General features: G+C 40.9%; 2 protein-coding genes, 4 long non-coding RNA genes, 1 other non-coding gene and 1 pseudogene across 40 annotated transcripts in view; 4 read left to right on the forward strand and 4 right to left on the reverse strand.

Moving 5' to 3' along the window:
- LOC106833608 (arylamine N-acetyltransferase 1) overlaps window positions 1-4,829 on the forward strand; it is a 46,260-nt gene extending 41,431 nt beyond the window's left edge. For both annotated transcript variants that reach the window (XR_011498781.1, XM_014844895.3), the window contains one exon: window positions 2,830-4,829. Coding sequence is in view for 1 of the 2 variants with exons in the window: in XM_014844895.3 (XP_014700381.1) it covers window positions 2,836-3,708 (873 nt within the window). In the remaining variant the exon portion in view is untranslated. The remainder of the gene's footprint in view (window positions 1-2,829) is intronic.
- LOC139042263 (uncharacterized) overlaps window positions 1-45,065 on the reverse strand; it is a 57,425-nt gene extending 12,360 nt beyond the window's left edge. Inside the window, exons 1-6 of the long non-coding RNA XR_011498782.1 lie at window positions 44,648-45,065; window positions 9,241-9,320; window positions 6,589-6,666; window positions 5,253-5,319; window positions 3,460-3,554; window positions 3,223-3,315 (exon numbers count right to left, since the gene is read on the reverse strand). This is a non-coding gene — a long non-coding RNA (uncharacterized lncRNA). The remainder of the gene's footprint in view (window positions 1-3,222; window positions 3,316-3,459; window positions 3,555-5,252; window positions 5,320-6,588; window positions 6,667-9,240; window positions 9,321-44,647) is intronic.
- Window positions 45,066-66,916: 21,851 nt separating this feature from the next.
- LOC123278205 (proton-coupled zinc antiporter SLC30A2-like) lies at window positions 66,917-75,629 on the forward strand (annotated as a pseudogene).
- A 37,018-nt stretch (window positions 75,630-112,647) lies between these two features.
- On the reverse strand, window positions 112,648-127,271 carry LOC139042292 (uncharacterized). Its single transcript, XR_011498848.1, has 3 exons — window positions 116,345-127,271; window positions 113,748-113,889; window positions 112,648-113,312 (listed from the first exon to the last, which is right to left on the reverse strand). It is a non-coding gene; the product is annotated as an uncharacterized lncRNA (long non-coding RNA).
- A 10,841-nt stretch (window positions 127,272-138,112) lies between these two features.
- PSD3 (pleckstrin and Sec7 domain containing 3) lies at window positions 138,113-793,605 on the reverse strand. Of its 32 annotated transcripts, none has more exons than XM_044751008.2 (20): window positions 793,467-793,605; window positions 787,527-787,583; window positions 723,893-723,942; window positions 664,296-665,170; window positions 511,615-511,723; window positions 466,375-467,479; window positions 463,027-463,425; window positions 412,475-412,669; window positions 412,295-412,375; window positions 410,111-410,223; window positions 407,493-407,551; window positions 384,417-384,506; window positions 301,982-302,152; window positions 273,384-273,427; window positions 239,671-239,864; window positions 204,763-204,833; window positions 180,219-180,376; window positions 177,365-177,509; window positions 166,672-166,815; window positions 138,113-146,762 (listed from the first exon to the last, which is right to left on the reverse strand). In XM_044751008.2, the coding sequence occupies exons 4-20, from the start codon at window positions 665,049-665,051 to the stop codon at window positions 146,547-146,549; spliced, it is 4,050 nt and encodes a 1,349-aa protein (XP_044606943.2). In that variant the 5' UTR covers window positions 665,052-665,170; window positions 723,893-723,942; window positions 787,527-787,583; window positions 793,467-793,605; the 3' UTR covers window positions 138,113-146,546. The 32 variants fall into 32 exon arrangements, 30 of the variants coding, with proteins under 30 accessions (XP_044606943.2, XP_070355858.1, XP_070355857.1 ...); XM_070499757.1 differs by lacking the exon at window positions 793,467-793,605 and adding an exon at window positions 790,770-790,787; XM_070499756.1 differs by lacking the exon at window positions 793,467-793,605 and adding an exon at window positions 787,768-787,984.
- On the forward strand, window positions 452,381-463,716 carry LOC123278297 (uncharacterized). Its single transcript, XR_011498770.1, has 3 exons — window positions 452,381-458,637; window positions 458,734-458,906; window positions 462,526-463,716. It is a non-coding gene; the product is annotated as an uncharacterized lncRNA (long non-coding RNA).
- TRNAA-UGC (transfer RNA alanine (anticodon UGC)) lies at window positions 742,424-742,495 on the reverse strand. The gene has a single exon. It is a non-coding gene; the product is annotated as a tRNA-Ala (tRNA).
- A 7,883-nt stretch (window positions 793,606-801,488) lies between the features above and the next one.
- LOC139042259 (uncharacterized) lies at window positions 801,489-842,662 on the forward strand. Of its 2 annotated transcripts, none has more exons than XR_011498771.1 (4): window positions 801,489-801,685; window positions 813,915-813,969; window positions 819,631-819,700; window positions 820,618-822,742. It is a non-coding gene; the product is annotated as an uncharacterized lncRNA (long non-coding RNA). The 2 variants fall into 2 exon arrangements; XR_011498772.1 differs by lacking the exons at window positions 813,915-813,969; window positions 819,631-819,700; window positions 820,618-822,742 and adding exons at window positions 838,092-838,258; window positions 840,188-840,435; window positions 841,126-842,662 and having other exon boundaries at window positions 801,546-801,685.
- The last annotated feature ends 12,823 nt before the right edge of the window (window positions 842,663-855,485 follow it).

The following is an 855,485-nucleotide window of genomic DNA, read 5'->3' on the forward strand; positions in this document are numbered from 1 at the left end:
CTGGTGACACCACACATTAAGAACATTGCCTTATTTTTCTGCCCCAATATCACCAATTATACTTTACACCTAAAGAATGACCAGGTGCTACCATTACATACTGGTCTTTGCTGTGTTTCATAAATCATCTAGTAGTAATGAGGGGCATGGAATGTGGTTCACCCCCTGCTTGCTGATCCCATGGCAACTAATCATCTATCTGGTTTCTTCTGAGACCCCCTCCTCTTGGCTTCCACAATTGCCAGACTTAGACCCCTTCAGTATTTCTCCCATCTCCATCAGGTATAAGATCTACACCCTCCCTATGCAACTCAGATGTTCACTTTGCTTTGCAGTCTTTGACTTCTATTTTATGCTTTTTTGGGATTTTTCATAATTTATGGTCCACCAAACTACCTTTTTGTTTTTAAGGAAGGTCACATTATATGTTTCACTATCTTTTCTATTATTTCTAGAGTTTGGGCCAGGAAAAAGAAATTTCTAAGTTTTCTGAACTAAAACTGAAAATCAGCCTACTTACAATTTTCTTAGAAAGGTATTAAGTGACTTTCTGAGAGTTCTCAGGAGACTCTCTGAGTGCATTCACTCTGTCTCCATTGAATGTTCTCTTACATTTATCATCAAGCTGAAAGGAAAGATTATATCACTGCACGGAGATGCTACAAATCAATACATAAAGCTACTAAAGTTTTCAGTCAGCTATTTTCCTGGCAACTACTTTCACAGGGCTTCTAGCATTTTACCTTGAATCACAACTTTAGTGATACATAATTTCTTATGTTTAGTCACAGAATACTCAAGTACTGTTTGGTTACAACAGGTTGTTTGCATCCAGACCCCTATTAGACACTGACTTTGTTTGAATGGGCCTGCAGTTACTAAATTCTAACTCAACATTATATCTTTAAAAAAAAAAAAAAGAAAGAAAGAAGAGAAAGGAAAAATGAGGAAAGCAAACACTTGAAAGCAAATTATAACATTTAAAAAGAAATATAAAACAATGTCCTAGTAGAAGGACTAATGGTCTAACCAAGAATCAAAGAGCCAGGCTATTAACCTCCTGATTCCTTTTTGATCCACTTTCACCTCACAAATCTTTTCTACATGGGATTTAATAAAACAAGAGTTTTTTGTCTTTTTATCTGGCTTCCTTTACCAGAAGGTCAAGAGATAACTTAAGATTTGATTCAGGTCTTATCTTGTCTTCCCTTCTGCTTTTCATTCCTTAACTTGATAAATTCTTTGTTGACATTAGTTTTCCGCCAACTCTCCCAATAGCTTTGAGAAAAAATCCTGCCAGCTCCTAGTCCTACAGCAGAAAGTGTCTGCTTAGGTTTCAGCAAAATCCCTCAATAGAGTCTCATTGACTGTACTTGGGTCACATGCCACCCGTGAGCAAAGCACTGGTCCTAGACCATATGTGCTTTGAATTGCTCCTACCTGGATCACATGTCAATTCATTCAGCTCAGTATGTCCAGCTCATTCTCCATACAATAGTCAGAAATATCAATTTGATTATGCTATATTTTGCCTAAACTGCATCCTTCCTCTCCTGCCTGTCTGACAATGATTTCTCATCTCATAGTAAAAGCCAAAAGGCCAGCATCGCCTGTAAGCCCTCTGTCACCTCTTTGATCTCATCTCAATCCACACTCCCTCTCACATGCTCCACTCCAGTCACCCTGGTTTCCTTGATGTTCCCTGAACACTGTAGGCAGGTTCCATTTTAAGGCTTTTTTACGTTCTATTCCTTATGCCCAAAGGGTCTCCCCCCCGCCACCCCCACGATGTGGACCTGGCTCATTCTCTCACAGCCTTAAAGTCAAAGTGAGACTCTCTTTGACCACATTACTTAAAATTGAAACTCGCTCTGTGCACATTCCATCTGCTTTTTTTGCTTTAGTTTTCCCAGAGCACTTATCACAATCTAAGAAATTGCATGTTTTATTTATTTATTCAGTTCACTCTGTGTCATCTCAATCCTAGCTAAAATGTAAGATTTCCAAGGGCAAGCAAGCCCTAGATCAATAGTAAATACATAGTAGATTTTCAATAAACTTTAAAAAGAAATTTTTTTTGAGGAAGATTAGCTCTGAGCTAACATTTGTTGTCAATCCTCCTCTTTTTGCTGAGGAAGATTGGCTCTAAGCTAACATCTGTGCCCATTTTCCTCTATTTTATATATGGGATGCCTGCCACAGGCATGGCTTGATAAGCAGTGTGTGGGTCCGCACCTGGGATCCAAACTGGTAAACCCCAGGCCACCGAAGCAGAACATGTGAACTTAACTGCTGTGCCACCAGGCCAGACCCTTCAGTAAACTATTTATTCAATGAATCAATAAATCAATGCATGAATGATTGTAAATTTGAATGCAGAACTTTGGGTAAGATTCAGCTAAAAGGGAAAAGGGGTCAGGTACCATGAATACAACATACTTTATTACATAATTCTCCTGTTTATATTAAGAACTGTTTATAAACCCTATTTTAATTGATACAACTTGAACCTTTTTTATTCATCCCCAAAAATACTACATGTAAGCTGTTTATCATTTTGCTCATCACTTAATCTGGATTTCCAACTTCTCATGCTTAAAACATAGAAGTGATAATGCCTTTCTTACAGGATTACTGAAACTATTAAATGAACTTATGTATGTGAAACAATTAATACAATAAAAGCACTAAACAAAAGACGATTACAGATGTGTATAACTATTGTCTGTATTTACTTATTTAAAATACATTAGTTACAATTTGGCCAATCAAAGAAATTCAAGTACAAAAGTAATACTATTTGTATTTGTTTTGTTTTCCTTGCCTTAGGGCATCATGGACATTGAAGCATATTTTAAAAGAATCGGTTATGAGAACTCTAAGATCAAATTGGATTTGGAAACATTAACTGACATTCTTCAGCACCATATCCGAGCCATTCCCTTTGAGAATCTTAACATCCATTGTGGGGAACCCATGGAATTGGGTTTGGAGGAGGTTTTTAATCAAGTTGTGAGGAGGAACCGGGGTGGATGGTGTCTCCAAGTCAATCATCTTCTGTACTGGGCTCTGACCACAATAGGTTTTGAGACCACCATATTAGGAGGGTATGTCTACAACCCTACAGCCAACAAATACAGCAATCGTATGATTCACCTTCTGCTGAAGGTGACCATTGATGGCAGGAACTACATAGCTGATGCTGGGTTTGGACGCTCTTACCAGATGTGGCAGCCTATGGAGTTAACTTCTGGGCAGGATCAGCCTCAGGTGCCTTGCATCTTTCGCTTGACAGAAGAGAGAGGAATCTGGTACCTGGACCAAATGAGAAGAGAACAGTACATTCCAAACCAAGAATTTCTTAATTCTGATCTCCTGGAAAAGAATAAATACAGAAAAATCTACAACTTTACCCTTGAACCTCGCACAATAGAAGATTTTGAGTCTGTGAATACATACCTTCAGATATCTCCAGCATCTGTGTTCACAAGCAAGTCATTTTGTTCCTTGCAGACCCCAGAAGGGGTTCACTGTTTGGTGGGCTTCACTCTCACCTATAGGAAATTCAATTATAAAGACAACATGGATTTGGTGGAGTTTAAGACACTGAATGAGGAAGAAGTAGAAGAAGAGCTGAAAAATATATTTAATATTTCCTTGGAGAGAAAGCTTATGCCCAAACATGGTGATCAATGTTTTACTATTTAGAGTAAGGCGTAAAAATGTCCTTCATTATTTCCTCATACTGACACTTTTTGTTATTAAAAATTTTAAGCACATACAAAACTACAGAGAATAAAAAAAAAAAACCCTGTGTATTTATCACCCAGTTTACAGTTATCAACTGGTAGCCTAGCTATCATATTTCCTCAGTGCTCCCACATTATATTGAAGAAAATTCTAGACATAAAATCATTTCACCCTTAATAATGTGGGTATACACAATTAGATAACATTTTAAAGAAACAACCTCACTCCTTTTCAAAATTAATGATAGTAAAGATGTTTTAAGGATGGCCTATGGTTGTTTTGGGGGAAAATAGTGATTTGTGCTAGAAGACCTTCCACATTGGTTGAATGTTGAATTCGTAGAAAAGTTAACCATGGTTCAGTAAATAGAATATTGAGGAAGTTGTTTCCATTATTTTCAACTAGCATATATCCAATGTCCAAGTTTTACAAAAATACCACATGTGTAACTTAGAATTTAGCGAAGAAGAATGAGACATGATATTTCTTCCAAATAACCTAATAGTTCTCAAGGCAAAGCTTAAGCCAGTACATAGTAACATGTGATTAAGTCACAAGAGGGTAACACAGCTAATAATTTCCTACATGGTACTTTTTGCAACCACAGTCCTTCATGTACCATTTTATTAAATATGGGAACACTGAAATTTAGAATTTTCAAATTCCAGAATAGTCATTTATCTCTAAAAGTAATAATTACTGTGAATTTTAAAATACTTGTCTGTAAAAACTTGATGTCTAAAAAGTCTGTTAAAACATTGCTGGCTACTACAATGTCAGTCACAAAGTTTTTGTTTGTCAGAGTTAGGATATGATGAGGCTAGGCTATTTTTCTGCGATGGTCTTTCTTGTCTCCCAGTTATGTTCTTTTATTTCCTTCCACATTTTGTCATAATAGAAAGAGTATGAACTTCAAAGTATATAGATCTGAATTTAAATCCCGTGGACACTGGGCAAATTACTTGGTGAATCTATGGCTCCAATTCTTCATATGTAAAATGGGGATGATACTTCTATAATTAAGTGCCAGACCTAGACTAAACTCTCAATAAATATTTGCTATATGGATGAATGAATAATGTCAGTAAATGTTTTTGATACTGAGTCAGCATCTGATAAGAGCTCTCTCATCTTGCTTTATTTCCCTCCCAAAGTGTAGTTTCGTCCATCTTGCTTTATTTCCCCCTGGCTTGAAACCCTGGTCCTGAAACTGCTCAATCTGTCTGCTTCTTCCTTGCTTAAATATTAATAGCACATCTAATGGCCCAAATTTGAGTATGGCTTTGTGCTGAAGAATCAGAATCTTTGTTTATCTATAACTCAGATTTCTGTTTATGAATTCCAGAATCAGGGCTATTATTTAAACTGCAGACTTATTCTTACACTATTTTCTCTCTTTGACTTGTGATTATCATAATAAGGTTAAGAAAAGAGCAGGGACTGGAATGGAGAAATGTTAGTTAAAAGAATAAATTACTTTGGATCATGAGTACTTCACGTACCGATGTAACAGTTGGGAGATACTGCTCAGGGTGGAGATCCTAGGGAGATGTGGATGTGAGACCTGACCTGAGTGAGAAGGAAGGATGAAAGATATATTTCAGTATTTGACAGCTTGCCATCTTCCTTACCTTAAATGATAGGCCTTGTTAAGCTCTGCTGCTACTTGCAGCAATGTCAGGTCACTTCTTTTTTTTTTTTTTAAAGATTTTATTTTTTTCCTTTTTCTCCCCAAAGCCCCCCGGTACATAGTTGTATATTCTTCGTTGTGGGTCCTTCTAGTTGTGGCCTGTGGGATGCTGCCTCAGTGTGGTTTGATGAGCAGTGCCATGTCTGCGCCCAGGATTCCAACTGACGAAACGCTGGGCCGCCTGCAGCGCAGCATACGAACTTAACCACTCGGCCACGGAGCCCGCCCCCAGGTCACTTCTGCTACTCTTGGGCAGGAAGGATTTTCTCACATTCTGACTAAGACTATGCCAATGGAGGAGATGTTGGCAAGAGACACCAATCAGATTAAAAAAATGGCTTAAGTAGAAAGATGCAATTTTGTATAAATGAGCCAAGGAAGTCATATTGTACAATGAGTGTCCTGAAACCCAGTGTAATTGTTTTTCCTTGAATACATCTACCACACAGGAAAAAAGGGCAAAAATATATTGATTGAGACTCAGAGACATAAAATTTAGCTGCCAGATTGAAGAGTTTTTCTTCATTGTGCAGTATTAACTTTTCTCCAATGAAATCTAAATGAGTGGTCTCTATGGATTAGTGATTGTTGATCCAGTTACTACCGCTGCTTGACTAACTGCCCTGAAACTTAGTAGTTTGAAACAACCACTTTATTAAACTCACAGATTCTGTGGGTTTGGAACTAGGAAGGGCACAACTGCTCTCCAATGTCCAGTCTCAGCTGAGAGGCCTCCAGTGGCTGGTGGTTTCTGATGGCTGCATGCTATAATCATCTAAAAGCATCTTCACTGACATGCATGGTGCTGGGTTGGGGCCACAGTGGGAGTGCCTACATGTGGCATCTCTATGTGGTCGGGGCTTCCTCACAGCATGCTGGCCTTAGGGCAGTCATTTCTTACATAGTGACTCAGAATTCTATGTATGAGGGTTCCAGCTTATAATGTGGAAGCTGAGTCACTTTTTTTTAAAATGTATTGTTTTTAGTTGAAGAGAAATTTACGTAACATAAAATTAACTATTTTCAAGTGAACAACCCATTGATATTTAGTACACTCACAATACTGTGCAACCACCACCTCTATCTAATTTCAAAGCATTTCATCATCCCAAAATAAAGCCCCATACCCATTGACCAGTTTGAATTACCTGTCATGACCTAGCATCCAAGTCACATAGCATCCTTTCTGCCACATTCTGTTGGTTATAAGCAAGTCACAAGTCCTCCTGGATTCAAGGGGAGAGAATTGGACTTCACTTCTTGATATGAAAACAGAAAAGCTCTTGATCATCTGGGATGGAAGATATTCTTATGGCCATCTTTGGAAAATAAAATCTGACAAAATCCACCTTCTTGTCATAAAAATTTACATTCCTTATACACGCAAAATACACTCTACTCATTCCGAAAATCCCCCAGATCTCCTCCGTTTATGGCATCAGGCTCAGGCTTGAAGCCCAGGATCGTGTCATCAAGTCTGGGTGCAGATGAGGCTCCTCAGGTGCAGTTTTGTGGGTACGACTCTTTGAGCACTATTCTTCTTGATCTGAACACTTGTGAGCTATTGGGACAAATTACCTTTCCTCCACATACCCAACACATGATAGTGAAACAAGCATAAAGTAACCACTGTGGCACTTCTATTCAAACAGGGGTAAACAAGGAACACACAGCAGTCCCTAGTCCATAACAGTTCTGAATTTCAGCTGGGCGCATGTGACCAGTTCCTTGATTAGAGCTCAGCCCTATTTCATGGGAGTTGTTTCCACAGTTCTTGCCTTTATTCTCTGGTCTCTTGGATTCACCTTATGTCTCTACCATAATTTTCATCCACAGACCCCCCAAGAAACACCAAGAGACCCTAGACTCAAATGCAGTTTGATGACTGTAAGGATGAGTATAAGTATACACAACTAACTATGCATGCATTCATTAATATGGCAATGGTTTTTAGAAAGCAGTGTCCTGAGTTTGGGTACCCTGAAATAGGGCTATCTTCAACTTGTGGCCATAACCATGAGGTCAAGTGAGAAGGAGGAACTGGAATGGAAGAACGCTAGGTAAGAAAATAAGATTACTTGAGGGTGTGGAGGTTAGATGTAGCAATTTAAGACTTAGAGACTTGTGTGCAGGTAGATTATTTGGGAGTTGATACCAGGCAGGAGAGGGGACAGGGAAAGTCAATAAGAGGGTTCATTAAATTTGCTGCTATGGGCAGCAGGGGCTCAATGCCCCTAGGACTTACAAAGGAGCATATATGAATGCCTCCCATATTTTCCACCAAGGCACAAGAGGTAGAAGCGTTTATCCACTGGTTCCCATCTCCCATAGAGTGAGAGTTCCCCCTGAGGTATTACCTCCCCTGCATTTCCAAGCTCTGCATGAGTGAGCTCCTATGGGCATCCATTGGAGAAGCCCAATGGCAGGAAGCAAAATCACCCGGTATACATGTGAGATGAAACACTGTCAGCATTAAGTCATTGGAAGCCCACATTCTGGACGAGTAATTCAGCTAAAGCAGTTGTTGATGTGGGCTTGAGGGATGGGGACAGACTGGGGATGGAATCCAGGGCCCCTCCAAATCACTCTGGGTTGTCAGAGCAGCCAAGCTTGGATTAAGATTCAGGCTTGGGACAAAAGTTTAACCTTTTTTTTGTCTCATGATTTGCAAACACTAGACACAAATGCAAATAAGAGAGAAACAAACACACAAAGAACCTATGGAACAGAAGAAAAGCTTTCATTCTTACAGCAGGAATGTGAACTGCTGAACAGGGACCTTCTATTTTCAGGACTTTAAGAAATAGCAAGTCCATATGCAGTTTTAGTAATCTCTAACAATATCCAGTGGCATTCCCTGTCAATAACCGTTGGTTGTTTTTTTTTTTTTCTGGATGTTTTTAAGAATAACTGTGACAGTCATAGCTCAATCATTAGCATTAAACTTTCATTCTATTAAGCCACTGAGATTTGGGGGTGGTTTGTTATGGCAGTACACTCTAGCCCATCTTGACAAGTACCTCATGGAGCTACATTAAAGGGGTGTGTGAATCCCTGAATGAGTTACTAAATGTGTATTTTTTGTTTTCTTTTTCCTTGACAAATAATCTAGCTCCTTTAGCTTATCTTATTATTTTCCAGGATTTTGGTCATCTTGTATGACAAGTGAGATACCAAATAAAACAGCACCACATATATGGCCAAACTGCATGAAAAGAGAGATTTTGAACAGCTGCTTTAAGCACAAAAAATTGGGGAAGAGCATGAAGTGCCTAAAGATAATTTTTTTTTTTTTACGCAGCAATATGTATGAGGAAGTTTTAAGGTGAGAATTATGTTGCCTGATGAGCAAATGTGGTCTTCAAGGCGGCTTAGTAAATATATGCAGGTCCACATATGACTCAAGAACTGTAGAGATCTGGGAAGACTTTTAGCGCCAAAGGAGTGTCCCTCCTGATGGAGGTTTAAACTAGGTTCACAGTAGACGGGGACTCTGCCGTGTTCACTTACCAAGTAGGCATTGAGTAAATATTTGTTAATAAATGAATGGATAACACCAGCTTCTGTCTAGTACAATGCTTGACAAATACTAGTGCTCAGAACTTGTTTGTTGAATAATGGCATGAGGTACAAACGCATGCCCTGCTGTCAGAAGGGAGCACACACACAGTCATCTTCTGCTGCTGGGGTCAGCTTCTCCCCAGGCCCACATCAAGCAGGCTCCAGAGTTGGCTGTAGTTCTGGTGGTATATGGTGCTTCTGTGCAAGTAGTTAGGCTGCTGTCTCAATCTCCTGCCTACCTTGGCAAGATGGCAAGGTGGTTGCCCGGAAAGGATAGCTGGAATGACCAAAACCCAGAAGCTCCTTGCTTTCTCAGCTCCTGGAAGTAAGAAGCAGAAGATTATTATGTATACCTGGAGCAGATTTTGGTTTTCTGGTTTTGTTTCTTATTTTTTTCTTTCTGCCATGACCAGGAGAGAGAAGCAGCACTGAAAATCAAATAGCTTTCACTGAGCAATTGGGGAAGGCTGCATCTTGGCAGCAGCTTGTCAGCAACATCACTTGGTTGGTGTCAATACTGAAGGAGGTAACAGGAGAGGAAGCTGCTGGCATGGCTACTCTGGTCACTGTTGCCAAAGCCAGGATTGGAGCCTTCCTGGAGGCCTTAGCAGCAAAACCAGTAGAAAGCCCACACAGATACCAGCAGGCAGCCCTGCTAACCTCTGCCACAAGGGAACCAAGAGGTCGGGTCCATGACTGTTGCTCTGTTGTCCTTACATCACCCTCCTTCTCCAACCCAGCAGGTCACCACTAAACTATAAGTTCTTTTAGGAAAAAGAATATCCAGGTGCTCAATAAGTGTAGCCCAGTGAATGAATAGTATTGGCAATTAGACACACAAATAAAACTGTAATTGTGCATTAATTGTTTCTTGTGATTTGGTACATGAGCCAACTCCCAACTTCTTAAATCAGTCATTCTGATTGGAGGCGAATTTCAATTGCTACAAGGAAAGCCTACTATCCAACACTTTTTAAGAGTAAAAGGATATTGTGCAGCCAAGGTGGGTGCCAAAAAACTAACCTTTCGCTTCCCAATGTTGTCATATTTTAATACTCATTTCATTTTCAAGTGAAGTTAACCCTCAGCATTCTCTTTGCAATAGGATTTAAGATATTTAATAAATACCTCCTTATTAGAATTCAATTTATTTTTTTCTCAGCTAGGCAGGATTTTAAAGATGAACAGATGTGGCTGCTTGGCTACTGTTATTTTCTCTCTTACTGACTCTAGTTTGACCTCCGTCAATCTGCCATCATTGGTGTCCTCCACCTGAAAATTCAGCTCCGAGGCAAGGAGGCCATTTATATGCAGGGTATGTCACTAGTGCCTTTCCACAACCAAGAGAAAGCAGAAGCAGATGTCTAAACCCTGGGATGTTGACCTTCTCATAACTGTCACCTACCCACAGAGAAACCATTCACTCTGTCTCCATCAAAAGTCAACATACACATTTAAAATTCAAGTTGTTTGGAACAAAGGACTGATTAAACCAGTTAGAATCCGGATGCAGTAGGAACTTTATCTTTCAATCCTCTTTCTCCTTAACAATGCTTTCCTGTATTTCCGGATACTGGTATTCTGCTTTATCCTTAATCTTTTGTAAAGGTATCTTTGATAGATTTTCAATCAGACAGGTCTCTGAACAGGGTGGTCATCTCATACACCTCTGCTTCACTCATGCCAACCCCTCTTCTCTGCCCTGGGCTAGCATAGCCAGAAAAAGAGTCATCTGAGTTCCTAACAATGGGCTGAATTTAGTTACATACACTATCATTAATTCTCTTACAAACTCTGCAAAATATGTTTCATTATCTCCATTTTATAGAGGAGAGTACTGAGACTTGTAAGACTAAATAACATACCCAAGGTTAAACAGCTACTAAATATTACAGCCAGTTATGTCAGTTAGTGTTATGGATTAAGGTTAGGGTTAGGATAAGGGCCTGCTAGGCTCACCTGCAGCTAGCCTCTCCAGCTGTGCACCTGCATGCTACCAGACTGACTCCCTTCACTGGCCTACACTACCATGCACGTGCCTGTGGGGAGATCCTGCAGCCAAAGGATTTTACGCCAACAACCAGGGCTCCTGCAGCTGCCAGTGTATCCATGGTTTTCCCTGAGCCTTGCTGCTGGCTCTGGCCTCCACCATTATGTGTGTTTCTCTAACCAGCCTTTATCTCTACACAAGCACCTGCAGCTGAGTGTATGCACACAACTGGCTTCAGCTACCACTTTTGCTTGCCCTAGCCCCTACCTGCTTGGCCAGGAGGCACCACTAAGGACTCCAACAGTGCTGGCAGCCACTACAGACTCCCCACAGTGCTCATCAAGGACCATGCAGTCATTGATGCTGTGGGTCCCAGTTTCATTACTAAACACTAATGACTGAATATCCAAAAAGAAAATTCACAATAGCATCAAAAACAATAAAATGCTTAGAAATAAATTTAACCAAGGAAATGAAAGATCTATACACTGAAAACTATAAAACATTGATGAAAGAAATCGAAGAAGACACAAATAAGTGAAAGATAAACCATATTCATGGGTCAGAACAATTAATATTGTTAAAATGTCCATACAACTCAAGACCATTTATAGATTCGACGAAATCGCTATCAAAATTCCAATGACATTTTATATAGAAATAGAGAAAAATCCTAAAATGTGTATGGAACCACAAAATACCCTGAATAGCCACAGTGATTCTGAGAAAAAAGAATAAAGATGAAGACATCACACTTCCTGATTTCAAACTATATTACAAAGCTACAGTAATCAAAACCATGTGGTTCTTGCTTTAAAATAGATACATAGACCAATGGAATAGAATCAAGAGCCTAGAAAGACACCCATATATATAAGGTCAATTAGTATTTGACAAGGGAGGTGAGAATACTTAATAGGAAAACAATAGTCTCCTCTATATATGATGTTGGAAAAAATGAGTATTCACATGCAAAAGAATGAAATTGGACCCCTGTCTTATACCACTGACAAATATTAACTCAAAATAGATTAAGGATTTAAACTCAGGAAACCATAAATCTACTAAATAAAACATAAAGGAACGATTCTTGACATCAGTCTTGGACATGATACCAATAGCAAATGCAACAAAAGCAAAAACCAAGAAGTGGGGCTACATCAAACTAAAAATCTTCTGCACAGTAAAAGAAAGAATCAAAAAATGAAAAGGTAATCTATAGAATGTGAGAAAACATTTGCAAACCATATATCTGATAAGGGGCTAATATCCAAAATATATAAGGAACTTATACAACTCAATAGTTTAATTGTTATTAACTCAATAGTTAATTCAATTAATAAAAGGGCAAAGGACTTGAATAAACACTTCTCCAAATAAATGGCCAACAAGAATATGAAAAGGTGCTCAACATCACTAAACATCGAAGAAATGCAAGTCAAAACCACAATGAGATATCACCTTACACCTGTTAGAATGACTATTTTCAAAAAGACAAGCCATAACAAAAGCTGACGAGGACATAGAGAAAAGAGAACCCTGGTGTACCATTGGTGGGAATGTAAATTGGTGTGGTCACTATGGAAAACAGTATGGAGCTTCCTCAAAAGATTAAGAACAGAATTATTATATGATCCAGGAATCCCACTTCTGGGTATATATCCAAAGGCAATGAAATCACTATCTCAAAGAGATACCCACATGTCCATGTTCATCCTAGCATTTTTCACAATAGCCAAGACATGGAAACAACCTAAGTGTCTATTGGCAGATGACTGGATATACGTACACATATACATATACATACACACAATGGAATATTATTCACCTATAAAAAAGAAGGAATCCTAACTTTTGCAATAAAATGGATGGACCTTGAAAGCATTATGATAAGTGAAATAACTCAGAGAGAGAGGAAAATACTCTATGATCTCATTTATAAAGGAAATCTAAAAGAATCAGCCCAATGGTGCAGAGGTTAAGTTCACATGTTCCGCTTCAGTACCCTGGGGTTCACAGGTTCGGATCCCTGTTGTGGACCTACACATCGCTTGTCAAGCCATGCTGTGGCAGGCGTCCTACATATATAGTAGAGGAGGATGGGAACAGATGTTAGCCCTGGGCCAGTCTTCCTCAGCAAAAAGAGGAGGATTGGCATATGTTAGGTCAGGGATAATCTTCCTCAAAAAAATAAAATAAAATAAAAAAATCAAAGCATCTAACTCAGAAACAAAGTAGAATGGTGGTTGCCAGTGGCTGAGGGTTGGAGGAAATGGAGAGATGTTGGTCAAAGGGTAGAAACTTTTAATTACAAGGTAAATAAGTTCTGAGCATCTTACCACATGGTGATTACAGTTAACCATGCTGTAATGTGTTGTAAGTTTATATGAGAGTAGAGATAATGTTCTTACCATAATAGCACCGTAATAACAGCAACAACAAAATGGTAATTATGTGCAGTAAAGGATGTGTTAACTAACCTTATTGTTGTAAATATTTTGCAACATATATGTGTATCATATCATCACATTGTACACCTTAAACTTACACAATATTATATGTCAATTATATCTCAGCAAAGCTGGAACAAAAGATATAAAATGGTTACTAGACCTCCACCCAGCACATGTGCATTCTAGAAAGGGAAAGAACAAGGTGCAGAAAGAAGCTCTTCCTAGATGAATCAGACTAGAGACTTCCCAGAAACCCCAGCTTTTTATCAGCTGATAGAGAAGAAATGAGGACTTGATATTAGGTGGTAGTAGTGAGGTATAATAAAGGAGAATATGAGAGAGAGATTATGGGAGTAAAGACTCTATCAGATGTGCGAGATAAAGGCAAAGAAATATGCAAGAACTCCGGAGCTTGAAATGTATCACCACCTTGTAATGGGGGTCCCATGAGGTAGGGAAAGTGAGATGGGAATCTGGATTTAAAAATACCTAGCCAAAAAAGGGCCTGCATTTAGTTTTAAGCAAGGAAGCAAAAGGCAGTCGAATAAAAGCAAGGGTAATTTAAACTCAGGATAACTAGCTCCCAAATCATTGAGAAGCCATAGGCATGCTGTCCTAACACACTGTCTCACAGAGAACTTGGGAGTTCAAAAGATAAAATCCACTGAAAAGGAGCCAGCAGAAATGGCTGTCTTTGCAGCATGTGATATTGGACAGTGCTGTTCACACACATTTCAAGCCCTTCTGCTCACTCCTTAATCAAATCCCACCTCACCTGCAAAATTGGAAACACTGACCCTGGAAGAGGCTTGACCTCCCAGTGCAGCCTCCAGCCCCTGCTACTCCTGCCCATGCACTGCTACCAATAGACTGAGGGAGAAACGGGCACAGGCATTTGGTGACTGGTGGATGGAAATTATGTTAGGGGAGGGAACTACAGATAACAGTGGCTTTGAAAGGGACCAGTCATAAAGCAATTGCTTACCTAAATCCAGCCTCTTAATGACAAAATGGATTTGTCTCTGCAGACACCCTACTCTAGGAAAAACTTAACAATGAATTCTCTTGTTGTTTCCCCAGCATACTTTCTACCTTTGTTGTATTTATAGAATCATAGAAAATGTGAGGAGGGAAGGAACTGTAGACATAATTGGGCCCAACTCCCTCATTTTGCAAATTAACACAGTCCTTCATGCCCAGGGATCCTCAAGTCACTTGCAAGCTAGTAATGGGTTGGGGACTTTGTCACTCTTCCTGCTCCTTCCTCCAGTCTATTCCAGAGTCAACAAGGGATGCTGTCTCTAAGCAAGTGGAGTATTAAGTGGACTCTGAGCTGAAATCAACAAGAAAACATTGGAATTGAACCATACTTCAGACCAAATGGACTTAACAGACATGTATAGAGCATTCTATCCAACCACAGCAGAATATACATTCTTCTCAAGATTATTCTCCCAGATAGATCACATGATAGGACACAAAACAAGTCTTAGTAAATTTAAGAAGGCTGAAATCATACCAACTATCTTTTCTGACCACAATGGAATGAAACTAGAAATCAACAAGAGGAAAGCTGAAAAATCAATAAATATGTGGAAAAAACACACTTCTGAGCAAACAATGGGTCAAAGAAGAAATTAAAAGAGACATAAAAAATTATCTCAAAACAAATACAAATGGGAACACAGCATATCAAATCCTATGGGATGCTGTAAAATTGTTCTGAGAGGAAAGTCTAGAGTGATAATGCACATACTAAGAAATTAAAAAGATCTCAGATAACAACCTAACTTTATACCTAAAAGAACTAGAAAAAGAAAAACAAATTAAACCCGAAGTTAGTAGAATGAAAGAAATAATAAAGATCAGAGCAGAAATAAATGAAATCGAGGCCAGATAGGATCAACAAAACTAAGAGCTGGCTTTTCATAAAGATAAATAAAATTGACAAATCTTTAGCTAGACTGAGAAAAATAGAGAGAAGATTCAAGAAAAGAAAATTAGGAATGAAAGAGTAGACACTACAACTGATAATACAGAAATACATTGGCTCATAAGGGACTGCTATGAACAATTATATGCCAACAAATTAAATAACCTAGAAGAAATGGATAGATTCCTAGAAACATACGACCTACCAAGACTGAATCAGAAGAAACAGAAACTCTGAATAGACCAATGGTGAGTAAAGAGATTGAATTAATAATCAAAAACCTCTTAATACAGAAAACCCCAGGACCAGACAACATTACTTGCAAATTCTACCACATATTTAAAGAAGAATTAAAGACAGTCCTTCTAAACCTCTTCCAGATAATTGAAGAGGAGGGCACACTTCCAAACTCATTGTATGAGGCCAGTATTACCCTGATACCAAAGCTGGATAGGGACACTACAAGAAACTAAAACTATTAACCAATATCCTTGATGAATATAGATGCAAAAATTCTCAACAAAATAGTAGCGAACTGAATTCTGGAACACATTAAAAGGATTATACACCATGATTAAGTGGGATTTATCCCTGAGATGCAAAGATGGTTCAACATACACAAATCAATAAATGTAACACATCACAGCAATAGAATGAAAGATAAAAATCACATGACCATCACAATAGATACAGAAAATCACTTGACAAAATATAACATCCTTTCATGATAAAAATCCTCAACAGATTTGAGTATAGAGGGAACATTCCTCAACATAAGAAAGGCCATATATGACAAATCCATAGTTAACATATACTCAACAGTGAAAAATTGAAAGCTTTTCCTCTAAGATGAGGAACAAGACGAGGATGCCCACTCTTATCACTCTTATTCAACATGGTACTGAAAGTCCTAGCTAGAGCACTTAGGCAAGACAAAGAAATAAAAGGTAACAATATAGGAAAGGAAGAAGTAAAATTGTCATTATTGAAGATGATATGATGTTGTACACAGAAAACCCCAAAACTCAACCAAATAACTGTTGGAACAAATCAATGATTTCAGTAAAGTTGCAGGATATAAAGTCAACATACAGAAATCAGTTGCATTTTTATACACTAATAATGAAACAGCTGAAAAGGAAATAACTATCCCATTCATAATAACATCAACAACAATAAAATATCTAGGAATAAATTTAACCAAGAAAGTGAAAGATCTGTACAAAGAAACAAGACTTTGTTAAAAGAAATTTAAAAAAGACACAAACAAATGGAAATAAACTGAGGAATAAAAACCACATGATCATCTCAATAGATGCAGAGAAGGCATTTGACAAGATCCAACAGCCATTTATGATAAAAACTCTGAACAAAATGGGCATAGAAGGAAACTACCTGAACATAATAAAGGCCATATATGACAAACCCATAGCCAACATCATACTCAATGGGCAAAAACTGAACCCCATCCCCCTGAAAACAGGAACAAGATAAGGATGCCCTCTATCACCACTCTTATTTAACATAGTACTGGAGGTCCTGGCCAGAGCAATCAGGCAAGAAAAAGGAATAAAAGGAATCCAAATAGGGAAGGAAGAAGTGAAACTCTCGCTGTTTGTAGACGACATGATCTTATATATAGAAAACCCCAAAGAATCCATTGGAAAACTGTTAGAAGTAATCAACAACTACAGCAAAGTTGCAGGGTATAAAATCAATTTGCATAAATCAGTAGCATTTCTATACTCCAGTAATGAACCAACAGAAAAAGAACTCAAGAATACAATACCATTCACAATCGCAACAAAAAGAATAAAATACCGTGGGGTAAATTTAACTAAGGAAGTGAAGGACTTATATAATGAAAATTACAAGGCCTTTCTGAGAGAATTGGATGACGACATAAGGAGATGGAAAGACATTCCATGTACATGGATTGGAAGAATAAACCTGGTTAAAATGTCTATTCTACCTAAAGCAATCTACAGATTCAACGCCATCCCAATCAGAATCCCAAAGACATTCTTTACAGAAATAGAACAAAGAATCCTAAAGTTCATATGGGGCAAAAAAAGACCCCGAATTGCTAAAGCAATCCTGAGAAAAAAGAACAAAGCTGGAGGCATCACAATCCCTGACTTCAAAACATACTACAAAGCTACAGTAATCAAAACAGCATGGTACTGGTACAAAAACAGGTGCACAGATCAATGGAACAAAATTGAAAGCCCAGAAATAAAACCACACATCTATGGACACCTTATCTTTGACAAAGGAGCTGAGGGCATACAATGGAGAAAAGAAAGTCTTTTCAACAAATGGTGCTGGGAAAACTGGAAAGCCACATGCAAAAGAATGAAAATTGACCATTCTTTTTCACCATTCACCAAAATAAACTCAAAATGGATTAAAGACCTAAAGGGGAGACCTGAAACCATAAGGCTTCTGGAAGAAAACGTAGGCAGTACAATCTTTGACATCAGTATTAAAAGGATCTTTTCGGACACCATGCCTTCTCAGAGAAGGGAAACAATAGAAAGAATAAACAAATGGGACTTCATCAGATTAAAGAGCTTCTTCAAGGCAAATGAAAACAGGATTGAAACAAAAAAACAACCCACTAACTGGGAAAAAATATTTGCAAGTCATATATCTGACAAAGGCTTAATATCCTTAATATATAAAGAACTCTCGCAACTCAATCACAAAACATCAAACAACCCAATCAAAAAACGGGCTGGAGACATGAACAGACATTTCTCCAAAGAAGATATACTGATGGCCAATAGGCACATGAAAAGATGCTCATCATCGCTGATCATCAGGGAAATGCAAATCAAAACTACACTAAGATATCACCTTACACCTGTTAGAATGACAAAAATATCTAAAACTAATAGCAACAAATGTTGGAGAGGTTGTGGAGAAAAAGGAACCCTCATATACTGCTGGTGGGAATGCAAACTGGTGCAGCCACTATGGAAAACAGTATGGAGATTCCTCAAAAAACTAAAAATAGAACTACCATACGATCCAGCCATCCCACTACTGGGTATTTATCCAAATAGCCTGAAGTCAGCAATCCCAAAAGTCCTGTGCACCCCAATGTTTATTGCAGCACTGTTTACAATAGCCAAGATGTGGAAGCAACCTAAGTGCCCATCAACAGACGAATGGATAAAGAAGATGTGGTACATATATACAATGGAATACTACTCAGCTGCAAAACAGAACAAAATCATTCCATTTGCAATAACATGGATGGACCTTGAGAGAATTATGTTAAGTGAAATAAGCCAGCAAGAGAAAGATAATCTGTGTATGACTCCACTCATATGAGGAATTTAAAATTATGGACTAAGAACAGTTTAGTGGATACCAGGGGAAAGGTGGGGTGGGGGGTGGGCACAAAGGGTGAAGTGGTGCACCTACAACATGACTGACAAACATTAATGTACAATTGAAATTTCACAAGATTGTAACCTATCAATAACTCAATAAAAAAAAAGACACAAACAAATGGAAAGACATCCCATGTTCATGGATCAGAAGAATTAATGTTATTAAAATGCTCATACTACCCTAAGCCCTGTGTAGATTCCATCCAATCCCTATTAGAATTACAATAGCATTCTCCACAGAAATAAAACAAATAACCCTAAAATTTGTATGAAATCACAAAAGATTCCAGATAGCCAAAGCGATCCTGAAAAAGAAGGATAAATCCAGGGGCATCACACTTCCTGATTTCAAACAATATTGCAAAGCTATAGTAACAAAAAACAGTATGGTGCTTCCGTAAAAATAGACACATAGACCAACGGAACAGAATAAAGAGCCCAGAATTAAACCCCCACATATACAATTGCCTAATATTTGACAAAAGAGTCAAGAACAAAATGGGGAAAGAATAGTCCCTTCAAAAAAGTGTTTTGGGAAAACTGGATAAACACATGCAGAACAACAAAATTGGACCCCTATCTTACACTACTCACAAAAATTAACTTGAAATGGATCAAAGAATTAAACATAAGACCTGGTTCCCTAAAACTCCTAGAGGAAAACATAGGGAAGAATTTCCTTGACATTTATCTTTACAATGACTTTTTGGTTATGATACCAAAAGCACAAGCAACAAAAGCAAAATTCAACAAATGAGACTATGTCAAGCTTAAAACTTCTGGCATAGCAAAAGAAATGATAAACAAAATGAAAGAGCAACCTACAGAATGGGGGAAAAGTTTTACAAACTATATATCAAATAAGGAGTTAATATCCAAAATATATAAAGAACTCATACAATTCAATAACAAAAAAACAAACACTCCAATTTAAAAATGGGCAGAGCAACTAAATAAACATTTTTCCACAGAAGACGTCCAAATGGCCAACAGGTATGTGAAAAGATGCTCAACATCACTAATAATCAGGGAAATGCAAGTCAAAACCACAACAAGATATTACCTCGTGCCTGTTAGAATGGCTATCATCAAGAACACAAGAGATAACAAGTGTTGGCAAGGACATGGAGAAAAGGGAACACTTGTACACTGTTGGTGGGAATGTAAATTGATTCAGCCAATAGGAAAAACAATATGGAGGTTCCTCAAAAAAATTAAAAATCGACCTACCATACGATCCAGGAATTCCACTTCTGGGTATTTATTCAAAGGAAATGAAGAAAGGGTATGGAAGAGGTATCTGTACTCCCTTGTTCATTGCAGCATTCTTTACAGTAGCCAAGATATGGAAGCAACCTAAGGGCCCATTAATGGATAAATGGATAAAGAAGATGTGATATATATATATATACACACACACAATGGAATATTATTCAGCCAAGAGAAAGAAGGAAGTCCTGCCATTTGCAACAACATGGATGGACCTTGAGGGCATTATGCTAAGTGAGATAAGGCAGACAGAGAAATAACTCTGAATAATAACTCTCAAATGTGGACTCTAAAAATGCCAAACTCATACAAACGAGTATGAGTTTGTAAAAAGAGTAAAATGGTGGTTACTGGGGGATGGTGGTTGTGAGGACAGGAGAGAAGTTTAAGCATACAAACTTGCAACAAGTGGTAAATAAGTCCTAGAGATCTTATGCACAGTCTAGTGAATATAGACAACAATATTGTATCATAATCATCAAACTTGCCAAGACATCAGAACTTAATTATTCTAGCTACTATAGTAAAATATAGTTATGTGAATTGATAGAGGTGCTAATTATCGCTACAATGGCAATCATAGTACAATATATAAACATAATCAAAGTAACGTTATACACTTTAAATTTACTCAACGTTGTATGTCAAAAATATTTCCATTAGAAAATTAAAGTAAGTAAGCAGATAAGTAAATTGACTCTGGGTTTACACATAAACCAATTCTTACCAAAGTGTTGAATGGTTATTTAGTAGGAGGGCCAGGAAGATTTTGATAGGAAAGGAAAGAGTTTGGGCAACCAACTAAGAAATCATGGAGTCAATTGTGTCCTCAACATTTTATTTAAATATTATAATTACCATATCATTAAGTATTATAATTATAATACTGTGAGCAAACACGAAGTGTATCCTGTAAGGGAATGAGTGAGGGAAGTCGTATTGGTATGTGCTTAAAGGGTGTGACCTGAAAGACTTCAGATATGAGATTACCTTAGCTGAGAAGGAAGAGGGAACTTTGAATGACTCACTGGTCAAGTTGATCAATAACTGAGGACTTTGAGCTCTCCCCTATGTCACAGTCTCACTAGATCTGGAGCATGAAGTAGAAGAGCTCGTGATTCTGAGGAAACAATGCCAACAGGGACAATGGATGTCTTTCTCAGTAGTAGCCATGAGGGCAGGTGGCCAATGATCAGAGGACTCTCCCCTATCTTGCACATACACATTGACCCTGTGTGAAACTCTAAAGCTGCAGCACAAAACAGCAGGGAAGCTAAGTGCCAAGAATTGCTGTGCTTGGATTTCCCACTAGCCAGGCTACATGTGAGTGTAAATGAAGAACTTTCCACTTGAAGCATCAATTGCCTAAAAGTTATTAAAACGAATGCTGTGTTTTCTGAGAGCTCGTTCTAACCAGCCAACATTGATAAGCAACTGTGAACTCAAACTAAAGCTGAAGAAGAACTAAGACTTGTGGTCTGTCAGCTACACCAGAGCCTCACTGGACCTGATTAAAGATTCTTTCCTGACCAATGAATAGTGGGACTTGTTTTAACCAACAAGGTAAAAAACTGATGTAACTATTTGGTCCTATCCCAAGGAATATCTATATATCCCATCCAAAGTGTTAATATCTGATTTGTAAGCCACTGCCAAACTCCCCTTCCCAGCCATAAAAACTCCTGACTTCTTTTATGGCTCTGCCAGGGAGCCACTTGGTGAGTTATTCACCCACATGAGTTCCTTTGCCTGGCAAATAAATAAGCTCAATACTTTCCTGCTGTATCAGACTTTGGACTTCAGTTTTCCTTTATAGAAAATAAAGAGATGCTATATTCTTGCACACCGGAGTCTGGGGACTGAAATTCATCTGAGTCATTGCAGAGCCCACCATACCATGAGGTACCCATGGCTACAGTGACCAAACGCCTTCCGAAAACTTGATTGCCAAGATACATGAAGCCTTGGTAGATGAAAGGAATTGCTTGCATTCCTAAAGCAAACTCTTATTTTTTTTTTCACCCTCCCCACCAGCTCCCAGAATGCTGAGATTTCAGTACTGTCTCGGGGCAGCTTTATCCTTTGCTCTGAAAAATCCCCCTACATGGACCTTTTAGTTTTGCAAATGTGAGGTAAAGCTGTCTTCCAGAAAGGAGGTGTTTGTGGAATAGCAGTTCCCTAAGCAGAACAGCTTTGCAATGACAATGTAAAATGGGAGCCCTGCAAAGGAACACTGAGTCTCTCCTGGGGGAGGAGCTGGTGGGTTATTCTCATAGAAAATTTGGATATCAACAGTAGCTTCAGGGCCCCAGTGACCACGCAAGTTCCCAAATTATGGAGACGCCGTGCTCCCTGTTTTCAAGAGCATTTCCCTGACAATCCGGAGTAGTGTCTATTTTAAATGGTAGCTTCCCATTGTATTTTCTAAGTGGTTGTATTAGTTTGCTAGGGAAAAATATCAAAGACTGGGTGGCTTAAACAACAGAAATTTATTTTTTCACAGTTCTGGAGACTAAAAGTCCAAGATCAGGATGTCTGTCAGCAGGTTTTGCTTCTCCGGAGGACATTCTTCTTGGCATGCAGATCTGTGTCTTCACATGGTCTGTGTGTCTGTGTCCTAATCTCATCTTCTTATAAGGACACCAGTCATATTGGATCAGGGAGCACCCATGTGACCTCATTTTACCTTATTTACCCCTTTAAAGGCCCCATTGCCAAATATATATAGTCACATTCTGAGGTGCTTTTGGTCAGGACTTCAACACATGAATTTTGAGGGGACACAATTTAGCCCATAACACTCTGCCCTCTGCTCCCCCCAATCCATGTCCTTCTTGTATGCAAAATATAGTCACCCCATCCCAATAGCCCCCCAAATTTTAACTCATTCTAACATCAATTCTAAATCCAAAGTCTACTCTAAATATCATCTAAGTCATGTATGAGTGAGACTTGAAGTATGATTCATCCTGAGTCAAAATTCCTTTCCAACTGTACTTGTGAAATCACACAAGTTATCTGCTTCCAAAATTCTGTGGTGGGACAGGCATAGGATAGACAATCACATTCCAAAAGGGAGAAATGAGAAAGAAGAAAAGGGTCCCAGACATGTCCAAAACCTAGCAAGGCAAATTTCATTAGATTTTAAGACTGCAGAGTAATCCTTTTTGGCTCCATTCTCTGTCCTTTAGGCCTACTAACAGAATCCCAGGCGTCTGACAGTCCTCTTTCATTTTGTGCCATCTCTGTCCCTTCCAGTCTAAGCAGGCAGCACTTCTGCTGAGAGGTTGATTAGATCTATGAGTCACACTGTAACCTCTTTATGGAGTGATTGTCTAGCCACACCTTTGGTGTTCTCTCCAGAACATACTTTCTTCTTTTTTGCAATATGGATAGGCTGAGAATTTTCCAGATCTTCAAGTTCTGGTTTGTTTTAACTTAACAATTTCTTCTTGAATTTATCTCTCTCCTCTCACATTTTACTATCAGCAATAAGAAGAAAACAGGCCACATCTTCAATATTTTGCTTAGAAATCTTCTCAACCTCATATCCAAATTCATCACTCGTGTTTCCTGCTTTCCATACAACACTATAACACAATTCAGGCAAGTTCTTTGCCACTTTATAACTAGGATTGCCTTCCCCAGTGACTGAGGCCTCACCAGAAGCACTTTTAATGTCCATATTTCTACCAAGAGTCTCTCCAAAGCAATCTAGGCTTTTTCTAACATGCACTTCAAAACTCTTCCAGCCTCTACTCGTTACCCACTTCCAAAGCCAGTTTCACATTTTTTAGGTATTAGAGGTTAGCACTTCAACATATGAATTTGAAGGGAACACAGTTCAGTCCATAAGACCAGTTATTGCTGAATTATAAGAAAATGTTTGAAGTTTTGAGATTTAATTTGGATTTGATTCTTTTATGAAACTCACTTATTATTTCTAAAGACTTTGCAGTAAATTATAGGTGTTCTATGTATGTACTCATACCTACAACATGTAGTAATATTTTTCTTCCTCTATTCAAGTATTAATAATATGTGTTAGGCACCACACACATCTATTAACACATTTAACCCTCAGAAAAACCCTATGAAGATTCCAGGAAGGAATAGGACCTCTCACCTGAGAAAAGTTTTTTTTAACTATGAAGTAAGTACTATTAGTATCTTCACATGTTAGAGGTTAGGAAACTAAGCTATCAAAAAATTAAGTACCTTGCCTGAGGTCTCAGCAACTAAGGTCAGAAGTGGGATTCTAATAGAGTCACTCTGCTGAATACACAATGTGCTCTTTCCTACCTCTTATTTTCATTTCTTTTTTTTTATGTTGGCTCTCATGCAGATTCTTTTACAGTTCAAATGATGAAAATAGTATTGAGTTTGTGAGGAATTATAAGAAGGATGGAAGAGATTTAGGGGATATTTTTCTTTACCACCTGTCAGTTATGAAATTGTAATGCCTTCCACTGCTGGTTCAGGAATCTCATAGAAATATTGCCGGTAAATAATATATGTCAATATTATAAAAATAAGAAGTAATTTCATAAAACATATATTCGTTAATGCAAATAAGCATATATGTTACTGGTATGAAGTATTTAATTTAAACAGAGGGACAGAGGCAGAAAACATTCTAAAGTTGGAGCATAAACTGAGAGCTGAGATAACAGTACAGACCTGTGACAACCCTTCATCATGGTAGGATGTTCAGAAGACAGAGAAAGTCAGTGGAGTCTCCACAGGGCAGATGGAAAGTGTAGGACCCTCCACCCTGAGTGGAGAGACAAATCTGTGATACCAATAGCCCAGGCCTCTAGTTATCGTTACTCCTCAAGACAAATACCTTCTCCCCCAAAAATGTTTAAAAAAGTCATTTCAAGATGGAGCCTCTCCGTGGACAACTTGCTCCTTTGAGCTCCATAGAATTTCCCACTGCTTTCCTCCCACCTGTCAATGGTGAACTCTGCAGGAATGACCCTGCTAAAGTGAAGACAACTGCTCCTGCAAGGTACCAAGAATAGAGCCCCAAACTCTTTATCCTCTTCCTTCTCTCCTCTCCTGGTCAGAATGGTGAAATGAGAAGAACAATGAAGATGCTTACGGTCTACAAGCAAAATGCCATGTGAAGCCGTGATTACAAGGACAGACTCTGGCACCACACTGTCTGAATTCAAATCTTGGTGCTCTACTCCATGTTGTGTGAGCTTGGACAAGTCACTTTTATGCCTCAGTTTTGCCATCTGTAAAATGGGAACGATAATGGTATGTCCATCTCAAAGGGTTTTGTCGCTGTTGTTGTTTGGTGGGGGGGATTGTTGATGTTGTGTTGATGTGTGTTGTAGTAGAGTGGCATTTCCAGCAGTCATCTGTCCTATATCAACTCCATTAGGATACTGACGTGGTTCTCATTTAAACAAGTTCCTCTTTGAGTCTTCTTTAAAAGGTCGCTTGAAGGAGTCCTAGCTCTGTCAATCCACTTGATAATCATTAAATGTTTCTCCATCTACATGGCCCCAAGGATAAGACACTGTCAATAACATCATACTGGATGACATCTATGTTGATTAAGATGCCCTAAAATGTGAATGAACCCAAAATATGGCCACTAAATTACGAAGTTGTAAAATGTCTAGATCCTAATTAATTGTGAACACTAAGTCAAACAAGGTTATATTCCTCAAGGGAATTAGATGAATCTTGGGCAAGTTTATTAGAAAAGGTTCCTGTGCCCCCAGCATGATCTGAAGTGGCCTATAATCTGAAGTGGCCAATATTGCTGGTTTCCAAGGCAGGAAAACCAAGAGGCTTTGTGGAAGCCCTCAGGTCTGGAGAGATCCTGCTGCCTAAATTCTTGTTCACAGAGCAGTGGGGAGAGCCTTACCATGAATTTGTTATTGGGTTTAGGTATATGGTCTCAGTCAGAATCTTAAGAGGTTGTATCTAAAGCCACACTAAAAATGCAACTGACTTAAAAAGGTTGCTCTTCTTTAGGAGGGAAAGAAGAACAAAACTGGCCAACTTCCCTAGGTAAGTTGTAAATCTGGCAAAGCCAGCCTCCTGCAGACATACCCCCTGTATCCTTTCCCGGCTTTATCTTCAGGGGACACGTGTTCTTGAGCAGCCCCAGTGACTCAATCAGGGAGAAAATTTTAATTTGTACTAAGGTTTTAGGAACTTAATGGTGGGCCCAGGAGAATTTGCATACTCTTGGGATAGGGACATGTTTTCCAGAAGATAATAAAATGTTGATGATAGTATTTCCAGCCCTATGCTAGGCCCCAGGGGACCTATTTTGAGTAGGCTATCTTTACCCATCAAATCATACCCCCTTGTGCCTCCTGAATTGGATAAAAAAGTTTTTAAACCAAGGATATCTACCTGTTCAAGAGCTTTTTGTGACATTTATTTGGCTTTCTGTATTTGAAATAACAGAACTCTCCCAAGCTTATTTGCACCTTGAGAAAATATGAATGTCATAGAAGAAATCAGAATCTATATTTTTTTCACGAAAGAGATTTATGTGATAATATAAGTAGAGTTAAGATCAAATTCAGCAAATTAATCCTCTAAGCCCTTTCCTTTTCTAACCTAACCTTGTTTTCTTTCTTACATTTCTCTCCCATCAGAGTCAAGATTCTCAGAATTGCTCCTGAGAGTGTTTCAGGGAAGCCACTCAGTTCCTGCCTCATCTGGCTTGGAGATGAGGTCCCTAAGGAAGTAACTAAGGTCAAATGAGGTTGTAAGGGTAGAACCCTGATCTAATAGAATTTGTGTCCTTGTAAGAACCAAGAGACACCAGAGAGCTCCTTTTCTCTCTGCATGTGCCTGCACCAAGGAAAGGGCATGTGAAGACATGGTGAGAAGAGTGTCGTCTGCAAGCCAGAGCCAGGAAGAGAGCTCTCACCAGAAACCAACCCTGCCAGACAGACCTCAATCTGGAGTTTCCAGCCCCCAAAACTGTGATAAAACAATTTCTGTTCACAATTCTAGTTCCAAGTGTTAACCTACAAAAACGGAAACTAGTTTAAGAGGCAAAGCACTTATTTGGGATCAAAGAATTGTAATTTAGGGAGCACAGATTCAAATATAAACCCAATAGTGCCCCAATTACAGGAGAGGGACTTAGGGGTTTTATGGGGAAAAGGAGGAAGATGAGGTAAGATGGTTTTCAGAAGAGATCATTGGTGCTAACAAGCTAAATTACTCTTTGCTCTCCATGATCGTTTACTGATTCTATCTTCATATAGAATGTCCATAACCATCAGTTTTTGTGATCAAGATGTCTGTTTTCCTGTTAATTCTTCAAAGAATTAGTTGTAAAACAATGGTTGTTTTAGCCCAATGCAAAGGTTTGGCCCAGTTCAAGGTTCAAGACCGCAAAGCAGTTTCTCTGGAAAGGCAGCTCCAATTCCATTTTAAAATGGCTCCACTACATTCAATTTTGATGCAACTAATGTTCTGACACCAATTCTGATGTGTGGGTTTTCTTTCCACACACAGCAATTCTCTGACACCAGCTGGGTGTGCTACAATTCAACTCATTTTTGATGCTGTCTACCTAGAGGTGGAATCAGATTCTATAGGTTAAGCACTCAATCCTACAAGACTGCCCCCCACTTCAGATGCCAATCTCAAATCCAGGTTGTCGCCTGAGCTTCTGACTGACTGACTATCAGTTGGAGACTCCCTCCTTGCGTTCAGTTAATTTGCTAGAGCAGCTCAGAGAACTCAGAGAAACATATTACTTACTAGATTGCCAGTTTATTGTAAAACAATATAACTCAGGAACTGCCAGGTGGAGCTGCATAGGGCAAAATATGGGGAAAGGGCAAGGAGCTTCCATGGCCCTCTCTTAGCATATTACTCTCGCCAAATCTCCACGTGTTCATCAACCTGGAAGCTCTCTGAACCCTGTCTTTTTGAGTTTTTATGGAGGCTTCATTACATAGCCTTGATTGATTAAAATCGTTGGCTATTGGCAATTGATTCAAACCCTAGCCCCTCTCCCCTCCCTGGAGAGGAGTTGAAAGTTCCAGCCCCGTAATTACATGGTTGGCTTCCTGAGCAGTGAGCCCTCACTTTTAGGTATTTTCCAAAAGTCACCTCATTGACATAATGAAAGACGTCTTTACTACAGTCATGGGTCACGTAACAATGTTCTGGTCAACGACAGGATGGCATATACAAAGGTGGTCCCATAAGATTATAATGGAACTGAAAAATTCCTATCACCTAGTGATGTTGTCACTGTCACAGCATCGTAGCACAATGCATTACTCAGGTTGTTTGCGGTGGTGGTCGTGTAAACAAACCGTCAGGTCCCTCAGGAGGTGTTCTAGAAGAGGCGTTGTCATCACAGATCACAGGAGATGGCAGCTCCATGCGTGTTATTGCCTCTGAAGACCTTCCATGGGACAAGATATGGAGGTGGAAGACAGTGATATTGATGATCCTAACTCTGTATAGACTTAGGCTAATGTGTGTGTTTGTGTCTTAATTTTTAACAAAAAGTTTAAAAAATAGAAAAATTTTAATGGAAAAATCTTATAGAATAAGGATATAAAAAAGAAAACTTTTTGTACAACTACACAATATGTTTGTGTTTTAAGCTAAGTGTTATTACAGAAGAGTCAAGAAGTTAAAAAGTTCGAAGTTTATAAAGTGTAAAAGTTACAGTAAGCTAAGGTTAATTTATTATTGAAAGAAAAATATTTTTTTTTAAATTTAGTGTAGCCTAAGTGTACAATGTTTATAAAGTCTCTAGTAGTGAAGAGTGTTGTCCTAGGGCTTCACATTCACTCCCCACTCACTCACTGACTCACCCAGAGCGGCTTCCAGGCCTGCAAGCTCCATTCATGGTGAGTGCCCTATACAAGTGCACCATTTTGTATCTTTTATACCACATTTTTACTGTACCATTTCTATGTTTAAATATACAAATACCATTGTGTTACAATTGCCTACAGTACTCAGTAAAGTAACATGCTGCACAGGTTTGTGGCCTAGGAGCCGTAGAGCCCAGGTGTGTAGTAGGTTACACCATCTAGGCTTGTGTAAGTACACTCTGTGACGTTTGCACAAAGACAAAATTGCCTAACAATGCATTCTCAGAAAGTATTCCCATCGCTAAGTGACACATAACTGTACTCTCATGACAGGAAATTCCAAGGGTTTTGGGAGCTCTGTGCCAGGAATGGGGATGAAAACCAAATATATATTTCTTATTACAAATCACAATATCAGAGCACTGTTTAAGCCAGCCAGCCTGTGGTATTTTGTTATGGCAACCCAAGCAGTACCCAGCAGTAGGTATAATTAGTTCGCCCTTTTTACAGATAGGGAAACTGAGCACAAGCATGGCATAGTTATTAAGCGGCAGGGCAGGGATTTGAAACCCAGGTGGTCCAGTTCCAGTGGCGCAATCCCAAACTCTGCAGTATACCACTATTCACGCTTCAGTGAAAAATGCCACCCAAATAAGCCAGGAAATGCCCACCGGTCCACTCACAGCAAACTAAGGTTATATAACGGGAGCTCATGACATCTACCACACACAAGGCAGCATTGTCTATAAATATGACACAGGGTGCACCAGCTAGCAGTGAGTCACGTCACCGTGGGATGGTTAATGTCCCAAAACAGCACAGCCCTTGACAAGACTTGCAGTGGTTCCCTTGTCATCCACAGCCATCCTGGAAAGTTCTCTTGTCATCCACAGCCATCCTGGTCCTTTCTCCTTTACTTTCTCTGTGAGGTGCCCTTTAAAGCCTCCCTGCGGCACCAATGCCTGTTGTTCAATCTTCCCATCACCGTAGCCAGTCCAGTTCTCTTTGGCCCTTCCTTCGCAAAGAGATGGATGACAGCTCACAGTGGCATTTACCTTTAAGGTTGTGGTCCTCAACACTGGTTGATCTTGTCCCCAGTGGGACATTTGGCAATATCAGGAGACATTTTTGGTTATCACAATTGGTGTGCTACTGGCATTCAGAGGGTAGACGCCAGGGATGCTGCTAAACATCCTGCAAGGCACAGGTCAGACCTCCCACCAAGAATTATTCAGCCCAAAATGTCAATGTGCCAAGGTTGAGAAACTCCGCTAAAAAAGGAGTCAGGTGTTAAGTAAAATGGTAGAATTTCAGGCATCAAATAATGAGGAGGGGATAAGGGGAGAGTCTTTTAAAGTCTTTGTCTTTCTACTTCTCCTCAATGTGGCTTTGCAGAAGACCAGAGCCATGTACCAGGCTCTGTACTTGGCTAAGAGATAAGACAGAAATGCTGTCGTGATACTTGTCTTGATGTTTATTCTCCTAAGCAGAATTTTGGAGAGGACCTACCTAACTTTTTATAGAATCCAAATTCTTGGCATTGGTTTGGTTTTCCTTGTACATGCATAAAGGAAGGATGTTTATGATTTCTAAAAAATCACTGAACCATGTAATTACTACTTTTAATGTCATTGTGTAAAAATATTATCTAACTTTGTATGGTTATTTGGTACAAAGTTAAGTGTGTAGAGTCCTAGTAATTATCCAGGTGTTATTATTATTTTTAAAATCACTGTGGACCAAGGACAATAATCTTGTTCATTTTAATGTCAACAGTGAAACCGGTAGACCGTATGATCTTAATTTTATGCTGTACAGATAAAGCCTACACAAGTACTTCCCCCAGACTACCATTCCTAGAAATAACTCCGTCCCCTATAACAGACCTTGTATTCAACCATCTCACTCTTTCCTAGAACTTAAACAACTGCTTCGAGGCAGATAAGCCTCAACTCTATATCTCAAGCTTCAAACATACCCCTAATTTTTGATACCTCATTTATAACTGTCTCCGAGACATACATATCTGAGTATCTTGCCAAACATCTAAAACTCATTGTCTAAAAGCCAGCTTTTCATCAGCCTGCCCCTCAGGTAACAACTCTTCCTAATTTGACATTTCTTTCCAGTCGCTCATGGTCAGAAATCTTATAGGTGTCTTTAAACACTACCTTTTTCCCCTATTACCTTCTTATCAAATCCATCCCTACAATTCAACCACCTCCATGCTTCCAGCGTTGCCTCCCTCCTTCAGATTCCCACTGCCACTGCCCTAGTTAAGGCCCTGTTTTTAACTCCTTGGGACTGTGGCAGGAGAGTCCTCACTGACCTCTTGCTCCAGTTTCTTCCTGCTGCCAGATGCCTCTTCCCAGATCTGATCATGTCACCCCTGCCCCAAAGCCTTCAGTGATGCCTATTACTAAATGTTTCACCCTGCTTCCTAGGGATGTGTAAAACGAGAGAAGCAAATGTCCTTTGAAAATTAAAAACTGCTATTTAAATGTAATTTATTGACAAAATTGTTTATTTTTGATAACAATCCAGATAACTGTTTGGAGAAGCAGGCCTTGGTGAATCGATTCCTTAAGGGGCTTTGCAAAGCCTGAGGCCACTGTGGAAGCCCTGGGCGCTGGGGATGGAGAACCAGCCTGCAACCATGGGTTAGGAGAAAAAGTTCAGAAAAGGAGTAGGAGGGTGACAAAGGCACAACTGATAATCAAGATGAGGGTGCAGATGGTCACAAATAAAATCTTGGCATTGGGTTCTGGTTTTATTTATTTTGTTTTGTTTTGTTTTGTTTTGAAAACCGTTTTTGTGGAAGAGTTGTGTTGGAAAGCAATTTTGTAGCATGAGTTCCTGTGAGGACAGCATTCACAGGGCCATTCCAGTCCTCAGTTAGCAAGCATAGTTTGGAGAATGCTAAAGTTTAAGGGTTGCTATTCCAGACCAGATTGCCTAAATGGGCTCTTAAACTGGGAATATAGAAATGAAGCAAAAATTTGAGAATAGTAGAATCATATTATTTGTAAATTATGTATAGCTTTACTAGACAATTATAGTTGATATTTCAATCTATTACAGTGAGCATGTATAGTCCTCCCTCAGGAGGAAATTGGAATAATAATGAAATAAACAAGTGTGCTAGTTATTCTCCATTTGCTGACCCCTTCCCATCCAGCTGGAGAGCTGAAAGCATTAAGAAAGAAGAGATGAGATAGCCCAGCAATTAGCCCAGCCAGCCACAAGAAACAGACATCACCGCTAGGACTGAGGGAACCTAAGACCAGGAGCAGAAGCTTGGAGGAAATGTCTCCAGAAAAAGGAGTAAAGTAGACGTAGAAGGAAGAGAGCAAGAAAAACTGTAGTTTCTCCCCATCTCCTGTCTACTAATCTCCTACCAGTATCTCCTACTGGTGAAACTAAGTAGGAAACCACTGGCAAAGAGCCTGAGAACTACATTTCATAAATTCCCACCCCAGATTACCAAAAGAGCATAAAAGGATGGTTGGAGGACTGAAAGAACAGGGGAATACCAAGCACCCTTTGCCAAAGGACCCCAGGAAAGCAGTCACTCCATCTCTGTGGCATCTCCAGTTCCCCATATTGACAGTTTCTTCCTTTCACAGCTACAAGAGAACAACCAAAGAGGGATCTTGGCTCACTTACAGCAAATATCACTCTCCCAGAAGAAATCCTTGTAGCATTAATAATCCTCTAACCTTCTCCTGCCCATCACATTTGGATTATCTATATATGCTATGTGCAATCAAAAATTGTTATAAATGATAGAGGGCATGAGGGCTAGAGGCACTTTTTATAGCATAAAGCAAATATGTATTTTTTTATTTGTTGTGTTCATCAAATATATAAGCATACAAAGGAGAATGTACAAGAATGGGGTGACTAGAGGAACTGGGGAAAGAAAATTCTGACCTTGAGTGCACCCCACCAGACCCATCCTCCTATATTTTTTTGTCTCGGCAAATGGCACCACCATTGAGCAAGTCAGAAACCTGGGAATTATACTTAACTTCACTCTCATGTCTTTTCAGGCATCAAATCTTGGGAATTCTTCTTCTTGAATATTTCTCAAACATTTTTGTTCACCACATCTACTACACATTAGGCCTTCATCCTCTCTTCCTACAAAATTCAACAGTTCTCTCAAGTGGTGCACAAACAGGAACCCATACTCTATTGGGAAAAAAAGATGCATGATGAATTCCTTTAGAGTGGGAACTGCCTTATTCACTTATGTGTACTGAGTTTCCAGGACTGTGCCTGGCATCTAGGTGCTCAGTAAGGATTTTGTGAGTGGAATGGACCCGTCCTTTCCATTGGTGGCAGCTTAGTCTAATTAATTTAGGTTTAATTACTAGAATAACTGTGTTTTGCCAGCAAATGCCCTATATGGTAGTCTTTTGCCAACTCAATATCCATTCTTCCTATCTCCTTCCTAACAGAAATGGACTGTTTTCTTATCCTTCTCACTCCCACTTCCAAAGGGGAGCTTTTGATTCAACTGGTGGAAGTAAGGCAGTTCTGCCAGCCACTGTTATTGGTCTAGGGGTGGGCACCTGCCTGAGATGAACCAGAGTCTCCCTCAGGCTTGGACCACTTCTCTCTTGCTTCTACTGGATGTGAATAAGAGAGCATGTTGATCCACTTACTTCTGGGAGTCATATTATAACCATGAGGATGCCCAGCATTAGGAAAAATCCTCATGCTGTGGACAGAAGATTGGACAGATAGAGCAATCAATGTTTATCTTTGAGCCAGTGACTCCATCAACACTGAACACTTTGCTATGTCTAGCCTTCCTGTTTTGTAAGATAGCAAATTTTTCCATTGAATGAATTGGAGTTTTCTATTACTTATAACCAAGAGAACCCTAAGTGGTTCATTCAAGTGTCACCCTCTAACATTTCCTAAATGTCTATTTACACCTCTAAAGGTCATTTTCACTACTTTTAACCTGAAAGATCCCTGCTGATTAAAAAGTTTTTTATAGTCAGTGTTTGGAATTCCAGACTATACCGTATAGGGGAGGTGAAAGCGAGGCAGGGGAATGAAGGCTTCTGCCAAAAGTGGGGCAGAGAATGGTCAGTAAGTATTTCTCATATGTAAGGAAACAGGAGCTCAAGCAAATATGAATACGCTAGTTAACATGACACATTGTTGGGAAAGTTCCTTGGGTTGTTTTCAATCCATAGTCTTGCCTGTGTCACTAGGAACTGTAACATTTTCACACAGTTGGCCTAAAGGCAGCACAAATCCTGCAGTCCCAGAGCTGTATGAGGGTAATGTGATGATGGGAAGTCAATATTTGTTTTGCTAAATTAGCACCACCTTATGAGATAGGAAGGTAATTTGTCCATAACTAGAATTCTACCATAAAGTTAGGATTTAATCTCTGAGCCATACTGACCTCTGATTATGGGAAAGGATTTTATGGCATGAAACTGGTTAGAACGTTTTGCCTCCTTTTCATCTAATTTCCACATCCCAGTACTATTTCAACCTAGATTTTTTTTTCCCTGCCTATGACATTCTCTTCTTCCAATACAGGAAAATATTTTTATAGATGCCATTCATCCTGAGAGAATGTTTGATCATGTAAGACCTTTCTATTCCTTGTTTTGAATAAAGGCCAGAGAAGGTGACAGGGCTCTCCAGAGATTTTTAATATAGTAATATTTCTTATATGTACTACATCACCTAAATCATTCAGTAACCAAAATTTCATTCCTTAATCCTCCTTGACATTTTCCCTTCAGAAAACAATCATTCTAGAACTAAAAAAGGAAAAGATAAAGGAAAGAAAGAAAAATTACACTAGAAATAAGTCAATATTGTTTTAATTCCAAAATAACGTCAGAAGTTTCTAAGAGCAAGATGAATGGCAGGATAATAGGCTGTGATTCAAATCAAAGACAACGATGTCCCTACTCACAGCGCATCAGTAGGCACCCTTTAAGAATCATTCCAGCTACCCCGACACTCAACAGTTTCCCCAAGTATTTTATATTTTTTGCCCCTGATATTGGTGGGTAGGTTGAAATGACTTATAGACAACTGTTTTCTTAGCTGATTTAACAATTCAGTTTTTGAAACTCAGTTTTTTTTTATCACCATACAGTTTTCACTAGGAACTAATACCTGATCTTGAGGACACTGAGGTCCTGGGAGGCTAAACCGGCTCTAGACTCCCAGTCAAATCCTGGTTTCTTCTCTCCGGGTCTATTCTTGTTCCACTACATCATTTTAGGGTCAGATCATAGACTACTTTGATTTATGTAACAAACAGTTAATCTTCATTTTATGGTTGGGAGTCAGAGGGTAGGAATTTACTTTTTTGAGGGAGGGCACACCATGATTCAAGATATTATGTTAATGTGGTTATATAGCCCATATGCAAGTTGACACCTAGTGAAAACTGTGTGATATTAAAACATAATAGTAGAATATTAGAGCTGGAAGAAACTTTGGGATCAGCTGATTCAATTTCCTTATTCTAACAATGTAGAAATGGAGGCTTATGAGGGGATGTGTCTCCTTCAAGGTCATATGGAAGGTTGCGGACCTCTGGAATTCAGTTCTCTACCCAATCTTGTTCTCTTTCTATCATACCATGCCACCTCTCAGAAGTACGCAGTTACTCGCTAGTGGTATGTCAATATCCCTTTCCTATTTTAAGTACCACCTTCTTCAAGAAGTCTTCTCCGACATCTCCATTTGAAATTAATCTGCCCTCCACTCCACCTGAATGTCCCTAGCAATTCCCCTCATTCATTCCATATTGGACACCAAGTCTTGTTCTAAGTGTTGGGAATAAAATAATGAAAAGATATTTATAGTCCCTACCTCATGGTTATTTAGGCACACAATCTGAGAAGTAACCAATTTAATCACCAGGACCTTCAGTTACCTATAATTGTTGCTCAAATCTGTCCTCTCTTTTCCATACACATAACTTCTGCCTTGGTTCATGTCCATTTTTTTCCACCTAGATTATTTTAACAACCATCCTACCAGTGTCCTTGCCTTTAATTTTGCCTATGTCAGTCTATCCTTCATATCCCTCCAGAGGGATCTTGTTAAAATATTAAAGTGATTCCTCATTTTCTAGGTAGTGGACATCTGTTTGGTTGTCCACTCTTCCTTTTTATACCTTTCATCCACAGGACATGTGGTTCTGGGGCGCTGACTCTAGCCCTAGGATATGCAAGTACCTGATCCACGCCTGGAGAATCAGAGTTCCCCAACCACCTACCGCTGTGATTGCTGACCCATTGGGAAGTAATCATCGTGAGACTTCATTCTTAAATATTTCAGCATGCGTCTCCCAAGAACAAAGACATTCTCCTACTGGCCATATTCAAGAAATTTTACATTAATACAACAATATCATATTCTGTGTTCAATTTTCCCAATAACGTCTATTATCACTGGGTTTTCCATTTATTTCTTTTGTTTATTTTTATTCCAGATCCAATTAGCCATCATATATTATTCTTGGTTGTCAAGTCTTTTTAATCTCTTCAACTCTAGAATAGTAACCCATCTTGTTCTTTTTCTTTGGTCTTTTCATAACACATACTTTTGAGGAATAAAGTCATGTTTTCTTGTAGAATGTCTCACATTCTGGAAGTCTGTTTGCTTTCTCCTGATTAGGTTCACATTAAATGATTTTTGGCAACTACTTTGGTGATGTGTCCTTCTCAATGCCTTATGTTAGCTTGTTTTGTTGCTGATGATGCTGTTTGACTATTTTGTTAAGGTAGTATCCACCAGGTCTCGCCATTATAACGGTTTATTTTCCCTTTGTAATCAACTAATATCTATTGTTTCACACTTTGAAAAATGTGTGAATACCCCATGGCCCATCAATTTTTTACCCAAAGTTGTTAGCATTTGTTGGTGAGGTTGCTGGAGTCACCTATTACATTAGTGGTTGCAAAACGGTAATTTCATAACTTTGTTATTTCTTTTGCATTTATTAACTGGCATTCTTTTGTCAATAAGGGCTTCTCCATACCCTCACTCTGTCCTTTTAGTATCACTATGAGTTCATGGCTTCTTCCTTTATTCAATATGCTAAAATCCATTACCGTCATTATTGTTTGTGAAGCTCAAATTTTCCCAAATTTGTCCAATGGGAGCTCTTTTAAACCGGCACCTCTGTCCTTTTGACATGTCCCCATTAGTTTCTGAGTGCTTCCTTACTTTTCAGCAGAAACAGAAAGGTGTTCTAGGCTCACTTTGTACTTTCTCTGCCGCAGATCTAGTAATGGGCATTCATCCAAGGATCCCCAGTTTTGTTGCTGCTGCTGCTGCTGTTGTTGGTTACTGGGGAATGATATTTAGAAATCAGGATCTGGTCACTAAGTATGTTCATTGCTATTAGGGTATTATTGCTTTTAGATCCTTATAGTGGACAGAGCAGGAAATATTGCATAAGATATTTTATATATATATATATATAATATTAACAATATTATATATTCTGCTTCCAAACATGATGGAATGTATTAGGTGGCACTAGATTTACCATAATACTTTAAACAACTAGAAAACTGGATAAAATATGTAAATATATAAAACCACTATTTTCAGATATTGGACAACAAGCAACACAGGACTATGATCCCTAAGAAAAGATGTCTGTTTGTTTACGAGGCAGTTCCCACAGTTTCTTCAGCCCTCTGCCTGAAGGCACATTGGAGACCACTACATAGTTAAGGGGATCCCAAGCAGAGCATTGTGGTCTTGTCAAACTGAGGAGACACATATCAGAGTTCAGAGAGTCTGAGATAGCTAGTGGTTGCAGGGCAGATTTTCAGAGAAGAAGGAACTATACAGGAAAAGAGCTCCCCAGAGATCTGCACTGGTGTCCTGTCAAGTCTTTGCTGAATACCAAGGTATGCATACACAGGGTGAAACTCCACAAGGCAAAGAACAACTGCACCAGGTTCTTGAGTTGCTGAGCTCCCAGAGTCACACAAGGCTGGAATCATTTGAGTTCCTGCTAGCCATGGTGGAGAGTCCTTACGATCTCTCAGAGCATTCAGTCGAATACCCAGAAGGCCAGCCTTGGAGTGAGGCTGAACCATCACTAGAGTAAAGGCTACTTTAGACATGATCTACCAAAGCATAAAAACAAGCCTCAAAAGGCTCAAATTGGACCTCAAGAAACTTAACTGCCCAGCAGAATAAAGACTAATGCTCTTTAAAGGAAGACAACAGTCAGGTGCTCAACCATGTCAGTTTCACAATGTCAATCAAAAATTACTAGACATGCCAAGAAGCAGGAGAATGACCCCAAAATGATAGAGGTGATGGAACTATCAGACAAGGCTATTAAAATGGCCTGTATAGAGTAGTTAAAGGAAAAGATGAACACAATAAGCAGAGAAACAGAAGATAGAAATGGAACTTCTAGAGATGAAAAATACAATTCCTTCTTGATTTAATTTTATTTTTTGAATAGGTAAAACATTAATGTAATTCAAAAATCAATATTATATAGAAGGATATTTTCTGAGAAATCCATCCTCCTGTGAGTAACCAGTTTTACTAGTTTTTGGATTGTGCTTTTTTATAGTTCTTTTTGCAAACTAAACAAATGTGTTCTTCTTTGTCCTTTTTACTTACATAAAAGCTAGGATAATATAGAAACCACTCTGACCTTGTTTTTTTATCTAACAATATACCATGGCAATTACTCTATATCAGTTTATACAGATCATCTTCATAATCTTTACAGCTTCATATAGTATTTCACTCTGTGGATGTACCATAGTTTATTTAACAGTCTGTATGGATGAGCATTTAAGGTTTTTTCCAATATTTTACTGCATATGTAATGCTGCAATTACTAACCTTGTGCATGTATTTTTCATATTGTTGGAGTTGTATCTTCAAGACAAGTTCATAGCAAATGGGATTGCTGGATCAAAGTGTAAATGCATATATAGTTTGTCAAATATCACCAAATTCCTCTCCATGGGGACGGTACAATTTTGCTCCCAGCAGCACTATGTGAGAGTGTCTGCTTCCCCCACAGCCTTGGCAACAGAGTGTGTGTCAAGCTTTTAAACTCTTGCCAATCTGTACAAATTAAAACTTATGTCTCACTTTAGGTTTAATTTGAACTCAGTTCTTTTCTTAACACCAAGTGCAGAGAAATCTGGAGTCTGATCTGTGAATCCTGGAGACATGTATTGATCTTCCCTGATATACGGTGTCCTGGCTGAAGACTAGCCCTGTCCTAGACAGTGATATTTCACCAGTGCTGTGTGTGTGCTACTCCACAAACGTTTTCAGGCTGTAGTAGTAACCCACAATGAGCACTGAGTGACAACTGTTTTTCAGTTCATGTTCCCTTGCTCAGCCATAGTTCCCCAATGCACAGACACTGTGTTAGAATATGTGGATCCACAGGAGCTTTCAATGTCAGCCATACATATACCGAAACCATTCTTCCTCCAGGAACCCTCAGGCCTTGAGTATATGTCTGGATCACAACCCAGAATCTCCTCCATTTTTTCCTTTGGGGTCTTCAGTGTCCTTCTCTTCCAGCAGCCCTCGATAAGATCACTCCATCCAAGGAGACAGGTTTCATTGACTTCAGATCACTTGGGAGAGATCTGGGTTCTATGCCCCCACTATCTTAGAAGATCCCCAGCCACTAGGTGAATTGTGAATTGTCCACCTGAACTCCCTACAAAGAGATTTTATTTGAAGCAGTATTTCTCAAGAAACAATTATACTACACGCCCATTATATCTTTCTCCCAAGGCCTACTTGCCTGACACTTGCATTTCTAAGGAGGGCCACACAAATTATTCTTCCCAGAACAAAAAACTGTTTAAGCAGACTTTCTCTTCATTCTTAAATCTGAAGCAGTTTGCAGCTTCTCTCCTTTAAAAAAATTAATCTCTGCCTTATCATATCAGTTTTTCCTACCAGATTACCCTGTTGAATATCCCTGGATATTCCCTGTCCCAAGAAAAGACGATTAGAACTCCAAAAACTTCCCAGCATCCTCAGTGCCTGAAACTGGATCTCTCACATGAATGTCCACCAATTAATAAACAAAAAAAAAAAATCCCCAAATTTTTGAAAGCTGGAGCCACTTTCAATACACTCACCATAGTTTCAAGATACTGCCCCAACTACAGGGCCCTGCCCCGTGGCATAGTGTTTAAGTTAAGTACGCTCTGCCTACGCAGCCCAGGTTTGTGAGTTCGGATCCTGGGTGCAGACTTACACCACTCATCAGCCATGCATGGTGGCGACCCATAAATGAAGTGGAGGAAGGCTGGCGCAGAGGTTAGTTCAGGACTAATCTTCCTCAAGCAAAAAACGAGGGAGGTTGGTGACAATTGTAAACACTTTGAAGATAATAGCTATCCCTTTTGCTTCCTCTGTCTAATCTAGGAGTATTAAATAAAAGGCTAAACACACAGAAGGATTTTACAGATTTGTGACTTATCCTACCTGCTGAACTGAAAATTGATTGAGGGCAAGAATTACATCAGCTTCACGTTTGCATTCATGTCTCACTCCACCCCGTCACATTCTCCCTCTCAATTTTCCTCTCCCAGTCTTCTTCCCTTAACCAGCCATAATTCTGAAAAATCATCAGTCCACTCATTGGTTTCGTCCACAAATATTTTGTGCCTATTCTGTGTACCAAAGACACACATGGAAATTTTCTTCCCATAGAGGGAATGAGATGGGAAGGTGGAAGGGAGGGTCAATAACTCACACTCAGGAAAGAAGCCCAGGGGAAAAGGTGAGCAAAGCAACATTCATAACCACAGAGAGAGAATACACAGGAAGAAATCGAGAAGCAGAATTTAACTGGTTAAATGTGAATCTTGAAAAACCACAAAATGGTAATAATAGACATTTAGAGCTAGCTTCATTTTCACAAACTTGTGTCCACTGGTGTTTACCTTTTTGGATAAAGATTAATTCTAGTGCTGTCAGAGCTCATGGGTTTTCTTTCAGTGAACCATGCTCTTTTCCCAATTAAAGAATTCAGACAGAAGGAAATCACAGAAATAAACCAAGGAGAAACTAGGGTATCGTACATAGATCTGTCACTGACTGCGGCTTTGAGCAATATGTTTAAACACCCCTGCCTCAGTTTCCTATCTCTGTAAAAAGAATGGGGGAAGCTGATGCACCTGTCTATAGGAATATGGTAAAAGTAAGATGAGATCATGGATGTGAAAGTGCTTCTGGGTATCAAGTACCTCTCTTTAAGACCCACTACATTGGGCACAGCGGTAAGCACTTTGCAAGGATAAGCTTGTTCGTTCCTCAGAACCATCCTGGCAGGTAGCATGATACCTACTGCACAGGTGAGGAGACTGAAGTTTAGAGAACCTGGAAGCTTAATCTTAAAGATTTCCTGGTGTGATGCTGTGATTAACAATAAGAAATATACATTTGGTGTTCATCCCTGTTTCTGTCACAGAGGTCCACAGAGGAGGGAGAGGAGCTGGAGGTCGAATCAATTGCAAATGGCCAATGATTTAATCAATCATGCCTATGTAATGAAGCCTCCATACAAACCCAAAAGGACGGGGTTCAGAGAGCTTCCAGGTTGGTGAGCCAGAACATTTCCACCTGCCACCGTGCCAGGCTCCAAACTCCACGAGTACAGAACTGCCTTTGGTCAGGACCTTGCCTTATTTATCTGTCCATCTGGCTATTGATTCACATCCTTTAATATCTGTCTTAATAAATCAGCAATCTAACAAGTAAACAGGTTTCCTGAGTTCTGTAAGCTGCTCTAGCAAATTAATTGAACCCAAGCAAGGGGTCATGGGAACCTCTGATTTATAGTCAGTTAGTCAGAACCACGGGTAAAAACCTGGGCTTGTAGTTGGCATCTGAAGAAGAGGGCAGTTTTGTGGGACTGAGCCCTTAACCTGTGGGACCAATGCTATCTCCAGGTAGATCATGTCAGAATTGAGTTGAATTGCAGGACACCCAGCTAGTATCAGAGAATTGTTTGGCAGGAAAAACCACACATACAGACATTGGAATTGGGGGCAGAACTGGAATTGGTGAGCAGAATCCTTACCTGCCGGTAAATTGTAGAGCAAGGATTTGACCTGTCTGCAAATCCCATCATCTACCCACTGTCCATGAGACCCCAGCAAGGTAAAAAGCAAGTGCTTTTGCAAAATCAGTTTTCCCTGACAGAAATGAGCTTATAGATAAGTAATGCATCCTTTTTCTTTAAAGGAAGATGGGGGAGGGGGGGTGTCATAGCTGAACATGTGTGATCTGGATTACACGTGATCTGTAGTTCATCAGAATTCTAGGCAAGGCAGTTGAGGCAGGAAAAAAAAGCCACAGAACTCACAAGTAATTGACAGCCCTCAGCTTTCTCCTTGAGATTTCACAGGCCTCATAAATCTTTACTCAAAATGAATTTCTTCTTGTTTCCCTAGTTTAGCCAATTTTTGATACTGCTCATCCATTTTTCTAACAAACTCAAAGCAATGGAAAAGCAAGTAATTTTCAAATTTTATATTTTCACCTTCATATTCCAAAATTGGGCCTGAATGGAAAAGCATTTTGGTCCAATAGGCATCCCTCCCATGAAGGAGCGGGGTTTGAAACTCCTAATTTTCAAGCACTGGCCTGTTATCATCTGCATCCCAGCTTCAGGTGGAGATGGCACTATTACAATGGAAATCATGCCAGTCCGCATGGTAACTTGTTTTGTGAAATTAAATAGATTTCCAGAAACAATCAAGCATTGGGGATATGTAGTTATTGTTTAAATCTGAGCTAAAAAGACACCCACTTTCAAAAAGGAAAGAACTATGAAAAAAAACTTGTAAGTTAAAAGATGAATATGAATCAGAAGAATGAGATAATCTTACCCTTGAGGGGGAGGAAAGGGCTTTTCCTTTCGGGACTGGAGATGAAACATTTAAAAATAAGAATTCAAAGCTACAATCTTCTTGCAGGGCTTTGTGACTCAGAATTGAATTTATTAGTCTGACAAATTGGTTTTTACAGATGCCTTGATTTGAAAACCAAATACACTGTTTGCCGGATAACCTCACAGAGGCCACACATCTCGCTGAAATGCCAGAGAGCAACTCCCACTGTGTTTGTTGATGCAGGCGCCAGAGGACAGAGGGGCAGCCTCGCTGGTGATGCTGGCCATCACAAAACACGACCCTCATGGGTCAGGGCGGGGTACGACTGTCTCTGCTGCTCTGTGATGAGAACTTCCTTACCTCGTTGGCACCTCCCATTGTTTCCTAACCAAAAGCAAGAATAAAATAGGACATGGCAGCAAGACATGACAGTGACTGTGCATGGAGTGTCAGCCAGGACTTGAAGCCAGAACTCTGTCTGGATATATTGGCCATACAATTCTAGAGCTATGCTTTCTCTTAAGCTTCACTTTCTCATGAGGCAGAAGAGAAAAGTGGATAAGTACTCAGGCTCTGAAAATACATCTGGACTCGAATCCTGTCTACCGCATGCTGCCTGTGTGTCCTCTCTGAGCTTCGGTTTTCCTATCTATGAAATAAGGATAATAATATTACCTCATTGCATCAGTCAGAGGTCCCAGAGGAACAAAAGCAATAGAATGTGTGTGTGTGTGTGTGTGTGTGTGTGTGGAGAAAGAGAGATTTATTATAAGTAATTAGCTCATGTGATTGTGGAGGCTGGCAAATCCAAAATCTGCAGAGTGAGCTGGCAGGCTGGAGACCCAGGAGAGCTGATGTTCCAGGTCAAGTCTGTAGAACTAGGAGGAGCTGATGTGGCAGACGAAGTTCAAAGGCGATCTGTGGGAAAATTCCCTTTTGCTTTGGGGAGGTTGGTCTTTTTTTTCTATTCAGACCTATTCTATGAGGCCCACCCACATTGTGGAGAGCAATCTGCTTCACACGAAGACCCCTGATTTAAATGTTAATCTCATCAAAACACTCTCACAGAAACATCCAGAATAAGGTTTGACCAAATATTCTAGCACCCTATGGACCAGCCAAGTTGACATGTAAAATTAATCATCATGCTCATGTAATCCTCCTAACAGCCCTGTGAAGTGAGTATTATTTGTGAAGCATATCTCCCAGGCTCATACAACAAATAATCACTGTTGTTCCTTCATGTGTCAAATAGTGACAAAGTCAGGAGTCACTGTGGCTCCTTCTGCTCTCAAGAGATTTCCAAATTACCCCCTTCTCCTCAGTTTTCCCCTCCATATCTACTCATCCACTTCTTATTGATAAGGAAGCTAAACATACTCAACTAAGTGAATTGATGGTGCATGCTCCTTTTGCTTTCTGACAGTTCCACCAGTTGTCACTTCTGAGGTGCATGAAATTATAAAAGTGGGCACTATATGCCCTGCCCCAAGGATCCTTCTACTTTAACGATTATATTCTCCCATCCATTCCCTTCTTTTAAAGATCCCTCTCTGTTCCTAGAGTGAGAAGGAGAAGAGAGGCAAGGGCAAGGTGAGGTGGAGAGAATGGAGGAAAGAGGGGAAAGAAGTTGAAAACAAAATAAATATGTAACTAAGATAACCATGTCAATAAAACAGGCAGACAAGACCATCAGTTTTCCCTGGCTTAATCCTAAAACCCATAGACCAGGAGTCCGGGGCCCTGGGTAACAATTGCAGCAATCTGTTTTGAACAGCCAGGCAAATTGACTCACTCGTGGTTGTTGGAAGAACAGATAGTTGGACATTAGAGGAAAAGCTAGCAACAGTTGTTACCCAAGAAAAGTAGGTCCACTTCTTCGTGAGTTGAAGTCAGAACCTTCTCCAGAAGTAGTTGTCACACAAGGTAAAATTTATTTGCAGCAAATAGGAGGCCACATGGAATCATTTCCAAAGTCACAGCTCCCCAAACAAAGGAAGCAAGTGTTTTTTATTCCAGGTGAGGAATGACTATTTAAAAGAGAAGATTTATCATCACATGTAGAGGTGGGTATTAGCTTGAGCAGGCACCATCTGAAAACATGCTCCCACATACATCACAGGTTATGCTAATAAGGCTTAGGCTCCTCCTGGGGCAGAGACTTTAGCGCTCAAATGAGGCAAAGGGTGACTTTGGTCATTTCTGGGCCATCTCCATTGGCACTGCTCTTGCAGTGGGACTCTATCTGGTTCAGGCCTGACAAGGGTGTCTCTCCCTAACATAGCTTTGGAAAACAACATTGAAGAAGTGCTAAGTACTTTTATGACTTCCTTTGAGCTGCTTATGGCATCCACTAGTGACATAATTACATCCTCTGGTCACTGTGGAAACCAGAGCAAACCTCGTCCTTCACACTCACACATTCTCTGCACCTTGGACTCTGCAGCCCTACAAGCTTGCTCCAACCCAGGAAGGGTGGTGTGGCAATTCTTCACAGCCTCAGAAAGGCCTGAGGACTTTGAGGCTGCTCTCCAGGGTTATCAGGGCTGCCATCATGCAATCCTCACATATTCCTTCCCCAGGGTGAGGCCATTTGAGATCAAATTGCCATGTGTGATCACACCTCCATATTCCTTCTCATCTGAGGAAGAATTGCTAGTCTTGGTAAAAGATGTTTGTAATCCAGTTTCAACATATGGCTTTCACTGACTCAATGCTAGAAGAAACCTCAAAGATCTATGAGTCCAACTTCCTGCCTAGTAGAAAACCCCACTAGAAATTCCCAGGCAAATAATCATTTAACACATCTTTCCCATTGCAACCTGGCAAAGCCAAGTAGCTCAGGTCCTCTTAAAGGTAGTGATTCGGTCTGCTCGTCACCTCAAAATGAAAAACTGTAATGAGGGGGTCAAGGGTTTAATCAAAATATTCCCTTTCTATAAATGATGTGATAGTCTTGAAGGACTGTAGATTTCCTATTACTGAAAAGATTAGTGAAAAAAAATTGGAAACTTTAAAATCTTGACTTACTCTGAATTAGGAAAATCTGTTCATTGTTTTAAAAAATTAAATTCTAGATCTATATAGATTTATCTGAATTTTTGAAACAATGAGAATCTATATGCTTCTTTGCACTGGGCTGACTAGGCGTTAAGTAATAAGAGATCTAAAAGTCTGTTTCCTTTCACCTAAACTGGAGTATTTTGACTAAGTCATAACGTATCAGACATAAATAGTTACTAAGCCAGGGTATAGGAGATACAGGGAGGAAGAAGCCACAGGAAATACAGTCCCCCCACATTCTTCACATAGCTGATACCCAACGATTCTCTGACAAGGGCTGTTTGCTAAGAACCTAGAATGATGGGTGGGACACATAATAAAGAAATAAAGCTTATCACACAACAAAATGAAAATAAAGGCTGTCAATGATCAACCTCACCCAAGAGAAAATCTTCAATGTGCTTTGATCTGTGGATTAAAAAATGTAAAAATCTTCTAACAAAGTTACAAATGTTAGTTTTTAATGCTTTTCCCGTGAGATTAGAAACTTCATTGTTCCCAGCATGACTGACATAATTTTCATCACAAAATGCAGGGAGTCTTCCCACAAATGACCAGAGAGCTGTCGCTGAAGATCCTTAGGCAGTAGGAGAGGTTGTGCCTGCCCCAGGAAGCTTAAATACAGGTTTCAATTCAGCTAATATTTTATGAGAAATATTGTTGATTTGTTTTTATCCTGTGTAAAAATCAATTCCACAAACACTGAATGTTTTCAACTACCAACTCTGCCAGAAGGCCAGTTTTAAAGAGAGAAAGAAATGATCAGGAAAAATGCTGCTTTTGGTTTAATTCTGACTGAAGGGAAGGAAGCTTTGGTTTGTTTTGAGAAACTGAAGAGAAAGGGGTCACTTGTTTTTTAATCTCATGTTGAATTAATTGAACTTAGTTCATGACTTATAAACATCTTTGGTCCGTGCAAGGCTTCACACTCGAATATTGTCTTATTCTTTTTTGTTACATGATGTACATCATATAAAAAGTTTTCTAATTCCATTTTGAGTTAGAAAAACTCAGTTCAGTCTTCCTGTGTTTTTCTCCTTTGTTCTCACACTACCACCACACTCAGAACACTTCTGACACCAGATGTGTGGGAGTTTTTTCCCCATTAAGCAATTCTCTCACACTAGCTGGGTATTTTACAATTTAACTAATTTCTGACACTATCTACCTTGAGATAGCATGAGATCCCACTGGTTAAGGGCTCAGTCCCACAAGACCGCCCCCACCCCAATTCAGATGTCAATCATATGTCCAGGTTGTCACCTGTGCTTCTGACTGATCAGCTATAAATCAGAGGTCCCCACAACCCCCTCCTCATGTTTGATTCATTTGCTAGAGCTGCTCACAGAACTCAGGAAAACAGTTTGCATATGTTTACCGCTCATTGTAAAAGAATATGCTAAAGGCTACAGATGAATGGCCGGGACGGAGGAGACACAGAGGGAAAGGTATGCAGGAAGGGTGCAGAGGTTCTGTGCACTCTCTGGGTGCACCACTCTCCCAGCACCTCCCTGTATTCACCAACCCGGAAGCTCTCCAAACCCTGTACTACCGAGATTTTTATGGATGCTTCAAATCACATTGGCATGTTTAATCATTAACGTCATTTTCAGTCCTTTACCCTTCTCAAGAGAATAGAGGGAAGAGCTGAAAACTCTAAGCTTCTATTCATGAGTTGGTCTTTCTGGTGACCAGCCCTCATCCAGAAGCCATACAGAAACCCACCCAGAACCATCGTCATAGAACAAGACACTCTTACCACCCAGGAAATCACAAGGGTTTCAGGAACCCTGTGTCAGGAACCAGGGGCAGATACCATTATATTTAGTTTCTATTATCTTACACATTCCTCTTCCCACCTTTACAGGCCACCACCCTAATGCTTTCAATATGCATCCTTGAATCTGTTGTTATCCTTTTAATATATAGTGTTATGTGTGTGTACATTTAATCCACATAAATTCTATTTTGCTATATAGAGACACTTTGGTTTGTTTTTTGCATTTAGTACTGTGTGTTTAAGATTCATCCATGTTGCTGTGGTGACTCTGGCTTTGTTTGAAGCTTTGTTGCTTCTAACTGTTGCATATTATGTCAGAGTATGCATCTATCACATCATACTTCTTCTTCATCTCCCCTGTCCATCAGTAATGGACAACTAGGTTGCTTGCCTCCAATGCCCATTAAATGTTGCAGTGAGCATCCTCATATATTTCCCTTTACAGCTGACTTTGAAAGTTTCTTTGGAGTATAGATCCATTAGGACTACTTGTGCATAGGGCGTAGACATATTAGACTGGACTAACTTCAGCCAGGTTGTTCTTCAGAAGGCTGCACCAAGCTGCACCCCCACCAGCAGAACAAGGAGCTTCTTGTTTCTTCGTATTTTGACGAATTGACTTTTTTCTCTTTTTTTGCCAATCTAATAGGTGTAAAGTGACGGTTCCTTATTGTTTTATTTTGCATTTCTCTGATTACTAATGGGTTTGAACAACTCCTAATAGAGACGATGATCATTAAGTTTTTTCTTGTAAACTGCCTATTCAGATCTCTTGCCTATTTATCTATTGGATTTTCAATCTTTGATTTATAGGAGTTTCTTTATACTATATTAATTCTTTTCAGTTTTAGGCATAGAGATTATCTTTCCTCAACCTGGTATCTGTATGTTAACTTTGTCTACACATCAATCATTCAATGCAAATTCTTAATTCTGATGTCATAAAATCCTTAAGTTTTTCACATAGCTTGGATTTTGCTTTTTTGGTCTTGTTTTAAAAACTCTTTTTATACCCTTAAACCATAAAACTATTCTCCTACAGTTGTTCCCATTAGCTTTATAATTTTACTTTTACACTTATGTCTTCATCCATCTGGAAATTACCTTTGCATATGGTGTAAGGTAAGGATTCAGTTTTAATTATTTCCATATTACAAGTCTGCCGAATATTACCAGTAATAATTTATTCTTTTCTCAGTGGTTTTTAGCATCTTCTTTCATCATATAACATGTTCCATTTATACACATGTCCTTCTCTGTTCTTTCTAGTTTGCTGCATTGATATTTTTGTTTGTTTCTATGCCAGTATTAGACTTATTTTCATAACTGTAATTTTATAATATGACAATTTATTGTAGGACAAGTCTCCCTCTTTGTTTTTGTTTAAAATTAACTATCCTTCCATATTTAATTTAGAATGAGTTTACAAGTTTCTAACATAAGATTGAGCTGGAGTTTTAACTGTAATTGCATTGAATTTACAGATTTAATTGTGAAGAACTGACAGCTTTACAATGTCAACTCAACTACGAATGTGGTCTCTCCATTCATTCAAATCTTTCATATTAGTTAATAAGGCTTTAAATTCTTTTCCTTACGCATTCTTTGTTAAGAAATAATTTCTGAGCCGGCCCTGATGGCCTAGTGGATAAAGTTCAGTGCACTCTGCTTTGGCGGTCTGGGTTTTGTTCCTAGGCGTGGAATCATACCATTCATCTGTCAGTAGCCATGCTGTGGCGTGCCTCACATAGAAGAACAAGAAGGACCTACAACTAGGAAAGGGGCTTTGAGGAGGAAAAGAAAAGAGAGAGGAAGATTGGCAACAGATGTTAGCTCAGGGAGAATCTTTCCCAGCAGAAAAATGAAAGGTTGTCTACGTAGTTACAGCTTCTGCTACTATTGCGAATGGTATTGTATATTCCATTATAATTGTTACTTGGTTATTGCTGGTGCTGAGAAACACTGTTAATTTTGTAAGTTTATCTTGTGTCAATAAACTTTGAAACCTTTCTTACTTGTCCTAAAAGTTTATCTGCTGATTCAGTTAGTTATTCCATTCAAATGATTATGTCAAGCGCAAATATTGAACACTTAATCTCCTCTCTTACAAACCTTTCAGTCCTTATACCTCTTCTTTATTTTTATTGTTTCACAGCATTGCCTAGGTTTAATTTTGACCAATAAGGTGAAATATGAAGAAAACAATCTGAAGAAAAGTGATGACTTTATCATAAAATTTAAAGAACAAACTTGTATGTACTCTGGATTGTAGCTGTAAGCCAGATATAAGCTAAAACTACCTTTTACTTTGAGACTTACATATAATCAACTCAAGCCTCTCATCTTGTAGAAATTCTCTAAGATTTCAATGAGTTTCCAGGGGATTACATTCTCATGGCTTTCACACACACACAGCTTTGAGTTCCTGCACCCCATGAATTATCTCCCTCACACTTCACCTCCTGCCACTATCTTCTTCTTCTTGGTGTGCAGTAATCGAAGATATTTACATTAGAGTAATACAAATAACTTAAAATGAAATATTAACATTTTTGTACTTATAGGTACTTCAGTATGTTACTGATAAGAATGTAAAATGATACAGTCATTCTGGAAAACAGAATTGGAAAGTTTCTTATAAAACTAAACATGCAACTACTATTAAACCCAGCAACTGGGCTCTTGGCATTTATCCCAGAGAAATGAAACACACAAAAACCTATACAGAAATGTTTATGGCAGCTTTATTCATAATAAGCAAAAACTGGAAATAACCCAGATGTCCTAGACCAAAATACAAAAGTGGGAGAGAGCAGAAAGCTGGGTTGAACGCTGGAGAGAAAGGCAGGTAGTGAATGGTGAAGGGTTGAAGGTTGAATGGTTAAAAAACTGTGATACATTTTTACCATTTACTATTACTCAGGAATACAAAGGAATGAACTATTGATATTTGCAACAGCTTGATCAATCTCCAAGTAATTATGCTGCCTGAAAAAAGCCAACCCTCAACTGTTACATACTGTGATTCCAATTATACCATGTTCTTGAAATGACAAAAGTACAGAAATGGAGGCTAGATTAGTGGTTGTCTGGGACTAGGGATGGGAGTGTGTGGGGTGTGAGGGAGCTGTGGGTGATCATAAAAAGCACCAGGAGGGATCTCGGGGTGATGGAACTATCCTGTATCCTGACCATACTGGTGGACACACAACCTACACATGGGATAAAACTGCACAGAACTAAATACACACAAACACACACATACACACATAAGTGCAGGTAAAACTGTGATATCTGAATAAGATCAGTAGGTTGAGCCAATGTCAACATCCTGGTTGTGATATTGTGCTATAGTTTTGCAAGATATTACCACTGGGGAAACTGAGTAAAGAAAATGCAGCACAGCTCTGTATTGTTTCTTACAACTGCATAGGAATCTTCAATTATCTCAAAATAAAAAGTTTAGTTTAAAAAAAAGAGCACTTAAGCCATCCTGACACCAAAAATTACCCACTTTCTCTATAGACTCAACCCAGCTTTTCCCCTCCACTTTTCTGTTCTCTCTCACTTCCAAATTCTGCTCTATTTTGAAGGTTACTTCCTTGTTACATGCTTTCCAGCCACACAGGTCCGTCAGCTCCTCAAAAAGCCCTTCCCCTCTCAGGGACGGCACATAAACTGCTTCCTTTCCTGGATTACTCCCCTACTCCAGCCCCCAAGCTCCACCAGCTGTGCTTAACTCTTTGTGCATCCTTCTACTCTCAGCTTAAACAGAGCTTCTTTAGGAGCGCCTTCTCTGCTCCCACGGATGTGTTTCCCTGATATGTTCCCTCAACGTGCACTCTCATAGCACGTTTTACTTCACAGCTCTGATCACAATTATATTTAAACACTGAATCATGAAACTAGCTTTTTAATGTCGGACTCCCCCACTAGATTATAAGTTCCATGAGATCAGAGATCATGTCTTTCTTGTTCACCACTGATTCCCAGCACTCAGGGTGTAGTACATACTAAATAAGCATTTGCCGAATGAATGAAACATCACCACTCTCCTTTTCTTTATTGCTGTTCCCTTTCATACTTTCACAGTTCCTTCTCTCTTGAATTCCATTCTCACTCCTGTAAGCATTTTTTTAAAAAAAGGTACGCGTTTGGTGAGGAAGATCGGCCCTGAGCTAACGTCTGTTGCCAATCTTCCTCTTTTTTTTCCTGCCCAAAGCACCAGTGCATAGTTGTATATTCTAGTTGTAAGTCCTTCCAGTTCTTCTATGTGGGATGCAGCCACAGCATGGCTTGATGAGTGGTGTGTAGGTCCACCCTCAGGATGCAAACTGGCAAACTCCCAGCCACCAAAGTGGAGAGCGTGAATTTAACTGCTACACCACCGGGCCAGCCCCACAATCACTACTCTTAATCAAATATTAATCTGATGTTAGGCAATAAAATGCATGTTATTAAGAAGAATATCATATACAGCCACATCAATAAAATAAAATGCATAGTTTAATAAACTGCCAGGCAGCTGGAAATTCCAGTATACCTAATACGTGTTTATTTGAGTCTCTGATTTCAATTCTTTTGAGAATATATGCAAAAGAAAATTGCTGGATCATATGATAATTCTATTTTTAATTGAAGAACCACCAAACCATTTTCACAGCAGTTCCACCATTTTACGTTCCCACCAACAGTGCACAAGCGTTCCAGTTTCTCCACATTCTCACCAACACTTGTTGTTTTCTGGGGCTTTTTGTAGTAGCCATCCTAATGGTGTGGTATCTTAATGGAGATACCTAATGAAGTGGTATCTTATTGTGGTTTTGATTTACATTTCCTTAATGATTAGTAGTGTTGAGCATCTTTTCATGTGCTTATTGGCCTTTTGTAGATCTTTGGGAAAATATTTACATTCTTTGTCCGTTATTGAATTGGGTTGTTTGGCTTTTCACTGTTGAGTTACAAAAATTCTTTATAGATTCTAGATATTAACTCCTTATTAGATATATAGTTTACAAATATTTTTTCCCATTCCATGAGTTGCCTTTACACTCTGTTGATGGGGTACTTTGATGTATAGATGGTTTCAGTTTTGATGTAGTTCCAATTTATCTACTTTTTACTTTTGTTGCCTGTGCTTTTCATGTCATATCCAGTAAACCATTGCCAAATCCAGTTTTATGAAGCTTTTCCTCTATGTTTTTGTCTAGGAGTTCTATAGTTATAGCTCTTGCATTTAGGTCTTTGATTCATTTTGAGTTAATCTTTTGTATGTGATGTAAGGTAAGACTCCAACTTCATTCTTTTGCTTGTAGATATTATAAACTGGTTTTTGTTTGTTTTCTTGCTTGTTTGTTTTGTTTTGCTGCCTGCAGAATATTATGTACCAGGCTTAATGCTTATATAATTATCTCATTTAAAATTCACAATAACCTGCAAGAGAGGCTTTAAAAGATCAAATAAGGAATTAGGTCTCAGAGAGATAGACTTGCACTAGACAGCAACACTGGGATTTGAACCCATGTCAGTTTAACAGCAAAGTTGATCCTATTTCCATGACACTGTGCTGTCTTTCCAAGCCCTTATGGCTGCCATTTAAAGCTCTACCCTATTTAGCAAAAGCCTGCTTCCCAAACCTCACCTTCTATTACTGCTACTTCCTTTCCTGGGTGGTCATTTTTGAAATGCATATTGTTCCCTAAATACATTATGAAAACGTCCACTTTTGAGAATTCTGGAGAATAGTGGCATGACATAAGCAAACAACATTTTTTCATTATTTTTACCCTTCCTATCCTGTTGAACCATATTTAAGAAATGGCTTTTCACGAAGTCTTTCTTGGCTATTCCAGATCACACTGATCTCTTTTGTCTCCAAACTTCTAGAGCACTTAGGATGTATAGTTATATAAACTGAGTTCCAGCAACAGAGACTACTCCCCAATATCCATTCTTTCCTACTTTTGTAGATTTAGAAATTTTACTTGCTAGTCTTCCTTGCAGCTCTATAGAGCTATGTGACTAAATTCCATCCGATAAGACATACAAGAAAATAGAGTATAGGTTCTGTGGTGATGTCCCTTCTTTCATTTCTGCTATTACTAAACTGAGTCTTTGCTCTTTTTTTCCTATTTAGCTTGGGCTAGAGGCTTATAAATTTTTTTATTTCCTTTTAAAGAACCAGCTTTTGGTTTCATTGATTTTATTTATTGATTTCCTATTTTTAATTTCATTGACTTATGCTCTAATTTTACTTATTATTTCTTTTCTTGTACCTTCTTTGGATTTAATTTGCTCTTCTTTTTCTAGTTTCCTAAAGTGGAAGATTAGGTTATTGATTTTAGATATTTCTTATTTTCTAATATATGCCATAATATTCCCTCTAAGCACTGCTTTGGCTGCATCCCATAAATTTTGATGTTATAATTGTATTTTAATTTAGTTCAAAAATTTTTAATTTCTCTTGAGATTTCATCTTTGGCTCATCTGTTATTTAGAAGTTTGTTGTTTAATATCAAGGTGTGTGGGGATTTTTCTAGCTATCTTTCTGTTGTTGATGTCTAGCTTAATTTCACTGAGATCCAGAGCAGACATTGTATGATTTCTATTATTTTAAATTTTTAAAGGCATGTCTTATGGCCCTGAAAGTGATCTATCTTGGTGAAAGGTTCATGTGAGCATGAGAATAATATGTATCCTGTTGTTGTTGGATGAATTAGTCTATAGATGTTCATTATATTCAGGTGATTGATAGTTTTATTGAGTTCAACTATGCCCTTACTGATTTTCTGTCTACTGGATCTGTTCATTTCTGATAGAGGGGTGTTGAAGTTTCCAACTATATAGTGGATTCATCTGTTTCTCCTTGCAGCTCTATCAGTTTTTTGCTTCACATATTTTGATGCTCTGTGGTTAGGTGCATAAGTGCTAAGGATCATTATGTCTTCTTGGAGAATTGATTCCTTTATCACTATGTAATGACACTATCTCTGATACTTTCCTTTCTCTGAAGACTGTTCTGTCTGAAATTAACATAGCTACTCCTGCTTTCTTTTGATTAGTGTTAGCATGGTGTATCTTTCCTCATCCATTTACTTTTAATCTATATATGTCTTTATATTTAAAGTGGATTTCTTGTAGACAACATATACTTGGGCTTGTTTTTTGATCCACTCTGACAATCTGTCTTTTAATTAGCGTATTTAGACCATTGACATTTAAAGTGATTATTGATATAGTTGGATTAATATCTACCATATTTGCTATTGTTTTCTATTTACTGCCCTTGTTCTTTGTTTCTATTTTTGTATTCCACTCTTTGTCTGCCTTTTGTGGTTTTAACTGAGCATTTTATTATTTTGTTTTCTCTCCTTTCTTAGCATATCAGTTTCACTCCTTTTTTAATTTTTTTAATGGCTGCCTTAGAGTTTGCAAAAAAACTTTACAACTAATCCAGGTCCACTTTCAAATAGCATTATGCTGCTTTGTGGGCAGTGCAAGAACCTTATAATAACAAAATAACCCTAATTCCTCTCTGTCAACCCACATATAATTGCTTAATTTTACTTATACATAAATATACACAAGCATGTTTGTGTGTGTGCATATATGCTTGCATACATAGATATGCATACATACCCATATATATAAGCATATCTAATTGAATACATTATTGCTATTTTTATTTTGAACAAACTGTTATCTGTTAGACCAGTTAAGAGTAAAAACTAAAGGTTTTTATTTTACTTTCTCTTATTCTTTCTCTGATACTCTTCTTTTCTTTATGTAGATCTGAGTTTCTGACCTATATCATTTTTTTTCTCACTAAAGAACTTCTTTTAACATTTCTTACAAGGCAAGTCCACTGGCAACCAATTCACTGAATTATTACTTCTCTGAAAAAGTCTTAATTTCTCCTTCACCTTTGAAGGATAACCTCACAGCACACAGAATTCTATGCAGGTGTGTTCTTCTGTCAACAATTTAAATACTTCACTCCACTGATTTTTTGCTTACATGGTTTTTGAGGAGAAGTTAGATATTCATTTTTTTGCTTCTCTATGAGTAAGGTGTTTTTATCCTCTACATTCTTTCAAGATGGTCTACTATTGATTTTCTGCAGTTTGAATATGATATGCCTAAGTTAGTATTTTTGGCATTTATTCGGCTTGTTCTCTGAACTTCCCATATCGGAGGTTTGGTATCTGACATTAATTTGTGTAAATTCTCAGTCATTATTGCTTCAAATATTTCTTTTGTTCTTTTCTCTCTTTCTTCCCCTTTTTGTATTCCCATTACATGTATGTTAAACCTTTTGTAGTTGTCCCACAATTCTTGGATATGCTTTTCTGTTTTTTGGGGGGGGTTCTTCAGTCTTTTTTCTTCTTGTTTTTCAGTTTTGGAAGTTTCTTTTGAGACACCCTCAAGCTCAGAGATTCTTTCCTCAGTCATGTCCAGTCTACCAATGAGCCCATCAAAGGCATTCTTCAGTCTGTTACAGTGATTTCAATCTCTAACATTTCTTTTTTTTTTTTAAAGATTGGCACCTGAGCTAACAACTCTTGCCAATCTTTTTTTTTCTGTTTTTTTCTCACCAAATGCCCCCAGTATGTAGTTGTATATTTTTTTTAGTTGTGGGTCCTTCTAGTTGTGGGATGTTGGACGCCACCTCACCATGGCCTGATGAGTGGTGCCATGCCCGCGCCCAGGATCCGAACCCGCGAAACCCTGAGCCGCCGAAGTGGAGCATGCGAACTTAACCACTTGGCCACTGGGCTGCCCCAATCTCTAACATTTCTATTTGATTCTTTCACAGAATTGCCATCTCTCTGTTTGCATTGCCCATCTGTTCTTGCATGCTGTCTACTTTATCCACTAGAGCACTTAGAATATTAATCATAGTTGTTTTAAATTCCAGATCTGATAATTCCAACATCCCTGCCACATCTGAATATGGCTCTGATGCTTGCTCTGTCTTTTCAAACCATGTTTTTTGCTTTGTATTATGCCTTGTAATTTTTTCTTGATAGCTGGATAGATGGTGTTCCAGGTAAAAGAAACTCCTCTAAACAGGCTTTTGCTGATGTGTGTGTGTTTTGGGGCAGGGGGTGGATTCCACAGTGCTGTAATAAGGTCTCAGTTTTTACTAAGTCTGTGTCTCTGAATGTGAAGTTTACGAGTGCTTCTCAGTTTTTCTTCCTACTTAAATTGGACAGGATGGCTAGAGTGAGTTGGAGTGGCATATTTTCCTTACCCCAGGTCATTTAGATGCTGAAAAAAGCTCAAAAGTTTAGGCTCTGGTAAAATGGTTTCTCCCGAAGGCAGGCCTTGTTAAGAATAACAATATTCTCTGGCATAGTTCAAAATGGTATGAGGGGGTTTTCTTCCAATATTCACTGCGAGAACCTAGTAAAGCTCCTGGTGAAACTCACAAAAGTGTAGGGACCCCGCCCCCACCCCCCCCCGCCCCCCCATGACTGAGTTCCCTTGAAGTTTTTAACTCTCAGGCTTATTCACTGAGCCTCCAGCAATCCAGCAGCTACACTTCAGATTTTCCTGTCCTAGCACTGGTTCCCATGATCATCAATAGGAGAATAAAAAATATTGTGAATAACTCTATGCCCACACATTTGGTAGCCTAGATAAAAATAGACCATTCTTTGAAAGACACAATTTGTCTAAACTCAAAGAAGAAGAAATAGACCATCTGAATAGACCTGTATGTATTAAAGAAATTGGTCAATAACTAACAACCTTCCAAAACAGAAAACACCAAGCCCAGATGGGTTCACTGGCGATTCTCCCAAACATTTAAGGAAGAAGTTATAGCAATTTTCTACAATCTCTTCCAGAAGACAGAATCGGAAAGAATACTTCCTAACTAATTCTATCAATGTATTGTCTTTCAGCTCCAAATCTACCATTCTTTGTCATGCTTTGTGTTACTTGAACTCTGCAAACATTTCTCCTCATCCAGCTGGCACGAGGTTTAGCTTTGTTTGTAGAGGGTGCTGGAGGCACGCAGCAGGAGGAGGGGCTGCCTCCTGTCTTGCTCTTTTGGCACAGCTGCTTGTTTGCAGAAGGCGTAGTGGTGCTCGTCCACCAGCAAGTTTTGCTTTTCAGCTCTAGCCTGTGGTTTCCTGCTCACCAGCCTTGACTTGCCAGCTGTGGAACTGGCTCTAGCCCAGCACAGCCCAGGGAACTTCTCCACCATCTCCTGAATCACAGCCCCTCTCTCCAGTGTCTGAAACTCAGCCTTGAGGAGGGAGATCCCCTTCCAGGTTTGTTCCTTCTTGGGGTACTCTTCCCCAGCCCCAAACCCAGGAGGTAGAAACTTTCATTATTTCCCACCATACAAATGACGAAATTAAGACACAGACAATGAGAAAGAGAAAAGCAGCCCCTGGCAGGCAGGTGCTGGCCTGGCACTCATAGCTAGTGTACTCTCTCCTGTTAAATATAAACAATTTTAGAGGTCACCAACGTCACACAAGGCCACTCCATGACCTAATGGGTCAAGACAAAAACAAGACTCCTCTGTAATCATGTCTAAGCCCAGACAAAGCAAGAGCCTCGTCCAAACCCCTCAATTTGACCAAAGATTCCCCCTTCCCAGCTAATCTGATGTTGGCTACTGCTTTACCAGTTACAGTCGAAGCCCTGCTCTAATCTGCCCAGCCTGCACCATCACAAAATTGTTGCAGATCCTGACAGCATCTAATGCAGAGCAAAACCCCACTTCTGCAAACCCTCTCCCAAATCACTGGACACAAGCCTGAATCCTCTAAGTCTGTTCTAATATTCTCTTACTGAACTGCCCCACACTTCTCCAAAGTGTGCGTGGTCTCCCTTGCCGCAGTGAGTAATAAACCCAATTGCCCAACTACAGATATGTCCCTGAAAGTCTTTGGCTGGAGGACGTGGCCAACAGCTTAAGTGACTTGCCTGAGGTCACATCTGGTAAGTCACAGAGCTGCAGAGGGCAGGTTGTGACCAGGCAGTCTTTAGAGTTCTCTTTTATCTCTTCTTAGCAGTTGATCCCCTTGTTGCAAATTAATAGTTCTTTGGGTTAAATTTCCCTGTTCAAATTACTGATGTGGTTTCTGTCTCCTAACTAGACATTGAGTAATTTTGAAAACATCTTTTATTGAGGTATAAATATGTCTATTACAATGATATCTGTTATAGTGGAAAAATAGAACCAACCTTAACATCAAACAAATTATAGGTCACCCACTTAATAGTATGCAGAATATTTTTCCAAAAAATTATAGAAACATGGAAAAGTAAGGGATAATGTTAAATTTAAAAACAGATTATAAAAATGACTATATTACATGACCTTAGCTGTATTTGCTAGAATATTAGAGCTGTAGGATCTAGGGTGATTTACTTACTTTCTATTTTTTTTAAATTGTTGAATAAGTGCCCATTGCTTTATTTTTACTAACGGAAAAATAAATTTCTTCAAAATGGACAATGTTAACAAAAATTAGCTTATGGTAGGAACTGTATAAATTAGGTTCAAGTTTAGACACAAGTAACAGAAAATTCTAAGTTAGTGGAGGCCTAAACAAGTAGGTGTTTACTTCTCTGTTCCGTTGAAGCGCCAAGGTAATCCTCCAGGACCAGTCAGATTTCCACGGTGTTAGGGATCCATGGTCCTGTCTTGGATTTCTACTGCGTGTGGTCTCCGTTTTCGGAGAAAGGACTGATGTGGCTGCTGGAGTTCCAGACGGTAGGCAGCAAGACAGAGGGGAGGAGGGAGTGCCCTGCTTTGTAAGGACATTTCCCAGAAATTACACACTCCATTTTTTCTCCTTTTTTCCCTTTGGTTTAAGCAACTTTATTGAAAAATAACTTATATACTATAAAATTGACATGTCTCATACATAGAATTAAAAGGATCAGTGGTTGCCAGGGGTTAGGTGGGAGGGAGGAGTGAACAGGTGGAGCACAGAAGATTTTTAGGGCAATGTAACTATTCTGTATGACACTGTAATGTTGAAAATACATCTTTATACATTTGTCAAAATCCATAGAACGTACACCAAGAGTGAACCCTAAGGTGAACTACAGACTTTGGGTGATAATGATGTGTCAGTGTAGACTTATCAACAGTAAAAAATGTACCACTCTCAAGGAGGATGTGGATAATGGGGGAGCCTATGCATGTGTCGGGGTGGGGGTATCTAGAAAATCTCTGTACCTTTTGCTCAATTTTGCTGTGAACTTAAAACTGCTCTAAAAAATAGTCTGTTAGAAAAAAAAAAGCGTAGTGGTAATGGTTGCACAACTCAGTACATTTACTTAATGGTAGAGACTAGAAGCTTTCCTTCTAAGATGAGGAAGAAGCCTGAGTTTCAGACACTGGAGAGAGGGGCTGTGATTCAGGAGATGGTGGAGAAGTTCCCTGGGCTGTGCTGGGCTAGAGCCAGTTCCACAGCTGGCAAGTCAAGGCTGGTGAGCAGGAAACCACAGGCTAGAGCTGAAAAGCAAAACTTGCTGGTGGACGAGCACCACTACGCCTTCTGCAAACAAGCAGCTGTGCCAAAAGAGCAAGACAGGAGGCAGCCCCTCCTCCTGCTGCGTGCCTCCAGCACCCTCTACAAACAAAGCTAAACCTCGTGCCAGCTGGATGAGGAGAAATGTTTGCAGAGTTCAAGTAACACAAAGCATGACAAAGAATGGTAGATTTGGAGCTGAAAGACAACACATTGATGACTGGCACAACCAGCATCCATTCATTCTTCTCCTGACAATTGTACCCCAGTTTTCCACATCTACTTTTTTTTTTATTAGCCTTTTTGTAGATAAATGCTTATATTTCTTTTGGGTAAATACTGAGGAGTTTAGTTTTGTTTTAACTTGTTATAATACTTATTTTAAAATTTTTTTATTTTATTGCAGTAACATTGGATTATAACATTATATAGCTTTCAGATATACATCGCAATATATTTCGAATTCTGTGTAGATTACACCATGTTCACCACCCAAAAGCTAATTATAGTCCATTACCTCACATGTGAGCCTAATCACCCCCATTTTGCCCTCCCTCCTCCCCCATTTCCCTATGGTAACCACCAATACAATCTCTGTTGCTATGTGTTTGTTTGTCATTGTTTTTATCTTCTACTTATGAGTGAGGTCCTATGGTATTTGACTTTCTCCCTCTGACTTATTTCACTCAGCATAATACCCTCAAGGTCCATCCATGTTGTCACAAATGGCTGGATTTCATCATTTCTTATGGCTGAGTAGTATTCCATTGTGTATATATACGACATCTTCTTTATCCATTTGTCCCTTGATGGGGACCTAGGTTGGTTCCAAGTCTTGGCTATTGTGAATAATGGTGCAATGAACAGAGGGGTACATGTATCTTTATGCATTTGTGTTTTCAAGTTCTTTGGATAAATGCCAAGCAGTGGGATAGCTGGATCATATAGTAGATCTATTCTTAATTTTCCAAGGATACTTCATACTGCTTTCCATAGTGGCTGCACCAGTTTGCACTCCCACCAGCAGTGTATGAGGGTTCCCTTCCCTCCACATCCTCTCCAACACTTCTTGTTTCCTGTCTTGTTAATTATAGCCGTTCTGACCAGAGTGAGGTGATATCTCATTGTAGTTTTGATTTGCATTTCCCTGATAGCTAATGATGTTGAGCATCTTTTCATATGCCTGTTGGCCATCCACATATCTTCTTTGGAGAAATCTCTGTTCAGATATTTTCCCCCATTTTTTAAATGGTTTGTTGGTCTTTTTGTTGTTGAGATGTATGAGTTATTTGTATATTTTGGATATTAACCCCTTATCTGATATATGGTTTGCAAATACCTTCTCCCAATTGTTAGGTTGTCTTTTCGTTTTGTTGATGGTTTCCTTTGCTGTGCGAAAGCTTTTTAGTTTGATGTAGTCCCATTTGTTCATTTTTTTCTTTTGTTTCCTTTGCCCGGTCAGACATGGGACTTGAAAATATGCTGCTAGGACCAATGTCAAAGAGCATGCTGCCTATGTTTTCTTGTAGATGTTCCCTGGTTTGAGGTCCTACATTCAAGTCTTTAATCCATTTTGAGTTGATTTTTGTACATGGTGTAAGGGAATGGTCTACTTTCATTTTTTTGCGTGTGGCTGCCCAGTTTTCCCAACACCATTTATTGAAGAGACTCTCCTTTCTCCATCATATGCTCTTGGCTCCCTTGTCGAATATTAGCTGTCCATAAATGTGTGGGTTTATTTCTGGGTTCTCGATTCTGTTCCATTGATCTGTGTGTCTGTTTTTGTGCCAGTACCATGCTGTTTTGGTTACTATGGCTTTGTAATAGATTTTGAAATCGGGGAGTGTGATACCTCCAGCTTTGTTCTTTTTTCTCAGGAATCCTTTGGCTATTTGGGGTCTTTTATTGTTCTATATAAGTTTTAGGATTCTTTGTTCTATTTCTGTGAAAAATGTTGTTGGAACTTTGATCGGGATTGCATTGAATCTATACAATGCTTTATGAAGTATGGACATTTTAACTATGTTAATTCTTCCAATCTAAGAGCTCAGAATATCTTTCCATTTTTTTGTTCTCCTTCGATTTCTTTCAACAATGTTTTATAGTTTTCGGTGTACAGATCTTTCACCTCTTTGCTTAAGTTTATTCCTAGGTATTTTATTCCTTTGTTGCAATTGTAAATGGGATTGTATTCTTAATTTCTCTTTCTGCCACTTCGTTGTTAGTGTATAGAAACGCAAGTGATTTTTGTATGTTGATTTTGTGTCCTGCTACTTGATTGTATTCATTTATTATATGTAAAAGTTTTTTAGTGGATTCTTTAGGGTTTTCTATATATAAAATCATGTCACCTGCAAAGAGTGACAGTTTTGTTTCTTCTTTTCTAATATGGATCCCTTTTATTTCTTTTTCTTGCCTGATTGCTCTGGCTAGGACTTCCAATATCATGTTAAATAGGAGTGGTGACAGTGGGCATCTTTGTCTGGTTCCTGTTCTTAAAGGTATAGCTTTCCATTTTTCTCTGTTGTGACTGATATTGCTATGGGTTTGTCATATATGGCCTTCATTCTGTTGAGGTATTTTCCTCCTATACCCATTTTAATTAGAATTTTTATCATAAATGGATGCTGTATCTTGTCAAATGCTTTCTCTGCATCTATTGATATGATCATGTGATTTTTATTCTTCATTTTGTTAATGTGGTGTATTACATTGATAGATTTGCGGATGTTGAACCATCCCTGCATCCCTGGAATGAAACCCACTTGATCATGATGTTTGATCTTTTTAATGTATTGTTATATTCGATTTGCTAGTATTTTGTTGAGGATTTTTGCATTGATGTTCATCAGTGATATTGGCCTGTAATTTTCTTTTTTTGTGTTGTCCTTGTCTGGTTTTGGTATCAGGATAATGTTGGCTTCATAGAATGAGTTAAGAATCCTGCCTTCTTCTTCAATTTTTTGGAAGAGTTTGAGAAGGATAGATATTAAGTCTTCTTTGAATGTTTGGTAGAATTCACCAGGGATGTCATCTAGTCCTGCACCTTTATTTTTTGGGAGGTTTTTGATTGCTGTTTCGATCTCCTTACTGGTGATTGATCTATTCAAATTCTGTACTTCTTCTTGGTCCAGTTTTGGAAGGATGTATGTTTCTAAGAATTTATCCATTTCTGCTAGATTATCCAATTCGTTGGCATATAGCTTTTCACAGTATTCTCTTATTATCTTTTATATTTCTGAGGTGTCCATTGTAATTTCTCTGCTGTCATTTCTGATTTTATTTATTTGAGCCCTTTCTCTTTTTTTTCTTGGTGAGTCTAGCTAAGGGTTTGTCAATTTTGTTTATCTTTTCAAAGAACCAGCTCTTGGTTTCATTAATATTTTCCTTTTTTTCAGTCTCTATTTGGTTTATTTCTGCTCTGATTTTTATTATTTCCTTCATTCTGCTGATTTTCGGATTTGTTTGTTCTATTTACAGTACCTTTAGATGTGCTGTTAGACTGTTTATTTGAGATTTTTCTTCTTTGTTGAGGTAGACCTGAATTGCTATAAACTTCCCTCTTAGAACTGCTTTTGCTGTATCCCATAGATTTTGGCATGTTGTATTTTCATTTTCACTTGTCTCCAGGAATTTTTTGATTTCTCCTTTGATTTCTTCGTTGACCCAATTGTTGTTCAGTAGCATTTTGTTTAATCTCCACATTTTTGTGGCTTCTCTGGTTTTCTTCCTGTAGTTGATATCTAGTTTCTTACCTTTGTGGTCAGAAAAGATGCATAGTATTGTTTCAATCTTGTTAAATTTATTGAGACTTGTTTTGTGGCCTAATATGTGATCAATCCTGGAGAATGTTGTATGTGCATTTGAAAAAACTGTATATTCTGTTGTTTTTGGATGGAATGTTTCATATATATCCACTAAGTCCATCTGGTCAAATGTGTAATTTAAGGCCAGTGTTTCCTTATTGATCTTCTGTTTGGATGACCTATCCATTGGTGTAAGTGGAGTGTTAAAGTCTGCTACTATTATTGTGTTACAGTCTATTTCTCCTTTTATGTCTGTTAATAATTGCTTTATATCTTTAGGTGCTCCTATATTGGGTGCATAGATATTTACAAGTGTTATATCCTCTTGTTGGATTTTTCCCTTTATCATTATGTAGTGCCCGTCTTTGTCTCTTGTTACAGTTTTTGTTTTAAAATCTATTTTGTCTAATATAAGTATTGTTACCCCCACTTTCTTTTCTTTGCCATTTGCATGGAATATCTTTTTCCATGCTTTCACTTTCAGTTTGTGAGTGTCTTTAGTTCTGAAGTGTGTCTCCTGTATGCAGCGTATACATGGGTCTCCTTTTTTTATTCAATTGGCCACCCTATGCCTTTTGATTGGAGCATTTAGTCCATTGACATTTAAAGTAGCTATTGATAAACATGTATTTATTGCCATTTTGTTATTTTCTGGGTGTTTTAGTAGCTCTTCTTTGCTCCTTTCTTTTTCTCTTGCTCTCTTCCCTTGTGATTTGATGGCTTTCTTCAGTAATATGTTTGATTTCTTTTGTCTTACTTATTTACTGCTTACTATAGGTTTCTGATTTGTGATTACCATGAGGATCCTATATAATATTCTATGTATATAACAGTCTATATAGACTTGATAGACTCTTTAGCTTGACCTCTTTCTAAAAGCTCTACTTTTCCACTCCCTTCCTCCCATATTTTATGTTTTTGAAATCATATAAAATCTCTTGTTTTGTGTGTGTCTATACATTATTCTCTTATCATTGAAATAGGTAATTTTAGTACTTTTGTCTTTTAACCTTCATATTATCTTCACAGGTGTTGATCTGCTACCTTTACTGTATGTTTACCTTTACCAGAGATTTTTATTGCCTGGTTTCTTGTGGGGGAGGGGGTTGATAATTTTTTTATCCCTATTTGTGGTCATTGCTTTCCCACTTAAATAAGTCCCTTCATCATTTCTTGTAGAACTGGTCTCTTCGTGATAAATTCCTTTAATTTTTGCTTGTCTGGGAAGCTCTTTATCTCTCCTTCCATTCTGAATGACAACCTTGATGGATAGAGTATTCTTGGCTGTAGTTTTTTTCCTATTAGCACTTTAAATACGTCATGCCATTCTCTTCTCACCTGTAGGGTTTTGGCTGAGAAGTCTGCTGATAAGCTTATGGGCTTTCCTTTGTATGTCACTTGTTGCCTTTCTCTTGCTGCTTTTAGGATTCTTTATCTTTAGTTTTGGACATTTTAATTACAGTGTGTCTTGATGTGGGCCTCTTCAGGCTTATTTTGTTTGGAGCTCTCTGTGCTTCCTGTACTTGGATGTCTGTTTCCTTCCTTACATTAGGAAAATTTTCATCCATTATTTCTTCAAATAAATTTTCTGCTCCTTTGGCTCTCTCTTCTTCTGGGACACCTATAATACAAATGTTAGTGTGCTTGATATTGTCCCAGAGTTCCTTTAGACTGTTCTCATTCTGTCTGATTCTTTTTCTTTTTTCTGTTCAGCTTGGGTGATTTCCTGTAGTCTTTCATCCAGCATGGTGATCCATTCTTCTGTGTCATCTACTCTGCTATTGAGTCCCTCTAGTGAATTTTTCATTTCCAGTATTGTATTCTTCATCTCTGATTAGTTCTTTTTTATATTTTCCAGTTCTTTGTTGATGAGCTCACTGTGTTCATCCAGTTTTCTCCCAATATCAGTGGGCATCCTTTTGAGATTTTGTTTAAACTCTTTGTCAAGTGGGTTGCTTATTTCTGTTTCATTTAGTTCTTTTTCTATGGTTTTTGTCCTGTTCCCTTGCTTGGAATGTATTCCTTTGTCTCCTCACTATGTGTCTTTCTCTGTGCTTATTTCTATGTATTAGGTGAGTCAGCTATGTCTCCTGATCTTGGAGAAGATGCCTTATGTAAGAGATGACTTTTGAGTCCCAGCAGTGTGCCTCCCTCTCATCACCAGTCCAAATGATCCAGGAATGACCCCCTTGTGGGCTATTTGTGTCCTTCTGCTGTGGCAGGGTTGTTCTTAATGCAGGTACCCAGGGAGTCTAGTCTTTCCTTCCCTGGACAGCTGTTTGTAAATCCAGTTTGGGGAACCTCAAAACCATTGCCTACAAGGTCTAACAGCACACTCTGTTGCAGTTTTCCTGTTAATTGGGTAGCTACCCAGTGTTGCTGGTTGCTAGGCTCTGGCTACAGTTGCTATAGGCCTCAGGCCTACAAGGCTGTTGTCAGTTCTCTTAGGCATGCAGCTGAGTGGGGCTGGCCCTAAGCATGGGAGCACACAATTGTTTCAGGCTTTGGAAGGTGGGGCTGATCCTTTTTATGGCTATTTGTGAAGCACAGGTCTTCTGCCACTGATAAGCCTCACCTCCCACAGGACCACACACACCATCAACACAGTCCTGGTCCATGGACCCATCCCAACCCCCTGAAGCATACCCCAGTTCCTCACTGCAGAGGCCCCCACCTCTCCACCAACACCCCCCCACAGTTCACCTGGTCCTCACACAGGCCTTGCCCCACAGAGACTGACACACTTGCCTGCCTATAGAGGATCAAGGCACCCAGTCAATGCAGGCCGAAAAGTAGCCTGAGGGCTTGCTGTTGGGTAGGGCCTGTCCCTAGGGTGTGCTGCCTGCCCTGACTGAACTGGATTAAATCTGCACTCTAGTGGGTGTGACAGACCCCTGAGCTAACAGGCCAGGGGAAGAACCCCAATGGCATCCACTGGGGTCTGTGTCAGCCCACAAGGACCAGGTCAGAACAATGGCCCCCACCAATGGCTCAGTCTCCAGAAAGGTCCCTCCTCTCACTGAGATGCCCCAAGAGCCCACCAGGTGAGTCTGTTTTCACCAAAGGACTGTCAGCCTTCTCTTTGGTGATTTTAGGTTGCTGAGATGGGACAGTTTGTGCGTGGGCCCTTTAAGACCCAGGTCTTTTTGACTTCCGTCCGATAGCTTTCCTGGGCACATCTCCACTGCAGTTAATAGCAAGTGAAGCCAGACAGTAAGACCCTCGTCTCAGTTGGGTTGAGTCTGAAGGATGCTTTTAGGAGTATTGGCCCCCACTCTTGACCTCACTCCTCCAGGGAGGGCTGTGTACCTTAGGATGGCTCTCTCCTTGCCAGCTGAGAAACTCCACTGCTCCCAAAGGTGGCTATTTTTCTCTCCAGCAGGAAGTTCTGCCTCTTCCACCTTACTCAGGACGGTCCCTTATTGTGGACGTTCTTTTTATCCAGTTTTCAGTTTTCTATTCAGGCTAATTTTTCCAAAAATAGTTGTAACCTGGTTGTTTTCATGGGAGGAGATGAGTTCAGAGTCTGTTTATGCCACCATCTTGACAAGATCTCCACATCTACTTTTTTAGTCCATATACTCCACCCAGAGCATCTCATCTCCCTGAGCACTACTAGCATCTCCACTAGCAATTAATGCAGAGAAGACATGTGACCCAGGCAGAGATGTCTATCTATCTATCTACCTATCTATCTGTCTACCTAGGCTTATAATAAATGCACAAACCGAGAGTCATTTGTTCTTTTTTAGCTGGTTGCACAAGGGAGGATGTGAGTCTTTTGTTGCAAGGGGTAGTACATAGAGCCTTAAAATGAAATCTTTGCAGCAGAAAGCATTACTCAGAGATGCAGAACAATCATGTCCTGATGACCTTGTTCTGCCCTAAAGTCAACCATCTTTGGGCTTTTCAGTTATATGAGCAAACAAGTTTCCACTTTTCTTTTCTTAAACCCAATTGAATTAGGTTATTAAGTTTTCTGCTATGGACAATGAAAATAGTCTTGAATGATACAGTTCCTCAAATTTCACCCATGTTGGGTATTTTTAAAACTCTTAATATATTTGGTCACCATTTTTCCCATCAATGATTGAACATGACCTTTTTAAATAGGTCTTTGTCTACATAGAGTATAGTTACATTGTCATTACTAATTTGACAATACATTAATTCACTCAGAAAATACTTATTGAGTGACTGATATATGCCACATATTTTGCTAGGCACTGAGAATTAATGCATAAACAGGATAGACATATTCCTTATTTTTTTGGAGCTTATGGTCTAATGAGGGTTATGAAGAAGCAAACAGCCAATAACAATACAGGATAAATGTGATATGAAGAAGTTCTAGGTACTTTGTTAGCACAAGGAGAGGCACCTGGCCCAGACTTGGGGGAGAGATTGGAAAAGAAGTTGAAAAGAAACTTCCCAGAAAAGATAATCACTACCCTATGCTGCTTTTCTGATGAGGATGAGAAGTATCTAGCAATTAGTGAGGTGAAGAGAGAAAGAAATAGAAGGAACAACGGCCTGATGAGAAAAGAGATGATGACACAGCCAAAAAGTTGAAGGAAGAGCAACAAGACTGGAGCCAGAGTGTAGAAGGAGGGACAAGAGGGCAGTCAGAGGTGAAACAAATTATATGCAGCCTTGAAAGTAATGCTCAAGAACATGGACTTCATCCTAAGAGGGAGGTGCCATCCAAACAGCTCCCAGGGGGAGTGGGATGATGAGGCTTGTGTTTAAGATCACTCTGACTAGTGTGGAAGGAAAGGAGGATGTCCTGTTAGGAGGCACCTGTGACGATCCAGGTAAGAGATTCTAGTGGCCTGAAGGAGGGCCTACCAGGCCACAAGGATGAGGTAATGTGGCCAGATTTGAGAGATATTTGGGAGGGAAACGTAACAGGATGTGGGGATGGTTTGATGCCTTCCTAAGGGAGAAAGAGAATGAAGAAACGAAGATTAGCTTGGCACCATTCAGCAAGAAGGAATAGAGGAGGATGAACAGGTTAATGACTTCTGTTTGGGGTCTGTTTGATGTTGAGAGTACCTGAAGGAAATTTTACCAAGAGGTGAGTATATGATTCCTGAGGTTGAGAACGTCTTGGCTGGAAATAAAGACAGGAGCCCCAGCAGCAGATGGTAACTTTAGCAATGAAAGAGCAAGAAATCATTTGTGAAATTACTATAGAATAAAAAAAAGAAAAGAAAAGGGACAAAGGCGATAAGAAAAATGTTTAAGGGAGGGTCAGATAAAGAGGAGCTTACAAAGGAGACTGAACAATCAGGGAGAGAGGTGGGAAGACAGGGAGCAGTGAAGGAGGGAAGGAGCGACAGTGTCAAATCCCACTGGAAAACAGCAAATTTGGGGCTAAGAATTGGTAACTAATTCAACAACAAGAGGGTCCTTGGTGACCTCAGCAAGAGCAGTTTCAGCAAAGTAGGGGGAGATTCATATTATGTTAATCTGAGTGAATAAGGGGGAGGACATAGAAATAACAAGTTAAAATTTTTCTGTCAAGAAATTTCCTGTGAAACAAAGGAAGGAATAACTAAAGGCAGACTTGAGTTGGAAGGGGAGTTTTTTTTAAGATAAGTGTCGAACCTCTTTTCAAGTTAACAGGAAGGAGTCAGAAAAAAGAAAAGGTTGGATTTATAAGAGAAAAATGACACAGTCAATTGATAAAATCCTTGAGAAGACAGGGCCAGACAGGATCCAGAGCACAGATGGAAGGACGAGCCCAGAACAGGAGATAGGATGTGTCCTCTGGTATAACAAGAGGAAAAGAGAATGCATGGAAAGGAAATAAATCTGTGGTGTGGGGGACAGGAGGTGGAGGATATCCGATGTCTCCTGTGTTCTGTGGAAGCAGAGGCAAGCCCAGCTGCTGAGAGAGGCAGGAGAGGAGTTGGAAGTGTGTGGAGAAGGTCTGAAAGGGCCCCCATGGAAAGCAAGCAAGAACTGAGCAGAGAAGCACAGAAGTGGCCGCACTGTGTGCCTAACTGAATAGGACCAAGATCATAAAGAGACACAGCCTTAAGTTCTGGGATTCTCTGCAGTGGCCCTCACCTGCCTGTGTGCACACGTAGAGAAAACATACAATGCACAGCTAGGGCCTTCTTTCGATTTCTTGCTCTTTGATCAATGAGATAATTTGTTTTTTTCTAAAAACTCAATCATCCATTTCAGTGAGGTTTTAATACTTCATTAGCATTAACTCTCCACAGTTATTCTTTATGAATCTATAATGCTATCCTTTGCAGAATTTTCATTTCCTTTTTCTAATTTTCCTTGACTAACATTCTTGAAAACTAAGATATCCCACATATTCATTTCCTTTGGTTGTTGCAACAAATTACCACAAATTTGGTAGCTAAAGCAGCACACGTTAATGCTCTGACAGTTATGGAGGTCAGGGGTCCGAAACCAGCTTCACAGGGCCACACTCACTCCAGAGTCACTAGGGAAGAATCTGCTTTCTTGTCTTTTCCAGCTTCTTTGAGCTGCATTCCTTGTGTTCCTTGGCTCATGATCTCTTCAAAGCCGTCTTGCTTGAGTAATCATGTTGCCTTCTTCTGTCTAATCAAATCTCCCTCTGCCTCCCTTTCAGAAGGATGCTCGTGATTGTACTTAGGGCCCCCCAGATATTCCAGTATAATCTCCCCATCTCGAGGTCCTTAACTTGATCACACCTGCAAGGGCTCTTTTACATATAAGATAGCATATTCAGGTTCCAGGGACTCGGAGCCAGATCTCCTGGGAGGCTATTACTCAGCCTGCCGCATCTTGCATTCTGTGTTGGAACTGCCAGTCCTACATGGCACTCAAGGAGGTCTGCAAATGCTACAGGGAAGGAAACAGCTACTGAAGGGAATGAGTGACTCTGTGATCACGTGCGGGTGGCAAGGGCAGTTCAGTCAGACCAGGATACAGACTCAAAGAAGAGAGATGAGTCATAAATCGTGAATCTCATGAGCTCATTGTGAGGTTGCTACACAAGTTATGATGCATCGTTTTGCAGGTGGGAGAGTAAGCTTGAGAGATGGAGAAACTGAGATCCAAAAAGAAAATAGTTACCTACATCCAGTAGAGAAAATGACACCCAACTTTCTATTCTCACATGCCTCTAACACTCACAGTTTATTCGTGCCTTACTTGCCGAGCCTTTGCTCATTGTTATATCTCCAACACGCTTAAGAAAGTCATTAACTTTAACAAAAAAGTTTTTATACTTCTACATTTCATCCCCGTTGCCTCTCCTTCATGAAACTACCAATTTTCTGGGACAAAGAAGGTGCTTGACCAGCATCACCACACAGTGCCTCTAAACCAGCTTCAGTTTCTCTTCCGTGTCACGGTGCCCTTAAAGTTTCCCAGTTCAGTTCTGCATCAGTATTCATCACTGGGCATTATGACAGCACAGTGCAAACCCAAAGCATTACCAAAAAAACCATTCTGGGCCAAGAAGGGCTAGAAATGAAAATTATTTTGATTTAGGAACCCTGATATCATTCTTATAAAAGTATCTGCTTTCTGTTAAATGATTTACACAGCAGAGAGGACTGGAGAATTACCAGAAGTGGTATTTCTTCCTATTGTTCCCATTCTTAGACAGAGGAGATCCCAACATCTTGAGTTGATATCCAAAAATTTTAATGGAATAACAAAGGAACATTCTAATCAAGAAAGTAAATTTCACATCTCAATCAGTAGCTTTCCAAAAATTATCAATGACATATGGTTATGTTTTATATGAACATATACGTATCATTACGTATTTTCAGACAAATGAGAGTCCCAGAAGCCAGGAGACCTCGGGGTTTGAGGCTGGCTCTAGCCTGGCCCCAGCACCATACTTTACCATTTGACAAGCATTTCCCCATCAGGACCTCACGTTCCGCGGTTGTGAAGTGGCAGAGTCGCACGAAATGATTCTTGTGGTTGATCTCTCACAGCTCATGCTTGTAGGGTTTTACCCACAAGTCAAAAGATTAAGGAGAATTCTTCAACAGTCGATAAAATTTTTAGCTGAGATCATCATGGAAAAAGTAGCTCTCACTCAGATACATCCACACAGACGTCTGACTCATACATTTTATTCACGTCAGTCAGTCTGAGCCAAACGGGATTCTGCTATCTCCGCAGCTATGGCCTAAGCACATTCCTCCTTTACAAGCCCTTTGATGTGGAAAGTTTCTAAATCTTTGCTAGGTTTGCTACCCACAGTATTTTTGGGGAGGTCACATCCTTTTGAAAACGCTTAAATGCTTAACACAAGGCCACACACCCATTAAAGTAAAGGCAATGTTCTTTCTATAAAAGGAATTTCATCACCTTAGAGTTTAAGAAGTTATCCTGGGGGCCTGCCTGTGGCGAGAGTGAGCGGTTAAGTTCCCGCACACCGCCTTGGTGGCCCAGGGTTCCGCTGGTTCAGATCTTGGGTGCTGAGGGGGCGTCCCACATGCCACAACCAGAAGGACCCACAACTAAAATGCAGAACAATGCACGGGGCGGGGGCGGGGACGGGGGCGGGAGGGCAGGTTTCAGGGAGAAGAAGGAAAAGTAACAAACAAAAAAACAAAAAAAAACTTATCTTGAAGAAAATGGCAAAAAAGTATACATGATATATTTAGCCTTGAAAAATGTCTTACAGGATTTCACACCAAGGACTATTTAAACATTTAAATTATTATAAGTTTTGTAGTTTTGTCAAGAATGAGGAAAGGGCTAAAATCAGAGGTTGGAAACTACAGGTCAGATCTGCCCCAGATATTTTAGTTTGGCCCACACAGAATCCTAAAAATTCAAAAATTTTATTTAAAAGCATTGAATTGGGGCTACTGTTGAAAAATGGGAAGATCGGGCGCCCTGAGCCGGGTCCTGCAGTCCCCGCACTCTCCGGCGCCTGCCCACAGCATTGCTTTCACTCACATTGCTTCCTGCCCCGTGGGAATCCAGGTTTACTCCCTGTGTCCTGAGGCAATGAATAAGGAATAAAAATAAATGCTCAATCTTTATGAAAGTGATCTGGAGGAGAGAGCACAGGAATTTCTCCTCTTTTATCATTTATGGCTAGCGCTTTTAAGTTGAGAAATGCCAAACTGGCAGGGGCAAACTGCAGGGAGACCTCCCAGGCAGCGTGGGTGGGGAGGGAAACTGCAGAGAAGCCTCCGTGAGGGCACGTGAAACGCTGCGTTTGGGAGAACTGCCTTAACCGGAACCAGTATGAGGCATGAGCGTCTCGGAGCCCCAGCCCCGCCTTAGAATTCAGGAGCGATTCCGCTGCCCACCGCCGCCAACTGGATGGGCCACATTTGCGGTGACACATATGGATGCCAGTTCCTTCTTCTGGGAAATTATGGGGATCTGTGCTATAGGGGCTATAAAATAGATCTGTGAGTGGCTACAATTCCTAAGTAGATGTTAAAATAATTCCGAAAAGATAGACTCTGTCTGAAAATACATGGTTTGAAATGAAACTTGCCCCAAATGCAAATTCTAGAGCAAGGATAAATTGTACGTTTTCTTTATAACTTTGGCACCATTTGGCATAGAAGCTTTAATTTAATTTTGTAAATAGGTAATACATTCACATGATTCAAACACCAAAAAGGATTTTAAAAAATGGATATCTCCCTCCCACTCCTCAACATATGCCGCGTTCTTCCCCACCCCCACCAAACGCACAGTTCTTGGTTTTTTTCGTTTAGAGAACCATTATACATATGGGAGCAGATTGATATATTTTATCTTCTCCCTCCTATTTAAAATAATTAATATCATACCCCACACATCCTCCTGTACCTTGCTTCTTTTCACTCAGCAATATATTCTGGAGATTGTTCCTCATCTGTACATAAAAAGCCTACTTGTTCCTTTTATAGATATGAAAAAGCCATTGTATACATGTGCCATAATCTATTCAGCCAGTCCCCATTGCTGGACATTTGGATTGCTCTGAATATTCTACTACTATACACAATGCTGCAATGAAAAACCATCGACATATGTTATTTTATATATATACTAGTATTAGTGTAGAAGAAGTTTCTAGAATTGGAACTGCTGTGCGACAAGATATACGCATTTGTAACTTTCATAGCCAAAGGGCCCTTCCTAAGGCTGGCACCAATTTACCCTCTCACCACCAATGTTTAAGAATGCCTGTCTCCCCACAGTCTCCCCCACAAATCTATTAACAAATTGGGGGAACTACTATGTCCTAGTGGTCTGTTCGTGCACTAGTCCTCGTGGTTTTAATCACCAGTTTATTATCTGGTGGGGCTAAGCCCCACCTGTTGCTCTTCTTCTTCTTCTTCTTTTTTTTTTTTTTTGAGAAAGACTAGCCCTGAGCTAACTACTGCCAGTCCTCCTCTTTTTGCCGAGGAAGCCTGGCCCTGAGCTAACATCCGTGCCCATCTTCCTCTACTTTATATGTGGGATGCCTACCACAGCATGGCGTGCCAAGCAGTGCCTTGTCCGCATCTGGGATCCGAACCGGCGAACCCTGGGCCGCTGAGAAGCAGAACGTGCGAATTTAACCGCTGTGCCACTGGGCCGGCCCCTGTTGCTCTTCTTTTATAGAACTTTTGGGCAATTCTCATGGTTTTCCTTCTTTCCGTATTAAGTTAGGAATCACCTGGACCAGCTCTTCTGATCTGATGGGCTCCTCACTTTGGCAGGCCATGTTGAAATCCAACTTTGGGCACAGCTCCAGGAGGCGGTGGAGCTCCATCCACTCACCTGTATCTTTGACTTATGTATGTCCTCTCCACTGCTGGTTTATGAGTTTGCTATAAATCGAGTAAAAGCAACCTCATACCCACTTTCAAACCCTGACCCACTTTTGTGGCTCAGCCTAACTTAGAAGGGGAGTGGCGTAGGGGTGGATGTCTAAAGGAAAAATCAGGATGCTGTTATAAAAAGGAGAAAGGGATGCTAAAAGGCAAAACTTACAGGAGCCTGTAAAACCTTCCACAGCCCACAAGACTAGGTTAGGTCCCTGTTATAAGCTCCAATAAAACTTGAATTCTGCACTTGTAATATTTTCGGTGTCTGGCAGTGGGAGCAGCTGGTCTCTGGGACCATGCGATGGGGGAACCATGCTGATCACATTGTAACCATGCTGTGAACATCATAATGGAGTTGACTCTTCACCAGTCTGGCCATGACACAGCCATGGCCATGGGCACAGCCATGACACTAGGCAGCAGCTGGAGAACCCCAGTGACTGACATGTCTTTATCCGTGTGACCGAAGGCTTTCTGCAGAGCTTGAGTGCCCTGGTGGCAGCCTACAATTAATACTTCAAGCCAGAGTGCAAGTATGTAGACCTCATCTTCACCTTTCTCTTCTCCATCCTGGTCACAGGGACAACCTGGACCATCCTAGGAGGTGTGACTCTGGTGCTGATGGAAGGGACCCCCCAAGGGCAAGGGCTTCATGGCTGTGTGGGCTCTACTGCTGCTGCCAGAGGGGTGGAAGCCTTGCACAGGCTGCATATTTGGGTCCTGACCAGCCAGTGCTGTCTGTCCACATCAGAACACAGACACTCAGGCGTGCTGAAGGTGATCAGTGCCCACCTGCACAGGAAGTTCTGCTTCCATACATGACCATGCAGATTGAGGACTACTCTGAGGACATGTAGGACTGTGAGGAGTCCCAAGGCCCCTTGGACTGACTGACTGGCCACGTGCCAAACTAGGGCACAGACAGAACCTGCAGGTTTCAGGGTCGAGTGTCCCCAGGCCCAGCCAGAACTCTGCCTACCCCGCTCTGTTAGGTCCCTCTCCCAACCTTGCTCCATGTTCAGTGTGGGGGAGTCTTGCCCCGTTCAAGGAAGGGGGCTCTTTACTTGTTTTCTCCATCTGACTACAGCCACCCCCAGGATGGGACTCAGCAGGTGTAAAACTAGTGTAACCCTGCTCCTCCAGCTCCTGGGGCGGCTCCTGGTGGGGCTGTGTTGGTGCCTACCACCAGCCTCACCCAAGGCAATGAGGCACAGTGAGCGGTGATAGAGGGGAAGACTGGCTCAGCTTCTCCACTCCAACCTGTCTCATTTCCCATTTTCAGTCTGTCTGGCCTTTGCCTATGAATCTGTAAAGAAGCCCTGGAACAGAGCCCCCTCTCTCTGCCCATATCAATGTGGTTTAAGGAGGCCATGGGGGTTGCGGAGTTGTGAGGACACTGCACTCTCATTCGTGTCTCCCTGAGATGAGCCAAGGGGCACCTGAGGCCCATCTGTGCCTTAGTCACTTCAGCTGTGAGCCAAATGTTTCCTTTTCCTTGAGGGAGGAGTCTTCTGACTAGGTAGGGACCTAGCTGGTTTCCTCCTTCCTTACCCCTCAGCCTGGGAAGCTGTGCCCACACAAAGAAGCCCTTGCCATGGGGGTGGGGGGGGGGTGTGCGGGGCAAAGGGGGGCAGGATGAGGTTTCAGCTTGGGTCCCACCCTAACAACCTCACAGCCCATGAGCCACCTCTCTTGCCTGATAGTGTCCCAGGGATCAGAGACTGAAGTCAGATATGACTGGGCTAGTTCTGTTGCTGGTACGGCCTGACCTGTTCAGAATTTGGGGATGGAGGACAAAACGGGGCTGTGCAACTGGACAGGAGATACTGGCCTCCCGGGGTTTCTGCTGTGTGAAGATTCCAGAATCGGGGTGTCTTGTGTACAGGACGAAGGGAGTACCTGTCCCTGGTCTCACAGAGTAGGCAGCATGCCCAGTCATCCGATAGCCGTGGGTCTGGTGGTCTGCCATCACAAGCAAGTGCCCTTAGGCAAGTCGGCCTCACTGTGTCTCTGGTTCTCATCTCAACAGAAGGAAGGGCATTCCAGATGGAAATAACGTTAAGAGTCCACCAACAACCAGCACACCACCACAGCTGCTTCTCAGGGAGGACACATTGCTCAGCTGGGCAGCAGTGCAGAGAGTGGCTGAGATACTAGGAGAATAAGCTGTAGCCTGACTGGAAAATCTTGAAGGCAATGATCAGATTTTATTTTTGAAGGCAAGGGAAATCCCTCGCCATTATTTGGTGTCTTTTCTCATTATAAAATACATATTTAGTGTTGAAATTAATCACCCATAATCTTATCATCTTGAGAAAACCAGTGTAAATATTTTGATGTTTTTCCTTTTAGTCATATTCCTAAGTAAGTATATGTGTGTATATATTTGTGTGTGTGAGTATGTGTTTATGTGTCTGTGTGTGTTTAGATACAGCTATAAATATCTCTCTAATGTGCCCTCACTGAATACAATTCACCATGCATTTATTAATTATAAAAATAGTGCACATCATTTTGAGAAATGTAGATAATAAAGGGAAAAAGACACATCTATAGTTCCACCACGCAGAGATGACCTCAGCCAGCACTGTAGCACACTTTCTTCAGGCCTTCTATATAACTTTAAATATTTAAAGATTTAGTTCAAAGTATACACACAATTTTATTGGCCTTATAAATCCCTGAGCATGCTCACCCACAGACTTTGATAGGGTAAAGCGCACCTTGCCCTCACACACATACTCAACTGAAGTAATATTTCATGACATCCCATTATAACACAGCAGATCACAAAAGCCTTGCTGCTTGGGCCTTCTTGAGGAGCAGGCCCAGTGCTAAAGGCTGATGCACACGGGTCCCTGGGACGCTTTGACTCGGCTGTGTGTTCACAATACCAGCAGTCAGTACACCAGCTGCCACCTTTCCCCCACTGCTCTGCTTCTTTCCTTTAAGCCTGTCTCTTCTGCTCTTAGCATACATCTCTGCTGGCCTTGCTCTCTCCCTCCCTTTCTTTCACAGGTTAACTAAGAAATAAAAGAAGCAGCCTGAAAAATTTAAAAAGCAGCCTGGAAAAAAGTAATTGATAGATAAACCCATCAATTCAAAATATAGAAGGAAAAGATAAAAATAACTTCAAGAAGAAAAAAATAAAACAAATAAATGCTGGTACTATGATGCAAAGAAAATGTATTCAGGATTTTAAGTAGTTTAGTGCAGTTTGTTTCAGAGAACAGTTCATTGACTAAAACTTATCAATACTACTAATAATAAGTATTTAAATTTTTATATTCAAAGCAATCCTGAGGTTAAAATGTGGGGTCAAAAGAGTCACCAGGTAAAAATGATGAGGATCAAGACAGGGAACTACACCCCCGCAGGGACAGTTACTGTTAGTAAAACCGCCTGTACCAGACGCCACTGAGGATGTGCTGCAACTGGAACCCTCACGCTGCCGGTGGGGATGCGAAATGGCGCAGCGACTTTGGAAAGCCGTTGGGAAGACGTCTGAAATATTAAACATGTGCCTACTATGTGACCTAGTCACACCACTCCTATATATTTATGCAAGAGAAATGAAACGCTATGTCCACACAAAGACTTTTATGTGAATGTTCATAGAAACTTTATTTGTCACAGCCAAAAACCTGAAACAACCCGAATAACCATCAAGAGATGAATAGCTAGACAGACTCTAGCATCTCCATGTGATGGAACATGACTCAAGAATAAAAAGGAGTGAACTATAGTGTACAGGGCAGCAGTACAGATGAATCTCACAGGAACTTTGCTGAATATGAGCCAGACAACCAAAGAGTACATAACATTTGATTCCATTTATATAAAATTCTAGAAAATACAAACAACTAGTGACAGAAAGCAGATTAATAGTTGACTATGGATGAGGGCAGGTGGGGGAACTGGGAGGAACAAGAGGAAGAGATTACAAAGGAGCACAAAAACTTTCGGGGGTGATGAAAATGTTCATTGTCTCGAACGCAGTTTTCACCGGTATACTTTAAATACGCACAGTTTATTTCGTGAAAATTATACTTCAATAAATGTTTTATAAAAAAGGTAAAGCATTTGGGGCAGGCCCAGTGGCACAGAGAAAGAGAAAAAAAAGTGGAACTTGCTCTATCCATTACCAAGGTATTATATAAAGACATAATGATTAAATAGTGTAGTATTATTCCAGTAATAAACAGATGAATGGAACAGAATAGAGAGTTCAGACGCTGACCCATGGATATAAGAATTTACAGATAAGAAAGTTGAAGTTCAAAAGCAGTGGAGGGTTGGACATATTCCTCAATCAACAGAGTTGGAAAGACTTTCTAGACACCAGGAAGTAACAAATTTATCCTTTGTACAAACAATTCAGACAATAAAGTGCAGCTGTATTAAGACATATATAAAAACAAAACTATAAAAAGATGTTTAAAACATATGGGTATACTTATGACCTTTCAGTAGAAAAGAATTTCTCATCGAATTCACAGAAAGCAAGTCATAAACCTAAAGGCTAAATGTATGATGAACGCAGATTGGAAGAAAATATTTGTAGTATATATGACACAGCAAAATGTTTTTTCCCAGAATATGTAGAAAGTTCCTACCAGAAAAAAAAGAAAAGAATCTGTAAAAAGATGGGGAAAAGAGATATAAAGAAAAAAATCACAGAGGAGTAAGTAACTACAGATGGCTATTAATATGTGAAAAGATACCCAATCGCACTAGTAACTGGTGCGATGTAAGTTAAAGCAATTAAGATAGGTATTTTCAACCAGTAGATCATCAGACTGGCAAAATTAGAAATTTGATAACAGCGTTGGCAAGATTCAGTGCTAATGGATGTGTAAACTGGTGCATATGCTTAGAGGTACACATTTTAGTGTATTGGTAGACACTGCTGATTATCCAGAATTCTATTTCTTGATTGATGCTTCTTGCTATCACTCATGTGTTCAAGGATTCAGGGCTAAAAACGTTTATGGCAGCTTGGTTGGGAGTAGCGAAAAATTAGGAACAGTATAAATACTCACCAATAAGGATAAACTATGATCTATCTGTACTGTGCAACAATAGGCAGCATTTTAGAAAAGAGCAGATCTTCATAGACTCACATGGAAACGTGACAAAATGTATTATTGAGTAAGATATAGAATATGATACCCTTTACAGAAAAGAACTAAAGATACTGTATACTTCTATAAGTGCACACACTAAATGCATTTAAATACATAGGAAACAAGTATGGAGGGACCAATGATAAATTTATCGTGATGGTTTTATCTGAGAAAGGAGAGGGGCAAGTAATTGGAGGAGATGGTTAACAGTGAATATAACTTGATCTAAAATGTGTTAATATTATGCAAGAAAAGGGATTACTTCTGAAAGTAAACTTCAATTTTTTACGATCACCCACGATACATGCCAAGAAGGATGTGACTGCCATCATCGCTCTAATTAGCCCCTGTGAGTGTGTGAGGGGCACAAAAGCCCCCACAGAACCTTCCAAGGTCTCCAAGATGTGCAGAAGGAAGGTGCTAAATCTATCTCAAGACACGGCCTCTCAGTAGACACTAATTTGGCATTCGTTATTATCTTTATTAGAGCCTGAGAGCCTCATAAGAGCTCTGCTGGGATGGGGCTGCCTGGGGAGGGGATGGATGTGGAGGAGAGGGGCAGGGCGGCACATGGCATGGTGGTTTCCTATTACTGCATAACAAATTACCACAAACTGAGTGACTTGAAACAGTTATCACCACAATTTCTGTGGGTAGGGAATCTGGCCCTCTTCAAGGCTGTGGTGTCATCTGAAGCTCAGCTAGCGAAGGCTCTGCTTTCCAGCTCTTGTGATTGCTGGCAGAACTCAGGTCATTACAGTTGTAGGACTGAGGGCCTCGTGTTCTTACCGGCTAGTGGCCATTGCAGGCTGACTGCTGGAGGCTGTCCTCGTCTCCTAGAGGTCACCCACAGTTCTTTGTCACTTGAAGGTACCCTAACGTGCTTCCTCAAAGCCAGCAAGAGAGAGAGAGAGAGAGACACCAGCAAGACAGATGCTTTCCTATTATGTAGCATAATTACATAATTCCATATATCCCTTCACTTTTACTATATTCCATTGATCAGAAGCAAGTCTGAAGTCACAGCCACACTCAAGGGGAGGAGACTATGCAGAAGCAGGAGCACTAAGAGGAGGGGATCATTGAGAGCTATTTTTAAAGCAGCCTGCAACACTGGCTTCTCTTTTGTTCTGGTATAAACCTAGGTGTTAGTCTTAACATTCAGAGCCATGCCTTTTAAGAAAACTCCAGGAATGTATGCTATGATAATGTATGACATGATAACAAGTCCCTAGATCTTCTTTCATTGCAAGAAGGGAGAATGGGTATGGCTCATTCAAGATGACTATGTCTAGGAAAGAAAGAGAACATTGAAAAGGAGTCAGTACCTTTGAAAGGAGATTGGGTGAGGTAGGGCAGTGGACACCTGTTGTTTTTGCCTATCCTGCCCATTTCGTCTTCAGTTAACAGCTCTCTGATTTTTCTCTGGAAATCATCCTCTCCTATTCTCAACCCGTGTCATTCAAGTGGGCAAGATTCAACCCACAGTCCAAGGCTGCCCAACTAGAGCTATGGTGATAGGTTTAGTAATGAGCACGCACCCCAACCCAGGAGGATCAGAATCAGGCCTGGAGCTTTTATAGGTATTGCTGAGAAAGAGGCTGTCAGTTCTCTGCGATAGTTGAGCTGGTAGAATAAAAGACTAGACCTGCTGGCAGCCAACCTTCTCACCAGTTGCTATGAGGTGCTAGGAGAGAGCAAAAAAGAGCTGAGTTGGAGAGAGGAAGAGTCCTCATAATATCATTTGAGTACCTGGTTCCACCTGTGTCTAAAGTTAGTGTGCACCTAGCCTCATAAATTCCATAAACCAACAAACTCATTACTACTTTGCTTGAGCTAATTTAATTTGGGTTTCTATCATTTGCACCTGAGAGAGGGAAGAGATGACTTTCTTCAGATAAAATGGCAATTCCAGGGATCAAGGAGTCCTACTGCCAATGCCCACTTCTCACCATTTTTGTTTGCTCATATATTCTGAGCCACCTTTTTGTCTACTTTAGGGTGAGATCTAAGTGGCTGGTTCAGGCCTAGGTGATCTTGTTTCCAAGGGCATATCACTACAGCTATTGGTACCAGGCATTAGCGCTTGTTTAAAACCCAGTCTATAAGTTAAGAGAGATGGGATACAAAGTCAGTGAGGTAGGAGAAAATGCAAAAGCCAGAAGTCAAAGGAAAAAAGTATGTTTAACAGTGTGAAGTACTTCAGACAGAATAAGTAAGAATGGAAACAAATCACTTCATCAACGATGATTGAGATGGTCTTTGGCGACTTTGAGGGGGTATTTTCACTAGAGTGGCAAGGAGAGTTTAGCAAGAATCAAGGAGTCAATGGGTGGTAGTAAGTATATGCTTCTCTTTTGCTTTGGCAAAAAAGGCAACAACAGAGATGGAACAGCAACTCAAAGAGCGGCCTGACGAGGGAGTGTTTTTGCCTGAGAGCGGACAGGAGAGCTGGGTATCAGATGAACAAGGTCCTGCACAAGGTGTGGTCCTGGGGAAGAATAAAGGGCCCTCCTCAGAATGGTGTTCTCACCTCCGGCTGCACAGAATTACCTGGGGAGGCTGTGAAAAACTCCAGTGGCTAAGCCTCATCTCAGCCAACGTCATCCATCTCTGTGGGTGAGATCCAGGCACTGGGAGCTTTCCATGTGCATCCAGGATTAACAAACACTCCCTTAGACAAATGCTTTTGTTCCCTGCGTCAGTAGGAATGGATGAGAGTCTGAGACATTTAGAAACAGGGAGATTTCAAGACAGAGGAAATTGATCTCTTCAATAAAGAAGATAAGGTCATCTGTTAAGAACAAGTGGATAATGACCAGTTTGGAGCCAAAAATAAAGTGCAAAAGGTTTAGAACAGCCATCAAGTTGAAAACAAATGTCCAGCAAACGTCCCCGCAGTGCTCCCGCTCCTATGTGACGAGGTCGCGTGATGAATGGCGCCAATGAAATACAGCTGCTGCTGCTGGAAGACGATCCGATAACTCATCAAGGTCGAAACTTTAAAACTTAAAAGCAAGAAAACTACAATGGTTAAGTCAACTTTGGAAAATAAATCACACGGAGAGTGACATTAGTTGTGAGGATTAAACAGTAGGAACATGTAATTCTGCTCAAGTGGTCATTTAAATATAATACTCTTTTAAGGAGCTCTGTGGATGAAATTACATTCCTGTGTCACATCCTTGTGAGAGGGCTTTAATGATTTCTTTCTCCATTTACAAAAGAACTTGGGGTGGGTGAATGGGTACAGAAAATATCAGTTAATTTGTTCAAGCTCAAAAGAAAGAAAAACATAATTCTCTAAACTCAATTCAAAAATTTTCAGGGCTTAAAAAAAGAAGCAGCACTCGAACATAAAAAGCATTTAATCTAGTAGAGGGTTTAAAATATAACTATAGAACACGATGAAAACCATACGACAGGTACAACTTGCCACGAAACCATAAAAACAAGCATCTCTAAAAACATCACACACCGCCGACCAGTTTATTAGAAAACGCTTCACTGGCACGATGAACTCAGCCAGGCCTTGAAAGGTGGTAAGCGCTCAGGACCAGTTGGTGGTGAGCTGTGGAATGTGAAGACAGGAGGGAGACGGGCGAAGACTACAAAGTGTGTCACTGTGGGGTCAGTTTGAGGAGGACCCAGGCGGCCACATCAAGGACTCTGAGCAACAAGAGTCAGTGAAGACAGATGAACGGTGAAGCCGTGGGACTGGAATCATGCCTCCCAAAGGTTACACTTGCAGGAATGCTAACTGGAACGCTCTTACGACGTTTGGGTGAGAGGTGAAGAAAATGGGTAACGTTTTTCTATCTATATTTCTTTCTTATTTTTTAATTGAAGTATTACAGGTATAAATAAAAGCACACAAATCCTAAGAGTACAACTCTGTGAACACAGCTGTGTACCTACCTCTGAGATTAACAACTAAAATCTTGACAGCATTTCAGAAGTGCCTCCCACCCCTCCCCCAGAACCCTTCCAATCACCACACACTACTCAAAGGTAACCACTACCCTGACTTCAACACTTGTGTTTGAATTTTATATAACTGGAATCATAGTATATCATTTTTATGTCTTTGGCTTCTTTCATCCAATATTGTTAATGCAAAATTTATCAATGATTTTGTGTGTAATTTTAGTTTGTTCATTTTCTTTGCTGTGTAGTATTCCATCATATGAATATAGCACAGCTTAGTTTTCATTCTGTGATGAATATTTAAGATGTTTTCAATCTTTGGCTTTTATGAATAATGCTTTCTGTCCCTGTACACGTCTTTTGGAGTGCAAGGACATGCATTTCTTTGTGTATAACTTGAAGTGAAATTTCTTGTGATAGGGTATTTGTATCTTCACCTTCAGTAAATACTAACATTTTTCAAGAATGGTTGTACCACTCTACACTCCCAGCAGGATGTGAGAGCTCCATTGTTCCATATCCTTCTCAGCACCAGGGAGGGTCAGGTGTCAATCTTTTGCCATACTGGTAAGTCTGTGGTGGTAGTCATTGTGGTTCTAATTTCCACTTCCTTTATCACTAACAAAGCAGAGCAATTTTCACGTACGGTCATGTTTCACTTAAGGACAGGGATACATTCTGAGAAATGTGTTGTTAGACGATTTTGTCATTGTGTGAACATCACAGAATGCACTTACACAAACCTAGATGGCATAGCCTACTACACGCCCAGGCTGTATGGTACTAATCTTATGGGACCACCATCATATATGTGGTCTGTCGTTGACTGAAATGTTATGTAGTGCACACCTGTACTTACTGGCCACTTGGTTACTCTCTTTTGTGAGTGTTCTGTTCCCATCTCTTGCCCATTTTTCCATTAGGCTGTCTCCTACTTATTGATTTGGAGAAAATCTTTATATATTCTGGATATGTGCCCATGGTCAGTTATATGTGCTGCAAAAATCTCCCACTCTGTAGCTCACCTTTTTATTCTTGTCCTGGTGTTTTTTAATGAAAAGAGATTTGTGATTAAATGCTGCCCACTGTATTGATCTTTTCCCTTATGTTAAGCATTCTTTGGATTTTACTCAAGAGATCTTTGCCTTTCCCAAGGTTAAATTAAATTGTTCTGGAAAACTTTGATGCTCTAAAAAATCAAATCATTAATCCTTCTGATTGGTGATTCCTCTGGCAAAGCATCCCAAGCCAGTAGATTTAGCTTTAAGCAAATGCTGAAACTACTGTGCTAGAGCTGGAGTTTAGTGTTTAATGTTTTAAATAGTAATCAAATCTAAGAAAAAAATTCCAGCCGATTTTTGGGGTAAAAAATGTGGGTCAAGAAAGAAATTTTCTTGTATTAAGAAAATAGAGAAGCCAAAACAGAAGCAAACAGGCAAAACCTGAAAGAAGCCCGTAGGAGAGCTCACCTGACAGCAGGACCCACTGAACTTGCGTGTGAACCAAGGAAGAGAAGACCATGAGTTTCTGTATGTGCTTTTCCTCTCTTGAGTTAATTTTGAGCCATTACTTAAGTGGTGCATGTCTCCAGGTATATTTTTCTCTGAAAGGTACAATTTCTTATGCATTGCATATCTGAGGATATCTTTTGATTGCCTTCCCACATCACATGACTTAGTAATAAATTCTTGGATCATTATAGTTTCTGCTCAAACTCTATAAATCAACGTTTTCGGGTGCTAAGTGTTGTAAAGGTGTCTGAAGTTATTCTGATTTTTCTTCATTTATTGGTAAACTATTTTTTTCCTGCCTGGATGTTTACAAGATTTTTTAATTTGACATTATAAGTAAACTCTTTTGCCACATTAACCATACATGGGACATCTTTGTTGATTTTCACCTGGATCGTAGTGAACACTTTTGCTCAAGTTATTTTTTTTCACATCTAGAACTTTTTTTTTCAGCTAAGCCTTAATTATTCCTTCTTTCCAATTAGTTTGGCCTTTTCATCCTGAATACCCAGTTCTCTGGTTGTGCCTCTGTTACTTATTCTCCTTATTTATCATTATTGCTCTCATGATTTTAATTATTCTGTCCTTCTTCTCTGTGTTATGATCTCCAGATATGTCCTTCACCTCGACTCAATTTTCAGTGTCAATTCTATATTCTTCTGTCTCTACTCAGGACTTAAATTCTGCTATTTCTTTTTTATATTTCTTTACAGACTTAAAAAGAACCTTGCCAATCTTATATTTTGTCTCATCCTGCTGGGGTGTTTTTTTCTCATCTCAGCCTGATATCTGCTTCACAGAGGCTGTATATTCTTATATCTTATTAAGGATGCCGAACAGTTTCTGTAAGTTTCTTTTGATTCTTTTAGTCAGTCATTTTAAGAGACATACTCTTTGTCAGAGTTTTCAAGATGATTCTCTTTTTCCCTGTCTTGACTACCTTCCCATAAATTACATGCTGTCTTTTTCCCTTGGGGTTCTCGTCCTTGAAGAAAGAGAGACATTTACTGGGTTTGACACCTGAGAAAATTTATAAAAATTCTAGAGATATAGGCAAGCCATAGACAAACCGAACCTCAAGAAAGTTTCAAGAGTTATAATAAGGTGGAACCAAACTGTCTAATCTCATAAATCTAAAGAATAGTTGATTTCAGAGCAGCAAAGGTTGAAGGGACTAGTGTGTAAAATAATTTAGGTGTTTATATGTAATGAGATTCTCCACCACAGCATAATTATAACTAACTTTTGCATAAGGCATTGCGAAATGTTGACGCAAATAATCCATAACCCTCTATAAATCAAAATTGGGGTGAGTTTATTATGAGCCAGATGTGAGGGTCATATAGCCTGGGAAAGTCCTTCCACAAAGGAACGGAGCATGACAAAGAAGTGGGGTGTACAGAGTGGTTATATACCCTCAAAGAGCATGTCTCGCACATGATTGAAATGTCCCTTTCACAATAGTCACGAGACTGCTCTGTCCGGACAGTGATTGAGGGACACAGCAGGGAGTAAGTCACTGTCTCCCTGACACAGCTGGTAGCAGGTCTGTGGTCTTGAACTGGGTGGTCACAGGTGAGCGGAGCAATTAGTTCCCAGTCTACGGAGCGATGCTTATCCTTAAGGAAATGCTGATGTGGGGGAAGTTGCACCTTTATCTTCAGGGCATTTGTTCTTGTCTTTGGGATACAGCAAATACTTAAAGCAGATATACAATGCATGCCCAATGGCCTCATCAGGCCCTTTTGGGGAAACAAAAGTCAAGCCAAAATAGGTTTACACCAAATGGCTTCTTCATATATGCCAACATAGCCTATTGCTTGCCATTTGTTTATCAAAATGAAAAACATTCTTTATTTTATTTACTTCAATAAGTCTTTGAGGTTGATATTGCATTTGAATTTGATAAATAAGGGAAGAGGCTTGAGGCAATATTCTGATTTGCTGGAGATCACCTCGACAGCAAGTCATGGAGTCGGGATTCAGATGCAGCACTTGGGACCGACTCCCCCCAACCCTCCTCCTTTCTCATCTGATGCAGGTACTGCTTCGTGTACAAGGTTGGCAAATTCTATACCTCTAATAAAAATGGCTTGTTTTTAAAATCACAACTGAGTGGAAAGCCAGGCTGTTCAGGGCATGAGCCCACAGTCTAGGCATCTCCTGGTGGCAGTTACCTGCAGAGTAGGCTCAGAGCCTGTAAAGCAGCTCCCAGCCACCAGCCCTGCAAACCCAAAGAGCACAGACAGAAGCTGCTGTCATGGAAATCAACCGTGTCAATGGCTGACAGTTAAGGAATCATTATTCATCTTGCAGGTTTGGGGTAATCAAACATACTCATCTCCCTCCCCCACAGTCTCCCAAAATATCTGATCAAGAAAAATTGAGATAGCAAAGAAATAGATTTACAATCCTGGAGACTTTGTTTGCCAGAAATGGTGAGCAAGCAGGAAAATGAGGCCGTGCTATTCCCTAACAGCCCTCACAGATTCTTCCAGAATCCTTTCACTTGCTGCCTGTCTCCACCCAGAGCTTTATCTAAACGTTCCTGAACCAGGAGACACACCACACTGTCTGATCTGGCACCGCCCAGCGTGTTTCCTGCTGGGCTTGCTCTCAGCCTGCTTTCCCATCCCCCTAGGCGTGTCCTACCTTTCCGATTTGTGAAAATACAGTGAAAGTGACGTTAGGAAATAATAACCATTTACATTTGTATAATGCTTCAGAGTTTACAGATTGCTTTCACACATATTCTCCAGGGACCTGGGTAAATTCCTTTGGACATTAAAGAAAACTTACTAGCAAATGAAAATGGCATCTTTAGAAAGAATGTCATTATTTGACAGTGGTCAAGTATTTCAAGAAACAAACAAACAAACAAAAGACACTTCTTTAACTCTGACCTTGTTGATCCCAGAGCTGTCTGCTGGCCTTTACCTACCCACCCAGCAGATAGATATATTTTGCTTTTAACACCAAGAAACTGAAAAGAGCTGAGATGATGTTTATTTGAAATTACTCTGCCACAAGCTTAATTTACACCTGAATTTTGGTTTTTGTTTTTTCTTGAGGCTCAGTGCAAATCTGCTCTAATAGGATGCAGTTTAGGCGTGAAGTTATTTATTACATAGAAATATAAATCCAGAAAATATTCAGATTCTCCCTTCCCTCAGATTAAAAAAAAACAGTCCAAAGGATACCAATGTCTAAAGTGATGCTTCCCTTCCCATTGGACAGAAACTTTTTATTTCTGTTCATTTGCAACATCAAAATTATTAGAGGTCAGCTTCAACATACCACAGATACACCAGAATATTTAACACATATCATCACAGTAAAAATTTTAGAGTGATGAAAATTATAAATGTCCCACGCTTATAAGAACACATGTCAAGTTCTATGTTACTGATTATTTTTCGTTAAATTCATAAGCAACTGACTCCCAGTCTCTCCTACCACTGACAGGAACACAGTGAACTATTTGCAGCTTCCGATGTATTCAAGAAGGTAGTATGTGAAAACAGGATCTTTGCTATAGGTGGTAATTTCAACCAATTGAATTTCAAGATATAAATGGTTAGGCTCTGGCAGCAGAGCACGAGTTCCGTTTCCAGGCAACACAGAGGCTGGCCATATTATTTCAGCCACAGTCCCAGCAGTATCGTGTGGAGCACTGGGAGTCTGGCTGAAGTGGATGATCACTCACAAGGGGTGACTATAAAGGGATTTAAGCATAGTCGAGAGATTGGAGTCGCTGATAGCCGGCATCTAAAATTGCTTTCTGTCCTGATTCCAAGGGCAGCAGAGTTTTTGTGCCCCCAGTGCATGCTGGGTGCTGGCTGGCTTCACTAGCCCTGTGCTCTCCCCCGACTCCTCTCAGGAGCCTCCTGGAGTAACGTAGAGGGTACAGGTGCTGAGCTGAACACACCTTAGCACTTTTCCTGGGCTTCTCATTGGGCGGAGGTGAGAATAAAATAGGATTTCTTTTTGCGTTTCTACAGGCATGTCTCATTGGAGTACAGAGATGCTGTGAGATTTTTTTCTCCCCTTGGAAGAGTCTCCTGGAAAAAGGAAATAGTGGATGAGTGACAAGGGAAGAAAGATTAGGGGATTTTGAAATAGAAAAATGAAGAGCTAGGTCTTATATGATGAGAAACCCAGATAAGGGCATGTATCATGGAAATGGAAAAGTCCATGTCTGTGGGATCCTCTGCCAGGCATTGCTGCCATTGAGGTTTAGAGCTATGCCAGAATGGAGCACTCATCATTATCATCTGACGTTAACTCTGACATTCACTGAGCATCTGCTACACGCCAGGGCCCGTGCTAACTCTTCTCATCATGATTTCTGCATTCCTTCCCTGCCCAAGGTCACCCAGGATGTGAGGGATTAGGGATTCAGCACAGATAAGTCTGATCCCAGAGTCAACACCTTATCCACCTGACTCTGCTGGGTGCGCTCGACACTACTGGGAGCCCCCTTCCCTCGGGCCCAGGTTACAAGTGGACACTGCCCTGCAGTTCCTGGATGCCTGCCTCTCTCACGGTGCACATGGCACTTCCTAGAGTGGGGACTGTCCTCTCAGTTCCCTCGGTATCTCTACCTGTTATGGGTTACAGACATAGGTTCTTTACCTGCCACACAAGAGGGGCCAAATAAAACTGGAACGCCAGACTATGGCAAGGAAAGATTTTTTATTTTGGGTGATGTCAGCTAGGAGACGAGAGTGTGCCCTCAAATTCGTGCCATCTCCCTGAAAGATGGGAGGCAAGGGCTGTTAAACGTTGCAAGGAATGCAGCTTCTTGTCGGGAGGTGGGCCTGTGGCCTTGCTGGTTGGCGCTTTCCCACCAGTCTGCACTTGGCCTTGTGTGGCTGCTTGCAGAAAGGAAGATGGTGAGATAAGGGAATCTGCAGGTAGATGTTCTTGGTTGTCTGCCTCTGTGGTGGATGGTGGACTCAGGTGCCAGGAAGCTAAGGAGTAAGCAGGGAAAGGGGATGAGTGCTTTTGGTTTTAACCCCATAAATGCTGTGGTTAATGTAGGGGAACTGATGTCAGGGCTGGTATCATACCAATGTGAAAAGTCCAGGAAGTGTTCAACAAATATGTGAACTGAATTCAGCAGAGAGGCAGAATTAATAAGAATCTGGGGGACTGCCAGAGGCAGACATAGGGATGGAGAGGCAAGTATAGACTTCAGAAGAAGGAAGCAAGTCTGCTGCAAATATGAGCAAGCAAACTTGGTGATTTCAAAACAGGATCTAACAGATTGAATCAGACAAAAAGAAAATCCCTTTTCCAAAAAAGGGACACTAGGGCCCCTCTGAATTCTGCATATCCATTTCTCAGCCACTGTGGAGGGTCACATTTACAGTAGTGTCTGCTCATATACTGTTGGCCTTATTAACAGGAGATTTTAAAATCTATTTGAAATTGATATTGGAAGTGCATAGTTCTTAAAAACAAATTAATAATAAGACTATTTTGACATCAGCCAAGTTACTTGAGATTCTCCAGTATTCTGGTAGGAGAAAGCGCACATGTTGATGGAGCTGAGAGCCACGCTCCTTGACCGCCAGCATCTTTTCTCTGTCTAAATGTGCATCCAGGGCCATGCTGCTCTGCTCTGACAGCATTCCAACAACCCTCTTGAAAATAGTTGGTGTCCTTGAGTGAGTTATTTAATCACTCTAAGCTTTATCATCTACCCTTCACAATTGCAGAAAATAATAGCATCACATCATGGGATTGTCTGAGAGATTCAGTGATGGAATTATTTAGGAGCACTTAGCACAATGCTTTCATGGATGCATTTCAATTAAAACTAATGTTGGAATTTTGTTTTAATATTGTCCTTTGGGCCCTTTCTGTGAAATGGGCCTCGATAAAACTGCTCTATAACAACAGTTTTTGGAATGTAAACAAGAAACTAAAAAATGTTTTAAAGGAGCCAAAAAAGTCTCACCCTATTCATCATTTTACCAACAGCACCATAACAAGACTTCCAGTTTAAAATGGTACCTGGCTGGCATTAAATTCCACTAACATATGTGAGGAAGAGGAAAAAAGAAACATCACAAGACTATAGATTAAGATGATGTATTTCTAGATTCTAGGAAGAAATTCTATGAACTATAAGTCAGCTAGAGATTGTCAAGCTTCCCATAGAGTTTGTATCATAAAATAGAGCCCGAGGGGAGGGCACAGCTGGGAGAGTAGAAAGAAAACCAGGTCAACGGTCCCTCTACTACTTGGGCACTGTTTTTTGAGATGACCACAACACGGATTCCCATTCTGCTCCCACATCTGTCTCTATCTTACAGACAGTGACTCCGAGGGTGGGAAGAGAGAGACTGGATAGCAATATGGATAGCAGTATCCTAGGAAGTTTGGTCCCAAAGAACAAAGCCCTGCAGATGGGCGGAAAGATAGGAAGTGCCTCAGAGCAGGTGCTCGTAGGAAGCTGGTCCTTCAGGTCAGAATATCAGAGGAGAAAGGGGCAAAGATAATTCCTATCTTGGCACAGCAGAGATGTACTGGATGAATGCCACTAGAAAGGGGCAGAAACAAACTTTAAAAGACCACCTATGTAAAACCGTCTTTAAATGCCCATTCAGTTTTATTCAGGAAGGGAAAAATACATCAAAATATTGAAAAACTCCAAAAATATTGCTCTGTTATGAAAGGTGACAAATCTTTTGAAATGGAAGTGTTTGGTTAGCAGGCCATCTCACATAATAGCTTAAGTATTTGATTTACTAAAGACAAAATTCAGAGAATCAAAGGTGTTTAAGGATATAAATGCATAAAGCACAAAATATTATGAATTGCCTTAAAAAAACAGTATGGCAGATGATGACATTTTGTATATTTCTTGAAAATAAAGCTGAAGACAAGCATCAGTCAATGAAATTATGAAGTAAAGTGAAGGAGAAAATCACGCAGTAAATAAGCTGATAGCATGAACTGATAGATAAACATGGAATTGTTTAAATAATTACAAGAAATGTAGTTTCAAAACTGAAAAAGCAATGTCAAAATGATCCTTTGAATGGATAATGTAAATGTACAAAATGTATCATTAATGTCTGGGGCTTTAATGCCAAAGTCAAGGGATTTGTGGCACAGGCCGCTGAGACCTACGTTATAAACAGCTCAGTTAACACAGCTCCACTCTTTGCATTGCTAATTAGAAAAATATATGTTTTAGATGAATTTTTTCAAGTAGGAGTATCCACTAGAAAAATTTTAACCAGGATACATACTTTCCAAATGTTAGGAAAGAGAAAAGCAAAAAGGACATTGGCTATTCAAAGCAGAGATAGAAGGGGAGAAGACGGAGGGAGACAGAGAGGGTGAGCAAATCAGCAAGGAAGCATTAATCAAAGCAAATAGATAAGAAGACAACCTAAGAGCACCCCTAACAGTATCAGACATGAAGGAAATTTCTCTATTCAAAAGACAAAGGCCTCTGATTAGGTGAAAAACAAATTCCAAGAACCACTATCAAACAGACAGATGTAAATGAAAAATAAAATCAAAGGCAAACACAAATTGATGAGACCAGAAAGAAAGTAGGAGCGCGATATAAACTAATGAGTTCATTCGTTCAAAAACGTTCACTGTGGGCCTCCTCTGTGCAGGCCTGCTTGAGGTGCTCGCGACGCAGACAGAAGTCTGGCCCTTGACAACAAGCATGTGACATATTTACAATATAGTTTCAAATAATATAACTTCAAATAGGGTGAAGAAAATAGTATTTGTGGAAATCGGGTTCAAGACAAATATCAAATAGACAAGGTCATTTTTATATTGATTTTTCAAAATATCATAAACAAGGAAGATATAATACTCATGAATATTATGGAATAAATTATATTACATTGAAATACATAAAACAACACCCAGTAGAAGCATATTAGTGGGGGCCGGCCCTGTGTCCGAGTGGTTAAGTTCGTGGGCTCCGCCTCCGCAGCCCAGGGTTTCCATGGTTTGGATCTTGGGAGCAGACATGGCACCTCTCATCAGGCCATGTTGAGGCGACGTCTCACATGCCACAACTAGAAGGATCCACAACTAAAATATAAGCAAAAGAAAAAAAGCAAAAAAAAAAAAAAGAAGATTGGCAACAGTTGTTAGCTCAGGTGCCAATCTTTAAAAAAAAGAGAAGTATATTAGCATTAGGAAATTAACATATCTCTCTCAGTCTCTGATGGAGTAAGTAGGGAAAAAAAAAACCCAAGATGTTGAATAACAATGATAGAACTAATTTAAAAATATAGAGGGGCTGGCCTGGGTGATGCAGTGGTTAAGTTCACACATTCCACTTCAGCAGCCCGGGTTTCACCAGCCCAGATCCGGGGTGCAGACGTACACCCCGCTTGTCAAGCCATGCTGTGGTAGGCGTCCCATATATAAAGTAGGGGAAGATGGGCACAAATGTTAACTCAGGGCCAGTCTTACTCAGCAAAGAGAGGAGGATTGGTGGCAGATGTTAGTGCAGGGCTAATCTTCCTGAAAAAAAATAAAAATAAAAAAATAAGGAAAAATATAGAGAGTCTGGTTCAAGATGCTGATGTCCCGTGGACACATCGAATCTACAGCTACGTATGGAAAAATTTCCACTGGGAAAAAAACCTAACACTAGCAAATTTTGCCACTTCACATTGGACAAACGAGAAAAAAAACACATCAAAGCTGGAGGAAAGGCTGAGACACAATCTCGCCATAAACTCAACCCCCAGCAAAGTAACCCACAATCAAGAGGGAGCTTAAAACCCAGAGCGTCTCCCTGAGGAGTGAAGGTTCCTACCACACGTTGGGCACCCCAACTTTTAAGACTGGCACCAGAGAGACAATCCCCCAAAACATCCAGCTTTGAAGACCAACAGGGTTTGTACCCACGAGAGCCACGGGGCTGTGGCGAACTGAAAAACCGTTCTCAAGGGGCTCAGCACAGAAGTGGCCCTTTGAAAAGTGCCCGGACTTTATGTGAAAGTGACTCATTTGCTATTTTTAAAGCGTTGGGCCGAGGGGCAGGGGCCTGCTGGGATATTCTCCAGGGCGGAGGCTGGTGAGCACCATCGTCCCCCACTCCCTCTGCTGCACTCCAGGGCACCACTGTCTCCTAGGGTGGAGCTGTGACACACATTTGGTGCCCAGTTTTTACACTGGTGACCTGGATTTTGCAGCTGCCACCAGGGGATACCCCTTGATCGCCTGGCTCTGGAGCCCAGGGCGGCTTGTGATCCTGGGTCCCTTGGGACTATAAGAGCTGCAGAGACAGTTCTTGGCAGACCACCACCCCAGGGTGCTGCCAGACAGCCACTGAGACCATCCCAGTTGCTCCAAGGAAGATATCTATTTGCTTCTCCAGGGGCTTGCTTCTGGTTCGGCACACTTATGGGGCCTACAGAGGGGCTCTGGGGAATGGAGGCCAGGGATCCAGTCTTTGCTCTCTCCTTCTGCCTTGTTCTCCCTCTGCCTTCCTGCAGCTCACCAGTGTCTTCCAGGAAGGAGTTTATACCCTTGGCTAGTGCCTTGATCTTTGTGCTGCTGCAAGGGAACACCTTTACAGGATCTGGCTCTGGTGGCCAGCAGGGCTGATGCTCACCGATCCCACAGGACTGCAACCAATGGAGAAAGAGTTCTTAAACGGCTACCACCCCCAGGGCACAGCAAGAGGCAACAGACCCAGGAGCCCACCCTTTCTGTGAAAGAGGCCTGTTAGCTTCTCTTGGCAGCTGTAGCCTGAGGGGCAGGCTTCTAGTCAAACGCCAAAGGCTCACTGTAATCCTTCCCACAGACCTCGGAGGGCAGGTGCTATCTTTGCCCTCTCCCTCTGCCCTGCTCCAGAGTGCCAGTGTCTCAAAGGGGAGCTCTTACACATGAGTGGTGACCCAGTGTTTACCTCTGGTGCCCTGGTTTTTGCAGTAGCCAACCAGGGCACACCCCTTGACTGCTTGGCTCTGATGGCCAGGGGGCCTGCATTCCTGAGTTCCATGAGACTGGAACTGTCTCAGAGAGACAGTTCTTGGCAGGCCACCACCCCAAGGGCACTGCACAGACAGCTTTTCTATGACAGAGGCCGAGGTGCTAGTCCTGGAGCTCTGGCCTTAGGGGGACTTCAGGCTTGGCACACATCTAGAGGCTATGGAGATGCTCTCAGGAAACTCAGGCTGGAGGGACACCATCTTTGTGCACTCCCTCTGCCTCACTACAGCTCAACAGTATCTCCTGGAAAGGAACTTATATACTCATCTGGAGCCCCAATTTTTGCAACTGACAACTAGAGGACATTTGCAGATCACCCAGTTCTGGTGTCAAGAGGGGCTTACGCTTGTGGTTCCAAAGGACTGTATATATTTACTTTCTTTAAAATCTTCTGCCTGAGAGTCTGGCTTCCAATCAGCCTGAATCTAGGTGCTGACTGAGATCCTCCCCTTTGGAATGCTGATGAGTCTTGGCACACCTTCAACTAATTGGAGCTATTAAAAATAAAGTTGGCTGCTTGAACATCATAAAGGTTTGAGAGAGAACCAAGAGGTAGGGCACGGCTGAACAACAAGTTTCATCTCCTACATGAAGCCACTCCTTCAAGACTGGGAGAGGTGGCTGTTTCCTCTAATGCGTAGAAAGCAACATAAAAAGTCAAATAAAGTGAAGAAACAGATGAATATGTTCCAAGCAAAAGAATAAGATAAAACCTCAGGGGGAAAAAACCTTGATGAAGCAGAGATAAGTAATTTATGTGATAAATAGTTCAATGTAATGATCACAAAGATGCTAACTGAGATCAGGAGAACAATGCATGAACAAAATGAGAATTTCAACAAAGAGAGAAAATGTAAGAAAGTACCAAAGAAGTCACAGAGCTAAAGAATACCATAACTGAACTGGAAAATACACTAGAGTGGTTCAACAGCAGGCTAGATGAAGGAGAAGAAAAGATCAGTGAACTCAAGACAGGACAGAGAAACTCACCTAAAAAGAGAAATAAAAAGAAAAAAGAATTTTTTAAAAAGTGAAGATAGCTTAAGGGACTTATGGGAAAACATCAAGCAGACTAACATTCATGTTCTAGGAGTCTCAGAAAGAGAAGAGAGAGAAATGGGCATTAGAAATAATATTTGAAGAAATAATGGCTGAAAAATTCTCTAACCTGGGAAAGAAAACAGACACATACCCAGAGATATGTATTTATGTATGCATGGCCCAGAGAGTACCAAATAAAATGAAGTCAAAGAGACACACACCAAGACACATTATAACTAAAATGTCAAAATTTAAAGACAAGAAGAGAATCTAAAAGCAGAAAGAGAAAAATAACTTGCTATGTAAAGAGAGGCCCATACAATAATTGACAGATTTTTCAGCAGAAACTTTGCAAACTAGAGGGAAGGACATGATGTATTCAAAATGCTGAAAGAAAAAACTGCCAACTAAGAATATTATACCCAGCAAAGCTATCATTCAGGATTGAAGGAGAGATAAAGTGTTTTCCCGACAAGCAAAAGCTAAATGAATTCATCATCACTAAACTGGCCTTACAACGAATGTTAAGGTGACTTCTTTAAGCTGAAAAGCAGGGTGCTATTTAGTAACAAGACAACATATGAAAATATAAATCTCACTGATAAGGGAAACATATAGCACAATAAGATTAACCACTTATAAAGCTATTATGAAGGTTAAAAGACAAAAGTACTAAAAATAACTGTAACTACAATAATTAGTTAAGGAATACACAGGGTAAAAAGATATAAAACTTGACATCAAAAACATAATATATGGGGCCAGTCCAGTGGCACAGTGGTTAAGTTCGTGCTCTCTGCTTCAGTGGCCTGGGGTTCACAGGTTCTGATCCTGGGTGTGGACCTAAATGCTGCTCATCAAGACATACAAAATAGAGGAAGATTGTCATAGATGTTAGCTCAGGGACAATCTTCTTCAAGCAAAAAGAGGAAGATTGGCAATAGATGTTAGCTCAGGGCCAATCTTCCTCACCAAAAAATAAAATAAAATGTGAGGAGGAGAGTAAAAATGTAGAGCTTTAGAATGCATTCAAACTTCAGTTGTTATCAATTTAAAATGGACTATTATAAAAATAAGTTGTTATGTGTAAGCCTCATGGTAACCACAAAGCAAAAATCTATACTAGATAAACAAAAGATAATGATAATCTAAGCCTGCCACTAAAGAAAGTCATCAAACCACAAAGGAAGAGAGCAAGAGAAGAAGAAGAAAGGAACAAAGAGAAACTACAAAACAGCCAGAAAACAATTAATAAAATGGTAATAAGTACATATCTACCAATAATTACTTTAAATGTAAATAAGCTAAATTCTCCAATCAAAAGACATAGAGTGGTTGAATGGATAAAACCAAAAAAAAAAAAAAATAAGACCAATCTATGTGCTGTCTGAAAGAGACTAACTTCAGATTTAAGGACACACACAGACTGAAAGTGAAGGGATGGAGATTTCTCTAAAAACTAAAAATAGAAATATCATATGACCCAGCTATCCCACTACTTGGTATTTATCCAAAGAACCTGAAATCAACAATTGAAAGAGACTTATGCACACCTGTATTTATTGCAGCATTATTCACAATAGCCAACACGTGGAAGCAATCCAAGTGCCCATCAACTGATAAGTGGACAAAGAAGATATGGTATATATATACAATAGAATACTACTCAGCCCCAGAAAAAGACAAAATTGTCCCATTCACAACAACATGGATGGACCTTGAGGGTATGATGTTAATTGAAATAAGCTAGACAGAGAAAGACAAACACCGTATGATTTCACTCGTACGTGGAAGATAAACAAACACCCGGACAAAGAGAACAGTTCAGTAGTTACCTGGGGGAAGGGGGCTGGGGAGTGGGCACAAGGGGTGAAGAGGAGCACTTATGTGGTGATGGACAAATAATAATGTACAAGTGAAATTCCATGATGCTGTAAACTATTATGAATTCAATTTAAACAAACACCTTGAGACAAATGAAAATGGAAGTAAAACAAACCAAACCTTATGGAATTTAGCAAAAGCAGTTCTAAGAGGGAAGTTCATAGCTATAAATGCCTACCTCAAGAAACAAGAAAAATCTCAAATACACAACCTATATTTACACTTCAAGGAACTTCAAAAAGAAGAATAAAGACCAAAGTTAGTAGAAGGAAATAAATAAGAAAGATCAGAGCAGAAATAAATGAAATAGTGACTAAAAAGACAATAGAAAAGATCAATGAAACAAAGAGTTGGTGTCTTGAAAATATAAACAAAATTGACCACATTTAGCTAGACTTAACAAGAAAAAATAGAAAGAATTCAAATAAATAAAATCAGAAATGAAAGAGAAAACATTACCACTGATACCACAGAAATACAAAAGATCATAAGAGACCACCAAGAACAATTATACACCAACAAACTGAACAGCTTAGAAGAAATGGATAAATTCCTAGAAACATACAACCTACCAACACTGAATTATGAAGAAATAGAAAATTTGAACAGACCAATTCCTAGTAAGGAGATTGAATCAGTAATCAAAAAACTCCCAAGAAACAAAAGTTCAGGACCAGACAGCTTCACTGGTGAATTCTACCAAATATTCAAAGAAGAATACCAATTCTTCTCAAACTCTTGCAAAAAATAGAAGAGGAAGGGACACTTCTAAACTCATTTCACAAAGCCAGTATTGCCTTGAACTCTAAAACAGATGAGAACATCACAAGAAAAAAAAATTACAGGCCAATATCCCTGATGAACATAGATCCAAAAGTCCTCAACAAGATATTAGCAAATTAAATTCAACAATACATTACATTTAAAATATTATACACCGCGATCGAGTGGTGCTTATTCTAGGTAGGCAAGGATGGTTCAACATTCACAAATCAATCAACAGAATGCACCATTAACAATACATTAACAAAATGCAGCATAAAAATCATATAATCATCTCAAAAGATGCAGAAAAAGCATTTGACAAAATTCAACATCCATTTATGATAAAAACTCTCATTAATGTGGAATAGGGGGAGCATACCTCAACATAATAAAGGTCATATATGAGAAGCCCACAGCTAACATCATACTCAGCAGTGAAAAGGTGAAAATCTTTCCTCTAAGATCAGGAACAAGACAAGGATGCCCATTCTCACCACTTTTATTTAACATAGTATTGGAAGCCCTAGTCAGAGCAATTAGGCAAGAAAAATATAAAAGTCATCCAAATTGAAAAGGAAAAAGTGAAACTGTCACTATTTGCAGATGAATGATATAATATACAGAAAACCCTAAAGACTCCACCAAGAAAGTGTTAGAACTAATAAATGAATTCAATAAAGCTGTGGGATAGAAAATCAATGTACAGAAATCTGTTGCATTTCTATACACTAATAATGAACTATCAGAAAGATAAATTAAGAATCCTATTTACAATAGCATCAAAAAGAATAAAATGCCCACAAATAAATTTAACCAAGGAGGTGAAAGACCTCTATGCTAAAAACTATAAGACATTGATAAAAGAAATTGAAGACGACACAAAAAAAATGGAATGCTATTCTGTACTCATGAATTGAAAGAATTAATATTATTAAAATGTCCATATTACCTACCCAAAGCAATCAACAAATTGAATGCAATCTCTATCAAAATTCCAATGATATTTTTCACAGAAATAGAACAAACAATTCTAACGTTTGTATGGAACCACAAAAGACCCAGAATAGGCAAACCAATGCTGAGAAAGAAGAACAAAGCTGGAGGCATCACACTCCCTGATTTCAATATATTACAAAGCTATAGTGATCGAAACAGCATGATACTGGCATGAAAACAGACACATAGATCAGAGAGCCCAGAAGCAAACCCACACATACATGGTCAATTAATTTACCACAAAGGAGCCAAGAATACACAATGGGAAAAGGACAGTCTCTTCAATAAATGGTGTTTGGAGAACTAGACAGCCACATGCAAAAGAATGAAATTGGACCACTATCTTACACCACATACAAAATTAACTCAAAAACTTAAGACCCAAAACCATAAAACTCCTAGAAGAAAACATAGATAGTAAGCTCTTTGATATCTGTCTCAGTGATGATTTTTTGCATCTGACACCAAAAGCAAAGGTAACAAAAGCAAAAATAAACAAGTGGGACCACATCAAACTAAAAACCTTCTGTATAGCAAAGGAAATCATCAACAAAATGAAAAGGCAAGAAAATATTTGCAAATTGTATGTCTGATAAGAGGTTAATATCCAAAATATATAAGGAACTCATACAACTCACTAGCAAAAAAAAAACTCAATTAAAAACTGGGCAGAGGATCTGAACAGACATTTTTCCAAAGAAGACACACAGATGGCCAATAGGCACATGAAAAGATGCTCTGCATCATTAGTCATCAGGGAAATGCAAATCAAAACCACAATGAGATATCACCTCATACCTGTTAGAACAGTTATCATCAAAAACACAAGAAATAATTGTTGGTGAGGATGAAGAGAAAAGGGATCCTTCGTACACTGTTGGTGGGAATGTAAATTGGTGCAGCCACCGTGGAGAACAGTATGGAGATTCCTCAAAAAATTAAAAATAGAACTTCCATATGATCTAGCCATTCCACTTCTGGGTATTTACCTAAAGAAAACAAAAACACTAGCTCAAAAAGATATATGCACTCCCATGTTTATTGCAGCATTATTTACAATAGGCAAGATATGGAAACAACCTAAATGTCCACTGACAGATGAATGGATGAAGAAAATGTGAGATATATGGTATATTTTTAAGCCATAAAAAAGAGAGAAATCTTGTCATTTGCAACAACATCATGATGCTTGAGGGCATTATGCTAGGTGAAATATGTCAGACAGAGAAAGACAAATACCATATGATCTTACTTATATGTGAAATCTAAAAAAAAAAAAACTAGGTCATAGATCAGAGAACAGATTGGTTGCCAGAGGCAAGAGATAAGGGCTGGGTCAAATTGCTGAAGGGAATCAAAAGATACAAACTTCTAGTTATAAAATAAATAAGTCCTGAGGATGTAATGCACAGCATGGCAACTACAGTTAATAACACTGTATTGCATATTTGAAAGTTTCTAAGAGAGTAGATCTTAAAAGTTATCATCACAAGAAAAAAAATTTTGTAACTACGTATGGTGGCAGATGTTAACTAGACTTATTGTGGTGATCATTTTACGATATATAAAAATATCAAATCATTATGCTGTATGCTGAAGCGGATATAATGTTTTATGTTAATTTTACCTCAATAAATAAATATATATACATAAGTATATACATATAAACTTGTGCATTATAAACTGAAAATACGTCTTCTTTTTGACTGTCTGGAGCATTAAAATTGTTAATATGTCAGGCAACACAAAGACCCTAAAGTTCAAAAGAACCAAAGTGGCACAGAACACATTCCCACATCATGATGTTATAAAACTCAAAGTTACTAATAAAAACTTAAGTTATAAAACCCCAAACACCTTTAATTTTATATCAGTATTTGACATAAGAGTGGGTTTTTAGGAGAGTAATTCAAAACTGTAATAAGCCATTTAGAAAATGTCAACCAGTATACTGGTGATCAAAACATAAAGGATGTTTTTAAAGTTATACATATGAGACAAATTAATAATAATATTAAAACGAAAATAAATTATCAACTCATACTTTGTTGGTTGGAATGAAAAATAGTTCAGCCACTTTGGAAAACAGCTCGGCAATTTCTTACAAAGTTGAACGTACACTTAGCAAATGACCCAGCAGTCACACTCCAAGTGAAACAAAATCCCTCGGTGGCACAAAAATGTACACATGACTGTTCGTAACAGCTTTCTTCACAATAGCTCAAAACAGAAAACAACCCAAATATCTATCAACTAGTGAATGAATAAACACATCATGGTGCCTTCACGCAGAGGAATCCCCGTCCCCACTGGGAAGGAACGAAGGACTGACGCATGCAGCGATGCGGACGCATCTCAAGGGCCTGGCGCTAAGCGGAGGAAGCTAGACTCGGAGGGCTCAGCACTGGGCTACCCCACTGGTGCGGCTCCCCAGAAAGGCAAAACTGTAGAGACAAAAATCAGACGTGTAATTAATTGCCAGGGGCCAAGGGAATTTGGGGGGTGATGGAAATCTTCTGTCTTGATTGTGGTGGTGGTTACACAACTGGACACATTTTTAAAAATTGCTGGAACATCACACTAAAAAGGGTGAATTTGAATAAGCTAAATTTTTAAAAACTTGAAAAATATATTACCCAAATCAAACTAAAAAGACTGAAAATTAACAAAATAATCAATATGAGGAGAGAGTACTGAAGATACAACAGAACAGTTTCCACTTTCACGTTTCCTGACCCCAAAGCAGTGTTGACAAGACGGACCACCCTTCTCGTGGCTCTCCCACGTTGGCTTCTCTTGGTCTTGGCTCTGTGACAGAGGGTAGAGCCCCGCCCCAGGGGGCGCCCAGCAGGCGGTGTTTGGGAATGGCCTGGGAATTCAGGCTTTCTTAGCTCACACATTTCTCTCCCACTGCATTTTCTACCTTCTTGCCATTGTGCACACAAACTTTAGCTTGGCCTGAGACTGGACTTTCGAGTTCCAGAAGGTACATGATTGACACTACGAAGAAATGGGTAACTGACCTTGTGTAAGAAAATCTTCTCCCTAAAGCCTTCAGCCCAGCTTTGCTTTTTGAGTCTTGCATTGGCTCAATCTACTGACTCTATAAATTACTGTTAAGGCTGACAAATAGAAATGGTAAGTAATAGGATATATTGGAGAATATGAGGAAGCCATTTGGTGTAAACCTAATTCAGCCTGACCTTGTTTTTCCAAAAGGGCCTGACCGTGACCGTTGAGCATGCATTGTATATCTGCTTTAGACATTTCCTATGGCAAGAACAAAGGCCCTTGAGATAAAGGTGCCACTTCCCTCCCCCTCCCAACGCTGGCATTTCCTTAAGGATTAAGTATCTTTCCTTAGGCTAGGAACTGATTGCTGCGCTCACCTGTGACCACCCAGCTGGAGACAATAGACTTGCTTCCTGCTGCGCCCACCAAGATAGCAGACCCACTACCTGCTGTGTCCATCAAGCCCTGTGCCAACAGGGCAATCTTGTGACTATTGTGGGAGGGACATTTCAATCCTATGTGAAATGTCCTGTTTGGGGGTATATAACCACTCTGTACACCTCACTTCTTTGGTGCCCTTTCTTCCTTCGGGAAGAAAGGCCCCGGGCCATGGTCCTCAGATTTTAGCTCAGAATAAACTCTCCCAAATTTTCATTTATAGATTGGTTATGGATTATTTTTGTCGACAAAGCTTACATGTCCTCTCATCCTTTCCTTCAACAAGGGATCTGCGTCCTAAGAGGGAAGAAACCTTAAGCTAAAGGGACAGAAAAGTGGCAACAGATTGCTGCATGTTTCTGAGCAGTGAGAGGGAAGAATTGGGGGTACTGAGAGCCTCCTTAAACCAAGCCATTTGGTAGTGGCAGAGGTGATGTCCACACCACTAAACTGCATGACATTATGGCCACCAACAATCAGACAGGTGCCATCCCTAAGCTGTTACAGCCAGATCAGTACTGGCCTGTGCTGGCTGCCTACACCTCTGGACAGTGGCCTGAGCTGAGGAAGGTCAAGACGGCAAGTGCCGTCTGCTTACATTTACCCCAAACACTCTGCTCTCAGTTACAAATAATCATAATAAACTCTGTCATTATTAGCAGGGGGATGCAAATAATAAAGCATCCCACTGTTAAAATCGCAAGTAAAAGACCAAACTCTAGAAGCTGTCAGGCCCCAGGAATCATAAAAATCAAATTTCATCACAACTTTCTACCCAAAGGCTAAGGTGTTTCAGGAAGAAGCTCAGAGCATCAAGGGCCCCCTAGTGCTATAAGCTGCCATGTTGTTGTTCACCCCTGACTTGTAGGAAAAAGACCACTACGGACAGAGTTCACTAGTTCTAAGAACCGGGGGTGATGAGGAGCAGACCACTTTAAACTCAGAGAGGAGGAGCTGAGAGGTGCCCTTGCCTATGCAATCAAACACCTTCTCTGTCTTTTCCTTTTAGGACTGGCTGACGAGATGTCCATCCCAAGGTGCTGGCCCAGCATCAGGCTTCCAGACTGGCTCTCCAGAAACGCTCTGCATCATGGGAGGGGAGTCAGACGGAGAGGAAGGGTCAGTCTACCCCTATCCCTACTCGCAACCAAGCACATTTTCAGTCCCCATCACACCTCCAAAGGAAGGAAAAGGTAAGCTCAGAACCCGAAAGTCATGATGAATTCCCAGGAGAAGATGAAAGTCTAAGTGAGCAAAGCAGTTTCATTAGCCCTATTTTCTAAATAAGCTCTGATGAAGTTTACTGACATTCTGGGAGTAGCCATCTAAAGTATCTAATTAAAGAGCATGGAAAGAGTAATGATGCTGCTACTGGAGCAGTCTCCTCCAGGACTCAGAGAATAGGGCCCTCGCTGGGGCCCATCCAGGCTCTGGTGAATGGCTTGAGTTATAAGGGCTGATGTCCAAAGGGCAGGACTGCAGTCTGCTCACCAGGCAGGCTGAGCTGGAGACATGGCCTCATGGCTGGAATGTAAACAAGGAAGTCAGTGTGCAGATTGAGTACTGGATACATGAGACTGGAGGAAAGAGGTTTTAGGACCAGCAACATGGTGAGTGTGCTTAAAGACACTGCCGTGCGGGAGCAATTGAAGTGTCAGGTGCTGTGCGGCTTTGATGGGAGGAGGTGTTAACTGGAGCAAGGATGACAAGGAGACCAGGTAGGAAGCTGCTAAAATAGCCCAAGGAGCAAGGCCTCCATTAAGGGGGGCAGTAAGGATAGCAAAGAACAAATTTGAGAGAGATTTAGAAAGTAGAATTGACAGGACTTGGGATGTGGTAGGGAATGAAAGAGAAAGAAAAATATGACATGGCTCAATATTTCTGTCTTAGATGGCATATTACTCAGCAGCAAATAGGAATGAACCACCGGTACCCACAATAACATCGGTAAATCTCCAATGTGTTATGATAAGTGAAAGATGCAGGGTCAAAAGGCTATCCAGTGTACAATTGCATTTATATGACATTCTGGAAAGGCTAAAACTAGTGGGACAGTGGTTTCCAAGAGCCAGGCTTGGGACACAGTGCAACAGAGTAGCTTGGAAAATTCTGCCTTAACTCAAAGGACTGAGATTGGCAGGCATTCCCAGTGGAATGACAAGTACTGGGGTGGGCAGGCAAGCCCCCAGGATGGGGAGTTCCTTCCCTGTGCTTCACGCTGTGCTGCTGATGGAAGGCCAGCTGAGCTGCAGAGAGGAGAGGGGAACGGGCCCCCCACCAAGGGCTGGCTGAGGGCTCTGAGGGAAGAGCAGGGAGGCCCCCAGCCAATCCTAGCTTGGCACCAAGTAGCGGGCAAGTTCCTCAGCCCTGACTGCTGGTTCTGGAAATCTAGCACCATCTGCAAAGGGTTATTGTGAGAATTAAATGAAGTTACAAAGCAGATAGTGGCTGTTGTTTCTTTTCCTCCTTTCCCAGCAATTTTCTCCTGGGGAACCAGTGACATTGGACTGAACTAGCAGATGCTGGTGTGAAGACGTGGTGACAGGACCACTCAGCAATGTGTAAACGTGAGGTGGCAGCAGCTGCTTAATCACACCTGCACGAATTCACAATTGATACACTCCAGTTATTTCTAACTTTAAATTCTGAAATAATTATAGGCTCACAGAAAGTTGCAAAAATAGCACAGAGAGGGTGGTGTATGCCTTTTCCATCCGGCTTCCTCCAGTGGTAACTATACAATAGATCTATGATCCATTGGTAGAATACTGCTCACCAGACTGGAGACCTTATCCAGATTTTACCAGTTTCGTATGCACTCATTTGTGTGTGTGTGTGTGTGTGTGTATGGTTCTACACAATTTTATCACATGTCAAGATGTGTGTAGCCACCACCACAGTCAAGATACAGAACCAGTCCAGCCTGGAAAGGAACTCTCTCCTGATACTCTTATAGTTGCCCCCTGCCACTCAAGCCAGTTAACTTTAGAAATAAGAAATTAATAATACTCTTCAAGATCTGGATCTGGGAAAGTTTTCTCTCCAGGAATCAGTGGTTAGAAAAAAACAGTTAAGGTACAGCGACCTGGCTAGGGCTGTCTGGGAAATTTCCTTCTTACAGCCCCACTTCTGCGCTATCTCCACAGAACGAGGAAAGGCGCAGAGACTCCTCCCTGCTGCCTGCAACCCGCCCCTCTCCCCTCCCTTCGTTACTCAGCAGCAGAGCCCTCAGCCCCACGCTTCGTCCTGGGCCTCACCCTTGAGCTGTGCCAGGCAGTCTGGGCTAAGTGCTGGCAGTGAAGGCAGCACAGATCCCCTGTCTGCTGTCCCCTTGCCTGGGTATTTCAGTAGGAGCTTTAAGCAGAAGCAAGGCCTCAAACAATCAAGAGAAGTTTTAGACAAAGTCTGACAGCAGGACATCAGAGGAGAGGCGTGGGAGGGGGGTGCTTTGAATTACAACCCCAAAGGTCACAGGGTCTTCCTGTCACACCCCAGCTGCACCTGGAATTAGAGGTGTGGCCTTTTTATTATTATGAATTGGCCACTATGCATGTATTGCTCATGTACTATGTGTCGGTAACTTGCTTATATTATTTCTAATCCCTACAAAATCCTGGAAGGCAACTATGGGTGGGTTGTCTCCATTTTACAGAAAACTATAGCTAAGAAAAGCTAAGAATCTTACCTAGGATCACCCAATTAGAGACTAGAAAGAGCGGATTCCACTTGAGTCTGTGGCTGGGGGATGGGACGGAGGCCTCCCCAGCACCCCTGGGCTGTACATCAGGCTTCCAGGGAAGAATCTCTCCTGCTGCCCAGTCACCATCCGCCCCTGGTCCCCTTGCTGTCACAGATGAGGGTGTTAGGTGCCCAGTAGCTGAAGGTTACTGTCTTCTCAACTGAAGAATCAGAGGAACCCAAAAAAATGCGACCCAAATCCTGAAGCCCTTTCCTTTTCAAAATAAAGTTAGGCAAAGTCAGGGCCTAATCCAGGGCCCTCTGAGAAGCCAAGTGCTAATTAGTGGGCCAATGCCCGTAAGGGGATTGCCCTTCCGGGGGAAGGATGGTGAAGAAGGCCCCCACTTACTAGCGGGCCCTTCCATGCCCTGCAATAAACTCACACCACAGAGCCTGGCCCTCAAATTTCCACTGGGATGTCAGACAGGACACTGCCCTGGACACTAAACCCCCTGTGTAGCCTGGATCATAGTCATAAGTCATTAATTCTACCTGAAATTTTTGAAAGGGAGATGGAAATTTGATCAATTAAAACACCAATTTCATATTAAAACATTCACCTCGGGGGCAACGGGTAAAATGCCAGACAGATGCTAAATCACAGTGTTACCTACATCGTGGTCTCACACACACAAGGGGTCTTGGGGACAGAGTTCAGCTCACTCTACCCCAAATTTAGCTCCTGCCTTATTTATATCTAAATGCCTAGGGGAATCTCAGGACTTTCCTGAGACAGACTGAAGCTCATCTTGATTATTCAGCTGGTTGAGATCATTCTGATGACTGGGCTTCTAAGGCAGCTTCCCTGCATATGGGGACGTGTGGACATCTGAAGGCACAGTGGCCCCAATTCTTCACGCTTCCCTGAATCACCCCCTTTGCAATGTGACTCTGCAACTCCTCCCATCAAGGGTAAAGTCTGCATCTCAACTCTTGAATCTGAGCTGGCCCTGTGACTTGTGTCAGTCAATGGAATATGGGGTAACGACAGGTTGCCAGCCAGTTCTGAGCCCAGACCACAAGTGACCTTACAACTTCCACATTTCCTCTTGAACCCCTGCAGTGGCATGTGAACAAGGCCAGGGCAGCCTGCTAGAGAAAAGACCATGTGGAGCAGAGCTGATAGAATCAGCCCAGACATCCGGCCCCCCAGGCAACAGTAGAGGCACGAGCCAGCCCAGCTGAAATCAGCCACGCCCAGCCCAGACAAGCAGCACCCATCCAACCCACAGAATCGAGAGGCGAACAAATGCTTATTGTCATAAGGCATTTGTGTTTGTTGTTGTTTGTAATGCCGCATTGTTGTGGCAATAGACAACTGATACAGGAGAGGACTCTCTTGAATGGGTCACAGAAGAAAGAAGAATGAGTTTTCAGCTAAGACCTAGAATGGCAGGTCACTGACTGGAGTTTAAGTGGCTGTCATGTCAGTCACCACAAGATAGCGTCTCAGTTGTGAACAAGTGGAAACAAGAATGGAGAGGGAGGTCCCTGGAGGGTCCCTGGATGGCTTTTTCCAGGAAGGAAAGAAAGTGTATTCAAGGACTTCCACACTTGTCCTGTGCTGGCCCCTGAGAGTCGGGAAGAAAAGAGCCAGCAGGAGGCTGCTGAGCTGGGAGAAGGTGAATTGTGCGGCCCTTGGGGCTAGTGAACTTTCCACAGGGTAAGGGGATTTCAAGCCTGAAACCGGAAAAGCTTTTTACTCCTTCTGCTTTGAGGTTTCATTCATTCATTTATTCATTCATTCCCAGATATTTGATGAATCTCTACTGTGTCACTGTACTGAACCATTGTATCCTCCACACGGCAGGTAGAGTGACTGGCAAACTTCCTGCCGCTGGAACCTGTAGTCCAGTGAGGGTCACCAGAAGCACACATGCGGACGTGCATCTGAGGGCAGAGGCCTGCTAGTGGTGGGACGAGGTGATGAAGGAAGAGAAAAGGCAGAGCCCTCTGATTCCTTTTTCTTTGAGTCTCACCATCTGAGGACTGTTGTCAAGGTGCCTATTGGACTGAGGAATCAAAATTCCTCATCATAGGGTCACACCAATCATTACGTCCATATGGTATCTTCAAACATTTGTGCAAAAGGCAAAGCATCTGCACACTGAGTCAGAGGGAGGGGCTGCCACGCCCTTCAACTCAGGGCCCCTTGTTCGAGAGGCCAATGTCCAACACCAAAGCTGATGTGTAGATACCAGCTGAGATCATGCCCCTCAAGGCACTCAGAACAAGGAGAACGCAGGAGAATCCGATCAGGAAAGGCTTCCTGTGGAACCGATATTTGAACAAATGTCTGGAGGATGAGTAGCTTGGTGAAGGGAAGGGGTCTCCAGGAGTGACGTTCAGAGGGCACAGAGTAAGACCAGAGGTGGAGGGATTGCTCAGAGAACAGCGGTTCTGAAAGTCTATGAGGAGAACACCATGAGACCCGAGGCAGGACAGGGGGCACAGGGCTCCTGGTCTTCATTCCATGTGCAGCGGGAAGCCATGAAGGAGAATCATCATATAAGATTAAACCATATGAAATTGTTATTTTCATAGGTCAAAAAATGGCCAGGTTTGGCAGCCTCATATGGATCAACCTAATATTTCCAGAGGAGTCTTTGACCTGGCCCTTCCAAGATGACTATTTGGTTTAGATCTTTTAATTCCAAGCTGACTTCCTCATTTCCTCTCACAGTAAACCAAGCTTTGTTGCCAAGAGAGTGAGAGAGAGCGAGCGGTGGCGGCCGAGGCCAGCTGGGCCCAGCGGCCCGCTCTTGGGAGCAGCAGCGTCACGGCTGGACTCCTCACCTTCCTTCTCAGCCTGCAGTGCCCCAAGCAGAGGTGTGGGCTCACCAGGAAGACCGCCACCTCTGACAGCTGCTCCCTGCCCCGGGTGCCGGGGACGTTCTCCCTGCCTGGAGTTGATGAGGACACAGGGAAGGTGGTGGCCTCCTGAGATTCTCAAGAAATGGGTGCAAATAACACAACCCTCTGCCCTCCCAGCCGTGGTGGCCTCTTGTTCTCAGTTTTTAGGTGCCTCTGTGTATGTGAGACTGAAATCGAGGTCAGAACTCAACTGGACATCACTGCACTAGGATTTTTCATTTTTCATTTTGTCAGCACATGCCGAACTGTTAAAGAGCAAGTAACAGGAAGAGCATGTGAATCAAATCCAACCATTTGGGCATAACTAGAAAATATGTGATTCATGTCTGATAAGCAAAGCATCATGTCACAAGCATCCTTTATTGGGAGCCTTTTAGAAACACCAGACATGGCACCTGTCACCCACACGTGTCAGGCTTGAGGGAAGTTCGTGCTCTCAACCCTCCCTGTGTGGGCGAGGCTCCGAGGAGATGAGGGTCTCATCTCAGACAAACGCCTGCATCTCAGAGGACTTGATGCTTTGGTCACATGTTGAGGGAGGCAGTTTTAACCTAACTGGGGGAAGGGGGTTGGTTGTTCTTGGCTCATGCTCTGTGCCCACCTTGAAGAAACGCCCAGCACCAAATCATTTCCCTTCCAAAGGTGTCCAACTCTGCCCCACATTAGTCAAGAAAGCTAAACTAGAGATTTCAAGGGGAAATTAAATGAGGGTTTATACCACATATCATAGAGCAAAACTTCATGCATTTTTTTCTTTCAACATCTCTCTTTATTTCCTGAAGAGCCTTTTTACTAAAACCTACCCCATTTCTTTCTCTCTTCCCTGCCACTGCCAAAGCTTCAAACTTTAGCCAGGCTCCTGAACCTTCTCCGAGGCCTGTCTGTGCACTTCCTTGTAAAATCCAGTGTTGGCAAGAACACGTGAGCCTCAATATCTGATCAGTTTCCTCCTCCTCCTCCTCCTTTCCCCCTTCCCCTTCCCCCACTTCCCCTTCCCCAGCAGGTCAAGTCTGAGTACCTGGACCTGTCTTCAGCAGAGAATCTTGTCGGGTTGGTTTAGCCAGAATCCCCCCTCATCCCTAATGTTTCCTCTTAGTGATTTCCATCCACTGACCCACTCTCTCCTTTGCTATAAATTCCCACTTGTTCATGCTGAATTTGGAGTTAAGCCCAACCTCTCTCCCTGGCTGGAAAGTCCATTGCAGTGTTTCCTACCCCTATTGCAATGGCCCTGAATAAAGTCTGCCTTATTATCTTTAACAAGTGTCGTAGAATATTTTTTCCTTTAATGCCCCATATAGTTTCTCAGATCACCCTTAAATGCAGCTCTTGCTCCAACTGCCATATTGTACTCAGAAAAGCAAAGCCCAGCACTTAGCTCGCTCACTCCCTTTCTCTCTCCTTGGAAGCCGCTTGATAAGAAACAGAGAAAGATGAGAAGGGATGGGGTGGGTTCGGGTGCAGTGAAGGAGGCTTGATTTATCAAGTATTCATTCTACAGAATTGGCCTCTTCATCAATGAGAAAATTAAATTTTTTTCCCCATATTATAGTAATGATATTAGCCCAAAGACAACATAATCAGGGAGTCTGTGAAGAACAAAAATCACAATGTGCAAATAGAACCAAGTACCATTATGTGGGAATTATTCAAGGCTCAGGGTGACTTTGAGAATGGCCTCTTCAATGACAGAGGGAAATGAAGTTCTCAGGAAAGCTTTAGTGTGTCATGGACTAAGATTCTGTGACCATTAAATTTTAATATGTTCAGTGCAAGGAAAATTGACATTGATAAAGAAGAGCAAAAGCCAAAGGACAAACTGAAGAGAAATGAAACTGCTGCCTGGAAAGGGGTGGGGGGAGCGGAGGAGCGATGTCTGAGGCCCCAGCGCCAGGCGCGCTTTCTTGCAAGAAATATGCTCAGGGAGACAGAACCTTCCCAGTCGCCATGGGCTTCACTGGGGTTTATGTCTTTGAAAAATGGCAAAAATTACTGAAGGTAAGGGAAAAATATAGAGGTAAAGAGGTTAGCTTTCAACCCTCCAGGAGCTGAAGCTGTGGGCTGGACTTGTAAATAATCTAGACCTTGCCTTTCCTCCTGGTTCTTCCCACATTTTGGCAAATATTTTGCTCATGAGCACTTTATCCTGATGGCAAAGATCATGCACAAAGCACATCAGGTCAATATTAGCATCTTTGGTTAAGGTTCTAGAGAGCTGGGGAAGAGTGCTTACATTTTCAATAGAGCCATAAATTTTGACAGTTTCGTGAATTGACTCCATCCAGTGTAAACGTGCTGGTCTCCAGAAGCCACAGGACAGTTGAAGATCTGCAAAGTAGCTACTAAGTTCCACTTTAGGGACTTCTAAACATGAACATGGAAGAAGATATCCAGAGAAATGTGAGGCAATCAGAATTGTGCCAAGAGTGAAAGGGAAAATGTAGACAGCATCTAACTACTGTAGAGCCCTCCTTCCCATTGAGGTCCCTGCTCCCTAGTACCCGCAAAGATTTTATTTAAGAAAAACGTCAGCAGTGCACACACGAAAATGATCACACCAAAGGAACAGGTATTAAAATAGTTAAATGTTTTAATTCATATGATTAAGAATACAACTGAAAGAATCAGTAAGAAAGTGTTGAGTCTGTGACCTGTGTAGAGACATGGTTGAGGGAGACACAGCAGCCCTCACAGAGTTTAGAATCTTCTTGTCGGCTGTGGAGAAGACAAACACCCAGGAAACAAGGAGACAGTCTACTCAGGACAGAAGTCCTTTGGGAGCTAATTGTTCCAACCAAATCCTTAAGCGCAGATGTTAGGGAAAAAGAGTGGTCTGTGAGGGCTTCACCAGCAAGAAAGGGCTCTGCTCTCACAGGTACACACAGCTAAAGCAGGCCAAGAAAGGGGGGAGGGCAATTTGAAGGAGAACAAGACAACTGAACAGGACATCAGGTAAGGTTATGACCCCTCTGCTTCTAGATAAGACGTCTTTACCTAGTAAGGGGAAGGCTGGCGCTTTTTCCCAAGGACACACAGAAATTAAACACCCAAATGAGAGTCACTGTCCAGAGCAGTCTTCTTGGAAACCAAGGTAGGTGGTAGGTGAGAAGGGGAAGGTGAAAAAGGAAGACCTTTTTTGGCCCATCCAAGAAAACAGTCTCACACTTCAAGTTTCTCTTGCAAAAAGACAAGACAAAAAGATGGTTATTCAGTGTGTTCATCCATCTTCAAACGAGGAGTACCAACACAGTTTTGAGCACTGGCAGTCCTGTTGGAATAACAACAATTACAGATGGTCCCCAACTTACAACCGTTCCACTTACAATTCTATGACTTTATGATGGTGCGAAAGGGATATGCATTCAGTAGAAACCATACTTCGAATTTTCAATTTTGATCTTTTCCCAGGCTAGCAAGATGTGGGACGATCTTCTCTCATGATGTGGGGCAGCGGCAGTGAGCAGCAGCTCCCGTCAGCCCCACACTCACCAGGGTGAAAAACTGATACACTTGCAACCATTCTGTCCCCCGACAACCATTCTGTTTGTCACTTTCAGTACCGTGTTCAGTCAATATCATGAGACATTCAACACTTCGTTATACAAGAGGCTTTGTGTGAGGTGACTTTGCCCAACTGCAGGCTAATGTAAGTGTTCTGAGCACATTTGAGGTAAGCGAGGCTAGGATTTTAAGGATGGGTTACCTGGACATAATTCCATCGAATGTCAAGGAAGATCTGTACTCCAATGAAGATCTGACTGCCAAGTACTTATGATAATAGCACTTACTTCGTGGGATTATTGAGAGAACTAAATGGAGTCATTTCTCTGGGCTTGGTTTCTTCTCTGCAAAATGAGGAAGAATGTCAGGCAACTTATCTGAGGCCACATAACAGGAAAGTCTTATGGCTCAAACTCGGAAGATAAACTTGTATGTTTCCAGAGAGGTAGCAGATGCTACATTGCCAATTGTTTCCGTTAGGAGTTGGCTCTCTCTTGTCCACACGACTCTCTTGGAGGGTAAGGAGCGGGAGCAGGAGCTGCATATAGCCAGTATCTCTCTGGAATTGCCCCTGGTCTTCCGTAGGCCTGCTCCTCTGTCACAAGGATAGTGGCCCACTGTGAGGGGCTTTAAGGTTCAAGGGCTGTCTGAAGTGTGCTAGTTCTTAGAGTTGGGCTGGGCATAGGTTTTCCCCAACCACAGCCAAACCTGGCTGATCAGCGCCCCCCCCCCCTCCCATGAGACTGTCCCCAACACAACAGAGAGCAGGCAAGCGCCAGGCCTCTGTAACAGACCATCTGGGGTTCCGTGGGACCCTTTGGAACACTGAGGTGTGGACTTACAAAACCCAATCCTCCAAATTCATCAGTCAACAAGGAAATTAAAATTAAAACCACAATGTCATACCACTACACACTCCTCAGAATGGTTGAAATAAAAACGTAGAAAATATCCAATGTTAATGAGATGTGGAGCAAATGAACTCTCACACACTACCTGTGGGAGTGTAAATGTAGCTGGCAGGACCACCCGAGAACACTATCGGCAGTCTCTGCAAAACTTAGCGTGCCCAGCAATTCCACTCCTAGGCATGTACCCAATGGAAACGCATATGGATGCTCACAAAAAGCATGCATGAGAATGCTCATAGCAGCACTTTTCACCATGATCCTAAACCAACAATGCTCATTAATAGAAAAATGAGTAAATTTGTTGTGGTATAGTTACACAAAGGAATATTATAAAGCAAAGACAATGGACCATCTACAACTACACACAACATGGCTGAGTCTCATGAACATAATATTGAGCAAAAGAAGGTAGACATAGAAGAGTACATATCATGTGATTTCCCATTATAAACTTCAAAAACAGACAAAACTAATCTATAGTATTAGAAATCAGGAGAGTGTTTATTTTTGGAGGTGGAGTAATAGAGACTGGGAGGAAATATGAGGGGTTCCTGAGATACCAGTAATATCCTGTCTGTCAATGTGGGTGCTGGCTATACAGCTGGGCTCAGTTCGTAACAATTCATTGACTTGTACATTTATGATGTCTGCACTTTTTGTATGTGGATTACACTTTGAGTGCAAAAACAAGCTTTTGAGGAATAGGTGGTGATGATCCTTATAGTTTGGCAGGAGCACGAGGTGAGGCAGAGGGTAAGAAGGGAGCTGATGAGTCACAGATACAATTAAGGCGTAGGCCCAGCCCTGGGGATGGCTAGTGCACAATCCTACAGAGGGCAGGTTGGGCAAAGTTGAGGTCCTCCCTTACTGCAGAGTGTGGCTTCCTGTGCCAGCTGCTTCGAAAGGGGACAATAGGCATCTGTGTGTGAAGACACATGCTGCCCACCTCATTTCACCCAGTGATGATTTGGCAGTGGTCACCCTTGTCACTGTCATCTGCACTCTTCTCTGTCTTCCACCAACAGAGGAAAGAGGAGATGGGTTTCTCAGGAATTGCATATGAGGGAAAGCAGGAGAATCAGCCTAACGGGCTGACAGATTGCCTGTCTCAGAGCTGCAAGGAAAAGGCTGGCCAAGTAGGTATGGGCCTGGTTCTAGGGGGCCGTAAAGCCAAGCAGAGATCTCCAGATTTAAGTGAGGGGGAAATTGGGTGCTATCCAGAAATCCGATCTGCGCATGTTGAAAGAAGTGGTGGACCCAACAAATCAGATCCTCTCAGCCGAACGGCCTCTCCAAGAATGGCCTGCCTGCTGGCCTGTATTAAAAAGCCACCACACATACATTAGGATTTCTAGGTTTTTAAATAAATTCCAAAATGCCCTAGCTTATGACTTCAAACAATAGTACAAAAATTTCTAAAGTTTATGGAAAAATTCTCCGTGTTTTAAAAATACTATATTATTTGAAGAAAAAATAGAGCTTTTTATAAAGCAAGCTATAAAACAAGCTTTTGAAATAAGCTTTTGGAAGGCTTGGCAGGGTTAGAAAAGGAGGCCAGATTCTCTACAGTCAGGTCAACAGAAATCTATGACAAGGTTTAAAGTCCCAGAGGTGAGCTTTATACATCCATGAAAAGCTTCAGTTGGGCTCAGGAAATTATTTTCATTTCATTTTTATATTTATAAAGTGTATGTTCACATTAAACACAGACACAGACACACACACATCTGCACAGCCAGCACAAGAGCCAAATTGAGAGCAGTCTTTACTGACAATTGTACTTTGATGACAATTCAGATGTGCAAGAGGTCCCAGGGAAGAGATTTAAAGGAGAAGACACTTGGGTTATAGGGAGAAACGGGAAAACAAATTCTTCACGGGCATTTACCTGGACACCAGGGATATCATTCACGCTGGTCTTTGGCTTGGATTCAGATTTGAGGTCTGTCCTCTGCCAGTTTCAGTGGCTTCTTCTTAGTGTCATAAGGCAGCACGGGGGAAGTAAAAGGAGGCTTGGGTTGGGAGTCAGGAAGAATGGGCAGTTCTGGTTTATATTCATTGTCTTGATGTCATTCTTAAAAGCATTCCCTTTCATTTTCAAAAGTGACCTAGCTTATGATGTAAATTATATGATCGGGGACATTGCAAAGACAACCACTCCTCGCTGTGCCAATATCCTTTCCAAAGTGACTCTTCAGCTTCTTCATCCAAAAGTGGAATCCTTTCCCCCTCCTTGAATCTGGACTCCTCTTATGCTTGTGACTTGGCTTTAACCAATAAAACACAGTGGACACGATGCTCCACTTCCAGGCCCAGGCCTCGGCATACCTTGCGTTTCTTCACCGATTCTCTTGGAGCTCTGCCCAGCTGCCAGGAGAACATGCCTTTGCGGCTGGAGGACGAGAGATCAAGTGGAGCAGAAAGAAATCCTACCAACTGAGGACATTACAGACCAGCCAAGCCCCAGATGACCCGATAACGGACTGCAGACAGAGGGATGAGCTCAGCCAACAACAGAAACCCCTAGGTGAGCCTAGCTTAAACTCATGATCTGCAGAATTGTTAGCTAAATGAATGTTCATTGTTTTAAACCACTAAGTTCTGGGTTATTTGTTATGCATCAAAAGCTAAATGATATATACAGTCCCGCTAGTGCTAATCAACACTTTGTCCATAACCATCCCTGTGAGCGTGGATGAGTCCCTTAACTCTGCTGGAGTTAAATGTTTAGTGAAGAGTAAATAAATTTTGTAAACAGGTAACTAACATTGTCTGTATTAGTTTCTTTCTGCTCCTGTAACAAATTACCAAAAATGTAGTGGCTAAAACAACACGAATTTCTTGTCTTACAGTTCTGGAAGCTGGAAGTTCAAATTAGTTTCAATGGGCTAAAGTCAAGGTGTTGGCAGGGCAGGTTCCTTCCAGAGGCTCTTGGGAAGAATCCATCTCCCTGCCTTTCTAGCTTCTGGAGGCCACTTGCATTCCTCAGTTTGTGACTCCTTCCTCAATCACTCCGACCCTCTTGTGTCTGTCGACACATCTCCTACTTCCTCTCTGATCTCCTGCCTCCCCCTTACACAGATCCCTGTGATTATATTGGGCCCCCCCAGATATTCCAGTATAATCTCCCCACCTCCAGATCCTTAACTTAATCACATCTTCAAAGTCCCTTCTGACAAATGAAGTGACATTCAGAGGTTCAGGGGTTAGGACCAGGATACCTTTGGAGGCCGTTGTTCAGCCAACCAGATTGCCCAAGAACTCTATGCACGGTAGGCACTCTCTTAAGTACTGGGGAAATACAGACGCAAAGAACAGTTCTTGCTCTAGAGTCAGGAAGTTGGACTGGAATGATTCCTGAGCAATAATAATTGAGTATTCTTTATTTCTGTGCTGCCACAATTGCTCCTTGCATAGTATATGTCATTGTCTGAAGAGTAATGTAAGAACCAGCATTGTTCAATAAAGGCTCGAGGTCCAAGGGCAACTGTTTCCCAGTGCCCCATCCTACTGAATCATTTAGCCAGAATACATTACATGCTATATAGTTTGTACCTGAGGCAGTGATGCTTTAGCAAAGACAGTTAGAAAAAGAGGTGGAAACTGAACGAGAGGGCGTATGTTAACTGCAATCTTGGAGGAGGGATATTCTAAATATAAGCTGTTCATTCAAGTAACACACTGTAGAGCAATCACTTATTTGTGGTGGAGGGTGCAAGAGAGGGCAGAGGGTAACGATGGGGAGAGAGAGGAAGAGAAGGATGAGGCATCAGGAAAAAGGCGATAAAAAATGCAAAGTGGAAGAAAGGGAAAACAGCTCAGTTTGGAAAAGTGACTTGTATAAAATACCAAATGGCACAAGGACCACATGCAGGCAGCTCAGGCAGAGTGAGAGGTGGAGCCAGCATCCCAGCCCCCTTGCTGGGACCCACAGGCACTTGTATCCGTTACTGCTCCATCTGCATTTATGATTAATTGCTTTTGAAGAAGCATTTATCCTCAGTGGAAAAATATTGGAATATCAAAAAATATATTTCTAGAAATGGTAGAAGTCACTGCTTGTCAAACTCAAGCAGAATTAGGAAGGGAAAATAGGGCTAGCACATGTGCTACGAAAAATGATCTAGAACTAAAACTCAGACTTTACCTCCCTGGAGATTCTTGATGCATGAGGATACTGTGAAAGTAGCCAATGTGGGGAAGACTCAGAACGTGAATCCAAACAACAAAAAAACCCCAACAACAACAAGAAGTAAAATTTGCTGAGCACTTGATATGTGCCATGTACTAGGTTAGGAATTCTGTATGCATTACCTCTTTTGATCCTGAAAATAACACTGAGAGGTAAGCCTGGAAATGCTTATTTTAAGATAAAGGATCTGAGATATAGAGATTTCCTAGTTCTCAAGGGATAATGGCAGCAGTCTAAATTAGAATACATATACACATTCTAGAAAAACCATACAAATTACAAAGGACTTCAAGTAAAACTATCATTAAAAACATGCCTACTCCCACAGCTAACATCATACTCAATGGTGAAAAATAGAAAGTTATCCCCTAAAGAATAGGAACAAGACAAGGATGCCCACTCTTGCAACTCTTATTCAACATAGTATTGGAATTCCTAGCCAGAGCAATTAGGCAAGAAAAATAAATAAAAGGAATCCAAACTGGAAAGGAAGAAGTAAAATTGTCACTATTGGTGGATGACATCATATTATATATGGAAAACCCTAAAGAATCCACTGAAAAACTATTAGAAACAATAAATACAGTCAAGTTGCAGGGTACAAAATCAACATACAAAAATCTGTTGTGTTTCTGCACATTACCCATGAACTAGCAGAAAGAGAAACCAAGAATACAGTCCCATTTACAATCACAACAAAAAGAATAAAATATGTAGGAATAAATTTAACCAAGGAGATGAAAGATCTGTACACTGAAAACTGTAAGACATTGTTGAAAGACATCAAACAAGTCACAAAGAAGTAGAAAGATATTTCATGCTCATGAATTGGAAAAAATTAACACAGTTAAAATGTCCATATTACCTAAAGCAATCTACAGATTCAATGCAATCCCAATCAGAATCCCAATGACATTCTTCACAGAAATAGAACAAAGAATCCTAAAATTTACGTGGAACAACAATAGACCCTGAATAACCAAAGCAATCCTGAGAAAAAAGAACAAAGCTGGAGGTATCACACTCCCTGGTTTCAAAATATACTACAAAGCTATAGTGATCAAAACGGCATGGTACTGGCACAAAAACAGACACAGATCAATGGAACAGAATCAAGAGCCCAGAAATAAACCCACACATTTATAAACAGCTAAGTTTTTGACAAAGTAGCCAAGAACATACAATGGAGAAAGGAAAGTCTTTTCAACAAATGGTATTGAGAAAACTGGACAGCCACATGCAGAAGAATGAAAGTAGACCATTATCTTACACCATACACAAAAATTAACTCAAAATGGATTAAAGACTTGAATGCAAGACCTGAAACCATAACACTCCTAGAAGGAAACATAGATCATACATGCTTTGACATTGATCTTAGTAATATCTTTATGAATATCATGTCTCTGTAGGCAAGGGAAACAATAGAAGAAATAAACAAATGGGATTACATCAAACTAAGAAGCTTCTGCACAGTAAAGGAAACCATCAACAAAACAAAAAGACAGTTTACCAACTGGGAGAAGATATTTGCAAATCGTATATCCGATAAGGGGTTAATATTCAAAATATATAAAGAACTTATGCAACTCAACAACAAAAACCAAATAACCAATCAAAGAATGAGCAGAGGATATGAATAGACATTTTTCCAAAGAAGATATACAGATGGCCAATAGGCACATGAAAAGATGTTCAACATCACTAATAGGGAAACGCAAATCAAACCCACAGTGGATATCACCTCACACCCATCAGAATGGCTATTATCAAAAAGACAAGAAGTAACAAGTGTTGGAGAAGATGTGGAGAAAAGAGAACCCTAATACACTGCTAGTGGGAATGCAAGCTGGTGTAGCCACTATGGAAAATAGTATGGAGATTCTTCAAAAAATCAAAAAAAAAAAACTATCTGATTCAGCTATTCCACTTCTGGGAATTTATCCAAAGAACATGAAAACACTAATTTGAAAAGATATTTACACCCCTATGTTCATCACAGCATTATTCACAATAGCCAAGACTTGGAAATAATCTAAGTACCCATCGATGGATGAATGGATAAAGAACATGTGGTATATATACACAATGAAATACTACTCAGCCATAAAAAAGATTAAATGTTCTCATTTGTGACAATATGAGGGGTCTTTGTGGGTATTATGCTAAGTGAAATAAGTCAGACAGAGAAAGACAAATACAGTGTGATTTCACTCATATGTGGAAGATAAACAAACAAACACATGGATACAGAGAACACATTGGTGGTTACCAGAGTGGAAGGGGCTGAGGGAAGGGCAGAAAGGGTAAAGGAGTGTATGTGTATGGTGACGGATGGAAACTAGACTTTTGGTGGTAAACATGATATAGTCTCTACAAAAGTAGAAATACAATGATGTACATTTGAAATTTACTTAATATTATAGACCAGTGTCGCCTCTATAAAAAAATAAATAGGAAAAAAATGCTTACAGCATATTTTCCTCTACAAGAGAAAAGAGTACTAAAACTTTAATTTGCATGTAAGTCAGAAAAGGAATATCTGAGATAAATAGAGACCATATAGAAGTAGAGAATCAGAGAGAAAATACACACAAAAGAGAAGAGAATAGTATGGGACTGACTAGTTATGGCAGAATACAGATAAAATCACCCCCAAGAGATGAAGTCCTACCCTGATTGAGAAATTCTGAGAGCAGCTCTGAGATCTGGTGGAGCAGAGCACGGGTTAATGGGGACTCAGAAAGAACGGACTTGAAAGTGTTCAGAATGGGAGATGGTGATTTGGGGAAAGCACCACTTCTGGGAGGGGGGAGGAACTTAGAAGCAGAAGGCTTGGCTGTGAAGGGAAAGGAGGAAGCACATGGTAGAAATTAAGGGTCCTATAGAAACAAAAGGAGATCACAAAAGCAGTTAACACCACTTCCTCCAGAAGGCATCGTTTATTAAAGAAATTAAACCTCTCTACTGCAAGAGAAGAAGGCATGCTTGAATTGAGAAACCTAGTAAGCCATGCAAACTCCTTACTCCTGACTTTTTTAAAAAATCATATGTTATTGCTGGTCCAGGAAAAAAAAATGCATTTCAAATAACAGAAAATGGCAGTTCTTACATATACATGTAAGAAGATAACAGAACATGAGAATCTGATCAAAGTTGTCCAGTCCTCTATCCACCTCCCAGAAGAGCAGGGGAAACTCACCTTTCAACCAACATCAAATGTCAAGATATCCTTGAACAAAAATATGAAGATACAAAACCTATCTCAAAATGTTCCAAGAAATTTGGGAATCAATAAAACTTCCAAAAAACAGGAAGAAATAAGAGTTAACCAAACTCAGGGAGGAAATTGAAAATCATCTCAAAAACTAAGATTAACTTACAAGGGGCACAGGGGAGATATTTGACTGAAAATATAATAAGGAGCACTGAGGAGAGGAATAAATATTGCCAAAACAATGAAAAGGAAATTAAGAAGAGGCAAAAGGGATCAGAGAGAAAGTAGGATAGATATAAAAGGTAAGCAAAGAAGATTCAACATACATATAATTGAAGTCCCAGAAAAATGGATAAAAGATGAACAGCACTAATCATTAAAACTATAATCCAAGGAAACTTTCTCGAAATAAAAGAACTAAGTCTACACATTGAAAAGACCTGTAAATATTGAGCCAGAATAGCCAACTATGAGACATATCTCATTAAGACAATACGACTTTTAAAGATAAAGGAAAAATTATTTAGTTCTCAAGGTTAAAGGCCAAGCTGTCTATAAAGAAGAGGACAGCAGCTTGGGTTAGACCTCTTGACAGCAATATACAAGCCAAAACAAAAGTAAAGCAATACCTTTAAAAACTCAAGAAAATGTGAGCCAAGGAATTTTATTTTAAGCCAAATAATCTTTCAAGTATCAAAGGCATTGAGAACATTTTTAAAATGCAAGAATTCTAGAAATACAACATTCAGGAACCCTGCCTCAGAAGTCTATTCGGACATAGCTTCATCCAACAAAGAGATAACTAGGGAAATTTCGGCAAAAAATTTGTTGGTGAGCACTGAATTTATTTCTATATAAAGACTAAGACAAGCATATGGACAAGGGAGGAAGAGAGGAGGAAAAAGATGAAACATATATTCTGACAAAGAAATGACAAAACTAAAAACCTAGGAGGAGGGAGAGAGAGAGAATAGGAAATGTAAAATAGTAATTGTCACACAGGTAATGGAGTAAAAAAATATTACCTAGGTCTGACAAATCAAATAGAATATACTAAAGTAAGCAAAGAGGAGGGAGGAGTTATTTTTATAAAAAACACTAGTAGAATAAAATTTTTAAATACCACAAATATAAAAATAAATATACTTTATCCAGAGAGTGAAAAGATGACCCACAGAATGGGAAAAAAATTTTGCCAAATTATATATCTAATAAGGGGTTAATATCCAGAATATATAAAGAACTCCTACAACTCAACAACAAAAAGCCAAACAACAAAATGGGCAAAGGATATGACTAGACATGCCTCCAAAGAAGATATTCATATGGTCAAAAGCACATGAAAAATGCTCGATGTCATTAGTCATTAGGGAAACGCAAATAAAATCTATAATGAGATGCCACTTCAAACCTAATAGGATGGCTATAATCAAAAACATGGAAAATAACATGAGTTGGCAAGGATATAGAGAAACTGGAACCCTCAGTTTTTGGTGAGGCATTTCAATAGCTGGTGGGAATGTAAAATGGTACAGGGGCTGTGGAAACAGTTTGGTGGTTAAACACTTTGGTTAAACACAGAATTACCATATGACTCAGCAACTCCACTCCTAAGTATATACCCAAAATAATTGAAAACAGAGACTGAAACAGATAATTGTATGCAAATAACCAGCGTTATTCACAATAGCCAAAAAGTGGGAAAAATCCAATTGTACATCAAGAGATGAATGATAAACAAAATATGGTGCATACATACAATGGAATATTATTCAGTCATCAAAAGGAATGGCATTCCCACATGTGCTACAACATGGGTGAACCTCAAAGTCGTTATGCTGAGTGAGATAAGCCAGACACAAAAGGGCATATATTCTATGACTCCATTTATGTGAAGTATTTAGAATAGGCAAAAGCATAGAGACAGAAAGTAGACTAGAGGTTACAGGAGCTGGGGGAGAGGAGGATAAGGAGTCATTGATTAATGGGTGTAGAGTTTTCGTTTAGGATGATGAAAAAGTTTTGGAAATAGTGGTGATGGTCGCACAACACTGTAAACATAATTAATGCCACTGAATTGTACCCTTAAAAGTGATTAAAATGGAGAATTTTATGTTATATGTATTTTACCACACACAAAAAAAGCCATTTAAAATCCATGGAGACAGAACACAGATTGGTCATGGCCAGGGGCTCGGGGGAGAGCAGAATGGGGGGCAACTGCTTCACGGGTCTAGGGTTTCCTTTGAGGGTGATGACACATCTTGGGACCAGGAAGAGGTGGTGCTTGCACAACATTTAAAATGTACTAAATGTCATTCAACTGTTCACTTTGAAAGTGTTCGTTTATGTTATACAAATTTCACCTCAATTTTAAAAAGCAACTAAAAAATAAATGTAAAAAAATTCAAAGAAACAGATCACATAGAAACACAGTAAATACGTAACACTGTACACACAGTAAATATAATCTAAAGTAATATGATAGATTTGAGACCAAAGATAACAGTCACATCAGTTAACGTAAATGGAATTGACTCACCTGTTAAAGAAAAAATTTATCAGTGACTCACAAAGCAAACCCAACTCTATGGTGCACACAAGTGCCACACCTAAAACAAAGTGATTTATTTAGAAAGGTTGAAAATAACGGGTGGGTCACAGGTTGCAGAGGCAAATGCTAACAGTGAGGAATCTGGGCTGTGACTCTGGTGAGCAGTGGAACTCAGGAAGAAATTACTAAACACTTTAAAATGCTAATGTGGGGGACTGGAATCGGCCACCCCAAGATATGTCTCTTTGGCATGAGGATTATTTTGGGCTGGTTACTTTTAAAAACTGCAGACAGGAAAGAAACTCTGAAAAGTAGAATTTACTTACCCTTTGTAAGAGACATTTGCATTTGTAAAGGAAATCTCCATCTGTAAAGCTGTCTCCCTCTCTGTACCAGGAAGAAGCGGGGAAGGACCTTATCTCTAGAAACTCTTAACAATTCGGCAGGCAAGGACTCAAGTCTGCATAATAACCTGACTCTTGTTTACTGTACTTGTCTGGTAATCTCACACAACTGACTCCTCCCACCCCCAACATCCTCCTTTGTCTTTAGCTGAAGATGATATTTAAGGGGGTGGCTTCAGCCATTTTGGCGAGTTGCTCATGTTGCCTGAGCCTCTCCCATGTATACATGTTATAAAGCTTTGTTTAATTTTCTCCTGTTATTCTGTCTCATGTGAATTTAATTCGTTGTCTGGCCAGAAGGATTCAGAGCGGGTAGAGAAAATGTCTTCCTTTTACTCCTCTACACTAACGTTCAACTTCACAATGAAGATTTAATGGTTATCAGTGTTTTCATACCAAAACCATAACGACCACCTTCCCAAAGCAGAACTACACTAATATTGAGGAAAGCACACAAATAATAGATTTAATATGCTACTTACAGTACAAGACAGATTGTGAGTAGAAAAATATCTAAAAATTTAAAGGACCTAAAATAAAACAGGCCACAATCAATAAGGCAGAATGTATGGATAAATACATAACTTTATACCCTCAAATACACAATATACCTTCTTCTCAGGAGCACATGGAACATTCCTGAAAATTGTGCACACTGTGTTACACAGGGAATTCAACAATTCATGAAACAGGAGAAATACAAACAGCATTCTCTGATCAAAATGCAATCATATTAGACATTATTAACACATGTGGGGGACTGGAATCGGGCACCCCAAGATATGTCTCTGGCTTGAAGATTATTTTGGGCTGGTTACTTTTAAAAGCTGCAGACAGGAAAGAAACTCTGAAAAGTAGAATTTACTTACCCTTTGTTAAGATACATTTACATTTGTAAAGGTGTCTCCCTCTCTGTACCAAGAAGAAGGGGGGATGTCCTTATCTCTTGAAACTCTTACCAATGTGGAAGGCGAGGACTCAAGTCTGCATAATAATCTTACTCTTGTTTACTGTACTTTTGTGGTAACCTCCCATAACTGACACCCCACCCCCAACATCCTCCTTTGTCTTTACCTGAGGATGGTATTTAAGGTGAGAGCTTCTGCCATTTTGGCAAGTTGTCCTCATCTCCAGTAGGGGGCAGCCCTGCTTCCACATCTCCCAGTGGATGAGCAAGAGAAAAGAGATGTAAGTGACCATGAGTGAGGCCACTTTGTTACAATGAATAACCCTGTCTTAGTTGAAATCTTTCTAGCATATGACCATTTTAAAAGGCTGCACACTTTCATGATTTTCTGGCCCTGATCCTGTGTACATACCCCTGCTGAGGTATTCTGATAGCTTTGATCTTAACAGTTTTAATGAATTTTCCCAGGGAATGAGAAGGCCTCCAGGAAGAAAGAACACCTGTAGAACATTCATCATCGTCAACAGAAGGAAAGAACAATAAGAGATCCTGGAGTCCATCATGTCCATTTCTAAACCCCCTCTTTACTGCCCATTTTCCCCATATAACTGCCTCAAGATTCTGTAATCCTTGAAGATGGGTTTTTGAGACATTAGTCACCTGTCTTCAGGTCTGCCAGCTAATCTAATCTCATTAAGCTTCCTTTCTTGATCTCTAACTTTTTGGTATTAATTGGCTCAGATTGTGGGGAGCAGAGTGAGCCGATTGCTTGGCATCAGAGATAAAGGGTGACCATTCTGTCATCCACTTTTAACATTTCTGAGGAAGCAGGGTGAGGAATAGAGATCCATATTGCAAAGGCAGAAGTCAAAACAAAAATTCAGAGCAGATTTGTTCATTGGGTTGAACTGCACACTCTTTTTCAGTACATTTCATTAGTTCTTATTTTGATTAGATCCCAATACACTTTATATTATTTTTATTGCAATTTTTCTCTGAGGCTATTTAGCAATACTGTATGTCTTCTTATGTAAGGTTTGAAGTAATGCTTGGCTGTATTGCTTGTTGTTATTTCTGAGCATAGTTCCATGGCAGAATAAACATCTGCTGAATGAACGAATCATTTCTGGGTGATTGGTGTGCCTGAGACTTGATTCAAGGAGGAGTTTTCACTGATGCCATGTGTGTTCTGTGAAGTGTGTGGAAAAGCTCGACTTAAATATGAGTGTAGAGCAGTGCTCTCCAACAGATGATGGAAATGTCTTTCTATAGTGCATAACTAAGAAAGAGCTGACCATGACCATGAACAGATCTGATGCTGTGGATAATGTAAGTTCGTTAATATTACTTGTTATTATTATTACAAGGGCTTGCTAAGGACCAAGTGCTCTGCCAAGTATTTTATACGTATTCTCTCATCTAAGCCTCATAACAACCCTATGAGTGGGGCGTTACTCTTATTATTCACGTCTTTTTTCTTTTTATTAAGATTATGATAGTTTACAACCTTGTGAAACTTCAGTTGTACATTATTGTTAGTCATGTTGTGGGTACACCACTTCCCCCTTTGTGCCCTCCCCCCACCCCCCCTTTTCCCTGGTAACCACCAATCAGTTCTCTTTGTCTATATGTTAACTTCCACCTATGAGTGGAGTCATACAGAGTTCGTCTTTCTCTATCTGACTTATTTCACTCAACATAATACCCTCAAGGTCCATCCATGTTGTTGTGGATGGGATGATTTTATCCTTTTTTTATGGCTGAGTATTATTCCATTGTATATATATAACACATCTTCTTTATCCAATCATCAGTTGCTGGGCACTTAGGTTGCTTCCACGTCTTGGCTATTGTCAATAATGCTGCGATGAACATAGGGGTGCATGGGACTTTGGAATTGCTGATTTCAAGTTCTTTGGATAGATACCCAGTAGTGGGATGGCTGGGTCATAAGGTATTTCTATTTTTAACTTTTTGAGGAATCTCCATACTGTTTTCCATAGTGGCTGCACCAGTTTGCATCCCCACCAACAGTGTATGACGGTTCCTTTTTCTCTACAACCTCTCCAATGTTTGTCACTCTTGGTTTTGGATATTTTTGCCATTCTAACAGGTGTAAGGTGATATCTTAGTGTAGTTTTGATTTGCATTTCCCTGATTAGTGATGATGAGCATCTTCTCATGTGTCTATTGGCCATCTGTATATCTTCTTTGGAGAAATGTCTGTTCATGTCCCCTGCCTATTTTTTGATTGGGTTGATTTTTTGTTGTTGAGCTGTGTGAGTTCTTTATATATTATGGAGATTAACCCTTTGTTGAATAAATAACTTGTAAATATTTTTTCCCAATTAGTGTTTTTTGTTGTTGTTTCAATCCTGTTTTCCCTTGCCTTGAAGAAGCTCTTTAGTCTGATGAAGTCCCATTTGTTTATTCTTTCTATTGTTTCCTTTGTCTGAGGAGTTATGGTGTCCAAAAATGTTCTTTTGAACTGATGTCAAAGAGTGTACTGCCTACGTTTTCTTCTATGGTTTAAGGTCTCACCTTTAGGTGTCTGATCCATTTTGAGTTTATTTTTGTGAATGGTGAAAAAGAATGGCCAAATTTCATTCTTTTACATGTGGCTGTCCAGTGTTCCCAGCACCCTTTGTTGAAAAGACTTTCTTTTCTTCATTGTAGGCCCTTAGCTCCTTTGTCGAAGATTAGCTGTCCATAGATGTGTGGTTTTATTTCTGTGCTTTCAATTCTGTTCCATTGATCTGTGCACCTGTTTTTGTGCCAGTACCATGCTGTTTTGATTACTGTAGCTTTGTAGTATGTTTTGAAGTCAGGGATTGTGATGCCTCCAGCTTTGTTCTTTTTTCTCAGGATTGCTTTAGCAATTCGGGGTCTTTTTTTGCCCCATATGAATTTTAGGATTCTTTGTTCTATTTCTGTAAAGAATGTCTTTGGGATTCTGATTGGGATGGCATTGAATCCGTAGATTCCTTTAGGTAGTATGGACATTTTAACTATGTTTATTCTTCCAACCCATGTTCATGGAATGTCTATCTCTTCGTGTCGTCATCAATTTCTTTCAGGAAAGCCTTGTAGTTTTCGTTGTATAGATCTTTCACTTCCTTGGTTAAATTTATCCGAAGGTATTTTATTCTTTTTGTTGTGATTGTGAATGGAATTGAGTTCTTGAGTTCTTTTTCTGTTAGTTCATTGTTAGCATACAGAAATGCTACTGATTTATGTATGTTGATTTTATACCCTGCAACTTTGCTGTAGCTGTTGATTATTTCTAATAGTTTTCCTATGGATTCTTTGAGGTTTTCTATATATAAGATCATGTCATCTGCAAACAGTGAGAGTTTTACTTCTTCATTGCCTATTTGGATTCCTTTTATTTCTTTTTCCTGCTGAATTGCTCTGGCCAACACCTCCAGTACTATGTTGAATAAGAGTGGTGAAAGTGGGCACCCTTGTCTTGTTCCTGTTCTCAGACGGTTGGCTTTCAGTTTTTGTCTGTTGAGTAAGATGTTGGCTGTGGGTTTGTCATATATGGCCTTTATTATGTTGAGGTACTTTCCTTCTATATCCATTTTATTGAGGGTTTTTATCATAAATGGATGTTGGATCTTGTCGAATGCTTTCTCTGCATCTATTGAGATGATCATGTGGTTTTTGTTTCTCATTTTGTTAATGTAGTGTATCACGTTGATTGACTTGTGGATGTTGAACCATCCCTGTGTCCCTGGTATAAATCCCACTTGATCATGGTGTATAATCTTTTTGATGTACTGCTGTATTCGGTTTGCCAAAATTGTGTTGAGGATTTTTGCATCTATGTTCATCAGTGATATTGGCCTGTAGTTTTCCTTCTTTGTGTTGTCCGTGTCAGGTTTTGGGATCAGAGTGATGTTGGCTGCACAGAATGTGCTAGGGAGTGCTGCATCTTCCTCAATTTTCTGGAACAGTTTGAGAAGGATAGGTATTAAATCTGCTTTGAATGTTTGGTAGAATTCTCCAGAGAAGCCGTCTGGTCCTGGACTTTTATTTTTGGGGAGGTTTTTGATTACTGTTTCAATTTCTTTACTTGTGATCAGTCTATTCAGATTCTCTATTTATTCCTGCTTCAGTTTTGGAAGGTTGTAAGAGTCTAGGAATTTATCCATTTCTTCTAGGTTGTCCACTTTGTTGGCATATAGTTTTTCATAGTATTCTCTTATGATCCTTTGTATTTCTGTGGTATCCATTGTGATTTCTCCTCTCTCATTTCTAATTTTATTTATTTGAGTCTTCCCTCTTTTTTTCTTAGTGAGTCTGGCTAAGGGTTTGTCAATTTTGTTAATTTTTTCAAAGAACCAACCCTTTGTTTCATTGATCCTTTCTACTGTCTTTTTTGTTTCAATATCATTTATTTCTGCTCCAATTTTTATTATTTCCCTCCTTCTATTGACTTTGGGCTTTGTTTGTTCTTCTTTTTCTAATTCTGTTAGGTGTCATTTGAGGTTGCTTATCTGAGATTTTTCTTGTTTTTTTTGAGGTGAGCCTGTATTGCAATGAATTTCCCTCTTAGGACTACTTTTGCTGCATCCCAAGTGAGTTGGTATGGCATGTTTTCATTTTCATTTGTCTCCAGATAATATTTGATTTCTTCTTTAATTTCTTCAATAATCCATTGTTTGTTCCGTAGCATGTTATTGTCTCCACATTTTTGCCCCTTTCCCAGCTTTATTCCTGTAGTTGATTTCTAGTTTCATAGCATTATCATCAGAAAAGATGCTCAATATTATTTCAACCCTCTTGAATTTATTGATGCTTGCTTTGTTTCCCAAGATATGGTCAATCCTTGAGAATGTTCCATGTGCACTTGAGAAGAATGTGTAACCTGCTGTTTTTGGATGGAGTGTTCTATATATATCTATTAAGTCCATCTGGTCTAATTTTTCATTTAATTCTATAATTTCCTTGTTGACTTTCTGTCTGGATGATCTATCCATTGGTGTTAATGGGGTGTTGAGGTCCCCTACTATTATTGTATTGCTGTTGATGTCTCCTTTCAGTTTTGTTAATAGTTGCTTTACAAATTTTGGTGCTCCTGTGTTGGGTGCTTATATATTTATAAGTGTTATGTCATCTTGGTGGAGAGTCCCTTTTATCATAATAAACTGCCCCTCTTTGTCTTTCTTTATGTGTTTTGCTTTGAAGTCTACTTTGTCTGATATAAGTATGGTGACACCTGCTTTCTTACGTTCATTATTAGCTTGGAGTATTGTCTTCCATCCCTTCACTCTGAGTCTGTGTTTGTCTTTGGGGCTGAGGTGTGTTTTCTGGAGGCAGCATATTGTTGGGTCTTGTTGTTTAATCCATCCTGCCACTCTCTGTCTTTTGATTGGAGAGTTCAATCCATTTACATTTAGAGTGACTATTGAAATGTGGGGGCCTACTGCTGCCATTTTATCACTTGTTTTCCAGTTCTTTTGCATTTCCTTTGTTTCTCGTCCCATGATTTTTGGAGTACTAATTCAGGTAGGTAAATTTCTATATTGGCTTTCTTCTTATTCGTAATTTGTGTCTTTATTCTTGTTATTTGTTTAGTGGTTACCAGGTGGTTTGTATAAAACATCTCATAGATGAGATAGTCCATTTTCTGATAGCCTCTTATTTCCTTAAATAAAACGTTCCATCCCTTTTCTCTTCCCCTTCTATGTTGTTATTGTCAGATTTTTTCTTTTCTCTTCCTTCTTGTGTTGTGAGTTTATGGTTAAAATGACAAGATTGTATTTATTCTTGGTGTTTCACTTCCTTTTATCTTTAATGTCATACTTAACTTTTGCTAACCTGTTCTGATGGAGAGCTGCTACTTTCTGTTATTGTCCTTCTACTTATCTCCTTTGCTCTGGGTTTTGTAACCCCTTTCCTTTTTTTGTTTTTTCAGGTCTGAGGGTCTTCCTGAGCATTTCTTGAAGAGGAGGTCTTGTGGCAATGAACTCCCTTATCTTTTGTTTACCTGGGAAAGTTTTTTTTGTTTGTTTGTTTTTGTTCTTTTAAGGATTGGCACCTGGGCTAACAACTGTTGCCAATATTTTCTTTTTTCGTTTCTGCTTTATTTCCCAAACCCTCCCCCACCGCCCCGCTACATAGTTGTATATCTTAGTTGCAGGTTCTTCTACTTGTGGGATGTGGGACGCTGCTTCAACATGGCCTGGCGAGCGGTGCCATGTCCATGCCCAGGATCTGAACCCTGGGCCGCTGCAGCAGAGCGTGCAAACTTAACCACTCAGCCACGGAGCCGGCCCCTACCTGGGAAAGTTTTTATTTCTCCATCATATTTGAAGGATATTTTCGCTGGGTAGAGTATTCTTGGCTGCAAGTTTTTGTCCTGCAGAGTTTTGAATATATCATTCCACTGTCTTCTAGCCTGTAAGGTATCTGCTGAGAAATCTGCTGACAGCCTTATGGGGGTTCCTTTGTAGGTTATTATCTTCTGCCTGGCTGCCCCTAGTATTTTCTCTTTGTCATTGACTTTTGCCAGCTTCACTACTATATGCCTTGGGGTTGGTCTTTTTACACTGATAAAGTTTGGAGATCTATTGACTTCTGTCACATGGAGTTCCATCTCTCTCCCCAGGTTTGGCAAGTTCTCAGCCATTATTTCTTTGAACAGGTTTTCTGCCCCCTTCTCCTTCTCTTCTCCCTCTGGGATACCTATAATCCTTATGTTGCATCTCCTAATTGAGTCAGATAATTCTCAGAGAGTTTCTTCATTTCTTTTAGTCTTAGTTCTCTTTCCTCCTCTGTCTGCAGCATTTCTATATTCCTATCCTCCAAATTGCTAATTCTGTCCTCCATATTATTGACCCTACTGTTCAGAGAGTCCAGATTTTTCTTAATCTCCTCCATTGTGTTCTTCATCTCCAGTATTTCTGATTGGTTCTTCTTTATAGTATCAAGCTCTTTTGTGACATAGCTCCTGAACTCGTTGAGTTGTCTATCAGTATTCTCTTTTAACTCATTGAGTTTTTAAATAATGGATGTTTTAAATTCATTGTCACTTAGGTTATAGATTTCACTGTCTTTGGGATTATTTTCTGGGTACTTGTAATTTTCCTTCTGTTCTGGAGATTTAATATATTTTTTCATACTGCTTTATGGCATGGATTTGTTCCTCCACATAGAGATAGAGTTCAGTTACTGCTTCCACTTGCTTCTACTGGTGGGTGGGGGGAGGAGCAGTTGTTTAATCTGCACCAACCAGGAACCCTGTCAGCTGTTGCTGACCAGACCTGGGCCCCTCCTTGTAGTTACAGTGGTCCTGTGGCATCTCTTGTCAGGTTGGGGACAATCTCAAGGGGGCCTCAGGCTGCTGGTGCCTATTGTTGCACACCACCTAGATGTGCTCCCTCCTTATGGTCTGCTGCGGTGTTATGGGCTTTCCCAGTGGCTGGGAGCAGGATCACCTATATTCACAGCTCTGTCACTGTCAGGGCCTGCAAGATCTCACTTGTCCACTATGGGCCACAGCAGTGCTATGGGTATCTACTGCAGTCTGTGGTTAGCTCACCCAGCTGTGTTACTTCTGCCCCAGGGCCTTCCAGACTTGTGATTGCTGGTTGGGGCCTCTCCACTAACGCTGCACGGAGGCTTTCGCTGTGGCTGCTGTGGGACTGTGGATTTCCCCCCTGGACCACGGAGCAGGCTTGCTGGGACTCCAGCCTGCCGCCGCCCACTCACACGGGCTCACTGGGTGTCCCTTGCCCCCTCTGGGACTCTGCTGGAGTTCGTGAGTCCCAGAGCCTCCCAGCATTCTGAATGCTGGGCGGGGCCTCTCTGCTAACAAGGAGTAGAGGCTTTGCCCGTTTCTGCTTGTGACTGTGGATTTTCCCCCCAGGCTTAGGGGCAATCACGGGGGAGCTTTGGTAGGGCTGTAGTCACCTGTTTCCGTTGCCCCGCCGGTGGGCACACATGCCCACCCTTGGTGCCTGGCGATGCTATGAGTGTGTCCGCTGGAAGAAAGGTGCTTGCAGGTACTAGGCTGTCCGGGGGTCGGGGATCAGAGAGTTTTCACCTGTCTCCACTTCCTGGGGTTGGGGGGGAAGTCTGTCCACCTTCGGGTGTATAGCAGCACAGGTTTCTCAGGCGTCCTGAGATGCTATATGGATATCCTTTGTTGACCGATGAATGTCCAATTAGTTGTAGATTCCAAGGGGGAGAGACAAAGAAGACTACTCACTCCACCATGTTGGTGACATCATCTCTATTTACCTTTTTAAAGTGTGGAAGCAGGAACAGAGAGATGAGGTAATTTATACCAGGAAGTGGCGGAGGGGGCAGTGACAGGCAGCTCCCCTGGACTCCAGAATTCCCGCTCTTAACCACTTGCTCTGTGGGCAGAGGTCAGCACTACAGGCCACGCATGTTTAGCAGGGCCCGCCCAGCCTCCCCCACAACCGCACCGGAAGAGGCCCCCCGCAGGTACAGCGCACAGGCCATCCCGTCCTGGTGCGGGGGCGCAGCGGGAGCCCCCAGGGTCCCAGCGCCTCCGCCGGTTCCATGGGACCTTTAGCGCTTAAACAGCTGCTGGGGGCGCAGTTGCACAGCACAGTACCTCGAGTGCTGGAGCAAGGTAGTATTCTGCCTTTGAGGAGCTAAGCAAAATTCAGATTATGATTTACCTTCCGCTGTAGCTCTGCCCACGGGAGAAAATGTTTGCCACCACACCACCACCATTCCAGACCACATGATGGTTTTTATTCACACATAATGAGTTGGCATTTGGCTTTCCTCTGCCATCCCTACGATTGGTCAGTGAGAGTGCTCTTCCGTGAGTCTGATTAAGCCAAAGATATTGACGAGATCTTTCTGGCCAAGAAACTGTAAATTCAGTGAGGAAATTCTATCCAAAAAGGACCTCTTGGGTAGGGCGACCAGATAAATTACGGGCGGCTCAGTGCATCTGAACTTCAGATAAACAACGAGGACGTTTTATAGCCTAGGCATGTCCCCCACGTCGCGCGGACACTTAGACTCAAGGAGTGTCATTTATCGGCAGTGGACACGTGACTGGGCCTCCTGCATCTTCTAGGCAGTGGAGTCCCGCGAGAGCACCGGGGGGGAGCTCCCTGCACGTGCTCCGGGCCACGGCCACCTCGCAGATCTCAGCGGCGTGGCCGGAACTCCGCGGTGGCTTCGGACGGAGCTGGCGCTCCCGTTGGGGAAGGGCGCCTGAGAGCCGGCGAGGAGCCGGGGCCAGGCGGCGGCTCCCTGGCCGGCGCGTCGCATCTCAGCGCACAGCGGTCACCACCCGGTCGCCCTGCAGCAGCACGGCTAGAGGTGCCGGGGACAAGGGGCGGCCCGGAGCACAGGACCGTCAGGGCGCACGCGCCGCCCCCTGCGCGCAGGAAGGGCCTCTGCAGCCCCCGGCCCCCAGGGCAGCGGTCCTCGCTCCGGCGCAGCGCCACGGGCGGCGGGCACGGGCGCTCCCCACGGCCTCGGAGGATGCGGCCACACCGCAGGACCCTGCGCTCCGGGTCTGGGGGCCTGAGGGTCTGCAGGCCCCAGGCGCCGAGGACAGGCCGCAGCCCCTGCGCTGCCGGGTTCTGAGGAGGGGTTCTCAAGCCTGGCCGCTCCTTCGAGTCACCTGGGGGGGCTTTAAAACCTCCGCTACCTCAGCCCCAACGCAAGCCAGTTCAATCAGAATTCTTGGGTGGGGCCCCGGCATTTGGGTTTTTAAATCCACGTGATTCTCATGTGGCGCTAAAAGGGCTATTTTTCCGCCAGTTCCTCCCGGGCGACACACACGCATTCCTGCTCCCGCCAGTGGTCGCTGCGTCTCCAACGTGAGGCCGACAAGAAAAGCGGGGTTGGAGCTGGGACTTCTGCGGTGCAAGAGGGACGCGCGTCTGCACACGCCCGGATCCGAGGAGACGCGCCTGATGCGCCGGGACAGCGGAGTGCCTGTGGCGGGGTCACGAAAGACGGAACACGAGGGCCCACGCTAAGCAGCGAGCACAGTGCCAGGCGCCTGAGTGCTTGGTGTGTACTTTAAGAATACAGTCTATGTTAGTACAATCCCAATCCGGCGACCCGCCCGAGGCTTCCCTTGTTCCTCAGTATTGCCCCCACACCCCCCGACCCCCCCCCCCCCCCCCCAGCAATGGTGCAGCCCGCGTCTGAACTACTCTATCGGCAGAGGACTAGTGGGCCACGGCCAGCTTTGGGTGGAGGGCTCTCCCGCCTGCTGGGCCGCTGTGTCACTTCTTGTAGGTTCCAATACCCGGCCCTAGTTAAACCCCTAGATGCTACAGCGCAGTTCTCACTTCCGTTCCACGTAAGACTCGCCTACATTTAAAACCAGTCTTCCCTGGTTCTGTCACGGGTTACTCGTCCCCAGTTCATCCATTTCCCGTATTCCTTTCCTTTCCTTGTTCATATATATATATATATATATATATCTTTTTTTTTTTTTTTTTTGCCATCCTGACGGCTGCTTTTGCAAACTCTCTGGCTTGTTTACATCCCAAGTCTCAAGGCAGTTTATCCAGATGCAGCCTCATGAGTGCAGGGCAGTGTCACCACCTCTCTTGTCTTAGAAACAGTTCTTACCTTACATAGAGTGGACCTGAGATGGCACCCGTGCTTTGGTGGCAAAGTCACTGTGCGCTCTCACTGGGCTGGCTGTGGATGACGCCACAGGCTTTCTTCTCTGTGTGCGTGCACAAGGTCCTGCCTTGACCTCGTATAATTCTTTTATTTTTTATAGCTCAAGTGTAAAATTTAAACTCTTACGTCTTAACATTAATTTGCTTCATTTCTCTGCCTGAGATTTTTTTGGAATCCTGATTCTGTCATTTAGTATAATCATTTTCTCCTAGCTTTATGCCACACATTTTTAATAAACTCGCCGTTTGCAGCTTCAGTTATTAATTAAAATGTTGAACAGATGGGGCCAAAAGGTGAGCTTCGCGGCAGGACGCTCTTCCAGGTTGAATGTACGCTGTGATCAGCACGTGCAAGTGGCTGCACGCCCGCCACCTGTGCTAACATCTGAACCATATTTCTCCATTTTGCCCACAGATATTTCTTTAAAGACCCTGTTAAATTCTTTATGGCTCAGATATTCCGTCTACCGCATTTTTTAAATCTACCTACTCTAACAAAATGGGAAATGAACATAGTCTGAAATGGTTTGTTTTGGAAACCCATGCTGGCTTCCAGTAATGCCTGTTTCCCTTATTCTTCTCTCTAAAACTATGCTGAGAATTATTATCAAGCTCAATGGTCTCCAGCATCCAGAACTCACAATCTTCTCTCATATTAGAAAGATATTTGCCTGTCTCCAGTACTTCCTACTGCTTACAATTTTTCGGTAAAATTTGACAGTGATTCAGCAGTCTCATTGGTAAATCTCAGCACTGTGGGATAGATTTAATCTAGAGAGGAGCCATCGCTTAGAGTTGCTAGTTTTTCATTACAATATCTTAATTTGCCCTGGGTTTTAGTTTCCTCTCATGAGTGTTCATCTTTTACAAATGATCTCTCTTGTTCCTTTGGTTCTAATATTGATTGTGCACCAATCAGAGTATGACAATGTACACAAAACTATGTCCGGAGGACGGACAGCTGGGCTACGAGGATTCATTTTTTTTTTAACTGAGATATAATTGATATATAACACTTTTAGTTTCAGGTGTACAATATCATTCACTATTCGTATAAGAGGATTCATGTTTGAGATTCACTTTCAAAATAGGAAATTTGAGTGGAAGCCAAGGGACCTCTCTCCCCTTTCCCCACCCCCAGCCGTTTATTTCTCTGAGCTTTACGCATCAGAATGGTTTTGACCTCTGCCGGGCAACAGTTTCATTTATGTTTAGGAGGACGTAACCAGTGACCTTGCTTCAAAAGCCCAAACCCCCAAACATAAGACATCCTCCTCAGTATTCAGAAGTTAAATGATTAGGGTGGAATTTTATTTTTTAATCTTCCAAGTCAACAGATAGTATTTCAACAGTGAGCTTGGTTATGAGAATACAAGTATATACACCAGGCACCACGAAGCAGTGAGCAGTATTTGTATTTCAGGGCAATAAATGACTCCTGGTCCCCCTGCCTTGATATGTGTTAAATGGGAATGCAAATGGATTCTGGAAATTACTCCAAAACGTGCGTTCTGCCCCTGCTCAGAGCCCCCTGGTGAGGACAGTGGGCCTCTGGTCTCTGCAGGTGAGTCAGAGGTAACAATCTGACCTTCTCACCACCTTAATCAATTACCCAGCCCAATCTCTCACTGTGGGACTTGCGGCTGACCTTTTATGGAAGAGGGGTATGTCGTGTTGCCTTGATTTTTAAAGGTAGTATTCTAGTTGCTTAAATGAACAAACAACGTTCTCCCAAATGATTGAAACTTGTTGGATTTATTTCTTTCTAAAGTTTGTACATTTACGTATATCATACACATATTTTAAATCCTTCACTATTTTGCATGATTTCTATTACATAAAAACCACTTAAATGCAGTAAATTTTGTTGTTGTAAAACAACAAATGATCCCCAACTTATAAAAACACAGGTGCAGTTCCATTCACGAACGTTTGCACAGCAGAGATGTACTACACGGGTCGCGGCTTCTGTGCGCATCAGTGACTCGCTTGTCGACACGGTTTAGGTTTACTTCAGTAACGGTGAGATAGGATGATATTTATATACAACTATGTTAATAAAAAATAAAGCAACTGTAAAATGTAAACTTAATTTTCAAAATCTTCTTTAAACACTTTAACAATATCCACATAAATTACTGTTCCATTCAAAAGATGACCACCATAAATGCCACGACTTTCTAGGAGATGGCATTTCTCAAATCTGGTGGGTGACAATGAGGAACAGGTCTCCAGTACGTGATTCGGTACCACTAGCTTACTCAAGTCTGTCAGTGCTGACAGTGTGGCCACTGGAAAGGACGAGGCCGCTAGTTTGTTGCTAATTGCTTTCACAGTTTGCAGGGACATCTGGCACCAGGACTGCAATGAAACTGAAGGGATTGGTAGAGAAGACTCCGAAGGTAAAGAATGGTCCACACTGGCATTAGTTTGAGCCACGGTAAACAGAACCCAGATAACAGGTTTGAACGTTAACAGCTTGTTTCCTATGAAAGGATACACACCACTGCCTGTGCTATAGTAACCGAGGCTGACATGCCGCCTCTCCACTTGTGTAGATTTCTGTTCCAGAAACGGGCCCCTGAAACTGGAGGTAGCAGAGAGCGCAGGGAGGCCCTGAGGCCTGCGCCCACAGCTCCCATCCAGGCTGAGCAGAACTGCTAGGCGCTAAGTTGAGTGGGCCCTCACCTTCCCACGGAAATGAAATGGCGTGCACTTCCAGAGGTCTGGGCGCTACAGCGAGCACATCCCCATCCCTGTCCCCGGGTGGAGAGCAGCATGCTGGCTTGTTTCTTGCAAAGGCAAAATATATGGTCTAGGTTTCAGTTAGGGAACTTTTTTACCTTTGTCATGTGTCACCTCCAGTGACTCGGTCATTCTCAGCATTGATGTCTCGCCTCTGCAGGGTCAACCCTTAGGATGGCTGGATTCCCAAAGCTGGGGAAGTAGCATGTGAAACCCAGATGTGCTTGCTGCTCAGCAGAAGGCCGAGTGGAGTGGCAGGGGAGGGAGAAGCTCCCCTGTGCAGAGAGGAAACATGCCCCTCTGCGGGCCGGGCACTCAGGGGCGGGGCGAGGAGTCGCCAGCCGGCAGTGCTGCCCTGGGCTCTGTGGCTGGGCTCTCCTGGGAGGACTGAAGACTCACTCACGGGGAAATAGTGCGTCAAACTCAAATTCTCTCATCAACCATCATTTTCAGGAATTGAAGTGAAGGTGCTTATTTGAAGAACACCATTAGTGAGAGCTTAGCTCTCTCCCCTGCAAAGGGAAAGACATTTGAGCTCAGTGCCCTCCCATTTCCAGCCTCACTGTTGTTGCTGATGGGAAGGGCTTAACTGTTGAGCATGCTCCAGTCTGCGCTCTCCACCAGCACGGCTCGAGAGCTCCCCTGGGGAGGGCTTCCGGAGCAAGTGGCAATGCCACCCTGGAAATGGCGCACACCAGCCTTCTGGAACTTCCCCAGGTCACTGTGGGATGCTGGAGAGCTGCTGCTCGTGAATTACCAGAAAGCTGCCAATTGGTGTCCACCAGAAAGGATGTGCTCTGTATGCCCTCACTTATTTGTTAAAAATGCATGCATCTCCAAGTCAGGCACCAGCGCTCAGCCTCCTCCCTGGCCCCGCAACACCCCTCTGAGGCAGGTTCCACCCCCTTTGTTTATCACCTCTGTGCAACACTCTGGCCCTTTGTGTCTTAAGTTTGTGTAACTTCAAACACTATGTGTACAGGTGTGCAAGCGTATGTACACACACGAGAGGCCCCAGATGTGTGAACCTTTCCCTTATGCACCTAAGGGGACAGTAAACTGGTTCCAAATCTCTCAGAAGCAGAGGACTGACCACCTGCATGTCTGCCCCAAATGGAGGCAACTAGCTCACACACTCCCACCCCTGACCTCACTGTGGTCTAATTACTCTTGTTAGAGCTTAAAAAAAGTATTCTAGGGGCCGGCCCTGTGGCCGAGTGGTTAAGTTTTCGTGCTCAGCTTCTGCGGCCCAGGGTTTCACGGGTTCAGATCCTGGGCGCGGACATGGCCCTGCTCATCAGGCCATGCTGAGGCGGCGTCCCACATGCCACAACCAGAAGGACCCACAACTAGAGTATACAACTAACTACTGGGGGGCTTTGGGAAGGAGAAGAAGGAAAAAAAAAAAGATTGGCAACAGATGTTAGCTCAGGTGCCAATCTTTAAACAAACAAAAAAGTATCCTAATGTCATAAACAATCAATGTGCATATGTCCTCTCTACAGAGTGGACATTACTATCCATGCCACATGGTTACCTGGCTTTATAACCTACATGGCTTTATATTAAAGTTCAAACATTTCAAATGATTAAGGCCCAAAATAAAACTTATTTTTGCTACTCCTTTTGTAAATGATTTCTGAATCAAATGGATGTTTTTGCAAATCACTATAATTCTTAGAAGGAAACACATTCTTGCAAAACAAAGACCCTGCTCGTCAGTCACAGAGCCAGTGCACTGCACGTCAAGAACAAGTTAGGAAATATGAGATATTTGGAAAAATACTTTGAGACTCTAGAGCTAATATAAAAACTCGAGTGTAACTACCAACACCCCACTGCAGCCTGGAGCTGTGGACTGGCCTGCTCGCAGTCCAGCTCTCTGAGTCAGACACTGAGAACACGAGGCAGCCTGTTTACACAAACGCACGGCACTCACCCCGTCACTCACACACACACGCAGTGCTGCTTTAAATACACCAAACATGCTGGCCAGCAGAACTTTAATCCCTAGTTATCTATTTACACGCTGTAAGATAAGCAGTAAGCTCAAACTACTAAGGCCAGTGGCTCTTCTTTGGGGAGAGGCAGGAAAAGAGACCTAAATATGAAAATATTAAATAAAGGTTGAACCTGGTCCACAGCCTGTCCTAAGTTCTTTTACTTGTGACACCAGAGGGTAATTTGTGCAACTGCACACCTAGAATGCAGTGCCCCGGTGTGGGAGCCCTGACATACTGTACACTGCAATATTTCTTCCCAGTAAAGAGGGTAAGCATGCGGCGCCCGGAGAGGGGCTTGACTCACTGGAAAGTAGACGCAGGTCCATAAATGAAACGGTGGGTACTGACTTAACTCTTCGGAAAGCTATTTTTCTGGACTAATTACAACAATAAAGAACGTGTGCTTTAAAGCATCACACTTTGTAATAAGCCCCAAATTGTCCATTTGACTTTGAGTGCTCTGAATACTGAAGCTGCTAAGGCTGCACAGGCTGCCTGTTTTTCTTCTTCGTTCTGTGTATCCCAAATTATAATGAGCTACCTTACTATACACAGTACATTGAAATAGTTGCCCAAAGTTAGTGCAGATCATTGTTGCCCTGGTGACTCAAAGCTCAAAGATGGAATTTTCTAGCATAAAATATTATTATTAAAAAAATTTAATGAAAATATCATTTGAATTTAAGTTTAATAAAACAGTACCATTATATATACTCCCAATAACTGCATTATATACTCAATCCTATGAGGTTTTTACTTTTCATATCACACTGGTTATTAGAACAAAAATAAATTTGATATACATATACCATATACTGATAGACAATCTACACATTGATACATATACATACAACTATAAATACCCACAGTACAACATTGGCAGGTGACAGAAGGCATTTTCTTTGATGTCTGACATACTATCTATATGAATATTCTCGAAAGGTCTGCAATACTACCGATACACAGATAAATTACAAAGGATGAGCCAAAGAGACTTAAGGAAACCTACTGTATATACAGATACTTGCAATATTTTCTTGCTGTTGCATTCAAGTCAACAACCGTCATGCAGATTCAAGTATTTCCTGACATTCTCCCTATTGAAGAAATTCTCCCTGCATGCAAAGGGCCAGCTCCTGTCCTCAGCAGAAGGCTGCCCACTCGGTTTCGGATACTGTAGGTACAAAAGGAGAATGCCAATGACTTTGGACTTCAGCCCTCCTTTTCAGAGTGCGAAGTTTGAAAGGAATCTGAGAGAGGCAATGAAAAGCACTGCTCTGTCACCTGTGGGGATTATTTTGTGGTGAACTATGATCTCTGCCGTCCTCTGGACGACTTGATGGTGTAGGATGTGACAAGCCGGAGCTGGGGCAGACGAGTGGCCTGGCCTGGGAGAACAGCCAGCCAGGGAGCTTTGGAGCAAGGTGGGCCCAGAGGCTCATCTGCCCGCACAGCTGACCGACCCTTTTCTGTCAGAATAACAGATGCTCTGCGAGAAAAGCAGATGCTATTCAAACCCACAGCCGCACTGTTAGCCACAGAGCAGGCTCCACTTTTCACAAGTCCTAGCATGCCACTTGGGTTCTTTGTTTAACAGAGCTAATTTTACAGTTGGAAAAAATTCTGTCATTTGAAAAGTGAAGAAGGGACTATTCGGGGCTGAAATTAAGCAAGGTGGCCACCAACCTGCTGAAATTTGACCAGGTCCATAAGAGCTAAACTACAGAGACTGGACCTACAAGGCTAAAATGCTCCCTGTGAATTGAGGTTTAACAAAGCTAACTGATGACTACAAGGAAAAATGCCAAAGGAGCTCAAATCCCAAGGACAACTAACTAAACACAAGAAAGCCTTGATGGTAAGACCACGGAGAAACTTCCTTAAGGTCGGTTTTCTTTCAACTGTCTATGACCGAGGATAAAGGCAGAGGAGAGACACTGCTGGCTCACCGTGACAGCAGGCCCTGCCTTAGCGAAGAACGCTGTCCCGGGCCCTTTGCCTGACAGCGGGGGCAGCGGGCAGGACCAGTGAAACCGTGTAACTGCGCCTAGGCGGCAAAGGGCCTCCCTGCTGGTGGTGACGTAAACCCTTCTCCAGCCTCAGAAGCTCTGCGGTTTGGCCACAGAACCACCCCTAGCCTGGCCCTGGAAAGCCAGCCAGTCCTCCTAGTCTAGAATGAATTCCCTCCTAGCACTCTGACTAGGAAGCAGTGCTTGTCTTCTGAACTGTAACAGTCAGAGGAGCAGGGAGGGCCTAACACAGTTGCTTTCTACCCTCCCTACCTCAGAGCGACAGAAAAGGTTACACACAGCCGGAACACAGCGCCACCACAGCACTCTCCCACGGGCTGGTTTGATTGAGACTAACTAAAATGCACAGAAGTATTGCTTGGTTTAATTAGGCATTACTAAGACTTAGCAAAATGATGTTTTTAAAAAGCACACTTCGAATAATGTGTATGGCCTGGCAATAAAATAAGGACTCTGCATGCTAGGAATTAAGTTTTGACTGCCACCAAGGAATTCCTGACACCTCCTGGAAAAGTCAGCCTGTGAGGTGGGAGAACGAACCCCGAGACACTCACGGATCTGACACGTGGGCCACTTCCATGGTCAGTTTGGCAACAAGACTATTACCAAGGTATTTTGATGACTATCAGATTTTCTATACTAAAAATTAATGTTAAGTGTATAAATGTGTAGAGGAATAATGATTTGTCACATGAGAGAAATCCCAAGGCTCCTGTGCTGAGGTTGGGGTGAGGAGTGGGCGTGGGGAGGGGGCGTCCCTTCGGAAGGAGAGGAGGAGGTGACTCCCCTGTACCGTGAATGGGCAGCAGGCTGTGGAAGGAAACGTCTTCAATTTCTTCTGACCAGATACCATAGGAAAGAAATTACCACAAAAGAAAATGTGGTTGGCTATGGGCAAGATTTTCAGAATCTAGTCACATCAGAGGCATTTCCTCCTATAGGATAAACTCTTGGCCTGCTGAGTACACTGACAACAGACACTAACATTTCAGAGGGCTCAGAGAGTGTTCTCAGCCCATCACCTAAAGATGGACAATATCATGCCAGGGCTATCTGGGATCCTGGCTCTCAAAATAATCTTTGCAGTTGTTTTTAAAGATAAACTATGGAAAGAGAGTATCCACAGCTTCCAAAGTGCCCTCTTACCCACTATCTACGAGCACAGCCAGAGGCTCCTGCGTTAGCATGAGAGAGTCATACAATGGGAACAAGGCTGTCGTGGTGCTGATGCTAGCCGAGTATCTCAGAACCACTCTAAATGTCAGCAACACGTAACAAGTACCATTCCATGTCTATTACACACTGTAAGTAAAATACACAGAGACATTCTATACACAGACACACTCACACTGTGGGCCAACACGTTCAAGCCAGTCAGGGATGGTTATTTTTCTTTAGTTATTGAAGCTCAGAGATGACAGAGTCTAGGTACCTCTCTCCCCTCTGCTTAGGATATATATGTAGGCAGAAAACAAACAGGCTGATTATTCAGATTCTAGGAAGAAAGATGATTCCCTTGTGGAAATCTTGGATTTAGTCAGAAGCTACGAAAATGAATCAGGTACATGGGCCATATTGGCCACTACCCTGTTTGCTTCTGTTTTGAAACATAAATTGAATCTATCCCTTTACCTAACAAGACAGAGAGTCAGAGTGAGTCTTTCAAAGGTGAGGCAAAATACTTATCACAAAGCAAGCAGCTGCCACCTCAGAGAGGCCTTTCTCTTTCCTGGGCACCAGCAAAGATGGGCATTCATACGGGTGAAGGAAGTAAATGTTAATAGATAACCCTCTGCGTCAGAACACCACCCCACTAGACACTACCACGGTTTAACAGTGGGTCTTCTCTAACTCGCTGGAACCATGCTATTCATGCGGAGTCCCTACTTCTTTGGTCAGAGTACCTTTAATTAATAAACTGAGTGGAACAGAGGAAATTTCTATGGGAGGGAAAGAGTATTCAAAGTGATTCCATAGTTCTGAAGTTGTGGGGATTACAGATTTCAGGCTCACAGGTTTCAAAATCAGAAAGTTCTAATTCACCGTGGGCTCAGTTTTCACTCTTGTCTTCCTCCACGAGAGAATGTCCTGTTTATCACCCTGAATTCCAGAGGGACCTCATTCCAACAGGCTCGTGACTGTAAGGTTAACAGAACTATTTCGAGAAGACAGAAAGAAATGATTTAAAATAAAGTGTCTATTTTTAGGAGAAAGTTCAGTAATAGCAAAGTCAAGTGGCTATCAAAGAGGCTGAGATAAGAGTAAATTAAGTAACTTTGCATATGCAACAGCAGATTCCTCAGTTTTCCAACCATAATTCATTCAGACTATTTTTTACTTTCAAGTTGATTTTAAAGAATCAATATTCCGTTGCCGGCAACTGCAGCTACTTTTTCCTTTCTTATTTTGTTTTCTTTAGGAAAAGAACAAAAGGGGGTCCTTTTCCCACATTATTGCATTAGGAAGACCCCAATATTCTTACAGCCAGGAGATAACACCATGCCTATATAACATAGAAAAGAATCTAATTCCTGGATGGCAGGGTGTGACAACAGGAAGGAGTCCGCATCCCTGGTCCAGACCCTGTGGGAGCAAGGGGACAATTTCCTGCAGGCCACACACATGCCCACTGGTGCAGCCCCCACGGTCCTAGACAGAACCACAGGAACGTGCTGTCATCTTCCTGGCAACCTTCAACAGCGAAAAGATTCCACTTCCTCTTCCCTTGCTTGGCTGAAAGGGAGTCGACACTTCTGGCAAGCTAGTGCTTCCTGAGCTCCCTGTCCTGCGACCTTCACACCCCCTCTGCCTGCTTCCAGCAGGGTCCGACCTCAACAGAAGCGCTAAGATGCAGGTAGAGCTGCACCCCCGCGGGCCTCTGGACTCCCAGAACTGTAATTCTCGGCTGAACCTCTGTGAGTGCTCGGTTCCACCTCTGTGACCGGGCAAGATTTCACATATAAAGGTTTCTATTAACTCCGGCTAGAATTCACTAAACTACAAAGTTTGTCCAGTTAAGGGTTTCACAATGGATTAAATTTTTTAACCTTAAAAAAAAGTATAACAGCTGATTTGAGAACACATAAAACAACTGAGTAGAGTGCAAACAAGAGAAAACCAAAGGAGAAGTGAGACGGCTTTCATTCTGAAATCGTGGTCCCTCCCCTCACAGAAAAGGTGCATTAGTTACCAAGTAGCAAAAATCATCAAAGCAAAGAAATCAAGAGCAAGGAGACAATCTGTACAGAAACTAACAAAAATATACAATAGAAAAGGTTACTAATGCACCATTTAGTCACAGACTTTTTTTTTTAAAATATACTCATGGATTTACCAGAAGGATCTTGAAAAACTCTATTCCCCATGACCAGCATCCTGGTCCTAGGCGGATTCTAAGTAACTTTTTGCTTAACGCTTGCTGTTTCAGGTCGGTGATCTTTCCTCTCTGACACGTTCCGCTTGACCTTGGCAGTGACGGGAGAGGAGTCTGGGTTCAGCGACGGGCTGGAATGTGACTTCTTCAGCCCCGCGGCCTCGCCTTCACTGTTCCTCAGGAGCTCCTTGCCTCCCTCTTTCAGAATGCTGACGTACATTTCATAACGGGTTTTCTGGAGGGAAAGGCAGAGAAGAATGGCTGTCAGTACACTGTTCATAAATGCGTATGTGCGACACACTCATGTGTTAACCACCTGGAGAACGGGACTGGCTGCTGACGACTCGACTTCATTCCCCAAAGTGGGCAACAGCTACCGGAGACCGGCTGATGGATCCATTCATTTAGATAAGAAATAAAGGGGCTGGCCTCGTGGCAGAGTGGTGAAGTTTGCGTGCTCCACTTCAGAGGCCCGGGGTTCACTGATTCTGATCCCAGGCGTGGACCCACACACCACTCATCAGGCCACGATGTGGCAGTGTCCCACATACAAAATAGAGGAAGACTGGCACAGGTGTTAGCTCAGTGACAGTCGTCCTCAAGCAAAAAGAGGAAGACTGGTGACAGGTGCTGGCTCAGGGCTAATCTTCCTCACCAAAAGGAAAAAAAAAATTTTAAGAAATAAAGACAGAATTTTTGTTGTCCTTATTTGTTCTGCATTCTGAAGGAATGTCAACTTGGAATTACGGGTTGTTAGATGGAAGACATGCTTCCTGATCCCTCAGGCACAAGAAGGGTGGAAGCTGTGACCTCGGGTTTTTGGCGAGTGGATGGCTCCCGGGGCTCAGTCCTGTGGTCACCTGAGCTTCCTCCAGGACCGTGGCCTCACTTGACCCTCACTGGAACATGGTCACTTACTTTCTTTCCTGCTCCTGTAGCTCTGCAAAGACTCCCCTATGAGTCTATGATGATCCTACTCTCCAGTCCCCTATAAGACCACAATTCTTTCTAGAAGCTGCTCTGGGGTTCTCGCCATTGCTTTTATGCTAGGATTACCAAATTCTAGAGTACTATGGTTTCCTGGAAAACTTGAAATTATTTCCTGATGTTTTTGCATTCTACAAATTTTTTTTCATCAACAGCTATCTGTTGAGTATCTCCTATGTTTAAACAGCTCCTGGATTCTCCTGTCTAACTGAGAAGACACTGCAGAGATTTCTGTCTCTAACTTTACTTGGTGCTGGTTTTTTTTTTAAAGTTTCCAGCTGAGTCACTCTATAGAACTATTATATATATATTGCAGATTACAGAAGAGTCTCAGATTCTTGATTTGATGGATTCAAATCAAAATAAGTCTTTCACCATACAGCTTGAATACATAAAGGATTTACAGAAGGCCTAAAGTGTTTTATTTCTAAATAAAGAAACGTGGCAGTTATAAATCATCCCAATAAAGGTAGGCAAATTCTGTTATGACTGGAAATCTTTTAGGGATTTTTCTAATCAGGTTGAGATTTTGTATATCTCACTTTTAAGTTAGTAATTATGAAGTTCAAGCTACTTGAAGCTACTCTTTCAAGTTGTTTTGTTCAAAAGTGGGAAAAAACTGCCAGTCATGAAGCTTGCTCTGGGCTTGGTTGGTATCTATGTGGGAGTGCTAAGCCTTGGTGGGTGGCGATGATGACATTTATGGAGTGCCACGTGCTAACTTCAGGCCATTAATGTAATCATCATATGGAATTGGTGTCTTATTAACCCTGTCTTACAGTAAAGGAAACACAAGCAGAGGGAAGCCTCAAGTCAGAGTCAGCAACGAAGTGAAGCTGGGATGTGAACTCTGGAAGTCTGACTCGAGGGCCGATGCTCGTAAGTTTTGGGTGAATGGGCAGGAAAAGATACAGGTGAATGCAGTGTTTAGGATGACTACTCTGACAGACACTGTTGGTTTGGCCAATCAAAAGCCACTCTCAAACCCCTCTCCTCCAATGTCCCTCCCACTGCAAAGGTTGATAAAACCCCATACTTCCCCAGCCCCTCCTGCAGCTAAGTGGGGCCATGTGATATTCTGGTCAATAAGATGTACGGAGAAGTGTATTGGGGTGCTTCTGGAAAGGTATTTTGCTCCCTGATTAAACGGACAGGATTTAGAGGAGAAGCCACTGGTGCTAGCCCCTCACTCTTACTCTTTCCTTGACATAGGTGCGTTTCCTAAAGCTGCGCCCTGTGACATGGGGGCAGCAGGTGTGAAGACAAAGGACAACAAGCTAGGCCGGAGGAAAATTGGAAAGACAGAAAGAGCCTGGGTTCTTGATGACTCAGTGAGCTGGATCCAACTCTCAGATTCCCTACTACCTCTGAATACCCTGTTAAGTATGGATGATAAATATCCTTAGGGGTTAAGCCACTTTTTCTCAGGTACTGTTAATTGCAGCTGAAAGCATTACTAATTGATGCACATTCTAAGTCTAATAAAGAGGTAACAAAGTAAAAGAATAAAAGACTAAACTTATCTCAGAAAGCTACATAAGGGTTTAAGAAGGGCATCTGCTAATAAAAAAATATGTCATCAGTATTACACATTAGTCTGTGCATCAGTGAATCAGACGATTGAACTAGACAATATCCAAAGGGCATACTAGTTTGAAAGTTCTAGTCATTCTAGGAATTTATTACTAAATCTGTCTCTAACCTGCCTTGGTGACAAGATTAAAATGGAGGAAAGGATTACTCCCAATATGAACAAGGTTTAGTAAAACGATCTAAAAGCAGTTTAAAAATAGATTCAGACCACCACTGTAAGGCATGCTATTTCACAAAGCTGGGGCATTTATACAGTGAAAGGGGGATGAAGGATAATTTTTTGAGGTGACTTGAAAGGGAACAAAATGAGAGAAGGTGATAAGGCCAGTTTTCTACTAGTCTTCGAAGAAACTGATATTACCAGGAAAATTCATCTGAAAAATACATGAAAGAAAACTATTTCATCCATTCGTTCTATAGCTCCAGCTGCAAAACTGTAGCCTTCAATAAATTACATCAGTGTGTTAATCAACAAACAAAAGGTCAGCACAGAGGAGGAGCAGTACGTTCGTGACTCATCAGAAGAGAAGACAAACAAGGTGAAAGGGACGGGAAGGGAGGAGAGCTCGGCTGTTGGAAGAGAAACGAGGACAAGGAATCCCCAGGGGTTTATGAGCTTCCAAGGGTCCGTGCTCTATTCTGAGCTACAAAGCTTCTCAGGGCAGAGGCTGCGACACCTGGTAACAGAGCTTTGCTTGCTGCCGTTCTCTGAAGCCAAAGCAAATGCCTGTTCACAGTCCTTTAAGAGAACGCACCCCAGATCTGAGAGCTCTTCTGTGGCACTGCTTCCAACCACACCCTCTGGGACAAGAGACTCATCTAAGTATGTGGATCTCATTCCAGAGGCTTCGGGGCCAAGAAAAGATTGCTCCTAGCACAGAACAACAGCTCTGAGCGAAGCCCCGAAGAGCATGGGGATGAACACAGCTGTAAAAGTCCCGGCTTCACGGCTCTCTCCTGGTTTTCTCCTTTTTGGGGGTGGGAAGGTCATACTTCTTCCTACCTAGGCAACCATGTGGAATCTTTGGGGGGTTTTATTTCCCTTCCTCCTTTCAGAGAAGACAGAATTCTTATCATTTTTCTAAGATCAGTTGTGAAATGTAAGTTTTAAGTTAAAGCTGGTAAGGAAAAGCAGAGAAGCAGCAGCAAGTGTTATTTGTAAACCACATTTTAAGTCTATGATGCACCAGCTCAGAGACTGAAAACCTGATGCTCATATTCAAATGGTCAATCTTGGCCAGGGAAGCTGGAGGACAATGTGGCAGACACTGTGTGCGCATCCCCAGCAGCCTCGTTCACACTAATGGAACTGTGATTTTTATTGAGGACGTCAATGTGCCCAGGCCCAGGACAGACATCATGGTTGCAACCAGACATGATAACCCTTACTTGCTTTGCCAGTCAACCTTGCAGCCATGTGGCCTAGATGTGACGAATGACATGTAAGGTGAAGTTGACGAGGGTACTTTTGTGACAGCTTTTGCTATCCTGACAGAAGGTGGGAGACAGAATGTCTGGAGTTCAGGTAGCCATGTTGAGACCATAAAATGATAAGCATGAAAACAAAAAAGCCAATGTGCCAAGAATAGCAAATTGGAAATTTAGAAAGATCATACATCCTTAATGGCAAGACTTAGCAGCCAATAACCATTCGCTTCCAGTTTTCTTAAGTGAGATAAAAAATGTTTACACTGTTTAAACACTTAGTCAAGTTTTCTGTTATCTGCAGCCAAAAGCATTCTTAGCTAATAAAATGGTCAAAACTCAGCTTGGTCTCACTCATAAAAAAATATCCCAATTGAGTTGTACATGCTGTTCCTGTCAATTTTATTTAGGAAAAAATATGCTTGATTAATAGGCACTGGTGTTATATAGCTTTGTTGGGTTTTCTCTGAATATTTGACAAATTATTGACGGACATTATCCACTATAGGCCATTCTGTGGTCACATAATGAATATTAAATCAATGGCTATTTTATTATTTCATTAGTAGTTTTATATCAATTGCTTAACCTCTACGGGCGCTGGAGTCCAGTGCTCTCAGTTCTTCCCTATAAGCCTACAACATGCAAGATGTCTAGGAGAGTGGAGGAGTTAACCAAAAACTGAGAGTTCGATACCAGTTACGGAATGACTGGTATTCTAGTATTTATGGAGCAGGCTTAGAGACACGTCTAAAATCCTGAAGAATGAAATTTGACAATAAAAACTTCAGCCCTTGAGTTTTCTCTTTCTCTAATACCCCACATCCATTTTGTCAGCAAGTCCTGTTCCTGTCTTCAGAACATACTCAGAGTCACACCATTTCTCACCATCTCCACGCCTTCAGGCTGGACCAAGCACCAGCATCGTGCACCTGGATTATTGCAATAGCCGCCTAACTGGTCTCCTGGCTTCCGCCCTTGCCCCTCACGCACACTCTTCCCAAAAGACGTCATCTGTTAAAGGTGAGTCAGAGCCTGTCATCTCTGCTCAAAAAGCTCCAGTGGCTTCTCATTCTTAAAAGTCCTTCCGAACCTCAAATCCTTACAATGGCCTAAAAACCCCTAACCTGTGCCAACCCTCCTCGCCCTTCTCTGGTCTAATCTCTCGGTGCTCTCCTGGTGCTCACTGTCGCCAGCCACTCTGCCTCCTGCTCTCCTTGAATGCAGCAGACGCACTCCTCTCTAGGACCTTTGGTGCTTGCTGTTCACTGCCCAAAAATCACCTCCCCCAGGAATCCACAGGGCTTATTCCCTTCCCTCCTTCACCTCTTTCCCTCTTCACTCACATGTCACCTTTACACTGAGGCCTTCCCCTGGCAATCCAAATCTAAAAAAACACCTACTTTTATTGCTGTTTATGGCTTCATTTTTCTCCTCCGCACTTCTCACCATCAGCCTTCGACTTCATTTACAAAAGAATCCTGCTTATCTTCACCGTGCCAGTACCAGCATGCACTTGCACGAGGGGGCCTTCGTTCTTGTGCACTAATGTATCCCCAGCACGGAGAAGACACAGTACACACTGAGTAAACATCTGATGAATGTATGCATGGAAAGAACGAATATAAGAAAATAAAATTTCTCATATCTAGCAGAAAACATTTTGAACTCCCAATATGACAAATTCTAGAAAAATAAAAATAACATGGATATAGACGTAGAGGTAGATGCCTGATGAGTTCCTCAGCCAGTGCGTCAGGAGACATACTTTGACCTTCAGTGTTCCACCTGTGGGGGACTGGAATTGGCCACCCCAAGAAATGTCTCTTTGGCATGAGGATTATTTGGGGCTGGTTACTTTTAAAAACTGCAGACATGAGAGAAACTCTGAAAAGCAGAATTTAACCCTTTGTAAAGAGAAATTTACATTTGTAAAGGAAATATCCATCTATAAAGGTGTCTCCCTCTCTGTACCAGGAAGAAGGGGGGATGATGTTATCTCTAGAAATTCTTATCAATGCGGAAGGCAAGGACTTAAATCTGCATAATAACCTGACTCTTGTTTACTGTGCTTGTCTGGTAATCTCCTGCAACTGACCCTCCCTGCCCCCAACACCCTCCTTTGTCTTTAGCTGAGGATGGTATTTAAGGGGAGGGCTTCCACCATTTTGATGAGTTACTCAGTTTTTCTGGGTCTCTCCCATGCTATACATGTTATAAAGCTTTGTTTAATTTTCTCTTGTTATTCTGTCTCATGTGAATTTAATTTGTAGCCGGGCCAGCAGAAGGACCTAGAGTGGGTAGAGGAAATGTCTTCCTCCCCTACACACCATTGCCATGTTTCACAAAAACACTAAGGTCTGACACTGTGTGGCAGCACTGAGGCTTGAGCCGCCACTCAGCAAAGACCTGTCCATGTCCTCCCCACACCCACATCCACTTGACTGTGGCTGTCAGGACGCACGGCAAACCCTGCACAGCCCATGGAGGGTCAGGCTGCATGCTTAAGACTGGGGCACTCTCTCCACAGAGAAAGAGAAGTAGTTTATGATGAGGATTTTTAGGCTGCTTAATTTTAAAATGGTTTATGATGAGGATTTTTAGGCTGCTTAATTTTAAAATGGCTTATGATGAGGATTTTTAGGCTGGTTAGTTTTAAAACTACAGATGAGATTCAGGCTCCAAGGAGTGGAATTTGTTTGCCCCTTTGTTGGGAAACATTTACATTTCTAAGGGAAACCTCTATCTGTGAAGATGTCTCCCTCTCTGCCAGGAAGAAGGGGGAATGGTCTTATCTCTAGAAGCTCTTAATGGGGAAGGCAAGAACTTAAGTTGGTTGCTGTCTGGCAATCTCATGTAACTGGTTTAGGGTGGTGGCGTCTAACCTTTCTAACCTGTACTTAATCCGATTTGATTCTTGTCTAAAAGTCATGGGATCACTCAATGACCAGACCCCACCTGCACTGATACCATTTTAACTTTTTTTCATGTTCTTTCCTTTGTCTTGTAAAGAGATGAATCATATACCTATGCCTTAAATTTAGCCCTAACCCTCAACTCGGGGCAGCAGCAGGAGCTCTGACTGCCCGTGGGTACTGTCCCCACGCACCAGCTCTGCCTGCCCATGGGTCCTGTCCCCATGCCAGCGGGGGCAGCAGCAGCAGCTCTGCCTGCCCATGGGCCCTGTCCCCATGCCAGCAGGGGCAGCAGAAGCGGCGGCAGCAGAAGCTCTGACTGCCCATGGGTCCTGTCCCCATGCTATTCCACACTATTCTCTAAATAAAAGAGCACTACTGCCAGATCTTGAGAGTCTAAGAAATCTTTCTTTCGACTCCTCGGCTCACCGACCCCGCATCAGTTTATACCTTACCTTTGTGGTTCGTAAAACAGAGACATATTTTCTGAGCATCTCTTATGTAGTAGTAACTGAATACAAAGTTTTATTAACCAGTTTGACCTTAAAAGATAAAGTGAGAAACTGAACCACTGTATGGAGACTATGGTAGTTCTCTATCTGGATGGTTACCAGATCTCATTCTGTCTTGAAGAACAGCCTTTAAATTTACCCTGCTAACAAAAGCATTCATTAAAAAGATAAGGATTTGTCAATGCTTATTTATATCTGCATTCACTTCATGATCATTCTGATATCTAATTACATGTACTCTATCAGGATCACATTTACCATTGGGTAAATACTTTGATACTAACCTATGATTCTAAGCTCCCTCATCAATATTAACACAGGAAGGAATCTGCTGCTGACATTAAACAAATAAATAATAACAATACTAAAGTTTTATGCTTTTGTCCTGACAATAATGTTCATAACCAGGTGGTAAAAAGGGAAGAAGAAAAAACAAAAAAATTAAATGTTTTAATTAATATAATTTCAAGCCACAAAGTAATCATTATGCAAGAATTAACATAGCTCCAGACAGGACATGTTAAAAATGAGACGGGATGTAGAAAATGAGTCTGTGAGAAACACTGTGGCAGTGAAAAGAAAAGTCTTGGGGTCAGGTGGCCTGGTGTTGACACTGCCACTATCTAATAAGTACGGCATTACTTCATTTTCCTAAATCATTCTTCAGTCTTCATTACACAGCCCGTTGGGGTATGTGTCTTTCATCAAGAAAGGCAAAGAGGGTTTGAGAAGAAGAAGATGTGCCTCAGCGACAATTGGCTGCCTTTGGTCATGACATTAAAGATTTTTTAGTGCTAGCTGATTCAGTCTCAGATCAATTGTAAAAAATTTCAGAGCCGTATGTTCAGCTTCCTTCCTCAGGAGTTCTCCAACAGTGTGAATGTGTTTCTAGCAGTGTAACTGCAGAATCTAATTCCACTCTCAGAAAAACAACTTCAGACGGCATTTTACCAAATCCAAGCCCAGGAGCTACTCTCTGCAGAGAGACATCTCAGCGTCCTTTCCACTGTTCTGCCCGTTCTGCAAGCTCACACTCTTACTCTCCTTCAGGTTTGCTGTTTCCAGGAAGCCTTCTTTGATTACCAAGAGCCAAAGACACTTCAAATGCTTAATGCGTTCTTTTTCTCCTAAAATAAAGTTTTTTCTTCACTCTGTAACTCATTACATTTTTTGGTTATATTAATTTATTAAGTTGGTCTTCAATTACCTATAAAAATACTTCTCAAATATGTGGAAAAAATATCCCTTTTCACTAGCAGCAATGCCTACTGGGAGGAATGGAAAATAGTGTGTTTAAGGCCAAGCAAGTTGCTGCTTAGGTTGAATGTTAATTGCTTGCTAAAAAAAAAATCACAACTGAAGGGGGCAAAATATGTCACCCTAAAATAGGCCCCTTTGGCCTACTGATTATTTTGAATGAAAGTTACTTAAGAAACAGCAGGTGCAAGAAAGACATGTTGACCCTCCTTTGTCCCCCCCAAAGCAGGAAATAAATTTGCATGTGAAGGTGCCCTGCGCAGAGCAGGACAGAAGGCACCCTTACCGCCAGAGACAGGGACTTCAAGGCCAACACGGCTGTGGAAACAAACCTTGTTGCTTCTTCACTAATTTGCTACCCTAAGCCCAAACCCCTTTGTTTTGTCAATTCTTCACAAATTTATTGTTTCTTTGTCTCAGAAGTATGAAAGTTGCTTGCCTTGGTTACTTTGGGGAGTCTCATATTTTCACAGGCTCCTACATACAAAATTAAATTTGTTTTTCTCCTGTTCATGTCTCTTATGTCAATTTAATTATTAGGCCTGCCAAAGAACCTAGAAAGGAGGAAGGGAAATGTTTTCCTCCCCTATACAACTATTGATATTATTTGAAAAGAAGTTTAATCACATCCGTATATAAATATACATGCATCTGATTCAGCAGTTTCTTTTCTCGTGAGCCCTGCATACCATTTTTTATTTCATTCAATAGAAAACTATTTCCTTTTGACCTCTGATACATGAATACAATAGTAACAACCTGAATGAAAATAAGACTGCACTGGCAATTTTAGCTTGGCGCTGCCCTTTGCATTCAGACCTCTCTGCTCCAGCAATCAGATCCTGAATACATTTCCTGCTGACATTCCCCTTCTCATGCAGACAGGGTAAAAAGCCATCTTAAAATGAAATGGGGAGAAAGCTTGACACACACATAGCAAAACGCTTTTTGCTCCTACATCTCTACACTGGAAAACAAAGAAGCAAACCAAAAAATAAAAAACAAGCAAACAAAACAAGCAGCAGCTGTTGAAGTGACTGCTTGTTCAGACCCGGCGTGCCGGCTCCACAGGCTGAGGGAGAGCTGACTTGCAGAGACTGCCTCCTTGACCAGCTGCTTCACCCACCACCACCTGCTAACTTAAGAAAGCAATTACGTTCAAAACAGTGCTTTCTATAAGTTGTTATCTGAATGCTATGCTAGGATTTACATCTTTAAACGCAAATTTTAAAGTGTTTTTTCCTGTGCTACTCCCATATCAGGCTTCAGCATGCAGTGGTAACGCACTGCCTAACTTTGGCAAGTACACCCATTTTCAGTTTGTATAGTTTGTATTTGTGGCTTCGTGGGAAAGCCCGAGGAAGTGTAAATTCCATTCTTTCGTTTCAGTCTACCTTTCTGCTCTACTGTTCCCTAAATGCACTTTGTGACTTAAATTTAAAAAAAACAACTTCAAAATAAAAAGCTTACTTTTATATAATAATATAAGCAGAAGTAAAAAAGCCCTGAGAAAGACAAAAAGGACCTGAGTTTGTAGAGAGCATTTTGCAAGAGTCATCCCTCCATTCTGCTGCTCCATCCTCCCCACCCAGGGGCTCCTGTGGCCTCTGGGCTTCGCCAGGTGGCAACTCAGCCCTACTCCACGGCCCCTAAGGAGATCTGCCTCAGGCCCTGAGAGGAAGGAGAGCGGAATGGCTATCAGTGGAGTCCCCACTCCTGGTCCTGTTACGCCTCTCAGAGCCCACCTGGTGGCCTGGACTGAGCAGGCAGACCCCTGTGGTGCCCTTACCTTCACAGGCAATGTTGCCGTCTCTGGGCTGCTAGGGAGGGGTATTCTCAATTCCTGCTGAGAACTAATTATTATTATTTTTTTTTGCGGAAGATTAGCCCTGAGCTAACTGCTGTCAATCCTCCTCTTTTTGCCGAGGAGGACTGGCCCTGATCTAACATCCATGCCCATCTTCCTCCAATTTATATGTGGGACGCCTACCACAGCATGGCTTGCCAAGCAGTGCCATGTCCGCACCTGGGACCCGAACCGGCGAACCCCGGGCTGCCAAAGCGGAAAGTGCACACTTAACCGCTGAGCCACTGGGCTGGCCCCTGAGAACAATTTTTAAAACACTGCTACCCCTCTCATTCTTCACACGTTGCTTCTCTAGTTCTCAAAATCATTTCTATAAACCCAGCCTGTATTAGTAGCCAAATTTTTGTCTTTTTTTAAAAACTGAGCCCAGAATTTGTTTTTTAAAAGTCCACAAAGTTCACTTAGAGATCAGTACACATTTTGTTTTCTAGGTGGAAAATTTAAGAAGCGAATTGTCCGGCTCCACCTGTCAAGGAGGTGATCCGACAAAGGTTTGTCATGCACAGCCTCTGGCTCTGGGGGCCCTGGTTATGCCTGTTCCCAGGGCCCCATCTGGCTTGGCCTTGGGTGAGGGCTTTGGCAATAGCCAAGTATAAAATTAACTAACGGGGGCTGGCCTATGGCCGAGTGGTTAAGTTCACGCTCTGCTTCGGCGGCCCAGGGTTTCGCCAGTTCAGATCCTGGGTGCAGACATGGCACCACTGGTCAGGCCATGCTGAGGCGGCGTCCCACTTGGCACAACTAGAAGGACCTACAATTAAAATATACAACTATGTACTGGGGGCATTTGGGGAGAAAAAGCAGGAAAAAAAAAAAAAGATTGGCAACAGTTGTTAGCTCAGGTGCCAATCTTTAAAAAAAGAAATTAACTAACAAAGAAAATCCACCCTGATTGGATTAATGGGATTAAAAAGTGCTGTTCAGCAAAATAGAAAAAACATTGTCCTTTGAAACACAGGGACATGAAGTTAAGTTTCTACATACCCAGGATAAGTCATTTGAGCTGGAGAAATACTGCTACCTGGATAAGGGGCTAAATTTAACTCTGTGGGATAAAAGTCTGTCTCTCACTGAAGTTTTCCTTGTGGAACTCACGTCTAAAACAAAATTTTAGTTTGCTATGACAATACTTTTATACAGGTCATGCTCTTAATTCTTCAGTCTATGTTTTGTTTACACTTCTGATTGTATTTGACTTCCCTAAGTCTTACAAGGTATCCCTCAGAAGCACATTCCCAGAATTCTTCACTACAGCTTGTTTGTCACAGACCTATGGCTCCAAAAAGGACAATGCAGTCATCAGGGGACAGGGTCTGTCTTCTGAGGAAATTTTTTTTTTTGTGAGGAAAATTAGCTCTGAGCTAACATCTGCTGCCAATCCTCCTCTTTTTGCTGAGGACGACTGGCCCTGAGCTAACATCCATGCCCATCTTCCTCTACTTAATATGTGGGATGCCTACCACAGCATGGCTTGCCAAGCAGTGCCATGTCCACACCCGTGATCCGAACTGGTGAAGCCCAGGCCGCCAAAGCACAGTGTGTGAACTTAACCGCTGCGCCACTGGGCCAGGGCCCCCCAAGGAAATTTTTAAAGTAGGATTTGAGGAGGCTTCAAGAGACCTTTGCTCTAAACTATTTACCTACGATCTCCCATGACATTTCATCCCCAAGATTTATTAATTGCTTTTGAGCTTAAAGCAGTTTCACACCTTCTGTGTTACCCGGTCAAACGTCTCTTTAAGTGGGAAAAACCATAAGCTACGATCTTTTTGAGCCTGTCTCGGTGAAGCATTTTCCAACTTGTGGAGTCGGAACATTGAGCGACCGGGCTTTAAGTTCCTCTAGGTCTCAGGTTCCACATGGGCAGAATGAAGGCATGGGGCCACTTTCCAGCTATAAATCTTCCAGGATTCTCCAAGCAGGTGAGAGCTCCTTGAAGCAAGATATATGGAAGAAGACACTGTACTGATCTTTGGGAGGAAAACGTGAACTAGCAGGTGGGGAAGAGGGCACTGATCAGAAATGGGAAACGTAGGCAATGATTTACATATTTCCCAATTTTACCAAAGGTCAGGTCTGGTCAGGGAAGAGACCTACTGTGGAAGTACCCTGCACATTCTTTAGTGTGTGTGTGTGTGTGTGTGTGTGTGAGAGAGAGAGTTGCCCCTCAAGCAGGGACACGAGTGGACAAGTTGCTGAGTGCTCCTGCAAGAAGATTATGTCACGAGTGGAACCACTTGCTAGCCTTCCAATGCATGCTGTGCTAGAGTTCTTAGAGCAAACATCTCTTGGTTTGTATGTGATTTTTTTCTCTAATATTTCTCGGAAAAAAATTTTGGAAACATTTAAAATTTGCACTATAAGTCTATTGAGTAATTTTGAACTAGATATACCTAAAGAACCTCAATAGTTTGCTCCCTGCAAAAAGCCTCATCATCTCAGATCAGGTACTTAAACAAGTTTTTAAAACTCTTACATCAAAAGCATGCAGATTCGTCTAGAAAACAGTAGGAAGAAATCTAACGTAGTTAGACAGAGATAAAGTAGTCTGAGTAAAAATAAAACAAAAACCAAAAACACATACTCCTTTCGATGCTTTGATACCAGAGTGAACCCAGGGAAGGATTGGGCACTAGCAGCCAGCAAACCAACAGATGGTGGGGGTGGGTGGGTCACTTAAAGTCCAAGAAACCAGGAAGGAGGTGATTCATATTGTTTGCATGACAGCTTTCCTTGTGAGGGAAACATATTTGGTTTGCTCCTATCTCACAAGTTCCTGACGTGAAAAAGTACATGACAAGGCTGCAGGCGACATCACTCACACAGGGTGGGCCTCCTCTTCATTGTATGCCCACGCAGAAGTAACAATCAGAACATCAAACGTCCAGTACCGCAGAGGCACTGCCAAATCGGGGTGGAGGCCGTCACTCACACAGGGTGGGCTTCCTCTTCTATGCCCACGCAGAAATAACAATCAGAACATCAAACATCCAGTACCGCAGAGGCACTGCCAAATCGGGGTGGAGGCCGTCCGCATACCGCCGTAAAGCCTCACAGGGGCACAACAGCTGGGTGTTAGCTCAGCTCCCACCTCCTAAATCAAGTGTAACACCTGTCCCCAGCCCTGTTATCAGGCCTTCCAAACCTGGCTGACTTTTGAGCAGACAGCATGGTCTGGTCTATACGTGTGCCAGCCAGCGCAGTAGCCACTCGCCCTGCGTAGCTACAGAGCATGTGAAATGTGGCTAGTCTGCACTGACTTAAGCCCTACGTGTAAAATATACACTAAATTGTGAAGACTTAGTAAGAAAAAAGAATGTAAAATACTTCAATATTTTATACTTATTACACATTGAAATGATAACATTTCGGATATACTGCGTTAAATTAAAAAAATCTCATTACAATTAATTCCACCTGTTTCCTTTAATTTTGAAATGCAGCTACTAGAGAATTTAGAATTACAGATGAGGCTTGCAATGCCTCTCTGTCGGGTAGTGATGGTCTAGACGCCTGGCATCCCCCAATCGAAAAATTCTCTGATTTTAACACCCTTAGGGATCTTCATGAGAGTGAGTTAATCTAATATCCTAATTGGTGTTAATACATCTCTCTCTTCAAAAATAGAGAGTTGGAAGGGACCTTATAGGTTAGTTTACCCAATCCCACCTCATTTTTATAGCCAGAAAACTGAGGCCCAGAGAGAACTATGTAACAACACACCAAGGATAAGACTAAAACGGCCTCCTTAACTCTCGGACTAGTCCTCTCCCTAATTTTACTATTTTATCTCTATAAATATTTGCCCTTTTCCTGCAGACAATACCTTAACCCAAAGCAGTGACCCCTATCAGAGCAGATGTTTCAGGCATAAGGAGGGATTTAAAAAAGACAGGGAGTCATTTCAAGTCACCTGACTGGCTGTTTATTCTGCCTTCTCAGGTATGGCCCTAATTCTTTTCAATCATCTATTTAAAAGGTGATTCAAAGGGTCCTGTTACTAAGCTTCTCCTTCCTCCAAAAGCACACATCATCATTTACAGATTAAAATCCAGAGCTTCTTAGCCCTCTTTCATCATGTTACGCAAAATGCAATTCCAAATGGCAATGCAAGAACTGTCTCGATTATTAGCCACATTGAGTGCCCAGACAATTACTGATCCCAGTTCTTTAGTGTTTGACTCATAACACTCAGCACTCACAAAAGAAAATTCTTAAATTTCCCCAAGAATTCTATTAATCTGGAATGTCTTAGCTTTTCAGATCCAGACACATACCTTTGTGATGTTTTCTGTAGAGATCGCCCTGGATTCCAGGCTAGACCCGGTTACTAAGACCAAGACTTGCACTAATCTTCTCTAAGTAAGTTAATGGGACTTCTCCCTTGCTTTCACTAGGGAGGGAAAAGGTGGTAACTGCTATCCTTGTACTTTCATGAGCAAGGCCACTTAAAAATTAATAGTTTATCATCTTGTTTCTGAGGGGGATTTGCCTGTGACAGTTGGCACTGTATTGAGATATGCCCTTACTCTGCTTCTGTGAGAGGAAAAGTGGTCTGTAATGTGAAAATTACTTATCTGATGTTGACAAATAAAAAATGAACAATCTGAGGAAACAGAGCTAAGATCACAACTAGAGAATTTGTTCAAAAAGAAATACATCAAACCACCCATCCACCCACCATGCAACAAACAACCCAACAATAAAATCGATGGTTTGCAACTAGAAATTTATATTATGTGCACTTCTGGATATGAGCAGTTTTGAGTTTCCCTAATGACGCTGAACAGAATGTGCTCTCATTCTCAAATATGTCAATTTCAGAAGAAATCATGCCATTTTATATGCCACCAAAAACTGAAATTCAGAAAAAGATGCACCATGCCTCAAGAATGTCCTAGATTTTCTAGATTTAAAATATTACGTCCCAAGACATTTATATGTTTTGTTATAGTGGACATTTGTTGTTTCTAAAATTGGATTTCCTAGCCATGTGGCTGGTATGAGTCTGTTCTTAAGCCATAAGCATATGCTACTCCATGTTGAAATTAAGGGGCAAAAGGCAGTGGGCTGCATTCTCGCCCCTTAAGCCAAGGGGACTTGATTCTGCATCTGGGTTACCCCATCAGGGAAGGACTTTCTTTTCCTGCTGGATTGGAACTGAAAACACATATACCTGGAAGGATCCACTTTCTAACCATGAAGGGACAGTTGATTCCAAAGCCCAAGTTCAAAGAGCTAACTAACAAACAAAGCAGCTGTGGCTGGCTGCAGCCTCTGCACCAGGGATGGCAAATTCAAATGCCTTCAGGGCCAGGCCAACAACACAAATGAGCAATAGGGAGTGGTGGGGAGGAGACTGCTTGTCTTCCGTAAATGCGTTAAAATTACAATGAAAACAAAGACAGCCTTGAGTTGGCCAAAGAAAACATGTTGACATTAGGTCTGCTGGCCACATAAAATTCATTCACATGTGCTGGCTGCCAGTCTTCTACCAGCACTACAATCAAGCGCGGGAGCCTCTGTTATGCTGACCCTCAGTGACCCCTCTTCAATAAGCCTCTTACAGCCCAGTCATGTTTTTAAAAGGTTTGGGCTGCTACACAGTCTCCTCTTCCCTACTCAGGTCTCAGAATTAATTACTTAAGCCACTGAAAACATCTTAAATGTTACATTAATAACATCCTGGAGCAAACAGTATCTTCAATTTCTAATTGCTGTTGTGTTTAAAGCTGAAGAAACATAAAGCCAAATTTCTGAGGCCAACCACAGTGTTATCAAGGGAATTTCTTTAAAGGGCTGTTTCTTCAAGGGCTCGGAGTTTCCTGGCCCAGCTCAACCCACGGTGCTTTGACTGGCTGGAACTTTTTAAGTTTTTATTTCCAATACAAACATCCATCTGTCCCACATCTTGATAAATTTCCAAAAGCACCGGAAGCATGGAGATGAATCCAAACATTTTAAAGTGAAATGGGAAGTGAATGATGTAGAAATAAGTTAATTTATAAGGAAGTGAGGCTAGTTCCGATACTGATTTTTTGAAACTGGGAAATGATGATGAGCTTCTTAATGTGAACTTGTGATGCCTAACAACCCTTTCAACAGTGAGACCAGATCCCAAGTGAACTTTCTAACAAAGTAACAGCCACAGCATGGGGCCGGAGTCACTCAAACGCAAACAACTCCCCTCCCCGCTAATTAACCATCAACACAGAAGGAGGCACGAATTTGGTCAATCATAGCCCATTCTGTGTGAGGTTTGCTGCTTTAAGCAAAAGTGAATCTTTTTCTAAGAGGCTAATGCTAAGAGAGATGGAAGTCTTGTTGCTCTCTGTAGACTTAAAAAAAAAAACAAACACAAAAAACCCTTTACCTACTTATTTACCAGAATTTCTAATTATTTACTGTCAGTTAGGGTTTGGGAAATTCTAAAGCATAGAAAGAGCTGTGAATTTGGCCCACCATGAAGGACTGTTCGTACTCAAAAAACAACTTGTAACATAAACAACTGAAACGCATAAAGTTAGGAACCATCCCCGGTGCTTATGTTTACAATGGCTTTATGTTCTAATAAAATAAATGCATTTTTCCTTATGAAGATGTGAAAACTGTAAGAATTGCTCTGAAACCCCAGGGAGGCCCTTGCTGCAGGAATAGGTGAGAAAGCTAATTCCTGCTTGTGAGCCTTCCATGGAGACAAGGGGCAGGATTACAGCTCCCCTTCCTGTCGCTGCCCATGTGGGGTTCCCACTGAACTGCAGGCTCTGTGTTCTCCCCTTCCTGTCAGATTTGTTTTCAGGGGAGCTACTAAGCTTTCTCAGAGAACTGCTTCCTCTGATGTTATCTTTTATACACAATAATAACATTTCATCCATTCAACAAATAGGATGTATTGAGCCCTCAGTCCATGTTCTAGAAGCTGAGGACAGAGTGGTGAACAAAATATACAAAATGGTCAATAACTCTCACACCCCTACTCAAGGAATGAAGTGGCCTGCTCAGGGAATGTTGCTTATAAGGCAAAGAAGTTAGTGCTATGCAAAGACTTCCATGGGCACACAAAGGACAGCAAATTCTGGTGGCTCAAACAATAGTGAAGTGGACCCCACAAGATACACTACTTCAATTTTAAGATAGTGAAAAATAATGATTCACCTTAACAAAAGGATTACTTTTACAAAAACCTTTTAGATAAACATCTATAAAATGAGGCACACTTCTACCTTCGTGGCAGACACAGGTTAATGCAACGTGACAGACCAATCCCAGGTGCTTGACATACTAGCAGATGAGTCTGACTTTAATTAGCCAAGGGTCCTGGAATGCAATCTTAGGGCTCCTTGAGGTGACAATTTGATCAAAACAGGACTTATCCCCACCCAGCTTGGTCTAAGTTCACATCAGAAAATGAAAATGCTGGCTCTTGCTGGATTACATTTTCAGAAAAGGGGCACCACAGCAGATTCAAAGCAGGAAGTGCTTCCAGCAGTGGCAACTTCGCCGTGGTCCTGCAGCCACCCCCACTCCTGGGGACAGGCTCTCAGCCTTCAGAGTCAAGGGTGCAAAGCAAGGTGTCCGGTGCTGGAAGCAGGGACTGAGGTGTTGGGAAGTTTAATTAGCACGTGTGAAACTAGAAGGGCCTACAGCTGAAAGCCCTTTGGAAGTGTGAAGAATTATGGTTGCTTTTTGAGAGCTCCCCTTCCCAAGAATGAACAGGCCTGAGGAAAGAGGAGCTGCTTAGATTTTTTTAGAAAACATTTTTTCAAGTCTTTTGATGGTAAGGCTTCCACAGTTTTTGCTAATAAACTTATACCTTTAATAAAAGAAAGATTTCTCTTCATCTGCCCAGAGCAAGGACTTGCTTGACCATGAAGGAAACTAGAACATAGGTTTGCATTGGATCAAATGTCACGTTTTACAGCATAAATTGTCTAAGTCAGGAAGAGACTTCTTTAAGCTTTCATGAAATCCTGTCTAATTCGACAAGCCAGTGCAGAGCACAGATGGGAAGTGAACTTGAGGTCCCTGCACTGCAAGGCCTCACCGTCCTGCGGGGGAGATGTTATGGGATCCACGATGTAGACACAAAGCATAGTGAAGTCACTTCAACATAAAGCCAGCTGTGGCCAGGACCGGAACAGATTAAACCCAACGAGCAGACTTAGAGAAGGCTTTCCAAAGGAGGGATTTGGGATACATCTTGAAAGATGAACAGGACTTTCAGGAATGAAGATGAGGGGAAGAACATTTGGGGCAGGGAAAGCAGATGAACAAAGGCATAGAGGAGTGTTTGGAGAGAGTGGGCAGAAATGTGACTGACACATGGACTGTCATGGAAAAAGAGCCCAGAACCCAAATCCTCTCAGATTAAGGATTGGGACTTTATTCAGAAGGTAAACTGTGTAGGGAGGTGTAGGGGAAAATAGAGGAATGCCATCATCTGGGTTGAGCCTTAGAAAACCGAGTGTTAGGAGTATGGAGGATGAACTGAAGACACAGTTAGAAGGCAACCACCAGGTTCAGGGGAGACATGAGAAACCTGGGACGTGAGCAGAGGAAGTATAAAAGCAATGCCCACGGTGAGGAAGGGCAGCTGCGAGGCCCAGCAGAGGCAGAGCACCAGGATTCGGCTCCTGATTCCACTCTGAGGGACCGCGTGGACCAGGAGGAGGGTGCTGAGATGGTTCTAAGTTTTAAGCCCAGGCAGGGAACAGGATGGTAAAAGAGGAATGAAGGAGGTGATGGTGGGACGTAAAACAGACTAGAGCTTCAATGAAAAAGCTTAGCTAACGATGGATCCAGCACACCCAACAGAAAAAAAAAGTATGTGAAAACTTACAAAATAATTGATTGTTCATTTTGGACTATATATTATCTACTTTAAAAAAAAGACACTTTAAATGTGTTAAAGTGGCAGCTGAAGACGGAGAGTCAGAGGATCCTGTGGAACTCTGACACTGTCTAATTTTGGAGAAAATTTAGCTAAAGGTAACATTTACTATATACACTCCTTTCAGCTTACTTTAAAATATTCTGTCTTTCCAGAGTTTATGGATCCTCCCCATTCTTTTTAATAACCATACTTGCTATAATATATGGATGTACCACAACTTCATCTCCCAGTTTCCTTCTGAAGGGCAGGAAGGGGCAGAGGACAAATGCATTGGTGTTGCCCAACAGCAACAACGAGCAGGAAGAAGCTGACGCTTCATGTCACCCGAGAGCTCACTTCCTCCACTCTACTTTTTTTGACTCAAACTCTGCTGGAAGAGACGCAGAAACATAGAAAGCAGCTGCTCACCCCAGCATGTCCATCTACTGTTGTTTTCCTTCTGGCAGCAGGCACATGCTATTCCAACCAGCCAGGCTAGTTGCTTTGGAGCACATAAACTGACAGTTATCCTTTGATGTTTGTGTGAAGCTTAAATAGAATCATGAACATGAGGGGTCACCATGACCTGGAGCATGCCCAGAGCTCCCGAGCCAGAGCCAATTCCCACAGTGACAGTAACTGTAAAAAATATGCTTCATGGAAAAATCAGAGAATAACCTGGGTCTAGCCATTTACTACATGTAGGTTCAATATACCTCAAACTCCAGATAGTGATCTTTCAGTTTGTATTCGTCGATCTCCTTGGCTTTAACTTTCTTGTCTGGGGGATACGAGCGATGCTCGGCCAGCTCGGTGGTAATCTGCTTCAGCTTGCTTTCATGAGATTTCAGCTGTTCCTCCTGCAGAAAATTATTAAGCCATTTAGCAGTGAGAAAATAAATCAATAAAAAATTGTAGAGTATTTTAAAAAATCCCTGATGATGGGAATGACTTTAATCCATCACGGCAGTCCAGTGTGCCCTGCCGCCACATCTTACCGACTCTCTCAGGCCAGTGTTCACAGGCACCTGTGCAAAACAGCAACCGAGCCCCCTGGCACAAAAGCAGATGCTTTCAGAGCCCCTTATCAGGGATAACTGTCACCAAGTTGAGACCAGGCCTCCTAAGAGATACTCCAACAGGCAAGGCACCAGCCAAACAAACACCTACTCTGAGGGCCACACAGTTTGGCTTCTCCATGTCAAGTCCACTCAGCAATGCTGCTAGTTACCCCCGTCTCTCATAATGAATGAAGCGCCTATCTGCAAATTTTTACTTTTTTGAGACAAGCAGTGCCACCAAGAAATAGTTCTCTGAAAGCTATCAGATGACATTCTAAGAAATGTAGCCACTATGCTTTTTCCCTCCAAAGTAGAGGTTCTGACTTCCTTCGACTATATCGATCCAAAGTAGTTATTCAATTAAAATGTACCTATAGAGTGACTATTGCCTGAACAGCATTATTACAGGCACTGCGCACCAATGCAAGCTGGCCGATCCTATGTCAAAGAATTTCCATTCTAGGGGCACCATTTATATCACCTGAGCAAAAAACTACCTGACCAGAGACACTATCAAACCCTTTGGCAACATTTTAAAAATAAAACAGAGAGACTGGAATTCCCTTGCATTCCTAAACCGTATGACTACTTTGCTTACTATCCCACTTTCACATGTCAATTATCCACATTCTTGTTGAGTGTAAATTCCATGTGTACAATAAGAAATAAATGGATGAAAGCATATGAAGAGGAACTGATTAAACTAGGTGATAAATACATTTTGTATAATACCAACATAATTTCAAAATATAAAAATTTTATCATAGAGTGAGGGGAATAGTGAAAAAGACTGCCAGAAAGTGAATAATTATGGACACTAAGATTATATAACATTACTGTAAATTAAAAAAAAAGATGTTCAGAAATTATGAGTCACATATAATATCCTAGGGATTTGTTGTAATGCACGTCTTAAAAGTCAAACAAGAAAAAAATCTAAGTCTAAAGCCATCAAAATAGAAAAGAACAATGAAAAGTTTTTACAGAGTACGTGAATGGAAAAATAAACAAGAGAGGTGACAGGAACAAGTAGAGTGAAAGAAAGATGACAAGATTCCTTTTTAAATACCAACTAACTAAAACAAACCAAAACACCTAAAGAAGTACCAGAAAAGTATAGGAAAAAAAAAAAGAAACCTATTTTGAGATTTCAGAAGGAGGTGTACATCTCCAAGCTGTCATTTGTAGACTGATGATACTGAAAGGAAATTAAAAACATTTCAGGTAGCTTTTATTTACAACTTCTCATTCATCTTTCTATTTCTTCCTCCAAGGAGACTACAGACTATGTTATGGACTGAAGGTTTGTCCCTCCAAAATGCCTACGTAGAAATCTAGCGTGGCTGTATTTGTAGCTGGGGCTTCTAAGGAAGGACGTGAAGTTAAAGGAGGTCATGAGTGCAGGGCTCTGATCCGACAGGATTAGGGTCCTTAGAAGAAGAGACACCAGAGAGCTCACTCTGCCTGCCTGCAAATGCTGGAGAAAGGCCACGCAAGGACACAGAGAAAAGGGGGCCATCTGCAACCCAAGGAAAGAGCCCTCACCAGACCCCAGTCCTGCTGGCACCTTGATCAGGGACTTCCAGCCTCCAGAACTGTGAGAAAAATTCATGTCATTTAAGCCACCTAGTATGGGGTATTTTGTTATGGCAGCTGGAGCTGAAAAGAATAATATATTAATAGCTTTATCTTTCAAAGTAATTTTCCTTTGTGTATTTACTGCAACATGTAAATTACTTAACAGAATTTTTGACAAAAGATATTTGGTGACTAGACCACTGCAAAAAATAAAAAATGATGTATTTTTTCTCTTTGTTCAATGAAATGTTTCAGATAGACCAAAGAAGCCATATTGAAGGACATATAAAAAACACTCATGTATCTAACACCCAGTTTAAGAAATAAAATATTATAAGACTTCCTGCATTTATCTACTCGTCTTATTCCTTTTCTGTGCAACTCCTATACAAACATACGTATGCATAGAAACAGAGTGCATTCTATAGGGTTTATACATTACAGGCTTCCTTTCCTGACTTGTTTTTTCACTCAGCATGTTTTTAGGATTTATTCAGATATGTGTTCTAGTTCATTCCTATAACCAATGTATGATATTCTATTATGGGACATACTAAAATTTCGTTGAAGAATATTTAAGGTGTTTTCAGATTTCTTTAGGCTACTATAAATGATGCTACAATGAATTCTTATACATGTTGCCTAGTCAATATGAACAACAACTTTCCTATAATATAATCACCAAGAGGTGGAATTTCTGGGTTTTAGAATATGTACATCTGTAAGATGACACTAAACTGTTTTCCAGTGTTTCTATCAGTTTACATTTCCACAGTAGGCCTGAAAGTGCCCACTGGTCTACATCCTTGCCAAAATCTGATGAGATGCTTGCAAATTTTTGCTGATTTCGTGGGTATGAAATGATATGCCATTGTGATTTTAATTTACCTTTTCCAGATTATGAGTGAGGATGAACATTTTGTCATATGTTTACTGGCTCTCCTCTTCTGGGAACTGGCTGTTGAAATACTGGACCCAGATTTGTGAGGGATAGTGATTTATAATGTATTTTAAGAAAACAAAGTCTTTTCTTTTTTGGTTGATAAAATGATTAGGATCCAAAAACTAATGTTTTTTCAAATAAGATTTTAGATAATTTGGTAAAACAATTTATAGAATTCTCTGTAATTTTGGACTTTGGTTCTGTGTAGGTATTCTTTCAGATGTTTGCTTCTTCCAAAAGATTTATATTTAGGCTTCTCAATCTTAAATATTCAAATGTCTCTCTTTTGTTGACTAAAACTCAATCTCTACTTATTTTAATGAGGAATTTACGCCAGAACAACAATATGCAAAGCATGCTGTATTCGTCACTTTCCTACCAATACCAGGGTTTACCAGGGTTTACTCATTGTTATGCTATGGTTTATAAACCTGACTATTTCTGTAGCAGCATAAAGGGTTAGTCATTTAGGTTATATTTTTATGAAGGAACTAGTCAAAGAAATGTTGAAATTCAATATGCAATGCTTTACTCCTACTTTACTGACTTCATGAAGCAAGAATCAAGGAAGTAATGCCCAAATAAAAGCATTTTTAAATCACATTTCTTAAATCTCTCCATTTTGATGAGTGAAATAAAAACACCAGCGGCTCTTCTGGGCACAGACAGGTAAACCATGCGAATTATTCCAATGCTAGAATCCCATGGTAAAGGATTCATCCAGACATTCCTGACAAAAACTACTGGTCAAAGGGAGGGAAAGGCAACAGCCATGGAGACACGCCCACGCTCAGACTCAGGACAACTATCTCTGGGACAGACGCGAGGCAGACAGACACTAGGAACCTGTGGCTTCTCTCCCTTGGCTTTGCTCTCACGATTCATGAGGGCAGCGTACAAAGCTGTTCTTACGAGACAACACTCACAAAAGGGATTTCAGAGAAGGCAGAGAAACATATCCAACAAAGTTTAAAGAAAGGGAACAGAGACAGGAAATGGCATGTACTCACTGAAGCTGTTTTAAGTTAGGAAGTGATAAGAAGCAGCATTATAATGATAGGTGCAAGAAAAACTATTGGGTTACATGTCAACAGACGTACATTGGTAAAACCTTTCATCATACATACAATGAAACGTTATCTAAAAGGCAAGTTTCAGATCATGTCACTTAAGATTTAATCTTTCCCTACTTATATAGTACTTTGACTTTGAGGGAAATTACATATTTGAAAGCTGACCTCAACTTTCAAAGCTCTTTGTAAACTCCGTCTGTCCTAACGTGCCTTCTCCCGGGACCATGGCTCTCAAACACGTGGGTTGTACTCGGGTCCTTTCTCCAGTGTTCCTCCAGATTTTACAATCTCTTCCTTTTCTGCATCATTATAGCACTTAAATGTCTATACCATACGCTTATTACAAAATATACTCTGACTCTTGTGTGAATTTCATCTCCTTTACTGATTATAAGCTCTTTGAAGACAGAGGAAGGTCATTTTTCCCTTCTCTCAAATCCTCTAGTGCCTAGTACAGTACTGGGCAGAGAAGACAGTATGTGGCCCAGTTTTTGGCATACAGATATTACCTCTCTAACATTAACACATACTTTAAAACTCTCATTAGCTGAGAGCCAAGACAGGTGTCTTAGCTATTTTTATAATGCCCACATACCTAATATAGTCTGATGTATAGGTCTTCAGTAAACAGTAGCTGAATAAATGGATTGTTAAAAAAAAAAAAAGGAAGATTCAGACTGTTTCCTTTGTGCTGTTTTAAAGTAGATGGATGATTTAAAAGGTAATGACATTTCTAGGAATCTGCTAGGCAATTTACAAGTCAAATTCCTAAATACTGCAACCTTATCAGACTCAAACTGTATGGAATTTAGAATAAAGAACATCTGCCTTTGACTCAGTTTGCAGGGGGCTACTGCTGAAAGCACCATCTGAAAGATTTTCTTCCATCATTTCATGTTTAAGACAGTTTTAAAGACTTTAAACAGTGTTTAGTGAGCTTCAGCATAATAACTACAACGTGATTTAATTAATTGGTATATTGAGTACTTAATACATGTTAAATACAGGCCTGTAAGAAATGAATATGAAAAGTGTAGGCACCACCCCAGGCCGTGCCAAGGAGTGTGGCCTGCATCTTGTTGGCAAGGGAGCCGGTTAAGGTGAAGTGACATGATACGAATCATACTTTAGCCAGAATTGTGAAGGATAGTTGGAGAGAAGCAAGATTAGGGAAGAGAGATATGGAGTGGTTACACGAATAGTCTGCCAGAGTTTTCCAAAGTGGGGTGTGCATACCCCAGAAAGATGATCTGTTGGGAAGAAGTTTTAAAACCAGCATTGAGATATAATTCACATACCTCACAACTCACCCATTTAAAGTATACAATTCAGTGCTTTTTTAGTATACTCACGAGGTTGTGCAATCATCACCACAATTAAAATTTATGACATGTTCGTTCCCCTAAAAGAGTCGACCCTTTTGGAAGAGAATCACACGCTATGTTTCTTTTGTGACTGCTTCTTTCAGTTTGCAGAATGTCTTCAAGGTTCGTGCACATTGTAGGATGATCAGTACTTCACTCTCTTTATGGCTGAGTAACATTCCACTATATGGATATACAACATTTTACTCACCCATTCATCAGCTGATGACCATCCCATCTTTGGCTATTCTGAACAAAGCTGCTAGGAACATTTGTGTAAACATTTCTGTGTGGGTGTATGTTTTCATTCTCTTGCTGTCTCAGTGGGAGTGGAATTGCTGGGTCATGTGTTAACTCCATGTTTAATCATCTGATGAACCACCAAACTGTTTTCCAAAGTAGCTGCATCATTTTACATTCCCACCAGCAATGTATGAGAGTTCTAACTTCTGCACATCCTCACCAACACATTATTTTCCTTTAAAGAAAATTTTTTTTTACTTTTATAGCCATCCTAATGACTGTAAAGTGGTATTTCGTGGTTTTGATTTGTATTTCCCTAATTACTAATGATGTTCAGCATTTTTCATGTTGTATTAATAGTAGGACATGGAGTATATTTTATTAAAAAAATACACATATTGGAGGATATCTGCTCAAAAATTTAGTATTGATAAGGTGAAAAAAAGTTAGGAGACCAATGATCTAAGTAAAAGATGACAAAAGTCTGAATTAAGGGATGTACTGGGTGGGATATGGAAGATATTTAAGAAGTAGCAGTGGCAGGATCTGTGACTGAAAGTATGAAACTGAGGGGCTGGGAAGGGTGTGGTTCTAGCCCATGAGGGACAACTACAAGAGTGGCTTCCTCTTCTGAAATCCACCTGCTCCTAATGTTTGCCTGTTGCAGGAGGTCATCAAGAGGACCGAGAACTCGACCCAGGCGGTCAGAGGCTCCTCACCTCCTCCTGTCCTTGGAATGGGCATTCTCCTTGCCTTCCCTGTGCTAGAAGCTGTCTTGTGGCCACTCAACAAACCTCATAAGTAAGTTCCCTTGCTGATTAAACCTGCCCCCTACCCATCTGGAGTGGCCTGCCTCTTTCTTCCACCTCTCCTTGCCCTCTGTGGACAGGGGTCAGTTCCCGACTCACCTGGTCCTTAGCACTACTGCCCTGTGGTCAAATCACAGGACAAAATGAAGGCTGTGAAGCAAGCACAGGCCTTTCCTTTGTTTCAGATAGTGCTCATCCCAAGGTCTGGCCCTCAACAGTTAGCATTTAGTGATCATCCATTGAGTCAAACTTTTACAATAGATTGGCTAGAATTCAAAGGAGAAAATGGGACTAGATATCAGGAAATGGTAACTTCATGAGGTACAGGTCTCCAGAGAAGCAGTGAAAGGGGGTAGAGATTACAGTGCAGCGTCTCTAAGTATGATCTGCACTGCCTGCAGACTCCACACCCGGCACGCCTTAAAAATACCCATATTCTGGGGCTCTGGCCCAGACCTGATCAACCTGGGGGGGCTGGGAAATGTGCATTTTACACAAGTCCCAAATAATTCTTGTGTATATTAAAGTCTGAAAACGACTACTTTGATGAGTAGAAAGGGAGATCCCAAATAGATCCTGAAGAGGGTCAGTCATGAAGTCCTAAGTTTGCAGTGCTACACCAGAAGCAGAAGCAAAACTTAAACTTTCAAACCAGTCTTTCCAGCCCCAGCAGAAGAGGACAAATGTGCTCTGGCAACACTGCCTTGAGAAACAACTAGAGAAGGCGGCTCCTCCCACACGGCAGAGTGGCTCAGAAAGAGCCAAGCTGCACTGACAACAATCAGTTTTAATAATGAAGGCTAATATGTTTTGGAGAGAAGACAAGAATAAATTAAAGAAAGGCTTGTGAATGACAGGGTGGTGAACACTTTGTCTTTAAAAGCACCAATCTTTTAATTGAATGTTTAGTTTCTTCCTAACACTGTTTAACTTTTTTCCAGCAGGGCACTCACATTGTTATAGATGTATTTTGAAAATTGCAATTATCCACGTGTTTCTGGCATTTAGGGGAGTCATAGGCAGGTTGTGGGCACATGGAGAAAGGAAAGATGGCTGGGCTAAAGCAGTGGTTCTCAACAGCAGGGGCGGATTCTGACCCCACAGGACACCTGGCGATGTCTGGAGACATCTTTGGTTGTCACGACGTGGGGGATGACATTGGCACCTAGTGGGCAGAGGCTGGGGATATTGCTAAACATCCTACAGTTCCCAGGACAGCCTCCCGCAACAAAGAACCATCCCAGCCAAACTGTCAGTAGAGCTGATGCTGGGAATGCCTGGGCTAAAGGGCGCAGCCGGGTCATCAAGGCCCCAGGACTCCTGGGTGCACCCAGACACAAGTTCCAGGGCCCACTGAAGGTGCACTGTGACGCCAGCAGAAACCTCCCCCAAGAGTCTCATCTGTAGTGGGGACACCCCAACCTCTGCACCAGGCTGTGGGCCAACCAACTCTTCCCTCTCCCATCTAACTGGTTCTTTATCACATGCTTGTTTTTCACATATTTGTTTCTAAACTCAAAGGTGAAACACGTTTTCCACTTTTAGTAAACAAACATGATGACCTAGGTAAAAAAGACAAAGCTAGCGAAAGAAAGAACCTTAAAACATTCTAGAATGATCTCCTCATTTTCCAGATGGAACAGTGAGGCCCACAAAGACTTAGTGATTTATGTGTGGGCGAGGATATCATCTTATTCTTTTACAAAGAAATTAAATTCCCCAAAGGGCTTGGTCATCTTGCCTTATGTAACAAAGGAGGATGTTTCTTTTTGGCTGCTGCTTTCTTATTTAAAATCTTGAATCTATCACTTTGATCAAATTATATATACACTTTTGTACCTCTGTGGATTTATGTTCCAAATGAGGAAAAATATCAAAAAATTATGCATTCTATTTTTAGTTCCACTGTAAAACATTTGTTTAAAATAAGAGATTCTGCCTTGATAAAGGTGCTTGCTTGGTCTCATGGTAAAAATACATAAATAGGTGAACACATTCATTTTCATGAACAAGTGGTTACTAAGGTATAGCTTATACATAAATTGGACAGTAGTACATTTTTCAAAGTAGAAAGTAAACAGAAATGCAGATTCTATAGTGCAGAAAGAACGAGGAGCAACTCTAATGTTTATTAATGTTCCTTGTTAACTTCAACTCACCTTCCCCCTGGATCTTTTATAGGAGTGACTGTGAGAAAGGCCAGTCTATTGAAAAATAACAAATGGAAAATCCTTAGTGAAATGAAGAGAACAAAACCGAACTTTTGAAGCTATTTTTTGCTTCTGGTTCTTCAATCATTTTTTCTTCTCTTATGCAATGTGGTTTACTGCTTATGTTAAGCACCCAAAATTAAAGTGGGAAAATGTATTTGGTTCAAGAATTCATATTTTAGTTGGGTAGATGGAAAAGTCTGCCAACATACTTTCTGGTCATCAATAAGAGGTAAAGCCTTCCTTTTTTCTTAGAATATTTATTATGGTTGAAAATTAAATGCCATTCTGCCTTGTAAAGTGAGCTGGCTTGGTTCTTTTTATTCTTAACAGTTTTTTCAGTCATCTTTACACTACATTAGGAAGAAGGACCTGGCTACCCACTTCTGAAAAAACTGGCCATGAAAACCCTGTGAATAGCAGCAGAGCGTCATCTGATATAGCGCCGGAAGGTGAGAGGATGGCACAAAAAGACCGGGCAGGCCTCCGTTCTGCAGTACACAGGGGCGCTAGGAGTTGGAATCCACTTGATGGCATTAACGATGACATGAACTACATGGTACTAGTAATGCTTGCATGGTGAACATCCAATTCATGTTAATAATAATTATGAACTTACAAAGACAAAATAATCTTTCCTAAAACCACGTCTGCTCTATTCTTACTTGTAGTCTTTTTTTAATCAACTTATGGCAAGACTTGTGCACATTTCCTTCCTCCATGTTCTTCCTTCCGTCCATTCCCTCCTCAAAGAGGACAACCAGGGCTTCTCCCCATCACTCTTGAAATTGCTCCCACCAAGGGACCTACGACCTCCCTGACCCTTCGCAGGAGATATTTTTTGTCCTAATTTCACCTGAGCTTTCTCCCCATTTCTTGGCACCATGTTGTCCCTGTTTTTTTTTTCTAACGAACTTAAAAAAATTGTTTCTCCAGTGTCTGTTTTGGTTTGCTTCTGAGCACTGGGCACTGCAACATTCGCAGGTAGAAAGAGGAAAAGGACCCAGGAAAAGACCTTGGGAAGAAGCGATAAGAGGGAAGCCAGGGCACAATGAGGCCCCACAAGCCTGGTCAGACGCCAGAGTCCCCAGATGCCCAAGCCTGGATAGCAGCCCTTACTCCTCCAGTTCAACGAGCCCCTAGGCCCATCCATTCTACACCCTCAAGATCTCTCTAACACTTCCACTTCTACCCATCTCTTCTACAACTAACTTATTTTTCCTCTGCATCATTGAAAGTGCCCTTAAAATTAGCCTTTCTGCTTCTGGTAGTTTCCTCCTCTAATACTTTCTTCCTATTACAACAAGAATAATTTTGAAAGCACAACTTTGACCAAATGACTTTTCTGCTTAAACTATTATAGTAAGGATACTGGGGAACCAGTGATGCGTCTGAAATCCTGCACATGACAAGAGCTTTCATCACCTGGCCTCTGCTTACCTCCACAAGAGGAACATTTGTGCTCCAGTCACATTTGATAACTTAAGTATGGTTCCTGCATCCCAATGCTTCCTCCTCTGGACATTTCTGGTCGTCTGCTGGAACATCCTCTCTTCTCACATCATACCTAACTGCTGTTCATCTTTTAAGATTCATATTAGATATCACACGGCCTTCTTCACCTCCAAGGCCAGACTACATGCCCCTTCCTCGTACCCCCACAGCACTTTGGACTCATCCTTCCTGTACCTCTAATCAAACTCTGTTGCAATTACTGGCTTGTTTGTATTTCCAATCCAGTCCCAGAGAGGGCTTGGGTTTCATTTACCTTTCTATCTCCAGAGCCTAAAATAGTCTCTGAGGTACGAGAGCAGATAATACATATTAATTAAATAAATGTATCATTGATAATCATGATATCAGATGTGTGGAGAGTCCATATCAAGACCTGGTTGACCAGAGCCAGATGAAACTATTTTTATTATTGCACCAATAAAAAATTCACAGAGACATCAAAGTACCTTCCGAAATCCTTAACTAGTCAATGGCAATAGGGGCAATATGCCCTTTGAGGGCAGGGTCTCATCTCTGCCCCCAAAATATTGAGTAGTATTCAAATACAAATAGTAATAAGATTTTTTTACAAAGTGCTTTTGTTCAAAGTCAAAGCAGTACCAAAACAACTCACCTGAGACAATTTCGTGGTAGTGGCCGGCAGAAGTGGGCGACTGAACTTCTTCTGAGACCCAATGGCTGCTGGAAATGGTGGTGCAGAAAATACAGCTGCAACACAATTAATTTTGTTTATCCACCCTTGCATTTCCTCTGGACTCCTGTGAGAAACAGACATCTTCACGTCAGGTATCTCTGTACCTAAGTGCATCACACCCTGCCCATTTCTCGTTATTGATTTAAAGATTTTACTTTTCCTTTTTCTCCCCAAAGCCCCCCAGTACATAGTTGTATATTTTTAGTTGTGGTTCCCTCTGGTGGTGCTATGTGGGACGCCACCTCAGCATGGCCTGACGAGTGGTGCTATGTCCGCGCCCAGGATCCGAACTGGCAAAATCCTGGGCCGCCGAAGCAGAGCACGGGAACTTAACCACTCGGCCACAGGCCGGCCCCTCATTACTGATTTAAAATGGCATATAATATCATTTATGCTTCTTTGAACAACTAATCCCTGGCAAAACTTCACTGCAGATCAACATTTTCAACAGCAATTACCATGGTAACGAAACACCTTGGAACCTGTGATCACCAGGGCGTAAGGCTGTGATTCTCTCTCAAGGATGCAGAAGGGAAAAAAGCACAATTACTTGACCACCTACTTTCTGTTTGATACTAGGCTATGTCAAAAATTAATTAAAAAATTAACTCATCTCTTTTAATCACATAATTTGATTTTAAAATCCAACTGAGGGGTAAGTGATAGAGGGAATACCGAAGGCAACATTCACTTTGGAAAGCAGTTTTGACAGTTTCTTAAAAAGTTAACTATACATTTATCACACAACCCAGAAATTCGACTCCTGGGTATACTCCAAGAGAAATAAAAACATATAGGCACAAAGATCTGTATGTGAACGTTCATAGCAGCATTATTTATGAGAGTCAAAAAGGGAAACAATCCAAATGTCCAACGACTAGTGAATGAATAAACAAACCGTGGTCTACATCCACACAGTTGAAACCTACTCAGCAATAAAGGACTGGAGTGCTGACACATGCTACAATATGGAAGAACCCCAAAAAATTTATGTTAAGTGAAAAAGCCAAATGCAAAAGACCATGTTGTATGTTTCCATTTATATGAAAAGTCCAGAAAAGGCAATATTAGAGGGACACAAAGGAGACTAGTGGTGTCTGGGGCTGGTGATGAAAATCAGGAGCGACTGCAAAATGGGCAAGTGTTCCAAAATTAGATTGGGGTAATGGTCACACAGTTCTGTAAATTTGCTAGAAATCATTGAATTGTACACTTACAACAGGTGAAATTAAGTGCTATGTAAAGTATACCTCAATAGGATGGTAAAAAATCCATCTGAGAGGATGTGGAAATCATCTGATGTCATCGTCCCACTTTTATATGTCATATATTTGCAAAGCCCAGCACTGACAGCACTTAACAAATACAAAATGACAGCCAATCTAAAATCATTTCCTCTACTGATTACTCAGAGGGAAACCACACTAACCTGAGACCACATTAGCTATCAGCTCCCATTGCCTCCCATACATGTCCCTAACTTGATTTCTCCAGCTCTGTTATTTCAATTTATTGATTTCTACATATATTCTACCTGAAGTAATGAGATCTCCTTAGTTATCACATCTGGTATTTTAGATTAGAAAAAAATAATGTTGGGGAATAGAATAATTTGAAGGAATTTTATGACTAATTGCTGTAATTTGAAGGAATTTTATGACTAATTGCTGTAATTGTACATCTGGCTATGGTTCCATTTGTGGTGTTAAAACTGTCTTATTCCCACACTGAAAGAATCCTGTGTAAATTGGATTTCCTTACAACTTCCTCCTCACCTGAAGTCAGCAATTTTATACCTTTGTAAGTTCAGAATCCACAAATCACCAGAGTGCCTGCTCCTATTCTTATTTCTCTTTTGGATCTTTCGTTGCTTTGGTCAATAAGCACGCAGATACTTGTGTTCACTATCCTGACGCCAAATTTTAGTTCTGGTGACAAATGCAGTCAGCTGGTAGTGCTGTGCTGAGAGCGATTCTGAGGTCAAGCTCAGGTTGTGAAGGGCACGCCACGAATAATTAACACTGTCTGCCATGGACACTGATGCTACCTATGTGTGCTATTAAAATTCCTGTTTTAAAGGCTCAGTTCTGAAAATCCAAAGTTTCTCACTTCACAAATCCACAATTTTCCCTGTGAAATGTTCCACTTCTAATCCAAGGGTGTCGTGGGCTCCTTATTAAACTGGCAATCTAGCCATTTGCTTGCCCACAATATGGTCTTCTCTTCTCCTAGCTTAATCATAGACCATTGGAGCTACAAGGAGAGAGAAGAGGAGAATAAAATGGAAGCCTACACTTACTGAACAGTTTCTACGTGCCAGGCACTGTGTGGGGAACTCTTTATACTTGATCTCCTTTAATTCTCAAAAGAACCCTACAAGATGAACAGTATTACCCACACTACTGACAAGCTGAGGTTCAAAGAGGTCAAATTACATGCCATGGCAAAGAGCTAGGAGATGCTGTCTTGAATCCACGTTGGTTTTACTCGTTGTTTGACAGAACTTACATACTAAACGCTGGTACTTGATTCATGAGGATATTAAGTTCTAGACCAAAAGGCACAGGGCTACTTTGTAGCAAGCAAACAACTTGGACCCAGGGTTTCTATCTCTCATTCTGGTTTTCCTAGGCAGTTGTCTCTCTAAATAACTAGTTAATGCCTTTGACTCTAACTCAAAATATTTCCCCTGCAGATCCTGATTCTATTTCTTGCTATAAAGTGGTGCTATGAAAAGTAAGAAACAAAAACAAATCAGAACAGTGAAACTTACTGGGCTTGAAAGAGCAAGACCCTCCAATCGGCAGTTTTAAGTTTAAGCACGTTTGGTTTCTTCTCGTAGTCCGTGGCCTTGGACGCCAGTGCATGGTGCACACTCACGGCATTCTTCAAGTCCTCTTCAGACAGGGCCTTTTCTGGCTTATATTCATCCTGTCGACACATACGAAGAAAACAAAGATTAGGTTCAGATTTTACTATCTCTTTTCAAAACCTAAAACTACAAGAAAAAATTTTAGAAATTCCATGTAGGTGCACGAAAAAAGTGAAGTGCGTGGTGAGTAAAAACAACTCTTTGCTACTTCATAAATGTCACAAAACACTGTGTTGTTTGAAAAGTATGCTCAAACAGAGAAAATACACATTCACCTAAGGGGTGCTTTTTAAAAAGCTGATATATAATACTGAAGGTCAATAGCTAGGGAAGGTCAAAGACAAAGTTTCTAGCACACATGTTTTATAATGATTTGAAATGAAGCTAGGTCCAATATTCAGGGTGATTTGGCTTCCAGAGTAAATGGACAAATGCAGAAGGCTCCAGATATCTATCAACAGAAATACACTGATGGTGAAGACTGTGCCATTGTGTTCTTTGCTCTAAAGACACTATGTTTTCCTGCTACTTTCTTTTGAGGCTAATATTAAAAGAACACTGAACGGTAAAATAAAATGATTTCTCCAGCTGTTCTCTGAAAGAAAAGAAGAAAAACAGTTTCATAATCAGGAGAAAGCTTAGCTCTATTATCATAAATTTGGAAACTGGGTAAAATTACATAAAAAAGGAAGGTGTCATGTATACATGCAATTTTATCTTTGGGCATGATGTATAGACAACTCACAGAATTTATAAACGTTCTGTTGTATGGCTTCCCTCCAAACATAACTAAAAAAATCCTAACTAGTAGAATGAAAAGAATTTAAAACAAATTCGACTCTCTTATTATATCTAGTAGTTTTCCTGGGTCCATTAGAAGAAAAAGGGCCTCAAAACCAAAGTGAATATACTAGATGCCACAAAGTGTTATAAGTGATATATTCTAGTGCTTAAGGGCCCCTCTTCCCCCTTCCCATATTTTATCAGACATTATGCTAAATAAACCTGCATTTTTTCTGTAAAGAACACACACATACCCGCCTCACCTTCTAACTAGTAGTAAAACCCACAAGGTTTTTTCTATTCTCTTATCACAAAGAAATAAGAGAACGGTTTTACAAATTTACAAAAGAACCCTTACACTCTCCCATACCTCCTCCCCTCAAGTCAAGCGATTCAAATGTACTATTGCCATCAATTCAAACGGAATCAGAAACAAACGTGAGCTGTTGATCCTGAGTGATCACTGTCAGTGCACTGCAGGGACAGCGGAAGGGAAACATAAAACGCACAACAAATACCAACAACAATATAAAAATTACCCAAATTCATAACGTTTTAAACGATGAAATTTCTACTTTACGATTGCAACAAGAAGTCTATTTTATTAAGCCTCGGAGATTAAGAACTGATGTTGACAATAAGTTTTCTAGAGAGGTATGATAAATAAATGAATAAAAAGAAAAAACAAATATAGTGTACATGTATTTGTTCTTCTGTAATTCTCAGTAATGCATAAACCGATAATCTAGTTATGTTTTGGGGTCTTAGCTTTCCTAAATGAGATTTTTCTTGCTGATTTAGCATTCCAAAGATTCACAATCTCCTTCCAGGGGCACCGTTATTAGAGCAAGAGTGTCGACTATAAGCAGCACGACTACAGGATGCTCGTCTGCCCGACGATTACGTTGTCACTGAACCCTGAGTCGCTGGCCACCACTGAGTTCCAGACAGGAATCTGAGGCAGACGAATAATGGGGGGTGGGGATAAATGGCCAAGGCCAAAATCATCTTCAGAGCATTTAGATGCTACGTCTCTTGCCGTAACCACTGAGCTCTGATACACCTGACACTTGAGTTTATGCAGAGATCAGCCTAGAAATCTGGATGAAACATCTTTTATATTCTAGGTCCATGATTTGGGCTTTTATCTTAATTCCTTCTCATCAGTTTCTTTTGGTTAATTTTTCCTGTTGTTTGAATTTAAGACAATTACTCAGTTCTTTCGTTTTTCATATTTCTTTAAGAAAGAATTTAAGGCTCTAATTTTTCCTCTGAACACAGGTTACACATAGTTTGAGAATGAAGAGCAGTTTTTCGTTTTCTCTAGTTTGTAGTTTTAGTTTTTGATCTCCTCTTTGATCTTAGTCATGTCAAAGAATGTGTTTCTCGAATTTAAAGTAGCTGGTTTTAGTTAATTATTATTATGTATTTCTAATTTTATTGGTTTGTGACCAGAGAATGTGGTCTGTAACATCTATTTTATTTATTTTTTATTTTTTGGTGAGGAAGATTGGCCCTGAGCTAACATCTGCTGCAAAACTTTTTAAACAGCTTCACTTCCCTTCCCTGCTTCGCATTAACCCGACACTTTGCTGAAATAGTTTAGCATATTTTGTCCTGCAATCTTATTGAAATTATCTTGTATTACATATTTTATGCTTCAAGAAACCTGTATTTTACATTACACATTTCCCAAGTCACTCTTTATTCTTTTAGATTTTTTTTTAAGATTGGCACCTGAGCCAAAGACTGTTGCCAATCTTTTTTTTTTTTCCTGCTTTTTTCTCCCCAAAGCCCCCCAGCACATAGTTGTATATTTTAGTTGTGGGTCTTCTCAGTTGTGGCATGTGGGATGCCACCTCAGCATGGCCTGACGAGTGGTGCCATGTCTGCGTCCAGGATCGAAACTGGCGAAACCCTGGGCTGCTGAAGCAGAGTGTGCGAACCCAACCACTTGGCCACAGGGCCGGCCCCTCTTTTAGATTTTATTGTGTTCATGTTCTACCTACTTTCTATCGTTTCTCCATCCTGAGGTCTCTTTTCTCATCCTTTTGTTATTTTCTTTGTTCCAAGTATTTTTCTCAGATGGGATACCCTCTAGTCTTTATTTTCACGTATCTTTCATTTTCCTTGATGAGTACAGAACTGGGCACAGAGGTCTTGGCTGCAGAGTCCTTGTCCATCAGTAGTCTGTAGATGCTATCCTACTGTCCTCTAGCTTCCAGTTTCACAAAAGTCCAAAGCCAGTATGATTCTTTTTTCTTTTTCGTACATTTTCTGTTAGGAATCTCACAGGGGTTTCTTTTTATCTTTAGAATTCAGGAATTTTTGTTAGGCTGTGCCTTAATATTCTTACCCATCTAGTCTGGATCTAAAGAAAAGTCGTGCCCCAATTCTCCCTTATATGATCTTTCACTTGGGCTGCTAACTGCAACCCAGGTGTGTGGACACGGGCCACGAGAGATTTATGGTCCACTGACGGCTGCATTCAGTGCCAACCACAGTTCTTCTACGTGTCCATGATAATCTCTCCGTTCCATTCTGCCAAATGGCCACTGTTCTCCTCAACAACCCTAACTCAGCACAACTGTGGTTAAGAGCACAGGCGCCTGGAGTCAGAACCGTCTAAGCTCAGATGACTAGTTCTGACGCGATACTTCATGTTTCCATGACCTCAGTGTAATTAAACTCATCAAGCTTCGTTTTCTTTGATTGAGAAGTAGTGATAGTACCTTCCTCATAGAGCTGTAGGATGAAATTAAATGAGTTACTTTCTTTAAACTCTTAATAATCTTCACAGCATATAGTAAGCGCTCAAACGCTAGCTGGTATAATTTCTTAGTAGCATATAGGTTGACCTTGTATAAGGTCCAACTTGTAAATATCAAACTTGCTGATTACTTGTGTATACCACCTATATTTTGTGACCACTTTTATCTTCATTCCTTTTAAAACAGACATCCTGCTGGAGGCTAATCCTGTGCTCTTAGATTAACCTCCATCAACCTTTTGTAGGATCTTATTTCATTGGTTATTATATTTATTCTACATTTTTAATCATTCTCTAGCTACTGGCATCTTCCCCACAGCCTATAAATATGCTCAAGGTCTCTCTTATCTTTGTAAGATAATAGTCCCTCCTGAATATTGCTTTCTCCTCTAGCTGTCACCTCTCTCTTTTCCTTCATATGTGAGTTAGTAGTCGACATTAACTGCTTTTATATACTAATTTCCAGATCACCCTTTAACCCACTGCAACCTGGAATCATTGAAACTGCCCTGGAAAGGTCAGCAATGACCTCCTAATTATGAAGTTCAATGGATTCTTTTCAGTTCCCATCTTACAGCACCCGAGGAAGTCAACAATATTCTTGAAATCCTTCCTTGGCTTCTTTTACAATACTCCCTTGGTTTCTCCCCTACCTCTCTGACCACTACTTTGCTGTCTCCTCTTTAGCCTGTCCTTCAGACGTTAGCTCTGCTGTTGGCTTTCATCCTTTCTCATTTCATAAGTATCCCTTGGGATGATTATAATTCCTCTTATCAGTTAAACTCCCACCTATATCATGACGTCTAGCCAACTTCTACAGGTGAATAAGAAACACAAGACCAAACGATAGCCATTAACACTAGATGACTTAGACCTTCGTACTTGGCACAGCTATAAATATTCTTGGAGCATGTTCTCTCTGCTGATATTTTCATTTAAAACCAAGCTTAAAGGATGACATTTTTAGGCTGCTCTAAAAGTGCAAAGAATTTTAAAACGCAACATTTATTATAGTCCTAAATAAAAGCTAATAGCAATTGCCAACTTGGGAGAACTTACCCACTGTTTTTGAAGAGGACTCTATTCTAAGGCAGTTTCCTACACTCTCAGATGCACTTCCAATCTACCTTACCCTGGAAGGAAAAGGCTGCACGGGACAGAAATGGAAGGCAAGACCTATTTTAATTAGGAGAAAATCAAAGTCTAGGAATTTTAAGTCTAACAAGCTTCCACTTTTATAGTTGATAGCAGTATCATTTTACCATTTAAAAAAGGGCAAAATACAAAAAAATATGTTTGGCATTCTGATTTCCTACTAGAAAATGAAGCTCTAAGTCCATAAAAAATGAGCAAAGCCCACAGTAGACTGGAAACATTAGGGCTGACAATTGGATAAAAAGAAATAACTTTACTCTGTAGGGTCATTTCTGTAGGACATCTTTATTTTTCACTACTTAAAGTAGAAGATAGTGTTTAAATGATAGAATTGGGAAGGAAGAAATAAGGGATAAATTACTGCAATCAAACCACTTCAAACCTAAGACTCTTTGCTTTGCAAACTAAACGTGAGACAGAGAGCGAGATAAATTCAATCAAGAAATTTTCTATAAGAAAAGAAAATGCTCCATGACTTCTAATTACTATCCATTTTCTCCAACAGATGAAGGGTGAAAATGATGCCTAAAAACATGTTAGTCTCCTCTGTGTTCAGTGCAATCTACATCTTTTCATCCAGTGTGATTCATTGGAGCACTCTACCACCCTAATAGGCACCAACAATGTGATTTCACGATGCTGTTTATTTTAAATTCATTTAAAGCATGACATGAAAAGCTTTCCTTTTTTTCCTAAGAAGACTGTTAATTAAACATCTTGTGAAGTTGAATCATAACACTCTAACACAAAAATCATCTATACAAGTACAAATAATTTGCATCAGTCTGAAAATTTGTCCTCTCAGGTGAACATAAAGTCCGACTTGGAAAGTGACCAAATCTCAACTGAAATTCATCAACATCAATTAAAAACACGCTCAGATTCCAGTTTCTAAACTATTATTTACGTCATGCCTTATTAAATAGGTAAAATTGCTATACCTAATTAAAACAATTTAAGACGAAGTTGAAATGGTCTTGATTTCCACTAAGAGGCTATAGACAGAGAACCGAGAACACATTCTTGCTTGAAGCTATGAGGATATTCATAAAAATGTCAGTAATTAAAGTCAACTGGATCCTAAACTATTAACTCCTGATTTTTAAAAAGGCACTAAAAGCATTTTTCATAATTTGATGACTATCTTTTAAAAAAAATTATATGTATTTCTGGTTAGATATCTTTCTAAAAGTTATTCAGCTCCATTTTTCTTTTACCAGGGAGCCCAGAATGCGCTGTATTTCCACAAATCTGGAAGTGAGGAGTGACAGCAGATTAAATGAAGGCATGCTTTAGCGCCCCCACTTAACTAATCATATATTTGAAAATCACTTATTCACAGAATTTTAAAGCTGAGTAGAGCCTAAAGGATCATTTTATCTCATTTTCTCATGTTAGGTAAGCAATTTTAGAGTCGGAAAAATATGTCCTATATTACCGTACTAAGGAGAGTTAAAAGAGAAAAAGCAAGTTAGTCAAAGCATTCAAAATGTTGCTATTAACTTGTCCAACTAACGTGTTTATAGTGCCTGTCCTCCACACGGTGACAATGTGGAGGCGCCGGCCCGGAGGGGAAGACCTCCTTTGTTAGCACTGAAACACTCTGCATCATAACCCTCCTTAGTCCACAGAAAGAGGGAGCACTTACAGATAGCAGGACTTAAAGGACCTGAAATGCTTTCTCAGTAGGCTCACACTTCAGTGAGGCACAGGACATTTTCTAGGATAAATCTGGTAAGTGAAACAGGAAGTTAGGATCTATTTTTTTAATGATTACACAGCTGAACTGGAAGAGAGTTAGAAAAAGCAGGTGACCAGCAGCAGCCATTCGGAAAAGATGATTGGATTCCTTGACTCAATATCTGAAGAAACTTAAGAATTCTTAAAGTTTTTAAGCAGAAAAAAGAAATCTCAAAACCCTTCCACCCTTCTTCCATATTTCTAACTAATACAATGACCAGAATTTTCATTGGTAGAAGCCTATTTTCTGCTTTTTTCTCAGTTCCAGGACTCACTAACCTCTCGTTAAAGGCTGCACTTGTCACTGTGATCATGTTGACGTGTCTGTCCACCGCCCACCACTCAGTCCAGAGACCTGTGTCACCACGTTAGCGTCTAATTCATATTCCCGCTACAGTTTTCACAGGATTGGTGTGGGGATGACATTTACTGAAAGGAGGGGATGGAGGGAGGGGAGGAGGGAGTGAGACAGAGAGGAAGAGACAAGCAGAGCCTAGGGACCTGAGTAGCACAGAGGGGAAGAGGGTGGAGTTGGGGACCTATCTCACACTTTAGTAGCATGGAAAAAGCCACAGAGCACGGCATCATCTCTTCAGGTGGGGCTAAAAAAATTCATTAGAAACAGACTAGTTTCCATTTGCTAGGCATTTGAATGGGAATTGTGTTTTTAAACAGAAATCTTCAGTGCATGGCCTGTATGTCTCTTTTTTTTTTTTTTTGAGGAAGATTAGCCCTGAGCTAACATCTGCTGCCAATCCTCCCCTTTTTGCTGAGGAAGACTGGCCCTGAGCTAACATCCATGCCCATCTTCCTCTCCTTTATATGTGGGATGCCTGCCACAGCATGGCTTGCCAAGTGGTGCCATGTCCACACCTGGGATCCGAACTGGTGAACCCCGGGCTGCTGAAGCGGAACGTGCACACTTAACCGCTGCACCACAGGGCCGGCCCCCAGCCTGTACGTCTTAAACCCCAGAGACCACTGTGTTTCCAGCTGCAATGTCTTTTTATAAATTTACAGTTTTTAAAAATTACGATCATGTCCTAAATATCCCTTACATAATGGTCACATTTCTCTGCTGGACTGGGTAATTCCTCCAAATTATGACTGAGAAAAACCTGGATACAATCATCTTACCCTAAGGGAACACTAGGCTTCAAAGTTTAGTTAACTTTTTGTTTCGTGCATTTTCCCTTGTTTTAGAGAATGAGGGAGGGTCAGCACACCTTTTCAAAGTGTGAAAGGGCTCAGTGCCAGCACTTTCACAGAAGGAAATACAAATGTCCTGCGCACACAGGAAGCTTTGCGCTATCAGGGACCAGGTCAGGGGTCAGCCGGCTCCTGGCGCCACAGTACTTGGCACAGCGGACCCAGCCTGGCTGCCATCGTCACAGTCTGGGAGCCCTTGAACCTTCAGCGTCTTCCTTCTGCCTCGCCTACGCTCATTCTTGACACCACCTATACTTCAAACACAGCAAAAACAAAACAAAACTCCCTTCCAAATCAGACTTAAAAAAACCTGATAGGCAGTAAGAGAAAATCTCTTCCAAGTAACCCAAGGAATGAAGAGAAGATTTTGCATCAAGGACTGAGTTTTCTAAGGTATCGTGATAGCAACCTAAATTTTTAGATAACAAACTGATTTTTCACCTTCGAAAGACATGGTAAAGACAAATATATTCAGGTTTGAATAGTTGTTTTCTAGACCTTGGAAGAGTCTCAAGAGTCTTGCGTGGAGAATACAATAAGCAGATAACTAACCGCCATGCACTACCCAGCCTACGCCTATTACTCTGAACCATTCCATCAATCACTTGACAATTTATTTTTAAGGTAACATAGATCACTTTTGTCACAACCAGACCTGTAACAAGAATGCCATTATAAAGCTTACAAAAAATACTTTCAAGCAAAGGCAGAGACTAGCAGGGTCACACACAGCCCATGACAGAAACCGACAGAGACCTCTGAAGCTACATGATGGCAAAGGCTGTGTAAGCATTTGGCTAGTAGATGACTCACTCTTGCTTAACAAATGCATATGAAGTTTAATATCCGAATGTCAGCAATGATGGATCATCAGGGCCAATAAGAATTTAATCATTTTATCATCAATTCATAGCAGTTTCAAAATTTAAAAGCATATATAAACTGTTACATTAAAATAATATTAGACTTATCTTCCATGAACACTTTATATTCCAATAACAACAATAAACTATCAATAAGGTATATATTTCTTAGGCATGAGCTGCCTGAACTCAGGGCACTGTAGGTACTAGAACCAAACAAAGATAGGAGGGCATTCTTACTTTGCTGGAAGACAGACAAAACCACTCGACCATAAAAATGCCCTCACGTGCTCTACCTAAGAGAGTCTAGAAACTAGAATCAGTTATTCACCCAGCTTTATTCCATCCACTTTGTTTCTTGCAATGCTCACCTATACACTTTGTTTATATCACGTCACTAGTCATTCATTGCATAAGACTGGTCTTCTTGTCTACACTTAAGCCCAAGCTCTTCTAGGCGGTCGATACCATGTTTGTTTCTCACATAGCTCCCAAAAGACATTTTGTGAATGGTTCTGACATTACTATTGTGATATTCTGTGAAGTTACCTTTTGCTTGAAAGTTAGAGGCAAATGTGACTAAGTAACATCAAGCCAGGGTGCCACAAAGGGAAATGAGGTGGTCATGAGGAAGACTGTGGATGACCTGAAGAAGCAAAGGAGGGCATTGGATAATGTCAGAAACTGTCTAGGGGGAAGTGAGAAAGAAAAGGACTTATTTTATTTTTGAGAGAAATCACTAACAGGAAAGAAAAGAGATTGAGTACAAATGAGATAGACACTGGGGAATCTGTTAATTGCAAAAGTCACAGGAATGGGGATTTCCGAAAAGGGGGAGAGAGGGAAGATCAAAGTGGAAACTACAAGTCAAGCCTCTTGAAAATGGTTGTCTAGACACTGTCTGCCTCCATGTCTCTAACTCTCTTTCCAGTCCGGCTCCCAAGCCCAGCACTCCACCAAAACTGCTTTATCAGTGAATTCCTGTGTTGGAATTCAAGCAGCACCTTCGCATTCCTATCTCACTTCTTACAGCACGGAACACTTCGACCGTCTCTTGCCATGTGCAGCACCTCTCTTTCCCTGTTTTCTTCCTGGCTCTGGTCACACTGTTCAGGCTCCTTTACTGTCTAGTCCTCTCCGGGCACATGTGAAGTGTCTGCGCTCCACTGGTTCTATCCTCCATCTTCTCCTCACTCTACAAACTCTGAGAGACTTCATCTACTCCTGTGGCTGAAATGATCAACTACTTCTGATGACGCTCCAGATCTGTATGTGCAGGCTCCCTCCTCGCCAACAGCTCTGAAATCCACGGTTGTTTGTTGGGCCTATCTGTTTACTATTGCACAGACACCTTGAATTAAACACAGCTAACTGAACTCTCCAGTTAGACTATGCTTCTCCCTTCCCATTACCCCTACTATACTTCAAGCTAATCTGGTCCTCTATGTCTCTGATTGAATCTGCCTCCAATCCATTTTCCATCCTATAGCCAGGCTAATTTTTCTAAAATAAACATGGGATTATCTCACACCCCATTTAAAATCCTTTGATAGTGCCACAATGCTCTCAGATAAAATCTCAACTTCTAAACACGGTTTTCTAGGCTCTTCATAATCTGCTTGGACACCCTTTACACTCCACTGAACCTACAGCTCCTCGAATGTGCTGGGAGCTCTCACATCTAGGCAACCACTCAGGTTTCTCCCTGTCTGAATCTTCTATTTGACTCACTTCTATCTGTCTTTTAAGTATAGGTTTAGGTATTTTCTTCATGAATTCTTCCACAACCTTCTCTTCTCTTCCTGAAGCTCAGTTAATTGTCCTTCCAAATGAGTTTCAATAGCCCACTGCCCTCTTTGTAGCACATATCAAATTGCCCTGAAATGTTTTTTATTTGCTGATCTCTTTAGATGGAGCAGAAGCTCCCGTACGGACTGTATCTTGTTCACGATCATATCTCCAGTGTATAGCATTCTGAAAAACTGGCAGAGTCCTAATCTGATAGATGTGCTCATTATTGATTTGCTTCCTATTGTGGCCCTCTATATCACAATGGTCGTTTGTTAGCCAAAGTTCAGCAGACAATGGATGCTTGGGTCACTTTAAGGTATCAATCTAGGAGTCATGAAATGGTTGGAATGTTGACATTTCCATGATTTTTCATGGTTTCTGGAAATAATAAGGAAGAATATCTGAATATGGGTCTGTGTTAGAAAATCTCAAAAGGTTAGTTACTCTAATTATAGAAGACGATTAGAGATCATCCCATATTCCAGTAAGAGTGGCTGGAGTCAGGGGAGTGCAAAGGGGGAGGGTAACCATTAGTCCTTCTCAGATAAGGAGGTTAAAGGGAAGGGAATATAAGCTATTGCATACTTGCTATGATTTGCCCAAAATTAGTTGAATCCAGTTGAGGAAGTTAAGGAAAACCTCTCCAGAACCGCGTGTGTTTTAAACTTGTAGTAATTAGAAAAGTCACACACAGAGCTTTAGTGCTTATCCAAGAGTAGCCACCAGCGTGGCTACCAGCACCTTCCCAATGCTGCAGAGGTCAACCAACTCTGAGCCTCAGCTGCTTCATTAAGAAATGGGAACAGTGTCCTCCTATGAACTTGTGAAGCTCAAATACAAAAAGTATCCTAAAAACTGTATCATATTAACAAACCAGCCTTGTTTCTGGCTGGATGATAACTGTACTTCAGACTGGGTAAGTCTGCCAACCCAATTCCTACTTCTGTGATGCCTGATGCTCTCATCTGGGAATGGTTATTCTCTTAGGTGTTATACACAAAGCAATGCTGTGTAAGGATATGTGTTTTGTTTTTTAAATACAGGAATACTGCTCTTAAATGTCCCTTCAACAAGGTGAGAGGGCCTCCTATATTGCTTACTTGCTTCGCGTTTTTTGCTATATATATATTTTTTTTCATAGAAGAAAGGACTCAAGTCAGGGCAGTACCTAAATCTCTAGGGTTTGAGATGGGAGGGTGAGTGAGAAGAGGCATGGGTCTGATCTCTGGTAAATTTTTTTAATTTGGATTAAAATTAAAATTAAACAGGTGGAACTGATGTCTGTGGAAGTGAGGAACAAAAGTCCATGTGGTATTTTTAACTAGTGTCTGTGTCAAATTGCTAAGTCCAGAACACGAAGCCTTCTGCCCTGCCTAGTTCTCCATGCACTGTCCTATGAGAGCTTATGGAGGCATCTGACTGTCTCTGATCTGAAGTGGAGAGAAAAGGTAGAAGGAATTACTTATCTTGCAATAAAGCTAGCTGGGAAAGAAGGCCTGCATTTGGATGGCTGAGAAGGCTGACCTAACTCTTAGTCATTTCATTACAGAGACTGCTGTTGTAGGATTGTGAAAAGGTAGAAAAAATGTCTGGCTGAGCCAGTCACTATTCCTTATGAGACTGGCAAGAATCAGGAAAGGATAAAAAGGGAAAAAACATTCATTTCTTATGAGTCTCAGGAAGGGAAACAACATTTATTACTCATCTATTGTAAAACAGTTGCTTTTTCCATATATTTAAAAAATTCTTTACATCAACTATAGAAGTTAAACATCATTTCCTCCCATTTTACAGATGAACAAGTTGAGGCTCAGAGAAGATAGTTAACTGCTCCAAGATAAAAAAATTAGTTAAGTAACAGACTAGAGTTGGACGAGGTATGTCCACTTCCAAAGTCCTACTCTTTTAGTCCTTTACCAAGACATGTATCTTCCCAGGAGGATCTGAGGAAATCAAGCAGAGAGATCTCCGCCTAACCAAGCTCTCACTTTAACATCCAAGGAGCTGCTAAGAAGAAGATACCGTGTGTCTGTTTAGGGGGCATGCCACAGAGAGGGTTATAAACACTCAGGCAGGGTCACAGACTTTAGAGGCATGAGGTACTTACCACCTCTTAGTTTCTTGTCGGAGTCACTGACAACCTTGTGATGAGCCTCTCTGTCTGGCTGGGACAGGAGTAGGGAAGATGGTGGAGTAAGTGGAGACTAAAAGGATTTAGAGTCCTGTCCCAGTATAATTTCAGCTGTTCTTGGTTCTCTTTCTGATGACTGCATTTTCTTGAAAGGGAGGAGTGACTTTTACTATTATTCTTCACTCTTAGTGAGGAAATACTTACTTATTGAATTGTTCTAAATGGGTAAAAATTATTAGGTTATTTCATAGTTGAGAAGTCTTGATGAAAGGCTTAAAAGCAACTGATGAGCAACTGATAATGCAGTAAGACGTTAAACAGATTGATATTCTGATAGGAGAGGGGTTTTGTGCATGTGTGTGGTGAGTATGTGGAAGGTAGGCTTTAAAGAAGTGAGTTACCTGCCATTATGGTCTCTTCGGAAGACATCTTTGATTCATTTAATCAAGGGGGCAGTGACCCTGCTTCCTTCTGTCTCAGGCAATACTATCCCCCTCTTTTAGAAGCCAGGGTATCGGCAGCCATGGTGGGATGGGGAGCAGTGAGAGAGCATCTGCCCACCTGAGGAAAACGGAGGGAACTCAGGGCGGGGAGTCACTGGTAGCCTTTGGACAGAAATCTCTGATGCCAAGAAATTTACAAGGGGTAGAAAGGGGTGAAAAAAAAGAACGGTGGCAGAACTTCAGCGTGCTGGGGAGACCCTTAAGAGCAGGTGTTAGGTCCTATTATCTTTGTGTGCACATATCTGCAGAGCCCCACCGATAGCATGCTAAGTGAGTCACTGCCAAGCCGAATTAAACTAGTCTTGGGCTAGGGGAGAAGTGGGCCTTTTTTCATTATCCTCATCCAAATAGTGAATTGGCTAACAGAGGGAAGAAGCGGAAAGGGTGACCACTTTTTCTCAGCTATACTTGAATCCCAGGAATATTAATGTTGACATTCCAAAAGCACAGAGAGGATAGCAATGCATCACTCCGAGGACCATGTCTTATCCAGCAGTCCTGTCCAGTGGGCTGCCCAGCATGGAGGGCAATGCTGTTTAAAGCCTTTAGTACCTGGGTGTCGGTGGGAGCAGCACACAACTCACACTCAAAGAGTTTTAAATTTCTTCGGGAAAGAAAACTGCTTCTTTTGTAAAGTGCATAGTTTACGACATTGTGACATCATCTCTTTCATTTTCATGATAAACTAGTTATTTGAAACATAATTTTTCATCATGTTTCTACTACTTGCTATCCCCTATCCATGCTATAATCCACATGTAAAAAGCTGTTTTGCCATTCTTGGAACATGCCACATTCTCTCAAATCTGTTATTTTTCACCTCTCTGGCTAAAATGCATTTTATTGCTTTGCCTGCCTAGCAAACTCCTGCTCACCTTCCAGGTATCAGGTCAAGGTGTGTTAATTCCATAGGGAGGCATTCTCTGACCTTTCCAAGCATGATTAGGGAGCTCTATTCAGTAAGACTTTTCCATTCCTCTATTAATATATCCCTCTGTTTGGCATATGTTCAATTTACCTGTTCTCTTGTTTTGTGACTTCTATGTAGGCAGAGATTGTGTCTTAGTCATCTTTTGAAGCCCAGCATTTAGCATAGTACTTGACATGTGATGAGCTCTAAATGGTCACATGACGATGTCAACCCCAAACTATACACACCCCACATCACCTTGCAATCACATAACTTACTTTTTATGTCACATCTGTTATCATGTGTTGGCACAGTAGGACTCCAGTAAGGTTAGGATTAGCCAGCAATGGGGTGTTAGAAGCCCTTTGTAGGACCCATCCTTCACCAGTACTGAGCTTCGGATACACTCTATAACTCAGAGATTATTCAAAGAGGAAGAATCTAATTACCCACTCTTGCTGCATCTCGTGGGCAGCTCAATATCCCAAAGGATGCTGAAGACCTTCTAGAGCAAAGGTCTGTCTGTTCAGCAGCAGATAGCACTGTTGACCTTACACTGCTTGGCATTTTCAGATGTAGAAGCTCATAGGGTCTTCATATTTGTATTGCCTATCTGCCTTTTTTTTAATATTAAAAATCAGGAAAAAATAATTAAAAAATCAGAGTAAATATATCCACATAAGAACGTGGCCTGACAAGATTAAGCCTCCAGTGACTGATGAGCTAGTCTCTAGGATTTGTGTGAAGTTTCTGGGAACAGACATTGGTTGATTAACACGTTGAAGTTTCAAGCATTTGTCACATTTTTTTTTCAGCCCTTCCTTTTTCTTTTAAAAACAATAACAGGAGAGTAGAGACTGGATGCGAAACATGGCTGCCCTTTTCAGGGTTACCCTCACCCTAAGCAGACAGTCTGCAGCAACGCTGCCTTCTCACTGCTTCGATGAAATAGCACTCTGACAGACAAGCCTACAGCTCTATTTTGCACTCTGCTACACAAATGTATCATTTCCTTTGTGTCTGATTTCTCACTTTATAAAAGGAATTTCACCCCACTTTCCCTAAACGCACCATTTGCCATACTCCAGAGGTACCATAAATATGGAGATGGAATCTAATTTTGGAGCTCTAATCTAAACTGATGCTGAAGCTTCAAAGTTTACAGTCATTCCCTTGTCAATATTTAGTCCTTTCTCTTCTATATCTGATTGAGTCAAACTCAATCCAATTCACTTATCTGAGGGAGAAGACAATGAAATAGGAAAAGTTGGTGACTTGCAAACAGTATTTCTCTTTGAGTCACCTCTGTTAAATGCTGAATGTAGAATTATTTTCTCTCTTCCTAGCCTCTCCCTGGGATGGAGTGGGTAGAAATCCTGTGGCTAGGTATTCCATGAAATGGTTTTGCCAAAGATAGTCCTTACAGAGATTTTAGAGAAAATGAAAAAGTAAGCCAAGAGAATATGATTTATGCTGGGGAAACAGGTGTGATATGTAAAATTTAATTTCAAAGGGCTGTTCCCTGCAGAGACAAAGCTAGTTGAAAGGACCAATGTGGGCCCAGAACGTACACACATGACTTATAAATTAGAAGTTGTGCTGACTCCATAGGGAAATAAAGACAATACAAGATATCTGGCCAACTAGGGCCATGGATAATCTCCTAATCTGTTTTTGATATTGTTTTGTCCCTCAAAGTGATGTGTAAATTTTAGAAGGATGCCACAAATCATTTTCATCGTAATCTTTGGGTTTCAGCTAACTTCATACCTCTCTCTGCAAAGATTATTTACCCACAAAGAAAGCTCTGGTCCAAGTTGAAGCATTCCATGCCCTAATATTCCTTACCTAATCTACTCCAAAAGGAAGAAAACAAAAGGGTTTGTGTTAGGTATGGACTTCCCAATCTAGACATCTGAAAAAAAGTCCCAATAAAGAAATAGAAGAAAAGAGAATTATAACATCGTTCTTTACAAAGCTGCTCTGGTAATATGCAAAATGCTGATATAGAATATAATATAGTTCAGCTGAAGTCCTCTTAAATATTGATCTGAGTGGACTCTTAAGGAACAGTGGTTTAAAAAAATTATTATTTCAGTTATATTATCTCGGGCATTGTTAGAACATTTCAAAATGTTTAAAATAAAACAAATATATTTCTCCCCAATAGTTTTATCTCCATTCTAAAGCAGTTTATTATCTCAGTAGTTCAAGTCTGGATGCCATTACACAGGAGTTGCCATCTGATCCAGTACAGTCACCCCTTGGTATCTGCAGGGGATTGGTTCCAGGAACCCCTGCAGATACCAAAATCCATGGATGCTCAAGTTCCTCACATAATTGGCGTAGCAATTGCATATAACTGATGCACATCCTCTCATATACTTTAAATCATCTCTAGATTACTTATACCTAATATAAGATAAGTACTTGCAAATAGTTATTATACTGTATTGTTTAAGAAATAATGACAAGAAAAAAAAGTCTGGACATGGTTAGTACAAATACAACTAGCATAGGCCTTTCAATCCACAGTTGGTTGAATCCATGCGTTTGGAATCCATTAAAGGCCAACTGTATTACAGATGTTATATAAAAGGGAAGGACTCCTTCCCAGAGAAACACAAGTATAGAAAGGCAGCTACAGAAGTGTAAAAAGCATGTAAGGGCATATATTTGCACACTGAAAACAGAAGCTCAAAGTGAATGAGACCTTTTTCTTTAATATCCAAATATTAATAATCAGTGTGGTTAGGAGAGGCTGTGGTGAGACAGATATTGTCATAAACTGCTGTAGGGAATGAAAGTTGGCTTAACTTTTCCAGAAGTAATTTATAAATACATCTCAATTTTAAACAATTCCTACCCTGTTCCTGCGACCCATGATACCACCAAGAATCTATCTCAAAAACTAAACAGACATGTGCACAAATACATATATTTTACAACTGTGAAAAACTGAAAAGAGGGTATGTCTGAAAATGGGAAAAAGATTAAATTATGGTAAATCTATTTAATGGAAAATATTGTAAGCAATTAAAAATGAATGCTTTTTTAAACCCTATTAAGGAAAAAATAAACCCCTATGACTTACCATTACACCTTTACCAGATAGCAGATTGACCAAAAAATATGCTCCTGAAAAATTTCTAATTTAAAAATGTTTATGAGAATAAGTAGAATAAAAAGAAAAAGATACTGAAACTATATCATAGTTCAAGTAGATTTAAAAATCTTTTCCTAGGAGTGATGTCAGCAAGATGGCAGATTAGGAAGTCTCAGCTCTTGTTTACCCATAGAAACACTAATTTAACAATGATTTACAGATCAAAACACCTTTATGAGAATGCCAGAATGCAGTTAAGCAGTTGCAGTACTCCAGGTGAGCAAAAGACCAAGAAAAGCTGCATTGAAACGGGTAAGAAGAGCAATTCCACTTTAACTGTGCCAGTCCCTCCTCGAAATTGCCACAGATCAGCACTGTGAGAGAATGCCCTGGTCCTTAACTTCTCCCTCAGGGGAAAGTGAAGAGTGGAGCATGCCTCCAGTGTTCTGGCTTTTTGGAAGGTTGCCCAAGGAATGGGTTTCTGTCTAACCTCATTCAGAGCTCTGAGAAAATCAGCACAGATTGGATGCCTGGGGGCTGCTGGACCAAAGGAAAGTGGTGAGTGACTTGCTGCAGGCCAGTAAGCTTGGCAAGATTGGCAGAAAGGTATACAACCTAAGGCTTCTCTCTAAGAAGGGAGAAAAAGGAGTGGAGTGTGCATCTGGTGTTCTGGCTCATCCCAGGACTGCCCAAGGGAAATGGTATCTGTCTCCTCTGACTTGGGGCACTGATGGGGAGTTGGCATACCCTGGATGCCTAGTTGCCATGCAGAGCAAGACAGAGCTGGGTGCTTGTTGCTGTAGAGTCAGAGAAACAGCAGTGCCACAAACCCCAGAAAGATCAAGAATTACGAGCTCTCGAAAAAGAAACATGCAAGCCTCCCTGAGAAATTGCATGCACAGGCCCAAAGAAGTTGCATTCCTTAAAAAACGTTGCAGAGGCCCTGAGAATCCCTAGCCAAGAAGATTGGTGACGGTTTTCCCCTGTGTGAAAGCAGTCTGTTAAGTATGTTAAGACTGAGACAGGTGGCTGTACAGATCGTAACATAAAGTTACCAGACAAATGAAGAAACACGTAGATACCGCCCAGTCAAAGGAACAAAACAAATCTCCAGAAACCTACCCTGAAGAACGAGGGGCCTATGAAACATCTGACAAAGAATTCAAATAATTATCATAAAGATGCTCAACGAGCTCAAGAAAATGATGCATGAACAAAATCTGACTATCAACAAAGAGACAGAAAATATAAAAAGGAACTAAACAAAAATTTTGGAGCTAAAGAATACAGTAACTAAACTGAAAAAATTCACTAGAAGGGTTCAATAGCAGACTTGAATTTGCAGAAGAAAGAATCAGCAAACTTGAAGACAGGTAATTTGAAATTATCCAGTCAGAGGAACAAACAAACAAAAAAAGAATGAAAAAGAGTGAAGAAAGCCTAGGGGACTTTTGGGACACCATCAATTGGACCAATATACACATTTCTTAGAGTCTCAAAGGAGAAGAGAAAGAGGCAGAAAGTGTATTAAAAGAAACAATGGCCCAAAACTCCCCAAATCTGGGTGAGGAAATGGATATCCAGATCCAAGGAGTCTTATAGTCTCAAATTAAGATAAACTCAAAGACATCCATACTATAATCAAATTTTCAAAAGTCAAAGATGAAGAGAGAATTTTGAAAGCAGCAAGAGAAGAGTGACTTGTCAGATACAATGGAATCCCTTAAAAGTATCATAGGATTTCACAGCAGAAACCTTGCAGGTCAGGAGAGAGTAAAATGATATACTCAGCATGCTGAAAGAAAAAAAAAAAACCTGCCATTTTTAGTCCTTTAAATGGAGAAGAGATAAAGACTTTCCCAGATAAGTTAAAACTGAGGGAGTTCATCACTGCTGACCTGCCTTACAAGAGATGTAATGAAAACAAAAGAAGAATTTGAAATGAAAAGAAGTGAAATAGCAACGTGAAAGCATATAAACTATAAACCTCACTGGTAAAGGTAAATACATAGACAAATACAGAATGATAAAACACTGTAGTAGGGTGCAAATCACATCTAACCGTAGTACAGAAGTCAAAAGAGAAAAGTGCCAAGAATAACTATAAACAGAAAAATTTGTTAATTGATAGACAATATTAAAAAAAGGTAAATTCTGACATCAGTATCATAAACTCTGTGTGTGGTGGGGAGAAGTAAATGTAATTTTTGTATGTGATTGAAGTTAAAATAGACTTAAAATAGACTGTTAGAACTATATAACATGGTTTATGTAAGCCTCATGGTAACCACAAAGACAACACCTACAGAAGATACACAAGAGAAAGAGAAAGAAAGCAAAATATGCTTCTACACAATATCAACAAAACACAGAGGAAGACAACAGCGGGAAAGAGGATCAAAAAAGCTACAAAAGAGAAAACAATTTACAAAATGCGAACAGTAAGTCCTTCTCTATCAATAATTACTTTAAATGCAAATGCATTAAACTCCCCAATCAAAATACAGAGTGTCTGAATGGATTGAAAAACAATCTGACTATATACTGTCTACAAGAGCTTCACTTTATAGTTCATACATATATGATAAAAGTAAAGGAGTGGAAAAAGATATTCCATGCAAAAAGTAAACAAAAGAGAGCCATGCTTATTACAGACAAAATGGACTTTAAGTCAAAAATTGTAAAAAGAGACAAAGAAGGATATTATATAATGACAAAAGGGTCAATTCACCAGGAAGAGTCACAATTATAAATACATACGCACCCAACATCAGAACCCTTAAATATATGAAGCAAATACAGATAGAACTGAAATTGACAGCAATACAATAATAATAGAGGATTTCAATACCCTACTCTCCATAACGGATAGAACATCCAAACAGAATATCAAAAAATAACAGATGACTTGAAAAACACTGTAAATAAAATGGACCTAACAGACATATAGAGAACACTCCATCCAACTGTAGCAGAATACATCTTCTTCTCAAGTGCACAAAGAACATTCTCCAGGATAAATCACATGTTAGGTTATAAAACAAGTATTAAAAAATTTAAGGTGATTGAAATCACACTAAGTATATTATTTTTCAGCCACAATGGGATGAAACTAGAAATTAATGGCAGTAGGAAAAATGCAAACTTATGAATATGTGGAAATTAAACAACACACTGTCAAATAATCAATGAGTCAAAGAAGAAATCAAAAGAGAAATGAGAAAATATCTTGAGACAAAGGTAAACAAAAACACAACATACCAAAAACTTATGAGCTACAGCAAAAGCAGTACTAGGTGGGAAGTTTATAGAGATAAACACCTATAATAAAAAAAAATCAAATAAATAATCCAACTTTACACCTCAAGGAAATAGAAAAAGAGCAAGCTAAGCCCAAAGTTAGTAGAAGGAAGGAAACATCAAGATCAGAGCAGAAGTAGATGAAATAGAGGTCAGAAAAACAATAGGAAAAAAATAAATGAAACTAAGAATTGGTTTTTTGAAAAGACTGATGAAATTGACAAATCTTTAGCTAGACTACTAAGAGAAAAAATAAATAAAATCAGAAATGAAAGAAGAGACATTATAACTGATGCCACAGAAATTAAAAGGATTATAAGAGACTGTACACCAACAAATTGGACAACCTAGAAAAAATGGATAAATTCCTAAAAAATACAATCTGCCAAGACTGAATCATGAATAAACAGGAAATCAGAACAGACCCATAACTAGTATGGAGATTGAATCAGTAATCAGAAACCTCCAACAAAGAAAATCCAGGACCACATGCTTCACCAGTAAAGTCTACCAAACTTTCAAAGAAGAATTTAATGTCAATTATTCTCAAATCCTTCCAAAAAACTGAAGAGGAGGGAATACTTCTAAACTCGTTTTTTGAGGACAGCATTACCCTGATACCAAAGCCAGAAAAAGACACTGCAAGAAAAGAAAACTATAGGTCTATATCCCTGATGAATATAGAGGCAAAAATCCTTAACAAAACACCAGCAAACCAAATCCCACATCATATTAAATGCAGCACACACCACGACCAAGCTTATCCCTGGGATGAAAGAATGGTTCAACACATGAAAATGAACTAATGTGATAAACCACATTAACAGGACAAATGTCACAAATCACATGATCATCTTAATAGATACAGAAAAAGTATTTAATAAAAATTCAATACCCTTTCATGACAAAAAACATTCAACAAACTAGGAATAAATGGAAATTACCTTACTATAATAAAGGCCATATATGAAAAGTCCACAGCTAACATCATACTCAATGGTGACAAACTGAAGGTTTTTCCTCTAAGGAAAGAAACAAGACAAAGATGCCCACTCTTGCCACTTCTGTTCAACGTAGTACTAAAGTCCTAATCAGAACAATAGGCAAGAAAAAGAAATAAAGGGCATCCAAATTGGAAAGGAAAAAGTAAAATTATCTCTGTTCACAGAGGCCATGACCTTATATACAGAAAACTAAAGATTCTACAAAAGAATCATTAGAACTAAGACACAAATTTAGCAAAGTTGTAGGATACAAAATCAACAGGGAAAAATCAATTGCATTTACATACACTATCAATGAACAATCTGAAAAGGAAATTAAGAAAATTCCAATTACAATAGTATCAAAACAATAAAATACTTAGGAATAAACTTAATGAAGGACACGAAAAATTCATACAAGGAAAAATACAAAACATTGCTGAGAGAAATTAAAGACGACAAATAAATGGAAAGACATCCTACGTTCATGGATTGGAAGAATTAATATTCTTAACATGTCCATAGTACCCAAAGCCATCTACAGAGTCAATGCAAGCCCTATCAAAATCCCAATGGCATTTTTTACAGAAATAGAAAAATTCACCCTAAAATTCATACGAAACTACAAAGGATCCTGAACACCCACAACAACCTTGAGAAAGAAGAACGAATTTAGAGGCTTCACACTTCCTGATTTCAAAACATGTTACAGTAAGCAAAACATTATGGTATTGGCATAAAAACAGACATAGAGACCAATGTAACAGAATAGAAAGCCCAGAAAACATCTCATGCATATATGGTCAACTGATCTTTCACAGGGTGCCAACAGTACACATGGGGAAAAGATAATCTCTTCAATAAATAGTCTAGGAAAGCTGGGTATCTACATGCAAAAAAAGAATGAAATTCTATCCTTACCTTACACCATACACAAAAGTCAACTAAAAATGAATTAAAAGTTTAAATGTAAGACTTGAAACTATAAAACTCATAGAAGATAATATAGCGGAAAAGCATCTTGAGATTGGCAATAATTTCTTGAATATAACACCAAAAGCACAGGCAACAAAAGTAAAGACAGACAAGTGGGACTACATAAAACTAAAATCGTTTACACAGCAAACTGTGTAAAATTGTTTACACTTGATTGCACAGCAAAGCAAACAATCAAGAGAGTGAAAAGGCTATCTATGGAATGGGAGAAAATATCTGAAAACCATATATATGATAAGGGATCCATATCCAAAATAGGCAAGGAATTCCTACAACTAAATAGCAAAACACAACCTGATTAAAACATGGACAAAGGATGTGAATAGACATTTCTTCAAAGACAACACACATATGGCCAACAAGTATATGAAAAGATGCTCAACATCACTAATCGTCAGGAAAACAAACCAAAACCACAATGAGGTTATCATCTCACATCTGTTAGGATGGCCACTATAACAAATTAAGAAAAGAAAAACAAAAATAGGAAATAACAAGTGTTAACGTGCATGTGGAGAATGTGGAGTTGCTGTGCACGGATGGTGGGAACTGAGAATGTTTCAGCCACCGTGGAAAACAATACAGAGGTTCTTCAAATAATTAAAAGCAGATCCAGGAATTCCACTTCTAGAGATCTCTGCACTCCTGTGTTCACTGTAGCATTATTCACAATATCCAAGAAGTGGAAACAACACAAAGTTCATGACAGATGAACAGATAAAGAAAAGGAAGTAAACAATGAACTATTATTCAGCTATAAAAAAGGAAATCTTTTCATATACTACAACATGGATGGACCTTGAGGACATTATGGTAAGTGAAGTCAGCCAGTCACAGAAGGACAAATTCTGCTTGATTCTACTTATATGAGTATTTGAAATAGTCAAACTCACAGAAACAGAAAGTGGCTGCCTGGGGCTGGGAGAGGGGAGTGGGAGAATAACCGCTCACTGGATATTACCTGTCATGCAAGATGGGAAATTTCCAGAGATCTCCTGCACAACACTGCACTTATAATTAACAATACTGTACTAGGCACTTAAAAATGTATTGAGGGTAGATCTCATGTTACATGGTTTTTATCACAAAAACACCCTTTTCCCATCAGTCACCTCTGAGGGCAGTGTTGTTCCTGCCTGGCCTCCAGTCAGCCCTAGCTGCCCCAGCTGCCTTCACAGCGGGAGGCAGAATCCTGCTGGGCCCGGGAAGTGGTGCACCTCATTCCAGTCAACACACAACACTCCCATCTCCACCTCCACAGAGCTAGGGTGGTGAAGCTCCAGGGACTACCCTTCACAGGCCAGAACATGCAAACCTGATCCCAGACAGATTTCCAGATTCTGCGATTGGAAGAAAGGATCCTGACAGGGAATGTTCTTGACAAACCCTTACTCAGGTAATTTGGAATACATTTTCATTGTTAAGCACCGATACTTTAGGACTTGAATGAAAATGTGTTTCTAGGTTTCGGCAGGATCTAAATGAAGACAAATAAATGAAGATATATTGTTAAATAACAATAAATAAATGAAGAAATAAACAATATACAGTATAAATATCCATTGAAGCAAGTGCTGCCATACGTCTGTACCTGCACAGACCATATGAAGTCTAACTTATCAACTTATTCTCAAAATTTTTTTTTTTTAAAGATTGGCACCTCAGCTAACATCTGTTGCCAATCTTTATTTTTTTCTTCTTCTTCTTCTCCTCCTCATCCCCAAAGCCCTTCAGTGCATAGCTGTATACCCTAGTTGTGAGTGCCTCTGGCTGTGCTGTGTGGGGTGCCTCCTCAGCGTGGCCTGATGAGCGGTGCCATGTCCACACCCAGGATCCGAACCGGCGAAACCCTGGCTGCCACAGCGGGGCGCCAGATTTAACCACTCGGCCACGGGGCTGGCCCCTCAAAATTTCTAATTGAACATAATTACAACAAAGCTAATCCATTCCCTCTGATCATACATACATACATATAGATAAAAAACCTTTATATATGTATAAAATACTACGTTACATATAATTTCCAAAATAATTTTTTCACCAAAAACAAAAAAAATCTAAAAAATAATTTAGACATCAACGAAACAGTCTTTTGGGTGTTTGTACAAAGTGAATATTTGTGTACAAAGTGAGCATTTTTGGGGTAAGTTGTCTAATTAACATTTCATTACGTTTGGCGGGCTTCCATTTTTCATTTGCTTTTACCTTTTGCAAGTAAAGGACTGTCCCCTTCAGCACAGCATAAAAGGTTTTCCACCCTCGCCGTCCTCTTGGAGCTAGAAAGGAAAAGAAACGGAAAATTTTACTTGACGGACGTTAGCATTATGGAAAGAGAAGCGGAATGATCAACATGGTGACTGTGTTTCAATGTTTCTGGTTTAGTAGCTAACAAAACCAATGACAATGAGAACTGAAATTCCCTTGAGCCTTTCCGTGTCCAGGCAGAGTATTCCAAAAATGTCTCCAGGTACTGTGGCATTCAATCATCACAACAGCCCTGGCAGGCAGGGACCACGACTCTTGTCCTTTTACAAGACCGAAGCACAGAGAGGCGACCTGCCTGTGGTCGCACACTAGGACGCGGAGAGGCAGGAGCTCATTCCGCAGCTCGGCTCAGCAGCCGGCCCTCTAGCAGAGAGAACCTCAAGACGGGAGAGCTAAAGAGAAAGCATCCTGGAAATACACAGTAATCCAAGAAAACGCTTAAACGGCTGAGTACCAGAGCCTTATGGCTTCATCCACATTTCAAGGAATCGTAAGAAAAAAGTCCCAGAACATAAAAGGACGACTTTTAGCATTTCTCCCATACCCCCACCAACCGGACTATATCTTTAATTATTATCACTCCTATACTCCTATGGCAACCTGTGAATTCTTCGCTGCAGACTTTGCTGCACTGTAATGTAATTTTTGGTCTAAATGTCTCTTTCACTAGACTGAATGACCTGTGAACTTTCATCTTTAGAATCCACAGAACCTGGCACAGTGCAAGGCAGTTAGTCATCCTCATAAAAATTCTCCAAATGACTTCTCTTTTGAAGTCCTTACATTCCTTTTTATATTCTCCTAAAGTATGAAGCAGAATTTCACCTATTGACTTTCACAAATTGTCCTAAAGCAAAAGAATAGATTAGCAAAAGTTTATTATTTATTCTTAATTTAAACAAATTAAAATGTGTAACTAGAAAATATTATTACCTGAATGCCATTTTTCTAAACATGTCTATCCAAATAGGTAGAAGGACTATTTATTCTTATTCCTTTATCAACTATTTGCCTGCCTAGACTGTCCTTAATTTGTACATCTGATTAAATTAGGAAGTGCACTATTCTTAAGATTTAAATCCTTTAAATCTCCTTTGACTGAAGATTCAAGATCCTTAGGCTTGGAAACTGGGTGAATATCCACCTACAGAACACAGGTGCTCCTGCCAACACCATACTGAGATGCCCACCTGGTAAAAAAAGGACTCAAAACATCCGCTCTGCAGGTTTCCAGGGGAAATAAAAAATCTCATCCCATCTGTTTCCACTATGTAAGGTTTAAAAGTGTGTACTCAAAAATACATGATCAAAAAATGTATACCACAGGGGCCGGCCTGGTGGTGTAGCGGTTAAGTTAGTGCACTCCGGTTCGGATCCTGGGCGTGGACCTATGTACTGCTTGTCAAGCCATGCTGTGGCAGGCGTTCCACATATAGAGCAGAGGAAGACAGGCATGGATGTTAGCTCAGGGCCAATTTTCCTCAGCAAAAAGAAGAGAATTGGTGGCAGATGTTAGCTCAGGGCTAACCTTCCTCAAAAAAAAAAGTGTACCATAATCTCCTTTATAAAGAAAAAAAGAAGTGACCACTATAAAGAGAACTATAGATTTTATATAGAGAGATATATGTATATATCTCTATGTATAAAATCTCTGACTATATTCTTCAACAGACGTCAAATTCTGACACGGTAGATGTGAGAACAGCGCACACAGAGGTGACCATGGGCTGCAGGAGCTGGTGCAGAGCAGGACCAGAGGCAGTATGGTGTGGTGGAGGTGCCAGACTGCACAGCAGATCAGCTGGTTTCTAGCCCTTGTCTAAAACCTATCCTCTCACCCACCAACCCCTAACCAGTAACTCCTGACCTGTCCCTCCACCTCTCAGGACTTCAGCTGCTTAATTTTAAAATGTGGATAATTCACATAACTTAAGGCAAAGCACTGGATAATGCTAGAAAAAAACTTAGAGAAAACCTTTTCGTTTCTGTAGGAGGAACGTAGGTCCTGGATTTTAAAGGCTTTCCACAAAGCCGTAAAGCTAGTTTAGCGGCATCTTGAGATTCCTTCAGTTCAAAGATCTACAAATCTATTTCACTACTTTTCGAATAGAAATCTCCTATCTGTGAATTCAGGTGCATGTTCACGAAACTCTTTATCAGCTCTTCATCATTAGCACACTAAGCCTACTAGACACAGATCCCACAGATCTCTCCAGCTGAAAGGTGATCTTACCCCACCTGTGGGGCACCAACCCTGTGCTGTCTTCTCTACTTTTCTACCTGCACAGAAGTGTGAAACTTAACCTTGGTTTTGGTCAATTATAATTTAGTTGTTTAAGACTTAAAAGAAGCAACCAATTCTCCTGACAAGATAACTTAGAAGTGAGTACTCAACCGTATATAACCAGTGTGCTATAAAGCACTACTCTAAATGACTTACATGTATTCACCCGTTTAACTCACACCACAGTGCTGGAAATAAGGCACTTTTCCTACCTCCATTTCACAGACAGGACAGCGTGGCACTCAGGGAAGAGAGGGAGCCCCATGCACACCCGAGGCAGGCTCAGCCACACTGACGGAAGGCCACACACAGTGCTGTTATGGCTTTTGCCGAGTGAAACACATGGGCTAGACACCAATGAATGAGGAGACTGTTCCTCACAATGATGAATGCGGAAAGAGTTAAAACTGATTCCACAGCACTACATTATTATGTATATATGACTGGGGGAAGAGTCGTAACTGTAGTTACACAATGAACATAACTGGAAGAATGAGTACGATTACTGACTGCAGACCCAGTGCATCCTATTGAAAGGCTTTGATTATAAGGGTATTAGGGAGTTAGTAAGTAGATGTATTTTAATAAATATCTGGGGAGATCTCGTCAAGATGGCACTGTGAGCAGATGTTGAACTCGCCTCCTCCCACAAACACAACCAGGTTACAACAATTTTGGGAAGAATCACCCTGGATTGAAAACTGAACTGGATAAAAAGAACCCCCATGACAAGGGACAGTCCTGACGAAGGCAGAAGAGGCAGTAACTCTGGCCGGAGAGGAAAAAAGCCACCTTTGGGAGCAGTGGAGCTTCTCAGCTGACCAGGCAGGAGCCACTCCAAGGTACGAGCCCTCCCTGGAGGAGTGAGGTCCAGAGCAGCGGTAATATTGCTATAACCATCCTTCGGACTCAGCCCAACTGAGATGGGGGTCTTACTGTCTGGCTTTGCTGGCTATTAACTGCAGCAAGGACACCCCCAGAAAAGCTATCAACTGAAAGCCGAAAAGATCCAGGTCTTAAAGGGTCTACACACAAACTCACTCATTGCAGCAACCTAAAATCACCAGAGAGAAGGCTGACTATCCTTTGGTGAAATGAGACTCACCTGGTGGGCTCAGGGGGCATCTTGGTGAGAGGATGGTCCTCTCCGGTGACTGAGACATTGGTGGGGGCCATTGTTCTGAGCTGGTCCAGGCGTGCTGCTATGGATACTGGTGGGGGCCATTGAGGTGCATCCCTTGGGCTGTTAGCCCAGGGGTCTGCCACACCCATTAGAGCACAGATTTAATCCAGTTCAGCCAGGGCAGGCAACCCGCCCTAGGGACTGGCCCCACCTAACAGCAAGCCCTCAGGCTACTTTTCAGCCTGCATTGACTGAGTGCCTTGATCCTCTACAGGCAGGCAAGGGTGTCGCCTCTGTGGGGCAGGGCCTGTGTGAGGACCAGGTGAGCTGTGGGGGGCATTGGGGGAGAGGTGAGGGCCCCTGCAGTGTGGCGTTGGGGTATGCTCCAGGGGGTTGAGAAGTGTGCACGGACCAGGACTGTGTTGACAGTGTATGTGGTCCTGTGGGGGGTGAGGCTAATCAGCGGCAGAAGACTTGTGCTTCACAAATAGCCATAAAAAGGATCAGCCCCACCTTCCAAAGCCTGAAACAACTGAGTGCCCCCATGCCAAGGGCTAGCCCCACTTAGCTGCACTCCTAAGAGAACTGACATCAGCCTTGTTGGCCTCAGGCCTATCACAATTGTAAGCCCCTGAGCCTAGCAACCAGCTACACTGGGTACCAACCCAATTAAGAGGACAATTGCAATAAGAGTGTGCTGATAGACTTTGTAGCCAACAGTGCTGAGGCCCCCCCAAACCGGATTTACAAACAGCTGGCCAGGGAAGGAAAGATCAGACTCCCTGGGTACCTGCAGTGGGAGCAACCCTGCCACAGCAGAAGAACACAAGTAGCCCACAAAGGGGTCACTCCTGGATTGTTTGGACTGGTGATGAGAGGGAAGCACACTGCTGGGCCTCATAAGGCATCTCATACATAAGGCTACCTCTCCAAGATCAGGAGACATAGCTGACTTACTTAGTACAAAGAAAATAGCACAGAGAAAGAGGCATAATGAGGAGGCAAAGGAATACTTTCCAAGCAAGGGAACACTACAAAACCCCAGAAAAAGAACTAAGTGAAACAGAAACTAGCGACTTACTCGACAAAGAATTCAAACAAAATATAATGAGGATGCTCACAGATACGCGGAGAAGAATGGATGAACACAGTGAGCACATCAGCAAATAACTGGAAGATATTAAAAAAAACCAATCAGAAATGAAGAATACAATACTGGAAATGAGAAATTCACTATAGGGACTCAATAGCAGAGTAGAGGAAGCAGAAGAACGGATCAGTGAGCTAGACGAAAGATTAGAGGAAATCACCCAAGCAGAACAGAAAAGAGAAAAAAGAATTAGACAGAATGAGAACAGTGTAAGGGAACTCTGGGACAATATCAAGCATCCTAACATTCGGATTATAGGGGTCCCAGAAGGAGAAGAGAGAGACAAAGGGGCAGAAAATTTATTTGTCAAAATATCAGAGGAAAATTTTCCTGAGGAAGGAAACAGACATCCAAGTTCAGGAAGCACACAGAGCTCCAAACAAGAGAAGCCGAAAGAGGCCCACATCAAGACATATTATAATCAAAGTGTCTATAATTAAAGACAAAGAGAGAATCTTAAAAGCAGCAAGAGAAAGGCCACAGGTGACATATAAAGGGAAGCCCATCAGGCTATCAGCAGACTTCTCAGTCAAGACCCTACAGGTGAGAAGAGAATGGCACGACATATTTAAAGTGCTAAAATGAAAAAACCTACAACCAAGAATACTCTATCCATCAAGGTTGTGATTCAGAATGGAAGGAGAGATAAAGAGCTTCCCAGACAAGCAAAAATTAAATAAGTTTATCACCAAGAAACCACTTCTGCAAGAAATGCTGAAGGGACTTATTTAAGTGGGAAAGCAATGACCACAAATAGAGATTAAAAAAAATTATCCAAAAAACCCAAACAAGAACAACAACCAAAAACAGGCAATAAAATCACTTGTAAGGTAAAAGTATAGTAAAGGCAGCAGATTAACTACCTGTGAAGATAATATGAAGGTTAAAAGAGAAATGTAGTAAAATCAACTATTTCAATGATAAGAGGGTAATGGATAGACACACACTAAACAAAAGACTATATATGATGTGAAAAACATATACTGTGGGAGGAGGAGAGTGAAAAAGTAGAGCTTTTAGAAAGAGGTCAAGCTAAAGAGTCTATCTACTCAATATAGACTGTTATATGCATAGTATATTAAATAGGATCCACATGGTAACCACAAACCAGAAACCTATAACAAGCAGGAAGAAAAGTAAGACAAAAGAAATCAAACATATTACTAAAGATAGCCATCAAACCACAGGGAAGAGAGCAAGAGAAAAAGAAAGGAATGGAGAAGAACTACTAAAACACCCAAAAAAGGGAAAAAGTGACAAAATGGCAATAAATACATATTTATCAATAGCTACTTTAAATGTCAATGCTCCAATCAAATGCCATAGGGTGGCCAACTGGATAAAAAAACAAGATCCATGTATATGCTGCATACAAGAGACACACTTCAGACCTACAGACACTCACAAACTGAAAGTGAAAGCATGGAAAAAGATATTCCATGCAAATGGCAAAGAAAAGAAAGCGGGGGTAGCAATACTTAGACAAAATAGACTTTAAATCAAAAACTGTAATAAGAGACAAAGACGGGCACTACATAATGATAAAGGGAACAATCCAACGAGAAAATATTACGCTTGTAAATATCTATGCACACAACATAGGAGCACCTAAATAAATAAAGCAATTATTAACAGACATAAAAGGAGAAACAGACAGTAACACAATGATAGTAGGGGACTTTAACATTCCACTTACACCAATGGATAGATCATCCAAACAGAAGATCAATAAGAAAACACTCGCCTTAAATTAGGACACATTAGAACAGATGGACTTAGTAGATATACACAGACCATTCCATCCAAAAACCACAGAACACACATTCTTTTCAAATGCCCATGGAACATTCTCCAGGACTGATCACATATTAGGCCACAAAAGAAGTCTCAATAAATTTAGGAAGATCAAAATAATGCCATGCATCTTTTCTGACCACAAAGGTATGAAACTGGAAATCAACTACAGAAAGAAAACCAGAAAAGCCACAAAAATGTGGAGATTGAACTAAATGCTACTGAACAATGATTGGGTCAATGAAAAAATCAAAGAAGAAATCAAAAAATTCCTGGAGACAAATGAAAATGAAAACACAACATGCCAAAATCTGTGGGATACAGCAAAAGCGGTTCTAAGAGGGAAGTTTATAGCAATTCAGGTCTACCTCAACAAAGAAGAAAAATGCCAAACAATCTAAAAGCGCATCTAAGGTACTGGAAAAAGAACAACAAACAGAGCCCAAAAACAGCAGAAGGAAGGAAATAATAAAAATCAGAGCAGAAATAAATGAAATAGAGACTAAAAAAACAATAGAAAAAATTAATGAAACCAAGAGCTGGTTCTTCGAAAAGATAAACAAAATTGACAAACCCTTAGCTAGACTCACCAAGAAGAGAAGAGAGAAGGCTCAAAAGGACAACACAAAAAAAGAAAATTACAGGCCAATATCACTGATGAACATCAATGGAAAATCCTCAACAAAATTCTAGCAAATCGAATACAACAATACATTAAAAAGATCATACATCATGATCAAGTGGGTTTCATTCCATGGATGCAGGGATGGTTCAACATCCGCAAATCTATCAACGTGATATACCACATTAACAAAATGAAGAATAAAAATCACATGATCATCTCAATAGATGCAGATAAAGCATTTGACAAGATACAGCATCCATTTATGATAAAAACTCTAAATAAAATGGGTATAGAAGGAAAATACCTCAACATAATAAAGGCCATATATGACAAACCCACAGCAAATATCATTCTCAATGGAGAAAAACTGAAAGCTATCCCTCTAAGAACAGGAACCAGACAAGGATGCCCACTGTCACCACTCTTATTTAACATAGTATTGGAAGTCCTAGCCAGAGCAATCAGGCAAGAAAAAGAAATAAAAGGGATCCACATTGGAAAAGAAGAAATGAAACTGTCATTCTTTGCAGAAGACATGATTTTATATCTAGAAAACCCTAAAGAGTCCACTAAAAAATTTTAGAAATAATAAAGGAATACAGTCAAGTTGCAGGATACAAAATCAATGTACAAACATTGGTTGTGTTTCTATACACTAACAATGAAGTAGCAGAAAGAGAAATTAAGAATACAATACCATTTACAATTGCAACAAAAAGAATAAAATACCTAGGAATAAACTTAAGCAAAGAGGTGAAAGATCTGTACACCGAAAACTATAAAACATTGTTGAAAGAAATCGAAGACACAAAGAAATGGAAAGATATTCTGTGCTCTTGGATTGGAAGAATTAACATTGTTAAAATGTCCATACTTCCTATAGCAATCTATAGATTCAACACAATCCCTATCAAAGTTCCAACAACACTTTTTACAGAAATAGAACAAAGAACCCTAAAATTTATATGGAACAACAAAAGACCCTGAATGGCCAAAGTATTCCTGAGAAAAAAGAACAAAGCTGGAGGTATCACACTCCCTGATTTCAAATTATACTACAAAGCCATAGTAACCAAAACAGCGTGGTACTGGCACAAAAACAGACACACAGATCAATGGGACTAAATTGAGAGCCCAGAAGTAAACCCACACATTTATGGACAGCTAATATTCGACAAGGGAGCCAAGAGCATATGATGGAGAAAGGAGAGTCTCTTCGATAAAAGGTGTTGGGAAAACTGGACAGCCACATGCAAAAGAATGAAAGTAGACCATGCCCTTACACCATGCACAAAAATCAACTCAAAGTGGATCAAAGACTTGAATGTAAGACCCGAAACCATGAGACTTCTAGAAGAGAACATAGGCAGTACGCTCTATGGCATTGGTCTGAGCAGCATATTTTCAGGTCCCATGTCTGACCGGGCAAGGGAAACAAAAGAAAAAATGAACAAATGGGACTACATCAAACTAAAATGTTTCTGCACAGCAAAGGAAACCATCAACAAAACGAAAAGACAACCTAACAACTGGGAGAAGATATTTGTATATCAGATAAGGAGTTAATATCCAAAATATACAAAGAACTCATACAGCTCAACAACAAAAAGACCAACAATCTAATTAGAAAATGGACAAAAGATCTGAACAGAGATTTCTCCAAAGAAGATATACAGATGGCCAACAGGCATATGAAAACATGCTGAACATCATTAGCTATCAGGGAAATGCAAATCAAAACTACAATGAGGTATCACCTCTCTCTGGTCAGAATGGCTATAATTAACAAGACAGGAAACAACAAATATTGGAGAGGGTGTGGAGAGAAGGGAACCCTTGTTCACTGCCGGTGGCAGTGCAAACTGGTGCAGCCACCATGGAAAGCAGTATGGAGTATCCTCAGAAAATTAAGAATAGATCTACCATATGATCCAGGTATCCCACTGCTGGGTATTTATCCAAAGAACTTGAAAACACAAAGGCATAAAAAGACTTGCACCTCTATGTTCATTGCGGCATTATACACAATAGCCAAGACTTGGAAGCAACCTAGGTGCCCATCAAGGGACGAATGGATAGAGAAGATGTGGTATTTATACACGATGGACTACTACTCAGCCATAAGAAATGACGAAATCCAGCCATTTTTGACAACATGGATGGACCTTGAGGGTATTATGCTGAGTGAAATAAGTCAGAGGGAGAAAGTCAAATACCATATGATCTCACTCATAAGTAGAAGATAAAAACGACAAAAAAAAAAAAAAACACACAGCATTGGAGATTGGACTGGTGGTTACCTTTGGGGAAAGGGGGAGGGCAAAATTAGTGTTCGGGTGGTGAACATGATGTAATGTACACAGAATTCGAAATATGATGTACATCCAAAAAAAATTAAAAAAAAATTGAAAGATAACAAGAAAAAAAATAAATATCTGGGTGTCTGCTGTGAAAAGGTGTTTACTGAACTTAATCATAAGATACCATTTTACACACTAGACAATGCTTTCATCGCCATTTTTAATATGTGTGCACAAAGTTCAAAGATTATCAATCGCTTTCCTTCTTCCTGAAAATACAGGGATCTTGGATTATTTTAATTCTAATCATCTGCCTTCAATCTCATGACAATGGTATCCATTAATGGAGTTTTTTCTAATACTACTGAAATAGACATCATTTTTCTATAAACTGTTACTATCTGTTAGATTTACCCTTGTGTTTACTATTACCTTCATTTGTTACTTCTTTCTGTACTTCAGATTTTTTGGAGGCTATTTTCAACTACTTCTTGAAATCTATACTTAAAGTTTCTTTAGTGAAGGTCTTTTGGTGGTAAATGTTTTTCTATTTTTATTTATAAAAATGTATTTCATTAAAAATTCTAGGCTGACAGTTATGTTTTCTCTTTTTTCCATATTCATATTTTTTTATTGAGTTCATAATAGTTTACATAAATGTGAGATTTCAGTTGTACATTACTTCTTGACTGTCAACACATAAGTGCTCCCCTTCACCCCCTGTGCCCACACCCCTCCTCTCCTCCCCTGGTAACCACTGAACTGTTTTGTCCAAGTGTTTGTTGATATTACACATATGAGTGAAATCATCTGGTGTTTGTCCTTCTCAGTCTGGCTTACTTTGCTTAGCATAATTCCCTCCAGGTCCTTCCATGTTGTTGCAAATGGGATGAATTTGTCTTTTTTTTCTGGCTTAGTAGTATTTCATTGTACATCACATCTTTATCCATTCATCAGTGGATGGGCACTTGGGTTGCTTCCATTTCTTGGCTATTATGAATAGTGCTGTGATGAACACAGGGGTGCACATGTTACTTTGGATTGTTGATTTCAAGTTGTTTAGGTAGATAACCAGTAGCAGGATAACTGGGTCATATGGTAGTTCTATTTTTAGTTTTCTGAGGAATCTCCATAGTGTTTTCCATAGTAGCTGCACCAGTTTGCATTCCCACCAGCAGTGTCTGAGGGTTCCCTTCTCTCCATACCCTCTCCAACAGTTGTTATTTTTAGTCTTAGTGATTATAGCCATTTTAACAGGCCTAAGGTGGTATCTCAGTGTAGTTTTGATTTTCATTTCCCTGATGATTAGTGGTGTTTAACATCTTTTCATGTGTTTATGGGCCATCTTCTTTGGAAAAATGTCTGTTCCTATCCTCTGCCCATTTTTTGATCAGGTTGTTTGTTTTTTCATTGTTCAGTTGTGTGAGTTCCTTATATATTATGGAGATTAACCCCTTGTCAGATATATGATTTGCAAATATTTTCTCTCAATTGGTGGGTTGTCTCTTTGTTTTGATTCTAGTTTCTTTTGCCTTGCAGAAGCTCTTTAGTCTGATGCACTCCCACTTGTTTATTTTTTCTTTTGTCTCCCCTGTCTGAGAAGACATAGTATTCGAAAAGATCCTTTGTAGTTCAATGTCAAAGAGTGTACTACTTATATTATCTTCCAGGAATTTTATGGTTTCAGGACTTATCTTCAAGTCTTTGATCCATTTTGAGTTTATTTTTTGTGTATAGCATGAGATAATGGTCCAATTTCATTCTTTTGCATGTGGCTGTCCAGTTTTCCCAACACCATGTCTTGAAGAGACTCTATTTTCTCCGTTCTGTGTTCTTGGCACCTTTGTTGAAGATTAGCTGTCTGTAGATGTGCTGTGTTATTTCTGGGCTTTCAGTTCTGTTCCATTGATCTGTCTGCCTATTTTTGTACCAGTACCACGCTGTTGTGATCACTATGGCTTTGTAGCACATTTTGAAGTCAGGGATTGTGATACCTCCAGCTGTGTTCTTTTTTCTCAGGATTGCCTTAGCAATTCGGGGTCTTTGGTTGCCCCATATGAATTTTAGGATTCTTTGCTCTATTTCTGTGAAGAATATCATTGGGATTTTGACTGGGATTGCATTGAACCTGTAGATTGCTTCGGGTATTATGGACATTTTAACTATGTTTATTCTTCCAATCCATGTGCATGGAATCTCTTTCCATCTCTTTATGTCATTATCAATTTCTCTAAGTAATGTCTCCTGGTTTTCATTGTATAAGTCCTTCACCTCCTTGATTAAATTTATTCCTAGGTACTTTATTCTTTTAGTTGCAATGGTAAATGGAATTGTATTCTTGATTTCTCTTTTTGTAAGTTCATTATGCAGAAAAGCAACTGATTTTTGTAAGTTGATTTTATACCCTGCAACTTTACTGTAGTTGTTAATAATTTCTATTAGTTTTCCAATGGATTCTTTGGGGTTTTCTATACATAAGATCACGTTGTCTGCAAACAGTGAGAGTTTCACTTCATCACTCCCTACTTGGATTTACTTTATTCCTTTCTCTTGCCTAATTGCTCTGGTGAAAACCTCTAGTACTATGTTGAATAAGAATGGTGAAAGTGGGCATTCTTGTCTTGTTCCTGTTCTCAGAGGGATGGCGCTCAGTTTTTGCCCATTGAATATGATGTTGGCTGTGGGTTTGTCATACATGGCATTTATTGTGTTGAGGTAATTTCCTTCTAGCCCCATTTGTTCAGAGTTTTTATCATAAACGGCTGTTGGATCTTGTCAAATGCTTTCTCTGCATCTATTGAGATGATCATGTGGGTTTCATTCCTCAATTTGTTGATGTGGTGTATCAGGGTGATTGATTTCCTGATGTTGAAACAACCATGTGTCCCTGGAATAAATCCCACTTGATCATGATGTACGATCCTTTTAATGTATTGCTGAATTCGGGTTGTCAAAATTTTGTTGAGGATTTTTGCATCTATGTTCATCAGTGACATTGGCCTGTAGTTTTCCTTTTTTGTGTTGTCCTTGTCAGGGTTGGTATCAGAGGGATGCGGCTTTGTCAATTTTATTTATCTTCTCAAAGAACAAGCTCTTTGTGCATTGATCCTTACTACTGTCTTTTTTGTTTAAATAGCATTTATTTCTGTTCTGATTTTTATTATTTCTCTCCTTCCACTGATTTTGGGCTTTGTTTATTCTTCTTTTCCTAATTCAGTTAGGTGTAATATGATACTGCTTATTTGGGATTTTTCTTGTTAAGCTGTGCCTGTATTGCGATGAATTTCCCTCTTAATGTGGCTTTTGCTGCATCCCATATGAGTTGGTATGGTATGTTATCATTTTAATTTGTCTCCAGATACTTCTTGATTTCTCCTTTAATTTCTTCAATGATCCATTGCTTGTTCAATAGCATGTTGTTTGGTCTCCACATCTTTGTCCTTTTCTCAACTTTTTTCTTGTAATTTTTTTCTAACTTTATGGCATTGTGATCCAAAAAGATGCTTGTTATTATTTCAATTTTCTTAAATTTATTGAGGCTTGCCTTGCTTCCCAACATATGGCCTATCATCAAGAATGTTCCGTGTGCACTTGAGAAGAATGTGTATTCTGCTGTTTTTGGATGGACTGTTCTATATATGTCTTTAAGTCCAATTAGTTTAGCTGTTCATTTAATTCCACTGTTTCCTTGTTGATTTTTCTATCTGGATGATCTATCCGTTGATGTGAGTGGAGTGTTGAGGTCCCTTACTATTACCGTGTTATTTTTTTTTTTTTTAAAGATTTTATTTTTTCCTTTTTCTCCCCAAAGCCCCCCGTACATAGTTGTATATTCTTTGTTGTGGGTCCTTCTAGTTGTGGCATGTGGGACGCTGCCTCAGCGTGGTCTGACGAGCAGTGCCATGTCCGCGCCCAGGACTCGAACCAACGAAACACTGGGCCGCCTGCAGCGGAGCGCACGAACTTAACCACTCGGCCACGGGGCCAGCCCCTACCGTGTTATTTTTAATATCTTCTTTTAGGTTTGTTTATACTTGCTTTACGTACTTTGGTGCTCCTGTGTTGGGTGCAGAGATATTTATAAGTGTTATTTCTTCTTGATGGAGTGTCCCTTTGATCATTATACACTGCCCCTCTTTGTCTCTCTTTACCTGTCTTATCTTGAAGCCTACTTTGATATAAGTATTGTGACATCTGCTTTCTTTTGTTTGCCATTAGCTTGGAGTATGGTCTTCCATCCCTTCACTCTGAGCCTGTGTTTGTCATTGGAGCTGTGATGTGTTTCCTAGAGGCAGCATATTGTTGGGTCTCATTCTTTAATCCATGTTGCTACTGTGTCTTTTTATTGGAGAACTCAATCCATTTACGTTTAGGGTGATTATTGATGTATGAGGGCTTAATGCTATCATCTTATCACTCATTTTCTGGTTTTCCTGCATTTCCTTTGTTTCTCGTCCTGTGTGTTTTGGTCTACCCATTGAATTACGTAGTTTTTTATGATGTGTTTGTTTTCTCCTCATGTATTATGTTTGCCTCTGTTCTGGTTTTTGTTTAATGGTTATCCTGAGGTTTGTATTCAGAATTTTGTGTATAAGATAGTCTATTTTCTGACACCCTCTTATTGCCTTAGTGTAAATCGACTCAGTCTCTTTCCTCCTCCCCTCCTAAGTTGTTTTTCTCACATCTTATTCCACCTTGTGTTGTGAGTTTGTGGGTAAAATGACAGGATTATCTTTGTTTTTGGTGTTTTCCTTCCTTTTAGCTTAATGCTATACTTGAGTATTTGCTATCTTATTCTGATGCTACCTATTTAGCTCCTTACTCTGTTTTGTGACCCCTTTCTCCCTTTTTTTTTTCAAGGTATGAGGGCTTTCTTGAGGATTTCTTGTAGGAGGGGATTTCATGGCTAAGAAGTCCCTTAGCTTTTGTTTGTCTGGGAAAGTTTTTATTTCTCCCTCATATCTGAAGGATATTTTTGCTGGACTGAATATTTTTGGCTGAAAATTTCTGTCTTTTAAAGATCTGAATATGTCATTCCAGTTTCTCCTAGCTTATAAGGTTTCTGCAGAGAAATCCGCTGAAAGCATGATAGGGGTTCCTTTATAGGTTATTTTCTTCTGCCTTGCTGCACTTAGTATTCTTTCTTTGTCATTCATTCTTGCCAGTTTTACTACTATATGCCTTGCAGTAGGTCTTTTTACATTGACAAATCTGGGAGATCTGGAAACTTCTTCCACACAGATTTCCCTCTCTTTCCCTAGGTTTGGGAAGTTCTCTGCTATTATTTCTTTGAACATGTTTTCTGCTCCATTCTCCTTCTCTTCTCCTTCTTGAATATCTATAATTCTTACGTTTCATTTCCTCCTTGAGTCAGATATTTCTTGGAGATTTTCTTCATTTCTTTTTACACTTAGCTCTCTCTCCTCCTCTGTCTGGAGCATTTCAACATGTCTATCTTCGATTATGCTGATACACTCCTCTAAGATATCCACTCGAGCATTCAGGGAATCTGTCTTTTGTTTTACTTCTTCCATTGTGTCTTTCATCTCCAATATTTCTGATTTATTCTTCTTTATAGTTTCAATCTCTTTTGTGAAGTAGCTCCTGAACTCGCTGAATTGTTTCTCTACATTCTTTTTTACCTCATTGAGTTTTTTGATGATAGCTATTTTGAATTCATTGTCATTTAAATTGCATATTTCTGTGTCTTTAGGACTGAATTCTGGGTACCTGCCATTTTCTCTTTGGTCTGGAGGTTTGATATAGTCTTTGATATTGCTAGAGGAGGTGGGTCGGATCTTGTACATCCTGATATTATTTGGCTGCAGCTACTGCCTATCGCCACTTGGTGGGGGTCAAGAGCTGCGTCTTCTGAGCCCTCGGCCTTCAGCTGAGATCCCAGGAAGTAGAGCGGCACAGGGCAGGTGGGGGGAGGGACACTATCTCCTGTGTGCTCCTGGGGCTTTCCCACTTTGCTCTCACTATCTGCTCTCCTGGAGAGTTATCTTGATGAGGTCACCCCCCTCGAAAGCTCTCACCCCAGTAGAGGTCTTCCTTCTAGGCCGCACAGGCCCTCAGCGGTCCTTGATGTTCCTGTGAATGAATGTCCCCTCCCCTGTTCCTTCCCTTGCAGAACCTCCTGTGATTGCAGTCTTTAAGGGAGGGAGCGAAGTTCTCTCTTACCCTGTTTCAGCTCTTCCAAGGGGGACTCCAGCCTCTCCGCCCTTCGTCGTATGGCTGCGTGTCTCTCCAACATTTTTGTGTTGTGTTAAGATGTCCTCTGTTGGAATATGGATGTCCCTTCTCATTGTATTTTGGAGGGGAGAGAGTCCTGGGCAAGTTCACTTTGCCATGATGCTGACATCTCTCCTCCTATATGATTATTAAGAGCGAAAATCCAGGCACTTGACTGATGGGGATCCTTGCATCAGGGTCAGGATCTTGAATAGGATCAACAATTACCTTTTCTCATGAGGATGTTATTTCACTATCTTTTCCCTCCCATGATTGTTGGGATGTCTGTCTTGAGTCTAAATGTTATATCTAAGTTTCTTTAAATTTATCCAGCTTGGTGTTCTTTGGGTTTCCCATGTATCATTTTCAAGACCTTGCAGTCATTATATCTTTGAATATGGTCTCTCCTCCATTGTCTCCACTATTGCAACCTCTGACACTCTGACTTCTCCCCCCACTCCACAGGTGTCTTAACTGCTCTTCACAGCCTCCATTCTGTTGTCCTCCTGTGCTCAAAGCTGTGTAATTTTATCTCCAGTACTCCTTGGGCGCCAGACCCAGAGCTGCCCAGGGGTCACTCCTCTTCCTAGACTTGCATTCATGCTGCATTCCTGGTCTCAGGGGATTTCCCTTTCATTGCTACAGGCTCATCTGTTCAGTTAAAAGGTGTTTAAAAATATTTTATCATTTGTAGATTTTTCATAATGGAAGTTTTGGAATTCATAGGCCATCATATTGCCAAAAACAGACTCCCTTTTTTTTTTCTTTCTTCTTTACGTTTTTTAAAGAATTTGTTCACAAATTTTGTTATTGAGGAAAAATTCATTTGGAGCAGGATGCAGGAGACAAGGGCTGAGGACAGGATGAGAGAAATTAGAACAAGGAACACCCAGTAAGGAGGCTTTTACAATTGTCCACATTGAGGAAAAGGCCAAAATAGGGATAGAAGTGCACAACAAATTAAGATAAGGAATTGGAAGGAAGGGAGAAGGCAGTTAACTGTCACCTACACCAAAGAGCTCTGGGCATCGGGCTAACATTATAAACGTATGCTCTATTTGATGCAAACTTTTCTTTTAGTTAGGTCTCATTGCCTCTATTAAACATTAATGTCTCCATTATTAATTATATTTGCAGTTCTGAGAGGCAGAGTAAGCTCCTGAGGACGCTACCCATCTAAGGATTTCAAAAGTACTGTACAGGGCAATTCAGGTGAGGAAAAGGGGTCCAAGGGTGCATGAAGAAGGGGAAATTGTCCAGGTGACAATCCTGTGCAAAGGTCAGGCCTGCTACTCCACTGAGGCAAACGCAGGGGGCAGGGAGAGATGATGAGATAGGAGGGGAACGTGAGTCAGGTATGTTCTTTAATCTCACTGGACTCCAGGGCCTTCAAAGGTATCCCTGCTCATGGCTACGGATCTCAGAACCGAGGCACGATCCCTGTCTGTGCCCTCTCAGATGCTACCGGCCCAACACTGCTGGGGAATAATAATGCTAACAGCAATCATAATTACAGCAGTAGTTACAGCAGCAGAGAACATTTACTGAGCACCCTTCCAAAACTTGATGTGTATTACCTAAAGCCCACAACTCCACAAGGGAGCCCCTGTCACCATGTCCACTTTACAGCGGTGGGATCTGACGCCCCGCCTAACCAGTAGCACTTGGTTCCACATAGCACTGGCCACTTGTACTCTGGTTTGTATGCAGCGAAAGACCAGTTAAACAGACTCAGGATACAATGTCTTGGTTAACTCTGAGATTTAGGAGTGACGTTCAAATTAGTTAAGAGCTGATTCAGCAGGGACTCTGACCTATGAGGAAAAACACTGCCCAATCAGGAGTGAAGGCACATCCATGGTAAACAGTCTGTACAACTGAATCAGGACACACTCCTTGACTACCAACCCTGGCTGGGAGCCTTATTCCTGCTCACTGTAGCTTAAAATAAGAAACAAAAAAAGTCAATAGGCCTCTGTGATTGTTCCTGTACATTATACACACAAACACACACAATATACATTTCTGCAAAACAGAAATTAGCAGTTGTTCCGAAGAAGGGTGATATTGGAACTACCATTAAATCTCCAATATTACGAATCCGTGGTTATTAATTTTCTCATCTTTATCATATATTGGAAGAATCTTTTTGGAAATATAAAATGTATAATGGGAATGAAAGCACAGGCTGTCACCCTTCTTTCATGAAGGAAAAGGTATGAAATATTCTTGAGCAATAAAATATTCAGTAAGGAGTAATGATGGATATATGCCAGAAAATAAAGTTATTTTTTAATCCACCAAAAGGTATAAGCTTCATGCAAAAGTTTTTATTTGCGTGCTATACTTTCCAACTTTAGTTTCTTCTGAACGTAAGTGAGAATAGATGTATTTAAGATCTGACTGTTGCAATTTTTCTATTTTATTCAATGGGCAGAAAATTTTTTCCAATGTCAAAATTTCATCCTAATTTTGACCACTCCTCCCTCTGGGTTTCCTCATCATCTACTTTTTCCTTTTCTTCAAGTTAATATCAGAAAGATTTAATATGCACAGAAAGACATAGTATGTACATTGCCTATTCTCTCCTTTAATACACTAAGCTTTACTTTCTGTCTGTTGGCTTGAAAAACATTTTCCTATTGCCCCAGTAAAAAGGCAAAAATACTATTTTTCCCCCCAAAGGGTCGAGAAGGTCAATAAGCCATATCTACACTAATGAGAAAAAATTCTTGAGTCACGGCTTGAAAGCTAACAATGCAGGTCCTGTCAGACCAGGAAACAAGGGAAATGTGAGGATGTGATAATTCTATGCAAAATACCTTCCATTTCTTTATGTTAATGGAGAAAGACATAAAATATAATACACTACCAATGACAGCATTCCAAAATAAACCCAACACCTTGCTGTGCTTGGAAGCAAAGATGCGCTCAGCAAAAGCTCTCCTATACGAGTACAACTGGGACAGATCTCTGCTAGATTTGTAAAAGGCAGAAGACATTTTCAAAGTTTCTTTATTTCCCTAGTGACGGTATCTGAAAACTGGGCAAAATTCTGAAAGTCTCTCTCCTACAGGATGAAGAGAGATGCTGCCTTGGTAGTAAGCAAGCTTTTAAGTTCTCATCACCGAGGCAGCTGCAGGTACAACTCAGCCAGAGGTTTGCTTTCTGAGATTGGTTTGTGAAAGATTTAGATACACTCATAGAAGTTAAGGGTAATCCCTGTATATTTATCCCTAACTTACTTTCACAAAATACCCTCAGGCACCACTATAAGAAGTACTATTGAATCTTAATTAATAGAGTAACTCAGACACTTTAGATACTGCTAGAAGCAATGGAACCCAAGCTGTGCACAACAGAAGTCACCTTTGGGAGATGAGTCACACAATATCAGGAAACTGATAGTATTAATTACCCCCAGGTTCATAACAGAGTGGTAGAAATAAAACAGTACTATTACTGTCTTATATTTCCAAATCATTTATCTTCGAAACATTTAAGGCAATTTACACATTTTTGAAAAATCAGTTAGTCTTTATAATCTTTCTCTTTAAGACTGGGAGCTGTTACATGTAGTCAACTTTGTTTTATAAAAGGAAAAACTGGGGCAGACTTAAAGGGACCAGAAGCACAACCTATATCTATTATTTTTCCCAGAAAAATATTTCCTTTTTTAATATTATAAGAATAGGTTTATATTATTGATAGAGAACAGAACATGAAACTAAAGTCCCATGGTGGGCTGATGTTCACTCTGGACACGGGTATAGTCCTTTAAGAAGTCAAGTCTTTTACCCTAAAGCAACCCTTCTGGAATGGTTGAAAAGTATCCTGGACCGCGAGTCAGCAAACTTGGGTTTTAGTCACACCCTGAGATCCACTATTTCTCTGATTTTGGACAAGTCACTTAACATCTCTGGTTATAAATCTATAAAATGAATATGCTCCAATGTACCAAAGTTCCTTTACAATACTGTTTACAACATTTGTTACATAATAGTATTAGGACACAGGCCCTACCCCTAAAGAGTTCACACACAGTGGCAGGCACCTTAAGGATGAACTTACTATGACATGATAAGCTGTACAAACTGAATGGTAGCATGGCAGTAACCTAAGAAAATCCCATTGGGGTTTCAAGTAGGTAAAGAGACAGGGAGGTTGGTAATTCTATAATGAGTAGGATTTAGAAGTCAGAGATGATTTTAAATAAGGATTTAGTTTTCAGCAGGACTTTGGGGAGAAAAAAAGGAGGTTTCTTTTGACCTCCACCTTCTCTGCAGTATATGTGGACTAAGATGCTGAATCAAAATGTGGATCCCAATTATGGAAGTCATTGCTAATTACCACTGTCCTTTATCAAGAGGGCCTATGGACAAAAGTCAACATAGTATTTTTTATAGAGAGCATCTGGTTTGAAATTCCAGTTTCACCTGAGTGACCCTGGGGACGTCATTTAGCTACTCCATGCTTCACTTCCTTCCTCTGTAAAACAGGAATAAAACAGTATCCACTTCAAAAGTTATTCTGAAAATTAGATGAGTTAATATATGTGACTCCTTTAGAAGCGTATTTTTGTTAAGGACACTGTCTGCTAAAAGAAAGTGTATCCAATTTCCATGCTAAAACACATTTACTTTTTAAATTTCATTCATGTATTCAGATTTTTTTCTTTGTTAAAGTCAATATTTTGAGGAAAAAAAAAACCCCTGACATTATTGATGAATTTTTAACAGAAAACGAGTACACCTTTCACCCTTAACTTAATCCAGGGGAAGGTGGAATGTAACATATTTGTTAACATATTTATTGTTTCAATTTTGTCCCAGACCTTGTCTTGGCACTTGAGATATTGAACACGAATGCAAACAATAAAAGTAAATAATGGGAGTAGGGACAAAAACTTTTTACCCAAGTACAGTCTTCCCTCGGTATCTGTGGGGAATTGCTTCCAGGATCCCCTTTAAATCACCTCTAGATTACTTATAATACCTAATGCAATGTAATACTATGCAAATAGTAGTTCTACTGTATTGTTTATGGAACAATGACAAAAAAAAAAGTCTGTGTGTGTTCAGTACAGAGGCAGTCATCGTACTGCTTTTGATGCATGGTTGGTTGAATCTGCAGGTGCAGACTCCCTGAAGACAGAGGACCAACTGTAATAAGCCATAAAATGTGCAAAACGAGGCTGGCCAGTGGTATAGTGATTAAGTTCACATGCTCTGCTTCAGCAGCCCCGAGCTCCCGGGTTCAGATCCTCGATATGGATCTACACACCGCTCATCAAGCCAGACTGTGGTGGCATCCCATATACAAGACAGAGGAAGATTGGTACAGATGTTAGCACAGGGCCAATCTTCCTCACCAAAAAGAAAAACAAAATAAACACCACAATACTTGTTTCCTCAAGGAAGTAGTTACAGCAATAGAAACTTACATACAAAAATTTGTCACTGGATAGTATAGAGTTAAGAATTTGAGCTTTGAAACTAGATAGGCCATTGATTCATTTTAAAAAACACTTTTGAGCACCAGCTGCATACACTACACTCACTCTTGATGGGGAATAAGGAGACGGAGAGGATATACCTGAGGAGGCATCATTCAGCTGAGAGCTGAATTACAAAAGGAAGTCTATAAAATCGTTGGACACAAAGATCACAGCTAAGAGCATTCCAGTGAGGGAACAGGCAATGCAAAAGCCTGCAGGTGAGAACATCGAATGAGGCCAATGCCTGTTCTTAGCAGCGTCTGGCACACAGAAGGGACCTGGTGGTCATTTAGGGACAGAATATCCTCCTCCTCATCGCCATATTGGAATCAGCTTAATGGCCAAGAAAAGATTTATGGAGGAAAATATGTTGGAGCAATAGTGTCATTCTTTGCAGCCAATTTTAAAATAGCATATGATATATAAGCAGAAGCATTTAAAATAAACAAGTATAATATTCCAATTGTGTGGCAAATGTGTGCATGGTAAAATGATCAGGAAGTTATACACCAAAATGTTGATGATAGTTAGACCGGTGATTTTATATATTTTTAATGTGTTTTTTTCCTGTTACTTTTTGTTTATTTTTTTATTTTTGCTGCTGACGCTGGGCAAACATAACTTACATTATCAGGGAAAATCAATATTTTATGTTAAACATTTGTTATTTAAAATATGACCTTAGAGGCATCCCACATACAAAGTAGAGGAAGACTGGCATAGCTGTTAGCTCAGGACTAATCTTCCTCAAGTGAAGAAAAAAAAAAAAAAAGGAGGACTGGCAACAGATGTTAGCTCACAGCAAATCTTCCTCACATACACACAAAATATATATATACATATGAAATACTTAATTCAATGAAATACTTTTAAGTCCTAATGAAATAAAATTATGTCTAAAAATATAGAAAAATGTTTGCAAAATAATGACAAGTGGAAAAAAGTCTAACAAACATTTATCATAGCACGATTACCAATAAAAAGACAATAATGACTGACAGCAATATGGTGGATATTTCCCTCTCTTTTAAAAATTCCCTCAGTGGCGGTTGTGGTACCGTTCTTACCATGAATAAATTGGGGATGGGGGATCACAGGGATTGTTGACAAACCATGTTTCAAGTTGTTTTAGCAGCACAAAGGCTGTTTGTTGCAATACTCTTGGTAATGTACTCCTGGTTGCCCTTTTACAGAAAAGTGGGGAGCACTTCAGAGCACTGGAAGTCTGAATAAATGGAAGAAAGTTTGACCTGAATTGGAAAAGCTAAGAGTTGAACAGATGGTGGCCTCACTTCAGATGCAGTCCACGGCAGTGGGCTGTTTTCTGGTACCTGTGCGTGAGCGGCCTTGCAGTGAGGGTCGGGAAGCGTGGTTTAGAAGAGGGAGCTAGAAGTCTCTCCAGAAGCTCCTAAGTTTGCGGGAAAGCAGTCAGATGCTATCATATTCCCTGGAGAACAGATTCTGTCTGGCTGCTCATTCCTGCCACTGGGAATTATTTTTGTTGACCTGGAATAGTTTTAGAAGCCCCAGGGCATTTTAAAGGTGCCTGTGGGCCCTGGGCTGTTTTACGATGACAACAGCTTCTCTGCTTTCTATCTGTAGATGTGCATGCCTGCAGGATGTCTGACTCTGAGGTTCTTGGTCAGAAGGTTGAAGAAATCTGATTCTGAGGTTGAAGAAATCTGATTTGGCGCTACTTGGTAAGCCTACTTGTTTGATTCAGCAGTGACCTGCACTTCTCAGATGACTGTAACAATTTAACCTTACATTTTATTTTAGCACATTACTCTCTAGAAGTTTTCTAATGAGCTCTATAAATTGCTCAAGAAATCATGGAAAACCATTAATATGCTTGATTTTAGTTCAGTGTTCATACCTTTCACATATAATGAAGCTACTGAACTTCAGTAACATTTTGCCATGTCCAACTTCTTAACATGGTTATTAAAAACAGCAAGTTCTCCAGCATCTTCTTTCTGTTTATAAGAATTATGAACATGGTAACTATAGTTAATAATACTGTATTGCATATTTGAAAGTTGCTAAGAGAGTAGATCTTAAGAGGTCTCAGTATAGGGAAAAAATTAGCAATGATGTATGGTGACTGATGTTAACTAGACCTGTTGTGGTGATCATTTCACAACGTATACAAATATGGAATCGTTCTGCTGTACATGTGAAACTAACATGTCAATTATACCGCAAGTGATTGAGAAAAATTACTTACGAGATGGTGTTTGTTTCCTAGGACTTTGAAGTCCCTTACTACAGATGTTCGTTCTTTAATTAATGCTTGAAAACCCACAGTAATTTGTCAACCTATACTTGTTCCTTATGAGCCTAGGTCTTTACTGATATCTTATTTTCATATCCAACATCATCTTGTTGAAATAGTCTGTATTAAAATTTTATCCTGCCTCTTCTCTTCTCTTTAAGCAACCTGAGCTTTTAATGTGTCTCACCTAAATGACAGAGAAAACACTTTGAAAAAATTCCTCGTAATATTTGCTGAGTCGCATCATCTATGTGCCTATTTAGGACATCTAATTTTTTTCTTTGTTTTCTGGAGTTTTTAATCTGTTCTCTGGACACAGCAACAAACCGAAGTAATTATTGGAAGTTCCATTCCACTATGGGGGAGCTCAATAATAAACATATGATATTTCCGATGATGTAAAGTGATCCAGAGGAAAATAAGGCCCAGGTGAGGAGAGAAGGAAGTGGGCGAGTGTTATGTGGCACAGTGATTAGCAGAGACCCTGGGTGAGGGGATATGTGAGCAGAGACCTCGTTGAAGCAAAGGGGTAAGTCATGGTGTTTGGGGAAGGAACCTTCCAACTGGAGAGAATAGGAGATATTTGTCAAATTCAAAAATAATTATATGATGCTAGTATTTCTGTTTCTCCTGAAAAAATAATTATCTATTATATATATATTATTATATATTCATATATATTCAATAATATATATATTATTATATATTCAGAGTCATTTTTGTCTTTCCTGTTGCCTGCACGCTCTTCCTGTAACCCTTAGCTTAGGATGATATGCTCTTATGTTCTGCCCTCTTTTCCAACCTCAGCACAAGTGAGTTAAATTCTTCCTGTGCTTCCAGTAATGGCTACCAGTGAAACCGTCTCCTAGCTTAGTGGAGAAAGATATGTGTTTATAAGTTAGGTTTGTACATTTTATTTTTTTTGGTGAGGAAGATTGTCCCTGAACTAACATCTATTGCCAATATTCCTCTTTTTGCTTGAGGAAGATTGTCCCTAGCTAATGTCTGTGCCAATCTTCCTCTATTTTGTATGTGGGATGCTGCCACAGCATGGCTTGGTGAATGCGGTGTGTAGGTCCATGCCCAGGATCCAAACCTGTGAACCCTGGTTGCCAAAGTGGAGCGTGCAAACTTAAACACTACACTCCCGGGCCGGCCCCGCAAACATTGTATTTTTAATTTCAAACTTTCATCAGATTACTGAAGAATTTGATATGTTGCATTAAATAATCATAACAGAGACATCAAGATTACTTTCTTCTTTCTCCTAAATGTTAACCGAACAGAAAATGTAAACAGAACAAGTCAGCAGTACAAACAGAATACTTTCTAAATGTCAGATGCAGTGAAAATTGTGCGCTCCTCTTTCAGAAGGAAATATTTCAGAGATTCTGAATGTAGATTTTTTTGGTGCTAAAAGACTGCAGTTTCTATTCCATGGGTCCTTGTCAAAAGCACTGCTTTTGAGGAGAATGGTGGGTGGCCTCTTTTAACCAACTTTACTCCAGTGCAGGAAAGGTGGATTTTAAATTAATGACGTGAGCCATTAACATGGAGCTTAAAAACCTGAAACTTATTCTTTTAGTCTAAATGTAGATGGCATTCCCCAACAAAAACAGATAAAATGCCCCCAAACTAGATTGCCAGATGGCAAACTACTCTGTGAGAACTCAAAGGGCTGCCCGCCCGTGCAGCTCTTTGGCCCGTGTCCACAGCTCACACTACCGCATCAGACAGCCCGGGGAGAACAGCAGCAGAATGGAGAGGAGCAGGAGCCCGGCCTCCTTTAAATTCGTGGGTCTGCTTCACCTTCTCTTAAAGAGTCTTCCTCTAACAGAAGGAGACAACTGTCTTCTGGGGAAAAAAACTATTCCACTTTTATTATCTCTTAATTATAGTGTCGCTGTTCCCAATGTTATACAATAGCAAAGAATTTTGCCTGCATTGCCATTATAAACTCTATTTTCAGTATGTATGACTCAGAATAACATCTACTGTCTCAAATTGGACATGTGAGACTAAATTTTCAAAACTTTCACTGACAAGCAAGTGTGTAAACCCCTCGAAAGTGAGTGAGCCTTCCTAAACTTCTCAAGATCCTACCCGACGCTTCCAATACATATCCAAAGTACCCCAAGTGAGAGGGAAAATATGAACCAAATGTGTTCTCATCCTTAAAAAGCAATTAATATTTCAATATTTCAAATTAGAAACAAACCTCATGTGGGTAAAATCAGGGACGAACTAGACTGGAAATGCAATGTGATTAAAGTATTTCAAAATTATTCAAGTGCTATGTCCACACAGTTAGGCTATTTGATTCACTTCTTCCCAACTCCTCCAATCCCATTTTCCAAAAGAAACTATTTTTTTTAACATTTGAGCTGTCTCTCTGGGTAATTTCCAATATGTCCCTAAACAACGTGCTGTAATAATAGACTGTAAAGTTCTCTATTGATTTTCTGTTGCAAGAGATGAGGACCTAGCAAATCAACCACTCCGTTCCATCGTCCCAGCACATCTGCATGGCTTTTTATTTGCACCTCCACTGGTTACCTTAGAGGTTTTAAAGAGCATGCTAACAACATCATTTTCTTTGTTTTTTTTTTTTTTTTTGAGGAAGACAAGCCCTGAGCTAACATCTGTACCCATCTTCCTCTACTTTATATGTGGGATGCCTGCTACAGCATGGATTGGTAAGCGGTGTGTAGGTCTGTGCCCAGGAGCTCAATCAGTGAACCCTGGGTCACCAAAGTGGAGCGCGCGAACTTAACCGCTATGCCACTGGGCTGGTCCCCAACGACATCATTTTCTGTTTCCTGGGTACAGACGGTCTCTTTTCAACTTCCTCTGTAAGAGCAGCACAATGGCTCGCCCTCTGCTTTTCTTGGGCTCTCCTCTCCACTTTTACTTCCCAACTTCCTTCATTTCTGCTCTGGCAAGGTGGACAATATTTACATTCTATTGTGTAACCATAATTAAATCTTTCACATTTCTAAATGTGAAAAACAACCAAACTTCTATTATTATGGTAAAGTTTTAAAATATTACACTGTAACGAGGATAATTATTAATTTTTGTTTTTCAGGTTTTCTAATCGTTTTCTTGCACAGATTTCAAGAAAAATACCCTCAAATGTTTCTAAATTTGCCATGCAATCAGGTGTTCTATCAAGTTTAAAGAAGTTTATTATGAAGCATTAAGACATCAAAAGGTTATCAAGAGCAATAAAGTAAACATCCATGCACTATCACCTAATCTAAAAACAGTTATCAATATAGTTGAAGTGCTGGGTGCTCCTCACCGACTATATGCTCTCCCCCTGCCAGAGGGACCCACTACTCCATATTTAAGGATTTCTGTATGTGAAGGCGCTCCCACTAAAAAGTGCTGTTTTGCAGTCTTTGGAATGTTATCGTACGTGCACATTCTTCTGCAGGTTGCTTTTCTCATTCAACACTAAGTTTGTGAGAGTCATCCATTTGATATGGGGAACTCTAGTCATTGTTAACACAGTTTTCTACTGTACGAATGCATGAAACCCATCCAATCTCTTGTTAAGAGCCAGCTAGGTTGTTTTATTTTGATCTATTATAATGTTACTGTGAATATTCTCCTGCTTGTAGAACTGCAAGTTTCTGCAAATATGCACCTAGGATTATTTTCAACTTTATTGATTATTGTCAACATCTTCCAAAGTGGTGATACCAATGATACTCACATTGATAGAGTACAAGAGTGCTCACTGTTCTAAATCCTTGCCAATATTTGGTATCATCATTCTTTCAAATTCTGGCTAATGTGACATATGTGAAACGATATCTCACTGTGTGATTAATTTGAATATCCTTGATTATTGGTGAGGCTGAATATCTCATCATGCATTTATTGATCATCTCATTTTCTTTTTCTATGAATAGTCTGCTCAAATTGTTGCCCATTTTTCTATTGGATTGTCTTTTCTAATTAATTTAAGATTTCTTTATATGTATTACGGATATTAATCCTTTATTAGTAATATGCTACAAGTATCCTCTCACAATCTGTGGATTGTCTTTTAACTTTTTAAAAGAGGATTTTAATATAAAGAAGTCTTTACTTTTAATGTCATCATATGTGTATCAATATATTTGTTTAATGTTTTTGTTTTCTAAATCTTAACAAATCCTTCTCTGCCCAAAGGTAATAAAGATTGTTCCACATTTTCTTCTAAAAACTTTAGATTTTTCTCTCTCAAATGTTTACCTTTAATCCACCTGAAACTGATTTTTCTGGTTGGGCTGATATAGGGAACACACACACACACACAAACCCTTAGCACCATTCACTGACGCATTTCTGTTCTCCCTAATTATCTGAATTACTTCCTATGTCATATATCAACTTACCATAAACACCGAATGCTGCTGCTTCTGGGCTCTTTTTCCTATTTACTATCCTACCAATGTTTTGCTATGTGGAATGTCACCAGGGTTCCAACTGCATTTCTATTCAAATTTTAACACTTTATGTGGTACCTTAGCTAAAGGTGTGTATATTTAAAAATCTGTATGGTGGAGTCTAGATTGTAACTGCTCTCTATATGGTACTGTCTGCTCCTTAGAGGAGAGAGGCTATGTTAAATAAGTCTCTGTGCATATATAGAGTCTTAGGTACTTTAGGAGTACTTCACTCATGTAGGAAAAAAGTTCATTACCTGGACCCCAGCCTATGTAGGTGTGATAAAAAACTAGGTAAGCACTTCACTTCTTGCCACGCTGGTACCACTAAAATACAAATACAGCACTATGTATGGTCTTGTCCATCTGTGTGCCCCATCTCTTGCTATATGTCAGTCTAACAGGGGAGGTCACAATCTCAAAAGACCCTGGGAGCGAAAAAGTAGCAATTCTTGTGTGAGGAGGGCTGGTATGACACTGTAGGGAGTTGTGGAAACTATGACCAACCAGAAAATTGCTAACTAAATTTATGCAATTCAGTTTACAAAAACACACTGTGTTGGCTAAGTGAAAGAAATGTTCAGGTCCCACCAACCCTCGTTTGAGAACTCCAGTCATCTAAATACATGCTACATAGCGACAGGCTGTCGTGACCATACAAAAAATGCAGAACTTAAAATGTTTTCTAAGTGTATTTTCTCATGGGCACTGCTTTTAACAATACGCTACAATTAGCTGGCTATAATCAGATTTTAGTCCCACCAGATGTCCTGTTATTCGATATTACAGCTTTTACCAATTTTTTATGATTTTGCTTTTAATCACGGTTTGTCTCCTGGAGGTAGAATTTCTGAGTTGAGCATATCCTTAATAGGCTAAATAAATAAATAAAATGAAGCAAAGAAACTCTCAAAGGCTTTCTAAATGTTTATATGAGCAATTATGGATGCAATCTGACAAACTGAGTCCTTAGAGTTAATTAAAAAAAAGAGATGCCAAATCTTGAGTCAGACAAGTGGTCCCTTAGAGACAAGTTAACCAGGGTTTTAATTTCTACATAGAGCTTTGACCCAAATCTTCACTTATTAAAAAACTTGAGTAATATCTGTCATCAGAGCATCTGGCCATGTTTACATACATGTACAAATGCAATACAGCTCCATCTTTACTGAACATGATGAATCCAAATAAATGTCTACAGACTTCAGATAAATACGTCCAAAAGGTCTCATTACACAGATTTCTCAAAAATTATGTAGAGCTCCTATTCTAGGAAAGCTCTACTGTTGTTTTTTATTTTTAGTAATGTATTGGAAATAAAAAGTGATATATTTCAAAGCACATTAGACACAAGTAATATAAACATATTTCAAATTTGTTTATAGTGCCCACTGCTCAAAAGCGAAAGGCAGATGCATTCAGAAGCAGTTTAGGCATCCTGGGGCATTTCCCAGCAGCAGCAGGGCTAACACCAAGATAAAGCAGTTCAACCAGATACGACTGAAAGTCCAACAAGCAGGGTTTGGGGGAGCATGGAGAAGATCACCTAGGAAGGAAGAAAATCCCTTTCTGGGTCTCTAAATACATAGCTAAAGAGTCTGATTGTACCCAAATGCTTATAATTCTTTATCACTTTCATAGCTCAGTAAATATTAGGTCTTAAGGTCTGAGGCAACTAAGAAAAAAATTTCTTAACAAAAGGGATCGGTAATCAGTTTAGTTCTACTCATGCCCATGAAAGATTAACTGCTACAGAAACTGCCCTGCTATCATAACAACTAGAAAACAGGACAATATATATAAAACAAGAGTTTTCAGACATTATACTAGAGACAGATTTGGGCTGTGACTCTGAAGAGAAAGGAAGAAATGAGTTAAATCCACATTCCTGCTTGGAGGAGGCGTCTAAGACCCAGTCTGAAAGGGGGCACCCAAACAGAGCTTGGTAATCGTGCTGAGTTGAGCAGCTAAGAGGGAGTTTGTGAGGCTGAGGTGGCTCCAATCTGTGGAGCAGAACAGAAGAGGGAAAGCTACACACACACAGCTCTGGAGATCCACGAGGGATCCCCAGGGCTTAGCTACAGCACTGACCTAAGCACACTGAGAGGAGATTACCCACTACACGAGAAGGAGCCACCAATAAGTAGTGGAACGAACCATTTCAGGAGCTCACACAGGGCTGGGAACAGTCTGTGATCTCAACAGACAGAGTAGAAAGACTTGCTAACACTAGGGCTTCGGACAGAGTTCAACGATGAGTGTAACGCTTCAGTAATGGAACTGCATGAGTCCCAGAAAAAGGCTGCTCTGGATCCACCGAGACAAAAGGTAAAGGCAGGCCTCTGAAGGATTCAGCTAATTTACATGTCACTTATCTGCACAAAAGAATAAAAGCCAACATTCTTTAAAGGAATACAACTAAATTCAGCCCTGAATAATGTCACAATATGTGACATTCAAATAAAAATTACTATGAATGCAAAGAAAAAGGAAGGTATGACCTATAACCAGCAGGAAAATTAACCAATGTAACAGTCCCAGAAGTGACAGAGAAAGGGATTCAAAGAGAAGGACTTCAAAACAGTATTGTAAATATGAAAATATGGTCAAAGATATTAGGAAAAATGCAAACTAGAAATGGAAGATACAAAACAATTAACGTTGCAGTTTCAAAGATAAAAAAATACCATATAAGAAATTAAAAATAATGTGGTAAACTTGAAGACAAAGCAATAAAAATTATTAAAGACAAGTACTGAAAGGAGAAAAAAAGAGTTGGAAAAAAATTGAACAGAGCTGCAATGAGCCTTTCGTGTAATATCCAGTGGTATAACATAGGAAACTAAAGTCCCAGAGAGAGGGATAGGGCTATACAAATAATGGCTGAAAAATTTCCAAAATTGGTGAAAAATATAAACCAATGAATCCAAGAACTTCAACAAACACCAGACAAGAAAAACATAAAGAAAACCATAGTAAGGCACCTCATACTAAAACGGCTGAAGATCAAAGATAGAGAAAAATCTTGAAAGCACCCAGAGGGGGAAACCACACCAGGTACAGAGGAGCAAAGAATGACAGCAGACTTTTTGTCTGAAACCATGCAGGGCAGGGAACAATGGAGCAATCTTTTTAAATTACTGAAAGCAAAAGAAAATGCTCAACAAATTGTACACCAGTAAACATGAATGCCTAAAATTAAGGTATAATACAAATTTTTCAAAAATCAATAAAGCATTCTCATTCTCATTTCTTACCAGCAGAAGTTTACTAAAAGACATATTAAAGGAAATTATTTGAGCAGAAAAAACAATGATGCTAAATGGAAACCTGGGACTGTAAACAGAAACCCAGCACACCAGAAATGGTCAACATGAGGGTAAAAGTAAAAACTACATTTCTGTTTAAAGCAAAAAGGATAACAATGTACTATGGGTTTTATAAGATACATAATTAAAATATATGACAATAGCATAAATGCTACGAAAAGAGAAAGGGAAGTAGCCTGTGATAAGGGTCTCAAACTACAGAGGAAGTGACAAGTCAAAGATTATATTGTAAACCCTACAGCAATCACTAAAATTATTAAGCAAAGAGGCATGGCTACTACGCCAATAGTGAAGAAAGACAAAGCCTACTCCCTCGCCCTGGCCACACACATACACAAAATCCCAAACAAGCGAGGAAAGAGAAAAAATAAAGGACGGAATAAGTAAAAAACAAATAGCAGATTTACAGTCAACTATATCAGTAATCAGTATAAATGTAAATGGTCTAAACATTCCAATTAAAAGACAGATTGTCAGTTTAACAAAAAGCAAGACCCACCAATATGGTATATAAAACAATTTTAAAGACAAGATGACAGATTAAAATTAAAAAGCTAGACAAGATTCCTGTCTATCATGGAAAAAGTGAAAAGAAAGCTGGAGTCAAAATATTAATATTAGACAAAGTAGACTTCTAAATAAGGAATGTGACCAGGGTTGAGGAGGGTCATTTCATGACAAAGTGATCATTTTATCAACAGGATATAACATGCACAGTTGGCAGGGATGCAAAATGGTACAGACACTTTGGAAGACAGTTTGGAAGTTTCTCATAAAGTTAAACATACACTTAGTATACGCCTCAGCAATCTCACTCCCTCACTCCTAGGTAACTTCTGAAAAAGAGATGAAAACATATGTGCACACAAAGACTTGTGTGTGAATGTCCAATCAGGCTTATTTATCATTGCCAAAAAATGGAAACAACCCAAATGTCCAGCTGGTGAATGTGTGAACTGTGGGATATCCAAACAATGAAACGAGACAAACTACAAATTCACACAGCACACTGCAACATGGATGAATCTGTAAGGAACACTACCAAGTGAAAGAAGCCAGGCACAAAACAATATCTATGATTCCATCTTTTGAAATTCTAGAAAAGGCAAAAGTATAGCATCGAAGGACAGATAAGGAGTTGCTATGGGCCGGGAGAAAATGGGAAGGAATTAATTGAAAAAAGTACAAAGGAAGTTTTTCGGGTAATGAAAATGCTATATATCTTGATTGTGATGGTGGTTACTCAACTGTATACATTTTTCAAAACTTAAACTACACACTTTAAATTGGTAAATTTTAGTGTATGTAAATTATCCTTAGAAATTATGCCCTTTCCTGTACCAGAAAGATTGAACTATCTGCCCACACTAAAGTGATTTGAAAAATCATGGAAAGTTGGAATGGGAATATCCAGGAAGAGCCTGAGGAATTAAAGAAAGTTGAAACTTCAAGACTCCTCCTAATACTCAAAGGCAGAGGTGAAAAAGCCCCCAGTGATAAAGCACTGCAGGAATGACACCTAGAGACTGGGGCCCAATTAGCCCCATCTTACTCAATCCATCTATTTTTGAGTTCTGAGGCAGGAGCAGAATCAGAAGCAGTGGCAGGTAATAGGCAGAACTTCCTAAGTTGCTAAAAAGACAAAAGCCCATGATACTTAAAACTGCCCTAATCAACCAGAAGTTCTCCAGGGAGTTAACTAAGGGCTTAAAGGAGTTTCACTGGCAGGAAGACCTCCAGCCTGGCACAAGAAGTCTGTGACAGCTCAAATGCTAAGCAACTCCAAGGTTCGGCACCTAGACTAGCACGTATGTAGTAGGCTGCTAAGGAGCAGAGCTTCCGGCAGGGGAATTCTCTCCAATAATCCTGAGGTGGCCCAGGAAAACATGGACAAAGAAAATTTCACCAATAGGCTGAAGCTGGGGACGCTTTGGAATAAGTTAACCAGGTTCCTCAATCAACTGCTAGGGAGGTGGGTCACTGAAAATATGCTCAAGCAGGTTAACTCTGTTGTCCTTGTCCAGAGGATACAGTCACTGACTCTGAATAAGTGACAGCTGTCTTGTTTCCTTTTTCACCTTTTTTTGAATTGGCATTTTAAATTGCAGTTATTCTGGTTTTTGCTCCTAGTACTTTATATGAAGTATGTCACATATTTCTATATTTTTCATTTAGCCCATAGAGCGAAGGTACATCCTACCTCAGGAGAATGGACACCAACGAGCAAATTTTAGCCCTAGAGATGGGAGCCACAGCTAGACAGGGCATGTGGGATAAACATGAGCAGATCTGTGGTTATAAATGGAAAATTGTACTATGCTCAGCAAAAGCATTGTTTGAACTCAATGTATGGAGAAAGGATGTGTGCGTGTGCTGGGAACAGAGACTAGTGTCCATTGCTTTGTCTGCCAAGAAGTCCCTTTCTCTCAGAACTGTATCTTACTCCTTTTTGAGGGAACTTTCCTCTTGCTGCTGCAAACAATCACAGAATTCCATCCCCCAGTCACATGCATCAGAGTCCTGCCCCAGAATATACTAAATTGGAAGTTAGGGAGGAGGGAGAATCCTTTTTGGTGAAAACATTGAACACATGCTCTATAGTGCTGCTAGTAATCACATATGCAGCCATGTAAAAGAGTTCTGTTTCAAAGAATAAAGCTGACATCCAAAATAACAGAGAGAGAAATGGAGAAAGTGTCCTGGTGACAGTCCTGCATCTTCAGGTGTGTCCTTGCCCATTTTTCCTAAGCTAGTTAGACTTACTGTCATTGCAACTGCCAGAATCCTGACAGGGCACTGTCGGAGGAAATGTGGCATCTAGCAGGCTAGTGCATAGGCGCACAGGAAGCATGCAGGAGCTTCTCCTAAAGAAGTGGGAAACGTTAGAAACTTGCTCAGCGTCAGAGGTCAGTGTCAAAGCCACTCTATCACAATGTTTCTCTTGACAGTAACCTAATAGAATATGCTAACACGTTAAGAAAAAGTGCCCAGGCAACAGTGGTGCTATCCATCTCAGCACTGCATGTCTGAGTCTGTAGGTGGGTAGGGACACCCTAGGGATATAGCATACTAATTTTGAGCATATATATCAGCTTATCTTAGCCTGTTCAACTATATCAAATTGCTATTTCACTCTCTGCAAAGAATACTCTAAACATAGAAACATACTTCATTCCTCTCAAACTTCAAACACCATTATGTCAGTAGATAATCACATCTCCTACTTCACAGAGCCGTCAGATGGGACTCCTCCAACTCCCCAATACTAATTATATTACACACGCCTACGCTGCACCTGTCCATCTTCCACAAAGGCCACTCCTTCCACATGTGCTCGGATCGCAATTCTTTCCCTTCCTGCTTTGTCTTTGGGACCTTACACTATTGATTATTCTGTGTGTTATAAATTCAACCTTTCCCTCAACCACCAGAAATGTAAACTTCATGAAGACAGGGACCCTGTCCATCCTTTCACTACTATATTTCTGATGCCTAGCACATAGTAGGTACTCAAAATTATTTGTTGAAGGCAAGAATAAACAGGTGAATAAAAGCTTAGGAATGAATAATTTGAAAGAAGTCTTCCATTTCTGAAGTCCTATAATTCTACTTGGAGAAGACCAGATGCCACAATGGATTTCTGACTTAGGATTAGACTTTATAAAACTTCAATAATACTTCTCTAGATAAAAACATAATTTTTCTTCATTCTTGACCTCACTCCAGATAAATTCACTTTAAATTTTGAGCCTAAAGATGAAATAAATGAAATAGAAAATGACAACAAACAATGCTTACTCTTCTTTCCATCCATATCTGCATGGATTTTCCGAGCCAAGAATCCACTTTTGTACACAGCAGCATTTGGGTCATGAGGAATGTCCAAGAATGGGTTGGTAGTACTCCCAATACGACTGATGGTCTTTGGATGCGTTCCATTAGCCTTCTCATCAGTACCTTCTGATGGAGATTTTTTTTTCTCTTCATCATCTCTAAAGGGAGACAACACAAAGATTCAGCACCTACCACAATTTTCAATGAACGGTTGTTTAGTGAAATAAACTATCGTGTTTTCCAGTGGTCTAGCAGTCTTGATAACAACTACCATGATAACATCAGCAATCATTTACTAAGTGTCTCCTTTGTGCCAGGTATTAAGGATCATGACAATCTTGGAAGACTGATACTAGTATCCTCTATTTCGGATAAGGAAACAGATTCAGAGAGTTTAAATAAATACCCAAGGCCACAGATGTAGCAATTAAAGGAAGAGATAGTGAGGATATGATTGTAAAACTTCTAAAACCTCTGCTCTTTCCACCCACTACAGGGCCTTCAGGTTTGTCTTCTTTCAATCGAGTGGGAGTTCCTTGGCAGAGATCATGATTTTGATTTTTGATTTCTGCACTGTCTAGCATAGCACCAGGCATACAGAATACAAGTAATTACAGAGCAGTATTGGACTATATCTGCCAAATAACTAGGTTAATCTCTAATACCAAAGCCCACGGAAAGCTACTGATGGGTTAGGACAGCAGCACCATGAACAGTGCTTCGGCATCTTCTAACCACTACTTCTCAACTGCCATGAAAGTGTGGGGTACCCTATTAGCCACTGAAAAAAACCCTAGTTGTCCTCTCTTTTCTGAATTCCTGTTCCTTCAAGCAGGGTAAATTTAACTCTGAGATTATAACATACATTAAGTATGAAGGAGGCAGAAAATGGATGGTCACATTCAATTAATAAAGAGGAGAGAAGAGCAGAAGAAAGTTAATAAGCTCTGATATACTGCCAGAAAACACAGAACCATAAAAACAGCATTTGTCTTAGTTCATCTGTCTTAATTTCCTGAATCATCTCTGGTTTCATTGATTATTAAATTTTCATTACTGAACCTTTTAATTAAAACTTCAACCAAAATACCACTACCAAAACATTTAAAATAAACCACAAAATTAACAATCATTGTGTTTATTGGATGATGAGATAAAAATAGCCTTTTTCACCATTGGTATTTGATAAGTAATTGTGAGACATGAAAATAACACCAGATTCTTAAACACCTATATTTTACTTTCAATTTTATTTTCAGAGAATTTTAGATTTGCAAAGATAGTACACAGAGTTCCATATGCCCATCACCCAGTTTCCCCTAATGTTAACACCTTACATAATCATACTAAAAATGTCAAAATTAAAAAATTAACAGTACAACACTATGAGTTAAACTTCAGACTTTATTCAGATTTTACCAGCTTTTCATTAATGTGTTTTCTGTTCCAGGGTCCTACCCATGATCCCACAGTGCACTTAGACGTCACATCTCCTCAGTCTCCTCCAGTCAGTGACAGTTCCTCAGTCTTTCCTTGACCTTCATGACCTTGACACTTTGGAGAGTAGTGGCCAGTTCTTTTGTGAATATCCCCAACTTAGGTTTGTATGATGTTTTCTCACGACTAGATTTAGGTTGTACATTTTCAGGAAGGATGCACAGGTGATGTGCCCTCTCAGTGCATCAGATCAGGGGGTACATGTTTCACTACCGGCCACGTTACCCTTGACCACTTGGTAAAGGTTGGATCTGGCATATTTCTATACTGTAAAGCTACTATTTTTCTTTGTAAATGATTTGGGGGAGATATTTTGTGACTATGAAAATATCCTGTTTCTCCTTAAAATTTTGACCACTAATTTTAGCATTCCTCAGTGGATCCTGCCTATGACAACTATTATTACTGTGGTGATCTAACGTTGATTTTTTATTTCCCTCATCTCTTCTACACTACTAATTGAAATTCTTCTCTAAGTATGGACACATGGATACTTATTTTATTCTTTGGGTTATAATCAAGCACTATTATTACCTAATTTGTTGCCCCAATTTTTCCAGTCTTGGCCATTGGGAGTTCTAACAAGTAGGCTTCTGTATCCTTTCAACATGCCTCACTCTTTTTGTTTTTCAAGTACTTCCTTTCTCAGTTACCACAAGAAGATGCCCCCAAGTTCATCTTGTATTTCCCCTGTCCCAGCCCTGGAAGCAACCACTTCTCCAAGGAGTCAGTTCTTTTCATTAGAGAATGGTATTTGGAAACCGAATCCAGGCGCAAGGTGTGCTCACTGCCTCTAGGTCCTTTCCAAAGACACACCTAGGGAGACATATGTAAGAATGCTAGTCCATGTATATACGCACATCTATATTTATTTGTATATCCATCTATCCATCCCTCTCTCTCCCTTCCTCTGAGCTCATACTGATCTCTCCAACTCAAGCCAGCACAAGGTTCATTCCAGCCCGCCCTCACCCTTTGCTTATTTGTACTTCTTCAACAGTGAGAAACCCAGCTTGCATTATCTAAATTATGTTTATTTGTTCAACCCTAGTAAACATATAAACTAGTTCCAGAATGGCTAGCCCATGCCAAAGTGAGAAACGAATTTATCTCCTAGAGTACAGTGTTTGTGCGCAGTGTCCTGTCTTAGAGCACTCAGTCAAAACGTCAGCTCTTTTCTTCTTCTCCCTCTTCACAGTGGTTGTGCAATTCATTTGGAAAACAAATTAATTTGCTATAGTCTGAATTCTATCTTGCATTCCCCATATCTTGCCTGGTTTTTAAAAAATTTGCATACACAAAATGTACTCCTAATGTACAGTTCTATGAGATTAGATAATGCAGACCATCATGCATCAACCACCGCAATGCCAGACAAAACACTTCTACCACCCCCCAAATTCACTCCTGCTGCCCTCTCTTAGTCAATTCCTCTCCCCCACCAATTCCTGGAAACTACTGATTTGTCTTCCATCCATAGTTTTTTGCCTTTTCCAGAATGGCGTACAAATGGTTTCTGTCACTTGGCAAAATATATTTAAGATTCATCCATATTGTTGTGGAAATCCATAGTTTGTTCCCTCATATTGCTGAGTACTATTTCATTTTATGGATATACCAGTTTCTTTATCCATCCACCTCTCCCCTCCTTCAGAGTTACTGAGGTGTAACTGATTTATTGTAAGATATTTGAGGTGTACACCATGATGATTGGATATACACATATATCTCTAGAGGCCCCTACTCATCCAATTAACACATTCATTATCTCACGTAGACATTATTGTATGTGTGAGAACATTTAAGTTCTACTCTCTTAGCAGATTTCAATTATACAATGCAGTGTTATCAACTGTAGTCACCACGTTATACATTATTTCCTCAGACTTTAATCATCATATAATCGATACTTTGTATTCTTTCTCCGCCCTCCCTCAGCCCTTGACAACTACTTTTCTACTCTATTTCTATGAGTTCAAAAGTTTTTTTAATTCCACATATAAGTGATACCGTGTGGTATTTCTTTCTCTGACTTATTGCACTTAGCATAATGCCCTCCAGGTTCATCCGTGTTGTAGCAAATGACAGGATTTCTTTCTGTTTTACGGGTGCATAATGTTCCACTGTATCTATGTATGTGTGTATTTAACTGTATATATATCACATCTTCTTTATCCACTCATCTGTATAGGGACACTTAGGTTGTTTCCATACCTTGGCTGTTGTAAATAATGCTGCTATGAACATGGGAGTACAGATATCTTTTTGAAATAATGATTTCATTTCCTTTGCTCTATAGTCATGTGTCGCTTAATAATGGGGATATGTTCTGAGAAATGCATCATTAGGTGATATTGCCATTGTGCAAACATCATAGAGTGTACTTACACAAACCTAGATGACATAGCCTACCACACATCTAGGTTATATGGTACTAATTTATAGAACCAATGTCCTATATGTGCAGTCCATCATTTACTGAAACATCACTATGTGCTCGATGACTGCATAACGAGAAGTGGGATTGCTTGATCATCCTGTAGTTCTATTTTTAATTTCTTGAGGAACTTCCATATAGTTTTCCATAGTTGCTGTACCAGTTTACATTTCTAACAGTGCACCATGGTTCCGTTTTCTTCATATCCTTGCCTGCATTTATTATCTCTTGTCTTTTTGATAATAGACATTCCAACAGGTGTGAGGTGATACTGTGATTTTCATTCACGTTTCCCTGATAATTAGTACTGCTGAGCACCTTTGCATGTACCTGTTGGACATCTGTACGTCTCCTTGGAAAAATGTCTATTTAGGTCCTGTGTCTATTATTTAATTGGGGTATTTGATTTTTTTGCTATTGAGTTGTAGGAATTACTCATATATTTTGGATATTAACCCCTTATAAGATATGTGGTTTGCAAATATTTTCTCCCATTCCCTACGTTGCATTTTCATGTTGTTGATGACTTCCTTTACTGTGCAGAGCTTTTTAATTTGATGTGGTCCCACTCATTTATTTTTGCTTTTGTTGCCAAATCCAAAAACTCATTGTCAAGACCAATGCCAAGGAACTTATGCCCTACGTTTTCTTCTAGGAGTTTTATGGTTTCAGGTCTTACACTCAAAGCTATAATCCATTTTGATTTGTTTTTTGATTATGTTGCAAGACAGGGCTCCAGTTTTATTCTTTTGTATGTGGATATCCAGTTTTCCTAACACCATTTATTAAAAGGATATCCTTTCCCTATTGTATATTCTTAGCTGCCTTGTCAAAAATGGGCTATAAATGCCTGGTTTTATTTCTGGGCTCTCTATTCTGTTACATTGATCCATGTATCTGTTTTTATGTCAATACCACACAGTTTTGATTACTATAGCTTTGTAGCATAGTTTGAAATCAAGGGAGCACGATGCCTCGAGCTTTGTTCCTCTTTCTTGAGACTGCTTTGGCTACTTAGGGTCTTCTGTGGTTCTCTACAGATTTTGGGATCGTTTGTTCTATTTCTGTGAAAAATGCCGTGGGAATTTTCACAGGGATTGCACTAAATCTGTAGATCACTTTGGGTAGTATGGACATTTTAACAATATTAATTCTTCCAATCTGTGAACGTAGAATATTTTTGCATTTATTTGTGTCTTATTAAATTTCTTTCATCAATGCCTTATAGTTTTCAGTTTACATACCTTTCATCTCCTTGGTTAAATTTATTCCTAAGTATTTTATTGTTTTTGATGCTATTGCAAACGAGATTGTTTACTCTTTCTGATAGTTCATTGTTGGTATACAGAAATACAGCTGATTTTTTTGTACACTGATTTTGTATTCTAAACTTTACTGAATTCATTTATTCTAATAGTTATTTTTTGGTGGAGTAGAAGGGTTTTCTATATAAAATATCATGTCATCTGCAAATAGAGACAATTTGACTTCTTCCTTTTTGATTTGCATGGCTTTTCTTTTTCTTGCCAAATTGCTCTGGGTAGGACTTCCAATAGTATGTTGAATAAAGTGGTGAGAGTGGGCATCCTTGTCTTGTTCCTGATCTTAGAGGAAATGCTTTTAGCATTTCATGGTTGAGTAGATGTTAGCTGTGGGCTTGTCTTCTACAATCTTTATTATGTTGAGGTACATTCTATCTCTACCCAGTTTCTTGAGAGTTTTTATCATGAAAGGATGTTGAATTTTGTCAAACACATTTTCTGTGTCTATGGAGACAATCACCTATGATTTTTATACCTCATTTTGTTTATGTGGTATATCACATATTTATTGATTTGAAAATGTTGAACCATCCTTGCATCCCTGGAATAAACACTACTTGATGATGGTGTATGAGCCTTTTAATGTACTGTCGAATTCAGTTTGCTAATACTTTGTTGAGGAGTTTTTGCATCTATGTTTCTCAGGAATATTGGTCTGTGAGTTTCTTTTCTTGTAGTGTCCTTGTCTGGATTTGATCTCAGGAAAATATTGGCCTCATAAAATGAGTTTGGGCGTGTTCCCTCCTCATTTTTTGGAATAGTCTGAGAAGGACTGGCATTGATTCTCCTTTGAATGTTTGGTAGAATTCACCAGTGAAGCCATCTGATCATGGTCTTCTACTTGTTGAGAAGTATTTGATTACTGATTCCATCTCCTTACTACTAATTGGTCTGTTTGTTTTTTCTGTTTTTTCATGATTCAGTCTTGGTAGGTTGTACATTTCCAGGAATTTATCCTTTTCTTCTACTTTGTCAAATTTTGGCATAGAGTAAGTCTCTTATGATCCTTTGTATTTCTGTGGTATCAAGTGTAGCATCTCCTGTTTCATTTCTAATTTTATTGAGTCCTCTTTTTTCTTAGTCTAGCTAACAGCTTTGTCTATCTTTTCAAAAATCCAGCTCTTAGTTTCCTTGATCTTTTCTATTGTCTTTTTAGTCTCTATTTCATTTATTTCCACTCTGATCTTTGTTATTTCCTTTCTTCTTGTAACTTTGGGTTTAGTTTGTTCTTTTTTCAGTTCGTTGAGGTGTAAATTAGGTTGGTTGAGCTCTTTTTTTCTTAATGTAGGTGTTTATTGCTATAAAAGTTCCCTCTTAGAACTGCTTTTTTATACATCCCATAAGCACTGGTATGTTGTACTTCCATTTTAATTTGTCTCAAGATTTTTTTTAATTTCTCTTTTGAAAAACATCAGAGTTGCTTCTAGTTTCTATGTTTTATTTTTATAATAAATAACTAAATGTGTTTGTAACCACCATCGTGATAATAATATAAAAGTACAACATTGCAGATCTTTCACAGTTTGGAATCAATCCAGAAAGAAGATTCCGAATCTTCATATACAGATTATTCTACTATCATCATTAAGGTTTAGTACTGTTAAAACATAAATTTGGATTTATTTGAGAAATAAAAAGTAACTCCTGTTAAAAAGAATTGCAAGTTCACAGTCAAATATGGCTTATTGAGGATCACTCCATTCTGTGTTTCCTACCTCATTTTTTTATGCCTGTGCAACTAACTATACAAAGTAAATTGTGATATGAGCAAGCTAAAATCCATTTACTCAACAATAATTGTATCTCCTTCCCAATTTCATCTGTAAAGCGCTTACAAAAATTAGGTACTTATTTTTCTTACCACATCACCCAATATTATTACACTTGATAGTCATAAGAGAGATACATTTTGAAATTGTTATGATTACATTAAATATTTTTTAGGTGAATAAGCCACATTTTTAAAAGAGGGCACCTGAAATACATGGTTACTTCTCAAACAATTTTGGTTGGTTTAAAATAGTAAGTCTAGGAAAAAAATACAGCAAATTTTGTAAATTAATTTTCTTTTTTGATGCAGTGGTATTTTGAGATGATCACAACAGAAGTACTGTTTTCTCATTTTGAAGGAGAAAAACAGGATACAGACTAAATAAGAGTTAACGAACTGTTAACTGCTCAACTTCAAGATTTATGCATACACCTCCCCTCAATCTTTGGGAATTATCAATTTTTGAGTTTTGAGTTGTAAGAAAAACCAGAATGATTATCTTGGGAATCAGGTTAACTGTTTCAGATATTAAGAGTCATAAGAAACTATTACTACAGCCATTGTTTCCAAACTTATTTTTAAGCAGATTAAATCCTTCTTTTGGAGGGACTAAAGTAAACAAAACCTCAGTGCATGAAGTTGATGAAGCGCAGCTTTACAAATGCTAATGCAGTATATTTATTATAAAGCAGATTAATTGGAAAGGTGGATTTTTTTTTTATAAACACACAATTCAGAGATCCTAGACTCTATCACAGTAGCAGTCAGCCTCAACACTGTTTAATTTTTGTCCTTTGGATGGCTACACAGTTTTGTAGAAATTCTGATTCATACAAAAAAATAGCTGCAAATGATAAAAGTTGTTATTCTACATTGCCTAGTTGGCAAATTCAGGGTACGCTTTAACAGAAAAGTGAGATGGCAGTAAAACTTTATTCTAAGATCTATAAAAAAATTAATTTGCTGATGTATAAATGTGTAAAAATTTAGTATATGTAACACATTTTGTACTTTAAATTGAAACAGTTTAAAACATATTTTACAATGAATGTAGAATCAGATTCTTTCAGAATCCTAAAGCACTATGAAGAACACACTGATTCCAGTGAACACAGACACAATGTGAAAAGCACTGCACTATAGAGCTGGCATCAAAGGCATCGCCCACCTTATGCAAGTAATCTATTTCTGAAAATCAGATGTTTGGTTGTAAAATGCAAAATGGGGATCTATTTCCTGGTATTTGAGGGAAAAAATGATACAGTGTATTACATGTCAACCCCATATGATTTCCTAAAAAGCTGCTACAGCACAGTAAAAATGCCTACATATAAACAACAATCACACACATAAGATATAAAATACTTAAAACACTGCTTCCATATTGCCAAATAATTATCCTGGTTTTTAACAAACAAATGTTTTGTAGGCAGTAACAAAACTTCTCTTTGCACAAGCAACATCCTAATCCAACAAATTCTTCACTGACATTGGGCACACTTTTCAAAATCACTACTCATGATTGACATTCTATTGATTGCATTGTAAAGTCATTTGAGACTTTCCCTACACATTGTCCTGTTTAAAATGTTGTACAGATGGTCCCTGACTTACGATGGTCTGACTTAAGATTTTTCAACTTTACAATGGGGTGAAAGTGACACGCATTCAGTAGAAAGTGTACCTTGAATTTTCAATCTTGATCTTTTCCTAGGCTAGCAATATCTGGGACGATCCTCTCTTGTGATGCTGGGCAGTGGCAGTAAGCCACAGCTCCCACTCAGTCTCATGATCACGAGAGTGAACAACCGATACACTTACAACCACTCTGTACCCAGACAACCATGATGTTTTTCCACTTTCAGTACAGTATTCAATAAATTACATGAGATAGTCAACACATTATTATAAAATAGGCTTTGTGTTTGATGATTTTGTCCAACTATAAGCTACTGTAAGTGTTCTGAGCATGATTAGGGTAGTCTAGGCTAAGCTATGATGTTTGATAGGTTAGGTGTATTAAATACATTTCAACTCATGATACTTTCAACTTACTCTGAGTTTATCGAAACATAACTTCATTGTAAATTGAGGAAGCTCTGTATTGAGTTTGGGGCATGCAATTATGATCTTTCTCTGTATAAACATCAGCCAAAAGAAGTTTATAGTTACACCGTCTAACATGGTAGCCACTGGACACATACGGCTATTGAGAACTTGAAATGTGGATAGTCCAAACTGAGATGTGTAATAAGTGAAAAAATGTATACCAGATTTCAAAAGGCTTAGACAAAAAAATTGGAAAATATTTCAATAATTTTTATACTGACTACATACTGAAATAATATTCTAGATATAATGTGTTAAATTAAAAAATACATCATAAAATTAATTTCACCTGTTTCTTTTTATTTTATGACATGGCTACCAAAAATTTTAAATTACATATGTAGCATGCCTTACATTTCTTTTAGATAAGGCTGTTGTTAGAGAGGCTTGTATATTCTAAGACGTTTGAATATTAAAACCAAAACACAGCAATAGGACAATGATAACTGGAGAGATGTCCAGTAGAGGATGGCTCAGTAAAACCATGATGATAAGTAAGGGTTGAAAATACCCCATCCTGCAGAACAAGTATTCTTGATATTGCCAAGGTTAATGAAATGAAATGATCTTGTGAGGTTCTGAGAGTGAAAACTTATCCTGGTCCAAGAGACAGGTTGGTGCCAACTGGCGGTGGTTATCCTTTGGGCTTAAATATACACAGGTCTGTGCTTCTGGGATGGAAGTGATATCAGTAATAATACTGTGAGGACCTTTTCCTGCCTTGGCAGCCACTCTGCCACCCCTGCAGTCTGCCCCCTTCTCTGTTACTCCTGTCCTTCTTCCCACATCTCCCTAGTCCCCAGGAGACCTTGTGTCAGGCTCCATTTGAGACATGGAATTGGAAGAGAATAGGAACCAACCACCTTATACCTGGAGTCATGTTATTCTTGAATGCCTCACTGCAGGGTTTTACTGTTTGGATAGATAACATGAATGCCAGTACCTTCCCATAAGGGAAGTTGTTTCCACCGTATACAGGAGCAGATGTAAGTTAATACAATATACTGATAAAAATAATTCTACAAATAAAATTAACTCATTTCATAGAAAACAGTCTACCTAACTAGGACTTTGCTGTGTACCCTGAACCACTGAGGCATTTTCAGGAGTTTGTTGAAGTAAAATAAAGGAGACACAACAGGGTTCTGTCTTGATTGTGAAAAGAATGATTCACACACGAATATCTCATACATCTAAAAAGACTCCTAGCAGAGTATTTTCTACTAAGATTCCAGACACGTCAACACCTTCAACTGCCTATGAAATTCCCCCAAACACTCCTCACACCAATCTGTTCTCTCAGTAACCACACATACGACTCACTGGGTGCTCCACGCCCACGACTTGATGACGCAGTTCGGTTCGAGAACCACAGAGCTCCGGGGCCAGTGGTGGACAGCCTTTTGCTCCTCTGCTTTTTCTAAAAGGCAACTGTACACTGTGGATTTCCTACTTTCAGCCTTACTCATGACAGTGCTTCTATTTGTAAACAAAAAAATTAGATAAGGAATTATAAAAATCCACTGGAGTCTTATCTTTCACTGGAATTCCACAAAGAATGGAAAACAACTGCTTTCTAAAACTTACAAAAGCTGAATATCATTACATTGACCCAGCCACTGAGCACATTTCAAAATACTCCATTTTGGAAAATCTCATTATAGCAGAGTTCAGGTGTACCAAAGTTGTTAAGCTAGCACCAAACTTGAGAATTAAGTTATCTTGAAGGGCCTTAGTTATGTGGAATTCAAATACTGAAATTAAATATAAAACTGGTGGGCCTTTTTTGGGTAGGGGGTAGAGGGAGGGAGAGTAACAGCTGAAAAGAAAACAAAAACATTTTCAAGAGTAGAACTGGAATATTACTCAACCTGCCTTCAATGCAAAATCGAAGAAGTGATACAGGAATTGGACAACAGAGATAAGTTCAAGTTTGCCTGGCAGAAAAAGTGAAAAGGGCACTTGCAGCATTCACATTTATATGTGTATTTCCTCTTTTTCATTGTAGTATAATACACTTAAAATTTACCATTTTAACCATTTTTAAATGGTACAGTTCTGTGGCATTAAGTACATTTGTATTGTTGTGAAATCAAAACTACCATCCATCTCCAGAATGTTCCATAATCCCAAACTGAGATTCTGTACCCATTGAATAACAACTTCTCAGCCCCTCCTCGTCCACCCACTGGCCACCACATTCCACTTAGTGTCTGTGATCTGACTACTCTAGGAACCTCATGTAAGTGGAGTCACACAGTGTTCATCTTTCTGTGACTGGCTTATTTCACTGAGCATAATGTCCTAAAGGGTCATCCATATGTTGTAGCATGTGCTAGAATTTCCTTCCTTTGTAATGTGAAATAACATTCCATTGTATAAATACACGTCACACTTTGTTTATCCATTCATCCTTTAAGGGACACTTGGGTTGCTTCCACCTTTTGGCTACTGCGAATAATGTCACTATGAACACGAGTGTACAATATCTCTTTGAGTCCTTGCTTTCAATTCTTTTGGGGATATACTAAGAACTCGAAGTGCTAGAACATACAGTATTCTTTTTAAAATTTTTTTTTGAAGAATCACTATATTGCTTTCTATGGTGGCTACACCACTTTACATTCTCACAACAGTGCACAGAGATTTTCTAGTGTTTTGATAGTGGCCATCCTAATGAGTGTCATTGAGGTTTTATGTATCCCTAGTGATTAATATGTTGTGCATCTCTTCATACGCATATGGGCCATTGTACATCTTCTTTGGAAAAATATCTATTCAAGTCCTTTGTCCATTTTTTAATTGAATGGTGTTCTTTTTTTCATTGTTGAAACATAGTTCTTTCTCTACTTTGGAGATTAATCACTTATCAGATATGTGATTTGCAGATATCCTGTCCCATTCCATGGACTGCCTTCTCACTCTGTTGATCATGTCCTTTGATGCACAAAAGTTTTTAATTTTGATGTAATCCAACTATCTAATATTTCTTTTGTCGCCTGCATCTTAGGCGCTATGTCCAAGAAATCATTGCCAAATCCAATGCCATGAAGCTTATCCCCTATATTTCTTGTAAGAATTTTAAAAAAAATTTTGGTTTTTTTTTTGAGGAAGATTAGCCCTGAGCTAACATCCGCCACCAATCCTCTTTTTACTGAGGAAGATTGGCCCTGAGCTAACATCCGTGCCCATCTTCCTCTCCTTTATATGTGGGATGCCTGCCACAGCATGGCTTGATAAGCGGTGCGTAGGTCTGCACCTGGGATCCAAACTGGTAAACCCTGGGCCGCCGAAGTGGAGCACGCAAACTTAACCGCTATGCCACCGGGCTGGCTCCAGAATTTTATATTTAACTCTTACATTTAGGACTTTGATCCATTTTGAGTTAATTTCTGCATATGGTGTAATGTAAGGGCTCAACTTCATTTTTTTGGCATGTGTAAATCCAGTTTCCCTAACGCCATTTGTCAAAGAGATGGTCCTTTCCTCATTGAATGGTCTTGGCATCCTTGTTGAAAATCATTTGACCATATATTCCAGAGTTTATTTCTGGGCTCTCTACTCTATGCCAATGGTCTGTATCTCTGTCTTTATGTTAGTACCACACTGTTTTGATTACCATGGGTTTAGAGTAAATTTTGAAATCATGAAGTGTAAGGCCTCCAAATTTGTTCCTTTTTATCAAGATTATTTCAGCTATTGGAGGTCTTTTGGGATTCCATATGAATTTTAGGATGGGTTTTCTATTTTTGCAAAAGACTATGTCATTAGGATTCTACTAGGAACTACACTGAATCTGGAGATTTCTATGGGCAGAATTGACATCTTAATTTTTAAGTCTTCAAATAGATGAATACAAGATGCTTTTCCATCTATTTGTGCCTTCTTTAATTTCATTCGGCAACATTTTCAGTGCTGAAACATTTTCATTGTATAAGCTGCTGTGGAAAACTGTATTGTAGGTGGTTCCTAAAAACTTAAAAACAGAATTTTGGCTGCGTGTGTGGTGAGCAGCACAGTGTACAAGTCTTTTTCACCTTCTTGGTTAAGATCAATTCTAAGTGTTTCTTCTTTTAGATGATATTGTAAATGGAACTGTCTTCTTAATTTCCTTTTCAGATTGCTCAATGTATAGAAATGCAAGTGATTTTTACGTGTTTATTTTGTATTCTGCAACTTTACTGAATCTGTTTATTAGTTCTAGCAGTTTTTTTGTGTGTGTAATCTTCAGGGATTTCTACATATAAGATTATATCATCTGTGAACAGAGATAATTTTACTCCTTCCTTTCTAATCTGGATGACTTTTACTTCCTTTTCCTGCCTAATTGCTCCATGTCAGCCATAGTTATCGTAACAAAATACAACAATCTGGGCGGCTTAAACAACAATTTTATTTTCTCACAGTGCTGGAGGGTGGAAATCCAAGATCAAGGTGCTGGCAGGGCTGGTTTCCACTGGGGCCGCTCTCCTTGGCTTGCAGGTGGAGGCTTTATCAGGGGCCTCCCACGGCTTTTTCTCTGGGTCTGCCCAACTTTGGAGTCTCTTCCTCTTCTTATAAGTCACCAATCATATTAGATTAGGACCCATCTTTGTGACCTCATTTAACCTTAATTACCTCTTTAAAGGCTCTATTTCCAAATCCAGTCACACTGGGGGATTAGGGTTTTAACATATGAATACAGAGGGAACACAGTCAACCCATAACACTCTTCCTAGGACTTCTAGTATTATCTCGAATAGAAGTGATGAGAGTGGGCATCCTTTTTTGTTCCTGATGTTAGAGGAAAAGTTTTCAGTCTTTCACCATTGAATACGACGTTAGCTGTGAGTTTTTCATATATGGTCATTCTTATGTTAAGGAAGTTTCCTTCTATCCCTGGTTTGTTGAGTGTTTCTATCCTAAAATAGTTTGAATTTTGTCAAATGCTTTTGCTGCATCACTTGAAATGGTATTGTGGTTTGTATCCCTCATTCTGTTAATGTGGTGTATTAAATTTGATTTACTAGTATTTTGTGGAGCATTTTTGCATCAATATTCATAAGGACTATTGGTCTGTAGTTTTCTTATAGTATCTTTGCCTGGCTTTGGTATCAGTCTACTGCTGGCCTCATGGAATGAGCTGCATCAGTGGTCAAGTCCCTTCTTTCATTTCTGATTTTAGTTATTCGGCTCTTTTGTTCCCCTTGGTCAATCTAGCTAAAGGTTTGTCAATTTTGTTGAATTTTTCAAAGAACTCTTGGTTTCATTGATTTTTCTCTATTATTTGCTATTCTCTATTTTACATCTCTACTCTAATGTTTATTATTTCCTTCTTTCTACTAGCTTTGGGTTAGTTTGTTATTCATTTACTAGTGCTTTAAGGTGTAAAGTTAGGTTGTTGAAATCTTTTTTTTTTTTTTTTTGACAAAGATTGGCCCTGAGCTAACATCTGTTGCCAATCTTTCTCTTTTTGCTTGAGGAAGATTGTCACTGAGCTGACACCTGTGCCAATCTTCCTCTATTTTATGTTGGATGCCGCCACAGAGTGGCTTGACGAGCAGTGCTAGGTCTGTGCCCTGGATCTGAACCTGTGAACCTGGCACCACTGAACTTAACCACTACGCCACCAGGCCAGCCCCTCTTCTGTTTTAATCTAAGCATTTATGTTATAAATTTTCCTCTTGTCTTTTGGCCCACTCCAACAGGTTCTGTCTTTTAATCTGTGTAATTCCACCATTGATATTTAAAGTGATTATTGATAGACTACCGTATTTGTTACTGTTTTCTTTTCATTGCCCTTGTTCTTCATTCCTATTTTTGTCTTCCTCTCTTTTTTTTTTTCTGCCTTTCATGGTAATAATTGAGCAGTTTATCTGATTCCATTTTCTTCATTTCTTAGTATGTCAGTTATACTTTTTTTAGTAATTACCCTAGAGTTTGCAATATATATTTACAACTAACCAAAATCTACTTAAAAAGAACACATCACAGGTCGTGAAAGTAATTTATAACAACAAAACCATCCTAGATAGAATTGACATACATCACTGTATTAAGTGTAAATACTATACAGCATAATGGTCTGATTACATATATTGTGAAATGATTATGACAATAAGTTTAGTTAGCATCATTCATCTTGTATAGATACGCTAAAAACAAAAAAAAACGAAAGAACTTTTCCTCATGACGAGAACTCAGAGTATTTACTCTCTTAACATCTTTCATGTGCACCGTGCAGCAGTGTTAACTGTAGTCATTATGCTGCACATTACATCCAAGTACTCATTTGTCTTGTAACTGGAAGTTTGTACCTTTTGGCCACCTGCCTCCAATGCCTCCTCCCCACGCCTCTGGTAACCACAAATCTGATCTCTTTTCCTATGAGATTTCTTTTTTTTTTTTTAAGATTCCACATATCAGTGAGATCATACAGTATTTGTTTTTTGCTGTCTGCTTTATTTCACTTAGCATAATGCCAAGGTCCATCCATGTTGTTAAAAATGGTAGGATTTCCTCATTTTTATGGCTGAATAATATCCCATTGTGTATATATACACCACAATTTTTCATCCATTCATTCACTGAAGGATACTTAGGCTGTTTCCATGTCTTGCCTATAGTTGCTGCTATGAACACAGACGTGCAGATCTTTTCAAGTTAGTGTTTCTTTCAACTTCCTTTGGATATACTCCCAGCAGTGGTATTGCTGAATCATATGGTAGTTCTATTTTCAATTTTTTTGATGATTCTCCATACTGATTTCCATTGTGGCTGTACCAGTTTACAATGCTACCAACAGTGCACAATGATTGCCTTTTCTCCACATCCAACCCAGCATTTTGATAACTGCCATTCTAACAGGTGTCAGGTGATAGCTCATTGTAGTTTTGATTTACATTTTCCTAATGACTAGTGATGCTGAGCATCTTTTTGTGTCCCTGCTGGCCTTTTGCAGATCTTTGGAAAAACTTCTATTCAAGTCTTTTGCTCATTTTTGTATTAGATTATTGGTTTTTTGCTGTTGAGTTGTATGAGTTCTTTATATATTTTGCACATTAACTCTTTATCAGTTATATAGTTTGCAATATTTTTTCCCATTCCATAGGTTATCTTTTCACTTTGTTGATCATTTCTTTTGCTATACAGAAGATTTTTAATTTGATGTAGTTCCATTTGTTTTTGATTTTTCTACCTGTGCTTTAGGTGTCAAGCCACAAAATCATTGCCAAGACCCATGTCAAGGAGCTCTTTTCCTATGTTTTCTTGTAGGAGTTTTATGGTTTCAGGGCTTATGTTCATCTTTAATCCATTTCAACTTAATATTTTTGAGTGGTGTAGGAGAGGGGTCTAGTTTCATTCTTTTACATGTGAATATCCAATTTTTCTGAGCACTATTTATTGAAGAGAATGTCTTTTCTCCATTGAGTATTCTTGGCTCCTTTGTCAAATACTAGTTGACAGTACATGCACGGGTTTATTTCTGGGCTTTCTATTCTATTCCATTGATCTATTTGTCTGTTTTTAGGCCAGTACAGTAGTGTTTTGATTACCATAGCTTTATAGTATAGCTTGAAATCAGGAAGTGTGATGCCTCCTGCTTTGTTCTTCTTTCTGAGGATTCCTTTGGCTATTCAGAGTCTTCTGTGGTTCCACATAGATTTTAGAACTGTTTTTTCTACTTCTGTAAAAAATGTCATTAGAGTCTTCATAGGGATTACATTGAATCTACACATGACTTTTGGTAGTACAGACGTTTTAACAATATTAATTCTTCCAATCCATCAACATTGGATATCTTTCCATTTATTTGTGTCTTCTCGAATTCCTTTCATCAATATCTTGTAGTTTTAAGAGTAGAGATCTTTCACCTCCTTGGTTAAATTCATCCCTAAGTATTTTATTGTTTTTGACGCTATTGTAAATAGGATCGTTTTATTTCTTTTTCAGATAATTTTTTGTTAGTGTATAGAAACGCTACTGATTTTTTACGTTAATTTTGCATCCTGCAACTTTACTAAATTCATTGATTAGATCTAATGGGTTTTTGGTTGAGTCTTTAGAATTTTCTCTCTATAAAATCATATCATCTGCAAATAGACACCATTTTACCTCTTCCTTTCCAATTCTGATACCTTTTCTTTCTTTCTCTTGCCTGACTGCTGTAGCTAGTACGTCCAGTACTATGATGAATAGGAGTGGGGAGAGTGGGAACTCTTGCCTTTTTCCTGATCTCAGAGGAAAAGTTTTCAAACTTACACCGTTTAGTATGATATTAGCTTTGGGCTTATCATATACATCCTTTATTATGTTGATGTAGGTTCCTCCTATACCTAATTTGTCAAGAGCTTTTATCATGAATGGATGCTGAATTGTGCCTAATGCTTTTTATTCCTCTATTGAGATGATCATATGATTTTTTTTCTTTCATTCCCCTAATGTGATGTATCCTATAGATTGATCTGCATATGTTGAACCATCCTTGCACTGCAGGTATAAATCCTACTTGATCATGGTGAATGATCCTTTTCAGGTGATGCTGAATTTGTTTTCTAGTATTTTATTGAGAAATTCTGCATCTATATTCATCAGGGATATTGATTTGTAGTTTTATTTTTTGGTAGTATCCTTTTCTGGCTTTGGTATCAGGGTGAAGCTTGACTTGTGAAATGAATTTGGGAGTTCTCCGTTCTCTTCAATTTTTCAGATGAGTCTGAGAAGCACTGATGTTAATTCTTCTTTAAATGTTTGGTAAACTTCACAAGGGAAGCCATGTGGTCCTGGGATTTTCTTTGTTGGGAAATTTTTGATTAATGATTCAGTCTCCTTACTAGTAACCGGTCTATTCAGACTGAATCTCTTTCTGATTCGGTCTTGATAGTTTGTATGTTTCTAAGAAGTTTTCCATTTATTCTAGGTTGTCCAGTTTGTTGGTGTATAGTTGCTCACAGTAGCTTCTTATGATCATTTATATTTCTGTGGGATCACTTGTAATGTCTAATTTCTCATTAATAATTTTGTTTATTTGGGTCCTCTTTTTCCCTTGGTTAGTCTAGTGAAAGGTTTGTCAATTTTGCTTATCTTTTCAAAGAACCAACTGTTAGTTTGGTTAATCTTTTGTATAGTTTTCTGCTCTCTATTTATTTCTGCTCTAATCTTTACAATTTTCTTCCTTCTGCTAACTTTTGGCTCAGTTTATTCTTTTTCTAGTTCCTTAGTTATAGAGTTAGCTAATTTATTTGGGATTCTTTCTTGTTTCTTTATTGTTATGAATTTCTTTCTTAGAACTGCTTTTGCTGTATCCCATAAGTTTTGGTATGTTGTGTTTCCATTTTTGTCTGTCTCAAGAACTTTTTAATTTCCCCTTTAATTTCTTCTTTGATCCACTGGTTGTTCAAGAGGGTGTTATTTCCATGTATTCATGAATTTTCATTTCTCTCCAGTTTCATACCACTGTGGTCAGAGAAGATACTTGGCATGATTTCAGTCTTCTTGAATTTACTAACACTTGTTTTGTGGCCTAACATATGGTCTAGCTAGAAAATGTTCTGTATGCACTTGAGAAGAATGTGTGTTCTAGTGCTGTCAGGTAAAATGTTGTGTGTATGTTTGTTAGGTCCATTTGGTCTATAGTGTTGTTCAAATCTGCTGTTTCCTTATTGATTCTCTGGATGACCTATCCATTGTTGAGAGTGGGATGTTAAGGTCCCCAACTATTATTGTATTGCTGTTTATTTGGCTTTTAGCTGTCAGTTTTTGCATTACATATTTAGGTGCTCTGACTTTGGGCACATAAATATAATTGTTATATCTTTTTGATGTATTGACTCCTTTATCATTACATAGTGACTTTCTTTGTATCATTTTACCACTTTTAAAGTACCTTTTGTCTGATAAAAGTATAGCTACCGCTGCTTTTTTGGTTATCATTCACTTGAAATATCTTTTCCCATCCCTTCACTCTCAGTCTGTGTCTGTCTTTAAGGCTAAAGTAAGTCTCTTATAGGCAGCATATTGTTGGACCTTGGCTTTTTATACACTCAGCCATTCTATGTCTTTTGATAGGAGAATTTGATTTGTTTACATTTAATTTCTTATAAACAAGGACTGATCATTGCCATTTTGTTAATCGCTTTCTGGTTATTTTACAGATCTGTTGTTCCTTGATTCTTCTCCTGTTGTCCTTTTTTTGTGTTTTGATGTCTTGTGGTGTCAGTATGCTTTGACTTGATCATGTTCTTTTGTGCAACTGCTGTAAGTTTTTCCCTTGCAGTTACCATGATGTTCACGTAAAAGATCTTAAAATTGTAACACCGCATTTTAAACTAATAACAGCTTCACTTCAATAGAATTCTTAAGCTTCATATTTTTTCGTCTCCTCCCCCTCACATTTTAGATTACTGATCTTATAATTTACATATTTTTATACTGTATAAATAATAACTGATTATTTTTACTACATTTGTGTTTTAACTGTTAAACTAGAGTTGTAAGTGAATTACATACCATAATTACCCTATTACAGAATCCAACTTTGACTATGTATTTACCATTACCAGTGAGTTTTACACTGCTGTTCTAGGTTTTTGTGATGTTAATTAGAATCCTTTTATTTCCCTCAAAGAACTCTCTTCAGCATTGCTTGTAAGCCAGGTCTAGTGGAAATGAATTCCCTCAGCTTTTGTTTGTTTGGGAATGTCTTTATTCCTTTTATTTCTGAAGGACAGCTTCAGTGGATATAGTATTCTTGGTTGACAATTTTTTTCTTTCTATTTTGAATATGTCATCTCATTCTCTTCTGACCTGAAATATTTCTGATGAGAAATCTGCCTAGAGTCTTATAGGGGTTGCCTTGTACATAATTTCTCTCATCTCTTGCTGCTTTTAAAGTTCTCTTTTTTTTTTTTTGAGGAAGATTAGACCTGAGCTAACATCTGCTGTCAATCCTTCTCTTTTTGCTGAGGAAGACTGGCCCTGAACCAACATTTGTGCCCATCTTCCTCTACTTTATTTGTGGGATGCCTGCCACAGCATGGCTTGATGAACAATGCTAGGTCCAAACCCGGGATCTGAACTGACGAACCCTGGGCTGCTAAAGTGGAGTGCATGAACCTGACCATTATGCCACCTAGCCAACCCCTCTTTTTCTTTGTCTTTTGGCAAGTTAATTGTAATGTGTCTTGGTGTAGCCCTATTTGAGCTCAACCTAATTGGTGTTCTCTAGCTTTCTTGGATCTGTGGTTTCTCTTCCCAGGTTTGGGAAGTTTTCAGCCATTATTGCTTTAAATATACTTTCTATCCCTTTCTATTTCTGGTCTCCTTCTGAAATTCCTATAATGCATACGTTGTTTCTTTTCATTGTGTCCTGTAAGTCTCATAGGCTGTCTTCACTCTCTTTTATTCTTTTTTGTTTTTGTTCCTCCGACTGGATAATTTCCATTTTCCTATCTTCGAAGTCACTGATTTTCTTCTGCACGGTCAAGTCTGCTTTTGAGGCTCTCTATTGAATTCTTCAGCTCAGTTATTGCATTTTTTCAGCTCTAGGATTTCTGTTTGGTGTTGATGATTTCTATTTCTTTGTTTAACTTCTTGTTTTGTTCATGCACTGTTTTTCTAATTTCATTTAGTTGTCTGTGTATTGTTGTAATTTTCTAAATTTCCCAAAAAGCATTGTTCTGAATTCTTTGTTTGACAATTCAAAGACATCCATCTCTTTAGGATCACTTATTACAGTTTTATTAGTTTCCTTTGGTGGTGTTATATTTACCTGATGTTTTTGCAATCCTTGATTCCCTATGTTGGTATCTGTACATTTGAGTAAATGGTTTCCTTTTCCAGACTTTGCCTGTTTGCTTTGGCAGAGACAGTTCTTCACCAGTCAGCTCAGTTTGGGTTTCTGGGTTGTCTGCTGGTAATGTCCTTAGGCAGGTGGGGTCTGCTATTAGGGTCTACTTTTGGGCAAGGCAACTGTTCAAGCTGTGAGGTCAGGGGTGTGTGTCACTGGCTGAAAACAGCTGGTTAGGGCTGCTAGCTTGGTTCCCTGGCCAGGCAAGGCTGTGGGATGAGCTTCATAGTTGCCTGGATTCTCTGGTCAGGCTTACTAGATAGTTGGTACTGGGTACTATACTTACCAGTAGGTGGGGTATGAATTAGCTTCCCTGCACTGCTAAGACAGCAGGACAAAACCCAGGGCCTGTGTGGCTCACTGGTTGGGGCCCCAAATCAGGCAAGAGTGTGCAGTGAATATCCTGGTCAGGTGAGACCACCAGATTTACTCTGCAGACAGGAAAAGTCATTGCCTTTGCTCTCTGTTCAAGCAGGGCTGTTGTACAGGCTACACAGCTTCCTGTGTGCTCTGGCAAGGTTCTCCAGTTGAGTGGCTAAAGACCGTATTTAGCAATAAGTGGGGCTATGAATTAGTTTCCCTGCCCAGGCACAGCAGGAGAAGCATCTGCAAGGGCACTAATGCTTTTTGTTTGTGGTTTTGACTCAAGCCAACCTGTGCCTCAAGTTCCCTGACTAAACAGGGCCACTGGCTTTGCCCTGGGGGCAATCAGCTCTGCCTGCCCACCTCTGGGCTCAAGAGTTGCTGGCTTACACAGCTTCTGGGTGTTCTCACTAGCCCTTCCCGTCAGATGGGGTTGGAGGATATGATCCACAGCGGGTGGGGCTATGACTCAGCTTTTCTGCCTGGGCGTGGGCAGACCAAAATCTGGGGCTAGCAGAACTCCTCATTTGGGGACCCAAATTAGGCAGACCTGTACTCCACCAAATTCCCTGGTCTGACTGCACCACCAACTTAGTTCTGCAGATGAGCAAAGCTGCTGGTTAAGACTACTACTTGGGTTCTGCAGTTAGGTACTTGGTCTGCCAAGATTCAAGTGTTGGTTACTGAAAGCCCCACTCCACTTCTCAGTCTCAATCAGATCCCCAGAGGTTGAGCCCCGCAGATTCCCTGGTGATCCTCATAGGGAAAACCAGAGTAGGGGCTCCCATAAAGAGACCCACAATGCTGGAGGGGCTGGGTGTCACCCCTGACAATGCTGCTCTGGTTTGTGGAGGGGCAGTGCAGTCAGCTTGTAGCTGTCCCTCTTACCCTTGTAACGCAGTCCATCTTGGTTTCTGTGGTGCAGGGGGCGTGCTTCAGCCTCACTCCCAAGTTTTAGGATTCTTTCAGCAATCTCTTGTCCCTGAAGAGTTGTTAGTCATTGTTCTCATGAGGGGGAGTTTAGTCAGAAATGACCTATGTTGCTATCTTGGTGACATCTCTCCTTTACTTTTCTTTCTTTCTTTTAGATCTTACAGTGAATACTTTATAAAAGTATATAAGGTAGAAAAAAAAATCTCCTCTAAGATTAATCTTCAATTAAATCATCCAATAACCTCTGGTATGTACAGATTTTCAGTCAATATTTATTCAGTATAAATATGTAAAGTCTAAATTTTCAGATTAGACTTATTTTTAGTCATATATGCATAGGAATGAGTATAAAATTTCAAGAAAATTACCTTATATACTTTGTGAAAGGCAATACTTTAATTGTACTAATAAGATTTGGGAGGAAGTTATTTTTTATCAAGTTTACCTTTTACTCATTTATCCTTTCCCCCGGAATGAATTTAGTTTATTTCTTATTTTAAGTTTTGAGATAGCTTAGGTAAGTAGAAAAAGCACTGAACCATTTTGTCAGTTGTGATCCTAAACAAATCACTTTTTTCTAGGACTTCTTTGCTGCTTCTGAAAAGTCATTAAAATGGTTCAAAATCTATGTGTTCAAACTCCTTCCACTCATCACACTTTTGCTTACTTTCAGGAATTGCTCCATAAATTCAAGACATGAATCTAACAGCACGGATTTTTTCTAAGTAATTGTCAAAGCCCCTCTGCTTTCTGTTTGAAGGATAATTTCTCAGGGTATAGAATTTTAGGTTGGTGAGTTTTTTCTCTCAATACTTTAAATATTTGACTACACTCTCTTCTTGCTTGCATGGACTCTGAAAAGTCGAATAGAATTCTCACCTTTGTTCCTTTATAGGAAACGTGTTTTTCACCTCTGGTTTCTTTCAAGATTTTTTCTTCCTCTTTAATTTTCTGCAGGTTGTATATGATATGCCTAGGTTCAGGTTCTTTTTCACACCTGTAGTTTTTACCCTGCTTGGTGTTCTCTGAGTTTCTTGGATCTATAGTTTGGTGCCTGACATGAAGTTGTGGGAAATTCTCAGTCATTGTTGCTTCAAATATTTCCTGTGTTCCTTTCTCTCTTTCTTTTCTTTCTGCTATTCTCATTATGTGTGTGTTATACCTTTTGTAGTTGTCCTACAGTTCTTGGATATTCTCTTTTTTTTCCCTAGTGTTTTTTTTTTTCTCTGCTTTTCCATTTTTGAAGCTTCTCTTGACATATTCTTAAGCTCAGAGATTCTTTTCTCACATTTGTCCAGTATACTAATGAGCCCATCAAAAGCACTCTTCACTTCTGTTACAATGTTTTTGATCTCAAGCATTTCTTTTTGATTTTTTCTTAGAATTTCCACTTGGCTGCTTACAGCATCCATCTGTTCTTGCATGCTGTCTACTGTATTCATTAGAGTTCTCAGCATATTAATCATAGTTGTTTTAAATTCCTCATCAAATAATCCCAAATCCCTGCTATATCTGAGTCTGGTTGTGATGCTTGCTCTGCCTCTCCAAATTATGTTTATTACCTTTCAGTATGCCTTGTAATGTTCTCTTCATAGTCGGAAACAATGTGCTGGGTAAAAGGAACTGCTGTAAATAGGCCTTTAGTAATACAGTGGTAAGGTTGGGGAAAGAAGCATTCTAGAGCTCTATGATTTGGTCTCAGTCTTTAGTGAGTCTGTGCCTCTGAACTGTGAGCTTCACATGAGCTTCTCAGTCCTCCCTACGCCACCCTCTGGCATCAAACAGAGTACTCTCTCTCTTCTGCCTCATCGTGTGGCAGACTCAGTGGGTCAGGCTTGCCTCTCATCTTTTAGTTCTGATTTCTTGGTCCAAATTAAAGTTAGGTAGCTGGGCTCAGCAAGATTGGCAGTCACTCAGGCCCCCACTGGAGTCTCCAATCTAACTTTCCTAGGGCACCTTGCACTTCGGGTTATAGAGCAGACGCTTGAATTCATTTGACTCCATACTCTGTGCACATACTCCTCTAGCCAAAAATGTTAAAGACAGGAATGGGGTATGAATCAGATACCAAACTCCACCCTGAACCTCCAGTCATTATCATGAACATGATCATAACTTAATTTCTTAACACCACAAACATTCTAAAAAGGCAGATGTTATCACCTCAGTGAAAAACTAAGGTTCAGAGAGGTAACCTCACATAGGCAGGACCTATGGTAAGTGGCTAACAGGCCTCCTTGAGGGTCTCTCTGATTCGAAAGATCTGCATCATCCACAGGGAGGCCCATGGAGCACAGTAGACAGCACGAGGCCAAGGCCCTGCTCACCTTCACGATGGAGTCACTGCCAGCTCAGTCATGATTAGAAGGAATCTTTAGTTGCCAGGCAGCATGCTAAGCAGTGGGGATATCAAAAGGATTAAGACTCTTTGAAGGACTCATAGTCCAGAAGTGGAAACACATAGACATAATAAGGGGTAATAAATTTTTTTATAAATATATGCCTCAACAAAGTTATGTACAAAACAGTGTAGGACCAGAGAGGAGGGAAGAATTTATATCAAATATGCTAAATCACAAGCACAAGGAACCTTTACAGAGTGACAGTCATGGGCTGATGGTCTGTGGTGATCATTATACAATTCTGTAAATTTACAAAAACCATGAAATTGGGCACTCAAATGGGTGAATTTTACAGCTGTAAATTATACCTCAAGAAATCTGTTTTTAAAGAATGAACATAGTGGTTGAGTGCCGGAACAGAACACTAAGTTGAATATCATCCAAATATTGCGATCGGGGGACTGCTGGAAAATAAAGTGAAGAATAAACTTATAAAAAACTGTGCTGACTTGTCACAGGGTTTCTATTATATCACATCATATTATGCCACAAGGTGGGGTGAGTTTAAAATGGATCTGTCCTCTTTGCTTAACAAAAATAAAAAAACACGTAATTAAATGTAAACATTCTGACAAAAACAGGAAATACATTTTATTTTCTAAAAATATCTTATTCTGACACAGGCATCTTAACGGTAAAAAAGAGAATAATACACTTTCATTAAAAAGTCAAGCTCTGTCAATAGCTCTTTAACACCAAGAAGAATGCTGCCAGGTGCGAGGAAGATGTAGGCTAGTAACTTGGCTTTCTGAAATAAAGGATCTGACTGTACGTACAATCACCGTGGCATGCTTTCCAAACTAAGAAAACCTTAACTGTAGATAATAAGACAGTTTGAAAACAAAGTTCTTGGAAGTACACTGGGGTCAAACCAGATGTTAGATGTTTCCAAAAGACCTACCAGGGAATTTTTAATGGCAACGAAAAACAACTTCCTTTGGTATTATTAATCTGGCTGGTTAAATTTTTCTCAGCTCTGAAAATGTATGTATAAGTGTGTGTCACAATGTACACATACGAGATGCTCAACGAAATTCAAACTATTGTCTAAAATGTTCAAGGCACTATATTAGTCATTGCATGCATATTATGCTTCACTTAGAAATTATGTTTATTGTATTTTCTTCTTGTGGCATTCTTTAACAAAAATAAAAGCCTTAGCAAATGATACAGATGATATAAACTTCTAAATCAGCAGCATTTTAGGAAAAAAGCACTTTCCTTAAATCCCAGCCTGCATAATTCTTTGCGCCTCAGTGATTCTAAAATTGCTTTGGGACAAGTAGGCTACTAACATTATAATCACATTCCGTCTGCTCACCAACATGTCTGTTCCTCATATAAATTCTAAGTATCCATCTCAATCTCATCACTGACAGAGACACTATTTACACAGAAAGCAGACATTTTTTTTAACTTGTCTTTTTAAAGCTAAGAATTAGATGGCAAATTTTTCTAGTTTCCTATATATCTGAGTTAGCATACTTGAGATGGCTGAGAAAAATAGGTACTCACAGATTAAATGTTAACTGTGAGCCATGATTCAGACACGTAATAAAATCACATTTCACAGAGCTATATTAGAATCTTTTCTAATTTTAAATCCTGAAATCTTTCTTCCTTTAAACACTAAAATCTGGGAGAGTGATCCCATGGTTCAATATCATTTTTAGCTAACAAATTTGTTTGTTTGTTTTCGTTTTTCTGAGGAAGATTCACCCTCAGCTAACATCCCTGCCAATCTTCCTCTATTTTTTAATATGTGGGTCACCAGCACAGCATGGCCGCTAATGGAGTGGTGCAGGTCAGCGCCCGGGAACCAAACCCAGGTCGCTGAGGCAGAGTGCACTGAACTTAACCACTAGGCCAGTGAGGCTGGCCCCACTAATAAATTTTTAAGTGACACCAATTCTTCAGCTCAAAATCTCCTTCAAGTTTTTGATCACTTTGTCATAACTATGGTATTTCTTTGTTTCTTTCCTTTCCTTATCTTATATTCAATGCATTTTCACTGAATTTATAAGTAGACCAATCAAACTAATAGTATCCTTCACACATCCACTGTATAAATACAGACTTACCCTTAGTTAATATTCATTAAGACTGTCTCCTAAATGGGTGAATTTCATCTAATATTAACATTAGAATTATTATTTTACCAAGAGTCCAGCATGATGCAGTACCTCCACGTCAGGAATGGGAGGATAACCTAACAGACAGTACCGATGGCGGGAACGTGAAGTCTTATTCTAGTCTAGCATGTCAAGGAGGCACAACGCTCACCTAGAAAATGTTTAACAGCATGAGCACCCCAGATGGAGAACTGACTTTTATTCCATCTTTATAGTCAAATATCTCACATGAACAGTTTTATTAATTTTCCCATGGTTAGATCTACCAGTAACTCCTAATGTCAACCCTCCTACCTCTTTCCCCCTACATTTGAACTTTTCTTTATATAAAATTTACTACATTCGCTGTAACTACAACCATTGTCCAACTTACTGCAACTTCGCTGTGTCTTAGCTTTCTCACCAGTAATTATTATCAACTACAAGTGGCCATTTGGAAGTTTAAAACAAGAATTACTTTTGGACTTCTTAGATCAAAGTACCACAAAAGTGTTTTATTCCAAAATAACTTAAATGCATGGGAATAAATTACATTCATCAGCTAAAAGTGGCTCATTTAAATCAGTCTAAGTTAAAAAAATCCTGTCTTGAGTGGAAATAAGCTATTCTTTCTTGATGGCCATTTCCTATAGAGCAACAATTGAGACTACGTTTTACGTGATATGTATTATTACCTAAAGCAAAATTAGAATCAACACTGAGTTAAGTAAAACATGAACAAGGATCAAGGAATGAAAGTAAAAAGAGTTCTTGAAGGGTTCTTTTCTTGGAAAAAGACCTTTTTCAGCAATTACACAGCAAAGAGCTTTAGAAGCAGTTGCCCATTTCAGATTCAGACCCTTGGATTGGATAAAGAATTAAAGCACCTCATAAAAGAACAAGTACCAGTTACTCCATTGCCTTTATCTATCATTCTCTCACAGTACACAGACGTAAACACAGGTACCCACTGTCACACTCACAGGCAGTGTCCCACATAATCATGGCGAAGAAGAGGAGGAAATCTTTGGAGAGCTTTCTCTACTTCCTAAAATCAGGCAATAAATGGGCAGCACTGGTTTCCAGAAAAGACCAGCGATAACTAAAGTTTATAACAAAAAAATGATAAAGAAGCCAAACAATGAACTGTTGGTAGTTAAAACCACACTTTTTAAAGCTCAGGGCTTTCATAACACATGATCTGAAGGACAGAAAGTTCCCAAGGTGACACCAGCTCGGCTAATTCCTAATTAGCCAGGACAATTCGATATGTGAGGGCAGACAGAAAACAATTTAATTTAAAGCTAAGACAAGAAAGGTTTTAAACTGCTCTTGCAAAATGAGTTATAGGGTAACATGAAATAGAAAACATTATTCCATGATGCAAGCTTGTAAAAATGCTTACTCAGAGGTACAGAGAACAGTTGTGCATAATGATAAGGACTATGTGCTGCTGCAACCCAGTCACTGAGGGAAGTAAGAGTGTGGGGAGGGACCCAGAAATACATTATTTAAAACTAGTTTTATTGTGTCTTAATTAAACTGAAGCTGGATACATGAATTTTTAGTTTTTTGTAGACCAGGATAAGGGAGAGTTCTTATAATTCCCAAACACTCAGACAATAACAGCAATAAACATGGAAGTCAAAAGGCAGAAAGAGAAGACCATTAATTTTCCTAATGCACTTATTTTAGTTTCCTTTTTCTGTTAATTGTATTCTCTGAAGCTTCTCATGTACCTAAATTTTAAACAATGCTAAACAATTCTAACATAAGTTATAAGCTCCTATATCCACTTGAACTCACCTCACCCCATCCCATCCCGAACAGAGAGAGTAACTACTTCTAATTTTTTTTAATCATTTGTATTAGACCGTAAAATTTCTTAAGGCCAGGGAAAATGTCTTATACACATTTGTTCTCTCCAAACTTCCAGCATTCTGCCCAGTACAAAGTAGTTCAACAAACAGACGCTTTATGAATAACGAACAACTGAGCAAGGGAACTGGGGAAAAAACGGTAATCGTCTTGCATGAGGGAGCTGAGACATTCCACAAGGCTGTTTGGCTAATCGCATTCTGCACTACAATTTTTATGTTTTCATCGTTGTACAATCCACTCCCTCCCATATACTCCCATCTGTGTTCTCATTAGGCACAGAACCTACATCTCTTTTATATTTGTATGTGGGGCACAGTACTGGGCCAGGCGCAGAAGTAGCTGCTTAAAGACTATTTGTGGAATAGATGAATTTTTAAATGCCTGGGGGGAAAAACATTAGTAATTCTAGGAGCATTTAATGAGACTAAACCTTTAATATAAAACACTCTTAATTTTCACTGTGTCAAAGGCTGGCACAGAAACCTTCAGACATGATCCCCGCCTGGCAAAGACTTTCTAAGAGTGTGCGGCTCCAGAGAAGTGAGGCAGCAGGGTGCTGCCACGGGGAGCCAGGACAGGCGTGGAAGCAGACCCTGGCTTTGCCACTACACTCACTGTGTGACTCTGGACCTGGTAAGTAATGCTTCTTGACTGCATTTTCCTCATACGTGAAACGAGAACATTAAACTGGAGTAGTTCTTTTCAAACAGAAATTTCTGAGTGCAGTCATACATCGCTTTACCACGCACGGGAATATGTTCTGAGGAAGGCGTCGTTAGGCGACTTCATTGTTGTGCAAATGTTGCAGAATGTACTTACACCACCCTAGCTGGTATAGCCTACTGGACACTTAGGGGTTGTATGGTACTAATCTTATGGGTCATATATATGTGGTCCGTCGTTGACCGAAATGTTGTTACGCAGCGTGACTGTAAAGACACCTTTAAAAAAAATACGTTAAGTGGAACTCCAAATATATATTTTCAAAAAGATAAAAGTGGGGATGCTTTGGCCAGTTAAAACATTCATAATGCTTGCAGGAGGTAGAACTGGGTCTCTGTCATTTTCCCCCTTTCTCCTTACTCACATCACCTAGGAAGCCCCCAGGCATCTCCCTGGAACCCTAGGGCTCTATGGAACCCAGTCAGAAAACCAATGAACTAAACACCTCCAAGGTCTCTCCAGTTATAACATTCCATGATTTTATAATTCAGTTTTTTCTAAGGTTCTAAAATCAACATCAAGATACCTCCATGCAAGGATACGTTAGCCCATAAATTCTACAGTAGCAGCATCTTTCCTATAACTGTTGTGTAAACTACACAATTGTAAGCTGGTCTTTTAGGAAATGCAGTTCCTTGTATTATACTTTTTAGAGCCTTTTATTTCGACTTCACTACATATAAGCATCATGCTCAGCACTGGAGGATACAAAGGGACAAATCCAGACACACAGCATTCCCTTAGAGAGCTTGCAGTGCAACAGAACACTCCTATAACTACAGTGGGGAGTGAAGCTGATGGTTCATCAGATACAGTAAAATGGATGTTTAAAGGGCTGAGATTACTTCTGGTTGGTAAGATCAGGAAAAGAGCTCACGGAACAGATTATGAGTGGGCTGTAGAGAACGGTAGGCTTTGAACACAAAGGAGTAGAAGGGATGTAGATTCTAGGCAAAGGTCACCTCAGGAGTACCAGCAAAAAGGCAGGAAGCCGCGTGGCAAGTCCAAGGAATCATGCCTAGTAGCAGCTTAGTTGAAAGGTAGGCTGTGTGAAGACAAACTCTGGGGAATAAACAGATTGCTGACAGAATGTGCAGAGCCTAACAGAAGTCTTAGAGCAGAGGAGTGCTTCAGAGAGGTTAAAGTACAGGAAGGAAGCTGGTGACGGAGGCACATATTAGGAGGCCAAAAGTATGCCTGTCCCACTTCAGACCACAGCAGCAAGAGGAAAGGAAGGGGCTGTTTGCAGCCATCTCCGGAGCAGTGAGCGAGGTGGTGTGGGAGGAGTCAAAGATAAGGTAGAGGCCAAAATCTAGGGTAGGTAGGAAAACACTGATGTCATTAACTGAAATGGAGAACATATGAAAAAGTTTAGAGAAGGATGACGAGCGTGAAGTGACAGTGGAGATGTCCTGCAGGAAACTGCAAACGTTGAACTGAAACTTGGGAAAGAGGTCAGAGCTGTGTATATATTTGGGAAGAATTTTTGCAGAGAGGGCAGATGAAGATCTAAAAATGAATGAAATTGCTGAGAAAGAGACTTTAGTGAAAGAAGACAATTCTAAGTGCTGATCTTTGGGAGGTACCAACACTAATGGGTAACAGGAGGAAAATGAGCCAGAGAAAGTGTGATTGGAGAGGTACCAAGAGACCTGGGTGAGCACAGTGTCACACATCATTATATACATGCACATACTTACCAAGGAAAAAGCTTAGTTCTTGATTTGAAGGATCATATAAATGGACATACAGCAGGCTTTTCTAAAGTGTGTTCCAGGGATTAATAGTTTTAGTAGCTATTAAAAGGTACTTTAGGATCAAAACAGGACTCAATGATCAAAAAGGCTGGGGTATTGGCCCTTTATCTCCTATAGAAATTCAAACAGTACATCACATTGACCCATAAATCCTTTTTGTTTTATATCCTCTGGAGAGAGCAGTGTTCTTTCCAGAGGAAGTCAGCTTGAGAAACACTGATAAATTGTGAAATTTGAAAATTTACAGAATATTAAAACTGGACAGTTGTGATTTCATCCAATGCTTTCATTTTATAGGTAAAACAAGTTAATTATATGATAAACTACTGTAGTGCCTTATTTGGTAAGGTGATAAATAAATGTGAATATAAAAGCATATGAACAAGAGAAATAAAAGGAAAAATGACAAGATAGAAATGAGAGCTTTATGAGCTTCAATATGAGTTACCATTTGAGGGATAACTTGCTTTATGCTGAGTGTTTTAGAACATTTCACAGGTGATCCTGAGGGCAATATGAAGCTCAATAATTGGTCATCATACATAAGAGGAAACTGAGGCCTAGAGGTTAACATGGTCAGTGACCCAGTTAGTACATGTCAGAGCAGGAATTCAAACCCAAATCCATCTGCCTCTGAAATCTGAGCACCTCAACACAATGCTCTGTTGACTTGACAAGAGAGCCACGGTAGAATCCAGGTCTTGGGGGAAACTCCCACCCACTCCACCCATGGATAGGGCCCAAGATAAAGTTTTCTTGCACCAAATTGCCACTACACATAAATATAAATAAAACCTACTGTAACAAATTCAACACATTAAAACCACATTTGCAAAACAGATTCTCAGGAGTGTATTTAGTTGCTGTTCAAAATAACTTTATAAAAGAATCTTCAAAACATTCTTTCCCCTAATGTGAATACATGTATAATTGTTTCATTTTTATTAATTTTCTCTAGAGCAGATATTCTCCATAGGTTAGGATATGCCTTTAATATTTCATCATGATTCTAAGTATATCACTTATGAAATTTTTCTAGAAAACTCACTTTCATTCATGAGAGATAAGTCCAAAAATGATCACTTTGGATCTTCAACTATACATTCATATTGATCTTAATGTGTTTTCCTTGAAACGGTAGATTGTCTATAAGTGAGTCTCACGTTGTACATACACACAGACACATAAACCATCACATAACACTTGCAAATATTACAGTCTCAACTTAAACTGTGAATCTCTAATTTAAATCAGTATCATATGTATGGCCTTACAATTAGTGGAAACAATTAAAATGGTATTGATATTTCTTATTCATTCTGGCATAATATGTGTGAGATGCAGTCAGCTGCTAAGCCACTTTTCTCCAATGTGCATAAGAAGGAATAGATCTATCTCCCAAGTTATGATTCTGTAAACCTAAGTTCACTGCTGGCTGCCATGTTGGGTCATATGGCAGAAAAATATTTATGAATGCTTAATATCAGCAAAAATCAAAAATAAATTTCACATGTAGTTCTATTATTTTGACCTAATTTCCTGACAACTTGATTGAATTCTTAGTAAAGATTCTTCCTTAACAAATTAAATTCTTAACTGCTACACTGATTAGTGAACATTTAACGAGTGGTATTGTTGACCTACTTAGAGTTAGGTGTAATTTATCTGTAATAATATCTCTCAAAGTATGTACTTTGAAACACTACATTTTACTGTCAAACAGGCTTAGGAAACACTGCAAATTCTATTCCTCTCTTGGAGATTGACAATATATGTTGGTATTATATAAGCTCGTGGAAGTTTTGCAGTAAAAATTTTTTTAGTTTTATTTAATCCATCATTTCTGAAGCTTATCTATCAATATTCTAGTATAATTAGTGTCGTAGGAAATAGAATTGAAAAGCCTTGATCTATGATGACAGGAAGGAGAGAATTAAAATAAGTGGATGGCATCAAAATCATTTGTATTGGAATTTGGAATGTGAGTTTTCTTTTAGATTCTCTTTTAGAATGCTATTTTTAAATGGATACATTAAAAAGACAGTTAATTGGCTACAGGCTTAGCAACCAGATTAAAAGCAGAATAGCGGGGCCCACCCGGTGGCACAGCGGTAAAGTTCACACGTTCCGCTTCTTGGTGGTCCCACGGTTCTGCGGCTTGCATCCCGGGTGCAGACATGGCACTGCTTGGCAAAAGCCATGCTGTGGTGGGCATCCCACGTATAAAGTAAGGAAGATGGGTATGGATGTTAGCTCAGGGCCAATCTTCCTCAGCAAAAAGAGAAGGACTGGCAGTAGTTAGCTCAGGGCTAATCTTCCTCAAAAAAAAAAAAAAGCAGAATAGGAACATGCTGGGTACCAAGAAAAAGACACAGGATACTCAGGGTTTACTTAGGTTTTATACAAAGTAGGTAAGACATTGGGTAAAATGAGAACTGGCCATGCATATTTAATCCTTTAGGATCAGCTCCAAGGCATAAAGAAAAACAGTAGGAAAAGAGCAAGTAGTTCATTTACCAAAAGGCTGACATCCAGCATACTTACACTGCCCATTCAAGCTTCTCATTCTTGATTGAGTTGTACAGAGCCTGTAAAGGAAGAAAACAAGACGGAATTATTATTCTCATTCTGTTCAACATTTTGAATTCAGCAAATTACCAAAGCCAAAAGGCTTGAGTGATTCAGCAAAGCAAGCTCCAGGCCCCAGGCTTGGTCATCCTGTTGGCTACGCAGAGATGAGGAACACACAGGGGAGGCAAGTGAACAGTGTGTTGTGAAACAGAGATTTTTCACAAAGTAAGAAATGTCTTTTATAATAAGACATACAACACTGTATTACCTTTGACCATAGTAAAATATTAGGATATGATTAAAATTAGACGATTTATTCAAAATACGGTCTTGTAGTTTCACTAGTTTGGATATTGCCGCACTCATATCTTTTCACTAATTTCATTCATCATTTCAACAATAAATACAACTGTTTTCATTATAACTTAATGAGCAAGATACATGGAAGGTGGGCTGAAGCTAGATTATGGAAAACCATCTTAGAACAATTTCGGAGTTTCTATACCAATGACCTAAGCAGCTTTTATCGGTCTAACTTCATACTCCTGCTTCTCAGTTAGTGAGTGCAACACTGGTGTGTGTGAGGTGGTGGAGGGAGACAGAAAGCTTCTTCAGAGCTTTGGTGGCAATAATGACACAGGCAAGTCATCAGAAGACTGCCTCGCTGATCCTCCCAGGTCTGGCATGACACACAAGCTCCGTGTAATCAAGCTGTTCTATGACAACTATCCAAGAAGATGCTACTCCACATCTCTGCTTTCTTAATTTTAAGTAAGATGTTATAAAGAAAACACAAAAGCAACAGTAAATCATATTGAAGAAAAGGATAACTATGCGCATAGTAACATTATGCTGAAGTTGGAACATTTTTCTTCCAAGAAGGACTTGGACTATTAGACTTGGCAAAGATTTCAAATACTTTGAGATGGGAAATAGGAAGATCAGGTGCCATCCAAACCCTCATCTTTCAAATGAGGAAATGGCACGTTCAGAAAGTTCTCCAGGTGGCACGGCAGAGCAGAGGTAGCACTGCCTAGTACTTCTACCTTCTGCAGTCTAGCATCTCGTCCAAGTGTAAGAGACAGTTCGCGTGCGTGCGCGCACAGACTGCGCACCAGTGGTGAATCCCCCTTTCAGCAAAACACTTCCAGATTCAGTACAAATATACTTAGGTTACAGATTTTACACTGTCTAGACTCTATACATGTATCATTAGCCAGCATGCTGACAGACTCTGTGGGAGTTCTTCACCGGGGCTACAACAGTAAATTTAACTATTGGATAATTATGGGAGCTAATAAAAATCAGGACACATTTTATCACTATCAGGACATGGTGAAACACATCCTCAAATACAAAAATGATAGAACATCAAATTAAAATAAGGGGTAATCGAAGCACAAAGACCATGCTATAAATTAAATATTCTTTTCTGAGGAACTCAAATTTACTGGAGAACTACAATAACCTATCATATAGCTAATATCTCACGAGCTGCACTTACAGAAGTGCAGAGAAAGCCAAAGTCTAACCCAAGCCTCAGGAGACTTTTGATGGATTAACGTTTTTTAAACGTATTCTATTACTTGTGTGAGCCATTTTGAACCCACAAGTAACAGTGGGCTGAGAAAATCCAACAGAGAAGAGACAGATCATTGAAGGTTCTTAAATACGATCATACTCAATACAACCCAGAGTAACTTAACGATGTGCGAAAGACAAAAAAAGATCTGTTCTTAAAGGTAGATCATTGAAAACAATATCAAAGCATCTAACAATTTTCTAATACATTAAGTTCTGTTCCAGAACAAATTTTTTGCCCATGAGGACATTTTGCTTAAAGAGATACTGAGTTCCAAATTAGTCAATTCCTGTTACTCAATCAGCTGTATACTGTACAACAAAAATCTATTATAAAGTATCTTGGAATATTCAACAAATTTGCATCTTGTAGGTCAAGTCTTCTCCTTATGTATATAACACAACACAACAAATTTAAAAAGTGGATATTATCCTTATCTTTTTCCATCACAAAATTACAACGGGATTTTCCTGAATCTTTTTAGAGCTTTATGATCTAGTATGTTTTTTAAAAAAGGGAAATTTGCTTTGCAGATGCATCCAATGCTCATACACCCCATCACAGATCTTCTTAGCTTAGCCGAGAACTGAATTCCTTGACTCCTCTTTATCGCTAGCCCAACAGTCATCACTTCCTTTCCTGTGTAGCCTGGACCCCGCACTCTGCGACCTCATCCAGTGGTACTTCTTTGTCCCACTGCCTTTCTGTCGTCCCTGAGCAGAAACACTGTAACTCTTGACCAATCCTACTCTGACCTTTCCAAATTTGTATCCCATATATTAAAGTTTCCATAGTTTCAAATACAAACACAAACTCTAACTACGTTAAGGGTAAGGGGGACCTAATAGTTTATGTAGCCAAATAATAAAATGATATGGATGGAACTGGCCTCAGGGACACAGGAATTTACAACTCTTCCTCCTCTCCTCTCAATTCTTCTCCTCTTTCCACCCAAACATCTCTACTCCTTGTTTCTTTACCACACAGGAAACATGTCCACAACAATCAACACCCATTTACATCTTTGTGTCTCTCAACAAGAGGAAACAAACAGTTCTTTCTCCCAGCTCCAGTTTGAAATGATCCCAGTTGATGTGGTATCCTGCCGATGGACTAATCCACACAGCTAGGAGATAAGGGTCTATGACTGGGCCCATGCCTAAAGTCAAGCAGACTGGGATATCTTTTAAAGAGGAGGTAGGCTGACCTAGTCGCTGGTGTAAACCTCCTGAGCTTCACTGTCTCCCCTACCTGTACCTGACTAATTCAGCCCAACAAAGAAAATCAAACAATAGCACAAATTAATGCTACTGAGCATTCATCGTCTCAAACTTCAGCAGAGCTTTCATTCACGAGCCTCCTTTAACTTTTTGCCATCTTCCCTAAAATGTATCTGCACTGGCATCTATTCTTTCCTCCCTTCTGATGGAAAGGGAAGGGGTGTCCCATCTCTGCAAGGCTAAGCCTCTAGCACTGGTCCTGATACTTCCCTTTCTGAGGTAACATCTCCTCCTTTATGGGTTCCTCTCTATCAGCTTTCAAACACGTGCAAGTCTCTCCCAACACCACCTCACTACTTAGTTACGACCCTCTGCTCCTCCTTCTTTTTCAGCCAAGTTTCTGAGAGGTTTACATGATTCTTATCTCCACTTAGTCTCTTCAACTCAGGCCATCTAGCTTTCATTTCTGTTCCTTCAATAAAACTGATCACAATAAATTTATCAGCTTCATGCTAAATTTAAGGCCACCTTTTAGTGTCCCTGCATCTCCTCACCTTTCAGCAGCACTGAATACTCTCAAATATTTTCTTCCTTGTTTTCTGTGACACAATACATAGTGTCCTGAAGTTTCTACTGTCTACTTGGATAATCCTTATTACTCTTATCTTCCTCCTCTTATCCCTTAAAGGTGAGTGAACCTAAGGGATTATCTTCAGCCCATGTGAACTTCAGATCCATATGTCAGCTGCACTTGGATATTCCCAAAGCATCACAAACAGTGAGGAGGAACCAGGGCATGAAACTCCCAATCTTAGTAACCTGCATTGGTATAAAATATTTAATTCTTTGAGTGCAGAAACACTATACATAAGTCCAAGGATGGGTATAGTTTATGGTAACATAAAACATACTCACCTGAATCCTAGGACTGTCAGAATTTTCTATCAGTTGTTTCTTCCAAAATACTTTTATGTTCCCACCACACAATCAAGAAAGCTCCAGGTTAAAGTTATATTTACAACCACTCTCGTACCTGCCTACTAATGGCACAAGAACAAGTCTCTTAGCAATAATGTTTCCAGGACAAACTGTCAAAACTCTCTAATTTCCATTCAAGAAACAACAGAATGAAATTTCAGAGCTGAAAGAGCCTTAGAGATCATGAAACAAATTCTTCCTTTCATGAAAAAAATGGAGCCTGATGTCAATTAAATTCTCTCACGGTCCTGTATGTAGTTTTCACAAACTCTGTACATTCTTTGCTGTACAACAAACTACATTCTCTCCTCCTAAGACCAAACTTTATGGTATCGTAAGCCTGGCTCAAGTCAAGGCCCGTGTGGTAAGGTAACAAGCCTTATGCCTTTCTCAGAATAGATTCAAACAATGCTGGTCACAGTCGTATTCCATTCTTAAAAGATGAGCTTTAAACAAGAGCCACTGTTGCTATCACACACACTTGAAATACCTTTGTCAGTGAGGATGATGGGTTTGCTGCACTGACTCTATACTCTCAGTCCACTTATGAGCAAAAGTTATTTGGCATATGAACGGCTGAAACTGGAGGTGCAGCCTGTAGTTCAGCAAAATAATTTATCTCTAGCTATGTGAGAAGTTATCTGACCTAGCTCCAAGACAGTGAGGTCTGTGGGTAAACAATGTTATGGCAGGCTGCCATTTCCCTGTGGCCATGGTAGTCGGGGATAAGTGGAGAAAAGTACCCAAACTTAATGGGCCACAGCAGCCCATGTGAATCACATGCACTGAGGTGATAACCGGCTGTGGTATGCTACAATGGACCCCAAAAGATGTCCAGGTCCTAATTCCTGGGACCTGTGGATGTTTCTGTATATTACAGCAAAAAGGTTGCAGACATAATTAAGTTAACGATGTTGAATGGGGAGAGTGTCTGGGCTGGTGGTGCTTATGTAAGAAGGTGGTAGAGGGAGATTTAAGACAGACAGAGGGAGAGACAGCAATGTGAGGATACAAAAATTGCAGTGATACAGATACAAGGCCAAGAACACGGCAAGCACCAGAAGTTGGAGGAGGCAGGGAGAGATGCTCTCCTAGGCCATCCAGAGGGAACACAATCCTGTCGACACACCTTGACTTCCAATTTCTGGCCTCTAAAATTGAGAGAGAATAAATTTGTGTTGTTTTAAGACACTAATTTGTGGTAATCTGTTACAGCAGCCCTAGGAATAAAAAACATCAGAGAATAAATGGAAGACACATATCTCAATCAAGAATGTCAGACCCACAGGTTCGGTTTCAGAAGTATTTCCAGAGTCAGTCCCTAGGTAAAAGGCTTTTACCATAGTGGTCTCAGCTGACGGCATGAGGGTATACACCAGAATCAGCCAAGGACTTTTTAAAAATATTGATTATTGAACCCATGCCAGATAGACTCAGATTCCTTAATGAGGAACCTATACAGTCATGCATCGTTTAACAGGGATACGTTCTGAGAAATGCGCTGTTAAGTGATCTCGTTGTGCGAACGTCAGAGTGTACTTCCACAAACCTAGATGGTGTAGCTCACTACACACCTGGGCTATTCGGTATAGCCTGTTGCTCCCAGGCCACAAATGTACGCAGCATGTTACTGTACTGAATACTGCAGGCAACTGCACCACAATGGTAAGTATTCATGTATTTAAACATAGCTAAACATAGCAAACATATAGTAAAAATGCAGTATAAAAGATAAAAGATGGTGCCTCTGTATAGGGCACTCACCACGAATGGAGATCACGGGACTGGAAGTTGCTCTGGGGAGTCAGTGAGCGGGGAGGGAAGGTGAAGGCCTAGGACGTTACCGTGCGCTGCTGTTGAGTGTGCAACACTGCGCTAAACTTTCAACTTATAAAACTTAGAACTTATAAACTAAACTTATAGAAAGTACTTTTCCTTCTGCAATAATGAATTAACCTTAGCTTACTGTAACATTTTTACTTTCTAAACTTTCTAATTTTTTTAACTTTTTGACTCTTTTGTAATAAGTATTTTGTAATAACACTTAGCTTAAAACGCAAACACATTGTACAGCTGTACAAAAATATTTTCTTTCTTTACATACTTATTCTATAAACTTTTTCCGATTTTTAAAATTTATTTATTTTTTTTACTTTTTAAACATTTTCGTTAAAAACTAAGACAAAAACGCACATCAGCCTAGGCCCACAAAGGATCAGGATCATCAGCATCACTGTCTTCCATCTCCACATCTTGTCCCACTGGAAGGTTTTCAGGGGCAATGACAGCATGGAGCTGTCATCTCCTGTGATAACAATGCCTTCTTCTGGAACACCTCCTGAAGGACCTGCCTGAGGCTCTTCTCGAGGAGGTGTCACTCTTTTCAGAAGTGTGTCCATGGTAGTTTGGTTTGTTCCTTTTTCTCATCATAGATTTGCTTGTAAGGAGATAATGTACCAAGAACATTCATTTCTATTAGTGAAAACCTTTTGGTGTTGGGGTCCATGTTTTCAAATTCTTAAGGAGCTTGTTGAGGTCTGCAAAAGCTTCTGCTAAACCCTTCACTGTGAATCTTCTCGGGGGTTCTTCTTTTTCTTCTCCTGCAGTTTCCTTTCCTCTTGCCTCTTCTTCAGCTCTGCATTCCTGTTCCAGTTCCAGCAACTCTTCATGAGTTGGTCCCTCAGGAAGCACCTCTAGGAGCTCCCCGGTGTCATCCTCACCCACACCCAGGGTAGAGCTGTTTGCCATCTCATCCACGGCCTTGTTGATTTTTGCAACATCCTCATCCTTGGCAAATCCTTTGAAATCACAGATGATCCTCAAGTGTCTTCTTCCAGATGCCATTCGTACACTCCTTGGTGACATCACCCTAAGCACAAGCAAGGTTCTTGATGCAGTCAGAGATGTTGTAATCCTTCCAGAACTACCTCAGTGTCTTCTCAGTGTCTTCCTTAGTTGCAGCAACAGCCTGGGCAAAGGTCCTCTTCAGGTAGTAGGTCTTAAAAGCTGCTATAACTCTGATCCATTGGTTGCATCAAAGCGGTGGTGTTTGAAGGGAGAAACACCACTTTGATATTGGGAAGAAGATCACCAATAAAAGGAGGATGTCTGGGAGCATTATCAACAAAACCCAAAATCTTGACAGGTATGTTCTTCTCCAAACAGTACTTCTCCCCATCTTGCTGGCACAGCAATTTAGGAGGGCATTTTGGTAGAGGAGCTGGGTCATCCATGACTTCTTACTGTTCCTGTAGTACACTGGCAGTGTGTGCTTACTGATGTTCTTCAAGGTCCTGGGGTCTCACTGTCCTAGATGAGATAGGGTTTCAATTTGTAGCCTGCAACATTGTCCCCAAGCAAGACTGTTATCCTGTCCTTGAAAGCCTTGAAACCTGGCACTGACGTGCCCTCCTTATGGATGAAAGTTCTTTCAGGCATCCGTTTCCAGAATAGGAAGGTTTCATCCATATTGAACATTTGCTCTGGCAAGTAATTTTCCTCCACAATCAGCTCATCTAGGGTTTCCAAAAATTCTTCAACTGCCTTCGCATCAGCACTCACAGACTCATCACTCACTTTCACATTATGTAATGAATAACACTTCTTGAATCATTTAAACTACCTAGAGCTGGCAGTAAATTCAACATTGTGGTCGCATCCAACATTTTCCTTCAATATCACAAACTTTTTGCTTTGGCATGACCATCATGGCGCTGAGAGGAATACGCTTTGGTGTCTGGTTGTCAATCCAGGTCATTAGAAGTTTCTTCATGTCTGATATAGGCCCTTCTCAAATTTTTGTTAGTCTTGTTGCCTCAATGAAGCAGATCCTTTAACAGCATCCATCACTTTGTTCTTGTTCTTCAAGATCATAGCTATGGTGGAATGGGACATGCCTGACTGGCAAGCAATAACCATCACTCATTTTCCACCTTCATAGTCTTTAATCAATTTTAACTTTGTTTCCAGGTCAATTACTCAATGTGGTCTCTTACTGGCAACATTAGCAGGGGATTTTGTATCCTTAGGGGCCGTGATGAACAAAACAACAGAAGAGTAAATCAACCACAAGAGAAATGATGCCAGCCAGAGACGTGGTAAACATGAGATAAATGAGGCTGCTGCTGGCCCCTAACACAGCCTACTGTTTTACAGTAAATTTTAGTTTTTTGTAAGTAGAAAGAGTATACCCTAAAATAATGATAAAAAGTATAGTACAGTAAATACATAAACCAGTAACACAGTTGTTTATTATCATTACCAAGTATTACATACTGTACACAATTGTATGTGCTTTACTTTTATACAACTGGCAGTGCAGTAATTTTGTTTACATAGCATCATCACAACACGTGAGTAATGTGTTGTGTATGACATTATAATGGCTATGACGTAACTAGGCAGTAGAAAATTTTCAGCTCCATTATAATCTTATGGGACCGCCATCATATAGGCAGTCCATCATTGACCGAAATGTCATTCATTATACAGTGCATGACTGTACACAAATATTTCCAAATGTTCCACACGTGATTCTGATACAAACCCTTGGTTAAATATCACTGCTTTGCACATTACCAGTCTTTTCTCTACCTGAAATTTCTGCATCTTAACCCAGGAGCTAGACAACAATTAAATATCTCCAGTGAGACTAAACAAGACAGAATGATTCTTCAAATTTGAAGTTCATTTTTAAGAATGAGAAAACAAAGTAAATTGCTTAAATTACAGAGATCAAGGTATGTTGGTCTAAATTTACTTTTAAGTCTTTGTTCCTCACTTTTGATTGCTTCTCATCAAGATATAAAATACAATTTTATTCAAGGCTTAGCACCATCACTGACAGCCCACGCATGGTTCTCTGAGGTTTTCTCCATTACCACGCATTGTGTAACCATGAGTCTCTCTCTCTCTCTTGCCCTGCTCCCTCCGCAAGAAGCACATTTTGCAATTTATGGAATTTGTGTATTTTAGTTCAATCATCTCTAAACTCCAATGATTCTTTTTCTGTGCTCCTTGAATTATGATGAAAAGTATCAAGGATAACATAGCTTCCAACTTCCCTTAGTGAAACTGACAGGGACCACAGTGAAACTTGCACACAGAAAGAATTATGACACCATCAACACCATGGCAATCTTTTTCAAGTACAATGCTGCTTCATGGAGATATTCAGATCAAGCAGACTTTTAAGTACAGAATTAAATATGCACCACTGGAAGTGTTATCAGAGAAAAACCATGTTTGAAAAAGATATCAGTTAAAAATTAATCCTAAAACTAGTTACCAAATGAATTTCAAATTGGTTAGAAAAACTCACAATATCTAAAAGCAATGGTCCTCAACTTTTATTTCCTTTTCTATGCCTTAAAATAATATTGAGAAACTGCATTACCCCCTCATTAAATGAGGCTTCCTTAAGACTAGTAGTTAGAATTGACTACTGTTTGCCCTCCACCCCTGGAGGTTTCTAGGCCTGTGCAATGTACCAACAAGGCTATGGGGGAGAGCTAGGCCTTTTTTTTTAAGTGGCAGAAGGCAACTGTCAAGCAGAGGTGAAAAAGGATAAACACAAGAGTATTCATAGCTAGACCCATTTTAGGGAGAAGTACATACTAAAGAAGAGTCTCTAGAAAACTGATTCTCTCTTACCTGTGTTCCCATGTCTACTGGACAGTTTTTATGTACCCAAGTTTAAAGAGCACTATATTAAAGAACATATATTCACAAGCCACCTCATAGACATTCATCTCTTCAGCTCTCACTCAGGGTGACAGAAGCATCCTTAATATAAAGTAGCTTATTTTGAGTCTTGTTTTTTCCACATTTATAGTCAGATCTATTTTTTGGATCCAGCCACCATGTAAACAAGGTCAAAATTGTTCTGAACAATTAACTTAACCTTGTGTCGTGGTGCATTTACAAACCTTGCCAGCAATGGCAAAAACATCTAACCATTAAGTGTCTGAGTCCACTGAGTAGATATGCCAGTAAATCCATAATAGACACCACGAAATTAATTTAAAAGCCCTTACCTTCTCGAAAGGGAATCTCAAATATAATTAATATGCATAATTCATCATATAACAAACATTTGTGAGTGTATCCTATAGGCTGGAGTGGAATTCTGTCAGGTGCAGAGGACTCTACTCTGCCTTTGGGCCTCTTACATAAGGATCACGAAATGTGCTGCTGACCGCGACTGCACGTCATCTAATGGAGAATTAGTCAGCTAACAGAATCAACTCACTTTTCGCTTCGTACTTACAACGTGCAAGACACTTTCACACACAGCATCTAAGATGTGACATTATATTACAGGTATTTTCTTTAGAGGAAACTTTAACAGAAGAGAGAACAGATCAAATCTCCGGATCTAAGAACTTGAGGGGCGAGGCATCCAACTGTCACTAAGTTGCCCTTTTAAGAAAAATCACCTGGCCTTCATTTCCTAAATATGCAGTATGAGAGGGCTGCATGAGGTTATCTTTTTTTGGCCCCCTTTCAGACCTACATTCTATATTTCTACTTGAAAAGGCCTCAGAAATCACCAGGTCAAACTCTCACACCAGTTCTCTCCTAGCCCCTGCTCCCTTTCCCTGTGGCCCCACTAACTCTGCTGTCACGGTTATTGATTTGTAGCATCACTATCTGCACCCAAAGCCCAGGCAGGACTTATAGATTAATAAATGAACATTTTTAAATTGTGTATGAACAAGAATGAAAAAGGAAGAGACAGAGGGAAGGAGGAGAGAGAAAAAGAGAGAGTGAGTGGATTTTCTAAGTGGGGAAGAGGGGCAAATGGGGCCTGCCTGATCGCCTGTTGTCTAATGTATCTTTGTGAGCCGAAATAGGAATCGCCATTCCTTCATTATTACCAAAGAAGGAAAAATGCAGCCAAAGCTCATACTTAATAGACACACCTCCCAAAACACTTGGTGAGTAGCTCTGGAGGGGCACTAAACCAAACTTGAAAGTGAATAAAAATGTTAACTGCTAATTATCATTCACACTAACACAATACTCCAAACTCTTACTAATGTAAGTATAAATTCATTCGTTCCTTCATTTTGAGGGTAGCCTTGATCAATAAGGTGTCACAAGTATTTATACAGACCACATTCCTCCTACAGTGCCTTTTCTACACCTTACAATTGACTTCCATTTGACTGGCTGCTATGTCTTAGGGAAACTTTCCTAAACATACCAGTACAAATAACATTATTCCAAATGTAAGCAAAACTTTAAATACTAAATAACCACTAAGTTCTGTTTTTAAGTTAAAGTATAAGTGACATATAAGTTTATATTAGTGTCAGGTGTACAACATAATGATTCGATATTTGTACTAAGTTCCTTCTTGAGCAAAAATTTAAGTAGAAAGAATTTTTCACCTTGTTAAAACTGTAAACATATCATAATAAAGTCATATATGAGAAACCCACAGCTAACATCGTACTCAACAGTGGAAAGCTGAAAGCTTTTTCTCTAAGATCAGGAACAAGACAATGGTGCCTACTCTCGCCGCTTTTATTCAACATAGTGTTGGAAGTCCCAGTCAGACGAAAGAGGCAAGAAAAAGAAATAAAAGGCATTCAAATTGAAAAGGAAGAATTAAAACTGTCACTGTTTGCAGATGACATAATATATATAGAGAACTCTAAAGACTCAACCAAAAAACTGTTAGAACTAATAAAAAATTCGGTAAAGTCGCAGATACAAAATCAATATACAAAAATACGTCATGTTTCTATACACTAATAACGAACTATCAAAGAGAAAGTACAAAAACAATCCCATTTACAAATACAGCAAAAAGAATGAAATACCTAGGAATAAGTTTAACCAAGGACGGAAAGTATCTATACACTGAAAACTACAAGATATTGGAAGAAATGGAGGAAGACATAAATAAATGGAAAGATACTCTGTGCTCATTGATTGGAAGAATTAATATCGTTAAAATGTCCATAGTACCCAAAGCCATCTACAGAGTCAATGCAAGCCCTATCAAAATTCCAATAGCATTTTTCACAGAAATAGAAAAAACAATCCTAAAATTTTTAGGGAACCACAAAAGACCCTAAATAGCCAAAGCAATCCTGAGAAAGAAGAACAAAGCTGGAGGTATCATGCTCCCTGATTTCAAACTATATTACAAAGTTATGTAATCAAAACAGTATGGTATTGGTATAAAAACAGACACACAGATTAACGGAACAGAATAGAGAGCCTAGAAATAAAACCACATATATATATGGTCAATTAGTTTATGACAAAGGAGCCAAGCCACAGAATGAGGAAAGGACAGTTTCTTCAATACATGGTGATGGGAAAACTGGACAGCCACATGCAAAAGAATGAAACTGGATCCCTATCTTACACCATATACAAAAATTAACTCAAAGTGATTAAAGATGTAAATATAAGACCTGAAACCTTAAAACTCCTAGGAAAAAAACACAAATGGTAAGCTCCTTGACATTAATCCATTGGTCTTGGTGATAATTTTTCAGATTTGACACCAAAAGCAAAGGCTACAAAACTGAAATAAACAAGTGGGAGTACATCAAACTAAAAATTAAAAAGCCTCTGCACAGCCAAGGAAGCCATCAACAAAATGAAAAGGCAACCTACCAAATGGGAGAAAATAATTGCAATCAGATGTATTTACACATATCTCATAAGGGGTTAATATCCAAAATACATAAAGAACTCATACAACTCAACAGTAGAAAAACAACCAATCCAATTAAAAAATAGGCAGAGAGGGTCTGGCCCCCTGGCCTAGTGTTTAAGTTCAGCCCATGCCACTCTGGCAGCCTGGGTTTGGTTCCCAGAGGCGGATCTCTCCTCAGTGAGATCATGAGATCTCCTCAGTGGCCATGCTGTGGTAGTGGCTCACATGCAAAATGGAGGAAGGCTGGCACAGATAATAGCTCAAGGCGAATCCTCCTCAAGCAAAGAGAGGAAGACGGGCAACAAATGTTAACTCAGGGTGAATCTTCCTCACCAAAAAGAAAAAAGGGCAGAGGATAGACATTTTTCCAAAGAAGACATACAAAACCACCTCACACCTGTTAGAATGGCTATTATCAAAAAGACAAGAGATGATAAATGCCGGCAAAGATGTGGAGAAAAAGGAACCCTTGAGCACTGTTGGTGGGAGTGTAAACTGGTGCAGCAACTATGTAAAACAGTATGAAGGAGCCTCAAAAAATTAAAACTAGAACTACCACATGATCCAGCTATTCCACTTCTGGGTATTCATCTGAATAAAACAAACACACTAGCTCAAAAATATATATGCACCCCCACGTTCACAGCAGAATACAATAGCCAAGACATGGAAATAACTTAAGTGTCCATCAATGGATGAATCGCTAAAGAAAGTGTGGTATAGATATATACAGTGGAATATTAATCAGCCATAAAAAAAGAATGAAATCTTGCCATTTGCGACAACATGGGTGGACCTGGAAGGCATTATGCTAAGTGAAATAAGCCAGAAAGAGAAAGACAAACACCATACAGTCTTATTAATATGTGGAATATAAAACAGAAACAAAAACAAAAAAATCCAGGCTCATAGAGAACAGATTGGAGGTCGCCAGAATGGCAGGGGTGGGAGTGGGAACTGGGTGAAGGAGGTCAAAAGGCATAAACTTTGAGGGGCCAGCCCAGTGGCGTAGTGGGTAAGTTTGTGTGCTCTGTTTCAGCAGCCTGGGGTTCACTGATTCGGATCCTGGGCACGGACCTCCACACTGCTCATCAGGCCATGCCTGTGGTGGCATCCCACGTGGAAGAACTAGAATGACCTACAACTAGGACATACAACTATGTATTGGGGCTTTGGGAAAAAAAAACAACCAAACAAAACCAAACTGAGACTCAAATATCTAGAGAAGCAGACAGGAAACGTAGAAGAGCAGATACAGCCAGCAGAGGCCGGGGAGTCAGGGCAAGCTCCGTCTGGACGGGCAGCTCATACTCCCCCAGAGGCAATGCAGTTCACCATTGCGGGCTCTTATTTTTCAGAAGTAGCTACTACAAAGTATTCAAGGTTCACAAATTTTCAAGTGTGGCAACAAAAACCACTGCAGGCCACACAACACACATCTGTTGTCCAACAGGACACGGGTTTTGAAACTCTGATTAGAAAGAACTATGTGATGAGAAAACTGTAGAGAAGAAACAATGAGAATCATGAAGAGATACAGCAGAAATTCCTGGTTTAAGATCTAGAAATTTATACTTCTGAATATTAAATGTCTGAAAATCTGAATCAAGTTTCACTGAGATTTCTATAACTTTTTCATGATGTTCTAGCCATTCCTCAATATCTGCTATTTCACTGATGATAAGTTAAGCTCTCTCTGAGGCCACACAATGTGAGGCACGGTGCTAAGAGATTTATTTTATTTTCAATGACTCTCATCAGATCTTCACAGCAAGTGTATGAGGGAGGCATTATCATCCCCACTTCAGAAATGATAGAACTAAAGCTTATGAAGTGTAAATAAACTGCCGAAGGGCACAGAGCAGAGCTGGGGGTCTGAAGACAAAGTCTGTGCTTGTAACTGCCCTAATCCATAATACACATGTTTTAAATTAATATAAATAGACCGACAAATTTTGCAACTTTGACAAATGTTCTGCTGTTTAAAAAACTTATATTAGAGTTTATGAAGTTAAAAGCAAACTGTGTTACCCACATTCTTCCATTTCTTAGCCTTTGACTTTGTTATATCATCTCAGGAATTATATAGTTTATTTACAAACAACATCTTCACTGGGGAAGCTATCCATGATCCTAAGTTCGTAACTAAGAAAACTTCTGATCACTGTTACATGAATTGATAGTCAGCAGCTCAAATTCTCCTCTAACACATCACTGAATCTTTAAAGTCTGTCTGCTCCAAGTGCCTACGGAGCATACCTTCTCAATTCATTTTTATTGTATTACTCTACTGGTATAATAGCCATAACGAATAATTTATCATAACCTATGCTGATACGTCAGGGGAAAGTATTATTTATAACTACTAGACAAAGATAAGAATGCATTTTTTCTATAACAGCATAGCATAGTATACTACGAGTCCCTATACAGAATAGTATGTGTTTATAACTAGTAGAAGACTACAATTTGTTTGCAACATGAACAGTACAGTATAACAGTTGTAACACTGGTAACACTATAGTATAAATAAATCTCTTAAAACGATTCACTCATTCATTCATGTAATCCAGTCAACGAGTATGTGCTGAGTCTCTCCTACTGGAAGGTTGTCAGATATTAACATGGGCACTGAAAGTCCAGTGGTGAACAATGCAGACACGGAATTTAGAGTTGGGGGAGTGGAAACAGACAAGAAAGGAATAAGAAAACAAATAGATGAAACATGATTCCGTCATTTCTGGTAGGCTACCAGATAACTATTAAAAGGTAACTCAAAAAAGTAGCTTTAGACAGGATGGTCAAAGGAGTCTCTCTGTAAGGAGATTTACGGGATGAGAGACCAGGAGCAGCCACGCAAGGATGAAGGGAAAGAGCAGCGAGCAGCTCCTGGCATAACAGAGCTCAGCGGGTCTGAGAAACAGAAAGGAGGCCAGTGTGGCCAGAGCACGCTGGGCTGGGGTGTTTTGTGTGATCAAGGCGATAGGGAGACAGGACACACAGGGCTTTCTGACTAGAAAACAAGGGTTTATTCTCTGTGTGTTGGGCAACCACTGGAGTATTCTAAGCAGGAGAGTGACCTGCTCTAATTCACGTTCTTATGGAGAAAGGACTAGAAGAGAGCAGGGAAAGTGGCAGCAAGACTGGTGGTATGTGGGTGACACGTGAAGTGACCAGGACAGGGGCAATGGCAGTGGCAGATTTGGGGTGTGTCAGGCTATGTTCCTAAATTATGAGAGAAGGGTGACCCATTTTCACACACCTCAAAGAAATAAAAAGCTGGGTAAGAGTGTCAACAGTAGCAAAGAGATGTATTGCTATCCATTAGTATTTAAAGTCTTCTATGCTAAAAATGAGGTAGATATGTTAGAATATATTGTTAAAGGAAAAAAGGTAAGGTACAAAATAATGTTTGGTAAGTTTCCACCTTGTGAAAAAAATGTATATACGTGTGTGTATACAGCCATGGGGAGCACAATGACGTTTGGTCAACAACGGACCGCCATAAGATTAGTACCATATAGTCTAAGTGTGTAGTAGGCTAGGTGCTCTACGTTTGTGTAAGTTCACTCTATGATGTTCACACAATGATGAGATCACCTAACGACACATTTCTCAGAACATACCCCTGTTGTTAAGCAATGTGTGACTGTGTACATTTGTGCACATAGAAAGAACATTTCTGAAAGGATACAGGAGAAACCACTGATAGTGTCTGCATGTGGAGGGCAACTGGGGAACAAGTTGAAAAGAGAATTTTCAAAGTATAATCTCTACTATTTGGAGGCTGACCACACCATGCATGCTTACTTCTTCAACGAAAATTCTAGATGATACTAGATTTTAAACTCCTTGCACATGTGATCAAGTCTTCCGCCTCTCTTTAGTACTCACAATGCCTCACTAACTGTCTTGACCACAGCATGTGTTTTTAAAAACACTGTTGAGGAGACAAGGACCTCAGTGATAATGACCCTAATACCACAATTAGGATGGGAAGTAGCAAACGTAGAAAAAGGAACAATGGACTAGAAATCAGTAGACTTGCATCAAACCTGCTTCTTCCATCAGCTGTGCGACTTTAGGCCACTACACTGATCTTTGATTACTTCATCTGTAAAGATAGTATAACGTCACCCACCTCACAAATCATAAAGATGAAATGAAACTACCACTAGGAAAACACTTGTACCCTGTAAAATGACACAGAAATAAAAGGTACTATTGTTATTACATCCAGTCTACCCTTGTCCTCCTTAGACTTCACAGAACACTTGAATTTAAACATCCAGAATCTGCCCATTCCACTCCCCTCAGCCAATCAATACGCCATGCCAGACGTATGCTGGGCGTGGGGAGAATCACTTATTTTGACTCAAATTGGTAGTTAGACATCATGGACAAATTATGCCAACAACTAACTCCTACTGAACAGTGAGTAAGCGCCAGGACCTATTCCTAAGGCTGCATGTGTATGGCATCATTTACTCTTCACCACCACCCGTGGGTATTATCCCCATTTTACAGATGAGGAAATGGGGTGCAGATAGGTTGTTATTAAGTGGCAGATCTCAAAAAGGAATCATAAGCAGTTTGATTCAAAAGCCTTTTGAATTTTTTCCTCGACTTTCTTTTTTCTTAAAAAAATCTTTCACTTTCTGTCTCCACTTTCTGGTACATGAGCTAGCTGGCTCCTGCTATATAATTCTCCCTCCAAAATTTAGAAGGTACACAGTCAAGGTACAAGGTACAAGAGTACACAGTCTCTGACCACTCTCAAGGATCTTAGAATCTGGCACAGAGCTGCAGCCTGGTTGTCTAACACCATTTTACAGCTGGAGCCCTATCTGTTTTTGGAGATGTCAGGCTGGATGTCTGACAAGTGAAAGAACACCCTCCATGTAGTTGACAGTTTTTGAGCGCTATTGCATGCCAGGCTCTACGTTGAGAGCTCATGTGCATTATTTAATTTAACCCTCTATAACCTATGAAGCAAGCATGATTTACTCCACTTCACTAATCTCAAAGCTGGGGATCAGGCAGATTGCTACTTGTTGCAAGTTGTACGTTGCCAAATCAAATGCAGGATGCCCAGTTAAATGTGAACTTCAGATAAACAATGAATAACTTTCTTTAAGCATAAGTATGCCCCCAAATTTTGCATGAGACATATTTATACTAAACATTACTCATTATTTATCTGAAATTCAAATTTAACTGGATGTCCTATATTTTTATTTGCTAAATCTAGCAAACACTATCCTAGAGTGGCAGTTATTAATCAGTGGCAAGGCTGGAACTCAGACACAGAATTATCTGACTCCAGACCCCATGGTTTTATTCATTACTTTACACTCTCTTCTTTGTCGTTCCCCAAATGGACTTACCACGACTATGTCAAAACCCTCCAGGAAGAGGATGTGTATCTCAGGTAGAAGAGGCATTCTCATTGAAGTACAGATGGAAAGACTGCAACATGTCTTCTGACAGGACCTTCATCTTCAAACCACTAGTTTAAAAACTAGTGTCCAAAACACTATGTAGATTTGATTTAATGTCATAATCCTTAGAGCTTGAGAGCTTGGGGAAAGTCGGCATAATTATGGTCTTAGTGAATCACCACCTTCTTCCCTATGACTTAAGGTTAACTTCCAAAGTATTCCTCAGAATATGAAACTATTCTCTGACCAGTGTAAGCACCATGATTTCCAAATTCATTATGTTCATTCATTGTCATCTCCCGATTTTGCTTTTAATTCTTATACTCTAATCTTCTGGCACTGTAATTTATTTATCAAAAACTTGTCTGGATTTGGACAGCTAAGCCATGATTTTGAAAAATATAACAATAACCAATATTTTCAAAGAATATTCTGGATTGTACTTGCCATAATCTGCTGTTATACCCTCTTGTGGGTAAGCCTTACTTGTTGGGAAGTGGCAGGCACAGACCATAATACAAGATGCTTCAAAATTTTAGAACTTAAGGAAAACATAAATTCCAAGTGACCTTGTAAATTACACGCAGTATTTTTTAAATATCTGAGAAAAATGGTCAATTATATTTAATGATTATGAACATGATGATAAAGTTAATGTACACAATTAAAAAACTGATTGCTGGGTAATATGCCGAGATCTCTTTATAAATGGCTTGTAAAAAACGATCCCTGGGGGAGTGTGACATTTAGAGAGAATACCAGGCATGACATTTGTTCTCTGTTATTTCTGTGCATTAGACAAAGCAACAAAGACAAACCGAATGGAAATAGATTTTATCCAAAACAATCAATACAGCCAAGTTAAATATCTAATCCAGTGGCTACCAGGCTTTTGGATTTCACAAACAGGGAAATGTTCACATGAGGTTTTGGGAACCCACATAAAATTGCCAGTTTTTCATTTTGCCAAGTGAGGAAATAAACAAAACACTAGCTACTATCACTATAATTCCATAAAAATAAGTAACAAGGACAATCTCAAAATAAAGGACTGTTTCCTGAGAAAGGACCAGTCTCTCACTAACATTTTCACTATAGACAAAAGCTTTAACAGCAACCAGTAGCAGAATAAGGTCTGGGCTCTTAACTGCTAGAATATAATGCCTTGGAAAAAAGGGCAATTTTCAAAAAGAAGTCTCTGTTATTTGGTATTTACTAAACACACAATTAAGATACATAAACCATTGTAGTCAATGAAAATTATTCCAATCTCATATGTACCTACATATGCTATTTTCCTTGCTTTTATCAAGGCAATACATGTATAGTATTTTAATAATCAAAAATTACTAAAAGGCATATAACGAATATAACAACTTCTTTATTTATCTCTGATTCTTGCTGCCCAGAGGTAACCTCTTTCAACTTCTTTTTGGTTTTTCTATTTTCACTATGAACTGCTGACTTTCAACTGTGGAACTCTGGAAAAAAGAGCGCTTAACTCTCTTATCTCTCAGAAACACACAGACAGACAGACAGACAGACAGACACACACACACACACACACACACACAGCTCGCTCTCGCTCTCTCCCCTCTCCCACCCCCAATCCTTCCAATAAAATTATCTCACAATCACGATTTAGAGGCACGTCAATTTTCCATGCCTACGTTATTATGACCATGTAGCTATAATTCATTCCTGAGCTATGTGTGTACTATGCTACATTTGCTTTTTTGTGAACTTTTAGTTTGCCCTAATCACCAACTCATTTCGTTGTTGTTTACTTCATTTTCTAAGAGCCTATCTCCAGCACATCTCCACACTCTCCAATGGAACTGGGAATCCCTCTCCACATGGTCCAACACTCCACGCATTCTCTCAGTGATGCTCTTGGGGGCATCCTTGAAATCCTCTGTTCTCCCACTCCAATCTAAACTGGCTGGTTTCTGTCTCCCGCGTAGATGCTGTCCTAAGGTTTCCCTTTACCATCATCCTGGGGAATGGCCTCTGCCTCTCTGCTATGAGATTTCCAGTTTACTGAATATCATGCCTTTTCTTCATGTAACTGAGAAAAGGTACATGGGTGAGGAGAGAAGGAAGAGATTGCCTACTGTGAAATGTGTGTACTTTTCACTTAATCCTACTATTTTCAATGTGGGAATCTCACTATTGGTCTCAACGGAGCCTGATTTCCTAAGTCCAAAGTCTCTAGGTTAAACTTCCCCAGAGAGGAGTTACAGAAGAAGGGGAAATAAGGTCACCCGGCCATACAAAGTAGAGGAGGGCATCTAGAGGGTCCCGTTACTAATTTCAGAAGCTTTAAAGGGATCTTCCTGTTGTGGCCCACTGCTTTCAGAGGTTGCCAGTGTCTCCAGATCCCAGGCCTTTCCTGTGTTTTGTGTGGAAAATCAGCCTCTTCTTTCCTTGGCTTCCAGGTCTGCAGGCATTTGGGTTTCAGCTTTCTCTGGGGTGCTAAAATAGTTAACAAGTCTGTACGCTTTTCGTCTTTCAAATTTTGTTGACAACTTGAGAGCATCCTGTCATGTTCTCTGTGTCCTTGAAGATCCGTATCATTTCAGTTCTACTCTCATTTCAGTGGGGTTAATGAAGGCATAGAGATAAAAGCATGTTAATATCTTAAACTTTAAGAGTTATGCTTTGGGGCTGGCCTGATGGCATAGTGGTTAAGTTCATGTGCTCTGCTTCGGCGGCCTGGGGTTTGTGAGTTTGGATCCCAGGCACGGACGTACACACCACTCATCAAGCCATGCTGTGGTGGCATTCCACATACAAAACAGAGGAAGACTGGCACAGATGTTAGCTCTGGGATAATCTCCCTCACCAAAACCAAAACAAAAAATAATACAAAAACAGTCATTCTTTTGCACCATATAAATACCACTTTAATTATGGGCTCAGAAATCATAGCAGGGGGTTGATGAGGCATACAAAAATTCCCTCAAAACACTGCCCAGTTATAATAAAAGTATTCTAGAGAGCCTTTCTATTTTACCTGGTTTTAAAAAAGTGTTCTGAGGAAGAGACCTGTCACAAATCAGCACATCATTGGTACTTCATCAGTCCCCGGAAGTGACAGGAAAGGGCTTCTTCCCTCAAAGCACTTCCCTGCACCTGTGCGCCTACTAGGTACAGCTAGTTAACCAGACCCCAACCCTTCCGGTTTACTTGCTGGGAAGTCTTAACAGAAAACTAATAAAATGCTCAATAGGAGTGCATTCCCTTGTCATGAGCTGCTGGGCTCCAGGGTCTAGAAAAGGTTCTGCTGCCCGCAGGACCTTGTAAACACCTGGGCATGCCCGACTGGAGTTCTCAGTTGTGCAAGTGAAGATGACCCCGCTAAATTGCACCTGGGTGCAGGAAGGAGCTCATCATTTATCTGGGATAGCTATATCATCTTATTTGATTTACTGGAATCAAACAAAAGTTGGCCTGGCAGATTTGAATCTGGTGATAACAAGTACACTGATGTCTCCAGCTGCCTTGGGTATAGTCCCACATTCTAACACTTAACTGCAGGCTACAACCAGCGTCATGTCACAAGATGAGTCAGGCTATGAAGAGGGAACCCCAGCCAGCACTTTCTTGAAAATTCCAACATAAAGTATTCCAAGTTATTTACCTAGAAAACAAATTCCACTGAAATAGGATGATCTATGCACACAAACAGTACACTAAATGTTGTACCACTAGAATGTGGTAGACTAGATTTTTAAAAAGTAATGAAAATTGATCTGCTTGAAGGATAAGATAATGCTCAAAAATCTGAAGTAAAATCAACAATAGAAGAGTAACCCCCATGACAAATTACTGAGGAGGAGACACCTTGCCCAGCTACTCATGGTTTCTGCACCAACATTTACTGTGGATAAGTAACTAAAAAACATTCTTCAAAAATCTCCTATTGGTCGCTAAACTAATGCAATCCCCAAATTATAAACCAGGCAACCAGGCGTGATCTAACAAGAGTCTGCAATAAAGGAAAGGCATCATCCTGGACAATGCAGGGCATCTGGTCGCCATGCATATTCCCGCACAAGAGCGCCTGATGGTTAACTTCAGGTGTTTATGACGCTACTAATCTCCCTGGATCTTCAACAAAGACTATCTTAAAAATATAAGTATTTCTTTCTCCCTTAACTCTCATCTCAACAATATTTCACAGATTTTTTTTTCCCTTCCCTTGATTCTGATAAGGGTATTATACTAGTTTGCCAGGAATGACGGCATGAACCAGCATTTTCTTTACAATGTTTCAATACTGCATGGTAGCTCTGGACATCTGCTCTAGGCCACCATCATGGGAAGAACGTGCTCAGATACAAAGGCATAAGTATAGCTGAGCAGGCACACAGTACAACACTGGGAGTTACTGTAGAGACACTCGAACCAAGCACAACACCACTAGCACTTCAATCAAGTGAAAATGGGTAAATAGTGTTGAAACCTGCTCAACACAAGGTTGACATAAGGGAAGCCAGACTGTAGAAAAGAGACCATGTTGTAACTCTGAATAACCTCTAACTAACTAACGCAGCTGGGTTGGTACCCTCCAGGGCATCCACCTGTTCTGTAGATTTTATGACCCCTGCTAATGCATATACCTCCTAGCTGTGATAAGACAATAACTTCATTCTTTTGAGTTCCTTAGGAATGTGAGGTCCCCTCAACAGAGAGTCTATGCTGATAGCCATCATCAATGAAAACTGAAAGATCTGGTGTGGCCACTCCCAGTCTGTAACACCAGAGGGTCAACATTCCTAAGCCCCTCTCCTATAGCCACTGGCCTATATAACTGCTTCAAGATTCCGTGCCCCCATTAAGATGGCTCTTTTGGACATTAGTTGGCCATCTTCCCTCTTGCTAGCAAGCTGTAATAAAATGCCCTTTCTCTGCCACCATCTTGCCTCTTGACGATTGGCTTTTGTCTCACGGCGAGCAGATCGTGCCCTTTGTGCAGTAACAGTGTGATGGTGAAGACCTGCTTTTAACTACATTCAAGAGTCAACTAGTATCATCTCATCAGCAGTATAGTTTGCTGAACATCCTAAATAATCATTTGTACATTCTAAAAAAAAGGTATCAATTTGTGTGAAAGTACTGGCAGGATCTGAGAAATTCAGAAACAAGCTGGGGTGGAGGGGGCAAGTTAGGGGCTAGAGGAGAACCCAAAAGAACAAACCCAACAACAAAAACCAATATAACCGTGTTACCTTTATAATTTAAAAATAAAGCCGAAGGTAGTGAAAGCTTCTATTTTGGGGCAAGGCTGGCTCAAGTCTGAGAGGGTTAAACAGCTGTTGATAATGATGTAGTTCGCAGAACTACCTTCCAGAAGGGGTCAGATTTCTTCTTATGACCTTCTTTGGGTAAAGATCACATCAAAACACGAAAATGTATTTGACAGAATCACACCTGAGAAAAAAGCATAACTTCTTGGAACACAAGAAGTGACTCCAGTGGGAAGATAGTGGAGTCAATAAAAGAAAAACTGAGTTCTGGAGACAACATTGTTTTCATCTTTGCACTACCAGACTCACTTTGTGAAAGACACCTCCTCCTGAACTCTCCCATGTGCCAGGGTTGCAACTAGTACAGAGAGATGTTCTTGATATTCTGACCCCAATAGTTTAAATCTACTGTCTTTCTGAAAGGATCCAGCTAAAGGATTCATTTATGAGGCTAAAACATGTTCTGCTTCAATTTAAGAATAAAAAAATATAAAAAGACATTTGCAGGAAAATCTTCAAATTATGACTAAGGATTGTTCCCCTATTATATGAAATACTCATTTTTGAATAGGCAGTATAAATCACCCATTGACCAGAATCTCCTTCCCAGGCTCTAGGCTGGGATCGAGAAAAAAAAGGGATCAAGTATAGAACTGCAACAACCTGCAAGCCTCTCATGGAAAACTTCAGGTTGCAAAGGGGCATTGTAATGATTTCTTCAAGGCTCCTTTGTGTCTAGATTTGATTCACAGAGGGAAAAATGATTAACATTTACCTAACAATGCTGAAGAAATAACAAGCAAAGCTCAAGCAGAATGGAGAGAATAGAGTCGATGGTGCCTTTCAACACTAGGGCAACATGTTTAACCAAGCAATGAATTAGGCACGGCCCTTTTTCTTTAACATGTGTATGGTTAACAACTCCTAGCACAGGAAGAGGTTTATTCAAAATACATACAAAACTCACCCTCCCTGAACCTAGCTCAGACTTTGAGTTCCTTTTAACGGAGGAAATAACCTGCATCAACCCCCATAAGAGTTCTAAAATTAACATTGCTCAGAACAAAGACATGACTTTATCAACTCCTGCATTTTATGGATGAGTCTCAGGAAGGAGAAGTGACTTGTCTAGGTGCGTATTGCTAATTAGTGAGTAAAATCTAGGCGAGGTCACCAGAATGCAGCACCCTGGCACAGAGAGCAAATGACCTACATTTTCATTTTTCATCACCCAAAGTACCAGGGTACCCTGAAATTTCACTGTTGGAGAAATTGATTTCTTTGCCACGCTACTAAATAATAACTTTAAACAGTTCATTTGAATCCAAACTATAACCAACCGGAGAATTCTTGGTTTAAACTCTGGCCTCATACTATTCCTCAAAAAATGCCTCAAGGATTCAACTGTTCATGTTATATTCACCCACAACAACAACATAAAGGAAAAAAAAGCAGTGGGTTGAGATTTCCCCACTCTATAATATATAATGCAGTATGGTAAGAGACAGGGAAGGAAAAAAGTGATATTATTGTAGGGAAGCAGAATTTACCACTCCAAAATGTATCTCTTTAACTTGAAGCTTATTTGGGGCTGATTATTTTTAAGAACAAAAGACTCGGGAAGAAACTTTGACCTTCCTGATAACTCCCTAAAGGAATTTAAGACACAAGGCCTGCTCCAGGAAGCAGCTCTCACCACAGATATCTGTGGTATAATATCAACTAGGTGTAGTAGACAGGGAGGAACCGAGCAAGGCCCATTTGATCCAAGTCCTCTCCATGTCCCACTGTCTCTGCAAGGCATGGCAAACTTTTGTCTACCAAACATTTGCTTTTCCACCTCCATGTAAATGGCCTTCCTTCCCTTTAAAGTCCCAAACCACCACCCCAACATCCTCCTTTGTCTTTAGCTAAAGATGCTATTTAAGATGGTGGCTTTGGCCATTTTGGCAAGTTATTCTGTGTTCCTGGGTTTCTCCCATGCACACATGTTATTAAACTTTGTTTGATTTTCTTCTGTTATTCTATCTCATGTCAATTTAATCTTTAGACCAGCCAGCACCTAGAAGGGCAGAGAAAAATTTCTTCCTCCTCTACATTATCAACACAAACTTTTACAGATTTATGTTTTAAACCTATAGTTGACTTACTCAAGTTAAAAACTAAGCAATACCAAAATAATTTATGTTTGAGGTTTAACTAGATCCAAAGGAGAGATGGAAAATGTCTTGCAGAACTGGAACTTAATCAACATCTTCTTACATCACTCATCAAATTCCGGAGTATTTGCCTTTGAAGAAACTGATTCCAAAATGCTAACTCTGTCCAAGGTAGAGCAGAGCCGGCTGGGGTTGACGGCAGGAAGGTCTGCACTGCCCCCTCCCGGCCAGGAGTCTCACTGCAAACTCTTTCAGTATCAGCCCTTTAGCTCATACACAGCTTATATCAACATCAGCCTTAATACATTTTAAGAATGAATGCGTTCACCACAAAATGCATATTCTTCTGAACATACTGACAGTTATGTCCTGCCCATTTTATCTGCTTCAGAATTTGATGTAAACAATGTTATCTAGAAAAGGACAAAGCCACATTCTATCCAGGGGTCTAAAGAAAAGGATTTAAAACACTTTAAAGAAAAAAAAAGCCACACAGAGAATCGAGTTTTAAAGAAAATAACACGTAGACTGTTTCAGTAGTTTAAATAATATTCTCTAGACTATGTCAATGTGAACCAAAAAGATTAGAAAATTCAATTTTCTTAATTTAAAATGATTAGATCAAGGAAAGCTTTTATGATATTTTGCTAAAATCGAAGGCAAAAGTAGCAAATCCTTTCAGAAGTCTTTTAAAACCTGCTTCAAATGAAGAACAAAAATGAACAAACCAGATAAAAAGTGAGGACTACAGATGAATTAATATATAATTAAACCATTATGTATTTAATGGACAACCAAACAGAAGTTAGAAACATGAAAAATGAAAGCTTTCAAGGAATACAAAACATGTTATAACTTTAACTCTCTGACAAGGGGCAACAATTACTACACCTATTCCAGAAAGAGCCAGCATTGCAGAGAGATGAAAATTAAACCCAGAAGCACATCAAAGGTTAACAGTGCTTTATCCTTTCTTCTCATCATTAGATTAGACATCCTGCATTTTGGATGAAGAGTTAGATAATCAAAAAGTGTTATTTACATGATTAGTGGGAAGAAACATTGATTTGATTTTAAGTGCTAAAAAAGTACTACTAGATATAAGCATGGTGAATGAGAATTCTGATTATTAACCCCTGGAATAAAATGTGTACACTGTGGTAGGAATATGTGTTGATATGTATGTATACACGTCTGAATTATAATACAATTCAATTCACTAGATTTAGGGCACAAGCCTACAGCATTATTCAGTTTACCTCATTTAGGGAAAAATGGCTAGTGAAAGATTAAGTTCAATCTGTCTAATTTCCTATTCTAATAATTTTCTATTAGCTACTTCTAGTGTTCAATTTTAAATGACTACACAATCCTATAAAAATATCTCTTGTGAGATACTGGGAACTTGGATACACTCTTGAATACACACTCCAGAACTTAGAGACCACATATGCCTCAAAAAATATAATTAAGAAAAATTGACTACAATCTCCAAAGTACCATGTGATGGCCTACTGATTACAAGAGATCTTTTATATTGTTCACTCCTTGCAATGTTTCAAAAAAATGCTTGGTTTTTTCTCTTGGATAGATGCATATCAAATGAGAGAGCCTGTGCTGTGTACCAGAGAAGATGGTAGAAAGTCTTTCGATTTGGCATCTATGCCAGATTCCAACATTAAAAAAGACAACCACAATTCTGAGTAAATACACTAATATTACAGAGTTTAAATTATTATCAGAATTGGTAGTAGTTGATGGTGACCTGTTCATTTCCTTTATGCCTTTGACTGCATACTGTGGGTATAATCCACATTAAAACAAAATCTGAAGATGTTCCCTAGCACTCTTAATAAAAGCCAATTTTAGATTCATGTTGAGAATCACATACATGCCTACATGCATTTAGTTATTTAACAATATAAGAAGCCATCAAGGTCTATCTTAGCAGGAGACAGTAGTCATCACACACAGGAGGTCTTACAACAGTTTCAGCAGAAACCAGCACATCCCCATGCAGGTCACATTAACAGGGCTGTGAAGACACATGTTTTCCCCTAAAGCCACAGCTTAAAAAAAAAAAAATACTAAGGAGGACAGAGCTACATCTGAAGACATTCTAGTTAGAAAATTTGCTAATGATTGATGGGGTTAAATCCCACTGTGCCATAATCTCAGGGGGTGGATAGGAAGCCAACATGTTTCTTAAAGTCACACTAAGGTATTTTATCCCCATCCCCCCACTCCCACCATATATTTAGGGGAAACTGTTATTACCAAAGTCTTTCAATAACGTAAATGTCATAGAAGCAGACTGGGAGGGTGAAAGCCTAATGTCACTCTCAGCAGGTCTGGCTATATAACCCGTGAGAAGACTGAAATGACAGTGACAGCCACCTCCTGAAGCTTTTTCTACACATTATCAAACCTCTGAATCTCCATGATAATCATCTACATCTCCAGCCCTGGAGTTCTGTGATCCTATGATTCTATTATTCCATTTTTAAACCTGTGGAGTGGGAGTGTTTCTGAGTACCCTGCTCACACAGATGGTGGTGGGAAGCATCTCAAGAATATGTTGCATGTAGTAAATGCCCATTTCACGACGTAATCACTCCCTTCACATGTCATACGAACAGAGACCACATTATCCCACAGACAGTCGCAAAAAGACAAGTGGCTAATGGCAGCACAGCATCGGCACACATATAAGGAACACGAAAGAAGAAATTCTTCCTAATTATATCTACCTGAGCCTAATAACTCTGAATAAGACAAGCATGAAGTATTATAGGACCAGGTCACTACTGCCCGTCAGCTCCACATATTGGGGGGAGAGCAGGGGAGGGAAGGCAAGAGAAATCAACTGAATGGCAAAATCATATACAATGTCTCTGCATTCCTGACGTTCTAAAAATACACTGCACTGACAAATCACTTGTCAAGGCAACCTTTCCGAGACCGAAAACAAGATCAATGTGCCGACCAGCACTTTCCACAATCATCTCATTTTCAGCATTGCTTCACCCTTCTCTTCCACAAACTGGCTCCTCACAAAACTGACCCACGCCACAGCCATCTGAGCATGTGGAGTTCAGGCACCATCCTGACACCTGATTTCACTTGATTATCTTAGAGCCATTTTATACACCTTACTCTCTCCATCTGTCATTGCACATCAGACACTGGCAAACACTGTATCAAATTTTGTTATCCTAACATACAATTGTTAACATAGTTTAACACGGTATCTCTTTACCTTGGTCTCCTTAGCAGAAAATTCTGAGGAGTTGGAAATTTTCATGGACTTTGACCGGTGGGACTGCCGCCGGATAGAATCCTCCCGGGAGTACTTCACAGAACCCGAGGTCCTCACTCGCACCTTGCTGGTACTCTGAACGCTATTCACGCCAATCATTCTGAAGGCTGACTGGGGAAGAGGTTTGGAGAAAGAAAAAGGCACTTTCCAACCGCTGCAAGACTCTAATGCTGGAGGAAGTCTGTGGGTTGTTCCTGAGCAGCTCTGAGCGCCTGATCCGCGTTAGCTTAAGAAACACCAGGCAGCCTCCCCCAGCATCTTCAACTACCCTGTTTGCGGCGAGTCTGATTGTTCCAGGCACGGCTCACGTCACTGGCTGCCAAGAGGAAAAAAATGCAATCCCACCCCTGCTACTCGTCTCTCTTTTACACACACACACACACACACACACACACACACAAACCCCATATTCACACACTGGAACAAATGGCAATTGGCCAGGCAAGCAATTCATTAACATTCCAAATAGCAACACTATTTCTCTTGTGATATTGTGCAGCAAGCTCATTAATGTCAACAACAAAATAGTGATTCCACAAATAAGTCTCAAGTAATCTGTTAGATACCATGTGGGGTGGAAACAGGGATAAATTTCCAAAAGGAAAAAATTTACCAATGGGCATCAAAAGGCTCCGTCAATTACAGGCAAGTAAAAGGATGGAGCCACAAAGGCAGACCATGGTCATTTACTTTCCTCTCCCTCCTGTTCCAGACCTCACATTGTTTAACAGTAACTCAAATTATATTGCTTTCTGAAGAATTAAATGTATCTTACAGCCTTAGACCACTACAGCCAGGTATTTAAAGACGAACTGTGTCAGCTTGTATGAGAAATCCAGAGTAAAGATGTTAAGCTACCTCCCCATCATACTGAAAAGTTAAAAAAAAGATTGGTCCGTTAGCATGTTAATAAATATGACTTAGAGTGAGACCAAAAAAGCCAACTCTGATCACCAAGGAGCAAGCAGCTTTCCCGAGAGCTACAAATGCTCCGTCAGTGCATATGAACCCAGGGAACCTTCTGAGGAAGAGTTACCAACCGGAGATTATTAGATCAGATGATTTTAGTTCCTGACACACGGCGTTAGTTTAGAGTATAATTCTCAGGCTTCATTGCCTCACTTATCTGGCATCCCGGGGGGAGAGAGGGTTCGCCACATAAGTCTCTAGATGAAGGAGGTTTCAGTGTTAATATAAATGACAACACTTAAAAGAAGGCTGTAAAATGCCATTCTGGGAAGAGGGTGCTGCCTCCACCCATCCACTCCTCAAATCCGAATTGTTCTCTGATGACAAGATGACAACCCATGTGCAGAAGGGCCTTGGGGCTTTGTTTCACCTGCACAGCGGGTGCTTCCTCCTGCCCGCCTCTAGACTCCCTCCCTCTGCATCTCCTACCTTTGAAGGGCCTGATGCTTCAATCCTGGTATAAGCAAAACACAGACATTAACTAATCTGGGTACAACTTTGTCTAAAATAATAATAGATAATAGGTTTTGGAAGATCTTGGGGATCTCCTGTCCTTTAAGAACGCATCGAGGGACTGGCCCGGTGGTGCAGCGGTTAAGTGTGTATGTTCCACTTCTCAGCGGCCCGGGGTCCGCCAGTTTGGATCCAGGGTGTGGACATGGCAGCACTTGGCAAAAGCCATGCTGTGGTAGGCGTCCCACATATAAAGTGGAGGAAGATGGGCATGGATGTTAGCTCAGGGCCAGTCTTCCTCAGCAAAAAGAGGAGGATTGGCAGTAGTTAGCTCAGGGCTAATCTTCCCCAAAAGAAAAAAAAAGAAAAAAGAATGCATTGAGTTTACAGTCTTTGACATCATTTTGGCTACTTTGAGGCAAATTTTCCTTTCTTCCCAGGTAATTTGAAGCTATTGAAAAACTGTTTTAAAGTAAATTTTTAAAAAAATTCTACAGTGACTTTATACTTTACAAATCATGTTCCAAAGACATAACAAGTGGTGTACTCTAACATGATTATAAAGGTGATCATTTAGAATATGCATAGCTCTAACTTAAGCACATGATGACTCTATAGACAAATATCCCCACTGAACACAAGCAACCCTGAGGCAGAATCCACGAAGGAGCTAAGAGTAGCACCAAGACAAAACTTCAAGAAGTACTGTGCAGGAGACATGACCCCCTGCCTCAGACTGGTCAAAAATGCAGAGCACTGGTTCAACAGAAACACAGCTTTTGGATATTTGCCAGTCACCGTGATGAGGAGTTAGAATATGTCTCCCGATGAACTTAATTTCCTTTACCCCACCAAAGAGCTTACGTGAAAAGAAGAAAACCATGTGCTAGCACGTACAGAAATGGAATCTGATATACAATTTCGTTTCTGGGAAGTTTAGCAGGAATACACTATCTTTATCCAAATATGTTACCTTTACCCAAAGACTACCCAACTGGCGTTATTATTCCTGTAATGTCATTACTAATTAACAACTTTCATCCGTTTAACACCTCATACTTTACATAAGCAATATGTGTTAAGCTCATTTTTTTTTTTTTGAGGAAGATTAGCCCTGAGCTAACATCTGCTGCCAATCTTCCTCTTTTTGCTGAGGAAGACTGGCCCTGAGCTAACATCCATGCCCATCTTCCTCTACTTTATATGTGGGACACCTGCCGCAGCATGGCTTGCCAAGCGGTGCCATGTCCGCACCTGGGATCTGAACCAGTGAACCCCGGGCCTCCGAAGCGGAACGTGCGCACTTAACTGCTGCATCACCCGGCCAGCCCCTGTTAACCTCATTTTGATTCTCAACCTGACGATGTTGTGAGGTTGGCTGAGGAGATATTACAGTCCCACATTACAGGTGAGAGAAGGGAGTTCAGGAAGCTATGACAGAGCCAGCATTCAAATCCTCACTTTAGGCCATGCCACAAACCACACTGTCTTCCACATACTACGGCTGTTTATACTGTCCTTTCCTTTCTAAACCTAGAATGAACTTTTCACAGTCAGAGAGAGAAAAGGCTTCCTTTGCCCCTCCCTATAGTCTCTGTTCCAATCAAACTTACATCTGGACAGGGAAGGCAAGGAACTTTCTCTGGCCACCCCTCCTAAAAGAGCCCCCACCCAGTCACTCTCTATCATAACTGCTATCTCCTCATCTTCACGGCACTCATTACTCTCTGAAGTCATCCACATCTCAGAGCCTACACCAGCCTCTGGTAGAGAGCAGGAACTCAATGACTATTTGTTGAATAAACAAACTCCTTAAATGTACAGTTAGCTTCCATTCTTTATTACATTTCATGTCATTAACCTTCTTAAGAAAATTCAGTATAATTTTCTGTAATATGAATAGGGTTATTATACAATGAATTTCTTTCTTAATGGTACAAAAGAGCATGGAGTGAAATTAAAATTCCTTCCCACATCAGTTTCCCAGTCTCTCTGCCCAGAAACAAGCACTACTGCCAGTTTCTTAAGCATCCTTCCAGAGATAATCCACCCATGCACGCTGTGTGTGTGTGTGTGTGTGTGTGTGTGTGTGTGTGTGTCCTTTCTCTCCTATGGGCTATAAACGACAGCATGATCTGTATCCTTTCTGTTTCTTGCTTTTTTGCCTTATCATCACGATCATTCTATATCAGCACACATAATGCTACCTCACTCTTGTTAACAGCTGCATAGTATTCTAGTACACAGATGTATCATCTATTATCAGGGTCTTATTATTGGACATTTAGATTACAGTCTTTGCTACCATAAATAAGGATGCAGTGACTATGCCTATAATATATCACATCTTAAATAACATTTAAACAACATTGTTTTCCAATGGTTGTCTGAGCAAGTCTTATTTTCCTCCTCCTATACTTATTTCAAATCACCCATAGTCACGGTGTTAGGTACATATGGGGTTCGCCAATAGACTCCGCACAAACTCATCCCTTCAAAGACGTACTGGACGGTCCTGTCCTGCCCCAACCTGCTCCAAGAGGGCTTGACCACTTTTAGAGGCGTTAGCCAGCCTGTGCAGGGAAACCCAGCTTGCTGCAAAATAAAGACAGGCCTCCTGGAGAGCAGCAGCTGTTTCAAAGGACAAAATAACTTTCCATAAGAGCTTTAGCCAAAAACAAAGGTGACTTCCACATCAAATAGAAATTGTAGGAGAAATTTAATTCTGCAAATGAGATTAACTGGAAGGCTGGGAATCACTGGTTGGCCTTCTGACGCTTCCTCTGACCAAAGACAATTTAGTGCATGCGCCCTAAGAGGCTTCTAAAAAGTGTCCCAGGTAACGGCCAATAGAAAACGCCCCACACCTCTCCACAGGCAGAGTCCAAGACAAACCAATTCAATTTAGTACGTTGTCCACGTGAGCCTACCAGGTGCCAGGTACTGGGGACATATACAACATCTACACAATAGGACCCCTAACTTTAGGCAGCTCACATTCAGTTAGGGGTGGGCAGTAGGAAAAAGAGGAAGTTCTATTGCCATAACTATAATGATGAATGCCTTTGGGATATCAATGAACTGAAGAGCTGCAGACCCTAAATGAGATAGACAGGAGAACATCAATGGTATCTAGACAGATGCTCCCTTCCTTTCTAAGAAAATGTCACAGAATCATTAGCAGAAAAAGCTGAAGACTGAGTTATGAACTCTGGAAAGAAGCCAAAGTGGTAAGAGAATTGTAAATAGCAACTGTCCAGAGGTACAACTGACGTAACCCAAGGAAGGGCTGGGGAGGGGAGAGCCGTAAAGTGGCAAGAGGAAACTGGTTTCAGTTTATTTTCAGGACAGAATGGTGGATGTACCTTCATTTAATGTGAAAGGATCTCGTGGCTCCCTGTAGGTTCTTTAGATCACACCAGCTTGTAGGAAACAGAGTAAAGTGACAGAGTGCTGACCTGGGAGACAGAGGTCAGGGGCTCGCCGTGGCTTTCTGGCCATGATTGTCACATGGCCCAACATTTCCAGAGGCTGGTGCTACTGTCATAAAGGGGTCAATGAATGATTTCTTTTCTAGGCCATTTATTTGGACTTAATCTCACTGGTAGAGCTAGAAGGGACATTAGAAATAATTGCCTTCAATCTCTTCATTTTGTAGATGAAGATTCTTGAGACCCAGAAACACAAAGTGACTTTTCCATGATCTCATAACGAATAAGTGACAGAACTGAGACTTGTGCCCAGGTGTCCTAATTTCCAGTAGAAGTTGTTTTTCTCCTATGCTATTTGCTTCTTGAAAGCTAAACATTCCACAGCCACACATCTTTTCAGACTGCAATAAGGCTTGAAATAATTACCTTGAAATGGAAAATTCAATATGGGGACACTGACTCCAGGAGTGAAATGAAGGCCAGCCACTCATATAATAACTGCAGGAGACTTGAAAAATCAGCTCCACCTATAGCTTAGGAACTAGTCTTGGGATCCAAAAAAATGTGTGACAGCTTCCTGTCCTTTACGTGGCAGGAGTGAGGTATGGCTGTATCCTTCTGTTCTCTGGGTGCTAGTCCTTCCCATATAGCAACATAATCACAGAAGAGTTAATCTTCTAGAGAACAGTATCTACTTTACGATAGTCATTGAGAGTAAATAAAAACAACAAATGATTTTAAATAATGAAAATAGACAAATTAGATAAAAACATACTCCCTGCTTTATTTTTCCTGACTTCTTCCAGGCTTTCCCAGCTGGTATTTTTCTAGTCTGGGGACCCATTTTGACCCCAGCAGGTGGTGGCAGCCTAGGTTCTCCTAGGGCTCTATACCCCAAGACTAGATCTTGATCCTCCTCACGCAGGCTCCTCTGCCTGACATCTGTGTTATGAGTCCAAACTGGAACCCTGTGGCCATGTGTCACCAATCTACCACTTTAAGGGGTTGGACACACCTTATATGCTACTTTCCAAAATAGGATGCAGACAATTTCTCCCAGAATAGACACTGGACTTGCTCCCTGACCCCTTTATGCTTCAATCCTAGCCTAACGGGCAAATTTCAGAGCCTCTTGCTTTTGTCCACTGATGCTTTCTGTAGAGGTCCGACAATGCTTATCTTTATCCATCTCAGCTGGATACAAAGTGAAAAGTTTTGCCTAGCAGTGGGGCTACAAATTTCCTTGGCTCATAAGTCATTACCCAGAATGTAGATTAAGCCCAATTTTAATAAACACTCACTGTCTTCAGTAACTGGCAGTTGGAAGTCAACCTATGAGGACACACCACATCGCTCTAGCAGTCCCCAAGCTCGCCTGTACTATCACATGCTGTAGTTCCATCTGTTCCTCAAACACACAAAGCAACAGGATGGGGAAAAGTCTTTAAATAGAACCTTCTTACATTTAAAATTAAATAACATTCTTGAGGGGAAAAAAAACCACCCTGTAAGCGTGAAATAGATTCAAACTTGAAAAAACATCCTTTTTCCCTCATAAACCAAATCTAGTCAGGTAAGACGTTTAGACAAGGGTCATACATCAGGTTTCCTGTTTAGAAGGACAGGGAAGTACAGAATGAAGACTGCATGCATGTGTTCGTAAGACATAATTCTGTAACTGACACTGTCATATTTAGCTCAAACCTTTTCAAACTATCACATGAAAAAGGAACACAAAATCTTGTCTCAGAGCTACTAGGCCTTCTGGAGGGGTAGAAAAACCTGTCATGTACACCTGAGACACTATAAATTCTTCTTTCTGTGCCGCAAGTAGGTATTCTACTCTATTATTCATTCTACAAAATACAGACAAAATGCAAACACAGAAATGGTATAATTTCTGAGCCCCAAAAGCTGTTCTTCCAGTTAGCAATCAATAATTGTAGAGGGGATGGAGAGTGCCGAGAAAAGTATTCTGAACCAGAAGTGAATCCAGTAAGCCCACACACTTGGTGTCAATTGAACAAGCGTTCCCTAAGGGTCTGATGCATGCCGGGCACCGTGTCCCAGAGGAAACACGTCAGAAGTCACTGCCTGTCGGGAGCTTCACACTCAAAGACAAATTACTCTCTAAGAAACGCCAACCAAAGTCCATGACCTAACCTGCATTTTTCCCCAAAAAAGATGATTTGTACATAGAGATTATTTTTTGCTGCCTCACTTTCATTTATAAGAAAGTCCTCTGAAACCACAAAATTTCATTTTCCATTCCTTTCATCAGTTTGCTTAATAGTTTGGGTCACTTATCAGTTTCTATCAGTCCTTAAAAATTTCAAGTCATATTTAATTTCAACAAAAATGGTTAACACCGGGTGCTACACAAGAGCGCCCGTAAGCTCTGTAGTGCCAAAGACGGAACACCTGTCTCACTCTGTCACCACAGCAATCCCCGACTTGCGGTTAAGCATCAGGAGTAGAATACTAAACAGAACCAGACAGTTCCTGCTCCCACTGAGTTCACACTGAGACAGACAGTAATCAAAGAATCAGTAACTAGTAAATGACTGAATAATCCCACCAGCAAATGTAAAACAATAACTGTGTCCCTGCCATGAGGCGAAGCAGGAGGCACTCTGAGAAGCTCCAACAGCTTCTGACTTGGTCTTAAGCAGTCTAGCAAGGTTTCCCTGAGGAAAGTAGAAGTGATGCTGAGATGCGATCCGAAGGATGAACAGGAGAGAGAGGAAACAGTCTAAGCAATTGCAGCATAACAGTGGTAGCAGTGGTTCCATCAGTCACAGAAAGAGCTGCAAACATTGTTAATTTGGGGACATTTTCTTTTTCCAAACTTATCCTCGGCTTTTATTCTCAAAGTGACAGTAAACCAAACTGTCCATACTACATGGATGCTATTTTAACTTCTCAATCAGCAAGGTCTCCCCAAAATTTCAATCAAAGGAAAGAACAGAGTACAGAGAGTTAGGAACAACTTCAATTCCTGTAATACCAAAGCTGTGCTCTGGGGTTTCCCAAGGTCACCTCCAGGGAATATGGTCTAGGTGGGAGTCTGGACTGGCACCAGCTCACCCTCAAGTAAATTCCTGAAGGGTTTAGAAAAATCTTGGAGCAAATTCAGGAGTCTAGTCCATTCTGAAATAGGTAAAAGCTAGACTATACATATCACAGGGGATCAGACAATCAAGTTCTCAAACTGAGCCAGACTTTCGGAAGTTTGGAGGATACAGGGCTGTTTCAAACACATTTCCTCCAACCTGCTGGTTCTATTACTGCTACCCCCCAAATGAGTCCTTAACAACATCTGTAGGGTTTCCATGGAACCAGACCAGCTGGAAATGTGCAGCCTTCAAAAACACCAACCAACTAAATAAAACCAATAGATTTCTATTTAATACTCTCTGCCTTATCCAAATTTCAATGTGGCCAAGACCATAACCGTGACTTCTACAAGGTTACTAGCACTTAAGGCAGTGGTAAAGAACAATGACTATGAACCAAACAGACCCAGGTTCACATCTTAGCTCTGTCATTGACTGGAAATTTGGGAAAAGTTACTTAAATTCTCTAAGTGTCCATGAAAAACGGGGAAACATGACTCAATGGACACTTGCTGATTTGGGGCTCCTCACCAAGAACAACTTCCCACTTAGGGGAAGCCCTTGCTGTGTGCCAGAGGTAGGGGGACACATAGTCCCTGTCCCTCCAAGCTGGCAACAAAGGCCATGTGACCTAAGCTTGGCCGCTTGATGCTCCAAAAGGAGGGATATAAAGACACAGGGTGAGTGACAGAGCATCCCTGTTACAGCAGAGGTGGAAGCTACAGGTCCTAACCACACCTTTCCCATGGATGCAACTTGGCACTTTCCTCTGCTGGCTGCCTGCTTTGGTTGGAGCCTATGTTCCTACTATGACTCTCAAATAGTCTCTCCTTCCATTTTGTGAACTAACTGACAACCTTCCAATAAATTCCTTTCACCCTTAAGTTACCGAGGTTCAGTTTCCATTTTCTGTATAGCCAAGAATCCTGGCTCTTACAAATAATGTTGTGGCAGACAGTAGAGAGGAAAGACAGAGGAGGAACTTAGAGATGCAAGTGACGTATTTGTGGTAACTGGAGAGTAAAGCTAGATCCTGATGCTCTGGAAGACTTGAGATCTCAAAGTACTCCTGTCCAAGTTTCATGAAGCAAACAATAAAGTAGCTCAAGCCAAACTTTTGTTCCAGTAACAAAGATTAAGACGACCCTGATACCGTTTAAGCCTGAGCCGCCAAATCATAAATAATCAACAAAACATGCTTGTTCCCTGTGCCTTAAACACCTTCCCACCACTCCCACCACACCCCAACCCCCCAGCCACCTCTGCTCATCTGTCCCCACCACTACAATGCTCCCCTAGTCCCTGGAGAAAATATTCCACAGAACCTGAATTAATAAATTAAAACGTGAGGTTACTTTTCTAGATGAAAGCTTCCTTCACTTCTTACTTAGATAAAAATTAAAGTTATTCTGATAAATGAAATGGTTTTCAAGTTAGCAGTGCTCGTTCAAGGGATCCTTAGAGCTGGCCAAGTGTGTGGGAGAAATTTATAGCATCCTCCAATACACACTACTAACTCTTGGATATGAAAAACAATCCAATACGCATTCTTATGTAAGAGGGACCAATAAATGGAAACAGAGAATCTAAGACAGATAACATTAAAAAGGGACCTGAGCCAGGCTGTGCAATTCTCAAATTCTCTGGGGATAAAACTACCCCTAAGAAGAGTAAAGATCTCCAGTAGAAGGAAAGCGCCTCTTTACAAAGAACAGCAATAACAAAGGGGGTGAGAGCTAACATTACAGTGATGTGCAGACCCCAGCTTGGGCTGACGAGCAAGCGGAAGGCTGACAATCTAAATTAAATGTTAATATCGCCAAGAGGAAGCTGCAGACACAACAGCACTGATACCTGACAGCCCCAGAGGAGCCTTGCAGACAGCACAGTGCAAGCGAGAGGGAAGAGAGTCACAGGTAACGGCATCTCTCATGCCTCCTGTCACAATACGTGAGAAACACAGCTGGGTAAGACATCAAACACTTCAGAACAACACTGTGAGACTCCTTCCAGGTACTTCAGAAGACCCCTGAGGGGTGCCATAGAACTATGGACAACCTCCATCTACTCCCTTTTAGGGTGCATTTTTATTATGCTATAACTGATACATACAAAATAATATATGTAATGTTTATGCAAGATATTCAACATAATAATAAAAACATAAACACTTTTCAAACCCCCATTCCCAGTATGTGAATAGAATATGACCATCACCATTAAAACTTCCTGGGGTCCTATCCCACTTCTTCTGCTCTTCCTCTGACTAAGCACTCTGGAAAACAATTTGGCATGACCTCGTAAAGGTGGCTTTGTCTACCTTATGACCTGGGAGTTCTTCTCTCAGAACTATACTCTAGAAAAACTCTTACACATATGCTGTAGGAGACGAGTTGAAAAATGTCACTGTTTGTAACAGGAAAGCACAGGAAACTATTCAAATAATTAAATTACGATAACTTCACACGACACAACAGCATATTTTCCATTGTGAAGCAGGTTTTGTGACAGGAGAGAAAGGGCAAGGAACATCCCTGGGTGGACCCTGTGCTGGGCTGCCCACATTCCCTTTCAGGAAGGAAGGACACATACCGCCTCACCCGTTAGTCCTCCCTGAAAACTGTCCTGAGCTGAAGAAGCTGCCTGGCCCAAGTTCAGAGCCCCTAGGGAGGGATGACCTGCAGCTGATGTTGGGTCAGTGGCTGCCTGGCCCCCTGCCCCCACTGCAAGGCAGCTCTGAAGGACCACCTCTTGGTTTCAGAGCTCCACAAGGCTCCGCTGAGGCCTCAGGTGAGACTGCATCACAGGCCGACTCCTTCTCCTCTCTCCTCCACAGCACCCCCTCAGCCCCAGCCTCCCTGGGGTGATCTGGAGACCACTCCCCAATGAACTCCCTACAAGTTCATCTTTGACTCACAGTGTGCTTCCCAGGGAACTCCATAGATACCAGAAACTTCACTAACATTATTTCATTTGATCCTTATGACAAACCCTACTAGGTAGATACTACTAATCTCATTTTAGACATAGGTTTCAGAGAAGTTAGCTGAATTGCCTAAAGTCATTCAGCTACAATAGGGACTTGAATTCAGTGTTGAAGCTACTAAGATCCTGAAAGCTGTGCTCTTTCTATGACTCTGTGTGGCGTATTTCACTAAGCACTTTGCTTAGCTTGTGTTAGTACACATTCCTAGAAGCAAACAAAACTGCATTTCTTTTAAAATATTCTTTAATTCAGGTACTAATTGTAATTTTCCACCAGAATTATCAAGGTTTTACTATATTACAGTAATATGGTATCACAATCACTCATCAAGTCATGATGAGTTTACTAGTTTGTGAAAATAAGTTTAAATTAAAACTATGTACTTTTTATTGAGCCAGTTCTAAGAAATCTGGCTCCACCACTTTTATTCATTTTGACTAGGATAAGGGAGAGGTATTCAGCCTCAAATCATAACATCATTAGTTCTGAGGAAAAGTTTAGGGCAGATCTGTCCAGTAGAAATACAATGAAAATCACACGCATAACTTAAAATTTTCTAGTAACTTCATTAAAGTGAGTAAAAAGCAAACAGGTGAAATTAACTTTAATAATACATTTTATTTAGCCTGATATATCCAAAACATTATCATTTCAACATGCAACCAATACAAAAAATTAGTGAGCTATTTTACTTTTTTTTTCTGCTTCAACTGGTGTACATTTCATACCCACAGAGCATCTCAGTTTGGACTAGCCATGTATCAGGTGCTCAGTTGCCACATGGGGCCCATGGCCACAGTACTGGAGAGAGCAGGTGAAGGGGGCAGAGCAGAACACAAAGGGCTCATTAGGAGATCTGAGAATTTGCAGTGTTTCTACTATCCGCTCCCTTTCTAGTCAACAATAAATCTACATGACAATTGATAAAGTTCATCATAAAATATTTTCTCTCAAATATGAGGCCTGTCTCCTTGATGATCTATTTAAAAAAGAGCAACTTACAGAACAGTCTAGAGAAATAGTTCTTTCATTTATAGTTATTGAGGTCTGAGGTCCATGATGGACTAAAATATAATTTCTTTGCTAGCAGAAGTAGACTTGGGATCATTTTATCTTCTTAGAGTATTAGTCTTATTATTTTTTTAAATAAAATAATGGGCAGAAGGTCCCAAAGCTCTGCCTCTGATGACCTGAACGACCTTCAGCAAAAGTCTCTCCATTTTTTAGGGGCCCTGCATTCTTCATCTGTGAAGTCTAAGTGGTGGATAAGACAATCTCTATAGTTCCTTCCAGAATCAGCATTTTGTAAACTAAGTGGTAGAGTCTAATGAGCAAACCGTCTTCTGAAAAGTAACCAAAAATTAATCTTATTGTTGTACTGCTTTTTCCTGAGAAAAAGTTGTACATTATTTACCTATTGAGGTAAACTAAATGTTGTCCCCCAAAAATGCCTGCATTGTAATCCCCGGATTAGAAGATTTTTATGTTGCTCTGTGAATATGTTACTTTATACGGGAAAAAGGACTTTGAAGATGTGATTAAGTTACGGGTTCCGAGGTGGGAAGATTATCCTAGGTTATCTCAGTGGGCACAATGGAATCCTAAGGATTTTTATGAGAGAGAAATAGGAGAGTCAGAGGAAATACAACAACAGAAGCAGGGCTTACTACATTTTTGATGTTTGAAGACATTTAGCTTATGGTAATTTGTTACAGCAGCAATAGGAAACTAACACACCTATATATCATACAAGCATCACCCTAGATGTATGTCTCTGCGGCTTCTTTATCAGAAATAGGTGAACTGATTTCTAACGAATCCTTCTATTTCATTAGGATTGATAGGTTTTATTTTGGTTCTTACAGAAGAGAACAACAATAACATCTGAGATAAGTATCAATAAAAAATAGCACTAGTTCTCTCTAGCCAGCCCTGGTGGTCTAACGGTTACGATCTAATATCCTTACTGCCAAGGCCCGGGTCCCTTTCCCGGTCAGGGAACCACACCACCCATCTGTTGGCTGTCACACTGTGGCAGCTGAGTGTTGCTGTGATGCTGAAGTTTTGCCACCAATATTTCAAATACCAGCAGGGTCACCCATGGTGGGCAGGTTTCAGCAGGGCTTCCAGACTAAGACAGACTAGGAAGAAGGACCTGGACATCCACTTCTAACAAGAGTGGCCATGAAAATCCTACAAATAGCAGCAAAGCATTGTCTGATATAGCACTGGAAGGTGAGAGGATGGTGCAAAGACTGGGGCAGTGCTCCATTCTGCTGTACAAAGGGCGCTGGGAGTCAGAATTGACTTGATGGCACTAACAACAAAGCTTTTCCTAGAAAATATGCAGGAATATTGACATTTAAAATTACCATTAAAGAAGATAGCAAGTTTATATTAAAACCAATGTATCTGAGAGCATCTGAAGACCCAAAAAAGAAACCTCCTTCAAACAGGCTCAACAGGAAATGGATGAAAAGATGATCTGGTGTAGCAGAGACATCCCTCGCTGCTTGTCAATCAGAATCCCTCTTCCTCTCCATCGTATGGAGTTGCTGCTGGGAATATTCAGAGGCAGTTTCTCAGCTCTGGTTGCAGCTAGATGTTTGTCAACGGAGTGTGAGTGGAAGGAACACGTGCCACTTCCAGGACAAGCTTTTTAAGAGCCATTGTCCTCTACTCCACGCTCCCTTCCCTTTCACACGCCAGACAGAGAGAAGTTAGGGTGTTCCTGCGGATGATGAAGCCGCAAATGGAAAGAGGCGGCTATGTTTCTGCACAGAAGAAAGCAACCTAGTGACCAGGAATATCTAGAGTGGACAACCGGATAAGCAAGAAACAAACCTCTGCTGTGTCGGAGCCATTACACAATTTGAGATCATTTGCTATACAGCAAGTTAGCTTACCCAGACTGATACATCTCGCCACAGTTAAGAAAGAAGACCCAACGTCTGGCTCTTGAGTTTACTTCCATGGTGACAACAATTCATGGTACGTGGCAAAAACTGTGGCTTCATATTTAGTGAGTTGACTAATCTACTCACTTGGTCAGTTACTCTACATGAAGGAGAGTTTCCTCAGAAAATGTTTGCTGAGGTGTTTATAATTCCTGGTGACGATTTCAGGTAATGTAAGAACTCCTGGGCAATGCATGATGATAAGAGAAAAATAAAAGGAACTCAAATGGTAAAAAAGATAAATTAATCGTAAGAAAATTTTGGATAAGCTTATTGAGATAGAGAATGGGTATGTGTAAGGGGCTGAAAAGCAACATGTGAAGCATTTCAATTACTTCTATTATTTAAAGTTCATTAGTGTTCTTCCAAGTATTACACATTACACAAACTGTAACGAGGCCTTAAAAAACAAAATCAAGCTATGGATTATGCTCTTACTTCTTCCTTTCTTTACTAAGCCTGCCGGCAAATGGTACACTTTTAAAATTTGTTCCTAAGTATAAAATTTTCCCCACAAGCAGTTAATCAGCAAAATTCCTGGAAAATTTTCATGTCAGGCTTCCTCAGTTGCAAGGGCATTTGATGGACTCTTACTTCAGTCAAACCTGTATCATCTTCCTAGGCCGAGAGTTGGAGAAATGGGATCTGAATTTAACACCCATCTTCTGGGGCTCTCATATTATCATTAAACTTAACATATCTTTTAAAAACAAAAACCAGATAATAATACAGCAACTCTCCCTGTTTCCCTTTGAAAACAGATTCCTTAATTTAATCACTCAGATATAATTTAAAAGGTACATGAAGTACGAGAATTTATTAAATAGGCTGTTAGAAGTATGAATTTTTATAGAACCTCATGACTGAGTCATCAAAAGGGTACATATTTACATTAATAATATGAAATGTCCTTTCTTGAGCATGGCAGTTTTCTTTTGGATCGTGTTCTTAAGACATAGAGCACCACTTAAACAGCGTGAGCGCTGCTGAGAGGCCACACCCCACGTCTGTCAGCTTACAGCTTTTGCCACACTTCTAATAACTGGAAAACTATGTTTGAGAAAAATCAGCAATTTGCTGTGGGAGCTAAGACCAAGCAGAAGCACAACATGGTCATTCAGCAGGCCTCCTGCAGGCCTGCAGGATGGAATAAGAGCTTCTAGGCAGCTGTTCAGGGGTCTATAACTTTATCATTATACATAGTTACCTATTTGTAAATTTATGAACTCTGGAGAATAAGGATTTAAGGAAACTTCACTTTATAAAACAAGAACATTTAAAGGCTCATTTCCCCATCAAAAAACAAACAAACAGGACCAGCCCGGTGGCCAAGTGGTTAAGTTCGGCATGCTCTGGGTTTGGTTTCTGGGCACAGACCTATACCACTCATCTATCAGCAGCCATGCAGTGACGGCAGCTCACGCACGAAAGAGAGGAAGACTGGCAACAGATGTTAGCTCAGGGCGAATCTTCCTCAGCAAAAAATACCCCAAAACCAAAAACAGGCCAGATATATAAAACAATGCAGAAAAGACAACTTTTATTCAAGAGGATAACAAGGCCAAAAAGTTACTACAGAATTTTCCCAAGACACCAAAACAAGGGCAGAAATGGGAACAGAAGCCAAGCCTCTAGACCTCTAGACTCCAAGACCAATGGAGTCCCACCCATGGAATACTGCACCCTCCCTTCCTCCTGTCTTCTTTTCATCTTTTCTTTCTTTCCGTCTGCATAGGTCTAAGGAAACAGTAGCACAGAAAGTGTGCTGGACTGAGATTCAAAACACCTGAGTGAAGTTGAAGCAATGCCATTGTCCTGCTACACGGCCTTGGAAGAACGCGTTCACATCTCCAGGCCTCAGTTTACTCATCTGTTCAGAAGGTATGATCTTCAAGGTCCTTACAGAATTAAAGTTCCACAATTTCATAAAATAACATTTTAGCTTAAATACTGTAACTAAGAATATTTTTTGGTCACAGGAAATGATAAGTATTTTGAGTTGGTATGAAAAATTTCAGTGACAAAGCAAGTTCTACTCAGCTTGTAAGGAATTTTAAACTCATATAGTAATCTATTTTAACAAGTCCTTATGTGAAGACTGCACAACTTAAAACCTAGCATATAGTAAGGAATCTTTTATACAGGGCAAAACCCTTATATCGATTATCAACAGAGTATAACTGATCATTTATATTACAGTCCAGTTAAACCAAACGTACGTGTGCTAACGTCATCATATGAGTTAAGTGCTTCACTGTAGAAAGAAACAAAAAAGTGGCTTCCTAACAGTGTACAAAAAATAAATTCCAAGATGTTTAAAAGGATATACACATGGATCTGTCAAGTTGAATTTTCTCCAAATGCACTGAGTTTATTTGGTAATGTTTAATGTTTGTCTTTTAAGTGGATATTTACTTTTAAAATGGAATTATTCACCAACTGCAAGAGATTTACAATAGTATAGCCATCAGCGTTGCCAAGGGTGTAAAAAGCTACTTACAAAATGGAAACTTAGACAATATTTCATCTCAAACTTTTTCAATCTGACAAAAACTAATCACAAAAATGTGTTTGGTGTAAAATATCATGTTCACAGGACCATTTATGGCTCTTGGGACTTTTTGCCTACAAATTATATGAAAATTATGTGAAAGAACTAAAAATAAAAGGAGAAACAAAAGACTCTTTAAGATCCTATTAGTTTTAACATTTTACTTCTCAAGGCAGACTGTTTCCCAGGAATTGTGGGGTTCACTTCAGATAGTGAGTGACACTCCTGCCAGGTATCACACTGATAACCCAACCCTTTGTAGAGGAAGGTTGAAATGAGCCATTTGTAAGCAACAGTTCTTCCTAAATGTTTAAGATCATCTTGTAATAAATGGAACTGTTTGTAACTCTATCTCTCAGATCCACATTCTCTCCAGTAACGACAAAACATGACCTGATTAGTTAAATAAATTATACTGAGGCAATATAGTACAGGGGTAAAGAAAGATGAGGAGGTGGGAATGTGTCATTTACTACTTGGGGAATCTTGGGCTACTTATGCACTACTATATATTTCAGATTTCAATTCTATCAAATAGGAAAACTTTATGTGCATGTATATGTATGTAATCTACTTGTGTGTTGTTCCCAGAGTTACTCTGAGTCCCAGAGTTTCCAGATAGAAATCACTAAAAATATTAGCTTATTTGCTATAATCATCAACAGTGTGGTATTGGCAGAAAAACAGACACAAAGATCAATGGAACAGAATTGAGAGCCCAGAATTAAACCCTTGCATATATGGATAATTAATTTATGACAAAGGAGCCAAGAATATAAAATGGAGAAAGGAAAGTGTCTTCAATATATGGCATTGGGAAAACTGGACAGCCACATGCAAAAGAATGAAACTAGACCACCATCTCACACCATGCACAAAAATCAACTCAAAGTGAATTAAAGACTTGACTGTAAGACCTGAAACCATAAAACTCCTAGAAGAAAACGCAGGCTTACTGACAAGCTCCTTGACATCAGTCTTAGCGGATTTGACTCCAACGGCAAAGGAAACAAAAACAAAAATAAACAAATGGGACTATATCAAACTAAAAAACTTCTGCACAGCAAAGGAAACCATCAACAAAACGAAAAGGCAACCTGCTGAATGGGAGAAGATATTTGCAAATCATATATCTGATAAAGGGGTAATCTCCAAAATATATAAAGAACTCATACAACTCAACAACAAAAAAATGGGCAGAGAATCTGAAAAGACATTTTTCCATAGAAGACATACAGATGACCAAAAGGCACAAGAAAATATGTTCAACATCACTAATAATCAGGGAAACTCAAATCAAAACCACAATGAGATATCACCTCACAACTGTTAGAGTGGCTAGTATCAAAAAGACAAGAAATACAAGTGCTGGAAAAGATGTGGAGAAAAGGGAACCATCATACACCACTAGCGGGAATGTAAACTGGTGCAGCCCCTATGGAGAACAGTACGGAAGTTCCTCAGAAAATTAAGAACAGAACTACCTTACGACCCAGCTATTCCACTTCCAGGAATTTATACAAAGAACATGAAAACACTAATTTGAAAGACATATGCACCCCCCATGTTCACTGCAGCATTATTTACAATAGCCAAGATATGGAAACAACCTAAGTGTCCACTGACATTTGAGATGGATAAAGGAGATGTGGTATATATACACAATAGAATACTACTCAGCCATAAAAAAGATGAAATCTGGACAGACCTTGAAGGTATTATGCTAAGCGACATACGTCAGATGGAAAAAGACAAATACTGTGTGATTTCACTCATATGTGGAAGATAAACAAAAAAACCCCAAACAAAACAAAAACAAATTCATAGATACAGACAAAAGACTGGTGGTTACCAGAGGAGAAGGGGATTGAGGGCTGGCAAAATGGGTAAAAGGGGTCAACTGCACGGTGACAGATGGAAACTAGACTTTTGGTGGTGAGCACGCTGTAGTGTATACAGAGGTTGAATTACGATGTTGTACACCTGAAACTTATGCAATGTTATAAACCAATGTTACCTCAGAAAAAAAATGTTAGCTTATTTGTAAAACATCTATATCTTAAGTGGTACTCTCTACAAAAAGCACTTTATTGTTTAGTGCACTGCCTGCCAGGGCCATTTTCATGTTCTTCTAAAATGTCTTTCTATCTCTTTTCTGATGCTTTCCTGATCGCTGTGTTTTCGTGAGGACAAGAAATCCTAGCAGGAGAAACTCATCCTCTTCGCCAGGGTCAAGAGCTGGATGAAGTGCACTTTAATTCTTTGCTGCTAGGATGCACTAAAAAGAAGGTAACAACACCAGCAGTGCCTGAACTTTCTCACAATTCTCTTGGTGACAGGGGTCTTTTCTCCTTGAGGAATTCACAGTCTAGGAACCACGGCAGAGATTTTCTCCCATGCATTCTGTGGCCGTGAAAGAGAGTGAAGCTCACTGACCAATAAGCAGATGAAACCCGAAGCTGCTCAGAACCCACCAGCTTGGGGAGAGCTTGCCCAGAGCTATGCTGAGTAACTGTCCACTCCAAGGTGCCTAAAGGTGCTTAGTCAGACTTTCAGGAGGTTGAAATCAAAAGTGCTTCCTGTCAATTCTTCATTATCATGAGATTATTTGAACTGAGGGGATCAGGCATTTACTTTTCAAGGAAAAGTTTAAAACAAACTTCAAGAATACAAATAACTAACAATGTGCCATTTTTGTTGGTGTAAATAATCACCCACAGAAAAGAGACCACCACATGGGGGAATTCCCCCGGAAGTGGAATTGTTAAATACATGCAAATGATGTCCACAGAAGACTAGGCGGCAAGAGTACAATGGATGCTATTTCTAAAAGGCCAGTTGCAACTTTAGCAGGATTAGCAACTTTAGTTTTTTTATAAAAAGTAAAATAACATGAGTGTATTTCTAATGAGAATATCTACTAAGCCTGAAAATCAGTAAGCGAATCTTGCATTTGAAGACTACATGAATAGAAATACACGCAGTTGAGTCTCAAAGCAATCATTTTCCGAATTTGGCATAAAGTATATTGACAATAAATTTCACGTTAATCAAAGGTCTTTTAACCCTGAAAATACTGCATCATCACTGGTTCCTAAAATTGTGGCACTGGTTTCAGAAAGCAGCTGATTCATCAAAAAGGAACTTCCTGGAAGATAAGATCTAAAACAAAGATGCCAAAAAGATGAAAAAGCAAAAATCAAAGTAAAGCATAAGGTACCAAAATGTTGCTTCCCAACTGAAAACAGATACATTTGTCTTTTCTTCAAACACTAACTTCACTGCCCCTGAAATAAAGATCATTTGCTTTATTCTGAACATTTTTCTCTCTTAGTAGACTATAAATGGAAAATTCTCCTTTATGAAAGGACCAGTGCTGGGAAGATGAAATTCTGAGAAACAGACACTGAGTGCAAAGGAAAATAAGTGCATCTCAATGCTCGCTGCTCTTTCTGTGAGTTTCCCTCTTGGTCCCGTGCAGTTACAGAGAGACTGTCTACCTAGTCCTATTGCTTCCATTTTCTTTCTTCACTCTACCCCATTCTACCTTTGCAGAACATACTATGCATAATGTCTTTGCCCTGCTTAAGATTTAAAAACTGAAAGTTTAAAAAACAACATACATAAAAGCAAGCTAGAAAAAATATAAGCAGCATATATGACAGACATGGGTAAAAAAGTTCTTAAAATTACAAATTTTAGGGCTCAATTAGAAAAAACATGAAAATTCCATTTTAAAAAACTGGAAAAAAAGAATACACAGGCAATTCAAAAATGAAGAAATACTAATGTTCAACAAACATAATGTTCAAAAATAATATTTTCACCTATCAAACTGGTCCAGAAATAGTACAGAATAGCCTCTCTGGAGGACAATTTTATAAAACAAATAAAAAGAACTAAAAATATGCATTTATATTTGACTCAGTAATTCCTAAGGAAATAATTGAAGAAATGAAAAACTTTTAGTTTAAACAGTTGTTTAAAGTAGCAAAAACTACAAACAATCAAAATGCCTACTAAGAGAGGACTGGTTCAATAACTTATGGTATATATAATGGTGCACAGCGCAAGCGCCAACATTCCACTGAAATACACTGACGTGAAAAATCTTTAAATATATGAATTGGAAAAGAGAGATCACAACCACTTAACCTCGTGTCCATTTATAGCTGTACTGTAAAAGTTCTAAAGACAGTAGCGTAGGCTGTGGTTGGATGACTCTCGTTTGGGGAGGGGGTGAGTTTATTTTGCCTCTGGAAAAAAGTGTGTGTTCACAAAAAGAAACTCGAATGCGGTGGCTGTGTTATTGTCACAAGTGTATTTTATGTGTAGAGAAAGGGATTATTTGTGACCAGAACTATCATAACTTGTATTACTTTTCACAAACACCTACCATACACCCTACTCCCAAGGCTTCCCAAGGAAGCCCTCCCACTCCATTGATGTCGGCCACAGCCACGTAACCTGCTGTGGCCAAGAGAATATGAGCAAATACGATCGATGGCACATTCCAGTGGAACCTTTCTATGCATCGTGAGGTTGGGCTCAGCCTCTCCTGTGCTCCTTCTACCACAAGAATGGGCTTGTTCACAGAGGGACCACTCCTTCAGGATGGATCTCCAAATGAGAAAACACTTGGAGCACAGCAGAGCTCAGCCATAGCCTTCCCACAGTCACCAACATGTAATGGGAGAGGGAAATAAATATCTACTTGATTTAAATCATTAGATTTGGGGGTTGTTTGCTACATAGCAAAGCTATTTAATAAATACACAATGCAACACTATTCTGCAAAATGTCATTATGGGAGAATTTTTTCTGTTGTTTTGCTTATCCGTATTTCCTAATTTTTCTACTGTAACTATGTATTACATAACCACACAGTAGTTTAAAAAAGAAACAAGATAACAAGCTGGAAGGATTCACTTTAACTTGACTGAAAGTATTACAATATCAAAAGGAATACTCATTGTCAGCTATTTGTCAGCCAAGTTAGAAAAGCAAAAGAACCACACACAAGAGCACTGGCAGTGCCCATCTGTGCACAGTCCAGGGGAGAAGCAGCCTTAGCTAATGGGTTTGGTATATTTTTGGCCCAGTTTGCAATCTCCTACAATAGAGATGGATACAGAAGCTGCAGCTAAGGAACTCCAAGGTTAGTGGTCCACCGTGAAACCTGACATTGGAAATGGCTCTATTGAGCTGCCTCAGCTCAACGATACGAACCGTTCAATTCATCTGACTCCCTTTGTCCTGATGCCACACCAGCTAAACAATCCCCTGAGTATTATATGGTTTCTTGGTAGTTTTACCTACTGGGAAAGAAATTCCTGATAAAACGGGCTCAGATAAAATATATTTAAGTTAATAAATTGGCATTTAGATAAGCACTTTTAGGAAAGAAAGCACCCAAAGAATCATTCAAAAGACACCTCAGAGCTCACCTGCCCCCTCTCCAGGAGACCTACTCTTCCTCTCTAACCCACAGCAGTGCCCCTACGTGCCCTGCCCTGCTCTATGCCAGGCGTACGAGACTTTTCCCCTGTAGAGGACTACAAGCTCCTTGAAACCTCCTATATTCCCCTGGTGAGCAGCAGCAGGTGAGTAGCAGATCCTCAAAAAATATTTGTGGAATTGATTCCTGACCACATTAATTTGGCAGTTTCAGGCAGGGAGCTTTAGGGTTTATGGGTAGTAGCCCCACAGCAAACACATTTACTACTGTTGCCAGAGTCCTGAGCACTTTTTCTTTTTCTTTTCTTTTTTTTTTTTCCTCTGAGGAAGATTAGCCCTGAGCTAACTAACATCTGTGCCAATCTTCCTCCACTTTGTTTGTGGGATGCCTCCACAGCATGGCTCTTGAGTAGAGTAGGTCTGCGCCAGGGATCCAAACTCGTGAAGTCAGGCTGCAGAAGCGGAGCACCCAACTCAACCACTACACAATGAGCCAGCCATGAGCAGTTTTTTATAAATTACCTCATAAAAACAAAAAGTACAAGACTATGGGATAAAGACCATCATCACACACATGTTCCAGATGAGACACAAGGCTCAGACGATTAATAACATGCCCAGGGTCAGAGCTGCACAGCTGGGATGCAGAGCCCACAAGGCAGCCTCGTGTGCGCTGCCTCTTGCTAATTTAGTCATTATAATGTGAGGCCCAATGGAAATGTAACGGGAGAGAGAAACTACCATGCTCCAACTCAGAAGAGTACAGTGTGGGACTGGAACTTTTGGGATGGGAAGAGCCCCAGAGAGGCACGCTGAGTAAAAACAGACGCCAGCTGTCCTCCGCAGAGGGCAGGACCTGCGGTTGTGTTAGTGGAGCAGGATGTTAGAGTTCTGGGCAAGAGCTGAATTTCTAAGGACAACAGAGGACACATGGGTCTTTGCCACCGACATTCTCCTTCTCCACTCTTGGCCCAAGCAACAACCAACCTTGCCACCGTCATGACAATCAGGTAAAGCATACTCACTGACAATGCTGGCAAGGGTGCCCAGCCTCCCTCCAGAGGCAGGGAAAGTGGGAGAGAGATGGAAGAATCATGTCGGACTGACAGTTTAACAAGGCCCACTTCCATCCTCAGACTTACTCTTTCTTCCTCTTTTACACATATGACAGTGAGAAAAGACTTAGAAAAATCGCAGTAAAGCTCCTCTCCTCTCCTGGTGAGCCAGGGATGATGATAAGCGATGCTCAGAGCTGCCCCAACAGGCTACGTAAGAGCCTGGGGAAAGGCATTCGGCCAGCTCGCCCGAGGCCTACACTGCGCCTCCTCATGTCCCAGCTGTGCGAAAACAGACACAGCTTCAGAGGCCAGCTCTGGGCCTAGTGTTTTAAAAGTCATAAGTCAGTCTCCCCACAGACCAATTTCTAACGCCCAGTCTTAGCAGCACCTCTGGGGGAGCTGTCACTGATGACCTGCAGGGCACATGATATCTCTCTGTGTGGTTCACGAAGCTTTTGCTCCAATCTTCAGTCAGAAGTAACGTTTACATCAGGATCTAGCACATGTAAGACATACGTATTTATGTGAAGCAGAAGTTTCAGAAAGCAATCCTTCCCTCCCCATGCGTACGACATTCTTTTCTATTCCATTTTAATAAAATAAATGCTAGCCACAAAACACTGAATTAATTTAATGATCCACTAACCTGTAATTTGAAAAGTACTGGTCTAGATTAAGCAATCTAAAAAAACCCTATTTTAGGACATCTATTTTATTAATGTATGCACATAAGTTACATAAGTAACATAATTACATAAGTAGTTTGTAAACTGACAGTAATTTTAATGCAATTTATTTCTAGAGACTAGAAGCCTTTAGACAATTTCATATGCTAAATGTAACAGAATTCTTTTAAAGGAAATCTCTTGAAAGTGTTTCTGGAACCTAAGTATCAGTTCTCTGCCTTGGTCTTACAATCAGTCTATGGCAGCAAGTGAATACAGGGCAGGACAAACACCCCCACTAACAACACTGGTCTTTCCTGAACCCCACTGCAGTGTCCAGTTTCAGTCTCAGTTCTCTAGGCAGCTACCCCAAATGGAGTTGCCATGTAAGTCCATTCAACACGGATTTACTGAGACCCTACCAGGTGCCCAGCACTGCTCTGGGTACAGCGGTAAAAACACAGCCTCCACCCTCACGGAACACAGACTGTCACGAGGGAGGCATGGAAGTCCGGCCGGGGTGCTCACGCGCTCTGAAGAACATACAGCAGGTAACAGAATGGAGTAGGGGGTAAGTGTGGCTGGAGAGGGAGGCACGGCAGGAATACTGGTCAAGGTGCAAGCGGCGGGAACAGAATCCACTCAGCTAAGTTAACATTGTGATTTACCAGATACCAAACAATTTACAGATTGCTGGAAAGGCTGAAGAGAAAGTCCAGGCTGAGAATCCAGGAAATAAGCCGTCCCGGAGAACTGCACTGCTGCAGGATCCACAGCCTGGCCACAATCAGGACGGCGCCACCTCCAGAACCGCCTGGCCTCTAATGTAATCGGCACCCCACATCCTGCCTCTGCATAGGCGGACAAGCTACAGACATTTGCACGTCTGTCACAGAAGCCACAGAAAACTGAAACCCCAGCCAAACAGCAGCATTACCACAGGCAAGACAGCCCTCCTGCTGGCCCACGCTCACCTCATACATGCCACATGGGGAACCTAAACCACACACTGGAACCCAGGCAGCAAGGGAGAAGGGAGATATGGCTTTCACCTCCCCAGGCACTGCAGTGGGACAGACGCCTCTAAGAGAATGTAACATTGGAGCAGGCCTCTGATTAAGGAGGAGGAGCCAACAGAAGGAAGAAGGGTCGAGTGTGGAACAATCAAAGGGCCGAGAGCTGGAACGTGCTTCGCGTATTCACACCGCAGCAAGAAGGCCAGGGTGGCTGAAGCTGCGGCAGTGAGAGAGTCTGGCAAGAGATGAGGTGGAGGTGGGTGGAGGTGGGTGGGGGTGTGAGGGGCCAGATCACAGGAGCCCTGGAGACCTTAGTAAGGAGTATAAATTTATTTTTCTAAGTGTGGAGGGAAGTTATAGGATCAAGAGTTTTAAGCAGAGGAGTAACATGGTCTGATTAACCTTTATAATAGACCATCCTAGTTGTACAAACTATCCTCCATGTCTGAATGAAGTTAATGGCTTAAACACATACACACAGTTTAAAAATGCCTAATTGGATCTTGCATAGAATGAGAATTTCATAAACCAAAGGAAAGGCCTACAAGGTAATGTCTCTCAATGTATACCTCTGTCTGTTACAGAGACAGAGTGTGTATGAACACGGTCCTCTCTGCCTTCCCCAGGACCCGGAGGGCTGGCCCGGCCCCACAGATGTCTCCTGCCACTCCAAAGAGATGCGGCTCATCAAGGAAGTGCCTTTTTCTAAAGAAAATTCACACCTTTGGACCAAGAAAACCTGAGATTCTTCAAATGTGAAAAGATATTGCTGGTCAGAAAAGAAAACGAAAATTTGCCAGCAGCACTGAAATCAGTCTTTTTTAAAGGAGTCCCAGTATCAAGAGAGGTTTTTTGTTTCCTTCTCCAACACACAATTGAAAAACAAAACAATAGGATGAAATCAAAATAAACAAATCACCAAAGTGAATCATGTTTCTCCTTAATTATTTTTTAGATAGTAAACATTTCGCTCTGACATTTCACTTACAACAGACCTACATTTTGTAAGGGGTGGAGCCACTTGGAAGAAAATTATAATTTTAAAATGTCCAGAATAGGAGTGAGGGGAACCTGCAGTAAGCATGCACCCAGTTTAGCATTGTCATGCTTCTGCCAGGAGCACCTCTGACTGGTTTGAACCTATGCATCATAACTGTGATCTCAATGTTCTACCTTAATTTGCTTTTCTTTTTACAATAATGTTTTAAGCTTTTGAGCCTAAACATATTTTGTTCCAATTAAAAAGAAAATGAAGTAGAATTGGCAGAAAGGGAGTTGGTGTTAAATATATTTGATATATTATCTATTATATATACTTGTATATTAGTTATTATATATATTTCTTTACCTTTTCTCCAAAGGAGCCACAATACTGGCTTTGATGAATTCCTGCCATTTTGACCAAGTCAGAAAGATAAAAAAGCATTACTTCCTTTGCTTTCTTTCCATACAGCCTGCCTTGATGATTTTTTTCATTCGTAAATTAAATCTGAACTAATCATCCTCTTTCCATTTCACACAAACCTTCGCCTTCCCCAGCTCCCCTATGAGCACCCCACTAGCTGAGGTGAGACCTGGTAAACAGAGAACACAAAAGATGTTCCATGGGGTTAGACTAAATGTCAAAGACGGCTCAGAAGGGTCCATGGCAGCAGCTTCCAAGAAGGCACCCAGTGAGCCCTGTCTCTGGGACTCTGGCTCTGGGGCGTCCCCTCCCGCCCTTGTGCCCGGTTTTAATATACTTTCTTCAAGGACGGTTGGTAGAAATGGGATTTGTTCCATGGCTCTGACTGCCTCTTGCCTCCTATTGCTCCCATGTACACACACCACCTCCACTTCCCTCCCAAGGTTATAGCAGATGCAGCAGTCTTTTACCCTCACATTCCTTATTTCATTCATTCCTCCATTCATTCATGTTCGTTTCTCTAGAATCACAGAGCAATGTGTCCCTGTAGTCTCATCTTATCCATTCAATGCTCAAATGACCTCCCCTGGCCGCCACAAGGAATTACAGAAGCAGAGCTCTGGCTTTAGCGGACTGTTGTATTTGGTTTTGTTTTGAGAGGAAGCAGAGGCAGGATGACAGAGGAAGATCACTGAGCTTCATGGGCAGACAAAAAGGACTAGAAGGAAATATTCAAAACATTATCACTGGGCTGTAGGAATACTGAACGCACTTGTAATACTTTAAAGACTTTCTATAACAAGTGTTTAATAAATTTTATAATCAGGAAAAATATTTACAGAAAGAAAACATGACTACTGTATGTATTCACATCCGAGCTGTGTTCTCGAGCATGAGCTCTTCCAAGACCAAGAACGTCATACTGTCTCAAGCAAAAGCCCTCAAAGCCCTCAGGGGGTGAAACGTGGTGGTGAGAGGAACGGGAAACACTGGTAGACGAAAGTAGGAAGTCAGGGAGATTTTCTAATTTAGAGAGATGAGTTTGAAAGTAGAGGAGTTTGGTGCAAAAAAACTAAACTAAAATGGGAAAAACAGGTCAAAAAAAAAAAAAAGGAACCAAGTGAGGGGAGCAGAGTTTAGCACAAATGCCTAGACAATATGCAAAAACAGACATCATGGAACTTCAGACTCCAGCTGACTGCCAGAGACATCTGTAAACTGTCAGGCAGCTGATGGAGAGATCTTGTGAGAATAAAGGACTATGGAATTGAGGTGACAACACAGTTATCCTAGATCAAGAGGAGGCTAAAAGGAAAGAATGAAAACAGATTGAAAATTAGGTGGCTGTGACTTCTGACGCTCAAGCAGCCTGCTTCAGGGCACTGCCCTGTTGTGGCTGATAAGCAAGTTTCCAGAAGGCACCTTGGAAGAGGGAGATGAGTGGACGCCATTGAGACTGTCAAAGTAACAAGTTCCACAGGTAGCATATGTAAAGTTCCTCCTCACCAGACTTACTGGGGTATCTGTCAAAAGACAAAGTCCTCATGAAAATTTCAAATATGTGAAATTGAGAGCCTGGCCTGAGGAAGTTACCAAATCCAGGCTTTTGCCTTATTCCATGTTTTAGAGAATTCCAAAGTAGAAGAACTTTCTCAAGCCACATAAGCAACACTGGAGGAAGCAGAAGACATCTTCAAAGGCACCTTCTTTATTAGGTGCTACTAGTCATCTTACTTTAAAACAACATTCAATCTGTATTAAACTAGAACAAAATACATACCACAGAATCTCATTCGAGAAAGACTTTCCTTTTTTTTTTTGAGGAAGATTAGCCCTGAGCTAACATCTGCTGCCAATCTTCCTCTTTTTGCTGAGGAAGACTGGCCCTGAGCTAACATCCATGCCCATCTTCCTCTACTTTATAAGTGGGACACCTACAACAGCATGGCTTGCCAAGCAGTGCCATGTCCGCACCCAGGATCCGAACCAGCGAACCCCGGGTCGCCGAAGTGGAATGTGCAAACTTAACCGCTGTGCCACTGGCCTGGACCCTCAGCAAGACTTTAAAAGTCACTTATCCAAATATTCTTTTAGCTGAACCTCTTGTTCAATACCCCAACTAACTGCCCAGTCTATGCTTGAATACCTTCAGGCCAAGAAAGCCACTATTCACAGAGGTGCACATTTTATCTATGGACACCTCCAACTCTGAGAAAGACTGACTTGCTTGTTCTAGGATATTTTATTTTTATTCTTAAAATTGCCTACATCTACTCTTTTATGGTCAAGTAGTTTCACTTTAACCAAATAGCTTTTTCAGAGTACAGCACACATGTGTATGGCAAAAATGGAACCAGTCATCCTCTTACATTTTATTTTGCCAAGGATTTTTGAGGTAATAGGTAAGAAAGCAGTTTGTACACCATAAACTATATACTAACACATAGGTTTAAAAAACACAAATCATATCTCTTCTGCTCATAGCGATGTAAGTGTTATATTTCTCTTACTGAAACACAGAAAAGATATGTAAGTTCTCTCGTCCTCAGTGCCCCAAAGTGTACAATAGAGATCTATAGGCAATTATGATGATGCCATTCTGATCCACCCCATGAACGACTACTGCCATACCGAAGATGGCAGAACTCACATGTTCAGAGAAAATGTGCAGAGACATTTCCCGCAAGGAGAGGGGCACACCAGAGAACTCCAAAAACTCACAGCTCTGGCTCTGGATACAAAAACTCAACCGTGTTTTGCTGGACCGGGCATTAAAAGCACACAGGCACCTTCCAATTATTCCCACCCACCCGAACCACCAGATCTTTACTGGATTACACACTGCGGCACGATTGCATTTTATGAGCCTCTTAAGACGACCCTTTGAATTGACAACATATTTTAATAAAAGATCTGAAAAAACAGCACAATTTTGTCGAGGACAAGAAAAGTAGGAAACAAAACTTAAACAAACAAAACAAAAAACTGTATCCACATCCTCAAACTACCTGGAGTTATATGTGTTTGCAGCTATATACAATTGTAAAAAGTATCAAGAATTAGAAGTTCTTGATTGGGATAGAAATATAAAATATGAAAACTGACCAAAAAAAGAAATGAAAAGGGAAAGATTCTTAAAGAAGCACATGTTGAATCTGCCAGAAAAATTGAAAGAAAAATCCAGTGTTTAGTACAAAATCCTCCTTCCTGCCTGACCACCCCCACAATGCTCTGCAGATGGTGACAATACCCATACGCAAGGGTGCAGATGCACGCACGCAATGCACTTTAAATAACATGAGTACAACAACCCTAGTCTTCAAGAAAAGAAAAGAAAGGCCAAAGGTCATTTTCAAACACAAATTCATTATTAGTGGTGATGTTTTAAAGGTTTTAATTTTTCCTACTTTGTATCACTCTTCCCCAGAATTTGGAGAGACCAAAATGAGCTCTCATTTAAAAAGAAAGCATGAAGATAGAAATGTGCTTACTGAGGGGTAAGCCTCATCACCTAATGTGAACAAGGAGACTAAAACACGAACATTCTACTGGTTTTCTTGGGGAAAGAAGCCACTGTCTATGTCCCTCTGAGAGCAAAGGCCCTCTCGTCTGAGGCCCCAATGAATCGTGTCATTGCCACCTGACCAGCTGGACACCCCCTCAGAACACTCACTTCTGGCTGGTTTAGGCAATTTCTGATACAGTTTCTTTCAAGTAAGCTTAATCGTTTCCTTTTAAGGATCAATTATTTCTGAATAAAATCTGCCAAAGTTCTAATAGAGACTCCAAAGGCTGGGAGAGGCAAGAGCACCATTTGACATAAGGTTCATTTTGAGATACACCTACAATATATATCGGGATGAATCACCCATGCCCTAGGTAACTAGGACCAAGTACTTGAGCCACTTGAGACCATTTATCCTTTTATGTTTCTCCAAAGTTCTGTAGGATAGCTAGGACCATGGAAACTTCAGAAATTAAAGAGACTGACACTTAGTGAGACGATAACACAAAGGTCTCATTTTGTACATGAGGAAGGTGAACTTGTGTGTGATTTTCCCAAGGCCACGGAGCAGGGCACTAGCATGGCCAGGGTAGGGCCTGGGTCTCTCGACTCCTGCTCTGGGAATTACTCCCCATAAACAGGTGATCACTCTGGAAAATGTGTCCTTTGTTAACCCAGAGCAGAAGGGAGCCATTTAATTACAACAGTAAGTACTTACTAAGTGGTTCCCTAGACAAAGACTAGTACACACTTCTTCACCCAATAAAATCTAGCCCATAGGGGCCAGCCTGGTGGCACAGTGGTTAAGTGCGCATGCTCAGCTTCTTGGAGGCCCGGGGTTTGCAGTTTGGATCCCGGGTGCGGACATGGCACCGCATGGCAAGCCATGCTGTGGTAGGCGTCCCACATATAAAGCAGAGGAAGATGGGCATGGATGTTAGCTCAGGGCCAGTCTTCCTCAGAAAAAAGAGGAGGATTGGCAGATGTTAGCTCAGGGCTAATCTTCCTCGGGAAAAAAAAAATCCAGCCCATAGAGAATTACAGTCAGTATTTATTTAACCTCTTGATGTTCAAAATATGGCTGCAATTAAAAGATAGCTTTCAAAAAACCTACAAGTCAACCAATGTCTGCACACATACTGTTCCCACTGCAGGGACAACCATTTTAAGTAGGTCACAAATAGTAACGCCACGTAATTTAAAGTGTGATGACTAACAACACATTCTAAAACGGAAGCCAATTTATTGTTATAATTTCTAAACTAGTGCAGACATACAGACTGTGATTTCTGAGGCTTTTTTTTAACAGTATAAATAATATTTCAACTCCCCTTTCTCCCAGTTGCAGTATTGAACTTAAATGTCTACTAGATCAGTGGGTGGAAGATCAAAGAACATTTTTAAAATTTTAACTTTACTACCCACAAGGATGTGGGAGTAATATGTCAGTGGGACTAAAATCTATGTGACAGAGTCTTAGAGATTCCCTAATTTGACAAGGAGCAGGTTGTTCTCTCTTTTAAAGAAGCAACATACACCCTTCCCTTGCTTGGTCTACTTTATAGAGCTGACGAATACAATAAAAAAGTTAAACCAGAATCTAAAAATGTGCATGTTCTTCTATGTTCTCTTCCTAGCTCAGTAAGGACGCTAACCAGAGCTGATAATCTGAGACTTCTCTACGTAAATGGCCTTGTAAAAAGTCTCCCTTCAGCTGGGTAACAAGTGATCTACACTAAGAATAAATTTAATCTTTAAGAAACGGACAAATATTAAAACTTTTTCTACATTTCCTTCTCCTTCATTCCCACCCCAAGGGAATACGGCTGTGAGTAAATGTATCTAAACATAATCAATCAGCAGAGACAGGTACCAATCTCATTTCCAAAAGCCTCAGGGCAAGGAGGAGGAAGCAGCAGCAGTTGTGGGTGGGACAAGGACAGCACACTGACCTCCCTGGTCCTGGACACCACTCCAGTGTCCCAACCAGCATCATGTCCTCTCCGTGACCGCCAGACCCGTGCAGTCTGCCTCAGGCCGGCCATCCGCACTGCCACCTAACACTAATACTATGCCTGCTCCCCCCTCCCAATGGTGCTCTTCCTGAACCCCAGAACGCCCTTTCCTCCTCAACACAGGCACCCTTTCCATCTGTCTAAATCCCATCCATCTGTAAGGCCCATTCAAATTTCAGCACCCCACGGTACTAGCTTCCCTGGAGTACCAGATCCCCGCCACGCTCTCATCTACTGAACTCCTACAGCACTATTATGTGAACCCCATAATTCACACCAATTACAAAAGGTCATGTGTCCTTTGCTGGTTGTTGCATTACGTTACCATTTTGTTTCCCCACCCAAAATGGAAGATTAAGGGCATATGCCAGAACTCACACTTTCAAAATGTTGTCCATAGCACTAGCATGCAAGTGCACAAATAAATGCTTGGGGGGAAAGCCAGCTGCACTGAATTAGCATAGCCAAACTCATGCATCTCAGGAGTGACCCACAAATACTTCTTCCTTTGGCCGTGCATGAACTCAGGTACAAGTGAAAGGTATACGGCTATAAATTACACCAATGCTCCAGCTCCTCTGAAAGACTAGATATAACCATCAATATTATTGTTGCTGTTATTCATCTTCAGAGAAAGCTTAGTGCCATAAGTAACACTTGGGCATGAGCTGTCATGCAAAATTTTTTGAAGCCTTTGTGCATATATGGGTAATTTTTCTTTCACTTTTGGATTCCATCATCCACCTTCTCATTTTACAGCAAGTCATTAAAAGGATCCTTCACCAGCTATTTTAATGTAACCTAAGTTAGTTCCACAGGCATTTCTCTAGTGAAGATCTATTAAATGCCCAGTACCAAGCAACATTCTGAAAGAAATACAAGAAGACATATGACAGAGGTCCCTTTCTATTTTGTTAATTCTCAAATGCAAAAAGCACAGAGACATACACCTAAACACACACACACAGTTCTCAGAGAATGTAATAGAAACTTGTTCCCTCTGCATCTCCAGCACCATTTCTCACAGTGCTGCGCATACAGTAAGAGCTCAAAGCATACATCACTCACACTGTGTTCTTCATGAAATAAGAAAATTGCAGGTATAAACAGAGCGAAGCACTGTGGCCCTTTATAAATAAACAATTGTATGAAAGCCAAGTACACAAAAATAAATTAATATATTTTAAGGACATATTTTTTCTTCTGACAATTTCTAAAGAAGAGTTGATTCTCCTACACGCTGTCACTGAAAAACCACTTATTGATTTTAAATCTCCTCTCACGTTCCCTGAAGCAGAAATTAATTTAATTTGAGAGGCAACTTCTGTATCTATACACATCAGGATACCTACGGAAGCCTGCTGTGGCCACAGCAGCGATCTGCTATCATACCTATATTAATAGAAGCAAAGGACTGGAAACCTACATGTATAAGGAAAGTTACACAGAAAATTATTCTTTTGCAAGTTAATGATAACAGATATAAAAAGAATGGCTATACTAAAAAGAAGACAAAAATACAAGCCTTGGGTTTGGGTCACACACAGGCAGGCACAGGTGGAGGCAGCAGGTGGAGTGAGATGGCGTCAGGACCTACTAAAGACGCTTCCCAGCAGAAGGAGGAGAACAAGGCACCAACACGTTGAGTAGTCAAAACAAACAGCAGTGATATTAAGGCTAGAAACCTCTTTATATTCTTTCGGGGAGGGAGGTTGTAGGAGGGTGGAGGGTCTAAAAGTTAACGTGGGCATGAAATGGTTGAGAAAAGTAAATACTGCTTAATAATTTTAGAACAAATGAATGTATGAATAAATAGAGGAAGGAATAAATAAATGCATGAATAAAATGAGTAAGCGGATAAATGACGAGTAGTATGAGCTCCTGGATACAAGGGGAATAAATGGATAAAGAAAATCCTGATCACTAGACAGGAAGCCTGGAAAATGTGGAGTGAGCAAACTTACCAGCTCAGGGGGAAAAAAGAAAACATGTAAAAAGTATAAATGTAGAAAGTGAACTGAATTCTCCCACGTAGGAGATCACTGAGCAAATCCTAATTTCCTAGTTCTTTTCTGCCAAATAACCTTTCATTAAGCTTTCAGTGTCGAAAATGCATTCTATTTACTGGCTCCCAATTATGTTACTTCTTGTGTAACCTGTGTCTAGAAGAAGCCCCCACTGCACCCCAATCTTTTCAGGTCTAACTCAACACAAGCCCCAAGAACTCACTCTTCCTTAGGAAACTAAGAAAACAGCTTTGAGAAGAGAGGCTACAAACAGCTTAGGGAAAGAAACGAAGGGGGAGCTGGAGGTAGGATCAGAGCTAGGAAGAAAGTAATACGACAGATCTTTTGGCTGCGACCTGAAGAAAGATGAAAACCAGGTGTCTCAATCACACTTTGTCCTAAGGGGAAAAATCCTCTATACTTCCTTCGAGGAGGGCAGCTTTTGATTTCTGGGATCACTCGAGGCAACGGGGTTGGCACCCTTTTCTCCTATCCTCCTACTTCATGTCCTATTTTCCCTCCTTTTGGCAATTGAGCATCTAGTGCATATTCATTCAGGATATGTCCCAAAGCAAAAGACAACCAGAGAGAAAGTAGAAGGTCCAGTGAGAGGGCCTTTCTCTCTCTCTCTCTCATTCTATTTCTTTTATGAATTCCTCCAGCATTAACCCTGTAAGATGGGATGGGTCACGTTCTCCTAGGTTATTGATTAAGAACACCGCCACAACTCCTAAGAAAATATAATACTGAGACACATGGCTACTCTCAAAGAAACAAGGGTGGAGAGGGGAAGTAAAACTAGTGGCACCGGTGGCAATGACGCAGAGAGAAAGGAAAAAGGAAGAAATGCCAAGCTGCAGCCAGGCAATGCAATGCAAACCACTGCTTCCCGTCCCGCCCACTTCCACACCCACTGAGTGCTGTTCTTGCGGACAAAAAAAACAGCTTGAGATAGCAACAGAAGAATCAGTGCCAAACCATCCCTCCTTCTAAGCCACGATGTTAACCTTACAGCTCATGGCCATTGTCAAACGACAGAAGACAGACAACAGGAGAAGCTAAGCCTGTGAGTCTCTCCTTACTTGTCCATCACCTCCCTAAACCCCGAAAGGCACTCAATGTGCTAAATCTGCTTCAAAATCACATGAATTGCTGGGCTTTATTTCTCTCAAGCACTTGTTGGAGACCAGCCTAAATTGACATCGATGAGCTAGTGAGATACTGCCAAGTAATAGGCAGAGACATTAAGCTACTGAACTTTAATAAAATGACAGCTTACAATTTAAAGACAAAGAAATGTTGTTTTTCTTCCACATACAGAAAAGGAATATGGCTGGTTAAAAGATCCCTGATTTTCTCTTATCTCTTTATTTTGATATCAATTGCCATATAATTGATTACAGTCATTTCACTATTATATCAAACCCTAGATATAAAAATTTAAATAACTACAGGATTATCTACTACTAGACCCCAACTCCCATCCATCCTATGACTTCAAGTCATACTTGTCACAGATTTCCAAACACTGACCTACAAGTCTTTCCTCTCATCTGGGTGTCCATTAGAATGTAAACTTTATGATGGCAGAGGCCTCATCTGTCTTATGTACCTTTGCGACCCCCAGAGCATGAAAAGAGTGGGACCTTAATAAGCATCAACTGAATAAACCTAAGTCCGATGAAATCTCAGATTCATCTTATACAGAATATCTTAATTTCATCCAAAACTACTGCCCCTATCTTTCTCAGTGTTTCTACTGCTCTTCTGGGCTTTATATTTATAGTCTTAATTTCTCTCTCACCTTCATCTCCCCCATCCAGACAGTATACCATCTAGGAAATTTTCTTTAAAAACTATACAGTCAAATTAAAAAGAAATCCAAACCTCCCTCCCCCCACCTCCCACACGCAGTGTCTCTTCTAGTCATCGTTGCCTCTCTGCTGCTGCCCTGTCCCAAGCTGGGTATCCTGACCCCAATTTTGGCAGTCTTGTCTAAGGTGGCCTTTTTACTTTCAGTTTCTGCATACTAATTACAGACTAAAAGTCTCTTTTGCTCAAAAGCTCCATGTACTTCTCCATTAACTACCTACTTTCCAAAGTAAAACCATGTTCTTAAGGGAACTACTCAGAGACTGATCTTGCAACATGCCCTATCCATCAAGGTGGCCTCCTCATTGCCCCGCCAGCCTGCTAAGCGACTTTCTATACTCATATTTAACCTGTTTTTATCCAGTTAGTCCATCAGAATGTAAATTCCACAAAGGCAGGAATTTTTCACTGTTATATTTTCAGCACCTAGAATAATGGTGAAACATAGGCTGCCAAAAAATATTTGCTGGACGAATGAAGGAATTATTATAAGAAAAAGAGAAACACAAACGAGAGGGAGGAAGGGAAGTAGGAGAAAGTGTGTCAAACACCCCCCACAAAGGAGCTTATCTTTCAGGTCGAGTCCTCATCTTCACTAATCACGTCTATCTTCCCTCGTTTCTCTCTTCACATGATTTAGCACTTAAGTACACATTCCCAGTACTCAAGAGCTCTGTGTTAGGCACTGGGATACACCAATGAATACAACAGACATGGTCTTTGCTTTCTCCAAACTTACAGTCTAGTGTAAACACTGAAGTCAATTAAAGCCAGATGCCACAGATGTACAAAGAAAGGACACAACTTAGACATCAACAATAGGGAAGGCTTCGCAGAGGAAGGGACATCTAAGGGAAGACTTGAAGGATGAGTATGAGTTAGCCAGAGTAAAAGCAGGGAGGAGTGCTTGAAGCAGAGGGAACGGCACGGATGAAGACCTAGAAGCACGAGAGAGGAGAAGAGCGTCGAGAAACTGAAAGAAGTTCAATGGTCTAGAGCTCAGAGCACAAAGAGGGCAGGGAAAGAGCTGAAGCTGTAGGGACCAGAGTTTGAAGAGTCTTCAAATCACCTTCAGTTGCCCCTTTCCTATCCAAAGGAAAAAAAGAAGTATGAGCTATCAAAATGAATATGAAAAGGAAGTGGGGAGAGGCGAAGGAAAGAGAGAGGGCTATGTGCCAGTCCTCCCTCTGTCTAGAGAATAAACTCCTTGTGGTCTTATATTTTCTCTGTATCCCAAAACGTCTGGTCCAAAAATGGAGTGTTCAAAGAGTTGACTGAAAACTTTGATTTTTCCTGCCCATTTCCCACCCAAAGAAAGAGTAAAAATAAAAGGTAATAATTGAAAAAAGAGACTAATAATTTTAAATGCAGGAGATTTTATCAACTATAGGAACCTTAAGTCTTTTTAATTTTTTTTCCCTTTGAGATTCTGAACTTCCTTTGCTAGTCAGCACAGATTTCTGAACTCCCCTCAGAATCCACAATCCTACAAATTCTCATAATTACCAGGCAATTTGTAAAAGCTTAAGCAATGAGCTAAGGAAACAGCAAACATCAGTTTTGATTTTCCTTTTCCTTTTGCTTCAATTAATTGGCTCCTTTAATCCACAGCAGTTCTTAACATTAGTCCATATTCAATACGGAGTTTTATTCAAATGTGGCACCTTGATTGGGACTGTCTCACCCGGAATTACGTCAGGACAGAGGGCTGTGTGTGGGCACCTGCAGCAACCCTGGGGACTTGCTACCACGTTAAAGAAGGGTGCAACAAGATAAAAGGTATAAACAGAATTTAAAGCTCCCCAAACAAACAAGGATGCAATTGGCGAAGTATGGATTAGAACAGCAGGCATTTTAACCAGATAGTACTTAGCAACTGTGTATTAAGAAAAGCTACCCAGCATCTGTCTCGCACATTACCTTTAAAACATTGTTCTTCCTCAAAACAGCCAGCACTTACTCCAGGCCTTGAATAAAATGAGGATGCTATGAAAACTATAAACGCCATTCTGGGAGGGAATCTTTCACATCCCTGTCTCTGACCTACTCCATTGGAGAGGGAAATAAATCCCCCGCTAAACCTTCCTAGTGAGCAAGTTCCTGATACAATTTTTCTCAGTAATGTTGCTGCAATGCAATGTTTCCATCCAGTAAAAACAACTCTCATTATTTATCGCATTCATTTATTTCCTCTTTCACTAAGGTAGCAAAGCCTGAATTCCATGGAGACTACAAAAAAAAAGCATCCTAAAGCTAAAAAAACTTCCCCTTTTCTAAAATAGGGGCATCATCTGGCATACTAGTCCTTGACTTTCAAAAGTAAGAAATACACTAAAGAATTGCTTTTTTCTAATTACAAGTAGTATCCTGGGTTTTTTCCCCAATGTACCAGTTCTTTTGAGATGTTCTTAATCTGAAATGTTACTTTGGAAAAGCTTCAAAAACCTCATTCATTCCACAACCACAGGACAACAAAATTAAGACCTGACAGTTCAGGGATGAAGATAACATGGCATGATCGTCAACCTCACAACAATTCTCATCTGTTAATACATCTCTCTGGCTGATAAGTGGCAAGTATTCTCCAATATAAACACACACACGTCACATTATAATTAAAAACTTATCTAGCTTTGATCTCTGTCATTGTGTGAAGGAATTGCAAAACTCCTTTATATATGCATATTAATAAAAAGGCCATGTTATTTCTGAACTAGCAATTTGATCTGGAGGTCTGGTGGTTAAGATTCGGCACTCTCACCACCACAGCCTGGGTTCATTTCCAGATCAGGGAATCACACAAGCTGTCTGTCCTTTGTCATATGTGGAGGCTGCATGCTGCTGTGATGCCACCGGGATTTCAAATACCAACATGGTCACCCATGGTGGACAGGCTTCAGTGGAGCTTCCAGACTAAGAGACAAGGAAGAAGGACCTGGCCACTCACTTCCAAAAAACTGGCTATGAAAACCCTATGAATAGCAGTGGAGCATCATCTGATATAGCACCAGAAGGTGAGGATGGTACAGAAAGACCAGGCAGGGCTCCCCTCTGCTGCACACTGAGTTGCTAGGAGTCAGAATTGACTCCACAGCACTAACAACAAAATTTGATCTTTAACAAAGCCTGCCTACCCTCAGTAACTTCCAAGGAAAGAGAAGGAAGAGAAGACACACTATATCCAATGTTACATTCGCTGACCTCTCACCCATCCATTCAACAAGAACTTACTGATTGCCTCCTGTATGTCAGATACCATGCACCGCAGCATGTTTAGCAGCATCTTTGGCCTCTATCCATTAAATACAAGTAACACCTATCTGTCCCAAGATGTAACAATCAAAAACGTCTCCAAACATTGCCAAATGTCCAGCGGGAAACACTGCCTTAGAGGTTAAGAGTATGTAGCCACCGTTTTTCAGAAATCTAAAATATAACTGAAAGAAAAGACATGCATAGTTGAAACGTGCTTGAAAAAACTGGAAAAAATATATAAATAGCCTGTAATCGTATTTTAGGGTTGGTGACCAAGTAGAAATTCACATGTACTCAGGTAAGGTTGAAAATAATACTTACTTTTAAATGAAACTAGGGAAAGAGAATTTGCTCCTAAAAACCATTCTTCTCTGTCCTCTCTAGAAAATTCTCTCCTTCCCACCTGCAAAAAGAACCTTCTTCATCATACAGGAAAACACTGATTCTAACTATTGACTACCGAGCTCATGGAATTCCAGTCAAATGAATGACTGGAAGTATGGGAAACAGTAAACAAAACAATAAGATGGGCTTGATACGATTCTCTCTGTCAATTAACAAAGGCAACTTAGATCCTCTAAACTCAGCCTCTCCCATCCATCTGATACTTAAATTTTACTGCCCTGGATCAAACATGATCCCAGTCATTATTTTTAATCAACCGTTCGGGAGAGTTTGGGGAAAGGAATTGCTAGGCAGAAAAACAACAGAAAAAAACTGATAGAGCCTTAATTAAAGTACAAAAAACTGACAACAAAATGAGAAAAATACTACCTTGAGCTTTCAAGGGAAATTGCTCACAGAAGCTGATACAAGGACCTCAGAACAAGCATTCATTCTACTCAGGAAATTAAAAGTTGTACTTTTAAAAATGGTTTCAGATCCTTCCACAAAATTTAAAAGAAGACTAAATAACTACCTTCTAAGTTTTTCAGGGAATACTTACAGTCTGAACAGAAAATATACATTGCAAACTCTCCCTAGATTGTCTGAACTTTCGCTTTATTTTTATCCCAGATCCTTCTGTTTTGTTCTTTGCCCACCAATAAGCTATTCATGGAGTCTGAGAGGTAAGTATGGTCTAATCTGGTAGCAGGAAATGCCCTTTAGAGAAAATAAGTCATTTTTTTTCATTGTTTTTCTTTTAGGGGAGTAATTTTTTGCCTCCCATAAACAACTATAAGAAATGGCGTCACTGAGTGCCCAGAGAAATGACCTCTCAGGGGCATTTCAGGAGACACATCTGCTCCAAGAGAGGACAGATACAGAACTGGTAAGGAATACAATGAGAAACAGCTGCTAAAGAATGTTTAACAAATTTTTACCACAATCGAACACTGACCAGTTAGCAGGTCTCAGGAATATAACATCATAGATGCACGTGAACAAACAGTAACCATACCTGAGAAGAGGAGGAAGCCTTGGAAGATATAAAAGTCCTGTCTCAGTTATCTATTGCTGTGCAACAAGCCACCCCAAAGTCAGTGGCTTACCACATCTACTTTTTATTTGCTCATGATTCTGTGGATGTGCAGTTTGGGGCAGAGCTCAGAGAGGCTGCTCCTCGCTGCCCCACGGTGTTGGCCAGGCTCACCTGGGGCTGGAGACCCAAGGTCCTCACTCCCACGTCTGCGAGCAGTGCTGGCTGCAGCGCAGAACCTCGCTGCTCCCACTATACACACTTCCCTCTCCAGCAGGAGAGCTTGGATTTCCTTCCTTACACAGTGCCTCAGAAACCGCCCCTTCTTAAGGTCTGTAATTGTCACAGAATCACTTCTGCCACATTCGGTCACACTAGGCCAGCCCAGACTTCAAGGGAAGGGGCAAGAGACTCCACTCTCCTGAAGGGTGGAACAGCATGTGCACATAGGGATGGGAAGAATTACAGGTGACCATCTCTGCAGACAATCTACCACAAACCCCATTACTGGAACTCACAACAGCATCAAGGAAATCAAGAGAAAGAAAATGAAAGATGACCAGAATTAAGTGCCTTTTCTAGCCAATACATCCATCTCCTGCCCTTGACTCTTCAGCCAGTTAAGAACAGAAAAGAAAGAACAGGATGGAAGGTACAGCACAGACTACATCTTCATGGAGAGCAGGCTTGATTACAACATCTAACCACGATTCTTTAAAAATACAGAAAGAGGGAACAAAAGAGTAAGGTTATAGAACTACCACACAGTCTCTTAGTACCTTTGGCTAAATGGACATTTTACACAAGATACAAGAATTTGGTACCAGGTAAAGAATGTATAAATTATTAGGGGAAAAATGAAAAGTTATTTTTAAAAGTGAGAAATCCTACTTCATAGGGTTATGCTTTTAAAAGGTCAATGTTTCTAACATACCCTTCTAGAAGAAGTGAACATCAGAATCTCCACAGAGTAGATCCTGAGGCTAGGCAGCTGCCTTTCTCCTGCACCAAAGCGCGACACTGCAGACCACCACCCTCTTGAAACCTCCACTCTTTGTGTATAAGAAACAGCAGCAGGACCCATATACGACCTTTGCCAAAAGGTGGCTGGCAGATGGGTTTACTTAAGTGGAGATGTGATAAGATCATGCTGAGTCCCAAGAAATTAGTCCAGTTGAGCCTAAACAAAAATTTCGTCGGATAAGAAGAGGTTTACCAGTTTCACAGAGTGTGGACAAATGTGTCATGTTACAGCGGCTTCCACTCATTTCCTGGTTTCCACTCATTTCCTGGTTTGTCATCATTCCTCTCCATTCTCCTCAATAAAGACAAAAAAAAGGCAGTCTCTTTCTTCTAGCTAGAGATGTTAATCTTTGAACTAGTTTAATACCTTTCTATCTCAGGGGTATCTACTGTTTAGTAGGAAGGATTTAAAGCCTGCAAATCATTTAGGACCAAAATACGGAAATTCAAGTCCAATTATGGGGGAATGAGAAAAAAAAGGAGGCAGAAAAGGCCTTCAACTCAGACAACACAGGAAGTGAAGGCTGACGACCACAGATGAAAGAAACTGGGAAGTGAGGCTTCTTTTGCTGCCTTTTAAATACAGACCTCTAGCCTACGCCAGCACTTACTTAAATTCTACAGGTATTAAGGTCTGCAACACATAAGGGCTGAGCTAAATCATTTCAGGTACCGTTACTTACGGGCCTGGGTAATTCCTCCGATTGAGGAACACCGACCTCCATGTAAAAGGCAAAAGCAGAAAGCTAATGAAGCTCGGAGGCACAAAACCAGCCTGGAATCCTGGCTGTGATTCTGTCTAACTCCTGGTAAATTAAGTCTTTCAAAGCCCAACTTTCTTCATCTATAAAACATATGGATAAAAATACCTTCAAGCAATCAGTTGTACCATATGGGTTCAATGAAATAAGTAGTTTCTACGCTTGAAAGACAATATCCAAAAATGTAAACTGTGTACGATTGTGATTTATTATTTTTTTTATTGCAGTAACATTAAATAACATTATATAACTTTCAGGTGTACATCACAATATATTTTGAATTCTGGATAGACTACATCATGTTCACCACCAAAGAGTAATTACAAGCCATCACTTCACATGTGTGCCTAATCATCTCTTTTGCCCTCCCCTCCACTTCCTTCCCCTCAGGTAATCACCAATCCAATCTCTGTCTCTATGTGTTTGTTTGTTGTAGTTTTTATCTTCTACTTATGAGTGAGATCATATGGTATTTGACTTTCTCCTTCTGACTTATTTCACTCAGCATAATATCCTCAAGGTCCATCCATGTTGTCACAAATGTCTGGATTTCATCAGTTTTTATGGCTGAGCAGTATTCCATTGTAAGTACCACACCTTCTTTATCCATTCGTCCCTTGACGGGCACCTTGGTTGCTCCCGAGTCTTGCCTATTGTGAATAAGGCTGCAATGAACATAGGGGTACATGTATCTTTATGCATTTGTGTTTTCAATTTCTGTGGATAAATACCCAGCAGTGGGAGAGCTGGATCATATGGTAGATGTATTATTAATTTTCTGAGGATACTCCATACTGTTTTCCATAGTGGCTGCACCAGTTTGCACTCCCACCAGCAGTGTATGAGGGTGCCCTCTTCTCCACATCCTCTCCAACACTTGTTATTTGCTGTCTTGTTAATTATAGCCATTCTGACTGGAGTGAGGTGATACCTCATTGTACTTTTGATTTGAATTTCCCTGAGCTAATGATGCTGAGCACCTTTTCATGTACCAGTTGGGCATCCGTATATCTTCTTAGAGAAATCTCTGTTCAGATCTTTTGCCCATTTTTTAACTGGGTTGTTGGGGTTTTTTGTCGTTGAGACATATGAGATCTTTGTATATTTTGGATATTAACCCCTTATCTGATATATGATTTGCAAATATCTTCTCCCAATTGTTAGGTTGTCTTTTCGTTTTGTTGATGGTTTCCTTTGCTGTGCAGAAGCTTTTGAGGTTGATGTAGTCCCATTTATTCATTTTTTCTTTTGTTTTCCTTGCCTGGTCAGACATGGTACTTGAAAATATGCTGCTAAGACCAATATCAAAGAGCGTAGTGCCTATGTTTTATTCTAGAAATTTCATGGTTTCAGGTCTTACATTGAAATCGTTAATTCATTCTGAGTTGATCTTTGTGCATGGTGTAAGCGAATGGTGTACTTTCCTTCTTTTGCATGTGGCTGTCCAGTTGTCCCAACACCATTTATTGAAGAGACTCTCCTTTCTCCATTGCATGCTCTTGGCTCCCTTGTCGAAAAGTAGCTGTCCATACACGTGAGGTTTTATTTCTGGGCTCTCAATTCTGTTCCAGTGATCTGTGTGTCTGTTTTTGTGTGGTACCATGCTGGTTTGGTTACTATAGCTTTGTAGCATATTTTGAAATCAGAGAGTGTGATACCTCCTGCTTTGTTCTTTTTCCTCAAGCTTCCTCTGGCCATTCAGGGTCTTCTGTTGGTCCATATAAATTTTAGGATTTTTTGTTCTATTTCTGTGAAAAATGTTGTTGGAACTTTGATAGGGATTGTGTTGAATCTATAGATTGCTTTAGGAAGTATGCAAATTTTAACTATGTTTATTCTTCCAACCCAAGGGCACGGACTATCTTTCCATTTCTTTGTGTTTTCTTCAATTTCTTTCAACAATATTTTATAGTTTTTGGTGTACAGATCTTTTCCCTTTTGGGTTAAGTTTATTCCTAGGTATTTCATTCTTTTGTTGCAACTGTAAATGGGATTGTATTCTTGATTTCTCTTTCTGTTACTTCATTGTTAGTGTATAGAAACGTTATTGATTTTTGTATGTTGATTTTGTATCCTGCAACTGGACTGTATTCATTATTATTTCTAAAAGTTTTTTAGTGGAATCTTTAGGGTTTTCTAGGTATAAAATCATGTCATCTGAAAAGAGTGACAGTTTCACTTCTTATTTTCCAATTTGGACACATTTTATTTCTTTTTCTTGCCAGACTGCTCTGGCTAGGACTTCCAATACGATGTTAAATAAGAGAGATGAAAGTGGGCATCCTTGTCTGGTTCCTGTTCTTCGAGGGATAGCTTTCAGTTTTTCTCCATTGAGAATGATATTAGCTGTGGGTTTGTCATATATGGCCCTTATTGTTCAGGTATTTTCCTTCTATACCCACTTTATTTAGAATTTTTATCATAAATGGATGCTGTATCTTGTCAAATGATTTCTCTGCATCTATTGAGATGATCACATGGTTTTTATTCTTCATTTTGTTAATGTGGTGTATCACATTGATAGATTTGCAGATGTTGAACCATCTCTGCATCCACGGAATAAGTCCCATTTGATCTTGATCTATGAACTTTTTAATATATTGTTGTTTTCGATTTGCTAGTATTTTGTTGAGGATTTTTGCATCCATGTTCATCAGTAATATTAGCCTGTAATTTTCTTTTTTTGTGTTGTCCTTGTTTGGTTTTGGTATCGGGATAATGTTGGATTCGTAGAATGAGACAGGAAGTCTCCTCTCCTCTTCAATTTTTTGGAAGAGTTTGAGAAGGACAGGTATTAAGTCTTCTTTAAATCATTCGGACAATTCACCAGGGAAGCCATCTGGTCCTGGACTTTTATTTTTTGGGAGGTTTTGGATTACTGTTTTGATCTCCTTAGTAGTCTATTCAAATTCTCTATTTCTTCTTGACCCAGTTTTGGAAGGTTGCATGATTCTAAGAATTTATCCATTTCTTCTAGATTATCCAATTTGTTAGAGTATAGCTTTTCATGATACTCTCTTATAAATCTTTTGTATTTCTGAGATGTCTGTTGTAATTTCTTCCCTTTCATTTCTGATTTTATTTATTTGAGCCTTTGCTCTTCTTCTCTTGGTGAGTCTAGCTAAATGTTTGCCTTTTTTTTTTTTTTATCTTTTCAAAGAACCATCTCTTGGTTTCATTAATTTCTAGTTTATTTTAGTCTTTATTTCATTTATTTCTGCTCTGATTTTTATTATTTCCTTCCTTCTGCTGCTTTTAGGCTTTGTTTGTTCCTCTTTTTCCAGTTCTTTTAGGTGCACTGTTAGATTGTTTATTTTGGATTTTTCTTCTTTGTTGAGGTAGGCCTGAATTGCTATAAATTTCCCTCTTAGAACTGCTTTCGCTGTATCCCATAGATTTTGCCATGTCTTGTTTTCATTTTCATATGTCTCCAGGTATTTTTTGATTTCTCCTTTGATTTCTTCATTGACTCAATTGTTCAATAACATTTTGTTTAATCTCCACATTTTTGTGGCTTTTCTGATTTTGTTCCTGTAGTTGATTTCTAGTTTCATACCTTTGTGGTCAGAAAAGATGCTTGATATTAGTTTGATCTTCTTAAATTTATTAAGACTTGTTTTGTGGCCTATTATGTTATCAATCATGGAGAATCTTCCGCATGCATTTGAAAAGAACGTGTACTCTGCAGTTTTTGGATGGAATGTTCTGTATGCATCAATTAAGTCCATTTGATCTAATGTGTCACTTAAAGCCAATGCTTCCTTATTGATCTTCTGTTTGGATGATCTATCCATTGGTGTAAGTGGAGTGATAAAGTCTCCTACTATTATTGTGTGACTGTCTATTTCTCTTTTCATGTCTGTTAATAATGGCTTTATATATTTAGGCACTCATATGTTGGATGCATGGATATTTAAAAGTATTATAGCCTCTTCTTGGCTTGTTCCCTTTATCATTATGTAGTGCCCTTCTTTGTCACTTGTCTCAGTTTTTGTTTTAAAGTCTATTTTCTATGATTTAAGTATTGCTACCCCTGCTGCTTTCTTTTCTTTACCACTTGCATGGAGTATCTTTTTCCATCCTTTCACTTTCAGTTTGTGAGTGTCTCTGGGTCTGAAGTGTGTTTCTTGTACACAGCATATATATGGGTCTTGTTTTTTCATCCAATCGGCTACCCTATGTCTTTTGATTGGAGCATTTATTCCATTGACATTTAAAGTAGCTATTGATAAAAATGTATTTATTGCCACTTTCTTACTTTTTCTTTCTTGGTATTTTAGTAGTTCTTCTCTGTACCTTTCTTCTTCTCTTGCTTTCTTTCCTTGTGGTTTGATGGCTTTCTTTAGTAATATGTTTGATTTCTTTCCTCTTACTTGTTTACTTATAGGTTTCTGGTTTGTGATTACCATGAGGTTCCTATATAATATTCTACATTTATAGCAATCTATATTGAGTTGACAGTCTCTTTAGCTTGACCTTTTACTAAAAGCTCTACTTTTTCACTCCCCTCCTGCCACATTTTATGTTTCTGAAATCATATCTAATCTCTCATTTTGTGTGTGTCTATCCATTACCCTCTTATCATTGAAATAGGTAATTTTCATGCTTTTGTCTTTTAACCTACATATTATCTTCGTGGGTGGTTAATCTGCTACCTTTACGGTATTTTTGCCTTTACCAGTGATTTAATTGCCTGTTGGTTTTTTTTTTTTTTTTTTGATAATTTTCTTATCCCAATTTGTGGTCTTCTCTTTCCCACTTATAAATAAGTCCCTTCATCATTTCTTGTAGAACTGGTTTCTTGGTGATAAACTCCTTTAATTTTTGCTTGTCTGGGAGGCTCTTTATCTCTCCTTCTATTTTGAATGATAACCTTGCTGGATATAATATTCTTGGCTATAGGTTTTTTCCTTTCAGCACTTTAAATACATCACGCCAGTCTCTTCTAGGCTGTTGGGTCTTGGCTGAGAAGTCCACCAAGAGCCTTATGGCCTATCTTTTGTATGTCATCTGTTGCCTTTCTCTTGCCGCTTTTAGGATTCTCTCTTTATCTTTAACTTTGGACATTTTAATTATAATGTGTCTCGGTGTCAGCCTGTTGGTGTTCATCTTTTTTGGTGCTCTCTGTGCTTCCTGTACTTGGACACCTCTTTCTTTCCTTAGGTTAGGAAAGTTTTCAGCTATCTTTTCCTCAAATAGATTCTTTGCCCCTTTGTCTCTCTCTTCTCCTTCTGAGACACCTATAATACAAATGTTAGTGTGCTTGATATTGTCCCAGAGTTCCCTTAGACTGTTCTCATTCTAATTCTTTTTTATGTGTTCAGCTTGGGTGATTTCCTCTAGTCTTTCACCCAGCTTGGTGATCCATTCTTCTGTATCATCTACTCTGCTATGAGTCCCTCTAGTGAATTTTTCATTTCCAGTATTGTATTCTTCATTTCTGATTGGTTCTTTTTTATATTTTCCAATTCTTTGTTGACATTCTCACTGTGTTCATCCAGTCTCTCCCAACAGCAGTGAGCATCCTTATGAGGTTTTCTTTGTCAGGCAGATTGCTTATTTCTGTTTCGTTTAGTCCTTTTTCTGGGGTTTTGTCCTGTTCCCTTGCTTGGAATGTATTCCTTTGCCTCTTTATTATGCCTCTTTCTCTGTGCTTATATCTATGTATTACATGAGTCAGCTATGTCTCCTAATCTTAAAGAAGAGGCCTTATGTAAGAGATGCCTTTTGAGGCCCAGCTGTGCTTCCCTCTCGTCACCAGTTTCAAATGATCCAAAAGTGACCCCTGTCTGGGCTACTTGTGTCCTTCTGCTGTTGCAGGGTTGCTCTTACTGCAGGTACCCAGGGAGTCTAGTCTTTCCCTCCTTGGCAAGCTGTTTGTAAACTGGGTTGGGGGACACACAGCGCCATCGGCTACAAGGCCCAATAGCACATTCCTGTTGCAGTTCTCCTGATAATTGGGTAGGTATCCAGTGTAGCTGGTTGCTAGGCTCAGGGACTTACAGTTACTGTACTTCTCAGGCCTGCAAAGCTGTTGTCAGCTCTCTTAGGAGTACAGCTGAGTGGGGCTGGCCCTAGACCAGCGAGCACCCAGTTGTTTCAGGCTTTGGAAGGTGGGGCCAATCTTCTTTGTGGCTGTTTGTGGAGCAAAGGTCTTCTCCCACTGATAAGCCTCAGCCCCACAGGTCCACACAACTGTCAACACAGCCCTGGTCCATGCACACTTCCCAAACCCCTGGAGTGTACGCAGTCACCCCACTGCAGACGCCCCAACCTCTCCACCAACGTCCCCCACAGTTCACCTGTTCCTCACACAGGCCCTGCCCCACAGAGGTGGACACACTTGCCTGCCTATAGAGGATCAAGGCACCCAGTCAATGCAGGCCCACAAGTAGCCTGAGGGCTTGCTTTTGGGTGGGGCTGGTCCTTAGGGTGGGCTGCCTTCCCTGGCTGAACTGGATTAAATATGCACTCTAGTGGCTGTGGCAGACCCTTGGGCTATCAGGCCAGGGAAAGAACTCCAATGACATCTGCCAGTGTCTGTGTCAGGATGCCTGTACTAGGTCACAACAATGGCTGCCACCAATGTCTCAGCCTCTGGAGAGGTCTCATCTTTCACCAAGATGCACCCAGAGCCTACTAGGTGAGTCTCTTTTCACCAAGGGACTGTGCGGCTTTCTTGTTGGAGATTTTAGGTTGTTCTTTGAGATGGGTGAATTTGTGCTCGGGCCCTTTAAGACCCGGGTCTTATCAGCTTTCATCTGATAGCTTTTCTGTGGATATTCTGCACTGCAGTTAATAGCCAGCGAAGCCAGAGAGTAGGACACTTGCCTCAGTTGTGCTGAGTCTGAAGGGTAATGGGCCCCTGCTAAGGACCCCACTTCTCCAAGGAGGACTGTGTACCTTAGGGTGGCTCCTGCCGGCCAGCTGTGAAGGTCCATGGCTCATGAAGGTGGCTTTGTTCCTATCCGGAAGGAATTTCTGCCTCTTCCACCTCATGCAGGACTGTTTCTTGTTGTGGGGGTTCTTTTTACCCAGTCTTCAGTTTTCTCTTCAGGGTAATTTTTCCAAGAATAGTTGTAACCTGGTTGTCTTCGTGGGAGGAGTGGAGTTCAGAGTCTGCCTACGCTGGCATCTTGACAAGATCTCTGATTCTGATTTTTCTGTACAGATTAAGGCTCCCAAATAATTAAGACTCCCAAGTCAAAGTTTACTTTTTTTAATCATGGAAAAGGCACAAAATTTGTAGTCAGAAGATGAAGTTTCTAGGTCAGATTTTGCTACTTACTGGCTGGACAATCTTGGTAAATCTCTTCTCTCCCCAAGTCCTAGGTTCTTCATTTGCTCAGCAAACCTAAATGAGGGCCCACTGGGACACAACAGTGAACAGGGAAATCCAGCCCTGCCCTCATGCAGCCTCCCTGTCATGGGAAGACATCAGAGAAACAAACGCATGGTGCCAGGTGGTGTCACCTGTAAAATGAGGTGACTGGGTTACAGCATCTTCAACACCTCCTGTTGTAAGTCCATGAATGTACGACTATAAATATGAAAGTCACCAAAAAGAAAGGAAGATCACAACTTCTCATTCTGATGTTTTCTAAGGTGTTAAATCCTTCTTTATAAAGCTGAAATCAAAAGCTTCCAAAAGAGCAGCAGCATCATTACTGTTTTGTAGGCTTTCTGTCCTACAAAAGCAGCCATCCTCCTCTGAGACAAAAACTTAAAATTCTGCTGTTAAAGGGAAAATCAGATCTTCACATCAAAGACTATGCTTTTCTTTATAATCCTAAAATCAATAATTTCGAGGGTAATGCTGGCACATACACACAAGCCCACCAAGCCTTAGCACACACACAACTGATGGCTGACATGCTCACAATGCCAGTTCAGAAGAATATGCTGAGCTGGCAAATGGACTGCAAATGAGCACAAAGAGACACAAACAGCCTCTAGGCTAAGGTTTACAGTGAACAGAAACACTGTCTGCAGCCTCTATCCTTTATATTCTGTTATCAGTCATACAAACATATCTGAAGCTAAAGTAATTAGATGGAGAGTAGGTTCTACGAGGTTGATTTTTCTTTGAAATGTTTCTATTCCTGATAGCATGTTTTTACTGGCAACTTCAAGTGTATAAGCCTTACACAGAAAGACTGAGCTTTCAGAATGAACCAGACAAGACTAAAAAATAATATTCATAAAGAGTTAGAATCCACACAACTTTCTTAGGCTGGTGAAACTATGAGAACACAAAGGACTTTTGGATATCAACTACGGTTCTTTAAATGATTTTTCAGTGATAAAGTCAGAAACTTTCTGCTTGAGTTGATTGAAGAAACACACATCTGAATAATAAAATTATGTTTTAGGAAATTTATTTGGCAAATTGAACAAAGACTGTCTAGCAGAATTCATTAAAAATCTACTTTAAAGAATAAATAAAAATAACAATTAGCATATAAATTGTTTTTATGGAAAGCAGCTTCTGAAATACTTGAACTTTCTTAAAACAGATGTAATCATAAAAAATTTGAGGGGTGGGCCCCATGGCTAAGTTCACACCCTCCACTCTGGTGGCCTGGGGTTCCCTGGTTCGGATCCTGGGCGTGGACCTACACATCACTCATCAGGCTGTGCTGAGGCGGCATCCCACATAGAACTAGAATGACTTACAACTAGGATATATAGCTATGTACTGGGGTGTTGGAAAGAAAAGAAAAAAAAAGAGGAAGATTGTCAACAGATGTTAGCTCAGGGCCAATCTTCCTCACACACACACACAAAAATTGAGTGCATCTCCTATAATCTAGTTTACCTATTTGAGTACAAGCATAAACCTTATGCCCTCCATATAACTTCTTTAACCCCCAACTTCCACACTTAGGAACTAAGCGTAATTGACTTCATGAGTCACAAGGCTTGACACTCTAGAGTTCTAGAATTCTATGAAATACATCAAGGTTTAGACCAGATTCTCTCCAGACTTTTAGATGATGGATAAATGAATATAATCTAAAGTCTTTTATTGTACATATGTATGTATTACTGCAAAATAAAAAGATTAGTTTCTTGTGTAAATTTAGGCAATAGTATTTGTCATTTAGAATAAAACAAATGCAAAGCTCTTGGCTTTGTTATTAATTTAGAAATAGGTCTAAGAGGCTGAAGATTCTTTTATTTGAATATGCTATGTTAAATTAATTGGTATAAATACAGTATTATTAATTTATATAGAATCATAAGAACTTGGAGGTGGCAAGGTACTTAGAAATCAATATTCTTTTATTTGTTTTGTTTTTGGGAGGAAGATTGGCCCTGAGCTAACATCTGTTGCCAATCTTCCTCTTTTTGGTTGAGGAGGACTGTCGCTGAACTGACATATGTGCCAATCTTCCTCTATTTTACGTGGGATGCCAACACAGCAAGGCTTGACAGGCAGTGCTAGGTCTGTGCCCCAAATCCAAACCTGCGAACCCTGGGCTGCCAAAGCAGAGCGTGCGAACTTAACCATTATGCCACCAGGCTGGCTCAGAATCAACATTCTTATACTACAGATGAGGAGACCTCTACTGAAAGGCTAAAGGATTACAGGTGCTGCAGTAAGATGACTCACATTACTCACATCCTAGCTCTGCCACTTACTGTGAAATCAGAGGCAATCTACTTACTTGCCCTGTTCCTTGGCTGTTTCTTCTTTTTATCTATAAAATTAGAGATAATAATGGTACCCACCTCATAGGATTTATTGCAAGAATAAAATGTGTTAATATATTTAAACATTAGAACCATGCCTGATACATAATAAGATTTCAAAAATGCTAGGAATTTTATCATCTACTGTATTTATTAGTGGATGTATCTGTAGACCAATGAGTGTCAGTAAATAATTAACTATTTACCAAAACTAGTGTCTTTTATTAACCCCATGCTCAATAAGAATTTGAAAGCAGGAAAATCACCAAACCCCCTAGGCTCCCTCCTCTGATCATCAAGGGATTATGTTCACCTCGAGAGAACATACTTCACGGCAACCCGGATGATCCCCAGAGCAGGACAAGCAGGATGGTGGGATGTGAAAATAAAGTCACACGAACAAGAGATGAAAAAATTGGGAGTATTTTATAACTTTGTTAAATCATAAAAGTAATCTTCAAATATCAGAAAGGTCATCAAATAAAGAAAGAACTAGATTTATTATTTATTTCTCCAAAGGCAAATTTGGCTGCTTATCAGAAAAAAACAAGAACTTAAGATTCCTAATGGTAAGAAGCATTCTTTCAACATGAATGTTAACATAAAAACAAGATGCCACTTTTCAAATACTGAGAGACAAGTATGCTGAGGGAGCAGTTGGACTAGATGACAAAAAATCTCAGCATAGCAGAACATTAGAACTTGAAAGAGACTTACAAGTCATCTGGTCTGCGGGCTCAGTTGTCCATTAGAATCACCTGGGGAGCTTTAAAAAAATACCACCAATCCCATCCCATATCAATTAAAATCAGAGCTTTCTCGGGGTGGAGGCTGGCACTATGTCGTTTATTTGCGTTGCGTTGTCTTTATAATTCTCCCAGCTGGTTCTAACAGATAGCCAGTGCTGAGAAACACTGCATTAGTTCACAGATGAGGACATTAGGGCTCACTGCTAAAATATAATGGAAATTCTAGTCATTTTTTTTCTAAAATTGTGTCTTTTAATATATTTGTAAGACGAAAACTACCTTAAGAATGATTTTATTCCTTTTTAGAAGAACCTTAGGCATCTAGGTATCACAGATTGCTCACGGCAGCTTTTACCTAGTGATTTAATTAACAAACAAGTTCAATGTTCAGTAATCATTTTGGAAGGCACATATGGAAGACTAGGAAAAATCCAAATGGATGAAAATTTAGCAATAATTATCTTTAAGAAATAAAATATTAAGCAATAGAGAAACTCACTTTGATTGAAAATGATGCTCAGTTATAATTAGTAACAAGGAGACATATGATTCCCCCAGCAGAAATAAAGACTTTAGACAATACACAAATCTGTGTGGAAGAAATAAGACTAGGACATATAAGGAAAAAAAATGGGTGTTCCTTTGCCTAATTATTAGTTATAGGCTCGCTGTTGAAATACCAAATGTATTTAAAGAAATAAAGAGCCAGGCAAACCTGGAAAACATCAAATGTAAATACAGTGCATTTGCTTGAACTCTGGTGAACCATAAAATGTCCTAAAACATCTGTGTTTTATTATAGGCTTGGAAATAAAGAAGAGGATTATATACTTTGAAATTTACTTTTTTAACTTCCACGTTTCATGTATCTAATAGTCTATAGATAAGAGGTCCATTTTAAAAATAGTTTATCTTTCACTATTAATGAACATAGTCATAGGACTCTAATTTATCCTATTTTTTAGCAGAAAATATATAAACCATATATTTTTAAAGAATGTAAGAGACTAGATAAAATTAACACTATTAGCTACTTTTAGAACATAAGTTCCTTCCAGAAGAAATTTCAAGATACCACAAATAATGTAACAGAAGTAGGGTAACAGACTGCTTGGTAACTTTCTTCTTCATGAAAAAGCTCAGAGAAACAAAACTGTAAGGTGTTAGGTATCAGCCAAACGTTGACAAGCAGTGGAGGCAGGCCAGCCTGTAGGAGACGTCCTCAGGCACCGCAAAAGCTGCCATCCTTGGAATTTCTCTGGACCCACTCCATATCCATGTAGAATGGCTTTGCTTGTCTTCTGCTCCCAGCTCTGATCTCCCACCAGCCCACCACACTGGACACTGCCACTAGCTCCACCCTGCCAGCTCCCACTGTGTTACCTCAGGCTGCATCACCCCACACTGCCTTTACTAACACCAAATTTTGGCAACCCACTCACTCTCTGCTCAGAATCTGACCTCAGCTCTCCCTTTTCTTCCACTTCACTACTCCTCCTCAATCTGACAGCTTGCAGTGACCTTCTCTTGCTACAAAGACAGAAATGCCTTGGTGTTTCCTGTGTAAAATTCTCAAGTCCAACACATCATACCTTCAGTCCCATTCGTTAGGGCCTCTTTCAGCAATCAAATGATTGCACTATTAAAGCAGGGAAAGTCTAACAATAAAGTCTCAACTCCTCTTTGAAACTAAACTTAATAGTTCCTCAGTTTCCTCATCTAAAAATTCAGGGATATAAGACTAGATAACCTTTTAAGATTACCTCCAACCCTAATAAAATTGCTCTTGTATTCCTAATCTCAGTGAAATGGCACCACAGGCACCTAAATCGCAGGAGTCATGTGGAAATCCTCTCTCACTCATCCCGGATACAAATGAACAAATTATTCCCTCTCTCTCTGCCACTCCGTCTCCTATTCCTCCTGATTTTACTTCAACCTCCTCTGTGAAACCAACCTTAATCCTCCCACACCTTCCAGCTCCTGTGGGGTTCAGCGCTTCTGCTTCAGGACTCTCTCCTGAGTGTGAATTAGCTCGGGTGCCTGCCTAAGGGCAGAGGGCTTCTCCTACCCTCCAGAAAGATGTCCTGGCACACAGTCAACAATGAATGAAGGAATGAATTCGAGAAAGAAAATTTATAAGGATTTTTAGACCCAAATATAAAAAGGGACATAATATTTTCTGTCTGTTTTTTAAAACTTAGAAAAAACTCTGAGCAAGAGGTGGAGGTGGATTAGAACAGGTGGGGTGAGGGGAAGGCTTAGGGGTACTAGTTATGTGCCAGAAGATATGCAAACATTCTGACATATGTAATCTAATTTAATCCTTATTAACAACAGTTGAAAGGAAGTAATGTTACTCCATTCTACAGACGGAGAAAGGAGCCTTAGAAAGCTTCGTTAATTTGCCTGGTATCACAAAGCTAGTCAAGGAGCAGGTCAGAACTTTACCCATGATGCAACTCCCAGAGCCCACGCTCTTTCATTAGATCTTGCTACCCTCATGAACCACCATCACAGCAGTGGCTCTGTGAGCAGTGCCCACTACAGCTAGCTGATTTTATCTGATATTACAATTCTAGAATTTAAGAATTTCCCAAAGTATTTGGGGAAAAGTGGAAAACCCCACAAACACTGCAGCTGTGCTGTTCATGTAACAACTCCACACTTATATGTCGGCTCTAGCTATAGAAACCAGTACCTTTAAAATACAGCATTCTAAAACTCAATCTTGTGCTAAAATTATCTACCAGCATCGGTGGCACAGTGCATTTTGGGATGCCCTCTCTTGTCTACTTCCAGCTCTCTAGAGACTGCAGTATAACAATATGGGCTTCAATGCACTGCATCTAATTTTATCATGAAAGAGAAATGCTCTGCGATCCAGTTACCAGAGATGAAATAGTGACTGTTACAAACAGAAGAAAAAAGCAGGTGGATCCTGAAGGGAAAAGTGGAACTTAAATGAAACCTAAATGATTCTAAAATAGTAGGTCAGCCAGTACTGTATATTTAAACGAAAGTGTTAAGGAAACCAAGATAAAAGGTGTTAAAATATTACCAAGAGTCAAACGAGGAAAATATGCTTTCAACATTTTCCCTTTTCCCTTGGAAAGCTTTGGTGATTCAAATTTGAGGGGCCCATACAGGGAAGAAATAAAAAGGAGTTACAAATGCCAGAGAACAAAAGAGCATTTTACCTTGGACTTGAATTTCTTGCGATGGTCTTCCCATAACCCTGCAACACCCTTATTTTTGACATTTCACCCAGCTCCACCCTGTGGTCCTTTTAGAAGTCCAGTACAGCCCAAAGCCACAAAGACAGACGGGCCTTAAACCTGCTGCACAGACCTGTACACCTAACATCAGAGTGGCCAGGCTTGGAGTCCCAGCATGATAAAGACCTGCACAGCATGATAGGCATTGAAGCATGCACAGAAAAAAAAAACAACCTTATAATCATGGGAAAACTAATATCATATCCAAAATATGAACATAAGCATATTCTTTGAAAACATGTGTTATTTACACATATATTTCCATATATATTCTACCTACGCTGTATACAATATTGATGGCTTCTGTTAAGATATTAGTGAATTCTGGTTCCCACTGTAACTCAGGTGGACCACCACCCCTGGGGATCAGAAAGCAATTGATATCTTTCCCATTTTTAATTATAGGCCTGGAGATTACATCATTTTGGTGCTCTACTCCAGGGTTTAATCATTCTAATGAAAATTACCAGAATTACTTATTTCTAGCTAAACTCTACAATTTAGGCCTCTTGGTTTATTTCCCATGAAGACGAAGAGCTGGGCACACGCATCCTCACAATAACCTTTCACAGCCTAGAATTATAGGCCAGAGCCATTAAGTTCTTCATTTTCCAAGTTAAGAACCATGTCCCAGGGGATTATAGAGATACAGTTTTCATTTCTAAATAATTTCTATTTAATAACTGACAGCAGGATTCTTTTAAAAGCTGCTATGTATACTTCTCCAACTGTATACTTTGTATGGAAAATAAATTTTTAAACGTTTAACTTAGAAACTGGGAGTTCCCCAATTTGCTGCCCTCCCCCAACACCACCATCATTAACACATTAGTATCTAACCTTCAAGATTCACACATATGAATTTTTTTTAACGGAAATGGCACCACTTGATACTTAAATGTTTTGTTGGATGTTTTTTCCATTTATTCTTAGGAAATAATAAAGAGCTAATTTTATCAACATTATGTGCTAAGTATTATCCTGAGTTTTACAGGGATTTTCACATTTAATCTTCATAGCCAGTCCTTAAGTAGATACTATGACTATTCCCAATTTACAGATGAGAAAACCGATGGACAGAGAGAAGAGGAATAATTTGCCCAAGGTCACAGAATCAGTTTTACGTACTGGAGATGGGATGAGAATCCAGACAGCCTGAATGGAAGTAGACACACCCTTAACCCTTTCTCTTCACTATGACATAGGTATCAGTAGACATAACACTATGTGGTTGGTTGGTTGGTTGGTTTTTTTAAGGAGAGATTGGCCCTGAGCTAACAGCTAACATCTGTTGCAATCTTCCTCCTTTTTTTTTTTTCCTCAAAGCCCCAGCACACAATTGTATATCGTAGTTGTAAGTCACTCCAGCTCTTCCATGTGGGATGCCGCCGCAGCATGGCTTGATGAGCCATGCGTAGGTTCCCATGGCCGCTGAAGCGAAGCATGGAAACTTAACCACCTGGCTGTGGGGCCAACCCCCACTATGTGGTTCTTTTTAATAACTATATTAGTTATATGAATATAACATAATCTACCTAACCCATGATTGACGGACATTTGTGTTATTTTCAATTTCTTGCTATTGTTAACCAGGCTGCAAGTAATGTCCTTGTATACACACATTAATACATTTAAGTATCCAGCATCTATTTTTTTTATTTTGAAATAATTTTAGACTTACAAAAAAGTTGTACAAATATTACAGAGAGAACCCTTCACCCAGCCTAATGTTACCATCGTACATAACCATATGATAATTATCAAAACCAGGAAATTAACATTGGTACAGCATTTATTAACTAAACTACAGACCTTATTCAAATTTCACCCATTTTTCCAATACTGTCCTTTCTTCTACTCCAGGACCCTATCCAGGACCCTTCGCTTCATTTAGTAGTTGTGTTTTCTTGGTCTCCTCCAATCTGTGACGTTCTGTGGAAGAGTCCTCAATTAAGTCTGCTCGATGTTTCTCACACTTGCATTGAGGTTGACATTCAGGGAAGGACACCACAGAACTGACGTTGCGTCCTTAGTGCGTTGTACCAGCAGCTTTATGACATCCACACTCTTATCACTGGGGATGTTAACTTTGGTCACTTGGCCTAGGTGGTATATGCTAGGTGTCTACATTGTACAGTTACTATTTTTCCCTTTGTAATTTATACCTTGGGAGGGAACTTTGAGACTATGCAAATATTCTGTTTCTCCTCAAATTTTCACATACTAATTCTGGCCGCACTGATGGGGCTTGTGGGCAACAATTACTGTGGTATTTGCCTAATGGTGATTTTCTATTTCCCTCTTTGCTTTGATATTTATTAATTCAAATTCTTCTAGAAGAAAAAGCTGTCCCTTCACCACCATTTACTCATTTATTCCTTGGCTATTTGTTTTCTTCTGTGGGGCATAATCTAACTCCTATCACTTTCCTGCTCAAACTGTTCCAGCGGTGGCCATTAGGATCTCCTCCAGGTTGGCCAGGCTGTCCTTTTGGCATGCCTCCCTCCCTATCTGAGCACTTCCTTAACTTTCTGGCACCCCAAGATGTTCTAGGCTCCTCTTGTACTTTCCCTGCCCCAGGCCTAGAATCAAACCCTTCTCCAAGGAGCCCTGGTTCCTCTCATTGGTGAATGGTATCTAGAAACCAAGGTGTGGCTGCTGGGTTGGTCACGGCTAGTAGGTGTCATTGCTTCTAGCTGCTCTCAGCAGGCAAAGCTAGGAAATATCTGTATGTATACTAACCCATGCATACACACCCAGCTGCATCTGTATATCTGTCTATACATTAAAAACTATGACTTCTGGGGCTGGCCCAGTGGCATAGAGGTTAAGTTCGTCTGCTCTGCTTTGGCAGCCCAGGCTTTGCAGGTTTGGATCCTGGGCATGGACCTACACCACTCACCAAGCCATGCTGTGGTAGTGACCCACATATTAAGTAGAGGAAGACTGGCACAGATGTTAGCTCAGGGACCATCTTTCTCAAGCAAAAAGAGGAATATTGGAAACAGATGTTAGCTCAGGGCCAATCTTCCTCACCAAAAATAAACAAACAAACAAAACTATAACTTCATGCTGATAACTCCAATTCCAGTCTGCCACCATGTGGTTCATTTTCACTTTCCCCCTTTCCCTCATTTGTCATTTCTTTCTCCCATGGAGAGAAATCCAGCTCATTCTCACCTGCAGTGTATTTGCCTCTTTGTTAGTTACACACAAAGTGACAGTTTCAGAATTGCTAGCTCATAGCATCCTTTACTCATAGGGAATAATGTGAAGTTGAGAAACCTACTGATTTTTTAAGGTTAAAATGGGCTTCTCAAATGCAAATATTGCCAAATAATTCTCTACTTCTTAATAATAATAATGTAAAAATACACCATAAATCGGAGTTTGGCCTTTTTATAAAAGCATACCTGGGTACTTGCAAGAGTACTGACATTACCTACTGGAAGTTAACAGCACGGAAAGGAAGTTAACAGCTGTTAAGTGAAAAGTTAAATGCCAAGTAAGCTTTTAATTATTACAAACAAGGAAAATACAAGTACATAAGAACTTGAAGAAATTACCTGAGAGAGTTTCTAAAGGTTTGGTTTCATGTATTTTTAATTCAATTTTTCATATAGAAAAACGTATGTAACTGATGTGGTGGACAGGCAGAAAAATACATTCTCAAAAGTCAGTATCATTGTGAAAATATGAAGAGAAGAAAATAAGTGAAAGCAACAGCAACCTCTTACAACCATCAGAAAAACATACCTTAGCATATTAAAGTAGGAAGATGAATGGAAAAGATGAAACGAGAAACAGTCCCTGGTATCTCTGGATATGAATGCTTAAAGCTTTAATCAAAGCAGCAGCAGAGCTCACGGCAGGATGGTGACAATAAGAAGGCTGCACCACGGAAAAGAAAGCAGTGCTCTCTTTGCAGGTGTTCAACAGCTACATTAACCACTGGATGAATTTCTTGTATACTATTTACTCAGATGCAGAAAGCAAGTCCAGAAAAAAGCTATTTTTCCTCTCAAAGCTATTAAAACAGTGACACAGAAGAAGAATGAGTCTCCTTTAGTAAGCCTCTAATCATCATGACCAACACTTCAGGTTTGGGTGGAAGGTGGGAAGAGAAGGAAAGAAAACAAATACTGGCAAAGGATGAGAAGAAAGGTCTGGAAAGACTCTGGAATGCTTAACATGCACTAGAAGTTTAAAGAGCAAAATGAGTCACCAAAGGAAAGTGAAATCTGCTGATCCCCATTAAAAGACCCCTTGGCTTCTTGCCACCACACCTTCCCTTTTGAATTCTATTGCTCACCTCCAGCTTTGGCAAAAAATACCAGCTAGCTATGCTAGTCTCATTATTTTAGCCCTTATATACACTTTCTTCAGAAAGCTGAATAAAAGTGACCACCGGCTGTTACATCCTTTGTATTTTTAAAAGGTTGGCAGGAAGTATTCTAAGACTTTTTTTGTATAGATACATGCACACCTTTCAAAATAAAAAGGTACATGCAATCCTTTTCAAAATCTTGTAAATAAATTAGGTAAAAAGGAAGTGGTACAGAGTAATTAATGCTTTCCTTTATGTGGAATTACTACAAAAAAGTCTGTTGATAATGGTGCAGTTTTTAGACAGATGGCCCAGGGCCACGGCCTCACTCTGCAGAAGCTGAGACTGTAGAGTTATCATCCCCCTAACGCAGGGCAGAAGCCCACCAAAAACGGTCAGAGAGGTGATGTGGGGAAATATAAAGGAAGACTGTCATACTTTTACGGAAGGCTACATTCCCTGGTTTTCATCAGATCTGGAGTTTTAAAAAGTTTAGAAATATGGAAATAACTTTTTAGACTTTCATAACTAATTCTACTGGGTTCTAACAGCCAAAGAGAAGGTGATACAAAACTCACACTACAAAATTGCCCCAGTTCTTTTAAAAGTAATATTTCTACACATTAAATGTGTAACTTTTTGATATTCCTCCTATTTTTCTACTCTGATCTAAAAAGTCTGACTTTATGCCACAGTGGCCTGAAAGGCTCAGTGCAAATGGTAACTGGCACACATGGAGGGCACTCCTGGCGAGGCCTGGTCTAAGTGCATCACACACTGCCACCCTTCCTTTCTCCACACTGGCACCTAAACTTACCCCCATTCAGAGTGTTTTCTCCTATTTTGGCTCCACGGCATCCATCACTACTGCCTTTTAAATGATAACTTTAAGGCTACCTCCTCAAAGGAGGTTTTCCCATCTGCTCCCCAGCTGGAAGTCATTTCTCTTTATTCTGAAAGCCTGCAGCCCTTTATATGTGACTGTCTACCACAGGCAGAATTCTAACGATGCTGCCCCAAGATCCTCATCCTCTACCTGTTCAACAGAACATTCACCCAGGTGCTACTGGGAAAGAAGTCTGCAGACAGAAGTAAGGTTACAAATCAGCTGACCTTAACAGAGAAAGATTATTCTAGATTATCCAGATGGGCCCCATGTAATTATATAAGCCTTTAGCAGAACAGTCACTCAGGAGATGCAACAAAAGATGAGGCACAAGTGGGGGTCAAAGAGACAGGAAGAGTGAGAAGGACTTAACCTATCACTGCTGGGTTTGACAAGGGAAGAAGGGGACCAGAAGCCAAGTATGTGAGTGGCCTGTAGAACATAAGAATGACCCCTAGCCAACAGCCAACAAGGAAAGGGGACCTCACTCCTACAACCACATGAAGCTGATTTCTGCCAACAACCTGAAGGAGCTTAGAGTGGATTCCCCCTCAGAGCCTCCAGAAAGAAACACAGCCTACTGACACTTCATCTTGTGAATCCTGGAGCAGAAGAATCCAGGCCGACCCAAACCTCTGACCTGCAAAACGGTGAGGCAATCAGTCTGTCTTGTTTTAAGCTGCTAAGTCTGCGGTAATTTGTTACAACAGGAATAGAAAATCAACATGCTTTCTTTTGTACTTTATTCTGTTTAATAGTTCAAATCTCAGCGGACACCAGAATCACCTGAGGAGCTTTGTAAAACGCATATGGGCCCCATCCCCAGAGATCTGAAAGTGCGGAGGGGTGGAAGGGAGAGCATGGAGAGGCCATCAGTTTTCGTTTATAGCTCTGCCAGTGACATTTTCCCCTAATATTTTTTAATATCAGTATCAGCCCAGAAAGTTCTTGCATGCCCCTTCGCAGGTAATTCCCATCTTCATATCCCCAGAGTTCATATCCTCATTGTTCTGATTTTTTGTCCACCAGAGGTTAGTTGTGCCTATGCTAGAAATTCATATAACAAAACTACACATTGATACATTTGTCTAAAGCCACGTTGGTTCATGATGTGGTCTGTGTTGGTAATCCATTCCTTCTTATTGAGCATCACATCGCATGCATATACCACAGTTTATCCATTCGCCTGTTGATGGACATTTGGGTTGTTTCCAGTTTTGGTCTATTATGAATAAAACTGCTATGAATATTCTTGTGACATATGCTTTCATTTCTCTTGAATTGCTGGATTATAGGGTGAGTGTTTCTTTAGTTCTATAAGAAAGTCCAAGACCTTTCTCTGAAGTGTCTATACCACCTCAACAGTTTCCATCTGAGTGAGAATGTCGGTTGCCTACTTTTTCTCCCTTCACGTAAATGATTTTAATGTATAGCCAGAGTTGAGAACCATTATCCTAGATTAAAAATTCATTCAGGGCAGGAGGCATGTCTTACTCATCGTTGCTTTCCCCAATATATTTAGCACGTCTTTACCAAAGCAGGAATTCACAAATCCTATCAAATTTCATCTTAATCCACCTTCTGACTTTTGCCATACATGGCAAATCTATTAAGTATGCCTTCTATACCTAAACACAATTAGTGTCTAATTCTGAGTAAAGTATTTCATGATCTGTGTAATCATCGGTCCAATATTTGTTTTCCCTATGAAATTCTGAGCTCCATGAGGGCACGGCCTGTTCTGTCTTATTAAGGATTGCATCCCTGAATCCATCACAGAGAGTGGCACACAGCAGGGCCTCAATAAATAAACGATGTGCTTTGTGGAAAGAAAAACCCTTTCTCCAAGTTTTTTGTTTTTTTATTTTAATTAAAACAACAAGGTACAATTCTCCACTCTACGAGAGTCCTTGGTCTATAGCTCTCGACATTTTGGGGCACAAACGTCCTTGTGCAAATCTGATTAAAGCTATGAATCCCTCACGCATTCTAAGAAAGAAGATGGGATCATGTCTACATGCACTCACACTCGCGGCTCTGCCACACAATATCAAGGTGCTCACATGGTGCTCACAAAGCTTAGCCATGATCAGAAATCACTGCGCTGTGTTCTATATAAAACCGCAAGCATTTCTTTCACCAGTATTTGCTGAATATCCGGTTTGTCCTGGAATTACACTAGGTATAAAGGATACTGTGACCAAACAGTCACAGTCTCTACCCTTAAGAAGAGGGGCAGGAAGGAGGCCACACACAAGTGACAAGCAATATCATTTAACCGAAATTCAGATATTCTCAAAATTTTTGCCTAAGTTAACAACATACGACCAACAACCTGAAATGCAAATAACTCTTCAAGGCAATACGTTGGATATACAGATTTACCTTTGATTTATGTTTCTGGAAGTGACAGAAGAGGAAAAGAAGAACAACAACTTATCTATGTTGCATTCTCAAGGAATAATTGCTTCTGGAATTATGACACCTCACGGTAAAACACCTCAGCCCAGGAATAAGCGCTGACATCCCCTGGTGGTCTTCTTCAACTGGCAGAGTGTCAAAATGAACACAGTACTTCATCCATCCAGGAAAGAACGTGAGAGTGTCGGAAATCTCAACAGGCAGTCTGGCCAGATGAGGAGGGAGAGCCACAGCAGCGCGTCTCCACTGACCCTGAGGCACAGTGTCAAGAGGAAGGCTGGCGGACCTACACAGTCCCTGTGAGGTCTGGGAAAACACGTTCCTGGTGTTTCTGAGAAAGCAACATCACAGAACCAAAACTATGCTGCTATCTATGGAAACTCTGAGAGAAGGGTATTGTTAAAAACAACTAGAATAAATAAAAAGCTTTAAAAGAACAACAATAAAAATCCAAAATTGAGAGAGAATGGAGTTCAAGAATGTTTCTGGGTAGAGAAATGAATTATTCTATATTCTTTAAATACCAAAATCTTTATAAAATAGTTTTGTTGGCAATCTTTCCAAATCTATTTCACACTCCCTGTCTCCTTAATCAAACTAAGTAAACATAATGCAACATTTCTGATGACTCATTAAGTACATCCATTATTCTACCATGCCATAATATAGCCATTCCCTGAGAAGCTACTGACTACACAGATTTGTCTGCCCTTTGTCAAAACAACTCCAGCTCTTCCACTTGGAAACCCAGCGTTTTTAAGGCTGCATTTTCTCTTTACCTCATTATCAAATCAATTCTTGCTAATGTCCATATACCAGACTAACAGCACTCCCTCCAAATTCATCCTTCTAATCCATGACTAACTAGGAAAATAATTGTTTTCCCAAAGTAATTTCAACTTAAAAATTTAAACAACAACCTAAATGCTGGTAGCCAGCCTTGGTGGTCTAGTGGTGCTGTCACTGCCACAGCCCAGATTTGTCTCCTGGTCAGGGAACCACACCACCCATCTGTCGGTTGTCATATGGTGGTAGCTACATGTTGCTGTGATGCTGAAAGCTATGCCATTGGGATTTCAAATAGCTGCAGGGTCACCCATGGTGGACACATTTCAGTGGAGCTTCCAAACTAAGACAAACAAGGAAGAAGGACCTGGCCACTCACTTCAATGGCCAAAAACTTGGCCATTAAAACCTTACGAATAACAGCAGAGCATTGTCTGACATAGTGCCGTAAGATGAGAGGATGGTGCGAAAAGACCAGGCAGAGTTCTGCTCTGCTGTGCACGGGGTCGCCAGGAGTTAGAATCGACTGATGGCACTAACAACAAAAATGCCTGTGTTTTATTAAATTTGTTATAGTAAAATCAACTGGATGTGGCTATTACCTTGTCAATGAACATCTGGCTCAGAGATGATCAGTGGCAGTGCCCAGCCCCATCCACAGTTTTTTTTTTAAAGATTGGCACCTGAGCTAACAACTGTTGCCAATTTTCTCTTTTTTTTTATTGCTTTTTCTCCCCAAATCCCCCCAGTACATAGTTGTATATTTTAGTTGTGGGTCCTTCTAGTTGTGGCAGGTGGGATGCCACCTCAACATGGCCTGATGAGCAGTGCCATGTCTGCGCCCAGGATCCGAACTGGCAAAACCTGGGCTGCCGAAGCAGAGCACGCAAACTTAACCACTCGGCCACAGAGCTGGTACCCACCCTGTCCACAGTTTTAAGCGGTTGTTTGTATACTGGTATCTACCTGGGTCTACATGGCTGTTTGCTTAGGATATATCAGGGAAGAAGATTAGGCCAAAAACTTTGAAGTAAAAATTGTGATTATTAAAAACAGGCCATAAATGAGAGTCTGAATAAAATTTGTAAGGTTTATTATACAGACTCTGTAACACCCATTTGTCTGTCTGTTCAGTTATTTTTATTTTAATTTTTTGTGTGTTTTCAACATCTTGAGTCTTTTTCAGACAACTGACCTTTACATAAGTGAAGTATTAAAACAATCACAAAATAAATTGTTTTCCTTTATGGGACTTTTTTTTATGGTACAGCTACAAACGCCTTTAAATTAAAATGCATTTCTCCATATCCTTAATGGATAGGTAAGCACTGTGTTTAGGACGAAATATTTGCTATGACAGTTTATTTGCCATTGGGTTGCAGACCTGTTAGAAGAAGCGCATCCCTCCTGAGAACCACCCCCATCCCCATCTGGTGTGTCACAACCAAAAGAGGATGGCTGACAGTCACCATGCGACCTACTACATCCATATCACTATTACATATTCATGCTCGAGTGACAGAAGCAGCTACCTTGATGCACTATGTTATGATGTTTAAAAAACGCTCCAAACATACAAGCATTCTCACTTGTGTGGACACATCTGAATATAAAATTCAGGAGCACTTCTTCAAGATCAAATTAAAAATAGAATCTGAGAATCATTAATATTCCATTTCAGTACCCTTAACGATTACTACCTCCCTACTCAAACTTTTTTCTTTTCTTTTTTTTGGTTAAAAATCTGTTTGTACTCTTTAAGCAGCATCTGTTCTGTCAAAATGTTCTACCAGACATTTTTTTTAAAAAGCATGAACACGATTTGTGGATCCTCAGCTACTTTAAAGTATTATCCTCATCATCGTCACTGTTTTTCATTCAGGGTCTGAACCTCACTAAAGGTAGCATCATTCTCTCTGTCCATGACTCGCCTGTGACCGGAAGCAACAGCATGCTTCCAGATCTCCATGGGGGAAGCAGGAGCAGAAACGCATCACCAGCCTTTTATCACAACCCAGCTTGATTCATTTCACTTAAAAAAGCAATATTCCATATTTTAAGCCAGAACCTTTAAAGCTTTTCTCTTAAAAAGCTTGCTCTCCTGCTTATAGCAGGATAAGCATCCAAGACCTTTTCCTCCATAGATACTGTTGCTACCAGGTTTCCATGACCTTCTCTTGGAGAGAGCTCACCTACTCTAGGCAACAGTTGATGCTCTTTTTTTAGCTACACTTAAATACCACCCATAAATTCCTATTTTCAACTACATACTCCAAATATAACTCAGATCAAGTATTTTTGAGAATTCACTTCAGGCTTTTCATTTATAAAAAGTTCAGCCTTTTTTCATACTGGGCCTGCTTCTTCCTCTCATACAAATCTTGAGTGATTCTGTGAGAATGCTGCTAAAAAAGGGCAATTTTCTTGGATTTAAATCTGAATTTTCACTATTAAGTACACACTTCTTTATCTAAAGCAATCAATATAATATAAAAATTAACATTTGAGAGATGTGATTTGAGTTTACAAAGAAAAAAATGACATTAAGAACACTCCCAATACTTAGATTGAAAGGATACTTAAAGATCACATATCGAGTTTTTCCAGCTTCTTTGCCACAGAATATTTTGCTCAAAAAACATGAGTATTTGGGCACAACAGAAAACAGAGCAACAAGTTCTGGTTGGGGCAGGGAGTGGTGACAGGCAGGGGCAGGCGCTGATGCTGTGAGCTCCAGGAGCCTGAACGGAAACCCTGAAAATTAGGTACTCAGCCCAAATATCTTATTTTACAAAGAAACTAAGGCACAAAGAGGTGCAGCTATCACCCTGAGCCTCCATTACTAGTCACTAGCATCACTAAGGCAGGCTCGGAGCCCAGTGACTTCCACAACCCAGTCACAAAAGCTAGAGCAGTGTGAGAAGCAAAGCAGCCAATGTCTATGAACACGAGGATGCATTCTAGATGGCACGATGCTGCCCACTGGACACACAGCATCCTATCTCATCTTCAGAATCACTCTTGGTGAGGAAGGTGTCATTATTCATGTTACACAGGAGAAAGCTGAGAAAAGTTAAGCTGCCTGCCCACAGTGAAACACTGGGCTTGCTTTCCAGATCTGACACCGCTCATTCCACATGCCCACAAAGCCTCCATGACATCCTGCCTAACAGCGCCAACAGGAACTCGGAGGAAACCACCAGGCTTTTCTACCAATAATGCTCTTCACACCACACGGCGTAGAACAACGGTGATAGAGGAAGCGACAGAGGGGCAATCTGGAAAAACAATTTAGCAACAGAAACTAATTCAATAGCTGATCTATTTCCCTCAATACTTTCACCACTCATGTCCAAGCCACCATTCCTTCTTGTGTGGACTCCCGTAACCATTTCTTTACTGTCTTTTCTATTTCTACTACTTCCTTCCAAACAATTCTCCACAGCATCCAGGGTAATAATAATAATTTTTTAAAAAATAGATTCATGTGATTTTCAACACTTGAAAATAATTCCCATTGCCTTTTTCTTAATACACCATTGTTTTTAACACTGCTACACAGTTATATCTAACCTGTTGAGCATGATAGTCAATACTTTGAAAGAAAGACCAAGAGTAGTAAAATTTCATTAAGGTAATTTTTAAATGATACCTAAATCTCTGGCTGAATGGAGAAAAACTGCCCCATTTGCCTTTCTTTTTAGTGGACTTTCTCTTTCCACTGAATATTTTGAGATAATTGTAGATTCACATGCAGCTGTAAGAAATAAGAGATTTCTTATACCGTTTGCCCAGTTTCCTCCAATGGTAACACTGGCAAAACTAGAGTATAATATCACAACCAGAATACTGACATTGATAAAACCCAATCTTATTCAGATTTCTGCAGTTCTACTTGTCCTCACTGATAATAATGGCAGCAAAGATGAAAGAGGATAGAGCAGAGCTAGGGGAACTGCTGCTTAAGGGGAGCCTTTTGGTGGAAAGAAGTGCAGGGCCGTTCTCAGCATCAAGTGTCCAGGCTGCTGCCCAATGAGCGGGTCCAGGTAGACGGGAGAGGGGCCTGGGAAGTGGGCTGCACTGGCTCTGCTCTCTCTTTTTCAGAAGAATCCTTACAGCTCGTGCTGTTCACTGTGTAAACAGATCCTTTTCAGAGTTTGAGCTTATAAAAAATTGTTTATCTCTAAATTTTTAATGGCTGATTTTTCATTTTTGCTTATCCTTACATACAACTGTAATTGATTAAAAAGCCTAATGGTTATGAACCAGCATAGTATAATTTTACATTTCCTAATTACGTTTCTTCCTTGTCCAACAAAACACATTAATCTTTATTTAAAACGTGGCGTTCTTTCTTGATCTTTTGAGTCTGTTTAAATGCTACCCTCCTGGCTAATTTCTCCATCATTTTCACAAATTATTTTTCTCTAAATAGACAAAATTAGAAAACTGCATTTAAAACAAAACATATAATGCTTTCAGCCAACTACATGTGTTAAGGAATGGATGCAGTTGTAACCTATATATTTTTAGAGACTTTTCTTTAAAAGAACCTCACCTAAATTCTGTTTCTTGGGAAAGAAAGGGAGAACAAATGCATATGAATAAGAACTTTTATTTAACAATTCACTACATTATTTACCATTTCACTAGCGGAACGAAGCATGTGAATTCCACTAAGCCAGGCAGCTGACTTACATTCTTTCAATTCAACTGCCACTCCCAACCACCCAGCAAGCACACGCGCACACACATACACACTTTACTGCAAACCTGAGAGTGAAAAACTTTTAGTCTTCCCTTAAGAGACTGCAAGCTAATTTCAAAGTTAATAAATTCCCAAGTAAACGAGACAGAAGTCAGCCATTTCTACCACAACTTAAATTTCCTAAGAATATTCTAAAGTCAAACATCTAATCATAAGCAATAGCCTGAAAGGATGGCATGGAATTGACTTGCCCAAGCAAGATTTATTTCCTTTGCTTTGTAATGATTTCCAGTGGCAATGACGTGTAACTGCAATTACTCTTAAAGCTATTTGTGTACTTAAGCAGATTTAGGAGGAGGTATGTTTTAAAACACTCGGCGAATTGTATTCAGTTTTGTTTTTTAGTTATGTTAAGATCATTCTGAAAGACCTGGGTGTTTTGTGGTGTTGTTTCTGTCCTCTCCTTCCTTAAGATGATGTTGTTGGGCCCCAGGGCAAGCTGCTCCAAAACAGCGCACAGTGGCATACTGGTTCTTTTGAATTAAAGTCACTTGAGAAGCAAAAAGGAGCACTGTGACCCTCCTGACCCTGTGCCCCTGAAGCAGGAAACGTCTCCCACCTGAAAGGCGCCCTGCCTTGCACCAGGGACAGAGAGACACTCTCATCACCAGAGCTGGGGGGATCAGGGCAGGAGTAACCTTGTCATATTTTTATTAATTTACTACCCCAAGCCCAAACTCTGCTTAGATTCCTTACTAATCAAGCACCCAAACCTAAGTTTCTTTGTCCTGTCAATTCCTCACAAATTTATTGTTTGTTTGTGTAAAAAGTATAAAAGCTGCCTGCTTTGGTCACTTCTCTCAGCATCATTTTTATGATCTCCCATACATACACATTAAGTTGTTTTTCTCGTGTTACTGTCTAGTGTTAATTTATTATTAGTCCAGCCACAAGAATTCAAGAGGGGTAAGGAGCAAACTTCCCCTTTCACGACAATACAAAAATTCTTAAAGAAGGTATTTTTTAGCTATTTTTTTTTCTAATTCCTCTTTGCACTTATTGAATTCAACTGCTGTTCAAGAAAAAAAATTAAAAACCTAACCATGACTAGGATAAAAATATTAAGGAGAACATTATTTGAGTATCAAGTGATAGGCAGCAAAAAGAAAACTCGGATAGAAAACAATTAGGATTTCATGTTTCATTGTCAAAATATTCAGTCTGATGCCTCCTCAAAATGAAATTATTGTGCAACCAATAACAGACCTTCCACCCTTTATGTTCCTATGCCGCTTTTCACTGGCTCCTTTTCTCTTATTTCATATTGTTTCTTCTCTTGTTTCATACGAATATATTTTGAAATAGCTACTTCCCCTCTAAATATGTAAATAACTGGGGGTCACCACCCATCCCTGTGTCTCTCTGTTATGTGCAGCAGTACCCCCTTATCCACAAGGTATATGTTCCAAGAGTCCCGTGGATGCCTGAAACCACTGATAGTACCAAACTCTATAGATACTATGTACATACATACCTGTGATAAAGTTTAATTTATAAATTAGGCACAGTAAGAGATTAACAACAATAACTAATAACAAAATAGAACAATTATAACAATATACTATAATAAAAGTTCCTGTGGATCTCAGAATCTCAGCATATGACTTAAAGGAAGCACTGAACAGCTTCTCTTCGGCACGGCCAAATTGCCAGCATCATTACTTTTGCACGTTGGGGCCATTATTAAGTAAAATAAGGGTTACTTGTACACAAGCACTGCAATTCTGCGAGAGTCAATCTGCTAAGTGAGACACCTGCTAAGTGACTAATGGGCAGGTAGCATGTACAGCATGGAGACACTGGACAAAGTGATGTTTCACATCCCAGGTGGGATGGAGCAGAACGGCGTGAGATGTCATCATGGCACTCAGAACGGTGTGCAATTTAAAACTTGTGAATTGTTATTTCATTTGATGTTTTCAGACCACAGTTGACAGAGGGTAACTGAAACCAAGGAAAGTGAAACCATGGATAAGGGGGGACAACTGTAAGGAGAAATGAAGATTATCAACCAACAGAGTTAGAAATGGAAAGCAGATTGGACTGAAAATAAAAATGCAGGTTTTGTATTAAAACCAAGAATAGAGGTTTACAGGAAACTTAGAAAAAATAAAACGTAGAGAAACAGAAGGCAAAGGAGTAAGGTGCTACATTTTGAACATGAGATAGAGGAACATTCAAGTGACTTTTTTAATTCTTCTACAAAGAGTTTCAGAAATATGCATATGATGACATGCCAACACTCTCCCTAGTCCCTTGGTATCTGCCCCTGAGGAGACCAAGTGGAAGAGATCCCCAGACTACAATAGTCAAGAGTCTATGGAAACTGCTGAAACAGCAGCAATCCCTGACCTGAGCCTTCCGGTCTAGGACTCTCCACTCGGAGAAAACACAAGAGAGGAGGCAGACATCAAGCAACACTTCTTCCCCAGAGATTTTGAGTCATTTGAAATAATTCACATCTCCATTAATATTCTAGAATTATCTTGACATCTTTAAAGAGGACAAAAACTAATACGCTTCCTCAAAGCTTCTTCAAGATTCCAGTACTAGTTTAAGACCGAATTGTCCTTACCTTGCAGCACTTCCTCTCCACTTATAGCATCAAAGACCCAAACCAAACATAAGATATAAAAATGTGGCAAGAGGAGTAGGCCCAGGAGAAAGGGACAGTTAACAACATAAAAAGCCAAGAGAAATATAGGGTTAACCAAGGTTCACTTTCAGGTGCCTACACAACGCAAGCAATGCAACAGGTTAAGACAGACTTTACAGAACAAATGCTTCTTGTAGAGGCTTTTGATAGCTATTCTTTAGAACCAACAAGTCTTCGGCAAGAAACCAAGCCATAAATGAGGAGGATTCAAAATTTTACCATAAAAGGAGGAAACAGTCAAGGTTAGGGTCACAGATTGTTCCTTTTAAAGAGCAAGAGGATGCCTGTGCTTAGTCTAAAAAGGGCTAGGGAATAGAGGTCTTGGTCTGTTGACAACAGTCCCACTTGGCCCTAGGAGTTGTACAACACCTTAGGTCCAAATACCCGCAGGATGGGATGGAGTCCCTTTCCAGTTCACTTTGAGCCAGATAAAGAACAATATTAAAAATAAAAAGGTCTAATAGCTAACACATATAGCATTTACTACATGCTAGGACTCTAAAAGCTTTATATATTAACTCATTCACCTATTAAAACAACTAGATGAGATGGGTACTAATAAAATCTCCCATCTCACAGATGAGGAAGTTGAGAGACAAAAGTTTAAATGACTTTGCTCACAATCCCTCAGCTAGCAAGAGAGGGGAGCTGGGGTTAGAACCCAGGAAGTACAGTTCCCAAGTCCATAATCAGAATCATCACACTACACTGTCTCTCAGGAAGCTGAGCCTCCAATCCAGAGCCGGCCCACATTTTACATCCTTATCCCTCTCTATTCATGTCCTTATGAGTTTTATTATTTATTAGAGAGTCTTAGGAATGCCTTATTAAATCTATCAGAACCAAAAGCAGACCCTCCCATTTCCCTTTCTTTTCCACCTTGTCTCCAGGGACACTCAAAGGTAAACCACTGCCACGTGTTGGGATGGGAAGGCCTTGTAGAGCAATGGAACATCCCAGATGGTTTGGTATATTTCACTGAATGAATTACTGTCTTGATGTGATGAGGTAATAGGGAGGGGCACTAATGAGAAAGAGAGAACATTAATGTTTATGGGAGGGAGATGAAATGGAATAATTACCTAAATAAAAATCAAAGTAAGTCGAGAAGATCCAAGATGGCACCGTGAGTAGTCCTCTTTGTCTCTCCCCCTTCGAGTCTACAATTATTTGGACACTTATCGCTTGACAAAGGATATCCAGACAGCATCTCAGGACGTCTGAGATACCCACACGACTATACATCGGAAGGCGGACGGACTTTCCTCCGGGAGGATGTGGAAATAGGTGAAAACTCTCCGACCCCGACCGAGCAGCCTAGTACCTGCAAGCGGCTTTCTTCCAACAGACGCCCCCAGAGGATCTACACACATCTAGGGCAGGAGCGAGCACACAACAGAGGAGCGACGGTGGAAACAGGTGACCAAAACCCTACCTAAACCCCCCACAATTACTCCTAAACGCAGAGGGAAACTTTGGAGTTGCACACCTGAGCCCGCGGGGAGAGTCTCTCCCCGCCATTGGCGGGGAGACCCCGCCTGGTGTTCGTGGTGCCCGGAGAGCCCCAGAGAGAGTCGCTGAGGGTACGGAGGTCTCCCAGCTGCCGTTGCCTGCCCCATGGGAGTAGGGATTGCTGGAGATCTCGGAGAGGACTGGGGCTGGGGGAAGTTTCAAAGGCCGGCTCTGCGACCCGGAGGGGAAGCTCTGGAGGTCCGCCCGGGCAGCAGACAAAACTCTCTGTCTGCCATTAGCAGAGGGGCCACACCCAGCATCCACGGCTCAGGGAGAGTCCCGGAGAGAATCCCAGAGGGCGGGGCGACCCCCAGCTGCCGTTGCCCGCCCCGTGGGACTAGGGATTGCCGGAGATCTCGGAGAGGACTGGGGCTGGGGGAAGTTTCAAAGGCCGGCTCTGCGACCTGGAGGGGAAGCTCCGGAGTTCCGCCGGGGCAGCAGACAAAACTCTCTGTCATCCATTAGCAGAGGGGCCACGACCAGCATTCACGGCTCCAGGAGAGTCCCGGAGAGAATCCCAGAGGGCGGAGCGACCCCCAGCTGCCGTTGCCCGCCCCGTGGGACTAGGGATTGCCGGAGATCTCGGAGAGGACTGGGGCTAGGGGAAGTTTCAAAGGCCGGCTCTGCGACCCGGAGGGGAAGCTCCAGAGGTCCACCCGGGCAGCAGACAAAACTCTCTGTCTGCCATTAGCAGAGGGGCCACTCCCAGCATTCACCGCTCCGGGAGAGTCCCGGAGAGAATCCCAGAGGGTGGGGCGACCCCCAGCTGCCGTTGCCCGCCCCGTGGGACTAGGGATAGCCGGAGATCTCAGAGAGGACTGGGGCTGGGGGGAGTTCCAGAGACCCAGCTCCGTAGCCTAGGGGGAAACCCTACAGGCTCACAGCAGCCTTAGGGAAAGCCTCTGCACAGCAACAGTAGAAGGCACCCAGCCGGCAGCCACAAGGCTGGAAGACCCCAGGGCAAAAGCAGCATAGCTAGGTGAACTAACCACAGACTGTAGAAGATGCCAATAGCTCTACTGCGACCCATAGAGGACAAGTGAGATTTTGTGGTTGCCGACAGCAACGGAGCAACAAATATAAGTGATCCCACCCCTGGCCGCTGGAAAAGCCCATAACACCGTTGCAGACCCCAAGGAGGGAGCACATCTAGGTGGGCTGCAACAGTAGGCACCAGCAGCCTGAAGCCCCCCTGTGACGGCCCCCACAGCAGAGGAGGGAATCCAAAGGACCACTGTGGCTACGAGGAGGGGCCCAGGCCCAGTTAGCAACTGTGGACAGGGTTCCTGGTTGGTGCAGTATAAACAGCTGCTCCCCCACCGCAGCAGCTGAAACAAGTGAAAGGAGCAACTAAACTCTATCTCTATGCGGAGGCACAAATCAACAACATCAAGCAATATGAAAAAATACATTAAATCTCCAGAACAGAAAGAAAGCAACAAATACACAGAAAACAACCCCAAAGAAAATGAGATATATAACCTAAATGATGATGACTTCAAAACAGCCATCATTAAAATACTCAATGAGTTAAGAGAGAATTCTGACCGACAACTCAACGAGTTCAGGAGCTATGTCACAAAAGAGTTTGATATGATAAAGAAGAACCAAACAGAAATACTGGAAATGAAGAACACAATAGAGGAGATTAAGAAAAATCTAGATGCTCTGAACAGTAGGGCCGATAATATGGAGGAAAGAATTAGCAATTTGGAAGATGGCAATATAGAATTGCTGCAGGCAGAGGAGGAGAGAGAAGCAAGACTAAAAAGAAATGAAGAAACTCTCTGAGAATTATCAGACACAATTAGGAGATGCAACGTAAGGATTATAGGTATACCAGAGGGAGAAGAGAAGGAGAAAGGGGCAGAAAGCCTATTCAAAGAAATAATGGCTGAGAACTTCCCAAATCTAGTGAGAGAGATGGATCTTCAGGTGACAGAAGCCAATAGATCTCCAAACTTTATCAATGCAAGAAGACCAACTCCACGGCATATAGCAGTGAAGCTAGCAAAAGTCAACGACAAGGAGAAAATACTAAGGACAGCCAGGCAAAAGAAACTAACCTACAAAGGAACCCCCATCAGGCTATCAGCAGATTTCTCAGCAGAAACTTTACAGGCTAGAAGAGAGTGGAATGATATATTCAAAAATCTGAAGGACAAAAATCTACAGCCGAGAATTCTCTACCCAGCGAAAATATCCTTCAAATACGATGGAGAAATAAAAACTTTCCAAGATAAACAAAAATTAAGGGAGTTCATTGCCACAAAACCTCCTCTACAGGAAATCCTCAGTAAAACCCTCATACCTGAAAAATCCAAAAAAGGAAAGGGGCTACAAAACCAAGAGCAGAGGAGATAAGTAGAAGGACAACAACAGAGAGTAGAAGCTCTACATCAGAACAGATTAAACCATGGGACGAGAAACAAAGGAAATTGAAGAAAACCGGAAAACAAGACACAAAATGGTAGTGGTAGGCCCCCACATCTCAATAATCACTCTAAATGTAAATGGATTGAACTCCCCAATCAAAAGACACAGAGTGGCAGGATGGATCAAAGAACAACATCCAACAATATGCTGCCTCCAGGAAACACACCTCAGCCCCAAAGACAAACACAGACTCAGAGTGAAGGGATGGAGAACAATACTCCAAGCTAATAATGAACAAAAGAAGGCAGGTGTCGCTATACTAATATCAGACAAGGTAGATTTCAAAGCAAAACAGATAAAGAAAGATAAAGAGGGACAGTATATAATGATAAAAGGGACTCTCCACCAAGAAGACATAACACTTATAAATATATACGCACCCAACACAGGAGCACCAAAATTTGTAAAGCAACTCTTAATAGAACTAAAAGAAGACATCAACAACAATACAATAATAGTAGGGGACCTCAACACACCATTAACACCAATGGACAGAACATCCAGACAGAAAATCAACAAGGAAATAATAGAATTAAATGAAAAATTAGACCAGATGGACTTAATAGATATAGATAGAACACTTCATCCAAAAACAGCAGGTTACACATTCTTCTCAAGTGCACATGGAACATTCTCAAGGATTGACCATATTTTGGGAACCAAAACAAACATCAATAAATACAAGAGAGTTGAAATAATATCAAGCATCTTTTCTGATCATAATGCTATTAAACTAGAAGTCAACTACAAGAAAAAAGCAGAGAAAGGTGCAAAAATGTGGAGACTAAACAACACGCTTCTCAACAAACAATGGATCATTGAAGAAATTAAAGAAGAAATCAAATTTTATCTGGAGACTAATGAAAATGAGAACACGACATACCAAATCATTTGGGATGCAGCAAAAGCAGTCCTAAGAGGGAAATTCATCGCAATACAGGCTCACCTCACTAAACAAGAAAAAGCTCACATAAGCAACCTCAAACGACACCTAACAGAACTAGAAAAAGAAGAACAAACAGAGCCCAGAGTCAGTAGAAGGAGGGAAATAATAAAAATAAGAGCAGAAATAAACGATATTGAAACAAAAAAGACAACAGAAAGGATCAATGAAACAAAGAGTTGGTTCTTCGAAAGAATTAACAAAATTGACAAACCCCTAGCCAGACTCACCAAGAAAAGAAGAGAGAAATCGCAAATTAATAAAATTAGGAATGACAGAGGAGAAACAGATACCAATGAAATACAAGAGATCATAAGAGAATACTATGAAAAACTATATGCCAACAAATTGAGCAACCTGGAAGAAATGGACAACTTCCTAGACTCCTACAATCTCCCCAAACTGAATCAGGAAGAAATGGAGAATCTGAATAGGCCAATCACAAGTAAGGAAATAGAAACGGTAATCAAAAACCTCCCCAAAAATAAGAGTCCAGGACCAGACGGCTTCTCTGGAGAATTCTACCAAACATTCAAAGAAGACTTAATACCTATTCTCCTCAAACTGTTCCAGAAAATTGAGAAAGATGGAGAACTCCCTAACACATTCTATGAAGCCAACATCACTCTGATCCCCAAACCTGACAAGGACAACAGAAAGAAGGAGAACTACAGGTCGATATCACTGATGAACATAGATGCAAAAATCCTCAACAAAATTTTGGCAAACCGAATACAGCAATACATCAAAAAGATTATACACCATGATCAAGTGGGATTTATACCAGGGACACAGGCATGGTTCAACATCCGCAAGTCAATCAACGTGATACACTACATCAACAAAATGAAAAACAAAAATCACATGATCATCTCAATAGATGCAGAGAAAGCATTCGACAAGATCCAACACCCATTTATGATAAAAACCCTCAGTAAAATGGGTATAGAAGGAAAGTACCTCAACATAATAAAGGCCATATATGATAGACCCACAGCCAACATCATACTCAATGGACAAAAACTGAAAGCCTTCCCTCTGAGGACAGGAACAAGACAAGGGTGCCCACTTTCACCACTCCTATTCAACATAGTACTGGAGGTGCTGGCCAGAGCAATTTGGCAGGAAAAACAAATAAAAGGAATCCAAATAGGTAACGAAGAAGTAAAACTCTCGCTGTTTGCAGACGACATGATCTTATATATAGAAAACCCCAAAGAATCCATAGAAAAACTATTAGAAATAATCAACAACTACAGCAAAGTAGCAGGGTATAAAATTAACGTGCATAAGTCAGTAGCATTTCTATACACTAACAATGAACTAAGAGAAAAAGAACTCAAGAACTCAATCCCATTCACAATCGCAACGAAAAGAATAAAATACCTTGGGATAAACTTAACCAAGGAAGTGAAGGATCTATACAATGAAAACTACAAGACTTTCTTGAAAGAAATTGACGATGACATAAAGAGATGGAAAGACATTCCTTGCACATGGATTGGAAGAATAAACATAGTTAAAATGTCCATACTACCTACAGCAATATACAGATTCAATGCTATCCCAATCAGAATCCCAAGAACATTCTTCACAGAAATTGAACAAACAATCCTAAAATTCATATGGGGCAACAAAAGACCGCGAATTGCTAAAGCAATCCTGAGCAAGAAAAACAAAGCCGGCGGAATCACAATCCCCGATTTCAAAACATACTACAAAGCTACAGTAATCAAAACAGCATGGTACTGGTACAAAAACAGGTCCACAGATCAATGGAACAGAATTGAAAGCCCAGAGATAAAACCACACATCTATGGACAGCTAATCTTCGACAAAGGAGCAGAGGGCCTACAATGGAGAAAAGAAAGTCTCTTCAACAAATGGTGCTGGGAAAACTGGACAGCCACATGCAAAAGATTGAAAATTGACCATTCTTTTTCACCACACACCAAAATAAACTCAAAATGGATCAAAGACCTAAAGATTAGGCCTGAGACAATAAGTCTTTTGGAAGAGAATATAGGCAGTACACTCTTTGACATCAGTTTCAAAAGAATCTTTTCGGACACTATAACTCCTCAGTTGAGGGAAACAATAGAAAGAATAAACAAATGGGACTTCCTCAGACTAAAGAGCTTCTTCAAGGCAAGGGAAAACAGGATTGAAACAAAAAAACAGCTCACTAATTGGGAAAAAATATTTACAAGCCACTTATCTGACAAAGGGTTAATCTCCATAATATACAAAGAACTCACACTGATTAGCAACAAAAAAACAAACAACCTGATCAAAAAATGGGCACAGGACATGAACAGACATTTCTCAAAAGAAGATATGAATATGGCCAATAGACACATGAAAAGATGTTCATCATCGCTAATCATCAGGGAAATGCAAATCAAAACTACACTAAGATATCACCTTACACCCGTTAGATTGGCAAAAACATCCAAAACCAAGAGCGACAAATGTTGGAGAGGTTGTGGAGAAAAAGGAACCCTCATACACTGTTGGTGGCAATGCAAACTGGTACAGCCACTATGGAAAACAGTATGGAGATTTCTCAAAAAGTTAAAAATAGAAATACCCTATGACCCAGCCATCCCATTACTGGGTATCTATCCTAAGAACCTGATATCAGAAATCTCAAGAGTCCATTGCACCCCTATGTTCATCACAGCATTATTTACAATAGCCAAGACGTGGAACCAGCCTACATGCCCAGAAACTGATGATTGGATAAAGAAGATGTGGTATATATACACAATGGAATACTACTCAGCCATAAAAAAAGACAAAATTGGCCCGTTCACAACAACGTGGATGGACCTCGAGGGTATTATGTTAAGCGAAATAAGCCAGTCAGAGAAAGACGAACTCTATATGACTCCACTCATAGGTGGAAGTTAGTATATTGATAAGGAGATCTGATCGGTGGTTACCAGGGAAAAGGGGGGGTGGGGGGAGGGCACAGAGGGGGAAGTGGTGTACCCACAACATGACTAACAAAAATGTACAACTGAAATCTCACAAGGTTGTAATCTATCATAACGTTAATAAAAAAAAAAAAAAGTAAAAAAAAAAAAAGTAAAAAAAAAAAAAAAAAATCTAAGTCTTCTACTGAAATCGTACCTATCCTCCAAAGGCCTACCTCAAAGATCACATCTCCCAGCCAGACTTCAGCTTAAAGAACCTAAATAATATTCTGTTGACGCTTGGCCTTTGGTATCTCACTTATTACAATTTATACCATAGATTTATCTATAACATACTTGAAGCAACTTGTGCGGAAAAAATTATTAGCACAAGGCACTCTATCTGTTTAGGTCATCGGAGTCAAAGGGAAACTGCAGTGGGAGTGGAAGTTGTGAAAAGGGGTCAACGTACCCCCAGCCCTCTAGGGCAGTCTAAGGCAAATTCAAAGCAAGATAATAAATGAAGTCTCTGAATTGAAGGCTTGAAACAAGTTTCTCATTTTTCATACATTTAAGTATGTTAAGGTCTTTTTTTTCCATAACCATTTCTGTTGAGAACAAGCAGAATTCAGTTTATACTTTTATTTTAATATGGAATAACTGTCCATTTTAAGGGAGAAAAAAAACCCCTCCATCTTTCTCAATAGTTTGTGATCTCTGAGGACAGGGGCCCATTTGGTTCCAGCGAGTTCTCCAAGTCCACACACCTGGCGAACATACCGTGGGCCTTCATAAATATTCTCGACTACACAACCACAACCACACTCAACAAGAGACAGAAACCCAAATGCTACTTTTGATTCAAAGAAATCTAAAAGTAATGACTTCTATATGTAACCATAAAAGCCTCGTTTCAATCCAAGTAACTTTAAGCTTCTTATCTCATAAATTAAACTGAATGTTCTACATGCCTGTAATTTTCTAAGTTGGAGAGGGGGTGGAAGAAGAGAGAGAGGAGTTACTCAGAACCTGTAAAATGATACCAAACGTTTTTGGGTTTATCTGTCTGTATGTATGTATCTGTGTGACACGTATATAATCATATTTCCCCCCCCAAATTCAAATGAATATTCCACCCAATAATTAATCTCAGCAGATAATCAAGAGATAGCTATGGAGAGAGAGAGAGAAGAAAGAGGCACAAAAGAAAAATAAAGAAAACACAAGAGAAAGGGGAAGACAGAAATAGACCAGCAGGAAGAAAGGAAGGGAAGGGAATGGGAAAGGAATAGCCACATAAAGAGTGAAATGAAACAAAAACAGTTCGAAGAAAACTTTTTCTTGTTGAAACTTGCAGTAAAATCCAGATTCCTGCCGAAATGGAAAACTCTCATCTTGGGTGAGTGACTGGCTGAGGTTTGTTATGAAAGGAAATCAATATTTTACTTGACAATTTCCACTCTAAATGCCACTGTCATTTTCAGTGCCATTTCGTTGCCATCTTCCCACAGTAAATAAAGAATAGTATAATACATATTATTCCCCCTGAGCTTTGTAAACAAGATCTCAATCGCACAACTCCAATAAATCATCCAGCAAATTCTTGACAGAGTAAATCAAAGAAAACACGTTTACCCGAGGTGAACGGCAGCCACTGGACTGTGCATTAACCAAATTTGGTTTCAGACAGCTCCACCAAACACGCTCTAAATCTACCCAATAATTTGCCCACAGCCATGCTGCCATGAGCCACCACTAAAATCTAAAAACTTCACTATGAAAATGTTTCCCATCAGTTTTCATTTCTGATGCAACCTGGTCAAAGCCTCTTAGACAGACTCCATTATTTTCCATGTTAACACCGCTAGGCTGAAAAAGAGGCTTTCTTTGTCCCGTTAATGTGGGTCTACTGTACAGCTTCAGTGGATATATGGAACATATTTATCATGTCTCAATCCAACACCTCTTATCTCCCATTCCCATGTGGAACTGTAGCTTTAGAAATGGCAACAAATCTACAAAGAAACAACTTGAAAAATACCTTCCTTACAGAGTTACTTTTCTTGCTGCTTTTTTCATATTATAATTGTTTAATAAGCTACAATTAAAGTCAGTAAGACTTAGAATCTCATAATACCATAGTTTTATAAGCTTCTTCCATTTTATATAGTATGTATGTCTTTCCAAATCTGGCAGAACCCTATTCTATATATTTTACATAGTTTAAAAATCACATAAAACATAATAAAGGACTTATCTTTCAACTACATTTTCATATTATACCATGATTCAAATGTGCCACCCTTCTTAGCAAATTCATTCGAAGGAACTGATTCCAAAAGAAATCTACAAGTGTATAAAGTTTTTTAAAAGAAGGCTAGAAGCAAACAGAAATCTGTAAAAGTCACATTCTCGACATACACATCTTATCCTGAACTTCTAAAATATTCACATCTGTTATCAATCACTATTTTATATTTGATGAAATGTGTATCTCCTTTATGCTGCTGCAGAACATTATGAATTCCAAAGTTGATTTTGCTGTCTCCTTGAAATCAATTTGATGATAGGGATAAACATGGTGATTATTACCAATAATGAAGCCAAGTGCTAATAATTCAGGCGTTCTAAAATTGTTATGTTTAATTTAGTCTATTTCCAGAGACAACCTGAGTGGCTCTGTGACTAGGGACTGAACACAGGCAGAAGCACTTCCATTATAGTCTGCAAACTCTTTCTTGTTTCCATAGCGAAAATACCTTCGTGACTTTTCTCAAGTGATAACAGTCTGCTTACAAATAAATCAAAAACCGCCCACTACTTTTATCAACAATTATTCCAAATCTACTTATTATCCCACCATTATTGATTACTATGTGGACTTTTAGGAATTATTAATTGAAGGGTACTTTGCAGTCTGACGCATCAAGGACAAGACCCAAGAGAAACATCATCAATAAAACCAAAAACAAAAGAACGAAATACTTAAGTGATCCTTAGGCTGTCCATTTTGAATTAAAAAGCAAGCAGAAAATATAAACATAAGGATATTTTAAAAGCCAGTATTTCAATGCTTACTTTCAGGAGATCCTTGGAGAAATCACCACCCTCATTTACCCCTTGGAGGTTTGCAATGAACTCCTGGCAGGTCATCTTCTTTCCAATATTCTGGAATATAGGCAAATAATACATCATAATGACATATATGGAATTAAGATTAATTCCTAAAATGTGGTCAAGCAAAGCAAGATTGATTTGGATTTCAGAACATGAATACACACCCCTTCCCAGAACATATATATACACACACACACATACATATAATACAAATTTATATGTACAACAAAAACAGACAGTTTATTATGCTTTTAAAACTGTCATTAAATATAAGTAGCAAAATTACGTCAAACCTTTATTTTAACTTAAGAAAAAATCTGAAAAATCTATACATTTATATAATTAACAGTTTTTAATGAAAAATATAGATTAAAATGACATTTCTGAGCTTAATTCTAACAGCTGTTTATTTGCTTGTTTATTTGTATTTCCTAAATACTGTCCAGAACTATGAAGGATCTGAGAATTTAGCTTACTTTCAAGCTAATAAGACTAGCCTGTCAATCTCATGAATGCTGGCAGAAGTAGTAAGACTCCTGGGGCAGACACACAGGAATTTACCACAACAATAGGGATTAGCCAGAATATCAGCATTTTCTTGCTCCAGTCCCAAGTCTCATTTCTCACAGAGCAACTTGTGTTGGGCCAGCTGACACCTGCACATGCAGTGGATTGTGATACAGGCAAGGAACCCTGAGATGTGGGAACCTGAATCTTCATACTGGGCAGTAAGCATGCTTGCTCCTTTGCTCTAAACCGAGAAGCCAGCTTTTATCTTCCAAAGCTATAAGCAGACCTATCCATTGCTCTGGGGTTACCACACCTTCCAAAAGCTGCTCGCTATAGAAACAATCTTGAAAGATAGACCAGAACAAAGGCAACCAAAGCTTCTGTTCACAAAAGGTGCAGAAAAGCAAGAGACCAGTGGAGAAGTGTGTCCACACACACTGCCAAGCCGACTCAAGGATAATAAGTTTAACTAAAGAAAATCTCATTAATAAACAAAACATAATTAGAAAATCTAAACTCCAAAAAGAGAAAAGATACAAATATGCTGACTGGGAAAACTAATGAAATAACTATGACAGAGAATCACCTCCTATGCCAACACCAATCAACTGGTCAAAGCTGCCAGTTGTGAAGGATTCTGAGGTTCAGTCTGAACACTAGCAGAAATCCATCACAAGCACAGGAAAGGGATAAAGAACACAGACAAGAGGCACAAATATGGGATCTCCGGCAAAATGTGGTCCAGGCGAACCTGAAGTGCACCCACATATTAATATCCCTGTGCACAACACACATACAAGTAAAATGTATGTTCTGCAAGGCTATTTTATTCATAAAAGACTAAGAGTAAGGTAGAACAGTAGTCTTCAAGCTGGGGCAGAATACTACTGGAGGTAAAGACTGTAAAGGGATGCAATGCCATAGAGAGTTTTCAGTGAGCATGCATACAGAAGCTTAACTTTAAAAGTGCAGACCTGCCTGAGAACCTACACACCTATGTGTCTTAAAAGTAACAGCTTCCTACTTCCTCTTTTACGACTGCTCTTCTACTTTACAACATGAAACCCAAGCTACCTAATTAATTATAGTGAAAATGCTAAATATTTTTTGTTAAAAATCTTGCCTCTTCCATCATCAAAGAGGGCATAATCAGACTTTACATGAAAGACTGGATGAATGTTTTAACGAGAACTGGCTTTGCCAATTAACTTACTTGGTAGATAGTTCCCGTAATTTGAATAAATTAAGTCTGCAGTCCTAAGTTGTGATAAAAATTTATTTAAAGCACAGAAAGGAACTTTAATGAAAAATACTGTTTCACAACATTATATTGAAAAAGACATCTCAATTTTCCCAATCTTACCAAGTGTATCAGATCAAACAGTGCGCCTCAAGGTAAAAGCAACAAGCATGATCAATAGTCATTTTGACTGACTTGGCAAGCCCTTTTTAGATGTGTTCTGATGATTTGAGAAAACGAATGAATAATGACTAGGCAGCAAATTCTTTTCCAAGTCAGGCGGATTCCAATTCTCTTCTTTTTAACAAAATTAAAAGAGGACATAATTTAATCCTCAGTTAAAAAACAAAATGTTTTTTAATATAAGATTTGGTGAATTCAAATACTTGTATCATTATCTGTTTTTTAATCCATTTTGTATTGTTAACAAGGACAAAAATTTCTTTTGGAATGACTGATATTTAAAAACTTCAAATCTTATAGTCATAGGAAAATGGAACTTTCAATTTACACAGTTTTGCAAATAAGTATCAACAATAATCAATAAAACATTCCCAAGTATAAAAGCATATTACACGAGGGAAAAAAAACTATGGAAAAGTAGACAAGTTATGAATACTAGGAGAAAAAGAAGTGGAATATAACGAGTTGATTTTTTTATATGATGATGAAGGAGAGCCAACTCACTGTATCTTTTAAAATATCAGCTTTATTGAAATATAAACTTCACCCTTTTGAACAATTTAGTAATTCTTAGTATACTGAAGTTATGCAGCCATCACCACTATCTAAGTTCAGAACATTTTCATCACCCCAAAAAGACACTCTATCCAGCAGCAGTCACTCCCCAAGTCTCTCCCCCCATCCCCACTACCCACTTCCCTGCCACCACTGACCTGCTTTACACTGACATGGATGTGCCCAGAGAGGACATTTCAAATAAATGCAATCATAGAAACCGTGGCCTTTAATGACTGCCTTCTTTCCTTTAGCATAATGCTTTCAAGGTTCATCCCTACTGCAGCATGAATCATTTTATTGTCAAATAACATTCCATTGTATGAATGTACCAAATTCTGTTTATCCATTTAGAAGTTGATGGATATTTGGTCAGTTTCCACATTTTGATTATTGAATAATGTTGCTGTAAGTATTTGAGTGCAAGTTTTTGCGTAGACATACGTTTTCATTCCTCCTATGTACGTAGCTCAATAGTGGGATTGCTAGGTCATAGGGTAACTCTGTGCTTAATCATTTGAGGAACTGCCAGAATGTTTTTCAAACTAGCCACACCAGTTTGCAGTCTCATGACAAGTGTATGAGAGTTTCAATTTCTTTACATCCTCACCCACACTTACCTACCCTTTTCATTTTAGCCATCCTACTGGGTGTGAACTGGTATCTTCTGGTTTTGATTTGCATCTCCCTAAGGACTAATGATGTTCAGCATCTTTTCATGCACTTCTTGGCTATTTGTATATATTCTTTGGGGAAACGCCTATTCAAATCCTTTGCCCTTTTCTTATTGTCTTTTTATTGTTGAGTTGTAAGAGTTCTTCATATATTCTGGATATAAGCTCCTTCTCAGTAGATAATTTGCAAATATTTTCCCTCATTCTGGGGGTTGTCTTTTCACTTTGTTGATGGTGTTCTTTGAAGCACAAAAAGCTTTTAATCTAGATGAAATCCAATTTATCTATTTTTTTTCGTTGGTTACTTGTGATTTTGGTGTCACGTGTAAAACATTACTGTTTAATCCAAGGTCACAAAGATTTACTCCTATGTTTTCTAAGAGTTTTATAGCATTAGCTCTTACATTGAGATATTCGATGCATTGTTGCATTCATTTTTGCACAGGGTAAGAAACACAAATGTAACTTCACTCTTTTGCACGTGGCTATCCAGTTGTCCCAGCACCGTTTGTTGAAAAGGCTATTCTTTCGTCCAGTCTCGGCATCCTCGTCAAAAATCAACCGACCAGAAATGGAAGGTTTACTTCTGAATCTCAATTCTATTGCATGGATCTAGATGTCTGGTTTGATGCCAGTACAATATTCTCTTGATTCCTGTAGCTTTGTAGTAAGTTGTCTTTGTATTTGCATTTTTTATTGTGGTTAAAAAAATGCATAAAAAATTTACCATCTTAACCATTTCTAAGTGTACAGTTCAGTGTTAAGTATAATCACATTGTTGTGAAATTTATGTCCAGAACTTTTTCATCTTGCAAATTGTAAAGTCTATACTCATTAAAAGACAACTTCCCTTTTCCCCTTCCCCCTAACCTCTGGTAACCATCACCACTTTCTGTTCTATGAATTTGACTACTTTAGATATTTCATATAAGTGGAATCACCAATTATTTTCTTGTAATAACTGGCTTATTTCACGTAACAAAATGCCCTCAAAGTTCATCCATGTTCTAGCATCTATCAGAATTTCCTTGTTTCTTAAGACTGAATAAATATGTCATTATATGTCTACACCACATTTTTGTTCATCCATATCTGCTGATGGACATTTTGGTTGTTCCACTTCTTAGCTATTGTGCATAGGACTGTGAACAGAGGTGTGCAATATTTCTTTGAGACTGTGCTTTCAATTCTTTTGGATTGACACAGAAATGGGATAGTTGCATCATGTGGTATTTCTATTTCTAATTTTTTGAGGAACCTCCATATTATTTTCCATAGGGCTGCACTATTATACAATCCCACCAACACTGTACAAGTGTTTCAGTTTTGCCACATACTCACCACACTTGATATTTTCTGGGGTTTTTTTATAGTAGCCATACTAATGAGTTTGAAGTGATATCTCATTGTAGTTAAACTGGCATTTTCTCTGATGATTAGTGAATGTCGAGCATCCTTTCATATGCTTGTTGGTTATTTGTATATACCATCATAAGAGAAATGTCTATTCAAGTCCTTTACCTACTTTTAAATTGGGTTGATTTTTTTTGTTGCAGATTTCCAGGAGTTTGTTACATATTCTGGATACTAACTCTTCATCATATATGATTTGCAAATATTTTCTCCCATTCTATAGGTTTCCATTTCACTGGGTTGACTGTGTCCTTTGATATACAAAAATTTGTAAGTTTGATGTAATCCCATGTCTATTTTTGTTTTTGTTGCCTGTGATTTGAGTGTCATATCCAAGAAATCATTGCCAAGTCCAACGTCATGAAGGTTTCTTCTAGGAGCTTTATAGTTTTAGGTTTCATATTCTGAGTTAATTTTTTACATGGCATAAGGGTCCAACATCATTGTCTCGCTTGTGGATATCATTTATTCCCAACACCGTTTGTTGAAGAGACTGTCATTTCCCAATGAGTGGTCTTGGCTCCCCTACTGAAGATCACTACACCATAGACGCAAGGGTTTATTGTTGGGTGCTGTACTCTACTCCATTGGTCTATTTGCCTGTCTTTATGCCTCTTCTGATTATTGCAGCCTTTGTAATATGTTTTGAAATCAGAAAGTATGAGTCTTCCAATTTTGTTCTTCTTTCCAAAGTTGTTTAGGCTATTTACAGTCCCTTGAGATTCCGTACGAATTTTAGGATGAATTTTTCTATTTCTACAAAAAATGTCATTGGAATTTTGATAAGGATTGTATTTAATCTGTAGATCACTTTGGGTAGTATAGACATCTTAACAATATCATCTTCCAATCTAAGAACATGGTAAGCCTTTCCATTTATTTGTGTCTTCTTTCAGTAATGTTTTGTAGTAAGTTTTGAAATCGAGAAGTGTAAGCCTCCAATTTGTTTCTCCTTCTCTGGTTTGTTTTGGTTGTTCAGGGGTCCTTTGCATTTCCACATGAATTTCAGGATTAGCTTATCAATTTCCGGAAAAAAAAAAAAAAGTCCAAGTGGGATTTTGACAGTGATTGTGTTGAATCTGAAGATCACTTTGGAGAGCGTGCCATTTTAATCTAAGTATTCCAATCCATCACCATGGAATAACTTTCCACTTTCTGGTTTCTTTCAACAATGTTTTATAGTTTTCAATGTCAACGCATTGATCTTATTTTGTTCAGTTTATCCTTAAGTATCTTATTGTTTCTGATGCTATTGTAAACGAAATGAATTTCATTTTCATATTGTTCATTGTCAGTATATAGAAATACAAGTGATCTTTGTACATTCAACTTTTATTTATTTTTTTGCTAAAGACTGCCACCTGAGCTAACATCTTTTGCCAATCTTTTTATTTTTTTTTTTTGCTTTTTTCTCCCCAAATTCCCCCAGTACATAGTTGTATATTTTACTTGTGGGTCCTTCTAGTTGTGGCACGTGGGACGCCGCCTCAACGTGGCCTGATGAGTGGTGCCATGTCTGCACCCAGGATCCGAACCAGCGAAACCCTGGGCCACAGAAGGGGAGCACACAAACTTAACCACTCGGCAACACGGCTGGCCCTTGTATATTCAACTTTTATTCTGCAGCTTTGCTGAACTTTTTTTTTTTATTCTAATAGGGTTTTTATTTTCCTTTCACAGATTTCTCAAGGTTTTCCATAAACAAAATCAGGTCTTCTGCAAACAGAGACAATTTTACTTATTCCTTTATAATCTTGATGCTTTTTATTTCCTTTTCTTATCCAATTACTTTGCCAAAAATCTTCAACAAGTTACATACAAGTGGCAAGAGCAGACATCTTGTCTTGTTCCTGATCTGTGGGATAATTTTCCACCTCTCACCACTAAGTACAATGTTAGCTATGAGTTTTTCGAAGATGTTCTCTTTCAGACTGAGGAAATTGACTTTTATTCCTGGTTTATTACATGTGTTCTTTTTAATCATGAAATGATGTTGGATTTTGGCAAATCCTTTTTCTGTCTTTACTGAGATGATCATGTAGTTTTTCTCTTTTATTCCATTAATAGAGTATATTGGATTGATTTTCATGTGTTGAACCAATCTTGCTCTCCTGGAATAAATCTCAAATGGTCATGATGTATAATCCTTTTTGTATGTTGCTGGGTCAGGTTTTTTTTTTTTTTTTTTTTTAAGGATTTTTGTGTCAATAGTCACAAGAGATATTCTTAAGGGATACTGGTTTTCTTGTGATTGCTGTGTCTGGTCATGGTTTCAGGGTAATACTATTTTCAAAGAATACTTTGGGAAGGGTTCCCTCCTCTTATTTTTTCTCAAGATTTTGTGAAGGATTTATATTAAAATTTTTTTAAATGTCTGGTACAATTCACAAGTGAAGTCATCTGGTCTTGGGTTTTTCTTTGTGGGAAGTTTTTCTTTCTACTGATTCAATTTCCTTACTAGGCTATAGGTCTATTAGGATTTTCTATTTCTTCTCGACTCAGTTGCAGTAGTTTTTACTTTCTAGGAATTTGTCCATTTCACTAGGTGATCTAATTTATTAACATACAACTGTTGATAGTATTCACTTATAATCCTTTCTATATCTGTAAGGTAATAGTAGTGTCCCCTCTTTCATTACTGATTTTAATATTGAGTCTTGTTTTTTCATGGTCAGTGTAGCTAGACACGTGTCAATGTTGTTGATCTTTTCAAAGAATAAACTTCAGGTTTCAATAAAACGCTTCTCTATTGTTTTTCTATCTCTATTTCCTTTATTTCTGCTCTATATTATTTCCTTCCTTCCGCTTCCTTTGGGTGTAGCTTGCTTTATTTTTGTTTCTCATACTGGAAGGTTAGGTTATTGTTTTGAGATTATTCTTTTTTTAATATAGGCATTTATAGCAACAAAATGGCCTCAGCACTGCTTTAGCTGCATCTCATAAGTTTTATGCTGTTTTCATTTTTACGCATCTCAAAGTATTTTTTTAATTTCCCTTGTGAATTTCATCTTTGACCCTAGGTTATTTAGGAATGTGTTGTTCAATTTCCACAAATTTCATTCTGTTAATGATTTCTAATTTTATTCCATTGTACTCAGTGAACATACTTTGTATATTTTCACACCTTTTCAATTTATTGAGACTTGTTTTACGTCCCTTCCTGGAGAATGTTCTATTTGTACTTGCAAAAAATACATATTCTGCTGTTGTTGGATGGACTGTGCTATAGACGTCTGTTAGATCTAGTTGGTTTATAGTGTTCTCCAAGTCTTCTATCTCTTTGTTGATATTCTGTGTAGTCATTCTAAGCATAATTGCAAGTAGGGTATTAAAGTCACAAACTATTATTGTTGAATTGTCTATTTCTCCCTTCAATTCTTTTTTCCCAGATTTACTGAGATATAATTGACATATAACACTGGGTAAGTTTAAGGCGTCCAACATGACGATTTGATATGTGTGTGCATACACAGTGAAATGATTACCACAATGACGTTAGTTAGCATATCCATCACCTCACATAGTTACCTTTTGTGTGTGGGGGGGGGGGGGTAATAAATTTCCTATTTACTATCTTAGCAACTTACAACACAGTCCCTGGCAATCACCAATCTGCTAATTCTATGAGTCGGGTCTTTCCTTTTCTCCCAACTTTATTGAAATACAATTGACATATAACATTGTGTAAGTTTAAGATGTACAACATAATGATTTGATATATGTAGACACTGCAAAATGACTGCCACAATAAGCTTAACACATAAATTACTTTACATATTTACAATTATTTTTGTGGTGAGAACTTTTAAAATCTATTCTCTTCTGACCCATAGTCAGATGCATTATCCATTGCACAACTGGCCCACCACTAAAAATCTATTCTCTTAACAATTTTCAAAAATACAATACAGGGCCCAGCCCTGGGGCTGAGTGGTTAAAATTCAGTGCGCTCCACTTTGGCAGCCTGGGTTCTCAGGTTCAGATCCCAGGCATGGACCCGTTCCACTCACTAGCCATGCTGTGGAAGTGTCCTACATATAAAATAGAGGAAGAATGGCAGAGATGTTAGCTTGGGATTCGTTTTCCTCAAGCAAAAAAGAAAGCAGGAGGATTGACATCAGATGTTAAATCAGGGCAAATCTTCCTCAGTAAAAAAAAAAAAAAATTTACAAAATACAGTATTGTTAATTATTGTCATCATGCTGTACATTACATCCCCAGAACTAATGGATCTTATAACTAAAAGTTTGTACCCTTTGACAACCTTCACCTATTCTCGTCCCACACACTTGACCCTGGCAACCACCAATCTGCTTTCTGTTTCTACAAATTTGGTTTTTTTAGATTCCATTGTAAGTGAGATCATACAATATCTGCCTTTCTCTTTCTGACATTTCACTAGCATAATACCCCCAAGGTTCATCCATATTGTCACAAATGGCAGAATTTTTTCTTTTTTATGGCTGAATAATATTCCATTGTGTGTGTATATGTATGTATTTATGTATGTGTGTAGATATAGATATATATACATATAGATATATCACATTCTCTTTACCCATTCTTCCATCAACAGACACTTAGGTTGCTTCCATGCCTTGGCTGTTGTAAATAATGCTGCAAGGAACAGGAAGGTGCAAGTATCTGTTAGAGATAGTGATTTCCTTTCTTTTGAATGTATATCCAGAAGTAGGATTGCTGGATCATATGGTACTTCTATTTTAATTCTGAGGAACCTCCATACTGTTTTACATAATTCATGTACTAATTTTCCTTCCCACCAACAGTGCACAAAGGTTCCCTTTTCTTCACACCCTTGCCAGCAGTTTTTAATTCTTGTCTTTTTGACAACGGGCATTCTAACAGATGCTATCTCACTGTACTTTTGATTTGCAGTTTCCCGATGACTAGTGATGGTAAGTATCTTTTCATGCACCTGTTGGCCATTTGCATATCTTCCTTGGAAAAATTCCTTTGCCCACTTTTAAATCAGATTATTATTAGTAGTATTGCTGTTGAGTTGTATGAGTTCTTTATATATTTTGTCTATTAATCCCTTATCAGATATACGATTTACAAATGTTTTCTCCCATTCCATAGGTTGCCTTTTCATTTTGTTGATGGCTTCCTTTGCTGTGCAGAAGCTTTTCAGTTTGATGTGGTCCTATTTGTTTATTTTTGCTTTTGTTGCTTTTGCTTTTACTGTCAAATCCTAAAAGATCATCGCCAAGTCTGGTGTTAAGGAGCTTACCTGCTACATATTCTTCTAGGAGTATTATGGTTTCAGATTTCATGTTCATGTCTTTAAACCATTTTGAGTTTATTTTTGTGTATGGTGTAAAAGACAGTGGTCCAGTTTCCTTCTTTTGCATATGGATATCCAGTTTTCCCAACACCATTCATTGAAGAGATTGTCTTTTCCCCATCGAGTATTCTTGGCTGCTCCCATGTCAAATATTAGTTGATAGTATATGTGTGGATTCATTTCTGGGTTCTCAATTCTGTTCCATTGGTCTACATGTCTATTTTTATGCCAGTACCATACTGTTTTGATTACTACAGTTTTGCAGTATAGTTTGAAATCTGGAAGTGTGATGCATCTAGCTTTGTCCTTGCCCCCTAGGGATGAATCCCACTTGATCATGGGGTATGATTCTTTTAATGTGCTGTTGAATTCGGTTTGCTAGTATTTTGTCAAGGATTTTTGCATTTTTATTCAGTGGCCTGTGATTTTCTTTTCTTGTAGTGTCCTCACTTGGCTTTTGTATCAGGGTTATGCTGGCCTCATAAAATGAGTTTGAAAGTATTTCCTCCTCCTCTTGAATTTTTGGAGAAATCTGAGAAGGACTGACAATTTATCATGAAAGGATATTGCATTTTGTCAAATGCTTTTTCTGTATCTCTTGAGATGATTATATGATTTTTATCTTTCATTCTATTAATGTGATGTATCACATTCACTGATTTGTGTATGCTGAAACATCCTTCTTTAAATTGGACAACCTAGAAGAAATGGATAAATCTTTGAATTCACCAGTGAAACCATCTGGTGCTAAGCTGATCTTTGTTGAGAGGTTTATGATACTGATTTAATCTCCTGGTTATTCATCTATCCAGGTTTTCCATTTCTTGGTAGACTGTATGTTTCTAGGAATTTATCCATTTCTTCTAGGTTGTCCAATTTGTTGGTGTATAATTGTTTATAACAGTCTCATAATTCTTTGTATTTCTGTGGTATCTGTTGTAATGTCTCCTCTTTCATTTATAATTTTATTTATTTGAGTACTCTTTTTTCTTGGTTAGTCTAGCTAAAAGTTTGTCAATTTTGTCTATCTCCTCAAAGAATCTACTCTTAGTTTTGTTAATCTTTTCTATTGATTTTCTATTTGTATTTCATTTATTTCTGCTCTTATTTTAGCTCTAATCTTTATTTCCTTCCTTCTGCTAACTTCGGGCTTAGTTTGTTCTTCCTCTTCTAGTTCCTTGAGGTGTAACGTTAGGTTGTTTATTTGAGATCTTTCTTTTTTCTTGACATATGCACTTACAGCTATAGCATCCTCTTAGAACTGCTTTTGCTACATCCCATAAGTTTTGGTATATTCTGTTTCCATTTTTTATTGTCTCAAGGGGTCTTTTTAATGTCCCTTTTGACTTCTTCTTTGATCCATTGGTTGTTCAAAAGTGTGTTCTTTAATTTCCACATATTGGTGAATTTTCCAGCTTTCCTCCTGTTATTGATTTCTAGTTTCATACCTTTGTGGTCAGAAAAGATACTTGATATAATTTTTATTATCTTCAATTTGTTGAGACTTGTTTTGTGGCCTAACATGACCTATCCTAGAAAATGTCCCATGTGTACTTGAAAAGAATGTGTATTCTGCTGTTGTTGGATGGAATACATTCTGTATATGTCTGTAGGGTCCACTTGGTCCCACAGTACCATTCACATCTGTTTCCTTATTAATCTATCCATTGGAGGAAGTTGGGTATTAAACTCCCAAATGTTATTGTATTGCTGCTCATTTCTCCTTTTAGTTGTTAGTACTTGCTTTATATATTTAGGTGCTCCAATATTGGGTGCATAATGTCCCTTCCATTCATCAGTTGTTTATCCATGTATTTAGGGGCTGCATTATTAAGTGCCTATACTGATTAGAATTGTTATATCCTCTTGATGGATTGACCCTTTTATCATCATAAAATATCTTTGTCTGTAGTAATTTTGGTCTTAAAGTATATTTTGTTGATATTAATATAGCCACTCCAGCTCTCTTTCAGTTACTATTTGCACAGTACTTCTTTTTCCATTCTTTTACTTTCAACCTATTTACCTGTGAATCTAAGGTAAGTCTCCTGTAGACAGGACACAGATATTTTTAATCCATTTTTCTAATCTTTTAAGTCCAATGTCAGGATTTCCTCAGAGACAGTTTCTATTGACAGCTATCTTTCACTGTGTATGGGCCATACTTTCCTGTTTCTTTGTAAGTTTCATAATTATTTGTGGAAAAGTTATATGGCAACTCTGTAAATCAGATTGCTCCCCGTCCCCAGCTGTTTGTTGTCACTGTATTGCTTGTTTAGTGGCTTTTCCAACACTAATTCTGTAAAGCCTACATTCTTTGTTGTGTGTGGCCACTGAAGTCTCCGCTCGGCTAGCTTAGTAGTCAGCTTGTTGTTGGACAAAGATTTCCGTAAATGCCTTGACTCAGTAAGTACCCAAGCCTTTGCCATGAGGTTCTATGTGCATGCTGAGGCATATCTTCAATGCTCCAGGAGGCAGTTTACAAGTCTGTCTTAGTCTTCACTTTCTGCTTGAGCAGAATCTCAAGGTCAGACAGAGGTGAGAGCTTAAGGCCTTCTCAGGTTTTCCCCAGGCATGCAGACAAAAATTTCCAAGAATATGTCAAAGCTTACAAAAGCCCTTTTATATGCCTTATTTCTCAGCCTTTCCTCTTAATATTTTTGGTCAGTCTCTTGTTGCCCCAACTGTCACCACCACCTCAAGCAGCAGTAATGCTGAACTATAGCCACATGCTCTGGGGAAAAGACTATTTTCACTGAATGAGCACAGAGTCAAATCAAAGAGAGGCAAGGCCTGTGAGTGAGGATTTTCCAGGGAGTTGCCAGACAATTCCCTGGGAATGGAGCTTTTGGAGGATCTCCAAACTGCCCACTCCAGTGGATGCTAGGCTTCTGTCTGCATAGCTACTGTGACTGTGAGGCTGTCGGTTTTCAAGATCACTGTAGAGATGGGGAAAGGAGGATCGCAACAGGGCAAGTGAAGACACCACACAAAGCTTCTGACTCATGGAAATTCAGCTGGTTGTTTTTTCTTCAATAAACACTCTTTAGGTTGTTGCAAGCCTCTGGTTAATTTCCAGAGTTCTGAAACTGTTGATTTTGGTCTTTTTTTGCCAGTGTTCTTACTGTTTTTTGGAGGAGCAGATTTTCAGAAGTACTTACTGTCATTTGGAAATGCTTCTTCCTCACTATGATCTTTAGATTCTAATGAAAGACTATTTTTTAATATCAATAATGTCCACATGAAAAGCTCTCTTTTTCTAAGTTTTAATTACTTAAACTTACACTAAAAAAATTTAGATTATTACTTTAAACTGGAAGAAAGGATAGTTTTTTCAAAATTCTTTTGAAAGACTCATGAGCAATATATTTAAAGATCACTAGGTCAAAAATGCTACTTTAAGACATGAATTTCTACTGTAAGGCGTAAATAAAACTTTCATCATTTAACTAACAATAATTATGTTTTATAACATTTAAAAACAATAGTAAAGGTCCCAAAGTTATTTTCATTTATAAAATCATACCTTGTTCCAAATTCAGATTTATTTTATTTACTAGCTTATTTGGCCTTGCCTTTTCTATAGTTTCACAGTGACCCTAGCATTGCCTACATTAATATAAAGATACCAATTTGACTCACACAGGCTTTGAAACAGCCATAAGGAAAGTAGCAATTAGAGGGAAAACGGATATGTAAATTCAAACCAACAAAAAACAATTTAAAAATTCTGGGTCCTTCACAGTAAGGAAGCATCAGTGCAATCACCCAATACATTGTACCAAAATTTGTCTGACCAATGCAGGGAAGGAATAAAGATAGCCACGATACATGGCTTTCTATGGGCCAAAGACGCCCAACAGCCTCTTGAATACTTGATTAGTTGAGTTTGTTTATATCTGCCATTTACTGAGCTGCTCTGACTCACTGGTAATTCCTCTAGCTAAGGTTTAGGAGCAAAGCAAAGGGTCAGATCAGTCCATTTTGCACCTTACTGAGATATATATTTAAACATTCCCCAAGTTTTTATACCATTTTATCGGGGAGTAAAAGTAAAATGAAGTAAAGTTTTTATCATCAAGAAACACTCCTTATGATATGTGGATTGTTTTCTCCTTGTTATACCAGATTGTCTCAATTATTCTGAAATACTATTATTCAGACAAACGCTGTCCCCTGAACAAAGCTAGCTCTAAGCATCGACTCTGTATCTCAGGGATTCACAGGCAGCAAAGGGAAACTCACATCGTCATGCTTCTATGCATTTTCTTCTCAAACTGACTGATAACTTTGGAACAATTAGCCCTGTTCTGAAACAAATGCTGGCAGCTGCATGCCAGGGCAGTGCTTTCATAGCACTGTCTCATACTCCGAACTCCTTCCCGTTGAAGGAGCACAGCATGGAGATCTGAACAGGCCTCCTTATGCACTGAGAGGCATGGAAACTGTCCCTTGAAATGAATGCAACATTTCCAACCAAATCAGATGCTCAATGAATATGAATCTCTGGATCATTACCTTAATAATCAAACCTAAAAAGATAACACAAAATAGAAAATCCACAAAAAGTAAGAATTTTATTTGAAATCTCAAAATACCAGACAGGCCGAAATCTTGTGAGCCAAACAGGTACTATCCTTAATGAGAGAAAATATTCATCAAAAAGTCAAAAACCCTAGACTGAGTGTTCACATCTTCAGACAAATTTAAGGCTATTCTCCAAAATGATAATATTGCCATTTTCAAATATATTTTCTTACAATACAAAAGAAAGCTGTTTTCTACATTTTCTTTTAAAGATATATTAAATGCCTTTTAGAGAGCAATTCTTTGATGAACTTATCATTTCTGAAAAACTTAACTCAGGTATGTTTTTAACACATTCCCACCTAGAATGTTAAGTAGAAGGATCATCTTCAACTTCACCCTACTATGTTTGGGGGAGGAAGTAGAAGGTTTCATGGACTAAGGGCAATAGTCTGGAAGAGATAAATTCTGTAAATTTCTGTAAAGAACCAGAAAGGAAATATTTTAGACTTTACAGACCATAAGGTCTTTGTTACAACTATCCAACTTTGTCATTGTTTTTATTTTATTTCTTTGTTTCTCAGGAAGATTAGCCTTGAGCTAACATCTGCCACCAATCCTCCTCTTTTTGCTGAGGAAGACTGGCCCTGAGCTAACATCCATGCCCATCTGCCTCTATTTTATGTGGGACACCTGCCACAGTGGTGCATAGGTCTGCACCCGGGATTCAAACCAGCAAACCCCAAGCCACCAAAGCAGAACGTGCGAACTTAACCGCTGCACCACCGGGCAGCCCCTCAACTTTGTCATTTTAGTATGAAGATGTAAACAAATGGGTGTGGCTGTGTTCCAATAAAACTTTACTTACAAAAACAGGCTGTCAGCTGGATTTTGCCTGTGGATCATACTTTGCCAACTCCAGTATAAAAGAAAACTGGAAAGAGGTAGTAGTGGTATTGAGGATGACATCATGAGTGACCACACAAATAGATTAGGCATCCTCATGTCTAATTAGCAGTAGGCATGAAATTAGCATGCCTAATTTCAGGTTTTCCCTTTGCTAAAGTTATGGCATTTCTTCCCAGCCCAGCAGATAATCAGCTCCCAATTTTACTGGTAACAATGAGAGCAAAGGGGGAAAGTTAAGATGGAGAAAGAGTTTCATTCTTAACAGAGTCATCTAGAAACCATATAAGCTACAGTCCAAAACTCAGCAGAAGTTGACCAAGTCTCTGCTTTGAGTATGACTTCCCTGACAACCTGGGGAATGGAACCTCCCACCAAGCTCTAGCCAAGGCCTAACCTAAACTCAGTCCTAAGAGAAAGCTGCTAACAGGGCCAGCTGTCTCAGTTAAGTATTCACCAAGAAAGCAGACTACAGCATATACTCGGACCTAGAGGTTGAAGAATTAGATAAAATAATCCTAAAATTTTTCATTTTTAACAGTGTAGTCTGGAAGCTTTGTGGAAACGTTTTAGGAGAAGGTAAAAGCTCTCATGATCCATTGGTAAAATCTGGCTTATAAATCTTAGGATATTAAAAACACAGCAGGCATACCCTCCCACATGACAATTCCACCTCCTCTAACATGTTACGATAAATGGTGAAAAAGCATACTACTGATTTGGTAATTACTTCAGTTCTGTAGCTCTGCTAAAAGCTCCTATATTTTGCTTTTGTTTTGCATGCTTCTCTATCAAATAAGTTTAATTGTGTTATGCTGCCCTCAGGTGTCCATTTTTTTATATACATGATCAGTGGGCAAAGCAGGATCCTATCTAAATTTCCAAACCAGGAAGCTATAGCTGTGATATTCAAAGTGTTCTTTCATAAACCCCAATCACAGAACTAATGTAAGTGTTAAAAGTTCAACTTCAGGGATATCTGAAATATTACCGAAATTTTTCCTACCACTTGTGTAATACATTGCTGTTGAAAAAGGAACCAGAAGTGGCATAAAGAAAAAAAAAATACATGACAACTGAAAAGGAATACTGCATGCAACACAGTGATTCTCAAAGTGTGGTTCCCGGATCGTGTTGAAGGTGTCTGTGAAGGCAAATCTATTTTTATAATAAGGCTAAAAACGGTTTTTACTCTCTTTCTCTCACAAGTTACAGTGTGGAGTCTTCTAGAGGCTACATGACTTGTGATATACTGGAACAGACTAAATGCAGAAGCAGAGAATCTAGCTGTCTTCTATTTAACCAAATCTGAAATAGATTTGCAAAAAATTTTAAATACTTTTTTTTACTAATTTTTTGTTTTTCTAAGTACAATTATTGTTCATAAAAAGTATTTTATTCATTTAATGAGTTTACTTAATGCTATTTTAAAATGATTTAATAAATAGGTATTTTTAAATCTTACCCATTTTAGTGTCTAATATGGTAAATATTAATAGGTATAAACAAAAGCTCTTTGGAGTCCTTAAAAACTTTTAAGAGTATACAGGGATCCTGAAACCATAAAGTTTGAGAAGTATTGTAGCAGATTCTCTCACTACTTCATAGAAAGTGTTTCCTCTAAAATTTGAGAAGATAAAGGAAAAGACACTGACCTCATTATCAAATTAAAAAGACCAACTCAACTCGACTTCTCACTTGATTGTCATAGAAGGACAGGCATTAAATTACATAATGGGGTTCGAGGTCGGAGGTTTCAATCACCATCCTCAATTCATCGCTCCCCAAATCATTTGCAGGAAGAAAGAAAGAGCAAAAACTGACTTCATAGAGTTTCACCTGCTTTCCTTTATCATCTTCTACCAATGAGCTTATTCAAATGTGGAAAACTCCTAACGGTAAGAAGGGATGTAGTGACTGAATAATGTCCAAATTAAACAATCTGAGGTCCCTAAATGAGCCCTACTGACTTGGCTGATAAAAGCTATCCGTGTTGTATTTTCTAGGTTTCAACCTATTGTAAAAAAAAACCAGAACTACCTCCCAAAAAAGAAAAGAGTTAAGAAAGGAAGAGGTGGGGATAGGGAGGGAGAAACGTAGGAAAGGAAAAAAAGAAAGGAGGTTTTCATTTTGAGGGGTCATAGAAGCCAAGAAAATCCACCAGTGCATGATTAATTTTGACATGCTTAAATAAGGATTCCTATTAAAATCTAGGTAGTTGCCAATTTGACAGTGAATTATATTCTAAAGGCCATTTTTAAATTGAAAAATTTGAAATCATGACATTTTTCTATAAAAACATTTCCACAGATGATGGTTAGGTTCTCAGGCTATTCCATAAATGCTCACTCGGGTGACAGAAATCCTAACAGTAAAACTAAACTCTATCCCCCACTAGAAACTCTTGGAAACTCTGAATCTAGATCCCTGATTCTGTGAACTTTCAGTGTCACTCACAAGCTCCAGGGACGAGAGCCTGGTGGAAGCCCCTGCAGCTGGGGAGCTCCCAATCAGGGGAAAAGAAGACTGGGCACAAGGAGCTAGAACAGAGGACTCCCGGTGAAGGAGGCAGTGCGGCTTGATGAAATTAAGACCAAGGCTGGAATCTACAGCAGGGTAAAGCGCAGATAGAAAAGAAGAATAAATGCCAGGATGGCTTTCCTAGCAGCGGGCATCAAGGCTGTGGGGCAGCACAGCAGGAAGAGGGATCCACAGAGGAGACAGGAGGAAGGGAGGGCATCGAGGCTGTGGGGCAGCACAGCAGGAAGAGGGATCCACAGAGGAGACAGGAGGGAGGGAGGGCATCGAGGCTGTGGGGCAGCACAGCAGGAAGAGGGATCCACAGAGGAGACAGGAGGGAGGGAGGGCATCGAGGCTGTGGGGCAGCACAGCAGGAAGAGGGATCCACAGAGGAGACAGGAGGAAGGGAGGGCACCGAGGCTGTAGGGCAGCACAGCAGGAAGAGGGATCCACAGAGGAGACAGGAGGAAGGGAGGGCAGCAGGTAAAATGCACTGAAGACAGCTGCTGGTTACTATAATGATAATCACACGTACAGAAACTTCCTGAGGACATTATCTACCAACCTTATGGAGGTTTGTGGTGCTTTTAAGGGAGGAAATATAAAATAGCACCATATGAAAAGTAAAAGCCTAAATTGTTTAATAATAATTCTTATAAAAGTCATTTTCCACTTCTGACAATAAATCAAATATTGTACCACCACCCGCACTCCTAGGACCCTGGAGAGTCAATCTAAGAATTAGAAACCCATCATCAGCAATGCAGCTTACAGAGTGGAAACAATGAACTCTGACCTAGCTCAAACACAGTATCGTTCTAACATTATTTGGTTAAAGAAAAAAAAACAAACAAAAAAAACCCTCTACTTTATTCCTTGACTTCTTTCTTCCCCCTACCAGTATGGGGTACTAGCCTTGGTTTTACCCCTTATCCAAACTATACAACCCAACCCCCCAAAAACAGTAAAGTCTTGCCTCATACGTTAAACTCAGAGCGCTGAGGATGATATTCAGTATGCCCTGAGCATCCCAGAGACAAAGTATCTGCAGGATGCTGGCCGGAGGCAGACAGAACCACCACTCCAGAAGAATCGCACCCCTGCTCCCTTTATAGCCCGTGTGCTGGGTGGGCTGTCTCCCGCCAATACTGTAAAGCAGAGAGACACCTTGAGTAAAATAGCTACTAAAAACCCCAAGCCACAGTGTTAAATGGTAGATTTTATCACAAAATCTTGATTAAGAATAATGTCCCGGCTACTGCCTCCGACCATGGCCTGACCCCCGGCAGCCACTGTCTCATGGATCTCTTTCAACTTGTAGTAGTGAAACTGGCCACCTGACCCTGCATCTATCTATCCCACTCTTCAGTTAACTCAGTTCTGAATCTAAACCTTCCTCCCCGCTCAGGGTCCAGCCCTGGTGAGAAGTCCCTGCCTGCTGCCCTGTCCCTGCCCCCTAGCTTCAACCTCAATGATGATCCTGCCAGGATAACTGAATCTCAACCATGGTCCAAGGACAGAGAGCTAGTCATAGTCAAGAGAGCACACTTGAAGATTAGTCCAGAAATGAACAGGTTTGAATCTATCCTTACATGAAAAGTCCTTTTATTCATATCATTTCCAATAGAATACAAGGCTTAAAAATTTTTTTCAACTCTTTTCTTTGTTGAATAGTTCAAATAATATTCGATACAACTTAGTTCCAATATAGCAAGAGAAAAATAAACTCTAGGCTTTGTTTTAATAGAAATGTGTCTGTATGTGCAAAAGTTTTATTTACATATATAATTTATAGATGAAGAGGCATTTTAAAAATAAAAGAGATTACTTAGCAAATTAGCCATGTGCCAAAATTATAAAATATTTATTTAATCTAAGAGAATAAACCACTTGGAGACAAGTAAAAAAGCAAGTCAATACTATTGCAAAAATAATGGTAAATCATTCATATTTTTAAAAAATAGGTACTGAAGAGAATCACCATTCTTAGCTCCAGTGAAATCATTATAACATCTGAATGAATTTCTCCCAAAAATATTGCATATACTTCAGACTGGCTTTTTCCTAGCCTCCTTAGTGAAGTTTAACTGTAATCCAACACGTCAGTAAAATACCTCCCCAGTGCTTTTCCACCACAGCACTTAGGTTACCTGCTACCATTTCTGCAGTTAACCCTGACTAATGGAGGTTATCCTAGCCAACATTACCAGAGATGAGATTTGACCTCCATGAATACATCTCATTCATTTCTGATCCTCACCCAAATGGCATAGAACTTGGAATGGAGTAGACACACTATAAGTGTTTGCTGAATGACAAATAAATTAGAAAAAGAAAGATAGAAAGGCATTCCAACATGTAACACCATATTAGATTTATTATATTAGTATACATTCTATCATTTTATTAGTAAGAAATTAGCAGGAAGCAAAAAGGCCCATACAACGCATTTTCAATGCATCCTTCCTTAGAGTAAACAAAACTCACCAGAAAGATTCACAAAGAACAGCCAAAAGAAGTTAATCTCCCAAATTATGTTCCCCACCACCACCTCGCCACGAAAGCATGAGGACAAGCTTGTCTCAGCACTCCTTAGAAAGGTCATGCTCTTGTGTTGCTATTATGACAGGATGGTAAGTAAGAAAAGGAAAATGGCTTATTAGTCATTCCCCAAGAGGATGATTCTGGCATAAGAGGTGATGGCCTTACACTATAAGGAGAAGGTGAAAAGGGGCAGACATTAGAAATAATTCACTTTATATTCTGAACAATTCACTTTCATAGGGGCCATGCTAATAAGTCAAACAGACACCGGAACAATAAATCAGGCAATCATGATGCAAGAGAAGCTACATCCAAAATTATGGTTAAAAACTTACCACCTAGAAGGAAAATTTATTTTTAAAATGAATCCAGAGGAGGAAGATAAGAGAAACACATTTTCATGTGGTTAGTTCTTATGACGGCTAGTACATATTCAACAGACCTGTAACAGCATGCATTGTAAATAAGGATAAAAAAATTTAATTTATAAAACCTGAATAACAGACAATCCTGAGTATGTAGCACACATTTTTAAAAACAAAGCTGAAAACTAATAATCACTAAAAACATGATTTTTAAGATGATATAGAGATTTACTTGTATTTATAATTTTCTCCCTCTTATATGTAATTCTGCCACTATAACCAATTGTTAAATATGTATAATTGGCATAAGTCAAGACAATATTAAACTGTTCATTTATATAAACTGTTTCTTATACTCTAGTTGCCAAAAAGAAGTGTGATGCTTCATTTAATCTCCTTTCAATTCCTCAAAAGTGGTCAAGGACAGAGCAAGAACAATCTGAGATCTGTGGTTCTGAACCTGTAGGCTACCGACACTGGGCGTCGACGGCTTGTTTGGACATCAAGCATGCTGAGTTATCTGAATAAATAATAAACCTCACACCTTTATTTACTGCTACATTTCAAATTATTGTGATTAATAACATACGTGTTTATTTGAAAGTATTATTAAAGTAGTTCTCAGCTTTTTAACAAGCCATTCAGTTTTTCATGGAAACAAATTCCCCAAAATCTCGCCACTTCCACAAAAGTTCTATGAGATCCTCAATCTTTAAATAAGAACTGAACTGTTACTGGAGTTTTTTTCATCATTACACATTTTCTCAGTCAATAGATGCTAAACGCACAACTATCTTACGTGGATGGGCCCTCAAAGCATCTGATGTGAAGAAGATTCCTCATGCTGGGTATCACTGGCTTAGATCAGTGTTAGATGTGGACAAGCACAATCAAAATTGTCTCCTTCAGCTCAAATCCAAGTTGAGAAGTTGAGTGGGAGCAAAAGAAGGGGACAAAGTGACAACTGTTATCATAAGATGGGCAGAGAAGAAAGCAGCAGAAACTTGCTTCCCTGGTAACAGGACAACTGAGGTTAGGGCAGTCCATTAATTGGTCAGCCCCATAACAAGCTGGATGAACACTAGATTCTGAAACTCATTTCAAGGCTCACACCATGGGAATCCCAGTACCTTCATTTCCAGAAGCCATATTATGGCCCTATTACCCAAGGATGTCCCCTGAAAATATCTACATGTTTTGTCAAAATAATCTTTGGACACACGTTACATATGTCTACAAGTCACTAAGGTATTCTGAATTCACATCTTTCGAACTGCAAAAGGAACTTCCCAGCTGAGTATTGTGACATTTGTGAAGATGGTGTTAAAACTATAATTCTATCACTACCACCTCTCTTCACTTTTCTGACAGTAGAAGCTTTTTTTCCCTTCAGTCCATCTTAATGGCCCCATACAGCTCCATTTTGCCTTTTTTAAAGAGGAGCACCATAGATTTGAATATGGGGATTTGTGGCCTTTTGGAACAGGAGAACAACTTTATATCTAACTTTCACTTCTTTTAATGTGATTTTTTAAAATGTAAGGTAAATCATATAGCAAATCAAGGGATGATGTAGACTCTTTAATTACAAGAAATCTGATTTTCTCTTCAAAATAAATGGACTGGGTACTATGAAATAATTTTTGTGCTATCATATATATTGCTCTATAAGCAACTAAAACATTCTCCTTTTCTCTAATATGAATAGTTTAAGTAAATGCTAAAATTCCATGAATTTCATGAATTCCATGAAAGATGAAAGCTTATCTAAAATTATAAATTTAAGAACTTCACCCTATATTTTAAATAGAAGATGACAAGGCAATTAGATTATCTTGATATTTCAACTGGGAAAAGACCAAGTGAGCTCCAGAGTGTAGAAAAGGCTGAGTCCGTAACACTCACTACTGTAAGACTGCAAACACAGTTGCTATTTTCAGATCTAACTTCCATCCTCCTTCCATCCTTGTACATCAGCCCTAACAGTGAACCAAAAAACAAACAAAATAAAAAACGAAAAGTAACAGCTCTGTCTCTGCCTCCCAGTGGAGAAAGAAGGTACAGGACACACACATCACAGATAAAACAATTCCAGACATGTAGACAATTACTCACTTAAAATCACTCTCTGTGTTAGCATGTAAAATAAGTTATTGCCTTCTCTAAAGATTTATCTTTACCACCTGCCATGTAGAGAGGGAGAAAAGGAGGCAGAGAATAAATGTGTGTGAGCACCAAAGCAAGATAAGACCAGGATATCCTGGATTTCTGTAAGCTTCACACACCTACACTTACGTGGCCGTGGAGATCTGTGTTGAGGAGCATCATCGCACAGGTGAGGCAATGGACCCCATCTAAGGAGAGAGACAAGGATAAGGAAAGAAAGCATTAATTCACTATTTCCTGTTGGACTCCTTATTATCATTAAAATAGCATACATTAGAAACCGATGAAAACACAACCCTGCAGCAGGGCACAACCAATCATGCTCATTTGGGGAGACAGAAAATAGATAAGAGTAAATTATTATAAGGACCTCAATGTACAGAGTGGAAGTCTACTGGTGATAAAGTAAATTATTCCTAACTCTCTGAGGGACAATTTAATGGTACATATCTTAAGCTTTGAAATAGTGCCCTTTGACACAGCAAATCTATTTCTAGGGCTTCACACTAAAGAAAGAAAGATCTACACAAAATACAAGGATATCCAAAGAAACATTGTTTACAATGGGGAACAAGTAAATCCGACCTTCAGAAACACAATTCTGTCATGTTGAAGTCATTAAAAATGTTGTCCAAGTTTACATGTTGAAATAGATATTTCATAATAAATTACTATATGAAAAAGAGATTATATGCACTATGATTCCATTTAAATATAAATACATCCAAAAGAAAATATAATATTAAAAGAGATTATCATCTCTGGATAGTGAGATTATAATTTTTATTTATATTTTCTCAATTTTCTATAACACAAGATATGGAAATAAAAATAAATTATTTAATACTGTTAATCTTTTTACTTTCCAAGAGGAAAATGAAGTAGAAAAGAAGCAAAAGTTAAAGAAAACCAAGGTTTGTGCCTTCTACTGTTTACTGGGTATTAGTTCTCTGGCTGACAACATCTAGGCAGGAACAGTTATCCTCTTTCCTGGCATCCTTTAAACGCATTCTTTAGGTTGACTGGTCCAGGATACCATGGATCAGACAAAAATAAAATACTGAAATAATCTGTGAAGATTAAAAAATTAAATATTCAGAGGAAAAAAGTTGCCCAAACAAGAAGGATCACCTCATACTTAAATGGAAACACGACTTTCTCTTCTTACTATATAAAGAAAAAGAAAAAGTACTAAGAGTTAAGCTTCTCATTTCCAAACCTCAATTCTCCTCCCTCATTCTCCTCCTGCAATTCTCAATCCAAGTATAGCAGACAACAGCAGTTGCAGATGCAGAAAAATCTTCTTAATCTATGCTACATGTACAGAAAGGCCTGTGCAATGACTGAATTCATGAATCAAAGACAGCTTATTTTTCAAAAGTATGCCTTTGAGTATAGTAGGTGACTTCTATTACTAATGTCTCTAAGTGGATGCTACTAAATGCCTATGTATGTTTATTCCAGTTCCAGTTTATTATCACAAATTCTAAACATATTCAAAACAAACTCCTGAATGCATTTGTAAAATTCAGTAGCCAGCTCTCAAATAACCTTATCAACAGCCAACTGAGTGCACAAATCCATATTCCTTATTTCACACAGGAATGTCAACATCCTCTTAGATTTGAAGAAAATTCTAATAAGAACAACCCTCTTCTATCCCTTTCATTCTCTAGTCAGTGCTGACAGTGGTAAGAGACAGTGAATAAATGGTCTAAATATAGTCAAAGAAGTAATAAAGAAAGACAAGCTCCCATTTTACAGATAGGAATGTGACTTCAATAATCAGATAGTTAATACAGCTACAACCTGCAGGGCAGAGGCAGGCGGAACAATCACTTTAGTCAATATCAAATACACTTATCCCAGTTAATTGGCAATACTGAAGCTAAGAGAGAATTACTATTTCTATTACATTTCATCTCAGTGATTTATTCCAGAATTTGTAAGTTTATGTAAGCTCCTCCAATTGCAAGTGAATGTGCTTGACTTCAAAGCCTGAAAAACTTTGCTATACTGTAGGAATTGAAATGGAGAAAAGATCCCTCTTCACCCGGTACATCAACAATTAAGAAGTCTAAAGTTGCTTTTTAAGAATAGCACAATAAACATAAACTTATAGTTTATTAAAATCATAAACCAAGTCAGCAGTCAGTGTTGTTATTACGAATATCAAACAAAATCACCAGAGATATACCACTAACTCCAGTGAGATTTGTAAATGTTTCCAAAACTCACCACAAAACCAAGCACACACACATTTCATCAAGAAGTTTAGAGATCAGATGTAGAGGAGGAAGAAATAAGAAAACTGACATTTCATTTAGTATAATGTGCTCTGCACGTAAAATCTCAGAGTGACAAAGCGTGAGCAATTTAAAGAAAGCATATTGTCATACTACGGAACTGAAAACTAGAGTAAAGATAACTAAAAGAAGAGTAAAGAATATTATGCAGTTATTAAATATGATGCTTTTAAACAACATCTGACGGCAATGAGAAAATCCTCACAGTGAAAGGGAAACAACTCTAACAATTCTAATCTGATATTAAATGTTGTATAAATAGACTAGAAGGAAGCAAACCAAACTTTTAAGAAGAGTTGTCTCTAGCTAATTTGAGATAGCCAGATGATTTTCATTTTCTTCGGTATAATTTTCCCTATTTTCCACAATGAAATGTAACTTCCATAATGAGGAAAATAACCCTTGTTATAAATAAAAATTGAAGCATTTCCATCAGATTACCTTGTGAAGCAATGGTATCTGGGTTACAATAAAAATATCTATTGGAGAAGTGTATTAAAACTCTCTCTCGTTCTTGAGTTTCTCCCACAAGAGAAAATGCTTTAAAGAAATACCTAAAAAGGAATTAAGGGGAAAAAAGTGAAATTTTAGAAAAAGTCACTGTTTTCCTTATGTTTGATAGTTAAAGTTAATTCATACAAATATAAGAAATTAATTATACAAAATAAGATATTCTACAGTGATTTAAAAAAAATCACTTACTAAAAGACCATTCAGTATAAATTCATGCTGACATTTAAATTCTATAAAATGTCAACATAAAAGATGACATGGCAATACTATGGTGGCCAACACATCAAGAAAAGCTTTGGGGAGGCAAGTAATTTCCCCACATGACTAAGTGTCGAGTAGCCAATTTTAGATCAGTCAGATAAAAACCAAAGAGCACTTAAGACAAAATGCATAACCACATAGGCTGGTTTTTTCCAACTGTTGCCAATCTTCCCCCCTCCCCAGGCTTCTTCTCCCCCAATTCCTCCAATACATAGTTGTATATTTTTAGTTGTGGGTCCTTCTAGTTGTGGCATGTGGGACGCCACCTCAATGTGGCCTGATGAGCAGCGCCATGTCCGAGCCCAGAATCTGAACCAGTGAAACCCTGGGCCGCCAAAGGCGGAGTGCACGAACTTAACCACTCGGCCACGGGGCCAGCCCCTAGACTGGGTTTTAAAACTCTACATGGATAACAATCTTTTCCTCATTTTGTTACATGATTATAATCACCACTGACCCACTGTTAAAATCACAATTATATTGTCTTGTGCACAGTAAATTTCTGTTAATTTTATTTTTCCTATCGTCACATTATTAATTTGTTACACAAGGAGGAAATTAGGAGATAAAACCCTAATTTATTCCTTGAATTAGGAATAAATTAATTTATGTATAAAACTTCTTTGAACAATAGAAAATATGCCCAGAACCACACACCAATCTAAATCAGAGTCACTAAGAGTATTGTCTATTACAGATAAATCCAGATGACCCTCACTTGACAAAGTAGATGCATTTCCCTAAACGTGAGACAGGAAGCAAAAAATCATTTAAAATGTTCTAAGAAATCTTACTATTGAAAAAAACATATAATAAATCTTATTACTATGATGAAAATGTTGCTCTCTGCCTTATTTATAGTTTGTTAATCTATATTTATTGATCAAACTTTAATTTTTCATAACTTTTTTTTATGAACCACATCAAAGAAAGCAAAGCAGAAACACAGATCTTTTCTCCACTCTTACCTGTTTTCATGGAAAACCTATGAGTACCCTTGATTCATGCAAAGAGGCACAGAATAAGTCACTGTTGTGCATTCTAATGCAAATGTCCTCACTTCACCTCCCAGGACTCAGTTTCCTGATTTGTAAAACTAGAGGGTTACACAAGATGATCTCAGAATTCCTCCATGTCTGACACTTTGTAGAGACTATAAGGTTACATGCTCACTGTGTTTCACCCACAGCTGCTCTTAGAGTTTTACAGTCTAATATGGGATGAGAAGTGAGGGTCAGTGTGCTTAAGACACCTTCATTTGAACACATCAACAAAAAGTGCTACTGCCTGAAACAGTTTTACTGTTTACTATCAGATACTTTCTACTGATATTTATATTGATATTCATTTTTAATCCCATTCATGAGTTAATTCCAAAGTATCGTCTTAAAAGGTTATTTGGCTATTGTAAACAAATGCTTAGGAAAAAAAATCTATAATTCTACAGTCTATAGACTCTGCCTTTTTCTTTATTCATCATTCGAAAACTACCTTCCCACAGACTATTTTTTCTCAAGACTTACTTTGCCATCATTCTTTACTGTCATCTACTAGATGCAGTCATGTGTGATTTCATAAAAATGATGTATTTTCTCTTTTTTTTTTTTTTGCTTTTTCTCCCCAAATCCCCCCAGTACGTAGTTGTATATTTCAGTTGTGGGTCCTTTTAGTTGTGGCAATATTTTCTCACTTTTAATTACATTTAACATCTATAGCATAATCTGAGCTAATTCACAAAGTAATTATGGGTTTAAAAAAATAAAATCAGATTTTAGCTCCAGCACATTACTTTCTTTTCTCAGAGTTAATTATTTGGAGGCAAAGAAGAACAGAAGTGATGCTTAATCATACCTGAGAGACTGATCCAGCGTCATTCCTGTAAAATCAAAAAACTTCAGATATTCTTCAGCAACTAGTTTGCTAAATTCATTGCTATAAGAAAACATAATAGACTTGATTATTAAAACTGAAGCTATTAAAACACACATACAAAAGGATACACTCAGACACTGGCCTCAGGACGGAACGTACTTCTTGCCTAGGTGCTTTGCAACATCCGATCTTTTGAATCTGTCTAGTTGATAAAGGCGTTTGGCCAACCTTTTGGCTGCTTCTATGTTGCTGCTGGTACCATTACTGAGACTTTCCGGGGTCTCCTTTTCCAGAATTTCAGTGCTCCCCATTTCAGAATGAGCCTCTAGCAATGTTGTTTTCACCCCAGCGTTGCTGTGAGAATTGATAAAGAAGGAGAAAAAAGAAAAGATTTTTCTTGTGCAGCAAAAAGGGAAATAGCTAATGAAACTATCATGATATTGTAGAGCCAACTAAATGAACACTATTTTAAATGAGATTGTCTTACAGTTATTCATAAAAATATTTTCTGTTACTGTACTTCAACGTACTAAAGAAGTATTGCTTAAATCCTCAATGAGCAGGTCTCAAACCTTTTGGTCTCAGGACCTTTACATTTTGAAAAGCATGAAGGATTCCAAAGACCTCTGTTTATGTGAGTTATATCTATATCTGTCTATCTTATATCTACTATACCTATATGATACTCACCACATTAGTAATTAAAACAGAAAATCTTCAAATATTAACTCATTTAAATATAATAAATCTATTTCACGAATACATTTTTATTAAAAATAACTATAATTTCCAAAACAATAACAAAATTCAGTGAAATAAGCAACAGATTTACTTTTTTTTTTTAAACAAATTTCTTTAATAGTTGGCTTACCAGAAGACAGTTGGATTATCATAGCCACTTCTACATTCAAGCTTTAACAATATACTGTTTTGGTTGCAATACATTGAGAAAATCTAGCCTCATACAGATATTTAGTTAGAAGAATGACGAGTATTTTAATATCCTTTTCAGATAACTGTAGATATTCTTTTTTGATATGACACCCAAATAAGACAAGTGGCAGTTTCTTAAAGGTTAGTTGCAACACAAAATCTAAAATTGTATCAAGGAAATTTTGTGCTTTTACATTAAAATCTATCTTACACTTTGAATGAACTTTTACCCAGGCATGATTCTGCAACATGCATTGGGTCATCTGCAAAATATTTGCTGACACATGTCATTTTATAATATAAAAAAAATCACATTCATTAATGTCACTACCAAAATCTTCAGAAAAGTCTTAGGTACTGAGGAGCTGTCAAACTTTTGGTGGCAGATATGATTTCCAAAATTCCAAGTTTTAATTGAAAGCTCAAATTTTATCATTGGCAACAAACATTGTGAGATGTTTTCCTTAAAATAATAGGCTCACTCTATTAATTTTCGAGAAAATGTTTGCCAATAACCATAGTTAGTCATACTTTGAAGGAAAAAGGGCATTCCAAGAAAAACAAAACTAGTTTATAGCTCACAACTCAAATTACACATGAGTGCTTTTCCTGGCAGCAACCCGCAGGAGCAGGAGTGCTGCATGAACATCTTCCATTCCATCACACGTGAAATTAGAAGACGTGTTCTCAAGAGTGGAAACGTAATTAATCTGTACTGCTTTATCAAGGACAGGTGAAACTGCTTTATTCAGGTGAAATTGGCCTCTGTTTTTATTTTGAGTCCAGGGCAATGAAGAATATATCAATAACTAGAACAGTGTGGTACCACTACCTTGATATGCGCTAAGACCCCCACAATTGCTTTCATACCATCAGTGCAAATATCGACATGGTGAAAAAGGAAAATAATGCTGTACAGTTATTATAAAATAACTTTGACCTCACGACCCTACAGAAAAGGTCCTGGGAAGCCCCAGAGACCACACTGAGAACCTCTGCTCCAGAAAGGGGTCACAAGCTCTAGCCTGTGGCTGGCTGTGGAATGCTACATCATGCATTTATAACACAAAACCAACAAAAACACAGTAATTTCCAAATCTTCATTTTAACTTGGTAACAAAACAAAGCTAGTTCGTGATAAACTACTGTGCTTAAGCAGCCTTCCAACACACCACAGATTCTAATCCAGACATAGTCAGAATTTTTCTGTAATGGATCAGATAGTAAATATTTCAGACTTGCAGGCCACAATAAGATCCTTTCACACAAGATTATTTTTGTTGTTTTGTCACAATCTTTAAAAATGTAAAAGCCATTCCGGGCTAGGCTGAATGGAGTACACAGGCCCTGCTCTATCCCCTAGTTCTTTAACCTGGCCTGAATATGTAAAGTAACTATTTATTGTCTAAATCAGAACACTTTGGAGAGGGAACAGAAACCATAAAATCATTAAACATGTAATTATAACTGTTACAAAGCGTAAAAAGAGCATTACCCAAGAAAAATTAGTTGTAAACTTACATCATGTAATAAATGACAAAAATCACAGTAGCAAAAACAAATATACTTTCAAGAAGAACTGTTCAATCTCTACTTTGTCATTTATTCTACCCAACCTAGAACTTCCTGTTTCCTACTGCTCCTCCAACTCAGTGGCGGCCCGGCAGCGTCACCACCCCGCAAATGTAGCTCAGGCCACGACCTGCTGGCGCCCACGCGGTCCTCAGGGCTGCAGGGTCCCAGGCTTCCCCAGCCACTGTCAGCCTGCAGGGAGTTAACTGTCCCCAGCAACCCCTCTCTAAGCTGATCTTGTCAGCAAGTCCTTCACATGCTGTCCTTGCAAAGGGGAGGGAAAAGAGATAGAGGTGATCACACGCTGTCTTTTAGACTCAACTATGTGAAAATGCTGTTCAATGCACATGTCAGCTCACACATTCAGATGAGACTGTGGAGAAGCTGGAAGCACAAAGTGGATGTTTATCAATCCCATGCTGACTTATTTTACCAAAAAATGACGATGCTTCACTTTTTAAAGTCAAAGTCACAGGCTAAACCATAGTCAATGCCAGGACAACAGACATAAAATGGAACTAACCGCAGCAAATCAGGATGTTTGGCAACCCTCCTTCAACAAACAGCCACCTAAACAATTTCCTAACAGAAATAACCACTAGTTGAAATTAACTGCTTCATATGATGACATCTTCATGCAAATATATTTAAATATTTTTTCATCCTAAATATTCCTTTATAGAATTCACACTACCAGCCAATTTTGTGAAATTTATCCTATCAGAAAACAATATTTAATTATTATGTACAGCAATCTATAATAAGTAACCTCAATAGAAGAAATTTCTTTTAAGGGCAACTCACAGTTACTTTGTATTTTTCCACATAAGTGGTGGAAATGTAAAATACTGACTCCAAGAGCCATTTTAGTTACAATCAAGTATTTTTTATAACTAAAAAAAATCCCTGGAGTTGTGTTCCCACGCATTCTTTTACTCTACATATTAGTTATCATGTAGGAAAAACAAATGTCAAAGAAAGAATTTTCTTCTCAATTCAACTGCTACTTACTGTTCACTTTTCGGGGCAAATTCATGGCATATATTTAATCATTCCTGGTAAATAATGTAATTATATCACATATATAGTATGGCAAAGATTTTGTTCAAATACAAGAGACTTATCCTATTGAACATATATTCTTAAAAATGTAGCAGTCAAAATAATTCCTGTTTATCATGTTTCTCATTTCTCATGTTTGTCTCCTCTTTTTATCTTGCCTAGCCCAGTCTATTTCACCTCATTTTCTTTACATTCACCAGGAGGAGGTAATTTTAAAATCTGTACACATCAGACTTCTCTGGATCTTCTTGAAAAAACCTTCAGTAAAAAAAGAAAGTAAGGACTAAAATGAGGATAAATACCTAGATTCCTAGATGGCTTCATACTGTCTCACTTCTCAATTCATGAGATTACATGAACAAAAACAGAGACTGCTCCTTTTAAGTCAGAAAACCTGGAAACATAATGCCACCACAAACTCACCAGCAACCAGAGAGACAGCAAGAAGAACTCATCACGGAGCCCAGGGTGCGCCTGAGCCGTGCATCCCCTCAGAGCCCCTCCCCAGTGCTCCCTGCCCCACAACTCCAGTGCTGGCTGCTCTACCCGGCCTTCCAAGGACCTGGCTCCCTGTGAGGTCACGTTACTATGACCTCACATTCTCAGCAGTGTTTATTGTTGGGGTTTTTGTAATGTTTTTACAGCCCCAATAAAAACAGGAGCCAGAACACAGGAGCCCCTGTACACCAAGAGCATAAACAACAACGGCAGCCCAGCGTCGTTCACACTTGATAAAGCAAACTGGATGATCCCTCTCAGTGGGGACAACACCCCATTTTGTTTCCTGGAATACACAAGTTATTGTCCATCTATTCTGTTGAGTATTAGATGCTTTCAGTGGTTTGAAGTTTCCCTTCTTTTCTCTAGTTCCCCTTTTATTTCCTTGATCAAGTAACTTTACAATCTCACAAGGTGAACTCCCTACCAGTCACTTAAATAGAAAAGACTTCACAGGAGGTTCTCCCTGTGTTCTGTAAATGCGGTACGTTATCCTCCAAACAAATGTGGTAACGCTCTCATCAAAGAAGGATCAGACCACTGAGTCTCATCACCAGGCCTTTCCGAACCTTTTTATCCTACTAGGATTACCAGATTTTCCAAATAAAAATGGGACACACCCAGCATAATTTGAATTTCTGATAAACAACAAATAGTGTTGAGTATAAGCATGTTCCAAATATTGCACAGGGCATACTTACGCAAAAAAAATTGCTCACTGCTTATCTGAAATTCAAATTTAACTGCACATCCTATATTTTATCTGGTAACCACATCTCCTGAAACGTTTGCTCTGAGCTCTATTTAAAGAATCCCAATTACGGTATTCCCTGTCCATTGGTAGCATGTTGCGCAATCAGCTTCCTTCTGGGTTTGTTTTGACTTGCTTCTGTGATTTAATTTTCATTCCTACTATTTTTCTGTTCTTTTATCAAGACCTTCTCTCAGTTGCCCATGACCTACTGATTTTTCTCTAATGTCCTCTAAATACGAAAAAAAACCCTCTTTCTCTATATTTTCACCCTTCTTTTCCAGCCTGCACACTGCCACCACAGAAGTGATAATACACCTCCTTTACAAAAATCCTACACAAGATAAAGTCCATATTCTGTGTCATGTCATATGAGGCCCTTCACAAGCTGACCCCAACTGCTCGTTTCAATCTGTCATCTACCATTTTCCTCCTGATCCACCTGCAGAGAAACATTACCTGTGCTCACACATCCCTTTCAGTGCTGTTTCCTTTCTCACTCTTATTATCCCCACCCCAATATTCTTGGGTGCCCAAAATTCTGCAAATTCTTACTGACCCTGCAAGAGCCCAGGTGAAATAACAGCTTTTCTAAGAATCATATTCCAATCCCCTGGCTGCATTCTCAGCGCACCTGAGTTATACCTTTATCATAGGTCTGCCTTTTAAAAATCCCATCTCTCTCCCCCACCAGTATCTATACACACCACAGGAGAAGCCTGAAGTTATCAATAGCCATCTGTTAAAAGAATGCAAAAACTGAGCAATCATCTGAGTCCATATCTTGCACTGTCTTCTATGCTATGCTATGAATAATAACATGTGGCAGTCACTTTCTAATTCATTATGACTAATCCTCTAAAGTTCCAAAGAGACTGATATCAGCAGAAGGTACCAGATAGATTGTCTTATTTCATATTTACTTTGAATTTAAATTTTAAAAAATTCTTTAAATTTTTATTTAATCATGGTAATAAAACTAGGATTAAAAAATAAAGTAGGTTAAGGTGTCAAAGGTTTCCTCCTGTATTTATAAAGCATACCTGGGAGTGGAGCACAGAAACAACAAATAGCCGCCTAGTTCAATTTTATACATACACTAGGTAAAGGCAAGTCAGAAGAATCCCAAAGAGTGGGAAGAAATGACTCCAGTTACAAGTGGAATAAAAGAACCAGAGAGAGCAAGATGACCCCGTTGCCCCTCTTCAAGCTGAAGATACAAACACAGAGGCCTGGAACCAATAGACTCAAGAAAGCCAGTACAAATGTAGAGCTTTCGTGGCTGGAATGAAAGTCAGTAGAGAAGAGTTCTGAGTACATCAGAAGCAAGATACACTTAAAACTCTCAAGCATAAATTCCCTCTAAGAAAGGAAAAGGAATCTTGTCGACCATCATTATCTATGGCATTTATGTCTCAGGCATTCCAGATAGTACATAATCTAATCTTGAAGTAAACGTAAATGAGAAATGATTCAGAACAGCTACAGCACCTCCAGTGGTACCACTCACCTAAGGGCATCTAACATTGGAAGGCATCTGCTATGCGCCAGCACTGGGATACGCACTTCCTAGGGACGGTCTCATTTAATCTTCAACAATCTTAGTGAAATAGGTAGTGGTATCCGCATTTTACAGATGGAAACTGAGGCACAGAGCTGGACACAGACAGTGGGACTTCAGCACTCCAGTCCTCTATACTCTCTATTACTATTCATTTTGCTACATTTCTAGTCATTTTCTGGTATATATGTTTTCGCTGATTCAACAAACATTAGCAAATTATTTACCATGTGCCAGGCAAAGTTTTAGGTGCTTGGAACATTCAGTAAACAAAACAAAACAGAAAAAAAAAGAGAGAAAAAGAAAACCCTTCTACCCCAGGGGAGAAATAAACAATAAACATAATAAATGCATAAACTATATAGCATGTTAGAAGATGATAATTGCTATTAAAAAATAGAGCAAAGAAAGAAAGATCAAGAATTCCAGTTTGGGGGCGGGAGTTGATATATTTTATATGAAGTGGCTATAGGAAGCCGGAGCAACTTGAAGGGCAGAGTTGCCAGCAACTAAGGGAGGGAAGACTGAAGTTGGTACAGGTTTTGAGAGAAAGAAGTTCCACTGTAGACATGTCACCTTTGAGGTGTCTATTAGATATTCAAGCAGATACATGGACATGAGGCTATGTGAAGTGCTCAGAAAAGACATGTGCCAGACAGTTAGCCACTCCAGGGAATTCTCAGACTGTTGGCCTCAGGTGGCCCCAGCACTTTCTTTTAAGGTCCAAGACGATTCTGATGTGATGTCAGGATTTTGAGCCACCACTTTAACTCATGGGAAACCACTAGGGGTCTAAAGAAGGGAAAAGGGAATCAAACAGACTTGGAATTTGCTAGGATCACTTTTGCTTGTAGCATGGGAGAAAAACTATAGGGAGACAAAATTGAAGGCAGAGAAACCAGCTAGAGAAACTTATCAAAATAGCCTGGTCAAGAGATAAGAACCTAAATTAAAAAACAGTTCATGTGAATATAAAGGAAAAGCTTGTTCTGAAAGATATTTAGAAAGCAAAGTTAAAAAACAGTTCATGTGAAGATAAAGGAAAAGCTTCTTCTGAAAGATATTTAGAAAGCAAAGTGGGGGCCGGCCCAGTGGCGCAGCGGTTAAGTGTGCACGTTCCGCTTCGGCGGCCCAGGGTTCACCCGTTCAGATCCCGAATGCGGACATGGCACCGCTTGGCAAGCCATGCTGTGGTAGGTGTCCCAGATATAAAGCAGAGGAAGATGGGCATGGATGCTAGCTCTGGGCCAGTCTTCCTCAGCGAAAAGAGGAGGATTGGCAGCAGTTAGCTCAGGGCTAATCTTCCTCAAAAAAGAAAGCAAAGTGAAAGAACATAATGAGTGATTTGGGATGTGTGTGGAGTTGTGCTCACAGAGAGCGCAGGAGGCTACTCTGACTTAGAAGCTGGGCATAATGTGATGCCACCAACCAAGACAATGAATACAAGACAAGAAGAGAAGACATACAACAGAGGGCACGTGTGCATACAGAGAGAAACAGGACATAGGAGGACAAAAGACCATGAGTTTGGTTCAAAGACATGATAAGTATAAGGTGTCCAGAGGACACCGAGGCAGAGCTGTCTGGTTGCTACAGCAACCATCTTCTACCTGTGGAAACAGTATAGGCAGAGTAGTCACCCCTATATTGGTGGATGGGATCACCTGGTGAGAGGCTGTAGCATGCAATATGACGAAGGAACCCTGAAACATGCCAACAAGAAATATGTCTAGGAATGTATTCATCTGAACACGATTCCTTTATAGCAAAAGAATTAGGAGGTCTCCCAATTCTTTATAAATGCAAGTGCTCAGTTTGCCAGTAACAATTATTAATTTAGAAGATGCTAAAAGCAAGTCTCTACCAAAAATCTCGAGCCTTTATAGGATAAGCATAAACAAAACCTAATTATCAAAACTCCTACTAGCTATTTCTCTGTTCAGCAGAGAGGCCAAAATTCAGTCTTTACCCATGAAGAATTTTAACAAGTACCACCTGGAGGTTCTGCCTCCTCAGTATACCTTTTAAACCTCACTCATCTTACTCAGTCTTGCATTCAGTATTCCAGAAGAGGGCACCAACGTGCAAGGCAGTGGCACAGAAACTGACCAAACTCACCAAGTGAATGAAATAGGCTGCATTTGCCTTGGGAGTATTGATTCCCAATAAACAACCGGACTCTTCACCCTTCTTAGACATTCATACTCTTCTGGGGCACGATCCAGATGACGCAGGTTTTCAGTTTTGGGGTTCTTTTTTGTTTTTCTCTATGAGGCAGCAGCTTTTCTGGGCCAGCTCTCGAACAAGGATGTAAAATCCGTATTACTATCAAATCAACTTTAATTCAAGCGCATCATAAAAATTTGAGATTAATCATTTGCAATGCAATCATTACTAGATGTTCAGTTTGCAAACAAGGAGGAAAAAAGATTCAAAAACATTTACACATTCATTATTTGCACAAAAGCTTCTTTGTGCCAACTGGGCTCAGTGAATCCCAATTCCAGTGTACAGGAAAGGAGGAGTGAACCATTTGCAGATGGACTAACTTATTTTCCTGGAATGCTCTTAAAATGTCATTGGATATTCTGATTTTATATCTTTCATGAAAAACAGCTTTTGGCTATGTTTCTTCATTGCCTCGATATGACATTAAAAATCTCTAATGACACCATACCACTCTCCACGCGGGCAAAAGGAAATAAAGCCGGGGGGGCAACTGCATTCCATTTCCTTGTAAATCAATAAGTAGGCAGTCTGAAGTTGACCGTGTCATTTAATAACTGTGGTTAAGATATACTGCACACTCAGCTGGAGACAGGGTGGTCTGAATTTAGACAACACACCCACCACTCTTCACAGAAAAACACCTGCTTATCCAGGCCAAGATATCACATCCCTTCCTGTTTCTCCAAATCCAAATTATCTAATTTAAAAAAAATTTGTTTAGAGGAAAGTACTGACAGTCTCAATAAACAAATCCATCATAAACTCACAAAAACACTCCCTCCTTCAAAGGAAGAGGTAAGAGGTGCTACTTGGCCCCATGACACAGGAAAAAAGTAAGACAGGTAAAAGGGACTATCTAAATGGCCAGAGACCAGAAACTTCCCTCGTGGAAATAAGTAAGGGTGCTCTTACTGCCCAATGCAATACAATTATAAACAAGAAAATTTAACACCCTTAGCAGAATATTTACTATAACATAGAATGAGATCAAGTCTATCCTTCCGAAGAAAATTTATAAAAAGAAATGTCAAATTTTTAAACGTCAAAAATTGCCTGGACTAGCTCCTCTTTCCTTTTCTCTCTGCAATCCCTACCAACTAACTACAAAGAGACAGACAGACGGACAGACAAAAAATAGTCACATACATCCCTATATAATAAGAAAGATAATGACAATGGCTGTTTTTACATGGTGTTTATAACAATATTATTCCTTAGTGATTCCCTCTATAGAAGGCCATTCAATAATACAATCTATCATTTAAGAAAAAGTCAATTCAAAAGTAATAAATCCCAACCAACCATCTAAAAACTCAATATATGCTTTATTATTAGTTAAATCATAATCATCTAAATTTTTTGGGGGTTCTTAAGGTATGTTTTCATATGTGATTATCTGATACTGGAAAGTGATCAGTTTTCTGTCACTATGTTGTCTCATTGAGGAAAGGTTCTGACTAAAACATAATGGTTTTAAAGTGCCATACTCTGCCCCTTCCTACTCCCTGAGGAAAAAAAATGCTATGAAGCACATAACTACTTTCACCTTAAACCATCTTCTAACTATTCGCATTAATGGCGTCCAACACATTTTAAGAATGCAATGAAAAATTTTTATGCAAAAATTTCTCTTCTGTCCACATTTTTGCTGGGTTGAATTAGAATTGGTATATATTCACTGGGCATCAGAGCTGGGCAACGAAAGAAGGTATAAAGAAGGTGGGCAACAGCGGGGGCTCAGGACAGCCAGGGAGGGCATGAATGAACTCTGACCAACATAAAGGGCAAGAGACACTCCACAAAGTAGACAATCCTTACATGGGTAAACCACAATCTTATATTGCACACAGCTTGTTAAATCGCGTCACATCCAGAGCTGGTGCAGCTACACCAGCCCTGTGAGTCCCTGTTTCCTGCCCAGCACACCGCTCAGAGGCGCCTAAAGCTGGTCGGAAGTACCCTCTTCTAGTTTGAAAGCAGTGCCCAGAGTTAGAAGATGCATCTTAATTCAGGGATTCAAGTTGAGCGGGTTTTTTAAATTAATCCCTGCTAAAAGTCTCGACCTAGAACTTATTTCTTTTTAATGTCATTTACTTGAGAATAACCACCATTAGGGATAAATAAGTAAAAATTCGCTTATTAAACATAAGTATTCTATCCCTAAACTAAACATTACAACTGCTCAAAAGTGTACATGGAAATATGAATTTGACTTGATCAAATACCCTCTGGCATGTCGAGGTAATAAATATCATCATCTAGCCAGAGACCATCAGTTCTGCTCTCCTCTGCTCCCTCTTCCTTTTCTCTGCTAGCTCTTCCATCTTCTGAAGAACAAGAGGCTTTAAAAATATTTTGTGTGTTTAGATACTCTCCAACTTTTACCATCTCTGTTAGTGCTTTCTGCTCTATCCTCATATTCCTACAAATAGCTGTTTTCGCCCTCCTGTACCCTGACCTTGGCTGCGCTCAGAACTGCCCGCCTGCCCTACAGGGCCCCTCTGCTGCTGACACATCCACTACCTGACAGTGCAGTGTCACCTTGCAAACACCTTCTGCAGTCTGCACAGCCCATGCAGTTCCTACTACAGCAGCATGTGTATCAGCGTATTCTCTCCATACTGAGTTTCCCCCAACTGCTTCTCATTGCAACTACACTGAAAGCTGCTGTATTTGATATGTGGAGAGTTTCCCAGATTTGCCTAACAAATTTTGTGTGCAATTTTAAAGGGAAAAAATTAGCTCCTTGACGAGAGTACAGGAAGATCAGCAGGAAGAGAATTCTCTAAGGAAATAAAATCCTGTATCTGTCATTTTCTGCTTTCATCTCTTTACAATCAGCTCACCTGGAGACAGATCAAAGGGGCCACCTTCCTCTGGGGCCATGGGAATAACAAGGGACTTTTCCACTCTTTATTGCCTGTGATGAGTTAGTGAGAATATCCACACACATTTTTGTCTTAACATGTTTTATAAACATGTCTAGAATGTTTACTGTGCTCTGTACACTGTTCTAAGCACTTTAACTAACCAAACCCCTTTAACAACTCTACGATAGGTACTATTATCATTCCCATTTTACAAAGGAGGAAGCCGACACATGGCGATGTTAAATAATTTCACATGGTCACACTGCTGGTAAATGGCAAAGCTGGGATTAGAGCCCAGAGCAGGCAGTTTTAGCTGCCGAGTTCAAGCTCTTAACCAATATGCTGTGGCCTTTCTTCTGTGCTATATTACTATAGATTACACTTCAGGCATAACGTTGGTATAGAGAAAAAAAAGTCTACTTTTTAAAGGACATCCATATGACACGATTATGGTTTCATAATTAAATGTATACAACCAAATTTGCATAAATTCTCTCTGCAATTACTTAGTAAAGCACCTACTATGTGCTGGACATACTTATAGATGTAGGGGTGCAGAAAGGACTGTAACAAAGTCCTGCCCTTATGCAGTTTTACCTTCTAATAAGAGGACACAGACAGTAAACCTCCCCCCATGCCCTCCTTTTACCCTTCCACAAATATTTGCTGGATATCTGTTATGAGTCAGACACTGTTCTAGGTAAATATGAAGTGTTCAATAAAGCATCAGACAGACAGAAGTCCTTGCTTTCCATTCTAACATTCGGACAGTGATAGTGGTATGTGCCTCGGAGATAGACAGCCAAGGAAGGGAACGCGGAGGTAAGGCTGCTATTTTATTCATGGCAACAAGAAAGCACCATTTGAGTAGAAAGCTAAAGAAGTGAGGGATAGGGCCTTGCAAGGTATCTTTAGGAAGAGCATTCCAAACAAATGCAATGGCCTGAGCAGGACTGTGTTTGGAGCAGAGAGAGGCCACCGTGGCTGCAGGGGAGGGGACGGATGGGCCTCAAGAGGCCATTCACTTACACTTCCAAAGTAGTCACTCACTCAAAAATCCCCAAATCAATGCCAGTTCTCAAACATCTCTGGTCAGAAAAGGCACAACAATTTAGAAGAGGCTGTTAGCATCTTGTACATCTCAGGCACACTGTCAGTTCCTCCCTACTTCTGTAGAACGTTTGAGGACCCTCAGCGTCAGCTAAAGGCCCAGGCTCCAGTAATCATCTACTCCGTCCCGCAGCACGAAGACCCGCTGCATACGCTCTCCAGTACTTTCCCCACAGGGTTGGTCTGTGACTTTTCTAAGGCTGAATCCAGATCTTCATCATACTTCTATCCCAGTGCCTAGGGCGATGGCTGGCACATACCCGTGTTCAATAAGAGTGTCCTAAGCCAAACCGCAAAAAATTCAAAAAGAAAGTCAAATGACTGTGTGCTCATCTCAACACACCAATCAACTTGACTGGAAGATGCCTGAAAATAATAATCAGGATGCTTCCTCTCATGAACCTGTATAAAAAGCTGAAAGTCTCCACTGTGAGTTTGGGTGGCCTATAGCCATCAAGTTAGAATTATTCCAGTAATTCTAAGTACTTTCCTCATTACGGAATCTAAAAGCTTTGACCAATAGAAAACACTTACCGGTGAGTTCTCTCTAGACTTTTTTCCTAGGTTTAAAAAATTTTTAACATTACCCCCTCTTTATTAACACAATGGGTGAATAGGAAAAAGCAAATATGAAAAAGTGGCCAAAGCTAAGTGGGCAGAATGCAAGGGGGCCTTTCAATTCTTAGTAAACTAAACATAAAAAAGGAAAATCATGATTACTAGATAAAAAGATCATATACAGTAGCCTAAAAAGAAAAGTAGCATTGCCAGTTTCCAAGATCTGTATGTTCCTAGGCAGGATGTTTAAGCTGGTTTCTTCCCATCGTCAGTTATTATTCTGTAAAATAGTTACCAAATTTTAGGGAGCTGTATATCGCCTACCTTGCCCTTTGATTTCATACTATCACACTCCAAAATCAAACTATCCTGCAGTGGGAGGGGGAAGAGCTTTCTGTTGCTTAATGTAAATTACATCAGTTATCTGCTATCTAACTCGTTTTAAAGTATTTTGGTATTTTAACATTAAATCCTGGGATTTTGGAGGTAGTTTAGTAATGTGAGCTGGAACAGATTTAATTACTGGACATGAGACAAGACAATCTGCTCTGCAAATAAGCTGAGAATTAAAGAGACACAGAAGACAACAAATTTAGTGAATGCCCCTCTCTCTCAAAAACAGAGAGAGAGTCTTTAAAATCAGATGAGGAGAAGAGGAGAAGTCACATTTTCTGGCTTTCAAACATGTGACAAGCCCTTTACATATATCATCTCATTTTAAGGAGAAGCAGAACCTCCTCCTAGTGCAGGTTCTTTCAGTGAATTTTAAAAAGGTATCCCTCTGGACAAACGAACTACAGAAAGGCATCTACCTTGGTACTCGTTTTAGATGAAGGAAGCTCTGCCAGGGCTCACAGCTGAGCAAACGGACTTCAGGGCATGTGTCTACTTCTCACATCCAAGACCCCTGAGGCGGTCCAAAGAAATTATGCAGTAATTAGGACAAACACCTACCTTTAGGCCACATGGCCTTAAGAAAGCAAACTGCAGAACTTTCCAGCAGTAATCACCCAACAACTCAGTGTTCACATGACAGACAACAACTGAGGTTGAGAGATAGCACTTGCCCTTCGAATCACGTCTTCTGACTCCAAATCCAACACTTTTTGTCCACTGAACCATTGTCTACAGCAGAAATGACAATGTAAATAACTGGTAACAGTCAGCCTTCCCAAAGGGTAGGCTCAGTCTCAACAAAGCGTGGCAAATATTTTTCAAGCAAATTGAAAATGACAAAAAGTCTGGTCAAGGGAAAGGGTGGTGGGAGACACTTCTGGAGGCCCAGAATATTAGTAAAGGAAAGGATGACATCAGAGGCAGTGTAGATCAGCCTGAAGCCACAAAAGGCATCCTCCAGAACCAGATCACAGCTCTTCCTATAAAGGGAGGTGGACAACAGGAAAAGCTAAGGATGCTACTGAACAGAAACTCAAAGTCCTTTCCCCGTCCCGTTTTTGCCACCGAACATCTCCAGAGAGATGAGGCAAAAGTGGCACTGCTTTTGGCAAAAGTATCTACATACAAGTCCATATTATATTTCATTGATTCTTAAACACATTTTCTTTTTACATTTCATAGTTCCTGAAATTAGGGTGGCTTCTTATATAGCAACCAGTACAGCTGCTGTCTGCCAGGCAGGTGTATGTTATCTGCGTTCAAAGGAAAATATACATTGTTGGTTTAATCTTGACTTAACATTTACAATGTCTTCAAAAAGACTATGCTATGAATTGTTTTTGAAACAAAAGTATTGTGTATGGATAAGGCATTGAAAACAAGCAACTAAAATAATTATTTTTATGTAAATTATTTTTATGTATTATTTTATGTGAAAATCTATAAGTTTAAGAATTATTAAAAATTCTAAGTGTTAAAAGCTTTGTGTCATAGTTAATTGGTGGTATATTACTTGGTAGTTAATGATTTATCTCCTAATCAATAGCATCTTACATTTAAAAAATTCTAGGCCTCTTTGTTTTCACTAGTGTACATTTGCCTTAAATTTCAGTATCATTTAGTTTTTAAATAGAACATTGTATTCTCTTCCTTGATTTACTGATTTATAGGCCATAATAGTAAACTTCTTTACTTTCCATTCACTCTGTTTTGGAGGAGGCAAGTTATTTTGAAGTTCTGGCTTTTACATTTAATTCTAGAATTTTATGGCAAACTCCTCAATCATCACCATTCAAAATGACACAAACATACCCTCTAATCAACGTTTTAAGATACTAAGTGTAGCCAAATGAGAACAATATTTTGAAAGCATTGCTATTACCCTTACTTCACAAAGAACATATTTGACATTAGAATTAAAATTTTGCTTCTCCAATTTAAAAAAAACATAATCGTACCAAGATTCAAAATGCTAAACTTTAAGACTACAAGGATCTATTCCTCATCAGAAAAATACAAAGTAAATGGATTTTATGTGAATCACTTAAGACCAGTATTTACAATCAATGTCTAACAAAATCAGATGAAAACTCAGGTTTTCTCTAACAAAATTGCATATTATTTTTCTCATTGATGAGTTTCTGTGGAAATGAAGACTATTTTCCAGTTAATTCAAACATTGCTACAGATATTAAATATCCATATTGCTTTAATATCAAAATTTTGGACTTTTTCATGCACAGACACACACACACTAATAAAGCTGCAACTCCATACAGTTTATGAACTTCTACACTCATGGCTTTAAATAATTTTTTTTATTTTGAACCATAATCTATTCCATCACTTCAAACTTTATATTTTGAGGAAGGGATAACAGGAAAAAAAAAATTCTCTTAGAGGACAAATACCCTCCATACTGTAAAAAATAGGAAGGGCAAGTAATTTGAGTATTTAACTTCTATATCCCACACTGCAGATTCACAATGCAGGCGAGTACTCTTAGCACTAAAGACTTAGGATATTCAGGAAGAGTTTTACTTTATTTAACCTTGATAAAATCGTTTTGTGGTTTAGTTTTGTGGTGAGTGTACTACTCATTTACTTCCTATCTATTCTACATGGAACACACACATTGTGAAACACGCATTCAAACTTTCACTAAGCTATTAGGTTTACCCAATAAGATGTTCTTGTACCACAGAAACTCTGCCTGAGGAGGGGCTGTGAGAGGTGGCCTGCACCCAGCAGATGGCCCAGGCTGAGTGAGCACTCAACTTCAGAGCAGCAACGCAAACAGAGAGAGAGCTGGTCACACATACGCCTTCCCAGAAAGGAAGTATGCTGCAGAGCCCTAGACAGCATCTGTTGTCTGTCCACCCCAGTTCCTCGAAGGGGATCACTCAGGCATCACTTGAGGGAAGGAGAGGAAACCTGTTTCCCTTCTTCAATACTACAGCGGTCCGCTGGAGCGTTGTCCTAATACTCCTTCGCCCCAGCCCAAGCCAGACAGACACACTTAAGAGCAATACCCTATGCCATGGTGCAAGCACAAAGTGGAAATAGCCTCAAACAACTTTTAAAATGGTGAGAACGAATGACCCAGCTGTGATGCCCCAAGTAAAACTGTCCATCCCTCCACCAGTACCTCCCAGGGACAGTCTCCCTGCTTCCTGACCTAAATACCACAGGTGGTGGTGAGAACTACGCAGCAATCCCAACCACCTGCCACAAGAAGCAGCGATGAATCCCAAAAACAGCCTGCACTTACATTTTGTGACTTTCAGAGAACACTGACATTTCTGATTGAAATTCGCCACAGAAATATAAAATATACTGTCCTCACTAGTATGTTAACTCCATATATATCTTATCTTTCTTCTAAAGTAACAAATACATGTCAGATGACCACGTTCGGATCTCTTTATATTTAGAGAACAAGAATATTTGCTTGTCCACCCTTCTCCCCAGTCCTGGCCCCACTTAACTTATACCCTAGCATACACAGTCACTCAACAAAGAGCAACTAATCCAGTCAATCTGCTCTATGAAGCTTTTATTTAAGCTTTACTCTTTAAATTTATTTCTGAAGCATATGATAAGTCCTATCACTCTAGCTTTATAAAGCAATAAGAAGAGGAGGGAGGGAGGAAGCGAGGACAAAGAAAAGAACAAACTGACTAAGCCGATGGCTAGAAAAACACCCAAGAAGCCAAAAAAACCTACCAGTCTGGGACTTCCACTTGGAGGACACATGCCTTCCTTCTGAGTCTGTAGAAAACAGAATTCACTTCGGCACCATTCTTAAAACTCATCTTTAAATTTCTCCTTCAATTATAGTCAAATCACCTCGACAATATTACTTTCACATTCTGAATTTCTATCCTTGGAACTGGGACTGATAAAACCTAAACAGATTTTAACTCAATCTTGCCAGTCCTACCAAAAGATCTTGACCCCAACTACTTATAAAAAAAAAAAAAAAAAGAAGGAGGTACAAGTCAAGTGGAAATAATAGCAAAAGTGTGAATCCTCCCCTCCCCTTTATCCACCAGGTGTTAAAAGTCCTGTCCTGCTGGAGATCAGGCTGGCTTTTTAGTCCTGCCACAGGATAGCCTAAATTCTGCAATTTACTGCACTGCCACCAGCCCAAGTCACCCAAGAGATGACGTTTCTGCACCTTGTCACAGTGCTATCACATGCTAGTCACTTCACAGCAATGAAAACACTTGAAGAAGTATTTCCCATTGATACCATTTAAAATTTGCCAAAGTTTAGGGAAAGCTCCTTATAAGTGAGGATACCACTACCTGCTCTCCCCTCTTACAGTTACAGATAGTGCTTTAGACTAAACACACATCACACACACAAACACACCACACACACACCCCCACCATGTTCACAAATGTTTCCTAATGCTCTGGGGATGAGGTCTGGAAAACACTATAAACTTAATGGATGAAAAAAACTGAGGTTCACCGAGACTGACTTCCCCAAAGACAGAAAGCTGTTTAGACACAAAAGTGGAAGCGAACTACCTCTGTCTGTCTTCAGTCCTAGAGTACCTTCAACAGCAGACAATCCACTGCACTGAAACAGACCTTCAGTACAACTGAAAGCCCATCCTTAAGGAAAAAAATGATGGGTTTAGGGACTCTGACCTGGACTCGAGTCTCAGCCCCACCTTACATCACCTCTCTCAGCCTCGGTTTCCTCATCTGCAAATAATGAAGATCATAAAACCTGCCTTAAACTGTTACTGCAAAGATCAGATAAAATCAGTCCCTCAAAAATAGTGATTACTATATAAGATTTTTAATGGTTTCTCCTTCCCAGAATTCTTAATTTTGCAAAATATAAATTAAAGAAAAGTTCCTCACCACTCCCCAGAATAAATCCGGGGCCATGCACCAATGCCTAAAGCACACACTTTACCATCCGTGATAAATGCTCCAAAGAAAAGTGCATTGTTTGGGGGCAGCAGTTAACAAAAAAGTAGAACCAATATAACTTTGTTCAAGATCTGACTGGAATATAGACCAAAAAGAGACAAACTAACCCCAAGTCAGAGCAAAAATAACACACAGTGTGATCCAAGACTCACAAGTCCAACATCACCTCTTGAGCCAAGTCTTGGAACAAACAAGCGGCCTAGAGTCACCCTCTTTCCCTATGTCTCAAAAAACAGTATTCCATAAAACCCAAGTGGCTCCAGGCTCTGAAAATTAGAGCTGTACAAAAAAAACAAAAACAAAAACTTTTTAACTTTCCAACATTTCTCAAACTTATTTGACCACAAATTCTTTTGTGCTGCAAACATCTTTCAACATCTAAAGAAACAGAATTTGGAAAACCCTGACTTACTGCAATGCTATCATATACTAGTGCAGTTCCTCAAACTGCCGTTTGCGTTAAAATCACCTGGGGGAAATTAGCAACTTCTCCAGCCCCACCCTAGACTTACAGTTTGAGAACCAATGGGTTAGTTATATGTCCAATAAGCATCCCAGGTTATAATAGATTTAAAACCACTGCACCAGTAGTTTCAGAATCATCTCTTTTATAAAGAACACCAGAAGCTCTCAAACTTAAATGTCTGTAAGAGTCACTTGGAAAACTTGCTAAAAAATGCACATTACTGGGCAGCATCCCTAAAGATTCAGACTCACAGGCTCTGGGATGCAGCCCGGTTTGAGAATCCCGCCTGCAGAAGGTACAACTGAAAGTTCAACTGAAAGTCAGCATCTGCTGGCGATAAGATTGCTCATCCTAACCTTCCATTTTATAAGAGGGTAAGCAACAACTAGAGGTATGAGTGCTGAGGGGAGGGAGTCCCGTTCCCTATGGTAAAAAGCAACTGAAAGGGTTTCAATATTATTTTGAATGAAGATGATTTCAATATTTGCTTTAAGAAATTATGATTCATACTTTGAACATTACTGCTTTAACTCATTGATATTTTTGACAGACTGATTATGACCTGTGAAAGTCTGATCTCTTCCCTGGCCTCCACCTGCAGCTCAATGATGGCTTTAAAACTACTGGAAAAATCAGAATATGCAACAGGATCTGTGTAGTTGATTCACGCCATTTCATCTGGTCAGATCCTCAAGTTCTTCCCTATCACCCACCCGCAACCTTAATGATTAATGTTATGTACCAACTTGAATTAGGATGCTCAGATGTGGCTAAACATTATTTCTAGGTGTGTCAGTGAGGGTATTCTGGAAGAGATTAACATTTGAATTAGTAAACTGAATAAAGCAGACTGCCCTCCTCACTGTGGGTGGGCATCAACAATCCATTGAGGATCTGAATGAACAGAAGGGGGAGGAAGGATGAGTTCGGCCTCTGCCTGACTGTTTGAACTGGGACAGCAATCTTCTGCCCTCATCAGTCCTGTTTCTCAGGCCTTCAGACTCAGAACAGAATCCACACGCTACTAGCTCTGTGGCTCGGAGGTCTTTGAACTACACCACCAGCGTTCCTGGGTCTCCAGCTTGCAGACAGCAGATGTGGAACTTCTGAGCCTTCTTAATCATGTGAGCCAATTCCTTACATAAACTCGTATATACATATATATTACATATAGTATATATAGTATATATATGTGTGTGTGTATATATTATATATATATAATCTATTTGTTCTGTTTCTCTGGAGAACCCTGACTAGTGCAAGCACATTACACTTTACATGAATTGGTGTAACTGTTCTATCAAAATAGAATAATAGCAGCAGCAACCTCCCTTCTAACCTGAGTTTAACTTCCTACAGGACTCACCAAATGCTATGATGTCTTATTGTGATATAAATGAGTTCCTTTCGTACCTTTCTCTTGGGAAAATAAAAATGTTACCATTAAGGAGGGACAGAGTTGTATTACATACACCCAGTTCCAGTAGCACCTACTGTGTTATCACTGAAGTTTGAGAATGCATGTCAGCCTTGGCAAAGGCCCTTTGGAAAATTTTTGAAGGTTTTTGATTTTTAAAAAATCTAATATGGCTTCACACACCCAGGGTCAACTTCCATTTTATACTCACAAGACTGATACGAATATTTCTATAGCCAGAGGCAGTGTGTTTTCCATCCTTCAAATGTACTGTAAGTTCTGAGCCGTCAGTGCTGTGAGCGCAAACCAAAGTGACATGAATAGTATGATGGCTTTCACATCGTTCAGTACAACACTAACATCCTGGTTAAGAGCAGAGGCTTAAGAAGGAGACAGAGATGCCTAACTATCTACAAAGTTCCCTCACTGAAATCAATTACTGAGCATCCAGACTTCACAGTAGGTACAGTATATACAAAGATGAATAAAAAGTGAAACGCAGGATCTCATAGTCTAGGGAGTGCAGACAAACTCTGTACAAATAACTACTAACAAAACAGATATCATGGAGCAATTGGTGCTTCAATTTTAAGAGGCTGCATCCTGCACAACGCAGAACCAAAAGGCGGCACTCGTCCACCGGGTGGATAGTGATGAAAGAAATTCTCACCGAGGGGTAAAACCACGTGACTTGTTCAACGCACTGCAGGAGGCCAGCGTCATCCAGATTACAGGGCGCAGGAGAAGGGGCAGAAGGAGTATGAATACTTAGACAAGGGAGAAAAGACTAAGTGGGTGAGAAAAATGGCCAGATTTGAGAGCTCACTAGGCGGCATTATGGAAGGTGACTGGATTAGATGGATAGGATAAAATCAGTTAGAATTTATAAAGTGCTTAAAACAACACCTGGAAAATAAGTACTATTTGTTTTTAGGAATGAGAGACTGAAGATACGCGGTCCAATCAGTAGACTACTTTGCAGTCCAGATGACAGACAAAAAGGACTCAATACAAGGTAATGAATACAGAGCTGATGAGCAGAATTGTGAGAAAAGTAGTAAAACTGGTAGAATGTTGTGGCCAACAATATATGAGAACGAAGGAAGGGAGGACTCGAGTTAGCCTTCCAGGCTTCCAACTTGGACCACACAAGGGTATTGGGTGAATAACAATTAATTTAGCCAACCTTTAGCCAAGATAAGAATACATCAGACTGCTTAGGAAGGATGTAGATAATGTGTTTGATATTTTATTATCAGAAATAATCTGATGTTTCTCATACTTAAATCACGTGGATCTCACAAACTCCTTGTAAGATGGGTAGCTTATACTTATTTTATGAGAGGTTAATGAGACATTTCTAAGTTGCATAATTTAAAAGTTGCAGGCAGAACGACAAGCCAAGTTCTCTGGCTCCTTGGTTCCATGTTTTCCATCTCAAAAATTTCGCCAAAATACCATCTTCATTCTCTAGTTTTCTAATGTTTCCCTAAACTAATTGGAGAAAGCAGCCAAAATAACCAAAATAATTGACTCCAGTCTTATAGTTGCTAATTTTTCCATTGAAGGTTTTCTGGTATCTACTTAGTAATGAGAAATGCCCAAACACTTATTAATATTAAAGATTCAAGTCTATTTACAAGTTACAGCAACAACCAAGTTCCCACATTCAAGCTTCGATAACAGAAAAGAACTGTCTTATTCATGACAAAAAAAAAAACCAATTCTCTTGACAAAGGCATTTTTCTTTACAACAGAAAGGAAAGGTAGCTAACACTATGGAAAAACTAAAAATGCCCTCAAAAATACAGAAGCAAAACACTTTTAAAGTTATACAGTAACCTGGCAATCTTTAGATAGATTACCCATGGGACTTGACTTTTCTTTCTAATCCAACCTCCATCCTTCCAGAGTTCTACAATTATAGGATGGATGTCACCATCTTTCTCAAAAATATTCCAGCGCCTACAGAACAGCATCCCGTCTCCCTAGTGTGGTTCCCAGCATGGCGTTCTCAGTATTGGCCCGTCAACTCTCTAGCCTCATTTCCTGCTGCACCTGTCCCTGCAGGGCGCACAGCCCCTTGGCTGAAGTTACTGTTCCTTTAGCCTCAAGTGTCCTTCCTCCCTTCTTGCATATGGAAATCTACTCACTCCTCCAGGCTCAATTCAAATGCCTCTGCACAGCCTGCCCAAACCCGCCATGGCTTGACCTTACAATCACACAGCACTTTGGTTATGCCTCTAACAGGGCTTCTTTAATTCCACCTTGAAATAAAAGAATGCATATGAGATGAATTAAAAGATGCTCTTAAGTTTGAAAAAACTTTTATAATTTTGTAAACATAAATTTTTAACAGACTGCCATCTCACAGGACCTGACAGGCAAAAAGCACAACCATTTTTCCCTCAAAAAAGCTTTAGAGACACCAAACCTTAGTAATTTTCTATTGAATGAATGAGCCCTCTGGAGCCCACTGACTCTAGATTCTGCAAGTGCTATTGGTAAAAAGTGTTCAAATTCTATGTGGTCTTCCCAGTTATAAACTACAACAAACCACACCTAAAACAGATCCATTTTGGGTGAATCTAGCCTTCCAGCAAGTTTTATCTACTAAAGCTCCTATGGATCTCTTTTAGCTATTTCCCAAGAGGACAGAGAACAATGCATGTTGCAACTCATTTAAGAGAGTAACAGTAGAAATTATCTTCTGTAATCTATAGCAGAGAAATAGATGTTTAATAAAGATCAAAATACACTTTGGCTATTATAAAACATCAACCAATTTCATTTGTTGGCTTTGAGTCAACTTAAAAAAGAAATCAGTTAACTGAAGACCTTCAGGGTTGCAAAAGGAAATAAAAGAACAACAGCATAGCTCAAACTGTCCCCTGCAGAAGCTACAGTCAACTTTTGGGGGAACTGCTCCCACTGCCTGCAGGCCTGGAGATATGTTTCCTGTTTCAGGGTTCCTTAATCACAGACAAGATTCATTCAAACTGAACCATCTCTGAGGCCAGAGCATGACACCTTACCTGGGGGAAAGCTAATACCATTTTCAAGTATGGAAAATACCTGCAAGAGCCATAGACTGGGGAAGGAGCTAGGCAGAAACCGGTAACCAGCAGAGAGTTCCAGACCGAGTGAGACGTACAACTCAGCGGTTCAAAGTGAGGACTTGCACCTAGGCCTTGGTCACGTTCTGGCTTTGACGTGCGCCGCTGTGTAAAGCTGGGCAGGAGACTTGTCTGCGCCTCAGGTGCCTCATCTGTAAAGCAGGTGAGAGTGTTCCCAGCATCAAGTGCGTACAAGAGGGCAGCTATTATTATTAGTCTGGCCCTGAAGCTGACAGCCACACGACCTCAGGTGAGTCATGAACCTCGCAGCTTCTTCATCTATAAGGTGAAAGGGAGACACGGAACCCTCTGCAGCTCCAGATCTGCTCTCAACTGAAACTCAGTGCCACAGCCCGATCTGCCAACACCAGCAGTCTCAACCTGCTCAGTTTTATTAGTCATACAGTAAACTCACACAAAATCAGCTCCAGTTCTGTGTGTCTGTTTTTAATACTCCAAGTTCAACCCTCAGCTGAATATGACATCAAATGGCAAGTTTCCTCAGGAAGACATAATATGAATAACTGAGATATAGAAAATAATAACCAAAAATGTATTTGGTCTTCCTACTTATATTTAGTTCTGAGTTCACCATTTATAATTTATAATAGAATTAATATGACAATATTAAAACAGAAGTATAAGAAGTTAAAGTTTACTCTAACTTGAGGAACACTGAAACCATATGACAGTTTTTTATTCACTGCTGGAAATATGTTCATAAACTGGTACCATCCAGGCTCACAAAGGCAAACCTTCCTTCCTTTTGCCAATGAAGGAGCAGTAAATACTACTTTGCTGTACACACTCCTGTTTTTTCCTCCTACTGCCTTTTTCACTTTAGCTTTTTAAATATGGTCTTTACTGTAGGTGGAGTCCTCGAACTTTATGATCAGCTTGCCATTTTAGATGTTTTAAAAGCCCAACGGCTACACTTCTGCAACCCCCAAGAGCAAAAAAATTAAAGGGTAGCGCAGAAAGTACAGGGTTATACTTCCTTCATGTCCAAGGGTACACAGAGTTCATCCATGTATAAAACTGTCTTTCAAATCCCTCAAAACTCTTTGCTCAACTCCCTAAGAGAGGCAGTTGAGTTCAGTTCAGTTCAACAAGGTTCAGACCCAGGTGACACTAAACGTTTGAGGCACAGGCACACCTGTCCCTTCCCTCCCCCTTCAATGCCTCCAACCTCCCTCTCGCTACTACTTTTGCTAATCAAGGCAGCTCCCTGCAGCCTCTCACTCAAACTCACTGAGAAACATGCTAATTACCCTCCACTCCCCTCTCATTCATTCACTTAGGAAGCTTTTACTGAGCGACTACTTACGTGTCAGACACAATGGTCATTAAGGCAGATATACTCTCTGCCACTGCAGTGTGAGGTTACAGTTGAATAGCAATAAAAATTTTTTAAAGAGATGATTTTAAAAAACAATTGTAATAATGATATTTTAAAGAAAATACAGGGTACTTTAGGAGTTCATGCTAGGGCACTCAACCTAGTCTAAGGAAGTCAGCCTTCCCAGAGAAAGCGACACTCAAGTTGACCCTGAGGATGAGGATGCTAAGAGCGGGAGGTTGGGGGGCGGTGATAAGAACCGGAAAGCTCAAAGCAAGAGAACAAGACATATTGGTTGAGGTTTACGGGGTGGAGGTAGGAGGTGTGCAGAATACAGAGCAGGCACAAGATGAAGCCAGGGGTAAGCAGAGCTACATGATGAAGGCTTCTGCTGACAGCACTATCAAAACTTTCTGTTCCACTTGTTTAAGGCCTATTTCTCAATTCTTCATAATAGTAGACCAGTATCAATTTTCAGGAAATCAGAAAACTAAATCTGTGACACGCTATATTAGCAAGTATAGTATGTCAATGGCAGGATGACACATGCAGTTTAAGAGGAGACTCGAGGCAATGGTTTGACCACAGAGTGCAAGAAGTGAAATGTCCAAGCTCTAAGACAGGCCAGTGGAGAAAATCTTTTGGGTCGAGACTGGTTTTCCACTAGTTTCATTCACTTATATGCTCCCAAAGCATTCTGACTATCTAATCAGAATAATTATCCCTAACAAAATACAACAATATGAGATACGCCCCACATTCCATTACAATTATTATTATCCTCATTCTAAAAGATCTACCACAATAAAATCAGAAAAAGAAATGAAGCGATAAAGGGAGAAATAAAATAATTACTTGCAGATGTTGTAACTGTTTACAAGAAAAGCCCAAAAGTATCGAGTAAAAAAGTTATTAGAACTAGTAAGGTGGTCAGTTACAAAATAAAAATATAAAAACAATACCTTTAATAAACCACGAAGGACTAGTTAGAAAACACAATTGAACAAAAAATCCTACTCATAATAGAATAAAATCTATAAAGTAGCTAGGAATAAACTTAAGGAAAGTACAGAACTAAAGTAAAAAAAAGCTACAAAATTTTGCTGAGAGAAATAAATTAGCACTCAATAAACACTACGCTCCTGGAATGAAAATGGCAAAGATATTATTTCTCTCTCAAATTCCTCTAAAATTTAACATAATTCATGGGGCACATAAAAAATAAAACCATAAAGAAGTAGAAGAAAATATAGTTGAATGTATAATTTCCTCATAAAGATGGTATTTCTAAACTTACACTAGCAGAAATCATGATTTAATTGACAGATTTAATTATGTGGCAAAAACACCAAGCAAAATTAAAATGACAAATGGAGAGAAAAACACCCATGAGACAAAAGACACCACCAGCCTTCATACGTAAAGAACTTTTGCGTACCCATAAGATGAACATGCCAATCAAAACACGGGCTAAAGACAATGTACTGAACATTCGAGTTGCTGTGCCCTTTCTAGAGAAGCTGCCTCATCCACAGCCCGGACACAACAGGCCCAAAGGGCCTCAACCTCCACCCTGATCCCAGCTGACTAGACCCGGAGCGACCACCTCCTGAAACGGAGCCACTCGACTGCCCACTCCTAGAACTCTGGGGCTTCAATGATAGCTACCTGGACTGAAAGGCCATGTTAAAGTCGGGCTGAACTAAGTGACACGCAAGCCAGAACCAGGTAGAATGAAGAGGGAAGGGAGAGCAGAGAGGCCTTGAGAAAGGGGGGAAAGGGAAATACAGGGTGCAGAGAAAAGCAGGCAGGGGAGATGACGGGGAAGCAGACCCTCCTCTGCCTATCTCGGGAGGTCCAACTGCCCTCTGTGCTGCCTGCGGACAGACACCAGAGTGCCCGTGACGTCCACCCAATGACACCAGAGCATGGACCACAACAGACACAAGCAAGCAATTCACTAAAAAGGATACAAGATCACCATTAAACGTGGAAAAAATGCTCATATACATATGTTATCAAAGAAGTACAAGTCAAGGCACTAGTTTTTGATCGGCAAAGATCAGAAGGCACTGAGATATGCACAGCGAGGTGTGGGAAGGAACACACACCGCAGAGGGTGTAAACTCACTTCAGCAAGTCCCCAAAAATGTGTACATCCTGAGAACCAGCAATTACACTTGAAGCATTTATTTTAAGGAAATAATCATAAATATACAAAAGAAAATTACTTAAAGACATTTACTGTAGTGCTATTTATAATACGAACACAAAAGAAACAAACCCAAGGATTACTTAAATCAGTGTTTCTCAAACGTCACTCATTTACCACCTTCACGATTTCAGCAAATCCCTGCACCACAGGCGCTGATTTACTTACTACGCCTTTAAGTCGCTCATCATTTTTATCTAACCTACTCTTTCAACAAGTTTTTACTGAGTGCCTACTTCATGCCAGGAACTGTTCTCAGTGCTGGAGACTCGGCAATAACCAAAACAGACAAAAATCCCTGCCCTGGTGGAGCTTACATTTTAGTGGGGAGACAGATAATAAGAAAAATATAAAGTATGCTAGTGACATAATTAGGGAAAAGAAAGAAAGCAGGCAAGGGGAATAAGAGGTTTTGTGGGGAAAGGAGTTAGAACTTTAGAGAAGGCAGCCAGGGAGCTCACTAGAAAGGAAGCTTTAGAGCCCCCAAGTGGGGGAGCTGGCCCTGGGACTATCTGGGGAACAGGCAATCCAGGAAGACGGAACAGCAACAGCAAAGGCCCAAGGTAGAAGCAGGCCTGGTGTGTTCAAAGAAGGGCAGAGCAGCCAATGTGGGTGAAGCAGAGTGAGCAGGACAAGGGGGGAGGAGATGAGGGAGCAGGGGACGGGGCGGAGACGGGCAGGTCACGCTGGGACTTGCAGGCGAAGGTTCTGATTTCAAGTAGAGCTATGGCTTCATGACGTGACCAAGAAACATGAAGTACAAAAATTACCTACAGATCGGCACAGTCTTACCACCTGACCAGTGAAAGAACAGGGGTTTCCTGGAAAGGAAATAAGCTGACCCTCCCTTCCTCACCTCTTCTGCTTGCCCAAAGCACTTGTGTGCTTAGTAATGGAAACATTATTATTCAATCATTGTGTCCTGTGCTCTTCCAAAGGAAAAAAAAACCTAAATGGAGTTGGGGAAAATTTAAGTTTGTGCAAACCAAAGCTCAATTTTTAAAAAAATAATCACGTTCAATAAAACAGATGTAAGTCTTCAGTGGCTGACAGCCTACTTCAGTCAATGGCATTTCAAACATGTTTTGTGACCAGGCCCCATTTGTTCCTCAGTAACCTCCTTCAGTGTCTGAATATTCTACAAAGACCCAGAGGAAACGGCTGATCACACAAATGGCAACGGCAGACGACTCACAAGCAAGTGTAAACCAAACAGAAGGGAGAGGCCCTTGAAAAGGAACACAGGCTCAAAACACCACTTCCTGCACTCGGCTCTCTCAAAGACAGCCAGGCTCCTGCTCCTCATTCCAACCAGAAGCAGAACCACAGAGGCGTGCCGGTGTCCGGCCTTGGGAGGGCACCACTGCCTAGTGCTCTGATGGGCTGCTTCACCGGCCTCTGGCATTATTATTCTATCAGGACATAGACGGGAAAGACATCCAAAGTCCAAACACATTTTCTCCACTAACTTTTAGATATAAATCTAACTGTACTTCTAAAGGAAAATATTTTCTTAAGCATGAAAGAGGAAAAAGACCAAAAACAGTAGAGCATAGCTTTCCTTTTAAAAGATCCTTTGTCAAAAGGCAAATTTCCCTGGCTTCTCCAGCAACACTCTCGCAGAATTCTCTCTCCACCAAAGCACTTTGGGTTTACTTTTCCTCATACAACTCTTGGCCTTAAAAGCGGAGCTTCTGCTACAGGAAAGCACAGGGAGCAACGGGCTCTGGCTAGCCACAGAGGAGGCCCACTATGAGGAGAAGCACTTCTGCAAATGTAAGCAGGAACCAGGGATTACTCACCCAGAGAAGAACAAGAGCTGCCTAAGAAGGTTCTGCAGCTCCAACAGTTCTGGGACACACCACTCACCACAGGTGTCACCCGCTCTAAGTCAACTCAACACTGAGCTCCAAGTACCAGCGCAGTTCCCCTGCACGTGTCTCACTCAGCACATGAAGCAGGACGCCAGCTTGGCTGCACTCTCCCATGACACAGTGATGACATGATTAGCTCCACACCGCATCTCCCTGCCTCCCACACAGCCTGTGGCAGTGGACCGACAGATGTGGCAGTCACTTAACAATACTTCATGGTTATTCACCCACATCATTCACAGAGACAGACAATGCAGTGTCATCATTCCATAAAAACTTTTCTCGCTCTCCTCCCACATACTGTTAAACTCCACATCATAATTTACATTATTACATGAAGGAACAAAATACTAGCTCATGCTTAGTAGAAAGTAGTCATCCCAGGAGCCTTCCAGGATCTTACTGCTGATCCCCTTGTCCTCTGGGTCTTGATCAAAACTACGCTGCAGTATTCCAAAGGAATGTGACTGCCAAGTGAATGAGCCAAAACAGCTTAGTGAGAAGTAGCTTCTGCCCGAGAATGTCCCACCACATCATACTAAGAAGCTAAGCCTTATGTCCCCAAGCACTCCTGAGAAATAGGCTGGGGGGAGAGCTGGTGAGGGGGCTAAGTCAAAATGTCTCAAAACATTTGTGACAAACACACTGGCCTCCTGAGATGACCTGGGGGTTGGCATGTATTTTGCTAATGCTAAATGAACTAAATGAACCATAGTCGGTCTGCCCAGGCTGAGGTGAACATTTTAGTGGGATCCAAATGGACTCCACTCAATTACTCTCCACTGCCATTCAAAGCATTCAGACAAAAATGATTCTTAATATGTAGTAAGCACTTTCAATGTTCCAGGCACTGTTCTGAGACTTTTACAGGCATTAGTACGTTTAATCTTCATAACAACCCTATGAAGTAGATATTTTAAGCATGTCCACTTGACAGATGAGGAAACTAAGGCACAAGTGGGCAGTATACAGAGTTAGGATGTGTACCCAGGCAGTCTGACTTCAGATACCACACTGTGAACTACTGCTTATCATACTCCACTGGGAGAGTCGGTGGTGCCAGCGCGATACAGCAAATTCACAAAAAGTGGCCCCAGATGTGGAAGGCACATGGTGAAGACATTCAGGAACAGCAGGATAAATACGGAAGATACGTGAGTTGAATTTTTGTTTCAATTTAATCGTTACCTGTGAGAGTTGGGGCAAATCACTTCCTTGGTCTCAGTATATTCATTCATCTGCACAACTGTGTGTGTGTGTGTGTGTGTGTGTGTGTGTCTACCTCTAAAATTCTACAACAGTCTACTATACATGGTAAGGTTATTAGAATACTATGTGCTATTTAAAAAGTGATAAAACAATAACATAAGTAAGGGATAAAAAGCAAAAGAAGTCTTGTCATTTCTGTGGGGTAAAAATGAAGTTTACAACCGAAATTGCCTGGTAAAGCCCTGGCCACCAGTGACAACTCATGCCTAAGGCAGTTAGGTAGTACCCACACTAACTGAACGGGTTAATAGACTGCCTACTTGTTACAGTTTGCTAATGTGTGTACCTGGTGCACACGTGCTCACAGAGAACATGGGAAAAGAGGGAGAAATACATTATGTATTCTTAGTGAGGACAACTCATTGAAGCAGCCCTTTGGGAGTGCTAGGGATGACCAAGGGAGCTAAGTATCAACTCATTCAAGCTTGTGACAACGCAGCTCCACTTTCAACCATCTGATAAAACATGGAGTTCTTTGTAACACTTTATTTTTTAAAATGTCTGTCCATTTAAACACACACACACAGAGTTTTAAAACCCACTAGCATGGAGGAATCACCCTTACATGCCATTAGGAGAAAGGGCTCCCTGGATCCCACGTGGAAATGGCGAGCCGAAGTGCAGGCCTTGTTAGAACTGGGTAAGAGGAAGGATGCTGGTGAGCGGCTGGGCTTTCCTGGTTTGCACTCAGCCAGCTGGTATCACCAGCTATGCCTGGGTGACTCAACTATGATGAAGACGGCCAACATTCCTTGAGTTCTTCAAGAGAGCCTTGTCTGCTGCTAACAGGAACGAAGCACTCTCAGAAAGTCTCAGAAGGAGCAGGGTAGAAAGTCTTCTACACTGAACCATACCACCTGCAGAGAATCTGACTCAGTAGATGAGGGTAAGAGAATGAATTTAAAAGCATAAACTAACAAAGAGTACCTGGTCCCTTCTTTTGTTTAATTAGAATCTAGTCTATTTGTAAGCAGAATACTCAAGACCAATGGAGGGGTAGGGAAGTCAGAGTTGACAAAGAAAACCTATCTACTAGTTACAGGCCCTTCCTCTGCTCTTTCCAAAGCTTACAATTAGATGGACTTCACCATCCTCCCATTTTAGCCAGTATTCAAATATCTTAGAATCTCATAAAGGAAGAAGAACCTGGAGCCTACTGCTAGACACACAATGAGACTTGAGTCTACTGACTGACGATCACACCAACTACCATTTAGCCAGAGCTCCTTGGGCCAAAACCATGGCTACTGTCTGTAGCATCACTGTGTGAATTCCCATAAACCCAAAGCAGCTCAAGACCACACAGCTCCAAGGTTTATGCCTTTTACTAAGCCCTCCATGATGCAGAGACTGCTCAGAGGGAGTCTATTCAATAGAGGTAGTTTATTTTTGACAAAAAAAATGCTCCCACCAGGGGCTTAAGTGGCAAAACTTTTTTGGTTCTCTTTCACAGCAATCTGGATGTTTCATTTAGTTTTGTGTTAAGATGAGTTGGATCTCGCAAAAATTGTATGGTTTTACTAATATACAGAGTTTGTTAACAGTCAATGAGAGTTCTTCAGCAAAGGTTTTAGACACAAATACGTAATATCAGAGAAAGAGTGCACTGACTAAAGAAAGTCTGGTACAATGTTAAGGTTCAGAAGCCTTCCTCTGAGGTTCCCTTTTACGAGGACATGTGGAACCAGGCATGGATTTTTCTTGAGCAGAGACCCATAAATTTTCCTATTATTATAACTTTTATAATGAGATATTCAGTCCCTTGTTTTGTTCCTACTGTCAATGCACCATCTAGAAGACTGCATCTCTGCTATGATCATTAATAACAAATAAAAATGGGGCTGACTCGTTGGTGTAGGGGCTGAGTTCGGCACACTCTGCTTCGGTGGCCCAGGGCTCCCAGGTTCGGATTCCAGGTGTGCATCTCCGCTGGTCCTCAAGCTCTTCCTCCTCACTGCGGCAGTGACCCACATACAAAATAGAGGCAGCTCAGGGCCAATCTTCCTCACCAAAAATAAATAAGTAAAATAAAATTACCAGAAGGGTCATAGGGATTATTGAAAGTTACCATTCTAGATGAAAACGTTGCAGTATGAGGAATTAGAATCACCATACCTAAAAATCCTAGCAAGACATTATTTAAATTTTTCTTTGTACAATAACGTAGTATAAGAGGCATTAGGAAATTCCTTCTCCCTGGAAAGATACCTGTAGAGAACTCTGTACTTGAGATTTGTAGTTCTTTCTCCTCTTCTAATGCAGTTTTGCAGTCCTCCCTTAGCACCTCTGACCAAAGGGCACCAAAAAAGGTACAAAGTATCAAGGAGAAGCAGAAAAGGAATGACTACCCAATGCTATCCTTGGTTTCTAATCTGAGCTTTAGGCTTAAAGGAAATAATATAAAAGGCATGGTGAAATAGAGGCATATTCAAGAATACCTCTTGAATGGCCTGATAATGACAATGATGACAGTGAAGATGGTGGTGGCAGCTGACATTTCGTGTTCACTGACTAGTTCCAGGCTCTGTGTTAAGCACTTCATAAGCGTTAGCTCAACTGATCCTAGTAAAACCTCTAGGAAGGAGGTATTATTGTGACCATTTTATAAAGGACAGAAAAGAGGGGTTTTTGCCCAAGGTAATGCTGTCAGGAAATGGCCAAGTTGGGCTATGAAGATAAATCTCCTGATAAAAAACCAGGTTCTTAACCCTCCACTCAATTCTACCCATTGTATAGTTAAGAGTTCTGGCCCTTTTTAAAAGGGGTCCAGCAGTTAGCCTGATGGGATTACAAATTTTAACATAATTATGGGACGACTTGCATTAATACACTTTAAACCCTATAAATTATCCATAATTATCTAAGAGCTGTATCCTCCCAGGGGAAAACTATAAGAGTTCTGGTAATTATTCTTAAAATATGAAGACATCACAGGAAGAAAGTAAAGGAAGTTTCCCCCTCTTCAGTCCCATGAGAATTCTAAAAAGGGTGGAATTTTCTACAAGTTGATCTCTACACTATTCTTTTTCATGCATATATAAATAATTTGAGGTAGACACATTTCTACTTTACATCAGAAACTTAAAAATTCTATTAATGTCTCTTAGGGGATCTAACACATTTCCTGTCTTCAATTCAAGGCCTTATGTGTAAACAACTTAAAGTTTACTTTACCCTGGCTAAATATAATAATGATCCTCCTCCTATCCACATATTTATAGCTCTTACTGTGCTGTGCCCTTGAACCCAAACCTCATTGAGCCTGATCACTTCCAGTGAAAAGATACTTTGACACTAGAAAATCAAAATAGCACACACTGGATGTGTTTGCAATTTCAGCCTTAAATAGGATATACTGCTTTCTCATGGAAAAACAAGATTTATTACTAGAAAAGTTAGACGCACAAAAAACAATATCTTATAAGGGAAACTGTTCACTAAGCAGGGTTCCTTTGCAACAGAAGATTTTAATCAGGAGAAAAACAGAGCAAACTCTAGAATAATCTAGTCTGCATAGCATTTACTTTGAGTATAAAGAAAATGATGTCATTAGAGGGTTGGGATCTGAAACAACTGTTCCATACAAAACTGGTTACAATGACCAGTTCATTCCAAATTGGTGGGAAAAGCTTTGCATTCAAACCTAGGAATGTACAGCCATGGATGGCTCAACGCATGTCATAGGAGTTCACAAACTAGCCTAATTTTCTAAAATCTTGTTACTTAAATAGAATAAAGTTTTAACTTGAGGGTAAGTTGTTGTAAAGGGAAAAAAATCATGAGGTAAAAATACAATATTTAGTAAATTAGAATACTGCCTCAAAAGTATATAGTATATTTCACTATCACCATTCTGATTTGAGATTATATTACTGGTAGAAACTTGGCAGATCTACAAGATACTATCCTGAAGAGGGTGGGCAGAGGAGAGGCTGTCACATCAGTGGCATCCTACAATGACACTTTCTACAAAAGTTCCTTCAGAAGGTATATATACTTCAATCTTTAATCAAGTTGGTGTAGATACAGCAGACTGCTTTCTTCAGACAAGTTTTCATAAAACTGAGTGCAACAGAAGATAAATATTACTTCTGCACTAGTCAACCACGGGTGGATTCTGATACTTCACACATACTGGGTGGGACAACTCCACCCCTGGCCCACAGCCTAGCTCCTACAGATGGATTCTCAGCCTTTTGCCAGAGCTGGCCCCATGGTTGTGAGGCCCTGAGACCTCCCAAGAAGACCTGGGTGCCTCAGGAAGAGACACTGCTGACTCAGGAGACAGCCACGCCCCACCCTGAGGCAGCCAAGCGAAGCCAGGCAGGGGACTGAGCAGCAGCAGGCAGCAGTGCTGACGTTTCAAACACTGCACTGGCTGTGGCTCAAATGGAAGTGAGGCACTTTCTCTCTCATGTTGGGATGTTTCTGGCAATAGCCTTTTGGGGCGGGGTATGCCTGTTTTGTTCAACCTAAATTTCCCAGTAAAATATTTTGTTAGTAAAAATGTTTTTCTCCTTTAAAAAAAGAAATTACTTTCAAAGGATTGGGTTATGAAACCTATATTGCTTAGCAACTGAGGAGCCTCAGAATGACCCATAAATTTACCAGGACCCCACAGAGAAGGTGGGGCCTATGGACTAGGCAGTTTACTGTTACATTAAAAGGTGGCAACTGACATTCTTTGGCTGTTTCAGGTGGATACTTTTTGGTTCCTTCATTTTTAAGCTTTACAAAATGCACAGCTATGCAATTTCCATGGTGAATTCAAATTCATAGCCAGGATGCGATACACCAGCTTCCCAAGGTCAAGATGCCAGAAAAATGGAAGGCCAAACCCACCTTTTACCAATTTACTTCTTAGGTTTACTCTTCATTACCTTCTAAACTGCTGGCCACATCCTCACCTCCAATCCTGAAGTAGCACTTACACACCTGGCATTTAAATAGGTATTGATCTACTTGTTACGAGGTTTACCCAAGGTAAATATCTGAGACCCCACTCTTTGGAATTAGCAAGAAGTGTCAAATCTTAATGAAGAGCATCATCCACTTACATTGCATCTGGAAGGGTCTACAGCAGAGAGAACTCCTGTAACACATGGTCATACACTGGGCTCTTCGGCCAATCACACACAAATCTGCATTCCTATTACCAGCCATTGCCTTTGAGGCCAAGGGGTCCTGAAATTCCTCAGGTGAATTATTTCAAGGAGGAGAATTATCTCCCATGGGTCTCTCCAGTTGGCTCCGCTGATGTGTCCCCCAAGTTACTCACCAGACACACAAGTTCCAGCAGCCAGTAACTGTCTCTTGCTATTTAGGCCAGTCCTAAGCCTTCTGATTTGCCAGCTGTAGAGACAGTTTTTAACTGTCTCTTCGTTTATCTTTTAGCAGCAAAATCCTAAGGAAACACAAATGCTTCCCTATCATTCCCTCACCTTGAAATGCAGTCTTGTCCTGGGAAAGCCAGACTAAAATGTCCACACATGACACACGTGTTCCTCTATTCAACAAGCATTAGATAAAGAACTTAAGAAACCAGGGTGGATGAAAGGTACTGAGAACTGAACCACAACAATGCAAACATCTCCCACACAGCCTGGCAAAAGGACCCTCTCCTGCCCTGAAGGGATTACTGCCTCCAGCTAAAAGAATATTCACTCTCCACTTCTCCTGATGGCAGCTCCATTTCAGGTGCCATGGCATCCTTTTTCTCTCTCCCCTCAGGTTCTCACAGCTCCCATAACAAGAGATCTGAGACAAGGAAGCCCTGATCAAAGATGATTAGTTCTGGATGACTACAAAACAGCAATGTCAAGGTCAGTGGATTACGGGCAGGACAACTTGATACTCATTCTTAACATCCTGTCACCCTTAAAAGGTTTTCATTACATTTAGGTCTCAGAAACCAGTAGGTCAATAAGATGATGGATACAGCAAGGTAAAGACAGAAAAAGGAAGACAGTCACCATCTCCACATACAAAAAAGTCTTTTAGTCCAACCCCTTTGTTTTACACACAAGGAATCTGAGGGCACAAGACAGGAAGCGACTCTTCCCAGGTCTCACAGTCAGCAGCAGAGCTGGGCCACTGAGGGTGCTCAGGGCTTCAGTTCCCTGTGCTCGCCTACTGAAAAGCAGAGCCTCAAGACACAAGGGAGTGGCTTACTTGAGAATACTCTGAGCACAGAAACTATATTGCCTCCCCACTTCTGATTATAGGCTGTCGGCATGCCAGGAGCATTCAAGAACAGATGGGACAAATGACTTCACAAAGAGGTGGGATAAGGTCCAGTGACACTAAACACTAGACAGCTACACTGTCCCTGCTTCTCCAAAGCACAGACAGTTCACCCACCTAAACCCGTTAAGAGGAATAAGCCAGTCCTTTCAATAATCCATTAAGAAGAACAAACATTAAATAATCCATACAGCATTTTGTAGTCTACGTAACACTTTCGCATGCTTTATTTTATTTCACTCTCACAATGGTCTTATTTTCCAAGCAAAGAAACTGAGGACCAAAGCAGCCTTGTCCGAACTCACAGCTGGTAAGCGGCAAGGCTGAAGCTGAGACCACATCTTCCATTTCCATTTCCAGTGCACCCTCTTACACTACCTCCACCCAATGTTGTTAATGACAAAAAGCCAAACACAACAGTAGAATAAAGGGCTGACTGAACCATACCCTCAGGGCGGCTGAACAATGCCTAAAATCCTTGCTGGAACCCAGTGCAGGCTCTGCCTCCCCAGAATTTCAGGACTGAGCATTTTCAGAGCAGGTTCAGACCCAGGTGCCTGCTGAGTAAACCCCAATGCCTAACTACCCTGTGTGAACTCTGTCCTGATCACATGAACCACGACAGTGTGCTAGGGCTGGACCTGTCAAGTGCATTCACTCTTGGTGACACATTCAGCTGTGCAGGCAGGTTCCCTTCAAGGGAGCTCCCAAACATTCCAAACACTGCGCTGTGGAGCTGGAGGGAGGGACCGAGCTGCACAGGGAGCTGGCAAATCAGACAGAACTTTCCATACCACATTTGTACTTTTGTACCAGTAAGGCAGTTTAAAATTGGTTCCCAAAGAACTGCACAGACCATGCCTTGCAAGAACACACGAGAAACCATCAGGAGGTTCCTTCTGGGAAGTGGGACCAAAGGACTTCGATTTGAATATTTACCATTGGCACATATTACTTTTGTATTTTTGAAAACTAGTTCAGAATTAAATTTAAAAGCTGTAAGGATTATGGACGGCACTGGAAAGTTATGGAGGGGAAAAGAGAAAGAGCACTAGATGAAGTAAACTAGTAACAAAAAAATTCTTTTAAATCAAACAAAAGCTCTAGAAACATGGATCTAGCCAGGAGTCCTTACAAAGAAAAACAGGGGAAAAGAGACTCACTTACAAATTGTATGAATTTTCCCTTCCCAGTAACAAAAGATAACAAAGCAATTTTTAGAGGAACAAAAAGTTTGTTAGTACTTACTCTGTGCTAGGCATTTTCACATATTTTATCTCATTTAATCTCCTCAATAACCATGGAAAAAAGGTATTATCCACAAATTACAGTCCAGGAAACAGGAGCTAAGCAGCTTCACACAGCTGCACAGCCAGCTATGATATAAAGATAGAAAGGGCCAAGCTAGAAACACAGATGGACCTGTAAGAGCAGCCACTGCTGCACAGCAAAGGGCCATCTGCACCATGGAAAGAACACAGAAAGGCTCCCAGGTTCTGACAATGTTTCAGGTTTATTCCTGCTGGGGGCCGTGTGCCGCCTGTGAGGGACACGTGGGTGCGATGCTGTTCCCCATAGTCAAAGCCGAAGAAAACGACACGTTCTTGACAGCACGTGAGCAGAAAGATGTTCGCATCAAGTGCTGATGAATTTGCACTAATCCACCCATTTTTCCCTCGCTGCCCTCCTTGCCATCAAAAGCTAGATTTGAGAAATGACTGACGAGGGAGGGCGCGGGGCAGAGGGCACTGTGAAGGCGCTACCGGGAACCCTGCCACAAAGAAGGCCTGACAGGATCACAGTGTGAGCATACCCACAACTCCAAATTCATGGCCCCCTTTCTCTGAGGTCTAAGTCCTCTCACAAGCCTACGTAAAGAAGAACAATTCAAACATAAGAGCCAAGGTGTATTAATATTTACTGAGCTTTTACGAATGCAGGAGAAACTGCGCTAAATGCTCTCCACACACGGCACCTCCATTACTACTCACAACCACTGCCCCCTGTGTTAGGTACCACCATCATCCCTACTTCACATATGCAGAAACTGAAGTTCAAGAGGGACTATGCAACTCACTAGCGGTCAAATTGTACAGAGAGGTAACACCCAAGCCCATGGGCCTGTAACTCCTAAGTCCAGGCTCATAACCACTATGCTTCATGCTTCTCACAAAGCGTGTTTCACGCCCTTTTTTCAAGCATTCTCTTTGTCCTTTATTATTAAAGCTATAAATCAAAACATTCAATTAGAAAAGGCAACATTTTTATACTAATGGGCTACATAAGATGAACGACATCATAAAATATTGGAAACATGAACTTAAAATTATGAACTTAAAATCTGTAATCAAAGCAAGAAACACCAACTTGCCCAATACACATCCACAAACACACCTGTTATAATCAGCTGGCTACCCCGGATGTTCAGGCACTGAGTTCTTGCAGGCTCTTGAGTACTCAGGAAACCTTTAACCCCAAGCATCTCAAGAAAGGACGTGGGATCAATGCGCTGGGTTTGTGTGCCTTCTTTACCAGCTCTGCCCTTACTTATGCCCTGCGCTGGTCCGCACCTGCTGAACGGGAAAACAGGACAGGACCTTCCCAGAGACAAACTGAAGCTGAAAATCCCTCGGCTCCAAGAAAAAACCCCCCATGCCTTTTTTCCTTTGATAACTGGCTAGCCTTTGAAGTTTCGAACCTAATGCCAAATTCAAAGACAAATCACGTTTCTATACTAACAGCATAGTCAACTTTCCCTCTAGAGACACAGCAAAACATGAACAGCAGCCTTGTGCAGTTGTCAGCAGGGACCCCACTAAAAGACAAGCTCAAATTCAGGACCTTCTGGTGCCCTGGCAAAGTTTCACAAAAGGAGCTGAAAACACCCGGCAGTCTAGGAGCTACGTCTACGAGCAGCAAGCTCTGTCAAACGATGTCAGAGAGCAGTACAACTCTGCTGAGGGAAAAATCTTATCCTGCCCAACCACTACAGACCCTGCAACAAGTACGTCCTCTTCATTTTTGTCATCCTTATTTAGAAAACAATATATATAAATTACCATTGCCTAAGTTTCTAAGACTTTCTTAAAATGTTTTTCATTTGAAACATAGTTTAAAATCCAAGGAATTTTCTGTAACTACAATTATACATAATCCAGCACTGCCTAGGACCAGACAAAGAAAATAAACTGAATTCCAGTTACCTCCATCAGCAAACAGTCTGCCCATAAGTTTGTCACGAATACAAAGAGCATTCTCCCGCTCCGTCTGTTCAGCAAACATGCATCTTCTGCAAAGACTCTTTTAATGGACTTCTGCTTCTGTTAAGAGTACAAACTGCTACACACAGACTCTGCAGTGACATTCTCCCGGAAGGCCACTATGTCCCTCAGGGGCTGAGGGACAAGAACTTAAAAGAAATCGAAGGAGCACCTCCCCCTCTGCCGCCTCCCCTCTCAACAGGCAGCTTCCCTCCAAGAGATCTGCTTCAAAAGTCCAGATCCAGTGAAGTCACACATGACCTCACAAACCTCCAGCTTAACTCTTTAGAAGCCAGGCGGCAAGCTGACAGCAGGGAGAAAGGACAACTGTCTTACTTTATTTGGAGCGGCTACTGCTTATGGGAGAGAGAGAAGTTCGTCCAACATCACTAAAAAAAGAAAATAATTTCAGCATTGTTTTCCTTTAATAGCACTAAGGTTTTTGAAGTACTATTTTGAAAAATCATCATTTCCTACAGCACACACATTCTGGCCCTAAAGGAATGACTGAAGTAGGCAACAAAATTTATCTAATTCATTTAAATTATATAAAATTCAGCTGCGTTAGATTCACAGACTTATGTGATTTATGTTTTTCTATTTTCATTTCTAGTTTTATTTCTGTTTTTCTGCTATCATTGATGTGAAAATATTCATTTGCCCTGTTGTTCAAACCCTGCTTCAGACAAGCAGAAGTGGACAGGCAACACTCCCAGCTGTGGGACACAGGCAACAATGCACAGACCAGTCCTGAGAAACTGGGAACCACAGGAGCTGGGCGGTCTGAGAGCAAGGACAGCACCAGACCTAACCAATGGATGACAGAGTCCGCAACAGTACCCCCAAAGAAAAAGGAGACTGGCTTACTTCATTGTCTATCCTAGGCTTTTTCTTTAGGCTCCTGCTATTTTTGTTGGGACATGGGAATTAGAAGGACCAGGAGGTAAAATAACTAATAATTACTTTATAAAGAGAAGTAGATAGAATTATATACTTTCAACATGTAATATGCCCTTTCAAGAATGCCTTGGTTCATCCAGAAAATGATTATAACTTACTGTCCAGCAATTTTATTCCTAAATATATATCTAGCATAGAGAAATTCTCCCACATGTGCAAGAGCCACAAATTAGAATGCTCACTGCCATTGTGAACATTACCTCGTATGTTCACATCATATGAGGTAACAAAAATATAAGACAGCCAAAATGTTCATAAATAGGAAAATGGAGAAATAAGTTATACATATATTCATGCAATGAATACTATACAGAAAATAAATTAGGGCTTTGTGAATGAGTAAGAATGAATTTGAAATGAGCAAAAAAAAGCAAGTTACTAAAGGAAACAAGATAGCATTTATATAAAGTTCAAAAACATGTGAAAGAATGCTATCTATTGCTCATGGATGCACACCTGTATAGGAATGAGAAATACCCCCAGGTGATGGTTACCTTTAGGAAGAGAAAGAGAGGAATGGGACCAGGGGGGCATTCACAGGAGGTGGCAATTCATTTTAACGTTTTATTTCTTAAATTGGCTGGTGAGATCATGGGTGTTTATTATTTTCTACACTTTTTGGTATGCCTAAAATGTTTCCGAAGCTGTCAAAAGTCAACTGCGTAATGGCTCCCTCTTTGAGTGTAGCAGCACCTGTGCAGTCTAGAAGATTAACAGAACAGGGGGCCAAGAGCTCTATCATTCCCTCAGCCCCAACGCTCAAGTCCCCAAATCCAAGCCGCTGTCACTAATTCTGCCTCAGTTTGCCCCCATGTGGAAAGTCACCCTGCCCCCCAGTGCCACGACCATTCACATACATCCACCTCATCCTTCAAAGCCCACTGCAAAAAGCACTGCTCCCATGAGCGCCACGACACCCCACTGGCAGTGGCTCCGGCCCGGCACCTCCCTGCGGGGCTCTCCAGGCTCTGTGCTGGAGACACTTGTGAAGCCGTCTTTCCTGCCCTCTCCTTGGGAGACAGCTAGCACCCAGTCTCGAGCAGCTGCTGATTAAGTCCTTCATTCAACGAAAATGCAGTACCCACTGTGTGCTGGACCCTATCACAGAGGCTCTCTGAGACTCCGAACTAAAGACTTGAGAAGGTCGCTGCCTAACAGAAGGGACAGGCCCGTACCTGACAAGGTGTCATCTTATACGATGAATCCTAAAATAGTCGTTAAATGTCAGGTGTGAATAATGAACTTTTCTGCTTGTGTTTCACAATAATAATTATTCAATACCTCTTATTTTCTCTATAATGACTTTATATTACTACTCTTGACTAGAATATGTCACCTTCTTTGTGTTGATGTGGAGCTGCTAGAGTAATTACAAAGACAATAAAACAAACCATCATTAAAACTCCCAGCTTCAAGGAATCTAAGGCTCTTAGAATTATTATTACAGATATGCAGCATCCTACGTCGATTTGACCACAGTTCATTCATACCGAGTGACTCTGAAGAAGTTTTAAAGACAAGAATTCAAGCAGTGTTATTACTGATAATAAGAGGCAACATTTTCTGGGTACTCATCAAATGGCAATAAATTATCATCCCTTTTCCCAGATAAGGAAGTTGAGGTTTAGAGACAGAATTCACCAAAATTTGAACCAAAGCAGACTGACTTAAGAACCCACACTCCTCACTAGGAAACCATACTGTTTCCTAGCAGGAAAATGGACCAACCCCTGTATTTCCGGAGTAGGGATGGGTACCGCCTAGGATCGCTACACCAAAGGTGACACAAGAAATCACATCGAGGTTCACAGCCAGGGCCACTCACTTCTGCAGACCTCTGCTAGGAGACTTCTCTCTGCCACTGGTACAATGACCTCGAACAGGCTTGCTCCCCTAGGAAGAAGGACTGCACTACTCAGCTTTATATTCTGCCTCTGTACAGCTTCCAGTGTTCTCAAACTTTAAAGTGCTTGTGAATCACCTGGGAATTTGTTAAAATACATTTTGGTTGAATAGGTCAGGGGTGAGCTCCAAGATGAGAGGCCGACAACCTAGGCTGACATCAGAGTCACCTGGGAAGCTCTCAAGGCCCTCACTGTCTGGGTGCCACCCTAGACCAACAGAATCCAGGCAGTGAGACTGGGGAGTCCCAATTTTAAAGACCTAAAAATCTAATGTGCAGGCAAGTTAGAGAACCCTGTTCTAGGGCTTTCCTACTTCAGCTTGGTCCATAGATGACTATTCTAGACCAGTACTTCTCAAACTTCAATGCATATTTAAATCACCTGGATACTGTCTTAAAATGTAGATTCTAATTTAGTAGGTCAAGGGCGGGGCCTGAGATTCTGCAATTCTAACAAGCTCCCACATCAACGCTGCTGAGTAGCAAGATGGTGAGCAGCAAGATTAAAAACCTCAATAGTTCTGGGGCTGGCCCCATGGCCGAGTGGTTAAGTTCGCGCGCTCCGCTGCAGGCAGCCCAGTGTTTCGTTGGTTCGAATCCTGGGGGTGGACATGGCACTGCTCATCGAACCACGCTGAGGCAGCGTCCCACATGCCACAACTAGAAGGAGCCACAGCCAAGAATATACAACTACGTACCGGGGGGCTTTGGTGAGAAAAACGAATAAAATAAAAAATCTTAAAAAAAAAAAAAAAACCTTAGTAGCTCAGTGAGTATAATTTAGAAGGCTTCCCTTTCATAATTCTACATTCAGAGACCAGCAGAATACCGGCAGATGGGGTTCAGGTACAAGCATAGGAAACAGCACAGGAGGTGTGTGGATTATGAAATCAAAGCATTTATCTATAAACACTGGCTTAGATGGAGCTTAATATTAATCCTCATAGCATTCGTGAGAAAAATTACATTCCCCTTGCCTTGCGCCATGGCCGCTCAGGTACTAAACATTAAGGCTCTGCTAGAGCCCGAGCCAGTTTTATACAGACTCTATTTCAGTTTAGAGAAAGCTTATGAGATTCAGAGGAGAAAAAGAAAAACAAGAGTAAAGCACTGGAAACATACCCATTTGGGGTTCTGATCAATTAGTACCCCTATGTAAAATACCTTCAAAGAACTATTTATTTGGAGAAGGTCTCCATATTTTCCTTCCCCAAACCACAGATCAATTCTTTCTCATCCAGTGTTGCAAATCTTGTGTTAAGTGACCTCTGCTGAGAGGAAATGTTATTGTTTCCTTTAAAAGTTAAATAATACACCGATATATGAATAAAAAGATTGCTGTATCATCCCAATCAGTTAAAATATTAACCACCAATCCTGTTTTTGTTTAGAGCTATGATCCTTCTTGTAATAACATATACGCCTATGTCTTTTATCATCTGAAACCTTACAATCTGGTCTTTGATAAAAGATATCCACTTAACCAGCACCTTACAGTACTCTTCACAGCACTATCCACCAATCTCCAGGGCATTACTTTGTTTTAAGGTTTAAACTACAGAATTGGAATGTTTCTGAGAATCCGTATTTCAAATCCAGGACCATTTGCTGAAGTCATCACCAGTTAATACAAGAGGCACCCAACAAACAGGGAGAGCTCCAAATCACCAGAGCCAGGGCCAGCCCCTGAGAGGAAGTGGAGGAACACCTGTGGACCAGCGCACTCAGCTTGCACCTAGGCTCCCTGACAAGCAAGCCACTGTCAAGGAAGGGAGGCAAGCACAGAGCGTGCCGGGAAACTCACCTTAGAGGGCACAGTTTCTACAAAGATGGAATTAGAAAGACACACAAGCTGCACCAAGTGCTCTCATGTGCACACGTCTCACCCCGGCCTCAGCCCACTCCTCACCCCTCAAGGCTCACTCTCGCTCACAGCTGCAAGCTTCACTCTAAATGGTGACTCCAGATCTCTCCAGCCGACCTTCACTCCCACTTCCCACAGCATTTCCGCATGAAGGACCCTCACTCTGCTCAAATTTAACCTGCTTAAACTGACCCACTGCTATGCTCCCTGACAAACCTGCTGCTCTCCCCAACTCCTGTTCATTGTTTCTTGATTAGGTAAGTCATCCACGCTTGAAATCTCATAATCATTTTGACTCTGCCTTTGTATCCTACATTCAAACATTCACCAAATCCTTGTATCTTTTTTCTTTACCAGTCTTTTTCTTATCTATCTTCTTATGTTCCCTAGACTATTATTCAGATCACAGCAAAACTCATGATAGGTTTAAAATGAATATCCACAAACTAGCACTTAGCAAATTCTTATAACAAAACTGTAAATCAGGTGGGAAGGTTATTTCCATTTTACCAATAAGGAATCAGGGGTTCCTTAAAGTCAAACAACCTATCCAAGATCAGGGAGCCGATAAAGAGGATGACTTCCCCTTCCATCTTCTGATCCCAGATCCCTGTATTTACGCTACCCTACCACAGCGCACTGTACTTTATGAAAAGAATCGATATCTCGGGAAATCCAGTAATAGGGGTTTCAGATAGCTTAGGGCTGGGAGGATGGTGCTGGCAGTTCAGAGGCTGATCCAGGACTTCAGCAGATGGTGGGGAGGCATGATGACTTTCTTCGGGTTACTATTGTCATCGGTATTATTATGAACTTTCACTTATTTAGCTCTTACTATGTACCAGGCATTGTTAATCCACTTGATTTTCCTTTCTTGGTTTTTTTCACTTGATTAATCTTATTTGCTTCTCCCTCCTTTACCCAAGAGGTATTACACTTGGAAAGTTGCCAAGTTTTCCGTAATTTAGTCAAGATCACACACCTAGTAAGTAACTGCAGCAGGATAGGAACCCAGACAGGACTGGCTCTGAAACCTAGCAGAGCCGTGACCCCTCATCACTGAGCAGGATAGGAACCCAGACAGGACTGGCTCTGAAACCTAGCAGAGCCGTGACCCCTCATCACTGAGCAGGATACGAACCCAGACAGGACTGGCTCTGAAACCTAGCAGAGCCGTGACCCCTCATCACTGAGCAGGATAGGAACCCAGACAGGACTGGCTCTGAAACCTAGCAGAGCCGTGACCCCTCATCACTGAGCAGGCTCTTTTACAGTACAAAGGAAAGGTCACCATTTACCACTGCTTCAGGAAGCCAGAAAGAGAAAAGTGAGAACCTATTTTCTACAGAACAAGTTTTAAAACTTAAAGGAAAAGGACTAACGAGATTTCCAGAGCAACAGCAACTGCGAGGTGGCAGAGCTTTCTGCTGGTGACAGGAAAAGCAGGGGTTCATGATCAAAACCTTTTCCTCTGTCATCAGCTTAACTCTTATCACATTATTTGAATTTATTTTAACATTTTACATGATATTAAAATGCCTGCAGGTTTTAAATTGAGATGTCAAAAAAATTTTTGATATCACATTTCAATAAATTTCTGTAAGTGTTAATCTTGTTTCATGTGACTTCTTCCTAGACAGAAAGACACTAAAGAAAGGGAAAAACTGAAGAAGAAAAAGGATACTTCTAAATGCCAGCATCCATTTGCAAAGGGGGGAACCAGCAGGAAGGCAGAGCACAACAGCAGTCAGGCTCAGGGGCCCCACGGCTGAAGCACCCTCCTCAGGCACAGCAGCTGCACACAGATGCAGTCCACCTCTGCAGCGTACTCCTCCAACCCTGAGCAGTATCATCAGAAAGAAAAACTAGCAAGCTGAGACATAAAATATATCTATTACACTACAAAGGTAATTTTAAAAAGCAGTTTCTATATTTCTGAAAACCGAAATAGAAGCTCCTGCCATGTTACTGTACTTGCTTCACCTCTTTTCCTATCTGTCCAGACCCAAGCTCAACAGAAACGGACAACACTCAGCTCTGCTAATGCCATCACGACAACACTTGTGCCTTACGGTCTCAGGTCGGGACTTACTGAGGGGAGTTGCAGCCATTAGCTGATGGGCCGGCGAGGGAGAAGCACCCAGACACAAAGGAACCCATTGGAACGTGTCTAACTGTAAGTCTCTAATTATCCTTTCTAATTTTGGAGCCATGTGACTGGACTTCACACAGCACCGCTGACCCTGTCAGCCTGAGTGCTATGTAGCTGGACCACAAAGGGTGGGATGCTACTCTTGCTCCTTCATTAAGATATTGTGTTACACTCAGCGTGAGCTATTTCCTGACAGACAGAGCACCCAGCACCTGAGAGAACTTAACTATTCCTGTCCAGATTTATAGCATCTTAAGAGGTTTTTTCACCATACGGAGTGATCTATTTGGTATCACAAAGGTGTATAATCCTTTAAAAGACAAACAGTGAGTACACGTGCTCTTAAAACGTCCTTTCCAACCTGATTCTAGAATATTACAGATTTGAAGTATTTTCTTGTTTAAGTGCAGAGAGTAACAGGGAAGACCAATCTCCCTCTGGCCCTCAAGCACAGCTAAATCTAAGACTGGAGGGTGTTCTGAGAGGGCACCAGGGTTTGCCAAGGTGCTTCGACATCCTCATCACCCTTCCCTGAAGCAGCACACAAAAGAGAACAGCGTCAGCCTGCATTCGAAAGAAATCACTGCCAAAGATTGCCAAAGAAATAACCTTCATGACAAAGTAAAGGCACATATTGAAATAGAAAAGGATTTTAAAAAATACTAGGTAATGCCAAACAAATATATTTTTGTTTTGGAAACCAAAAATCAATGGGCTCTGGAGCCTGACTGCTTGGGCTCAAATCCTAGGTGTGCCACTTACCATCTGTGTGACATTTGCAAGTTACTCAGCTGCTCTGTGCCTCAGTTTCCTTATCTGGAAAATGAGAGCATTAATAGTTCTTTTCTCCTAGCTTATTATGAGAATTAAGCACCATGTGTTTATTAAATAAATAAAACCTATGGGACACATAAGATATAAAATTGTGTTTAGTGACCACCTGAAGTAATCTTACAGTATTTTCTACTGGCTGACAACTAACGTTTCATACATTAAAATCAGTACCTCAACAGGACAGAATTAATTTTCTTGGTTCATGTCCAGGTAGAATCAAAGACACATTATCAGGGAGACAGACTTCCTGGTCTCGCTGTCCCCTTTCCTTTGTGCCCTCCTTAGAGTTCACTTTATCCAGTACAGTCAGACCCCTTAGTCCAGTGCCAAGGAGCCAGGAGAGGCCAGTAAGTAGAGCTGGAGCACTAGGCACATGTGCTTGTTTTGCCACTTTCCTTGGTAAGTATCACAACATTTATTAATACAGCTGGAATTTCTTTTCCTTGAATCCTAACACTCTGGCCCTGAGTGCCTGACTGAGGGAATTCAATCGTGTGCACTGCTATGTCAATGCCTCTGTATCTACCTCCTTACCTCTGCAGAGGATGTTTTAATGCAGAACTTTTCAAACAGTTTCTCATTGATTACTTTAAAAATTTATGGAGACACGTTTATTAACAATCTGGTAAATTTGTTCTCAAGTTGAACACACTCACCACCACCAACAACAACCAGCCTTATAATTATCAACTCAGACTTCTGGCTCTACAGCCATGTAGCATAAGACAAATTAGTTCAAAAGAAAGAAAAAAGATATGAGACATGGCAGCCTAGAATGGTAAATGTACCTGGTCTAGGAGTCAAGCAATTTGAATTCTGGTGTAGGATCTGTCACCAGGTAAATCCACCCCACCAAACTGGGACTCAGATTCTTTACTCTAAAACAAGATTATCTATGGCCCCCTTCAAGCTGGAACATGTCATAATTCTTCAACCTACAGTTCCTCTGATGCTGCACCTTCTCCAAAGCACCAAGAAGGCAGAGGAGGAGAAAAATATGAAAGTTATTCCAGTTTCTTTAAAATTTCCTAGGATCATTGAGCCTGCCCTATTTTTTTTAACCCCGAATAGAGAGATATACCACAAAACAAAACCTTCTCCACCTATAACCACTCATTATCTTATGCCAACTCAAAGAACACAAACGAGGTGGCCCACCACACCGCTCTGCCCAAGTCACTGGCAGTGCTCAGGAAAGCTGGAATGACCGCCGGGCAGGAACCACGTGCAAGTGTGCCAGAGCTGCGTGAGGAGTCCAGATGGCTCATCTCTAAGATGCTTCTCATTTGGTACTAGAATTCGGTCTTAGCACTGGACAAGATCTCATGGTTTAACAATGCAGGTGATGCAACTAAAACTTTATCTTGAGACAGCCTGAAGTATACTACTGTCTAAATCTGAGATGCTAAAATACTATAACTTACCCCAATACTCTATTTTAACTATCTAACTCTGCCCTACTAATGACTGGCTCTCATCCTGGCCCCAGTAATGACTACTTCCTATTTCTAAGTGAGCAAACCATATATTTGATAAACCTTTCACCCAGTTCCTTCCTGCTCTAATTTGCTGATGCTCACCTTTTGTCTTTATTTACTCGCCCTCCCTGTGGCTCCCGGAGCAAAGCCTCCCAGCCCAAAAAGCCTCAGCTCCCCATGCTATTTTGGGTCTGTAATAAAAACAGCTTCTACTCACCCCAGAAAGTTGGCTTGGAATTTCAAGGAAATCATCTGCATACCTGTGCTATATATATGTATACCTGTATGCTATCACAATTTACAGTTATCAGAGATGATAGTGAAACAAAAGGACTAAAGTGGCCCCTCCACTAAGAGATGCCCCCTCTCAGGGATCCTCCCTCGGAGATACCCTCCCTCGCAGGGACATCTTCCCCTTGGAGAAACCCGTTCTCTCAGCAACACCTCCCTCTCAGGGATACGAGAAGTCTAAACGTGGGCTTAGCCAACCAGTTCTGATTCACACATTTACTCAAGCTCCTACTTTGTACAAGGCACCGTGCTAGGTGCTTTAATCAACTCTTTAAATCTCACAGCCACACAGCATACTGAATATCATTAACCCTGTTTTGCAAATAAAGAAAGCAATTTTCAGAGAGACTAAGTGGCTTGACAAGTAATTTAGACCGAGATCTTCTGCTTTTGAGACCTGTGTTCTTTACATTATCTCACTGTGACCTAAGAAGATGACCAACGTCCAAGGCCCATTTCACATGGAAATGGAGAGCTACGAAGTTACAATGTGTCAGTTCTCAATGTGCTCATCCAATGAATTATGAACCTATAAACTGGTTATAAAAAATGCTTAATACAGGACAGACTGCTCATAGAGAGGTTCACTGGGAACTTGTAATATGAATACTGACTTTAAAAAAAAAGCACTGACATTTTTTCATACAGCTTTAAAATAGTTTATACCCATTTAACCTCCCCTCCACCTCCTTCCCCAACACACCCACTGACACACTTTAATTCAGGAAATATATATCAAAACTAAATCATAAAATCGCTAAGGAGTTTAGCATTCTCTGCCCACGGATGGAGATGCTAAAGGACAGGTAAAAGACTGAAGGATGATGAGCAAGAAGAAATGAAATGCTGGATAATCCATAAATAAACAGGGAATTACTAAATGACAGGTATGGCACACATGACCTATATAATCTGTCATTTTATCTCCCAGGTAGACTTAAATCCTAAGGTAGAGTGAGAAGATAAACATTTATAGCTTTGACCAAGGCATCAGCTCTAACAAGCATCCATGTAATCAGATCCTTCTCTCACTATCTCAGGAACAGGAGGACTCCCGGAAGAACAGCACCTCACAGAGCAAAGGACTGGAACAGGCTTGGGAACCATCAGATTCAATACCCTCAATTTACACTTAAGGCATCTCTGGCCTAATGAAACAACATGCTCCGAGTCATCAACAACGTCAGTGCCAGGACGAACGCCAAGATCTCAGTGTTCTGCTCACAGCACCACGCCACTGTCACCAAAGCTGCATCCTCGGAGCTACTCATCGCCCACAAGTACCTGTTCAGGATGCAATCTGCATATGGTAATCCAGGAAATGCTACCAAATAGAACGACTACAGCTTGCCAATCTGGCAAACCACTAAAGTGTACTCTGCCTGCCCCTAAAACCCAAATTACTTTTTACTCATACCATTCATTTATATCCACAGAAACTGGCCAAATGCTTTTCAAATATATTCCACACTAAGATTTTCTAAAAAAGAAAATGCTACAAAAAACCACCAGCATGAAATTAATGAGAATGGGACTAGTACCTTCCCCAGAAAACAATCTCCGGGGGGGTGCCTTTCATGTGGATGGAGTCACTGGCCTCATTCAGCCCATTGGTGAGCCCACTAGAAGAGGCCATCACTATGCCACCATCTGCTGAGACACTCAGAATGTCTTGCTGTCCTCCCACTGACGTCCTCTCCAGGAAGTGACTGCCTTCTTTAATGCGCTGCTGTATCATTGGAGTGAGGGGCATTTCAAAGCTGAAATAGCTATCAGGCTCTGAGTACAATGTCTCCAAGGACTCCGCACTGTAGTATAAAGAAGTGTTGTCCAAAATGGTTTCAAACTGGGAACTGTATACATCAGTGGAGTCTTCTGCACCCCCAGGCCCAAGGGTGTCGTCATCTCCTCCCCTAAAGTGCTCTTCTTGCTCAAGAATCCTGGAAAGGAAATAAGAGCCAAGAATTTCAGTATTAGGTTAATTTTTTCTTTTTATTTTTTCCCCTTCAACCATAGAAAATAAGATAACATTCTGTAGAGCTAACACTTGTATTCACTGGCCTTTGTCTTAATATATTTGGGAATATATGAACATATTCGGGTTGAAAAATCTCTTAGCATACAGTGCTACACTACCCTCTAAATAATGTAATATAGTTTCAAACTAGTTTCCTAGTATGTAAATACGACTGGTCCAATGAATATTTGAATAAAATATTAAATTCTCGGCCAACAACTCCAAGTTATTGACAGCTACAGTCATTCTTCATTTTAACAGAAGCAGATTAATATACTGTGTAAACTTAATGAAGTAAAATCACACTAAATTTTCCTCAGTCTATTAATACTTTCTGATTTAAATAAGACCAGATGCCCTCAAGAGGACAAATACGGTAAATTCAAGGGCTGCCCCCTGCTGACAAGAAGGCAGCACTGCAGAGAGATTTTAGGGCCAAAAAAGCAGCCAATGCATGACCTTAAAAAAGTCAACAGACAAGTTTATTGCCAAGGCTGACCAAAACAGGGAAAACCTAGAAACAACTGACAAGTTAATATACAGGGGTGGGGTATTAATTAGTTAATATGCGGCATGTTCCTCACATATTAAAAATGAACATTAGGTTGGGGCCGGCCTGGTGGCGCAGCGGTTAAGTTCACATGTTTCGCTTCAGCGGCCCGGGGTTCACCGGTTCAGATCCCGGGTGCAGACATGGCACCACTTGGCAAGCCATGCTGTGGCAGACGTCCCACATGTAATGTAGACGAAGATGGGCAAGGATGTTAGCTCAGGGCCAGTCTTCCTCAGCAAAAAGAGGAGGATTGGTGGCAGATGTTAGCTCAGGGGTAATCTTCCTCCAAAAAAAAAAAATGAACATTAGATTAACTAAGTAAAATTTTAAAACTCAGTAACGGCAAGTAGTCAAGAGTTAGAAAAACATGGAGCTGAATTCTGAATATGCCAATTACTAGCTATGTCACTAGGCAACTTAACCTCTCTGAGCATCAGATTCCCATAAACAGGAATAAAACTACCCCATAAATTATCCATATTCCTAGGTATTACCAGGACTTAATATTCAATAATACAGTTTTCTTTGTTGTTTTTAAATTTCTGAAGGTCTACCATATACGAAATACTATTTTGGGTTTATAACTCCTTAATGGCTTCTCACTGCACTTGGAATAAAATGGAAAGTTCTATGATGAAGCTGCTCCCGATCTCTCCACACTCTGCCCACCACTCTCTCCCAGCTCCTTAAGCTCGAGCCGAACTGGAGGAGTTTCAAATCTTTAAACTTACCCTAAGGTCTTTGCTTTGCACAGCTCCAGGAAGCACATGGAGGCAGGCAATCCACAGGAGGCACAGGCCTCCTGTGCGCATTGTTCCCTCTTCTGGAATATTCTTCCTTCCCATTCTCCACCTGGCTAACTCATATTCATTCCTCAAGTCTCCGCCTAATTATCATTTCCACAGAAAGGCCTTCCCCAAGCCATCAAGTGAATTAGCTTCTCTCCTGCATTCAAATTATTTTTTCTAGTATGTCTCTCTTCTTTCCCTTCACAAAACCCAGTACAAGTTGTGATCCTATAATTATTAATGTGTTTAAATGTTCAGTGGTTATCTTCAGCAGTAAAGTGCATGGGGACAGTGACCAGAGGCCATACCTACTCTGAACATTCCTTTATGCCCAGCATCTAGCGGTGTTAAGGACATAACAGACAATCAAAACTCATTTGTGGAAGGAAAGGAGGGAAGGTGGGAGGGAGGAGACGAGGAATAAATTAATAATCTGCACAAAAGCCAAAGTGCTTATTCCAGAGAGAATATAATTACTGAGCCATGTGCCACATATCGACGCTGCTTTTGAGGGAAGTCTGGAGATTTTATGAGTTGGGGGCAGGGAGTGGGAGTGGAGAGGAGGAGTCCTGCCAGCCATCCTAAAGGAGCAGCATGCTCAGCTGATTTGTTAATTAACTGTAGAGGAAAACGCATTTCCTTACACCAAACAAACCAATAAAACCCTTCAGCCTTGACACAGATGTTCTCCCATATAAACTATAACTTGTGGTGTCATGAGGACTGACGGGAGAAAAGACAGTACAAATTCAAAATAATAGTACACCACAAATGATTTTGCCAAAAGCAGCACTATATGGTCAAACTACAAGCAAAGGAAGTGAAAAAGTAAAACACATGTCTTCCATTTATCCAGGCTCTAAGCTGGTACGGATGTCAGAAATGTATGGCAAGACCAAGAAATACCGTATGATGCCAAGTTTACTTATCGGGGCTATAAACAAAACATACACTACATGTGAGAAGGGATTCTCATGTGAATGCCATGGAACGAGTGAATTATAATCTAGTTCTGGCCTCCTGACCTCCTTTCTAAACCTAGAAAGTTGGGTCAGCCCAAACCCAGAACCTCTGTGCTCAAACATGTAGGTAGGAGGGATGTAGGCAGTGGTATTGCACCCAGAAAACAAGCCTAAGACAGAATGTGATGACTACAGGATATGTCAAAGGAGTCCAAACCCCTTCACATTATTAAGGATAACTGTGGGGTGTTTTAGTTACCTCAATATTGGAAAACTTGAAACCTGTCAAATATAACAAAATGTCAGAAATGGATTCACAAAGTTTAGTGTTCACAGGCTCTCCATAACTCTGCTTCCCTGGTCTATGCCTAAAGGACAGCTTCATTACAAGCTCACTTTAGGATCTTAGAAACTTGGAAGGAACCTAGCTTACAGTACCTTCTCTTCCAGTCTATGATAACAAGGATCCAGGATATTGTGAGCTGAGTTCTCACAGCCAAGCACAGGATAAGGGTTTCCTATAATCTGCACCAGGCGTCAAAGACAGCAGCACTACTATGGGAGCTCACCTTTCCTGGTCTCTCTCCAGTTCAGGCTTCTTCTCAAGATGTTCTTTGTTTTCCTTTAGGAAGACTTCATCCTCTCCACTCTCAACAAGAGGGGCAGGGGAAAATGTCCCTGAGCTGGCGCCAGGCCTCTCTGAAGGTGCTCTCCAGGTTCCATCCCAAACATTCTCAGTTAAACCAACTGAATTACATAAACGAGCAGATGAGACGAGATGGTCTGGCACTTTGGAAAACTCTTTGCTTTCAAGAGAGGTGGTCCTTTCCAATGATGTCTCATAATCCACAGGATGCCATGTCTCTCCTTTCTCCCCTCCTGTCCACAATATTTCCACCCCCTGAAATCCCACATGTTTGACCCGGCCTGGGCGTCCCGCAGAGCCGCCTCGATCACAGCCCCCTGGGTGCTCTCGCCCCAGATCAGACCTTCTCTCTCTCAAAACACCAACACTGCCCACAGAGTCGTGGGTTGCTGCTGGGCTCCCCACAGCGGAGACTGGACAAGCTGGCTTCTGCACGTGGAGAGCCCCTCTTCTCCCAGTGGTTATCTGGGGAAGCTCTGCCTGAGTTTCTCCAGTTAACAGTACCGTCAGATCCTTCTGGATGCTCAAACACAAACTGTCCTCAGTCATAACTTCAGCTGAGAAAGGTCTATCTGGTGATTTTTCTTGGCCAGCAGAGAACAGTTTGTTGGCTCTCTGTACTTTCTGACTGTCAGTGTCCACCTCTTTTTCCACCTGCTGAACTGACAAACTAGAAACAGCATCTTTGTCTAGTACCTTTGTAGCCTGTAATGTTCCTAAAGCTATTCTGGCTTCTGTGGCTTTCAGAGCTGAAATCAAAGAGTCAATGGGTTGTAAACTTTGTTCCTTGAGATGACTTTGAGAGGGGGGCTCTCCAACATCTTTTGGTCCTTCCGTAACACTGTCAAGCCCAGAGTGGTGGCCGGCAAGAAGCTGGACCCCCTGCTGCCCTTGTGGGCAACATGGCAGAGACTCTGCATCAAACTTGAGAGAAGCTCTTAGGCTTTCTCCACTTTCCTCCATGGTCCCATATTCTGGAAATTCATTTGTGACATGTGGTGGGAGTAAAGTGCTTCCTCCATGATCACCTATGAATAGAACAGAATGTACACAATGACTTGTTTTGAACAATAGGTTCCAATGTGTATTAATAAATATCCACACATGTTAGGCACTCAATAATCTTTATTTGATTCTTTCACTGTTTGCTTCCCCCCCACCACCACCCTGCCACACATAACCGTGAGTGGTCCCTTCCACTTAGCTTACATGAATGTAATCACAAACATTTTGGCACAGAAGGAGGCAATCTAATGACACACGCCATATTTAACCTGGCTTCTGATAAAGTCCTGTACGTGCAACTCAGTTGCTGCATATGCAAAAAGAGATTAAAATAAGGACACATATCACTTCCCAAATACTACTCACGAAGCAGCAACTAAAATATTTATATTGGGCAGAACAAGAAATAGCCTATGGTTCAGCCAACAATATCTGTGCAGTGCAAACTCTGAGACGGAGCCTCAGAAAAAAGACACAATCTATTTAAAGTCAGTAAATATTTTTTCAGCCAGAAGCCTACCCTTTATAGCTAGATTTCTGTGGGGAAAAAAAATGCTTTCAGGACATCCCTGGAGAATGAGAGTGAAGTCAAAATGGAACAGGAAATTTAACGTGTTGAGAAAAATTTCCAGGATCTCAACTGCAAAAAAATTTAAATGGTATCATATGCAGAATCCCAAAAAATTAAGCACTGAAAACAATAATTAGTATATACTTACTATTTGGGATCAAATTTACAACATTTTCTTATTAAAACGGCAGTGAGAGAAAATAATGAAGACGTTCTGCTGAACAAAAATTTAATTTGGGGGTTTAGGGATAAGAGTTACAGTCATCTCAGCTCCAGCAGCCAATTTCCTTGTGAACTTGGTCTTGGTTACTTTCCATCAGGAAAATCCTACTCTACACCAGAAATGTAGAGTACTCACTTTGACAACTTTATGAAAGAAGACATTTGTTGTTATTGTCATTGTTGTTGCTGTTTTTAAAGCACTGCGAGCTCCAACCTTCCTGTTTAGTGACATATTTGACAAATGTCTGAGTATATACATGGAAACGATATGAAAGACTTGATTCTGCGCATGTAGAAAATAAGGTAACTTGGAAGCATGAGTTAAGCCATAGCATCCCACAGTGTGCAAAATTTGATAAACAGTAATACATCTGAGAGTACATACTGCTTCATATTTCATTTTTAAAATAATTTGAAGTATATTTCTAAAATTAAATTTGAATCAAGTATTGATGGAATTCAAGAAGCACTTCTGTGTGATGGCCTTATTTAAAATACCTTCACGAGACAGAACTAAGAGGATGTGGCTTGCTGAAATCTGAAGAGGAAGCAACTTTTCAAATCCTGGTTTTGAAAAGGAAGACAGTTAAAAACAATAAAGATCCCTCTTCCTAGAATGGCATATTGACATTTTTAATTTTTCAGTAAAGAATGCAATAAAACTTTAAAAATTTTTCCCCTTAAGATTCAGTGGTTTTGTGCAACCATTACCACTATCTAAATTTCCAGAACATTTTCATCACCTCCCTCACAAAAAAAACCCTGTATGCATTAGCTGTCACTGTCCATTACCCTGTCTCCCCAGCCCCTGGTAACTGCCAAGAGACTTTCTGTCATATAAACGGAATCAGACAATACGTGCCATTCTGTGTCTGTCTTTTTTCACTTAGCACAATACTTTCAAGGTTTATCCACATTGCAGCATGTATCAGAATTTCATTCCTTTTTATTGCCAGATAATAAACCATTGTATACATATACTACAGTTTCTTCATCATTCTCCATTCATCAGTTGATGGACATTTGTGTTGTTTCCACTTTTTGGCAATTATAAATAATGAACATTTGTATACAAGTCTTCACGTCTACATTTATTTTCAATTCTCCTGAGTATACACCTATGAGTGGAATTTCTAGGTCATATAGTAATCCTACATTTAATGTTTAGAGAAACTGCCAGTTTTCCAAAGCAACTGCACCATTTTACATTTCTACTAGCAATGTCTAAGAGTTCCATTACTGCCCATCCTTTTTATTATAGCCATCCTGGTGGGTGTGAAATGATATCTCACTGTGGTTTTGATTTGCATTTCCCTAGTGACTAACGATACTGAGCATCTTGTCATGTACTTATTGGCCATTTATATATCTTGTTTAAAGACATATCTATTCAGATCCTTTGCCCATTTTATAATTGGTTTACTTGTCTTTTGTATTATTGAGTTACAAGAGTACATTATATATTCTGGACAGAAGTTCTTTATCAGATATATACTCTGCAAATATTTTCTCCTGTTCTGTGGGTTGTATTTTCCCTTAGTTGATGGTGTCTTTCAAAGCACTAACGTTTTTAATTTTGAGACAATCCACCTTATCGATTTTTTTTCTTTTGGTGCTTGTGCTTTTGGTGTGATATGTAACAAATTATTGTCTAATCCAAGGTCACAAAGATTTATTCCTACATTTTCTTCTAAGAGTTTTACAGTGTTAGCTATTACATTTAGACCTTTGATCGATTTTGAGTTAACCTTTGTATATGGTGTGAAGCAGATATCCAACTTCATTCTTTTGCATGTGCATATCCAGTTGAACCAGCACTATTTCTTGAAAAAACTATTCTTTTCCCCCACTGAACTGTCTTGATACCACTGTAGAAAATCAACTGACCATAAATGTAAAGGCTTATCTCTGGACTTCCAAGTCTATTCCATTGAGCTAGAAGCCTATCTTGTTGCCGGTATAAAACTGTCTAGATTACTGCAGCTTTGCAGAAAGTACCTCAGGAGGTGTGCGTCCTTCTACTCTGTTCTTCCTTCTCCAAGCTGTTTTGGCTGCTCTGGGCCCCTTGCGTTTCCCACGTGAATTTTAGGGTCAGCTTGTCAGACGGCTGAAATTCTGATAGGAACTCGGGTGAACTTGCAGAGTGCCAGCACTGTGACAGTATTACTATTACATCTTTTGATCCATGATCATAGGCTGTGTTTCCATTTATTTAATTTTAATTTCTTTAAACACTTTTATAGTTTTAAATGTACAAGTTTTGCATTATTTTTGTTAAATTTATGCCAAGTATTTTATTCTTTTTTTTTTTTTCTGCTTTATCTCCTCAAACCCCCCTGTACATAGTCGTATATCTTAGTTGCAGGTCCTTCTAGTTGTGGCATTCTTTTTGATACTATTAAAAGTAGAATTGCTTTATAATTTCATTTTCAGATTATTCATTGCTAGCATATAGAAATACAATTGGTTACTGAATATTGAACTTACATCCTGTAACCTTCCAGAACTTCTTAGTTCTAAAGCTTTTTTGTGGATTCTTTAGGATTTCCTATATACAAGATCATGTCATCTGAAAACAGAGATAATTTTACTTTCTTCTTTCCTATCTGGATGCCTTTTATTTTATCTTATTTTTTTGCCTAATTGCCCTGGCTAGAATCCCCAGTACAACGATGAACAGAAATGGTAAGAGCAGACATCCTCGTTTTGTTCCTAATCTTAGGGGAAAGATTTCAGTCTTTCATCGTTAAGTATGATGTTAGCTGTGGCTTTTTCACAAACGCCCTATACCAAAATGAGGAAGATATCTTCTACTTCTAGGTTTGTTGAGTGTTTTTATCATAAAAGGGCATCAAATTTTGTCCAATGCTTTTGCTTTGTGGATTGAGATACTCATGCGGGTTTTATCTTTTATTCTAGTGTGAGAGTACTACGTTAATTGATTTTTATATACTGAACCAGCCTTGCATTCCCAGAATAAATCACATTTGGTCATGGTGTATAATCCTTTTTATATGTTCCCAGATACAGCTTTCTGGTATTTTTGCATCTATATTCATAAGCAATATTGGTCTGTAGTTGTCTTGTATTATCTTTGTCTGGTTTTGGTATTAAGGTAATTAGCTTCACAAAATGAACTGGAAGGTATTCTATATGACATTTGTTTACACTTTTTTTAAAACAGTTTTCATATTTTACACTTTTTTTAGGCTTTTAACAGTTTTCTCTCCCTTAATCATTCAGGGAACTTTAGTTTCTTGGTACTTTGAAGCTATAAATTCATTGTTAATATGCAATGAAAGGAAAAAAAGTGAACAATCCAAAACACTGTTTTTCTTTCTTTAACATACCAAAATAGCTTAAAGTAGTTAGAGAAGTACTTAGTCCACAGTGGGAAATGTTTCCTTTAGATTTTATAATGCTTTTCATTATTTCTCTAAGCTGGAGTAAAAAAACCTCGAGGATCATAGAATATAAAATTTCAAATGTCAAAGGATCTAAGAATTCATTCAGCTGACATAAATAGGTGAGAAAACAGGCTCAAAGGAATGAGGTGTACTTCCCAACATGACACAACAAATAAAATCAGAGCTTGTCTACTCTGCTTCTGCTATGACTTATATCCCTCCCCTCCACCATTTTTATTGATAGTGAGGTACCCTAGTATGTGTCTTCACAGAATTGAAAAATCTCCTGAAATGGTGATCCAATGTCCAACCACATTTTCCCACTTCAACTTTTACACGATATTCTTCCTAAACCAAAAATTTATGTTGCTTTCAGTAGTTCCACATTGCCTACAGAATAGTCTAAAGTCCAAACTCCTTATCCAGAAGTTATTAGGAGCCATAATCCACTCCCTCTCTCACTCAACTCCCTTTTCAAATATGTTATACTACCACTTCTTGAACTGATGGAGGCAGGCAGTGCGCGACGACCTTCAGAAGGTTCCTCCAGCATACACTGGAAACAAAGTTCACCACAAACACTCTCTGAGCTTTATACTCCTTTGCCTTTGCTCAACCTCTTTTCTCCACATGACATACTTTTTCTTCCCATCTCTACATGATTAGGTTATTCTCATCTTTCCAGACCTAGCTCAAATCCCCTCTCCTTAATTAAGCCTTTCCTTAATCACTAGCCCTTGCAAGAAGTCACCTCTCCTCCTTACAAATGTCAAGAGAATTTTAGCTGTATATTACATATAGTACATATATATGAAATAAATGAACATCTTAGCTCATATTTTAAAGCTCAAAAGGCTACAATTTTTAATCTATCATGAAGTGTTTTAACAAAATTGTCCATAGTGACCACTGAAGCCATATGTATACTTAACACCAAAATATACTACAGTGAAATCCATTCAACAAAAGGAAGAAAAGTTAAACTCTATCAATTAGGAGCCCACTTTGTTCCAACAGTTTAAATTGCCATCTATAAAACAACCACTAAAATAAACACTGGCCCACTGGCCCACAGAGAAGTGACCATAAAGCAATGAAAAAAGGGGCCTCGGGGCCAGCTCAGTGGCGTAGTGTTTGTTAAGTTCATGTGCTCCACTTCAGCAGCCCGGGGTTCACGGGTTCAGACCCCAGGTGTGGACGTACTCATCAAACCATGCTGTGGTGACATCCCACATACAAAATAGAGGAAGACTGGCACAGATGTTAGTTCAGGGCCACTCTTCCTCAAGCAAAAAGAGGAAGATTGGCAACAGATGTTAGCCCAGAGCCAATCTTCCCCACCAAAAAAACAAGAAAAAAAAGAAAAGGGGCCTCAAAGCAATTAAATAATTTCTCCACCTCATTTTTAATACTTTTCATTAAAATGAACCTCATAAACTAGACTGCAAAGGCACCAAGTGTGGGCAAATGCTTGTGATGCCTTGATATAACGATCTGGCAACTGAGACAGATGGAAGAGAGAAGGCAATGCACAGCCCTGCATGAGGGGCTCACTGCACAAGTCTAACCATCCTGTTCTAGGGTCATTGTTCTGATAAGTACTATTCTAATAAGTTTTATTTACTTTTAACTAAATAAGAACTGGCATAGACCAAGGGAAATAAATGTTCTATGAGGCTAAATGATTTGACCCAGGTAAATGGAAAGATGTTCAATAAAGTATTTTATGAAAATAAAAGTTAGGACTAGATTCCTGGTCTTCTGTTTCTCAGGAGTAAATTCCAGGGAGAAACTAAGAGGCCTCTGAGTTGCCAGACCTTCACTTCTAATAGCAGTAGTGTTAGCAAACATACTGAAGAATGAAACAATCTTCCTGCTCTACCTTCTGGGTAGACAGAGCCTAGCCACGATGTGTCTCGGGTCACAGCATTCACCCATGGGCTCACTCGGCCCCACATCGAATCTTCCCTCTCAAACAAGGCGCCCCTTTGTTAGACAGCAAAGCAGTGCATTTTTGCTGTTTGCATTTCTTGGCACCACCTGAACTGCCTTTACCAAGAGACAAAACTTCATGAAATATTAATCCTGACTTTTTTTATTTAGAATTTCTCAATTATTACTTCTGTTTAAAAATCAGGACTATTTAGGATAATTTTTTAAAAACACCAAATTCTTTTACATAAGAATTTTTTCCACACCCTTTTAAAACAGGGCCATAGATCCTTTCCATTAAATGCCTATCATTTCCAAAGCTCATTTACTCAATTCAACAAACGTATTAATTACCTGCTATGTGCTGAGCCTAGGGGATTCCAAACTGAATACTGCCAAAGCATGAAAAGTCTGTCCAGCTTATTAGAAAGTCACCCGGCAGCATGGGAAGGCTGTACGGGGAGAAAGCACAAGCATCAACAGACTCAGGAGCGACAGCACGGCTGCAGGCAACAGCGCGGGGGAGACGGTGAGTGCCCACGCTCGGACAAAAGCAGAGCAGTGGGGCAGAGGGGCAGGATGCTGCCTGCCCTGCACAGTCTCCACACGCGCGGGCACCTCGCGCCTCCGTCCCAGCCCTTGCGAATTTCAACACGCCTCGAGAAGCCACTGCTCAGCCCACGCCAGCTGCTGGGCACTCTCACACCCAACTTGTCAAATCTCCTTAGCCTTCTGTCAGTCTACACCTATCACTAATGTAAGAATCCAACCGAAAACTGAAATAGCTATTTCTCCGCCTCCTTACTGAATTAGTCCTGCCCAAATTTGGTCTGTATCTTTGACAAAGGGATTTGCTAAGTATAAAAAAAGAATTTTAGCACTTACCTAAATATAAACCACACACTAGTAGAATCTGCATTAATAAGATCTCATGGCTTTACTGCATTTATTTCTCCCCTTAAAGGAACGAAAAAGTAGTGTAAAGAGTGTAGGAGGGGAGAGGAAAAAAGAGCTTTTCACCCTCATGTGAAATACAGACACTTTGAGAGGTATCTATTTATATTCCCTCGGGAGTCATCTTTCTCTGACAGGAAGCTCATCTGCTGCTTTGGGTATTTGGTCAGATGCTTCACAACTCGTTTCCTGTTGTTCAGTAAAGACGCTTTTCCTGTGATGAAAGAAGCCCGCTGATTTTTTTTTTTTAACATTTTCTTCTCTTGATTTAACACACTGAGAAAGAAATGGGATACTTTTGAATATTAAGATCAATTTCAGGAGTGCTTTGGGTTGTATATTAAATAGCCATCCATTTCTGGAACATAGGGACAGGCTTATAATAAAATGAAATGAAATAAGGAAAAAAAAATTCTTTTAGGGGCTGGCCTGGTGACACAGCGGTTAAGTTCACATGTTCCGCTTTGGCAGCCTGGGGTTCGCCGGTTTGGATCCCGGATGCAGACATGGCACCTCTTGGCACACCAGGCTGTGGTAGGCATCCCACATATAAAGTAAAGGAAGATGGGCATGGATGTTAGCTCAGGGCCAGTCTTCCTCAGCAAAAAAAAGAGGAGGATTGGCAGCAGTTAGCTCAGAGCTAATCTTCCTCAGGAAAAAAAAAATTCTTTTATATCAAACTAAAAAGCTTCTGCACAGCAAAGGAAATCATCAACAAAATTAAAAGGCAACCTACTGAACAGGAGAAAATGCAAAATCATATATCTGCTTTGGGGATAATATCCAAAATATATAAATAACTCATAGAATTCAATAGCAAAAAAACAATCCAATTAAAAAATGGGCAGAAGATCTGAACAGACATTTTTCCAAAGAAGACACACAGATGGCCAACAGGTACATGAAAAGATGCGCAATATCATTCATCATCAGGGAAATGCAAATCAAAACCACAATGAGATATCCCCTCACACCTGTCAGAATTGCCATCTTCAAAAACACAAGAAATAATAAGCGCTGGTGAGGGTATGGAGAAAAGGAAACCCTTCTGGACTGTTGGTGGGAATGTAAATTAGTGCAGCCACTATGGAAAAGAGTATGGAGGTTCCTCAAAAAATTAAAACTAGAATTACCATATGATCCAGCTATTCTACTTCTGGGTATTTATCTGAAGAAAACAAAAACACTAACTGGAAAAGATATCTGCACCTTCGTGTTCATGGCAGCATTACTTACAAAAGGCAAGATATGAAGACAACCTAAGTGTCCTCTGATGGATGAATGGATAAAGAAAATGTGGCATATCTATACAATGGACTATTATTCAGCCATATAAAAGAAGGAAATTTTGCCATTTGCGACAACATGAATGGACTTTGACGGCATCAAGCTAAGTGAAATAAGTCAAACAGAAAAAGACAAATACCATATGATCTCACTTACACGTGGAATCTAAAATAGAAACAAACAAAAAACACCAAGCTCACAGATACAAAGAATAGATGGCTGGTTGCCAGAGGCAGGGGGTAGGGGGTGGGCAAAATGGGTGAAGGGGGTCAAAAGGTACAAACTTCCAGTTATAAAATAAGTCATGAGGATGTAATATACAGTCTGGTGACTGTAGTTAATAATACTGTATTAGATATTTGAAAGTTGCTAATCTTGAAAGTCCTCATCATAAGAAAAAAAATTTTGTAACTATGTATAGTGACAGATGTTAACTAGACTTCTTGAGGTGATCATTTCGCAATATATACAAATATCAAACCATTGTGTTATACACCTGAAACTAATATAATGTTATATGTCAATTATCTGTCAATAAAAAAAACATTTCTTCAAATCATGGGGAACTTAGCCTGCTCCATACAATGGGCTTCAGAAAGACCATGGCCCTTCTAAGAATGATCCTGTTTGAGGACAAGTAAACGAAATAGGTTTTCTTCCACTCTGGCTAGCAAACTCCTTAAAATAAAATAGCTGAAGAAAAGAAAATAATAACAAGAACTATTTGGCAAGTCTACTGCAGACCTGGAAGCTGAAATGTGATGGAAGTAAAAACGTTTATCATGAGGAATTCTGAGCAACAGGATGTACGTTTCCCAAGAGAATATGACTGTCATGTGTAAGCCTAGAGCCTTCAGGAGAACATGATTATGAACACACACAATCTTGAGAGATTGGGCCAGTCATTTTTAGGAAAAGCTTTTTTGTTTGTCTTGTTTAGTTTTTGATGTCACAGAATATAAACTCAAAAAGGCAAGAACAAAAGACACCTAGCATTGGAGATTGGACTGGTGGTTACCATTGGGGAAAGGGGGGGGCAGGGCAATAGGGGTGATTAGGCTCACATGTGAGGGGATGCTCTATAATTAGTGTTCGGGTGGTGAACATGATGTACACAGAATTCGAAATATGACGTACATCTGAAAAAAATAAAAGTTTTTAAAAAAAAAGAAAGAAAAAATAGAAAGTCTCAATTTATCATAACTTTAACCCATAATTCAAAGCCCATTCCATAGACACATGTAAACGTGTAGAATTTTAAAACTAAATTTACATATCTAACTATAAGATACAGACACATATGTTGTAATTTTACATAAACGAGATCATAACACCAAAAAAAAAAGGCAAGAACTTTATCTGCTTTCTTTACCATTATATCCTCAGAGCCTACAACAACAGTACCTAGCAAAATGGATATATTTGTTGAACCAATGAATAATGTCCTAAAACCAAAAGGATATCATTTAATAGAACCTCAAAACAGAAATAAAAAGAAACCTCCCAAAACAAAAGCAAAATACTCCATGTCAGTGCCACCCGAGTTCTGTCCCCTACTCCCAAGGACAGGCTTGAATAGAAGGCTGGAACATGGGGGTCCCTCCTAACTTCAGAGCAAGCTAATTCTTCCAATTGCTCAGCTAACATTTATTGTGCACCAAGTATGCGGTGAGCACTGAAAAACAGAGCAACAAACAAGGCCAGCGTGACTCTTGCCACCAGGGAGCTTGCAATCAGCACGCCATCTGTATACACTTGTCCACAGCAGACGAAGTGTAGGCAGTGTCAAGCGAAGCGGAGATGATCTCGGCAACAGTTCTAGAAACCAACATGATCCTACATGGGCTATTACTATGAAGCATAAATTTCTCGATTATCTTAGTCTCTAAATGCTATGCTATACAATATGGTAGTTGCAGCCACATATGGGGCTATTTAAATTAATTAAATTGAAAATCTAGTACTCAATCTCATATGTAGCTAGTGGCTACCATATTGCACCACACAGATACAGCACATGTTTCCATGATCACAGAAAATTCTATTTGAAAGCACTGCTCTAGAACTTTCCTACTCAAAGCGTGGCCTTGGGGCAGTAGCATAGGCATCACTGAGGAGCTGGTTAAACACGAAGACTCAGGCGCCCTCCTAGACCTTCCGAATCAGAATCCGTATTTCTGAAAAGATCCCCAGGTGATTTGCACACACATTAAAGTATAAGACCTTCCCCAGAGAACTATAACAACATCTAGAAGTTGTTCTGACAACACTTAAATGGCTCCTTTTTATTGTAGAAGATAATCTCAAGAGTTCCCACTTCTTAAAAGAAAGGTCCAGGTGTTAATCACATACGCAACAACTGAAGAACGCACACAGTTCCGTTCCCACCAAAAGAAAGGCTTGCTCCTTCTGGTCAGCTGTACCCTCCAATCACCCAAGAGACTTTTCAAGAGAGGAAGAGTGTCGCCTCTACTGTGATAGGACCTCTTCTTTACCTTACGGCTCACAGCAAACTTCTCTCACAATGGATGGTCAATGACTCTACACTTATGCAAAAAGACCACAAAATCCTAAAATTACTGCAAAGGTAAATGAGCATTAGTAAAAGCCTGTACATTCACATCTGTCCACAGTCCTAAAAAAATTACACTGGGACTTAAAGGAAAAGGGCTGAGGGAAAGGGAAGGTTTTTCAATTTTTAAAAACTGGGTCATTTTCCCAGACTTTTAGTGTTCTTCTCATTGGCTATATTACTTGTAAAATAAAAATGCCTGGGCAAATTCTCTGATGAGGAACTTCTGAGAGTGCACTAAGGGTCCATAATCTATTTTCCATGAGTAAAATTCAACAAACTCTCAATCCTTGACAAGTCACGGCCAACCCAGTATCACACGTCTTCTCTCCTTTCCATGTAGGTTGTTCATAAGCACAATAACATCCACGGGCCTCTGATTCCTAACGAATATCAGTCAGCCAACACCTTCAAACTTAATCAGTTACCATGATGAAAGAACTATGAATTCTTAAGTTATTTTAACACTGGAAAATTTACAGAAACATGTTTACAGACACACTCCCTCTGACTTGTGAACAAGGAATTCAGTCCCATAGACAGAAGTGTGACTTCTTTGTGCCCTTTAGTCTGAAATTTCATAAATCAACAAAAAAAATTGGAAGACAAAAGTCCAATTTACCAAGCAAATGTAAAAAGTAAGCCTTGCAGAGCCAAAAAAATCTCAAATACATTTCACCCATAAGTAGCCATAATCCTTAACTGTGAATAGTAATGATCAGTGTTTTTATGTGTAATAATCAATAAATCCCTCCAGTAACACAGTGATGCATGCATGGTTCAGATTTGCAATGAAATAAAAAAAGTTGTATTAAAAAAAAAGAGAGAATAATCTAATCCATTTTTACTACGTGACAGAAAATATACTTAGTATAATAAAAATAACAGAAAACGAGTTTGAGTAATCACAATTTACTAAATGAGTAATCTAAGTACGTTATATTTTGGTACACCCTCTTCACCTTAACAAGTCACATTTTGGAGAAGGCTACAGTGCGGAGTTGAGGACGCTGGCTATTGTCTGGTCAATAACAATTCTCTAAAAGCACAGATATTTAAGGCATTTATATGCTGTGAAAACCAGGGAAAGGCCTGCCAAACACTGCACAAGCCATCAGCATGTGCACACAAACAGACTGTTCCATTATCTGGACACCCCTTCCCTAAGTGATTAATAGTTACAGCTGTGCTTACTGCGAACTAAATTTCACATGCTAATGATTCTGAACCCAATTTCTCTCATTCAATTCTAATCCCTGGGGAAGTGACACTGGCTTACCATACCAGTCAATTTCAGAGGCAGTTCTGTAAGCTGTGGAGGGACACTGCACACAGAGGTGAAATGAGTGAGGTAAGGACAGCCCACTGATTTTAAACCAAAGTCTCTGCCCGTGCACAGAGCAAGGCTACTCATCATGGAGAAGCAACGCCAAGCTGAAGAGCTGAACTAAAGCAAGCTTTACAATCACTGTTTTTTAAAGCTAGCTTCCTTTTTCCAACAGTAGGTTTCCCTGCTTTTATCCATCATCCACCTCTCATAATTTTTGTTTCTTTTTATATCTATACTTTGTGCTTCTCCTTTCAGCCTTATTTCTTCCAATCAGAGCTGCTCCTCTGATTTCATCAATTCTATCCATTTTCAACTACTTCTTCTTGTTTAGGAACCCACACTTTCAAAAACCCAGGTTTTTTTTAAAATTTTTTTCCAGCTTTATTGAGATATAATTGACATAGAGCATTGCGTAAGTTTAAGGTGTCCAGTGGGTTGATTTGATCCTTACAGACTGCAAAATAATCACCACCATAGCTGTAACAACTCTGTCGTGTCACATAGTTACCATTTCTTTTTTGTGGTGAGAACATTTAAGATCTAGTCTCTTAGCAGCTTCAAAGTATACAACAGAATATTATTAACTATAATTATTATGCTGTACATAGATCCCCAAAACTTATTCGTCTTATAACTGGAAGTTTGCATCTTTTGATCAATAATTCCCCGTTTCCTTCACCCCCTAACCCCTGGTAACCACCATTCTACTCTTTGAAAAACCCAATTTTAAAATTTCTCTGATCTTCATTGACTTTTTGTCATTATTTTAAAAAGCAAAAAAAGTTTAAACTTTTAAATAACTCCCAATCTTGCTCACAGCAGCCTCTCTTCTGCTAAAGTTAACATGGGTATGGTAGTGCTAATATAAATTATTATATAAAATATTTTATGAAACCTTTTAATATTTAAGAAATTGAAACTGATGTTTCAAAATACTTATACAATTCTTTTTCTAAAAAATCATGAATGCCAAGCAGCTGAGTTCCTAGCAGTGATGATCAGCTACAGCCGTGGACTTCTAGAAACTGCCGTGTGTCAGACAGAGGGGAGGTGCAGCAGTAAACACCCTCACTCAGCCTTCCGCCTGCAATAAGCTTCAGCTGATCCATATTTGCATTCAGTTGCTTTTATGCTCAATAGGAGACCCACAGTTTTAAGGATTCAAGCTGCAAACTGACATGAGCAATAATTCCAAGCATATCTGAAAATGCAAATTTTACATAAAGTTTAAAGTCAAGTTCCCTGGTGAGAGAGAAATAAATCTTGAATTATTCTAAAAGTGACACTTTCAATGGACAGGAAAAAGACACCCCTGTGTGTAAACTCAGGAGTTAAACATCTATTATAAACCTGTAATAGAGACTACCTCAGCCACAACTACAGTGTTCACAGGACATTCCTGCTGCTATCCTGTGGCTAACCTTGTTCTCTTCTAGGCTATTCAGCCAGAGCCATACTTCTGGCGTGCACATGGAAAGGAGTCTGAGCTCTTTAAGAGAAACTCCTCCCCTATACCCATACAGCGCCACAATATTATGTCCTTATGAAACTACAGGGGTAGCCCGTTTTCCTCTTTCTTTCTATATAATACCATCACAAACAGGGAGCAGAAATATGCTGACAGAATTCTGTGTTCCCAGGAAAGCTCATTCAACAACAACAAAAAAAAGGGAATAAAATTACAGGTAAGAATAATATTCTGCTTTCTATTTAAAAATAAAAATTCTGGAAAATCCAGTGTCAGATGCTAAAATAAACATTCTAGCTTAAAGCCAGGTGAGGTGCTAGGCAAAAGCATTCTAGGGGCAGGTGGCATCATTCTGATGACTGGGAATTAAAAAGCGGTGGCGTGGACATCCCTGAATAGATGCAGTATGCTCTTCTCTATGGCGAGATTCAGCCAAACCTGGTCTAGCCCCAGGAGTCTCCTACTGGGATGGTCAAAAGACAAGACTAGTAAGCAAAAGCAGTCAATAATACAGACGGATCATTTCACAGCAGCATTTTACAAGAGAGAGATATATAAAAATCTATTTGCCTGCATAGACCTACAAATAGAGGTTACTCACAGAGATTACTGTAGCTCCAGCAGTTACCCATTGATCATAGAAAATGCCCAGTTCATCAGCTTAACGCTTGAGAAAAGTTAGCTAGAAAGAAGCCAGCTAATTCAAAATCTGCTGTTCCAGTCAACTGGAAGTAAATTAGTTTCAAATTTCCTGGCAGCCCCTTTCGCCCTGCACTGCCCACGGTGATGTCAGTGGAAGCACTCTGAGCACCAGGAGCTAGCTGAGAGGAGCTGCCGCCTCAGCCCTGCTCACAAAGGCTGAGCAGCCTGTGCTCGCGCTCGCTCTCCCTGTCTGCCTCTCGCTCTCTGCCTTGGTAGCTTACCGAAACAACCAACGTGGGGCTTTGCTATATTTGTGAAACTACTTCCAGGGAGATAACTGAGATGACGGGCGTTAGCTTTAATGTAACCATGTCCCCGTGCAGCAGCAAGAACCCGGCAGAGGCTCCGAGAGGACCGTACCATCATTGGTGACATCAGAGGTGGGGCTGTCATCTTAGTATTATGCAGCATTTTCTCTGACAAGAGTGACACGTGAAAGGAGATGGACGCGTTCCCTTTAAAAGGATTTAATTCTTGTGTTATTTAAACAGCAAAGGCAAAAGCAAATATAATGTTGAAAAACTGCTGCAGGAGGATATAAATCCCGCTTCCCTAGTCCTCATCTCACTGTTAAATGACACTGCCTCTCAAGTCATTTTACTGATGACCACATTACCATTCCTGTGATTAAATTAATATTTAATGGGTGATCGATATTACTTGGAAAATGTGACATGAAAAGGATGCAAAGACATTAACATCTGGCTTTAAATACGATGGCATAAACTTACATCACTAATACTACCTTGGATGTATGCAATACCTTTCAACACAACCTCAATGAAAATACTAAATGTAAAACTAATAGTTTTGTGGATGAGAAAAGTGACGTGGAAATCACACAAGATGAACAGCGTAATGTAATACTGGTCCTTAGTCTTGGTAATGGAGGTTAATACAAACATTAAAAATAACTCATCTTCTTAACCTTAATATTCCAACCAGTATAGAAAGGAGAGGCCAATATAAAGCAATTGATGGTTATTTTCATTCACTCCTTATACATTTACTGAGTGTCCAATATGTGCTAGAAAATGTGGTGAGTTTAATTTGGAGTTCACTTCTGATAAATAACATAATCAGAATAGAAAGCGTTTCTAAAATCCCTCCTCTGTTCCAGGCCCGGTACCCAGCAGCTTCACTGCACTACCTCAACTCCCTCTGCTAGCGGCCCTGTGGGACAGACACTGTAACTAACCCACTTCACAGGTGAGACCACTGAAGCCCCAGGATTATGAGACTTATCTGAGATCACACAGCTAAAAGTGGCACAGGCAGGATTCAAACACGGGCACCTCGGCTGCCAAGTCCACCCTCTTGACCACTAAGCTACACTGACTCCTGGGAGCTTCCACGTCAAGTAAAAGAATTCTAAAGGAAGAATATGATGGGATTTAGAACCACAGCAAGCCAAAAATAGCCACCTCTCAAGAAGACTGGCCCAAATATAAGAGGATATACGCAGAGAAAGCAGACCAAGCCAATGGAAGTAACACCCAGGAGTAGAAGTTTAGTGCTGACTACTTGACTGACCTTGGGCCAATGGCTTAAAATCCTTCAGCTTATTTCTGAGTTATAGGTTTTTAAATTATAAAGGAATATAAAAATGTGGTTAAAGCACACAATCTAGATTTGTAATCTGGGCTCCATCACTTTCCAATTATGTCACTATAAGCAAGTTATTTAACCTCCGAGGGGCTCAATTTCCTCCTCCAAAAGAATGAGGAAAACAATGGGGTTGTTCTGAGAATTAAATGAACTATGCATAGAAATATATAAAACACTCAGACTATCAGTTAGTATATAATAAAAGCTCCAGGTTAATCATTATTATTGGTACTATAATCATTACTTTTAGTATTATTGTTACTTTTTTAAACTAAAACTGCCAGCTTCCTCCCTTTTCAAAAACCTCTCCAAGAAGAGCTGCTATTTTTCCAGAGTTGGTTGGAAAAGCAGAAAGGACAACCTTTGTTGGCTTCATACGAACATTAACCCATGCAGGAATCACCAACTCCCTATGAGACGTAAGCTGAAGCTGCTGGCACGTCATCCAAGAAAGGCTCCTTACAAGAGGACGAAACGGGGCATGTATCCTTTGCCCTCCCCAACTTCTTCCTCCCTCTGCCTGGAATATGGAAGAAGGCTGCAGCTGAAGCAGCCATCCTTAACTGTGGGCATCCCATTAGCTGGGGAGGCAAAACAGAAAGAGTTCTCACACCCACCACAGACCTCCTACCCCCATCTTCTTTTACCTTGGAGAGAAATAAAACTTTAGTTCAAGTATTTAACTCAAGTCTTCTATTGTATGCAACTCTCCAAGATCCTAATTGATACATAGTTAAAGGCCACAATTTCCCTATAGTTTCAAAGGCTAACCTGAGCGCTGGGCTATTTATCATGACTTTTACATCATCCGCGCCTGCATCCTCTCCAATGCCAACTCAAAGTCAATGGATGACCCCATGGGAAACAAGAAAAAGCAAAATATACTGCTTCCCAGTACTTGGCAGCTATGCTGTCTTATTACAGACAGAACGGTCAGCGGCCGCTGGGGATGAGGGAGCACAGGAGACGCTCCTCCCATCACCTTCTTCCAAGGCTCCGAACCTGCAAGCTTCTAGGATAACGGTACAGAGAAAAAAGCAAAACTCAAATACACAAATGAGGGTGCTTCACAAAGTTACTGCTATTATAAAGGCTAGGTAATGAGGATGGTCCCCTCAACGGCAACTACAAGTGACCATGAGGAAATAAACATGTCTCGATCACACAAACACCTCATTTCTAAACTTCTAGGATTTCACATTAGGCTTTAACTGACACTATCTTTGTCTGACACCCTAAAACTCACCATTTCAAAAAGTAAAGCACAAAAACAAATTTATTGCATATTCTCTAATCTCTCATGGGCACCATCTCTAAAAGACGTATGTACAGAGACAGCACTTGAGTCCATAACTGGGTTATGTGTAAGGATTTCAATCGAAAATGGAACCGGAAAATATGAAATGGAGAATCTCATGCATGTGCCCTCAGAAGATGGGAACCTAACAACCGAGAGGCTGATTTCCCATAAAGGCCTGATTTTCAGAAGACCAAGACCTATCACCTGATCAATGAACACCTGCCGAGAATCTCTCCCCATCCTCAAGCCAATGAACTTACTGCTTGGAGGCCGGCTGTTGCCCCTCTTTACGCTCCTCGTCATAAATACCATCTACCTCAAACCCTCAATGGACTTGCCTGTAGCTTACCACAGCATGCATTCCAAAACTGCAACTCTTCTGCTATTTCCAAATAAACTCAGTTTTTGGTAATTTGGGCTTGCCTCTTTATTTAGGTTGATAACAGTGGCATCCTGAATTCCTCAATTGTTTTGTTTTGGTTGTTTTTGTTTCTGAAATGTAACCTAATACCACTACCATTATCCTTGAAGGATAGATAATATCATAATATTTGGAGGAGAGAACCATTAAAAAATTCACCACCAACAGTGTTTATACCTTTTCTGTAAAATATAATTGCTTTTCTAGAAATATCCCTGACAGACTGAACCAACAAAAAAGCAGCTAGATTTATGAAATGTACTTTTTCATTCAAATTTAAAGGACTATTTTATAAATAAAAGTAAATCCACCAATTGCAACCAATGTTTTTTAATGAACAAAGTATGAAATTTAAACTATAAAACATAGTGAATGTTAACATCAAGTTTATATTGACTATATTTTCATATTTTCTGTATTGATGGTCTGGCACTTGGGGCTTTGAAGAGGCAGCTCCTCCCAGGGTTGGCTGTGACCTGGAAATAGAAAGGACTCCCCTGGGAGCACACTGTTGCTATATAACCAGCCAATCCAGAGTCACACCCCCAACCATCCCCTTCACCCACCTCTCACACTCTAGGACAGTATTTCCCCCACCCTAAATCACCCTAGGGCCTGGTACTGGGCAAGTAGGAACCACCACCAGAGACCAGAACCTGTTCAATTATTCAAACTATCCAGTCCTAAATTTTCTCAGGTACCTACCCTGCCTTACCCAGCCCCTCCCACAAAAACTCCATGGGAGGCCGGGCTAAGCTCTCCCCCGCCCCTCTGCCAACTTCCCTGTGGGACCCTGCAAGTGTGCCGTGTGCCATGCCTCCTTCTTCCTTCATGACAATTATTTCCAAGTCTGTGTGTCTTACCACACCTGACTGAAACAAATCCAGGGTATAAATTTTTTAACAAAGTTTTAAGAGAAATGAATAATTATTCATTAGGAACAAAATTTCAAATCAGTAATGTATTCCTAGACTTTGTTGACACTAGCATGTCCCTTTAGTTTAGAAATTACAAGCTGTAGGTGAAAAATTGTTTGATATAATGTATTATTTCTCAAAAATTTCAAAAAAGTAATATAAACAGGTAAGCAAATTGTTATCCAATTTAGTATGACATTTTAGAATTAAAACTTTTTTACAAATCAATTTTTATCACCATATCATCTGATATTTTATTAATTATTAAATCCAGGTAGAAGACAAGATTCTCAGAAGAACTGGGAACAAAAATTCCTCATTTGAAATAACTTTCTTTCATTGAGCCAATTCCAATAAATAAGAGGCCAGTTTTCCTATCTCAAATTTACTTATTTTTTAAGCCTCCTTCTTAGATCTTAAGAAAATACTCAATGCCAATTTCAGGGTTATAAAAATTTAGATTTTATACATTTGTCTATTATCTCAGTTATATGGTACAACTGAAGTTAATGTAGAGAGATAACCAGAATGTAGGAAGATCTAACATAAAGTAAGTCCAAGTGAGCAGAGAGGAGAGGTGTGCAATCCTGAGACTGGTAATGACGACAGTCATGGCAGGAGCTCCATACTCTGAAACACTGTTTAAAGAAAAACACTCACTCTGAAGCAAAATGTAAGTTATGTTAAAAACAAGACAACAGGCCCAACATGGAGTCACTTATGCTAAGCCCACATCACAAAACAGAGATTTAGCAATTACAGTTTCAGCTCTCACGGAAATGAATCTTAAACCAGTCCCTCAGGAATCACCTGGTCAGCAGAGACCCCTGTCGTCCCCTAATGGAAGTAACTTTGCAAGAACTAACCTGTTTCTTGCCTACTATATACCTTCCTTGTTCTCGCTCCGTCTGCCTATAAAGTCTTTTATCTGGTACAGCTCCTGCGAACTTCTTTCTAGCTGCTAGATCAGATGTTGCCTGATTCAAATTGATTTTGCTCAAATAAACTCTTAAAATGTTTATATGCCTCAGTTTATCTTTTAGCAGTTCTGGTGTCAAAAGAGGGAACTGGAGGAGACCCCCAATGGCCCCAGGAGCAATGAGCAACCAGGAGGGTACCTGCTGAGCCCCTTGAGCTCGCTGCTTTCTCACTGCCTCTAGAGGCCATGGGGAAGGCCCTCTTGAATCCTTTTGTTTTACGAGCTTTCAGACTTTATTTGGGCAGTTCTTTTTCTGGACTGGGTCCAACTTAGAAACTGGACTGGGTCTGGGGTTGAACTGGGTCTGACAAACTGGACTGGTTCCAATATGAGGTCTCAGGTAAACAAAATCTGTTTTAAGGCTGAACAAGCAGGTTAATCTTTCCAAAGATAATCTTGAATTACAGTGGCCACAAGAGGAGAACTTTTAGTCCACTTAAGCTTATCCACTTAGGAAATGTCCGAGAGAAGGGGGTCTCAGCCAGGGACTCACTACAGGGGACAGAAGGAGAATTATTATTCCTGCTCTGCAGTGTCTGCTACCAGATGAGGCCTGCGGGACATCCCACTCGCTCCAGAGACTGCAGACAGGATCCTGGGAAACCTGGCAGAAGATGGCAGAGGGTGAGAATTCTTACCAAAGCCAGCTCTCCCAGATCTCTATCGGTCGTGCCTGGTCGAAGGAAGGGGAGGTTTCAGGTTATCTCTTCCTTTCCAAATTTAGATTGGCAGGAAAAAACACTTCTAAGAATTAGGTGTTTGAGTGGTGACTTGTGAATTAGCTTTCAGGTGCCCATTGATTGTTGATCTTTTCTCTACCAGGGACAGCTAGCACCTTTCATTTGTCCCATCTTGTGTCCTAAGAACTTAGCTGAGCAACCATGAGGTTGTTGGCCCCAACAATACAGCCAGAAATGTGAGTTGTACCCCATTTGTGGCTAGGTATGGCTGGACAGAAATGTGGGTTGTACTCCATTTGCGGCTAGAGTCTATTGCCAGCCCTCAGGGAAACTAAGTCTTTCTTTTGGCCACCTTTGGGAGTGGCTCTGGATCTTAGGAGGATAGATCTTTTGCACCCTCTTTGAGGATGCCTCTTGCAACCAAAGGGTTGTGCAGTATTGCCAGGACTGCTTACTGTTTGTCCCAGCTGAAACGTTTTTTTTTGTTTTTTTTTTTTTTTTGCTGAGGAAGATTTGCCCTGAGCTAACATCTGTGCCAATCTTCTTCCCCTTTATATGTGGGTCACTGCCACAGCATGGCTGACGAGTGGTATACGTCTCCACCCAGGATCTGAACCCGCAAACCTGAGCTGCCAAAGCAGAGCATGCCAAACTTAACCACTACACCACAGGGCCAGCCCCTTTTACTTTTAAGTAACTCCACAGTGAGAAGTTGCCCAAATTGGACGCGCATACTCAGCGACTGATAGGAACTTTTTTTTAGACCTTCTCCTCTAAGCTAAAATAAAATTGTACCCAGAGGGAAAGAAAAACATTCTGAAGCCTTTTGTGGAAGGATTTACTAAAACGTAAGAAAGACACGCAGCTCTAAAGCTAGAACATAAGAATCTTTTGATTTCTTAGTCGAAGATCTTCTCCCTGATATAAAGAAGAAAATTGAGGATAATATAGTTGGCTGGGTGGGTCAGCTTCCGTATCATTCAGGTCACAACCCAATTCTCCGCGAAGTTAAAAAAACTGTACTTGTCTTACAAGTACTTTGTCTTACAAATCTAGTCTTTACAAGAACAGAAATGTAGCTCTAGAAATAATTCAAAGTCTACCTAGCCTCTTTACAAACCCCAAAACCTCCCCTACTCATCTCAAACGGCTTACAGATAGTGTAAAACATCTAGACTTGGGAGACAAGTCCTTCTTGGTGGAAGCTGCATTCTTTCTCCGGGGCTGGTCTTCTCTAGGAACCAAGGGAATTCTTATCAGAAAGGGGGGAAAAGGCTATTTTGAAAACTAGGCCTATGAAAAATCTTAAAAGTCTCTTCTACAAAAATTAGTAAAAAGTGTTAGCAATCTGCCATCTGAGCAAGTAAACCTAACTGATTTCATCTGCCAGAAGCATTTCTGTATCCAACTATTCTTTTATAAACCAGCGAGTTCTGCATTATTGTACCTGTCTCAAAACTAAAAACTTAAAGTGGAAGCTGTAAGATCTCTGTTCGCGTTTGTGTGTGTGTGTTATAAATGTGTGATATTTTTCTACCTCCAGATGGTATTGCCAAAATTAATTTGTAAAGAGCTCTACTTAACTGGCTTAAAGACAAACAAGTATTTACATAAATTAAGGACACTCAGAAATATAGAAACTAACCCAAATGTTTTCCTAGTTCATGCGATGTAGGGTAATCTTTGGTAAATAAAAGCTAGTTTAAGTTTGTTGATTTAATTAAAACAGGATGTCTTTAGAGTTATCAACATTAAATACAGTACTTTTATTCTACCAAAGTTTACTAAAAGTCAAATAAGTTCATGTTGTCTCTGTTACAGAATTTGTCAGCAAGAAAGATCCCCTAAAGATGATGGTTACCTGTTTAATGTCTCGTGAAATTTTCATGACTAATCTAAACATAATTGTTAAGAACAAGTGAATTAAATAGATGTAAGTAAGGTAAAAAAATTCATAAATGAACTTTTCAACAATAAGTACACTTTATGGTATGTCTACTTAAAAACTGTTTTCTAAATCTTTTTGGTAACTTGAAACTTTAGTTATACTGAGGTAAGCTAAATGATAGATATTCACAGAATATCTAGATCTTTCCAAATAAGATAAAATACTGAAACATTAATACTGCCCATAGGTTTATCCATTTCTGGAATGTCTTTTACTATTTGGGTCTATTAGCAAACATGTTTTGTGCCACCTTGGGAAATTGAATATGAGGAAGGATATGCTTCTGGAAATTATGAAATGTACTTATAAATTTGCCAATCCACAGAATGTTAGTATAACACATAGCCTACAATTGCTTACTTCTTATTTTCAGTGGGGTTTAAGGATTCTAAGGGTTAAGAATTCTAATCAACATATATAATTAAAATTATTTAGAAATAATAAGGGTGAAAGGAAACAACTGTGTATGAAAAGTAAGTAGGGAAAGTAGAATGATTGACTGTTCGAGAAAGAGGAAAAAGACACAGAAAACAATCTGAATGGATATAAAAAAGTTGCAGGAGGAGCTGGCCTGGCAGCGTAGTGGTTAAGTTCACGCACTCCACTTCAGCAGCCTGAGGTTCGCCAGTTCGGATCCAAGTGCAGACCTACACACTTGTGAAGCCATGCTGTGGCAGGCGTCCCACATATAAAATAGAGGAAGATGGGCATGGATGTTACCTCAGGGCCAATCTTCCTCAGCAAAAAGATTAGCTCAAGGCTAATCTTCCTCTATATAAATAAATAAATAAGTAAGCTGTAGGAGGTTTGTGGAAAAGGAATCTTGGGAAAAGAATTTTATGTGTGGTCAAACCACCTATGATTAGAATGGATTTATTTAAGTTTTTAAAGAATAGATTTTAACATCAAAAGCCCACCTTGGTGTACATTTTTGGTGCAAAATGTAAATTTGGTTTTCCCTCTGTTAAAACGACAAACTTTACTGAGATTATTCATCTGCTCTTAATTAGAAATTGTAACCAAAGGCTTTTCTTTACCTTTTAAGTAACCTGCCTGAGCAGCAAAGATTTTGTCTCACGAAAACTTACTGTTTCACACTGTCTTTATTAGGTCTTTGATTACTTAAGACAGCTAAGTAATCAGTATTAACAGAGCTAAGTTTGGTTCACATCTATGTAACCTTCCATATTTGCCTTTAACATCTCCTGTTGTCACTTTGGTAATATAGATAATTAAGTATTATTTCATAATGATCTATAATCCTATTTAATCAAATTTCAAACCTTTTGACACTTTCCCAAAATTACTTTTTGACTTCAAACTAACTTTGAGATTTCCCAGAGACCTCTGGAAAATCTCAAAGGAACTGTCTCTCACCTTGTAAAAAAGAGATGTTAAATTAATTAGGTTTATTTAGTATGCTAAACTACATAGGAATTATTGTCAAATAAGTGATGATAAACCTGCTTAGGTTATATGTGTGAATATATGTTGACAATATAAGTATTCCAGAAATTCTTGGAACTTCATAGAAATTTGTCAATACTCTCATCGTCCAATTACCAACCTTAAATTGTTTCATGCCACAGAAATAAACACATTTCCTTATCAAAAGTACTCTCATCAGATCTTTAGCCATGAAAATGTTAAGTCTTTTGTTATTTATATACAGTTATTGTTTTACTCTGATGTTTTTATAAAAGTGAGATTCATGGAAATAACCCTACCATGTACTCTTGACCACTGATACTGCTGCCAAATTACAAGTTGTCAAAACTTTGGTGCATATTTCATGACTGAAGAAGGCTCCACCTGACATCTGGTCCTTGGCAAATGCTGGAGACCCCAAAATCAAACTGACTAGGAAGAAAAGTAGCCAACGCTGAGGTAGACTGCACTGCATTCTCTCAAGACATCAGATAAAAAATGTTTGTTTCCATTCCTTCTTCCCTCTCTGACCATCCTTTTCCTAATTCTTACACCATGAAGGTCTTTATGATTCTTTTGTCCCTTCTGCCTTGCTCTGGCCTCAAAAGATGATGCCATTGTTCATATCTCAGGCCACTGCAAAGGAGGGTAATCCAACCTCCAAATGACTGTTGCATTTGCCACAATGATGATGATTCTGTAGCCCTGCCCATCACAACCTTCTCCCTGACTTCCAATGCTTCAGTTTCTCTGGAACAAACTCAGCCCTCGCTCTACTGTGTCGGGCTACTTAACCCTGGGGGTCCACTTCCCTGCCTCTGGTTAACAACGCCAAACCCAGAGAATCTGGCTCTGATCAAAGAAAGGAACACAAGACAAGGGTAAACAGAATAAAACCACCTTTGCAGTCTACAGACCTTTACCTTTTTACTGGCCTCGATGGCTGTCGCCTTTCCAGTCCCAAGCCATGGACTCAAACAGAAATAACAAGGAGGCATTCAGGATTCAAAATTAGCTACCACCCTGCCTGGGAGTAAGTACAAACGAGGCTATGATCAGCAACCTCTCCTTAACTCTTGAAGACATTGCAGAATCTGCTGCTAAAGCAATAACTGCCCAGTAAAAACCCCTCGACTCTCAGACTGAAGTTGTTTTTGATAATAGGACAGCCCGTGACTATCTTAACAGAGCAACAAGGTGTTTGTGTTGTGGCCAACACCACTTACTGCACTTAGATTGACAATTCTGAGGAAGTTGAGACTCAGCTACATAAGATCGCTGAACAGGCCACTTGGGTTAAGAAAGGGACTCCTTCCACAGGGCCTTTGGCTTACTTGATTTTCAGTGGTTTGGGTCTTGGAGACTATGGCTCCAAAGTATACTCGAGACATTGGGAATTATCCTGCTTATAATAATCACGGTAGTCTCTCTGGCACACTGTGTTCTCTCAAAAGCTTTAAATGCATGTTCGCAGCCACTAACCACCAGGTAAATGATCTCCCTAAGAGTGGAATGTCAGAAAAAGAACAAAGAGAATGACCAACCTAAAGAATGTGAACCTGACATCATGACCTGTGAATACCACAAAGAGATTCAGCTAAAGGATGTTGTGACCTGTGAATATCACACAGACATTCAGCCAAAAAACTGTAAGAACTCCAGAGCAGTAGCTGGGAGTAGGACTAATGCCTTAAATTTCGATCACATATTTTAGTTAAGCTGAGAGTCTGATCGAAAGAGGAAATTATTAAAAACAAGACAACAGGCCCAAAATGGAGTCACTTGTACTAAGCCCACATCACCAAACTGAGACTTAATTACAGTTTTGACTCTCCCAGAAATGAATCTTAAGCCAGTCAATTAAGAATCACTTGTCCAGCACTAGTTAGGTAATCTGCCTGATAGACCTCTGCCATCCCCTAAAGGAAAGGAACTTTGCAATAACCAACTTGCTTTTTTGCCTACTATACACTTCCTTGTTCCTGCTCCATTTGCCTATAAAAGTATTTCATTTTGTACAGCAACACAGTGCTCCTTTCTATCTGGTGGATTGGATACTGCCTGATTCAAATTAATTTTTGCTCAAATAAACTCTCAAAATGTTTAATATGCCTCAGTTTACCTTTCAACACTTATAAGGAATACACATACAAGCCCTCCTAGTAAGCTGACTGGGAAGCACACATTATAAAAAGCTGATATGTTTGAAACTTCATGTTCAGTAAAAATGGGATTAAAAATCACCTGCAAAACTCTACACATGTCCTAGGACTACTTGGCAGATGACCAAAGTCAGCAGACCTAAGAGTATGCAGTGGTGGGTGTGGCCCTCTCTGAGTCTAGAATCACATCTTCTCCATGCCACAAACTGGGTCAGAGGCGGGGATGGGGAGAGGAGGAGCAGGAGGAGGAGAGGGCAGGGAGTCACAACTAGGACTTAGGAGTTCCCAGATGGTTTTCATCTACCAGGCCTTCTCTGTCCCCTTCTCAGTAACTCCTAACTAGCAGTTTCTGCTCCTACCCCAGCCTGTGCTGAGAAGGAAAGCTCCAAAAGAGCAGGAAATAGATCCCACACAGGTCTCTTTGTTAGTTCCTGTTTACCCAGTGCTTACCACATAGTAGATACCCAATTAATTGTTTCATTCAATCCTTAAAACCTTCTAAAGAAGTAAACATCAGGTATACCTAAATAGAAGGCAACCTGAATAACTAACGTTAAATCCATAAATTCCAATGGGACAAAAAGTTGTTGGCCACATTGAATATATACACTTTTAGGATGGAGATTAAACAATCAAATGGCTTCTCATAATTTATTAGGTTAATTTTGTACATACACAAAATCACATATTATATAAAACAAAAAAATACTTGCTTTTATTCTCTTACATTTCAGGGAATTATTTTATTCAAGCTTTCACATGCAATTTGTCATTAGGATCTTTGCTACCACTAGCCTGATTTTAAGTTATATTACATCTTCAGTTCTGTCCTAAGTTGAAATACAGAAATTTTTAAATCTGTGTGATGCTGTAACTGGAAATTCTATCCTAACCTACAGTATCCATTCACTTTAGGTGAACTCCACAATGTAACCACTTACTGGATGACCTTTAGAGGTCATCTCTAGAAAGCTACTTTACAGTGACATCTGGCACTTACAACTCTAAGATCACTTCCCAGGAATAATTATTAAATGTGTGTGAAATCTGTTTTCTCTCTCTTTTTTAAACTTGTTTTAGTCATCTGTATAAGTATCCTGACTCGCATTATCTGTAGTTATTGCAAGCTAATGTGTTTTCTCCAAAATTTGTTATTCAAAATAAAACATCCCTAATACAGAAACAGTAACAACTTGAATATATGGCCACTCCTTCTTTTCTGATAATTTTTTGAGGAAAACATCCTTACCCTAATTTAGGGCTATATCGGATATTAACTCCGTTTTATAGATGAAGAGTATAGAGAGTTTAAGTAACCTGGCCAACACACAGAAGATAAGGAGAGCAAGAAACATCCCTCAGATCAAAGTATTAAAAAAAAAGGAATTTAGTTGGTGGCCCTAATATGAGTATACAGAAGAGCAGAAGGAAACAAACAAACCACTATTTTACACTGGGCCCTACTTCCTTCCTGTCTTTAATTCTAACATAGTTTGGCAATTTAAACATTATTTTCCCTGTTGATTGTTTGTATTAACTTATTTACAATAATACTTATATCATGTTATTTTTATTAATACAAATCATATAAACATCATTTTTACTGAACACACAATATGTCATGTAGTAACAAAATTTAGTTATTGTTGTACAGTCTGGTTTTTCCAATATTATCCTGGATAGATTCTTATATTGACAATTGGCTAATATTATTCAGAATATAATCAAAATATAAGCCTCAATGACCCAAATGAAACCTCCATGAAGTCAGTGATTTGTCTGTGCTGTTCACTGCTGTACCCATGTTGCTGAGATACCCAGGAAGCACAAATGTCAAACTGCAAGGTCAGCTTGAGATGGCTTAAAACTCAGGTTGCATGTAACAGGCAAGGAGGATTTTTATGGTCAGTTGGGAAACTGCCTTCCTCACGTATGGGGCCCCGGGTGGAATGAGAACCCAAGGGTGCCAGTACAGCCCTGGAGCAGAAGGAAAGCAGAGTCTTGGGCTAAATGGGTGACCTGAGGGGCTCCTTATCCATACTCAAAGGTAAAACTTGAATGCAAATTCTATGAGGAACTGCTTCTCCCTCAAAGTAGAATTGCCACTAAGTATCCAAATGGCATTTAAGTGGGCAACTGAAGCTAGCCAGAAGGGCCCTATAACCTGCACTCATCAAGCTGATTTCTGACCAGCCTTCAGTTAAAATTGGGATAATTCTCTATCCTTTACACTCCATTATTTATTTGCTGTTTCTTTTTATTCTCTTTCTTTCTTTCAGTGAAAGATGCTGTTCAAAAACTCTCATCTAGTATGAATTGTGTTAGAGGATCCATAAGGGCATCACGTGCTGGATGCCAGGGAAGCAGGACCGGACAACTGTAGACCCAGCCCCAACAGCAGAGCAGCCTGCAGCCAAGGGATGGCAGGGTAAAGAACTTCTCTCTCCACGTGGCCCCTGTGGCAATCTGCTGTCCTAGCCGTGGTTCTACGTCTTCGGCCATTCCGCTGTTCCTCAGCCTGTGTGCTTCTACTCTTTAAATACAGGAAAACCAACCATCTCAGTTCCCAGCTCACTGCCCTTCTTACTCGGTATTCGCTGCCTTCTAAAATGCAAGAGCTTGGAAGAAATACCTATCACCCAATAGACAAACTGGTATCACGGCAAAAGTATTCTAAATGGTTACTACACATAAAACAGTTCACATAGAAATATCTAGTCAGAACTGGCTGATGTTACCAGCACTGCTGGGAATCAGCCTTTGCTCCATTACTTACCATGTGATTTGGGCAAGTAATTTTGCCTCTCTGAGCCTCAGCCTTCACCTATTACTTTTAAAAATCTCATTAAAAGTCACTTTTTTTCCTAGGTTTTTTAAAATAAAAATTTCTAATTCATTTTGATTCATGAGTCAAACAATGAGTAACTGTAGGCAAACACACTGTTTTAACCTCACAGGGTTGTCGCAAGATTAAAATTAAAAGGGTCACATGAAAAGTAACTGAAAACGACACAAAGGTATTTGAAAGTAAGGCTCCACACCAGTAATTCCCGGCGTCCACACCTGACACCCCCTGAGCTTCAGTCCACCTCCCACTCTTGTTGAGTGCAAGTACTCACCACATGGAAGCCACCATGCGTGAAATGGGAAAGATGTCAATACTGTAGTGAATTCTGCAGAAACTGTGTCAATCCACTGGACCTGAAACTGGGGCAGGGTCTAGAGTTGGATTGGGATCACAGAACGAGGAGAGAGAACAAGGTGACTCTGGAGCAGTTTACAGCCTTTTAATTACAAGAGTGAAGGAAGCCAAACACAAAAGAAATCGTACCAAGTAGAGTCAAGGGTCTCAAGGCTACCTTCCCACCTGTCTTGGCAAAAGGACCCCTCAACTTATGATGATGACGACACATGAGAAACTTACGATAATGACAACACAAGGAGGAAAAAAAATAGAAAGTAAAGCAGAGCTAGAAGCAGCTCAGTATAATGGAGTTAGGCCACACTGCGGGAGGGCTCAGGAGGAGTCCAGAAGGGATGTGCACCTCACGCTAAGAATAGAAGGGAAGAAGCTGAGTTCTACACGGTGGGCTAACTTGAGCCGATATGCTCAAGAGCCCTTTGGATACTCTTCCCTGTGCTTCTCTCACCAACAGTGGTCAAGTCACTGCCAGTGACCAACCATGCATTGCATATCCACATTATTTCACCATGTCAACCCACTGCCTTCACTCTGAAAGGCATTACCAGGAAGAGGGAAACTTGGACTGAGGAGACAGATCCTCTCTTTCCTGGGATCCTGCATGGTGTCTGAGCAACTAAGGGCAGCCTACTTTCTGAACTGTGCCTTCCATCTCTGGAAAGTTGGGTCTGTCCAGAGAAGTGGAGAAAAACCTAAAAGTCAACAATTTCTAAGTATTTGACAGATATCTGATGGTACACTCAACCTGTCAAAACCATAGCGATTACCTCTCCTGAAAAACTAGCTCCTGGGAGAGAACTCCTATATCAGATGGATTATTAACCTCTCCTGTCACTTTAGTGTCATACTTTAGAGACCTCCTATATCCCCATACTTTGGTCTCCAAGACTACTGTTAGTTTCTGAAAGTCATACGCATCTATGCCTTCATTATATTCTTCTCACTATCTCTTCTCTATAGCATCGCTTTACGAATTAATGACTGGTCCCAAAAGCCTGCCAATCTCAATACAGATTCGATCCTCCAGTCCACTCTAAGTAACTTTGCTAGATTAATCTTCCTAAAACACTTTTCTGACAGCATTGTTGTCACCGGTGTCCCCACTATGTGCCTCTGATTCCCCCAAACAAAACAAAACAAATTTTAAATAGATTCCCAATGTAACTAAATTAAAGCTCTAATTAACTCGGGAGTCATTAAACTTTTTCTGTGAAGGACCAGGGAGTAAATATTTTAAGCTTCACAGGCCATAAGGTCTTTACACAAATACACAACTCTGTCATGTAACTAAAAAAGCCACAGACAACAGTAAATTAATCCAATAAAACATTATCTACAAAGACAAGACATGAGTAGGATTTGGCCCAAGGGCCATAGTTTGACAACTGCTGCCTGTCACCCAAGACCCTTAGCAACTGGGCCACTACCTCTCACCTTATTCCCCTATACTATCTTGACCATACTGTGTATTGGGTTTTTCTTTTTAAATATAACAAACACATACCATACAAAACTAAGAATGCTATAAGAAAGGTACTAGTTTTACAAATTAAAAAACTGAGGACAGGGCCGGCCCAGTGGTGCAGTACGTTCTGGTTTGGTGGCCCGGGGTTCGCCAGTTCAGATCCCGGGTGCCGACATGGCACCGCTCCTTAAGCCATGCTGTGGCAGGCATCCCACATATAAAGTAGAGGAAGACGGGTGCAGATGTTAGCTCAGGGCCAGTCTTCCTAAGCAAAAAAGACGAGGATTCATGGCAGGTGTTAGCTCAGGGCTAATCTTCCTCAAAAATAACTAATTAATTAATTTAATTTAATTAAAAAACTGAGGACAGAGTGGTTCTAGCTAGGACTGGAAGCCAGAGAAAGATGCATGCTCTTAACCACACCCAGTGCTACCTCTGCACTGGTCAACTCAGTGTCCCCCTAGGCAACACGATCACCTTTGGACCTTTACTCACACAGTTATCCCCTTCCTTCCAATCATCTTACTCATCTCTCATGCCCCGCTCAAATCCCACTTGTCACTGAAGTCCTGCATGCCTGACACAACTCATAGTGACTGTCCCTCCCTTTTACTCTCAGAACATATACTGCCTCTACTCTTCTTTGGCTCCTTATATACTCATGATTTTATACTGTCTTCCCTTCGTACTTTTTGTCTCATATTTTCTATATCCCAGATAACTACCATAGTGTTGAAAAGTTAAACGGTCTTCATTAATTCTTTACTAGGATGATGATGTTAACTTACAAGGCAAGCCATGGGTACATGTACCTAAAACAATTTTCACCACTCCCCATATTTATAAAGATTATATATAGTAAGTGGTCTTTGCACAGTAAATATATCAATTTTTAAAATGGTAAAAGGGAACTGAAAGTATAAATAGATCCCTTTGGCTTTGCCACTATCAGGCACATCTTGCAAAAACAATTATGCCAATATAGATTCAGAACTGAACTATTTAAAAGAAGTTATTTAATCGTAAACATCTTATTAGCCTAGTTGATTCAGGCTAATAGTTGTTATTTGTGTGAGTATGAAAATATAATCCTTAAACTGAGTTTTCTTTTACTCAGGTCTCAGAGAAGTGGTTCATAACTTTTTTGGCACGTGCACCTCCTTGAGAAAGCTACAGACCCTCTCCCAGTGAAAAAAAAATCCAGACAGATATTTATACAAACTTTGCATAAAATTTCTGGGGGCTCACAGATCCTCTAAAGTTAAGAAATTCTGCCTCCGAGGGTCTCATGTTAGGTACTCACAGCTCTTACTACCTAAGAAATTTTCCTTTTAATTCAAGTCATTTAAAGAAATTTCAATGCACCAAACAGATCTGGCAGTAATTTTTTTTTCATTTTCATAGAACAAACTATTACACCCAAATTAGACAATGTCAAAGATCATGAACAGTGGAAATGGGGAAATTTATAGTTAAGAGCAAATGGATGTGAGGAGAGAGGAGGCATCTTACCAATGCCTTAGAGACTTCAAATTTATCTCACTACTTGCTAGGAAAGCTCAGACAGCCTAGAGACACCTCGATGTGTGTGAGCGGCACAGGCAGTTCTCTGTGGCCAACACACCTTAATGTTCAACCAAGAACATCTGATGCGGCAGCTTCATATCCTAACGCAACTCAAGCTAAGAAAAAGCAGCACGAGCAACTCATTGTAAAACATCTCTAAAACACAGATTCAGAGAGCAAACCAATGAGTTCCTAAAATAAATACCAATGGAGTAGCACACTGCGAATACAGCAGCAGATAAATGATAAAACAATAATATTAATGATGATAGTTGCTTAATTTTAATTTCCTTTCATTTAATCTTTTTTTGTAAGAAAAATTTGTTAAATGTATAGCTAAAGAGGATTTCATTTTTGTCTTTTGCACTCAGCACACAAGAATGAGAGAGCAAGACATAACAAAAATCTAAATTTTAAGATTCAATATAAGTGGTTAAATTCAAGCTATGTGCAGAAGTAACCCACCTTGAGCATAATAGGTAAATTGATGAATGAGGAATTTCAAAAACAAATGCCAATCAAGGTAACCAGGTGTAGTCTCAGTCTCATTTAATGAAAGAAAAACCTGTAAATAAATTAGTGCCTTTCAAATGACTGGTTCAGTAACAGAGCCGACTCTAAGGCAGAGTGGGATCCCCAAAGAAAGGGACAGTCAATCAGATTGAGAGGGATTAAATTAAAGCTTCTCAGGACATACACCTCAAATTGCAACTTCTGAACTGATATTAAAGGCCTTCCATGATCATCCCTTAATTCACTTCTCCACCTGAGTCAATATTTCACTGTCCTCCACAACAGCACTCTCATCTTCTCCTAGAACAGAATATTCTCCCAATTCTTTCTATATATTCTGATACGACCTATCCTTCTAGGCACAGAACAAACGAGCATCCCTCTAAGAAACTTCTGATTCGCGCTTCATACCCTGCCCTGCTCTCTCCTCTGCTGCGCAGAATATGACGACCACACCGCCCTGGTCTCCATGCTGCTCCTGACCTCAGTGGTCGTCTCCTGACAGAGTGGATGCCTGTCTCTAGGCAGGCTCTTTCACATGCAATCAATCATCTGTTCATGAGCTTTATACCAGTTATCTGGCACTTCATTACACATCATCTTCTTTTAATGGCTCCCAATATGAATGCTGTTTTGCTTGTATGTTCATTAGCTTCTTATAAGCTGTGATTAGCAGTAATGAGTACACAGCAAGTACTTAATATATATCTGTAAAAATTAATTAAATGTATTAAACAAAGAAACTTATTGCCTGCCCCCTCTGTTTTAAACTATCTAGATATAAGAACCAAAACTATACAAATGTCAGTTCCCAACAAATTCTGGGGAACCCACCACCAAAAGAAAAAAAGCCTCTAGTCATTTTTCTGTTAAAAAGAAAATTAAAACACGGTCTCAATCTTCTTTTCTTAATTCTCTCTGTTTTAACGAGGACTAACTCAAAGTTCACCATGCCAGCTGTTTCAAGGACAACTAAAGGGGCCATATTTTAGATACTGAACAATCCAGCATGAGAAGGCCAAGCTCCCTGAACCGCTTTTTCCTAGTATAGCTGTGTTTTGCATGGAGTCATCCTACTCATTTGCTAGGGCCTAGGTCCCCCCACTTTTAACCAGTAGAAACATTTTTATGAAATAGGTTGCAAAGTTCCTGATGTCCTGAAATACAAGTTTTCTATACCTTAAGACTTGGCCCTGGCCTTATTAACAACACTGTCTCATCAAGTGAATGAACGCTGACCGGATACTTCCACATGCAACAACACAGGCACAGCAAGGAGAAAAAGTTGTGAGGGAAGCTATGGAGGAAAGGGTGCTTGGTCTTGTGCACTGATATTTTGTATCTTGCCAAGAAATCTCCTCTAATGCTACAATGTTGAAAGCAAATAGAAATTTTAATTTTCAGTTTTAGTTTCAGGGTTTTTATGTATTTTTTACTTCTACATATTCCTGGTATTGCAATTTCCCTCTGATGTAGGGGGTTGGGTTGCTGGAAGTTACCCTGCAAGAAAAAAGGGCAGGCTGGGTGCTCCGCTTATAATGGATAAAGGATTCCGACGTTTGGGCATCCTGAGACACAGAGGACTGCCCCATGGAGAGTCTGCTTTCCTCCTAATGGCCCTGTCATCGGGACCCTAATGTTACCAGGGAAAGGAACATAATCCAGGCCTCAGGCCATTTTTTCTTTCTTTCTCAAAGGAAAAACACAAGGAGCGGTGGTGCTGGAACAGCATCCCTCCAGAAACAATGAGCGAGACAGGACCAAGGAAATCACATAGACCAACAGTTGAAAACGTTTCTGAAGCGGTGAAACTGCGCCTTCAAATGATGTCTGACACAGAAGTCTAATACGTAAAATAGATAAAAGAGGGGGTGCCTTGGTTGATTGGGGGCAGGACACAGATGCATACCACCATCTCCTCATTCCCCAACCCTCAGGGAGATATGAGGACCTTGGTGTGAAGATTTTAAAAAGTGAAGCCAGAAAAGTTGAACAGTTTATCCACTATCATGCTACCAATTAATGACAAAGTCAGAACTACAGCCCACTTTTGTGGAAAGTTGCAGACTGGCAACTGGGGTGTCGTGGCACTCGCTCTGAATCTTTACACGGCTGCAGGACGTAGTGGGAGGACCTAGGCTCTGAAGTCACCCTCGAGCCGGCATGCCAGTCCCATGGCTTTCTCGCTGTGCAGCCTGAGGTTAAATTATTTACACCTCAGAGAGTCTTATCTATGAAATAAGGGGGGGAAAAACTAGTTTCAGAAGAGTCTTCTGAAGTGTAAAGAGTAACTAATGTAAAAATTTCCTAGTATGGTATCTGTTACATAATAAGTGTGTAATAATGTTCATTTCTGCTTACACTACCTGATAAAATAGAAAATAGAATCTTTATCCTTGCTTCCCAAATACCATTTTAATATTTTTACAATTTATATATATACAGTGAGGGTAGCTATAAATGAAGATACACACACATTATGTGTGTGCATGTGTGTGTGTGTGTATATATATATATACACATCACTAGTCAATACTATTACAATTAAGCAGAGAAGTCAGGAGTGAACCAAAAAATGAAGGAAAAATCCTACTCACTCTGTCAGCCTACACCATAATTTAACAGAGCAAAACAAATGAACACCTAAAAACTATCAGTTAAGAAATAGCCAATTTAGGCCCTTTCACATTAGTCTTTCAATTATTACATCTCCAATAATACTGATTTCTTCAGAGTTTATGCAAAATTTATATACAAGAAAAAACCCAACCCTCCAAACTATTTCATATATTATTTTAATTAATCTTATATTCAAGCATTATTATTATCAAGGGCCTACCAAAAGTCCATCTGAGAGTATAGTTGGTTACCATGTCTATCTCAAAACCTTAAGTGTTTTTGCCACGAAAATTCCCAGTCTTTAATTTCATAACATCATAATGAGATTAAGATTCAACAGATTTAAGACATATTTGTACATACTGGAATTTTTATAATCCTCCAATTAAACAGAAAGAACGAAAGCATATTAACTGACCTCCAAAGCAAATCTAAAAGAAATTCTGCTAGCAGGAAAAGCAAACAGCACTGCAGACAATTTGAGAACAGCTATGAACTGTGTTACAGACTCTGCTCACTAGAGGGAAGTGTTGTTTAACTATTAACCGAACTCAATGAACAATCAGAACTCAGGAAAAAATTTTAGACTTTTAAAAGATTTCTTTCCAAGCTCTCAGGAAAGAAAAAACTACACTCATTGAAGGACAACCTAGAAATCTGCCATTACATATCTGTAATTAGGTTAAAATGATATCATAAAGATGGTCCACTTTTCAGAATCATTTTCTGCCCTGTGAACTTATCACACTGCTAGGTGTAGGATTATTGTAAAAGGAACAAAGACCACAGCCAGTCCCGCCGACCCAGGCCACTGCAGTTCTGCCCAGACCCTCGTCCTCACTCGGGACCTGACACTAAAGCTCAAAGAAGCTGGAGACAGCAGCAATCAGGACCCTAACGTGTCATCACATATTTTAAATCTTTTCGTGATGCTTAGGTCACGCTAGTCCTTATATTAAATATCTACCCCAGTATGACCATAAAAACAATCTCATGTAGCAGTAAATCTATCCCGAATTGGAGCTTGAGAGATTTAGTTACCGTCCTGTTATGGTGACAAGAGCCCAGCGTGGGCTGCCAAGGGGTGAGGGCACAGGGTACGCAGACTGCACTGCCAGAGGTCATTTCCAGAGGTGGTACCATCTACCCTGAGGGATTTTAAGTCATGCGATCATTTTTAGGTTTAATCTAAACAACTTTATACACACACACGCATTTGATACAGATATGTAGAGATATCTACACACACACACATTTCTCTATTTTACTGCGTTTACCTACCTCCCAATTGCTAGACCATTCAGTCTTTATCTTACTGCGCTCATCTACGGCATGTCTCTGCAATTACTCCTTCTTATTAAAATGCTCTCCTGTTTCCCAAATATCTTTCTGTTCTGATTTTCCTTCTATCTCTCTGGCTGATCCTGCTGAATTTCGTTTAAACACTACTCTTTCAGCCTGCCCTTTAAATATTTTTCTTCATCAAGGTGCCATCTTCAATCTTCTTTTCATTTTGCACATGCTTGCTGGGCAATCATATCCACTCTCAAAATCTCTTCTTTCTGGCCCAGATCTGTATACCCACCTGCCCATTGGACAGCTCCATCAGAATGTGCCCCAGGCATTTCAAACTCCATATGTCCAACACGTCATTATTCTTCTTCCCACCCCCAAACCCACTCTTCCTTCAAAACTGTACCTTGTTGAAAGGCACCACCATCCTCCCAGCACCCAAAGCAGACACCACCCTCAGCGCCTCCCGTTCCGGTCCTTCCTTCCCATGTCCAACCAGCTGCCAGCAGCAGCACATCTCATTTCTTCTTCCCTACTCCACTGCCTCAGTCACATCCTCGTCCTGAGTCCCCTGCATTCCTGCACCACTCCCTATGGCAGAGTCAAGGGGGGTTAACCCCACTGTCCACTTCTCCTCCTCCCTTAGTAATCGAATTCCCAGTTTTCAGCTGGGCACATGGCCACTCAGAATAAAGACTACATTTTTGGCATTTCCTTCACAGCTGCCCATGGCAATGGCACCACATTACAAGGAGCTGTAACTGACAGTGTTCTGTGGTAAATTACAGACAGCACAGCCCCCTATGCCCTTCTGCTTCTCCCCTTCCTCCTTTCTGCTTTCGAGATGTGGCTAGAGCTCAAGCAACTAAATTAGAAGATGAGAAATGTTCAAAGGATGGCAGACTAAACACCCAAAGGAGTCAGGATCGTCCAACACCGTGCAACCACCATCTGAGCTCTGAATCATCTACCTGGAGTCCTTTCCTGCAAGAGTTCATTTTTGTTTTGTTTAAACCATTGGGGTATGTGCGTGTGGGGGCGGGGGGTACCTTCCTAACGAGATGCACTGCCTCCAATCTCGCCTTCCCAGAACTGCAATCCCATCTCAACAATGCTTCCAGACTGATCTCCTAAATCTCAAATGTGGAAAATCAATCCATTGTTTCAAAAAATCAATAACATGCATACTCTTTAGCATGGCATCTAAGACAGTGGTAATCCGATCCTTGCCTGCCCCCAGCCTTCTGCCTCATTCCTCCCCTTGATACCAGCTGCTCTGAACAAGCCATGGTTTTCAGAGCAACACATCTTTACATATGCTTCTTATACCGTCTGAAACATGTGTCTTCCCAGTACCCATTCCACCCTACCCTCAAAAACTCTGCTCAGATAATCACCTCTTCTTGGAAGCCTTCCCTCAGTCTAACTTAGGTGTACCTCCAGTAGCCTCCCAAATCCCTGTTCTTACTTCTACTATACATAGCAGGTATATTGCATTAGAACATCAGATGACTTGTCTGTTTCCCCAACCAGACTTGGCAGGCAGACTATATACTTTATATCTATATCTCCAGCCTAGCAACTATAGGTATTCATTGTATATTGAAAAAGTAAATACCCTCAGGAGTGCCTCAGTTATCTGGAAGGAAGTTTTTGGCATCTGATACCTGACATAATGAAAACTCAGGCCTCTTGATTTTTTGCCCAGGCCTATTTCCAGTACATCAGCATTTCCCCAACTGTGTTCCAATAACATGTTTAGGGAATGTTAATAATGTTAACATCTGGGTTTCCAGCCACCCCAGCCAACCTTCAGCTCCACTAACCTGCCAAACTCCCTCCACCCTCTACGTCTCCACCCCCCAAACCCTGCTGGGCATCTAGTATCCCTAGAAAGCATTCTACCTCGATGTGGCTCCCACCATTCATCCCTGAGACCCCAGTGCCAGCTCATATCTGGGGAGGACTCCCTACTCTCCCAATTCTTTCAATAACCCTCTAAAATTTGGCTGAAGATTAGCCTTAAACTCACCAGTCTCTACAATCTCCTTTGTTCTCCTCTCTAAAAACAGAGGTTTTGCCTCTCAAAATTTTTAGCACTGTCCCTTTCTTCATGATTTTCAAACAACACCTAGAGTGGATCTACACTTTATCCGAAAATGTGTTCAGCCTCTCAGGACACAATCCCTCAAAGTTTAAATTCATACAAAACAAGCAAGGTGAGCTCTTCTCAGCCTTAGCTTCTCAGTAATGTTCAGGCTACTGTTTCCAACTAGGCAGTGCTCTCGGGCACAGAGTGAACGCAACCCAGCAGGGGCCTCAAAGCGCTACTTTACCTCCAAACTTCTTGAAACCACCTTTCCATGCTCTGGGTCTCTGTCAGACCCACATGCTTATCGCACTGACCTCCTAAGAAGAGGACTGTTCACAGTGCTGTCCAAGGACGACCCGGGTCGAAAGCATTCAGGGGGCTCATTACAGTAGATTTTTGAGTCACACACCAAAAGCAGAATTACTGGGGTGAGGTTCAAGAATCCGAACTGTTTCTTCAGCTTTATTGAGGTATAACTGACAAATAAAATTGTAAGATCTGAGAGTGTACAAGGTGAGGATTGGATATACACATGTACTGTGAAAGAGACAATCTGTAATCTTAACATGCATCCCAAGCATCAAGGTGTTGTGCTACCTCTCTGCTAGCAGGGCTGAGCAGGGCCACCCAAATCCCTGAGCTGCCACCTGCACCTGCAGCAGCTGCCTGCATGCACCCTAGTGTGCAAACCAAGAACGTAAGTTTCTAAGGATGCCCTGAAGTGGGAAAGGTTCATCGAGTCCCCAGAATTTCCTACACAACTATTAAATTAGTATTTCTAGGGGAGGGTCACGATGATCATTTTCAAACTTTCCATAGGTCAATCTGATGTTTACTCTTGGTTACGAACCACTGCTTTAAAATAGCAATTCTCAACTCATGAGAAAAAAACAGCTTTTCATAACAAATATTTTGCAATGCCTCCTTTATTATCCTGAAGTGAAATTCATAAATAATATAGCTTGTCTAAATATAAAATTCGAAACAACCAATATAACTATTCACTAAATGTGGTATGTTCAGTGGTTTACTAAATGTCATACATAGGAGAAACAAAGTTAATTCTCCTTACGCAAATGCTGAGTTAGTCAGACACTTGCTTGTACCCAAACATAGACTCACCCTGAAAGCGAGGCTCGGATTAGACTGCACAGGTGTGTGCACTGAGGACTTAATAGCATGAGCGTTACCTTGTGGAACATGATGTTTTGAAACGATGAACAATTTTCAGTAAATTTCCTAAAAGAAACATAGCAAAATATTCCCCTGATTCACATGGTAGTTCTGGTCCTAGAAAATTCACTTATATTTAAAACCATGCAGAAAACATTTTGCTTATATATCCTAAGTCCACATTGTTAGAAACACTTTTCCCCACGTGAATGTCCAAGAGGACATTCAAAGTCATGCAGCATGGGGACAACTCTCCCTTGTGCACTACTACTCCGGGCACCGCGCAATGCCTCGCTGGCCTGGAATCATTAAAGGCCAGTACCAAACCTTGCCCCCAATCACTGTGACAATCAAAAACATGCCCACAAATCTCCAAAATCATTGCTTTAAAACAATAATTCAACCTCCCCAAGCACCAAGAACAGAGGCACTTGTATCAGGCTGCAATATTATTTTCCCTCACGCTGCCATCTCACATTATAGTCACTCCAGAATCTCAGCCTCAGTCCACCTATATGTTTCCCAAAGCATTTTAATATTTACACAAATACTAGCATAAAACAGAAACTGCTGATGAAATTCCACATGAATGGACAACTGTCACAGATTAGAAACTTTCTTCATAAATTCTTGAAAAACTAATGCATGCTATTTTTTTTTACAATCAAATCATGTTTTCCTATTGACATTATATTTTAATTTCACAGATGACCTCACTTATCTGACTGATCTTCAACTGGCAGTGGTTCCTAAGCACTTCAGCTTTGAATGTCAGTAATATCAAACTACAGTTCAAATGTATTAAAGGATTCCACAACGAATCCTTTTAGTGTTAAAATGGTGTATAAATAGCTCAAGTAAGTACCTTTTTAAATCCAGTAGCTCTTAAGCCTGTATGTGCATTATAATCATCACCTGGGGAGCTGTTTAAAACTCAGAGATGCTTGGGTGCCTTGCCCAGAGATTCTGATGCAGAGGCCTGGAGAAGGTGGGGCCCAAGAACTTCCTTTCTTTTTAAAAGACCTGCAGGTGGCTCTCATGCTGGCAGGGGCAGATCCAGTTTTGTAGCTTCTGAAACTTACACAACTTGGGGAACTCTCATTAAGAGACAGAAGGAAAAATTGCTAGTTCTCTCAAGGCCTTAGAAAAGTCCCATGCATTAGCTTCCTGGTATATCCACCTTTGGATGCTAGTCAGAGTTGCGAAGCAGGACATAACGAGAATCCTTATTGGAAAACATGACCAATAGTGTAAAGCCATATACTAGTATGACTTGAAAGCAGAGACCATATAAGCCTAAATGCCTACAAGCTTCAGGAGGTAACAGAAAGTAACACAGGCAAAGTAGGAGACAACATGGGAGAGCGCTGCCTGGCGAACCAGGAGCACCTGGGCTCTAAAGGCGCCAACTGGTCTTCAGTGACAATGTCCACTCAGGGCTGCAGGCTCAGACTTTTCAACAAAAGCTTGAAATCTGAGTTTTCACATGAAATCTCCCATTTTTTCAAAGTTACTTCAATTTTTTAACAAAACATGGGCTAGACCAAATAAAACGAATGAAAGAGGCCAGTCTGTATCCTTTGCTTTACAACACAGAAGGGGAAAGATACTTCTTAGCTAAACGTAAAAGGAATCTTAAGATCAGCTGATTGATTTAAGGAAAGATGAAAGAAGACGCCGCTAAGAGCATACTTTGTAAAGCTGGTCATACACCCAACAACACAGAATTTTGTTCAGGGGCCCATCTCAAGGACCCAAATTTACGCTAGAACATCCTAACAGCACCCAAACAATTCTATAAGTCAAGAAAAAGCTAGCTCTTTGTTATAAAACACACTGAGAGGAAAATTTTTACAAAGGAATCCTTAATGGTTAATAAGTACATGACCTCAATTATATTTAGTGCCGCAAGTTTCTCCAGATAAAAGCTCTCTATTCTAATTGAGATGCGCTGTTACAAAGTTGATCTGATCCTACTCTCAAAAAAGTCAAATCCTGCTCCTCAGCTTTCCAATAGCTTCTTTAAAAAAAAAAATACAATGAACAGCTGTTGCAAAAAATGGATCTCCTAGGCAAAATTAAAATACTGTACTGAGTAGACAGCAGCAATAAGCTTTTCATCTTGCCCTCCAGATTGATTTTTGCAACACTCCTTAGCTATCACAGTATATGAAACACCAGGCAGTTCTGATAAGGTAGCCAAGCTACCACTATAGAGCTCAGCGTGCAGATATGTGGCCATGGTGGGAAGAAATAGAGGCACTGACTGATCACTGCTGACACCATCACTGACACCAAAGCCTACGGCCAAAGAGAAGTTCACAGTCACTTTCTGGCCCACTCTGCCAAGCCAAAATAGACCACTAAAAATTACTGCCTACCAAGCAGGGTCTGTGGAATAACTAAAATAACAGAGGACATCTGACCAATTTAATAGGAGCCAAGGAATGGTGAGATGGTCTAACACACTCTTGTATATCAGACTGTGAAATCATTATTCTGCTTTCCATAATGGGTGGGAAGGAGGCCAGGAAGCAAAAAGAAAGGAGCAAATTAAATAAAATGTGCCAAAGGTAGAGGATTGACTAAAAGGATTAGGCATAAAATTATAAACTAACATGTATCTGTGGTGGAGACAAGAAAATATCTCAATAGAAGACCCTAGAATTAGTGGATCTGTCATCTGTTCCTTTGTGTGTTTGTGGTTTTCTACACCAACTCACATTTTCCCTCCAGCAATGACTCCCAGCTTTCCCGGGTCCTGAGACCAGACGCAAAGATTAGGAGAGGGGCGTGAGCAGGTTAAGCTGCAGTGCTGCTTTTTTTGCATCTTGCTCTCCAGGAATCGTGTGTATGGAGTGGCACCCACCCAACTCAGTGAGATGCTCTACATTTACCCAACACAGTCTATCCATCAGTAAGAATTATTCAGCTTTTTCCCCACACCATACGCAAAAAATAACACAACATGGATCACAGACCTAAATGTAAGAGTTACAACTATAAAACTTAGAAGAAAATACAGGAGCTGCAGAATAACAGCACTAGAAACAACACCAAGCATTTTTACCACAGCAAATAAGGAACAGAAGGCTTAAAATGTCATTTTGATTTGCCTCAGGTACACAGGGAAAACTACTTAAGACCTGTGAGTAAGGAAGAACCAAACTCACCCAGCAATAAGTCAGAGGACTATGCAGACAGATGATATCATCGCTACATTGCAAAGTAAAAATCGTGTTTTACCAAAGTCAAGAAAAGCTTAATCAGCACAAAATCACAATGTGACATTCAGGTTAAGGCTATGCTAAGAGGGAGTTTTAAACAGCCTTGGGGTGACTACAATCAGTATTCCCCGCCTGAGAAACAGTGGATAGATGATTAGGTGTCCCAAACCTTAAGTCTAGAATAGTTACATATTTATGCTACATGATAAATAGCAAATGGGGACACTGTGATAAAAGCAGAATGATTTTTTAAAATAATTTAGCTGTTTTATACTTGAGTCCCCAACTATTGAAATATCTAGTAAATATTCATTATTAAAGTAAAAGGAATTATTAAATGGCTGCATATGTATTGCATTCTTACTATCCTCATACCATTATGGGATCCACTAATCCCATCTAATATGTAAGTCAAAAATGTGTAGTTATTATTTGACCTTTACAACTGAAAAAACATTAGATTAGATCAGATTCCTGGTCTACTCAAAACAGAGATCAGTGCCAGAGAGTGACAGAGTTGAGGAGTGTCAGGACTGCACTTCTGCATGCAAAGGTCAGGGACATGGTGATGATGATTACAATAAATAATAACAGGAGCAAACACTTTTAGAGCATTTATTACATGCCAAGTGTGGTTCTGAGATCTTTACATATGTCAATTAACTTAATCCTCAAAAGAATTCTAGGTATGTATCCCTCTAACCCCATTTTACAGATGAGAAAATTGAGGCACAAAGAGATGAGAAAATTTACTCGAGGTCACACATCTGATAAGTCACAAGGCCAGAATTCAAGCTCAGGAAGCCTACCTCCAGGGCCTAGGCTCTTCGCCACATGCAACATCCCCTTCCAGTCCAACTCCCAAGACATGGCTGAGTGCTTTTTCTCCATCTGCCTTGCTGCCCTCCTACCTCTGTGAAACCTGTTCATCACTTTAATTATTCATCAAAACTACCTTCCTAAGATGTAGAATTCAGAAATAAAGGATGTGATTCTTCTAGCCTGTTCTAGCTAATTTCAAGCCAGTTCTAGATTGGAAGAATTCTGAGCTTCTGAGATTTGAAATTTCTGTAGCGCTTCCTATCTGTTACCTGAAGGAGAAGAGTAGGGAAACACTTACTAGTATCTGGAGTTTTCTCTTCAGATCTGCCAAATAAAAATTCATATTTGGCCTTGGCAACACTCTGGGAATGTGCTGATGCATTGTTAACCCAAACAAATGTCTCTGCCTGCAAAATTAGAACAAAACAAAGATGTCATTAAAAATACATCATAAAGCAAACCAACCAACGAGAATGGTTAAGCAATTATGACATATCTACTAGATAGAATGCTATATAGCCATGAAAAAGGTAACATGACAACAACCAGAACACAAGATGATCACTGCAAGATTACAACTATATAAAAAAGATAACAATATAAACATCTATAGGGGTATAAGAAAAATATGAAACATTTGGCTTGATTAGGAGGCAGAATTACAGTGGAACTTTCTTTAATTGTTTATGTTACTTTTCTGAAATTAGAAAGCTGTTTATAGATGCATCATTTTCCAAATGTTTATCATTACCGACAGCCCATAGCAGGAACACTTCTGTGTGTGGGTTGTGCTAAAGTATGCCAACAAAAAGTTGTCCTCCCCCAAAAGAGACCACATTTTTATACAATTAGGAACACCATTCAGCCAAACAGGGCATCGAATAGAAGTGTCAGGCATCCCATTTATACTAATTGTCCTAAATCTGAGCATCTGCCCCAGAGTCCTTTAGAATTCCTAAAAGTCCCTTATTTGAGAGAAAAACAAAGGTAATTGTGAGAGTGGTTCACATCATGATTCTGAATTCTATGACCCTCTTCCTGGCTGCTTTAGGCAATTCTCTGGCCTGGGATTAATTAAAAATAAGTAACAAGGTAGAAATTTCAAAACACAAAGAAATCTGACCTAGTCTAATCAGGGAGTCATTCTTCTGCCTCTTCACTGGGAACTCAAATACTAACCAGGATCCAGCTATTACCTACACTGCTTTTCACCCTCTAATTATGAAACATCTTTCCTTGTGTCTGACCAGCAACTAAACATTCACCTTAGGAGAGAGGAGCTTGAAGGGTTTTATCAGCAACCCAGCAACTACTTCAAAGAGGGAAATTTCAGGACTTCTATTATATCCTTTGGAGCAGAAATGATTGACAGCAGTGGAAGACCCCAACTGGGTTATGATTAACTCCATCAGCCCTTTGTAGACAGGTCCAGCGGGCAGGCCTCTTTTTGCTTTCTAACACCAATATCAAAGAGCTAGCTTGTACAATTTTGAGATAGCAATTTCTTAAAATAGCATTACAATCACTTAGTGTTCATAATGTGTAAAATGTATCTTTTTGGAAAAGGTGCACACTCCTCTTGGAGTTATGTGCTTTATAACCACAGGTTGCTAATTATCCCTTTCCCCAGTAGAAAGGACATATTAATTTTTGATGTGTTTAGGGAGCTTCAGGCTGGGAAAAGAGGAACCTGGTGCCCTGATTTAGTGAGAGTGGTTAGGGAAGGCTCTCTGAGGAACTAAGACTTGCAGCGAGGAGAAGGATGAGAGGCTGGGGAAGGACGGAAATTTCCATCCAAGCAGAGGGAGGGTCTTACACAATACCGTGAAAATATGAAAGGAACAGGCTACTCAACAGCTAAGAGAGGGCCAACATGCCACAGGACAGCGAGCAAATGCGCAACTTTAGAGAGTGACCAGGAGAACAGCCCAGCAGGACGTAATGCCGGAGGTAGGGGTCAAAACCACAGGGTGTGTAGGTCAAGAAAAGGTCTGATGGGAAGCCAGTGAAGGATTTTAAATGTACAGCGATTCATTAACATTTTAAAAAGATCACTCATTTACACTTTTAAGTGATCATATGGTTGTTATAGGGAAAACAGACTGGAGTGCATCAAGAGGCAGAGACACCAGATAAGAGTCCAAGTGACAGAGTATGGAAGCTTAGAGAAGGACGATGGCAATGGAAATAGGCAGAAGTAGATGAATTTGAAATATTTTTTATAGGGAAGATCTACATAAATTTTCTGATAAACTGGATCTAAGGAATGAGAGAAAGTGAGAAATCACTAATAATCATAAAGGGTAACATTGGCTAACCACTTACTCCAGGCCAGTCACTGTTCTAAGGCAATACATGGGATACCTCTCTCAATGCTCAGAACAATCTTGTGAGGCGGGCCCTGCTATCATCTTAGTGTCACAGGTCGAGAAAAGGAAGCAACAAGCAGGTGAGTAATTTGTCCAAGGTTATACAGCTAGTAAATTGTGGATCTCAGATTCAAATTCTGAACACAGAACTCACGACCAGAGAATGACTCCCAGGAATTTGGCTTGAGCAACATGCATGTACTGAGATGGGGGAGACTACAGAGGGAACAGTATCAATAGCTTGGATCTGGGCTTCCTGGTGACCTCCAAAGTCTCAGTAAAACAACAGAAAAGAGAATACTGAAGAAGAAACCCATTACGATGGTGCTAGAAAACAAGAAAAGATGCCACCAATGAAGCACCGGTTTTAAGAAATTCCAGGGACCAGCCCCGTGGCCAAGTGGTTAAGTTCGCAAACTCTGCTTCAGCAGCCCAGGGTTTCCCAGTTCCAATTCTGAGCGCGGATTTCGCGCCACTCCTCAATCCGTGCTGAGGCGGCTTCCCACAGAGCTCAACTAGAGGTACCCACAACTAGAATATACAGCTATGTACTGCGGGGCATTGGGGAGAAGGAAAAAAAAGCAGGAAGACTGGCAACAGATGTTAGCTCAGAGCCAATCTTAAAAAACAAAAAGAAAGAAAGAAATTCCAGGAAGATAATTTTCGGGCATAGTCTCAACCTAAAGCCTGAGAACCACTCTCCAAAGAAAGGTTCCTCTTGAGCAAGGGTTCTTAACCTCAGTTCCATGGGAGTCTGTCAATAGAATTCTGGAAGTCTGAAGTTAGATAGGGGAAAAAGTTAGATCTTTATTTTCACAAGCTGAAATTTAGTATTTTTTTCAAATATGAAGGTATGCAACAAACCACAGTATTATCATCAGTAACTGTAACTTTGTCACCAATAGAGATCATAACCATTTTCACATCATATAACAATTACTGCAGATATCATGAAATATCATTTATAGTCATCCCCACTTTCAAATGATAGTAGTTACTAGACCCACCACTAACTCTTCTTATGAGTAAAGAAAAACAATATATTACCACATCACAAATATCTTTAATATTTTGGTAACCAACATAATTGGTTACTTCTGCATCTCCATGTATATTACTATATGCACTTAAAAAGCATGATACTGACAAGACATCCAGAGCTTTACCAGACTTCAAAGGGGCCATGCACAAAAAGAGACCCTGCTCAAGAGCACTGTGCCTCAAACTGCAGCTCATGACCCATTAGTGGCTGTGTAATCAGTTGTGCGTGTCATGACCAGATTATTATACAAGTAAGTTTATACACACACATATATTTAACAAAATAAAACTGAAAATACCAGAGTAGATAACACATAGTAAGATAAACATTGTTTTAGAAAACTTCTAAGTTGTGCATGTGTGTATGTGTGTGTGTGTGTGTACTGGATCACAATGTAAAATGTATTTCTCACCTTGAGTCATGGTCAAAACTTTTGGAAGCACACTGCTCTAGAACAGCTCTCAAACTTTAGCATGAATTAGCATCACCTACAGGGCTCATTAAAACACATACTGGAGGGACCAGCCCCGTGGCCTAGTGGTTAAGTTTGGTGCACTCCACTTTAGCGGTCGGGCTTCAGTTCCCCGGGCACAGACTTAGAGCACTCGCTGGTGGCCATGCTGTGGCAGTGACCCACATACAAAAGACAGGAGGACTGGCACAAATGTTAGCTCAGGGTGCCTCTTCCTCAGCAAAATAAATAAATAAGAAGTACTTTAAACACACACACACACAGACATACACACACACTGAGGATTCACCCAGAGTTTCTGATTCAGTGCATCTGGGATTTTTGGTCTGGGAATTTGCATTTTCTAATAATGTTGCAGATGATGCTGATGCTGCTGGTCCAGGGACCAAATTTTGCACAGCACTGCTCTAGACTAGCGTTTTTCATACTTGACTAGATATATGCATCACCTGGGAATCTTGTTAAAACATAGATTGAGCAGGTCTGGGGTACAGCCTGAGACTCCGCATTCCTAAAAAGCTTCAAGGCGATGCTGATGCTGGTCCATAGAGCACACTTGTGCTAAGGCTTGAAAGTGAAGCAGTGTTCAAAGCACATTCCGAATTTCACAGAAGAGAAACATTTTTTAAAGAGATTCTCTACCCAGACGTAAAAGACTAAAGGGCTCGACCCTAATAAAGTAATCCATACTACGACAATTATGGAGGAACCTAAAACTCAACATTCACCCCCAAATCTAAGCATTAACATTCCCCTGCCTTGCCTGGTGAAATAAAATTCACTCCATTTACATTAACTATTCTTTTTTTTTTTTTTTCCTGCAGAGAAAGATTTCCCCTGAGCCAACATCTATTGCCAATCTTCCTCTCTTTTATACATGGCTCACGGCTACAGCATGGCCGCAGATGAGTGGTGTAGATCCACGCCCAGGAGCTGAACCCAGGCCGCCAAAGGAGAGCGCACTGAACTTAACCACTAGACCACCAGGCCGGCCCCTCATGTTAATTATTCTTAAAGCCACAAGCCCCAATGATATATCCTCTCTCCATGCCAAGGGTTACAAATCTTCACCCATCTCTACGATAATTTTTGCAGGTCTGAAAAACTGTATTTGAAACAATCAACTTGATGGAAGACCCACATAATTCAGCACTACTTTTCCTTCTGTATTACTCACTGAATAAAATATCTTCTTTTGTTTTATCACAGTCACTTTAGAAACAGAAACCTTATTAGGAAGTACAGGATATGAACAGTCGCAAATGGAGTGACTGTCAGATGCTGCAGGCTCACGGCCAGGCTGGGTCTTCCACTCAGCGTCACACCAACGCGGAGGCTTTGGACTTCTGCTTCCCTATTAATAGAGGGTTATTCAAATTTATCTCTAAGGTGCCTCCTAATTCTGAAACACAAAGATTCTTCACACTTCTGAACCACCTTCACAGATATTTCACTAAGGAGGAAAAACATAAATCTTCTCCTTGTGATAAAATTACAATGACTTGATAACCAAAATGTGCCCTCCACTTAAAAATGCAACTCCACCACTAAACGGACAGGACAAATAAAATTCCAACCTCACATTTTATATGGCTTTTCAAATTTACAAAGAACTTTCAGTTATATTATCCAACTCTCAAGATATTACTGATAATAATTACCAATTTTAGACACAAGAGAAATACTACTTATATAAAATAACTCTTTTAACTGTCTAGCTACAAAAAATCAAGAGAAAGCAGAAAGCTGCATGCAAATTTCAGAAGTAAAAGTAATTTTCAGTTGATTTGGGAGGGGAAAGACAGGGCCAGCGGAGGCACAGTGGAGGTAGGGGCTGAGAGCAGAGTTTGAGGAGGGTGACATGCTCCTTCATCTCCTTATCATTTCAATTTCAGTATGATGTTCAGAGGATGAGAGTCCCCTAGTCAGTCAAAGTTCAGTATTATAGAATACTTTAGGCCAGAGAAGATGAAAAGCTAAATTAAAGATTATAAAAATATTTCACAACTCACTCACAACTCACACTTGATTCCAACATTCACACTCCACACTCGATTCTGTTCAACCCCATCTGCTCCCATCACCCAGCAGAAGGCAGGGCCATGGAAAGAGGGCACTGCTCATGCCAACTCAAGGGTCAGCAAGAACAGGAAGCTGAGCACTAACACTGTAAAAGGCAATGGTTAGGTGTTACAAATGCTGCCCCCCAAAAGTCATATGTTGCAATCCTAACCCCCAGTACCTTAGAGGTGACCACATTTTGAGACCGTCTTTAAAGAAGTAATTAAGTTAAAATGAGTCACTAGGGTGGGCCCTAATCCAATATGACCGGTGTCCTTATAAAAAGAGGAGATTAGGACACAGACACACAGGGACAACTGTTATGAAGACAGAGGGAGAAGCAGGCCATCTTCAAGCCAAGGAGGGAGGCTTCAGAAGGAACCAAACATGCTGACACCTTGATCTCAAATGTCTAGCCTCCAGATCTGTGAGAAAGCAATTTTTTCTCACCGTCTGTGGTACTTTCTGATGGCAGCCTAGCCAATTAACACATAAGGAAAAGCCAAAAGAGTTAAGAGCAAAAGGGAAGTTGTTTAGGACAGGTAACTTAAGTCCTGTTGAAAGGGAACACAACCAGTCCAAGTCACACCACAGAATACTCAAAGGCCAAGGAAGGGGAATGGAGGGAGTGAGGAGCTAAAACAAGCAGGACTGGTGAGAAGGAATGGTTATCAAGCAGTTAGATCCCCAGACTCCCACCTACTTCATCGGGCAACTGTCCCTGGTCCACCCAGGCAGAAGAATGGAGCTTCATCCACCAGAGAGATTTCTCAAAGAACATCCCTGGCCCGGGGGACACCAGGCACAACTGATACAAGGATACCACAGTGGAAACGGGACTTGTTTGCAGGATGTTAAGATGCTTAGACTTCTCTCCCACGCAGCCTATGGAATACTGACACCTGAGACCCTGCAGGCAGGAGATCTGAAGAGTTTTCTCTGCAGAAAGCAACCAGCCCAAGAAGAAAGATCTAAATAATTCAGTCAGGGGTGCACTAATAACAGCCTAACCAGATCCTTCTACAGTGAAGCTTAGAACTTCCAATTGACTATTTAACCTCACTATTATATTACATTATATTCCTTAATTCTCATGACTATGACATTTTTTGAAAATTACAGACCAGTTATTTTGTAGAATATTCTTCAACTTGGGTTTGTCTTTACCTTTCCTCATGATTAAATTCAGATTACGCATCTTTGACAAGAATATCACAGAAGTGATGCTGTTCTCCTCTTTGCATCCTATCTAATGGAATATAATTTCAATTTGTCCCACTACTTATCGCATGCATTCACTGTGATCTGCCACCCTTCTCCTCTGTCAACTTAAACTTTTTCTCTTTGTAATCAATTAGTTTGCTGTGGAAAGATACTTAGAAACAAGGTAAATATGCCATTCCTCATGAAACTTTCAACTTGTAAATTAATTTATATTTATCAGTATGGACTGAATTTATGTTTTATCCAGTGAGTTGTAATCCACCACATTCATTATTTATTTCAATACTCAAACTGCCTGGTTTTGGCCAGTGAAAGCTCTAGCTGGCTTCTGTGTCTTTTTGACACGTCCCCGTTATTCTCTGAGCACTTCTTTACTTTCTGGTACAATAGGATGGTCCAGGCTTCTCCCTGGAATCAGTCATTTCTTTAAAAAAAAAAAAACCAAACAAAAACCTGGTCTCTTTTAGTGAAGACTATTATTTACCATTTAGATACGAGAACTGGACATTGGGTAGTTGGGTATGCTCATTGCTACTGGGGTGTACCTGCTTGTAGACCAGCTCAGGAATAGAGATAGGAAATTTTAAACAGACAGGCACAAGCACACCTACACACACACACACACACACACACACTCTGCAGTAGGCTGAATAAGGACCCTTCCCAGGATGTCTACATCCAAGTCCCCGGAATCTGTGAATGTTGCCTTATAATGCCAAAGACTTTGAAAACGTGATTAAATTTCTTAAATTTCTTAATATGAAGAGACTATCCTGGACTACCCAGGTGGGCCAAGATTTGAGACAGAGAAGAAAGTCAGAGGAAAGCAGAGTGAGAGAAAAGATGCTGTGCCATCAGATGGAGGCAGGGGCCACAAGGCAAGAAATGCCATTCTGGAGGCTGCAAATGGCAAGGAAACATCTCCCGAGAGTCTCCAGAGAAAGCACTACTTGCTGGTTTTCGGCCCTAAATCTCATTTCAGACTTCAGGCCTCCAAAACTGTAAGAAAATAAATTTCTGCTGTTTTAAGCCACCAAGTTTGTGGCACTTTGTTATAGCAGCCACAGGAAACTAATACAGACAGAGAAATACATACACAAAAGCTCACACACTTTTGCGATCTACATCTATCTAATAAAAAAACTATGGGTTCCCACTCCCATTTCTTCCGTAAGTATACTTCTGCTGCTTTCAAATGCAAATAAGTTGTTAATGAAATAATCACAAGACTTAACAAGTAATTATTATTCCACTGATACTGTTCCTTGTTATTGCAGTCCATCCAAATATACTTTGCTCTTCCACTATAATGAAGAAATTTGTATTGAAAAGCAAACAAACAAAACCATGCATTGCCACAGTTTACCTGGTAATAAAGAGAGAGATCCAAATCACATCCTGTGCAGCACTTTTCCCTTCAAATGTAATTGACACATGCCTGCACATGAACAAGCAGAAAAGACCGGTGTCTGAGAAGGAGGGGGTGGTCCATGTAATTTACAACTCCTCTGCCCCCAGCCCCCACTCCCTTGACAGGCTAATTGGAATGATATTCCAAAGCTAGGAACAGCGCCAAGTAACACTGGCACAGAGAGCCTCTGGAGAATAAAGAGAGGCCAAAACAGCCAGGAGACAAACGGGATAACAGAAAGGCCATACCGTTGATTTCTGAAGGCTAGAAACGGCATCAAAACCAAAGGGCAAGGCCAGAAATGGACACAGGCTAAGGAGAAGACAGCGGCAAGAAGCAGAACTCAGCCCTCGTCACTCTCCAGCCCTGCTGCCAGCCTGTCTCTAACTGTGTGAGCAGAGCCAAGAGCTGAACCCGTGGCCCTTTCAAAAGCCCCTGATGGTCTAGTGTCATTTTCCCACCAGGTGCTGTCCATTCCCTCGGCCCAGGCCCTGAAAGCACACTTCCCTGGGCAGGGCGGGGGGCTCGGCTGCTCCTCCAGGCACGCGGTAGGGAAGCCAGACCAACGGGTGGCAGAGGACTGTGGAGCAGAGACAGGGGCACCATGCTGCCCTCCACTGACACGCAGGTCAAGTCAGGGGAGGGTAAGGAAGCAAGCCTTTGGCCAACTCAAAGGACTCCTGCCTTGATAATATGCATCTTGGGCCCATTTTAGTTGACTTCTGAGCAACTGGGAAGATTATATCCCCCTTTTAGGAACTGTGCCTGCCCTGGACAAGACTCTGAATTCACACTACATTATGACTTACTACACATGGGGACAGAGGCTTTATTTTTTTGGAGTGTGACGTAGAAAGTTAAGGGCTAGGAAACCAGGATGATAAACGTTCTGTAACAAAGCTTCCCGTAAAATAAAGGTGAGACACAGGGATGAAGTTTTCCTCACAGCTCCTTCACTAAGGCACCAAGTAACTAAAGTGTTGGAAAGCTTCAATGACAGAATCTAAAGAAAATTAGTGACCAAATGTTATTAGTGCACAACATATGTTCTGCCTTTCCCACCACTTCATAACTAGTGATGAGAGATGGTGAGGCCCTGACGGCAGACCTGCAGACCCAGCGATTCTAGTCTCCATGTGGCCTTTCTTGTTTCTCTACGTGCTACCTACCTTTGTCACCTTCCTCAGGGTCTTGTACCTGTGTACTTCCGATAAGGCTTAAAACTCATAAATGAGGCTGACAATATAAAGATCTAGATTTTAAAAAGAAAAACACCCACTTTTCAGTCTTTGAAGAGCTCTCCTTACTTGCTACAGGCTCCAGGTTCTCACTCAGGACGCCAGGGCTTTCCACACGCAGGTACTACGAGGGAAGGCGGGAACACCGCAGAGAACTGGGAAAGCCAGCCCAGCAGAACCAGGGTCCCGCCCAGGAAATCAACCAGACTGTGAATGAATAACATTTACAAATGCCGCCCTGTGCACGCAACAAAAAAGGAGGATGGCTGGGGACTAAAAACAATCAAAACGAGTGTCACGCAAAGCAGACAGAGACCACAGGCTCACAGTAAGTGTTCATAAACATTTTTGCTGAATCCTTATAAACTCAGCAACCTCAAAACAGCCTTGAAGGCTTGGCAGAAATGCCATAAGGTTACATAAGTGAAAACTAAGTATCAGCCTTATTCACCTAAATCTAAGCTTTGCAACATAGGAAAGTGTCGTTAGTTACTCCAAAGTTTCCACTAACTTCTGATAAAAGTTAAATCCATTCTAATTTTTTAAAAAACATGCCATTTGGCACTTTGACAGGAAGGAAAAACAGGTGTTAAATGTGAATCCAAGGTGGGCATCATGAACAGTGTCTTCTCATCTCAGTTTACTACATCTTTACTTCCCTTAACCTGAAAGTCACCTCTGGGCAGAGCTACATATCTTAGTGAAACACGTAATTCTAGGACTGGATCTTACAAATAAGACATGCTAAAGACTGTTCTTGATTAAGGTAAGAAAATCAGCCATAATTTTCTTCTCGTCCAAGGAAATATGTGAGGGATAAAATAAATTAAACCAACACTCTTTTCTACTTACGAAGCATAAACCATTTACTCAACCTGCACGTACAGAGAAAAAATTACCTCTGGGCAAATAATAACATTCTGAAAGTCATAAAATCCAGGCTGTAATTTAAGCTATAACAGTCCCTGGAATATTAGGAATAATGTGGTCTACCTACATTTTACCAGAGCAAAGTATCTCCAAACATGTGCCCCTTATGAAAAAGCCCAATGATCATGAGTTTGGTGTCATAAAGAGACAATCAGAAGAGTTAGGTCAGCCCCCTGGGAAGCATCTGGGTCTGCCTGCAGGACATAAATCCTGACCAGAGGGCACCAAGCATCTCACCCCCAGCTGTTAACAGATGCCCATTATGAAGAAACATGCATGAGCTGAGGGAAAGGGATCTATAAAACACGCATCTGTCAGGTCAAGGGCAAGAAGGACACTAAAGAGAACATAAGTCCTGCAAATAGAAATCTAACAAAATATTCCAAGTCAATTCTCAGACAAATAACACTAGTTAACAATGATCTTGATGAAATTTTTTCATTGAAATTTTAATTTAAAATGATACAGAAAAGTAAAATATATATTATGTGAAATATAAAAATATAACAGGGTAATACCTCTGTCAATTACCAGTAAAGTCATTTCTTCAAAATGTCCTGACAAGGCAGAGGTATTAATTGCCTGATTTTCCACTGATAACTTCCCAGGGTGCCAGCTTCAGGAAAGTCAGATGGGCAGTCAAAAGGTAAAAGACACTACACAAACTGACAAAGTGACCTGGATTCTGATTTCAGAAGATCTCCTTTCTTTAAACAAGCGTTGCCTAGCTGGAATACTAAAAAGCTCCCATTTTCCGTGTTGAGCTTTTACAAAGACACAAACTATTCCTTTGTAAGCCAAAATGAGTAAAGTTCTCAGAAACAAACTGCTTACATAAGCATGTTAAAAGTAATTAATTCTTTCAGGACTTTTAGGTCCCATTTGGTCAATTACCTCTTCAGGGACATCTAGTTGACACTGTGCCCATACCAAGTTCATCAGCCTCACGCACAGATTCAGGTCCAAGAACTGACTTGTTCTCACTCATACTGGAGAAAGATAATGGAGGGGTAGTGGAACATTCTAGAGCAGAATTGCTGCTGGTCCGGGGATGACCTGTGACAGTGTTGTGGGGTGCTTGTGGATAAACTGCAGCTTGTAAACTACTCAGGCCTGCCCAACTAGGTCCTGGAAGTGCAGCTGGAGGACCTGACTTTTCACCTAACTCCTCGAGCTGCTTAAGCTGGTGAATAAATGATTGAGCTTGGTGAATAAATGATTTGCCAAGAGGTGTCTTCACTCTTATAGTTTTAAAGATGTTACACACACCCTATTCCCCATCCACCCAACCACATTCCCTAGTCTCTGAATGCCAGAGCTTCTGAAGGTTAGAGGCTTGTTCGTTCTTTTTTTTTTAATTTTTTTTTTTTCAGGAAGACTGGCCCTGAGCTAATATCCGTGCCCATCTTCCTCTACTTTATATGTGGGACACCTACCACAGCATGGCTTGCCAAGCAGTGCCATGTCCACACCTGGGATCCAAACCAGGGAACCCGGGGCCGCCGAAGCGGAACATGCGAACTTAACCACTGAGCCAACAGGCCGGCCCCAGGCTTGTTCTTTCTATTTTCACATCCATAATTGGAATATAAAAATAATGTGATAAACGATATTTTTTAGGTTGAGTTCAAATAATACTTAATGCTTCACAAAGTATTACTAAGAGTTAATTTTAAGAATGCTTGCTGGGGCTTCCTGGAAACCTAGAAACTGACTTGTTTCTATAGAAAAATAAAAGTTGAGTTCCAAATAATTTAATTATAAATGAACTTTGGGGATTCACTTATAAAAGTTGGAGATTGCCTTTACATGTTATTTAGACAGGTGGTAAAATCTGGTTAACTGAGGTTGGCAGCTCACATCAATTGATGAACAAAGACAGCTGCTGTGAGTCTGATTACAGACCCCCAATTTCGCTTGGGGGAGCTGAAAACAAATCATCTTCCATACAAGAGCAAATTAATGAAAAATATAAGGAAGGGGTGGTATTATAACAATTCTATTATTTGGAACACAATAATCCAGCAAACACATATTCAGAACATAGAAAGTAGATTTTCAGAGTGGCCAAAGTATACATGTTTAAAAGTCCAAGCAATTAAATACACATACTTTATTCAGGAGAGCCCCTCAAGGCTCTTACATATGGACAATTTGGGGAAATTTCATTATTTTCTAACTTTCATAAGACTCTACTGTATTAGGGAGAAGGGCTAACAGCAAGCAGACACTACCAAAAATCAAGAATGACAACCCCAAGTCTGACTGTAAAGAAAAATGATAAAAGACAACATAAAGTTAAGGACAAGCATAGACTGGGAGTAAATATTTGCAACATATATTTAAATATCCAAGATATAACAAATTCCAACAGATCAATAAGCAAAAGACAAACCCAATAGAAAAACAGGCAGAAGACAAAACCAGACAATCTAAGAAATGCAAAAGTAAATGACCAATATATGTTAAATGATGTTCAACCTTGCTAAAAATCAGTGAAATACAAAATAAAAGCTACCAAGTTTTATGCATCATATTGGCAAAAATTAAAATGTATGAACATATTAAAATTTTTTCATTTGGAAGTAACAATAGTCTGACTTCATAGGGTTTTTGCAAGGATAAAGGAAGATAACATGTGAAGCATTTAGAACTCAGCTCGGGACATTAGAAGTGTCCAACAGATGTTAGTTGCTGCTGTTATCATTATAATTACCATTTGTATTTCTACATTATTTGGTTTACATCTCTCTCTTATTCAACTATAAGCCTTTGGAGTAGAGGAGTTAAGGGTGCATTTTTTAATAACAATTTTTATTCAATAATATACTGTTAATATATTTTCATTTCATCAATACATATATACCTTACTTTCTCGACTACATAATACTCTATTGTATGGCTATAACATAATTTATTAGCTTATCAATTTCTTACTATGGTAAATAGTGCTGTAGTGATCAAGTTTCTACGTATTTCTTTTCTGATTATTAGTTTAGGAAAATCTCCTAGAAGTAGAATTTTGGGGTCAAAGGCATAAGACTCTTGATGTATGCTGCTGAGCTGCCCTCCAGAGAGCCTGTCCCAGCAGTGGGCAGGAATTCTGCTTTCAATCATGTCTGAAATTCCATCCAAATCACAGTTCTTAGCATATTCTACATACCTAATAAATCGGATGAATGGAAGGAAAGATAGAAGGAAGCAGAGAGAAAAGGACATTTGTAGGAAAACAATCATTTGAGAAAAGGCAGGCCAATGGGGAAGTGCAGAACATGTTCAGAAAACGACAGCTAGCCCAGTTAAGCTGCTAGTAGGACATAAAGGGAGGCTAGGAAAAGAGAAACAGATCAGTGCTTCTCAAACTGCAGTGGACACACCAAACACTCAGGGATCTTGCTAAAATTCCAGGTCTGACTCAACGGGTCTGGGGTGGGGTCTAAGATCCTGCATGTCTAAGAAGCTCCAGGTGACGCTGAGGCTCTTGGTCCAGGAATACACTTTAAATAGTAAGGAAGCAGATGATTACACTGAAGAAGCAGATTAGCACCAAAGAGTTTCAAACGTCAGGCTAAAGAGTTCGGACTTGGTATTCAATTATTTGGTAGTCAACTTAAGGGAGGGAGGTATATTAGAAGTTTCTGAGCAAACAAGACCTAATCCTAGAGAAAAGTCAGACAGGAGAACTCCTAATGCCACAGCACCAACCAAGTCTTACTTAGACTATGGTTTATGTTGTTTTGTTTGACATTTTAATATTTTCTCAGTTTGGGTTAATATTGTAACAAACGAGGCTACTACTTTGGCAAAGTATCAGTGCTTTACATATATCCCTTTCTAGCCTAAAGATCATTGTTAATAATGGAAGAGATGCTTAACAGATAAAGACAAAAGGATTAAGGGTTTTGCTCTTCTTTAACAACCTACCCACTTCTTCTCTGGCCCATTCACCAGAGGCCATACCCCAAAGCTCCTGGTCACTGCTTTATCACTGTTTCTGGTGACAACTGGGGGTCCAGACAGAGGTGCTGTCTATAAAAATGACACAATGGGGTGGGCCCCATAGCTGAGTGGTTAAGTTCACACACTCCGATTCGGCGGCCCAGGGTTTCGCCAGTTCGAGTCCTGGACGTGGACATGGCACCGCCCATCAAGCCACGCTGAGGCGGCATCCCACATGCCACAACTAGAAGGACCCACAACTAAAAATACACAACTATGTACCGGGGGGCTTTGGGAGAAAAAGGGAAAATAAAATCTTTGAAAAATAATAAAATAAAAACGACAGAATGTTGTGTCCCCCGCCCATGCCTACAACTAACTATAACTATTTCAAATGCAGCAAGAGGTGAGTGCCAACCTTCAGAGCACATATCACTCACCTCACATGCCCAGGCTTCAGAATAAATAATCACTCAGGAAAGAAGGCTGACGGGGGGCTGGCCCCGTGGCCGAGTGGTTAGGTTCGCGCGCTCCACTGCAGGCGGCCCAGTGTTTCATTGGTTCGAATCCTGGGCGGGGACATGGCACTGCTCATCAAACCACGGTGAGGCAGCGTCCCACATGCCACAACTAGAAGGACCCACAATGAAGAATATACAACTATGTACTGGGGGGCTTTGGGGAGAAAAAGGAAAAAAATAAAATCTTAAAAAAAAAAAAAAAGAAGGCTGACAGCACACAACTCGAGAAGTACATCTAACTGAGGGAAACACAGTCAAAGGTAAGAAGAACCTAGACAGAGGCCAAATCTCCAAGAGCTAATTCCACGTCATCCCATCAACCTCCAGCCTCTCCATTCATCATCAGCACCGAAGAGCTGACAGAAGCCAGCATTTGCTGAATTTCTTTCCACTATTCCATTCCAGCCTGGAAGGGGAGGGATGTAAAGAATAGACAGGAGTAACTCTGACAGGCTGAATTCAACACCTGGTCTCACCCCACAGCAACACTTCAGATCACAGCAGCTGCCGAGGCCCTCGCGAGGCTCTCTCAGGAAATTGCTGCTTGCTGAAGCTCATGAGATCACCAAGTTAGTAATGAATGCACTTGCTCATGGGGCGAAGTGTGGGTGCAGCTGGTGTGATCAAGAAAGCGAGGGACCTGTGCTGTGGTCACGTGTCTCAGGCCAGGACACTTCAGACGTCTGCCATGGCACACACAGACACCAGGGGAGTGTGAAGAGATATAAACCATTCGGAAGATAATTTGGCTATTTCTATCAAAACTTGAAATGTACACATACTTTTAGCAATTCTACTAGTAGGAATTTATTCCAAAAAACACCTACATGCCAAAATGATGTTTGTTTGAGCAAAATACAAGAAACAACTTAAAGGTCTATCAACAGGGGTCTAGTTAACTGTTGTGGAACGTGAGGAAATACAACAGGCACACTAACAAGAGAATGAGGAAGACTTTAAGTGCTACACCATCTCCAACTATCTCCAAGACATACTACTGAGTAAAAATTGCAGGGTGGGAAACCATGTGTAGAATACGCAACCATTTATGGAAGGGGGAATGTGTTGTGTGTACACACACGTAATCTCTGGTAACAGGTTGCCAGGGAAACTGGGTTTCTGAGGTTGGAGAAGGACTTTGATTTTATAGCACCTACCCTTTTGTGTTAATTACTTTATTTATTTATTTATTCATCATATACCATGTATTATTATTTCCAATTTGGGAGGGGCTGGGGGTTTTTGGTGGTTTTGTTTGTTTGTTTGAAGGTTTCCCAATGCATGGATTCCTTCTGAGCACTCAAGGAGTTACGGAAAACATTTACGTGTTTTCCTGTGAAGGACAACTGCAGGTCAGTCTCCCAAAACTAAACGCAAAGACTGCAAACAAGAGATTAGCACAATGAATTCAACAATCTAAAAAAACGATAATTCATCATGACCAAGTTGGGTTCATCCCAAGAATGCAAAGCTGTTTTAATTTTAGATATTGATTAATATAATTTACCTTACTGACAAATGACAGGAGAATAACCTATATGATTACATGTAGAAAAATATTTGATAGAATTCAAAATCAGTTTATTATTTTAAAAAGAAGCCTTAAAAAACTAGGTACAGAAAAGAACTTCTGTAATCTGAAAAAGACATTACAATACAACCCAGAGTAAAGGTCATACTTAATGGTAAAATTCTCTTCCTGTAAGTCCTATGAGCAAATAATACAAAGGTGCTTAGTAGCGGCTCTGAACTCCTTTCTGGAAGATAGCCCCTTTAAAATATCCTACATACGATTTCAGGATATTTCAAGAATTCTTACTTCAGAATTTCCAAAGCCAGAAGTTCCATGAATCCCAACTGAAAAATTTTGAAGTAAAGGCTTTAAAAAAAGTGTAAAAATAGGAAGCCATTCTATAGCACTATCAGATTCATAGTACTAAAACAAAACTATACACTTAAAGTGCTCAAAAAACTTAACGGGTCCTCAGCACACAAAATAAAGTCCACACTCTGCAGGCCTGCACAACATGGCTCCAATCTCCTATTCCAACTCTTCTCTCACTTTCCACTACACTAAACAACAGTATTCATCGACTCAGCATTTAACGCCTTAGGACGCCACCAACCTTGCCTTCCACCCTTCTCTCCAAGCTCACATCCAATCAAGAGGGAAATGGGAGTCTTGACATCATCTTTATTACAGATAAAGCTGACTAGAGAAAACAGTTGTAGATCTGTGACAAGAAGCCAGACTTCCCCAGCTAGTCACTGACACAGCTAGACAACCCCAGCTACCCTAGAAGGACCAGGTGTGTTTAGGCAGAAAAAGCCAAGCACAGGTGTTTCTGAACAGAGAGGCCAGGTGGGCACTGAGCTGAGGATCCTCCTTCTTTCTCCCCAGTTCGGTCATTAGAGAAGTCACTCTTCTACCCATGGTGGTCCCTCTGCCTAGAAACACGAGGCCAGGCAAATGTAGGCTGCCGCACTAACATTCAACTCTTTTTTCCAAGGCACAGTCCCACCCCTGACCTGAAAACCATCCCATCCCAGACAACATTTTTCATGTCATCCTTTCTTTGGAAGTCCTAGCACTTAATCCCTGTGCTACTCCTTTGATTCAACACTTACAATAATCTATCTTGTACTGATGAGTGATCTATCAAGAGAAAACAGACAGTAAGTTCCCTGAGCCTGGGACTCTATTTGATTTCTGAGCTCTCGACCCTTCGATGCATGCCCTGAACGAAGATGACACTCAAGTATCCACTGACTTTGAAAAATTATTAATGTCAGAATGGGGAGTGTAGTCTTTGCTGGGTAAGAAGGAATCCTAATTAAGGAGAAACAGGATCAAAAGGTATTTTCTGACGATTAACAGTCAATGGCACGTCTGGTTAGAATATATGATACAAAGAAGCAGCAGGAGACGAGATAAAAGAGAAGCAAGAGAGAAAACTGCAGTTCCTTAGATGTGATTTGGAAAATGGTTCATTGAATGTCAGAGTAATAAATTAAAGCAGAAATCATGAAATAATGGAAGGCTGTCCAAGAAACAACTGAATAAAAACAAATCCTAAACTGCAGTAGGAAATCTTAGAAAATGCATAAATACAGAAAGGGTCGCTGTAGGTCACTAGCCGGTAATAAACTGCTGCTTCTGTGATTATTGCTCACATAACAGCACTGTTATGTCACTTTCATACTCTTTCTAGTCATCACCACTAGATCCCAATTAGATCCCTATTAGAGTTCCATGCCTAACGGAAAAAATAATGAAGATGATTTGAGGAGCTGAAAATGAGACTTCCAGAGGGAGTAAAAAAGCCTGGGGCGAATATAGAAACATCTCAGAGGGGTAATCCGACTCTTGAAGACTGTAAGTTAGAGAACATGGCACTTTTATACATTTTACAACCCCGTTAAAAAGCGGAGAAATTCAGCAACAGAAAAAATTTTAGTTAAATACGAAGGAGAAACTCTCTCTATATAAGCATTGTTAATGAAGCAGTGGTAGAAACAATACTATCTTTTTTAATTAGTCAACTCAGTACTTAGGAGTCCAAGAGTTGTCAACACGACGGGACAGCAATACAGAACACAGAGAAGGGTGTTATAATTTAAGCTAACGAAATAAACACAAAGACAACAAAAAAAGAAGAGCCATAAAAATTAAATATATACAGAAGGTATTTGTAGATAAAACAGTCCTCTAGAGACGTCTTTAAAATTACTGTATTTTATTCGTCCTGAGTCAAACAGCAAGATAAATCAGCTATCTGTCTAACAAACATATTTCGAAGTCCTGGCCGATAGTGTACATCTTCCTCCACTGCCCAGAGCTCACCCCTTCAAGCCCATAACAAACAGACATCATTTGATCTCCTGATGTAAAATCTACTACACTGGCTTTCATTTTTCAATGAAATGAGACTAATATAAAATTTAGTCTCAAAATGAAGATGAGTCAACTACAATTCTTAAAACTTTGTCGTGCCTATCAGGAATTCCCTTAAAAAAATTTCTCCAACACTAAAAAACTTAGAAATCTTTGCTTTACTTTCCAGTTGGGAATATATGACAATATAGACACACAACAAAAGGGATTTTGAGGGGGGGAGGCTGGGAAGGATAATGTCATTTCTGAAAAAAATGGCAAACCATATCACTAATGCATCTCCAGCGAGAGGTATTTTTTTACCGGGTAAAAAGATCATCCTTAGATGGACTTTGAGTTATTCCAGTTTGACTATCAAGCTGATGCTTGAATCCTTCCACAGCATCCTGAAGTTCGAATACTTCCAACTGCTGAAGAACTGCCTAGCCTGGATAGCTCTTGTTGGTCTCAGTTGTTTATTTTTTTAAAAAGTTACGTATGATTACAAACAATAAACCAGGCACTCTGCTAAGAACTTTATATATCCTATCACCTTAATCCTTACCAGCACCTGAGATCTAGGTTCCATTGTCACTCGCACCTTGAAGAAGACACGGAAAGGTTAAAGGTCACATCAGGTAACCAGCAGAGCCGAGACCTGCCAGGACCTTTGGCAGAGTTCTGCTTAGACACCATATATGTTCCCATACATTACAAACCACGAAGAACTTTACCCCCCTTAATTTCTACTTCCAAAATTAAAATTTCCTTCAAAACTTTTCTCACGCACATACCAGGCTCTCCAAGGTTCCTGTGCTCTATGGAATCCCAGTTTCTAAACCTTAGTTGGTTTGTTTTCTTATGTTATACATACCTGACCAGCAACAACTAAAATACAAAGCATCAACAAGACAAATTCAATTCTCCTCTTTCAAAATTACTCAGAAGGGTAAATAGAGACCATCCAAACATTAAAACATTAGAATCAATGATTAGTTCCCTACATTAATCTCGCCTGGGAATTCCTGCTATATAACATACCTGGGAGCAAATAATAAACAGGGCGTAGGGGTAAATGTATGGTCAGTAGCAATGCTTCAGGTATAAATAATTTATTAACAGTACCCCAAGTTTATTGAAACAGCAATATTTTAAGGCTTTGCTTCTAACTAAAGTACAGAGGCCACATTACTGCAACATGAGGCAAATATGTCAGTGGAAAGGGTAGGAGTTATCAAGCTGGCCCCATCAGACGGCTCCATTCGTCCTAAGCATTCCACACTTGTACCATCCGCTTACTACCTCTCTGTGAATGCTGGTAGGTGCTGCAGGTGATTTAGCCCCAGTAGGTAGGCCTTCTTCATGCAGAGGAAAGAAAAGTTACAAAAAACACAGAATTTATGCATTTCAGCACTTCCTACAAAAAAGATAATACCTCATTAAGAAGACAGCACACATATGTATACTTTCTACCTGTATTTGCCTATATTTACAAAATGGCAAAATAGCTCAATTAAAATAAGCTCTAAGAAATATTATTTTATAATTCTAATTAATAATTCTTATACTGCACAAAACTAATGCTTACTCCTTAAAACCTGGTGCACTTACTTTTTTACTTCAAGGATTAGGTTGCCTCAGAACTAATTCAGAGGAAAGACGATTTTCCCCCTCATGAGCACCCAACGACTCTGAACTTCTCTACCGCAAGGTCTCCCTTCATCTCCACAGCTGCTGGAGTGTGCAGTGGCTCTCAACTGGCTGTTTATTCCCAGAGAAGCACAAAAGACTCTTGTGTCTGCAACTATTCTCAACTCACTCAGCGCCAGCGGTCTCCATTTTACATCCAAGTCACTCCTTTTGCATATTTTGAAACTCAAAGAAAACACAGCATTAGAAACAAGTGACACAGATGTCTTCACTGGGCTACATAACAGAACTATTACTATAAATAGCGTTGCTTTGGGGTCAGACTTCTTTACAGTCCTAAATTTTTTTTAATCCTAGCCCTAAAATATTTAAAACAGACCACTAAAAAACAATTTGCATGACCAACTTATTCTTCATTGAAGCTCAGCTCATAAAAAGATTCATTCATGTTAAAAAGCTATTCTTAGATGTGCCTAACTCATTGCTTAGAATCCACAAACAATTAAGCATTATACTTCAGTGGAATTTTAAAAGTTTAAAATTATATTTCTCCCATCTCATTTCCACCTCGCCCAGTCCTGCCATTCTGAATATCAACATTATTTTAAACTTTGCTGTTCTCTATTACAGTAGCTTCATTCATGGGTCATTGAGAAATCATGTCTTTCTGAACACTCTGGCACCAGTTGGGTCTTGGCTACCTAAAGATGGATGAGCACATTCTGCCACAGCCCAAGGGAAGTTTCTACACTGAAATCACGGGAGATCTACCCAGAGAGGAGGCTGTGCGCTCCAGGAACCAGCATCCCTGCTGGGACACTCACAAAAGGACCATAGGCTTCACTGAAGGCTTTGCTTTCTCTCATCCCATCTGCCCCTCCCTGGCAGTGACAGCATGAATCACAAGCCCCAGGGGAGAATGCAGGGCAGGTCACCAGAATGACAATTTAGCACTCAAGAAGGGCACAAGGTTTAAAATACGCTCTAAAAAAACGACAGCCTACAGTTTTCAAGCAGCCAGTCTCCACAAACAGACTTGAAGCTGCAAAATGCAGTAAGAGGCCTACAGCAAAAGTGTCCAATCCAACATGCAGTATTCAAGCTCACAGGATTCCTGAGCAGGACAGCAAATTAAAACACGTGAAGCCAAGAGGCCGGCTCTGCAATTTGACACAGGGATATTATCACACCTACTGAATGGGCCTTCAGCTTCATACAGCACTTTATTTTATTGTTTAAAGCAACATGTCAACAAAAATAAACAGAAGCTTAACAGCAGAGTACAGCCAGGCCTGGGTTAAACTCCTGGTCACATAATCCTTGGTATTTTCCATGCCCATTTATTCCAGGGGGGGTAAGGCACATTGCCAGCATGATCTCATTAATCCTTCCTTACAACACCTGATGACAGGAGTAGGCAGCAAGCATTTTAATCTCCCTTTGCATAATGAAAAAAATAAACGTGATGTATAACTTTCCCCAGGATTACAGCTGGCGCACTCCCACAGTCAGGGAAACAGTTGACTTGACTCTCAGTAAAGGGTGGAATACACTGGGCTGTTTTAAAGGAAATGCTTTTCACTGAGATAAGACATCCGGATTTCTTCATTAGGCAGCTGTGTAGTATACATTTTGCAGATGGATTGCCGTTCCGCTCCTCACAAACTTTTACACTCTATACTAGACTGTCACAGGTTTTAAAAACACATACTTCTCCAGACTTCTTAGCTTCCAGTTATGCCCTACAACTGTGCTTCTCAAACAGGGTATCCTCAGATCCTCAGGGTTACCCAGCAGTGGGCCAAGGTACACAAAGTCTCAGGACCAACGAGTACATTTTCTCAGAGCTCACTTTGAACAGATGGTCATTTAAGACCTAATTTTTACATTAAAATAAATATATTTTTGGAAATGGAATGCAAAATTGGCATAAATCTTTTTAAATGAGTCATAAAAGAAATGATGCCCGGGCAGCATGCTGCCTCAGGAAATGGGCCCAAGCAGGACTAGGGAAGGAATAGAAGGGATGTTACTTGTATTTTGCTATGAAGGGTAGTTCAAGGGAAATATTTGAAAAAAACTGAAAAGCAGAACAAAAAGACTTACAAAAAGTTATTCCAGCCTACTTGCCCGGCCCAAACTATCCCAGGCAGATGGGAACACATATTTCCACAAAGGCTTCACTTGGCCTTCTTTTCACATGGGCTCTAAGACCTATCAGAGTGGAATTCTACTGCAGGTCTCCTATAAAAGTATCTAAAGATGACCAGTGGTAAAAGGCTATATCCACATTAAACCTAGACAACACTGAAAGCTACTTAATTGTCCATTTAGCTATTTTTAGAACACCTAACACAGGTGGTCAAGTCCTTTACCTACGAGCTGGTCCAGAAGGCACCTCAATTCCCCTGACTCTCGGGACAGTGTTTCTCTTTCCTATTTCACCCAAAAAAGTAAAAGAAAAGAAAGGCAAACGACCACGTACGCTGGTAGGAGAGATTCCTTTACACTTACTAAAAACATTCACTAACTGCCAAAATAGTCACATCATCAAGTTAGTAACCAAAGATGAGGGCACATAAAAGTAACATGCAGGTTATTAGGAAAGTCAACTGACCGGGCGAACACAGGCTTCTGCCAAAACTCACTTCGTTCCAAATGCATAGAATTAGGATTAGGTATATTCCCAGAAGCTATGAGGGGAGGTGCTTCAACAGGAGGCTAGCGAAAGATCTAAATGTAAACCACCAAAACTCAACGGGGAAGCCCTGTGAGGAACTAACAGAGCAGCTCTGCCCACGGGAGACACGCACTCCAGCTCCTGAGGACAGCTCCAGACTGACAGAAGAACCAGGGGCAGAAAGCCACATCCATCTTCCCATACATAGTTCCTGAAACTGCCCAAGAAGGAAGACCTTCTTGTTTCTCAATTGTCTGGGGGTCCCAGGCGCCTTGGAGAAGGTGGTGATGAACACACTGTCCCCTTTCCTAATGGGAAACAAATGCGCCTGTGCAAAACTCCGCACACTGCTTCAGGAAGCCACATGTTTCCACCAGTAAGTGAGATTTCTCAACTCAAAAACCTGCTCCCAAGTCCAATTCTGACTAATTAGGATCCTAAGACATTGAGGAAGATTTCACAAGCAGGCCATAAAGTATACTGAACTTTATTTTTAAAAACAGAACTTGTATGTCTAAATGAACTGCCCTCACTCAGAATCACCCTAGGAAACCACACATTATTTCAAGGAACCCTGAGCAAATCATTTAGAATTCCTATTCTGAAACAACCCCAAAATCAGTTTTCACATCATATAAGACGGGAGGTTTCTTTACAGACACACCTCAAGTCTCACTAAAGAAAAACTATTTCCTATTGTTATCACTTGGCTTACAAAGAGCAAGCTTTAAAAGTTGTAGTCTGGAGACCAGCCCTGTGGCCAAGTGGTTAACTCACGCGCTCCAATTCAGCGGCCCGGGTTTCATGGGTTCAGATCCCGGGCACAGACCTAGCTCCACTGATCAAGCCACACTGTGGCAGCATCTCACATAAAATAGAAGAAGATTGGCAACAGTTGTTAGCTCAGGACCAATCTTTCCCACACAAACACACAAAAAGTTGTAGTCTGACTCAAAAATAAGACCCACCCACAAAAGAACAAAGGTCCATCACCACTCAGGATAATTTTTAAAAATATAATGGAGGATATAAATGCAACTCCAAAGGAAAAAGATCCAACAGCATGTTGACCTACTGTAACACCACAGAAATAAGTACACAGCTTCCAAAGTGTCTACTCTGAAAAGGATAACATTCTTTTAAATCTTTAAGTTCCAATATAAAATTTGCTTATTTAATAAACATGTGGGGGAGGGCTAAAGTTCAGCAATGCCTTCCAGAATAGCTTCTTTTACTGGGGTCCATTTTAATAACAGCTTTAAGGTGCTAGGTAAAGTTACATCATAGTCATACATTCTTTTAAAAAAAAATCACTTTCCCACAAATATTCTTCCACAAAATACACCATCTTAATTAAATCCTGAGAACAAAACAGCTAAATTTAGATTTAGAAATCCACAGTACAATGTAAATTTGTGGAACGACAAGAAAACATTACCAATTCCTGGTGGGGCAAGACTCAGTAATGAAATACACAGTAGCCATGTTTTAGGCCTTGTTAAAAATTCTCTTATACCAATGGCTTTTCATGAGTGGCCATTTCTAAAGAGAGATCATACTATACTTATTTGTTCAATGTATGATATTCACAGAAATGGACTAAGAAGAAAAATTCCCCTGAGATTTTTCAGCAATATAGTGTAAGATCACATTAATTAAATGCCCTTGATACTTTGAATTTTCATCTGCAATAAAATTCAATAAGCAAATGGTTATAAGGGATCTCTTATTACTATTAGCCTTGGCTCTCATACTCTATAGACCTGAATCCCTATTAACTTACCTATAATTTAAAGCAAATGGGTCTAAATGAAAGGAAAGCCAAGGATCTTTCATCTGAAAATTCTAGTCACGAGGAGTAAATATTCAGAGGGAAAGCAGGGATTATTATTATGGATCTGCAGACACCAGACACATTGTCTCCATATGAATGGCCCACTGGGGATTTTTTTTTTAACTCCCAAATTACATATAGCTTTAAGAATTTTAAAAGTTTATCCCTGCTAATAAAATATATACACATGTATATACATAATAACTGTAATTATTTCTTAACCATCTAGTTTTTTGAAATGAAAAACAGATGCTAGGTACAAGAAAAAAAACCTCATTTACCCCAATATACCCAATCACTGATAAACCAACTTCACTCATTTTCTTATATTTGCAACTAGAGCCCTTCCATGGAGCTCGGTTGAACCTTCAGTGTTCCTAATTAGATTGTATCCTTTCCACCAGCCAGCAGACATAGCTTTACCTTTTTATAACACTTTCCATGTCCTAAATTCCAACATCCTGGCATGTTCCCTGCTTGACCTCCTTCTCTTAACACTCTCTGCTTTGAAACGGTCAAATAATTAAATCTTTCCTAGAAGAGTACTCTGAAAATAAATGAGTTAAGGGTGAAAAGAAATAACTCCTAACTGCCACATAAGCAGCAATTACACACCCTAGAGAGTGCATTCCTTAACCAGTACATGCCAACCTCACACGTGCTTAGGCATGGTTGATTAAACGCCAGAATTCTACACATCGACTTCACAACAGTCAAACAAGGATGTACCTGTCTAGGTTCCTGGTTAAAAACAAGAAACTGACTCAGGTTAGGTTAGGCAGAAAAAGTATTCATTTATTGGCAGGGTTCAGGTAATTCACTGTCTGCAGGAGGGCTGCAGACTCAGGCAGTTTGCAAAGCACAGCCAAGGTCCCACCTCAGAACAGCCCACCCTGCTGGAGCCGCTGTTCACCACCAAGGGCAGGCACTGTTCATCTGGGCTCTGGACCCCAGACACCGTCAGCAGGACACCGGCCCATCAACTGGCCCGGCTGCCCGCAGTGGTCTTCACAGGCAGGAGCTCCAAACCACTCCCCCAAGAACTCAATGCCAGAGGAGATCACAGACCCAACCCAGCACCCAGGGCAGGCCAGGGAGGGTCTGCCTGCCTCGGGCTTCAGCTCAGAGAGGCCAAGGCTGGCTTCCCATCTGCCTTTGATTCCCACAAAAAAGGAAATACCTGCCACAAAAGGGTCTAGAAGAAATGATTTGTTTTAAATACTATGAAGAGTTCTGATAAAGATTTAATGCTTATCACACTAAACAGAGAAGGTATAAATCTTACTGATTCTAATAATAAGGAATCATAGCCTATTTCCTTAATCTGTTTTCATAGAGAGTGATCAGATTGAAGTTACTCGTTAAAACAAACCAAATGCAGTATCCCCCTGTCAATTAGGCTCCTCCTTTATTTATGCATTTATAGATTCATTTATCTATCTAACTTTGGCTTGTGAAAACCAAATGGATTGATTTTCCCCAATGATACTAAGTAAAATATTGTTGCAATGTTTACAGCAAATAACAGGAGAGAAGAGGGCAATCTGAGAAACTGTCATGTGCAGGAAGAACAGACATTTTCTGCCACTCTAGAGAACACACGTGTGATCAAAGAATGGAAGCTACAGAGTCAGATTTTGGCTCAACATACATAATTCCTCCAAACATCTGAAGGAATCCAACAGAGGAATAAGTTCCATAGCCAAACAGCCAGCTCCCTCCGCTGTGGAAGAACAGGAGCAGACTGCCAGCCACGGCGAGGAACACAGCACAGCAAATTCTGTACGCTGAAACCCCAACCCCAAGGGGATGGTCTTTAGAGGTGGGGCCTTTGGGAGGTGATTAGGTCATGAGGGTGGAGCCCTCATAAATGGGATTAGTGCCCTCATAAAAGAGGCCAGAGAGTTGGGCAGCTCCCTTTCTACCCTGTGAAGCCACAGTAAGAGGACAGCCCTCTGTAAACCAGGAAGAGGGCTCTCAGCAGAACCTGACCATGCCAGCACCCTGACCTTAGACTTCCAACTTCCAGGACAGCGAGAAATAAACGTTCACTGCTTACGCCACCCAGTTTACGGTAATTTGATATAGCAGCCCTGACTAAAACACATGGCATGAAAACTGCTGGCACTGAGCAAGTGGGTGGGCTGGTCAGGGCAGACTTCTAAAGTCCTGTCCAAGTAGGGTTCTAAAAAAATGATTTTTACAGTCTGAAAAAAAGAGCTGAAATGAAAAAGATAAAATTCTAAATTTTGACTAAAATAGTAGACCAAATGTAGGATGGGTTAGACATGAGTCTTGGGGGTTTGTTCAGGTAACTACCTAACACAATCTTAGACAGCATTAGAGAGGTAGTGTCCAGTACCCAGACTGCTCAGACCACCAGGGAGTCCTAGTGCATCCTGGGGTTTCTCATTTTTAAAAAGGACACTGGTTGGGGCTGGCGCGGTGGGGTAACAGTAAGTTCGCACACTCTGCTTCAGTGGCCGAGGGCTCGCCAGTTTGGATCCCGAGTGTGGACCTACACACCACTTATCAAGCCACGCTGTGGTAGGCATCCCACACATAAAGCAGAGGAAGATGGGCACGGATGTTAGCTCAGGACCAATCTTCCTCAAAATTAATTGACTAATTAAAAATAAAAAGGACACTAGCATGCTTGAAAGTATCTAGACAGTGGTGACCAGGATGACAAGGCATCTGAAAACTGGCTTAAGAGGAGAACTTAGAAGACAACAACGATGACATGAAGAAAGAAGAAAGACCTGTAAAGTCTGCTCACGCTGCTGTAACAAGATACCACAGACTGAGTGGCTTAAGAACCACCTCCAGAACATTCTCATGGTTCTGGAGCCCAGAAGTCCAAGACCAAGGCGCCAGCACGGTCGGTTTCTGCTGAAGCCTCTCTTCCCGGCTTGTAGATAGCCGCCTTCTTGCTGTATCCTCTGTGCCCTTGCAGAGAGAGAGAAATCTCTGGTTTCTCTTCCTCTTCTTTTAAGCATACTTGTCTTAGAGGCTTAGGGCCCCTACCCCTATGACTTCATTGAACCTTAATTACCTCCCTAAAGGTTCCACCTCCCAATACAGTCATGTGGGGGTTAGGGCTTCAACATATGAATGGGGGACGTAAGAGTACAGTCATGTGTTCCTTAACAATGGGGTTATATTCTGAGAACTGTGTCATAAGGAGATCACATCGTTGTGGAAACATCATAGAGCATGCTTACACCAACCTAGATGGTGTAGCGTTACTACACACCTAGGCTGTATGGTACTAACCGTACAGGACCAGCATCATGTCTGCAGTCTGTCATTGACCGAAACATCGTTATACAGCACACAACTGTATACGAAAGACTGCAAATAAAAAGGATGTTGACTTATTCTTTACTACTCTGAAGGGAGAATGAGAAAGAGAGTAGTTGGACCAGATGAAGTCTAAGCTTCTCTCAACGCTACTAGCTATTATAACTATTATTATTAAACTACAGGATGTAAGTTACTGTGTGCTTCCTATGGACCAAACTTGGTGCTAAGCACTATCTCACTGAATCTTTATATCCACTTTGAGGCGAATACTACTGTTATAGCTATTTGTTATTGTTCATAAATTAAGGCCCGCTCGCGCCCAGCATCACAGCGTTGGTAAGTGGCAGAGGGAGGACTGGATCCCTCACAAACTCCAAAGTCATCCATTAAGCTTTTAACCATCACTTTGTACAGCCTCCCTAAATTAGGAAGACAGTAAGTATAATACAATTGAGGGAATAACTCCATTTATCAATAGAAAATCACACAGAAGAAAACTAAAACACTAACAACCACATTACCACCATTGTTCCTTTTTCTTCCTACATACAAGTTGTTCCCATACACTGTCACAGTTCACCTTCACTACAAGCCAAGGAGGCAGGTATTATTATGCATATTTTACAGATGAGGAAACAGCTCAGAAAGACTTCCTCAAACTCATACAGTGCCTAAAAACATCTGGGGTCAGAATTCAAACCAAAGTCTGAGCTCTTCCACATGCAAATCTTTTATGTCAACTATAATCCATTCCTGTTAGGATCTCACTTGGCTCAGGCCCTAGGACCTGATGGACTTCAAAATCCTCTGGAGTTGACCAAATTTCACAGGAAGGGCCAAATATAATCCAAATGTTCCTTGAAGGGGAAGAGATCGAAAGACAGCAAGTCCTAGGAAACAAAATCAGGCTTTTCTCTGCCAAGTCCTGTGGCCCATTTGACACATCCTTAGGTGCTGGTCCCCCACCAGCATATACTGCTACATGCTGGTCCCAGGAAACATCCAGAGCAGCAAACAAAAGAAAATCCCACTCACCTAGACCCTACACTCTAGTGGGGGAGACTGAACAAACAAACCAACCCTATAATATGCAACATATCAAGTTCAGAAAAAAAAAGGCACAGAGAGTGCAGGGGCAGAGAAACAGGGGTGGAGGGCACTAAGGGTGCTATTTTGGAACTGGTGGTCAGGGGAGGCTGGAGTCTAACCTGCTGCACAGGAGCAGAGCAGGCCTGCTAGCTATTACATCCAGCAGGTCCTGGAGTCTGGACCACAGTCCAGTACTTCCTTGCTTTTCACTGGAGGAAAGGGTGAACCACAGTGCTACCTGCAAGCAACAGGTCAAAGAGAAAGAAAAATAGCAGGTCTTTTTCCTTGACTGCAAGGAAAGCAGTTACCATGTACTATTGCCATGGTGCTGGGGAACTCAAGAAAGCATTCCACCAGTAGAGCGTGAACAGAAAGGTGCTAGTGAGGAGAGGACCAAGGCGAGCGGTGGTGTTACTCCGAGGAACGCTGAAGCACACCGGGCAGCAGGCAGGAAGGAAAGCTTTCAAAAGTGGCAAGAGCTGGAAGCCTGGGGAAGGGGGAGAGGCCAGAGCTGTCAAGGAAAAGGTCTTTGCCTAATTCCTACCAATTGTCTATATCCCTAATACACCAGGGTTCCTAATGGAATAGTTAGCAGAAAAATAAAAATTAAAAAAAAACACCAAGTTTCTGAAGTACTCTATATCACATTAGGATAAATCTGAATAGACATTTTCTGAAAATTTCATCTTTTTGGTCAAAATGTACCTTAGATTTCAACAGCTAACTCACCACCTAACGTAAACATGTCTTCTTAAACAGGTAAGGCCCAGCAGTGGAAGGCTAGTGGTGGAGTGGAAGAAATGTGCTACAAGGTCAGGCAGAACAGGGTTTACACCCTATTCTGCCATTTACAACTCTGGGACTCTGGAGAAGTAACATGGCCTATCTGAGCCTCTTGTTCTTTATCTGTAAGATTAAAACAGAAAGAATAAACAGAGATCAGGTATAAAGGCTGAATTATAATTATAAGCTAATAAATATTCATTTTCCGGCCTTAAACAGTTCCAACATCTTTAATTCCTGCTTTAATACCATCAGTGATGGTAAGGTGAGGCAGTTCATTCCACTGGCAGATAACTGGAATTATAAAACTGAAAAAGTTGTACATAAAGTCAAAATCTTCCGTAAAGCATAAACAGGCAATTCACACAAAACGAAATACCAACTCCTATTTTTTTTCCAACACCAAGTACCATCATCAGTTATTGGACACAGGCACTCTACCATACACTGCTGGTCAACGCAGACACGATCTTTCCAGAGAGAAATATGACAATAAGAATCAAATTCTTAAAAACGTGTTTTCCCTTCCATCCACCATTTACACTTCTAAGAAACTACCTAGGAAAATATTAACAGGATGTGCTTGACAGCATTGTAATGAAAAACTAGAAGCAAAAGACCCACCATTCAAACAGATTGCAGTATTTCGATATAGTGGAAAATATACAGTCATTAAAAATGCTTAGATTGGAAAAATATTTGCAATGCATATGAAAGTTGAAGGGCTAATTTCCTTATTTGATAGAGATCTCATAAAAATCATTTTTTTAAATGAAAGAACTATCCACGAAACTAGACTCCTATCTTACACCATACATAAAAATCAATTCAAAACGGATTAAAGACTTGAACATAAGATCTGAAACCATGAAACTCCTAGAAGAATACATACGGGGTAAGCTCCTTGACACCAGTCATGACAATGATTTTTTTGGATTTGACACCAAAAGTAAAGACAACAAAAGCAAAAACAAGCAAGTGGGACTAAAACAAACTAAAAGGCTTCTGCACAGGAAAGGAAATCATCAACAAAATGAAAAGGCAACCTATGAATGGGAGAAAATATTTGCAAATCATATATCCGTTAAGGGGTTAATATTCAGAAGATACTAAAAACACTCGTATACCCCAATAGCAGAAAAAAACAAACAATCCAATTTAAAAACGGGCAAAGGAATCAAATAGACATTTTTTGAAAAAGACATACAAGTGGCCAATAGCATAACAGGTACATGAAAAGATGATCAACATCACTAATCATCAGGGAACTGCAAATCAAAACCACAATGACATATTGCTTCACTCCTGTTAGAATGGCCATCATCAAAAGGAGAAGACATAAGTCTTGTCTTGGCAAGGATGTGGAGAAAAGGGAAGCCTTGTGCACTGTAGGTGGGAATGTAATCTGTCACAGCCACTGTGGAAAAGAGTACAGAAGTTCCTGGAAAAATTAAAAGCAGAACTACCATATGATCCAGCAATCCTACCTCTGCGAATATCTCCAAAGGAAATGAAAGTAGGATACGGAAGAGATATCTGCACTCCCATGTTCATTGTGGCATTACTCACAATAGCCAAGATATGGAAACAATCTAAGTGTCCATCAATGGATGAATGGATAAAGGAGATGCGGTATATACACACAACGGAATATTATTCAGCCATGAGAAAGAAGGAAATCCTGCCATTTTCAACAACATGGATGGACTTCGAGGGCATTATGCCCGATGAAATAGGCAAGAAAATGACACACACGGCCTGGTATCACTTATACATGTATTCTAAAGAAATTTTCCTTTATAAAGTCAAACTCATATAAAAAGGAGTGGAAAAGTGGTTGCCAAGGGCTGGGGGATGGAGGAAATAGGGAGAGGTTGGTAAAAGGGTGCAAACTTTCAGCTGTAAGATGAATGAGGTCTGAGAATCTAACGCAAAGCATGGTGGCTAGTTGAAAACACTGTATTGTATGAGTGAAGTTTGCTAAGAGAGTAGAGCGCACATGTTCTCACCAAAAAAATTTAAAAAATAAATATGTGATGTGACAGATGTTAATTAACTGGATGGGGGGATTCCTTCCACACTGTCTATTAAAAAAAAAGAACCAACCAAAAGAAAAATGAGAAAAGGCAGTTTACAGAAAAAAAATACAAATGAACAATAAACATACAGTGTTCGACCCTATTCATTATGAAATTAATACAAATAGATCATTTTTCACATATTACAAATTGTGGCATCTGTGATACTCAGGACAAGCAAGAGTGTTTTGAAGCAGGCACTCTCATGCTCTCTTTGTGGGAGTGTGTACAGACACTACTGTTTACCGGTTTCCAGGCTTCTCCACTGCCAGGTGCTGGAGGATGACAATGCCTGGTCCCTTGAAGTCAGGCATATAGACAGGAGTGGTCAAGACCATGTGCTCCAGAGTCAAAAGGCCAGGTTCTAATCCTAGATTTTACTATTACATGACACAAAGAGAACTGTTTAAGTGATGTCAGCATCATGGAAGAGTGAACTTGCCCAAGACTCTCTCCCCACCAACACAGAACAAAAAGGGGCATTCATACTCCAACAGAGGACATCCTAACACAACACAAAAACGTCAGAGAGACACGCAGCCATATGACAGAGGGCAGAGAGGCTGGAGCCCCCCTCAGAGGTGGAACAGGGTAAGAGAGAAGTTCTCTCTCTCTCCCCTAAAGACTGCGATCTGCAATCGCAGAAGGCTCTGTGATGGAAGGAACACAGGAGGGGACGCTCATTCAAGGGAACATCAAGGACTTCCTAGGACCCTTGCAGGCCTAGAAGGAAGCCCTCTAATGGGGCAAAAGCTTTAGCAGGGGGTGACCTCATCAAGCCAAAACCCCAGAAGACCAGAGAGAGAGAGCAGAGAAAGCCCCGAGAGTATGCAAGAGAAAGCACCCCTCCCACAACCTGCGCCATGTACTCTCCACTGCCTGGGATATTGGCCGCAGGTGGAAGGCTCAAAATACATGGCTTTCGACCTGCATCCAGTGGTGATAGGATGTAACTGCAATGAAATAATATCAGAATGTGTAAGACACGACCCACCTCTTATAGCAATATCAGACACTACATGAAATCTCCAGACCAGAGAGAAAATGACAAGCACCCAGAATTCAGTCCTGAGGACACAGAAATATGTAATCTAAATGACAATGAATTCAAAATAGCTAGCTATCAACAAAAAACTCAACAAGGTAAAAGAGAATGTAGAGAAACAATTCAACAAGTTTAGGAGCTACTTCACAAAAGAGACTGAAACTATAAAGGAGAATCAATCAGAAATATTAGAGATGAAAGACACAATGGAAGAGATAAAACAAAATACAGATACCCTGAACGCTCGAGCAGACATCATAGAGGAGTGTACCAGCATACTCAAAGACAGACATGCTGAAATGCTCCAGACAGAGGAGGAGAGAGAACTAAGACTAAAAAGAAATAAAGAAAGTCTCCAAGAAATATCCGAGACAATGAGGAAATGCAAAATAAGAATTACAGGTATTCGAGAAGGAAAAGAGAAGGAGAATGGAACAGAAAGCATGTTCAGAGAAATAACAGCAGAGAACTTCCCAAACCTAGGGAAAGAGAGGGAAATCTGCGAAGAAGAGGCTTCCAGATCTTCTAGATTTGTCAAGGTAAAAAGACCTACTGCAAGGCATATACTATTAAAATCAGCAAGAAGGAATGACAAAGAAAGAATACTAAGGGCAGCAAGGCAGAAGAAAATAACCTATAAAGGAACCCCTATCAGGCCCTCAGCAGATTTCTCTGCAGAAACCTCACAAGCTAGAAGAGAATGGAATGATACATTCAAATCTTTAAAAGACAAAAATTTTCAGCCAAGAATACTCTATCCAGCAAAAATATTCCTCAGAAATGATGGAGAAATAAAAACTTTCCCAGACAAACAAAAGCTAAGAGACTTCATAGCCACGAGACACCCCACCCCCAGCAAGAAAGCCTCAAGAAGACCCTCATGCCTAAAACAAAAAAAAAGAGGGAGAAAGGGGTCACATAACACAGAGGAAGGAGATAAATAGAATCAGAATAGGATAGCAAATACTTAAGTACAGCATTAGGCTAAAGGGAAGGAAAACACCAAAAACAAAGATAATCTTGTCATTTTAAACCACAAACTCACAACACAAGACGGAATAAGATATGAGAAAAAGAACATAGAAGGGAAGGAGGAAAGGGACTGAATCGGTTTACACTAAGGAACTAAGAGGCCATCAGAAAATGGACTACCTTATACACGAGATTCTGAATATAAACCTCAGGGTAAACACTAAACAAAAAAGCAGAACAGAGATACAAATAATAAATAAGGAGAAAACAAAGAAACACATCATAAAAAACTACATAATTCAATGGGTAGACCAAAACACAGAGGACGAGAAACAAAGGAAATGGAGGAAAACCAGAAAATGAATGATAAAATGGCAGCATTAAGCCCTCACACATCACTAATCATTCTAAATGTAAACTGACTGAATTTTCCAATAAAAAGACAGAGTGGCAGGATGGATTAAAGAACAAAATTCGACAATATGCTGCCTCCACGAAACACATCTCAGCTCCAACGACAAACACAGGCTCAGAGTGAAGGGATGGAAGATGATACTCCAAGCTAATGGCAAACAAAAGAAAGCAGGTGTTGCAATACTTATATTAGACAAAGTAGACTTCAAGATAAGACAGGGAAAGAGAGACAAAGAGGGGCAGTATATAACGATCAAAGGGACACTCCATCAAGAAGAAATAACACTTATAAATATCTATGCACCCAACACAGGGGCACCAAAGTTCATAAAGCAACTATTAACAACCCTAAAAGGAGATATTAATAATAACACAATAACAGCAGGGGACCTCAACACTCCACTCACATCAATGGATAGATCATCCAGAAAGAAAATCAACAAGGAAACAGTGGAGTTAAATGAACAGCTAAACCAGTTGGACTTAACAGACATATATAGAACACTTCACCCAAAAACAGCAGAATACTCATTCTTCTCAAGTGCGCATGGAACATTCTCAAGGATAGACTATATGTTGGGAAAGCCTCAATAAACTTAAGAAAATTGAAATAACAACAAGCATCTTTTTCGATCACAATGCTATAAAGCTACAAATTAATTACAATAAAAAAAGCTGAGAAAGGGAAAAAGATGTGGAAACTAAACAACATGCTATTAAACAAGCAATGGATCACTGAAGAAATTAAAAGAGAAATCAAAAAATATCTGGAGACAAATGAAAATGATAACATACCATACCAACTCATATGGGAGGCAGCAAAAGCCGTATTAAGAGGGAAATTCATCGCAATACAGGCAAACTTTAACAAACAAGAAAAATCCCAAATAAGCAATCTCAAATTACACCTAACTGAATTAGAAATAGAACAACAAACAAAGCCCACAGTCAGCAGAAGGAGAGAAATAATAAAAACCAGAGCAGAAATAAATGCTATTGAAACAAAAAAGGCAGTAGAAAGCATCAATGAAACAAAGATTTGATTCCTTGAGAAGATAAATAAAATTGACAAACCCCTAGCCAGACTTACAAAGAAAAACAGAGAGAAAGCTCAGATAAATAAAATCAGAAATGAAAGAGGAGAAATAACAACAGACTCCACAGAAACACAATGGATTATAAGAGAATACTACGAAAAACTAGATGCCAACAAAATAGATAATGTAGAGGAAATGGGTAAATTCTTAGACTCTTACAACCTCCCAAAGCTGAGTCAAGAAGAAACAATCTAAATAAACCAATCACAAGGAAAGAGATTGAAACAGTAATCAAAAGCATCCCAAAGAATAAAACCCCAAGACCAGAAGGCTTTCCTGGGGAATTTTACCAAACTTTCAGAGAGGATTTAATATCTATCTATCTTTCTCAAGCTATTCCAAAAAATTAGGGAAGATGGTACACTTCCTAACACATTCTATGAGGCCAATATCACTCTGATACCAAAGCCTGACAAGGACAGCATAAAAAAGGAAAACTACACGTCAATATCGCTGATGAACACACATGGAAAAATCCTCAACAAAATTTTGGCAACCCGAATTCAGCAATACATCAAAAGTATCATACAGCATGATCAAGTGGGATTTATACCAGGGACACAGGGATGGTTCAACATCTGCAAGTCAATCAACATGATACACCACATAAGACATTACTGAAAGAAATTGATAATGACATAAAGATATGGAGAGAGATTCCATGCACAAGGATTGGAAGAATAAACATACTTAAAATGTCCATACTACCCAAAGCAATCTACAGATTCAGTGCAATCCCAATCAGAATCCCAATAACATTCTTCACTGAAATAGAACAAAGAATCCTAATGAATTGCTAAGACAATTCTGAGGAAAAAGAACAAAGCTGGAGGTATCACAATCCCTAACTTCAAAATGTACTACAAAGCCAAAGTGATCAAAATGGCATGGTACTGGTAGAAAACCAGGCACATAGATCAATGGAACCAAACTGAAAGCCCAGAAATAAAACTGCACATCTACGGACAGCTAATCTTTGACAAAGGTGCCAAGAACATACAATGGAAAAAAGACAGTCTCTGCAATAAACGGTGTTGGGAAAACTGGACAGACACATGCAAAAGAGCGAAGGCAGACCATTATCTCATGCCATACACAAAAGTAAACTCAAAATGGATCAAAGACTTGAAGATAAGTCCTGAAACCATAAAACTCCTGGAAGATAATATAGGTAGTACACTCTTTGGCATCAAACTAAAAAAGATCTTTTCGAATACCATGTCTTCTCAGACAAGGGAAACAAAAGAAAAAAATAAATAAGTGTGAGTTCATCAGACTAAAGAGTGTCTGCAAGGCAAAAGAAACGAATCAAAACAAACAGACAATCCACCAATTGGGAGAAAATATTTGCAAATCATATATCCAACAAGGGGTTAATCTCTATAACATATAAGGAACTCACACAAATGAACAACAAAAAACAAACAGCCTGATCAAAAAATGGGCAGAGGATATGAACAGACATTTTTCCAAAGAAGATATACAGATGGCCCATAAACACATGAAGAGATGTTCAACATCACTAATCATCAGGGAAATGAAAATCAAAACTACACTAAATACCACCTTACACCTGTTAAAATGGCTATAATCACTAAGACTAAAAATAACAAATGTTGTAGAGGATGTGGAGAAAAGGGAACCCTCATAACCCTCATTGCTGGTGGGAATGCAAACTGGTGCAGCCACTATGGAAAACAGTATGGAGGTTCCTCAAAAAACTAAAAATAGAACTACCATACGACCCAGTTATCCCACTAGTGGGTATCTACCCAAAGAACTTGAAATCAACAATCCAAAGTAGCACATGCACCCCTACGTTCGTTGCAGCACTATTCACAATAGCCAAGACATGGAAACAACCCAAGTGCCCATTGACTGATGACTGGATACAGATGATGTGGTGTATATATATATATATATATATATATATATACAATGGACTACTACTCAGCCAGAAAAAAAGACAAATTCATCCCATTTGCAACAACATGGAAGGACCTGGAGGGAATTACGCTAAGCAAAGTAAGCCAGACTGAGAAAGACAAACACCAGATGATTTCACTCATATGTGTAATATGAACAAACACGTGGACAAAGAAAACAGTTCAGTGGTTACCAGGGAAAGGGGCTGGTGAGTGGGCACAGGGGGTGAAGGGGAGCACTTGTGTGTTGACAGTCAAGAAGTAATGTGCAACTGAAATCTCACATTGATGTAAACTATTATGAACTCAATAAAAAAAATTAATCCAAAAAAAAAGGAAGAGAACTGTTTAACCTTTCTAGGCCTTCGTTTCCTCAACTGTAAACAGGAATATCTACCTCACAGGGATATTCTGAAGATAAAATAAAATTTAGCAGTGTGTGGTACATGGTATTAACAGTAATAGCAATAACTACCTTACAACGGAGCAGGTGCTATTCTATGAACTTTAGATATAATACTTGATTTTATCCCTCAGTAAATATTACTAGTAGTATGAGAAAATTATTGCCGCATTGCTTATAATTGCAAATATCTGGAAACAACAAAATTGTCCATCATAATGAACTAGATAACTAAACCAAGGTCCACGAAGGATGTCTAAGTGGCTCTTACAGAGAATGGAAGAGCTCTGTACATGCTCAGAAAGAAAGATCTCCAAGTTTATTAAGTTTTTTTAAAAGATGTAGAAAAATGTGTATGATCTCTTTTGTATAAACAGAGATGGATGGATGGTGGGTGAATCGATACTAAAATTGACATAAAAGTAGTTTTTGCCTGTCTGTTTGTTTTTAAAGTTCCACAGCGTGGCGCATGGTTAAGAAATGGGCTCTGGGCTCGACTGCCTGGGTCCTAAGCGGGCTCACTTCTTACCAGCTCCACGGCTTTGGGAAGGTACTTAAACACTTAGCCTCAGCAGCCCCATCTGTAAAACAGGATTAATAACAGGGTCTACTTCTTACAGCTTTTGTGAGAATTAGAGGAGCTAAACAGATAAAACAGCCCCCGGCACATAGTAAGTAACCAGTTAATGTTAGTTATTTTACTACTAACCACTTGCATCTATCAACACAGGTGGTGAGATTATGGGCCTTTTTTGCTTTCGTTGTACTTACCTGTATTTTAAAAGATAGAGACAAAGAGATTTGGTTTTTGAAAATACAAAATTATATTTACTGACATAAAAGATGTATAGAATATGTTGAATGAGAAATGTTAGTAAAAAACAGTATATACAGCACAAACTTATTTTCATTAAAATATATTTAGTATTATGCAAATAAATGTCCATAGAAAAGCATTTAGATAGGCACTAAAATGTCACTAGTGGTTTCTAGATTATTTATATTTTCTTCTTTTTGCTTTTCCTATTTTTTGATTTTCTAAAATGAACAAATATTATCTGTGTAATAAGAAAATTTTACCTGTCATAATTTATTTCCAACTCAAGAATCAATCAAGGAAGAGGTTAAGTTGAGAGACTTCCAATGACATAGGCAGAGATGGACTTTAGAGTGAAAACAAGGGATCAGTACATGTTTTTCTGAGAGCCCATAAATTACGCATCACAAGCATACCAAAGAAAACAACTGACAATCAGCAGCTAAGACTGCCACCCTGGACTGGGCCGGGCTCCCACCTAACTTCGGGGAGGTATGCTGGGGTTTAAGAGCCTGAATCTGGCCCCAGGCAAAGGCCACAGGTTTGAGGAAAGTCCAGAGGGCACTGTGGGCCACGTTAAAAAGCGGCACTGCACTCCCACATGCTGGTGTCTCCACACTTGTTCACAGCAGCAAATCCATCAGAGACCCCAAGTGAACTGGGAAAGGATAACTAAAACATTCAAAATACCTTTTGAAAATTAGTTGGCATTACGACTTCTCCTTAAAAAATCAAACCCTAAGTGAGGGTCACAGGATCTTGCTCAGATTTGAAAATAGAAAGGGAAATGTGGTTATACTCTTTTGCTAAGATTTGAAAACTCTGAAAACTGACAAATTATCAGCCACACATTTCAAGTTGCCTCTTCTCTCCTTAACATCTCTACACAACAGGAGCCAGTTAGCTCTAGTGGGGAGAGTGAACTACAGCCAACAAGCCTACAGACACAGTAAGCTCAAGACGGGGTTTACGCTGCAGGTGCAGGCTGCGCCTAGATGTCCACCACTGCCAGCCTCCTCCGCCTCACGTGTGCACCAGACACTGCTTTACTGGGCCACTCCGAGAAGGAGCAGAGCAGGCATACTCTTTCTTTCATCACCCTCTCTGTCTCTGCTTCTCTCAGTCCCAGGATCCCCTCTCCCTGACACTCTCTCTAGAGCTCTCTCAACCTCTCTCCCTTCCTTCTCTCGACCCCTACCCTTCTCATCACTGCAAGAGGCCACAGCCACAGCAGAACTTTCAGAGAGCAGCAAAGCAGTTCAGCCTAAACGAAAGCCAGACAGAGTCCGAATGCCTAGTCCCTTCTGAAGTCAGCTCTATGAGTTCAGTCTAGCCCCGTCACCACTGCAGGCCTTTTTTCTTACCTGGAGGATGAGGGGGTGAGAAGAGATTTCTGAGATCCTTTTCCTGCTTCAAAATTCTGTGATTCCACGACAGCTAAATAAGGTCACTAAATAGGAAAACCACCAGGACAGTGGGGGGAAGCAGCATTTAGTTATCTTTATTTCTCACGCGATGTTTCCAAAATGTGTATTGCAAAGAAGTATATCCAACAGACTCTGGCTTCATGTTTAAATTTTTATACACTCTAATTAAAAACAGAATGTCTTGCTTTTACTTTGGATTCTGTAATTCTTTCCGTTCATAATGAGCAGCTCTTACACGAAATCAACCGAGTTTTATCTGAGCCAGCACATTCTTACTTAAGAATAGAACTTTAGGCACTTTTGGACTAATAGAATCAAGAGTATCTTTCCCTCCAAAAAAAGAAATTGCTGTTTTGGCATGCTCTGCCAAATATTTCTTCCAAGAAAAATATTTTTATTATTTTACTATTAATATTTTATTATAGCTTTTACTTATTTATTTTTTGGTGAGGAAGACTGACTCTGAGCTAACATCTGCTGCCAATCTTCCTCTTTTTGCTGAAGAAGATTAGCGCTGAGCTAACATCGGTGCCCATCTTCCTCTATGTTGTATATGGTATGCCACGACAGCGTGGCTTGATGAGCGGTGTGTGGGTTCGCGCCCAGGATCCAAACCTGCGAACCCCAGGCCACTGAAGCGGAGCGTGCAAACTTAACCGCTATGCCTCTAGACTAGCCCTATTACAGCTTTTATAGGAGTAAAGCATTTATTTTGATATTAATTAAACCATGATTTTCAAAGTACAAAAGAACATTCTTCTACTTGGAAATGTATTTATGGAAACGTAGGTTATTAGGTCCTTTACTGTATAAAGAAGTGGTTTTTGTTTTTTCTCTGATGTGAAAACACACCTCGAAGGCACTGAGAGGTAGAATAGTATCCTGCTGCAGAAGTCAGGTTTAGCCCTGACTGAATTAATTAAACAAGAAATATTTATTATATACTTACCTATGGTTTAGCAGATACCATGGATAAGTCAAAAGCATAACAGACTCCTTGCCTGCAAAGAGTTTATAATCTCACGTGGAAATCAAATGTATACACATGATAAATACTAAGTAAGGTATTTATACATATGTATGCCAAAAATTACCATATGCCAAACACCACCTAAGTCACCAGGGCTGTAAGACTCCACTCTGCCATAAAGGTCTCACAAGCTGGTCGGGAGCCAGTCCTGCCTAAGCAGACACAGCTGACCTGCCGGCTCCCAGGACAACCTCCACTGCACGTACAGTGGAGATCCAGTGCCCTTCCCAAGAAGGCGGTGGCTCCCATGGTACAGGGAGAGGTGGGAGATGGAGATGCTATGTCATAGTCATCTCTGGTCATGTCCTCTTTTGTGGTATTCTCTGTCAAGTAAAAACAGGGCCTTGTTTGGTTGGTTGGTTGGTTTTTATCAGCTTGACAATCTATCTTTTAAATTGGCGCATTTAGTTCATACACATTTAATATCATTACGAACACACTTAGGTTTACATTTACCATCTTATTTTGTGCTATTTGTCCCATCTGTTTTGTTTTAATCTCCTTTCTTGCCTCCTTTTAAATTGATTTATTATTCCATGCCCCTAGAAGTTTAGAAACTGCACACTATTTCTATACTTTTATTATCCTAGAAATTACAATAAAGTATAAACTTAACCAATTCTTTTACTCTTCTGTCTGATCTTAGAACACTTTAACACTATTACCACCCTTTAGCACTCCCATTCCCGCTTCAAAACCCTGAGCTTCAGCCATAACAGACTGACCTGCAGCTCCCTGAACTCCTCTGTGGCCTCTCTTCTCTGGCCTTTGCACATGACCGCCCCCTCTAACTAGAACGTTGCCCCTCTTCTCCTCATACCTACTTCCCAATGTGGCCTGATCCTCTCCCCTCTCAAGCCCTAGATTTTCAGGGAGTCTTTCTGACCCCACAGTAAGCTGCACTCCACTACACCTGTCCTCCCTCCTAGCCACTAAGCTGCGACAGTCAGGGACTGCGGGACGCTCCAACAGACAAGGCCGTCTGGATTAGTGCTGGGACCTCAGCACCACATGACGGGCACTCCGTAAATATTTGCTGAATGAACAGATGACTGAACGAAATAGTTTCAAGACAAACAATCAGGATGAAAGCAAAACAGGCCACAGATCACCCAAAATGAAAAACAAAGTCCATTCATCACAGAAGCAAAGCCCAGCACGGTGACTGAGAGCGCAGGCTCCAGGCCAGACTGGAAACCTTCGATGCTGACTCTACCACTCACACTGGCGCTCAGTTTCCCCAAGACTCTGGGGAGCGAGCGGAACCAAAGGCATCATCTCTAGGTCGTTGTGAGGAGTAGAAGAGCTAACACTTGGAAAGTACTTAGAACACTTTCTGTTAAGATTCTTCCGTACGTACGTTTACAATCGAGGCTGAATGTCTAGTTGTTAAACAACATAATTTAACTAAAACCGTTACTAGATCCTTACTTAAGATCTGGTTATTCACACATTAAAATAATGTATCATAACGCCTTAGATGATTAGGCACAGATTTATAGCCCATGAGGACAACATCACTGTATTTCAACACTGGAAAATAATCAACATGAATCACCAAAAAGTTCAATAGCATTAAGTACATGCGTTAAAAATAAAGAAAGGTAATAATATATTTTTAAAAGAATCTCATCAAAAATGACATAAAGGAACCATTTGAGCATTTGAAGAAACAAGTTTCGGTTTTTTAAAAGAGGTAATAATGTAAGTTTGTAAATTTTGTAGTCTTACTGAATTTTACAATAATTCCTTAATTGTAGCTATAAAAAGTGGCAAGATTTTATCCAAAACTTGCTGCATTATTCAAAAATATTACCCAAATGATGAAATTAATTATTCATTGTTATCTTATAAGATAGACCAAAAATTTTAAGCAGTTGTTTTGGAGTTCTTTTCTCTCTAAATATTAAAGTATTAGAAGGATGTATTTTAGTAGCATGAAAAGGTCTCAGAATCAATTCTAATCTTCTGTTCCTGATTTTGGGTGGCAATTCGCTCTATAACATTTTTTATTTTTTCCTAAGAAGCCAATTAAATATTTCCTAATTAGTTTGATTTTAATGAATAGCTTGTGATTCTGAACTAATAATATTTTATAATCATATTTTATCAAGCTATGTTGTTGATATTCTACCTCACTTTATCACCCAAAGTGCTATTTAAAGACTAAAATTCCAACTGTCTCTCAAATTCCCAAGACCCGAGAGGTGGGGCGGCAGGGCAACAGGTCTTCAAGATGCTCACTTGGTAATGAGGTAATGGAGGCTCACTCAGACTAACTGGGAAAGGTCATACCGGACTGGGGAGTTTTTATTTTAAAAAGGAAATTATTTTGATCCTTTCACATGGCATAATTGAAATTAGGTTAACAATAGAGGTCCTTGGAGGAAGTACATTAATAAAAATTATTGCAACTGGAATTTCAATTATAAAGTTTTCAAAGGTACCTGAAAATAGTTTTATTTTCTCCTTTGGTGTTTAGGTTGTTACTTGTTTTTGCTTTATTTTGGTTTTGTTGAGCACAAATATTGAGCACCTCATGTGAGTAGCACCGTGCTTACATGGATCACCTCCCTCCCTCCTCAGAACAGTCCTACTGTACGTATGCAATGCCGGTACTATGACCCCATTACACATTACAAAATGCACTGAAGGATCGAAGGGTTACAAAGGCCCGTCTAGCTTTTCACTTCACTACACATTTTCATCAAACCCACCAGCTCTTACCCGAGGTAAGGAGAACGATCCAATCAGCACAAAAGACAGCATTCCTTAAAAAGAAGACTAAAACGAGCCAGGATGTCCTGTCTCTGCTGTGGACTAGCTACTGACACTTGGGGAAACCAGATGCTCGTCGGAGCGCACGGAGCGCGCCCACTGCACGGGCGTGGCGCGGGGACGGGGACGTCCGCCCGGCCTGTCGGAGCCCACGCAGCGCACGCACCGCATGGGTGCATCGCGGGGACGGGGACATCCCCCAGTCCGTCGGAGCGCACGGAGCGCGCCCACTGCACGGGCGCGGCGCGGGGACGGGGACGGGAACGTCCCCCGGCCCGTCGGAGCGCACGGAGCGCGCCGACTGCACGGGCGCGGCGCGGGGACGGGGACTCTCGCCTGCCTGTCTCAGAGCTGACGGACGGCAGGCGCAAACACAGCATGTGTAAAAGCACCATCCTAAAAGGTGGCAAAACATTGTCACTTAATATTTTTTATTTTTAAAGTATCTACAGCATTCCTGCTATTATTTATTATGTTTTAGAATCAAATTCTTTGAAGAGCTTTAGCTTAAATTCTAAAACTACAAGGAAATAAACAGGATTAGGTTTCCAGAAATTTGTTTTCTGTTTTTAAAAAATCTGTTGGGCAAAACGAGCTACAATTGCATGAGCTAAACCTGAGCATTCACACAAAATACAAAACAAGGGCAGGCATTTAACTCCCTCATTCTTTCACAAAATAGTGACACTACACCATGTGACAGGCAGTTGGCACAGTAGGAGTAGACAAAACAAAGCTGTTAACTGCTAGATATCTTTGCATCTAATAGTACCTGGCACACAGTAGGCACCAATGAACAGTAGCTAAATAAATGGGTACAGGAAGAAGTTACGTGTGTAAGAAGAAAAGGGCCTGTCACTAGAAAGCTGCTTGTATCCTGACCAAATAAAACATTCCAGTGCTTTGCAGACTTGACTCCAAGTACCCTGTCAAATGCGCTGTGCCAGAACACTGCAGTGAGGGGATGAAAACAGAAGCAGGAGAGCCCTATCCCAGAGCTCCAAAATAAGACAGGCCCACCTCTCCATTATCGGAGAAACATAATTGACACAGATTAAAACCAGCCAAATAATTCTCTAATTTTAAAAATAAGTAAACCCCCAAGTGTAAAACCCGCTTCTCATCAATCAAATAAATCAGGAAAGGCAGCATTTCTAGGCCATTACCCCTGGGTCAACTTGGCACTTAGAATATGGCTTAACTAATTAGTCTAACCAGGGCTTCTGTTCCACATGTCTGCGGCCGCCTAATTACCCAACTCAAAACCATTCACCCAACCCCCAGGCCAAGCCCCTCCACAGCTCTATCTCCTTAAACGATTTTCCACAAAAACATTTAATGATACTACCACATATTAAAAACAAGTATTGATTTGGGAATGTGGAAGACACGCTAAAGTTCTGGGGCACTGTTTCCTTACAAACTTTTAAGGAACAAAACTAAAAGTTCTAATAGTCCTCCTGAAGTATACAAATAAGAGCAGGGAAACTAACTTTGGTTTCTGAAATCCTCTTAGTCATCATAGTAAAAATCTGCCTCAAATAAAGAAATGACAGGTTTTTGCCCCATAAGGTGAGGACTTCTTGGACTGGAGCCCGCCATTTGGCCTGGGGGTTTCAAAACCCAGTGCAAGCCTGGGCCAAGCCAAAAGGACATAGGACTGTCACCGTGTTCCACCCACACAGCAGCCTGCACGGAGAGGGCTCCAGGTAAGGGTAGCTTGGGTTCCGCAGGCATTTTGTTTTTTCAGACTACGTCTTTTCATTCCTCCTGTGTTACAATTTCTCTTGGGAGGAAATAAAAAGCATGCCAGAGACAGCAATGGCCATGAATAAAGCAACCCAAAGCCGTGGCTAAGCCTGAGTAAGCAGCGTTGGTGAGCGCTGAGACTGAGCCACACACTGGCTTACAGCTCAGAAGCACAGCCCGTGAACAGGTCTGGTTTGCCCACCACCTGAAGAACTGTCACTCACCCACACGGCCGATTTCTTCCTGTTTGGGCTCTTTCACAGGCACTTCAGAATGAGCTTTTTGGCAAAGGAGGAAAAAAAAAAGAGACCAGAAGGAAGTGAGAGAATCAAAGCGGCATCAAAGGTACAGAACCCCCCAAAGAAAACAGGGAGAGTCAGTGCTGGTTTATCCTCCACATGGAGAACACCAAGGAAAAGAGAAACACCAACTCTAGGCAGAAAAAATAACTCAGAAGAATGAGAAGACGGTAGGTGAATTAATGAGAATACTAGAGATGAGAAAATGCTACAGCTCTATCATAAATGATCTGGGCAAATTTCTTTAGCTCTGACGTCTGATTACATTTTCTATAAAATATAGCTCATAGTACCTTCTTCCCACATGACTTATATCATTTTAAACAAATTTAAAAACCAACAACAAATATGGAACAAATAGATTTGTTTGTTCCTTTAAGCCTCCCAAGGCCCACCCTGAAAGTGGTGTTTAGGATCAACCACCCACCTGACAGATGTCGAACCATGCCTAGTATGTGCCTCAGCAGTGTGCCAGAATCAACAGCGAAGAAGGAGGAGATGACGTCTAACCCCTGTTCTCAAGGAGCTTACAGACTAGGTAGAAGAAATGAAATAACACAAAACAACATCCAACAAGAGTGCTGAATTTCAATAATGGCAACTCTGTCCGTTGTGTTAAGCCAGCCAGAAATCTCTGTCATTCTTCCTTTCCTTATATCCCATCAATCATCAGGTTCTGTTGCTTTCACAAAACGTGGCTCATTTATCTATCCACTGTCTCTATCGCAACCACCAACATTCCTGTCCAAGAAACCTTCGTCTCTCAACTACGAACACTTCCTAAGTAATCCCGTGCTCCTCCCTGCAGTGAGAGAACAGACTGGAGGGCGATCTTTTTAAAAGGTTAAACCATTCACAGCTCTCAATGACTTCCCATTTCCATAGGCTACAATCCAAGCACCCGATTTTAACTATAAGGTCCTACACAATGTGGCTTCAGCTCACCTTTCCAATCTCTTCCCTCCGCTCCCCGTCTTCCACCCTCAACGCCCCAACCCCTTACTCACTTAGCTAGGCCTCTGGCCTTCTTTCAGTTCTTCATACACTAAGTTCTTGCCTGCCTCTGGCCTTTGTGTTTCTTATTCTTCTCTATGGCATATGCATCCTCTGGCCAGCCCCATTTCATCTGCCACAGACATCTGCTGTTTCTGCCTGCCCAGCACTCTTCCTTCTGATAACAGAACACCTCTTTTCTTCTTTAAATCCTTTCTCCCCCATTCTCACTCCATGTAGTTTGGCTTAAATTAGCAATTCCCTTCCTTCTCACCCAGGGCCATGCATGTGGGCATGTGACTCAGGCCTAGCCAAAGTATTCCATCCCCCTGGTCACAGACACAGACATTGTGTAAATTAATAAATGGAAACTTCATTTAAAATGGAATCAGGAGGCCAGAAGGGAGAGCTCTCATCCCCTAAATTGACAGCAGAGCCTAAGAGGATAAGAAGACGACTTCCTCTTGACTGGCAAGAAGCTCAGCAATGAAAAGCCACTGCACTTCCAACTTCCAGTCTCCTCCAATGGACTCTCTGCTTACAGCAGCACTCTCAACTTCCTCTTCCCCTCCATAAAGAGTTTCTCCTCCCCTTGCTGTGTGGGACTTGCACATGGCTCGCACTTCAAATTGCAATTCTTTGTTCATCCCAAATAGACCCATTTTTGCTGGAGAAATAACTGGCCATGTATTAGTTTAAGGTCAACAACACTTAACTCAAGTCAGGCCTATCAAAGCTAAGGCCAGGATTTTGCTGAAAATATAGGGAAGAGGCATGCTGTGGGGCCAGATGATAGGCAATGGTACATACACCAAACAGAGCTCATACAGTGAGGGGAAAAAAAAAAGGTTTGGCTACAGGGTCTACTCCCCTCTAATGCAGTCCTGAGGGACAACTCTCTCTGATGCATTAGGATCAAGATGAAGAAGAAAAGACACAGGACAAGGAGTCAAGTCTCTAATCCTGGCTCAGCCAATTACTAGTGTGAAAATTAATAAAGGAAATCTCAACTAAAATTGGAGTTGGGAAGGCCTGTAGAAGGAGCTCTCATGCCCTACCACTCATGGTCCATTGCACCAAACAGGAAGATGTTCAATTACAGACCCCTAACAAGAAGACATCAATTACAGATCCCAACAGGAAAAAGCATCAGTTACAGACCCAAATAGGAAGAGACTTAACTTGCACTCCCAAACAGGAAGTGCACCTTCTTTACTGCTCCAGGAGGAAGGAAGACTTCCTTCTTGCCCAGGCCAAGCCCGGTCAATGGAGAAAGCTGCAATGAGGAGCCATCGTCACCTGAACTTTTACTTTCCTCCAATGAAGCTTCATTTTTTCCTTGCTGATGACTTCCTTTCCTTGTCCCGCCCTCCTCACTCTAAAAGCCTTCCATCTTGCTTACTCCTTTGGAGTGTCTCTCTGCCTGCCAGATGAGATGCTGCCCAAATGATGAATCATTTAATAAAGCCAATTAGATCTTCAAATTTACGCAACTGAATTTTGGTTTTGAACACTAGCTATATGATCTTGGGCAAATCAATTAACTGTTGTAGTTCTTGGTTTTCTTATGTGTAAAATGTCAAAGTAGGGCCAGATCTTCCCTAGATCTAGAGCTAAAAGTTTTAAAGGTGTCGACTTAGATAATGGGCGCTACAAAGCCTGCCGTAACCTGCACCTCTTAAAAACTACTAGTTTCTTTCTGTCTGACTCTATACTATGGTAGGTAAGATGTAAATGTAAATGGTGCCAGTTTTCCAGAAAGGAATGTGGATTTGGGGGCCTTAAAAAGTTCACACCTTTGATTCTCAAACTCCTCTTACAGGAAAATATTCTATGTAAATGTCAGAGAGACAGACATGTTTATATAAAAAGTTTTTATATATAAAGTATACATATATACAAATATATATATACACACACATATATATATATAAAGATCATCATAGAGAAAAACTGTTAACATCCTAAGTACCCAACAATAGGGAACTGGTTAAATGAGTTATAGAAGAGCCCTAAGATTAAACAGCAGGTGGCTATTCAAAAAACACATTTGCAAATAGTTTTAATGACATGAGAAAATGTTCATAACATAATATTAAGCAAAGGAAAACAAGTAAGACTGTGTATTCTGTATGAACACCTAAACAAACACACATGCTCAGAATATAGAAGAAACAGAAATGCCTCAGAACAGGTTAACAGTGTTTTATCTCTGAGCAGAGGGATTATAGTTGATTTTCATTTCTTCTTCATATTTTTTCAAATACATATTTATGTATATCCCAATCTTTTTACAATTACCAGGTCTTTTTTCATAATCAAGAAAGAGTGGAAAATTTAAAATGGAATTTTAAAAATTAATTACACAATGAAAAAGAAGGTTGCACATGCCCATTATTTTCACCAGAGACCTGCCATGCATTACCTTTTCTGCCATGCATTAGAATTCCCATGATGATTACATTCACTAAGGGGTCAATGGAAAATAATACTGAAATGTTACATTACACAGTTTTGGTTTTGCCAAAGTACTTTTAAACAAGTGAGGAGAGAGGGAAGCAAAATACTGCCTCCAAAGACAGTTAAAATGTCCACATACTCCTCTAACCCCTTCTATTAACCCAGATGAATTTATCAACTCAGCTAAGTGACACCTACAGCACCAGGAAAATGAGATGCAGAATTGGGCTGGAAGAAGCTGACAGCGATAGCCAAGAAAACTGTAGCACCACAAAGGTTTCACAGAGGGGACTGGCAAGTCAAATCTGCAGCACTTTTAACCAGACACCACCATAAATATCAAACTGAAAGTCAGACTGAATTTCCAGCTGTAAAAATATGCAAACCAAAACATTACAGAGGTGGACTCGTCCACATAATCATAAGGTGGTGTGTTTACTCTCCGGGAGGACAAAGATCCTGGGTAACAGAGTACACACACAGGCACATACACACTCACACCCATACAGCCCTAAAGCCCAGGAAGGCTTCACAGTGAACCAGCTCCCTGGGTGTCCTCTGGCTAGGGGTCAACTGTGACCTACAGGAAGACCTTCTCTGCCAGCTTTAATCGATAGCCAAACCTCCAGAATTTGTCCAAAACTGATAATGCCTGTGGAACATACAGGAGAGTTTTAGAATTTGCCAAGTTGGGACACCACAAAAACAGCTAGTGACATTTAAAAGGATTAATTCATACACATGTAAAACAGTGTTAAGATAGAAGTATTATATTAAGCATTGTTTCAATGTCAGGACTTTTAGACAAAGGCATTTAAGACATTTAGTCTACACTAAAAATAAATTAAGGCTCTGAGTTAGGACGCTAAATCTATCTTTAAAATAAGTTTTACTCATTCTTAAAATTCCCTTGACTGAACTTAAAATTCCCTTGACTAAATTATCATAATAGCTAGGCTTTTATTGAATGTTTACAATGTGCCAGGATTGAGCTGAGCATTTCACAAGCATGGTCTCCTTTTAATCATGTAATCATGAAAAAAGCCCCATGAAACAGGTTTTACCCCATTTTACCAATGAGGAAAGTGAGGCTCAGAAAATTAATAAATTTGCCCAAAATCAGATCACCAGTGAGGGGTGTGATTCAAACCCAGGTCTGTTGGATTCCATCATGAAGTTATATTTTGCAAACCAATGTATGGTAGAATATTTTTAAGGGGTTCATACTTGTTTCATTGTGAATTTATTTGTATAACTAACAAGGATCAAATCTCTAACTACAGTAATTCCAACAGTGCGCCAACTGGCTGAAAGGTGTGTCTCACTAAACCAAGGCTGACCACAGCTGGCTGAAACTCCCAGGAAATCCTTTCAAATTGTTAGTGATACCTGAATAATAATAATTTTTAAAAAGCAGATATCCTCATCCTCGGCTCAAAATTGTTTGATCGTTTCCTATCTCAGAGTAAAAGCCAAAGATCCTACAAGTGTGCTTAGAAAAGTGTTTGCATACAGGAGGCCCACAATAAATATCTGTTGAATGAACAGTAAGTTATCAGAGCCACTGTATCCTTTCTTCCTGCTTTCAAGGGGAAGGTGCTTCTGTCTCCAGAAAGATGAAACACTGTGGCATTACATAATTGAAGAGACAGAAAGCCCATCTGTAGGGAAATCACTGAGCTCCAAGTTCTGATGAAAAAAAGAACTCGTGTGCCCCAATGAGAATAAAATGAACTTATGGTTGCTTCATTCTATTAGCTCTGGAGAAGATTCAAAAGGACCTTTTAAAATGTGCTATACATGATTCAGTTTGTTTCACCTAAACATTAGTAACTGCAATAGAAAAAAGCAGTGGAGCTGCAGTCAGGACCTAAGTACTTATCCAACTGGCCTTTAATTTATTTTCTCTCTCAGTTTCCTCATTTGTAAAATGAGGTTAGACTCCACGATTTCCAAGGTTCTTCTTAGCTCTGAACTTCTGTTATTAAATCACAATCTCAAACTTAATTTACAAAACAACTAAAATAGTAATTATTTACATTACAAAAGGAATCTGATTTTAGACCACAATTTATGACAAAACCACAAACCCCTCAGACTGGAAAGAACATAAAGGGTCTTTCATTTGAACAACTGGACAACTCACTTGCCGGTAAATTCCTAAAATCCAAACCTTCCAGACGCAAGCATTTAATCTAGAACATCCTGGTAGGGACCTGACCTCTGTCCAAACACAGCTAAACAGAAAGTCCACTTAGTTTTCAAACAACTCTGTGTGAAAGTCCTTTCTTACTCTGAAGTAGAAATCTGCTCCTCTGGAAATGTTTCTCCTATATTCCTTGCAGAAAGACAGAGTAAGTGCACTCCTTTCCCAGACTCAGGTTTCTCTTCAGATCACATTCCTTGTACCAAATGCTTAAAGACAGCTCTTCCATCCACTAAGTCTTCTTTCCTTAGGTTAAAAATCACAGTTTGTACAGCCTCTCCTACTATCACATGATTTTCTAACCACTCACCTACCACGGATACCCTTGCATCGCTAACACCTCTCTTAAAATGTGACACCCAGAACCGAATACAATAATTCTCAGATTCTAACTGCTTCAGACTACAGTGGAGCTGCTTTGGGCACGTATTTGAGGAAGATAAAACCAACCTTACAGCATCATTTTAAGGATTAAATAAGAGAATAAGTATAAAGTCTCAGCACTGTGCATACAGTAATCACTCAGTGAGTGGCTGTTGCTGCCGCGACTGCAGTTAATAGTAAGTGCTACTGACACTGCATTGGTGTTGGAGCCTGCACTCCACGATCAGGCTAGAAGGGCCAGTTCTCGATCACACTGAAGGCTGCCTTACACATTACTGGCTATTTTTCCCCCAAGTCAGGATCGGGCAGAGAAACAGTGTTTGAGGCTCACTTCAAATTGAAGATCAGTCAGAAATCAAGATAAAGCAACTCTGAAATTAAGACAAATTAATGGCAAACAGGATGTGATTTCTTTAAAAAAGTTAATTTGTACTCAAGTTTCCAGAACACATTTTAGTTTGAGATTGTGATTTAATAACAGAAGTTCAGAGCTAAGAAGAACCTTGGAAATCGTGGAGTCTAACCTCATTTTACAAATGAGGAAACTGAGAGAGAAAATAAATTAAAGGCCAGTTGGATAAGTACTTAGGTCCTGACTGCAGCTCCACTGCTTTTTTCTATTGCAGTTACTAATGTTTAGGTGAAACAAACTGAAAGGAGTGCACTTACTCTGTCTTTCTGCAAGGAATATAGGAGAAACATTTCCAGAGGAGCAGATTTCTACTTCAGAGTAAGAAAGGACTTTCACACAGAACACACTGATTTCATAATTCGAGAATCCCCACTCTTTCCCCCTCAACCATACAATGCATCACTGACAGGTGCTGAGGAAGCATGAGAGAGTAAGCTCTGGAATAAGACTGTCCAGAGTTCAAATCCCAGATCTACAGTTTACCCACTGTGTGACCTGGGAGAAATTACTAAACCTCTCTAGTCTCAGTTTACCCATCAGTAAAATGTGCATCATGACAGCACTTACCTACCTTATGGGGATCTGTAGGAATCAAATGAAAACAAATGAGAAGTGTGTTTGGGATGGTTCTTTTCACCTTTTAAAACTCTTAGTGATGTTGCTGTTATAACTACTACTCAGAAGTTATATGAAGAAGCAAATTATCCTAAATAATGTCGCTAAAACTTATTATCCCTCTGAAAGTCTTAAGCATTGTTTTTTCAAGGAAGGATTCACCCTAAGCTAACATCTGTTGCCAATCTTCCTCTTTTTTTTCTCCCTGAAGCCCCAGTGCATGGTTGTATATCTAGTCATCAGTACTTCTAGTTCTTCTGTGTGAGCCACAGCCACAGCATGGCAACTGACAGACAAGCGGTACAGTTCCACACCCAGGAAATGAGCTCGGGCTGCCAAAGCAGTGAGAGCACTGAACTTGAAGCACTAGGCTATCAGGGCTGGCTCTCAGCCATTTTTCATTTATGTAGACTCTTAGCACTGTTCCCCATTGCTCAAGTCAATCAGCAGCTTAGTGTTTTTTGCAAATTTATAATTATCTTTTTTCCATACATTTATCTATTCATTTTTAGGTTAGATTTTAAAATTAATGTAAAAAATTCCACCCTAATTTTAAATTTTTTTTTGAGGACAATTAGCCCTGAGCTAACATCTGCTGCCAATCCTCCTTTTTCTTTTTTTTTTTTGGCTGAGGAAGACTGGCCTGAGCCAACATCCATGCCCATCTTCCTCCACTTCACATGTGGGATGCCTACCACAGCATGGCTTCCCAAGCAGCTCCAGGTCTGCGCCCAGGATCTGAACCAGCAAACCCCGGGGCACCGAAGCGGAACGTGCAAACTTAACCACTGTGCCACGGGGCCAGCCCCAAGCACCCCTAATTTTAATATTTAAAGAACCATAAACGCTATCATTATAGTAAATAGTGTGTTGATATTTACAGAGAATAATGAATAAAGGTACAAACAGAACTGTGTTTATTTTACCTGCAACTCCTCTGCATACAGATCTGTGCTGTCCAATATGGCAGCCACATGGAGTCATCTGGCACCTGAAATATGGCGGATGGGCTGCTGTGGAAATTAATAAATAGAAGCCTCATTAAAAGGGAGTTGAGAGGCCAAAAGGGGAAGCTCTCACATCCTATAGCAGAGCCCAACAGGAAGAAGAAAGACTTCCTCTTCTTGATGGACACGAAACTCAGCCAATGAGAGCCTGTCAGCCAAGGAGAAACCACTGCAACTTGAACTCCCAGTCTCCTCCAACGGACTCTTCATTTAGAACAGCCCCCCGAGCCCACCTTTCTGCTTCCTCTTCCCTCTGTAAAAGTTTCTCCTCCCTTGCTGCTGGAACGTGCATGTGGCTCACCACAGTTTCAGACCCTGAATTGCAAGTCTTTCCTGATCCCAAAAAAACCCATTGTTTGCTGGAGAAATAACTGGCTATTTATTTAAGGACAACATTTTGGTGGCCCATACAGGGATCCAAGAAAGACCCCTGACAATTCTGAGGCTGGTGAGCAAAGAGGTGTGGTACCAACAACAGGGCCCACTGAGGCCCCAGGAACTTGAGGGGGAGACTTTCTCCCGATGCGAGCTTCCACCACTTTGCGATAAGGCCCTCCAGGCTTTACTCGAGATCTGTTTCAAAGTTTCATCCTTTACTGGTTAAGGCCGTGTTTGTTGTGAGTATTCGGTTGGTACTTCAGCCTGATTCGTGTGAAATCAAGCTGTTTCCACCGAAACTGTGCTAAGCCTTCGGTCCCACTCTTCTGAAAATGGACTGTTCCTACTTGAAACTGAACTGGCACTTTGGCCTGACTCTTTTGGGAGCAGGCTGTTCCACGGGAACTGAAACAACCTTCAGGACGATTCCCTTTGGTACTGAACTGTTCCACTAGAACTGCGCTGATTCCATCTTTGATCCACCTTACTAAAATCGAACTGTTCCTATTAGAACTGGCTGGTATTAAGCCTAGAGGCTGTTCGAGCTGTTCAAGCTGTTTGAACTGTTTAGACTATTTGAAAATTATTCTTTTACTCTAGAGAAAAATCTCTAAGAAATGGGATCCTGGTTATTTAAATATTTTGAGGGTGCTCCCCCTACAGGTACCCTGGCTGATTTTATGTCTATGAGCAGCATAACTTTCTCATGCGCATTTCTAACTAAATGGACCAATTTAACCAAAAGTAATTTAGAATACTAATGGCCAACGTGGAGACCTTTTGAACTCCCAAAACTTACTTTTCTTAAAACCGAACTGAACAACACAACCACAGCTCTGTAATTTCCAAAGCTGAATGGGACACCTATTTCCAATGGTATTTTAAGACTTCCAAACGTCACCAGGAGCCTAAAATTGCCTCTTGGCAAAATGAAATCAAGATCAGTGGAGGCAAACAAACGATTAAAGAAAGATAAAATGGCTTCCGAAGCCTCATATTCCTCTCGCCCACTCCTCACGCTCAGGCGCCCCTCCAGCATCCTCTTGCTCCCTCCCTTCCACACCCCTGCGCCTCCTCCATACCCTCAGGCCCCCACACTAACTCTCTGGCCAGACTTCCCCTTCTCCCTGAACCTCTCCTCACTCCCTCTTCCTTGGAACCTATCGGAAGCTGTCCCTTTAAAATTAAGCTTTCTAAGCATCCAAAGGCTAAACTCTTAATTTCTTATACTCCCTGGACTACAGCTGAACTGCAAGCCATAGTTAAAGATTTTCCAAAGGAACTGAAGATCCTCACCGATTTGCTGAGTCATTCAAACTTATCAACCCAGTTTCTCTCACTTATATCAGCTAGTTCATATGCTTGTCAGCGAAGGCCAGGACCAGCATTGGATGAAAACCACTAACTGGAAAATCCTGAGAAGTCTCTAGAATTACAACCAGGAGATCAACTCGCTGACTTAGTGTATGATCAGGCTCAGGCAATCGCTAGACGACTTCCTCGGGCCATGCCTAGGGCTTTCGCAAAGCCTGCTGATTGGAACGCAACTCAGGCTCATGCACAAAAACCTGATGAACCTGTTCATGACTATTACAATCGACTTCAGATTGTTTTTAAAGAAAACTCCGGTCTCCCTTAGAAGTTGGTTCCATCCAGGTAGCTTCTAATTCTATGTTGATTAATAGGCTGAAGCAGGACCTTTCCCTTCTGGTAAAAAGGACCAGGATGGAATGGGAACCTGTGTCCAATCCAGATTTGGTTAATCTGGCAAACCAACTGTCCCCCACTCCAGATGAGTCACCTAAAAGAGAGACTGCTAAAATTCTTAACCTTCAACTCCAGCAAATGAAGGCCCTTTAATGAAACCAAAAATCTCCCAGTTTCTATTATTATTGCAAAGAGCCATGACACTGGAAAAGAGATTGTTATAAATGCAAATGCTTCACGCACCTTCAGCCCTCTAACCAGCCTTTCCAATGTCCTCCAAATTCCCAATGACGGGCTCCAAGGAACTACAGGGGCTCTTCCCAATCCGCCCTCTTAAGTGGCTTGAAGAAACATTTCTCCAGACTGGAGATGAATCTCTCTACTAACTGACAACAGAACCACACTCTCGGCGCTCAACTCCACTACTGTAAAGCAGCCCCCCCCTCGGAGGACTAAAACAGTTCAAAAAGTGGGGATTTCTTACCTTATGACCCAGCCATCCCACTACTGGGTATCTATCCTAAGAACCTGAAATCAGCAATTCCAAAAGTTCCATGCACCCCTATGTTCATCACAGCATTATTCACAATAGCCAAGTCATGGAATCAACCTAAGTGCGCAGCAACTGATGATTAGATAAAGAAGATGTGGTATATATATATACAATGGAATACTACTCAGCCATAAAAAAGGACAAAGTCGTCCCATTCACAACAACATGGATAGACCTTGAGGGTATTATGTTGAGTGAAATAAGCCAGACAGAGAAAGACGAACTCTGTACGACTCCACTCATAGGTGGTAGTTAACATATGGACAAAGAGAACTGATCGCTGGTTGCCAGGGGAAAGGGGTGGGGGAGGGCACTAGGGGTGAAGTGGTGTACCTACAACATGACTAATAAAGATGTACAACGGTAATTTCACAAGGGTGTTAACTTTCATAACCTTAATTAAAAAAAAAAAAGTGGGGATTTCTAATAAACCTCAACCGGTTCCTCTCTGAACCTACTTCCTTTTGGTTAGGCCCTTTGAGAGAAATACACCCTTTTCTCCTTAGTTCCTCCACCCCATCCGTCTATTAGGCCAAGACTTCCTGGAAAAGTATCATGCTGGAATTCCTTTCTCCCAAAAAGGGGAAATAATTCTAGAATTTGACAGGAGCTATCAAAACAGCCAACCAGGTGAAGTAAATGACTCTGTGACATCTTTCATTTGCTTCATCTCTGATGGTACTAGACTGATTCTGCAAACAGTGATCATTTGTCCCTAGTGAATCAGCTACCATCCTCTTTATGAGTAAAATCTCCAACTGATGTTGATAAAATTCACAGCACATCTGCCATCAACATTCAAACAGATCCCTCTAAACCTCTCCCCATAACTAATCAATACCCTATAAGTAGAGAAGCCCTTCAAAGTATAAAGCCCATAATAGAAGACTACAAGCCTCAAAGCTTCATTATGCCTTGTACTAGTCCCTCTAATACTCCTATTTTACCTGTGAGAAAAACCAAGGGCTAAGGGTGGAAGATTGTCCAGGATCTCCAAGCAATAAACAACACTGTTATCCCTCGACACTCTGTTGTTCCCAACCCTCACGTGCTGCTAACATCTATTCCCACTGGAAGCAAATTCTTTACAGTAAGTGATTTATGCAGTGCATCCTTTAGTATTCCAGTTGAGGAAGCTAGCCAATACCCTTTCAGCTTTACCTGGGAAGGAAAACATTCACCTGGACAGTAATGCCTCAGGATTTTACTGAGAGCTCTTCTGATTTTTCACAAAACCTGAAGGCTGGACTCCACTGTGTTGCAGTATGTGGATGATTTGCTTCTTTGCTCTCCCTCCCAAGTCTCCTCACAGAAGACAGCATCCACTTGCCAGAGCTTTTAGCTTTAATTGGACATAAAGTTGTCAAAGAAAAATAGCAGTTTGCCCAAACCCAGGTTTGATATTTAGGGCAGCTGATATCAGAACGAGGGCTACACTAGCTCCAGATATAGGCTTCATGGTGCCCTGAGTTTCCCCAAACCCAAAATTAACCATCAACTGTAAGGTTCTCTCAGGCCAGTTGGTTATTGCTGAAATCGGATTCCAAATTTCTCTTTTATGGCCAATTCAAAGAACCACCACCTCAATCCAATTTTATGGGAACTGGACAACACAGCCTTTAAGGCCCTAAAGTTTGATGAACCCAGCCGCCCTTGGACATTCAATTATCAGATTCCCTTTTTCCTATTTGTATATCAACAGGAAGGGAATGCCTTTGGGGTATGCACCCAAAACACAGGGACTACTATCAACTCACAGGGCATTCTAGCCAGCAACTGGCCCCTGTGGCACAGGGATACCCACTTTGCCTCAGAGTCATTGCTGCCACCCCCCTTTTGGTTAAGGCCAAGAAATTGTTGTGGGATGCCCTTTAACCATTATTGTAGTACTTCTCATGCAGTAGAAGCCCTACTGAATTCTCATCACACTCAACATACTTGTCAGCCACCTCACCTCCTACGATATCCTTTTGTTAACTGCTCCTCACGTAACTCTTTCAAGCTGTAATGACCTTAATCCTGCTACTCTTCTCCCCTTTGTTGCCAATGAAGTCCCTCACGACTGCTTAATGCTGACGGATCCCCTCCTGACCCCTCCTGATGATCTGCAGGAGACCCCTCTGGGCAATGCCGACTTCTCATGGTTCACTGATGGTTCTCCTTTAATGGGTGACCATGGCAAACACTGTGCTGGGTATGCTACGGCCACTCCTTTTGATATCACTGAGGCAGCAGCTTTACCTATGGCTAATTCAGCCCAACAGGCTGAATTCTGCGCTCTGACACAGGCTTGTACTTTAGCCAAAGGCAACACTGCCAACATTTATACTGAGAGTAGACACAACTTCAGATTAGCTCATGATTTTGGAACGTTCTGGAAGCAACGTGGCTTCCTTGTTTCCAGCGGAAATAAAACATAAAATGGCCCCTGTGTTCTGGAATTATTAGATGCTATACTTTTACCTCCCGCTTCAGCTATTAATAAGATTCTGGGGCATTCTAAACTTGACTCTCTGGAAGCTAAAGGAAATCACCTTGCTGACATTTCCACAAGAAATGCAGCCCTTAAAGGAACCAACAGCAGCCAAAGGGCTATTTCCCCAAATGATAACTTAGAAAAACTGACTAGAGAAGCCCAACAATTGGGTTCAGAAAGGGAAAACAAGATTGGAAATTCAACAGTTATTGGTTTGATTAAAAGACAAAGCTCTCCAACAACCCAGTCCTAGCAGAGACTCTAAAATGCCCGCTCCTAACCACTGTACAGACAAAACCATTGGTCTATTGAAAAAATGACAGCACTCATGAATCAATATTGGTGGGGAAATGTTAACAAGGCTGCAAAAAATGCCTACCCTACTTGCCAAAATACAATCCAGAGAAGCCTGCTCATAACGGCTCCCAGATATTTTAAACTGCCTAATGGACCATTCAAGGTTTGGCAAATGGATTTCATACAGCTTCCCCTGTCTCATAGAGATAAATATGCTTTAGTCCTGGTCTGCATGTTTTCTCGCTGGACTGAAGGCTTCCCTTGCAGACAGGCACTGCCTCTTCGGCAGCTGAAGTCTTTCTGGAAAAGATTATCCCACCCGGGGAACTCCTCTCTGACTTCACAGTGATCGAGGAACCCATTTTACCAGTGAGGGACTTCAACAAGTCTGCACTGTTTGGCCGGTTTCACAACACTTTCACTTTCACTGAACTTACCACCTTCAATCCTCTGGTTTAGTCAAATGCACCAACGGCATCATTAAGACTCAACTGGCATAATTTGTAGAGACCCTCCAGACGCCTTGGCCAAAAGCATTGCCGTTGGTCCTTCTAAATCTCAGATCCACCCCCTCTGGAACTCACAAACTCTCGCCCTTAGAGATAATCACAGGACGCCCAGTGCACTTGGCTCCTGCCTCTTTTGACCCACAGCTGATAAAGGAGCTACACTCCAGTACGGCAAAGGCCTAACGGCTTCTATTAAAAGCAACCATGCTCTGGTGGAGTAGTCTTTCACAGCGCACTCCAGCGAGACGAAGACCTTAAGCATCACACCTTGCAACCTGGAGATTCTATCTATTGGAAAAGACACCTCCAGAAGGACTCTCTTCAACCTCGCTGGAAAGGCGCCTGTCAGGTGCTGTTACTAACCCTTGTGCTGCCAAACTCCAGGGCCTTGACTTTTGGATTCATGTGACACACCTAAAGAAGGCACCACGCCCTGACTTGACCTGCACATCATCTGGTGACTTAAAAGCAAAGATTCCTGGAATTGAAGCAGATGACGTCTGTCAGACAGCTTTCCCAAGACGTCCAGACCAGGTCTGTTGGAAGTTTGTCTGCCAAACCTTTGATGATGACTTAAGGCTTCAGATGATCTCCCATGCCTATGACGGTAACATATGGACTTTAGAAAAGAGAAATGCCTGAGGGCTCCCCCTTCTACCCCTCCTTGTTACTCAAATATAGCAACAATTTCCAGTCTGTACACTTTCCCTCCTATGTGGGACATGAAACCAGGAAAGGTCCTTCCTGGCATCAGGAGACAAAAGGCCAATGAAACCAGAAAAACCTGACTCTTGATCAGCAATGCTTTCAGAGAAAGATCTCGATCAAAAGGGGAAAATGTGGAAATTAATGGAAACCTCATTAAAATGGAGTCAGAAGGCCAAAAGGGGGAGCTCTCATGCCCTACCTCTATAGCAGAGACAGACTTCCTCTTCTTGACTGCAAGAAGTTCAGCCAATGAGACACTGTCACAACTCAGCCAAAGAAAAGCCCCTAAGCTTCAAACTCCTAGTCGCCTGCAATGGACTCTGTTTACAACAGCCTCCCCACTTTCCTTTTCCCCTCTGTAAAAGAGCTCCTCCCTCCCTGGCTGATGAGAACTTGCACGTGGCCTGCCACAGTTGCAGACCCCAAACTGCAACTATTTGCTGATCCCTAATAAACCCATTTTTTTGCTGAAGAAATAAGTGACTATTTGTTTAAGGTCAACATTGTGAATATAAAATACACACCAGATTTTTAAGACTTAGTATAAAAAAAAGACTAAAAAACTATCTCATTAATAATTTTTATACCAATTACACATAAAATGACAACATTTTGGATATATTGGGTTAAATAAAATATATTATTTAAATTAATTTCATCTGTTTATTTTTACTTTTTTAAGGTGGCTACTAGAAAATTTAAAATTATGTCTATGACTCACATCATATTTCTATTGGACAGCACTGATATAAATGACCCTAAAAAATATGCCTCAAGGAAATTAAATTCGGGACAAGATATATGACCTAAATTATAGCAGAAACTAAACGTAGAACCTAAATAAATTTTCATTTTATATATAATTGATTTTAAGCTCTTCCCCAATCCAAAAAAAAACTATCTTTGATAAGTACCTCTTCCACTCTAGAGCCATCTGAGCTTTTGTCAGCTTATGGTGAACTTAAAAGATTTGCTTTATATTCCACAAGCTGACCAAATTTACTAATATAACAAACCTTAACAAGTGACCTCTATCCACTTCCAGCCCTGGCATGGAAGTGTCCAGAGCATTAGACACCTGACAACACTCAAGGTGGCAAATTGGCCCCAGAGCCAGGACTGGCCAGTGGGACTCAAAGCACAGGCAGGTGTTCAGAAGCCCAGGAGGAAAACGGCCTCAGGATTGAAATGAGACCCAGAAGTCTGGCCTTCCATAGGTAATACAAATGAAACTTGCCTCAAGTCTCTTCAGTACCTAATTACTAAACAAAACACGCAGAAGCCAGTAGCCCTTTTTGCAGAGACCAATAAAAATGCAATGGCTGGAAGGCAGAAGACACTGAAATGCTGTACGTTTGAGAGTTGGAAAGTTTCCAGCTGGTCTAGAGGGGACCTAGTACAGAAACAAGAGAGAAGAGGAAGAGAAGAGAAGCAAAACGTAAGGGGAAAAGTAAGCTCAGAAGTGATCCAGCGGTCCCCCTTTATCTGCAGTTTTGCTTCTCCTGATTTCAGTTACCCACCTTCAACTGAGGCACAAAAATAAGAAATGGAAAATTCCAAAAATAAACAACTTGCAAATTTTAAATTGCATGCCATTCTGAGTGTTCCCCGGGATGTGACTCATCCCTTTGCCCAGCACATCCACACTGTATACACTACCCACCCAGGAGGCACCTGTCAGCCATCTGGGTTATCAGATCGATTGTAGGGGTATGGCAGTTGTTGTGTTCAAGCAACCCTTACTTTACCTAATGGTGGCTCCAAAGCACAAGAGTCGCAATGCTGGCAACTGGGATATGCCAAAGGGAAGCCATAAAATGTTTCCTTTAAGTGAAAAAGTGAAAGTTCTCAACTTAATAAGGAAAAAAATCATGCTGAGGTTGCTAAGATCTATGATAACTTTTATTACAGTATATTGTTATAATTGTTCTATTTTATTATTACTGTTGTTAATCTCTTATTGCGCCAAATGTATAAATTAAACTTATCATAGGTATGTATGTATCGGAAAAAACATAGTGTATATATAGGATTCGGTTCTATCCGTGGCTTCAAGCATCCACTGGGGGCCTTGGAATGCATGCCCTGTGGATAAGGGGGAACTACTGTACCTCTGATAACTTTGTACACAAAATGAGATGCACTAGCATCGCTGGCATCACCTGGAAGTTTATCATGAATGCAGGATCTCACGCCCACCTCAAACCTAAAGAGTCAAAATCTGCATTTCAACAGTGTCCCTAGGTGGTTCATAGGGCATACAAAGAAGCCACTGCTAATTCACACGAGATGCAGAGATACTTGTGTCTTTAAATTCTGTTTCTTCTTACCCATGTGCTGCCCTGTGGTTGCCATCTTACCTTATATGTGTAATGCACACAATCACTATTTCGTTAACTGAATAAATTATTAGAAAACCCAGAGGATCCCATACATGCTTAAAGGATGGTGGGGAATCTGTGCCTGAGATAGGAGGTGAGCTAAAGAAGTTACCAGTAAAACAATGAGATACCACCACACACCAATTAGAATGGTCAAAATCTGGAACACTGGCAACACCAAATGCTAGCAAGGATGTGGAGCAACAGGAACTCTCGTTCATTGCTGGTGGGAATGCAAAATGGTACGACCACTTTGGAGGATAGTTTGGCAGTTTCTTATAAAACTAAACATACTCTGACTACATAATCCAGCAGTGGCACTCCTTGGTATTTACCCAAAGGAGCCGAAAACTTATGTCCACACAAAAACTTGCATGTGGATGTTTATAGCAGCTTTATTCATAATTGCCAAAACTTGGAAAAAACCAAGATGTCCTTCAACAGGTGAACAGATAAACAGTGGTACGTCCAGACAATGGGATATTATTCAGCATTAAAAAGAAATGAACTATCAAGCCATGAAAAGACATGGAGGAACTTTATATCATATTACTAAGTGAAAGAAGCCAATCTGAAAAAGCTATACACTGCGTGATTCCAACTATACGACATTCTGGAAAACGCAAAACTATGGAGACAGTAAAAAGATCGGTGGTTGCCAGGGGCTGGGGGAAATGGGAAGGATACATAGGCAGAGTATGGAGGGCCTTTTAGGGCAGAGAAACTATTATGTATGATACTGTAATGAAGGATACATGTCATTATACATTTGTCCAAACCCAGAGAATGTACACCACCAAGAGTGAACCCTAATGTAAACTATGGACTTTGGGTGATTATGAAGTGCTAATGTAGGCTCACAATTGCAACAAATGTACCACTCTGATGGGGGAGGCTATCAATGTGTGGGGGCAGGGAAATGTCTCTACCTTCCTCTCAATTTTGCGCTGAATCTAAAACTGCTCTTAAAAAATAAAGTCTTTTAAAAAAAAATCATCAGTTACTGAAAGCATGTGGATAGAGTGTACCTCACTCAGGCCCATGTATATTGGTGCCTTCTGAATGTGAATTATGCTACTACTTGAAGGATCATTCTTTTTTTTTCTTCTTTACTGTCTTTCCCATCGGCATTCAAGCATGCTGTTATTTTTCCCGTTTTAAAACCTCTCTTGACCCCACTTTCCTTTCAGCTGTATTTCTCACTTTCCCTTTACAGCAAAATCCTTGAAATATTTGTCCACATTTGATGTTTCCATTTCTCTAATCCCATCCTCTCTTGAATCCTCATTGATCAATTTTTGGTCCCCACTATTCCACCAAAATTGCTGTTGTCAAGCTCACCAATAACCTCCCTATCACCAAATCCCTAAGTCAATTCTTGACTCTCCTTTTACTTCACCTCTTGGGAGCATCTGACTCACCCTCCTTGAAACAGTTTCTTCACTTGGCTCCCAAGACACCACAGTCTCCTGGTTTTCCTCCTACCTCATTAGCTGCTTTTTCTCATTCTTCTTTACTGCAACCATCTCATCTCCTCAACCACAGTGTGGAAGTAGCTCAGCTTCTTGGTCCTAAACCTATTTTCTTTTCTATCAACACTCACTCCCTTGTGGATTTCATCCAGTTTCTATATTCTCCAGCCAAGACCGCTCCCCTGAAATTCAAACTAGTCTACCCAACTGCCTACTAGGCATCTCCAAAACTGAGCCCCTCATCTTTCCCCCTACATCAACTTCTCCTTGTCTTAGTTAATGCATCTCCATCCTTTAAGCAGCATAGGCCAAAAACTTTGCAAGTCACCACTGACTTCTCCCACTCACAACTCATATTCAATCAGGAAAGCTTTCCCACTCTCCCTTCAAAACACACAACTCTGGTCCAAGCGATCAAGTAGGTTACTACAAAGCAGCTTCCTAATTGGTTTCCTCATTTCTGCCCTTTTCCATGTAAGTCTATTCTCATGAGACATAGTGGCAATGTGTCCTCTTAAAACATAAGCCAGATCACATCACATCATTATTTGAAACTCTCCATCAGCTTCTCTGCTCACTTTAATCACAAGCCAAAGCCCTTGCAATAGCTTACAAGTGCAGAGGCCTTACAGGACTGGCGTCTGCTTTCCTCCCTGCTCACTCTACTCCAGTCACACTGGTCTTACAGTTCCTGGAAGACAGAAGTATGCCTTGGCCTCGGGACTTGGCACTTGCCCCCTCTTCCTGTCTTGGGGGAAGACAGCCACATGATTCTCTTCCCCTTCTTCAGGCCTTTCATCACAAGACACCTCAGTGAGCCCAGCCTTGACTATCCTACTTATAATTGCAACTACCCCCATTCCTAACCTCCCTTCTCTGCTTTATTTTTCCCCAGATTCCTTAACACACACAGACACATTCATACACACACACATACACATTCACACAGACACACACAGTCTATCTCACCTTGCAGGAGTAAGAATTTTTTTTCTATTTTGTTGACCACTGTATCTCCAGTACCTAAAATAATGTCTGGCACATAGGAGGCACTCAAATAAATATTTAATGAATATATGAATGAAAGAAAGATGACAGTGATACAGAGCTGTACATAATCTATGATAGTTTACCTTGTAGCCTTTTAAAGGGTTATATTTTAATAGAGCGCTCTGTATGCATATACATATTTAGATATTATGGAAAAAACAAAGCTGCTCCAATTTGATAATTAATCTCAAGCAAAACCTGAATACTTGTAAAGAAATAGTTCTCTAAACTGAGACATGCTTTAAAACATTCCAAGAGTACTAAGGATTTCTCAAAACCCTAGATCTTGCTTCACTAGAGTACATTAAAAAGATGAGTCTCGGGGGCTGGCCCCATGGCCAAGCGGTTAAGTTCGTGCGCTCCGCTGCAGGCGGCCCAATGTTTCGTTGGTTCGAATCCTGGGCGCGGACATGACACTGCTCATCAAGCCACGCTGGGGCAGCGTCCCACATGCCACAACTAGAAGGACCCACAACAAAGAATATACAACTATGTACCAGGGGGCTTTGGGAAGAAAAAGGAAAAAATAAAATCTTTAAAAAAAAAAATGAGTCTCAATATGTACACCCTGCCCAAAGCAGGTCAAAGTCACCAAGCCAATATAATGGACTTTGATTTCTTCAAATGATAGAGAAATTATGACACAAAGTACGAAGCACTTAAGTTTTAATGCTGCATAAGATTGGGGTGTAACCTATTTTCAGTGAACCTCTGGACTCAAGTATGAGACAGAAAAAAAGTTTTTGTTGCTGTGTCATACTTTAGTAATGTATTCACTCAAGACAAGGACATGGTTCAGTCATATTTTTATAAAGCACACTTTTAAAAAACTTAAAATTATGTCCCAGGTAAAAGAAATGCAAAATAATTTTACAACACATTTTTTAAAATTATTTTATCGACATCATATTGGTTTATAACGTGGTGTAATTTCAGGCGCATATCATCATATATCAGTTTTCGTAGAGACTGCATCGTGCTCACCACCAATAGTCTAGTTTTTACCCATCACCATACATATGTGCCCTTACCCCTTTCGCCCAACCCCCCAGCCCCTTCCCCTCTGATAACCACAAATCTGTTCTCTTTATCCATACGTTTGTTTACCTTCCACATATGAGTGAAATCATAGGTATTCGTCTTTCTCTGTCTAGCTTATTTTGCCTCAAAGTCCAACCATGTTGCTGCAAATGGGACAATTTCATCTTTTATATGGCTGAGTAGTATTCCATTATATATACACTTGGGTTTCTTCCACATCTTGGTTATTGTGAATAATGCTGCAATGAACATAGGGGTGGTTAAATCTCTCTCTATTGTTGATTTCAAATTGTTTGGATAAATAACCAGTAGTGGGAAGGCTGGATCGTATGGTATTTCTATTTTTAATTTTTTGATAAATCTCCATACTGTTTTCCATAGTGGCTGCACCAGTTTGTATTCCCACCAGCAGTGTATGAGGATTCCCTTTTCTCCACATAGTCTCCAACACTTGTTATTTTTTGTCTTGGTAATTAGAGCCATTCTGATGGACATGAGGCATTATCTCAGAGAGGTTTTGATTTGCATTTCCCTAATAATAAGTGATGCTGAACATTTTTTCATGTGCCTGTTGGCCATTTGTATATCTTCTTTGGAAAAATGTTTGTTCCTATATCCACTGCCCATTTTTTGATCAGGTTGTTTTTTTTGTTGTTGAGTTGCGTGAGTTCTTTATATATTTGGATATTAACCCCTTGTCGGATACATGATTTATATTTTCTCCCAGTTAGTGGGTGTCTTCAGTTTGCTCATGGTTTCCTTTGCCTTGCAGAAGCTTTTTAGTCTGATGCAGTCCCATTTGTTTATTTTTTCTTTGTTTCCCTCGCCTGAGTAGACATGGTATTCGAAAAGATGCTGCTAAGACTGATGTCAAACAGTGTACTGTGTATGTTTTCTTCTAGGAGTTTTATGGTTTCAGGTCTTACGTTCAAGTCTTTAATCCATTTTGAGTTAATTTTTGTGTACGGTGTGAGATAATGGTCTACTTTCATTCTTTTGCATGTGGCTCTCAGTTTCCCCAACACTATTTATTAAAGACTTTCCTTTCTCCATTGCACGTTCTTGGCTCCTTAGTCAAAAATGAGCTGTCCATATATGTGTGGTTTTATTTCTCAGCTTTCAATTCTCTTTCATTGATCAGTGTGTCTGTTTTTGTGCCAGTACCATGCTGTTTTGATCACTATAGCTTTGTAGTATACTTTGAAGTCAGGGTTTGCGATGTCTCCAGCTTTGTTCTTTTTTCTCAGGATTGCTCTGGCTATTCAGGCTCGTTAGCTGTTCCATATAAATTTTAGGATTCCTTGTTCTATTTCCATAAAGAATGTCATTGGGATTCTGGTTGGGATTACATTGAATCTGTAGGTTGCTCTAGGTAATATGGACATTTTAACTATGTTTATTCTTCCTATACATGAGCATGGAACAGCTTTCCACTTCTTTATGTCTTCTTCAATCTCTCTCAGTAATATCTTATAGTTTTCAGTGTATGGGTCTTTCACCTCCTTGGTTAAATTTATTCCTAAATATTTCAATCTTTTTGTTGTGACTGTAAATGGGATTCTATTCTTGACTTCTTGTTCTGCTAGTTTGTTATTAGTGTATAGAAATGCAACTGATTTTGAGATCCTGTCAAGATGGCGGTGTGAGCAGACGTTGAACTTGCCTCCTCCCACGAACACAACCAAGTTACAGCAATTTTTGGAAAAATTACCCCAGATTGAAAACTGAAAACTGGATAAAAAGAACCCCCACAAAAAGGGACAGTCCTGAGAAAGGCAGAAGAGGCAATAATTCCAGCCGGAGAAGAAAAAAGCCACCTTTGGGAGCAGCGGAGCTTCTCGGCTGGCCAGGTGGGAGCCACCCTAAGGTACGCAGCCCTCCCTGGAGGAGTTAGGTCTGGAGCGAGGGCGATACTGCTATAAGCATGCTTCAAACTCAGCCCATCTGAGAGGAGGGTCTTACTGTCTGGCTTCGCTGGCTATTGACTGCACTGAGGATACCACCAGAAAAGCTATCAGCTGAAAGCCGAAAAGACCCAGGTCTTAAAGGGCCCACACACAAACTCACTCATTGCAGCAACCTAAAATCACCAGAGAAGGCTGAGAGACCATTGGTGAAACGAGACTCACCTGGTGGGCTCTGGGGGCATCTTGGTGAGAGGAGGGACCTCTCCGGAGAGGGAGACATTGGTGGGGGCCATTGTTCTGAGCTGTTCCAGGCGTGCTGACATGGATCCCAGAGGGTGCCATTGAGGTTTATCCCTTGGCCTGTTAGCCCAGGGGTCTGCCACGCCCACTAGAGCACAGATTTAACCCAGTTCAGCCAGGGCAGGCAACCTGCCCTAGGGACCCACACCACCTAACAGCAAGCCCTCAGGCTACTTGTGGGCCTGCATTGACTGAGTGCCTTGATCCTCTACAGGCAGGCAAGGATGTCTGCCTCTGTGGGGCAGGGCCTGTGTGAGGACCAGGGGAACTGTGGGCAGCAGTGGTGGAGAAGTGGGGGCCCCTGCAGTGCGGCATTGGGGTACGCTCCAGGGGGTTGAGAAGTTCACACGGACCAAGACTGTGTTGACGGTGTATGTGGTCCTGTGGGGGGTGAGGCTTCTCAGAGGCAGAAGACCTGTGCTTCACAAATAACCATAAAAAGGATCAGCCCCACCTTCCAAAGCCTGAAACAATTGAGTGCTCCCATGCCAAGGGCTAGCCCCACTTAGCTGCACTCCTAAGAGAACTGACAACAGCCTTGAGGCCTGAGGCCTATCACAACTGTCAGCCCCTGAGCCTAGCAACCAGCTACATTGGGTACCAACCCAATTAAGAGGAAAACTGCAGTAAGAGTGTGCTGATAGACTTTGTAGCCAACTGTGCTAAGGCTCCCCAAACCGGATTTACAAACAGCTGGCCAGGGAAGGAAAGACTAGACTCCCTGGGTACCTGCAGTGGGTGCAACCCTGCCACAGCAGAAGGACACAAGTAGTTCACAAAGGGGTCACTCCTGGTTGTCATGGACTGGTGATGAGAGGGAAGCACACTGCTGGGCCTCATAAGGCATCTCAGAAATAAGGCCACTTCTCCAAGATTAGGAGACATAGCTGACTCACCTAATACACAGAAATAAGCAAAGAGAAAGAAGCATAACAAGGAGGCAAAGGAATACTTTCCAAGCAAGGGCACAGGACAAAATTCCAGAAAAAGGACTAAATGAAACAGAACCTAGCAACCTACTCGACAAAGAGTTCAAACAAAATATCATGAGGATGCTCACAGATATGTGGAGAAGAATGGATGAACACAGTGAGCACATCAGCAAAGAACTGGAAGATATAAAAAAAAATCAGAAATGAAGAATACAATACTGGAAATGAGAAATTCACTAGAGGGACTCAACAGTAGAGTAGAGGAGGCAGAAGAACGGATCAGTGAGCTAGACGAAAGACTACAGGAAATCACCCAAGCAGAACAGAAAAGAGAAAAAGGAATTAGACAGAATGAGAACAGTCTAAGGAAACTCTGGCACAATATCAAGCATGCTAACATTTGGATTATAAGTGTCCCAGAAGGAGAAGAGACAGACAGAGGGGCAGGAAATTTATTTGTAGAAATAATAGACAAAAATTTTCCTAACCTGAGGAAGGGAACAGACATCCAAGTTCAGGAAGCACAGAGAGCTCCAAACAAGATAAGCCCAAAGAGGCCCACACCAAAACATATCAGAATTAAAATATCTGAAATTAAACACAAAGAGAGAATCCTAAAAGCAGCAAGAGAAAGGCCACAAGTGACATATGAAGGGAAGCCCATCAGGCTATCAGCGGACTTCTCAGCACAGACCCTAGAGGCGAGAAGAGAATGGCATGACGTATTTAAAGAGCTAAAAGGAAAAAACCTACAGCCAAGAATACTCTATCCATCAAGGTTGTCATTCAGAATGGAAGGAGAGATAAAGAGCTTCCCAGACAAGCAAAAATTAAAGGAGTTTATCACCAAGAAACCAGTTCTGCAAGAAATGCTGCAGGGACTTATGTAAGTGGGAAAGCAATGACCACAAATAGAGATTAAAAAAATTATCAAAAAAACCCAAACAACAACAAAAAAAAACAGGCAATAAAATCACTTGTAAAGTAAAAATATAGTAGAGGCAGCAGATCAACGACCTGTGAAGATAATATGAAGGTTAAAAGACAAATGTACTAAAATCACCTATTCCAATGATAAGAGGGTAATGGATGGACACACACTAACCAAAAGACTATATATTATTTCAAAAACATATAATGTGGGAGGAGAGGAGTGAAAAAGTAGAGCATTTAGAAAAAGGTCAAGCTAAAGAGTCTATCAACTCAATATAGACTGTTATATGCGTAGAATATTAAACAGGATCCTCATGGTAATCACAAACCAGAAACCCATAACCAGCAAGAAAAAAAGTAAGACAAAAGAACTCAAACATATTACTAAAGATAGCCACCAAACCAGAAGGGACGAGAGCAAGAGGAAAAAGAAAGGAACAGAGAAGAACTACTAAAACACCCAGAAAAAAAGTGACAAGATGGCAATAAATACATATTTATCAATAGCTACTTTAAATATCAATGGACTAAATGCTCCAATCAAATGCCATAGGGTGGCCAATTGGATTAAAAAAACAAGACCCATGTATATATGCTGCATGCAAGAGACACAATTCAGACCTAAAGACCCTCACAAAATGAAAGTGAAAGGATGGAAAAAGATATTCCACCCAAACGGCAAAGAAAAGAAAGCAGGGGGAGCAATATTTACATCAGACAAAATAGACTTTAAATCAAAAACTGTAATAAGAGACAAAGATGAGCACTACATAATGATAACTCCAACAAGAAAATGTAACACTTGTAAATATCTATACACCCAACATAGGAGCACCTAAATATATAAAGCAATTATTAACAGACAGAAGAGGAGAAATAGACAGTAACACAATAATAGTAGGAGAGTTTAACACTCCACTTACACCAGTGGATAGATCATCCAAACAGAAGATCAATAAGGAAACACTGGCCTTGAAGGGCACATTAGACCAGATGGACTTAGTAGATATATACAGAACATTCCATCCAAAAACCACAGGATACACATTCTTTCAAATGACCATGGAACATTCTCCAGGATTGATCACATATTAGGCCACAAAACAAGTCTCAATAAATTTAAGAAGATCAAAATAATACCATGCATTTTTTCTGACCACAAAGGTATGAAACTAGAAATCAACTACAGGAAGAAAACCAGAAGAGCCACAAAAATGTGGAGACTAAACAAAATGCTACTGAACAACGATTGGTTCAATGAAGAAATCAAAAAAGAAATCAAAAAATTCCTGGAGACAAATGAAAATGAAAACACAACATGCCAAAATCTGTGGGATACAGCAAAAGCGGTTCTAAGAGGGAAGTTTACAGCAATTCAGGTCTACCTCAACAAAGAAGAAAAATCCCAAATAGACAATCTAAAAGTGCATTTAAAGGTACTGGAAAAAGAACAACAAACAAAGCCCAAAATCAGCAGAAGGAAGGAAATAATAAAAATCAGAGCACAAATAAACCAAATAGAGACTAAAGAAAAATAGAAAAAATTAATGAAACCAAGAGCTGGTTCTTTGAAAAGATAAACAAAATTGACAAACCCTCAGCTAGACTCACCAAGAAAAAAAGAGACAAGGCTCAAGTAAATAAAATCAGAAGAGGAGAGATTACAATGGACACCTCAGAAATAAAACAGGTAATAAGAGAATACTATGAAAAGCTATATACCAACAAATTGGATAATCTAGCAAAAATGGATAAATTCCTAGAAACACACAACCTTCCAAAACTGGACCAAGAAGAAGCAGGAAATTTGAATAGACCGATCACCAGTAAGGAGATCGAAAACAGCAATCAAAAACCTCCCAAAAAATAAAAGTCCAGGACCAGATGGCTTCCCTGGTGAATTCTACCAAACATTCAAAGAAGACTTAATACCTAAATACCTATCCTTCTCAAACTTTTCCAAAACACTGAAGAGGAGGGGAGGCTTCCTAACTCCTTCTATGAAGCAAACATTATCCTGATACCAAAACCAGACAAGGACAACACAAAAAAAGAAAATTACAGGCCAATATCACTGATGAACATCAATGCAAAAATCCGCAACAAAATACTAGCAAATCTAATACAACAATACATTAAAAAGATCACACATCATGATCAAGTGGGTGTTATTCCAGGGATGCAGGGATGGTCCAACATCCGCAAATCTATCAACGTGATACACCACATTAACAAAATGAAGAATAAAAATCACATGATCATCTCAATAGATGCAGAGAAAGCATTTGACAAGATACAGCATCCATTTATGATAAAAACTCTAAATAAAATGGGTATAGAAGGAAAATACCTCAACATAATAAAGGCCATATATGACAAACCCACAGCAAATATCATTCTCAATGGAGAAAAACTGAAAGCTATCTCACTAAGAATAGGAACCAGACAAGGATGCCCACTGTCACCACTCTTATTTAACATAGTATTGGAAGTCCTAGCCAGAGCAATCAAGCAAGAAAAAGAAATAAAAGGGATCCACATTGGAAAAGAAGAAGTGAAACTGTCATTCTTTGCAGACGACATGATTTTATATCTAGAAAACCCTAAAGCTTCCACTAAAAAACTTTTAGAAACAGTAAAGGAATACAGTCAAGTCGTGGGATACAAAATCAATGTACAAAAATTGGTTGCATTTCTATACACTAACAACAAAGTAGCAGAAAGAGAAATTAAGAATACAGTCCCATGTACAATTGCAACAAAAAGAATAAAATACCTAGGAATAAACTTAACCAAAGAGGTGAAAGATCTGTACACCAAAAACTATAAAACATTACTGAAAGAAATCAAAGACACAAAGAAATGGAAAGATATTCTGTGCTCTTGGATTGGAAGAATTAGCATCATTAAAATGTCCATACTTCCTAAAGCAACCTATAGATTCAATGCAATCCCTATCAAAGTTCCAACAACATTTTTCACAGAAATAGAACAAAGAATCCTAAAATTTATATGGAACAACAAAAGACCCCGAATAGCCAAAGTATTCCTGAGAAAAAAGAACAAAGCTGGAGGTATCACACTCCCTGATTACAAAATATACTACAAAGCCATAGTAACCAAAACAGCATGGTACTGGCACAAAAACAGACACACAGATCAACGGAACACAATTGAGAGCCCAGAAGTAAACCCACACATTTATGGATAGCTAATATTCGAAAATGGAGCCAACAGCATACGATGGAGAAAGGAGAGTCTCTTCAATAAATGGCATTGGGAAAACTGGACAGCCACAAGCAAAAGAAAGAAAGTAGACCATTACCTTACACCATGTGCAAAAATCAACTCAAAATGGATTAAAGACTTGAATGTAAGACCCAAAACCATGAAACTTCTATAAGAAAACATAGGCAGTACGCTCTTTGACATCCGTCTGAGCAGCACATTTTCAAGTCCCATGTCTGACTGGGCAAGGGAAACAAAAGAAAAAATGAACAAATGGGATTATATCAAACTAAAAAGCTCCTGCACAGCAAAGGAAACCATCACCAAAATGAAAAGACAACCTAACAATTGGGAGATGATATTTGCAAACCATATATCAGATAAGGGGTTAATATCCAAAATATACAAAGAACTCATACAGCTCAACAACAAAAAAACCAACAATCCAATTAGAAAATGGACAAAAGATCTGAACAGAGATTTCTCCAAAGAAGATATAGGGATGGCCAACAGGCATATGAAAAGATGCTCAACATCAGTAGCTATCAGCGAAATGCAAATCAAAACTACAATGAGGTATCACCTCACTCTGGTCAGAATGGCTTTAATTAACAAGACAGGAAACAACAAATGTTGGAGAGGATGTGGAGAGAAGGGAACTCTCGTACACTGCTGGTGGGAGTGCAAACTGGTGCAACCACGATGGAAAGCAGTATGGAGTATCCTCAGAAAATTAAGGATAGATCTCCCATATGATCTAGCTATCCCACTGCTGGATATTTATCTAAAGAACTTGAAAACACAAATGCATAAAGATACTTGCACCCTATGTTCATTGCAGCATTATACACAATAGCCAAGATTGGAAGCAACCTAGGTACCCACCAAGGGACAAATGGATAAAGATGATGTGGTATTTATACACGATGGACTGCTATTCAGCCATAAGAAGTGATGAAATCCAGCCATTCGTGAAAACATGGATGGACCTTGAGGGTATTATGCTTAGTGAAATAAGTCAGAGGGAGAAAGTCAAATACCATATGATCTCACACATAAATAGAAGATAAAAACAATGACAAACAAACACATAGCATTGGAGACTGGATTGGTTACCATAGGGGAGGGGGAGAAGGGAGGGCAAAAGGGGTGATTAAGCTCACATGTGAGGGGATGGACTATAAGTAGTTTTCGGGTGGTGAACATGATGTAGTCTACACAGAATTCAAAATATATTATGATGTACATCCTAAAATAAACAAATAAACAACAAAAAAAAAAGAAATGCAACTGATTTTGTAGGTTGATTTTGTACCCTGCAACTTTGCTGTAATTGTTGACTATTTCTAACAGTTTTCTGGTGGGTTCTTTTGGGTTTTCTATATATGGAATCATCATCCACAAAGAGAGAGAGTTTTACTGTTTCCTTTCCAATTTGGATATCTTTTATTTCTTTTTCTTGCCTAACTACTCTGGCCAAAACCTCTAGTACTATGTTGAATAGGAGCAGCAAGAGGGGGAACCCTTGTCTTGTTCCTGTTCTCAGAAGGATGGCTTTCAGTTTTTCACCTTTAAGTATGATTCTGGCTGTGGGTCTGTTGTATATGGCATTTATTGTTCTGACGTACTTTCTTTCTATGCCTGTTTTATTGACGGTTTTTATTATAAATGGATGCTGGATCTTGTCAAATGCTTTCTCTGCATCTACTGAGATGATCATGTGGTTTTTATTCCCCATTTTATTAATCTGGTATATCATATTGATTGATTTGAGGATGTGGAACCATACTTGCGTCCCCGGTATAAATCCTACTTGGTCATGGTATATGATCTTTTTAATGTATTGCTATATTTAACTTGTCAATATTTTGTTGAGGATCTTTGCATCTATGTTCATCAGCAATACTTGGCCTGTAGTATTCCTTCTTTGTGTTCTCCTTTTCTGGTTTTGCTCTCAGGGTAATGTTGGCCTCATAGAATGAGTTATGAAGCATTCCATCTTCTTCAGTTTTTCAGAATAGTTTGGGAAGGATAGGTATTAACTCTTCTTTGAATGTTGGTAGAATTTTCCAAAGAAGCCATCTGGTCCCGGTCTTTTGCTTTTTGGGAGGTTGTTGACTGCTATTTGTACCTCTTTACCTGTAATTGGTCTGTTCAGATTCTCTATTTCTTCTTCATTAAGTTTTGGGAAGTTGTATGAGTCTAAGAATTTATCCATTCCAAGTTACCCAATTTGTTGACATATAGTTTTTCATAGGATTCTCTTATAATCCTTTGTGTTTCTGTGGTATCTGTGTTAATTTCTCCTTTTTCATTTCTAATTTTATTTATTTGCACCTTCTCTCTTCTTTTCTTAGTGAGTCTGGCTAAGGGTTTGTCAATTTTGTTTATCTTCCCTAAGAACCAACTTAGTTTCTTTGATCCTTTATATCGTCTTTTTAGTTTCTATTTCATTTATTTCTGCTCTACTTTTTATTACTTCCCTTCTTCTGCTGACTTTTTGGGCTTTGTTGGTCCTTCTTTTTCTATTTCTGTTAGGTGTAGCTTAAGATTAATTATTTGATATTTTTCTTGTTTGTTGAGGTAGGCCTGTATTACTATAAATTTCCCTCTTAGTACCACTTCTGCTGTATCTCATAAGAGCTGATGAGTTGTTTTCATTTTCATTTGTCTCCAGGTATTTTTTGGTTTCTTCTTTGATTTCTTCATTGATCCATTGGTTGTTCAATAGCATGTTGTTTAGTCTCCACATATTTGTGATTTTCCCAGCTTTTTCCTTGTAGTTGACTTCTATTTTCATAGCATTGTGGTCAGAAAAAAATGCTTGATAGATTTCACTCTTCTTAAATTTATTGAGGCTTGCCTTGTTTCCCAACATATGGTCTATCTTTTGAGAACGTTCCATGTGCACTTGAGAACGTGTATTCTGCTGTATTTGGATACAATATTCTATATACATGTCTAGTAAGTCCATCTGGTATAGTGTTTCATTTAAGGCCACTCTTTCCTTGTTGACTTTCTGTCTGGACAATCTATCCATTGATGTAAGTAGGGTGTTGAAGTCCTCTACTATTATTGCGTTGCTGTCAATTTCTCCCTTTAGGTCTGTTAGTAGTTGCTTTATATACTTTGGTGCTCCTGGGTTAGGTACATATATATTTATAAGTGTTATGTCCTCTTGGTGGAATGTCCCTTTGATCATTATATATTGCCCCTCTTTGTCTCTCATTGTCTTTTTATTTTGAAGTCTACTTTGTGTGATATAAGTATGGCAACACTTGCTTTTTTTGTTTGCCATTAGCTTGGAGTATCATCTTCCATCCCTTCACTCTGAGCCTGTGTTTGTCTTTATAACTGAGACGTGTTTCCTGGAGGCAGCATATTGTTGGGTCTTGTTTTTTAATCCACCCAGCGACTCTGTGTCTTTTGATTGGAGAATTCAATCTATTTACATTTAGAGTGATTGTTGATATATGAGGGCTTAATACTGCCATTTTATCTCATTTTCCGGTTGTTCTATATTTCCCTTGTTTCTCTTTCCCTGTATTTCTGACTGCCATTTCAGTTTGGTGGTTTTCTGTGGTGGTTTTGTCAGTTTTCTCTTTATTTATGATTTGTGACTCTGCTCTTTTTGTTTACTGTTTACCGTGAGGGTTGTATAAAAGATCTCATAGATGAGATACTCCATTTTCTGATAGCCTCTTATCTCCCACGTTCCATCCCTCTCCTCTTCCTCTTTTGAGCTATTGTTGTCATAAATTGTTCTTTTTTGTGTTGTGAGTTTGTGACTAAATTGAAGTGTTTACAGTTTCTTTTGATGCTTTCCTTCCCTTTATGTTTTATGTTATGATTAAGTGTTTAATAACCTATTCTAAGATAGGACTGCAATTTTCTGATTCTATCTATCTCCTTGCTCAAGGTTTTGTAAACATTTGCTTTCTAGTTTCAGATGGGAGGGTTCCTTTCAATATTTCTTGTAAGGCAGGCCTAGTGGTGATGAACTCCCTCAGCTTTTGTTTATCTGGTGAAGCTTTTATTTCTCCATCATATCTGAAGGATACTTTCGCTGGATAGAGTACTCTGGCCTGGAAATTTCTGTCGTCCAGTATTTTGAACATATCATTCCATTCTCTCTTGGACTGTAAAATTTCTGCTGAGAAAACTGCTGAAAGCCTGATAGGGGTTCCGTTATAGGTTATTTTCTTCTGCCTTGCTGCCCTTAATAATTTTTCTTTGTCATTGACTTTTGCCAGTTTTAATATTATATGCCTTGGAGAAAGTCTTTTTGTATTGATGTAATTAGGAGTTCTATTGGTTTCATGTTCTTATAAGCCCAGTCCATATATCCTTCCCCAGGTTTGGGAAGTTCTCAGCTAATATTTCTTTGAACAAGCTCTCTGCTCCTTTTTCCCCCTCTTCTCCCTCTGGAGTACCTATAATCATTTTGTTGCTTGGCCTAATTGAGTTGGATGTTTCTCAAAGAATTTCTTCATTTTTTCTTAAATCTTAGTTCTCTTTCCTCCTCCACCTGAAGCATTTCTATATTTCTATCCTCTAAATCACTAATTCTATCCTCCATAATGTCAGCTCTACTTTTTATGGTTTCTAGATTATTTTTTATCTCATTGTGTTCTTCACATCCAGTATTTCTGCTTTTTTTTTTTCAGCATTTCAATATCTTTGGTGAAGTACTTCTGCTCATTAATTTTATTCCTGAGGTCATTGAACTGTCTTTTGGAGTTTTCTTGTAACTTGCTGAGTTTATGACAAGTATTTTGAATTCTCTGTCATTTATATTGTAAATTTCTGTTACACGAGGACTGGTTGCTGGGGGGACGACAGGAGCTGTGCTTTCTGATACTGCCCTATCTGCTGGAAGTTGTGCTGGTAGGGTTGCTTTACGTTTGAATGGTCTGGTCACAGCCACTCTGCAGGTTGTGCTCACAAGAGTGGGGCCTCTGTGCTGGGTGGTGGGTCATGCACCATAGGTGGGGCTCAGGGGGGCAGGTTGCTCTCACACAGGCAGGGCCACTGCCCTCAACAGGGGACTAGTTGAGCTGCTGCACTAGGCAGGAGGGGCTCCTACATGGTGGCTGAGCCTCCACTTGGTGGGTCCTGTGGGCTGCTGTGATTGCCAGGCAGGGTGACTTCTGAGCCACTGGGGCACCTTCTCACCTGCACTGCACTTGGTGTGTGGGCACCTCTGCAAGGCCTGAGTTGCCACCACTTGGTGGGCAGCATTCCCATGAGCAGGGCCACTGTGACATGGTGGGCATTCCTACAGGCAAGGCTACCTCACAAAGTTTCACAGGGGCCAGGCTACCCCCACCTCCTCTTACAGTCACGCCAGGCCAGCTGCTGTGTGAGGATCTGCAACCAAGGGGTTGGGGGTGAGGGGTACGCTCACCTAGTTCCACTGCCTCCCAGGGATCCAGTCCACCCATCTCAAGATGCACAACTGCATGGATCTCTCAGACATCCTGTCAAGCTGTGTAGGGAATCCTCTGCTGATTAATGACTGTCCATTTAGTTATAACTTAGAGGAGAGAGACAAAGGGAACAACTCACTCCACCATGATGCTGACATCACTCCTCAAAAAACATTTAGATGCAGAAACCAATTATTCAGGAGTAAAATAACTCTGTCTACAAATGGCAGTGATCTGAGGCAGATGAAAGCCAAAAGTGACTCTAAAACAAAATGGAAAGAGTGTCCTAATTTCTCTACCTTTTAATATTAATTCTCACATACTACAATTAGGTTTGCTTTTGTTTCTGAAGTTATGCATACAGCAAAATCTCTTAACCAACCTCCAGTCAGCCAACTCCTGGATGAACAGTCACCGTGTAAAACATACTAGCTGATACCCACAGCGCTCATAGCTAGTAATCAAGTCTGCGGCAAACTTGTGAAATTCTGCTCCTGTCATTGCACTGATGGCTACCAAGAATCAAATGTGTTTGCTCCCAAACTGATTTGTGCCAGTTGTGCTTGATACTGAAATTGTATAATTTAATTAAATATTATGTAAAACAATTACATATGTGTGGGTAAAATATGAAAGAGTTGTTTATATGTTTTATACCATACATATGTATGACTACAATATAAAAGCTAAATGGAATGCTTTAGAAACAGGACATTAATGACCATAAGAGAATTCTACCAATAACAGTTTATTTTTTAACTGTTTTTACTAAATAGATGCAAAATTTATAAAATATTTGTTGAATATGAAGATTCATGATGCAAATATACCTATAGACACCAAGAAATTACCATTTTCTCATTGACTAAATAACCACAGATATAGTTATTTTAGTAGTGCTTCTAAAATTTTGGCTTTAATTACTTTGAGCCTATCAAGTTCTTTTAAATACATAAATATTTTTATTTACAAATAAAAAGATATAATTTTTAAGTAAATATATCTTTACTTAAGCTCCAGTTTTAGAACATTATGCTGTTTTATTAGATTTTTCCCCCAAACGGAACCCATCAACAAAACAGACAAACCAGCTGACATACAAGTCACACAAGGAAGGTAGGAGGAAATGAATAGAGAATGAAAAAATACAATAGTCAAAAGAATGAATGAAACATGTCTCTGAAACCATTAAACCACTCCAGGCAAACACAGTCCACACCTTTACCTACTTCTATCAGATGCCTGTGCTAGAAGGAAAAGACCTGTGTGAGGAAATTCATAGTAACACGTTAGTCTTACCTTTTGTGCCCTGGGTTGTCAATTTGCAAGAAAGCTGTAATGAAAGTTACACACCTGGTGCTCTAAAAGCAGCCCATAACTGCTCTCTGCAAAGTGGGGGAAATTCCGCTTCCCCAAAAGGGAGTTGCAACAAGACCCCATAGTGAAGGCAACAGCAAGAGCGATTAGGCCAGAAATCCTGCTAATTCTGGAAATCCTGCTCCACTATAAGCCCAAGCTAACTGTCAGAGCACCTACTCTGTCCATACATTCTTGGAAGGGTTCCTGAGCTGAGCTATTAAACAGCCTGTGATATTTAACTCATTCATTGAACAAACATTTACTGAGTGACTACTATGTGCCAAAGTACCACACAAAGTACTAGAATTTTCCTCTTGGCTTCCACACTGCATGCCTACAGGCAATCACAATATAGGTACAAGAAAGGCCAGTTTTGCTATTTAATAGGTGTGTGACTTTTAAGAATGGAAACAATTCTGCCTCCCACTCAGGTAAGTATAACCTGCCACTCAGGTCACATTTACTGTCCACTCACTGTTTTACTGCCTCTTTACTGTAGGCACTGTTCTAAGCCCTTCCCAACCAGTAAGCATTAGTGAGGTATTCCATGCAGTAACAAGGCAGTGAGGAAGAGAGGTTAAAATAACTTACCCAAGGTGACACAGCTAGAAGGTGGCAGAGGCAGGATACAAATCAGACTGTCAGATTCAAGGCCACACTCTAACCACTACATTGCACTGTTGCCTGGTGACACAGAATATCCTTTAAGAGAAGGATAGGCAAATGGGTCTCCCCATCCTCCATTAAATGGAGCTGGCCCAATCTCACCTTCATCAAATCCTTTAGGAGACCCTGACCAAGCACCTAACATAATCAAAGTGTAAAGATTCTGTAAAATGGAATCTGTTTCTCTTCCCACGCCTTCTCCTCACTGCTGGGTTTCATGGAGACCCGTCTGGCTACGGGAGGCCTCCAGGGATCAGCAATGGTACGAAAATACGAACACATCTTAAAGGGGAGGAAAAGCGGAGGAGTGAATACTCTCCAGAGGGTGGTAGCAACCCTATGACTTGAAAATGTTTGTGAACCTAGTTTGAACCTTTATAGTGGAACCATCTCTCCTATAAAAGGGGAGCAGAAGGGAGTCTGGGTTGTGCTGGATCCAGATCAGTAGCTGCAGTGAGCAAAGAAGCCAGACTGGCTGGATCAGCTCTTTGTCCTCACCCTCAGTGAGGGATGTTTGTCACCTGGAGACCACACCCACTAATTAAGTTCTAAGGGCAACTAAAAGGTCATTATTATCACCAGTTTAGATCAGAGTTTCTCAAGCATTCCTGATCTTAATCATGTGGGGTGATTATGAAAAGCGCCACTTCAGAACTACAGAACCAGAATCTTCAGGTAGCCCTAGAAATCTAAACCAGGTAATTCTTGTGATAGACAAGTTTGGGAAACACCATTTCAATCATCAAATTACAGGACCTAAAAAGATCAAGAGGGGTCTTCTAGGTAGGGTGTCCTTTTCCTTTTGAGCAGTTCTCTGTCTAACCCAGGACAAAAGCACTATTTTCTATACACAAAAGTCTCCAGAGAAAGGATTTCCAAAGTTTCCTTTCAATATACATGAAGGTCTCAAATCCTCAGAGCTTTGCAATCCTCCCAAGTGGCTTAAGCAAAGGTTAAATCCATCCTTCTTTCCAACTAGAATCAAAAAGAATGATATGCATTACACGAATCATTTTACAAATCATTTTGTTGACTGACTTCAGCAAACATGTGAGTGCCTAAGGGTATGCTAAGCCCTCTCATGATATGCTTAAGATAGAGAATCTAACTTACTTCAAAGGACAAGAACAAGAAAGGGAAAAGACAACCCACAGAACGGGAGAAAATATTTACAAAGCATGTATCTGATAAAAGACTTATATCCAAAATATACAAAGAACTTTTACAATTCAATAATAAAAAGACAACCCAACAGAAAAAAGGACCAAGGATCTGAATAGACATTTCTCCAAAGAAGATATACGAATGGCCAATAAGTATATGAAAAGACGCTCAATATCATCTGGGAAATGAAATAGCACTTTCCACCCACTAAGATGGCTAAAATTAAAAAGATAAAAAATAAAAAGTCTTTGTTGATGAGGATGTGGAGAAATGGCGATTCTCATACACTGCTGTAGGAATGTAAAATAGTGCAGCCCCTGTGAAACAATCTGGCAATTCCTCCAATCTTTAAACATAGAGTTACAATATGACCCAGCAATTCCACTCCTAGGTACACTCAAGAGAAATGAAAACATATTTCCCCACAAAAACTTGTACATGACTGTTCATAGCAACATTATTCCCAAAAGCCAAAACATGGAAACCCATCATCTAATGAATGAAAAAATAAAATGTGGCCTATTCAATTGAACATTATTCAGCAATAAAAAGGAATGAAGTACTAATGTATGCCACAACATGGATGGGCAGTGAAAACACTACGTTAAATGAAAGAAGTCAGTCGCAAAAGGCCACAATATGATTCTATTTATTTGATACATGCAGAATAGGCAAATCCATAGAGACAGAACGTAGATTAGTGGTTGCATGGGTCAGGGGATACGGCAGTAGTGGGATTAAGGGGCAACAGCCAATGTTTGTTTTGGGGTGACGAATATGCTCTAAAGTTGACTGGGATGATGAACGCACAACTCTGCGGACATACTAAAAATCACTGAATGTACACTTCAAATGGATGAGTTGTGTGGTATGTGAATTTTATCTCAATAAAGTTGTTTTAAAAGAGAATCCCACTACTCTCCGAGAGCCTCAATTTCATCCTCTGAAAATGGGCATACCACCTAACCTACAGTATTGTAAACAACACATAAGAATATGTAAATTCATGTACACACATACACACACACAGCTTCACATAGTGCCTGGCACACAATAAATACAGAATACTTGTTATTCTTTCCCCTCTTCCTATCACCACATTTTTGCATTAGTATGCCTTGATATCAATGTGTTTTCACCACAAGTTACAAAACTCAAAACTGAAATGTATTCCAACAGAGTCCTGACCATGAGAATTCTCTCATGATTTCACACAGGCTAGACTGAAGGCTATTCCTACAGGCCTGACCCTGGAGAAACCCTGGAGCCTGCAAATGTGGCCATCTACCCCCAGACTCATCACTGCAAAAGTATTTGGGGATAAGGAATAACATTTTTTTCTCCATTCCACAATCTTAGTGTATTCTCTCTCTCTCTAACCGTAGTGCAGAAGCACCTCTCCTAACATGTAGTTTTAAAACCAGGCACACTCCTTGCCAATATTTCTGCTATTAAGGCATCTTTCCTCATCAGCTTCATCTACACTGAAAATCTATTGGGCCTCCAAGACAGCTTTGCAGGGGTCCCAGGAAAGACCTTAGCCACTTAGATATCCTGCCCTACCCACCCGGATACTCACGGTGATGCTATGCAGATTCACAGGGGTCTTGAAGCTACAGAACTATCCATAGCTTGCAAAAAAGGGCAACTGCAGTGTTCTCACCATCTCTGTAAGTTCTCAAACAACTCACAGCCATCCCTTGAATTAATAGTGGACTCTCAGCCAGACACTCAAGTTTTTCCATTTTATCAAAATCTTTTCCTCCATTTGGCTAAGTATTGTCACCTGCACGCTGTTATGCAATTCATTCCTTTTCAGAATAGTTCCTACCAGCAAATACATTTTTCTTCTTTCTTTGATTCACTTTCAATGATTTTATCTCCACTTTCATTTCCATTAAAATCCCATGCCTCCATACACTCTTGCTGCTTTTATACTTACTAGACATGATGGGATAAATATGTGCAAAACTCGAAACTTGACAAAGGCAAGTCAGTCAACACGCCACAAGCAACCAGATGGTCAAGAGGGAAATGACTGCTCAGGACAGCCAATGCCATCTATTAAAGCATTTTTTCTCCAGAGGTGTGCTGTCTGATATTTTTACCACTAGCCACATGAGGCTGTTTAAGTTCATCAAAATTAAGTAAAATTTTAAATTCAGTTCCTAAATTTCACTAACCACATTTCAAGTGCTCTTGTAGTTACACGTGGCTACTGACTACCCTATTGGACAGCAAGGATACAGAATATTTCCATCACAGCAGAAGGTTCTAGTGAATGATACTGACAAGAGAATGACTTCCTTGGTTCTACGAAAGCTTGTACTTTCAGAGTGCTTAGGTATAGTACTTTCAGTATGTATAGATTGTGAGGTTTGACTCTCAGAAGCATGACCCAAGTGCCTCAGAATGTTCTTCGCGGGTTTTCTTGGTGGTCAGTGGACAAGGTTTCTTGGAGGCTAACATAGAGCTTGGCACATAGTAAGTATTTAATATGTGCTCAATGAATGAATGAATGAATGAATGAATGAACAGCATATTAATGTCTGTACTTCAGTTTCTTCCCTGATTTCCTTCTTCACAGAAAGCAATGGGATTCTTTTTGTACACAGGAGATCTTACAGGAAGAAATGAGCATCTGCAGGTGGGCTGGGAAGCTCCGGGACCCTTCGGAGCCACTAGAAATGAAGGTGAAAAACACAAACCTATGCCCAAAGGAAACTTTGATATTCAAACAAAAACTTTCAGACCCAAGGAAACACCCTGCTTCTTCAAACACTCTCTACTTGTAGCTTTTAGAGACATGAAGGGAAGGTGAGGGGAGATACTCCGGAAGATCACACAGTCTGCTGTCATTTCTCAGCATTTTCCCAGTATAACTTTGCTAGAAAATAATACAATCACAAAGGCAGCAATCATCTAACTGCACTGTCTGTGCTATTCACTCTTACACACAGATTTCCCCTTCCCTCAGTGTCCTCTGACTCAATCTATACTGTGCCTATCAAACAACTTCTTGGAAAGCAAGAGTTGTTGAAAATTGAAATTCAAAAAAGCAGGCAACTTTTCATACACAGAGAAAGCAGTTCCACTGACCCTTAAGCAACAATTTCCTAAAGGCCAAACAAAAGAAGCTACAGCTGCTTCTATTTAAATTTTTCTACTTCCCTTGTCCGCAGATCAAATAGCCATAGGAAGACCCAAGCTGCTCCATTCCTATAATTCACTTTTCTTAGTCCGGAAACAGAAGGCAAGAGAAACGGGGGCCAGCTGCTGCTTGATCTTGTTAATGCCCTGCACTCATTCCCCATCTTCCTCCTTACTGTTTCAGACTCCTTTCTCAACCATCTAAGTCCCAGCTTGTGGGAAGAAAAAAACAAGGAAACAGCACTCTGTGTCAACACCCACCGTTGTAGAAGTCTAGATCACTTCTATGACGTGATGTAATCAGAAGTTAAAATAGGTGAGCCTTTCAATTTTAAATTGTTAATCTGCTTTACTTCAAATTCCAACTACTTAGTTATAACTATACAAAACTCCTTACATAATCCCTTTAGTGATCCCTTTAGACACTATATGTGGTTTTTTTCACATTCTTTTTTTTAATTTTTATTTTTTTTCGGATGTACATCATATTTCGAATTCTGTGTACATTACATCATGTTCACCACCCAAATGCTAATTATAGTGCATCCCCTCACATGAACTATATGTGTTTTTGAAAGAAAATCACACAACTTCCATCTCTTGAGCCAAACAATCCTGGTCCCACTATTTAACCCAAAGGATATATAAAATAATGGTTGTTGGTGAATTAGTCATCCAATTTCAGATTCCAAGACCCTCTCAAGAGTCTAAATATGAGAGCCAAGAAGCTCAGTTTCTGCAACGCCCAATGCTAACTCTGAGGACAGAAGAGCAGCAGAGGGGTTGGAACACTGGGCTGCCGAGCTTAAATCTCAGCTCTGTCACTTACTCCCTGCTACTCAGCCTCTCCAGACTTCAGACTGGACTTAATGACAGTAGTGACCTCATGGGTTGTCATGGGGACTAGAGGAGAGAATCTGTTAAAGCACACAGTAAGATCTCAATAAATATTAGCTGTGATTCTAACAATGCATGATGCCTGAACACATCAGCAAAAATAAGCATTTCTAAAAAGTGAGGACTTAAGACGAAACTTAAAGGAAAATGCTGCTTCTCACACAATCCACATGAAAACACTATCTAAGAAAAGAGCCACAGGCTCAGGTCAAAATATTCATTTTTCCACTTAACCGAAATCCCTAACTCCAACAATAAACTTTTTAAAATATCCATCAACATGTAAAAATTATTCTGATACATCTCACTGATTTGTGGCCAGAAAAAAGGGAGCTTCAAACTAGCTGGTTGTTCGCAGTCAAGCGAGCCCTGAGAATCGAGTGGTGGGCCCTGGTCGGGGCCCAGCTCTCATAGGAAGGGAGGAGAGAGGGCTGGCGACCCCTCCCACCACAGATGCCCCCAAGAGAGAAAATGCTTCACCCCTCTGCGTCCTGGAGTATAAACAAAGTCCCTGCCCACTCGGCACCAACTGGGCTCCAGTTTGTTGACCTTCTGCGCACAGGGAGGTGCACAAAGACTGCAGGAACGTGTGCTATTTTTACAGAAATAAGATAGCATAAGCAAAGGTTCATTATTAATGTTTTGAGCTATATCTTATTTTCTAAAGAGGCATGGAATTTGGTAATTTGTATTTCAGAATAACTTGTTAACTAAATGCTGCAAATTATCCTTTTTCTCCACTGTAAACTGCAACAGAAGTTAACATTGCCACCGTAGTCACTACAGCTAACACTATTTAATCTGGAGCATGTGAAAAATGTCTTTGGAAGGTTTTGTAACTTGGAAACACAGGAAAGGTACAAAGGGACAAACTCAAAAAATAATGCCACCACTAAAATTTTTTCCAGCAAATCTCTGAGTCTGCACACAATATCACAAACAACACAAGCTGTCCAGACACAGGCACCCTGAACAAAGGCTCAGAGAATTCCATCTGGATCCTGTACTCCCCTAAAACAAGGTTAGGCAGGTGTTAACTGTAAAAGAACTCAGCAAGAACTGAGAGGCAGCATTCAAGGGGAAAACACTTCCACGCTCAGCAAGGGAAGCCAGGGACCTCGGTGCTTGGCCCCAACTGTGGGGGGAGAACCCCAACGTGCTGAGAACGCTTGAGCAGGAGAGATTCGAGGTCAGACGAGACTCCCAGTTTTCTGTGAGCCTGAGTCACAACATCTTTAGCTAAGCAGACTCTGGTCACCTACTGATCACAGGGTTATTTTTCACAGAATGCTTAAACCTCCGTCATGTCTGAATTCACTTCTAAAAATTGGGAAGGATCACCATCCATTATTCACCTAATCCAACCCACGCCCAAAGAAACGCTCTTTTCATAATTGCCAAATGACAACGTTACCTCAAGTATACCTCAAATAAGCCAGTCTGGAGGCCAAAGCACATACACATCTAAAGGAAAAAAAAATCAGCTCTAAAAGTAGTAATGCCTTGGACATGTTTTTTTTAATGTAATACCAGGCTAAATCCCACTCGCATATTTTCCATCAGGGTTAGCAAACAAATATATAAATATCAAGCTTTTAGAAAGTGAATAGAGTCATTGATGGAAAGTATCTCTAAATTTTCCTTTTTCAATGAGCTGATTTTCTGTCTTATTTTATGTTTATTTCCAAATTCCCAAGACTTAATAACCTATAAAGATTTTGAAGGTATCCCATTTTTTTAATTGCTAGTATTTACTTTAATTAAAAGCAAAATTGAACCTCTTAAGTACAATGCACATAGTATAATATGTATTATTCTTTGGTAACAAATGAAGTTAACAGTATCAACAAAACTTTTTTTAAAGCCAACACACATTCAGATTTGCAAATCAAGCTTCTTGTTCATGTATCTTTAAAAATAACATCCAACTGTGGAATTTCACCTTAAAATAAGATTATTTTAGCTTTGCAGCTTTAATCATTCTCCCGCATTCAATGGCCAGGATAAGAGTGCTGATCCGTTCACAGAACATACAAACTTGCGAGACATTCAGAATGTGCAGCTAAGAGCACATTACTAAGTAATGCATATACATGTGTAGGCAAGAAACTATAAAATGCTAGAGCCAGAAGGCTCTGAGAAAACATCTATCCAATCCCCTCATCCCACAGAGGAGGAAGTTTTAGCTACACAGGTTAAATGATTTGCCCAAGACAGTGGCAAAAACTCACCCAGTCAGTGACAAAAGCTGCAAGCCAGATGTCCTACCTACTAGTCCAAGCGCTTTCCATGGTACTACTCTGCTCCTTTCAGTACAAAAAGCTTATATTAATGAAATATCTGACAAACAAGAGAAAATCATTTATTTTTAGCATGATTTGTGGATGGATATAAGAAATCTGTAGAAGGACATGCATCAAGCCACTAAAGATGGGTTGGGAACGTGTTAATTTATCTTGCATTGTTTTGCTGCTTCTGTTGAGCATGTTGCATTTTTAAGTGCTAAAGACGAATTTAACGACTTTTTAAAAGAACATCTCCTGATTTGTAAATACTCTAAGAAAGGATGGTAAAGTATTTCTTGGAAGAAAGTGCATCTCCTTTCCTTCAGCAGGGAACAGCTTCCTTGCTCCCCAAAAAAGCGCGCCAATCCCTCCCCTTCAAGGTCCAGCTCCACACCCAGCTCCTCTGCAAGGTCCTCCCAGCCCTTAGGCCGGGCCGCCCCTTCGCCGGGGTTCCCGGGTAGAGCCCTGCAGAAGGCTCTCCCGGCGGAAAGCAAGCTCCCGACAGCAGAAATCCTGTCCTACTCCTCGCTACTGGGCCTGGAAAACCCTTGCACGTATTCAGTCGTAGTTAATGAAATGAGGCATTTGTTCCCAGAATCCCATCTAGAGTTACCTTCCGGATCTCCCTCTTCCCCACACAGCACCTGGACCCACTCAGGAACCACTGGGGGTGGAAATCCTGGACCCCACTGTCGGGCAAACCAGGCTCCGGGAAATGAAGTCCTAAGGACCATTACATCCTCCGCCTGCTTGGGTTTAGGACCCTGCGACCTCGAGGAGAGCGGTAAAGCTAACTCTCTTCTTCAGGTCGCCGACGGCAGTCTACACCCGCCTTCCGTAAGGGTTAACCTGTTTTTAAAAATCTCAGAACATCGCTTGCCAGTACAGCGGATAAAGTTAAATGCAGGTAAAACGGAATGACTGAAACGTCTTTAAAAGCGACCGAAGAAGCCCCCTCGTCTGTCCCTCACTCGGCCAAGTCGGCGTCTCCCCGACGGGGCCGCGACCGCCCTGACACGAGGCGGCGGGAGCGTGGCCGGCGGGGCCGCCGCGACGCCGCCTCCCCTCGGCGCGCAGAGCGGGCGCCGGCGCTCCCCCGGCTCCGGGGCACCGAGGGCGGACGGCCGCCGGGGAAGCCGCCCCGCGGGCCCCGCGGGCACGACGAGAGAACGGGCCGAGGAGAAGAGCCGCCTGAGCCTAGGCAGGCACGGCCGCGAGGGCCCAGGGACTCGGGGACAGACGAGCGACGGAGCCAAGCGAACCGCCCTCGGCACGGCGCGCCCCGCGCCCCCGCCCGGCCGCTCCCCGGGCCTCACCGCGGCAGACCTTCCGTCCATCTTCCACCGCCCGCGCGCCGCCGGGGCCTCAGGGCGACCGCGGGCGGCCGGCCGCCGGCGCAGCGCGCTCTTTGTTGGGCGCCCGGACGGCCGAGCGCGGCGGGCGAGGAGCCCGGGCGGCGGCGGCGGCGGCGCGCACCCTGGCGGAGGCGGCGGAGGCTGCCCGCCCGCCCGCGCGGCCCCGGGCAACGACGAGCGAGGCGGCGGGCGGGGCGGGGCGGGGCGGGGCGGCGGGCGGGGGCGGGGGCGGGGCCGGCGGGCCGGGGGCGGCCTCTCGTGGGGGGCGGGGGCGCGGCGGGCGCCTGGAGGGCGGGGCGGGGGCGGCCTTCCGTCGGGGCGGGGACGGGGGGCGGGGACGGGGCGCGGGGGCCGGGGGCGGCCTCTCTTGGGTCGGGGGGCGGCTTCCCCCGGGGATGGGGGGCCTTGGGGGGAGGGGCCTCCGGGAGGCGGTGCGTGGGGCCCGCCCCGCCCCCGCCGCCACGCGCCCGCGCCCCGCCGGGCCTCCCGCGGGCGAGCGGGGAGCTGCCTGTTGCTTTGTCTTCCCCGCGAGTGGCTCCCAGCCTGGAGGGCGAGGGCGCTCTCCCCTCGGGCAGGGCCGCGGAGGGGAGCCCGAGTCGGGCGCCGGCTCGCGTGGTGCGGGGCCTCTTGCGTCGGCGTTGGGCTTTGCCTCTCCGAGGGGGTCCCGGGGGCCGGCGGTCCCGCCCACGGCGCAGTCCGGTCTTGGGCCTGTCCCCCCCGAAGTGCGTGCCGGGGGACAGCTCCCTCGCTTTCAGTCGAGACTGCCGCAGACCGGTGCAGCAGAGACGGGCGCTGGAGGGTTGCCCCCACTGCGACGGGCGCGGGAGACCTGCATGCCCCGCGGGAAGGGCGGCGGCGGAGAGCGCCCCTTCCGTTCAGCGCCCGCGCGGCCCGAGCATGCAAGTGGACCCCGTGTGGCCAGCGGCGTGGTGGTCGGAGTATGTTCGTGTTACAGCCTTAACGTCACCAAGACCACTCTTACCTCTAGTGACCGGTAGAAGATGCCCCAATAAAGGGAAGGGATGACATGGCCAAGGTTTGAGTTGGGGGTGGGGATCAGGCTCCTTGGTGGCCCAAGGAGCCTGCCCACCAGGTCAGGATGCAGCGAGGCACATGAGTCGCCTACTGTTGCTCTGACTGCCCGTTCACATCTATCAGCCAGCCAGTGGCACCCACCAGAGGAATCGGAACGAGGAAGTGGATGCATTTATAGAAATCCATTCCCACTTCTGAAAAATGACCGCAGTCCATGCTCCCTTTGCCAGAGCAGCAGTTTGGTCAAATGTGTAGGTTTTAAAGCACCCTAGTTACTCGGGCATATTTCTCCTTTATGGATCCTCCCTTCACTCTCGCAGAAAGACCCAACGAAGACAGTCCCTGTGTGCCTATTCCCAATAAACTACTGCCTTCCTCCAGCCTTGGTCTGTGATGATTTTGTTGGCAAAGAATCAGGAGTACAAAATGTAGTTGCTCCCCTGGGGCTTGACCACTGGCCTGGCGGCCTTTACCTGGGAAATTAACCAACAACTCGTAAAGGAAAGTCAAGGATTTTAAGCTAAATCTGAAACTATATCAACTATACTCTGACGTAACTATTCATATAGGAGGCAGTGTGGACCTAGGCTTACACGAGCTTGCTAGTTAAGGCACCTGGGAATAGACACCTATAATCTGAGCCTCTGTTTCATCAATAATAAAATGAGGATAAAACTACCTTACAGAATTGCTATTAGTATGACAAATTATGTAAAGTTCCTAGCCCATAGTAAATATTCAAGAAAGGTGCATCTCAAAACTTAAGCAACAGAAGTGTTTCCCATTTTCATCACAAAGGAAAGTTTTTTATTTTTTCTCCCTGAATCCAAAATATTTTAAGATTTTACTTACAAAGCTAGTCACATATATTAAATATTCATTTTTCCCACCTTAAATAATCAATTGTTGGAGATTCTGATCAGCAGAAATTAACCAGCGATACCACTTCTGAGTTGATAAAACCCAAAGCAAATCAAACAAAAGTTGACATTTCATTCTGCCAGCATGTGTTTTGTGTGTAAATATTTCGTTAGGCTTTTCAAAATATTAAAAGAGAGTAAAAATGCCTATTTCTGCTACTCTAGCCCCTAGAGATCCCAGAGCCCCCCCCTCAAATGATCACAACTATGCTCAAGTTCAGTGTCATAAATAATATACAATCATCCACCTTGGCAAAAGGAGGAAGCAGGCACACAGGCCAGCTGAGGAGCAGCAGCCCCTAAAAAGAGGCATGAGTTGGCCTGTTTTTATCCAATACCGTATGTCTCCCCGACCTGTGCCCATGAGCCTAGTGTGTGTGGTATGGAAAGAGAAGCCACAAAGTCCACAGGACGTCACATAGTGGAGGTCAGAAGAAGAAATGAAAAGGCAGTTGAAATTCTCTCACTCATTATTCATGTATGCAGTTAATCCTTACTATTTCTGAAGGCTAGTTTGAAATACCAGATTGTGGAATATTTATTTATTTTTTTGGTACAAGAATGAATATTTATTTAGAATGGAAAAAAATTTAAAACACAAATTTCTGAAAGTTGACAAATTCCACAAGTTCACCAAATCAGAAAAATCACATACTTTTATTAATTACCTACATAATATTTTTAACTTCCTAAAATACCTCTCTAATAGTTTTCCTCCATGTGTTTTCGCTACATACTCTTGATCACCTCTTTGAAATGACTTTTTTAAACAGTTTTATTGAGATATAATTCATATACCACACAACTCACCCATTTAAAGTATATAATTCAATGGTTTTTAGTGTATTTACAGAGTTGTGCAATCATCACCATGGTCAATTTTAGAAAATTTTTATCACCCCCAAAATAAACCCTCTACTCTTAGCAGTCACTCTTCTTTTCCCTCCAACCCCCTCAGCCCCTAGTAACCACTAATCTACTTTCTGTCTCTATGGATCGGCCTGTTCTGGGCATTTCCTATAAATGGAATCATACAATGTGTGGTCTTTCTGTGACTGGTTTCTTTCCCTGAGCGTCATGTTTTCAATGCTCATCCACGTTGCAGCATGTATCAGAACTTCATTCCTTTTTCTTGCCAAATAGTCCACCACATGGATAGTCTACATTTTATTAATCATTTGATGGACTTTTGGCTTGTTTTCACTTTTTGGTTTTTATGAATAATGCTGCTGTAAACATTTGTGTGCAAGTTTTTGTGTGGATATTTTCATTTGTCTTGGTATATACTTAGAGTAGAAATCATGGGTCATGTGTAACTCTGTTTAACTTGACTGCAGAACTGTGTTCCATAGTGGCTACACCATTTTATATTTCCATCAGCAACGCATGAGGGTTCAAATTTCTTCACATCCTAACCAACAGTTGCTATTGTTTGTATTTTTTATTGTAGCCATTCCAGCAGGTGTGAAGTCAACCCTGGTGGTCTGGTGGTTAAGATTCAGAGCTCTCACCACTAGGGCCCAAGTTCATCTCCCAGACAGGGAACCACACCACCCATCTGTCAGTTATCATACTGTGGTGGCTGCGTGTTGCTGTGATGTTGCAAGCAATGCCAGCCATATTTCAAATACCAGCAGGGTCACCCATGAAAACCCTATGAATAGCAGCAGAGCATTATCTAATATAGGTCTGGAAAGTGAGAGGATGGTGCAAAAAGACCAGGCATGGTTCTGCTCTGCTGTACACAGAGTTGCTAGGAGTCAGAATCCCCTTGATGACACTAACAACAGTGGGTGTAAAGTAGTAAGATCATTCTGTAACTTCGTTTTCCATGGGTGGAGTAGGCAAATAGTCCAGTCTTTTCTGTAGCATGGTTGATCAAAAGTTTTTTTTTTTTTATTGTTGGCATTTTAGAAAAGCTCCTGCCTCACATTCATTATTGAAAACAACATGTACAATTTTAGTGTGTTGTCAAATTTGGGAAGACTTCTCAAGTTTCTTTCCTATGTGCACTGTAGAATTTCAGGGCATTTCAAGTTTTGGGGGTTTTTTGTGTTGTTTTTAAAGAGGAAAATTGGCCCTGGGCTAACATCTATTACCAGTCCTCCTCTTTATGCTTGAGGAATATTGTTGCTGAGCTAACATCTGTGCCAATCTTCCTCTGTTTTATGTGGATTACCACCACAGTGTGGCTTGATGAGCCATGCTAAGTCAGTGCCCTGGATTCGAACCTGTGAACCTCAGGTGCCAAAGTGGAGCTTGTGAACTTAACTCCTGTGCCACCGGGCTGGCCCCTCGAGATTTTTTAAAGCAATGATTAATATTAAATGCTTCTCAAATGGAAACTAATTAACTCATTTTTATTAATGTTATGATTTTGTTATTTTGTAGATGTCAGTTATTTCATGTCAAAAAAACAAAAAGAAAATTTTTTTCATTGTTCTATGGTTCGCTCCTCTTTATTATTTAAATTATCAAATAATCCAAGAGTCTTAGAATATGCACTTTTTAAAAAAAAGTTTTTATTTGAAATATACAAACAACTCTAACCTCTACAATATTTTCAATTAGAAGGCCCCTTATGTGTGCTTCAGTGCATAGATACGATGCTTTAAAAATCATATACCAACTGCATACCAACAATTGATATATTAGAATAGAGAACATTAAGTCTTATTTATTGTAGTATTCCTAGCTTCTAGCACTGGGCCTGGGCCATAGTAGGGTCTCAATATATAATTGTTGGATTGAAATTTTCCATTATCCAAGGTAGAAATATTCAACTTAAACATACAACAAATATTCACCTCAAATATACAACAATCTAGAATCGTGTTGTACTTGAATTTCAGTAGCCCAAGTGAAACTAAGAGGACATGTCTAAGACAAAATTCACTGTGACATTTGACTCTGCTGAATACTGAGTGGATGCTGGATGGCTAAGAGGACTGGGAGACAAGAAGCAAAGAGCAAAAATGTGGTCAGTGTGCTTAGGTAACTGAAAAGAGCAGAGAAGTGGGGAAGGACAGAGGAGGATGGGATCCAGCCCACCACATGTAAGTGCCAGGAGATGTTAGGTCAGAGGTGATCTGGGGAACAGAGTGGACTCAACTCACCGTTTCCCCATGACCTAATACATTAGGCTAAGTCTGGTAAGAGTAATAACAATATACACAAATAATGAAGGTTTCAGCTTATTTTTATTATCTTTCATGTGGATAGCTATTCTTTCATTCACTCATGCAACAAATATTTATTGAACATTTATTATGTGCTAGGTGTAGTTTACTGACTAAAACAAAATATCCCTGTCTTCATGGAATTTTCAGTCTAATGAGATTGGGGAGACAGCAAATAAGCAAGATGAGTTAGTGTATATAAGATGTTACACGGTAAGTGTTTTAGAGAAAAATAAAACAAGGAAAGCAGATAAGGAGTAAGAAGTGCAGAGTGGAGGGGAGTGGATGGTTGCAAAGGGAACTCAGAGAGGGCTGCACTGAGAAGGTAAAATGTGAGTAAAGACCTAACGGAGGTGAGAGAGGCAAGCCATGCAGATGCATGAGGAACTGGAAGTGCAAAAGCCCTGAGGGCTTTCCAGGTGTGTGCTGGCCACAGCAAAGAGGTCAGTAGCGCTGAGTGGTGAGAGAAATGATAGTAGGAGATATGATGTGTGGGGTCTTATAGGCCATTGTAAGGATCTGGGCTTTTAACTGACTTTGGAAGGTTTTGAGCATAGGAGTGGTATGATCTGATTGATGTTTTACTAGGATCGCTTTGTATGATGTGTTGGAAGCAGGGAGGTGAATTAAGAGGTTAATGCATTAATCTCAACAATCCAAGCGGGAGATGAGGCTCGCTTAGGCCCAGGTGGTAGTCAAGGAGGCCGTAAGAAGTGTCCAGATTCTGGTTATGTTTTGAAGGTTGAGCTGACAGGGTTTGCTGATGGATGGAGAGTGTAAGAGAAAGAGAGTCAAGGATGACTGCAAGGGTTTAGGGGTGAACTGCTAGGAAGATGGAGCTGCACTAACTGAGCTGGGGAGGCCTATGGGAGGAGCAGGACTGGGCTGGGAGACCAGGCCCTCAGTTTCGGACGTGTTAAATTAGAGGTGCCTTTTGGATATCCAGAGGAAGCGTCGAGTAAACTGTTGGATGTGTGAGATCAGAATCGAGGAAGAGGTTGGTGCTGGAGCTATAAATTTGGGAGTTAGAGTAAAGATCGTATTACACCTATGAATCTGAATGAAATCACCAAAGGAATGGATAGTAAAGAGAGAAGAGGAGAGACCAGCACACTCCAGCTCAACACTAAGAAGGTAGGGAGATGAGTAAGAGCCAGCAGAGGACACTGAAAAGGAGCAGCCCGTGAAGGAGGAGGAAAACAAACAGAGGTTCTTTAATGGAACACCTCCAGGTCATTTTTACATGAAACTTTTTCCTCTCCAAAGTTTGCAATTAGCAGTTTTTCTCTTCTGCTCTCTCCCTACATCCTGCAATCATCACTTCTCTTTTTATCAACATGTTCTGTTATTTTCAAGAAGAATGGAAGAAAGTGTTGTATGCCTATAATTCTAGCAATTTCTCACTTTGTCTCAAGCTATGTTTTTATGCCTGACCTAGTTACTTATATTCGTTCACTAATTTTTTTGCAAAAATAATTACCTCTAGAATTAACTAAAAAGACATTTAATTAATATATAGGTTTCCAGGCTGGTAGAAATGTATTGTTTATTAATTAATTTGTGATTAATTTGTCTACATTTTGTTACAAAAGAGATTAACTACCAACCACAGCTTGTTGGAATTGTAACAAGAAAAATCTAATGAAATCAATATATGCATTAGAACCAGGATGTTGAATAAGTTTCATTCCTGGTGTAGCCAAAACTGTCTTGCACAGTGATCATTACTTTATACAGCAAGAGGAACTTTTCCCTAGCATTAAATGAAACTTTGGCAGCCTAGAAATTGTTCGTCTTACTTGTAGGTCCTCTAAACACAGTATCAATTCAGTCATGAAGTTGCCCAGTCCAAACTATCCAAACTGGATAGTCCAAACTTGACCTAGCATTATATCTTTGTCCCTGCTTAGCTGGAAGTATGCAGTGGGGAAGAGAGGGTGGGCCAGGTTCTCTGTTCCTGGTCCTGAGCCATACCAATGGGACCCAGTGGGACACCTTCTCTTCCTGCTGAGTCTCTCCCTCCAGCCCACCCTATTGCATAGACCCCAAGAAGGTAGACTCCAGGCCAACTCTCTTGCACGTGGCCAACACCTAGTCCACAAGAAACACATGCCCCTTGCTTCAGCAACTCCTGAAGTGCAGGCTGATCTCAACCACACAGCAGGGGCTGTCTGGCACCGCCCCTAAAGCACTGGTCAACTGTCTCACAGAGTTTCCTGGGAAGACGGAATCTCCATTAGCTTTCTGGGGCATGAGGGAGGCCACCATCCTCAATGTTTTCCAGCTACAGGAAACAATTTCAAGTTTCTCTAAGGGGTCCCTTTGAAGTCCTTTCACTGGGCTTAGGGTTATCCCTCCCCCTCATCCATCCTCTTACATTTCTTAGCTTGAAAGAGTCATTGCATTTTGTTTTCTCACTATAAATGTATTGCACATAAATTTACGTGAACATTTAAGTATATACGTTATGTATTTGACAAATAGAAATGGCAAGCAGTAGGATATATTGGAGTATATGAGGAAGCCATTTGGTGTAAACCTAATTTGGCCTGACTTTGTTTTTCCAAAAGGGCCTGACATGGCCATTGAGCATGCATTGTATATCTGCTTTAAGCATTTACTATGGCAAGAACCAATGCCCTTAAGATAAAGGTGCAACTTCCCCCCACATTGGCATTTCCTTAAGGAGAAGCATCTTTCCTTAGACTAGGAACTGATTGCTGCGCTCACCTGTGACCACCCAGCTCACCTGTGACCACCCAGCTCGAGACAACAGACTTGCTTCCCGCTGCGCCCACCGAGACAGCAGACCTACTACCTGCTGTGTCCATCAATCGCTGTGCCGACAGAGCAGTCTCGTGACTATTGTAAAAGGACATTTCAATCATATGTGAAACATCCTCTTTGGGGGTATATATCCACTCTGGACACCCCACTTCTTGGGTGCCCTTTCTTCCTTCTGGAACAAAGGCCCCCAGGCCATGGTCCTCACATATTGGCGCAGAATAAACTCACCCAAATTTTCATTTATAGATTGGTTATGGATTATTTTCGTCGACATGTTGTACCTCTGAACATAGACTTAATCACCTGCATCGTAGGTTCATGTTTGAAAGTGGTAATTCTGAAGATTCGCACCCTTGTGGCTAGATATCACTGAAAAAAATTGTACACCCACACCTGGCCCACCACAACCACCTTGTGAATCTGGAGGCACTTCATGTTACCTATTCTCATACCAGTCCTGTCCAATTTGATAACTACTAGCCACATGCAGCCATTTAAATTTAAAGGAATTAAAATTAAATTAAATTAAAAATTCAGTTTCTCAGTCTCTAGCCACATTTCAAACATGGCTAATGGCCTGCTATATTTAGGCAATACAGATGTAGGACATTTCCATCATCGGGGAGAGTTCTAGCGGACAGCACTGCCTCACACAGGGGTTGGCACATAGGAGGCACTGAATACATGACAAGTGACTGTTTGGTCCCAAGACATCATATGATTGCGCTGGTTTATTTTTCTGAGAATACAAAGCTTTTTAGTATGGTACTGTGTACTGACTCAACCATTAAAAACAAAAACGAAATCTTCATATAGATACATAGCTGCTTTTCTGTTTCACCCTTGAGAAACTATCTGTATCCTCCTGCCCCACCAGAAAGTGCTTTACCGTGAATATAATTGCTGAAAATATTTGGGAAAAAGTACCTCTTTCCCTCAAAAAACAAATCACTTTTTCAGAATTATTCAACAAATGAAAAGGAATTGTTTCAAAAGCAGTATTTGGATTGAAGGGGGATTCCGTATAAACATTTCTTTGCTGAAGTAAGCATTTCACTTACAATATTTTTTCCAGAGTAGGAATGACCTATGGAAATTACCGATGCCTGCGTGTGTTGGAATTGTAGAAGTACCTGGCTTTTCTCCAAGAGGACAGCATTCCCTAGTAACGCTGCTGTTCTGCATGAGTGATGAGGGGAGACAATGAAGAAGATCCCAGGGGCCTCCAGGGTGTTGAACGGGAGTCAGGAGACAGAGAGGGTCTCAGCTCACTCGCTGTCTAAGCCATTGGATGGCCCTTCATGTTCTTAGGACTCCATTCCTTTTTCTGTGAATGAGAAAGGTTGGCCTTCCCACTTGCAAAATTCCAGCATTCTGGGATTTAAAGAGCTTTCAGTTAAAGCAGTCTTTATTTTCATGATCCTCACAGCCTTTCTGGCAAGTCTTTAGTGACAATGGTAAATCCTAGAAGTTGAATCTCTAAATGTTCTGAATTGTGACCCCAAGAAACTCAGACTAGACTACACTCTCCAGAGGGCACAGAACCACACCTTATTTGTTTATTTATTTTTTCTCCAGCACAGGGCATATTGCCTAGCACAGAAGAGGTGCTCAACAGTTGTTCACTGAATGCAGAAATGAATGAATGCTCTCCTTATCTGAGGTGGAAATAGCATATTGTTTAAGAATTCCTTTGATTTCAGTGGCTCAGCAGAGAGAAATGTTGGTAAACATTGTCAACCAAGTAGGTAAGAGGACTTTGAATGGAACTGTCATCACAAAATACATGCATTCTGAACTCTTACATTTGAAAATTTCTGTAAATTTAAATGTTTCGGAAAGAGAAATCTATCCATTCTCTCCTTATTCCCCATTAAAGACCCTCATTCTGGACATGACTGCTGAATTATGTGCAAGAGGTGAAGAGTCCCTGGGGCTGGATTCTGGCAGAGTGGCTCTTTCTGAGTCACTTCACTTCTAAGTCCTGTGAACCTGGCTATTTCGGTCTATCCATTTGTCAGGAACACTGGAGAAAAGGCTTTTTTTCCTTCATAATCAGCTTTATTGAGGTACAATTTACATACTATCGAACTCACCAATTTTAAGTGTTGTGATATTGTGATTTATTATAAGAAATATATATTTGGTCTTCATCCCTGGTTCTGGCACAGAGCTCCAGAAACCCTTGGAATTTCCTAAGTGATGAGAGAATATAGGTGTCTTTTGTTATGTTAATGAGGTGACTTTTGGATTGCTCCTGAGGAGGGGGCTGGTTGCCAGCAGAGCCAACCTTGTGATTAGAAGGTTGGAACTTTCAGTCCCACCCCCCTGACCTCCAGGGAAGGGAGAGGAGCTGGAGGTTAAATTGAGGACCCATGATTTAATCAATTGTGCTATGTAATGAAGCCTCCTAAAAACCGAAGAGGATGGGGTTCAGAAAGGTCCCGAGTCAGTAAACACAGAGATTCAGGGAGAGTGGCACGCCTGAAGAGGGCATAGAAGCTCTTTCCCCTTTCCCCATTTCTTGTTCTGTGCATGTCTTCCATCTGGCTGTTCCTGAGTTATATCCTTCTATAATAAACTGGTAATCTAGTAAGTAAACTGTTTCTCTGAGTTCTGTGAGCCACTCTAGCAAATTAATAGAACCTGAAGAGTGGGTCATGGGAACTTCCAATCTATAGCTGGTTCCATCAGAAGTCCAAGTGACAACCTGGACTTGCGATTGGTGTCTGAAGTGGAGAGGGAGGGCGGTCTAGCCCTTAGTCCCTTAAGGACTGAGCCCTTAACCTGTGGGATCTGATGCTATCTCCTGGTAGACAGTGTAAGAATTGAGTTGAATTGTAGGATACCCAGCTGGTGTCAGAGAATTGCTTGGTGATGTGGGGAAAAAAACCCACACAGGTTGGAATTGGTGAACAGAATTGTTAAGTGTACAATTCAGTGAGCTTTAGCAAAGGTATAGAGTTGTGTAAATGACCACTATAATCAAGATATTTCACCCTTTCCCCACCAAAAAAGTTCCATGCCCCTTTGCAATCAACCCCTCCTTCCAGACCCTGGATGCTACCAATTACTGACCTTTGCTGTCACTATAGTTTGCCTTTTCAAGAATTCCGTATACACTCATGTGCCACATAACAACATTTCAGTCAATGACTAACCGCATATATGAGGGTGGTCCCATAAGATTAGTACCATATAGCCCAGGTGTGTAGCAGGGTATACCGTCTAGGTTTGTATGAGTACACTCTATGATGTTCACACAACGACGAAATTGCCCAAAGACACAGTTCTCAGAACAAATCCCCATAGGTAAGTGACATATAACTATAAATGGAACTATACAGTATGAAATCTTTTGTTGTCTACCTTCTTTCATATAACATATGCTTTTAAGATGCATGCATGTTTTTATATGACTCTGTAGTTCATTCCTTTTTATTGTTGAGTAGTGTTCCATTGTATGGATATATAATTTGTTTATCCACCAGTTGATGGACATTTGGATTGTGTTCAGTTTGGGCTATTACAAGGAAAATGTTATAAATATCTATGTTCAACTTTTTGTACGTACATATATTTTTTCTTGGATAAATACCCAGGAATGGTATTACTGGGTCATATGGTTAATGTATGTTTATTTTATTTTATTTTTTCAAGCTGCCAAACACTTTTCCAAAGTGGTCATATTATTTTACATTCCCATCTGCAACATATGAGAGTTCCAGGATTCTATGTTGTTGCCAACATTTGATAATATCAGTTTTTTTAAGTTGTTGGCCTTTTGTGTGTGTTGTGGTGTCTCATTGTGGTTTGACTAGCATTTCTTAATGGTGAGTGATATTGAGCATCCTTTCATGTGCATATTTTCAATTTGCATGTCTTCTTTCGTGAAGTGTCTTTTGCCCATTTTAAAAAATGGATTCTTTCTGTCTTCTTATTATTGAGTTGTAAAAACTCTTTACTTATCCTGGATACAAGTTCTGTAGAAGACATGTATTTTGTAAATATTTTCTCCCTGTTTTTGGCTTGCCTTTCAATACCTTAAGTATCTTTGGTGAGAAAAAGTTTGTAATTTAAATGAAGTCCAATCTACCATTTTTTTCTCTGATGGTTTGTGTTTTTTTGTGTCCCATCTAAGAAATCTTTGCCTAACATAAGTCACAAATATTTTCTCCTATGTTTGCTTCTAGAAGTTTTATAGTTTTAACTCTTAGGTTTACTTTATGACTTCATTTTTATATATGGTATGAGTTAAGGGTCAAGGTTGCTTTCTTCCCATGTGGCTATCCAGTAGGTCTAACACCATTCTTGAAAAGATTATCTTACCCCCATGTAATTATCTTGTCGAAAATCAATTGAGCTTATATCTATGGATCTATTTTTGACCTCTCTTTTCTATTCCATTGACCTATGTGTCTATCCCTACATTAATACACAGTCTTGATTATTAACTTAATAGTAAATCTTGAGATGGGGTAGTATAAGTATTTCAACTTTTTGTTTTTCCTTTTCAAAATTGTTTTGGCTCCTCTAGGTCCTTGGTATTTCCATATAAATTGGAAAATCAACTTGTCAATTTTTTTAAAAATGCCTAATAGGATTTTGATTGGGATTGCATTGAATCTACAGGTCAATTTGGAGAGCACTGACAATGTCAACAACACTTAGTCTTCTGAAACATGAACATGTCATATAAATCCATTTATTTAGGTCCCCTTTGATTTCTTTCAGCAATGTTATGTAGTTTTCAGGGTACAGTACTTGTACCTATTTTATTAGATTTATACCCAAATATTTCATGCTTTTTTATGCAATTATAAATGTTACTATTTTATTATTTATGCTTTCAATATTTTTACTGTTAATATAAAGAAACAAATTTTATTTTTGTATATTGATCTTATAGCCTGTGATCTTGCTAAACTCACTTATTCTGCTAGTTTTTAAATAAATTTCATATGATTTTCTATATAGCTAATCATGTCATCTGTGAACAAAGAGAGTTTCCCTTCTTGCTTTATTGTACTGGTCAGGCACTTTAGTAAATATTGAATAGAATTGATATGAGCAGATATCCTTGCCTAGCTTCTGATCTTAGGGGGAAAGCATTTAGTCTTTTCCTATTAAGTATGATGTTAGCTATAAGTTTTTGGTAGATGCCTTTTATAAGGCTGAGAAAGTTTCCTTCTATTCCTAGTTTATTGAGAGTCTTTTTTTTTCTTATCACAAATGGGTGTTGAATTTTGTCAAAAGCTTTTTCTGCATCTATTGAGATATTCAATATTCATATGTTTTCTCTCTTATGCTGTAATTTTGGTGAATTATATTGATTGATTTTCAAATGTTAAACCTACCTTACATTCCTGAGATAAACCATGTTTGATCATGGCATATTATTGAATTAGTCTGCTAAAGCAGCCTTAACAGAATACTACAGAATTTGCAGCTTAAACAACAGAAATTTATTTTCTCACAGTTCTGAAGGCTACAAGTCCAAGATCAAGGTGCCGTCATGGCTGGTTTCTAATGAGGCCTCTCTTTCTTGCTTGTAGTCACCTTCTCGGTGTGTCCTCACATGGTCTTTCCTTAGTGTGCACACACTCCTGGTGTAGACACCAGTCTTATTGGATTAGGGTCCCACCCTTGTGACCTCATTTAACCTTAGTTACCTCCTTAAAGTCCCTATCTCCAAATACAGTTATATTGGGGGTTAGGGCTTCAACAAATGCTTTTTGGGGTTGCACAATTCAATTCATAACAATTATACCTTTCATATGTTGCTGGATTCAATTTGCTAATTATTTTTACTATTATTACATCTATGTTTATGAAGGATATTGGTCTATAGTTTGTTTTCTTGTAATGTATCTTCCTGGTTTGAGTATCAAAGGAATGGGGTATTTACTGCAATGCCATCTGGACTTGGAGTTTTCTTGTGAGATGGTTTTTAATTAAAAATTCAATTTCTTAAAATATATATATAATTATATGTAATAATATCTAAAAATACATACATATATAATATATAATTATTCAGTTATCTATTTCTTCTTGAGTGAGCCTCTAAAGAATTTGTCCATTTTATCTATGTTGTCAAAATTATTAGGATAAAGTTTTTCATAGTTTCCTTATTATGCTTTTAGTATCTCTATGATCTCTAGTTATGTTCTCTCTTTCATTCTCGACATTGGGCATTTGTGTCTTCTCTCTATTTTTTCCTCATCACTTTAGCTAGAGGCTTGTCAATTTTATTGATCTTCTGAAAGAATCAATTTTTTGTTTCATTGATTGTCTATATTGTTTTTCTGTTTCCTGTTTTATTGATTTCTGTCTTTATTGTTATTGTTTTCATTCTTCTGCTTACTTGGATTTAATTTGCTTTTCCTAAGGTTGCTTTTCCTAAGTTCCTAAGGTTTCAGCTTAGAAAGAGCTTAAGCAAATGGCAAAGAAAACAGGGTAAATTATAAGTTCATACTCTTGAAAGGTAGGAGATGGGGCATCCAGACAAAAATATGAAGCCAACATCTGACAGAGAGTATCTCCAGATTCTGTCAATATTCCCCCAACACACACACACACACACCCACACACACACTGCAGAATAATGCACTTTCTCCCTACTCAGTATTTATCCTCTCTACCCCCATATCAACTAACCTTCCACTGCTCTTTCATCTCTAAATTACCCAAACAGAAGAATGTCACATGCTAATTGTTACAACCTTGGAGGACAACCCTAATTTTGCTTATGAAAATGTACCTGGATAAGCTGCTTTCTCCTTCAGGTCCCTATTCTTCAACTCATTGCTAAATACAGTCTTACATCGCTTAGCAATGGGGATATGTTCTTAGAAATGCGTCGTCAGGTGATTTTGTTGTTGTGCAAATATCATAGAGTATACTTACACAAACCTAGATGATACAGCCTACTGTACACCCAGGCTATTTGGTGTTAACCATATTGGACCACTGTCATATATGCAATCTGTCCTTGACCAAAACATTGTTATGCGGTGCATGACTGTATGGCTCATTGCTATAGAGTACTATGGCAGAAACAATAGTATGTGTTTACCAGACCATTTTAATTTCTTCCTAGGCACATTAGGAGCACAACGTTTCTTAGCCAAATTGTATCTAGGGGGCCATGTTACTAGTTCTGGTCAATGGAATGTCACCAGAAGTAATATATGCCACTTCAAGTCCTGCCCCCTAATATCTCCAAGAAATCCTCCATGTTCTCTTCCCTGTTTACTGGAGAGATGCCGGTACCCAGGGCAACCAGAACGTTCACCAACACACATTCTGTGAGGTAAGTGAGAAATAAGCTTATATTGCATTAAGCTACTGAAATTTATGCATTTTTCTATTAGAGCAGGAACATTGCTTACATTGACTAATACCTAGCCCAAACTACACACAATCAAGTACCAATGACAAGCATATTGTTTTGAAAGCTGTAAGAGAATTCTGTTGTTCAAAGGTATGTGAATCACGTATCCTGAAAAGTTTAGTCACATTTGCCATACTACTTTTTGGAGAAAAATTGCAGCAGGGAACAGGGTAGTAATATAACAAATTTAAAGTCATTCTATTATCTACTCTACTGAATTGATCTTTGTTGTCGACACAATGATGTCAAGAACAATCTGAAACAGTACTAAACACATAATAGGTTAGGGTATTCCTCTCCTCCCCGCAAATGGACTGAAAAGCTCTCCAATAAGGAGATTTAGGATGAAAGGTCATTAACAACAGTGCATTAGACTCATAGTGCAGTTGGATGCTACTTGTGAGGAAAGTGGGTGACATTCTGATGACAGACTTGTTTCTGCATGTTAACTAAATAGGGGTGGAAAAATAAAACCACGAGCCAAAGACTCAGCTCTATAGACAGAACTAAAAGGGACACTAGAGATTATCTAACTCAATCTCTTTATTTTACAGACGAGAAAACTCTTTTATAGATTCTTGGCACAAGTCGCAAGACAATTGTTTGAGTTAACTCATCATAATATTTTACCTTGAAAATTTCCTAACTGGAGGGCTAGCCCTGATGGCCTAGTGGTTAAGTTTGGTATGCTTCCCTTCTGTGGCCCAGGTTCAGTTCCCGGGTGGAACCACCCCACTCCTCCCTCAGTACCTATGCTGTGGCAGCAGCTCACACAGAAGAACTAGAAGGACTTACAACTATACAACTAAGTACTGGGGCTTTGGGGAGGGGAAAAAAAAAGAGAGGAAGATTAGCAACAGATGTTAGCTCAGGGCAAAACTTTCCCACCAAAAAAAAAATTTCCTTATTGGACACATCCCACAATCTGCTGTACTTTGGAGAAATGATCATCTTCCTCAGAGAGTCCCCTCTGCCACTCAGCAGGACTGGGGAAGGGGATGCTCAGGCCACTGGACGCCTGGAGGGAGGGGATCAACAAAGGATGCCAAACCTGAGGCCAGTGAGTCCTAGCTGGTCATTTTACTCTAGTCATTGTCTTCATTTGTTAACTGAGTTACAAATAAAAATGCTGTTACCTTATATAAAAGACATTAAAATTTGTAGAGCAATTTTTATTTTTAAAAAATCAAGATTTCAGGGGCTGGCCCCGTGGCCGAGTGGTTAAGTTCGCGCGCTCCGCTGCAGGCGGCCCAGTGTTTCGTTGGTTCGAATCCTGGGCGCGGACATGGCACTGCTCATCAAACCACGCTGAGGCAGCGTCCCACATGCCACAACTAGAAGGACCCACAACGAAGAATATACAACTATGTACCAGGGGGCTTTGGGGAGAAAAAGGAAAAAAATAAAATCTTTAAAAAAAAAATCAAGATTTCATTGTCTTACACTGCTCCTCCCCACATCATAAATGAGATGTGGTTTATCTATCCCTTTGATACCTTTTATATTAAATATAATATTTAGAAAGACAATTGAAAGCCAAGTTGATTTATTTTGTAACTGAAGCTATATTGGTCTGCTACTGGATTTTTTCAGGTAAGAAAATATTTCCGAAGAAATTATTAGTAATTTGTAGTTGACGACTATTCAACATTCAGGTCAGAGTGTAGAACTCGCCTCTCATTTCGTTGTGAATATATATAAGTTGACAATGCCCTTATTATTGCTGAAGAACTTCTGAAACTATTAACTTTAAGAAGGAGGGCTACTTCAATGCTCTACAATTTGTCATCTGGTAAAAATGACACATAGATGCCACACCCACACACCACAACAGGAACTTATCTTCAAATCCATTTTGTTCAGAAAAAGGACTTTCTACGTGATTTAATTACACAGTATTTTAATAGATAGAGATACGTGATCATCACATTTTTGGATATGAAGTTGCTTTCCCCTTTAATTTTTTCTCATTTGTGGTTTACCGTGGAAAGCGCCCATGCTGGACCTGCTAGTTTATGCTGCCTACACCGTTACAGCGCTTCAAGTAAATGAGTGATTCTAGAATGGCTATCTGTTAAAGGACATTTTTCTTTTCTCTTTTATTACCTAGTTTGTTCTTCAAAGCCTAATATTTCTTCTCGCTAAAGAATAGTGTTCTCACTGCATTTGAAGGATCTGTATAGGTAAGGCTTGAAGGTAAAAGTCAGGACAGATTTTAAACCTCTCTTCTTTCTTTCTCCACTTTGTGCTCTTCTTTTCCCTCTGTTTTGTTTCTCCCTTCTACTGTTTACATCCACCCTTTACCTCGCCTTGGTTACCGCCCTAGGATTCAATATTTCCTTCTCCTTTGGCTCCCTCCCAGCCTAAGATCCTGAGAGCAGGTCATTCGCAGCCTGTTGTCATAGTGACAGCCACACTCCCAGGAGTCACCATCTCATGAGTGGTTGGGATGAACCTGATACCACGTCCCACATACAAGCCCATACTGTGTGGATGGATCTCAGCAGCTCTGTGCAGACGCTTAGCAACTGGGCCAGAGCCATCATCATACAGGGTTGTTAGAGAGAAAGAAAGAAAATGATGAGAAAGTCCACAGTGTTTAAAACCTAGATTGGTTCATTGCCCGCCACTGATAGAGGAGTCAAATAACAAGGTAAAGATAGATATAAATGTTTAAGGAAATGTGGCTATAGACAGAGAACATTCTGGAAATTAAGGGAATTAATTTGTCATTTTAGAACACGATGAGCCACATACTTAGGGAAACTAGTTGGAAAAAAAATCTTCATTTGAAAAAAACCTAAGGGGTCTCAGAGGAAAACCTGGCAGAGACTGAACAGTCAAAATTAGTCGATGTTTTTCCCAGAGTTAAGGGTAGTTCAGAGAAAAGTCTGCAAGGGAAAGGTTTGCTCCATATAATATCATTTAACCAATAATATTGTCACAAACATAGGTCCTCCAAGTATTACATTATAACAAGTATCCAGTGTAGAAAAGGATGAAGAATGAAAATAGAAGTCCTTCCTCCTTACCCTCCGAAGTCATGGAATCATATGGACCTGGAAATCATCTATTTCAACCTCACCCTCAAAGCAGGAAGCCCTAGATAATACTGGAACAGGTGGCCATACAGTTCCTGCTTCAGTACTTCCGGTGACAGAGAAGCGAGTCATTGCCTCACAAAGCAGCCCATGCCATTTTTAACAACACTTTGAAGAAAAACCCTCTACTAATAAAGATCTAACACTCACACACCGCTCACTGTGTACCAGGCACAGGCCTGAGCGCGTTCTCAGTGCGTTAGTTTGGTAATCCCCGCACCACCGTATGCAACAGGCCAGTGGTTCAGAGCAGGTAGCCTGACCTGCGGCAAGGACAGGGTCTGGATTTAGGCCAGTCTGACTCCAGAGCATTTGCCGTAACCACTATGCCACGAGGCCTCAGATCACACTTGGCTTCCTGTAGTTTCCACTGTGCACGCTGGTCTGGACACCAGAGGACAAACCATTACTCGAATTCCTTTTCCACTCTGTAGCCCTTCAGACACTTGAAAATGGTGACTGTGTCATCTCCCCTCCCTTCCAGCACAATTTCTCTCCGTACTTAATTCAATGGCAAATGTTTTGAAGCCTCTTTCAGTCTGATGAGCCTCTTCTCAGGATGGGTACCCAGGAACAAACACAATAGACAGGATATAAACAGAATAATAAGTACAGATGAAATTTTCATTTTTGACTATTAGATTCAGTAAAGGAAAATATTTTATGGGTAGCAAACATAAAAATTATCTCTATAATATTTGCTATTACATGTATTTGTGTACTTGCAAATCTTTTCATTACTAACAGAAATTATCATTCTAAACACATTATGGTGCGACATAATGATGATTTATTGTACAACCTGAGTTTTGTTTCAGGAGCTAAGAACAAATTTGAAGGATGCAAATATTTCTATGCATCTATATTTACTACCATGGCAACCAATTAAAATAGGTTTTCCTAATTAATTAGTTGTTGGTAAAGTACTATGAAGATGAACGCTGCTATTAATAGATGCACAGTGTTTAGGATTAATGCTAGTGTTATCATTGTAAATGGTAAAGTGTTTGTGGCCAGAATAGACCAATTAATTAATTTCCCATTAACAGTAATAATTTCATCATTGAATTAGGGAGAGAATTTTTTTTAACTTTTTTTGCCTCTTTTTTTTAAAACAAATTGTCCAGTCTCTCTTTTATGCTTCTCTTGGCCACATCTGAACCAACTCACATGATACACTCAGGCAGAAGAGAAAATTAATGCATATAGGGATAAACACAGTTTCCTGATGAAAAAGGAGTATCTTCTGCTGGGGGGGTGTCATGTTCCAATACCACTGCTGGGCCTTTTCTTTTTCTAAAGCTGAATGAAGGAAATGGAGATTGCCAGGAGTTCAGAGCTGGAGCAATTACCACATCATCTACCAGGAACTATTTCCAGAAATGGCACAAAGCATTGTTTGTGAAGAGCTTTAGATCCCCTCAAATCTTGTCAACTTTCCCTAACTCCCCCAAATGCTTATGCAATCAAAGCGAAAACAGTGGCTTGCCATGCAGGTGCAGCTCCGTGACAAGCTCCCCAACCTTCCCCTCCAAACAGTTGCCCCAAGTCTGTCCTAGGTTGAAATTTTGGAGCTGCCACTGCTCCTTTCCTGCCTGCCTCCCGCCAAGACCTTTTGAGTCTCCAGGGACATCTTCTAGCTGAGCTGCTATCCTGGAATTTACAGTTAGGAAGATCCACCAGAGGTCTTTCTCCAGCTCCCTGCATTCTAACAGATAAGGTATTCTACAGATGAGGAGACACAAAGTTCAGAGGAGCTGAGCTCAGAGAGTGCTGGGCTGGCCTCCGTCGGGATTGTGGTCGGGTTATGGAGCTGGCGTTGGAAGTCTTGTCCACAGGTAGGCTGAGATTACCTTCAGCTCTCCTAGCTTAGAGATCCAGGAACCTCTGGCTGGGTCCATTTAAATGTGTTAAACAAATTACCTCATTGCCATTAATTGAAACGTCCTCTTTCACATGATGGCGATGAGTGAATGCTCAGGCCTGGGCTCCCCTTTAGTTAGTAGCTCACCCCAATACCAGCCGAGGGCCAGAACACGCTACAGGCGGCAAGAAGGATGAGCATAACTTCAATATTTCCCTTCCTCTGAATCCCTGTGCTTTCGTGTTGCAACTCTCCAGGACTGACCCTTTTAGCAGTGTCTTAACCTCTTTAAAAGCCCCTGTGCTCTAGCCTCTCCCATTGCACATTGGAATTTACCTATCCTGGGGGCTGTCTTATGTGACTAACAAAGGACTCTTGTAGACAAGACATGACCAGTGTCTCCATTCCCAGGTTATGCATTTGTGGTTTAAAAGAATCCTTCAATCTCTTACGCCTAAGGAGTGACTGAAACTGCAATTTCAAGGGCTATGGCAGATCAGCGGGAGAACTTTCTGTGCCGAAGAATCTAACCTGAGGAACAAAGGTCTGGCTTGCAAGATATCAAATGAGATACTGTTCAAATACAGCTTATATGGAACTGCCTGCTGGAAACGCTGTGGAGGGAATTCAGGTGACATTGGGCCAATGGCCCTTCAGATGATTTCCAGGCCTGAGATTCTAAAAAGATTGTGTCGAATCAATGGCAACTTGATTCAATGTTCATCAGTGGCAACTTGGAGAGGCTTTCTGATGGCATGCTGTAGAGATCTATCCTTAGCAATGAGCAGTGCTTATCAAACTATAGCACATCAGAATTGTTGGGATTGCCAGCCAACATTTAGTCTTGTAAGATAGACTCAAAAGCTCTTAACAAGCTGGGGCCATGGACTGATCTAACAAGGTGACATTGGAATAGAAGTCTCTTCATCAAAACATCCATATCTCTTCTTATCTCTATAATCATTCTGTGCTCCTATCTCAAAATCTATCTTATCTTCCCTAAAACTAAACCCTGTGGCTAAATTTGTGATCCTTCTTCCCTTCTTTGGGAACTTTGTTCCCTCAAAAGAAGTCTTCCCTTGACCCTGCTAATTTCCCAAATTTATATCTCACCTTTCTCCTTTCTTTATATTGCAAACTCTTATAAGAGAGATAATATCTAAATTTATTGAGCAGTTACTATGTACCAGGTACTGGGCAAAACAATTTCAATGAATTACTTCATTTATTTCTCATAACACTTTTATGTGATAGATTTTTATTTTATCCCTATTTAATATATAAGGCAATAAGGCCTAGAGAGATTAAAAATCTTGCCCAAGGACATACAGTAAATGCTGAAGTCTGGATCCAAATCCAGGGAATTGAATTGCAGAGCTCCTAACTACTAAGCCCTCATCCTCGTTACCTCAGTCCCCTCAAGCTGACCTTTTACGTCTCACTGCTGAAACCGCATGTCCTCCTGCCTAGTCCTTGTCCTACTTGACCTTTCCTCGGTTGACCTTCTTTCTTTTTCGACTTTATGAAACCACATGGATCCTTTTTTCTCCACAAACTTCTTCCATATGCAAAGGAGCTGGCCTTTGCCTTCTTTTTTTTCCTCTTCTCTCTCTTTTGCTATTTTTTGCTCCTTATCCACCCTTGATAATCTCATCCTTTCCCGCGGTTTCAATTACCAAGTCAATCCTATCTAAGCTCATTTCTGAGTTTCAATTTTTATATCTAACAGCACATGACATCTGAATCTGAATAACCCAGTAACACCTCAGATTTAGCATGTTCAAAGCTGAATTTATCATTTTACCTTTATCATCTTATCCAAAATCCAACCTCATCTCCTTCTGCTAACTCAAATGAGATGGTGTGATGTTGTGGAAAGAACACAAGCCAGGGAAATCAGAAGACATAGATTCCAGTCCAAGATATACTGGCCGCATGATCTTGAGGTCATCATTCAGCCCTTTCTCTAGAGTAAGGGGTGGACTGGATGATATTAGATGCCTTCCAACTCTATGGTTCCTACAACTGCTGACGTCTCACTTCTATCATACTTTCAATTATCCAGGGATGGAATTCTAGGGTCATCTTTCATCCCACATAAATTCAGTCTTGAAGTGGAAGGAAATTTTTTCTAACAATTAATTTATTCATTCTATCAACATATATTTATAGGATACCTACTATGTGACAACACTGGGAAACTCAGTGGAGAATGAAAGAGATAAAGTCCCTGCCTCGTGAAGCTTACAGTCTAGTGGGGGAGGATGACAACAAACATCTGCAGAAATAAACATATTAAATAATATAAAGGAGCAAGAAGAGCTATAAAGAAAAATAAAGAGGGTCAAGGGTTTGAGAGTGACTTGGCGGGGTGGGGGGGTCTATTTTAGTTAGGGTGGTCTGAGGAGAGGATATTTGAGAGCTGATCTGACTGAATGAGGGAATGTGCCATGCAAAACTGCATGGGAAGAGCCCTTCAGGTAGAGGAAGCAGAGTGCAAAGGTCATGAAATCGGAATAGCAAGAAGACTCGCGAGATGAGTGCAGAGCACTTAAGAAGGAGAGGAGCAGGTGCTGTGGGCAGGAAGCCAGGCTTGGGGGCCTTAAGGCCGTGGTAAGGGTTTAGATTTACATTTTAAGTGTGGTGGGAATACCTTAGAGGATTTTAAGCCTGAGAATAACTTGGCCCGATTATATTTGATAAAGATTACTTGCTGCTGTGTGGAGACTAGATCATGGAGGGGAGGGCCAGAAAAGAGTGATGGTGGGAAGACCTGTTAGGGCTCAGGCAGCCAGGTAAGAGATTGTGGTGGCTGGGACCAGAATATCACTGCAGGTGCTGAGCTTGCTGAATAAGCTAACTTGTGAGGAGCTACGTCCCTTATTCCTGGAAGTATCCCAGAATAGAGGAGATATCAGAGATGTTGTCTGTAAGTCGTGCTTGGACCACCCGGTATGTAAGGGTTCTTTAACTCCAACATTCGAACACTGTGAGACTTCACCTCATTTTATGTAGAACCTGACTTATTTACCTTTTATGTGGCCCCCTACATCCTGTAAGTCAGAAGCCAAATGGAAAGGCATGCACTCAGAGAAGGACAAAGTTAACTGGAGCTGGTCTAGCTAATTATCCCACCTTTAGGAGCTCATGGGACCCTCAAGGGGTAGATTGCACAGGCATCGTGTATGTGCCCCACTGCACGACACTATTTTAGTTATCTCTACGTAGTCAGAGTCCCCGCAGCCTGAAATTCATGGTAAAAGGGATACAAATTTGTCGAGATTAAATGAGAGAATGTATGTGAAAACCATCAGACTATAAAGTTCTATAGAAATCTAAGTTACTATTCTTTATTTAAATGAAATTCAGTACCAAAGGTGTTACAGGCTCTTAACATCAGCCCTGATATCAGTTCCCCCACATTGTACCTAGCGTATATGGGGTTAAAACTAAAACCCACCACCCCCTTTCCTGCTTCTCTAGCTCCACTCATATGTAAATACCTGTTTCTTTAAACTTGGACTATTTGAGCTTTACAACTAAATGGGAGTTACAAATTGTTAAAAGCCCAGGTGGCCTGGAGTTGGAGGCACACTAAAGTTTAGCTAATCATGTGTCCTTGAGTTTGCCAGGAAAGCCGCTGTCTCAAGAATATCAAGGAACTGAGGCTTCCCAGACCTCAACTCCTGACTCCCGGCGCTCGAACCCACCTCAAACAGGAAGACGAAACAAGAGACAACAGTGAAGGACGCCCACCTGCCATCCTCCTATCTCACCCTCCCCCTCCACCGCCTTGCTGCAAGCAGCCTCTCAAGGCCAAATGCAGGCTGGTAGAAAAACACCGACCTGCACAAGCTACATGCGCCACCTCCCCTACCCAAAACCCCAAATAAAAATCCCTACCCGTTCCTCATCGGGGAGCTAGCAATTTTTGAGGCATGAGCCCTTGCTTTGCTCCCTGTGCCTGGCATAGTAAAACCTTTCCTCTTCCACTCAAGACTCTGTTCTCGTTATTTGGATTGGCATCGGGTTCAGAGACCGAACTTTCGGTTACAAAGGTACAATCAAATATTTTCTAATGTGCTCTGTCACTTTGCAAAGCTGTGCCTGCTAAAAGTGCTGTACCTCTTGAACTTTCTGGGCTGCACACAAGGACAGCTAACGGTTGTAAGTCAGCATGTATCAGGTAAACACACTGGACTACATGCCCAGACAGCTCTTGGACAGCTAGGACAAGAGTAAGGATATGTCCCAACACGCTCTGAGCAACTAATATTCCTCTCTGTTTTGATCTTGTCGGCAAAAATTTTCTGATGCTTTCTCTTTACTTATTAAAAGAACCCAAAAACCTTGATTGCCAATATTCTTTCAAAACTGTGCTTTTCCTATGTGGTGTTATCGAGACTTAACAGAATGAAGGAACATATATGAAAAAGAGAGACAAGACAAAGAGACCATCAAAACCGCATTTTGTTTTAAATTCTCTTTTAGATTCTTTAACTTGCACATTTGCATAATGTAGAGCTTTACATGAATTCCATCATCAAAGAAACTTTAAGGGAAAAAGAGAATTTCTCTTTTCATTAAAATTGTTTTATTTTATGTGTATGTGTTTATATGGGAACAAAACAAAACTGATGAGAAACAGCTGGGTGAACGTGTGGTTTTTAAAACATTACATAATAAAAGAGAAGGAAAAGATTCAGATTCTTACACTGCACCTCACATGCGGTATTTCATCCCTGTAGGCCCTTTTCTTTTTTTTTTTAAGGATATCAAATGCCAAAGTGATTTCGCAGGTGATCCAGCTTCTAGGATTACATTCTACAAAGTCATTTCCCTTCCATATGCTTAGTGAAATGCTGGGTGAGGCTCCCATGTGAGTATGAGTCCCCAGCATGTTCTCCAAGCAAACCAAGGCACATATTTAAAAGCAAAACGTCAGGCATGATAAATCTTGGTCTATCACATATAAAGCAAAGAAAATCACATGTAAAAGCAGAATGTCAGTGATCGAAATATCAAAAACCTTCAATTCTGTGCCAGCAAAGTAGGTTGTCTATAAAGTTGCTCAGGCCTAGACATCAAGAGAATTTCTGTAGTTTTCTTTTAAAAAAAAGTCTGGGACATAAACAAAAAGCACTTCAGGAACATGCTTTTTTATGGATCACGGAGACTCAAAACAACTGAATCCATGAAGAGCTCCGAGGAATATCACAAACCCACACAATGCTCTGAACACAGGCTTGGGCGTGTGAATGTCATCCGTAATGCTTGAGTTGGCTGCCAAAAGTTCAATTTTTCTCTCTTTTTAAAATTGAATTAAATGCCTATGAAAGAATCATACTTCCTAAAGAGAAAGGACAACTTTAAAAGAGAAGAATAATTGCTCTCATCTCCAGTTAAATACAACTTCCATCTTGGTAAGATTGAATAAAGGAATACTTCACCGGTGAGTTGGCCAAAACGCAAATGGGAGGGTGTTACAGAAAGATCGGACCCTTCCTTTGTCCTGCCTCCCCTCCCCAATAATCTGGTTCTTGTCCATAAACTACTTTGATGTTATAGAAACAAAAAGTCTACAAAAATGGGTGGAACAGAGGAGAGTAGAAAAAAACAGTAAAGACCCAAGTCTTGAAGCATATTAACCAGGAAGTCAAATCTATGTTCAGCGTCAGACCACACATTTGGTCACATATTATAGACTGGCAAGCAGCGTATTTGACCAAAATGGCTGTGGTGAGAATTCTTATGTGTGGAATAATGCTACATAAACAAGATTTCAAAACAGTTCTAGTGGTGGTTCAGGGTCAAAAACCTTTTCGTATACTGTGATCTTCAGCCGAGCAGAGCTCTAAACAACACGCTCATCAGCTTTTGCAGGCTGAGGCACCACACGTGCTGTGCAGTGGCTAATACCCCTGTGGACCTGACAAATTCCATGGGAGAGAAATGAGATCCAGCCTGTTACTTTTGCAGGCCACCTTTAGGTTCATAGTTGGGGGGCAATACCATGACCACATATTGTGTCAAATCTCAAATACTCACATAGGCATAAACACATTATGAATTTTTTGCAAGTCCTGAGTCTTTTTTGCTTCCTGCTCCACATGTTGCTGGGGAGGATACCAGTGCAGGGCCTGGAGCAGCCGCCTCCGGGAGTCCAGGCTCAGCACAGTGTCCTGCCCTTCCTGCAAGCACCTCCCACCCCCAACCACAACAGGGACTACATACGTTGCCGTGTTGCATTGGTCATTGCCATGAATCTGCTTTTCTTCTGTGTGGTTCTCAGTTTGGCTCCTCCTTGTCAATGGCTATCCCTTTCATTGATTACTGTCTATTTATTACTCTTATCCAGCCCCGCATTACCTCAAATTGAATTACTCCACTAGTCTCCTTGATGCTCTTCTTCCATTCTCAAATTCGTACCACTTACTAATGCCAGCCTGTGTCTTCGACTGCAGCTCTTCCCTTCTCCAAGCTAGCATGGTGTGATGCAAAGAGCCTCCGATCTGGAGCATCAGATGGGATTCAAATCTGGGCTCTATCCTTAGTCTAAACAAGTCACTCTGTCCTTAAACCCATTTACTAATTTGTAAATGTAGTAATCCCCATGTAGTTGCTGAATACATTAAATAAGATTACGGCAATTATATCCTAGAAAGCATCGAGCATAGCACTCAGTTTATAGATATTAAATATATGTGAATTATCACCTGTTCTTTTTCACCAGATTTACTATTCTTTATCAACTCATTCCAAAGTTGTTAATCTAGTCACCAAAGACCTTCAACGCCCAGGTCTTGGTCTCTAGGAGTTTGCAGTCTAGTGATGACAAAGACACAAAAAAAATACAATAAAATGTGAAAAGTACTGTAATATTGAAAGAATTATGAAAGTACTATGAGAGCTTTGTGTACCATAAAGCTTCTCAGAAGAGATTCTCCAAGGATGAATAGGCGTTCGGTGGAGAGATGGAGAAGGTTACATAGAAAAATGTAAAGGCTTAGGTATGTCTGGGGGAGACAGGGAGATGAGGCTTTTAAAGAAGTTAAGGTCTGAACTGTGAAAATCTCTGAATGCCGTTATAAGGGGTTTGGACTTTATTTCTCACAGGGAATAAGGAGAAAATTTTAAGGAGAGCATGATAAGAAACCAAGAGGCTCACAGAACCATGGAAAAAGTTGACCAAAGGGCCTGGATATTCCTCTCACATATCCTTTATTTTGAATATATCAGAAGTGTTAAGAGAACTGAGCCTGACAGTAGCCAGTCTCCCTTGAACACAGCCAACCCATCTTTCCTGGAAAAATAATAAGCATTTCCAGGCAACAGCATGGAGCTCTTGAAAACAGCAGTTGTCAGTAACTGTTTTCTAAGACTGATTCTACAGAAGTTCACTCATGTGGTTAGAAAACTCTTTGCTCTTCCATAGATGAGGTCTCTCTATAGAATGAGAGAAAGGGAGTGATTCCCTACCGTGGTAACATCTTCTCCCCTAAAAGGGGAAGGAAATTCTAGAAACGGAAGTAAGTAAAAGTTCCTCTCATTCAGCCCAAAAATCAGCTAGTTTTGGGAAGGTCGAGAGGGGGCTATTAAGAATTGTTGGGCACCTCCTAGGGGCCAGTATTATGCTAGATGCTTTATACATATTATCTCATTTAATCCTCGCAATAACCTGCTAGGCGTTTTTATCCCCAGTTGAATTCAGGGCTTGCATCAGGCTAACCATTACTAGAGTCTCAAATACTTTCCTTTAAACCTTCTTTTTGGCCATGACTATCATCCTTTATGTTTTGTCCTTAATAAATGGTTACCAAGGAGAGTTGAAATTAATTTCAAGTTTAATTTGGGTAAGCAAACTGTTACTGACACTATCCAACAGGAGACAAGAGAACGTTGTGTAGAACCAGGGTGAAATAATTAGATCTTACCCTCAGACTTGACAGGGATCCTGATTTATTCATCATTTTAGCACTGATGAATTTTCTTTCTTGGGCCATCTCTATTCATTCCACATATGTAAGCGAAGTTCCTAGCACCATGCATCTGGCTGAGGTCAGACTTAACAGAGGGCCTGCCTACTCCTTCTCACTCAGTCCTAGCACTGTACCCCTTATCATTTCCTTCTGTCTCTTAAAATGCCCAAGTGTAACCTTGCCTTGAATTTCCAAGGCAGGTTACTAAACTTCTTTTTTCCTTCCAAGTTGAATGTAATTTTGGGATATCCAAATAAAACTCCAGAGGCTAATCCTTTTAGTAAGATTTGATGAGGTTTTGTTAAAGCTGACAAGAAAAGTTTCAAAGAAATACTGTTGACACAGCAAAACAGTGCTTACTACTGGAGCTTACTATCAGTCAAGTCTTGGCAAATGAAACGGTTGGTTACTCCTGCAATAGAAGAAAAGGCATTAAAGTGGGTAGGGACAGGGGCAAAGTTCTCAGGTGTGGGCCGTGGATGAACGTGTGTCTTTGATCTGGAATAATCTATACCCATCCTCAGCTCACATAGTACTGGGAGAATTAGGGGTTAAACCTTATGGCTGGCAGCCCTGGGACCAACAGCTGCCAGCAATTACATTTGTCAGCATATCCTCTGCAAACCCTACTACCTCTCTGGGGCTCAGCACCAGCAGGCCTCATATTCCTGTGCGTGTGGGGACATAAATCTGTTTGCAGGAAGCAGGAACTAAGCTAGGTTCTTGAGAAGATGAAGTATTTAAGAGCCTCAGCAGAGAAATGCAGTGCCACTCAGCTGTTTATCTGCTAATGACAAAATGCACTGCTGATTTGCAAGCCTTGAGGTCTCTCTCTAACTCTGTAGCTCTTGGCCCTCTGGGCAGCCCTCAAGTGACTCCACGTGGCCTCCAGGCTACAGCAGCACGAGTGCGTTGTGCAGATTTCATTACAAGTAGAGGATTCAGAATCGTGTAATAGGAGGAGCCACAAGATGCTCACTTACAGTAAAATATCTCCTGGCCAGATGATAGAATTCTGCCATTAAGATACATGCCTTGGGATAAGCATCACTTTTCCTGCAGCTTTCTTCCTTGGATCCAAACCTCTAGGAATAGGAGTGTGCAGGGGACAGATGAATGGAAGAAACGTCGCAGAAAAGGGAGCTATAGAGTGTGGGTGGCGGAAGGAAACATAACCTTTGCTGCCTGCACAACCACACTGCTGAGCCTACGGGGCAGCGACTGTGACTATCTGTTCGTTGCTGTTCTCCCACATCTTGCATAATACCTGGCACAAGGTAGACACTCGATAGGGACGTGTTGAATGATACGAATTAACAAGGCAGAGAACCAGCCCTCTCCTCCCTAAGAATGGGGACCCTCTAGAACAAGGATCCCAAGGTGCCAGTGCTCTAGGCAGAAGCTGACTATCGCACTGCCCTGGGGCCAATGCTGTGGCCAGGTGGGCCTCCTGCTCTGAAGTTTCTGCTGTCAAGTGACATCTACTCACAGCCTAGTTTGGCCACTGAGTATCTTGTGGTTAAATTTTTTTTTCAAAAAATGAAGCTTCATGCAAATTGGACTTCTATCCTTGCTTCTGTAGCAGCTCCACTGGCTGACCGGTCAGCATCCTTGGCTTGCCCAAACCCAAAAACAAGCAGTATGTGCACATCCAACAACTTCAAAGAACAGGGCAGACAGCTTCTAATTCCTTCTCCAGAAGTGGCAGCCAGGAGGAGGCCAGGCTTGATGGCTGCCCTCTGGGACTGAAATTAACCCAAATGCCAGCGAAGGTGGCGGGACAATGGAGCCAACCTCATTGGCTCTTCAAAGAGAGGTGGCCCCACCCTCTCCTCCAGGCCATCGGAGTCCTGGCAGACCTGTCCCCTTTGAGGCAGGAGCAGCTGGAGCCATTTTTACGGGATCCTTTCATGAGGGCACAGTGTACTTTGTCTCCCCATTTAAAGCCCACAGCTTTGAAAGGCAGATTCCTGGAGACATGGTTTACAGCCCTGAGCATGGTGAAAACCATTTAGCCAGCGGAGATAAATGGATAAAAGAGTGAAAGGTGCTCAGCTGCTGAATTAATACTTTATGTCCTCCAAGCAATTTAACTGCCAAAGTGCTAGCTTATCTAACCTCGTAAGAGAAATGGGAGAGCAGAAAGAGAGGCAACTCCAAGTCATCAACATGGTCAATAAACATAAGACCTGTGAAATGTTCAGCAGAAAGGTGTAGAGAGGCAATTTGCTTATGAATTAGTAAGCAGACTCATTCACAAAATAGAGAAAACTGTCACTGTTAGAGTCAGATCTGTTCTATATGAGCGGGGAAGCTAGGAAACGGAATCAGGTTTTCTCATTTTACATAGATTCGGTAGCACTACGTCAGGCTCTGTATGAGTCTGCTAGGGCTGCCATAACAAAATACCACAGACTGGGTGGCTTGACTCATGGAAATTTATTTTCTCACAGTTCCGGAGGCTAGAAGTCCAATGTCAAGGAGTCAGCATGTTTGGTTTCTTCTGACTGCTCTCTTCCTTGGCTGGCAGGTGGCCACCTTCTCCCTGTGTCCTCCCAGGGTCGCCTCTATGTTCTAATCTCTTCTTTAAGGACACCAGTTGTGTTGTATTAAGGTCCATCCATATGACCTCATTTTACCTTAATTATCTCTTTAAAGACCCCATCTCCAAAAAGAGTCACATTCTGAGGTACTGGGAATTAGGACCTCAACCTATGGACTGGGGTTGGGGGGCCAGAGTTCAGCCCATAACAAGCTCTAAAAGGAAGCGATATTCTCCGAGAAGGAGGCAGGACACTCTCTACCATCATTGCAGTTACACATACGCAGGAGGGCAGGAATGCCCTAACCCTCAAGGACATGTGTGGATGAGCTTTCTGGGCTCCTAAGGCTCTCTTGTGCCTCTAAGATCTATGAGAGAGGATGATGGCAAAGATGGCTTTATTTTCTCATCTAATTAAAAGGTAAAAATCTAGGTATTATCTCTCCTGGGCACCTGAGCTTGCATTGACTAGTGAGACAGCAGAGGAGCCTGGCAAAATCCAGAGTCTGAAGCCAGACTCCCTGCATTTGAATCCCATTCCTGCCACTTATTAGCTTAACCTCTTACTTGACTAACCCATTAATGAAAAACAATTATGATAAGGGAAGGAATGGAACAATTGAAATTCTTAGTTCCAAGCAGAACCTAGCAGAAAGTTGAAAGTCTTGAAGAAGCCAAGATTTTGAAAAGATACCACTTTTGTTGAAACAAGCCAGCCAATTTGTGATAGAGATTGCAATAATTCTTGGATCAAGAGCTCATTACTTACGATGTAGGTCAAGGAGGCCACATCAGCTCTGCTAAGTTAGTCTTTGAAGTCTGCAATTTGCAAATTAGAAAAAAGAAAATGTTTTAATTTAAGTGACTCCACCACTCCTGAGCCTGTGAGACGTGCCTGAATGTGCTCTTTGAACTAGCCACAAAAATGTGGTGGGCTCCACAGTTTATACTCATCACCCACATCTGCTCTTGTCAGACAAATAACAGCAATGAGACCTAGAAAAAAGTGAAAAAGATATGAGATTAGACAAATCTCATATCTCATAGGAGGGCCAAAGACCTCCTATGGGCCAGGAGTTAGTCACATACATCCTCTCTCAACTGTCTCAGGGTCCGGAGAAGGAAATCAAGCCCAAGGTCATTGAGCTCATAAGAGTTGGAGAGAGAACCTATGACTCCAATTCCAAGTCCAGTGCTCTTTCAATTTCACCAGAGTTGACCCCAAACCCCTACCCACACTTCAGCTAGAGTGTTCATTTATTCACATATCTGGTCACATCCCCTCTTTGCTTGAAGGTCTTCAACAGCTCCATGGCTCTTAGAATAAACAGACAGCTTCTTATGCTGGCCTATGAGACCCTCCCCGCTGGCATCCCTCCATCTTACATACACACACCTCAGCCTTCTATGGCTCCCCTCCCCTCAGCGGCCTCCTTCCAGCCCTGGTCTTTGTCAAGCTCCCTCCCCCAACAAAGTTCTGCACGAGCCGGCCCTCCTCCTGCCTCCATCACTAGCACGCATCCTTCAGTTCTTTTTTTTTCTTAAAGATTGGCCCTGAGCTAACATCTGTTGTCAATCTTCTTTTCTTCTTCTTCTTCTTCTTCTTCCCAAAGACCCCCAGTACTTAGTTGTATATTCTAGTTGTGAGTGCATCGGGTTGCGCTATGTGGGACGCCACCTCAGCATGGCCTGATGAGCGGTGCCATGTCCGCGCCCGGGATCCAAACCAGCAAAACCCTGGGCCGCAGAAGTGGAGCATGCAAACTTAACCACTTGGCCACGGGGCCGGCCCCTCAGTTTGTAATTCCATTGTTCCAGGTCCAGGGAAGACTTCTCTGCTCTCTGGGATTAGACCACACCCTCTATTATACACTCGCATATGACCCAGCATTGTCCCTTTTTTAGCACTTACTGCGGCTCCTACTTATTTGTGTGATTAAAACTTGTCTTCAATTATCTATAAACTCCATGAGTGCAGAGACCTTGTCTGTGTTTCTGCTCATTAGGGGATCCCCAGCACCCCAGTAGCGCTGACACATAGTAGTCCCTTAATAAATATTTTCTGAATGAATGGATGGATGGATGAATGCATTTGCGCGCATTTTCTCCTTTTCTATTTGTTTTGCTGCTGGAACAGGGAAATTGTCTTAGGGGCTGTAGAAGGGCTTGAGAATATAAAAATCCCCCGTCAGAGTAATTGCTGCTCCCTGTGAACGCCTGCAGAACTCTTTGTCATTGTGTCATGCTGACTTATAATACAGTCAGGTAAATAGCATGTTACCATCTTCCCCTATTCGACTGAGGGCAGGGGCCATATTTTATTCTTTATTGTATCCACTGCACCCAGCACAGTGCAGGCACTCACACATTTGCTGAAGGGGGAAGAATACAAAGAGCTAACTGAAAACGATAGGCTACATAAGATTCTAGAAAGAGGTGGCATGATATGGGAATAAGATCGCTTAGCTCAGATGTAAAGAAATTTAGAGCATGGGTAGATGGATTAATGCCAGGAAGGAATAGGAAAATCTCCTCCTTTGATACTACAACAAAGGAAGAGATAACAGATATAGAAATAAAAACCAATAAAGGTGATGGGGGGGTGTGGGGCTTTTGTGTCACGTGCCCACAATTTGCTTTGTTTCAGCCTTTCCCTGGTGAGGTCCTCAAGTAGGGTGGATGGAAGAAAAGATGAAGGCTTGAGGAGAGCAGAGATGGCCTGCAAAACTACTGTGGTATGAAATGCAGAAAGTTCATAAGAAAACTTAGAAAGTTATAAAAGAAAGTGTTAGGAGTTGATGATCGGTTTGCTACAAGCACACATTCACTTTCTTGGGATGTCTCCAGCTGTGCTTCAGTACCTAAATGCAGAGCTCGAGGACTGGGGTGGAGGCTCAGTGTTAACACAGCCAATCATGGAGTCCAAGATGGGGAAGAAGTCCAGCAACACCAGGAGGGGAGAGATTGTCCATGCAAAGTGGGAGGAGTCCAGTCACTGGAAATCTTGGTGATGGCCGAAGGTCAGGACCTGAGGACACAAAGTGGTGAGTGGGTCCATCTGGTATCCCAGGACGAGGAAATCAGAAGGACTGGGAAGGGCAGGTGCTTGGGTACAGACCTGAAAGTAAGTAGGGAGAGGGAGTCCAGCCAAGCTGCCTGAGCAGGTCCGTAGAGGGCCTGCTCGTGTCGTTTCCTCCTGGGAATTACATATTCACTACCTCTAGTCATCAAAATGTGGGAAGGTCAGCCAGGAGTTGGCAGGGCTCCAGCCACGCAGGTAAATTTAGGGATAGTCCTCAAGAGGGCGAGTGGCTAGAAGGGTCACAGTCTTGGAGTGACAAGACTACTGGTCAGGCTGTCCACATGGGGACTAGTTACTCGAATTCAAGCAGAAAAAAATCATGAGCCAACTGTTAACATCATCTTAAGAAGGTGAAAGTGGGTCTAGAGAACACAGTGGATAACTTCAACATGTCGAAGGCAGGTAGTGAGAACAAGTGAGGATGCATGGCAGTTCTAGGACCAGTGCTAACTCCCACTCCGACCCCCACCCCTGCCTCAACACACAGGTACACACTCCTTTCCTCTTGACAGAGAAGAGGAGAACATGAGGTCCTCAAGGGAGAGAAGACTGGGACAGTGTTGTTTAGAGAAAGGCAAATTTCTTATAAGATGAGGAGATGAAGTAAGGATATAAAGAGATTTACAGTGGAAAACACCCAAAGCGCAATCAAGAGAGAAGATAACTCATGGTGAGGCCACCGACTAAGAAGCACCTTGGTCCAAAGGTCATCTTGGCCTATCCTAGGCTAGGTCCACACGCCTGGAGGTGGAGCTAGTAAACTGGTGTTTGCCCACAAATTTACCTCCGGTCACCTGGCTGTGCTTGTGCTGTCCTAGGCACAAGGAGGACTCATAGCTCTAGTGGCGAGCCCTGTTACTTGACAGACATCAGGGAGTTCAACTCGTGCAGTTAAAAAGGCTTTGCTCATACAAGAATTAGCCTGATCAGGCAAGGTACCTCAGATGGTCTGGCATCTGCCCAAAGAAAAGGCAGATATTCCAGGAAGGAAGGAGTGGAGATAGGAAGTCCTAGCACATGCATTGCTACTCTTAAAGTCACCAAAGTTTGAGTTCATTGAATTCTCTTGAAAACAGTAAAATTAATGGGTTCCTTCCCATTAGAAGAGCTATAGAAGCATTTGAGTTGCTGGATTCTGGGTGACAAATGCATAGAAGAAGCAAGCTGCCATGACCATGCTCCTCCCTGCCACTCCCTCCTACCTGGGCACCTGATGCCCGTGCCTACCCCTCCCTCCTTCCTGGAGCAGGCCTCAGATGCATCACCCAAGGGCAAGACGCATAACGGCTACCCTCTTCAGGATCAGTAACTGAGACATTAGTCAGGGCATATGTAGGATGTTTGGGGAGGGGGCAGTATGGGAAGAAGATAGGAGGAAATAAGTCTAGTTAAAAAGGGTGCCAAACACAGCTCAAATATAATAACAAAAACAGAGAATGGTGTGTTGAATACGCATGTGCTTACGTCCAGCTTTATCCAATCTAAACATTATTCCATATTTGCTTCTGATTTTTCTAAGACAATGACACAATATAGATACACCTGAGCTCCGCTGCATATCCCTTCCCGGTCCATTTCCTCTGCTGCTTCCTCCTTGGAGATAACAACCACTGTCCTGAATTCTGTGTTCATCGTACTAATGCATGTTTTTAACTCTTAATATATATTTGTTTCCATAAAGACTGTACGGTATTGGTTTTCAGTGTTTTAAACTTATTTAAATGTAACCCTGGTCTATTAGTAATCGTTCTGCCATTTGCTTTTCTTCAAAAATATTGTGTATATGAGATTTATTCATCTTGATAGTTGTAACTCAATTTTTTCAGTTTATCTGCTTTATAGTATTCTATTGAATAAATATAATCAATCCATTTTTCCTATTGATGGACATTTGTTTCCATTTTGTTGCTTTTACAAACAATAACGTAATAAATTGTATATGGTTCCTTGTTCACATGTGCAAAATTTTCTTAAGCGTGTAGACCTAAAAGGAGAATTTTGGTTAGGAACATTTTAAACTTCACCATGAGTCTCATGAGAGAAGGATCTTGTCTGTCGTGTTCACTGAAGGATGCCCTGTACTCAGAACAGTCCTGAGAAGAGAAAGCACTCATTATAATTTGTTGAACAAATGAATGAATAAAATTTTTATTTTTGTTTCCCTAAACCAAAAGCGGACTCCTTTGGCTTGTTGCTCTCTGGTCCATTAAGCCTCTTCTGCTCAGACCCTCCCTCCCTATCTTTGGATCTGGAGTGGAGTATAGTACTGCTTGGCCAGGCCTCTAAAAAGCCCCAAGCCGGGATCATCCGCGGGCTGTCCCCTTGTGCTGCCTTGTTACAGTCACGCGCTTCGGAAGCTCTTTGTAATCTTTGTGGAGCCATGTGTGAATCCCCTGATTGAAGACAGCCTCCCACGGCTCTGAAGCACACATTTTGGATTGTCCGTGAATCAACAGTAGCCTTCCATCGTATTGAGGCACTGAGGTTTGGAGGTTCACTGTTACAGCACTCAGCATGCCCCAAACAAACGTGAGGACAAGGACTACCATGTTTATGATGGGCTCCTGGGTGCCTGGCAGGGTTTGTGGTGTGTGGCCGAGATTGACTAATACTTGTTGAAGGAAGGAAGAAAGAAAGGAAAGAAGAAAGAGAGAAAGGAGGGAAGGAATTTATGTTTCCAGAGCTCAGTTATCTCGCATGGATCCAGCTCTTTCGCCCCATGTCTCCGCTGTCTTCCTCCCGTCTCCTCTACTTCTCTTCATGCTGACAAATGCAGTAACGATCTTCCTTTGGGAATTTGCCAAATGTAGTCCAGGAATTGCATATTTTTGGTAAACTTGGTTGTAATAACATCTGTGAGCTAATTAAATGAATCTGAAACTATTTTATAAACAAATGATTTTAAAAGGCCTATTCTCAAACAGGAATAATGATGATGAATTTTCCCCTTAATAACATCTAATAGTGCAAACAGTTTTTAAACCTAGTATACCTGCAATTCTAGGCACAAGGGACTTTTGAACTAAGTCATTTAGAAAATAGGAATATTAAACACATTGTACATTATAGATGTATATGATATTATATATATTCTCAGCAGAAAGAAAATTTGTAGCAGAAGCTTCTCTATCGTGTTTCCTTCTCCTTTGTGGGTACGTGAAAAACTACACGTTCAGCCCCTTTGCAGGCAGGCGGAACAGTGTGACTAGTCCTGGCTAACGTGAGTGGAAGGCATGTGTGTGTCCCTTCTGGGCTGTGACGGTGAAAAGCCTCTGCAAACCTTCTTGATCGCTCTTCTCGTTACTTACCCGACTTCACACGAGCAAGAACTAAACGTTTGTTGTTTTAATCCACTGAGAAGCAGGGGCTGCTATGTTGCCAAGGGACATTTGAGCCCAGCCTGAGGGTACGACAGCTGGTGAGGGTTACTGAAGAGGCACTTCAGACATAACTAACAACACATCTACTTCCTAGGTGAGTTGTAGGCCTTTTCACTGATCCACATCACTAGCCCGGGGTGAAAGGACTAAGCTCGTATTTCAATCTCAAAACGGCAAGAAAAGGCAGAACGTTCAGAAAGGGCAAGTATAGTTAGTGCTCAGGGTGTTGACAAAGCAAAATTACACAATCCGGACCAGTGTGTTGAAAACCTAGACCCAACTGAATCCACACCCCGTTCTGTGACCTGTGGCCACAGAGATTTAATCTTCTCAATGGTTCCTTTTCCTGTATTCAGATGACATCAATCACGGCTGGAAAGCCATTTCACCAAAGAAAGAGAGCTATAGAATTTAATACAAGTTAACTTCAGTCTCCATGCTGGTGCATATGGCATTAGAAAACATTGCTTCCTCAAATTATCTGCTCCCGTACTAGAAATGCTGCTACCTGCCTTATTAAAGGTACACTCTCCTGAAAGGTAATTCTGTTATCTTGAAAATCCGTGTTTCTTGGTCTGATTTTTTTTCCCTCCTTAATGTTAAATACTATGCTATTGCTGCTCTTTGTCTGAGTTGCAATCTCATTTAAACGTGATCATTTATAGCAACTTTCTTACAGGGTAATTGCTTGCTCTTTCATCTTTTTCAAATACAAGGAGACAAAAGATATTATTTCAATGCAAAATCTAAAACTCAGAAGCCACAAAAGGAACGTGCTGTGGCCTCTGGGCAGTTTATTAGCTGCATCTTTGCAAATAAAGAAAAAAAAGTTGACCTTCCTATACCTAATTACTCAGACCAGGCAGAATCTGGATGTCTGAATATGTATATTACATCTAAAATGAGTCTTGGAACCATTCCTCTCAGTGGAAGAGAAGCAAGCCAGATTTCTGACTCACTGTACAATTACAAGGTAAAGAGAAGGCTCCTGATGGAAAGATTGAACAGGTTCCACGTATGTAATCTAACTGGCACAGAAAAATGCATGGGCAAACCAAGATGTGGCTAAGCAGAGTCCACGTTCACAAGGCAGTTGCTATCATTTTCAAATATCAACAGGCAGCAAACATTCCATTCAGACTCCAAAATGCATATTGCATCTGTGCACTTTTTCCATTGTCAGTCTGGCTTCTTCATCAGCTGTTTCAAACCTCTTCCCTGGTTTTCTAGTTTCCATATTCCAAAACTAAGTGAATACTGATATCTGTCTGGTACAAATACACCTGAATATCCCTCATGAATCCCTTCTCAGTTGCACAGATTCAAAATAAATGAATAAAGACAAAAATAAAATGAAATAGAAAGACAAAAATATAATAAGGGATTCACTGTGTGAAAATTCACAAAAAGACGTTGGGTAGAAGCTTGTTGTGCTCCCAAATTCCCACCTTATCTCCTGGGCTGTTGGTGATGACCTTGGCCTGCTCTTCATTAGGGAAATATAAGCTCTCAGACAAGGCTGTGATCTTTTATCTTGCTGCCACTAAATCCACATGCCAGCCTGCCTCTGCACTCGCCTCTCTTGTTAGCTTTTGATGAGTTCTTGATGCTATTTCATCTCTCTTCTCAAGACTGCATCTCCTTGGTTCTCCCTTCGACTCTGCCTCACCAATACTTACTCTGTATTGCTCTCACTGGCACACAAACATATTTTACTGTCTCTTTATGCAACCCTCCATCTACTGCCTCAATTCTCTTCTCTCTTTCATAGCCAAATTTCTCAAAGAGTGCTTTATGCATACTGCTCTTCATTTACTCTTCAACCCACCGGAATTTGGCTTCACTCCCATCTTTCCACTGAAGTTTCTTTTGTCAAGGTCTTCATGTTTCCTTAGCTTGGCAGCATTAGATACAATTAACCCTTCCAGCTTCTATGACACCAAAACCTCTGCTTACCTCCCTAGGTACTCCTTCTGGGTTCTTTTGCAGGATCCAGGACTGATATTCAACTGGTCTGTACCAGTTTGGCTATACCAGTTGCTAAAATATTGAAATATTTCATACCAGTTTTAAATAGCTACTGTCCTGAGCCACTCCTGACCCAGCCCTCCTGCTGTCTTGGCCTCTCCTCTAGGCCCTGCTAAACGTTAGTTTAATCCAGCACATCAGTGGGCCTCCAGGACCCTGTTTTAGGGTTGCCACTGGCATCTGATCTGATTAGCCAGTGTCTGTGCCTGAGCCTGTGACCACTTTGATTCCTCTGTGCCTGATCTCTAAATGTCTTAGAGGCCCAATGCTTTGCCCTGAACTTCTGCTCTTTTCCCTCTACATTTTCTCCCTGAGTGATCTCACCTCTATCTGTTGATTTAAATTTCTCCAACATGCTGATGATTCCTAAACTTTTATCTTCATCCCCATTCTCTCCCCAGAGTTCTACTGCTTCCCCAACATTTCCATCTGGATGAACTCAGAGACATCTCAGACCTTACACATCCCTACTGAGCTCTTAATCCACCATCCCGCCCCCTAGACACCAACTTACTGGTCTGTAGGCTTTGCCATAGGTCAGTTGCTCAAGATTCCTCCTTCACCCTCATTGAACTCATCCATTTCCCTTCCATCATCTGTCACTTTTACTCCACAATATATTTCATGTCCATCTTCATAGCATTTCTTTCTTGAACCAGTGAATAGCCTCTAATCTGTGTCCCTTGCTTCCATGCTTGCCTGCATTCAGTCTGTTTTCCTCACAGTGGTCAGAGTGGCATAAAAATATATATCCTATTATAGTATTCCTCTGCCCCAAATTCTTTAATGACTTCCCATAGCACTTGGAATAAACCAAAATACATAAGTACTAAGTAAGCAAGCATGCTACTTCCTATTTTCTTTCAACATTCTATATAATTGCTTAAAATTTATGTTTGTCTTTCTAGCTCTCATTGAATATATATTTGAAATATTCAAAATAGATCTCATTTTACAAAAATGATTGGTGCCAGATGATGATACCAAATGCTCATATAACACTATATTTAAGGCACAATTCTAAGCGTTACACATACATTGCCTCATCTAAACCTCATAACAATTCTGTAATGTAAGAATTATTATTATCCCCACTTTACAGAAGGGAAAGCTGAGGCATGGAGAAATTATAAATCTAGTAATCTTTTATTTCTATTCTATATAATGATGACTTAATTAATAACACTTTTTCAAAACAAAATTGGTTGGGTTAAAAAAAACTATGTCATGCTTAAAGGTTGTCAGAAGTTCTGGTTCCAGGTCTGATGGAGTCAGCACAAGCCACCGTGACTCTCACTGAATGCAACCACAAAACCCAGAGAGAACGCATGGCTCAGATGTTTAAAGACCCCACAAAGGAAATGTATGCTAGCAGGCAGACAGGGGGAGAACATTAGAACTCAAAATAGCACTGAACTGGTGGTGAGTTTACCATTTTGTTTCCCCTCCAGTATCTCCCAACGTGAACTTGAGGCAGCTGGAATTGTGGAAGTGAGTGCTGTGATGCAGACAAGGAGAGATCAGGAGAAGCACTCTAGTTCTGGCTTGAGAAGCAATTAAGGGATCTACTAAATTTCAGAGAATGGGGAGTAATCATCCCTCTATTTTCTATTTTCTCCAATCTCTCAGGTCCCAGACACCAGATAATCCTGTGGCAGCAGTGGCAATAGCAACCTGCTAGACCCAAAACTCCAAAACTCAAAAGGAGAGGAACTTTTCTCTCTGTTCAGTGGAGTTGCAGCTCTAAGAGGTGGGACCAATCCCATCGCTTCCCATTCCCTCTGTCTCTCTCTCTCATCTCCTCCTGCCACTTGGCCCTAGATATGGCGCAGTTGTGGGATTGGAAAGTTTCTTGCTAGAGGACCAACAAGGAGAGACTAGTTAACTGGAAAATACCAGGGAGATAGTGAATAGCACACCTAGGAAAGAGAGTAAGGCCATTGCCATCCCAGTTCTCTGTGGCTTTGGGGATCAAGGCAAAAACCCAGCTGATTTCTATGACTCAAGTGAGGATAACTGAGGGATGGGAGCCAAAAGCTTGCCCTTGTGATCACTCAGCAAAGCAGAGTTACCCAGCCTGATGGCATACAGCATGTGCTGCTGGCAAGAGCCACAGGAAAGTCTGTTTATCCTCCTGTGATCTTGTAGGCTGGTTAGCTGTATTGGAGCTGAAGGCTGCCCATGAAAATGCTGTATGCCACCTACACTGAAATCTCCATTTTAGCAGAGGCCATGAAAAACAGAATGACTGAGGTCTAAGTCATGGGCATTTCCCTTCACCAAATAGCATCCAGCTGCAGCTGAGTCTGCATCATCATGCCAGGAACCAGACTGGAGAATGGTACCACAGCAGGGGCTGACAAAGGAGTGACCATACCCAGCCTTCTGGATTCCATAGACTGCCTTCATCCCCATAGGAAGATGGTCTTCCTTCCCTCCAGCTCAACTGCTGCTTCTGCAGAGGATGCGGCTCAAAGGAAAACATGGAGGGATAATAAGAAGGATGGGGAAAGCAGGGCAGGTCAAGCTCTGCAACTCGCTATTTCCAACAGTGGCAGCAGCTGCTCCTGAATAAAAAACTAGCCTGAGCAGGAGGGTGAGAGAGCGAAGCTTTTAGAAAAGTCTGAGATGTAAACCAGTATCAGATGGGACGGAGATACTTTGCCTGATGAGTTTAAACAGATCCTCCCCTCCTACCCCATGCCTAAACAAGGAGATTATGAGAGCAAGTTTACTATCAAGTATCAAAAAAATTAGGGGCCGGCCCCGTGGCCGAGTGGTTAAGTTCACGCGCTCCACTGCAGGCAGCCTAGTGTTTTGTCCGTTCAAATCCTGGGCGCAGACATGGCATGACTCATCTAGCCACGCTGAGGTGGCGTCCCACATGCCACAACTAGAAGGACCCACAACTAAGAATATACAACTATGTACAGGGGAGCTTTGGGGAGAAAAAGCAAAAAAATAAAATCTTAAAAAAAAAATTAAAAATTTTCTGTTTGTAGAGTGCTGAGTTGAGACCTTTAATCACTTCCACAAAAGAAGCAAGAAAGGATGGGGAATAAATTATGGAGACAACGGAAGAAGAGAGATAGGAAAGAAACAACAATTCATAGAAAGTTCAAGACTTTTCTTTCTCTTGGATCACTTTTTTTCCCCCAGCCTGTCAGAGTCCCCTTCAGCTCTCTGAGGCCAGCCCCCTGTCCAGGGTACCCACTGGGGCTGACTTCTGTCTCCTATAACTATGGAAACTTCTGGCTTTGCTCTGTGCCCAGCTCTGCCTCCCTAGCAACTGCACTGAGCACCAGTGGATTAGCAAGTCTGAAGGGCCTGCCATTCAATCTGGGCTCGGGGTGAGTGCTTTTGATCAAAGGCAGCTCTAAATGTCCCCGCCCTTTCAATGACAGCCTTTATATTACATCATGATGTTTGGAGGGCCCTAACTCCCTGAAACATCAGGTTTTGCTGAGATAAGGTTTGTTTTCTTCTTTATTTATGAATAATGCCAATTGAAGGAAGGAAATACATTTTGAAGTTTGAGGATAAGGAATATGTGGTTTCAGGTGATTAGAGGAAAATTTTTTTAAAAAACCAAACTTTAAAATTTAATTGAGTTACCAAGAAGCAGCTTTAGAAATATTTATACAGAGCTTTTGCTATCAATACCTCTTATTTATCAATATATAGATATCGATAGCTTCACTTATAGGATTATTGATTTCCTTATATCTATTGTCACAGAGATCTGTAAATCTTATATATAGCTTGACACTAACATATTAACACACGTCAATAGATCTTGTTAGTGTGAAATATGCTCCATGATGAAGCCCAGTTGATAATTGTTTCACTGTTATACCTATTTTTCATTGATAGGGTGGAATTCTTCTTTATGATTTCTTCAATTGTAAAATTAAGTAGAGGAGGAAAGAGGGACATGAAAGAGGATACACAGAAGCAACCAATCATGCAGGGGCATGAGGCTTAAGAATGGCAAGTGGCTCAGAAGTTGCCTGCCCCGGGTTATCTAGATAGCTCCTTTGGCAAGGTAACAACAGCCCCTTGTTGAAGGCTCCTGGATTCTACCTCCTCTGACCGGCCCTTTCTTTGACCCCTTTCAATCAGCCACAAAGCAGAGGGCACAGGCAACAGCCAGGGCTTCCTTCACAGCCTTGGCACACTTTGCAGGCATCAGCCAGGTGCCAGCCACCACCAGTGGCATCTGATCATGACTCATTTATCCACCCCTTCCCATGTTCCTATAACAGCATAGAATTTCTTAAAAAGAAATAAGTGAAATCATAGTTGGCAGTTCTCATAAACAAACACACACAACTACACCATACTTACAAAACAAACAAGTGAAAGAGAAACAGTAACCTAGTTTGTCAAGATCCTTATAATTAGAGAATATTTTGGGAAATGAAAAAAGGACATGATTAATAATTTAATCATTGGTGACAAGACAAAACTAACAAAATGACTCAACCAACAAAGTATGTTAGATTGCAAGTACTGTGCTTGAATCAGGGGTAGGCAACTCTTACTATTTTGCTTGTTTGCTGGTGAATTTGTTATATTATGCATTTAAAAACCTCACTTCCCAGACTTTATGCACATGGCCAACCCAGCTGAGAATGTCCTTCTTCTTACTCCTTCTGTTAAACTTCTCTTCCTTTAAGGTCATGTCCCGTCTTCTCACCAAACTCGCTGACAACTTTCCCCTCCTCATCCTGGGTAAAATTTGCCACATCCAGTTCTATGCATTACGTCAATTATGTTTAGGTAAAGCAGTTGGATGCTTACGGAAACGCCTAACTTGCCCTCTAAGTGCCTGCCCAGGGGAACCGTAAACTCCTTGAGGACAGTCACCATTTCTCTCATTTCCTTCACTGCATCTCTCACGTCCAGGGTACAAATAAGCTCAACCACTTGTTTAAATATTCAAGCCTGTGGCTGCACCATGTATCTCTATGAGTAGGCGACTGAAAGGAAAATGAAAATACTAAGTACTACAGACTTAGAGGGCTCCTCGATGGTAGAATTGGAGGGGTGTCAGTGAATTCACTGAATCTCACAGTCACACATTGAGCCACGCAGCAGTGCTCCTCTCACCATGTTGATAGTTGGGAGAGAGAGATGAGTGAAATGTGGTCTGTGAGCTCTGGATGCTAACAGGCAGTGCAGTGATCACCAGGTCCAATCTCCACTTTGTAGACGAGGAAACTGAAGCTTAGAAAAGTGCAGTGACATGCCCAAGTCACGCAGTTAAGAGCAACAATATGCCACTGTTCCCCAGCTTCAACCCCTCACACAGGAGCTGCACAATTTTTATTGCATGTGAATAACACCTGTTCAATTCCTAATATCTTTTTACCTAAATAATTTTTAAAAGAATCTTTAGAATTATTATCAATAAGTGTCAAACCAGCATCATTTTCTATAAGTAGAAGTATATACTAATATTCTTTAAAATATATCTTTTAAAATTAAAAAGAAAATGTTGTGTTACTATCTAACGTCCACGTTTCTGGAAACATTACGTTACATCAAAATCCATACTGAGCAATCAGATGGATTAGTGTGTATTTCACATAGATGTTACATACAAATGTTATGACCCACATTTGAAAAAAATCAATCTTTTTAAAGTTGTATCTATTTGATTTGATCTGTTTTGCCCCAAATGCAAAAGTAAAGAAAATTCAGAACCATTTAAAACTACTCAAGAGGGGCCCGGCACGGTGGTGCAGCGGTTAAGTGCACACATTCTGCTACAGCAGCCCGGGGTTCGCTGGTTCGGATCCCTGGTGTGGACATGGCACCGTGTGGCAAGCCATGCTGTGGTAGGCACCCCACATATAAAGTAGAGGAAGATGGGCACGGATGTTAGCTCAGGGCCAGTCTTCCCCCAGCAAAAACAGGAGGATTGGCAGCAGTTAGCTCAGGGCTAATCTTTCTCAAAAAAAAAGAACTAGTCAAGAAAAGCTCTACAAAAGTGAAGGTGCTAAGTGGTATTCAGCAAAAAGCAAAACTAAGAAATTACTTAGAAGGTGTGTGTGAGACAGCAAGTCTTAAAGAATTCAGAATTAGTTCAAAAAAGGAAGAGGGAAACAGCACTAAGTCCTACCTGGCAGTTTGTTTAAACTTTGCTAAAATCAGAGTTGACAATTCTATTGAGTGTGAAAGATATACATATTTCTCTGTAGATAAAACATTGTAGTTTCTGAATATGGGAAAATTCCAGTCTTTATTAACTGGAATATTTTCTAAATTGGGCATTCTAGTTAGCTGATTTTAATTGTAGTTTATCATGCGTTAACCAGAAAACATTTTCATGTTAACTGTCATTGTTAAAAATGACTTTTGAAACTATGAAGGCATAATTTTCTGTCAGCGTTAGTACAGAATACCAAATGTAGTGTCATGTTTCTTTGATTATTTGTGATATTGTAGTGGCTCAGGCTAAGTCTTGTTCCTAATTGATTTCCGTTTCCTGAGCACTTGTCGTGCGCTGGCCCCTGCTTTCATTGCATAATCCCATTCAACTCTTCCCACAGCACAGGGAGACACGTATGACTATCTGCTGGTGCAGATGAATGAACTGAGCTATCAAGAAACTAAGAAACTCGCCTGGAGACAAATGGCAAGTATAATAAGGACTTTTGGCCAGATCCATCTGATTTCCAAGTTCGTGCTCTTAATCCCAAGTGTAGCAGAATTGGGGCGCACAGAATTCTGGCCTGAGGTACACAGTCAGCATGACAGTCCTTAGTCTTAAAATGTAGAGGTTTTTTAAATACTTTATAATCTGGCAATTTCCCTTAAGCCTTGGATACAAAACAAAAGGAAATTTAAGTTAACTGAGAACTTATGTAGCTGAAGTCTAGTTAATTAAGCTTTAATAGCATGTAATTCCTAATCATTAAAGATGCTTTTGGTGTGCACCTGGATAAAGTAATATTGGACATGGGCATGCTTGAGTTGCTTCTTTTGAGGTTAAGTTGGAAACATTCTAATAACACTGAAAGAATCTAACTGCTGCCCAGCAAATCCATCTCCTGAATGTTATGAGGTCGTCCCCAGCCAAGAAATGTTCAAATTAAACCTTTTACAGCTACACTTAAAATGTCAGGAATAAAATTTCTCCCTCCCACCACTATAATATTTCCTTATTATTCCTACATTTTCCCTAAACATGTAGTAATTCCAAGACTGGAGAAAAAGAACCTACTAGAATCAATGCCTTTGTGACTTCAGCTAGAATTATTCTATTACCAAAACAGTGAACATCTATTATTATTGCCACCTGATAGACACTAGGTGGAATTTCACTAAAATCATTACAGGGTTTTATTACTCAAGTTTATTAGAAACTTAGATTATGTAGTCCATCTCACTTACAGGAAAATCTTACTTCTCACAAAGCTTAATACCTCTGACTGTAAACAAACCATTCCATTTCCTTCTCTCTCGAATTGGAAAGCAGCTTTTTTTTCTTTCACAAACACATTACTATCTTAAGGAACAAAGGGACAACGAGGGAACTTTCTCCCAAGCTCACACACAACCAGTTGATGCTCTCTTCCTGTGTGATTTCATGCTGTCCCTCCCGTCCCGCAGGGCTGACCAGCCTTTGTCTCGGCGGCGCCCTGCCCTTCTACCCTTGAGTCAGTAGAGAGCCTGGTGCACAGCCACCTGCACTCACTTCCAGGTGTTCTCTCCAACTAGCTGTGAGCCTCAGGCATGTGTTTCACCTCTTGTGCCTTGATTTCTTTTGTCTGTAAGTAGAAACACTAATAGACCCTACCTCATGGAGTTCTTTGAAGATTAAATGAAAGAATGCACGTAACATGATGCATAATAAAGGCTCTATAAATATTAGCTCTTATTATTAACCTAGATAGTTCCTCCAGGCAGGAAGCTTTTCCTACCCATTCAAACCAGACTGGGTGCCCCATTAGACATTTCCATAGCATCTTGACCTTCCTTGTAACACTCATCATATTTTTAATTACTTGCTCATTGTCTGTCTCTCAGCTGGATCATATACACCTCAAGAACAGGTCTGTTTTTTGGGGGGTTTTTCTGTTTGTTTTGGTGAGGAAGATTGGCCCTGAGGTAATATCTGTGCCAATCTTCTTCCACTTTATATGTGAGACACTGCCACAGCATGGCTTGGTGAGCAGTGTGTAGGTCTGCACCCGGGCTGCCAAAGTGGAGCACATGAACTTAACCACCGTGCCACTGGGCTGGCCCCCAGGTCTGTCTTTTTTATTATTATTTATAGCTCTAGTGTCTAGCACAGAGCCTGAAAGGAGTATTTGTTAAATGAATGAAAGTTAACTGCTGAAGTTGTAAGACTGATGGGTTCTTTGGGCAAACATTCAATTATTATTTTTAAAAATTGGCCAATTTGCAGCAAGTATGAATTGAGATTAATCAGTATTGTGCTACACATTGGTTTGTGAATTCAGAGGAAAACATAATAATAACAACAGTAGTGGTATCTAAGGTTTCCACACCCTCTTGTGCTTTATGGTGTGTTCATATCTATTATTCCATCTCAGGGGCTCACAGAATTTGAGAGTGGGAAGAAACTCCAGTCATCTCATGCAAAGCTTCATTTGAGAGAGAAGGAAATGGAAGGCCATCCTTGCACCACAGTTACCACATTCTCCACAATGCCTCCCACAAAGAGGGGACCAGAAAAGCCCCTGGACTATGACCGTATCTTCTATGAGCTCGAAAGTCTGATTCATAACCTTCCTGAGCATCATTCAAATAGCTTGTGAAAGGATAGGAAATCCCACAAAAATAGGCAAATAGAACTGGAAGGTGGAACAACAATTTGGTGGTTCAGACACACCGTCTTCCCTAGGGTCATGAGCCAGCAGCAAGGGGGACACTCAAGGCTCAGAATGGGAGCTGTTGTCAAGAACTGAAGTGAACCACAACCCTGCTAGGTGAAGCACGCAGGAGCTGTCCCCAAGAGACCCACAGCAGTTGCCTCTGCATGACTCATTTCCCCCCATTTGAGCCAACTGGGTGACTGCTGGGCTTATCAAATGCAGCCTTCTGTACGACTTTCTGGCCCACTTGGAGAAATGTCCCTGGCATCTGCCTGTGCATTCTGTCTTTTCTGCTGACTGCAGATATCTCCCTTTAGCTCTCCCACATGGAACACCGGGGGTCTGCAAGACAAGCCCTCCATCAGTTAGGCATATGGGAAATGCTTTCAATAATGACATGGAAGTGAATGATCTTCCACATGCCCCAAATTCAATCATCCCCTCATGGCTTAGGCCCACATGCTGGAAAGTAGGACTGACTGCTCAGTCCCCTAATTTTGGCTCCTGTGCAGCGTGCACATGGGTGATACCTGCCAGAGCCCCCAGAACACCTGAGGAGAGTGGGTGGCCCAGTGGAATCCTTAGGAATAGCAGAGTCGAAATGGGGGAAGCTAAGGTCAGGGACCTATTTTTTTTTGATAAAGTCAGACTCAGATAGTCTTTAATTCTCACTTCAGTCTTCCTTCCTGATAGCAAGTGAGGGTAGGACAAAGAGCTGATATGGAAGATGGGCGGAGTGCCTCGGTGCTGTGATGTGATATGCAGACCATCTGGAGTTGGGCTTGCTGTGACTGCGAGAACAATGGTGGTGCTCTCTCCTGGGCACCTCGGCTTTCTCTCAAGCGGTGGTCTGCACAGCTGAACATTCCAGGAAGTCCTTCCCACCCTCCTCTGTCACTGTCCTTGGAGTCTCCTCCCCTGAATCCTTCTTATGCCTCATAATTGTATAGAAACGTCTAAGTTTCCATCTTAGCCAGCCCACAGTTCTGATGGAGACTTTTCACACGACCTGAATTAACGTCAAGCTAACATAGGCCAAGTTACTTTAAACGGTTTAAACTCAGCAGAAGAATAGCCACCCAGCAGCATAATTATTTACTTTCAGCGGCTTGAATGTAAATGTCATTAAATCTTTACAACAGTTCTAGTGAAGGCCATTCATTTTCCTCTGTAGATTCAAAGAACTACACAGGGGAGCTTTTCAATTTCATATGAACAATAAATCTTGTATACTTTGTGGGATCTACTGGCCTATAAAAACTGAGTGAAGCGGTTTCCACAAGGGCTTAGCTTGCTTGAAATAACTCCAGAACAAAGGCTTATTCTTCCTATGGGGGAAGGGAAAGGAAAGGGAACCGGCGGGTTGCAAGAGGGGGCCAGCCAGGCAGCCAGTCACTCAGACTCCACAGAAGTGCTGGGGCAGAATTTTGTACCGACGCAAAATCCAACAAATTATACCCCCATTATGTTCAAGCCTGAGCAGATGTGGATCCCACCTTCTAGTAAAGGAAATAAGATTTATACAGAAATATTTGAAACTGAGTTGCAAGTAACAGGGTTGCCAGTCATTATGATGATGCCTATAATTTAGTGAGAACTTTGTCTACTATGCGCAGGATCTGTGCTAAGTGCTTGATATCTATTATAAAAAGGATGCTCACAACAATGGACGGATACCAAGAAAGTGAAGCTCAGAGAAGCTGAGTAATTTGCTCAAGATCACTCAGCTAGCTGGACTTCAACTCCAGAGCCAACTCCAAGCAAGCGTTGCTAGATAAAATACCAGGCACCAGTCAAATGTGAATTTCAGCTAAGCAACAAATAATTGTGCTAAAAAGTATAAGTATGTCCCAAATATTGCTATTTTTATTTGCTAAATCTGGCAACTCTACTCCAAACCTCATCTTATAAAGCTTTTCTTAAGTAGTATGGAATTCGGGACTAGGAGAGATTCTGCCTCGTTAGGTGCATCACAAGACAGCTATTGCCTATACAGGCATACCTCACTTTACCGCACTTTGCAGATACTGCGTTTTTTACAAATTGGAAGTTTGTGGCCACATTGTGTTGAGCAAGTGTATCAGCGCCATTTTTCCAGCAGTAGTTGCTCAGTTGGTGTCTCTGTGTCACATTTGGTAATTCTCACAATATTTCAAACTTCTTCATTATTATTATATTTGTTATGGTGATCTGCGGTCAGTGATCTTTGATGTTACCATTGTAATTGTTTTTGGTGCCACCAAACCGTGCCCATGTAACACAGCAAATGTAATCGATAAATGTTGTGTGTGTTCTGACTTCTCCACCAATCGGCTGTTCCCCGAAATCTCTCCCTCTCCTTATGCCTCTCTGTTCCCAGAGGCACCACAGTACTGAAATGAGGCATTAATAATCCTACAATGGCCTCTGAGTGTTCATGTGAAAGGAAGAGTGGCACGTCTCTTACTTTAAATCAAAAGCTAGAAATGATTCAGCTTAGCGAGGAAGGCATGTCGAAAGCCAAGAGAGGCCATAAGCTAGGCCTCTTGCACCAAACAGTTAACCAGGTTGTGAATGCAAAGGAAGTTCTTGAAGGAAATTAAAAGTGCTACTCCAGTGAGCACACGAATGATAAGAAAGTGCAACAGCCTTCTCGCTGACACTGAGGAAGCTTTAGTGGTCTGGATAGAAGATCAAACCAGCCACAACACTCCCTTCAGCCAAAGTCTAATCCACAAAAAGGCCCTGACTCTCTTCAATTCTGTGAAGGCTGGGAGAGGCGAAGAAGCTGCAGAAGCAAAGGTTGAAGCTAGCAGAGGTCGGCTCATGAGGTTTAAGGAAAGAAGCCGTCTCCGTCACATTAGAGTGCAAGGCAAGGCAGCAAGTGCTGACGTAGAAGCTGCAGCCAGTTCTCCAGGACATCTGGCTGAGATAACCAAGGAAGGCGGCCACCCTGAAACAGATTTTCAGTGTAGACGAAACAGCCTTCTGTTGGAAGAAGATGTCATCTAGGACTGTTCCACCTGCAGCATAGGCCAGCCAAGCCTGCAAAGGGAAGGAAATTGATGCTATACATTTTTTGGCCAGTCTTCATGATTAAAACGCCTAAGGGGTCTTAATAATCATTTTGTCTGTTCAGGAAAGAGGCAGAAATCCAATCTATACATTACTGTTGTGAACAATATGTCAATATGGGTAGAGTGTCACAAATTTCTAAACCTGATTTTTGTTCAGGGGTCACATCTGCTCCTCAACTGAATCATCTGCCTTGATTTGCTTTCCAAAGAGCAGACTCCTCCCTGTGCTAAAGCAAGAGTGCAGTCCTTGCACAAAGAGCCTCATTCACAGAGGCACCCCTCGCCCGGCCTCCCCTCCCACCCCCTGCGGGCTCTGACTGGGAGATAGCTTCAGACTCGCTGAGCTCTCAAGCTTACAGGACCCCTTCCTGCGTTCCTGCTGTCTCTTAGCAACGCCTTGCAGAGTGGCCTGATTCAGTTGCTGTCACCACCTGCCACCTGGGAGAGGAAGTCTTCCAGGGTGAGGAGAAATCTCCCAGGTCCACCGGGATGGTAGCACTCTAATGCACAGACGTGCAGTCTATGTCCAGATCGTCTGGTCCTGGTTTCAAATTCTCCAATGTTGTATTACATGATGCATATTTCTGAAATATGTGGGTTTTTTTCATGATATTTTATTGTTTTCAATAAACATAGTTTACTATTTTTAATTTATTTTTTATACTTTTGGATAAAAGGTACAAACTTAGAAGCCAGAAATCTTAATTTTCAGTTTGGAAAACATTCGATCTATGTACGTATGATCATATGGTTGTTACGTTCCCTCATAATGAATGATGAAATTCACACAGGAACACAGGAGAAACCCAAATTCAACCCCTCTTTATGTTCGATCAACCCACCAAGCTTTTCCTGCCTTCACACAGATGGCCCTGAAGCCCACCTCCATTAAGAATCTTCCCTTGACTAAACGGAACAGAGATGGTGACTTTTCTCCCCTAATTGTGATGTGCGTAGTAACATGAGCAACTTTCCTACGCAGCCATCACCCTACTGTGGGCCTACAATGAGTATCACGCAAAGTATAAACCTTGACCCCAGACTGCCGATGTTCCTGGCGTATGTCTGAAAATGCCTCTTTGCATACAAGTTTGTCTGCCTCAGACTTCAAACTGATAGAAAGGAGGAAAATAATCTTCTGCCTCTGTTTCGTGCTTTATAAAGGAGCTACAGAAATATTTAATAAATTCTTTTAATAATGCTTAAAGTAACTTACAGGTAGTCAACAGTGTAACTCCTGCAATACTTCTAATTGGACCTATGGAATGCTGCTTTTTTCTCAAAGGGCTTCAGAGGCTACAAGCAACAAGACAACACAATCAAGGAACCCAAAGCAGACAGCCATAAGCGGTTCACAACACAGCATAACGAGGTGGGGGAGGGGCAGTTTGCAGAGAACTACGAGAAAAAGTCCACTTACTAAAACAGATTGAGGATGAGAAAGAATTTTGCCATTAGATTTGTAAAATGGCACGAAAAGTAAAAGGATTTATTTACGTTGAAAATATTTATTTTATAGGCTGTTTAAAGCATAGAGTAAAGCTGGGTCTTTAGGAGAATAGTTATCAGTATTGGGGGGACATTATTCACAAAGATTATTCACAAAGCAGATCCAAAAAACTAGGTCAACAAGCTCAGCCGAAGAGAAATATTACTGTAATTCCTTGGCTACGCGCCCACTCAAGAACTCCTTAAACATTATTCTTGGCCACAAGAGAAAGACATTTTCATAAAAACACCACTACACTAAATTTATGACCCCAAAGACAGTTTGAAATTTCATTCTACTTTGGATGGATTCCAATGGTGCCTACCACCCTTTGCTTGACAAGTCACCAGCCTGGATGGCCACCCAGTTTAATGGGACTAAAGGATGTAAGGACAGAACTGAAGGAATTACTAAAAGAGAGATCGCTTAGACTGGCTTTGCAATCAGCAATCTAGAAGTTAAGAAATATTTGTGGAGCACCTATTATGTGCAACGCATTTTGTGATGAGTAAAAAAAAGAAAGCTTTTCTATTTAAATCCTAAATATTATGCACTGCAACAAATTAAACTTTTTGAGGTTACACATATTGAAAGGATCTACTCGATTGACTATGACTAGAACGCAGTTTCATTTGGGGAAATCTCAAATCCTCAAGTGACTGGAGTTTTCTCCCCCTTCACGAATTCATCACACTTCTCCAGTTCAGAACTGAAGGACTTTGGGGGAAAATGGGAGTTCCCTGTCGTTCAGAGAGAGTTAAATTGTGTGCGTCAAGCATTCTTCAGCAAGATTAGGAAGTGGGAGGCGGGGACAGTAAATCCTGCGACCTGCAGGGGACTCGAAGGAAGTCACTTCATAGATGCACCCACTCTTCCCTGAATTTCTGTGCTTCTCTCCTGCTTCAAACTCTCCAAATCCTCCCCAGGGCACACAGAATCAAAGTTAAACTCCTCATCTGAGATGATGAGGCCTATGTGATCTGGCCCTGCCCATGGCTCTGACTTTTCCAGAACTCATGCTTATAATGGTCCTGAAGGTACCACTGCCTAGACCCATCCCTCCCTGATCTTCCCATGGTGCCTCCTGCTCGTCATCAAGTCTCAGCTCCAAGGCCACCCTCTCTGTGAGGCCTTCTCTCATCACACGAACTGAACTGTTCATTCTAGAACCCTCACCTCATCCCCCTCTCTGTTTTGTTGTCTTCCAAGCACTTGTCACCATCTGAAGTCGTGTGTTCATATCTTGTTTGCTTGTTTATCATTTCCTGTTCCTACAGAATGTATGAGCAAGGACTTTGCCTGTCCTGCTCACTGCTGTCTCCCCCGTGTCTAGGACAGTGCCTGCCACACAGCTGGTGGTCAAGAAACATTTATAGAATGAATGAATCCAGGAGTTATTTGTCCAGAAACTTTGTTCATCCAGAGTGTGACCATAGTCACAGAAAGCAAAAGCATCATCTCCGAACACACAAAATCAGAAGAAAAAATACCCATAACAAAACTCCTGAGATTTCCGGCTAGGTGAGCTCCCGAACCCCGCACACAGAACCTTTTCACTTTGCATAATTAACAAAGTTACCTTACAATGTAAACAAATTTGTTGTCTAGTTTCCTGGTCTGCGGTGGATTAAAGGAAGTCTGTTAGAGGCAGGCACACTAACAGCAGCAAGAAGGGGCAGGAGGCAGGGAGGAAAGAAAAGGATTACTAACAAGCAAAGAGGACTCAGAAAGCAGAGTCTCCGGGGCCACGAAGTGTAGAAGCAAGCCGTCTTACAGACCTAACGCCGCCAGCAATGCCGATTACAGTGATTACTGAAGTCGTCAAGAAAAGGAAATTATGTTGTATATATGTCTAAGGCAACAGGGAAATTGTAAATATTAAGAGCTCCTTAGAAAATTTTTATCCAAAATGCTATTTTTTTATTGTTATTCTAAAGGGCAAGCGAAATTTGGTTTTCTAGGAAAATTAATTTCTGTGGAACATGTTAAAGGAAATTTCTGTCTTTCCTTCCTCCCTCCTTCCCTCTCCTCCTCCATTCCTTCCTCCCCTCTCCCTCCGCCTCTCCTTCCCTTCCTTCTCACAATGAGAACTGTGCAGCTGACCCTGTCTCTTAGCTTGGGCAGCTGGAAAGCACATAGCCGAATTTGACTTTCAAACACGCCAGCTCTGTAGGGCTTTACGGCTTGTCCTTTTGGGTTGTTCTCCTGATTTTGCCCCGATCTTTTCTTCACCTTGACCCTTATTTATATTTTCCTAGAACTGATTCTTTATTACTATTTACCTTTACCAGTATTTTTATTTATTATTTGTGCTATAGTTGTAGGGCACTTGGCTGACGCTTTGACTGTTACTTCTTCATACAATCAGACTGAGAGCTTAGTGAAGAGTAACCAAGCTCCTTGCAGATAAAATGGGATTTTCAAATGGTGAAAGATTGTGAGTGCTCGAATAATGCCCTGGAGCTTTTTAGCCCATAATCTGCCGGACCTGGTAATTGAAAGGTTAGTACAAAATCACACATCCTGAGAATTGAAAGATAAATTCCAAAAAGTTAAAATTGACTACATATAATCACAGGAAAGATGCATAACACAAAGGGCAGCCAAAAAAGAGTCACAGCTGCTGATTACTTTAGGACGAAGGAAAGCGAACTTCTTAAAATGCAGCCCTGCAAGAGCACAACAGTGTGACCACATGGAGCCACCATTCTTTCTTTCGTCCACCTTTTGTTTTCATTGATATGGCTCAGATCAAGGAATCAGTGTAACCAGTTCAAGGAAAGAGGCTGATCTTCACTTTTTTGTTGTTCTTGTTCTGACTTCTCAAACACTGGGTCAAGCCCCAGTGCGTTGCTATAAAGCTGACGAGATTACACGCAGAATCCGAGATGGTCATCTGCTTACTGTAGAACCCCACTCTCACCTAAGGACTTATATTTGTATGAATCTCGTAGCATTTTACAGTCTCTAAAAATCTACAAGGAAAAAAAGGTCTTTGAAAGGGAAAAAGTATCGTATCATAACCAGTAGCGGATTCTGGAAGCAAACCTATACATAAACCATATCGGGCAATAAGTGGATTGTAATATATTGCTTAGTTCAGGGATGCTTCTTTAAAAGTCTCCCCAAACGCTGTAAAAACTGGCTTCCCTAAAATCTGAGAGTGCTCAGATAGGACATTTGTACAAAGCAATCACTTTATAAATTTTAGTTAAAACTCTCTGAAAGTGCTTTTGGTCATTTATCGGGTTGGCTGTCCATATTTGCTCCCCTCCTCCCCATGTCCCATCAATTTCTAGGAAGCGTCCCTTTCCCAGATTTCCATGGTTATAATCATCTTTGGGCTCTCAACAGTAACATGTGAGCTGCACCCACCCACCCCGCCCCCACCACAGCAGCTTGGGTGGGCACCTAACTTGCACTGGGCCAAGGAGCCTCCTCCTGGGGCTTAGGAAGCAGGCCTAAGGGATTCCAGTCTTAGTCTGGATTGTCTCTAAAGAGAGGAGATGTAAATCTGGAAGTTGTGGGTTGCCGTAATCCTCCCTGAGGAATAGGGAGTAGAGGAAGTAGATGTGTAGAGACAGAAGAATGATTCAGAGAAGAGTGCAGAGAAGGGCAGAGGGCAACAGAGAGAAGAGATGAAAGGAGAGACCAGAACACTCTGGAACCCTCGTCCCAGTTGGCCCGGAGGCCCATCCAGACCTCTGCCCTTGGGTTCCACAAGACCTGACACTTGCAGACATGAGTTCTCCTTCTAACGAATCCCCCTCATTTGGGATTAAGTAGCCTTCAGGATTTCTATCACACATAACCAAGAATTCTAACTAAATCTGTAAGTGACAGAAGACTTCTGTTCAAGGCCATGAAACTTCAAAGTTAAACTGAGGCAATCTGTTGAAACTCTTTCAAACTAGCAGAGTAAGGACAAGTCTTGTCATCATTCTAGGTCTTAATTTCAGAGTGGAATTGATTTTCAATATTCCCTTTGCTGAATAATTGACTCCTGAAACTGAAAACAGAGAACAACCCCTTTCAGCAAATGTATTTCCTTTTAATATGGGAGAATAACAAAACACAGCTCCTTCTTGAATAGTTATAAAAAACTCAATCTAGTCTTTTTGTCTTGACTAATGCTACTAATATTTTGTAAAAAAAATTAACACTCAAGATTAGAAAATTGGGTATATATTGGTGTAAAATGTTTTAAAATGTATTTTAGTTCCTACTTATCCTCTGGATCCTGGAGAGGCATCTAATTTTACCAATAAAGGAGTTTCCCAGCAATAGTGATAAATGGACTTTTAGAGATTTATCATCAAAAGCTGTAGTTTTGGCTGAGTTTTCACAAAGGCTCAAATGGATTGTCAAGAATTTAGATTCATGGAGCTAGAAGGGAGGAAACCACAGTCTAATCTTCTCACAGAAAAAAAATTAAGACCTAGGAAGAAGAGACTTGCCCTGACTTAGCGAACTTGAATCAACGAAAGGGCTAGAACCCCCATGTCCTGCCCCCACTCCAACTGTTTCTCTACATGTCACAGGGACACACAACTGTAAATGGTCCATGGGCTCTCTGCCTTCTTCTTCCGACACTCAGGGGTATGTAGTTCCAGAAGGGTGGCACCTGCACAATGATCTGCAGGACTTGTGTGTGTGAATGTCAAAGGCAAGGGCAAGGAGAGAGCAAGAGTGAGAGAATGTTGTCATGGGAACGCTGAGACAAATCACAAGATGAAAAAGAATTCAAACCCATTCTGCTCTCTCAGCCTTTATTTATTCAAGTAATAAATCAAGACATCTGTGTCAAAACCAATGCATGTAAAATAGACTAAAGATAAGCTTTTCAACCCAATCAATATTGTCTTCTAAATACCAACATCTTTTAAAGTACACCACTGCACACTTATCTATATTGCTACATGGGCATCTCTGCAAGCTCTCTCTTTGTTCTAGTTTCTTTTTAAAAATTCTAAATTGTTAACCAAGAAGGATTAATATAAGGACGGAATGATCTAGACTACCACTTTATATGAGCAGAACAGTTTCTAAATTTATGACAGGCTAGAAAAGTCAAAAAGGTCTGGGTAATTAAGCATTTACCCCAGATAAGAAAAAGACCTCTTCCTGGGGGTTAAGTATACCCGAGGGTCAGTATTCAATTCTAGAAGGGAATTTCATCAACTAGAATCTGGCCAGAGAAAGAAATATCAGTCATTAGGGGACAGAAAGCTTGCAATTCTGGTCCTAAAATTCTGTGATGGGATTTGTGTTCTTGCTCAAAGAAGGCATCGCCTCTGTGCTAGTCACGTATAGAACCATCTAGCTCCCCACCGAAATCCCAGATCCCCCTGCGAGACGCAAGCCCACTGTACATAGCTTCCCTGCAAGGATGTTGTTCAACAAAATAATTAATCTTAGGGACAAGCTGAGGTAGATGAAATTAAATTGTTTTAATACTTTAATTTCATTTAACAGTTTCTTTCTCTTCCTGGATTCATAGATTCACACTTATCACAGGATGTCAGAACTGGAAAGACCTCAGAGAACAAATGAGATAATGCAGCCTTGTTCAATGAGCTGTCAGGCACCACTTAGCTTGTTAGCAGAAGCAGAGCTTCATTTTCGCCTTTAGCATCACAGCGCCACTGACTTCTACTATAAATAAAAACTTTCTCTCAAAAATTTAATGTACTTTACAGACATGATTCAGACATTGGTTTTATTTTAAGGCAAAACAATCCAAGACACAGAGAGCTAAAACGATTTCCTCTGGTCTGCTGGACAGGGCCTGCCTATGAGAAAACAGACCTACACTGCACTTCCATTCGCTGCCTCGAGGAGTAACGTACCATCCTTGTCTCCCTCCCCCCAGGCCTCCGTGGACTCCTTGTCTTCTTGCTCATTCTTACCCTGTCTTCTAAACCCTGAACACTCCTAGAAGCTGGTGATGGAATCTCAAAAAGATGATTGTTTTTGAGGTGAGAGAGGAAGAGAAAAAAGAAGACCAAAGTGAAGAGGCAAATTTCTGGGAAATTTAAAGCTACAGGTGAAAACTGTGGGGTTTGTAAAAATGGCATTTGGGGGGAAATTTTAAAAATACATTCCTTATCAATTTTCTAGTGTCATTTACATACCAAAAGTCATTGTTATTTCAAAACATAAAATATGTAAGAAACAAAGACCTAGTAAAAGAAAATTGGAATTTCCCAAAATGATTGTAGAGAAAGATTTTTTCCTCTCTCTTGAGTTGTCTGTTTTCTATGTCTCCACATGGGCTTTGTATCTTTAGCCCCAAACTCAAGGCTCACATTGACAGTTCCTGGCCTTCCCAAAGACAGGCAGCAGAACGTGGGGTCCAAGAAATGATCAGGGCAGCCTCTGGCCCCAGACCATGGCACACTCTCTGACTCACACTGATGTTACAGCCCTAAGCTGGCATTGCCTGGCGCTGGACTCCACATTCTCCAAACCCAGGCCGTTACTGCTTCTAGAAAGAAATGATTGTTCACACAGGGCTGGGTCACTAGACCTGATATTCCTGAGAGTCCTTCTCCCATCACCTCCACCAGAGAAAGTAGGAGTGCAGCGTAGACCGCCAGGTCCCAGGAAATGGCAGACTGCCTTCCAAGGACACCTCACCCTCCTGGAAGACAGTGAGAGAAGGCTGAAAGAACTGGCCTCAGAGTGGACGACTTGAGCTCTGTCCTGAGCTGCTGCATCCTACTGTTGGGTCCCAGCAAGGTGTTGACCATCCTCAAGCATGTGTGTCCTCATCTGTGAAGTGGGACAATATGAGTGCATATGCCCACAGAGTTTCGAGCTTTCACTAGGAGGAAATAGTGCCTCGGAAGCCCCTGTAGGTCACAGAGTGCTATTGCTGGTTTACCAGAGCCCTGTCATAGTGTAAATGAAGGACCAGCGACTTGATCTGCTGTACTCACTCCTCATGATAGATACTTGGAAGGGTGTAAGTCAACAATTTTCACCCTGGAGCCCATTTGTTTTGAAAATGAGAGAATAAATTTAGCCATTTGGAGCACTATGAAGAAGAGAGTTTACATGTAAGATCCAGATTTTTCTGCTTGGAAAGTTGATACAAGGACCTCACTCCTACGACATAAATATAGGAATACATTTTGCTTCCATGTAACCAACATTTCACTTTAATAAATGCAATTGATCACATTTTTCATGAGTATATTAAGTGAAAGTTCCCATTATGGATAATCAAGGGCCTTGCCATTCATAGTTGACCAGAAGACCTTTTTAATCAGCCGTCTGCTGCTTTGCTGTGACTCACACAGCTAAGTTCCAAACCATAAGAGGACTGGGAAATTCTCATACAGTAATCTATCAGATCCAGAGGACATCTGAATCTTCTCAAGGCTGGGCAGAGGGAAAACCTGTCTCTGCTGATTTTGCTCCTTTCTCTAACACCCAAGACCTGGCAGGGGTCCCTTGGTTAATATTTGCCATAAGGCATTTAAGACTTGCGGTTGTGAGGGCACTAATTTCTCAACTCCCTTCCTCCCCATGGCAGCAGGAATCACAGCATCCGACCAGCAAGCTGAAGGACAAGTTTTGCAGCCCTGCTTCCTCATCAGATCCTCAAGCCCCAGCCTACACTGACGTCTCTAACTCCACGGCTGCCCCGGTCCTCCCTGCCGTTCCGCTGATTCCGCCTCTCCTCTGCTCTCTCTTACGACAGGGCTCCTGAGGGTTCCTTTCACTGGCCCACCACTTCAGAACACAAATCTCCGCAGTGAGGCAGGTGGGGTCATCAGTGTTTCCCAGATGGGAAAACTGAGAGCTCGGGTGGCTTGCTCAAAGTTAGGACTTGAACCTGGGTTTCTAAGTTTTCAGTCAGGAATCTTTCATCCTTGCTCTAGATGGGGTAGATGCCTGGGGGCCCATTAGCTAAAGTGGCTGAATGAGGCTGACAGGGCAGAAATCTACCCAGCTGGACCAACTCGCAAAGCACCTCCCCCTAGAGAAACGGCCACAGCTCTGAGGCTTTGGCCCAGACCCCAAAGATGGGGGCAGGGGAATGGGAAAGACGGAGTTTTCAGGTCACCAAGACCAGCATTAAAGTACACAAACAACTACTGTGTGACCCCACACAGAGACCGGGCTCTGACACACGCACGGGTATGTCATTCCTCCTAAATCCCTGTAGGAAATGAGGGATAAGAGAGCTGGGGTGGAATGTCAACTATTTCTTAAGGAAGCAGTGAGCATCTCTTCTTCCAAGAGTTTCCCTCTGAATAGAACTTGGGCTCATCCTTTCTCCCTGATTCTTAACCACGGCTCTGCAGGCTCCCTGCGAAGAGGAGAAAGGGAAGGAGGGTGGCATGGGGAAGCATGTGGGAGAGAGCCACAGAATCCAGAGGAAGCAGCCTCACTGCCAAGCCCACGGAAGGCCCCTGTTCCGCGGCTGTGCATTTCACCCATTTCTCCTGTGACTTCCCTGAGAGTCCCTTCCATGTCGGCCGTCCACCTACTCCAACAAGAGTCTCCCCTCCTCTATCTCATCCCGCCAACCTCAACACACACACTTCCTCACCCTCACCAGCACCGCCTATCTATGTGCAAAGTATAGCAAGATGTCCATTCGATTGGGAAAGGCATAAATTTTAATTTTGTCCACCCATTTCGGGAGCAGTACGCCTGAGCTGGGTGGAGAGGGCAGGCTGGGCTCAGGCATCAGAAGGATGAGGAAGTTGAGTTAGAGACGCAAAGAATAAGAAGCTAATAACAAAGAGTAGCCATGGCCATGATGGGAGGTGGAGCCCATGAGGGTGGGAAGAGACGCAGGAGACCACACAGGCTTCTCCTTTCTCCTCCTAATGGGACATGGAGGCCGGAGGCTGATGCCCAGGGCACACATCCACTTGCAGGAGAGGACGGGAGGTGGATGTGGGCCCCAGAAGGCCAAGTATGCATGGGTGTGGCTGAGCTCCAAGGCTGTTTCTTGTTCTGGAAACCTCCACCAAATTCAGTGAAGCCTCCCCAAGGTCTCCAGTGCCCATTCTGGAGAACAGGTTTTGCTTCTGCTGTTTTCTTTTTGGAAGAAAGAGCAAGATTTTTGCCTAGCCATCCCCCAAGTCCTTCACCTGAAATGGGGCATATGAGCCTCTATTTTTCAGGGTGGTGATGAGGACAGACAGGAGGTAAGGGAACTCTCAGCATCATGGCTGGCACACCAGAGGGCTCAGTAAATGTCTGTGTACCTCCTTGTCCTTCCCTCTGGTCTTTCCCCTTAAAATATGCACTTCCTTGCCTTACTTTTCTTTTCCTATCTTTGGCAGAAATCTTGGGAAACAATTATTCATTCTTTCCTTCCAAACAAAATGCTCCTAGTGGCTGGGAAGGTGGCAGAGCACAGAGGAAAGGCAGGCCCAGGCCCCGGGGACTATGGCAGGTGGGTTCCCCTGCTACGGAGGTGCAGCCCATCCACAGAGGAGGGGAGACCCAGTGTGAGGACCTGGGAGCCCTGGGGGGCCCATCTGTCCCCTGTCTCCATCTCTCTTCTTGTGGGAGCAGCTGGGGTCTGGCGGACTCAGTCACACACACTTTCTTACCTTGTAAGGCAGGGCAGCGGGTGGGGCCAGGCAGCGCGTGCTGGTCTGAACGGGTGGACAGTATCTGCAGAGCCTCGCCCTCCTTGCCCTCACTGTGGGACCTGTGCCCTCTTCACAGCTCTTTGGGAGTACCTGGTAGATGGCAGCACCTCTCTTCACTTCTTCACTCCTGTCAGCAGCATGGGTCAGGGTGGCCTGTGGAACTGAGCATCCCAAAGCATTGCAAGACTGCGGGTCCACGCTCCACAGGTCCTGGGGGCCAGTCATGACCGGCCAGTGCTTCCAGCCCGTGGAGGGATTGTTGCTTCCATCGCTCATGACGGCAGCTGGGCGAGGAAGTCTGCATGACAGGGGCTGTTGCCGTCCAAGTGTCCCAGACGCAGGGGCCAGGGAACGCCTGCGACGTGGGGATGTGCCAACTCCACCCCTCCTTACTTCCAGATCCTGGTGTTTTTCCTCTCCCTCTGTCTCCTCCTTAAGAGCAGAGCAACTGAAAGCAGCTAGTTTCACTGTCCCACGGCCCTCCTTCTGTAGGAGCAAGGGAGGAACAGCCAAGCCCTGTGTGTGCCTGAGGTCGTGGCCTGCCAAAAAGCCTGTCCTGGGACTTGGGAAAATGTGTCCCTCCTCCAGGCCCCCTGGGGCTGCTGTCCAGGCTGCAGCGGCTGGAGACAGGGCAGGGAGAGCTCGAGGCGGGGCCCATAGCTGGATGAAGAGGAAGGAAGTTTTCATTTGCTGTTGCTCAGGCCGTTCAGCCATTTCCTGCGATGGGGCAGGGCTGGTCCTTGCTGGGGTCAAGCTTCGATCTCAGTGCCCAGGGATGCAAACGCTAGCAGCTGTGGGCAGACGTGACTTGGCCCCATGGATCCACTGGCAGCCTGAGGAAGCAAATGACACACCTTCAGCGCCCAGGGGGAATCTTCAAGGAGCAGAGGTCAGGGCATGGTCTTGGTTGTGGGACTGGACTCTGCACTCATTCCACAGAATCACAGAAACAGACAGACTGGTGGAGAACATTCCAGGAGTGAGGGGTGGGAGAGGATGGTCAAGACCTGAGTGTCTCAGCCTGGTGTGTCTAATGGAATTCCTTTTTAACTGTCCTCCTCCCCATATTTGAAAGGAAAACACTAAGTTACTCATTTCATTGTTTAACCCTGAAGTCTGTCTTAGCTCCACCTGTTAATTGGTGTTTGCCCTGAGACACTAAGTGATTTCTGTGAAGCCTGCAGTGCACTTCACAGTGGAATCTCAATCCACCTTGAGAACACACTGAGAACATGCTGAGAACACACTGAGTACATGCTGAGTACACCCTGAGAGCACACTGATTACACGCTGAGAACGCCCTGAGTACACACTGAGTATGCCCTGAGAACATGCTGAGAACACACTGAGTACACGCTGAGTACACCCTGAGAGCACACAGATTACACGCTGAGAACACCCTGAGAACACGCCGAGTACACACTGAGTACACACTGAGTACACTCTGAGAATACACTGAGTACACCCTGAGAACACACTGAGTACACCCTGAGTACACGCTGAGTACACACTGAGTACACACTGAGTACACTCTGAGAATACACTGAGTACACCCTGAGAACACACTGAGTACACCCTGAGTACACGCTGAGTACATCTTGAGAACACACTGATTACACGCTGAGAACACCCTGAATGCACGCTGAGTACACCCTGAGAACACGCTGAGAACACACTGAGTACACGCTGAGTACACCCTGAGTACACACTGAGTACACCCTGAGAATATGCTGAGAACACGCTGAGTACACCCTGAGAACACACTGAGTACACCCTGAGAGCACACAGATTACACGCTGAGAACACGCTGAGTACACGCTGAGTACACGCTGAGAGTACACTGAGTACACGCTGAGTACACCCTGAGAACACCCTGAGTACACGCTGAGTATACACTGAGAACACGCTGAGTAGACACTAAGTACACCCTGAGAACACACTGAGTACACCCTGAGTACACACTGAGTACACCCTGAGAATACGCTGAGAACACACTGAGAACACGCTGAGTACACCCTGAGAACACGCTGAGAACACACTGAGTACACGCTGAGAGTACACAGATTACACGCTGAGAACACGCTGAGTACACGCTGAGTACACGCTGAGAGTACACTGAGTACACGCTGAGTACACCCTGAGAACACCCTGAGTACACGCTGAGTATACACTGAGAACACGCTGAGTAGACACTAAGTACACCCTGAGAACACACTGAGTACACCCTGAGTACACGCTGAGTACATCCTGAGAACACACTGATTACACGCTGAGAACACCCTGAATGCACGCTGAGTACACCCTGAGTACATGCTGAGTACACCCTGAGAACTCGCTGAGAACACACTGAGTACACCCTGAGAGCAAACTGATTACATGCTGAGAACACCCTGAGTACACGCTGAGAACACACTGAGTACACCCTGAGTACATGCTGAGAACACGCTGAGTACACACTGAGTACATGCTGAGAACACGCTGAGTACACACTGAGTACATGCTGAGTACACCCTGAGAGCACACTGATTACACACTGAGAATATCCTGAGTACACGCTGAGTAGACACTGAGTACACTCTGAGAACACACTGAGTACACCCTGAGTACACGCTGAGTACATCCTGAGAACACACTGATTACATGCTGAGAACACCCTGAATACACGCTGAGTACACCCTGAGTACACGCTGAGTACACCCTGAGAACACGCTGAGAACACCCTGAGAGTACACTGAGTACATGCTGAGAACACGCTGAGTACCCCCTGAGTACACTCTGAGTATACCCTGAGAACATGCTGAGTAGACACTGAGTACACTCTGAGAACACACTGAGTACACCCTGAGTACACGCTGAGTACACCCTGAGAACACACAGTCGTCTAGGGGCGTGGCGGCGGGGAGACCTGCTCCCGGAGGCCGCAGCCGGAAACCGGGCCTTGTTGGCTTAGTCTCTGGTGGCCCCGACTGGCTCCTCAGGGAGGCCGTCCTCACGGTGTTGCGAGGTTGCTGGAAGCAGCCTTCAAAAGCTCGACTGCGTGAGCAGGAATTGCTTCCAAGTGCACATTTCATAAATAATCAGAGGACAGGGGCCCATTTCCAAGGAACAGGGGAGAGGCTGCAGTTTTAGTCGCTGCCCCCATGGGCCATGCACTTCCCGTTAGTTAGCCAGTTTAGTCCCCAGAGTCGCAGCTAAAAGGCCAAGCTGGCGCGGGCCTGGCGCGACCCCAAGTAGGGCTGTGGAGCACCCCTCAGGCCGCCCCGGGGTTCCTCCCTGCCGGTGCCTCATCTGCCGAGACCCCAAGTCCGACGAGTCTTTGCCTGCGGCAGCCTGTGTCTCCAACACAAAGATCACCTCCACGGCCGGTGTTTGGCCCGTACCTGCCCTGCTTTTCCAGACTTTTCTCCTACTGCTCCTGTGTGCTACGCTCAGGCAGGATGTGCTCCCCCTCAGGATGTGCTCCCCCTCAGGATGTGCTCCCCCTCACACAGGATGTGCTCCCCTCAGGCAGGATGTGCTCCCCCTCAGGATGTGCTCCCCCTCAGGATATGCTCCCCTCAGGCAGGATGTGCTCTCCCTCAGGATGTGCTCCCCCTCACACAGGATGTGCTCCCCTCAGGCAGGATGTGTTCCCCCTAAGGATGTGCTCCCCCTCAGGATGTGCTCCCCTCAGGCAGTATGTGCTCCCCCTCAGGATATGCTCCCCCTCAGGATAAGCTCCCCTCAGGCGGGATGTGCTCTCCTCAGGCAGGATGTGCTCCCCAGGTCCAGCATGCAAAGCCTCTGCTCACACCCTTCCTCAAGCCCTTGCCCTTCTCTGTCTCCTGCCATCTGGGATGCTGTCTAGATTCCATCTTCTCTCTGACATCTTTGCCAGACACTCTGGCCATCAGTAATCCTCCTCTTTCTAGCACTTTCTGCCAATAACACTTAATCTGATGCCAATCACATATTGTTCCCTATGGTGAAAGTAAGAAAGAAAAGACAGGAAAGAAAGAAGGAAGTTTTCATAAGACTTTAGAAAATTTCTTTTTTCTAACTCCTGACAGTCTCAAAAGCCATCCAAAATATTTTAATGTTGCAATGCTTCTCCAATAAGCAAAACATCTGGCTCAGTTGTAAACTCAGATGAGAACTATGTATTGGTAATTTTTTATATTTGCCAGACAACGAAATTCGCTGAAACACTATCAAAATATGATTAATTCAACAGTGAGTTTGGAAAGCTGTGTCTCATATACCCACTTGCACCATAAGGCACTGTTTAAATAGACGTGAAGGAGGTTTCATCAGGCCTTAATAAAAACAACCATTCAACACGTATTGACTGCGCCCCCACTTTTCACCCTGCAGTAGCATTATCCTCCAGTAATGCATGAAGCCACCAAGGGAAAACAGAGCGATCCTCAGTCCTTCCTGGAGAGTTTGATCTTTTGTTCTATTCTCTAATTCCTATGAGGGCAAAATGATCCGGAAGTCGAGAACCAGTCACCTGGATCAGTGTTAAACATACTTTCTACCCCAAGAAAGGCACGATGAAGAGAGAGGCCTAGAATCTAGCAAGGCTAGGTGATATGTGGGACCCTTCCTTGGCCAAAGTGGATCCCCTGCTTTGGTTTCAGGACTTCCGGGCTTCTGCTATACTTTTAAACGAGTGCCTCAGGCTGAAGGAATGCCACCCACTGGAAGCAGGCCCCGGCTTGGGTTTGGAGAAAAGTGATGAAAAGAAAAGAGCCTTAGGCCAGACTGCAATTCTCGCCCCACACCTTACCAGTAGCACAGATGTGAAAATTCAACTTCTGCATGGAAACTATAAAAACACCCGCCCCAACTCATTGCTGCTGAACAATCACCATGTTAGGGCTATAAAGAGAATCTGGATCCCGATGCTTTCTTTTAAGATAAGACAACTCAAAAAAAAAAAGCGGTGGCCCAGGGTTCGGATCCTGGGTGCGGACATGGCACCGCTCGTCAGGCCATGTTGAGGCGGCGTCCCACATCCCACAACTAGAGGGACCTGCAACTAAGATATACAACTGTGTACGGGGGGGTTTGGGGAGATAAAGCAGAAAAAAAAAAAGACAACTCAATTGAACAACTGGTGTGTCTAAATCAGTGGCACATATGTCATTGCCATGAAGTGACATATGTTCATGTGACACAAGTTCACTATCTCAACAAATGTTGGTGAGCATCTCCTACACGTCAGACACTGTAAGTCCCATGTTACAGGGACTACAGAGGTGAGCGTGCACCATGCAGCGCCCAGAAGCAGCTTAGATCCAGAGGGGCAATAACTACATGGATAACTCTGAATCCAGACATAAGCGAGTAAATGTCCTTAGAAGCAATGAAGCCAAAGTGTCACAGTGCTCAGAAGAGGGGACATCATATCAGATTGGGAAGAGTCAATAGACTGCCATTATGGACTGAATGTTTGTGTCCCCCAAGATTCACGTGTTGAAACCTAGTCCCAATATGATGGTATTTGGAGGTGGCGCCTCTAGGAGGTAACCATGTCATGAAGGTGGAGCCCCTTTGGTGGGATTAATGTCCTTATAAGAAGAGGTCAGAGGGCAGTTCACTCTCTTTCCGCCATGTGAGGACACACCAAGAAGGGAGCAGTTTGCAGCCAGGAAGAGGCCCTCATCAGACAGCAGATTGGCCGGCTTGATCTTGTATTTCCCAGCCTCTAGAACTAGGGGAAATAAGTTTCTGCTGTTGACAAGCCACAGAGTTTATGGTGTTTTGTGATAGCAGCCCAAGGTAAGACAGAAATTGGTGCCAAGAAATGGGTGCTGCTATAACAAATATTTAAATATTTATATTTAAAATATTTAAAATGTGGAAATATTTGCTTTCAAATATTTAACTTTTAAACAGTTAAAAATGTGGAAGCAACTTTGAAACTGGGTAATTGGTAGAGGCTGGAAGAGTTTTGGGTGTATGTTAGAAGAAGCTGAGATTATCATAAAGAGACTTTTATAGGCAATTCTGGTGAGAGCTCAGACAGAAAAGGAGAGCTGCAAAGAAAGCTCCCACTTTCTTAGAGAAGACAGAAATAATCATATGCGGAATGTTGGTAAAACTATGGATGGTAAACACCATTCTGATGAGGTCTCAGGTGGGCATAAGGAACATGTTTTTGGATAACTGAGAACAGACAATTCTTGTTATAAAGCGGCAAAGAACTTGGCTGAATTGTATCTGTGTTCTAGTATTTTGTGGAAGGTAGAACTTGCCAGTGATGAAACTGGATATTTAGCTGAGATTTCTAAACAAGGTGTTGAAGGATGAGAGCTGTGGTCCCTTCCAACTTCTCATACAGTCACGCGCTGCACAATGACGATTCCGTCAACGACCGACCGCATATGTGACGGTGGTCCCATAAGATTAATATCACATGACCCAGGTGTGAAGGTCTGTGTAAGTGCTGCAGGGCAGGAAGAAGTTTTCCTCTACCCTTCTAGGTTCTTCTTGCCGGTCTAAGAATTAATTTGACATGAGACAGATTAATAGGAGAAAAACAAACAAGTTTAATGACATATATAGACGGGAGAAACACAGGAAAATCAAGTAACTTGCCAAAATGGCTGAAGCCTCATCTTAAATACTGTTCTCAGCTAAGGAAACAAGAAGATGTTGGGGATGGGGAGAGTCAGGGACTTCAAGGTGAGGAAGGCAATTCACAGGTAGGTGAATAGGAGAAAATGTTCAGAAATTGCGTTTGTTCGGCCACAGAAACAGCAGAACACAGAAGGGAGCCCCCAAACCAGGCTTTGCCAGATTCCTTCCTGGCCACCACCTAGTTCATGTTAAGCTAAGGCGATAGCTAGCTTCCTGAGACAAGTTTTTTAATCTGAATTCTTTTAGGCAGTTAAGGGGGAGGTAATAAGAAAAACTTGCCAAGTCTTTTGTTTCTTAAAAATGATCAGCTTAAAATGAGCTCCATGTTAAAGAGACACATTTTGGGCTGGCAAATTTTGTTCCCTTTCAGTATACTCCGTGATGTTTGAACAACAACCAAATTGCCTCACGACACATTTCACAGAATGTATCCCCGTCATTAAGTGACGCATGACTGGAGCAAAATGTGAGAAGGGAGAAATGGTTTGAAGATGGAATTATTAAGCAAAAAGGAATTGCAACTTAAAAATGTGGAAAATTCTCATACTGCAAAGAATGAGAAAGCGTGTTTGAAAGAGAACACTTAGGGTGTGGCCAAGTGACCCAAGTGACCCAATTGACCACGCGATCAGGAGACTAGCACAGGTATGAACCACCACGTAAGAAGCACCGTGAAGATCTGACTTTTGAAGATCAAGCTGAGGTGAGAGTAGGGGAGAGGGGGCAACTTAGCAGACGTTCACTCACTTAGGGAGGCATCTCTGCGACAGGAGCTTTCACAGCACGTCACAGCGCGTCCTTACAGAGGTGTCTGCTCACTTAACTGTTTGAAGCCTGCTTCCTCCAACACCACGGCAGGTGCCATGTGGTCCCAGCACAGAGCGTGGCACACAGTAGGTGCCAAACAAATATTTGTTAAATTAAAAAATGGTGTATAACTAGACAAGTTCTTCTCTTTAATAAGCTTGTAATCCAAAGAGGAAGACAAAAAAACATGCAGCTTTAATACAAGAAGGTAATAAATATTGACTAGAGCTACGAGGAGAGGTTCGGTCCGACGGAGTTGTCAGGGACAGCTCACGGAAGAAGCGCCGTTTGAGGTGGGCCTCATGGGTCAGCATTTTCAACCAGTAAGGACTGGGGAGCACATCTGAGGCTGAGGAAACTAGAGGAAAGGCTCAGAAGTGGGGAATAATCTAGCAAGTTTAGGGCATGGTATGCGGCTCCGAGTGACGGAGCGCCTGCAGAGTGAGTGGGGTTTACAGTGGGGAATGAGGCTGGAAGCCTCGGTTCCAGACCATGAAAGACCTTGGAAACCAAGTTAAGGTCTCCCCTAAGGCTTTTGAGGAGGAGCTGACCTTGAGTCTGTGAAAGAGAGTGTGTTAGTGTACTCAGTTCAGTCTTTCTGCCCAGCGAGCCTTCCTTGGGTACCTGACCAAAGCTGCTTCTGCACACTGTGGTGGGGATGAGGGAAGAGGCTGACGGTGGCTATGAGCCCAGCACACACCATGCACTTCACAGAATGCATTTCCTTGGATCCCACCGTACCTACTGGCACCCCAGCTTCAGGTAAGTAAACAGAGGCCCTGAGGGGAACTGGGCCGAGCCGTAGGTGGTGGGGTCGGCCAGACTTCAGGGCCCTTCTCACAGCATTCAAGCTGTGTTCCCATCAGGAAGCAAAGAGAAACACGGCCTGTGACACAGGGCATCCTTTCTGCTGGGACAAGAACAGAGCCAGCACGGCGTGCTCAGGCGAGGTGGGCACGTGGGCGTGCCGAGCTGGCAGATACAGACACAGGCGTGTGGATCCACTGCCCCTTTTCCTGGCAGACCAGGCAGCAGCCACAACCTCGACTGGATATGAGTGATGTGCTTCTCACATACGCTCCCTGCCTTTCCGAAGGAAACCCTGCCATAGCAGAAGAAAGGCCTTCTTTATCTGGAAAGGCCACATCAAGTAAAAGAAGAGTGAAGGGTGGAGGGCGGAAAGCAGCACTTAAAAGGACAACTGTTTGGAAGCAGAATGCTTTTCATGAGTTCTGTGCCGCTGTTTAAATAATGGAAAACGACTGTTTCTTCCTTTTAGCACACCTGCGCATTAGGACCTCTTTTGCAACTTAGCATCGCTTATCTCCCCCATGGTAGTCAGGATGGCTTTATAACTGGGAGAGGAAATGGTCCTTCCAGATGATGCAACTTGAAAGATGCCAGGAGACCTACGTGACCTAAAAGAGATGTTCATCACAGTGACGCTGACTCAGAAGTTCTCCCCTATAGACAGATTTCTCTGGGTCGATCGTTGCCTGGGCGTGAGGGCGGATTTTCCTTTAAAATACCAGTTACTCTGAGAGGAGCAAGCCCACCACACTCCTAACATCTTGGTGTAAGTGGCTTTCCTAGGCTGCTTCCTTACCGACGGTCTCAGAGATGGAGATGGGGAGGGGGGAGGAGGAGAGAGGGGGCCATAGGCAGGCAGGCGCGGGCCTTACCCCCACGCAGCGTCCCAAGGGAGCTCACACAAGGCAGGGCGGGGGAAGCCAAAGAAGGTAAAGTCCACACCGCACGGGCTTGCTGGGCTCAGTGTTTACAATCAGAGCTGGAGGATTTTCCTTTAGCCACTTTCTACTTTTAAAATATAGTAAATGATGTAAAAAAAAATTTGAGACTAGTTTCATCCTTTCCAGCTCCTAGTCATTATAAGTATTTGCTTCTAAAAGAAATATACTAGCATGTGTGCATACATGTGACTCTCCTTTTTGTTTGTTTTGCATTTGGCAATAGGAAAAAGACAGTTAACACTCTTTAAAAAACCCAGCCAAGCAGAAAATTGAGAACAGCAGCAGCTGTGAGAAGAGACGTGTGCACAGGGTACAAATGAGATTTCTGCCCCCTAGACTCTCCGTCCTTCTCAGTCACCAGAGGCCCACAGAGAGGCAGATGCTACGGTGCTGGCAGTGACGATGTTAGAGAGAGCCGGAGGGAGAAGCAGCTAGATAAACCGCTCTGGAAGAAGCTCCTCAAACGCTTTGAGTCTTTCTGCTCCCAGCGAGACCCGCGCCCACTGGATGGGCTCTGAAGTGAGAATGCCCTGCCCCTCCGCTTCCTGACACGTGATCTTGGGCAAGTCACCTGGGCCTTCTGATCCTGACTTTCTCACCTATAAAGAGATGATAAGAATAACGTGTCCCTTGCAGAATAGAAGCAAGGACTAAGTGACATAATATGTAAGAAAGCAATTTCTGGAATGGATGTTGCTACGTATAGGTGAGTTATGTGGGTTATTTCCACTCCAGGTTACAAAACATCCCTGACAAGCCAGTCCTGCTGGATGATTCCAACACAGATGGTGCAAGATGAATAGGACTTAGCCAGACAAAGAGAAGGGAGAGCATTTGTGGCGGAGTATTGGTGTTTTCAATGAGCAAAATGCACACAAAGAAACCATGAGGCATGCGGTTTGCAGGGCAGGCTGGGGCGTGCAGGCTGGGGCGTGCAGACTGGGGTGTGCAGACGCGGGCGGGACGGGGAGACAGGGGTGGGGAGAGATGACCCCAGGTGGTTTGGCTCACTAGTACAAACATCAGGTCTGAGGCAGGCAGTGGCGGGAGCTTGATCCTACAGGGCATTACATGCCTTGTTAGGGAGCGAGGATTTTATACCCTAGAACAATGTTTTGTCTAGTGTGTTCAGTGAAATTTTAACAAACATGTATTTTTAAAAGTTTCTATAGTCAAGCAAGTTCAGGATTAAATAGTTAATCCTGTTTCTTTACGTAGGCCTTCTCAGAGCCTTTAATAAGCACCATGAATCTTCAATAAGGGAATGTACTCTGCAATATTTCTTCACATTTGACCACAGGACCTTTTTCTGACCCCTCCTCTCTCTCCAACTCCCACTGCTCGAGAATTTCCATCTTCCAGCTCCACGCATTGGGAAATGCTGCCACCACACAGAGCCATTTGCCAGGTTAACTACATGTCTGTGCTTGTAACATTACTGTGGCTTTGCCAGCTTTTTCCGATCTCCGTCTGCACACCAAGACACCCCTTGAAACCTCTTCACATGGGCCCTCCTTCTTCCCCCAGCGGATGAACTCACTTCCAACTCTACAGAAAGGATGGAAGCCGAGCTGGAGGCCGGCTCTCTGCTCCCCTCTTTAACATATCTGGGTCTACAGACTCTGCACTGGCTAGTCTCAGAGATGTCCTTCCTTCCTAAGGTGGATGCCGACACTTTAGTCTAAAAGAGGAAAGAATCATCAGAGAGGAGAGGCTACCTGTTCGAGGTTGGAGAGTCAGAGGCAGAGATGTGTGTGGAACCCACATCTCCTAACACCCAGGTGAGGGCCTGTTCCGCAGACCATGCTGCCATCCAAACGCCTCCCAGGAGGTAGTCCTGGTCCCGAAGGCCCAAGTACATGACAGATGCACAGCATTGCACAGTTTTTACACTGGCATAAGATTACCTGGTCACACTGTGAACATCTGTGGGTAGTAATCCGTCAAGTTTCTTTTACTAGAACTATTTAGTTTCCTTCCTTTTCACGGCACTGTTTCTTCAAGAGAAATCCCTCTAGTCCTAGAGCTACCCAGGGATCCATACAGCGCTTTCTGTCCTAACAATCCGAACGAAAACTGCTTTATTCAGCTGCCTTTCACAGCTTTCTTTTTTCCAGCATTTTCTCTCGGTTCCCACTGTGCTGAGGATGCCCAGCAGGCGAAAATAGAGGCGGACGCACGCCTGCGGAGCCCATGAGGCGGGTGCTGGAGACGCGGCTTCATTTCAGCGGGCGCGGTCCTCACCGGGTCCCCGCGCGTTACCGCCACGGAACCAAACTTGTCCAGCGGCTGCCGCCACTTCCAGCTTGGGCTCTACAGACCACACAGGAATGAAATAGCCACTGAAAGCCCTTTGCTAGAGGCGGGACTCTCGGCGTCCATTCAAGTCTACGTCTTTCTCTTAGTATTCAGAGTAGAGCTGTTCTTGGCTCCTTTCTTTTTCCAGGTACGTTGGGTAGAAATAGTTTTTGTTTCTTTGTTTTTAAATACATCTTTAAAATCCGCATGACTATTTTTGAAGTTTTCAAAACTCATAGCTACTTCAGTCACTTTTTCCAAGGCTATTTCAATCCAGCCACGTTGCAGGAACCGGGCCTTGGAGCTTCAGCGCTGGGGCGCACATTTCCTGAATAAGAGCGCGTGTTCTCCAAGTTCAAAGCCATCTGATTGGGAGTGAGTGAGAGGCTGCTTGTGTTTAAAAATAGATAGCTGAATATGGGAGGCTTTTTCCAATTGCTGTGGAAAGACACTTTCAGGCCTGATTAGCATCCAAACCACAAACTATAAATGTTTTACAGCTTGTAGGCATAAATATATTCTGAGATAATCTGGGACATTCATTCAAAAATTAAGATAATTTGAACATGACAAACCCAAGGTTGAATTATCTGATCAAGTCAAATATTGTTAATTCTTAAACAAGAATATAATTACTATCTGTACTTTAGTGTAATGATAATTTAGAGTCCATTTACCTTTTCAAAGAATATATATATCTGCTGAATCATTTAATCCTCCCAGTAGCTTTGCAAACAATTTTTTTCTAATTTAATCCATCTCATATTGCTGCTAGGGATATCTGCCCATAACACATCTGTGAAGCTATGACAGATAAAGGAATTTATAGCATTTGTGAAAAGTGATTGGAACGGCGGAGTACGGGATCGAACCTAGGCAAGAAAGGAGGGGTTTATGAAGACACTGGTGGATAGTGGGAAGGTGGGAGGATCAATGAAATGGAGCTATGATGAGGTTGAAGGACTTTTCCAAGTGGGGCTATTTGAACAATTAAACGAGAAGGATATGGATGGTCTGGGAGCTTGACCTTGGCGTTCAAGAAGTTAGAGGTGGTGCAGTGGTCCAGGGTGCAGCTATTGGAGTGAGTGACTGAAGCCGAGCGGGAGAAAAGATCATTTGAGAAAAGGAGGTGAAGAAGCTGAGATGCCAGGGAATTGAAATGGCCTTTCCTGGGATGTGGAAATCACAAAGAGTGACAGATTTGGAGCAGGGAGGAAGACTGGGAACCAGTCGCGAAGAGGGGTGACTGGGGGATGACAGAAACAAGAAAGGTGTGGCGCCCAAGACCCATGAACGTCAAAGGGCCAAGGATTTGCAGGAGAAACAGGAACAACGTTCTGGAGGTGGCGGAGGGAAGCAAGGAAGACACTCGCCTTCCTCTGAGGCCCTGGTTGCCTGGAACGGGGAAGGAAAAACAGCTTTTGCCGGCCGTGGGAGAAGCATCTTTAGAGAAACTCCACGGTTCAGAGGAGAGTTGTGGAATGGAAACGTTTCAAGAGGGAACAGACGGCCAACTGGGTCCGACGAGGGCCTGTGGGAGGATGGGGGCCCTCGGGCGGTGGGAGACGGGCTGCGGGGTCCGCGGGCGGGTGGGAGGAGGGGGACGCGCGCGGGGAAGGGCCCGGCCCGGGAGGAGGGTCCCCGCGCGGCCGCCGCCCCCGCGCCCCTCGCCTGCGGCGGTCCTCACCGCTTCCGCCTCTGCGCTCGGCCGGCTCTCCTCCTCGTGGGAGCCCCGATTTCAGTCTCTGTCTCTACCGCTGACACAAATGCCAGACTTTTTACAAAGTCCGGCAAGACACGTCCAATCAGAAACGACTGCCCCTGGCCCCGAATTTGTGAGTGGAACGGGATACGCAATTCCGAATGGAACGTTTTAGAGCAAGTTTTCCCTCCTCAGCAGAGTTCTCTCTCCGTGCGCTCTTGAAGGAGGTGATGGATCTCCAGGGGAGGCCCCTGTGTCCCTCAGGCCCCCAGCCTGCCCTCCATGGCAACGAAACAAGTTGCGCGTTGCTCAGGGTCGGGGTTCCAGTTTGAGGGACCACGGAGCCCCCACCCAGGGAAAAGCGGAGAAGGAGGCTTTGGTGAGGGGATAAGGAGGGTGTGGGAGGAGCTGGGGAGGGAGCCGAGAAGCTGGGACAGGGACACGGTGGGCCCTCGGCTCACAGAGTTTGGATCCCTGCGTCCGTCCTGGGGGCCCCGGGAGCCGATCTTGGAGGTGCTGGGACAGCGGATGGGGCCGCGACTGTGCGGAGCCAGAGTCCAGCCCCAGGCCTGACTCGAGTCCCCACCGAGTCCCGCCCCGTCTATACCGGCCGCTGCCTGGGGAGCTGCGGTTGCTGGCTCGTCTGCTTTCCAAGGTCCCTAGCAAGGAGCCTGGCGCATGCGTGGTAGGTGCGCAGTGTAGGTTTCCTGAGTTACTAAAACACCTGTGAGGTAGGTGGGATAGGTGTCATCCTCTGTACTTTACTCCTGGAGATTCTGAGGCATAACGAGGGAGCGATGATACCCATATGTTTACTTAAACAGCGGCTGACAGAGCGGAGCCAGGGCCCGGGCTCCTCGTGGACCGGCATCACTGCTCTGGCTGTCTCAGCTGCACGGCTCCCGGAATGACAGAGCCAGGGAGCGTCAGAAAAGAGAGGCAGAGTGTTATGCCTCTGTATTAAAATTACCCCTTTTGTAAAGAGACTGTTTTCTGTAAAACTTATCCCTTTTGTTTGCATAAATAAAAGGCCGCTTACAGAAACTTTCCTGATATGAACACTGCAGTAACAACAGTGTAAAGATTGGCGCAAATGTGGCCGGGACCTGGGAGATGACGTGCAAAATTAAAGCAGGTGTAGAGTGAGGCTGGGCTGATGAGGAATCCCTCCTGACTTTTCTTCAATATTTGTTTCACTATCATGATGTTATATTTTCAATAGAAATGCTTAAGATGCTCAACGTTCAATAAGGCAACTGGGAATAGCATTTGTTGAACTGCTGTTAAAAAGAGTCACAAATAAAAAATATTTCCTTGTCTCTGCTCCTGGAAGACAGGAAGAATGTTCTTTAGGTCAGAGCAGCAGCAGAGCCCCTCCCACACTGAAGGCATCTTCTAGAGATGCAAAGGCCCTGGGTATTATTAGTCAGGGACTGTATGAGTTGAATGCTACAGTCACAGGCGCCTTTTGTGACCTTGTTAATTCAAATGCAATTGAGTAGGGAGCAGAAGAGATGACTAAGGAGCAGGGCTGGGGAATAGGAGGGAGGTGAAGTTGCATGTGCTCTTGGCTTCACGTCATGATGAAACACTACCCATTCCCAGTCTCTCCCCGCCCAACTCTCATTAGCTGTCACCCTGTCACCTCAAGCAGGCAGTTCCTGAGCGAATCCTGACTGAGGCAGATGTTAGCTCAGGACATCAGTGCAGATCCATCAGTGTGGCCACTCGAACTAGACTTGCTGCCATAGGCTGCAAGGCCTGGGGGCCCAAGGCATCCTCACGCCCCCCAGGTCAGAGCCTTTCCCTGAGTCCTGCAAGTAGAAGGCTAATAAATATGGAGCCTGACCAGTTATCTCTGCTCTTAGAAGGCGGGATATGGCTACCTTTAGGGTGTGTAGGTAGTGCCTGGGTAGGAGCAGGAAGGAATTTCTGGGGTGCTGGTCAGGTTCTCTTTCTGATAGAAATCTAAGCATTTTTATTCAAAATACAAAGATAGTAAATCAAATATTGAAGAAAAGTCAGGAGGGACACACACCTGAGTGTGTTCAGTTTGTGAAAATCCCTTGAGGTATTGTATACTTATGTGTACTTTTCTGTGTGTATATTACAATTCAATAAAAAGTCAAAAGGAAGGAAGAAAAGAAGAGAAGGAGGGAGGAAAGAGAGAAGGGAGGGAAGAAAGGAAAGGCTGATTGTACAGCCAGATTGAGGAGCTGGAACCTGATCCAGTAGGCAATTGTGTTCCCCTCCAGATCATTCTGTCTGCCTGTGACATGACAACAGTATTATTATAGGAAGATGAATTGAACTGTGGAGAGCAGTTTACGTGGGCTGAGGCAGAGGCAAGAAAGTGAGGAGAGAGCTACAGTGGCCTCAGTCTGGGAGAGGGGAGCTTACGTTAGATTGCTAGCAACAGCAGTGAGATTTAAGAGGGTTGTAGGGCCATAAGCCACAAAAGGAGCCAGTTTCAAGGTAAGCTATTACACACATCAACCAACATGCAGCACATGCTGTAGGCTGCTTTACATAAGCCAATATTTAATATTGTGTTGCATAATATTAAAACTCGCTTTCTTTAGATAGCAATCATAATTCTTGCTGTTCTCGGTTGGGCAGGGCCCAGGACAGCCCATGTCCATGTGCTTGGCGCCACGGCTGAGCTCCAGAGCTCTGGGACTCTCAGCCTCTGCTCCCAGATTTGTGCCATCCGTCAGGCGCCAGGCGAGGGCCTAAGGTGACTCTGCACAGACAGACCAAATGATTGGCAGCATGAACCTTGTTTTATTTTGTTTTGATTTTTAATACCTCATGATAATGTTGGTGTCAAGTGATTAGCCTGCCAGACAAAACTACTATTCTTTTTAAGGCTTGTCCAGAAGATTAATTTAATCGCAGAATATTTGAGATCAAAGAGAATATTGCTTTCCCAAGTTTATAATGAGAATTTTAAAGATTGGATTGAACAGATCAAAACTTGCCATTCAGGAAAATAAAATGAAGAACATTTTAGCATGAGGTCCTTAGCAGAATTTAGGTTTATGCAAATCTTCAGTTTTCCATTATCCAAAATTGACAAACTCAGAATGACACAAATTTGATGAAATGTAAGGCAAACCAACATTTTAGTGCATCTTTCTAGAATTCAACAGAATGTTGACATCTAAATTCACATTATGCACCTCATTTAATTTCTGCATGATGAACCAACAGGCAGAAATAGATGAATTGCTGACATTATTGACTTTTGTCCAACTCCCAGGAGGAAAACAAAGGCTCCCAGTCAGAGAGGAGGGAGGCACTCATCTCGTTCATTAGTTTTCATAAATCTGTAATTATGTCCGCAAGTCGTTTGTATGACTGCGCAAAGTGTGTGGTTATTATTTAGCTCTGCTGTGATGGCGGTCATTGAAACATAATCTAATTTTATTAAGTTCTTCCAGGCCTTGTAGAGTCTTAGTTACAAGCCAGTTCTCTGCTCATTAACATTGACCTCTATGGTTTGTTTATGTGGATTTTTGGGGCCTCCTGCCCCCAAGTTAACACCCCATTGTTTTATAATCCACACTGTCGTTCTGCCCTCTTGACCCAGAAGGGAGGCAGATGAATTGGAGTATTGATGCCAGTGTTACAGCTTCTGCAAACAGGCAAGCCGCCTGGATGCCTAGTCCCTTGGCTCTGATTTCCTTGGAAACAAAGAAGGGAGGAGGAGACAGAGAGGACTCAAACAGGTATTAGAGCCCTTCCTGGACTCACACTGAGCACTGTTGCATGTGGTGTGATGAAACAGTGCGTGGCACGGAGGAGGTCCTATGTGAGTAACGTTTCTTGTCGGTATTTTTGAGCGCCTCACTTCAGTCTTGTACTCCATCTTGAGACTTTGTCCAAAGGTGCTGTACCCTGCTCCAACTCCCAACCGGCTGTGCGGCCTTCCGCTCTCTTCAAAGAGGGCGGGAGAAGGGTCCTATCAAAGGACCGGCAGGATGTGTGGTGCTAGGGGGGGAGGTGCAAAAGAGGGCAACGCTTCAGCCTGCAAAGTCGACCAAGTAGCATTACGTCCAAACGCTATAAACTCCGAGTGGCACGCATAAGATGAATATGGGTCCCTAAATCTAGAAGTATTCAGACGATAAATGGATTTCGAAGTTTAAAGATTAAGTGTTTAGGACAAATAAAATGAATTTTTACTTCACACAATTGATAATAAACTTATAAAATTCACTACTGGAAAGGTTGTACAGGATACATAATTGACTTACAAAAAAGTCAATTTTTTGTTATTTTTAAACAAATAATAAAAACATATTTATTAACAATTGCCTCAAAATAGCTATTATGAAATTATATTATACAAACTACCTAAAAACATGGAAAATTATTATACTGTAATACTTGAAAGAAAAAAAGCACATTTAAAGTGAAATGTGTATCACAAATACAGTAATATAAAAATATGGAAGCTTGGGACAAAAGAGGGAATTTATAAAAATGAAAATAATTGTGGTTAAGATTTTGGGCAGTATTTTGTTTTCTTTATTCAAAAGTTATTTCATATAATATTGCTTTGAATTAGTATTTATCTGTTATATCATTTTCTATTCTTTTACATCAACTTTTTGGTGTTTTTATATTTTAGGTATGTCTCGTAAACAGTATATAGCTGGAATTTTTTCCCTCCCTCTCTCTTTGGTTTATTTTGTTTTTAACTTGTAAGATGATGAGATCTACATTCATTGTGATTATTGACACATTTAGACTTGGTTATACTATTTTACGTGTTACTTTTGTTTGTCTTATTTTTTCTGTGCCTCTTTTTTCTCCCTTTTTTTTTTTTAAAGATTTTATTTTTTCTTTTTCCTTTTTCTCCCCAAAGCCCCCCGGTACATAGTTGTATATTCTTCGTTGTGGGTCCTTCTAGTTGTGGCATGTGGGATGCTGCCTCAGCGTGGTTTGATGAGCAGTGTCATGTCCGCGCCCAGGATTTGAACCAACGAAACACTGGGCCGCCTGCAGCGGAGCTCGCGAACTTAACCACTCAGCCACGGGCCGGCCCCTTTAAAGACTTTTAAAGACTGGCACCTGAGCTAACAACTGTGGCCAATCTTTTTTTTTTTTTTCTGCTTTATCTCCCCAAATCCCCCCGGTACGTAGTTGTATATCTTGGTGGCAGGTCCTTCTAGTTGTGGCATATGGGACGCCGCCCCAACGTAGCCTGCCGAGGGGTGCCATGTCCACGCCCAGGATCCGTACCAACAAAACCCTGGGCTGCCGCAGCGGAGCGCACAAACTTAACCACTCGGCCATGGGGCCGGCCCCCTTCCCTTTCTTATTTTTAAAAAAATTTAATAAGACTCTTATTCGTTGTTTTTCTCATCCTCTTTTTTTCTCCATCTGGTTTGGAAACTAAATATTCTGTTACTATTTTTTCAATGATCTTTCTTGAGTAAACAAAGCCTACTTATACTCAATATCTTAATCTTCTCCCCCAAATACAAGAAATTTGGGCTTTATTTTACAATTAGACATAATTTTTATTATAAACTACATATTTTTCAATTTATGTGTTTACCATTCCTTCTGCATCCCTGACCTTCCTTCTGGAACCATTTTCCTTCATCTTGAAGTAAATCCTTTAGTAAATGTGCTGGCTGGGGACCCTCCCAGTCTTTGATTATCTAAGTGGTAGTTATTTCACACTCATGATTAAAATAATTTTCATTTTCTAAGTTTCCATTCAGCTATCAATGATATTATTCCACGGCTTCTGGCTGCTTTTTGTGTGTTGAGAAGTCTGCTGTGAGTTTAATTGTCATAGCTTTGTGAGTGGTCTGCATTTTCTCTTGGGCTGCTTGTAAGAGCTTCTCTTTGCTTAGATATTTTGCAGTTTCACTATAGTGTATCTAAGTGTAGTTTTACTTTGATTTATCTCTTTGGTAAGTTTTCTCTCATCAGAAACCCCCCCTTTTTTTTTTTCAATTATTACCTTTCCTCTCTTCTTTCTCTTCTCCGCCTCTGGGCTCTGAGTATTTGTGTGGTAGGCTTCTCATGCTAGCCTCTCTATCTCTTTATCTCTTTCCCGTATTTTCTATGTTTAGGCTCATATTTTCTCTCTTCAGCTGCTATAATCCACTATTTAACCTATCCACTGAGTTTTTAATTTCAACAATTATATTTTTCACTTTAAAAAGTTCTATCGTATTTTGTAAATCTACTTATTTTGTTACTTGATCAAATTTATGATCCCGTCCTTTATTTCTATAAATACTTCATATTTAATTATTAGGTATTGTTTATCTAATAATTTTGAAATATGAAATCTTTGGGGGTCTAAATCTGTTTGTTTCCTTTTTCTGTGATGTGATGACATTTTTGTTTTTTTTTTTTTAAGATTTTATTTTTCCTTTTTCTCCCCAAAGCCCTCCAGTACATAGTTGTATATTCTTCGTTGTGGGTCCTTCTAGTTGTGGCATGTGGGACGCTGCCTCAGCGTGGTTTGATGAGCAGTGCCATGTCCGCGCCCAGGATTGGAACCAACGAAACACTGGGCCGCCTGCAGCGGAGCGCACGAACTTAACCACTCGGCCACGGGGCTAGCCCCTGACATTTTTGTTTTTGGTGATCCTTTTGAACCCATATTTACTTGCTCTTAGATCATAGAAATCATGCGGATTTTTTCAGAGCGAATTTGTGCCCGTTTGTGCTTCACTGAGACTGGCACTGTGTCAGTCCCCTCTGAGGATCCCTGCTTATGTCAGAACGGCAGTTTACCTGAGCCTCCTCACCCCGGCCTGAGGCTTGGGCTCCTAGTGGCAGAACAGCTTTCAGCCTTTGCTCTCAGGGAAACACTGCCTTTCCCGTTTGCTGCTGGCTCCCAGCTCCTGACTGCGTTCAGCTCCCCGTATGGTTGGGAGGGAGGGGTGTCGGAGTCCTTGATGTCTCCCTTTACTTCTTATGAGTCCAGCAGTGCATTAAAACTGTGATTTATCTCGAAAGAGATCTCTTCTTTAACTCGAATTCTGTTAGCACCTAGCACTGTGTTTGGCAAAGTATTTATTTAATGAATGGATAAGTAATAAAAATATTGTAAAAATAACATTCATTGAGCATAGTCTTGTGCCAGCCTCTATGCCACTTTTAGAAAGCAGTATCCTATTTAATCTTCCCAATAACCTTACAAGGTCAATATATTTCTTCTTATTCATATATTTTACAAATAGTAAATGGTAGCTGTGACCCTAAGTCTCTTTTGCTCCGAAGTCTATGTGCATAATTGCTATGTGTGTTGTTTCAACGTAAATGAATGAATAAATATTACAAATCATTCATTTGTTCAATTAATAAATGTTCATTGAGATTTAAACACTGCACTTAGGTACTAGGGATAGAATGGTGAAGAAAATAGAAAAAAAGCCTTGCTTTTGTGGCGCTTACATTATCAAGGACAGAGAGAGACAGCAAACGTGTAGGTAAATCTATAATAAGGAATTTATTTTTAAATTTATAGCATATATCTATACTAGGGAATTTATATGTATATATTTGTAATTAAGGAAGGTTAAGATTGCCAAGGGCTCAACAAGGTTATTACTATTTTACTGTAAGTGACAGAGAAGGTCTCACTGATAGATGATATTTGAGCAAAATAAATGAATGAATAAGTTTAAATTTTAGCTGTCATGGTACAACATGAGACAAACTACATACAATTTAAACATAAAACAAAATAGGGTTTCCTTTAATAAAGGTTATTTCCACTAATAGTTATTTTTGAGCATATTGCATTTATATTATGATTTCTACTTAAGATAATCAGGTTTCATCTATTTTTATCTCATCTTATAAATATAGTAGGTTAGAGAACACTGATTATTAACACGAGTTTGAATTCTAATTCATTTCTTCTTAGCTGTGTGATCTTGGGTAAGTTTCTTTACGTCTTTGGTCTCAGTTTCTTCATCTTTCAAATGAGAATAAAATACAGTGTCTTCCTTATACAATTATTGTGAGGAGTAAACAAACCAATACATGTGATACACTGTGAACAATGCCTGTAACAAACACTAGATATTATTCTCGTTTTATAGTTGTGAAAATCTAGGTGCCGTTGGTTACTGTAAAACAAGCTTATAAAATCTAAATTCCCGGTTCCAGAGGGGAAGAAGCGTAACTCCTTACACATGCTTGAATTTTATTTTATTTTACCTTATTTTTTGTATGTGTGGGGGGGGGGTGAAAAAGATTGTCCCTGAGCTAACTTCTCTGCCAGGCTCCCTCTATTTTGTGTGTGAGATGCCGCTACAGCATGGCCTGATGAGCGCTGTGTAGGTCCACACCCAGGATCTGAAACCGTGAATCCCGGGCCGCCAAACTGGAGCGTGTGAACTTAACCACTACACCACTGGGCCAGCCTACTTGAATTTTATTTTTGAATCATTTCAACACTCACTCACTAGCATTTACCATGTTTGTGCACTGTCCTTAGTACTCTCCTTAGGGCAGGTTAAATTGCTGCCAGCAGAAGTTCAAGGTTAAAGTCAACAGAGATAGCCAGTTCTGCAAATTTCGTTGCAAAATGATCAATGGGCAAAACCTTTCTGATTGCACTGTTTCCTCCAATTTTAGATTCCAGTTGTGATTTCTACTTAGCCACGGAATAATGTACAATTCTTAGCATGGATCCAGTGTATTTCATTAGTTTACTGGAAGTACCAGAAATTATTTTCACTAGTTGATGGTCTTTATTTTTGTTTATAATACATAGTAGAATAAATATGAAAGAAAAGTCAAAGTAGGAACCATTCTTTTCCCAGAAGAATCAAAAATTGCTGAGGGTTTGACTGTCAGCTCTGCCTTCTAAACTTCCATATTCCCTGCACTGTCCAATATGGTAGCCGATAGCCCTGTGTGGCTCTTGAGCACTTGAAACGTGGCTAGTGCAAACTGAGATGTTCCTCGAGTATAAAATATACACAAGATTTCGAAGACTTGGTGTGAAAAACGTAAAATATTTCTTTATTAATTTTTGTATTGATTACATATCATAAAGTTAATGTTTGGGATATTTTGGCTTAAATAAAATATATTATTAAAATTAATTTCACTTGTTTCTTTTTTTAAAAGATTTTTTAAAAAAGTGGCTACTAGAAAATCTTAAATCACAAGTGTGGTTCCCATTGTGTTTCTGCTGGAAGCACTGGCCTGCATGGCCACAGTGAATCCTTTCTCACACAGCCCGAGTCGCCCCAGCTCAGAATCTTCATTCACTTCCGTCCTTCACTGGGTAGGTCTGAAGACCAAGAAAACGGCATTTTCAGTTCCTAAACTGATAGCTCTGCCAATTCAAGCTTAAAAATTGGTTCACAGCCAAAAAGATGACCTTACGGCACATTGACTATCGTGATGCCTGTGAACAAAGTGCTAGTTGTCTCAATACCTAAAATACAGCTTTTCAGAACTTGCTCACACTTTTCATCCTCCTTAACTTGGACTGTGGCAGAGGGTTCCGAGGGAAGAGAAAGGAAGCAGATAGAAGGAGAGCAGACAGGGATACCTCAGCCATTTAAACTCACTAGGATACCAAATTTTTGTTTTTTATCATCAGGTTATCTTGGACTGCTTAGACAAACGATACACATAATTTAAGTAAAGATGAATGATACAGTGGAAGACTCCCCAAGATAATTATTTGGATACTCACATATTTACCATGATCCAATAAATCCAGCAATTACAAAACCCTTCTCTTGGGAGTGTAACTAACAAGGATCTATGTATTTGACTGAACGTCAAATTCACTTCTTAGAATTCACCCCGACCAGTCAGAGCCAGCGTTACACAGGGGTGAGCGGGGCTGCTGTCTCTTGCTCAAGCTATTGTGAAGGGTCAAGGGAAGACAGAGGGCAAAGAAGATACTGGAGAGGATTTTCCACCAACCCAGGAAAGGATTTTCCCTGCATGCAGGAAGAAGAGGGCATAGTCTCTTAAATTAACCTATGGGTTCACAGTCTTTTATCCACAATTCCAAAAAATCTCTGAAAACCAAAAGATTTGTCAGAATTCATTTGACAGCAAAATCGGACCTGAGCTGACATGAGGCTGTGTTCAGTCTTTCTTCATCCCTCCTAGTGTGATGTTCACATGTTAACCTGCAGACATGCTGGTGTGTTTGGTTATGAACTGCTGCCCCTCATCCCTGGGCTGTTACATCATATGCACATATCTGATAGAGTTTATCTTCAGTGAGTCCAAAACATTGGAATTATTTTTGGGGGGTGGGGGAAGATTGGCCCTGAGCTAACATCTGTTGCCAATCCTCCTCTTTTGGCTTGAGGAAGATAGTTGCTGAGCTAACATCTGTGCCAGTCTTCCTCTATTTTATATGGGATGCTGCCACAGCGTGGCTTGAGGAGCCGTTTGTAGGTCCACGCCAGGATCTGAACCCGTGAACCTCCAAAACAACTGAACTTTTGAAACCCATCTGACCCCATGAACTTCACATAGGGGACTGTGTGCCTACCTGTGGGATACCACAGCTCAGAAGGCAAAGGAGTAGCCCGGCTCTCCACTACTTGGTTTTTCTCCTGACTCAGCCACTCACCCAGCTTCCTTCTCTCTTCTGTGCTTTCGTTCTTCATTCAGCAACCCCGCCCTTCCCTGGAGGCAACTTAGTGGGGGAGTCAATGGTTGCAGATATGTTTCGGACACATGTGTGCCTTCTGTCTCTATGATGCGGGCCAGTTTTTGTTTGCATGTCTACATGAAATTACAGTAATTAAATTCATCCTCTCTAAACTTACTAAAACAGAAAAAGGATATACAGGATCTTTTTAGTGTAACTACAATGAGAAAAAGAATCCCATAAGTTATAAGAAGAGAGTAATGTGTGAAGATTTTGTACTCGTGTTAAGATTATAAATTATTTTGAGAAACTATGCAATATTCTAATCTATTGAGAGAGGGTGATTGTTCTCAAATTTCTTATTAAGAATTATGGTTTTAATTCATTTTCATGAAAGATTTCAAGGATTTGAGTAGGAATTGGCAACTAAAATATAATTAGATCTGATTTATCTTTACCAGGAAGTTAAAAAACAGCCCGACACTGTTTCTTTGACAACACTTCTGCTTATCTGGCTTTGGTGAGAGCATTCGTGGCTTCCTTCTTGGAAGCGCTTCCTCAGTAACTGTTCATGTATCACTCCAGATGGATGTTGCATATTCGTTACTGCTTACTGCCCTTTGGACCTAAATTTCATTTTGCATGATGACAGAACATGAGAAAACTAATCAAAAGGGTGTATACTTGTCGTATCTTAAAAAACAATCTTTCCATTTCTCTCTCCCTGGGAGTGAGTTAAATGTGTAACTCTATATATAGCTTACAATATGCAGAGATTCTAGTCAAATATCTGTCAAATTAATAATTGTCGGCTTTGAGTACTATTGCTCTAGTATAAATTCAGAGCTCTAGTATGGTCAACCTACATAAAACATAAGACATAATGAACCTTTCAAATCTGTGCACTACCCAGAATTTCGACACTCCAGTCTATTTGGATCTCCTCATCCCTCCTGCCTGCATGGGGTCATCTTAGTCAGGACGTGAAAATCCAGACAGGGCCCCTCCACAGTCCCAGGTCCCCTGAGGGAGTTGACATGCGCAGACTGCTCTTAGAGCAGGCCGAGCCCCATGACTAGGTGTGTTGACAGCCAGCCCTGTGTTTCTTTCCTGACAGGCTCTCCATCTCACAGCAGGTTTGCCTCGCTGTCCCCTCGGAGCTGCCTCCTGGAGCCTGAGTCTCGCGTGCTTCCCCTCTCGCTCTTACAGTCCTTACTCCAGCACAGGAAAGGGAGTGGCTGCAAGAGACAATGCCTCAGACCGTTTCCTCTCAAGACGTACACCATCTCACACCATCAGATGTGTTTCTCCGTAATGAGCTATTTCAAAAATTTTTTGTCTTTTGCCATTAAACTCGATTCTTACACCTATGTGTTCTTTTGGGTATGAATCCAAATAAGTGCTGGTTTGACTGAGTCACCTATTCGAAGCCCTACAGATGACCAGAGAAAAGGCACTCTGTGCATAAAGAGATTTTCCTATGATGTATAAGACCCAAGTGCTTTTATGGTTATGGTGGTGTTTTTGGTTTTGTTCTTGTTTCCTTCTTTCTCAGTTTCATATCTGCCTGAGTTTTATAAGCACATATGAAAGTTTTGCCTTGACTCGGGCTGAGGGCATGGGCAGGCAGCCCTTAAATCGGCCTGTCTGTCTGTACTTTCTTATGGGTTTTCACGTGCCTCACCAGCACTGGGTCCACTCAGCCTGAACAACTGCATTTTCACACTTCTGAGCACGATAGCAGTTGCCCTGGGATTTCAGTGACCCAAGAACTCTGCTTATCTGAGAGACTCACTCAATCTGGCAATAAGAATTCTGCACAATTCCTCCTCGATGGAAATCTCCATACAGTCTCCTTTATTCTTTTGTTTATTTTCTGAACCACAAAGTTGTCTCTAAAGGTCCAAATAATAATTTCTGGAGGACCTCATTTTTCTTTTTGCAATCTTTATTTGGGATATAATTTATATTACATAAAATTCACCATTTTAAAGTGCTTTTTAGTATATCCACTGGTTTTCAGTATATCCACAATGTTACGCAACTATCATCAGTATATAATTCTAGAACATTTTTGTCACCCCAGAAAGAACCTCCATATCTGTTAGCAGTCACACCCCATTTTCCACCATCTCTTAGCAACCACTAATCTACTTTCTGTGTGGATTTATCTGTTCTGAACACTACGTAAATGCAATCATACAATATGTGAGCTTTTGTGTCTGGCTTTTTTCACTTAGCATAATGTTTTCAAGGTTCATGTTGTAGCATGAATCAGCACTTCATTCCTTTGCATGACTGAATAATAGTCCACTGTATGGATATACCATATTTTGTTTATCTATTTATCAGTTGATGGACATTTGGGTTGTTTCCACTTTGGGCTATTTTGAAATGTTGCTGCTATGAAGATTTGCATACAAGTTTTTGTGTGAACATATGTTCTTAATTCTCTTGGCTATATACCTAGGAGTGGAATTGCTGAGTCATATAGTAGCTCTATGTTTAACTTTTTGAAGAAATGCAACTGTTTTCAATAGCAGCTGTACCATTTTACAATTCCAGCAGAAATGTATGAGGGTTCCAATTTCTCCACACCCTCATCAACACTTATCATTACCTCTCTTTTGATTATAGCCATCCGAGTGGTGTGAAGTGATATCTCATTGTGGTTTTGATTTGCATTTCTCTAGTGACTAATGATCTTTTTACATGCTTTTTTGGCCATTTGTTTATCTTTTTAAAAAAAAAGTCTGTTCAAATATTTTGTCCATTTTAAAACTAGATTATTTGTCTTTTTATTATTGAGTTGAAGAGTTCTTTACATATTCTGAAGACCAGACTTTTATCAGACATATGATTTGCAAATGTTTTCTCCTGTTCTGTTCATGTCTCGATTGTGTCTTTTGATCCACAAAAGTTTTAATTTTGATGAGGTTCAATTTGCCTGTTTTTTTATTGGTTGCTTGTGCTAGGAGGACCCTTTAAAAAATTAAATCTATGAAGAACCCCACTATATAAAATGGAAAAAAAGTGAAGTTGCTCTGGCAAAGCAGAAGTGGGGATCCCATATCTCTCATCACAACAGGGAGCCTCCCACCACATCAGGCCTCCATGGCATCTGATGAGGTTCTAGAAGCCTTACGGCCCATCTCTAAGAAACAGTTTTTCACTCATCACCTTTCCTGGTGCTCTACATAAAACATGACCTACTCTACCATCTCACAGGTTTGGGAAAAAAATAAGTCAATGGTTGTAGGAAAGAATTTTGTGAACTTACAGGGGCAGAAAAAATGGAGGTCAGAGATTATAGAGAATCAGAGTATCAATAATGTTAAATATTATCTAGTCTAATGCCATATTATGTAGATATGCAAACTGAGCTCTTGAAGAGCAATTTTCAAAGTGCTGTCTCTTGGAGATGGCTGGGGATCCTCCAGTCTCTTTCAGAAAGTATGTGAGGTTAAAACTATTTTCATAATAATTCTAAGACATTATTTGCCTTTTTCTTCTCATTTTCTCACAAGTATACAGTAGTTTTCCATGATGTCATTATTCTAACAGCTAATGGAATGTGTGCTTGTGTATTCTTGTATTTTATAATTTTCTCAGATTTAATTTATAATATATATAATATACACATATCTATCTCATCTATCATCTATCTATCTGTATACCTATCTACCTCTCATGTAAACCAAAGCCAAAAGTTCTTGAGGGTTCTCAATAATTTTTAACAATATCAAGGGGTGCTGAGACCAAAAAGTTTTGGACTTTTTATCTAAAGAGATTACATAACATAACTAATTATATTTTCTGTGACATATTTTATCTTCTTTATTTTGGAAAGAAGTGAAAGATTAAAAAAACATGTAATGCATAGTTGTAGACATGTTTAAAATTCATTAACTGTATATATAAGAATTGGGTGATTTAGACACTTTACTATATTCATGCTATGCCTCAATTTAAAAGTAATGTAAGAATTTGGACATTAAAAAAATTCTAGAGGGAGTGATGTTAGCATCATGGTGGAGTGAGGTCTTCCCTCAGACTCTCCTTTCTAAAATACAACTAGAGGGACATTCAAACACCAACAGAGGACACACACACAACATAGGAGATGTGTGGGAGACCCACACAGCCATATGCCTGATGATGGTGGCGAGGCTGGATCCTCTGGAGGCAGGTCAAGCTGCTCAGCAGGAGCTCCATGGAGAGAGAAGACTCACAGCTAGAGGAGGGGCACAGTTGGGGACAGGTGCTCTGTTCCTGCCAGGCGTTCCAGCCCCACATTCGCTGGGAGAGCAGCATGGTGAGAGAGGGGCTGGCTACATGAGCAGCTCAGCTGGGGAGGGGCGCTCTGTTCCCACCGAGCACTCCAGCCCTGTGCTCCAGCCACACGTTTGCTGGGAGAGCAGCACAGTTAGAGAGGCACTGGCTAGAGGAGTGGCTCAGCTGGGGAGAAGCGCTCTGGTCCCACCGGTGCTCCAGCCACACGGTCACGAGGAGCACCACACAGAGAGAGAAGCAGTGGCAGGTGGAGTGCCCAAAGCACCCAGAAGAGAGAGAGGCATTTGTTGGGGGAGGTATGCAAGTGTAAGAAAGTACTCCTTACCCCACCGGCACTCCAGTCCTGCTGTCACCAAGAGCTCCACACAGAGTGAGAAGTGGAGGCTGAGAGAAGCACAGGGGAAGAAAAGCACCCCACCCTCTGCCCAGTGCTCCAGATCTGCCATCAGCCAGAGCATCACACAGTGAGAAAAGCAGCCAATGGCCAGAGCTGGGGATCCCCAGATCGTGCTGGACCCAGAATACACAACGCCTGATCCTCACCCAGTGGAGGCACGTGGCAGCAGTGACCAGATAATGACACTATGTGGAGGCAAAAATCCACACCATCAAGCAATATGAGAAAGTATACTAAATCTCCAGACCAGAAGGAATATGACAAATACCCAGAAACCAACCTTGAAGACACAGAAATCCATAACCTAAATGACAAAGAATGCGAAATAGCTATCATGAAAAAACTCAATTCGTTACAAGAAAACACAGAAAGATAAATTAATGATTTCAGGAGCTTCTTCACAAAACAGATTGAAACTTTAAAGAACCAATCAGAATTGTTGGAGATGAAAAACACAATGGATGAGATTTAAAAAAATCTGGACTCCCTAAACAACAAAATTGACAATATGCAAGACCGAATTAGCAATTTAGAATACGTTACTATAGAAATGCTTCAGAGGGAGGAGAAGAGAGAACTAAGACTCAAAAGGAATGAAGAGGCTCTCAGAGAAATATATGACTCAATTAAGAAAAGCAACATAGGGATTATAGGTATTCAAGAGGGGGAAGAAAAGGAGAATGAAGCAGAAAGCTTGTTCAAAGAAATAATAGTGGAGAATTTCCCAAACCTGGGAAAGGAAGTGGAAATCCACGTAAAAGAGGCTACCAGAACTCCCAACTATGTTAATGTAAAAAGACCTACTGCAAGGCCTATAGTAGTAAAGCTGGCAAAAGTCGATGACAAAGAAAAAATGTTAAGGGCAGCAAGGCAGAAGAAAATAACTTACAAAGGAACCCCTATCAGGCTTTCAGCAGATTTCTCAGCATAAACATTACAGGCTCTGAGAGAGTGGAATGATATATTCAAAATCCTGAAAGACAAAAACTTCCAGCCAAGAATTCTCTATCCAGTGAAAATCTCCTTCAGATATGATGGAGAAATAAAAACTTTCTCAGATAAACAAAAGCTAAGGGAGTTCATCACCACAAGACCCCCACTACAAGAAATCCTCAAGAAGACTCTCATGCCTGAAAGGAAAAAAAAGAAAACAGGAAAAGGGCTACAAAGCCCTGAGCAAGGAGATGAACAGGTATGCAACAATCAGAAATCAGCAGCTCTCTGTCAGATCAGGTTGGTAAACTCTTAGTTCTTACATCAAGGATAAAGAAAAGGAAAACACCAAATTAACAATTTTATCATCACCTTAAGCAGAAACTCACAAGACAAGATAGAATAAGATATGACAAAAATAAATTAGAAGGGGAAGAGAAAAGGGATGGAATCAGTACAGTCTAAGGAAATAAGAGGCAATCAGAAAATAGACTATCTCATCTTAGAGACTTTTTATATGAACCTAATGGTAACCACTAAACAAATAATTAGAACCGAGACACCTATGATAAACAAGGATAAAATGAAGAAAACTAACACAGAAAACTACCTAATCAAATTGGTAGCCCAATATACATGGGACAAGAAACAAAGGATATGCAGAAGAACCAGAAAACATGCAATAAGATAGCAGTATTAAGCCCTCATACATCAATAATCACTTTAAATGTAAATGGACTGAATTCTCCACTCAAAAGACACAGAGTGGCAGGATGGATTAAAGAACAAGACCCAACAATATGCTGCCTCCAGGAAACACATCTCAGCTCTAAAGACAAACATAGGCTCAGAGTGAAGGGATGGAAGACAATACTCCAAGCTAATGGCAAACAAAAGAAAGCACGTGTTGCCATACTTATATCAGACAAAGTAGACTTCAAGATAAAACCAGTGAAGAGAGACATAGAGGGGCAGTATTTAATGATAAAAGGGACTCTCCAGCAAGAAGACATAACACTTACAAATATATATGCACCCAACACAGGAGCACCAAAGTAGATAAAGCAACTATTAACAAACCTAAAAGGAGATGTTACCAACAACACAATAATAGTAGGGGAACTCAACACCCCACTTACTTCAATGGACAGATCATCCAGAAAAAAAGTCAACAAGGAGATAGTGGAATTAAATGAAAAACTAGACCAGATGAACTTAATAGATATATAGAGAGCACTCCATCCAAAAACAGCAGAGTACACATTCTTCTCAAGTGTGCATGGAACATTCTCAAGGATAGACCATATATTGGGAAACAAGGCAAACCTCAATAAATTTAAGAAGATTGAAATAATATCTACTGTCATATCTGACCATAATGCTATGAAACTAGAAATCAACCACAAGAAAAAAGCAGGAAAAGGAAAAAAAAAGTGGAGACTAAACAACATGCTACTGAGCAACCAATGGGTTGTCAAAGAAATAAAAGGAGAAATCAAAAAATATTTGAGACAAATGAGGACGAAAACACACCATACCAACTCATATGGGATGCAGCAAATGTGGTCCTAAGAGGGCACTTTATAGCAATATAGGCCAATATTAATAAACGAGAAAAAAAAGCTCAAATAAACAATCTTAAACTATACCTAACAGAATTAGAAAAAGAAGAACAAAGCTCAGACTCAGCAGAAGGAGGGAAATAATAAAAATTAGAGCAGAAATAAATGAAATTGAAACAAAAAAGACTGTAAAAAGGATCAATGAAACAAAGAGCTGGTTCTTTGAGAAGATAAACAAAATTGACTAACCCTTAGCCAGACTCACTAAGAAAAAAAGAAAGAAGGCTCAGATGAATAAAATTAGAAATGAAAGAGGAGAAATTACAATGGATACCACTGAAATACAAAAGACTATAAGAGAATATTATGAAAAACTATATGCCAACAAACTGGACAATCTGGAAGAAATGGATAAATTCTTAGACTCTTACAACCTCCCAAGACTGAATGAAGAAGAAATAGAGAATCTGAATAGACCAGTCACAAGTAAAGAGATTAAAACAGTTATCAAAAACCTCCCCAAAAATAAAAGTCCAGGACCACATGGCTTCTCAGGAGAGTTCTACCAAGCATTCAAAGAAGATTTATTACTCATTCTTCTCAAACTATTCCAAAAACTTGAGGAAGATGGAAATATTCCTAACCCATTCTATGAGGCCAACATCATCCTGATACCAAAACCAGATAAGGACAACACAATGAAGGAAAATTACAGGCCAATATCACTGATGAACATAGATACAAAAATCCTGAACAAAATATTGGTAAATCAAATACAGCAATACATTAAAAAGATAATACACCATGATCAAACGGGATTCATACCAGGGACACAAGGATGGTTCAACATCCACAAATCCATCAACATGATTCACCACATTAACAAAATGAGGAACAAAAACCACATGATAATCTCCATAGATGCATAGCAGGCATTTGACAAGATCCAACATCCATTCATGAGAAAAAAAAAAAAACCTCTCAATAAAATGAGTATAGAAGGAAAGTACCTCAACATGATAAAGGCCATATATGACAAACCCACAGCCAACATCATACTCCATGGGGAAAAACCGAAAGCCATCCCTCTGAGAACAGGAACAAGACAAGGGTACCCACTCTCACCACTCTTATTCAACATAGTACTAGAGGTTTTGGCCAGAGCAATTAGGCAAGAAAAAGAAATAAAAGGAATCCAAATAGGCACTGAATAAGTGAAACTCTCCTTGTTTGCAGATGACATGATTTTATATATAGAAAACCTTAAAGAATCCATCAGAAAACTATTAGAAATAATCAACAACTACAGCAAAGTTGCAGGGTATAAAGTCAACTTACAAAAATCAGTAGCATTTCTAGACTCAAATAACGACCTAGCAGAACAAGAACTCAAGAATACAACTCCATTTACCGTTGCAACAATAAGAATAAAATATCTAGGAATAAATTTAACCAAGGAGGTGAAAGAGCAATACAAAGACCTTTTTCCAAAGAACACATACAGATGGCCAATAGGCACATGTAAAGATGCTCAACATCACTAATCATCAGGGAAATGCAAATCAAAATTACACTTAGATACCATCTTACACCCAATAGAATGACTATAATCACCAAGATAAATAACAACAAATGCTGGAGAGGTTGTGGAGAAAAGGGAATTCTCATCCACTGCTGGTGGGAGTGCAAACTGGTGCAGCAACTGTGGAAAACAGTATGGAGATTTCTCAAAAAATTAAAAATAGAACTACCATATGATCCAGCTATCTCACTACTGGATATTTACCCAAAGAACTGGAAATCAACAATTCAAAGAGATTCATGCACCCCTATGTTCACTGCAGCATTATTCACAATAGCCAAGATGCAGAAGCAACCTAAGTGCCCATCGACTGATGATTGGATAAAGAACATGTGACATATATATATACAATGGAATACTACCCAGCCATAAAAAAGACAAAATCGTCCCATTTGCAACCACATGGATGAAGTTTGAGGGCATGATGCTAAGTGAAATAAACCAGACAGAGAAAGACAAACGCCATATGATTTCACTTATATGTGGAACATAAACAAACTTACAAAGAGAACAAATTAATGGTTACTGGGGGAAGGAGGGTGGAAGGTGGGCACAAGGGGTGAAGGGGCACACTTATATGGTGTACGACAAACAATAACATGCAAGTGAAATCTGACTATGTTATAAGCTATTACGACCGCAATAAAATACAAAAAAAATTCTGGAGGGAGAAAAGAATTGGAAATAAATCACTTTGCACAAATCTCAGATAATTGTTCAGGTCAGTAAGAGCATGTGTTATTTTACAAAAGCAGATTTTCCATCCTTACTAATTATTATCTTATTCCTAGAGAATCCTTATCTTAGATTCCCTCTCAGAAACAAAAGGAAAAAATATCTCAAGAATGACGGGAGAGTTTTCAAAAATGAAATTCTGTCAGTGTACTCACAAATAAAACAGATTCCTATTTAAAAAGATAGAAAGAGGTAGAAGTGCAGACTAGAGAAGACAGGACCCACAATAACGAACAAATACATATGGTGAAATTCTATTTTGGGATGTAACCAGCTTGTTCTGTTCTTCTACCCCAACCCTACTTGAACGATGTGACACAGACCAAAACTTGCCCTAGGAGGAGTAGTTGTTAGAAATGAAGTAACTTTTTTTTTTTTTTTTTAATTTTCTATTTCCTTTTTTTTAATTTATTTTTTATTTTTTATTTTTTTTTTTTAAAGATTTTATTTTTTCCTTTTTCTCCCCAGAGCCCCCTGGTACATAGTTGTGTATTCTTCGTTGTGGGTTCCTCTAGTTGTGGCATGTGGGACGCTGCCTCAGCGTGGTCTGACGAGCAGTGCCATGTCCGCGCCCAGGATTCGAACCGACGAAACACTGGGCCGCCTGCAGCAAAGCGCGCGAACTTAACCACTCGGCCACGGGGCCAGCCCCAAAATGAAGTAACTTTTAAGCACAAGCGCTGATAATCTGGGGGTGAGGAGATGGTGATGCATGCATAGCAGGGCTCTTCCCATCCCTTTGACTGATTTAAGAGCTCTACAATTGTGAGAGAGAGAGAGTTAAGAGGAAGAATAAAATTAGAAACAGTAAAGGCCATGTGCTCTGTCCCCATCTCCACCTCCCAGAATTAGTTGGGAGGAAACCAGTGGAAACTTTTTAAAGTTTGGAGATCCAAAGGAGAGAAGACCTGCGTTGTAGCCTATGGTGAGAAATAGCCAGCCTTGGAGAGAATGCTTATCCCCACTCCACGTCATCCTGGTGTTGTGAAGTAGAGATTATGACATGGTGCATGAGCCTCAACAGGCGATCTCATTCAACCTCACAGCTCTAAATGTATCTTATGTACCAGCAGCTCCCAGATGATATCTCCAGGCCAGACTTTCTCTTCTCAACTTTAGACTAAGACATCCAACTGCCTACTCAACACATCCATTCAGATCTCTCACGTGCACCGCAAATTCAACATGTCGAAAACCAGATTTATAACCTTGCCCCATGCAAACTGCTCCTTTGCCATTTTTTCCAATATCAGTTAATGGTATCATCCCCTAGTTTAGTAAAATTGACATCTCCACCTGGATATTTAACAGGCATCTCAAAGGACAAAAAGAACTCTTGACTTTTTATATCTAGTCTTTACCATATCAGTAAATGGTATTACCAAACATCAAATTGCTTAGGCAAAATTTTGAATGCCATATGTGATTATTCTCTTTTACTCATTCTCCAGCACCAATACCAATACAAAACTCTCTTGTTTCTGTCCCCACTTTAGACATCTGGCCACTGCTCCCTTCCTGCTCTGCCACCAACCCGGTCACTGTTAGTTCTTGCTCCGGTTAACGCCATAAACCTGTAAAGGTCTCCTGGCTTGCACTGCAGGAACTATCTATTCTCCACACAGCAGGTGGAGAGAATTTTAAAAATCCTGATCTTTCCAGAGGCATCTCATTACACACAGAATGAAATCAAAACTCCTTCCTCTGGCTTACAAAGCCCTCTGTACTCTCACCCCTCTCTCCCTCTTTAAACTCATGCCATTCCACTCTCAATCCACCCACCAAATCCAACCACAGTGGGTTTCTCTATGTTCCTGGGGCTGCCAAATAACCTACAGGATGCCCAGTTAATTTTTTTTAATTAATACATTTTGATTTTTAGAGTAATTGAGTAGAAAGTAGAGAGTTTCCATATACCCTCCCCACCCCACACACAATTTTCCTATTATTAATATCTTGCATTAGTGTGGGACATTGGTTACAATTGGTGAACCAATACTGACACATCATTATTAAATAAAGTCTGTAGTTTACATTCAGGTTCATTCTTTCTGTTGTACAATTCTATGGGTTTTGACAAATGTATAACGACATGCTTATTGGCCATTTGTTTATCTTCTTTGGAGATCACCATATCATACAGAATAGTTTCACTGCCCTAAAACGCCCTGTGCTCCACCTGTTCCACTCCCCCCGACTCCCCTCCAGCCCCTGGTAACCACTGATCATTTTACTGTCTCTGTGCTTTTCCTTCTTCCAGAATGTCATATCATTGGAATTATACAGTATGTATCCTTTTCAGACTGGAGTCTTTCACTTAAAATGTATTTAAGTTTCCTCCATGTCTTTTTGTGTCTTGATAGCTCATTTCTTCTTGTTGCTGAATAATATTCCATTGTATGGATGTACTAAAGTTTGTTTATCTATTTACCTATTGAAGAATATCTTTGTTGCCTCCAAGTTTGGGGAATTATGAATAAAGCTGCTGTAAACATTCACGTGCAGGTTTTTGGTGTACACAAGCTTTCAACTCATTTGGGTAAATGTCAAGGAGCATGATTGCTGGATCATATGTTAAGACTATGTTTAGCTTTGTAAGCAATTGCTAACCTGTCTCCTGATGTGGCTTTGCCGTTTGCCTTCTCATCAGCAATGGATGAGAGTTCCTGTTGCTCCACCTCCTCGCCAGCATTTGTTGTCAGTGTTTTGGATTCTAACCATTCTAACAGCCATATACTGTGGTTTGTTTTTTTGTTTTTTGTTTTGTTTTTTTTTGTTTTGTTTTGAGGAAGATTAGCCCTCAGCTAACTACTGCCAGTCCTCCTCTTTTTGCTGAGGAAGCCTGGCTCTGAGCTAACATCCGTGCCCATCTTCCTCTAGTTTATACGTGGGACGCCTACCACAGCATGGCTGCCAAGCAGTGCCATGTCCGCACCAGGGATCCGAACCCCCGAACCCCGGGCCGTCGAGAAGCGGAACGTGCGAACTTAACCGCTGCGCCACCGGGCCGGCCCCTGTGGTTTGTTTTAATTTGCAATTTCCTGATGACATAAGATGTTGAGCATTTTTTCGGACGCTGATTTCCCATCTGCATATCTTGTTTGATGACTGTCCATTCAGGTCTTTTACCTTCTTTATAATTGGGTTGTTTTCTTATTGTTGAATTTTAAGAGTTCGTTGTATATTTTGGATACAAGCTCTTTATAAGATATATATTTTATGAATATTTTCTCCCAGTTTTTGGATTGTCCTTTCATTCTTTTAACAGTATTTTTCACAGAGCAGAAGTTTTGAATTTTAATGAAGTTTAACTTAATTTTTTTTTCATGGATCATGCTTTTGGGGTTGTATGTAAAAAGTCATCGCCAAATGTACCACGTAGATTTTCCCATATATTATCTTCTAGAAAGTTTCGTGACTTATATTTAGGTCTAGGATTCATTTTGAGCTAATTTTTGAGAAAGTTGTAAAGTCTGCATCTAGATTCATGTTTTGCACGTAGATGTTTGGTTGTTCCAGCGCCATTTGTTGAAAAGGCTACCCTTTCTCTGTTGAATTGCCTTTGCATCTTTGTCAGAGGTCAGTTGACTGTATTTATGTGGGTCTATGTCTGGACTCTCTATTCTGTTCCATCGACCTATTTGTCTATCCTTTCACCAATACTACACTGTCTTGATTACTATAGCATTATAGTCTTTTTTTTTTTTTTAAAGATTGGCTCCTGAGCTAACAACTGTTGCCAATCTTTTTTTTTTTTTCCTACTTTTTCTTCCCCAAATCCCCCCAGCACATCGTTGTATATTTTAGTTGTAGATCACTCTAGTTGTGGCACGTTGAATGCCACCTCAATGTGGCCTGATGAGCGGTGCCATGTCGGCGCCCAAGATCCGAACCAGTGAAACCCCAGGCCACCGAAGCAGAGTGAGCGAACTTAACTACTGGGCCACAGGGCTGGCCCCTATAGTCTTGAAGTTGAGTGATGTCAGTCCTCCAACTTTGTTCTCCTTCAATATTATGTTGGATATTGTGGATATTTTGCCTCTCTATACAATCTTTAGAATCAATTTGTTGATAACCACAAATAACACGCTGGAATTTTGATTGGGATTGCACTGAGTCTATCGGTCAAGTTGGGAAGCACTGACATCTTAAAAGTGTTGAATATTCCTATCCTTGAACACGGACTATCTTTCTATTTAGATTCTTTGACTTCTTCCATCAGAGTTTTTTGGTTTTCTTCATATAGACCTTGTACCTATTTTGTTAGATTTATATAAACCTAAGCCTTCTTCTTTCTTTCTTTTTATTTTTCTTTTGGGTGTTAATGTAAGTGGTAGTGTGTTTTTAATTTCAAATTCCAATTGTTCATTGCTGGTACAGAAGAAAGCAATTGATTTTTGTATATTAACCCTATATCTTCAAATCTTCACATAATTGCTTATTATAAGAATTCTTTTTTGATTCTTTGGTATTTTCTATAAATGCCCAGTTAAAATTTAATTTCAGATAAACAATGAAGTTTTTTTTGTTAGTATAATTATGTCCCGAATATTGCATGGGACACACTAATACCAAAAAGAAAAAAATAGTTGGTTACTTGAAATTCAAATTTAACTGGGTATCTTCTATTTTTATTTGCTAAATCTGGCAATTTCGTCCATTTCTCATCTCACCAAGCTCATTTTTGCCTTGGAGAATTTCATCAATTAGTTCCTCTTCCTGTAACACTCTCTCTCCTGTTTTGCATGGTTGGCTTGTTCTTCGGAATTCCATTTAAATGTTGTCTCCTCAAACAGGGCTTCCTGATCCGATCCAAAGTGCACTTCTCTGTCATATCAGCCTAGTTCGTGGACTAATTGACCCATTGTTTGATTGTCTGTCCCCTCCCCACAGCCAACACATCTCACGAAGATTCTGCTTCTTATTCAGCACTGTACCCCAACACCTAGAATGGTGCTGGGACATAGTAGGTACTCAATAAATATTTGTTAAATTGACGATCCAGTGAAAGAACTGTAAGCCACAAAGCTGAGTCATCCTTTAATCCTTCCTCTTTTTCCTTCATGTTTGTATTGTCACCAAATTGAGTCCAAGACCCCACCAAATATACCTCAAACCCACCCTTTCTCCTTAGGACTGTAGGGTGAGTCCTCTGATTTTGTCCTCAGCCAGGGAGGAAGCTCTTGTGATCCCTAGCATCCCAAACTGAGTGGTGCCACTCAGACTCCCACACGCTCAATTCTCCTTCAGCATCTGTCCTCTCTGTTAGCCTGAGCTCCACAAAGAGGGAACTGTGTCTAAGCACCGCTGTGCCCTTGTGCCCAGCACGGAGACTGACACAAACAGTCAGCACGTGTTAGCTATTATTATTTTAGCGTGGTGATAATAATCATTTATTAAAACCTCATTTCATTGCAGTGAAAGATGTCTACTAATTAGAATTAGAATGAAATGTAATTTTACCAGTGACAAAAGCACTGTAGATATACCTGAGATCCTACGTTTCCCAGAAAACTCAATTATCTTATATGAAAAGTTCTCAAATGTTTTGGTTTCAGACTCTCTAACATTCTTAAAATTTGCTGAGGACTCCAAAGAGCTTTTGTTTATGTGGATTATAACTATCAATATTTACTATATTAGAAATTAAAACTGAGAAATTCTAAAAATATTTATTTAAAAATTACAATAAGCCTATTACATGTTAACATAGATAACATTTCGTGAAGAATAACAATCTTTTCTAAAACTGTAGTGAAAAGACTGGCATTATTTTTCATGTTTACAGATTTCTTTAGTAATGTGAAATTTGGCTTAATATAATTAAAGTCTGGCTTAATGTAAAATAGCTGAATTTTCGTATCAGCCTCTGCCTTCAATTTGTTATGAAACATTGCTCTGGATAAAGCATATTTAAAGATCCAGCCTCACATACATGTGAATAGGATTTTCGGATAATGGTGGCTATTCTTCTTTGATACTGTATCAAAACTGAACACAGGGTACCTTCTTAAAGATTAGTTGCAATGTGAAATCTGAAACCATATCAGTGAACTTTTCATATTTCTTTACAATAAAATCCATGAGTCCATCCTGAACTTAAATGGATTTTTTATCCATGTATGATTTTGTGTCATCATCCATTAGTTGTTTGGAAAATATTTATTCACTACATTACACAAATCTTCCAAATATTGACACGTTTCGTGAAATAACATTTAAAGAACTTATTAGTTAACGTCACCACTGATCTCCTCAGAAAAGTTTTTAAATACTGGAAACCATCAAACTCATGATGCTGGATACTAGTTCTCTAAAATACTAATTTTCACCTGAAAACTCAAACATTATCATTGGCAGCAATTACCGTCAATTATTTTTCTTGAAGTGGTTGACTTGATGCACGTCTTGTTTTCGAGAAAATATTTGCCAAATACCCAAGTCTAAATTACCATAATTTATATGTCAGTCATGTGTTTCACATGAAAATGGTGTTCCATTAGAAAGGGTGGCATGTTCTCCATGGAACTTCCAGAATCACACAAGTGCTTTTCCTTGAGAATCGTCCAAGCTCATATTTGATAGGCTTTATCGGTATTTCTTCTTCCATCCCACAGAATATGAAGGATATGTGTGCTCAAGGGATTATTTTTAATAAACTTATAATTTTTATTGCTTTCCAAGGACATTCTTAAGTAAAACTGGCATTATTTTCACTGCAAGTGCATGCTGATGAAGAATGCAGTGATGACGCATGTAGTTTGGTGTCCTGTTTTAATTTGACATGCCAGCAGTTTTACCCATTATTGCTTTTGCACCATTAGCGCAATTATCAATAGAAAAAAAGGTAAATAATGTCTTAGTACTCTTATGAAAATAGTTTTTGACCTTTTGGATCTGCTGAAGGAATCTTGCCCCCTCCCTGCAGAGGGCTACCAACTACACTTTGGGAAGCATTCTGGGCTGAAAACCTGTACATCTGATTCCTTCAGGGGCTCAAGACACTTTGCTCTTTGGAAGGAAGAGGTCAGCTTTGCCTGTTCTCTCCACAGCCAAAATCATAGCCCAGGGTTTAGCACAATGTTTGAACTCTTTCACAGTGTTTAAAACAGGAAATATTTGATGGTCCATTGTGAGTCACTGATCAAAGCTTAGGGCAAGGTTCAGTTCTGGATGCTACACATTTCAAGGGATCTTGACAGCCCAGAAACTGTGAAGCACAAGAAATGACTAAAGACACCAGGAATGTTTGTCCCAGGTAAGAGAAGAATGATACAACTATTTTTAACCAGTGTACGAGCTGTCATATGTAGGAGACACTGAACCCCATCTGTGTGGCTTCAGAGGGTTGATGCCAGTGGGTTGATGTTACAAGGAGGTAGATTCTTGCTCAGTGCCAGAATTTCCAAACAATTCGAGCTATTGAAAACCAAAGCAGGCTAATTCACAAGGTCACCAGTTCCTGTCATTACAAGGCTTTGGGCCAAGCCTGAGTGATCACCAAACAAAGATGTTGTGGGATGGGGCCCAAGGGCCTGCTCTCCCAAGGGGATGAGCCACACAAGTGGTGAGTGGGCTTGCAGTAAGCAGTTCTCAACAAGGCTGTTAAGGTAAAAATGTTAATAGACAGGTTGTTCACACTCTTAGGTCCTAAATAAAGGCATTTATGCAATTATTGAAATAAATTGGGAGCTTTTTTTTTCTGTTCAATGACATATTACGCCTGATTTTCTCCTGAATTTCTTTGCCTCTCCCACTCCCTGAAATCACCTCTCATGTCCCCCACATGGGAAGTTTCAATCTCACTGAAGGCTAACAACTTGTGATGGAAGTACCCCAACACTTAGGGCAGGCTGACTGGCACATAAGATCAGGCTTATGATTTCAAGTTTCCCTTTGACAAATACGCCTGCATGATTGTCTGCAAGCAGACAGTTAATATATTTTGAATAAAAGACCAACTCAAGCAGATAGAAAGAACTTTGTAGAAAATGCTTTATAGAGAAATGTGGGTTCCTGGTGCCATTTTATGGAGAAAGAGAATAATGCTTGACAATGAAGGAAAGATTCAGCATAAGAAATGATGGAGAAGAAACATCAAATAAGAAGGCATCAAGAAGTCATTAGTCCAGGGGGAAAGTGGGACAGAGATATGGTAAAAAAAAAAAAAAAAAAAGGAAGGGGACAAAAAGTGGCTAAAGAAAATGGATGGAATAATGAATGAAAAGAGGAGTTTAACTTCTCTCGAGATTTATTGGAGAGATACGGAAGATCTACCACTCACACATAATAAGACTCAAAATTTTCTTTGCTTAAAAAGTCAACCAAAACTTCAGTGTAATAATTGATGCAAGAAAGGTCGGGGGAAAGGTTATTGGAGAACAGGATATTCACATGGACTGAAAGAATCACTCTACAAATTATTAATTACAAACGAAAAGTGTGCCTTTTTAGTGGAGACTTCTTGTGGTCACCACCTTAATCAGGTGATCAACAGCAGCATCAGTAACAATGCAGGATCCTGACATTGTGTGCCTCCTGATGTAAGGCCATAAGAAGCACACATTAGGGGCCGGCCCACGGCCAGGTGGTTAAGCTTGTGGGCCCCACTTTGGCGGCCCGGGGTTCACCAGTTCAGATGCTGGACGCAGACCTACATCCTGCTCATCCGGCCGTGCTGTCCCCCACGGAGGAACTAGAGTGACCTGCAACTCGGATAGGAACTACGTGCTGGGGCTTTGGGGGGGGGGGGAGAGGAAGATTGGCAACAGATGCTAGCTCAGGGCCAATCTTCCTCACACACACACAAAAAGTGCTATTTCATTTATTTAACCTGAATCTGATCATGAGGAAATAATCAGAAGGAATCCATATTATGGGGTATTTTGAAAACAAACAAACTGACTGGAACTCTTCAAGAAACTTAATGTCTTGAAAAACAGAACAAATAAAAACTGAATCAGAGAGATACACCAAATAAATGCAAGGCATGAACTTTGATTGAATTATGATTTTTTTAAAGGACAGATATAAAAGACACTTTTGAGACGTTAGAGAAATTTGAGTATAGCTCGACTATTAGATGGATGTATGTGAATTTTCTTAGCTGTGGTAATGGTATTGTGGTTGGGTAGGAGAATGTATTACGGTGAAATATTTAGGGATGAAATGTCAGGATGCCTGCAGCCAACAAATCATTTTGCAAAAAAAATAATTAAAAATATATAAGGAGAGAAATAAAGTAAATACGGCAAAATATTAACTCCCGGTGAATCCAGGTGAAGATTACATGGGTGTTCTCATTCAGCAAAAAAAACTAAACTAAACTAAACTAATACTCAAAATTATATAGGGAGATGGGCCAGCCTGGTGGCATAGTGGTTAAGTGTGTGCACTCCACTTCAGCAGCCTGGGGTTTGCAGGTTTGGATCCCAGGCACAGACCTACACACCGCTCATTAAGCCTTGCTGTGGTGGCATCCCACATACAAAAGAGAGGAAGACTGGCATAGATGTTAGCTCAGTGACAATCTTCCTCAAGCAAAAAGAGGAGGATTGGCAACAGATGTTAGCTCAGGGCAAATCTTCCTCACTAAAAAAAAAATGTATATAGGGAGAGTAATAAACTGCAGCAAAATATATTCATTGTGGCAAAATATGAACCCCTAATGAATCTAGGTGAAGGTTATATGGGAGTTTATTGTATTATTCTTTTAACTTTCCTGTAGGTTTGAATTTTTTAAATAAAAACTTAAGGGAAAAGTTTATCACCCTGCAACTGAGAGATCAGAGGATGAAGTGGTACAAATATCTTTGGCTCATTACTTCTGTACACAGTGGGTAAGAGTCTCTCTGTAAGAAAATCAATAGGCCCATTTAAGAGGAAGAAGTCAAAAGTGGTTGTTGACCAGGCGCTCACCGGCCCTGAGCAGAAACAAGAACAGATCTTTCCAGAGGCACAAAGGGACTTTTAACGATTTACACTCAGAAGATTAAAGAGAAATAGGATGAATGGAAACTAGGCGACATTCATTATTTGCAATATCTTAAACATGTAGAGAGGCAATGAACATAATGTAAGCAACAGCCATTACTCACTACCCAGCTTTACAAAGCTGAATGTTCGGTCAGGTTCACTGCGGGCTTTTTTAAAAGATGTCTCAGATATAGTTAGAGCCTCTTGCTTGTCCTTTCCTACTCCCATCTCTTAGTTTAGTTTCACACGTTATCTAAAATTTATCATGATATGCATATCATTCTGCATTTGCTGTCCTCGCTTATGATGATTTGCGGGATGTGTTCATGTTGGCATCTATAGCTCCCATTCTTTAATTGTCGCTATTATATAATATATAACATAATAAACCCAATTAATCTATGCACTATCTTATTGATGAACATTTAGGCCGTTCTTCAGCCTAGATTTTTTCATTATTACAAACATATTGCAATTTCTTTATTACAAAATTTCATTATTACAAAAATGTTGCAATAAACGTCCTTGTTCATATCTCTTTGTGCTTATTTGTGAAAGTTTCTCTACAAGTGGAAACTAAATTTAGTGGTTGTACTAAACTTACGCCATCACTAGTGGTATGGGAGGGAGTCCTTCCTTATGCGTTCTTTTCAGCGGCACTCTGGTTTGCATTGTGTATGAGTGCCAATTGTTAATATTTCAGAAATTTGCAAGCCAACTGTTTAATGTAGCCATGATTAAAAATTAAATTATATAAACTTGCAATTAAATGAACTATATTAAAAATAAAGAGAAGGAAAACTTGAAATTCGTCACCTTCTGATTATTTTAGAGCAGTTTACCATGACCTGTGCTCTTGCCTTCCGTCTCTTGTCTCTGAATGGCGGCCATACTACTGAAGAATGGTGGCTACTTCACACATCTCTTCACAGCTCCGTGTTGAGGGACATCATGTTGGTAGCATTAAGTGGCAAGGAAGTTGGCAAACACTAAAAATTAGTGCTTGGTTTGTTGTTTTAATAATGTGGATTAACCTTAAATGTGTATTGTTCCTGTAGCTATTATACTATGAATAGCACAAAAATTGACAATATATTTTTCCAGTATTCGAAAAATATTATCTAATTCAGCAAAGAATTAACTCACGTCATTGACAAGTAAGCGAAGTTCTCACACGTATCTTTATTGTCTCCCTTCGCCTTAGTCATTAACATAAGCTGGATAGCAACCACCGTTCACGCCCCAACTACACTCACTCATCACTTGTGACTCTGGGTTGGCCTCGGATTCGGGAATTTAGCAAAAATCAACAGAAAGCCTTCTGTGAGAATCAACCGGCTACATGGACTTGATAACAAAGAGTACTGTATATTTCATTATTTCTAAATTATGTGCTATATATCCTTTGCATTAGTAAAATTTAAAATAAATATAAGCATATATTTACACCTGCATACCTACACACATCTTTCTTCAGAGCTGGTTGTTTAACATTTACTGTCACACTGCTGCTTGTGGTACCATCAGACATTAATTTGGCCAATTAAAAAGTCTGGTGGACATAAATTTGATGGATGGAAAACGCCACGTGTTTGTTGTTTTCATCTCCTTTTCCGTGATTACCGTTATTAGTTTCCTGCAGCTGCTGCAACAAAGTACCTCAAAGTGTGTGGCTTAAAGCAGCAGAAACTCATCCTCTCACAGTTCTGGAGGCCAGAAGTCTGAGCTCAAGCTGTCCGCAGGGCCGCTCGCTCTGGGGCTCCATGGAGAATCCTTCCTGGCCCCTTCCTGGCTTCCGGTGGTGGCTGTTGGTCCTTAGAGTTCCTTGGCTGTCGGCTGCTCTCTCCATCTCTGCCTCTGTCAGCACCCGGTGTTCCCTCTTTCTGTCTGTGCGTCATCTTCTTTTGAGGACACCAACCCACCAACCATATTGGCTTATGGGCTTGCCCCCTCCAGTATGATCTCATTTTAACTAATTGCATGTGCAATGACCTTATTTCTATTAGGGTCACATACTAGGGGTTAGGATGTCAGCATATCTTTTGGGTGGGGACATAATTCAACTCATAATAATTACTAATGAAGAATAGACTTTAGTAAGATTCCTTATAAGATCTTGCTTAATGAAATCTGTTTATCTTTGATCTCAATGAGAAAAAAGCAAAGGACACATTGCCTACACTCCCTTTCCCTCCCAGCCTTGCCGTCTTTCCTGGTGCAGTACGGTTGTTAGAGTACTGAGATGATCACTGCATATCAATTGTCTGCATTCATAATTCTATCTGACGACAAAAGTGCTTCCAGGGTGGATCTGAGACTATAGGTAGCGTGCAGGCTTTGTGACCACATGGAGCTGAGCTCAAATTCCAGACCTTATTAATTTTATGACCTTGGGAATATTACTTCAACCTCTTTAAACTTCAGTTTTCTCATCTGTGCAATAGGGACACTAATATCTACTTATTAGCATCTTGTGAGGATTTTATGAGATAATAGACTATGCCTGAAATGAAGTAAGGGCTCATTTAAAGGAGATATTGGTACTATTGGTTTTGTTGTTATTGTTTTATTATTTGATAAAACTCAGACCAAAAGTCATTATTGTTTTAAATATTTGTTTTTCACATGCTGGAATGTGTCTGCTGCAGGTCAGTTTCTGGAAGGCAGCACTGGGTGGAGGTTCACATGCAGGACATTTCCTGGGGTTACTCTCAGAATCGCACCCTGGGGAACCGAACGCAGCAGGACCAGACAGAGGGAGAGGCTGGAGGGCCATGAAGTCCCAGCCAAAGTTTCAGAGATCCTGTGGGGAATTCTGGAGCTGTGGGGGCCCCAAACTGGAGCAAGGGTGCTAGACCTTTGTATCCCCACACCAACAAGTCATTGCATATGGCCTGCCCCTGGGCAGGCGGCGTGACCTTGGAAAAGGCTGTTCTCTTTGGTGCTGGCAATCCAGAGGAGGGGTCAGGTGAGAGCTTCCAGCTGCCAACACTTTCAGCAATGGGAAGCGAGGGAGATGGGGGTGCGTGGTGATGAGTTCTTCAGTTCCAAAAGTAAAAGGGTGAAGCAGGCAGGAGTGGTGGTGGTGGAAATCTGCATAGTGCATCACAGCGCTTTCTCCAGTGTCCAACAGATTTGGGATTTTATCCCCCATCCCCAAAGGAGCAGCCTTCTTAAATAAATAATTTTCACAATCACATCTCTGAATCTTTCTTCATAAACCCAAAGTGGTGAATTCTTAACCCTTTCTCCACACTTGTTTACTTTAGGTGACATAAGCTTTTATGGAAGACAAACCTTGTCATCGAAGCAGGTAGGCTTATCTCACTAGTCATCAATGTGCCAAATTCACAGATTTTAGCTCAGAGTAGAGAGCACAGGCCTGAACCTTCTGCTCTGCATGGAGGCTGTAAGAGGGGATGTGGTGTGGCATGCCTGGATGAAAGAAGCAACTGCTGATCAACTCAGCAATTCCACTCCCCTCCACCCTGTAATTCCACTGATCCTTGATCTATATCTTCATCGGGAAGGTTTCAGCTCCCAAGTTTGCCATGATCACTCTAGTTTAAACCCTACACCCTAAAAAAACAAAAATAATACAAAAGACCAGCGAGGAAAGCATCCTTGTCCTGATCCAGCACCTGCCTCTGCCTGGCCGTCTAACTGCCAGCGCCACTGGTCAGCTCACCACCTGGCATCCGTCTGGCCATTTTCTTTCTTGATGCTCACACACGGCTGCCTCCTTCCTTAGCATGACCTTCTTCTTCCTTGACCTCTGACCAGCTCACAGGACCTTCAGCCTTAGTCTGGATCTCTTGGTTTCCAGTGTTGTCTTGTTTTGACTATTGTTGACGCGGTGTTTTTAGTCGCTGCCTTATTCTCCTGGATCTTAGTTGCTTGTATCTCTTCTGACCTGTAGCAACCATTGGAGAAGCCTCTATCTGTCCTGACCCCATCGCTACTCATGTTTTAGGCTGTGCCTCTGTGTCTGGGTTTGGTCGGAGACATCACGGCTCTCCTAGCAAATAAGAGCTGTCAGGTTGGAGCATGGAAGGCAGGATGGGGAGGTGGAAAGAGCGCTGGACTAGGAATCAGAGGCCTGGGACTGGCCATTGAACCCTGGAATGTCAGAGCTAGAAGGAACTTAGAGATTTTACAGTGAAAGTCTATTTTTTCCCTAAGAGGGGGACTAATGCCTACAGCAAAGTGTCCTGCCTAAGTCACAGAGCTATTTAGTGGTAGAGCTTGTGTGAAAATCTGACCCTTGATACTAAGTCTCTTGGTCTTTACTCATAAACAGTATGACCTTGAACAAATAAATTTTTTCATGTCTCTGAGCCTTAATTTCCTCATCTCCCATGAGTAGATTGTAATACCTTCCCTGTATATGTCATAAGTTATGAGGATCAAATAGCATCATATGTGTAGAAAGGATTTATAAAGTCTCAAATGCTATATAAATGCAGTGTAATATGAAGTCTCTCAATTGCCTTCTTGATGGGCTACAGGTATTTAGTTGTGTATCTTATTTTTCTTGTGCTTATTTTTTGAGATGTAATATCCACATGTTAAAAGAAGACACAAGACATGTGAACCCCTAAGGTTAGACTTAACTTGCCTTCTTGGGGCCAGTGACAAGAATAACAAGCACCTAACTAATAAGTTCCCTAAGATTTTGAAGAAGAATAAACTTTGCTGCATTTTTCATGATTACTATATTTTTTTCTCACAATCTATAAGGTGAGTTCAATGAAATTACACATATACAATTTGTTTTTGTCTATTTGCTTTGGTCTCAAATAATTTGTATAACTAGGAAGGAAAAAGAAGGTAACCAGAATCTAAAGTTTGTCTCAGTCTTCTGAACATTTAAAACAACCAGATGGAATAGAGGGAAGAGCACGAGACTTGGACTGAGAGGCCTGACCTGAGCAGGCCTGGACTGATGTCTTTTGGGTCAGCCCCTGATCCTCGCTCAGTCACTATCATATCAGAAAAGGAAAATGGCAACAATCCTATCTTGCCGGGTTGTTATAAAGTCAAGCAGGAGAAGGTACCTGAAAGAGTTTCGTAAACTCTGAAGCAGAGTTCCAACTTCTGCTCAAGCCAGCAAATGGGTTTAATTTTGTGTACACCATTGGTATGCACAGTGCTTTACCAATTTTCACCTGCTTGTTAACCTTTTTAAAAGGGAAATTTCATATGAAAACCTGGATTTCTGTCTCCTCTTGGCAGCCCTGGATTGACATTCTCAGAAGCACAACCAACAGGACTGGCCACCTGCCATGGAGACCAGGTAACCGCTGCCACCGATGACTGGGCGTCCCTCTTGTTTTTATTACACTGGAATTCTTCTTGCAATAGAACGAAGAGGAAAGTGAAGCATGTCTTAGTTTCCCGTCTTTATCAAAGCTTAGAAAATGAGAGCTAGACTGAGAGTTTCACAGGGCTCAAGAAAAACAAGAGGAGGTATGTTTCTTTGTAGAAGGTAATAATATGCTTACATGTTTAGGATGCAAATAAAGTATATTTGTCTTCAAAGCAAGCCCTAAGATGCCTTGATAAAACAAATCCAGCCTGAATATTGTGATTTCTACTCTAATATGTTATACAATGTTAGCAAGTATTATGTCAGCATCCATTATTACTTATTTCTCCTCCTCGCTTCTGTTTAGCAGAATATGAATTGCTTTTATGGTCATTAAATTCCTCTGTGACTTTGAAGCACTCTATCATAAACTTTTATAGTATTATCTGATAAGTTTCAAGTGTCTCCAGTGGAAGTATGAGTTGCTTATTTTTAATCTCCTCACATTTCCAGCTATAGATTCCAGTTCATATCACATATGAATTCAAGGAATGGTATGTCCACTGCCTGCTGCAGGAATCACTCTTGCAAGGTGTAAAAATTGACTCAGCATGGATTGATCATAAAGCCAGAAGCCAGCCAGTTTTCATCTCCTCCTGGAAGACACCGCTGTGGGCTTTTATTACCTTCCTTGCAGGTCATCCATTCTAACATTATTTAATGGCATTTAAACACATGCCCAAACACCCAGGCTAGAAATCCAGAGTTACCTTTGGGTCATCCTTCTGCTTCACCTTCCATATTAATTTAGTTACTATGTTTCATGAATTCTGCTCTAAAATATCTCTGGAATCTGTGTCATCTTCTCCATCCTCACTGCAAAATATCATTGCAATAATTTTTCAGCTTTTCTTTTCCTGCCTTTCCTCCACCATATTGCATTCTTGATGTTGTATATATATTTATATATCGTTCATATATATATATATATATATGTACACACACACACACAAATAGTATAACCACCTCTCCTGTTCCTGTGTTTTTCTATTGTCTGATGATGTTCAAAGTTCTTACCACGACACCTTCAAGAGCTGGACCCTTATATATCCCTTCACCTTCAACTTTGATCATTTCAGACCCCACTCATTCATTCATGAATTTCACAAACATTTATTGAACATCTATAATATTCTGAGTGTTACTGTATGTTCTGAGGACACAGCAGTGAACAAAACAGACAAAAATCTCTACCCTTCTGGAGTTTACATTCTGGGGATGGGTTGTAAGTGGCAGATAATAAACCAAATAAGCATGTAGAATATGGAGTGTGTTTGATAGTTATATGTGATATGAGAAAAATAAAAAAGGAGAGGATAGGGTGTAAGAGAAGAGATTGCAATTTTATGTAGGGGGATTAGGATGATTCACCAAGAAGGGTCACTGAATAGAAACTGGAGTGTGGAAAGCAATCATGCCTACGGGGGGCTCCTGTGGGTGGAGAAGAGTGGGCAAGAAGGGTGAGTAGAGGGGAGGTAAGTGGAATGAGGGGAGGGGAGGTGTCAGATCATTTAGGGCCTTGGTCGGTCACAGTGAAGACTTTACTCAGAGTGAAATGCGGGGGGTCATTGGTGGGTTTCGAGCTGGAAAATTACATTATGTATCTCACATATAAATGGATCACTCTGTCCACTATGCAGAAAATAGACTGAAGTGGGGCAACCCTGTGAGAGATGGTGATGGCTTGGACCAGGGTGAGAGCAATAGACCTGGTGAGACATGATCAGGTTCTGGACCCTTTCAGTGAAGCCAAAAGGATTTGCTGACACTTTGGATATGAGGTGTAGTGGGGATTCAATAGTGACCCCCAGGCATTTGGCTTGAGCAACTGAAGGATGCGGTTGCCATGAACTAAGAAGAGGCAGAGCACGGGAGGAGCCAAAGGAGGCAGGCGGTGGAGAAGCAAGAAGCTTGACTTGGGGTGTGAGTTTGGGATGCTCATGAGATATCCAAATGGACACCTTGAATAGGCATTTTGAGAAGGGTCCTCCACACCAGGAAGAGCACGCTCTTGCCTTGCCCTCAACACCTTGTTCTTTCATGTTTACACGTCATTTTGCACTTGCTCAAATGTACTTTCCTTCTGGCCTCTACTGTACTGCTTATTGCATTGCATTGCAATTGTTTTAATTTATCTGTTCCTTTCACCCTACTGTCCTGCTATGCATCCTCAGTATAATGCCCAATTCAAAATAAATAATCAAGAAAAATTCCTTGAATGATTGAAACCTATAGGGGCCATTGAACTATGTTCAGTTGTTAGATTTCTTGATAAATGTTGCTGTTTTTCCTTTCCCACAAAAAGAGCTGTTTGGCATATATTGTTTTAATCAATGTGAATTAAATTCTATTTTTGTTGATGTGCTTTCCTCATATTCCCTTGGGCATGCAATTTATCAAGCTTGAGTAATATCTGGCACACAGAGTCTCTAATAGCTTCCTTTTATTATTAGATCAACGATTGTCTGAATTACTGGGAAAGGAAATAGCTAGAAAGAGAATGGCCCAATTTCTTGAAAATGGTGCTAAAGAGAAGACATGGTAGTATAAAAATGTTGACAATGAAGTTGCTTTGGGGGCATTTGAATTCTTATTTACGGAAACTTGGAACAATTTTTAAAGTATATTTTCAACAACCAGTGACTTAGTGATCATAGTTTGGCTTCTGAATATTGGATGCATTTATTGTGTCTTTCTTTAACATTTGGCATATTTTAAAAGACACATTAAGAAGAAAACCTCATTTTAACAAACAAATTCCCCCTCACCCCTCTCTACCTTCACCAGCCCACCAATCCCTCTCTGGAACCTAATCAGTTAACAGCTATTTTCCCCATTTCTTCAGAGACTGTCCAAGCCTTAATATATGTGTCTTTAATTATATGTGTCTATAATCTTTGTGTCTATCCTTTATTTACATAAATGGGGCCCTACTGCATAATTTTTTCTATCACATAGTTTTCTTTCACTTAACATATTTTAAGAATGTTTAGAAAGTAATAGATGTAATAATAGCATGTGTGCCAATACACATCAATATAGGTTTTTCTTGGCAATGGCTCCAGAACATCCCACTGTACAGATGGGCCATAATCTAATTAAAAATATCCTAGGGCTGGCCCCGTGGCCGAGTGGTTAAGTCCGCGTGCTCTGCTGCAGGCGGCCCAGTGTTTCGTTGGTTCGAATCCTGGGCACGGACATGGCACTGCTCATCAAACCACGCTGAGGCAGCATTCCACGTGCCACAACTAGAAGAACCCACAACGACGAACATACAACTATGTACTTGGGGGCTTTGGGGAGAAAAAGGAAAAAAAATAAAATCTTTAAAAAAAAATATCCTACTGTTGGACATTTATTATTAGGTATTTATTGTTGCAACAAACAGTGTTGTGGTGAACAACTTTGTGTATATATACACATGCATACCTGTATATGTAGATACAGACACATTAGCATTAAGTACCTATAATATGTGTCTGTGTGTATATGTATATATAGTTACATGTGTATATACATATTTAATGTGCTTCATGTATATATTTAATGATAATTATCTGTTGGACACTTTTTAAAAGGAAATTTACTGTTATAATTTTTGACATATAATTGACAACTCTGAGAAACCCAGCAAGACACACTAGTTTCCTCAAACACATGCTGCACAAAATTTAATCAGGACCCAGATTTCTATTATTGAAGCCTCATTAACCAAGCCATCTACACTCATTTTCGAGAGTGCTGGCTGGCCAAAAAGCAAGTAGCAGATGTTGATCTCGCAGAGGTTAACTTAACAGAGTTTGATTGGATTCCGATTCAGTCGCTGCTCCCACTGCTCCCGCAGCCGTGCTGCAGGCAGAGGAGACTGGCAGGTGACGTCATGGTGTGGATTGCAGGAGCTGATGCTCCAGCGTGACTCACACCTATGCTCTGAAAGGCTCTATTGTTGTCTTTTTCCTGGGTGGAGTGGGGATTTGACTCACTCGCTGGCTCAGTCCCCCAGCACACCCTCAGATCTGCTGATGGAACTTCCATGTGGGGACATTAACTCCATCACACCACCTCTCCAGCAACTTGGTAAAGTACAGAGAGCACCCGTCTAGGATGGTCTTTTGCTGTGCAGAATGCAGCTTATTCTTGAGGTTCTCCATCCCCCCCCCACCTCCCTCCCCAAACCCCACTGCCACCACCCAGCTTCCTAACGGCACTTCGGGGGATCATTTAAGTATAATCCAACAAGCATGGTGTGGGTAATAGTGTGACTAAACATTTCAGCTAACTCTATGTGCTTAATCATGGCTATATAATTTGTGAATAAATCATGCCATGGTGAGTGCAGTTTGAGCCTCACCTCCTCCTTCGAGGGGAGATGATAGTTTCACGGCTTGGGTGAGCAGGCTTCAGGTTTTGGTTGGGGTCTTGATCCTCAGCTAAAGCTCCATGTTTTCCCATGTTTGCTTCCAGAGACTTCTTTTCACATTCTGGTTGACACGGTTATGAATGTTACGAGATGAATTCCTTGCTGCCAATTCTTGGTCTTTCAATTTATTCCTTTGCTTTCTCCTTCCTTTCACGAGATGTGGCTGCTTCTCCCCAAATATTCCGTTTACTCCTCATTTTCCTTCTGGTGTCAGCATCTGCATTAAATCAATGTCTGGTCTATGTTTGTTCAACTTTTTGTGTCCTGCCAGAGATTTCTCTGGGAAATCTTAAGACTTCTTCTGCTGGTGGGAGTGGCTATTTCTCTGCCATTCAGGAAACCTCCTTAGTGGGTCAGGAGCAGTCATCGGGAAGAGTGCTCCCTCCCCAACACACATGCACTAAATAGAGTCCTCTTGATGCTAATGACCATTTCTGCATTTTAAAACCACTTGAGACAGGCAGGAGTGTCCCCTCAGCACCTTCCCTCTTTTTTTTTTTTTAAAGATTTTATTTTTCCTTTTTCTCCCCAAAGCCCCCCAGTACATAGTTGCATATTCTCTGTTGTGGGTCCTTCTAGTTGTGGCATGTGGGACGCTGCCTCAGCATGGCTTGATGAGCAGTGCCATGTCCGCGCCCAGGATCCGAACCAACGAAACACTGGGCCGCCTGCAGTGGAGCGCACGAACTTAAGCACTTGGCCACGGGGCCAGCCCCTCAGCACCTTCCCTCTTTAATCCTCTACCACCGCCTCCTCAACTGTCCTGAGCTTTGGTCTGTTAGCAGACGGGAGGGATGGAGCAGCAGTGCTTGATTAAGAGGGATGAAGCAGGAGGCAGGCAGGGGGTTTCAGCGTCTGGATAGAAAGTTGTTACAGGTGCGGCTGGGATAAGAAGGCTATGATCCTGTTCTTTGGGGTGGTGCTTATTCTGAGCCACAGTTTTTAGTTTTAGCTGTCTTTCCTAAATTCTTCCAAATTGGTCAGTTAGAAGCACAACATACCATCTGCAGGAACCATTTTTTATTCCACTGTCACCTCCTCATTCTATGCTTTGAAAGTGCATCTTGTCAAGGAGAACCAATGGAGCAGATGTGCTGTATCTCGCTGATGACCTTCCCTGATGACCCCAGCTGACACATACTGACGCTTGCTCTCATACTGAGGCTCAGTTTAGGGGACAGAGATCTTAACAGTAGACAGCATCTCTTCTTTTCTTTTCTTTAAGATTGGCACCTGAGCTAACACCTGTTGCCAATCTTTTTATTTTTCTTTTTTTCCCTTCTTCTCCCCAAAGCCCTCAGTACATAGTTGTATATTCTAGTTGTTGGCCCTTCTGGTTGTGCTATGTGAGATGCCACCTCAGCACAGCCTGATGAGCGGTGCCATGTCCGCGCCAGAATCTGAATGCGTGAAACCCTGGGCCGCCGAAGCGAAGCGTGTGAACTTAACCACTCGGCCACGGGGCCGGCCCCTGGAGTCAGCATCTTAATAGGAGACTTGGCCAGTGGCTTCTTTCTGCCATGTTTCGTCTGTGCGGCCATGAGGAGGAGATTTAACCTCTCCTGCCCTCCTGCGCATATCGTCTAAAGGCGGAAGGCTAGCCCAGGCCTCTCAAGGTCCCTTTTATCTCTGGTATCTATGAACCAAGCACTTAGTCTGCCTAATTTGTTATTGCCCTCATCCTCCCAAGAAAAAAGAAGTACAAATAAGAGGTTACCCAAGTCCCATGAGGTAAAGAAGATGACAGTAATAGGAAAGTTGCTGTAAGTCAGATGATGTGTCAGAGCAGACAACCTTCCACACCCTGAGCTTCCTCGAGTTCACGGTTTTCACTGAGAAAGAGCGGCATCACAGAGGGAACGTGGGATCATGTCAAATGTGCTCAGCACAGCGCCTGGAACACGGTCAGGCACTGAGAAATGAGAGCTTCTGATAAAGATAATAACAGGCTTTCTGCTAACTTTTTATGGAGGGTTCCTTATGTGATGTACCTAGTCAGGTATGCTATCTATATACTTTCCATGGAGCAAACAGGCACACACATTTTAATGTAATATTATAGCGTATCTCTCTATGAAATATGCCTCATTTCAATTCCTCCTAATTATGGTCTAATTTTACTATAATAAATGAAAAGTTTAGGGATATGTTTACCTGGGGGACAGGATGGTCTAGGAAGAAGGATACGGGCTTTGGGGCCTTCTGGAGTTTTTCCTGGCCACGAAAATTAAGGACCTTGTAGTTTAGACATGATGCTGCCTTTGGAGCAGGGACCCTTCCTGCTCTCCTGAGATGTCAGTTGGCACATAAAGCCTCAACTTGTGCCTGACCCAGTCCAGGGCATATCTGCCCGTGGAATGCCTAATCAAGTCTCATCACAATGAACTTTCACCTTTGCTCCTTTACTGGGTGGTTGCTTTACAATGTCAAAAAACGTGAAAGGTTGGGTTTGAGTGGTGCTCAAACTCAAAGGCACAGAACCCTGAATTTGATCCTGAACCTTAAAAGCAAGATTCTTTCCATCTTGCTCATCACTCCCAGTCTACTCCAGTACTGTATAGCTGGCCCCTCCCGGCCAAATGACCTGCCAGCTCTAGGCTCGGCCCTGGTGAGGAGTAAGTTAATGAAAGTCAGACCTGGCAGGACATTGGGAGCTCTCATACATAAGCGAATGGGCTCTGCAGCTGGTTTGCTGCCCCTGTCTGCGGTATGGGATGTGAGGGGCTGAACTGATGCTCTGTGATGCCCCTGTGATTTGAGAGCTCCAGTATTCCAACTCAGTCTTCACCTAGAGTATGTCTGTCTGCCCTACCTTGTTCTGGGGTTTCACTGCCATCAGCTGAGACCATCACCAACTCACCCAATACCTGCTAATCTATTCCGCCAGGGTGGGGTACTGTTTCTGCAATGGTTCCTATCTGCCAGTGTCTGCCCTTTATGCCAAAGGCTGGTCCTTGAGCTGACCCAGATAAACTCCCTAGATCTGGCAGTGACTGATTCTGAGAACCATGGCCTCTTCATTGCCCCAGAAGCTCCTCAAGGTGGACCCCGTTCTGGACTAACCCTGGACTTATGATTCAGGCCCTACCTGACACGCTCCGCCTGGTCTGGTCCCAGTCTCCCTCTGCACGTGTGTCCCCTCGCTGTCTGCTCTCACACTCCACCCCAGGCCCACTGGCCTTCCTCCTCGTCCCACTGTGACCTGTGAAACTTGGTCCTACTTTTGGTCATTTGCACTGGCTGAGCCCTCTGCCTTATGTGCTCTTCCCAACTAATTTTACTTGATTTGCTCCTTCTTATCATTCAGATCTCAGGTCTGTGTCACTTTTTCAGAAGGACCTTCCCTGACGACCCCAGTCCCTTTCACATCCCTCTTTTCTAAATCTTTACATATCATCTCCCACTAACTGATGTGTTCGTGTTTATTTATCTATTTTAATTATCATGCATCTTTGTCTGTCTTTTGCCCCTTCACCTCCTCTGTGTTCTGCCAATTTAAGCTCCATGAGAGCAGGGCCTCGCTTGTTTCAGCCTCTGCTGTCTCCCAGCATCTAGCATGTCTCTTGGCATACAGGAGTTGCTCAATAAATGCATATTAAATGAATGTTAACCCCATCCTGGGTAGGAGATTGCTAATTCCCATCTGGGCCACCACATAGTCAACTCAACTCACATCCTCTTCCCCACTGGGCACACGTAACTTGTGCAGGTTTCGGCTACACAGTGTAAAGTAATTGTCTGGCTTTTTGTCATGAGAACACTGTTGTTCTCATTTTAAAAATGAAATTGAAGTATGTCAATAAAATAATGAGACTTTTACTATATACTCACATCTTCAACACATTGTTAAACTTCTCCCTTCTAGCTTTTTAGAGTTGGTGTGTCACTAATAAAGCAAACATCACATTCCAGGGCATTCTTGTGTCTCTCCCTCTCTGCTCCACCAGCCGTCTTTGCCCTTGGCTGTGCCTGAGGACCCCCAGGCAGGTCCAGAGCAGACACTGGGGAGAGGAGCAGGTGGATGGGCTGAGGCAGGGGGACACCATTTACGTGCTGCCCCCAACTGTAATGGGCTTTAACTGTCTGTCACAGGCTGCATGCAAAATTCCAGGAAACTGAGAACTGCCTCCAGGAAGGCAGCGATGAATGACAAGCTGTGTTGGCCTGAATCAGTGATAAAAAGAAACTTCGAGGCACAAATTGAAGTGATGAGGCTTAGCTGAGAACTGCTTTGAAACAGGCTGGAAAGCCAGTCTCCCAGGTTGCCATTAGAGAGGGAGCAGCTCTGAATGAAAACAATGCTCAGGAGTGTCTGATCTCACAGGGATGTGGTTGAGCATATGGCTGTTACTCCAACCACACCTACACACACCCCAGAGATGGGGAGTGGCTGTCAAAACTCACACCTTGATGTGGAGTACAGACTATCTGTGTGGATAGTGTATAGAGCACATCAGTGGAACTGGAAGTAAGACGTGGGAGACCTCAAATGAAATCTAACGCACGCTACTAAAATCCTACTTGTAATTCTAATTCCTAACAATCATATAAACTTCGCATTCTGTTGAGCATTTTCTTTCCGTTATCTTGCTTGATCCTTATAACAATCTCATATAGGCAGAGCAAATAATATCATCTTTACAGCTGAGAAAATTGAAACTCAGAGTGAAACTCAGAAAACTAACCACAATGTCATACATGTCAGATTCTCTTATAGGTTCAGCAAGTTCAACTGAATCTAAGAAACCACATTTTTCTAAGTTTTAACTTTGAGTAACTTACATTGGCCTAAAGAACTTTCCATAACATTATGATTTTTAAGAAGCCAATAGAGTATATAGGTCTATCTCATTTTTAAAAAACTGAGTGGGTGAGATTCCACATTTCCAGAAAAGAGAAAATTGGGATGAGTAGTAATTATTCATTTTATAAAAGGAATCTTAATTTATCAAGAGAATATGATATGACTTTAAATAACAAATTCTTTTAAATGTACACTAGAATATTTTAAAATATCTTTACTTGTGTATCTACACTGGTACATTTTAAATGATCAAATTTATTGTATAAATTAAATAGGCAAACTAGAATATATAAAGACAATCTCTATAATCAAAAAGAAAAAGCAGACAGAATAAAAATGGACAAAACAGATTACCAGCTGAGTCATAGAAGAGGAAGCCTGGAAGGCCAACAGACACTGCTTAAGGAGGAATTATAGCTCCCCTCTTCCTCCCGGAAGCATGGTTGTCCAGCCAGGGAATATATTTCCCAGCCTCCTAAGGATGTGCCTACGCGTCTGTAACACTAAGTTATGCCAAAGGAATGTGAGTGGAAGGGATGTGTGCAATTTTTGCCTTATTTGCCTACAAGAAAATTGCTTCCCCAGAAATTCTCTAATCTTTTTCCAAAAGTTGGTATGTGGCAACAACCCATCCGCAACCATGAAGACAAGAACGATGACCTAGGGGATGGCAGTGTAACAAATGGAAGGGTCCCTGAATATCTGTGTGGGGAAGAGCTGCCTTACCAGCCTGGACTGCCCAACATAAGATTGTTATGCAATTTAAACTACTGTCTCTGGGGGCTTATTTGTTACACAGCAGCTTAGCCTTTACCCTAATAAATACAATGTTCAACTTAACTAGTAATCTGGGAAGTGCAAGTTAAAACAAGATCTCATTTCATACCCTAAGGTTGGCAACATTTAAAAAGTCTGATGAGGGGCTGGCCCAGTGGTGCAGTGGTTAGGTTTGCATGTTCTGCTTCGGTGGCCCAGGGTTCACCAGTTCCGATCCCGGGTGAGGACATGGCCCCACTTGGCAAGCTATGCTGTGGCAGGCATCCCACACATAGAGTAGAGGAAGATGGGCACGGATGTTAGCTCAGGGCCAGTCTTCCTCAGCAAAAAAGAGGAAGATTGGTGACAGATGTTAGCCCAGGGCTAATCTTCCTCAAAAAAAAAAAATTAAAAAAAATTTTAAAGTCTGATGATACTAAGAATTGGCAAGAATATGGAAAATGAGAAACTCTCATATACTTCTGCCAAAAGTCTAAATTGGTAGAACTGCTTGGAAAGCAATTTGTCAATAATTCTAAAGTAGAAGATGAGCATCCCCTACGGCCTGTCAATCTCCTTCCAGGTGTAGCAGCTGCACACACTGACACGCCTACGGGGTGGCCACAACATCACCTGTTTTAGCAAAATTGGAAATAACCTGAAAGCCCATTAATAAGAGGATGGATAAATAAGTTGTGATACTTTCATATAATTGAGCACTATTAGCCATTAAAATGGGTGAACTAGATCTATATACGTCAATATGAATAAATTTCCAAAACATAATATTGAAGAGAAAAGAAAGCTGAAGATTATGTACAATATGATAGCATGAGGTAAAATTCAAAATATGCAAAGCATAACTGTATTGTTTTGACTACATATATATGTAGCAAAAGTCTAAAAACCGTCTGGAAGAATACATACCAGATTCTTGACAGGGGTCGTCTCTGGGGAAGGAAGGTAAGGAGATGGATCTGTGGAGAGAAATAAGGAGGACTTCAACATTATTCATAAGGTTTTATTTCTTTTGTGAAATAACGTCATGCAAATTGTTAATATTTGTTGCTGTGGCTATCTGGGACAATCAGTGGTGTGCTGAAGCTGGACCACACCAGGAGAGCGGGTTGTGCACATCTCTTCCCAGCTCCACGTTCACTGATGTCACTGTGATTGCTTGAAATCGGCCCTGGTGGAAGTACTTACACCACAGAGATCAGCAAATGCTACAAATCACCAGAGTTTTTTTCCCCTGGAGAGTCAGTTGTTAACATTGACCAGCACACCACCAGGTATAATGTATCTATTAAATTAATCTTGGTACTTTTTAATGACTTTTAAGCTTTTCAAAATACAAAAAATTAAAATTCCATCTTCGTCTAATTTTTTGGGATTATGCTTTTTGCACATAGCATCCTGCGTGTATCTTGCTGGTGATGAAAAATCACCAGCAAGATCTCTCAGAAAGATCTAACCAAAAGTCAGGTTTTATTTGGTTTTTGAGAAAACTTGGTTCATTTGGTCTGGGAGGAAATTTTGGCCTTCCTGCATATTCCACAATTTCAGCAGCAAGTGTCCTCAAAGCATGTATGACATCCCCATGTGACAAGAGGCTTCCTGCCTCTTCTCAGGAGATCACATCTGTCATGACTGCCAGAATGCCTACATTTACTCACTAAATTCCTTTTGTTAAGCCACAAGTTTGATTCCTACTTGTGAAGAGTAAATCTGGGTTAAAAGTGCTTACGATTTGGCCTTGAGAGTCCCTGTGATTTGAGCAGGCCTCTACATCCACCGCCTAGGCTTATGGTAATCACGTTTTCTGAACCCCAAGTCAGGACATGCGGCCATGTTGCTATAAAGGACCGTGGGGAAGGAAGCTTGACTTCAGTCCTGTCATTGAGATTCTGGGCTTTCGATCCTTCTAACCATAGTACCAGGTAACAAAGACGACTTATTCCTCTTTAACCCATATGAATGCTCTGTCAACCTCAACCTTTGGGATGATTATTCTAAAATAACTTTCAATTTTTGTTATTAAAAAGTAAAATATATTAAATGTATAAAATATAGATGTGAAAACAGAAGAAAATAAAATCATCCATCCATAATTTCATGACCCAGAGATAACAACCATTAATAGTTTAATAGATAACTTTTCAGCTTATTTTGTGTCTATTTATATTTTTTCCAAAATAGTATTAAACTGCTTTAACCAGACTTTTCTACTTAAGACTTTATCATTAACTTATTTCCATGTCATTAAAAATTTTCTTCAAATGTGTTACTTTTTTATGGTTATGTTGCTTTATATAACTGTAATCAAATTTATTTTACCTATTTTCCCACTGTTAAATATTTGGATTGTCTAAATTCTTTGATATAAAAAGCAATGATGTGATTATCATCCTAGTAAATCTCTGCATACAACTCTTTTCCTTTCTTTGGTAAGTAATTCCTGAGTCAAAAATTATGTATACTCTTCAAATTTTTTTTGCTGATTACCTTTATGGAAATCGGTTATTCACGTGGAAAACGTTATAACATACACAAAACTACATTTCAAGTATATTAAAGACTTAAACGTAAAAAGCAAAATTTTCAAACTTTAGAATAAAATTTATGAAAATATCTTTTATGACGTCAGGTCAGAGAAGAGAGAAAAATGTAATCAACAAAGATAACAGTAGACAATTTTGAGTATATTAAAATTAATCTAAAAACTTTTGTATACCCTAAGGTATTATAAAAGATAAAACACAGATGGCAGGAAATATCTACAACCTATATAACACAGAAGGATTAGGATCCAGAACGTAAGAACACATATAAACCAATAAGGAAAATATAAGCAATATGATAGAAACATAGGCAGAGAATATGAAAGGCAGTTCACAAAAAGGGCACTCTGAATGGTTAATAAACTTAGGATTCAGTGCTCAAAAACTAGAAATAAGTGAAATGTAAATTTAACAAAGTGGATCACATCCATCAGATCGGCAAAGACTGAAAGTTCTGACGTCAAGTTTAACGAGAACATGATGTAAGTGGGACTCTCACACGTTGCCAACGAGAACATGAATTGGTTCAAATATGCGGGGGGGTGCAATTTGGTGACAACGGACAGTGTTTGCTCCTCAGGGTCAACCAGGGTGCGTCAAGCCAAGAGCCCAGGGAATGGCGTGAAGGAGGCCCTCGCTCTCCGGGTCACACAGTGCAGCCTGGCTCCCAGGAGAGGGGCCTCCTGACAGGCCGGGCTCCAGGTGTCGGCTCGCGGGGCCCTGGCCCTGCTGCACACATCTCAGAAGCAAACCACTCCATTTTTAAATGACACCTGCGGGTCCCTTCCCATGTGCACCAAGAGACATGAGAATTTCACTGAGCATTATCCTAGGAGGGAAAAGCGGAAACAACTTCAACGTCTATCAATAGAAGAATACATTTATAAATACGGTATATTCATGGAATAGAGTATCATAAAATAGTTAAAACAGATGTAAATGTGGCTAAATTTCATAGTAAATCTCAAAAACATAACTTTGTGCAAAGCAACAAAGCAAGTTGCAGAATGGTACATTTGGTATGACCTATTTACATAAGGCTTCAAACATGCAACATAACATTATATATTATTCATTGATACACAAATAGACAGTACGAGAACAGTCACAGAAATGATGGATACCAAACTCATGGTATTTCCTCTTTTTATGAAAGAAGGGAGAGAAATAGGGTCAGAGTAATAATGTAAAAGGGGGTTTCTTTACCTGCTTGTTAAGGTTTTACTTTTCTAAGTGAAGAATCTGAAGCAAGTACAACAAAATGTTAAGATTTTTGAAAGTTGCATGGTAAGCACTTGGGTGTTAGTTAAATTATTCTCCATCATTTTATGTATCTTTGAATATTTCATAATTTTTTAAAACAAGCAAAGAGGAAAAATTAACAAAGTTCGTATTCATTTCTATAGCCGGATGACTTTGGGCAAGTCAATTAACTTTTCCTGAATATCAGTTTATTATTCTCTAAAATAACGATATTCATTCCCAACTTGTAGAGTGTAGCTAACTCTGCTGAGGTTTTCCTGCTGCTTGTCCCACCAGGCTCAGCGACGGAACTGCCCCTGACTGCGGGTTGGTGGGCGGTACGCAGGAGCTGGCGGAGACCAGAAGAGGCCCCATGTCATGAGATTCAGAATTTGGAATGCCTAGGCTGCTCATTGGGCTATAATTCTGCCTTCACCGATTACCCTCACCTCTGGGGCATTGTGGTGGACACGGTGATGTACCACCCAAATCTCCCTGAAGGAAGCACTTCTTGCTCACTTCAGCTGTCAGCTCCTCCCTGGATTACCTCAACTGCAAAGAGCCACCTCATTCAAGGCCCAGCCTGTCCCAGGACAGCCCATATCCAGTGACTGACAGAGGTGAATGTATAGACAACCAACCATTTTGGCCTAACCAGGACAACTCCGAGGCTGTTGCAGCGTCACTTCCCCCTCCCTTCCACGGGGACTGAGGGCATCCCCTGATAAACATTCTAGAGGCTAAACTCTGTCTCAGGCTCTGCTTCCTGGAGAACCCAACCTATGAAGTTGGTGTTGGGAGTGGGGTTGAAGCTGGGTACCTGAGGGTTACTGTAAATATTTAGTAAGACTTTTTGACCTTGTTCCCAACACAGACGCAAATGCAAAGAAGTGAATCTTGTGAATTTACTGTTTTCTTGTTTAACCTGAGGGGAGACTCAAGGGTCACAAGGATTTATGAGCTTGTTTTACAGAAGAAAAAGAATGCCTTCAGGGAAGTTACAATCACCAGATAACCAGGCCCCAGCTGCTGTGGATGCCCAGAAGTCAGGTTGCCCAGGGGCTCATCTGGAGCGGAATAAACTTGGATTACCCTTTTGTTTCTCCAAAACTCCTCCTGCCCAGCCCCTTAGCTCTATAAAATCCCCTGATTTCCTCTCTTATTAGGGTGGATTTGAGAGAACCTATCCTCCCACCTTCTCGTTTTGGCCAATTCAAATCACCCTTTCTCCATCTCCAGGTGCCATGTCTCAGTGATGGGCTTACTGTGCATTGGGCACAAGAACTTGAGATTAAGAGGTTTGGTATCAGGGTGACAAAGATAATATGGGATTTTAGAACTGAATCACTTGCCACCCGGCTGGCAATGAGGAACCCTGCACCCCAGCAAAAGTCAGTGAGGCACCCTGGCACGAAGTGGACATCCACAGGGGCTTGAATAGTGTCTACCCGGTATTCATGTCCAACCAGAACCTCAGAGTTATATTTGCAGATGTGACTAAGGATCTCAAAATAAAATCATCCTGGATTTAGGATTGGCCTTAAATCCAATGATTGGCATCCTTATGAGAAGAGGGGAAATACATAGTCAGAGAGCCATAGGGAAAAGGCATGTGAAGGCGGAGGCAGAAATTGGAGTCATGTAGGCATGGAGTCTGGCTACAGGCATACAATTTCACATTTTCAAATAAATTCTAATGTATTAAAAAAGGAATTGGTAAGTAAAGGTGGTGAAACTAATGTCTGTAAATCTGTCCACAGCAGATCTGAGAGTTCTGAGAGCTCCATTAATGACTCCTAAATTCTCTGTGCTTCCAGTCAGTTTTATTAAAGAATTTAAGAACATCTGACCTGTAACAGCTCAATGTAAGCCTACAATTTGCTAATTGAAAGACTGCCTGGAACTAAGCAGGCCTCGCACAGCAAAACCCTCTTGCATATCGGAAACAAAGGGCTCTCAAGAGCTTTCCAGTTTGCAAAGGCATATTCATGCTTGGAAATTCATGGGTTTAGCATTTTCAATTAGGTCATTTCAAATCTTTAGGTTTTAGATCAGAGGATTGAGAATACGCAAGTATGGTCATGGGTCATTAATTGGAAATAGTGGAATTTTCTGTGGTACCTCTGAACCACTGCAAGAAGATACTCAATTTAAAGCCGTGCGATGTGCACTGTACCTTCCCTGATTAGATTATCCGGGACTAAATGTGAAGAGTTAAATCATTTCTTAACGCAACAGGAAACAAATTCTCATGGTGACGTGACCCAGAGGAGAATTAGCAGCGATGTTTCTACTGTAAGCAGAAAGGCTTTAGTGACCTCAAACCAGAGGTTAAGGCAGAAAGGGTCCACCTCAGAGAGAGCAGGCATTGCTCCAGGGGCTGCCGGTCGGTCAAGCCACAGCCGAGTTGATTCATTATCCAGGGCTCGTCCAGGGTAGCTGGTGCACAAACAGAAGTGTGATTGCTGTTGCTGTTTAAGGAGGTTGTCTCAGCCAGTGCTAAGTTCACTTCCTTCATGCTGACAAGCTGAACAGAGAAGTCAAGATGTTTCACAGAATGAACCCTGATGATTTCCAGTTGTTTGCAAATCTTTTCTTCTTAATTTCCTTTTGTAGATAAACTGCTTTCTCTTTCCTTTCCTTTCTTCTCCCCACCCCCCCTTGAGCACACACTCCCACCGGCAGGACGTGCAGGGTGAGGGAACTACTCGCCTTGAGCGCAGAGGAACGCAGCTCCGTCAGGTCCACCCACACAGAGAGGAGCCTGCTTGAGGAAGCTGCAGAGGAGGGGGAGGCCCTCCGAGAGCTGTCTCCCTGACCAGTCTGGGAGGAGACTTCACTACCCTAACCCCACTCCATCACTGTGCTGGTGACGACAGAGGCACAGAGAAGCTGAGGGACTCACTCGAAGCGCACAGCCTGTTAAGTGGCAGCCCTGGGACTGGGGGACAGGCCTCTTGAGTCTCCATCTTGTTCTTACTTTTCTTTTCTCTGTAGTAATTATAACCCTAGTTAAATTTTTTCCACCTTGCCTTGCAGTGAGTTCAATTTTAAAAACTGAATGTAAAAGCTAGTAGTTCAGGGCCCGAGTCACAAGTGCCCACAGGTTCTCGATGGTTAAATGAGCCTGGACCAGAGAGGGCGGCTGCGACCCCACTTGCATGCACTGTGGTCATGCAGCATAAGCACCTGTTGGGGCCAGAACTTGCAATTCTTTTCAAGATTGAATAATGTTTTGAGGCAAGATTATTGCTGTGGGGAAGACCTTTACAATAAGTGAAAAAAGACAGAGACGTGAGAATAGGTACTTAGGGAAAAGCCAGTGGTCTGATTTGGGGACATATGGAGGGGTGTCTCTTGATCAAGATAAGGGTGTGCATCCTATAACCCACAGGGAGACAGGTGCGATGTTGCTCCAGCAGACGCGGCGTGCAGAAAGGTCCACATGCAAGCCCAGGCAGGATTACTCTCCGCACTGGGTGCCGCTCTAGTACGGAGAACAGCTGGCAGTCTTGCGCCTTCCCCACATGCTGCCTCTGCCCTGGCTATGATGCCAGACGAGCCTCTGGAACTCACATCACCCTTCGGAGTACGAGGAAGGGGCAGGGAAAATCCTAACACGGCTGAAAAATCCTTGTGGTGATATGTTTAGTTGGAACTGACTAGATTTTCCATCTTCAGGAAGAATAGGGGCTTAAGACAGACTTTAGGTTTAGTTATAGGAAAACAGAGGCAGTTCATCTAAGTCTGAGGATGAAAGTCAGCCTCACTGTGCACACAGGAAGGAGCGGCCGTTCCGGATGAGCCTGTGCATCTTAGGAAGCCAGGTGCTTGGGTTCTTGCCCAGATGTCTTGCTCCTCTAGATAACTATTCCATTTCATTCCATTTGCCAAAGTCAAGTCCATGAGTTTTCCATACATCGTGCTATGACTAAGAGCTAAAGCAGAAACATCAAGCCCCAAAGAAAGATCAAGCATTGCTTTTTTCTATGTTGAAGGCATGCTTTGGAAATGTGGAATTTCCTCCCAAATATTTCTATTAAAACATCCCTTCCTGCAATCTCCACTTTGTTTAAAAAACACTTTTATAATAAGGGAAATCTGAATGTACTTCAACTACAATACACTAAAACAGACCACAATACACTGAAAAGACTTAAAACCATGGGGAAACTATACAGACATTTTTGACAGTCCATATTTTAACTTTAAGTACATTTTTACAAACTCTAAACAATAGGAAAATACATCCTCCAATTTCTTTCAGTCGATTTGAAGATAGTCACTAGGTCTCCAGGACGGCTCCATGCAACGTGTTGCGCAGCAATGGTTTCAGGAGACTGACCTGGCACCTCCATCCAACTCCGGTGGGGGTGAGGGCGTGGGCCTGGCTCTCCTCCTGGCTCCACCAGCAGTTCCCCACGTGGCTTGGGTGGCAAGCCTTCCTGCCGTGGCACCTCACTGCCTCATCCTTAAAATGAGGGGCCCCTAGATGATCTCCAGGGCTTTTCCAGCTGTCACGCTCTTTGATTCTACTTTTTTTTCATGAAACATTAGGATTCACAGATTGATGATTGAATTTTTTTCTCCTAATAACATATGTTGTGTTTTGTTGAGGAAGATTGCCCCTGAGCTAACATCCGTGCCCATCTTCTTCTACTTTATAGGTGGGACGCCTGCCACAGCACGGCTTGACAAGTGGTGCATAGGTCTGCACCTGGGATCCGAACCTGTGAATCCTGGGCTGCCAAAGCAGAGCGCATGAACTTAACCACTATGCCACTGGGCCGGCCCCATAACATATGTTTTGATCAGAGTCCTTTGGAGCTAATTTTGTTCATCTTCCTAAAAGTGGATTCAGAATTTGTCTTTATACTCACACACATGAAGGGGAACTCTCCCATCCTATGCAGCCCTTCGTCTCAGATCAATTAACGCTCCCTTGCTCATTGCAAGTGATTGTAGACCACTTAGTAAGGGAAAGCATGATCCCATGAGAAGACCAAGCGAGCATGGCTCTCCACTAGGAAGACAGCCAGTGCCGTTCCAGCAGGGACCACTCAGGACAAAGCACTGTCTGATCCCTCTATTTCCAGATGGCTTGAGTGGCAGAGTCAGAGGAAGCGACAAGTTTGGGGGCAGTTAACAGTGTGGCAGTCTGTTTTCAAGTACAATTTTGCTAAATATAAAGCTCAGAAACAATTGCAATCAATGTAATTTTGTAAAAAATATGACACTCCAGGAAGGAGTGCCACAGATGACAGGGAAGAAAGGGAGAGCCCGGAAGAAGAATAAGATGCACAGCAGCAGAAAGCAATCCCTGCGCAGATCTGGTTCATAATGCTGCACGCTCTCTCTTCAGAGAAGTCAAGAAAGGAGCTTAGACATCTAGTGCAGCCACGAGAGGAGGACTGGAAAGGTGATATGGCCTCCCGAGGGTCACTGGGCTCATAGGAACCAGAGCTGCCAGTGGGATGCCCATCATTTGATTCTTGGAGCCATGCCCTTTTCACCTCCCCGTGCTATCATTATTATTGCATCTGCACTTTCTCTTAGCCCAACATTTTAAAAAGTAGCTCTGGGAACTAGTGTTAAACATCTTAAATGTATGGCATCAGGTGAGAGAGAGGCTAATCTTAGTTTTGCCATGAGTAAGCACTAGACATACAATTGCAAAAGATGCACTATTTCACTTGCCTTACAATGGCCTCTTTTTAAGGGAACAGTGCAATTAAACTCCTCTTTCTGCGCTGGCAATCAGAACTCCTGATCAATAAAGCCCAAGATAAATTACTATCTCACTGTGTGATCCTTCAACTAACACTTATTGAGCAAACGACTTTGGAGAAGTGCTGAGCAAACAGCAGCGAAGGCTCCCATTTTTTGAGCACTTGTTACAGTAGATGCCGGGCACGGTTCTGAAAACTTGGCGTGTGTTAAGTCATTTAACCCTCAAAACAATCCCACAAGGTAGTATTCTTATCTGCATTTAACAGATGAAAACCAGACAGGCAGGCTAGGTAACTCGTCTAAGCTCACAGGGTCAGCGGCAGGGCCAGGATTCAAACCCAAGTAGAGCCCAGCTCAGTGAGTAGGACAAAGTCAGACCCTGCAGAGCTCCAGAGCCAAGTGGGAGACGAACTCCAACAGTGAGAGAGTGTGTGCGCGGAGCCGACCTGGTTCAAACTGTCTTCACCTGCCTCGAGGGGATTTAAATTGCATGAATGCCAAAAGGAAAAGAGAACATTCGCATTTAGATGCTGACATTCAAAATAGGATTTTTCAACTAGAAAATAGACTTGAAAGGCAGGTACTCTTGAGATACGACATGAAAGGAAGAAAGCTTTATCAAACTCCAGCCTGGCAGTCCAGACCAGAGTTTCATGTAAGGGCGCGGACACAGCCAATCAGGAAGAAAAGGAGAAAAGCACCCTTTCTACTCCCAAGATGTATTTGTATGTTTGATAGAATGTGGAAATATTAGGGGCAGGAGAGTTGAGGTGTCTGGATGTCCCAGAATAAATCAAAGGGCAGAGCTGCATGTTCAGCCAGAGCAAGGGTCTGGTTCGCACTCCTAAGCTTCCCACACATCTCTCGCAGTGGGGATGCTAAACTGAGAGCCAGCTCACAGCAGGAGAGCTGGAGGCAGGCCACCCGGAACAGGGGACAGGATGTAAGATGTAAGAGAGACCTAGAGGGATCCACACCTTGTGGGGCTAAGGCAGCAGGAAGAGGCTGCCAGGTCTTCCTGAGCTGAGGAATAGCTGAATGCCCGAGAGTGGATGCCAGGACAGCCCCTCTCTGCTGGGATAGGAGAGGACCAGAGAGCACTGCGTGGAGGGAAGTAAGTCCCTTCACACCCTCCATCAGAGGCGGAACGTCTCCCCCCCTCTATAAACTTGGAGGCCAACCCAGAGGAGTTGGATGGGGTTTGGAGAACTGCAAATAAGGGTCTAAACAATTCTCCCAAAGACAGTATTATCAATGGGCTGTTTAAATTAGTGGGTCAAACTCAGTCTACAAGGCTGGAGTGAATCTGGTTGCCTCCCAGAGCAAGAGAGGTAGAGGTGGCCATTGTCAGCTCACGAGGAAGTCCAGAACACCTACCAACAAATTAAAGAAACTACACTGCATCTGCACAGCTGACTTACGGTAGTCCTTTTCGGTTTGTTTGTTTTGAAATCCTGCTCTGCATAGAAACAGTTAACTACAGTGAGGTGTGGGAAGTTTGGTAGGAGAATGATAAAACAGTGCTTACCATGTCAGACACTGTCCTAAGCACTTCACGTCTGTTAACGCATTTAAGGCTTACAACATTCCTATGAGGGGAGCTGTTTTTATCCCATTTTTCAGATGAGGAAACTGAGACACAGAGAGGTTAAGTAACCGGTTCGGGATCACACAGTTGATAAGAGGCAGAGCTGAGACTGAACCCAGGCAGTCTGGCTCGCAAGTCCATGCTGCTAACCTCCAAGTTACACTTTGCATGTACCACGTGTGAGAACACAAAGATGATGTGCCCCACCGCCCATCTGCAGAGCCGGCTGCTCAGAGGACATGCTGCTGCGGCTTGGCCTTCTGGTGGAAAAGGGAAGCAAAGAGGGAAAAATCAGAAAAGGCAAAGGCACCAAGCCCTAAGGGAACATGCATTCAGGGAAGAGTAATGCAGCAGACTCCTTAGCATGCAAAAGGGATCAGTCAAAAGCCTTCTGGAATCTTCTGTTTGTGAAAGTCGTTACAGCTGCTGCAGATGGATGTCTTATACCCAAGACCTTGTTCTTCTGACGACGAACCAAAACTTTCTAAGACCTCCACACTTTGACTTGACTCCCACCACCATGCCATTTTCTCTTTCTTGATCACTTTGCCTAAATAAGCTTTTTATTACTTTATGAAAATGCCTTCACAATGAACACACAACAGTGAAGCCCAGGGAAGTGGGACATTTTGCCGTTGGTTACGCTCACAGATCGCAAGCCTCACACGACGATGATTCGAGTTCAGGCCTCGGCAGAGCGGCTCACAAGCAGCCCACACAGGAAAGTGGAGCCTTTCACAGCCTCGAGTCTGGTGTGTCCTGCAGTGCGAGGAGCGCAGAGAGGCTGCTGGAGGCCAGCGGCGGCCGGGTTCCCAGAGGCCTTGGTTCCAGCTCCCGACGGGCCAGGAGCCTGAGGACAAAAGGGGCCAGAGAAGGGCTCTGGGGACATGGACATTCTCCCAACTCACAAACTCTTCCGGGTAATTTTTCCGTCTTAGAATATTTTCCTACATGTTTACTGGCCATCTGTATTTCTTGTTTTGTGAATTTTCAGTGAATGTATTTTGTCTTTTTTAAAAATTGAGTATTCATCTTTTTAAACGCTTGACTTTTTCGTATTCTTAGAATATTAACCAATATATGTTGTGAATTTTTGCTCAATTTACCTCAAATTTTTAAAAAGTTTTTTATATGAAAAGTTTTAAAAAGTTCATGTGGTTAAACGTAAACATTTTCCCTCATGGTTTCTTCATTTGTTTACATTACTAAAAAGCTCTCTCCTACTCTGGTTCAGAAAAGGAGCCCTATATTTCCTTCTGTCTTGCTTTCTGGTTCCCTTAGGGCTTAGAGGGTCAGAGCTCAGGCTCTGAGTCCAGCGCAGCTGAGCTTGAACCTGGTCTGCCCTCCCCTGGCTGTGAGCGTTTCCCTTCCTTCTGTTCCCGCAATTATTATGTGCCAGGCACTCACCCACCAACGAAAGAAGTGCTCTCCACTGCGCAGACGGAAAACTGATGCTGAGAGAGAGGAAGTCACGTGCGCAGAGGCGCGCAGCAGAGCGGAGCGGGAATTGCACGCCAGTTCGCCAGCGCTTTTCCCGTTGCACTTACACGCTATCCCGGTTCACACGGAACGCCAGCGTTTGATTCCTTTACTACATTGTAGAATACGTTTTGCTAGTTTTTTATTTGAGATGTTTGTGTCTCTTGTCAAAAGTGAGAATGTTGTGCAGTTTTCCTTACAGGCATGTTTCCTAACCCTGGTGCCTGAACCACCTCTCGGCTCCGGCTGGAATTAGGACCTCTGACGTCCTCTGAGGCCTTAGTTGTCACATTTGGTTGGCCGGTTTCAAACACATCACACAATCCCTCCAGAGGAACAGCGTGGATGGGGCCTGAGAGCGAACAGAACAGAGCAGATCTGCTTAACTAACAGCTCCTGCTGGGCTTTCCTCTCCGTCAGGAATGAAATAAACGGGCCATAAACAGGTGACAGGAAGATTCCGCTCTCCGGTGTTGCTTGAGGCAAGAACTGTCTGGAGATGACTTGGGTTCACCTCAGAGTGTGTTTTCAAGTTTTCATTTAATTTGATTAGAAACAGCTGGAAAATCAGAACAACTGCCTAGTGTCTCCAGTGATGCAGAGGGAAAGAATGTTCACAGTGACAGAACCACAAGTTATCGTTCTGGCTGGATTCACAGCGGGAAATAATTTACATCAATTAAATTACCAGCCCCAAACTTGTTGTCCTTTCAGTGTTCATCTTTATGTCTGTTCAAATAAATTTCACTCCCATGCTGCTAGCTCCTGTCACGGTGCTAATTATTACCTAATTAACATCCTTTTGTCTTTACAAAGAGGTTTTCAAAAGTATTCGTATCAATATAAGATTCTGAAAAATCAAAATATTTTTCAGGGGGCAGCCCAGTGGCATAGCGGTTAAGTTCACGTGCTCTGCTTTGGCGGCCCGGGGTTCACAGGCCCGGATCCCGGGCACTGACCTAGCACCACTCGTCAAGCCACACTGTGGAGGTGTCCCACATAAAATAGAGGAAGATTGGCACAGATGTTAGCTCAGGGTCACTCTTCCTCACCAAAAAAAAATAGTAATTATTATTTTCGTTATTCAATCATGGGCAGAGGGAGAGAAGTTCCTCTAGACAGATGGAGGACTCGGATGTTGATCCAGCCCTGAAGAAATGTGTGCCCGGGAGAGCAGCCCCTGATTCTGTTGCTAGAGCTCCCACGTCCAACCTCACGGCAGTGAGCCGGTTTGCACGCCGACACCCAAGGCCGGGCAACAACCGTTCCCTGAAGACTCTCCTCCCAGGCAGTGGCCCAAACTCTGTCCTCAGATCCTTGATCGAGTCTACTAGTTTCACAGAGAAGTTAAGAGAATTCTTTGCTTATCTTTTCTATTCTTTACTTGCTGAGTATAAAAAATTAAATCAAAACTCTGTGTCAACTCACAGAGCCGGTGTTGGAATAAACAGTAAAACTTCTATATTGTGTTTTAAATAAAACAAGTTGCCTTTAAATGAAGAAAACTAATAATACTTGGTTTTAAAATGTGAAAATACAGAAAAGAAAGGAGATGAAAGAGAGAGACAAGGCAATCCGTAATCTCACTGCCTCTAAACACCACCACCACCATGTAGTTACGGTTTTCCGCTCTCGAGTATTTTGTTCTTTCTCTTTCTCCTCTCTTTGTCCCTTTCTTCCCCTCTCTCATCCAGAGGTCACCTAGCTTATGTCCCCTCACAGACAGGACAGAGAGGTGGAAAGGGAGTGAGGTTGCCCTGGAACTCACACTCCTGAAAAGTTGTTGGGGTTGACAACTCGCCACGGCCTCAGGTCTTGGCACAGCCCGTCCACCCAGCCGCATGTAGACCTGGCATCTTTATGGGCTTACTGCTTGGTTATCCACAACCATCTCAGCAGAGGTGAGTTGTCAATCATCTGTGAGCAGGGATGGGATAAAGAGAAGAAGCATGTGGACAGGATACAGGGGGCCCAATTTTTCCATGGCCGTTTGGCCCTGGCTGACCAATACAAATTCTCAGAGCTGCGCCTAACCACGCCCCGCCCTCCAGTGGCTCTCATGTTGCGCTGCCTGGATGGTTTTAAATTTCTTTTCCTGCTAGCATGGCAGATACGGTTAGGGCTCACCAAACATTCTATTTGCTCGTCAACAATTCCAGCTTTTCTGCAGTTAGGCAAGGCTGTGTGACTAATTCTCCCTTCCCCTGCTTGCGAGGAGGCCCTATGTTCCATCCGGATGGTGCAGCCACAAGATGGAATGTTGAGGTCTTATGTGTTGCAAAACCCTTGCTGAGCCATGTGGGACACGTCTTGTGGGAGAGAGCAATAAACGTGTTTTAAGTCTTTAAAGTTTTGGGTTTGTTCATTATTGCAGCACAATCTAGCATACTGACTAATAGAATTGGAGATGTTTTCTCAGTTGGCACTATACTCTGATGTTTTTTTATCCTTAAAACAAGGATTTGATCTTAGTATTTCCTTGTTTAAAAATTATCAGGGGAGGCCGGCCCTGTGGCCGAGTGGTCAAGTTCGTGCTCTCTGCTTCAGCAGCCTGGGGTTCGCTGGTTTGGATCCTGGGCACGGACCTTCACACTGTGCATCAAGCCAAGGTGTGGTGGCGTCCCACATAGAAGAACTAGAAGGACTTACAACTAAGATAAACATTTATGTACTAGGGTTTTGGGGAGAAAAAAAAAGAAGAAGCTTGGCAACAGATGTTAGCTTGGAGCCAATCTTCTAAAAAACCCCATACCTTAAGAAAAAAAGAAGTGTTTAAAAAAATTATCAGGGGCTAGCCATTACCTTAATGATGAGGTCCAAATGCTTTACCCCAGCAGACTATCTGGTCCAACCCGTCATTGTGGGCTAATTTCTTGGAGTTCTGCCCCCCAACCTGTACACTATATTGCAGCCACACTGGCTCCTAGGCCATTGCCCACGATGCCATGTCCTGAACATCCCAGGCCTTTAAATGCTATCAGGCCTTTGTTCATGCTGTTTTCTTTGCTTAGCTGGCTCCCGTGTTTCTCTCCTTGGCATGTTGTTACATGTCCTACAAGACCCAGCTCGGATATGATATCTGTGAAGCTGAACCCGACTCCACAAAGCACCGTCAGCTCCCGCTTCCAAGTTGCCATGGTGCCTGGCAAGGGCTCTCCTTCAGAAAGTCTCCTACCACGTGATTTATTTACGTCTCTACTTTTCCAACAAGATGGTCAGGCTCTTAAAGGTGGAGTCATCCCCTATTCTTTTCTAGCACAATGGCAGGTACATCGCTATGCATAAGCCTTCTCTATGGAACCCACGTTCGTGGTCACAATGTGTGGATTAGGAGCAGCGTTGGGCCATCCATGGTTCCTGCCAGGCTACCCTCTCTAGTCGTTAGTGTGTAAAACTGACGTTTCTCAAGCAGAAAGTTCTGTAAGGCAGCTTGGAGACAAGCCCTGTGCCTCACCTTGCCCCCAGCCAGAAGGCCACTCCTGAATCTCTCCTATATCAAAATGTTAGAGCCAGCTCTGAGGAACACTAACAATGCCTACCCATAATAGGCGCTCAACAAAAATGTGGTGATAATAAAAAGAATACTAGCTAATGGTTATAAAGCACTGACTATATGCTATGCAACAAACTAAATATTGAGATCCACTGTTTTGCTCATTATGCCCAGGTTGATGTGGCTGCTAAGAGGCAGAGCTAAGATTTGAACCCAGGTTCTCCAATCCCACGGCCTTTGTATTGATTAAGGAGTACTCAGAGTTAATTCGCATTACCCCAAACAATAACATTCAAGTGTGAAAATCACCTCCTGGGAAAAAATCTCCTTGAGAGTCAGCTCTCTACAGATGGCGAGATGGGCCCAAAATACGTAATTTTCTGTAACAGACACACTTGCCATTTTGGAGTGGCCCATGTGGCACTCACTGTGGTTTCAGCCTGCAGCTCTCACTGGTCTGGCATACAATGGTTACTGCTCTCGGCCAGAGGACTAGATCTGCTCCCGGCTTGGCTGCTTACTGGTCGAGTGGCCTTGGGTAAGTTATTTAACCTTTCTCCCCGCCATTTCCTCAGAAGAAAGTTGGGGAAAGTACCAGACCACCCTCATAGGGTGGTGTGAGGCTGGCGTGAGGTGAGGCACATCAGACACCCACCAGGGGACCTGGAGCCTAAGTGCCACTCATGAGGTCCATTACTCATCATCACCATCACTGGGAAAGTGAGCAGGTATTAAATGTTCTCCTTTCATTAAGAGTATCAGGGACAACTAAGGGCCATCCCCGAGCTGTGAGCCCAGCCTTCTCCTCAGTGCCCTGGGAACTGGGCACCTCAGTGGAGGCACGGTCATGTTAGGTGTCCAGACCCAAGGCAATTCTTGGCTGTGCAAACCGCATGAGCTCTTAGGGCCTGTGACCCCATCTCTGGACAACACACACGATGTGCCAGCAATAGCCTAACGGCCATGCTATAGAGATTTCTGACTTTACTTTGAAATTGATGCATAAAGAAAATAGGGGTAGAAGTTGTTTGATTAGGTGAAATTTGTGAGTTGAAAAAGATGTGTAACCATGTGAAGCCTACTGAGGAAAATAAACTCTATATTATAAGAATTAAAGCTATGTGGGAAATGGATTAAGTATTTTTAATGATAAATTGGTATAATATTTAAATGATAAATTGGTATAATTATTCTTTAAATGATTTTAAAGGATAAGGAAAAAAGCCTAAAATGTTCATTTGTTCCTTCATGCGACATTCATTTACCACGAGCTAGGAAGCGTTCTAGGCACTTTCACATGCTGTCTCACTTAATCTCACTCAATGCTGCCACAAATCCCGCAAAATGGGCAGTCTCTCCTCATCTTACAGAGGAGGCGCTGAGACTGGGCCTCACCCGCCTTTACAAAGGTCACAGGCAGCCGCGCGCGGTTTCCAAATGACCTTAGCTCTTGAGCAGGAGGGCACCGCGCTGCTCCCACCCTCCCTAGACGCAGCTCGGATCCACGGTCAGAAGGCTGCCTTTGAAGCCACTTTTATCCCTTAACTCACGACTAAACCTTAAACTCCTTAGGCAGAAACCAGAAACTGAAGGGCTGAGGAGGAAACAGGCAGCTTTTAATTACTTAGAGGCTGTTCGTTCCGACTGTGATTCATTTCATGTGATGTTACCTTCTCTTCCTTTAGAAGCACATCTCTTCCCTCCTAAAAAGTCTACAAGAGAGAAAAGGTAAGAGGCCGGAGCAAACTCCATCCACGCAAGTTTTCAGAAAGGCTCTAGGAAATAAGAAGTCTGAAGGAAATAAGAGTTGTCCCAGTTCAGCCGAACGGAGGAATGCTGACAGACGCAGGCGGGCCCTGCTCCCGGACCCACGGTGTTTCTGGAAACCGCAGTGGAGAGGGTTCTTCGGGAAGCCCTGGACGCAGCCCTGCTGCATTTGTGTGCACCCGGACAGCGCGGCAGCCTCATCTTCCTGGCCATTCTTCATCGCAGACACAGTGGTAATAGTTAGAAAACCCTGGACTTTTCAGGCAATGCCAGAAGTGGAATAGGGTAACCGAGGTGAGAGAGCAAGGTTTGGGTTTTTGATTCCTGGACCTCCAGCACTCTCTGGAATAACCCTTCTTCCTGAGAGGGCGCTGCCCACAGCGCGGTGGGGGCTCTGACGAACGACAGGCAGGCCGGCATGCACGTTCCGATTCCAGGCCTCAATGTGTGATGCCCGACAAACTGCTCACCGGGCTCAGCTTTTCTGGTGTTAGCTGTAATTCAGGATGAGGACGACTAACTGTGATTGTCCTGAGGCTCAGTGAGCTGTCGTATCTGTACACAGTATTGGGGGCCCTGGCACACCCTCGCTGGCATTCCAGAAGGTTCACAGTCAATATCCCGCAGCATCCCCTCCTGTTCCCATTGAGCCTCGGGAGTCTCCTCATAGCCTCGCAAGCTTGGCCAGGGTCCTCTGAGGTCCTGTGGCTCAGCTGCGTGGTCACCAGCTCTCACTGGTGGCTCCATGTTGCTGCTCTTGCCCGGCCGCTCCTCTGAGGGCCCATAGATCTGCACTTTTGTATTTCATCGCCTGGGAGAGGTTCAGCCCCAGAAGCGAGCCTCGCATGGTCCAGCCCTGCAGTGAATTTTGCTTGTGATCAGCTCGCACCCCCACTGCAAGGCTCCAACACTTTACGGTGGGCAAACTGTTTCATCGCACTTAGACCTTTAAAGAAAAACCCAAGTTGTCACATGTGTTTAAAACACACCGATTCTTGTACCCGCACTGTCCAGTGTGGTAACTGCTAGACACCTGTGGTTGGTGAACACTTGAAATGTGGCTCAGAACTGAGTGTGCTGTGAAGCTAAATACACACCAGATTTCAGAGACAGTACCAAAAAAATTTTAAATGTTGAAATATATTTTTATTGATTACATATTAAGATCCATAGGGTTAAATAAAATGTCATTAAAATAAATGTCAGCTGTTTCTTTTTACTTGTGTTAATGTGACTAGTAGGAACTTTAACATGGCTCACGCTCTCTCCTAGACAGCAGTGCACAGACAAACGTGAGAAGCAGCATGTCCACGGCCGCAGTCCACCGCAGTCACGCTCGGCTGCAGCCCGGCTGGCCGGCTTTTGCCTGAAGAGATTAGGGAACGAGCTGTGTACAGCAGGTGCTCTACATAATTATTAATATTTTGAAAGAATGTGTCGCCCTCGTATTCACCTTTCATATGTTGTCATATGACTGACCATTTCTTTTACTTCATTGAACAAAGTCACAGATAAACGGTTTTCTTTTTTTAACTTTTTTAAATAATTCAAGGCCAGAGGCTGAATTAGATTAGACAAAAGTAGAAACAAGACTCCCGTGGAGATGCCGGGGATTGAACCCGGGGCCTCATACATGCAAAGCATGTGCTCTACCACTGAGCTACATCCCCTGGTGACACATGGTTTTCAATCACAAAAAGTTAAAAATCATTCACAGGGTTTTCTATTTTAAGAGTAATGCACAATAATCACCAACTGGTAAAGCATTTGTCATATCCAATGGAGAATTTACAATAATGGAGTAGTAGTTGTTTTCTGGTTTATTTATTTAATTGTCTAACTCATTTCTTATACATTTTCCAGTTATTTTGATTAATATCATGTAAACTATTTTGGATAAGCAAGTCATTTTTTAAAAATTGCCAATTGCTTATGCAAAAATGACTCCAATTCAGTAATTATCTCCATGATTCCCATGAAAAGTTCCATTATTTGAAGAATAATGCAATTTTCTTTTTTATGATTTTTTAACTTTTTATTAAGATTATGATAGTTTACAACCTTGTGATTTCCTTTTTTTTTAAAGATTTTATTTTTCCTTTTTCTCCCCAAAGCCCCCCAGTACATAGTTGTATATTTTTAGTTGTGGGTCCTTCTAGTTTTGGCATGTGGGACGCCGCCTCAGCGTGGCCTGACCAGCGGTGCCATGTTCACACCCAGGAATCAAACCGGCGAAACCCCAGGTCGCCAAAGTGGAGCACGAGAACCCAACCACTCAGCCGCAGGGCCGGCCCAATGCAATTTTCATTGCAACATCAGAAGGACAAACTTTTCATTACAAACAAATAATAAACAACTCTTTTTAGCAATCAAAATCATACTGTATTTTTTTTTCTGTTCCTTGAGACACAGCACAGTTTTATTTGACTGATATGTGGCCCAAGTAAACATACCTTCTAGTGCTTTGTAGAATCTTTCTGACTTTTGAAGGTTTTCAACATATTCATCCCAGCTAAAAACTGATCTGATCTAAGGAATGTGTGTCTCTTTGAAAACAGTTTACAAACAAAATTTTACATGCAGTTTTGGCATAGACCAGCCAGAATCTCATGATAGATTTGATCATTTAAAATTCTTTTCTAGAACGTCTATTTTCAAAACATCTTTTTGCGTGTGTGTGCTTGTTTGTCCTGTTTGATTTTCTGTAAATATTATTGGGAAAAAAAAGAAAAACAACTATATTTTCATTAAATAGGTCAAATAAAATTATCATCCACTGTAACAAGCTGTCAAGAGAGATCACAGTATTTGCCAAAGTCAGCGAATTCATCAAAAAGAAGCTGCTATTGCCCTTTGTGTACTGTTTGACTGTACAAATTGTTTTCCTTCATTTGTATTTTAATCCTCTTTCCGCTTTTTTTCTTTCCCATTCAACTGTATCCTAACCTTCATTATCTTTTAAAATTCTTCTATGCCATTTTCATTATCTATATTTTCTTGGCTTTATTAACTCATCCTTATCTTTATGAATTTTAACCATCAGAGTTTTTTTGTTTTTGATTTTGTTTTAGTTTCTATTGTGTTATAGAGGAGAGCTTTTGACTTTTTAAGCTCTATCAGTCTATCAGCTTACAATTTGGGCTTCCACTAGGCTACTTCTTTCCTGTTGTATTTGAATTTTAGTATAAACAATAAATTTGAAGAAATATGCCAAATTAATCTGAAACTAAGGCACACAGCAGAGCAGTTGGAAAGCAGTTTTAAATGGTTAGGCTGCTGCCTGGTTGTGTTGAGCTGTGCTGCTCTTTAATCAAATCACGCTTCTGCTGCGTAGGTTGACTTCTGTGTTGATGATAAGTTATTGAGTGATTTCTGATGACTGAGTTCAGGACTTCGGTCACTGGATCACTTGTGTCAGTGACTATTTTGCACATCGTTTCCTCTGGAATCACCAGACTGGTAGGACAAGATACCTTGAGATGCTATAGAAACAGCGTGATATGTTAAGATGCATAAATATATAACTGCACACAGACGTTCCCCCTGGATGCAGTGCTGGTGTAGGGTTGCGTCCTTCACACACAGGAAGTCTGATCAACTCATTCCACTGACTTCCAACAACAAAGAAAAATATTATGCAGGGATTTTATTATTTCATACATTGCATTACAGAGTCCATTCCTGAGAGAAGAGCACTCCCATTTTGACCAAGGGCTACTGAAATCAGAATCCTCTACCTATCTCGTTTTACGTGTCTGATAATTGGCAGAATTCACCACAGACCAGTGTCTGTCTCCACATGTTTAAATCCTAGTTTCTCCTCCATTGGCCAGCAGTACAGGTGTCACAGGACATGTCCTTATCACCGTGCGACCTCTAGCCACGCACCATCGCATCACAGCAGGAAGTCAGCATGGCAGCATGGGACCCCCACACTGAGACACTCACAGTCACTTACCAGTGCACAAAACTGACTATGAATCTCATAAATATGTGCCACCAACCCAACTAATGTTTCCCCAATTCAGCTTCCCTTAGATGGAGCCTCAAATCTCCATGAGCACCCTTAACACCCTGGACAGGAGAGAAAGGACAGCGGCAAAGCGTGGGGCGGACAGAGATGGAGGTCTTGACCACAGGGCTTCAAACATCTTTTTTCTTTTTGGGGGGCATATTTTCCAAGAACACCTGACCTTGCGAACGCACTGCTGAGGCCCCTCCCAGGGTCTTGGAAGAGGGGCCCTGAAGCATAAGCTTTACTGCCCTCCCAGTAAGTCACCTCTACTCATGTCATCCCTGAGCCGATGTTCCAGGACATGGCCCAGGAACCTCGATTCTCTGCTATGTCAAGGTACGTTCTGTGCCGTCCCCCAATGTGCTCCTTATCCAGATGTAGGCACCTTTTGTCTCCCTTTTGTTGAGGCGCGTTAATCAGAGTAGAGAAGTCCTATTATCGAGTCCTTCAGCGTTCTCAATGTCTCCCGGGTGGCCTGCTGCGTCTTAATGCAAACGTGTCTCCCCTGGCTTGTTCTGATAACCCAGGCTTCCTCAGCCAGGCGCCCTGCTTCCAGTTTGCTCAGTCCTTGCTATGAATTGTAGAAGAAACTGTCACTGAGTGAGTGAAAAGTATGAAAAGTGAAACACAAGTTTGTCAGGCAAAATTCAAAGAACCTACACAAACTTTGTATGTTGACAATGAGAGAAAAAAATCCAGATGTCACGACTGAGAGAACAGCCCTTTTGGGCTTGCGTTACGTCATCTACTCTGATTTGCAGCCCTTCCCAGAATCATTTCCAAGTTACTACTTTTTGATAAATAGCATCATAGACTTGGGAACTTTTTTCTCTCACTCACTCCATGACGGTTTCTTCTATAATTCATAGCAAGGACCAGAGCAGACCGGAAATGGAAATGGCTCTAGGATGGGCAGCAAATCAGAGTAGATGATCTAATACAAACCCAAAAGAGCTGTCCTCTCAGTTGCGACATCTGGGAGGGGGTGCAATAGCTGCCTTCCAGTAACAGCTGTGTATCTACAGGGAAGGGGGTGGGTGACTTAGCTGGGTGCAAAGCAATCTAGATTAAATCAAATGAATTGAATTAAGTGAAAGATAATTAGGGCCAAATTTGTTGTGAAACTCCATTCGATTATGGAAATCTCCCAAAGGAGATGCAAGTAACACCATTACTTAGAACTGAGAAAACAGTGTTATCACTGAATGTGTTCTGAGTAACTGTGCTGTGTTTCTGCCAGGGGACTAAGGGGATGTCCAGACACATGTTTGCTGTTCCTCTTCTCTCACAGGCCATGATTCTGTGGCAACTGCATCTTTGTTTACCCAGTGCTAAATTATGAGAATAAATTTCTTCATTAATATGATACTTAAATACAAAGACTGTTGCCTAAAGAGTCCAATTACTTAAAGCCCTAATTAAAATGTGGTCATCTCCTACCATAGCTGAATTTACCATGCAAGCCAATTAATTTGATGCTACCCCATGAAGAACGTCAAACTGGAAAGAAAAAGATGAAAGCAGGGATTACAAATAAGTTGCATCTAGCAAGCCTATTCTATTTTTTTTACTAGTATTTCCTTGGAGCTCTGGATTGAAATGGTTTTAGGAAAATAATATGTTGATCCATTAGCGATGTCTGCCATGGCATAGGATAAGCTAGTGACAGCTTGACTACCATGGGCAGAGCTCTCTTAGACCACAGCGAGAGGTCAGAATCCATGACAACCCAGGCAGTACGGACATTCTGTGCCAGGGCTCTGGTGCTGAGATTCTATGCTCCTCCCTTACAAGATACCAGCAGAAGCAAAGAGACGAGGACCCCACATTTTAGATGCCACTACCGTGGGCTCTGTAACTCAACAGAGCTATATCCACTACAGGGAAATTCTCAGAGGCCTTTTTGCACAGCTGTATCATTTTAATTCTGAGGAAACGGAAGCCAGAGAAGATATTTCACTCACCTGTGGCCATAAGACAACTTAGAGGCGGAATTGGGACCAGAATCCGAGCTCCTTAGCTCCCAGACCTGTGACCTGAAGTTCTGTGGGAACAAAAGGTCCCTCCTCTCCTCCCACCCTGCAGCACTGGTCCCAGGTCCTGAGTGTCCATATCAGATTCGCCCTGAAACTGTGTAGATCAATCTCTGGGCTGTTGCCATCTGCATTCACAGGTTCTGTTCCTGTTTCATTTTGGTGTCACAGGGTTGACCGTCTCTTGTTCTTGAGGATCCCATGGCTCACTGGGTACTTTAATTCGGAATACGACAATAACAGTGGCTCCTAAAGTGCCCCGTCAAAGCTCAGGCTGGAATGCAGTGTCCCTGGTCAGGTCAGCCGTGAGACTGGGTGCTCCTGACCTGCGCCTAGAGGACCCTGAACAAGCCCCAACATTCCCCTCCGGTCTGTTAGTGGCAAGAGCCAGCCGAGGGCAGATACGAGTCAGATACGAGTCAGATCTGGTCTCAGGCTCTCCCTCAGGCTCACCTTCAACACGCTGTGCCCGGGAGAGGCTTGGGACAGAAAGGAGAAGCTGCCCCTGCCTGGCCAGGGGCCTCACCACCTCGTGGAGCACAGTGTGACCCACTTCACTCAGCTCCTTTCACTTGTGCCTTTTTTCTCTTCCTATCAAGGGACCTAAGGATATCTGACATCATGACAACCACCACCTTCCTTCTTCCGAAGGCTTGGCAAGACACAGACAAACAGGTGGAAGGAGAATTTCCCATCAGCAGAAACTGGGCGCCTCCTGCCTCCTTTCCGGGACTGACATATGTCTAATCCTTTGCCTGTCTGAGTTTTCCTCTTTTTTTACTAGTAAGTCAAACTCCCTAGGTCTGGCCATGGGCCACAGCCAGAGCAATTGGTCAGCAGGGTGCCCAGCGGGGAGGAGCTGCTCTCCTCCTGCAAGGACGGAAACCACTCCTGGCACGGGGCTTCCGCGTTGGTTCTCTTATATGTGAAGTGGCTTTGGCTTGACCGCGGGGCAGCGCTACTCTGGAATAACTGGGAAACACAGAATGAACATGGAACCCAAACGGCAGCATGGCCTGCGTGGTCCTTAGGGCCTCTTCTTCCCAGAGCGCCCGAGCAGACTGCAGCTACCCCTCCAACCGCCGGCTGGGCTTGCGTGTATGCTCCTAGGTCCCTGTGAAGGGGTCCAGGTCTCTGCGTCAGCAGCCAGTGTTTAAAAAGGAAGTATTCAATGTCTCATGGAAAGATTTAGCACAGTGCCTGGCACATGGAAAGTGCTAGGCACAGTTAACTATTGAGATAAATGTTACAATTTTTCTTGTGTGAGTGGCACCATCCTCTAGCGTGTCGTACTGTGGACCTTAATCTTCATAAGAGGTGGCATATAATAGAGCTTTACAGCTATTAAGTAATTTTCAGTCAAAATTCCGTTCAATCCTCAGAACAGTTGCTTAAATCCCACAATAAAGTTTTCTCGATTGGTTCCAATCTCTCCCCTCTCTGAACCACCAGAGCATTTTATTTGTTTCTATTTGTCTGCCCCCTGCCCGCTGCCCCCTCAGCGTGTAAACCCTGAGAGTCACTGTCCCCCTCTGCACTGCTGAGTCCCGGGACGTCACCCTGGTCTCCTGCTAGCTGGGTTTGGCCAGTGGAAGGTCCCAGCAGGAGATCAGAGGGGGTATTAGTCAGGTAGTAGGATCTACAGACGAACGGAACCAACCAGATGTGTGTGTGTATAATATGTGTGTGTGTGTGTATCTAAAGGTGTATTATAAGGGCTTGGCTCACACAATTATGGAGGCTGACAGGTCCCGAGATCTGCAGGGTGAGTCAGCAGCAAGCTGAAGACCCAAGACAGCCAACAGCCTAGTTCCGTCCCAGGGCCGGCAGCCTTGTGACCCAGGAAGAGTGGATGTCTCAGTTGATTCCAAAGGCAGGAAAAAGCCAATGTCCCCATTAAAGGCGGTGAAGCAGGAGGGATTCTCTCTTACTCGGGGGAGAGCCAGCTCTTTAGTTCTAGTCAGTCCTTCAACTGATTGGATGAGGCCCACCCACTTTGTGGAGGGCAGTCTACTCAGTCTACTGATTCAAAGGTTAATCTCATCCAAAAACACCTTCACAGAAACACCCAGAATAGTGTTTGCCCAAATAGCTGGCACGCTGTGGCCCAGTCAAGTTGACACACAAAGTAACCATCACAGAGAGTAAAGGAGGGAAAGGATAAGTATTTCTTCCTACTGCCCCCCTGCTTTGGCACGGCGTCTCTGAAGGTGCCTGTGTTCCTCGGTGACTACAGCCCCATGGAGCAGGGCCGTTCCCCAGGCCCCGGCTCAGTGTCCCCTCCAGTCCCGGGATGGTAGCATCTCCCTTTGTCACCAGACCGTGGAGCCCGAAGAGCCTTTGCCGATTCCTTTAACCTGGCACAGCCCTCTGCAGCTAATCCACCATTCAAGGCCTTCGTTTGAACCTTGTGGGGTAAATGCTATTTCCTCCCATGGCCCTGAGAGATACAGTGGTATTCATCTCTTTCTCCATCTTATAATTATAATAGAAATATATGCTTATTTAGGAAGAAGGACCTGGCCACCCACTTCTGAAGAAACTGGCCATGAAAACCCTATGAACAGCAACGGAGCCCTGTCTGACACAGCGCTGGAAGGTGAGAGGGTAGCGGAAAAGAGCGGGCCAGGTTCCGCTCTGCTGTGCACAGGGGCACTGGGAGTCGGAAGAGACTCACCAGCACTAACAACAAATATGTTTATTATGGAAAACTTGGAAAGTAAAGAACATATAGAGAAGAAAATAAAAACCAATCAGAATCTACAAAAAGGAGATAGTCCTTATTGACTTATTAGTGTAAGTCTCCTATTGGTTTACGTGAGGAGGGGAGCATGAAATAGCTGGTGGTTGTGTGTGTCCCATTTCCTTAAACATTCTTCAATTTGAATTTCTAATGATTGCCTATCATTCTGTGGTATTTTAACTCTTTTGTGGCACATGGATTATAAATTATTTTCTGCCCCTGGAAGAATCTCATAGTCAATTTACTGTGGCATTTGACCAGCTTGGTACCTTGCACACTAATGATATTCATTCGTAGACACATCATCCACCCCACCCTGTCAAAGACATAAAATAATTTACAAAGATAAATAAAATATAGCAAGAGAAAGTACATTTTAAATATATGAGAATAAAAGAGAAAATAAACATAGTGAAATACGATGGAGGCAAGAGTGAGATTAGAATCCAATAACGCATCCCGGGAACCTTACACTCTTATTAGAAGCTGGGCACAAACTTGGCTCCAAGCTTCCCAACAGCCGATTCAGAGGAAACATGAGCAGTTACTGAATTCAGGGTTTCCATAGAAGAAAGCCAATTCAGTGACTCGGGAGCAGTGCTGACAGAAAGGCGCGATGTGGTCCTCACCAATGTCTTTACAGGAAAGGTAGTCAGGGGTCACAGGCTGTTTCTTGTAAATCTGCCTATGTAAGCCGAGGGCATGGCACCAAACTGCAGCTCAGCAAGAGCAATTCTACCAGAGGCCCGATGAGATGCACTCCTCATACACAGCTCTGATCCCGCTCACCCACGAGTGGAGTTCAGAGAATCTAGAGAAAAGCATGGTTTGCATGTTCTTCAGGAAAATCTCCATATGGTGTCTCTCCATGTATCTACACCTATATCTATATCTATTTACTAAGTGGCAGAGTTCTGGTCCCAGCAACACGGTCAACTAAAACAGGCTCCATCTCTTCTACAAACACATACAATACAACAAAAAACTGTAAACATACAGCCAAGACTGAAAGAACAAATGGGCTTTCTCCAGTGATCAGCAAGGGCGAGAAAGTCCTCAGGCAGATTAGCAGGCTGCCAAGGTGCCTCTGGTGGCCCAGGGGGACAGGGAACCTGAAAACAGGTCCAAAAGGGTGAGGTTTTCATACTCCAGGAAGGGCATTCTGATGTGGTCTTAGGCCTCTGCAAAGCAGGGAACTGCAACTGGGAAATGCTTTCTACAGCTAAGTTCTTGGAAAGAAGTTCAAGAAAACTCTACTACCAGCTGGTTTTTGGGAAGGGCTCTGGTTTAAAAATAAAAATCAAATAAATGAACAAAAAAATCCTGAGCCACTCGCAAGTATAGAGTCTTGATTTATGGGATCATAAACTGCAAAACTAACACAAAAATGGTTTCCAGACCAGTGAAACCCATGGAACACTTGGCAAAAAAAAATGCGAAACAAGCCTGTAGGGGCTGTTCCCCACGGAGGCTCAGAGGATGCCCACGGGAGCAAACAGCTTCAGCTGAAAATGAGCTCACAGTAAAAAGTCACAAACCACAAAGGAAAATGAGTCACCATAAGAGAAATATACAGGAAAATATGTGATCCCCACCAAACTGAAATATTAGAAAGGGACTATGTAATAACTATGTTTAAATATTTTAAAAGTTAAGAGGGGGAATAGAAACCATATGAAACATCAGGATACCCTCTACAAAAGGAGAATCTAGCAGCTGGCCCAGTTGTACAATGGTAAGTTTGTGTGCTCTGCTTCAGCTGCCCAGGGTTCACAGGTTCGGATCCTGGGTGTGGACCTAGCACTGCTCCTCAGGCCATGCTGTGGCAGCATCCCACATAAAAATAGAGGAAGATTGGCACAGGTGTTAGCTCAGGGCCAATCTTCCTCGAGCAAAAGAAGAGGAGGATTGGCAACAAATGTTAGCTCAGGGCCAATCTTCCTCACACACTTGAAAAAATTTGAAAAAAAATTAAAAAGGGGAATGTACACAGAACTAAAAATGGAATATACAGTTATTGAAGTTGAAGATTCAGGATATGGGCTAATTAACAAATCAGATATAATTAAAGAGAAGAAAGACATGGAGAAATAGCCCAGAATCCAGAGATAAAGCAATTCTAAGACATTAAATGACAGTGAGTTTAGCGTCATGTTAACTTTATACTCACATAGCACTCACTTTGGGCAGGCACTGTGCTGGTTCTTTATAAATATCATCTCACTTAATCCTCATAACAATCGTGTTTTTCAAATGAGTTCACTGAGGTACAAAGTTTGATTTACTTACCAAAGTCATTGTTTAATATCAGCCCTGATACTGATCCCCCTACAGTGAACCCAGAATATATGGGTTAAACCAAAGCACACATTCACAGTTCCCTGGGTCTTTTTTTTTTTTTAAAGATTTTATTTTTTTCCTTTTTCTCCCCAGATCCCCCCCAGTACATAGTTGTATATTCTTCATTGTGGGTCCTTCTAGTTGCAGCATGTGGGACGCTGCCTCAGCGTGGTTTGATGAGCAGTGCCATGTCCACGCCCAGGATTTGAACCAACGAAACACTGGGCCGCCTGCAGCGGAGCACACAAACTTAACCACTCGGCCACGGGGCCAGCCCCCCAGTTCCCCAGGTCTTTAATTACACTCAGATGTAAACGTTTGTTTCTTTAACTTCTGACCCCCTGAGCTATAGGGTCAAATAGAAGTTACAAATTGTCAAAGTCCAGATGACCTCACGCTGGGCTCCCACTAAAGCTGTCGCTAATCCCAGGACCTTGACATCCTTTTACAGAGAAACTAACGTCCAGAGAATATGAAGAAACCGAAGCTTCCCAGGCCAAACCCCTCGGCTTCCTGACATCAGAGTCTACCTTCCACCATGGAGATGAACAGCCAAGGACGCTCATCTGAGAAATCCTTTGTCTCACTATCACTTTGCTCCACTAGAAGCAGCCCCAGACACAGGCCAATGGAAAAATGCTGACCAAGAAGTCCATGGCCCCCCTCCCCTACCTAAAACCCCAAATAAAAACCCCTACCTGTTTCTTAACGGGGAGCAAGCAACTTTTGGGGCACTGGCCCTTGCTTTGCTCCCTCTGCCTGGCAAAGTAAAGTTTTCCTCTTTCTCCCAAGACTCTCTTCTCGTTATTTAGATTGGCCTCGGATCAGAGACTGGACTTTTGGTAACAACTTGGGAACCAAGATGGGACCTGTGGGTGGTCCCCACTGAGACCCTTCAGCTTGGATCAGAGGCTCCTGAGTGCTACTCCCCGCCTGCCCCAGTCAGGGAAGTGGAGGGTTGGAGAGGGGCTCAGCAGGGGGCTGGATCGCTGAGGAGCAGTGTGCTTAGTTGGTTGGACCTCACCCCAGGTCAAAGCCAAATCTGCTTCCTTGGCCAGACTCCACGCAGCACCCGGGACAGCTGGAGGGGCAGCTCTAGCAGCTGCCAAAGCCCATTTTGCTTTGGGAGCCTTCCCTCCTGCTTCCTCCCTGGGGCGGCATTGGGACCTCTGGTTACCAAGGAAAGTACCTTGGGAAAAAAGGAAAGTGCATTCGTTTGGAGTCGAGACACCCAGCCAAACAAGGTAAGTCCCCAGGTGTGCACAATCAAGGTCCCTTGTCCTTGCTCATTTGGGAAGATCTGCAGGCCAGGTCTTCAACTGTTGGGTGCCCCCAAGTGTAGGACATGGACTAAGCTGGGACTGGAAGCACTTTGGTTTTTCGTTTTCGTTTCTTTGTATGAGCTTCCATGGTGGCCGAGGGCTTTTTGGGAAAGTGCGCTTGTTTAGTTTGGTTTCTTTGGTTGTTGTTTGTGTGTTTGTTTGTCCCCTTTTTTGTGTTGACATTCGAGGCATCATATCTATCCCACCTGAGAGCCCCTTGGGGAAGATTTTGTCTGATTGGTCAACCTATAGTTATAACCCAATGAGGAAAAAAACAAATGGCATTTTATTGTATCACCACCTGGCCATTGTAGGTCTTGAAAAGTAAGCAAGTCGGCCATTGAATGAAACTTTGAGTTATCACGTTATCTTTCAGTTGGTGTTGTTTTGTAAAAGGCCTGGAAAATGGGGTGAGATTCCTTACATGCAGGCTTTTATGTGGTTGCATGATTAGGAAGGTGACCAGCCAGGAACCAAGCTGATGGTCCCATGAAAAGCCAAGCTTTCGGTAGTCAAAGATGCTCAGACACCAAAAGAAAAACTTGATGAGGACATTGCTACCCTGAGTGCGTTAAACCTTTTTAATCCTAATATCAATGTGACACAGCCACTGATGGCAAAGGCCCCAGACATTGGAAGGAAGCTCAGTGAGGTTGAAGGGGCCATAGCCATGAGTTCTAGTCAATTGGTGGAAGCTGCTTTCAAAGTTTATAATGTTTGAGAGGAGCATAAAGCCAAGCCAGTCAAGGTGCTTTACACAGCTCCCCCAGACAAAAGAGACAGAAAAGGGGATCGAGGGCTGTAGAGGAAGGGGCATTGGGAAAATGAGTGCCCTAAACTAGAGGAAGGCACGAGAGAGAAAAAGCGGGGTCCTCCAAAGAAGCTCATGACCTTTTGAATCTGAGACTCAGAGGAAGAAGATGATTGACAGGTCCAAAGGTTCTTTGCCATGCTGGTGGCTCCCATTCCAGTAGTCCCCCAGGAGCCCTGGGTACAAAGGACAGTGGGGACATAACTGGCTGCTTTCTAGAGGATACTGGTGCCACTTATTCAGTGTTAATCTACAAATTGACATCATTGAGTAATTACTCAGTGGCCATTGTTGGGAGTCACTGGTGAAATTCAACAAGACCCATGCTGCAACTACTGGAAAGCAACTTGGAAAAACAAAATTTGGCTTCATAACTAGGGAGCTTTGTATGACTGTACCTGATTCATGGCAGTAATTTTTAAAACAATAGCTGTTGGAACTTTGTGTATGTGTGTCTATATGTATATTAAATGTGTATGATATTTTACCTCCAGATGGTATGGCCAAAATTCAGAGCTCCTATTTAATTGGATTAAAGTAAATACAAATATATACATATATATATAAATTCTAAATGTAATAAAAACTAGCCCAAAGGTGTTTCAAGTTGCTCAACATGATATAAAGTGATCTTTGGTGAAGAAAAGCCTGTTTACGTTTGCTGGTTTGATTTAAAATAGGCATGTCCTCAGAGTTGTCAGCATTGTATATGATGCAGACATATAGCCTGGGTTTAGTCAAATGAGCTCATGTTATCTCTGTTACAAAATTTATCAGCCAAAAAAATAACTTGGTATAATAGCTGATTTTGTTAGATGCCTCATGAAGTTTTTGTAGATGGTCCAAATATAATTGTTAAAGATAGGTAAACTAAACAAATGTAAAAGGATAAAAGTTTTTGGAAAAACTTTTTAACAATAATTATATGTATTACAGTGTATGTACTTAAAACAACTTAAGACAATGGTTAACTGCTTTAATGCCATGTGAAGTTATTAAGAGTAATTTAAACATAATTGTTGAAACTGGGTAAGAGTTTTTAAGTACAATAATTATGTTTTACAGTCTACATACTTGAAAAACAGCTTCCAAAATCTTTTTGAAAACACACTTTAGAGCTTTGCTAAGTTAAATTAAATAATAAAAGTATCTAGGTCATTTCCACAAAAGATAAAATATTAAAAGATGATTACTAAGCAGAGATTTGTCTGCCGTGGGTTTCTTAAAGAAACTGAAAGTTGCTTAGGCTTGTTAATAAACATGTTTTCTGTAGGATGAGGAATTTTCTATGAAAAAACACATATTTCTAAAAAGTCTATATACAAGGAAAGTTAAAATGTATGTTTTCAGTAAAGAAGGTAAAAAGAATAGAGATACTTCTGTTGGTTTTGTTAAGAAAGATAAATTTGTCCTAAAAAAACTAGGGGAAAAAAAGAGGAAAGAAGACATGGGACAAATTCTGAATGTAAAAAGTAAGCGACAGAAGGTTTGTGGAAGTAAAACCCTGAGGAGTTTTATGTATGGTCAAGTTGACTGAGATTGAAATGAATATTTTAAGTAAATAAGTTTCAATATCAAAAGTAAGCTGGTGCAAAATTAAAGTTATCTTTTTTTCCTTTCCTAAAAGGATAGTTTTCTTAGACTTTTTATCTGCTCTTGATAAAAAATATAAGAAGGTTTTTCTTGACTATTTTAACTCTGTTTTCCCGTGACTTTTTGTTATCACTTTGAATAGATACCCAAGCATAGTTTCACAGTGAGCTTTGTTTCCTATCTGAACAAATGTTTTAAACCTTTTGCTGTTTTTGACAAGCCTCCCTTTCCCACCGAAATATTCAAGTCCTGAATAAAGGCTTTATTCTGACCTGGAAGAGGAGAGAAGGTTTCTCTTGGGATTTTTAGAGGGCCCCTGGGACTTCTCAGAGAAATTTGTTCGCTCCCTATAAGAAAAAATACTAAACTAATTAGGCTTATTTGGCATGTTAAATTACTTGGGAAGCATTGTCAAATAAGTAATAATAAACTTTCTTAAATGGTATTATGTGAATAAGTGCTATTAATATAAATGTTTCAAAAATTATATAACATTCCTAAAATTCTGACCTACTCTGATTGTCAGCCATGATTCTGGTTATTATTTCAAGGTATTGTATGTCACAAGAATGGTCAAGTGACTGTCAATTGTCATTTTTGAATGTTTTGTTATTTACAAACAGTTGTTGTTTTATGCTGATGTTTTTGCAAATATGTTTCATCTTCAGAGAAATTCATGGAAAGGACTCTGGTGCTTACTCTAGAATACAGGTTTCTGATAAATTTTCATATTGTAAAACTAAACTGGCTAAGAAATTACAGAACTCTAACAGGAAAACTGGCAACTTCATAGGACTGCTGACAAGATCAAGAACCACTTACACAGGACGGAATGAACTGAGGAAGATGATCATAAGTTTTATGGCTTTTTGCTTGAGATATGGCTGATTTTTAATGTTTCATTTTTTCAGATTTAAGGTAACATTTTTCTCGTAAGGAACTATGACTTATAACAATTTATAAACAAGATTGAAGCATTTATCTTTTTTTAAAGATTTTATTTTTTTCCTTTTTCTCCCCAAAACCCCCCAGTACATAGTTGTATATTCTTCATTGTGGGTCCTTCTAGTTGTGGCATGTGGGATGCTGCCTCAGTGTGGTTTGATGAGCAGTGCCATGTCCGCGCCCAGGATTCGAACCAACGAAACACTGAGCCGCCTGCAGTGGAGCACACAAACTTAACCACTCGGACACGGGGCCAGCCCCAGAAGCATTTATCTTTTTCTCCCTATCTGATCCCTCCAAAATGTAAAAACTCCTGATGAGTAAGAATTCTTAGTTTCATGGCAATACAGTTGTTTGCATAAGTTCAATAAGAATCTGTTCTCCTTATAAAAGGACACAATTGGAAACACTGGTTATATTACCAAGGCTTTGACTGGAATGTCATATTTGAGAGGAACATACAGACTCAGAAATGACCAGACAACCTTTGAGGAATGAAGGTTGACTTTATGGAATAAAGCCACTTGGAAATACTGTCCTGGCACCTTGCTTCTTGGTTCCCAATAACCTGGTAACATTAAGTAAAGAATGTCACTCCTTCTGGCAGGTGCAAAGAACCCCAGGATATTTTGGGAAACCTCTCAAGGAGAGGAAGTCACCCAAATCTGCAGGTACTGCAGTCAGAATCTGATGATAAGTCCTTGGCTTGACTTTCCTGGCCTTGGGAGGCCTTTGAAGTCCAATCTAAGATTCCTTATAAAAAGTTCCAGCAAATGTTTGCAGATGACATGATCTTATATATAGAAAACCCCAAAGAATCCATAGAAAAACTATTAGAAATAATCAACAACTACAAACTAGAAACTACAAACTACAGCAAAGTAGCAGGGTATAAAATCAACATACATAAATCAGTAGCATTTCTATACACTAACAATGAACTAAGAGAAAAAGAACTCAAGAACTCAATCCCAGTCACAATCGCAATGAAAAGAATAAAATACCTTGGGATAAACTTAACCAAGGAAGTGAAGGATCTATACAATGAAAACTACAAGACTTTCTTGAAAGAAATTGACGACGACATAAAGAGATGGAAAGACATTCCATGCACATGGATTGGAAGAATAAACATAGTTAAAATGTCCATACTACCTAAAGCAATCTACAGATTCAATGCTATCCCAATCAGAATCCCAAGAACATTCTTCACAGAAATTGAACAAACAATCCTAAAATTCATATGGGGCAACAAAAGACCGTGAATTGCTAAAGCAATCCTGAGCAAGAAAAATAAAGCCAGCGGAATCACAATCCCCGATTTCAAAACATACTACAAAGCTACAGTGATCAAAACAGCATGGTACTGGTACAAAAACAGGTCCACAGATCAATGGAACAGAATTGAAAGCCCAGAGATAAAACCACACATCTATGGACAGCTAATCTTCGACAAAGGAACAGAGGGCCTACAATGGAGAAAAGAAAGTCTCTTCAACAAATGGTGCTGGGAAAACTGGACAGCCACATGCAAAAGATTGAAAATTGACCATTCTTTTTCACCACACACCAAAATAAACTCAAAATGGATCAAAGACCTAAAGATTAGGCCTGAAACAATAAGTCTTCTAGAAGAGAATATAGGCAGTACACTCTTTGACATCAGTTTCAAAAGAATCTTTTCGGACACTATAACTCCTCAGTTGAGGGAAACAATAGAAAGAATAAACAAATGGGACTTCCTCAGACTAAAGAGCTTCTTTAAGGCAAGGGAAAACAGGATAGAAACAAAAAAACAGCTCACTAATTGGGAAGAAATATTTACAAGCCACTTATCTGACAAAGGGTTAATCTCCATAATATACAAAGAACTCACACGGCTTAACAACAAAAAAACAAACAACCTGATCAAAAAATGGGCAGAGGACATGAACAGACATTTCTCAAAAGAAGATATAAATATGGCCAATAGACACATGAAAAGATGTTCATCATCGCTGATCATCAGGGAAATGCTAATCAAAACTACACTAAGATATCACCTTACACACGTTAGATTGGCAAAAACATCCAAAACCAAGAACAACAAATGTTGGAGAGGTTGTGGAGAGAAAGGAACCCTCATACACTGTTGGTGGGACTGCAAACTGGTACAGCCACTATGGAAAACAGTATGGAGATTTCTCAAAAACTTAAAAATAGAAATACCCTATGACCCAGCCATCCCATTACGGGGTATGTATCCTAAGAACCTGATATCAGAAATCTCAAGAGTCCGTTGCACCCCTATGTTCATCGCAGCATTATTTACAATAGCCAAGACGTGGAACCAGCCTACATGCCCAGAAACTGATGATTGGATAAAGAAGATATGGTATATATACACAATGGAATACTACTCAGCCATAAAAAAAGACAAAATTGGCCCATTCACAGCAACATGGATGGACCTCGAGGGTATTATGTTAAGCGAAATAAGCCAGTCAGAGAAAGACGAACTCTATATGACTCCACTCATAGGTGGAAGTTAATATATTGACAAGGAGATCTGATCGGTGGTTACCAGGGAAAAGGGGGGGGGAGGGCACAAAGGGGGAAGAGGTGTACTCACAACATGACTAACAATAATGTACAACTGAAATCTCACAAGGTTGTAATCTATCATAACATTAATAAAAAAAAAATTTAGGGGGAAAACAAAAAAAAGTTCCAGCAAAGCAGATTTGAAAGAGCTTATATGATCAGTTGGCATTCTTGCTGCACTTATGTAAATAATTTGGCAAACTCTATTAAAACTAGACTTATTTTGCAAACCAGTTAGTCTTAATCTGGCTATGTTTAGTAAAAATGAGGGTGATTTTAGAGAGAAAAATTATGTTTCAGTAGAAACCATAACATACATTTGTGAATATTAGATCCTGGTTCTGATAATGGTCTTTGAGGTTCTTGTTATATCTGTTAACTGAACTGGATCCTGAATTCTTCTAGTCTCCTAAAATATCTGGCTACAAATCTCCAAACTAACATTTTCAGGGTTTTTTCCCCAATATTTTCATTCAGAATCATAGGGAACTGAATCTGCCCATTTTCCTGAAGCCTTGCAAACTGAAGCTGGAGAACTTAGTAGAAACCTAAGACAGATTCATGTCTGCTACTATATAAGCCCCTCAAAAAGGTACTTGAATGCCAGATGACATCATCAGGCACACTTCAAACTGCAAAAGGTTCTCGACTCTAACATCTAAAAATGTTTTAACTGATTGCCTTCTGGGCTCAGAAACTGGTTTATAATTTGCTCCAACCATTAACTTTGTTTTCCTTTTCTCTCTCTAGAATTGCTTCCTATTAAATACCTGGTTACCACAGAATGTCAGATCATCACACTTCCATCCTAAATGGTATGAAAACAGGTATTGGTGACTGGTTTTCAAGATTATTTTCCTGGATACCAAAAGGAGTCCAATCCACATTGTTTGGCATCTTACATTTTGGTTTATCTACGCTCTTATTGGCGGCTGGGATGAATATATCATGCCTAAATTCATCCTCTGCTGTTTTTCTGGTATTTATAAAATTGTAGCTGAGGCTATCACCACCACACAGGGAAAACTGGCAAAAACACGTTCAAGCTTTCCACCACAAAAACCCCCTAGCATTGCCCCGATTCAGCAGGAAGCAGCCAGACAACCATGGCGCCCCTTTTCCATAGAAATGGAAAGCAGGAAGCGACAGTGGGGAATATGTTACCAGCTCTTAGTTAATATCAGCCCTGATATTGATCCCCCTACAGTGAACCCAACATATATGGGTTAAACCAAAGCACACATTCCCAGTTCCCTGGGTCTTTAGTTACACTTAGATGTAAACATTTGTTTCTTTAACTTCTGACTCCCTGAGCTATAGAGCCAAATAGAAGCTACAAATTGTCAAAGTCCAGATGGCCTCACGCTGGGCTCCCACTAAAGCTGTGGCAATCCCAGGACCTTGATGTCCTTTTACAGAGAAACTAACGTCCAGCGAATATGAAGAAATCGAAGCTTCCCAGGCCAAACCCCTCAGCTTCCTGACACCAGAGTCTACCTTCCACCATGGAGATGAACAGCCAAGGACGCTCATCTGAGGAATCCTTTGTCTCCTCTGCTGGAAGGAGCCCCAGACACAGGCCAATGGAAAAATGCTGACCAAGAAGTCCATGGCCCCCCTCCCCTACCTAAAACCCCAAATAAAAACCCCATACCCGTTTCTTTTTTTTTTTTTAAGATTTTATTTTTTCCTTTTTCTCCCCAAAGACCCTCCAGTACATAGTTGTATATTCTTAGTTGTGAGTCCTTCTAGTTATGGTATGTGGGACACTGCCTCAGCATGGCTCAATGAGCAGTGCCATGTCCGCGCCTAGGATTTGAACCAATGAAACACTGGGCTGCCTGCAGCGGAGCACGTGAACTTAACCACTCAGCCACGGGGCCAGCCCCCCATACCCGTTTCTTAACAGGGAGCAAGCAACTTGTGGGGCATTGGCCCTTGCTTTTCTCCCTCTGCCTGGCAAAGTAAAGTCTTTCCTTTTTCACCCAAGACTTTGTTCTTGTTATTTGGATTGGCATTGGGTTCAGAGACTGAACTTTTGGTAACAGTTACACAGCCAGTGAGTGGCAGAGCTGGGATTGGAATGCAGGGGAGCTGCCCTCTCTAACTGGAGTGCACTTGTCCTGGGAGACTTCAAAGCTCTGTTAGTCCCTCTCTGCTGCATCGTCCCCTCCCCCCTCTGCTGTATCATCCCCTCCCCCCTCTGCTGCATCATCCCCTCCTCCTCTCTGCTGCATCATCCCCTTCCCTCTCTGCTGCATCATCCCCTCCCCCCTCTGCTGCATCATCCCCTCCTCCTCTCTGCTGCATCATCCCCTTCCCTCTCTGCTGCATCGTCCCCTCCCCCCTCTGCTGTATCATCCCCTCCCCCCTCTGCTGCATCATCCCCACCCCTCTCTGCTGCATCATCCCCTGCCCCTTCTGCTGCATCATCCCCTCCCCCCTCTGCTGCATCATCCCCTCCCCGCTCTGCTGCATCATCCCCTCCTCCTCTCTGCTGCATCATCCCCTTCCCTCTCTGCTGCATCATCCCCTCCCCCCTCTGCTGCATCATCCCCTCCTCCTCTCTGCTGCATCATCCCCTTCCCTCTCTGCTGCATCATCCCCTCCCCCCTCTGCTGCATCATCCCCTCCTCCTCTCTGCTGCATCATCCCCTCCTCCTCTCTGCTGCATCATCCCCTTCCCTCTCTGCTGCATCATCCCCTCCCCCCTCTGCTGCATCATCCCCACCCCTCTCTGCTGCATCATCCCCTCCCCCTTCTGCTGCATCATCCCCTCCCCCCTCTGCTGCATCATCCCCTCCCCCCTCTGCTGCATCATCCCCTCCCCCCTCTGCTGCATCATCCCCTTCCCTCTCTGCTGCATCATCCCCTTCCCTCTCTGCTGCATCATCCCCTCCCCCCTCTGCTGCATCATCCCCTCCTCCTCTCTGCTGCATCATCCCCTTCCCTCTCTGCTGCATCATCCCCTCCCCCCTCTGCTGTATCATTCCCTTCCCCTTCTGCTGCATCATCCCCTTCCCTCTCTGCTGCATCATCCCCTCCCCCCTCTGCTGCATCATCCCCTCCTCCTCTCTGCTGCATCATCCCCTTCCCTCTCTGCTGCATCATCCCCTCCCCCCTCTGCTGTATCATCCCCTTCCCCTTCTGCTGCATCATCCCCTTCCCTCTCTGCTGCATCATCCCCTCCCCCCTCTGCTGCATCATCCACTCCTCCTCTCTGCTGCATCATCCCCTTCCCTCTCTGCTGCATCATCCCCTCCCCCCTCTGCTGTATCATCCCCTCCCCCCTCTGCTGTATCATCCCCTCCTCCTCTCTGCTGCATCATCCCCTTCCCCCTCTGCTGCATCATCCCCTCCCCCTTCTGCTGCATCATCCCCTCCCCGTCTTTGCTGCATTGCTCTATCAGCATATAATAATGTTCTTGTATCCCCAACATTAAAAAAATCCTCTATTGACCTTATATTCTCTGTCAGCTCCCAATCCCATTGTTTTTCTCTTTCTCACGCCAAAGTTGGTAAAAGATTTCTAAAAAGGCTCTTGACTTCCTTCCCTATCATTTCCTCTTCAATTCATTCGATCTGTCATCTCTCTTGTGCCGCACAATCTTAGAACACTCTCCGAGCTTCATATTCACGTATGTGACTGCCTATTTGATACCTCAAATTTAACTTATCTAAAACTAAACTCTTGATCCCCCTGTCTTTCTCACTTTTATTATAAAAATCTAAAAAACATATGAAAATAAATTATTTTCCCACAAGATGTTTATTAATGACAAAGAGAATACATAACTTTTCTGAGATAAATAACCTTAATCAAGTAAATTTAATCACCAACAATATGACAAACATGTATTGTGTGGCTCTCGATATGATGCGCCGAGAAGGACACAACCTCTGTGGTACTCTTGCCAAAAATGTATAACCTGAATCTAATCATTAGGCAAAATCAGGCAAACCTAAGTTGAGGGACATTTTACAAAATAAATAGCCTACATATTATTTAAAGGTGAGTTCATGAAAGATGAAGGAAGGCTTAGGAACTGTTCCAGATGTAAGGAGACTAAAGAGATTAAACAAACAATTACTGAATGCCATGTGTGGTCCTAGATTGGATCCTGGACCAGAAAACAAAATTTTTCTTTAGCTATAAAAGATAACAGTGAGACATTTGGTGACATTTGAATGAGATACGTAGATTAGATGTTAGTACTATATCAGCATTAATTTCTGATTTTGGTCATTTTACTATGGATGTATACTGTGTAAGAGAATGAATTTGTTTGTAGGAAATATACACTCAGAGAGGTAAAGGGCATCATGTCTGCAACTTCCTCTCAAACTGTTCACTAAAAAACAATACACACACATTCACCCATATACATATATAGAAAATGATAAAGCACAGCACAGAGGAGGGAGGAGCAGACAGAAAGTGGAACAGATGGAGTATGGGCCCACATCTTTGCATCCCCAGCATGTGGCAGAGTGCCCAGCACAGAGCTGGTGCACAGAAATGATTTTAATTGAATTGCTGAATCTTCGATATTCCTCACTGATATATCCCAGAATTATAGATAACATCTTTTGTAACATTGTCACAGCATATTTAGCACAGTTTACACCAGAGAAATACCAAACACGTATCAACATTTTGTGTTATGTTGTCATGATGAACTTAGATTTCTAAACCAAAACATAAAACTAATTGTCCTATTTAAGAATGTTAAGGCCAAAGCATACAGTGTTATGTGATTATGAAGTTATAATTCTTCTCTACTACACGGGTTCAGATAAGGATTTTGTACACTCTGTAACACTAGAAAACTATATTTTTTGTCTTACTTTTCTTGTCCAAATACTGAAGCTCCTCTGGCTATTTAATAATGAAGACACCATGAGGAATGGCAAACGCTGCAGCTGATGGTCAACACACACACAGGCACCAGTTACACTGCCTCTGAAGGAACTGGAGAGGTGGCCCCGGACCCTCCGTAGCGTCTGTCAAGTTTCTAGAACAGGCACTGCTGGTCCCCGCGTTTCCAGAGCTCTCTCTCCCCAAGTTAGTCTCTGCTTTTATAAATAAGTCTGCTTGGTGATTTTCACCACATAAAATCCTTGCTTAGAAGACCACTCAGTATTCATTTCTCTAATTGATCTATTTAACAAAGCCCTGAAGTGTTTGCATCATGCACCTCAACTCCTTGAACACTGTCATTAATCAACTGAGATTGTGGTCCAATAACAAACTCAGAAGTTTCTTCACTCACAATTCTGGAGGCTGGAAGACCACAGTCTAGGTGCAGACCAGTCTGCATTCCCACTAAGGCTCCAGGGCAGAATCTGTCCTTGGCCTCTTCCATCCTCTACTGGCTGTTGGCATTCCTTGGTGTCCCTGGCCTGAAGCCTCGTCACTCCAATCTCTGCCTCTTCTTCTCATGGCCTTCTCCTCTTCCGTCTGTGTAATCTCCCTTTGTCTCACCCTTACAAGGACATTTGTCATTGGGTTTAGGTCCCACCAGGATAATCCAGGATGATCTCTTCATCTCAGAATCCCTAATTACATCTGCAAAGGCTTTTTTTTTTTCAAATAATGCCACATTCACAGGCCCCAGGGATCAGGATGTGGACAGATCTTTTTAGGGGCCACCATTCAACCCGCTACACATAATAAAGTCAAGCTTACATTTCTATTTTTGAAACTATGGAATTTCCGTGTTACGTTTTCAAAGAGCCCGTTAAGTCACTTATACCTGACATAATTATATCTCAGATGTCTCCATTACAAATTAAAAACCAACTGACGACATCCTCTCTGGCCTCTGCCCTGAGAGCTCTGCTTGCTATAACCCTCTTCACACCGAATTAGTCTGGTTCATTTAGAGAGTCCAACAATGGGACCAGGGGGAGGGGAGTGAGGCATTTGCCTCAGGCACACAATTTCTTACCATGATGACTGATGTTTTTGGGGCCTGCTTGAAGTGTGCACCCAGGTAAAGGCATCATTTGCCTCACTCTAGAGCCTACATCTTCTGCCACTTTCCTTTGTAAGCCCAGGCATCATGGCTCCCATGTTTGTGGTACTATAACCATCATAGATCAATTCGTACCAGCTCTATTGCATCCTCCTGTATCAGTGACAAAATGTCAAGGTTATCCTGAGGGGGCAACAAGCAAAAACCAGAAGTCATGTAGCTGGAGCATGCTCAGAAGATGAAAACTTATTCTCAGATAACTTCAAGCTGCTTAGGAACCAAAAGTTCCCTGACTACAGAACTCAATGTAAAAAGAAAACAGCACAGGGACTCTAATAAAAAGAGAGGGGTCCCTTGATTTGTACTGATACCAACCCTGATATCGGTTTCCCCACATTAAACCCAGCATATATGAGGTTAAAACCAAAACACTCTTTCCCTGCTTACTCCCTGGCTTCCTGGCTCCAGAATCCACTATCCCCCATGGAGACAGACACTGCCAAGGACAAGCACCTGGATTCATTGTCTCCTCCCCACAAAGAGATTCAGGCTGGGGGGAAAGCTGCTGACCAGCAAGGTCACGGGCTTCCTCCTCTCTGCAAGTAGTCTCAAGGCCAAAGACAGGCTGGTGGGAAAGCTCCAACCAGCAAGGCCATATGCTCCCCCTCCCCTACCTAAAACCCCAAATAAAAACCCTTCCTTTTAGCTTTTTGGGGAGTTTGGGATTTCAGTGTTAGCTGTCCTCTCTCCTCGCCAAGTGCTGTGCAAAAATAAAATTCCTACTTTCTTCCATCACACCTGGTGTCAGAGATTGGCTTGCTGTGCAATGGGTGAGCAAACTCACTTCAGGTTCGATATCAATTTGGCGACCCCGATGGGACAGTGTCCCAGGTGGATGTCTCGCCTGTGGCACACCAGCCTCTGGCTAAAGGCCTCTCTTGGAAGCTGTCCTGCAGCTGCCTGAGGCCCTTGTCTCAGGGACAGCCCCAAGCGACTGGCTGCTGACCAGACGTCGTTGGCCCACAGCACTTTTGCTTTGGTGGTGGAAGAAACTAGGTTTAGGACTGAGGAAGACGTCTCCTGTAAGTAGCTGGTAGTTTTTGTCTTTGTCTTTGTGTTAACCTTTTCCAACAGCACTAGCCGGAAATAATAGTACCCAGCAGCCCTCTGGGCTCCACTTGTTTTGAAGTTGCAACCCCCAGCCAAATTTTGGTAAGTCCCCCGGGTGTGCACAGCCGAGGTCCCTTGTCCTTGCCTATTTGGGAAGATCTGTGTAGCGGATCTTCATTTGTTGGGCGCCCCTGACCCCCCAACCCCGAGTGTAGGACGTGGACTAAGCTGGGACTGGGACCACTTTGGGTTTTGGTTTGGGTTTTGGTTTTGGTCTTTGTTTTGGCTTCCATCTGTGGCTGAAGGTTTTTGGGAAAGTGCACTTGTTTGGTATTTGTTGTTGTTTGTCTGTTCGTCTTTCCTTTTAAAAGTGTTAACATGGGAGGTGCCACAACTATTCCACCTAAGAGCCCCTTGGGAAAAACTTTGGCTGACTGGTTGACCTATAGTTATAAGGCAATGTCTAAAGAGGGATGATTTTCTTTTGTAACACCACGTGACCACAATATTCTTTAGACTCCAGAGGAAAAAAAAATGGCCAAACAAGGGATTCTTAAGTTGGGAAACTTTTTAGCGAGCTCTCATCATAAACAGCTGTTTTATTGGTACCTATGAAAAGACGAAATTAAAAGGAAAATACAATGACTAGTCTTAAGAACTTAATCAAACTTGGGGTCTCAACTTCTTGTGGTCTTACAGATGCTAATGAAAACATTAAGTTAACAAAGAGAAATCAGAAAGCCAAGAGTTATAGGGCTCATCCCAACAAGATAAAAATCTTTAGCTAGCTGTTAAAAAGAAAAAATGGGATAAATGAAACAGACATGAATAAAGTTAAAACAAAGGTTTTAATAAAACACTGTTTAAGGTTGGATGGGCTAAAGTGACCCCCCCCATTGGTGCCCCAACATTAAAGGACATCAGATAAACCTGTTCTATTTACCCCAGTTTGAAAAATTTAAAAGGTCAGGAAGCAAAAATCAGAGTGAGAAATCTGACCAACAATTGTTTGGGGCAACTAAGGCTACTAAGATTAATAAGACTATAAAGATTAAAGTGTTTAAGCTAATATTATATGAAGAGGTTATGTCAACTTTGCCTGGATGTTTTCTTTGGGAATCAATGTTATGTCTAACTGGGAATGCTTCCCCTACACAATGCTGTAATACCAAAATTTGTTAATAGAATTCTAATGTAAGTCATAATTAAAAGTATAAGAGTATAACTAAGATAAAGTTTTGTAAATATTGATATACTTAATAAATGGGCCAATTTCAGTTCACCCAAACTGATGTACGCAACTGGAGAAGTCAGCTGCAACAACGGGGAGCCTGTTTTAATCTTTTGAGGCTTCTAAATAAAATTAGAAATACTCTACTGCCTCTTTAAGAGAAAATAATTAAATAACTAAACATGCCAGCAGCCAACCCAAATCTGCTGCTTTTGTCTACTCTCTTGCTGAGCTTCCCAGCAAGCTTGGCTTCACTTCAACTCCCCCAAAATTCCTGATCTAAAATTGAACAAGTAAAAATAAGTAAACTTTTGAGATAATTTGGAATTGTAATGGCCGTTCTGGGAAGCCTGTTTCAGAAGAGGATTTAAAATCTCTCATAAGGGAATGCAGTCTTTAATGAATATGCAAAAACTTCTGAGACAGTTATTTAACATGATATAAAAGATCTTTGATGATTGAAAGCCTGTTTAAGTTTGCTGGTTTGATTTAAAATAGACAAGCCCTCAAAGTTATCAGCATTGGCTATGATGCAGACATACAGCCTGGGTTTACTGCTCAAATGAGCTCATGTCATCTCTGTTACAAAATTTATCAGCAAAACTAATAACTCAGTATCATAGCTAATTTTGTTTAATGTTTCATGAGATTTTTGTAGATGATCTAAATATAATTGTTAAGAACAGACAAACTAAATAAATGTAAAAAGATAAATGTTTTTGGAAAAACTTTTTAACAATAATTATATGTATTATGATGGATGTATTTAAAACAACTGAAGATGATAGTTAACTGCTGTAATGTCACATGAAGTTTTTAAGAGTAATTGTTAAAACTGGGTGAGAGTTTTAAGTACAATAATTATGTTTTATAGTCTACATACTTAAAGAACAGCTTCCAAAATCTTTTTGGAAACTTAAACTTTATAGCTTTATTAAGGTAAGTTAAATAATAACAGTTTATTGGGTATCTAGGTCATTTCCACATAAGATAAACTATTAAAGGTTAACTGCTCAGCATATATTTATCTGTCTTCGGTTTCTTATATCAAAGAAACTAAAAGGTGCTTAGGTTTATTGATAAACGTATTTTATGGGTGCTGAGGAATTTTCTATGAGAAAACATATATTTCTAAAAGGTCTGTATACAAAGAAAGTAAAATATATGTTTTTAGTAAAAAGGTATAAAGAATGGAAATATTTTTGTTTCTTGACTGAGAAAGATAAATTTGCCCTAAAGTACTGCAACAGATTCTGAATGTAAAAAAAGTAACCAAAGGTTTGTAAAAGGAAAGCCCTAAGGAGTTTTATGTATGGTTAAGTTGGGTAAGATTAAAATAAATCCAATTAAGTAAATAAATTTATATGTCAAAAGTAAACTGGTACAAAATTAAAACTTGGTTTCCACTTTCTTAAAAGATAATTTTCCTAAACTTTTAATCTGCTCTTGATAAAAAGATTATAAACAGGCTTTTTTTGACTATTTTAACTCTGTTTCCCTTTGACTGTTTCTGTCATCTCTTCGAATAATACCTGAACATGGTTTTGAAGTGAATTTTGTTTCCTATCTGAAAAAATGTTTTAAAGCTTTTAATATTTTTGATAAGCTTCCACACACACACAAATATTCGAGTCCTGAATAAAAGCTTTCTTTTGACCTGGAAGAGGAGGGAAGGTTTCCCTGGGGATTTTCAGAGGGCCCCTGGGACTTCTCAGAGAAATTTGCTCTCTTTCTATAAGAAAAATGCTAAACTAATAAGGCTTATTTTGCATGTTAAGTTACAAGAGAAGCATTGTCAAATATGTAGTGATAAACTTTCTTAAATGGTATTGTGTAAGTGAGTGTTATTGATATAAGTATTTTAAAAATTATCTGATCTGTTCTGATTGTCAGCTATAATTCTGGTTATTATTTCAAAATGGTGCATATCACAGAGATGGTCAAATGCCTTTGTCAGTGACCATTTTTGAATGTTTTGTTATTTGCAGACAGTTGCTGTTTTACCTTGATGTTTTTGCAAATGTGTTTCATCTTCAGGGAAATATATGGAAAGGACTCTGACACCCTAGAATACAGGTTTCCAATAAACTTTGAGATTATAAAACTAAACTGGATAAAAATGACAGAACTCCAACAGAGAAACCAATGACCTCACAAACTGCTGACAGAAGATTAAGATCAAGAACCAATTACACAGGAGGCTGGCCCCGTGGCCAAGTGGTTAAGTTTGCGCGTTCCACTGCAGGCGGCCCAGTGTTTCATTGGTTCAAACCCGGGGCGCGGACATGGCACTGCTCATCAAACCATGCTGAGGCAGCGTCCCACATGCTGCAACTAGAAGGACCCGCAATGAAGAATACACAACTATGTACTGGAGGGTTTTGGGGAGAAAAAGGAAAAAAATAAAACCTTTAAAACAAAGAACCAATTACACAGGACAGAATAAACTGATAGGGATGATTATAATTTTTATGGCTTTTTGATTGAGATATTGCTGATTTTTGATGTTTTGGTTTTTTCCAATTTTAAGAAAACCTTTTTCTCTATTCTCTTAAGGAACTAGGATTTATAGCAAATGTTAACAAAATTGAAACAGTCATCTTTTTCTCCCTGTCTGAGCCCTCCAAATTGTAAAAACTCCTGATGAGTAAGTATTCTTATTCTCATGGCAATATGGTTGTTGGCATGAGCCCAAGAAGAATCTGCTCTTCTTATAACAGGACACAATTGGAAACACTGGTTATATTACCAAGGCTTTGAGTGGAACATCATATTTGAAAAAAACATACAGGCTTGGATATAACAAGACAGCTTTTGAAGAACAAAGGTTGATATTCTGGAATAAAGCCACTTGGAAATATTGGCCTGGTACCTTGCTTATGGGTTCAGTGACCTGGTAAGGTTGAGCAAAGAACATCACTCCCTCTGGCAGGCACAAGGAAGCTCAATATTTTGGGGACCCTCATGAAGAGAGAGATTCACCCAAATTTGTAGGTACTGCACGCAGAATCTGATGACAGGCCCTTTGCTTGGCTTTCCTTGAGAGGCCTTTAAAGTTCAACCTGAGATTCCTTATAAGGTTCCAGCAAAGCAGATTTAAAAGAGCCTATATAATTAATTACTATTCTTGCTGTACTTACATAAATAATTATGCCAAATTTATTAAAACTAGACTTATTTTGCAAACCAGTTAGTCTTAATTTGGCTATGTCTAGTGAAATTGAGGGTGATTTTAGAGAGAAAGATTACGTTCCAATAGAAACTATGATACACATTTGTGGATATTGGATTTTGGTTCTGTCAATTGTCTTTAAGATTTTTGTTACATCTGTTAACTGGACTGGATCCTGAATTCCTTTATTCTCCTGAAATATCTGGCTACAAACCTCCAAACTAACATTTTCAGGATTTTTTTCCCATCATTTTCATTTGGAGTCACTGAAAACTAAACCTGCCCTTTATCTTGAAGCCTTGCAAACTGAGGCTGGAGGACTTAATATAAACTTCAGCGAGATTCATGTCCACTGCTGCGTAAGCCACTCGAAAAGGTACCCGAGTGCCCGATGACACCATCAGAGACATTTCACACTGCAAAAGATGCTTCGACCTTGACTTCTAGGAATCTTGATTGGCTGCCCCCTGGGCTCAGAAACTGGTTTATAATTTTGTTCTAACCATTAACCTTTTCTCTTTTTGTTTCTCTAGAAAAACTTCTTATTAAATACCTGGTTCCTTCTTACCTGATACAGGCCTAACTTCGGGAGCCCACCAGCATCACCACCTTGGTAAAAGACTGGTTCAATGAGATGGAACAACCTACGCCCCAATTCAGCAGGAAGTAGCTAGATTGGTTGCCACCCCAAATCTCTCAAGATTGAGAGATGAACATAAAATAGGGGGGAATTGATACTAACCCTGATATCGGTTTCCCCACATTAAACCCAGCATATACGGGGTTAAAACCAAAATGCTCATTCCCTGCTTACTCCCTGGCTTCCTGGCTCTGCAATCCACTATACTTCATGGAGACAGACACCATCAAGGACAAGCACCTGGATTCATTATCTCCTCCCTGCAAAGAGATACAGGCTAGTGGGAAAGCTGCTGACCAGCAAGGGCATGGGCTCCCTCCTCTCTGCAAGTAGTCTCAAGGCCAAAGACAGGCTGGTGGGAAAGTTCCAACCAGCAAGGCCATATGCTCCCCCTCCCCTACCTAAAACCCCAAATAAAAACCCTTCCTTTTAGCTTTTTGGGGAGTTTTGGATTTCAGCATTAGCTGCCCTCTCTCCTTGCTGAGCTCCATTTTTCAGAACAGGATAGAACTTCACTGCTAGTCTTCTTCCTGAGTAATTACTTCTTCCAAGTCACTGTTCAGGCGTGACGTCAAGCCAGAACAAGGTAACAAGTTATGTAGAGACAAGTTGAATTTGTTATGGGATGTTTATGTTGTTCCAATATGAATGTTTAAGAAAGAAAGAGGATTTCTTGTCTTACCTTTTTTACCTCAAGTCCAAATATATGAGTCTGCTGGCTATTAGCTAGTCACTAACAGCTTATTAATAGATTAAACCTATGTTATTCCTGTTTTCAACTTTATTTGCTTACTGGTCTTTAGTCTTAGTATCCTCAAAGAACACGGTTTTTAAATAACTGTAAAACTATAGCCTTAGGAGTTTGTAAAGAAAAATACTTTATCCTTTTGTCAAGCTCAAGAAATTTTGTTATAACACGGTTTACTAAATAAAACATTGGGCTGAAAACAGTTATAAAAATACACTCACAATCTTTCAGTTTTTGCATCATTAACCTAGTAGGAAAAAGGGAAAGTCAATCAATCAATAATTTAATGCCTACTAACAATATGAGGCAATACTATGTTATCTGTTATCACAGAGAATAGTCACCCATAATCCAGTATCACAGAAAGGATTAAAAATCATATATTTGTTGGCTTCTGCATGTGATGTTTGCAGATCATTATCTTTGAAGTTATATTTTGGAGAGGGTAGTATTGAGGTACATTATTTGAGCACCCAGTTGGGCCATAAAGAAAGTAACCTGAGAATTTGTTGGAAAACTAGGGAAGATGTCAGTCTGAGACTGAGAAAAAAGAAGACAGAAAAAATTTTAAAAAATACCAAATTGAATAACCTGAATATATAATTGAGAATAAGCCTATTTTAGCCACAGCTATAAAATAAAAGTGCTGCTTCTTATGTTCACTCTGACTTTCCAGTCATTAGACTATCCAGTTAGGAAAGGAAGGGGATGGGGAAAAGAACCATGAGGCAGAGCAAAGAGACCAAGAATGGAGAGGAGAGAGGCCAGGCTGGGAGGACTTCTCCACTCTCTTGCCTCTCCCTGGTGGCACTGTTACCTTTGCACTCAATACCCACTTGAAAAGTGAAGGGAAGCCGTCTAGATCGGGCAGGTCAAAGAAAGAACACACTTGACAGTCATACCGAATATCATACTGTTGCTTGTTTCCCCTAATTTAATTTGCTACCACAGACCCAGGTGTGAACACTAGGGGCTGCAGGCTCTTTTAGACTCAGACCACGGTACAGGACACCAGATGTTTGCAGAGAAAGATATTTAGGCACTTCTGCTGCTGTGCGCATGTAATGCTCAAACTGATTCCATTGCTCTTCGTCAGCCCTGCAAGGCAATGCCAGAGCTACGAGTCCCGAGACAGCACAGGCCCCTGAGCCAAGGGCCCCTTCCCTCTGCAGCATGGCATGCGTCTAGAGTCTCCGCTGGCTGGCATCTGCAGCCACACCCAGAGCTCAGTTACGATGCTGCTGTCCCCGCTCGCTTTTTTTATAGTCTTCCAGCTTTTGTTTGTGACAGCTCTTCCAACTCTTATCTCTCTCTCTCTCTTTTTTTTTTTGTGAGGAAGATTGGCTCTGAGCTAATGTCTGCTGCCAATTTCTCTCTTTTCGCTTGAGGAAGATGATCCCTGACCTAACATCTGTGCCAATCTTCTTCTATTTTGTATGTGGGATGCTGCCACAGGGTGGCTTGACAAGCCGTGTGTAGGTCGATGCCCAGGATCTGAACCCGGAAACCCCAGGTCCCAGAAGCATGGGAATCTAACCACTATGCCACCAGGATGCCCCCATCTCTTATTCCGTTTGACACTGAGCTTTACAAAAAGTTGAAATATCATGTGGAAACTGTTAAAGGAGAAGACCGGTGCTCTAAGGTGCTTCAAAAGCCACAAATACCTAAAATTTAAAAAAACAGTGACTCCAAACCACGAAAAACACGTCCTGGGGTACTCTCGCACCATTTCTTTGAATAGTCATGCAGGGAATTCGAGTTGTGTTTGAAGAAAGACACTTCTCGACCTGTGCCTGGGCTGTGGCGGAGGTGCTGACTCCATCCTGTCAGCTGGGCGGATGACAGTTAATTAAATAATGTCATGTCAAGTAGGCCAACCCCATCGAGGATACAAAACTGCACAGGTTTTGTATAGAAACAGATCCAGCCTCAACAGTAGCTATCTGACACCAAATCTACAGTCCATTTGCAAAGGCAAACCGAGAGAGCTGTCCCCTAGCAGCGAATGACTGCGAAAAGGAGGATTTGGCTTCTTTGTCTCAAGTGTTTTAAATGTGCTATGCTACATTTTTGAAGTAACAGGAAATAGCAGGTTTTTAAAAATATAAGTTTTCTGAATATGTTTTCTTCATCAAAAATGTAAATTCTCACATGCATGTTTTAGTTTCTCTTGCATAGGCGAGAGTGAAAACAGAACCCGATTTAAATCGCCGTGTGTGTTTACCGCCCCATGACGCTGAAATCCAGGCTGCCGCTCTCAGCCTCACCTGGGAGCGAGTTAGGGACCCGCGTTCCTGGGCTTCCCCAGAACAGCTGAGTCAGAGACTCTGGACGTCAGGCCCGACGATCTGTGTGGAATAGCCCTCCGGATGATTCTGATACAGGGCAAAGTCTGAGAAAAACATTGTCATTATTTTTACTGATTACAGTGCCATCATTATAAATTAAGCAAAAGGAAACCCCTGAATTGCACATTTTTCTGCCTGTTTTCATGTCTGCTATTCAGCAAGATAGCTGATTTGGGATTGCTATGTTCACATGTACCTAAAACATAAACCTTAGACTCGCTGCACTGAAAATGGAATTCTGAAAGGACAGACCCCCTGCTGTTTGCCGTTCAACTTCTGAAGAAACATTGGATCCTGGAGAAGCTCCGCAGCTCAGTTGCCAGCAGACATTGTAGCAGATTCTCCAGGATGGAAGCCGGGCGGTTTCAGGCTCTGATGGCATCTGACCAGACCGGGCGACTAGACTCCCACAGGAATTCGTGAGCGCTCTGACTTGCAAAGGAAATGGGAAGCAAAACTCAACACAAAGGAATAAACAACAACTTTTCGTTTGGATGTAAACGAATGGAAATATTGCAGACTACAGGAAGCGACAAACCACACACAATCTCATTGGCCTGATCAGCTCTTCCTGCCCACGTCAGTTCCATCTTAAATCAAAGCCGTGTTTTATTCCAGTGTAAACCTTTCAAACCGTCTAGAACAGACAAAGTAGAAAATAAGGTAGAGAAAAGGAAGACTCTTCTGATAAATCTTTACAATCAAACAGCGTAGCTGTAAATAACTGCTCCTTGGAAAATTATCAAGAGTGCTCACATTCCTCTAAAAATGAAGTCCAAAGAAGGGAAAACCAAAGGACCATTTGAACATGATAAAATCAGCATCTTTACTTCCTACCAGAGAACAGTACATTGGGCTTTTCATGAGTGCTGGGAAGAAACTTCACTAAGACGTGAACAGCGCAACATGAAATGAATTTTGAACTGTCTAACGCTCAGCCACCAACCTGGGTGACCAGGTGCCCCCGTGACTGGTGCCACTGCAGGCAGGAAGGCCTTTGGAATTCCTAGAGCCTGCATGACAGGCTCTGTGCTTTCCTTCCCCCTCAGGGTCACAAGATGTGCACAAGTCTTTTACGTCTTATTTCAGGCCTCTTTGCTACCTTTCAAGCAGTTTTCCCCTTTCAGTTTAGTATTTGCACGACTTCTGTCATCCGTGTCTCCTGTTCTTCAGAAGGAAGTTGAAAGTGCAGTTTTTCAGGGGCTTTTAATGGTTCCCAGTAAAATAGCTCCATGAGCAAAAAGGAAGGGCAAAAGGAAAAAAAGTAGAAGAGGAAGGGAGACTGCTGAAATGAGAAGTAGGCAAGTAGCTCCCGTCTCTACACGTCCATCTGTAGACTGAATGACTCGTCCAGCTTTGGAGAACCGTTAGTAACACCACACCCAGAGACTACAGGAAGGCTTCTCTGGGTGATTTCCTGGACATTTCTCAAAGCTGTGGTAAAGAGGTATTGTGTACCTTGTAATAAGCACCACCGTTTTCTAAACAATGACTCTTCACCAGAAGGGACGGTGCTGCCACGTCCTCTGCTGAGAGACTGGACTCACGAGCGGCTCCAAGTTTTTACATAGCCTCGTAATAAGCCTCTTCGGTTCTGATCCATTTTCAACAGCCAGTACACAACAAAGAGGATGACCAAGGCCTTTGTCACCCAAAGTAGCTTCCTTTATCAGGTGGGGCCAGAAGGGAAACAAAAATGGCAACTTCAGGATTCGACCGCCAGACGGTTTGAAGCATCTAATTTCTCTAACGCCCTAGGGAAGCAGAGAAGATGGAAACCAAGGGGTGGTCCATGCCTGGCAGGGCCGCTAGAGAGACCATGCAGGAGCCATCACAAGTCCATCTCCTCAGACCCCATTAAAATCGAGCCCAAGAAAGAACCAGGGCGGCATTTAAGTGTGAGACTGGTAGAGAGGAAGGAGCAGACAGCTGCTTTGCAAACCCAGAGAGGAGCTTTCAGAAGGGAGGGCTGTCCTGAGGTCCAGTAAGATGGCCACACAGAAGGAGGTTGGATTTGTGACCATCGATGACCTTTGCTATAAATCCAGTCAAGTGGTGGGGACGGAAACTACGTTTCAAGGGATTGAAAAGTTCATGAGCGATGAGAAAGCAGCGAGTATAGAAAACACTATCAAAAAGTTTGGCAGTGAAACAAAGAAGAAAAGGGAAGTAACTGGATGGAGAGTGTGACATTGGCAAAGTTTTTGTACAATCTGTACACATTTACAGGCAGGGAGAAGGAATAAATAGAAGAGGGAAATTGAGTAGGAAAATTAATAAACTAAATCTCCAGAGAAGGTGGGAAAAGAGAAAGATCATTTAAAAAGATGAAAAAAAAATGGTTTTGGAAAGAAATGAAGGATTTCTTTTCCTCTAAGATAGTGAGGAGAATAAAAGGGGTAAATATATGGTAAAGTGGGAAGGAGACAAGAGGGAAAATGAGGCATAAAGATGCCTCATAGTTTCTTTTCTGAATAACCTAGGACGCCAGGCTCTCTGTCAAGAGTGGTCATGGTAACAGGGGTGGGAATAGGGCTAAAATGAGCATATGTAGAAGTGTTATGGACACTGGTTTCTAGGGACCAAGTGTGGAAAAGGGAAAAAAAACTATTTCTTTGAAGCTTCTTCCTCCGATAACTACATTTCCTTGTAAAATGTCACTTCTTAAATTTTAACTAGTATAAAATGTTTTTTAATTTTCCTTTCTAGATTTTCACAATTGGGTTAATAATAAATTTATACTTTTTTTTTATCCAGCCTCTCTTTATTTTCACATTAAATTGGAAGCCATTTCCAAGCCATATATACTTAAAAATATTTAAAATGAGGAGAAAAGTGATGCTCAGGCAGGAGCAGAAGTAACATTCATTGGCACCACTTTTGTCTGAAAGAGAAACCACAACTGACTGGGACCTTAGATCTGAACATGAGACATGGTTATCCCCGTTGTTCTCTTAAGGGGCAAAAGCAACATCGGCCTGAGGCCAGGTGATGATCACCTTCACTCTCGGCCCCTTTTAGTCATGAGTGTCGAGAAACCTTGCCATAATCTCACCCCAGGTGTCCCTGGCCTGCCTGCTTGGCTCACAGGGGAAATAGAGTGCCACCCAGCACTGCGCGCACGTCCCCTCCGAGCCTCTCGTTCCGGCTTCTGCCAAGGCAAGGGGAACACGGTGGCAAACCTCACCGAGAGCAGAAGGAAATGAACAGTGGAGCACCAGGGAATATACAGGGCTTCCGGCTGCTCCCTGCAAAGTGCAGAAAACAGTGAGCTCTGAGCAGCTGGGGTTTGATTAGAAATGGGAAACTATCCAGCTTACCATATAGACATTGCCCCAGTAGGCATAACAATCCTGTATAAAATATTAAGCCTGAAGTGTGTGCCATGACAACAGGTTCAAGCATACAGATACGAGCCTAGAGCACCGACTATGTTTCCAGTAGAGCAGCCGCTCCCAGGTGAAGAGCGAGGCTGTGCAGTTTGCATACACAGGGGAGCTGTGTGTACTTTCCAGCTAAGAAATAATACGCTGGCCACAATTCAGCCAGTTATTCTTTTCTAAAAATATATTGAGATGAAAAATATCTACTAACTTTTGAATAAGACTCACGGAGCCTTTTCTGAAGATCAGAAATCACTAAGACATATGCATTGTATGCACAGAACAACCTTGCCTGACAAGAAAGCCTGTTGCTTTACTTCCTTATTCTAATTCTTAGGACTTTATCTGTATCTATCTCCTGATTATTCCAGGAATCTAAATTCCCTGAATCTTCTTTCCTAGGAGAAAGTTGCTTTTCTTCCTCTCTGCTCCAAAATCCTGAGTGTTCTCTTCCTTATGGCTAGCAGAAAAAAGAAACAGAGCAAACCCCTGTGGCAGACACCGTATGTCCCTGTGTCTTCCTCTGGTTCTATCATGAAAGAGCCCTGGAAATAAGGCTACTGACTTCCTTTGAATCTCTCTCTTCGTTATTTTCAAATAGTATGTTGCATTGAATAATTTCTTTGCTTAACCTAGAGACTTTTAGTCTGAAGAGACTTTTTTCCTTTCCCAGTTTCATTGAGATATAATTGACATACAGCACTGAATAAGTTTAGGATGTACAGCGTAATGATTTGACTTACATATTTCACGAAATGATTGAGACTTCTTAAATAAACGCTTCTTTTTGAACATTTTAAGATCGAACCACATGCCAAAAAGTGTTCTAGTCAAACTATTCAGTAGTTTCTTAAAATATCTGTTTAGAAGTTAATTTAAACGATTTTGTTATACCTTCCATTGTTTTCCCACCATCAAATTTGTTGACTATACCCATTTTATATGTGAGTCTATTAAGGCAAATTTATTTCTCTCTAAATTTATTTATGAAGGCAAATTTATTTTTAGCTCCAATTATTATTTAAAGTCCCTACCCCATAAGATAGTTGTGAAAATTACATGGTTATTGTAAATTAATTACATGTAATCGAAAACAGTTAGGAACATGCCACAAGTGAGCAGGCGCCACGCAAACGTCAGCTGCTGGTGTTGTCATTCCAGGAGGCACTGGGCAACACTGTCTATCCGTTCTGATAGTTGGCCTGTATTTTCTGCCTAAGAAATCTGTGAGTTTGTTGTTTGTTGTTTCATTCTTCAGAGAAGTATTTGAAAGTCAAATTTTATTAAGATATTAAACTCTTTTTGTTTAAAAGTGAGCAAGGACTGTGGTTAACCAAAAGTGCCCTATTAAAACTTCAAACAGGGGCTGGCCCGGTGACACGGTGGTTAAGTTCACGTGCTCCACTTCTGCGGCCCAGGGTTTGTGGGTTTGGATCCCAGGCACAGACCTATACGCCACTCGTCAAGCCATGCTGTGGCAGAGTCCTGCATACAAAATAGAGGAAGATTGGCACAGATGTTAGCTCAGTGACAATCTTCCTCAAGCAAAAAGAGGAGGCCTGGCAACAGATGTTAGCTCAGGGCCAATCTTCTTCATTAAAAAAAACCAAAACCTCCCACAACTTTGAATGTATGTATGTTTGTATATGGAATAGAACAAACCATAAGGCTAAACATGCGACATAAGCTACCGAGGGAGTGTATGCTTGCAACCATTTCCTAAACAGATCTCTCAAACTCCAAATTATCAGCTTCTGTTGATGTTTCATCCAACAAAATATTGTTGAGGTCCTATTATTCGTGAACTGGGCTGAAGGATGGCTCCAGTAAAACTGTGTGAGTCATAGTCTGCTCTTTTGTAGCTGTTACAAAATGTACGTTTTTAAAAAAATTGTAAAATACTGCAGCGTTTTACCATACTGTGCTAGATCATATAGCTCTCAGAGTGCGGGGAGCGGGGAATGAAACCTTTCACAAATGGAGATTGCATGGTTAGTGTAAAAGCACATGTTTCAGTCAAACTGTAGGCCATCTCCAGGAGCACACTGAGGAAGAAAGCAAACAGCTTACAGAGCCAAATCTGTGGTTGGTCACTTTAGTGGTGTGGACGTTTTTTTCCTATGAAAGTCTACTGACTATAGTCAGGTGTTTAAAAAGAAACCAACTAAAGGCTTCATGTACATTCAAAGCAATTCAGTTTTTGAGAGAAAAATATAAAATAACCCATCGCTTTGCAAATTATGAACAGACGATGCTGAACTTTACTTAAAAATAAAAATAATCTAAATACATTTAGAAAGGCAGAGAGGATGGAGGAAAGGAGAAAAGAGACAGAAGGGGGAGGATCAAGAAAAGAGAAGGGAAAAGAAGAGAGACGTATAGGAACAGAAACACATCACAGAAAAGGAAGGAGAAAAACTAGGAAAGTTTGATAGAGGCAAAGTGATACAGAAGAATGACTAAAGAGTTTCTTTCACATAGAAGAGAAAGTCTTTCTATGTCTGTTTTCAAATTTCAACATTTATTTTTAAATATGGATTCATTCTCTGATCAAACTCTGAAGGATTTCCATTGCATTGGGTCCCAACCATATGTATAATTATACAATGTGGATCACAGATAATAGCTTTAGGGTGAACTTTTTATGTGTTTCTCTTTTATTGGTTTTTACTATGGCAAAAGGATAAACATGATTCTTATAAAAAATTTTTAAAAATCAGTGAAATTCAACCAAGGGATTCAAGGCAATACAAGAGGCTTATTTGAGTTGAGCCTCTCCCTCCTGAATTGAAAAAAATCTATAAACTTCCTGTGAAGGGAATTTTAAAATATACACAAAGGAGGACAGAGCAGTAAAGTAACTTCATGTATGCATCACGCAACATCCACAATGATCTACACATTGCTAGTCTCATTGCAGCTAGCCCCCACTGACGCACGCACAAACCCGCTCAGGGAGGCAGAGGGTGAACTGGTGTGCCTGTGAGTGTGTTGAAAGAGCTTTAAATGGGGACACACACATTATAGCTGAAGTAAAATGCTTTAAAATAGTGCTACTCAAAGTGTGGTCTAAATACCGGTAACATCAGCATCATGGGGAACATCTTTGGAAATGCAAATGCTCAGTCCCAGTGTAGACTAAGTGAATCCAGATCTCTGCGCGTGAGGCTCAGTACTCCATGTTTCAACACGCTCTCCAGGTGATTCTCATGCACGCACAAGTTTGGAGAAGCAATGTTTGCAAGCAAATCCCACATGTTACGTCAGGTCACCTATAAATACTCCACTATGCGTCTATGACTGACACAACCACACCTAACAGAAGTAAGGGTGACTCCTTAATAACGTCCGGCCTGGGGGAGTCATGGGTCCCTCTGGACCAGGTGAGTCCACTTTATACCTGTTGTCCCAGAATATTATTAACACCACCCCCTTCACTCTCAACAGTGTCCCGATGACACAATAAATTGGGACACTTTGTGAACTTGATATACAGTTAGGGACTTCCTTCTGTGTTCAATTTTAAAGGTGCTTTTTAATTTTTTTGAAATTATGTAAAACATTTCAGGTTTACGAAGTAAAAATTATAAAGAAAGATTCATCTCGGTTGCCTCCACTCTGTTCCCTCCGTCCCCATAGGTAATAATTTTTTATTAGTTTTGTCCAGTCTTCATTTGTTTCTTTTTAAAACTTTGGGTAAATTCACGCCAGCACTGGTGGCCTAGTGGTTAAGTGTGATGTGTTCCACTGCGGCAGCCTGGGTTTGCTTCCCAGGCATGGATCTACACCACTCACCTGTCAGTGGCCATGCTGTGGTGGTGGCTCACGTACAAAAAGAGGAAGATTGGCAGTGGATGTTAGTTCAGGGTGAATTTTTCTCAGTGAAAAAACCCAAAAACCAAACAAACAGAAAAAACTATGGGTAAATTCATGTATTGTTTCTCCTACTCCCTCTTTTTAACACTGTTCCATAGCTCATGTTCTTAAGTAATATACAGGAGAGAAAATTCCAATGCAGTGTATAGAGATCACTGTCATTCCTTTTACAGCTACATAGTAATCTTTTGTTTGAAAGTAATAGCAACCAGACTCCTACTGATAGACATTTGGGGTTTTTTTTAAGTGTCTTACTGTTTCAAACAAAATAGCAATGAGTAGCCTTGTGCATTTTGGCACTTCATAATTTTGCCTGCATATCTTTGGGATAGATTTCCAGAAGTGGGATTCTGGGTCAAAGGATGAATGTACATATAATTTTGCTAGATACTATAACTACTCCTCTATGGGAGTTGCACCAGACTGCATGCACACCAGCATTGTATAAGAGTGCCTGTTTCCTCACTGCCTTTTCTAGAGGATATACTGTCTAATTTGGGTATATTTATCCACCTGATAAATGAGATGTGGTATCTCAATGTAGTTTGCTTTTTAACTTCTTAATTAAGTATAATATGCATACAGAAATGTGGACATATCATAAGTGCACAGATGGTGAATTTTCACAAACCAAACACACCCATGTAAGCAGCACACTGATGAAGAAACAGAAAATTACTAGCACTCTAGAAGCCCCGTCATGATCTCTTGTGAATTTTAACTTGAATTTCTCTTATTTTGAGAAAAAGTAAGCTTCTTTTCATATGTTTAAGGGTTATTTGAATTTTTTTCTGAACATTTTCTTTTCAAATATTTTGCCATTTTCTGGTGAACCCCAGTATGATTTATAGGAAAACCACAAAGTTTTTAGGAGAATTATACCAGCAGAAACAACATCAAGTGGGACAGAAAAGGATAGAAACATTATAAAATAGAGACCTCTGGACCCACAGCTTCTACAGACAGGAAGCAGGATAGGGAAACTACTCCACTGCAAACATGGGCTACGTTTTATTCAAAGAGAGGAATTAAGAGCCCAGAGGGCAGAATTAAGAGCTAAGGCGAATCATTCCCACAGTAGCAGGCTTGAGCCCTAATCAAGAACCTGGTAACATGAGCCTGACTGGTTTTTAGAATTGTGTGTGCTTCCTGTTTGCCCCTTTTGGAAAGGGAGCGTCTATAGTGGTTGTCCTATGGTGTACTGACTATTGTAGGTTGCACAGGTAGAGGGCAGATAAGTTGTCTCTTAGTTTGCAAGTCTTTAGATTGACAGGAACACTGTTCAAGGAGCTGTACATGAATAACTGTGCTTGAGGAGCCTTCGCTGCACCTCTACTTGACTTAGATAACTTGATCCTGAACCTGAAGCCTGAGCCTGGTGCCTCGTGACAGAGCAGATGGATTCATTTTGCATATCGTTGGGATGTGGATTATTGTAGCCAGAGAAGAAACTGTGGCATATTGTATTTTCCAAAAATGGACAACATTCCTAATCCCACATACTCTTCTAGAACTTTTCAACTCTCCCATCAAGAGATGGAGTCTATGTCTTCTCCCCTTGAACCTGAGTGGGATTTGTTGACTGTCTCAATGACTAGAATATGGCAGAAGTGACACAGGATGACTTCCAAGGCAAGGTCATTATAAGCAATAGGATTTCCTCCTGGCTCGCTGTCTCAAGACACGAGGCTTTGGAGCCCTGAACCGCCATGTAAGATGTCTGAGGCTGCCGTGCTGTGAAGAAGCACAAACTAGTCATGAGGAAAGACCACACAAAGACAAAGATGCCTAGCCAATTCCCAGATGCTCCAGCACGCTGCTGATACCACTGCAGCCACCGTCAACTGCACCACCCGAGACACTATGAGCCAGAACTACTGAGCAGAGCCACTCCTAAATTCCTGATCCACAAAGCCATGAGAAATACCACCTGAGAGTCATTGCTTTGAGACACTAAGTTTTGGGTTTATTTGTCATGCAGCGCTAGATTTTGATCAGCTCACAGATTTTGATCCTTGCTCACAAAATAAGAAAAATTCCAATTCCCTACTGAATTTAAACTCAAAAAGAAACTCAGGAATGGTGGCTGAAAAACAGTTCAAGTTTTAGCAATTCATTCTGGAATGCAAGATGTTGATTAATTTAATACATATCATCTGTAATTTAAAGTTATCTGACTGCCTTACAGTCTAATTTGCAACAACGAAACGTAATGGCTGAATCTTCCAGCCAATATTTATTTAATTGATATGAGGTTTTAATTGTTCCCACGGAATTAAGCTAGGTTTAAAAAAAAAAAACCTAGTCAGTATAAATTAGGATAGTAAATAACAAGAACAATATCACCAAAAGCAAACATACGCTGAGAATAGAATTGGAACCACTGTTTTCAGATCTTCATCAGTTATTATAAACTTTGCTCTGAATGGAAATGTTAAAGAAGGTATTGGATAAAAATTATTCTGTGAGTCAAAATAATATTCCTTTTAAGCATAACTGGCCAATCAAATTTATCTAAAGAAAGTTGGGACTTGATAGAAGTTTTGAAATACCTAATTTATATCATTAGATGTTGCCAAGGGCCCAAATATATTCACTGAATGTAATTTCCAGTAATTTTATTCTATCATGTTAAAAAATAGCACCAAACTCTTGCCTTGACTAAAATAGTAAGCAGCAAGAAAAATATTGAATTATATACTTTGATACAGGAGAAATATCTGAACTGACTTGTGAAGTGGCATCAAATTACTGAGGCAATAAGGTGTCACTACTGCTGTAATTTGACTAGAAAAAAAATTAATGTTTAACTAGCTTTTTAGATGGTTCATGTGGCTTTCTTCTGAAAGCTTTTGGAGTCTCAGCACATTTTCATCATATTTAATGGGTGCTTCCTCTTTCTCATTAGTAGTTTTTATTTTTAGTTTTAACAGGAGATTGGGATGTGACTTGTTTTGTTTCAGTTTTTCCCCAAAGTCTGAACAATAACAGGTTCCGGGTACTGCCAAATTTCAAAGACCATCTAGACAAGGCATGGAAGAGCTGAAAACTGCTTTTATAAAGCTTAACCCATCACCCAAATCAAGCTGTAAGAAGACTGAACATGCAGATGAAGAGGGCGAAGAGACTTTGGATTGAGTTGTGGTGCTATGCTCGCCTCCACCACCCTCACCTCACTGTAGGGGAGGAGGAGAGGGTGCTTCACCCCAACCACAGGCCAAGTGGGAGAGGAGCTTCAGAAGGGCTACACGGAGAGTTCGGCACCAGCATAAAGGGTGGTCTGAGATGGTGTTGCTGGATCAGCCTGATGTGGCAGAGCAGAAAAAGAAAGGGTCTGTATTGGGAGTACAGCACCTTCCACCAATGGCTGGGCGCAGGCGCACATTTCTTTCCTTGGGTCAGTGGGGCAGCGGGCAGATGGGAGCCAGACAGAGTCATTTACAAATGGGAATGTTTCCTCAATGCTTTCTGTCAGGGTCAAGCCTACCTCACCTCAGCAGAATGAAACTGGAGGCAGACCTTAGTCAAAGGGGCTGAGCAAAGAGGTTGAAAATGACCAGCCAGGCAAGTCAAGATCCACCTCACTGGGTCCACCCACTCACTACCGTGAATTCAGTTGGAGATGCCCAGAGGGGATTCTTTAAAAACTCATGAAATCTCCCTCATCTCCCAGCAAAGGAATCAGCTGTGGAAACCCACCACACTCAGAGAGCCCTCACAACCTATGAGCTTGGAGCTGGACCATCGAGGGCTTTCATGTGCCTTACCTCCCCTTCCTGGGTGGGTCAGACTAGCTCTCTATGGGTGGTGGGCTGGGCAGAGACCAACCAGAACCAGTTCAGTCGTTCATCACTATTCCTTCCTTTCAACCTGCCCCATCCTGCTTTCAACTCACCACATCTTTATTTCTCCCAACTTCTCTCCTCGCCTTGATCCTCACGCACCTCTCTTCCTTACTATGATCTTAATGCTCCAGTATTCTGATTCTCCACTTGAGCCATCATCTCCACCCTCCTGGATCGAATTCAAAGCCACCCCAGTAAGCCTCAGTTTCTCTCATTGTCCACACCCTCTCCATCACCGTTTGGGCAAGACTGACCCAATTACAGTGTTCTTAAATTTCACTGGCTGACCTGTATTTGTTTACAGGTCAGGAAGCGTTTTTCTCTCTCTCTCTCCACACACAGACACCCTATACAAAGCAAGCGGAGAGGTCTTGATTTGGGCCCATTCTTTCATAAATATCCTGAGATACAGAGTGTTTTTTATTGCTAGAGCAGCAGAAGGCAGCCCAACCTCAAAGGCAGCCGCAGTTCAAAGACTTATCTCTCCTCCACCTGTGTGGGTGCTTTTCTCAAACACTCTACCTATGCAAAGGGTGGTTCTTTAACCAGCAGCTCTGCATAAGATTGCAGGGGGCTCATCGGCTTTCCTAGCCTCACCCAAGGATGGACCCTCTAGAATGCCATAGATCCCCTTAGGGTTTCTCTAAGTTGGTCAGGATCCCTTCCATGGAATTTCATTTCCTCCCTTTCAAAGACAAAGAGAGAACATCCAGAGAGGAGACTGAGAAAGCTCCATTCCTCCCCTCGTCTCAGGGAAGACATTCCCAAGGCAGAGGGGAGAAAATCACATCTCAGGACTGACAGCATCCTTCCCGAGAACCCTGTCTTATCAGTTCAGATCCACAAAAGATTGTCCCATGCGCCCTAGACAGTGCCCCGCCCCCACACTTGTCCTTGAAATCTCACTCCTGTGCTGCTCTCCTGCCCGTTTGTCTAACTGAGATTACCGAATTTGCGGCAATTTAGTCTACATTCACAGTTTCTAACGCACTGATACTTAACGATTGTTATTAGCGACGCGAATTGTAATATTAATTCTTCTTAGAATCATAGAGCATAACACGAGTGTCATGTTTTCGAACCTTTTTTCCCTAATTATTTATAAACTACGCATTTTGTGTAGCCATAGTTTGTCTCTAAAGGGAACACTGACGTTTCCTGTGGTTAGCAACTGCACTGCAAAGCAATGGGTTATCTGATATCTCTGGCTGACAAGTTTCTCTTTGACATTTAATAAACTGCGATGATTTCACATTTAGGTATTTCCCCATTTGCTTGATAAGGGCAAAGAGCCAGATAGAGGCCAACTTAGTGGGTCTGAGCACAAAACCAAAGTCAATTTTTATAGCTAAGTAGAAAGTAAAAAGTTATCTTTTCTACTTCTGTTTTTTGAAGTTTAAATGTCCAGCTTTGGAAATATATGACAATATTTTCTAATACTGTTACTATTTACAGTTGCTCTTTATAACGTATTTGTCATCAACTCAATGCTTTGGCTATCGTTTTGTCTCTTTAATACTAACGATATTGTTAAATAAAAGGCAAAAAGCAAAGGTTTTTTAAAAATGGAACTAGATCTCCTTAAATCAGGATGGACTTGAGTTTCCAGTAAAATCATTCCTCAGTGTTTGTTCATGAAAACTCTACATGCCCAACCAGTCAGGATTTCAGAACATACTGAAAGGATAGCGTAATTCGCAGATGGTCAACCTGCCTACATCCTCAAATACCCAGGCCACTGGCAATTTGCTTTTGTGCTAGAGTGGATTTAGACAGTAAAACAAAGCATATTTTTCTGTCTCTCTTTCCTCCAAAGCCGCGAGATCCCCCGAAGCCCCTCCCCCCTCATGAGGTTCTTATTTTCAACAGTCGTGGCTACAGAAAGGATAGAATGTTTTAAGGACCCAGACATTTCTTCCTAAAATTTACTCTTGCTGGTGTTTTTCTTCACATGAAAGTCTCAGTCCTAGGCAGTGACTTACCGGGCTTGCCTCAGGTCCCTGGAGAGGTTCCTCTTTGCTTTGAGGTTGTGTCTGAAACTTAAAATAGAAAATGCACTCAGTTAAGCGGCCTGGTGTTAATGACTGTTTATTCCAGTAGACTCCACAACAGAGGGAAATTCCCAGTCCCTTCCCTCTGTAAGATCTTCAAATTCGTTTCTTCCTCATTCTCCTTATCTTCTACACTGCAGGTCATGACAAAAACCACATCATCTTGGCTTACTTGTCAAGGAGAAGGTGTAAAAGGTACATGTCTCAAGCACGTTAGGAATCAGAAATTGCAGAAAGATTTAAAAGTTTCTTCAAACAGATACAGGTAACCCTGCCAGCTCTCTGCTTGTATGTATTTGTCAAAAGAGGAGGTTTTTTCAGTACTAGAATGATATAAGTTCAGCAAGGGACACTTCTGCCAGCCAAGAGAGAAAGGGACAGTGATTCTAAAACGAGCTGAGTGTAACCGGACCCTCGGGCCCTGGCAGTTAAGCCAGAGCAGTACAGGAAGTGCTTCGGTCAGCGCAAGTTAGAGAAACAGTGGCCTCTCACGGAGCGCCAGATAGCATACTGATTACACACGGTGTGCTAACCTGTGGTTTGACAGTCATTCACGTACAAATACGGGGTGAGAGGGCTACAATAGAAAAGCCATCTTAGGCCTAATTATTTCATTTATATAAACAAGGTCCAAAAGTTCCCATTCTGTTACTATCCTCTGACCTTTCTTCCCAGCAGTGTTCGCTTTCCTCCTCCTAGACGTTTTGAAGATACAGACATACTCTAATGAGGTCCAACTTCTAAAAAACTAGTATCGACGTGTTCATTTTTGTTTTCCTAATGTTTCTGGCATCCTTTATGTCCTATCATAATCAGACAGTCTTACAGTGTTTACTTTGAGAACCTACATTGAAAAATACCTTACAACTGGGCAAATCTTCCATCTCTATGTGGAGCAGTTTGAGCCACTTGGCATGTAAAATATAAGCAAGAATCACAAATACTGGGGGATGGCGAGAGGTGTCGAGAAATTCAGATTCTTCCATTATTTGCAAGGTTACTTTATTTTTCTTATGCCATTTTTACAAAAGTAAGCACAGCCAAGAAAATTAGCACATGTAAATCTACCCAAAGTCTAATAACAAGCCGACGCTAAAGAAAGCCAGACAGAGAGGATGCTCCCTGACCCTTTGCAGATTGGGTGTTTATTGGGGGTTGGGGACTTGTATATTTAGAGAACTCTGAACCTCTACCAGGCAGACCCCAGCGTGCTTCACCTGTGATACGGCAGAGTGACATCCAGAATGACAGTGATGGCATGGGCAAGGACAGCGTAAATTGTAGGGAGGAGAAAAAACATTTGAAGAGAGTTCTCCGAACTTTGAGTAGCATATATTTGGTGGAAAACGGCAACACACTGGTAAACGTAAAATAAATTCCAAGATAAACCAAAAGGAAGGCTCCATTTGTCAGAAACTTATCTATCTGTTAAAGATAATTCCCATCGTTTTCGATTTAAGTGATGGTACAAGGTAATGGGAAATAACACATTTAGCAGAAAACTTCAAGTCAAAGACCATTTTACCACTCCATATTGCCTCAAATAAGGAGCCCTGTGATATTATCCGTTTACTAACCAGAAAGCCGGAACTTATCATGGATCAAGATCAATATCAAGATTTGAAGATAATTACTCTATTGGTTTTCAGTTATTATTTTCCTCAAGGGCACACTTGTGGTCTTATTTCCTAGAAATATTTCATTTAGTTATATATATATACTCATAAAAAATTCTCAACACACAACGTCACTGGATGGTCAATTTTCATTTATGCCTGAATGCACACTCATTGAAAGCATTTTGCAGTCCTAGCAGAAAACCACAAGAGAGCCTGGCAAAGGTCTCCTTGAGGTTAGCAAACCTAATGAAATACTTCGGATAATGAAGCATTGTTTGCAACCTTGACACAACTGCGTTCTTATCTACTTCCGGAGTGGCTTTGTACTTCTCTGGGCTGTAAACAGCTTCCAAAGGTCAGACTGCCTTGCAGAGGAGAGCTCAGACTTCCTTTCAGTTAGGGCATGTGTCTCTGCTCTGTTTTTTGCAGCCTTTGATCTTCTTCAGCTCTATTCCCTTTTTCCCATGAAGGTCACCTCCTCTCTGCTGTGTCTGGGAATCTATTCCACTCCACTGATACCTTCTAAGTCAGAGAGAAGAATGCTACCTCTCTGCCTATTAGACGCTGTTTTATTTCGAAACAGTTATAAGGGGCACAATACATCTAAAGATTTTAAACAGTAGTAATTGATCTCATTTCTTTTTCTTTTTTCCTAAATATTTTTTTCTCATCATAAAAGTAATAAAAGCTCAGTGTACAAAATTTGGAAATTCTAGAAAAGTACAAAGTACAAGAGTGATAATACAATTCAGCCACATTACCATCAGCCAGTGATAACCACTCTTAATGCTTTCTTCTAATCCTTTTTTCTCTTCATATCTTTATTTTTAATAATATTCAAATAGTATTGAGTCTCGTTCTCTCCCCACCTTTATATTTTGAATATTTATGTCTCCATTTCTTCAACTGTGATTTTAATTTCTACATAATACTAATAATTTACTTACTTCTTTCTCTATTGTAGAGCATTTAGATATTTCCAAATTTTTCATTATCTTAAATAATGTTCTTGAGCATATCTTTCTAGACATTTTAAAATTGCTCCCTTCATTACATCAACTGATGCCTCCGATCACTCTGCATGCACACCCGGTTTCACGCCCCGTGAGGTGAGGGTTGCCGCCACGTTCCGCCATCACGTTTTCTTCTGATGAGAGGCCCACAGAGATTCCAGGACTTGCCTGAGGCCGCACACCAGTTATTTCAAACTTGGAATTCTTTGATTTTTTTCATTTTCTCCACCTCTCCTGCTCAATCAAATACTAAGTCCATCCCTTTGAATTGCCTTTCTTTTTTACCCATTTATTTCTGTTTTATACCAACCCTTGCCACTCTATTCTGGGCCCTTCCTTGTAGCCACAGCCCAAAGCCACTCTGATGGCCCTCCTGCTTCTGGGACTTCCTGTTCTAGCCCTCCCTGCCCACCACTGTGAGACGGATCTTTCTTTATGCCACTGTCTAGTTCAAAAACATCGTTGACTTCTTAGTGAAACCTACATGACATAGAAACACCTTTGCCTGGCTCTCAAAGCCCCATGTTCCCGTCCAGTCCTACCTCATCCACTGCTCTCTGTCTGCTCACTATCCGCTTCCTGGCTTCATGCCTTCTCCTTGTGGTATTTGCCCCGTTCAGAGCACTCTCGCTTCCCCACATCTGTTCAGATTTTACTCAGTCCTCTGAGGCCCAGTTCAAGTCTCATTTACTCTGCGAAGCAGAGTGAGCTTCCCATTGGATCTGCAGTTGGCTGGCTTGAGTTCAAAACTCTGCTTTGCTGCTTGTGTTAGGGAAGTTGGGGGAAGTAATTATCTTCTCTGAGCATCTTTCTGCACAAGCAAATATGAATGATTCTACTAACACCTGCCCTATATCAGCCTCTCAGGATCCTAGAAAGATTGAAGGTGTGTTACCAAGTTTTGATAAGCTGTCAAGTGCTACACAAGTGAGAAAATTTTGCCCACCCTTTGGACCAGTTCAGTATGCAGGTCTGTGCCGCACAACGCAGCGCTGAATTACCTTCTGTCCTGTCACACTCTCTCATTGTTTCATGTTAATCATCTTTCCTCAGCTTGGCTGTAAAGTCTCTAAATGCAATACAAAATCTACTTCTGTAACTCCCAGTGCCTCATACTGCACCGTCTTAAGGACTGCTTGTCTAATCCGGGTGACTTCTGGCTGGTAAGGTCTAGATTTGGTCACATTGGGATTTAGATATAAATGGAAGAGCCCTGGCCCTCTGTTGTCTTCTGAAGTAAGAGAATCCTGCACTGTGAGGAGTCTAGAGGCTGGATCAAGGTTAGCAGACACCTTGGTGAAGTTGAGGAAAATGTACCCTCAGTTTGGATCTTGCCTCTCAGAGATATTCACTGAATTTTCACAGCACCCCTTATTAGGGACACTTCCTGAAATGAGAGAGCAGAAGCAAGGATGTCCTGTACACATCCAGGAATGATACCCAGACCTTTGGGTATCTTTCCAGAAAGGTCAGGCTACCTAATCACGATGTGTTGTTAAACATGGTCTGCCGAAGATCTGCTTCTAGATTACTCGTGTAATCTGGAATTCATGTCTCAGTTTTGATTATCTAGTTACTGGAGACCTAAGGAACATTTTCCCCTAATAGGTTGACCTCTAAAAAAGCCAGTTCTAGGGTTAAAGTTAGGGTTAGTGACAAGAAATAGGGTTAGGGCTAGAATTAGGGTTAGAGTTAGGGTCACAGCCAGGTTTGGGGTTAGTGGGAGGGTTAGCGTTCAGCTTAGATGAGGTGCAGATTTAGGCGTAGGCGTAGGCATCAATTTACACTGGAGTTGGTACCCTCGGGTCAGGGCTGGGCTGCAGTCAGGGTTAAGGCTACGTTCAGGATTAGAGTTAAGGTTTGGGTTAGGTTAGACTCCTGGATACAAAGGACAATTTTACAAAACGATACTCTTGGAAATTCCACTTTGAACGGTAAAAGATGACAGGACTTTCACATTTTCACTGACTTCCTGGGGACGAGTGAAGCACCATTGGGAAAGAACCTTCATTTTACAGAGTTCCAAGATTAAATGCAACGGCACGGTTTTGCATAGTTTGTGTGTTTTTTAAATCTCTAATCCTAAAAAGGCAAGTAACGCTTTTAATGTCAATGTTAACAGCCTGATGTTCAATTTGTAGATTGTATTCAGCTTGTACTGGACTCTTCCTCTCCTCATATGCCCAACCCCCAACATAAAAGCCAACACCACTAAAAAAAAAAAGCCATGATCTGGAATCTAATTACGTTTTACCTGAAAACTATATTTTAAGTTAAACACTATATACTTTTGAAGCACTATTCATTTGTCAAGCTCCATAAACAGAAAACACAATCTGGGTTTTTTCTTTCTTTCTTTTTTTTCTTTTTTTTGAGGAAGATTAGCTCTGAGCTAACATCTGCTGTTAATTCTCTTTTTTTTCTTTTTTTCTTTTTTGCTGAGGAAGACTGGCCCTGGGCTAACATCCTTGCTCACCTTCCTCTACTTTATATGTGGGACGCCTGCCACAGCATGGCTTGATGAGCAGTGCATAGGTCTGCACCCGGATCCCAACTCGCAAACCCCAGCCTGTCAAAGTGAAGCCTGTGAACTTAACTGCGCCCCACCAGACCAGCCCCAAACACAATCCGTTTTTAATAGAATCATGCTTCCAAATTGTTAGATGTCCCTCACATCTGTATTTCCAGCCCAGACCTCTTTCTCAAGCTACAGATTTAGATTTCCAATGAATGAATGGTGTTCCCACATGGCACTTGAATTTCAACAGGTCCAAAAGTGAACCCCTTGTCTCCACAGCCCTCACTCAACACACCTGCTTCTCTTTCTTTTCCATTCTATCTAATAGCAACGTCATTTACCAAACAACCCAAAACAAAAATCTTCACTCACCTCTTTTTTCCTCACCTCCCACTGCCCCATCATCTTGTAAACATCCTCTCAGATCTCCTCTGCATCCGTTCTCTCTGTCTTCAACTAGACCCTTATTTCTCTTGCCTAAATAATTGCAACAGCGTCTAAAATAACCTTCAAATAATTCTCCCACTTTCAAGCTCTTTCCTGTCCCCTCACATTGTCACCAAAATGTGACATCTTGTCACGTTATCCACCCATTGAAAATCTGTCCTAGGTTCCCTTCCAGAGCCTCTTCTGTGGAAGCCTCTCGCTCCTCTGTTCCACTAGAATTTTCCAGCTCCCCTTTGCATCCTGCTATGCCTTGCACATCTATGCCTGCACTTACCACACTCTATGGCGCTAGTGACCCTGGAGTAGATGGCAAAGAATTGGAAGTGGAGACTATCGCGTTCATTCCTGCTCCCCCAGTGCACTGAGCAGGGCCTGGCACACTGTGAGCGCCCCAAAAAACAGCTTGCAGGACTAAGTAACTCTCACAGATCCTCTTTATATATTGGTACATCCAGTCCCCAAATAAAACTCATGCTGTGTAAGGTTTCTTCAGATAGCACACCCTGCATCTTAACAGGAAGTTACAGATTAATAAACAGCTGACAGAGCAAACTGAATAGCATCCAGTGAGTCAGCAGGCACCCGTTCAATTGCGGCTAACTAGACACAGGGAAAGAGTAAAGATGGAGACAAAACATCACTCTTCATTGATAGAAGACATTGCAGGATGCTCAAAGCTCTGGGTATTAGGGCCTTGCATATTTCCCTACATTGTGGCGAAAATTCAGGCCCAGAAAAAGGCCATAACAAAATGAATTGGGAGGCTATGTGAAGACAGAAACTATAAAACCAAATTTGCAGCCACAGAATGTCCACCACACTCTACCTTGGCCATTTGCGCAGCATAGACCCCAACCTACATGTGGTGTAGACAGAGTTCTTCAGTTACTATTCCTGAGAATATGATGAATACATAGACAATATGTGGATTCTGTAATCACTGGCTGTCTGCACTGCAATAGAACTAAGGTGGGGCAGGAGGGAGCTGATTTTACAGTTTTAAAATCAAAGAGCTCAGCTACCCATCTGCATTACAGGGCTGGAGGCCTACAACACACTGCCCTGGGCACAGGCCACGTGTACCAGATGTCCACCACCTTAAGCTTTTCCTCTCAGGAAAAGCGCTCACTTCCAGCCCCTTGGAAGGTCAGGTGCTCCCCAGAACTCCCAATGATAGCCTGTGCTTGGAAAGGTGTCTGTGGTCAGAGGAAGCAGAAGTGGGTGGCTGGTGGGAGACAATGTACAAAGGGATGGTGGGCACACCATATAGAAAACAGAACTCTCACCCACAGTCTCTGTAGCAACCAGACCAGACCAAGATCAAGATTTGATCAACAAATGTAAGCTCTCCTAACATTGGCCCTGCCACCCCCCATACTTTCAGCTCAGGACCAACCAGAGAAAGCCAAACACACTTCCCAAACCAATCACGTGGAATGCTCACCTTCAGCTTCCCCGGGTCACCAGCCTCCCATCAGGGCCCACCTGAGTTTTCCTGTCTCCCCTTAGCTGGCTGACACAGTGGGAGGATTTGGAGGTGCAGGTAAAGGACACAGGACGACTCCTCTGCCGGGATCCTGGGGGCCGCTGGAGAAAGGGTGAGGAGATGAAGAAATGGCCACCCAGCGGGCAGGTGGAGTCATGTGGGGAGAGTGGGTGCACGTGGCCCAATGAGTTTAGCACAACAGAAAAGTGAACCTCAGAAACACCAAAAGGGTACTTGTGGGATACAGCTCACTAGCCTCGTGACCCCATCCCACCCCTTATATAATCAAACCCGTACCCCATTATTAGATTCATCTTCCTTAATGAGCTGCTTTTCCCTACTGTTTTTCAAACATCAGTAGATCTTGTTTTCTATAACATTAAACGTAAATGTGACTTGGCATGTAAAGCCTTTCAAAGTCCATTCCCACCATGCCTCTCTAAATTCCCTTCCTAACACTCTACAATCCTGAAACAGATTCTAATTTCAGTCTAAGTCATTTCCATCAATATTCATTGAGCACCTGGTTGATCCCAGGCACTGTCCTCTGCACTCGGAATAAACAGACAAAGTCTCCGCCCTAAAGGAGCTCGGGACATGTCAGGGACGTCAAACACATAAGTAACTACAATATAATAGCAGGAATAATAATCAGTAACTTCACTGAGCACCTCATATAGTCCAGGCACCGTTCTAAGCATTTCACATCTATTCCTTTAATCCTCACAACAACCTGTGAAGTAGGCATCACAAAGTATCCTCATTTCATAGCTGAGCCACAGAGAGGGGGCTTTCCAAAATCGCATAGTTGGGTGGACCCAGAAATTGAGCCTTAAGCACTTCCTCAACCACTACAGTATATGATAATTTGAAGAGAGCTGTAGTGGAGTCGTGAACAAAGTGTTATGGGAGCATAAAGGACAGAGAGAGTCACTCAGCTTGGAGACACGGGAAATGGCATCACTGAGACAAGACCACCCCTGCCTCCTTCCAGGAAGGATTGAACCAGTTTACACCAAAAACTGCATGCATTAAAGTAATGATAAAACAGAGAGAGAGGATCAGGACCAGTGGAAATGTAAATATCATAAGAAAATCAAGCCAGAGGAAAAATAAATTTAGTCCAAAAGAAGAGTTCAGTTACACCATACTTTAACATCTCATTTTCCTTTGAGCTCTCTGGAAGTCAAAGAGAAAAGGGAATCAAGCTCAACTGCATAATGTTTATTGTCATAAAGTAGAATGCAAACCAGTTCATCAAGGGAGAAAATAAACCTTTCTTAGAACTGTGACACAAAATAAAATTTTCAAACAGGAGCTTCATAAGTGTCACAGAGAACTAGAGTAGAAACAATGTCCCCTACAATGCTCTTATAGCAAATGTAATAGAAGATTTTATATGGCAATTTCTTATGACATTCATTGATAAGAGCCAAGGACATTGCAGAAATGCAGCTCAGCAAAGGTGATTCCATAAGAATACTATTGTCTGAATTCAGAATCTTCTGATGTTAGGATTTGAGTTGAGTCTAGTAAAATGAGGACTTTTCTAGGCTGAGAAGCAAGATAAAGGCATTCAAGGAGGAGAAATAGCGTTATGCATGTTTTGGTGAGTTCTCTTGTCTGTCTGCGTGAGGAAGGGCCTGGGGCAGAGCCAGCTGAACAAACCTTTGTTGCATGCCTGCCATGTGTCTGGCCCTGTACCAGGCTCTGGGATAAGCCAGTGAGCAGGACAAAGTTCCTGCTCTCTAGGAGCTCACCTTCTGGTGTGTGGGTGTGGGGAAGAGGTAGGAAGTTGAACAATAAATACAGAAACAAAAAGGTAATTTCATGTGAGTGCTGATCACTGTGATGAAGAAAACAACGTAAAGCGAATGTGTCAGGGACATTCAGGAGGCAGCCATATAGATATCTAGTCAGGTGTTTTCTCAGACAGAAGGGAATGCAAAGGCAGGAAACCAAATGGGTTTTATTCTAAGTACAGTGTAAGCTAATGGAGGGTTTTAAGCGGGAGGTTGACTCGCTATGATTCACGTTTTAGAACGTCACTGGCTGAAATGTGGAGGATGGAATAGAAGGGTGCTGAGGGAGAAAAACGGTGGCAGGAACACCAGTTAGGAGGCTGCTTCAAGAGTCCAGGAAACATGGTGGTTTGGAATAGGGTTGTACACATTTTGGAAATGAGACCAATGTGGAATACGAAAGAGAGGAATCAAAGATGGTGCATAGTTGTCTTGCCAAACAAGTAAGTGGATGATGCGCCATTTCCTGAGATAGGAAAGATGTAGAAAGTGGGAGTGGGGAAATAAGTAGTTCTATCTTGACCAAGTTAACTTTGGGATGACAACTGGACATCCAAGTGGCAGTCAAACATACAAATTCGGAGCTCAAGGCAGAAAGATACGAACTAGAAATATAGAAAATACATTTTTAAAATGTTAGTTACATTTTCAAATGCAACTCTGTGTTCTTTTACCTTTGCAGACAAGGGCCCTTTATAATTCAAAGCCATGAGTCCATTCATTAAGCTAGAAAAAACGTATGATAAATGAATATTTTCTGTTTCCTGGTTTTTGGACAGTCCATAGATTCGGACATCTTCAGAGCACACATAGGGAGACCTTCAGACTGGTAAAGACCATTTGGAAGACTAGGTCACAAAAAGGAAGGTCACAAAATAGACTAAGAAGAAGGAGTCAGGGAGGTAGGAGGAACACCAGATAAGATGGAGGACCGGAAAATTTACCAGCAGGATAAATGTACAACCAGTGTCGAAGAGCCTGGAGAAGAAGGTCTTTCAAGAAGGAGGGAATGGTCAATCATGTAAAATCCTGCTGAGTGGGCAAGCGAAACAGAGCAGAGAACTGACCATTGGCTTTGGAGAGAGACAGGTCATTGGTGATCTGGATTGGAGGTTTAGGGGAGTAGTAGGAATGAAAGCCCAGTTGGTGTGAGTGTAGGAGAAAATAAGAGGTGAAGAGTGGACGCGGTGAGGAATGCAACTCTTTTAGGGAGGTTTCTTGTGAGGGGGAATGGAGAAATGTGGTGGTAGCTGGAGGAAGACGAGATCGAAGGAGGATCTTTTTTTTAAAATAATGATTGATATTAAGGCATGTGTGTGTATATAAATCGGAATGATCCAGTAAATAGACACCAACGCGAGAGGAAAACATAATACCTGTGAAACCAGGGGCCAACCTGCTTTAACTATACTCAGTTAGTTGTCTGTTAGCAAAAGCAGTTAGATAACGCAGTACTAAAACCTAACCCATAGATACGTCTCTGATGCTCGGTCACCATGGTAATGGGTGCTTAAGTTTTTCAGGAGCTGAGAGTCAACTCCTTGTCCAGTTCAGGCTGATTAAGACCACTGACTCATCAACTGGCTCTGTGCAGATGACTAATAGGTGACCCTTTGGACGTCAGAGGGCTGAAAACGCCCCCCTCGGATCATGCTAACATCCCTATTTTGTGAACATGCCTCCTATGAAGAGCCATGAAGTTTGACTGTGCTTGCTCAGATCATCAGTTACCTCCCATTTCCTTACCTTCAACCATCTATCCCCACGCTTCAGACCACCATGCCCCTTGTATCCCATAAATATCCCTAACTCCTATTTTCGAGGAGGCAGATTTGAGATTTGTTCTCCCATCTTCTCACTTGCTACCTTGTGAACAATCCCTTTCTCTGCTGCAAAGTTGTCATCTTGGTGATTGCCATTTTGCGTGGTGGGCAAAAGGAACCCGATTCAGTAACACCTGTAGAAGCACAGAGCTTGCAAAAGGAGAGAGGATGGAACCCAGAATCCTAGAGGAGAGGTTGGCCTTATAGAGAAGCAAGGACATTTCTTGTAACAGCAAGGAAAGTAGAGTAGGTAGATTAAGTTATAAGTAGGTTATCGGGTTTGGTGATAACAAAATGGATGTTATCATTTGCATTTATTTTTTCTTTGATGTATGAAGCAAGGTCATCATCTAAAAATAATGAAAAGAGATGATTGCCTGGTGGTGTTGGAATGTTCATTTGTGAATTTAAATTAGAAACAGTTGAGGTATTGTGAAGGAGAGCTCAATGCCTTCTTCCTCATTTCAGTAGCTCATTTCCTAAACCAGTATCCTGACATTCTCTACATCTATTCCACCTATGAAATTTGAACTCCAATATCACACTGTCTGACCACAATCTTTGATCCAGTTTTCATCCACTTGCTACCACTACACCATATCTCTAACAATGTCACAATAACTTTGGCTTTTCCATTTCTGCTGGTCTGTTGGATCCCATCAGGCTTCATTTCCTTCTACGCGTTGCCTGGATTCCACAGTCCATTACTTCAGTCATTTTCTCTTTTAGTATCTTCAACGCTAATTCCCTTGACCTTTTGTTCATTCATTGTGCACATTCTATAAAATTCAAGATCAGCCTAATCATCTGCCTTTTCTATTCTTGCATGTAAGCTGTAGGGAAAAGCTAGGGGCAAAAAGAGAAAAAAGAAACGAAAAAGTATTAATTTTGCCACACATATCCATGGCTTCTCAACGCTCACGACATTCCCAGGGTGCAATCCTTGGTAAATTTCTTCTCTTTTTATCCCTGAAAGGCTACATTTCATCACATTTCTGAAGCTTTGCACTTCTTCCACTACAATTTGCAGGTGATGTAGTCTTACTTACGCTAGAGAAAATAGAAGTCATCAGGAGAGAGCTCCCACAAACTGCTGCCCCCACATCAACTCTGCTATATGGTTCTTGGTTGTTTCCTTTCTGCCTTATTGGAAGAGACCATTCCTATTTTAATCCCCCCTTGCATGCTTTAGCTCCCTTGTATTAGCCCTGAAGGCTTTGGTTGTGACAGATGCCCAAATCAATTACTTTAAGCAAATAGACCCCAATGATAGGACTGGCTTTAACCACAGCTAATTCCAAGAGTTCAAATTAATTTTTCCTGACTCTGCCTTTTTCTTGCCTCTGAGCTCTCCTTTCCTCCATTCCTCAGCCCAAGGATGGCTACCTCCATGTGGGTGGCAAAGACTGCCACCAGCAACTCTAGCTTTCATTGTCCTTACAAATAATGACACCACAGGAAAGAATATTTTATTTTCTAGGTAACTTAAGAAAAAGTAGAAGAGAGGACTCTGATTACCCAACTTGAGTCACCTACCCATCTCTGGACCAAGGCAATGAACAGCCACTCTGGGTCATGTGTGCGTCCCAGTGTCCAGAGGATGGAGTAGGAAGTGGGGACATGTAACTGACAACCTTTCAGGTGGGAAAGTGGCATTTCTTGAAGAAAAATACTATGCACAACAAACAAAAAGTTATTGGACATACACTACATATTCCCTCCTGCCTTCCTCAGAGTTGCATCCATGAAGTGTTCTGTCTCTTTCCCATATCTTCAAACTCTTTCATTGACACATTACCCAATGTTAATAAAAGCACTTAACACAAGTGCCTGGCTCATAATCAGTGTTCAATAGAAGTCAATAGTAGGAGGAATAACAATTGTCCCATATTAAATCAAAGTCAGCATCTTCCTCTGGCTTCCCTCTATCTTCCCCCCCTTTCCCAGCTAAGCATCGCTCTCTGGACTTCCTCACTTAGTCACTTCTTCAACTTACTATAATCTGTCTTGCGCCTGCACTACTCCACGGATAGATTACCATAGTCTTCACAGTCCCAAGTCAGTGGGATACTTTCTCAATTTTATTTTACTCAACATCCTCAGTATTGATGCTAATAGTCCTTTCATTTTTCTTGCAACTCTCTTCCATTCATTTTGCAATTCTTTTCAAGGGCTTTCCCCTCCTTAGACTTATTTTCCTCTTCCTTGATGGCTACCTCTTGACTTCCACTACTAACCTGACCCTAATGATTCCCAAGAACGCTCAGACCTCTTTACTGAAATGCAGGTCTTTGTAATACAACTTCCTATTGAAGAATTCCACTTGGATGTCCTGAAGCACCTGACACAAAGCATTTTAAAAACTGAATTAGTTATTCTCCATAACACACACCAAAAATTAAGTTCTCCTAATTGTATTTTCTTATTCTAGTGAATGGCCCCTTCGTGCACTACCTGCTGAAGCCAAATGATTGGGAGTTAGTCCACATTTCTTCTCTCTTATCCCCAACCTCCAGATTCTAATTTAGTAAATTTCCCTTTTAAATATTGTATCTACCCACTCAAGTGCCGCTGTCTTATTCAGCCCATCATCTCTTCCCTGAATTATTGCCAAGGATACATAATGAATTCGCCTACCTCTCCTGCAAACCATCCTTCCTTTCTTTGCTAAAGGAATTTTTTTTTTTCCTGAAAAGCAAACCTGATCATGTTTCTCTTTAGTGGTTTCCCATGGCTTTCAGGACTGATCTGGTTATATTTATGGATGGAATAAGAGGCCAGAAGTTCTGGCTGACCAAAAACTAGGGACAGCTTATTTGCCTCTAGTCTCCAGAACAAAGACTGTCACGCGTTCAGCCTCTCTGCTTTTGCCAATGCCCAAGAGTGTCCCCTGAGCTCAATATGAACAGGCTCAGAGGGAACCCACATTCATGAACAGACAGGGAAAGGGGAGAGGTGCAGCTTTTCAAAGAGGGTCTCAGTAGCTTGAGAGAGGAAGACTGACCCTCACCTCCTGGTATTCAAATCCTTGTGCAATCCCCTCCTCATAGTACGAGCTGACCTTACTGACTCCCTTCTAATGAACAGGATGTGGCAAAATTAATGGGATGTCACTCCGAACTGGGTTATAAATAGACTGTGGCCTCTGTCTTAGGCGTTCCTTCTTACGCTGTCTTGGATCACTCATTCAGGAGGAAGCAGCTGCCATGTCATGAGGCAGCCTGTGAAGGGGGACACATGAAGGAGCTTGGACGCGATTCTTCCTCAGCTGAGCTGGAAAGGACTGCAGTCTGACCAGCACCTTGACTGCAGCCTTGCGGGAGCCCTGGAACCAGAAGCGCTCAGCCGAGCCACTCCTGGATTTTCAGGACCCACAGAAACTGTGAGCCAATTAATGTTTCTATTTCCAATCATGACATTTTGGGGTAATTTGTTATACAGTAATAGAAAATTAATACAAAGTCCAAGAGGGGAAGAGTCTTACTGAGGTAAAAAAGACACAGACAAATTTAATAAAAATTGATAATAATCTCAAATAAATTTATTATACAATTGAATTAAATTATACAATTAAATTAAATTAAAAAAAGATTCACTGTAAGCACAAAACATGACTTTGGATTTAAAAATTCAAGAAAAATTAAAATTATTATAGTTGTGGTGAGAATTAAATTAACGGAATAGACAGCCAAAAGGGACAAATAACTCACAATTCACAGCACAGGGAAGAAAGAATTACAAATCATGAGGGAAACAATAAGTCACTTGGAAGGCAAACCTAGGAAACCTTTTATACAAATAGTAGGTTTTTTAGGAGAAAACAGAACAAACAGAGAAATGATGATTAAGGAAAAAATACACAAAAACTACTCTAAAGTAAAAAAAAAATGCTTGAATCATTATATTGAAAGAGAGCAGAGTCACAAGCAGGATTGGGCAAAAACAGGACATATTCTGGTAACGTTTCTGAACTTCAGTGATAAAGAAAACGTTTGTCTGAGCTTCAGCCAGAAAGAACAGAATACCTACAAAGAAAGAGGGCTTGACTTCTATTCAGCGTTGGAAGCTAAGAGACAGTGGACAATCATCTTAGGCTCCTGGGTGAACAGATCCAGAAATCCCAAACCCAGTGAAGATATCATGTTTTACATTTGCACACTTGCAAGACCTTGGAAAGCATACCACCCACATACCTATCCAAGGAAAACAGTCCAGGAAGTCACCTAGCCAAAGAAAAAATAAATCAGAACAAAAACGTTAGATAAGGAAAGTAAAAAGTATAAGAAATAGTGGTAAGCAATGAATTTGGTAAGATAATGGCTAAATCAAAAGGGATGACCATAACATTTTTTGATATTAAATACATATGAGGAGACTTCCAGTTTCTTTCTGGGCATCTAAGGGGCTTGGAAGTTGTCACTCTATTCTAACAAGTAAAAAGCTGAACAAACCGAATCAGCAACTCTTCTCAGATCCGTCAGAGAAGTGAGATTGCAAGGTAAACTGCTGCCCCCAAAACTGGGGACAGACAAGCTGGATACAGAGATTCATAACTTACTGGAGCAGAAAGCTCCTCGGGAACCAGTACCAGGGTAGGGAAAACTGAACCATCATTGACAAATTGCTGGAAGCTCCATGTGGATAATTCTGAGATCAGCTCCCCAGGGGAGCCAGTCACAGGGGGCACCCTCACATGTTTGTGAGTTTTACCTCTAGGAGCCCTAGCAGGTTCTCGAGTCAAGACTGCAGAAAAACCCCCTCATGCTTCTGACAGGAAGAGGGGAAAAGTAGTCATTTTGAAATATGCCAGAGCATTCTGTTTTTCTTAACAAGGCTTGCCCTTAAGAGAAATGACTTTATCAGAGCTTAACCTAATGGGGTTTCATCAGAGCCCAGCTGACTTGGGGGAAGAGGAATATCCCAGTTCCCTCTTGTCTTCCACATGGGGGACAGGAAATACAAATTCCATCCCACTTCAGCCATTCTGTCAGATCTGAGGGGGAGGGAGAAACTGAAAACCACTTCTGAAGTCCACAGTTCAGGGCACAGGCTCAATGAAAGACTAAGACCTAATCATTTCTCCTCCCCACGCATCTTATACCACTTTCCTAAAGGAATGTATTTTCTCCAGTTCCTTTTACCCAGTACATTGTATCTGGCTGGCAAGAAAAAATTACAAGGCATACTAAAATGCAAAACCCCACAGTTTGAAGAAACTGAGAAGCATCAGGACCAGAGTCAGACACAGCAAGAATGTTGGAATGATAAGACCAGAAATTTTTAAAAACTGTGATTAATATGTTAAGGGACCTAGTGGACAAAATAGACAACTTGCAAAAACAGATGATTTGAGGAGCGTGATGGAAATTTTAAGAAAGAATCAAAAAGAAATACTAGAGATAAAAAAATACTGAGAGAAGTGAAGAATTCCTTTGTTGTGCTCATTAATAGACTGGACATGGCTGAGGAAAGAATCTCTGAGCTTGAGGATACACCAATAGAAACTTCCAAAACTGAAAAGCAAGGATAAAAAAGACTTTAAAAAAATAGAATGGAATATCCAAGAATTGTGGGACAACTACAAAAGGTGTAAATATGTATAACCAGAAGAAGAAAAAGAAAGGAACAGAAGCAATATTTGAAGCAATAGTGTCTGAGAATTTCCCCAAATCAATGTCAGACACCAAACCACAGGTTCAGGAAGCTTAGAGAAACCCAAGCAGGATAAATGCCAAAACACTCCACTACACCTAGCCATATTGTATGCAAAATGCAGAAAATCAAAGATAAAGAAAAAAATCTTAAGAGAAGCCAGAGGAAAAAAGTTGATCTATAGAGAAACAAAGATAAAATTACATCTGGCTTTTCCTCAGAAACCACGCAAGCAAGAAAACAGTGGAGCAAAATATTTAAAGTGTTGAAATAAAAAACCCACCAACCTAGGATTCTGTTCCCTGTGAAATTATCCTTCAAAAGCAAAGGAGAAATAAAGACTTTGTCAGACAAACAAAAATTAAGGAAATCTATGCTCGGGAGACCTGACTGGCAGGATGCATCAAAAAGAAGTTTTTCATAGAGGGGGAAAATGCTATAGGTCAGAAACTCAGATATACATTAAAAAAAGGAGGATTGGGGGAGGAATGAGTGAGGGTAAAATAAAAACCTTTTGATCTAATAGATAAGAGTTTGTTCAAAATAATAATAGAAACAATGTATTGGATTACATATGCTTATATAAGTGAAATAAATGACAGCAATGATACAAGGAATGAGAAGGAGAAATTAGAAATATTTTTTTATAAGGTGCTTGTACTACCTCTGAAGCAGCATAGTGTTTTTGAAAGTGGACTTGCAAACTTTAGGACAACCACTAAAAAACAGTGAAAAAAGAAATATAATAGATATACTCAGAAAGGAGAGAAAATGGAATTATATAAAATGCTCAGTTAAAACCACAAAAGGGAGAAAAAGAGTGGAGGACAAACATAGGAACAAAGAAACAAGGGCAAGAAATAATAGAAAACCATATCACATACAGTAGATATTAATCCAACTATATCAATAATTAATAATGTAAGTGGCCTAAAAGCAGCAATTAAAAGAAAGATTGTCAGAATGCATCAAAAAATAAGACACAGCTATATGTTGTCCACAAGAAACCCACTGTAAATAAAAAGACACATATACATTAAAAGAAAGTGAATGGAGAAAAATATACCATTCTAACACTAATCAAAAGAAACCTAGAGTAGCTATATTAATTTTAGACAGAGTAGACTTCACAGCAAGGGAAATCATCAGAGTTAAGAGTGGCATTATATAATGATAAATGGGTCAATTCTCCAAGAATACGTAACAATGCTTAAAGTACATGCACCTAGAAACAGAGCTAGGTATCTGAGTCAAAAACTGATACAAATGCAAAGAGAAATAGATGAACCTACCATTACAGTTGAAGACATCAGTATCCCACTATCAGAAATGGACAGATTCAGCAAGGAGAAAATCAGTAAGGACGTAGTTGAACCCAATAGCACTAGCTATCAACTGGATAAAATCGATGTCTATTGACTACTTCATCCAACAATAGCAGAATATACATTCTTCTCAAGCCTACATGGAACGTTCAACCAGGTAGACCATATCTGTGCCATAAAACATACATTGACACATTAGAAAGAAGAGAAATCATACAATATATGCTCTCAGTTCACAATGGAACTAAACTAGAAATCCATAATAGAAAGATAGTTGGAAAATCCCAAAATACTTGTAGATTAAACAACACACTTTTAAATAACACATGGGTCAAAGAAGAAATTTTAAGAGAAATTTAAAAATACTTTGAACTAAATAAAAATAAAAATACAACTTATCAAAATGTATGGGATGCAGCAAAAGCAGCATTTAGGGGATTATTTATGATTGAATGCATACATTAGAACAGAATAAAGATCTAAAATCAATCATCTAAACTTTCCCCTGAGAACTAGAAAAAGAACAAATTACATACAAAGTAAGAAGAAGAAAAGAAATACTAAAAATTAGAGCAGAAATCAATGAAATTGAAAACAAGAAATCAATAGAGAAAAATCAACAAGACCTAAAGCTGGTTCTTTGAAGAGATGAATAAAATTGATAAGCCTCTAACCAGGCTATCTAAGAAAAAGAGAGAAGACACAAATTACTATACCAGAAACGAAAGAGAGGACATTGCTACAGATCTCATGAACAATAAAAAGATGATAAAAGAAAACAACCTAGATAAAACAAACCAATTCCTTGATATACACAATCTGATAAAAACTAACACAAGAAGAAATAGACAATCTGATGGACTATATCTGTTAAAGAAACAATCAATAATTAATAACCTTCCAGAACAGAAAGCACCAATCCAAATAAGTTTACTGGTGAATTCTACCAAACATTTAAAGAAGAAATTATACCAATTCTTTACAGTTTTTTTCAGAAGATAGAACCAGAAGGAATAATTTCTAACTCATTCTGAGGCCAGTATTACCTTAATACCAAAACCAGACAATATCTTTCATGAACATAGATGCAAAATTTCTCAGCAAAACATTAGAATGCAACAATATATACAAAGAATTATACACCACAACCAAGTGGTATTTATCCCAGGTATGCAAGGATGGTTCTACATTAGAAAATCAATTAATGTAATCCATCACATCAACAGAAAGAAGAAGAAAAATGACATAATTATATCAATGGATGCAGAAAAAGCATTTGACAAAATCTAACAGTGGCTCGTGATAAAAACTCTCAGCAAACTAGGACAGAGGGGAAACTTCCACAACATGATAAAGAACATCTACAAAAAACCTACAGCTAACATTGTACTTCAATGGTGAGAATCCAAATTTCCTGCTAAGATGAGGAACAAGGCAAGGATGTCTCATCTCTACTTTTCAACACTGTACTAGAAGTCCTAGCTAATGCAATAATACACGAAAAAGAAATGAAGAGTATACATATTAGAAAGGAAGAAATAAAACTGTCTTTGTTCACAGATGAAATGATTGTCTATGTGGAAAATCCAAAAGAATCAACAAAAAACTTCCTGGAACTAATAAGGGATTAGACCAAGGTTGTAGGATACAGGGTTAATATACAAGAGTCAATCACTTTCCTATATACTAGCAAGGAACAAGTAGAATTTAAAATTAAAAACAAACTACCATTTACATTAGCATCCAAAAGAATGAAATACTTAAGTTTAAATCTAACAAAATATGTATAAGATTTATATGAGTAAGACTCTGATGAAGATATCAAAGAAGATCTAAATGAAGGGAGAGATATTCCATTTGTGGGTAGATTTAATATTGTCAAGATGTCAGTGCTCCCAACATGATCTACAGATTCAATGCAATCCCAATAAAAATTCTCAGCAATTTATTTTATGGATATCATCAAGCTGATTCTAGAGTTTATATGGAGAGGCAAAATACCCAGAATATCCAGCATAGTAATGAAGGAGGAGACAAAGTTGGAAGACTGATACTACCTGATTTCAAGACTTACACAAAGCTACAGTAATCAAGACAGTGTGGTATTAGTGAAAGAGTAGACAATAGATCAATGGAACAGACTAGAGAGGCCAGAAATAAGCCCACATAAGTATAGTTAATTGATTTTTGACAAAGGATCACAGGGAATACAATAGAAAAAAGATAGTCTCTTCAACAAATGGTGCTGGAACAACTAGACATCCACATAGAAAAAAATAAACCTAGGGGCCGGCCCCATGGCTGAGAGGTTAAGTTCACACGCTCCACTTCAGTGGCCCAGGGTTTCACTGGTTCAAATCCTGGTCGTGGACGTGGCATCACTGATCAAGCCATACTGAGGCAGCATCCCACATGCCACAACTAGAAGGACCCACAACTAAAAATACACAACTATGTACCAGGGATCTTTGGAGAGAAAAAGAAAAAATAAAATCTTTTCAAAAAAATAAATAAATCTAAATACAGATCTTACTTCTTCCACAAATATTAACTCAAAATGGATCATAGACCTAAATGTAAAATGCAAAACTATAAAATGCCTAGATGATAACATAGGAGAAACTCTACATGACCTTGAGTATGTCAATGACTTTTTAGATACAACACCAAAGGCGCAATCCATGAGATAAATAACTGATAAGCTTAACTTCACTGAAATTAAAACTTCTGTTCTGTGAAAAGCACTGTCAAAAGAATGAGAAAAATGGGAGAAAATATTTGCTAAAGATATATCTGATAAAGGACCGTTATCCAGAACATACAAAGAACTCTTAAAACTCAACAACTTGATTAAAAAATGGGCCAAAGACCTGAACAGATACCTCACCAAAGAAGATATACAGATAGCACATAAGCATGTGAAATGATGCTCCATGTCATATCTCGTTAGGGAATTGCAAATTAAAGCAACAATGAGATACTGCTACACCCCTATCAGAAGAGACAAAATCCAGAACACTGACATTAAATGCTGGCGAGGATGTGGAGCAATAGGAACTCTCACTCATTTCTGGTGGGAAGGCAAAATGGTACAGTCACTTTAAAAGACAGTTTGGCTCTTTCTTACAAAATTAAACATTCTCTGACCATATGATCCAGCAATTGTTCTCCTTGGTACGTACTCAAATGAATTGAAAATTTATGTTCATGCAAAAACCTGCACATGAATGTTCATAGCAGCTTTGTTCATAATTGCCAAAACTTGGAAACCATCAAGATATCCTTTGGGTGAATGAATAAACTATGGTTCATCCAGACAATAGAATGATTCGACACTAAAAAGAAATGAGCTATCCAGCCATGAAAAGACACGGAGGAAAGTTAAATCCGTATTTCTAAGTAAAAGAAGCCAATCTGAGAAGTGTGCATACTATATAATTCCAGCTATATAACATTCTGGAAAAGACTAAACTGTGAGAAGTTCAGTGGTTTCCAGGAGGTAGTGGGAAGGGAGTGGTGAACAGGCAGAGCACAGAGGATTTTTAGGACAGTGAAACTATTCTGCATGATACTATAACGGATACACATCACTATATATCCATTAAAACCCAGAAAGTGTACAACACCAAGAGTGAACCTAATGTAAATTATGAACTTTGATTAAAAACACAGATAAACAAACAAAAAGGGGGTTTTCAACTAATAAAATTCTCCGAAAATCCTGGGAAGAGGGCAGCGGGTGGGGAGAGTACAGCAGAGAGAGTTGGGAGCTCAGAATAAGAGCACGCAAAGGTCTTCTCTTAGGGGTGAGGAAAATGGGACAATAGATAAGTGAGCTATCTCAGTGGGGAAGCATAGCTAATATTCTTTATTAGTTTTTAGAATAGTAGTAGGTTTTCGGTTTAACCATAGATTTAAACATAGGTTCAGATGATAATATAGCCAACAGGGGATGGAGAAATACGATAGCACTTATAGTTGGCAAGGAATAGAAAGGAATAAAAAAGAAACCGGTTCAAGCTACTAAAAGTAAAGAAAAGGGACGAGAGGAAACAATCACAAGTTATAAGTTATAACCATGAAATATAAACAAACTAAGCTAGTTTCACCAAAAAATGCAAATGAGGTAAATTTTTCCACTAAAACATGGAGGCTCAGATTTGGAGAGAAAGAACCATTACCCAGCCGTCTACTGTTTACAAGAGACAGAAAAAACTATAAAGGTTGGTAAGATTTCTATGTCTGGCATTATGATAGACTGGATTCCCAGAAAACTCTCCTGATGAAAACAACTAAAAATATAATTTTAGAGGTTGGCCCAGTGGCATAGTGGTTAAGTTTACTCACTCCTCTTTGGCAGCCTGGGGTTTGCAGGTTTGGAGCCCGGGCGTGGACCTCGCACTGCTCCTCAAGCCATGCTGTGGCAGCGTCCCACATAAAATAGAGGAAGGTTGTCACAGATGTTAGCTTGGGTCCAATCTTCCTCTCTCTCTCTCTCTTCACACACACACACACACACACACACACACACACACACACTCTACACTATACATATATGAATCTCAGAGTGGAAAGTAAGGGCTTCACAGAGGCCTACAGCAAAGTGGACATTGGAGCCTTGAAAGGGATGCTGAATTCCAGAGATCTTTTCTTCCCCCAGCTTTATTGAGACATAATCGACGTATAATATTACATAAGTTTAAGGGGCACAATGTGATGACTTGATACACATATGTATTGTGAAGTGATTACCACAATCCAATTAGTTAACACATCCACACTTCCTCACATCATTATCTTTTGTGTGAAAACATTTAAGATTTACTCTCTTAGCAACTTTCAAGTATACTATACAGTATTGATAACCATGTTAGTTATATACAGTTATAATACTGTTGAGCTGTACATTAACTCTCTAGATTTATCACCTTGTATGTGGAAATTTGTACCTTTTGGCCACCTTCACCCATTTCACCCCCTGCCTCCCACTGTCAGCTACCAGTCTACTCTCTGTTTCTATGAGTTTAGCTTTTTAAAATTCCGCATATAAATGAGATCATACAATGTTTGTCTTTCAATGTCTGGCTTACCTCACTTAGCATGATGTCCTCAAGTTCCATCCCTGTTGTCACAAATGGCGGGATTTTCTTATTTTTATTTTTATTTATTTCATTTATTTTTTAAAAGATTTTATTTTTCCTTCTTCTCCCCAAAGCTCCCCAGTACATAGTTGTATATTTTTAGTTGTGGGTCCTTCTAGTTGTGGCATGTGGGACACTGCCTCAGCATCACCCAATGAGCGGTGCCATGTCCACGCCCAGGATCCAAACTGGTGAAACCCTGGGCCACCAAAGCTGGAGCGTGCAAACTTAACCACTTGGCCATGGGGCCAGCCCCCGGATTTTCTTCTTTTTTATGGCTCAGTAAATTTTCATTTACCATTTTTATATACCCAGTAGTGGGATTGCTGGCTCATATGGTAGTTCTATTTTTAATTTCTGGAGGAATCTCCATACTGTTTTCCATAGTGGCTGCACCAATTTATATTCCCACCAACAGGACACAAAAGTTCCCTTTTTTCCACAACCTCGCCATCACTTGTCATCTCTTGTGTTTTAGATGACAGCCCTTCTAAGAGGGATATCTTATTGTGGATTTAATTTGCATTTCTCTCATAATTAGTGATGCGAAGCAACTTTTCATGTATGTGTTGGCCATTTGTATGACTTTTTTGGGAAAATGTCTATTCAAGTCCTTTACCCACTTTTTAATTAGATGATTTGGAGTTTTTTGCTATTGAGGTGTATGAGTTTCTTATATATTTTGGATATCAGAAACATTGTCTACAAACATTTTTTCCAGTTCCATATGTTGTCTTTTCAGTTTTTGATGGTTTCCTTTGCTGTGCTTCCTAGTTTAATGTAGTCCCACGTGTTGATTTTTAATTTTGTCACTTTTGCTTTTGGTATATCCAGAAAATTATTGCCAAGACCAATGTCAAGTAGCTTTTTCTGTATGTTTTCACCTAGGAAATTTATTGTCTAAGGTCTTATATTTAAGTCTTTAATTTATTTCCAGTTAGTTTTTGTGCATGGTGTAAGATAGGGGTCCGTTTTCATTCTTTTGCATGTGACTGTTCAATTTCCCTAACATTTCCCATTTATTTGTGTCTTTTTCAACTTCTTTCATCAGTGTCTTATAGTTTTCAGTGTACAGATGTTTCATCTCCTTGGTTGGATTTATTCCTCAGTTTTTTATTGTTTTTCATCCTATTATAAATGGGATTTCTTCCTTGATTTCTATTTCAGATAGTTCATTGTTAGTGTATAGAAAAATGACTGATTTTATATGTTGATTTTGTATTGTGAAACATTACTGAATTCATTTATTAGTTCTAATAGTTTTTTGGTGGAATCTTTATGATTTTCTATATATAAGATCATAGCTTCTGCAACAGAGACAATTTTACTTCTTCCTTTTCAACTTGGATGCTGTTTATTTCTTTTTCTTGTCTAATTGCTCTGGCCACTTACAACGCTAAGCTGAATAGGAGTGGTGAGAGTAGACAACTTTGTCTTGTTCCTGATCTTAGAGGAAAAGCTTCCAAGCTTTCACTGTTGAGGATGATGTTAGCTGTGGGCTTTTCATATGTTGCCTTTTTTATACTGAGTTATGTTCCTTCTACTTCCAATTTGTTGAGAGGTTTTTTTTTCAAATCATAAAATGATGTTGGATTCTGTCAAATGCTTTTTCTGCATCTATTGAGATGATCGTACAATTTTTATCTTTCATTCTATTAATGTGGTGTATCACATTTATTGATTTGTATATGTTGAATCATCCTTGCATCCCAGGTATAAATCCCACTTGATCATGGTGTATGACCCTTTTAAGCGCTGTGAATTCAGTTTGCTAGTGTTTTGTTGAGAATTTTTTAATCTAAATTTATCAGGGATATTTATATGTTTCTTTTCTTGTAGGGTCCTTATCTAGTTTTGTTTTCATGATAATGTTGGCTTTGTAAAATCAGTTTGGGAGTGTTCCCTCCTCTGTGATTTTTTTGGAAGAATTTGAGAAGGATTGGCATTACTTCCTTAAATGTCTGGTAGAATTCACCAGGGAAACCACCTGGTCCTGAGCTTTTCTTTGCTGGGAGGCTTTTGATACAGATTCAATCTCCTTGCTCATTATTGCTCTATTCAGATTTTCTATTTCTTCTGGATTCGGTCTTGGTGGGTTGTATGTTTCTAGGACTTTATCCATTTCCTCTAAGTTATCCAATTTGTCAGTGTATAATTGCTCATAGTAGTCTCTTATGTTTTGTATTTCTGTGGTATCAGTTGTAATGTCTCCTCTTTCATTTCTGATTTTATTTGTCTTTTTTTTTTAGTCTATCTAAATGTTTGTCAATTATGTTTATCTTTTCAAAAAACCAGCTCTTGTTTTCATTGATCTTTTCTATTGTTTTTTCCAGTCTCTGTTTTGTTTATTTCTGCTCCTATCCTTGTAATTTCTTTTCTTCTGCTCTTTGGGCTTAGTTTGTTCTTCTCTCTCTAGTTCCTTGAGTTGTAGAGTTAGGTGTTTATTTGAGGTTTTTCTTTTTTCTTAATGTAGGCATTTATGGCTATAAACTTCACTCTCAGAACTGCTTTTGTTGAATCCCATAAGTTCTGGTGTGTTGCGTTTCCATTTTGTTTGTTTCAAGATATTTTTTTAATTTATTTTTTGCGAGGAAGATTGGCATTGAGCTAACATCTGTGCCAATCTTCCTCTATTTTACGTGGGATACAGCCACAGCATAGCTTGGCAAGTGGTGCTGGGTCCACGCCCAGGATCCAAACCTGCAAATCCCACGCCACCAAAGCAGAGAGTGTGAACTTAACCACTATGCCACTGGGCTGGCCCTCAAGATTTTTTTTTTTTTCTTCTTTGACCCATTGGTTGTTCAGGAATGTGTTGTTTAATTTCTACATATTTGTGAATTTTCCAGTTTTCCTCCTGTTACTGATTTCTAGTTTTACAGCATTGTGGTTGGAAAAAATACTTGATATGATTTCAATTTTCTTAAATTTACTAAGACTTGTTTTGTATCCTAAGATATGATCTAACCGGAAGAATGTTCCATGTGCATTTGAGAAGAATGTGAATTCTGCTTCTGTCAGATGGAATGTTGTGTATATGTCTCTTATGTCCATTTGGTTTAATGTATAGTTTAAGTCCAATGTTTCCTTATTGATTTTCTGTCTGGATGATCTATCCATTGTTGAAAGTGGGGTATTGAAGACCCCTACTATTATTGTATTGCTATCTATTTGTCCCTTCAGATCTGTTAGTATTTGCTTAATATATTTAGGAGCTCTGATGTTGAGTGCATATATATTCACAATTGTTATATCCTCTTGACTAATGGACGTCTTTATCATTATATAATAACCTTCTTTGTCTCATCTTACAGCTTTTGAGTTAAAGTCTATTTTGTCTGATGTAACTATAGCTACCCCTGCTCTCTTTTGGTCTCCAATTTCATGGAACATATTTTCCCATCCCTTCACTTTGAGCCCATGTTTATCCTTAAAGCCAAAGTGAGTCTCTTATAGGCAACATGTAATTAAGTCTTGTCTTTTATCCACACAGCCACTCTATGCATTTTGATTGGAGAAGTAAATCCATTTAAAGTAATTATTGACAGGTAAGGACTTACTAATACCATCCTATTAATTGTTTTCTGGTTGTTTTGTAGTTCCTTTCTCCCTCTTTTGCTGTCTTGCTTTGTGAATTGATGATTTTACATACTGGTATATTTTGATTCCTTTCTCTTTATTTGTTATGTATTCACAATAAGTTTTTACTTTCTGCTTTTGTTCAAAAGATGTTGAAGGTGCAAGCCCCCCTGGCATAGTGGTGAAGTTTGCATGCTCCGCTTTGGCAGCCCAGGGTTCGAAGGCTTGAATCCCAGGGGTGGACCAAGGCACCACTCACCAAGCCATGCTGTGGCAACATCCCACATACAAAATAGAGGAAGATGGGCACAGATGTTATCTCAGGGCCAGTCTTCACCACACTCACACAAACACAGAAAAGATGTTGAAGCATCTTATAACAATCTATTTTAAGCTAACAACAATTCAACTTTGGTCACCTACAAAACTCTACCCTTTTACCACCCCCTCTCTCCTTTTTATGTTTTTGATGTTACAATTTACATCTTTTTATATTGTGCGTCCATTAACAAATTATTGTAGCTGCAGTTATTTTTAATACTGTTGTCCTTTAACCTTTATGCTCGAGTTAAGTAACTTATCATCATATCACAGAATTGGACTATTCTGATTTGACCATATACTTACTTTTACCAGTGTGTTTTATATTTTCATATGTTTTCATGTTATTAATTAGGATCCTTTTATTTCAACTTGAAGAACTGCTGTTATAATTTTTTTCAAGGCAGATCTAGTGGACGAGCTCCTTCAGCTTTTGTTTACCTGGGAGTCTTTACTTAGTTTCTGAAGGACAACATTGCCGGGTGGTAAAGCACTCTTAGTTGGCAGGATTTTTTCTCTTTCAGCGCTTTGAGTATATTACTCACTCTCTGCTGAGCTGCAAGGCTTCTGCTGAGAAATCCACTGATAGTCTTATGGGATTCCCTTGTACATGAGGCATTTTTTTCTCTTGCTGCTTTTAAAATTCTTTCTCTATCTTTGGTTTTAGATAGTTTTATATAATGTGTCTTGGAGAAGATTTTTAGGGGTTGAAACTTTTTGGGGACTTACGAGCTTCATGAATTTGGATGTCCAAATCTCTCCCCAGATTTGGGAAGTTCTCAGCTATTATTTCTTTAAATAAGCTTTCTGCCCCTTTCTCCCTCTCTGCTACTTCTGGGACTCCAACCATTTGTAAGTTGTTTCTTTTCATGTGTCCTATAATTCACACAGACTTTCTTCACTATTTCTCATTCATTTTTTGGGGTTCTCTGACTAGATCATTTCAAATGATGTATCTTCAACTTCACAGATTCTTTCTCCTGCTTATCAAGTCCTCTGCTGACGCTTATCTATTGCATTTTTCATTTTATTTATTGCATTCTTCAGCTCCAGAATTTCTTTTTGGTTCTTCTTTACGTTAAATTTCTCATTTTGTTTGTGTATTGTTTCCCTGATTTTGTTGAGTTGTCTTTCTGTGTTTTCTTGTAGCTCACTGAGCTTCCTTAAAACAATTATTTTGAATTCTTTATTGGACAAATCACAGATCTCCATTTCTTTGGGTTTGCTTACTGGAAAATTGTGTTCCTTTAGTGCTGTCATCTTTCCTTGATTTTCATGTTCCCTGAAGTCTTCCGTTGCTGTCTTGGCATTTGAAGAAGCAGTCACCTCCCCCTCTAACTGACTGGTTTCAGGAGAGAAATACCGTCTGTCAGCCCTGCTGGGGATTCTGAGGCTTTCTCAGGTCTTTTCTATGGATGTGCCTGATCCACACTTCTTGTTCCATTTTGGGGGCAAATTCTTAAGATTGTACGCCTTCTCTCAATCCCACAAATCCAGGCCAGGTGCCAACACCCTACCATTTGCTTTCCCTAGGACAGTTATGAATGCTCAATTTTGTGTGCTTTCTCACAATCCCACAGAATTGTTCTGGCTTTCTGCTCCTACTCACTAGCCATCTGCAAAGACTTGCACTCACCACTCTTAGGAGTGTAAACAGGGTGAGGTATGTGGGGGTGAGGCACATAGAGCACTGGGGGTGTCTATGTGCCATTTGGGATCCACAGGCAAGGCATCCCCAGCACCCCACGAGCAGGCCTCCTGACGGAAGCATCCTGATGGAGTCTGAGAAGCTGTTAGTAGAATTTGGATCCTTTTGATGCTCTCCAAGAGCCCCGGCTTCTGCTCTCCCAGCCCTTCCATATCCCCAGTTGTGCAACACACCTCAACATTCTCAATGGGACAAGAAAGAAGTGGGCAACATCCCACACGGCTGGGGAAGCTGCGTGCTCATTCACACGCTCTCATATTCCCTTATGGGAAAAACGGTGTCTCTCTTGGCACTAACCTGTGCTGCCTTGGGGACAGGTGGCACAGGCAAAGTGAAACTACTGCTCTTACCCTCTTTAATGAATCCAATCTCAGGTGTTTTTTGCTCCAATGCTGTGCTGGAACTTCTCTGCTCAACTCCCAGACTTCCACAAAGGCACTTTCATCCATGGGTGATTGTTAAAATCGGTGTTCTTTGGGAAGGAAGATGATAGAAAACTCCTATTCTACCATTTTGATGATGTCACTTCTCCTTGGAAATCTTAAAGGACCATTTAAGTGCTACCAAGAGCAGAAGAAGCCCCGAGCCTCCCTGAGACCAGAAGTACTAAAGGGCTGCATAAAGAGGTCCCAGGGACCCCAAAAGGCCATGTCCTCGGCCTAAAGGCAAAGAAGGAATAAACCTATTATGCAGTAGGGAAGAACAAGGAACTGGCTGGTCTTGATCTTGGTACTCTTTGAAAGAAAAAAATTTTCTCCTGGTAATTTATAACAGCAAACTAGCCCTCACATGGTTTGAGACCTGAATTCATTGTCTCCAACATGCTGAGATGTAGTGACAGTCAATCTGGAATCTACACCCATGATGCCTGCAAGGCAAGATTCCACTGAGAGCCACGTGCTCACCAACTCTAAGACTTTCAGAATCTAGACAGCTCAGGGAAAAGAAAGACCCCAAATTAACAGAGACTAAGCTTCTGCTGTCATGGTAGGGATAGGAACAGTATAAAGAAATTAAATTGACTCCTTTAAAAAATAGTTATATTTCTTACATGCCTGAGTTGTGGACTCAGATTTATATCTGCTGCTTTATAAAGGAATCCTTAAAATAAGTATGCCTCTTGAGAAAATCGGGGAAAAACCTGAAAATAAACATTAAGACAACAGGTATAGGCAATTAAAAAGATAAAAGCTTAAAATAATTAAAAATAAAGAAAACAAAAATAGTAGAAGGGACAATAGAATTAAAATCTCTATTACCTGTATAAGTAGATAACTCCAATAAAGACCGATTGGTGAAAAAAGAGAAAAAGCAAATACAAACATATCTACATTAAGAAAGAGAAAAGATATGCCCACAGATACAAATAAGATAAGAGAAACTGTTATATACTACTCTCTGGCAATATAAATAGAAGCCTAGAGGAAATGGAAGATTTTATAGGAAGATATAAATTAATGAAATTGACTCAAGAAGACATAAAAACAAATAATCCCCCCCAAAATTGGAGGCACCTGACTCACTTGGCTTTGCAATAATAATTCCAACATTGTTCAGATTATTTCAGTTCATAAAAAAGGAAGCTCCCAATTCATTTTAAAAGCTAAAAATTAACTTAATATCAAAATCGAATAAAAAGTGAAAATAAAAAACCATAGCAAATTGACTTAAGGATGTAGGTACAAAAATTATAAATAAAACATTAGACAAACAAATGTAATCGCTTATTAAAATAATTTAAAAATTATGACGAGGAAAGGTTTATTCCAGAATGCTAATATTAGGACATTATCAACATGAAAATTATTTCATCAATAAACTATAGGAAACAAACCATATTGACATATTCTAAAAAGGCACTTTATAAAATTCAGTGGCTATTTCAAATAAAAACTCTAAGTAAAACAGGAACAGAAGAAAAATATATAAAAGTAATATAGATTATCAAAAACCAAGAATAAGCATCCTATCAAAGGGTGAATTACGAAAGCCATTATAATTAAAATAAAGAAACATTTTCTTCACTTGGCTCCCAGGAAGTGCTGTCTTCCTACCTTGCATGACCGCTCACTGCCCTTTCCTTCTCTGTCTTCTTTGCTGGCCCCTTCATTTCTCCCTGACATTCTTAACGTTAGAGTCTCATTTGGGCTCAGCCCTTGACCTATTTTCTACTCTCTTCTGTACATTTATTTGATAGTCTGTGTAGTCTCATAGCTTTAAATTCCATCAATATGTTCTTAGTGCCACATTTATATCTCTAGCCTAGACCCCACCCCTCAAACTCTAACTCATATTTCCATCTGCCTCTGGACATCTCTACTTGGATGCCTCATATAGACACGTAACATGTAACATGTTCAACACATGTAACATGTCTCACACATAACATGTCTCTCACATAACATGTTCAAAACTAGACTCCTGATCTTTCCCTCTTTCCAAAGCTGTTCTTCCCATGGTCTTCCCATCTCAGTTAATGGCAACTCCATCCATCCAGCTGCTCTCGCTAAATGCCTTAGGGTCACCCTTGACGCCTCCCTTTCTCTCATACCCTCAGATCCAATCTTCTGCAGGTCTTGTCATCCTTGCGCTTACTTAGAATCTGACCATTTCTGACTACCCCCACTACTGTCACCCCGGTTCAAGTTCAAGCCGCCAACACAGCAGGCCTAGATATTTGCAACAACCTCCAAAATGATCTCCTTGCTTCCACTTTTTCCTTCTCACAGTCTAGTCTCAACACAGCAGTCCGAGTGGCCCATGCAAGACAGAAGGAAAGAAATTTCAATGGCTACACATTTCACTCCGAGTAAAAGCCATATTCTTATAATGCTCTATGCGCTTCTGCACACGGAGGATCTGGTCCTTCATGTGCTGGGCTCTCTTACCTCTTTGGCAACTTTCCTCCTACAACTTTCTCCGTTCCATACTCCGCTCCAACCACACTGGCCTTCTTGCAGTTCATTAAACACACTCTTGCCTTGGGGCCTTTGAATTGACTCTTCTTTCTGTCTGGAATGTTCTTCCAGATGTTCCCCTGGCTCACCGCTCGTCTCCTTCAAGTCTGCTCAAATGTCACTCTCTCAGCAAGGCCAACACCAGCCATCCTTTCTAGAACTGCACATGTTCCATCCCACTCTAGCATTCCTGCTTTATTATTTTCTATAACCTCTTTTCCTTTTAATATACAGGGATATATAATTTACTCATTTATTTTACTTATAATCCCCCTCAGCCCCTCATGAAAAGTTTCATGGTGGTAGGGATTTTTTCCTATTTGGGTCACTGATGATCCCTAGTCCAAAACAGTGCTTGGCACATAGCTGACACTCAGTAAATATGCCCTGAATTGCAGAATAATGCCTTCTCTCACAAGAATTATTAAACATTGCTTGATACTTCTGGTTAACGCAATAAGACAAAAAAAGTAAGTGGCAAATATTTAAAATAAAGGTATAAAATTACTCTTAATCATATATGATATATTTTAGTATAATTTTTTCATATTGTGCCCACTCAGCATCTTTAGAATACCCATGTTATATGAGCGCTGTCTCTCCCAGATAGAAGCTGGAACTCAATTTCTTATCCTCCCTTGCAGCGATAATACAGGGATGGACTCAGACTATACCTTCAGATGAACCTGCAGGAGACTTCTATGTGAAACAGAGGTATGGGAGGAAGCAGGCATAGCATGGAAGCCTTTCTGGCAAGAGCATCAGTGTGTTGAAGTGATATACAGATTTCAGAGGAAGGAGTTGCCAAGGTTTTGGTAGCAGCATCCTGTGGTCTGCATAGGGTCAGTGTTGAGAGGCTGTAGTTTTCATATTCTTTGACGGGGTGGATTTGTGCCGTGGCATATTCATAGTATGTGGTAGCAGATTCCATCTGCTGCCCCCAACTGGAATGTTCTTCTTCCAGAGGGGTGGGGGGCAGGAGCTGTGTATTCTGAGCCCGCTGGATCCCTGGCAGCTGTTCCTGTCCTTCGGAAGCTGTGCTGACAGGGCCTGTCTGTGTTTGCGCGCCGGCCGCCGCCACTTTGCGCACGTAGGCACACAGGTGCCTTGGCGGGGTCCCTCGCGCTGGCCCACTGGCCGAGCTCGCGCGCCAGGCAGGCGGAGGGGCGCTTCCTTTCACGTGTGTGATCCCAGGGCCGCTCCTGCTCTGCACCCGCCGTCTGCCCCTGCGCTGCTTGGCTGGTGAAGACGCCCCCGCGATCGCTCAGCCTCCTTGGTCTGGAGCATTCCCAGGGGCTCGCGGGCAGCTCCGAGAGTGACGGCGTCCGTCGGGAGGGCTGCCCTTTCCCCCTCTCCTCCCAGAGCCGGGTGCAGACCCACACCCTAGGTCGCTGCAGTCTGGGAGGGAGAGGAGATCCCCTGACCTCCTTGCACTGCGGCCCGGTGGGGCACCTCCACCTTCAGACACATGGTTGCGTGGGTCTCTCAGGACGTCTGTTGTGTTGTGTGGATGTCCTCTGTTGGCTTATGAGTGTCCTTTTCTTTGTATCTTAGTGGGGAGAGGCTAAGGGAGGAGCTCTCTCTGCCCTGATGCTGAAGCCGCTCTCTATTATATTGCTTTTTAATTTCAGGTATAAATCAAGAGCCAGGAAAGTCGCACTGTACAGAAAGACCCACTGCAGATAACGCAAGCGGTCCAAGCTCTGCTCCCTGCGCCTCGCCCTCACTTCCTCAAGTTTGGCACATATTCTCTCAATTCTTTTCCGTGGTTTTTTGGGAAGGAGAAGGGAAGACTAAAGCAACAGGGATGTTAAAAGAAAAGTAAAAGTCATCGCTGGTCAAGTTTTAACTATTTCTAGGCAATTTCCATATATTAACACTGATTCTTAGAAAACAACCCATCAATGCAGTTACTGTTATCCATTTTTGCCTATGAGGAAACAGACTAAGAGAGAGTAAAAAACTTCTCTGGAGTCACACTAAAGGAGCAGAGGCAGGATTTGAATTTAGGTCTGCTTGGTTCAGCACCTGTGCTCTGTCCACTGTGGTAAGAAGAATGGGCAGCACTTAATGAACACTTGTTATGTGCCCAGCACTTTAAAAAATTATTTTTATTTTTTACAAAGCTCAGTAAAATATCAATAATCGTTCCTCTTTTGAAGAAGAGATGCGGTTTGCTAAAGCCCCAGGGTAAATTAAATACAGAGCTGGGATTCATGCCCAGGGCTCTTAGACTCCAAAAACCCTGCTTTTTCTTCTATAGTCTTACACTATAATATTTTAATAAAGTAGCATTCTGCACCTCCACACATTATTATGAATAGCATGTTCTTTAAGAAATAATTTGAATCATTGTTCAATACATTTCCACTCTTGTGCCAACTCCAGCAAATGGATGGCAGCTGCTTGGAGTAGCTGGTTGAGAAGCGCTGTCTTCCTACCGTGCATGACAGCTCACTGGTTGAGAAGGCTTCTCAGGCAGCCCTGGCTCAGAGTGGTGTGACGGATTATTGACGTCTGTCTCCTGTATGGAAGGGGAGGAGTTGTGGCCTCAGTGCCTAGAATTTGCCATCCTTGGCATGATTATTTTAAGATAAGGTAAGATTACTGATTATTAATTAATTACATTTCTACAATGATCAGTGGTTCCCCCAGCCGCAATGATCTATTAAGAAAAATAAAACCCAGGCCTGCCCCGGTGGCCTAGTGGTTAAATTTATCATGTTCCACTTCAGTGGCCTGGGTTTGGTTCCCGGGTGCAGACCTACACCACTTGTCAGTGGCCATGCTGTGGCAGTGGCTCACATACAAAAAAGAGGAAGATTGGCAACAGATGTTAGCTCAGGGCAACTCTTCCTCAGCAGAAAAAAAAAATTCTAGTTATAAAAAAAGAAAGAAAAATCTACAAGTGGGTATACATATTCATATAATAATTCTCAGATTAAAGTCTCTATATAGATAAGCTATTTTAAATATATACCAAAGACAAAATGACTTAGTATGATTTGCCCAGCAGCCTTATTCATGCAGCCTACTTTATTTCATCATTGTGTTATGTTCTACAGAAACATAGAAAATTATAACCTTCTGCTCTAATAATTAGCTGCCCCTCAGCCTGATTTTGTGGTACCAGATTATCTCGACTGTACATCTTTAATATAGTCATTAATCTGTAGTTAAAAGACAAATTTTAATCAGTTTTCAATTGGGTAGAATATCTGATCTTGTTTGAATACGGCACTTTGGCTTTGTAAGTAGAGATGGGTCTGAGAAGCAGAAGGAAGTTGGCATTAATATGGGAGAGGGGAGCACACGGCTCAGTCCTAAACATATACTGAGTAAAATAAGGCAGGCACGAAAGAGTACACGTCTAAATGATTCCATTTGAAGAACAGCCAAAAATAACCTATGGTGATAGACTTCAGAATAGTGACTGCCTATGAAAAGGAGAGTGAGTAGAGGAGGCACGGGCAAACTCTTGGGCTAATGGGCCTGTTCTGCCTTGATTGGTGTGCTGGTCCACAGGAGCAGGCATTTGTCGTCACTCATCTAATGTGCACTTAGATGTGTGCACGTCTGCATTAAGTGTTGTCGTCACCATCATCACGATCATAATGAAATAATGGTACCAACCTCACAAATGAACTGGGCAGTTTCCCTCTTTATTTTTTGAAATGACTTTTATAAGATAGGAATCGCATACGCATTGAAAGTTGGTTGAATTCTCCAGTAAAATCAATCGGGTGTTTTATGTGTATGTATCAGTTACTTCTTGCCATGTAACAAACCACCCCAGAACTTTGTGACTTAAAACAACAAACACTTCTTAGCTCACAGTTTTTGTGGGCACGGCTTTAGCTGGGTGTCTCTCACTTAGGGTTTCTCATGAAGTGGCAGTCAGCGTGGCAGTCAGGGCTCTCCTGTGGGCCAATCTGCTTCCAAGCTCAGTCACATGTCTGTTCACTAGCTGGAGGCCCTTGCTATCTGCTGGTCAGAGGCATCAGTCCTTGCCTGTGAGCCTCTCCACACGGATTCTCACCACACAGCATGGTGCTTCCCCCAGAGCCGGCCCAAGAGAGATACAAGGACAGGGAGAGAGCAAGGGGACCCAACGGTCGTCCTGTAACCTGAACACCAAGTGATGGCCAATCACCTCGTCATGTTCTATTCATTACGAGAGCATTACCAAGTGCAGCCCACACACAAGGGCAGAAGAGTACAGAGGGCATGGACCCCAGGAGACAGAGGTCACCGGGAGCCATTCAGAGGCTGACCCCCACAGTGCGTGTGTGTGTTTGTGTGAGTGACGTTTCCAGAGGGATGGTTTGTTAATTCCATTTAAAATCTTGTGTACTTAGTGGTCTATTTAATTTTTAAAATTCTCTTTGTGCCAGTCTTTACACATTACATTTTCTAGGAATTTATCTGATTCAGGTAGGATTTCAAATTCTTTGGTATATATTCAATCATAACAACCTTTCACGTTTTTTTAAAGTGTCTGTAGTTATTTCCCTTTTTCATTATGTACTTCGTGTATCTGCATTTTCTGGCTCTTTCCCTTCAAACACCTTGCTTACTAATCTTCACAAACCAGCTGCTGATTTTATTCATCTCTCTCGGTGTTTTTCCTCTTCTCTTTCAGTGATTTCCATCCTTATTTTTGTTTCCTTTCATGATTCCTCTTTGTGTCTGTTCTATTGCTCTTTTCCCAAACTCTTGAGTTAAACAGTTAGCTTGTAATTCTTAACCTTTTTTATTTCCTATTAAACATATTTAAGGTTATAATTTGACCTAAAAATACTTCTTTAGCTGTCCCACACATTTTAACATGTAGTGTTTTCATTATCCTTTAGTTATAAGCATTTACTAATTTTCCTTATTTCCTCTTAAAACCAGGGCTTACTTAGTACTGTGTTACTAAATTTCCAAACATAGAGGATTTTTAAAAAAATTATACATTTGCTATTAGTTTCTAATTCTATTGAATAAACGACAATTGCTATGTGAATGAATCACAGGTTGCAAGGTCTCAGGGAGACTTTTCCTTTGCTGAGCCTCCGCAGAAGCAGCAGCTTCCCTTGTTCTCTTCCTGGGTGGTTCCGCCCTCCAGGCCCGGCTCACAGAAGGCAAGGGCTCTCTCATTCTTCTGCACCTTGTGGGGCCAGAAGCTTCATCTCCTGTCTCAGGCCGACATCCGGGCAGCTGTGGCGTCAGGCAAAACCGCCTTGTTTTCAGCACACCTTTTATTCTTGGCACTGGAGCACTTCTCTTTCTCTGACGCAAGCTCAGGTCTGTGTTGACAGGGCTGTTTACAATATGCAATACCGCATCGTAAAGTGTTTGAAGCACGCGATTTTCAGGCAGCCTAGTCTTCTGTGTTGCTTATAACTGGGACAAACTCAAACAATCCAGATGGGTGTAAATGAAAATCCATGTCAGTAATCTCAGCCTCTAGAGCTAACCCTGTGACCAGTGTGGTCTCTTTCCCACAAGACTTTTCTCTAAGCTTGTACAGTCCTGTGGGTTTGCAGGAGTGGCGACAGAGGGACTAGATTCCTAGGCCCAGCTCGGTCACAAACTACTTGTGTGACTTTGAGAAGAATCATTAACTTCTGTAGATCTGGTTTCTCCTTTGGGAAATGAGGGGGTCAAGGAGACACTAAGATGTAGGATTAGTAAGCTTATTTTTTCTCTCACTTGTTACTTAGCCTGTCCTTTTTTGGTTTCTGTATGTTTTTTCATGGAAGTAGACTGTGGTTATATATAACTTTTCTATAATCAAAAGGAAAAAATAAGAGGATTTATGCTATGTCTAATGTTCCTTTAATAACTAAAAAAACTCTATGCTCATCTATATGAACAGTCCTGACAACTAGACAGGTCGTTCCCAAGCCTCTTGTGCCTCAGAATCACCTGCGAGCGCTGGTTAAACATGCAGATTCAGGGGCTGGCCCCATAGCCAAGTGGTTAAGTTCTCGCGCTCCGCTGTGGTGACCCAGGGTTTCGCTGGTTCGGATCCTGGGCACGGACATGGCGCAGCTCGTCAGGCCACGCTGAGGCAGCGTCCCACATGCCACAACTAGAAGGTCCACAACTAAACTATACAACTATGTACCGGGGCGATTTGGGGAGAAAAAGCAGAAAAGAAAATAATAAGATTGGCAACAGTTGTTAGCTCAGGTGCCAATCTTTAAAAAAAAAAAAAGATGCAGATTCATAACATAATTACAAGATTACAAGATTAAAAACATAGTCCCTTGGTTTTGGAAACAGCACCCTGGAGGATCCTGATGAAAAGCTGGCGGAAGGTGGAGCAGAGCTCTGACGCAGGGAATGTGGCCTTGCCAGGGGCACCAGGGACCGCACAAGGGCACTGCTTACATTACTACTGAAACCGTTTTGCATGTGGATTGTGAGGTCCCCGCGCTGACCCTGGGCAAGATCCTCTCTCTCCCCGGGCCTTAGCTGCTGCTTCTGTGAAATGAAGGTTTGGATTCTCTTCCAACCTGGACATTCTCATAATCTAGCTGCAGTGCCCCCTTGCACCAAAACCTGTCCATCACCTGGTAGGACATCCCTGTGCCCAGAGCTGGTGCTCTGCAGAATCCTGAGGTGACACTTGTCTTTCAAATCCTGGGCTCCTAGGGTCTGGTTCAAGGAGGCATCCTGAACCTTCCTCCTGCCTGAGAGGAAAAGATTTAGTAATCACACTTATTCCGAGGGGTGGTCCGTCCTTCCTAGGGATGTTTATATTTTCAAAGAGACCCTCAGGCATGGGCAATGTTTACTCCAAAGAAATAAATTATTAGTAAAATTAAATACCTGCTTGGCTGATACATGGATACTGGGAGGTGGGGGGTGTTGCATGTTCGCTTTATTTCAGACATACCACTTGAATGACCGCCCATATTCCCCACAACTAAAGAAACCCCTTGTTGATTGATCTTGCATCATTAATCGATTCATTCCGCTTTGAATGAGTCAGAGTCCCTGCACTCAAGGAGCTCAAAGTCTAAGGGAGAGACCAATTTACAACACAAATGGCTGGGAGAGGCGGGACCAAAATGCTGCGGGGAGGCGGGAGATCCCCCAGAGAAGCTGACCTTTGACTCCTTGAAAGGTGTGGAGGAGGGCGTCATGGGAGGAGTGGAGGAAGGGCGGGAACTAGCTGGGTTGTACAGGTGGCCAGATCTAGCAAGGGGCCGGCTGCCGTTGGAGCAGCCATCAGCTGGAGCGCGGAGGGGGGCTGCTGCCCCACCTCAGCCTCAATGTCTTCTCAGGGAGTCTTTTTTTCTAGTCTCTTCTCTTAATAAGAGTGAGCGAAATCATGATTGTCCATATATTACTTCCTCCTACTGTGAACAGATTTAGTCATTCCTTTGAGGAATCTCTGAGTCCCAAATCATTAAATAATTAGTGACCTGACTGAGCACTGTTTAAGACTCATTTGCTACTTCTTAGACTATAAAATGAAGGAGGCGCAATTTCTTAACACTTACAAGCCTTGGGAAAGGACCGAGTTAATCCTGTTAAGGACATCACTATATGATAATCGATTACTGAGGAAGGCAAGGATCTCAACAGTGATGTCTCTCCACTCAGCATGGTCCCAGGGCTTCTTTTTGGGGGCGGGGGGATGCGAAGAGGTCTGGGACCCTGATCATAGCTTAAGTCTGGACTCCGGGTTTGAGGAACCAATCCATCTCTGCAACTTGGCCCATTTTACAGATGAGCAAACTGACTCACAAAAATGAAGGCTTATTTGACGTGACCCGTTCTCCCCATTATATCATACTAACTGGAGAGTCAAAAATAATACAAATGCCTCTGAGGCATTGCACTAGATGCTAGGAATCATCTGTGAAACTTAAGAGAACACGGATGCCCAGATCCCACCCAGACTTAGCCAGTCAGAGCATTCAGCTCTGGGGTTGGGAATGTTTATTTTGTTTTAAACTCTAGGGCGATTCTGACAAGCACCTCTGATTAAGAACCACTGGGTAATTATACGCCCTTTTGGTATTTGTTTCCTTTACTTGGTTCGTTTGTTTCCCCTTTTGGTCAGTCCAGTTTCTGTTAACACAAGATATCTGAAGCCAACTTTCTGGCACTTCACCAGTGTGCCCTTTGGCTGAATCACCCTTCGGTTTCTTCAGAACTGCAATACTAGGAAGGCTGTCGGCGCGATTTCCCGCATGGCCACTATTGATTGCCTTGCCTATAAAAGGATCACATGACACACTGTTGGGTTCCAGGATGAAATCCTGAGCATGTGACTCTGTCCTTGAACAAACCCAGACAACAAGGGTTCTTTTCTGACTGTAGGTCGTGCACCTGGTCCTGGAGCCGACAGCTTCCAGAGCCCCTGGAAGCCTACAGTGCCGCCTGCTGGAGAACTTCATTTCATGCAACTTTAGTAGGTTGAATGTAGTAAACGTGGAAAAACACAAAAGCCATCAGCCAACCCATTCATGCCCACATATTGTAGGCAAATAGAGAGCCAGCCTATAAAGGAGAACTCTGCCAAGAGGAGAGAAGGATGAAAGGAGTGGAGGAGGGAGGTAGGAAGGGAGGAAACAAAATGGATTACTGTACTTCAGGTAGGCAACCACTATGTTGACTGTCCTACGCACGCTACCTCTAAAGCCAACGTGCACCAGACGGCTTTATGAGATGCCCAGGAGGAGCGATGCCAGTATTGTATAGAAAATATATGCCCGGTAACAAAAACAGCAGCAAGATATTAGAACCTGCTCCACAATGAATAAATATTATATTTTATGCCAATAAGAGGCCCTAAGCCAATAAAAACACCTCTCTGCTCAATAAGTTTTACTTAAAATAACTACAGGGAAGTTACACAGCCCTAGAAACTACCCCAGCGAGGGGCAAAATGATGGGCTCTAACAGGCTTTGAGGAGAGAAAGGGAGAGGCCCCCTTTCAGAGGGGTGAGCTGGCCAGCGATGACACAGCTGTTTTACATCTAGGAAAATTTTAATCTTGGGATAAGCCAGAAACCTTAAATAAAACACAAACCAAGATCCTGGGAATTTTAACCTGGGGTTTTCCAGTTCTGTGAATGTAAGTGGCTGACAAAGCCCCTGGAATGGGGTGCCATTGTCACCACCATTGTCACCCCCTGCAGTGATTTTTGACAGTGACCATGCTGTGTCTACGTGTAGGTGTGGGAATGGATGACCTAACTTCAGAAAGTGAAAATGTTTTACTTCCTCATTCCGTACCTAATAAAGTCACTGATTCCGTTTATTCTTTTCAATAGCCTAGATTTCCTAAGTACAACAATGACAAAATCACTGCTAAAGACAAGGCTTATAATACCAGTGAGAACAGAGTGGGTGAGAAGAGAAAATGTTAGAATTTGTCAAAACAAAGGGTCTTTGGCTCTCAAATGCTCTTTAGACCAGGAAAGTCTAAAGTCCTTCAGTGGTTATTTAACGTTTCCACAGAGACTGAGATTCCTGTAAATTCTCTTTTGTCTCTGTAGCTTCCCCTGCCTCTCAGACTGGGCCACTTGGCTTGTTGAGAAGGTTCTGGAGCCCTCCTCAGGCTCTTCGGCATGACTTAATAATTTAAGATGTGTCCTATTGCTGGTGGCCTAGCAATTCTAGCCTCGATAGAAAAGGCGAAGGCAGACTACTGGAAATCACTTTAAAGGTTGAATCAGTGTATACTGATCGTATCTCTTCTCTTCCTCCTCCACTCTTAGTGGGTGGTTCTAATGGTTCTAAATGTCAGTGTCGGGTAATATAAAGGACATGAGCTTTGAAGTCAGAGAGACACAGGTTCAAATCCCAGCTCTGCTATTTATCAGCTGGGTGACTTAGGCAAATGTAGTTAATCTTTCTGAACATAATCATTCTTCATACATAAAGTGGGAATAATACGGTGCCTACCTCATGAGTTCTTCCTACCAAGTCGTGGAAGGTAAATGAGAAAGTATGTGATATGCTTAGCCTGATGCCAGGCTCATAGAAGGAGCCCAAAGAACGAGGATGACAATGGTGCTGAAGACAAGGGGTTAATGCAGGAGAGGGGAGGAAACTGGCAATGCTCTTCTCCTACTCTGCAGGGCAGACGCAACCAAGGAAGCTAGTGAGGGCACAAGGACATGCTGGGACAGTGGACCGGAAGTGCCCTTCACTCTGAAAGCTGTTCCCAAACTGAGATCGGGCAGGGAGGCTGTTCCGGCTTTCCCATTGTCCCTCTCCAGTTGTGCCCCTGAGCCTCCTCACGTGCCTCATTGGAGGCAACAGCTCTGTGTCTTGCCCCAAAGTCTGGCCTTGACCCCGCATGGGCTCACTGGCCCAGTGGCTGAGGAGGTAGAAGGGTAGACCAAGTTTCCAAAGGTAAAAGGATTGAAGGGCCCAGGGCAGGGCTGAAGGATGGGGTCTTGGCAATATGTGCTGGACCACCTGCTTCCTTGCCATCCTTTCAGGCACCTCACACAATGTGTGGGACACTGTAGACAGTCAGTGTCTATCCATAAAATGGATTTTCTGGTCCCAGGCACAAAGGCAAGCAAAGGGAGCCAGGCCCTGGGAAACTCTGATGTTTGCTTTTTGTCTGGCCACTCAGGATGGTGACTCAGGGTGGCAGTGGCTTCTGAGGCAGACAGTCTATGCCCTGGCTCAGCTGCTTACCAGCCCTGGGACACTGGGCAGATTACTTATGCCTCTGGGACTCAGTTTGCTCATCTGTAAAGTGGGAATAAGGATTTCACAGGGCTGTTGACAGGAATTAAATTAGTTAATATATATTCAATACAGCACAGTGCCTAGCACATAGTAAAAACTGAATAAATGACAGCGTTTTAGTTATCTTCACTATCATAATATTAGTACTGTTATTATTATTCTTCTGGCGTCGTGCTGATTATCTTGTTCTAGGCCAGAGGCTTCCCCTATCCCAGGGCACTCCCAAGCATGGTAATCAGTCTTCTTGAGGGTGGGCACATTTCCAATCACTGTTCAGAGCTTCCTCCGCCATCTAATCAGCTCCATTCAGATGCCTTGTATGAAGCACAGAAAGGAGAGCCCGTGGTTAGAGAGCGCCCTCTTCAGGTAATGACCGTCTTCCCATAACACTGCATTTATTCAAAGTCGCGCCTTCCTCTTCTGCCCTCTGTGGTATGTATCCTGGACCATCTGGGTCTTCCAGGGCTGAAACTGTAGGCAAGCTAGTACCCATACCATCAGGGCTGGCTGAGAGGGGGCTGGAGGTTAAATATACCCTCTGGAAAGAGTATCCCACACATAGAAATTTTCTATCATGCCTAAAAGTCAGTCCTCAGAGAGTCCTTCTGCGTCTAGAGGACAGGTCTTCAAGACTGCAGTACTGCGTAGCACTGCTCTCAGATAGAGCACACCCTCGGCTCTTAAAATAGTCGCAGCATAAGAAGAGAAGTTACTATTGTTTGGGTTCTTGTTTCATGCCATGCTCAGTGCTGAGCCCTTCGTGTGCATTGTCTCATTTAATCCTCACAACTTTTGAGGCCGGGATTAGTAACTTCACTATATACACAAGGAAACTCTGCTTCAGGGAGATCAGGAAACTTGACAAGTCACACGCTGGTAGGCAGTGGAACCCGGCACAGGCGTGCACATAACATGCTCAACACTCATGGGGTCGTTTTTCATACCCTCCTCCTCTCTGTGGCAAGACTACGTTTAGTAATAATTATGAAATGAAACAGACAATTATGAAAGCCAGAAAAGACATACAGACAGTGAAAATTGTCTCTGATTAAACCCCATATACATTTGTGTTGGTAGAAAGATTTTTGAGTGAATACAAAATGAAATAAATATTATAGTACAAAAAAGGAAAAAACAGTGGATTAATACTAATTATATTAATGGATGTTTAAATGGAACAAACATATGGTAAATAATAATATTGAAGTTTAATAACAACAAATTAGAAAAAATTACGATTTTTAAAGAGAGGAAAATATTTTAACTTTAAAGACCTTATTCGCATTCAGTGTACTAGCTTCCTAGGGCTGACAAAATACCAGAAACTGGGTGGATTCAAACAACAGAAATGTGTACTCTCACAGTTCTGGAGTCCAGCAGTCCAAAATCACCGCGTCGGCAAGGCCCTGCTCCCTCCGGATGCTGTCGGGCAGAGCCCTCCTTGCCTCTCCCTGGCTTCTGGCAGGGTCCGAAATCCTCGGTGCTCCCTGCCTTGCAATTTCATCGCTCTACTCTCTGCCTCCGTTGTCACGTGGTGTTCTCCCCGCTGTCTGTGTCTTCACATGGCGCTCTCCTCCCGGTGTGTCTCCTCTTCTCATAAGGACACCTGTCATATCGGATTAAGGGCCCACCCCTACTCCAGTATGACCTCATCATAACTAATTACATCTACAACAACTATTTCCAAATAAAGTCACATTCTAAAGTACTAGGGATTAAGACTCCAACATATCTTTTTGGGGCACACGATTCAACCCATAACATTTAGTAAAATATTTCATATGTCATGTGAACTAAAATTTGCACTTACCAAACAAAATATCACACCTTGAGTTCACATTCTGTTTTACTCATACATTTTATTTTATTTTATTTTTTAAAGATTGGCACCTGAGCTAACATCTGTGGCCAATCTTCTTTTTTTCGTTTTTTCCGTTCTTCTCCTCAAAGCCCCCCAGTACGCAGTTGTATATTCTAGTTGTAGGTCCTTCTGGTTGTGCCATGTGGGACACTGCATCAGCATGGCCTGATGAACGGTACCATGACTGGCAGACAGGCCCCAAGTAAAAAGACAGCAGGGCCATATGGTGTCTGATGGCAATCACCATTTAAATGTCTTCATCACTGGTCCACTGGGGGTAAATTTCTTTAGTAAGATGGCCTGGTTGGTGAAGGCTGTCCTTATTCAGCAGGCCAACAGGGCCTTGTGTCTGGGGGCAGGTGTGGGGGTATGAACTGCGCATTGCCAAGCCACTGTGACTCAGCATCCAGGCTCTGGGGATCTGTCCCAGAGACCGGGACTTGTAAGGATGGACCAGCCCCCAGTGCAGATTTCTGGGCAACTCACAGCAATGTAACCATGAGCCCATTTAGAACAGACTCCATCTTTTACCAATTGAGTAAGAATTGTCTTTCAGAAAATTTTCAAAGTCACGTAGCCAGATCATGTGCAGAAGAAGTCTTGGCCTGAAAAGAACACGGAACAAGGATTCTCCTCCCCACGGAACCAAAGGTGGGGACATGACTGGAACTTAAGTCAGACTCTTCTCAGAAGCAAGGGGTCTGTCATTCAGGAAGATCCAGTGTTAGAATTCCTCCCCCCCCTCATCATAAATGTAAAACCTCATCATGATGTTTAGAACCTCACCACAAATGCTTGAAGCCCACCAGTCAAAACCGGTCCTGCCAGCATTTCTGTGAACCAGCCTGTTCTCCCTAACCTCTTAAAATTTGCCCCAAATCCTGAATCGGGAAGACAGATCTGAGGGCACACACCCCCTGGCTCCCTGCAGATTGATCTCACAGAATAAAGCTGATTTCTTTTTCCCAAAACCTGATGCTACATAATTGGAGTTTTTTAATGCACATCAGGCAAGGGAACTCAGCCTTGTGTGATAACAGCAATGACAAGGTCTGCCTCACTCCAAAACACACGGCTGGGAAGGCCACTCAGGAAACACACCTGGGTGCCCTGACCCCACAGAAGCCCAGTGCATCCTCCCAGTACAGGTCCACGTGGGGTCTCACTCAAACAACCGTCACCTCTCCACATCAGGAGCACAGTGTGGGGAAGCCTTCACTCCAGGAAGACAGCCTGCAGGGCTGGGGTGGCCCCTGTTCACGCAGGCCTAAAGGTTCTGGATGTCTGAGGGCAGAAAGTGCTCTGGGAGTGAAGCACTCCAGCGTGAGCCACTCTGACTGGGCAGCCAGGCTCCCTTAGCTGGGTTCCCAGGTCTGGGCCCTGTAGGCATAGCCCAGGCCACAGGCAGGGACTTGTGGGGGACACACAGGGCTGCCCAGGTTCATTCTGCCCCAAAACAGAGTTGCCAGTTCTCCTAAAGCCAGACGTATACAGAATACATATGTGCCACATATGCATATACATATACAAATAAGAGCTGCACGACAACAAATATAGCAAGAGATATGATTCTTAATCGCAAGAGTGAACTTGGTAATGTAGTTTTTCTCCCCTAGTTAATCTGCAGATCTGCCATGTTTCCATTGCTGGCAGGGCGCTATGAACTGAACACCTCCTAGATCAATGATGGCTTTGCAGGGCTGCACAATCCTTGGGGAAGCAAGTTGGCAGGATATGTAAAGTATCATAAAAATACTAAAGCCATTTGGCCCATAATTCTACCTCTGGGAATCCATCCTAAGGAAATAATCCAAACTATAAGAAAAACCATATGCTCATAGATGCTCGCTGCAGTACCTATAATGATGAAAAATGGAAGCAGTGTAAATGCTAACTAATGGAGAATGATTATGGTGCATCATAGAAGGAGTTTTATGCAGATATTAAAATTACTGCACAGAAAATAAAATTAAGGAACAGAGCCGGACCCAAGGTCTATTTCTGCACGTAGTAAAAAGCTTAGAAGCAAATGTTTAAAAATTACATTTTATGAGTTAGGGTAGTAGGTGACTTTCTCCTTACTAAACGTTCTACAATCTTTTTGCTATATAAAAAGATAAATAAAGACAGAGCATAGTTGAGTTAGAAAAGTGTACTTTGTTCTTTGTGATTCAGCTAACCACATCAAAATGATAGGCAAGAAGTTTGACCTGCCAGATATCACTATATACTTGTTAGTTTTTTCCTTAATCGCAGACACAGTGCCAAAGAAGAAAAAAACATTTCTTGAATGCTTCTGGAATGTCTTAGAAGTGAAACTAATTAAATTACAGCATTCTATCTCAAATTGGCCACTGCATGGAGCAGGCCAGACCACACAATCATCCACGTAAGTCCAGCCATGGGGCTGCACAGTCTCCCCACCTGGGGTGGACTGGGGAGAGGGCAGGATCCACAAGGAGACCTGTCTCATGGGATCTGAGGCTTTGTTGTATCATGAGGGGACACTGTATGGGAAGGACCCAAAGAAGAATCATAAACGGGATAAAAACCCATGTTTTCAACCTCTTGCTACAATGTCTCGATCAAAAGTATCCTACTGAACTGTGTGTATTTCTATAAGCCATCTCAAATTCCTACTGGAACAAGACGATTATTTACGTAAATAAAACATCTACATTAAAAACCAACAACAAAAGTTTACTCTATGTCAAAGCCATATCAAAGGCATTCTGGCGGGGCTTGGGTGACAGAACTCTTAAACAAGGTGCCTTGTGAGGTGCCCTCAGGGGGGCCTAACATCTAGTAGGGGAGACAAGTGGCAGTGGGGAGGTGTATGAAAGTGGGGATGGGAAGATAAACCAAGAGATGAACAAATGAAGACCAGCATTCTGCAGATAAAGGAGAAGAAAATGGTAAGAGAAGAGAAGGGACAGGGCACTGTTGGGCTGGGAGGGATATCACAATATAAAAGACATGGGGGAAGACAGGCAGCCTGTGGACCACAGAACGCGTGAGACGTAATAGTGCTAATATAAAATAAATGTCGTTTCGGTTTGGCTTCATATTCCTGCCCGCTATTGGAGGTACTAGGAAACCCCATTTCGACTGAGGCACAAACACATCTTACTCATTTTGATTTATCTGAGAAATTTCAATCGAGTCTCTTAGCCCAGCACAGTACTCAGGTTGTCGTTTCTTTGAAAGAGACAAGTAATATATGAGTGCAGCCGACTCAGGGTCTTCTGCATGCCGTTTTATGACTGCCCTGCCAGCTCGGGAGCCCATCAATCTTGGCCTCTGTTGTGAGGTTGCTGAATGTGGCTTTGGTGCTGGTCAAAAGATTATCTGAAAGCTTAAACAGACACTGAAATTATTCTGGTTTTTTATTGCTTGAATGATGAACTGAAATATTATTTTTGAAGGATACGGCCTGGGTTTTTATTACTATGAAGATAAGCTAAGGTAGCTTCACTCTGCTGTCAAATTAAAAAGCTGTGCTATCTTTTCTGAGAATTCCTATGACACTTGGGTGGGACATCACTGAATATTTCTGCAGAAAATTGAAGACCACATGGGAATTTCTGTATCCCGTCAGTCAGCATCCATTGGACATCAACTTGATGTGAGGCAGTATACTGGACAAGGCAAGTTAAATTTACATATTTATGAAGACAGCCCTGCTTTCAGAATGCTCAGAATGAGCATCTTAGAGAGATCAGACAGAACATTAAGTAAAAACAGAAGAGTTCAATAACAGTGTGAAAGGACAACATGAGCAATTTAAGGCTGCAGAGTGAAAAAGTCACTAATATAGGTTGATTGCAAGGCCCACACGATCTCCCACCCACCTCCCTCCCTGCATCTGACCTCGTCTTCCCAGTCCTCCCTCCCATCCCCCTGCTCCAGCTACTCTGACCACCTCCCTGTGCCCGAGTGTGTCGGAGGCCCTCCCACCAAGGGCCTCTGTGCAGGCTCTCTCCACTGTTCGAAATGCTCTGAATGGCTTGCTCCTTCACGTTCTTTAGGCTTTTACCTACTTTTCGTGCCCTGAGGGAGGCCTGGCTACCCTATCTATATTTCCAAGCCCCCCCCCCCCTTCTTATACCTCCAACCTCTGCTTTGCTTATGTATTTATTTATTTATTTTTGAGGAAGACTAGGTCTGAGCTAACATCCGTTGCCAATCCTCCCCTTTTTGCTGAGGAAGACTGGCCCTGAGCTAACATCTGTGCCCACCTTACTCTACTTTATATGTGGGATGCCTGCCACAGCATGGCTTGATGAGCAGTGCCACGTCCGCACCCAGGATCTGAACCAGCGAACCCTGGGCCACCAAAGTGGAGCGAGGGAACTTAACTGCTGCACCACCGGGCCGGCTTCCATCTCCTGCTTTATTTTTGTCCTGAGCACTTACTACTGTCTAACGTAACATATGTTTATGTATATTGCTGACTATCCTCCCCAACTAAATGTAAGCCCCATAAGGGCGGAACTTTTTGTCTGTTTCATTACTGCTCTACTCCCAGAGGCTAGAACAGGCCCAACACATGGCAGGCTTCACAGATAGTTACCAAATGGACGAACGAACGGCCTCTTGAGTTCCTTGCTTGCGCTGGGTGCTTCATGTAAGTCAGGTGCTGGAACCCTCTCAGTAAGTCCATGAGGCAGATAGTATTTGTAGGAATTAAAACGTTTGTCCTCAAGCCCATGGCGATGTTTTGGAGTCCTCATTAGGGCAGGGCCAGCTGGATGTTTCCCAAAATGGTTCATAGGATAGTGCTCATGACTTTGGTAAATTTACTCTGGTCCAAGCCCTTTGGCCTTGCAGGCTCAGAAACACTTGGCCAAGTTTTCCAAACTGCCAATGTGTTCATTTACACTGAGAGAGACGGGCTCCATGAGCAGACAGGAGCACCACGTGCAGCAGCTGTTCTCTCTGGTACGACACGCCTCCGGCGCCTGTCTCTCCATCGGGATCGCCTGAGCTGAAGCTCATGCCTCTCTCAGCCGGGTCAGACCTCCCTCCGCCCCACAGCACTTGGAGGGAGGGCTGATCCCTCTCCTCACCCCTCTGTTTCCACTCTCCTCCTCCTCTGTCTCGCTCTGTGCCCCAGGAGGCGGCCCTGGGGTTTCAGTCGCATGCTAGCAGACATTTGAGGGGCAGGAAGAGGAAGAGTCAGGATGTTTCCTAAACTGCCCACTGCAGGGCCACCAATTTGGCATTAGGTCCAGTGATGTCACTCCCCCCTCTGGCCTCCCGTCATCGTGGGGGTGATAGCTCCCCCTGTGCAAAGTCATCAGATGCTGCACCATCTCTTGTTGGTTGCTTAGCCCATTCACACCTCTGTAAATTGTCTGCTTATTAAACTCTCTTCAGTTAACCCTTTAAGTGTGTCATCTGTTTTCTCCCAAGACCCAGACTGATGCAACCTCACTGCCAAGGTTTGACTTGAGGACTCTCCATTGGCTGTACTTCAAAGGTTAATCAGCTGACCAACTCTTTTATCAATTGATGGGAGCTTTTCCAGATCAGCGCTGTCCAACAGAGCTTTCTGTGATGATGGAAATGTCCTCAATCTGCACTGTCCAACATGATAGCCACTAGCCACGGTTGTCTACTGAGCACTTGAAATGTGACTAGTGACACCAGGAAACCAAATATTTAATTGTATTAATTTTAATTAAATTTAAATAGCACACACGACCACCATTTTGGACAGCACAGGTCTAGCCACTTACTCAAAGCACTGTTGGCCTAGTAGTTGTTTATTTGTCCTTCAAATGACATATCTGTCTCATCTCTTATGGTAGCAGTCTTCCTAATTTCCAAGTGTTAGGTGGAAAATTTACCATAGCCCCAGGGCTTACAACCATATTACCCAAAGAGGTTAGACAACTTGCCAAAGTGGGCTGTTCAATAGTAATTACACGACTGTTAAACAAGGAAAACCTGGTCTTCTTCGGTCAGGGGGAAGTATAACAGTGTTACACAGGAATTGTTACATGGGGTCCCTGTCTCTACCCTGTTTCTATTGGGAAAGTGGAACAAAATTTTCCCCCTTTATCCAGATAGAAAAGATTGAGGAAATAGATAATAATATAACAATAGTGAGTAAGTTCATGGAGAAAGAGTGACTTACTGACTGAATTGGGGCGAGGAACTGGACATGCACGGGCCAGGCTTTCTCCTCCTCTTAGGACCCAGCTGCCTGCAGGAAGCACACATTCTGCTCTCTCCTCCATCAGAAAACCACACAGGGCCGGCCACCAGATGGAGAGCCGGAACTGACCAATGGGTACGTGTGTCTAATTTTGAAGCTCAGTGTCAGAACGCCTTTCTCACAGCAGATATAAACTGTGCCCTAACATTTATCAGTAATCACGGAGTCATTTAGGTCTCCCATCTGCCTTACTCTCGTCTCATTTCTTAAATCATTAAGACCTTGGGAAAAAAAGAGTACTGTTATTATTGGGACCCTTCAAACATCCAATTTAAGAATCTAGTAAACGTTCTGTCTTAATGCAGTGCCATCTGATACATCAGGGAGAGCCAGCAAAGGAATAATGTAGCCCCAAGAAGGTGCTCTGTGAAAGGAAGGGTGTACAAGAAATCCAGGAGCAAGAAAACAAGGCAAGACATCATCACTACATATCTGAACCAAACATCCTTTTGCCTGTTGCTTTATCAATTAGGTATGTAGTCCACAAGGAAGGCACTTTGTTCATGGCTGAAACTTCAGCACTTAGATTCCACCTGGCACATAGTAGTTGCTCAATAAATGCTTTTTGTATGAATAAATAAAGTGCGATTGCCAGTGGTAGAAGCAGAGACTTCTTTTACATGTAAATCCGCTAAGGCCAAGAGAACAGGATTACTCAAGGAGAAATAGCTAATTCGGGGCAGCACCTACGTTCCCTGGCTCCCACTCTAATGCTCTTTCCATGACGACACGCTGCCTGCCTCTCCTTCAGGCTGCCTCCCAACTCCAGGCTCTTGATGAATTATCTCACCTTTAACTTAATTTACCTTAATGCTCTTTAACCTCTGACTTTAATTTTTTGGACTAGTCAAGCAAAACGGTTCCTATCTCCAAAACATGACTTGTTTCCTCTAGTCTCTGAGCCTCTCTGTGCATGCTCTTCTCACTCTCTGAAATAAGCAGGGCCTCGCCAAACCGAGTCCCTTTAAATCTCCATTCAAACCTTCTCCCCTCTAAGGACTCCCTCCTGATCACCTTTCCCAGCTTTAATTGTATCATTAAAGCCTTTATTTTACCTACTTATACCAATATTCTTGTGAGCTACGCTAGTTTAAGTAGATCCCTAGGTAGAATTGAAAGATATCGTTCCGGGCACCTAGCTCTCATCTGTTTGTCTTTCTCTGGAAATTTCCTCCCTCTGCCTCCATTCCCACCCAAGACACAGGGTGGGACCCAGCAGCTATGTTTGTCCTAAGATCCTATCTCCCTGGTCAGATGACTAACCCGGGTGTGGACAGCTGACCCAACCTGGCTAATGAGATGTTTCTCCAAGAAACTGGAAATTTTGAGCTGTGAGACACAGAGTGTTTTGGGAGTGGCGTGCGGGTTTGAGGAGAGGGTCCTTGCTGCTGACTTCAGGGCATAGCAACGTTCTAGAGAGAAAATTCACGAATCCAGCTGCTGAGCTCCCTGCAGCTTCCTGGTCCCTGTTGTTTCTGAGGCCTGGGTTTTCACCCCTTCTTTGGATTCTATGAACCCCAGCATCTTTCCAGGATATTCTTGCTTTTGCATGAGCCAGTTAGCATTAGTTTTTATGAATTGATATCAAACTAAGACCTGACCCAATCTCCTCATTTTGAAGAAGACTTGAGGTCCAGAGATAGCTTCCTTTAGGCCTTTTGAGGCACGTCTGTCCTTTTCTCTTCCACTAGCTTGTCATTTGCCTCTTTCCTGTCTCCCTCGTCACCCACATCCCACCCCCTGTCCCTGTCTGGGCTGCACACCGGTGAGAGTGCCCTCCTTACCATGAAGCCTGGAGTCTGCCCCACCGCACTCCTCTCCCCACTACATGGCCCTGTCTCAGGGAGGTGTTTCATAAAACACATGGTGCCTTTACAGCCATTTTGCCCTGGTTCTCCCACAGCCATCCAGCCCTGGTCATCTCTCAAGGCCATTTGCTCAAGAGCTCCCAAGTGGAGATCCCACAATGTGAAAAGCACTCTTTAGGAACAAGTCTCTATCAGTAATCTGCATGGGTTTTGCCAGCCCCAAGAATGAAAACTCAGGTTCTGGGTGCCATAACAATAGATGGTGATAGCTGACACTTCCAGCTCGAAGATTTAGATTTTATTCGCAGCTCTGCCCCTTTGTAGGACTGTGGACAAGGAACTGCATTGTGTCAAGATAGTTGTCCTTTCAGTGCCTCTGTCACTGCCTCCAACTCGACTGAGGTTGAGAAGCGAGGGTGCAACATGGATGGAAATAGAAACTGCCCTCTTTGTAAAAAATAATAAATTAAAATCTAAACACTGAGTGTTTTATTATTTATTTTAAATTCTGCTGTGAGAAAAGCTAGCATATTGTTTTACAGAATTTAATGGCTTTCAGAAACTCACATTGTTCTTTGATTTTTTTTTTTTAGGAAGATTATTCATGAGCTAACATCTGCTGCCAATCCTCCTCTTTTTTTTGCTGAGGAAGACTGGCCCTGAGCTAACATCCGTATCCATCTTCCTCTACTTTATATGTTAAGACACCTACCACAGCATGGTGTGCCAAGCGGTGCCATGTCCGCACCCGGGGTCCAAAGCGGCGAACCCCGGGCCTCCGAAGCAGAATGTGCAAACTTAACCACTGCCCCACCCAGGCCGGCCCCCTGATTTTTTTAAGGTAACTTTTTGTAATAACTACTCTATGATAGTCACAAAAATGGACCATTTAATTCTAACTTTAAAACAGAAATTAAAAAGGAGACTTGTGATCCCTTGGGAAGTAAAGGAGAATATTTGTTTTCAAAATTAATTCTGATGTTTTATTTATCATTTAAGGCTTGACTTTTAGTACCTAAGGATGATTTCATACCTGTGTATTTTCTAATCAGTTTTGCAATATTTTTAAGTATAGCACTGACTGTGTCCCCAGTTGTGTTGATGTGTGCTTAAGGAGTTCAAAATCTGGATGTAGAGACAGGACTCACGCATATGAATCAGATAACAACCTAAGACAGAATAAATTTGCATCCCATGGAGGTCAAGAAGCAGGAGATGATTATATAACTATGTCTACGATTTTCAGAGAATGGTTTCCCTTTCAAAGGCATTAATAAGTACATCTTTAAGTATTTACATAAAAGGGAATAATTTTCAAGTCGTGTTTCATAACCACTTCAATAACACCATTATTCAAGGAAGTTAGAAAAGCACAGAGACGCCTTAAAAAGAGACTTCCCTGTGTGATGTCAGTTGAAAAGCCAGTTAGACAGCTTCACTTCCAGACAGGCATGCTGGCTCAGAAGGCACAGCTCCAGCCAGATGCTCATGCCGTGTGTGACTCAGGGACGTGCTTGCTGTTTCGTGGCAGGAGAGGCCAGCACTGGAGCTAGCTTACCTTCTGTGGATGCCAAGCATACTTGAAGACAGCAACTTGGTTGACGCAAATTCAAAAGCAATGTGAAATGCAGCAAAGAAGACTCCCAATATATTTCTCACTCCAGGACAGCGGAAGGACACAACCTGGGGTGTTCAATGGTTTGAACTGGTATCTTAGCCTTACTACTCTTTAGCTGTGTAATCTTGGACAAGTAACTTCTCTGCCTCGGTTTCCTCATCTGTAACACAGAGATGACAAAATGTTTACTATGATGGTTAAATGAATTAAACATGTAAGATGGGTACTTCCTGGCACACAGTCAACACTCAACCAATGTAAGCTCTTTTTTTCACTGAAGGCTATTTGAGTTGTTTCTTAAAGGATACTCCAGTCCCCAGAGGGCAGTGGTCTCTTGACCCTTTTCCTCAGAATCACATCCAGTTGTCTAAATCAGCTGGAGAAAAGAAAGGTGAGGAATGGCAAAGTTCATATGAATATTTGCTGCATCCATTTGGCATATCATTTCTGTCTGAATGTGTACCTACATTCTGTTGTGTATCCATGCTATGTGATCTGGAACCACGCAACACTCAAGGTAGATAACCTCCAGGACAGAAGTAATAAACTGTGGTAACTTAGTTAGTTATTTCCACGTCAAAGTATATGGTAGGCAGAGGACAACAATAGAGCCAGGTAAAGAGAGACGAGGAAGGGATAGGAGCCTGAGAGAGATGAGCCTCCTAGAGAGATGAGGAACGATGCTACCTCACCAGTGTTTGAACCAATCCTGTGACATTTCTCTGGCCAATGAGCCTTTTAGCAAAGTAGGTGGTGATCAAGGACATTTAAAGTTTGAGTGATCTCTTTGCCCAAATAATCCTGAACTTCTGCTACAGGAGCTTGGTAGAAATATACTTGAAATCTTTGCTACATCAATCTGAATTATGCTGTCCTTTCCCACTGGACTGAAATCCTGAGGGCAGAAGCCTTGTCTATCCTGCTTTTTTACATATCCCCCTTCCTAGCCTAGAACTGTGCTTAGAATAATACCAGCACCTTATTTTTTGACTGCTGGATCAGATCCTGGGAACTTGTGACTGACAATAATTCAAACAGTTCAGTTCCACATGGGTGCCCATGCATTTGTAACATTCTTTTTGGAAGTGCTGGGGGACAACCTGGGGAATGTGTAATGGATTTGGAAAGGCTATCCAAGCGTTGAAAATGCATCAAGTGTTCTAGCCTCATACATCACCAGCCTGATGCCAATCCCCACTGTATGATGGGACCTGGATCTGACATCATTTGACTTTTGGCAGATAGCAGAGTAGTTATGAAATTTATCCAGACGCATCATCGTGAGAAACCCCAGAAGGACCTTCATATCTTCCCAGACCCTTGTTCTTAGTGAGTCTCCAGCACACCGCCATTGCCGATCAATGTTTACGTGACACATCAATACTAAATATAACTGTCCTGCCTTTGCCTTTCAGATTTATCTTAAAGAATGAATAAAAGAAGTTAAATGATTATAGGAATCCACTTCTGTTTCTACTGACACGTCCAGAATTTCTAGTCTTGAATCATTCCACGCTTAAACCTCAAACTATTAGGTGCCTGATTTATGAAAGGAAAAAGAAATAGATTGACAACTGGATAAATTCTGTCATGGGTTGGAAAAACCAGTCTATTGGCATTTCCAAAATCTTCCCCATTTATTCTTTATTATAAATGTGTATAAAATAATTGTTGAAACTTGGAAATTTATTGTATATGCTTTTAAGTAAATTTAACTCAGATTCTCAGTCTAATTAGTTGTCTACTTCTCAAGATTCATGAAACTGTAGTATTTTAAACTTTTGGACTCCTTTCCTTGTAAATCTTTCATTATGCAGATGAGAACACCGGGGCTGGGAAAAGGACTGGCTGAGCCCTGGTCCCCCATTTGCTCTGTTAGATCCAAGATAAGCCTCCAGGTCTCCCACTCCTCTTTCCATCCTTCAGTTGGTCTTCATTCTGCTCCAAACTGTTATCCTTCTTTCAATCATGGGCCACATCCACAGGAGAGTAGTGTTCAGCTTGTAGGGACTCACTTCCAGAAGCGTAGGTGTTTTGGTTAATGACTAACTCGCTACTTCCAAAAGTGGAGTTGCAAAAAGGTTCTTTTGTTCTCTAATGAAATTAGTTCCAACACCACTCCAGACATGGGAAAATAGAAGCCAGTTCCAATGTTGCCTATTATCACACTGAGATCCACTTGGGGGAGAAGGGGAGACTCCTAGCCACGATGAATACAGCTCCAACCTTGCCAGGCAGAGGGTAGCACATGGTGACAGTGCAGGAGGGAGGAGACAGTGGCCTCAGGCCAACAGCTGACATGTCCCCAGGGTGGGGAAGGAAGCGGTTCCACTGGGGGTTCCAATGAGTTTAACAGAACAGCAGGAACCAGAGTGTAGGTCATTCCACAGGCTCAGAACCGAGGGACTCCTCCAAGCACGGGGCTAATGGTCAGGGCTCTTCTTGAGAGTGGCCAGTTAATCATGAGTACAGAGCTTAGAGAGAAAAATAGCCCACCGACTCTTTCAAGTTACCTTACTAAAAGCCAGTTACATGCCTGCAATTGAAACATAACATTTGTGCCTAAAAAAACTTTATATTACTGCACTGTAACACATTTTTGTCATCTTCATTATACTGAAATATTTACAATCTATAGTCTACAGAAGGGGGCAGTCTATTAAGAGAAAAAGTCTTTACATGATTACATTTGCTCTGAGAGCACAGATTCCACCAATTGAGGGGTTTTCTCTAGGGATCCACACCAAGATGATTAATAAAAATGGAGAACTCAACATTTTATTTAATTAAAATAAATAACTTTCTAAAATTTCTCTTTCTGGCTATTTGACCACTTCAGGGTCCAACAGCATTTTGCATAGTGGCAAGTGAAGTGGTTTCCATTGTTCCATTTTCACAGAGAAGGATGCAGCATTTGGGCCCTGTGAATCCTACTTGGTAGACTGGCATTCTAGCAACTTCTGTACTTGTCTTTAGCTCTGCTTAGTGATTGCCCTCAAGAGGATTTCAAAATAGTCCCCCAACTAAGGGTTAGACTACTTAAGGATTGAGCATGTCATTTAAGGAACCTAAAGACCTTTGAAAGTTGAGCCATTGTCATTGCGTGTGATAAGAACTCCTTTCTTTCTTGAGTGTCTAAAGGAAACAATATTTACCACAGTGTACTATTTATTCCACATCTCTTCCTAATGAGTCATCTTTCTTGTAGTTTAACAACTAATCTTTTAGACTCTCACCTGCTCTAATTTCAGCTCAAAGATCGTAAAACATTGGCTATTTGACTTTCCCCTGGCGTCATGTTCTTATTTTACCTTCCACCCTTGGACATGCTCTAATGATCCAGTGAGCCCACGGGTCAGCGTAGAGTCGCTTTTTAAGTTTAGACAAAGGGTAGTCTCTATTCTGCCCTGCTTCTGATACTGATGGGGAACTGTGTAAACTTAGCTTTTAACGTGCTGTTAGAAATTGGTTTTCATACCATTGTAAGCCTTAACCATGAGATTGTTAAGTGGTAGAGCCATTTTTCATAGGCTATCATCGTGGTGATACGGGACAATGAGAGGATTAGCATCTTGGCATCAAAACCTAACCCCATGGGGCCGGCTCCACGGCCGAGTGGTTAAGTTCGCACGTTCTGCTGCGGCGGCCCAGGGTTGGGATCCTGGGCGCGGACATGTCACCGCTCGTCAGGCCTTGTTGAGGTGGTGTCCCACATTCCACAACTGGAAGGACCTGCAACTAAGATATACAACTGTGTACAGGGGGGGTTGGGGAGATAAAGCAGAAAAGAAAAAAAAAAAACCTAACTCCAGGGCTTGTAAAGGTAATCTGTTATTTCATTCATTTCTCAGACATTAATGAAGTATCTGCTAGCTACCAGGAACTTCACCAGGTTCTGAGGTTACAACAAGGAATGAGACAAATTTTTCCCTTAAGAAAGTTACAGTCTCGTAGGGCAAAATACCTACTATAACTTGATGTTATAAAATAACAAGTAAGTGCTTTGAGGAGTACTTAACAGGCATGATGGGAGCACTCAAAAGGGGTACCTAACTCTGTAGTGGAGGAGAAAAGAGGTCAGGAAAGGCTTTGTGGAGGAGCTGGCACCTGAGCTAAGTATGAAAGAATGAGGAAGAGTTAGTCATTTCATTTTGTTTTGCTTTGGGGGAGGGTGGCAGTGTAGAGAGGAGAAAGAGAAGAGCATTACAGGCAAAAGTGAGGGCAGGTACAAAGATGGAGAAGCCAAAACTAGAATGGATATGCAAGAAACTAGATAAATTATTAGCGTTGTTGAAGCCAAAATTGTGAGACAGATAGTGTAAGTGATGAAGCTGGAGGGGAAAGCAGGAACTCACCTTGGGACAGAGAGCTTTAACTTTACCCTCTCAGTGATGGGTTTTGAGATGTAATAACATAATTGGTTTAAAATTTTTAATATATCCTTTTTTTGTGGCTTTGTAGAAAATGGATTTGGAGAGGACAAAATGGGAAGAAGGGAAACAAGTTAAGAGACTAGGCCAGTTAGAAATTCAGAAAGAGATGATGAGACCCTGGACCAATGACAGCAAAGCTGGAAGTGCTGTGATGAATTTGAGAAATATTTAGGCATTAGCATTGACATGGCCAGATTAGAGTTAACAAGAGATGAGGGATAGTAAAGAAAGGGGAAATGCCAAAAATAACTTGAGGGACTGGTTCATATAACCAACTAAAGGAGATTAGAATAGAGGAGAAAATATTAATTCTGTCTGTGCTACGTTGAGTTGACATTCAGGAGTGAAGTTCAAGTAGATATGTCCATCAGGCATTTTATTATTGAAGCCTAAAATTCAGGGAAGAGGTCTGGACTAGAGGTACAGATATAGGAGGCACCCACATATGTGTGGGTTCAAAAAAATGCACGTAGATGAAATCACTCAAGCAGAGTGCATTAGAGTTGTTAGAATCAGAGGAGTCATGGACTTAGAAACCTCAACATTTAAAGGGAAAATGGAAGATGAACAGCCCATGAAGAAGCAGAGAAGGACTGATTAGAATGATAAGGAAGACCAGGAGAGTGGGCATTCCTGAAGCTAGAGGAGAAGCAAGTGTCAAGAAGGAGGAGACACCACCAGGGTCAAAGCGACAGCTAGACACTGTGAGTTAGGGATTGATCTGTGTTCCTTGGTGCGAGCTAAAGTTTGGATTACTACAGCAGCCCCCATGGCATGACTGGGGCCGGAGAGCTTCCAAGCTGGCTCTCTGGTCCTTCCAGAGATTCCCTGAACTACAAAATAACTTTTAACAAACGTGGCATTGAGCCAGTAGATTGAATTCTGTTGTTTGTAATAAAGAGCGCTGACTGATACATGTTTGAAAGCATCAACTTTTTTCAAGAGGGGAGCAAGATCATTTGCTGAAATTGAGAGGTGGGAGCTTGAAGAGTGTGATAATGGTTTAGAGTAGTCAATGAGAACGCCAAGAGAAGAAGTGACCCAAAACTTGCAGAAGAATTCCCAGGAAGCCTGAGGTCCAGCTGAAGTTAGAGCCATGACTCTTATCTTAGTAGCCCTTATCTTCGTGATTGTGTGATTTTCTTTCTCCAGCAGAATAGAGTAGGGAGTAAGGGAATTGAAAATGGTGGTAAGAAATCAACCAAGGAAGACTGTGCTGAAGAGAAGAAAGGGCAGAAGGTGGCTGATAAACCAATAAAATTGAAGGGACCAAGGGAATAAAAGTTTCTTTGTGTTAAAAGAGCAGTATATTGTGAGTGAATTCATGAGAAAACTGGGAGAACAGTAGGTTGTAGCCAGAAGCTGCAATGTTCAAATATTATATTTGTGGAAAGTTGACATAAGAGGAGCCATTTTAAAGTAGAGCCAGAACAGCCATTCCAGAGAAACTGCCCTGCTCGTCTTGTTCCTTGACTCTTGAACTGGGTCAAACCTTTAGATTGGGTCAAAATGGCAATTGTTTTACAAGAAATTGCCTGAGAAGTCAGCAGGAGAACAGACATCCTGATCACAAAGACTGAGGATTGTGGACTTTCTGAAGGTAGAATAAGTAGTCAATCAATGTTTAGACAAGACTAGCTCTCTGCCTCCAACTCCAATTAAAATTCTCTGAAATACAACCTCCTTTCTTTGCCTTGAAAAGCCCCTGACTTTTACTCCTTAGTGGGACACTGTTTGGGTTTCTACCTGAATCTGTGCTCCACAAATTGCAATTCTTTGATCCCAAATAAATGCTCTGCCTCTTAAACTGGTTTCTCTTCTTGCAGGTTGACAGATTTTAGAGGTAGAGAGGATCTAGCTCACAGACAAATACAAAGGAGTAGAGTATGTCTCTGGAATTAAAGAGATCCAGGAATGTGTGGGTTCCCACGTACCCCCAAGCCTTCTTCTGTTCAGGTCAACCATCCCCAATTCCCTTAACTATCCTTCACTTAACTTATTCATTCTTCTCTGGAAAAACTGCACTCGGTTGTGATTGATGTCATCTTAAACTGTGGCACTCAAAATTGAACACAGTTTTCCAAAGGTAATCGGACCAAAGGAGAATATGGTGGAACTATCTAACCTTTCCTTCCTACAGCCTGAGATTGCCTCATTGAGCCGAAAGGAAGACCCTGACATTACTTTCTGTGATGCCCCCCTTCTCTCCATTCCCTTCAAATGTATTTGTGCCCCAACAAAAATTTGCTCATTGATGACAAGTGAGGAGAACAATAAGAATAATGATGATGGTGATGATGATGAAGCTCAAAGCAATCCATGGGCGCCAGGTATCTCACAGAACAAGCATGAGCACTCATGAGGTGGGCCATGAAGAGACTTTGTTTTGTTTCTTTGTTTAACCTGAACCTTATGTATCAAATAAAGAATATGTGACTTGCTCGGATACCTGCTATCTTAATGGCCAAGTTACTTTCTGGTTTAAATCAGGTAGCGAAAGCTGAGAGCATTAATATGGCTTCCAGAGATGCCTAACTCATCCCCACATAATGGCTTACACACTGGGAAATTCTGACTCACATAAAAAGGCACAACAGAAAGAAGTACTCAACATCCTGCCCCTATTTGGCACTCAATTATTTGTTAAATTATACTCTTAGGCTTAATGGAATATAAAATCTATAAAAAACGTACTTTATGTTCACTTATAGTTACATGTTAAGGTATGTTTGATGTGGAATGATCATTTCTTTTCTGAAAAACAACCCGAGTTGTCATGTATCAGACCGTAGTCTCATAGTCAGAACACAAACTAAAGCAAGGTAAATCAAACTTCACAATAAACAGGAGGGAGCGTAGTGGGGGGAACGCAAGGTCCAGTGCTGCAGGTTCTGTAGAGGGGCCATTCCTCTTTAGTGTCTCTGCTAGTTACTGTTAAACATGGTAGAAATGAAATTAATGAGAAACTATGACGTTATGGGGGGTCATTCATAGCACTGAAGAGTAAAGGAAATATCAAATAAATTAATTAGAAACATTGAAAATCCCATAAAAGTTTAGACAAGAAGTCCTCACATGTATAGTTTAAAGCAAATGAAACTGGAGACAACACAACCTCAGGGGATGGAGAGGGAGGCAGGCTGTTTGTGCAAAGGCCATTAGATTGAGACTCGAATTCTAGTCTTCAATGATCCCTAAGTTAGCAGCGCAAGTCATTGCCTCTTATAATTGATTTTATTCACGATATTTCCCCTTTTAGATATTATGCTCACGGCCATCAGGGACTATTTCTTTTCGTTAACCACCCCCACCCCCCACCAGTAATAAACGGCATTCCCTACATGACTGACAAACAAGCAGAAGCAACCACTCACTTCCCTCTCCCTTTAGCAATGGAAACTGCCCACCTGTACATTTCGAACATATTATTTGAGCAGGAAGAAAAGGAACAGCAGGAATAGAAAGGAGAGAAGGAGAGCCACATGTGGTTTCTCTTCTTAACTCAAATATCCTAGAAGTAGCTCCCTCAATTCTGTCTATATTTTTTTGCCCTACCAACAAAAAATTTCATTACAAAAACATATAACTCTTAGGAAATACTATGAGGAGTTTAATAAAACAGAATTCCATTCCAACTATAGTATCTGTCAAATTGGATCAAGATGGAAATTAAAAAAGCAAATATCTACTCACGAGCATTTTCAAACCACACTAAGGGCTCCACCGAGGGAATACTCCATTCTTTGCCTTGATGTGTGTACTCAGAAATCCATTTTTGTGGTCTGTCCTTCATTAGGCACGAGGGGGATATAAAATAAATAAAACCCACAAGTCCGTCTGAAGGAATTCATAATCTAGTTGGAGAACCAAGAACAATAAAACTGGTGAATAATAATTCAAGATAGTACATTACTAAAATGGCGAGACCAATCATGTAATAACGATCATTCTGGGTCATAGTTCTAGAAATGCTATGTATTTGAAAGTAATAGCTCCTCAAATATGTGTCATTCACATCCTAGGGATAAAAGATTTATATCATTGCACGGAACGAATGATAATTTGAAAAATAATAAAGCTTCAAAGGAAAATAAAAATAAAGGCATATGATTCTGTGGCAGGACAATCATATAATCCCCATGAGATTATCCCCTCCTTTCATACAGAATAGCATCTCCTCTTACAACATTCAAGTTACATGAGCCATTTCCAAGTAAAGATAATTCCACAAAACATATTGGTAATTTCTTAGACTACAAAGCTCTTAACGCTAGTTTCCAAAAATGAGTTCACCTAGACTATTTGGGGAGGCACTGATCTCCCGGGGCAAGCCCAGATTTAGAGTCATCCATTTCTTCAACAAACACACCTTAAGTACCTACTCTATATCGTGCACTGGGCTAGGCTCTGGGCATACAAATACAGTGAGACAAAGTTCCAGCCTTCCTCTGCAGGTAGGGGAAATGACGGAATGCCTGAGGCAGGAGGGTGGAGAGGCAAGGGCCTTGGTCTGGATGTTGGAAGACCTGAGTCCCAGCCCTGGTTGCCCTGCTACCTAAGCTACTGCGTAAACAAGCAAATCATGGACTTGGCCTGTAACTAACTGTTCTCATTTGTCAATTAAGATCAAAAGGCCTATCTCACCAAACATGTGAGGACTGAATGAAATAATAGCTTGAAAGTACTCTGAAATGTTACTCTATACAGATGTATGGTATCATCATCATTTACGGCACATGCAGAGGACTAGAAACTATTTCTATCCTATGGTTAACTGTCATCTCTTTATTGACATATGTTACTTTCTTGAAGTCTAACTAGGAATTGGTTTTTTATTTTTTGTGAGGAAGATTCACCCTGTGCTAACATCCATAGCCAATCCTCCTCTTTTTTGCTTGAGGAAGATTAGCCCTGAGCTAACATCTGTGCCAACCCTCTCCTATTATTTGCAAGTGGGATGCTGCTACCCAGCATGGCTGATGAGTGGAGCGGGTCCACGCCTGGGATCTGAACCCACAAACCGGGACCACCAAAGCGGAGCATGTGGAATTTTAACTACTCAGCCACGGGGCTGTCCCCAGGAAATATTTTTTTAAAAAACAGTAAGCTTAAGTCTTTTGTTCCTGGACATTTAATTAGACTTTTTTTCAGTCAGTTTAGGAGGGCTGCTCACCCTGTAGCAAAACTAACAATAAAATTCATGCTTTTAAGCCCAGTATTGAGCAGAAATTCCTCTTCTTCCACTAAAGGCTCTCAAAATCACTTCTGGATGCCAGATGCTTTCCTCCTTCCTCTCTGCGTCAACCACTTCCCTGCAAGAAAGGAGCGTGGGTTTAAGCCTCCACAGAAAGCACCAAAGGAAAGTAAAGCTCGCTTAAGAAATCAACCGAATTTTGTATTCATTTTTAAAAATTGTCTCCATTCTCTTTATTCTTCAGCTGTGGATTCCTCCGTCCCTTCTGATTTTCCCCTTTCTTCTCCTTATGCTTCCTCTGGTTAGAACCTAAGGAAGCACTCGGGATTGGCTGGTTGTTCCATCAATGCGTGCTTCTTACGTGTGAGAGGCTCACAGCCTCAGCTTTGTTTTCTCCAGCGCGGGCTCCACAGCTGCACATGGTGCCTGCAGGCGCTCTACTGCAGCGAGCGCAGAGCCAGGAGCAGAGACCAGCAGGGCCCTGCGCACCTAGGCCTGCCTCGGCCCGCGCAGCCCCAAGGCGGCTCCTGTCTGCCTCTTTCTTCGCCAAGAGACAGGGGTGCTTTACCTCAGGTGAGCAGCACAGGTAATGGTCCCCTTCACTCTTGCTGCTGAACTCAGTAAGGTGAATGAGCTAATTTAACATAGTATAATAACTCTGTGAAGATTATGTGTCAGAAACTCTTCGTTTGAATTCTGGACATGCCACTAGCTCTGTGATGGTTAACCTTGTTTTTCTGCCATTTTTTTTTTGGCTGCAAAATGAGGTACAGATAATGTCCAGATTCTTTCTAGTCCTGAACATTGTATGATTTATTGTTTTTTAATGAGGACTTGTAAAGATATAGCGTTCTTTCCCAATGAGGATTGGCAAGTGTGGCTATGTAAATTCTATATGGATATAGACTTCTTTCTCCAAAGGGAGTCTGCCCTCTTTCATATTTCTCTATTTGTATAGTACGATTTGTCACGTATTGGCCATAACCTTCCAGTATACTGGATGCTCTACAAATTTCCTTGGCATTGAAATACTAACATGTCAATAAAAACCGCCTCCCTGTCTCCAACTTAAACAATGGCACTCACCATCAAGACCATAAGCTGGCTCTTATTTAAACATACACTTAGAGGAAGGGGCAGAGTGTTTCATTATACCCAATGGTAAAACGAACTTCAACTTCCAGCTAGAGAGGAGTCTTTAGGCAAACTGAGTATACTGAGAGAGATATCCGCTGGGGAGGGCAAGAGTTCCAGGGGGCAGAACTAAACTGCCCCCAGGAAAGACAAGGAAGTGACGAGAACAGCTGGAGCCATGGGGTGCGGTGGGCAGTCTTTGGGCCAGAGAGTGAGGTGCTTTCCTCAACTCAAAGGCCAGAGGGAACATCTGGGTTTCAGTGAAAGGAAGGAAAGAAGCAAAACTTAGAAATATCGGGCACCACAATGAAGCAGGCACTGTCATTTCCCGCATTGCATTTAATTACCACCCTATTAAATGATAGGCTGGGGGGCCGGCCCCATGGCCAAGTGGTTAAGTCTGCATGCTCCTCTTCGGCAGCCCTGGTTCAGATCCTGGGCGTGGACATGGCACCGCTCATCAGACCATGCTGAGGTGGTGTCCCACATGCCACAACCAGAGGGACCTACAATGCAATATACAATTGTGTACTGGGGGACTTCGGAGAGAAAGAAAAAAAAAAAGATTGGCAACAGATGTTAGCTGAGGTGCCAATCTTTAAATAAATAAATAAATAAAAATTTTAAAAATACACCACAGGCTGGGTTTGGCGGAACATTCATCCCCAGACAACGTTGTGGGACTTACTTTAAGACCAGACCCAGGAAGATGGACATCCAGCTTCCTGTTTATTTTAGTAAAGTCTAAGGGCTGCCATTAGTACTCCTTAAAAAATCTCCCATAACCAATTAACTTTGTTTCCACATATTCTAGTGGTTTTCAACCCTGGCCACACATTAGGATCTCCTGGGACGCTTTGAAAACACGTTGATGTCTGTGCTCCATCCCACCCCAGTCAAATAAGAACCTCTTGGGGGAGGGCACAAAAGGACAAACCTTAACTCTCCCAGGTTATTTTAATATGTGCTTGAGAGCTACTTCCTGTGATCCCTGGCAGTAAACCCTCATAAAACCAACATGGATTTCTGTACTTTTCGCAAAGATCGAACGTAAGAGAGAAGTTAGGAAATCGAAAGCTGATTCTGAATCTGGTCCAAGGCAGAGATGAGACTTTGCTTTTACTAGGAATAGGAGACCTACCGAAAGCTGCCTGGGAAGATGCAAGGAAGGCCCGAACACCAGCAAGGGCGTGCTTGGCTCCTCTCTCGGAGCTTTGACCTGTAAAAAGCACTGATTGCCACAGGCTGTTCACAGATGCCCCGCATCACTTGGGGTGGGGGTGGGAGGTCCAACTCCACCCACACGCCTCAGGCCAGCAGTCCTCTGGGCCGCAGACTGCTCCCCACTGCGCTGCAGAACACAGGGAGCGAGGAACGTCTAGCAGCAACTCAGAGCGTAGACTTTGGGGAAACAATCCCATAAAGGTAATTCTGGACAAAACATCAAAAATTAGAGTCATCTAATTAAGTCAAAGATGAATGTAAAGACCAATAACTTATTTTGATATTTGAGATGAAAAAAAAGCCCACATAGAATCATAAAGGCATGAAAATTGTTCAAAATCAAATCTAATTGCTGGCAGAAAACTGAAAAAACATAGTGCACCTTCAATACATTTCTTTTATGATGGATGACTGAGATTTATGTTGAGATTTGATCAATTTTTAGGAAAATTGCAATGTTTACTCTTTTTCTTTCACCTCCTCTTCACATTCACTGTGGGACAAATGCAGAACTTACTTCAAGAATTAAAAAAGTGGTGGGGTTTCTGATGGTATGATAAAATACAACAGGAAAAATATTTTTGGTGTTTACCCTATTTTCTTTTATAAGAAAAAAATCTGAAAGGAACTTTCATTTTCTGAAGAATTTAAACCCAAATTGACCTTTACTTACAAGAAGAGAAAAGCGGCTTCACTAGTCTTTCTGGCACAGTCGGGGGCTGTGTGCACAGCTCCCGGGGGGCGCCTCGCGCTCTGCAGGCTGCCTGGCGCCGCTCCGGTTGTGTCCTGGGTGCCCAGGACAGCCCTGGGCAGCAGGGTTCTTAACATTCTCAAAGGAATGCCAGGGAACATGTCCGTTAAAATGGAGGATATTTGTTTCATGGTCTCCTTACTACAAATAAATGACAAATTAAAAAAATTAGTCAACTTCCTATTACTATTAGACACTAATAGTAAATAGCTAGTTAGCTTTTCTCTTGGAACCCTGGCCCTGGGTGAGTGTCAGGGCACTCCTGAACACATGTGCTGATGACACCTATCGTACACGTCTCTGACTTGCCAGCAGCAGAGGCTCAGCTCCTGTCCCCTGCCAAGGCCCAGCAGCCCATACCTGACATTCTATCTGGAGTGTTGCCAGCATGCAAAGGCAACAGTCCTCTCCACAATGCATCCTGGGTCACGGAGTGGAGAAATGCTTTCTTCTGAGAGCACTGGCCCAAAGGGAGCCAAAGGGAGCCAGTGCTCTCAGAAAAAGTAATTGAGGGCCTCATAAGTAAGCACAAGAGCCGCTTGGTGTTTTTTAGAGCAATGTAAAACATTCTAACTGTCTACTTTTGAAGTTAAGGAAAAACACATATTTTTTCTTTTCCAGATTATGCCAACTGAAAGAGGAAATACTGGGAGACAGAAGACCGGAAACAAAAAAGAAAGGTGGAAAGGAGATGGGAGACAAAGTGAAGAGGATGGAGAAAGAACTACAGAAAGAGGAGGACGAGAGAGATGTTTACAAATACAGGAAAGAGGCACATGACAAGAAGCATGGAAAGGAGACAAAGAAAGAAGAGGAAAGAGATACTGGGCTCCCAGGTGAGTGAATGATTGCATTATTTGTGTACAGCCTGTGTGCACTTGGGCTGTTGAACTAACACGCACGGCCTGTTCATTGGGCGCCCCTGAACTAACGCACACTGCATGTTCATTTGGTCACCCCTGAACTAACACGCACTGCATTCCTCCTGCGCGCCTGGGTGTTGGGTGGGATTCAGCCTTGCACAGCACTAGCCTTGCTATCAAGATGTTTACAAAGTCAAAGAGGCATAAAATATTCACACAGCTACTGTAGGAGGCAGTGCTGCATCAAAGATGGCAGCATGGGCCCCGGCTATCTGCTCTCTGTGTCCCCCATGTGTCACCACAGAGCCTGGCACTTAGCAGGTGTTCATTAGATGGTTCTTGGAAATGTTAAGTGCTAACTTATCATACAAGTGCTACGAACACGGAAGAGGCCAGGACTGTTTCCGGCTGGGGAGAAGAGAGGCAGGAAGAAGTTCTTAAAGATTGACACTTGAAAGACAGGTGGGATTTTCACAAGCTAAGTTGTGCAGCAAGACATTTTAGACAAAGGCCACATTGTGAAGCCGCAGAGCCCATGTAGGTTTAGGGACTGGAAAATGCCAGATTATCTGAACACAGGGTTTGTACTAGGAAGATGATAAAGCTGAAGGAGTTTAGCGTTAGACTGCCCTGGTCCTTGAAAGTTGGCAAGAGGCTGAGTCTTCTTTGGACAA

The sequence above is a fragment of the Equus asinus genome, chromosome 27 (assembly GCF_041296235.1).
Source record: "Equus asinus isolate D_3611 breed Donkey chromosome 27, EquAss-T2T_v2, whole genome shotgun sequence".
Lineage (NCBI taxonomy): Eukaryota > Metazoa > Chordata > Mammalia > Perissodactyla > Equidae > Equus > Equus asinus.

Coding starts and splice junctions, on each gene's coding strand:
- PSD3 (XM_044751008.2), bottom strand. CDS start 665,051: ATGGCTGAACGGCCTGAGCAACAGCAAATGAAAACTTCCTTCCTCTTC. Junction 204,834..239,670: donor AGATATGGATGGAAAGAAGA/GTAAGCATTGTT, acceptor TTTCCTTTCTAG/CTCCAAGAGGACGGCGAGGG. Junction 166,816..177,364: donor CTACCACGAAATTGTCTCAG/GTGAGTTGTTTT, acceptor AATTTTCTGCAG/GAGGAACAGCTGAAATCTCA.